At 36.3% G+C, this 1,153,433-nt stretch overlaps 2 protein-coding genes and 2 long non-coding RNA genes across 4 annotated transcripts; 2 read left to right on the top strand and 2 right to left on the bottom strand.

Moving 5' to 3' along the window:
- Positions 1 to 177,922: 177,922 nt before the first annotated feature.
- On the bottom strand, positions 177,923 to 179,122 carry LOC736904 (high mobility group protein B1). Its single transcript, XM_054681560.2, has one exon. The coding sequence runs from the start codon at positions 179,023 to 179,025 to the stop codon at positions 178,393 to 178,395; it is 633 nt and encodes a 210-aa protein (XP_054537535.1). The 5' UTR covers positions 179,026 to 179,122; the 3' UTR covers positions 177,923 to 178,392.
- A 12,065-nt stretch (positions 179,123 to 191,187) lies between these two features.
- On the top strand, positions 191,188 to 1,147,818 carry ZNF385D (zinc finger protein 385D; the record flags this gene model as incomplete). The annotated part of the gene is given in 15 exon segments (NM_001302426.1): positions 191,188 to 191,323; positions 400,702 to 400,920; positions 566,260 to 566,270; positions 573,254 to 573,273; positions 694,735 to 694,753; positions 753,508 to 753,518; positions 779,851 to 779,862; positions 835,573 to 835,581; positions 905,004 to 905,146; positions 1,004,946 to 1,005,056; positions 1,058,630 to 1,058,792; positions 1,131,771 to 1,132,004; positions 1,143,317 to 1,143,495; positions 1,144,919 to 1,145,020; positions 1,147,535 to 1,147,818. Coding segments are annotated over 6 exon segments (1,023 nt in total).
- On the top strand, positions 269,293 to 312,072 carry LOC107970585 (uncharacterized). Its single transcript, XR_001713207.3, has 4 exons — positions 269,293 to 269,423; positions 288,741 to 288,887; positions 310,911 to 311,020; positions 311,588 to 312,072. It is a non-coding gene; the product is annotated as an uncharacterized LOC107970585 (long non-coding RNA).
- Positions 603,642 to 622,060, bottom strand: LOC104005475 (uncharacterized). The gene is made up of 4 exons (XR_001713208.4): positions 621,835 to 622,060; positions 607,657 to 607,710; positions 605,927 to 606,018; positions 603,642 to 603,764 (listed from the first exon to the last, which is right to left on the bottom strand). It is a non-coding gene; the product is annotated as an uncharacterized LOC104005475 (long non-coding RNA).
- Positions 1,147,819 to 1,153,433: the final 5,615 nt, after the last annotated feature.

Here is a 1,153,433-nt window from a genome sequence, read left to right as displayed (position 1 = left end):
CATGGGTTGCCTTTTCACTCTGTTGATTGTGTCCTTTGATGAGGAAATGTTAAATTTTGATGTAGTCCAGTTTATCTAGTTATACTTTCATAACATACTTACCTAACATAATTTAGAATACAGTGCAATGATATTTATAAAATGTATCACATGAATAGGATCATGTTAATGGAAAAAGTAGGAAAAAAACTGTAAATAAGAAATCCCTAATTTAAAACATCAAAAACTAATGAATTAAGTCCCACAATGGTAAACTGAATTTTTATTTCTGAAATAGACGGTGTTCATGTTATGTATGCTGTACTTAGGTTCTAAAAGCACATTTCACACTATTTAAATAGAATAGTTTATCAGAAAACAAGTCAAACAGAAATACATGCTTTTTAAAGAATGCTTTAATCATATACCACCAAGTATTTAAATTATAAGGCACAATACATTTATTTATGTAGTAATATATTATCCAACATATTATTGGATAGTAATATTGGTAACTTTTTTGCACAAGTTATTTGAGGCTTCTTAAAATGCTAGGCAGGTTTTATTAAAGATGACTCTCTTCCTATTTATTCTACTTATTTGTATTTCTACTTATCCTTATTTGTAGCAATACAGGCATGCTTCATCATGTCAAGAAACTTTGTACTACATTCAAATTTTACCTCATACATTTATACATTCGTCTATTCAATTATTTTATTTTCAAATGTTTGCTGTGGATATGATGGTGAACAAGAGACATAATGTGTCTGTCCACATGGAGCTTACATTTTATTAGGGGAAGATAGATATTATACATGGAATAGGTAAGCAAATCTGGCAATGTCAGAGAGGGAAAGTTTCTATGAAGGCAATAAAGTAGGAATAGCAACAGAGAAGGGGAGAACTATTCTCCAGAATGCTGGCATTGCTTATTTTACTTGTATCTATATCTAGGAGAATACTGAAAAGTTTTCTGTTAGCTACAGTATGGTTTTCATGCTTAGTTCTTTTTTAAAAAAATCTTCAACAGTTCTTACTTTTCCATTTCAATAAGAATTTCAATGCTAAAATTTTTGGATCCAATAATTCAAACCATGAAAGAAACTTTTAGTTCTAGGATATGTGTAATGTGTGTAATGTTTGTCACAGTTTCAGTGATACTTATTATAGCATAAAGTTTCAAGATCTTGACCAAACTTAGGGCAGAGTTTTTTCCAAATTCCTTTATGATTGACCTATGGCTGAATATGATACTAGGCCTGCCAAGTTCTGTTGTTTGGTGAGAAAATTTTGTGGTATCACTGTCACCAAGACTGTTTCAACTGTCTAGTATACAGGTATAGGAATTTACATCATCTGATTCTAGAACAATAGAATAAAAAGTTTTCCTATTTCCTACATTAGCAAAACAGCTTTCTTATCATCATTGGTTCTATGGGCCTAGCACTATCATGGGCTTCAAGCATCTCTTTGCTTGCCTTGAAGGAGAGCACTCACTGTGCAATGGGACCATTTTATCTCACAGAGTAGATTTAGAATCTTTTATTCTTGATTCTTGTTGACTCAAACCATCAAGAATTAATTTCCCAAATAAAAGATTTCATTGACTTTTTTTGGTTTTTAATTTTATGGGCCATGCATGTGCTGTCCATTTCAAGTACAGCAAAGCAAAGGAAATTCACAAATTGAAGAAGATCTACAAAATTAAAAAGTAATTATGAAATAAATGTTTGCATTGTATATACATGGTTGTAGATTGGCTTATGTGTCCCAATATGGAAAACATACTTAAGTAGCAATCTTTTGGCAATGGTATATGTGAGTTTTGGTGAGTACTGCAGTTTTAAGTTAGAAGGGTTATAAATATAGGGGTCACATATCAAGCTGTTTTAAGGCAGATACTCTCTATTTAACATGATCTAAACTTCAGGTTAAAAGAATCTGCACCCATAACAAAATATTTATAGTCTCAGATTCCTAAGAGAATAAATGATATCTTTTGGTTCTCTGACCCCACCTTCTCAGATAGCTTCTTGAAGAAAGCAGAAACTTACTCATTAAAAGGTAAGTGCCATGAAGTAGCAAATTTGGAGGTGGAAATTAGGAAGAAATATCCTTGGGTCCTGAAAGATATGGAAATAGATTTAAAACACATTATTGAGAAAACTAGGAATAGGGAGAAGGGGTGAAATTCTATTTGTTCTTTTTCAATTTGAATTTAAGTGATTCATGTATTACTTGTATTGAAAGGAGAGAATAGAAGTATCAAGTTGTCTTTTCCCTTATGTTTTTCTGCAGGTTGTGAAAAACAAACTATTAGAATATTAGAATTAACAGGAATTACAATCCTCATCTCCACCTCCGCATTTCGTAGATGGGAAAAGAGAGGTGCAGCCATGAGGTGACCTACCAAGGTCACACAGCTAGCTTGACACAGCTAGTTCCTCCACTGTCTCCCCTTCTCTGGCTGCAGGGAAGAGTTCAGCCTGGGTAAGACAGCCTCACTCTTCCATTTTTCAGCCTGAGTAATGAGGAGGGTGGAGATGGAAATGGCTATATCTGTGACGTGAATGTTGTTTTCACTGCCTCTATACAAGTGAGTTATTCTCATTCCTTCCTGATGTCCTTGATTTTTAATTGTAAAATGAGTGACACTTTGAACTCCCTTATAGTTTGGCTTTATTTTCTGCTACCACCAGTATGTACAAATTGTACAAATTGGAATCTTTCTCAGAGTATCTGAAGCTCTACTTTCTATCAGAAAAAGAAAAGCTGACAGGCAGTTTAAATGTATCTTTTCCTTTTTCTTTTGTGAGCATCTTGTTGCACTGCAGGTCAATTGTCAGAAATATTTATTTAGCTGAAGTTCTCTTTCTGAGCTGACTGAGGCAAAAAGTGGTTGATTGAAAAGTCGGTGTACATGGGTTCACCACTCTGCAATCAACGGGACAACCAAAGGTGCTGGAGTGTTTTTTTTCCAGGTTCAGGTTGCACTGCATCATGCTTGTACATATGATGCTCAGCATTTGAAGTTTAAATATTGCTGGGACTAAGAAGCCACATAAATATGACCTGAACTCTGATTGCCACCAAATTGGAATGGCATGTCTAAAGATTTTAGAGTCAGCCTTGAGTTTTGTGGCTTTACAAATTTGTAGAAGCTTTGCGAGTGTAAATAAAACTTGGAGTTTCACTCAAAATCCTGATGAATGAATACATATATGCATAGCCATACACACTTCACTGTAGCAAGCTGCTGAGGAAAACTGACAGTGCCTTGTGCTTAGAGAAGATAAAGGTGAAACGCATGTACATTGCAAGTCACAATTAAAATTCAGGAGCAGAAAAGAATTTACTTTCTATCTTTTCTGACCGTTAGTTGGAGGTTGGTTGGTTGAGGTTTTTGGCTTGTGTACAGACTTGTTATCTGAGGGTACAGTGCAGGAAAACTCATTTAGTCATCATCATCATCACCAAAATCACCACTGCCATTCTGCCACCAAATACCCGTTGCTGATTTGAGAACCTGCCACATATGGGCATAGAACAAACAGCATGAATTGGTAGAAAGAGCTTATTTTTCTTTAAATTTTCATGGCTGGGCAATTGACTAAGTTGCAATTTTCAAGTGACCTTCTCTCACTAAACCATATGCACACATACTCGGTCATTCAACAGCAGTCCTTTTTGAACATCTACTGTTTGTCAAGCACTTACAGGCACTAGGCATCTCCGCTATTGAATGTGATAGTCATGCTCCATGCTCTTGTGGAGCTTAGAGGAGATGATAAAACAATTTTAAAGTGCTAAGTGCTCTGAGCTTGTGCAGTCCAGAAAATGTCACCAAGGAGAGAATATTTGAGCTGAGTCTGCAGGGCTTAGGCAGCATCATGTGAATATCTGGGGCAAGTCTTGCAAGGCAGAGGGAAAAGCAAGAGACAGAGCTTTAAAATAGAAATAAGCTTGAAGTATTTGAAGAACATAAAGAAGGCTAGCATAGTGGGACTATTGAAAGCAAGGAAATAGATGGAAGAAAATGAGATTAGAGAGGTATGGGAGGGCTTGGTCTGGCTGGGCTACATAGAGAATAGTGAGGGGTCATGCTGGCATACCCCTGGAGGGTTTAAGCAGCGGGTGAGATCGGACTGCATTTTAGAAATGTAAGGAATAGATTGATTGCAAAGTGGATGATAATGTGTGTTTCGTGAGGAAGGGATTTGTATCTGTTTCATTCACTGCTGTATCTCCAGCCCTGGAACAGTGCCTGGCAAATAAGAGGTGTGTGAGAAGTACCTGTTGAATGTACAGATTAGGTATGTGTGTGTGTTCTTATGATTTTTTTGTATTTTATTTTATTTTTAATTTTATTATTATTATACTTTAAGTTTTAGGGTACATGTGCACAACGTGCAGGTTTGTTACATATGTATACATGTGCCATGTTGGTGTGCTGCACCCATTAACTCGTCATTTAGCATTAGGTATATCTCCTAATGCTATCCCTCCCTCCTCCCCCAACCCCACAACAGTCCCCAGTGTGTGATGTTCCCCTTCCTGTGTCCATGTGTTCTCATTGTTCATTTCTCACCTATGAGTGAGAACATGTGGTGTTTGGTTTTTTGTCCTTGCGATAGTTTGCTGAGAATGATGGTTTCCAGTTTCATCCACGTCCCTACAAAGGACATGAACTCATCATTTTTTATGGCTGCATAGTATTCCATGGTGTATATGTGCCACATTTTCTTGATCCAGTCTATCGTTGTTGGACATTTAGGTTGGTTCCAAGTCTTTGCTATTGTGAATAGTGCCACAATAAACATACGTGTACATGTGTCTTTATAGCAGCGTGATTTATAATCCTTTTGGTATATACCCAGTAATGGGATGGCTGGGTCAAATGGTATTTCTAGTTCTAGATCCCTGAGGAATCGCCACACTGACTTCCACAATGGTTGAACTAGGTTACCGTCCCACCAACAGTGTAAAAGTGTTCCTATTTCTCCACATCCTCTCCAGCACCTGTTGTTTCCTGACTTTTTAATGATTGCCATTCTAACTGGTGTGAGATGGTACCTCATTGTGGTTTTGATGTGCATTTCTCTGATGGCCAGTGATGATGAGCATTCTTTCCTGTGTTTTTTTGGCTGCATAAATGTCTTCTTTTGAGAGGTGTCTGTTCATATCCTTCGCCCACTTTTTGATGGGGTTGTTTTTTTTTCTTTTAAATTTGTTTGAGTTCATTGTAGATTCTGGATATTAGTCTTTTGTCAGATGAGTAGGTTGCGAAAATTTTCTCCCGTTGTGTAGGTTGCCTGTTCACTCTGATGGTAGTTTATTTTGCTGTGCAGAAGCTCTTTAGTTTAATTAGATCCCATTTGTCAATTTTGGCTTTTGTTGCCATCGTTCTTATGATTTTTAACAGCTTTGTTAAGTGTCCTTTTCCCCTTCTAGAATTGCTGCATGTACTTATTTTTTCCCCTAGAAAATAGTTCTATTTATTGGAAGTTCAACTTTTTTCCCAAAGCATATTAGTAATTTGTTTTCTTTTATTTAGTCTATACATTTTATATATATGAATTATATTCCTAAAATTCCGTGCAAAGCCCTGTGCTTTTCTGACTTGTTAATCTGCTATTAATTATATTTTAGACCTTTCCTTTTTTTGTAAAAACAAAAAACAAAAAAACAGGCACCAATAAATTTTTCTCACAAAAATTTCATTTTCTTTGTGTGTTTGTGTGTGTGTGTGTTAATTTAATAACTTAGTCACTAGAAATAGCTTTATTGGTTCCTTACACATTCAGCTCTATTTTATTTGCTCATTTTCTCTTTTATTGTTTTACAGGATTTTGTATCAGGGTGTTTAAATTGTGCTTCTTTGCCTTGTCTCACTTCTGTAAATATATTTTAGGTTCCTAGAGAGGGCTATTTTTCCCTTTACTTGTCTGTCAAGGGTGCTTATTACTTGAATAGCACATTATAGTCTGTCTGGGGCTAGGACCACACATAAATGGTAAAACTTGCATGTTTATAGAGATATTACCTCTAGACTCTACTAAGTAGATGCCCATATTGCCTTTCCTTGAAGTATTTCAGTAGCCTCTCAACTGACCTCATTGTCTATAGTTTTTCTTCATTCCAAGTTATCCTCCACTTAATGTCTCTGCTTATTAAGACAGGGGTTTGCTGATGTAACTTCCTCACTTACTTACAAAACTTTTACTTACAAAACTTTTCTAGATTCTACCTTATCTATAAAATAAATAATGGTTACAATAATATACAATTTCAGACCTCTTACCATCTTACTCTCCCTACCCCATCAGCTCCATCACTCATTTCCCTACCACCCACACCACCATGTAGAATTTGGCCATACTTGATTACATCCTCCTTCAATTGAAAGCACCTGCAGCCTCCTGTCTTTGTTTACATTTGTCTTCTTTGCCTGCTTTTTTCATCTCACCAAAATCTTCTCCTCCTTCAAGTGTCTCTGCAATGCCATTCTCAAACGTCTTGGACAAAACTGATGCTCGGGGAACTTTGCTTATGCTGCTGTTCTTCCTTCTTGCCTGCCTGTTTGTCTTCCCTCTGCTCCCCTCCCCTTGCCTTCCCTTCCCACAGGGTCTTGCTGTATTGCTTAGGCTCGAGTGCAGTGGTGCAGTTATGGCTCATTGCAGCCTCAACCTCCTGGGCTCAAGTGATCCTCCTGCCCCAGCCACCTGCGTAGCTAGGACTACAGGCATGCCCCACCATGTCTAGTTAATTTTTGTATATATTTTTTTCTTTGTAGAGACAGGATTTTGCCCTGTTGCCCAGGCTGGTCTTAAATTTCTGGCTCAAGCAGTTCCACCCATTTCGGCTTCCCAAAGTGCTGAGATTACAGGTGTGAGCCACCACACCCAGCCTTGCTGTTTTATTTCTAAACTATTTCTGTCATATTTAATTGGTGACATATCTCTCCTCCTTACTGGTCTATGAATGCCTTGAAGGTGGGGGAAGAATTTGCTCATCATTTTATCACCAGAACCACATGCAGTGTTTGACCAACTGCATGGTCAGTTGAATACTCACTGAATGAGTATTCAATACTCGATGAACAAGGGAGTGACTGAGTGACCGAGTGAATAATTATATTTGTAAGCACAGGTTGAATTGCATGGCCAGCATCATTCTCTATATTGGCAAAACTTTGTCATGTAAGGGACTCTGAGATGCTGCTATTATTGAGACAAACACTAGCTGATTGGATCACCTTGAAACTTGAGCCAGAGTAGTTGGGAGAAGGGTTTGCTCTTAAATATAAGGCATTTCAGCTATTATCCTTTTTCTGGAATGACACTGCATTCATAGTTCATGCATTTACTTTGAACAATATTTAAATAAACTTCTTATTGAAGTGTAACACTTATACATAAAAGTGTACTAGTCATAAGGAGATGGCATGAGAAATTGTCACAGCCAGGCAATCAGCACACAGCCTGTAACAGGCATTACTGATGCTGTGCATCATAGCCCTGCAGCCCACCTGGATTCAACTGCATGTGGGAAAGATGGGGTCTTGCACTTTCTCTGTCACAATGAAAAACTGTTGATAGAAAGAGGACGTGGGTGATTAATTCCCATGGGGCAACCCTCAAAAAACAGGTTGGGAGTCTGGTCCTAGGTGGCACAGACTGCTCATCCTCCTCATCCTCATCCTCCAGTGAAACATGAGCAGGACAAACCTGTTCCAAATGGTTCTCAGAGAGTTAACAGCAGCAAGAATAAGCCCATACTGTCTGCAATGGCATCGGCTCATTAGTGCAACTTTCTTTGCTTGCTTTCCCTTCTTCCCTGTCTTACCTTCTCCATGTCTTCACTTGTACTTTATGTGATCAGCTCTCAAATTACATGCATCCAAATCCCTATTTCAGGGTCTACTTTCGAGAAGAGCCCAAGCTAAGACACCAGTCAAGAAGCAGAATACTAGCAGAATACTATCAGCATCCCAGAAGTCTATTTGTGCCCCTTCTCAAGGACTATACTCTTCTTCCTGCCCAAAGATAATGACTATTCTGATACCATAGATACTTTGCCATTTTTAAGTTTATATAAATAGAATTATACAGTGTTTTCTTTTGTTTTGATTTCTTTCATTCAATTAGGTTCATGAGATTCATCTGTTTCATTTTGTGTAGCAAGTTTATTCTTTTTACTGACATTGTATTTCATCGTGTAACTATATCACAATTTGTAATTTATTTATGAGGATATTTTGAATGTTTCTAGTATGAGCATTCTTGTATATGCCTTTTGATACTCATTCATATGTATATCCACACATATATGTGTGGATGTGTTCCAGCATATATATTTGTACATATGTATGTGTGTGTGTATATTTATATATATATTTATTTATATGTGTGTGTGTCTATGTGTAGAAAGAGCTTATAATATACACACACATATTTACATATATGTACACACATATATACACACACATATTTCTGTTGGGCATGTTTGTAGGATTTGAACTGCTAGGTCATTGGATACTTGTGTATTCAGCTTCAGTAGATTCTACAAAAAGATTTTCTGAAGTGATTGTGCTAATTTGTACTCCTACTAGCAATGAATTGAGGCTTTCTTTTCTTTCTTTCTTTCTTTTTCTGAGATGGAGTTTCACTCTTGTTGCCCAGGCCGGAGTGCAATGGCTCAATCCCAGCTCACTGCAACCTCCGCCTCCTGGGTTCAAGAGATTCTCCTGCCTCAGCCTCCTGAGTAGCTGGGATTACAGGCAAGTGCTGCCACACCCAGCTAATTTTGTATTTTTAGTAGAGACGGGGTTTCTCCATGTTTGTCAGGCTGTTCTAGAACTCCTGACCTCAGGTGATCCACCCGCCTCAGCTTCCCAAAGTGCTGGGATTACAGGTGTGAGCCACCACGCCCAGCCTGAATTTAGGGTTTCTAAATTTTAAATATTTAGTAATTGTTGTAGATACATATTTGTTAGGGTTTATATTTGCACTGTCCTAATGACTAGTGAAGTTGGGCATTTTTTAGTGTGGTTTTTTTCCATGCAGCTCTCTTTTTCCCAATTTTATTGTGAAAAAATGCACAAAAATCTACTATCTTAACCAATTTTAAGTGTACATTTCAGTGTTATTAAGTATATTCATATTGTTTGTGGTTGTGCAACCATCACCACCATTCATCTGCAGAATGGTTTCATCTTTCTGTGCATCTCTTTCAGAAATAGAGAAAACTCTTTGAGAATCCCCAGAATAAGACTTGCCCTCATATGGCCATTGGCTACAACTGGATCATGGATGTTTATACATACATTTGTGAAGTTTTGAAATCCTTTTCTTGTGAAGGACTTGTTCAAATATTTTCCCACTTTCTTTTTAAATGGCTTCATTGTTTTGTCCATTTGAAGGAATTCCTCACATAATCTGCATATAACTCTTTTACCAATTATATTTGTTGTAAATATCTTCTTTCACATTGTCAGTTTCTTTTCCCCTGTATCAATGGTGTCTTTTTAATAATCGATGGTTCTTAATTTTAATGTAGTTCAATTCATTGATTTCACTGTAGTTATTACTATTTTTTTCATCCGGTTTAAGCTATCTTTTTCTTCCCCAAGTTCTTGAAGATATTCAATCTTATTGTCTTCTAGCAGTCTATAATCAACATTTGAAACTACATTATTTTTACTTGATATTATGTCTAGAATCCAATTTTCATACTATTAGTTTTTTTAAACATGTGGCAGAAACATTTCAAAATCTATGCATCATATAACGGAATGTTAAATGTATCTTATATAAATTCTGCTTCATTTATTCAAATGTGTCTTGTAGAATTTCAAGCTCTTTTGTTTAAATTTCCTATATAAAAGCCCAGCTTCTCATTTTCTTTTCTAAAAGGGCTTATTTGGCTTTCATTTTATTTTTTTTAAATAATTTCACACTTTTTCAAGGTGATTTACTAACCAGGTGAGATAAAATATAATAAAATTTGTTAAAACAAATAGCAGAGGTCAGAAGTTAGAAAAGAAACATTTTGGGGTACCGTTACTTTAGTGGATTACAAAACTACAGCAGTGAGTGAGAAACGAAGCCACTTTGAGCAATTGAAATGTCAGAACTGAATACAGACATCTGTTACCTAATATCGGTAATCTGTTTTTAAAAATCAGATGTTTTGCCCACATTTTAGGCAATTTGCTAATTGGAAAGCTATTTCCTACTTTTTAAATGGGAAGAAGTTATTGTCTTTTACCTGTGAACTTATCAATTTCCTAAAATGTGCACAATATGGCAATGTGCTTTCAAATAACAAACCATGCTGTACACATTGCTTATGAACTTTAATATGGTTGCTAACAACCAGTAGTCTTCTACACAGTAACATGTACAAGTTGCCTTCTCAGTGCCATTGACATCCAGGATGTGAATCTGCTTTCTTGACACTCCAAATACTTTTCAGAATATCTATAGTAATAAGGTCATCCCATTTAATAATGTATATGAAAAATAACTCTAGATTTCTCCCCTACTTAATTTTATGAAAAACATTGTATGAGTTTTGTGGATGAAACATAATTTTATTCTATGCAAACACTGGACAAAGCCATTGTATTGAGAAGTGTATATATATTATATGAAGCTTGGATAATAAACAATAGGAGATGTGCAAATGAAAATATTAGCCCAGGAAATGGTGTATTGGTATATCTGTACAGACTGTGGAAGTAAAGGCTACAACAAGTACTTGGAGATTCGGTCAAGGTCCAATATATCAGTAATACAATAAAAGTAAAATTACTAAATTCACCTATTAAAACAGAGCATTAAATAAGATTAAAAAAGAACTAGCTATATGGAGTTAATAAAAGTGACAACTAAAATCTAAGGCTAGAGAAATTTTGAAAATAAAGAGTTGAAGTGTCTAGTACATAGGAACCAAAAATACAAAAGAAATAGGAACATCACTTTATGTTAAAAGAAACAATCTGCTAAGAATATATAACTCTCAAGACTTTTATGCATTTAACAACCTAACCAGGATTTATGACATATAAAATGAAAATAATTATACTTTTGGAAAATTTAGAAACATATAAAGAAGGCAGAAAGTGACAACAGTGTTTGTAAGGCTATACCATAATGGAACAGCAAAATTAATAAGCTTAAATTAATAAATGTATATAAAATCTTTCATCCAACACCCAAAGAATATACATTCTTTTTAGTGCTTATTCACACACTTGTATAAACTTATTTATTACAAGGCCACAAAGAGATTCTCAAAAAATTTCAGAAAAACAGTATTATATAAGTGATAGTCTCTGACTAAAGTTAATATAGCAAATATTCATAGATATAACTAGCAGAAACAGACTTTTTAAAGTCCTCAGAGTTTATAAGCATGTAAAATGGTCATAAGACCAAATGCTGGAGAACTAGTGACTTAGTTAAACTTTCTGTTCTCTCTTTTTTTTTTCACCCCACATAAAAAAATCAGACTTCAGTCAGCTTCACAGTTTCACTTTACTAGGCTTCATAGAACAGTCACAGTATTTGCTAAATATATCCTATTCTTTTTAGGATCATAAAACTAATATTAAAACCCAACTGGGATTATAAAGGATAAAAATTTTATGTTAATTCTTAGACAAAGCACTAGCAAGTAAAATCTAACATTGTCTAAAAGAAACACAGACTAGGCGCAGTGACTCATGTCTGTAATACCAGCATTTTACCGGGGCCAAGGTGGGTGGATCACTTGAGCCCATGAGTTTGAGACCAGCCTGGGAAATATGGCAAAACCCTGTCTCTGCAAAAAAAAATACAAAAATTAGCCAGCTATGTTAGTACATGCCTGTAGTCCCAGCTACTAGGGAGGCTGAGGTGGGAGGATTGCTTGAACCCAAGCGGTTGAGGCTGCAGTGAGCTGTGATTGTACCACTGCACTCCAGCCTGGACAACAGAGCTATACTCTGTCTCAAAATAAATTCAATAAATAAATAAATAAGTAGATTTTAATCCACAATCATAAGGATAATTCACATGAAAAACAAATGTAATCTTTTCATTAATATATTAAAAGTAATGTATTAAAAAGTCCAGTAATCTCCTAAATAGATATGGAAAAGGCTTTTAATATAATCCAGTAACATACTTGTTAAAATCTCATCCCAAAGAGAAATAGAAAGCATTGTCCTTAATCTGTGTATTAGTCCATTTTCTCACTGCTGTATAGAACTGCCTGAGACTGGATAATTTATAAACAAAAAAGTGTATTGACTCACAGTTCCGCATGGTTGGAGAGAACTCAGGAAACTTACAACCATGGTAGGAGGTAAAGGGAAAGCAAGGCACGTCTTACATGGCAGCAGGAGAGAGAGCGGGAGAAGTGCCACAGTTTTAAACCATCAGATCTCATAAGAACTCACTGTCACAAGAACAGCATGGGGAAAACCGCCCTCATGATCCAATCATCTCCCACCAGGTTCCTTCCTCAACACGTGGGGATTACAGTTTGAGATGAGACTTGGGTGGGGACACAGAGCCAAATCATGTCAATCTGATACGTGGTAACTACTAACATCACAGTTAGTGGTCTAAATTTAGAAGACAAATCAAATTAGAATCAGAAACAATAGGGGTATGTCTGCCATCATCACCATTGTTCTTTAATCTACTGGTAGTCACATCCTACGCAATAAGCAAAAAAAATGGAAGAAAGGAAGGAAGGAAGGAAGGAAAACAGGCAGGCTATTTAAAAGGAGGAGATACAATTATTATTTGTGGATAAAAGGTTGTACATTGTAATCTAAGAAATTTACTAGCCAAATTTATAAATTAGTGTTAATTCAGTAAAGTTTTTGGAGAAAGGATCAATATATAATATTTGATAGTGTTTACATACATCAGGAATAGCCAATTGCAAGGGTAGTCAGGAAAATCTATTTCATTAGTAATAGCAACAAATGACAGGGTACTGAGAAATCCATCTAAAATTTCAGTTACAAAAACTTTATGAAGACAATGTCATGCCTTTAAGGGTTTTAAAATATATAAAAAGAGATAAGTTTAGAGATTAGCTACATTTGTGGATGGAGTGACGAGACTAGTTGTAATTCACTTCAAGCTAATCTGTAAATTCATTGTAATTTCAGTGGAAATTTTAAGTGTTTTTTCATGAAACCTGACAAAGTAATTCTAAAATTAATGGGTTTGGTTGAAATTCCAATAAAAATTGAAGTAATTATTAAGGGGAAAACAGAAAAAAAGAGACAAATCCTACGAGAATAAAACCTTATGTTTGTTTTTTATTTATTTATTTTTTGGAAAGATACAGTGACTGAAACAGTGACAAGCAGATTACCAGAACATTATATAGAAACTCAAAACAGAGGCAAATATGAAAAATTGCAGAGAATAGAGTGCTCAAATTACCAAGGAGACAATCACCTAGGGAGATGCTAGAAAATTTGGCTAGGTATTTTTTTTTTTTTTTTTTTTTTTGAGACAGAGTCTCGCTCTGTCACCCAGGCTGGAGTGCAGTGGCACGATCTCGGCTCACTGCAAGCTCCACCTCCTGGGTTCACCCTGTTCTGCCTCAGCCTCCCGAGTAGCTGGGACTACAGGCGCCCACCACCATGCCTGGCTAAATTTTTTTGTATTTTTTAGTAGAGATGGGGTTTCACCGTGTTAGCCAGGGTGGTCTCGATCTCCTGACCTCGTGATACGCCCGCCTCGGCCTCCCAAAGTGCTGGAATTACAGGCGTGAGCCACTGTGCACGGCCTTGGCTGGGTATCTTATCAGAAATAAAATTATGTCCGTATTAGATCATATAAAAATATTATAATTTTTTAAAAACAACAAAAAGGATGCCAAATTTGCAAAAACAACGTAGGATAAATTTTGATGACCTGAGGGTAGAAAGGATTTTTTAAAGATAGCACGTTGCACATAGTGTAGAGAAAACATGGATAAATCTGACCAAGTTAATATTAGAAATTCTGCTATAACCCAATCTCAGAAGTGACATGCCATCACTACTGCTGTATCTGTCGGTCACACAGATTGCTACTGGTACCCTATTGAGACGGGACTACACAAGGGTGTAAATACTAGGAAGCAGGAATCACTGGGGCCATCATCGTAGAGGCTAACAGCCACAGTTCCCTAATGCTTGTCCTACTCACTTCAGGACCCAGCACCAGATGCAAAAAAAACAAAACAAAACAAAAACAAACAAAAAACCGTCACACATACATTGTTTAACCAGATCCTACAATTGCATAAGGCCAAATCCCAATGAAAATTCCTTATTCTGTATGGCTCCTAGAGGTCCTGCCTCTCTGACTTAATACAAGTATCAAGTATCTCTGACTTAATTCAAGTATCCCTAACTGATACAAGTATCTACTTCACAAGATTCTTGTGAAAATGAATAATAGGCTGGGCACAGTGGCTCAGGCCTGTAATCCCAGCGCTTTGAGAGGCCAAGGCAGTCAGATCACTTGAGGTCAGGAGTTCGAGAACAGCCTGGCCAACATGGTGAAACCCCACGCCTCTAATCCCAGCACTTTGAGAGGCCAAGGTGGACTTCCAGATTTGCCTCACTCCTGTAAAAGCTCTAAGCACATAAACTCCATAAGCACATATACTCCAGCTCTCCAGACTTCAGACAGGGACAGAGAAATTATCGACTAGAAAAAAACACCACAAAGGGCCAAACCAGGGGCCCTAGAGAATGAAGGAGAAATGAATTCTTCCCAGAGTGCAGAATTAGGGTGTAACTAAAGTACTTCTTCTATCCCAGGGGAGGGAGCCTTTTTACTGACTGTCTAGCTAAGGGCCAATGTTGTTGTATCTCTCTTCTATCCCTTTATAAGTGAGAGTTTCTGTTGAGAATACCCTGCCCCTAACCCATCATAGTATATTGGGTTGATATGGGGGAGGGCTAATGCAAAGCAAAGCAGGTAAATTCGTTTTTTAATCCAAAGTGACAGGTCTCTAGACTCGAAGAGGTCACATCTAGACGTGATGGAGGGGAACATGCAGTCCTTGGAGATCCTAGACTTAATCTGGGTGCAGAGACTGGGTGGGGCTTTGAGGGACTTTGGGGTTGTCTCCTTTGGATTGCCTATGAGAGGAAGGTTACACAAATATTTGATGACCAGATTGGGGGTCTGTGGCAGAGATTGAATAATTGTTTATTTGATCACTCGTTTTCCTCCTAAGCGTATAACCAGATGACAATTTTCTATCCTCCCTTGTGGTTACGGGCAACCATGTCACTGAATTCTGTCCAGTGGACTATGGCTGGATGTAATGCATGCCATTCTAGGCCTGACTCATAAAAACTTCTGCACAATCCTCCATGCTCTCTCTTTTCCAGCTTGGCTTAGAGAATCCAGCAGAGTACTCTGAGGAGAGCATGAAGCCTGATGGAAGGAGGCTGGACCTGCGTATCCATCTGAGATGGAACCCCCTTCCAGCCTGCAGTGTTTTGTGATATGACTGAGAAATAAATCTATATCGTGTTAAGCCAAAAAAAAAAAAGAAAACAAATTCTGCTATAAAATATTATAAACAAATTTAAAGGTTAATTTATAGACAGAAAAGTGGCATCTGCAACATATCTAATACTGAGTAAGTTCAATATTAAGAACATATAAAAATACATATAATTCAATGAGTGAAGAAATGAACAACCCAAAAGAAAAGCAGACAAAACCTAAGCAAAGCATCAGGAAAAGGACACCAGAATGGACATTATACATAAGATAAAATTCCATCTCAGCAATCAGAGAAAAACAAACTTTAAAAAATCAAAAACTGTGAGATAGCTTTCTTGTTGCATTAATACAGGATTATTAAAAGTGAAGCTTTCCTGCTAATTAATTCAGGGCCATTAAAATGCATAAAGTTTTCTATTCATGTTATGTATGTAAATAGTACAGAGAGTTTTGTCTACTATGCAAGTATTTTATTCTACCATTGTATTAGTCTGTTTTCACACTTCTATAAAGAAGTACCCAAGACTGGGTAATTTATAAAGGAAAGAGATTTAATTGGCACAGTTCCGCATGGCTGGGGAGGCCTCAGGAAACTTGCAATCATAGTGGAAGGTGAAGGGGAAACAGGCACCTTCTTCACAAGGCAGCAGGTAGAGAAAAGTGAGCAAAGGAGGAACTTGCCAAACACTTATAAAACCGTCAGATCTTGTGAGAATTCACTCACTATCATGAGAACAAGATGGGGGAAACTGCCCCCATGATCCAATCACTTCCCACCAGGTTCCTCCCTCAACACCTGGGTATTACAATTGAAGATGAGATTTGGGTGGGGACAAAAAGCCAAACCATATCAACCATGTAAATTGTTTTTCTCTTAAACTTAAGTGTTTAATTTTAATGAATAATAACAGTTTTATAAAATGGACTACGTTTGCTTGATGACTGGCCAGCTGAATAATATACTGCCAAAGATGTTCCCATCTTATCCCTGGAACCTGTGACTATGTTACCTTGAATAGCAAAGGAACTTTGCAGATGTGATTAAGTTGCGGAGAGTACACTGGATTATCCAGCTGGCCCCAACGTAATGACAGAGGTCCTCACAAAGGGGAGATAAGAAGATCTGGGAAAAAACAGAAGGTGATGAGAAGGTGATATCAAGGAAAAATGGTGATGTGATGCATAAGCAGGAACCACAAAATGGAGACAGCCTCTAGACGCTAGGAAAGGAAAGGAAAGATTTTCTTCTAGAGCCTCCAGAAGGAATGCAGCTCAGCTAACACCTTGATCTTAGGCTATGAAAACTGAGTTTAGATTTATTTCTTTCAGGACTGTAGTATCTATTTGTATTGTTTTAAGTTGTTCAGTTTGTGGAAATTTGTTATAGCAGCAATAGGAAACTAATACATTGTCTTTGTGGAGTATAGAATTTGTCTTCTACTATTTATTATAAAATGATATCAGAAGATCTCTTAGCCATGTGAGGGTTCCATTTAGTTCTCTTGACCCCCACAGATATCCCCCACTGTCCAGTCAATAAACTCCCAGGGAGAAGAATCAGAAGGATCAGGTTACTACCAGAGATACAAAGTTTCTCAGCTGAAAGCAACTAAACATATATCACATAGTTATTTACCCATGACTCATAACCTGAAGCATTTTACCCCCATGAGCCTGTTTTCACAATGAACCTTCTGGGGCTATCATGATAACTAATAAGTAAAGATGCAAGCCAATTATCAGGGAGGCTAGAGCTATGTTCTTCCCCCCTTGCAGGCAGGATGTGTCATGGTCAAGAGTAGCAGTGTAGCCACGTTAAACATGAAATAAGAGTCACCTAAATTTAGTGAAGCGTATGTTATTTCTAATATGCTAATTAGATGCTGACATTTGGAAATACCCTACTTTCTCAGTCCAGGTAACCTGTGTTCCTCCATCCTGGGCTCCATGAGTCTAACTGGTGGGTCTTTATAGAGGGAAGGGAGGGTTGCAGGTTTGGTTTCTAGCTCACTGACAGCTTTCAGTCTGTCCTTGTGTAACCGTTGATCTGTAAGGCGATCGAAAGTGTCAAATGGCCTGAGAATGAATGGCTGCAATTTTCAGTGTTCTTGCTAACAGACACTTCGTTCCTGTAAGTTGCAGGAGCCAGGCCAGTTCGATACAGCCAGCTTATTTTTAACGTCCCCTTGTCCCTGTGTGGGTGGCTGCCCAGATCTGTGGGAGGCGGTATGTCTGGGTTCAGGTAGGGATGTTTTTATGTAATCAGATATGTTGATCACATAGGAGAGACCAAAGAGATTGTCTAAAAAAAGATAAAACCCCACAGCGGCCCACAGATGGAAAAGGTGTTGAGCAGTATACATATATATACACACATATATGTGTGTGTATATATACATATATATGTACACATATAGGTGTGTATATATACATATATATGTACACACATAGGTGTGTATATGTGTACACACACACGTGTACACACACACGTGTACACACACGTGCACACACACACGTGTACACACACACGTGTACACACACACGTGTGTACACACACACGTGTACACACACACGTGTGTACACACACGCGTGTACACACACACGTGTGTACACACATGTGTGTACATATACATACATTTGTACACACATGTGTGTACATATATACACGTATATGTACACATATATGTATATATACACGTATATGTACACATATACGTGTATATATATATAGCCAAAGATGGAGTGAAAAAGCAAAAGAGAAGAGAATAATAAAATACTCTGTTACAAATCAACATACACTTTGTATTTTTATCCAAGCATACTAGATTGCTCCAAAATACACACATATATATACATATATGTACACACATATGTGTGTGTATATGTATGTACACATATATGTGTATATATACATACATGTACACATATGTGTGTGTGTGTGTATATATATATATAGCCAAAGATGGAGTAAAAAAGCAAAAGGGAAGAGAAGAGAAGAAAATAATAAAATACTCTGTTACAAATCAACGTACACTTTGTGTTTTTATCCAAGCGTACTAGATTGCTCCAAAATTTTGGAAGAATAAACTTTGGTGGGATTTTGGAAGCTTGCAACTCACCTGGTCAGATTCTTGTCAGTTGTAAATAATGTCCATTTAAAATACAGTACAAAAATGCAGTTAAAATTCTAAGTGGACGATTACAGTGTGAAAGACATTTCTAATTTATTCAGATATCCTGGTCTGTTTTTAAGGGTAGGCAGTCACTTGTTTTGCTCATTTGCCTAAAGTGTCTTGGAGGTCAAAGATAAAGTGGTCCTTGGAGATGAAGGCTATAATCAGAAAAAGAAAATGTTTTGTTGTCTTCTGCCTCATGTGCGAGCCTGCTCCAACCCACCCATCAGGGAGCTGGTTTTACTATTTTGTGCTCCGAAGGACATCTTCAGCTCTTGCTGAAACAAAGCATTCTTATTCTTAGCAGCTGTAGCTACAGTATTCCTTTGCATTTATCCTTTTTTTAAAAAATTTAATATTCATGGATACATAGTAGGGTATATATTTTGGGATTACATGAGATATTTTGATACAGGCATACAATGCTTAATAATCCCATTAGGGTAAATGGGGCATCCATTCCTTCAAGTATTTACCCTTTGTGTTATAAGCAATCCAAGTATAATCTTTTAGTTATTTTAGAATGTACAATTAAATTATTTTTGACTATAGCCACCCTGTTTTGCTAGCAAACACTAGGTCTTATTTATTCTATTTTTTGAACCCCTTAACCATCCCCACTTCCCCCTTTCCTCAGCCTCCCCACTACTTTTTCCAGCCTCTGGTAACCATCCTTCTACTCTCTAGCTCCATGAGTTCAATTGTTTTAACTTTCAGCTCCCACAAATAAGTGAGAACGCCTTTGCATTTGTCTGTGCATGTATTTAATTTCCTTCATCCTCACTATCACATTTGTTAGGCAGATAAAAAACTGAGTCTTTAACATATTAAAAGTTGCACAAACTCACAATTCTGGTAAATGGCAGACCTAATTTTTGAGATTTTTTTTATAGCAGCCCATACGTGTTTTTTTGAGAACATAAATCTACAGGGGTTAGTGACACAGTACTTCCAATAAATAAGCACAGTTTATATTTTATTATACGATTTTCATAAACTTCTCTGATGGGAGGATTTACTTTAGGTGATTTTCCTTCAGATATGTTTGGTTCTGCTATGATCAGAATGTTTGCATTTCCCTTTCCCCCAAATTCATATGTTGAAATTCTAACCCCCCAAAGTGATAGTATTAGGAGGTTGGTAGGACTTTTGCGGGGTGATTAGGTCATGAGGTCAGAATCTTCCCGCATGGGATTATAAAAGCCCTGAGAAAAAGGTCCTTATAAAAAAATCCTGAGAGAGACCCCTCACCCTTCTGCCACAATAACGTTAGAGTAAGAAAACAGTTATCTGTGGGGAAGCAAGCGCTCACCAGGCACTGAATCTGTTGATTCTTTTGATACCTTAATCTTGGAATACACATATTCCAGAACAGTGAGAAATATTCTTCTGTTGTTTATAAGCCACTCAGTCTATGGTATTTTGTTATAGCTCATATAAGACTAAGACAGGCTCATATTCACAATCTTAGTTCATGGGACTTGTAGTGAGCTTAGTGTAATGATTACATATTTGTTTGCATGAGGCTTTTGACACACTTCTGTGTATTTTGTGATTGTGCTTTTCTAAGCCAGAAGACGTTGTTAGTATTCACTTTGGGCTCCTTATTACCATTGGGTTTTGCTAAGCACCAGATAATAACCAAAAGATTATAAACCTTACTTAAAAATCAAGCCTTTTATTATATATTTTCTAGCACATACATTTAAGCAGCAGTGGTATGTTCAAATTACAATGGGTACTTGGTATGTTTTGCTTTCATTATTTTTCTCTGGGTTTATAATTACACCAAGCCTCAATATATTTTTAATAATTTTTTAAAAGTTGTTTTAAAGGCACGAAGAGTAGAATAACAGAGATTGGTAATATAATGACATTAATTTCAGTGTCCTTTTCATAAGGTTCATAAGAGTTGCCAGATTTGGTCACACCTATCCAACCCCAAGGAACTATTTGGCTTGAAATAATTTCAGACATAAAAATTCCTTGATCTGAATGCTTGGCAGCCTGGATTGGAGAAAAATAAGGATTATAGTTGGAAACATTGTTGTCATATTTTTTAAATGAAAAAAGTGTATATCTTATGAAGCACCTAGGAACACACTCATAAAGATGTTAAGCTTTATTTTAGAGTTTGTGTGTGTGTGTGTGTGTGAGTGTGTGTGTGGTGTGGGGGGGCGGGCAGGGGCTTTGTTGCTCATTTTTCCTCTGAACAGGTGTGAAGGCCATGTTTTGCCAGCAGGAGCCTGGGTGATTCATTAATTTCTTCTCGCTTCATGCAAGGGAGCTTTCTCTCACTCCTGAGGTGCTTACACTCTGACCCACTCTGGCCTTATCCAAAGCCCATGAAACCATCCTCAAAATAGCATAAGGGAACAAGTAAAGACATATCTCCTGGTGGGTTATGTGGCCTCCTGCACTTCTCCCACTAAAAGGGGCAGGACAAATTAAAAAGATCTCGGATTTGTCTCCAAATCAAACTCCGTTTGAGTCCCAGGTCTACAACTTAGTGGTTGTGTTAAGTTGGGAAAGTTACTTAACTGCTGTGAGCATTGGTTTTCTCATCTAGAACATGTAGTTAATATTACCTGCCTTGCATGATGGTTTTGAAAATCAAAAATCATGACACACATACAGTGTGTGTGGTGTATGGAAATCTTTTGATATATGAAAGCGGCTTATGTAGGTGGTGTTGCCTTTTACTTCTCCATTAAATTGCAGTCAGTCTGGGCTGCAGATGTTCCTTTATTGTGAGGTGGTACTAACAGGGTCCAGCTTGCCTGGGAAGATTGCTTTGAGGAGAAAAGCAGTATTTCTAGGACAGGGTCTACATGACGAAATAAAGCTGGCCTCATCTGTCCTTATTGAGGGAACAAAAAAAATTTTTTTAATTGAGGTAAAATTTACCTGGAAGACATTGCACAAATCTTAAGTTATAGCTCAGTAAATTTTTATGTATGTATGTACCTGTGTAGTCACCACCCAGATCAAGATCTAGAAGGATTTCAGTACCCTGGAAAGATCCCTGATGCCTCTTTTCAGTCAATGTCCTCCACCTCACCTAGAGGAAACTATTATTCTGGCTTTTATAATCATAGTTTCACTTTGTCTGTTCCTAATTACATAAGTAGCATTATACAGTATGCAATCTTTTGTGTTTGGTTTCATTTGCTCAATGTAACGTTTCTGAGATTCACCCATGTATCATTCCTTTCTCCTCTTAATAGACATTTGGGTTATGTTCAGCTCTTCACTGTTATTACCAGGTCTGCTCTCAACATTCACCTACAAGGCTTTTTGTGATATGTTTTCTCATTTCTTTGAATAATATACCTAGGATTGGCTGGGTCATAGGGGAAGCATATGTTTAACTCTATTGGAATCTTCTAAATTGTTTTCCAAAGTGATTGCTCCAACTTTTACTTTCACCAACAGTGTATGAGTTTTGGTACTCCACAGCCTTCCTAACACTTACATTGTCATTCTTTCAAATTTTAAACATTTCTTGTGAATTTATGGTGTCATCTTATTGTGCATTTAATTTACATCTCCCTGACTACTCATGGAGTTGAGTATCTTTTTATACATTTATTGGCCATTTAGATATCTTCTTTTGTGAGTTGCCTGTTGATTGAACCAAAGACTTGTTTACCAATTGCACTTTGGGGAGGTCCTCCTGTGCTTCCTTTCCAAGTAACTGATTCAAAAAGAAACCAAATCAATACAAATACAATTTCATTTCCTAGATCAAGGCTAATTGGCTGTAAAAAAAAAACCTATATATTCCTTTAAAAAAATACACAGGAGTCTCCTTCAGCTGGTCCCCAACAGATTCTGCAATAAGATGTTTCTACTGCTCACAGCCTGCTGAAACACAGGCGTCACTGGGGAATGCTTTATTGCTAGCCTCTGTTTTGTGCCTGGGGCTGGATGGCTGCTTGCAGATAGCAGATATGATTAGCCATTTTAGTGGAAGACAGCTCAGAAGCTTCCCTTGTGTGTGTTGCTCCACTGAGGTATTCAGAGGCCCTCAGGGTGACATCCAGTGAAAGAAGAATTTAAACAGAAAGTGTCTGGATGGCTATTATTTGGTGGCTGTTATCAGAAAAGTACTTCAGGAAACAGAAAGTCATAAGCAGAAATGAACATATGGCTCATAGAATTGTAGGATCTTAAAGTTAGAAGGGGCCCTAGAGATGATCTATTCTAAACATCTCATTTTATGAACAAGAAAACTGAGGCTTAGTGAGATACTGGGTTTCTAAAGTTTGCAAAGCTTGCTAATGAGATAGATCTTGAATATATACTTAATAAGAATTAGATTAAGTGGTGAGAAAAAGTAAATTCAATGTAGGGAGATAGGGCACACTTTCTATCATTAAAATGTATTTATTGCTCTAGCAATGTCTATTTTTTACTCAAGGTAAAACAGGATTTTCCTGATGCCCCTGAGTTTCTTAAGGTAGGAACTTGTCCCATTCTTCTCTTCTTCCCCAGAACATACACAAGGCCTGGTATGGAGTCTGAGCCCTTTCTTCTAGGAAGGAAACTGCAGAAAATAGGCAGCATGTCTTGGTCACAGCAAGTGCAATTGAAGAAGTAGTAGAATTCTGCCTGAAGAAATATTTCAATATCAGACTGAAGAAGTTTGTCCCAACTTCTGTAAAAGTCTGTGAAAGTCAAGAGCCTCAATGCAAATTTTAGTGTATCAAGAAAGATGCTTCCTCCTGCAAATCATGGAAATTTTAGCAAAACTTGAACCTTATAATTTCATATAAGAAGAAGCCTGAAGGTAGGAAATTTCCAGGGTTGGTTAATGTAGTGGATCAGTGACATTAACAAGGACTCAGACATCTTGCATCATTTCACATGAAATTCTCAGTGGACTGGCTTATACTCCATGGTAGACAGGAAGATGTGCTACCCAGATCCCCCTTCTATGAAGGTCTTGATGCCCAGCTTTGAGAAGTAAGGTCAATAGGCAGCCTCAGCTGTCAGCTTTTTTTTTAAGACAGTATGTCTCAGCTGCAGGGAATGGCCATGGGTCATGCTCTCTCTTCAGATGACTGAGTAAAGTCGGAGTATAAAGGAATGACCATTTCAGCCCAAAGCAGGACAATTTCTATGGATGACACTGGCCCGGAGCATGTGCAGAGTTGACTGAGGCTTTATTGGACCTGCATTACTATTCAGCTTCTCCCTTAGCTCAGTCCTGCTTCCTGCCCCTTCCTCCTACAGATACTGATCCCTAAGAAACTCATTGCACTCCAGCCTCTGTCTTAATATCTGTTTCTGACATAGCTGCCCTGCCACAGCTTCTAATTCTGGGACCCCTCATGCTCCTGAAATTGCTGCCCAATTCTAGCTGGCATAAGCAGCTAATCCAAAAGCAGAAAAGGGTACATGCCTCTCTTGTGTCCCATTTGAAGAGTGAGAAAATCCCTCCCAGAAACCACTCAGCAGACCTCCTCTGTTTTTTATTAGCTGTGATTGTGTCACGAGCCAATGACTAAAGCCAATCACTTTGGAAGGTGAATGACACGCCCATGTTTGGCTTAGATGAATCAAGAAGCTGTCTTCTTGGGCTTGGGTTATTGCTTCCTCTTAAGAACATGACAATGCTGAAAACAATTAATAAAATTGGGGCTTTGGAAGAAGGCAGAAGATGGCAGGAGAAAGAAGATAGACTAGAAGGCTTGACTTGGTATATAATAGAAAGTGACTACCACATCAGGAATCTCAGGGCCAAAAGTAGTGTAAAGCCCTGAAAGGCAAAGGGAGGAACAACTTTACTGGAACATGCAAATGGCAGGACCAGAAAAGAATGAACACATAATAGCTGGTTAACAAATGTTTGCTGAAATAATGAAAACAGCTTTTATGATTTATTGGTTCTTTTTGGATAATGGTGTTAACTCTGCCTTTCCAAATCTCTTTCTTTCATCCTAAAAACCATACATGTGATACTCTAATGACACACACAGATTTTAATAAAATCACCTCGAAATTTGTAGGAAAGTGTGACAGAGGCCTATAAACATTTTCCCTTTTGAAATTATATTTATAAAAACTGTTCTGTAAGCACGAGTCACAAAATTATTTATTTCAAGTTTTAAAAATAGAAGTTTACAAGAAAAAATACGGCTACATGAATTTAAAAGTGTTGGATTTTCTTTTGATAAAACTTGATTTTTCTCTCAGATAATATTAATGAAGATAAGTAGTTCCTATAAAAGAAGCAAAATAATTTTTTATGATTAAAATGAGACTATATTGAATTTGTGGATTTTTAACACAGTTATCACTATGAAGAATGCTTTTGTCAATTTTACTTGTATTGTTAATTTGCCTACTTTTGATGGGATTTACAACTGTTTTGCCTTATAGAGATTTTCTAGTGTTATTATCCCTGAAAGGGAATGTGAATGTATATGCTCTAATCACCCTGTCTCATCTGCTTCTGCCTTCTTCCTGTTAGCTATTTTTCCATGGGTGAAATAAAAATTAGTCTAGAAATAAATAAAAAAATCACAGCTAAAAGGGACAGTAATATTTTGAAAATATCCCACTGCTGCTAAGGTGTGCCTGTGGAGTTTTATCCCTAAGATGGTCAGATGAGTGAAGCAGACTGCGGGTTGTATGCAATTACAAATGGTAGCTGATAAAACTCTAGTTTTTCTCTAACAGTGGAGAATGCATATTAAAATGCAAATATGTGGATGATATTATTCTAAGAATAAGACTAATCTTGAATTAGTACCAATTTATACAAACATCAATCTTCACAAATTTTATACTTTGACTACTACTGATTACAAAATACTGGTGAAATACTTCTCAATATTTTATTTAGAAAATGAGAACTGTTGCTGTACTTAGAACACAGAATAGTTTAACTCTGCACGCATCTTTTTTTTCTGGAGGTGTGAAATTTATATAAAGTTAAATGAACAATTTTAAAGTGTACAATTTAATGGCATTTAGTGCGTTTACAATGGTTCAAAACTACTGTCCGTACCAAGTTCCAAAACGTTTTCATCACCCCAAAGTTTTAGTGTTTTTTGATCCATTATGTTGAATTTAACATAAGGAGGGGAACCACATTGGTTGTTTGGTTGCCACTGACATATAGCTCTTTTCTTTTCTTTTTTAGTATTTTATTTTTATTTATTTTTTATTATTATTATTATACTTTAAGTTCTAGGGTACATGTGCACAACGTGCAGGTTTGTTACATATGTATACATGTGCCATGTTGGTGTGCTGCACCCATTAACTCCTCATTTACATTAGGTATATCTCCTAATGTTTTCCCTCCCCACCCCCCCACCCCACGACAGGCCCCAGTGTGTGATGTTCCCCTTCCTGTGTCCAAGTGTTCTCATTGTTCAATTCCCACCTATGAGTGAGAACATGCTGTGTATGGCTTTTTTGTCCTTGCGATAGTTTGCTGAGAATGATGGTTTCCAGCTTCATCCATGTCCCTAAAGAGGACATGAACTCATCCTTTTTTATGGCTGCATAGTATTCCATGGTGTATATGTGCCACATTTTCTTCATCCAGTCTATCATTGATGGACATTTGGGTTGGTTCCAAGTCTTTGCTACTGTGAATAGTGCCGCAATAAACATACGTGTGCATGTGTCTTTATAGCAGCATGATTTATAATCCTTTCAGTCTATACCCAGTAATGGGATGGCTGGGTCAAATGGTATTTCTAGTTCTAGATCCTTGAGGAATCATCACACTGACTTCCACAATGGTTGAGCCAGTTTGCAGTCCCACCAACAGTGTAAAAGTGTTCCTATTTCTTCACATCCTCTCCAGCACCTGTTGTTTCCTGACTTTTTAATGATTGCCATTCTAACTGGTGTGAGATGGTATCTCATTGTGGTTTTGATTTGCATTTCTCTGATGGCCAGTGATGATAAGCATTTTTTCATGTGTCTGTTGGCTGCATAAATGTCTTCTTTTGAGAGGTGTCTGTTCATACCCTTCGCCCACTTTTTGATGGGGTATATAGCCCTTTTCAAGATAAACCGTGGAGACAAACATTTGACTATATCTGTTTCTACTTTAAATAGAGTTTTGAGAAGTTGACTTATTGGATATGAGAAAAGTGATGACTTTTCAACTTCTGGAGAATTGGGAACTACCATCACAGATGTAAAAATGTAAAAAAAAAAAAATAGTGATAGAACCTGAGAATTCCACAGTAGCCAAAATCTGGGGTGGTGGAAGGTGGGTCTAGATAGTCCACTACCATATAGATTCTATTCCTATTCTCTGAGAGGCCTTATGGTGCAGCAGAGAGAAATGGATTGCATTTCCCATCTTCAGTTGAACTCTGCATAGATTTGGTGTTCCAAAATATCTGAACACGTCTGACAAACTGGGGAGTTTGACTTGGAAGCTAATTTACATGAGAGTTCAAAGTGGCTTCTAGATGGAAATGCTTTCTGGAGATGGACTCAGTAGTATGGTCTTATTCCACAGAAAAGAGGAGAAATTCTGAGTAGATCATAATTTCCATATAATGCATTTTTCCTTCATCACTCCTTTATATGCATATATCTGAATGCCAGGAGTAAGAGAAGCAAGAGTGCAGAAGGAAGCAGTAGGCAAAAGCTAAAGGAAGTGTCCACTTAAAGCATCATAAGACTCTAGGACAGAAGCAGACCTGTCTTTGTTTCCCTCTAAAAGAGTAAACCATTAGAAAAGGAAAGGATGAATCCTTCCCTAAGGACAACAGAACGTCGATGCTCCAAGAGATCTTTCTGAACACCCCTGGCAGAACAGATAGCACCTGCAAATGAGGGTAGATTGTATAAGGATCCCGAGAGAGAGAAAAACATTGCTTAAAAAAATTAAAAAGTTTCCCACGACAATGCCTTACATCATTGTATCTGCACTCCGTACCTTTCAGCTGTAGTGACTTTAGGGAAAGTATAAATATTTTATGGACTATGTTTCTAGGTACTGGTTTGGTAGACATTTTATTAATCATTACACTTCTCTTTATTAACATCTATTAGATTTTTTATTTTATTAACATTTATTGGATGTTCTTTTCCAGAAACTTCTGGACATTCTTTTAAGTGAAATTTATTGTTTTTAACCATATTTACTTTTTTTTTTTCAGGTGAAGCTATATTTTTTTGGATAAAGAAATTATTCTTGGCCAGGCACGGTGGCTCACGCCTGTAATCCCAGCACTTTGGGAGGCCAAGGCGGGCGGATCACGAAGTCAGGATATCGAGACCATCCTGGCTAACACTGTGAAACCCGTCTCTACTAAAAAATACAAAGAAAATTAGCCGGGCGTGCTGGCGGGCGCCTGTAGTCCCAGCTACTTGGGAGGCTGAGGCAGGAGAATGGCGGAAACCCGGGAGGCGGAGCTTGCAGTGAGCTGAGATCGCGCCACTGCACTCCCGCCTGGGCGACAGAGTGAGACTCCACCTCAAAAAAAAAAAAAAAAAATTCTCTTAGTTGAAGTCACGAAATATTACACATTATATGATACCTATTCATGTGAAATGTCTAGAATGGGCAGATCTGTAGACACAGAAAGCTGGCTGTAGGGGAAATAGAAAGTGACTACTACGGGTACAAGGTTTTCTTTGCGGATGATGAAAATGTTCTAAAAATTCGATTATTATAATGGTTGTACAACTTTGTAAATATACTGAAAAACATTATGTGTTAAATAAGTGAATTTTGAGATATGTAAATTGTATCTCCATAAATCTATTTCAAAAAATGAACTCTCAGTAAATAAATAAAACTTCAAATTAAGACTATTTAAACACTGGCACAGCCATATTTTATCATGTTTTAGCTTAAATAAAAATTATTTTTTTAATTAAAATTCAGTGCCAGTGAGGAAAATACTTAAAATTCTAAACCATAGTATTGAATATAATTTTAGAAATGTACATATATATATATATATATATATATATATATATATATATATAAAACCAGGCATTTGCTTCCTTAGCTTCTTATAGTTTGTATATGATATTTAAAATATCATGATATATAGTATATAGTATAAAATATATAAGAATTTTCTTTAGTGTAAAATTTTGTCATAACTTAGAAGTAGTTATAATTTAAAATTTCAGAAAAGGGATTAGTAGAACTGTCATGTTAATACATTTATAGTTACATTTACATTAATTAAAATAAAATATGAAATTCAGTTCCTTGATTCCACTAGCCACATATCAAGTGCTCAATAATCACATGTGGCCAGTGGCTACAGTATTGGACAGTACAGATCATAAAACATTTCTATCATTATAGAAAATTCTACCAGGCAACACTGTTCTATAAATTTATTTGCAGTCTTGGGGTACACAGATAAACTGCTTTGGGACTTAGTCCTCCCTTCGTAATTCACACATTTTAAGGCATTTTAGTTATTGTTCTTTGTAATTATTTTTAAATTTCAACTTTTAGGTACGGGGGGTACATGTGCAGGTCTTTTACATGGGTATATCGATGCTGAAGTTGGGGTATGGATCCTGTAACCCAGGTAACGAGCACAATACCCAATAGTTAGTTTTTTGACCCATGTTCCACTCTTTCCTTCCCTTGTCTAGCAGTTACTAGTGCCTATTGTTCCCATATTTATGTTCAAGTGTGCTCAATATTTAAGTCCCACTTATAAGTGAGAATACGTGGTATTTAATTTTCTGTTCCTGTGTTAATTCACGTAGGACAATGGCCTCAGCTACATCCATGTTTGTTGCAAAGGACATGACTTCATTCTTTTTATGGCTGAAGCGTATTCCATTTTCTTTATCCAATCAACCATCAATGGACATCTAGGTTGATTCCACGTCTTTGCTATTGTGAATAGTACTTTTTTGGTGCAATGATTTATTTTCATTTGGGTATGTACACAGTAATGAGATTCTGAGTTGAATGGTAGCTCTGTTTGAAGTTCTTCGAGACATCTCCAAACTGCTTTTCACAGTGGCTGAAATAATTTAAATTCCCACCAATAATGTATAAGCATTCTCTTTTCTCCAGGGCCTCATCACCATCTGTTTTTTTTTTTTTTTTTGACTTTTTAGTAATAGCCATTCTGATTGGAGTGAGATGGTATCTCATTGAGGTTTTGATTTGCATTTCTCAGATGATCAGTGATGATGAGCATTTTTTTATATATTCTTTGACCACTTGTATGTCTTGTTTTGAGAAGTGTCTGGATTTTTACTACTACTTTAAAAAAAACTCCAGAATGCAGAAAAACAGTATTGTTGGTCATGACCATTGTAATCATTTGTCAATGAGATTTTTTTTCTAATTCTGGTAGTTTTCAGAAATGATGTTCATAAAGATAACCCTAGGTCCTACCTAGTGACCCTGCCATCATCCTAGTCTCTGAGAAGGTACTGGCTATTGCATTAAAATAATTTCAACTTTACTTCAGAATGTTTAAGAGGATTTATCCAATCTAGGAGTTGACAATTAAGGGTGATCACTAACGAGGAAAATAAAACCCACATTAGAGGACTGGAAAGGGAAAAAAAAGCTGGAAACAATTAAATAATCACTAATTCCAATTGTAACTTTAGGGTGTCTTTGGAATTGGAACCCAGAGTGTACTTACTGTAAAAGTAAAAGATGCAACAAAAGCCAAAATTGACAAATGGGATCTAATTAAACTAAAGAGCTTCTGCACAGCAAAATAAACTATCATTAGAGTGAACAGACAACCTACAGAATGGGAGAGAATTTTTGCAATCTATCCATCTGACAAAGGGCTAATATCCTGAATCTACAAAGAACTTAAACAAATTTACAAGAGAAAAACAACCCCATCAAAAAGTGGGCAAAGGATATGAACAGACACTTCTCAAAAGAAGACATTTATGCAGCCAACAAACATATGAAAAAAAGCTCATCATTGCTGGTCATTAAAGAAATACACATCAAAACCACCATGAGATACCATCTCACTCCAGTTAGGATGACGATCATTAAAAAGTCAGATGCTGGAGATGCTGGAGAGGATGTGGAGAAATAGGAACGCTTTTACACTGTTGGTGGGAGCATAAATTAGTTCAACCATTGTAGAAGACAATGTGGTGATTGCTCAGGGATTTAGAACCAGAAATACCATTTGACCCAGCAATCCCATTACTGGGTATGTATCCAAAGGATTATAAATAATTCTACTATGAAGACACGTGCACACATATGTTTAATAAAGCACTGTTCACAATAGCAAAGACTTGGAACCAACCCAAATGCTCATTAATGATAGACTGGATAAAGAAAATGTGACACATATATAACATGGAGTACTATGCAGCCATAAAAAGGGATGAGTTCATTTTCTTTGCAGGGACGTGGATGAAGCTGGAAACCATCATTCTCAGCAGACTAACACAAGGACAGAAAATCAAACACTGCATGTTCTCACTCATAAGTGAGAATTGAACAATGAGAACACATGGACAGAGGGAGGGGAACATCACACACTGGGGCCTGTTGGGGGGTGGAGGGTGAGGGGAGGGATAGCATTAGGAGAAATACCTAATGTAGATGACGGGTTGATGCGTGCAGCAAACTACCATGGCACGTGTATACCTATGTAACGAAACTGTCCGTTCTGCACATGTATCCCAAGTCTTAAAGTATAATAAATAAATAACAAAAGGTAAAATATGGACATTAGTCGTCATCTTCTGTTGAATACCAGAGAGGCTACCCTAAATAACCAATGAGTTCTGCCACCCTTGTAAGATGCAGTGATCAATAAAACAAAGTAGAAAAATTTGGGTTTTATTCATTCCCCTTACTCCTTATCAGCTGTTCCCAGAAGCTGTCTAGTACTTTGCCAGAGACAATATATTATGCTCATAGCAGAAGGTAGGTTCTGCCAATTATTTCAAGAATGGTTAGAGACTCTCTACCTAGACCCCATGTCTCCCTCATTTTTAAATTTATTGTGTTACTGTTGGCATTTTTAAGGCTAAAATGTAAAACAAAACAGTGTTTATTCCCATTGTGAATTCACTTCTCTCACCTATGAGTAAATATTTCAAAGCACTTAGAACAGTGATTGGCTCAGAATGAGATGGATAGAGAGAGAAAGAGAGAGAAGGAGAGGGAGATAGAAATTATTCATTTCTCCTTATGAATAATGACTCTGAGCTTGGAGCTCTGATCCTGCCCCAATTATACCAAGTTTTTCAGCAGTCCATTTTTTCTTTCCCCAATGAGGCAGGATCAAAGGTAATGACGTTTCTTGTTCAGATGAAGGTACATATGATACTTCCTAGTAATTCTTTCCTTCTACCTAACCACCCAGGGATAATCCAACATCTTATGGACAGATTAACTATTATGAACCAGCTCTCCCTGATATCTGTATACTAAGGAAAAACCACAATCATCATTATTAAGTAAGGTTACTAGATTTATCTATCCTTTCACAGACATGAGCAGATACAACTATTCAACTGACAATATTTATCTCTTGGCAAAGATTTTTAGGAAAAATTCTCAATTACTCAAGATATTCCTGAGCCTGGAAAAATAACCCCAAATGAACGTTTCATACAATAAGCTATTTAAACCCAGTTAGACTAAACATTGCCAGCTACATCAGGGCATTAATAATGAAACACATCATAGATAACACAAAGTTTTGAAGTTCCTAAAGCAAATTTTCAGAATTCACTTAGACATTTCATCATTGCCAAAAAAGAACAGTGCCATTTTAGATTATTTTGTATTTCTCATTTCCTAAAAAATATGTAATTTCTTACAAAAAATATTATAAACTATAATACTATTATATTCTACATATTGGGTCAGAAGTTTCTTTATATGCATTTAGTTTTTCATTATTTTCACTTATATAACCCATGTACTAAATCTGTCAAAAAGAATCAAGTAAGTTGAGAATGTAAACCCACAGATAATTTTTCTTTGTTGACAAAATGCACTAAACTTTTCAGGTTATATTCTTCTAACTAGCTTTTTGTACGTTTACCAGAGAGGATTGCCAAATTATAGTTTAATTTGAAGCAGATGATACACTTTGAAAGAGCACATGAAGACCTTTGGGTTGACTCACAAACTGTCTTAAAATTACAATTTAAATGCATTATTATAATAGTAAAATAATGTGGTATTAGTAAACCAGTTTATCTGTCCTTCTGTCAAGCTAAGCATAAAGAATGTAATCATCAGCTCTAAAGCCTTCTAAAAATAAACTGAAATTGTAAATAGAGAAGTTAAGCAGAAGTCAGCCAAAGAATAACTTTAGAACACTATGTTTTCTCCCGTGGTTTTAGTTTTGGAAAGAAGTGAGATTAGTTTTTCTAAGTTCATGTAAGTGAATCCCATAGCAATTCTCATCATGATCTTAAGGAGGTGACAGGGTAAAAACAAACAAATGAACAAACAGAAAATCTGAAGTCAGTAGACAGGAGGGGAAAGGTAAATTAGAAAACACTAGTGGGACAGTAACCGTGGCAAGTAGGACAGAAATTCACTGAAGACCCACCCATCATGCAACTTTCTCAGTGAAAGTACTACTCCCTCCTGGATTAAGTTCGGTTTCTGTCTTTAGAGGTTACAGGGCATTTCTTTAAAATGGAGAAGAGATCCAAGGTTTACTGTAGAGTTGGACCCATTTTATAAGAAAAGTAAAAATACAGAACTTAATAACGAATACTTCATATTGCCCCTAAGGCAGCCAAACACTCATGAGTGCTAGATAAATAACCACAACATAAAGATATTCCAGTTATACTCTATATGGTTGTCATACTTCTGAAGATTGTGAAACATTGGATTAAGGAATATTATCATGCATACCTTAATTACATAAAAAAGTTCATGCTTTATTGGGTGAAAAAAGAAAACTATAAAACAATTTACATATAGCCTGTGTTTTACATTTAGATACTTATATTTCTAAAAAAAATCAGCATGTACCTAAGAAAAAAAGATTGGTAGACTATATAAGAATATGAATGATTATTGCAGCAGGCTGAATGTTTGTCTCTCTCAAAATTCGTATGTTCAAACCTTAACCTCCAATTGGATGGCATAATGGCCTTTGGGAGATGATTAGATTATGAGGGCAGCACCCTCAAGATTGGGATTAATGCCCTCATAAGAAGAGTCCAGCTAGCTAGCTATTTATTGCCCTTTTTGCCATGTGAGACTACAAGCAGAATTTAGCTGTTTGCAACTTGGAAAAGGACCCTCACCAGAACCTGACCCTGATTTCGGGTTTCTAGCCTCCAGAATTGAGAGAAATAAATTTCTGTTGTTTGTAGTACCTCTTCTATGGTATTTTGTTATAGCAGCCAAAACAGACTAAGATAATTATCTTTCCATGCAGTAAAATATATATATTCTTTTCGATGTTTAAAAACGAAAGCAATGTGTTATATTTCTCTGGCCTGACATTGTCCTTTTTTTGAATTCTTAGCTCACTAGTAGTGTTCCATAAGAAGGTCAGCAGTTAAGAAGCATTAATGCTTCTTTCGCTCTGAAAACTAGTTTCCAAAAAAGTCCTGAGTGTGAATATGCTTTCTAGAGGAGGCAGGTCTCCACAAAGATTATCATTTTGTGGAGAAAAGAAGATTTACATATAGGTAGGCATAAATATACATATAGATATGTACTCACATAATGATGTGATGGATATTTTTAACAGAGTGAAACAATGGGCAGGGAAGGACAATTAAGGATTAGGTTAAATTCTATTAAATTAATTGATATAATAAATTAATTGATCACAGACACCTTCAAAGGTAACATTATCTGCACTTTAAAGCTCAATCCTTTCAAGAGAATGATTGATGATTAATAGTTTTACTTATTATTTTGAATTATTTCAGAAATTGAGAAAAGTGCAGATCCTAATAAAAGATATACCTATCTATCAGGCCACATATTTGACAAATGTTAACATCAATTAACCATTTCTTAAAATAATTTTTAATTGAAGCATAACATAGAAAAAGGAAAGCATTAATCAAAAACACATAGTTGTATGACACAGCGTAAAATGAACATACTCATGTAACCACCACCAAGCTCAAGAAATTGAACACTACCAGTAATCAAAAGCCCTCCTTGTACATATATTTCCTTACTACTACCCAGTCCTTCCCCAAAGCAACCACTATGCTTACATCTGACACCATAGAAGAGTTTCGACTCTTTTACAATTTTTTATATGAATGGAACCATATATATTCCGTATATATTTTGGGCTTGGATTATTTTGCTTAACATTGTGTAAGTGAAAGTTATTTAAGTTCTTGCCTGCAAAAACAGTTCATTCATATATATATATATATATATATATATATATATATATATATATATATGAAAATATATGTATTTCCCCCTGCATGATCGGGGGCAAAGGATGGGGTTCTACCTGCACTGATCATTCCTGGATGTGGGGTGGCAATTTTGCAGGTATGGTCCATGTTGTGAATAAAACATCTTTTTTTACTCATATTGTTGATGTATATTTAATTATGTTCAGTTTTGGCTACAATGAATAATGCTACAATGAACATTTTCATACATGTCTTTTGGTGAACGTATACATACATTTCTATTGGGTATTTACCTAGAAGAGGAATTGCTGAGTCATAGGGTAGGCCTATGGTAAGTTTTAGAGACACGAACAAACAGTTTTTCCATAATGTCAATTTTTATACCAACAAGTAATGTGTGAGGCTATATTAAAACATTGCAATTAAAATAAGAATTGTAATATTTTTAAGAGGGTAGAAAGGCAATTAACAGGTAAAAGTATACATCCTTGGTACATATAATTATTTACAAAGCATTTATATCTATAATATGTGATTTCTACACATCAATAAAAATATACAATAGAAAAATAGCAAAACACTTGAAGAAACATTTCAAAAAAGAGGATACCCAAAAGACCAATAAACATGATGTTAATTAATACCAAATGAGATACCACTAAATACTTGCCAGAATACATTTTTAAAAATTACAATATCAAATATGTTCTTGTGTTTATAAAGTGTAATTTATATAAATAGTATATTGCTGATTTGTTTTTTTTCCTCTGTGGTTTTTGTTTGTTTGTTTCTCTACTTTTTAAAATGCAACTTGTCCATCTTCACATTTTAACTGAAGGGTCTAATCAATTTATATAAATATGGCTACCATCAAAATATTTGAATCACCTGTTCCTTCTCCATTAACTCATTCTTGATAGTCTTTCCCCTCATATGTTTGTTATAATCTAAGATCTTCTTTATTTCAGCATAAAGCCCTTCTGAATATTTAAACTTCCCTGTTATTAGAAGCAAAATACTATCATCTCCCATATGCTTTACATTCAAGTTGTTCTAAAATATTAACGTTGCCCACAATGCTGGAATTTACATCCTTTTGTATGTTTCCTGGTAATATGTGTTAGAGTTATCTAAATTATAATCAGGAGAATATAAACTAAGTGTGTACACATTCAATTATATTTGATATTGCTGAATTGTTCTCTCACATGGTTAAATCCATTTACATTATCATCAATACTACCTGTGAGAATTAAAAATATCTTCCTATTTCTTTCCCAACACTTGATATTGTGAGTCTTTTACAACTTTGTTGATTTGAAATCCTGTTCATTACCTGACTTGCCTTTAGTGTGCATATATTTATGCTGATCTTCACTTCCTGTGTTTATTTGCCTTTTGTGATTCCTTTCAGGTGAGGTGCCTGTTCGTATCTTCATGTGTAATTTTTATTATATATTCTTGTTTCTCATCCATTGCAATTTTCCACACTGTCTACACTGTCTTTTGTTGTATAGGAATTTTCAAGTTTTATTTTCATTTTTCTATTTTTTTAAAATAAGTCATTTCCTTTGTTATTGGTATGTATTGAATCTTTGAAAAAAATCTTCCCTGGCCTCCTTTTTCCTATTTTCATAAATTTTGAGAGTTCTTGCATTCAGCTTAAATATGTGAAGGTATCATCTACCAATAACACTTTTATTCTTCTCAAAAATTGTCAGTCTCTTAAGAAATGTACAAGTAATTAAAAATATTTCTTTGGTTTACTACAAGTACTATAAAATTAACAAAAAAGATAACATTTTGATTTAATGAAGATTAGCGCTTCAAAAGAAATGTATACAGTATATGAATAAAAAAGCAACATAAATAGAAAAGCACTTAGAGTTTTTACCTATTGAGCAACTATGATTTATTCACAATATCACTAACTCATTTATGGGACTATCTACCACAGAATAAGAGGAGATGAATGGTTATAACATATCCATCTGTCATTTTTAAACAACAACACACAACAAAAGCTGGATTCATTAACAATGGTTGATGTGACTTACATATCTCTGTAGTCTATTTGGATTAATGATTGGCAATTTAACCTACGGATAAGAGATTTTTGTATAGCTATACCAAAATAGAACAAAATTGTCTTTTATGTTGGGACTGCCTACAAACTTCTAGCCATCTTGCAACTTCCATGGTCAGAACTAATTGTAGTTCTGACAACGTAGAACTGTAATTGTAGTTCTACTACTGCATGTCTCCATATTGTAGTAGCAGTAGACATGTTTAAAGGTGTGCACGCGTATCTGTGTATTTGTGTGTGTGTGTGTGTGACTTATTCACTTCAGTTGTCTGAATTGTTAATGTAGATGATGGTATGATTGACTAATGGTGATTATCAATTTGTCAAGTAGAGCAATGACGTTCTCTGCTTTCTCAGAAGCTGAAGGTTCTCACTTTCTACCAAAGTGTCATTCCTAAATGCTTGCTACATACGGTTGGAAAAGTAAGCATTTTGTTGAACATTGCAAGTAAAATGTTCAATCTTTTAGAAGCGGTTTGATGCTCCAGGAAGAAAGACTGGTTAACTAGTTTCTACTTATAAAAATGACTGAATACTGTCAAATGAGTCATTTGTGTGCCCAAAAATACTTTACTCTGTTACATAACACTATATAAATTGAGTGAAATATTGCTAATTCATATCACTGACACCATGAAAAAATGAGAAGCCTAAGAAGTTTGGAGTTTCTTAAAAAGGCTTTACGTCTGTATATTTGAAAAAAAAAAAAAAAGCATCTGAAAGAATCCAGTATAAACCCAGCCTTATGGAGGAAAAAAATATTCTCTGCTCGCAACACCTAAGAAATGTAGCAGAAACGGTTCCTGACCTTAAGTATTTTTTAGACCTTTGGAATATTAGATGTCAAGTTTTTTTTCTTTCTTTCTTTTTATTACACTTTAAGTTCTAGGGTACATGTGCACAAAGTGCAGGTTCGTTACATAGGTATACATGAGCCATGATGGTCTGCTGCACCCATCAACTCGTCATTTACGTTAGGTATTTCTCCTAATGCTATCTCTCCCCCAGCCCCCCGCCCCCAGCTGGCCCTGGTGTGTGATGTTCCCCACCCTGTGTCCATGTGTTGTCCTTGTTCAACTCCCACCTATGAGTGAGAACATGCAGTGTTTGGTTTTCTGTCCTTGTGATAGTTTGCTTAGAATGATGGTTTTCAGATGTCAAATTTTATCCATAATCTTTCAATATTTTGGCCTCTAACTCTGTATGGACATGTGTAACCAGCATGCAAAACATGATTCTGTTCTGGGGCAATGGCGAGGCAAAGAGTGATGTCTGTTCTGAACTGTGCCTCCTTCGGGGAATGAGCAGTCTGATATGAGGGCAGGTATGCTTATTTCTCTTGTTTCAGCAACTAATACTCCCCAGCCTAATGTGGTAAAAGTGTTATCTTATGTTTTCCCCTCTCCCTTCATTTCTTTCCCCTCTAACTATAAAGAATCTGTAAGGAGTAGAATTCACAGAGATAATCTTCTAAACAACTACATATGCTCAACATGACATGAGACTTAAGCCTTGTTGAGTTCTTTTAGTGATTCATTCATGTACTGAGTTTGGAAATGATTAGAAATAGAGTTGAAGAGCTGCTAAAACAGGCGGGAGTAATAATGTATAGTTTGACGCTGAGGCAAAATGTTTTTAGGCCTTAGGACTATACACTCTTGATCTGAAAGGGACTTAGGATGTTTGTAAGAGAAAAGGGGTACTCTGGCATGAGCAGTGGAGCAGTACTCTGCCTAAGGTTCTAGCATAGTCTGTGGATTCTGGTATTGGGTGAAGCCACATTTTTATTTCCATTTTTGCTTTAACCTGGTAAATACTCTCACCTCCCTGTGGTTCCAGGTGGAATTTTATCTGGAAGACAGAATGCAGAACCTCTTTTATAAAAATTTATTTTAATTATTGTGGATACATTATAGGTATATATCTTTATGGGGTACATGAGGTATTTTCGTACAGGCATGCAATGTATAATAACTACCTCATGTAAAATGAGGCATCCTTCCCTTCAAGCATTTATCTTGTGTTACAAACAATCCAATTATATTCTTGTAGTAATTTCAAAATGTACAATTAGATGATTATTGACTATAATCACCTTGTTGTGCTATCAAATACCAGGTCTTATTCATTCTTTCTAAGTAGTTTTTTGTACCCATTAAGCATTCCTACATCCCCCCTCAACCACCAACCCCTCACTACCCCTCCAAGCCTCTGGCAACCATCTTTTTACTCTCCATCTCCATGAGTTCAATAGTTTTAAATACAAAATCCCCCCAATAGTCGAGAACATGCGATGTTAGTTTTTCTGTGCCTGGCTTATTTCACTTATCGTAATGACCTCCAGTTCCATCCATGTTGTTGCAAATGACAGAAATTCATTCTTCTTTGTGGCTGAATAGTACTTCATTGTGTATAAGTATCACTTGTTTCTTTATAGATTAATCTGTTGATGGACACTTAGGTGATTTCTAAATCTTGGCTGTTGTGAACAGTGCAGCAATAAACATGGGAGTGCAGATATCTCTTCGATATACTGATTTCCTGTCTTTTGGGTATATACGCAGCAATGGGATTTCTGAACCATATGGTAGCTCAGTTTTTAGTTCTTTGATGAACCTCCAAACTGTTCTCCATAGTGGTTGTACTAATTTACACTTCCACCAACGGTGTACAAGGGTTCCCTTTCTCCACAGCCTTACTAGTATTTGTTATTGTCTGTCTTTCGATATAAGCTATTCTAATTGGGGTGAGACGACATCTCATTGTAGCTTTGATTTCCATTTATCTAATGATCAATGATGTTGAGCACCTTTTCATATGCCTGTTTGCCATTTGTATGTCTAGCCTGGCCAACATGGTGAAACCCTGTCTCTACCAAAAATACAAAAATTTGCCAGGAGCGGGGTGGCAGGCACCTGTAATCCCAGCTACCTGGGAGGTTGAGGCAGGAGAATTGCTTGAACCCAGAAGGTGGAGGTTGCAGTGAGCTGAAATTATGCCACTGCACTCTAGCCTGGGCAATAGAGTGAGACTCAGTCTCAAAAGAAAAAAAAATGAAGAAATGTCTATTCAAATCTTTTGCCTCCTTTAAACAATTTTCTTCATTTCACTAGTTTTGGGGGATACAGGGGGTGGTTTTTGGTTACATGGATAAGTTCTTTAGTGGTGATTTCTGGGATTTTGAATACATCCATCACCCAAGCAGTGTACACTCTACTCAATACATAGTATTTTTTTATCCCTCACTCCCCTTTCACCCTTCCTTCACAAGTCTCTAAAGTCCATCATATCATTCTTATGCCGTTGCATCCTCATAGCTCAGGGGTCCTTAACCCCTCGGCCGTGGACCAGCAACAGCCCATGGCCTGTTAGGAACTGAGCTGCACAGCAGGTGAGCAGTGGGTGAGTGAGTATTACCACCTGAGTTCTGCCTCCTGTCACATCAGCAGTGGCATTACATTCTCACAGGGCATGAACCCTATTGTGAACTGCACATATGAAGGATTTAGGTTACATGATCCTTATGAGAATCTAATGCCTGATGATCTGAGGTTGAACAGCTTCATCCCAAAACCATCCCCCCTCCACCTGGTCCATGGAAAAATTATCTTCCATGAAACTGATCCCTGGTGCTAAAAAGGTTGGGGACCACTCTCATAGCTTAGCTCTCACTTATAAGTAAGAACATATATTTGGTTTTCCATTCCTACGTTACTTCACTTTGAATAACGGCTTCCAGCTACATCCAAGTTGCTTCAAAAGACATTTTTTAATCCACTTATTGGTTGATGGGCACTTACATTGGCTCCATATTTTTGCAATTGTAAATTGTGCTGCTATAAATATGCATGTGCATGTGTCTTTTTCATATAATGACCTCTTTTCCTTTGGTTACCCGGCAGTGGGGTTGCTGGATTGAATGGTAATTCTACTTTTAGTTCTTTAAGAAACCAATTTGCCCATTTTAACAATTGGATTATTAGATTTTTTTTTTCTCATAGAGTTGTTTTGAAATCCTCATATATTTGGGTTATTAATCTCCTCTTCTCAGATGGGTAGTTTGCAAATATTTTCTTCCATTCTGTGGGTTGTCTCTTCATTTTGTTGATTGTTTCCTTTGCTGTGCAGAAGCTTTTTAACTTGATTTGATATCATTTGTCCATTTTTTCTTTGGTTGCCTATGCTTGTGGGGCATTGCTCAATAAATTTTTGCCCACACTGATGTCCTGGAGAGTTTCCTCAGTGTTTTATTGTAGTAGTTTCATAATTTAAGGTCTTAGATTTAAGTCTTTAATCCACTTTGATTTGATTTTTGTATATGGTGACATATAGGGCTTATATTAGTTAGGGTTCTCTAGAGTGACAGAACTAATAGGGTGTGTGTATATATATATATAAGGGAGTTTATTAAGGAGTAATAACTCACCCAATCACAAGATCTGACAATAGGCCATCTGCAAGCTGAGGAGCAAGGAAGCCTGTCTGAGTCCCAAAGCTGAAGAACTTGGAGTCTGATGTTCGAGGGCAGCAAGCATCCAGCATGGGAGAAAGATGTAGTCTGGGAGGGTAAGCCAGTCTGGTGTTTTTCTCATTCTTCTGCCTGCTTTTTATTCTGGCCACATGGGCAGCTGATTAGGTTGTCTCCTTTGGCAACACCCTCACAGACACAGCCAGGATCAATACTTTGCATCCTTCAATCCAATCAATTTGATACTCAGTATTAACCATCACAAGTCCACCCCTTGTCAACTTGAACCCATACACATCTCCTGAGATCATACATAATCTTCAAATAAAGACAATACTACTATGTACTATTTTCCTAGATAGAGGCAGCTCTAATGGTTTCCATTTGGCCTTTCCCATCATAATTGCCCTCACGCTACCAGTCAGGGGGCCAATGTGGGGGTTCTACCTGCTAAGTATGTCTGTGCCAATTATGCATTCTGGCACTGGGGAAATTACCACAAGATGAGTCCAGGGACCCATTGTAAGTCAGATCTGAGCTAAAACTCCAGTAATTGCCTAACTTCCATAAGCCCCTACTTTAACTTGAGGACCACAATGACATTTTGTGTACCCTGGAATCAACGTCAGCTCAGAGTCAGTGTTCAGTAGTCCCTGAAATGTCTGATCGTTTCCCTTTCCCCAATGCACAGTTAACCTGGTAAAAGGCCGGAGGTCTCCTTGGGGAAGGACGGGAAAGAGATTAATAGTATAAGTTATCAGTAGTGTAGTGGGGTCCTTCCTCAAAGCGACCCCGCCTTCCCTTCATTCAAAGGCTTCTGGGTCTGTAAGCTGGCTCAAATCCGGAAATTGATTGAGAGGTCATGATTTTCTGTTTTTATAATTCAAATTAGCCTTTCGTACACTCCACCTGGAAGTTTTCTTCTTATATAAGTTAAGTGTGTGTGTGTGTATATATGTATGTGTATATATACAGATATATATGAATAATATATGAATATATCAGTGCATATATACACATACCTACATTATATACATATATATGTATATACTTATATATATACTTATATGTATATAGTTGTATATATAAGTATATATGTATATATGTATATAAGTGTATGTGTATACATATATACATATATATGAAGTGTATATGTGTGTGTGTGTGTGTATATATATATATGAATGACAGTTCATTAAGGAGTATTAACTCACACAGCCACAAGATCCCACAATAGGCCATCTGCAAGTTCAGGAGCAAGCAAGCCAGTCTGAGTCCCAAAGTTGAAGAACTTGGAGTCTGATGTTTGAGGGTAGCAAGTAGCCAGCATGGGAAAAAAATGTAGGCTGGGAGGCTAAGCCAGTCTAGACTTTTCTCATTCTTCTGACTGCTTTTTATTCTGGCCATGCTGGCACCTGATTGGATTGTGCCCACTGAAATTAAGGGGTGAGTCTGACTTTTCCAAGCCACTGACTCAAATGTTAATCTCTTTTGGCAACACCCTCACAGACACACCCAGATCAATATTTTGCATCCTTCAAGCTGATTAAGTTGACACTCGGTATTAACCGTCACAGGGGTCTAGTTTCATTCTTCTGCATATGGATATACAATTCTTCCAGTACTATTTATCAAAGAGACTGTATTTTCCCCAGTGTGTGTTCTTAGAAACTTTGTTCAAAATAAGTTCACTGTAGGTGCATGGATTTAGTTCTTGGTTCTCTGGTCTGTTCCATTGTTCTCTGTGTCTGTTTTTATGCCAGTACCATGCTGTTTTGGTTACTATAGCTTTGTTGCATAATTTGAAGTCAGGAATTGTAATTCTTCTAGTTCTGTTCTTTATGTTTAGGGTAGCTTTGGCTATTCTGGGTCTTGTGTGGTTCCATGTAAATTTTAGGATAGTTTTTCTATTTCTGTGAAAAATGACATTGATATTTTGATAGACATTGCATTGAATCTGTGGGTTGGTTTGGGTAGTATGGACATTTTAACAATATTGATTCTTCCAATCCATGAACATGGGATATCTTTCCATTTTTTGGTGTCTTCTTCAATTTCTTTCACCAGTGTTTTATAGTTTTTATCATAGTGATATTTTACTCCTTTGGTTAATTCCTAGGTATTTAATTTTATTTGTGGTTATTGTAAATGGGATTATAGTAATACAAAATTGATTATTTTTTCAGATTGTTCACTGTTGGCATATAGAAATGTAACTGATTTTTTGTATGTTGATTTTGTATCCCATAACTTTACTGAATTTATCAGTTCTGATAGTTTTTTGGTGGGGTCTTTAGGGTTTTCTGAATATAAGAGTATATTATCTACAAAAAAGGAAAATTTAACTACTTCTTTTGCAATTTGAATGCCATTTATATCTTTCTGTTGTTTGATTACTCTAGCTAGGACTTCTAGTAATATGTTGAATAAGAGTGGTGAAAGTGGGCATCCTTGTTGTGCTCCAGATCTTAGAAGAAAGGCTTTCAATTTTTTCCCCTTCAATATGAAACTAGCTGTGGGTCTATCATATATGGCTTTTATTATGTTGAGGTATGTTGCTTCTATCCCCAGTTTTTTTAAATTTTTTTTTATGAAAGATGTTGAATTTTCTCAAATGTTTATTAGCATCAATTGGAGTGATAATATGGCTTTTGTCCCTCGTTCTGTTAATATGATATACCACATTGATCAATTTGTGTATGTTTAACCATCCATGCATCCCAGGGAGATATCCCACTTAGTCATGATAAATGACCTTTTTATTGTGATTTGCTAGTATTTTGTTGAAGAATTTTGCACCAATATTCTTCAGATATTTTGGCCTGTAGTTTTCTTTTTTTGATATGTTTTTGCTTACTTTTTATCAGGGTAATACTGGCCCCATAGAATGCATTTGGGAGTATTCCCTCCTCCTCTATTTTTTGGAATAGTTTGAGTAGGATTGGTATTAGTTCTGCTTTAAATGTTTGGTAGAATTCAGCAGTGAAGCCATTATGTCCTGGACTGCTCATTACTGGGAGACTTTTCATTATGGCTTCAACCTCATTATTTGTTATTAGTCTGTTCAAATTTTAAGTTTCTTCATGGTTCAATCTTGATAAGTTATATGTATCTAGGACTTTATTACTTTTAGATTTTTAAATTTATTGGCATGTAGTTTCTTGTAGTAGCCACTAATGATCTTTTGAATTTCTTTGGTATGTTGTAATGTCTCCTTTTCTATCTCTGATTTTATTTGAATCTTCTCTCTTTTTTTATTAGTCTTGCTAAAGGTTTGTCAATTTTGTTTAACTTTTCAAACAACCAACTTTTGTTGTATTGCTCTTTTTATTGCTTTCTTCATTTCCATTTCATTTATTTCTGCTCTGTCCTTATTATTTCTTTCCTTCTACTAATTTTGAGTTTGCTCTTGCTTTCCTAGTTCTTTAAGAGGTATCATTAGGTTATTTGAAGTTTTTATCTTTTTTGATGTAGGCATTTATAGCTATAAACTTCCCCCTTAGTACTGCTTTTGCTGTATCCCATGGTTTTTGTATGTCATTTCTGTTATTATTTGTTTTGAGAAATTTTTCAATTTCCTTCTTAATGTCTTCATTGACTCACTGGTCATTCAGGAGTATATTGCTTAATTTCCATATATTTGTATGACTTCAAAAATTCCTCTTATTGTTGATTTCTAGTTTTATTCCACGTGGTCAGAAGATGCTTGATATTATTTTATTGTTTTTAATATTTTAAGACCTGTTTTGTGACCTAACATATGATCTATCCTTGAGAATAATCCAAACGCTGAGGAAAAGAATATTTATTTTGCAGCTTTGGACAAAATATTCTATAAATATGTATTGGGTCCTTTTGGTTTATAGTGCAGATTAAGTCTGATAATTCTTTGTTGATTTCCTATCTGGAAGATCTGTCCAATGTTGAAAGTGTTTCCAGCTGTTATTGTACTGGGGCCTATCTCTCTCTTTTGCTTTAATAATATCTGCTTTACATATCTGGGTGCTCTAGTGCTGACTGCATATATATATATATATATGTATATAAAATTGTTATGTCGTCTTGCTGAATTTACTACTTTATCATTATATAGGGACCTTCCTTGTCTCTTCTTACAGTTTTTGTCTTGAGATTTATTTTGTCTGATATAAGTATAGGTACTCTTGCTCTTTTTGGGTTTCCATTGGCATGGAATATCTTTTTCCATTCCTTTCTTTCAGTCTATCTGTGCTTTTTTAGGTAAAGTGTGCTTCTTGTAGGCAAAAGATCATTGGGTCTTGTTTTCTTATCCATGAAGCCACTCTATGTCTTGTGATTGAAGAGTTTAGTCTGTGTATATTCAGTGTTATTATTGATAAGTAAATACCTTACTCCTGCCATTTTGTTACTTGTTTTCTGATGGTTTTGTGGTCTTATTTTCCTTCTTTCTTTTTTCCCATCTTTCTTTTAGTGAAGGTGATTTTCTCTGGTGATATGATTTAGTTTCTTGCTTTTTATGTTTTGTGCATTCATTGCATGTTTCTTGGTTGAGGGTACCATGAGGCTTGTAAATACTGTTTTATAACCCATCATTTTAAGCTGATGATAACTTAACACTGTTTGCATAAACAAACAAACAAACAAACAAGCAAAAAGAATACTAATAAAGATTCTATGCCTTAACTTTGTCCCCCCAACCTTTTAGCTTTCTGTTGCTTCTGTTTATATCTTATTGTGCTGTATATGTCTTAAAAGTGACATGTAGTTATTATTTTTATTGGTTTATCACTTAGCCTTTGTACTTAAGAGTAGGTTATACAACACAGTTACAGTGTTAGAATATTTTGTGTTTGTGTAAAATATTCTGTGTACTTACTATTACCAGTGAGTTTTTATCTTCAGATGATTCCTTATTGCTTATTATCATTATTTTATTTCTGATTAAAATAGTCCTTTTAGCATTTCTTGTAAGACAGGTCTGGTATTGATGAGATGCCTCAGTTTTTGTTTCTCTGGGAAAGCCTTTATTTCTCCTTCATGTTTGAAGGATATTTTTACCACATATAATCTAGAGTAAAAGGTTTTTTTTTTCCTTTGGCACTTTAAATGTGTCATGCCATTCTCTCCCGGATTATAGGGTTCCACTGAATATTCTGCTGCCAGATGTACTGAAGCTCCATCGTATGTTACTTTTTTTTATTTTCCCTTGCTGCTCTTAGAATCCTTTCTTTTTCCAATAAGCCTTTTGCACTGCTAAGCATCTGTTCATTATCCTTGACTTTTGGGAGTTTAATTGTTAACTGCCTTCAGGTAGTCTTCTTTGAGTTAAATCTGCTTGGTTTTCCATAACTTTCATTGGATATTGATATCTTTCTCTAGGTTTGGGAAGTTCTCTATTATCATCCCTCTGAATAAACTTTCTACCTTTATCTTTTTCTCAACCTCCTCTTTAAGGCCAACACTCTTAGATTCGGTCTTGTGAGGCTATTTTCTAGATCTTGTAGGCATGCTTCTTTATTTTTTATTTGTTGTGTATGTGTGTCCTCCAACTGTGTATTTTCAAATAGCCTGTCTTCAAGCTCACTAATTCTTTCTTGCACTTGATCAATTCTGCTACTTTGACTCTGATACATTCTTCAATATGCCAATTGTATTTTTCAGCTCTAGAATTTCTCTTGACTTTTAACAAATATTTAAATCTCTTAGTTAAATTTATCTGATAAAATTCTGAATCCCTTCTCTGTGTTTTCTCACATTTTGTTCAGTTTCCTCAATAAAGTTATTTTGAATTCTCTGTCTGAAAGGTCAAAAATCTCTGTTTCTCCAGGATTGGTTTCTTGTGCCTTATTGAGTTCATTTGGTGATGTCATGTTTTCCTGGATGGTCTTGATACTTGTAGATGTTGGTCTGTGTCTGGGCATTGAAGAATTAGGGATTCTTAGTAGTCTTCTCAGTCTGGGATTGTTCATACCCATCCTTCTTGAGAAGGCTTTCTAGGTATTTGAAAGGACTTACATATTGTGATCTAAGCTGTGTCTGCTTTAGGGGAAACCCCAAGCCTAGTAACACTGTGATTCTTGTAGACTCATTGAGGTACCACTCTGATGGTCTTTTACAAGATCCAGGAGAACTCTCTAGATTACCAGGCAGAGAGTCTTATTCTCTTCAGTTACTTTCTGTCAAGCAAATGGAGTCTCTTTCTCTGTTCTGAGCCACCTGGAACTGGGGTGGAGTGACACAAGCACTCCTGTGGACACCACCACTAGGACTGCGCTGGGTCAAACCTGAAGCCAGTACAGCACTTGGTCTTGTCCAAAGCGTGCTGTAACCACTCTCTGGCTATGGCCTGTGGCCTATGTTTGCTCAAGGCCCGGGGGATTTACAATCATCATGGGCCAAAGGCAGCTAGGACTGTGTTCTTGCTTTCAGTTTGATGAGTTCCCCCAGGCCCCAGGTAGGTCCAGAGGTGCCTTGCAGGAGCCAGAGATTAGAGTCCAAATTCTTAGATGTCTACCCAGTGTTATATTGAACTGTAGATGAGCTGGTACTCAAACTATAAGATGCAGTCCTTCCCACTCTTCCCTCTCCTTTCCATAGGCAGGGGAGCCTCACCCCATGGCCACTGCCACCACAAGCCCTTGTGAAGTACTGCCAGACTACCATCGATGTTCCCTTAAGGCCCAAGTGCTCTTAAGTCAGCTTGTGGTGAGTGCTGCCTGGCCTGGGACTCACCTTTCAGGGCAATGGGCTCTGCTCTGGCCCAGGGAAGGTCCAGACATGCCATTCAAGAGCCAAGTTCTGCAATCAGGGACCCCAAGTGCTGGCTTGATGATCTACAACTCTGTGGCCCAACTGTACCTAAGGTGTATGACAAGACCCCCTTACTTTTCTCTCTGATTTTCTTACATGGAAGGAGTTGCCCCATAGCCACCATAACTGGGATTGTGCTGAGTCTCACCTGAAACCAGCAAGTCTCAGAGCCTCATCCAAGGTCCATAATGTAGTACTTGGGTATCACTGGTTATTCACAGACCAAGGGCTCTTCAGTTAGCAGATTATGAATCCTGCCAGTACTGGGTCCTTCTCTTCAAGGCACCATGTTCCCTTTTAGCCCAGGGTTTGTCTAGAGATGTTGTCTGGGAGCTAGGTTCTGGAAAGGAGACTTCATGACTCTGACTGATGCCCTATCCTGCTCCAGCTGAGCTAGTATACAAGATGTAAGACAAAGTCCTCCTCACTCTCCCCTACCCTTTCCTCAATCAGAGGAAAAGGGTCTCTTTTGGAGCCATGAGCTGTGTAGCCTGAGGTTAGAGAAGGGGTGGTACCAGCACTCCCTTAGCTGATCTGGCTAGTGTCTCAGCAGGTCATGTGTCCCCCCAGTCCATTGTTACTGGTCCCAGTTTAGCACTAGGACTTACATTCCATGTGGCCTAGATTGCCTTTCAAGTTTAGTTGGGGTCTCAGAGCACTTTAGCCTGTAGTAGTGAGGCTTGTGGGAACTCAAGTTTGGACTACTTGGATCAGCGATTCTTCTCTGGCTAGGGCTGGTTTACATGTTCTCACTCATAAGTGGGAGTTGAACAATGAGAACATATGGGCATGGCGGGGGAACATCACACACCAAGGCCTGCTGGAGGGTGTGGGGCTAGGGCAGGGATAGCATTAGGAGAAATACCTAATGTAGATGACGGATTGATGGGTACAGCAAACCACCATGGCACATGTATACCTACGTAACAAACCTATACGTTCTGCACATGTATCTCAGAACTTAAAGTATAATTTAAAAAAATGTTCCCTCCATGAGCAGGTGTTAGCTGAGTTTGGTCTGATTTTATTTTCTATTATAACAGGGTAGCAGTAAGTTCAGTGTCTCACAAATGCTGTGATCTCCCTCTCCCCAGAGCACCAAAACACTCTCCACACCATGTTGCTGCTGCAGGCGGATGAGGGTGGGGTGGCATCCATGATTCAAGGCATCCTTTTCAGTGCCTCTGTAAATGATATGAAGTTAAAACTAGGTCCTATGAGTGTTCACCTGGTTTTCGTTCTTATGAAGGTGCTTTTAATTTTTTTGTACATGTAGTTGTTAAATTGGTGTCCTTGCAAAAGGGACGATGTGTGGAGACTTCTATTCTGCCATCTTGCTCCGCCCCCATGGTTGGGAATACAGAAACTCTTGATCCATGATTACAGATTCAGGGGGCCATGTTAGTGTACTCACAATCACTGGAGATAAAGACAGAGTAATCTTAATGTTCTGCAGGAAATTATGGTCTAGTGGTAGGAACTTCCAGGTGTACTACATCACAACATGTAATAGTAAAAAGTACCAAAACGGAAGGTAGCTTAGTACAAAGATGCAATTAATTCAGTTTTGGGGGAATGATAATGCATAACATCATAGGTGACATTTGCCCTGAGTATTGAAGGATGAAGGGGATTTTCTAGGTCGCAAGAAGCAGAAAAGGAACAGAGTTGCTGATATAATGCTATGGGAGAAAAGTATATAGGTAGGCTAAGAAGGTTTTCCAATTTCTTAGCCCTTGGCTCTATTGGACCTTGAAAGGAGAGTAAGAGCCCTCTTTGGGTTCTTATTTTCTTTTATGTTATTCTCTAAGTTGATGTATGTGCAGTGCCAAATGGAGTTTGTGCTCAAAATTTCCTAATCCATTAATCTTCAGGTGTTTTTCACATTTTCCATTTGAGTGACTACAGTAGACCCACTGACCTCTCAAAAGGTTGGTGAGCCAAAGAGAAAACAGCAGCAGACTCTGTGAATGGTGAGTATTTACAGACGAGCTCACTTGGAGTAATTACTCAGGGAAATGAGGGGGAAAGTATGGACTGAATGCCCATCATTTATTAGTTTAGAATAAAACCAAGTGTAAGATATAAATGACTTTTTTAAGTAAAAACTTTTGCCCTAGTGATGCGAACTTCTAACACCAGGGCCTGTGTGTGTGCTGAATCACTCAAATTGTGGCTCAATGCCTGAAACTCAATTTCTATTGTTTAGTGCCCTGTTTAGAGTTCTCTCCGAGACTCAGCTTGTTTTGGCGGAACAGCACCTTACTGAATTTTGCCTGATTTGCTCTTCCTTTTCTATCTCTAGCACCCATTTGTTTCTGCTTCAAGGGAAGAGCTTACTTAGTGCAGTTTGATTTCCCCTGTGGGTTTTCTCCAGTATGTTTCTTTATTGGAAAAGCCCTCACAGACAGAAGTGTGGCCCCTTGAGCGGATACTAACAACAGCTCTTGTTAACTATTTAATTGTAGCTAACTCTTATATAGATCTTACTATTTGGAAGACATTGTTCTAAATGCTTTCCATGAATCAATTCAGTGTCCTCTGCAAAAATTAATAAGGCAAGTATTATTATTATTATCCCCATCTTGCAGCTAAAGAAATGGAGGCACAGAGAGAATAAAGATCTTGACAAGGCTCACAGAATTAGTAAGTGGCAGAGCTCTGGTTCCATCCCACTTGTCTGTGCTTCTAACCATTATAGGCCTGTCATTAAAAAGCCAGGTACTTTATACGAATTAGCATCCTTATTGTCCATGATAGAAGGTGGATTCTTTTACTCTTAATTTGCTTAGAGAGTGCTGAGGTTCGTAAAGTTTATATAACTAGCCCAAGGAAACACAACTGGTAGTTAACTGAGATGTATTCAATTGCTAGTGTCTCTTATGTCACACTCTTTGCCCTCAACCACCACATTGAGCAGAGCACAGCTGTGATCCAGAGCTCAATTCTTCAGATTTTTCCTTCTTCCCTCGGTGATCTTATCCTGTCTCATGGCTTTAAATAGTTTCTATATTCTAATAATTTCCAGATCTGACCTCTTTTCTGAGTTCCACATTTATGTATTCTAAGTGTCAGCAGATGTTTTCTATAAAGACCCAGCTAGTAAATATTTTAAGGTTTGGAGGTCATAGAGTATGTCTCCAGTGGTGGGAGCAACTTGAGGGTAGGAATTGAGTCTGTTCATCCTGAAGTCCCTGGTGCCAAGGACATCTGGCAAATATACTCTCAGAATTTGCTTGTTGGATGAATTAATAAATGAATGTGAAACATTGTCTTTGAAAGGATGGGGCTGAAAATCTTGCTTATTGAAAACTTTTCCTGACCTACTTCCTAATGCACATTAATTGCTCAGTGCAAGGGGAGAAGTTTTTCTCAAAATTCTAATATCTGAAGGAAATGGGTTCTCTTTCCTCATTCCTAAATATAATACTTTGAAAATAAAATTATATAAAAATACCTGTGGTCATTATAAGTATTGGTATTAATTTGGATGTGCACAATTAGTATAGTATTTGGAGTCAGAGTTGAGCTTGAATAATAACACTGCCCATTATTAGTCCTATGATAATATGCAAGTCATTTGAGCTCTTTCAGCCTCAATTTCCTTATCTGTAAAAGACGCATTATATCACAAATAATTTAAAATATTATAACATTGTGAAGATTAATATATATTCAAAATAATGAGGTGCTTTATACTTCTAGTGGCTCAATTAATGGTAGTGGTTGTTCTCTTCTTTAATTAGCATCATTTGTCATCTTGGTAAGAAGTCATAAACACTGTCTAAAACAGTGGCACTAGCTATGAAGTTACTGTTCAAGTGGTTACTTTGAATAGGATGTCAAATATTGAGCTCAATATTGACTCATGCCAAAGGCAGGTTTCCAGCAGTCTCTCAAAGAGAAGCTAGTTCAGATCATCAAAGGCACTTACTAAGTCAGGTGCTTTGCTAGGCACTAGGGCAAATGAAGAGGGAGCTCTTGATTGGAGGAGCATATCATCTGGTTAACAAGATGATATACCCAAAAGAATAGAGAATACTGTGAATTCTATACAAATTGCTAAGTTAAAATGTGCCCTGATATTACAAAGGACAGAAAACAAACAAACAAACCCACTCACCTAGAAATAATCTTCAAAATCTCCCTTCACATTTTACAATCCCCATCCTGGAAAACTATTTATTATCTTCTCACATTAAATAGTTAGCAAAGGATGCCACATGGTGCTGAGGAATATATTCTTCCACTGTGTTCCCAGAGCCAAGTGCAGTGCCTGGCATAAGCTACATGATTAATAAAATAGGTCAAATGAATAAATCAATGAATTAAAAATGCTCTGCACAGAACATGGAAGGGATGTAGTATTGCAGCAATGTTGATTGACTGTCTTCTTCCTTTTATATTAAATGTTTAATTTCATTATTCACAGCTAATTCACAGAAGAAGAAAAGTAACCACATTAGCATCACCTTTATAACAGCACAAAACCCAAGGGGATACTGACAGAAGTTTAAGCAGATTAGACGACACCACTGGTGTAGTGGTATCATTCAAAATTCCCAGAAGTTTAAGCAGATTCCCTTACCAAACCTAAGGAGGAACATAATAGTAGCTGAAGTAACTATTTTGGTAGGGCCATTGATTCTTACTTAATCTGAAGTTTTATTTGGAAGCAACGTGATTTCTTTTAGGACCTAATCCTAAAAGCTAATTCTGTACAAGCAAGTGCTGCTCAAACGTTAGTGTGCAAAAGAATCACCTGAAGATCCAGTTAAAAGGCCATCTGAATCCGGAGGTCTAGGGTGATACCCAAGATTCTGCATGTCTCACAGGCTGTCAGGTGATGTTGATTCTGCTGTTTCATGGACCACATTTTGGACATCAAGGGCTCATCACCCAATGTATTTTAGGCTTCTCTTACCTTCACAGAATTCACTCCTGGCTATTCTGGTTTCCCTATTCCCGTCTCTACCAATCTCAGAACCAATCCAGGCTGAAGCCCATGTACATGTTGCAGCAGATTAATTTCTCATGAAGTATGTTAGTCTGTGGAGCTCTTTCTTTTTGTCTGGAAAGTGCCACAGAATGAATGCAACCATCAGGGTTTTCAGCTTTTGTGCTCTCTCAGACAATATTATATGTACACAAGATTTGGCCACATCAATATGATAAGTATGCATTACAGATCATAATCCTCATGGGAATAATGAACACTTGCTTGAAAACCATAGGCTTCTCAGAATTCTTATCAGACCTCACACAGCCAATTTAGCCACAAAGAGGTCAAATATAATCCTGTAGTATTGTTGTATTGCCTCAAGAACGAGTATTATATAAAAAAAGAATGAGGGTTATAAAGAGATGGTTGTTAAGTCAGCTTGCAATTTTCTCACAATTTCTTTTTATAAATAATTCTCTAGCTATAAGCTAAGCAATTCTATATATTAAATTATCAGTAAGTCTTAGAATATAATTTAAAATACACATATTTTTAAAATGTTAGCAATTTACAAAAATCCTCTTGCATTTTTAATCAAAATAAGTTCTATGTTGAATTTCTCCAGTTTTAACCCAGCATTTTACTTGGTATTATCCTTACTATTGCAGATACACTGTGTCACTATTTTGAATGTATTGTTGGTTGACAATGTGTTGATATTTTGTAGAAAGTAATTCTAATGTACAATGCCTAGCATTTTCTAGTGCTTGAAATAGCTAGTGTCATGAGGCATTGAAATGAAAAGCTATTTAACCATGTCCTAAAGAGAAACAGAAAGTTTTCAGGAAGATACATGGTCAGGATGTTTTGGAGAGGATAAATGTGGACTTTTGTGAGTTCCATAGATTGTTTTATTGTCTAACAATAATGTGCTATTTTCAACTAAAGATTTTAACAAAGAATTTGTTGCTGAATTTAACTAGAGAGACAATTAGGCCCAGGCCTCAGAAAGGTTCCACAATTTTGATTTCCTTCAAACTCAAAAGATCTTAGGTCACTAACTGCCCAAGGGAAAGACAAAATCCATTATAGAAATGGCAATGCCAAATTTTGAACTGTAGTTTAAAGAAACTAAAAAAAGAACAAAAGGATGAAAATTAGGTCTCTTTTTCTCTCTTTCTGAGGTGTTTGTAGGTCTGACCCTGGAAATATTTAAGGACTGCCTTACATCAGAAATGAGAGATGCATAAAGAAAAACAGGGAAACACATACTATATTGTGCTGAAATAGCAAATGTTTATAAAGTTTATTTTATCTAGGGCATTGCAAAAACACATGCACTCAGCTTTCTGAGAAGAAATGGGCAATGATTGAGCAAGTGAAAGACTAGCTGATGGTGGAGGGGTTGTGGTGTTTAAATTTCTGGTCATACTTTGCCAAGAAGTAAAATAATACTTGATAAAGTTTGCACCAGACAGGCTAGGCTAGATTATTTGCAGAAGCTGTCTCTTTCTCTTTCCTCTCTTCCCTTCAGCGAAGGGTGTATTTAGCATAACACCCTAGTTTAATGGGCATCTGAGTGGCTTTCCAGGACAATTCTCCCAATGAAGACTCATTATCCAGGCTGTTTTGCTCTCTGGCTCTCGTAAACAATACATACCTCCAGGTTGAAGAGGGAAGAAAGGGCATGGAGAACCTTGCTCCAGTTCTTAAATGCTTTTACCTGGAAATTACAAAATCATTTCTTTAGTTGAAGCAGATGATATGGCTATATCTACCTTCAAAGGATGGTTGAGTTTAACCCTCTTGTGTGCCAGGAAGTAATGTCTACCACAGAGTTCTACATATTCATTTATCTCCTGATTAATTCCCTTTTTCCTTTTACTTGTCACTTTGAGGTCTTTTAACTTTTCACTTAGACTATTGTTTCAGCCTTATCCATAGATGTCTGTCTGTTTACCACCTCTTCATCCTTGTTTGTCTTGCATGTGATTACAGCGTAAGTTTCCCTAAGCCAAAGAGGTTCCTATACAAACCTCTGCCCCAAATCATTCATTGTTTCCCTACTGGCCCATCTCCTAAGGTATGGTGACGCTGAAGAGTTAAATGTGCTTGGGATGCAGTGGAGAAGCAGACAACCGAAATCAACCTCAGCCACTGTAGCTGAGAAAACACTGGGGAGAAACATCCAGAAACAAGTTTTACCTACTCATGAGTGCAATGATAGACAGAATGTGACATTCATCCAGACAAGCAGGTGGCACTAAAAAACGTCCAATGAAGAAAGATATACATCTCATTTCATTTTGGCAGATCATGGGCATGAGAGTTAAAAAGTATTAACTGTGCTTAGATTCATGCAGGCAAATATCAACATGGAGTAGAGTCTCAAACATAAAACTGGGGTCCAGGAGTAGACTCCAGTCCCTGGGTAATATTGAGGGATAGGAATCTGTGTTGGGGCACTGAGGTATGACAGGTTATAAAGTTAAGAACTCATGTTAGAGAAGGCAGCTAGGACTTAGAGACACACATTCATCTACAAGGGAGTGCATTTTAAATCATTTTCTGCTATTTCAAATCGAAACATTCAGAATCCCAATGTATAAGTTACATGCCAGTAGAGGTGTTCTAGTTGTAGATATCATGATCTTCACTCCTTCCTGTAGAGTAGCAACCTCCAAAGTAATTTCTCGACATCCCTAGGGTTCCATTAGGCAAGTATTTAAAGTCCTGGTTGAAAGGAACATGCAGATTTACTGATGCCAAAGTTGGTGTCTTGTGAGCAGGGAAGAGGCAGAAGGTCAAATGAGTGTTAGCAGTTAGAGCAACTGACCAGTGTTGCCCTAAAACCCTTGTATGATGAACCATATAAGGAGTTTTAACTGCATCTAACCAGTGCAGGTTAGACCTACATTTAGAAGCAGATAGGACCTACAGAGAAGCGTTAAGGGACCAGAATATGGGGAGCACCAATCTCTTCTTCCTGTCCACATAGAGACAGTCTCCCTGCTACAATAAAAGGCATTTGTGCAATGCATCCCAGGCCTTAATATTTTCAAGAGCTTTGCTCCTAAACTTCTTCCTTTCTTGCCTCACCAATGTCTTCCTCTATATAGGACCATTTCTTGCAGCACACACACATATTCTAGAGTAGCAGATCTCAAAGTGTGGTCCCCGAGTCAATAGCATCAGTATCTTGTGGAAACTTGTTGGAAATGCAAATTCTCATATTCTACCCTAGTCCTACTCAATCAGAAACTCTGAAGAGCAGTCATTGGTTTTCCAAATAAACCCATTAGGTAATTCTGAGGTAAGATACAGTCTGAAAATCACTGCTCCAGAATAATCCAACGTAAAGTAAAACTTGACCTTGGCCTCTCATTCTTCTACAACCACTATTCATTTTTCTATTCCTTTCCATGACAAAGTTCCTAAAAAATATTGTTTGTATTATTTGTCCTCACCTCCCATATAGCTTTTAATCTGGACTTCACTCCCTACCACTCCATGGAAACTGTCCTTTTCAAAGTCATGCAAAATCTCAACTTTGCTAAAATCGATGAAAAAATTATCTCCATGCATTTAACTCAGTTGCTTCTCAGCATGTTTCAAACAATCTCTTCCTCTTTCTGGAGAAATTTTACCTCTTGACTTCCATGACACCACATTAATCTCTTTTCTTCCTCTACCTTTCAGTCTTCTTTGCTGGTTTCTCCTTCTCTACCTAATCCCCAAATAACAGCTTTGGAAATGTTCCTGTTTCTTTCCATCTCCCCACTTTCAGCCAAGGTGATTTCACAGCATCTTTCCGAGGGTTAAATATCATTTCTCTTGGATAATTTCAACATTTAAATCTTTGGTCTAGAGTTCTTTGAGCTACAGATATGCAAATTCAACACTTCCTCCTATATATCTTAAGTGGAACACATCCAAAACAGAAATACTGAATCCATACCCACCACATACACACAGCTCTATGCCTTCACTTCAGCTTTCTTTATATTATTACAGGCATACCTTGAGGATATTGCACAGAGTACTGCAAAAAAAGTGAGTCACATGAATCTTTTGGTTTCCCAGTACATATGAAAGTTATGTTTACACTATACTGTAGTCTATAAGTGTGCAATAGCATTTGTCTGAAAATCAATATACCTTAATTAAAAATTACTTAACCAGACATGGTGGCTCATGCCTGTAATCCCAACACTTTGGGAGACCAATGCTGGAGGATTGCTGTGGGCTGGGAGTTCAAGACCAACCTGGGAAATATAGTGAGACTCCATCTCTACAGAAATAAATAATAAATAAATAAATAAGTAAATAAATAAATATATAAATAACTTTACTGCTTAAAAATGCTATTAAACATCTGGTCCTTCAGCAAGTCATAATATTTTTGCTGTTGGAGTGTCTTGCTATGATGTAGATGTCTGTTGACTAATCAGGATGGTGGTTGCTGAAGTTGGAGGTGGCTGTGGCAATTTAAAAAAATAAGACAACAATGAACTTTGCCACATTGATTGACTCTTTCACAAAAGATTTCTCTATAGAATACGATGATGTTTGACAACATTTTGCCCTCAGTAGAACTTCTTTCAAAATTGGAGTCAGTTCTCTCAAACCCTGCCAATGAAGTTTATGTAATATTCTAAATTATTTGTTGTTATTTCAACAATGTTCACAGCATCTTCACCCGAAGTAGATTCTATCTTAAGAAACCACATTGTTTGCTCATTCATAAGAAGCAACTTCTCATCTGCTCAAGCTTGATTATGAGGCTGTAGCAATTCACTCATGTCTTCAGGCTCCCCTTCTAATTACATTCTCTTGCTACTTCTACACATCTGCAGTTACTTCCTTCACTGAAGTTTTAAATCCCTCCAAGTAATACATCAAGGTTGGCATCAACTTCTTCCAAACTCCTATTAATGTAGATATTTTGATCTCCTATGAATCACAAATATTCTTAATGGCACCAAGAATAGCGAATTCTTTCCAAAAACTTTCAATTTACTTTGCTCAGATTTATCAGAAGAATCACCCTCTATGGCTACTATAGCCTTATGACATGTATTTCTTAAGTAGTAAGACTTAAAATTCAAAATTATTCCTTTATCCATTGTCTGCAGAATCGATATTGTGTTAGCAGGCATGAAAGCAACAATCATCTTCTTGTACATCTCCATCAGAGCTAGTGGGCAGTAATATTTTGAAAGGGATATTTTCTTTCCTGAATAGTAGGTCTCAATAGTGGGCTTAAAATATCTAGTAAACCATACTATAAACAGTTATGCTGTTATCCATGCTTTGTTCCATTTATAGAACACAGGCAGAGTAGATTTAGCATAATTCTTAAGGGTCCTAGGGTTTTCTGAATGATCAATGGTCATTGGCCTTAATTTAAAGTCACCAGCTGCATTAGTCTCTAACAAGAGTCAGCCTGTCTTATAAGCTTTGAAACCAGGCATTGACTTCTTGCTAGCAAGGAAAATCCTAGGTGATCTCTTCTTCCAACAGAAGGCTGTTTCATCAACATTGAAAATCTATTGTGTAGTAGCCATCTTTATCAACGATCTTAGCTACAGCTTCTGTATAACTTGATGCAGCTTCTGGATCAGCACTTGCTGCTTCACTGTGTACTTCTATGTTATGGGGATAACCTCTTTTCTTAAGCTTTATGAACTAACTTGTGGTAGCTTCACAATTTCCATTTACAGTTTCCTCACCTCTTTCAGCTTTCATAGAATTCAGGATAGTTAAGAGTCTTGCTCTGGATTAGGCTTTGATTTAAGGAAATGTTGTGGCTAATTTGATCTTCTGTCCAGACCACTAGAATTTTGTGTTCACTGGAGCAGCATTTGTAATTTTCTTCAAGAACATCTCCTTTGCATTCACTGCTTAGTTAACCGTTTGGCATAAGAGGCCTAGCTTTCAACCTATCTCAGCTTTTGACATGCCTTCCTTACTAAGCTTAATTATTTCTAGCTTTTGATTTAAAGAGAGAGATGTGTGACACTTCCTTTCACTTGAACACTAAGCATCTATTGTAGGGTTATTAATTAGCCTAATTTCAATCTTGTTGTGTCTCAGGGAATAAACAGGCTCAAGGAGAGGAAGAGAGATGGGGGAAAGACTGGATAATACAGCAGTCAGAACACACGCATTTATTGATTAAGTTTGCCATCTTATATGGGCATGGTTTATGGTGCCCCCAAACAATTACAAGAGTAACATCAAAGATCACAGATCACACATCATCATAACAAATATAATAATAAGGAAAAATTTGAAATATTGTGAGAATTAACAAAATGTGACACAGAGACATGAAGTGAGCACATGCTATTGAAAAAATGGCACCAATAGACTTGCTAGATGCAGAGTTGTTACAAACCTTCAATTTGTTAAAAATGCAGCATCTATAAAGCATAATAAAAAGAAACACAATACAATGAGATATACCTGTATTTAGTACCACCATCAGCCTTTATGTCGAAACAAAAATCTGAGCATCACCTTAGAGTTTCCTCTTTTTCTTTCACTTTTCCCATCCACCTGATTTCCTGGTAAATATTGCTGACCATACCACTGAAATAGATCTCAAGTCTGTCCATTCATTTTTACCTCCACTACCATCACCCTGGTCTGGACCATGGTGATTTCCCATGAGCACAATAGTCTCTTACTTCGCTTCCCAGATTTCATTCTTGTTCTATGCAAATTAATTCCCTACATAATACTAAGAGATCTTACATTTTTAAAAAAAAATTACATTAATTCTTTGCTTAGAAATCCATTTTTCCCCCCTCAGAGGCAAAGGGTGTGGCCCTCTGCACCTCCTGCCCACTTCTGCAGGGTCATCAGGAATTTTTCTCCTCTTTACTCTTTGTACTCTGGCCATATGCAACCTCAGACAATGTCAAAAACACTCCTGGTCTCTCCCACCTCCAGACCATTGCAGCTGCTGTCTGGCATGCTTTTGCCTCAGCTCTTCCCATGGCTGACTCCTTCTTTATGTTTGAGATCGCAGCTGAAATAGCCCTCTCAGAGGGGACTGGACAATCACAATATCTAAAATAAGGTGCTGCCAGTACTGTTATTCTCGATTACTGAATCATATTAATTATGATTACTGAATCATATTAATTTCCTTGACTGCACGTAGTTATTTGGTGTGACTGTTTCCACAATGTCTGCCTCTCTGCTTGAATAGACTTTCTGTAAGAGCTGGGATATCATTTTTGTTATATCCTCAAGACTTAGACAAATCCTGAGACTCAATAAATATGTTTCAAATGAATGAATGAGTGACTGGAGTGAGGCACAAATGCAACACAGGTCTGAACACACATTGTTTTTAGGATAAAGTTATAAATCCCCTCTCGGGGAAACTCTGTTTACTTTCCAGACTCCCTTCAAGTCTATAGTCACATTCCACCTTCTCTAACAAGGTGCCCTTAATCTCTCTATTCCTGAGTTCCAGTCACCTTCACGCATCATACGCTTATAGTATAAGTATTTTTATTCATTCTGTGTATGTCTTCTTCAGCCAAACCCCCTTTATTAAGCAACAGACCTATACCCACTGGTATACTTGAGGCTTCTAATATGTACTTTAGTGATCTCAAGGGCAGCAAGACATCTTTAAAACCCCAAAACATTGATCTGGAAGCTTTACATAGGATGAATTCAATGAATGATTGATGATTAATTGAATCTGTCCTTGATGGATGGCTGTTATCCAGTGATGTAACATTTAGGGTGCTTTAAAAATCAAAACTATTACTGCAAATTTTTTTTTGAAACTCAAAGTGATCCAGTACCTCAAAAGAATTGTGAGAATCTCAGATGGATCCTTTTTTTTAAAAAAATAAATCAAATATTCATTTACTTTCTGGATCTGCATACTAGCTCTACCACTTACTAGTTGTGTGACCTTAGATAAGTTTTATAATTGTTTTTCTTCAGTTTGATAATCTATAAAGTGTATATGTACAGAGGATATATTAATATCTACCTCATAAAATTTTATGGGTTAATACATGTTTACTACCTAGGGCAGTTTCTGGCGTAGGGTATTAGCATAAATATTATTTTTATTTTGAGCATCTGCCATATGCCAGCCAGTAGTGAGGGACAAGGCAGTCTTTGGCTAATAGTTACTTATGGTGTGTTAAAGCTGTTGGTAATTGCACAGCTGATTCTGTATTATGGACCACTTCTAGGCTGTGAAGACATTTACTCCTGTCTACTGCACGGTGCTTGGAGATGGCTAACATACCAAACACTGCCATCACTCTGTTGTCTTTAGGAGTCTATGGTAGATCATAACAATGGCCCCAATTCTTAGCCTCTTTGTATCCACATCCTTTGCCATGTAACTGTGTGGTGCCCTCCCTCTGATACTGGACAAGACAATGTAACTTGATTTGACCACTGGAAACTGAAAAGTACAGGTGTGAGTAAGCTGACCCTCTCCCATGCCTCTGTCATTGTAAGACAGCATTCTTGGGTATAGTTAGAACAGCTCCCAAAGATGTCCATACTTTAATCTTGGAATCTGTGGATATGTTATGTACATAGCAAAAGGGATGTTTAAAAAAATTTCTGTAATAAAGGTTACAGACCTTAAGATAAAGAGATTATCTTGAGTTATATCGATGGAGCCAATGTGATCACTATGTAATAGCAGAGAATCTTCTTAGGCTGGAGTCAGAAGATGGGCGAAGAGAGAGATACAGCAGAAGGGAAAATGAAGAGATCCCAGGTATGAGAAGGATTCAGTGCACTGCTTCCAGCTCTGTCATGGATAACCACAAGAAAAGAGATCATGACAACTACCTGAATGAGCTTGGAAATAAATGCTTCCTAGAGCCTTACAAGAGCCTAGATGGCCAACAGCTTGATTTCAGTGTTTTAAAACCTGGAACAGAAAATCCAGCTAAGACAACCCAGACTTCTCACCTACAAAATTGTGAGATAACACATTTGAGTTGTTTTAAGTTGCTAAGTTTGTGGCAATGTGCTAAGTAGCAATAGAACCCTAATGTACTGGCCTAGGGTAGAGCAGAGCTGAGTTGCCCTAGTCTTCCTGGCCAAGTGCAGCCTAAATGAGTTGACAGCTAGGCAACTCCAAGATATGTGAATGTTCCCAGTCAAGATCAGCAGGGCCACCTAGCCAACAATTCCAGATGCATGAGCAATATACAATTGTTGTATGACTGTGATGTTTTGTTTTGGTTTGTTATGCAACACTGTGTGGCATTGGATATCTGACATAGTGACCAAGGATAGGGGGATACAAGTTATACTTTTAGCATAAAATGCTTTGTAAGAATAGCAAACTAACACAGGAACAGAAAACCAAACATCTCATGTTCTCACTCATAAGTGGGAGTTGAACAATGAGAATACGTGGACACAGCGAGGGGAACATCACACACCGGGGCCTGTTGGAGGGTGGAGGAAAAGGAGAAGGGAGAGCATTAGGACAAATAACTAATGCATGAGGGGCTTAAAACCTTGATGACGGGTTGATAGGTGCAGCAAATCACCATGGCACATGTATACCTATGTAACAAACCTGCACGTTCAGCACATGTATTCCAGAACTTAAAGTAAAATAAACAAACAAACAAATAAATAAATGAAACATCAATAACATTAAAAAAAGAATAGTGAGAAAAATCTCCTGTTTGATTAGTTATGATGTTGAATCATGGAGCAAGATTCTAAGGTGGGCTCCGACAGAAATACTCTATTAAGGAAAGGGGATGGATTGTTTACCTGTATTACTGATTATATATTTATGAGAATTCTTGTGAAGGGACTTGGTACCTGTATCATTGACTATATATTTATGGGACGTCTTTGCATCCAAAGGGAAATGAAAGGTCTTAGAATTTTGCTTCTACTACAAGCTATCTTTTGTTTTGTTCTGTTTTCTGAGTGGCCTTGCCAGTCCAAATGATCTTCATATTCTGGAATGTTTGAATCCATAAAGAGGAAAAAAATGTATCAGCCAAACTGCTCCTTTGCCAAACTAATAAGTAAACAAAAAAAATCCAAATAAAGCAGTGTAATATTTAGACTTAAATGAGAGAGAAATTCCACAGAGTTAAATAAAGCATAAAATGGATATTTCCACTAAGGCTATCTTAGCTGATGCAGCTATTTTTTTTAAATTAATGTAATTCTGGCTTAATTTAGTTTTGTTTTATCAAGTCAGCAGAGTTAATTCTACGTCAATAAAAAAAGAAACTCAAGCTGTGCAAATCATTTTACACTCTATGTGTATTTCTGGAGGAAATACTGAAAACATATTTAAACTGTACCACAGAACTGTGAGTACATTTAATTTTACATTAAAAAAGTATAATTTGTGTTTCTTTGAGAATATACAGATCCAAACAAAACAATCCTTTTTATAATTCAATGTTTGGGACACAGTGGGTTACCAATTGAAGAAATCTCCTCCCAGGCCTAAACAAATACTACCTAACATTGTTTTTCAAATCAATACTAGACTCAGCAAGACTAGTGTTCCTGGATGCCTATTGTCTCTCTAGCAGTTTAAGGTAAGTGTCCACACTGTTTTATGAATGAAGGAGATTTGGTTCCTGGTGGTGCACTAGCTTAGAAGTTACTGTGCATGACACAAGATATTAGTTTTGACCTCCTGAGTGATATTATCTGGCCTTAGGGTTGAAGGCAATATTCACTGTCAGCTTGTCGCTGTAGGTAAATAGTAACTGTTTAAAGAAACTGAAAGAGATCCAAATAATCAAGTTACATGGTCTGTATACAGCACTTTTCCTCTGCAGTAGTCGCTAAAAAGAAGAAAAATCAATTAAATTTCATATACCATATGCTTCAAAAAGATGAAATGAAAGCCAGTCATTTACTTTACAGGTTGTTTTAATTGATTGAAATTTATCCTGGAGTGTGTGTATGAGGAGGTGGTATGGCATTAAATTTGTAATCTGTTGAATCTTCCCATGGTGACCCAATTTTCTTCTTTATTCTGAGAAAAGGAAGAATTGACCCATCTTTCCAGGAAAGGAATAGCTTCTTGTTATTTCCAAGATGGAAAATATAATTGATATTAAAACATTAATTATATCAGCAGAATGAGACTGGAATCTTTTTTTTTTTTTTTGAAGGTGATGGATATATCTATTACATTGATCATGGTGACAGTTTCACAAGTGTATAGACATGTCCAAACTCATCGTTGTATACATTAAATATGTATGATTTGTTGTATATCAGTCATACCTCAATAAAGCTGTTAAAACAACACAGTGAGGCCCACTTTAAAATCAAAATTTTGTTGCACATAATTTAACTTTTCGATGTTTCAGAGTGCCTCAGAGTCATCGTTATAAATTTCATCTATAATGGCACAACTCAAGAGTGCTAGTTAATTAATACTTCTGGTTGACTGAAGGAATTTGTAGTATCTTCTTTCTTCTTTCAAACTTTTGAGGGAACTATCAAGAAAACTGTGTGTAGTCGTTCCAAACTAGGAAATTCTTGATAGAAAAAAATGTGCAAATGTTTGTGTATGTGTGCGTTTTCCTTAGTAACAAGACATACCAGAGAACTCAGAAGCATGGCTGATACTTCAAACATATATTACCTGACTAAAGAAAAACAATCATTCAAATGATACTTCCCTTTGGTGTTTCTGTGGCGCTAGAGATGTTGCCATCCGGTAGAATCTCTGAATATTTTAATTTCCTCCAGGACCTGACGTAGTGGCTCACACCCCTAATCCCAGCACTTTGGGAGGCCAAGACAAGTGGATCTCTTGATCCCAGGAGTTCAGGACCAGCCTGGCCAACATGGCAAAAACCCGTCTCTACTAAAAATACAAAAATTAGCTGGGTGAGGTGGTGCATGCCTGTAATCCCAGCTACTTGGGAGGCTGAAGCACAAGAATCACTCAAACCTGGGAAGCCCAGGTTGCAGTGAGCTGAGATCGCGTCACTGCACTCCAGCCTGGGTGACAGAGCAAGACTCTGCCTCAAAATAATAATAGTAATAATAACAATTTCCTCCAAAAGTACATGATTTATTTATTTCAAATGAGGATTAGATTTTTTTTGGCATTATTATTTGCATTTTGAGTTTATTCATACTCACTGTAGTCATTAGGCATTTATTAAGGTATTGCTGTATTTAACATATTTGATACCTGCCGCAGACCATTTTTCAACACCCTTCTTTCTGCCATATATTTTAACTTCATTTTCAGTAATAATGTTAAAGAGAAAGAAATATACACATATAATTAGGATTTGCACTAACAAATAAAAATATTACACTTTGCAGCTTATATTCTGTTTCACTGTTTTAAACTTAAAACATAAACAAAAATTCCAAGTGGTCAACGCAGGTGGTGGCTTATGCCTGTAATCCCAGCATTTTTGGAGGCCGAGGTTGGCAGATCACTTGAGGTCAGGAGTTCGAAACCACCCTGGCCAACATGGTGAAACCCATCTCTACTTAAAAAATACAAAAATTAGCTAGGAGTGGTGCTGCATGCCTGTAGTACCAGCTACTCAGGAGGCTGAGGCAGGAGAATCACTTGAACCCAGGAGGTGGAGATTGCAGTGAGCCAAGATTGTGCTACTGCACTCCAGCCTGGAAAACAGAGTAAGACTCCGTCTCAAAAAGAGAAAAAATAAATTAACCTGAGTTCCATTTATTTGTCCTTACAATCACTATGTTATTACTAGTAGTCTTAAATCTAGTTTACATTCAGTAATCTTAGTATTGCAGGGGTCAGAGACATAAACTATGCCTGAAGTGTGTTTAAATGATTCTTTTTTTTTTTTTTTTTTTTGAGACAGAGTCTCTCTGGGTTGCCCAGGCTGGAGGGCAGTGGCACAATCTTGACTCACTGCAACCTCCGTCTCCTGGGTTCAAGCAATTCTCTTGTCTCAGCCTCCTGAGTAGCTGGGATTATAGGCGTGCACCAGCATGCACAGCTAATTTTTGTTTTTTTATTACAGACAGAGTTTTATCATGTTGGCCAGGCTGATCTCGAACTCCTGACCTCAGGTGATCCGCCTGCCTTGGCCTCCCAACTAGGATTACAGGCGTGAGCCACCATGCCTGACTTCGATGATTCTTAGCTACTCTGAACTTACTTTCAAAAATGAGCACAGGTAGCTGAGTCTGCATATGTTGGAGACTGGGATTCCTCCAAATTAACTTTCATGTAGTATGCAAGGTTTGTTAAAACACAACAAAAATGCTAATAATTTGAAGCATAAAATGTGCATATTTATATATTTTATAAAAAATATAACTGCATCATTTTATACACAATTATATACACATCTATATCTATATTATGTATTTATCTAGTTAAATTATAACAGTAAGTGTAACAATTTTGTAGAACTTAAAGGAAACAAAAGATTTTGGGGGGATGGAGAATTTTGCTGACATTGTTTAAAATTGCTGGTTTGCTAATAAAAACAAACCAGTTTTTCCTTTTTTATTGTAGTAAAATGTATATAGCATAATTTAATCATATTAAGTATAGAGTTTTGTGGCAGTCAGTAGATTCACATTGTTGTGCAACCATCACTATCCATCTCCAGAACTTTTACATCATCTAATTCTGATACTCTGTATCCATTAAACAGTAACTCCCTATTTTCTCCTCTCCCCAGCCCCTGACAGTCATCATTCTACTTCCTGTTCCTGTGATTTGGCTATTTTAGGTATCCCATATAAGTGGAGTCATACAATATTTGTCCTTTTGTGTCTGGCTTATTTCACTTAGCATAATATCCTTCAGGTTCATCCATCTTGTACATGCATGTATCAGAATTTCATTTATTTTTAAGTCTAAATAATACTCCATTGATTTACATACCACATTTTGTTTATCCATTCATCTGTCAATGGATATTTGGGTTGTTTTCACCTTTTGGCTATTGTGAATAATGCTATTATGAACATTGGTATACAAATATCTGTTTGAATCCTGAAAGCAGGCCAATTTTTACTTGGTTGTGATATTACTTCTATATTTTTACAATGCTCACTCTTTTGCCCTCACCTGCCCATCACTGCACACTTGGTACCCCACTGAATGAGGTGCTATGATGGGGGAGAAAGAGGACTCCTGTGGTACGTAGGAGACTCAGATTGTAGCACTAACTCTATGGCTGTGTGATCCTGTATGCCACTCACAGCTAAGTCTCAGTTTCCTTATCTCTAGAATGAGATTGATTAAATCTTACATGCTAGAACACTCTAGCTTATGATTCTACCAAGGCAAGCAACAATAACTAACATCAGTGTAACACATCTCTATTTATAAAGCACTTTCACTTTAATCATGTCTCTTAATCTTCACAATTATACTGTGAGGTAGGTTTTATAGTCACTCCCCTCCCATGAGGGCAGTGATCCTTGCCTGTTTTGCTTATTAATGTTTCCCAAGACGCTCAAATGTTGCCTGGCTCATAGCAGTCTCAAAACAAATATTTGTTTAATGAATACATTTTTCAGATGATACAAATGGAATTCAGAGAAAATGAGTTACTTACCCTGAGTCATTTACCCAGTTAACAGTGCTTGTTCTGGAACTTCTAATTCCAGTTTTCATGAAATGTCACCATTCTATTTTGATGTACACCATTGTATTCTAGCTGTAGGAGCAAAAATTTACTAGTGATGTGTCTTGCTAAGGTCATTCATATTTATTGTCTCAATTCTTACACCTCTCCCTTAAGTATATGGAGTTGTTCCTGTTTCATAATTGAGGAAACTGAAATTCACAGAGGTAAACTAGCTTGTCCAAACATGTGAGTAGTGGACTGGGGTTTAGATCTCAGGCTTCCACAGAGGGAGGTCTCATAAAGAAATGATCAGAATAAGTAGGTACTGCTATTTGCATAAATGGAATTTGAACTTAGCCTCAAAATGATTACAGGATAACTTCAACAAAGTTATGAAAACATAGAGGAATAAGCCAGATTTAGTCAGGAAATAAATGGTTCTAGCTATTGGGAAATAGTGAGAAAGGAGAGTAGAGCAGCTCCAAAAATTCATGACTGAGGCAGTAGGAGTTGAAAGATGAAGGTCAGGGTGGGAATTCTTGACTCTCTCAGGCCAGGTTGGCAGTTGCTCTTTGGTTCAGGTGTCTTTACTCAGGTTCACAGAAAAAGGCATTTAATTCTATGAATTCACCATGATGTAATCAGTCTCTGGTAAGCTGAGCCATAATAAACAAGTCATAGAGACGGACTCATAAATCAGAGTTATTTCATAGTAGGAAATCCACTTTGCCTGAGACTTATTAGAACCTGGCAGGTGATCAGGGTATGGAGGGTCTTGAGGTAGGGAGATTGGAAAGCATTGGCATTGAAAGTTATTTCAGCTTAGGAGATAAAATAAAGCTTATGATTTCTTCCCACATATTCCATCTCATCAAAGAAAATTGATATCCTTTCTGGCAAAAGTAAGCTGATAAATTGTTATTTCAGACTCTGGAACTATCTATCTAAAGATCTGAAGCCAGTCATTTAAAAATATCATCTCCTATAGCTGCTACAGAGAAAACTCATTCTTACCCTCTACTCCTTACTATCACCAGGATGACATTCTGATTTGAACACATTTTCTCATCCTATAATCTTAAGGCTTATAGCTGCAAAGCCACTTTAGAGTACTGGATCAGGAGTCAAGAGGCCTATGTGTAAATACCAGTATTGTCCTCGACTAGACAGTGAACTTGAGCAAGGCACTTTCGTGGATAGGCCAACATCTCTTCATCCTTATACCCGGTGTTGGAGTAGAAGCTAATGAAGATGCTGTTCTGCTCTAATAGACTAATATATTTAAAATTGCCAATTGTACATATTTATTTTTACAGTGCAGATCCTATAGTGGATCTCTATGGTTTTTGACTACCTAACCTCTATTCATTTTGTTACTTGAATTAGTTGGAAGAAAGGAGGAGACCTAAAGGAGTCTCACTGTTCCTTATAAAGATTTTTAATAAGAGTTCTTATTTTCAACCCAATCACCCATTCTTGTTTTTTACTCTTTTTAGTGGTTCAACTAACAGAGACTTTCTGAAGAACTGACTTGTGTCTATCTCCCATAGTTCTTTGGTGTGTACATTGTGTACATCACCTGTTAAGTCAGATGACACTCCTACCTCTGCTTCTCAGTTTCTCCAAACTGGAGGACATTCATCCCCCGCTCCTTTTCCCTTTCTTTTTTCATTGTCCTTGCTAGCTATATTTTCTGAAATGTCTTTACTGTCATTTTAATGGGGTTTCAGGAAGTAATGGAGATAAGTGCATGTATTCAATTTGCCACGTTTAACCAGAAGTCACCTCTGTAATATTTGATTAAAGGAGTGAAATGGAAAAGGTTTGTGGAAATTATTTTGGCAGCCATGTATGAATAATGGAGTGGAATAGGTCAGAAACCAGAGACAAGGAATCAAAGAAGGCTGTTTCTGTAAGTATAAGGTAAGGGAATGAGAAAAGGGCTTTCCTGAGGAGAACAGCTTGAATCAGAAAGCTATATTTGGAAGAAGAATAAAGTAGAGTTTAATAACTTTTAAGATGCTGAATAACCATGGTCAAAAGGGAGAGAAATTGAAGTAAACTCCCTGATTTAGGGCTGGTTGAGTGCTGTCAATTGATGTCAGGGTGCAGACTGTGTTGATGTCAAAACGAAGCCAGGCTTGTATGAATGCTTGAAAAGCTTAACTCCGAAAGGAAACACACACACACACACACACACACAGACACACACATACAATACACACACAAAATACTAGGGCAAGAATTAAAGGCATGAGAATTCAGGGAAGGCATTTACTTTTATTTTCAGGTGGGTGACACCTGATCTGAGCATAAAACCAGTGAAGGGATAGAAAATTTTGGATATGGGAGAAAGTGGGTGTGTGTGGGGAGACTACCTGGTTAGCTAACCCAGAGCTCTTCTCAAAGGGTGTACTTTGATGCAGCAAGAAATAATTCGCCTACAGATACTTTTGGAATTTGTTGGTTGCATGCTTATAACGGCCTTGACACAGAAAAAGCTGATGCAAACACTTGGCATGGTCTTACTTTTTCCTGGCTAGTCATCTTTTAGGTTTGCCCTGATGGTTTATCCAACTCACCTACTTCCTGCCCCTAACAATCAGTACTTACTGTTGAAATGATCAGAGCTACCTAATTGGGTGCTTACAACTAGTTATACATTATGTAACCTACCTTTGCATATGAACACATAAGCTCTGCTCCTCTATATAGATTTTTTCATGGGACATTTGCTGATTTTTCTTAATCTTTAATTAATTCAGATTCAGGATTTGTGCAGTATGTGACAATCACTAACTCCTTCCGGAGCACATTGGTTCCAAGGTTAGAAGTTTAAACTCTTTGCTAAATCTTCTTCTCCCCACCTTTTGAGTGTTTATTTGACTGATGGCTTTCACAGCTCCCACTAGGCTTTTAGAGTGTAGAAGCTGCATATATTTGACACTTCGTTTTGTGTCTAGACAATTCACTCATATATCAGGCTCTTGCTTTATCATTTAAAAAGCCACTTGAAAACTTTTTTCATAAAATTATAGCAGGTTTTGTGTGATTATGGTTACATTCTGGCTGCTTCCAGCTTTGGGGATTACTCTTTCGCCCTTTTTCTGATTCCTGTGAAAGAATATCTTTCTCTTGACATCAGTGTTTTCTAACTATAGAGGTGGATGCTTTTTATGGCTATGTCTCAAACGTTTCAGTGGGAGAAAGGTGTTTTTGGTGGTGTCATTATTTTAGGATAGTTCACACTTTGCAGAATTCTGTTTTGTCAGCTGTTGTGTGGATTTTCACAGAGCACTGTATAGGCAGGGCCAGAAAATCGGCAGAAAAAAAATTAAGAAATAATGTCTAAGAAGAAACTTGGGACATACAAATAGAAAGTTACTCATGATGGAACTTTTTTTTAGGAATGAAAAGATATTATCAATCCTAGAGAGACCTGGGTACCAAATATAGAGTAGCAAAAGGTGTTTATAATGCTGATGGGCAAAACATCTACAGTTTGTGATGATGAGGTTGGGGAGAAGAACAGAAATGAAAACACATTTCAGTTAAGGAACTGATAGGAATAATAAATAAATAAAATGTAAGACAGCATGTGTTGTGGTTTGGACTGAATGGATGATGAATATAGATAGGAGACAGAGCAGTAGCTAAGTCAGAGTACAATAGAAATGGGGTGAAATAGGTAACACATGGATTTGTATAGTATTAGTTTTTTCCCTTGGAATTTTTAAGAAGTGAATTTGTTCTTATTGGTCAGTAGTTGCATTTGATGAATACTGAATTCTAGTCTGCTTATATAAGGGATAGAAAAGAAAGATATACTAATATCTGTGTTTGAAGGAGCCTATATCTCATGTGGTTTGAGAGGAAACCAAGAGACTTCTAAAGAAGGTTTCAAATATGTATAATTAAAGGAATTTCAAAGTCAGGTTAAATGACCAGAGTCTCAAAGATTTATCATTTTCCAAGTTTTATAGCAATGAAGAAGTCTTATATTATTTATTTCTGAATGAACAAATTTTGTAAAATGATGCCCATGAAGCAAAAAATATTATGCAGTGAAAATTCTTGTCTTTTCATGTTAAATTTACAGACGTATAAAACAGAAGTCAGAATTTCTAATGACCATGAAGGAAACTGAATAACGTCCTCAGGTTAATGTATTATAGCCCATGCAAGTTTTAGTCAGTCTACATGTGCCAATCTTGGAAATCAGAAATTTTCATTAAATTCTCTGAAATATTGAAAATACATTCTCAGTTCCCTAAGCTTCCTTTATAGCCATATAGGTAACTGAGTAGCCAGTCATGGATTCACATCCTTTCCATGTTGCACTGGATGGAAAGGATGCTTTGAAAGAGTAATTTCAAATTGGAAGATGAAAATAAAGAATCTCTTCTTCTCCTACATTTCTGATCATAAGTAGGTAGAGTTTTTTTTTTTGTAAAGAAAATCTTTCAAATAGAAGCTTGGCAGAAATCTGAGTTGTTGGCTATATTGTTACAAAGGCTCAACAGGTTTTATTTTTTTCCTCTTAACCTAATTGCAAGAGTGTACATGCTCTGACAAGGTTTTTGATGCCCCTGATTCTTCTTGCAAAGTTCATTTCTATAAAGTACCCTGTCAGTTCAGCTAGAGGTACTAAAGAAAAAAGGTGGAGAAATATTGTTTTTGCCTGGTAATAAAATGCCTCTGCTGGATATGTTGAGTTGAAAAAAATTATAGGAAAGCTAGTGGATCAGAAATCAGAGACACATAGAAGAATCGAGGGAAAGAAGCCATCAAATGTAATTTGAAAGGAAATTGAATTGGCAGGTGACAGTAAGTTCCCAGAAAGAATGTGATTTAAAAAGACTACCTGCTATATACATAGATCCCTGCAACATCTTCTTATATTCCTGCTATGACACGAGTATGTAGGTGTGTGGATCTGTATATGTGTGTGTGCCTAATATTATGAAGTCAATGGACAAAACAGGCTTGATTGTATTCCTAGAAATCAAAATAATAACAATATACAGTTCATTTTAAGTGAAAAATTATTTAAACCAGCAAAAGAATGAAATAAATCTGTAAAAATTAGACTTACTACTAATGTAAGTACAGTCCTCTAGAAGAAATAAACGTAAACATTATTACATATTGACGTTGAAGAATGTCATAGTTCTCCTTAGCTAAATTTTAGTAGTTAGTGTTAGCAGGTTAGCACAATTGGTTATAACTTCCTGTTTTTGACACTAAGGCTAGACGTTTCATTTCTTACCTGGGCCAGTTAGCTTTAAGACATAGACTTCTTAGTAAATGGCCTCAGGACATGGCTCTGTACTATAGCTAGATATGAACTCTGGGTAACTAAGATGTAACCACCCTGTACAAGTAGCACAGAATGTCTATCCTGCTGATGTATCTTGGCACAATTGAAATTGTAGAATATAGGTAAAGACCCTGATATAAATGTAAGAGTATTAGGTCCTGTCTTTGAATAGTGATGCAGATAAAATCTCATTGCAATCTATATATTATTTTGTTAAGAAATTACTTTCCACAGAGTATATATAACTTGTAGCAGAGGCAGACAGCGCTAAGCTTTGGTAAGTCACCATTCTTGTAAGAGGTGCTGCTTGCTTATCTAATTAGTCTGTCATTTGCAACTGTCAATTTAAGTCCAAATTATCCATCTATCTAGCTAGCTCTCATTAACACAAGACTTTATAATGAATTACTAAACCTCCACAAATAATGGAGGACTATAGAAGCTTCCCATACAATAAATATAAGCACACACAGAGATGCATTTTATCAGTACCCGAAGAGCACCCATCTCTGAAAAGTCCAATATTAAATATGTAATCCTCATCAACTACATTTATCATGAAGATGTGTATTTGTAGAATTTAAGGTGATTCAGCATCAATATGCTTAAAGAGCCTGCTGCAGTTGCTAAAGTCTTTATAAAGAGCATCATTCTTTGTGTGGCTTCTCAGATCTCTCACTTCCTCTAATCTTGACAATAGCTGCACTGTACCTCTCTGATTTGAGATGAAGAATAGTTTTAGAAGGCTTGAATTTAACCTACGAAGAGACCCCAGGTTGAACAAACATAAACAAACTATATCTCCTGTCTATTCCTTGCCTGTTTTCATGTTGGCTTAATGTGCTTTTTCCTAGATGAAGTCATCTGTTCCTGTCTCTCTAGAAGGAGCACATGCTCTCAACTAGGAGTTCTCAGTGCCTTATTTAATAATCCCAACTCGGGTGATATCCGGGTGGGTAAGGATCATCCTTTCAGCTATCTTTGTCTTTTCTATAGCAAGAGTGTCTCAGAGCCTTGTAATGAAGGTGCTATATTTCTGAAAAAAGAATGGGAGAGAGGTATAAAAATAACCATCTATTTGTAGTATACTTTTTGGCTCACGTTTCCTTTCTTCTGGTTCTCTCCACAGCCCTATGAAATCAACAGGCAATTATTACTGAAAGTATTTTACTCAGTAAAGGAATAACCACTGAAATCTTACTAAATTAGTGAGAAATGAAGGCAAGAACTTAAATAAATTCCTTTCTTCTTTTATGCTCTCTCTGTAATCCATCTTACCAAAGATTGCTTTCCTAGGAATCTTTTTATATGACTTTAAATAGGACATCTGCTAAAATCGCTGATAAGAAAGTGTGCTCACTTTAAGAGGGGAGAGGAGAATGGTCCAGAAACCACTGCCCATAATCTCCAATTAGGGATCATGCAAGGGTGAAAATGTGAGGGCTGCAATTACACCTCTGCAGGAATTGTCACACTGTCAAGTGTTAATTACCTCAGTGTCCCTGAGGCCCTGAGTTATTGCTCAGCACAGAGTATAGACAATGATGTTGACATATATCTATTTTTTATTATACTTTAAGTTTTAGGGTATGTGTGCACAATGTACAGGTTTGTTACATATGTACACATGTGCCATGTTGGTGTGCTGCACCCAGTAACTCATCATTTAACATTAGGTATATCTCCTAATGCTATCCTTTCCCCCTCCCCCCACCCGACAACAGGCCCCAGTGTGTGATGTTCCCCTTCCTGTGTCCATGTGTTCTCATTGCTCAATTCTCACCTATGAGTGAGAACATGTGGTGTTTGGTTTTTTGTCCTTGCGATAGTTTGCTGAGAATGATGGTTTCCAGCTTCATCCATGTCCCTACAAAGGACATGAACTCATCATTTTTTATGGCTGCATAGTATTCAATGGTGTATACGTGCCACATTTTCTTGATCCAGTCTATCATTGTTGCACATTTGGGTTGGTTCCAAGTCTTTGCTATTGTTAATAGTGCCTCAATAAACATACGTGTGCATGTGTCTTTATAGCAGCATGATTTATAATCCTTTGGGTGTATACCCAGTAATGGGATCACTGGGTCAAATGGTATTTCTAGTTCTAGATCCCTGAGGAATCACCACACTGACTTCCACAATGGTAGAACTAGTTTACTGTCCCACCAACAGTGTAAAAGTGTTCCTGTTTCTCCACATCCTCTCCAGCACCTGTTGTTTCCTGACTTTTTAATGATTGCCATTCTAACTGGTGTGAGATGGTATCTCATTGTGGTTTTGATTTGCATTTCTCTGATGGCCTGTGATGATAAGCATTTTTTCATGTGTCTTTTGGCTGTGTAAATGTCTACTTTTGAGAAGTGTCTGTTCATACCCTTTGCCCACTTTTTGATGGGGTTATTTGTTTTTTTCTTTTAAATTTGTTTGAATTCATTGTAGATTCTGGATATTAGCCCTTTGTCAGATGAGTAGGTTGCAACAATTTTCTCCCATTCTGTAGGTTGCCTGTTCACTCTGATGGTAGTTTCTTTTGCTGTGCAGAAGCTCTTTAGTTTAATTAGATCCCGTTTTTCAGTTTTGGCTTTTGTTGCCATTGCTTTTGGTGTTTTAGACATGAAGTCCTTGCCCATGCCTATGTCCTGAATGGTATTGCCTAGGTTTTCTTCTAGGGTTTTTATGGTTTCAGATCTAACATTTAAGTCTTTAATCCATCTTGAATTAATTTTTCTATAAGGAGTAAGGAAGAGATCCAGTTTCAGCTTTCTACACCTGGCTAGCCAGTTTTCCCAGCACCATTTATTAAATAGGGAATCATTTCCCCATTTCTTGTTTTTGTCAGGTTTGTCAAAGATCAGATGGTTGTAGATATGCAGCATTATTTCTGAGGGCTGTGTTCTGTTCCATTGGTCTATATCTCTGTTTTGGTACCAGTACCATGCTGTTTTGGTTACTGTTGCCTTGTAGTATAGTTTGAAGTCAGGTAGCGTGATGCCTCCAGCTTTGTTCTTTTGGCTTAGGATTGACTTGGCAATGCGGGCTCTTTTTTGGTTCCATATGAACTTTAAAGTAGTTTTTTCCAAGTCTGTGAAGAAAGTCATCGGTAGCTTGATAGGGATGGCATTGAATCGATAAATTACCTTGGGCAGCATGGCCATTTTCACGATATTGATTCTGCCTACCCACGAGCATGGAATGTTCTTCCATTTGTTTGTATTCTCTTTTATTTCATTGAGCAGTGGTTTGCAGTTCTTCTTGAAGAGGTCCTTCACATCCCTTGTAAGTTGGATTCCTAGGTATTTTATTCTCTTTGAAGCAACTGTGAATGGGAGTTCACTCATGATTTGGCTCTCTGTTTGTCTGTTATTGCTGTATAAGAATGCTTGTGATTTTTTCCCATTGATTTTGTATCCTGAGACTTTGCTGATGTTGCTTATCAGCTTAAGGAGATTTTGGGGTGAGACGATGGGGTTTTCTAGATATACAATCATGTCATCTGCAAGCAGGGACAATTTGACTTTCTCTTTTCCTAATTGAGGCTGATATATTTTTAAGAGGATAACATCCTATCTTTGGAAAGTGATACAAATAAAATTACATTGCAATTTTTACATGGTTTAGGTTGTTAAGAAATTACTTTCCATATAGTTTCATTTTCTGTTTGTCTGCTAGCAGCAACTCAATAATATTTTGATTATTTTTTAGACTCCCAATAGGGTTGTGAGCTGAGGGAAGGCAGGAGGGGTGTGGGAAGCATATATGTATATTACTATTGATGTGTACATGTGTGTGTGTGTATATATATATATGTATATATGTGTATACACACACACACACACACACACGCCTAACAAATAAGTCCTAGAATAAAAGCAATGACAAGAAAGTCTTAGGCTTTTTGCATCTATTTCAATGTTTCAAAGTATGTCCCAGCACTTTAAATTCAATATGTTGCTGACTTTGTCTTCCATGATGTGTTATATGCCAGTCAGGACATACAAGTGGGGGCTTTCAGTGAGACTTAACCCAATACAATAAAGCTTCCCCTGGCACAGAAACAGATCATATAGATTGTATTCTAGGGTGTGGCCTGTTCAAGGACATGGTGCTCAGGAATCTGAGATTCATCTTAGGAATCTTAAAGCCCAGAGAAGTTTATACTGTTTGATTTTTTAAACTGTAGGGTGAACTTATAACAACCATATGAGCCTAATATACAAATAAGGGTGGAAACTGAGACCATGAGATCTCAGTCCCTAAGATTATAATATATTGAGATTATGATATATGACCACTCATATTTAGGCATAATGCTGAAGTCATATATTGCCCACATGTTGACATAAGTCATAATGAATAATTATCTTTCATCCTTTGTGCTATGTCACAGTGCTCACTCATCATCTCATCTTTCATCTGTTGTGTTGAGCTATAGTCATCTAAGTGAGCAGAATGTTCAAAGGGTGCAAAATGAACTACAGACAACTATCCCCGGCACACAACTCATATGTTGTCAGCACTGTTATCAGCATTAGCAAAGTGAGTGCAGCATTTAAATCAAATTGACTTTTGAAAATCATGAGTTATTCATTGGAAAATAGGGAATGAAGATAACCAACATTTTTCTCATGCATTAAGGTAGATGGCATAATTCTTTTCTAGAAATGGCTTGTTTGAAGATAACAACCTAGTAGCGGCTTGGAAACTATCGATTAGACAAACAAGTGGTACAATCTTTATTACCGTTTCTTAGTAAATGTCATTATTTGCTAAAAAGGCACAAGCACCTGCTTTCCTTTGTCACTGCTCCCTTTCCTTACACTTACATAACACTTAATGCTTTTCAAAAATACTTTCACTGTGCTATTTTATTTTTATCCAGAGGGATGTTTTCCAGCTCTCAAAAAATAGCAGCAACAACAAAACCTTTCATAAATAAATAAATAACTTCTGAAAATAGACTACTAAAAATAGTGGAAACTATCAAGGAATAAAAACTGTAAATTCTCTGTCCCATGTGATAAAATGGCTCTCCAGGTCACCGCTGTTATTATTTACCAATATTTCTGTTTTAGGCACTGTTTAAGTAATTTACATGCATTCTGAGTTATTTCATCATCAAAACCACCCTATGAGGTAGATGGCATCATAGCCTTTGTTTTATAGAGGAAGAAACTGAGGCTCAGCCAACTTAAGTAATTTGCCTAAGATATGCAGCTAGTAAGCCAGAATTTTAACCCAAGGGATCTATCATTGAGTCTGTATTTCCGTGAATAGCTTATCAATGAAATTTGATTTGGAATACAGGAAAAATTCATGCTCAAAAACCCAAATCAAATACTGAAAATATACTTGTTCTCATCTAACTTTAATCTTTCTTTCCAGTCATCTCTTCTCTAAGCAGCACTGTTGAATGTTAAAGAGCCTATATTTTATTCAACCTCCCCCAGTCGTTCGGGGGTAATTAACCTGAGTTTTATACATCCAGCCTTTCTTTTAATGGTAAACTTTGAGCAAAGCATGTTTCCACCACTGGGTATTTGCTTCTACTTGTAGAGGAAAATGAGCAGCATATATTTGATTCCTGTTTTTCTGTCCTTGTTATTGGATTCCGTAGTAAAGAGGAATGAAGAAATTGTGAATCAGAGCATAACGATTCATTTTAGCAATGGATTGTGGGAACCCAGAAACACATAGATGCTTAAACCCATCAACAAAAGATAAACAGAGCCTGTCATTTACACAACTGACGTGTGTGCTCTAGTCATTCTTTAGCACAGCAGTATTCATATAGAAAGCTGTTACCAAGCCACACTTGCTCTTTCAGGAATGACCAGCATAAGTAGTAAGCATAAAAAGAGGACCAACCCAGGCACTGTGGCATGTGTCTGTAGTCCCAGCTACTCAGGAGGCTGGGGTAGGAGGACCACTTGGGCCCAAGAATTTGAGACCACCCTAAGTAACACAGCAAAACCCTGTGTCTAAACACACACTCACCACCACCACACACACACACACACACACACACACAGAGATAATCAGGTTGCTTTGTCTATGTCCATTAGTTTTGCTTCCCTTCTTACTTTTTTTTACCATATTTGAGGATTTGAAGAACTCTTAAATTTTGTCTCATAATAAATCTGGTTCGGTTCCCCAAACTTCTACACATTCCTGGGAAACTCTTAAAATCCTTGAATATTTTAAAGGAGATGAATGTACAATTCTAGGTTATAATACCTAACAGTAGCTTGGGCAAGGAGTGTATTCTGGTTCTCTAGAGAAATAGAACCAATAGGAGATTGTGTGTGTGTGTGTGTGTGTGTGTGTGTGTGTGTATTTACTATATAAGGGATTGGTTTATTTGATTATGGAGTCTGAGAAATCCAACAATCTGCAATTGGCAAGACCCTGGAGACCCAGGAGAACCTGTGGTGTAGTTCCATCTTGAGTCTGAAGGCCTGAGAACCATGGGAACCAATGGTGTAAGTTCTAGATGAGTCTGAAGGCCGATGAACAGGAAAGCCAGTGATGTAAGTCCCAGTGCTGTTTGAGGGGAGGAGACTGATGACTGAGCTCAGGCAGTCAGTCAGAGAGAAAATTCTCCTTCGTCTAGCTTTTTGTTTTATTAGGTCCTCACTGGATCGAGTGATGTCCACCTACATTGGGAAAGAGAATCTGCTTTACTCAGTCTACTGAATCAAATGTTAATCTCATCAAGAAATATCTTCACAGAGACACCTGGAAATAGTCTTTAACCAAATAGCTGGGTACCTCATGGTCCAGTTAAATTGACACATAAAATTAATCATCGTAAGGAATTATGGCTTGAGTTTAGGGAAGAAATGTACTAAGCTTTCGTCTAAGCCTTTAGGAAACTTTACTCTAGAGGGTGTCACACCTCCAGCCCCATTTGTGTTGTGCTGTGTTTTGAATCAGGGTGGACATGTCACAATCCCCTAGAGACCAACATTGTGTGTTTGTGTGTGTGTGTGTCTGTACTCAGCTTTGCCTCCAGATTTCTATCTTCAGCCTGCCATTGTGGAGGGTTGGTAGAGGGCTGTGAGGGAAGAGCTGGGTAAAGAGAGAGGCAGGTCTGGAATGACATGATGTTTACATGCCTGTTGTAATCCTTGCACACTACATATAAAGAAATGTAACATGACAATGAAAATTGCAAAAGTTTTGCAGCCATATGGATGAGGGCCAGCCACAGCTCAGCCATTTACTCCTTGTCTGATATTGGACAGCTTCTTTAGCTTCTTTTCCTTTATAAGTCTTATTTTACTCATTTGTGAAATGAGAATGATACAATCTAACTTGCAATAGTGTTGTGGAGATTAAATGAGATTCTGTATTTAAAGGGATAAACTAGAGCCTGGTACAAAATTATTGGAAGCAAATCTTAGCATTTTAAAATTATCTCTCTTAAGCAGCATCTTAGCAATTGACTACTTTGACAGAACTAATTGAATACTTACATAAAAAACCAAATCTGATTGATTTTAACCAAAATCAACTTATCACCCCTCCCCACAACAGACGTAAATTGTTTATTTGACCTAGTGGTGATTATTTTGGTTTCTGATTGACTCAGCCCTAATAGAGTACAAATATTCTTATAGTTACCTTGCCACAGGAGTATATCAGCATGCAAAAACCCGGTTTCAAGTGTATTAGCTAAAAGAAAGGGTTTATTTTACATATGTATTTATAAAAGTACACAATAAGGAACCTTCTACATAGGAAAGGAAGAACACATTCTGGGCAGTATTATAAGTTCATGGCAAGAACTAAACACAAAACAGATACTTTACATCCCTGCCTTTTATCTCTGTGAAAGCAAAATAAGGTAGGAGGATTGGCAAAAATTATAGAATGAAATAATTGGAAAAATATAATGAGTGTGTTTTTCACCTTGGGATTATTTAAAAATGTGAAATGTTGATCTTATCTGCAGCATGCATGTGTTTTCTAATTATAAAATAAAGGTGGAAACATATGAAATACTCAAAACCTCTAGTTTATGAGTAATTCAAAGGGATCAGACAGTTATCCGTGTTATACGGAATTCACTGCATATGTAATGATTGCACTTAGTGTCAGCCCATTGAAAAACATCTGCTTTCGAAACTGCCATTGGGCTAAATTACGTTTGTGCCTTACAGGACATCCTCAGTGTAGATAAACAATATATGTTGAGAGATTATATGGGTTACCTTAAAATGTGTCATATTCTTCAATTCTTTTGAAAACATTTATTATTCAAGAGCATTTGATCCAATTTCAGTTTGTTACAATTATCCCATATCTGAACTTAAATTCTCATCCACAAAGCCAGTTAAGTAAATTTTTAATTAGAATGTCCAAAAAATAATTATTTCAAAAATTAATATTCAGCTTTTTCTAAATTCATTTTCTCCATGCCTTTTAATAGTCTGCCAAGTGGCTTTGAGAACTATTTTAATCTAAAGTTTAGAGTGTTACTTATCAAACTTTGTAAAATACTTGAAAGAAACAACTACAATATGTTATATTGTTTGTGACTAGTTGCTGCCCACATTTACATAAAAACAGTGCTTTGTGAACCAGGCAAAGTATTTTTCTTTATTCTTTTGTTCCAAAGACTATACTAACAAATCTGTAAATGAAGATATTGTTTTAACTCTACTACACTTGTCTATAGCTTTGTTACTATTGGTAAAAATCATTTAGAAAGCAAATGAGTTTATTAAAAGTACATGAATATGTATGTTTATTATGGCATCCATTATTTAACAATAGCTAAAGTTATTTTGGATATGATGGGAAAAATGTGTATGTTGGAGAAATTCCCAGATGGAAATTTTATAAGGAGATGTTAGAGAAAAAAAGACTTGCCTGGGCTCAGGCAGAGAACATAGAATAATTGGCAGGAGTAACAAAGAGGAGGGTCAAGGAATTTTCTTTGCGTTGGTCCAAGATCTGAGAAAAGGAGCATGTGGGCAGAGTCAACGTGGAGTGGCCAGAAAAGTGAGAAGATCTGGTTTGGGGTAAGGGCTCTTCTCCTTACTAGTTGAAAGGCCATTGGCATGTCCTGTAGTTTTACTGGCCCTCAGTTTGCTTATCAATGACAAAAGAAGATTTGATATGGTGATCTCCAGTGGCCTTTCCAGCATTATAATTTTGCATGACATTATTCCTTCATTACTGGAAGCTCACCAACGTCTTAAACTAGGCCATACTCTGCATCGTTGCCCCACAGTTCTGTTAGGACAAAAGCTAGGATTATTTTTCCTGACACTCTTATGTTTCCTCAATTGCAGTTTGCCTGTTGCCGCTAGAATTATTTGTTTCACTTATTTGCAAAATTTATGAGGTGTTGTTTTTAAGGACAATTTTGGTATTTAAATGACCTTATTTTCCAGAGAATGTATTATTCAGTTGTTGCCATCATCAAAATTACGGAATCATGGAATATTAGAGTGTAAAGGGCCCTTAAAGGAAGTTGTTGTCAAGGAGGATTTTATTTTTTAAAAATTTTGACCAACACTTACTCAATGTGATAGAAGCTCCAAAATAGAAATATGTAAACAAACAATCACTAGCTGAAAATGGAAGTGTCAATTTAGATACAATGTACTAATTAAGCTGATTGTTAGTGGAGAGTAGCCAGTCATAACTGTCATCAGCTCTACTTATAACATGAGACTTGTCCTACACTATTAGAGAACATAATTTAAGAAAACAGTTTCTATATATATTTAAGATTGAATTATCAGAATGAAACAATGAAGTTCATGTTTCTACACTCCCTTCAGCTTCATAATCATGATAATCATCTCTGCTAATAATCAAGTTCTGACTATGCAACAGTGTCTTGGGGTCAACTTGCCCCAAAAGTAGACTCTAAGATGAAGATTTGTGTGCAGAAAGTTAACTGGAAATGGTCTTGTGATCAGCACTTCAGAGAGTGAGGAAAACAGGATTGGACAGAGGAAGTTGGGCTTCAAGGAGTCATAGGAGAGGTTTCTGTCTCCTGTGGGCAGCTCTGGACCTGGTCTTTCAGAATTGTCCTGAAATGAACCAAGGGAACTGTGACTTCATGCTCTAATTGACCAAGACCTGGATATAAGACACCTCCAGGAAGACCTGTCTCTTGTTGGCTGAGGGCAATTCCCAGAGGGTGACTCAGCTGAGAGCCACTAGCTGCCAATACCAGTGGAAGAAAGCATGAGGGGGATCCCCCCTAATCAGGTACTGGGCTACCGCTTACATGGCATCTCCTGTACAATCATAGCAATAATACTGCAGTTAGCTATGCTGATTTTCCCATCATTACCACGAGGAAATGGAGGCTTAGAGAATTAACTTACTCAAGGTCACACGGTGGTACCTGAGTGTGGCCAGATCCTTAGCGTTCTCTGACCAAAGTGTAAGCTCTTCCCTCTCTCTGTCTTCTAAGGCTGTGACCACCCAGAAAATGTGCACTTGAAATTATCATGCAATCTTGAACTAGGTAGTTTAGTTTCAAATGCCTGTCTATACAATAGCAGTGTTATATCAATATCAGATACAGATCCATCATATTAAACTCTATCTTTCTATCCATATTAGGGATCTGAGATAATGTAGCACATTATTTATGCTAAGTGGTGGCCTTACCCTGTAAGGTAAACTATGCCACATCTAGCATTCAGCTTGTGTACATATTCTGCTTAAATATGGTTCTTCTATTGTGCTCCATTACCCCTGAATATCAGTGTCTGCAGTTATAGAATTTGGGAAGTAGTACTGGGGTGGATGGGCAGGGCAGTTTGGCAGGAAGTGTGTATAATATCCCTCTTGTATTTTTTTAAAGAAATAGTCTGAAACTATGATATATGTAAAACATTTTAATATTACCTAGATATCAGGTATAATATATTATTAAAAAGTAAAAAAGAATAATTTTGAGAGAATCAGTGTTTAAAAAGTTGAAAGTAGCCCAACTTTTCTTTTGATGGTGAGTAAAATATTTCAATAAAATGACATTTTTGGCCAGGCCACAGTGACTCATGCCTGTAATCCCAGCACTTTGGGAGCAGAAGGTGGGTGAATCACTTGAGGTCAGGAGTTTCAGACCAGCCTGGCCAACATGGTGAAACCCCCTGTCTGCTAAAAATACAAAAATTAGCCGGATGTGGTGGCACATGCTTGTAATCCCAGCTACTCAGGAGGCTGAGGTGCAAGAATAGCTTGAACCCTGAGAGGCAGAGGTTGCAGCCAGCTGAGTTCGCGCCACTGCACTCCAGCCTGGGAGACAGAGTGAGGATGTCTTAAAAAAAAAAAAAAGGACATTAAGTTTTAATTTTCCTACAGAAAATGTCTTTATATATTTGGTGTTGATGTAATTGCCGCACAGTTTATTTTCATAACTAACATGTGTCTGTCTAAATGACACAAAAAAGAGCTTGACTTTTAAATATGTTAAAGGAAAAGATATTTGACCCATAAAGATAAAACTGTAAACAGGAGTAATTTTCAAAGGTAATTATATTATTTTTTCCATGTTCTCTACACACTGGTAATTGAGAATTTTCCTAGATTCTGTACATTATGGTAAACATTATATCTCTTTGGTATTCTCAATCTCTCCATTCTTAACATCCTGCATTAGTTAGCATTCCTCTTGATTGCAGGCAGAAAACCCAACTCAAGCTTCCTTAAGCAAAAATTGAATTTATTGATGTAGGTAATTAAAAAGTCAGCAACAGGGCTTGCCTCAGGCCAGGAGCTCACACAAATCTCAAGTTCCCTCTCCACTTCTCACTTTCCCTTTCTCTGTCCTTGTTGAATTCTCAGATTTGCTCTTTCTCCCTGATGGCAAGAGGGCTGAAGCAATTCTAGCCTATATTTTCTCATGTTCAAGAGCAAGAAATAACACCTGCCATTCTCTCAGTGGTCCAGCAAAACTCTCATTTTGAAAATGGTTTCGAACCAATCACAGTGGCCTAGTCAAGCCTGAACAAATGCCAATCCCTGGAGCTGGGAGTAGAGTCAACGACAGCCAGGCTCCTTCAGTGTCTCCATGAATAGGGTCAGGGGAAGCTCTTTCTTTCTTTCTTTCTTTCTTCTTCTTCTTGTTTTTTTTTTTTTTTTTTTTTTTTTTTGAGATGGAGTTTCGCTCTTGTTGCCCAGGCTGGAGTGCAATGGAGCCATCTCAGCTCACCGCAACCTCTGCCTCCCCGGTTCAAGCGATTCTCCTATTCTGCTTCAGCCTCCTGAGTAGCTGGGATTACAGGCATGCACCACCATGCCTGGCTCATTTTGTATTGTTGGTAGAGACGGAGTTTCTCCGTGTTGGTCAGGCTGGTCTCGAAGGCCCCACCTCAGGTCATCCTCCTGCCCTGCCCGCCCAAAATGTTGGGATTATAGGCATGAGCCACCGCGCCCGGCCAATCTTAGGGCATAAATGGAATATTTTTCTTCAAATGAATAAGAGGAAATAAATGCTCAATAGCCAAAGCACAGCAAATATCCATCATTACTACTTACATCTGTAAAATTTACTTATTAGAAAGCAGTTGCCAGTAAACTTATAGCCTAGATCTTATCACATTTCCTCTGCCCTAAGAGGCCTGGAATGAAAATAAAGCAAGAACAACAATAACCAAAAACCCGAAATAAACTTTCTTCTAACAGCAACATAAAGCTTCATTAGGGAGAAAAAGTCATGCACAAAATAAATTCTAAGAGCAAGTGTGAGTTTTTTTTTTTTAATTGCAATACATCATGCTTTATTTTTATTTTTATTTTTTTCTTTCTTTCTTTTTTTTAAATTATACTTTAAGTTTTAGGGTACATGTGCACATTGTGCAGGTTAGTTACATATGTATACATGTGCCATGCTGGTGCGCTGCACCCACTAACTCGTCATCTAGCATTAGGTATATCTCCCATTGCTATCCCTCCCCCCTCCCCCCTCCCCACCACAGTCCCCAGAGTGTGATATTCCCCTTCCTGTGTCCATGTGATCTCATTGTTCAATTCCCACCTATGAGTGAGAATATGCGGTGTTTGGTTTTTTGTTCTTGCGATAGTTTACTGAGAATGATGGTTTCCAATTTCATCCATGTCCCTACAAAGGATATGAACTCATCATTTTTTATGGCTGCATAGTATTCCATGGTGTATATGTGCCACATTTTCTTAATCCAGTCTATCATTGTTGGACATTTGGGTTGGTTCCAAGTCTTTGCTATTGTGAATAATGCCGCAATAAACATACGTGTGCATGTGTCTTTATAGCAGCATGATTTATAGTCATTTGGGTATATACCCAGTAATGGGATGGCTGGGTCAAATGGTATTTCTAGTTCTAGATCCCTGAGGAATCGCCACACTGACTTCCACAATGGTTGAACTAGTTTACAGTCCCACCAACAGTGTAAAAGTGTTCCTATTTCTCCACATCCTCTCCAGCACCTGTTGTTTCCTGACTTTTTAATGATTGCCATTCTAACTGGTGTGAGATGATATCTCATAGTGGTTTTGATTTGCATTTCTCTGATGCCAAGAACAAAGCTGGAGGCATCACACTACCTGACTTCAAACTATACTACAAGGCTACAGTAACCAAAACAGCATGGTACTGGTACCAAAACAGAAATATAGATCAATGGAACAGAACAGAGCCCTCAGAAATAACGCCGCTTACCTACAACTATCTGATCTTTGACAAACCTGAGAAAAACAAACAATGGGGAAAGGATTCCCTATTTAATAAATGGTGCTGGGAAAACTGGCTAGCCATATGTAGAAAGCTGAAACTGGATCCCTTCCTTACACCTTATACAAAAATCAATTCAAGATGGCTTAAAGATTTAAACGTTAGACCTAAAACCATAAAAACCCTAGAGGAAAACCTAGGCATTACCATTCAAGTGTGAGTTTTAAGAAAGCACATTTGACCAGGTGCAGTGGCTCATGCCTGTAATCCCAGCACTTTGGGAGGCTGAGGCGGGTGGATCACGAGGTCAGGACTTTGACACCAGCCTGGCCAACATGGCGAAACCCCATCTCTACTAAAAATACAAAAATTAGCCAGGCATGGTGGTGGGATCCTGTAATCCCAGCTACTCAGGAGGCTGAGGCAGGAGGATCGCTTGAACCCGGGAGGCGGAGGTTGCAGTGAGCCGAGATCATGCCATTGCACTCCAGCCCGGGTGACAAGAGCAAGACTCCATCTTAAAAAAAAAAAGAAAGAAAAAAAAAGAAAAGAAAGCACGTTTAACTGTTTGTGAACACTAAGCTTCCATGAACTTCAAGAGATACTATTTTTATTAGAATGAGAAAATTCCCTTCAAGTTCACTGTGAGATGATAATTTTGCAAATTATCTTTTAATGTTGCTGGAAAGATATGGAATACCCCATCAGTTTAGAAAGTGTTGATGAGTGGCAGTTTGCCAAGGCTACTCCTGTCAAATGGAAGAGTCATGTTTAAACATGAGTGCATTATTCTTAATGTTTGATTCTGTCATTATTCTCAGAGGGAAAAAACATATATAGAGCAGATAAGTTTTCATTAGCCTTGCCAGAATATAATCTGATAATCCAACTACAAGTAATAAAGCTGATGGATTTCTTTTCTTTGCAAGTTTTCAGAATGCATACATATCCAGCTCATCTAAAAGTACAAGGCTGATTATAATTAGTGGATTAGAAAAATCTAAGCCTTGTTCTAGAGTTCTGTTTATGTAAGTTTCATGTTCATACATTAAGGACTGCTTTCAAATAAGGCATCTGCTTACTAAAGTACATTACTGAATGTATTTCTTTGATGGGGTTAAACATCTTCCTTCATTTCCAGTGTTGAAATGTTCTCCACTGCTACAGACAGTGCTAAGGTTTAAATATGTCCCCTAAATTTCATATGTTGGAAACTTAATCCCCAAAGCAACAGCGTTCAGAGGTGGGATCTTTAAGAGGTGATTAGGTCACGAATAGATTAATGCCATTATCTCAGGAGTGGGTTCCTTGTAAAAGGATGAGTTCAGTGGTTTCTTTTTTTTTTCTCTCTCTCCCCCTCCCTAGTTTCCCCACCACTCCCATGTTATGCCTTCTGCCATGTTATAGCATAGCAAGAAGGTACTCACAAAATGCCAGCCCCTTGATCTTGGATTTTCCAGCTTCCCTAATCACAAGTCAATACATTTCTGTTCATTATAAATTACCCAGTCTGTGGTATTCTTTCATAGTAGTGCAAAACAACTAAGACAACTGGGTATGAAACATAGGCTGCCAAGAATTATTGGTGAAGAATGGGTTACAGGGAAGGATCTTAACCTAAAAGTACTCACTAGGGATTGAGAAACGCTGAAGGGACAAATCTAGATGCAGGAAATTGGAAGCTATTCCACTGGGCAGGTCCTCACAATACCAAGACAAATAACCAGTCCTGCCCTATGTAAGTGGTTGGTGTTGGTTTAGTTGAAGAGAGGTACAGGAGAACATAATAAGGAAATCAGAGGTAGCACAACAGTGGATTAAGAAGCACAAATTTCTCAGGGATCCAAGCAGGAAATCAGATCTGAGGCACTGTTGACAGATATAACTTCCATGCTGGAGCTCAAGAGCAAGATTTCCGACTCTAAGGGTAACTAATAGTATGTCCAGGACCTCAGTCCTGGAGGGATTGAATTTCTGGGGCAAATTATCCAGCCAGGGACTCAGCCAGAACAGGAGAAACCCATCAATCAAAACAATCAAAAGAGGGCATAATTGGAAGTTTAGTTTCAGAAATAAGGCAGAAGTCAGGGCTTACTTTCCAAATCCTGGTCCCTGTACTGGTAGCTTCGGCATCACTGGAATCTTTTAGAAATGCTGATCTTTGGCCTCCCGAAGATCAACGGAATCAGAATCTATATTTTATCAAAGCCTCTGGGTATTTCATTTGCTCATGGAAGTTAGAAAAGATCTAGGACCAAGGACCAGGGCTACAGAGCCAAGAGACTTGCCTTGATGCTGGGTCCTTAAATATTAAACTTAAATGCTGACCTTTAAATATTGAACTCTAAAGTCTATAAACCTCCTTCATCATGCTATGCCTAGTGCTTAGTCCTTTTTCTATATATTTTTTATTTCACTTTTACATTAACTCTGTAAGGTGGGTATTTTTCTTATTTATAAATCAAGGAATTGAAATTCAGAATAGTTAAATAACTTACCCAAGATTAAACTACTTATATGTGACAGAGACTGGGTTTCTAAAATTTTTAAAATTATGGTAATTTTCAAAGATGCATAAAAGTAGAGTGAATAGTATGCAGTATAGAACCCTGTATCCCCATCACTAAGCTTCAGTCATTATCAACATATTGCTGCTTTTGTTTTATCTTCCCCTGTCACAACACATATACTGTCTTTCTCATTTTCCTCTTTTAAAGTGTAGATACAATGTGGGCCTGATTGACTCCATAGATTCTGTTAAATCTACCGTACTATCTGCCTATTTCAATCACTCTAATTATTACAAGGATTGTCATAGATACTGGTGCAGAACACAGCCCAAAACTGGTATACATAGAGAAAATGGCCAATGGGGGAAAGGAAGCTCATAGGGTCTGGGGAATCAGACAGACCCCAAGACAGTTTCTGATGAAGGGGTTCCTTAGCCCATGCAACCCGATATGTGTCATAGATTTCTTGCTTCCAGAAGTTGTTCATTCCTGTGTATTATGGCCTCTGTGGCCCTTACCACCTTGCCTGGCACCACCATCCTTCTCTCTTACCATGTCACATTCTCACTGGGGATCAGTTTTATAAAAGGTCATTTGAATTTTAAGGTCATTTCACGTGGTGTTTCCTCTGTCTAGAATATTTTTCACCTCGCCATCCAGTTCCAACTTCTCTCTTGAATCTCAACATAAATCTTACCCAGAACAGCTTTCCTTGACAGCCCCTTCCCTTCCACCACCATACACGAACAGATACTAGGTAATGTTTCATGCTATTAACTCACCATATTTAGTAATTATTACAGCCTGGAAGCTGAGCTCTGAGAAATAGTGAATGACTTGTCTTATTTATCACAATCACCACGGCCTCCCTAAGACCAGCTGTCACAAAGATAGGACAGACAAAATGTATGAGTGCATGGGTGGTCTCGTTCTTCCGTTCATTAATTCACAGCAAAGAATTCTGGTATTGCTGGTTCATGTTCTTCTTCTCCCTCAGTCTCCAAGGAGGGCTTTGCCATTGCCAGACCAGTTCTTTGAGACTTTTGTGATACAGAATTCTGAACAAATGGTAGGCTCCCTATGGAAATAAAAATCACTTTCACAAGATTTTTTGAAAACATACTTTAAGTTCTGGGGTACATGTGCAGAACATGCAGGTTTGTTACATAGGTATACAAGTGCCATGGTGGTTTGCTGCACCCATCAACCCATCATCTACATTAGGTATTTCTCCTAATGCTATCCCTCCCCTAACCCCCACCCCCTGAGAGGCCCCAGTGTGTGATGTTCCCTTCCCTGTGTCCATGTGTTCTCATTGTTCAGCTCTCACTTATGAATGAGAACATGCAGTGTCTGGTTTCCTGTTCTTCACAGGAAATTTTAAAGGAACTGTGGTGTGTGAGACAAACAAATAACTGCTACAACTTGTTGGTTGCTTATTAAATACCTGACTCAATGCTAAATGATCATGTGCTATTTTGTTGCATTTAATCTTCACATCAATCGTACAAGGTAAGTAAAATCATCCTACAGTCAGTTGATTGTCAATTACTCATATAATAGTAATGTATCCTTCATTTCTGTTCTCCTCTCGATAAGCCCTTTCTTTCTAAAAGTTGGCCTACAAGAGAAGAACACATATGAAAAAATAGCAGAAGAGGCTTTAGAAACAGAAACAGCAGGAAGAGTGGATTCTGTTCAGATATTGCAATAGTTTTGCATGGGATCCACCCATCCCTGTGCAGTGATCACAATATTGAATATAGAATTGTATATCAGCCATGCACTGTGCTCCTGTATTGGGACAGAGGTGTGTACATAATTTAGGAAGTGATGGAGTACAACAGAATAAATGATTTATTTTCAACTCAGTTCTAAGTAGGAAGGACTATGGTTCTCAAGTCTGGAGGCAGTTTGGATACTTTTCAGCAGTTCTGATATTAGGATGCATCTTATGCTGTGTGAATGTGATGTGGCAGTGTCTCTCCATCCCCCATAAAACCACTATTGACTAAATTAGTGGAGGTGAATCTTATTGGTAGCATCTAACAGTAGACACAAGTAGGAATTTCTTCTAACTAAATTTAATATACCCCTGCTATAAATATAGAATATGAAGAATGCTAAGATGAGATGGGACTAGAGAGCCACATCATCTCAGTCATTACCGGCTGTAGCTAACCAACCACTCAACCATATTTCAATCCTTCCCTGGAACTCAATAAACCATCAACACTTAAGATCTCAGTTATGCCAAATTTATTATGTTAGGCACATAGTCAAGGATATGTACATGCTCTTTAGTGAAGAACTGGAAACTTATTTAAAACCTGTTTTTGAAAGTTCATTTATATAATCCCATTTATAGTAAACTTCCTCATCATTCTTATTCCAAAAGGTAGATTGGCTGTTTCCAACATATCCTATTGCCATCTTCAGAATGTTTCTCGCATAATAGATCATTATATATTACAAGTGGATTGTACATGGTAATGTGCGAATTGACCGGCTCTTGTTGGTGATTAGTTAGGATGATGGTGCCTACAGTTAGAAAAATCATATGAGCCTTCTTTGCTTTCATATTGCACTTGGTTTTTAGAATAAAGTGTCAGTATCTTTAAAAAGTTCCCTTCATATAAAGTACTTCTGTTTCAATAGTTAACAAACATGTGAAACATATAAATGCTGTATATTCCATTTAGACTAAAATCTTTGTTGGAGTTGATGAGGGTGAGTTTAGATATTGAAAGCATGTTTTTGACTTTGGAGTCTATCATACCCAAATTGGCAGTACTCTGTACCCATCCTTTAAAATCTCCTAAGAATGATTGGAATAAACCATCTGATAATAAAAGCATCTGAAATTCTTATCCTAGGATGTTCTTAGAAATGCAACATGACCCTAACTTCTGATGTAATTTACCTTGCTGTCCTAAGTTTTAAACAGAAAAAGCTACATGTTGTTTCTTCATAGGTAATGTTGGTCTTTTGTCCACAGAGCTAAAGTTTCCCAATAAATCAGTTTTAGGGCATTACGCTCCTAAGATGTATTTCTCAAACATGCATCGTTTTTTATGATTTGTGTCTAAACCATCTCAAAGTTTCCTTTTTCTTACTTCAAGTGGTGACTCCCTCAAGGTAATACAATCTTGTTTATGAGAATGATTTTCCCTGAGCAAGAGATATTATTATCCACTGGAATTGGTTGTCTGATTGGGTTTGGAGTTACAAATGTGGTTTTTCAGTGCTAGTTCCCCTACTGATTTGCTTGGCCTTGAACAAGTTCTTTAATAACCTCTTATGGCAGCAGTTTCCCCAATGGCAAATGGGAATTGTTATTCCCTCTATGGCTACTTTACAGAGATGGTGTAAGAATACAATTAGGTGGATGTTACAAAAGTGCTTTGGAAAAGTTAAAATCCCTACACAAATGTAAGCTATTATTAATGAAAAGTTTTAGAGACTCAGATAATTTGCCTAACCTTCATTTCTCCAGGACTAAAAATGCTTTTATTTGTTTACTATTATTATTTTAGAGAAGTTTCACTCTTGTCGCCCAGGCTAGGGTGCAATAGTGCGATCTCTGCTCATTGCAACCTCCACCTCCCAGGCTCAAGCGATTTTCCTACCTCAGCCTCCCGCGTAGCTGGGACTACAGGCATGCACCACCATGCCTGGCTAATTTTTGTAGTTTCACTAGAGATGGAGTTTCACCATGTTGGCCAGGCTGGTCTTGAACTCCTGACCTCAGGTAATCCACCTGCCTTGGCCTCCCAAAGTGCTGGGATTACAGGCATGAGCAACCATGCCCGACCTAAAAATACGTTTGAAAATTATGCTTGCAGTTGATTTCATAGGATCTTTTTAATCATCAGATTAAAGGATTTCATTAAGGCTGTCATTAATTTTATAACAGTATGCTGTAGCAAATCAGCCTTTAAAATTTTGATTGTCCCCTTTTGACTAAAGATGGCCGGAGAAGTTTACAATTTGTTCTTCTATATTTGCAGGGCACAGACCAAAGCATGTCAGGAAATGACAAACTTTATTAAAAGACTTCTTCTGGGCTGAATACATACTTATTATTTAGTTACTGGAAGAAATTATGTATACCTATGACATTTGAGGACTTATCCTTTTCTGGACATCCTAAGTCTGAATCGTCAAATCAAATATATGGAGGTTTGGGCTAGGTGATTTCTAAGATCCCTCATAGCTATAAAAGTTTTAGTAAATAACTTTGCCCACCAAAGTCTGATATTGTTATTTAAGTATCTTTCCTAAAATATTTTCTCCTTATCCAAGGGCTTTTCTTTGTCTCTTTGCCTTTTAAGAATTATTTAATTGATGTAAAATTAACATACAGAAAGATTCAAGGAGTTGCCACTCTTTATTTTATGCATTTCACCACCAGCCATGGCTTTACCTCAAGGATCCTGGAACCAAATACAAGCCTACTGTTTTTGTCTCTTCCCCAAGTGCAGCCACAATGGGGACAATTGATTATCTGTTCACTTAAGCGGCTCTTGTTAGGCTTTGTCCTTGGCCAAAGATTTTCTAAAGAATTGAATAGAATTGGTATAGTTGAGACCATCTGTTTATAACTGAATGAAACACTGTCAGAGAGCGGGGTGGAGGGATGATCTTTATGCCCTGCCATATATGGAAGTGGATTTTTCATCTAATTGCATGTTCTGCTTCAAAACTATTCCGAGATGAGAGCTATGGAGATGTGTTTTGATCTGTGCTATTCCAATCTTTTAAGGAAACTTTCTACTTTAAAATGTTTGATTCTGAAACTATCACAACTCATTGTGTTTTAAAATGTGTCTTTTAAAATTAATGATTAAGCCTCGGTGTCTCATTTCCAATGTGCAGAGATTGAGGATGACCAAGTTTCCATCTCAGCATGCCTTCCAGATTGTCTTGCTCAGATGAAGGGAACATGACAATCTTGTACTGGTTTTAAACTTCTCAGAAGTGATGTACATTACTTTCACATATATTTCATTAACCAGACATGTCCCTAGCCATGCCTAACTTCAAAGGGGTCAAAGAAGTATAATCCCCCATGACTCTGGAAGAGCCTTCTTAAAAGGCATGATAAAAACAAAGAATTAAACAAAGATGTCCAGGTGGGTCATCAGCTTAAAATATTTGTCACACATACTGATGTACCTTTATTGAGAACTCTGATATTCTAAAAATATAATCAAAAATGCAGTTTCACTCCTGGGAAAGAAGTCTAATTTTAAAATGATGATATCCTGTAGTGATTGTTTTCCAATACTTTTTTCTTGTCACATGCTTTGCTTAGACAAGATTTTTTTCTCATCCTTTCCATGTTGGTTCCTTTCAATTACATGATGATGAAGCTACTTATCCTCTAAGTTTTAGTCCATTATTGAGTACATTACACAGCTGTGACTCTACTGTGAAAGTGACAGACTGTTATTAACTTCCATAACATATCTTTATTTTCTGATAAACTCGCCAGCAGCAGTGAGCCAGTGATAGCAATTGCAAATGTAAGGACCTTGGACGTCCCTCTGGAGATGTTTATAGACTCACCAATTCTCAAGGCAGCGTCTGGGCTGAAGAGAGAAAAAAAATACTGGACCAGTTGACTAGGAGAAGTGAAAGAGACAACAATTACACGAGAAGTAATATTTCATTATCTACAAAATTCTACCTTATTTAAAAATATTCTAAAAAGCAAAATCTGGTATGTATATAAATCCTTTATTCTGAAACACTAGGAAGGTAATCCCCATGGTATTCTGGCACCTAAACTTGGTTTAGGGAAAAGGAGTTTTGGCTAGGGCCATTCATCCTCATATTCTTTTTCCTTTTGTTGAAAGTTACAGGGCAACTTTTTTATCCACATGCTGCAGCAAAGGAAACCCTTTTATAAAGTCTTATCTTAGAGCCTACTTTAAAGAATCACTGTCATCCCAGAGAGGATGAGGAGACTATTAATGTCTAATCCTCTTTTCTCTACAGAGAACAAACCAGCTATTTATCAAGAAAATACCCTCTAGTCAAATCCAGTATAGTTACAATCTTTACTGACTCAATTCAGGAGACACTTATTGATCATATACCTTGCACTACAGAGTTTTAATACCTTAATTCACTTTATCAGTTTGTTAAATATTTATTAGAAAGTTCTCATTTTACCAATTAAGAAATCTGAAGCCCATATATGGGGCTAGAATGCAAAAGTCTTCCACCTTTTATTAATTCAGGATTTCTACTGCTAGATATTGCTGCAGTAGATATAGCCCTATTCTCAGGAACTCTGCAGATCCGCTAGGGAACAACAACATCAACAAAACAGATAAATGCTTATAATAAAATAATTTTCTTGTATGCAGAAGGCAATACTATCTACGATTTATTTAGCTCTTAGTATACCTAGGCATTGTTTTAGGTGCCATTTTCTAAAAAATTTCTTTTACTCCTCATAAAACTATGAAAAATTGATAGAAAATAAGGTTTAGAGATGTTAAATAACTTGCCCAAAGTTCATAGCTAATGAATAGTGGGCCAAGGATTAGATCTTAGGTCAGACTCCAAATTCAGATGCTTAGCTACTATCCTAAATTATTTCAATAAAAATTTTGATAGAAAAAAATACAAACGTGGCTACAAATAAGAAGTGCAGGGTGCTATGCGTTAAAAGGAAAGAACGATGAGTTCCTACTATCTATAACAGATCATCTTCCAGCCTCATTTCCCATTATTTGCACTCCCCTTCCCCCTGAATCTGGTCTTTCTTTTTCTAACATGCATTATTTATTATTTTATAATTATAGTTTATTTCTATTACTATTTACTCTCCCTCCCCCTGACTAGAATGTATGCTCTATGCAGGCAAGGTTCTTTATTTGTTTTATTCATTTGTGAATACCAAATGTCTAGAATAATGTCTGGGACATAGTAAATGCTTCATAAATATTTGTCAAATTTAATACATTAACAACCTTAACTGGGAGAATGCTTCCTAGTAGTTATATTAGAATTTCCAGATGATCCTGGGAATTTTAGGTTCACAAATGGTGACAAAAGTAGAAAATGTGTGAGGACCCTGCCCAAGGTGAATAATCTTAAAAACCTGGGAGTAACCCAGAAAATATTATAAATGTATATGTTATGTGTTACTAATGGTTCAGATAGCTGGTGATGATATCCTTACTATCATATAATGGAAAATATAATGGAAGAGATATAATTTTTAAAAAAGCTGTTCAGCTTCTGTTTTATGTGATGTATATTTTGAGTAATATTTCCTTTGTTTTAGGGAAAGCAAAATGGTAATTTTAAGAATTTTGCTTCCCTCTTGCTTTCCCAACCTATCCTTTGAGCCACGGTCATCAGTGATCAATTGACATGTCACTTCCTCTGTCTGCTTCCTGCTAGCAGCAGAATCCCGGGCTTTCTCTGTTGGTGACTGGCTGCCTTCAATGAACTTCTTTCACTGAATGAGTTTAGACAAGGTATTGTGACTTTCTACCTGGGTGTTTGTGCAGATCAGAAAAGAAACCAGAAACTGGCCATAACTCCTGCTTAGGTTTTGGCACCAAAAGAAACCAAACATGGCAATGGAATTGTGGAATAAACCACCCATTTGGGCATAAAAACTATGTAGACCTAACAGTAGCAAAGAAAACCTAAAATGCTCTTCATTTTTGTTAGAAATGACAGTGTTAGAAACCTTCTGGGTCCCTTGGAGATTGTGTTGAAGTTCATGGACTCTGTCAAAAGTCTCTAGTGGGTTTCCATTTTTCGTCTCTTATCATCTATTTAGTTAAAGAAATGAGGTTCGGGTGGTTATTTTTTAGCTTAGGTTTTGGGACATTGGTACTTTGAGGTATAGAGAGAACATTAGGAAAAATTTCCTGAAGGATAATAGTTGAAGCCAGAATATACAGTCTAAAACCAGATTACAATACCCAGGAGGCTAGACAAGAAGCAGCAACTGAAGCACAGAACCAGAACTGGGTGAACATACAGGAAGCAAGTATCCATGAATACTGACTAGGGCATACAAATTGTTCTAGGGGAGAAATAAGTTCTGAAGCAAAGGCAAAATTGGCTTTTATGTGTTTCCTATACAAATTTTGGTCATGTGCATATAAATTGACCCACATAGAATAAATGATACCTTGACTAGTAGAAGAATTAATGTTCTGCTCACTGAAATGACAGCTAGCACAAACATCTTTGTTGTCACCTCCCCTTGGAAAGCCCTGGGATATTATATTTTAACAAAACTCAAACTTTTTCCTTCACTTTCTTCCTGTTTCCTTTCACTATTGAGGGTAAGGCTTATGGGTTCAGCCATGTAGAAAAAGAGAGCCAAGCTCTCTTACATCAAATCTACATATCTTGGGATCAGTAATTTTTTGAATAAATTAGAAGAAATATGCTAGTGGGCTTCCCCCAGGATGATTTTGGACAGTAAACACCTTAACAGTACCTAAAGAGTCTTGCAAAAAATAGGCTTCTGTATATAGTGCTATACTTTTACAATAGACCCTATTTATTGCTGCGTGGTGGGCAGTAGGCAGTGCATCCTAGAAGTAGTATATCCTGATAGCTGGATATCACTTGATCCTCACAGGGCAAGGCAGGACTTCCTGAGAAAGCTGGGTCACTCTTCACTGGATTATCGAGATACACAGTGTTATGTTAGGGTCCTTTAGTATCTTAAGTCACTGACACAGAGGACAGGAGCATTGATACCACAGTCAAATCCACATTCCCACATGCCCAGTGACATTGTCTTTGCTTTTTAGACTAAGCCCTTGGCTTTGGCAAAAAGTGTGTACAGCCCAAGGAAGGCCATAGGTTTCCTCTTGAATGCCAATCAATTGATTTGAAGTCTGTTCAGGCTTAGTGGGACTATGCTGTGTTACACATTGTTAGCAATGTTTGCCAAGGATGTGGAAGGAAAAGAGAGTTTTCAGTAGCCCCTAAAACTAACTTCTGAAGTCAAAGGACAACTGTAAAACATTTCCTCTGACCTTGAGCATAACCTGTTTAAAGCTTGCCATTAATTAAGTTGCAGAGTATTTCTTGGAAAAAAATACAAAATAAATTTCTCAGCTATGATATTACACAAAATTTTAATAATTGATCTTTAACGATTTTTTTCTATACAGTATTTGAAGTGGTTTGTAAAATAACCATCTTTGTCACTTCATGGTGCAAAGAGTCTACTAAGTTTGTTCTTTATTTTAGAGAGATTATTTTCTTTGATTTGGTGAAAACTTTGAGTTTCAAGGAGATGATCCACTTATTTCTAATACAATGAAATATGATAACTAAACACATGTTATCCTTAACCTTTGTCTTCAGAATCATATGTCATGTTGCCTCTTGGCCACACCAGACCAAAACGTTGGATGGTTTGGGGGCTGCAGTGACAACTAGACTGCTGTCTCCTTAGATTAACTATGGTGGTAGCTCCTGGAGCCTCCTCTACAATGGCATCTCTTAGCTCTCAGATCCTCATTCTTTATGTACAGTTTAGATTGTTGACTTAAATCAGGGATCAGCGAACTGCAGCCTATGGGCCAAATCCTGTCCACTGCCTGTTTTGTACTGCCAAGAGTCAAGAATGATTTTTATAGTCTGAGGATAGAAGACATTAAATTTGTTGTTATTTTTATTTGAAAAAAATTTAGAGATGGCTTCTCACCATGTTGCCCCGGCTGGACTCGAACTCCTGGGCTCAGGCGATCCTCCTGCCTCAGCCTTCCAAGTAGCTGGGACTATAGGTGTGACATCATACCTGGCAAGAAAACATTAAGTTTAAATACAAATCAAATGATTTTGCCTCTTGGGCCATAAAACAGAGAATATTTACTATCTGGCCTTTTATAGAAAATGTTTGCAGACTCCTTGTGTAAATGCATGCATAATTAAATAATACTAAGCTTAAATAACTTTGAGGCACACCAAATTACTTGATCCACATATGCTGGCCCATGAGATTTACTGTGTGTGAAAGGTTTTATTTTTTTTTCTTTTTAATTTATAAATTATGTCAAAGAATTTTAAAATCAAAATTAGGCTGGATCTGGCCCATCTTAATGTCATCCAGGTTCATCAATATTCTTGCAAATGGCAGGAGTTTTTTTCTTTGTTAGGGCTTTTACAAAATAACCCATTGCATGTATTATATATGACACATTTTCTTTATTCATTCATCTGTGGTCACTTAGGTTGTTTCCATATCTTGGCAATTGTGAATAATACTGCAATGAATATGAGAGTGCAGATATTTCACTCCAGATACTGATTTCAATTCATTTGGCTATATACCCAGAAGTACAATTGCTGTATTATGTGGAAATTCTGTTTTTAGTCTCTTGAGGAGCCTCCATACTGTTTTCCATAATGGTTGTTCTAATTTACAATCCAACCAACAGTATAGAAGAGCTTTCTTTCATCTATGTCCTCTCCAACACTTGTTAAATCATTTGATGCCATCCTAATAAGTGTGAGGTAATGTCTCAGTGTGGTTTTTAATTTGCATTTCACTGATGATTAGTGATCATGAGCACTTTTTCATATACTTCTTGGCCACTTGTATGTCTTCTTTGGAAAAAGATCCATTCAGATTCTTTGCCTAATTTTTACTGGGTTAATTATTTTTTAATTTAATACTTGGTTGTATGAGTTTCTTAGATATTTTGAATATTAGCTGCTATCAGATGTATGGTTTGCAAATATTTTCTCCCATTCTGTAGATTTCCTTTTCATTTTGTTGATTGTTTCCTTTGCTGTGTGGAAAATTTTTAATTTGCTATAGTTCCATTAGTTTATTTTTACTTTTGTTGCTTGTGCTTTCAGAGTCATATTCATAAAAGCATTGCCAAGACCAATGTCAAGGAAATTTTTCCCTGGGTTTTTTTCCAGGATTTTTATGGTTTTATGTCTTATGTTTTAAATTTTTAATCCATTTTGAGTTTATTTTTGTTTATGGTATAAGATAAGGATACAGTTTTGTTTTTGCTTGCAGATGTCCAGTTTTACCAACACGATTTACTGAAGAGACTATACTTTCTCCACTTTGTATTCTTGGCTCCTTTGTCTTGACTGTATATACATGGGTTTATGTCTGGGTCTTCTATTGTGTTCCACTGGTCTATGTGTCTGTTTTTATGCCATTGCCAGACTGATTGGATTACTGTAGCTTAATAATATACTTCGAAATCAGGTAGTGTGATGCCTTCAGCTTTGTTTTCTTTCTCAAGATTGCTTTGGCTATTTGGGGTCTTTTGTGGTTTCATACAGATTGTAGGATTGTTTTCCTTCTATCACATGATCTCACTTATATGTAGAATCTAAAGAAATCTAACACATAGAGGATAAAATGGTGGTTGCCAGGGGAATGGGATTTGAGTCAAAGGTGACAAAACTTCAGTTATGAGTAAGTTTTGGAAGTCTATTGTACAGCATGGTAACTACAGTTAATAATTATTATATACTTGAAATGTACTAAGAGAGTAGATCTTAAATGTGCTCACCATATACACACAAAATGGTAACTATTTCATGTGTTGGATATGTTCATTAGTTTGATTGGGATAATCATATCAGGATGTAAACATATATGAAAATATCACATTGTACACCTTAAGTATATATTACACCTTAAATATGAATAATTTTTACTTGTCATCTATACTTCAATAAAGATAAAGAAAATTTCAAATGAATTTCAAAGTCTAAAATACATTAATTAATTAAACAAACTGTTTTAGTCACATAGCAACCAGCCCTGAAAGATGACCAAATGAATCATGCATCAATATTGGAAACACAAAGTCAATTGGCTTAGGACCTCAAAAGCAAAAGACAAACCAATGAAAATCAGACTGGGGGATTAACGGGTAGAGTAGTTCTAAGAATTGCAAAAATATAAATGTTATTTTTGCTATCAGAATATGTCTGAAAGAATAATCCATCAATACAAGTAGCATAGTAAAACAACCTAGGATTCAGGTTGGTAGGGGTTGTTCTTAGAGTCCACCTGAAGGGGTTTTAGCTGCTGGAATATACTGCACACTTGGGGGCAAGCACTATAGCAAGTCTCTCAAGCTTTAAGCACACTTAGATTCCCTGGCAACTGCCACAAAGCTGATTTTGATATAGCAGCTCTGGGCTCAGCCAGAGATTCTGTATTTCTAGCGGGGGATGGAAGGCTGCTGCTCCGTGGCTCGTGCACTGAGAAGAAAGGTGCTGCTATCTTCCCATAGAAACTTCAACAGTTTTTGCTGGAGCTGTGATGAAGGCTGACTGCAAAGGTATTGCTTTGCCCTTGAAAACCAAGATCATAAAAATCACAAAACACCTAGACCAAGTTTTTGTTTTACTGACAGCATTTTATAACTTTGGCCTTCCATCAATCATAGGTTGGTATGGAAATTACAGAGAACAATCACTTCAAACTTTGTATGTCTACCTAGAGGCAAAATTGACAGTCTGACGGTTGTACTTGTGAAATACAAATGCCATATGTTAAGCGGGTCATACAAACAGCAGACAGATGCTGATGAGGGGAAAAAAGCAATTCACAATTACTACAGACAAGCCACATATCATAAGATAAGCTAATTGTTATTAAAATTATAGTAAAGTTAATCCCATCTGTGCCTTGAAAGTGCTGCAGTGCACCAACTTTCCATGATAGCAGTTTATGCAAAATCATAAAGCATTGAGCTTTAATATTATTCTGGCTTCTGAATCATGCATTATGAGTAATAAAAGTGGTTTGTAAATAAACTAACAGATTGAATTAACAACATTAATGTTTTGAGAATTAAGTCAGTTATTTGACATCTTTGCTTCTAGTATTTTTGTAGGTTCAGATTCCCCTCCTTCCCCACCTCCTTCCTTCCATTTTTCCTTCTTCCCTCCCTTCTTCCTTTCCTTTTTTCTTTTTTATTTCAAGAGGTTTCTTGGTATTTAAGGCAGAAAGACTTATATATATGTTATATATCTAATATTTATGTAATTCACAGTGACAGAGGAAAACATGCAGTCTTCCTGTTTTTCTCTTGTTTTTTAACATCCACAGTCACATAAAGAAATGATTTGTGGAACAGAGAAGGATATGTCTATAAAACAAACCAAGAAAAAAGAATTTGATGTTATTATTAATGAAGCAGGTGGCACACCTTTTCAAAATCCCATTTTAGCTGGGCAGTGATTTGCAAGGAAAACTGACGTGTTCGTTTTTGCCAGTCTTTACAAACCCAAGGCTTATTGAAAGTCCGGGGGAAAAATAAAATAAGACAGGGAAAAACCACTTTAATAAGTCTTAGGTGGATTTTTTGCTGAATTTTTATTGTTTTCCTTTTAGAAAGTTAATTCTTAACTTTGTATTTTGGCAACCGGCTTGCTTGTATGCCAGAGATCAATCAGACAGAGGCTCTGCAGCTATTTGTAAGTATCTCCCCATAAAGTAATGGAAAAAATTGTTAATTCAGGAGAGGAAAGATTTGAAGCACTCTTCTCTCTATGGTTTTTCTGTAAGACTTTATTTTAGACAAAAATATAATTGCTTGGAATACTTTGTGCTCATGATTTCTGGGTTAAGTTGTAAAATATTTAGTTGTCACAAAATGATGAACATGTTTAGTCTATTAATTATAAGTGTCTCATCCCATGGTCCTTCTACTTTGATTAAGTACATGTCACTGATCAGGGCAAAACAGGAGATAACTGACCTTTAAAAGTAGTTTTGTACTAGATCTGTCTAGGCTATAATTCTTTTCTCATTTCAACAGAATGGATTTTAATACTTATGAATATTTTAGAATTCTACTTAGATTTTTTTTCCCTTTCAGTGAAAGACCTATCATTAAAATGATTTTTTTTTTTTTTGTAACAAGCATGGTACATGCACCTGCTGAAAACTCTACTTGCTGGAGGCAGTTCACATATTACTTTATTAATTCTAATTTACCTGAATGTAGTAACTGTTTAGGGCACCGGATTCATCAAGAATGACTGAGTTATAAGGATTTGTATCTGATTTGGGGCAAAAATGCGAAGACACTTGTCTAGTAGGAAAATTACTTCAAATGGCACCTGAAGTTGAGGCTGACATTGAAGTAACTAGTATTTTGATTTCCAGAAAACATACATAATGATGAGGAAATTGCTTTATATCTATGTTCTAGAAAAAAACCACTCCAGACTCTTATCTTTTAAACTGTGTTTTAAAAAATTAAGTGCTAGAAAATAGGAAACATGGTTGTTAGTCATTAGTTTATAATGTGACTGATTCAAATAAACCTGTGCTACCAAAATGAATCAATAAAATAGTTTTAAGAGACTCTTCCTTGGGGACCGAGCAACATAGGCTTATTCATACAGGTCAGCAGGTTTGCTCCCACTTATCTTTTATTTATTTATCTTTCAGACTCCTGAGAATGAAAAGCAGAAAACTCAGATAGGCAAACGGATCTTTTCCCATAATATGTTCTAATTTGTCTCTAATGTAGGAAAGATTAGAGTGACTGGAAGTCTGCAGTAGAAGAGAGGTGGAGGGTTTTCTACTCTTAGGGTCAAAGGGCTTTGAAACCACACTCAAGTCCCAAATGTCAAAATGAACAGAGGTTAAGGCACTCAAGCTTTTGAGAAGTGTTCAGTACACTGAGTTGTATTCCTCCACCAATATCTATTAAACAGGCATCAAAATACAGTAATTGGTAGAATCCCATTTTAAAAGAGAAATGTGTAGTTAAGAATTCATGTGGCATCACCGTGCACGGTGGTTCACGCTTGTAATCCCAGCACTTTGGGAGGCCGAGGTGGGCAGATCACGAGGTCAGGAGATCGAGACCATCCTGGCTAACACGGTGAAATCCCGTCTCTACTGAAAATACAAAAATTAGCCGGGCGTGGTGGCGGGCGCCTGTAGTCCCAGCTACTCGGGAGGCTGAGGCAGGAGAATGGCGTGAACCCGGGAGGCGGAGCTTGCAGTGAGCCGAGATGGCTCCACTGCACTCCAGCCTGGGCGACAGAGCGAGACTCCGTCTCAAAAAGCAAACAAACAAGCAAACAAAAACAAAATTATGGGGCATAATATTAGTGACTGAGTCATTAATAGTTGGGGGGCACCTGTCTTCTTGGATCGAAGTTCAGCCTAAGGGAACAATCTTGAACCCCCAGCTCTTTTGGTTATTTCAAGTGAGAAGATTTGAGAGAGGAAGGAAAGAAAGCTTCATCTTTACTAAAGAGCAATGACCTACTGAAGCTACTGAAGAGCTCAGTATTTTATCCATCATATTATCATAGCATATTCCACTTTCTAATACTGTTTTAAGTATACTTTATCTAATTATGTTTTTGAACCTAGAGATGCCGTTATTTACTGTTTAATGGCTACACAAATACCAAAAAGAATATGCTTCTCAACATCTAATTCTCTCTGTCTCTTTTTTTGCATTTGATATGAAATGAGATGGCTATCAGATATTCTTACCCTGGTGAAATGCCACACTATTTTTTTTCCCAAAGACGGTCTTTTCTTTTTCTTCCTACTCTTTTGCACACTGTTGCCAGCTGATCAAACTGCTGCGTGAAGGAGTCAATTTGTAAGTCCATTTCTGTAGCTTTGTATTTACAGAGCCTGTAAGTTAAGCTTTCTACTAATTTGCATTCTTCTTGAGGCTGACCTCCACACACCTGAAGGAAAATCATTTAATCTTGTGGCTCTTGTGAACAACTTTCTACCACACTTGCCCGATGCTCAGAATAATAGCAACAACCCCATTAGACTAGCATCGCCAGTATTTAAGACGTTATTAAATTGCACACACTTTGTCAATTCTGACTGACGGCAACTTCTAACTACAGAACAGTGAAGTGTATAAACATCATTAAGCAACAAAACCCTGCCGTGTCAGAAAGGAAATAGTTGTTTGAAAAACAAAGTAGCTCATATAAAATGTCCAATGAACCATTTTTTAAAAAAGACTCTAAACTGGTTTAAAATATAGGCTAAGATACAAATGCATATGAAATATTTCTCTGGATAGTTCTCAAAGAAGAAAAATGAAAGAGTAGTTATAAACAGACAGTGAAGTGGAAAGATAGCTTGTGAACAATGGATTTGCTTATCTTGATTAGAAAATGCAATTTCTATTTTCATATTTTGTAGGAAAACTCTTTTACCTTCAAGGAGGGGTCTAATATCTTACATTTGCATTAGGATTCTTGGCACATTTCTTTGTCCACCAGCTATTCTGAGAATATTAGACATTTTCAATGGGCTGGTTTTGAATATCTTCAGTACTATGTCACATCAGAAATCATAATATTGCTCACTTGCCATTTGTCTTTTCTTTTTCCTTTTGTTTCCTTTTAGGTAAGTGATTGTTCTGCATGCAACCTTGCAATGCTACATGTGGATGATTGTCAGAATGAATTTTGGTGAAAATTCAACATTGTAATAATATATATTTTTTGGCTGACCAGTATCTGAATCTTTATCTTATGCTTGAAGAAACTGTAATTATATGAATTATAGTGGGAAGCAGATCTATACCTCCTACTACCAGAAAACAAAACAGGCCGGATGCCTGCTCTTTCTGATATATTGTATCTAAATCTCAGCCAAACAGGTGATCCTGTCTGGAATTTAATTCAAGAATGAGTAACATAAAAAGTAGGGTGCTCTAAACAGCAGTTTTCAGAATGTTGTTCAGGAAACACTGTGGGTCCCTATAACTCTATTTGGGGGCTTACAATGTCATGATGAATTTCATAATAGCACTAGTACATTATTTGGCTCTTTAACACTTATTTTATCATGACTGTACACTGGAGTTTTCTAGAAGCTGCATGACATTTGTTATGGCAACAGATTGAATGCTGCAACAACTAAAAGAATCCAGCTGTCCTCAAAGCCAGCCATTGAAAAGATTTTGCAAAAATATAAAACAATATCATTCTTCTCACTAAATTTGTTTTAGAAAATATAGTTTTTTTCAAAAAAATATTATGTTGGCATGTAGTTTATTGCTATTTTAAATTAAAATACACATTTTTAGAAACTTTGTTTTTAATTTATAATGTATTAAATATTGATAAATATAACCCATAGAAAAATTATTTAGATCTTCAGCAAATTTTAAGAATGTACAAAGTCTCAAGACAAAATTTTGAGTGTCACTGTTCTAGAGTGGAGTCCCCAGGTTTGTTAATGTCAGCGTCATTGGGAACTTCTCAGAAATGCAAAGGCTAGGGCTCCAGGCCAGGTGTACTGAATAATAAACTCTGAAGTGGGGCCCAGCAATGTGTGGATGAGCAAGATTTGCAGGTGATCTAAATGCAGGTTCAAATTTGGGAACTAGTGGTCTTGAGCAGAGTTCTCAAACCTTACTGAAACTTTAACCTTGCATCAGAGTCAGCTGGAGGACTTGTTAAACTACAAATTCCTGCCCAATACTAGAGATTTTGATTCAAGAGTCTGGGGTGAGGGTCAAGAATTACTTGTCTAACAATGTCTGAGGTGGTGCTAATGCTAGCAGTCTGGAAGACGATGCTTTGAATAGCACTGTCCTAAAATCCTTCTGTTGGTGGATACTGCCCAGTTCTCATGAGTCCATTGTCTAGCAGAGATATCCTCATCTCTTCCTGTGGCATGACTTTGCCTATAGTTTTGCCAGCATAAATCTCTTGGTTCTTATTCATTTTATTTTTTAATGCAATTTCCTATTCTCAGCAGTCATACACACAAATTATTTAAAAAGTCAGAGTCTACAAAAATTAAGGAAAGCTGTGGCCCACTCCTCCTCCACTACATTTTCTACTTTTCAGAGACAATCACTCCAAGTGTCTTGGCTTTTCTATTTCGTATTTGTCTCTCCATCTCTCCAATAAAATATTTATTTTGTTAATTCATCATATAATATAGTTTTGGGCACATTGGCTTGCCATTGTGGGAAATGAAGATTTAACTCTCCTTCACTTTGTACCTTCACACCACAAATGGGTCCAATTCCTATTTCCAAATCTTCTAAATATAATTATATCATAATTTTGCTTAGATCAATAGTGTGTCTTTGTATTTGATGACTGTAAATGTTATTCAGCTGAGCCATGTTGTATGCACTGACTACTTTCTTTTCTGTTTTTGCCCAATATTTTCCCTCTTATGTAATAGTAACCTAATTTTCTGCTTTGTTTAGTTTTCTAAGTACTTGGTTTCAGACTTGCATTTGTTTAAAATTCATCTCAATACTCTCAAGTACTTCAGATGTTCTTATAATTTTATCATCTTAGAGTTGTCTTTTTTGGAGTGTTCTATCTCCAGTCTGGAATGGTTTCTCTCTATAGTGCAACATAGTACCATCTTGGGGTTTTCCTTCATCATCTCCCTGGAGATTTATTTCTCTTGTATTAGATTTCCTATTTCTTTGATACGTATTTCTCTTTTTAATTATCTTAGATTTTGCTGGAACACCTCCAATTATTTCCTAAGATGGAATAGAAATTTCCTTAGAATGTTTCATTATCTGAAAATGTGTTTAGACTAACTGCACATTTATCATAGATTTGTTCAATTGGAAATAATTTTCATGAATTTATAAGTTATTTATCAGTTATTTTTCAGGTTTCATTGTTTTTGTTTATTCATTTCTAATTCCCATTTTTCACATGTGATCAACTTTTTTCTTCTCTAGAAGCTACTATTTTATTGGGCAAGCTGGATGCCATTATCCTAAATGGATACTTTTAATAAGGAATCCCATGTTCTTCAAATCAGGAAGCTTTCCTGAAGTATTTATTTGATGCTTTTCATCTCTTATATTTTCTTTTATCTCTCTTCTTTGAACTGCTATTAATTTTAATGCTGGGCCTCCTGATACACTTTTCTAGTTTCCTTTTTCTTCTATTAGTTTTTATCTCTGACTTTTTGTCTAATGTTCTAGAAGATTTCCTCAAATATATCTTCAAACTCTTGAATTTTTAATTTTTGCTGAATTTTAAATTTTCAAGATCTCATTTCATATTTTTGTTTAAAGCCCTTTTTCTTTCTGCATAGTCATTATTTTACCCAAGTTAGCTTATTTTTATTTCCTTTTTTTTTTTTGGTGTCCACTTTTCATATTAGATATTTTTCTCAAATTTGTAGTGAGCTTGCCTGTCTCCTCATATTTAAGAGTGGCTAACTGAGGCTGGTATAAACTGTGAGTGCACGGAGCTTACCAACTCTGGGCTTCACAGACTGGCAGGGGTTTCACTGGGAAACATTTGATGTCAGTAATTTAGACCTCTTCTTTTAAGCCAGTCAAATTCCCGAAGGAAACATCTTCCATTTCCCTACCTAGAAGTTCTCAGTCTGGCTGCTATTATTCTTGGATCCTGGTGGAGGTCTAAACATTCAGTCTGTAAGATTTTAGTTAATCTTTTTGTTTTTCATTCGTGTGTGTATCTGAAGTTTTATAATGCAGAAGCCTCCTATTATCCTCTATGGAAAATTAACCTTTGAGCTTCTGCTCCTATGGGAGAAATTGCCTAGACATAAAGAGAAGGAATCTTAGGCACGTACTCTTTTGTAACCCCAACGTCATCTTTATCTCACTTCTGAAGGTAAAGGTTTTGTTAGTTCCTTAACCATTTGGAGATTCTGTACTTTGAATTGTGTTGCTTCCTGGCTTCCCCTTCTGCTGGCTTGTATTCAGCTTTATCAAGTCGGCCACATCTGTTACCACTTATCCATCTGCATTCTGGCTCCCCAAATGTGGTTGCTATCACTTCTTCTCATCGTTTTCTTTGACCTTGTGGGTTTTGCTGTGTGTGTGTGTTTACTTTTCTGTTATTTTAGAAATGTTTCAGGTGGAATTAGGGTTAAATGAATGTATACATGCAGATATGTTCGATCTATAACCTTCAACTGCAAGACTTGCTGTCTGTTTTCTAAGCCTGATTATCAGGTCTTCCCTGACTCTGTGAGCCAACCATTTCCCAACTCGTCAAATTCTTTCCTGCTTAAGTCAATCAGAGCTTGTTTTTGTTTTTGGCAATCAAGGACCACTTTTTTTTTGTTTGTTTTGTTTTGTTTTTGAGACAGGGTCTCACTCTGTTGCCCAGGTTCGGAGTGCAGTGGCGTGATCATAGCTCACTGAAGCCTTGAACTCCTGCGCTCAAGCGATCCTCCTGAGTAGCTAGGACAGCAGGGGTGGACCACCACACCTGGCTAATATTTAAAATTTTTTTGTAGAGGTAGGGGTCTCACTGTGTTGCCCAGGCTGGTCTCAAACTCCTGGTCTCAAGCAATACTCCCACCTCAGCCTCCTAAAATGCTGGAATTACAGGCGTGAGGCACTGTGCTAGGCCAAATTCTTGACTTTTTACACTCACCAAAAAGTTCATTGTCACTTATTATAAGCAAAATTTTGTTTACTATTGTCAGGGTTTAAATTCTTAGTACTTAGAGTTTAGATGCCACTTAATAAAATGTGTGTGTGTGTGAATGTACATAATTGCCTTTTCCTGTTCTTTGTGACTGAACTGTTAGATTTCTTCCAAATATAACTTAGGGGAATATTTCTGTATTTTCCTCTTTACCTATCAATCACTACATGCTCAATACATATGAATGAACAAATGAACTCCAGTTCTTCACAGTGTCCATCATTCCATATTGCCTCTTTCATATTGGGGGAAATTGTCAGTTTCCATTTATCATCATATTTATACTGTTGACTTTTGTCTTAGGAATCCTCTACCAAAAGTGGGTTATGTAAGATAGAGTGAGATTTTTGTGTATCTGTGTATCTTTACTTATTCACTTTACCTGATTAACCCTGGTAGGAATTTGGGTTGTGTACTCCTATGAGTTCTTTCCAAACTGGCAACTTTCTGCTCGTGGACTCTCCCTAGCTCTAATTTCCACTCTACATTCCTAACAGTCTTCTGTGGTCTGGGCCGTATTTATATCTGTTGAATCTTATCTAGATGATTTTGCATCTCTGTTTCTTCTCTTTAGGCTGACACCTCAAAAACAAGGTCAGCTTGGGTTTCACTTTTTTTTATTATTATTATACTTTAAGTTTTAGAGTACATGTGCACAACGTGCAGGTTTGTTATGTATGTATACATGTGCCATGTTGGTGTGCTGCACCCATTAACTCGTCATTTAGTATTAGGTATATCTCCTAATGCTATCCCTCCCCTCTCCCCCGACCCCACAACAGGCCCCGGTGTGTGATGTTCCCCTTCCTGTGTCCATGTGTTCTCATTGTTCATTTCCCACCTATGAGTGAGAACTTGAGGTGTTTGGTTTTCTGTCCTTGTGACAGTTTGCTGAGAATGATGGTTTCCAGCTTCATCCATGTCCCTACAAAGGACATGAACTCATCCTTTTGTATGGCTGCATAGTATTCCATGGTGTATATGTGCCACATTTTCTTAATCCAGTCTATCATTGTTACACATTTGGGTTGGTTCCAAGTCTTTGCTATTGAGAATAGTGCCACAATAAACATAGGTGTGCATGTGTCTTTATAGCAGCATGATTTATAATCCTTTGGGTATATACCCAGTAATGGGATGGCTGGGTCAAATGGTATTTCTAGTTCTAGATCCCTGAGGAATCGCCACACTGACTTCCACAATGGTTGAACTAGTTTACAGTCCCACCAACAGTGTAAAAGTGTTCCTATTTCTCCACATCCTCTCCAGCACCTGTTGTTTCCTGACTTTTTAATGATCGCCATTCTAACTGGTGTGAGATGGTATCTCATTGTGGTTTTGATTTGCATTTCTCTGATGGCCAGTGATGATGAGCATTTTTTCGTGTGTTTTTTTGGCTGCATAAATGTCTTCTTTTGAGAAGTGTCTGTTCATATCCTTCACCCACTTTTTGATGGGGTTGTTTGTTTTTTTCTTGTAAATTTGTTTGAGTTCATTGTAGATTCTGGATATTAGCCCTTTGTCAGATGAGTAAGTTGCAAAAATATTCTCCCATTCTGTAGGTTGCCTGTTCACTCTGATGGTGGTTTCTTTTGCTGTGCAGAAGCTCTTTAGTTTAATTAGATCCCATTTGTCAATTTTGGCTTTTGTTGCCATTGTTTTGGTGTTTTAGACATGAAGTCCTTGCCCATGCCTATGTCCTGAATGGTATTGCCTAGGTTTTCTTCTAGGGTTTTTATGGTTTTAGGTCTAACATGTAAATCTTTAATCCATCTTGAATTAATTTTTGTATAAGGTGTAAGGAAGGGATCCAGTTTCAGCTTTCTACATATGGCTAGCCAGTTTTCCCAGCACCATTTATTAAATAGGGAATCCTTTCCCCATTGCTTGTTTTTCTCAGGTTTGTCAAAGATCAGATAGTTGTAGATAAGCGGCATTATTTCTGAGGGCTCTGTTCTGTTCCATTGATCTATATCTCTGTTTTGGTACCAGTACCATGCTGTTTTGGTTACTGTAGCCTTGTAGTATAGTTTGAAGTCAGGTAGCGTGATGCCTCCAGCTTTGTTCTTTTGGCTTAGGATTGACTTGGCGATGCGGGCTCTTTTTTGGTTCCGTATGAACTTTAGTTTTTTCCAATTCTGTGAAGAAAGGCATTGGTAGCTTGATGGGGATGGCACTGAATCTATAAATTACCTTGGGCAGTATGGCCATTTTCACGATATTGATTCTTCCTACCCATAAGCATGGAATGTTCTTCCATTTGTTTGTATCCTTTTTTATTTCATTGAGGAGTGGCTTGTAGTTCTCCTTGAAGAGGTCCTTCACATCCCTTGTAAGTTGGATTCCTAGGTATTTTATTCTCTTTGAAGCAATTGTGAACGGGAGTTCACTCATGATTTGGCTCTCTGTTTGTCTGTTATTGGTGTATAAGAATGCCTGTGGGCCGGGCGCGGTGGTTCATGCCTGTAATCCCAGCACTTTGGGAGGCCCAGGTGGGTGGATCAAAAGGTCAGGAGATTGAGACCATGGTGATACCCCGCCTCTACTAAAAAATACAAAAAAAAATTAGCCAGTGGCAGGCGCCTGTAGTCCCAGCTACTTGGGAGGCTGAGGCAGGAGAATGGTGTGAACCTGGGAGGCGGAGTTTGCAGTGAGCCGAGATCCAGCCACTGCACTCCAGCCTGGGCAACAGAGAGAGACTCCATCTTGGAAAAAAAAAAAAAAAAAAAAAAGAATGCTTGTGATTTTTGCACATTTATTTTGTATCCTGAGACTTTGCTGAATTTGCTTATCAGCTTAAGGAGATTTTGGGCTGAGACGATGGGGTTTTTTAGATATACAATCATGTCATCTGCAAACAGGAAAAATTTGACTTCCTCTTTTCCTAATTGAATACCCTTTATTTCCTTCTCCTGCCTGATTGCCCTGGCCAGAACTTCCAATACTATGTTGAATAGGAGCGGTGAAAGAGGGCATCTCTGTCTTGTGCCAGTTTTCAAAGGGAATACTTCCAGTTTTTGTCCATTCAGTATGATATTGGCTGTGGGTTTGTCATAGCCAATAATAGATAACTCTTATTATTTTGAGATACATCCCATCAATACCTAATTTATTGAGAGTTTTTAGCATGAAGAGTTGTTGAGTTTTGTCAAAGGCCTTTTCTGCATCTATTGAGATAATCATGTGGTTTTTGTCTTTGGTTCTGTTTATATGCTGGATTACGTTTATTTATTTGCGTATGTTGAACCAGCCTTGCATCCCAGGGATGAAGCCCACTTGATCATGGTGGATAAGCTCTTTGATGTGCTGCTGGGTTCAGTTTGCCAGTATTTTATTGAGGATTTTTGCATCAATGTTCATCAAGGATATTGGTCTAAAATTCTCTTTTTTTGTTGTGTCTCTGCCAGGCTTTGGTATCAGGATGATGCTGTCCTCATAAAATGAGTTAGGGAGGATTCCCTCTTTTTCTATTGATTGGAATAGTTTCAGAGGGAATGGTCCCAGCTTCTCCTCATACCTCTGGTAGAATTCGGCTGTGAATCCATCTGGTCCTGGACTTTTTTTGGTTGGTAAGCTATTAATTATTGCCTCAATTTCAGAGCCTGTTATTGGTCTATTCAGAGATTCAACTTCTTCCTGGCTTACTCTTGGGAGGGTGTATGTGTTGAGGAATTTATCCATTTCTTCTAGATTTTCTAGTTTATTTGCATAGAGGTGTTTATAGTATTCTCTCATGGTAGTTTGTACTTCTGTGGGATTTGTGGTGATATCCCCTTTGTCGTTTTTTATTGCATCTATTTGATTCTTCTCTCTTTTCTTCTTTATTAGTCTTGCTAGTGGTCTATCAATTTTGTTGATCTTTTCAAAAAACCAGCTCCTGGATTCATTGATTTTTTGAAGGGTTTTTTTGTGTCTCTATTTCCTTCAGTTCTGCTCTGATCTTAGTTATTTCTTGGCTTCTGCTAACTTTTGAATGTGTTTGCTCTTGCTTCTCTAGTTCAATTAAAATCACAGACTGGCAAATTGGATAAAGAGTCAAGACCCATCAGTGTGCTGTATTCAGGAAGCCCATCTCACGTGCAGAGACACACATAGGCTCAAAATAAAGGGATGGAGGAAGATCTACCAAGCAAATGGAAAACAAAAAAAGGCAGGGGTTGCAATCCTAGTCTTGGATAAAACAGACTTTAAACCAACAAAAATCAAAAGAGACAAAGAAGGCCATTACATAATGGTAAAGGGATCAATTCAACAAGAAGAACTAACTATCCTAAATATATATGCACCCAATATAGGAGCACCCAGATTCATAAAGCAAGTCCTGAGTGACCTACAAAGAGACTTAGACTCCCACAAAATAATAATGGGAGACTTTAACACCCCACTGTCAACATTAGACAGATCAACGAGACAGAAAGTTAACAAGGATATCCAGGAATTGAACTCATCTCTGCACCAAGCAGACCTAATGGACATCTACAGAACTCACCACCCCAAATCAACAGAATATACATTGTTTTCAGTACCACACCACACCTATTCCAAAATTGACCACATAGTTGGAAGTAAGGCACTCCTCAGCAAATGTAAAAGAACAGAAATTGTAACAAACTGTCTCTCAGACCACAGTGCAATCAAACTAGAACTCAGGATTAAGAAACTCACTCAAAACCGCTCAGCTACATGGAAACTGAACAACCTGCTCCTGAATGACTACTGGGTGCATAACAAAATGAAGGCAGAAATAAAGATGTTCTTTGAAACCAACGAGAACAAAGACACAACATACCAGAATCTCTGGGACACATTCAAAGCAGTGTATAGAGGGAAATTTATAGCACTAAATGCCCACAAGAGAAAGCAGGAAAGATCTAAAATTGACACCCTAACATCACAATTAAAAGAACTAGGGTTTCACTTTTGATTTGGATTTCTCAGTCATCTTTTACTGTACTCTCAATAGCCTGTGGCCAGGCCTCCCCAGATCAAATCCTCTAAAACATTTACTTAAACCTGCAGCGTAGCTGGAGAACTAAATCCTCCTATTATGACTATTTGTGCATTGACAAATTTTAAGTCAGCAAATGATGATAAAACTTTATCAAATATTAAATTTCACAAAAGTATTAGACTTACAACTTCATTTACTTTCTTACTATAATATTTCTGATTTTAAAAATATCTGAATATGCTTTCTTCATCTACTACAAACTGAAGGCTTTTTTTTTTTTTTTTTTTTGAGACGGAGTCTCGCTCTGTCGCCCAGGCTGGAGTGCAGTGGCGCGATCTCGGCTCACTGCAAGCTCCGCCTCCCGGGTTCACGCCATTCTCCTGCCTCAGCCTCCCGAGTAGCTGGGACTACAGGCGCCCGCTACCACGCCCGGCTAATTTTTTGTATTTGTAGTAGAGACGGGGTTTCACCGTGTTAGCCAGGATGGTCTCGATCTCCTGACCTCGTGATCCGCCCGCCTCGGCCTCCCAAAGTGCTGGGATTACAGGCGTGAGCCACCGCGCCCGGCCTGAAGGCTTTAAACATGAAAGAATAATTTTGAATCTAAGTTATGTATTCTATTTTCCTTTATTTTATTGAATCATTGTCTGGTTCCAAATTTGACATTGTGGGGAGGCCCATTCAGACTACCAGGTTCAAATTTAGTTTAATCCTGCATTACTACATTGGGCTGAAAATAAGCAGATGTAACTGCTGATTTTTCTTCTTGAATTGGTGTCAGTTTTGGTTTTGTTGTTTTGCTTTCTTTCTCCTTTTCTCCTTCACTCCTTCATTCCTTGCCACCTTCCTCTCTCCCTTCCTTCCTTGCCTCCTCCCTTTTCCTTCCCTCCATCCCTCCCTCCTTCCTTCTCTCCTTCATTCTCTCCTTCCTTCCTTCCTCATTAAAAGAAGCTTCTTTTGAAAGTTTGATGTAGTGTGTTTATTATAGATTAATTCTGAGTATACACCCAATATATTATTTTCATTATGTTTGTATATATTATCTAGAACCTGTCAAAACAAATAGCTTACTCAAAAGATGGTAAAAATAACTTATTATCCAATAATTGTAAAAATTATTTACATGGATTCCTCCACTTCATGTGCATGTACATGTACATAATGTGTATGAGAATAGAATAGTTAATGTCTCCCTATAGGAAACACCACAAGGATATGTTTAATGGTTCTCTTGGTAGGAGAATATGTTATTACTTATACTCCATATTCTTCAGGCTGGAAATATATTCAAAGTTCTGAATCTCCTAATTAAAATATCAGTAGGATAAAGAAAAAGAAGCTGGTAAGTGAAAAAGGCTTCCATTTTTTGCTTTCCCTTTATATGATGTGAGGAATGTTTGAGTTTAGAATTTTAAGTCACAGAAATCTGGCCCAAATTGGTTTGAGCAAAAATAATAATAACAATAATAATAATAATAATAAGCAATTCAATGAGACACATAGGTAGAAAGTCAAAGAGTAGTGCTGGCTGCAGGCACTGCATAATGCTAGTGTTCAAATCATGTCACCAGAAACCTGTTGTCTTTTTTTTTGTTAAGTCTCTAGGCTCCATGTCTTTTGAGTTGGCTGTACTCCCTACAGTATCAACTCCAGACCATATACTCTCTCAAGTTCATTGTTCAGTGAAAAAGAAAAAAAGAAAGATGAATTATATTATAATCCAAAATCTTAGCAAGGCTGCTAGGCAGTTAATAGGCTCTGGAAGAGTAACATGCCAATCACCAAGTCACTTATTGTAGCTGAGATTATGTAATGTTGTGACTGGTTGAGGACAAGGTCTCAGGTCTGTTTCCCAGTGAGGAAGAATGAGAAGTTTCACTCACAACCACATATATAAGGGTAGGGAAAGGCTGATTTCTAGAAGTTGGGCTTTAGTACTCAGAAGGAAGATAAATGGAAGATGAGTGGCAACAACAAATAGTGAATTTTGGAAGGAAATCTCTTTGCGATTCAGTTTTATCTCTGCTTGATGTCTAAATCCTTGCGTTACTTCCTCTACCCTATACACACTATCAGGCAAACTTGGCCGCCCTTTGAAGATTCAGCTTCATTCCCAGATCAGAACCACTCCTACCGGGACTCTCATCACTGCTCCTGTTATCTCTACTAGTAAGTACCATTTATTCTCTGCTAAAGCCAGACAATAAATTCATCTTTTAACATAAATTATCTCTAATACTCACAATAATACTGTAAGATAGATGTTATTACATGCTATTTGCAAGTGAGGAAGCTAAGACTGAGAAAAGTATATAACAAGTATGAAAGTTCATAACCTATTAGTGGTAGTGCTCAGAGTCCAACCAAAACTGGTCTCACTTTAAAGCTCATACCCTGAATAATGTTCTGAAATGTGGTCATAAAGTCAAATGTATAGACAGTCTACTCTTCTCTTTGGAACTGAAATTCTGCCTTGAATCCTGGGATTGAGTCCTTTTTTTGGCAATTTGCTATGAATCTCAGGCTCTCTAGGCCTAGATTTTAAAATCGCCCCTGCTATAAGCTTACCTCTACCTACATCTTATTCAGGGGCTAAAATCCTTTGCCCCAAACCACAGAGAGTGGAGTCCAGCTTCCCACTGGATGAATTCCTTGAAATTTCCAAGTTAGATATTCCATTACCAGTTTCTTCCCTACATGGGATTCCCATGCCACTGCTCTGATTATTCACTGGCAACAGGTCCAAGTGGTAATATAGTGTAGTAGTTAAGAGCAAAGAATATGAAATATTACTGCCAGGATTCAAAATTCAACTATGCCTACTTCATAATAGGCTAATAATACCCACTTCAATGACCCTTTATGAGCCCATAAAAAGTTAATTAATACAAAGAGGTAAGCAAAGCACCTAGCTCAGTGTAATGCACCCAGTAAATGGGAAATGGTGGTGGTGTTATTAGATCATTTCTCTAGGAATCTATTTATGGCCTTTCAGAAATAATGTCAGCACGACAAGCTAAGGCTGGCTTCTGGAGACTTGGCAGCTAACTAAACTCTGGAAACTCATGTGTCTCAACCTGGTGTTGGTTCTAAGGCATGCTCAGTTGTGTTCTAGAGTAAAACCAATTACCTTAATGTATTTTAAAAAATAAGTTAATTATGATTTCTTCATGGGAAAAATGTTTTCTCCATTTTCTATATTTTCTTTGAAAAGCATTTGCTTTCTCTCTCTAAATTGCTTATGCTCTTAGAAAGCTAAAGCTTAGGAGATATATGGGATAATAAAATAACATCTAATATTCATGTGCCAGGCATTTTACTTCTTTTGCCTCATTTTATTATACTCTCAGAAATGTTGGGAGGTCAGTGGTGCTGTTTATCCCACTGTAAAGGTGGAAAAAGCAAGGCCCAGAGAGAAGTATCTTTCCAATCAGTCATTTTTTCCTGACGTTGGAATGCACATGTTCAAGCGTTACGCTATTTTTTTTACTTTAGCGTTCTGGAAAATCCTTGTAAATATACTTAGACATTTCTAGAATCAATCATGAGGTGAAAAGCGTACTATTTTCCATGAAGCGTTATGTCAGCAGTGAGATTTCTGGGCCCCTAACACTCTGTCATTAGAAGTCTTCTAATTACATTTTTGTTGTTGTTTAGTTTAATGTGTTAGTCTGTGCTCACACTGCTAATTAGGACATACCTGAGGGTGGGTAATTTATAAAGAAAAAGAGGTTTAATGGACTCACAGTTCTACATGGCTGAGGAGGCCTCATAATCATGGCAGAAGGTGAAGGAGGAGCAAAGGCAAGTATTACATGGCAGCAGGCAAGAGGGCGTATGCAGGGGAACTACCATTTATAAAACTACCAGATCTCATGAGACTTATTCACTATCATGAGAACAGCATGGGAAACTCCCACCCTCATGATTCAATTACCTCCCACTGGGTCCCTCCCACAACATGGAGGGATTATTGAAATTTGAGGTGCTATTTGGGTGGGGTGGGGACACAGAGTCAAACCATATCATTTGGTAACTTTTTATTTTGAAGTGATTTCAAATTTACAGATTAGTTTCAAGAATAACTCAAAGAACTTCCATTTCTCTTAACCTGGATTTCCCAATTACTAATATATTTATTTAACCATACTTACTATATTTAGGTTATATATCCAAATTAATTTTTGAACTACTTGAGAATAAACTGTAGACATAATGCCCCTTTACCCCTAAATACTAAAAGTCTAAAACTAAAGACAATCTCTTACATAACCCATTATAATTATCAAAATCAGGAAGTTAATATTGGTATAATTAAGTTATCTAATCCACAGACCTTATTCAAATTTTACCAATTTACCAATAATGTAATCTGATCCATGTAGTGACCCCAAATCACATAGTACATTTGGCTTTCTATAATCTGGGACAGGTTTTTCTTCTCAATCTTTGTCTTTTATAACCTTGATATTTTTGAAGAGTACAGACAGGCCAGTTATTTTGTAGAAAGTCCTTATATTTTGTTTTGTTTGCTGTTTTCTTATGAACCATTTGATGTATGCATTTTTTGCAGAAATACCACAGAATAAATGGTATATCCTTATTAATGATTGTTATTACATGTAATGTTGAGTTATTACTGGGCAAGGGGTGAAAATGGGAGGCAGGGGGTTGATTTTAATCACCTAGTTAAGATGGTATCTGTCAAGTTTCTCTACTATAAAGTGGTTACTATTTTCCTTTGTAATTATTCACTACTTTGGGGGCATAAGTTGAGACTAAATATCTCATTTTTTAAAGCTTTTACCTACTAGTTTAAGAATTCATTGATAACTCTTAGCTGAATAATTTTAACCATGGTATTTGCAAAATATTTTCTAATTGCATCTTTTCTTCTACATTTGCTAGTTGACCTTCTAACAATGTGAATAAACATTTTCTTCCCCTTAAATTTGTTTACATCCACATGGACTCCTCCTGGATTATTATTTTGTTCAATGAGTTGTGTTGTTTTACTGTCATTACTTATCTGATTCTCAAATGTTTCCTTATTTGGTCACTAGAAGCTCCTTTAAACTGGCTCCTGGGTCTTTCTGATCACTCTCCGAGCCTTTTCTTTCTCTCTGGCAAATAAACTGCTTGAGGATCATCTTTTACTTTTCATTCTTGGAATGAGGACCTCCTCTGGATCTCTTTAGTACAGAATGGCATTTGAAACCAAAGTTTAAGTACTAGAGCTAACACATTTTAAAAAGTTACCTTGAATAATGATGAAACTGGATCATGAAGGTCCCAGAAGCCTGTTTGTTTGTAATGGCCTGATAATGAGACCTAATGAAATAATGAGAAGTTGAATGGAAAGGTCTTGAATCAGCCTTCAGGTTTGAAGGAAATCTTACATGGAAACTTCTCCATGTATCAATGTCCTATGTTTGTATAGCTTGTATAATGAAAACACCTTCAAAGCTTCAGTAGCATGTACCTATAATGTGGCCACAAAAACTGAAAGCTCAAATGTCCTGCTTTTGCTCCTTTCTGCTTACACAAGTCATCTACCCATCCAGCAAAATCCCCACCTTCAAGTATATTTTGTAGTCATGGCGTTTGGGATTTGTAGCTAAATCACAAGTCTACCAGTGGTAGGCGCTGCATGTTGCCCACTCACCCCATTCTCTTTCTGTCCCAGCTGCCTCTTGAAGCTGTCGTCTCTTCACAAATTCATTTGCGAGAGCTTTACATGTTCATGATTACCATGATTATGCTTTGACCAAGGACATCCTCAAAGTGCTATATTTCTATGGGACCCAAGTGGGAGTGGAGAAAACAGCCCCTTCCTCAATCTTTGGTTGTACTTTGTTCCCTGAATTCCAAGCAGCAGTGTCATTGCTCGCAGGCTCATAATGTTTCTCCTAAAAACAGCTTTTTTAGCTTCCAGCCCTAAATCCTTTCTCCACAGGAGCTGGTAACTTATCCAAGAGACTGAGGAGAGAACAGACGCCATTTTATTTCTTCCATCTGTTCCCAACTTTCCTCTGAGGGTCCTGTGTCTACACAAACACAGAAACAAATAACAGATTCTCTAACACAAGGTATCTCAACAGTGACACCATTGACATTTTGGGCTGTATAATGTTTTGCTTTTTAGGGCTGTCCTGTGCATTGTAGAATATTGAACAGCATCCCTGGCCTCTACCCACTACATGCAAGTAGCAGCACTCCCCAGGTCCTGACAACTAAAAGTATCTTTGGATATTGTCGTGTCTACCAGGAAGGGGATGAGCAAAATTATCTCAGTTAAGGACCAATGCCTTAAAGTCATCCTTCACCATGTATATCAATTTGCAAAGAGATGCTCAAGAATCTTGAGCCACTTACACCATGGACAGGCACCTTCTCCTTCCACTGAGTGGCCAGTAAAAGCCTCTTTTAATCTTACTTTTCTTTGTTGGTTTTCAGTTTTATTTTCTCAATAATTTCAGACACTGAAGCGAACTTCTCAACCCCTCTCTCAACTTCTAGCCTATTTCAGAATCCATTCAAAGTGTCGAACAAAAAGAAATGGAAAATCCTAACATCTGCTATTTCTTTTTTTCTTTCTTTTTTTTTTTTTTTTGAGACGGAGTCTCGCTCTGTCGCCCAGGCTGGAGTGCAGTGGCGCGATCTCGGCTCACTGCAAGCTCCGCCTCCCGGGTTCACGCCATTCTCCTGCCTCAGCCTCCCGAGTAGCTGGGACTACAGGCGCCCGCTACCACGCCCGGCTAATTTTTTGTATTTGTAGTAGAGACGGGGTTTCACCGTGTTAGCCAGGATGGTCTCGATCTCCTGACCTCGTGATCCGCCCGCCTCGGCCTCCCAAAGTGCTGGGATTACAGGCGTGAGCCACCGCGCCCGGCCAACATCTGCTATTTCGTTACTGACCCTCGGTTTCCTTACCCCTAGCCCAGTGCTAGTTTCCTTTTCTCAGCTTAATTTCACTCATAGGTAAATCCTCAAGCTGCCTCTCACCTCACTTATTTTCCCAGTGGTCGTACCTCATTGTATACCTGAAGATTTGCCATTAGCATCTAAGAACACCCATTATGCACTTTTACTATTTCATAGCACTTTGGAGGGAGAGATGCAAAGGGCTAAGTCTTTTGCTGTGTCTGTTGCCTGTTACTCTTTCCTATTTACTTGCCAGAAAGAAAAAATCTCAAAGAAGGTAAGCCTAGAAAGCACATGGACTTTTGAGCCCTGGGTTGGAATCTTGACAATAATTACTGTCTATATAACCTTGAACAAGTTACTTCACTTTTCTGTGCTTTCTCATCTGTAAAGTGGAGATAATAAACCTTGCCTCATAGGGTTGTTTGAACTTCCAACTGTTTATTAAATCTATCACCTATCAATCATGTATGCATCTATATCTAGCTACCTGTAACTACATTTATGTATCTATCTCTATATATTCTTATTTATTCCTATATTTCTCTATATGATAAATGTTCAATTAATGGATATTTACAATAACACTAATAGTGACAAGACCAGCATTTGATGTAATTATGTAAAAAATATTCTTTTTCTCATGCTCCCCTTTTTAGAAAGCTTCTAAATTGGCTTCTTAAAAAAAGGAAAATCTATGAAGATGAGAGAAAATATTTGCAAAGCGTACATCTGATAAGGGGTTAATATCTAAAGTACATAAGGAGCTCAAACAACTCAATAGCAAAGCAAATAACCTGATTATAAAATGGGGAAAAGGCCTAAATAGATATTTCTCAAAAGAAGACACACAAATGGCTAACATGTATATGAAAAATGGTCAGTATTGCTAATAATCAGGAAAACACAAATTAAAACCACAGTGAGCTATTACCTCACACCTGTTATCACAGTCATTATAAAAAAGATGAAAGATAACAAGTGTTTGTGAGAATGTGAAGAAAAAGGAACCCTTGCACACTGTTGGTGGGAATGTAAGTTCATACAGTCATTGTGCAAAAGACTATGGAGGTTTCTCAAGAAACTAAAATAAAATTATCCTATGATCCAACAATCTCAATACTGGGTTTATATCCAAATGAAATGAAATCAGTATATCCAAGAGATATTTTCACTTGCATGTGCATTGCAGCATTATTCACAGTAGCCAAGATATGGAATTTACCTAAGTATCCATCAAGGAATGAATAAAGAAAATGTGATATATATATACTCAGTGGAATACTACTCAGCCTTAAAGAAAGATATCCCATAATCTTTGACAATTTGGATGAACCTGGAAAACATTATTATAAGTGAAATAAGCTACGTCTAAAAAGACAAATTTTCTCATGTATTTGTGGAATCTAAGAAAGTTGAACTCATAGAAGCAAAGAGTAAAATGATGGTTACCAGGACTGTATGTAAGGAGGAATTGGAGATACTTTGGTCAAAGGATATAAAATGTCAGTTAGACAGGCGGCATAAATTCAAGAGATCCATTGCACAACATAATGAATTGCTTTTTAAAAAATATGAATAAAAATCTGAGCTTTATTTTGAAAGGCCTTAGAGATATTCTCCTTGAGATTTCTGAAGGTTTTGGGTATTTCTCTGTTACATCAGTAGAAGTGTACCATATATAGGAATGCTAACACTTGGGGGGGTTAAAAGCATATCTTCTACACTAGTGAAAGTGCTTGAATCAGTGATTCTGGAAACTTCTAAACTTAAAATTGGGTAGATACAAAATCCTGTTTCATTTGATGGGGATATAGGAGTTTTTCTATTGCTGTGGACATTTTTATTTGAATCTCTTCAGAGTCTTCTTTCAGTGGTGAGTTTTCTGAATGCCTTCAAGCTGTTTGTTCCAAGTACTGCTTAAATATAATGTATGGATTGTAAGTCTCATTCTGGGGTCCAGTTGCTTGGGTTTGAATCCTGGCTCTTCAGTTACTTAACATAACCTTAACTGTTTCACTTATTCTTACATTACTAAGTTTCCTCATCTATAAAATAAAGTAAGTAATCATATCTATCTCATAAAGCTTTTATGAGGATTAAACAGATTAATATATATGAAGTTCTTAAACTATAGAAAATACACAGTAATTATATTTACTATGAGCTTTCATTTCATTTCTTTCCTTTTTTTTTTTTTTTTTTTTTTTTTAATTGAGACAGAGTCTCACTCTGTTGCCCTGGAGTGCTAGAGGGACACAGTCTTGGTTCACTGCAACTTCTGCCTCCTGGGTTCAGGCGATTCTCCTGCTTCACCCTCCCGAGTAGCTGGGATTACAGGCCACCAAGCCTAACTAATTTTTGTAGTCGTTTTTTGTTTTTTTGTTTTTTTTTTTTTGCGTTGAACACAAATTCAGGTTTATTTTCTCATTATCAAATGCTGTGGCCTGCATGCAGTGACCCAAAGCACTCAAAGGCTGACAGGGTTTCACTATGTTGGCCAGGTTGGTCTCGAGCTCCTAACCTCAAGTGATCTGCCCATCTTGGCCTCCCAAAGTACTGGGATTACAGGCATGAGCCACCATGCCTGGACAGCTTTAATTTATTTTCTTAGAGAATTACTATGACAAAAAGAAATCACATTTCAGTATATACAGATAGTACATGTACTATGTATACATTTTTAGAGATATTATTTGTAATAAATGATTTATATTAATTCTAAGAAATACATTTGGAAACTTTCCCCTTTTTGAGTTGGATGTAGGAATACTTTGAATAAGAAAGAAAAACACATTTCTTTCATATGTTTTTGTGTAAACATTGAACCAATTTTGAAATTGCTGAGATTTCTTTGGATAAGGAGCGTCTGAGAAAAACTTGTGTGATGTTTTTGACTATGCTGCTTTTAATTTTGCCAACAGTAACAGTACTTTGTTCTATGATTCAACATCTATTTTATCAATGAATAAAAGCCCTTCATGTAAAATGTCTGTAAACATCTGCAAGTACTGGGTAAACACCCAATGTGACGGACATTTCATATTATTGCTAAATATGGCAAATATTCTTGGGACTTAATGTCAAATGAGAAGCCAAACTGTGATTAAATTAGTCTTTATTATCATCACTGTTATGTAAAATTTATTTACATAACACACAAAATAAAGAAATAGCTGTCTGTTGTTTGTTTTCTTCCTCTCAGCTTAAACAAAAGTGTCTGCTACTCATTTTATATTCAGGGTGTGAATTTTTGTACCTAAAAAGCATCCATTAGAGTGCCATATTTAATTTTTTGAGAACAGCGCTATACATCTGAGATTAGAATTTTGATCAGGAATGCTTTTATGGTGTCAGACAAATTATTTTCTTCCATATGATACTCTTCTATATTATACCTTCCATTCTTGGCATGTGAATAAGTGTATATCCATATTCTATATCTTATAGGAAGGGTTTGTCCCAGTGCCTGGAACAATTTATATACAGGCTTTGCATGTACAGAACTTATTCATTTCTCTAGCAGGTGATTATTTAAATAATATTTTTAACAAATGTAAACTACCTATAGTCACGAAGTGAGCAAAATGGAAATCATTATTTCAAACTTGCTTTACTGAAAGAAAATAATGGAATTATATAGGAAGGATAGTCTTTCCTCTTGAATTTTTAAAATTAATAGACCGTACCTTCTCGGGCAGTTTTAACTGCAGAAGAATAAGCAGAAAGTACCGAGTCCCTGTATATCCCAGTTTACTCCTCACATTTTCCCCTACCAACATATTGCTTTATTTAGTGTGGTGTATCTGTTAGAGTTGATGAAAAAATATATTATTATTAGCTAACATTCATAGTTTACATTTGAGTTTACACTGTGTGTTTTACATTCTTTGGGCTTTACTAAATGTATCATCACGACAGGTATCCACCATTATGGTATTATAAAAAATAGTCTCACTGCCCTAAAAATTATCTGTACTACACCTGTCATTCATCTCTACCTACCTCCTGCCCAGCTACTAGAAACCATGGGCTTACTGTCTCCATAATTTTGTCTTTTTCAGAATGTCATATAGTGGGAATCATACATTATGTAGCCTTTCGAAGTTGGTTTCCTTCACTTAGCAATATGCCTTTAAGATTTCTCTATGTCTTTCTGTGGCTTGAGATTTCATTCTTTTTATCACTGCATAATATTCTATTGTATGGGTATGCCACAATTTGTTTATTCATTCACCTATTGAAGAACACCTTTGTTAATTCCCAAGTTTTGGCAATTATGAGTAAAGCTGCAATAAACATTTATGTGGAGGCTTTTGCATGTAAGTTTTCAAATAATAAGGATAAATCCTACGGAGTACAGTTGATGGATCATAAGGTAAAAGATTGTTTATTTTTGTAAGAAACTGTCAAACTGTCTTCCAAAGTAGCTGCACCATTTTGCATCCCCTCCAGCAATGAATCAGAGTTCCTGTTGTTCCACATCCTTGCCAGCAATTGGTGTTAACAGTGTTTTGTATTTTAGTCCTTCTAATAGATGTAATGTCATTATCTCATCATTGTGTTAATTCTCTCTCTCCCTCTCTCTCTCTCTATATATATGTCTATAAATTGTTTTTATTAAAGGCAGTGGTTTTCATTCAGATAATAATGAAGGGGATTCAGGTAAAAGCCATGCATAGAGATGTACCAGCCACACACAAAAATGTTACTTACCTATAAGGCAATGATAATGGAATAAAATCATTAAAAATAAATACTCCCTCAAATCTCAATTTAATAGGTATAAAAAGCTAAAAAAGAAGACTATTTGATTTCAAAGAAGCTCAGACTGAGATAAGAAGGATTTTTAAAGATTTTTTTGAGACTCGTTCACATTTAGTATCAAAGTTGAAATAGCTTACGTGTTGTTAACACCTGATTCATTTTAAATTTGTCATAGTCCTAATGTCATTAACTTTTAATCAGAATGTGTAACTGGAACTTAGATTAGATTTGAACAGACAAGTAGGAGAAAATAGTCAAATCATTAAACTCAGTGAACAGCAAATTGAAGCATCCAATAAAACTTTAGAATTTTAACACTCAACAAATAGAATACTGAGTGACAGGAAAATTTGAACCCTGCCTTCAAATGAGAATTACCTGGATCTGAAGAGTTAAACAAGGCATTCCAATTGTGGATTAAAATGTTGATGGGATCTGAGTGGATCCTCTCAGGAAGGGCCAGGGATTCAGACTTATCTTGACCTGTGGATCAGTGATGGGTAAACATCTGAAGCAAAGCGCCACCTGCAGAATTTCTTCAGAGTTTAGAAATGGTAATATAAATAGCTTGAATCTGTCCATTCTAGTAATACTTGTAAGTCTTTTCACATTAGCCTTTTTAAAAGTTCCATTCTTAGCTTTCTCTGAATATCACTGTGAGGTAATATCGCTCACTAGGGCTTCAAGAATCAGACTCCACACTCATGGCGATGGTCCTCTCTACTCAGCTCCAGACACATGTCTTTCGTTGGTTCATTGATCTATTGATTGACCCATTGATAAACTTATTCATGAATCCATCCATTAATGGGTTAGAAGGATCAACTTATCAATTGCAAAGTCTTCCACAAGTTGTTGTTTCTCTGAACCTATTATCTGCCTTGTAGGTATGATACTCCGTACCACTCAGACTTATAGAGAGAAATAAAATAATATTTGCGTATTTTGTATCTGGATTCCTACTGCTACTTCCTTGGTACAGAGTATCTTCATTTCTTTCCTGGACTATGACAATATACTTCTGACTAGTTTCTTTGCCTAGATATATTCTCTGCAGGTCAGTATACAGTCCTCCACATTAAAGGTGGTTGGAGCTGGGGAAGGGAAAGAGAAGTCAAGAGAGGCCAAGAGTGAAAGGCGAACTTCACCTGTGGAGACACTACAGAGGAAATCTCTGCAGCTCTGATTCCACCCCTGCTCCAGAAATGTGTAATAAGCTCTTCCTACCCCAACCCCACCCCCATACTTATAGGGACCATTAAGGATTGGAAACTGGAGTGGGGGGAACCTCTGAAAAAAATCCTGACAGTACTTTCTCAAAAGAAATATATTAAGCTACAATGAAACTATTTAAATGGAATGAGGTAGAAATATTATTAACTGGTAACCTTTTGTTTCCCCACTACTTGATAAAGAGTTTACAATAAAATTAGTCAAGGAAATGGAAAGATATATATTTTATCTTCACTGTGAATATAATGTGTATGAATTTGCAACCCTGAAACATAGGCATAAAGAGATGTCTCCTGGAATTATGGTCCTGTTATAGGGAGCACTTTGTTAAAAATTTCTTCTGAGTGATGATTGTTGCTTGGAAAGGGTAACCTTTTACTCACTGTCCTGTTAAAAATATTATTTACAACATTTGAGCATGATAGCATGACAAGAATTTCCTCTGATGTTTGTTACAAAATTTCATAAAGTTACTATATCAGGCAGAACAAACCTGTCTGGCCTTTGGATTCTCCACACAAGAAGACAATGGTAAGATGCCTTCAAATCGTTAGAGAAATAAAACATACCCTTGAGTTTATAATTAACCAGTAGACATTTAAGTAGAAAGGCAACAGATAGTTTTGGTCATACAAAATATTCTCAAATAAACTACCAGATGATAAACTTTACCCAACCAAAAAATGAGTGAAGAAACTTTAGCTAAAGGAAGTATGATGGGCACTGAAGCCAAATGAATTCAACCATAGGTTGAAAATTAGTATCAACTTGGGAATTCTGGTAGAGGAAAAAATTGTAAGTGTTGAAACTGGTCCCAGGTTTAGCTCTATTTCCTTCCTCTTTCTCATCATGCTAAGATTTCTTTGCATACTAAAATTCCTGAAATTGATTGTAATGATTCCTACCACAGAACCTTTACAAAAGCTCGTCAATCACCTGGGACAAGTTCACCCCAAGCCCATTACTTATCCAGCCCTACTCAGAAACTCACTCTTATCCAGCCCAACACCTATTCATCCTAAAGACTCAGCATCATTATTCCTTTCTTCAAGAAAATGTGCCTGTCACCGTCCATTATGTGCTCATATATTCTGTCACTCACCACGCTTATCAAACTGCATTACAAATTTCCTGTTTCTAGCCCTTCTCCCAATTACTGCACTCTCCAAAGAGATGTCATGCTCACATCCAGTATCTATCACAGTGCTGAATATATGATAGACATAAAGTAAGTTAATTGATATACATCAAGATGTGAGTATGGGTTTAAGTTCTTTTTTCTTCTGTCTTCTAATTATGCACATACCTACATACACATATTATTGACGTTCAAAAAATATGTCAACTTTAAAAACCTAGGTTTGTTATTTTTAAATGTAAGTAACATAATTCATAATCTGTTTTGACTAGTGCACATCAAGGTTTTAGGTAAAACCAATGAATACTTTTTTGATCATTAAACTATGTCATTTCAAGTGATGATTCTATACCATTGAAAAGATTAATTTTAACACTTACATTTGCAAAGCAAACCATTAACTTGGTTTATTATGAAACAGCAAACTTACTTAATTTGACCAGACACCATGCTGTCAGTAATTTGACAGTAATGATATTGTTTTTCCCCTCGTGACTGAGATTAACAATACCAATTTGCTAAATTAATGCTTGTGTGGATATTGTCAATAAATAATTGAATGGCTAACTTGGATAAATAAAAAGCAGATTCTGACATCAGGACTACTGAACTGAAGAGTTCAGTTTGGCCAGATTAGCTATATTTCCAATATATATTGCACCTGGAATAAACATCACCTATCAAAAATAAAATATCAAAATAAAAGATGAAATCAAATTATAAAATATCATTATCCAAATGACTCTTTTAAAAAGCAGTAATCTTCTTTTCATAATAGCTGTTACAAAATTTTTTACCTGAAGAAATTTCTAGCTTTACTATACCTTGATTTGCTAAAATTTCCTTTAATGAATTATTTTAGAAACAAGCAATGATGCAATTTACCTTTTTGAAGCCTAGAAACATGACATGAATATGAGGAGAACAAATGTCTTTCAGAGGCACTTAATTTTCATTTCATTTACTTTAAAAATTAGAGATAAATTTTGAGGTATTCTTTTTCTACAACTCCTCTTCAATTTTCTATTCTGTGTATATAGAAAAAAACCTAACTTACATGACATATGTTAAAAACAAATAGGGAACAATTTGCCTCAGATTGAAAGATGATTTTTCAGCCCAGTGCTATTGTGTGCACCAAATGCATTCAAATTTTCACCAAGAGTTTTTTCTTTTGCTTGAGGGTATCTCTGTCATATTTGGAAAAGGACATTAAATAATCATGTATATTAGTCACTTAACTGATATTTTAATAAAGTCAATATGCCCACCATTTGGTTTCAGTTTTAGAAAAGCATACTGAAGAGTGAGGAAATGTTTTTAAAAATAGAAATGTATGCGTTTTTAAAACTAGATATCCTAAAACTTTTCTCTCTTCTTTTGTGATTTGAACTGCAAAGAAGGGTTCCATTCATATTGCAAGTTACTCTAATCAAGGTCCAAAAGGACACAGAGCCTGGAGCTTAGCTCTTTCATGGGTAGTGTGCATGGTGTGGCCAAATGCGTGGGTAATCTTCTAATGGGTAATCTGCCCAGGATTTGATGGAAGGGGCTAAAAGTGAAATTAGCATATTTCTATGAACTAGATGGTCGATATTTTACCATTCACAAAGTAATCTAAACCTTGCACAGGTATATTTTTATTTTTAGCCTTTTTGAGTGAGCCTCATAGAATCACCCCCCACCCCCCAAAATGTATAGGAGGTCAACTGGTTAGCTGTGACTATCTGTGAACTTTGAAGCTTGCATGTCAGTGTCAATGGACAGTCACATAAATAACACACAGTTATTCATTTATTTATTTACATTGCATATAATGAAATAAGAAAGATGTTATCTCGCAGACCTCTCTCAAGGAAAAACCTGCTTGTGGTTGGAAGGAATACCTTGGTTAGTGATTTGGGGCAGGAGGTGAAACTCCCACAGATCATGCTCACTGAACAATAAGCTATCTTCAAGGAGGAAGAGGTGCCCCATTAATAAGAGGGTATTTGTTTTGCTAGACACTGAGATGAATGTGGTATGGAAGTTTAGGAGCAAGTTGAGGCCGAGAACACTAGAATGGCAGAGAGCAAGTAGTTCATGTTGCGGGGCACATGAGAAAATCACGTGGGATACTTGACTTTTCTGATGATGGCTATTGGACTAGGTTTGGTATGGAATTTGCTCGGTTTTGGTAAGCACTCTCTTATGGCTCCTTATGAAAATTTTGGTACGTTATTCATTACCCAGTAATTTATTTTCTGAGTGGATTTTATGGAGAATTTATGAAGAACTGCATCAAGGCTGGTGATAAACAAAACCAGAATAAAACTGAAGATGGCTGAGTACCTGAGTTACTTGTGTAAAGATTGCCTCACTCAAAAACAAGATTATTATCCATACAGCTTATCTTAGAGGTGATTTGTTCTTCAGAAACATTTTTTTCACCAGTAAGTCTATTTTGGGAGCATATTCTATCTACACTTGCTGCGTGTGTGCATGAATAGAATTTTCTGCAACACCCATATGTATTACACCTTGAGTTTCTTACCCCTGAATAAGAACACCCATACACTACGCAAGAAAATCCCATCTTTTACATCCTTAAATTTTGGTCTTTTTGGTGAGCAAAAGGAAGCAGAGACATGGCCCTTTCCCCTTTCTACTCAGCATCTGAAAAATATGTACTATATGGAACTGATGTTTATACCTTGAAGATTCCTGACTCCACTTACATACCCTTGTGTTTCAGATTGTAAAAGATGCTACAATTTTGATTATACTTGCATTGAATCTGTAGATGAAGATGAACTGATGTCTTAACAATATTGACTCTTCTACCCCGTAAACAAACCAAAACTCTTATTTAGTATTTATTTATATTCTCTCAGTGATGTTTTACAGTTTCAGTACTTAAGTTTTCCATATGTTTTATCAGATTTATCATTAAGTACTTCATATTTTTGATATCATAAATAATATTGTTTTTATTTATGTTTCATATATAAAGCATATGGTGTATATGGTATATAACAATACTTTGTCTTTTGTATATTGATCTTGTTATTTTATTGAATCTATCAGATTTTCTTTATAGATCATCATGTTGTATGTGAAGAAAGACTTCTTGTCAAATCCGGATGGCTTTTGTTTTGTTTTTCTTCTTCTTTCTTTGTTTTTTTTAGTCTTTTATCAGAATGTACTGGCTAGAATCTCCAGCACAATGTTGAATATAAACAGAGTGAGAGCAGAAATACTTTTCTCCTCCCTGATCTTACCTAGAAAACCATAAAATTTTGTAGAACTCCCCCGCCCCCCAGCTCCTTTTTGTTTTTAATTGAGAAAGTATACTTCTATTTCTAATAGAACTTTGCTTAGAGTTTGTTTGGTCTTTCATTTTTAATCAGGAATAGATTTTGATTTTCATCAAATGTTTTCTCTATGCCTGTAGAGATGATCATATGCTTATATGAATAAATTACATTTATTGATTTCCAAATGTTAAATTTAATGTGCATTCTTGAGATAAATATCACTTGGTCATGATAAATTATACTTTTTATACATCATTACATTCAAATTGCTAAAATTTTGTTTAGAATTTTTACATCTATGTTCAGGTGAGATATTGATCTATAGTTTTGTTTGTCTAGTCTTTGAGTTTAATGTCAGGGCAATCCTGGCCTTATAGGATGTATTAGGAATTATTTTATCCTCTTTAGTTTTCTGGAAGAATTTGTATAGACTTGGTAATATTTTCTCATTAAATATTTGGCAGAATACACAACAAGAGATTTTGGCCTGGACTTCTCTTTTTGGGAAAGTTTTTAAACTACAAATTGAATTTCTGTACTAGATATACAGCTATTCAGGTAATTTATTTCTCTTTGAAAGAACATTGATAACTTGCGTCTTTCAAAAAATGTGACCATTTCATCTAAGTCATCAAATTAATAGGCATGAAATAGTTAATACTACTACTCGCATACTATCCTTTTGATGTCTTCTGAATCTGAGTGATACCACCTTTCTCATTCCTTTTATTGGTAATTTTACTTTATCAATGTTATTGACAGCCTTAAAGCACCAGCTTTTAATTCAATCGATTTTGTACTGTTTTTATTTTCTATTTCATTGATTTTCATTTTTATCTTTATTATTGTCTTTTTTCTGCTCACTTTGAGTATCACTAGTTTTTCTTATTTTTATTTTTTTAAGTTTCTTAAGATATAAAATGAGATCATTAATCTGAGATCTTTCATCTTTATTAATGTAGAGGTTTATTGCTATAAAGTTTCCTCAAAGTACAGCTTTAATACCATCTCACAAATTCTGATATATGGTGTTTTATTTTTATTCAGTTCAAAACCTTTTCTAATTTATCATTTGAGTGTCTTTTTCAACATTATTTAGAAGTACATTGTTTAGTTCCCAAATATTTGGGGATTTTCAGATATCTTTCTGTTATTAGTAACTAATTTGTTTTACTTTGGTCAAAGGACATGCCTTGTATGACTTGAATCATTAAAATTTATTGTGATTTGCTTTATATTCCAGAATATGTTGGTAAGTGTTCCATGTGCACTTGAAAAGAATATGTATTCTGCTGTCATTGGGTAGATAATTTATTTGCAGTCAATTAAGTCAAGTTAGTTTACAATATTGTTCCAGTCTACTATATCTTTGCTTATTTTTTTTCTATTTGTTCTATCACTTATGGAGCAAGGGCATTGAAATCTATGACTATATAGATTGTGGATTTATCTATTTATCCTTGTAGTTCAACCAATTTTGCTTCATGAATTTTGAAGCTTGATTATTAGGTACATAAAAATTCATGATTGCTATGACCTTTTGAAGAACTGACCTTCAGGTATCCCTAGTAATTACCTTTTGCTCCAAAATCTACTTCAATATTAACATAGCCACTCCAACTTTCTTTTGACTAGTGTTAGCATAATGTTACAGTTTTGTTTTGATTCTAGTACTATGGAGTCATTTTACCACTGTCTTCTTGCTTACATTGTTTCTGGTGAGAAATATTTCCGTCTTTGTCTCTCTTTCTCTGTATATACATTGTTTTACTTTGGCTGCATTTAAGTTTTTCTCTTTCTCACTGATCTTGTGTACTTTGATTAAGATATGCTTTGTTCATGTTTCTTGTGATTGAGATTTGTCAGGGTCCTCAGATGATCAGGTTGATAATTTTTATCAATTTTGGAAAATTTCAGCCATCATTTTCTGAAAATTTGTGTCCTTCCTCTTTTCTCCTTTGAGGAATCCCAAATATTTGCATATTAACCTGCTTGAAATATCCCACAGCTCACTAAAGTTGTTTCCATTTTCTATAAATTCTCTTTTCCCTATCTGTTTCAATTTCACTGTTGTTTTTTTTTTTTTTTTTTGCAATATTTAATTTGTTGTTAATTACGTCTGGTGTATTTTCATATTATATAATGTGGTTTGTGTCTCTAGAGGTTTAGTTTGTTTTTTTAAAAAATGTCTTCCATGTTTCTACTTAATACTCTGAATGTACATAATACAATCATGATGTTTAAATATCTTTGTTAATTCTAGTATTTGTGACAATACTGAGTTATTTTTATTTTCTTATTTTCCCTATAATGGGCCACATTTTTCTGCTTCTTTGCATGCCAGGTAATCTCTGATTGCATGCCAAACATTGCAATTTTTACCTTGTTAATGTTGAATATTTTTGTAGCAATGCTCAGTTTATAGCAGGTTATTTCCCCCTGCTGTGGTAAGACTTTCCTGAGTGCACTACAATGAATGATGAGTTTTTCTAACATAGTTTGTGGGAACAGGCTCTGTTCCTAGCCCTGTGTGTCAGGCGCTGTCCTATTTAATCCTTTCAATTCTTTTTCTAGGGTTTAAGTTATTCACACATATGTGTTGATTAGTACTTTGCAAAATAAGTCAAGGCCCTCTGTACTTTTCTGGAATTCTCCTTCAGTGCAGCCTTGGTTTCCCCAGATTCTATCTTCTGTCTTCTTCACTCATTGAGTTTACCAAGTTCTTCCTGGGTGACCCCTTAATGTGCTATAGCTTTGGAAGTCTCTCAAACCAGGACAATTACAGGGCCCATCTTGTTTTCAATTTCTCAGGGATCACTGTCCTTTGTTACCTGAGTTCCAATGTCTTGAAAATCATTGCTTTATATATTTTATCTTGGTTGTTTTACATGAGAGCATAAGTCTAGTTCTTGTTGATCCATATATTTGTTGGAAGCAGAGGCGATGTTTGGGTTTTATATCTCAGGTATTTCTTAGGGATGGGGAAAACCTACAAAATAGACCTGACAGGATTGATTAGGTAACATGAGAGTGTCTTATATTAATGTGAGCTAAGATTATGGTGGGTTCACCTATTAACCTTGAAATGTATTCTCTCCCTCTGAAATCATTATTGGATGAGGTAAAACCCAAAGGCACATGAGATTGCTCTTGAGGTGGTTTGCTGAGATTACAGAAGCCATTAGAAGGGGATGGGTTTTTTCTTAGTCTGTGGCCTTGAGAATGTACTTCAGCCTCCTTTGTTCCTTTTGGCTAAATCATCAGATACATTACCTTCTAACAGTAATTTAGAATACACAATGAGGAATTTTGCATGAAACAAATACAGGTAAGGGTGGCTGGCTTCTTCTCTCAGTTCTGTTTATTTCACCTTTTGCATAGCTTTGCTTTTTCTGTAAACCCTTGGCCTCTAGGGATACAAGTAGTATTAATACTTCCTCTTTGGATACCTGAGTTGGTGTACAAAGTTCTAATTCTAAGCATCTAGCCTTCAGTCATTAATGAAATGGTAAATAGGAATTTATTCAATCTTCGCTATAAGGACAATGCCCTGATCTATTCTCTTCCAGGTTTGCACTTCTCAAGTAAAAACAACAGTAAAAAATATCAAGCAGAACTGTGAACTTTTTGTTCCTTTCTATTAATTTTCTTTGTAGCAAATTTCCAGCCATGGAATTTTATTGATTATTCTCATTTCAACAACATAATATATTTGCCTGTCCGCTCACACTAAATACATGTGCATGTAACATTCTTAGTAAGTAGGACCATTGCCTATATCCTCTATCACCTGGTTTTCTATTATTTAATTAAACCCATTGTAGGGAACTTTCTGCTTGCAAAATATAAAAGCCTTCCAATTATATGTTATAAGCTAATTGTTTCAGCCTAATTTTTATGAATATTTTAAGTTTCATTATTTCCTATTAGTAATTTTTAATGCAGAAGATTGTATTCCTTAGCGTGTAAGCTATTTGGGTTTATTATCTGTGCAAAAAAATTATTTGCACAGGTTTAAATTCCATTTTCTCTTCTATATGTCTAATATAACCAACTCCAAAAGTTTATACTACATTTAACATACTGTATGTTAGCATATATGCTCGTAAAATATGCCATACTATACGTACTGTTAAAAATGTATTTCATATTTCTATTGCTTTTTAATGGGTGTCCTACTTACCTATCAATTTTATTCTGAAAGAATTGTAATTAAGGAAAGTTTCTGGACTTTTTTTTCTATTAATTTTATTAAATTTAAAAGTTGGTTTATCTTTGAGGTTATACACACACACACACATACATATATATATATATACACATACATGTATCATATCTTATATCTATAATAGATATCTACAAACATCTGTTCTTAAGTTCATCAAAACTGTCTCTCCTTTAGAGATTTTTATTATTTTCTACAAGACCAAGACCCCGGGAAGACTATTAAAGACTTTTTAATGAGAGGCAAGATTCAGATATTCTCAAGAGGGAGATGTTAAACAGTTTTAGTTACTGAAAGATAATATCAAAGAGAACACAAGTGCATAACCTAAAAAAATGGATCAGTTAGGAATCTATTGTACCCTCGGGACAAGGAGCATTTCAATTAAAAAATTGAGACCACAGCAATTAATATTATCAAATGAAGACAACAAAAGCTGTGATACATTTTCATTTACTATTGTAATACCCAAGGGCCAATTGCAGCTAGCACATAAGGTTAAAATGTTCATTTCCTTATGACCATATGAATTTTCTAAATGTGGCTTTGGTTATAAATGAACTTCATCTTTTTAAAGAATTTTCCTGATTTATTTAAGGCACTGGCCTCCCTCCTACATGACTGCTGGAGAAAAATAAAACAGTCTTTGTAAATATTATAATCAGGATGTGATACTGGTATATGTGTAATGAATATATACCTATGTATATATATATTTGCAAATAATTTATTAGACATTGTTAATACTTGATAACAGAAAATTCTGCTAACTCTATTTTCAAAATAGATTGATAATCTGACCACTTTTTATCACTTCTATTACCATACCAGTCCCAGATGCCATCATCTCTCCCTTGGACTACCCTAATAGCATTCTAGCTGGGCTTTCTGCCTCATCCCCTGTCTCCTTATAGACTGCTGTCATTGAAGGAGTCAGAGTGATCTTTTTAAAGGTATATCCAATAATGTCTCTCTCTAGTCAAACCTGCACTAACTCCCCATTTCATCCCTAGTCAAAGCAAAATTTACTTAGGATGACATACTAGTCTTTACATGATCTAGCCCCCTATTACCTCTCTGGCTCCTTCTAAAACCTCTTTCTCACATTCATTTGGCACTAACCACTCTGGTCTCCTTGATCTTTAATGAAACAGGCATGCTCTCATTTCAAGGCCTTTGTACTAGCTTTTCCTTCTTCCTGGGATACTCTATCCCTAAGTATTCATATGGCTATCACCCTCATCTTACACATTTGAATCTTTGTTCATGTGCTGGTAAAAGGAGGTCTACCTTTGGCATGTTATTTAAAATTGCCTACCCCTCCTGCACAGCACTTTAAATTCTTTCTCCTGCATTATTATTATTTTTAAATTGCTGTAGCTACTAATAGGTACTTAACTCATATTTGGTATGAAGTAAATGTATTATTATTTTTTATCTCAGTGCCCCTTGAAACCAATGTTTAGTAGTTAGCCAGGAAAAAAGGTTTACTTTACAGTTATGGGACAGACACTTCTTTTGGTAAATATAATTTCTATATAAAGAGAGAATCCCCTTTATTTTGCTTCATTAGTACCATTTTAACCAGTAGATTTGTAAACAATGAATGCTTTTTTGTGCCTGTTAGCTTAGATCATGCGTATGTAGTATTTAAACTGTGTTAGTAAATTTATTGAATTCACTGGCGTGGATGTGGAATAATTCATAAAACGTATATTTCCACACCTTGCCACTGTTTTAAATTATTTGTCTGCCCTTAAGCCAGGGTGTGAACTCCGTTTTAGCACATCTGAGTGAGATGTCCCTCCAGTCTAGATGAGCCCTGGAAATTTCTTAACATCACAAGGCCTTGTTTGCTGCTTTTGTGTAGAAAAGTTGGATGCAGTAGTTCCAAAGGAAACAGAAATGGATCATATAATTTGTAGTACTGACATGTCTCTTTTAGCTTACACATCTGTGTTTTAATTGGACTGGATATCAGTATTAGGATCATGTATTTAGTATCACACCTAAAACTGCATATTATTTAATTGTGTCAATTTCTGTTGCTTAAAAGGAATTATTCCTAAAAATGCTATTTGATGTGTAATGAAGCATATGACTGTATTTCCACAAAATAATTTTAGGGTTTAATATTTCTCTGTATAAAATATTTTTTAAAACAAAACATAAGCTTCCTAACTTAGAATACTGAAAATATTTATATATTGTTAGAAACAACTCTTATTTGTAAAGATAGCACCAACATCATTTGTCTTACAAGGATTATTAATGTACATGTTTCTTTTTCAATGCCCGTATTTTAGAAGGAGGGCTGGAGGACCAATAAGCTACTGTCAAGATGCTCCTGAACCCTAACGTTGGAATTGCTTTGTTTTTCTTCCATACTAAAATTCCTCTCATACTGCTGATTGCAGTATGACGTCATACACAGTAGGGAAGTTACACATCAAAGTGATTTTTAAAGACACCCAAAGTGTAGTGGCATTGTAGTCTAGGTATGGAAATAAGACTGTGTGTGAGCAAATGTAATTTCACTCTCTCGTATTAATTATTATTACCAGAGCACCTGGATGTCATTACAAATGCATTTGGAGAACCCTGGGCTTGTACTTTAAGGGTCACCTTATCAGTAGCACTTCAATGCCTCACACTTCTTGCTCCCATCTGTGTGAATAATAGGAATTCTAGTATTTTTGATGTTTTCTCTTCTTTTATCGATTCAACAATTATTTATGTACCACACACTCAATTTAGGTATCACTTAGAATTCTTACGTGTTTAACTCAAGTGTCCCCTAGGCAGTAGTTTATTGGTCCTATGTAAGGTCACTTCTAGATGAATGCTGTCCAAAAGAACTTTCTATGATAATGGATATGTTCTCTTTCTGTACTGCCCAAGGTGGTAGCCATTGGGCATATGTGGCTATTGAGCACTTGATATGTGGCTAGTGTGACTGAGCAATTGAACTTTTAATTTATTTAATTTTAAATAATCTAAATATAAATAGCCATGTTATCACTCATGGTTATGATATCATGGTTCTGGATATTATTTTTTCTACAGGGTTAATAGATACTACAAGAAATTTGGAGAAGAATGAGTGTGTTCTCTCTCAATCAGTTATTGACTTCTGCTGGGTTTGGGCCATTGTCTGCCTCCTTTTAAACTCTTAGTCATTGCACTGACTGCAGACCACTACTTGCCCACTGCTGGCCACTGCATTGTCAGTTCCCGAATCTCCAGGACTGCACACATACACTGTTGCTTATGCCCCTGGACCCCTAGTGCCCTTGGAAAATCTGGAATCCAAGCTCCTACCCATCATGACTTAGTATTTGCTGCTGCCTCTTGTCTCTCCAAAGCTGTGTCACCTCTGGACCATCTGGATAACTCAGTCCCCTACTGCTGAGGCAGATTTTATGGAAAATTTTAAAGGTAGCTACCACATAATGCTACTCCGCTACTTTTGGAAAAACTCTCAAACTTTTTCTTTCTCTGTTCTCACACCACACAATCATTCATACAGAAGGCTTCCGTGACCAAATGTGGGAGGTGGGAGTTTTCCCCATCAGTAATTGAGCAATCAGTTCTGCCATGGATACCATCTGGGTGTCTTTCAACACTATCTACCTAAAGGTAGTGTCAGATCTCACAGGTTGAGGGCTCGGTCCGCAAAGCTGGCTCCCCTTCAGACACCAGTCACAAGTCCAGGACTCTGGAAGTTCTCATTGACCAGCTCCAATTTGAGATTCCCACAACCCTTTCTTTTGGGTTCAATTAAGTTGCTAGAGCAGCTCACAGAACTCAGGGAAACACATTTACAGGTTTATTATAAAGGATATTGCAAAGGATACAGATAACAAGACATGGAAGGCAAAGTATGGGGAACGGGGCATGGAGCTCCCATGCCCTCCTGGACATGCCACCCTCCAGGAACCTCCACAGTTTCAGCTATCCAGAAGCTCTCCTAACCCTATCCTTTGGGTCTTTTATGGAGATTTCATTGCATTGGGATAATTGACAACCATGTTGAAATATGATTGCACAAAATGGATATGATCTAAACCCAGCAATTCTTCTCTGTTTTGATGTTTTTTGGCCTGTGTGTACAGCATTCCTTCCTCCAGAGTATGGGGAAGACCACTCTGGAATGAGGGTCTTTTGACAAGTAATTTAATTAGAGTTCTGTTTTGGGCAGGTGAAAGGAGGACAGGAGAAAGTGAAGCAGAGAGATTCTGTTTTCTGAGGCCTGCTGTTGAGGCCTAAAGTGCCTCAACATTATAACAAAATACTGCAAAAAGTGCTATGGGAGTTATGAGATAGGAAACGTGGACACGTTGGTAGTGATATATATATATATATATATGTACATATACACACACACACACACACACCACTACATATATACATATAGGTTTGTGTCCATATTTCCTAGCTCATAACTTCCATAGGCATATATATCTCAACTACCATGTCCATAAAACCAATCAGGAGACAAGTTGGATAAGTTGGATGAGTTGCATGCCTGGTTTTATTACAAGTGTATTGAAAAAATTTACAGGTGTTGCCTTAAGCCTGCTGCCCTCCACACTGGTTCCTGAGTGCTGGACCATGTCCTCTTATTTACATTTATTTGCTACATAAGGATCTAGGTACCTTCATTCAAGCTGGAATTGAGTCCAGGCAGGAGGCCTGTCTTGACATAAAATTCTTATCAAAAGACTCCTTTACTTCCTTTTTTGACATCTTGCCAGGAGGGTCATAGGTGTTTGTAAGAATAAGGCTTTAGTATGTGAGTTTTGTGACAGAGAACTCACTAGATTTTTATGGTCTTGTGGGCCAAACTGAGCTGCCTGTCAGAGTTTTTCAGGAGAAAATCTGTCTATGATGCTTACATGCTTACCCTTTTTTTCCTAGCCAAAACTAAACAAAAACAAAATACAGCAATTAAATAATCTTGTCTTGTGCCCCATTCCATGAGCAGGGGGTCTCACAGCACCACTGCTTGTGCTCCTGAGGACACAGCTCCTTCTGCTCCCGCAGGGCTCTCCTTTCCAAGAGTACACAGGCATTGTGGTAGGGAACACACATATGAGGACTGGTCACATACACCCTCACACTGAGCTTGGTATCACTTCCCTCAGAAACTCAGTGGACTCTAGTGTACTCTGTCAGATTTCTTCCTTGCTTGCAGAGATTTTCCCCTTCAGGTCTTCTTTGTTCCTCTCAGTGGCTGCCTTGTTAATTACATCTCCCAAAGCCCCAATCAATTTATTTGTATTTGTCTGAATCTAAATTGTGGGCAAAGTTCAAAATCTTACCCACAAGTTTTGTGGGCCCCATGTAAGTCATTGTGTACTGATAGAGGTTTAAAAATCCCTGAATTGGTTACAGAGCCCTGTCTGTCTAATGGATCAATAGACCTTTGATTGCGATTTTGCTTAATTCTACATGGCAGGATGATGGGCTCCTCTGAGTCTTGGATTTGACCGAGGGAAAATACTCTAGCCTGCAAAATCTTAAAATAAAAAAATACAATTTACACCTTTTTCATTGCCCCAAAACATTAAAGTAAATCAGAATAATCATATATGTCACTGTTGGAACACAAATCATAAATATTTTATTAAAAAAGAATATGGTTGATTTAGTTTGTATGACTGTGCACCCAACATACTTACACTCTTCTCTTGGGGAGGCAATGGAGTAAAAGGTAAAGCAAACTCATTTACAAGGTGCTTTTGTGTCCGGAATTGGTGGGTTCTTGGTCTCACTGACTTCCAGCATGAAGCCACGGACTCGCGCAGGGAGTGTTACAGTTCTTAAAGATGGTATGTCCAGAGTTTGTTCCTTCTGATGTTTGGACTTGTTCAGAGTTTTCTTTCTTCTGGCGGATTTGTGGTCTCGCTGGCTTCAGGAGTGAAGCTGCATACCTTTGCCATGAGTGTTACCGCTCTTAAGGTGGTGTGTCTGGAGTTGTTCGTTCCTCCCCTCTGGAGTTGTTCATTCCTCCTGTCCAGAGTTGTTCATTCCTCCCGGTGGGTTTGTGGTCTTGCTGGCCTCATGAGTGAAACTGCAGACATTTGCAGTGAGTGTTACAGTTCATGAAGGCAGTGTGGACCCAAAGAGTGAAGAGCAGCAAGATTTGTTGCAAAGAGCGAAAGAACAAAGCTTCCACAGTGTGGAAAGGGGCCCAAGCGGGTTGCCACTGCTGGCTTGGGCAGCCTGCTTTTATTCCCTTATCTGACCCCACCCACATCCTGCTGATTGGTCCATTTTACAGAGAGCTGATTGGTCTGTTTTACAGATAGCTGATTGGTCCGTTTTGACAGGGTGCTGATTGGTGCATTTACAATCCCTGAGCTAGATACAAAAGTTCTCCAAGTCCCCACTAGATTAGTTAGACACAGAGCACCGATTGGTGCATTTACAAACCTTGAGCTAGACACAGGGTCCTGATTGGTGTGTTTACACACCTTGAGCTAGACACAGACTGCTGATTGGTGTATTTACAATCCTTAGCTAGACATAAAGGTTCTACAAGTCCCCACCAGATTAGCTAGATACAGAGTGCTGATTGGTGTATTTACAAACCTTGAGCTAGACACAGACTGCTGATTGGTGTATTTACAATCCCTTAGCTAGACATAAAGGTTCTCCAAGTCCCCACCAGATTAGCTAGATACAGAGTGCTGATTGGTGCATTTACAAACCTTGAGCTAGACACAGAGTGCTGATTGTTGTATTTACAATCCTGTAGTTAGACACAAAAGATCTCCAACTCCCCACCCAACTCAGGAGCCCAGCTAGCTTCACCTAGTGGATCCTGTGCCAGGGCCGTGGGTGGAGCTGCTCGCCAGTCCCACGTCATGCACTGGCACTCCTCAGCCCTTGGGCGGTTGATGGGACCGGGTGCCATGGAGCAGGGGGTGGTGCTCATCAGGGAGGCTTGGGCTGAGCAGGAGCCCATGGCAGGGGGGAGGCTCAGGCATGGTGGGCTGCAGGTCCCAAGCCCTGCCCCGGGGGGAGGCAGCTGAGGCCCGGCGAGAATTTGAGCACAGCGCAGGTGGGCTGGCACTGCTGGGGAACCCAGTGCACCCTCCACAGCTGCTGGCCCAGGTGCTAAGCCCCTCACTGCCCAGGGCTGGTGGTGCCGGCCAGCCGCTCCGAGGGCGGGGCCCTCCGAGCCCATGCCCACCCAGAACTCGTGCTGGCCTGCAAGCACCATGCACAGCCCTGGTTCCCGCCCGCACCTCTCCCTCCACATCTCTCTGCAAGCAGAGGGAGCCGGCTCCAGCCTCGGCCAGCCCAGAGAGGGGCTCCCACAGTGCAGCAGCGGGCTGAAGGGCTCCTCAAGCATGGCCAGTGTGGGCACTGAGGCCCAGGAGGCGCTGAGAATGAGCAAGGGCTGCCGGCACACTGTCACCTCTCACTTTCACATACCTTGGCTTAGTTGTGATGAAAACCCACTGAGGTACATAGGAATGAGGAGACTGAGATTCAGTGAGCTTAAGCAACTTATTCCATTCAACTATATTAAAAATGTTTTTGTAATGAAAAAATTCTCCAAAACACTCAAAATAAATAAAACAAAACAAAATAAAGAGTATAACATTATATTTTGATTATATTTTGGGCGCCTATTAGCTTCTTTTTTTTTTTAACATAAATCTTCATATTGGGTTTCTTTGCCATATTTCTTATTTAATTAGTGAGTTCCTTCATTCAATATGAAGGCTCCTTCAGACAAGTTCTGATAATTTAAATGGAAATCTATTTACAATGAAGTCTTTTTTCCTTTTTTTTTAATTAAGAGTTTAAAGTAAAGGTAACACATAAAGAGAACCCAGATGCCGTAACTCCAAATTTTAGTCAAAAACAGCTGCCTTAACAGTCCTTACCACTATGGCTTTAGAATGGAATTTTCACGCTTGTTCTGCTACCTATTTTTTATTTTATTGAGAAATATTGGTTTGTCAGAACGGCAAGAGGCAAACTCAAATTAAGTTCTGTTGGATTTTCTTTGATCTTTTCCTTTTATAGTCGTTAATAGAATGTGAGCCTTTGACACAGGCAGAGCTCTGCTTTTCCATTCTTGTCTGTGCTTTTCACCCTTACAAATTCTGGAGGACAATGAGTCCTTCCCCATTTGCTCATTTATAAACATGCTGGCTGATTGTGAGCTATGCTGATTTGTTTTCTCAAGCCCTGAGGTATACGTAATGGAGTGAAGAAAAGAGGTAATGAAGAGTGTCCTTAAAACTGGCAGAAGAGTTCCTCTTTCCCCTCCCATTGCCTCTACCACCCTGATCAATGGGGCATCGTTTAGTGCATATTTATCTCAGGGTCATTGCTGCTGTAGTAGAAGAAATATGTGTAGTAAATGCAGATGGTGTCTCTTGACATTAAAAAAAGAGAGTTTTAACATAATGGCATTCCACTAGCCTAGGACTAAACTATGTGTGGGTGTGTAGGCTCATGTGGAGTATATAAAATCACAAAAATATTGATGGGAGGAAGGCAGGATGGTATAATGGAAACTGAATTGGAACACGTGCCAGCCAAGAGATGTAAAAGCGTCTTGTAAATGTATGACCTTAGAAAAATCACTTTGTTTCTCTGTCACCATTTTTTACACTGTCAGATAAAGTCAATAATACTAGGTCTGACAGCTCACAGGAATTATATGTAGACCAAGTGTGGAACTACTTTAAAAACTATAAAATACTGTGGAAAAGTATTGCTAAGGTAATTACAGTCACATCTGGGGTATCTCATATGGAGAACAAAGAGATATTGCGTGTGCAATGTCCCTTATTTTAAAATAATCTTTTAGTTTGAAGGAACATAAATTTAATAAGATACATTCTTCCAGGGAATAAATTATATCTTGAGAATTAACTGGGCATTTTGGAAGCTACATAAATTTGAACAGTAATTTTGTAGATGAGGTTCTGGTGTTCTACTCAACTTCATGCAGCTTATGAATTGGTCAACTTACAATGAAGTCATAATTTATGAATAAGAAAATCTGGTACTATAATTCAAACTCTTATAGTCAATTAGTCAGCAAATTGAATGCTGGACTTTTAAGTGCTGAGAATTGTATTGGGCAGTAACATGATACAAAAAATAGAATTTGCACCTGTTGAAAAATACATTTCCTCAAGGAAATGGCTTCAGTCATTTAAGAAGAAATAGTTGTAGAAAAATCTCTGGCAAGATGGCCAAATAGGAAGAGCTCTGGTCTGCAGCTCCCAGTGAGACCAATGCAGAAGGCTGGTGATTCCTATATTTCCAGCTGAGGTATCTGATTCATCTCACTGGGACTGGTTAGAGAGTGGGTGCAGCCCAAGGAGGGCAAACAGAAGCAGGGTGATGTGTTGCCTCACCCGGGAAGTGCAACGGGCCAGGGACCTCCCTCACCCCAGCCAAGGGAAGCCGTGAGGGACTGTGCTATCTGGCCCAGACATTATACTTTTCCCACAGTTTTTGCAACCCACAGACAAGGAGATTCCCTTGTGTGCCTACACCACCAGGGCCAAGGGTTTCAGGCACAAAACTGGGAGGCTGTTCAGGCAGACACCGAGCTAGCTGCAGGAGTTTTTTTGTTTTGTTTTGTTTTTTCGTACCCCAGTGGTGCCTGGAACCCCAGCAAGACAGAAGCATTCACTCCCCTTGAAAGGGTGCTGGCCACAAAGCCAAGTGGTCTTGCTCAGTGGGTCCCACCCACATGGAGCCCAGGAAGCTAAGAACCATTGACTTGAAATTCTCACTGCCAGCACAGCAGTCTGAAGTCAACCTGGGCTGCTAGAGCTTGGTGGGGGAAGGGCGTCCACCATTACTGAGGCGTGAGTAGGCAGTTTTCCCCTCACAGTGTAAAGGAAGCCACTGAGAAGTTCAGACTGTGCAACAAAATGGCTGTGGCCAGACTGCCTCTCTAGATTCCTCCTCACTGGGTAGGGCATCTCTGAAAGAAAGGCAACAGCTCCAGTCAGGGACTTACAGATAAAACTCCCATCTCCCTGGGAACAGAGCACCTGGGGGAAGGGGCAGCTATGGGCACAGCTCCAGTATACTTAAACGTTCCTCCCTGCTGTTTCTGAAAAGAGCAGTGGATCTCCCAGCATAGCGCTCAAGCTCTGTTAAGGGACAGACTGCCTCCTCAAGTGGGCCCTGACCCCCATACCTCCTGACTGGGAGACACCTCCCAGCAGGGGCCGACAGACACCTCACATAGGAGAGCTCCAGTTGGCATCTGTTGGGTGCCCCTCTGGGACGAAGCTTCCAGAGGAAGGAAGAGGCAACAATCTTTGCTGTTCTGCAGCCTCTGCTGGTGATACCCAGGCAAACACGGTCTGCAGTGGATCTCCAGCAAACTCCAGCAGAATTGCAGAAGAGGGGCCTGACTGTTAGAAGGAAAACTAACAAACAGAAAGCAATAATACCAACATCAACAAAAAGGATGCCCACTCCAAAACCTTATCCAAAGGTCATCAGCATCAAAGACCAAATGTAGATAAATCTATGAAGATGGGGAAAAACCAGCTCAAAAATGCTGAAAATTTCAAAAACCAGAATGCCTCTTCTCATCCAAGTGATCACAACTCCTCGCCAGCAAGGGCACAAAACTGGACAGAGAAGGAGTTTGATGAATTGACTGAAGTGGCTTCAGAAGATGGGTAATAACAAACTCCTCTGAGCTAAAGGAGCCTGTTCTAAACCAATGGAAGGAAGCTAAGAACCTTGATAAAATGTTCAGGAACTGCTAACTAGAATAACCAGTTTAGGGAAGAACAGAAATGACCTGATGGAGCTGAAAAACACAGCATGAGAACTTCTTGAAGCATACACAAGTATCAATAGCCAAATCGATCAAGTGTAAGAATGGATATCAGGGATTGAAGATCAACTTAATAAAATAAAGCATGAAGACAAGATTAGAGAAAAAAAATAAAAAGAAATGAACAAAGCCTCCAGAAATATGGGACTATGTGAAAAGACCAAACCTATGATTGATTGGTGTACCTGAAAGTGATGGAGAGAATGGAACCAAGTTGGAAAACACACTTCAGGATATTATCCAGGAGAACTTCCCCAACCTAGCAAGACAGGCCAACATTCAAATTCAGGAAATACACAGAACAGCATTAAGATACTCCTTGACAAGAGCAACCCCAACACATATAATGGTCAGATTCACCAAGGCTGAAATGAAGGAAAAAAGTTAAGCGCAGCCAGAGAGAAAGGTCAGGTTACCCACAAAGGGAAGCCCATCAGACTAACAGCGGACCTCTCTGCAGAAACCCCACAAGCCAGAAGAGAGTGGGGGCCAATATTCGACATTCTTAAAGAAAAGAATTTTCAACCCAGCATTTCTTATCCAGGCAAACTAAGCTTCATAAGTGAAGGAGAAATAAAATTCTTTACAGACAAGCAAATGCTGAGGGATTTTGTCACCACCAGGCCAGCTTTAGAAGAGCTCCTGAAGGAAGCACTAAATATGGAAAGGAAAAACCAGTACCAGCCACTGAAAAAACATACCAAAATATAAAGATCAACGACACTATGAAGAAACTGAATCAACGAATGTGCGAAATAACCAGCTAGAATCATGATGATGGGATCAAATTCACAGATAACAATATTAACCTTAAATGTAAATGGGCTAAATGCCCACAATTAAAAGACACAGACTGACAAATTGGATAAAGAGTCAAGACCCATTGGTGTGCTGTATTCAGGAGATCCATCTCATGTGCAAAGACATATATAGGCCCAAAATAAAGGGACGGAGTAATAGTTACCAAGCAAATGGAAAGAAAAAAAGAGGGGTTGCAATCCTAGTCTCTGATAAAACAGACTTTGAACAGACAAAGATCAAAAAAGACAAAGAAGGGCATTACATAATGGTAAAGAGATCAATGGAACAAGAAGAGCTCACTATCCTAAATATATATACACCCAAGACAGGAGCACCCAGATTCATAAAGCAAGTTCTTAGAGACCTACAAAGAGACTTAGACTCCCACACAACAATGGTGGGAGACTTTAGCACCCCATTGTCAATATTAGACATTTCAGTGAGACAGAAAATTGACAAGGATATTTAGACTTGAACTCAGCTCTGGACCAAGAAGACCTAATAGACATCTACAGAACTCTTCACTTCAAATCAACAGGAATATACATTCTTCTCAGCACCACATAGCACTTATTCTAAAATAGACCACGTAATTGGAAGTAAAACACTCCTCAGCAAATGCAAAAGAATGGAAATCATGAAAAAGAATCTCTCAAATGACAGTGCAATCAAATTAGAACTCAGTATTAAGAAACTCACTCAAAACCACACAACTACATGGAAACTGAACAACCTGCTCCTGAAAGACTACTGAGTAATGAAATTCAGGCAGAAATAAATAAGTTTTTTGAAACCAATGAGAACAAAGACACAATGTACCAGAGTCTCTGGGACATAGGTAAAGCAGTATTTAGAAGGAAATTTATAGCACTAAATGCCCACATCAGAAAGTAGGAAAGATCTAAAATCAACACCCTAATATCACAATGAAAAGAACTAGAGAAGCAAGAGCAAATTCAGAAGCTAGCAGAAGACAAGAAATAACTAATATCAGAGCAGAACTGAAGGAGATAGAGACAAAAAAATCCCTTCAAAAAATCAATGAATCCAGGAGCTGGTTTTTAGAAAAAATTAACAAAATAGACCACTAGCCAGACTAATAAGAAAAGAGAGAGGAATCAAATAGACACAATAAAAAATGATAAATGGGATATCACCACTGATCCCACAGAAATACAAACTACCATCAGAGAATACTGTGAACACCTCTATGCAAATAAACTAGAAAATCTAGAAGGAATGGATAAATTCCTGGTCACATACACCATCCCAAGACTAAACCAGAAAGAAGTCAAATCCCTGAGTAGACAAATAACAAGTTTTTAAATTGAGGCAGTAATTGATAGCCTACCAACAAACAAAAGCCCAGGACCGGATGGATTCACAGCCAAATTCTACCAGAGGTACAAAGAGGAGCTAGTATCATTCCTTCTGAAACTATTCCAAACAATAGAAAAAGAGGAACTCCTCCCTAACTCATTTTATGAGGGCAGCATCATCCTGAGACCAAAACCTGGCAGAGACACAACAACAAAAAGAAAATATCAGGCCAATATTCCCGATGAATATTGGAATATGCAAAATTCCAGTTCAGTGCAAAAATCCTCAATAAAATACTGGCAAACCAAATCCAGCAGCACATTATGAACCTTATTCACTATGATCAAGTCAGCTTCCCCCTTGGGATGCAAGGCTGGTTCAACATATGCAAATCAATAAACGTAATCCATCACATAAACAGAACCAATGACAAAAACCGCATGATTATCTCCATAGATGCAGAAAAGGCCTTCAATGAAAAATTCAACACCCTTCATGCTAAAAACACTTGATAAACTAGGTATTGTTGGAACATATCCCAAAATAATAAGAGCTATTTATGATAAACCCATAGCCAATATCATATTGAATGGGCAAAAGCTGGAAGCATTCCCTTTGAAGACCAGCACAAGACAAGGATGCACTCTCTCACCACTCCTATTCAACACAGTATTGGAAGTTCTGGCCAGGACAATAAGGCAAGAGAAAGAAATAAAGGGTATTCAAATAGGAAGAGAGGAAATTAAATCATCTCTGCAGATGACATGATTGTATATTTAGAAAACCCCATCGTCTAAATCCAAAATCTCCTTAAGCTGATAAGCAACTTCAGCAAAGTCTCAGGATACAAAATCAATGTGGAAAAATCACAAACATTCCTATACACCAATAATAGACAAACAGAGAGCCAAATTATGAGTGAACTCCCATTCACAATTGCTACAAAGAGAATAAAATACCTAGGAATACAACTTACAAGGGACATGAAGGGCCTCTTTAAGGAGAACTACAAACCACTGCTCAAAGAAATAAGAGAGGACACAAACAAATGGAAGAACATTCCATGCTCATGGATAGGAAGTATCAGTATCATGAAAACAGCCAAACTGCCCTAAGTATTTTACAGATTCAATGCTATTCACATCAAGCTACCATTGACTTTCTTCACAGTATTAGAAAAAACTACTTTAAATTTCATATGGAACCAAAAAAGAGCCCGTATAGCCAATACATTTCTAAGCAAAAAGAACAAAGCTGGAGGCATCAGGCTACCTGACTTCAAAGTATACTACAAGGCTACAGTAACCAAAAGATTATGGTACTGGTACCAAAACAGATGTATAGACCAATGGAACAGAACAGAGGCCTCAGAAATAACATCTGACCTTTGACAAACCTGACAAAAACATGAAAAGGGGAAAGGATTCCCTATTTAATATATGGTGATGGGAAAACTGGCTAGCCATATGCAGAAAACTGAAACTGGATCCCTTCTTTACAACTTACACAAAAATTAAATTGAGATGGATTAAAGACTTAAACCTAAGACCTAAAACCATAAAAGCCCTAGCAGAAAATCTACGCAAAACCATTCAGGACTTAGGCATGGGCAAAGTCTTCATGACTAAAACACCAAAAGCAATTGTAACAAAAGCCAAAATTGACAAATGGGATCGAATTAAACTAAAGAGCTTCTGCTCAGCAAAATAAATTATCATCAGAGTCAACAGGCAACCTAGAGAATGGGAGAAAATTTTTGCAATCTATCCATCTGTCAAAGGGTTAGTATGCAGAATCTACAAGGAGCTTAAACAAATTTACAAGAAAAAAAACAACCCCATCAAAAAGCGGGCGAAGGATATGAACAGACAGTCCTCAAAAGAAGACAAACATAAGAAAAAAGCTCATCATCACTGGTCATCAGAGGAATGCAAATCAAAACCACAATAAGATACCATCTCACGCCAGTTAGAATGGCAATCATTAAAAAGCCAGGAAACAACAAATACTGGAGAGGATGTGGAGAAATAGGAACACTTTTACACTGTTGGTGGGAGTGTAAATTAGTTCAACCATTGTGGAAGACTGGTGATTTCTCAAGGATCTAGAACCAGAAATACTATTTGACCCAGCAATCCCATTACTGGGTATATACCCAAAGGATTATAAATCATTCTGCTATAAAGACACATGTACATGTATGTTTATTGCAGCACTATTTACAATAGCAAAGACTTAGAACCAACCCCAATGCCCATCAATGATAGACTGGATAAAGAAAATGTGGCACATATACACCATGGAATACTATGCAGCCATAAAAAAGAATGAGTTCATGTCCTTTGCAGGGATATGGATGAAGTTGGAACCATCATTCTCAGCAAACTAACACAGGAACAGAAAATGAAACACCACATTTTCTCACTCACAAATGGGAGTTGAACAATTAGATTCTGCATGTGTATCCCATAACTTAAAATTAAAAAATATATATATATATGAACAAGGCTTAGGGATCTAATGTACAGCATGGGTGGTGATGGAAGTGTTCATTGATTTGACTCTGATAATCATTACAATGTATACTTATATCAAATCATCATGTTGTGCACCTTTAATGTATTCAACCTTTATCTGTCAATTAAATTCTTAAAAAGGAACAAATAAAAAAAGAAAAATCAACTGATTTAATCTTAGATATAGGAAAATAAAAATCAAGGTGAGTTGAAGCTTGTCAAAGAAAGCTTCTGAGGGTTACCTTTTAAAATGGAATGGATTCTTTTATTTTTATTATTACTACAAAGAAAGCTTACTTGTATATGAGACCTTCCTATAATTTATTTCATTTTTGACATCTATTATCTCATTTTATAAATACAAAATTATCAGAAACTCTAAGTCCAAACTATAGTAACTATTAATTCATTGGTAAAATTTGTTGACTTTAATTTTTCCCTTCTTCCTTTAAAAGAGAATGTATATAATTTTTAAATATATATCATGAGGAATGAGGAAGAAAAAAAAATATTTCCTGGATAAAGTGACTTCCTAAAAATATCCACTTTTCACTTTAGCATGCTTTTGTAAGCCTGAATATGCATACTGCCCAGGCACCTTTAGCCTAAACGGAAAAGTTTTGTAGGAACTACCAGAGGCAGTAGGAACAGTCTATCATTTCCATCCCATTCACAAATATTGATCCCAAGCATACTCCTTAATAAACCTCTTGCATGGCAAATCCCACCTCAAAGTCTTCTCCCTGGAGTCTCAACCTGCCCTGGTTAATGGTCACTACTTTTTGGGGATGTATAGTTTATCACTTTTTTTCTGAGCTTAAGATTTACTTTTGTGTATGAGGTTGGTATATACCCCAAGAAGAAAAGCTATGTAACACATCAAAGAAGAAATGCAAGGTGGGAAGTGGGGAATGCCAGAGAGAAAAAGGCTAGGAATGATCCAAATGGAAGTGGAATAAAAATGTTGGGCTTGAAATTATGTATTGAAATAAGCAGTGTTGAAGCTATAATAAGAAACATGAATTACTAAGAATTAACAGCTTACCTGGACAAAGCGAGGGGCAAAGTCTGTGTGAATCCTATACCACGATACCATGACTGAGTCTATTAATGAACAAGTGGCCGTTTTTGGCTCCGCCAGGGAAAGTATCTAGTGTACAATGTTGGTTGAGACCAAGTACAAAGCCTTAATCTCCCTTATGTTTCTCCACTTTGTAGAAGGACATATAATGACATTAATATTGAGATTAACAAAACGTATTGAGTTTTGCCATATTCTAAATGTGTGTTCTGAATTGTGTTTTAGAGATCTAAAATAACCATGCCTAGATTTCTAACCCACAGAAACTGAGATAATAAATGTTGTTTTAAGCTGCTAAGTTTTGGGATCAGTTGTTATGCAGCAATAAATAACTAATACAGATATTAAGGAGCATATTGGAATACTTCCTTCTTTGTTTTTAATACTGATAAAATTTAGGATGAATGCCTGACTATTATTTTAGGTGACTGTTATAAATCATGCCAAATATATACATGTATGCTATACTTTTGATACTCTTTTCAATACCCAAATCAAATATAATTTGAAGAGAATAATTTTATTTAATTTCTGGATATGTTATATGGAGTGTGGCTAAGGCAGCATGATAAATACTCACTTGAAGAAAATCTCAATTTTTCTATCATTTTTGACAGAAAATTTATATTGGTTTTATAAATAGCCTTAATTCTTCAAGTGCTGTGTCATTTGCATCTGCATATTACATTTTTTCTTTCCTCCAGTCATGCTACCAATCACTATTATCATGCTTACTTAGACAGAAAAAGGTGTCCATAGACTTTTAAGTCTTATATCAGACTCACACAGTTAATAACTATCAGTAGAGTCATGATCTGAACTCCAAAAATGACTAGTTCTGAAGTTCATTAAACTGTTTTTTAATAGTTTTGTAGGCATTATGTTTTTGTAGCCTTCATAAAGCTCACCTTAGCAAAGCATCTGAAGTATAGCATTCAGGATGCAGAGAATTTGTGGAACACATGCTAGTGAATTTCTGTGTGTAACTGATTCAAGGGTGCCTTTCTTCATTAAAGGCTCAAAGTAGTCCTCAGTTTTCTTCCTTTGAGCATCACATATGCTGTTAGATTTCAAGTAAATTAGTGCAAGGGCTGGATCCAGATGGAATCACGTAAGATTCTTTGTCTAATTTAAGTCCTCAGTTCTTCTGAGAGTAATTTAGGAAATCTATTGGCAGTTTCCTTCAGTAAGGCTCTTTTAATGGTAAAATGCTTTGTACTCTGATTTTTTTTTTTTTTTTTGCTAGCCTGAACTAACTTTTTTCCTTCCAAGAGATATTTGTTCTCCTTATTGTTGTGTTGAGCTAAATCATCAGTGTGAAGAAGTTCTACCTTATATTCATATGACAACACCCAGCTATAGTACCATCTTGGTCGGATATGCTGGAGAACACACAGTGTGTCCAATCAGTTTAATGAAGTCATTTTTTTGAGCTTATAGAAGTTGCGTTAAACACAACATGGACCAGTCTCCATGTTACACATTCAGTCTTATGTATATGAGAATCTTTTACTTTCAGAATTTATAAGATTATTGTGTTTGCAATGTAAACAGTAGTATCATACAATGTAACATAAAACTGGTACTTTGTAAGAATTTTTAATGAAATTTAAAGTGTATTATCTGAGGTTACTCCTTCTTTGTAAAGAATATATATTTTGCTTTTTAGAAACTCTAAGACAGACATGGGGCTGGTGCATCTAGTAAATAATACTACCACATTGAGATACATTTCCAATATTCTGATATTCACTTTCCTTCTTCCAAGTATGAGGCACGTTTTAGATTAACTGTTTGCAGGCCTGTTTATTGCATGAGTGTAGTATAAGCTACTTTTAAAATTTATCTGGCATATAAAGATACAGCCTTTCTGCCTGGTGGTTTTTATGGGACATTATAAATGTATTTATTTCAGTCAAGATGCATCACTGGAGAGCTGCATTGTAAATTCCACATGCAAGATGGGCCTGCTGTTCATCATTTATAGATCTCCAAAATTTCAGGGTTTAAACAGATGGTATAGATAAGGACTAGTAAATTAAGGTGAGAATTTAGGGTACAGAGCCCCAATATTAATAAGGAGATCTTTATATTCAAACATAACTGGAAAACTGGAATTACTGTCTCCCTTGCTTGATATTTTCTAAAGCTAAAAGGGCCTGTCTTACAGAAGAGTTTTCCTGTCTTACTTTGCCTGTAGTCATGTTAGAATATCTGTTATTAAAGTGACTACACTACATACTGGTGTTTCATGAGATGATAAGGACTCTGAAAGCAAAAAAGGATTCTATCTACAATTTGAGGAGTTTAAAAAACCTAAGTAGAGTGGTTAATAACATTTTTACTTTGGAATAAAGGTTTTAAAACATTTAGTCTTGTAAAAGTTAAATCAGAAATATCAATGTGAATGTATTAACTTCAAAAATATTTTCTAGCTATGTTACTAAGTGGGTCTGCAAGTGTCACTTAAAAAAAACACCATCAATAATTATGTGGAACAGTTATATTTCTGGTCAGATTTCTGTGTCTAATACTGTTCTTTATCCAAAAGAAATCAGGTTTTGTTGTGGGATTTAGGATGAGCCATGATCTTATTGTTTCCAGAGAGAAAAAATATTTTTTAAAAAGTGGGGAGGATACATGGTTGAAATCACAAACGAGCCAGTTTAAAGAATTTCTCACAGGTAAAGCTGTTATATTTTGAGTATTATACAGAAAACAATAATTCATCAAAGGTATGTGTCCCTAATCATACTCAAAATATAAAAATAATAGGTATTTTAAAGTGTGGCAGGGAGTGGTGGCTCACGCCTGTAATTCCAGCACTTTGGGAGGCTAAGGCGGGCAGATAACTTGAGCTCAGGATTTCGAGACCAGACTGGCCAACATGGTGCAACCCCTCTCTACTAAAAATACAAAAATTAGCCGAGTGTGATGGCTGCATGCCTGTAATCCCAACTGCCTGGGAGGCTCAGGCAGGAGAATATCTTGAACCAGGGAGGTGGCAGACTTTCCAATAAATTATCATAAAAAGTGTTTGTATTGAACAATTTGAATGGGATGCATACTTTATTTAAATTTTGCTAAAAATCTGAAGTTAGAATCTCCTTGCAAAATTTTGTAGCTGTCTATGGCACCTCATCATTTAAAAAAGTGTTCTATCTCACATAAAATATCATCCAAGAGGTAAGGTAAGCTCTAATATCCAATTTACCAAACACCTGTGTCCTTTCCATGTCATTTGGTCATGCAGTCAGTACTGACTTTCCTACCAGGCTGGCTGTTTCATGATCATAAGTTACTCTGAGCAGTAACTGGAAAGAGAAGCACCTCCCAGCCATTGCTTTCCTTCAACCTGCGTGTGACAACTTTAGCCCTGTGCTTAACTCTGAAGAAAGAGCTTCTAGGTGTCTGCCTTTGCTTTCATTGACAGATTCATTAGGAAACACCCTGGATTCTAAGGATGGGGCAGATTCCTCTGATTACCTGAACCGTCTGAGGGCTGAATTCCTGAAAAAAATCAGATTCTATCAGGAAGAAGGAAGGGTGATATTAGGAAGAAGGATGGCTTATAGGTAAGGAACTGTGGTCACTCCGAGCTGAGACAGGTTGTGACCCAGGTTTGGAGTACAAAAATCTTGGCAAGTCAGATTAAGTAACAGCATATTGTGGTAGAGATTAAAACCTACAGTTGTGAAGATTATCATAAAAGTCACAGTAATAAGTAAGATAAAAACTATGAACATCCACAGTATATATCAGATATGATTTGGAGAAAAAACATGGGCTTAGGAAAAAAAACAATTATTATGATAACACTAGCCATAATATGCCAGTTTTACTCAAATTATTATTATATCTAGGTGTCTGTGTCCCAGTTACAGCCCTCTGATTGGTTGCCCAAATTTGTAATTGTATCCTAGTCCTAAATTTTCTACTGATCAGACTTAGTTGAGTTTAAGATTGTTAATTCTGTTCTCTGTAGGCATTATGTGACTCTACAATGCCAGTGGAAGTATGAAAGTAAGGATAGAGATGATAAATAAATCAGCCAAACTCATCTGGTTCAATTAAATTCATAAATTAAAAAATATTTTTATAATCTGTGGAGATTTTTTCTACTTCTTGAGGTGTTTGGAATCCCCAGAAAAAACATAACTTAAATTGTAAGTTTTAATTTCTTAAGAAAACTATGATTAACATTTAAATTGTTTGCTGGAACTTAACTAAACTTGATAATACTTATTTAGGGAACATTCAATTGTCATATTTATAAACTAATCAAGGAAAAATAAAAATATTTAAAATTTTAACCCTGAAATCACTAAATTTGTAAATAAAATACCAAGATTTGTAGGTTGAACTTAAGGGACATAAGAAGAAAATCATATTTACAACTTTAATAGATGTTAAACATAGTGATTATAGCAATTACTTTTCCTTCAGATGTACCTAGAACCAGCTTTGGCTATGAGCAAGGATGTGGTGTAGGGAAAGTGAAATATGTATGCCTACTCCAGCTGATATGTATCATACTGTCTATGTAATTTAATACTTTGGATTTAGCCCCTAAGGTGATAAGGAATCTACGTATGACTTCCTTGGTGATAGAAATTATGGAAATCAAGGACAGGATAATGCCCCTGAATCAGGTAAACATCAGAAACATCACTTCTTCCCCTCTTTATTATGTATGTGGTAATAAGGTCAGACAGAAGAAATTAGGAGAAGATGGCTGAAGGATATTTTGGGAAAGTGGAGGTTGTATAATCTTTAGTGCCTTCTTTCTTGGACTGGGGCTATGTTTAACTTCAGGTCTTGATAGATAATGTATAGTTGAGAAATGTTAAGTTTCTATGAGTCACCTGAACTCTGCTTGCTCTAAATTTCTTCTGAATCCTGAAAGGCCCCAAATTTGATTGGTGAATACAGAGGGCTTCAATAGTGAGTCCTGATACCAGTTCTTGATGGATTATCTCTTTAGTATAATCACCTATGCTCACAGCGGGCTATGGGTTTTCCTTGTGAAATTTATTAGGTTGGCGCAAAAGCAATTGTGATTTTTGCCATTTTTTCCACCAACCTAATAAAACTCCCATTTAGCAGAAGCTGTTGATGAAGAAATTATCTAGAACTCCAGGAGTCTATCAACTATTTTGTTTCCAAATGAGGGAAGTGTTCTAAAGGCATTAGGATGTTGGTATGATGTACAGATATTTAAAGGGTCTGATAAAATAAAGGATGTTTTTCTAAGCATATGTAGCAAATCATGTAATGTTAGAATGGGCCAAGGGCTTTGAAGTAGTAATTTAAAGTCATTCTGTTTCAGAGCTTGAGAAGGCTTTACACTGCTCCTATTTCGTTTTAATAGGATCTCTCTTAATTTCCAGTAGATAAGAATCATTGCTAACCAGGTTAACAAGAACAATTCAAGCTTTTATCTTTTTTTTTTTCTGTAACAAGACCCTAAAACGAACTCCTTCCCTTACCCCACCAACCATGATGACTGAATTTGTTTTTAATTGAAATGAAAAGAGAGAGAAATTATCCATGGGGATGTGAAGACTCAGAAAGGTTCAGTATGAGTCACTCTAGTACTTGCATAAATCTGCCAATCAGAAGAATCAGGATGCTGGAAATAGGTAGAAGTGGAAACTGAAGAGTAGACTCATTAGAGCAGAGCTCCTCAAACTTTAATGTGCATATACATCATCTGAGAGAATGTCCTCTAAAATGTAGACACTGATTCAGTAGGTCTAGGAATCTGTACTTTTTAACAAGTTCCAAAGTGATACAAATATAGTTTGCAAAGCATGTGGTAAGTTAGAACTTGGGAGTGACCATAGAAGAGACATAATCAGAGGTTATCTGGGAAACGTGTCCCTGTAGAAGGGGACTCCAGATATGGATGTCAAATGGGCAAAAGAGGGGTAGCAAGTGGTTCAGAACCAGGAATCTGACTCCCCTGTTGTGTGGGCAGGTGTGGGCTAGACAAGGCAGTGGGGATCACTATTGGACTCCAGGTCAGAGAAGAACAGAAGAAATTTGGTTAAAATATCTTATTTTAGACTGAAGTGTTGGGGTTGGGTAGGAGCCTCAAATAATCCTTTAAAAGTCTAATTTGGGCTTCTCCAAACTTAATACCAGTCATTTCTGAGTCATTCTTTAAAAAGGCAGATAATATCTCTTTATTATTTATCTCTGTCTGTACCCATCCGTTTGTCCATCCATTGTCTATCAGGAATTTTGCACATGTTATTTTCATTCCTTAGAGTGCTCTTTCATTTTTTAAATGACAGTTTCCATTGTCATTTGGTTCTCAGAGTAAATGCCATGTTCATTAATAGGCTTCCTGTTGTTGTCCCTCATAATAACCTGTTGGTTTACACCTCAGCTCATTGTTCCTTTTTGTGTTCCCTATTACTTAACTAATAAATATTTATTGTGGCTGGGCACGGTGGCTCATGCCTGTAATCCCAGCACTTTGGGAGGCTGAGGAGGGCAGGTTCCCTGAGGTCGGGAGTTTGAGACCAGCCTGACCAACATGGAGAAGCCCTGTCTCTACTAAAAATACAAAATTAGCTGAGTGTGGTGGCACATGCCTGTAATTCCAGCTACTCAGGAGGCTGAGGCAGGAGAATTGCTTGAACCCTGGAGGTGGAGGTTGCAGTGAGCCGAGATCATGCCATTGTACTTCAGCCTGGGCAACAAGAGCAAAACTCTGTCTCAAAAGAAAAAAAATATATATATATATACACACACACACATGCATATATATACGCACATATATATGTACACATATATATGTATTCATGTATATATAGTACTCCTACTATATGACAGGACTTTCCACCGTGCTAGAAATGTAGGCCTAGACAAAGATAAAAATGTTTGTTTTCAATTCTAGTGAGCTGTTTTCTATGTAGGTTTAACTAAAGTTTGCAATTGTTTTGATTGTTTAATTGTTAACCTATTACAGTGTAGAATGCGTGACTCCAGAAACCATAAATATCTTATTCAGTCATATATTTGTAATATGTGTTGAATAATTTAATGATGAAAGTAGAATAATAGCAATGGAGCTAAAAATCTTTCATGGAACATGTGCAATTACACAAAGAAAAATGAGAAAGATCAGGGACATTAGTAAGATACTTGTGATGGAATATAAATAAGATTTCTTATTCAAGGCTACTGGGTAGATATTGGAAAACTTATTTAAGTGGATATTTAAAAATAAAATTTTATAGGGTAAGAGGGAAAAAAATAATTGTGCTCTGGACATAGGGAACAGCATGTTGCTGGGAGCAAAATGTAAGCATAGTGTGTTTTCAGTCCTGGAAAAAAATATTTAAAAAAAGCATAGTGTGTTTTCAGGTCAAGGAAGGGAGTAACGAGATAAATGTGGGAGGTGGAGAGAAGCCGGTGTATGAAAGCTATGTTAAGATACATGTTAAGAAGTGAAGTCTTGTAAATCATATTGAGAAATGTAGACTTTATGCTAAGATCAATGGGGAGTGACTGTGTACTTCTAAATGGGAACACTGTAAGTTTAGTTTTAAAAGATTATTTGATGTACTCTGAACAAGGTATTGGACAGAAGCAAAACTATAGGCAAGTTGGAAGGTTATTGTGCTAATCTAGGCCAAATGTATTTAAAAACTATTAGAACTAATAAGTTCAGCAAAGTTACAGGATGTAAGACAATTATATATAAATCAAATGTAGTTCTATGCATGAGCAATTAACAATTAGAAAATAAAGTTAAGAAAATACTTTTATTTATGACAGTATCAAAATAAAATACTAAGAATAAATTCAATAAAATAAACATAAAAATTATGTTATGAAAACTATGAACTGTCATTGAAATAAGGGAAAGAAGTTATGACTAAATGAAAAGTTATCTCATGTTCATGGATTAGAAGATTTAATATTGTTAAGATGGCTGTACCACTCAAATTAATTTACAGATTCCATACAGTCCCTATTAAAATATTAGCTGGCTTCTTTCAGAAATCGACAGGCTATACTAAAATTCGTATGGAAATTCAAGGGACCTGGAATGGCCTAACTACCTTAAAAAAAGTACAAATTTGGATGACTCACACTCACTGATTTCAAAACGTAATGCAATGCTGCAGTAATCAAAACCATATGGTACTGGCATAAGGGCAGATGTATAAATTAATAGAATAGCAGTGAGAGTCCAGAAACAAACCATCACATTTATGATCTATTAATTTTTAACAAGGATCCTAAGACAATTCAATGGGAGAAAGACTAGACATTTCAATAAATGGTGCTAGGATTGCTGGGTATCCACACATGAAAGAATAAAGATGGGTGCCTTCCTCACATTAGATACAAAAATTAACTCAAAATAAATTAAAACAAAATGTAAGAGCTAAAGGGTAAAACCCTTAAAAGAAAATATAGGTATAAATCTTTGTGACATTTCATTAGCAATGGTTTCTTAGTATTACACCAAAAGCACAGGCAACAAAAACAAATAGACAAACTGGACTTTATCAAAATTTAAAATTTTTGTTTTTAAAAGGATACTACCAAGAAAGTGAGGAGACAATGCACAGAATGAGAAAAAATATTGCAAATCATATACTTGATAAGTGAGTTGTATCTAGAATGTATAAAGAGTACTGAGAACTCAATAACATAAACACAAAAACCCAGTTAAAAAATGGGAAAAGGTTCTGAATAGACATTTCTCTAAAGAAGATTTACACATGGCCAACAAGCACATGAAAAAATGTTCAACATAATTAACCATCAGAAAAATGCAAATCAAAGTCACAATGAGATACCACTAGATATCCATTAGGAAATATATAATTTAAAAAGACCAGTAATAACAACTGCTGGTGAGAATATGGGGAAATTTGAATGTTCATACACTGCTGATGTGAAAGTAAAATTGTGTAGCCATTATAGAAAACATTTCTTAAAAGGTTAAACATAGGCCAGATGCGGTGGCTCACACCCATAATCCCAGCACTTTGGGAAACCCAGGCGGGCAGATCATGAGGTCAAGAGATCTAGACCATCCCAGCCAACACGGTGAAACCCCATCTCTACTAAAAATACAAAAAAATTAGCTGGGCATGGTGGCACACACATGTAGTCCCCCAGGTACTCGGGAGGCTGAGGCAAGAGGACTTCTTGAACCTGGGAGGCAGAGGCTGCAGTGAGCCGAGATCGTGCCACTGCACTCCAGCCTGTTGACAGAGCAAGACTCCGTCTCAAAAAACAAAAACAAACAAAACAAAAAAAGGTTAAACATAGAGTTACCATGTGACATAGCAATTCCACTCCTAGTTACATATCCAAGAGAAATGAAAATATATATCTACGTCAAACTTGTACATGAATATGCTTAGCAAAATTACTCATAATACCCAAAAAAGGAAAAACAACCCAAACGTCCATCAATTTATGAATGGATGAATAAAATGTGGCATATCCATACAATGGAAAAGTATTCAGCAGTAAAAAACAATGAAATACTAAAACATGCTATAAGGTGTGTGAATCTTGAAAACATGCTAAATGAAAGAAACCAGTCATGAAAGATCACATGTTGTATGATTCCATTTATATGAAATGTCCAGAATAGTCAAATCTATAGAGATAGAGGATTAGTGGTTGCCAGGAGTGAGAATAGTGAGAAAATAGGGAATGACTGCTGAGTATGAGGTTTCTTTCTAGGGAGAAGCAAATTGTTCTAAGGTTGACTGTGGTGATAGCTGCTCAATTCTGCGATAACACTATAAATCACTGATTTGTACATTTTACACAGGTGAATAATATTGTATTCTAATTATATCTCAAAGCTGTTATATTTAAACAGACCTAAATAAAAGTTGTTAGTGGCCTGCTCTGCAATATTAATGATAATAGGAATAAAATCACGGCATATTTAGGAAAAATAATCAACTGGACATAGATAACAGGTGTTAGACAGAATGTTAGTACAGACGCTCTGAGAGGCAGAAGCAAGCATGGGGTTAAACATGCAAGAATTTTATTAAGCAGAGTACCTACGTGAAAAAAAAGTAGGGGAAAAGCTGGAAAGGTTGGGAGAGCTGGCAGATCATTATGCAAGTCTGATCTCAAGTGAAGAAGAGAAAGAGAAGGTTAGGTGGAAGTTTTCCAGATGGTGTAGAGTCCAATAAATTTTCTGCAAAGTTGTTTATTACGGAGTTTTCAAACTAAAGCTGTCCATCTAAGGAGGCCTTTATCTCTAGGAATGAATGAATCTACCACAGGATTTCTGATGAACTTCATCAATGGCCCTATAGAGTTGTAACCCCAGTACAAATGTGGGATGGATTGCCTGGTGCATTACCTATAGCCTTGTATTTGATAATCTGTGAGTGCATGCTCATGCACCATGGACAGTATCAAGTATGATTCTTAAGTTTCTCACCAGAGCATTGGGACATTCATTCATTAAAATAGGGAATAGCATGGGAGGAGTTTGTGGATACTTGGGGACATATATTGAGGTTTGGATATGGGTAACACACATCTATATAGACCATTTAAAAGTATGCCCTCTCTCACCACTCCTATTCAACATAGTGTTGGAAGTTCTGGCCAGGGCAATCGGGCAGGAGAAGGAAATAAAGGGTATTCAATTAGGAAAAGAGGAAGTCAAATTGTCCCTGTTTGCAGATGACATGATTGTATATCTAGAAAACCCCATCATCTCAGCCCAAAATCTCCTTAAGCTGATAGGCAACTTCAGTAAAGTCTCAGGATACAAAATCAATGTGCAAAAATCACAAATATTCTTATACACCAATGAAAGACAAACAGAAAGCCAAATCATGAGTGAACTCCCATTCACAATTGCATCAAAGAGAATAAAATACCTAGGAATCCAACTTACAAGGGATGTGAAGGACCTCTTCAAGGAGAACTAGAAACCACTGCTCAAGGAAATAAAAGAGGATACAAATGGAAGAACATTCCCGGCTCATGGATAGGAAGAATCAATATCACGAAAAGGCCATACTGCCCAAGGTAATTTATAGATTCAATGCCATCCCCATTAAGCTACCAATGACTTTCTTCACAGAACTGGAAAAAACTACTTTAAAGTTCATGTGGAACCAAAAAAGAGCCCACATCACCAAGTCAATCCTAAGCCAAAAGAACAAAGCTGGAGGCATCACTCTACCTGACTTCAAACTATACTACAAGGCTATAGTAACCAAAACAGCATGGTACTGGTACCAAAACAGAGATATAGACCAATGGAACAGAACAGAGCCCTCAGAAATAATGCCGCATATCTACAACCATCTGATCTTTGACAAACCTGACAAAAACAAGAAATGGGGAAAGGATTCCCTATTTAATAAATGGTGCTGGGAAAACTGGCTAGCCATATGTAGAAAGCTGAAACTGCATCCCTTCCTTACACCTTATACAAAAATTAATTCAAGATGGATTAAAGACTTACATGTTAGACCTAAATCCATAAAAACCCTAGAAGAAAACCTAGGCAATACCATTCAGGACATAGGCATGGGCAAGGACTTCATGTCTAAAACACCAAAAGCAATGGCAACAAAAGCCAAAATTGACAAATGGGATGTAATTAAACCAAAAAGCTTCTGCACAGCAAAAGAAACTACCATCAGAGTGAACAGGCAACCTACAGAATGGGAGAAAATTTTCACAATCTACTCATCTGACAAAGGGCTAATATCCAGCATCTACAAAGTACTCAAAGAAATTTACAAGAAAAAAACAACCCCATCAACAAGTGGGTGAAGGATATGAACAGACACTTCTCAAAGGAAGACATTTATTCAGCCAAAAGACACATGAAAAAATGCTCATCATCACTGGCCATCAGAGAATCAAAACCACAATGAGATACCATCTCCCACCAGTTAGAATGGCAATCATTAATAAGTCAGGAAACAACAGGTGCTGGAGAGGATGTGGAGAAATAGAAACACTTTTACACTGTTGGTGGGACTGTAAACTAGTTCAACCATTGTGGAAGTCAGTGTGGTGATTCCTCTGGGATCTAGAACTAGAAATACCATTTGACCCAGTCATCCCATTCCTGGGTATGTACCCAAAGGATTATAAATCATGCTGCTATAAAGACACATGCACACAACAGTATGTTTATAGCAGCACTATTCACAATAGCAAAGACTTGGAACCAACCCAAATGTCCAACAATGATAGACTGGATTAAGAAAATGTGACACATATACACGATGGAATACTATGCAGCCATAAAAAATGATGAGTTCATGTCCTTTGTAGGGACATGGATGAAGCTGGAAACCATCTTTCTCACTAAACTATCGCAAGGACAAAAAACCAAACACCGCATGTTCTCACTCATAGGTGGGAATTGAACAATGAGAACACATGGACACAGGAAGGGGAACATCACACACCAGGGCCTGTTGTGGGGTTGGGGGAGGGGGAAGAGAAAGCATTAGGAGATATACCTGATGTTAAATGACGAGTTAATGGGTACAGCACACCAACATGGCACATGTATACATATGTAACAAACCTGCATGTTGTGCCCATGTACCCTAAAACTTAACGTATAATAAAAAATAAATAAAAATAAAAAAATAAAAGTATGAACATGAAAATCAGAAATATGGATACAGGACTTAAATGGTACATGAATGAGCAATGTAGGATAGAGATAAAGACTTGAACATCATGATCAAACAGGTGATAATTGTAGATGAGATGAGTGCTACGACACAGACCAGCTAGGGTTATAGAAAGATTCTGGGGGAGATGTTTCTTGAGCCTGAAGGATGTGAAGGAGTAAGCTAGGCAAAAATGGTGGCACATACGTGCTCAAGACGGTAGGATTATCCTGTGCAACGTGTGCACCCAGGAAGAGCACTATGCTTTCAAGGATCTGTAAGTAATTTCTTTGGGTGGAGATGCATATGGAAAAGTAGAGAGAAGTTATACTGAAGAAGTAGGGAATGCCAAGGTGCAGAAGAGTTCCAATATTTTGTTAGAGTTTGATTTTAGAGAAGGGTGACAAGGAACATACATTTTAGAGGATCACACTGGCATTGATATAGATATAGAAATAGTGTGTACTCTAGTAAGCTAGAGAGGCCTACCCTGTCTAAAGAGGCCCATAATAATGATTTTTAAGTAAAAATTGTTTATATGAATGTTGTACTTCAGGAGAGCAAACATGATATTAAATAGATATTTACATCATTTTTAAGACGGATCCCTTTTTGTAAGAGTTTTTAAAATCCAATTAAACAGAGTTTACCCATTAAAATGTTAATTATCTTGACCATACCATTGTACTTTTTAGTGATGAACCTAGTATTTATTTTTCAGTAATACTTTAGGGAAGTAGTGTGATTATTTCTTATAATTGCAGCTTGAATTGCTGAGTTTTGCTTTAAGCTATTAATAAGCCAGAATAGGTGAACAATTATAATTTCCTTTTTCAAAGAGTATTTGAATGCTTGTAGTAAATTCTCAGGAGATCTCATTCGGGTAGAATTCTGGACTCTGACCTCATCAGTCTACATTATTTTAGTTACTTTGGGATCAAAAGTGAAGTTCTGACAGTCTCTAAATAGACAGTAACATTTTACTTTATGTTATTTATAAATTTTCATACTGAATTTAATCTGTAGGCTCATTGGTAAGAGGTTATACTTCCAAGCAAAGCGCACCCTGAAAATTTGCTGTCTTCTTAAGTAGAAAATATCGGACTACTGATGCTAGCATTAAAAGAAAACTGTGCATAGATAACACCAGGACTTTTGGTTTCAGGAAGACTTGTTTGCCTGACTTATTTGTTTTATTTTAAAAAATGTTCCAGCATAGAAAGAACAAAATCTGAAGTCCGTTCCCAGGAGCCATCCATATAACATTGGTCACTGTTAGTTTAGGAAAGATTATTTTCTGATCACAAAACATTGTGGAACAATTTTGTTAAAAGATTATATTTTGTATTCTCTAGGAATATGTCATATGATACTGGGATCTTCATACCAAAGTACAATTTTAGATAATTTTGGATATTTCAGTTCTAAGAAAATGTCTTCTGAACTGAATAGACTATTGCTGCAAATGTTTAAATATTTATTTGTTATCTATATTATCACCTACCAGAATATAACATCTACCACATAATATGTAAAAGTAACACAAGAAACTATATGTGAAAAAATGCGTAACTTGTTAAGTAGGCATATAGTTATCACTCCCTTAACTCTGCCCAAGATCTGTGTACTCCTAGCATGGAAATAAACACCTACACACCCTAGAAATATTTCCTATAGAGCACATCAATTTTATCTATATAAAATATATGCTTAATTTGCTAAAGGAATAATATGCATCACAAAGGGTGTTCATGTATAAAATGCTTTCTTTTCTAGTTAGTAAAACATGATTTAAAATAATATATTTGCTTCTCAATGGTAAATTTTTAAATTAATCTGAATCATTGTAAATGGTTTTTTTATGTTGATATTTGAATGATTTGCTCATTTATCTGATAAATGTACCAGAGCATTTTAGGATGGACACACTGGTTTGCAAATGTACTTATTTTCTTATATCTCCACCTGGGATTTTGCTTGTTAAAAATGCTAAAAAGTTCACTTCCCAAACAGAAGTTTATGGGGGAATATGTATGTGTGTCAAGGTTTTAATAATTATGTTGATTATTGATTGGCTGTTGAATCAACTGTTCCAATTTGAAAAATTTTGAAGATAAGAAGATTAATTTTTACAAATAAGATAATATGCAGGCAGGCAGAACCTGATTGGAGATAAAGGTCAGTAGCCATCTGTTCCTCAGTCTTATTTAGAAGAGCAGAAGGTGTGGTATGTCATGCCCAAGCTGTTTTCAAATGCATGATAACAAAAAATGTAACATCATTTGGAAGGTGAATTTTTTAAAATTTCACCTTCAAGCAAATTTCTTCCTCAGATAAACAAAATAAATATTTAGTTTCTGCTTAAATTTTTTTCTGCAGAATGAAAAGATATGCAGCTCCCTAACCTAAATGAATGTACTCTAGAATTAGTCTTGTGAAACAAAGTATGGCAAAGGCAATTATTGGAAGATAGAGGTATAAACTCTGTTCAGGAAGCATTATGCGTATTTGCCACTGATTGGCCAGTTTTTTCACACTGAAACTTTGTGTACCTGTTCATTAAATGACTTAAGCATGCCTTGCTTAATATTATTATTGCTTACTAACTCTGGGTATATGTGTATCTTTCTGGAATTTTTTGTGAGAACAGAACTTTTGAGCTCTGATGTCAGCAGGCAAGGCAAACTTACTGAAGGTTCTAGGTGGATGAGAGCCCTACAGCAATAAAACATGTAAACATGAGAATTCTTTTTAGCTGCATCAACTCTTTTTGGTATTCCCACAACCCATCTCAATTTTCTCTTTTTATAACAACTCAGTAAGGGGTTTTACCAGAGCAGACAAGCATGAAATTAATTTTCCATAGAAGTTTACTGATGCTAGGAAACTTGCTGGTCAGTAATATTGGTATAAGTCCTGATGCTGGCATGGAGGTTTCATTTTTTTCCTTTTTAATTGCAGTGAATTTTATCAGCATAAATTTTATAATGTAGATACTATGCAAAAGCTTTAAAGGAAGAAATACAGGGTTTTTCATATTTAATCTCTTAATATTTGGTAAGATTTGTAGTAGCATAATACTCTGGTTTTTCTCATTAATAGCAAGACAACTTACTGATTGGTCTTGGCACTTGCTGTACCTGACATGCAGAATGTTAGAAGAAAGAAGATACCCCAAGGTTCCACTTGGTAACTAAAGGGCTGAGATGCCTCTTATGAATTAGCATTGATGAGACTCTTCTTTAGAACTAGCAAAGCCTGTGTATGTTAACTCTAACTTGGATAATTTTTTCTCCATGTTGTTAAGCCGGAAACACCTCCTGTATCTTGGCAACCTCTCTTAGATGTAATTGTTGCTTCAAAGCCTTTAGGAATTATATACTACCTGTTTTAAGGATATAGGTTCTTGATTAATAGGAGCAATCATTTCTAATTTTATATATCTAAGAATTTCCAGGTCTTAGCTCTCCTTATTCCAACAGAAACTTGTAAAATATTATACAACCTAGGGTCATGTGCTGAGAGAAGTTTACTCTTCATCAGACCTGGCCTGAATAGAAGCTTCTAGAGTCTGGTCATTTGGACTGCTCTTGCACTGCCCTGCTCTTTAGGTGACCTTCTTTATACAGTCACTGCCAAATGCTAACTTGCTTGTCTTGAAAGGCTCAGCTTGGCTCTCCCCTTTGTACTGGGGAGGTGAGCTCCTGCTGAGTTTCTCACATTTTCTTGATAACATTTAAGAGAGAAAAAAAATTCTTCCCTTAGTTTCTGAGAGTAGTGCATGTTTTGTACATGGTGTTCCTGAGCATCTTCTGGAGAGTGAAGATTTTGCAAATGTAGCAAATCTCTTGCTTGTCTACTCCCCCAGAGTGGTAAATGAGGTGTATTATTTGATTTTTCGCTATTTAAATTTATTTGGGAGCTAAGAGGCTGAATGTGTAAGAATAGAAAGGTAAACCCTCTGAAAGGGTATAACAAGTGGAGAGTGAGGTGAGAGGAGGATACTTCCTGACATCCAACCTACTGGTCCTGCCGTACCAGTTGGGACAGATTTGTACCTTTTTAGAAACATTTATAGAACACTTACTAGATGCAAGGTGAAGTACTAAGTTGCTGCTAAGCAAGACAAGAACAACAAAAGGCTGTGGTCTCTATCCCCAAGGCTGTGTCTATATGTATGCTCATAGATATACACATAAAAAAGCTCAGAAGCATTTAAACTAAAAATACGAGACAAGGTGAAGTTATAATACCAGCTAGCCATATATTGAATGCTGTAAATGCTCATTAAATGCTGACAAGTATCCCATAGGCAGCTGCTTTTATTTTCAGGATTTTATGGAGTATGAAACTGAAGTCCCGGAAGGTTCAGAAACTTGCCTAAGGCTGTAGAACTCTTTAGCAGTAAAGCTGGACCAAGGCAAACCTGGCTCAGCATCAGTGTGCCAAACTGTTAGCCAAAACTTCCCCTCCTCATCGTGTGGTGCAGAACAGCAGCCCTTATGTGTTCTTAAGTCAGCCTTCAAGGAGCAGCACTGTGCGTTTTACTTTTGTATGTCCCCTTGTGCTAGCAAAGTGAAAGTGTATATGTGTGGATGAGAATGACAGTGGTGCTGAAGGGAAATTAGCTTCTTTCCCCCGCTTTTCTCATTTTGTGATGGGGGAAAAGTAGTAGATAGGAAGAACACAGACGAATCAGACTGGCTGTCATCCTAGCTTTGTCATTAATCAGGTGTATGACTAAATAATTCACTTGGCTTCTATGGATAACCAGTTTCCTTAATTGCTAAAGAGGTTGAACCAGAAGTTCCCTTCCAGCTTTAGAATTCTAAGGTCGATGATGTCACTGTGGAGACAGATTTATCATCTGCAGACCTTTCCACTTTTGTGCACATAAATAGTTGTTTATTTGAAGTCCCTAGTTACAGCCTGTCTATTTTGCATAACTGATAGCAGAGAGTTTTTATTCTACAAGAAACACTTTATTTCTGATTGCTATACATCAAACTGATGGGTCTGCCATAATTTCTCAGCTGTCAAACTGAATGTCGAATTAGGACTTTGTGTGTCCTTGAAGTGCTTTGTCTACTTTTCCCTTATTGTACACAGAAAATAGAGAACACGTGGTTCTTGCTCAAGTGTCAAGGGCACTTGATCGTGGTTGGCATTTAAGCATTGACTATTAAACTGCATTATAAACTGGCAAATTTATTTTTAAAATACATTTTATTGAAATTTCACAGAAATAACTTACAAATTCAGTTCACCTTCTGTCCGTTTGATGCCAAAAAGCACAGTGATCCAACCACTATATTTTTATGAATTCACATTGATATTCATTTCTAAATAACACTATCTATAATATTTACAGTGCTTATTTTAGGGACATGAATCTAAACATCTATAATTCTTGTTGGACATCATTAGGATAAACTTCCTCTTGCAGAAATATGTTTTTTCTTTCAACATATTTATTTTCAGAAACATTCTAATTTGATAGTGAAATACATGGTCCTAATGAGGATGTCGGTGGCATCATTGTTATAAGAGAGACATCATTAGCATCAAACACTGTTGAATTTATTTAAAAGATTTGGGTACACATAGTGGTGATGGCCACATAGCAGTGTAAATGGATATAATGTCACTGAACTGTACACTTACAAATAATTACAATGATAACTACTCTGTTGTGTGTAGTTTACCACAATAAGCAACAACAACAAGGAGACTGTAGTTGGAATGTTGTTGAGCCAGCATCCATGATCTCTAAGTTCAACCTGTTGTTCTTGCTTCATGAATTTCCATATGCCATTGCATCTTGTGAGGGATTTAGTTTACCTCTTACATTTTGGTGCTGCCAATCGTCTATTCTTCCCCATTCTTTTTATTAAATGTAACAATTTCATTATCATTGTCTTAATTTTACCCAGATTCTAAGATTTAGTCCAGGAGTTGGAAATAAAGATGCGTTCTTTTCTGAAAGTGTTCACCGCAGTCAGCAGTCAGTTTGGAGCATTTTTACTCCAAAGTAAGTACACAGAAATGGTAAGAGACTATCACCTTCATGGGCAATTTTCCCAGAAGAAAATTATTGAGAGGTCAGGTTAGCTCACCAGAACATAATACTCTAATTGTTTGAATTGAATTTGGAAAGAGTAATGATCTAAGTGAAAGCTGTGAAAACAACGACATAGGAATATTAGCATTGTCCCAAAATAACTAGTGGAGAATGAGGTATACAACTGCATTCCACTCATGTATAAATGAAGAATTGGCATTTAATTTAAGTGTTTAGAATTGTGGGATTGTATTAAATCCAGGAGATGGTTGCAAGTATAAAGAGTATGACTCCTCAAGAATATTACCTGGGCTCACAAGTCAGCCCCATAACCTTGAGCAAAGTATTACTTCTCTATGTCTCCATTTCTTCAAAAGGGAGTAATGGTAATCCTTAGTTCACAGTTGGGTTGTAATAGAAAATGAGATAATACATGTATAATACTTGATACAATGTCAGGGTAGAGTAAACATGTGCCAAGTATTAGTAATTATCATCCATAACACGCAGTACTTCATTGTATTAAATTACACAATCTTAGACTTGGAAGGGATCCATTGCAGGAATTCTCTCCACTACATTTTTTAGAAATGGTTATACAGCAATAAGGTGCTCTCTACTCCATAAGTATCCTATGTCCTTCTGAATAGGCTTAATCATTGTTGAGCCAACATCTGTGATCTCTGTTACACCTATTGTCTCTGCTTCATAGAACTTCATATAACATCTGAGCTTTCTTCCACATGGCAGCCTTTCAAATGCATTGTATAAAGACAGATATCTCATTTTCCACTTGTTTTCTCATGTCCAGGATAAATATTCTAAATTGTTGGGTTTATGTTGTAATCCTCTTTATTTGAAGACACTGTTAACTGGCTAACCAAATACGCATTCTCAACTCCCTTCTCCTTTACCTTCCTCCAAAATACAGTTTGAAAAGTTTATTCATTCACATGGCAGCTAATGGTGGCCACAAGACTCAATTCTAGCCAGTGATGTGTATAGAGAATTCAGACTGGAGACTTTTCTTTCTTTCTTTTTAAATAGAGATGGTGTCTCACTATGTTGCCCAGGCCGATCTCAAACACCTGGGCTTAAGTGATCCTCCGGGCTTGTCCTCCCAAAGACTGGAGACTTTCTGCGATAGCATCTAGTTTCCCAGTAAAAGTGACAGTTCCAAATGGCTTTGTCCCTTCTCCTTTCTTCCTCTCTCTCTCTCTCTTTTTTTTTTTTTTTTGGCTTTCTTTTTTTTATTATTATACTTTAAGTTTTAGGGTACATGTGCACAACGTGCAGGTTAGTTACATATGTATACATGTGCCATGCTGGTGTGCTGCACCCATTAACTCATCATTTAACATTAGGTATATCTCCTAATGCTATCCCTCCCCGCTCCCCCCACCCCACAACAGTCCCCGGTGTGTGATGTTCCCCTTCCTGTGTCCGTGTGTTCTCATTGTTCAATTCCCACCTATGAGTGAGAACATGTGGTGTTTGGTTTTTTGTCCTTGCGATAGTTTGCTGAGAATGATGGTTTCCAGCTTCAAGTGAGAACATGATCATCGGGGCTGTAGCAACAGCACTTAAGATGATGAATTTGAGGGCAAAACTAGCAAGCCAAGGCCCCAGGGTTGGAATCATAGAGAGCCTAGCACTTATTAACCATTTTCAGCAGCTCGACTAGTATTTATAACCAATGTTCTTCATCTTTTTTGTAGATTAGATAGTAACTGTTTATATCATTGAAACCAGTGATTCTCCAACTTTAGCATGCATCAGAATTATGTGCGGGGATTTTTAAAACTCAGATTGCTGGGTCGCTACTCTAGTTCCTGATTCTGTAGACGTGGAAAGGGAATTGGGAATTTGTATTTCTAACAAATTCCCAGGTGATGCTGATACTTATGTAGTGGTGGTGGTGGTGGTGGTAGTTATTGGAGGGTACTCTGAGAACTACTGTTTTAAACCATTGCTAATCTGATTGTTGTTTCTTTACAGTTTATGACCTTCCTTAATTAATATAAACAAAATTCACTTTATATGATTTTGAATAGCTCTCTTAAAGTGTTTTATCAATATTCAAAAGGGATTTTTAAAACTCTTCTTCACACTAGAGAGCTCCTTTATCAGACCTTTATACTTTTCTACCAGCTAGCATAGTTATCTGAGTTGCACTTTAGCAAATCAGTTATCAGTCCATAGCATATTTAATGAAATTTTATTATGTTCAGGACATTGCGAGGATTCAAGGAAAGGTGAGATATTGACACTGCTTCCAGGGAGTTTACATAGAGTTGATACACAAAGACACAATTTCCATCTGTATCAAAAATTATGATTTCCAAAGAGCTTTCAAGTATATTAGCATATTTAATACTCAAGATAATGTGAAGTAGAGGAGGAATATTGTCATACTCATTTAATAGAAAAATTGATGTCCAGGCCAGATGTAGTGGTTCCCACCACTTTGGGAGGCCAAGGCCGGCAGATCATTTGAGGTCAGGAGTTCGAGACCAGCCTGACCAACATGGTGAAACTCCATCTCTACTAAAAATAAAAAAAAAATTAGCCAGGTGTGGTGCCATATGTCTGTAGTCCTGGCTACTCGGGAGTCTGAGGCAGGAGAATCGCTTAAACCGGGAAGGTGGAGGCTGCAGTGAGCCAAGATTGCGCCACTGCACTCCAGCCTGAGTGACAGGGACAGACTTCATCTGAAAAAGAGAGATAGAGAGAGAAAGGGAAAGGGAGGGGAAGGGAGGGGAGAGGAGAGGAGAAGAGAGGGAAGAAAAATTGAGGTCTAATTAATTAAATAATGAATGTAAAGTATGCCAAAAGTAACAAATAACAAAATCAACTCTAGGAATTTTAACACTTAATTCAAGCACAAGTACATTAGACAAATACTTTTATTATCTTTTGCCACTTCTGTCTCTTCTATTTTCAGGACAATATAGAAATATAATTAGCTTTGTTTTTTTTTAATGCTTTGTGGTCATAAATCGCCTCTCATCCAGAGTGAAAGACAACTGGCTGTTTGAAAATTATCTAAAAGAAGCTCTTTTTAAATGCAACATTCAACTGGTGAGAGATGTTCAGAGCTGCTGTGTACCACTGCACCAAGTTGGCCAGCTTAGGTGACAAGTGGAAACTGCAATTCTAGCCATGTGCCCTGTATGGAACTACATTTCTCCAGAGGAAGGGGAAGACTATTTATCAGCTCCAGGGCAGAGGGTGTCAGCACCTACTAACTACTCTTCTTCCACAGTGCCATGAAAATATCAAAACTTTCCCCTTGAGTTGGGTACCATTTTGGAAGAAATATGGATTAGGGAGATATTTTGAGAGGGAAAACAACATTAAAGGAAATTTGAAATTTGAGTTAACTGCTTATGTACTCAAAAGAGATTACTTGCAACTAGAGGTAACTAAGTTGCTTTGATTTTAAATTTGAGTCTTCCATCCTCTTCTCTTCACTCTCCCTTCCTCTACCTTCCATTAGCAAATATAGGGGCTCGGGAGGAAACTACTGGATTTTAGAGAAGTACATGAGCTCCTTTTTGTTTGTTTCTTTGTTTTATATGTTTTAATTGCTAGATATACATTTCTGTCACAGCACATATATAACATTTGTCATCTATTTCAAAGGGTAAGAATTAATTCCAATAATAGGAATAGATAGATGATACTATGCACCGCATACAGAATAAAGTACAAGTTACATTTCTTGCCCTGGAATTACTTGCAGTCTAAAATAGAGAAAACAAATGTTGATTCAAATGTTTCTGAATGTAAGTAAAGCAATGCTGAGTTCATTACACAGTTAGTGAATATTGTTCATTTGCACAATTATCTGCACTTTTCCTTAATTATCTTTCTCAATTTTAGACATTTTAAAATTCATGAACTATAACAATAAATACAATAAAACCTTTCTAGTTTTAAAGAATTTTAGTTAGTATACCATAAATAAGTGTAAATTGAAAGCCATGCAGAGAAAGAGATTTAGATAGAAAAATTGCCTTTTTTTGTATGTTATTTTACATGAAAAATCAAAATGTAAACTTAATTTCTGTTCAGGACTGGGATTCTAAGTGAAATAGGCTATTACCTATATAGTGTAATTTGCATAGTAATTTTTTTGTTTTTCTGATGATTGAAATTCAACCATTAGTGATAGATTCTTTAGGTGTAAGCATTGTAGTCTTTCTGTAGGACTTTTAAAATGCAAATGAACATGGAAGACTACAACCAAATGAAGTTCTGTACAGTTTAGCATGGTTGCAAATGTCAGAAGGATTCATTTCTCAGCAGAGTTACATAAATGTTTTTAGGTGTTTGGAGTAAAGTATAAAAAGAAAGACATTAAAAGTTGGAAGAAGGGCAAATTTTCAGGAAAGTCAAGTGGCGAGACGTGCCAAAAACCAGTATCCCTTACTTTACAATTATGGCTACAGCTGTGCCTGTTTTATTATTCTATGCATGTGTAAGTTGCTAACTGCTGTAATAACCACACAGTCTCAAGAGCTTAACAATAAGAGAGCACATTTCAACAAAATGTTTGGCATGTGGTGGCTCTGTTAGACCCTGGGTCCTTGAAGTCCTCAGTTGTTCCTTCCTTTATGCTTATTTTTGTGGGTACATATATTTATGGGGTATATGAGATGTTTGATATAGACATGCAATGTAAAATAAGCATATCATGGAGAATGGGGTATTGATCCCCTCAAGCATTTATCCTTTGAGTTATAAACAATCCAATTACACTATTTAAAAATGTACGATTATTGTTGACTACAGTCATCTATTGTGCTATCAAATTATAGGTCTTACTCATTCTAACTACTTTTTGTACCCATCAACCATCCCCACCTCCCTCCCATCCCCCCACTGCCCTTCCCAGCCTCCAATAACCATCCTTCTACTCTCTATGTTCACGAGTTCAATTGTTTTGATTTCTAGATCCCACAAATCAGTGAGAACATGCGTTGTTTGTCTTAATGTGCCTGGCTTATTACACTTAACATAGTGATCTCCAGTTCCATCATGTTTTTGCAAATAACTGGAATCTCCTTTTCTGGCTGAATAGTATTCTATTGTACCACATTTTCTTTATTCATTCAACTGTTGATGGACACTTAGGTTGTTTCCAAATCTTAACTATTGTAAACAGTACTGCAACAAATGTAGGAGTGCGGATATCTATTTAATATACTGATTTTCTTTCTTCTGGGCATATATCCAGCAGTGGGAGTGCTGGATCATATGGTAGCTCAATTTTTAGTTTTGTTGAAGACCTTGAAACTGATCTCCACAGTGGTTGTACTAATTTATATTCCTACCAACAGTGTACAAGAGTTCCCTTTCTCCACATCCTCTTGTGCATTTGTTATTGCCTATCTTTTGGCTATAAGCCATTTTAACAGAGGTGTGTTCCTCTGCTTTAAATCTACAAATGACAAGATGACAGAGAGGGAATGAGCAGGTGTTTGCATAAATATCCCAGGGGATTTCGGGGGTCAATGTTTTCAGTCAACATTTTTGTGGCCACAAGTAACTATAAAGCCTTTTCTAGATGCTAGGCAGCTGGTCAAAATAGTTCTTCCATGTTCCTAAGAGAGAAAGTAGATGGTTTGGTAAATAGCCAGCACTTTTTTTCTGCCATCATTAGCTTTCAGAATTATTAATAGAAATGATCCTCTAAAGGTGAAAGTACTTAATATTTGAAATAGGCCAGACATTTGCTTGACAGTAGATATGATTTCCCAGATAGGGGCAAGACACTTAATAGTCATATACAACACTCTCAGTTTGTCATCTTCTCTTAACCCCTATGTATAGTAAATCAATAAACATTGATTGGGTCCCTGTTGTACCAAATATCTATAATCATCACTGCTATTAACACCTATTAACTACATACTGTGTGTGGAACCTTGTGCTGTCTACTTTTAAAAATACAATGAAGCAGTAAGTATAGTTGGAAATTCCTTATCTGATGTGATCAGGATCAGAAGGTGAGTAAAATTTAAAGCAAAGAATATATAACTGAAGCATTTTTATGTTTAACTTGATACATATGAGTGTACATTCATTCACCAATTTATAAATGTAGGGCAAAGATCTTCCTTGCAGTATGGGTGTTTATCATCACTTATTTTGAAAACCCATGATGCCTAATCTACCTGGAGCACACAGTATTGATTGCCTGTCTAGAAGCTACTCCCCCTCTTCTACGTTCCCAAGAGCTTCTTTTTTTTTTAATAAAAAAAATTGTATTTACTTAGAAGCATTCAGAATGTCAACAAAACAGCTGCAACTTTTTTTTTTTTTGCAATTACAGAGTGGTATTCAGTTAACAGAACAACAATTATTTCGTATAAGCTGCATCAGAGACAACTGAAGATGAAAAAACTACCATCCCCATATATAACTAATTTGTGCTGTGCACCAACAAGAACCTGCTTTAAATTTCCATGCCAATTTACAACCCCCATACTGTACCAGGCAAGGTTAGTGGCTATTGAAAATACCACCAGGACAGGGCTATCTAAAGACACATTCGGTAGTGTGTTAACTATACAAAAAAAGACACTGTACAGTTTAAAAACAAATCTTACACCGCCTTACATTTCAATTTTTTTCTTTAAAAAGAGTGAGTTGTGTACAGGGGGGTTAAATGCTTTATAGGCAAGAAAAAATACTGCGCTAGAACCAACTTATTCATCATCATCATCTTCTTCTTCATCTTCCTCCTCCTCCTCATCCTCTTCATCTTCCTCATCTTCCTCCTCTTCCTTCTTTTTCTTGCTTTTTTCAGCCTTGACAACTCCCTTTTTTGCTGCATCAGGCTTTCCTTTAGCTCGATACGCAGCAATATCCTTTTCGTATTTTTCCTTCAGCTTCGCAGCCTTCTTTTCATAAGGCTGCTTGTCATCTGCAGCAGCGTTATTCCACATCTCTCCCAGTTTCTTCGCAACATCACCAACGGACAGGCCAGGATGTTCTCCTTTGATTTTTGGGCGATACTCAGAGCAGAAGAGGAAGAAGGCCGAAGGAGGCCTCTTGGGTGCATTGGGATCCTTGAACTTCTTTTTTGTCTCCTCTTTGGGAGGGATATAGGTTTTCATTTCTCTTTCATAACGGGCCTTGTCCGCCTTTGCCATATCTTCAAATTTTCCTTTCTCTTTAGCAGACATGGTCTTCCACCTCTCTGAGCACTTCTTAGAAAACTCTGAGAAGTTGACTGAAGCATCTGGGTGCTTCTTCTTATGCTCCTCCCGACAAGTTTGCACAAAAAATGCATATGATGACATTTTGCCTCTCGGCTTCTTAGGATCTCCTTTGCCCATGTTTAGTTATTTTTCCTCAGCGAGGTACAGAGTCGCCCAGTGCCCGTCCGGCTCTCACTTGCCCCGGCGCTGTCTCTATGGAGCTCAATGTACTGCCAAGAGCTTCTTTTACACTGGTTCATTTCCCTTTCCCAAGTGAATTGGGTGATTCTCTGGCTTACCAATGAATGGCGTTAGGTAATGATCTGTTTCTGGCCAATGAGACACAAAAGAAATCTGAGGAAATTCTTTGAAAGATGTCTTTGCTGCTAAAAAGCAATGTAGAGGTGTGGGAGACAGTATGCCAGAGTTCCCTTTCTGTTGTTGACTATTGATTTCTCAGGGTGGGGTTCCTTATCCTGCTGCAGTGATTTTGGCTTCATGAAGTGTTGTTGCCAATAAACTAGAAGTGGTCAGGCAGAGAGGTGGAAATGCTATGGGATGACTTGATTAACCTGTTGTGTTTAACAGCTCCGGAGCATTTCTACCTCAGGACTTCTGGCTCACAAGAATGGGAATTCCATTATTCCTTTAAAGCCATTTCAAGCAGAATTTCTGTTACTTCCAGCCTAAAACATCTTAATTAAAATACCGCAATTCCTAGTTTGGGTTTTGTTAACCTGCTATGAGACATTAGAGATGTTTATTAAGACATTCCACATGAACAGTCCTCCTAGATTGTAATGATTTTTTTTCCAGTCTTTTACAGCTGTCTTATTGGCATCTAATTCAAAAGGAGATTTTTTTGGTTTGCTTTTCAGTAGCTCTTATTTTGGAAATTTAAAAAGCATTAAATGTAATTTTCATAGATGCAACATTGTCTTTTTCACACTCATATTTCATTAGTTTATGTGATTTTTAACTAAAATGCATAACTATAATAATAAGCACAACAAAATTGGCTGAATCTTAGTAAATATATGACTCAACTGGTAAGAACAGTAATTGCATGCACATGAAAAACAGTCTTTAGCCAGCTGAGAGCTTTCGGGGAAGGGGGCATCTGACAGGATAGGGGGACTGAAGGCTATGGATTAATCTATCCCATTGTTGAATGGTGGTTAGTTAAGATCTATGTGTCAAGTTGAGAAATCTGCAATAGCCAGTTTTGTTTTTCTTTTTTTTCTTTTTTTTTAAATTATACTTTAAGTTTTAGGGTACATGTGCACATTGTGCAGGTCAGTTACATATGTATACATGTGCCATGCTGGTGCGCTGCACCCACTAACTTGTCATCTAGCATTAGGTATATCTCCCAATGCTATCCCTCCCCCCTCCCCCCTCCCCACCACAGTCCCCAGAGTGTGATATTCCCCTTCCTGTGTCCATGTGATCTCATTGTTCAATTCCCACCTATGAGTGAGAATATGCAGTGTTTGGTTTTTTGTTCTTGCGATAGTTTACTGAGAATGATGGTTTCCAGTTTCATCCATGTCCCTACAGAGCTTCTGCACAGCAAAAGAAACTACCATCAGAGTGAACAGGCAACCTACAACATGGGAGAAAATTTTCGCAACCTACTCATCTGACAAAGGGCTAATATCCAGAATCTACAATGAACTCAAACAAATTTACAAGAAAAAAACAAACAACCCCATCAAAAAGTGGGCGAAGGACATGAACAGACACTTCTCAAAAGAAGACATTTATGGCCGGGCGTGGTGGCTCACGCCTGTAATCCCAGCACTTTGGGAGGCTGAGGCGGGCGGATCACGAGGTCAGGAGATCGAGACCATCCTGGCTAACACGGTGAAACCCCGTCTCTACTAAAAATACAAAAAATTAGCCGGGCGTGGTAGCGGGCGCCTGTAGTCCCAGCTACTCGGGAGGCTGAGGCAGGAGAATGGCGTGAACCCGGGAGGCGGAGCTTGCAGTGAGCCGAGATCGCGCCACTGCACTCCAGCCTGGGCGACAGAGCGAGACTCCGTCTCAAAAAAAAAAAAAAAGAGAAAAAAAAAAAGAAAAAGAAGACATTTATGCAGCCAAAAAACACATGAAAAAATGCTCATCATCACTGGCCATCAGAGAAATGCAAATCAAAACCACTATGAGATATCATCTCACACCAGTTAGAATGGCAATCATTAAAAAGTCAGGAAACAACAGGTGCTGGAGAGGATGTGGAGAAATAGGAACACTTTTACACTGTTGGTGGGACTGTAAACTAGTTCAACCATTGTGGAAGTCAGTGTGGCGATTCCTCAGGGATCTAGAGCTAGAAATACCATTTGACCCAGCCATCCCATTACTGGGTATATACCCAAATGACTTAAATCATGCTGCTATAAAGACACATGCACACGTATGTTTATTGCGGCATTATTCACAATAGCAAAGACTTGGAACCAACCCAAATGTCCAACAATGATAGACTGGATTAAGAAAATGTGGTACATATACACCATGGAATACTATGCAGCCAGTTTTGTTTTTCAAAAATGGTTGAATATTGGCAATTTCAGATGTTTCAACTTAAACACACACACACACACACACACACACACACACACACACACACACCACGTCCTTCAGTCTCCAGGATTTTAAAATCCAATTAGGGACTAAGGTATAAGAAAAAATCTCCAGTGCAACCTAGTGTGTATGTCGGTGTCTACCGACATTCTCTCAGATTCATTTTTATTGTTTTATTGTTTTCACTTTTAACAGCCAGCATCTGTGGCTCATTTTTAAATAGCTGCCCTTAGGCTACTGGAGCCACTTTGCCCTCCTATGCAGAGAGCTAGAAGTGCCTGAGAATGCACATCCTCCTGGGAAGCCTCAAGCAATGATGAATGATGGATGTGGAAATACGAAAATCCAGCCCTCTGGTCCAGGGGCTGGAGCTGAATGGGACTAAGCTGAAGCCACCCTCTGTGGGACTTCACCCGCATACTTGCTCCGCTTCCTCCTTTTTCTTTTCTTACTTCTACCACTCTCCTACTGATTTCTCCTGGAGACTTCCCTTAATCACTTGCACCTTCAACTGAAGGGTGCCCTTGGGGAATCTGTCATAGCACAACAGAAATAGTAAATGTAGACTGAGTTGTGTAGACAATATATATTAGAGAAATCAGGAGTTGAGGACTGTCACTGCCAACTGCGGTGATGAAGAAAGGCTTCCAAATATAGTAGAAACTAGATTTTATACACTTGTATCTATTCAACAAATGATTGTAGAGTGACTACAATGTGCCAATTAGTGGTGATGGCAATGGAGGCGCTTGCTAGGCCAGTAGTTCTCAAATTATGATCCCTGGACCACCAGCAAAAGCACCTGAGAATTTGCTAAACATGGAAATTCTCAGACCCCAACCCAACACTAACTTATCAAAAACTCTGGGGCCAGGGTCCAGCAGTTAGTATTTTTACCATCCTGCCAGGTGGTTCTGGTGCATATTCAAGTTTGAAACTGCTGCACAAAGATCTGATGACATATCTTATCTGCCAATTAATAATTGTGAGCTTGGAAGATTTATTTCATTTTCTGATGTTTAGTTTCCTCATATGAAAAAGGTAGGGGTGATGACATTTGCTGCTTGGGGGCCAAATAAGTATTAATTTTCTTGCCTTCATTTCTCTCCATATTGCCTTCCTTTCCTTCTATTTCTCTCCCTCCTTCTCCTCTTCCTTCTCTCCTTCTTTCCCTCTCTACCTTCCTTCTTCCCTCTCCCCTCCTTTTGTCCTTCTCTCCCTCTCTTCCTTTATCTCTCCCTCCTCCTTCCTTCCTTCTTTCCTTCCTTCCTACTTCTTTCATTCCCTCCTTCCTTCCTCCTCTCTTTCTTCCTCCCTCCCTCCCTCCCTTCCTTCCTCCCTCCCTCCCTCTCTCCCTTCCTTCCTTCCTCCCTCCCTCCCTCCCTTCCTCCCTCCCTTCCTTCCTTCCTCCCTCCCTCCCTCCCTTCTTTCCTTCCTTCCTCCCTCCCTCCCTTCTTTCCTTTCTTCCTTTGTCTTTCCTCTTCCTTTCTACTTATTTGCCTGATGTTTTCAACCTGGTTATTAAAGATGGGCTGAATTTCACTAGGTGGAAAAAGAGGACTAAACTTTCTAGGCAACAGACGTCCCAGTCACAGCAGGGGGATCATTTAGCTAAAAAGAAGTCACAGTGAAAGGATAGGAGTGGCAGGTTATAATGAGGAAATGGGATTTCAGATGCTGTGTTGTAGTTTAAACTATATTGTAAAGGCAATGGTAAGGCATGGGATGTGAAGGACTGGGAGTAACTTGGCAAAATGCATGATTTGGGCAGATTTCTCTGGCATTGATCTACCCCATTTAGAAGAAGATCAAGATTTCAGCCTTAGATTTCAGTCAGTAAAGCTTATACATTAATATTGGCAATTAATCCAAATGGGATCCCAAATCAAAATCCTGGCATTCTAAATATGAAGTAGAAATGAGTCTAAGTCCTGCTGAGCACAGGAAATCAACTTGGCTGAAATTTAAGACAGAAAATGAGTAAAGATGGCTTAGTGATACTCAACCTGATAGAATAGGAAAATCGCTAAAAGAGGAGTCAATGGGGGATATTGCTGAAGGAGACACACAGAGTTTGAGGTGAGGTAACATTCGTGGGTTACTGAATTCATGCTTCTAGACATCCAGGAAAAGAGCAAAGTTTCATAAATATCCCTGTAAAGATAGCTACATGGGCAAACTGAAATATATATAATTTACACACACACACACACACACACACACACACACATATTACAAACCTCACTCTCTGCTAACTTGTATAACTACACAGCAATTGATAGATTATTTTGGGAAAGATTCCTGTTTGGGTAATAAAATGAAACTATTTTGAAGCATAAATGAATTGTATTAGGTTGGTACACAAGTAATTGTGGTTTTCGCCATTGAAGGTAATTTCAAAAAAACACAATTACTTGTGGACCAATCCGATATATGTAACACATTGTATCTGTGTGTGATTTTTTTTCTTTTGGTGTCTGCAAAATGTGCTGAGTTTATTGCAGCCACAGTACTCCATAGGATTGCTTTGTGTATTTCAAGTCTTTACCCCCATCTGGGCTGGATACACTGAGTGCTAAATTCACTTCCTTGTCATTTTATTCTTCTCCTGTCAGCTTCCCATCCATTGATCAAAAAATATCCAGAATCCCCAGAGTCACAAATAAGTTCTACATTTGGCCATTACATTGATCTTTCTTATTTAGCATATACTTAAAAACCATTTTCTATTGATCATAGTCCCCTCCTCAGTATGCAAACTCTAATTATTTTGAAATATTTTTATGTGTACTTCCATTAGTTACTCCAGAGTTTGACTAATAATGGGAAGGGACATTTTAGCGTTTTTTTGTTTGTTTGTTTGTTTTGTTTTTTTGTGTCATGGAAAAGTATACTAATCAATGGCCCTTTCTGATGCCCTGTGAAGTTCTGTGAGGATTTTTCCTGGTATCTTAATTGCAGTAGAATAGACACAGTGGTGTTCTGGCATCTCTCATCCAAAACAAACAGAAGGAATGTTGTATTAAAGATTTATATGGAGTAATGCTTCAAAACCAACCTGACCCATAGAAGAGCATAGCATGGTTCACTGCTGAGTCATTTGGTCAGAGACAGTCTGGAAAGATATTGTAAAGGAATCATATCCTCAAGAGAGTTACAGAGAAAAGTGGGTTGCCTCAGGATATTCCAGAAGGATACTTGCTCCAGGAAAAAAAAAATATGTTAGAGAAACACTACAGAAATGATTTTCAAACTTGAGCATATATATAAATACCTGAAGGTCTCGTTAAAACATGACTGCTGAAATCCACACCCAGAATGTCTGCTTCAGTAGATCAGGATTGAGCCAGAGAATCTGTATTTCTAATAAGTCCCCAGGTGATGCTGCTGCTGTTGATTGGTAATCATTGGCTTAGAACATCACCAGAAAGAAAGGTTAGAGTCAGGCAGGAACAAGAAACATATTTTTTTTTGCTCCCAATTTTTTTCCAATTGTGCAGAGATTAATTTTCATAAAACACTATTTTGTTCATACTTTAAATTTGCTCAAATTGTTATTCTTCATTTTCTTCTCAATAAAACCATAAAAACAAACCCAAAAATGAAAATTTTCAGCAGTATTCCAAATCTTCCACCTATATCCCTGAAACACTGGTACCTTTGCTTTTTCTCAAAACATTTTTAAGCCTTCAATCCCTACATGTTTTGTTCATTCTGTTTGTTTTCCCTGGAATGCCATATTGTCTTCACCATCATTTTTGCCTTTCAAAGTCCAAAGCATTCTTTAAGACTCAACCTAATCCCTTCTCTTCATTAGGCTTTCTCTGATAAAGTGAAAACTTCTTACGCTGAACTTCTTGCAAACTTGTTTTTCCTCTTTTATTTTTTTTTTCACAAAATCTTTCAGTGCCACCTATTATAGCTAGGGCAAAAAAGCAAATACTTTTATATTTAGCTTAGTGAAGACCTTTTAATCTTCATATTCACCTTATGAGGTAGATACTATTATTATCCTCATTTTACAGATAATTTACTTCTGTATACATCATTTACTTCTTAAGTTTCATGATATCAAACATATGATTTTAAGTACATTTGTGTTCCCCCAAAGTACCCATTACAGTGCCTTGCAAATAATAATGCTTATTAAAACAATTGCTGCATTCAATGTAGTCATCGTCTGTTTGCTATAAAATAGTAATAATAAAATATTCAAATTCTCATTCAGGTTAGTTCTTCAGGCTTCTATGTGAACGTAATTCTGATTATTAGGAAAGACTGGTTGTTGCAATGGTACAAAGACCTGGTTCCCTGTCATCAGCTCAGGATAACTCTAAAGGGCCAATGCAGCCCAGAACTCCTGTGAGATTGACAGAAGGCCAGTGTTGAAACTGTATTGTAGCTTTACCCATTCCCACATGCTCTATTCTCACATGCCTTGACCTCAATGGCTCTCCCCAGCAAATAATCCTGCACACTAATTTCCATGTCTACAGAGTCTGTTTCCTGAATAACCCAATCTAAGAAAAAAGGAGTATGGGCTAACTACATTTATTAACTTTTTAAAAAACATTTTCAGAGACAGTGTTTTAGAGTGGAAATTGTACATGCTTTATAATCAGAGAGATTGGAGCTTATCAGATAATGACCTCAGGGAAGTCAATCTCTCTGAGTTTCCATTTCTCATTTCAGAAGGGATATCTAATTAGGATTAAAGGTGGCCCAAATAAAACACCTACCGTGGCATTTGACGAAATATGGGTACCAAGTACATTGAGGGCTATAAGTGGGTAGAGTCGAATCGCTAAAAGTCTAAATATTTAGGGCACATCTTCTTAACCCTTCCCAGATGTGCTTTTCATTTATCATGTTGTGATATCATGCCTTGGTTTGTACTGAAAATTTCTACTTAAAGAAGCCACATGAATACCAAGTTAACCAACGTTCTATAGGAGATATTTTCTTCCAAGTTTGAAAGTAGGGATTTTTTTTTTTTCCACACAAAAGTCTGGGATTTATAAAGCTTCACCTCAGACAATGATAGTTACATAACATCACTTGACACTTGCTTCTCCTGGCTTCCAAGGCCGACAGACTGGCTCTATGTTACAGCAATGGTGTTGACTCCCTCTGCTGACATGTCAAATGCTCCTCTCTTGACCAACACTTTCCTTCCTATGATTTTATTTTGTTGTTATGGGCTTAGGATTTTGTTATATGTCTCTCTTTTGGAATATGTTAGACTAGACATAAAATTGATCTCCATGATTCTGAACTCTTGAATTCTCTCCCCCATCAAAATCTCCTGATATGGAATTTTTTTTCTGTAAATTTCCTCACATGAAATACGATCTTCATTTTAATGACCTTCAAATTCTCAACCTCTTCTAATGTTCCTTGTCCATTACTCATCTTCAAACTTCTTCTGTATATTTTTGAACTTGAACCTTATCTTCAGCTCTCATAACATGAGCTAACTACCAGCCCTAATACTAGCCACCATGCATTTAGTACTTGCTATGTACCAGGCAATATGCTAAATGCTTTACAACACTGGTTCTCAAAGTGTGGTTTCCTGTCCAGCTGCAGCAGCATCACCACTATGAATTGTGAGAAACACAATTTCTAGAGTTCCAACCCATATCTGGTATATTGGTAATTCTAGAGGTAGGGCCCAGAAATCTGTATTTTCACAAGTCCCTTGGGTGATTCTGATGCCTTCTGATAAGCTCCGATCTCTCTGATTACAAAGCATGTACAATTTCCACTCAGCTCCAGGTTTAAACATTTCAAGACTTCACACTTTCAATTTCTACTCTATGTAATCTTTCACTTTCTTCATGGCCCCATAATTTCTACCTTGTTGCTTACTAATCCTAGGTAGACCATGCTATATGTTTTATTTCTGTATTTATGTCTTCAATATTACTGGGGGAATAATACAATGCTGATAGTCTTTATTATAATAAATGTATATTTTTGCCCCTGAAGCAGTTTCCCATGTGACTTAGTGATTGTTCTTTGCCTTTTGTTGATTCACTGTAATATCTCTTAGAACTTGTTCCAAATACTCCCCACATTTTTTTTTTTTTAGCTTACAATGCTATTTCTTGTTGACCAACAGATATCAATAGAAGCCCTCATCTCTGTTTTCCTGGAGATACTCCTGGAAAATAATATCATTTTCCACTTACTTTCAACCCACTTTAGAATCTCAGTATCTCTCATTTCTATTCCTTTGTTCTTGTTTCTAAAAAAAACAGGTGATCTTTTTCTTTGCTAAGATTGATTATTTATACTCTTGGCTCACTAGTTCTGTTTTTCTTTTCAGATATTACTCAATCAATTCTCCCCTTCTCTCACCTGGAACTTCTCTCCCACACTTTTGGCCCCTTAACCCAATCAGCAAAATGTGTTTGGACTTTCCTTTTACTAAAGAGGAACAGCCTTTTTTTTAAGTCTGCTATCAGCCATCTGCCCTCATTCTCTCTCTTTCACCTTCAGGTCATAGTCAAATTTCTTTAAAGAATAATCTCACATTTTTCCTTGAAATCCTTTGCCACTCATAACTGTGATGCCTCTTTTGTGCAGCTGTTTTCTCAAATGTAATCAATTAACTCTTAAACCAGGTCCCCTTTCATAACAAAAACATTTTCTCAATGTGTATTCATGTTTTCTCTTTAATCTCTCTGTGCTCACCTGACCATCTCTAGAGCAAAATTTTTCCTTAGTTTCCATGACATTGAAATAATAGAACCCATGACTGTATCTTCGCCCGTCTTTTTGGTAGTTCTTTGGTGTCCCTTCTTCTTTTAATCTAATAATTAACTTATTAATTATTAAAATATTCACGAACATTTTTAGAGCCTATTATCTGCCAAGCACTCAGTCAGGTGCTGGGGCTGTAACAGTTAAGAGGATACGCACGGTCCCTGCCCTCTCAGACTGAGCAGGTTAGTGTAGAAAATATAAATTGCAATGAAAAATCAGTACATTATTTTTCATCCTTATAATGACTTTATGTGGAGGGTACTATTTTTCACATTTTATAGATGAGAATATTGAGAAACAAGGAGGTGATATAGCTCTAAGCTTTTGTCCTGAGTACTTTTGTTGCTTCCTATATTCTACCTCATAAACCTCACATTCTCCCAACAGTCGAACTCCATATACATGTCCAGAGCTCTAAAACACAAGAGCTAATACAGGCTCTAATGCAGAACCATTTCCATAGAGCAAAGCTTGAATTTCTAGATGTATAAGGATCTCCACCTGAACATCTCCCGCAGACCTTTGACTACAGCTGCCTAAAGAGAACTCATTATCTCACAACCTTTCCTAAACAAACATTAAAATAAAACTGAACAACTGTAAATTCCCTTCTTGGGTTCTCAACTCCTAAAAGTGTCACTATTTTTCTAGTTCTCCAGGGACAGAAAGTTAGAGATATCTTTAATAAATGCCTCTTCACATAATTGCTGCACGTTGTTAGTTACATCTCAGCAATGTCCCTTTTTAAACATCCTTATAGTTCATTCTCCACAGCTGCTATCCCTGTTCTTACCTTCATGATCTTTTACCTAGTGCTTCCACGGCCTCCTAAATGCTTTCTACAGCTCTACTATTTTCTGGTTCTAGATCATCTTATGAACCTGTTATATCAGATTAATCTTTTTGGTACATTCCTGGTCATGGAGGTCCCCTGCTCAGCATTTCTGGAGTGAAGTACAAATTGCCCAGGCTAGCAATTAGAGCCCCACTTGACATCTTCCAAATCATTTATTCTACCTTCCTCCATGCACTGTATGCTCTGGGTAGAAGGGTAGACTATAGACTACTCCCTTCCTTTTTATCTCTGTCAGACAAAATCATATCTTAAGACTTCTGTCAAATGACCTCCCTTCAATGAAGTATCTCCAGACTTCACTGCCTTTTGAACTTTGCTAATGTGTTTGGTGTTCTCTTCTGGCACCATAGTCTGCCTAATACGGCACTTATTGGTATGTTGTCAAATTTCTCCTTCAAAGCAGGGGCAGGACGAGTTTTTTTCACTCCCAAGAAAGGCCTTTACCATGGTAAATTAGGCTTAGTAAGTACTTCCTGAATTGAAATAGAAGGATGGGTGTTTAAATTCAGATGAAAGCATGGAAAAAGAGAAAGGGTCAAACTAACTTATCAGTCATGCTAATTCAAATCACAACAGATCTTTTGGTGCATTGACTATATTTCTGTCTTTATTTTTTTGTTCTTGGCATTTGCTCTTCTTATCTGTGGGTTAATAAGTGATTTGGCTACTTGTTAATACACACTTGAATAGCGCTGCATGTCTGGAAAATTCAACGATGGCCTCCTGGGAGGAACAGACTGCCCCTTAGAGGATATTACTTACATTTTCTTTCTAAATCAGGGTGTGTTTGTGGGGTGGTCACTGTGGATTGTTTTTCAGAGCTTCTCTTGAGAAAATGTAGAATGGTAAATTACCAAATCTCTCTACCCTGTCATCAGCATTAGTATTCGAAATGATTTTATCAGGAGTAATTATTAATAACAATAATGAGAAGCTTGCCTGTAGGGTATTTTATCCTTTGGCACTGTGTTCATAAGTTATTTGGCCTCCACAGCATCCTGAAACCCCATGAAAACAGGGCTTGTTTTGTTATTTCAGATTATCTTACCAATAATGGCTCAGCCGATATTAGAAAGCAGGTTTGTTCATTTGTGTGTTGTAACTCAGAATATGGTTCTTGAATCAGCAGCCTCTGCCACACCATTAAAAATATAGAATATCAGGCCCCACTCCAGACCTACTGGATCAGAATCAGAACTGTAATAAAATCCCACGGTTATTCCTGTGCAAAGTAAAGTTTGAGAAACACCCACTTTAAGTCCTAGAACAGAGCAACAAAAGGTATTTCATCCCTAGGGTACTGTAGTGTGTGCGTGCGTGTGATTTCATCCCTAGGGTACTGTAGTGTGTGAGTGCGTGTGCTTGTGAGAGAGAGAGGAGACAGACAGGTAAGAGGGGAGAAATCTCAGTAGGATATGGGTCCTTCCAGAGGGATGGGCATGTGGGATTTGTGGATGTGGGACTCCCCTGTATACTTGCAGTAGCTTCACCAGATTTCGTTGCGTCTGCTGTCTAAGATTGTTGAGGTTAGCGTTATTTATAGTTAAATATGAGAGTTGAGAGTGTGGGGGAAGTTGTTGTCTGGTGCTGCACCCAAACCAGGAGGATAAAGGAGGTAAGCACAAAATGAAAGCCCCCTTTTCGAGCCTCACTCAAAAAGCAGCTCACTCAAGCTCATTTCTGGTATCTGTAGTTTCTAGATGCATTTCGCCTCCTCGTGTTTCCACTTAACACCCACGACCCACTCACTCCATTAAAGCTAGTTCCTCGCCTCTAGTCTCCAGGTTTCTTTTTTCCTGGTCATCAGTCTCGCTCTCTCCCGGCACCCTCAGGCCGCGGGCCCCTCCCTTCGCGCGGGCTCGCACCTCTCCCCAGCCTGGTGCACCTGGGCTGACGCCGGCTCGGAACTCGTGCGGAGCGCCGCGAGCGCGGCGGAGGCAGAGGCGCGCTGACTGCCACCTCCAGCCCGTGCCGGAGGGACAGCACGCGCTGCGCAACGGAGACCGTTCTCCTTGGCCGCCGCTCACGGCTCGCGGCGACCACCGCCGTTGAAGCTGCAGGCGGGCAGCCGTGCGTCTCCCGGGACAGCCAGCCCCGGCGGCTGCTCCTCCCGGATGCCAGGGCCAGGGCGCCGGGCGGCCGCCAGCAGGAGAATGAAGAGCTCGGTGGGAGGAAGGAGAGAAAAGCTCCTGGGGGCGCCGAAAGCTCAGCCCAGCCGCGGTAAGTTGAGTGCAAAAAGAGGTGTCTCGGTTCAGGTGGCGGAGTTCGTTGGGGCGCCGGGCAAGGAGCTAGGGTTGCGCCCCTGCGGGATACCAGGCGCGAGGGGCTGGGGCTCGCATGGGGGGCGCGGAATGGGCGTTCGCACCGCCCAGACCTTGGACCACCTTTTCGGTATCCCGCACTATCGGTCCACACACCCCAGCCTTTCCTCGGTGCCACGGAGAAGAGACGTGAGGTTGCGGGGCCAGAGTGAAGAGCGCGGAGCTTGAGGGTCTCAGGTCACAGCTCGTTGCCGAGAACCAAGGGGCAGGGGAGGCCGAGGCGGGGGGGGCGAGGTCAGCCTGGTTCTGTCCAGAGTCGAGGGCTGGGCCACCCAGTAAGGACGTCCTGCTGTCTGTCTTTCATTGGGTGTGTGCGAGGCGTGCTCCCTCCTCGGGGGAAACCTGGCGAAGTTGTTGGGATAAAGAAACACAGCGGGACAGCTTCCTGCTTCCTTTTCATTTCCTTCTTCTTCTTTTTTAAAACAAATACTTAAAAAAACCTGAGATACACGCGTTTTGAGGGCAGGATGAGAAGCTCTTGAGTTATATCAAGCCTCCCTCCAAGGAAATCACTTTGACATTTAGGGTGGGGTTGGGAGGCTGAGTGTAAGCCAGGGCTCCTGAATCTGATTGTCTTCTTGGCCAGCTAGTGCATCTTCTTACGCTTCCATTGAGTACCTGGAGGAGCAAATTAGAAGAGAGCACAGAGTTGTGTACCTTTTGACCTCTTGCATTTTGGGAGACGTTTTATTGTGTGTATGAATTTGGGTCAGAGGACACCTGCAGCCTCCAAAATGGTGTCACCCTGTGTGAAATGCCCAATTCCAGGTCTGTTCCCCTTACAATCAGGCTTGTCCACCTCATGTGTTTCTGGAGATTGTGCTGATGGGTGCTTTAGCCCGAGCTGGTCTGTGATTTCAAACGAGTGATGCGTGGTTTCTGGGCATTGGAGTGTCTTCAATTCTGGAACCTTGAACTGACTGAGAAGAACATCTGACATTCTGTAGATGTAACTAAGGACCCTAGAGCTGGCGCTGTTCTATGCTAATTCTGCGGTGTTCCCGGAATATGGTGGGGAAATCATCTCTGTTCTGCTGAGTCTGTTTGCTAGCTGGTCTGTGAAATGTGCCTTTCAGGTGACCACTGAATTCTGGTTCACGATGTTTTCTAAAACCGACTGGAAAGGTCTTCCTCCCTCTGGGTTGTCGTGCCACTCGTTGGCCTGTGCTGGTAATTCAGTCACACTACTCTGGTCTCTAAGCATGAAAGGCAAATATGGGTCATTTCAAATTATGTAGATTGATGCAACACAGCATGTCCGAGGTTTGCTGCAATTTCTTCACATTTCTTTCCAGATGTTTTTTAGAAATTAACTTGAGCACTCTCTTCATGGAGCTAAAATGTAGACTAGGGGAATGGGCAAACATCTTGAGTTAATGTATTATCTCAGATTTAAGGAAATGAAGTGCTGGAAGTTGTCTGTGTTAGGAGAAAGAGACCTGAGGCAAAAATCAGGGCTTCTGAATTATTTTTGCTCTATGACAATGTGGCTGAGAGATCTTTGGGGTTACTTAATAATAACACCTAAAATGTGTTTCCCATTCACTGAACACCAAACTCTACAGCTAATGTAAATGCATAACAATCCCAAGAAGGTGGCGTTGTTACCATCTCCATTCCGTAGACAAGGAAAAGGAGATTTAGAGATGTTAAATTGGGAAAAGTCCCACAGTTAGTGTTTTGTAATCCAAGATTGCAGAACTCCAAAGTCGGTTGTTAACCCCTACACAACCTCTTTGAGCCTCACTTGAAAAATGAGAGCAATAAACCTCTCTAAGTTTTAATTCCATGAAAAATTCATACAGTGATTGTAATACCATAGATTGATTCATACCCAACCATTTCAGGTATTTAATATAACAGAATGCAGAATTTGTAGATGTGAAATAAAATAAAAATTGTGTGGCACTTATATAATTCGGCCTGCCAGCTTTAGAGAGGGCAAAACACTGAGATCTTAGTGTTCATCTTGAATGACGTTCTTTGAGTCCTGTTATTGTAAATCAATAGTGCTACATTATAGCCCTTGTCTTAACAATGTGTGATTTATAACATCAAACATGTCTGGTGCTAACATCATATTTGTGTGACTATAGAGTTATCCTGAGGTCTACATGAACACTTTCATATTTCAGCCAGCTTATAATTAAAGCTCAGATCCTGACAGGATTTTAAATTTCCATTAAGAGGTACAAGCAGCTTGTTTTAAAATTTCCTTTTTATTTTAAACAGTATTTTCAAAACAATTACTACCCCTGCTGTGACTTGCTATTTACCAGGTGCATCAAAAGTTCAATAATGAAAATGTTTGCAATTCAAGAAAACATAGTGTTTCATCTATAGTAACGAAGATTAGATGAGTCACATCTAACTTAGTTTTTTTGTAATTTAATGAAAATCTTGCATTTCTCATTGCTAAGTGTATGCAGGTAGCTGAGTATACAGTATCCATTATTTTCTTATAATCTCCAACTTCATAAATTCAGTACTTATGGGTTCTTCAGCTAAGTAATGTTAGTACTGTCTATAAAGATTTTGAGGTTTTAAAAGTAGGAGTAAGAACAAGTAAGATAACTTTGTCATGTTTCTTCACTAGCTGTAATTATACTTTGAGAGTGATGATATACTTTAAGTCACAGATCTCATTTATCCATACATGAATGGAATTATAAAATAAAAGTTGTATAAACCCATTGGTATGCTAATGCTATTAATATTCCAAATTTGGGAGCAGCTTTGGAAAATAGAAAATCTTGGGGAAATTAATGATAATTTACTATGTTTAATTGTATTTGCATGGTATCTTACTGTTTTCAAATAAATCTACATGTCTCATAATAACTTGCCTAGAGATTTGTTTTATTTTTTGGCAGTAGTTAAGGAGGTTTTTGTAGTAGCTAACATATTTAACCTTAGAAGAGTATTAAAATAATGAAACTAATTATGAACTTGAATCGTTAAACTGCAAAATGTTTCACGACAATGGGAGTCTTGTAAATGGTTAGGCTTATAATCACATGTGTGTATTTTCTACTGTTTTAAAAATGTTTGTTTCATATTCAAACAATAGGACTAATATTTTATTTGATATTATTTGGTGATTTGAACAACCAGATCTCTGAAAGGTAATTTAAGCTCCATAAACATGAGTCACACTGACATCCCAGATTGAAGAAACTAATATTGGAAAAGGATCTGTAATTTTGAATGTTTCAAGAGCTTGGAACTCAAGGTAGATGGTACTTCTTAGTTTTCTGACAAGGACTCTAAAGTGAGAAATTGAATAAAATAAAGCTGGTGAGTTGAAAATCAAGCAAGTGCTTAAATTGCCACTTAGGAAGCTGAGATCAGCTTCTGTAGATTACACACCCAAAAACTGCCAGTGTAATTTATATTTTGAACAAGTAGATGACACACGGGAGATCATTTAAAACATTCTAGTCCATTAAAAATGTATTTACTTCTACTTTTTTAGAGCCTGGTAAAGCTAGTGATGTCTTCCTGCTATGGATTGAATGTTTATATCTCCCCCAAATTCATATTGTGGAGCCCTAGCCCTTAATGGGATAGTATTTGAGGTGAAGCCTTTGAGAAATGATTCGGGTTAGATAAGGTTATAAGGGTAGAGCCCCTGTAATGGGATTAGTGTTCTTATAAGATGAGGAAGAGATGAGGACCCTTTCTTTGTCATGTGAAGATGCAACAAGAAGATAGCCATCTGCAGACCAGGAAGAGGGCCCACCGCAGTCATTGAATCTGCTGGCACCAAGATCCTGGTCTTCACAGCCTCCAGAACTGTGAGAAACAAATGTTTGTTGTTTAGCTACCTAGTTCATAGTATTTTGTTGTAGCAGTGCATACTGATTAAGACACTCCCCATTTTGGAATAACTCATGATTAACATAAAAAATTTGCAATTAGAGGAAATTGAAGGACACCCAGGGGCAGAGATGAATCAAATTATTTTACAAGGCCTTTATCCTATTATAAATGTGGTTTCAATCATATTCAGATAATTCTGTACTACTTCTAGTAGTGTGCCTAGATTGGGATATGTCTCAAAGAGTATCTTATTCCTAACCTCCTGATAAACCAGTAGAGTATACTAGAATACAGTTTTAGAATAGGATAGAGACCTTTAGATCGCTTAGTTACTTTATTTATTTACCTATAATGTCATCCTAACATGTGTTTAATTTTTTGCCTTATTTGCAACACAAAGGGACAGTTCTCTTTATGGAATTATATCTACCAAAACAAGCCAGCATGTAGCATTTCAAAACAGGTCTTTTCAGTGAGAAGTTTTCAGTAAGAGAGTTTTCATTTTCCTTCCTTGCAGTTATGTAGCCCATCTTTCAGGAAACAGTACTGATCTTGATGCGCCTTGATTAGTCATTAGACCTATTTGTCCCCATGAGAATAAAATGCGTTATTATGCCACAGTGTTAGGAAGTTCCATTTGAGGATTTTCCTGAGAGTCTCTCATAACATGAGGCCAGATGCTCCGTGTTAACTTTTTTTGTTATCTTATGTGTTCTGATTTTATTACTGAAGAGTTATTCTCTGCAATTTGTATAATAGAAGAGATTATTAGAGACTTCTTTTTCCTTTGCTTCTCCAACAGTCTCCATCTATCCTCAACTGAAATGAAAGAAAAAAAGAATGAAATGTATCTTTTCTTTCAGGTGCTCCTTAAACAAAATAATAACACAGGAAACTTCAGAAGGCATTCTGAAAAAAAAAATCTAGATTTTAAAATTGTATTTAGTTAAGTACAACTTCCAGAAGTTAGGTGTCTCCGTTTCCTAAAGCCATCCAGATCACCTGGAATGTAAAGAACAAAGGTTCCATGTACTGGACCGAGTTATCAGGTGGCTATAAATTCTACATTCACAGTAACTTCATAGTATATTCTATTCATAGTAAAACTTGACATCAAAATCATAGAGAAAAACAGTTATTTAGCATAGTGTAGCATTTTAAGAGTATGAGTTTAAGAACTAGACTGGCTGGATTTGAATCCTTGTTTTTTTTCTTTAAAAGTGGTGAGAATTTAATCAAGTTATTGCACCTCTCTTTACCTCAGTGTCCTCATCTATAAACTAGTGAAAATAAATCTTGGAGCACTGATTGAAGACTTAAGGTGATACACGTAAAGTGTTTTGAATAGTCTAGTACTTAGTAAGGCATAAATGTTAGCCATTTTTATTGTCATCATATATTAGTTTTCTATGGCTACTGTACCAAGATTGCTATAAATTGGAGGCTTAAAACAATAGGAATATATTCTTTCAAAATTCTAGAGCCAGATGTTTGAAATTAGTATCACTGGCCAAAAGCCAGATGTTGGCAAAGATTTGCTCTCTTAGAAGGCTTTAGGGGAGAATCTTTTCCTGGCCTCTTCCAGCTTCTGTTGCCATTCCTTGGCTTGTGGCCACATCACTCCAATCTCGGCCTTTGTCTTCACTGCCTTCTTCTCTGAGTGTCTTTGTTTCTCTTTTGTAAGGACAATTATATTTGCATTTAAAGCCTACCCTTATAATCCAGGAAAATCTCACTTAAAAATCCTTAATGTAATAACATATGAAAAACCCTTTTTCCAAATAAGGTTATCATTTACAGGTTCTAAGGATTACGAACTAATGTATTTTCAGTAAGGACTGAAGAGTACAGGAGTAGGAGGAGGATGTGCATTATTTTGTCTACCACAATCATCTTTTAAAAAATATTACGCAAGATGTGTGAAAAGACAGCAGACCCAACATAAGTAAAATATAAAAAATGCAGGAAGGACCAGAAATTTATTTTTAAAGTACATTATTTTAATATGTTTTAATTTTGATCAGATTGTGAATCAAAGATGTACAGGGCAATCAATTATTTTCTGCTCTCTTCACTCTAACATAATGCACTCAATAAATATTGTATGAGTGATTACTGTGTACCTGGAGAGTGCTAGTACTGGGAATATCAAAGTTGACAGAAAAAGTGAGACCCTGTCCTCATGGAGTGTAAAGACCAGTGTATAAATAATAGCATTACCCTAGACAATGACTACCTTATTAGTATTGAGTACTTGTATTGGGTGTAGTTGGCTCTTTATGTTTAACCTCAGCATTTTAGGGGCAAGGAAGTATTATTAAACTGCTTTTAGAGATAAGAAACTATGCCAAAGAATATATACACAGCCAGGAAGGGCCTAATTTTGAACTCTGCTTCCTCTGATTGATTGTACTGTATGTAACCTGAAACAAGGTAAAGAATAAGGACAAGCTTAAAAAATATATAAAAAAAATTTAGCTTATCTTTAAGAATCTATTGTTTCTGAAATTTTCACAAATAAAAATCCTGAATCCCCAACTAATGATGCTTATTTTGGGAAACAATAAATACTGTGAGGTACAATAAATCCTACAGGAATAATAATAACAACAGAAACATATTAACAGTTTCCTTTGGCAAATTTAATGGAAGTGAATGCTATGTCTAGGGGCTTTATCTTTTCACCTTCTTCAGAGGATGCTATGGGGTTCATTTTAAGTCTTCATTTGTTCTACAGGGAGGAAAGACCAAAAGTATTTGCAGTACAAAAGAAACTATATCAAACACTATGTTAAATGACAAGTGTTTATGGTAAAAAGCTGAGGAATTAGTAATAACCATTTTTGTTTTCTTGTGCCTTTGAATTCCCCAAAGTCTTAATTGCTTTATTTTGGTGGTGTGTTAAATTGAACAGACAGAGATGTTTTCCTTTGTTTCATACCATAGAAGACTCTGTACAGTATGTTTGTGAAAGATTGAACTAAAATAATGAAAGTTTGTTTGCAAACAAAAAAAAAATTTTTTTTAGAAAGATAAACATCTTGTCGACTGACCACATAATGTAATTACATAGAAATATCAGCTAATGAGATGTTCTGGTTAGTTGGGCTTGGGTTTAACCAGAAAGGTAAGAACCATTTTAGAATTCTTTTTTGTTTTTCAATTTTTTTCTTAGATATTAGTTGATATTTCACCCTCAGTGAATAGACAATGTTTACTTATTTATACTTTATCTTGTTTATTTTTGTCATAAATATATATAATATGAAATGTATCATCTTAATCATTTTAAGTGCACCGCTCAGTGTACATTCATATTGTTGTGCAAACATCACCATCATCCATCTCTAGAACTCTTTTCATCTTGCAAAACTGAAACTCTATATCCATTAAACAGTTGTTCCCCATTCTTCCCTGCCCACAGCCCCTGGCAACCACCATGCTATTTTCTGTCTCTATGATTGATTTTGATTACTTTAAGTACCTCATATAAGTGGAATCATACAGTATTTGTCTTTTTGTAATTGGTTTATTTCACATAACTTGATTTCATCCATGTTGTAACATGTCAGAATTTCCTTCCTTTTTAAGGCTAAATGATATTCTACTGTGTGTATATATGACATTTTACATTTCTTGTCAACTGTCCATAGACACTTAGATTGCTTTTGTTTAGCTGTTGTATAAAGCTGCTTCGATTTAATGTTGCTATAAACATGACTGCACAGATATCCCTTAAGACTCTACTTTCAATCCTTTTGGAATATATTAAGAAGCAGAATTGCTAGATGACATAATACTTCTAATACTTAGAGGAACTGCCATACTGTTTCCACAGTGACTGTACATTTTATATTTCCACCAAAAGCATACAAGTTTTCTAATTTTTCCACATCTTCACCAATGCGTATTTTCTATTTTTTTTTTGATAGTAGCTATCCTAATGGGGGTGAAGTGGTATCTAATTGTAGTTTTGATTTATATTTTCCTAATGATTAGGGATGTTGCGTCTCTTTTCATGTGCTCGTTAGCCATTTGTATGTCTCCTTTAAAGCAATATTTAGTCAAGTCCTTTGCCCATTTTTAATCAGGTTGTTTTGTTGTTGCATTTTAGGAGTTCCGTGTATATTCTAGATATTAATCCTTAATCTGATATATGATTTGTAAATATTTTCTCCCCTTCTGTGGTTATCTTTTACTTTATTGATACGGCCTTTTTGCACAAAATTTTAAAATTTTCATAAAGTCCTATTTGTCTATTTTTTGTCATTGTTGCAAGTGCCTTTGATGTCATATCCCAAAACTCATTGCTTATTCTAAACCTTTGTTTAAAATAATGGGTTTAAGATAACTTTAAAAAGTATGTAAAGGATCACTAAATCAAATTCCAAAAAAATAAGAGCCTAGAATGATTATGAAATAACTATAATTACAGACTAGAATATGAATACTATCACAAACATAATGTTGAGCATCAAGAGGTAGAAACCCCATAAAGGATGATTCATTTAAGTAAAGTTGAATATTAAGCAAAGCTAACTCATAAGCACATTGTGGCTAATGTTGAGGGAGAAGGTAAGATGCCAAAATGTTCTGCTTCGTGCTTTGGGGTGTTGATTACCTAGGAGTGTTCACTTGTAAAAATTAATTGAGTTGTATAAATATGATCTATGCAGTACTCTGTATTTGAATTATACTTTTAAAAAGTTTAAAAAGTGAAGCATTGAGACACTCATGGTAAAGAGAAATTTCCTTAAGAGTAGAAAAGATAAGTAAAGAAGTATTCAAACCTATGTTCTGTAAGAATACACACTCACCAAACTTGGTCCATCAATTTAACCATAAGTTTTTAAACAGCCATTAGACCCAAAGAAGCAGATATAATCAGAATACTATTTTTCCAGTTAAAAAACCATTCTTGGTACTGAATCTGAAAAAAAATGTTTCTCATGAGTCTTCATAAAGAAGAAATTGAATGGCCCAGTGAGCAACATCCTTGTTAATGTAGCAAAGATTTGAACAGGAATCATACTTACAGAATATAAAGAAGTTTAGTTATTGGATGCCTCCTTGTCCAACTTCAAACATTTTAATTTCTAGAATGATGAGGGGGCTACATACCTCTTAGACAATGCCCTATCCATTTTGCCCCTTTTAATGATGCTTTTGACAGTGGGTGCGGGTCAGTGAGCTTGAGCTCACGTATTCTGACAAATTCTGAGTGCTCATAGACTTTGTGATGGTTTAGAAGCTGGGGTCTGCTTGACCCTTTGGGGAATCTGAGAAAATTGATTCCTTCCAGGAAAGAAAGAGTACCTCTAAGGTGGCAGTAGTGGGCAAGGTCCAGTGGGCAAGGTCCAGGCAGTGGTAGACCTTGCCCTCTACTGCCATCTCAGAGATATACTCTCTTGCCTGGAAAATATCAATTTCTTGGGTTCTCCGAAGAGGAACTTATTAAGAAGTAATAAGCAGGGCACAGCGAACTAAGTTGGAACTTCCCTGGATAATTCAGTTCTTTGCTGATCTCGTAGAACATCAGTAATCTCGACAGTGAGTTTTGTGACAGTAGAGATTTTGTTTTATTACTCTTTCTGCCTCTTGCAATGCCTGTCAGTGCCTTGAACAAAGTAGGGGCCCTCAAACATTTGTGAAACAAATAATTAAATTCTGCTGCCTGGTAGACATAGGGGTTGTAGAAAATTGAGTTGAATAGCTGTCAGAGTCTAAACATATTCTGCAATTTGCCTTAAAAACAGCATAATATTCTGTCATCTTGGAGTGTTCCCTTGTAAAAATTCATTGAGTTGTATAAATATGATCTATGCAGTACTCTATTTGAATTATACTTTTAAAAAGTTTAAAAAGCTAGGCATTGAGATGCTCATGATAAAGATAAACTTCCTTAAGAGTAGGAATGATAAGTAAAGAAGTACTCAAACCTATGTTCTGTAAGATATGATTTTGATATGCCTTTCCATTTGTTCTCTCCCAAATAAAGTAGACACATCTCAATTACTGGTTAATTGACAGCTTCTAGTAGATTGAGTTAAAAAAGTATTTGAGGACCTCATAAAGAAGAGTTTGACCTTAGAAAATTGCTTTCAATATACAGTTTTTCAGTTCCTACGGAATTTGGTGAACAGTTGGATCTGTAACAATTTTTTATTAGTGGCATAATTTTTAATTATTCAGAAATTTGTCTAAACCAGTATATTCCATGTTGATTCTTCATAAATAAAAAAAATCAATGCAAGTTAATCTGAAGAGATGATACTTAAAAATAAAGAGTTTTCTCTTTTCAGATCATAAATTAGAACATGTGTTCTTAATTTAAATTTTTAAGAATTGAAGAACCACTACAAAAAAAAGCCAGGAAAAAGAATTCCTTTCTTAAAAAGTTGCCCTTAACAAAAGTAAAAGTTTCCATAATTCAGAAGTTTTAGCAGGCGTAAAGGATTTGAAAAAACCAAATAGCATACATCCATATTAATATATTAATAATATAATTATAACTAGTAATAACAAAAGTCTGCCATTAGAAATGATGGGATTTACATTTCTATGTCTATTTAGAGCAAAATGTTTTTATTTTTCCTGCTAGTTCATATACTAAAAACTTATGTTGAAATAGTATTTCACAGAACACAAAAGTTACTGTTGGAATTATTGTTTCTTCCCACAAATTAGGTGGGTAGGCCTTACTTTCTTTTTTTAGATAAGGAAGCAAAACTAAGAAAGGTCAAGTGATTTCCGAGATCAAGTAATTTGTGGGTGGCAACATTAAATAGTGAACTATTTTTGACTCAAAGCCTGATCTCTCTGCTGCCCTGAATAGTTTCCTCCTCTTTCCACATATACAGAGAAATAGTTTCTGCTAAGTCTATCATACATTGGAATGATTCACTGGAGGAAAATGATAGTACATGAATGGAATGGAGATGAGAACAATCAATAAATGACAGTATTAAGGGAGCACTAATGAAACTTTAATTTGAAAACTGCTTCAAAATGTACTCCAAGATAGGCTTCATAACCATAGTCAGATTTGATGTGAAGATAACCTACTTTTATGCGAATGCTGAAGTGACTTTAACAGTTTTGTACCTTGATGTGGTCCTTAAGGAAAATTGTCAGGGCCATTAATAAGTTTATAAATTGATTAGGCTAATTTGGTTCTCTAAAAGACATCTTCCTATAAATTAATGCTACTTATTACATTCTGATTACAGCAAATTGCTTGCTTTCCATGCCCAAGTTTGAAAGTTTCCAGTCTCTGCATTTTTGTCCTTTCCCAGTTGTTGGCTTTCTATTTAGTCTTGCCACATTGGAACAATGAATCATCTTGTCCATTAGCTGAGTTTGGAAATTCTGTGTTATTCATTGAATTTGTTTTTACATCATCCCTTTGATAATTCATAACCTGGCAACTTAACTGCTTTCCCAGATGTGTTTGTGATGCAACATCAACTAGTTTTGTTTTGAGCGGCAAAGGCTGTGACTTTTTTTCCTCATAAATGAAATGGGATATTTTAATAATCGACCTTGTGTATCAGAATAACAAAAGGTTTGGGTAATAATAGTGATTGATCTCTAGAGAGGTCGCATAATCAAATAATATTAGAAGGTTCTCAATTTGTATAACCTGAAGGAAACAAAAATGTGCCAACTGAGTGATCGCCCCGATTAATAGCATCTCATAGGAATACAGTTATTCATTTCTGTTTCATAAATTCCCACTAAAGGAGAGTCTAAACATTAAAGTTGAAGCGTTGTTTCTTGGTTTCTAACAGTTAAAGCATGAACAGAGGAGTGGGACAATGTATGTCAACACAAAATGCCTTTCATGCTCTCTACTGTGAATAGGGCATATGAGGACTTGGTATTCGTTCCACCTTGAAAGAGTTCTTAAGACTTCATGTCATTACTTTGTTACTGAAATAAACAGCCATGAATCTTGGAAGCTGGCTCTTACTAAGGTTTTAATAAATCGAGTCTAAGAAATGATAAAATTAATATATTGTTAAAATTTGGATGATTATCGTCGAGTATATAGAAAACAGAGTGGAACATGTCCTTTAAGATACTGCCAAGTACTGTGCAATCTTTATTGTGTTTGGAACTAAACCTGTGGCACTGACTTCATGAGTGTGTCTGTGTATGGATGGGAGTATAATGTGTGCATACAAACTGAAGCAGTTTGGAAGTCATTGAGAGGCTAGTTTGAGGATGGCTTGGCATACCTTCGTGGAAAATAATAAAAGTAGTTTGGCCTAAAAGAACGTAAGTACTAGGCACATGTTTTAAAGAAAGAAATAATGCTTTTCATTACTAGCTATGGTTTATTTAGCATTTGGCTTCTTAGTTCCTAAAATTTTTCAGAAAATGAGACAAGTTGTAAGAATTAAACTGTGAATACTTTCCAAGAAAACATCACAACCATTACCAAAGAGGATATTTTTTAAGCTAGTCAAGTGCCTACAGCTTTAATAATCACGGTAATCCCAGCCAAAGCTGTTTCTTATTTGCAGCTTTGCTCTAGCCTCCCATTCATGTTTAAAAAGTGGCTCCATACATACGTTTAAGAACTCAATTATACATGTAAAATACCTTTTTATTGAACATTATGTTGCCTCTAGTATGTATATCTAATTCTCTCTTATAACACAGGTTTAAAAAATAGTCATATGGCCAAGAAATATAAACGATATTATAAATTCATTTGTTTATATATGTTTCATAACTAGTTTCCTTACCAATGAGAGATATACTATCTGTATAGGACACTATTTCCTATCATTTTAACTGTCATTCCCGTTATCTCAAACTGAATTCATCATTTTACCCTTCCATTCAGCTCCACTTCTTCTTGACATGACTGTCTCTCAATACCAAGGCTGTTTTCTCAGAGTTTAACTATTTCTGTACATTTAAATAGTAGATACCAATCTTGACACACAATGAGTTACAATGATTGCTCCGTTATCATTATATATTACTAAATATGGGGAACCTAAAAGGGTCCTGTCATTAGTATTGTTACATTTATTTTCTGGAAATCGCCATTGCTGAAACCAGTCCTAAGTTCTATCAATATGCCCAAGGTAGTAGAGCCTCTGAAAATATTCAAGGAAGACTTTGCTTCATTTTTGAACAAAATGCAAACCTTTTAAAAATCTTATTTGTTCTTCTTTTATGAGACACCTGATCATTTTTTAGGTGATATTGGATTCTACAAGACAGAAAAACCTCTTGAATGTAGCATAATAATACTTCTGTGTATATTTTAAGTTAATTGAATCAATTCCAGCGTCCTCCCAGCATTAACTAATGATGGTAGACCTAAAATGACCACTGAGATGTTATTCAACATTGGATTTTCATTTTGTGCCCAGTAATTAAGTTAAAATAACCGTAGTTATCAAGTGTTTTTTTTGTTTTTGTTTTTTTTTTTTGTTTGTTTGTTTGTTTTAATACGGGTAGTCAAGGCAGTATACTTTTTGCCTAATGTCAGAAAGGGATCATCTGCTTGAATTTCCTTGGTACTGGGCCTGGCTATGTAACCAGATGTCTTGTAGGGTTATGATATCTAGACACTAAGTCATACAGATGGTTCCAATAACTGTGTAGGTGAGTGTCTTTTTCATTTAACATTTAAGCCCCACTAGGCATCCATTATCAATGCTGTTCAGTCATTGTAATCCCTGGTAGCTCTGTTACTGTAAAGGCCATTCTAAATTTTTCCTTGCTTTTTAAGTCCTCTGTCCAATGCCTGCTCCACATTCAAAATAGTATCTTACTTTTGCTTCTCAGATGAAATAAAGACCATTAGGCAAGCACATCTCCAAAATTTCTCTTTTATTACAAGTCACAGCTCTATTTACCACCATTTTGATTCAAATCTCCTCATCTCAAAAGGATTACTGTCCCAATGCCCACTTATTTTATGATCGCACTTCCTCCTGGTGCTGCCTAAACATTTCATCAATTACTCATCCTCTCTCTTAAAACTTCACTCTCTCCCACCAGACCTGCTGTATTGTCCTCTATATAGAATAACTTTCTTCAAGCTGCTACTTGAATGCAGAATGCAACTTTTGAACAAAGTTGCATTTTGTTCAAGAATGAAGCTGTCTTCCTTGAATATTTGCAGAGGCTCTGCCACCTTGGGCATATTGATGGAATTTAGGACTGGTCTCAACAATGGTGAGATCCGGAAAACCTTTCCTTGGAATTGATGCCAGACTTTTGGAAAGGGCAGTATCTATGCTTTGTCTTCATTTCCTCACCTCAATTTGTCATATTTCTGAGACAATTTTTCATTTATTACAAGTGAACTTTGTGTCACATCCAAAAGTCTCTTTTCAGTATTACTTCTTGAACATGCTGAAATATGACACTGCTGACTGTCCCTGTTATTCATTCAACAAATATTTATTGAGTGCCCAGTACTGCATAAGGTACAAACTTTGGAAATATGGATATAATTCAACATTTTCTTTCCAGGAGCTCAAAGGTAACTGGGAAAGAGAAAAATAGACCATTTAAAATATAGCATATCGAATGCTTGTAATGTTTAAATCTGTTTCCTTATATTTCTTGTTCTCCTTCTTCTGATCACCTGGAAGAATTGCAATTCTCCACCCCCTTGAAGTTAGATTACTCCAGAAGTTATGTTATTGGCTGTGGCCAATGAAACGTGAATGGAAGTAATATGTCACTTTTGGCAGAAGATGTTAAAAGTTGGTGTGTGATTTGCTAAAGTTCCCTTTTCTTGTCAGAGACAAACAGTACTCCAGATGGTGAAGCCTTTGTTAACCTGTGACCCTGAGAGAATAACTTGGAACAGAGGACCTGTTGACCTAATATGAATATACTGAAGGAACAAGAAATAAGTTTTTTTTTCTTTAAGTTACTAGAATTTTAGGATTTTGATAGTTTAGCATAACCTAGCATATCCTGACTGATATAATGCTATAGTAGAAATGTAAATAAAATACTGTAAAGACGTAACTGTATGCTTCCAAGAATTTATATCTGCACTTCCAAGTTTTCTACTAAACTTTTCAGTCACCTTAAAATCACCACATTAAAAAGAATTTCCTAAGACTGTAAAAGCATTTGCTTGATTATAAGTGACATTAATTTATCTGTCTTGCATCTAATTGAAAGGTAGTAGAGGGTCTGTGAGAAAACCTGTCCACCACCAACCACAGCTATTTCTTACTGCATTTATTACTAGAATTCAGAACTACTCTTCAGTTTGTATTTTCTCCCTTAAAAACTTCCTGAAACTTAAAAACAATTCAAGTTCACTTGGAAACTTGGAGATAATGATATATTCTGGTCTATTTTTCTTCCCATCTGAAAGCTTCATTGTGTTAAGACAGGAAAAGTACTATGTAATTATGTATGTGAACTTCTTGATAATCAATGATGGAATTTTCTTTTTATGTGCTAATGCTTAATCTTGCACTTTTTCATATAATTAATATGCTCAGTAAAATGTAGGTTTTATTATAACTTGCTATCTTGTTTCCTATACATTCTGAAGATAGGGTATTTTTTGGATAGTAAATGTTTTACTCACTTAATAGTAGACTCTGATTTTATTACCACTCAAACCTCCCATTCTTCATATATGATATTATCTTATTCTTTCTTTTAAATATTTCACCTTGAATCTACTTTGTAAAATGTTCAGAGCTATCTATCTATCTTTCTATCACTCTATCATCTGTCTATCTAATCACTTTGCATTGACTAAACTCAGAAATATCCCATTTGAATGGCATTGTCTTTGATTTGTCGTCGATTCCTCTATTGCCATCTCTTAAGGAATTAAGTCATAACACTTTGCATTCTATGTATTATCTACCTATCTAATATTCATACAGTACTTGCAACCACATCTTTATATTTCCTTGAAATCTTAGCTGTAAAGATGATCAGTTGGGAAACAGAGTTCTAGCACAGAAGACCTGCTGGAATCTCATTCAGACGGAAGTTTCTATAGCCGAGGACAACATTGTGTCTGGCCTCTTCTATCTCCTTCTCACCTTTCTTAGATTTGCCCTCACTATTTGCTGCCCCACTTCAAATACCCACTGTAAAATGCTTTCCTTAAAAAATCAAGGGATAGTAAAAGAAATCATACAAAGATAATACTTGAAACAACAGCATATACAAAACTTTTCATACCATACCCATTGAAATATACCTCCCGTGTGGTTTGCTGTTTCATGTGTAGACCATTTTAAAATGCCCAATAATAAGGCAAAACAGAGTACCTATGAGGTATAAACATAGATGCATTGTTATGTGGTATTTGTATGATTTGGTGTCTTGATTTCCACCTCCACACAGTCCTTGGAATTCAAAGTAGTTAAATCTCAAGCTGCTTAAAACATGCATATTTGCTTACATAGACTCATATACCTACACAAATTAACAAGTTTTATTTTTCTGCATAGGTTTTTTACATGCTGGATCTTTGGAAAGTAATTGGAAATATTTTTAGCCTACATGCATAAAAATGCTACTTACAAGATAACACACAGAAGTTACTGAGTTATGTGTCTGTTTGCTGTAACACAGCTTTTCATGTGTTGTAGCTTCTATATTTTTATGACCTGAAAATAAATTGTTCTTTGTTAACATGTTCTACTGATAAATTTGTGATATGGTTGTATACTGTGTATCCCAAAAATCTGTTTTTAATTATTCCTTGGGTTAAGGACAAATGAATGTTCCTTTCTTATACTCTATAGATGGTTTAATTCCATAATATATTTTTTAGCTTGCTTCGTGTCTGATACGTTGATTTTTAGAAGTTTTCCTGGAATTTTTTTTAACAGAGGATCTTTTCTTTCATCATCTTGCTAACATTGGCCAGCTTCTTCCTTTATTTCTTGGAATTCATTCCAGGTACCTTCTTTAAGTCATCATGGAGCTGATTGGCTTCTTTGTCTTAGTTGCTTTTTAGTTCTCTTAAACAGCTGGTGCTCTGAGACTTCATTTCATTTTTGTATACTCCTATTTTATTTATTATATCATATGTTGTTATTTTCCTAGGTCTGACTGTTGTTTTACTGAAATACATAACAAGTAACTATGTTAGAAAGAATATGTGTGATGTAAAATATAGATGTATAGATTCAGATGAGTCTTTGCAAAAAAGTTGAAAACATATCCAGAGATTAAAAACTATGCATGTTATTTGATCTAACGAATCAACTTATGGGAATTTCTTCTACAATGTATTTTTTACTGAAAATATCTCATACCCATAAAGATTTGATGATAAGTTTATAGTTGCAACTTTCTTTGCAAGTTGATGGAGACTATATAAAGGAACAAAAATGCATTCCAACAACATGATACATGATATGGCAGAAAATACATCTGTTGACATTGAAATACACTTACTATATCATAAGTAAATATAGAGGCTCACAAACAAATGTATAATTTCAATTTATCCAATTTTATAATTAAATTTGTATAATAAAGGGTACAAACAGTGTTGTTCAGTAGAACTTTCTGCAGTGAGGGTGATATTCTTCCTATATCTGTGTTTTCCTGTATGGTAGCCATGAGTGACACGTGGCTATTGAGCATTTGAAATGTGGTTAGTGTGGCTAAGGAACTGAATTTCAAATTTTGCTTAAATTAAATAACCGCAACACCATATTAAACAGCACAGGCATAGAAGACTATTATACTCCAAGGACCTCATCATGATTGTTTCTGGTAAGGAATCATTGATTATATGTTTTCCTGATGTTCTCTGTTATTGTCTGCATTTTTAAAATTAAGGTTATGATAAAAACAATATGGGAGTCACTAGTTTGAAGACAACGTGCCTGATGGATATTGTTATACCATTAAAACCATGGTAACTAAATAATTCCTTAAGGTTTTAATGTATAATTTATTATACATTATTTATTCAATTTAATTGAATGAATACAATTTAATTTAAATGAATACAATCTATTCATTTCCTTCTTATCAAGATTTCTGTCATATTTTGGAGATAATTAAATTTTTATAAGGTATTTGACTGTGTCTCTTGGATTGAGTTTGTGTTTTTCAAAGATAGAAAAATATTTCTCATAATAGCAGCAACAGCAGCCAACATTTATCAAGACTAAGTGCGGAGCACTACTTTACATATATTAACTCTAATCCTTACTGTATCTACTTGAAATATGTACTGATGTTTTCTTCATCTTGTAAATGAAAAAACTGAAGAAACTGAGATACAGAAAATGTTCATAGCTTGCCTAAGATTACTCAGTTGGAAAATGGGGATGAGGAGTTGGAGAACTGTGGCTTTCAAACCAAGGCGATATAAAAAATCCAGTAATCAGTATAACTATGTTTCTCTTTCCACATTCAGCAGAGGGGATGCTAGTGAGAAGCAGATGGAGCATTGGAGTTAACAGAGCTATGGTCTGGCCAACCAAAAAAAAGACAATGCAAGAAAAAGGCAAGGGAATGGAGGGTGCATATGTGTTTGTGATTAGAATGATTGCCCATGGAATTTATATTGGATAAGAAGGAAAATGAGGAACACTGAAATGTGGGGAGGAGGGAGATCAACAATGATTTCAGTCCTGGTAGTAGAACATGTGAGCCAGAAAGATAGGAGGTTGGCAAGTGAGATGTTTGAGATTTGGGAAAAGATACACTCATTTGCTCAGTTAATAGGAAAGTGTAAAGATGAGAGTGTGGCTGAGGTAGGATGGAGAGTAAGATTGCTCTAGATAAAGGAGTGAAGGAACAGGACTGTAGAAGGACTGTCTAATTGCATATTGACATCACCATGAGTTATGACAAAAGTAGTTTTGAAAAGAGTGATCATGAGACAAGATCTAAAATTTTGAAGTGGGTAGTGAATAACTGCAACAAGGAAGGGGGGATAGTGCTACAGTCCGAGGACATAGGATTGATCTCCACATTCTATTGCTGTGATGGCAGGGTCTGGCACATAGCAAGCAATTATATCAGGACATCGTGAATTCAAATTGGGCACATCTCCTGTACTTGGAGGGCTACCAAATATACAGAGACTGCAACAATAAATCAGGGAGAAGTGATTGTATTTTGCATGAAATTTTCTGAACCACTGACCTGGATGACAACCTGATGCTACTTGGGCATGGTCATGGTCCAGGAGACATGGTGGAATTCAAAGAGGCAGTGCCAAGGGCACAGCCTGTGCTTCTGTTACTTGGCATGGCACAGATGAGTGAATGGCCCCATTTTTCTAATAGGGGGACATACACTGAATGAAGAGATTGCAGTAGCAAGAAGCTCTGGCAGGCCTGTGGATTTAAGCTAAACCAGGCTTCCCACACCAGAAATTTGCTTGAGGTGGAAGGAATAGGGTGTAACAAACGCAGCTTCCTTAGCTACTGCCTGTGCAGAGAATTCAACATCTTTTTTCCTCCTCTTCCTTCTTACCTTATCTTTGGTGGAATAAGGAACCATCTAGAAACAAAGACATCATGACATAAGATGAGGCCTCATGTCCCTCCATGTAGAACTCTAGGGCTTGGAGGGAAGGAAGAGAGCTTCTAATCACATACGAAAATGAGGTTTTAAAATGGATATTGAGTGACTCTTAACAACTTGAAAGTGACTGAAAGATTATAGAATTAGACTAAAATGTGATAGGAACCTGCTATCTAATGGAAAGAGGGACTTGAACAGAAAACACGTAATAGTTGTTTGTGGAAAACTATGTATGCCTCCAAATTTTTATCTACTGAATATGTTTAGAGTGAATGAATTACTCAGATTTGCTTATAATTTGGAATTGCTTGGTGAAAACCTCAGGATGTTTGTACATAAACCTTTAGTGATAGGAAGTTATAGAGACCTGGATGGTTGCTGTGTTCAGTAAGGTCAGGATAAAGCCACTCACTAAAAATGTGTTAGGGAATGATTATATTATAAGAATCAAAGATCCAAAGAAATCTCTTAATTTGAAATCCAAGAATCTTAAGACAAATCGCCCATCTGGGCTGTGAATCACATTTTTCACCTTGGAAAATGCAAACCTCAGTCACAGCGTGTCATGCACAGGAACAGAGATAACGTGTGATTGTGAAAGGAGGCTCTGCTAACCTAAATGGATCTAAACTGCCTAAAATGCTTTGCAATGCCTTGGTGAACTCACCTCATGTTGTAGGTAATTGAACATGTTCATAAGTTTATTAGATGAGGAATGGGAGGAAATCCTGTCAAAGATTTTTAGGCAGGAAACTGGTAACTTTTGCCTTACTTTTTTCTTCAATTTTGCTTTCACATGTGCCGGGAAAAGTAAGGATTGTAAATTACCTCCTACTTAAACTTATTACAGACTTCTTAGTCTTGCAGTGTGGAAGAAAGTCTGTGATACCCATCATATTGCTGGAGAATCATTTCTTCCTTGCCACTGTGTAAAGGTTTGTGGCTGGCTCAGATAAGGAAACATTAACATATCCCTTTTATGTTGGCTACATGAACAATATGAGGTAATGATACAAAAGATGTATAAAAGAAAGCCCACGTAAGGATGAGTAAGTACACAAGCAGTTCTTTTCTCTCTCTTCAGGTTAGCACCATTTTCATTCTGTATTTGGAAGGAAAACTAGCTTAAATCTCTCACTCAACCTGATTTTTGAATTGCCTTCTCTTTTTATGGTGGAGGGCAAGCAATTCAGATCTCTGGATTATGAATTTTGTGAAACCCATGATAGTACTATTACTTGAAGCCTGTGTTGAAGATATGAGTTAATCTTTAATGTGCTTTGTGATATGTATTTATTTAGTCTCAAACTACCACCAAGTATCATTGTAGGCTTGTTTGCACTGGATTTTTAGCTTACTCTCATTATACAGAGTTATTGGATGTATTTGTATTTGAAGCTATATTTGAAGTTATAGCAAGTGTACTGCTTATATTGTAGCATTGTGTATAAAAATCTGATTTAGATTTTTGGAATGCTAGTATCTGGAAAATACCCTTAAAGTATTTTCCAGACAGCTGGGCCAAGTATTTCAGTAATTATGCTTGTTAACTTTTATTATTTATATCTCTTGTGTCTTAGTATCCCTTGTCTTTGTATAAACTGCTCATTTCTGAGAGATTCTTTCAGAAAGTTCTAAATTAAATAAGAATGGTCTAAGGAGAAAAAACAGGTAGATATATATTGCTATGCTTTCTAGGGAGGGGCTTTGATAGAATCTCAGTGACATTAGAATGCAGCATATTCATTTAGCTGGGCTAAAATTACTGTCTTTATGGAAAACAAAACCAATTCTGGCTACTTTGCATTCCTATAAAATAACCTGAGTGGTTATTTTATCAGGCTAATTGCTTTTTTAAATTAACATTTTTATTTTGAGATAATTGTAGATATACATGCAGCTGTAAGAACCAATGTGAATTGTCCTTTACTGACATCAGTGTAGCATTGTGGATAAGAGTATGTGCCAGGGGAAGCTGGTCTATTGAATCTCTTCTAACATGTCCTAATTATGATATCTTAAGGTAGGTTGTGCAGCCTTACTTAGAGTGAGTTTCTTCATCAGTGAAGTGAAAAATAATGTATATCCCCCAGAATGGTTTTAGGTATACCTAGGGTTTAAGGTATGCCTGCCATGCAATAAGTGGTGCTTATTAACAGTATCTTTAAAATGTGATGAATTCTAGCTATGGTTTTAGTGCCACAGAAGAATGTCTTTTACACATTCAAAAGGAGCACTCTGTCAAGAAGTGTATTCATTCTAGAAAGGAAGTTATAATTGCATGTGAAAAAAACAAAAGAAATACGTTGTCTTTTGGAGTATTGTTACTTGAGTATATGCTTATCTTCACTGAATTATAAGTTCTACAAAGATAATGGCTAGGTGATATTTTGTACATAAGGTGTCTTCATCAAATATTAATTGAATTAAGAATTTGCTAAGGTTTGTCAAGCCCGGAATCAATAGCTTATACACACAGATTTATCATGGACTGGTGCTACAAATGCTCATAGTTAGAACTTTGATCATTAATAGGGCAATATATTTTATCATCAATATTTTATTATGATATCATCCACATTTGGGTTCAAAGGTGAGTAATTAAACACATGGGTAATCCCATCCTAAAGGGTTAACTGCACAAAGAAATTTTTACTGAGATATTTTTCAACCATACGTCTTTTCCTTTTAAAAAATATTATTGAATCTGAAGTGAAAAGACATAAAAACAATGCAAAGTGGAGACACAGTTATAAGCAACTAATATTAACATGTTGAAACAGTTATGAATTTTTCCTGGGGTAAACTTCTTTGCATGTAAACGCTTAGTCTAAAGTCATGGGAAGCAGTATTGTATTGGACATCCAGGCCTTGAGCATTGTGAATTCATAAGACAGGAGGAGAAAACTTTAGAAAGTTCTACCAAACATTTTTTGGTTATATTCTGAACAGTTAAACCAAACTCTATATTCATGTTTACTTACAACATAGCCAAGGTTTATTTCACATTTTATGCATTGCATTATTATTATTATTTCACACTTGTAATCTTTTGCTTATATTTTACAACTTCATGAGTGGTTACATCTTACATTATTAATTGGTTATTGTCCTACACAAGAATTCAGAAAATTAATAATGGCAATGTCTAGAAATTTATCGAAGTTAGTAGTTCTCAGTGTACTTTTGAATTTTCTTTCATTTTCATGCTAAGTGTGGTTGGACCCAGACCATAAATATTGCACTGGAAACTGCATAAAAATTCATGTGTCCTGTTGATTTATGGTCCAGTGCATTTATTATCTGTCACACATCCTTGATCATATATGCCTTCCATTTTTTAAAATGAAGGATTTCCAGAAATAGTAAAACCTTGGGGTTGGTCCCAGAAATGTCAAATCTTATAAAAGATGTTTTACAAAGTATGTTCAATTGCATTATCTTGTTTATTTCTCTTTCTTGAAGAGTAAATGTTCAGTACGTGTGAGGTAGGAAACACAGATATCACCAGTGTACATTTAAGAAGATTGGGAAGTTATTATCTCAGAGAATGGCATTGCCACTAGAACGCAAAACAACTAGCTCCACACTGAGCAGTCTTTCCATTGAATCACATTTTTCCTATGCAAGGCCCCTAGGAACACTATTCATATTGTGACAGTGAATATGGTGAACAAGTAATTCATACTGTAATTATCTAGGTTCAACTTGAGATTCTTCTGCTGCTGCTACTATTCAGCCAAACATGTACTTGCTTGTTTATTTCATGGGCTCATTTAATTCTGAAAGTTTAGTGAGTGCCAGGTACTGTTCTAGGCACTCAGCATACAAAGATTAATAAGTATTGGGATTTTTACCCTTGAGAGAGGTATAGTATAGAGAAGGAGACATGGAGTTCTGAATTTTAAGCAAATATTAACCTAAATGAAGAGTAATTATATAGTAAAATTAATTGCTTAGATCATGAATAGAACAATTAGCATATGCTCTGGTTGGAGTCATTTGCTCTCAGATAACTCCTGGAATGAACAACTTTATGTAATGATGCCATTTAATGGCTAGCTTTGTCTACATGCTTGTATTAGTTTGCCAGGGCTGTCATAACAAAGTACCACAGACTGAGTGGGTTAAAAAACAGAAATTTAATTTCTCATAGTTCTAGAAGCCAGAAGTCTTCTATCACCATGCCTCTCTCCTTAACTGGTAGATAGCAGTCTTCTGCCAGACTCTTCACATGATATTCCCCTATAAGTGCCTGTACCCTACTTTCTCTCTCCTTCCTCCCTCCCTCCCTCCCTCCCTCCCTTTCTTTCTTTCTTTCTTTCTACAGCGTTTTGCTCTTGTCTCCCAGGCTGGAGAGTGCAATGGCGTGATCTCGGCTCATCGCAACTTCCACCTCCCGGGTTCAGGCAATTCTCCTGCCTCAGACTCTGGAGTAGCTGGGATTACAGGCATGCACCACCACACTTGGCTAATTTTGTATTTTTTTATTTTTATTTTTATTTTTTTAGTAGAGATGGGGTTTCTCCATGTTGGTCAGGCTGGTCTTGAACTCCTGACCTCAGATAATCTGCCTGCCTCGGCCACCCAAAGTACTGGGATTACAGGCGTGAGCCACGGCACCCAGCCTACTTTCCCCTTCTTATAAGGTTATTATTCAAATAGGATTAGGGACCACGCTAACAACTTCATTTTTAGTAATCACTTTAAAGGTTATCCTAAAATAGTCACATTCTGAGGTAATGGGTTTAGGACTTCAACACAGAATTTTTTTTGGAGGGGTGCATAAGTCAGCTCATAACAATGCCTTTGTAACAATGGGCTTATATTACTTAAGAAAAAGCTGGTTAATCACTATTTGCCTGTTTTCTTCTATTAATATAGGCTCCTTGAAAGACAGGTACCAGTTAAAAAATGTATATTATTATTTATATTCTAAGCGTAGACCTTAGTTAGATTTTATACATGCTGCAATTATCACAAAATTCCAGAAGTAGAGGTACTATAATTTCTTCAGGAATTTATTCATATTTCAGGTGAAACAAGAAAAAGCGATCATATTGAAGGCAACTCTAGATATTGCACATTCCATTTTATCCAATTTAGTTGTTTGAGTGATGTGTGAGTTTATTGAAATAAGAAACTTAGAATGTTCTTAATTTATATGCAAAATTGAAGGTTTTTTTTTGAGAGACTATATAGTTCTGTATAAATGTGGTTTTAGAAATTTTGTTCCCAAATTTAATAGCTGAGATTTTCTTCCATTCCCATCTTTTTGTGTAATCCTCTATTGTTAGGGCATGCATAAAGTGAAACAGTCATATCATTTTTAAATCTTAGCAACAGTTTATCTTAACCTTTCTAACAACGCTACCAAGCTGGAGAATCTATTTTTATTTAGCTTCTAACTCAGATTTTGATTTTGTTGAGCATCAAATGATCTAAGTTTCTATTGATATGTCTGATTGTTTTGAAACTGTGCAGTTTTTCTGATGTTAGCTAGCCTTTTCTAAAATTGAGTCAGCTTCCACTTACTTTCTCTTCCTTGGAGGCTATAGATCAAGTACAGTTTACTATTATGATACTGGGAGAGACCTTTTGACTTCAGTTCAGAACTGTATAGATCAAAACTCAAGGAGAGAAATCTTTCTTCCCTGCAGTGGTTTGACCTGAAATAACTGGGTTCTAATGCTACCAACAAAATATTTTCTTATAAATTGAATTTTGTCAAAGCTATTTTTAAAATCTCCATGATAAACTTAATTAAATGCATTGTTTAAAGATGAATAAACATGTTATGAGCAAACCATATGATTTTGCTCTATAGCTCAAAATGAAACACATTTTTTTGTAAAGGGTACTGAAAACATACAATATGGTGCAAAATATGTGTCTCTCTCTTTATGTCACTTTCATTTTTGCAGTGTCTTACATTAATCCTTGAAGTTTTACTCTTTGTTTGTACATTATGTGGGTTGGCAGTTATAGGAGATTGAAAGTCCCAAATGGTCAACTACTTAGGTGGATACTTGTCTTTGTATTCTCCACTAGCATATTAACAACATCTGACTGATCATAAACCGGAACAGAATGAAAAATGCCATTATGATAGTGTAGTGTCGCACTCTGGATAAAAAGGAAATTTTCTTTTTAAAGTGGGCAAAAGTGGTAGTTTGCATTTAACATCGACACATTAGGAAACTCCCTTGTTGTCTGTATTTTCATGATTAGTATAAAATGCACTGGGGTTTTTTTGAGGTGAGAGAAGGGAACTGAATTTTTTTAAAAAGAATATATAAAATAGCACTTAACTCTTGAACAATGGTTTCTAAATTGTATAAAAGGCAAATGGTAGTTAAGAGTCAGCTGTCCACTGCCTGGGTTTAGATTAAAATTTTTATCACCTATTGGATTTGGTTCATTGGATACATTTTACACCCATTAAACTTTAGTTTTCTTCTTGGTATAATGGGATAATAATTTGTAAACTTGTAAGTTGTTCTTGGGATAAAATGAAATAGTGAATATAAAAGCACTTCACATAATATTGAATGCATGGCAAATGCTTTATAAATTTAACTTGTTATGATTGTTATTAAAACATTTCAAAATAGAATGAAGGAAGATATCCCAGTACAGTGCTTCAAAAAATCCAGATTGCCTTTTTTTTCCCAACAGATATGTCGTTATTTGTATTTAGACAAATATTTTTGGAAAAAGAAATGAATATTTCTTTGAGGAAAAACGTCTATTCCTTTGAGCTGAAGAAAGTGGTAGACAGGAATTTATGGAGCCTGGCTTATAAATTAAGTCATTCTATAGGCATAAAGGCTAACAGGAGTGGGAAATATGAAAATAAATTCATGTATGTCAGGGAGTGCCAAGGGAGTAAAGCAGACATTCAATTTCCATTTTCAGCTCATTGCAGTTGGGTTCCAGGAAAAGCACACCCCATGAGGAGATGAGTATGCAAGGAGTTCTTTTTGGGATCAACACATATAGAAGGGAAGAAAGCAGGATCGGGACAAGGGAGAAGCCAAACTGTGATGCAGTCAGCTTTCAGTGAAGCCATGGGGAGCTCTAGAACTGGAATAGCCCCTCAGAGATGCCCTGACTTGGGCAAGAGTGCAGACTTTATACCTTCATGTTGACCAGTCATTGCATGCAGACTGCGAGATCTGAGAGACCCTGGGAAAGGGACATGATCTTGGACTAGGGGACTGTCTTCCCCTAAGTGAAATAATTGGATGTATCAGCCAGTAGCACTTCTAGAAGCTGGAAGATGAAGTCATGTAGTTCTGAAGGGGGGCATCTGGGTTTCACAGCTCAGCACTCATTACACAGCCGCTATTCTGTACCTAGCTGCTTTATTTTCTCTGTACATAAGTTATATTAAGCATCTATTTACTTTGTTATTGTTTGACGTTCCCCAAAGTGAAAACTCCATGATAGCAGGGATGTGCCTGTCTTGTGTATCTCCATTGCCTAAAATGGTGCTTGGGATATTGTTGTCATTTACTGTCAAAAGAAATAATCTAAGGTATTTGCTTAATAAAGGAATGTGAAGTTTTTGTGTTTTAGAAATCAGGATTTTACTTTATGTTTAAAGAGATGAGTAATTACACAGCTTTCAGTCATTGAAAATGTAGGTTCATTTATTTTTGAAGTGTCAAACAAAGATATTGAGTATGGTAAGATAGACTGAAGAGTTGGAAACCTTTTGCTCTGTATCTGGTATGGTATACTAGTAGAGTTACCTGGACAGTGAAATAATTGAGTTAGTAGAGAACTACCATAAAGGCAGTCCATAACTAAAACAATAATATTAAAATTATTAATATGGTTTGCATTGATTATTATTGTTATTATAGTTAATACTGTATCACATAGCACCTGTTGAATAGCTATGTGTGAGAAATGTATACTAGGACCCATGATAATCATAAACAATTATTACACCTGTGCTTTGTAGAGTTTCTCAAAATAAGGTTCCCTGAATCACCCATGACTGAATCGTATAGGAAGCATGAAAAAGTAGAAATTTTGGGCCCAAGCTTCTCACTTGGATAGGGCTGAGCAACTACATTCTTCAAAATCTTCCCAGGTCACTGTCATGCACACTGAAGTTTAAATAGTTTAGTTGGTGAATCAAATCATAGACCTACAAAAGGGAACAAAGGGAAATAGAACCAGCATTTACTCATCACCTGTTTTGTACCACAGGTGTATTAAGGATTTATCCTCATTAAATATACTTAATCTTTACAAACAAGAAGTCTAAAATGTTACTGTTAAGGAAAATACTAGCCTGGTGCAGTGGCTCATGCCTGTAGTCCTAGCACTTTGGGAGACAGAGGCAGGCAGATCACTAGAGCCCAGGAGTTTGAGACAAGCCTGAGCAACATGGCAAAACCCCTTCTCTACAAAAAATACAAAAAAACAAAAGCCCAAAATGAGGCAGGCATGGTGGTATGCAACTGTAGTCCTAGATACTCAGGAGGCTGAGGCAGGAGAATCACTTGAACCCGGGAGGTCAAGGCTGCTGTGAGCTGTGATCACATCACTGCACTCTAGCTTGGGTGACAGAGCGAGGAGACCCTGTCTCAAAACTAAAACAACAGCAACAATAAAATACCTGTTTAAAGCAAAGGTAATATTATCCTTGCTTTTAAGATGAGGGGACTGAAGCTCTGACGAATTAGTAATCCTGCAGTCAGTAGTGAGTAGAGATGAAATTTTATCCAGTCTGACTCCAAAACCTTTCCTTTCTACTGGATTATACTTCCTGGTCATATAATTTCACACACACACACACACACACACACACACACACACACACACACACACCCCACCCCACCCATGTGCCTATAAAAATTCTACAAAACACAAGAGGCCAAATGGAACGGTTTGTCATTAATTTTCACAGGACTGATATACAATATATGCGATTAGTTCACTGCAAAGAGGGATCCCTATCTTCTGGGAAGGCATCATGAAGGAAGAGGGTTGAGTTGGATCTTAAATAATGGGTGGAAAGTAGACAATAAAAGAGAAGTCAAAATAGTCTTTTCACTTGTTCATTTTTTTTTAATGGATGTGGTAAAATGTAAATATGCTGGGGGTACAGCCCATTAGTTGGGGAATTAATAAGCATTCCAGGTAATTAAGATTTACATTCAAGTGTGAGAATGACTGTACAAGGGGCACTGAATGTGATATTGTTTTCTGATAAAAAGAAAAAATAGTAAAATATTCTAGGTCTATTATTTAATGTTCTCAGATGCAAGCATTAAAAACTGACTTTAGTAGGCTTAATCAGGATGGAAATTTATTAGAAGAATATTGGGTAGCTTATAGGGTCAATGAGATTAGTAGGGAGTGAGGTGAAGAAATGGGCAGGAACTGAAGAGGTCAGAAGATCAAGGAACATGGCCAAGGCCAAACCACAGGTACAGTCAGTAGGATTCTCTCTTGCTGTTGCCACGGACACTGCTGCCACTGGACAAGTGCTGCTACTCCCACCAGGGTAGTCCCACCAGGGGAATTAGTTGTTGCCTAGTTGTTCCTGTGTATCCCTCCAGTTCCAAAGTCCTCAGTAGGGGTCTCTGACTGGCTGAACTGAAGTCACTTGTTCAACTCTTGGTCCTGGAAATAAAGAGGAAGTATGTGTGGACACCTTTGGCTTCCACAGTAGAAAATTCCCTGAAATGGAAACGTAGATCTGTCAAAATCATTGCTGGGTTGTTTTGTTTTGTTTAGTGAGTGATTTCAAAGACACTGATGGTTTTAATGATGGGTCTTGAATTAGCTCTTTCATGTCAATGCTGTCAAATGCAAATACAATACAATCTATATACATTTTAACATGTCTAGTAACTACACTTTAAAAAGTAAAAAGAGGCAGGAAAATGTAAATAATTTAACCAAATATCTCCAAATATGTATCATTAAAACATATAATCAATATAAAACAATATTAATGAGATATTTGATAATTTTTCTAAGTCTTTGAAATCAGGTGTGTATTTGTTCATAACAGCACATCTCAATTTGGACTGGTCATGTTTCAAATGCTCAATAGCTACCTGAAGCTAGAGGCTACCACTGGACACAGAAGCTTTAGATTATTAGGTATCTTCAACTGTGGTTTGGAATAGTCAGGAGGCTTTTGAGATTGAGGTCTCTTGGAGAAGTTCTTTCCAAAACGACTTTGGGCACATGACTTAATTATAGTCCATTGGAGACATTTCTTCAAGGGCTGAGGTATTATTTTCTATATTCTTTGCTTGTTGGTGTTCTAGCAATTCATGGAAAATCACCCTGGAGAGTACGTAACAATCAGTAGTTAAGCACTGCTTCTGTTTTCCTTTTCTTGCATAAAAAGCTCCAGTAACTGTCTGTTGCATGTAGGTTAAAACTCTAACCTTCTGCAGAGATCTGTTCTTTGGGTAATGGTCATACACTTCTGTCATAAAGTATTGCGGAGATTATGGGATATATATGAGTTTCTAAATAAGTTGTTCAGGTAGATTTTTGAAAAAGGAGACAATTCTAGATCCAGGGAGAAAAGCCTGGATGGTCAGATTCATAGAGTTTACAAGTAAATAATTAGCAGAACTTGATTGTAAGTCTACAGGAGATATTAAAACTAAAGGTAGGACTGAGGTTTTAGCCTGAGTAACTGGTAAAATGAAATTATCATTGATAGTAATTCATTCAGTCTTTTTTTTTTTTTTTTTGAGGCGGAGTCTTGCTCTGTCGCCCAGGCTGGAGTGCAATGGGGCTATCTCGGCTCACTGCAAGCTCCGCCTCCTGGGTTCACGCCATTGTCCTGCCTCAGCCTCCCGAGTAGCTGGGACTACAGGCTCCCGCCACCATGCCCGGCTGATTTTTTCTGTGTTTTTAGTAGAGACGGGGTTTCACCGTGTTAGCCAGGATGGTCTCGATTTCCTGACCTCATGATCTGCCTGCCTTGGCCTCCCAAAGTGCTGGGATTACAGGCGTGAGCCACCGTGCCTGGCCTCATTCAGTCTTTTAATTCATTAAACAGTTTTCAGTGTTAACTATGTACTTGGCACTTTTCTGAAAGCCAGGGATATTACCATAATTAACAGTAATAGCTCAAATTTACTGAGCACCTACTATGTGCCTGGCATTAATATAAGTTATTTACAAGAAATAGTATTAAGAATTATAATGCATTAATAGCTTAGGAGATGTTGAATGATAAGTAGAAGAGCTCAGAGTTATAATTTCATTCTATTTGATTCCATAGGCAGTTATGAGTTTGATGCTCCTAATCCCTACATTTTATAGCCTCCAAAAGATATGACTATCAATTCTGTTTGATGTTAACTTTTGTGGCATTTACGTTTTATAGTGAATAGTAATGGAGGAGGAATAAAGGAATACCCCTTTGCCATTCAGATAGTGGATAATATTTTTTGGTTCATTCCAAATGGTGCTTAAAAAAATTAGTTGAAGATAGGAGACTGACCTCTAGAGATGTCAGAAGAGAATATATGGAGAAGGAGGTTCGTAGGTTGTTGGACAGTGAACTTTTTAAAATAAAGGTCCAGAAAGCAAGTATTTTAGGCATTCTGGGCCCTATGATCTCTGTCACAACTCCTCAACTTAGTCCTTGTAGCAAAATCAGCCATAAGCTACATGTCATAGATGGGTGTGATTGTGTCCCAAAACAAGTTTATTTACAAAAGCAGGTGGCAGGCACATTTAGCCTGTGGACTCTAATTTGTGTCCTTCTGATGCAGATAAAAGTATTATTATAATATGTTAAGAGTTTGAAGAGAGATTGGCAATAATATAATCTACTCGTTTTTTGTAGGTATTGAGATAGCGGAAGTACAAGGAAAATAAACTTTCTTGAAATCTTTGATGTTTCCAGAACCAGAATAAGAAACCAGGTTTTCTTGATTCTTTTTCTAAGTCCCTAGCCATCATAACTCTGTTTTGAAAGACCTTGCTTTGTCACCTTAATGGTGATGAAGTTATCCTATGTGGTAAGTAGACCATGACCTGGACCGCCATTGACCTGATAATATGGGAAGAGATAGAATATACAAAGGAAAGATGTCCTGGTAGCACAGCAAAGAATTCCTTTGTGATAGTCAATAGAAATTGAAGCTGACATGGCTCCTGCCCTGGCTTACTGGCATAAAAGGCAGTGAGCCTGTGATTGTGGATTCCTTATCCTTTATATGTGGGTGCAGTTAATTACTTATGCTGGTCATACATTCATGTGAATGTAAGGAGACACTAGGAAGGTGGGTCCTATCATGTACTTGTATTTGTATCTCTTGTATGTCTTATGTCCTATTCACATCTTATTATTATTTTGGAGACAGAGTCTCACTCTGTCACCGACGCTGTAGTGCAGTGGCACAGTCTGAACTCACTGCAACCTCCACGTCCCAGGTTCAAGCGATTCTCCTGCCTCGGCTTCCCAAGTAGCTAGGATTACAGGCGTGCACCACATCACCCAGATAATTTTTGTATTTTTAGTAGAGACAAGGTTTCACCATGTTGGCCAGGCTGGTCTGAAACTCCTGACCTCAGGTGATCCACCTGCCTTGGCCTCGGAAAGTGCTGAGATTACAGGTGTGAGCCACCACGCCCACCTCACTTCTTATTTTTTGTTTGATTAGTGAATAAAGTGGCCATAAGTTTTAACTGGGCTCAAATCTTTATTTATGTCCATTTTAGAACCCAGACCTGTTCTTTGTGGTCTAACATAGCTCAAACATTTATTTCAAAGTGGCAATTTAACAGGCATGGTTATAATTTATATTTAATTTGAAATTCATCTTTCTTAGCAATAACCTTGAGATAACCAAAGTTCTTAATTTGTCCCCAAGCAGGTCATGTTCTATTTTCATTCATGGATAATACTTAATGTATTTTAATTTGTTTAATGAAATTTTTAATTGAATCTATGAAAATGTCTGAGTTTTATGAAGCAAAGAGGGGAATAAGTATGAATACATGACTGATGGGCAGATTTAGACAAATGGTCACAGAAAGTGGGAAATGGAAGAGAAGACAACAAATGGTACAGAGAAGGGCTTAGAGGGTTAGGTGGAGAAACTGAGTAGGATCAGAGGACCAGAGATTCAGAGGAAAGAGTTTTTTAAGGCGGATGTCGATCAGTATCAAAAGCTGGCTGCAGAAACTACCAGTAGACTTGGCATTTAAGAGGTGATTAGTGACATTTTTGGTGATGTTTCAAGATAGTGAAGGCAGAAACCAGTGTACTGATTTCTAAGGAGTGAGCACATAAAGCAGATGAGCATTAATTTCAGAAATTTGGGAAACCGACTGCAGAACAGTAGCAAGGATAATCGCCTTTCTTTTCAAGGAAGAGGTACTACTTTATTTCTGAGCATCAAATGGAAAAGGTTAATAGAAAAGTGATATGTTAATACATAACATTTATTGGAGCTGTTGAGGGTTTTCAGCTCAAATTTCTATACTGCGTATGTACTTTATTGGAAGTCTTTCATCTGTAAGAACCCTTTGATGGTAGAGATGTGGCTAATTAATCTTTAAATATTCAGCACCTAGCATAGTATATGGCACATAGTATTTGATAACTATTAGTTGAACTGAAAATACCAGGCCTTCCTTGTTCACAAAGAAGGTGAGAAAATGATATTAGCTATGTTAATATAAACATGAATAGTTTTCAAATATTTACTTACGCACTTGGGCACCTTCAATTTCTTTCATTGTTTCATGGTGGCAAGCTTTTATATTATTTAGTTATTGAACTTCAGCTAAAACTAAGTGTTTTAAGTTGTGACAAAACTAGCAGGGAGGAGTAGTTTATTAGCAAGGCAGCGTACAGGAGCACATGCTTTAAAACATATGCATATAAAATGTGCATGTATGTGTGTATGCACACACATTTGTAATGTGCCTATCATCTCTCTATATATATATGTACTTAAACATCAATGTTTTCTTTTTTAAAAAGTGAGATGAGGCCAGGCGTGGTGGCTCACACCTGTAATCCTAACACTTTGGGAGGCCAAGGCAGGTGGATCACCTGAGGTCAGGAGTTCGAGACGAGCCTGGCCAACATGGTGAAACTCCATCTCTACTAAAAATACAAAAATTAGCTAGGTGTGGTGGCACATGCCTGTAATGCCAGCTACCCAGGAGGCTGAGGCAGGAGAATTGCTAGAACCCAGGAGGTGGAGGCTACAGTGAGCCGAGATCGTGCCATTGTACTCCAGCCTGGGTGACAGAGCAAGACTCCACTTCAAAAAAAAAAAAAAAAAAATGAGATGAATATGTTTTGCTGCACATTATCTTTACTTTTTTATTTATAATATCAAAACTAAAAATCTTGTTACATTCTGTACTGTGAAAGCAACTCTCAAAGTATGAATAGAAAAGACATATCTAGAGCTATTTATGTTAAACTTATTTCTGAGCCAACATCAATTTCTATCCACTGTATATTGATATTTCTGTAATGTCATGTTTATTATAAAAATCTGACTTTACTCACCTCTTTTTCCAAAAAAATGGCAATCTACACCTACATAGGTCTTCAATTACTGTTGGGAAACAAAACAGTGATAGCTCCTGTTCTGTCCTCTCACCTTACAGGTGTAACTAACATGGTTCCATTCTTTTCCTGCCCTTTTGAAATTCTATGAAAACATACAAATATGAAAATAAAAGCAAAAAAGGAGGTAGAGAATATTGAAGCTTTTAATTATATCTGCTGTTTGGTTTCTATTAGTATCAGGCAAACATTTCTAAACTCTATGTCAAGTCTATCTACTTTTCTGTGACTATTAAGCAAATTGGGCATTTTCGGTGAGTTCTAATACCAAGTGTACCAAATGAGTATTTTAACTGTATTTTATTTTTATTTTTTTTGAAAAGGAGTCTCACTCTGTTGCCCAGGCTGGAGTGCAGTGGCGCAATCTGGGGTCACTGCAACCTCCGCTTCCCAGGTTCAGGTGATTCTCCTTCCTCTGCCTCTTGAGTAGCTGGGATTATAGGCATGCGCCACCACGCCAAGCTAAACTTTGTATTTTTAGTAGAGACAGGGTTTCACCCTGTTGGCCAGGCTGGTCTTGAACTCCTGGCCTCAAGTGAGCTGCCCCCACCTCGGCCTTTCAAAATCCGGGGATTACAGATGTGAGATGCCACATCCAGCCAAGTATCGTAACTGCATTTATTTTGATGAAATGTGGAGCTATCCATTCTTATAATGAGCATAGCACATTAAAAAAAAGTCTCATGGAAAAAATTAAGCTTTACTTCTAAATGTTGAAGTAATTCATAAAACATCATTGAAATGACTTATGAAGTGTTACTAAATATATAATTTTTATTGACTTTCTACTCTTTGACAGCAGGTAAATAAATGGGTTTTTATGACTTTATTTGAATAATTTTATATAAAAAAACTAGTAGAGGTGTTCACTAAGGGAGCATAAAATATTCTCTCCTCACTAACAGTAAGGATTTTTTTTTTTTGGAAAAATCACTGTTTTCATAGTGGTTTCAAGGATGTCATTCATTACCATTATGTCTGTAATGAAACATTTAAAGCACAGGTGGCATTTTCCTTAAACACTCTGGCCCTACGTATTAAAACTTATTGTTTTAAGATTACTAACCCACGTTATGCAAAAATTTGGTATAAAACATGCCACTAACTTTAGAAGTGCTGTAATAAAATATTTTTTATAATAGAAATGATACAGAAGCAAGTTTGGTTTAGTTTGGTATTTAATTTTACCAGTTATAAACATGGAAATTTGATGTGTAGTGAAATACTTGATAATATATTGTGGAAAATAGCTGTCAGATGTGACAAGATAAAAATACTTAATTTCCTCTGTAGGTCACCAGCTTAACTTTTGAAAATAATAACTTGGACTTCTTTAGCAAAAGTCACATAGAATATAAAAATAGGCTGCTGTAATTAAGATAAAAAATCAGAAAGCAAAAGCTAATTTAGAGTTACTGTTGAATAAATCAGTTCCGTAAAACTATTTCTGATACAGTTGAATAGCTTTTTAGTTTGAACAAATAAAAAAAGAATTAAGTTTTGGTATTGTACAAGTTTCAATAGTATTTCAGGCATCACCCTAAAAGAACAGCTCTACTTTAAATATTTTACTTAGAGCTTAACATTATATTATAATGGAATACGTCTTTGTTTAAAATTTCTGGAATTTATTTTATTCTTTATTATATCTTTCCACTTCAAGTTAACAGTTTTACCATGTGAGCCTTATCCAATAATAAAACAAACTGGGTTTCTCTGGAGGTAAGGATTAGTCACAATCTTTCAGATTACTTAATCTAGATCAGTAATTTAGTATATTTAATCTGTATCATCAGCGCTAGTTTTTGAATAGAATTGAATTGTTTTAGTGGACTCTGAATACTGAGTACATGTACATTTTTGAAAATTCAGACAACGCAAAGTCCCAAAATAAAAATATAAATTCTCCTAAAGCTATACTTTATACTAAACACCCAGATGTACTTAGTGTTCTTATTTTGGAAGACAATACAAAGGCTATCACATATAGACTACCTAATAAAGGTTTACAAATTAATATTTTAAAATTAATTTTTGTTGGTAAAGAAGTATGTGTATAATAGAAATATGGAAAATAAAGATAGAAGAAAGTTGTTCCTTAAAACCTTTTTGGTTAATTTTCTGGTGGTTTTACTTCGACACACATAAACATATATGTCAATGCTCTTCAGGCAAAGACCAGCAGGAACACACCTGTAGTTGAACAAGTTGAATTTATTACCTGTTGCAGTGAGGGAGAACATACAACATGGAAAACTGTTGTGCATTTCTGTAAGAGGGTATTCAATAGGATTGATTATAGGATTTAGGCTTTTGTTAAAAGATTTGAAGGAGCGTTTAAAGAAGTGAGGCTTTAGATTGAATGATGTCAGGAATCAGACATAATTCTATGATTATCTGAACTATCTGGAAGGAAAAAATATTAGACCACGTCTAATGCTTTAATAAAAAAGCAGCAGTCACTCACATGAGCAAGGATAGTGAAATGTTTATTTTTGTACACTCACAATGTTCATGACTTGTCTATGTTAAGACATTATAGAATGATCTTATTTTTGTTTGAAGCCATCATGATCATGGAGTGACCTAATGTGATGTTTAAATTGTTTATGTTCAGCAGAAGGCCAAGACCTATCTGTGAGTGCCAGCTGAACTTATAACAGCATCAAGGCCTAACGCATAGATAAGGGCTGCTTTTCTCCTTCTCATATATTATGATCATACTTTATATTCAATATAAAATATAATAATGGAAGCAGGAAATTTGTTCCATTTATTTCTGATCTTTCCAATGCCTGGCACTATACTTGGCTCATAGAATGCTACTTAATGTTTGTTGAATTAACACAATGATTTTTTAAACAAGGAATACTCTCATTATGAAAAAATTGATTGATATTGAAAACTACCATGAAGAAAATAAAATGTATGAGAAATCCAAGAAGTAATATTTGAAGAAATAAGCAGGAAATTAGTTCCATTTATTTCTGATACATTGATCTACAGATTCAAGTAGTCCTATAAACACTAACCAGAAATTAGGAAGAAAAGCTCATTCATGGATGCACATTATGGTAAAGCTGCTAAAAACTGAATATGAAGAAAAGAATCATAAAAGTAGGGTAAAATGTCCACTTCTCAACAAAAACAATGAAATCTGAAACAATGGACTGATGTCTTCAAAATCTTGATGTAAAATAGAATTTTAGACCTAAGAAAATATAATTCAACTATTATGGTCAGATGATAACTTTTTCAGACAAACAAGTTGAGAGAATTTATCACCAGAACACGCACATTTCAGTCAGAAGTATAATGATACTAGAAAGAAGCTCAGAGATGTATGAGCAGCAATGGTAAAAGTGTGGGTACATTTAATTAAATCTATAAAATTTTAGGATTTAAAATATCACAGAATTTAAAAATATAATTTGGAAAGGGTAAATGGAACTAACATATTAGAAAGCCCTTTGATTCTTAGGCTTTAGGTCAATACTATCTAATTTGTGTAATAGTCACTAAATACATAATAAAAGAACATAGAACTGTAAAGCTAATAAAAGTGAAAAATGGATTATTAAAAAGAAGCAATTCAAAAAAGGTGAGAAAAAGTAACACAGATAACAAATAGAACTCAAGTAATTAAGATAATTGCTTAAAGCCTAAATATATCAGTGGATAACAGTAAATCTAAGAGAACTACAGTAAATAAAGATTGTCATATGGACTTATAAGAGACATGCATTAAATATGTGAACGCATAAAATTTAAAAGCGAAAGGATGTGTATAGTTTCTAGTCTAGGTAAGATGAAATAAGCAGAGTTTACACTTTCTCCCACTGAATGTAACTATAAAATACATAAAACATTCTGAAGAGAATGTATGGAACAAGTATCTGAGGACTTTGAAAAGTAAATAGCAATAAATACATTGGGGAATAAGACCAGAATATATAGTACCACCTGATTGGCAGTGAATTTGCCTATTTCTCTCTCTGGTATCCACCAGCTTCCACCCAAGGTCACCTGAAAGTTGGGTGTCTGCACCAACTCAGAGGGGAGAAATCATCTAGTCTAGGGTGGAGGAGTGCAAAAATAGTCTCCTTTCAGTGCAGCAGTGGCAGCTATTATAAAAATTCTCCAATGAGGAAGGTGGAAGTTCGGAAATGAATGAAAATATAGAAAGTCTTAGGAAAGAAATAGAATATATGTAAAAAAGAACAAAATGGGAGATTTTAGGGCTGAAAAAATAAATGAAAACTCTCTGGATGGGCTAAATGTCAAAGTAAAGATGACAACAGAAGTTCAGTGAAATTGAAGACCAATTAATAGGAATTATACGATCCAAATAACACAGAGAAAAAGAGATAGAAAAAAAAATGAACAAAGCATTACAGCCTTATGGGACCATACCAAAAAGTCAATTTAACATTTATGTCATAAAATCACAGAAGAAAAAGAGTACAGTGAAATATATGTGTGAAGAAATAATGATGGAAAACTCCCTAAATTTGGTGAATAAACCTATGTATTTAAACATCTGGATAAAGACTAAACAAAATAAAACCAAAGAAATACAAACACACTCCTGAAAGCCAGCGGCTGAGAAAGATATTGAAAGCAGCCTGAGAAAAACTTATAAAGGGTCAATGATTTGAATTACAGAAGATGTCTGATCAGAAATCAAGGATGCCAGAATGAAATGGCAAAATATTTTTTAAATGTTGTAAAGAAAATGACTGCCAAGCTAGAATTCCATGTCCAACAAAAATAATATTCAGGACTTAAGGTAAAATAAAGACGTTCTCTGATGAAGAAAATGTATGAGAACCTGTTTCCAGCAAGCCTTCTCTGAAAGAACTGATCAAAGTTCTCCAGAATGATGGGAAATGTTACCAGAAGGAAAGTTAAAACACCAGGGAAAAAAAAAAAAAAGGAAAAGTAATATAAATGCTATACATGTTTATAAATATAATAACTACTACGTTCAACAGTATATCTTTGACTATCCCTCTCATAGGCTGGTTTATTTCCAGAAACATAGCAATTATTACTCTGAATTCCATGCTTATTCTTTCACAGGATAATGGTTTTTCTCATTGTTTTCCTTGTATAGCCACTTGCTTCCACATGCTGATTCAAATTCTCATCTTGGCTTTCCATATAATTTAAATTCATAATCTGCAAAATCAATTAAGCTTTTATTTATTTCCAATTAATTCACTTTTTAATTATCTTACTGAATTTTTTGTTTCCTTGCTATCCATTCTTCTCAACTCTTGTTTTATTAAGCTTCATCCTATTGTCTTTTAATACAAACCTGTTTATATTAAAGCCTGATTACTTTCTACTCCTAATTCATAACCGCCATGCCTTCTTCCTTTCACAATACCAAATAGTCCTTAAAATATTTTATTTGTATACAAATAATTTTCCTAAATAATTTCTTCATTGAATCTTCAGGCTAATATTCTTTGTGTGCAGAAAAAGAGCCCTCTTTGAGGCCATCTGGGTGAAAACCTGTTAGTTACTGAAAACTGACTCACTAGATTTACAAATAAACCTGCTACCGTAGTTCTAGTTCTGCAATGGAATTTGCCTAGCCGTTGAGTGAACTTATGTCATAGAGGCAGGTGTGGAGGAGCTGGGCAAAAACAATAAACACATCCTGCATAAAACAACCAGGTCTTGTTAGGCCTCCTCTTAATAATGGATAGAAGTAGTGAATAGGAATATTAGCTTGATGACTAGTAAAATGTTAACAACTGGTTCAACTTGATGAAGTTATCATGGGTATTTATTGTACTATTCTTCTATATTTTCTATACTATTCTTCTATATTACTTGAAACTATTAAGTTTCAAGTAAAAATCTAATAAGTGATATTTAGAAAAGCAAGACCACAAATTTTAAATCAAGTGCCTGTGCCAGGAATCCACATATATATTTTTTGAAAGTTACTATAGAAATTACCTAAACTCAAATGATGTCAGTTTTGAATCTGATGATTACGAATTCAATTATTATGTCACTATATTAAAGATGTTTCCTTTTTAGTAAAAGTTTGAAAACAAACGGGTGAATCAATAGAGCTTCTCAAGAAATCCCTAGCAAATATATTTGGCAATATATTTTGGTAGTCTATAGCTGATACAAATTTAGTCCTTAGTTCTAACTGAAAGCACCCTGCGCAAAGTTTACTCCTTGTACCAAAGTTTTGAATTGCTTAGGGCGTCTTGTATTCTGTTTTGGAGATACATGTCTAAATTTTTGTACTATAACAGCATGGGTGTTAATGAAAAATGCATTGTTTTACGAGTATGCATTAGGTAATTTTATGAAATAATATTAAGTTTTCATTAATGTTATGGTCATATAGCTATTAAAGTAAATAAATTCAAAGTTTTCTTTTTGTTTTATTCATATTACTGTTTATAACCATTGTTAGAGTTTCTATAATTTATTTACATTAATTGCTTAGAAACTATAAAGATGTTTTTAAGTTAAGTTTTAAGTGATAGATACTTCTTGTAATGTATTCTAAATTTTCATGTACAGTTCTAGCACTGACACTTGTGCTGTGTAATCTATGCAAAGCCCTTTCATCATAAAGCATGATGTAAACTAAAAAAAATAATAAATGGCCAGCATTACTGATGTTTAGAATAAACGAATTGAAGTATTTGTCATAGGAATACCTAATGAACAGTCAGTTCTTAAATCAATTTATGGTAAATTTAGAACAGAGAACTTACACTTCAATAAACCTTCCCTGCTGCAAACACAAAGCAATGATAAATACATAAATGCGCATGTATATGTACACACATATACTTGATTTTTTAAGAGTTAAAATTCATGTGTAGCAGCACAATAAGGTGAACATAGCCATGCCCCAGAAAGACATGCCAAGTCAAAAGTTGGGCTGATGCTGCAGGGTTTCTGACCTTCTAATCTAAATTTGGAGAGAGGTTGCCTAGATTTTGGACCCTGCAGGGTTACAGGAACAAAGAGTGCAAAGTAAAGGCAGGCACACTGCCTAAAGGAAGACTTTGATAGAGTTCTCCATTTATTCAATAATTCATTCAACAAATATTCAAAGCCTCTAAAATGTCCCTGGCCTTATTCCACAGAAATCCCTGCTTGTGTGGAACATGCATCACAGTGTAGAGGAGCTCATGGGCTAGGAGAACCAGAGTGAGATGGACAGTGGGAAGAGAACCTCCTAAAGAAAAACTGAAGCATTTTGTTAGGTGATCTGTCATATCACAGCAGAGGGGGAGCCCTGAAATATCATTATGAGACTTGAATTTCAAATAAGGATACCAGGGATACAAAAAAGCTCAAAACATTATAAAAGAAGAAATAAAGGGTGAAGACATCAACAAAAATAACTCAACAAGAATAAACAACTCCTACCTAAATGATCCTGCAAACCTACATTCCAAAATACTTGAATAATTTTTACCTTTAAGACAGACAATAAAAACAAAAAAGACAAACCTCAGCAGTTAGTACGTGAATTTACCCTGGATAAAGTTGATTTTATAAAAGCCTGACAAAGATTTAAAATAAACATTTAAAAATTCTTAAATGGACAAATACAGGCATAATTTCTCTTGAAAATTAAAAATGAAAGTGTAAAAGCAGGCAGAAAATAAGAATACTTCTTGTAAAAATGAATCAGTGAGAAATTTTGAGAATAAAATATGTACTCATCGAAATGAAAAGCTCAATAGATGAAATAAATACTAGAGTTAGCTCAGTTTAAAGGAGAATCGATCAATTTGCCACACAGACAATTAGATTAATACACAAAAAAGCCATTAAGCAATACAGAGCATAGTTTTAGGGTTTATAACCTGTGTTGTTTATTATGATAGCTACTAATCGTGAGTGAATAGTGAACATTTGAAATGTAGCTAGTCTGAATTGAGATGTGCGATAAGTGTAAAACACATACCATATTTCAAGGACTTGATTCAAAAAAAGCTATCTCAATAATTTTTATGTCAATTATATGTTTAAAGTAATATTGTGTATATATTGGGTTAAAATATTACTAAAATTAATATCACCTGTTTCTTTGTACTTCTTCCTGTGGCTGCAGACAAAAACATAAAATTACATGTGGCTTGCATTACATTTCTAGTGGACAGTGTTGATCTATATAATATTTACTCTTTTGCAAAAGTTCTGGCAAATAGTATCAGAGGGATTGGTGGAGAAGAGGTCGTTAAAGAGCCATTAGTAAATTTTTTTCTACAATTGAAAAATTTTTGTACAATTGATGGGATTAGGTATATGTAGCATCAAAATGTTACATAATTTTTAAGATAAATAAAGTAAGTAAAGCTATACTTAGGAACTTTATAGTAAAATTGAAGAACCTCAGGTATAAAGAGAATAATTTTAAAACTTCTAGTCTGCACCAATAGGTGACCTACGAAATATCAACACTTGAACTGATAATAGATTCCTCTGGAGATCACAGAAAATGGAGTAATGTATTTAAATTGGTGAGGAAAAATATATACCTAAAAATATTGTACCAAACCAAATTGTTATTCAAGAAAGAGGAGAAATAAGAAAAAAGATATTTCAAATAAACAACACCTCACCATCTGTAGATCATCACTAAGAGGCTTATTGAAGGATGTACATCAGCACGGACGGTGGACTAGAGGAAGGCATGGCATATGAGAAATAGCAGTGAGCCTAGAAAGTGATACGAGCAACTTAAATAAACTCTCTTTTATTAACTTTTTTTTCTGGCGATGGAGTCTTGCTGTGTCACCAGGCTTGAGTGCAGTGGTGCAATCTTGGCTCACTGCAACCTCCGCCTCCCAGGTTCAAGCGATTCTCCTGCCTCAGTCTCCTGAGTAGCTGGGACTACAGGTGCACACCACCATGCCTAGCTAATTTTTGTATTTTTAGTAGAGGTGAGGTTTCACCATGTTGGCCAGGATGGTCTCGATATCTTGATCTTATGATCTGCCAGCCTCGGCCTCCCAAAGTGCTGGGATTAGAGGCGTGAGCCACCACACCCAGCCAGTTTTTTTATTTTAAAATATGTAAAGTTAGGTAGAAGTAATAAAATATGGTAATGCAGGTGTTCAATGTATACTTATATACTAACATCAGAAGTATAGAAATACTGAATCATTAAATTATGTTAAATTTTTTATAATCAGAATTGTAAAATTAAGAGAAATCCCTAAATCAAAAGAAAATGTAACATACAGCTTTCACTGTAGAAGGGGAGAAAAAAGGACTCTAGAAAAATATATTAATGCAGCAGGACCATGAAGTGAGGGGAGGGTGGAAAGGAGAGAGGAAATGGATAAGCATGAAACATGAAATAAAGAAAAAAAGTGCAAATGGAGCAGTAATCTCACTGTATGTAAATGGAATAAGTAATCTGATTAAAAGTCAGAAATCATCAGACAAAAAGAAACCTAAATAAAAGACATATGTAAAAGACTTAGGTAATGAAAAACAAATAGAAAATAAAGGAATAGAAAATAATGTGTATATTTAGAAGAGCACTTATCATATATTAGGCACTTAATGTTACTTCAGTTTCTTCCAGATGATAGATGTTTTCATATTAAAATTATTAGGTTTTGTTATGTTACACCTCAAGTGTTGAAACAGACAAAATGAAGAGAAATGCCTTAAGAAATAGCAATGTTCTCTTCCGTACAAGGTCAACATTTACAAAGCACAGGGACAAAGTCGATAAATCACATCTATGCAGCATCACTGAAATATAGCTCCCTTCTCCTTGCCTAGAGCTCCGTTTAAATACACATCACCCTCTTCATATCTGCCAAGCAGCATGCAATCTTCCACTGGGAGTGCAAAATAAGAAAACATAGCACCACCTACTCTGTAGAGATTACAGTTTAGGGAAGAGGTTCATGATCTGGTAGATGGACCTACATGGAGATTTGTGTTAGTCTTCAGGAAATCCTTGGACTTCCCGAAACGATGCGTGGAAATGTGGCTAGAAGCATTTATCAGTGTGATGGGTATAACTTTCATTAATTTCTGGAAGTGGTTGATGTTTCCTGAAATTTAGGACTACCACTTCAGAATGGGTTAGTTAATGTAGGCCCATGGAACTTAGAGTGTAGGACACCGATAGGCAGGCTTTCACACATGGTGATTTTTTTCTACTTGTAATTTAATTTAGAAAATTTACATTTCTTATTTTACAGAAAGTATCCCAAAATATTCTTTTTACTCTTTTTGGAGGTAAAGCTTTCTTTACAGAATCCAACTTGTACGGTTTAATGTTCCTGACTACCAGTTTTCGAATGGATTTTTATGGCCCATCCTCAATTATTATTGCAAATTAGTAAGGGTGGTAGGGTGATATTAAAAAAAGAACAAAACCTTCAGACAATCTTCAGAATTCATTTTAGTCAATATTTCTTGCACTTTTTCATTTTTTTAAGGTACTTAATAGATTTCAAAGTCATTTGGGTTTCACTTTCATCTCCTGTCCTTTTCTCCCTTATAGGGAGGAGTTAATGACCCAAAGCAATAGACCTTGGAACTTGCAAATGTCCCAAGGAATTTAAAGATGAGGTGAATTCCTATTTTCTGGCACCCTGACTGCTTTTATCAACTTGCTTTCCTGCCTTATGATAAATGCAGACATAAATGTGAATAAGTAATAGAAAATACTTTGGGGTGCTTTGGTAATGTTCGGTATCTTGATGTGGGTGTTCCTTACACAGATGTATTTAGTCTGGGAAAATTATCAAGCTGTACACTTACGGTCAATACACTCCCTTAGGTACATTTTGTCACTAAAATTTTTTTTTTTTTTTTTTGCACCCACTAACTCGTCATCTAGCATTAGGTATATCTCCCAATGCTATCCCTCCCCCCTCCCCACCACAGTCCCCAGAGTGTGATATTCCCCTTCCTGTGTCCATGTGATCTCATTGTTCAATTCCCACCTATATGAAACTGGAAACCATCATTCTCAGTAAACTATCGCAAGAACAAAAAACTAAAATGTTTTAAAACAGAAATGTTCACTTTTATTTTTAAAACCCAAATCCATCTAAGTGTTACCTGTCATATTTTTTGACCACCCACCTGAGACGGATGCTCCATTCTTGGCAGGTTTCTTCCTGCCTTTTAAACTTGCTCCTTCTTTTCCCGTTCTACCTTGCCCTGAATGTTTAGACTGCTTCCTGTGGTATCCTGTGCATGGAAAATAACTGAAAGTGATAACACTTTCCTCAAGGCATGCGAAATAACAGGAGATAATTAAGCCACATGCAGAAAATGCCTGGAAGATAGGCTAGACCCCTGGCTCACACTCCCACCCCACGAGCTTCTTTGACAGTGTTTCCTCTTCTCTACCTGGGATTTTGGGCCCCCAGTCTTTCAGGCTTGGGGAAGGAATTTTCTCCCTTACCTCTCAGATTCAAATCTTCCCCAAATTTGGCATAATCTACATAGACAACAACTTTGATTACAATGGAGACATTCTTTTATCTGAGACAGGGATATAGTAATTGAAGTGTTTCTATTCATTGCCTTTCCTCTGGTTTAATAAATGGAAATACAGACTCCAGTGCAAATTCAGAGGCAAAATTGAACTGCATGCTTTAGGAACTTCCTGGAAGGGAAAAGTGGAAGAGAGAGAGGGAAGGAAAACATTTGGGAATTGGAGACAGGGAGGAGGGAAGAGAGCCAGTGTGTCAGGACTGCTTATGAGAAAGGGAAGATGGTGCACCTGCTATGAGGTATGGTGCTTTGGGGAAAGAGATGGATAATGATGATCATTAGAAAATTTCCCCTGTATTTTATATACTAAATTCTTCTTTGCCACCACTTAAGACATTTGTAGTTAAAACTACCAGACCTTTAGAGAAAAAAAAATGTGATTCTTTTTGTTCCCTCATGATACCTAAAGAGAAGGAAAGATGGCTCTGTTTTTTTGTTTTTTGTTTTTTTGAGACAGAGTCTCGCTCTGTTGGCCACTCTGGAGTGCAATGGCGTGATCTTGGCTCACTGTGGCATCCGCCCCCGGGTTCAACCAATTCTCCCGCCTCAGCCTCCTGAGTAGCTGGGATTACAGATTTGTATCACCATGCCCAGCCGATTTTTATAATTTCAGTAGAAGTTTGACTATGTTGCCCAGGCTGGTCTCGAACTCCTGGCCTCAAATGATCAGCCCACCTCAGCCTCCCAAGGTGCTGGGACTATAGGCGTGCATCACCGTGCCTGTCTGATGGCCCAATTTTAACAGATTAGATACATTGATAGATAAGAATGTATTATACAGTTTTCTAGAATTTGTCTATTTAGAAAATAATTTTACCGTATTGCTGTACAACTAATGATCAATTACAGGGTTTGTACCACCTGCCCCTTCTCACCACTAAAATAAATACAAAGAAGCATTCAGTGTTCCCCAATATTACTAGCCACATGTAAAAGTTCTACAGCTCGAGTTTTCAAACTAGTTTATTCTTAATTCCAAACTCTAAAAATTTGTAGAACAGTTATCTAATAAAACTCAAGGACAAAACACCTGGACTTCCTTTACTTCAGAATTTATTGTAATATTGTAGTAGTATTTATTGTGGTAATATACATAATTACACTTTATATAGCACTCTGTGGCATGCACTATACTAAGTACTTTGCATTTTCATTATTTAATTATCAGAGCAAACTTAGAAAGTACGTACTGTTATTATAACTTTTATCCTCATTTCACCAAAGAAACAGATACACAGAGAGGTTAAGTGTCTTGCTCAAGGTCATACAGATGGTAAGTGTTAGAACCCAGATTGAAATCCAGACAGTTTGGCTGCTCTAGTAGGATCTCTCTTTTAATCACTATTTTTACTGTCTCCAAAAAAGACCACTTTGTCAATCTCATTCCCTGTGTAATTACTGGTGGTAGAGGGTCAAAGGGGACACAGTATTGAGTAGCACTTGTGGTGAGGGAAGGCAGTAATGGATTTCTTTTTTCAAAGTGCTGTATCTTTCCTTTTCCAAGTGCATTTTAGAATTAGCTTGTCAAATTTTATTTTAAAATACTGTTGAGATTTTGACTGGGTTTTCCTCCAATATATAGATAATTTGGGGGAGCATACTGAAATCTTTAGCGTGCTGAAAATGCTCATAGGATAATGAAATATCTTTTCATTTTATTGTCTTCCTTAGATTAGTAAATTTTCATATATCTTCATCTAAGTTGTGCATATTTCTGTTATTTATACTTTTGTGTTGCTACTATAAATGGACTTCTATTCTAAATACTATTTATGTATATAGAAGAGTGATTGAGTTGTCTGCATTTATTTGACAAATGGACCCCTTGCTGAAATATCTTACTAGCTCTAGTAGATTTTGTTTCCTAAATATTGTGTGTTGTTGTTCTACTGCTTAATACTAGTTACAAATAATGATTATTTCATTTTTTAAATTCAAACATTTATACATTAATTATCAATATTATAATGTGCTGAACATTACTGGTGATAATTAGTGTCCCATTAGGAGCACCAAAATTATTTCACTTACAAGTTAATTCTTGAATTTCTCTAGAAGTTCCTTACCATGTTAAGAAGGTATCTATCTATTCCTTTCCCTGCCAAGTTATAATTATTTTTTAGCACAATTATGGAATTTTATCAAATGTCATTTTAGGAGCTTTCATGATATCTTTTAATCCTTCTGTTAAAACACTTAATTAGGGTATCCTAATACTGGACCATGAGCTCATTTCTAGAATAAATTGAGCTCATGTTGTGGATAGTATATATTAGTTAAAGGCAAAGCCTGACAAATTTGGGTATTTCAGCTTTACCAAGTATTAGTTATGTGACTTTTAGCAATTTTCCTCACTTTTCTGAGCCTCATGAATGTTACATGTAAATATGAATAGTATTAATTTCCTTTCATAGGTTAGTAGGGGGATAATTTATATTCATCACTTAGCACTTTGCGTGGCTTATTTTAAGTACATAATGAAGCTTGTCTGCTATTATCCTCATTATTAAGAAACAGATGTTCTGTAGAATTTTTGTGTTACCTTAGCTTTAATAATTTTTATTTTAAAATTATCTTTAAGAATAAAACAATGTGTAGTACTACTTCCATTGAAAATAAGAAAGTTAGCTGTCTTTAGCTAAATTCCCCTTTAGCCTTTCCTTTTCTTCTCCCGGTTTTGTATTCTTAAGCATTTACCTCAATGTGTCAGCATTATTCAGCTAGTAGTGTTAGCAGAAATTGTGTTTACATGTGTGTGTATAGGGAATCTTAGGACCCAGCACTTCCTTCTTTCCCCCTTTCTGCTCCATTCCCAGTCTCATCTACTTACTTACTATCATGAACTTTGTGGGGCCTTATTAGCATCAGAGATAATGGAAAATGTTTTATCAACGATGGGCATATCCCTATATACCAGCAACAGGGAGTCTGTGGGCAGGGTCAGAAAGGGAGAGATACTGGAAAGAACTTGATCCACTGAAACTTGTGGCCCTGAGTGTGGAAATGATTGATACTAACTCAAAAATCTTTGTGCAAAATCTCCTTGGCAGCCACCAAGAGGCCATACAGGTAGACCAAGTCCTTCCTTCCCCTAATAAGTCTAGCAACCAAGGGGATTCTTCTGCAGAGGAATTTTACGCATTTCCTGTCCGTGGGGGTTGAGATTGCCTGCTTTCTATCATTTTCAGGAGTACGGTTACCTACAGTCCTACAGATCCCAAAGAGACAAAACAGAACAATAAAAATCCATTTAAGGTGCCATAGCAATGAGAAAGAGAACAGAATAAATATAACACTTAGCCAGGGCTATTAGCAGATGACAACCTGATTAAAAATGATAAAAAGTACTTAAGTAAAAAATATCCAGAACTTTAAAACATGATTTCTGAGCTTAGTAATTCAGAAGAAGAGTTTAAAACAAAAACATTACTGGATGGTTGAAGAAATGAAAGGTAGAAACATACAGAGGAATAGCATGTGGGAAAATATTTATATGAAACTTGGAGGATATATCTGTGCATATGTTATGTAAATAATGATATTCAGTGAGAGATAATAGAACAGATGGGAGAGATACAAATATTAAATAATAAAGTAAAAGATCCCTTAACTGAAAATATCACTGATTGGGCAGGTTAAAAGGGCTGGGTTGGTGAGAAAAAATTGGGATAGACTGGTAAAATTCTTGATGTCTAAGGGGGAAACCTTATAAAATTCTGCCCAATCCAAGTTACCTTAAAAAAGTCAGACTCACTGTGTTTCTCCTTTATAGCACTGGGAGATAGAGGACAGTGAAATAGTATCTGGAGTTCAGAAGGAAAAATATTACAATAGAATATTACTATATCCAGCCAAGATATTTCCCTATGCAGACAAAAAAATATATTTGAGGATATAAAGGAGTTAAAATATATCATCCATGTCCCTCTGTGAAGAAAATTTTTGTGGAAAGACTATAAATGCCAAACAACAGGTACTACATGTTAGGAAAAGATGAAGAAGAGAGTAAAATAATGGTGAGTAATTGTATGTATGGTATGAGTAAAGATATATTGCCTAGAAATATGATATAAAAGTGTGAATGAAACTAAAAATACAAAGTATATATCACTAATCAGAGTTTGGTAACAGCTGAGACCTAAATGGGTTAAATAACCCCAGAAAAAAGCTATAATTGGGTAAAGGCAGGGAGTTTTCTAAAGAACTCATTTTATTGAAATTTTGAGAGGAATGGAAGTAGGAAAAAGAAGAGATTAACAATAGCGGTATAAATAGGTAGGAGAAATAATTATCTTAAAAATTAATATTGAGACACTCAATAAAGGGAGTGTAGCTATTAAAAGAATGAAGATTCAAAGAATAGAAAAGCACAATAAATCTGCCTATTTAGTAAGGAAAAGAATGAAATGCACAGTAACTTGTTAACACCAGCAATCATAAGAAAAAGGAAAAAAGTAGGAAATAGCATTTGAAATAAGTAATAAAGCAAGTTGAAAGGAATAAAATATATCAGTCATTACATTAAATACATATAGACTGAGCCGGGTGCGGTGGCTCATGCTTGTAATCCCAGCACTTTGGGAGGACGAGGTGAGTGGATCACGAGGTCAGGAGATCAAGACCATCCTGGCTAACACAGTGAAACCCTGCCTCTACTAAAAATACAAAAAATTAGCCGGGCGTGGTGGCGGGCCCCTGTAGTCCCAGCTACTCGGGAGGCTGAGACAGGAGAATCGCTTGAACCCAGGATGCAGAGGTTGCAGTGAGCCGAGATCACGCCATTGCACTCCAGCCTGGGCAACAAGAGTGAAACTCCATCTCAAAAATAAATAAATATTTTTTTAAAAAAAAAGTACACACACATATATAGACTGAATCCCCCCATTAATTGTAGGGACTTGTAGAAAGAGTTTTTAAAAAGGTTATACAAAATATGTTTTACACAGAATACACTTAAAATGATAACTAAATGTTGATAGTCGTAAAGTGTAATAAAAGAGATAAAAGAGATACCAGAAAATGACAAAAAAAAAAAAAAAAGCAAGGTCATAAGTGTTACTATCAGCAGTAAGGTGAAATTTAGAATTAAAAAATTTGAAAAGGATGAAGTGTGATATCAGATAATGACAGTACAATTTCTGAAACAGTTGTAAAAATTAGGAGCTTGCATGCATCAAATCATATAACAGGATTTATTGTGTTTTTCCGCAAATTTGTTTTTCCTGCTTTCATTTCAAAAAAATGTTTACTTTTGTTAACGATCCATTTTTCTTCCAATAACAATCATCTAAGCAATTAAAAAGTATATTTAAAATGTACAAAATTTAAATATGCTGTCATAAAAATATAAGTTAATGAAATATTAAATGTTGAAAACTTATTTATAAAATCAAAAAATTACTTTGATTTAAAACTGTCTAAATTATACTTTAAAAGTATAAAATGTATTTAAATTATACATTAAAATTGAGAACAAAATAATATTCCTCAAAGAAAGTAGACATGTTAAAAATCAAGTTTTTAAGTTGTAGTTTTATTCTATTAAATATTGTGATAGAATTCTGGTATTTAATGTATATCTAGTTGCCAAGGTAAGTAATCAGTAAAACTTTAGTTCCTGTTACTTGTATTCAAACATACTTATCTATGTATACATTAAAAATAGTATGAATTTTTAAATCTAATAAATATTTCCTCACTATCATATGCCAAAAAATTGTGACCACCTTCAGAACTATCCGGGCATTAATTTGTGAGTACTGCCAGACCACAAATTAGAACATGATCAAAAACAAGGAAATAAGCAATGGAAAATATTAGGGAAATGATCCTTTATGTAAGAATTAATTGCATTCATAATGACTGAAAGGAAGAATTTGGGACCAGTTATTTGTCTTTCCCCTTACTAGAATACTAATGCTATTTAAACCTTCCTTGGTTCATCTCTGTTAATCAGCTGCAGAGCAACTCAGATAAACCTCAGTGACCTTTAGAAACAGTTATCTTTTGTCTGGAGGACATAGGGTAGGAGATGAACACACGGGTTTTCTCTAAGACCTTATTGGTGTAAATGATAAGAGAGAAGGTTGAGGATGTATAGAGCACCAGATTCCACATGAAGCACCTATGTACTCCTTAAAAAAAAAAAAAAGTTTGTATGTGTTTTGTGAAATTCAGGATCTTCCAAATCACAGTGTCCAAGGCAGGGGTCACTCTTGTCTCAGTCAAATAGAGTTCTGATGATAAAATATCTCAAAATAATAAATAGTAAGATGTTTTATGATAAAAACCTATGGGACATAGCAACAGATACACTTAAAGGAAAATGCATAACTAAAATACCATTATTTAAAAAAATTTTCAGAAGTTGAAATAGATTCAAAGTCAACCCCTTTCAGCCCAAATTAAGGAAAGTTGTGTGCAATATCAGCTTGTGCTTATTGTGGTCTCTTGACCTCCCAGCGTTTTTCTGAAGTAGAGAATTTTACCAATATTTTTGTAGTATATCATCAGATTACTTCCTGGGAGGACATCTTTTCACAGGAGGAGATTGTGAGTCAGTGTTCAGGGATTCACAAACTAGAGCCCATGAACTATAGGGAAATCTGTGGACCCTGCTATTGCTAGCTCTGTATGCATTTTAATGAGACATCTTTTGATTCTAACATTTGAACAACAGCATTTCTAGTGTCCAATACGGGCATTTGCCGACTTTTCCCCAAAGTTTCCCAGTACTGAATTTTCTTTCTTTTTAAAAAAAGTATATTAATTGTGTCCCACATTTTATAATTATATAAAAACTATTTCAATATTGCATATAATTTAATATATTAAATAGTTAATATTTAGCTAATTTATTAACTAATATTACATATTATTCATGTTATTTCTTGTGACTTTTTAAAACATCACTATCCATTCAGAGGAGTTCTTGAATTAACTAATACTTCAAATGTTCCAGTTAATGTTTGACAAATATTTGTGAAGTTCTGTACACATAAGAAAGACTTGGTTGAAAAGTAGTATTGGCATTTTTCCCCCATGTGCTTCTAAAATCTATCATCTATTGTCTTTTAAGATACTTATATTGGGCGACTTTATGATAATTACAAATTTGGCTTTTGTTTTATGCTAATTTTTGATATATTTTATGAAATGGAACAAATTTATAAAAGCCTGCCCTGCAAACATTTTAGGTAACCTCTTTGGTCATTAATAAGAAAAATAGTCACAGCTTTAAAAAGCAAAGTATACTACTTTCTCAAAAAATGCATTCTAGGGAACTTAACCTACGAATATTTCTTATATGACTAAAGCTACCAAATTTCGATTTTCCGATTTCCAATGAAATTTACCTTTATATTCATCATGATTTCCAGTCTGCTAATCATTGCCTTTTTTCACAGTACATTTTTGTTTTATACACAGTACTTAATTACTTCTACATTGTTCATTCCAGTATACTCTGGGTTGTTTCTTTAAAAATTTGTGATTTCCGGGGATCTTTTTCTTCTTGTCTTGTATTCCTCGTGCTCAATCTTGGGTAATTCCTTTCTGCTTAATATCTGTTTCTCTGCTTGCTGCTTCCAAAATATTGCTGAAAAATGCAGGCAGTGGGCCAATTTCTTTGACCACCAATTCACTAAGCGCTAATTCATCTTGGCTCCTCTCTCAATCAGAAACATTTGTACTTAAATTTAATTTATCTCCTAGTTTATTCTCCACATCTCCAGCTCCATAATTTTCCATTTACTTCAAGCTTCTGACGTCACTTTCTTCACACTGGAGACAAACTTGTCTGGTTCTTTATTGATCGATCAAGGTTATCTGATGTTTGCTCTCTTCATGGTTTTCCTTTCCACATCAAATTTTCCCTGCATCTTCATCCATTTTCTCAATCTTGTCTTCTATATTGATAAATAATTTTATTTCATTCTACTTAAAGCTTTCTTTCCACTTGGACACTCAAAATTCAATCTTTATTTGCTTCCATTTGCCCCTAGCTACATCAGTTATTCTCCACCCCTAGCATTTCAGTATTGTAATTTCCTCAGAATCTTGCCTTACATTAAAAAATATTAACAGCCAAAACACATTGAGCACTCTCCATGTACTGGCACTCTAATTCACATTTTTTTTTTTTTTCTTTTTGAAACCGAGTCTCACTCTGTCGCCCAGGCTGGAATGCAGTAGCGTGATAACGCTCACTGCAACCTCTGCCTCCTGGGCTCACGTGATCCTCCCAGTGCAGCCTCCCAGTAACTGGATTACAAGTGCATGCCACCATGCCTGGCTAATTTTTGTATTTTCATTAGAGATGGGGTTTCACCATGTTGGCCAGGCTGGTCTCAAACTCCTGGCCTCAAGCAATCTGCCTGCCTTAGCCTCCTAAAGTGCTGGGATTACATGAGTGAGTCACCATGCCCAGCCTGATTCACATTATTTAATAGCTGAAAAGTGATGCAAATTTATTAATGTGCATGGGGGAAAATTACAGACTGATGACTTGTAGTGTAATTACCGTTATTACCCAATAGGAACAGAACTTTACCTACCCTTATTCCTAGGGGAGGAGGGGATGGGGAATGTAGAAAATTATTTTGAGGGTCAGTAAATTATTAGGGAGAATAAATGTAGCATAGAGGTGGAGGCAGACATTATAGGAAGGTGAGGGGTGGAGATGCACAGCATCAAAGGTTGTTTTATTACGTAGATAAAGTCCCACAGGTAATATCTTGGAGCTGCCCTCAGAAGAATAGGTAGAAATTCTGTCTAGAGGTGGTGATGACTCCCAGTCTCTTTTATTTTCCAGTGGTGGTTGCTCTTTCTTGGTTACTTGATGAAATCCTTAGGGAATGAGTTTAAGACAATTGCATTTCCTTTGTTTTTCTTTTATTTTTTCCTTTTTTTTTTTTTTTTTTGAGATGGAGTTTCACTCTTGTTTCCCAGGCTGGAGTGTGCAATAGCGCGACCTTGGCTCACTGCAACCTCTGCCTCCCAGGTTCAAGTGATTCTTCTGCCCCAGCCTCCTGAGTAGCTGGAATTATAGGTGCATGCCACCATGCCCGGCTAATTTTGTATTTTTAGTAGAGAAGGGGTTTCTCCATGTTGGTCAGGCTGGTCTGGAGCTCCTGACCTCAGGTAATCCGCCCACCTCGGCCTCCCAAAGTGTTCGGATTTCAGGGGTGAGCCACTGCTCCCCACCGACAATTGCATTTCTTTTGGAAAGAAGCTTTCTTGGTCAGCTAAGGAAGTTCCAAACTGAGCCCCTTCCTGCACTTGGTGAAGGGTAGGAGGCAAGACAAGGTTAGAGAGACCTTGATTTTGAGGCAGCTTCTAAGACTTCTCAGCATGTCAAAATGCCAGTCTTTGGGGTATCACTTTCTGAACCCCAATATTCCCTTGTCTAAAACTTCCTTAGAAGTTTCAAACACTAAAAGCTGACTTGGTGGCTGTGTAGACAAAACATTATTTAATTGTATTTAATTGTAACTCTGTATGGTAAATACTATTATTAATCCCATTAATAGATGATCAAGCTGAGTTTTAGGGAATCTGAATAAGTTGCTCAAAATCATTAAGTGTCAAAAATGGGACTCAAACACAGGCCAAACTTCAAAGTTGACTTCAAAGGAAATGCATTTAAGCTTATAGCTCCTGTATTGTCACACTTTTTCCTTCTACCATCAGAGTTTTTGGGGGAAAATTTACCTTTTTTGTCTCAACTGTTTTATTTGTTAATTGCCTAATCAAATTAGTGCAACCAATAAATTAAAATATTCCTATCTGTGGTCGTTAAAGAAAGACCTACTTTATTATTAATTGCCTGCCACACAGATAAACCCAAATCACTGAGACAGCGTTATTGTGGTAAAGTGTTTAACACAAGGCCAGCCAAGATTTAGGACAGGAGTTTAATAATACTCAAATCTGCCTCCCTGAGAACTAAAGGCTGGGGTTTTTTATGGAAACTTTGGTTGGCAGGCAGTAGGGAATGTGTGCTGCTGATTGCTTTGGGATGAAATCACAGGAGTGTGGAAAACCATCCTCCTGCACTGAGTCCACTTCCGGGTGAGGGGGCCACAGGACCAACTGAGTTATGAGTCACAGATGCAGGGTGGGGTCAGTGAGTTGTCAGAATGTGAAGCCTGAAAAACATCTCAGGAGACCAATCTTAGGTTTGACAATAGTAATGTTATCAGAGCAATTGGGAAGTCACACATCTTGTGACCTCTGGCTACATGACTCTAGCAGTAAGGGATTATAGGAACTATGCCTACTTTTTAGCAGAATTCAGACCCTTCCTATAATCCTAATCTTGTGGCCTTTCATTAGTCTTACAAAGGCAGATTGAGTCTCTGAACAAGGAGGGGATCAGTTTTAGGGAGGGGCTATTATCATCCTTGCTTTAAAGTTAAACTATAAACTAAATTCCTCCCATGGTGAGCTTGGCTTTTGCCTGGGAATGACTGAGAACAGCCAGCCTGTGTGGCAAGATGGAGTCAGCCATGGTAGACTTCTGTCGCAGTCATAATCTTTGCAGACAGAGGTGGTTTCACATTTAATATCTTGTTTTAGCTCATATGTCTTTTGTGTTTAACACTATTGTCAGTGAGATAACTCCTTCCATTTTGAATTTCTGTTTTCCCCAGCCATGCCACTCCTCTCACTCATCTTTCTTTAACAGTTTTCTTTATCTCTTCCCAAATAGTGTTCTCAAGGTTCTGTCTTTGCGTAACATAAACTGTGTAATCTATTCTCTGCGTAGCTCATCCTCTTCCAAGGTTGAAAATACCATCTGTAGGTCAGCGTCTACCTATTTTAGACATTAACCTTGATGTATCTCTTAATAACCAACTTCTCCATGTTCATCTCTGCCTGAAGGTCCAAAGGGCAATTAAAATATCTATAAAACAAGTCATTGTTTCCCAAACTTGGATTCACCTAGTCTGACTTGTCTTCGTTAATGACATTCCCATCCACTCTACTAAGATGCTGTGGCTTCTGCCTTCCCAAATCCTATTTCTTCTTTTGCAGAAGTCCTGCTTCATTTTTTCTCCTTTCCTTTGTCTCTGGCTGTACCCCTGATTTTACGTTCTCTATTTGTGAATATTACCTATCACGATAACCTGGGTTTTGTGCCTTTAGTCATTCTTTACTCAATTCAGCCTTCATCATGAGTGCTTTGCATAAACATGGGTGCTTTCTTCAAGACCTACATGTGATGGGCCCATATTTTCTTAACCCTTACTCCACATCCATTCATTTTCCCCTTGATCATAGTGCTACACATTTCCATTTGTTGCACAATCCCTCTACCGTCTGTTTGGTTTTTTGGGGGCTGACCCTGTCCTGACCTCCAGGAAACCACATAGTCCAGGCCTAGTCAATTAATATGACCAGGATGTTTGGTATAAAGATAAAATGCAATTAAAGCCACTCTGCTCTAGGTCTACTCAAACTTAAACTAGAGCATGCATTCTCAATGGGGATGATATCACTCCCAAGAAAGTAGAAATTTGTTCTTGAAGGGTAAAGAAAATCTTAAATATGACAATGATTTGCGGGCTGCCAGAGTGCAACCCTGCTGCTCAACCCTACGTGAAACAATCTTATTCCTTAATATCCTGGGTAGAAGAAAATTAGGGAAAAAATGTGTTAACCCAAATGCCCATCCGTCAATGAATAGACAAACTGTAGCATAAATATATATATGATGGAATACTAAGCCATAAAAAGGAATGAATTAATGGCATTCACTGCAATCTGGATGGGATTGGAGACTATTATTCTAAATGAAGTAACTCAGGAATAGAAAACCAAACATCAAATGTTCTCACTCATAAGTGGGAGCTAAGCTATGAGGGTGCAAAGGCATAAGAATGATACGATAGACTTTGGGGACTCAGTGGGGAAAGGGTAGGAAGGGGATGAGGGATAAAATACTACAAATTGGGTTCAGTATATCCTGCTTGGGTGATGGGTGCACCAAAATCTCACAAATCACCATCAAAGAACTTACTCATATAACCAACTGCCACCTGTTCTCCAAAAACCTATGGAAATAAAAAATTAAAAATTTTAAAAAGTTTAAAAAAGTAAAGTCTCTTTAGGGGAATTATAATGAAAAAAATCTTGAGAAACACTGAGCTAGAGTAACTCAGAGTGAGAAGCACTGCCATTTCCAGAAGGACTGGAATCTGCAACAAATGCAGATCAGAATTTATGCAGAGCTTCATACCCAAAGCAATAGGATAACTGAGAAGAGAGCCAAAATGAAGAAGCAAACCAAGAAGTGAATAGAAGAGGTTGGGTCCTGAGGATATCTTTTCCACCTTTGAATCCAACTATTCTAAGGAGAGAATTAATGCTGGAGTTTTTAGTTATGAAGGATAACAAATTCCCATTTTTGCTTATGCCATTTTGTTTTTGGTTTATAAGAAATTTTTAAAATCACTTTCCGTAGTAACAGCCGTTGAGGATATTCTGACTCTGCCCTATCTTTATAGATGATTTCCTGCTACTCATCATCTATTTTACCTTTGGGTTATTATGAATTATACACTTGTATCACTTTGCCTTAGCTTAAGTTATTTTTTTCCCTTAACCACAAAATTTTTGAGTTGTCTGTTTTGTAATATCTTTTTAAAAACATGTTAAATGTGACATCTACACCATATTCTTCATTGAATTTCTCCCACACCAGAATAGAAATTTATTCATAATTTAATTTTTCTACAGTCCATGTTGTATTTTTTAAAAATGTTATATCTACATTTTTTTTAAATTTTATTATTATACTTTAAGTTTTAGGGTACATGTGCACAACGTGCAGATTTGTTACATACGTATACATGTGCCATGTTGGTGTGCTGCACCCATTAACTCGTCATTTAGCATTAGATATATCTCCTAATGCTATCCCTCCCCCCTCCCCCGACCGCACAACAGTCCCTGGTGTGTGATGTTCCCCTTCCCGTGTCCATGTGTTCTCATTGTTCATTTCCCACCTTTGAGTGAGAACATGTGGTGTTTGGTTTTTGTCCTTGGCGATAGTTTGCTGAGAATGATGGTTTCCAGTTTTATCCATGTCCCTACAAAGGACATGAACTCATCATTTTTTATGGCTGCATAGTATTCCATGGTATATATGTGCCACATTTTCTTAATCCAGTCTATCGTTGGACATTTGGGTTGGTTCCAAGTCTTTGCTATTGTGAATAGTGCTGCAATAAACATATGTGTACATTTGTCTTTATAGCAGCATGATTTACAATCCTTTCAGTATATACCCAGTAATGGGATTGCTGGGTCAAATGGTATTTCTAGTTCTAGATCCCTGAGGAATCGCCACACTGTCTTCCACAATGGTTGAACTAGTTTACAGTCCCACCAACAGTGTAAAAGTGTTCCTTTTTCTCCACATCCTCTCCAGCACCTGTTGTTTCCTGACTTTTTAATGATTGCCATTCTAACTGGTGTGAGATGGTATCTCATTGTGGTTTTGATGTGCATTTCTCTGATGGCCAGTGATAATGAGCACTTTTTCGTGTGTTTTTGGCTCCGTAAATGTCTTCCTTTGAGAAGTGTCTGTTCATATCCTTTGCCCACTTTTTGATGGGCTTGTTTGTTTTTTTCTTGTAAATTTGTTGGAGTTCATTGTAGATTCTGGATATTAGCCCTTTGTCAGATGAGTATGTTGCAAAAATTTTCTCCCATTCTGTAGGTTGCCTGTTCACTCTGATGGTAGTTTCTTTTGCTGTGCAGAAGCTCGTTAGTACTAAAAATGTTATATCTACATCTTAGTGAGACTATGGGGTTTTGGAGTATTTTGAACACAGTTTTGTTTAATTTTGTATCTTCATGCTCTAATGGTGTGATTTCAAAATAGGAAGTGCTTATGAAAGTTGACTTAATTGAATTTTTACTCACAGATTACTGTGCATATCTATTTTTTTCCTCAGTGTTTCTGAAGAGGGAAGATGATTATCAGAACAGTATCGGCACAAGCCAAACGAGTATCATAATTCAAAGGGAAGAGGCTCAAATTCCATACATGATGAATTAATAGAGTCCCTATGAACTTAGGCAATTTTGCCCGATTGAGTTATTAGAAAGTGAGTAGGTAGTGTGAAGACTTCCAGCACAGCAGTCCAAAGTGGTGGTCGATTCGGAGGAAATAATAATTGTAGGATTCTAATGCCTCCAAGTGTTGTCTTGTTGCATAATGCATAAATTGAGGCTACTTTGTGTCAGACTGAACATTCTTCATCAGAATAAAGGCAAGTATGCCACTTGACAAAATTGTAGGTGTATAGCAGTACTCCTAGAAACTCTGATTTCATGGCTTGACAGAGTTCATAATAGTAAAAATTGGCTCAATTTATTGTAGCTTCATCTGCGTTTTTGAAGTTTTTAAAAGTACTAGATTTGTGTCGTAATAGGAGAGCAAAGCATGAGATGAGAGCAAAGCGTGAATATTATCTTCTTTTTCTCCACTCCTCTACATCATAGCTTTAATCAGAATTAATATTACAAGCTTATACATACAAGCTAAATGTAAAATTCTTTCGAGTTTACATCTTTACGTTTAGAAATATTTTTTCCTTGACTTTTTCCACCAGTCTTTGTCTTTGCCTGGATTTAGCTTAAAACAAAATTTAGCTGAATGAACAAATAGGTAAGTATATGTGATAATATTTAAAAAAGATAAAAACAAAGTGAGACTTGCTGTACTAGGAACGAAAACACACTATGAAACCACATTTATTAAAGTGGTAGAATACTGGAAATATTAACCCAAAAAGCAACCTAATCAGAAGTTTTTGTAAGCATTCCATGTCAAGGAGAGAAAAAGAATCACATTCACATAAAATCAAATTACCGTTTTGTGTTTCCACTCTGTATCATTTAAGTAAACTTGAATTAAAGTGTTTAATATAAAGATAAAAGTATTAGCATTCATGTAATAATTTATGTCTGGATATAGTAAAGACTTTAAGAATAAATACTATTTATTCTTTTGCAGAAATTCTGCTTCCTTTTTCTCCTTTCTTCTGTCTCTGGTCATACCCCTGATTTCATCTTCTCTATTGCCTATTACAATAACCTGGGTTGCTTGCTTCTAGTCATTCCTTATTCAATTCAACCTTTGTAGTATCATATGATTCAATTCATCGTATGATACTACAAAGGAAAAGATTGATAAATTTTTCATAAAATTTAATGACTTATAACATCAAAAACTTCATAAACAAAATTAAACACTGAAACAAATATATTTAAATAGTAGAAATAAAATCTTTAATATAAAATTGTACTTACAAATCAAAAAAGTTAATTAAAAATGAATGGATAAAATTATATTTTAATAGAAAAATGGGAAGTAAAATTATAAAGCTGTCGAAGCTTATCAATCATAAAAGTTCTACAAATGAAAACAGCGTATATAATTTTCACTTCCAGATTTTGAGGGCGTTAAAGGAAATATTCCTAGTGATAACACAAGAAAGAGAACTGATAAAAGTTTAAATTTACTTCTCTTTCTAAGAAAGCAACATAAGGGTAAATATAAAAATATTTAAAGATGTCATTTTATTTGAGTTAATAATTCTAAATCTAGGAATTTACCTTGAGCAACTAACCAGCAATGAAACCATGGGATTAACTGCAGTAATATTTACAACAGTGAAAACCTGGATATAGCATAAATGTTCTAAAACTGACAGTGAGTTGGATATATTATAGTAGATCTATAAATAAGCATTAAATTATGTTATCAGAGATTTTAGTTATGTAGTAATAATGAGAGTTATCATGTGAAAGTTACAGGTTATGTGCTAGGCCCTTTTATGTAACAGCTCCTATCATTCTTATAGCCATCAAGAAAGGTAATTTGTTTTATCTTACCTGTAGTAAAATGAAGTTCCAAGAAGTTAAATTCCTTGCTCTTGTTCGTAATAGTAATCGTGACGCCTGAATGCAAATCCAGGAAATGGTCTCTGGAATCTCCTTTTAACCTTTATGCTATAATGTCACCAAATTGGTCAATGATCACAATCCAATATTGTAAAACACTTAATACAATATAAGATCCAGACTAGCAGATGTATTTATTGGAGGTCTTATTTCTGCTTGGATCAATCCTCATCCCAATGTAAATAACTCTAATCTCTCAAGTGAGGTACTGTTTGGTCCATTGAGCAGTTCATCAAGCCTCCATGGCTTTATTGGGAATTAGCAAGTTTTCTCCTATTTATTATATTTTGGCTCTTATAATGTCTCTTTATACTGGGCACACAAAATTCCATCCTACTGGCCATTGTTAACTTTTTATCTTGGATATCAAGGGAAGGTAATCTGAATGTGAAAATACTTAATTTTGAAAGGCTATACTATAGTAGATTGGCCATTTACAAGGAAGAGAGAGAGATACTACTCTTTTCAAAAGAGTGGTGACCCTTGAGATTTACCAAAAACAGGACATAATTCAAAAGTGAGTTTGGTCAGCTTAATTGTTGACTGTCACCATTGACCTTTTTATGATTTTAAAATTAAAAAAGCTAGCTAAATGTATTTTAGTTTTGTTCTAGACCTGGCCATGATTTATCTTTGACCCTGTCTTTTACATTGAAACTTTTCTTATATATTTAAATAGTTGAATAGAATATATTTTGACCTTATATTAATACTCTCTATATAGTCGAGACAAAAATAGTTTGATATCATTATTTTCACCCTTAGAAGTGAGAAACTGGGACAAGGTCATGCCTTCTTAAATCCAAGAAACGTTTTATTTATACTTGCTTCTCTTCTTTCTTAGAATCCTTTATTATAGGACGGATTTCCACATGAATAATTAAAGTTTTAACTGTACAGGGCAGAGATAAGCAAATAATTACAAGTAAAAACTCATTTAAAGCAAAAGCAGCTACAGAGAATTGAAGATGGTGCTGCCTTTCTTAGAAGGGGTCAAATATCTTCCTCCTTTTCACATTTTAGTTCACTTTTTCAAAATGGTGAATAACCTGGAGATTAACACAGGGGCTGCTTTTCCTTTTTTGTTTTAAATTCGTTAGTGGAATATCTTGGCACCCTTCAAGTTACACAGTGTAGTTTTCTGACTTATGATTTCCTTTCTGGCAGTATTTTCATACAAGTACAGAGAATGGAAAAATTAGCTTTATAGCCTCTTATTTTATTGCAGAAGCGAGGTAGGGATTCATCAATTTGCAGTTAGAAAAAAATTCCTAACTTATAAAGCAAATTTTTCAAATTTATTAACTTGCAATCTGCAGAAGGATTTTGGCTGTATTTGTTTGTTCTGTTGCTGAGAAAAAAAATTGGAAACTTACATGAAAAACGGAGCAGGTCCAAATTCATATTCTGAATGATAATGTTGGTGTAAGTCATTGTTTAAAATCTCCACTTTAATTCTGCAATATGGCCTCTTTTGGCCACTACTTTATTTTCTCAGAATACTCTGAGTCTGGCATGAGTTACCCTTTTAGTAAATTCTGATATCAATAAACTCTAATCTCAGTAACTCTTTTTTCATGCCGCCTCTGTTGTGGCTCCTCACCAGTGTCTCTACCCTTTCTGAGCAGTGCCCATGTGTTACACCTTTAGGAAACTGCCTGCCTTTTCCATCACTAAGTTTTCTTTTTCATTCCCTGGGAATCACTTAATGGAATTCAAGGGAATGTCCTTCTCTCTGTCTTTCTCTCTTTCACTTTCTCAAAAAAGAAAAAAAAGGCAGGTTTTATTGTTCTTATAATGTTTTTGTTATAAAAATTGTTTTCTTTAAATAATAATTAAGCTGGGAAGGTAAATTGGGCTGTTAGTGATTTGAAATTTATATTAAGAAATTATGGATTTCATATGAAGAAAAGGAAATTATTTTTTAATAATATAAAATTCCGCTCAGATGAGTAATAACCTAAAATGAAGAATAAAATGCAACTTAGAGTAAACTATTTTCTAACATAATAATTGTTTCAGCATTTTTGGCACTTAAAAGTAGATTGTCTTTGTGCTTTAAATAACGTACATTCTTTTGGAAGTTGCACTCACTCTTCAGTTCACCAGAGTCTTTTAATTACTATGTCAGTGCTTTAAACTATTCTACCTCCTGCTCTAATCTTTTGACCTGAAAGTAAATGGAGCTGTCTAGAGACCTAAATTATAGTATGGAATTTGATTATGTATGTATTAAACATCTGATTCAACTAATTCAAAAATTAAGGGTAATTTTAACTTTGATTTTAAAGTGCCTCATTTATCTTTTATAAATTTCCCCTTAGAAACATATTCTGAATTTGATGATCTTCTAGTCTTCTCTGAAGATATGCAGTGTTTCTTCTTTGTTGCTTCATATATGTCTTATGTGATTTGCCTTACATTTTCTGTATTTAAGATTACCCTAAGAAAGAAAGTTTTTTTTTTTTTTTTAAAAACAGAGGCAATAAATTCTAGGTATGCTAGGAGTGTGACTATTTTAAACAAACAAACAAGTAAATAAATATCTTACCTCTTGCCACTAGGTCAACACACGGGCATATTCCTAATCTATTAGTAGCTGAGTAGTCCACCATAGTCCATTTGTGTTATGATTTTCCCAAAATACCATATGTGTTACATGGATGTGGTTGGAGAAATGGCATGTGTACGTGTGCACACACACAAGTACTTATTTATTCTCCAAATAACCATGTTTTTTCTTATGCCTTCAATTCTTATTTCCATATGGATATAACTTTAAACCACTGCTATCATGAAGCTTTCTAAAATGCACATCTCTAGTCCAATGGCTCTCTTAAACTTCAATTCTGTGATTAAAACTCTTATTACTTACACTATTTAGTTTAGAGTCTTCATTGTGGCATTCAAAGATTTCTCCATTATGACTCTAATCTATCATTGCAGACTTATCTTCATTCCTAGCTTTCTTGTTCTGCCTGTTCCAATTAAACTGACTCTCAAACACTTCCCACCTCCCCACCCCACCAGGGCTTTTCTGAGTCAATTTCATTGGTATTGCACTTATTGTCTGCTCCCCTTTTTAGGATTCAACTCCTTTCAGGGCACAGAAACTTTGGGACTATTCCTATAGTTTTACCCTAGTTTTCAGAGGAATAAAAAAGTTGTTTCTCTCTGTGAATTTCAAAGTAAATCCCCTCTACAGAGCCATCAATGGGGTATTATGCTACCTTCTTGAAACTCTAATGCATGTGTAGGCAGAACTTCTGAGAACATTTAAACAGCCTTATATTTATTTCTGGGACTGTGTTTTATGTTTTTCGCTCTTCAAAGTGCAGATGTCTTGAGTACAGGGGTAGTTCTTCTGGGATATAATATCTAACATTTATCTCATTATCTTTATATCTAAACCTCTCCTTTGTACAAATCCAGTAAGCCTAGCCTGGAAAGCTGAGTTCATTCCTCCCTTACTCCATACCCAGCTAATTAGCAAATCTCATCTCTCCAACTCTCTGACAATTCTCATGCTAATTCACCTTACATTGCAGCCATATCAGAAGAAGAAACAAAGCAAGTATTTCCCTCTCATTCAAATCCTCCCTCACCTGGCTACAGCGACTTCTTCCTGGTCAGCCTTAGCATGATTGCCCTCCTTCTCCCACTGCATAGATGGCAGTGTCTTGTTCTCTTGATTATGAAGGTTGTTATTTAATGGAACCATAGTTCTTTCTGTATTATTGTAGAACTATTATTGGACAGCTAAAACAGAAGAGATGAAAACAGACCAGCTTCAGTAAATAAGAATATCAACTTAATAATATGACATTCTCCTGGAGGAAAACAAATGAAGTATGCTCCAGGGTCTGGGAAAGAAAAAAAAAAGACTTTTTTTAACCACAAGACAGAGAAAGGTTTACCCTATTTTATATCCATTAGACAAGAGTCTGAGAAGCTTCACTTGCCAGAAAAACCAGAAGATTAGGCTTCTCCCTGACACCGCTGTCAAATTCATCCTCATGAAAATTGCATTCTAAGGTAGTCAAGGGCAATTTATCCTCATCACCACCCCCATCACTATGCAAGCAGAATAACTCAAATTAAGAAGAAGAAAATATGAAAGAGAATTCTGACTTTTGTAGTTTTCTTGCCCTTCCACAAGGAAACAAGCTATAGACATTTTTCAAATTTTGGTAGGCAGCATTTTCCCTCCAAGGAGAAACAGCTAAAAGGATTAATAGGAAAACCTTCCTTCAGTTCAACAGAATCATACTAGAAAAATTAGTGCTAACCTAGGAAGGTAGTGCTACACAGAATATTTAGAAACTGTTTGACAATTTCCCTCTAGTTTAAGACCAAACAAAACAATTGTAACAACACGCAGGTGAACAGCAACAACATTTAAGAGAATATAACTGCCCTGTTAATTAGTGTAGTAATCATTGGTTGTTCATGAGTATTTTTAGTTCTCTACTTTTACTGAGCACATGGTAGAAATGTACTTCCTAGGCTCCTTGAAGTTAGTTGTGGCCGTGTGACTTGCTTAGGCCAATGAAAGATCAGCAGTGACATGCATCATCTCTATCATCTCTGGGCACAAGTTCTTAAGAGTTGGTGTGGTCATTCACCATACTCTCTTTCCTGTGCTATGGCAAATGATGATGCTCCAGGAGGTAGAGGCTGCATCAGCCTGAGACACAGGGAAGATGACATGAAGCAGAGCCCCACGCTGACTGTAATGTGAACATGAGTAGGAGCAAGAAGTCAACTCCTACTGCTTTAAGCCACTGAGATTTTGAGGTTGTTTGTCACTGCATAGTAACCAGATTGATGTAGTTAGTAATCCCAATAACTATTAAGTCTAGTATTCATGCAAGGATGAGTGAATTTAAATAAAGAATTTTTTTAAAAACCTAGAAGCTACGAAAAATAATCTGAAACAACAAAAAAGTAGCATACTACTCTAGTAGCAGATAAATGTTAAGGAGATAAATAGGAGAAAGAAATAGGATTACATACACATTTAGAAACCATCTGCTTTTGTTCTCAACAAAATCTAATAAGCGAGTAATTTGTGAATAAAGAGATTACAAAAAATAAAGTAATAAGAAAGATTAAAGGAAGGTACCTAAGACGAAAGCTGAGATTAAAAGAGAACTGGATGAGATAAGGAAAAATATTTGGAGATTAAAAATGCAAAAGTGAAATGGAAATTTTTATTGGATATAATAAGCAAAATTGACACTGTAGAAAAATAGAAATAATACTGTACTAAGCACTTAATGCTTTAATCATAAAAAGAAATAAGGAAAATAAATGAATTGATGATTTTACTATAATGAAACAAAGTACCCTATTTGGCAACTGCTAAAGGAGACATTAATTGAAATAGGGGAAAGCAAGTAATGGCACTGATAAAGAATTACAAAATGAAAAATAGTTCTTATATGCCTGATTGTGTGAAGAGAGAATTTAAGAAATATTCAACATAAGCAACAAAAATATTTTAGCCATTAAATTAATATGACATTTTTAAGAAAAGAAAATACCAGATGTAGTTGGAAACCTCATTATATGGTAATCATTGTCCAAGAAAAGATAAATTATCAAAATTGGTGCTGGAAAAAGTGGGAAGCATGATTATATCACTAACCATAGAAGATATTAAAAATATTTCAAATAATTATTTCCAACAAGGGCCCTGGCCTTAGATAGATTTGATGGTTATTTGTTTTAAAATGTGTAACACGTAAAGGGAAAAGTCTCTAATATACCTTACAATTTTCACACAGCATTGAAATTAATAGCAAAAAATAAAATTTGCATGTCAATATCTGCTAAAATACATAGATTCAAGAATCTTAAATATAAGCAATTTGAATTCAATAGAATATAAATCAGGAACAGCAAGATTTTGACTTCAACATATCTATTAAATCATAAAGTGTAATATTCTCAATATTCAAAACACATTTCTGATTAAAATATCATACCTAATTAGAAAATGCATACAGGGATATTCTTTAGAGAAAACAAGAAGAAACTTGCTCTTTATTAAAAATTACACTTGAAGATCTATGCAATAGACCTAAGCCAGATTTTTATTAAGAATTATAGTTGAAGCTTTATGCAGTTAAAAGGAAACAGAGACCAGGCATGGTGACTCACGCCTGTAATCCCAACACTGGGAGGCCGAGGCGGGCGGCTTACCTGAGGTCAGGAGTTCGAGACCAGCCTGGCCAACATGGTGAAACCCTGTCTCTACTAAAAATACAAAAATTAGCCGGGCTTGGTGGCACATGTCTATAATCCCAACTGCTTGGGAGGCTGAAGCAGAAGAATCGCTTGAACCTCGGAGATGGAGTTTGCAGTGAGCCAAGATTGTGCCATTGCACTCTATCCTGGGCAACAAGAGCAAAACTCCATCTCAGAAAAGAAAAAAAAAAAAAAAAGGAAACAGAAGTAAATGCCAAAAACACTTAGAATGAGGAAATAAAATTATTGAGAGCATATGATTTTTTACATTAAACATATACCGTAAACGTATATACAACATAAAAAGACAAGTCACCGGTTTGATTTTAATTATAGCAATATGGTTTAGTGGGTAAACTGATGGAACTCTCCTGGCACAGAAAAGCAAAGGAAAACAAAAAGCTGCAGTATAGAATATGTTTTAAACATCATTTAGAATACATAGACAAGCTGATAAAAAAGTAAAATCCTCATAAACTAAAAAGAAAGGAGGCAAGATAAGTGAACAAGTTGTAAAGCAAATACCTCTCCTTGGCACACAAGCAGGTTCCTGATGGCTAGGACTTTTCCTTTCAAAGGCCATATGTTTATGAGAACAGAGTAGTGGCAAGAGACAGGCCATATGTTTATGAGAAGAGTAGTGGTGGGAGACAAGACCCAGCCTATGTGCAAGATGGGAAATCTCATTGACAATGGGGTAAACCAGTTTACTGTGAAGTAAGACAGTACCATATAAGCCACTCTACTAAAACACACAATACATGTAGCTGCAAGAGAGGCTGGATATTTTGTCTTCATTCTAGGCAACATGTGCAGCCAACAATATTATTATCATTGAACAGTGGAATGGAGATTGGATGGAAAATGGCAGTTTCTTGATAATCATCAAATAATTAGTATGCACCAATTATGTTATCCTAGCAGAATGCAATTAACAACATTAACAAAAAAGATGAACTATCATCTTTCAAATTTTGAAATTAGAAAATTAGTTAAAATTTTACACGTTTCTATGATTAAAACTCTTATGAAACTAAGAACAGATGAAAACTCCCTGTCATCAGTACTAAAAGACATTTTATATTTCTTTAGCTAGAGAAATAAAACAAAAATGTAAATATTTGATTTAAAATAAAAATACAAATCTTACGTAACTAAGAATAAATTTAATGAAAGACATGTGAGGCCTTTCAAAGTAACATTAAAACTAATTGGAACAATATTAGAAAATGTATAAAGCCATGTGCAAGAATACAATATCTAAAATGGTAGTTATCTTAATTATCTCTAAATTATCTAAAAATTCCATAGAATACCATTAAAAGCCCAACAAAGCTATCCCATCTGAATTGAAAATTTTATTCTTAATTTTAATAGGAGAGCAAAAACAAAAGAATAGCCAAAAGAGTTTGCAAATCTAGAGTAAGTGTTATAATACTGTACTGTTTACACTAAGGACAGATCCAAGCATAAATATAAACTGTACATATCATAATGGGAAATTACAGATCAGTGAGTAGGAACAGGACATTCACAGAAGAGGAAAATAAATTGCATATACAAATACAATTATATAATGTATATATATATATAATTTTACTATTCATTGATAGAAAAGCATATTAAAATCACAATGAGAAACTAACTCATACACAGAAATTGGAAATAAGAAATTTAATACTGTGGAAATACTAAGTGTTGATGAAGATGTGGAGTCCCAGGACCCATCCTAGGTAGCTGGTGGTTAGCGAAAATTTATTTTAAAAGTTTAGAGATAAATTTGTCAAGAGAGGATACTAAGATTGAAAATCTGCATCCCTGCATTCTAGAAGTGTGAATCCAGCTGTACAGTTTACAAATATTCTCATGCTGTGTGCATAAGAAGACAAGAACAAGAAATTTCATAAGAGCATAGTTTGCAAAGTATAAACATGGAAACAATATAAATGTCAGTAAATAGGAAAATGAAAAAATGAAGTGTGCACTCTGGATTAAAAAGGATATACACACAGTGAAACAATACGAAGAAGAAATACATGCATCGGTATAGAAAATTTCAAACCACAATATACTACAAAGAAAAACAAAAAGCAGAGAATACATGCAGTATGATACTGTCTACATAATTTTAAAAATCAACAGGACAATAGTATATATATTGCTGCATAACATGTATTTCTATATAATGCCAAGTTCACATGCAGTAGCTTGAAATGATAAACCACAAATTCATAATGGCTTCCTGCAGACACAAGGGTAAGAGATGTGCTAGGGTAGAGGATTCAACTATATTTGTAATATTTTACGACTTAAGCCTGTTGGTAAGTACCTAGACTTTTTTCTTTACCGTTTTTGTATGTCTGAACGTTTTTACCTCCTAACATAATTTCACTTTATGGGCATTTAAAAAATATATTTTAATTGACAAAATTATATATATTGTGTACAATATGTTTTGAAATATGTATACATTAGGGAATGACTAAATCTGATCAAATATGCGTTACTGTACATACTTATTCCTTTGTGGTGAGAAGACTTAAAATTCACTCACCTCGCAATTTTTAAGAATACAATACATTGTTATTAACTATAGTCACCATCTTGTGAAATGGACTTATTGTTCTTATGTAACTGAAATCTTGTATTATTTGACCAACATCTCCCAAACCTTTGGCTCCACCCCAAACTCCAATCCTTGTAACCACCATTTTCCTCTTTGTTTCTATGAGTCCAACTTCTTAAGATTCCATATATAAGTGAGGTCATGCAGTAGTTGTCTTTCAGTGCCCAGCTTATTTCGCTTAACAAACGACCTCCAGGTTCATCTCTGTTGTCTCAAATGACAGGATTTCCTTCTTCTTAAGGGCTGCATAGTATTACACTGTGTCTATGTAGACCACGTTTTCTTTATTATGTTGAATGACACCTAGGTTGTTTCTGTATCTTGGCTGTTGTGAGTACATCTGCAAAGAACATGGGAATACAGACGTCTCTTTGACATACTGATTTCAATTCCTTTGGATATATACCCAGTAGTAGTATTGGAGGAGCATATGGTAGTTCTATGTTTAATTTTTTGAGGAAACTCCATACTGTTTTTCATAATGGCTATACTAATTTACATTCCCATCAAAATTGCACATGGATTCCCTTTTTTCCATGTTATTACCAACATTTTATCTTTTGTCTTTTTGATAATAGCTATTCTAACATGTGTGAAGTGACAGTTCATTGTGGTTTTATTTTCATTTCACAAGTGATTAGTGATATTGAACATTTTTAATGTACCTGTTGGTCATTTGTATGCCTTCTTTTGAAAAATGTCTATTTCTATCCTTTACCCATTTATAAATTGGGTTATTTGTTTTCTTGCTATTGAATTGTTGAGTTTGTTATATATGTTGGGTGCTAACTTCTTTTCAGATGAATAGTTTGCAGATTATTCTGTGGTCATCTATAGGTTGTCTCTTCTCTCTGTTGATTGTTCTCTTTGCTGTACAGAAGATTTTATTTTGATATCATCTCATTTACCTGTTGTTGTCTGTGCTTTTGGGGTTATATCCAAAAAAAAAAAAAATCATTGCCCAGACCAATCAATGTCAGGAAATTTTACCCCTGTTTTCTTCTAGCAGTTTTATAGTCTCTGGCTTTACACTTAAGTCTTTAATCTATTTTGAGTTGATTTTTAATATATGGCCCAATTTCATTCTGCATGCAAAAATCCAGTTTTCTCAACAACATTTATTGATGAGACTGTTCTTTCCCCATTGTACATTCTTGGTGCATTTTGTCAAAAATCAATTGGCCTTAAATGCATGAATTTCTGGGCTTTCTATTCTATTCCATTGGTCTATGTGTTGGTTTTTATGCCAGTACCATGCTGTTTTGATTACTATAGCTTTATAGTATATTTTAAAGTCAAGTCATGTGATACCTCCAGCTTTGTTCTTTGTGCTCAAGATTGCTTTGGCTCTTTGGGGTCTTTTGTGGTTCCATATGAATTTTAGATATTTTATTTCTGTGAGAAATGTCATTGAAATTTTGATAAGTATTGCATTAAATTTGTAGATTGCTTTGGGTATATGAACATTTTAGCAACAATATTTTTTTCTAATCTATGGATACAGGTTATCTTTCCATTTATTTGTGTTCTTTAATGTCTTTTATCAATATTTTACAGTTTTCACTGTACAGGTCTTTTACTGCTTTGGTTAAATTTATTCCTAAGAATTTTACTATTTTTTATAACTATTTTAAATGGGATCGTTTTCTTTTTCAGAGAGTTTGTTATTAGTGTATAGATAAGCTACTGATTTTGTATGTTGATTTTCTATCCTGAAACTTTACTGAATTCATTTATTCTAACAGTTTTCTAGTGAAGTCTTCAGGGTTTTCTATTTGTAAGATCACGTTGTTCACAAACAGGAACTTAACTTCTTACTATCCAATTTGGATGTTCATTGGTATTTTTATAGAATGTTTTACTTTTGTTTTCTTTTTTTCAAATTATGATTTGTTTTATAGTTACTTATATATATTCCTCCACTCCCCCCGTGTAGTATAATCTTTCTTTTGGTAGGAAAAATATTCAGCATGCAAGTTCCTCAGGGCCTAGAGTAAAGTTACAAAAATAACCTAAAGTGTTTAAGAGTGCATTTCTTTAATTTTACTTGTTCTTTTTTGTTCAATTGGTATACCTATATTACAATAGCTATAATCATTATATAAATTATAATCTTAAAAGAACTGATAGTCATTTCCATAGCAAACCAGTATAGCAATGTTTGTCATCTTATTGGTTACTAAAGTCACCAGCAGCCTCTTTAGTTTCTACAGATACAGTGAAACCTGAAAGCAACTCGAGAAGAAATGGCAGTTTATTATTGGCATTCTCCTGACACAAGCTCACAAAATTTGAATTGTGTTAAAAACTACTCTGTAATATATTGTAATCATAAAAGGACCTCAATCCAGCCTGTATCCTCTCTGCCAAATCATTTCTTAGAATTAATTGGAATCAAATAATGTTGCAATTCTTTTTTAAGAACTGTGTAATATAATACAGTCATCATTATATGAATTTGGTGAGAAAATAAAAGAGCACAAGTCCATGGCTAAGTATATTCAAGAAACTTTGCATTAAATAAAGATAAACAATTTATTTATTGATTCTAAGAGTGTTTTTTATCATTTTAATGCTAAGAAAATGAAATCTCCAAAATGGAAATTAGATCATTTTATTTTTATTTTTTTGGTTTTTGTTGTTTTCTATTTATTTTTAATTTTAGACACACCCATTTATATTCAAAATATTTTCCACAGAATTTAGCTTGAGAACCACAGATGTAACATGTTGAGAGGGAGCTGTGGATAGTCACATACATATATGTGTGTGTGCGTGTGTGTGTGTATGTGTGTATATATATAAATGTTTTATGTATATTTATATATTACATATAAATGTTTTATGTATATTTATATATAAATGGTTTATGTATATTTATATATTATATATAAATGTTTTTATTTTACATATATACACACACACACACACACATACATACTGCTTTCTCCTCGTTCTCCTCCTTTGCTGTTAAAGTCTCAGTCAACCTCCCATCCTCACTTTGTTTTAAAAGGAACATTGTACAGTAACCTTTAAGTCACCTTATGACTTATGACTAATCATATGACCTTTCCTGAATCTTTATTCTCTTTGACTATTGTGTGTCTTTTGAAATTCTTAGCAACCTTTTAAAAATTTATCTTTAATAGCTTACATTTTCTTTGATTTTAACTTCATTTGACTTTTTTCTTAAAGCATGAAGATTATATGCCTGTTTTAATAAATCAAGCAATAGAGACACAGGAGAAGTTCTGAAACATACTCTTCCCTCTACCCTTCATCATTATATTCCCCCAAATTGATCAGTTTCGTGAGTCAATAACTACCACTACTTAATTTTCTCTGTGCCCAAACAAAACTATAGAAACATATTTATAGATGCAGAGATTATTTTTAAAATTTGTTTCAATATCTGTAAATATTGGATGAAAATACGCGTTGTACGTTTAAACATACTTTTAAAATGTAACCCAATATCATTTGCTCCTAGGTCAATAGAGATAGTCATGGCCATTCATTTTAAAGGTTTTTATGTTATTTTTATGTATATATTATATACTCTTCTATATTATATAAGAAAATTCCCAGTTGTTATGAATCCTCGCCACGTGTATTTGCTTTGTTTATTATGCTGTTTCAAAGAGGAAAGTAGGAAGAAAAGAACAGCCTGAGGTCAGATTACTCATTGCTCCACTCCTCTAGACAACTCTTTCATTCCCCCATATTGCCTAGATAAGTGGGGCTTCTGCTCTGGACTTTACTCTCTGCAGAGTCCTCCTCTGGCCCCACTTCAGCCATGCCCCCTTCTCTGTATAAGGTAAAAAGTTTGCCGACCAAGGGGCTTGTCCCTTTATAGACTATATAGCCCAGACTTTGCTCCAGGTATGAGGAATCCTGGAATTCCTCCAGGTTCTGTGTGAGTCCTTTCCCTAGGCTATCCTCCCAAAGGCAGAGGTCTGGCCAAAAGATAGCTTTTTTCAGATGAAGGGAAAGGCGGAGGAGATGGGTTGATTTGGGATATGTCATTTGGGGTGTTCAGACATATGTATGATAGGTCCTATTGGGGGGATCTGGGGTTGCGAATAAAGGGGAAGATTGTCACAGTCTGGGAGCTTGAGACTAGGAACAAGTCAGTCTTTCTGTACCACCATATTCTAGTGCGACCTTTAGGTCCTTAGGAGATTATATTTTTCAAGATAGGAGAATACAATATGTTTTAATAGTTTACTAATTCAATATATAACAGAAATACAATCTATCACATAAATAATTGCAGGGGGAGTATGAGGGCCTCCACTTATACTTGTACCTCAGGCCCTGAAAATGTTAGGGCAGAACTGTTACTGTTTCCAAGGGTAGATGAATTATGCATCCTGATATTTGCATTATTGTATAATCTCTTCTCCTTAAGTCTGGCCTGGCCCATTAGCCATGGCACCATGCCAGTTGCTGGCCTAAGGCTAAAGAACATCTAGCAGCCTGCGCTTTTGCTCTCCAGAGAAGCCAACCACCATGCTCAAGACAGACACTATGCTGTGGGGAAACTCAACCTAACCTTAGGGAGAGGCCACATGGAGGTTTCTATGTCAGCTGCAGAGGTATGCTCTCTTCAAGAAGGAATTCAGCATTCAGCAAGGAGTGCAGTCAAGTGAAAACCACTAGCTGAAGGTCCTTCAGTATCTAACTCAGTGTTCAAACTGAGGCAGGCCATCAAAAGTTCTCTTTGTACAATTCAATTTCCTACCTCCTTTCCTTTCATAGGTGCCAAATCTTCGTCATGGTCTGAAGGCGTTCCCTGTCCAATTCTGCTTCCCTTCTCTTTTATCTTTCATAGGCATTAGACATACCCTTCCTTGAAAAACTGCTTGCAGTCCCATTTTAGCATTTTCTTCCTGGAGAACCCAGCTGAAACAGTAACTGAGGAACTAGCCAACAACAAGAACCTATGATTCAAACAAGTGACACTAGTTCATTTATGCCAGCCTCCAGCTGTTCAAACCATCCCCGCTAATGCCACACAGAGCAATGGCAAGCTGTCTCTGCCAAGCCCTGCCTGAACTGTAGAATCCCAAGAAGTAACAAACACAATTGTTTAAGGCCCATAAGTTTTGAGGGTAGTATTGTAGCAATAGATAACTTGAAACAGAAAGTGTTATCTGGAGTGAGTGACATCACAATGAAATAATCTAAAACCTATGGCATTGGATTGATTTATAACCTTACATTTTGGATATTTAGATAGATGGTATGCGGCCTCCACTTGTACTTTTTCCCTGGGCCATGCAAAGGTTATAGGTGATCCAGTCATTTGTTCTCATGAAACTTTCCTATTTATTTTCTTCTCCTTTGCCATAAACTATTCTTGTCGACTTTCTCCTGTTTCTTTTTTCAGAAATCTCGGTTTCTTTCGAATATTAGCCTTTGTACTTCTTGATCAACAATGCCATTGGGAGGGGCCGTGAGGCAGGGGTGGTAGCTTTCTCTGATCACATCTTTCAAAGGTTATAGTTTATCAGTTGTTACTGAGAAGGTGAAGGAAAATATTAGATTAAAAAATATTAAATTTGTGCCTAAAACATCCGAAGTCAGACTGTGAGGTGTGCATATAAAGTAATCAAAAAGGGGCGGATTTTCTTTTATGTTTATATTTTTCTACCAACCAAAGGTTCAGATCCACCTCATTTACCTAGTTCAGCCCTAGACTAGTTCCCACTCATTATTAAAAACTTTTTTCATTAAGTTTATATGCTCTCATATATGAATGTCCCATTGTGACTTTCTGATTATTTGAGCCATACACCTACATGTATGCCCAGTTTTGCTTTGCAAACATTTTTTATTCTATTTTACTGCATTAAAAAATTTGTTATAATTCTCTTATAGGAGGCTGGAGTCAGATCACAGCCTTTGGAGGCATGTGAGGTAGGCACTGTCATCAGTTTCTCTCCCTCATGTGTGAGAGCTGTATAGCCTATTCTACATCTCATGTGTTTGCATAAAAATTGAAACTTTTTCTAGAATGTTAACTTTCTTTTGTGCAAAAATTATGTCCTAATGTATTGGGAATGTTTTAGTAGTATTTTACTATAATTTTCACAGCCTCTGAAAGACTGTTAAATCTTTACAGTTTATTATTCAAATGTAGAGAAAGAATTTATTGTTATCTATGGTATATAATTCCAAACAAGTTATTAACAGTATGATGACTTTTTCATTCAGAGGAAAACTGGAATTTTCCCACCAGTAATAATAGAAATTAATGGGCCATAAACAAACATTTTAAAGCCAATTATAATCCTATAGTGAAACATGTGTGTGAGTGTGTGTATAAATAGATATACAGAGATAGATAGTTATACCCCTGGTCCTGTAATGGAAAATAGGTATCTAATTTTCCCACTCCTTTGAATTAATATGTTGATTTTTCCTTTTAAGCACAAAGGATATCTAATAGTGGTAACAGATTAAGGCTTTACAATTTAGTAACTTTGTTATAAAATGCAAAATATATTGAATTTCCACTAAGCATTGACATTGCTTATTAATTTTGAATTCTTACAACTTGCTAGTATTTTGCATTAACTTGTTTTCTTTCTTTGCAATTCAGAACATAGAAGCTTAGAGACATTCAGTAGCACACTCATCAACACTCAGTTAGTAATCATCAGCACCAGGATTCAAATCTGGTCTCTTTCACTCTGAATTTCATGTTTCCTTTTATTTGATTTATTTTAGCCTTGAAATTTTAAATGAAATCAATATATCCATTTAGCCAGTCATTATCATCTTAAGGAAATAAAAAACATTCCCTAATACATACAGATATATAATACCCATTATATATTATATACGATAAATATGCGGGGGTGGACCCACATCTATATATAACATATTAATGAAATAAGAAATATATTCATAGGAACAGTTTTCTTATTAGAGGAGATATTGAAAAATATGAGGAAAAATAGCACTAAATAATGGAGGCTCATTAAGGAGGGAAGTTGTACAAAGAGGCACCAATAGGAGAGGCAAATTGTGGGGAAGCTAAAACTGCATCCACCTCCTATTAACTAGAGCCATTTTATAGGGTTTACTGCCACAGTTTTGTTTCCTATACCTACCCAGTATAGTAGCACTTTTCTGTAGTAGAACTATGTTGTAACAAAGGTACATAATGCAATATTAAGGTTATATTTATAATGGTCTTAGAGTATCATTATGTATTCAACATTCCTCCTCCTCCAAATACTCTATAGGATACAATCAATTAGAAAAAAAAAGCACCAGTAAATGCTGCAATCTAGGCCAAGATAGAATTACCATGCCTGGAGAAGAAAATTCATTGATCCCCAACTTAACGTAGGTAAAATGAACAAGTATGTAGGAAGTAGAAGAAACCCCAGATGAACCCTAAGACCAGTGCTTGTAAACTTTAGCATTCATGAAAATTACCTGGAGGGATTGCTAGAACAGATCACTAGGCCTAACCTCCAGGGATACTGATTCAGTAGTTTTGAAGTAGAATCTATTTTCATTTTATTGAAAGCTACCAGGTGATGCTGATGCTGAAGTTGATTCTGCTGGTCTTGGGGCCAGTCTTTGAGAACCACATTCAACACGGGGAAGTAAGAGCTGGGAGTCATGCCAAGCTGTGGAACAACTGAGGAAAATATTCAGGTAGCATTCTTTTGCCAAAAAATATAATGTGTGATGTCAAATATGTTACCTATCCGCTGTGGAACTTATTCCTAGCTTATACTGGGCGTAGATGTCACACTAGGTAACACTGCTATAATTAGCTTGTAAGGAGAGTATTGCTAGAGGGCATCATTGAACAAAGAGGACTCTTGTGTTGGCTTAGGGAAGAGTACCAGGTTTAGTAGCTAGAAAGAGAATGCCAGAAATTTCTAAATTAAAAAGAAGATGTATAATTTATTAAAGTCTTATGGAGAGAAGGAGAGATACTAAATTAGGAATTCATGGGATCATTAATTGAGATGAGTAAAGGACATCGAGTTTAATAAAAGGTAGCAAAGGTTTCCAATATATTTCTGACTCCTGGTTGCCCTAATAATGGGGCTTGCTCTCCAAAGTAATGAAATTATTATGACACATGCAAATGAATAATATAATAACTAGGATTAGGTTTGGGGGATTTCTGTGAAGGCTTTTTTGAGTGATTTATGATATATAAGTGATAAGATAGCATTTGAGTTATATATAAGACAGTAATGTTCAGCATACACATGAGACAGCCTCTGGATACTACTAACTTACAGCTTCTTGAGGTAACTGTTGAAATCAATGGAGATAATAAATCATGTAGTTGCATATATACGTTGTTAAACTTATTGGCATCATGTCTAAAGGGAAAAACAGGAATCTGGGATGGGACAATAGAAATATGCATTCTCTTGGAGATCTGGAACTGGGACAATTACAGCAGCTGCTACTTAAAATTCTCTCTCTCTTTTTCTGTCACTATAGAATTTTGCCCCCAGAAAGTAATATAAGTAGATAAGAAGTCAATGGCAAATAAACCAGAAAAAGAATAGAGCTCTAGCACATTTTAAAAATATTTCTAACTATCAAATACAGAAAACAAATACTTGTTACAGAAATAAAACTCCATGCCACTATCACATTTGTATCTGATTCCTTCCCTTATCTATTGAAGTCTATAGATCTTTAAATTAGCCATGTGAAAGAACCAACATGAAATTCCAATTATTTCATTTTGAAACTTATCTGGGCATGTTGCTTTAAATAGAGGTCTACAAAATCTCTCACATAGTTCTAGAAATAGTGCCAGTACTGGGCGATCAAGTACTATCCCCTGTAAAAAGAACTTACCAAAAAACAGAAAACAAAAACTAATTAAAGCCTACAATGGCTTTATTTATAAATATACTTAAAAGCTTAGAGTTTTGTATAACACTTAATTGCAGATTACATTGGTGAAATATCTAAAGAAACGAGATAAAAATATAATGAGTAAATATACAGCATGTTTTCGCATATATTGAAGCAACAACAAAAACATTTTACATGTATGTTAGGGCTCAGAAGATAGACCTTCTATATTTCTTTTATAAAAAATAAAGGAAGTCTTCAAAAGTCTATGATAACCCATGAAGTAATGAAGTTTGAAAATAATAAAGGTGGTAGAAAGTACATTACATAATAAAGAATTATTCAATTAAAAGCCAATGTTAAGATTCATCCAGCTCTCAAGTTAAAAAGCAGAAATGAAAAGTCAAAGAAGAGGGGCTCCAATATCCAATATGTTCAGGAGATAACAGAGCCTGTAGTATGTGATTATCTTTTGTGAAGATTAACCAGTTCTAGATTATATGAATAAAACATGATTATGATACCAAAATAAGAGAAAGATAATAGAGGAAAAGAAAACTTCTCACCAGTTTCACATATGAAAACTGAAGTACACATGTTTGTAAATAAAAAAGCATTAAATTTTTGCATTTTAAGGAGTAGTAATGCATAAATAAGTAGGATTAATCCTAAGAATGTAAAACTTGTTTAATATTAGTAAATCTGCAATAAAACCTCACATTATGGTATCTCTAATAAAGTGAAGAAAAGAACAAATATATACAAGATCATAAACCCCACAATATTTAAAACAAGTCTAGAAGTTCTTGGTAATACAGTAAAGCAATAAAGAAGTGTAATAATTTTAACTGTTGGAAAGAATAGTATAAAACTATCATTGTTTGCAAATAATACACTAAATCAACTAAAATATATTAGAAATAAAGTTCAGTAAGATGCTTAATTATAAAAGATATATAGGAAAGCTATTATATTTGTATATGGTAGGATATAAAATTAAACAGAAAATTTTTCCATTTAAGAATTTACTATTAATATACCTTGAAATAATTTTATAAATAAATAAGTAGGACTCAAATGATTTTTTAAAGCACAAGAACTCATAGGGGCAGAAAATGGGTCTTGATGGTTAAATGTTGAACAACACTATAATCTTTCCTTCCAATAAATATATATGTTTAGCATAATCACAAGGAAAGTTTCCATTATTTTTTGGAGGGGCAGTTCTGCAAAGCTAATTTAAAGTTCATTTGGAAGGAGAAATCAGAAAGTAACAACCAACAGTAATGGTAAATAGAGGAAGAGGGAGTATTATGGACTGAATTTTTGTGCCCTCCTCCCCAATTCATATGATGAAGCCTTAATCCCCAGGGGGATGGTATTTTAGATGGAGCCTTTGGGAAGTAATGGAGGTTTGCTGAAGTCTTGAAGGTAAGGCCTTCATTGATGGGAGTAGTGCCCATATAAGAAGAAGTATCAGAGCAGTCTCTTGTTCCTCATGCCCGCACAACAAGGAAAAGCACACAAAAATATACACATTGATTAGTGGAAATAATTTAGGAAATCTTGGCAAATGGATACTACAGAGCCATTAAAAGCCCCCACATGTAGGATGACATCAGCAACATGGAATAGGAGGCTACTGACTCTCCCTGTTCCATCAACACACCAAATAAAATCTACACACAGATCAATTACTTCTGAGATAAACAAGTTGAGAAAATCCTACACGTTGGATTTTTGTTTGCTGTTATCTCTGATGGACTGGAAAATGTTCTTTGTTGAAGACATTGAGCCAGACCAAGAAACATCTAGGCCCCTCAGAAACATGGCAGACAGAACAAGAAGGAGGAGCGGGCAGAGGCCAGAGCCTAGGCAGGATACTGCACAATGCCACTGCCACGGGCATCCGAGAATGAGTGCCAAACAGTTTACCTTGCCAGAAAGGCCACTGTTTGAGTGACAGAGATCCTTGCTATGTCCCCTTCCCAGCTTCTTCAGCCCTGTGTTGTGGTGTGGCTACATTTCTCAATGAGAGGAAAAGGTGAGAGGAGTGAGAACTATCTTCTCTGACATCGGTCTGCACCCCTCCTGAAGGTGGACAATTAGCTCCTTGGGAGGCTTTTGTCTTTGGGTGTGGTGTGGTCTGAGGAGAACATCCATATTGACTAGGTTAGTAAAGCTGAGGCACATTCAGGCACAAATCTTAGCACCATTCCAGTAAGGAAGGAATTCCCAACACCCAGCTTCCCCCTCAAGAGACAAAGGTTCAGGCCACACATGTAGCACTCTAAGTTTCCTCAGAATTTGGCTCTTAATCCACCTGCCTTGGAAGCATAATGGACTAAGCATACACAAATCTCCCTAGAACACAAAACAATGTAGCAGTTCTACATAGGCGTGATCACACTTCCAGGGACTTCTCTCAGGATTGAGGCAGAAAAGGGGCTAAAACTCAAAGCTTCCAGTTTTTCCATAGAGGGGTTTTTTCCACAAACTCTTTCAACTGCTGCTGCTTATAGTCAAGCTTCTAACAAGGCTGCATTAGAGAGTTAACTGAGCTGACATACTATAGACCTCCAGGATTCTGAACAGTAGCTGTGCATATTCTAAACCTTTCCCCCTAGCTTATCCCAGGGGTAAATCCAGGTCTATCGATTACTCCTGGAAGGCATTGGTGCATGCATCAGTGCCCCAACTTTTATAGCTCCTACACCATATCCTAAACCTTCTAGCCCAGGAAATGAGACGTACTAGGCATGTGTGATTCTCCCTTGATTACAGAATAAAGAGATGGTTTTAAATAAGCACACAAGCATTCCCAAGGCCTAAACCTCCTATAATCAGTGCATAGATGGGGCTAAAATGCACATTTCCCAGTTTTTTCCTGCAAGAGGCTTGCATGCCCAGTTTTTCAGCTGCTGGTTGAGGATTGAGCTCCTATCTAGCCTGAATTTGGGAATCGATGGTGTAGAGAAACAATAAACCTTTGGAAGACTGAATGAGATTTTGGTTACTTCTTGAACCTTTTTTCCTGGCTTGTGCCAGTGATAAAGCCAAGTCTGTAGATTCTCTCTGGAAGGAATTTTTCTATGTACCAAGCACACAAATAGATTGTGTATGGAACAGCTTGCACGTAATGAATTGACTCCCTACCCACCTAGATTCAGGAGTTGTTGGGGCTCTGCATGCTTGAGTCTACCTATATCACAGAAAACAAAGAGGTGGACACATTCAGAGGACCCATTTACAGAAAATATTCTGCCAGAATCAAAGGGTATAGTAGGAAGGAGAATGCAGGCATTTTCCACAGATCTTCTTCCAGGCTTAGTGTAGAGAAGGTGAAAGATTGTCTTCTGCTGTCAGCTTTATCCTGAGGATAGAAGAAACTAGAACAAACATCGAACACCCCAACCTTCCAGCTGCATCTAGAGACACTGGCTTCTAGCTTACCCATTCTGAGGTACTGACAAGACTTGGCATACTCTTGTCTCCAGATGGCCACTAAAAACAGAGTCAGCAGTTTGGACAAACACAGAGATTTGAGAGGCACTTTAGGATCTCTGACTGGATGGATTGGTGAGGTTCTTCTTTTACAAGAGGCCAGTCTAAAAGGACTGAGGGATGCTACTGTCTCATCTAATAAACAGAAACCAACACTGAGAGTCAATAAAAATAAAAAGGGAAATATGTTCCAAATAAAAGAACAAGATAAATCTTTAGATGCTAAAAATAAGGATATGGAGATATGTGATTTACCCAACAAAGAATTCAAAAGAACTGTCATAAAAATACTCACTGAGGTTAAGGGAGCAAAATATGAACAAACTGAGAATTTCAACAAAGAGACAAACTATAAAAAGTGCCAAACAGAAATTATAGTACTGAAGAATATAATAACTGAAGTTAAAAAATGAATAGAAAAATCTAATGCAGAATGGATTAAACAAAAAAGGCATCAGTGATCTCAAAGACAGGTCATTGGAAATCATCCACTTAAAGAAACAACAAAAAAATAAATGAAAGATGGAAGATGGCTTAAGAAAATTATGGGAAACCGTCAAGTGAAACCATCTATGCATTATTAGAATTCCAGGAGAAGAAATCAAGAAAAGACCAAAAATATACTCAAATAAATAATGGCATAATACTTGCCAAGACTGAGAAGGAAAATAGAAGTCCACATATAAGAAGCCCAAAAGATATTAAATAGGATGCATATAAAGATACTCTGAGACACATTATTTTAAATTATCAAAATTAGAAAATTTTGAAAACAGCAAGAGAACTACTTGTTACATACAAGGAAACTTCCGTAAAACTATTAGTGGATTTTTTTTTAAGCAAAAACATTGCAATCATAAAGAAGTGGTTTGATATTTCAGAATACTGAGAGAAAAAAACAAACCTTGCCTGTCAAGATTAATATGCCAGGCAATTCTGTCTTTCAAAGATGAAGAGATGGTACAGACTTTCTCAGACGAACAAAAGCTAAGGGAGTTTATTCCCACTGAACTTCCTGAGAAAAAGTGCTAACAAAATTTTTACAAGCTGAAGGAAAAGGATGCAAATTAGTAAAAGAAAACGTGTGAATGTATAAAACTCACAAAATAAAAGTAAATACATTTTTAGATTTAAAACATTCTAATACTATAATGGCAATGTGTAAGTTAACCTTATTTCTAGTATGAAGGCTAAAAGGAAAAACTATTACAAACAATTATAGCTATAATATCTTGTTGAGGGATGCAAATTATAAAGGAATGTAAATTGTGACATCAAAAACCTAAAATGCTGGGGGTTATGGGTAGAAAAAGTGTAGAGTTTGTGTATGCCAAGTTAGATTTTTATTAGTTTAAAATAGCCTGTTACAAATATGAGGTGCTTTTTGTAAGCCTCAGCATAACCAAAAAGCAAAAACCCATAGTAGGTACACAAAAGATAAAAAATGATTCAGAGTATATCATTAGAGAGAACCATTAAGCCGCAAAGACAGCAAGAGAGGAAGAAAGGAACCAAAGATATGTCAAACAAGTAGAAAAATTAAGAAAATGACATTAGTAAATCCTTACCTGTATCAATAATTACTTTAAATGGATTAAGATTTGCAATAAGAAAGTATAGAGTGAGTTAATGAATAAAAAATCAAGACTCAACAATGTGCTCACTTTAAGAGACTCATTTCTCCTTTGAGGACAAATAAACTAAAAGTTAATGGATGAAAAAATATATCCTATGCAATGGAAAAGAGAGCAGAGGTAGCTATACTTATATTAGACAACGTAAGCTTTAAGTAAAAAAACTGTCACAAAAGAAAAAGAAGGCCATTATATAATAATAAAGTGGTTACTTCACCAACAAAATATAGCAATCGTAAATACATATGTACCCAACATCAGAGCACATAAATATCTAAAGAAGTTATTAAAATATATGAAGGGATAGATAGAGTCTAATACATTAATTGTAGGGGATCAACATCCTACTTTCAGCAATGGTTAGATTATCCTAACAGAAAATCAATACAGAAACACTGAACTTGGACTACACTTTACAACAGATGGATCTGACCAACACATGTAGGACATTCCACCCAACAACAAAATAATACACATTCTTCTCATTTGCACGTGGATGATTCTTCAGAAAAGATCATATGTTAAGCCACAAAACAAGTCTCAACATATTTCTTTGTGAAGTATCTTTTTTGACCAAAATGCAACAAAACTAGAAATCAGTAAGAGGAGGAATCATGAAAAGCTTACAAGTATATGGAAATGAAACATACTTTTGAACAACTATTGAGTCAAATAAGAAAGTAATAGGGAAATTGAAAAATATCTTGAAACAATGAAAACACCACATATCGCCTTATGCAATGCGTCAAAAACAGTGCTAAGCGGGAATTTTATAGTAGCAATCATGAGCATCAAAAGAGAAGAATGATCTCAAATGAGCAATCTAACATTATACCCCAAAAAACTAGGAAAAGGGGAACAAACTAAGCCAAAAGTTAGCAGAAGGAAGAAACTAGAAAGATCAGAGCAGAAATAAATGAAATAGAGATTAGGAAAACAATATAAAATATTAATTGAACTAAGAGTTGGTTTATTGGAAAGATAAGCAAAATTAATAGACTGTTACATAGACTAAGAAAAAACTTGTTTAGCTTACGCTTTGCATGAGGGCGCAGATATTAGTGCATCACACAACTGTAGAAGAAGAATTAAACAAATATTAATTATCTTATTTAAATATTAAACCCAAAATATTTGCCAGATTTTATATGTGATTGATAAAAAATAATGCTGTAAGTACCGTACATATTATTAAAAATCAGTACATTGTATTAAGAGATACTAGAGTAAGTGCTACCTGTACACCACTGTAGTTTATTATAAACCTTTCCTGTGTGTCTTTATTTCATAGCTTTACAAGAAAATAAATTTAATAAGAAATGCTGTGGAGACGTATCATGATCTGGTTGACTCCTAGGTGACCAGGTCACCTGAATTTATATGTAACGACTGCTGTTTTCTCAGAATACGGTTTGGCATAAGATTTATAGTAAATACTTTTTAAGGATTAAATGGTAATGTTAATACTAGCTATATTTTAGGGACACTGTCAGTTGAGTGGGAACAAATTCCCATAGACGGTGATGCCGTCTTTGTATGAAGACAAAGCGAATGTTAATTTCTAATTAGAAAATTTCTTCCTGCTAGGGAAGGGGAACATCACACACCAGCGACTGTTGCGGGGTGGGGAGAGGGGGGAGGGAGAGCATTAGGAGATATACCTAATGTTAAATGATGAGTTGATGGGTGCAGCACACCAACATGGCACATGTATACATATGTAACTAACTTGCACGTTGTGCACATGTACCCTAAAACTTAAAGTATAATAAAAAATAAAGTTATTGAATAAGTGCACAGTTAAAACAAAATAGAAAATTTCTTCCTACTTCATTTTACATTTTTCAGTAGAGAAAAAAATCCTGTCAATAAAACACAAACCCAAAACTTTCAAATGGTTTCAGTCTTTCTCACTGACTAAATGAAAAATAAATGTTTGTCATTCGTAATAGATAATCTTTCTACTTAGTCAAACTAGTCAGATCTTTTCTACTTAAAAAATGGATACATGAAGTTAAAGACAGAAAGGAATGTGGTGGAGGGTGAGAGGCAGATGAGCCTCTTATCACCAAAAACATTGTAGTTTATTCAGAATCACATACAGAGTAACCTGTTTGAAGATAAGTTCTCTAAGAATACTAATTTTGCGTTGTAACAAAATTGGTGATTCAGTTGGTTTGCCAGGGAAATACTACCTCTAATCAATGCTGAAAAATTCCAATTTTTTTCTATTAAATTTGTATATGGCCAGTTTCAAGTGGATTATTCTGCAACATTTAGCTTATTATTCAGTAAACTAAACATTCATTCTGTAACTTTTTCTCCTCTTTGCTTATTTTCCTTCACATGTTGATCCTTCCACATTCATTTGTTGATGCTACTTCTTTCCTGCCTGCCCTTTTAATGCAATAAAATATCCTTTTATCTAAAATGATTTGGGTCTGTCAAAATAGACTTCCTCAGAAAGGATTTTCTTTTTTAGGTATACCAAATTTATATATTTCTCCTATCTCCTGACATTCTTAAATTATGATTGTAAATTTTATCTTATTTATTTTCACAAGAATGAATGATTCATTGAATAAGAATCTCAGGAAGAGGCTGTGTTTGGATAGTGTGGTTAGTTTATGGTTGCTTTTCCATTATTTTACATGCAGTGAATAGGCCTTTCAGTTATAGCTGTACTTTTGAAATTAAGATCAGCCACAGTGTCTAGCGGTTCTTAAAACATTACTCTTCTCTGTGGTCCACCATACAATTCAGAATTGATGCACGATGTATAAGAGATTTGGGTCATTAAAAAAAAATCCTGTGTTGGGGACAGGTGCAGTGGCTCATGCCTGTAATCCCAGCACTTTGGGAGGCCGAGGCAGGCAGATCACAAGGTCAGGAGATCGAGACCATCCTGGCTAACACGGTGAAACTCCATCTCTACTAAAAATAAAAAAAAGAATAGCCGGGTGTGGTGGCATGTGCCTGTAATCCCAGCTACTTGGGAGGCTGAGGCAGAGGAATTGCTTGAACCTGGGAGGCAAAGGTTGCAGTGAGCCAAGATCGCGCCACTGCACTCCAGCCTGAGCAACAGAGACTCCGTCTCAAAAACAAAAACAAACAAACAAACAAAAATCCTGTGTTTATTGATAATGTTTAAGCTTTTAAAGATTGATTCCTTTTTATTGGTGGATATAGAATGGCAGTTGTACTACCTTGCCTCAACTAAGTATAAAATGAGGTCCAATGTTAATTTTCTTGTTGTCTCATAATTATGTCCAAGTATCCACACTGCATAATGGGAGCCACCAGCCACATCATAAAAGGCATCAATAAGGGGCACCAGATCCCATTATGGGAACTTAACCATTATTTTCTACCTTTTTCCTAAAGAACTAAAAGAACTTGAGGGTCAGATGTCACTAGAAATGCATTATTCCTGTTAAGAGATTTCTTTCTTTCTTTCTTGTGAGGAGAATGGGTGGAAAATTGTACCTTCCCATAGATACAGGGAATCCAAATAAAATTTGATAGCTAAAATGTATTGGGTGATCACTGTGCTAGGGAACAGACTGAGCACATCACACATTTATTAACTCAGTTTCTTCTCACAACCACCTTCTGAGATAGGAGTTACTATTACCCGTGATTTCAGATGCACAAATTGAGGCACAGAACAGCATCTTGCACAAAGCTGCACACAGCTATTACATGTCAGAATCTGGTTTCAGCTTTATATATTCTGGATCCAGATGCTTTGCTCGTGAAAAGTCATATTGCCTTTAACTGAAAGAGACATGAATTATTGCAAGAAAGGAAGATTAGGACACTGATTCTTGATTGGACATCTGCTTACATATCTGACTTGAAGATTTGTGCTGTTCTCCTATTTAAGAAGAAAAATTGAATCAAAAAGCAATTGAATAGAATGTATATTCTGCAGTTGTTGGGTAGAATGTTCTGTAAATATCTGTTAAGTCCATTTGTTCTAGGGTTTAGTTTAAGTCCATTGTTTCTTTGTTGACTTTCTATCTTGATGACCTGTTTAGAGCTGTCAGTGGAGTACTGAAGTCCCCCACTACTATCGTTTGCTGTCTATCTCATTTCTTAGGTCTAGTAGTAATTGTTGTAGATTTGGGAGCTCAAGTGTTAGGTGCATATATATTTAGGATTGTGATATTTTACGATTGGACTAGTCCTTTATCATTTATATAAGGTCCCTCTTTGTCTTTTTTAACTGCTGTTACCTTAAAATTTCTTTTTCTGATATAAAAATAGTTACTTCTGCTCACTTTTGGTGTCCATTTGCATGGAATATCTTTGTCCACCCCTTTACCTTAAGTTTATGAGTTCTTATATGTCAGGTGAGTCTCTTGAAGACAGCAGATACTTGATTGGTGAATTCTTATCCATTCTGCCATTCTGTGTCTTTTAAGTGGAACACTTAGGCCATTTACATTCCACATTAGTATTGAGATATGAGGTACTATTCTATTCATCATGCTATTTGTTGAATACCTTGTGTTTTTTTTCATTGTGTTATAATTTTATAGGTCCTGTGAGATTTACCCTTTAAGGAGATTTTATTTTGGTATATTTTGAGGATTTGTTTACATTCTATTCATCAACACATGGAACATTCTCCAAGATAGATCACATGATAGGCCCCAAAACAAGTCTCAACAAATTTAAGAAAATCAAAATTATAGCAAATACTCTCTCAGACCACAGTGGAATAAAATTGGAAATCAACTCCAAAAGGAATCCTCAAAACTATGCAAACACACGGAAATTAAATAACCTGCTCCTGAATGATCTTTGGGTCAACAATGAAAACAAGATGGAAATTTAAAAATTCTTTGAACTAAATGATAATAGTGACACAACCTATCAAAACCTCTAAGAAACAGCAAAAGTGGTGCTAAGAGGAAAGTTCATAGCATTAAATGTTTACATCAAAAAGTCTGAAAGAGCTCAAATAGACAATCTAAGGACACATTTCAAGGAGCTACAGAAACAAGAACAAACCAAACCCAGCAGAAGAAAAGAAATAACAAAGATCAGAGCAGAACTAAATGAAATTAAAACAGTACAACAGATAAATGAAACAAAAAGCTGATTCTTTGAAAAGATAAAAAATTGATAGACCATTAGTGAGAATAACCAAGAAAAGAGGAGGGAAGATCCAAATAAGCTCAATAAGAAATGAAACGGGATATATTACAACTGATAACACAGAAATACAAGGGATCATCCAAGGCTACTATGAACACCTTTACACGCATAAACTAGAAAACTTAGAGGAGGTGGATAAATTCCTGGAAATATACAACCCTCCTAGATTAAACCAAGAGGAAATAGAAACTCTGAACAGACCAATAACAAGCAGCAAGATTGAAATGGTAATTAAAAAGTTACCACCACCACCAACAAAAAATGTTCAGTACCAGACAGAATCACAGCTAAATTCTATCAGACATTCAAACAATTGGTACCAATCCTATTGACACTATTCCACAAGATAGAGAAAGAGGGAATCCTTCCTAAATCATTCTATGAAGCCAGTATTATCCTAACACCAAAACCAGGAAATGACATAACAAAAAAAGAAAAGTACACACCAGTGTTCCTGATGAACATAGATGCAAAAGTCCTCAAAAAAAAAATGCTAGCTAACTTGATCCAACAGCATATCAAAAAGATAATCCACTGTGATCAAGTGGATTTCATACAAGGGATGCGCAGGGATGGTTTAACATCCGCAAGTCTGTAAATGTGATATACCACGTAACCAGAACTAAAAATAAAAATCACGTGATTATTTCAATAGACACAGAAAAAGCCTTTGACAAAATCCAGCATCCCTTTGTGATTAAAACCCTCTGCAAAATTGGCATAGAAGGGACATATCTTAGGGTAATAAAAGCCATGTATTACAAACCCATAGCCCACATTATACTGAGTGGGGAAAAGTTGAGAGCATTCCCTTTAAGAACTGGATCAAGACAAGGATGGCCACTTTCATCACTTCTATTCAACATAGTACTGGAAATCCTAGCCAGAGCAATCAGACAAGAGAAAGAAAGAAAGGGTATCCAAACTGATAAAGAGGAAGTCAAACTGTCACTGTTTGCTGATGACAGGATCATATACCTAGAAAACCCTAAAGACTCATCCTAAAAGCTCCTGTAGCTGATAAATGAATTCAGTAAAATTTCGGGGTACAAAATGAATGTACAGAAATCAGTAGCCCTACTATACAACCGTGACCAAGCTGAGAATCAGATCAAGAACTCAAGAACCCTTTTACAATAACCGGAAAAACAAAACAAAACAAAAATGTAGGAATATGCTTAGCAAAGGAGGTGAAGACCTCTACAAGGAAAACCACAAAACACTGCTGAAAGAAATCATAGAAAACACAAACAAATGGAAATACGTGAAAATGACCATAATGCCAAAAGCAATCTACAAATTAATACAATTCCAATCAAAATACCGCAATCATTCTTCAAAGAACTAGAAAAAATAATCATAAAATTAATATGAACCCAAAAAAGTGCCTGCATAGCTAAAGCAAGACTAAGCAAGAAGAACAAATCTGGAGGCATTACATTACCCGACTTCAAACTATATAAGACCATAGTCACCAAAACAGCATGGTACTGGTATAAAAATAGGCACATAGACCAATGGGATGAATGGAGAACCCAGAAATAAAGCCAAATACTTACAGCCAATTGATCTTTGACAAAGCAAACAAAAACAGGAAGTGGGGAAAGGACACCCTATTCAAGAAATGGTGCTGGGATAATCGGCAAGCCACATGTAGAAGAATGAAACTGGATCCTCTTCTCTTACCTTTTACAAAAGTCAGCTTAAGATCAGACTTTAAGATCTGAAACCATAAGAATTCTATCAGATAACAGTAAAAAAAAAAAAACCCTTCTAGACAATGGCTTAGGCAAAGACTTTGTGACCAAGAACCCAAAAGCAAATGCAACAAAACAAATACAAATAGATGGGATTTAAATAATGAAAAAGCTCCTGAACAGCAGAAGAAACAATCAACGGAGTACACAGACAAGCCATAGAGTGGGAGAAAATCTTCACAATCTATACATCTGACAAAGGACTAATATCCAGAATCTACAAGGAACTCAAATCAGCAAGAAATAAACAGCCCCATCAAAAAGTGGGCTAAGGACATGAATAGACAATTCACAAAAGAAGATATACAAATGACCACAAACATGAAAAAATGTTCAACATCACTAACGATCAGGGAAATGCAAATCAAAACCACAATGCAATACAACCTTATGCTGCAAGAATGGCCATAATGTTAAAATGAAAAAATAATGGATGTTGGCATGGATGTGGTGAAAAAGGAACACTTTTACACGTTGGTGGGAATGTAAACTAGTACAGCCACTGTGGAAAACAGTGTGGAGATTTCTTAAAGAGCGAAAAGTAGATCTGCCATTTGATCCAGCAATCCCACTACTGTGTATCTACCCAGAGGAAAAGAAGTCATTATACAAATTAGTTACTTGCACACACATATTTATAGCAGCAGAATTCATAATTGTAAAAATATGGCACCAGCCCAAATTCTCATCAATGAGTGGATAAAGAAATTGTGGTGTGTGTGCATATATATATATATAAAATATACACACATATACATTATATGTGTATATATATGTACATATGTATATTCCACATATATATGGAATACTATTCAGCCTTAAAAGGGAGTGAAATAATAGTATTTGCAGTAACCTGGAAGGAATTGGAAACCATCATTCTAAGTGAAGTAATTCAGGAGTGGAAAACCAAATATCACATGTTCTTACTCATAAGTAGAAGCTAAGCTATGAAGACGCAAAGGCATAAGAATGATGCAATTCACTTTGAGGACTCTGGGCAAAGAGTGGGAGGGGTATGAGGGATAAAAGACTACACATTGGGTATAGTGCACACTGCTTGGGTGATGAGTACACCAAGATCTCAGAATTGGCCACTAAGTAACTTATTCATGTAACCAAACATCACCTGTTCCCCCAAAACCTATTGAAATAAAACAAAAAAGGAACACAATTGAGAGTAGATGGAGATAGTCCTGTATTTCTACTCTTTGCTATGACAGGATGTGTAACATTTCTGTGTAGGAAGTGGACACCATAGAATGTAGAAGGGCTAGGTCCAAATTTCTAGTAACCTGCCTAAGAGGGCTGCCTATCAGGTAAGGGAACCCAACGAGTAAGGGCTATGGGAGATGCAGGAGAAAACTGCAGGTAGCATTTAGAAAAGGTCACGTCAAGCCCATTTCCCATACCTGCAAGGCTTCCAATAAACCCAGACCCACAAGATAGCCAGCATCTGGATCCCTGCCCAAGAGAAGGAATTCTTAACCAAGAGAATACTTCAATTGCATCTTTTTAAGTAAAACGCATTTTGCCAATTTTCTCTGATCCTTTCTTCAAAGCTCTGGAAGAAATGAAAAAGAAGTGGAGAGTGTCAAGGAGGGAAAATGAACGACACATATTTGAATTTTCCAGCCTTTGACCCTAGGCAAGGAGTTGGCTGATGCAGGAATGTGAAGAGGAGAATTATAGAACTAAATTGAATATGAGATCAAATTTTAAACTGGATTAACTGAAGTATATTGTTCAATACTTCAGTTATTGGAAAGTCATTGGATCCACCCCAGATAATTCATGGACAGAAAAGAGAGAGTGAGCAGAATACAATTAGTGGCAAACAGAAAATGACTGGAGAAAAACAAAAATGGTCAAACTCTTTCATGAGGCTCAGATTATTCAATGAATCAATTACCAAAGACTTCTATAGTGGATGAGCAAATGCTTGCTTCAGATTGGAAATGTATTCAAATGGTCACAGCGATACACTCGGTGACAATGAAGGAGTCACCATTGTGACTGTACTTTTTGAGTTAATTACTTTGTACTAATGAATACATTTATAGTTGCATTCTTTTTAAACTTAACAACGTATTAAATGCCTCTCTTCTTGATACTGTTGTAGGCCATGTTGGGTGTAAACATGAATAAAACATGTTCTGTTCTAACTAAGCAAGTGATGCAGTGTAGAAAATGTCATTAAAGCAGATTATTACAAAATCTAAGAAGTGCAGTGGTGGAGATACACAGTGTTGGGGAGCGCAAGGGAGAGCACTGAAAGTAGGAGAAATCAGAAAGACTTCCTGAAGGACGTGAGGTTTAAAATACTAAACATATTTTAGAGAGACTACTGTTCATTTTTGGTACTTTATCCACAATGTTCTTTAAACACACTAAGCCTTTATTCATATCAGGGCCTTCCCACATGCCTTAAATATCCTCGCTTTTTCATCATGTAATGCTTAGCCATCCTTTAGGACTCAGCCAAAATGCCATATCTTCAGAGAGCCGTAACCTGAGCTATGAATCTAAAATTTGCCTCCCTGTTGTTTCATCAGATCTTGCAGTTTCCTTCATATCTTCTAATAATTGTAAAAAACATTTGTGCTAACTTTGTTAATACTTTTATTTTCCGTAATATTATGAGTTTCATGAGACTGAGAATCCTGCTTTCTTTACTACTGCATTTCTAGAGTCTTATAATAGCATGATAAAAACTTTATGCTTTAATTCATTTGATACTATTTAGTGATTCATTAATCAGCATGTGATTATTTGGGCTTTTGGTACTTTTTTCTTCTGCTGCCTTCTTGAATTTGAAGATTTTATTGTTTGTGAGCTACTCAGAGCCCATCTGAATGAATTGTTGCCTTTATGATTTTCTAGGCTACCCCTTGGGTCCTTGTATCCCATAAAAGCATTCCTTCACCAGTACAGGCTGTGTCTAGGGATTCTTTTAGGTTCAGCCTCTCAAAGCTACTTGAATCCCCTGTTGCCAACCATTTTTTGAATATTCATTTCTGACTCTCCTCTGGCTTTGTTGAACCCACAGCTCTGCTTCTCTCACCACTGCTAACTTGCTTCCCTTACTTGCCTGCTTCCCTGAAATCTCTATTTCATTTTTTACTTCCTTTTGGGAGTTATTAAGTTAGTTTTAGTGTGGAAAAAGTTAAAACTGTTACTTAGAATTAGAATTTTGAGCTGTCTCCTTCTTTGTGAAAATAGGAATAAGCACAGATATGGAAATACAATGAAATATGACATTATATAACTGCTGCTTGTGTTTTCTGTTCTTCATTACCAACCATGTAAAATAAAGTCTTAAGTGAATGCATGTGTTGAAATAACAAATCTCTTGTTATTTCTGACAATTTTATTCATATTATCTATTTTCAGATATAAAAATTTTAGAACAGGAAAGGAAACTAAAATTGTACCCTTTATTATTTTGTTCCATTCTATATTTCTTACCCTAGACATCCTCACACTGATATGTTTAGTTTTGCATTGGAGTCCCATCCATAAGCAGCAAAGGCCAGTACTTTGGTTTGATGTGCATAAAATGGAGATGCAAATACTCTGTGGACACTTGTATCACCGATGGTGAAATGCATGATGATGGTTGGTAAAATCATATATCTTTACAGTGATTTGTTTCAACATTTTGCAAATGCATTTCCCATTTAATCCACAAAGTATAACTGTGATACAAGCAAGAAATGTGCCATCGTCATCAATTTTCAAGTATAAAACTTGTCTTAGCACCTTTAGATGCATTGCTTGAGCTTCTATGGCTAAAGAGTTGATAGATCTGGGTCTCAGATGCAGGACTTATAACTTTTAGTCCAGTAATGTATCTGTTAAACTCTTATACCGCTTCATGAGATCACTATGCTAAGATAAGCATTGTTAGAGTGTTACTGAATATATAAATAACGAGTGGCTATTATAAATTATAATGTACAGTGGAAATTAAAGGACAGACTTACAGGAGAGTAAATCTTTATCATACAAATTCTGAACTTTTTTGCTGAAGACTGGATCCTAGTGTTTTCTCCATTGATATTCCAAAAGTATAGAAATGTACACTTTAAAAGAAATTTAAATTAATTCATAATAAATAATAAATTTTCATTTTTGTGACAGTGCCCCAATGACTCACCATTTCAAGTATCACGATTCTTTATTTTTATTTATTTTGTGAGACAAAGTCTCACTCTGTCACCCAGGCTGGAGTGCAGTGGCAGGATCTTGGCTCACTGCAACCTCCACCTCCTGGGTTCAAGCGATTTTTGTGCCTCAGCCTCCTGAGTAGCTGGGATTACAGGCACACGCCACCATGCCCAGCTAATTTTTGTATTTTTAGTAGAGATGGGGTTTCGCCATGTTGTTCAGGCTGGTCTCGAACTCCTGATCTCAGGTTATCCACCCGCCTCAGCCTCCCAAAGTGCAGGGATTATAGACGTGAGCCACTGTGCTCCACCAGTTCTCATGACTCTTTAAAGAACATGCATATGTTCTTTATTGGAAGTTGCCCACTTTAGAGTTTTGCCATGAAACTCTTTTGACATCACCAGATATAAGGATATGGCTTTTCTGTCATTTATTAAAGTTGATAAAAATATGATTATTGGCTTTTCCAAATTCCAAATATTCATTTTACTAAAATTGAAATATGATTCTTTTAGATAAGAATATTAACCTAGATTTTAACTTTTTAAATGGTAAGCAAAGTCTATGACTCCAGGATTAGTAGAGTAAGATGCAGTTTTATTTCTTAACTTCAGCACAAGTAAAGTGTCTTAAAAGCACCTTAATCTTACCTTGATAGAGTATAAGTGTCAAAGAACCATTGTACTTTGTAATTACTTTGATTAAAGAAGAATTAAAAGTGGTTTACAGCAATCAACTGCTCTCAAACTCTCATGTGTTAGCAACCATTATCTTCCTGCTTTCAAGGTGAAGGTGTTGGCTGAAGTAAGGGACTAGTTAGACCCTTCTGAGAATCTTTGATTAATTTCTTTCATTCTGCAAAAAGACAATCAAATTTTCAGTTTTCTAATCAGGTTTCACTCTGATTAATACCACAGTGATCATTTAAGGAAAATAGAATACAATGTAATGTCTTCCTAGTTGAAAGTAGGCTCTTCCTAGCATAGTTGAAGCATTTATCTTTACTGTGTTACCACTAGTTATGTGTGAGAAATAACATTTTCAAGTAATTGAGAAATGACAGTAGAATGATAATAAGCAAAGCAGCTATCCACAGGGTTTGTCTTATTCTCTAATCAATTGATCTGTGGTATATACAACTCTTCTTGTTTTCTTACCCAATCAAATTCAGATATGCTTTGTTGAGCTTAGTTTTTATGCACTTAAATGTTTTCAACTTTGATTATATTGTTGCTATCCCTGTTATTCTTCAGTTCAGGTAAAAAATATTTTTAAAGACTTCAATATTTTAACTAAAAAATAAGAAAGAAGACTTTAAAAAAAAAAAAAAAGTACTAACTTAGTTGGAATCCAAGCCGCAATATTTATTTGACTGGAAGATTAAATAGAAAAGATTATCTTAAGTGCAGAGAGTTTCATTCAAACCTATTTTACTTCTTTTTTTTACAAATTTACTAAAATGAACAAATAGAAATATTATTTTCATCTTCAGTGAGCCAAACTGTTAAACAGCCAAAAGAATTTAACATCTTGATTGCAATGGACTCTTGGGCAACCTTGGTGAAACTGTTCACACATACATCATGAGCCATTAAAAATCATAAGTGATTTATAGGAAGTCGAATTATCCATGCTTCCTCAGAGCCTAATACTGGACATTCTAAGTAGTTTCTATTAAACTTATTGTCTCAATAATTATTTCCAGGCCTGTTGTTTTCTATGAATCATTAATTTGTCATCCATATAGATTATTATGAGATATCATACTGTCCTCATGGTTATATTATACTGAAAAATTATATCTTTTTCTATAAGGTTCATTCAGAAAGATGAAATATTTGATTTTAGTTTTAGTATCTAGGTAGACAAAAGTAGTATATTATAATACATTCTTTGTTCTTCTTTCTTCTAAGTGCTATATTCTGATTGAACTTGTTTTGTTGAACTAAAAATGGAGAGAAGAAAATCCAATTTAAAAAATCTACTTTAGATGTGCACCTTCCAGGAGACGGGGTTAGATTCAAGGATCCTTGAATTAAAATTACTCAATATGAAATAAGGTAAATAGAAATATTGTTTATATGCTTACTAAAACTCTTCTTTGATGAGTAGTATCCAAATGCTACCAGAATATACTTTGCTAATGGCAGCATTTAATGGTATCCAACATCTCTCCTCTACCTCTCCTTCTTTTTGTAGGAAAAACATACGGAAAACCATTGTCTATATATAGCACACCTTTTTGCCTTTCCTGATTCTATGGGAGATCTTCTATAATTGTGCAAATTGTATGTAACCTCTGCTGGTCCAGTAGAAGTTCAGTTGAATTCCCTCCTCATCCTGTGGAATAGTTTTGCCATTTGCGTATTCAACTTCCTGATCTGTAAATATGTCTGTTTTTCTTTTAAACCAGTTATAACATCTGTCTCGTTCTCTCACTGAAATACATTCTTTAAGACATTTATTTTATATCTGTATGAGAATCATGATTTTACCCTTTTTGTTGGAAAATTGTTTTTTATCATTCCTCTAGGACAGGAGTTCTCAACTTCAGTACTGTTGGCATTTGGAGCCACTAATTTTTTGTTACGAGGGCTAGTTTTGTGTCTTAAAGGATATTTAACATCTTCTCTGGCCTCTACCCATTCGATACCAGTAGAACCACCCAGAAATATCTTCAGACATTGTTAAGAGTTCCAGTTGCAAATATTTAAAATCACCCCTGACTGAGAACAACTGTCCTGGGATAAAATATATCTGCTTTAATTTCCAAAAAAAGGACTAATGTCTGCTGCTCATTATTCATGTTACTAGTTTACTGTGCAGCTGATGTGTGTGTATGTGTATTAGTTACAGGTTCTACAGATAAAGCTATCAATAAGACCAAACACAAATTTGCTTTTAGGAAACTTGGATCTAATTCCAGTTAGTGTCATATCCTGTTTATGCAGATTCTTGTTTACCTTTAGTCCAGGGAAATATATTGTTACTCTGTAAAATGATTCTTTTCCTTGTTTTGCCTATTTTCTCTTTTTTTTCTCTCTTTCTCTCTTTCCTTGGCATTTTAAAATTTGTGAGTTAAATAATGATCCTAGTTATAGCATAAAAGCATGCTATATATCTAGGAAATAAGTTAGTAATAAATATGAAAGTGAAAAAAGTCATCATTAATTTTGTCCTCTCTTATTTCTGATCGTTTCTGAAAGTTGGCCCCCGAGGTAACCCACAAGTAAAATATTGAGAAACTATATGAGCACTTAGACTACATTTTAGCACATGTCTGTAATATGTATTTTAAAAGATACAGATATGTAAGATAAGTCCGAGATACTACAATTTGGCTTACTGGTGACAAAGCCAAATAAGGGATACAATTATTTACATACAGTCTAAGGAAAACAAATATACCAAATCCTTAATGCAATAAATTTTCTGACAATATCCTAAGAGGAATTTTTTTTAAAGTTTTATGAGTAGAGGGCTATAGTGATAACACTGTGTTAGATAATGTCTTCACAATGCCCATACCTAAACTAAATCACAGGTTTTACAAGGCTGCTTTCATAAATAAAAAGCAGAGGTTTCTGCTCCCTGAGGAAATCAGTGAAGGCACTTCTGCAGGGACATCAGCAAAGGTAATTAAACTATTAAATCTTGGTCAGTCAACATATATATTTCTTGAGTTCATTATGGGTAATGTCCTAGATGGTGAAGGTTTAGAATTAAATTTAGAATTAATTTAGAATTCTAAATTTAGAATTTAGAAATTTAGATATTGGAGATATATCTCCAATATCTCAATGGGAAAGACAATAGATTATGATGCATCCTGCTAATCCCATTTTAAGTTGATAATATTGCAAGTTAAAAATGCATTTAAAGGATAAAGTGGTCAGGATTGTTGAATGTGAAAGTCCTAGCTCTCGTGGCATCGTTATTACTGGCTTGCTGCCTTCATTTTGGGAAATTATCTTGAGTGTCGTCTCAAGAGTAACTGCCTTCTTCTCTTCAGAAGCATGAGACACATACGGCATTTTGTGGACACGATGGGATGTAAAAACACAAAACACATTATCCAAAAATATTGGCACCACTGCATATTGTAAAGTATTGGTTGTTTAACCACATGATTGCTGAGAGAGTATCATACTGTGTATCATTAGCATGGGAGGAGGTCAAAATTCAAGATTCAAAGTATTGTTTCTACTGAATGTGTATTGTTTTTACACTATTGTAAAGTCTAAAAATTGTAAATTGAACCATTGTAAGCCAGGGACCATCTGTATAGGTAAAAAAATAAGATAGAAAAGTGCTAAGAACTTATAAAAAGGATAACTTTGAGTCTGACTGGATGGTTTGATGGGAGGGGTTACGGAGGATCGGACATCTGAAAAAAGTTTAAATGATGAGAAGGAGACAGGCAGAGGGTGGGGGGAGTTTTTTAAGCTTAAAGAACCGCAAGTGCACAATTTTGAGGTGGAAATGAAGTTGTGTTTCAGAAAACACAAAAGAACATGGAGTGTGGCTGGGATCAACTTAAGGGTATGAAGAGAATGTGGTGGTGAATTTGAAAACATAAGCTGAGGCCCGATTAAATGGGGACTTGGTAAGAAGCCTGGGTTTTGCTCCAAGGGAAATCTATTTTTTTTTTCTATGCAGTTACGTTTGTTTTCTTGTCTTTATCTCGAAACTGTTTTGTGAAATCTTTGAAAAGTTTGAAGAAAAATCTTGTATTAGACAACCCTTTTTGAATAAAAAAGTCTGTATAGAAAACTTTTGCAAAAATTTTCTCCCATGTTGTAGGTTGCCTGTTCACTCTGATGGTAGTTTCTTTTGCTGTGCAGAAGCTCTTTAGTTTAATTAGATCCCATTTGTCAATTTTGGCTTTTGTTGCCATTGCTTTTGGTGTTTTGGACATGAAGTCCTTGCCCACGCCTATGTCCTGAATGGTAATGCCTAGGTTTTCTTCTAGGGTTTTTATGGTTTTAGGTCTAACGTTTAAATCTTTAATCCATCTTGAATTGATTTTTGTATAAGGTGTAAGGAAGGGATCCAGTTTCAGCTTTCTACATATGGCTAGCCAGTTTTCCCAGCACCATTTATTAAATAGGGAATCCTTTCCCCATTGCTTGTTTTTCTCAGGTTTGTCAAAGATCAGATAGTACTCATCTGACAAAGGGCTAATATCCAGAATCTACAATGAACTCAAACAAATTTACAAGAAAAAAACAAACAACCCCATCAAAAAGTGGGCGAAGTACATGAACAGACACTTCTCAAAAGAAGACATTTGGCCGGGCGCGGTGGCTCACGCCTGTAATCCCAGCACTTTGGGAGGCCGAGGCGGGCGGATCACGAGGTCAGGAGATCGAGACCATCCTGGCTAACACGGTGAAACCCCGTCTCTACTAAAAATACAAAAAATTAGCCGGGCGTGGTAGCGGGCGCCTGTAGTCCCAGCTACTCGGGAGGCTGAGGCAGGAGAATGGCGTGAACCCGGGAGGCGGAGCTTGCAGTGAGCCGAGATCGCGCCACTGCACTCCAGCCTGGGCGACAGAGCGAGACTCCGTCTCAAAAAAAAAAAAAAAAAAAAAAAAAAAAAAAAGAAGACATTTATGCAGCCAAAAAACACATGAAAAAATGCTCACCATCACTGGCCATCAGAGAAATGCAAATCAAAACCACTATGAGATATCATCTCACACCAGTTAGAATGGCAATCATTAAAAAGTCAGGAAACAACAGGTGCTGGAGAGGATGTGGAGAAATAGGAACACTTTTACACTGTTGGTGGGACTGTAAACTAGTTCAACCATTGTGGAAGTCAGTGTGGCGATTCCTCAGGGATCTAGAACTAGAAATACCATTTGACCCAGCCATCCCATTACTGGGTATATACCCAAATGACTATAAATCATGCTGCTATAAAGACACATGCACACGTATGTTTATTGCGGCATTATTCACAATAACAAAGACTTGGAACCAACCCAAATGTCCAACAATGATAGACTGGATTAAGAAAATGTGGCACATATACACCATGGAATACTATGCAGCCATAAAAAATGATGAGTTCACGTCCTTTGTAGGGACATGGATGAAATTGGAAACCATCATTCTCAGTAAACTATCGCAAGAACAAAAAACCAAACACCGCATATTCTCACTCATAGGTGGGAATTGAACAATGAGATCACATGGACATAGGAAGGGGAATATCACACTCTGGGGACTGTGGTAGGGAGGGGGAGGGTGGAGGGATAGCATTGGGAGATATACCTAATGCTAGATGACGAGTTAGTGGGTGCAGCGCACCAGCATGGCACATGTATACATATGTAACCTGCACAATGTGCACATGTACCCTAAAACTTAAAATATAATAAAAAAAAAATTGCAGAAAATGAATCCAAATTAGTCTTCTCCAACATCTTTTTCTTCTATATCTCTGCCTTTTCTTTACTCCTGTCCTCTTCATCCTTTTTTCTGCTATGAAGAAAAGCTGTTATTGCTGTCTCCTGACTATAATAGCTCAAAGACAATGCTCAATGTATTATGACATAATTTTCTAATATTAAAATCAATGAATGTGGGTAAATGAATGAACAGATGACTGAATTTATGGATAGATGGCTGGATCTCTGGCTCAAGATAGTGAGTGTTCCAGGAAAAGATTTCATGGAAGGAGGGGCTAAAAGGAGGTAATTGGGTAAAGACATCAAAAAAATGTTGCTCAGAAAATACCCAGAATGAAAACTCTCAAGAGGCAGAAGCACTTGGAGATTAACTGAAATGGGTCCACATGAACACAGTAAGATGTTTGTGTGATATTAGTCTTTTATTTCAGAATTGCAAAGGGCATTTCAGATTAGAGAGAGAAAACAGAGGAAAATTACATAAGTAAGTTCAATACATTTATTAAAGCTACATATGTTTAAAATAAAGTCGGGGTAAGATTCACTATGACTTATTCAAGAGGTATATAACATATTGTACAACTCTATCAGTGAAAAAAAGCACAAATCATCTAGGTTATTACTGTAAGCAAAGCAAATAAGTAAAGATCTCACATCATGTAGCTTTATAGTCTCTATATGCTTTCTTACAACATAGCAACAGAATGTTTAAATTTTATTGTATCTAGGAAAGTATATGACACTGTCATTCACTCTAACACCACAATTTAAAATGAGGAATGGTTACTATTAATTTAATTATAAGTTTATCCAACAGGGAGTAAGCTCACCTGGAAATTTTCAAGCATATTAAAAGAAAAAGAATAATTGAGAAAATGTTGGTTGGCAGATTTTAAGCAGAGGAGGAGTAAAACAGACAGGCTTCTCTATTATCAAAATGAGGGTCAAAAGCTGTATATGAAAACCCTGTTGGATAGCTTCAATTTTCCAAAGTGTTGAGATACTGTCCTAAAGCCCCTGGTTATAGAAATCCATTTAGGCAATTGAGGGCAATTTTGGGTGCTTTCACAAAGTGAAGGGAGGAGTAAGTGATCACAGTGTACCATTTGAGCTGTGAGCCAGAGAAAGGGCTTTTTCTAGGGGGAAATAAATCAGAATAATATTAGGCAGGAAATAAGAATTAAATGTTCTCTACACCCTTGGTCCCTAAAGTAGGGCTCGTGGATCAGCAGCTTGCTAGAGAGTCAGACTCAGATTCCACCCCAGAGAGTCTGAGCCAGAGTCTGCACTTTGGCAAGGTGCCTGGATGATCACACGTACATTAAAGTCTGAGAAGTGCTGCTATACACTACTAAAGAGCACTGGAGAAAGTTTAGGAAAGCTATCAGCACAGGAGCTGATTACCAGATCTTAAGGAGACAGTACAAGGTAAAGCAAGCCAATATTTGCCATTTAAGGTTCATTAGGGCTTGGAGTTAGCATTGAGATTCAGACAAGCAGAGGATTAAAGAATGTAGAAAAATGATTCTATAGGGTGGTATTTGGAGGTTATATTAACTGTTCTTTACCTACCCCCCCCCCAAAAAAAAGAGAATGATCAATTATATTTTATATTTAAAGACCTGGAAGAAGCTGGAAAAGTCCTTTTTCCTACTTTGTCATTTAATTCTAATTTCACTCTTCAATCTGTGCATTTTCTTGGAGTATCATTTACATCCCAAACTGCCAGTGCTCTCTCCTCCATTACTCAAATTGTTTCTAATTCTGTGACCTCTAGAAAGTCATGCCAGAGTCATCAGACAGGACCTAAACTTCCTTGGCTGTTTCCTAGCCCTGGAAAGATATGCATTTATCCTTACCCTCAACACACTGACTACTCTAATTTCTAGAAAGTGCCTATTTTAGCAGCTCACAGTCTACTGGTGCCTCCTGCCTTTAGTCTGTCAGATGTGTCCTTTTTATTTAACTCTTAGGGGACCTTTTATTTCTGTGGTCTTATAGCCACCAAGGATGCCTCTGATAGTTGTTATAGATTTATTCAGCCATTACTTCTCTCATTCATTTTACATTTCCCAACTCTATGTTAGACAATTATTAGTGCTGGGGATATAAGAATAAATAAGTCTCAGGCTTGGCCCTTGGGAATTTAGAATGATGTTATGCATACAGATCTCTTATACATTGGCAGGGTATAAGCTGTCTGTTTGTTTGTTCATTTGTTTATTTACTGATGACAAGAAGAAGCTGGAAAATATGTGGGGCCTTTACTTTTCTCCTCCTGATAGACCATTGTGTATGAAAATGAACTTTTATGATAATAGCTATATTTATTTAGTTTTTTTTGTTTACCAGGCATGAATTTAAGTGAATTACCTGCATTAGCTGATTATATCTTCACCACAACCCCATTCTCCCCCACCCCCACCATTTTCCAGATAAGGAAATTGAGAAAATTGGGTAAAGTAACTACATGAGGCTATACAGCTAGCAAGTAAAAATGCTTGGGTTCTGAGGGGGTCTGTCTCCAAAGATGTCACATCCTAAGTTTCACTTACATGCATACTTTCATTTATAACATAACGTGCCTCTCAATAGCTTTTTGATAGATTAAGTTATATCTGCTTAAATATTCTAATACCACTTCCTGCTCTCTTCTGTACTGGAAGTCTATGGACTATGGCCCATGCCAAATTTATCTTGCAACTAAAATTTTACTAGAACAGAGCCATGCCTCTTTGCATGCATATTGCCCCTTACTGCTTTTGGGTTACAGTAGCATGGGGTGAGTAGTTGTGGCAGTGACCCTCTGACCTGCAAAGCCAGATTTATTATTTGGCTCTTCACAGATAAAATTTACTATCCTCTTTTTTAAATAAAAGTAAAAAATTAATAACATGTATAACATCAACAAAATGAGCATTATGCTTTCATGTACTATAACATTTATAATTAAACATTATGGAAGAAAAGAAAGTACATTTATTGCAATTATATAATTTTCAAATAGTTTTAGTAAATATTAGTGGATAAATATTTCATTCTTTCAAAGAACATGGCTGATTTGTGCCATTGCTGTGTGCCCTTAATGACAGCGTCAGAGTGACACTTATGTTGGACAGCTGGGGTTGTCATCCATGCAGTAGCAACAGTTACCATTTTTTAAATTGCCATTTCATGTCTCAAAACTAAATAATCAATTTTTGTTACAATTACTTAGCACAACCTGAAACTGCAAAATAAATTTACACACTAATTGGTCTCTTGTAGTGCATACTTACTTTGCAAAAGGAAAGAAAGAATATTTGTTTTCTTTCAGTTATTAGAATGCTATGACTTGAACTAAAAACAAAATATTAACCTCAGGGTTTGGGGTTTGCTTTTTGTTTTTCGTTTTTTACTTTAAGTAGAAACACATTGAATATTTATCATGTTCCATCAATGATTTTTATTGCCTTTCACATAAAATATGAAAAGTGTACATTGAGTATATTGGTAATAGTTTAATTACTGAGAGCTTGATTTGCTTTTAATAATTTAATAGATGAAATGCAATCCAAATAGAGCATTTAATTGTATACGCATCATTCTAACATGGGAGTGCATTTAGGAAGTTGATTCGTTATTTGCACAAAATATTTTTACATGACAAAGAAAAGTGTAGGTAAAATTAAAATAATGGTGTTTTAATAAAGCTGAAGGGAATTTTATTTTGATATTGCTCATCTGGGGTTGTGAGTTATTATTTCTTACTGAGAAATATTGATTTGACTATTGATCTTATTTTCACTGACACTATAATTTATGAAAGCAGAATACCCAAACTGTTTCAAAATAATAAAAATATAATTACTGATATATGCAAGTTATTCTTTACCTTATTTTTTTTTTTTTCAAAGAAAAGCGTCTAAATATGTAGTTTTTGTGTTCTTTGGTAAAACAATGGAAAAAACATTTGGTTAGAAAGTAGAAACTAAGAGGTTTATTGTCTTAGGTTATGACAAGGAAGGAATTTGTGAATTTAAATACACCTAAATTTTAGATTGGTTTATACTCTGTATGTTATTTATCTTTTGAAACCTAATTATTTAATCTGGATACATAGTAGCTACTTCTCAAATACTCTTTCTCATAGATGTTTGATGCAAGTTAAACTCTTTCAGATTATTCCCTGATGAAAGCAATGAGTTAGCTTAGTTCATGACGTAAGCAATTGATTAAGTAAATTTACCTCTTTATGCTTTAGAAATTAAACTTCAGAAGAGAATTGCCTAATCTACTTTTGTTTCACTTTAAATAATTCATGTACACTCTGGATATTGGGAATATTGTATCAAAGCACTAGGTACTATATTTATTGTCATTACATATCCTCGGAAGGAAAGATTGTTTTGTTTTGTTTTCCTTGGCTTTATGAATGGAATGAAAATGATGGATGACACTACCTTTCCCAGAAAAGAGAACATGACTTTGCATCGGTATCTGTGCATCATCATACAGTCAGGACTTTACTTACCGATAATATCTGAGCAGACTTATCAAATAATGATAAAGTTTAAAGCAGTAGCCAAACAAGAGTACTGCTTTGGGACATGAAATATAAATATATAGCAAGCTGTGAAAAGAATACCTTTGTACCAGAATAGAAAATTTCCATTGCACAGTGTCTATCGTAACTATTCAATTTAGCCTTTGACTGGCAAAGTTCCCTAAGACTAGGGCTCTTACATTGGCCTGTCTCCTTTCTAATTGTGCTTTCTCATGCTTCTCTGTAATTTTCCCAGGTATTGTTATTATTAATTAGGAAGATCTTGGTAGCTTCTTCAAGCTAAAGTAAGATAGCAGTCAGCCAGCTGACTATGTGAACAGGAGTCCTGATCCCTACACCTCTTCTTACCCTCTGGTTTTACTTGAGCTCTAGTTTTTAAAATCAAAATAAGTTAATTTTGCTTCTACATTCTGATCAAGAGATGTGCATTAAGAAATACTGTGAGCCTGAGTGAACATAGGTATCTTGCTATATTGTTTTCTACCAGTCGGCATGACTTTGAGGAAGAGAGAAAAAGAAGCAGCTTGATTGCTGTGTATTTCCAGACCTGCCTCCTCTTCCAAACAAGAGAGACAATGAAATGTATGAAGGTCCAAATGGAAAGAGTAATTCTTTAAGTTGTAGAACTATGATAATAAGAATCCAGTTGAGAGTAACCTCAGTCATTGACAGAAATTCCAGAGCTGTAGGAGTCATTTGAGTAAATCTAAACTAGCTCAGGCATTTTGAAAATGGGAAAGTGGAGGCCAAGATGGCCTGTAGAGTTAGCTGGTCCCAATATAGAAGAGACAGCATATTTTAATCAAAAGAAACAAGTTTTGGAGTCGTATGGAACTGGGTTCAGATCATAACTTAATTACGTATTAGTTATATGGTGTCAAGGTATGTGGCTTAACCTCTATGTGACCTTATTTTCCCACGTGCAAAAATGGTACCTACCACACCAGGCCTAAAATGAGACAGCAAATGTTAAAACACTTTGTGGAGTGCTTAATGCATAGTAGGTGTTGGATCAGTGATAATTTTCTTTGTCCGGGAGGCCCAGGAAGGTTGATATTCAAGCCAGTCTTTTCTGATCACTCCTTCCTCTCATATCCAAAATTCTGTCACTCAGTGACTTCAGACTGCTGACTCATAGACCTTGTGTCATAGTCCTTCCCTTCTGTGACAAAAATTGATTTGATAGCGTGTGTTAGGTTGATGGCGACAAGGTCAATTGAGTTCGATTTGCTTTCCTCTCTAAGTAATCAACTTCGTTTCTCTGGTATGTGGAGACCTTAAAAGGCCTGGTGAGTTTTAAATGTTTCTGCTCTGTAAATGTTTATTATTTAGATACAAAGAGTTCATTTAACCTCATTTGCCAGTAATGTTTCACAAAAAATTTTTGTAATTTCATGATGATCGCTTAAGTGTCTTAATTCATTTTAAAATGATTACAGCAGTAGAAACTGGCTTTAAAAAAATCTTAAATGTTCTTAGCTTAAACATCACCTCCTCAGAGAGGTCTTTCCAAATTATATTATCTGAGTAGGTCGCCCTGTAATTCTCTATCAGGTTGCAGTTTTTGTATATCTTTCTGATGCATTTACCACAATTTGCAATTACATTTTTTAATGCTTGTTTTCTTCACTAGTTTGTAAACTCCTTGAGTACTGGGGCAGATCTCCTTTGCTCATCATTCTATCCCAGTGATGTAATTCTGAGCATAGCACATAGAAGGTGTTCAATAATATGTTGCATGAAAAAAAGTCCATTATCTGAGGAGTCTGGAGTAGAAGGAAGAGAGAAGAGGAGTCTGGAGCAAGAGGAACTTCTGAGGCTACACAGAACCCAGATTAGAGGGCTGCTTCTTTTGAAGGGGCTCAACATGATTATTTAAATCCTTTGTCTTATACTAAGAGGGAGAATGGAATTTTAGATATCTAAATGTTCATTTTTGATAATCAGTGTTTCATTTGATAATGAAATATTTTTTATTTCAATGCAGTTCATTGCTGGGTGTGATTTTATTCATTAGATCATGCAACAAGTATTCATTAATCACCTAATTGGTGTACCAGGTTCTGCACCAATAGGTGTCTTTCTTTCCCAGACTATAGAATGCAGTAGGGAGACCCATATTAAGTAAACATATATTAATATTTCACCGCATATGGTTATACATGTAAATGAAGCAAAGAAGTGAAAAACTCAATTTAAAATGTGGAAAGAAGAGTCTCACAGAAGGTTCTTCAAATAAAGAAACATGTTAGGATCTTTGGTCACACTGTATTGTCTGCTATTAGCCTCTAGGCTCTGACCCATGCATTGTAGATTCAGATCCCTAGTCTTTGCCATGCAACACAGCCCTGCCACTGATCAATTGTCTTGGCTTTTAGTAAGCATTCACCACTTTCAGTGGGATTGGCGTTCTGCCCTAAGACCCATTTTTCTTGACCAGGACCCTGTGAACTTCCTTTCTCTTGCTGACCTTTAATTCAAGGAAAAGTAGCTGCTGGTTTTCTCTTATGCATTAATTACTGAAAACTTTCACTCTATTACCAGCCTCAGTTTGTCACATACTTCCTGAATTTCTGCCAAGACCTAGTCCAAATTGATCTTATATATGCCTCAAAGTTTGGATAATGGTCAAATTCTTCCAGCCTTATGCCCCTTGGAGTCTGTCTTAGCTTCTTCCTACTTTCCTCACTCCATTCCATATCCCTTTGGGTTTTATATATTTATATTCACATTGCTCATGACTACAGTTATGACAGCTAGACAATAAGCAGGGAAAGAAAGTGATTTCTGTTTAGGAATATTCCTTCTCTTATAATTTTTAACCTTTTAAGGCAGAATTTATCATCCTTGACACTATTGACTTTTTTGTCAGAAAATTATTTTTTGCATGAGGGGCTGTCCTGTGCATGGGAGGGCATTTGACAGCAACCTAGTAATACCCACTAGATGCCAGGAGCACCCCTCCCTCAGTTGTCACAATAAAAAATGTATCCAAACATTACCAAATGTCTTGTGGCATAAAAACTGCCCCTGGTTGAGAATCACTGCTTTCGAGTAACCAGGGCAATTCTTATTCATTTATTCATTCATTCATTTAACAAATATTTATTAAGTGCCTATTTGGTGCCAGAAACTGCTTGAGACATTGAGAATGCAACTGTAATGAATACGGACAAAACTTTTGCCCTTGTAGGACTCACATGTTTGTAGGGAAGTATAATAAATTTAAAAATGTATAATATTGCATCCATTCATAAAACATACAACTTAAGAATGCAATCAGGGAAGCAGAGCACTATTTCAGATGGAATAGTCAAAGAAAGTCTCTGTAAGGAAATAACTTTTGAGCAAAGACATAAAGGAAAAAAAGTTGAAAGATGAAAGTTTTGTGAAGATCTTGGACAAAATCATTGCAGAAAGAAGGAAGCAGAAAGTTAGAAAGTCCCCAAGTGGAACAAGCTTATGATTGAGAAACAGCAAGATGGGCAGCTTTGCTAGAGGTGACTGAAGAATGACTGGGTTAGATGGATTCCAGGCACAGTACCTCATTGCAGGGCTTTGAGCTGGGCAGTAGCAGAATCTTATTTTTAATCTGGTTGGTACATTCTGACTGATCTGGACAGAATTAACAATAGGAGGGGAGCCAAGAAAGGAACTAAAGAGGTTACCACGGAAGGTCAGTGAGCAATGAAGGTAACTGGAACTGGGGATGATGATACTGGAGGTGGAAAATGTTGTTAGATTAAGAGATGTCATTTGAAGATAGGTCTGACTGTGTCTGCTGAAAGATTGGATGTTGGATATCAGTAGAAGAAAGGACTCAGCGTGACTCATAGGCACCTGTGCCTGGGTAAGGGTTGATGCCCTTTTCTAATATGAGAAAGATCTGGGGAGAAGCAGGCTAGGTGGGGGAAGAGGGGACGAAGACCACATGGAATGGCAAATCGTGAGGATGTTGAGGATAAGCAGTTAATTTTACCTCAGTTATCTTTTTTTTTAATCCTCAAAACAACCCAAAAAGTTTGTAGAGGTAGTTGGTACAACCAACTTTTATTTTGAAATGAGAAAACTGGAGCTCAGAAATCTTGAGTGAACCAATATTTTTGCTAAAAAATTTAGACTCTAAATCGAGACTCTGAAAAAGTATTCTTAGTTACAGTTGCCAAATGTTTTTATGTTAAGACTGGACGACATGAAACATATGCTATTATACTTTGTAACACATAGAAAATAAATATAGAAATTGAAAATACATGTCTCTAAGGCACTTGTGTCTATTTTTTCTCTTTATTCTTAATATTTTTAAAATAAAAGATGAAATTATGCAAAAAATATCTCAATGATTGGGTTTACCATGACATTATCTCATCAACTTCCTCCAAAGCCATTTTTGGGTCTTGGTCTTTATTTCTTACCCATTCTTCCATGTGTGTTAACTCCATGTGTCACTTGGAACATTTTCCTAAATGTTCTCATGCCTTTAGACCCCAAGGCCTCTAGTAATGCAAAGATTCTCAGAGAATAGCTCATGTCTCCTTCCTCAAAATACCTCATTATATTGTTACTAACATGCCAATGTTTTCTACTCTGTCTTTAGTAAATCTCTAGGCAAAAGAAAAGAAAAATGATGATAACATTAAAAAATAACATTTGAAAACACCAAAAAAGCCACTATTTATGAAATGTTTTAGAATATTATTTTAAAATTATTTACATGATAATATGCTGCAAGTTTAAAAATATTAATGGATCAATCTATTTCTACCAGTCAGGCTTCCTTTAAAGAAGCAGGTGGCACACTCAAATAGGTAATTAAGGAGAGTTTAACAACAACAACAACAACAAAAGGTTAAGATACATCAATAGGAGATGGAAAGTAGCACAGGCTAGAATCACAGGGAGTCATTATCACCCATAGGCTTGAGGAGGAAGTAGAGGTATGGGTTTCAGAAACTCAGAGAGAGACCTTATTGCTGTTGAAGAAGCCAACAGATGGGCTCTGTGGCCTTTGGTTAGAGGAACACGACAACCTGGAGGCAAAACGGCAGGGCAGATGAAAATTTCCACCTCGCATCCCCCCACCTTCAGGTCTCTGCTAATGCCACCCCCATACCCCAGCTCCATTAGCTTAGTCCAGGTAGAAAACAGAGGAAGAGGCTTTGGAAGAAGACCATAAGGCCAGGTTTCCAGACACAGAGCAGGATAGGGACGGATGGAGAGTGGTTTTGAAGGGGCAAATACAGCACACCCATTGACACTACATTTTTACAATATACTAGCTCCTAGAACGTCTTTGCTCAGACAGCCTAGACTTTTATTCCTGTGAAATTAGCTTTAATGATTATTTACTAGCCTTACCAAGCTAATTCAACCTCTTCTCAATCCTAATGCCACACAATGCATTAGGTTGTAAAACCATAACTTAAATTATTTTTCTTATATTATACTGCACCATTTTTACCTAGTCTTTAACTATAATGTTATAGTCTGTCTAGCTGGTTCTCTGTCTCCTCCAACTACTTGAATATATCCTGAGGTCTGGTCTCACCCCTTAACTTTGCTGTTGGTGGGGTATGGATGAACAACAAATTTGAGAGGCTATAAGTCGATGAGTAGAAAGGTAGGTAGGTGTAGATGGATGGATGGATGGATGGATGGATGGATGGATGGATAGATAGTTGTAGGCAAAACACAGTGATTAAATTAATTTCAGTTCATTTCTAGTACATATCAGCCAAATAATTATCCCCATTTAAGTAATATTAAAATGCCACTTTAAATTTTTTAAGTTTCTGAAGAATTCCATGATAAACATGTTTTAATGTAATTTTGAAATAGTAGCATAATGGTTAGGTTTATTAAACTTATTGTTCTACTAAAATTGTTTCCATAGAATAAGTGATAAAAACACGTTTCTTCAGAATTGAAAATCTGGCTATGATTTTTGAGTTTGATAAATAGTTACAGGAATATCACATTCAATGTTTAAAATTAAGACTATAACTAAAACTTTGTAGTTGAATTAGCATTTTTATATTAGGTAAATTAGAAGGTATTTTTTATGTTAGGTAAAAAGGATCCCTCTTTGAGAATGGGCAGATTTATGTCCATTTTACTTGTAAAACTTTGTACAGTATTAAGTAGAAATTCTAAAATACCTATCAAATTTATACTGATTTTATTCTTCCTATAAGAGATTACAAAATGATTTACAACCTATCAAAATCAATTCTAATGTAGTTTTCTTTTTTTTAAATTTTAAGTTCTGGGATACATGTGCAGAATGTGCAGATTTGTTACATAGGTATACATGTGCCATGGTGGTTTGCTGCACCTGTCAACCCAACATCTAGGTTTTAAGCCCTGCATGCATTAGGTATTTGTCCTAATGCTCTCCCTCCCCTTGCCCCCCACCTGCCAACAGGCCCTGGTGTGTGATGTTTCCCTCCCTGTGTTCTCATTGTTCATGTGTTCTCATTGTTCAACTCCCACTTATGAGTGAGAACATGTGGTGTTTGGTTTTCTGTTCCTGTGTTAGTTTGCTGAGAATGATGGCTTCCATTTCTTGGATACAATATTAACAATTTTTAATTAGAATATTATTTCAGTTTCCTTTAAAAATTCTTTCCTTAAGGAAAGCCTGAATACAATGTATTTAAGTAATTTACTACTTAGAGTAGAGCACATTGTAAATAATCTAATTGATTGTGTTTTCAATTATTAGTATACTATATGCATATTTTGCTCACACATTCAGTTTCCCTGTTTTGCTTATGACCTTTTCGTGTCCTAACAATCCTTTTCTCTTTTATGTACATTTTGAGGTCATTGAAAGTAGGGATGCAGGAGGTTGATGGTCTCTTTCAGAGAGTCTGAGAGGGGGAACTATTTTTGGAATAAAACCAACATTTGTATTAGTTTTTTTTTTTTTTCCTCACTATGTTGGCATTTGGAGTGATGGTGGACAAAGCACTGGCTGGTAAAATTTCTGGTGCCTTAGTACAAAGCAAGGCAGTGGTACCAACTATAAAAGGACCAGTGTGTTCTTCACTACTACGTGCTCATAGTTTTTTTTCTAAAGCTGACTTTACTTGGGATGTTTCCTATAAAGCAGTAAAAATTAAAAATTATTTATTTTGTTAAATCTCAAAACTTGAATTAAACATTTTTTTGATATGCTAGTGACAACATGGGAGGTACACAGCACTTCTGTTACGTGCGGAAGTATATGACAGCTGTCTCAAGGAAAGGTGCTGTATGAGTGTTTGACTTGTAGGCTAAACTACTTGCATTTTATCATAGAATGTCAATTCTACTTGAAAGAACAACTGACAGACTCTGGTTATTCTTATACTGGTATTTGGCAGAGTCAAGCAAGCCTAAAATTTAAAGAAAATGACTTAATATTTGCTATGAATGATAAAATTCATGTTTTCATGCAAAAATTAGAATTTTGGAAAACTTGAATCTGGCACCATGAGGTAAACAACTCCCCAATTCTTAATAACTTTTCTGATAAGCTCAGAGATGATATTATTACATGAGATTTTATATATATAATGAAATATATCAATATTTGGGAATTCAGTATAACTCTGTAAACCAGTACTTTCCAAATGAGAGATACATGATGTTACAAAGTAGTGCAAGAGAAATATTTACTCAAAGAGCAAGGTAGGCCAATTTAAAATAGTTCATTTTATGACTTCAGAATCGACATAGCAATTACACTTTACAAAATTAACACATGTCAAATTTTGCTGTAGTATGAAATAAGTACATCTGTAATTATCCAAAAGATTTCAAAAGCTCCTTCCTGGTCCAATACATGCCCTCAGGAGACTAGTTTTTTCTCCATAAACTTCAAGCACAGCAATATATTATAGCAGATTGAATACCAAAGCAAAGAGATTTTCACAACTATAAAACAATGCTATTTTTCTATTTTTTTTATTTTGGAAAATATAAGTATTTTTTATAAAACATGTTATTTTAACATGCAAATAATCTATAATTATATTTTTAAATAAATATTTAACAATTTGAGTTTTCATTTCTGATGTGGCAAATAGCAATAGATATAACCCACATAAATAGAATCTCTTGGGTTATTTTTACTTAATTATTTTTGTGTATAAGGAGTTCTGAGACCAAAAAGTTTGAAAACTTCTGCAGTAGGTCAAATCCATATTTAGATTCTTTTTGGGAGAATATTACAAGTTCTGACATCCAGAGAGGCCTTTTTTTAGTCTTTCTTTAAAAAGAATGATGAATTTGGTTCTAAAACCCAAGCAATTTTCATGATATTATACAGAGTACATTTGTATCTCTTCCAAAATAGCAACAAATGTATTTGTTTCACAATTTACTTTTTAACCTTTATTTAAATATTTGCAAATCCTGCCTTGAGAAAACTGTGCACTATTTTTTCTTCACTTATTCTGCTTATTTGGCTATTGCATAAATGTGGCTGTGTGTATAATTTTCTTTTTATGTCTTCCTCTCTTTGAGTAAATGTTAGCTCTAACATTTAAAGCTTCTTCACAGTATTAGACTCCAGTCCTTGCAAAACAAATTATTCTAATTAACTTTTTGGGGGCAAAATTTCCCCTAAACAGACTAAAAGTGGAATCTGTTCTATTTATAAAGAGTAAGGCTCTCCCCTCACTCTCAAATTAAAAACTCATCAGTTTACTCTATTATATCTCATTGTACCTCTGTAGGAAACATTTAACTCTGATCTTTGTGTAAAACACCTCTCCTGCATGAGGCATGATGATTTTACTATCAAATATTGTTGTACAATCTCAACTTGTTAAAAGATTAGTTGAGATTGTAAGATTAAATATAATGTAAGATATTTTGTAGCATTGGTAACCTAATTTTTTAAAAATATCACTAGAAAATAACTTGATACGAAATTGTGTGATCTATGAAGAAGTCACCAGGAATTTTTATTTATTCAGCAATTTAATCATGCCTGATAAGAATCAAAGCCACTATAACAACAGTTTTACCCTACTTATTTGCATTTGAATTTGAGAAAGTGATAGTATGAGTTAAAAGGATGAATATTTAAAAGGCATTGTGGAGGGAAGATTAACAACACACCATTCTCACATCCTTCACTCAGATGCTGGGCAGAGTAGTGACGTTCTCAATTATTTTCCTTCATCCACAATAGATGTAAACTTCTTAAAATATATAGATTGAAATAGAAGAAAACCATGTATGAAATTCTGGAGAAAACCTATATTTATTATGAGAGTATAATAGAATAATGCAGAGTAGAGGAGGAATAAGAGAAATTACTAGAAAGGAGAGGAAATGATGATGCAATTGCACATCAAGAAGATGCAATCATATGAAAAATTGAGAGGTTCAGTATGATGATGAAAAATGTTGGTGCCTTTATAGCATGAGTGGAAGTGATAATGCTTGATGGTGGTTTCCTTAATTGAAGAAATAAAAAGGAATGAAACAAGTTCGTACTTTCAGTGTAGAATCTAACAGTCCTGTTAAAGGCCAGGAGACTTGGGTGTGATACAGTCTAATGGTACATAGCTTGTCAAAAGGAATTTGAAAATATGGGGGCAGATTTTTCTCTGGTGAGACTGAGAAGCCTGTATATTGTTATTGAAAAATTACTTTACAAAACTGTGAGTCTCCCAAGGTCCTGTTGTTTCAGCCTTCTGTATGATCTTGAAGCATACCAGAAATTTTCTTCTTTTTATCTTCTCCAGGAATATTCTTCCTTCTTCTGACTGACATGTGCCTTATTCATCTGAGGTCTTGGGTTTTGGATAACTTTTGATCTAAGTCTTCCTTAACCTGAAAAAAAATTTTCTATCTTTATGAACTAATTATTTAACTTTACAGGGTTACAAGATGTGGCATCATACATTTACCTGTGTTAAATCCTTCTCCACTGAGAAAATGAATCTGTGAAGACGAGAGAGTTTTAGTTCATTACAACACATTGAAGAATGGTGATAGCAACAAGCACATGGAAGGCAGTCGTTAATATATTAGTAGAATGAGTACATATATAATAAAGATGGCACCTGAAAATTTTGGTTATAGACATTGTCTTAAAAGGCAATAAGTTTACCATTTGTTATGATAACTGCTGCTATACAAACAACAACAGCAGCGAATGTTTTGTGACAGATACGATGATTTATCACTATCTCACTTGTAGACAGAAATTATATTGCCACCTCATGCCTTATACCCACATAGATTCCAAATCAAAGAAAATAAAAGAGTTAATACTCAAATTGGAAAAGAACTATCTGAAACATGACTCTGTAGGCAGGAACTAAAAAAAATGATCAATTCAATTTTATGAAGATTAATCTTTAAATATGATAATCAGAAGCCTCTCCTATTAGCAGTGTTGAAATATAAATGACAGAGCATAAAAAGTAGTCATAATATTTTGGGGAGACCTTACTTAATTACGTAAGTACCCTTATAGATTAGTGTATTAGGGTTCTCTAGAGGGACAAAACTAAGGGAAAATATATATATATATATATATTATATATATATATATATATATATGTGTGTGTGTGTATGTGTATATGTGTGTATATATATGTATATATGTATGTGTGTATGTATATGTATATGTATATGTATATATATGCTGACGAACAAGGAGAGCCAGTCTAAGTTTCAAAACTGAAGAACTTGGAGTCTGACATTGGAGGGCAGGAAGCATCCACCATGGGAGAAAGATGTAGACTGGGAAGCTAAGCCAGTCTTTCTTGTCTAATTTTTGTGCCTGCTTTTATTCTAGCAGCACTGGCAGCTGAATACATTGTGCACAACCAGATTAAGGGTGAGTCAGCCTTTCCCAGTCCCACTGACTCAAATATTAATCTCCTTTGGAAACACCCTCACAGACACACCCAAGATCATCAATACTTTTTATCCTTCAATCCAATCAACTTGACACTTAGTATTAACCATCACAATTAGTAAGGAAAACACGAGTCCCAACTAAAAAAAAAAAAACTGAGTTAAGGATATGAAATTTAAACTCTCAAGAGAATAAATACAAACTATTAGTGAACATGGAAATAAAACTTTACCACTTCTCACAAAAGTACATATGAAATGGATAATGCTAGCTTTTTTTTTTTTTTGAAATGCGATGTTATGATGTTTTTTAAAGGCTGAGAAATAGGCAGGTAGAAATGTAATAGAGGCCACCCTTTTGGTAACTCATTGGTAATATACATTAAAAACTTTACAAGTCTTTGATAAAACAATCCTACAGTTAATGATTTTGAATGGGAATAATTGAAATGTTTACAAAGAGATATATTCAGTAAGATTTATCTAGAATTGTTAAGAACAGGAAAAGAATCCCCAAAATGTTAAGTGTGTGTAAGTAAGTTATTTCATATCTGTAGGATAAAATATGCTTAGAAGTAAAACAATAATATATTTGTCTATTCGTTATTTCCACATTAAATAAAGGGAGGAAAAATATGTTAAAAAAGCATATTTTAGGACCCAATTTTGGGGGGGGGTGAAATACATGATAACAAAATCAATGTCAGCATTAATTTTCCTCAAGATATTGGTGATTACAAAGCTTTTTTCTTTTCTTTTTTGTTTTTTCTTATGAGCATTTTTCAAGGTCTATACAATATAGTAGTTCCCCGCATTTGTGGTTTTGTTTTCCCAAGTCTCAGTACCCATGGTCAACAGCAGTCCAAAAATACTAAATGGAAAGTTCCAGAAATGAATAATGCATAGATTTTAAATTGCATGTTTGCACATTGTTCTGAATAATGTGATGAAATCGTGTGCCATCCTGCTTCATCCTCCTGGGACATGAATGATCCCTTAGTTCAGCTTTTCTATATTATATACGCTATCCCCATGTTAGTCAATTATTTGGCCATCTTTGTTATCAGAGAGGACTGATAACACAGGGACTAAGCACAAGGACTTTGAGACTATTAAGTAAAAGCAGGGTTACTTGAATACAAGCACTGCGATTTTGCTTAGTAACCCTTACTAAGTAAAATAAGGGTTACTATTAACATGCCGACATAAGTAATGCTGGCATATTCTAATTTTTCTATTAGTTGTTGTTAATCCCTTCCTGTGCCCAATTTATAAATTAAACTTTATCATAGTTATGTATGTATAGGAAAAAACATAAAATATACAGGGTTCAGTACTTTCTGAGGTTTCAGGTATCCACTGAGGGCCTTGGAATATAGATAAGGGGGTACTACTGTCAGTGAAATCTATTTGTGTATTTAGGAAATATACGTATTTTATAATGAAATATGTAAAGAAGTAGAAAAATAACACTGATATAAACACATGGAAGATACTTGCTAGGTCAAAAAATATGCAGATTAAATATTTCTGATAGTAAATGTCAGTTTTTTCTTCAGGATTCTGTCACTGGAGAGGACAACCATCATGCATGTACCCTGCTTGCACGGAAAAATAAAATTAAATATATACATACATATTTGTCAGTAAAATAAACAAATTATCTCTTGCTTTAATTTGCATAATTATGTTTGCTAGTAAGACTCAATACTTTTGAAATATTTATTGCTCATTTTAATTTCTTTTTTTAATCATATATGTCTCTTACTCCATTTCTTTCTAAAGGAGAATTTCCCTTTGTCTCTTTAACTGATCATGAGGAAACTGTATACATTAAGGTCATTAATGCCTTGTAGGTTTTACACTGTGCAAATATTTTCCCCATTGTGTGCTTTATAATTTGTGTTTTCTTTAACATACAAGAATAAATAGGTTTTATGTAGTCATAGCCACCAAAATTTCTATCATTTCTTTCTTGGAAAAGGATTAAAAAGAATTGGTATGTTGGATGAGGATGAATTTAATGTTATTTTTTTCTAGTGTTCGACACAACACAGATTGAATACTTTATTTTCCCATGGATTTGAAATGCCTCTCTTGTCATGTTTTGTTTGTTTCTGGATTTTTCTCTCTTGTTATAGCAATGTTTGGCTACTCTTGTACTAATGCTATACTGCTTCAGTAATTTTGTTTTCTAATATGCTCACTTTTGCAATATTTTCTAAGTTATTCTTATCTAATCATTCTTGCAGATAAAACTAAGTCACTGACAAAATCCCAGAATAACATCATTTGTGGTTTCAAATTAAATTGCATTAAACCTGAAAAAAATCAATGCCAGGGATTTGGAATCTTGTCATTGGTGAGTCCTCTCATGTCATGAGAACGTGACATGTCTTACCATTAGGCAAATTTTTATTTATCACCATCAGCATCATAAACAGAACTATTACAAGTGTATTGATTGAAAACTCTGTAATCTTCATAACTGAATAGATGGCTAATAAGAAACTGCTTTTATAATTTACAATTACTGCTGAAGTTGAGATTCAAAACCTGCAAACTGAACTTGTTTTCACCTATGTTCCTATTTTTTTCTAATTGCTTTCTTGATGCAACTAACCTTATGGTTTCAATTACAATCTATTCCATAGTTTTTACAATACCTTAGTCCTAACTTTTTCCCATCCTACCACTAAAATCTATCCGTTTAGAACCTTCTGAACAGCCCTTTCTAAGTCTCCCTCAAACTTAATATTTTTCTACCCTCCAGTGTGATTTCGTTTGGTGTGTGCTCTTTATCTCAGTTATTGTCATCACAGTCTATCCATTCCCTCAGGGTAGGAGACCAAGATTTGTCCAAAACACCTTCTCCTTTGTCATCTTCCAACATCTATCAATTACTAAATCTCTTTGCTTTTCAATTCAGGTTAACACTGTGCCTGCACAATCATCTTCATGGAAATAGATACTACTGTGTCATGCTGGGGTTTAAAAGAATGCTTTGTTACTTCTTGATGCCTATAGGATAAAGAATCAACTCTTCAGCCTGGAGTAAGGAACATTTTTACAGTCTTCGCCAGTGTGCCTCTTGATTGTCATTTGTATCTTCTCAACTCAGCAATATACCTATGCTTCACCACAGTGGACTTGTTAAACTTATTCAAACATGCCTCATGTTTTATGGCCTATGTGAAAACGTTAATTCTTTTTTATGTCATGCTCTTTTCCATGCCATCTCTGTCTGACACACATGAATCAGCCTTCAGTAGCCAAAGCCAGCTTCTCTGCTTCTCTATCAATGCAGCCTTCCTCAGGTACCTAGAAAGCATTAGTCAAATGAGATGATACATGGTAAATACTTAGCACAATGCACAGCACCCAATAATCATTAAATAAATGGTAATTTTCTTTAACAGTAGTAGTTTTCTTTTCTTTGCTCCCATGAACTCTGCTCATATCTTTGTCATACCGCATTAAATAATATAACAATCTACTTAAACATACTCACCTCATCTTAAGACTGTAACTTATCAGAAGGCAAGATCTGCATCTTAAGTATCTTTCTGTTGGGTTTATTTCCCCCACACAACAATCGATACTTACTCTTTTCTGATTAAAAGACATCAAAACAATGTTTAAATCAGGGAAAAATTAGTTTATTGGTATAAAATCTAATGACCAGTACCCCTCCCCTCAATTTCCTTTCATAAGAGTTGGCTAAAACATGTGCTAAGCATGCAATTGTATAAACCTTGCTAAATCAATTCTTTGAAATTCTGAGGCAAATAATATTATCACAGTCTAATGTTTACATCCAAGTAGAGGAAAACAAAAGTCTTTAGTTTTGGAAATGTGTCATCCTCCCTCTCTCCCTTCCCTGAGTTCCTTATTCTTATGTATCGATTTGAATTAGGTTGCATTTCAATTTCAGCTTTTAAATAACATTTATTGAATGTTTAATATGTGCCAAAAACTAAGCTAAGCACTTTGCAAGCATTATCCATTTAGTCTTGGTCAGAGTCCTGTGAGGTAGGTCGCCCAAACCTTATTTTACAAAGGAGGGAATTGAACTTTCAAAGGCTGTGTGAGTTTCCCAGGTCTATGTAACACTCAGTGACTCAAGTGAACCTAAAATTAGTGTCTCTAAGATCCCAAGCTCAAACTCTGAACCACTGTGCTATATTATTTCCCTGTGTGTAGAGGTAGGTCTAAGGCAATGGTACTCCACAAAGATGAGGGGGTGATTTTACCTGCCCCCATTTAAAGGGTCATTTGGCAATGTTGGAGACATTTTGGTTCTCACAAATGGGGGAGGGATTCACTACTGACATCTAATGGATAGAAGCCAGGGATGCTGGCTCAGGAGAAAGCCCAAGACAGCCCTCCACCAAAATGTCAATAGTGCTGAAGCTGAGAAATCCTGGTCTAAGGTAAAGGTGGAGAAACCTGTAAAATTATGAATAGCCACTTAAGAGATTTCCAAGTAGATAAATGAGTTGGAGAAAGAGGTGTTGAGGAAGGGGTTACATACAACCAACCATTGTAATACATGGTATTATATTTGTTTGTTTGTTTTTTGTGGAAGACAACCATTACCATAGAAATACTGATGGTGGAGTGCTTACGCCTCTTATAGAACTTAAAACAAGAAAACATCATCTTAAATTGTTGAGGGAAGAAGTTACAGTAGACACCTATGTAAAGATGATACTTAAGCACTCATGTAAACGGATTCTTCTTTTCACGTCTACTTTAAAACATCAGGTTTTCAAGTCTTGATTATTTTAGCAAATGTTTGTCAGCTAAATCTTTCAAATTTGGTGGAAAATTTTTTCCTTACCTGAATAAATACTGAAATTGCAAGTGGCTCAGTAGTTAGTCTAGTGCATTTTTCAGGCATGATGTTTTTATTCTTCTGAGGTAAGGGCGATTGATTGGTGTTGTCCTGATTCCAAGCTTCATGCCTGGAAGGTCTTTAGATGGGCAGAGAAATGTGAAAACCCACTCTACTGAAACATTTGGTCGATTCTCAAGTCCTCATTAATAAAGTTCTTGAAGGGTCTTTGGATCCCATGGATTAAGGTATTTTTGGCAAGAGGAATTTAGTTTTAAAGCCACTGAGGTACCCACAGATTCACTCTAAACTCTCCACTGACAGTACATTTTGCCCTTTGCTCACTTGATGACTGCTCTGTCATGCAGTGTTATTTAACTGTTTTGTAGCCAGGGCAGGCTTTGTGCATGCATAACCTGTGCAATGGCATGGGGCTCTGTGCCTAGAAGGACCCTGTGCTTTGTTTAATATTCTTTTCTCATCAGAAATTCTTAACTTTTGAATCAGGGTCCCAGATTTTCATTTTCCCCTGAGTCCCCAAATTACATAGCTGGCTCATCTTTATAAAGTACATTTTGCTTATGTATTGTCAGGTTGTGGGTGAGGAGTGTTGGGGTAATATTCCAGTGCACTCCTAATGGATCAGTTAAGGACAAAGTCATTGCAACCTAAATAAATGGCATTTTTTTCTTCTGCTTATCAACCTGCTTAGGGAGGTTGATAAGCAGAAATACACCTTTTAAAAAATTATGTCATTCAGTGTTTCTTAAAATCTAAATTGATAAATCTGTCTTAGTATTCCCATCAAAATTAGAAAAATAAATAAAAAGACTTTCGCATATTTAAAAAGATAGGATACAACCCACTCAAGGAATACTGGAAATATATCTATAAAGAAATTTTCAGATTTTTAAATTGTATCTTATATGATTGAATAGCACTGTGTTTTGCTACATATAAATAAAATTGGGGGAAGATACCTTGAAGTTTACCACATCTTTGGCTTTTCTCTTCCAAATTACAAATTTCTGAGTAAACAGTTGTAAAAACCTAGAAATAGGCTCCATTACAATGTGCTATATGAAGATTGAGATTTATTTTTTGGAAAGTAAATTTCCACATTGTGTAGTTGCTTTGGGTAATTTGATAATATCTCCCTGAGAAAATATGTGGTGCCCAGTTAGCTTGGAAGCAGTGATCAATATCCTTGTAGCTCATGTGATGGAGAGGCTTCTTTGAGAAAGGAAAAGCTGACATGGCATACACATCCATCTCTTGTTTCAGGTGGACTCTAGTGGTCCTAAATATAAACAGAAAAAAACCCCACAATTTTAGCTTTCAACAGTTAGAAGTTGAAGCTCAGCATAATTTCAAATGATGTGCATTTGCACATTTCTCAGAGCTTTGAAAGGGTTTGTCAAAAATGATTGCTGCTGTTGCTCTTCAGTTATCTGTGGACTTATCTATAATATATAAATCTCTATCCTTAGTAATTTCCAGCTTAACGAGTCAGCCTGTCTCACCTCTTCCTTACCTAAGGAGTGATGCATGGTAAGATATGCATTGCACTGTTCTGTTTACATAAGTTTTTTTAAATAGTGTCTTATATAATTACTTCTTTAAATACAGATTGGAATAATGACAGGGGGAATATGCTGGAGGTTGTAAAATGTTAGTTGAATGCTTAAGAGACCCTCGTGATATTGAGTATTATGACATTTCTTCCGAGTTTCTGATGAACCGTGTAATGAAAATATTTTCTGTTACTAAGTGCCTACTATGATCAAGACACATTATTGTTTGCATTACATTTATTAAGACAGTTGCTAATATGGGTGGGGGGATTCTGGTTGTGTATTGCAATGTAAAAATCCTTCCCAAAACTTAGTGGTATAAGACAGCAGCCATGTCATTATGCTCATGGATGCTAAGAATTAGCTATTCAGGTATGGGATATAGAATGGACGTGGCTTGGCTTGTCTAGTCCAAGAGTCTGGACTCTCAGCTGTGGAGACTTGAATGGCTGGAAGTGGGTAGAATGCCTGGCATTAAACAGCCAGTGCTGGAATATCCACTTCTGAATGATTCTCCACTCACATAAGAGGTGGCTCTGCTAGAACCATCAGTCAGAATACTTACAGGTGACCTCTCCTGCATATGGGCTTTCTCAGCATGATGATGCCTTCTGAAAGAGAAGGTCATGAGAAGGGAGTATTCAAGAAAAATATGCACAGGCTTCATGAATTTATATTACCTCATCTGAAGAGTAGAGCATCACTTCTGATGTGCTATAAAGGTCAAAGCAGTCATTTTCCAGCATTAAATGGAGGCGACACAACTACACAAAGGCGACACAGATGGAGGCGACTCCCATTCATGGGAGGTTTGGTAAAAAAATTTGCAGCCCTATTTTAAAATCACGAAAGATAGGAATTAATTTCCCCTGTAGAGTTATGGAAGAGGAGATTAAGAGAGGTTGAATAATTTGCCAAAATCACAGAGCAAGTAAATAACAAAACCAGAATCAAAATCCAAAAGCCTTGCCTCCTGAAAAGTAATGTCAATTTAGAGAGGCCCAATTTTTACTTCTCCATAATGGACTTTGTCTAAATTGTATATAAACAATGAGTTGTATGATTTCCTTTAATATTCTGCCTCACTCTATAGCTCTTTATGAAGGGCAGTGAATATATAATATCTACTTTCTTCTCTATATCCTCAGTGCTTCACATTGTGAGTCACACAAACTAAGAGCTCAATAAATGTTTGTTGAATAAAGGAAGGAAAGTTCAATTTCATCAAGCTTGAATAAAATTTAAGGTTTCCTCCCATACAACTGTGTGGTCTTGTACAGACATGTGGTCACTACCTCCCTTGCAGGTGATTGGTGATTGTTGGTTTTCTTTCCCCTTAGCAAAGTGAATGGTTGACAGAATAACTTTGATTACACTAGAATACAAAATGTTGAGATTTGCCTGATGCCAGAAAACAGAATCTTCAGGGAGCAAGGTTGTGTAGTTCATGAATCATGACATCAGCTTGATTGAGGGCTACCAGATAGTGTTGTCATTGTTTTGTTGACTTAAATCTCTATTATATGTATTTTGTGAACTTATTTATATAAAGTTCACAGCAAAATTCTTGTTTTTGATTTAAATGCTCTTGAATCCATGGAAATCTGCCTTGCAAACTGTCATATTAAAAATTGTAGGCCGGGCGTGGTGGCTCACCCCTATGATCCCACGACTTTGGGAGGCCGAGGCAGGTGGATCATAAGCTCAGGAGATCAACACCATCCTGGCCAACATGGTGAAACCCCGTCTCTACTAAAAGTACAAAAATTAGCTGGGTGTGGTGGCATGTGCCTGTAGTCCCAGCTACTCAGGAGGCTGAGGCAGGAGGTTGCAGTGAGCCAAGATCGCACCACTGCATTCCAGACTGGGTGACAGAGAGAGAGACTCCATCTCAATAAATAAATAAATAAATAAATAAATAAATAAATAAATAAATAAAATTATAAAATGGTTGGTATATAAATAGCAGTCTGTTAAATATTGAAAAACAAATCAAAGACTCTTTAATTTGTGTGATTTTCAAGAAATTATACCATATGGTTCTCAAAACATTTCTAACATATCTTCATCAAAATATAAATTTCTAAGATCTCATAATTTTCATGGCATAATTGTTGGCATAGGTTATCTGGAGCTTAAATTAGTAATCAGCATCAATTTTTCACATAGTATAAAAAATCTGGTTGAAAATTTGTTATATTTACATGCTAAATATACACACTTTCTACTGTACCATTTTTACTTTAGTTTTTTTATTTAAGAAAAATATTTTTAGTTTTTCTTTTAATTAGAAATGATTATTTTTTCTTTTAATCAGATGGTTTAATATATTAAATAATCAACATTCTAAAGGACATTATTATCAAAGACAATAGGAAATAAAGCTGGATTTCTATGGCCCAAGATAATTGCATGAAATTACCAGTATAGTTTTACTTCCTGATGCCCAGGAATTTAAAATCTAACAGAATAGAATGAACAAGTGAAACTGCATGTGTGTATAAGTAAAACTGTGTGAGTTAGTGTATAAATGAAGTTGTTTGTGTATATGGTGAATGTTTAAATTTAAATGAATGTATCTATAAATTGAAATTGTGTGTGTGCACGTATGTATGATTGACAAAAGGTACAATAATATATGCTACCTATATATCTACACAGAGAATGTTCTGAAAAATCATTGAGAATTAAACTTGGTAATTAGAATCAGAATTTCTAGGGAAGGAGAGCCGTTATTAGGGAAAAGTAAAAAAGGCTTAAGAGTGGGAACATGTAAGACAGAATTAAATAACTTCTCTGAAAGTCATTCGGGTTTCCATCTTTTCTACCTTCATAATAAGAATAAAAAATGCAATAATCTTTCCCTCCTTTGATCATAGATTAGAAAAACAGACACTTAAGGCTTTCTTTTTGTTTGATTTAGAGTACATGTCAAGCCATTGAGATACTAACATCAAATTTTATAAAGTTAACATTTCAGTGAGTTTTATAGCAAAGTCAGGTCTAGGCTTTGAAGCAAGAGAAAATATATCTTTGAAGTGCATCAGAAGGGTTATGAGTATGGTTCTCACTTATAGATTTGTTGTTCTTTGCAAAAGTGCTCCTGTTTCTTTTTTGAGGGCCGTCTACAAATAGTCACTCAATTCATATTTGCTGCTGTTGAGTAAGGTATTCATAACACATTAGGGAAATTATTTGGGCTGTGGTAGGGAACATGCTTCAGAGTAGACAGAGGTCAACAAAAAAATTCACGTGCCATCCTTCTAACATAAATTTAAGAACTGAAAAATAATTTTGCTATTAGTTATAGAAAGGTATAGATCTACTTAAGAGATATTCTGGAGAAAGACAGTTATGTTTGAAAAGAAAAGTATGTTTCTTGTGTGAAGTATTAAAATAGTTGTATTCAAATGCTTGAATAAAAGTTTGCATTTAAAGCATTTTCTCATGATCTGTGGTTTCATAAACCTGATCCAAGCATCTGTTATGATGTTCAAGTTTCCTGGCCAAATGTTGTGTGTCTAGAAAGCAAAAGTGGTAGTAGGCTGGCTTCGTGGCACTGTCGCTGAGATTGGTTGGGACTGAGCTCTTTTCATAAGGAGCTCAGATTAAGCCATGACACTTAATCTAAACCACTTTGCAGATTTTCCTGGAAATGATTCAGAGTGATTATTACTTGATTAGAGAGGTTCTTCATGTCAAATTCAATCACAGTTCTTCCCAGTCTGTCCCAGGAAGTGTATCATCTTGCCTGATAAGACAGGTGGGACTAAATATTTTCCACATAGCCCCCCTCCCCACCACCCCCCAAAAAAGGGAAAGAGAAACAGAGCAATTTGCTGAACCACTTTCCTCTTCACAGTTTTCACTTGAATCCTTCATAGTTGTGCAGCAGCACACACCCATCTATTGTCTGTTGTGGCAAGCTGTCAAATCTGAAACACATTTTCTATTTTAAAATTAAAATGCTTTGATCAAGCAACTTTAAAATACCAATTAAGGAGAATCAAATAGGAATAGGAAATGCGCTCCGTACTTTAATTTTTCTGGGTTTGTCTTTTTTTTTTTTTTTTTTTGGCTTATCCTGTCTTTGAGAAGTCATAATAGCTGAGTCCATGGCACTACCTCTAAATATTTTGAAATACACTGGTTTATGTGGAATTTGCTGCAGTGTAAGTAGCAGCATGCTTTCCTTGGAAAGCAGGAACCACAGCTGGACTAGCCCCAGGACACTTCTGTCATATGGTAGGAATGCTGAGGTCAGAATGGTGGTGAAATAAATCAATATGGTAGTCTCATCTCTCTTTTTACTGTGACATCTTTGTAGCTGAAAAATTTATATTGGGCAATCTGAAAGCAAAGAAAATAATAATGTTGCTGGAATTAATAATCTATTTATTGTTCAGACTTCATCCCCAAACTTTGGAACCTCAGTTTCCTTGAAGGCAATATATGGTATTTCTAGTCTGCCATTGAATTAAGACTTATACAGCATAGATCGTCTATTCACTTGGAGGTCATTTTTCTAATTTCTCTGGCAATTCTAATACAAGAGTAGACAAAAGGAATAAGGTAGGCCATTTGGAACCAGGCTATGCCAAGGCCACAGGTCCTCTAGCACGAACTGTAGAAATCACAGCTGGTATTGAGACCTGAGGAGACGCAGTGATGTTCTGTTTATTTGCCTGGGTACATGCCAGTCCAAGTTGTACAGCAGATGAGAAAAAAAAATCAAGGAAAAAAATTCCCCCAAAATAATAAATGTGCCTACAATGATTTTAGAACTTGCTATTACTTTTTAATATACCTGAGGCATTAAATACCTGCATTTGGAAGTTTTCTGAAATAGTAAATTCAGCATAGAGTTGCAGACCATGAAGTCATTTGTATTTAAGGGATATTAAACACACTTTTGAAACCCATACTACTTCAAACTTAACAATTTTACTTTGAGAGCTGATGTACTTGAAAGGGACATTAAATATTAATCATTCTAAGCATCTCATTTTGGATTTGATCATACCAATTCAAAGTAGTAAGGGTTTCATTCTGATTGGAATATTAGTTAAGTAACAAAAGATAAAACAGAAATTGTATTTCTTGTATTGATGATAAGAATATACTTGATATTTATTTTACTTTTCTGCGTTTGATGTTTTCATTTTTTTTTTTTTTACATTCGGTTGTCTGGTATCACTTTGCTTCAAAGCTAAGTAAGAGCGAGAGAGTTTATCTTAAAACTCTCCAAAGAGTAACACAATTTCAAGATAAATCACAAGTCCAAGGCTGTTATAACAAAACAACATATTGTGGCAAACTGCAGGTATTGCAAACCCTGGAGAAAAAGTTTAATAATGGCTTTTTTTAAATCCCCTTAAGAAGGTTCTTGCACAGAGTACTAACACTTTTTGAAACTGTAGATTTTGTAGAGGTTCATTGGCTTCAAGGGGAAATATAAAAAGTCTTGAGAGGTTTTTCAGTAACTTTGTTCTGGTGAGAGAAGTGCTAAGCCAATGAAGAGATTACTAAATTGAAAGGTTGACTGTTGTCATAGACCATAAATTTCTAGTCACTTATGAAATATATATAATAGAAATATATAATGGGTAAATTTCAAAGGTGCTTTTGCCTGTATCCTGAGCTTAAGGGCCATATTTCCAGCTGTCAATTGAATACCACTTTGGATGGAGTGCTGAGCTCCACCCTTGACATATCTGGAGTACTGACCATCTCCTCTCACCTCCAAACCAACTCTCCACCCTATTTGCCCAATCTTGATAACGGTACCATTTTTCCAGGCTCAACACCTGAGAGCTGCCTACCCTCCTTTCTTTCAGACAATACAGGCAGCCACAGAGCTTGGCTGTTCTTGCCTTTGAAGTGTTCTAACATCTTTTGATTTTCATTTTCATTGCCTCCACCTGGTCCTGATTCATGGCATTTCCATTGTCATAATAGCAGGCTAATTTCTCTCCCTGTTTTCTGAATGTACCCCGCTTTCAAAACACAGTATTTAGCATCTTATTCCCTTGCTCAGAAATCTTGAGTAGCTTCTCGTTGCTATAGGGTATAATTACATTTTGTTCAGCCTGATATCAAAATGTTCATATCCAATTCTTGACAACTCACTGTTCCCCCTTCAAAGTATTCAGCTATAAATCTAACTATTTCAAAAATTCTTTTTGATTGTAGCCATTCTCTGTGGTATAAAGTAATATTTTGTTATAGTACTGACTTCCATTTACCTAACGGCCAAGGAGTTGAGCATCTTTTCATGTGCTTATTGGCTGTTTGTATATGTCTTGGAGAAGTATTCCTTTAAATCACTTGCCCATTTTTTTTAAATTGGGCTGTTTGTTTTTTTATTATTGGGTTGCAAGTGTTATTTTTATATTCTAAATACTAGACTCTTACCACATATATGATTTGCAAATATTTTCTCCCATTCTGTAGTTTTCCTTTGATAGTGCTGTTTAATGCACAGAAGTTTTAATTTTTATGTAGTCCCATTTATCTACTGTGTTATTTTGTTGCTTTTGCTTTTGGGGTTATATCTAGGAAACTAATGCGTAATTCGAGGTCATTAACATTTACATGTAGGTTTTCTCCTAAGATTTGTATACTTCTTGCTCTTCTATAAATCTAACAGAACATTAGTTTCTGTATACCCCTCTTCTATAAATCTAACAGAAACATTAGTTTCTGTAAACCCCTCACCCAGCTTGCCTTATGTGAACATCTTACATAATTATGATAGATTTTTCAAAACTAAAATATTAAAATTGGTATAATCCATTAACTATGGTCTTTATTCATATTTTAGTGATTGTTTTCTCCTGATATTTTTCTTAATGTTCCAGGATGCAGTTTAGAATACCATGTTGTGTTTAGTTGCGATGTCACATTAGTCTCTCCCAGTCTACAACAATCTTTCCTCAATATTTCCTTCGTTATAACCTTGGCTGATTTTAAGAGTACTGGTTAGGTGTTTTGTAAACTATCCCTTGTTTTGAGTTTTTTTTTCTCATAATTAGATTGGAATTATTGATTTGGGGGAAAAATACCAAGTGGCCTTTTTATGGCTTCATTTCAGGGTTTACGTGATACCCATAAAACTTATTACTGGTGATGTTAACCTTGATCGTTTGGTTAAGGTGATGTTTGCCAGCTTCTCTAGCTGTGTTTTGATAAGTGAGAAGCACTCTCTTCAATGCAGAATAAATTGTTATGGTTTCCATCTTAAATTTAAACTTCCTGCTAGTACAAGCCACAAACAGTAATCACCTTCTTAGGGAGTGGATTTTTTTTTTCTTTTATTATTATACTTTAAGTTTTAGGGTACATGTGCACATTGTGCAGGTTAGTTACATATGTATACATGTGCCACGCTGGTGCGCTGCACCCACTAACTCGTCATCTAGCATTAGATATATCTCCCAATGCTATCCCTCCCCCCTCCCCCCACCCCACAACAGTCCCCAGAGTGTGATGTTCCCCTTCCTGTGTCCATGTGTTCTCATTGTTCAATTCCCACCTATGAGTGAGAATATGCGGTGTTTGGTTTTTTGTTCTTGCGAATGGGAGTGGATATTTAAAGTAGTTGTCCCTTCTGTTTAAAGAAGCTCCTTTACAATAAATAGTACTATGTTGAAATATGAAAATAAGTACTATATTCAGAATATTCAAGAGTTATCTGTACTCTTGAAATTCCTGGAATTTCAAATGATGGACATTGCCTTGTAGAATATGTATTCATCACTATTATTTTCTAAAGAAAAAAAGGTTTTTTTAGGTATTTCTCACCTCAGTCTAAACTAAGTTAAAACAATATGGAAGCATTCAAGCATTCTTGCCTCCTCTCCAGGAAAAGAAAAAAAGAAAGAAAATGGATGTCCAAGAAAATTCTACCCAGAGTAAAAAAGCCTAATTAATTCGTTAAGGGCCAGAGGGCTATTGGCTTAGAAATAATAAATCCAAAGCCTAAAGTAGGCAAAACTCAAATGTCTACAAGTGTCTATACAGAATACACAAAATCAATCTTGTCCACGATTTGGAAACTGAGTCAGTGGATGAAGCAAGGCCAGCACCTAGTGATTCAGATGAGAAACAAATACAGGTAAAGGTGAACAGAGAGACTGAGAACATAGAATAGGCAAAGATCAAAACCAATATAGAATTGACAAGGAAGTAGGCAATAAGGAGTCAAGGAGGATGAGTGCAAGGGAACACTGCCCTCTATAGGTTGGTTTTATTTGTGAAGCCCAGTCTTGCCACCTTCCTCACCATACTCAGCTTGCTTTCAGTGTTGTGCTTGGTTTTTCAGAAGACATCATTTGGCACTTATTTTGGGGAAAGGAGAAAAATGTTTCAGTACAGTTAGGCTAGTTAAGGTATCTTAGAATACAATAAGGATAATTTATTCATTTAGTTATCGATCAAACATACTGAATATCTGCTACTTTGGAGCTCTTCATTGGGTATTAAAAAGGCAAAAATGTACTCAATTGAATGAACATTCACATAGCACCTAAACTGTGCATGGGATTGTGGAAGGCATTCATAGTCTGATAGAAGCCAGAGATGTAGAAGCAAACAAATTATTAATACTTCCACTTTGATATGCATCAAAAGAAGCATGTACTTAATATGAAGGTAGTACAGACAAGAGAGTGATTAGATCTATGGAGGTAAGGAGGGCCAAGGAAGGCTTAGGGGGAGATATTACACATGTGCTAGCTGTTTACTGAAGCCTTATTCTACAGGTGCATAGTCTGGAGACATATACAATTACAATTACATAATGTTTGACGTGTTATTTGTCTAACATCCTTTGCCTGACAAGGATGTGAGGAAGCAAGAGGATCAAGAGGGTAGCAATTGTGGGTCAGTTGCTGCAACCTCAAAGACTAGAGGTGGCCCTGGCATCTTTCTCACCCTGGAAGGTCACATGTGCAGTCCATGAAGCAGGGCTCAAGGTAATGCTGTGGGGAAGCACAGATCTGAAAGGAGTTCAATAGTCCAAATCCAATTAGAAAGGAGCTAAGTAAAGGTGGGTGATCCAGGTTTACAACTAAACATGATGTAGGCTGGAACTGGTCAGAGCAGCTGATGAGAAAATAATTAACAAAAGGGCAGGAAGAAGGTAGTGAGAGGGAGATACCTGGTCAGGTTTCTGACTTGTAGTTAGTTTGTGGTTTGTGGGTTATATGTGTTCTTTCCCTGTCTCTAATAAGGTGTTGGATTTTTAAAGTAAAAGCAGAGCAGGTAGAAACTGCTTTGCAAGCCACAAAATTTCTAATGATGATGACTTTTTGGTGGAGCCAGGTGTCTGAAATTTTTTTTTTTTTTTTTTGGAAACAGGGTCTCGCTTTGTCGCCTAGGCTGGAGTGCAGTGATATGATGATGGCTCACTGCAGCCTTGACCTCCTGGGCTCAGGTGATCCTCCCACCTCAGCCTTCTGAGTAGCTGAGACTACAGGCATGTGCCACCATACCTGGGTAATGTTTTGTATTTTTTTTTTTTTTTTGTAGAGACTGGGTTTTGCCATGTTGCCCAGACTGATTTTGAACTCCTAGGCTCAAGTGATCCACCTGTCTTTGTCTCCCAAAGTGCTGTGATTATAGGCGTGAGCCACCGTGCCCAGGCTGAAATCATTTAAAGCCAGAATTCTGACGTTCTATGTGCTTGAGAATTTCTATGAAGACATGTCACTTATTCTGCATTATATGAAAAACTCATTTTTTTTCATCATCTGATTGTAACTCTCTGGAGAACAGTCTCTAAATTTCTTTTCAATAAATTAATTCATACTTGAATTTGCACTTAATCTAGATATTGGCTAGCACACTGTTTATTGGAGGATATTTTTAAAATGTAATTTGGAAAATAAATATAACGTAAGATTAGATATTTTCCTGAAGATGAAATAAAAGGGTAAAACCTAAATAAAATACAGGAATTGTCTGCCAGCAACTATTTTAATCATTTAAAGACTTAAAATATGATAATATGTATTTTGTATACGTGGTAGTATGTGTTATCAGCAAAAGATATCTCTATTATAAAAGAGGAATTCTGGTACGGTTTTAAACTTGAATTTTCTCCTCACTATTTCAGATTTTGGCTTAGGACACTTTAAAACAAGGGTTAGCAAATTTTCTACAAAGGAATAGATAGTAAATATTTTAAATGTTGTGGGCCATAGAGTCTCTGTTGTAATTACACAATGTTACCATTTTAGCTTGAAAGCACCATGCACAATACCTGAATGAGTGAGTGTGGCTATGTTCCAATTTTATTTTACTTACAGATACTGGTAGCAGACAAGATTTGGCAATGAATCATAGTTTTCCAACTCTTGTTCTAGAAAAAAGCAGAACTTAGTTTAAAACCATTTCCTGTTATCATATATTTTTGTCTTAGGTTTTTGTGAGTTAAGGCTTTGGAATTGAATTCTAGTTCACTTTAAAAAATTAAAATTAGTCTGGGCGTGTTGTCTCAAGCCTATGATCCCAGTATTTGGGGAGGCTGAGGCAGTAGGATCACTTAAGGCTGCCGAGGCAGGAGAGTGACTTGAGCCTACGAGTTTGTGATCAGCCTGTACAACATGGCAAGACCCTGTCTCTACAAAAGAAAAAATAACTCTGCATAGTGGTGCATGCCTGTAATCCCAGCTACTCCAGAGGCTGAGGCAGAAGAGTCATTTGCACCTAGGAGTTCAAGGCTGCAGTGAGCCCTGTTCACAACACTATACCTCAGTCTGGGTGACAGAGCAAGATCTTGTCTAAAAAAAAATCTCTATATAAACAATATTAAGAAACATTACACACCCACATATATACACATTACACACCCACATTACACACAAATACATACACATAAACCATTAGAGCTAATAAATGAGTTCTGTAAGATTGAAGGATAAAAGATAAATAGATAAAAATCAATTGTATTTCTATGCACCAGCAATGAAAAATTTGAAAATAAAGTTCCATTTATGTTAACATCAAAGAATAATATTAAACAAAATAAGTGTAAAACTTGTATACTAAATACTATAAATTATTATTAAAAGAAGTTGAAAAAAATCCTAAGTAAGTGGAACGGCATTTCATATTTGTAGACTGAAAATTTGACATTTTAAAGATAGAAATACATGTCAAACTGATCTACAGGTTTAAAACAATCTCTATCAAAGTCCCAACTATGTTCTTTGGAGAAATGGACAAGCTAATCTTAAAATTCATATGGAAATGCAAGGGACTGCAAATAGCCAAAATAATCTGGAAAAGAAAAACCAAAAAAAACAAAGTTGGAAGACTTGCACTTTCCAATTGCAAAACTTACTACAAGCCACAGAAATCAATGGAATGTGGTACAGGCATAAGGATAGATATGTAGATTAGTAGAATAGAATTGAGAGTGCAGAAATAAATCTTCACATCTGTGATCTATCTTTTTTGTTTTTTTAACAAGACTACGAAGACAACAGAGAAAGAATCATCTTTTCATTCAATGGTACTGGGACAATTGGATTTCCACATCAAAAAAATAAAGTTGGATCCCTACCTCAGACTATATGCAAAAATTAACTTCAAGTGTATTAAAGGTCTAAATTTGCCCAGGGGTGGTGACTCAGGCCTGTAATGCCAGCACTTTGGGAGGTTGAGGCAGGCAGATCACAAGGTCAGGAGATCGAGACCATCATGGCAAATGTGGTGAAACCCCACCTCTACTAAAAATACAAAAATTAGCCAGGCATGGTGGTGTGCACCTGTAGTCCCAGCTTCTCAGGAGGCTGAGGCAGGAGAATCGCTTGAACCTGTGACACGGAGATTCTAGTGAGCTGAGATCGTGCCACTGCACTCCAGCCTGGGTGACAGAGCGAGACCCCATCTCAAAATAAAATAAGGTCTAAATTTAAGAGCAAAAAGTATACAAATCTTAGGAGAAAACCTACATGTAAATGTTAATGACCTTGAATTAGGCATTAGTTTCTTAGATATAACACCAAAAGCAAAGGCAAAAAAATAACACAGTAGATAAATTGGACTATATAAAAATAAAAACGTCTGTGCATTAACTAGCACTATCAAAGGAAAACCTATAAAATGGGTGAAAATATTTGCGAATCATATATGTAGTAAGAGTCTAGTACCTAGAATATAAAAATAACACAACCCAATAATAAACAGCCCAATTAAAATGGGCAAGCGATTTAAAGGGATACTTCTCCAAGAGATATGCAAATAGCCAGTAGGCACACGAAAAGATGCTCAACTCATTTGAAATTAGATAAATGGAAGTCAGTACTATTATAAAATATTACTTTATACTACAGAGAATGGCTGTAATAAAAAAAAAGGATATTAACTATTGCTGGCAAAGACGTGGAGTGGTTGGAACCCCCACATGTTGCTGGTGGAAGCGAAAAACAGGGCAGCCACTTTGGAAATCAGTTTGGCAGTTCTTCAAAAAGGGAAATGCAGGGTTACTATATGACTCAGCAGTTCTAGGTGTGTACCTAAGACAACTGAAAACATATTCACGTAAATTCTTATACATAAATATTCATAGCAGCATTATGATATGACCAAAAGGTGGAAACAACCCAGATTTTTATCACATAATATGTAGATAAATAAAATGTACTATATTCATGCAATAGAATATTATTCAACCATAAATCAAATTGAAATACTGATCCATGCTACAACGTAGATCGATCTTGAAAACATTCGCTAAGTCCAAGAAGCCAGACACAAAAGGACACTTATTGTATGATTCTATTTATATAAAATGCCCAGCATAAACCAATCTATAGAGACAGAAAGTAGATTACTAGTTGCCGGGGACTATACATAGGAATAGAGAGTGACTGCTAATCATTATGGGGTTTCATTTTGTAGTGATGAAAATGTTCTGAAAGTAGATAGTGGTGATGATTGTACAACCTTGTGAATATACTAAGAATCTCTGAATTGGGCACTTTAAAAGGGTGAATATTATGGTAAGTGATTATATCTTAATATTTAAAAATCAGACCATTTAGACAAGCATAATACTGTAATTAAAAAATTTCAATTCATGTATGTGGTAGCTTATGCTTGTAATCTCGATAACTTGGGAGGCTTAGATGGGAGGATCACTTGAAGCCAGGAGTTTGAGGCTGCAGTGAGCTATGATTACTCCTCTCTTCTCTAGCCTGGGTGACAGAGCAAGACTCCATCTAATAAATAAATAAAATGTTCTTGTTCTCCTAGTCAACTTTCTAGTGATAATTATCATCAATAACTTGAAATGCTTCTATATATAAGCAAGATATATATGTGTATACACATGTAAATACACATATACATAAAATATACATGTTTCTGTACATACATATATATCATAAAATTTTTTCCTGGATTATACCATTACTTATATGATTTTTGCAAAAAATGCTTTGTTTGCATTTAAAAATTTGTATTATTATTTGTGCTGATTGTATATTATTCCAGATGTGTCAGGTTCCTTTTTTTCCCCAAATTCCTTGCTGTTACCATCAATGTTGCAATGATTCTTTATGCTGTATCTTGTGCATTTTGTGAGCCCCTCTCCATAGGAAATTTGTAGAAATGGAACTGATGAGTCAAAGTGCATGTGCAGTTTTGAATTTTAATTCAAAAATAAATATTTACTTTTTACTTTTTATTTGTCGAACATGAATCTGGGCACTTTTTTAAATTAAATTTCTATATTACCCTTCAAAAAGATAGTACCAATTTGCACTCCTCCCAGACTATGTGAGAATTTGTTTTTTCCTGCCTTTATTAGCACACACTGTTATTATGCATATTAATCTTTGATAAGTGGATAACTGCAAAGTATTTTGATTTTCAGTTTTTCAGTTTTTGACTCCAAATATACTTGAGCATATTTTTATGTTTGTTTGTTTTTCCTTTTTAAAGAACTTGTCTGCACAGATCATTTGACCTTTTCTTTTTACTTGACTGTCATATTTTACAAGGCCTCTTTAAACATTTAGAAAACACTGTTTAGCATAAGAGTTGAATATTTTGTCTCTAGTTGTCATTTTGGCATTGTTTTGGGTATTTTGGACACACTGAAGATTCTAATATTTTAGTTCTATTGATCTTTTATTTTGTGCCCTCTGAGTGTTTCGTCATGTTAAAATAAATGTCCTCTTTCCCTTTTTCTCCCTGCAATCAGCCTTACTTTACCTTCCTTCAATATTACAAACACATGCACAGGTAGTTTCTTTTTAAAGATGTTTTTCACATTTAAATATTCATTACTGTTTTAAATGAATGAAACTCTTTAAAGGCAAATTATTCTTTTTGAGAAGGCACATCATGGATATTGAAAGTATGTGAAATGCACAGATTTTGGGTCTGGCTGAGGGTAAAATTCTGGATTCATATAGAAAAAATATTTAAATTCTTTGCTGCACACACACACATACACATACATATTTTCCTTAATAAACTTATCAGAAATTGTTGACCAACAATTGATTGCTTCGATTTTTAACTCGTGCCTTAGTGGCTCCATTTGAAATCTTCTCTTTATGTGGTTGAGATTTGGTATATATAATGAAATAAAAACTTAAATTTTCTTATTTGGTACTATAAAAATGTTTACTTGAAGATATTTTGCCTGGCTAAATATCAAGCTCTAAGTATATTATTTAAGAACTTATAGAATTATAATGCAGGATAGTTGATGAAATACTATTCAGATGCAATATTTTATTGAGCATTCACAATGTACAGGCCCATTTTAGTACTCCATTATAGAAATATATGTCATAGTATTTCCATTCACAGAGAATAAAGTCTGAAAAAAGGAAACACATTCCAATCACTACAATACAAAGGGATATACAATTAGCAAATATTTTGTATAAATGAAATAACTTGAAAACACAAAGGGAATATATCCCTTAAGTAAACATAAATAATGTAATTCAGAAGGAGTTGACACACACCTGCTGTGTCAAGACATTGATAGTCAACGCAAGACATCTATAGGCTAAGATTATGGTGGGATGCTTTTCAGTCAAAGAGAAGAATAAAACAAGTTCAGGAACGAAAAAAAAATCTAGGGCATTAATAGGGAATGGTGACTCTTCTAGACTGGATGAAATGAATGATTTAGATTTGAGGACAAAATTTAATAAAACAACAGAGGAAGAGATTGCCAAAGACTCTAGATTTAGAAGTGTCTTCAAAAAGCACTAGGGTGATCTTTGTGGTTTATTGAATTGCTGGATGAAACAATCACCACATTGCATTTAAGACAATCTGATGGCAGCTAATAAAATACATTGAGGAGATGAAAGGGGATGTCTGGAGAAAAGGAGCTTTTCTGATAAGGCAACAAATAAAACTCTGAGTCCAGTTGAATATGATGAGTATGGAAAGTAAAATATAAATCCCAAATAATGCATTTACATACCTAGTGGTGGTTTGTTGTGAATAGTGAAGATAAAATTGTTTTGAAATTTTTCATTAGAATGACTGTAAAATTGCCAGAGAACTTAGATTTTAGCTGGCTTTAGATAGTAGAATAGATTTGTTTTCAAGTATTTGAACTTTGAGGTAGAACTCTGGGTTGCAGACTACGAGATAGAAGAGCGGAGAGTTTGATCTTATCACAAAGGAAAGAATGATTAAAACTTTAATAAATCATGATAATTGATGATCAAGGAAATGGGTTTTTAATGCAACCATTAAATTGTTTCTCAATACCAGAATATGAGTAGAGGAGTAAGACTTAGGAGAGGAGATACAGAAGGAATGTTCAAATAAGTAGGTGGGTAATTAAACCACCCTGGAACTCAAAAGATGAGAATGTCAAGAAAGTAGAGCCTACCAGGACTATATTTGTGACTTTCACGGGGATAATTTCAGTGAAGTGGTGTGGGTAGAAGCCAGGTATTCTGAGGGTTATGATGTAGTTGGAGGGTTATATGGATAAGAAGAGTGGGGACTTTTCTTAAGTTTATGGAGGTATAAATGGCATGCAATAATGTGCACATATTTTAAGTGTACACTTCTATAAGCTTTGATTCCTATATACACCATGGGACTACCACCACAATCAAGACATTTACATTATTTCAGAAAGTCATCTGTGACCGTTCTCAATTTAATCTCCTCACTTGTTGCCCCAGGCAACCACTGATCTGCTTTCTTTCATTACAGATTGGATTTTCTTTTCTATAATTTCTTTTAAGTGAAATAATATAGTACTTACCTTTTGTGTCTGGCTTTTTGCACTTAGCAGGATTTTGAGATTATGTTGTTGTTATGTGTCTTAATCTGTTCCCTTTTAGTGCTGAGTATGTAGAATATGGTTTTGAACAATTTTATTAGTGAAATAAGGCTGAAGCTATAATAAATACATAGATTTCTTATTGTTTTGAGATAGAAAAAATCTGAAGGTGTTTTTAAGCAGGTAAGAGGACTCAATAGAGAAACTGAGTATACTAAAACCAAAAAAAATTATAGTAAAAATTTCCCAGGGCATCATGGTTTGTAAGAGAAAACCACCATTAAATAGAAGTACAAATAGGGAATTTAAACTTAGAATTTAAAACAAACAAAAATGATAAAAACAAAGTTTTAAAAATCTGTTTAAGCAGAGTGAAGAAGTTAAGATGAACTAAAAAGAGAATCCAGTGAAATTGAAATCTTCAGGATGTAAACAATGTCAAGAATTGTGCAGAGAGAAGATAGCAGAGAAAATGTAAATCAGGTGGCCTAGATTTTCCTTGTAGGAAAGTGAAGCCACAATAATGATAAACTGGATAAAGAAAATGTGGCACATGCCATGGAATACTATGCAGCCATTAAAAAGGATGAGTTCATCTCCTTTGCAGGGACATGGATGAAGCTGGAAACCATCATTCTCAGCAAACTATCACAATAAGAGAAAACCAAACACCACATATTCTCACTCGTAAGTGGGAGCTGAATAATGAGAACACATGGACACAGGGAGGGGAACATCACACACCAGGGCCTGTCAGGGATGGGGAGCTAGAGGAGGGATAGCATTAGGAGAAATACCTAATATAGGTGATTGGTTGATGGGTGCAACAAACCACCATGGCACGTGTATACCTATGTAACAAAACTGCACGTTCTGCACATGTATCCCAGAACTTAAAGTATAATTTTAAAAGAAGAAAGAACGTGAAGCCATTCTCAGAGAAAAATACAAAGTTCAGGTAGGAAATTTGAAAAAAAAAAAAAGGTGTAATCATACAATTTTATTAATATGGCACATAGAATCAGCTGATGACTTCCTAGTTTACTCAGAACAATTTTTAGTTATACTAGCAACATTTGAAAGGTAGGGGGATAATTATTCCAGCTGATCTCCTATTGGAGATTTCACAATGGTTATAATATGAGGGCAAGAAAGTGAGGGATTTGGCATGCCAGAGTGTCCATTCTTGCATTGCTATAAAGAAATACCTAAGACTGTAATTTATAAAGAAAAGAGTTTTAATTGGCTCACAGTTGTGCAGGCTGTACAGGAAACATAGTGGCTTCTCCTTCTGGGGGGCCTCAGGAAACTTACAATCATGGTGGAAGGCAAAGGGGAAGGAGGCACGTCTTCCATGGCCAGAGCAGGAGGAGAAACAGGGAAGAGGTGCCATATACTCTTAAACAACCAGATCTTGTGAGAATTCTATCCTAAGAATACCATCAAAGGAATGATGCTAAACCATTCAAAAAGGATCTACCCCTATGATCCAATCATTTTCCACCAGGGCCCACCTTCAACATTGGGAATTACAACTGAACATGAGATCCGTGTGGGGACACAGAGCCAAACCATATTATTCTGCTCCTTGCCCCAGGATTGGGACCCATCTACCTGGCAAAATTTTTTTGCCCCAGTAGGTATGGAAGACAGAAGGAGGCACGGAAAAGGATCTCATAGCATTGAATAAGGAAGGGAAGAGGTAAACTGTGTTGTTCAAGCGGAGACCTTGGTGTCCCCAGGCCACCAGAGAGCTCACTCAGCAGCAGAGACACTGAAGAAAGCTGTTCAGACGGCCTCTTGTCAGCCACTGTGGGAAGCTGTTTGTCAGGTCAAGGATTCAAGACACCCAGTAAACTAACTTGAGTGAGGCAGCTCCTTGGGGCTGGTGGAAGAAGGTTAGCTCTAGTATTAATGGGGAACTTTTTTTTTTCTCTCTCTCACTGGGGACAGTAAGGACATTCTCATTGCCAATGGCCTTTTTGCTTATAATAGGCACACTGATTCTGGCTCAGGGCCAGTGAATCAGTGGCCCTTGTCTGGGCATCCAGACACTGATCTTGGGACACTTTCTCAGGATGAGTAATGCTCCAGTGGCAGGGGGCTTAAACCAACTGTTAACAATTGCACTTTTTGGCTATTTCTTTCTTTCTTTTTTGAACTTCTTTTGCCCTGTTCCTATTGTTGAAAACATTAAAGGCCATATTTAAGAGTTGGCACACACACAGTTTTGAGGTCCTGTTGCTGTTTTTTGTCATTTTCTCCCAATATTGGGGTAGATTGAGTAATAAAATGTATATCCAAGAGAGATTGCCCTTCTGGGAAGTCTGGGTCTGAATTAGTACATTTCCTGAGTGCCTCAGCTAAATGACCCTGAAACTGTAGAATTTTCATCTTTTTCCTGAGTTATTTCTCTAATGACTGGCTTAACCACACACTTTTTCCTCTGCTTCTTTTCCATGGCACTGCAAGCAGACAACAATACTTGTAACTCATGACAATTTAAATTAAAGAACATGGTCAACTTAACAAACTCCTCTATAAACTTTTCTGGATTTTATGAAAACTGGCCAAATTTTTCCTTGTATAAAGCCAAATTACACATAGAAAATGGCATATGTACTCTAAGTGATTCCCTCATTTTCACTAGCTAACTTGAACAATTAATGTAGGGTTGAATTTAGGGGTTGATATGAGGCCCCTCTCGTGGTAGTAACTGGTTGTGCTTATTTTTTCCAGTAGTAGGGGGGTATAATCTGGGGCTAGTTGGAATAGAGGGAGGGGTGTCTGATGACCTTGGAGTGGAATCCTTCATTAAAGAACAGATGGAATCCCCCTCAGAATCGGGGAACTAAGAAAACTCCAGGGAAGGCATAGGCCTTTTATGGGGAGCAGGTAGGATGGGATCCCTTAGGCACAACTTTCTGGTGCCTGGAAGTAACGTGAGCCAGAAAAGGGCCATAAAAACCTGTTCATAAGGGACCTCTTCCCATTTTCCTACTTTTTTTATAGGATAAATCCAATTGTAAAATATTGTTGTAACATACAGAATCATGTTTAGGTCAGTTCTGTTGGTTTTCTAATTTTTATTGAACCCAAATGGTGGTGCAATAGAAAATGTGTTTCTTCTTCTTTAAGCCAAATTTGAATTTTCTCCAGTATCCTAAAAAACATCCTAGTGGTGAATCCTCTGGGAGGCTCATCATTGTCCCTCAGGACTAACAAGGATTTTTACTGGACACAGAAGATTATCTACGTCTATCAAGATATAAAGTAACTGGACCCTGGTTATTTTTCCCCTTTAGATTTCTACTTTATGCAGAGAAGGTATAAGTATAGGTAGCAAGGTGTTAGAAAAGTGGATTATGGGCTACAAATGGGCAGTAGAATGTTGAGCCTCAATTCCACAGAGAGTGAGAGTTGGGCAGAGAGAGGGGCTAAACAAATGGTGACTGTAAAAGGGAGGAAGGGTAGGGGATAAGCAGCATTGCCCAAGGGGAGACCTCAGAGACCCTGCCTTGATAAAGAACATATCCAGCAGTGGAGACGTCTAAAAAAAATGTTTGAGTGACCACTTGTCTATTACTGTAGGTGGTCGTCCGTCAGGCCAGGGTCCTGAGAACTCTCAATCCCTTTGACCAAGACTAGCTTGAGCAAGGGAGTTGTACGACAGCATACAGGAAGAGGCTTACAAATGGCTGTTAGGAAAACAATAACTTCTAACTTCAGGGCAGGTAAAGGAGAGAGCAACACTCCTCTAGAGGGAGGGGCTATAACCCACAATCATAAAGGGAATGGCAATGCCAAAATCTCCAAAGCATCTGGAAGGCAGCCAACAATATCAGTGCTGAAAACCTGGAGTGCCTGAGTTTCAGCCAACAAGGGTCCCCCTCACTGAGTGCTGAAAACCCTGTGGCACCTGGGAGGCGGCCAACAGTGAACCACAACCTAAGTTGGGGTCACAGAACAATGTGACTGTGGCATCCCAGAGTTAATCCAGTGGAGGACCTCTCACAAATAAGTGGCCAGTTTTCCAAAGAGAGTTAACAGAAAGTCAAAAGCAAACATAATACTGCAAGTAAAATGTTTTAGGACTGAAAACAAAATGACTGGTGAAACAATAAAATGGAGTCAGAGGAGAAAGAACCGGGGAAGGAGTGATGTATTATTCAGGGTTCTTTAGAGGGACAGGACTAATAGGATAAAGGTATATATGAAAGAGTTTATTAAGGAGTATTGATTCACAGTATCACAAGGAAAAGTCCCACAATAGGCCGCCTGCAAGCTGAGGAGCGAGGAAGCCAGTCCGAGTCCTAAAACTTCAAAAGTACAAAGGAGAACAGCGCAGCATTCAGTCTGTGGCCAAAGGCCTAAGAGCTCCTGGGCAAACAATTGGCATAGGTCCAAGAGTCCAAAAGCTGAATAATTGGAGTCTGATGTTCAAGGGCAGGAAATATCCAACATGGGAAAAAGATGAAGGTCAGAAGACTCAGCCAGTCTAGTCCTTCCACATTCTTCTGTCTGCTTTTATTCTAGCTGTGCTGGCAGCTGATTAGATTGTGCTTACCCAGATTGAGAGTGGGTCTGCCTCTCTCAGTCCACTGGCTCAAATGTTAATCTCCTTTGGCAACACCCTCACAGACACACCCAGAAACAATACTTTGCAACCTTCAAACCAATCGAGTTGACACTCAGTATTAACCATCACAGATGACAAGGATGTGCTTCAGGGCACTCAAATGACAGCTAAATTTTAACTGACTACTTAACCAAAAGCTTTTATTCCCTGGCTTACCTGATATTATGGGGCATGGCAGAGTGGACACTTATCCATCCACAGGAGCCAAAATTGTGCTGACTGATCTTCCACATGGAACCCAGGTGAAGGTCTCTCCAGGTTTCCTCAGTTTGGGTGGGCTTGGCTGCTGCATGGGGGGTTGGTAGGGGGACCAGTGACCTGCCAACCTGCTGATAGGGGTGGCAGTCCCACATGAGGTGGCAGTGCTATGGCCACTGCCATATATATTTGGCTCTGCCACCTCCCAGGGAACATGATGGCTCTGAAAAGAGCCTTTAGTTAGCATTACATCTCTGTAGGGTTAGCAGCTCTTTATTGTTACACTCTCAGTGTTGTGGCTCTTGCAGCCTTGATCACAGACTTTTTTGCTGTCTCTCACCATCTCTGCTCATCATCTCACCAATTGCCATCTCCTCTGATTGCTGAGTGCTACCATCTCTGCTATCTTACCATCTTGTCTGTCAATCACCACCATCTCCACTGTCTTCATCCCTTCATAGTTGGGATGATGCAGACAGGCAAACCCCAAAATTTGGGCTTAGTTTAGGAGGGTTCTTGGCTTTTCCCAGGAAAGAATTCAAGGGTGAGCTGGGGTGTTAGCAACTTTTATTGAAGTGGCAGTGTACAGCCCCAGCAGAGGTACTCCTTGCAGAGCAGAGCTACCTCATAGGCAGTATGCCCAGAGAAGCAGCTCAGAGGTAGTTCTGCAGTCATATTTATACCTACTTTTAATTATATATAAATTAATGGGCTGATTATGAAGAAATTTCTAGAAAATGGGTTGTAACTTATAGGTCATTAGAGTCATTGCCATGAAAAGGGTTGGTAACTTCTGGGTGTTGCCATGGCATTGGTATCATGACATGGCACCCTGGTGGGCATGTCTTACGGAGAGGTGCTTTCATCTCTTCCCTGCCATCACTAGTCCTCAATCTGGTCTAGTGGCTGAGCTCCAGCTCTGAGTTAAGTTCTGCGTCCTACCTCACTTTAGGCCTTTTATGGAGACTTCATTTGTTGTTCATGATTGAAGCCAAGACAACTGTGTCAAAATGTGATCAAACGAAAAGCACATGATCTAAACACAGCAAGGCATGTCTGTTCAGATTCTTCTTGGTCTTTCTGGGAAGCATTCCTTCCTCCATAGTATGGAGTAGGACCCTCTCTGAAATGAGGGTCTTATGACACACAATCAGATTCGCGTCCTTCCTTGGGCAGATGGCAGGAGGACAGAAGAAATAAAAATTGTGTTTTCTGAGGCCTGCTTATGAGTCTAAAGCACCCCAACATTATAAAAAAAGACTGTAACAACGGTTATGGGAGTTAGGAACTAGGAACCTTGGATGAAAAACACCTACACACCCCCCCCCCCACATACACATATATATACACACATATATATGTTCAAAATATTATGTTATATAATCATAATACGTTATAGTAATGTATATACAAATAGCTGGACACCGTATCTGATTTAGTGGGTCTGGGCTTGGGCCTGAGAATGTGCATTTCTAGAAGGCTACCAAAATATGCTGAATGCATGTGCTTGAATCACACCATGAGTAACAAGAATCTAGCCTGTATTTTTCCATTTTGGCATTTGCAGGCAGAAATATGTCAAGGAAGAATGAACTCAATGATATGATTCAAGATTGAATGGAGAGAATATTAAGGTCATAGGAGTTGTCAGGATTACAACATTAGATAGGAAAATCAACCTACCTGCTAACTAATGTCATATAATCAAATGACAGATAATGGGGTACAGAGAAAAGCAAGACAAGTGAAGAGGGTGAAAGAATGTAACAAAAATAAAAACATGACTGATGAGTACCTGGAGAGGATGCTATAAATGGATGACCTAGACTTCAAAAGAGGCAAGTGTTGAAAGCTTGCTTAGGGAAAGAATATCATAGCAAAACATATCATAAACAAACGAAATTTATGTTCTGCCTGGTAAGTTTAATCACAGGTTCTTAAACAAAAATAATTATTACATATATGCTTCCTAGGTTACTGTTTTCACAATTTAAAAGTATTTTCTCACCTATAGATAGGAGAACAAAACAGCTGAACTTTGGAAGACAACTTGTCAAAGCTGTATGAAACAATAATCTTGGGATCAGGGAATCTTTGTCTATTTTCTGCTGAGCTCTCTTTGCTCGTGGTGGGTAGCTTTCTGAAATGGCAGTCCTTCCCATTGTCTGTTTATGACTCTAAGATTCCACTGGTCTGTCGTGCTGAGGCCCCATGCTTCCAAGTGCCTTTATCTTTGTTGAGAACTTGCTTATAATTCTTGTGTCCAGCTGTGGTAAAAGTGAATACTCTTAAAAAAGGAATTGAGGATATTTTTTATATAGGATCAAACTTGGAAATGGAAACATTGATATAAAATGAACAGTACTTAGCTAACTTTTTTTTTTTGTTTAGTTCCATTTACTTTGGGAGAGAGAAGATTCTTTTCCACATATAGTTCCTTTTCATGTTGAGTCCTACAGTGAAGGTACAGTACTGTGCATATGGAAGTAGCTGGTGGGGTTTTCAATTCAATGGGAATGGGAGATGGGTTAAGATTGAGGGAGTGGCTTACAGAACCTTCCTGTGCTCTTTGTAAAGAGACATATGTGCACACGTGCACAACAATTTGACCTAAACTAAACACAATGAATGTAGTATTACTGGCCAAGAAAATTTGATAAATTGTGAATACAAGATCACATTTGTATAAATCTAGCAAATAAATGCTTACTATATCTGATCTGAGTGTAAAAATTTGACATTACGCTTAGTTTGGGTTTGCTTAGAATAAGACCTTGTGACAGGAATTTAAGGTTAAGTAGTTTATTTGGTTGTTGAATCCAGAAACTATTAGTAAAGAAATGGGAAAGTGAGACAGGGAAGGAAAGACAGCCTTTAGGATGTGTTATAATGCAGCTACCACAGTGGGCAATTGTTGCTTGATGCCACTGAAGAAACTGTGGGAGCCAGTGTAGAATACATACTTCAGTGTTACCTCCCCACATACCTAACTCCACATGCATCCATACTAACGGATATTTATACATCTACCCCCAGCCAGCCATTGGTTGAAAGCTGCTTCCAGTGGGGAAGGAAATTTAATCCTCTGGCACTTCTGACCTGCCACATGGGTTCAGGGTGGGCTCGGGTTACAAGTGGATGCAGGGTGGGCTTGGGTTACAAGTGGGTACAGGGTGGGCTCAGGTTACAAGAGAGCCTCAGGCAAAGAAACACATGCCCTGACAGATGGACCTCAGGCTAGTGCTCAGTGAAGTAGCAAGGGTGACGGGATATGCATGGGGCACCAACAGTGCTGCTACATACTCTAGTAATGAATTCCAGTTTACACGTTATCTTTTCCTAAGGGCATATTCTACTCAATCAAAATTATTTTTGAATATAAGAAGGGAAGTAAAGGGAGCAAATTTACGTAAAGTCAGGAATTTTGTGTAAAAGTGTGACAAAAAGCTTTTTGAACATAATTTTATCTGTAATTGCAAATATTGCATTGTTAATATAATTAGAGATTTATCAGAATTTCTTTCTTGAGAATAAGCACTACTAGGAACATGCTGTGTTTTCAGAAATCAGATGTTTTGATTATATGTTTTATTCATGAGAGCACAAGGAAGACATAGTAAAAAAGCATCCCTGTTTGCTGATGAACAAAGCTTATAGCAAAACTCTCATGAATAGAGGTGCCAACTCTGGCTCCAGAGTGGGTCTATGGTGCCCCACGCAGGGAGCAGTGGGTGCCCAGAAAGTTGGACCAACTTAGGGGCAGGTCTTCAACCTTCTGGAATTGGTGTCCCAAGGTTCATTATCAGTGAGTAGTGATGGGATCACTTTAATAGGAATAGTTCACTTTGGTTGGATCTTGCAATAACCTGCTGACAAAAGATTGTCTCACCTTACTGCCTTTGCTATAGTGTTTCCTTGGGTTCCCAGCTTGTACATCACTGTATCTCCACTGTGTTCTCCATGGGCTTCCTATCATTTCATTATCCTTTGCCAGTCGCTGCAGTTTTGTTTAATAGACACTGTGGGTTGTCTACCATGCCTTCAGGGGCTGAGCAGTAGTAAAACCATTTGAAGTGTCTTGAAGGTATAACTGTAATACAGAGAGATAGAATCTGAGGTAAAATAAGAATATATACTTCAACTAAAGATATCTGAACTCAGATATTTACAACACTCATCCAAATAAAATACATCTATGAGGCACACTAAGCTGGTAAGTGGCATGTTGATTACACTACTACTCCAAAGAAGATTAAAAATACAAATAAGTAGCAACTTCAGTTTAATTATATCTTTTTTCATGGATGAAATAACACTTTCTTCATCTGAAATCTACCTGTATTGAATTCATTTATATTTATATTTTATTATCTCATTACAAATGTTCTTTCTCCTCATTCTTTCTTTTGAGGGTCAAATTCATGACCAGTTTATCTTTGACTGCCTCAAAATATTTAGGCAAGTGTCTTGCATATACTTGGGATAAGAAGGATTTTTTCATATTTTAATGTATTATTTCAGGGTACAGGCATTTGTGGAGTTATTCTATGAACCAGGCACCAAATGCTGGAAATAGGCCATGTATGATGGTGAATAAAATAGGCAAAGTCCCTGACTTTACATGCTTCATTCTAGTGAGGGTGGCATGTAGTTAAAAAATAAATAAACCAATCATAATTACTTGGATACCTTAGGAACTACATGAAAATGTAGAGCTTCTCTTATAATTTCATGAATAATGTCAGAAATCATTATGGTACACACACTCAATTTAACATGAAAATGTTCCACTCACCTTATTTTCTCTTGACACACTGTTGGACATTTTTGTTTCTTTGTCTTATGCATCTGTCTTGTTCAAAATTATGAAAATATATTTAGTGTTAAGCATAGTGGCTGGTGCATAGTATGCTTTTAATTAACACTATTTATTAATTAACACTATTTATTATTGTTAAATACATTATGTTCTGCTAATAGGAACCCTGCCACATACTTTCAAGCACCTCTATTTAATTCTCACAGCAATCCTATGATGTACTCACTATTACACCCCCAATTTACAGATAAGAAATTTGAAGCCCAGAAAAAATAGTGTTCAATCCCATATTGTTCAGCAAGTACATGATACAGTACAGAAATAAAGATTTATTTCATTTCAGAGCCTACATTATTAAACACTGTACATAGTAGGTCAGTTTGTCAGAAGCCATTACTATACTTAAGAAAATTGCCAACAGCTTATACAACAAACAATCGAGATAGAGAAAACACGAAGGACAAACAAGTACAATATGTATATTAAATTTCTTGTTTCTTTTTCATTGGCCTTCTTTGATTTAAGATGAGCTGAATACATTTATAATTAAAGCCTAAATATTTGCTTCTGAAAACTGAAGGAAGGCTATGAGAAACTAGAGAACTAAAATATAATTATCATAGTTCTTACATTCAAAACTTTAAATGATAATATACAAGAAAGTATAGATTAAACCCTTAATATCTTTAAAAAATGGAAATAATGACATAGCTGAACCCGGTTTGGAAAAAGGATGGTTGGATGAAGAGAGACTTCAGGGATACTTATCAATGACTAAACAAAGCCACACAAAAACTGAATATCAATACTGAATATTTTTAAATGAGCACTAACAGCAAAAAAGGCTTTTAGAGTTTCAAGATTTTTATTATTTAAAAAAGACTCGTGGTTCTTATTTTGGTAGCAATACAGAGCAATTATGTCATTCTTTATCTAAACTGCTGAATATTCTAAGTGATCTAATAAAAATTCACATTTTACTTAGAGCTTTATAATTTTCAAAAGCACTTTTATATCCATTCTTTCATTTGGCTTTTACACTATGGAAGGTGGATTATTGTTATTCCCATATTACAGATGAAAACACTGAGCTTCAGAGCAGTAAGTAGCTTCCCCACAGTCGTATAGCTAGTCCATTGTCCTGCTAGTTCCTGTTACGCAAGCCTAGTTCAAGTACAGAGATAAAGCAAGTTCAAAATGAAGTTGATTGCTGCATTTCTTATTGTCATCATCCTTATGGAGATATATGAAGAAATGACCATTTCCTTTGAGGGCCTTTAATGTGAATATCTTTGACCCCAGAACTTAATTTTCTTTAATAAATTAAATATTTCTAAAATAAGTAGATACAAGTTTTTTTCATTCACTAGGTTATTATCTTAGATTTTTTTTTTCTTTTTTTGAAATTTGGGGCTGGGTGGTGAAGACTATGTGGTTTTTATGGTCAGCAGAATTGAGAGTGGTTAGCCGGACGTGGCTCATGCCTGTTATCCCAGCACTTTGAGAGGCCAAGGCAAGCGGATCATTTGAGGACAGGACCAGCCTAGCCAACAGGGTGAATCCCCATCTCTACTAAAAATATAAAAATTAGCTGGGAGTGGTGGTATGTGCCTGTAATCCCAGCTACTTGGGAGACTGAGGCAGGAGAATCGCTTGAACTTGGGAGGTGGAGGTTGCAGTGAGCTGAGATCACACTACTGCACTCTAGCCTGGACGATGGAATGAGACTGTCTTAAAAAAAAAAAAATTGGAATTGTTAATGAAATCTTCTGTATTAAGTAGTTTTGAAAACTATCCTAGAAAACCTGTGGTTTCTCTGTATGCATTCATTGAAGGCATTCACATCTGCTACTCTGTCATAGAAATATTTCTTTTATGGATATGTTAGAGGTTTTGATGAATAAAGGAGACAAAACTTAACCACACAAAGATAAATTTAAATTTAGTTTTAATTCTAGTTTTTTTCAATCCTTGCACTAGCTTTTTGTACAAATACTCTGTAATTTAGTTTTTGTCAGCTTTGCAAACCATTAGGATGTCTATATTAACAAGTTAGAAAGAACAAATGAGTTGTCTTTTTTATTAAAAGGATCAAAAACGCACAGCTACAAAGAAATGTATTTTTCATAAAACCCTGAAGTGATGAGAAACCCCGATGATATAAAGCGAAATGAAATTAAGGCATCTTTTATCAAAATTGCCTCTGTGCATTTAAAAATTAGTGAAGATTTTCAGTCTTAAGAACACTCTAAAGCAATGCTTGTCAAACTTTAATGTGCGTACAGATTATCATATAAATTAATTAAATGTTATGTCTGGGATTTGCTTCAAAATAAATGAGGTGGGGGGGTATATATGCAATGTGATTGGCCATGAATTGATAACTTTTGAAGCTGAGAAATAAATACACAGGTTTTATAACAAGTTTTCTTACATAAGAAAAGTGAAAAACAAGAAAAAGTTGATTCTAATATTCTCTGTAGACATTAGGTGTATATACACATATTTTATATTTACAAATGTAAGTATACATGTATCTGTGTGTAGGTATGCATATATGTTTCTGTGTGTATCTATATAGATAGGTACATAGATACACAAACACACACACACACGCACACATACATCACTGCCAACTAGATAGCATGGTAAATAACTGCATTAGATCTGATTATATGCTATTGCTGTCGTGTTCTGGAATAAATCAAGCTACCATATGTAGAGATGAAAGGAAATTTTATTTTTGTTTATAGAGATTGCTTTCTCCATATGAGAATCAGTTCTTTCCAAGGGAAAGTTTAAAAAAGAAAAGCATTTTTCAGGTAATGTCTTTAGGGAATATAAGTATATCATACTTTTGGGAGTAGAACAAAAACTATTAAAAATAATATCTGTAAAATACGCTGCAAATAGCTATAGTAGCACAGTAGAAAATAATACTTAGGGAAAGTGATGACGGTAGTGGTAGATTGTGTTGAAAATGGAAGGATGAGGGCTTCAGGAATGTAACATTGAATGAGTCTATAAGAGTCTATGTAATCACAGTTAAAATGAAATTTCATACAGAAGTGTTTGGCACATGTGAAGACTCAGAAGTATGAAATACAATTATTATGCAAAATTCTAAAAGTAAATTTACATGACTTGTGAATAGTGTTTGTACTAAAGACAATGACAATAACAGAATCTAGAAAATCAGAGAGATTCAGATGATCAAGGACTTTTGCCCTGTGGGAAATAGGTTCCACTGATGTTTTTAAACCGAGCTGTGATATTGCCAGTTGAGATTTAGATGGTTACTTTGTAATTGTTGCTATGGAGTTCTGATTGAAATTGGAGAAATTAGAGTCAGAGATAACTTTTTGCTGGAGGCAATGGCTCCTAAAGTGTCCTGTAACTCCAGCACTTTCGGAAGCAGAAGTTGTAAAATCTCTTGAACTCAGGAGTTTAAGACCAGTCTGGGCAACATAGTGAGATCTTGTCTCTATGAAAACTCGAAATCATTAGCCTGGCATGGTGGCACATGCCTGTGGTCCCAGTGACTCAGGTGGCTGAGGTGGGAGGATCACTTGATTCCAGGAGGTTGAGGCTACAGTGAGCCATGATCCTACCGCTGCACTCCAGCCTGAGTGACAAAACCAAGACCCTGTCTCAAAAAAAGAAAAAAAAAAAAAAGGAAGAAAGAAAATACAAGTAACTATAACTTTCCAAATGAGAAAGACAAAGGTTTTACTAAGAAAGTTATGGTAGAGAAGAAACTGAAAGTTAATTAGAAAATAAAATGAACCCATCTTGTTGAATATATTGAGAAAAGAGGATCTGAGAAAAGAGGCATAGAATACAGGTCCATAATTGTTTATCTACAATTCCAAGACCTAAAAGTCTCTGAAACCAGAAAATTCTTCACCAGTTACCCAAACTCACTTAGTGACAAAGCATTACTTAAACTGATCCAAGACTATTCAAAATCTTTATTCATTCCATTTAGTATAAATCACATATTTGAATTAGAAATATTAATTTGTTTAATTATGAGTCATTCCTCTAGAAATAGTTGAGAATGTTATAAATGCTGTGTGTATCTGTTACCTTTATGAAACCTGAAATATTCTGAACACCAAAATGCATCTAGTCCTATGGGTTTCAGATGAGGATTAGGGACCTACAGTACTATTTAATGATACATTATTTGTTAATAAGATGTCAGACAGTCTCTTAAAAGATAAAACAGCTTTATTAAATTCTAGCATGACCTTTCTGATAATTCCCTGGAGAATAGGTTGTAAAATATATGGTGACAGGGCAAAATGATCAGTGATTAACTCAAGTGTGGATTGGGAAGAATATATTTGAATTTTTCTATTTTCCTACTTAGCTATGATATCCTCCTGATTAGGATACTCTTAATACCTAGAACAGGGTTGGGGAGAGAGGCAGGGAGTTCTGAGGTAGAAATATGAAAAAAAGACTAGAAATATCAGAGACACATCTAGGAAAGCACTGGAAAGGAATTTTTACAGAAATTGTGACAAATAATCAAAGAATAATATGTCTTCATAGTCAGTTCCAAGATATTTGAAACAGAAATATAAATCTGTCTCAGCCCAAAAAGAGCTAAGAAAGTAACAGATCGTCACCATAGAGTTTAACTGAGCTATGTTAATTGATTTGCCTTCTTTGTAGTTTAAGCTTTGAGAATGGTCAGTTGAAATGCCCATAAAAAGAGGAATTGCTAGATTATGATATCTTTGTACCATGTCATTCTCTGTAGTGTGAATAAGTAGAATAGATCCTTATAGTCTAACGTGCAATGATCTACAAAATGTATTTTTTAATGAAAAAAGTGAGCCCTCTAGTAATGGCTACCTAGATATCTCAGATCAACCCTACATTAAGGACAAATAGAAAAACTGGACAAAATATATACATTAAAAAATCTTCTTGAAGGCAATGAACAACTATAAAGTTAGTAAAAACCCATGTTGCTGAGAGCCAGGAGAAAGACAATTAATAATATTCACCCAGTTACTGAAGTCCAGAGTCTATCAAGAGTGAAGAGTGGAAGCCTTAAGAACCTTCTGGGCCAGCAGGAGAGGAACAAGAAAAAGATTCTAATATTCTGTTCAATGTTGTGCTGAAGGAGTTGGTCTGTGCAATAAGCAAATAATAAGCAGCCAATTAAAAGCAAAAAAGAGAGAAAATGCCATTATCGCAGATACAGTTGTGTGTGTATGTATATATATGTATATAGATACACATATACACACATATATTTACATATATTTATATATAAATTCAAGGGGTCTTCAAATAAATTATTATAATTTATGATGTTACAGAATACCAAGTTAGTTTTCAAAAGTCAATTGTATTTCTGTTTACCAGCAATAATTTTTTAAAAGATACAGTTTATAAAAATACATAAAAGTAAATACTAGGGATAAAATTAGTCAAAGGTGAATAAGATGGCTATGCTGAAAAGCATACAATGTTTTTAAGAGATGCTAAATAAAATTAAAGAAGATACAAATTTCATAGATGAGAAGACTCAATAATATAAAGGTGTAAATTTTTCCAAATTGATCTACAGATTTGATGAAATTGTAAATAAAAGTTCCTACGAGATAGCTGTGGAATTTACAGTCTTGTTGAATGATTTATATGAAGTTTAAAATAACCAAGATAAGTCAAGACACTCTTAACTATAAGGTGAAAGGACTTGCTGTGTATCTGTTGGAGCAGTTAGCATTACCTTAACCTTTCAGCGTTAACCTATAGGTAAAAGAGAACCATAAAAGGACGGTGAATTTGAAAGAGAGGGAGTGACCAATTGGAGTGCTGTTCTAATATTCTCCAAGAGAATACATTCCCTTTCCTGCAAGTTGGAGATTGTGCAGTTAGAGGTGGAGAAAAATTCAGGAAATATTGTACAAGTAAAATCATTAGAAATCCTTCTGCCTCCACACATAAGTGAGCCTGAAATCATCTCTCCAGCTCTCTGCTGTGCTTTCATTGTTCTCTACTCCTTCTTTTCAGCCTATCATTCTCCCCAAAATATGCTCTCTATATTTGCCATAACATGTAATGTACCTTAGAATGTTATGAATTATGTTTTTACAAATCTTTTAGCACAAAAAATCTACAAATAAGTGTAATTTACCTCTGTTACAGATTCAATTATATCCCATAAAAGCTCATGTGTTAAAGTCCCAACATCCAGTACTTCAAAATATAACCTTATTTGGAAATAGGGTTATTGTAGAGGTAATTCGTTAAGAGGTCATACCGGAGTGTAGTGCACCTCTGTATTAAAATGTACCTGGAATTTTGTTTTAATCAGGTATGATGAGGCCAACAGATAAGGAGATGGCTTCTTTGAAGGAAGAAGTTTTTGTTCACAGTTCCTTAGAAACAGAAGGCAGGGCACACCACAGAAGGTCGCATGATGGGGCACCCATGTCAGGGAGCAGAAAAAGGGAAGGGAAAACATGGGCAAAAGTGTTTATTGTGGTTTCTGTGAGAAGCAGTGAGCAAGGCAGAAAGAATAGGCTGATCAAGTTGTATTCCAATTTGTGGGAAGAGTATATTCTCTTGCAGAATATTAGAATAGTACTCTAATTGGTCTCTTCCTCTCTTGCAAATTCACTGTCCTTTAATGGTTCTCTTTTACCTATAGGTTAAGGCCAAAATGTTAAGGTAATGCTAGCTGCTCCAACAGATACATAGCAAAATCTAAAATGTTTAATGCAATAGATGTTATTTTTTGTTTATGAAAATTCAAGACAGATGCTTCTACTTGGCAGGCACTTCTCTCTCCAGTGTTGATTTGTGGCTCACTCATCTTCATCATATGACTTTCAAATTGGCCACAAAAGGCAAAATAAAATGAAGAATTAGGCATGGGAGGCTTTTTGGGGCAAGACTGGGAGTGGCCACACATCACTGCCAATAATTTTTCATTGACGAGACCTCTGTCACATGGCCACTTCTAACTGCAAAGGAAATTCGCAAGTGTGGTCCCTCCGAGTGCCTTAGAACAAGATGAGGTATGTTGGTAAGCTGCAAGCAGACTTTACTACATGACATTCCATCTTCTCTATGACACAGCTCAATCTACTCTCCTGACTCATTCCTCACACTTATCCCTTTTATGAACTTTTTAAATCAAAATGAAATATTGCTTCTTCTCCACGTTTTCCTTGTGTTTTCACATCTGGGTCAATGCTTAAGATTTTCTTTTACTCGAAACCTCTACCTCCTCACTCTTAGCTTTCATGAAGAATGATAGTTATTTTAATAGACCTAGTTCCAGCACCACTGCCATCACGGAATGTTTCCTGTACATTCCACAACTTAAAATGAAAGGGGCTTTCAGTCTTCTGCGTTCCCATAGCAATTTATCCATAATGGTAGTATTGTTGACAAGATCGCAATGAAAGTCTGAGATCCAAGCTGTAAACTGAATATTTATATTCATGAAATTATAAAATTTTAAATCAAAACATTTATCAAGTTACAAAATTTGAGTATAAAAATGTTTTATTAACATAAGGAAAAATATTCTGGCAAGGAGAGACAAAGTGATCAAAGTCAGATTTTCCTGAAATATCTGTTTCAGAGGAAATAATCTAAATTTTAAGGACTAACAGAGACAAGTGAGTCAGAGGAGACAAAGGGAGAAGAAGTCAGTAGGGATATATTTTGCCTGGGAACACAGACTATGGCAAAGTCATAGGAGCAGAACTGGCAGCAATTCCATAGCTATTGGGGGAAATTCAGCCAGATGTTGGACGAAATTCACCCCCGATATTTCACATAGGTTCTTTTCTATATTCCTTAAGTGTCGGCCGGTCTGAGAAATAAAGGAACAGAGTACAAAAGAGAGAAATTGTAAAGCTGGGTGTCTGGGGAAGACATCACATGTCGGCAGGTTCCATGATGCCCCTTGAGCCGTAAAACCAGCAAGTTTTTATTAGTCATTTTCAAAAGGGGAGGGAGTGTACAAATAGGGTGTGGGTCACAGAGATCACATGCTTCACAAGGTAATAGAATATCACAAGGCAAATGGAGGCAGGGCGAGATTACAGGACTACAGGACCAGGGCAAAATTAAAATTGCTAATGAAGTTTAGGGCAAGCATTTTCATTGATAACATCTTATCAGGAGACAGGGTTTGAGAGCAGACAACCAGTCTGACTAAAAATTTATTAGGCGGGAATTTCCTCATCCTAATAAGCCTGGGAGCGCTGTGGGAGACTGGGGCTTATTTCATCCTTACAGCTCGACCATAGAAGACGGCCGCCCCCTGAAGCAGCCATTTTAGAGGCCTACCTTCAGGGATGCATTCTCTTTCTGAGGGATGTTCCTTGCTGAGAAAAAGAATTCAGCGATATTTCTCCTATTTGCTTTTGAAAGAAGAGAAATATGGCTCTGTTCTGCCTGGCTCACCGGCGGTCAGAGTTTAAGGTTATCTCTCTTGTTCCTTGAACATTGCTGTTATCCTGTTCCTTTTTCAAGGTGCCTAGATTTCATATTGTTCAAACACGCATGCTATACGAACAATTTGTGCAGTTAAGAAAGACCACATGGGCACCAGATATTGGGGAATATTCAGCCAGCTATTGGGCGAAATTCACCCCCGATATTTCAAGTAGGTTCTTTTCTGTATTCCTTAAGTGTCAGCCGGTCTGAGAAATAAAGGGACAGAGTACAAAAGAGAGAAATTTTAAAGCTGGGTGTCTGGGGGAGACATCACATGTCAGCAGGTTCCGTGATGCCCCCTGAGCCATAAAACCAGCAAGTTTTATTAGTCATTTACAAAAGGGGAGGGTGTGTACCAATAGGGTGTGGGTCACAGAGATCACGTGCTTCACAAGGTAATAGAATATCACAAGGCAAATGGAGGCAGGGCGAGATTACAGGACCACAGGACCAGGGCAAAATTAAAATTGCTAATGAAGTTTTGGGCATGCATTGTCATTGATAACATCTTATCAGGAGACAGGGTTTGAGAGCAGACAACTGGTCTGATCATAAATTTATTAGGCGGGAATTTCCTCGTCCTAATAAGCCTGGGAGCGCTATGGGAGACTGGGGCTTATTTCATCCATACAGCTTGACCATAAAAGATGGCCACCCCCTGAAGCGGCCATTTTAGAGGCCTACCTTCAGGGACGCATTCTCTTTCTCAGGGATGTTCCTTGCTGAGAAAAAGAATTTAGCAGTATTTCTCCTATTTGCTTTTGAAAGAAGAGAAATGTGGCTCTGTTCCGCCCGGCTCAGTGGCGGTCAGAGTTTAAGGTTATCTCTCTTGCTCCCTGAACATTGCTGTCATCCTGTTCTTTTTTCAAGGTGCCCAGATTTCATATTGTTCAAACACACATGCCCTACAAACAGTTTGTGCAGTTAACGCAATTATCACAGGGTCCTGAGGCGACATACATCCTCCTCAGCTTACAGATAATAAGACTAAAAGATTAAAGTAAAGACAGGCATAGGAAATCACAAGGGTATTGATTAAGGACGTGACAAGTGTCCATGAAATCTTCACAATTTATGTTCAGAGATTGCAGTAAAGACAGGCGTAAGAAATTATAAAGGTATTAATTTAAGGAACTAATAAATGTCCATGAAATCTTCACAATCCACGTTCTTCTGCCATGGCTTCAGCCAGTCCCTCCGTTCGAAGTCCCTGACGTCCAGCAACACATAGCATTGTCTAAGACAGGGTTACTGTGACCCACAGAACTGTCCAACCTATGGCAAATGTACCCCATGTGTGATGAATAGGTCTTTACTAATTGGAAATTCTGACTCAATAAACTAAAGTTTATTACTCGCTTTATAAATTTTCTTCTGGTGTAAATTCTCTCCTTAAGAAGGAGAGAATACACACGTCACAAAGATGTAAACATTTGGGACTTAGGACTTGAATTAGTCTTTTATGATTTTAGTTAATGGTTAGTCTTCCTGAGACTTCTTGCTTCTGGTGTGCTGATGAGATAGTATGTCTTACTGAGGAACAGAATTTGGTCCATGGAAAATTTGTCCTCAAACTTTTGGAGTTATAGTGACTTCATGAACAATATGCCAACATCAGTGACATGAGGTTTTTTAACTTGTGTTATAGTTAAGCGGTACATTAAAATAAGCTTTCAACTTTGCATACTGGATCTAAGACTGATTCATACTGATACCTAGAGTGTTTATCCTGTGCTTTGGTAGTGATAGGACATAAACTAATATTTCTTTAATTAGAAGTTGACACGAATCTGAGAATACCACTGGAAGTATTCTGTTTCTAGAAGTAAATCACATCTGTTTATGTGACAATCCAATCATTCTGCTTTAGATCCACAAACTATAACCCAATGGTCAAATCTGGTCCATGGCTTGTTTTTGTGCTACCAGTAAGATACAAATTGTTTTTAGCATTTTAAATGGTTGTAAATATAAAAAATACAAAACAAAAACAGAAGAATATGCATCAGAGACTGTATGTGGCCCACAAAGCCTATCTGTCCTTTGAGAGAAAGCATTTGTCAAATCCCCCTTATATTTCTAAGCCAAACTATGACATTATTATAATTTTCCAATTCTGTTGTCACATGACAAACTTCTAATAATTATGTCTGTTCTTTGAAAAAATGTCCTTTTAATATAAAAGGAAATTTATAAAGTGAATGTGACTTATAAACTTCCACATATTAACTAGCATTTATTTTAGCAGAAGCCAGAAAAAATAATATCTTATTCACCACCTCTAAATAAATGCACTCTAACCATTATGTTTTAACAGTCTATTTGTTCTAAATTAATACAATTGATTTTTTTTTTCCTTAGTTAAGGTAATCAATTTGGCTGTGCATCTTAAATTAGTGTCTTGCAATTAAGTATTACTTAATAATTTCTTCTCAGAAAGGCCATAAATGAGATAACAAGCGAATGTTTTAGTTTAAATAGTTCTTTGCTAACTATAGCTATACTATTATCTCTGTCCTAATATTTCTTTTTATAATTATTTTTTAAAAACAGGCTTTATGCATTACCTAACCCTAAGATGAGCTTTTATTTGCCTTTATATTTTCCCACCTAAATCATCTTTATACTGGCATTAGGAATGGCCTTTTTGACTTATTTAAAATAGCCACTTGAAAGGAGAAACACATTAAGCTTGATTTGTTTAATGATGAGGGAATAAAACCTGACATTTTAGAGACATATTAATTCCAAGAGAAGAGAATCTCTTAAGGGAAACGTTGCTAATGTGCTTCCAAAAGGTCAACAATGTATTACTTTGTAACAGGTGGATCAGAGCCACTTGATCTGGGCACATCAATTTCTTTTGCCCTCCAATCTTCTCAATTTGAAACCATTGCAGAAAGACATATGCATATGGAAATATAGCAAGATGGCATGAAGAAGTGCAGGCACAGAGACTCTGTTGTTTTTGTCTTTTTGTGGAGCAGGGATTGATGGGTACAGCAGAAACTGTGCTGTGATAAGGAGGTGGGATGAGGCAGCATTTGATAGTCAGCTCCTTCTTCCACCTGTCTTTTCTCCCTCTTCCTCAGTCCTTTGCACTCTTCTGGGAATAACTGGGCAAGAACCTGCCCAACTTTTTGACATTTGAAGGAGAAAACAGGTTTGTGAAGAAAAAAGCTAAACATACTGGTGCTGCAAAAGTACTACACTTTCCCTATTGCAATACATCTTAGAGGATTACCATTTGTGAATTATAGTCACATATCCCCAAATTATTTGTAGGGCAGAGAAAATTCTGAAAAGAAAAACAAATCTGGATGGAACACATTGCTTAGGCATCTTCTGTCAAAGCCAGGAATCATATTGTTGAATTAAAAACATAGTCAAACTAGATTTAGATAGGAAAAGGAAGATGAAGGAATTTACTGGAAGTATATCGGGCAATTTATACACTGCAGTACAAGAAATTCAGTAAAGTCTCAGAGTGTAGTCAAGAAATATGACAGTCAGGTACCACCAGGACTGTTCTTGCCCTCTCTCACTCTCTGCCCCACCATCATCCATTATCCTCCTGTTTTCCTACCCTCTCCCTTGGTCTTTCCCTCTGTTTCTTTCTGCCCCAAGGCAGCACTCTACTTTCTTTCTATATAGACTTGATTTATTGCAACACATACAGGAAGAACACATACAGTTGCCCTTTCTTGGTATCATCTCCTGGTTCACCTATCCAAATGAAATCCGAGCCTAGTCTCTGAAACTAAATTCCAAATGCTCACGTAAGATAATTTGATTGTCTCTATTCGGACCAGCTAACCACACATAACACAAATGAGATGTGTGACCTCTGCAGTGAGGTTGTGTGATCTACTGACCACTCAAGAGGGCTCAGGGAACTAGATTTTTTGAAAAGATGGGAGACTAGGATGAGAAAAGTGGCTACTGACATATTCAGGACATTTTTTGCTTTTCCAGTCTGTAATTGTTAATACTGAGGAATATTCATTCATTCATCAACTGCTTTATTAAGTATCTGGTATGTACTACAGATATAATAATAAGTATAAATACTATTTATGCTTATTATGTTCCCACTTTTGAGAAATGTATAATCTACTGAGCTTGAGGAATAACTTTGCAAACACACTCCTTCTACTTAAATCAGTTCTTCAGCTGGGTAAGCACAAGTGCCCATAAAAAGAGTTTTGGAGAATTTAGAAAAGATTTCTTGGAAAAGCAAGTGAGAACGACTTACCAAAGGATCAATATGCCAAACTGCCTATTTTCAAAACTTGTTTTAAGGAATATCATTTTTTAGTACTGCTCATGTGAGTATATTATGTTTATGGATGTATACTTAGTATTATTTTGCTGAATCAGTCATTTGATGAAATTGATGTTTAGATAATTTGTAATTCAGTGCATTGACTTAGAGTATATTTTGGCCTGCTTTCAAGTACATGGATCCAGAGTGGTGAGGGAACAAGCTCTTGTTCCATATGGCCAGATCATAAAGTGTAAATGGTGTAGAGGGAAATGGTTTGCTAGTAGGTGAGAGATTAATTAATCTCCAAGGAAACTTTCATGTATTGAAAATAATTTCTGAAAGATGAGTAATAAAAATGTAATGCCAGAAACATCCTGTTTGTATTGTTTTTATATTTATCTATATCCATTTTTAGTCCAATGGATTGGAGACTCTTTCAGATCAAGAACTATATATTTTCTTGACCCAAATCATTTCTTTCTTGGCGTGGTATTTTCAGATACACATGTTTTGTTTTCTTTCAGCTGTATGGATTCTTTAGATGGTCAGTAAATATATTTTAACTAAGTCCTTAAGCTGATTCGTGTTAAGTAAAATTATACTTGCCTAATTCTCAACTCACCTGTGGATGCCTCTTTTCCTTCCAAGACGTAAGTATAGAACCACCATTCAAATTTTATTATTTTTTCATGCTATCTAAAATAGAAGAAAAAATCCCTGTTGAGACATTAGTTATGTAAGGTATTAATTAATGTAAAAATGATATGTGTTTAACATTTGAAGCTATATCTTAATGATTATTAATGCAGCTCTCGAAATGGGCGTTAAGCACAGCAGTGCAGTTATCATACAATGACTCTTTCACTTGCCTTCCACACAATCTTTTCCTGGGACTTGGCTGGTATAAATGGTTTGAAATTATATCTTAAGTTTCCTATAGGTTTCTTTTATTTCAAACCTCTCGGTACGTGGCAAAATATGATATTGAATATAATGCTATTAATTAAATATAACTGAATATAATTTTGAATAAAGAAGTTTTCAATATCTAGAAATTAAGAAATTGTCTATGTCCCATTACTAAGGTAAAGAATCGGTCTTCCAGAATTAATATTTATGCTTGTTTATGCTCTCAAAGATAAGGCTGAATATACAATTAGCTTATAATCACCACATATATTCTGAGTTGACTTTAGTGTATATGTGGTTATATTATTGCTTAGCTAAGTGGAAAAAAAATGATTGTTCTTTTAAAATCATAAACGAAAGCCAAGTAAATGAGTGTACCTAAAGGATGTTGGTGGAATCAGCAGTAATGATTTGTTGTTAAAGCTTTCAAAAATAAATGTAAAAGAATAAAGGTATTTCATATGAAATGAATATATATGATAAATAGTCTTGGAAAAATGCAATAAAATTTACCAGTGCATGGAACAAAAATAAGTGGTTTGCTTATAGTTCATGTTTATATTTTTTTCCTAAGCCAACTTTAGTATATAAATATACTAATATAAATAACACAACACCATAGGGTAGAGGACTTAAAAATCATTAATAATAAAATGTACACAATGTTTTTACTAAATGTGAATGCTTTCAAAGTGTTAATAGATTCTACAGTTGAATCAACTCCTATTGTATTCGCCACTCACTTTAATTACTTTCCACTATTAAGTTTATTTTAACAGCTTATTTAATTTGTATTTATAAGACTAAACATGAATAGGAACATTTGTGACATGTCTGTAACAAGCTTTCTTTTTATAAGTTTAAGCTATTCAAGGGAATGTGTCATATCTGCTCTCTTTTTGTAACTCTCCAGAGATATGTATATATCACAATGTTTTGTTCACAGTGTGCCTTGAGTAAATATTATGGGCTTACTGAATGAATCGGAGGAGCAGAATGCCTTTATGGCCTGCAGTTCTGTGCTGTAATACAATTTTCAATGACTCCAGGTGGCCATATCAAAGACTGAGACACTTAACATTTATAGGCTCATAAAGTGGGGGATCACCTTGGAATCTGCAAGTGGAAATAAAAACTGGCAACAAACATTACAAAACTGACAACAAAGATTCCCTGATACCTTATTACCAAGCCTTCCATGATTTTCTAGGAGCCTTTTCAGCATCAAGGACTATGACTCAATTCTATTCTCTCTTTAGTTTTGCCAGCTTGTAAATTTTGGAAACTGCTGACAATGCCTCATCACATGGCTGATAACACATTTTAGAAAAGTATTGTGCATACTGAATAATTATTTTTTTAATTTTTTTTTAATTTTTACTTTTTGTGGGTACATAATAGGTGTGTATATTTATGGGGTACATAAGATATTTTGATATGGGCAAATAATGTGTAATAATCACATGAGGGGAAATGAGGTATTCATTACATCAAGCATTTATCCTTTTTGTTACAATATAATTATATACTTTTATTTATTTAAAATGTACAATTATTATTGACTATAGACATTCATTTTTTTCCAACTATTTTTTGTACCCATTAACCAACTCAATTAACCCCCCACCCATCTACCCACCCCACACTTGCCAGCCTCTGGTAACCATCTTTCTACTCTCTATGTTCATGAGTTCAATTGTTTTAACTTTTAGCTCCCACAAATAAATGAGAACATGAAGAGTTTTTCTTCCTGTGTCTGGCTTATTCCACTGAACATAAAGACCTCCAGTTCCATCCATGTTGTTGCAAATGACAGGATCTCATATATTTTATGACCAAATAGCTCTCCATTTTGTATATGTAGCACATTTTCTTTCTCCATTTGAGTCTTGATGGACGCTTAGATTGTTTTCAAATATTGGCTATTATAAATAGTGCTGCAATAAACGTGAGCAGCATGTTATTTTATATATCTCTTTGCTATACTGATTCCTTTTCTTTTGTGTACATGCCCAGCAGTGGAATTGCTGCATCGTATAGCATTTCTACTTTCAGTTTTTAGAGGAACCTTTAAACTTTTCTTCATATTGGCTATACTAATTTACATTCCCATCCACAGTGTACATGGGTTCCCTTTTCTCCAATCCTCCCTAGTATTTGTTATTGTCTATCTTTTGGACCAAAGCTATTTTGACTAGGGTGAGGTGACATCTCATTGTAGTTGGGATCTGCATTTCTCTGATGATCAATGATGTGGAGCACATTTGCATATACCTGTTTGCCATTTGTATGTCTTCTTTCAAGAAATGTCTATTTCACATCTTTTGCCCATTTTTAATTGGATTACTAGATTTTATTCCTATAGAGTTGTTTGAGCTCTTTATATATTCTGGTTATTTGTCCTTTATCAGGTTCTGGTTATTAGTCCTTTGTCTCCTGTTCTGTTGATTGTCTCTTCACTTTGTTGATTGTTTCATTTGCTGTGCAGAAGCTTGTTAACGTGATGTCATCCCATTTGTCTATTTTTGCTTTGCATGCCTATGCTTGCGGTGTACTATTCAAGAAATCCCTCATGTGATTATTACACATTATTTGCCCATATCAAAATATCTTATGTACCCCATAAATATACACACCTATTATGTACCCACAAAAAGTAAAAATTAAAAAAAAATTAAAAAAATAATTATTCAGTATGCACAATAATTTTCTAAAATGTGTTATCAGCCATGTGATGAGGCATTGTCAGCAGTTTCCAAAATTTACAAGCTGGCAAAACTAAAGAGAGAATAGAATTGAGTCATAGTCCTTGATGCTGAAAAGGCTCCTAGAAAATTAGGTATATCTCCCAATGCTGTCCCTCCCCCCTCCCCCCTCCCCACCACAGTCCCCAGAGTGTGATATTCCCCTTCCTGTGTCCATGTGATCTCATTGTTCAATTCCCACCTATGAGTGAGAAAGTGACGGGGAGAATGGAACCAAGTTGGAAAACACTCTGCAGGATATTATCCAGGAGAACTTCCCCAATCTAGCAAGGCAGGCCAACATTCAGATTCAGGAAATACAGAGAATGCCACAAAGATACTCCTCGAGAAGAGCAACTCCAAGACACATAATTGGCAGATTCACCAAAGTTGAAATGAAGGAAAAAATGTTAAGGGCAGCCAGAGAGAAAGGTCGGGCTACCCTCAAAGGGAAGCCCATCAGACTAACAGCGGATCTCTCGGCAGAAACCCTACAAGCCAGAAGAGAGTGGGGGCCAATATTCAACATTCTTAAAGAAAAGAATTTTCAACCCAGAATTTCATATCCAGCCAAACTAAGATTCATAAGTGAAGGAGAAATAAAATACTTTACAGACAAGCAAATGCTGAGAGATTTTGTCACCACCAGGCCTGCCCTAAAAGAGCTACTGAAGGAAGCGCTAAACATGGAAAGGAACAACCGGTACCAGCCGCTGCAAAATCGTAACAAAATATAAAGACCATCGAGACTAGGAAGAAACTGCATCAACTAACGAGCAAAATCACCAGCTAACATCATAATGACAGGATCAAATTCACACATAACAATATTAACTTTAAATGTAAATGGACTAAATTCTCCAATTAAAAGACACAGACTGGCAAGTTGGATAAAGAGTCAAGACCCATCAGTGTGCTGTATTCAGGAAACCCATCTCACGTGCAGAGACACACATAGGCTCAAAATAAAAGGATGGAGGAAGATCTACCAAGCAAATGGAAAACAAAAAAAGGCAGGGGTTGCAATCCTAGTCTCTGATAAAACAGACTTTAAACCAACAAAGATCAAAAGAGACAAAGAAGGCCATTACATAATGGTAAAGGGATCAATTCAACAAGAGGAGCTAACTATCCTAAATATATATGCACCCAATACAGGAGCAGCCAGATTCATAAAGCAAGTCCTGAGTGACCTACAAAGAGACTTAGACTCCCACACATTAATAATGGGAGACTTTAACACCCCACTGTCAACATTAGACAGATCAACGAGACAGAAAGTCAACAAGGATACCCAGGAATTGAACTCAGCTCTGCACCAAGCGGACCTAATAGACATCTACAGAACTCTCCACCCCAAATCAACAGAATATACATTTTTTTCAGCACCACACCACACCTATTCCAAAATTGACCACATAGTTGGAAGTAAAGCTCTCCTCAGCAAATGTAAAAGAACAGAAATTATAACAAACTATCTCTCAGACCACAGTGCAATCAAACTAGAACTCAGGATTAAGAATCTCACTCAAAGCCGCTCAACTACATGGAAACTGAACAACCTGCTCCTGAATGACTAATGGGTACATAACGAAATGAAGGCAGAAATAAAGATGTTCTTTGAAACCAATGAGAACAAAGACACAACATACGAGAATCTCTGGGACGCATTCAAAGCAGTGTGTAGAGGGAAATTTATAGCACTAAATGCCCACAAGAGAAAGCAGGAAAGATCCAAAATTGACACCCTAACATCACAATTAAAAGAACTAGAAAAGCAAGAGCAAACACATTCAAAAGCTAGCAGAAGGCAAGAAATAACTAAAATCAGAGCAGAACTGAAGGAAATAGAGACACAAAAAACCCTTCAAAAAATCAATGAATCCAGGAGCTGGTTTTTTGAAAGGATCAACAAAATTGATAGACCGCTAGCAAGACTAATAAAGAAAAAAAGAGAGAAGAATCAAATAGACACGAAAAATGATAAAGGGGATATCACCACCGATCCCACAGAAATACAAACTACCATCAGAGAATACTACAAACACCTCTACACAAATAAACCAGAAAATCTAGAAGAAATGGATACATTCCTCGACACATACAGCCTCCAAAGACTAAACCAGGAAGAAGTTGAATCTCTGAATAGACCAATAACAGGATCTGAAATTGTGGCAATAATCAATAGTTTACCAACCAAAAAGAGTCCAGGACCAGATGGATTCACAGCCGAATTCTACCAGAGGTACAAGGAGGAACTGGTACCATTCCTTCTGAAACTATTCCAATCAATAGAAAAAGAGGGAATCCTCCCTAACTCATTTTATGAGGCCAGCATCATTCTGATACCAAAGCTGGGCAGAGACACAACCAAAAAAGAGAATTTTAGACCAATATCCTTGATGAACATTGATGCAAAAATCCTCAATAAAATACTGGCAAACTGAATCCAGCAGCACATCAAAAAGCTTATCCACCATGATCAAGTGGGCTTCATCCCTGGGATGCAAGGCTGGTTCAATATACGCAAATCAATAAATGTAATCCAGCATATAAACAGAGCCAAAGACAAAAACCGCATGATTATCTCAATAGATGCAGAAAAAGCCTTTGACAAAATTCAACAACCCTTCATGCTAAAAACTCTCAATAAATTAGGTATTGATGGGACGTATCTCAAAATAATAAGAGCTATCTATGACAAACCCACAGCCAATATCATACTGAATGGGCAAAAACTGGAAGCATTCCCTTTGAAAACTGGCACAAGACAGGGATGCCCTCTCTCACCGCTCCTATTCAACATAGTGTTGGAAGTTCTGGCCACGGCAATTAGGCAGGAGAAGGAAATAAAGGGTATTCAATTAGGAAAAGAGGAAGTCAAATTGTCCCTGTTTGCAGATGACATGATTGTTTATCTAGAAAACTCCATCGTCTCAGCCCAAAATCTCCTTAAGCTGATAAGCAATTTCAGCAAAGTCTCAGGATGCAAAATCAATGTACAAAAATCACAAGCATTCCTATACACCAACAACAGACAAACAGAAAGCCAAATCATGAGTGAACTCCCATTCACAATTGCTTCAAAGACAATAAAATACCTAGGAATCCAACTTACAAGGGATGTGAAGGACCTCTTCAAGGAGCACTACAAACCACTGCTCAAGGAAATAAAAGAGGATACAAACAAATGGAAGAACATTCCATGCTCATGGGTAGGAAGAATCAATATCGTGAAAATGGCCATACTGCCCAAGGTAATTTACAGATTCAATGCCATCCCCATCAAGCTACCAATGACTTTCTTCACAGAATTGGAAAAAAACTACTTTAAAGTTTATATGGAACCAAAAAAGAGCCCGCATCGCCAAGTCAATCCTAAGCCAAAAGAACAAAGCTGGAGGCATCACACTACCTGACTTCAAACTATACTACAAGGCTACAGTAACCAAAACAGCATGGTACTGGTACCAAAACAGAGATATAGATCAATGGAACAGAACAGAGCCCTCAGAAATAACGCTGCTTACCTACAACTATCTGATCTTTGACAAACCTGAGAAAAACAAGCAATGGGGAAAGGATTCCCTATTTAATCAATGGTGCTGGGAAAACTGGCTAGCCATATGTAGAAAGCTGAAACTGGTTCCCTTCCTTACACGTTATACAAAAATCAATTCAAGATGGATTAAAGATTTAAACGTTAGACCTAAAACCATAAAAACCCTAGAAGAAAACCTAGGCATTACCATTCAGGACATAGGCATGGGCAAGGACTTCATGTCCAAAACACCAAAAGCAATGGCAACAAAAGCCAAAATTGACAAATGGCATCTAATTAAACTAAAGAGCTTCTGCACAGCAAAAGAAACTACGATCAGAGTGAACAGGCAACCTACAACATGGGAGAAAATTTTCGCAACCTACTCATCTGACAAAGGGCTAATATCCAGGATCTACAATGAACTCAAACAAATTTACAAGAAAAAAACAAACAACCCCATCAAAAAGTGGGCAAAGGACATGAACAAACACTTCTCAAAAGAAGACATTTATGCAGCCAAGAAACATACGAAAAAATGCTCATCATCACTGGCCATCAGAGAAATGCAAATCAAAACCACTATGAGATATCATCTCACACCAGTTAGAATGGCAATCATTAAAAAGTCAGGAAACAACAGGTGCTGGAGAGGATGTGGAGAAATAGGAACACTTTTACACTGTTGGTGGGACTGTAAACTAGTTCAACCATTGTGGAAGTCAGTGTGGCGATTCCTCAGGGATCTAGAACTAGAAATACCATTTGACCCAGCCATCCCATTACTGGGTATATACCCAAATGACTATAAATCATGCTGCTATAAAGACACATGCACACGTATGTTTATTGCGGCATTATTCACAATAGCAAAGACTTGGAACCAAGCCAAATGTCCAACAATGATAGACTGGATTAAGAAAATGTGGCACATATACACCATGGAATACTATGCAGCCATAAAAAATGATGAGTTCATGTCCTTTGTAGGGACATGGATGAAATTGGAAACCATCATTCTCAGTAAACTATCACAAGAACAAAAAACCAAACACCGCATATTCTCACTTATAGGTGGGAATTGAACAATGAGATCACATGGACACAGGAAGGGGAATATCACACTCTGGGGACTGTGGTGGGGAGGGGGGAGGGGGGAGGGACAGCATCGGGAGATATACCTAATGCTAGATGACGAGTTAGTGGGTGCAGCACACCAGCATGGCACATGTATACATATGTAACTAACCTGCACAATGTGCACATGTACCCTAAAACTTAAAGTATAATAAAAATAAATAAAAAAATAAAAAAAGAAATCTTTGCCCAGTCCAATGTGTGGAAGAGTTTTCCCAATATTTTATTATAGTAGTTTCATGGTTTGAGGTCTTAGATTTAAGTCTATAATCCATTTTGATTTGATTTTTGTGTAGGGCAGGAGATAGGGGCTTTGTTTTCTTCTGCATATGCGTGTCCAGTTTTTCATAGCACCATTTACTGATGATATTGTGCTTTTCCCAGTGTAATATGCTCTTGACACCTTTGTTGAAAATGAGTTCACTATAGATGTATGGAATTGTTTTGGCAAATCGGTTCTAGAACATATCTGTTCCATTGGTCTGTGTGTCTATTTTTATGCCAGTACCAACCTACTGCATACAATCTTGGTAGGTTGTATGTGTCTAGAAATTAATCCATTTCTTGTATGTTTTCAAATTCATTGGCTTACTGTTGCTTATAGTAGCCTCTAATAATCCTTTGAATTTCAGAAGTATTGGTTGTAGTGTCTCTTTTTCATCTCTGATTTTATTTATTTGGCTCTTTTTTATTTATTTTTAGTTAATATGGCTAAGATTTGTCAATTTTGTTTATATATCCAAAAAAACTTTTCATTTTGTAGTCTTCGGTATTTTTTGTTTCAATTTCATTTATTTCTATGCTGATCTTTATTTCTTTGTTCTACTAACTTTGGCTTTGGTTTGCTCTTACTTTTCTTGTAGTTTAAGGTGCATTATCAGGTTATATATTTGAAGTTTTTCTGCTTTTCTGATGTTGGCATTTATAAACTTCCTCTTTAGTGTTGCTTTTACTGTATCCCATAGGTTTTGGTATATTGTGTTCTTATTATCATTTGTTTCAAGAAATTTTTCAATTTACTTATTAATCTCTTCATTCACTCCGTTGTCACTCAGAGCATATTGTTTAATTTTCACTCATTTGTATAGTTCTCAAACTTCCGCTTGCTATTGATTTCTAGTTTTATTCATGGTGGTCAGAGAAGATACTTGAAATTCTTTCTTTTTTTTCTGGTTGTTTTAAGACTTGTTTTATGGCCTAGCATATGGTCTATCCTTAAGAATGATTCATATGCTGGTAAGGATGTGTATTCTGCAGCAACTGGATGAAATTCTCTGTAAATATCTATTAGGTCCATTTGGTCTGTAGTGCAGACTATGTCTGATGTTTCTTTGTTGATCCTTTGTTTTGATGACCTGTCCAATGCAGACAGTGGGATGTTGAAGTCTCTAGCGGCTGTTGTATTAGGGTCTATCTCTCTCTTTAGCTCTAGAATATTTGCTTTATATATCTAGGTGTTCCAGTGTTGGATGCATATATATTTACAATTGTTGTATCCTCTTCATAAATTTATTCCTTTATCATTGTGTAATGACCTCTTTGTCTCTTTTTATAGTTTTTGTCTTGATATCTATTTTGTCTGATATAAGTATAGCTGTTCCTGCCTTTTTATGGTTACCATTTGCAGATAATATCTTTTTCCATCCTTTTATTTTCAGCATGTGTGTCTTTACAGGTAAAGTGTGTTTCTCTCAACCATTTTGATTTGATTTTTGTATATGGCAAGATTTGAGTTGGGTCTTTTTGAATACAATCAGCCACTCTGTGTCTTTTGATGGGGAAGTTTAGTTCATTTACATTCAATGCTATTACTTATAAGCAAGAACTTGCTCCCGCCATTTTGCTATTTATTTTCTGGTTGCTTTGTGGTCTTCTCTTCCTTCTTTCTTTCCTTCCTTCTTCCTTTTAGTGAAGGTGGTTTTCTCTGGTACTATGTTTTAATTTTTTGGTTTTTGTCTTTTGTGTATCTGTTATAATATTTTAGATTTGGAGTTACCATGGGGCTTGCAAATAATATCCTGTAACCCATATTTTAATCTGATGACAACTTAACACTGTTGCATAAACAAACATACAAGCAAAGAGAAAACTAATGAAGACTCTACATTTTAGCTTCATTCCCCTGCTTTTTAACTTTTTGTTATTTCTGTTTATATCTTATTGTACTATTTCTGATCAGTTTGTCTTTTCATCTTTCTGCTTAAGATATGCATAGTTTACATGCCACAGTTGCAGTGTTATATTCTGTCTTTTTCTGTGTGCTTACTAATACCAGCAAGTTTTGTACCTTCAGATGATTTATTGTTGCTCATAAATGTTTTCTTTTTTTTTTCTTTAAGATTGTAGAACTTCTTATAGCATTTCTTGTACGACAGGTCTGGTGTTGATGAAATCCCTCAGCTTTTGCTTATCTGGGAAAATCTTTATTTCTTCTTAGTGTTTGAAGGATATTTTCACTAAATATACTATTCTAGGATAAAATATTTTTTCCTTCGGCATTTTAAACCTGTCATGTCACTGTCTTCTGGCGTTTAAAGTTTCCACTGAAAAGTGTGCTGCCAGATATTTTGGAGCTTCATTGGATGCCATTTATTTCATTTTTCTTGCTACTTTTAGAATCTTTTCCTTATTCTTGACCTTGGGAGTTTGATTTGCCTTGAAGTCATTGTTTTTGGGTTAAATCTGCTTGGTGTTCTATAACCTTCTTGTACATGGATATTGATTTTTTTTTTTGATTTGGTCAGTCCTCTTTTATTATCACTTTACATAAACTTTCTACCCCAGGCTCTCTCTCTCTATCCTCTCTTTATGGCCAGTGTCTCTTAGATTTGCCCTTTTGAGGCTACTTTCTAGATCTTGTAGGCGTGCTTCATTGTTCTTTATTCTTTTTCTCCTGTGACTGTGAGTTTTCAAATAGCTCGTCCTCAAGCTCACTAATTCTCTTTTTTGTATGATCAATTCTGGTAAGAATGATATATGGCATTTTTCAGTATATCAGTTGCATTTTTCAATTCCAGAATTTCTGCTTGATTCTTTTTACTTATTTCAGTATCTTTGTTAAATATATCTGGTAGAATTCTAAATTCTTTCTCTGTATTTTCTTGAATTTCTTTGAGTTTCCTTAACACAGCTGTTTCGAATTCTCTGTCTGAAAGGTCACATATTTCTGTCTCTCTGGGATTGGTCCCTTGTGTCTTACTTAGTTTGTATGGGGAGGTCATGTTTTTCTCGATGCTCTTGATGCTTGTGGATGTTCATTGCTTTCTGGGCATTGAAAAGTAGTGCTAATTTTAGTTTTCACAATCTGGGATTGTTTGTTTCCATTCTTCTGGGAAAGATTTTCCAGGTATTCAGAGGAACTTGTCTTTTATCATACAAGTTCTTGGTCACTACAGCTGTTATCTGCATTAGGTGGCACCCCAGGCCCTGTAAAGCTGTGATTCTTACAGACTGGTTGAGGTACTGTCTTGGTGATCTTGGATAAGATCCAGAAGAATTCTCTGGATTACCAGACAGAAACTGTTGTTATCTTCCCTTACGTTCTTCCAAACAGAGAGGAAACAGAGTCTCCTCTCTCTGCTGAGCTGTCTGGAGCTGGGGAAGTCGTGTAAGAAGCAACTCTGTGGCCACCACCATTGGGATTGTGCTGGATCAGACCTAAAGCCAGCACAGCACTGAGTCTCACCCAAGGTGCACTGTAACCACCACTTGACTACCACCTATGTTCGCTCAAAGCCCTAAGGCTCCATAATCAGCAGGTTATGAAGCCAACAAGACTTCTATTCTTCCCTTCGGGCAACAAGTTTCCTTGGGCCCCAGGCAGGTCCAGAGATGCCATCCAGAAGCCATGGTTTGAAGTTGGAATCTCAGAAATCTACCTGATGCTCTATTCTACTGCGACTGAGCTGATACTGAAACCATAAGACAAAGTCATTCCCACTTTTCTTTTCTCTTTCCTTTCCCTGGCAGAGGAGTCTGCTTCCATGTCCACCACAACCACCGGTCCATTTGGACTACTGCCAGGCCACTGCTGATGTTAACTTAAGATCCAAGAGATCTTCAGTCAGCTAGTGGTGACTGTGGGAAGCAGTGGGCTTCCCTCTGGCCCATGATGCGTCCACAAATGCCATCCAAGAGCCAAGGCCTAGAACTGCAGATCCCAAGAGCCTCCTCGATACTCTATCCTTGTGGCTGAGCTGGTACCTAAGCTATAAGACAAAGTTCCTTTTATTCTTTCCTCTGCTTTTCTCAAGAAGAAGGGATCTCTCCTTGTAGCCACCACAACTTTGAAGCCGGTATAGCCCACTGTGTGTCCTAGCTGGTTACCACTGCTTATAATTCAGGACTCAGGAACTCTTTAGTCAGCAGGCGATAAATCCTGCTAGGACTGGGTTCTTCCCTTCAGGCAGCGTATTTCCTTCTGTCCCAGTGTGTTTCTAGAAATGTCATCTGGGAGGTAGGCCCTAGAATGAGGGCCTCGCATCTCTGCCCATTGCCCTATCCTGTTGTGGCTAAGCTGGTGTCCAAGTTGCAAGAGAAAGTCCTCTTTGTCTTCCCTCTCTTCTCCTCAAGTGGAGGGGACGTTATCTTTTGGAGCTGTGAGCTGCACTGCCTGGGATTGAGGGAGGGGTAGTAGAAGCACTCCCATAGACACCCAGATGATGTCTCCCTAGGTTGCATGTCTCCCACATTCACTGGTTCCAAGCGCAGCACACCACTAGGATTTGCCTAGGAGTTACAATTTTTGTGGCTTGGATTGCATTTCAAGATTATTTAGAACCCCAAAACACTTTAGCCCACAGTGGCAAGTCTTGCCAAAACTCAAGTTTCAACCAATGGAATGGGTGATTCCTCTCTGTCTAGAGCTTATCTAAATGCTCCCTTTATAGGCACCAGATGAGTTCTGCTCAGTGCTGGGAGCACAGCCTGCCCATGCAAAGTCCCACATTCAATGTGCTGTCTTTTCCCCAAGCTCACAGATTCTCTGTCCATATGCTGCATCTGCTGCTAGGGGACAGGAGAGAGAGGAAGTACTGGCAATTCCACACTGCCTTTCCTATCCTCTTCAGTTCCTCTTTCAAAGATACGAAGTTAAAACCAGGTACTGTGATCACTTACCTGATTTTTGGTTCTCATGAAGGTGCTTTTTGGTACAGAAAGTTGTTCCATTTGGTATTTTTGCAAGGAGGACAATCAGTAGAAGCTTCCGTTTGGCCATCTTGCTCTGTCTCCATCCAATGAACATTTTCAAGGCACCCAAACCTGTTGTTACTCACCTCCCCCAGGCACACTTTCCTGTATGGCACCAGGAGATTATGCTAGTATTTTCTGTGATCTCTCTGAAAAGTCCTTCCATTTGCTTCTGAGGAGAAGGAGACATGGCTGAATCTGAACACTTCCTAGAAAATGCTCTCACTTCTTCCAAAGACCTTTTACAATGTCAGTAACAGATGCCAGAAACAAATAAAGCTTATCGATAGGTTCTGCTATGAGCTTTCTTATGTGCTTTATGTGAAATCAGTTAGTTTTTATATCACTGCAGTAAGATAGTAATAGTTAACTATTACTACATAGATTTTAAAAAATAAAATTAAAAAATTGAACTAAAGAAAGGCAAATAATCAGACCGAGGTCCTCCAAGTTCCCAGTTTCCTGACTCAAATAGAAATAAAAAACTTTAGGTGCAAAAGCCACCAATAGAAATGTTAACTAAATGTTTCTGGACTCTTTTAATATGTCATTTTATCTAACACACTCACTTTTTTCTTGTTGATCTTTATTTTGCTTGGGATATTTTTGTATGTGTTCTTTTCTCCAGTAGGCAACTGATTATATTTAAATTCAACGAAGAACTGAGAAAATAATTCAGCTTTGTCAAAAGTATTCAATTTATATATATATATATGTATATATATACACACACATTCAGTTGTTTAATTTTATAGTGAATGTGTGCTTACTTACCATGCCTTCCTGCATGTACACATTTTAATAACAGTATTACAAATATGTGGTCATTTGTTTAAATTATGTATCAGCATAAAATGTGAGAGAAAAACAATATTAAACGTCTGATAGAACTTAAACATCTCAAGGCAATTTTTTGGTTGAGATAAACTTTTTAAAATGTTCTTGCTTTACAAATACCTACAATTCAATAATATTAGAAAACCTAACTTCTCTCTTTTTTTCTGTATCTATTCTATGAAAATGTATTTCTCTAAAGAAGTGCTCATCAATTATTTCCAACGTATAAAAGACTTAGAGCTTTCTTCTACGTGTATATGTAAACATATTTAAATCAGGATAGCTACCTCTACTGTTTTTTCACAAATAAGTAAAAACTTTTTATGGTTACAGAAGTGGAAAACAGTGTTTAGATATTATTTATTTAATTTTCTCTCAGTTGACTTTGTCATCTTGTGTTGCAGGAAGTCAGGGACCCCAAATGAAGGGACAGGCTGAAGCCATGGCAGAAGAACGTGGATTGTGAAGATTTCATGGACATTTATTAGTTCCCCAAATTAATACTTTTATAATTTCTTATGCCTGTCTTTACTGCAGTCTCTAAACATGAATTGTAAAGATTTCATGGACACTTATCACTTCCCCAATCAATACCCTTGTGATTTCCTATGCCTGTCTTTACTTTAATCTCTTAATCCTGTCAGCTGAGGAGGATGTATGTCGCCTCAGGACCCTGTAATAATTGCATTAACTGCACAAATTGTACAGCATGTGTGTTTGAACAATATGAAATCTGGGCACCTTGAAAAAAGACCAGGGTAACAGCAATGTTTAGGGAACAAGAGAGATAACCTTAAACTCTGACCGCTGGTGAGCCAGGTGGAACAGAGCCATATTTCTCTTCTTTCAAAAGCAAATGGGAGAAATATCACTGAATTCTTTTTCTCAGCAAGGAACATCCCTGGGAAAGAGAATATGCACTTGGGGGTAGGTCTATAGATGGCCCCCCGGGCATGGCCATCTTTTATGGCCTGTAGACTGTAGGGATGAAATGGACCCCAGTCTCCCATAGTGCTCCAAGGCTTATTAGGAAGAAGAAATTCCCACCTAATAAATTTTGGTCAGACCAGTTGCTCTCAAAACCCTGTCTCCTGATAAGATGTTATCAATGACAGTGGTGCCCAAAACTTCATTAGCAATTTTAATTTCGCTGTGGTCCTGTGGTACTGTGATCTCACCCTGCCTCCGTTTGACTTGTGATATTCTATTACCTTGTGAAGTACTTGATGTCTGTGACCCACACCCTATTTGTATACTCCCTCCCCTTTTGAAACTCCCTAATAAAAACTTGCTGGTTTTACGGCTTGTGGGGCATCATGGAACCTACTGACATGTGATGTCTCCCCGGACACCCAGTTTTAAAATTTCTCTCTTTTGTACTCTGTCCCTTTATTTCTCAAACCAGCCAATGCTTAGGGAAAATAGAAAAGAACCAACATGACTATCGGGGCACATTCCCCGATAATCTTACCAGGATGAAAGTTTAATGAGAAGTGAATTGACCTCCCTCTATTAATTTCCTAATCAAATTTATGATATGTAAATTATCCTATGGCCCTGTGTTGTAATGGTTAGGGCAAGGATTCTGGATGTTCCTATTCCATCTTTGACAGTTTTTACTTGTATGATCTTAACCTTTCTGTGCTGACACAGTCTCCACCTATAAAATAGGAAAAATATTAGTGCCTATTTTATAGTTTTTTTGATGATTAAATAAATCCAGCAGGTAAAGTTTTTAAGAGTTTCTAGAATATAATAAGCATTCATAATGTTAAATAGTCATTGCTATTGTTATTTTTTGGGTCCCTTTTTATAAAATTTCACATTTTATCCTGTTTAAAAATGTAATTCATAAATTTTACCTATACACCACATATATGCATATATTTTGTTGACTGGGTATTAATTCTCTTCAGTTTTTGGCCTTACAGTTAGCCATACCTCATTTAAATTTAGCCCTTTAAAAGGGTATGCTGCTTTAGGAAATTGACTTAAAATTTTTTACTACAGTGTTTCCATCTGAACAATGAGGCTAACAATAAGAAATCTTCTGGGATTAGCACAGTTCTCCTCCAGTAGTAACAATCCATATGTGCCACTTCCCTTCCTTTTTCCCTTCTGTAGTGTACATTACAGACTTTTTCAGTAATATTAAACTTGAAGTCAGAAAGCCAAATTTCCTGACTCTATGGAAGCTGCCAAGTGAAACATTGAACCTAATATTACCATGGCCTAACATCTTGTTGTTTTGCAGGGGCAAACACTCCCTTTTTGGATAGCTTTTGCATTCAGCCATATTGTCAATCAGTGTTGTTAATGATGCTGCCTATTTAAGTATGCCTTGAAAAAAACATTCAAATCATGTTATTTTTAACTTCTGCATTTCCTTCCACATGTTTCTCTGATCTGAGATGTAAAATGTAATCTACATTGGGCAGACAATTATAGCTTAGTGAAACAAAGGGATGGAAAAGCAGGATGGAGGAGACAGAAACAAAAACTTCAGACCTTAAAATGGCAAAAACATTGTGGAGATGAGATTATGTTTTTTGTGTGTTTGGTTTTTTTGCCTGCTTTTCAAATCTCAGAGCTAAGAGATTCTGAGAGTTACAAAAGAGCAGAAGTAAAATATGAGACCAATCAATAAGCATAGATACTTGTAAAGATCAATAATCATGAGACTTATTAAACAGTAGTAGATGTGGAATTTATATTTTGCAGATGTTAAGACAGACTTATTGAAATGTACAGCAATTCCATTCAGCAAAGAAGTTGCTGCTCACTCCTTCAGTTAATGTGTATCACGAGGGGAATATGATGAATCTAATAACAGCTGATTTCTCTGTAAAAGAAGTGGTGAAATCTAACTTAAGAAAGTCAATGATGGGACGAGATCTCATATATGAAGATTGGGGAAAGGTTGTTTAATTTTATAGTGAATGTGTGTTTACTTACCATGCCTTCCTGCCATGTACACATTTTTATAATAGTATTACAAATATGTAGTCATTTGTTTAAATTATGTATCGGCATAAAATGTAAGAAAAAAATTAAAGGTCTGAAAGATTTTAAATATGTCGAGGCCAGGTTTTGCTTGAGATAAATTTTTCAAAATGTTCTTTCTTCACAAATACCTACAATTCAATAATATTAGAAAACATAACTTCTCTCTTGTTTTCTTTATTCTATGAAAGTGTATTTCTATAAACAAGGTCCCATCAATTATTACCCATGTGTAAGACTTAGAGCTTTCTTCCACAATGCTTAGTACCAGATCATTAATTATCTTGAAGCTTTCTCTCATTGAGAATCCTTTCACAAGTCAGTCCTAATATGTTTTTGCTGCAAATATCAGTGGTTGCCTCAACATCATAAACTAAGAATATTATTGTCCTCTTATTTCTAAATATACAATCTTTATCTTTAAACTTAATCTTAACTTTTAAACTTACTAGGTAAACCTGCCAAATCCAGCTACTAGAAATTCTTTGTTTATTTTGACTCTCTTGTCTTAAATATTCTCATAACTGCATTACTGTATACACAGTTTCTGTGTCTGTTCTCCATTTTTAATCCTGATTATTAAACCTTTTATTTTCCTTTAAAAATTGTATATGAGAATTAATAAATACATATGTGTTGAAAAGCAATACACAAATATATAGGGTAGAAAGTAAAAGGGGACATCGCCTTCTAACTATGGCAAAGTGGTTGTATGAAGCCAGTCTTCCCTCCACACAGCTACGAAAGCTACATAAAATGACAACAAAAAGCTGTTTGAAGTCTGAGCACAATAAAGGAAAGCAAGTCTTTTGAAGGCAAGATGCTAGAGGAAAGGAAACCAAAAGGAAGTAAGGTAGATATTTTAAGCAGCTTTTGTTCATCAAGTCATTTGTCTTATCCTAAACCATGCAGGGTCATGAGTCCCAGAATCTGAACAGAATGCAGGGGAAGGGAAGCTGCTATTATAAGCAGAGCATCTGGCTGACTCATACAACAGGAGTGAAAAACACTGGAGTTTATGGTATGGAGCAAAAGCTTGGGTAGAGCTCCAGACTTTCACCTGACTCTCCTGAAGACCTGCACTCTAGGAGTAAGGGCCCAAAGCCCATTCCCCGGAAGAGGCAAACGTCTTCTGGAGTAGTTTATAAATTGTATAAACATTTTTCACCATTTTGAACAAATACGTGAAAATCAAATATAGATGAGTCGAACTGCCAATTGGTCAAAGCTGGAGAGATTTCATGAGCTGTAAACAACTCACTAAAATATCTGGAACAAATCATGGGTAGGAAACAGATATGGAAAAATACAGGAAAAATATTAGAGATACATGGTTCATCATGAAAAGATCTAATGCAGGTGTAACTATAGTCCTAGAAGAGGAGAAGGAGCCTAGAATAAAAGTAATAGTCAAAGAAATGCTGCCCAAGAATTTTCTCCTACTGCCAAAATATGTCAAATTACAAATTCAAAAACACAAAGCAGAATAAATTCAACAAAAATTGCACCAAACATCTTTTAAAAAATTCCACCTTTAAAAGGGAAAGACAAAAGGAAAATAAAACATCAGACTAAAACTTATGTGAAAAATTATGTGAAAGCTGACTTTTCAACAGAAAAATTGGAAGCCAAATTTTATGGAATAATACTTACAAATTGAGAAATAGAAATACCTGCCAAAATAGATTCTGTATCTATTGAAAACATCCTTCAAAAATAAAAGTAACATTAAGATATTTTTGGGCAAAGAAAAGTGAAAGAATTTGCCACCTGCAGACCCATGCTCAATAAATATTAAGGACAATCTCTAGAGTGAGGGAAAATGATCTCAGATAAAAGCAGGTTAGTACAGTAAGGAACTAATCATCAAAATGGCGAATGTGTAGTAAAACTAAAAAATAATAACTTTAAAATGACAACAATGTATTTTGGGGTTTAAACAAATGTAGAATTATAATAAATGATGTAAAACAAGTGAGACATGAGCAAAATCAAAGTGTTGAAGGGTTCTGGAATTTTTCAATATATGGTAAAATTAGCAATCTGCAATGGACTCTAATAAGTAGAGGATAGATATTGTAATCTCTGGGATAAGAAATAATAATAAACCACAATATTATCAACAAGATAACAGAGAATAAATGCAATAAAAACAAAATAGTTCAGTCAAAATGCAAGAGAAAGAAAAAAGAATGAAAGGAGAAAATAGAAAACAAATAGAACATAGATTTAAATTCAAATATATGTGTTTTCAAATGTAAATAATATAATCAAGGGACAATCCTACTTCTATTGTTACAAAATACACACTCTAAATATAAACATAAGATATGAAGTAAAAGAATGACAAAGAATATTCTGTGAAATGCTGAACAAAACAAAGTCGGTATAGCAATAAGAATGCAGATAAGAATACTCAAAACCTACATGCATAGCTGTAACTGTTTTCCTCCTATTCAATTAGCAAACATTTATTTATTTATTTTTTAACTTTTAAGTTCAGGGGTACAATTGCAGTTTTGTTACATGGGTAAACTTGTGTCATCGGGGTTCATTGTACACAGTATTTCATCACACAGGTATTAAGCCTACTATCCATTAGTTATTTTTCCTGATCCTCTTCCTCCTCCTACCCTCCACCCTCGAAAAGACCCCAACGTGTATTGTTCTCCTCTATGTGCCCATGTGTTATGATCATTTAGGTCACACTTACAAATGAGAACATGCAGTATTTGGTTTTCTGTTCCTGTGTTAGTTTGCTAAGGATAATAGTCTCCAGCTCCATCCATGTCCCTGCAAAGAACATGATCTTGTTCTTTTTTATGGCTATATAATATTTCATGGTGTATATGTATAACATTTTCTTTATCCAGTCTATCATTGATAGGCATTTAGGTTGATTCCATGTCTTTGCTATTGTGAATAGTGCTGCAATGAACAAACAAACATTAAAAAACAAATAATATCTAATGCTGGCTAGAGATCAATACAACTGGCATCGTCATGCTTTGTTAGTAGTGTAAAAAGTATAGTCATTTTTGTAAATTTCAGAATATAAATAAAAACCTGTAAGTCGCTCGTAATGTTTGGACCACAGATTTCAAAATGTAAAACTATAAAACTTTTAGTAGAACATATACGAGAAAATCTTTATGAACTGGATCAGGAAAAAGTGTTCTTATATATGACATAAAAAGCATAGTATATTAAAGAAAAGAATTAATGAGTGACCTTCAGGGTGGCCCTGCCAATAAAAGACTTATATCTAGAAAGAAAATATATATATATGTTTGTGTGTATGTGTGGGTACGTAATCTCAAAACTCCAGTCAAAAGACTTGAACAAATACTTCAGCAAAGACAATATATGTATGACATGTAAACACATTAAAATATGTTTCTTCCTTTGAACTAGGAGTTAAGAAAAAAGTGTTCAATATCATTAGTCATTAAGGAAATGCAAATTAAAACCACAGTGTGATTCCACTGGAAACCATTAGTATGTCTAAAACTTTAAAAAGTACTTATGATACCAACTGCTAATGACAATAGGGAGCAATTGGAACTCTCATAAATTGCTGGTAGAAATTCAAAATAATACTTTCTTGGGGGGAAAATAATTTGCAGTTTCTTATAAAGTTAAGCATATAATGACCAAAATATTGCCGTTGGTATTTATTCTAGATAAATAAAAACTTAAATTCACAAAACAGCCTGTATGAAGGATTTATAATTACCAAAAATTTGGAAAAACCCTAGTGTCCTTCAAGGGGTGAATGAATATGCAAATTGTGGTATCTTCATACTATGGAGAACTTCTCAGTAACAAAAAGAACAAGCTATTAATATATATAATTTGGAAGTATCTCAAAACCATCAGCCTGAGTTACAAAGCCAGTCTCCAAGGGGCACACACTTTTTTATTCTACTTACATTCTTGAAAAGAAAAAACGAATGACATAGAACAGATTAGTAATTGCCAGGTGTAAAAAGGGTATGCCTACAAATGAATAACACAAGGAAGATTTGGGGGGTGATGTGGTGTTTTATGTGCTGATTTTATTGGTGGTTACACAAATTTAAATATATGTTAAAATTTATGGAATTTTACAAAAATGACAGTGAATTTTACTGCAAACTGAAAACTAAAAGCAGTGGATTAAAGAAGAAAGATATAAATGGAAAAATAAGATTTAAAAAAACAAATCTTCTCTGTATAATTGGTTAGCCATTTGAGGGAAAATGAAAATTTAAGGACTAACTCTATATAATGCACCAAAAATACCTGTCAGATTGAATTAAATTTTAATTCAAAAAACCCAAAACAACAACAACAAAGCCCTAGGGTAAATATAGTTTGCGTTTATCTGTAATATGGAAGGAATAATAAAATAGCACCGATGTATATGACAAAATTAATACTTTAATTTTGGCAAAAATAGCTTATGCAAAATTAAAAATTAATAAAAAATTTATCAGTAATCAAAATCTAATAGTTGTTATGTACTAAGCATAAGAGATTATAAAACTCTTAAAAATAATAATTCTTCTGTGTTACCATTCATGCATATGTAAAGTTTGGAAGTATAAGTTGCATAAAGAGGAAATTCTAATAAAACATACAGAGAAGTGTTCTACCTCCTAATCAAAAATAAAAATTGTCATAGCTATGAGTTATCATTTTCCACTTGTTTCACTAGCAAAATTAAGGAAAAAATGCACTACCTAATGCTGATAATAGTTCAATAAAACTGACATTCCCATGACTTGATTGTATTCTAAAAGCGGTTATAATCATTTTGAAAGCCATTTAAAAATATAGATGAAAAACTTAAGTTGCTAATAATCTTTGAAACAATATCTTTGAGGCTTTGGGTATTTACCCTAGAATTTCCCAAAACGTATGAAACACAATGTAAATCCTAAGGATATTTATCCTGGACTTATTTACAAAAGTGAGAAGAGCCCCAATATATAATAGAATATTGAACTCATTCCCAAAGTTTCATGGAACACTAATCCAGAAGCTTTATGATAAAAGAGTTCAGTGGTCAAATAAATTAGAAAAACTGCACATAATCTTCAATTTTGAAGTTACAATACAAACCAAAACAGTAAAGATTCTACAGGAAATAATTCTGCTAAAATTCATTTAACCCATATTTTTCCAAGTTAATTTGTCCTTAGATCTCATGCATCCTATGTAATATTCCTTAATATCATATATAATAAGTTTTGGGAAAATAAGTGAGTAAATAGGTTAGGATTTTAATTTTTTTCATCTATTTCAAAATTGGTATGATTGTATCACTTTGTAATAGAAAAATGTGTACAAACAATGACTAAGCTCAAATTACTGCCTCAATATTTTATAATCCATTAGGAAGAGAAAGCCATTTTTAATTACTAAGGGCTACACTGTGAAAGAGTTTATTCTGCCTGGAAGGGAAATATTGAAGGAAGGTGTCAAATAAAGTACTTCCTCAATGTGGTTGAGATATAAACTATTCATAAGAAGGAATTATTAATTTTCAAACAATTAAAATTTAATTTGTGATAACTAAGGATTTTCTTTGAATGAAGAGTGTTATAAACGGTTACTCTTGTCTTATCTGAGATTAATGTAAGTATATGAAACTAGGAACTGTGGAGTCATGGTGGAAAGAACTTGGCCATTGGTATTAAATAGACCTTTGTCAAAAACCCAGTTTTATTTCTTAGTCAAGGTACTCAAACATTCAGTATGGTTTGATCATAATAATGGCAACCTACCTAGCAGAGTTATTTAAGAATTAGAGAAAACTTTAACCCAGTGCTCGGTTCATTAAAGGTGTCACTAAGTCATGGCAAGAATTTGTGTAGAGGAGGCAAAATTCCACCCCCATCTTCTTAGGGTCTTGACTGGGCTGAAGAACAATTATCTCACACATCTTCTATAGGTCTGGAGTTCAGAAGAAGCTTGGTTAGGAAGCATTTGCTGAGGTTTTTTCATGAGGTTGCAGTCAGGATGTTGGCCATGACATCAATAATCTCTTGAAGGCTTGATTGGATTTGGAGGGTCCATTTTCAACTTGGTAGTTCACACACATGGCTTGCTTGAGTGTCTTCACAACATGGCAGCTGGTTTCCCTCAGAGATGATCTAAGACAAACAGTGTAAGGCAGAAGTCTTGTGAACTAGCCTGAGGAGTCACACACCATCATTTTTGCAATGTGTGCTATTGGTTACATATGTTAGCCCTGTTTATTATGGAAGGGGACTATATGACAGCATGAATACCAAGAGGTGAGGTTCAGTAGGAACAATCTTAGAAGTGGCTAGAACAGCTTCATTTTCTCAGGCTACAATATGATTTCTTTGTTCTGGGGAAACAAAGGCTATTGGCAACTCAATGCAGACATCTCAGCTTGCAAATGAGGGGAAAAGAAAGCAACTCTCAGCATCTGAACACCAAATCTCTCAGAACTTCTCTGACCCGGTGTGGCTCATATGTCCTCCTTTGGACTAAGTTACTGCAATCTGTTAGTCTTGGGGCCATGTTTCTAAACCCTGAGGTTAGGGACAGGGCACTATCGTTGAAAGAATCACTTGAGTAAGTGGGATGGAGAAAGAGATGAATGATGGAGCCATTTCAGGGTAGATGGGCCGAAAAAAATCATATCCTCTTCATCATTATGTCAATTCCTAAACAAGACAGAGTTAAGAGGAATCATGCTTTGTTAGATGAATCTGGAAATTACCATTGATTTTTTTATAGATTGGTACCTCAGAGTTATTTAATAAGCATCAGTAGTAAGTAAAATATTGATACATTCTCCTTGTTTTTCTCATGAAGTGGTAATTTTTAATAAGGCCTAGGTTATTTTATTCCTTCACTGAAATATTTTAATGATAGTCTTTATTTTATGATTCTTTAGAATATGAGTCACACCATTTATTCATTAATTACTGTTTTACAGGTACAAGTACTACACATTGTGTTAGTGTCTCTTAATTTTTGAAGAACAACTTCATCAGCTTAAACATTTAAAGACAATAGATCTTTAGTAAGAACAGAATGTTCATATTTTATCATACATATTCTACACCTAGAATTAACTCTAAAAGAAGAATATGCTCTAGTAACACCTCTAAGTGATCACATTAGGCAAAATTGTCCTTTTTTTTTTTCTTAGATGGAGTTTCACTCTTGTTGCCCAGGCTGGAGTGCAGTGGTACTATCTCGGCTCACTGCATCCTCCGCCTCCCAGGTTCAAACAATTCTACTGCCTCAGCCTCCTGAGTAGCTGGCATTACAGGCATGCACCACCACGGGCGGCTAATTTTGTATTTTCAGTAGAGACGGGGTTTCTCCATGTTGAGGCTGGTCTCGAACCCCTGATGTCAGGTGATCCACCTGCCTTGGCCTCCCAAAGTGCTGGGATTATAGGCGTGAGCCACGGCGCCCGGCTGCAGAGTTGTCTTATAAGGTCAATATGGCACACTATTTAAAAATAATTAGACCAATAATAATTATTTAACCCAATTAACAATAGAAAAAGCAATTTCTCCTGTGGACTTCCTATGTTTATTTTTTTAAAAATAATTCTGTATTTAACTTAATTCACCATGTTAAACAATAATTACTGCCAATTTCTTTAAAAACACACATATTTCTTATAGATGAATAACAGTCATGTAATTTAAGGGAGAAAAACTTGTTTGAATATGACTTTTAGGTACTTTTCATAGATGATTTTACATTTTAGAAATTCACAGAGTATCCTTTATAGTTACTGTAAAGTGGTAGGTCATGTGATTTATCACGTTAAACTAGATTAAATTACACCCCAAATTATAAGAATGGAAATCTATCTAGTGTAAAGAGAAAAAAAAATAGCCTGTACCTTTGTTATAGAACTTAGTATTTCCTGTGTATGGATATGTTTCAAGGATTGCACCTTCACTAAAAAATACTAAAGAAATAAGGTTATTCATAGAGGACAGTTTTGTATGTTGATATTTAATTTTCCTTCAATACCAGGTTACTCCAGATGGTCCTAGTTGGCTTGTCCCATGTCACTAGGTTAGTATTTATATAACCTTGTCCTTCAGAACTTAACAATATTAGCAATTACTTTATGAACTTGTGGCTGCTAGCCATTATATTCAGTGACCACGACAAATTCCTTGACACATATATTTGGAAAAATTTCCTCTAGACACTTCAAAAGGAATTTTCCACTCATTTGAAATGCAATTAAGGTTACTAATACATGAATTTAAAACTAGATGAATAACAGAAAAGAATTATCTGCAACAAAACCTATTTACTATCTCTTGTAAATGCACTGTCATCAAGAGGGCACCGTTGGAATAAAATTAATACACGCTGCAGAATGTGAGCCCAGAGGATGTACCACATCATGGACAGAATGTCAGCCTGAACTTAAAATTTCCCATCTCAGAGATTTGATTTTCAACTTTGACTGTATTTGAATATTATTAATATATTTGCCCACAAGTAATTGTTTTAGAAATTACTCCTCAGCAGCAATATAAAATCTCAAACTGTGATGGCAACACTTACCAAGAATACTGTTTTTTTTATTGCTTCATTACACCCACTGGGCCATTTTTATTGTTGAATTTAATTGGTAAGTGTTCATTTTTCCAAATAATACACATCAGGGCAAAAGTGTGTCAGAATTAGCAAAGAATAACAGATGGTAATATGAGGGTTAGCATATATATAGCTCTGTAAGTAGAGCTCACTTCTGGAATATCCTAATATCATTTGGAAGGAAATGCTTGCGCTTAATGAACAACAGGACACTTTCAACAGGACACAAGGCAATGTAGAATTGGCTGGGCCCATGTCTGTGTCTATTAATGGCTGTTTTGAGGTATGCCAAGCAAAACAAGTTTGAGCTATTTAAATTTGGCTTATTGTCATCACCTAACATACAAGGCATACAAATCTAAAAATATCAGATTTTTGGTGGTGAGCAGGAAGATAAAGACAAGTATTTCTGTAATGCCTCTTTCTAGGTAGTAATAAACAATTTATTAACACTTTAGATCTGCAAATCTACAAACCAGTCCAAATTTGCTCAATAATATTGAACCTTCCTTTTTTCTTCTCTTTCGGGTTCCCTTATTCCTGATTCAAATCTCCCCTCAGTTCTCACTTGTGTCTCTAAACAGAGGTTTGAATACTATGAATTGTCATAAGTCTGTGAAATTAATATTTTATATAAGATCTCAAGGTATAGACTGAGGATAGCAATGTATATATTTGTGTTAGGCTCTGGTTAGTTTGGTTTCCTTGTCTGAACCACAGAAGAGATGATTCCAGTGACATTTTCTCAGTTGCCCTATGTATGGTTCCTGTCTATGCCATTCTGGATATGTAAGAGGGAAGTTAATCTATCACTTGCAGTTTATGCCATAGGGCATACCTAATGTATCCTCTCTCAGAATCCCAGTTGAGAAACACAGTTCATAAGAAGTCAGGGATGACCTTGGGGCCAACTTTAGTATATGAGCAAAACTTAACCCTAAAAGATAAGAATTCCACCTGAAAAAAACTGTAGAAATGTTGGAGTTACCAGTTAAGGAATGGATTGTACACCTAATGAAGAGGAAAAAAAAATGCTGGTTTTTCTGCTAAGCCTAGGAGGCCGTTGGGCTTTCTAAGAGAACTTGCTCTAAATCAGCATATATTCTCTGCTCAGCAGCAATCCAGCTGGATTGTTTCTAACTCCATTTGGATATTTATTTTTATTTACTTGTCTTTGTAACCAGTGTTAGAGCTGAACTGCCAGTCCTAACGAGAAAAGAAAAAAAGAAATGAAATAGAAATGCTTAAAAGCAAAAAGTTCCTAATACCATGAGAAGATATTTCTCTAGATATTTGAAAATATTTTAAAAAGTATGCACACGGCTGGGCGCGGTGGCTCATGCCTGTAATCTCAGCACTTTGGGAGTCTGAGACAGGCGGATCACGAGGTCAGGAGATCGAGACCATCCTGGCTAACACGGTGAAACCCCATCTCTTCTAAAAAATACAAAAAATTAGCAGGGTGTGGTGGCAGGCGCCTGTAGTCCCAGCTACTCGGGAGGCTGAGGCAGGAGAATGGCTTGAACCTGGGAGGCGGAGCTTGCAGTGAGCAGAGATCGCGCCACTGGACTCCAGCCTGGGCAACAGAGCAAGACTCCGTCTCAAAAAAAAAAAACATAGTATACACACGTATTTGTATGTAAACACATTCACACAATAACTTGCTAAAACACACAGCAGAATCAGTGTGTTTCTTTCAATGCACTTTCCCATGTGAAGCAAGACTATTATAGGTAGGATTTAGCAGGAAATACTGTTTTAATTGCCATTGGTCTTTCATCTCTCCACTCCGAGTCTCTCTCCATAGTGCTGCCAGCAATATCTTGTGAAACTACAAATCTTTCATTTTACTTACTAAAATAAATCTAATGCTTTGTCTTTGTCCACAGAATAAACTTTGAAAATTCGGTTTCGTCTTTGTCCACAGAATAAACTTTGAAAATTAGGTTTCTGCCTCTTAAGGCTCTTCCTTTCCCATCTTTCCTCCGTGATTCCTGTGTACACTCCATTTCTGGTATTGAAAGGTGAAGTTTGGGTTATTGACTGCAGCTTCATGAATTCTAACAAGGTGCACGATTTCTAGACCCACTTACTTAATGACATGCAACATCCCCTTTGCCACATTCACAGGTTCTGGAGAGTAGAGTGTGGACATTGTTGTGTGTGGCGCTTGCATCATTCTGCCTACCACAGCTACCCTGGGAGAAAGGAAGGCTGGGAAAGATAGTCTCTCAGTGGCCAACTGCATCCCAGTGACAACTCTACATTGTTGTGGACAGCTATCATCGCTGTCCGAGTAAACGTACGACTCTACACAGTTGAGCCTCCTTTGCTATTTTACTCCACAAGTTATAAACCAATGTTAAAATAATATTTCCTAATTTTAATTAAATATATATCTATTATAATGTTTCAAGTTTAATGTTAAATTTTATTTTGAGTAAAATGTGTAAGTATTCCTTATGAGAACTTTGTTCCCTTCTGGTTTCTTCACTAACTTCATTCTCCTTACAAAAAGAATGAAATGGAATATCTATGTAATATTTTAAAAGTACCTATATGTCTTTGTGTGTGTGTGTGTGTCTGTGTGTGTGTGTAGGGTGAGAGGGGGAGAAAAAAAGTCACCATAGGAAAGTTTTCATATTTTATAAGTTGATTTTTCTAAATTAATTATGGTCTTAAATAGTTTAAGCCACCCAAAGTGCTCCATTAGTTATGAGCTTGAGAAATAGATATGTATCACCAGTTAATTGAAAAACATATGGTGTTGATTAGTGTTTAGCACTCTTATTTTAATAGACTTCGATTAAATAAATGACTGCAGTGTACTTCCACAGTACAAGATGCCAGTTAAAAGCTGATGCTAGAAAAAGGTACTGAACAAAGAAACAAAGAAATATTAGTGAAGAATGGCCACGAAATTCTTGAAGAATTTGTTCATGTCTTTTTATATGTGGGAAGATTTTAGATTGTGTGATCTCCTCATTTGTTATAATCTGGGATGTCATTAGGCCCTGACTCTAAAGCCAGAGCCTGAGTTCAAAACCCAGCTCTGCAACTTGCTGGCTGTGAATCAGTTTTCTCATCTGTAAATTGGGGATAATTACAGTACCTACCTCATTGGCAGTGCTTTGAGTATTAAGTGAATTAGATTTGTAGTTAGTAACATTATGTAAGTGTTTATAATCATTTATAAACAAACACTAAAAATACTGACATTTTCATTAATGTCCTTCATAAAATACCAGTTGATTATGAGCAATCTCAAATATGGTATTGGTGCCAGTTACTCTAAATACTTCTTTTGAACAAGACATATTTTATGAATACTGGGGTCTAACCTATCTAGTAAGAGCATGAAATTAAGTAAGATGCTGAGATCTCAGTAGGAAATTATTCTCATGAGACCAAAAATATATCAAATTCTTATGACCCAGCTTATTTGCTCCTTGTATACAGACTTATAAGGAAAGTCAGATCAAAATCAGAAGGTTGCATGATGGTCATGAAATCAGGACAGGTAAAGTGAAATGATACAATAATTTTATAACTTCAGGACATGGCAGCCTGCAATGTCTCTGACGACAGAGATGGTCATGCCACTAGCCAAGTTTTAACTACAAGACTTACCTCCACTGAAGAGTGCTTTAACAAACCCAGGTGACACTCCCTTCTCTGACTTGTTCATGTGTTTCCATGGTTGACCATTTCCTTGAAGTCAGTATTTCTTCATGTCTCTGGATGTGTTTATTCAAGTTACATCAAATTACTTTTGAACTCCTGCTCGTCTGGGAGCATTCTTTCTCTCCAAGATGACTTTGAAGATTTTTTTTCTGATACATTATGTATTGATTTCAAAGATTAATTCTTCAGAGACCTTTCTTATTTTGAAGTTCCTAAAGAAAAACCTCACTTTCTAACTCCAATTACGTGAAGTAAACTTGCTTAATTAAGCAATCAGAATGCAAAACTAGTAGAATTTGGAAACATTATTTAAGAGAGTATGAGTGTTTGTCCAGGAAAGTCCCAAGTTGTGCCTATTTACAGTTTTAGTAAAATATTATTAAAAGTTGAACTAAAACAAGCCAACATGAGTTGAGTAGAGATCTACTCTTTCATGCCACCTTCTGCCACTGTCCTGTCATGCAGTAAATAAAGTTATCAGGTTAACACGTGGTTAAATGTACAATACAGTCAGCAATAACATCCCTTTATCTGCACAGATTTCAGACAAAATAACATCTTTCTCCCCAGGGTGCTTTTCCAGGTGGGACAGAAATCTTTTATTTTTAAAAAAGAAAGTGGACAGGGCATGGTGGCTCACACCTGTAATCCCAGCACTTTGGAAGGCCAAGGCGGGTGGATCACGACGTTAGGAGTTCAAGACCAGCCTGGCCAAGATGGTGAATCGCTATCTCTACTAAAAATACAAAAATTAGCTGGGTGTGGTGGCAGGTGCCTGTAGTCCCAGCTACTCAGGGGGCTGAGGTAGGAGAATTGCTTGAACCCGGGAGGCGGAGGTTGCAGTGAGCCAAGATTGCACTGCACTCCAGCCTGGACGACAGAGTAAGACTCCATCTCAAAAAGAAAGAAAAAGTGAACATTGAATGGGTAGATCATATTTAAATACATGTATTATTTGTTTTAGGAAAAAGAGATTGCCACTGTCCATGGTTTTTGCGCATAAAATTGTAGTTTAGCTTGCATTAAGCCTGCAATAATAGTTGTTTTACTAACGAGCACCATTGAATTACAAATGAGTATGACACAATATTATATCTAAACATTTGCCTATTATGCCATTTAATTTGGCTCAAATGTTCTCTTAGTATTTCGTTTCTGTCCCGTTATTATTGATCTATACATTTGTTACTTGAAACTTGCAATTTTAAAGTTTCTACAACCTTTTCAGTTTCTATCACTGGAATTTTGGATTGAGTAAAGTAGATTGCTCTCTCATTGGTAGATTATAGATACAATGAACTGAAGTTGATAGTAAATAACAATATCCAGTGTACAGCAAGGTATCTCCTGATTTCAGCATTTCTGGGAGAAAATTCATGTTTACTTAAAACATATTTTAACCTACCTAAAAACTCAGGACAAGGCAGGATTTAAAAAAAAATAAGATTAAAAAAATGGCCAAGTGACACCACTACAAATTTTAAAAACAGGTATCTATGGAGCCACAAATCTATAACATCTTAGCATGTGAAGGAAGTTCATGGCAATGTAGTCCATTTGTCCTTTTTTGTTTTGTTTTGTTTGAGACGTAGTTTCACTCTTGTCACCCGGGCTGGAGTGCAACCTCCTCCTCCCAGTTTAAGCGATTCTCCTACCTCAGCCTCCTGAGTAGCTGGGATTATAGGCGCCTGCCACCACGCCTGGCTAATTTTTGTGTTTGTAAGTAGAGACAGGGTTTCACCATGTTGGACAGTCTGGTCTCGAATTCCTGACCTCAGGTGATCCACCCTCTTCGGCCTCCCAAAGTGCTGGGATTACAGGCATGAGCCACTGTACCTGGCCCCGCTTGTCTATCCTTGAATCTAGTACCATCAAGTCTTTTGCTTGTGTAGTTGAATTCTGAGAGCATCATCAAATGCAAAAGTTTTATACATTAGCACACACAGTATTGAAGATTTGAGATCTGCCACAATGAGAGGAAAATTAAATGATAAAACATATGTTGAAATGATTTATCTCCCTTGAAGTCAAAGCAAACAAAAGTTTTTAAGATATATTTTAAAGACAAAACACCATGTTGCCCTGAGGTCAATAATGGTTCCATGAACATGAGTGTGAAATATCACTTTTCCAAGTGGGCCAGGATTTATTGCATTGGAAGGGAATAGAGATCATTTGTTCGCCTCCTTCTTACAAATGGGAGAACAGAGTCAGAGGGGTGAAGGGTTTGCTGGAGGCCACACAACTTGAACATGTTACAATCAGCACACTTTGATAATCCTTGCTTTTTGTACCACTACTGTAAGTAAATTAATGATCAGAACTCTTAAAAGTGATCTTTGAATTCACCAGAGAATTGGAGTTGATATTTAGTTTAAAATTCACATACTGACAAAGTGAAACTCATAGTTTTGTACCCTACATTTCTTAAATCTTAACCTAAATAAAAAACGGAACTTCCTTTTTTTAATTAACAGTTCTTTCACAGTATAAAAGTAAAATATAAAAAATGCAAAAAAAGTTTGTTGAAAACTAAATTAAAAAAAAAACTAAAGCTACAGAAAAGGTGAAAAAATAACTAATAGTTCTAAGACCTCCATTTTGCCAAGTTCCATTTTAATTAGAAAGAAACATTCAAAAGGGCAATTATAGTTTAATAATCTACTAAACCCATTTTTAAATGAAAATATATGTATTAATGACACAATAGAAATACACTTTTATAAGTAACTTTCATAAAGAATCCTTGGTTTTAAAACTTCCCATTCTCGGGAGGCCGAGGCGGGTGAATCACGAGGTCAGGAGTTTGAGACTAGCCTGGCCAATATGGTGAAACACTGTCTCTACTAAAAATACAAAAATTAGCTGGGCATGGTGGTGTGTGCCTGTAGTCCCAGCTACTCGGGAGGCTGAGGCAGGAGAATCGCTTGAACCCGGGAGGCAGAGGTTGTAGTGAGCCAAGATTGCGCCACTGCACACTGCACTCCAGCCTGGGCGACAGAGTGAGACTCCATCTCAAATTAAAAAAATAAGTAAATAAATAACTTCTCATTCTCTGAAGATCAAAGCACTTGAGAAGATCAGAATGCATACTGTTACCTTTAAGATAATTTTTAAGATAATTTAATTTTAACTACCCGAGTTAGATGACTGTGAAAAATAAAAACGAAAAATGTCCAAGGAACTTCCTCTCTTAATAATACTATATGTAACCTTAACTATTCATGCTATAGTTTTAACTCATTATTTTTCTTTCATTAATAGAAGTGGACAGAAGCTGAAAACCACCTTCAATTAATAATATTCCTTTATTTGCTTTAAGACTTTTATTAAGGCTCTTCCTTGCCTCCTTTTCAGGTCTAAGAAACCCAGTTTTTTACAATTTAAATTTAATACTTAATCTTTCACATTTTTTCTTAGATCTATATTTATATCCATATCCATCATTTCTCTATTTGGAGCTTAAATCTAAATATAATGCATTTGCAAAATATAAATATAACAAAACATTTACTAAAGTCTCCTACATATGAAAAAAATCTCTATTGTATATGTATGATTATTTTTTATCTTAAATTTACTACCCTGCAATACATTTTTATTTATAATAACTGCTATAAGTAATTTTCAATTTGGATTCTTTTAACAGTCTAGACTTAGTTCTACAAACTTCTTAAACAATCTTTCAAACTTATTTGGATAATAGAAAAATATGTTAAATGGTACCATAGTGAAAAATGACTACTACCTAGTTTATCTTTTTAATGGGTTTCTACTCTCTCTAAGTCAAATTTGATAGTGATACATTAGTCAATGTATCTAGTATAGCAAATAAATTTCTTCTTATATGGTAAATCTGAGTAATTTGTGGATCCCTGCAATGTGTCATGTGAAACCAAATCCAGCCTCTGAAGGAAAGATTGTCATAATTGATTAGTTATGTCTGTCATGGATGAGCATCAGGTGATCAAGTTCTTCATATGGGAAAGAGTTAACTTATTTCTTTTAACTTTTACTCAAGTATGTTTGGGATTAGGGATACAGCTGGGATATTTAATTCATTTAACTAAAAAACATGGTTTTGGTTAGGTGGTAATTTGTTTTCAGACATTTTCTTGACAAATATTTTTCCTTGGAAATTTGGGTTACTTTCTAATTTTAATATTAATTATTGCAAGAGAGATAGTTGGTATAGTAGTTATGTATTTATGCATAATAATATTACAGAAGCTTTATGTCTTAAGACAACACACATTTATTAGCTCACAATTTCTGAGGAGCAATAGTCCACACATTGCCTAACCAGGACTTCTTCCAGGCTACAATAAAGATATAGGCAGGGATGTGTTTTCATCTATCGTTCAACTGGGGAAGGAACCACTTCCTCAGTCATATGTTTGTTTGCGGCATTCAGCTGCTTATTATGGTCTCATTTGTTGACTGGTTTTTGGCCAGAGACTACCCTAAGATCCTTGCCACATGATCCTCTTCACAGGGAAACTCACAATAAGATCCCGTTTTTTTCAGATTGTAGAAGTGAAATGTAAGACAACATGAAAAAGCTTTGGCAGCTTGCTTCTTTAAAGCTAGTGAAGGAGAGTCTATGGGCATTACTATCTTTTTGTAACATAATCCCACTCATGATGTATATCCCATCACCTTTACCATATTCTTTTTTTTTTTTTTTTTTTTTTTTTTTGAGACGGAGTCTCGCTCTTTCGCCCAGGCCGGAGTGCAGTGGCCCCATCTCCGCTCACTGCAAGCTCCGCCTCCTGAGTTCACACCATTCTCCTGCCTCAGCCTCCAGAGTAGCTGGGACTACAGGCACCCGCCACTGCGACCGGCTAATTTTTTGTGTGTTTTTAGTAGAGACGGGGTTTCACCGTGTTCGCCAGGATGGTCTCGATCTCCTGACCTCGTGATCCGCCTGCCTCGGCCTCCCAAAGTGCTGGGATTACAGGCTTGAGACACCGCGCCCGGCCACCTTTACCATATTCTATTGGTAGAAGCTAGTTACAGGTTCTACCCTCCAGGAGAGTGGACTGTGGAAAGGTCTGATTACCTCAAGGTGGAAATTAGAGGGGCCATCCTAGAGTATATCTGCCACAGTTAGGATGCGTAAATTTTCAGGGAAATTTATCTGGGTATAAGAAAATATTATCATATAGCCTGAAGATATCCTGAATCATTAGTACCTGCTCTTCTCCTTTAATAGTGAAAGGGAGAAAACTGTAAAAGGAAACATTGATCTAAGAGTAATTATGACATTTATAAGAATTGTTATGGAAAAACTGGTTGCAGATAATATAAGAAAGTCTATATTACAAAAAGACTAGGCATGGACAGCAGTTGAAATCACCAAAGTATTAAAATATATTTTAAGAAGACAGAATCAATGAGAAAAGAAAGAAAACCTGAGACTTTAAGCATTATAAATGAGAGAAGGAGAAAGCAAAGCTGTCTCTTAAAAAAAAAAAAAAAAAAAGAACAAAAGCATATAGCTACTGGATTTACAAGCCGAAATCTTCATCACAATTCTCCTCTTAGCCTTACTGTTAAAAGTCATAGTCAGTATGATATTGGCTGTGGGTTTGTCGTAGATAGCTCTGATTATTTTGAGATATGACCCATCAATACCTAATTTATTGAGAGTTTTTAGCATGAAGGGTTGTTGAATTTTGTCAAAGGCCTTTTCTGCATCTATTGAGATAATCATGTGGTTTTTGACATTGATTATGTTTATTGATTTGCATATGTTGAACCAACCTTGCCTCCCAGGGATGAAGCCCACTTGATCATGGTGGATAAGCTTTTTGATGTTCTGCTGGATTCGGTTTGACAGTATTTTATTGAAGATTTTTGCATCGATGTTCATCAGGGATATTGGTCTAAAATTCCCTTTTTGTGTTGTGTCTCTGCCAGGCTTTGGTATCAGGATGATGCTGGCCTCATAAAATGAGTTAGGGAGGATTCCCTCTTTTTCTATTGATTGGAATAGTTTCAGAAGGAATGGTACCAGCTCCTCCTTGTACCTCTGTTAGAATTCGGCTGTGAATCCATCTTGTCCTGTACATGTTTGGTTGGCAAGCTGTTAATTATTGCCTCAATTTCAGAGCCTGTTATTGGTCTATTCAGAGATTCAGCTTCTTCCTGGTTTAGTCTTGGGAGGGTGTATGTGTCGAGGAATTTATCCATTTCTTCCAGATTTCTAGTTTATTTGCATAGAGGTGTTTATAGTATTCTCTGATGGTAGTTTGTATTTCTGTGGGATAGGTGGTTATATCCCCTTTATCATTTTTTATTGCATTTATTTGATTCTTCTCTCTTTTCTTCTTTATTAGTCTTGCTAGTGGTCTATCAACTTTGTTGATCTTTTCAAAAAACCAGCTCCTGGATTCATTGATTTTTTGAAGGGTTTTTTGTGTCTCTATTTCCTTCAGTTCTGCTCTGATCTTTGTTATTTCTTGCCTTCTGCTAGCTTTTGAATGTGTTTGCTCTTGCTTCTCTAGTTCTTTTAATTGTGATGTTAGGGTGTCAATTTTAGATCTTTCCTGCTTTCTCTTGTGGGCATTTAGTGCTATGAATTTCCGTCTACACACTGCTTTAAATGTGTCCCAGAGATTCTGGTACGTTGTGTCTTTGTTCTCATTGGTTTCAAAGAACATCTTTATTTCTGCCTTCATTGAATGGGCAAAAACTGGAACCATTCCCTTTCAAAACTGGCACAAGGCAGTGATGCCTTCTCTCACCACTTCTGTTCAACATAGTATTGGAAGTTCTGGCCAGGGCAATCAGGCAGGAGAAGGAAATAAAGGGTATTCAATTAGGAAAAGAGGAAGTCAGATTGTCCCTGTTTGCAGATGACATGATTGTATATCTAGAAAACCCCGTCGTCTCAGCCCAAAATCTCCTTAAGCCGATAAGCAACTTCAGCAAAGTCTCAGGATACAAAATCAGTGTGCAAAAATCATAAGCATTCTTATACACCAATAACAGACACACAGGAGAGCCAAATCATGAGTGAACTCCCATTCACAATTGCTTCAAAGAGAATAAAATACCTAGGAATCCAACTTACAAGGGATGTGAAGGACCTCTTCAAGGAGAACTAAAAACCACTGCTCAATGAAATAAATGAGGATACAAACAAATGGAAGAACATTCCATGCTCATGGGTAGGAAGAATCAATATCGTGAAAATGGCCATACTGCCCAAAGTAATTTATAGATTCCATGCCATCCCCATCAAGCTACCAATGACCTTCTTCACAGAACTGGAAAAAACTACTTTAAAGTTCATATGGAATCAAAAAAGAGCCCGCATCGCCAAGTCAATCCTAAGCCAAAAGAACAAAGCTGGAGACATCACGCTGCCTGACTTCAAACTATACTACAAGGCTACAGTAACCAAAACAGCATGGTACTGGTACCAAAACAGAGATATAGACCAATGGAACAGAACAGAGCCCTCAGAAATAATGCCGCATATCTACAACTATCTGATCTTTGACAAACCTGGCAAAAACGAGAAATGGGGAAAGGATTCCCTATTTAATAAATGGTGCTGGGAAAACTGGCTAGCCATATGTAGAAAGCTGAAACTAGATCCCTTCCTTACACATTATACAAAAATTAATTCAAGATGGATTAAAGACTTACATGTTAGACCTAAATCTATAAAACCCTAGAAGAAAACCTAGGCAATACGATTCAGGACATAGGCATGGGGGGCAAGGACTTCATGTCCAAAACACCAAAAGCAATGGCAACAAAAGCCAAAATTGACAAATGGGATCTAATTAAACTAAAGAGCTTCTGCACAGCAAAAGAAACTACCATCAGAGTGAACAGGCAACCTACAGAATGGGAGAAAAATTTTTGCAATCTACTCATCTGACAAAGGGCTAATATCCAGAATCTACAAAGAACTCAAACAAATTTACAAGAAAAAAACAACCCCATCAACAGGTGGGTGAAGGATATGCACAGACACTTCTCATAAGAAGACATTAATGCAGCCAAAAGACACATGAAAAAATGCTCATCATCACTGGCCATCAGAGAAATGCAAATCAAAACCACAATGAGATGCCATCTCACACCAGTTAGAATGGCAATCATTAAAAAGTCAGGAAACAACAGGTGCTGGAGAGGATGTGGAGAAATAGGAACACTTTTACACTGTTGGTGGGACTGTAAACTAGTTCAACCATTGTGGAAGTCAGTGTGGCGATTCCTCAGGGATCTAGAACTAGAAATACCATTTGACCCAGCCATCCCATTACTGGGTATATACCCAAAGGATTATAAAACATGCTGCTATAAAGACACATGCACACGTATGTTTACTGCAGCACTATTCACAATAGCAAAGACTTGGAACCAACCCAAATGTCCCACAATGATAGACTGGATTAAGAAAATGTGGCATGTATACACCATGGAATACTATGCAGCCATAAAAAAGGATAAGTTCATGTCCTTTGTAGGGACATGGATGAAGCTGGAAACCATCATTCTCAGCAAACTATCACAAGGACAAAAAACCAACCACTGTATGTTCTCACTCATAGGTGGGAATTGAACAATGAGAACACATGGGCACAGGAAGGGGAACATCACACACCAGGGACTGTTGTGGGGTGGGGGAGAGGGGAGGGATAGCATTAGGAGATATACCTAATGTTAAATGACGAGTTAATGGCTACAGCACACCAACATGGCACATGTATACATATGTAACAAACCTGCACATTGTGCACTTATACCCTGAAACTTAAAAGTATAATAATAAAAAAAGTCATAGTCAGTCTAGCCTACATTATCTCTCTCTTCTCAAACTCCACAGAGAACTAGGGTTTTGTGTGATGTGATGTACAAATATCCTAAGTGGCTAAACGAGTGCTAGCACAGGGCAGGTACTTAAAATATATTTGTCATATGACTTTTTAATAACTTGTAGGGTGCCTACTTTTTTTCTTGGCATAACTTTTCACCAGATATACGTAAGAACAATCATTCTCTAATTCAGGTCTTCAGAAATTTTTCTGGGGCAAACCTTTCTTAAGTTTTATGTAAGCTCTTTTAGATCCAAAGTAGAGTAGAACTAGCTGAAAGCACAAAGATATTTGGTGCATTTTCAAGAAAATAGGGTTGATGTTTAAAGTAGCTTTAAAAAAATCTGGTCTGAGAACTCAAGAGCAGGACTCACAGTGCAGCCTCAGCATCCCTGGTGTGATGGCAGACATGCTGTGTGGCATAACTCCAGGGGGATCATGTTTTGCCAAGGAGGCCCTGATGGCATGACTGATTCAAGAAGAGATTCCTAAAATAGGAACACTAGGTCAGAATACAGGAAAAGATTTGCGTACTGTTGGTTAAAAAAATGTAATAATATTAATATAATTTTTCATTGGTCTTTGAAACTGAGGAATACATTCGTGACATTGAAATTTAAGACATATCTGATCTATTATTTATATAGTAGTAGATTCTACTTGAATAATTTACCTTTTTTAACAAAATGTTGTTGTTTTTATTTTCGAGGTTAAACTATGGGCTCCCATTTGGCCTCAAAAATATTTTAGTGCTTTCATGGCGAGTCATTTGAAGATTAAGGTAAAATTTCTTTTTGAAACTGAGGACTCAAAATAGAAATTCTGATTTGAAGCTTATAATTCTAAAAAGTCTACTGCTTAAAAGGGAGAAAGGAATGCATTTAAACGTTTCATTCTGTATCTCATTCTGCCATGCTGGGCTTAATTTTTGTAGGTGAATCTGCAAATATTCCGTTAAGACTTCCATCACCTTGTAAAAGCCATAGTTGTATTGAGACCAACAAATTTAATGTGATGCTATGATGTGATAAAAACTGTACTTGAAATGGAATCCTTTAACCGTGATTTGCCTTATGTAGTCTTCTATAATGTAATTTCCTGTCATAAAAGTAAGATGTTCCTAATTAAAATGTTCTCATTTTTGAAGTTCCTAAGTGATATTTAAGTTAGGAGATGATGTAAAACAATTAATGTTTTTTAATAAAGAACTTATGATAACATGTGACAAACAGTTTAGATTATCTTCTATTCTGTGACATTCCCCCCCGGTTTGTCTTTAGTATCTGAGTTGTGTGGCTAAATATTGGTGAGTTCGTTAGCTGTGCTATACACACACACACACCACTGAAGCTGAATGTTGTGTTAGAATATGTGTATGTTAGATATTTACAGAATTATAGTAATGCTATTTTTATGTCTTGGGAATTTCCAGATGCTGTAGTTTTAATTTTAAATTCACACTGCACTCTAGTGGGGAATTAGATCAAAGCAGAATTATTTTTATAATGGTACTTTAGAGCACTGTGAACTATTCACAGTTTTAATAGTGAAATATAGAAGATATTGTGACCCACTATAATTTTCTCAAATGCTAAATGCTATAAATATGATTTTATATATTATATATAATATATATTTAATGTTTTACCATAACAGTAAAATAAATTTTTCTACATTAGTCTTGAAAATAGAGGAAGATTCACTACTGAAGTAGTTTATTTGATTTATATGTATATATGTATTCCAAATATGATGCATAAAATCTATATACATTGTATATACATATGTATAATTTATACACGTATATACAGTATGTATATGCATATACAGATGTAAGCAATACTCTCTGAATCCTAATACAAGGAAATGCTGAATAAAAGTTACTATTTTTTTCATCGAAAAAAGGCCAAATTTCTTTCACAAGTTCTATGAATAAAAATGAGATTTAAAAATATTTGCCTATAATGGTTCATTACTAGTCTTAATTTTATGAAGCAATTTAACTTAAATCCTGCATGGGCAACTTTGAACAGCAATGTGTGGCTAGAGCCACCTTTCAAATCACCTAATAGCTTTTTTTTCTCATTTTTTCTAAGTTATTTCAAATTAATTTTAGTGCTTTTAAAATCCACTTATGATAATTGTCTCTGGAAATTTTATTCCAAGTAAGCAGTATCTAATCCCATGACGTTAGTACAGTATTTTTCTCTTTTTACTCTATATTTGCTTATTCATGATTTCCACAACCTTTTACCATTTTTAAAGGTGATTTTAAATGCTTTCTGCAAAATGACATATTACAGTAGCAGTTGTATCATCATATTCTTACAAATAATAAATGTTTGTTATATTTTTACCTTCATTTTATGAGGTGGTCAAGAAAATTGTATAAGAATTATAAACTCCATTAGGATTTGTATATATCATACAAATTACAACTCCCCTTCTGTGAAATGGACTAGATTGATACCTTCCCATACAGTACTTTTTTTCCATAATAAAGCAATTTTAAGAACTCTTTATAAGAGACTCTATAAGGAAGTCAATATTGGTGGATTCTTCTTTTCAGAAGAATAAGTTTTTTTGAGCAAAACTTTTGTAAAATTTGGGGAATATTTAGACATTAAATTTTATTTTTTCAATGAAATTATTTTTAAAGAAATGGCCAAAATCTGTCACCTGTTGTGTTCTGTATAAATATTACTAAAACTTAAGAATATAAAGCTGCTTACCAAATAAACTTGTAATTTTGACTTTTTAATGAAATAGCCAGCTGTCATCTACCCTGACTAGTTGGATTTCAGTGTTATCGCCATGAAGTATCTCTAGATTAGATTTTTATTTTATCTTCCGTTGAACCAAAAATAATTTCTGGAGATATTATCATATCAAGATTTCTAAAGGAATTTTCAGTGTTTAGCCTTGGTCTCTACCACTATTTATATGAGAGTGTCTGTGCTAAATGTCTTCTAGATATGTAAATTCCTATCTGCCAACTTTTAAAAAAATTACACAGTGGGAGAAGTCATTGTAAAACAAGAATATTTTGGTTTATTTATACCATTTAGAGTCGTATGACTTTGTAAGTCATTTGTAAAACTACTTACAATGTGATTTATTGTGCACTAAACTGTCTGTTAGTGGCTGTCATCTACAGACGTTTCATTGTCAATTCAGATTATCTTAGAAACTTGAGATTCTTGGAGATTTTAGAGGTTTGCCACTTTGACAAGGCATCAGATGCAAGAACAATGACTAAAGCCAATCATGGACAAAACGATGTAACCTGGCTTGTTAAAGTTGAGATAAAACACACTATTTGCAGGGAAAGTTTTCTACTCATTAAAATTGGGTTTGGTTGTCAACTAAAATACACTATTTTACATACTTTCATTTTATATTAATGATTGTGGGAGTTGCAATGGGGTTAAAACACTAAAGCGAATATGAAGTTTATAAATTGTTAATTATGTGGTTGGCTTGGATACCTCTGTGTGTGTGTGTGTGTGTGTGTGTGTGTGTGTGTGTGTAAATGGCTTATAATCTTAATTGAAACTGATAATAAATAGAAGGAATCAGTTGAGGTGTATTAGATTTTTTGATAGTGGGTTGGTAGCCTAGTTATTCAGAAGGAAAATTTGAATTAGATAAAATGACTTACAACTGTGTTCCATATTGGATTTTTTTCAACCCTCAACCCTTTCTTTTCTGAATTGAATTTACCTACCTAGTCACAGGCAGTAGAATTCTGAGCTTTTCACAGAGGGCTGGGGAGCCTTTCCATTGTAAGTTTGTATACGGCAATCAAGAAGATAGGAGAAGGTCATTTCAGGCAAATTTGAGATAAAGAGCCATCCGATGGTGGACCGCACATGAAGCCGTGAATGTTTCCCTCATTCTTCAAATCACATAATTTACTTCTACCGTGAGATGAATGAGCAAGGGATAAAGAGAACAGAAGTTTCTTTCTCAGTTCTTTCCCAGAGCACACAAGTTCTCAAGAGTTTCCTGTTTTATTGTCAAGGAGAGAAAATGGTCTCTGCTCTATTTTCCAAATTTAAAAAAATATTAAATAAAACTTTTACTGATAATTGTCTTAGAGTTGCAGGAAAGTTGCCAAATTGATAGAGTTCCCATAGACCTCCCATCCAATTTTCTCTATTGTTGATATCTTTTGTAAATACGGTACATTTATTACACCTAATGAACTAATAATACATTATTATTAATGATACTCTACATTTTATTTGGATTTCATTAATTTTTTCCTCCGACGTCCATGTTTTATTTCAAGGCCCCATCCAGGATACCACATTTCATTTAGTTTTAGTATTTCTTTAGGCTCCACTGGGCTGTAACAATTTCTCAGACTTCCCCTAGTTTTGATGACCTTGACAGTTTTGCATATTGGTCAGGTGTTTTGTATACTGTTCCTTAGTTTGTGTTTGTCTATTATTTCTGTAAGGAAGATCACAGAGGTGAAATACCATTATTAGCATGTCATATTAAGGATTCTTGCTATCAATGTGACCTATCACTGTTGATGTGAAACTTGATGTGGCTGAAGTATTGTTTGTCAGGTTTCTTCACTATAAAGCTACTTTTCTCCTCTTTCTGTACCGCACTGTTTAGATGCAAGTCACTAAGCATAACCTATATTTAAAGAGGAAGAGTGTTGTGCCCTATCCCGCTTTGAATGGAGGATGTCTATTTAAGTTATTTGGAATACTTCTGAATGAGAGTTTGGTATCTATCTCCTTCATTTATATTTATATCAGTATGTACTCATTGAAATTTATACTTTAGGTATTAATCCAATAATATGTTGCTTAGATTATCGCTCAAGTTGCTCCAGCTTTGTTTCTTGGGAGTTTTTTTCAGTTGGCTTCTGTGTCTACAACTTTTGATTCTTAATTAGGTTACACGAATTGTAGGGTCCAGCAGAGACCCATGCCGGGGTGGCGTGGGTTAGAGAAGATGAGCACTTCTCAGGGCAGTCTTGATACCAACAGCTGGTCCTTTGGCAAAGGTGGTGACATTTCAGCTTATGTCAGAACAGTGCACTAAATAAATCAACTGCAAGAACCACATTGCATCCCAGAAAAATATTGTTTCTACTTTTATTTTTTCTCAAATTAACTCACATACATTGTTTAATATAGCTTACTAAAAATGAGTCATCTTATGTGTGCCACATTTTAATTATTCCTGTGAGTCTGCAAGAGTAAATCAGTATCCACATCTAGAAAATTAAAACACACTCACACAAACAAACACCTCATTCCTTTGATAATTACTCTCAGGATAATTCCAGTTCTTGAACATGTTAAATAGTGCTGTCTATACCTACATTACTGTATTAAGCCAGACATCTTTCCAGTGTCTTAATGGTTCTGAGGGATGAAGGTTAGGAGGGAAAAAAGTGGACAAATTGATAAATTATTTTGGGTTCCAAGACAGTCACCTAACGTTTATGTATGACTGCTGAACTTTTTCTCAGTGGAACTCAAATATGTCAAATTTCCATTTAAAAATTTAAGCATGTCCTTTTTACCATATTGGGAAGGAAAATTGCTTACGAATATTGCCTCCTACTTCAGAGAGTGCCATTTGAGCCACTGCAGTTTTCCTGCAAAATCTATAATTTTTTTTTTTTTTGAGACGGAGTCTCGCTCTGTTGCCCAGGCTGGGATGTAGTGGCGTGATCTCGGCTCACTGCAAGCTCTACCTCCCGGGTTCACTCCATTCTCCTGCCTCAGCCTCCCGAGTAGCTGGAACTATAGGCGCCTGCCACCACGCCCGGCTAATTTCTTGTATTTTTTAGTAGAGATGGGATTTCACTGTGTTAGCCACGATGGTCTCGACCTCCTGACCTTGTGATCCACCCGCCTCGGCCTCACAAAGTGCTGGGATTACAGGCGTGAGCCACCGTGCCCGGCCATCTGTAAATGTTTTATGATGTCCTACCCCAGCCACAGTAATTTGAGGTTCTCTTTTTTCCTTAGTGTCAATACCACATAGTTTCTATTTCCTTTTAAAGTTGTCATTTTTACACCTTAGTACAAAATTAATTGTTGACTTTGTCTGATAATATAGTCTTTATTTTCTCAGGTGAGCAGGGAATTCCTCATGTGTAAGCAAATAAATCTCAGAGGCTTGAAAGAAAATGCTCCAATATTTTTCCCTGCTAAATTGTTAGCACATGTTCTTATTTTGTGGGTCGAGATGGAAATGTGAATCAAATAAGAAAATATTTTCTTCCAAATATATGCATACATTTAGCAAAAATGATGTGTTACAAGGGCACACCTACTGTGACTATCTCTGTAGCATTGCCTAGTTCTGGCAAACCTAAGCTGTTCACGCTGGAGGAAATAAGGTCTTTGGCTTATTTCTTTGAAATATATTGATTTATTTTTTCATAATAAATGGTCATCATGTGAAATTTTTTAAATACAGAAATGCTAAAGGAAAACAAGCCAACTCTAATCTTGCCACTCAGAATGAAATAATTCTAATACTTTTTCTAAGTCAAGTTTGTGCTTCATATGGTTGTAAACATACTCTACGTAAATTTACATCTTACTTTCGGTTTTTACTTATACACAAAATATTTTCCCATATTATATAACTTTCCTGATCTGCTTTTAATGGCTATGCATATTGCAGTGATTTTAGCACACCATCATTTACTTAATCATTTTACTACTTAACAATATTTGAGATAAAAGATGTAAAAGCATAAATCAACTCTAGACAAAAGAAGTTTTGAAATGTTCAGATTATAACCTGGATAGATACTTACATTTTTTTATTTATATAAAATAAGGAAAGCTGATATGCTTACATATTTTCCTTTCATTAAAATTAATCATTTTACAAAGTCTATAAATTTTCTTTTAAAATGACCATTTAAATTGCATATTTAAATTATTTTAACAAGGTTATCTGAGTAAGAGAGAGAGAGTTTCCTTTTTAAAAGGAAGTTAATATATTTTAAATGAATTAGTTCACAAAGAAAGCATGCATTATGTACTGACCAATCTTTTACTCATTTTGGAATTTGGAGAGTGACTTCAATACCCATAAGTAGATTCAAGTATTAGCCATTTTTGCATGAGTTCACTAGTTTGATTTTCTTTAAAATTTTATTGGCAAACTGATAATACTTACATATTGTTAAAAACATTTCAGCATTTGTTATCTCATTTGCCTGATACCAAAGTCCATGGCTTTTGTATCAAGTTTGTATAATTGCAAGGACCACTTTTGTGATGCTTGTCAGTTTAACTCCAGAACCTAGGAGGATGCTGTCACATAGCAGTCAGTTCATAAATGCACATTAAAATCATGACTGTTTTTCTCTGCTAATATTTTTCAAATACTTTAAAATAACTCCTTAAAGAACTGGGAGAACTGGAATGGAGAACTCCTATCTGGACCACAGTGTGCTAGAGAGGCTTGGGTAGTGGAAGTAGAGAAAACTTAGAAATGAGGTATTATTATTTTAAATTACTTGTGAATGGATGTTAAATATAGATTACAATAGTTACTCTAATTATTGCCATCTTACTGGACAATAATTGGTGGCACACGCCTGTAGTTCCAGCTACTTAGTAGGCTAAAGTGGGGGGACTGCTTGAACCCAGGAGGTCAAGGCTGTGCTGAGCCAAGATCATGCCACTGCACTCCAGCTTAAGTGACAGAGTGAAACCCAGAGATACTGAAATTATGGGATGACATTTTCTCTTTGGTTTTAGTATACAAAGCGTACATTTATCCAGAAGTAATGCTTTCCAATGTAAGCCATAAGTCAGTCACACTTTTTTTGTACCCTGATTATAAGGCTATCTTGGGTATTCAAAGCCTCTCTTGTGTGTCAGGTATAAAATATAAAATTTGGGGTATTGAAAGAGTGTTAGCATCTTTGTATGTGTAGAATGTGTCCATCCAGATGTAAGTCACTTTACTTAACTAGTAAGGAATATAAGAATTTTATTTAGTTGAATTAAAACAAAATAATCTAATTCATTATTACATACTAGAGAACATGATGATTAAAAACTTTGGATTTAGAGATAAACTGAATGCTTATCACAGCTATACCACTTGTTAGCTGTGTGACCTTAGACAAGTTGTTTAATCATTCTAAAACTTAGTTTCCTCAGCTATAAAAAAGGGAAAACGATAGTGCTTATTACATTGTTATGATAATTAAATGAAGTAATAAAAACATATAGCACAGTATTGGGAATAGATAAAAAGTTAAACATTTGCCATTTATATTCCATTAAAGAGATTGTCTACTTTAGCATAGTGTGAAAGCAATCTATTAAAATGAGAGTACATAGAAATTTTTAATTCTTGTATGTAGAACAATCCTTATTTGCCCCCCAATTTAATAAATATGAAGTAATCTAAAAATCTTGATCTGCTTGTTCATAACCTTCCTTGCACCCCTAGATTTCACCTGTGTACACGATGGTGAGAGTGAGGCTGAATTAATACCTGATGACTTTGAAGAAAAACCAGAAAGAGAAAAGAAACATACCAACTTTACTTTGTGCAATGTATGTAACATTCAGCTGAATTCAGCCGCTCAAGCACAAATCCACTACAATGGCAAATCACATCAAAAGAGATTAAAACAACTCAGCAATGGGACGCTGAAAAATGACAATGGTAAGCTTTTCTAAAAACATTTTCTCAATTTTACATCATCAATTTAAGTTATCTGTGTACCTGTAGATGTGAGGATAAAAGAATGAACTATTTTTTCAAACCAGGAAAAATATTACTTAAAATCTTTATCAGCAGAGTACATAAAAATACATCATTTCTCTTTGAGAGTGAAGGAGAAATTTTATTTTTTGTACATACTTAATTGTATTAGGGTTGTGACCTGCAGAAAATTTACTATTTTCAAGTTGTTTGAGTTTTAGAGTTTCTTGGTGTGTGCCTTCAGTATAGTTATGTGTGGAAATAGACATCCTTTTACAGTGTATAGGGCAGTGGGTTTTTGTTTTTTATTTTTTTATTCCTGCAGATATTCAGGGTTCAATTGGTTGGTAACACTGCAATTGGTTTGAAATAATGCATATCTTTTCAAATAGGTGTTTTAATCAATAAACTATGATCTGTTAGTACAGACTTTTGAGTTTCTTGGTGAAAATTTATGGTTTATTTAATAACTTTAGACTACTTTTTAAAGGTATGTGTTGAATTTATGAGTGAATAGATTTTGCAAATAGCACAAAAATATCTTTGGGAAGAAATGGAAAGTTATTAGAAAATATAGAGACATGAAGAGAGGAGGGTGGGCCCGTACAGAGGAGACTTTAGAGAGCTAACTCACTGCAACTTGAGTTACAATATTATATTGTGATCAGATGTTTCATGTTTGATAAATATAGTTCATCTAAATTATACTGACCTTTAAAAATGTGAATGAATTTGAATCTCTTCATATATTTGACATCATAAAGATTTTTAATATAATTTTATAGTTTGCTTCAAGGTGGCCAAATGATGAGAAGAAAAATGAAAGTACATTGTTAAAGTAGAAATTGCTTCTGCATTGCTTTATGTGTTTTTCATTTATTTGATTTTAGTATGAATGAACTGTAGTATTCTATTGGAAAGGATTTTTTATTTCTTTCAAATATATGACGTTTAGTTAATTATAGATGTTATTTGTCAAAGAAATATAAGAAACAAAAATTGTGGTCAGAAAGTAATTGAGAACTATTAAATTCTATAGGCATAAGATAAAGCTAGTGACACAGGACATTTCTTGATCACTATTGCCAGCCAGAAACACCTGGCCAGCAATGTCCTTGCTCTGCCTCGGCCCACAGCTTTGGGGCTGGCTCTGCCCCACTGCTGTTTCTGTCATGTGGGCTGGCTGCCCTCTGCTCATTAGAGGGCAGAGGACCACAATGTTACAGCCTTCTCTGTACCCATGTTTGGTGGGTCCTGAGCCCTTGTCACATGTCTAAGAAGAATGAGCATATGCTGACAAACGAAGAGTGAGAAGGGTAGAGAATAATTTATTGAGCAATGGAACACCTCTCAGTGGAGAGGGGATGCGTGAGTGGTCCTCCACCCCCCCCAGTTGGGTAGTTTCTCCCCCATTATGGCTGAGTCTAGGGCTTTTATGGGCTCAGAATAGGAGAGCACATGCTGATATATTTGTGAGTGTGCAAGGAAAGGCTAAAGCAAAGGCATCACTCAAAGGTGGGCATAGAAGTGTAGAAAACCAATTAGCAAAGGGTTGGTATTTGTAAAATAGGTAAAGGGTGGGGATCAATCAGAGGAAACCACACCAGATGGGAAGACAGATTCTCAGTCCAGTCCATGGATTTGACTTGTAGCTTGGCTTTCAGGCTTTAAACTGTCTTTGGCTTGGAGGTGGGGTTTCACCAGGGGCCTGACCCTATCTGCCTAGGCATTTGTCTGCTTCCTGTTGCTATCACTAGCAAAGTAATTCATGATTTTAAAATGTATATTTCAGTCTCTACTTAGACTTCTTAAGAAAAATCTATTCCATTCCTTACTGTTAACTTCTAGGTGAAACCACCTCAAGTACAGCACGATTCAATTCCAAGTTGTTTTCTTTAAGTTTGTATTGGTTACGATAGCGTAAGCTTTGGTGTTTTACTTCACCTATCTTGATAGTCACAAACCTCTTTTGGAGAAGTAATAAACAATATTATAGAACAAAACTAGAACAAAAGATACATCTTGTTTAGAAACCCAAATCAGAGTTAGCCCCAAGCATAATTTAGAATAGCCAAAGATTTTCAAACCACGATAGTAGGTATGAGTTTACTCAAGTTCAGTATTTTTAAACAATCATATCAATACACTTAGAGGTTAGCACTTTATTAAAGGCTTTATATACATTTTATTATTCAATTTTTCCTCATAACCAACCAAAGTGATCTTGTTATATTCCTTTTATAGATGTGAACATTGAGGATAGCATCAGTTAATACTATGCTGAAGGTTACACAGCTTTTAAATAGTTGAACTTGCGATCAAACCCTGGTCTTACTCACTTAAGTATCTGTACTTTTAAAGGCTGTTTCCCAAAATGAATATTCTGCAGAAACTATGCCTTTCTTCATTCAAACAGAGAAATCATTTAGAAGAACATTTAAAAATTAAAATTTTAATATATTCCTCAAATTCTTTGATTAATATACCATTCAACAAAGTATTTATTGCTGGATTTCCTATTCATATTTTTTCCCCAAGACGTTTTAAGTATCATTGTGTTAGTAAGAGCATTTTCAGTGACCTATCATTACTAATATTACTAACATGATGTAGGCCATGAAAAACAACCATGATTACTGGGAATACTTGGTCATCTTAGGTCATATTGGTTTGGCCTGAAATTATACTTCAGAGGATGGTGGACATGTGGATGAGAAAAGTCAAGAATGGTAGGATTAGGGCCAAGTCTTGGTGACTGGGAATTAGGGGAGATCCTGGAGCCAAAAGTGTCAATCACATTACCTGAGAAGGTATGATGAATTTGGCCTTAATCTGGGCTGCATCTGTTTTCAAAGATATTTGATCTGGTGTATGAATGTAAGAGCAGGAATCAATAGAAAGTGATGATACTTGAAGTAGGTCAGAAAATTCTGTAGTAATCCTTAATAGTTAATTTAAGCTTCTAAGGACCCTGGCCTGTGGGATTGGGTTGTGTTGAGGCAAGAGTTGCCAAGAATTCAGTGTGGTTCAAATTTCAATAAAGCTGAGTTCTGGGGTCTCCTCCTAAGAAAAGACCAGTAATATTTGCTGGAAACTAGATGGAAATAATGGTGTAAAGATTTAATCAACTTCTTAAGCATTAGGAGAAATGCTATATTCCTGTACTAAATCTCAGAGTTATGAAAGCAAACCTAATTCATTTCAAACCCTAACATTTAGTAGGATAAGAGTTTCTTAAATACTGCCAACTGCCATCAGTAGGTATTTGTAAGTGGGAATACAAATAAAAATATTTTCCCACATGATTTTGCTGAGTATTTTTTGCCTTATCCAGCCCCCTGCCAGGCCACACATTATTTTGCAACTGATCAGCTCCCATAAGATTCCTAGCATAGTAAACTGTCATCTTTCCACAGCCATCAGACCGGTGCTTGACAAAGACCAAACTACTCTGCTTTTTTTCTTAATAGACTATTTTTAAAGAATAGTTTCGTGTTCAAGCATAACGGAGTGGAAAGTAAAGTTCCCATATATCCCCTCCTTCACACACAGCCTTCCGCACTATCAACACCATGCACAACAGTGCTACATTTGTTATAACCGATTAACCTACATCAACACATCACTATCACCCAAAGTCTATAGTTTACATTAGTGTTTACCATTGGTGTTGTACATTCTATGGGTTTACAAAATGTGTAATGACATGTATCCAACATCACAATAACATACAGAATAGTTTCGCTGCCCTAAAAGTCCTCTGTGCTCTGCCTATTCATCTTTCCCTCCCTCATAACCACTGATCTTTTTATGGTCCCCATGGTTTTGACTTTTTCAGAATATCATAAAGTTTGAATTACATACTATGTAGCCTTTTTATATTGGCTTCTTTCACTTAGCAATATGCATGTAACTTTTCTCTGTGTCTTTTTGTGGCTTGATAGCTCATTCCTTTTTTAGCATCGAACTATCCTGCTTTTAAATAAAAATTATCCGGACACTTTGTTTCCCATAACACAGCCACATGAGGTCCTATGGCTATATCATACTTTTCTGATGATTATCAGGTGAAAGGGTGTTGTAATTAAAGCGTTATACAACAGAGGGGAAACAGTTTATCCACTTGAGATGACTTTTTCCAGGAAGAAAAACTATAAGTGGTTTCACTCAAAAAAAAAAAAAAAAAAAAAAAAAAGTCCCTTTGGGCAAATTGTAGATGATAACCTAGCCCTCTGCCCTTTTTTCTTTCTCAATTCCCTTTAAAAAGTGTTCCTTTTGGCCGGGTATGGTGGCTCATGCCTGTAATCCTAGCACTTTGGGAGATCACAGGGGCCAGATCACGAGGTCAAGAGATCGAGACCATCCTGGCAAACATGGTGAAACCCTGTCTCTACTAAAAATACAAAAATTAGCTAGACGTGGTGGCGCATGCCTGTAGTCCCAGCTACTCTGGAGGCTGAGGCAGGAGAATTACTTGAACCCGGGAGGCAGAGGTTGCAGTGAGCCGAGATAGCACCATTGTACTATAACCTGGCAACAGAGTGAGACCCCGTCTCAAAAAAAAAAAAAAAAAAAAAAAAGCGCTTCTTTTGTATTACCTATAGTGTGTAAAAAGGAGTGCTCACCTATAACTATAGGTGGGCCTAGTTATATGCCATAAATTTCACAAGCGAATTAGTGCTTTACCTTAATATAGAAACATATTATTTCTTTTACCTATCCCCCATATCCCCACTATTAAAATGTGCCTTTGCAGGCTTATTGGGCATAAGAAATGAACCCAATTACAAGCCTTACACAGTTATTAGTGGTCATTTGTTTACCTACACAGAAACCAAGCTAAAAATGTTGATTTGTACAAATAATAGATCCTGTAAATTCTTAGTAAGCACATCATCCTTTTTAGGTTATTTAGAAAAAGATATGGGAATCCTTTCATTCTTCTCCTTAAACATGCACAATTGCAAAATGATTGCTTTGAACTTTCATCTTCACAAAATTTTCACCACAATTTAGATTTCAAATGGAAAATAATTAAATATGGTATGTCAAGAAAGAAATAACAATAGAGATTTTTACCTAAATTTATCCAACCTGGTACTTTTGTATTTTAAGGATGCAAATAAAATCATGCATATGGGATTAATTTTTAGCAGTCATTTAAGGATTGCCTAACAGGTAAAATATCATTATTTGATATTTGAATATTGTGTGATTGTATGCCTTGAGGCATAGTCTATTATATACTACAAAAAAACTTGAATAAGCAAGAGCATTATCATATCTAAAATGTTTTTCACATTTCTGAGAAAAATATGTTTTACATATTTACATGTCATCTCACTTATTAAGGAAAATGATCTTCTGAAGATCACAGTGAAAAGCTATCTGATATATATAAATTAATTAGGGGGCTATTGTTCCTGCAGTTAAGACTAACTTCGGTTTCTGACGGCGATGTACGTTTTGCAGAAATAAAGGTATATAGAATGCATGTATACCACCTGAATTCATGCTCTGCTAGAATTCATTGATTCCAGAATCTGTGTGATTCAAGAATCTCTAAAGTCCCTCCAGCTCAGTCAGGAATTTTGCCTGCTGAATTCCTCCACAAGCATTGCCTTCAGCTCATGGGAACTACCCCTTCTGAGCTCGTTCCTTCTCTTATAGCAGCCTGTGTCCAATGGCTAGTCAATGCTGAGGTACAAAGTCCCAGCTCCTTGCCTCAAAAGTGGGTAGACATCTCTGAAAGTCCATTCCAGCTTCACATTTGCTGATGTCTCTGTTTCAATTCTATCACAGGCTAACCTCACTCTCGACTATGTCCTGCTTTTCTTACGCTTCACAGGTATAGATCTCCAGCCCACTACTTGCACACAAAATCATCTTAGACTCTGCTTCTTGGGAATCCAAATAAGACACTACCAATGATTTTTAAAGTTGTTAAAGAGAATTGTCCTCTCTCTCTGAAGGTTCATCTCTGATTCTGTTGACATCAGTTGACCATAGAGAGGTTAATTAACAGATTAAAAGGTATACAAATTTATTAACATGCATAAGCCTGGGAGGCACACAAAATATGAGGCTCAAAGGAGAGGCCAAATGGTTGAAGTTTATACCTTATCCTGAGGTTATAGAAAGAATGGCTGCCTACTGCATAGTGCAAGGTGGGTGGAGTCCCAGGTAATAGGACAGTGAGGGAAGGAAAGCATGGCAGGTAGGGCTGTCTTGTTATGCCTATAAAAATTCTCTCAAGTAAACTCAGAGCTGCCCTCAGAAAGTATAGATGGTGGCCTGTGTAAAAATGTCTCTGTTAGAACTTCAAAATGGTTAGATTTTAGTCTCTTTTTTTCTTTGAGTTAATCTTAGTTTTGGGTAAGGCAGATAAGGGGGGGCCTCAGAGAAAGCCTGTTTGCATCTGTTGTTTACTTTACTAATGTAGATTTTCTATACAGATGTAATCCCTCCCACAAAAAGACAGCTTTTCAAAGCTGTTCCTGTAGTCTGTAGCCCCTCTGAATAGCATCTTAAAATATGCCAAAGAAATATATTTTGGGGTAAAATATTCTGGTTTCATTCAAAGTCTCAGTAAGAAATATGCACAAAGTGTTTTATTGTGCAAATGCAACACAATTTAATACTTTCCTTAACTTTTATTTTCCGTTTGGTACCTGTGAGTTAAGATTTGCCATCAAAAATGCAAAAGAAATGAGAAGGGAACTAGCATCAACTGTTCCAAGTACTTCATATACATCATTTGTTGAATCCCAATCAACAATCTTACAAAGTCTTATTACCTCTATTTTGAAAATAACATAGCCAAGGATCAAAGAACCTAACAGACTTGCCAGTAAAGCTGTTTGTCTTCAGAACTGCCGAGGTCTACATTATTGACAACTCATCAATCTCCCTGGCAAACTTATATTCTACTGTCAACAAAATTATACCATACATTTGGGTATTTTCTTATGTTATTGAGTTTATGTCATTCTTAAATCACTTAACTTATATTATTACAGCAAAGCTGATGTTTTCCTTAAATTTTCATCAACAACTCTAACTGCTGAAAATATTTTGTGCCGAATAAAATAGTCGTGTAAATAATTTGATAATTTATCACTATATATTCTCTATCATGCCAGAAATGTATCTTTTTCTGTTAGCATACTTTTTTGAAGATGTGAATAAAGAAGTGGCAGAAAGGAATTCTATATTAGAAGTTGACTAAATGTGTTGACTTTTCCATATTCCAGAGATTTCATGATTCACCCTCTCATAAATATTATAGGTCTAGGAAACAATACAGACTGCATGACTAAGTTCCTCTTTTAAAAAGGCCTTTGATTTTATATTTATGATGCAATTGAGCTTTACAAATAAAGATTATTTTTCTGCTGTTATAAAATGGTTTAATATATACTGCATACAAATGTATTAATGTAAATTAAAAATCACCAACATTCTATAAAAATATTTACTTCTAATTTTTGTCACAATTCATCAAGAATGCAAGTATAAATAAGAAATATTGTTTGTACAGTTTTACAAGCATTATAACAATGTTTGTATATCACTACATTTTATGATATATATTTTTTAATTACCATAGGAAATTAGTAGTGGAGTTGAGATTTCTAGGTAAGCATTAAGATTTTACTCACATTTGCCATTTTGTTTTCTAATTATGTGATATATTCTATAATGGAAAAGCTTTAACATTATGAGGTATAGAATGAAGTATTAAAGTATCATAAGGGATTTTGTCTAAGAACAGAAATTTGAAGATTAGATTAAGAATGGTTCTTTGATTTATGAATCATTTTCAAAATAGCAGCATTTTGAAAGACATATTACAAGGGGCATAACTTTTAGGATGTTTAAACCTTCTATGGCAAATTAGTTCAGTTTCATGTGCTCAACATAGTTTAAGCTGTTGTTAATGCTTGTTGAAGGATTGAGTAACAAGTTGACCTACCATGTCAGCTTTATTTTATTCACGCTATCTTTGTCATATTTGGGTTAATTTATTAAGCCTGGTTTCCTATTTTTATTGGGCTGAAACTGCTATCAAATAATTCAGTTTTATCTGCAAGTATTCTAGAGTCTTTTGGTGTTCATTGTTTTGTAGCACATAAATCCAGAGTATTGCTGCCCTTATCTTTGCTGCTAGCATTAAATTTTCTTTCATTTAACAGAAAAGCTAAATAGAATTTTAATTTCTAGTTCTCACTGATCTATTCTTTTTTCTTTCCATTGATTGCCCCAGAAGATATTTAAAGTGTCAGAAGATTTTCAATTTACAAGATTTTCTTCTCCTGCAACATTGATAGTTAATGAAAATAAAATAGCTTCATAGATTTTTATTGTACTTCAGGCCTTGATTTTATGTATATATTTATCATTTATATATAAATTTGTCTCACCTTTTGATCTCCAAGGACGATTTGTGCTTTTGTTGACTGTCAGTAGACAAATTAGAACTTGCTAGAACATTTGTGGCTTCACAGTGATCTCTTTTGGCATGATTTTATTTCATAATGGTAACGTCTTTCTTAATGATACCTTATCTATATCAGTATATGTATTAGTCCATTTTCATACTGCTATACAGAACTGGCCAAGGCTGGGTGATTTATAAAAGAAAAAGATTTCACTCACATTTCCACATGGCTGGGGAGGCCTCAGGAAGCTTACAATCATGGTGGAAAACAAAGGAGAAGCAAGGCACCTTCTTCACCAGGTGGCAGGTAGGAGAATGAACATCACAAGAACAGCATGGGGAAAACTGGCCCCATGATTCAATTACCCCCACATGGTCTCTCCCTTGACACGTGGGGATTGTAAAGATTATGGGGATTACAATTCAAGATGAGATTTTGGCTGGGGACACAACCAAACCATATCAGCATATGATATATTGAAATGTGGCACTTTCCTCATACTTTTCTCTTACCGACCATATCCTTTAGAAGTTCAGCCGAGGGGAGGCCATGAAAAAATGCAGATATTAAATTGTTCAAAAATATATAATAAGACATTGTATTCTTGTTTGACTGAAGTAAATTCCTTTTTTATCATTGAAGGATAAAAATGTAGAAGTGAAAAATGCTAATTTCACTGTGTTCAAATTTGGATCATGTTTCTGGCTTTTGTTACCAATTTTTTTTCACCCTAAAAAGAAAATATGTCAGTTATTTAAAGTTCCAGCCACTGGCTATTTGTTTTACCTGAACTTAATATGAATTCCATTGAAGGGCACCATCTTTTGCAACACAGAGATTTCTTTGTGCAATCTCTGTCCCTGAGAAACCCTGTGTACTAGGACAATGATGAAGTTTTACAACCTGAGCCTGATAATCCAGACCGACTCCTGTCTGGAATCCATCCAATAGGTTACTCTGTCCAAGATGAAGTATACTCTAGTTTTTCATGACCATTGTTTTGAAGAGCTAGATGAAGTGAAAATTAAGCGAAGCCAAAAAATAAAAGAGAATGAATTAAATTTATAACATTTAGCTTGGAAATATAATCTATTTGAGATAGAGGAGATTTTCATTTGTGCTTATCTGCATGTATGTGCGTGGGAGTGAGTGTGTTTAGGGAAGTTTGAAGAACTTGAAGGTATTGGCAGCTTACAGCACTGGTAGTATGAAATGAGAGTGCAGAATTTTTTTTATGTGTGAACTTCAAATCTGTTTAGTACACATAGAGCTACCTTGTTTCTTCATCTTTTACCTCTTTCAGTTACTAATCACGTCCACCGACAACGTCTTCCAGTCCCTGTGTTTCCTACCTATAATCTTAGGAAAGTAATCACTCCTCTGCTTTTCTAGGTTTGAAAGTATAAGCTTTTTAACTTTTGTTTTCCTTCCTTTACATTTCCCCTAGAAGTAATTTTCCCAAGGTAATGGAGCTAGTAGTAATAAAGGTGAGATTCTTGTATGCATGAATTTTTCTTTCCTGATTTACGCCTTTAACAAGTTATTTTGCATTCTGAGGCCCACCCTTTTGAAACTGGCTTCTAGTTTCTATAGATCTACACTAGGCCTGGCACTCCTTCTCTTAACCACCGTGTTTTTTGTTTGTTTCTCAGAAACACTAAGCAATGGCATGAATGTGTGTGTGTGTGTATGTGTGTGTGTGTAAGATGATATTACAGATTCAATTCACTAAATAGTTTCCTTAAATATTAATTTTGAGTTTTTCAAGGAGAGATCAGAAAGTAATTTTCAAAAATAGCAGCCCAGATACATGTCTTCTCTTTCCTTGCTTCCAAAATTGTGATAGTATTTTGTAAGAAACTTGAAAATAAAAGCAAATAGATGTATAGCAGCACTGTGAACTTGTTAAGAATAAAATAATGAGGGATTTCTGGAAGAGTAAAAGAAATGGGATAAAAATGAGATAAAACACTGGACCTAAACACAAGTAAGGAAACCTATAAAGTTAGGGAAAAAGCGCCCAATAACTCAGGTTTCCAATAGAACTTCAGAATATCTCCAAGATTACTCTGAAGTAGACTTAAAGGTGGTATGCATTGTTTAATGGAAGTTGTGATGAATTTACTTATGCTAGTGTGCAGTTAGAAGCTGAGATATAACTCACCTGCCCAGCCTAATAGTGAAAATAAAGAACCCATGAATCTGGGGGTTATAAGCCAGAGACGTCAGAAAGTGAATGTCCTGATGAGGTCAAGGATAGGAGAGGATAGAGGGAGCAGACACATCTGCTATGAATTTGTTGGCTTTGTAATGTGTGCTGTAATTCCCTCTTTCATCTTACATCTGGAATCGCTTGTAAAGCTGACTTTGCTTACTCACTAATTAAAAAATACGTGAGATTAGACTTATTCCCAGGGAACTTTTGTAAAGGACATCTAGACTCTATTCCAGTTAAGGTTGGCACTATGTGTGCAGGTACAAAAATAAAAGCTGGACCATATATGTATTATCTGTTTACAACTACTTGTATCACGTACAGTGTTGAAATCAAAGATATGAACAAGTCATATTTTCTACTCGTTTCCAGTTTTCCAACCCTGAGAGGAATGAATATGTGTACATAAATTTCAATTCAATAGTTTACTTGAGAAAAAGTATGATTTTTACTTCAAGATTTTATTTCAGTGACTCAGTAGAATATAAAAAGTTAGAGAATATGTGAACTAATCAATGCATAAGAGGTTAAAAAACTGTAGTTTTAAATGGAGAGTAATAAAAGCAGAATTAATACAAGAATATTTAATTTCCTTAACAAATACTTTAATAAACACTTCCTGTAAGGAATAAGAATTCTGACCTAGATCTTATTCTCACTGATAGATAGCTACATCTGGGGGTGTTATTAAAAAAAACAACGAAAAGAAAGAAGAAAAAGGGAAACAACCTTAAAATTTAATTCCTGTCTTATAGGAGGAAGACAAAGGGTCTGCTAAGCAGATAATAAAGGTATCAAAAATATAAATGATGAGTAACATTTTTCATGCATTTGCATTGTTCTAGATTTTATTCTAAAAATTCTTTGTATAATTAATGTGATTCTCTTATTTTATGATTTAGATACAGTCATTAGTATACATTATGTAGACCATAAACTAATACAAAGGAAAGTAAAGAAATTTGCCAAAGGTCATGTAACTGGAAAGAGGTAGGGCCAGTCCCTGAGCCTGGCAAGCTGGTTCCAGAGTCCACACTCATATTCATGATGTTACAATAGCTGTCAGGCCTGGAGACTACCTTGGATTGCTCTTTGATTCAGAAGCCAAAGGAGGAGAGAGCTTCAGAAAAAGAGGAAGTGGTTGTCTACCGTGTGCTGAAGAGTTTTTTCAGAGAGGTTAAAATAGGCGACCTCTGTGGGAGATCTGGAACTTGTAAAATGACAGATTATCTTTGAGAAGCTGTTTAAATGAAGTGGGTAAAGCAAAATCAGATGTTGAGAAGTAGAGTGTTTCTCTGACTTTTGGTCTTTAAAATCCCTGATTCAGAATCACCCTGGGGACTTCATGAAAATTCAGATTCCCTGGGATGCGTTCAGTCCTTTAAATGGGAGTCTACAGTAACATTTAGTTAGAAATAGAGAAAGTCAATAAGGGAAAAAGGGTGAGGAAGAGGAATGAGATGGCTGTGGCTCAGTTTACATACCTCAGTCGGCAAGGAAAAGTCTGCTATGGAGGCATTTCATGGCCATCTGTTTGTATTCTAACATGTACTGGGGGAAGACTAATTGCCAGCCCAAGAGACTCATCAAAGTGATTCCTTCTTGTTATATTTTCAGCGATGTTTTAGGGACTGTCATCGATCTACCAGTCATGAAAGCAAGTAGCTTTCTCTCTCTCTCTAAACCTAGCTCTGGTGGTTGTGAATCAATCCTGAGCATTGCAGTTAATTTGAAGAGCATGTAATCCATCTGTGCAGGGGCAGGGGGGCTGTGAACACCACAGTTTGTATCTGGTCTTGCTCTTTTGCTTGGCATTCTGACCATCAAGTTTTAGGACTTCATTATTATTATTATTATTATTTTTTCCAGAAAAAATTGTATTTGTTTTTTTTTGTTTTTGTTTTTGTTTTTATTGTTTTGATGCAAAGTTTTTAATTGGTCTTTTAAAATCTCCTTGGTTTTTTTTCTAAGACATGCTCTGAGGTATAGATGGTGTTGTTAATATTCTTTTGGGAGATATACCTAATGCTAGATGACGAGTTAGTGGGTGCAGCGCACCAGCATGGCACATGTATACATATGTAACTAACCTGCACAATGTGCACATGTACCCTAAAACTTAAAGTATAATTAAAAAAAAAGAAAAAGAAAGAAAAAAAGAAGAAAAAAAGAAAAAGAAAAAAGAAAAAATTGAGTAATATACTTTCATTGTCCTATTTGAATTACAAATAATTTTTCTTTCATGTTAGCGTCACCTAGCCCACTTGCTTTAGTTTACTACAATTTATGGCTAACCCAAAGAAAAAGGACTTCATTATAAAAGAGTGTCCGAGTATGTATACTTTATTCCAAATTACTTCCTTTCAGCAATATTTTATGTGTTTTTCTTGTTTCTTGTTACATCTTCACTTGAGGATTGTGTCTTCATATGGTGGTAATTTTTTTCCTAGAAGTACATTTACATTTTTAACCTGATAAGTACTCATTGCACAATTATTAAGGAATGTGTTAATGCCAAGTATTCTATTATGTCTCCTTTATTCTTTTCCCATACAAGTCACATATGTGTTAGGGTCCCTACTCTAGGATGTCATACATGGGAGTTACTGGGACAAACTGTCTTTCATATTTTTCTTTTCATTTCATCCTCCATCTAAAATTCAAAGTCCTTGATAAACTGATTTTTACCCTGGGGTATCTGAATACTATTTTGAATACTCTTAACTTTCCTTATGTGTAATTTACCTGTTATTAACTGTAAATGAGACCCAAATTAAAAACTTTTAACAACAAACTCTTCTATCCTTATTTTAACAAAAATTGAGAAGTGACTGCTCTTCATTGTTTTTTAATGAAGACAATATAAGGTTTTGGAGAATCATACATAATTCTTCTACCAAAATCCAATTTTTATGGCAGAAAAATTAAAATATTATAATAGTAGGGACATGTTCTTTTTATTAACTATTTTAACAGGAGTTCTTACATTTGAGACAATCAGGAAAGTGTCAGAATAAGCTAATATGTGTTATGTGTGCTCAGTAGACAGTAATTTATGATCATAATCCTGGCAGGCTCATTTTATTTACTAGTCAAGGACCCCTTTTGCCTAATCACTAACAAAAGTGTCCCAGTGTTTGTAATTCTTGCTATTCTGTTTTTATTCCTACTGCCATAAAATATTTTCCTTCCCTTCATATAGAATTTCCTTAAGAAATCTCTTTAGTTCCAGAAAAAAATTTAAGAGTATATAATATTCTCACTAATACAAGCATCAGGGACTATTTTAATTCATTTCATTTCTGATGGAAAAAAAATCAAAGCAGAGACCCCACATCCCATGTGCCTGATGCTGAAATAATTTCTTTACCACAGCAATCAATAATTTTTTCTGTGCTTCTCTCACATAGATCTTTTTATTTATTTTTATTGATACACAATAATTATAGATATTTACGGGGTACACGTGATATTTTTATACATTCATACAATGTGTAATGATCAAATCAGGGCAATTAAGAAGTTGCAGTTCTATCAATAATAATATTGTCATTGTCCTTCACATGAGATCAATTATACAATGATGTTTAAAAATCTGCCTGTTCTCCCTTACACTGTTCAGTGACTGCCTTAATTCACTTAATATAGTAGTCAACCACCAAATCTTGTATATCAATTTCTTTCAGGTTCAACTACAATCAATTTGTATAATATCATGCTCCTTTAGATATCATGGAAGATGAATGTTTCCTGTTTTCTGTGGAGAGGTGGTCTTATTAGGAATCCAATAGTTAAAATATTTTAAAATTTAAAACAGAATAAAGTTATCTGAAGTATTCCTGCATTACTTACTCTTATGAGCAATGCCAGAGACTTGTTTATCACATGTGATTTGGGAAGATGTTAAAAATTAAAAGGAGGTGGGCAGATTAGGAGAAAACCGGAAGTAAAGCATGAAGCCCCAGAGAGGCAAGGTATGTACATTAAAGAGATTCATAGAGATGCCAAGGCTTGAAGGAGCTTTATGGCTCATACCTCATTTAGGACTCCAGGACTATTCCACTTTGTATTGTGAATTTGTGCAAAGCAAAGAGATCAGACAGAGCTTAATTTGCACTCTAGAGTATTCCTCATTTGCCTTCTGGCAGAGAGGAGGGACTCAGATTTTCTTCTGTTTTCTTACGTGGTGAAGCCCTCTGTAGCTGAGTTGAGAAATGTTGGTCCTACTCTGGATCCTGGGATGGTAAGAGGCAAGAAAACCCCACCTTCTAGACATGGGTTTGACTTAATGATGTAGCAGAGACTCAGGGTAGTTTGCAGCATCAACATGAATCAATACAGGATGAGGTTAGCCAGGAAAATATCCTATTATCTGATAGAGCTGGAAGTGAAATGAGCTTCAATTGTAGTGGCAGGCCTTCAACAATAAACAGGGCAGAATGCCCTTAGCTGGGCACCCAAACAACCACACCGCAGTGGATATCAGCCAGTATATTCCCAAGGACCAGAATTATGAGGCCAGAGATGATCCTTACTCCCAATTCACATAAGGCTTATTCCATATACCAAAAACCCTTTGGGATACAAGAAAATGAAATGGAAAGTAAGCTAAAGGACTGGATGCTAAAACTAAAGGTGATGAGTTATCTAAATGGGAACATGTGAACTAACAGAGGGAGAGAGTGCTACCATGATTAGCATGTTTAAATATTAATCTGCAGCTCTGCTGTCTCCCACATGGTGTGGGAGTAAAAGGTATCCAGAAGTTTCTGTTAAAATGTGGCTGAGGAAGCTGACTGTGAGACCAGCCACAAAATTTGTAGGGCCCACTACAAAATGAAAAATGCAGAGTCCGTTGCTAAAAATCTGTTAAGAATTTCAGGATTAATGCCAGCACTTTGGGAGGCCGAGGTGGGTGGATCACTTGAGGTCAGGAGTTCAAGACCAGCCTGACCAACATGGTGAAATGCCATCTCTACTAAAAATACAAAAATCATCAGGGTATAGTGGTGGGTGCCTTTAATCCCAGCTACTCAGGAGGCTGAGACACAATAATTGCTTGGGCCCAGGAGGGGGAGTTTGCAGTGATCTGAGACCGTGCCACTGCACTCCAGCCTGGGTGACAGAGAGACTCTGTCTCAAAAAAAAAAAAAAAAAAAAAAAAAAAAAAAAAAAAAAGAAGAATTTCATGGTGACAAACAGAATTAAAACAGGCACGGGGTCATTGTGAGTGCAGGAACTTGTGCCCATGATTGCACAAACTACAGAGTTTGCCTGATGAGGTTACAGCATCAGGGAGGATCTGGCTCTGTGGACAGTGGCCACTGGTGAGACCACTCAGCCCAGCAGGTGATAGGAGTCCTAATTGGACCTCAGGGGAACTATAGTACCTAAGAGGGCAGAAGTGGGGCACCATCAGCAGACAGGAGGTTGCTCATTCTCTGTGGGACCATTCCCAAAGCAAGAAAACTGAATATGAGTTCACCAGTCACAGATTTGTACAGCAGAGGTCAGGAAGGGAGCCCAATAACCATGTAGAAAATGGTTGTATGCAGTAGTACATTGGTCAATTTTAACTGTCAGCTCTCCTGAGAATAAAAGCCATGGTTTGTAACATCTCCCTATTTTTCACCATGGCACATTTTAAGCTACCAATGTGTCATCAGGGAAGAGTGAGTAGATAAGAGGTACACACAATTGGTTGTTGAAAACCAGTGCAAGATTTCACCACGTCCCTGGTTGTAAGTGTGGCCAATGGGTTTAGAGTATAGTACAGGGACCCTTATAAGTAGAAGGATATTGTGGTAGACCAAATAATACTCCCCAAAAGATGTATACATCCTAATCCCTGAGACCTGTGAATATGTTGCCTAACTTGGCCAAAGGAACTCCACATACGTGATCAAATTCAGGGTCTTGAGATGAAGAGATTGTCCTGCATTATCTGGGTAGGAAAAATGGAATCACAAGAGTCATTTTATGAGGAAGATAGGAAGATCAGAGAGAGAAAGGAGATGTTACTGTGGAAGCAGAGGTTAGAGTGACGACGCACTTAGGAGATGGAGGAAGGGATCAAGGAATGCAGGTGGCTTCTAGAAGCTGAAAGAGGCAAGGAAACAGATTCTTCCCTTACAGCCCTCAGAAGGAACACAGACCTTCCAACACCTTGATTTCACCCCATAGAATCCATTTCAGACTTCTGACCTCAGAACTGTATGATAAATTTGTTTTGTCTTAAGCCACCAAATTTGTAGTAATTTGCTATAGCAATGATAGGAGACTAATACAGATACTGTCATTTTCCTAAGTGGTATGAGGTCAAGCAAGTACTCACCCTCCCATGCAGTTGTTGTTGCTCTTTTAAAAGAGAGCAGAGGATAGGAAATACTAAGCATTTGTCTGAAAGTATTACCCAATGCAATTGTTTAAATTACTATGCAGCCATAAAAAAGAACGAGGTCATATCATTTGCAAGAACATGGGTGGAGCTGGAGGTCATCATCCATAGCATACTAATGCAGGAACAGAAAACCAAAAACCTGTGTTCTCACTTAGAAGTGGGAGGTAAATGATGAGAACACACAGACGCAAAGAGGGGAACAACAAACCCTGAACCCTACTTGAAGGTGGAGGGTGGAAGGAGAGAGAGGAACAGAAAAAAATTACTACTGAGTACTAGGCTTAGTACCTGAGTGATTAAATAACCTGTACAAGAAACCCCTATGTTGCCCAGTTTACCTATATAACCTGCACATGTACCCCTAAACCTAAAATAAAAGTTTAAAAAGTTACTGAGTGAGGTAAATTGAATTTTCTTCTAGCCCTTGTGGTTAAAGGGCTCACGGTGGTTAATTTTATGCCATGACACCCAGATATTTGGTCAAATATTATGCTGGATGTTTCTGTAAAGGTGTTTATTGGAAGAGATTAACATTTCCATCGCTGGACTTTGAGTAAAACACGTTTTACTCATAACTTGGGTGGGCCCCAGCCAATCAGTTGAAGTCCTTAATAGAGCAAAGACTGACTTTCCTCAAGCAGGAAGGCATTCTGCCAGCTGACTTGCCTTTAGACACACGCAGACCTTGTTGGTTTGTTTGGAGAACCCTAACTAATGCATGCATTGAAATTTAATTTGAGTGAATTTGGAACTTCAGTGTACACATAATCCGTCAACTGCAGGAATTGCAATCTCCATTCAAACTCTAATTGTTCACCTCCTCAACCCACAATGTCTGAAAGAGGCCAAAAGCTGTCTTTCTTGTGGGTATTTAATAACATAATACTCTTGGTTTCCACCTGACATTAGACATTTTCTTTCTCTCTTTCTCTGATTCTTGATTCATTACAGGTAAGTCTTGTTTAGCTGCCAGCATAGTGCTACCACTGTCAGCCAGCATATCCAAATGTGCCTGTGATGTTCCTTCCCCAGCCCCAATGCACTCCAGGGGTGCCCCTGCCCCATGAAACTATCAGAAGTGGAAATGATGTGTGATGTCCTTTCCAGTATTCTCCATGGCATAAGGGAAGACAGATCCAGAGTTGAGACAAATCATGTTCATGTTGAACACATTGCACTAGTGAATCTAAAAAAGAAGATTTTATTTTATTTTGTAATTCACAGCTTCTGTCTCTAGATAGAAGTCCGTGTGGGCTGGGTCTTGGGCCAATCTGAGAATCATCCTTTCTTTTCAACACTCCCAGAATGATTTACTCTCTAGTCCGTTATGACATAAATTTTCCCAGGAAGCTCGATGTTCCCTTAAATAGTCTCCTGAGGAACCCACCCCTATATGCACTCTACACAGGATTATATGGGTCTGCATTTTCACATGAATATACATCAGATTAAGCTAAAGTTTCTACTAATTATATATATGTTTAAATTTTATTCTGGATGCTTCTCTTAGAATATTAAATATATTTTAAGATATATATGAGTTTATGACAAGCTAGATAAGATATCTTAACTACTATCCTTATTCTTCTGTAATTTAACGTTAGTGGACTAATTGAGTTAGTAGCCTGAAGGAAGAGATTAAAAATATTTATCTTCTTTTTAGTGCTCATTGCAGTGGGTATGCCTTCTACGTAAATAACTTCTATTCAAAACCTAGGGGAGAAAAAAGTGGGTATGCATTCCCACTATTAATTGTTGATCTAAAGGGTTTTTTGGCCTATTTTTATATCCACGTGGGTGTTAACGCAAGCATCTAACACTTTGTTTCTTTCGGTAAAATCTAGTATGAATACAGCTCTTTCTCACTGAAGAGTGTTTATCTAAATAAAGCAAAACTATTCATGTTTTATAAATACACACATATATAACCTAGGAGCCATCTGGCAGTTAATGCCTAGCTTTGAGATGTATATGAGGCCCTATTTGAACATAGAGGGAAAGTTGGAAATATGGACATTAAGAAAGGAGGATCTTCCTAAACTAAGACTTATTTTCCTGTTGCTACTTTGTGTCTAGCTTTTCTAATTATTTCTGGCATTATCTTATTTGCCTTGTTTATTTAATGAGATTCTTGGGAGAAGCAAATGCAGTAATGCAGATGAAAGTACTTCAGCAATCTCTTTTTCTTACGAATATGTGAATTTTAATTCATTATTTTATCTGAAGTAACTGAGTTATTTGGACATAAAGGGCTTTAGTAATTCAATATTAAAACATGGAATTAAAGTCAAGAGAGTAAGCTCTGAGAGCTTATGAGATTTCTGGAATGTTTCTTACATACAAAAAATACTCATCACCCATTGATACTTAGCACTGACAACACCAAAGACAAAAAAAGTCTGAGACTTAAGGATAGCAAAGAGAGAGAAAGGTTAGAAAAGCGCATTGTCTTTTGCAGGTGGTCTGGGAAAGAAGGGAGAAAATCAGCAACAACTCTGGGAAGGAGAGAAATACAAACAGAACTTCTAGGATTAACTAACCAGTAAATTGTTTTAAAAGAGTGTAAATAACAAATAGCCTATATCTCAGATATGGACCCAAGTAGTTGAATTCACAGACACTTGTGTTTCAGACCTCTATGGTCATGGCTTTAATCAGCATCACCTGAGTACCTGGTGAAATTCAATTATTGGGGCCTACCCCAAATATATTGTATCAGAAACTCTAAGAGTAGGCCAAGCAATCTGTGTCTTAAAGAACGCTTTGGGCGATTCTGTTGCATGCTCAAGCTTAAGAATCACTGCCCTGTGTAGTGAATAACATCTCAGAAGCAATAATTTTAACATTAAATAGGGTAATTTAGGTAATGTATTTAGTGCAAACATAGTTAATCTTCAATAAAATAAGTGTTATCTGTAATTACTATTAGTTCTTGTTAAATGCTACAATGAGCAGGAAGAAAAATCAAGGTTGGGATACTAACATGTATATAAATATAGACTTTTAGGAAATGTAACATTCTTAGAGAAATATTTCAGGGTTCCTCTTACACTTTAACATTCATACAAATCAGCTGGGGGTCTAAAATGCAGATTCTGATACAGGTCCGGGATTGCGTATGAGATGCTGCATTTCTAACCAGCTCTTAGTTGATGCTGCGGCTGCTGGTCCTGGGATCACAGTTTGATTAGCATCCACCCAGCCCATGGCACTCTTTACTCCCACTTAACTGGTTTTTGCAGCTCTAAAAGCAATATTAGACAGAAGTTTGAGTATTTATAGCAAAATCACAGGATAGAAGGTGGGTGGCAAGTTGAGACCCTGTGGTTCATGTCATCTCATCCTTGAGTTGTATGTAGGTTTTGTCCATCTTTCTTTAGGAAGCAATTTAATACTTCTCAGACAGAATAGTTTGAAAAGCAGTCATAAATTCTTAAAGTTTTAAGGTCATTTTCCATTAATTACCTAACTTTGGAGATAGTCAGATAGTACTGCTGGACCCTATAAAAGGTAGGACAGATCCAATTGATAAGCCATACTAATTACGACCATGTAGATCTTACTTTGCTAAACCATCTGAAGGAGCTCATATTCCTGCTTGGATCAGTAAACTTGTCACGCTGTTTTTCAAGAGCAGCTCCTGTTTTGAAGATAAACTGAGTTTCACTTGTTTACTCATATACACAGATTCTTGGTTTGTAGCCACATGGATGCCATTAAGTGGAATTGCTCGATAATTATTTTTAAACTGTGGCTGGCCCATCCTTCAGTAGTTTCACAGGTTTTCCATGAATGGATTAAAAATATGGTCTACAGTTTAATAGAAGAATCTGGGTGGTGGTGAATAAGCAGTTCTGTCCTATAACCAACACAGGTAAGTGTTTACAGATGGTGGTATGACAGAGAAGAAATAACACAACTTATTTAAGTCAAATCTACTTAAGTATAAGACTTTTACTGCTTCTGGACTATGGCTCTTTTAGGTCTGGCAAATTGGTACTTAATTGGATTTGACCACTCCATCATGCATGGCTAAAGACAAATTTACAAAGCACAAATTCTAATTCTACTTGAGTTTCCTTGAATTATATGGTTCTATATGAGGGTTGTTATATAAATTTTACACAACTGGAATTCCATTCATGAAGTTATTAAAGCGGGATAAAATACTAAAAATAAGCCACAATCAAACTACATTTTTATAATAACCGGTTATAAAGCAATTATCCCAGAAATGAAGTATTTACTCCATGTCAGCCTCAGAAACATCTTTTCTAAATCCTCATACTTTAGATCGACTTTTTTTCTGTGTTGGAGCCATGATTGCTCATGATTCCAGGTTTCCATTTTCCCAAATTCAAGCTCAGCAAAAGAGAGTAATTCTTTCCTAGTTTCTGCGGGAAAAACTTTGTTTATCACTGGAATCTGTGGCCAATGCAAAATTAGGGACAATGAGTAGTAGGATCTAGATTCAATCCTAACTCTTTCATTGTGGAGGAAATATTTGCTGAGCTCTATAATGCACACATTACTTAATGCCCTTGGGCCTCAGTATCCTTGACTGCCTAATGTGCCTAATATTATCTTTTTCCGAGTGGTGTTGTATTAATACATATAAGGTGCTTAGAGTGAGATCCCATACATAGTAAGCATCTGATATTACCATTAGTATTTCATTTCCAAATCCCCTTTTCTCAGGTGGGTTTTCCTCTGTATTGACACCAGCTTTACCAGGAACTCCAGGCTTCCATTTTACCAACACCACAGTCAGCAAAAGAGAATATCTCTTTCCCAGTTAATACAGCAAAAGCCTCAGGATAGCATTTGTGAAACTGATTTGGGCCATGGCCAATTCCCATGGCCGGAAAGCATATCTACTGCTCTGAAAAGCCAGGTGTGGTTCCCATGCCTACCATTGGAACTGGCATCAATCCCACACAAATCTTCTATAAAAGTAGGAGAGAGGTGGTTATTCAAGGAAAATTGATATCTTACCAGGAGAGAATGAAATAGTTTAGGAAAGCAAGAATAACAGCTATTTATTTTTATTTTTTTTATTTTTTTTAATTATATTTTAAGTTTTAGGGTACATGTGCACATTGTGCAGGTTAGTTACATATGTATACATGTGCCATGCTGGTGCACTGCACCCACTAACTCGTCATCTAGCATTAGGTATATCTCCCAATGCTATCCCTCCCCCCTCCCCCCTCCCCACCACAGTCCCCAGAGTGTGATATTCCCCTTCCTGTGTCCATGTGATCTCATTGTTCAATTCCCACCTATGAGTGAGAATATGCGGTGTTTGGTTTTTTGTTCTTGCGATAGTTTACTGAGAATGATGGTTTCCAATTTCATCCATGTCCCTACAAAGGACATGAACTCATCATTTTTTATGGCTGCATAGTATTCCATGGTGTATATGTGCCACATTTTCTTAATCCAGTCTATCACTGTTGGACATTTGGGTTGGTTCCAAGTCTTTGCTATTGTGAATAATGCCGCAATAAACATACGTGTGCATGTGTCTTTATAGCAGCATGATTTATAGTCATTTGGGTATATACCCAGTAATGGGATGGCTGGGTCAAATGGTATTTCTAGTTCTAGATCCCTGAGGAATCACCACACTGACTTCCACAATGGTTGAACTAGTTTACAGTTCCACCAACAGTGTAAAAGTGTTCCTATTTCTCCACATCCTCTCCAGCACCTGTTGTTTCCTGACTTTTTAATGATTGCCATTCTAACTGGTGTGAGATGATATCTCATAGTGGTTTTGATTTGCATTTCTCTGATGGCCAGTGATGATGAGCATTTTTTCATGTGTTTTTTGGCTGCATAAATGTCTTCTTTTGAGAAGTGTCTGTTCATGTCCTTCGCCCACTTTTTGATGGGGTTGTTTGTTTTTTTCTTGTAAATTTGTTTGAGTTCATTGTAGATTCTGGATATTAGCCCTTTGTCAGATGAGTAGGTTGTGAAAATTTTCTCCCATATTGTAGGTTGCCTGTTCACTCTGATGGTAGTTTCTTTTGCTGAGCAGAAGCTCTTTAGTTTAATTAGATGCCATTTGTCAATTTTGGCTTTTGTTGCCATTGCTTTTGGTGTTTTGGACATGAAGTCCTTGCCCACGCCTATGTCCTGAATGGTAATGCCTAGGTTTTCTTCTAGGGTTCTTATGGTTTTAGGTCTAACGTTTAAATCTTTAATCCATCTTGAATTGATTTTTGTATAAGGTGTAAGGAAGGGATCCAGTTTCAGCTTTCTACATATGGCTATCCAGTTTTCCCAGCACCATTTATTAAATAGGGAATTCTTTCCCCATTGCTTGTTTTTCTCAGGTTTGTCAAAGATCAGATAGTTGTAGGTAAGCGGCGTTATTTCTGAGGGCTCTGTTCTGTTCCATTGATCTATATCTCTGTTTTGGTACCAGTACCATGCTGTTTTGGTTACTGTAGCCTTGTAGTATAGTTTGAAGTCAGAAAAGCAAGAGCAAACACATTCAAAAGCTAGCAGAAGGCAAGAAATAACTAAAATCAGAGCAGAACTGAAGGAAATAGAGACACAAAAATCCCTTCAAAAAATCAATGAATCCAGGAGCTGGTTTTTTGAAAGGATCAACAAAATTGATAGACCGCTAGCAAGACTAATAAAGAAAAAAAGAGAGAAGAATCAAATAGACACAATAAAAAATGATAAAGGGGATATCACCACCGATCCCACAGAAATACAAACTACCATCAGAGAATACTACAAACACCTCTACGCAAATAAACTAGAAAATCTAGAAGAAATGGATACATTCCGCGACACATACACTCTCCCAAGACTAAACCAGGAAGAAGTTGAATCTCTGAATAGACCAATAACAGGAGCTGAAATTGTGGCAATAATCAATAATTTACCAACCAAAAAGAGTCCAGGACCAGATGGATTCACAGCCGAATTCTACCAGAGGTACAAGGAGGAGCTGGTACCATTCCTTCTGAAACCATTCCAATCAATAGAAAAAGAGGGAATCTTCCCTAACTCATTTTATGAGGCCAGCATCATTCTGATACCAAAGCTGGGCAGAGACACAACCAAAAAAGAGAATTTTAGACCAATATCCTTGATGAACATTGATGCAAAAATCCTCAATAAAATACTGGCAAACCGAATCCAGCAGCACATCAAAAAGCTTATCCACCATGATCAAGTGGGCTTCATCCCTGGGATGCAAGGCTGGTTCAATATACGTAAATCAATAAATGTAATCCAGCATATAAACAGAGCCAAAGACAAAAACCGCATGATTATCTCAATAGATGCAGAAAAAGCCTTTGACAAAATTCAACAACCCTTCATGCTAAAAACTCTCAATAAATTAGGTATTGATGGGACGTATTTCAAAATAATAAGAGCTATCTATGACAAACCCACAGCCAATATCATACTGAATGGGCAAAAACTGGAAGCATTCCCTTTGAAAACTGGCACAAGACAGGGATGCCCTCTCTCACCACTCCTATTCAACATAGTGTTGGAAGTTCTGGCCAGGGCAATCAGGCAGGAGAAGGAAATAAAGGGTATTCAATTAGGAAAAGAGGAAGTCAAATTGTCCCTGTTTGCAGATGACATGATTGTTTATCTAGAAAACCCCATCGTCTCAGCCCAAAATCTCCTTAAGCTGATAAGCAACTTCAGCAAAGTCTCAGGATACAAAATCAATGTACAAAAATCACAAGCATTCTTATACACCAACAACAGACAAACAGAGAGCCAAATCATGAGTGAACTCCCATTCACAATTGCTTCAAAGAGAATAAAATACCTAGGAATCCAACTTACAAGGGATGTGAAGGACCTCTTCAAGGAGAACTACAAACCACTGCTCAAGGAAATAAAAGAGGATACAAAGAAATGGAAGAACATTCCATGCTCATGGGTAGGAAGAATCAATATCGTGAAAATGGCCATACTGCCCAAGGTAATTTACAGATTCAATGCCATCCCCATCAAGCTACCAATGACTTTCTTCACAGAATTGGAAAAAACTACTTTAAAGTTCATATGGAACCAAAAAAGAGCCCGCATCGCCAAGTCAATCCTAAGCCAAAAGAACGAAGCTATTTATTTTAAAAGTTCTTTCAACTTTGATTCTAACACCTTGGCTATATCCCTAACACTTGTTCTAAATTATTTATTTGGTCTCTTTCTAATTACAAGCATTTGTAGAATGTCAAGAGTAATATTTACTACTATAACTTTAGTTCAGTAACTCTAAATACAATATTAGATTTGCTAACAACCAGCATGTAGCTTTTTGTTACCAAATTTTGTTGCGTTTGATTAGCTTACTGTTATTTTCTGTTTTATCTCCCTTAATAGTGAACAACAAAATAGTCTCAAGTAAAAACGGGACGAAACAATACACTTCACAAATATGTTTCAGAACTTAGAAGAAATTTTAGACACATTGGCTTACAAATTCCCTTATTTTCATAAAAGTATCATCAAAATGTATGATTTTGGTCTACTCAGCAATCTAGTGTGTTATTAATGTAATTCTATAGATTAATGAATTTTAGGTTTATAGTCTCAGGAAAACTAAAATGTCAGAATCAATATTTCTAGGTAAAATCATAAGTGTTATGTAATGTGTTTATTCATTCATTGATTTTACAAATATTGGAGAATAGTTACTGTGTTTGCAGGCAAAGATCTTTGCCTTCATGGAGTTTATAATTTAGCAAGTACAGGCAGTTGATAAAAATGGACAACCATAAAAAGTAAATTATAATAATACATGGTATAATATTTAATAGGACCTAAGTAGATTTTACTTCAAATGTTCAGTTGGATTTATTCTAGTCACAAGCTTTAAGACAAAGGGGAAAGCAAACAAAAACATACAAAAAAATTCATTCTGTACAGCCCACTGTTGTAGTCTGTCAGTTTATTGCGGTTAATGATGGTAATGGGAAATACCTGTGGAATGCTTTTAATTTTAGCATGCTTAATTAACAGGAAATAAAATTATTTTAACTATACCTATTAAACGAATGTTACTTAATATTTCTGTTTAGTGAAACAATGTAGAACTGTGAGGTGAAATCCTATAAGTAAAAATGAAACTTTGCTACTTTTTTAGTAGACCAGATGGTTCCCTCTTAGACTAATTAATCCTTTCTTCGAATGTTTGCAAGACTCCTGAAGTACTTGTACCTTTATTGTGTTTGATGCAGTTCACAGCTTGCTTCATTTCAGGGTCCTGCGGGTGTGTTGTGGTCATCAGTCCAGCAGATACTGTTTCACTCATCTTTCACTGACTACCTAGACTCTATGCATTGGCTTGAATCCTTTTGCTGTTAAGAATCACAGCAAATGTTTCCATTGCTGTTTTATTGGGAAAATGATTCATTTCTCTCTTATTTCCAACTACCTGGAGTTTTGGGAACTCTCATAGTGATTTGGATTAGTGGCCAGAGTGATCAGTGGCTGAGACACAGAGCTCTTTGATGGGGAAACCACTGGCCTCCACTCTTAGACTCTCTACTCTCTGAAGCATCATTTCCTGGTATAAATACAGAATAGTTACATCTTTATTTATTCTTATCAATGTACTGATTAGGTCTGATTTCTTCCCTGCTAACTCCTCATCTCCATCCCAGTTAAGCTAGTTTTTGAAACTCAAAACCCCAAAATCGCATATATTTATTATTTTTGTCCTATAGAGTCATTCCTTCCTTTAGACATAAATTTGGAAATGCCACATGGTCAAGGATGGGAAAAAATAGTATTCTTCCATGTGTCATTAGTCTTACTGGAGACTAAATTGCCTTCATAGGCAAAGAGTCTGTCTAGTGTGTAAAGAGCATTGGTAGTTCAAAGAGCAGGGTGTATGAAGAGAGGAGACTTCTTCAAAGAGAAGAAACTTGCATTCAAATAAAGGCCTGCTTGCAGGCCGTATAAGCTTAGGCATTTTAATTTCTTATCCTCTGTATCTTCAACATCAGATTCACAAATTGTATTAAGTTGATGCAAAAGTAATTGTGGTTTTTGCCATTAATGCACCAACCTGATAACTATATTTCATGGTGGTTGCAAGGCATAGAGAAAACATATCCATAAAGAAGGTAAAATTAAAAAGTATGTTATAGTTGCTAAAGCTCAAAGAAATTCTCTAGTAATAGCTCACCTTTTATATATACAAATGTATATGTGTATGTACATAGGACATTTTGAGTACTGCTGCTAAGTATGTAGTATCACTGATAACTAATTGGGACTATGTACACACACACACACACACACACATACACATATGTATCTTCAACACTGTATTTCTAGTTAGCTCTGTCTTGATTATGATTACCTATTAAATAAGGAAGTGTTACATGTCTAAATATTTTATATGTTTTTCATCAAGCAAACTTATTTAACCATAATTTCATGAACCAAAGTTGTGGTAAAGCTATAAATGATCTTTAAGTCTTTGATTTTGAATCTTTAGGAGTTCGATTTTGAAAATACAGCTAAGAGAATAACTGTATTTTATTTTATAATTGTTTTCTTGTGAATATGAACTTGCTTATTTACTTGAATAATTGTACACATAATAATAAACAAAAAATTTTGAATACTGCTGATCACTATGTACTATTGGTGATATCTACTAATGATGACTAACTTAAATTTGCTATTATATTCACTAAAAATAAAAGTAAGTGTTTGAAAGGCATTCTTTTTTTTTTTTTTTTTTTTTTTTTTGAAATGGAGTCTCACCCTGTTGCCTAGGCTGGAGTGCAGTGGCATGATCTTGGCTCATTGCTGCCTCTGCCTCCTGTCTTCAAGCAGTTTCCTGCCTTAGCCTCCAGAGTAGCTCGAAGGCATGCACCACCACACCTGGGTTAATTTATTTTTTGTATTTTTAATAGAGAGGGGGTTTCACCCTATTGGCCAGGCTAGTCTTAAACTCCTGACCTCAAGTGATCTGCCACCCTTGGCCTCCAGAAGTGCTGAGATTACAGGTGTGAGCCACCATGCCTGACCACATTCTTTAAATGTATAAAATCTCTTCAAGTTTAAAATAATTTAAACCTATATTTGTCTTGTAAATGTTGTCTCTTATTTTTGAACTCCTGGTTCTGTAGTTATTTTTTGTAAAATTATAACTACTTAAATTTAGCTAAAAGTTGAATTCTTGTGTAGTTGTCAAAGCTCATGCGAATTTTTTATCAAATATTTTTCCCACATTCTTTTATAAAACATTGTACAAATATCCCCAGCAACATTTCACTCTTTAGTCAGTCTTTCTATAAAATGATCATGTTCAAAATCAAAGATAACAGGAAATATAGCTGACAATTCTTACTTTGAACCACTATTATACATTTTTAAGCCTTTAAAAATTCTTCTGGAAAGCTGTTAATATTAAAAATGAATAAGATATTAGTGTGTATGATGTTAATGACAAAGAAATAATACATTGTGTAGTTACAATAGTACATGAATTTAAGATCAGAAAGTTTTACTGGGCTGGAAGATGAATTCAAACTCCAAATGAAATTTAATCACTAGATCAGACATTTAATAAAATTGTTTAAGTTAAGAGCATAATCTTAGGTAAAAATTTTGGAGGAATTTGTTAATATGTTGATGTTCATTACATTACTGTTGGTAACAGTATGAAAGTTTAATAAATCTAAAAGGCCATCAATATAGGAATATTTAAAGGCAAATCAGAAAAATATATATCATGTTATCTCAGTATGCCAAAGAGAACAATTATCTGCAAGTGTGTGTATGAATCAGTAGAAATAGGTCTAGTGCATACATGGGAAATGGTAAATAGTGGGTACTTCTGGAGAGCACAGAGGTGTGGGAGTGTGAAAAAGGTCTTCCCCTGTTTACTTTGCATTTAGTTGTCTTTATTTTAACTTAAATGCGTAAAACACATGCCCGATTTTGGTGGCTCACGCCTGTAATCCTAGCACTTTGGGAGGCCGAGGCGGGCAGATCAGGAGGTCAGGCGATCAAGACCATCCTGGCTAACACGGTGAAACCCCGTCTCTACTAAAACAAACAAAAAAATTAGCCAGGCGTGGTGGTGGGCGCCTGTAGTCGCAGCTACTCCGGAGGCTGAGGCAGGAGAATGGCGTGAACTTGGGAGACGGAGCTTAGAGTGAGCCGAGATCGCGCCACTGCACTCCAGGCTGGGCGACAGAGTGAGACTCCGTCACAAAAAAAAAAAAAAAAAAGCCCGATTTAATAGAATATATCAAATGAATCTCTATCTTTTTTTTTATTATTATTATTGTCATTCATGACCCCAGAGGAAACAAATGACACATTCAAACTTACGGGCAGTGAAAAAGGAAACTACAAGTAATAGTGCAGTATCCTGGGGCTGTTAATAGTGAGGGTTACCATTGCTATTCTTTATGGGGTAAGAGGAGAGAACTTTTTGGAACCCGGGGAGGAAAATATCCTGTGGAGATGGCTGTTTTGAGAGAAGCTGCGTCCTTAGGCTTGGGAAAACAGGCAGACCCATGTGACCTACAAGGAGGAAGCTGGGAAATAAACTCCACAAGGTTAGTAACCTCATTGATCTCATTCGTCTTTCCTGCACTCATCACCTGCTGAGGCTATTTGGCTTATGGCTTCCAGAGAGCAATGACTTGGATTGATCTGGTCTATACCATTAACACAATCTGTGCAGATACGTTTCTCAGGTTGGAGATCACCATAGAGGAGGAAGGAGAGAGCAGCTACAGGTTAAACAAATTAAAATGTTAATAAAGCAATAAATATGTATACAAACAAATTGATTTTATAGGTGCTTTTGTTCATAACTTCAGCAGAATTAAACCATCTGGTTTGATTGGTTCTCTACACTGGACTTTTATTATACGTCACCAATTTAAATTTGGCTTTGTTTTCAAACCATAAGGAAAAGAGCTATGGACATAGTATCGAATAAACCAAAGAAATAACAATTGTTGAATTTGAAATGAATCTCCCAAAATCTAATTTATTATACATATAAACTCCTAGTAAAAAGCTGGTAAAGAAATTTTTTTTAGTTAAAAACACATAGTAAAAACACTAGTAAAGAACATACTGAAGAAAATATAACATGGTACAGTGAAACAACAACACCCAATAATACTGTGGACTAAACATTTCATCCTGGGTTAGGTGTGGGTGTTTTCCAAGGTTCTTTCAAGCTCTTTGTGCCTGAGAATTACAGTCTTCTTCTCATGTTTCAGTTACTCACAATAAACTGTCAACCTGATGATGCTTTCTAACTGTCTGTAAAATTGACTATCATTTAACCATAAGTCATGTGGTTAAATGTTGAAATGCAATGTCAGTCATTGTCTTCCAATACGTACATGCTTAAGAGGCAATAAAATGCCACAAGGCAAACACTACCATCTTTGGGATAAAGATCACTGAACTTTGCTAATTGTCCTTGGTCAAGGTATTTACTATTTCTAGGCCTTAGCTTCCTCAATTATAAAATTGAAAACTGAATAACGACTTCATTAGATCACTGTAAATTCAGAGATAACAGGTAGTAAGTATTGACACAAGGTATTTGTTCACCAGAGCTAATGTCTGATTCTTGATGTGCTACCCTCCTCCTCCTCCCCCAGGGGCCGTGCTTTTGGTTCTTAACCTAATTCTTGCCACCACAAGGTGAACAGCAGGCCAGTGAACTACCGCGGGTCCCAACACAGAGACCCTTAAGGCTGAAGTCCATGATGGTCTTTTCCTCCATTGGTGCAAATAATTGAGGATTGGCCTTCTTAATCTTGGAAATTTCAGCAAAGTTTAGCTAGGATTCCTTCTTTGTCTTTCTCAAGATGTAAACAAAATCAAGATTTATAGCAGTGTAAGTGTGAAAACAATTCATATTCTTTCAAAGTGTACATTTTAAATGAAGTTATGTATTTTTGTGTCATTTTGCTCTATTAATTAGATGATTTCAGGAGAAAGAGAATATGTTCTTTGAAAACTAGTCTTGCCAGCTAATTTTTTTTAATGAAATATTGCATTGGGAACAAAGCTGTGCCACCCTATGAAGAACTGGTAAATCTTTATTGTTGTACATTCGGCATCCAAGAAAATTTGTTATTATTTTGTGTTCTCATTATTTTAGGAACAGTATAAACCTCTCTTATGTTTTTAAGTAATGAAATATGTTGCCTTTTAAATAGTTGGCTTTCGAATGGGCTACAGTAAATCTCTTAATCTCTGAGAATTTGTTGTACTATAAATTGCTCAGGACATGAATCCTGGTGATATTGATATACAATTTGTGTTTAAGTTCAGCAATTATTTGAGCTTCAGTGTACCTTATTCTTTGTAAACCTAAGGGTCAGCAACCCCAAAACCTGGATGACTAAAAAAGTAGGGTATTGTATTGTCTTATTTGTCTTCTGATTGTAATGGAACTAATTAACTCTAGGACAACCTTGCCCTGCCCCTTGGCCTTCAAGGAAATAATTTTAGAAATGGCCATACCTTGAGAATTTATATTGATTCAAATTTTCCCACAAAATGTATGTTATTTTTCCAATGCATTTTAGCTTTTTATTGAAATAATTTCAGATGTTTCAAAAAATAATACAGGGAGTTTTCATGTACCCTTCACTCAGCTTTCCCCAAAGGTAATATTAACCTTATAAAACCATAGTACTTTATCACATGAGGAAATTGGCTTTGGTATACTATTAAACTACAAATTTATTTGGATTGTACTATCTTTTACATGTGTTTTGGGGGGGTATAGTTCTATGAAATTTTATCACACAGATACATTTTCATAACCATGCCCACAACCAGGATACAGAATTGCTCTACTCCTAACATCTTCATAACACTAATCTCTTAACTCCCTTTCCCCAACCTCGGCCTGTTCCCCATTGCTATAATTTTGTCATTTTGAAAATGCTGTATAAATAGAACCACACAGTATATAATGTTATTCTTCCAGAATGGTTTCTTTTAGGCAGCATTATGAATTTAAGATCTAAGTTTTGTTATCAATAATCTGTTCCTTTTTATTGCTGAGTATTATTTCATTGTATAGATGATGTACTACAGTTTGTTTATTCATTCACTAGTTGAAAGACTTTTGAATATTACAAAGCTCCTACAAACGTTTATGTACAGAGTTCTGTGAGGAAATAAATTTTCGTTTCTCTAGGATATTTAGGAATGAAATTGATGGGTTGGGTGGTAATATATGTTTAGCTTGATAGGAAACTGCCACAATCAATCCAAAGTGGCTGTACCATTGTATATTTCCAGTAACAATATGTGAGAGATTCTCTACATCCTCATCAGTTCTTGATGTAACCTGTCAGTATATTCTTTTCATTTTAGCCGTTCTAATGGGAGTGTAGATATATTTCACTATCTTTTATTTCACGCTTTTATTTACATTTTCCAAATAACAAATGATGTCCCTTATCTTCTCATGTGTTTTGTTGTTTGCTTGACAACTTATATCTCTACTTAATGAACTATTCTTTTTTTTGTTTTATTATACTTTAAGTTTTAGGGTACATGTGCACAACGTGCAGGTTTGTTACATATGTATACATGTGCCATGTCGGTATACTGCACCAAGTAACTCGTCATTTAACATTAGGTATATCACCTAATGCTATCCCTCCCCCCTCCCCCCACCCCACAACAGTCCCCAGTGTGTGATGTTCCCCTTCCTGTGTCCATGTGTTCTCATTGTTCAATTCCCACCTATGAGTGAGAACATGCGGTGTTTGGTTTGGTGTCCTTGCAATAGTTTGCTGAGAGTGATGGTTTCCAGCTTCATCCATGTCCCTACAAAGGACATGAACTCATCCTTTTTTATGGCTGCATAGTATTTCGTGGTGTATATGTGCCACATTTTCTTAATCCAGTCTATCATTGTTGGACATTTGGGTTGGTTCCAAGTCTTTGCTATTGTGAATAGTGCTGCAATAAGCATATGTGTACATTTGTCTTTATAGCAGCATGATATATAATTCTTTGGGTGTATACCCAGTAATGGGATGGCTGGGTCAAATGGTATTTCTAGTTCTAGATCCCTGAGGAATCGCCACACTGACTTCCACAATGGTTGAACTAGTTTACAGTCCCACCAACAGTGTAAAAGTGTTCCTATTTCTCCACATCCTCTCCAGCACCTGTTGTTTCCTGACTTTTTAATGATTGCCATTCTAACTGGTGTGAGATGGTATCTCATTGTGGTTTTGATTTGCATTTCTCTGATGGCCAGTGATGAGCATTTTTTCATGTGTTTTTTGGCTACATAAATGTCTTCTTTTGAGAAGTGTCTGTTCATATCCTTTGCCCACTTTTTGATGGGGTTTGTTTTTTTCTTGCAAATTTGTTGGAGTTCATTGTAGATTCTGGATATTAGCCCTTTGTCAGATGAGTAGAATGCAAAAATTTTCTCCCATTCTGTAGGTTGCCTGTTCACTCTGATGGTGGTTTCTTTTGCTGTGCAGAAGCTCTTTAGTTTAATTAGATCCCATTTGTCAATTTTGGCTTTTGTTGCCATTGCTTTTGGTGTTTTAGACATGAAGTCCTTGCCCATGCCTATGTCCTGAATGGTATTGCCTAGGTTTTCTTCTAGGGTTTTTATGGTTTTAGGTCTAACATTTAAGTCTTTAATCCATCTTGAATTAATTTTTGTATAAGGTGTAAGGAAGAGATCCAGTTTCAGCTTCCTACATATGGCTAGCCAGTTTTCCCAGCACCATTTATTAAATAGGGAGTCCTTTCCCCATTGCTTGTTTTTGTCAGGTTTGTCAAAGATCAGATAGTTGTAGATATGTGGCATTATTTCTGAGGGCTCTGTTCTGTTCCATTGATCTGTATCTCTGTTTTGGTACCAGTACCATGCTGTTTTGGTTACTGTAGCCTTGTAGTATAGTTTGAAGTCAGGTAGCGTGATGCCTCCAGCTTTGTTCTTTTGGCTTAGGATTGACTTGGTGATGTGGGCTCTTTTTTGATTCCATGTGAACTTTAAAGTAGTTTTTTCCAATTCTGTGAAGAAAGTCATTGGTAGCTTGATGGGGATGGCATAGAATCTATAAATTACCTTGGGCAGTATGGCCATTGTCACGATACTGATTCTTCCTACCCATGAGCATGGAATGTTCTTCCATTTGTTTGTATCCTCTTTTATTTCCTTGAGCAGTGGTTTGTAGTTCTCCTTGAAGAGGTCCTTCACATCCCTTGTAAGCTGGATTCCTAGGTATTTTATTCTCTTTGAAGTAATTGTGAATGGGAGTTCACTCATGATTTGGCTCTCTGTTTGTCTGCTATTGGTGTATAAGAATGCTTATGATTTTTGCACATTGATTTTGTATCCTGAGACTTTGCTGAAGTTGCTTATCAGCTTAAAGAGATTTGGGGCTGAGACAATGGGGTTTTCTACTTATACAGTCATGTCATCTGCAAACAGGGACAATTTGACTTCCTCTTTTCCTAATTGAATACCCTTTATTTCCTTCTCCTGCCTGATTGCCCTGGCCAGAACTTCCAACACTATGTTGAACAGAAGTGGTGAGAGAAGGCATCCCTGTCTTGTGCCAGTTTTCAAAGGGAGTGCTTCCAGTTTTTGTCCATTCAGTATGATATTGGCTGTGGGTTTGTCATAGATAGCTCTTATTATTTTGAGATACGTCCCATCAATACCTAATTTATTGAGAGTTTTTAGCATGAAGGGCTGTTGAATTTTGTCAAAGGCCTTTTCTGCATCTATTGAGATAATCATGTGTTTTTTGTCTTTGGTTCTGTTTATATGCTGGATTACGTTTATTGATTTTTCATATGTTGAACCAGCCTTGCATCCCAGGGATGAAGCCCACTTGATCATGGTGGATAAGCTTTTTGATGTGCTGTTGGATTTGGTTTGCCAGTATTTTATTGACGATTTTTGCATCAATGTTCATCAAGGATATTGGTGTAAAATTCTCTCTTTTTTTTATTGTGTCTCTGCCATGTTTTGGTATCAGGACGATGCTGGCCTCATAAAATGAGTTAGGGAGGATTCCCTCTTTTTCTATTGATTGGAATAGTTTCAGAAGGAAAGGTACCAGCTCCTCCTTGTACCTCTGGTAGAATTCGGCTGTGAATCCATCTGGTCCTGGACTTTTAATGAACTATTCCTAAGTAGGTGAGGTTTACCGAAAAATTAGTAAAAAACACAGAAAGATCTTATATACCCCAGCTCCCCAAATATTAGTTTAGGTAATAGTAAATTATTAACTAATGTCCATAGTTGGCACTGGGGCTCAATCCTTGTGTTATACATTCTATGGGCTTTGACAAATGCTAAATGATATATATCCACCACTACATGATCATATAGAATAGTTTTACTGCCCTAAAAATCCACTGTGCTCTATCTAATCATCCCTCTATTCTTTCTCTAGAATCCTTCATCTTTTTACTGATTTCATAGTTTTGCTTTTTCCATAATGTCACATAGTTGGAATTCTACAGTGTGTGCCTTTTCAGATTGATTTTTCCAGTTAGAAAATGCATTTAAAGTTCCTCCATGTCTTTTAGTGGCTTGACAGTTCTCTTCTTTTTATCACTGAATAATATTTCATTTTTTGAATGTACCACAATTTGCTTATCCATACTCTTATTGAAGGACATAATGGTTGCTCCGAAGTTTTGGCAATGATTAATAAAGCGATGTGCTTATTTGTTATCTACATATCTTTTTTGATCAAATGTCTGTTTAACTCTTTTTCTGGTTTGTAAATTTGATTTTTCCTACCCTTATTATTGATTTTATAGCATTCTTTTTATATTCTGAAAATGGATCATTTGTTTCTAATGTGGTTTTGAAATATTTTCTCCCAATCTATAACTCGTCATTTTTTAGCAATGTGTTTAACTGAGAAAGGGTTTTAATTCTGATAATACGTAGATTGTTGATACTTTTTTTTTTTTTTAGACAAAGTTGCACTTTGTCGCCCAGGCTGAAATAAAGTGGTGTGATCTCGGCTCACTGCAACCTCTGCCTGCCAGGTTCAAGCGATTCTCATACCTCAGCCTCCCGAGTAGCTGGGACTACAGGCCTATGGCATGATGCCCAGCTAATTTTGTTTTTAATTTTTACTAGAGATGAGGTTTCACCATGTTTTCCAGGCTGGTCTCAAACTCCTGAGCTCAGGCAATCCATCCGCCTTGGCCTCCCAAAGTGCTAGGATTATAGGCACGAGCCACCACGCCTGGCCTCTTACACAGATTATCCTTTTGTTGTCATGTCTTAGATCTCTTCACTAACTCTAGGTCACAAGACTTTCTCTTCTTTTTTCTGTTACTAATTTTGTAGCATATTTATGTCAAGAGTGTGACCCATTTTCAGTTGATTTTTATATAAGATGTGAGGGTAAGGTTATTTTTGCCTGTGGATGTGCAATTGTCTCAGTATCATTTATTAAAAGATTAACCTTTATTTAATTGTTTTTGCAACTTTGACAAGTATCATTTGGCTGTACTTGTGTGGGTCAGTTTCTGGACTCTCTCTTCCGTTATATTGGTCTGTGTCTATACTTTTTTACCAAAACTACAATGGCCAATTACTGTAGTTCTATGGTAAGTCTTAACAGTGGGTAATTTGGTGACTTAAATTTTATTCTTTTTTCAAAATAATTTTAGCTGTTGTAGCTCCTAATTTCTTTTTCTTCCCTTAAGTTGTAGAGTCAGGTTATTAAATCTACAAAAATTTTACTGGGATTTGGATAAGAATGCATTAAACCCATTGATCAATTTAAGAAGAGTTGACATTTTTACTATGTTGAGTCTTTCATTCTATGAATGTTGTATGTTTCTCCATTTATTTAAGGCTTTGTAGATATACAGTGCCTGGAGTGTTAGATTTATACTGAGGTGTTGCAGTGTTTGAAACTATTATAAATTGTATTTTAAACTTCTGTTTTCAATTATTATTGCTTGTATACAAAAATAAGTTATGTGTGTATTTTCGGGGGGGGGGGGGTGTTGACCTTATATCTGCTGACCTTGCTGAACTCTCTTACTAGTTATAGGAGCTTTCTTGTACATTCTTTGCAAATTTTTATGTTGCCAATATGTCTATAAATAGGGATGATTTTGTTTCTTTTCAATTTGTAAGTCTTTTCTTTTCTTGCTTCTTTATACTGACTAGGATTTGCACTATGCTGTTGAATAGGACTGGGAAAAGTGGCTAACCAGGTGTTTGGAGATTTTCCTGTTTTCTTTCTGGTTAAGAGTTCTACTATGATTCTCTTATGATCAAAGGATAAACTTTGTATGATTTTTAATTATTTTTAATTTGTAGAATGCAATCATTTTCATAATTCATGCACTGGAAACATAATCTTCTACGTACTACTGTTGGAAGGTTGGACCTAATGAGAGGTGACTAGGCTATGAGGGTTCTGTCGTAATACCATTATGGCCAAGAGTGGGTACCTTATAAAAGTATGAGTTAGACCCCTCTTTTATCACTATCTCTCTCTCTTGTCCTTCTACCTTCTGCCATGGTATGATGCAACAGGGAGGCCCTTGCCAGCTATGGACCCTCAATCTTGGACTTCTCAGCCTCTGGTGCTGTGAGCCAAATAATCTTCTGTTCATTGTAAATTTTACAGTCTTAGGGATTATATTGTAGTAGCACAAAATGAACTAAAACAGGGAGAGTTGTTTTATATGTTAGGTATGGCCTCTTTTAGTAAACGTCCCATGTATGCTTGAAAAAATATGTATTCTGCCACTGTTTGGTGGAGTGTTCTGTAATTGTCAGTTAGATTTTGTTGGTTGACGGTGTTGTTTAGATCTTCCATATTCTTGCAGATTTTCTGTCTAGTAGTTTTAATGATTGCTAAGAGAGAGGTTTGGAAGTCCCTAATAATATTTTTTCTTTCAGTTTTGCCATTTTTGCTTCAAGCATTTGGAAGTTCCATGGTAGGGACATATCCATTTAGCATTATATCTTCTTGGTAAGTTGAGCCTTTGTAATTTTTTTGTTCTGAATTACATTTTGTTTAATATTAATATAACACTCCAGTATTCTTTGACTAGTGTTTATTTTCCTGTCCTTTTCCTTTTAACTAACCTATATTATATTTATGGTTCATTTCTCATTGATAATATATAGTTGTTAGGTTTTAGTCATTCTGATGATCTGTTTTTGTTGGTGTATTTAGACAATTTGTATTGTATGAAATTATTGATACTTTAGTATTTAAGTCTATAAATTGATCATTTGTTTTCTGTTTGTTCTCCCTGATTTTCTGTCTGTTTCCCCTTTTCTGCCTTTCTATAGTTTACAGAACATTCTTTGCAGTTTCTTATATGGACCACTCATGGAGCTGTTCAGATTTTCCTACAAAAAGAGGTTGTTTTTTTTCTGGCAATATTATCTGTCACAATTATCCTTTCACTTAGTAGTTAGAAGTCAGGGGGGTGCTAAGAGCACAATTTCCACAGATGCTTTGTTTGTGGAGAAAAGTAGGATGGCCCCTCTGCTTGTCTTAGTGCAGAGCAAGGAATGGCTTAGAAGCCATTCCTTGAGTACTGAGGTCTCTATGTAGTCTTACTTCTTTTCTGAATTTTTCAGAGTCTTCTGACAATTGCTTGATGTATTTTGTCTATGGTTTTTAGTTCTATGTAGTAGAAAGAATAGAGTATCTCCCCCCAGTCCTCTAAGTAGAAATAAAAATTAATATAAAAAATTAAGTAATGTGCTTGTTACTTGATCTTGCCTCAAACCAGATATGCACTCTGTATGAAATTTAATCTTTCTTATTTTAATGTGATTATAATGCTGTATTCTAGCATACAATTATAGCAGTTTTTTGATATGTCTGTTTTATAACCGTTCTCTCTCCCTCCTCTTCTCTTTTCCTGCCTCTCCTTCCCTCCCTGTCTTTCACACACAGGCACACCCCATATAGAGATATAGAGAGTTTATGTTCAATATTCTACTGCATAATCTGAGGAGACTGCTTTTTTAAACTTCAGATTTTCATGTTATTAAGAAGGATATTAAGGAAATTTTCTTGTGAAATTAAAAAAGAAGGATGTTGAAGATATGAAGTATTTCCCAAAGCTGGAGATATTTAAGAATCCAAATCCTTTGTTTATATCTCCAGGCAGGGTATTTGAGGGTATTTTTTAAAGATTATTCTTGTAAAACTAGCTTTATTTTTATTAAAAGAGATAAATTAACTGCACTTTCATTTAATAAGTCAATTAGGTTTCATAAACACCTATAATTTTAGTCCTTGGGGAAAGTATAGAAATTTTCTAGTCTAACCCTTTCATTTTAAAGCAGAACAATTTACAGTAACTTTATAGTGTTTACACAATCTGAATCTTTTGAGTTACATTTTCATAAGTTAACCGAATACTCAGTGAATAACTTGGTTGGGTTAATCTCTTCCTTAAATTTTAAAATATCTTTAGCGCTTTACATAAGGTATATTTTTTAGAATTTCAGAATAGAAAGAAATCACAATTAAGTATAAATATACTTTTAGTGCCTTTTAGATAAAGACATGGGTAAATTATTAAGTATTTATAATATTACTATCTCTTATGCACTAGATCTTTAAACAATCTGAAATATTAATAAAGACCATTAATTGTTATTACTATTAAGTAATGTTTCTACAATTCATCTAGAGGAATTTTTTTCAGGAAATGAATTCAGTGAAACACTGGTCTTATAGTATATTGAGGCATATGTTGAAATAAATTTGGGCTAATTTTTTGCATTGATTCTACCAACTGTCCTCTGAAACTTACCTGTATCTTATTCTTAGTTCCCTCCTTATTCAGCTTAAATTGTGTATTTTATAATTTGTCTTAGTGTGTTTGAACTGCTATTACAAAATATCATAAACTGGGTAGATTTTAAATAGCAGAAATGTATTTATCTCAGTTCTGAAGGCTGGGAAGTCCAAAATTAGAACACCAACAGATTTGGTATCTGATGAAGGTCCGTTTCTTAGTTCATAGATGGCACTGTTTTCATGTGTTCTCATATGTCAGAAGGTGCAAAAGGTCTGTTTCCTTTTTTTATAGGGGCTCTATTGCCATTCATGAGGGTTCTACCCTTGTGACCCAAGATCCTGCCTCCAAATACCATCACCACGGGGGTTAGGATTTCAACAAATGAATTTGACACAGACACTAACATTCAGACCATAGCACCACTATAATCACTTCTTTGCGTATACCCTAAACGTTTTTTCCTCTTTATCAATCGATGAACAAAATGTCAACTCTTGTTATATAATGCAATTCTTCTCCTTCAGGCCTGCACCCCTACAGGTGAACATACTTAATATGTTTGTTCAGACTCCCATACTGGCTTGTTTCGTTTTAAATTCATTAGCATCAGCCTCCAGTGAGTTCTTAATGCCACAAAATAATCATATTATGTTTCCCTGACTTATACCTTCTCTCAACCCACTGGATGATTCTTTCATACTTTCCCTTAAGGTTTAATAGCTTTCTCTCATCTGTATTCTCAGCAGATAACTCTGACTATAAAAGTAGAAGCCATCAACATGAACTTTCAAAAACTCCCTCTATGATATCTCCCTAGCTGCCTGGATCTGTAGTCATATGCTCTGCCATCACTCCTTTTCCTCTGGATAAACATCTGTTCTCTTTGCAGTGGCCTTCCCTTCCACTTATACCTTTGCTCTGTCCTCTTTTTAGTCCCATTCCATCCTGTAACAGTTCCTTCCATTCTCTCCTGATACATCATTTTTCATTCTCTACTGGGTATTTCTCATCAATATTAAAATATACTATTCTTTTATCTTAAAAATATTCTCTTCACTTCGTTTTTCTCTCTACTTCAACCCCACCTATTCCTTTTCCCCTTATAGAAAAACACGTTGAAAGAGCTTTCTTTCTTTCTTCTAAACTTTTTTTTTAATCTACTCCAAATAGGCATTGCTTCCTTTACCTGTTCACTGAAACTCTTCTTTTTAAGGTCACCAATGACTTCATGCTGCTAAATCCAAAGGTCAGCTCAGTCCTCATCTTACCGGACTGTTTTGCCAGTCTTCCTGACCACATCGTCTCTGTCTTATTTGCTAGTTCCTCATTGCCCACCCTAACTTCTAAATGTTGGAGTGCTACAGGGCTTAGTTCTTGGAATTCTTCTTTGTTTTTTCCATTATCTTATAGATTTTATCCAAACATCATGAATTTAACTGTTATTTTGTTTTATAGTGTTATCTTATAGATTTTCTCCAAATGTCATAAATTTAACTGTTCTCTAAGCATGCATGATTCTCAATATTTTTTTCTAGCCTGGATCTGTCTTCCAAGCTCCAGAAACAAATAGTCTATAGCTAATTAATGCCTACACTAGTATGTGATAAATAAAAATAAATAAATAGAGGTGATGCAAGATGGCCAAACAGAACCCACTAATGATTGTTCCCCCAAAGAACATCAAATTGAACAACTATCCACACAAGAAGCTACCTTCATAAGAACCAAAAATCTGGTGAGCAATCATGGTACCCAGTTTTAACATCATATCAAGGAAAGAGGCAGGAAAGATGGTAGAAAAGGCAGTCTTGAATTGTCTACACTGCCCCTCTCCTATCTCCCAGCAGTGTCAAATGGTGTGGGAAGAGAGAATCTGTGCTCTTGGGGGAAGGAAAATGTAGTGAATTTTTCACTGGGAAATTGGAAGTTTGCATTGGAACTCAGTGCTGCCCTGTCACAGCAGAAAGCAACACGGAGCAGATTTGGCCAGTTTGGAGGAAGCATTTAGACCAGTGCTACCCAAGGGGAAATCATCCGTCCCAGTTATCAGAACTGGAGTTCTAGCTGTACCCATCACAGTGGGCTAAAGCACAATGGGTTTCTAAATAAACTTGAAAGGCAGTCTAGGCCACAAGGATTGTAATTAATTCCTGGGGAAGTTCTGGTGCTGTGCTGGGTTTGAAGCCAGTGGACGTTGGGTACATATGACCTAGTGAGATACCAGCTGGGTTGGCTAAGGGGATACTTGCATCACCCTTCTCCCAACTTCAGGCAGTGCAGCTTGCAACTGTGGGAGAAGACGGAAGAGTAAAGAGGACTTTGTCTTGCAACTTGGATTCCAGCTTAGCCACAGTAAAAATGAAGCAGCAAGCAGAGTCCTGAAGTCCCCATTCCAGGCCATAGCTCCCAGATGATGTTTTTAGACCCACACAGGGCCACAAAGGATTCCAATGGCCTGAAGAGAAGGACCCAGTTCTGGCAGAATTTACAACCTGCTGGCTAAAGAATCCTTGAGCCTTGAATAAACATCAGCAGTAGCCAGGTAGCAGTCGCCATGGGCCTTAGGCAAGACCCAATATTATGCTGGCTTCAGGTGTGACCCAGGACACTCCCAGCTGTGGTGGCCATAAGAAGAGACTCCTTCTGTTTGAGGAAAAGAGAGGGAAGGGTCTTACAACTTTGGCACATGGTCAGCCACAGTAAAATAAAGCACCACACAGACTCCTAAATGCCCCACTTCCAGGCTTTAGCTCCTGGAGAGTGTTTTTAGGCCCACCTTGGGCCAGAAGGAAGCCTGTTACCCTGAAAAAACAGACTGAGTCCTGGAAGAAGTCACCACTTTCTGACTAAAGAGCCCTTGGGTCTTGAATAAACACCAGTGATATCCAGGCTACAGTCACCACAAATCTGGGTCAGTTATGGCCATGGGCAGAGATTCTGCTTCAGGAAAGGACAGGGATAAGTAAAGAGGATTCTGTCTTGCAACCTGAGTATTAGCTCAACCCCAGTAAAAGAAAGCACCAAGCCAATTCCTAAAGTTCCTGATACCAGTCCCTAGCTCATGGAGGGCATTTTTAGACCCACCTTGGGCCAGAAGGGAACCTGCTGCACTGAAGGAAAAGACTTAGTCCTGGCAGGATTCAGCACCCGCTGACAGAGGCCTTGGGCCTTGAACAAACTCAGCAGTATCCAAGGAATAGTCACAACAGGCCTTAGGCAAGAACCAGCTTGTTTCAGGTATGACGAAGCACAGTCCCAGGTGTGGTGGCCATGGGAATGCTTGTGTCACCACTCCTCCAGCTCTAGGTAGCCCAGCAGAGAGAGAGAGAGACTCTGCTTGTTTGGGGAAAAGTAAGGAAAGAAAACAAGAGACTCTCCCATGTAATCCATGGAATTCTCCTGGATCTTACCAAAGAACACCAAGGTGGTACATCTACAAGTCTGCAAGAGTCTTAGGGTTGCTGGGCATGGGGTGCTGCCTAATGCCCATATGGCTGCAGTGACCAAAGACTTAGAACACAACACTCAATTCCCTTTCAATACATGGAAAACCTTCTCAAGTAGGACAGGTACAGACAAGCCTAGACTGCAAATATTAGAATAAATACCTAATTCTTCTAAAAGAGGCAACAGTGACCAATTTCAGAGTGACAAGAAATGTGACCTTTCAGCATTCAAAATAGCTGTTCTGAGGAAGCTCAGTGAAATCCAAGAAAACACAGGAGAAGGAATTCAAAATCTTATAAAAATTTAACAAAGCCATTGAAATAAATAAAAAGAATCAAGCAGAAATTCTGGAGCTGCTCTTCAAAATTCTGCTGCTCTGTAAAAATTCAATTGACAAATTGAAGAATGCAACAGAGTCTCTCAACAGCATAATTTATCAAACAGAAGAAAGAATGAGTGAGCTTGAAGACAGACTATTTGAAAATTCACAGAGGAGACAAAAAAAAATAAAAAATAATAAGACACACATACAAGATCTAGAAAATAGCTTAAAAAATGCAAACATAAGAGTTATTGATCTTAAAGAGGAGCTATTGGTGAGAAAGTTAATTCAGAGAGACAACAGAGAACTTTCTAAACCTAGAGAAAGATATTAAATATTCAACTACAAGAAGGTTATAAAACACCAAGAAGATTTAACCCAAATAAGAGTACCTCATGAAATTTAATAATCAGACTCCCAAAAGTCAAGAATAAGGAAAAGATTCTAAGAATAGCAAGAGAAAAGAAAGAAATAAATAACACATAAAAGAGCTCCAATGCATCTGGCAGCAGATTTCTCAATGCAAACCTTACAGGTGAGGAGGGAGTGGCATGATATACTTAAAGTGCTGATGGAAAAAAACTTTTAACTTAGAATAGTATATCCATCAAAAATATCTTTCAAAGATTAAGGAGATACAAAGAGCTTCCCAGACAAACAAAAGCTGAGAGATTTTATCAACACTGTACATAACCTACAAGAATGGCTAAAGAGAGTTTTTCAATCTGAAAGAAAAGGATGTAATGAGCAATGAGAAATCACCTGAAGGTACAAAACTCACTGGTAATATTAAGTACACAGACAGATACACTGCAGTTCTGGTATGTAAACTACTCATATCTTTAGTAGGAAGACTAAAAGATGAAACTACCAAAATAATAACTACAACTTTTAAAGACATAGATAGTATAGTATGATATAAACAGAAACAACAAAAAGTTAAAAAGTGGGAGGGGTGACGTTAAAGTGTAGAATGTCTTTAGTTTTTCCTTTGCTTGTTTAGTTTCTTTGGTTGCTTTTGCAATCAGAGTTAACTTGTCGTCAATTTAAAATAATAGATTATAAGATAATATTTGTGAGCCACATGGTAATTGCAAATCAAGAAAACCTTTAGGGCCGGGCACGGTGGCTCATCCCTGTAATCCTAGCACTTTGGGAGGCCAAGGTGGGCAGATCACTTGAGGTCAGAAGTTTAAAACCAGCCTGGACAACATGGTGAAACCCCATCTCTACTAAAAGTACAAAAATTAACTGGGTGTGGTGGCGGGTGCCTGTAATCCCAACTACTAGGGAGGCTGAGGCAGGAGAATCACTTGAAGCCGGGAAGCAGAGGTTTCAGTGAACCAAGATTGCACCACTGCATTCCAGCCTGGGTGACAGAGTGAGACTCTGTCTCAAAAAAAAAAAAAAAAAAAAAAAAAAGCAGGAAATGAAAACATACTACCAGAGAAGATCACTTTTACAAAAAGAATATAGGACAGAAGGAAGGAAGAAAGTGAAAACCACAAAACAACCAGAAAAGAAATAAAAAATGTCAGGAGTAAGTCCTTAGTTATCAATAATAACATTGAATGTCAATGTCCTAAACTCTTTGATCAAAAACAGTGACTGAATGGATAAAAAGTAAGATCTAATGATGTATTGCTTATAAGAAACACATTTCACCTGTAAAGACACACATAGACTGAAAATAATGAAATGGAAAAAGATATTCCATACTAATGAAAGCCAAAAAAGAACAGGAGTAACTATACTTACATCAGATAGAAGAAATTTTTAAGACAAAAATCACTAAAAAGGGACAAAGAACTTTATTATGTAATTTTACAGGAATGAATTCATCAAGATGATATACCAATTATAACTGTATATGCATCCAATGCTGGAAAACCCAGATATAGAAAACAAATACTATTAGAGCTAAAGAGAGAGATACAATAATAGTTGGAAACTTCAACATTCCACTTTCAGCATTGGGAAGATAATGCACACAGAAAATCAACAAAGAGATATTATAACTAATCTCCTCCATAGACCAAATGGACCTAATATATATCTACAGAACATTTCATCCAATGGCTGCAGAATACACATTTTTTCTCCTCAGAATACGGATCATTCTCAAGGATGGAGCATACATTAGGTCACAAAACAAGTCTTAAAATGTTCAGAAAAATTGAAATAATATCAAATACCTTCTCTGACCACAATGGAATAAAACTAGAAACCAATAACAAGAGGAAGTTTGAAAAGTGTACAAACACATGGAAAGTAAACAATATGCTCCTGAATGACCAGAAATTAAAAAGGAAATTTTAAAATTCCTTGAGGTAAATGAAAATGGAAACACAACATACCCAAACCTTAGTAAGAGGAAGGTTAATAGCAACAAGTGCCTACATCAAAAAAGTGAAAAAAAAAAATTTTCAAATACATAACCTAATGATGCATCTTAAATCCCACAATGTGGGATTTATTCCATGGATTCAAGGATGGCTCAATATATGCAAATCAATCAGTATGATACATTATATTAGCAGAATGAGGGACAAAAATCACATAATCATTTCGACTGATGCTGGAAAAGCATTTGATAAAATTCACCATTTCTTCATGATACAATCCCTCAAAAACCTGGGTATACAAGGAACATACCTCAACAAAATAAAGGCATATATTACATACTCATAGAGACTATCATGCTGAATGGAAAAAAATTAAAAGCTTTTTCTCTAATGTCTGGAACACAGCAAGGATGCCCACTGTCACCACTGTTATTCAACATAGTACTGAAAATATCTGCTAGATGAATCAGGCAAGAGAAAGAAATGAGACATCCAAGTTGTAAAGGAAGAAGTCAAATTATCCTTCTTTGCAGATGATATGATCTTATATTTGGAAATACCTAAAGACTTCACCAAAAAATGATGAGAATTGATAAATTCAGTTAAGTTGCAGGATACAAAATCAACATACAAAAATCATTAGCATTTCTATATGCCAACGGTGAACAATTTGATACATCAAGAATATAATTTCATTTATAATGGCTACCAATAAAATACCTGATAATAAACTTAACCAAAAATGTGAAAGACCTTTACAAGAAAACTATAAAACGTTGATGCCAGAAATTGAGGATGACACAGAAAAATGGAAAGATAATCTATGTTCATGGATTAGAATGTTCATGAATTGGAAAAACAATATTGTTAAAATGTTCATACTATTCAAAGCAATCCACAAGTTCAATGCAATCCTTATCAGAATAGCATTGACAATCTTCACAAAGATAGAAAAAAAAATCCTAAAAATTATATGGAACCACAAAAGTCCCAGGACAGCCAAAGTTATTCTTAGCAAAAAGAGCAAAACTGAAGGAATCACATACCTGACTTCAAGTTATGCTACAGAGCTATAGTAACCCAAACAGCATGCCACTGACTTAAAAACAGATGCATACACTAGTGAAACAGATTAGAGAACCAAGAAATAAATTTATACACCTACAGTGAAGTCATTTTTAACAAAGGTGCCAAGAACATACATTGGGAAAAGGATAGTCTCTTCAATAACGATGCTGGGTAAACTGAACATATGTATGCAAAAGAATGGGACTAGCTGCTATCTTTTTTCCCATACAAAATAAAATTAAAGTGGATTATAGGCTTAAATCTAAGATCTCAAACTATGAAACTGCTAAAATAAAACCTTGGGGAAACTTTCCAGGATGTTGGTCTGGGAAAATATTTCTTGAATAATACCCCACAAGCAAAGGCAACCAAAGCAAAAATGGACAAATGGGGTCACATCAAGTTGAAAAGCTTCTATGCAGCCAAGGAAACAATCAACAAAGTGAAGAAACAACGCACAGTATGGGAAACAATTATTTGCAAACTATCCATCTGACAAGAAACTAATAAACAGGTATATAAGGAGCTCAAACAACTCTATAGGATAAAATATATTTATCCAATTAAAAGTGGACAGAAGATCTGAATAGACAGTTCTAAAAAAAGACATACAAATAGCAAACAAATATATGAAAATATGATCAGCATCACTGATCAGAGAAATGCAAATCCAAACTACAGTGATATATTACCTCACCCTATTTAAAATGCTTTTATCCAAAAGATGAGCAATAATGAATTCTGGCAAGAATGTGGAGACAGGAATCCTCATACACTGTGGGAATATAAATTAGCACAGCCACTATGGAGAAAAGTATAGAGGTTCCACAGAAAACTAAAAATAGAACTACTGTGTGATCCAGCAATACCACTGCTAAGTATGTATACCCTAAAAAGGAAATCAGTATATCAAAGAGATATCTGCACTCCCATGATTATTGCAGCAGTATTTATAATAGCTGTGAATTGGAATCAACCTAAGTGTCCATCAACAGATGAATGGATAATGAAAATGCGGTACTTATACACAATGAAGTACTATTCAGCCATTACAAAGAATGAGATCACGTCATTTGCAACAGCATGGATGAAGCTGGAGGACATTATAAATGAAATAAGCCAGACACAGAAAAACATGACATATTCTCACTTGTGGGAGCTAAAAATTAATACAGTTGAACTCGGGGTGATAGAGAGTAAAATAACGGTTACCAGAGGCTGAGAATTGTAGGGGTGAGGGAGAATGGGAATGGTTAATGCATACAAAAATAGTTAGATAGAATGAATAAGACCTAGCAGTTGTTTGCACAACAGGATGAGTACAGTCAGCAATATATATATATATATAGAGAGAGAGAGAGAGAGAGAGAGAGATGGAGTCTAGCTCTAGTTTTTGTTTGGTTTGGTTTGGTTTGGTTTGGTTTTTCTGAGACAGAATTTTGCTCTTGTTGCCCAGGCTGAAGTGCAGTGGTGCAATCTCAGCTCACTGCAACCTCCACCTCTTGGGTTCAAGCAATTCTCCCTGCCTCGGCCTCCCGAGTAGCTGAGATTACAGGTGCCCACCACCACACCCAGCTAATTTTTGTACTTTTTAGTAGAGATGTGGTTTCGCTATGTTGGCCAGGCTGGTCTTGAATGCCTGACCTCAGGTAATCCACCTACTTTGGCCTCCCAAAGTGTTGGTATTAAAGGCGTGAGCCACCGCACCCAGCCCAGTCAGCAATAATTTTTTGTTGTACATTTTATATACATTTTAGAATAGCTGAGGGAGTACAATTGGAAAGTTTGTAACACAAAGAAATGATAAATGCTTGAGGTGATGCATACCCCATTTACCGTGATGTGATTACACATTTTATGCTTGTATCAAAATATTTCATAAATGTATACACTTACCTCATCAATATATACACCAAAATATCCCATAAATATATACATCTACCATGTACCCATAAAGATTTTAAAAACTAAATAATTATATAAATAAATATCTCAAATGTAACTTGTGTAAAACTGTACTCTTGAACTTCTCACTTTAAGATCTACTCCTCCTACCTTCTTGGTAATTCAGTCTCCCCCGCTTCTCCCCTCCACTTTTTCTCTTTTCTCTTTTCTCTTCTCTTCTCTTCCATCCTGTCTCATCCCATTGCATCTCATCTTATGCTATTGTAATCACTCCCAATAATCTATCAACTCATCATCCAGAATGTTTCTATCAGAACAGATGTCAGATGCTATTCTTCCTTTGCTCAAAGTCCTCCATGACAACCCATTGTATTTGGAATAAAAGTAGTCTTTAAAGTTGTCTCCAAAGCCCTATATGATCTTATCTCCTAATACTTTTCTTAAATCATTTCTTGCTCCTTTCCCAGTCACTTATGGCATTCACCCATACTGCTTTACTTCGTCTTTTGCCAATGCAAAGGAAGGTTGATTTTTACATCAGGGCCTTTGCATTTGATGTTGCCTCTGTTTAAAGTATTTTCAGAAAACTGCATGCATGACTCATTTCTTCACCCCCTTTAGCATGTGACTCGAATGTCACCGTCTCAGTAGGCCTTTCTTGGTACTTTCCATATCCAAATTGTTACCTCCCCCATACATATACTCTCTGTTCTTCTTTCTTCCATAGAACTTATTATTCAAGAAACCCTATATGATACTTATTATCTTATTTTTTTTCTCTTTCTGTTTTTGAAATTAAGCTCTACAAATGCAGAGAGCTTTGTCACTTTTCTTTATGGCTGTGTCATCAGCACCTAGAAAAGATTCTGACATACATTTAGTGCTCGATATTTTTAGTATGATTAGAGTCAATACATACATTTTTCATAGTAGACAATATTTCATTTGATATACTTACTACAATTTTATATTTGAGAAAATACTATTATTGGGAAATGAGATCCACAACTAGTTACTTCTATAAAATCCAGAATCAATTACAGTGGAAAAAAAACAATTTTCTAGAGTAAAAATGGAAACCCTTTGATGACTTCAACCGAATGCAGGTCCTGATGCTTGTCACTTGCAAGCTTCAATTAGTAAGAGCAAGTTCTGGTAGAAGAAGGTAAACTTATTAACTAAAACTAGTAAAGGGGAAGCAGTCAGATTTTTACCCAAGATAACAGCTTTGATTTTGAGGGGGAAGGAAGGGGTTTCAATAAAGAAAACTTGATAAAGAAGTCAGGCAAAAATTGGGCTGAGACGATATTTGTGTGTGTTGCTCTAGTGGCTATCAGTCCACCTGACCTTGGGCTGATGTCATCTCAGTAATGATCAGGTTGTTAGCTAGCCACTTTGAATTAATCTCTGGAATTCTGTAGCTGGGTCTCCAGACTTGGTCTGTCTGTTTTAAGATTAGCCCCTTGAACTTCTAATACACATAGATACTAACATACAGTTAGATAAATGTAAAGGGAATATATGCAGTGAGAAAGTGAGGGATGTAGAGTCTATTTTAAGGCTAAAGGAAAAAGCTACTGCAGTTTGCTTCAAGGTTATATAATGAAACCCAAGAGAAAGGGAAAGAAAACTTTTAAAATGCCCAGGTACAGGGGATTATGTTTTCCCAGCAATTCTCACTTTTCATTATTTTTAAAAAAAATCACATCATTCAACAACTTCCCCTAAGTTTTGCAAGCCCAGGAACATGAGGACCAGTAGGTATAATTACTGTTTGTTTTGCATTTGTGCTTTGGAGATCCTTTGTGCATTGTGCACACTAGTCATCTTTCTGTAGAGGCTCACCAACTCAAAGCATTTGTCCTTTCTCATTTTAACAGGTTACCATTTTAAGGTTCTTTAATCAATACCTTTTTCCATTTACATCATATTAAGAGGCAATTTAAAAGTTTAATCAAAGACTTCAGCAGTTGTTGCTGATTATGCATGCTGAGTTAAATCTGGGTGCTGCAGACTGCAGATTGATTCATGCATGAGGTCCTGTGTGATAGGAAATGAAGGGAAACGGTTTCTCTCCCTGCTGTAAGCGCTTGCAGGAGGACTATTGATCTATTTGTCTTTGTGCTTCAGTGCTTGGCTGGTCAATTATTTACAGATCGCTAAGACAGTGAGTGTTTAGAAGTAAGTGAAAGAGGAAGGTTGAAATTATGCTTCTTCAGATTTTGGCTTTACTGATGAAGTTGATAAAATGAAAACACATTGTTTTAGAGAAACATAATTCACAGTAGGCAACAACCAGGCAGCTTTATCAGGCTGTCTTTAAATAAAAATAATTTAGATATAAAGCAACTTTGCATTTCTATGTGTTATTTTCACTAGTCTTTCAGATATTGAATATGGTCTAGTCAGAAGAAAAATACAACTTGGTGATTCATTTTGGTTTATGGGTGTAAAAAAGATGGTCTCAAAGTTCCCTTCTGCCATTAAAAGTCATTGTTTTTAATATTGTTCTCATTTAAAAATACTTTTCAAGGGCTTGTTTTGGTTCCTATGAAATGTCTTATGGTTATAAACGGTAATTAAGAAAACATATTTAAAGTTTGTTCTCAAGAACTGCCTCATAGAGGTTTTTGTTTTAGTATTAATTGAAATAAGTGATAGCACTATAAGCTAGATTATATTATTACTCACTAAATTTAGGTGACTACGTTCAGACAGCTTAGTTTTCTTTTAAATGATTTGTGTGGTATCGTGCAGCTAGTAAAGAGTAGAGATGGAATTCAGACTGTAGTGGTCTGAACTCAAAGCTGAAATATTTAAATGTTGTGCTGTGTATTAAGAGTTGAACTGCGTCTCTTCCAAGTAGACATGTTGAAGCCCTAATCCCCAGTGTGACACTATTTGAGGATAGAACTCTTAAAAAAGTAATTAAGCTTATATGAGGTCATAAGGGTATAGCCCTTAATCCAACATGACTGGTGTCCTCATAAGAAGAGGAAGGGATGCAGCACACAAAGAAAATGTCCTGTGAGGACCCAGTGGGAAGGTGTCATCTGCAAGCTGAGGAAAGGGACCAAAGGAGAAACCAAACTTCCAACACCTGAAGTTTAGACTTCTATCCTCCACAACTGTGAGGGATAAATGTCTGTTGTTTAAGCCACCAATCTATGGTATTTTGTTGTGGCAGCCCTAGTAAACTAAGGCACTCTACCTTCATTAAGTCCCCCACATTAAAAAAAAATGCAGCAGGACGTGGTGAATCACACCTGTAATCCTAGCACTTTGGGAGGTTGAATGAAGTGAGTGGTTTGAGACTAGGACTTCAAGACTAATCTGGTCAAGATAGTGAGATCCTGTTCCTACCAAAAAAAAAAAAAAAAAGAAAAAAAAAGAAAAAAAATTGAGTATGTTGGAGCATGCCTGTGGTCCCAGCTACTTGGGATGCTGAGGCAGGAGGATCACCAAAGTCATACCACTGCACTCCAGCCTGGGTTACAATGTGAGATCCTGTCTCAAAAAATAAAAAAATTAAAAAGCCACAATACCTAATGTGCAGTAGATGCTGAATAAATACTCACTAATAAAAGCTCATCAGATATCTCCTAAAACAGTTCAGCAGAGAAATCCCAGGGAATCCTGTGACACAAAATCTACTGGAGAGATAGTAAAACAGCCTATCTTCCAATCTACTACTGCCTAAGAGGCCCCAGCAACCTGTCCTGCACAGTGGCTGAAGTAACCATAAGCTAGCTATAAAAGCAGAGCAAATGATCAAAACCTATTTTGGGAGAGACAGTGACTCAAAACAGAGCAACTCTAAGAAGCTAGAGGAGAAGGCCATTATGGAATCAAAACCAGTTGAAAAAGTAGAGGATAGAGCAATAAAAGGTGATAAGAATTATTAATAAATCATTTAAGCATTCACAAACAAAAGCATATTCCCCCCAACAAATTATGTCTAAATATAACATTTTAAGATTAAAATAGTAGTAAATTAGTCTAGACTGCATTTCAGTTTATATGACAAGAAGATATGATTTTACAGATTTGGCCTCGGACATAAGTCAATGCCTTGTATTTTTATTTAACATTTCTTTTGACTAATTTTATAGTAATGAAGATGTTGATTTATATTCTTAATCCATGTTAAGTAGCTGACAAGGTATTTTTTCTATATTAAGTTCCAAGCAGATTCCTTCTGAAGCCAGTGCCAATGGCAAAGTTCATCAGGCGGGTGGTATTCTTGGCAGCACCACAGGACGTCCTATCCCTGGGCTTTGTAGCCCCTGTAGAACAGTTAATCTGGACTTGATTCCTTTATATTTAAGATAATTAATATTCAGTTTTTTAGAATTAGGTAATCCCTGAAAAAACAGTACAATAGCAGGTGATAGTTTCTTATGTCTCTGATCATATTCCATGTTAAAAACTAAAAATTTTTCAGTCTGGTCGATAATGTTATAAGACTTGCAAATGTTTCTAAAAACTTTTATCTACAAAGCAGTAATGGAAAGTACATGTGAAATGCTCAAATTTGTATGTATGAAATGAATTAAGAAACAGTGTTAAAATAGTGCTTACATCATGTTCCTAAGGCCTGTGAAATTCTAAACCCAGAACTATGACTGTTAACAGAAGAGGTGCTAGGTCAGATCAAGGATATCAGGCTTCAGAGACAAAACAGCTATCTGCTCTTTGTTTGTCTTAACCATCGAGAGGCTGTTCTTCCACACCAACATGAATGAATTTCCCTAACCTCTTACCGATATCACTGGGAAAAAAAGTTGAATTGCTTAATTCACAATACTAGAAGTATACCTAATGGTGTAATTTACATGTGGGCAATCATTTTAAAATGTCTTATCTAGGCAACACCCTTTGGAGATGTACAGTCTACAACCTGTACAACTATATGCAGCAACCATGTTTTCACTCCCTCCCTCACCTTACAAACGCAATCTCAGATGTTAAGCACCATGCTTGGATTTCAACTTATATTTATATTTACAGTTTTCTAAGATTTCTTACTTTTCGTTCCATGAAGAAATTTATCAATTATGGCAAAACAATTTATGGTTTGGAGGGATTACCAAACTAAAGTTATTTTCTCTATGCCAGTCACCTGAGACTACTAAACTCAGGGAAATAATGGCATACTTTAGAACAATGGGATTTTGGAATAAGAGGGACATTAGCAATTCCATAGTTCACAATTCTATAAGTAAAGTACGCTTCATTTATTTTACTTCATTTATTTTACTTCATGATTATTTAAAGTACCTGTGTCTAAACATTTTATGACATTTCATAAAAGCGATATTTTGCATAAAAATACTTATTTAATTGTGCGTCTGTTACAAATCACAGGTTTTATTTAAACAAAGTTCATTTTGTTGACCTTTTAAGTTGACTTTATTCTTCTTGCTACTTCTATAATATCCATGAGAGGGCAGTAGAGTACCGGGTTCAGATGTTAAGAAATTGTGCCACATGAAATTACGTTTTTAAAATCCACAAATCCTTTAAATGATTGTTACGATTATATTAGATAAAAAGATTTCTGCCTTTGTCATCTAAATGCAGTAATATAGAAACGTGAATATTTTCCTTAATTTCTTCTTTTATTGGGAATAATGGACATCCTTTCATGTAAATACTTTTTAATCATTATTAATAATCAATGGTAATATTACCAGTAATGTTGATCAAGTTAGAAATTTGTAACCATTAAGTTTATTTAAAAGTAAATATCTAAAATATTCAATTTAAGTCTAATTTAAAGTTAAAAGAATATCATTTTTTTTGTAAAAAAAATTAGTGGAATAAATCAGTGTGAATTCAGATACCTTTCCTATTTAACCTGTTATTTAATCATTTCATGCCAATCGTGGTTGAGCGAGATGCCTATTCCCTGTCTTTTCCTCCTCAAGCCATAGAGATAAGCCTGTTCTTAATTTCAAAATCATAAGTCATGTAACCATTCCCCATAATTTAGTTAGCTCACAACTAACACTCATACGAAACAGGTTTACTCATTCAGTTTCAAAGAACCCATTTTGCAACCTGCTTATCTTGGAAGGAACATTAAGAAGTTATATTGCTCAAAGTATATTGCTCTGAGTTCCTATTTAATCCCCTAGGGAGCCCAAATCCTATGAGAGCCAAAGCACACTTCTACTTGTAATAATTTACAATATTTACATAAGCTCCATATTGCTGGATTTTTCTGTTTGTTAACATAAGTATGTTTTAGATACCATGACATAAAGCCTCACCAGTGGGAACTCCTAAAGCCTGGCATCCTAAAGCCTGAATTTGGGGTCAGTTTGAATTCTTTCCATGCCTCTAACAGATATATGATCCTGGACAATTTATTTAACTTTCCTAAGCTATTTTCCTAATTTGTTGAAAGAGGGTAATAAATTTTAACCATTGTATAGGGTGGTTATGATGGCCAAATGACCTAAACACTTAGTAAAGTGACTAGCACATGGTAACAACTCAGTGTTTTCATTATAAGTTTTAGTGTTACAGACAATTTCTATAAAGAGCTTATCAGAAAAAGCCTTATAAACCTTTCATCATATTTATAAAAACTGTAATTTTGAGGATATTGTCACTATATATGCTAGGCTTTGTGGAATAAATGTGTCTCTAAATTTTGCATTACATTTAAGATTAGACTGACAGATTTTGGTTTTATCTGATAATCTCTTCAAATCAACTATGTGATGGTTCTGTCTTTGCATTAGTTGTTAGAAAGCTTACATTCAAATGTTGCCTCAGTTCTAAGAAATTTTGTGTAATTTCGTCTCTCACATTTCTTTATATCTTCTCCTTTCTATACATTTTCTCTTTTTTCTGTTTTCTTCACCCACTTTTACTACATTTTATTGTGTATATTTTTGCAGGATGCCTTAAATTCCTACTTTCCTTTAGAGAATGTTACAGAATGCATTCATTCATGCAGGTAATGAACAAAATAATCTGAGTGGTTCTTGAATTGGTGCAAACTTCTTAATTTAATGGAAAAAAGGAGTATGTTGACTGCTGAATGTGTTACTCCATGGGTTTTAGTAAATGTGACTTCAATAAAAAGTGTTATTTGGTGCTAAGTGTCAAATGTAGACATATGGGAAATCTATATAAAATAGATTTAGGAGAGAATACAAAGAAAAATTTATAACTTGAGAGCTTTTTTCTAAAAGCTCTCTAATTTTAAATATATATTAGTATAAAAATTCACTGATTTATAAAGATTATTATCCTACCGTAGCACGGTTAAAATCATACTTATGTGTAAATATTGATAGTTTCCAAAGCTTGAACTTTTTATATGAACACAGGAAAATACAGGAGTTAATTCTGCTTCTGAGATGTAAAAGTTTATCCCCAGTAGGTCATTATTTAGCTGCCAGCTTTAGTTTGGAAGTGGTCGTGGCTGCAACCTCGGACAGCTTTTGGTATAGGCATCAGCTCGCTTTAAAGTATTGACAAGATCAAAAATTGCAAAGATAGTTTTATTTTAAGAAAACAAAAACCTGTTTTCTTAGTAGGTTAAACCTTGCTGCTAGCGGTTTTTCCTGATGGTGATTAAATCACCAAAGTGCTTCAGAGGTCATATGACTCAAGCTGTACATATTTTTCTTTGCATTAGGAAATCTACTACTACATTACATTTTAGACTTTGCAGAAAAGCTAACCAAGCTACTAAACTTCTCAATATGGTTTACTGGAATCTTATGAGATTCAACTCCAGCAAAATGTCTTTAACTTTCTCTGATGTAACTGACAACATATAATCAATTATCTTTGCCATTATTAATTATAGCTGCCATACAGCATTTTGTCTCATCACTTGAAAATCTTGAAAATGACCATTTTCTTTCATTCTCTATAAAATTAAAGGTGAGAGGCAGCAACTGTATGACATAAAATAATTTGGGCTCAAATATTGAAGTAATTTTTAAATAAAATCCAAAGGACACCTATGTTCTCTTGCTACTTGTGCACAAACTTCATTTTGGTCATTCTCTATTGTATTATAATCATTGATTTCCGAAGTTTACCCATTTTACTGGAAACTTCACAAAGGCAAAGTCTCTGTTTCAATTTTCTCTGTGTAATGTCTAACATTCTCCCTGGTTCTTGTAAATTTTGCTCATGGCCTGACCAAATCTGCTCGGTGATCAGTTTCTACCAATGACTTCTTGTCTGTCAGGCCCTGTAATGGTCTGCTTGAAAGACTTCTCTGGCCATGGGAGAATACACAGTGGGCAAGTTTAGAAGTGCCAGTGAGTTGACACCCTGTCTTAGTTTGTTCGTGTCACTGTATTGAAATACTTGAAACTGGCTAATTTATACAGAAAAGAGAAGAGATTGATTTCTTGCAGTTCTGGAGGCTGCCAAGTCAAAGATCAAGAAGCTAGCATTTAGTGTTTGGTGAGGCCCTTCTTGCTATGCTTTCACATGATGGAAGGCTGAAGGGCAAAGGGCTGCCAGATGCCCTGTAAAGGCTCTTTTATGAATGTCTTAATCCCATTCACAAAAGTCCTCATGATCCAGTCACCTCCTAAAGGCCCAACCTCTTAATATTACTGAATTGGAGATTAAGTTTCAACATGAATTTTGGAGGAACACAAACATTCACACTTTAGCAATTTACTAATAACTATTCAAAGTTAGTAGAAAAATACCCCAGCATCTTCACCCCTGTCCTGGGAGAACTCTGAGATATAATCCACCCAAATTGTCTTCTAATGGCCACCAGTGGGATTGAGCCCCATTTGCTCACAACAGTGATCTGCTCATGTACCTTCCATTGGCTTCTTTTCATTTCCTGTCTCTCTTCCCTAATACCTAATGCTTCCTGAGATCACTTCCCAAATAAACTACTTGCACTACTCAAGTCATTATCTTTTTATTATTCCTGGGAAAACACAATGTACAACATGATATGTACCAAGATACATATTGGTTAAATGATGAACAAATGGATGGGTAGATGGGAGTAAATCATGCCTTTATTTAGGTTACCAAATACAGACTGTTAATCAGTTTTCTACGTATCACATTTTATATATGCAAATGTTATGTGAATTAAGAATCATTTATATTTCACCAATATAAATATTTAATGTTATGTAAATCCTTATCCATAATGTTTAACAGCGAGAAGTAAGCATACAAACAATAATAATTTTCACTTAGTCTTTAACAGATATTTGACATTTAGATGAAGTTTTGTGTTTTCATCCAGTTACTGTAAATTTTCATTTTAAATGGTCGTAGTGCATATGATTTATGTTTTCTCACTTATGTTGTTAAATGTTAATGATTTTTAATACTGTTAATATTTATAACATTTATAAAATCAAATATATTACTTTTCTCAATTTAATTATGTTAAAGGTAAATATAAACCCTTAACTGATGTGGTTGGTGATTCTAGTTCCAATGAATGCACTCTATTATTTTTATTTAGACTTTTCTATGTAGATTTAGCAAGGTAGAAAAATGAGCTGTAATTCTGGGTAATAGGAATGATCTCTATTGATGTATTCAATCTTGAAAAAGCACCAAATTGTCTTAACTTCCTTTAGCAGAAGAGACTTTATCTCCTGACTCGTGATTCACCCGCCTTGGCCTCCCAAAGTGAGCTTTCTTTTATCTGTATCTGTGTACCTTTTTTGTGTTTGGTCAATACCTCATCCCTGGCTTCTGAGACGCTCCTAGTATTTGGCAACAAGACCAGTCCTGTGGTTTCCCGGTTGCTGTGCTGCTCATTGTCTCAGTCAGCACTACCTTTATTGACAGTAATGTCCCAAAAGTTCTTTATGAAACTTTTCTTCTTTTTACTTACACGAATATGTTTATTATAGATCTAATTTCTCCCCAGGCCTTCTATCATCTTAGGTTAGCTAAGTTCATCAGTTCATTTGAACCAAGGTATAGTTCTGATAATTCAGTGCCTTAACTAAGAAAAAATGAACGATTAGAGAAATTTAAACACTATATAAGGTAATATAGTTGAAAGTGATATTTTTAGGTACTGGAACCTCTCCTAAAGCCTGCTTTCCTTAGTGTTTCAGCATTACCTATTATCTTCATGTTAAATCATAGAGTCAGAAAGATTTAGAATGAGAAATTACTCAGAAATAAACCAATTCAGGAGTAGCAAATAGCAGCACTTGAACTGCAAAAGCCCATAGCCCACCCCCATTCTTACTTGTTGAGCCGTGACACAAGTACACATTCTATTTCAACACAGAGCACCAAGCAGCTTCTTACAGCTCATTGTTGGCACTTGATGTGTAAATGATTTGTCACTTTGGGTCCAATCTACTTCATTTCCACAAATGCGACCGAGAGATTGTTGGGGTTGACCAAGGCCACACAGCTAGTTAGTTGAAGAAGAGGCTAAAGTTCTATACTTGTGAGGCATGTTCACATTCTTTACCCATGTATAACATATAACTGTCATTTGTTCATCTCTGGATTTACTGAAGTGGACCTGAACTGGGTAGAAAATTGCTTCTGTTTTTTTTTTTCCCCCCATAGGAAGGGTGACAGTTCATTCCCTGAGTAAAACAGGCTTAACAAACAATGAAGTTTGTATTTCTTGACATTCCATTCAAAGATTTTAGCCTTTCCTGAGAATGGAACTCATGACTCTTCATCTTCTATGTGTAGCTTTCTCCCTATATCACCCTTGTTCATTGTTCCAGATTGCATCTGCATATATCAAACCCTTATTTATCTATAAAGAATAAGAATAAAGCTAAGTATCAAAATATTTATACTAAGTCATAACACTTACATAGCTGATGTGGATAATTACAAAACTGCAATATTAATAGATTTACATACATTGATAAATTGATAAATATAATTTTGCTTATCAACAAGAAATTAAGAATTACTGGTATGATTTGGTAATGCTATCACCCACCGCTGTCATTCTTTTTACGTCCTCTAAAAAGTATATGCCGTACAATATTTTTGTGCATTATTTCCTCTGATTTCTGATGGTTGGAGGACTATGACTGGTCTAACATTGTTAGGCAATGCAGAGATTTCTTGTGGTTATTCATTAATTATTTTAATTTTTCAGACTATGAGATTCAGAAATTATTCTCATTATAATCCATGCAAAAAGGAGAGGTTTAAATACGCAGCTAAAGCTAATCAGGTATAGGAATAATAAATAATACTCTGCCAAACAATAGTCTTAACAGTTCCTAAGTTTAAAAAAACTGACACTTTGCTTGCATTTACATGTTAATTTATTTGCTTTTGCTGCAGCAGCTTGACTGCTCTTTATCAGTGCTCAAGTAAAGTAAATTTTGTTGCAGTCCTTTAAGATTAGAGTAGAGCAGGGTAAAATGTCTGATTAATTTATGCATATTAGCACAGCCGACTTTTCTATTTTTTAACGACTTGGCTGCATTTGATGGAAGTAGACAAGCCAGCACTGGAACTGAATGTATTTTCTTCTGTGCTTTTCAATTCTCAGTAGTGTGTTCTCTGTCCTGTAAACCCAGCTCTCTGTGCTTTATAAAACCAATAGAACAGTGAGTTAGCTCTATGTTTCACTGTTCAGGGTTTCACAAGAGTCCTAAGCAAAAGCATTTGGAAAATAGTCAGAAGGGATAAAAGAGAAAATAAATAAAAGTTTGATCCGATGTCTTCTACTTTTTTATGATTTAAGCCTACCATCTACGAAGACAGCGTAAGTCTAACAACAAAACCATGTGTTCAATGCACTAAGTCAGTGAAAGGAAATATATAGGGAATCAGCAATGGTTGAACAAAATGCCAAGATGGTAAATTAGGAAAAGCACTGAACAGTGCCTCATCCAACAGTTTTCTATCACTTCCATGTGGCTTTTTCTGAGTGTGAACAGAATGACATTTGATGATCGCGTCACCATGTGCGTACCCCAGTAGTTTGCCAATCCCTGTGGTAGGGCTCACTTTCTGCTTTGTCCAATCCATGTGTCCTCATCCTGATTGCTGCTCTGCTAGCATCTGCTTGAACTTACTAAATTGAAGCTCTCATACATATTTAGTAAACTTACATTTACCAAGTTCACAGGGCAGATTTCTGCCTTCTAGAAGTTTCTAATCTTTTCTTGAATACTCGTAAGTAAATATAGCAGTTTATAGATGCTTTCCAAATTTGGAAAGCACAAAACAGTCTCCTGAGAGTACAAAAAAAAAAAAAAAAAAATCCAACATGGAGCCTCAATATGTTACTGCTTTACTGTAGATTTTCATCCATTTTAGGCTGAATCTGTGTGATAGTCTCAGTTACAACGTCTGAATTAATAGCATTTTAATTTGCCTTTAACAATGACACTAGAGTGGCCTTTCTCAGTTTGATAAAACTAAATACCACAGCCCAAAAGTCTTCAGACATCACTTTTCAAAATCATCTGTAAAATCCATTTTACATTTCTTGTCTTTATATTCAAGACTCTCAGCTAAATTATACCTCTCTTGACAGCCTTATATCCTACCATATTCCCCTCAGTAGCACCTCACACATCACACTGTACTTATAGTTTCCTTGACATTTTTTCTTTTTTTTTTTATTATACTTTAAGTTTTAGGGTACGTGTGCACAACGGGCAGGTTAGTTACATATGTATACGTGTGCCATGTTGGTGTGCTGCACCCTTTAACTCGTCATTTAACATTAGGTGTATCTCCAAATGCTGTCCCTCCCCACTCCCCCCACCCCACAACAGGCCCTGGAGTGTGATGTTCCCCTTCCTGTGTCCATGTGTTCTCATTGTTCAATTCCCATCTATGAGTGAGAACATGCGGTGTTTGGTTTTTTGTCCTTGTGATAGTTTGCTGAGAATGATGGTTTCCAGCTTCGTCCGTGTCCCTACAAAGGACGTGAACTCATCCTTTTTTATGGCTGCGTAGTATTCCATGGTGTATACGTGCCACATTTTCTTAATCCAGTCTATCATTGTTGGACATTTGGCTTGGTTCCAAGTCTTTGCTCTTGTGAATAGTGCCGCAATAAACATACGTGTACATGTGTCTTTATAGCAGCATGATTTATAATCCTTTGGGTATATACCAGTAATGGGATTGCTGGGTCAAATGGTATTTCTAGTTCTAGATCCCTGAGGAATCGCCACACTGACTTCCACAATGGTTGAACTAGTTTACAGTCCCACCAACAGTGTAAAAGTGTTCCTATTTCTCCACATCCTCTCCAACATCTGTTGTTTCCTGACTTTTTAATGATTGCCATTCTAACTGGTGTGAGATGGTATCTCATTGTGGTTTTGATTTGCATTTCTCTGATGGTCAGTGATGATGAGCATTTTTTCATGTGTCTTTTGGCTGCATTAATGTCTTCTTTTGAGAAGTGTCTGTGCATATCCTTCACCCACTTGTTGATGGGGTTGTTTTTTTCTTGTAAATTTGTTGGAGTTCATTGTAGATTCTGGATATTAGCCCTTTGTCAGATGAGTAGATTGCAAAAATTTTTCTCCCATTCTGTAGGCTGCCTGTTCACTCTGATGGCAGTTTCTTTTGCTGTGCAGAAGCTGTTTAGTTTAATTAGATCCCATTTGTCAATTTTGGCTTTTGTTGCCATTGCTTTTGGTGTTTTAGGCATGAAGTCCTTGCCCAGAGTTGAACTATCCTAAATATATATGCCCCCAATACAGGAGCACCCAGATTCATAAAGCAAGTCCTTAGAGACCTAGAAAGAGACTTAGACTCCCACACAATAATAATAGGAGACATTTTTTTCAAATCCTCTTCACCTTCACTTCTTCATCTGAGAAAAACCCTATTTGCCTCAGCCCCATCTATCTGGCAAATACTTATTCATTTCCAAACATCAGTAGCTCTAAGATGCTTTCTGTCCACTACCCAGCAAGAAGATGTAATGTTGTCCTCAAATAGCTCAAGGTTTACTGTATACATGCTTCTGTAGTGGTAGCTATAAGCTATGATACATTAGGGACTTACATTAAATGTCCATGTACAAGGTGACATCTTGTATGTATCCTTATATGTTCATATTTTTGTAATGCCTAGCAAACATACTGAAGATTAATAAATTATTATTGAGTTGATAAGTGAATGAGTGAAATGTGTAGGACTGGACCTCTGACTGAGTCATTCACCTTCCAAAAATGGCCTGCCTTCAGCAAGAGTTGATTTTAGTTATCTGCAGCTTGAAGGAGCAGAAGTCAAATATGGTTTCCTTCCCTAATAGGCACACCTCAGTGAAGAGGGGGTATTATAGATGGAGACAAATAATAACTACTATGTATTGCGTCGTTCGTCTGTACAAGCATTATTGCTACATGGTTTTGTTTTGTTTTTTGAGACAGAATCTTGCTCTGTCACCCAGGCTGGAGTGCAGTGCTGTAATCTTGGCTCATTGCAACCTCCACTTCTCAGGTTCAAGCGATTCTCCTGCCTCAGCCTTCCAAGTAGCAGGGACTACAAGCACCTACCACCGCACACAGCTAATTTTGTATTTTTAGTAGAGACAGGGTTTCACCATGTTGGCCAGGCTGGTCTGGAACTCCTGACCTCAAGTGATCCACCCGTCTCAGCCTCCCAGAGTGCTGGGATTGCAGGCATGAGCCACTGCACCTAGCCTGCTACATGTTTTTTATATTCATCTTATTTAGACTTTATAACTTGGTGAAGTAATTATAAACTATGTTCACTTCACAGATGAGAGAATTGGCCTTAGAGAGGTTAAATAACTTTTCTAAGGCCCCTCTCTTAGTCAGTGGCAAAGTTTGAATTTGAACTGATTTATCCAAATGTAAAATCCTTAGTTCCACATGCATTGCACTCATTTGCCAGTCATTTCATGAAATGGCCAAGATTAATAATGTGTACACTCATTCAAATCTTTTAATCCCTGTCATCAGGAAGCTATAGTTTCATTTCATACCCTTACTTCTTTCCTCTTAAGGAAGTTTTGTGTTTTGACAGATCATGCAAAAAAAAAAAAAAAACCTTTCATTATATGTATAGTTTCTGTGTTAATAAACACATCTTCCAAGAAAATCGAACACTCGACAGATGTTCTGACCAAAATTGTGGATTAAAATGAGTAAGAAGTTGCTACTGTAAATAAAGCAAAGTAAAACATTGTGTCCTCTATATATGTGTGTATGTATGCAGACATACAAATATTTCAGTTTATTCTGTGTCTTAGTTCGCTTTATGCTGCTGTAACAGAATGCCTGACACTGTGTAATTTGTAAAGAATAGACATTTATTTCTCACAGTTCTGGAGGTTTGGGGGTCTAAGATCAATATACTGACATCTAGTAAGGGCGTTCTTTCTGCATCGTCACATGGTATAAGGCAGAAGGGCAGGAGATAGCCAAAAGCTGCTTGAAGCCTCTTTATTAGGGCCTTAATCACTTTCATGAGGGAGGAGTCCTCACGGCCTAATCACCTATTATGGGCACCCCATTGTAATACCATCACATTGACAACACCTGAATTTTGAAGCAGAACACATTCAATTTTGAACACATTCAAACCATGACATTCCATATATAAATATAGACATAAACAAGCACTATTAATACCACACTACATATGGATGTAAAATTTACCTGTAGAGAAATATATACATACAGTTGACATCATACAGCGCATGCACAGAAAAAAGACTAGAAGGAAATATATCAACAATTGGCAAACAGCTTTTGATAGGATTATTTAATATTTTAATGCATATTTTTGTATATTTTCCTGCAGTAAGCATATATTGTTTCTATACTTTAAATAACGTAATTTGTAGTCACTAAAGAAGTCATCTCAGGTTAGGTTCCTACTTGCATATAAAGTCTTCAGTTATTACCCTATTTTATATCAGAAAATCTAGAGTTTTTTAAGATTAGTAGTTTTTAAAATATATTTCCATGTATAAACTTTGCTTTTCTCCCCATGTATCAATGATTTTACAGTCCTGACTCTCAGAAAAAAATCTAGAAAATTTAACATAATTTTCTGACAAGAGGAAAATTGCCTTTTAAAAACTATTATTCCAGGCTTGGTGCGGTGGCTCGTGCCTGTAATCCCAGCACTTTGGGAGGCCAAGGCAGGCAAATCACCTGAGGTCGGGAGTTCGAGACCAGCCTGAACAACATGGAGAAACCCTGTCTCTATTAAGAATAAAAAATTAGCTAGGTGTGGTGGCACATGCCTGCAATCCCAGCTACTCCGGGGCTGAGGCAGGAGAATCGCTTGAACCCAAGAGGTGGAGGTTGTGGTGAACCAAGATCACTCCATTGCACTCCAGCCTGAGCAACAAGAGCAAAACTCTGTCTTAAAAAAAAAAAAACAAAAAAACTCTCATTCCAAAGTTTTTGCATAAAGAGATAATTTGGCTAAATCAGTTATGCCTGCCAGGAGCTCATGTCAGAGAGATGTTTCAGAGAGAGCAGCAACTAACCATAACTAGCAAGAGTAGAGGAAGAGTTAGGTGACCACTCTTATGAAGAATGAGTGCCCAAATCACAAGTTAAGGGATCGTGGTGGTTGATAGTCTGACCTATGCTGATACTGATCCAAGGTTGTCAGGCTTCTCTGCATTAGGTAAAAGATCAAGTTACAGATCCAGTTGCGTCACATGAGGCAATTTGTAGGGATTCTGGAAGACAGGTTCAACTCCAAGGGTTACAACCAAGAAGTAGTAGGTAAGAGGTCAGGCCTTCAGCCAACTGGCCTCAGGTTGACGGCTTGGCTTTCTGGAGCTGGTATTAAACCAAGGGGGCAGGGACTGGGGAGAGAGAGACTCAAGCTGACTAAGAAGGGCATCAAATCAGATGCCCAGGAGCTAAAGTCATATCTGGCAAGAAGACAGCAAACCTTTTCCAGTAACTCACTGAAATTTAAGGAAAAAGGTCCTAAAAGGCTGCCCAGTCAGGTACTCTGTATTGTATGAGACAGAGATTGGAAAATGTAAGATTTTTTTGTCCTTTCAGCTGGACCTAGGAGAACAGTGACCAAAGGGCAGATGGTATCTCAGTTTCATCATCTTTCAAATGTAAGCAATAATTGTCCTTACTTCATCCAAGTGTTGTGTAGAATAGATATTATGTGTTAAGGGCATAGCTTTGTTACTGGGAAAAACCTGATTATGTCGATGACCAGTTTCCTTACAACCTAATATTTATGGCAGTGATTTTCAACTCAGGTAGCAAGTGAGAACAGCCCATGGAGATTTTTGGAGCCACAAATACCTGGGCTCTGCTTTAGTCCTATCAAATCAGAATTTCTCTTGCTGAAGTCAGAGTTTCAGAGTCCTAGGGGTGATTTATCCCATCAATAATGGCTAAGCATATGCTAGGGATACTACTGTATTTACTAAAACTTATTTATGATTAAAGTAATATGAAAGTTATTTATGATTACTCAAAATACAATAGTAACAGATGTGTACTATTAAATTAGATAAATTCACAGATTTAAAAATAACTACTATATTAATTGGTGATTAATTTTATATGTCAAAATGCCTAGGTCCCAGAATGCCCAGCCAGTTAAACATTATTTTGTCTGTGAGAGTGTTTCTCAAAAACAGCACCTTTGGAATTGGACTGAGTAAAGCAGATGGCCCTCCCCAATGTGGGTAGGCATCACCCAATCATTGAGGACCTTAATAGAACAAAAAGGTGGAGGAAGGTTGAATTCATTCTCTGCCGTACTGGTTGGGCCAGGACATCTGTCATCTCTTGCCCTTGGTGGTCCTGGTTCTCAGGCCCTCAGACCTGAACTGTGATCTACACCATCAGCTCTCTGGCTTTCAGGTCTTCAAACTACACCACCTGCTTTCCTGGGTCTCCAGCTTGCAGACAGCAGACTGTGGGACTTCTCAGTCTCCGTAATTGTGTGAGCCAATATCTTATATTAAGTCTCTTTTTCTCTCTCTGTATATAAGTATGTATGTATATGTACATGTATATATGTATTTATATATGTATACACACACATATAGAGAGAGATATAGATATATATGTGTTTATCTAGTGAGTCCTGACTAATACAACTGATCTCTGAAGAAAAAAGGCAATATGCAGTAATTACTGAGTTTAATTAAGTGTGTTAAATGTACACTATTTGGCACTTAATATTTTCAATAGAGAAAAGTATCATTTTAATGATGCTATTTTATGGTTCTGATATACAGAAGATTATATCCCTTCTGCCTACTTCCCATAGCCTTGCCACATGTATGTAAATAGATAAGTACATTAGACTGTAAAAGTGAATACTTATCTTGGCCCCCAAATCTCCTTATAAAAAATACTACATTTTAAAATTATTCAAACAGTGTTTAATTTTAAACATGTTCGCAGTTTTAATCTTCTAAACTCCTTTCATTCTCTAATAATACTGGGTCTATGTAAAGACGTTGCGGCAAGTTGCAACAAGCTTCAGTAAAACATTGACCGTTCTTCAGCATTCTCTTCAGTTACAGCAGCAGTCACTGGATTCCCTGGAGAAAATCTGCTTTTAGTTAATTCACTCAAGTTCAGAGACTCTTGATTTCAGACAATAGACTTTCAGGTAGTATACTTCGTGGCACAGAATATGATTCATATTTACTAGGTGGTACAATTTATCTCCCATAACAATTCTTTATTTGCTAGTGCTTTTGATTGGAACTATTTTTCTTTCTAGTTATGGGTAGGGAAAGAGTCACAACTTCTGACTCATTTTCGTGCCACTGTTGCCTGTTGTCGTTTTTATGTTGAATGTAATAGAAATTCATAATTCTAAAAAATGAAGAATTGAAAAATCACTAAGAAGTACACAACGCAGCAAAAAAAAATGTCTGCCAAAATCATGTGGTTGTAAAATACTGAATGAAACATTTACAGTTAGTGAAATAGAAGAAATAGCTGAATTTAAAAAATGGAGCTTAAACATCAAAATACTACCTGCAGAAGAATGTCATTAGTCTTCCTCTAAAGCAGAGCAATGTGACAAGAATCAACAAAGTAGATTATAGTGAACGAGTAATAAAACATCCTCCTTTTTTTCAAGTAGCCTTTGGTAGCAGGAGACACACTCGGTGAATTTTAGTGAATGTGAAAGGAGAGAGTGATGGCACTCTACAGAGGATGCCATATGTAGGAGGAGAGAAGGTTTTCACAGATGCATCTGCTGGAATCCATCATGGAGGTAATGGCAACTGCAGGGGCATAAATGCATTTTCCCTCAGAGCTGGACCAATTTGTCTCCAACTTGAATAACACATGGACACCTTTCAAAGGAAAAGATAACAAGTTCTCACATACGTCCCTCACTCCCCAAGGCTGGCAAATTATTTTTATAATGTGATTTTTATATATTTTGTATATTGTATATTGTACATGTAATATATAAGTGAATAAATTTCTCATGCTGCTGGCTTTTATACAACTCAAGACTGATTTTCCTATTAAATTTTAATAAAACTTTAAAGCCATATAATTCAATGAGTCATGTTAATAGGATGGATATTAGTATTTTCTCAAGATGAGATTTTCCCTTTCCGTGTGAAGTCACCCCCCTCAACTATGGTAAGGCATAGTTTGCCATTCTGATACTGGGCCATTAGAGGACTGGGTTTTCCTGCCACAACCAGGAGGTTGTGCTATCATAAGATTTTTATTTCACCATTGTTTTTGCATGACTTTGACACAGTACTAACGTGTCCACAAGCACTAACCCAAATGTGGGTCATTGAGTTGCAAAATAGGACTCAGTTGTAATTTTCTTGGTCACTCAGATGATTCATAACATTATGTTGGTTCTCCAGACCATCAAAATTCAGACAAGCCACTTAAAAGTTAATGATTGAAGATAATTTCCCACATCCATTTGGAGAAAAACAGAGGTAGCTTGAGAACACAAGTTTATGAAAATTGTCAAATAGTATCATCTCTAGGGCATCCTGGGGTAGCATGGAGGACTTGAGTAGCCTGTGGAGCAGATGTTTACTTTGTAGGTCTATAATTTTATTCTTGGGGTGTTTTTGTTTTCAAAAATTTACTGAAAAATTACTGTGTTTCAGGCAAAATCGTAAGCACTTGTGAGCCCACAGTGATTAGATATGGCCCTTGCCCTCAAGAAACTCACAGTTTATCAGGGAAGACAGACATGTATTTAAAAAAAAAAAAAAATGGCCCCAGTGCTAGTAATGAGTCCTTTCTCAGTGATCAGAGAGGTTTGTACAACTGCAGTATCTTGAGAAAATACTAATATCCATCCTATTAAATTAACATGATTAATTGTATTATATGGTTTTAAAGTTTTATTTAAATTTAACAGGAAAATCAGTCTTGACTTCAGTTGCATAAAAGCCAGCAGCATGAGAAATTTATTCACTTACATATATACAGTATATAATATATAAAATATATAAAAAGCACATTGTAAAAATAATTTGCCAGCTTTGGGGAGTGAGGGACATACGTGAGAACTTGTTTTTTTTTTTTCCGTGATAAATTCACAGTTTATTAGGGAAGACAAACATGTATTAAAATAAAAAAAGGCCCCAATGCTAGTAATGAGTCCTTTCGCAGTGATCAGAGAAATTTGTACAACTGCTTGGGAAAACACAGAAAGGAATATGAGTTTTCTTTAATCTTGTAGCTAGTGGGGATATTGAAGATCAGTTAAAACCCCTTCTAAGTTTAAATATAGGTTAAGGCCTTTATTCTTTTTCTTTATTCTCTACCCCAGTCATCAATATGTCCTATTGTCGATGTATATTTTTCTCATCTCTGCCTATGCCTCATTTGGCCAGTGACAGCAAAGAAGTTGCTAATCTTCCTGGGGGGTTCTCAGAACTCAAGGGATAGCCTTCCCTGGTTTTAGATTAAATCTTGAGTTAAAATATTGTACAATGAAACTCAGTACTGCGGGAAGGAGGGAATTGGTTTAGCATAGCCATGGGGTGCAAGGACTCTTGTCTCAAACTGCAGGGATTCATATTTTAACTCTTACTATCTAAGCAATCTTGGACTAATTGCTTCTCTCTGTTTTTGGTTCTTCACATTTCAAATGGGAATAAAAATAATTGTAGATATGATAACTAGAAGAATGAAGTGAAATCATGAGTGTAAAATACTTAGCAGTGTCTGGCAAATAGCAAGTGCTCAAAAAAACATTGACTAATGTTAGAAGTACTCCAAGCCCTCCATCACACAGGGATGAAAGAAATCATCCTGGGAAAAGAACACATTCATCTCTGTGTTCATTGTCAATCCAAGGGCATTTTGAGTTCCAAAGGGAAACTTGTCATGTTTGGTGCTTTTCTTTTATATTAGGGCTACACTTTACCACAGAAACCACATTTTAACTTTCATCCTGTCATGAAAAAAACCTGATGTGGCGCAATGGAAAGGGAGTATGATACTAGATCCCATGAAACTTGGACTCTGTAGAAGCCCAATTTGTCCGCTAACTTACTCCGTTACTTGAGTAAATCACTTTGCCTCCCTGGGCTGTAGCTTACTCATTGGTACCAGAAAATATATAGTCACCAGATGATTTAAAATATTACCTTGTATTCATTCTAAGATTTCCAAGAAGTATACCATTCTTGATAGTTGATTTCATCTTCGTGATAGTTGATTTCATCTTCTTTTGGGTCTTCAATTTATGGGCACAAGAACTCTGCTGACTTGGTTTTATTTTTGCCAGAGAATCCTTTCCGAGGTTTGTAGCTGAACTGTTGCAAAACGTACACGCCCCTATTGTTCTATTAGTAGCTATAGTTGGCGAAATTAAATGTGTCAGTTCCTATTTTGCTGTCCCAAGTCTTAGCACAGTATAAATAGAACTTATAGAGAAATGGTTCAGTGTGGGTGTAATAATATGCTGTTTTGCAATCATTTAGATTAACGTTTAAACCTTACATCTGCTGATTACTAGCAATATGACAAATACGTGTTATTTCATCTCTCTGAGAACATCCAGCACACAGATTGGCACGTGGAACCTGGTCAGTGAACTTGCATCCTTTGCTTTGGTTTTTTGCCAGCATCTTATATGCTCATGGAAGGTTATGTATGTGTATCTATACCTACTTCTATCTCTCTATCTACATAAATATATTTACTTATAGCCCTTTATATATCATTATTTTGTACTTTCCCACAAGATAAGCATTTTCATTCATGACTTTGTGAGAAATTTTAGTGCTTTTTATCTCTTAAATGTGTCTTGAATACTACTAGAAAAGACAGTAACTTATTTATTTTTGTAAAAATTTTAATCCAAGTAGAACCTTATTATGAACATTAGAATTCAACAAAATCTCATTTTCTCTAAGTTTTCGTTAACTTCTTGCTCATGTACCTCAGAAGCCATATTATTGAAACTGTTTGGGTAGCCCATTTATAACAGGCGCACGTATTGCACTGTGGGTCCAAGTATTTATATTCAATAAAATGTTGCCTGACTTCACATTTACTATTTTATGTATTTCTAAAATCTCTAGCACAACCCTGGAAGTCTTATTTTTTATTTATTTTATTTTATTTTTTATGTGATTTTCTTTTTTTATTTTATTATTATTATACTTTAAGTTTTAGGGTACATGTGCACAATGTGCAGGTTAGTTACATGTGTATACATGTGCCATGCTGGTGCGCTGCACCCACTAACTCGTCATCTAGCATTAGGTATATCTCCCATTGCTATCCTTCCCCCCTCCCCCCACCCCACAACAGTCCCCAGAGTGTGATGTTCCCCTTCCTGTGTCCATGTGTTCTCATTGTTCAATTCCCACCTGTGAGTGAGAATATGTGGTGTTTGGTTTTTTGTCCTTGTGATAGTTTACTGAGAAGGATGATTTCCAATTTCATCCATGTCCCTACAAAGGACATGAACTCATCCTTTTTTATGGCTGCATAGTATATCCATGGTGTATATGTGCCACATTTTCTTAATCCAGTCTATCATTGTTGGACATTTGGCTTGGTTCCAAGTCTTTGCTATTGTGAATAGTGCCGCAATAAACATACGTGTGCATGTGTCTTTATAGCAGCATGATTTATAGTCCTTTGGGTATATACCCAGTAATGGGATGGCTGGGTCAAATGGTATTTCTAGTTCTAGATCCCTGAGGAATCGCCACACTGACTTCCACAATGGTTGAACTAGTTTATGGTTCCACCAACAGTGTAAAAGTGTTCCTATTTCTCCACATCCTCTCCAGCACCTGTTGTTTCCTGACTTTTTAATGATTGCCATTCTAACTGGTGTGAGATGGCATCTCATTGTGGTTTTGATTTGCATTTCTCTGATGGCCAGTGATGGTGAGCATTTTTTCATGTGTTTTTTGGCTGCGTAAATGCCTTCTTTTGAGAAGTGTCTGTTCATGTCCTTCGCCCACTTTTTGATGGGGTTGTTTGTTTTTTTCTTGTAAATTTGTTTGAGTTCATTTTATTTTTTAAAATATCTCAAGAACTGACATTTAATCCTGGACATTTTTGATAAGGGTTTTACCAGGATCTCAGTTCTTTGGCCTAATATTCTATACATTCTACAACCAGGCTCCAATCTGTTCATTCTTACAGTAGTAGCCCCCACTCCCTGCTAGTGTGAATGCTTGGCTTCTGACCTTTACAAAGACCCCAATCAGGATGTACCCACTCTTGCCGGCTTCAGGTCTCCTCATGCTCCATCCTTCTATTGGTATCCCCGCCATGCTTCAGGGTCTGCTGCAAGTCCAGGATGACTACCTATCTCTAAGTTAGCATTTATTCTCTGTGGGCACACAAGGGATTATTTCCATTTCCACTAAATCAGGTTTACCCTCAAATTAACTCGTTAGCCTATGTGAGCACTGGTGTCTCAGCCACACATTTCCTACAAATCCCATTCTCTCTGGATAAATCTAGTTATCCTTGTTTCTCAGTCTTGATAGCAAGACTTTGAGACAAGCTGGAGAACATTGCTTAATGCAATTGACTGCTGTCACTACAATGTTCTAATAATTACAACTCATACTTTAAGAAATTATTTACAATATCCATACCTGGTCTGCTCCCTTTCTCATGGACTACATGACTATTCCAAACCTTCAGCCCTTTCCTCAAGTTATCTACTCAACTTTCACAGTGTATGTACATATAGATGTATTTATTTATATGGGTATATGCCATAACAGTAGCTTAACACTGTGCATACTATCTTGTGGTTTGCTGCTTCACTTAAAAATTTATTATGAGCATTTTCCCATGTCAGCTGACATAGTCACATTGATGTTTTCATTGGCTGCTTAGTGTTCTGTTAAGAATACCATATTTTATTTAAGTAGTACCCTAACTTTGAACAAGTAGATTGGATTTTTTTGCTTCCTATTTTTCCTCGTTACAGAAATCACTACGATAAATATCCATGAAGAAGTTGTGCATAACTCTAATTATGTCCTTAATATAGAGTATTAGAATAAAAATTATTTCTGGCTTAAATAGTATGCAAGTGTTAAAACTTTTGATAAATAATGCCATTTTTTTTCCAGGGAGCTTTTGCCTAATTGTATTTTCTGTATTCGCCTGTTTTTCTACTCTATCAGTATCACTGTATGTGATACTTTTATTTTCGTCTTTATTTATTTGCTACTTTAAAAATATAGTTTTCTTTATTTGGGGTGTATTTCTTTGATCATTAAGGAGGTTGAGAATTTTTCATGTGTTTACTTATCATGTGACATTTCTTCTCTTGTGAATAAATTGTTCATGTTGTTTGCACCCATGCCTACATGGCAAGCCTCTCCTTCCCAGATGGGAACTTCAAATGTGGACTATTCAAATAAAAATAGAAACTTTAAAATCCTCTACTTGCTGTTGTTAAAATGACCATTCTTAGAATGACAGCTAGAGAGTAGTTAAGCACCCAATAATTAAATCAATTTCTAATTATCCACATAAATTTAATGTGTTTTCTTCCAATGAATTGGAGGAAAATCTTCCCCTATCCCAAATGCTCCCTTTTCCTGAACACTAAATTGATAAAATGTTTGAAAAAAATTGTGTTCATTAAATGATGACTCAGACACTTAAAGTTCTTGAATTTTCTTAAAGTATTTGACTTGGTCTAATTCTTCCCAGAGCAATGAAGTCAACTTGAATGGTCACTTCCTCTGTTTTCTGGGAGTTGCTATGGATACATATTTTTGTCCATGATGCAAGGTTGCAAATCACGTGATATTTTATTGGTCATAATAGATTAAATCTATCTTGAACTCAACTTCCTGAAAAGCTAGGAGAAAATTCTATTTCAGTCATGTTTTGTGGACAGTCTTTTCCCAACATATACCACCACTACCACCACCTCTTCTGCCAACACACTCTAGGTTTTTCCCTAGCCTGTGAGTTCCTAGTAGCTTAAAACTTTGTGGGGAAAATGTTACAGTTTTTAATGGTCATTGGTTAACATTAGTATGATCCTTGTTCAAGCTCACATGAGTTGTAAATGACAACGCCACTGTCTCTAGGTTCTTACGGGCTAGGGGTATTATTACTCTTCCTGTCAAGGCCGTAAAGACTCCAAGCCACTTTATCAAAGTCCTGACATTTAAGGGGTATCTAGACAGAAATGTGGTTCCTAGTGCCCATAGTTTTTATTTCCCTGTCACAGGGGACACTTTCTGTCAAGTCTGCCTGCTGCTGCTGCTTCTCCAAGCACACAGCTTCATCCTCTCAGGAATGATACAGCATGATTTCCCATGTATGGACCTATGAAAATCACATACTGGCCTTTCTTCCCTGGGGTATAGGTGTAGAGATACAAGCAGATCCTTGTTCTCTCATTTCTCATTTTATCATAGACAGTGAGAAGAAGTTATTTTGCTCTTTCAGTGTTCTTGGAAAACTCTTTAGCAAGATCTTGCATCCATTAGGAATATTTCCTACTTATACCTTACTGTCAGTGATAACTTTTCTCTCAATTTCTTCCAGTTTCCAATAACATCTTCCTTATCATTATTTATGACCTAGCCAATAACCTCTTTCTCCATCTAAGAATCTTAGACTCCCACTAATACTCCCCTCAAAGCCCTTTGAACTTCAGCCTGCCATCTAGTTCCAAACCCAACACCATATATTTTAGGTTTTTATTATGGAAGCATCAAACCTCCAGGTATCAAGTTCCAGTTCAGTTACCTATTGCTATGTAACAAACCACCTCAAAATGTATTGGTATAAAATAAAAATAATCATATTTGCCAATAAATCTACAATTCAGAAAGGATTCTGCAAGCGCAGCTCATGCAGAATGGCTCTGTTCATTCAGAGTCACTGGTGTTGCTTAGCTGAAGATGGACAATTCATTTCTCATGACTCACATAGCTGACAAGATAATGCAGTCACTTTCTCCTAGAGAGCCTCTCCTTGTGGATGCTTGAGCTTTCTTACAGCATGGTAACTGAGTTCCAAGGGTGAATATCCTAAGAGATAGGAAGTGGAAGTTCCTAATGTATTAAGATTTGGGCCTGGAGAGTGACATTAGGTCATTTCAGCTGTGTCTTTTTGGTCAGTCAGTCACAAATCACAGATTCAAAGGAGGAAAGGCACAGTTTCTCTCAATGAGAGGAGCATCAGAGAATTGTGAGGCTATATTTTTAAAACTCCGCAGATATCAATACTAGTCATTTTCTAGTTAACTCATCCTGTTTCATGTGCCATGACACACAGAACAGCGTGGGGAATGATAGAAATGACACTTTATTTTGACTGCATCGCAAAGAGATTGTGCAGTACAGGGGTGTCTTTTTGATTTTATTGCAGGCAAACTATAGGTGCCTTTAACTCTAAGGGGTCAGAAAATAGAGGAGGAATAAAATTTCTCCTCAATACTTTTTGAGCAAGAAAGTCTCAAGTATTCGTAAAGCATTTGTCAGCATTATTCTCTGATGAGGAGAGTTCTTATTAGAGTTATATGTCTCTATATTTTTAAATCAAATTTTGACTATAGCCAATTAGTATCTTTTCTATTTTTGTAAGAAATTTTATAATTGAAGAAGCCCTATTTTTAACAATAAGCCATAAACAATTTTTTTCTTTTAAACAAATTTGTATTTATTTATTTAAAAAAATAGTTGCAACTTTTATTTTAGATTCAGGGTTTACATGTGCAGGTTTGATACCTGGGTATATTGTGCAATGCTGAGGTTTGGGGTACAAATGATCTTGCCACCCAGGTAGTGAGCATGCTACTCAACAGTTGGTTTTTCAACCCTTGTCTCCTTCTCTCCCTTCCCTCCCTTCCCCCTCTAAACAATTATTAAACATGTATATATTTTTTTACCTTATATGAACATTCCGTTCTCAATTTAGTCTTCATCTCATGGCTAAGTTTCTGCTTCACATTTCTACGTTCTCTACTTCAAATTCTTTATTTTCAAAAGTAACCTCCAATCTCCAGCTTTTACTACTAAAGACTTTAGTCATTTACAGAAGCATTTTAAAAAGTGTATCCCTCAGAAAAGTTCATTGTGTCATTAGTAGATACAATATGGTGAATATCACCTCCATGATACAAGAATTTTTAAGCATAGTATATATATATGTTGAATTTAAAAATACTTAATATTTTTATAATTAATTTTAAAAAATAGATTTATAGTGAATTAAATTTTATTGAACAGTACAAATGCTAACTGATGCCACATAATGAAATTATCTCAGAAGGAAAGAAAATAAAGAATACTTTTATTTTAAAAGGAATTATTCACAAATAGCATCAAAATTAAAATAAATCAATTTCCTGCAATAGATTTTTATACACTGCACTCAGGAAAAGTCATAGAAAAACTAGTTACAGTAGGAGATTATATCCATATATGCAGCATTTTTAGACAGGAATTTCATCCACAGATCACATCATCTAGAGTATCATATTGAATCAGAAGATAGATAAATAGCTTGAGAGCATTGTCCCATAGAAATGGGATATGCTTCCCGGAATAAAACTAGGTAGATAATATTTGAGAAGATTCTCAGAGGAAAGTTAGTGCCTAAGTTACCATATGAAAAAAGAGAAAAAATCATGATGGAATACCAAAAAGATACCCTGTGATAAAGAAATAGATGTGCAGAATTAAAAAAAGATAGAGTGGTCCATAAAGAAATAAAATAATAATATAAAACGATTTATACTGAGATTGTTTAATTTCAAGGATAAAGAATTTGGGGACCAGGTGCTATCGTTCACACCTGTAATCACAGTGCTTTGGGAGACCAAGACTACTTGAGGCCAGGAGTTTTAGCGTTTGAGACCAGCATGGACAACATACTGAGACCCCCATCTCTACAAAAAAAAAAAAAAAAAAAAAAAAAAAGAAAGAAAGAAAAAATAACTGGGCATGGTGATGCATGTCTGTAGTCCTAACTGTTGGGGAGTCTGAGGTGGGAGGATTGCTTGAACCCAGGAGTTTAAGGTAACAGTGAGCTATGATCATAAGCCACTATACTCCACCTTGGGTAACAGAGTGAGACCATGAAAAAATAGAGAAAGAATTTCCAGGAACATAGAAAGGAAAAAGGAAAATATCTGGCAACCATGAGGCTGTGCCTTCAAGGAAACATTTTCCACTCAGCTATGAGGAATGAAGTTAACTGACAACCTACAGCTGTACTGTTTTAAAGATCTGTGACAGCATTTGACACAAAATCACACATTTCCCAGTGTGGCCACCTCAGTAACCTACTGAGCATGTCTGGTATTCTCATGACTAGCCATCTTCTCCCACCCCAGGGCTCCTCTCTGGGCAACCTTTGAACCAGAGCTCCTCACTGGGATGGCTGAGATGTCCTCAAAACCACACCTTAGTTCCAGGCCCTTCATATTCACTTCTTCCTTCCACCTCTGCTTTCATGTGTGTCTGGCCTATGTCTTACTCTGATTGCCACCTTTCTTTTCTATTTCATGAGAGTTACCCTCAATCAATGTCTGGCATTTCTAAGTCTGTCTGTGTGTCTTTTTCTTGGAGGACTCATATGACACAAATGCCTTTATATATATATCAACAATAAATGACAGAAGACAATGGTAAAATGCCTGCACATTTGTGAAAGAAAAAAAAGGGTACAACTTAAGAATAAAATACCTAGCCAAGTGTGCATTCAAGGATAAATACATGTATTCAGGAACTCACATAGCCATGAGAATTTTTGAAAAAAAAATGCTACTTGACAATGCAATATGAACAACCAAAAGATGAATAATATAATTGGTAGAAAGGAAAATTAGAATATTTGATGCCAGAAGACATTAAAGCAATGACACATATTTTTAAACATGAAATAACTTAGAGAATTCAACAGCAATGGCCTTTTATTAAAAATATTGACAATAAAATCCAGTCAACCCACTTATTAAAATTTGTAAAGCGTTAAATTGGTATTATTTTAGAAATCAAGGTGCTAGTTTCCCTGGAATACGGATGGAACCAAATGGGTGGGGAGCTGTTTGGAGTGCTAGTAATGTTCTGTGTGGATATATTGATGTCTTCATTTATAAAATGTTAGCGAGCTTAACGTTTATTATATGTGTACTTCTCTGCATATATATTATATCTTACTACAAAACTTGCTTGGAATCCCTATTAATATGGAACTAATGCTGAACAACTGTGGGAATTATAGACCATAATAATTATATGATTGTAAATGTTATCCCTGAAAAAATAAAAATAATAAAAGTAGTAACATGAGTAGCAGAAATAAAAATTAGGAAAAAGGGTGAGTGGGAAGACAGAGGTGAATGATCACAATCTTTCTTATTTTTTATAGTAGGTTGTCAACTCGTATAATGAATGAGGATAAAATGTGTAATTTAAACCACACAATCCTTGAACCTCTAGTAGTTTTCAAACTGTTTTTTGCTTATAAATAAGTAGACCTTTAATATTATCCTTTGTGAAAGATAAATTTTGTTCAGCCATTCTATTTACTTTGATTTCCTTTAACTTTTTTAAATTAAGTAAAATAAATTTAATGTTTTACTTAAATTGCACTTTTATTAAATTATAACTGTATTTTATATGTATTTAATAATATTTGTATCCATATGTAGTTTAATGTCTAGGTCAATGCGCATGTATTAAAAGCCTATACCTTCTAAAAGTTTTAGATGTTGGGTTTACTTTTTTCTAAAAAATGTTTTATTTCTATAAAAATAGTAAAGTCAGTAGTCTTAAAACTAAGTGATTTAGACACAATTAACAACTTTTTTTTTCCTCAGGGTGTTTTTCTAACTCTTTATTAAGTGCAATAAATTGTTTCATTTGGCACCAACACTTCACTTCTCCCACTATCCACACTCTTTGTCTTATGACTCTACGTTGTCCCACTTTAGGGTGTGGGAGCTATGACCTTCCTGCTCCTGGATGCTGGGCTCAGCTAAGTGATGTGCTTTGGGTAACAGAATGTTTACAAGTATGACCCAAGCAGATACATTATATGAGACTGTATGTTATTGTTGCCAAGACTGGAGCTGCCAAGCCCTCGGTTGACTCAAAACAGTTGAAGGATACATGCTTATGTTTTGTTTTATTTTATTTTATTTACCCCAGGACCTTTGCACATGTTTATGATTTCTACCACTTAACTTTTGGGGTTTCTTTTGTCATGCATCTTTGTCATGGCAATAAAAAGCAGATCATGCTAATATGTGTTATGTCTTTATTAACCATGTATAAACATTTAAATGTTTTTTAGGGAGGAGATCATAAAAGTGTTCTTTAATATGCCAAATTTTAAAATGCTGGCCTGTTGACAGAAGTTCAAAATCCTTGGCACATTATAGCAGTCTTTTGATACCCATGCCCAATTTCCCCAGCTTTGTTTCCCACATAGCTCCACTTTTGCTTTCATTTGTATATTCCAAATATAGCAAATCCAGTACCTCAAACATTTTTTCCATTCTTATTTCTTAATTATCTACTGGAAGTCTACTTGTTCTTTTAGAAGTTCAAACGTAAACTCATTCAGTTCAGTGATATTTATCCTTTCTCCTTCCCACCCTAACAGATTCATTTTTTTTTCTCTGAAAATCCAAGCATGTTTGGCATTTTGTTTGGAAAAGTTATAATTACACTTTACTACATTTTTTGGTTTGTTTTAACCTGAAGAACTTTATCATTTAAATGTTTGTACTTTATATGCCAGAATTCTAAAATCATTTTATTTTTCCCAGGCCCTAGAATAGTATGAACACATAAAAATTTATAGATAAATGGATGTGAGAGTGAATGAATGGATTAATGAATGAACTCATATTGAGCACATTTTTTTGCATTAACAAAAAATTTTAATTACAGAAACAAGTGAAAACACTCATTATGATTAAATATACAGGAATAACTTATCTCTAAAATTAAATTTAAAAGTGCTATTTCTTTCTTGGTTTATCCTTCTGTTTAAATCTTCAATGTATGTAGCAACTTGTACTCAAAATCATAAATAATGATACTTGGAGACATAGGAAAATGATGAAGAGTTTTTATTTTATGCTTCTGTAGCCAGGTTACGATCAAATAAGTTTTATTATATGCTTTAATTAGTATTTTTGTGTGCTTTTGAATTTTCTCTGTAAGTTTCTAATATCTGGCTTCTATAAGACAATGCCTATAACAAATTTCCTTAAACATCTTTCATCAGAATTTTCATTTGTTAGGCTAAGAATAAGGGTGCTCATAAATAACATAATATTGTACTGTTTCTTATTTTCTTATGATTCAATGTAGTAACTGTTAATAAATAAGAAGAGAACTTTACAGAATAGTTTTTGCACTTTTAATCTGTTCTGTCTCCATGAAGAATAAAATTTATTTCATTAATAGAGAAATTCACTTTAATAGGAAATACAAAAAAATGAAAACATGGTGTGCTTGAATCTTCTTTAAAAACAAAGTATACATTTTTTATTTCTCATGAGCATGCATGCACTTGGTAGAAATATTTTCAAGTGACAATAATAAGCATTACAATTGCTTACATGAAATGAAAATTCATTGTTCAAATATTTTAAATGGTAATTTCTGTAGGGGGATAGACATAAGTAGAAAAGTCAAAATGATTTTGAATTTAGAAGTAGAAAATAAATAATTCATTTTATTAACCAAGTTCCTACTTTTACATATATTCTTAGCATGATTACCTGTGGAGGCTTTGAGACCATGCCAAATTAGGCATTTGATAAAATGACAAATAAATGAGTGATTGAAAGTAATTTTTCAGAAGAAAAAAAAATAAGATGTAATTAACATGTTCTTTCTCTCTCATTAAGTAAACATTGCTTGAAATAATCAATAATTAAAAATTTCTTCAAATACATTCATATTATCTATCAAAATATTTTTATTATATAAAACAGAAAATATATGTAATAAATATATATAGGTGTATATATATATATGTGTGCGTGTGTGTATATATACATATTAAATTTGACATTCCAACCAAGGCACCAAGATGCAACAGAAGATGCAAATACAAAAATGAGATGTCAGAATAAAATATTAAGTTAGCAAACTATATATAGTTTTACTAATCTTGGACTCCTTATCTAATAATTCTAAACCAGATATATGCACACAAAAAAATTAAAAACAGAAAACCAAAATTTCACAAGAATGGCCAAAACTAAAAAAAGGAGAAGATTTGTGAGAAAGACTTTTGGAAGAGTCATTGGAGTAAAGAGAATCTTTTCTTATTACTAAAATTAAAGGGAGGGTTGGTTCTGTGTTTCCTCCCTTTAGATGTGGTGAGTAATGCTTCAATTTTTGGAGAATTCTCAATTGGCACGGTCTTTATGATTTAAAGTAATGAGAAAACATTTTTATTTTCAAAAAATCAACCAGTAAGCCAAGGGACTTGCTGGAAATCAAGATTTCATCCTGGATTTTGGCTTTATTAACCTATTAATATATTCAATATTTTTAATAAATAAATGGCAGAACATTGAACCTTGCACATTCATTATATACAGACATTTTTGTATTTATAAGTTTTGATAAGTTTATTTGCATTAATTTTATTTAAATAACATTCAAAAAATTATTATATCTAATTTGCTTTATTAATTTCAAGAATAGATGAGTTATAAATAATAGAGAACTAAAAAATTAATAATTCCTGGAAGACTAACAATCAGACTTTAATTTTAGTACTTTCATTTTTTCTCCAACTAAAAATATCAAAACTGTAAGAGGTATATCAGTCAGGATCCAGAAGATAAACATCAGGTTAAATTTACCAGACAGTAATCTTAATATCAAAAACTATTAACTGTAAGAGGGGATTTGCTAGCAAAGAATAAACAGAACTGTTAATAATAGAGTAATAGCAAATTATAGGGGCCACTCCCCATAAGGCTGAATTGATACATAATAGAAGCAAGAGGGTCTGGAACCAGCTTCCACACACCACACAGATCCAGATTCATTGGAGAGGGCATAGCCATGAACATCTGCATGGCAGGGTTTGCTGAGGCTGCAAAGTACTCAGGAAGATATCAGTAGAAGCCATCCACAGATAGGTGTCATACAAGCAGCACTCTGCCATGAAGGCACCTGATGGGGTTTCAGAGTCAGCACTGTCTGGATACCTGGAGCTGGCCCTGCAAAAGCTGTGGATGTGGCTGGACAGGCTTTGTAGAAACAAGCTGTGTTGTAGGAGCCAACGTCAAGAAGCATAACAGAACCTGGGAGAGAAACCCATTCATCCTTCAATTTCCCCCTTAGTAGCTTCTACTAACAAAGCTTAACATTATCCTGACTGGCAAAGAAGGAATGTTTACAGGGTCCAGCCTCACTGTTAGAAATAAAGCAATAAATTGTGAATTTTCAACCGAGAGACAATAAAGTGATGACAAGGACAGTACATGCCTTTGGTTACTCAGTTTCCATATTCACTCTTCTATTCAATCTTGAACTTTTATTCAAAAATGAAACAACTCTGTATTTCCAACTAATAAGTTATAAATGTTTTTCCTGAAAGTGAAGGTATTTTTCATCCTTTTCCAAAATGAGGTGACACAGTCCCAACAGTCATTGTATCCATTACTAGCTATATTAATTACTTCTCAAATCCACCACAGTTCCGCTACATACTCTATGAACTAAAGACTAAGTTGTAAAGTTAACCACCTACCACTTGTATATAAAATAAAAACAGGAAGAAGAAGACATACAAATGTTTAGGTATACAAATAAAAACATGCATATGACAGGCAAAGAGAAAATAGACTTCTTAGTCTTGAAAGATTTACCATATGGTGCAGCCTTCCACAAATGGACCCAGTTTCTCCTTCAGTCAGGGGACTCTATGTCTGTGGACTGACTTAGGAAATAGGTGAGTAGCTGTTTCCATTTATGTCAGGGTTTCAGCTACATACCTAGAGGGTTTTTTTTTTTTTCCTACTGGGTAGATAATAACTCTGGTAGGCTGCTCATGTATTTCATTCCTAGGAACACAGTGTTCAGTAGCCACTGCCAAAGATCTCTACAGGCCAGGGTGTTCTGATTACTAGTCATCCCTGCCAGTTAGATATGCTCACTTTGTTCTTGGTGATTATGTGCTATCTTTTGATTTCTGTTACCCCAGAGCCTATTACCCCTGTTGAAATCAGGGAATCCATCCCAATGGCAGAATCCCCTACAGTACCTGGTCTACAAAGTTGCTCAACTTTCTTCACTAATGAATTTCTCAGTGCTATGGTTTATCATGCTGGACTGGTTTATCTTCACCAGTAGGCTCTGGTATCTCCATCTAGTTAAATGTCTGGAATCTTGGTGTCCAAGTTTCAGTCAATCAACCAAGTTAAGTTAGTTGTTAGAGCCACCTGCAGCTTTACAAGCTAATAAATCTGAAATCTCTAGTTAGTTTCCTATATCAAGGAATTCAGCCTTATCTAATGTTGTATTCTCTGCTTCTTGGCCTAACACGTGTTGAATCCACTCCCACACATGTCCCACCCCACCATGTTTCTATTGGTATATATTAGCATGGTCTTGCAATTCTTTTGCCATGTAGTCTTTTTGTATAGTGTATACCTGTTCCTCCTGAGCATGCTGTAACTTCACACTAGTTAGTTTGGGGCATAAGACCCTAGCAAGGCATCTCCAACAGGTGAGGTTATTACAAGATTTGCAGGCCAAGGAAGGCTAGTCTCCTCAGGCATGGGAGAGCAAACTACTTCTACTGGTACAGGGGCCTCAGAGTGGTTCGTACATTCAGTGTTGTCAATTTCATTTGGTTCAAACGTTATGTCCCCCTTCCAAGTATCAAGATCTCATTCTTTTTCAATTGGTACCCTAAATTTCACATGAGAAATGGTGAATTTCGCTGTTGTTGTAATTTACTCAACCCACAAAGTAAATATTGTGCAAATTTAGCAATATCAGTCCTGTGGCTACACTAAATATTCTTTTATGGTTGTCATGGTGGCTCTCTGGCCTTTAGGCTGTGAATTGAACTGAGAGCTTATTTTTTTTTCTCTGTAAGTGCTCAGGGTCACTCAGAAAAATCTATCCCACACCATGCTCCTTATAATAATCATTATTACCATAGGGTCAAGGGCAGCAGTCACTTGGGCTCTTAAGGCACTGGCTTCAGTTGGCACTTTATCACAATATACCACAGACAATAGTTTGATTAATTAATTGTGATGTCACTCATGCCCTGGATTCCTAGTATCCCATTTCCCAGTAGTAAGAAGCTCAGCACTGCAATGAAGCATAGGAATAAAACAAAATATTCCCCAAATGTCATCATTGGAGGTCTATCTCCTGGGACCATTCCCAGGGCAGAAATTTCGTAGCAATTTGAACTGGAAAAGTTTACCATAAATAATTATTAATTACAAGCTGGGTTCTGTGGCTCACACCTGCAATCCCAGCACTTCGGGAGGCCGAGGAAAGTAGATCACGAGGTCAGGAGATCAAGACCATCCTGGCCAACATGGTGAAACCCTGTCTCTACTAAAATACAAAAAAATTAGCCTGGCATGGTGGCACGTGCCTGTAGTCCCAGCTACTCGGGAGGCTGAGGCGGGGGAATCGCTTGAACCCAGGAGGCAGAGGTTTCAGTGAGCCAAGATCATGCCACTGCAGCACTCCAGCCTGAACAGAGAGCAAGACTCCATCTCAAATAAAATAAAATAAAAAATTGTTAATTACAAAATATGGAATTGAAGTCATGGAGGATTTGCTAGTAATAATAAAGACTCTAAAAATATAAGAACAGCATATACAGGAAACAACTATTACCCTTTGGGCTGAGATAGCATGCTCAAAGAATAATGTTCAAGGAGCAATCGTGAACTGGAAATCCCCCCTTACTCAGAGCAGAGATCCAAACCTCACTGAGGAAGGTGCATCCATTGCTCACTGAATAGCAAAAAGGCCATGGAGGTCATGAGCTCTCCTGGGAGTTACTATGTGCTGCTGGTCACCAGCCACTGTTAAAAGCACACTTACAGAAGCCATGACTTACAGAAGCCATGCACACTGCTGGAGCCATGTGTTGCAGAAATTGCGTGTACCGCAGGAGCCTGTCTTTGGGAACTCACAGGTACCAGGAAATAAAACCCTTTCTTCCTCCAGCGTCCTTTTAGTGCCCTCTACTGACAAAGCTTAATATCTACCAACATTATTACTGAACAATGAAGTGTATATTTGGACTAGAGAGACAAATAATTTGTGGCTCTCACGAAATGCTATATTTGGATTATATTTACAGATAATTTTTCCAAGCAAGTATAGGCATGTACTGTAATATAATGTGAAGAAAATAGAGTATTTTTGCTAATGGTAAACAGTTTACAGACAGTTTTTTAAAAGCAGTATCTGCTATGCCTTCTCTTTGAACATTGTAAATATAGGGATCTAGCTGATTTACTCATGCCACACTTAGATGTGTGAAGAAAATGTATCTTTTTCTTGGTTATTTTTGCTTATTTGATTTTTCTTATGTTCCCTACCCCCGGGTAAGGGAAAAATAATACGATGTAAATATTACAATTTACAATCTTCAATTAAATCTTTTAAGAGTGTTCTTTAAAAAAAACTTAGTCATTTTAAATAGATTGCTCAGTTTTTTTTCACCTCTGCTTCCTTATGGTCTTCTCTTGATGCTATTTAGGTATATGAGCAACACAACTTAGCTGCACTGGAGAAGGATTAATCTCAATTCTCATTGGTCACTGTTTTCTGGATTCTTATTGAATCTTACTGCAGTGTTGTCTGGTTTTCTTCTTTTACTACTAAGGTCTTATCTTGGGAATTTTTTTGCTTTGTTAGTTTGTTGTTGCTTGTATTTTAATGGCACAGTAGCTTCTACCACTGCAGCCTGTGTATGGCCCCACACAGCTCCATCCGAGGTTCTGGCACATCTACAAGTGGTTGCTCTGCTCTCCCGGTGCCACTCCACTAGATCTCTTCTGGTTGGTGTCCGTACTCAGGAGTACAAGAGCATTTTTAAGTCTCATGCAACAATTTCAGATGATTGCAAACTGGGAGTCTGGCCTCAGATTCATCCATACACATCTTTGCTCTCACACCACGTTGAATGGTGCCAGACTGAAGCCAGATCTCAAAGTGTCCTAGGATACAACAAAGCAAGTGGCTCACCAGACTCAGTGTTACCAGGCCCCTGCAGGTACACTGGAATGTTTCTGAAGCTATCTATGAAGAGCAAGATGGGAAGGAGATTATTTAGAGCTCTCTCATGTTTTATCACATATTTTGTTTTTATTCTTCCAGATTTTGGATTTTCACTTTCTCCTTCAGCATTTGCTCATCGTGCCCATGTTAACATGCCTTGCAGCCTAACATCATGGGCAGAAGGGTATTCTCTGCTGCTTCAGAGAAAATCTGTGTTTTCTGTCCTGACTTCCATGCTTTGCGTTGATTTATTAAATTACTTAAATTTGTAAAATCCTCTTGTTTTAGACAAAGCTCTCCTTCAATACTAGCTGCTGAATCCCATTTTGAGTGTCAACAGCTGATCACTAACATTCTTTCTCTGTACATTTCTGTAAGAACCCTAAACCTTTCCCAGTCAAATAAATGACACTGGCAGAAAATTAGAATGTTGATAAAAGGAAACGTGAGAAAGAAAATTCATTAATATAGTTCAAAACTATTATCCCTTTAATACAGGCTTTTGGATAATCATTCCTATACTCTGCTTTTTTTAAACTTTGATTATTCTCACTGTTGCATCTTCTTTTTCCCATTATTAATAAATCACTAATTTCTAACTCACCTATCTGTTCTATAAGACAAAGCTTGACTTCAAGTAACAAAACCCAAAATAAAAATAATTAACAAAGTTGAAGTTTATTCTTGTTTCAAGTAAAAGTAGGTAGTCTTGAGATGGTGTGATAGCTCAAAAATCCCCAGGGATTCAGGTTCCTATCTTGTTGAAGAATCATTACTAATAACTAATTTCCACCTCACAGTCCAAGAAAAATCTCCCTAGTTCCAGTCATCATGTTACATTTCGGCAAACAGGACCTAGGCAAAGGAAGGAGAAAGCATCATCCTTTCATTAAGTGACACTTCTTAGAATTTGAATACCTCATTTTCATATACTCCCTTTGGGGAGAACTTAGTTCCATAACATATATGTTTTTAAGGGAGACTGAGTAATATCATCTTTTTATTTCTCTGAGTGTTCATGTGTTCAGAAAAAAATATAAATAAAAGGCTCAGAGGAAATAGATATGGGTAGACAATTAACATTCTGTCAAATGCCTATTTTATAGATGTGGCCACAGTGAAAAAAAAAAGAGTTTATTGCTTAATTTTACTGTTTTGCTTGGAATATGACATACTTTTCAGTAATTTGTGACATCAAATAATGCTGTTTCAAAAAAGATCTCATAATTACACACTTTTCTAATTAACATGCTCCGATCAGAAAATTATTTTTTTCTTTTTATTGTACTTTAAGTTCTAGGGTACATGTGTGTGCAGGCTTGTTACATATGTATGCATGTGCCATGTTGGTGTCCTGCACCCATTAACTCGTCATTTACATTAGGTAATTCTCCTAATGCTATCCCTCCCCTCTCCCCCCACCCAACGACAGGCCCTGGTGTGTGATGTACCCCACCCTGTGTCCAAGTGTTCTCATTGTTCAATTCCCACCGTTGAGTGACAACATGCAGTGTTTGGTTTTCTGTCCTTGCAATAGTTTGCTCAGAATGATGGTTTCCAGCTTCATCCACGTCCCTGCAAAGGACATGAACTCATCCATTTTTATGGCTGCATAGTATTCCATGGTGTATATGTGCCACATTTTCTTAATCCAGTCTATCATTGTTGGACATTTGGGTTGGTTCCAAGTCTTTGCTATTGTGAATAGTGCCACAACAAACACAAATTACCTTGGGTAGTATGACCATTTTCATGATATTGATTCTTCCTATCTATGAGCATGGAATGTTCTTCCATTTCTTTGTGTCCTCTTCTCCTTGAAGAGGTCCTTCACATCCCTTGTAAGTTGGATTCCTAGGTATTTTATTCTCTTTGAAGCAATTGTGAATGGGAGTTCACTCATGATTTGGCTCTCTGTTTGTCTGTTATTGGTGTATAGGAATGCTTGTGATTTTTGCACATTGATTTTGTATCCTGAGACTTTGCTGAAGTTGCTTATCAGCTTAAGGAGATTTTGGGCTGAGACTATGAGGTTTTCTAAATATACAATCATGTCATCTGCAAACAGGGACAATTTGACTTCCTCTTTTCCTAATTGAATACCCTTTATTTCTTTCTCTTGCCTGATTGCCCTGGCCAGAACTTCCAACACTATGTTGAATAGGAGTGGTGAGAGACGGCATCCCTGTCTTGTGCCAGTTTTCAAAGGGAATGCTTCCAGGTTTCACCCATGCAGTATGATATGGGCTATGGATTTGTCATAAATAGCTCTTATTATTTTGAGATATGTGCCATCAATACCTAATTTATTGAGAGTTTTTAGCATGAAGGGGTGTTGAATTTTGTCGAAGGCCTTTTCTGCATCTATTGAGATAATCGTGGTTTCTATCATTGGTTCTGTTTATGTGATGGATTTCGTTTATTGATTTGCCTATGTTAAACCATCCTTGCAACTCAGGGATGAAGCTGACTTGATCATGGTGGATAATCTTTTTGATATGCTGCTGGATTCGGTTTGCCAGTATTTTATTGAGGATTTCTGCATTGATGTTCATCAGGAATATTGGCCTGAAAGTTTCTTTTTTTATTGTGTCTCTGCCATGTTTTGGTATCAGGATGATGCTGGCCTCATAAAATGAGTTAGGGTTTGGAATACTTTCAGAAGAAATGGCACCAGCTCCTCTTTGTACCTCTGGTAGAATTCGGCTGTGAATCCGTCTGGTAGTGGACTTTTTTTGGTTGGTAGGCCGTTAATTATTGCCTCAATTTCAGAGCCTGTTATTGGTCTATTCAGGGATTCAACTTCTTCCTGGTTTAGTCTTGGGAGGGTGTATGTGTTGAGGAATTTATCCATTTCTTCTAGATTTTCTAGTTTATTTGCATAGAGGTGTTTATAGTATTCTCTGATGATAGTTTGTATTTCCGTGGGATCGGTGGTGATATCGCCTTTATCAGTTTTTATTGCATCTATTTGATTCTTCTCTCTTTTCTTCTTTATTAGTCTTGTTAGAGGTCTATTTCATTAATCTTTTCAAAAAACCAGCTCCTGGATTCATTGATTTTTTGAAGGGTTTTTATGATTCTATCTCCTTCAGTTCTGCTCTGATCTTAATTCTATTTATTGTCTTCTGCTAGCTTTTGAATTTGTTCGCTCTTGCTTCTCTAGTTTATTGTTAATTGTGATGTTAGGGTGTCGATTTTAGATCTTTCCTGCTTTCTCTTGTGGGCATTTAGTGCTATAAATTTCCCTCTACACACTGCTTTAAATGTGTCGCAGAGATTCTGATATGTTGTGTCTTTGTTCTCATTGGTTTCAAAGAACATCTTTATTTCTGCCTTCATTTCATTATTTACCCAGTAGTCATTCAGGAGCAGGTTGTTCAGTTTCCATGCAGTTGTGAGGTTTTGAGTGAGTTTCTTAATCCTGAGTTCTAATTTGATTGCACTGTGGTCTGAGAGACAGTTTGTTGTGATTTCTGTTCTTTTACATTGCTGAGGAGTGCTTTACTTCCAACTATGTGGTCAATTTTGGAATAAGTGTGATGTGGTGCTGAGAAGAATGTATATTCTGTTGATTTGGGGTGGAGAGTTCTGTAGATGTGTATTAGGTCTGTTTGGTGCAGAGCCAAGTTCAAGTCCTGGATATCCTTAACCTTCTGTCTCATTGATCTGTCTAATTTTGACAGTGGGGTGTTAAAGTCTCCCATTATTATTTTGTGGGAGTCTAAGTCTCTTTGTAGGTCGCTAGGAACTTGCTTTTATGAATCTGGGTGCTCCTGTATTGGGTGCATATATATTTAGGATAGTTAGCTCTTCTTGTTGAATTGATCCCTTTACCATTATGTAATGGCCTTCTTTGTCTCTTTTGATCTTTGCTGATTTAAAGTCTGTTTAATCAGAGACTAGGATTGCAACCCCTGCTTTTTTTGTTTTCCATTTGGCTTGGTAGATCTTCCTCCATCCCTTTATTTTGAGTGTGTATGTGTCTCTGCACATGAGTGGGTCTCCTGAGTACAGTACACTGATGAGTCTTGACTCTATCCAATTTGCCAGTCTGTGTCTTTTAATTGAGCATATAGTCCATTTACATTTAAGGTTAATATTGTTATGTGTGAATTTGATCCTGTCATTATGATGTTAGCTGGTTATTTTGCCCATTAGTTGATGCAGTTTCTTCCTAGCATCGATGGTCGTTACAATTTGGCATGTTTTTGCAGTGGCTGGTACTGGTTGTTCCTTTCCATGTTTAGTGCTTCCTTCAGGAGCTCTTGTAAGACAGGCCTGGTGGTGACAAAATCTCTCAGCATTTGCTTGTCTGTAAAGTATTTTATTTCTCCTTCACTTATGAAGCTTAGTTTGGCTGGATATGAAATTCTGGGTTGAAAATTCTTTTCTTTAAGAATGTTGAATATTGGCCCCCACTCTCTTCTGGCTTGTAGAGTTTCTGCTGAGAGATCAGCTGTTAGTCTGATGGGCTTCCCTTTGTGGATAACCTGACCTTTGTCTCTGGCTGCCCTTAACATTTTTTCCTTCATTTCAACCCTGGTGAATCTGACAATTATGTGTCTTGGGGATGCTCTTCTTGAGGAGTATCTTTGTGGTGTTCTCTGTATTTCCTGAATTTGAATGTTGGCCTGCCTTGGTAGGTTAGGGAATTTCTCTTGGATAATATCCTACAGAGTGTTTTCCAACTTGGTTCCATTCTCCCCGTCACTTTCAGGTCCACCAATCAGACGTAGATTTGGTCTTTTCACATAGTCCCATATTTCTTGGAGGCTTTGTTCATTTATTTTTACTCTTTTTTCTCTAAACTTCTCTTCTCACTTCATTTATTAATTTGATCTTCCATCACTGATACCCTTTCTTCCAGTTGATCGAATCAGCTACAGAAGCTTGTGCATGCGTCACGTAGTTCTTGTGCCATGGTTTTCAACTCCATCAGGTCATTTAAGGTCTTCTCTATGCTGTTTATTCTAGCTAGCCATTGGTCTAATATTTTTTCAGGTTTTTGGCTTCCTTGCGATGGGTTCGAACATCCTCCTTTAGCTCGGAGAAGTTTGTTATTACTGACCTTCTGAAGCCTACTTCTGTCAACTCATCAAAGTCATTCTCCATCCAGGTTTGTTCCATTGCTGGCAAGGAGCTGCGATCCTTTGGAGGAGAAGAAGAGGCGCTTTGGTTTTTAGAATTTTCAGCTTTTCTGCTCTGGTTTGTCCCCATCTTTGTGGTTTTATCTACCTTTGGTCTTTGATGATGGTGACCTTCAGATGGGGATTTGGTGTGAATGTCCTTTTTGTTGATGTTGATGCTATTCCTTTCTGTTTGTTAAGTTTTCCTTCTAACAGTCAGCATCCTCAGCTGCAGGTCTGTTGGAGGTCCACTCCAGACCCTGTTTGCCTGAGTATCACCAGCAGAGGCTGCAGAACAGCAAATATTGTAGAACAGCAAATATTGCTGCCTGATCCTTCCTCTGGAAGCTTCGTCTCAGAGGGGCATCTGGCTGTATGAGGTATCATTCGGCCCCTACTGGGAGGAGTTTTTAGAATTTTCAGCTTTTCTGCTCTGGTTTGTCCCCATCTTCGTGGTTTTATCTACCTTTGGTCTTTGTTGATGGTGACCTACAGATGGGGATTTGGTGTGAATGTCCTTTTTGTTGATGTTGATGCTATTCCTTTCTGTTTGTTAAGTTTTCCTTCTAACAGTCAGCATCCTCAGCTGCAGGTCTGTTGGAGGTCCACTCCAGACCCTGTTTGCCTGAGTATCACCAGCAGAGGCTGCAGAACAGCAAATATTGTAGAACAGCAAATATTGCTGCCTGATCCTTCCTCTGGAAGCTTCGTCTCAGAGGGGCATCTGGCTGTATGAGGTATCATTCGGCCCCTACTGGGAGGAGTTTTTAGAATTTTCAGCTTTTCTGCTCTGGTTTGTCCCCATCTTCATGGTTTTATCTACCTTTGGTCTTTGATGATGGTGACCTACAGATGGGGATTTGGTGTGAATGTCCTTTTTGTTGATGTTGATGCTATTCCTTTCTGTTTGTTAAGTTTTCCTTCTAACAGTCAGCATCCTCAGCTGCAGGTTTGCTGGAGGTCCACTCCAGACCCTGTTTGCCTGAGTATCACCAGCAGAGGCTGCAGAACAGCAAATATTGTAGAACAGCAAATATTGCTGCCTGATCCTTCCTCTGGAAGCTTCGTCTCAGAGGGGCATCTGGCTGTATGAGGTATCATTCGGCCCCTACTGGGAGGAGTCTCCCAGTTAGGCTACACGGGGGTTAGGGACCCACTTGTGGAGGCAGTCTGTTTGTTATCCGAGCTCTAATACCATGATGGGAGAACCACTGCTCTCTTCAGAGCTCTCAGACAGGGATGTTTAAGTCTGCAGACGTTTCTGCTGCCTTTTGTTCTGCTATGCCCTGCCCCTAGAGGTGGAGTCTGCAGAGGCAGGCAGGCCTCCTTGAGCTGCGGTGGGCTCTATCCAGTTGGAGCTTCCCAACCACTTTGTTTACCTACTCAAGCCTCAGCAATGGTGGGCATCCCTCCCCTAGATAGGCTGCCGCCTTGCAGTTTGATCTCGGACTGCTGCGCTAGCAGTGAGCAAGTCTCCCTGGGCATGGGACCCACAGAGCCAGGCACGGAATATAATCCCCTGGTGTGCCATTTGCTAAGACCATTGGAAAAGTGCAGTATTAGGGTGGAAGTGTCCCGATTTTCCAGGTACTGTCTGTCATGGCTTCCCTTGGCTAGGAAAGGGAATTCCCCAACCCCTTGCACTTACTGGGTGAGGCAATGCCCTGCCCTGCTTCAGCTCATCCTCCGTGGGCTGCATCCACTGTCCAACCTGTCCCAGTGAGATGAACCAGGTGCCTCAATTGGAAATGCAGAAATCACCCATCTGCTGCGTCAATCACTCTGGGAGCTGCAGACCAGAGCTGTTCCTATTCAGACAGTTTGGAACAGAAGAAAATTCTTAACACTGCAGTTCCAAGTCATTTCTATTGGTTATTTAATTAAAAATATTAAACAAGCAAAAAAAAAAAAAAAAATAGAAAACCCCAACCACAAAATAAGTAACTGCCTTTAGAACTACTGGGGGAGAGGGAAGCAATAGCTTTAAGAGGTGATAAGATCACTGTGTTAGCTAAGATCATTTATATACTATAACAAGCAAATTGAAGAATTTCAGTGAGTTCATACATAATTGTATTTTTGTTTTTGCTGAAGTAGAGGTAAGCAACCTTTTTTTTAAAAAAAAATGACCAGAGAATCAATATTTTAGCGTTTTGAGGCAATAGAGTCTTTGTCACAACTATTCTGCCATTTTAACTCAAAGGCTGCTGTGGAAAGGTTTGTATGTTCCATCAAATTTTGACTTGCAAAAAACAGGGTAGATGACAGGCTTTGGTCCCGGCTTACTGTGACAACAGTTGGCTGCCAACACTTCATCATCTAAAACACAAATCTATCTACTAGAAGTGTGTAGGCTGCCTGTGTGCTCATGAGGAAGAGGAAACTGTTTTGGTGAATGGCTAGCTCAACTTGCTTCAGCCATTATCATAACAACATCTTAATTTTTACATTATTTCATAGTTCTAAAAACTTGTTTACAGTATATGTGTGTTTCACTATAAACTTATAAATTAAATAATTTGGATCTTTTTTAGGACATGGAGGCTGAGCAGCTTGCTTAAAAGAATGGAGCTACTAAATGGAGAATAAGAATTTAAGCTCGCATCCCCAGTTCTATACTATATAGCTCCCAGTATTTGAAATTAAGACCCACAGATGGATGAAATACAAAATAAGATAGGAAGAATTTGGGGCAAAATTTTAATAAGCTGCTTTAATTTAACAAATATCTAATAAAAATCATAGATTGAACATTTATTACATTTTGTAGAGAAATGTAGTGGATATAGGAGACATTAAGAGGTATAAGATATGGTTGTTGACCTTTAAAAATTTATAATTTAGTTGGAGATATCTGGAAAAAAAATGTATGTGTGTGCATGTGTGTATAGACATATATACACATACATATGTATCATAAGCCACTGGGTGGCTTATGAACAACAAACATGTGTTCCTCACAGTTCTGGATGTTGGGAAGTCTATGATTGAGGAAGTCTGGTGAGTGTCTGTTTCCTGGTTCATAGATGGTGCCTTCTTACTGTGTCCTCACATGGAGCAAGGGCCTAGCTAGTTCTCTGGGGTCCCATTTATAAAACCCACTAATCCCAAACAAAAGGACACCACCCTCATAATCTAATTGCCCCACAAAGGCCCTACCTTTTAATACTATCATCTTGGGGATTAGGAACTCAACATATGAATTTTAGGGGGATAAAAAACATTCAGAATATAGCAATATTTATCGAAGTATTTTATATATAAAATGGATACACAAATGTATATTTTGTATATAAAATATAAAAATTTTTATATATAAAATCTGTAGCTATTACAACCATATATGTATAAGAGTTTATAAAGTTAATAACTGTTATATACTGAGTGGCCACTTATTGGTAAAGCTTTTATTTATATGATTTTAGTTTCCTTCAAAGCTTATGAGTTTCCATCAAAATATGGGGTGAAAGCAGATTATTTATTTATTGATCATGAACATTGCTTTCTCTAAAAACAAAAGTAGAATGAGTGTTCTCAGCATGTGAGTTTAAAGCAAGTGTCTCAGCTGCATAGATGACTGTCATTTATGCATTAAAGTCTCCTGGGTGACTGACACAAGATCATTAGAACTTTGGTGCTTTTAGACTCTACTGTGTCAATAACACTCTAAATTTGTGAGATAAAACACAGTGATTTTTCCAGGACCCATTATCTTTCAGGACTCATATTATTAAAGACGTAGACAGGCACACTTCAGAACTTCCTAAGTAATTATATGACAAACTATAATGGCAAAAACATCTTATAAAACGATCCCTGAACATTTTGTGTCTTCATTAACATAGGTGTAGGTTGGCAGTCTACCAGGAAAGTGTAACAACTTTGATATTCTTTCTCTGAGCATATATTTAAAATAACTGCTCTGGTGCTTTTAGAATATCTATCTATCTATATACATATGTATATATATACACACATATACATACACACACACACACACACATATTTGAATATCTAAGGACCTAAATTAAAACATACACAAAGATCAGAGTCATCACTATGCATTTCATACATATGTCTTTTAATACCCTTATGTCTAAGGTCTTTATTTTCTCATTAGATATACTATTTGCTATAATTTTAAAAATCAAAGGAAAAAACCATCCTTCAAAGAGAAAATGATATAAATAAAGACATACTTAATCTGATTTTGGATACCTTATGCTATCAGTGAAACCAAAATAATCTTCTTTAGTGCAATATCTCCCTATTATATAGAGTAGGATGCTGTCATTTCCCAGTAATGAAAAAGCTCTGACCTGCTTTGCGAAATGGTGAGGGAACTTTTTTGTTCTGTGCTAATCATCTACTAATTGGTAATTACCATCAATTCACTTCAGAAATCTCTCCCCATTCCAGTTTCCAAGCTAAACTTTTGTTGAACCCCTACATTTAGAATTATAGAAAAGACCTTCAACAGAATGTCAATTTTTACTTCATATTTTTATATTAATTATATAATTAATGTTGTTGTAATCATGTAATTTATTTATTGGATTCTTAAATTATATTTTTCAGTAACACCTTTTACTTTGAAGGCTTATTTACAAAACCAGATATATCATTTGATCAATTTTTTTGGTTTGTTGCAATTATATTTCTTTTATTAGCTAATTGCATTTTAATGATGGCGAAAATGTTACAATTATTTATGTACTGTGGCACTCAAGTTTAGCATTGGCTAACGTAGGTTACCAGTAATCCATGACACTTATACTCATTCTGTTTACTCCTATTTAATCCAAACTTCTGTTCACATTTTTTGACTAACTTTGATTCCACTTCCGTCTTCTACATCTTTCATGTAAGCTCTGGTTATTCTAAAACTAAGAGTTTTTGACTTTCCAAAATTAAGGTAAGCATACATAATCTTAACACACTTGAAATAAAGAAAAATAGGTCAATTTCCACACATTTTTTGACAAAGCATACTTTGTTAGAAATACCATTATTGTATTTAAAATTTTCTGTGTAAGAGTCTGTATGCACAGTTTTATAGAACTTATCTTTGCTTATATATCCATATTATTTTGAAACCATATCCTATATTTAAAAAAGTTATTTTCAAAGTCCATTTTCAAATTTATGACATTTACTTCTGCAATTTGCCAATACTTAAGATACAGATTCCTGACAGCCATGCCTGAGAAGTGTCTTGAAAACACACTGATTGCCATCACCTGTCACTATTAGAGATTTCTGTTTTGAAGGTAATGTCAACAAGGTGACCAGGCATTACTGTTTTTGTTGTTGAACTTCCTTGCCTTGATAAGCACTGTGCCTTGCTTGATTTTCTTCATACAGTGTTGCAAAATCCTCTCATCTGTGAACTTTGAGACATAATGTCTCAATACCATATCCTTATCCACTCATCTTTTGACAGGAGCAAAAGTAATAAATAAATGAGAAGGACACATACACACTTGACTGTAGCACTGCATGGTTGGATCACTTTCTCTGTGAGCCTGGTCAACATTATCTGTTATGATCACCAAATGATGAGCATACTTGGTTATATTGCAATGCTATGCAGTCATTCAGGCGTTTAATTTGTCAACATATTTTTTTCTCAAAATATAGACAACAAACAACCAAATCATTTATATCTTTTGAAAAGGGTCTATGCTGTGATTATTTTTTAAAAAGGTGTTTGTTAAACATTTTGAACATTGCATATCCAGTTTGACGTTTCCGATAATGAGCCTAGGAAATTCTCCCATGCTTTTAGCATTCATGAGAAGGAATCCGGGGAAACTAAAATGGTACTCACAAATTTCAGGCATATTTAAGATAGATTGTCTTCAGTTTTGAAATCCAATAAAAATACGTGATCTTTATTTGGCCAACCCAATTTTTGTCTTTTGTCTAGGACTTTTCAGGTTGTCAGCCATCAATGCAGATACTCCACAGTCAGGTTTCAGGTATCAGACACGGAGTGATTGAGCATTTTCTACAAGTGGAGTGGGGGGTGTCTCCCATGGAAAATGAATAAATAGTAACCTATCACTCACACACCTATTACTTAAAATGATGCTTTAGACTGACATTCTATTTCTCCCATTTCTTTTGTTGTTGTTAGAAACAGCTTCTAAAGTAGAAATTATGTAGGCGGCTACAACTGCACTCTAAAACATCTGCTGAGAAGCATCTCTGTATAAGGTAAATCATTACATGTGAACCAAAACAATAGCAAATATGTGCCAAAAACATCAAATATTTATTTGATTCTTTCATCAAGGAAAGTGTTAAATAGGAAGTCTGCTTTGCATTTAGATACAGAACCTCACCCTTAGTGGGCCTTTGCTAAGACAAAAGAAGACCAATTTCTGGAATAATCTATTGATAAGAAATCTTGCCTATTTTAGTTGTGCCTGAACTGGACCAAATTACATCAGCATAGATGATGTATTTAGGTAATGACCAATGTTGGACAATTTTAATTTCATTTTCTCTTTTGTGTCTAGGCTTATTTTTCAATTATTCTACCTCTACCACCAAAAGATGCTCTTTTGACAGTGGTAAAAATAGGCATGGAAGAAGTAGAATTTAACCAAAATTCTGTATGGGAACATAATCTAGTCCACGAAAATTTATGCTTAGTGCAATTATACAGTAAAAAAGTAAAGAAATGAAACATTCATACAGTCTGAACAAAAAGTAGACATCAATACTGAACTATAGCAATACCTCTGCTACATAATCATTTACCAACACTGTTAATGCTTTTTATTATATATATTTTTAATTTTCCTTAAATATGGTTATTATGGATATTAAGGTCTTGTGCTATTTCTGAAAATAACTCACACTTATTTTTAAAGCATGGCCTCTAACCAAAGAATCCTTGTAAATTGGAAGGTGGCTTTTACATATTAACATGATTTAAAACGTGTTACTTAGAGGTAGATGAGTGTTTTTTTCATATGTTCGTTGTTCTATTCATCTGTTTTTCTGTAATTACTTGCAGTCATAAAGAATTTTAAAATGGATAATTTCCTAAGCAGATCTATGGAGAATATGATCTTGAACTTCAAATATTTTGTCCAAGAATAAGTCACTATATTTTTCAATTTGTTATTAGAGACACAAGAGTAATTGGTGCACAATCCTAACCTGAATATAAAATGCAGACATTAAAAAACAAGTATTGATCACTTACTCTGGACTATGTTCTTTGACAGATACTAGGGATAAAAGTATGAACCACAGACGTGTCCTTGTGCTTGTAGTGCAATTGGGCTAGCAAACGTAAACAATTACAGATAGATACATAATTGTAGTTTGTGATTATATAGTAATAGAGACTGTGTTATAGCATAACACTGGAGGACCAACTTTAAGTGGATTGGTTATGGGAAGCCTCACTTTTGGGAGATGAATCTTAAGCTGAGATCCAAATAATTAAAAAATAGGATGTGGGGGAATATTCATTAAAAAATAAGCCAGCTAATGGGACGTGGGAAATATTCATATGGATAACTGAAAGAAAACCAGAGAGACTGGACCAAAGTGACCAAGGTTGGGGAATAGTGGGTAGGACATGAGAAGTCGGACAGATAGAGACCAGGCCACAATAATGGAGGATAAAGAATGTATCTTTATTGTGAATGAAGTGAGAAACTAATGAAGACTTTGAATTGGTGAGTTACAAGATCCGATTTAGATTTGCAAATGATTCTTCTGGAAGTTCAGTGGAAAATGGAATGAAAAGGAGGCAAATTAGAAGTGAGAAGTGAAACTAAAAGGCGATAGTCTACGTAAAAAAAATTACAGTAGTTTAGACTCGGTAATGGGGGAGACAAAGCTGGATGAATTTCAGATATATTTTGCAGTTTGCATTTGTAGGACTTGCTGTCTTTTGGGCATGGGGAATTAAAGAAGCGAAGAATATCCTCACCACATTCGGAGATTGACATCCAACTCAAGGAACTGGATGGATTATGATGGAATTTACGAAGTTTGGGAAGACAAGAAGAGTTATAGATGAACTCATTTGTGCATTTGAAGATAGAAATGTTCCTGAGATTTGCAAAAGAAAACAGGAAATGCAGTTAAATATTTGAAGCTAAAGCTCAGAGAAAAATCTGGGATAGATGTGAGAGGGTTTTTGTAGATAATATTTAAAGCCAAGAGAATGGATCAAAACTTCTTTGGAAAGAAAGTACAAGAAAGAAAAGAGAACTCAAGCATAAGCCTTGAAGATCTTTAAACTTTACTAGTTTAACAGAGAAGGACAATCTTACAAAAGATGCTAGAAAAGAGTGGTCATTCTGGAAGAGAAAACCAGGGGCATGAGTTATCATGAAATCCAAGAAAGAAGATTTGTTAAGGAGAGAGTGGTAAAGTGAAGAGGGATGATGAGGGCAGAGAATCATCATTTGGCTCTGGCAATATGAAGTTCATTGACAACTTTTGCAGGAGCATTTTCAATGGAGTGTTGAGAATAGAAATCAGATTAGAGTGAAATTGAAGAATGAATTGGGATGAGGGAGCAGAGGTGATTGCACATTACTTTAGGCCTCTGGAGAGGAATCTTTAGGGAACCTGGAAAGGAAAATTGTTTAAGTTAAGTGATTAGAGTGTGCATATAAACTGAAGGGAATAATCTACTGGTAGGAATGAGATCAACAATGTAGGAGAAAGGCTATTACCCATAAGTGGTTTCAACTCTGGTATCACGTTGAATTCTTTTGGAAAGATTTAGAAAGTTTCAATGCTTGGGCCAGTCCCATACCAGCTAATCAAAATCTCTGGAGTGGGGCCTTGTAATTCGTATTTTTAAAAAATTACTCTGCAAGTTTCAAATATATAGTTAATATTGAGGGCTACTGAACTAACTTAAATATGATTCTCAAACTTTAGAATACCTCAGAAGCACCCCCCTTTTCTCACCACAGAAGCACCCCCCTTTTCTCACCATCATTTCTGATTCAGGTTTCTTGGTGATGGTGATGTTGCTCATGTTGAGAACCACTGAATTAATAGAATGAAGAAAGTCCACATGAAGTGTGAAAGGGAAGGGTTCCAGAGTTCAGTGAAAGGATGTACTTTTGACAGAGACCCACTTCATCTATTATCATGAGAAGGGAAAGTGATGATGGAACAAGTAAGATTGAACAGTGTCGGGAAGACCAGGGCATGAGTATTTCAATGATGTATATGTGAGGTTATCAAATGACCCCTCATTGGAGAATGGGAGCATAAAAATTTGAAGAATGGAGGTTTTTTCTTATATTGTGGAATTAAGCAAACTATGGAAATATAATAGAAATACCAGGCAGTATCAATTTGAGGTTTGAATCAGGAATTTTAAAAAGGGAAGCATTCAGGCTGCTTATATAATTTTCTCTTATGATAATCAGAAGTAACCAATATGCAAGATTCATGTTCAACTATCATTTATTAGTAATTTTCTAGTATTAGGCATTGGGCTCAGTGTTTTTTGCTTAGCTCCACCCATAGAAAAATTAAGAGTTGGCTTCTCTGCCAAGGGCTGGATGATAGCAAAGGATAGAATTACAGCTATTGAAACACATCAAAGGCTGTTTATGGTGACCATGTATCTAATTATTTCTGCATTGACATAATCAATGTCTTCACTCCAGCTGATCATTGTGGATCAGCTTGTCTTTGCCTTTTCTCTTCAGAGCAAATGAGCTGGCACAGACAAATTGCACAGCTGTTGACACTTGTTTCTGTAAAACCCTTTGGGAAGTTCCCTCTAGATGTCTTCATCTTACAGGTACACAGAAAAAGAAAAAAAGTATCCTGGGAAAATATTAATGCTTCCAAAGTGTTACTTAGGGTACAGAATAATCAGAAGCCAAATTTTAAGATCCCTGGACATATGAAGAGAACATTAAAACAATGTACTTTAGTACAAGCAGAAACAAGGAATAGATTTTTAATAATGATGTTCCTTTTGATACATGAAGATAAACTGCCCTTTTAAAGGATGCGAAACCATTCATGAATGGCATAAAACAATCGTAAAGGCTGTTTTATAAAAGAGAAAATGCTTCTCAGTATAAATAAATACCTTTTTCTGTATTTTTTAAAATTCTAAAAATAGTGTGCTTTTACCTATTCAGAAAGCATCCAAATGTATTCTTCAATTCAGCAAACAGTTCTTAATACAAACTGTCCAACCTCCCATTTCTTTAATTCCCCCTACAAACTTGTAAGATAGGATAGCTGGTACTATGCTCCTGTTACAGACAAATATAAATAAAAATAAAAAGCCTAAATTATTTGCATAATCTCATAATTCATGGCATAAATGAGGCTAGAACCCTTGCTTTTTTATTCCTTGCCAATAATTTTTACCCTAGAAAGGTTGTTGTGTATGGCTTTTTACACTTTTTAAAAATAAAGCAATTATTAAATTTCAGGAAAGATTAAGTTTCTGGAAGTTTTAACTTCTTTTCCCCTAAGGAATAAAGTAATAAATATGGAGAAATGATGACATTTTACCCTCTCACCCACCCCACCCTGCTTCAGAGGAAATTACATGAATTTCCTTTTTTTTTTTTCACTGTCTGTCTCTTTTTCATATAAAACTAATTTTAACCTAAAGTAATTTAGAAAATAAAAAGCAGGAATCCAAAAGGGAAATATTACTAGATTTGTCTGCAAATGATGATTTTAATTAATTATTTGGGACTTAAACACAGCAAAGGTCTAGATTTTGACCAGAACTTAGCTTTGTTTCAAGCAGGTAAATTCTGAGGGCACCTTCAGCCTTTCCAGGACTGCTTGTCTCTGCCCTTATGGATTGCTACATTTTTCCTGCTGAAGAGCTTTCTAGTTCAATGGTGATTTGAGGTGTTTGGAGCTAGAAGTCTGAACTTCTGAAAAGACTGAAAGTGCCCGGAAACCATTTGAGAGGCAATCCAGTCAAGGTGGCCTCCCTTCTCTATGTGCTCAGGACAAATGCTTTTCTCTTGGCCCTGAATCTTCCTGGGAATCTCAATTTCAAATCAAACAGCACAAGCTCAGGGAAGAATATGTACTCTAGGACACTAAGAACCCAGTCCTTACCTTTCCTTTTGTTCTGTTTCCTTATTTCTTCTGCGTTCCCTTTTTCCTTCCTTCTCCCAACCTTCAATATTTCTTCTTTTTTCTTCCTTGTCTGACTTTACTCGTGTCCTTCCCTCTTTCTCCCTCTTTCTCCCCTTCTCCCTCTTTCTCCTTTTCTCCATTTCTCCATTCCTTCTTGCCTTCCTATCTAACATTCTTTCCTTTGATTCTTTTTAGTTTTGATTAGGTAATATAACAATATACCTTAAATTTGAAAATCATTTTCCTTCCTAAAAATTGCAACTCTATAACCAATCTCCATAGAAGAAAAGTTAGTAAGTATAATACTTCTTTCAGTACCAGCTCTTCAGCAAGCAGCTGACGAGTTCTAGTTCTAGTGATTCTTGATGAGATTGTTTAGAGAGTGCTTCATTCTGCTTGAAGGACAGATGAAGCCTCTTATATAACCAAAACATTGAGTAGTTTAATAATATGGTTACATTCTTTTTTATTTTTCCGTTCACAGATAACTTCCAAGAAGTATATAATGCCAAAGTAAGGTCACAGCATCTGTTGTACATGGCTTTTGCCCATGTCTAGTTCAGGAATTTTCCATGCCCGATTAAGAAATTCTATCCTTTTTCAGATTCTGCTTGCCACAGGATGGCTTTAGTCACTTTCTATAAAACTAACTTAGAATAGAGGTGTCTAATTTATAATCTCATGATTCCGTTTCTTCAATGCCTAATTTCATCATAGTTACTAATATGGATAAATGAAAATAATGCTACAATAAACATACATGGTGGGTATTACAGGTATAAATTATTGCTCATCTCAAGAAAAGAATTATGTATCTTTTTTTCTGAATTTGACAGTTTCCTTCAGGTTTCTTGGTAAATAGAATGAGTTACCAGACCTTGCAAGACCATTGTATTAATAATCTTTGGCTTACATCAAGACAGTTTATGATGGGGCCATCATCAAATGCCCCAGCCACAGATGGCAGAGCAAAAACAGTATGAGTGCTTGTCTTAGGCACTTAACTGCATGGCCAGGAGGAGAAAACTAGATTTAGGCCTTTTACTAATCTTGTTGGTGTCCACAGAGAAAAGATAGTTTTGGTAATTCATTCTTCTTCGTCTTCTTCACATTCATCTGCCACCCTAAGAGAATGTGAGCTTACTCAAATAATCAGGGATATTTTCTAAGTATGTTGAAATGTTGAGATTACCCATCATATAATTTTTATTCTCTGCAATATTACAGGGAAAGTGAGGAGCATGTATGGAGGAATGCATAAAATTAACTTCAAAGGTGGCTCCTTAGAGCAAAGGCCAATGAAGGCAGGTTTGTAGTTGATTTAATCATCAGAAGTGCAGTTGAGAGATAAATGTCAGCAATTTCTTTTCAATCACCTAGTGACCTCTAGTATGAAGCTGGATAATATTTTCTTCCTCAGGTTTCTGGAAAAATCTCTTTCTTGCTTTGGGAAAAATATTAGGCTCTTCACTGTTTAGATAGGTTGCTGTATACCTTGAATGTTGCCAAGATTTCAACTTTGGGACAGAAGCTTGATAAAGATGACATAGAGATACTGAAGAATGAGTTGGAACCTTTGGGATATTATTTATCTGTCAAATATTATGAATTTAGCTTTTAAAGGGAATAAGAGAAAGCTAAGTTGTAATGCAGACATATGCATTCTTTATTGCTGTGCAAAGCCAGGCACAGGAGCATTCTGTATCCAGGACTGAGCTATGTCATAAATATCAGGTTACCTTTCTATTTCAAAGTGTTCAGTGCATCAATATTTTTATTCTTTTCATAGATTTGGCAAGTGAACAGGTAAAAATCTTTCAATTTTGGCAGACTGGAGAATGCCGTATTCTTCCTAATATTGGTTAACACCTATACTGTTAATAAAACTATTTCTTAAATATTTCAATGTAGTAAGTGCTTTCTGAAGACAGAAGAAAACTTAACAAAAGTGATTAAATTGAAGCCAGTTGAAATTGTAAGCTGTTTATAAATTATATCATTGGAAATAAACTTGTTCATTAATTTTAATGCTTTCTGAGATTTCATGACTTACTTTCACAACTCAAGATATAGATTCCGCTTACCCTTAATAAAGCTTCAACATTATAAAATTTGAAACTTTGTTTTTTCCTTCAACATTTTTATTTACTATTTTCTCATGTCCTCTACCCTGGACTTACTATAGTACTTTCTATGACTAGAACAGATGTTTGTCCATTTGAAAATAGTTTCATCCTTTTATATTTTTTCATCACAGTGTGTCCTAGGATGGGAAGAACTTTCATAGAAACCTATTTCACTTTCCTAAGTGAAATTTGAGATAATGAACAAAGCACTCAACTTTCTCTTATAAAATACAACAGAAACAATTAGCAATGTCTACCATATAATGACATATTAAATATAAAGCTTTACAACTTAGGAATGTTTTTCTTGAAAGCAGGTTACTTCATAGGCATCCATTTCTCTGTAGTATATATTGCTTTCCTTTCATGTATATGTAAAAGGAAATATATGCATATAATTATAGGTGATGCCACTTAAAAATAAGTGGACCTATTTCTTTATCCAGGACTTAAATTGTGCTTTAAGGGGATGGGGCCACTGATTTAAATTACAACATGTGAGTAGATAATGCTTGTTGTTAAAAAATAAGATTGCTTATCTTTAAAGTTCTAAGTGAACATTTGTGGGAAATTATTAAAATAGGAAATTAATGTGTTTTTAATTCTAGGAAAGGGCCATTTTCAATGTGAGCATACAATTCAGAATTTAGACAGTTAGTGACACTAAAAATAAAGTACCAAGAATAGTAGAGTAACAAAGAGCTTTATCTTATTTGCCTTAGCTTGCTTTCTTTCTGAAGGTGCTGCTGAGAGCTTGGCACTCTGAAACCCATTCTGTACCAGACTGAACCAGCAGTAAAGCAAAAGGAGACATAGAGCAAAGGAAGGTACCTGCCTACAGTGGGGTTTTCCGATGTGGCTGGCTTGGGTCTGACTATTTCATGGGACAGAAGAAGAAAAGCAATAGGGCCATGTGGAGGAGTCCCAGTTAACTTACCACTGGTGTGCACTTATTACCTTCACATCTAAAAAAGGGGCCCAGCATCCTTGAGTTTCATCTTCACTGCTCCTTTTCAGGGAAAATGATAGAATGAAGGGGTCATTGTGGAGAGAATGTATTTATTCTTAGAGGCCAAAAAATTCCACTAGATACCATTCTAAAACACAAATATACTTGTGCCATCCTTTTGCTTCTAATAGCTTCAGTTTTCCAAAGAGTCAAGTCCAAAATGTTAGCATGCCATTATTGTTGTTTATGTTACCTTTATATTGCCTATGCACTATACATTCACACCCCTCGGGGTTCTTGTTTAATATATCATTTCCTCTCTCCCCACCCCGAGGCCAACACTAGTTGTAGTGCCTACCCAAAAAGCATTCTGCATCCTTCTCATATTCGTTTTATTCTACCAGGAGCTTGATTTGTTTTGTCATTGGTGAGAGATCTCTTGTGGTGAGGGTATGTAGAACCATTTGCCAGTTCCAAGAGATTATCCATGATCACCCTGAGCCAGTCACTGTGATCTCATTTTCTCAGACCCTGTTGGAGCTGGGAGTAGCCAGTACTAACCAATGAGATATAAGGAGAAGTTAGTTGGGAGAGAATCTATTAAAATGTTAATTTTTATAACACAACAAACACCTGTAGCTAGCCCAGATCTTTATATCCTTTAACTAGTTGAACACATATAATTCTAGAGATGTGGCAGCCATCTTGTGACAGTAAAACACTGAGCATGAAAACAAGGTTAAAGCTGAGGGTGAGGGAGAGGAAAGATAGCACCTGGTTATGTAATGGCATCTTGAAATGTCTGTACCAATCCTGAGACACCTTCCTCCATATTTATTGTTAAATTGACTTTAAGTGTCAGTGTGATCTATGCTACTGTTATTTGGCCCCATGTTACTTGTTGCTAGAAGCATTTTCTTCACAGTTGTGCATATGCCAATATTTCTGTAGTGTTTTTCTTCACGTGTCAGCTGTAGAAAGTTATCAGTCAGAGTTCAATCAGGGTTTAACTAGGAGTATGTAGAAAAAGAAATTTATTATGAGAATTAGGCCTTTCACATATGTGAGAGGAAATGTGGAAAAGAAGAGCCAAAGAAAGATCAAAGAAATGTCACTAAATAGACAGAGTGTGGATGGATCATGTTGAACCTGTAGGAAGCCGGGCAGATCCAACTGCTAGGAGAAATCCTCAAAAGAATATAATAAAAAGTTTTAAATTAGTAAAGTGAATTAGTCGAGCTTAAGAGGGAAAGAGAAATGGGGTGTGGGGGAGTAGACAGAGAAAGAAAAGGAAAAAGAGACATTCAGATGTCTGTTTACTACACTTGGATATAGGACTTAAGGACAGTATCTCGGGTTTTAATGCTCATGAAGGGACAGGCAGTAAAGTGTAGCTCAGAGTGTTAAGCTGGAACTAAAACTGATGCAAAGTATCAATTCGTTTGAAGAGACACAGTATTACTAGGTGAAAAAAGAATAGAATTAGCATCACAGTGTCTAGAGATAGTACAACTATCTGAAAGAGCATCTAAGAGAACAATGTTCCAACTAATAAAGAAGATAAAGTAAGGCAGATGAACCATAATCAATGACTAAGACCTTCTCAAAGTTACTGAATTTTAAATTTTACTTAAATTCAGTTAATTTCGATTTCGATTTCAAAAGCCACAGGTAACCAGTGGCTACTGTATTGATCAGAGAAGTCTTAGATTTTTTTTTTTCCAGTGGAGTCTTGCTCTTTCACGAGGCTGGAGTGCAGTGGCGTGATCTCGGCTCACTGCAACCTCTGCCTCCCGGGTTCAAGCAATTCTCCCGCCTCAGCCTCCCAAGTGCTACAGGTGTGCCACCAAGCCCAGCTAATTTTTGTATTTTTAGTAGAGACAGGGTTTCACCATGTTGGGCAGGATGGTCTCAATCTCTTGACCTCATGATCCGCCCACCTCCGTTTCCCAAAATACTGGAATTACAAGCGTGAGCCACCATGCCCAGCCAGATATTTTTATATTTCTAAATAGTTGTAGAATAATTGCTTCTTTCCCTTATATAATTTGAAGTTCTGGGAGAAAGATATCCTTTCCCATTAAAAAGTTGATTTGTTTGTATAATAACATACATCAGCTGTGAACATTGAAGTGTACCACCTCTGAGTTAACTTTAGTGTTATGAATCATTGGAAAGAGAGGAAATGGGAAATACACTTCTGTTTTGTCATAGCTTAAAAGATGATTTCTAAGCCTTTTCTGAAGCTGTTGCCAACTCAGAAACTATATTATACAAATCTATAGTGACTTCATTATCTGTTACCTGTTATTGCCCTGCTGAGCTAAAATAAACTGTTGCATTATGTGACCTATAAAATGATATTAGGCATTTTATTATGTGCTTGCTGTCAACTTGAACATAAGACAGTTATTAAAGATTACACTGAGAAGATTGAGAGTACTACAAATGTTATTTTACAGAGATGACAGGTTGCCCTTAATGTCTCCAGTCATAAAAGAAAAGAAACTGGATAAATTTGAAGCCAGTGATATAAACTCAACAGGCAGTGTGATGAATAAAACAGAGACACAAGCAGTCTTCCTTTCTATATTCTCTTTACTTTTTAATGCCTGTACCATTACTTTAACAGCTTCTAACTAATATAAATTGGAAAGGAAGAACATTAAAAGAGTAGTTCCACTGAGGAGAAGATTGCTTCTTTATAGTCACATTAGGTGCCTGAGTGTGATCTAGACTTTCATAATCCATTGCTGACTTGATGGATGTTAGAGAGTAGGGAAACTAAACAAGAATGGGGTACTTCTGATTATAGGCATCATTGATTTTCATGAAGCATTCTGCGTAGGTAAAAGTTATTTAGCAACCTGGATTATGTTTTCAAGGAAATATATTTTCAATTTCTTTTTCATGTGGCTTACTCTCTTCCAGAAATAGACACATCTCAGGTCATGAGCAACCAACTAGGAAACATCCAGTAAATGTGAATATCTAAGTGCACGTCACTTATCTTCTTAGCAGTCACTTCCTAACTAGATTTTCCTCTTCTAACCTTGTTACTGCCTCCTGCAACACCAAAGCTGCCCTGATCTTATAATTCTCCCTGGTGCACAGATAGGGAACCATCTCACCCAGTATCTTTTTACTTACACACACACACACAGGGAACCATCTCACCCAGTATCTTTTTACTTACAGACACACACACACACACACACACACACACACACACACACACACACTCCTTAGCTACAAAGAAGCATCGTTTTCCCCTTTCCTTCATTTTTTGGTCTTTCCAAACTACACTTGTTTCATAAGCAGTCTCTCTCTTTTCTTTTCTGAGCATAACTTCTGACTCTAATTTATTGAATGAACTGAATACAAAATATGCATCAGAAAAAAAATGGTATTTTTTTCCTCCTATCACATCTTTCAACTCTTCTCGGTTGGCTCCCCTTTCCCTGCTCATTGACAACATCTCTGGAAGATACAACAGCTCTTTTGTCACTTTCAGTTGTAAGAACGGTCTTATTTTTTGATAATTTTCACTTTCAGGAATAAATAAACCTTAGGTGGTCCAGTGTCAAAACTGAGCCTCAGATACTGTTCTCCTCACTCCACCTGGCCAATTTCAGTTGGGCTGTGATCCGTGATGTCTTTATCTTTATCTCTTTTCCCTTGTGGATCTTCCAGAATCAAAATGAGGAGATAAGAGATTAAAAGAAAAAGACAAAACATATTTTATGACTTATACAATTTGTGGCCACTGGTGCCCTTAAGTCATGATAGACATTTATGTGCTGGTTTTTTTATGCAGTGTGTGTTATGTTCTTTGAGAATACCATTCCCCCACAGCACACACATACGCTTTTAGATTATGGTCCTGTGTATTTGCCTAACTGAACTCACCACTTGTGAGCTCCACACACTCAGTCCTTTCCTCAACAAATTGATCTTTTCACCATGCCCAATTTCCTCTTGTGTGAGGACCCCATCAAGTGAGCTCACATCTGGATGCTATTGTACACTCACCTGGCATCTCTGCCCCACTCTAACATGAAAGTGTAGGGTGCAACCTCTTGTTGCCCCTACCCTGCCATTGTAGAGAGTTCCAGCTGCCTTCCATCTTCTGTGTTTTTTAGAAAAGCAGGCATCATTCTTTGCAGTCAAGTCCCCAGCACTGTGTTGGCATAGATTGGACTATTTTTGCAGCTTTGCAGACATCTGTCTAGCTAGGACAGCGAGCTAGATGAGAGAGAGATGTCCATCTTGCTTTCTCAAAAGTCCTCATTCTCTATCAGAGCTTCTTTTGGCAAATCTGCCCCAGTCCTATGAGGAGAGCAAGAGAATAGCCACACAACACTCTCTTTGAGTCTAAGACTTACTAACTCCACACTCTCTCAATAAGTTCACCTTCTGTATTGATTTAAGTTATTGTTTATGTTTCTATTTAAAATCAAAGCCAGGAAAGGCTAACTAATTTGTTTAAGGACTTATAGCTAGTGGGTGGCATAACTAGGATTTGAACTTGTATTTCTAAAGTTCTAAAGTCTATCTTAATTACAACATTATACTGTCATAATATAATTTGTGCATGCCTAAGTCAACCATGCTACTGATACATTAGCTTTAAGAAAACATTTTTTAAAATATACAATGCATTGTTACTTACTGTAATCACCATGCTGTGCAATAGATCACTAAAGATTCTTCCTCCTCTCTAACTGAACTTTATACCCTTTGATCATCATCTCCCTTTTCCCACCCAGGACTCTGCCCAAGACTCTGGCAGCCACCATTATACTCACTACTAATGACTTCCACTTTTTTAGGTTCCATATATACGTGAGATCATGTCATATGTGTCTTTCTGTGTCTGGCTTATTTCACTTAGCGTAAGGTCCTCCAGGTTCATCCATGCTGTTGTGGATGCCAGGATTACCTCCTTTTATAAGGTTGAATAGCAATCCATTGTGGATATGTACCCCATTTTCTTTATCTGTTCACCTGATGACAGACACCTGGATTGCTTTCCTATCTTAGTTATTGTGAATAGTGCTGCAAGGAACATAGGAATACAGATATCACTTTGGCCTACTAATTTTAATCTTTTGGGGTATATATCCAGAAGTGGGATAAAATTTTTTAAAGAAATACATATAAGCAACAAATGCTCTGCTAACAGTTTTTGAAGTTGTCCCAAAGTCACCATGCAAATTATCACAAAAATCTCTGCTCCTCTGTGCTCTTCTAATTAAATTTCCTACTCCTTAAACAACACCATTTGTGTTAGAGAATCTCTTTTGACCCCTTCGGAGAGGATTACCCCTGTATTGCCTGAGCAAACTGTCATGGCTTCTCCTCAGCTAATCACCATGAAAGACAAGACTGAGTCTTCTCAGGACCAACAATGCCACTTTTCTTGGTTTCTAGCCCTATAACGAGAATGAAGTCCTAGTAGTCCCCTAAAGGTGAGGTACAAAGTGTGAAGCATGAGGTGCACTACAATAAAAAATGTCACAATTTGGATTCCTTGGGAAGCAAATTCTGAGATGGATATTTGCTTACAGCAACTGTATTGGGGCATGCTCTCAGGATTAATAACTGTGGGTTATAGGGAAGGAGGAAAGACTGGGCAGATGGAAAATCAAGCTGTCCTGCTGTCACAACAAAGGCCTCAGCCAGCCTGTAAGGAGCTCTGGAGCTTGGATAACTCTTTAGAGTTGTACTTAGTTGGAGCAAGGAATCTGGACACATAGCTCCACATGAACCAGTGAAGGTATACAGGCTGCCCAGGGGAAGAGGGTGTGACTTTGGGTGAGACGCCTATTTTCAGCTAAGTATAATTCTTGGAGAGGACAGAGAGCTGAGGGCTATTAGCACGCAGCATGCCTAGCAGCTGGGGCGTGAATCCTTCAAAGAGGACCTGAGCACAGCATCCTCTACAAATATATTACCATATCATTAGGGTTATTTTAGATTTATTTGTAATGTAACTATTGTGAGGGACTTTAGAGAATTTAATAGGCATTAGTGGGCTTCTCAAGTGTTATACTCATTTTACATGGAAGTTTTATGTAAAAATCTATTGAATATTCTAAATAAATTGCTTGCAGATGAAATTTTGTATCATGATACTTTTAGAAACTAGGCTCTCTGTAACTCTGAGGCTTTATTCAATTTTTATTAATATTTTAAGAGAAGATTAATCAAAATGATATATGTTTGTTGGTTTCTCATTGATGAAAAAGGAAGTAAACCAAAATTAATCAGACAATGTTCTAGGAATTTTTCACTACAATAAATTGTTTAATTTTTTCAGTAAACCAGTGAAATAGATAATATTCCCATTATTCAGATAGAGAAACTGAAGTTCAGAAAGGTTAAAAAAATTAACCAAAATGGCATATTGGCTGATTCAGGAATGTCTTCTTTTAGTGAGATAAGTACCTTATATCTCTGTATTAATTACACATTGCTGCATAACAAATTACCCCCAGATTAATGGATTAAATAAAAAAAAATTATCCCATGTAATTTCTGTGAGTCATGAGGCTGAGAGTGTCTTGTTTGGGTGGTTCTGGCTTAGAATTTCTCCCTCTGTTGTAGTGGAGACGTCACCCAGGCTGCAGTCATTTGAAGGCCTAACTAGGGCTGAAGGATCCATTTTCATGAAGACTCACTCATATGGCTGTTTGTAGGAGACCTCTGTTACTTAGCACATGGTATTTCCATATGGCTGTGTGTATGTCCTCACTGCATGGCAGCTGGCATCTTCCAGAGATACAGCAAGGAGAAAGCTGCAATGTCTTTTATGACCAACTCCCACAAACCATACATTGTTAATTCTACTACACTCTACTTCTGAAAAGCAGGTCACTAAGCCTGGGCCACACTTATGTGGAAGGAAGATAGAGTGCATCTTTGGGGGCGAGGGGGGCAGAATTTGTGGGTATGTTTTAAAACCACCACAATGTTAAATATTTTAAAGTAGCATGTATGGTTACTTTTCAAATTTCGATCACAAGTTAGGCTCACTACTAATTGAAACAACTTTCATGATTGCTGCAAGAAGCAAGTCCTTTATATGGCAGTATTTCCTTAGTTATGAACTTCGAATTGCTCATTTAAAGTGTTATAAAGTGAAATGAATGTTAATTCTTCCACTTAGAAGAAAGATTATTTTAAAATGTACCAACAGGCTGGGCGCAGTGACTCACGGCTGTAATTCCAGCCCTTTGGGAGGCTGAGGCGGGTGGATTGCTTGAGCCCGAGAGTTCAAGACCGCCTGGGTAACATGGCAAAATCCTGTCTCTACAAAATAAAAATAAAAATAAATTAGGCATGGTGGCACTTGCCTGTAGTCCCGGGTAGTCCCAGCTATTTGGGAGGTTGAGGTGGGAGAATTGCTTGAGCTTAGGAGGTCGAGGCTGCAGGGAGGCATGATTATGCCACTGCACTCCAGCCTGGGCAACAGAACAAGACCTTGCCTCAAAAATAAATTAAAATTAAATGCAACAATAAACATTTCCATGTTTAAAATTATTTTATTTACTAATGTATTCAGTGAATACTTATTGAGTGCATGGTATTCACCAATACTGTTTTAGGTGCTGGGGATGAAGCAACCAACAAGACAGCTCAAAATATGCCTTCATACATCTTACACTTTAGTGGCAGAGACAATAAACAAATAACTAGATGTGTAAAGAAAGGTAATCCAGATTGTGATAAGAGCTATGAATCAGGATAAGGTACTAGCAGGTGGAGTGTGTGTGTACAGAGGCAGTGGTAGAAGGCAAAGGGAGAGGAAGAAAAGACATATTTTTGATGTGATGGTCATAGAAGGCCTCTTTGACAAGATAACACTGAATATATTCTAGAATCGACACTCGTTGTATGGATGAACTGTTGAAAGAGAGTGACAAGAAATGGGGCTGGACATGTAATTGAGGATCAGATCCTGAGTCTTGGAGACCATAGGAATTGAAGACTTTGGAGTTATGTGGGAGGCTTGAGAAGAAAAGAGTGACATAATCTGGTATACTTTTAAGAGCGAGATTCTAGCTGCTCTTGGGAGAATAAACTCTGTGGGGTAAACGTTTAAGCAGGACTTCCAGCAGGGATGTGGGTGCAGTAATCTAGGGTAACAATGTCTTAGAATAGGTGGAAGCAGGAAAAGAAGAAAGAAATGGGGGGACTAAAATACATTTGGACAGAAGAAAAGTAAATGAATAAGGAATAAACCCAAAGGATTTTGGCCTTATGATATCATTCAGTTAATGTTTAAATGACTACTTTTCTTCATACTTTATGCTCACTGCTGAAATGTTTTCAGACTGTTTTGCCACAGAAGGAATTTCAGAAAACCAACTTACTTTGAGAGAATAATTCTTTGCAACTATCAGGTGATTAAATTAACATTCTCCCTGTTACCCGAGCTCTAGTAATATTAATACTGCCCTCAGAGAATGAGAAATCAACAAACCTTTTAAATATCCATGATTATCAAGTTATTATACATTTATTTAACAGTTATTTAGTAAAAATGTCATTACTTAATTTTAATTTGATATGAAATTAACTTTATTATCAATTTACAATTTTTTATAGATTTTTCTACTTAAGAGCCAAAATTGTCTGGTAATTGAATAATGAAGTAATTAGAACTAAACTGCAAAACTTTCTTTTTTAAATTAATATTCACTGTTTATATTCAGAAACCCTTGCGTGGATGGCTTTTCTTATTAGACTTTCTTATTTTCTAGTTGAACAGTGCTAACCCAATAATAATCTATATTATATATCTTTAATTTTAATCATCTAAAACTTCATTTCCTCATGCTCTAAGATCACTAGTTTCCATGGCTATTAACATATTTTAAGTGAGATCTAAAATGAATTCATTGTTGAAATAAGTTTTGGAAATGTGAACAGAATTTCCCAGAGCATTTAGTGCATTTTCAATTTCTAAAAAGGAAACATGCTTTACAAAATGAAAACTTATTGACAAAGTAATGGTTTAATTTCATCTTTGGAAAAAGTCCTCACTATGCTATTCCTGTCCCTATATTATTACTTTATTCATTTAATTATGGAAAATAGAATATGTGTGGATGGTTGATTGAAATTCAGTTTGAATTTAGTGTTAATCATTAATTTTTCAACAAATACTTATTGAGCACTGTGTTAGTCAGAGTTCTTTAGAGAAACAGAACCAATAGGGTATATAGAGATACACAGTATAAGAGGAGGATTTATTATGGGAATTGGCTCACCTAATTATGAAGGCAGACAAGATCCAAAATCTGTCATCTGCAAGCTAGAGACTCAAGAAAGCCAGTCTTGTAATTTAGTCCAAATTTAAAAGGCTGGGAATTAGGGGAGTTAAGGGTGTAACTCCTAGTCTGAGGTCAAAGTTCTGAGAACTGGGCAAGGAAGGCTGTATAAATCCTGGAATTTGAAGGTCTGAGAACCAGTAGCTCCCAATGTTCAAAGGCAAGAAAGAGTAGATGTCTCAGCTCCAGTGGAGAAAGAGAAAAGTCACCCTTCCTTCACTTTTATCCAGGTCTATCTGGATCTTCAATGATTAGATGATGCCTGCCCACATTGGTGAAGGTGGATCTTCTTTATTCAGTCTACTGAGTCAAATGCTAATCTTCCAGAAACACCCACACAGTCACACCCAGAAATAATGTTTTACCAACTACGAGAGCATCCCTTAGCCCAGTCAACACATAAAATTAACCCTCACAAGCATCTATTATGGGTGGTTAGGCCCTGGGGATACAGCAGCAAACAAAATCGAAAAATCTCTGCTCTTTGAAACTTATATGGGGTCTTCAAAGTAATGTGCTCCACATACCCATTGGAGAACTCAAAGGCATTCCAAGAAGCTGATGAAGGGTCTTAAGGGAATGTTTCCAGATTCACAACTTTGTATACATTCCATTCACCACCACCACCACCAACCCTATCACAAAGGACATTCTCTGGCTTTGCAAAAGAAAGATACGTCTGTCACTCATCACTTATCTTATTTTGGGACAGTGTTTCCTAGAAGAAAATATTCTTAAAACCAACCACAAGGTTGGTGTTGATGTTAAGAAAGTGAATGACCCCAGTTCTCTGGTTCTTGCTGCTGGCTGCAACATAGACTCACCTGGGAAGCTTTAGAAATGCCAACACCCAGACTACACACTTCTCCCTTTCATGCACACCAGTCCCTGTGGCCCTGTCTTCTTCTTCTTTTCCCTTTCTCTCTTTCCTCCCTTACCCACACACCTGTCACTGAATGAGAAGTCTTTAAATTAATGCTCAGTCCTGACCAAAGGGCAGTCACCTCCAATGATTACACAGGGTCGTTTTTAAAGAAATAACTCCTGATAGGTTAATTCTTGAGCCAAGTTAGCTCCACCTCCAGGAGTCCAGTGATTGCCCAGCTGCTTGGCCGCCCCAAACAATGTGTCCTACCAATGTCCTTTTCCTTTTCGTCAAATCAGACCTAGTAGGAGGTTTAGGGGTGATTAAAATTAATCTCCCTGAATTCGATTATATTCTTAGCTAGTAAATATTCCTGAAGATCATGTAAAGAGGAAAAGACTTGGATTAAGAGAAGACACCAAACTTCTTGCTATGGAGGTGGATAGTGGTCCCCACTAACCACCAGCCATTTCTAATCTGGGCAGCCCACAGGGCTTTAACCAAATATACAAAGCAAATTACAAATTATGGTTAAAATTTCAGACTGGCTTCCAAAAGTTAACTTATAAATTTGAAATGGTATAGATTTGCAATAAAAAATGTTTTAGAGTACTTAAAATATTTTAAAATATTAACAAAACAAATGGTAATGTCCCAGTTTTTCATTTAGGCATCAATAAATTATTTAAATATTAAAACTCTCAAGTTAGTTTATAATCCTGAAATTATTTGACAGCTATCATTTTCCTGACTCTACCAAGATCTCATCTGCCTCTCATGTCCTTTGACCAGTTAGGAGTTGGAACCATTGCCTCACTTTGTGTGATAGCCATTATCCAGTTCTCTAAAGAGGCTATGAGTAAGTATAAAATGGGGAGAGCTGGAATGAGCAAACCCATATTCTCCAGTCCTTTTAAACAATAGGGTTCTATCCTGGCTTGAATCCTGGAGGCTTGGGTCTGAGGCAACTGTCGACAATAGGGGCAGCTTGTTGAATTAGCTAATATCAAATTCCCTTCTGTATATTTTTATTCTTCAATTAAGCAACATTGAGTTGACTCTATCATTTGAAGCAAAAAGTATTCTAATACAGTTTGCTTTTTTCAACAAGAAATCAAATTAGATGGTGCCATAAAGTTGAATTATCAACTTATGACTTACCAGTACTTTACGGAACCACATTTCTTTGGACCAGCATGAAATTCCTTTCTGCTGTCTGTCAGCTTGTGTAGCACAGCCTAGAAGGGTGTGTATAACCAACAAGAATTGTTTTAGTTTGGTTGTCATGTATTCATTCATTCATTTATTCATTCACTTATTTTCCATTACTTTATTTGATTGGGATAAACAAGAATATGGCCTAAATGGCGTGTTTGTCATAGTGAAACCATGAACTGTAATGATTTTCTCCATCAGTCTTTATTTCAATTTACCTATTTGTCCATTTACTGCTTCCAGGGTATGGAGGTCAGGAAAAGTAAATTGGGTTTTAAAAACGTAAGGCCGGGCACAGTGGCTCAAGCCTGTAATCCCAGCACTTTGGGAGGCCGAGGCAGGTGGATCACCTGAGGTCAGGAGTTCGAGTCCAGCCTGACCAACATGGTGAAACCCCGTCTCTAGGAAAAATAAGAAAATTAGCCGGATGTGGTGGTGTGCGCCTGCCTGTCGTTCCAGCTACTCGGGAGGTTGAGACAAGAGAATTGCTTCAACACAGGAGATGGAGGCTGCAGTGAGTTGAGATCACACCACAGCACTCCAGCCTGGGCAACAAAGTGAGACTCTGTCTCAAAAAAAAAAAAATTAATTTAAAAGAAAATAAATAAATAATGTTTTGGAGTAATTTGCATCTGCTTTTATCCAATTTAATTGCAGTATCAGTTGATATAGTAAAAGCATAATACCAATTTTCCTACTTCAAGTCCTAACACAGTTAATGTTAGCTAATGTCAATTTTTAATGTTAACTGCGTTCCAGGAACAGTGCTAGCCACTTTAAAATGATTATGTGATTTAATGCTTATAACCTATGAGGTATGGGTATTATTATTCTTGTAATTTCTATTTCATAAACAGATAAACTGAGGCTGAGAAAATGTAATTAACTTGCCCAAGGTTGTACAACTAGTGAGTAGATTAGCTAGACTTTAAATCAGGTGTATGGGCTTCTAAAGCCTGAGTTTTAAAAACAAATATCTTACACAGGGTCATGTAGCAACTGATCAGATGTGGTAGGTTAAATTATTAGTTTCAATATTTTGTTTATCTGTTTTACTTCTCACTTCCAACACAAATTCATGGAAAACGGAGTATATATTCCAACCACTTCCCTTCAGATTTAGCCATGAGGCTGGCTGTGGCCAATGCAATTTTGGTGAAAATGATGTGATTAGAGACTTTATGATTGCATAATTACTTTCTTGTTCTGAGTGGTTACTAATCATTCAGCCTGGGCTCCACAATGAGACACACGGAGCTAATTTGAATTGAACCTGCAGCCTGTAGCCAAGGCCAGCCAAACAATCTGAGATCAACTGATTCCAATCTACCCTCAGACCTGTAAGCATGAGAATAAATGGCAATTGTTTTAATCCACTGAGTTTTTCTGTGGATTGTTACACAGCATTATTATGGCAATAGCTGATGTACACTGAACAATAGTTTTGAATTAAAACTGTCAAACTGCACCAGCTGAATTTGATTTGTAGAGTTCTTTTTGTTTTATTTTGTTTTTTGGTCAGAACCATTTTTAAACTTTCTGTTTAATTGGAATGGCTTTAGGAAGATGTACACCCTATAATGGGTCATGGATCCTAATACTCACTACAGTTTTATCTTGGGTATCTTTCACCTGGTGACATTCCCACCTAAATGATCCTTGATGGAATTTTAGCTTATCATCTTTGCCATGGTCTGTAATAGACAGCCCCTAAACTAACACACAATTTATATTTTATCCCATTCTTACTGTACTCTCTAGGTATCTGTATCACACTGAATTTTTAAGGGTCAGAAAAGTGAATAGAGTGTGAAAGTCAGGAACAGATATTCATTATTTTTGATTGTTTAGTTTATTTAATATAAATATACAATTTTTAAACAAATACATAATATACAATGAATTAATATAATTTCAGAATCAGATAAAATTGGAGAAATTAACTCATTAAAAACTGCTGAGTTCATGTGGTAAAACATATGTGGCCTTTGGTCAATTCAGTGATTTCATCAAAAGTTAGATTTAGTCAGAAATTAAAACCTAGAAAACAATGTTCAATACATACAATCTACCAAAACTGAATCATGAAGAAATAGAAAATCTTAACAGATCAATAAAGAACAACCAAATTAAATCAATAATGAAACATTTCCTGTCAAAGGAAAGCCCAGGATCTGATGATTTTACAGCTTAATTCTACCAAACATTTTTTAAAATTTGTGTGTGTGTGTGTTCTTGTTGTGGTGGTGGTTTTTGTTTTGTTTTTTTTTTTTGACAGAGTCTTGCTCTGTCACTCAGGCTGGAGTGCAATGGCACAATCATGCTTCACTGGAGCCTCAACCTCTGGGGCTCAAGCAGTCTTCCCACCCCAGCCTCCTGAGTAGCTGGGGCTATAAGCATGTACCACCACAGAGAGCTTTTTTTTTTTTTTTTTTTAAACCCAATCTTCCTTTTTTGCCCAGGCTGGTCTCAAACTCCTGGGCTCAAACAGTCCTCATGCGTTGGTCTCCCAAATTGTTGGGATCACAGGCATGAGCCACTGCACCCAGCCCGAAAACACTTTAACTAAACTAATACCAATCCTTCTCAAACTGCTCCAAAAAATTAAAGAGGAAACATTACGATGATGCTAGCATTATCCTGATACCAAAGCCAGAGAAGCATTTTACAAGGAAAGAAAACTATGGCCATTATTCCTGATAAACATAGATGCAAAATTCCTCAACAAAATATTAACAACCAAAATTCAATAGCCTATTAAGAGAATAACTCACCATGATCAAGTGAGATTTATTACTAGGATGCAAAGATGGCTCAACATACACAAATCAGCAAATGCAATATACCACATTAACAGAATGAGGAACAAAAAATACATCATTTCAATGGATGCTGAAAATTGAGCATCTTGTCATGATAACAAATCTCAATAAATAAGGTATAGAAAGCATCTATTTCGACACAATAAAGGCCATATATGATAAGTCCACGGGTATTAATAACATCAAACTAAATTTGGAAAGCTTTTCCTCTAAGATTAGGAAGCAGGCAAAGATGTCCACTATTGGCACTTTTAATAAATATAGTACTAGAAGTTGTAGCTAGAGCCATTAGGCAAGATAAAGAAATAAAAGGCATCCGATGGGAAGGAAGGTGGAGGACATGGGCACACTTGTTTCTATTCATTTTTATTTGCACACAAAGAATCCACCAAAAAAAAGAACACCCTATTAGAACTAATAAACAACTACAGTAAAGTTGCAGGATAAATATCAACAAAAATTAACCGCATTTTTTATTTTATTTATTTTATTTTATTTTATTTTTGGGATTGAGTTTTGCTCTTGTTGCCCAGGCTGGAGTGCAGTGGCACAATCTCGGCTCACTGCAACCTCTGCCTCCCAGGTTCAAGCGAATCTCCCATCTCAGCCTTCTGAGTAGCTGGATTACAGGTGCCCACCACCATGCCCAGCTAATTTTTGTATTTTTAGTAGAGATGGGGTTTCACCATGTTGGTCAGGGTGGTCTCAAACTCCTGACCTGAAATTATCCACCCACATAGGCCTCCCACAGTGCTGGGATTACAGGCCTGAGCCACCACGGCCGGCCAATTAACAGCATTTCTATACACTAACAATGAACTATCCAACAAAGAAAAAGTCAAGAAAATAGTCTGTAGACTAAAAATTATAAAACATCAATGAAAGAAATACAACAAGATACAGACAAATGAAAAGATATTCCATGTTCATGAATTGAAAGAATTAATAAATATTATTGTCCGTACTATCCAAAGTGATCTACTAATTCCATGCAATCACTATCAAAATTCCAATGACATTTTCCACTTAAATGGAAAAAACAATCCTAAAATTCACTTGGAATCACAAAAGACCCAGAATAGCTAAGGCAATCTTGAGCAAAAAGAACAAAGCCAAAGGCATCACATTACCTGATTTCAAAATTGACTGCAAAACTATAATAATCAAAACAACATGGTACTGTTACAAAAACAGACACATAGACCAATAGAACACAATAAAGAGTCCAGAAATAAATTCAAGTATTTTTTGTCAATTGATTTTCAACAAAGATGTCCAGAACACACAACAGGGAAGTGACAGTCCCTTCAACAAATCGGGCTGGGAAAACTTGACATTCACATGCAAAATAATAAAATTTAATCCTTATCTTGCACCCCATTGAAAAATCAACTCAAATGGATCAAAGACTTAAATATAAGACCTGGATCTATAAAACTACTAGAGGAAAGCCCCATGATATTGGTTTGGTCATTGATTTTTTTGAATATGGCCCCAAAAGGCACAGGGAACAAAAGGAAAAATAGACTTTTTTTCCAAAAGCAAATGGGATTACAGCAAACTAAAAAAATTCTGCATAGGAAAGGAAACAACCAATAGAGTAAAGAGACAGTCTACAGAAAAGGAAAAAAATGTTTGCAAACCACCCATCTGGTAAGGCACTATTATCCAAAAAATATATATGGAACGCAATTCAATAGTAAGTAAACAAATAACCTGATTAAGAAATGAAAAAAATGAATGGATGTTTCTCAAAAGAAGACATAGAAATGACCACAAGTAAATGAAAACTGTTCAGCATCACTAATCATCAGGGAAATGCAAATTAAATCCACAATGAGCTATTACCTCATATCTGTTAGAATAATATTAGCAAAAAAACCAAATGTAGGTGTTGGTGAAGATGTGAAGTGTTAAAAGGGAAGCCTTGTATACGAATGGTGGGAAAGTTAATTAGTACAGCCATTATGGAAAACAGTATGAAAATTCCTCAAAAAATTAAAAATAGAATTATCATATGATTTGGCAATCCCACTTCTGGGTATACATCTAAAGAGTATACAATCAGTATGTCAAATAGATAACTGCACTCCCATGTTCATTGAAGAAACATTCACAATAGCTAAGATACGAAATCAACCTACATATCCACCAGTGATGAATGAATAAAGAAAATGTGTATATTTATGCACACAATGAACTATTCAGCATTAAACAGGAAGGAAATCCTGTCATTTATAACAACATGGATGAGCTTGGAGGACATTATGTTAAGTGAAATAAGACAGGCACAGAAAGACGAATACCACATGATCTTACGTACATGTTGAATCTCAAAAAATTTAACTCATGGAAGCAGAAAGTACAATAGTGGTTACTAGAGGCTGAGGAGTGGGGTAATAAAGGATATTGGTCAAAGAATGCATAATTTCAATTAAAAGGAGTAAGTACAAGAGATCTATTGTACATCATGGTCACTTTAGTTAGTATATTATATACTTGAAAATTGCTGAGAGTAGATTGTTGCAGTAGATTTTAAGTGTTCTTACCACCACAAAAAAAAAGTATGTGAGCTGATGCATGATCAAACTAATGCATAAATTAGCTTGATTTAGCCATTCTACAATGTATACATTTCAGAACATCATGTTGTGCACCATACATGTGTATAATTTTTATTTGTCAATCAACAAGAATGTCAGAAGCCTTCATCGTTGACAGAGAAATCAGGTGAACTGTTATTTGTAGTCCAGTTACTGGTATAATTTATCTTAATTCATTATTGGCCACCTGAAAATTAATCAAAAATATATGTTCTTTGTTTATTCAAATTAGATATAATCTAATCTGGACATATATTTCCCACTTATCTAATGAATCTTATATAGTATAGTATAAAGTGTTTCTGATTTCATATTTTCCTTTGTTTCACAGTTGATGAAATGAATTCCACATTTACTTTATAAATATAAAATAAATTGTTTCTCCAAATACAATTCGACTTAGAAAAGTGCCTTTTGTTGACCAGTATATAATATCTGCTCCAAATGAAATAATGATCAAGATGACACTCAACTCTACCTAGTTTAGTGAGAATCTAACTTTTCTTGAGTGAATTAATGAACAGGTGTTAAATTTCATAGGGGTTAAATGTAATTCAATAAATCTCAATATATTTGCAATTGCTTATATGAATGAAGATGAAAGGAAAAAAATGATGCTTCATTAATATTAGTGGAAGAAGACAAGAAAATTACTTTTCTTCAATGGTAGCTCTTAAAACATTCCACTTAGCACACATGGGAAAAAAATGTCTAGTAGATTTTTTGGTCGGATTAAATATCAACAAAACAATTTAAAGGGAATTTTAGCCAATCTACAATGTCTTTTTTATATAAACATAAAATATAGTGGGCTGTCAGGGCATTCTTTTTCAGAGAATGTCTCTATTGAGTATTACGGAACAGTGATAGCGATAGGAATAAGAGAACTGGTAACATATGGTTAATGAAGGTGCTGCAAAAATGAGCAGTTTTAGAAAATAGAAGTTTATCTAATCTACAAAAATGTGTGTTGGTGCTTTGAATTGAAACCCCATATGCATATTTTCCTTTGATTTTTTCCTCTTAGTGGCCATTTGTTTATTCCACTTAGCAGATCTCCTGCTGCCCACACCACTGTCATTTTGGTTGAAACACTTGTGCTAAGCCACTATCATCAATTTTCCTCCCAGCTGAATCTGCCAAGGTTGACAATTATTATACTAACAAGTGCTTGTTCAGTAATGTTCAGTCATTCAGATTCCCTCCCTCATTATTTTTCTTCCCTGGAGGCAATTGATACGAATAGTCCCTAGCTCTACACCTGGGGCTTGGAGATAGAGAAATTTGTTTAGATCTCCATTATAATTCTACCTCTGATTAGTGGCAAAGAGCTCGAGTTTTGAGTTTTACTTCTCAAGGGCAGCTGGGGCCCCAGGTAGCCTTATAGAAATCGCCAGGTCATGATCTTAGTGTCTCCAGGCTCTATTGGTTTGAGAGAATGGTCAGAAATCTGAAATACAAAAAAAAAATAGAAGTGAGATATTTTGAATAATACTCAAAAGTGATTACAGCATATCAGACATAAAATTATTTTTAAAATACCACCTTTACTCAGCACTAGAAATGAGAGTAAAACCCACAGAAAACTCTCTACACTATGGGGGTGGTGTTAAGGGTGAAAAGTAGCACATGAAGAACTCACATCTGAATTTCTGAATACCTTGCTAGGAACTGGAAATGGGGTAGAAATTAAAAGAGAAGTGGGAGCTTATAGGACTCTCTTCCTGGCTTCACAGTCGAGGGGGTTCCCAATTCTGTGCAAGACCAGGCTCTCTTCTTGAGTTCTGGATATCATCTCCCATTCCCATTTCTCAAGAGCCCCTCTCCTTTAGCTCTTTACTGGAATATTTCCATGCTTTTATTATGTTATATTTATTATATGATCACACCAAGCAATAATAACATTTAATCCCTATATTGCACCCCATTGAAAAATCAACTCAAATGGATCAAAGACTTAAATACAAGACCTGGATCTGTAAAACTACTAGAGGAAAGCCCCATGATATTGGTTTGGGCAATTATTTTTTTTTAATATGACCCAAAAGGCACAGGGAACAAAAGGAAAAATAGGCTTTTTTTCCAAAAGCAATAGGGATCCGATGGGAGCTAATAAACAAGTACAGTAAAGTTGCAGGATAAATATCAACAAACAAAAATTAACAGCATTTTTGTTTTTTCGAGATTGAGTTTTGCTCTTGTTGCCCAGGCTGGAGTGTAGTGGCACAATCTCAGCTCAGTCTTTTTTTATGTACCTCTCCGTATTCTGCACCATACTTCCAATTACAGCAAATCACTGTAAGGAAAGTTTCACATTCATCATCTCTTTTTCTCACAAAGTGGATGAGTTCATTTTCTCTCCTCCTCCCATTTCTCACATTTAGCTTAAGTTCTTGTCTTTTGTTTGATGAGAAACTTGAAGATCTTGGAAGAAAAGACTCCCACCACTAGCCTGCCTGCAAGTGTATCCATTCTCTCCACCTTCCTTCCCAATAGAGCAGGTTAACCAAATGGCTCTTAGCAAAGGATAAATCTGTGCCCTGTATCCCATTTCATAACTTTCTAAAAACCTTTACTCCAGAATTCGTTACCACCTTCCCTACATAATAAAATTCTCCCTTCTCCAAAACATAAGGATACATTATAATATCTCCTGCTTTTATTTAAAAATTGTTCTTCCCAGTATTAAAATACTTAAAGTGCTTCAGCCTGTGTCTTTTTTAAAATTTTTATGTTTGTTTTTGTTTTTGTTTGCCTTGCTCTGGGAACTCTATCCCCCAAACACAATGGGCCAAAGGGTGCTCAAATCTAGGCCAGTTTGGGATGTGATTTGATCAAGCAGCCATTTTAGGACATGTACTAAACATTAGAGAAATAGTTTTAAAATACTGCCAGTTAATTCAGATTTCCAAAGACGACTGGTCCCATTCCTAACAAAGTTATCACCTTTGAGTAAACAAACAAATAAGTGAACCATCACCCCTGACTGGTGCCAATTCATCTTTAAGGAGTACTTTTGTGACTATCCATGCAGGCTGTTCTGTACAATCACAGCATACCCACCAAATCCTGAGGACAGTACATTAAAAAAAAAAAAAGTTTTTCCCAGGTTTCATGTTTCATCTCATCACCATGTTTCTTTGTTCCTCTTTAAAGCAAAACTTCCTTTAAAGATCTGAGAATATTTGCTGTCACTTCTACCTAACGTTCTTTTTTTTATTCTCAACCCACTCCAGCCTGGACTGAGGACTTCAGGTCCTTGCTAGCTGTTGGTTGGAGGCCTCCCTCAGTTCTTAGCTACATGGTCATCTTCTTAGGGAAGCCAGCCTTATCAAAGCAAGCATGCAAGTACAGTCAGCGGGAGAGCAAGCAAGATTTTCATCAGATTTTTATAGCCTAATGTTGGAAATGACAGCCTGTCATTTTTACCATATTGTATTAGTTAGAAGCAAATCTCTAGGTCCAGCCACAGACAATGAGGTGAGGCTGCAACAAGGTCTTGAAGACCCTTAGGCAAGGGTCACTGGTGGGGCAACTCGGAAGTTACCTACCCTCTCTCCTCTGCTAGAGTTACCTACCTCTCTCCTCTGCTAGAAGAGAAGGCAGGGACTATAATGTCTTATTCACTATACTGTACATCCTCAGCCTTTAGAACAATGTATAGGACATAATAGTTACTCAATATTTATTTGCTCTTGCTGTTTTTGACCAATATACAAGTAAATATGTTTACATAAATAAATTTGATAATTATACTTTCCTTTGTTTTAAAATAGAATCATGTTTAAAATGCAACTCAGTTTGTATCTATGCCTGTGTTTGTAGCATGCATGTTTTCAGTACGTTAAAAAATAATTAACAGTTTAGAATCTGGGCCACAGATCTAAACTATAAGAAACATAATAATTCACTATCTAATCTTTGACGGTGTTTGAACCTTACTTTATTTTCAATGCTTCCAATTAGCAAGATTTCTTTTATAAGGCTTGAAAACTCTAGCCATGATTACATCATTGATAAATTTAGTGCTATTGTTTTGTTTTCTTAACATTAGGGATAAATAACCCAAAGGACTTTCTGCCTTGTTGTTTGTAAACCAAATGACTGCAGCTTTATTCTCTGAGTGGAAAAAATGTCAAGGAATGATCGTGTGGCACAGTCAGCCACAATGGACTTCTCAGTTTGGAGCCTTGTTAAGCTCTGAAACATTTCAGTCTGTGACTGGGTTAATAAGATTCAAAAATTAGAGGATTACAACTGATCCTAGTTGAGAAAATTAGAATTTTAGGTTAGTTCCTTGATTTGGTGATGGCGAAGTTCACACTTCCTGTGTAATATAGAATTTACTTTGACATATGTCTGTGATCTTCCAAAGATAACCAAACACGTCGAGATCAGGCATGAGAGTTTGTTTTGATTCTGAGCTATAAGCAAAATCTGGATGTTCTTGTTTAAATTAGACCTTTACAATAACTTCTGAGGGTGTTTACTGAGTTCTGGCCAATACCTTTTCTTAGTGAGAAGACTCAGACTTTTGATCCTTTAGAGGAGTGAAACTTGGAAGAGAAGCAATGGGTGTTTTATGGGCTTTCCCAGCAGAGAAGTACATCACCAGAGCTTGATAGCTTTGCCAAAAATTGGACCTGGATGATTATTGAGCTCTTGGAAATAGCTTGTTGTAAAAGAATTATGTGAATACCTTATAGTCTGTTTTACTGCAGAACGATACCTTAAGATGCTCAACCCACCATATGTTTTGTAACACAAAGGAAAAACTTTTTTTTTTAGCCCTATCACAGCTAAGTATAGAAATCTACATGCATGGCAAAGAAAGTTAAGTATTCATCATCAACTGTATAGTAATAATAATGGCTAAAATTGGGCACTTAATATGGGCCATACACTAAGTTCCTTGTGGGTATTAATAATGTAATACCACAACTCTAGAAGGAAGAGACTGTTATCTTCATTTTGCAGATTAAGAAATGAGGTTTGTAGAGGATTCCCAGTTTCATAACTAGTGAGCAGTGACAAGCTGGAAATACATAAGGCCAATTCTAGTCCCATGTTTGACCCAATCTGATAAACCTTCAGTAACATATTTATGAAGTAGTTACCTACCCGCTAATTAACACCACTATGTTTCTCCTATTAAAACACATTTCCAACTTTTGTAAGGCAATAAAATACTGCTAAAAGTTTAACTGGTCTTAATTCAGCCACCAATAATTGCTTTGTATAAATCTACTTTTCTTTCCCTATGAAATTCTTTCTTCAATATTAGAACAGATATTATAACCTGATTGAACTGTCCATTTCCCTACCTGAACATTCCTTCCTGTTTTTTTCAACCATTCCTCAAGTTTTATGTCCTCCAAGCACATTTATAAATCTCAATCGAATAGACACCAGCTCTTCAATATCTCCCTTATAATGTAGTTTCTAGCACCTAAAACAATATTTCAGGTGTAATCAGTTAAGTGCAGATCAATATAAATATTGCCACTATTGCTGTAAACAATATACATTGATCAATTCAGTCTGAGCCTATTTTAGTGTTCAGATCACCCAGTTGGTTTATACTGAGTTTAATGGCGTCTAAAAACCCCAAGAGATTTTTAATATTAATAATATTGTAGTGAAGCTATGCCTTCCACATTCTGTATTTTAAAAATTGTTTTGAATTTTGTAGTCGATAAGCATTTTAATTGTGGTTTTGCTTGATATAACTTTAACACTTTGCTTAATGATTTCTGACTGATTTTCTTTGTATTACCCCAGTTCTCCAACTTGCAATTCTTGTGGTTGTGTGGAGCTAGGTTTCTCTCTGGGGTGGGCATGGGATCCATGCCTTGCCAATCAGAGTACTATAGATGCCTGGCTATAGTTCAGTGTGAAAACATGGCCTATTTCAGAGCCAATGATATGCAACCATGTGTCATTTCTAGAGATTTTTCAGAGAGTTTTTCTCTTCAACTAGACCTGAACCAGAGAGGGGTAAAATATCAACCCTTTTGGTGATAGGAACTTGCTCAGGAGCCAACATAGAGGAAAACAGAGAAGAGAGTGACAGGGAGGGAGAACTTACCTAATGACATGTTTTGAAACCCCTTCATGTGTTTACCTTTAATGTTGTCCTTTAGATTATATAGTTACTTGAGCCAGTAAATGCGATTCTCTGCTTCTATACTAAGAACCACTGAATTGTACACTGAAAAAAAAAGAGAAAATTGTATGGTGTATAAATTATATCTTAATTAAAATAAAACTTCCCCCACAAAAAAAGACTCTAGCAAGCAAGACACTTGACCATTGCAAACATAGCATGATATTTATTGCCTTTGTATTTCATTTCATTTGCTCTGTCTATTTTTTCTAGTCTGTCAATGTATTTGAAATTCTGATTCTATCAGCCTTCTATCCTAGCTTTGCAGCATCAGCAAATTGAATAAGATAGTCTTTTCTGTGTTTCCCTAAACTGTAGACCAAAAATTGCCAAGTCTCCTGAAGTCTAAGACCTTGTTCCCATAATTCTTTACCATGTCCAAAAAGCATACCATCATACCATCTGAGACTACACATTTAATAACCTGTTCAGAAAATGTGTGATTATCATTATTTCTTTTTATCAATGTGTAGTTTCTGAAATTTATTTTTCCCCATTTTAGAAAATCAAAATTACAATTTCCCATCACCCATCAGGACTGTAGCCTTTGGAGTCACATTGCTGGGCTTGCAACCCTTGATCTGTAACACATTTTTTGTTTGATGTTGGACATATTAATTAGTCTCTGTGCACTTAAGTTCCCTTATCTATAAAATGACATAATAACCAAATCTTCCTTAAAGTGTAGTAAGAATTAAATGTGAATAATATGAAGAATTTAGTGTTGTGTCAATTAGAATTACAGCAGACAACAGATGATGTACTCAAATTAGGATAATTTGTAAAAGGTTTAATAAAGGAAACATTTACGAAGATGTGGGCTATGTGTAAGGAAAATCATGAGGTTAATGGTGAAGTTGATCTCACCCTAGACCTACACAATGAGAGGAGGGAGCAGTTGCAGAAACTCAAGAAGAGGAGAGTTAGGTACACACTGAAATCTTGAGACTTGGCCGTTAGTACGAGTGCATGGCCAGGTTGAGGCAACGGTGCATGGCGGGAGCAGGAAGCCAAATATTCAGCCTCATGATCCTCCTTGTTTCTGATCTCCTGCTAGGTATCCTAATGGCTACATCCAATTCAAAGTCAGAGGACAAGGGAGCCAGTGGCAGCAGTCTAGCAGTCAATGTAGATTAGCCTTTCAGTCATAGAAAAGGGTGGAAAAGGATGAAGAGTGGTACTGAAGAAGAAAAGAGAAGAAAGACATCCAGGAAAAACTCAATTCCTAAAACGATGTACCCTAGTAAGAACTCTTTTTTAAGCAATAGTTATTTAGTTATAATATTCGGGCTCTCCAAGAATCCTGGGGTGTAATTTGCCTGGATTTGCAATGAATTTAACATGAAGCTACGGTTTCTCCTTTTTTATATTATGTATTAGGTTGAATGAAATTGTCATTTTGTAGGTCAAAAATAGCTTAATGTCTAGATTTTTATATAGTTCAAAGTAATATACTAGACTTGACTCCTCTCTAGTCTGATGCAACTAGGATTTAGGTTACATTTTGAGTAAAGAGAGAATGATGAAAAATTTGGCTGGAATGGTAGACTGGAGACAGGAAGATAAGGGCACTGGATGCCATGCTAAGTTCTAAATTTACCATGTACTAGTTGAGAAGCCACTGAAAATGTTAAAACTGGGGTGTGATGCTATCAGGCCTGATTTTAGGAAGTCGACATTTTCTGGGAATAGCATGCCATCTGCCCCTAACAATGAGCCTGCTTATACATAGACTCTTTTTTTTTTTTTTGGCTTGGATTATAGCCAAATCAACAGTGTTTATTGTTACTAGTATTTTTAGAAGCTTCCATTCATCATTCACTTCAGTCAAATGGACATCCTTAGAGGTTTTTTGCTACTTTTTACATAGTTTTGCTATATGCTTCCACTTATGGCTCATTTACATGGTCTGCATAGGGATCATTTGTAATTATTTTGCTAACATTACATAGTGAGAGCCCATAACTTCTTCAGATCACTACATAAATTACAAGGTATTGTTAAAATGAAAGATAAAATTATGTGATTATAATTTAGATATTCTTCATTGAGTCATGCCTGATCATATTTATTATAACTTTGTTATAATAAAAAATATATAATATATGTTTATATATAATAAAAATAAAATATAACCTTATTATATCTTTGTTATGATAGACACAATAATGACCATGTTCATCACTTCAGTGCACATTTTAAAAATGTGCTTGACTACAGGAGCTAGGGTATATATTTTTTCCTTAGTGTGTATGAAATCTGTAATCTTAACATCCATTATCAAGATCTAAAGTTGTTGATGCTAATATATTTAACTTTTTGTTTATTAGATCCAAAAGAATTAGAATTAAATTTCCAAATTACGCTAGCTTTTTCAAACTTTAAACTGTTAAAAAAGCAAATGAGGACTGTGTTTCAAACTGTGCTTTTAGTAGAATAAATTTTATTTCAGCCTGTAGATTATAATGATAATGATGACAACAACAGTACAAATAACATTTTCCAATGCTACCTCTGCTCCAGTCTCCATTTTAACTATTGCATATATCATTTAATTGCTTCCCCCAACTCTGTGAAACAGGTGCTACTGAAGTAACTGAGGCCAAGAAAAATTAGGTAACAAGTCCAAGGACATGCTGATAATAAGTGAGAAAGCCAGTATTCTAAGCTAGGCAATTCGACTCCAGGGATTATGAAAGTAGTCCCAATTTATAGTTTCCTCAGTTAATTTAAGAGGCCATCTCTACTACATTTTTATCTTTCTTGAATGTTTTGTAATTTCAATCAAGAAAACTCCTTCATGTGTCATTATTCACCTTGTTATCTCTTACACTTCTTAGTTCATCAATTTGCTCTAGGTTGGTGCCAAATAAACCCAGATGGAGTTCAATTTCATATGCCTAACATTTAAGTCTTTAATCCATCTTGAATTAATTTTTGTATAAGGTGTAAGGAAGGGATCCAGTTTCAGCTTTCTACATATGGCTAGCCAGTTTTCCCAGCACCATTTATTAAATAGGGAATCCTTTCCCCATTTCTTGTTTTTGTCAGGTTTGTCAAAGATCAGATAGTTGTAGATATGTGGCATTATTTGTGAGGGCTCTGTTCTGTTCCATTGGTCTATATCTCTGTTGTGGTATCAGTAACATGCTGTTTTGTTAGACCTAAAACCATAAAAACCCTAGAAGAAAACCTAGGCAGTACCATTCAGGACATAGGCATGGGCAAGGACTTCATGTCTAAAACACCAAAAGCAATGGCAACAGAAGCCAAAATTGACAAATGGGATCTAAAGAGCTTCTGCACAGCAAAAGAAACTACCATCAGAGTGAACAGTCAACCTACAGAATGGGAGAAAATTTTTGCAATCTATTCATCTGACAAAGGGCTAATATCCAGAATCTACAATGAACTCCAACAAATTTACAAGAAAAAAACAAACAACCCCATCAAAAAGTGGGCGAAGGATATGAACAGACACTTCTCAAAAGAAGGCATTTATGCAGCCAACAGACACATGAAAAAATGCTCATCATCACTGGCCATCAGAGAAATGCAAATCAAAACCACAATGAGATACCATCTCACACCAGTTAGAATGGCAATCATTAAAAAGTCAGGAAACAACAGGTGCTGGAGAGGATGTGGAGAAATAGGAACACTTTTACACTGTTGGTGGAACTGTAAACTAGTTCAACCATTGTGGAAGTCAGTGTGGCGATTCCTCAGGGATCTAGAACTAGAAATACCATTTGACCCAGCCATCTTATTACAGGGTATATACCCAAAGGATTATAAAACATGCTGCTATAAAGACACATGCATATGTATGTTTATTGCGGCACTATTCACAATAGCAAAGACTTGGAACCAACCCAAATGTCCAACAACGATAGACTGGATTAAGAAAATGTGGCACATATACACTATGAAATACTATGCAGACATAAAAAATTATGAGTTCATGTTCTTTTTAGGGATATGGATGAAACTGGAAACCATCATTCTCAGCAAACTATCACAGGGACAAAAAACCAAACACCGCATGTTCTCACTCATAGGTGGGAATTGAACAATGAGAACACATGGACACGGGAAGGGGAACATCACACACTGGGGCCTGTTGTGGGGTGGGGGGAGGGGGGAGAGATAGCATTAGGAGACATACCTAATGTTAAATGACGAGTTAATGGGTACAGCACACCAACATGGCACATGTATACATATGTAACAAACTTGCACGTTGTGCCCATGTACCCTAAAACTTAGAGTATAAAAAAAAAAAACCTAGTAGGGCCACTCTTCTTTCTCGTATTGTATTCTAAAAGAAGGGTTTTATGGTAGAAGGTGCTCTTTGCTTGTTTTTGCAATTTGTAAGCAACCAAACTGTTTTATGATTATAAAAATGAAATAATTTGTTTTTTTCCTAAAAAAAAATTCATATGCCATATACTCATATCACTACTATTTCTTTCCATTTTTCCTTTCTCAGTTAAGTATTTTCCACTATTTCCTTTCCCCCTGGTTTGTGAATTTCTCGATAGGTCAGTTTTCTTGTCAATTGATATTACTCACATGCTTTTCCTACTGAATTCATTTTATGTTTAGAAGACATATTCCAATCATTTGTCTCATTGGGCCAAAACTTGGTTATATCTTTCTCATCACAGTTACCAGTCTGCATTAAAATATATATTTGGTTGATTAACTGTGATCTGCTTTGGGGAAAAGTAATTATGTTCTGTATTCTTCCCTGTTGTTTACCTCGGAGAAGAATTGAGTACCTTCTCCCCCATGGATCCTTTCCCTTTCACCTGAGATTCTCAATTGATATAACTTCTACTGTTATAACCACATTTTTTCTCTAACTACTGTACATCGTTGAATTTCATGCATGTCATTTTAAATACTCATGGTGGAGTTAGGATTCCTCCCAGGATACCCTTGTCTTCTTTTTATCCAAGGTGTCAAGGCTCAGAAAAACACATAAGTCTTATTTTGACTCTTCATTTTCCATTTCTGGTTTTCTCTTTTTAACTATGTCTTTTATCTTGGAAAAAAACTGTGAAAGTACCACCTGTGTCCCTAATCATTTATCAGCAAGCCACTGGCAAACTATGTGTTTCCACTGCCTAGAACTCATAACAAGATCCACAATATTTTTAGATCCTAGAATCCTCTTCATTTTTCTGCAGAGTGGTCATAATTTTGGAGTCTACATTCTGCATCTTAGAATGAACCACAGCCTCTTATTTCTTTCAGAAACTCCCCTTAGAAACACTCATGGCCCATTGCTTGTTTTCTAGGGGTCTTGCTGATTAGGTGGGGGTTTCAGAGATTACTGCTGTTAGGCTGATCTAGCTACTTAACTTTCTCTGCCTCTGCTACATTTCTACCATTATGACAATTCATCAAAGACAATTACTTAAGCAAGCACTCAGAACTTAGGTCACAGTATTGAAAAACAAACAAAATTTAAAACTAATTTTAAAAGTTTTTCAGAAGCTATCTTTTATGGTTTGTATTCTGTTATGCTCTGGGCTTAACTGATAAGTATTGGATTTCTGTTTTTAATGAAAAGGGAATTATACTTGGATTTAGTGCAACATTTTGCTTAACGTTCAAAATATCTTTTAAAAGACAGGAGAAGATATTGCTAGATGGGCACTGGGAACAAGACTGTCCAGCCCTGTTTCTCATAATTTAAATGCCATTATTTTGACCTATGAGGACAAGGTTGCAAAGTTTTACCTTTCCTTCTTAGCATACCAGTTGTATTGAACCCAGTTATTTTTAATTGCGATCAAACTAAATGATACAAGTGATTTAACACAGTTCATCCAAAACATTTTGTGTTCACTTTCTAGTTCATTGATACCCAAATGTAGGATAACGTTACTTTATTCAATGTTCAGTGATTTTCTTGCATGAACAACAGTATATAAATCGACAATGTTGACTTTATGTACAAATTTTATGTACAAAACAATATAAAAATTGTACCATTTTATAAATTTTTCCTATTGATATGTTTTAAAGTATTTGACATGTAAATCATGAAATACTATTATTCTGTAAGATAAATTCAACATATCTCTGGGCTGACTTTTAGATATTTTTTATTAAATTATCATATACATTTCTTTCACCTAGAATATCAAGGACAGTTTTAAAATGTAAAATATTTTCTCTCATTATTATTGCTGTTTTACCATGTCTAATGATACTTACTTTTTAAATATTTATTGAGTTATTCTTGAATTAAAACATTTGTGAAATTATAATATTCTTTAAAATAGGTCTGTAAGAAAACTGGATGGTATTAATATTTTATTATACCACTTATGAGGTTATCTGATAGCTCCAACATCTATTTCTTTTGTTGTACAATGTCTTAAATATATGATATTAATACGTATTTTTACAATTCAAATTGATTTCTTTCTTCCTCATTTTAAATTGCTTTCTGTAAAGAATTTTACCATGTAAATTCTGCTTTTTGAGATCAAATTTACAATAATTATGGTGGAGTGTATCTTAGTTTGGGCTGCTAAGACTAAGACTTGGTGGCATATAAATAACAGAAATGAATTTCTCACAGTTTTGGAGGCTGGAAGTTGAAATCAGGTTGCTGGCATGGTCAGGTTCTCATGAGGGCCATTTTCCAGGTTACAAACTGGCAGCTTCTTGTTTTGTCTTCATATGACTGGGAGCAGAGAGAGGAAGACAACTCTCTTTTGACTCCTATAAGATCACTAATTTCATTCACGAGAACTTCGCCCTGAAGACTTCATCTAATTCTAATCTCCCAAAGTCCTCATCTTATAATACAATCACATTGGGGAATAAAGTTTCAAGATATGAATTTGGGGGGAACACAAACATTCAGTCCACAGCAGGGTGTTAATATAATGTACTATCCTGATAAGATGGTTAACCATCTCGGTTTGCTCAGGACTTACAGGGTTCTCTGAAAGCAGGACTTTACGTTTTAAAAAAGGGACTGTCCTAAGCAAACCGTCTCAGGTTTCCTGGAGAAAGTAGTTGCTCAGCACACAGGATTTTCAGTATTAAAACGAGGAAAGTTCTGGGTGAAGTAGGATGAAATGGTAACCTTACATCCTGATTATAGATTTTAATTTAGAGAATTTTTAGCTATAGTGCTTGGTAACTGAAGTGAACAGTAAAGATAATCCAGTGTAACCTACTACAGTCAGACTGCTCAAATAAGGGGTTCTATGGAAAATTGCTTTTTATGTCTTTAATTTATTCTCAATCACAGATTGTTCAAGGAATATAGTAGACATTGTTCTTGTTATAATCACCTTAATTTCTTTGGTGATAGTTCATCGAGTGATTTTAGTTTGCATTTTGCTCTCAGAATGCATTTCTCTGGGTGGTTACACTGAACACTGATAGATACTACCTCCTTCTGTGACATACTCATAATTTCGGTGAAATTTAAGGTCTTTTAAAATATATTCTATTCCTTTTCCTTCAAAAAGATTTCCCTGGTTCCATTAGCTTATGTCTTTAACTCATATCACTGTGCATTATTATTATTATTATTATTATTATTATTTTGGAGCCAGCCTTGCTCTGTCACCCAGATTGGAGTGCAGTGGCATGATCTTGGCTCACTGCAACCTCTGTCTCCTGGGTTCAAGTGATTCTCATGCCTCAGCCTCCAGAGTAGCTGGGATGACAGGCACGCACCACCATGCCAGGCTGATTTTTGTATTTTTAGTAGAGACAGGGTTCCACCATGTTGTCCAGTTTGGTCTCGAACTCCTGAGCTCAAGCTATCGACCTGCCTCAGCCTCCTAAAGTGCTAGGGTTACAAGAGTGCGCCACTGTGCCCGGCCTCACCGTTCATTCTATACTCTTTGACCTCACAGCATGGAATCAAAATGTCTTGGGCAGAAATTCAATCTCTGAATCTTGATTCTGTCTTCTTCTTCTCAGTCTGCAGTATAGCACAGGGTCTAAGAGCAAGAGTTTTATAACGGAATGATGCAGATCAAACTTTCATGCTACTATTTGCTAGCTGTGGGACTTTGGGCAAGTTACTTTACCTCTCTGTGCCTCAGTACTCTCAAATGCTTAATTAGGATGATAATGGGAACGCTAACTCAGGGGTAATTGTGGAGGTTAAAATTAATACATCTAAAGCATGCAAATCAGTCCAGAGCATATAGTAAGTACTCAGTAAGCATTAGTATTATTAATCGTGATTGTTTTTCAGCCGACCCCATAAGTTACCATTTACCTAAATGCCCTTTCCCTAACTGCCTGCTTTTATTTAATTGTTTAGTACTTGTCAGTGTGTAGTTTAATTTGCCAGATCTATGTTAACCTTAGCGCTGAGAAAGTCACCTCTGTTACTAGTTCTATACACTGCTTAGGACCATATATATAGGGAGTGATATGGTTTGGCCCTGTGTCCCTACCCAAATCTCATCTCAAATTGTAATCCCCATGTGTCAAGGGAAGAACCTGGTGGGTGGTGATTAGATCATGGGCGTGGTTTCCTCCATGCTGTTCTAGTGATAGTGAGGGGGTTCTCATGAGATCCGATAGCTTGTAAAATGACAGTTTCCTCTACATGTGCTCTCTTGCTCTTCTCTCTCCTGCTGCCTTGTCAAGAAGTACTTGCTTTTCCTTTGCCTTCCACCACAATTGCAAGTTTCCTGAGTCCTCCCCAGCCTGGTATAAAGATAATGTGAAAATGTGGGAGCCACTTTGGATCTGGGTAACTGGCAGAGGTTGAAACAGTTTGGAAGGCTCAGAAGAAGACAGGAAGATGTGGGAAACTTCGGAAGTTCCTAGAGACTTGTTGAATGGTTTTGACAAAATGCTTATAGTAATAGGGACAATGAAGTCCCAGCTGGGGTGGTCTCAGATGGAGATGAGGAACTTATTGGGAACTGGAGCAAAGGTCACTCTTGCTATGCTTTAGCAGAAAGACTGGTGGCATTTTGCCCCTGCCCTAGAGATCTGTGGAACTTTGAACTTGAGAGAAATGACTTAGGGTATCTGGTAAAAGAAATTTCTAAGCAGCAAAGCATTCAAGATATGGCCTAGCTGATTCTGAAAGTGTTTATTTATATGTGTTCACAAAGAGATAGTTTGAAATTGGAACTTATGTTTAAAGGGGAAGCAGAACATAAAAGTTTGGAAATTGGCAGCGTGACCATGCGGTAGAAAAGAGAAACCCATTTTCTGGGTTGAAATTGAAGCCTGCTGCAGAAATTTGCATAAGTAACAAGAAGGCAAATGTTAATAACCAACACAATGGGGAAAATGTCTCCAGGGCATGTCAGAGATATTCTCAGCAGCCCCTCCAATCATAGGCCCATCATAGGAGGGAAAAAATGGTTTTGTAGGCCCAGTCCAGGGACACGCTGCTCTGTGCAGACTCAGGACTTGGTGCCCTGCATCCCAGCCGCTCCAACTCCAGCCGTGGCTAAAAGGGGCAAGGTGCAGCTCAGGCCATGGCTTCAAAGGGTGCAAGACCCAAGCCTTGGAGGCTTCCACATGGTGTTGGGTCTACGGGTGTGCAGAATACAAGAGCTGAGGTTTTGGGAACCTCTGCCTAGATTTTAAAGAATGTAGACAAATACCTGGATGTCCAGACAGAAGCCTGCTGCAGGGGCAGAGCCCCTCATGAAGAACCTCTACTAGGGCAATATGCAAGGGAAATGTGGGCTTGGAGCCCCCAGAGAATCCCTACTGGGGCACAGCCTAGAAGAGCCGTGAGAAAAGGGCTACCATTCTTCAGACCCTACAAATTTAGATCCACTGACAGCTTTCACCTTGCACTTGGAAAAGCTGCAGGCACTCAACTAAGAAAGCAGCCACCAGGCTGAATCCTGCAAAGCCACAGGGGCAGAGCTGCTAAAGCATTGAGAGCCCACCCCTTGTATCAGGATGTCCTGGATATGAGACATAGAATCAAAGGAGACTTTGGAATCTTAAGGTTTAATGACTGCCCAGCCGCGTTTCAGAATTGCATGGGGCCTGTGGCACCTTTGTTTTGACCAATCTCTTTCATTTGGAATGGGAACTTTTACTTAATGCATGTACCTCCACTGTGTCTTGGAAATAACTAACTTGTTTTTGATTTTACAGGTTCATAGGTAGAAGGGACTTGTCTCAGATGACACTTTGGACTTGGACTTTTCAGTTAATGCTGGAATGAGTTAAGACTTTAGAGGAATGTTGGGAAGGCATAACTGGTTTTGAAATGTGAAAAAGACATGAGATTTAGGAGGGGCCAGGGCAGAATGATATGGTTTGGCTTTGTGTCACCACCTGAATCTCATCTCAAATTGTAATCTTCATGTGTCAAGGGAGAAACCTGGTGGGAGGTGATTTGATCACAGAAATGGTTTCCTCCATGCTGTTCTCATGATACTGAGGGAGGTTTCCCAAGATCTGATGTTTTTTAAAATGACAGTTTCCTCTGTGCACTCTCTCACTCTCTTTCTCTCTCTCTGTCTCTCTCCCTCCCTCTCTCCCTCCTGCCACTTTGTATAAAAGTTACTTGCTTATCCCTTGACTTTCACCATGATTGTAAGTTTCCTGAGGCCTCTTAAACTATGTGAAATTATGAGTCAATTAAACCATATTAGTCAGAGTTCTCTTCGAGGGATGGACCAAATAGGATAGATATAGATACAGATATAGATATAGATATAGATATAGATATAGATATATATATCCTATTTGTTATTTGTATAGGAGATATATATATATATATATATATATGAATGAGTTTATTAAGTATTAACTTACATGATCGCAAGATCCCACAATGGGCTGTTTTCAAGCTGAGGAGCAAGTAGAGCCAGTCCAAGTCCCAAAACTGAAGAACTTGGAGTCTGATGTTCAACAGCAGGAAGCATCGAGCATGGGAGAAAGATATAGACTGGGAGGCTAGGCTCCTCTCACTCTTGCATGTTTTTTTCTGCATGCTTTATATTTGCTGGCAGCTGACTAGGCTGTGCCCACCAGATTAAGGGTGGGTCTGCCTTCCCCAGCCCACTGACTCAAATGTTAATCTCCTTCAGCAACACCCTCACAGACACATCCAGGGGATCAATACTTTGTATATCCTTCAATCCAATCAAGTTGATACTCAGTATTAACCATCACAAGTCCACCCCTTGTCAACTTGAACCCATACACATCTCCCGAGATCATACGTAATCTTCAAATAAAGACAATGTCATAATTATGCCTAACATAATACAACTATCCTTCATACAACCAGAAATGCACCAATCCCCAACCCAAATACTATTACAGAAAGTTAACAACACTTAAATGTGATATGAAGTCAAAAAATCTCATGTCACGTGATAAAGAAAAAGGAAATAAAAGGAAGACATTTTCTTAGTACAAGTGTATATATGCACAAACATGTTTTTAACAAAAGAAGAAGGAAATACTCATGATAACAGTCCTCGTTTCCATAGCTGGTCATGTGGTTATAGCTGGTATTGATGATTACCTTTTATCTACTATTTATTCTGTGTTTTCCTTGCCTTCATCAAGCACCTCAGCAGGTCGTGGTTTTTTTCCTGCTGGAAACCAAACCGTCATTCCTGAGGGGTCTGGACCATTTGTAGTCCTGCCTGAATTGGGCTGTTGTAGTTTCCCATTGACCTTAATCACAGGGCATGGTAATACTATGAGAAGCCCTAATGGATCTCCTGTATTCCATGCATACTCTTCCTTACTTCCATGCTGGAGTAATAGATTAATTTCATCTTGATAGTGCAAGTAAGTCACCCCAACCAACACTGTAACTCCCTTCTTAGCCTGTTGTCTTAAAGGTAGGAGGAGCACAAAGTGTCCAGGTGGCGATCATAACTTCCAGTTTAATGGAATGGTTGTGTCTCCTGGTGGCAGCATTCCTCCCTCTGGAACTAAGACCTCTAGGCCAGCAGAATGTAATGTCACGGGAACAGGAAGCAAAAATTGTGCTAGTGGATCACTAGGGATGATGGTGAGTGGTGCCACTTCCACTTCCACTCCTTGATTCCTGGACCCATGAATCATGGCTATGGGAGAAACAGTACCATATATTGTATGCTGATTCAGAGCACACATGGTCTTCTGGAGAGCTTTGCCCCAGCCCTGCAAAGTATTGTCCCCTAGTTGACATTGTATTTGTGACTTCCAAAGACCATTCCAATGTTTTATAAATCCAGCTGCTTCAAGATGATGGGGAACATGGGAAGACCAGTGAATTCCATGAATCTGAGCCCACTGCCACACTTCTTTAGCCATAAAGTGAATGCCTTGGTCTGAGGCAATGCTGTGTGGAATATCATGATCATGGATAAGGCATCCCATAAGTCCACAGATGGTAGTCTTGGCAGAAGCATTGTGTGCAGGATAGGCAAACCCATATCCAGAGTAAATGTCCACTCCAGTGAGGACAAACCTCTACCCTTTCCGTGATGGAAGAGGTCCGAAATAATCAACCTGCCACCAGGTAGCTGGCTGATCAACCCGAGGAATGGTGCCATATTGAGGGCTCAGTGTTGGTCTCTGCTGCTGGCAAATCGGGCATCCAGCAGTGGCCATAACCAGGTCAGCCTTGGTGAGTGGAAGTACATGTTGCTGAGCCCATGCGTAACCTCCATCCCTGCCACCATGGCCACTTTTTTCATGGGCCCATTGGGCGATGACAGAGGTGGCTGGTGAAAGAGGCTGAGTTGTGTTGACAGAACAGGTCATTCTATCTACTTGATTATTAAAATTCTCTTCTGCTGAGGTCACATGTTGGTTAATATCACATGGAATACAAGCATCTTCACAGTTTTTGACCACTTAGAGGGGACCATCCACACACCTCTTCCCCAAATTTGTTACCAGTTTTCCAAGCATGCTTCTTCCAAGTCCCTGACCATCCAGCCAAGCCATTGACTACAGCCCATGAATCGGTGTATAATCGTACATCTGACCATTTCTCCTTACATGCAGAGTGTGCAACCAGGTGCACTGCTCGAAGTTCTGCCCACTGGGAAGATTTCACTTCACCACTATCCTTCAGGGATGTCCTAGAAAGGGGCTGTAGTGCTGCAGCTCTCCACTTTTGGTAGTGCCTGCATATAGTGCAGAACCATCTGTGAACCAGGCCCTAGTCTTCTCTTCCTCTGTCAACTGATCATAGAGAACCCCCCATGAGGCCATTGTTGCAGGCTGGGGTAGAGAAGGCAGGAGTGGAGACCATGGGCATTTGAGCCACTTTCTCATGTAACTTGTGCCTTCAGGACCTGCTTGAGCCCAATTATGTATATACCACTTCTATTTGATGATGGAATGCAGCTGTGTGTGACCCACTTTATGGCTAGACAGGTCAGAAAGCACCCAGTTCATGATAGGCAGTTCAGGTGGCATGGTGATTTGATGAGCCATAGTCAAATGTTCAGTTTCCACCAAAGCCCAGTAACAGGCCAAGAGCTGTCTCTCAAAAGGAGTGTAGTTATCTGCAGAAGATGGCAGGACCTTGCTCCAAAATCCTAGAGGCCTCCACTGTGATTCATCAATGGGGACCTGCCAAAGGCTTGAAACAGCATCCCTATCTGTCACTGACCCCTCAAGCACTATTGGATCTGCTGGATCATATGGCCCAAGTGGCAGAGCAGCTTGCACAGCAGCCTGGAGCTGTTGCAGAACCTTCCCCTGTTCTGCACCCCATTCAAAACTAACAGTCTTTCAGGTCACTCAGTAAATGGGCCAGAGTAGCACACCAATGAGGAATGTGTTGCCTCCAAAATCCAAATAAGTGGACTAGGCATTGTGCCTCTTTCTTGGTTGTAGGAGGGGCCAAATGCAGCAACTTATCCTTCACCTTAGAAGGAGTATCTGAGCTAATACACCCCTGAGGTAGGACAGTAAAGGTATATTGCTGCACTTGCCAGCTGAAGGCAAATTGCTTTGGGTGGGCCTTATGGACAGGAATGGAGAAAAAGAAATTTGCCAAGTCAATGGCTGCATACCAGGTACCAGGATATGTGTTAATTTGCTCAAGCAATGAAACCACATGTGGTGCAGCAGCTGAAATTGGAGTCACTGTTTGGTTAATCTTACAATAATCCACCACCATTCTCCAAGATCCCTCTGTCTTCTGCACAGGCCAAATGAAATAGTTGAATGGGGACATGGTGGGAATCACCACCCTTGCATCTTTCAAGTCCTTGATGGTGGCACTAATGTTCTCAATCCCTCCAGGGATGCAATATTGTTTTTGATTTACTATTTTTCTAGGTAGAGGCAGCTCTAATGGCTTCCATTTGGCCTTTCCCACCATAATAACCCTCACTCTACCGCTCAGGAAGTCAATGTGAGGACTCTGCCAGCTGCTAAGTATGTTTATGCCAATTACGCATTCTGGCATTGGGGAAATGACCACAGGATGAGTCCGAGGACCCACTGGATCTGCTGTAAGTAGGACCTGAGCTAAAACTCCATTAATTGTCTGACGTCCATAAGCCCCTACTTTAACTGGAGGACCACAGTGACATTTTGGATCCCCTAAAATCAACAGCTCAGAGCCAGCGTCCAGTAGTCCCTGAAATGTCTCATCATTTCCCTTTCCCCAATGCAGTTACCTGGTAAAAGGCTAGAGGTTTCCTTGGGGAAGGATGGGAGAAAGATTCACCACATAAATTGTCGGTAATGTAGGGGGGTTCTTTCTCAAGGGGGTCTGGCCTCCCCTTCATTCAAGGGGTTTAGGATCTGTAAACTGGGTCAAGTCTTGAAATTGAGGGGCCATGATTCTCTGTTTTTATAATTAAAATTAGTCTTCTGTCCATTTGACCTAGAAGTTTTTTCTGTTTGTATAATGTAGGTAGGAATGCAGTAGGCTTCCTATCAATTTCACTTCTAACAATTTCACTTCCTATCAATGTCAACCTCTAGCAACACTATGATTAATTAGACAATGCCAGAGCTCTACTCTAGTCAGCCTATTCTGATTGCCGCTTTGTCTCTGCTGTCCATTATGGTAGCTATGCCCACCTTGCCTTTGATGGTTGGGTGCTGCCACTTGGCCCCTGCCACCTTGAGATCCAATTATTCATATAGTAATTAAATTTTGTAGTTGAATGACTGCCGTTGCCATGGTTATATCTGACATACAGAGAAGAGCAATTACAGGGCTCTTCGAAGATGCAGGTGCTGCCCTCACAAGGCATTGGTCCAGGGTATATCTTGTGGACCCTCCCAGCTGGGATGAATAGGTCTAAAGCGATTAACCCACTCCACCATCCCAATCTCCCTAAGCCTTTGGATCCCTTCCTCTACATTAAACCAAGGGAGATCAGGCATTTCCAGCTCGCTCACAGTGGGCCATCTTTTAATCCATATTTCAGCTAACCAAGCAAATAAACTGTTAGAACCTTTTTAAACTCCCTGAGCTGCAACATTAAATGCAGAGTTCCTACTTACAGGGCCCAAATCAATAAATTCACCCTGATCCAACCCTATGTTTCTTCCACCATTATTCCATACCCTTAAAATCCATTCCCATGCCTGTTCTCCAGATTGCTGTTTATATAGATTAGAGAACTCAAAGTTCTTTTTGAGTGTAGCACACCTCCTCATGGGTCACACTCTCAACGTCACCTCTAGGGACCCTCTAGGAGTTTAGTTATAGGTCCACAAGCAAACAGAGGTTTTGGGGGTGGCTTCTAAGGAGAATCAACATTATCTTTCCTGGCAACTGCCTCAGGGGAGGCCATCACTGTTGCCTCAGGCAGTGCATAGTTTATGTCCTTAGACAGCAGTGGAAAGGCTGATGGCAGCATGGGTGAGGAGGGTATGTTGCCACTACTGGGGATGGGGAAGCTGTTCCTTCTGGCAAAAAGTGTTCATCAGAATTTACAAACTCAGTGTCCCCAGCTTCATCAGGGTCCTCCCACATGTCCCCATTCCAAGTTGCAGGGTCCCATTCTTTTTAATCAATGCCCTCACTTTAACAGTAGACCCCTGGTGAGGCTGTGCACGCATCTTTTGTTTCAGGTCAGCCACTTGCATGATAAGAGCTTGTGTCTATTTTTCCACAATTTCAGCTCTTTCTCTACAGGAGATAAAACTCTCACTCAGGGAATCTTACCAGATTTGAGGCTCAGTATCTGCTTCTGAAGCTGGGAGACAGAATCCCTGAGGTCATCATTTTCTTTCATCACTTTGTTCACTGAACTTAGGAGCAACCATCCAGCTTTGTTACGTTCCTTGGTTCTCCACATATGGTCAAAAATATTATGTATAGAGTCACTAAACTCCTTGCCTCTCACAAGCGGTGAATCAGGAGTGTCAAATGCATTTATTTTGCATAACTCTCTAAACAGTTCATGCCAAGTACTATCAGTGTTCTCCATACAATTAGAAGTTAATGATACTATTATGAAGAATATAATAGTATGTTCTCCATACTATTAATAGTTCTCCATACTATTAATATTATAACTATTATACTATTAGTTTTCCATACTATTAGAAGTAGAGTCTTTAGCATTTTTGAGTCTAATCATATCAAGCAGCCAACTCCAGAAACCCCAAAACCAAGGAAATAACTCCATCCTTAATATTCTAGAACCACTCCTGGGACCAAAATCTGTATTAGGGTTCTCTCAGAGGGACAGAACGAATAGGATATATAGAAATCCTATCATACACACGCACGCACACATATATAGGGGAGTTTATTAAGTATTAACTTACACGATCTCAAGATCCCACAATGGGCTATCTGCAAGTTGAGGAGCAAGGAGAGCCAGTCCAAGTGCCCAAACTGAAGAACTTAGAGTCTGATGTTCTAGGGCAGGAAGCATCCAGCATGGGTGAAAGATGTAGAGTGGGAGACTAGGCCCGTCTGGCTCCTTCATGTTTTTTTCTGCCTGCTTTATATTCACTGGCAGCTGATTAGGCTGTGCCCACCAGATTAAGGGTGGGTCTCCCTTTCCCAGTCCACTTACTCAAATGTTAATCTCCTTTGGCAACATCCTCACAGACATACCCAGGGGATCAATACTTTGTATCCTTCAATCCAATCAAGTTGACACTCAGTGTTAACCATCACATAAACCTGTTTCCTTGATAAATTACCCAGTCTCAGGTATTCTTTAGAGCAGTATGAAAACGAACTAATACAGGGAGTCCTTTAATGAACCTAACATCATTGCCTCATCCTACAAGTTCTTGCTTTTGGCCTTTGACTATAATAAAGTGCACCTTTTAGCAATATAGGATCTACATGACTTGACCTGCTGTATATTAGAATCCATAATAGAATAAAATAATTTCTATTGAGATTTAGTGAATCATCAGTTTGATAAAAAAAAAGCATTGCTTTGCTGCTAACTCATATTTAGAATGTCTTTTTGTTTGTTTTGATTAAATTCTCTCCATTTGCTCTCAGCCAGAAGCAGCTTTGTAATGTATCTAAATGTGCAGAGGGAAGAAGCATTGTAACAATGACTCCATTTTATTCTCAGCAAAGATGGGTTTTGATGTAAAACTTTAATTTGAAAGAAGAAATCAGATTTAGTTTCTCAGTGTGATCCTTTTTAGTGTTCTATGCCTCTGGGTTTTCAAATGTTAATATAAACATGATATGTGCATGATAATAATATTATGAGCATGTTTACTCAGTCCTGATCTTTGAGTTTAAAGCATACGGACTCTAAATAGACTGAGCTAATTGGTGGCACCAAGCATAAATGTGAGTTGAGGTGATTCCTGCCCAGACTCTGTTGCCACTCTGCTTCCTCTCATTCTCACTTTTGTTTTAATCCCTTGCAATCTCATTTGACTGCTCCTTCTACCATCATTACTTCAATTCAGCCATATTATTTGGAAGGCTTGTGATTCTGTGCCCTCCATAAGACATGGGTAAGGGGGATAAAAATAAGAAAAGACCTCAGTGAGGGAGGAAACACTTGTAAAGAGCAGCCTGGAATACACATTATTTTTAAGGAACAGAGAACTGTGTACTTTTATTTTGTGTTCTGTTTACTTGCCTTCTTTAGACTCCCAATTTTTATTTTCCGGCCTTTGCCTCTTCCCTGATCCCCACAGGGCCAGCCATCTTTGCCTTCCGTGCTAAATAAGTATACAAAGAAACAAGCCAAAGTGGACTTAATTCTTTTAAAAATATTCATTTTGCCTTCCTGGTAACTATTTTGCATATGTTATTTGAAAGAATAGTACTATTTCTCAATTATTTTTAAATTTTATATGTTCTTGAATTTTTTTCCTTCTCAATTTCTGGTTTCTATTCCTTGTTCGTTCTTTGAAGAAAAAAGTAATACATAATATACAATGTTGAGTTTGCTTAAGACATATATGACTCTTTTCTGGGACAATAGATTTCTGGTAGGATCCGGAATATGCTATCACAGTGGACATGCTGTTCATTTGCCAAACAGGAATTTATGATAAATCATTTCTTTTTTCTTGATTTCCTTTGGGGTATATTTGCTATAAGTACAAACAGTTGAACTAGGATCATAGAGTGGTATGTTATTTCTTGATGCTGTTCATTTTCTCTGAAATTTTGAGGAGCTGAGAGTAGAAATTTCATAGAATAACTACAAGTTGAAAGATTAGAGCTGATCTTTTCAGCATTCAAAATCATGTTGAAATTAAGAAATTGATGTGGAAATTTAAGTACAATACATTAATTCAGTAATTAATGTATGATAAACTTCTGAATTAAAACTGTTAATATGATAATAGCTAACATTCCTTTGAAGCTTAACCGTGTGCCAGTTAACTTAATTTTATATACTTTGTATAAGTTGTCTCATTTAGTTTTTACAGTAACCTTCTGAGGTTTATAATTCTAGGTGATGTATTTATGGTTAAGAAAACTGAAATACAGAGAAATTAAGTTTCCTAACAATCTGAACTCATCAGTTACTACAATTTTACTCACACTCAATTAGTTCTGGCTTCAAATTCAGTGCTGTTAACCACATAGCCTTTATTCTATAATCCTCTGTGCCCTGGCATGGATGGGGAAATGGAAGTTCAGTGAGTTAGTTTTCCAGAACAAGTGAGGACAGAGGCCGTCAAACTTGTCTGCACATTAGAATCACCTGGGAATTATTCTAAACATTCCAAGTGCAGGCCGCATCCTAGACTAATTAAATCATAATCCCAGGGGGTGGGACAAAGCATCAGTAATTCCTGAAGCTCCCCACAACATTCCAAGATATAGACAAGTTTGCAAAACACTAAGTTAGTGGAAATGCTTGGAAAGAACCAAGCTTTCCTCATTCCTAAGCCAGTTTTCATCATTTTAAGTACCCCTAGTTGATTTGAGATTCTCAAAAAAATTTTTTCTGCTTCAACTTGTATTGAGTATTTGTTATAGACTTGGCATGGAGCTAAACACTACCTGTGTTATCTCACTCAGTCCTCACAAAAGTATATAAGAAAACTGAGGCTGAGCGAATTAAAGCAACTTACTCAAAGGCATAAATATAGTTAGCGGTGGAGTCAGGATTCAAAACTTAGGTCAGTTTGACTCTGAACCTAAGATATTGTGACTCTAGTAATAATATTGTTTCTATTTTAGGGTCACTATTCTTTGTTTCTATCCTTCTAATGCCTGAAAGCCTATTTGTGTTGTGGATTTCTAACATTTCTGTTTGCTGACACTGACTCCCCCACAAGCTTTGAGGTTTGAAGTATCAACATTTAGTATGACACTGGATGCTTCACAGGTTGAGTCTTTTTTTTTCTTTGCATAAAGTTTTCAGGTACAAGTACTATTTTGTTTGATGTATAGATTGTGTAGTGGCAAGTCAGGGCTTTTAGAGTATCTATCACCTAAATAATATACTTGTACCCGTTAAGTAGTTTGTCATCTAACCCCATCCCCCTCACTCTTGAGTCTCTGCCTATCATTTCACTCTCTATGTCCGCGGGTATACATTTTTAGCTCCTCCCACTTATGAATGAGAACTTGAAATATTTGTCTGACTTATTTCACCTAAGATAGTGGCCTCCTGTTCCATCCATATTGCTGCAAAAGACATAATTTCATCTTTTTTATGGATTAATAGTATTCCCTTGTGTATATATGCCACATTTTCCCTATCTAATGACCTGTTCATGGACACTTAGATTGATTCCATATCTTTGCTGTTGTGACTAGTGCTGTGATAAACATATGAGTGCATGTATCTTTTTGATATAATGATTATTTTCCTCTCAGTAGATACCCAGTAGTGGGATTGCTGGATTAAATGGTAGTTCTATATTAAGTTCTTGGAGAAATCTCCATACTGTTTTTCATAGAGGCTATACTAATTTGCATTCTAACCAACAGTCTATAAGAGTTCTCTTTTCTTGGCATCCTCACCAATATCTGTTATTTCTTGACTTTTTAATAATAGCCTTACTGATGGCCATAATATGGTATCTCATTGTGGTTTAATTTGCATTTATCTGGTAATTGGTGATGTACATTTTTTTCGTATACCTGTTGGCCGTTTTTATGTCTTCTTTTGAACATGCTAACTGCTGTGTTTAGAGTCTTATCTATGTTTAGGTCCCAGCTCTTCTTACTGATGAAACTGCTGGAGCACAGAACCTATCTTGTCTTATGTTCCCCATGTGGTTCAACTAAAGAAAAAATTTGAAAATAATAGGAAAAGAAAAAAAGCTTTCACCAACATACTTGAAATCTATACATGCAGCATTTCCACTGCTGCCTGGGTGTCCTTTCTGTAGAGACCTTGCCGGCTCCTATTCTTGTTATGTTTATAACTCCCAGTCATCATTCTGTAACCCACACCACTTTAAGAATTCCTTGTCATGTATTGCATGACAAGTCATAGAATTGTTACAATAGTATCCAGAATTTTCTGAGCGTCCATATACTAATGAAGGATTCTTCTTAACCAAAATATTTGTTTTACATTTTTTAATTGTATGAATTTTGTTTAAAAATAAACAGTTAATAATATTAATTTAATTAGTAAAACAAAGCATTTATGCAGTCATTTTATTACACGAAGTTATCTTGTTTTTTTTTATTATCTACCACAGCATTTGGGACATAGAAAATTGATAAAAAGACGTTAAATTAATAAGTGAACTAGGTATACTGAATCTTAGAGACTTTATACATAGAGGACCCTGTGCTTGGTTTAATGCCCTATCACTCTCTCAAGGTTCTCAATAATTTTCAAATGGCCCCACATTTTTATTTTTCCCCAGTTCCCACAGCATAGATTAATGTAGCTGTTCCTGCATAGAGGGCATACATCTAAGCATTAACGTAGAGTCTCCAAAATGGTTAACCAGAACTTTGGGGGATATTTGGAATCCTGGTATTCAACATGTTGGTATTAGACACCTAAGAAATCTTTGATTATTGCAATGAAAATAGGAATTCAGACACAAATAAAAGGATTTTTTAAATTAGATCATCATTTGTGTATATATATGCGCTTATATTTTTCATGCATATAGAGGTTATGATTAATAAAACACAAACTCAGTTAGTATCTTTACTGAATTCATAAATTTTAGAAATTTAACAATTACTATATGAGATGGGTTAGACATATCTTGACACTAAAAGTAACCTTGACATAACTGATGGTCTGTCCTGAAATCTATGTGAATGAATTACAGTGAAATTTCCCACATCTGCTTATAGGGATAAAAATACATGAAAGTATAACAATAATTTTAAAAGAATACATATTTGAGCTTAAAGAAATTCTCACATTCTAGAAATAAGGTGAGAATGCCTTTCTCTGCAGGATCTCAGGTCATATATTGGCCCTATGCTAATATTACAGATGGGCACACATTACAGATCTGGGTTTATTATAGATCTCTGTATAGGAGACAAGATATAGGAATAAAGGCTCTTGAAGCAAGCCAGAACCCTACAGGGATAGCCTCCTTCATAAAAAAAAAAAAAAAGGTAAATAACTCTATCCATGAAACTGGGAAGTGGTAAAGAAGTAATATAGCAATGCTTTAGGTGTTTGTGGGTAGAGACGGAAAGGAGTAGAAATGGCACGTTCAATCCTGTACTCCGTAGGCCTAGAGGCCAAACTTACACAGCCTGTGCATTGGGAATCTAAACTCAAAAATTAGCAATTAAACTCCACCAATTTCTGTGAAATAGCTGGATCAATCTGCTAAAGCAAAGGTGAAATGACTTTGTAGGGTTACTTTCACAACCCAGTGCACATAGGAATCTTTGGTAAAATATAACTCAAGCTAAAAACAATCCACAAGTGTAAATAGGCCATTATGAGAAAGAGAAGGTCAACATAACAAAGAGGAGGATTTATACTTGAACCTGGGTGTAATAAAATACTCTCAAACCCTAAGTAATAATTTTTAAAATAATTAAAGTCATAGAGAAGAAGCAGAGCATATAATGGAAGATGTAATGAAACAAAATCAGAGAATTAGGAACTAACAAAAAGTTATTTGTATAAAAAATTGGTTAAAAGTCAGGTAAGCTGAACTGTTTATTTGAAAGCTTTGAAGACAAAATTAATATCTTTGAAGATACATGTGAAAAAATTACCAGAAAAAGTTACAAAGATGTAAAGCAAGATAAATATAAAAGGCAAGTTAATAGAAATGGAGTTGAGAATGACAATGTACAATCTATATGTTAACCGAGTGTCCACAGTGAAATAGAATAAAGAAGATAATTTTTTAAATGACAAATTATTTTCGAAAAATTCTTAAAAAAAGACACATATCCCTCTTAGACAAAGAGTCATATTTATTTCTAACTAGAGAAATTGATACTGCGCCCCTTTAAAAATTAAAATACAGAGAATATTTTTTAAATAATAAAAATGATTTACTTATGAATAGCAATTAACTTGACTGACAGTCCAATTCTTATCAAGCCAGAAAATAATTAATTATTATTTTCAAAGTGCTATTGGGAAAAAAATAGTAGAGTTCTATATCCAGTTAAATATCATTCAATATTAAGTGAATATAAAGATATTTTAAGATTAACTTTTCTCTACATAGAACTTCACTGTAAGAAATATCAAAGTTATATTTCAGTGAAAAATAAATTGAATAGGCAAAAACAAGTTGAATACAAGGAGTAATTCAGATGAAATACGTATGTAAACATATTAATAGATCCAAATATGTATAGACAGCTTAAAATATAAAATAATTTGGGCAGATTGTTAGAAACAAGGTGTGCTAGAATTTCTAGAAAACCATAAAAATGAAAATGGTAGGAGAAATATGTTATAAATTTAGGACATTGCTGCCAAGTGAACCACTTTACAATTCAATTTAATTGTTAAAGCATTATAAAATGATGAATACATTTATTTACTGAAACCCAGTAAGGAAAAAGATGGATAATAAAAATTGATAAAAGAGAATAAGGAAGGAAGCAATGAAGACACAAAACAATATGGTAGACATAAATCTAACTCAGAATAAATATAAAAGCTAATTTTCTAGTTATAATACAGAGATTATTGACAGAATAAGAAACAAAAAATAATAGAGCTTTGATTTCTTTACAAGAGATACAGCTGAAAGACAACACAGAAAAATTTGACAGAGCTGAAAAGAGATATGCCAGAGATCTACAAACCGAAAGAACAGTGGTATAGCATTGCTAATATAAAATAAAATCTTATTTGAGAAATATTACTCAGAATGGAGTTATTTTATATGAAAAATTCACCATGTCTGTATGTGATGTTAACCAGATGTACACTTCACAACATAGCCTAAAAATATCTAAAGCAAAAATTGAGAGAAGAGAAATGGGTTTTAATTTTAATATATTATTTAAGGCTATCATAACCATAAAAATATATAACAAAATGTTAACCTATATAAAATCTGACTGGCAGATACACTGGTGTCTAATACTCTTTTTATGTTTATAACATAACATTTGAACAATTTAAAGAGTGACTACTGCACATTAAAAAATTAGAAACTGTTATTCCAATTAAGCCATTTTAAATTAAATGAGAAAGTGTGTGTGTGTGTTTGTGTGTGTGTGTGTGTGTGTGTGTGTGTGTGTACGATGGATGGATGGACAGGATAGATAGATAGATTGATAGATAGATTCAATAAACTTTTATTAGATCTTAGCGTTTTACAATTTGCCACTTATAGAGGCAGGCTAGGAGCTTGAACTGTAAGGATGGATGTCAGGATAGACTAGGTTATGCTGCAGAAACAACCCCCAAAACTTCAGTGCTTTAACACAGCAGAGGACTATTGCTCACTTCTGCAAAGTAAATGGAAGTCCAGATGACTCTCCGGGGCTACTCTCCTCAGGCCACTGTGAGCTAAGAAAGCCTCTAAAATTTTTGAAACACAAACTTTTGTTCTAGGCAGGAAGGAAAATGAGAAGATGTGATTCAGAGAATCACATGCCCGTTCTGAAATACTCTCCCCTTTGAATTTTCTCACTCTTTTGTATTCAGTGACAAAAGAAAATCAGATAGTCATACCTAATCTCAAAGAGACAGTGAAGTGACAGCAAGGAAAGGATAAATAGAAATAGTTGTTTACCTTGGTCTGCACAATTTGCCTGTCATCGTGGGATACTAAGTACATAGAATGCTAAGCATAGCATCTGGGTCAGGGTTTCACAGCCTTAGCACTAATGCCATTGTGAGCTAGGTAAATCTTTGTTGAGGGGAGAGGAGCTGTCCTATGTGTTATAGAAAGTTTGGACGCATACCTACCCTCTACCCACCAAATGCTAGTGGCATCTCCTTGCTGTGACAGCAAAAACATCTCTAGACATTTTGAAATGTCCCCTAGAAGAAAAATCACTGCTGGTTGGGAAACTCTGATCTAGAAAAATTAGAAGAACTGTTTTATAGACTAAATTGAAAATCTATGAGCACTCTAACAAGTAGCAAGTGCTGCAAATATGAATAAGTAAACTCTCAAATTTATGTTGATTCACTGATGACCTGCACAAAAATGCTTCTTAACAATAGGAGAAACTCTCCCTTACTCTTTTGATTTGTACCTAAAAGGATAACAATCATATGCTCCCACAGAATGCTCCACAGAAAAAAGATGTCTTTTTGTCAGGAACGTGGGCACAACAGTCCAAGGTGCCAACTTGCAGATGCAGCTCTGGGCTGCTCCTCTAGAACTTTGGCATAGTGGTTCAAACATCAAAAGCATAAGCATGAATCCAAGCCAGTCTTCCTAGGAAAGCCAGGAGATGGAGAGCAAGTAGAAGAGGTAATGCTGAAAGAACCTACTATGGTAGTAAAAACAAGAGAAAGACCAAAGACCAGGAGCCAGATGGCTTCCGTAATAAAGCCATTGTTGTTAGAAACAAACAAGAAATGATGATGTTTGTGTTCACTCACACATGAGAATTCACAGCTGAAATTTCCAAACTGAGAGATGTGGGTACAAGGGTGCCAGACTAGATGAATGGACAGAAATGGGATTGAGAGTCACCAGGTGCTAAACTGATGAAGCAGAATGTTGGAAATGAATGTCAGTGAGCTGTGGGGCTGCCCAAGGATGGTGGCGAGGAAGGAGATAATCTGCTGAAAGGTGTGAAAAGCGTAGATATTTTCTTTCAAGTTGACTTAGGTGTTCATGATATGAGAGGGCTTATATCTCTGTATGATGCATTATGGTGCATAGACAACTGAAAATCATAGTGCAATGTGCATGTTTGCAATCTATTTAGCTGTTATCAGTATTTATATGCTAATTAAGGCATTATAAATTGATAAAGTGCTGCTATAAAACGCATCAGCTGACATCATGTTTAATGCTTGACAGTAAGCTGGTTTGCTTTAAACTGAATTCTGTAATTGGCAGGGAAATAATTCTTTAGTATCTTATTCTATTAATTATTTGCTTAGGTAAATAATAAATGTGGGAGTCCCATCCTATGGCCACAGCTGTGTATAATTAAAAAAAAAAAGAAATTACACAGTGATATATGCTTGTTGTGAACATTCAAACAACAAACACATGTATGAAGAATGAAATTTCTTTCTTCTGCCTCTAATTCACTCCTCAAATATCTGTAAGAGCTGCCTTAAACTGTAATCAGTTTCCAGATTAATTTGTAAATGATCTTTACTTTCAGAATTTTTAAATATTTTGTACAAAATTAGTTTACAAAGAATTACTTTTGGTCAGCCATTTTTAGTATTTATTGTATTGTGCATTTTTATTTTGTCAATATTTACATAGAGATTTCATTATTACTATATTTAATCACAATTCTTAGCAGTTTGCACTTTCTTATTTCTTGTATATCAAGTCTTTATTTTTCTTTTAATTCATTATTCAATTTGCTTGCACATATTATCATATTTTGTTTTAAAATTTTCATGGTGGTAATTTTTCTGAGTATATATTTCTGAGACTTTTATGTATAAAAATGTCTGCATTTTGGGGGTAGGTGGATGTGGGTTTGGGGTTCAAACTTTCTTAACATAGCCCATTTTACATACTGTTGCATTGGTAGTTTGTGTTTTGTTTGATTAGCATTCCATGTTACAAATGAGATTGGTTTCTGCTCTTCAGAGTTATCTTCTTTCTTTTCTCTGGCATCTTGTAGGATTGTTATCTTTCGAGATTTCACTGTCTAGGCAGGTGAGGGAGCACGGATGTATTAATACTCTGCATCCTGTGATCTGGAGGAATCCCTTCCTTTGCCTTAAACTTCCCACACACTGATTCAGTCTTTTGCCATTGGGCAATTTCTTACTTCTACTGCATTTCCTTTTCTTCCTTCCCCCTTTAAAAAAAAGGTAGCAGCCATGCTTTTAATTTCCAAGAACTATGGGACTTTTTGGTTTTTTGTTTTAAATATTAAAACCTTCTATATTTAGTCATATGATAGCATCTTGAAACTATTTGAATATATAAATTATACATTTATTTTCCTTAAAGATTTCTTCCCATTCCTGATGTATCTGTATTTCTTGGGGTTGCTTCTTGTTTTTGCAATCTGTCCTGCCAATGATTTTCCTCAAACATTTGGTCAGTTTGTTAATATATGCTTTGACCAAAGCAGTTGATGAAGGGTCTTAACTCAGCATTCTTGAAGAGCTTTGTACTTACTTAGATAAGGTTGCAGTGAACCTTCAGCCCAGTTGGCTTATTTTGGGAGGGGGAGGGGGTTGCTGTGGAACACTTGTGCTCTGAGAATGAGTCTCCTCTGTAAACATGGATCCAGATGCTCCCTGATGAGCTTCACCAAGCTTCATCCTTCAGCCCTCTCACCTGCTTTGTCAGTCTCTTAGGGGACTCACACTTTGATTAACAGGCTGTACTTAAATTTTTAGTCTGGCTGGACATTCTCAGCTAATCACCTTCTTAATTAAGTTTCTACCTAATCCTAGCGGTCGACTTGATTTCTAATCCTGCTGCCTGCACCAGTGGTGTTATCTTGAAGTTCCATTGAGAAAATTTACTATTTTCAAATCTTTATTTGGAGACACCAACCGAAATATCAAACATCAAAAGGTCCCTAAATCAGCAATAAATATAAATATTTTACAGTACAAAACATAAAAGCATTAATAAAAAATTATTTGGCCTATTCTAACTGCCATAATATGGTTGGCTTTGGTTTCTCAGTGATCATCATCATGTTTAGGGATTCTTGCCAAGTGAAAATATCTAACTTCATTAGCAAATGTAATAGAATTTATATATATACTATGTATAATAACCTGGACTATTATTACATTTTTTAAATCTAGAGGATATTTAATCAAGTATTATTTTCATTAGAGGTTTGCACTTTATGTATCTTGAAGCCAACAGATATATATTTTCAGTTTTAAAACATTTTTATAGATCTTAAGCACTGACTTTCTCCTTAACCTCTGCAGATTGCCAATTTCTTAGCTCTTTGGGGTTTTACATTCTGTTTGAGCTTATCTACTTTAAATCTTCCATACATTTCTTAAATTTTTGTTCTGCTAATGGTCTTCCAGTTTCTAAAGCTAATATTTATTTTTAATTTTACATTTTTTTCTATCATATTAATGGGATTTGGGAAGATGGAAACACTAAATGCGGTCGTTGAGTCAGTTATCTTTGACCTGGAGCCTATGATCACTTAATTGAGAAACTCAAGGTTTTACCTTAACATTTTAAATAAATGTAATCTATTGCCAATACTTAAAATTAGACAGGAGCTGATTACCAGTTCCTAAGAATTATGTGCTAAGCAGCTTATGGAGAATGTTCTTAATCCTATGCTGTAACACAGTGGGGTAGGCACCATTGGGAACCCATGAAGTATCCCAAGACTAGAATTAGTCATTATACTTCCCTGTTGAGTGAGAGTTCAAGTGAAGCCAGCTCTGGAAAGTATCATATCCACATTCCTATCTCATGTTAATCATTTTGAATGCTTGTTTTATTATCAGTCTGGTCTCTTCATTAGACTACAATCTAGGGGTAATATTTATTCATCTTTAAAATTCCTCAATATAGGAAATATTCTGAAGCACACACATTTTCTCAGAGGGGAGTTACAGAGGGAGGGAGAGAGAAATGTTTTGAGCAATATTTTACAATGACAAATGTAAATAATGTAATTTATTTTTTAGCACTAAAACACATTTGTGGTATATAGTTAGCATGTTATGTCCTTAGGATCGACCAAACATTTTATCTTAGTTGTTAGTAGACTCCATACTTGAATAAAGTTCAAAAAGAGCTATGTATTTCAATTTTAGCTTGTAAATATAAGACATTATGCAATAATTCTTAAAATGTCAATGAAGAGGTGTGTCATATATCCTCTCAAGAATCTGGTGTTGAAGTAATGGACTTCTTTGCCCCAGGAAAAAAGTGAAAACTCTAATTACTAATTGTTCCAGAAAGGTGGTGGGCTCCCTGGAGCCTACCTATGGTTCCCAAATTAGGAACCCTTGCACAAAGTTGATATAATTCCCTATCTGATAATATCATGCACATGTACTGATTATGTTATGTGGATCTAGAAACACAATACTTGAAAGAAGTCAAAGAAGAAAAGAAGGGAGGGAAGAAGAAAACCTGTTGCCTGCTTAGGCCCTTTTATTGAAATGTTTTATTTGTTGGTGCTACTATATGCAGTATGTAGAATAGTAGCATGATTACAGTCTTTACAGTTAGGTAGATATCCATTGGAATTTCAGCCCTGCAGCTTACCAAAAATGTGATCTTAGGTAAGATACAATTTCACTATGTATCTCAGTAACTTAAATGGGATAATAATAATTTCCTACCTTCCTCAAAGTATTGTAAATATTAAATGATTGTTACATAAATTATAGCTTTTATTATATCATTAGATATTTATAACCATACTTATTAATACAACTTTCCTAATTTACTATTATTTAGATTACAAAATTTTCTTCAGATAATCCACAACCTTATTTTATGCATTAAAATGAAAAATTTCTAAGGAATATCAAACTGTATTACTATGTTTCTCTTTTCCATGTGTCCATTAAATATCATGAGAGTAAGAGTTGTTCTCTTCTTGCCTTGAGCTTAATCTGCCAAACTCATCAGTGTGAAGAAATGAATAATAACCCAGTATTGGGTTCACTCTTGGGACAGTTTACCACTATTTTAATGATAGATATATTTTGAAGCAAAGATAAAGCTCTGATGGAAAATAAGCATGATCTTTTTTTTCTAAAATAAGAATACTGCTCTTCAATATTTTAGATATTTAAAAATAATCATCTATCCATAGTTTGTATTTATTTCCATAAATTTCTTTCATTGGTGGCTTTTTTGCTTATGTATACATATTTTCGAGACAATAAACAGTGGAATTTTCTCATAAATTACTGTAGTTATATAAAAAATAAATCAAGCTCTAAGAAATTATTATGCTTCTGGAAACAATTTGGGGATGATTCATTAACGAATTTTGTAGAAATCCATGTATCATGTCTTTAATGAGTTATATTGGCAATAAAACCTTTTCAATTATGATCCATTGAAATAGTCTATCCAGGATTTTATTTCATGTATTCATGTATCTTTGGTTCTGAATAGATGATATTTTCAATGAGGGTGAGTGGTGGGAGGATGGGAGGAAAAAGGGAAAGAAAAAATTGCAGACATAATTTATTGAAATAGCTCTCCTTACGTTAATTTCCCTGTTCAAAATATAAACAACCCAAAGCACCATCTGTCAAAATAATTATTCATACAGAAGCTCAGAAATTGTTAGATTCTTATGAGGAGATAGTGATACATCTGGAAAAAGTTCACCTGGTTCTCTTCTGGCTCTGAGCGAGGTGAGTCTGGGATCCATTTTGGCCCTAGACTGTTTTTGTAGTATTAGGTCCATTGAAACCTCATGTCCATTCAGAGACAATCAAAAGAGTCTTAGACTGGATTTCTAGGCTTTAAATGTAGTTATCTCAACTGTGTCATATTGGACTTGCAGTCTCTAGACTGAAAAGGATGCAAGTCTGAGCCTAGATAGAGGAAACTCAATAGGTGTCTCTTGATTTATCTTTTTGTCCTCAATAAACTCCAACATTTAGAGGCGAACTGGTATTGGGAGTAAATAATTCATCCTGGAGATAATATTTGTTTCTTGATAAGGCAGAAATGATTCTGTTAATGAATTATGTGTATAGAACACTTGTGAATTTTGATTTGCCCCATTTTAGTAAATTTCCTAAGTATTCCAAGTCTTGTGACATCGGTGTTTATAGCAACAAGTACTAAAATGGCTCCTGATCATTCCACGTTTTATGCTTCTGCCTTTCATGCTCATCCTGTTTCGTCATCCAAGCTGCTTTTTAAAACATATACTTTTTTCATATTTTTGTTAAATGAAATCTTCTCATCTTGGAATCTTGTAGATTTTTTTTTCTTCCTTTAATAGGCTACTTAGGTCAAATACTGTCAGGCAGATGATTAGCTTAATTGTGGGATTTTGATAACAGTTCAGAAGTGACTGTGTTTACCTGTTTTCTTCAATTTCCTTTATGCCCTTTTTATGTCCTTCCTACTGTTTCTATTCTTATCTTTTTTTCATATTTTTCATTTATTTTGTTTTGTAATTTTAAAAATTTTGTATTTTTATGAACTATAGGCTTATAACACAAATCTATATATTTATAACTACTCTTAAGAAATAAAACATTACAAATGCTGCTGATGACCCTTGACTATCAATTTAAAATTCTCTGACTCTTTATCAACCAGAAGTGACTACTATCCAGATTTTGGTATTTATAAATTTCATAATTTAATATTCAACTTGCATATTTTAAATTTTCTAAATGTCATATTTGACACATCCTTCTGCACCTTGATTTCTCATTGAATCTTTTTTTTAATTTTTTTTTTAATTTTTTTTTTGAGGCAGAGTCTCACTCTGTTGCCCAGGCTAGAGTGCAGTTGTGCAGTTTCGCCTCACTGCAAGCTCCGCCTCCCGGGTTCGTGCCATTCTCCTGACTCAGCCTCCTGAGTAGCTGGGACTATAGGCGCCCGCCACCACGCCCGGCTAATTTTTTGTATTTTTAGTAGAGACGGAGTTTCACCGTGTTAGCCAGGATGGTCTCGATCTCCTGACCTCGTGATCTGCCCGACTTGGCCTCCCAAAATGCTGGGATTGCAGGCGTGAGCCACCTCGCCTGGCCAAATCTATTTTTTAAAAAATATTTATAATATATAATATTCCATAATATAGCTATACCACAATTTATTTATTCTCCTGTTGATGGATATGGATATTCATTACAATTTTTCTCTGTTTCAAACATTACTGGAATCACATTTTTTACACAAAATTTTAATAGGCTGTATACCTAAAAATAGGATTACTCGATATTGCTAGGTTTGAGGATATGTGTGTTTTTAAATAAATTACATATTACAATGTGCTCTCTAAAGTGGTTTGACCAAGCTGGCCCTTATCCTGTGTATAATTCCTCCCTTGTTACCCAACACTAGGACTTGTATGACTTTGTAATGTTTCTGTTTCTTTGATTCCTGTTGTTTTGTTTTTTAATTTTCTTCCTTCCATATTCTTTTGATTTATTCTGTGCTTTTAATCTGCCTTCCTATGTTAGACATGCCTCTCATTAATTTTCAGATTTTCTTCTTTCCTAAAAGCAACATTTACAATTCTTCATATGCTTTGATTTAGCTAATTACCATTTGTCTTGACTTGCAGTATTTTTATAATTGTTTGGTTCTATACATTTCTCTATTTTAATCCTTGTTACTCAAAGTGTGTGTAAAAATATTCACACGGTTTTTCAGTTTTCAGTTGTGTTTTGTTATGGCTTCCCAACTTGATTGCATTGTGGTTAGAAAAGCATGGCCTGGGCTGGGCGCGGTGGCTCACTACTGTAATCCCAGCACTTTGGGAGGCCGCGGCGGGCGGATCAGAAGGTCAGGAGATCGAGACCATGCTGGCTAACACGGTGAAACCCCGTCTCTACTAAAAATACAAAAAATTAGCCGGGCGAGGTGACGGGCGCCTGTAGTCCCAGCTACTACTTGGGAGGCTGAGGCAGGAGAATGTTGTGAACCCGGGGGGCGGAGCCTGCAGCGAGCCGAGATCACGCCACTGCACTCCAACCTGGGCGACAGCGAGACTCCGCCTCAAAAAAAAAAAAAAAGAAAAAAAGAAAATAAAGAAAAACATGGCCTGTATGAAAGTGATTCTTTAAATCTGTTGAACTTTGCCTTTTGTTCTATTAAGTATTTTTCACAAAACCCTAGCCAGTAAAAGCATATTTCCTTGTCATCTCCCTTTGATGACAAGTGTATATTTTCCTAGTCTACCTTATTTTGAAAGTGTAGCACTTAGAAGTTCTGAATTTTATGAGGAGCTTCGGTTCCAACACCCATCTAAAGAAAGATGGTTTAAAAAATAATAATAAAGGGTCAACTAAATCATCATGTAAAAAGTAAAATTGGATTCTACTTCTCATCAAACTCTGGAATAATGAAGTTCACATGCATTAGAGATCCAAATATAAAGAAAGAAACTATACAAGTTCTAGAATAAAAGATGGCTGAGCTCATTTGTACATAGGTATGAGAAAACATGAACAAAATTCAAAATTCAGAGGTGATAAAGAAAAGATTGATAAATTTTACTACATACAAATTATAAAAAGAAAGCTTTTGTATTAACAAAAACTATATAAATTATATAAAAAATTAAAAACTAGGAGAAAATAATATATATATCATATCAATAGGCAGTTCAGATAAAACACAAAAATGGCTCTTATACAAGTGATGATTATTAACATAATTTTTAAAAATGTAAACTAAAAATATACTGAATTATCATTTCTCACTCATCAGATTAGCAAGTATTGAAAAGATAGGTAGCACGCTCTACCGACAAAACTGTGACGAAATCCCTACTTTCATACATGGCTCATAGGCATGCAGAACCCCTCTCAGGAGGAATTTCGCAATATTTTTCAGAATTACATAACCATTTCCCATGAAGCCAGCAATGAATGCCATTTATAGCCACATGCCCTGAGGATATACCTCCACACATACTAAACAACTTATACACAAGGTTATTCATCCAAAGTTATTAGAAATTGCAAATTTGGAAAACAAACTAAATAAATATCCATAAAATTCTGATTTGAATGGTATGGTAGACTTACGCAAGACTGTTATTCCAATGTTAAAAAGAATGTATGAGATCTTTATAAACACTTATGAATTGATTTCCAGGATATAATGTTGATTTTAAAAAATTAAGATTTAGTAGAGCATTGCTTATTTTTACAAAAGAAAATACAGAGGAGATGAACCAAACACTAAGGACAATGGTTATTAATAGGTATGGATGAAAATGGAGTAGAAGGTGTATGGATGAGATTGAAACTTCTCTAAGAATACTTTTTGGTGTTGTTTTTTTGAAACATATGAACAGTTTGCCTTTTCAAAAATATTAATAAGTGAGAGTTTTGAAAAACTGATATTGAATCTAATGCTATATCAAATTGACAACATCACCAGTTTCACACCTTCCCTAGGCCTAAGGCCTTGATGTCTATATTAAATGACTTTTTTTTTTCCTCACAAACTCAGAACTTCTTACCAAACCTTAAATGACTTATAAAACACAATTCTCTTGGTTTCTGATGTCTCTCTGTTGGTTTTGTATCAGTTTCTACTTATCACTCTTTTTTGGTCCCTGTGTTCCCTTTTAGTTTTTGGTTTTATTCTTTATAAGCTCATCTATATATTTCAAGAGATGTTTATTATATTTTATCCAATTTTTATTGTTTTCACAAAAAAAAGCTTTTCAGCAAATGTAATATGCTGTATTGCCAAAAATAAAGGCATTATTTCTTAATGTCTCTTCTATTTTCTTTTCCAATTTATTCCTACTTAACTCTTTTCTTTCTGTAATGAACTTTTTGATATTTTATTGTCCATTTTCCATCTGTGATCCGACTTTTTATCTTTCCTATCTTTTCCTATCCTTCATTTATTACTATAATCAAAAGGAGATAATTATTCCAAATCATTTGTATATAATCATAAAAGATCACTTCAAAATCATTTCTGGAAACACCTGTATTTTCCCAGAGTTATAAATTTGAAATAGTGTGTCATGAACATTTCTAATTTTACAAGCTTTTTATTACTTGAAAAACATGTAGAAACACAGACCCAGATTTTTGTACAACTAGGAAATACAAAACAATTTGCAATTGACTTTTTTGTAATGGAGATCAACAAGGATGACAACTTGTCTTACCACAGATACACTAAGTAGTTAAGTTCCTTTCCCTCCTCTTCTCAAAAATTAAAACTGTGCATAGGTTTATCTAAAATGTGTTCATTTTGCCTCTGTTTTTAAAAACTTATCTAAAGGTTGAAGAGTGATCTAAGCCCAGATCATCATATGAAATTAGAACCAGGAGGTGACTGACTACCTTGGACTGTATTTAAATACATAAAAGCTGCTGTTCTTTCTTTTTACATTTATAGTCAAAGCTCAAAAAGACACATTCAAGAGTGAGAGAGAGAGAGAGAAAGAGGGAAAAAGAAAGCTTTCAGAACTTTAAATATCTGTGAATAGTGCTTAGAGATGAAGACAGACTCAAAAATAATGACCTTTAGTACCTATATTTTCCTGTTCCTTTTAAGTACTCTAAAGCTCATTCACATTTCTACGAATGCCTATTAGAACAAAGACATGAGGATTTTCAGTAAAATAATATCGCTTAGTATTTCACACTTAGGGTTCTAAAGGTTGTGTAATGGATCCTTCCTTTACTGTGTTTTATTTTCAAAGGGAAGCTTAAAGAGGACAGTTCCTTAAGTGGCTATAATGAGGTGTGAGAATATAATGAGGTGTGAATATTTCATTTTAATTCTTATTGATATATAATAATTATACATACTTATGGGATACATGTGCTATTTTGATACGTGTGTAATTGTGCAATGGTCAAATCAGGGTATTTAGGATATCTATCACCTCTAACATTTATTAGTGTTGAAAATATTTCGAATCTTTTCTTATAGCTATTTAAAAATATATAATATATTGTTGTTAACAATAGTTACCCTGCTACACTATTGAACAATAGATTTCCCTTATTCTATTTTTAGTTTTTTGAGAAAACTCCACACTGTTTTCCATAATGGCTGTGTTAATTTATATTTCCACTGACAGTGTATAGGAGTCCCCTTTAATCTACATCCTTTTCAGAATTTCTTATTTTTTTCATCTTTTTAATAATAGCCATTCTAACTAGGATAAGATGCTATCTCATTGTGGTTTTAATTTGTATTTCTGTGGTGTATAGTGATGTTGAACATTTTTTCATGTACCTGTGGGCCATTTGTATGTCTTTTGAGAAATGTCTATTCATATTCTTTGCCCACTTTTTAATGGGATTATGTGCTTTTCTGCTTTTTTTTTTTTTTTTTTTTTTTTTTTTGCTGCTGAGTGGTTTGAGTTCCTTGTATTAACCCCAAATATCTAAGGCAGGTCTCAGTCAATTTAGGAAGTTTATTTTGCCAAAGCTAAGGACACCCATCTGTGAAAAGTCTCAGGAAGTCCTGATGACGTGTGCCCAAAGTGGTCAGGGCACAGCTTGGTTTTACACATTTTAGGGAGACATGAGACATCAATCAACATATGTGAGATGTACATTTGTTCAGTCCTGAAAGGCGGGACAATTTAAAACAGGGAAGGGACTTCCAGGTAATAGGTAGATAAGGACAAAAGGTTGCATTCTTTTGAGTTTCTGATAAGCCTTTCCAAAGGAGGAGATATGCATTTATCTCAGTGAGCAGAAGGATGACTTTGAGTTCTGTCTGTCCTTTGTCCACAAGGAAATTCCTTGTGAGGGAGATATGTAACATTTTTATCTTCACAGCTATCATTTTTAGGAATAGAATGGGAGACAGGTTTGCCCTAAGGAGCTCCCAGCTTGTATTCTGAATATTAGCCTTTTGTCAGATGAATAATTTGCAAACACTTTCTCCTATTCCACAGGTTGTCTCTTTACCCTGTTGATTGTTTCTCTTGCTGGGCAAAAGCTTTTTAGTTTAATATAATCTCATTTGTCCATTTTTGTTTTTGTTGCTTGTGCTTTTGAAGTCTAGGCCATAATACTTTTGCCTAGACCAATGTCCTGCAGCATTTCCCCTATGTTTTTTTCTAATTTTATAGTATTGAGTCTTATATTTAAGTATTTAAATTTGAGTTGTTTTTTGAATATGCTGAGAGATAGGGGTCTTCTGCCTATGGATATCCAGCTTTCCCAGTACCATTTATTGAAGATGGTATCCTATCCCCAATATGTATTCTTAGTGCCTTTGTCGAAAGTCAGTTGGCTATAAATATGTGGATTTATTTCTGGGTTCTCTTCTGTTCCATTGGTTTACGTGTCATTGGTTCTGTTCCATTGGTTATATATTCTGTTCCATTGGTTATATGGTTTTTATATCAACACCATACTGTACTGTTTTAGTTACTATAACTTTATAGTATATTTTAAAGTCAGATAGTGTAATGCCTCCAGCTTTGTTTTTTTTACTCAGGATTGCTTTGACTATTTGGGGTCTTTTGTGGTTCTATTTGAATTTTAGGATTTTTTTTTCTTTCTTTTTTTTTGGTGGGGGGATGGAGTCTTGCTTTGTTGCCCAGGCTGGAGTGCAGTGGTGCAATCTCGGCTCACTGCAGCCTCTGCCTCCTAGGTTCAAGCAATTCTCCCACCTCAGCCTCCTGAGTAGCTGAGATTACAGGTGCCTGCCACCATACCTGGCTAATTTTTGTATTTTTAGTAGAGACATGGTTTCATCATGTTGGCCCAGCTGGTCTCGAACACCCGGCCTCAAGTGATCCACTCACCTTGGCCTCCAAAAGTGCTGACATTACAGGGGTAAGCTACTGCAGCTGGCCGAATTTTAGGTATTTTTTTCATTTCTTTAAAAAACATCATTGATATTTTGAAAAAGATTGCATTGAGTATAGAGAATACCTTTGGTACTATGGTCTTTCTTAAAAATAGTAATTCTACCAATCCATGAGCATAAGATGTCTTTCCATTTGTTAGTGTCCTCTTTAATTTCTTTCATGAGTGTTTTGCTGCTTTCCTTGTAGAGGTCTTTTACCTCCTGATTAAATTTATTCACAGGAATTATGCTTTTTTTGCAGCTATTGCAAATGAAATTGTGGTCTTGATATCTGTTTTGGCTAGTTCATTATTAATACATAGAAAAGCTTTTGATTTCTGTATGTTGATTTTGTATCCTGCAAGTTAGCTGAATTCTTTTGTCAGTTCTAAGAGATTTGGATGGAATATTTAGGTTTTGTTTTTATGTAATATTATGTCATCTGCGAAGAAGGACAATTTGACTTCTTTTCCAAGCTGAATGCCTTTTATTTCTTTATCTTGACTGATTGCTCTGGCTAGGACTTCCAGTACCATGCTGAGTAAGAGTGGTAAGAGTGGGCATCCTTTTCTTATTCTAGTTCTTAGAGAAAAGGCTTCCAGCTTTTCCCCATTCAGCATGATATTAGCTGTGAGTTAGTCATATATGACCTTTATTATTTTGAGATATGTTTCTTATTTGCCTAATTTGTTGAGATGTTTTATCATGAAGGGATGTTGAATTTTTCTGCATCTATTGAGATAATCATTGGCTTTGTTCTTCATTTTGTTAATGTAATGTATCATGTTTCTTTATTTGTGTATGTTGAACAAATCTTGCAACCCTAGGATAAATACCACTTGATCCTGGTGTATTATCTTTTGAAGTGTTGTTGAATTCATTTTGCTAGTATTTTCCTGAAGACTTTTGTGTCTGTGTTCATTAAGGATATTGATGTGCAGAATTTGAGGGTTGTAGTAGTTGTTGTTGTGCCCTTGTCTGGTTTTGGTGTCAGAGTACTGCTGGCCTCATAAAATGAGTTAGAAAGAATTCCCTTCCTTCAATTTTTGGAATAGATAGAGAAGAGTTTTTGTTAGTTCTTATTTAACAGTTTGGTAGAGTTCAGCAGCAAAGCTGTTAAGTCCTAGGATTTTCTTTTCTGGAAGACTTTTTATTACCAGTTCAATCTTGCTTCTTGTTATTGGTTTGTTCATTCCTGCTTCAATTGTGGTAGGTTGTGTGAGTCCGGGAATTTATCTGTTTGCTCTAGGTTTTCCAATTTTTTAGCATATACTTGTTCATCATATCCTCTAATGATTCTTCATATTTCTGTGATATCAGTTGTAATGACTCTTTTTTTTAATTTTGATTTTATTGATTTGGGTCTTTTTTGGTATTGGTTAGTTGAGCTAATAGTGCATTAATTTTATTTATCTTTTCTGAAAATCAACTTTTCATTAATCTTTGTGTGTGTTTCTTTAAGTCTTTATTTTGTTTACTTCTGCTCTAATTTGTATTATTTATTTCCTTTTCCTAATTTTGAGCTTGGTTTGCTCTTGTTTTTCTAGTACCTTGAGCTATATTGTTACAAGATTGTTTATTTGAAATCTACTTCTTTGATATAGCCATTTATTGTGATAAACTTCCCTCTTACTGCTTTTGTTGTATTGCATAGGTTTTAGTATGTTATATTTCCATTTTCATTTGTTTCAATAATTTTTTTGATTTTTAAAAATTTCTTTTTTGATACAGTAGTCATTCAGGAATATGTTTAATTTTCATTTATATAGTTTTCAAGTGGGCTTTGTTTTCTAATGTGGTCTGAAAAAATACTTTATAGGATTTAGATTTTTTTAAATTGAGACTTATTTTGTGGCCTAACATATGGTTTATCCTAAAGAATGTTTCCTATGCTAATGAGAAGAATGTGTATTCTGCAGCTGCTGGATGAAATGTTCTGTAAATGTCTGTTAGATCCATTTGGTGTAATGTGCAGTTTAAATCCAATGTTTCTTTGTTGATTTTCTGTCTAGTGCTGAGAGTGGAGTATTGAAGTACCCAACTAAAATTGAAATTGGACTCTATTTCTCTCTTTATATCCAGTAATATTTGTTTTATATATCTGGCTGCTTTGGTATTGGGTACACACATATTTACAATTGTTATATCTTCTTGATGAATTGATCTCTTTATTATTATATAATGACCTTCTTTGTCTCTTTATACTGTTTTTGACTTAAAGTTTGTTTTATCTGATACTAGTATACTCCTGCTTGTTTTTGGTTTCCATTTGCATGGAATATCTTTTTCCATCTCTTCACTTTCAGTCCATATGTGTCTACCAGTGAAGTGAGTTCCTTGTAGGCAGCATACTATTGCTTAAAAAAAATCCTTTCAGCTAATCTATATCTTTTAAGTAGGGAATTTAGTCTGTTTATATTCAAGACGATTATTGGTAGGTGAGGACTTATTCCTATCCTTTTGTTAATTGCTTTCTGGTTATTTTGTATGTCTTTTGTTCCTTTTTTCCTCTCTTACTGTTTCTCATTGCAGTTCATTGATTTTATATAACATTCAGTAACCTTTGATTCCTTAATCTTACTAGTTTATTTGCTCTACAAATAAATTTTATTTTATTTTATATTTTTATGATGGCAGATAATTTTCCTTACACTTCCTGATGTAGAAAAAAAAAAAACTCCCTTAAATATTTCTTGTATGACTGGTCTAATTGTAATGAATTCCCTCAGTTTTTGCTTGTCTGGGAAAGACTCATTTTTAATTTTTCAAGGTTAGATTTCCTAGGTATATTATTCTTCATTAATGGGTTTTTTTTTCCTCTTTCAGAACTTTGAATTTATTATCCCATTCTCTCCTGGCCTGTAAGGTTTCTGCTATTAATCTGCTATTAGTCTGTTGGAGGTTCTTTCATATGTGACTTGATGCTTTTCCCTTGCTGTTTCTAGAATTCTCTCTTTGTCTTTGATTTTTTTTTCAAAGTGAAAGCAAGTTTATTAAGAAAGTAAAGGAATAAAATAATGGGTATTCCATAGACAGAGCAACCCCCAAGGGCTGTTGGTTGCCCATTTTTATGGGCATATTATTTCTTGATGATAACTAAACAAGGGGCGGATTATTCATGCCTCCCCTTTTTAGACCATATAGGGTAACTTCCTGACATTGCCTTGGCATTTGTAAACTGTCCTGGCACTGGTAGGAGTGTAGCAGTGAGGATGACCGGAGGTCACTTTGACGGTTTAACTACAATGTGCCTCAGATAAGGCCTTTTTTTTTTTGAGATGGAGTCTCACTCTGTCGCCCAGGCTGGAGTGCCGTGGCATGATCTCCACTCACTGCAAGCTCCACCTCCTGGGTTCACGCCATTCTCCTGCCTCAGCCTCCTTAGTACCTGGGACTACAGGCAGCCACCACCACGCCAGGCTAATTTTTTGTATTTTGAGTAGAGACGGGGTTTCACTCTGTTAGCCAGGATGGTCTTGATCTCCTGACCTCGTGATCTGCCCGCCTCGGCCTCCCAAAGTGCTAGAATTACAGGCGTGAGCCACCATGCCCGGCCTAGATAAAACCTTTTTGGATTGAATCTATTTGGGGATTTTTGAGCTTCTTGTGTCTGGATGTGTGTATCTCTTCCAAACTTGAGAACTTGTTAGCTATTATTTTTTAAAATAGTTTCTCTTTGCCTTCACCCATCTCTTCTCCTTCTGTGATGCCCAGAATTAGAATATGTGGTCATTTTATGGTGTCCCATATATCACATAGTTTTTCTTCATCACTTTTTGTTTTTCATTATTATTATTATTTTTTTTTTTTTGCCTGACTGGGGTATTTTACAAGACCTACTTTCAAGTTTAGAAATTCTTCTGCTTAATCTAGTCTATTTTTGAAGCTATCTATTGCACTGCTATAAGTCTTACTAGTATAAATCTCATTTAATGTGTAAGAACATTGAGTGTCAGAGATGGTAGCTAAAGTCCCAAGTTCAAAAATGAGAAGTAGAACCATATTTGAAAACTAGTTTGACCATAGATTCTTCTCAAGAGAATAATACAGTGAAGTTAAAGAATTTGGTGAGAATATTGATAAAGACAAAGCCCCAAAATGTTGGTTTTGGCTAATTTTTTTCTCTTAATTTTGAAGAATTTTACTCGCAAATCATTTAAATCAAACAAGCAATATTAAATTTGTCATCCCATACACTTAGATTGCATTCAAAGTTGTCTATAACATCAGATGTGACAGGCAAAAAAAAAAAAATTTATTTTGTCTCAAGTATCCTTTCAGATAGATGCAACAGTTAAGACATCAAACTAACTTTATAGAATATGTTTGTCAGTGAAAACCTGAGGAAATATCTTTGCTATTTGACATTTTAATGCAGTGTAATGCCCTTAGCTTTTTATTGATAAAAACAACAGAACCTCAGAGGAAATGCTGCAGTTCTGTGAACCTGACTGATGTGCATAGCTGTATGTCTACATGGCTAAAATCAAATATGAAATGAGTACGTCTGGTAAAAGCAGACAGGACTTAGGAGGTGTAGTAAAGCCTTTTAAAAAGGCTAAACCGAGAAAACCAAGTAAACTATCTCAATTGGATGCCAGTAATTGATAACCTCTTTATCACTTTTTAAGGGGTGTGCATCACAAAAGAAAATTTCTGCTTTAATATAATTTTCCTAGTTAATCCAAGAACTCTTCAGTATGTGCATGTGAGCATGTGTGTGTCTGTGTCTATGTGTGTGCGTATGTTACAACAAACTCCCTTGACAGTCTATTTAAGCCTATGCACTTCTAAGAGTGATAATTTTAAATAACTGAAGTATTGAAATACAAATAATTAAAAAGAAAACTGATTACATTAAAATACCATTCTCAAAATATTTTTAAAAGGTGATGTTCTTGTTTATTAACATAGGTTCAAAATATGTTCTTGTTATTAACACACTGATAACAAATCTCTTGGCTGGGCTAGTAACAACTGATACTTCAAGGTGCTGGTAAGTATAAACAATAGTTAAAGATATCTGCAACAAGAAATTCCTATGATGTTTATTGATGAGAAAGTCATAGGAATTGCCAACAGCCCTGTGGCTGGTGTCTACATTTATAATTGAAAGATATGCTGAATTTCTCATAGCGACACTAAAAGTAAAGATGGAATTTTGATGGAGGTGTACCCCAAAATTAGGGCTCAGCTTGGGAGGGTTCTTGGCTTTGGTCAGGAAAGAATTCAAGAGCAAGCCAACAGTAAAAGAAACCAAATGTATTAGAGCAGCAGTGCACAGCAAAATGGCTAGTCCATAGACAGGGCAGAGTTATCACATAGGCACAGTAGCACTCATGGATTGCTGCCTGGCTACATTTATACCTACCCATAATTATATGCTAAATAAGGGGTAGGTTATTCACTAACTTTCTGGGAAAGGAGTAGGAAGTTCCTGGAACCATATAAGGTAACTTCCAGGCACCGTCATGGCATTTGTATATTGGCATGGCACTGGTGGGAGTGGCATATAGCATGCAAATATATTATTAATATAATTCATAGTCCTGGCTGGTTTTGGCTGGCTGGTTTCTTTGCTACATCCTGTTTTGATCAGCAGCGTTATCAAAACAAGTCTTACTGATCTTCTATCTCAATTTCTCCCCTAATTTCTCTCTCTCTCTTTCTGTCACACACACACACACACACACACACACACACACACACACACACGCCAAATAGCAACATCAACAAAAAACCCCACCAGATTCTATCCAGAGACTTTGAGTTAAGAATTCCTGTATTAACACATTCCTACTTTATAATATTATCTGCCATTTCCTTGAAAAAGTAGAACAAGTTAAGTGGTCCTTTTGGTATCTAAAGTTAACAAAATCTGATAACTTGAAAGAGAGAAATGTGAAAGAGAAATAAACTATGATATGCAAACACATGAAACACTTACACTCTCTCTCTCTCTTTTCCTCCATTTCTCTCTACTTCCTCTCCATATTATACTGGTTTTTTTTTTCTGCAGAGATAGTTACATTTAAAGAAAGTAGATTAAAAAAATCACGTTTTTTTAATTATTATACTTTAAGTTCTAGGGTACATGTGCACAACATGCAGATTTGTTACGTATGTATACATGTGCCATGTTGGTGTGCTGCACCCGTTAACTCGTCATTTACATTAGGTATGTCTTCTAATGCTATCCCTCCCCACTCCCCCCACCACATGACAGACCCCAGTGTGTGATGTTCCCCACCCTGTGTCCAAAGTGTTCTCATTGTTTAATTCCCACATATGAGTGAGAACATGTGGTATTTGGTTTTCTGTCCTTGAAATAGTTTGCTCAGAATGATGGTTTCCAGCTTCATCCATGTCCCTACAAAGGGCATGAACTCACCCTTTTTTACAGCTGCATAGTATTCCATGGTTTATATGTGCCATATTTTCTTAATCCAGTCTATCATTGATGGACATTTGGGTTGATTCCAAGTCTTTGCTATTGAAAAAAAAAAATCACAGTTTTTTTTTAAAGCTGTTCCTTTGATGGTTTCATTAAGAAATAAAGTTTAAATAACATTGGTTTAATCTCTCAAAAAACTAAAATAGATTTGGTTTATATTTATATTTGTGGTTTGGAAACAAACTCAAGCTATCAGTTGACAAGGATGCCAGAATAAGTTATTGCTTAATCACTCGGGCAGAGAAGCAATAAATTAATCGCTTCTCTTTTTCCAATAGAAATATGAATGAGTGTGCTAATCTCCTTACCCTTTGATGGAATAGACATCTTCATAACTAAGGTTAAGATAGTATTTAAAAGTTTTAGGGGGGTTTCTATTCTTGGCAAAGAGAATTACACTTTCCAATATAAAATACTTTTGAATGAGAAGTGATTTTTAAAAAATTTATGTAAGTTGAAGTCTGAACAACTACAACTATGCTAACATAAGCTGAAACATCTGTAAGAAATAAATGTGTGACAGTGAGTGCTCACTCATTAAACTAATAGAATAATAGATTATTCTATGAAAATATGAGTTTCAGGAGAGGTGACTAGATGGCACCCGGCATTTATTTCTTCCACAAAGAAGGACCAAAACAGTAAGTAGATAACCACACTTTGAATAGAGCATCTGAGAGAGAACACTGAAATTTAGCCAAGAAGTGACAGGGGGCCTCTGAGGCATGGAAAATGAAGGAAATAAAGCAGCCATCCTGGTCAGGGTCACTTGGAGCCAGGAGAAACTCCACTGCAGGGAAAAGGTAAATGAAGTATACCCAGCAGTCCACATTCCCACCATTGACTCCTGCCATCCCAGCCGTGGAAGAGTCCCTTGATGCTTGTGGACCCTGAGACTAGTATAGGAAGCTGCTGGGAGTCCACATGATGGCATTATTCTGGAGAGGTACTTTGTGCTGGGTTCCATACACACGCTGAGTCCCAAGCAGCTATAGCACAGCTCCATTTTGAGAGCCCAGCCCACCAGATTATATCCTACCCTGGGGCACAATAACCCCTGCACCTGCACATCCCTGAGCTTTGCTGACATTCCCCCTGTGTCCACCCAAAGGGCTGCAGGATCACGATGTCAGCTAGACTCAGTGGTGCAGCCAGGTCCCCAGCACTCTAGCCCACACAGTATCCTACACCCCAAGGTATAGACAATGTAGCACACTGGGAAAGCTGCCCCTAGGACAAAGAGAACCAAAGTGTATCCCCACTAGAGCTTCTGCTTGCCTGGCGATGCTGACACTGACAGCAAACTCTCCCTACCAACTAGCAGTAGGGGCTCCTTGCCCCTGAATGTGCCTTCTGGCAATCTGGAGAATGGTCCTCTTGGGCACCATTCTGGGGGCTGAGGACAAGCCACTCCTGCCTACCACTGTAACCGCCACTGCTTGAGAATGTCATTTGGGGGTATGGGGATGGACTTGTCTCACCCACCACAGCTGGCACTCATATGTACCATTAGAGGACCTGAAGAAAGACCTGCCCACTCATCACTGCCACCAGCACTCATGCACATCATCCAGGGACCTGGGGATTGATCCATCTCACTCACTGCCACCTACACCTGTGCATACCTTCAGGGGGCCTGGAGATGGGTCTCAGCCTGCCAGTGCCGAAGCTTGTCATCTGAGATCCTGGGGATAAACTAGCCTCACTCACTGTAGCCTGTGCCCTTGTTCACACTCGGGGGTCCTGAGGACAGCCCTGCCCCACCAGATGCTCCCTTACCAGTGCCTGTGTGCATTGATGGAGGCCTGGGAATTGACCCACATGGCCTTTTGCCACTGGCACCTATGCATGCCTTCTTGGCCACCCTGACACACCTATACCATTGGCCCCTACCACATATGCTACCTGGAGGCCTGAGGTCTGGCCTGCCCAAGCCACTGCTGGCACCTCTGTGTTGTTGCCTAGGGGCCTGAAGGTTGGCTTATTGATGCTACTGATATAAATGATGTCATGCACACTGCCCAGGGGCCTGAGGACCTATCCACTTATTTGGCCCATTGCTGTCACTGCTGGCACCAAGAAAGTTGCCTGGAGGCCAGAGGATTGGCCTACCTGGACCCACTAACATCACTGCACATGTATGCCATCTGAGGGCTCAAGTGTTTACACACCCAGCCCACTGCTGTTGCCACTAGTGCCCAATGACCAGCTGATCTAAAGTACCCATACATAGCCAAGCCTTACCACCACTTCCACTAACAACTACAGCCTAAGGAACTGAGGAAATCATAGACACTATTGATGCATATTACAGCTGCAGAAATCATACTGAGACTACACTACCATGCCCATCCAAAAATCAAAGCCAAAGCACCCTACACAATCAGCACTATGGATACATCTATAGTAAGAAGTCTTTCCCTGTAAAAGCCAGTCCAGAAAATTGGGAGAAGTGACTTATATCAGATATGCAGATATCAATGTAAGGACACAAGAAACATGAAAAAGCAAGCTAACGTAACATTTCTGAAGGAACACAATAATTCTCAAGCAATAGATTCCAATGAAAGAGAAACCTATGAAATGCCTAAAAAAAATGTAAAATGGTGATCATAATAAAGCTCAGTGAGATACAATAGAATACAGATAAACAACACAAATAATTCTGGAAAACAATTCATTATCTGAATAAGAAATTCAACAAAGATAGATATGATTTTTAAAACCCATAAATTCTGGAACTAAAGAATTCGGTGAATAAAATTAACAAGTACAATAGATAAACTTTCCAGGATTAACACTTTGGCATAATCTCAACTTATCACTTTCCCTGTATCATATCTCCAATTTGCTGATGAATGCTGTTTAAGTAAAAACAGTATGTAGATCTTATGTGTTCAATGACCCAACTAACACCAAAGCCTACCAGATGTCCAGGAAGACACCTGTAGTCAAAGTTTGGTTTGTTTAGCTTGCTGCAGCAAGGAAAACCATATCCCAGTGAGAGAATTTAGAAGGATCTCAGTAAGAAAGTTTGTGAAGGGACTTTGTGTAGGTTTGGGCTTATGCTAAATGATTCTTAGAAGGGTCTTGGAAAGGAGAAACCAACTCCAGATTAGGTACTGGTGAGGCAGAGCAGCTTAGCATTTGGGCACCTTAAAATCCAGTAACTTAATTGAGGGGACATGATGAATGCTTGGTTTGGCATTGGCAAAAAGCAGAAATTATACAAAAAGGAGATGTTACTCATTTTTCAGCTGTGGTATAACCATGGCAGAAACACTGAAACGTTATGTATGAGTAAGGACGCTATATGTGGTCTTGACAGTGTCCCATTGGAAGCAATTTTTTTTCTCTGCTTCAAATGATCTGCAGGAATGTTTTTGTATTAGTAGGAAGGAACATTGCATTGTGATTCCCAGCAAAACTTAATTTTCATTTTCTCATGATATAGCTGTTTTAGAAAAAAGTAATTCCACTAGATGTTTTTATTCATTTTTTAAAAATGTTCCAAAGTACCTAATCAACTACATTATTAATGATGAATTAATGCATAGTTTAATCAAACAGTGAAAAATTGATTAAAATCCAGAATCAGTATGTTTTTGTGGGAAGTGATAGTTAAATGTGCTTATGAGACTTTTCACTACTTTTGAATAATCATAAGGTTATTCGTTTTCCAGTAGCTTATTATTTAGGAGAGACCAGAGAGAGAGAATCAATAATTTTACCACGGTGAAGTAAATTATCACAAAATGGCATGTGCAGAGATCAGAGAAGATAAGAAACTTTTTTAAAACAACTCAAGGAAACATCCCAAATAGTGTTAGAATTAAACTTGGGCTTGGAGTTTTGTAACATTCTGTTAAGGGAAAACCAAAATTTGCATGCAAGAAGGAGGCTGACAGAGACAGATATGAATGTCAAAGTATTATTCACATGCTTTGTTTTCCATAGCTGATATCTTTTCCCTAAGTACCACAGTGGAAATAGAAATACAAATTAAATCTACAGGAGAGTTGTGTATCTGGCATGTTGATAAGAAAACTTTTAGATCAGATTCAGGATTGGCAAGGATGCAGTTAAATGAGCAAGCTCAAAAATTTCTGAAAGGAGAGAAAATTCCTATACTATTCCTGTGGGTGATTTGACGATTTGTACAATTTGGTAATTAGAAATGTTAAAATCCATTAGCCTGGTGACTTCACTGCTTGGAGTTTATACTAAGAAACTTAACATCTATGCATACTAAGATTTACACATGAAGATTTTTATTGCAAATAATTCAAAATATCTGAGGGACTAGAAACAACATAAATATTTAACAAGACAGAAGAGAGTAAAGCAATTATGAAACAGCCATAGACTAGAACACTTTAAAGCTATTTAAAAACATGTTTGTGAAGAAAATGTAATGACTTGGGAACATGTTCATCATATTGCATGGATAGCAATATAGTATAATAATGCGAACTTTAGCTTCAGAGAGATTTTTCTTGTTATATCTTCATCACAAACTATTAACATAGCCTGGGAAAGTGATTTAAACTATTTCATCCTCTTCCTATGGAAAATGGGTTAATTAGGATAACATTTAAAGAGCTTAGTAACTTGCACCACGGGAAGAGTTGAATACATGATAGCTGTGATGGATGATGATAATATAATTTGAAACTGCTATTTTGCTTCTAACTCACAGAAACGGTTATTCTACCTCCTCTAGCTGCTGTCATCTATTATTTGTATGTCTTCTATCTTGTTTAACATAGATAATAGCTAGAGTGTGTTTGTATGTTTTGCCTGCAGAACAAATAGTGAAGGCTTTCAGATACCTGCAGCTACTAGATACCTTCTAGGGGCTTTTCTGATCTTTGACTTCTACTGGATATCTATATTCTGTGAAATCAGATATTATGTTGTCTGTTTGGCAATATTTATGGTATTGCTTGGTTAGAGTGGAGGTAAAAATGGTAGCTAATAACAATATAGTGTACTGATTGCTGGGCATTATACATTTACACATAGCTTAACTCGTTTAATTCTCACAGCAACTACATAAGGCAGGACTGTTATTCTCATTCCACAGATGAGCATGCTAAAGAGAATAGTTAGCTAGCCTAAATTCACACAGATAGTAGATAAGCCAAGATTTAAGCCCAGGTGGTCTGGCCCTGGAGTGCATAATTCATCAAAATACTGTCTTTTAAAAAGATTGGAGTGTAAAATCCATGCAGGCATGCACTATAACTCACTTATATATCACTGAAATTCTACTTCTTACCACTGTGACTAGTAAAAGTGACAACCTCAATAAATCTTGCCCAAAGCATCACTGACTGACCCAACAGTGAAGAGGATGGACATTTCAAGTTCCAAATGCAGTCTGGACCATGAAGCAATCCTGATAATCATTCTGCAGCTGCCCTTTACCTCCTAGGCTCTTAGGACAAGTATTTACTGTTGAAGACGTGCCATAATACAGTTCTTTGTCTTATTAGCTGTCGTGCTAGAGCATTCTTATTTGTGGTGGAACATTTTGCCCACCATTTGACCAATGATTTCCAAATAATGGGAATAACACAAAATATTAAGATGACTTCCAAATTGTTTTTTATTTTAGCTGCATAATTACCACAGTTTTATCAAACACACACATACATACCCCAAATGTTTGCTAACAAAACAAATGTGATTTATTTCCAGTTTATACTTAGAAAATTCACGGCTTTGTGGTGGCATGTGGCTATAGATCTGAAAGCTGAGAGCATGATTTTGGCTCTTGTTTTAGGTTTGCTTGACTGAATAGTTTCTTATAACTACAATTTTAAAATTCCTTAGAAACATGAAACGATCTTTGCCAGAAGTACAACTGCTTTCCATCTAAAATGCCAGCATTTCAGTGTGTCTTGCAACATTTTAATTAGTTTGCTTATGGAACCAAACACATGCATAAAACACTGACAGTGAAGGAAAGTCTCCCTCACCGTAATTAGTTTTTGCAAAGGATTACTTACATTTTCATAATTATTCAAATATTTTTGTACAAGGAATTTTACATTTTAAATAGATAATTATACCTCCATAACAAACCACTGCAAATTAGAAGCTTTGATATACCGTTCTAATTCTTGGTACAGTGCACTGTTGGTATTGCCATTAGATCACGCATTTGTTGTTTAGAAAGATAGATCCGCTGTATCAACCTGTTAAATGTGAGTTATTGCCATAAGATTTGTTGTCCTTTCATGTAAGCATTCTGTTTTCAAAGGAAATCCAAGCTACACAGTTTTCAATAGTTAAAGAAGTTCAGAATTTTCCCATCTGAGTTAGCAATAAGTGTTTCAGCTCATACAGTTTTTCTGTAGATGTTGTAGAAATAGGCTGAGCTCTCTAAAAAGAAAATGAGGGAAAGACTCAAGATTTCTGTAACTAAATTAGAGTTAATCGATAACTTTATATATTCTAGTATCCCTGTGCCAGATAGAGTTATTATTTAGAGAAAGTTATAATTTATAGCACATACATTATATATTAAGTACAAATATAATTACTGATAATTGCATATTTATATAATAGAAATACATATTAACTCATAAAAGTAATTTTAAGCAATAGAAATGAGCAGAAATGGAAACAATGATCTTTTCTAACCTTATCAGCCTGATAAAGGCACAGGCAATATTATGAGCTCTTGCTAGGAAGTTAGGTAAGTTCATAGCCTGGTAAGATAGAAAATGGAGAGTGATTTCTAACTTTGGATTTGTGAAGAGCTCCTTTTTGCTCCCAAATAACTACTGATGTTGACCAAGGCTTTGCTAGATGTCATCATAAGAAGAAGAAAGTATTACATTTATGCCAGTGCCAATAAACCCCTAAGATGACAGTGCAATTGCACTGGCAAATCTGGAATTTTAGCTTAGAGATTCTTCTTTTCAAAGAAAATAAGCATCCTATAATCATTGCTCAGATCTGACATAGCCTCACAAAAATTTTTTTAAAAGATAATTTGACAAAGGCCCTGTGAAACAATAGCAGAATCTTGCATTTGGAGTCAGGGTAAAATGTACCTTTTAAAAATTATTTCCCATTTAATATTTGTCTTTAAAGCTAAAATAAAACAGATAGATGGAAATTGTTGTGTTTGGGTGCTGGAAATGTTACACATAAAGCTTTGTGTGAAATCAGGCACACATGTGAAAGCTCCAGGGAGATTAGAAACAGAAAGAAATTCTCACTCAGCGGCTTGACATATACCATCAACAGACATGTGAAAGTGGCACAGCTTGTGCCAAAAAAGATAGTAAGTTATCAAGAATATAATTTTGTGTAACCGGGGTCAGTTGAAGCATTTTAATGCGCTTAGATGAGGAGAACATTCAAAGGTAATTACACACTTACAAGACTGGATGGTTTGGCTGTCCTTTTCTTTTATTATTATTGTGGAAAGAAAACATGATGTCATAAGAACATGCATCCAGTGTTTCCAAGGATAAGAATAAAATAGCTTTTGGTATTTAGTATTGTGTAAGACATTTAAAGCCTATTTCATCATTTATTCAAATATTTGTTCCAAGTCCAAAACTGACATACCTTTTGAGAGAATGATAATTATTTGCTAATAATTGTCTTTTACGTGTCTAAACCAATCCATAATCCACAAATAATTAGTTTCCGACTGTTGCATCAGTGCATTGTGTCAGAAAATCATAACTGTATTCCTACGTAATTTGGAGAATGGCAAATTTGGAAAATAATGAACATATTCCAGAAATGCATCCTAGGAGACCAAAGTCCAGTCCAAACCAGTTTATTATAACTACAATTTTAAAAAATTGTAGTTGTAAGAAACAAGTTGGTTGAGCTTTGATATGTAAGGTTAAACCACGACCATTCCTACAGAAACTATTCTAAAAAATTGAGGAGGAGGGACTCTTCCCCATTTCATTCTATGAGGCCAACAACATCTTGATACCCAAACCTGGCAAAGACACAACAAAAAAAGAAAACTTCAGCCCAATATCCTTGATAAACATCAATGTAAAAATCCTCAGCAAAATACTCGCAAACCAAATTCAGCAGCACATCAGAAAGCTAATCCGCTATGATCAAGTAGGCTTCATCCCCAGAAGGCAAGTTGGTTCAACATACACAAATCAATAAATGTGATTCATCACAAAAACAGAACTAAAGACAAAAAAACCACGATTATCTCAATAGATGCAAAAAAAAAGGCTTTCAATAAAATTCAACACCCCTTCATGTTAACAACTCTAAATAAACTAGGTGTAGTAGAAACATACCTCAAAATAATAAGAGCCATCTATGACAAACCCACAGTCAACGTTATACTGAATAGGCAAAAGCTAGCAGTATTCCCCTTGAATACCAGCTTAAGACAAGTATGCTCTCTGTCACCACTTTTGTTTAACACAGTATTGGATGTCCTAACCAGAGCAAACAGGCAAGAGAAAGGAATAAAGGGCCTCCAAATAGGAAGAGGAAGTCAAACTATTTCTGTTTGCAGACAACATGATTATATATCTAGAAAACCTCATAGTCTCAGCCCAAGAGCTCCTCCCACTGATAAACAACTTCAGCAAAGTTACAGGATATAAAGTCAATGCACAAAACTCACTTAGCATTCCTAGACACCAACAACAGCCAAACCAAGAGCCAAATCAGAAAGGCGATTCTACTTACAATTGCCATAAAAGAATAAAATACCTAGAAAACCTAGAAATACAGCTAACCAGGGAGGTGAAAGATCTCTACCATGGGAATTACAAAACATTGCTCAAAGAAATAAGACAAGACACAAACAAATGGAAGAAAAATCCCACGCTCATGAATAGGAAGAATCAATATAATTAAAATGGCTATACTGCCCACAGCAATTTACAAATACAATGCTACTCCTATCAAACTACCAGTGATGTTCTTCACAGAATTTAAAAAAAAAACTATTTTAAAATTCAAATGGAACCAAAAAAGAGCCCAAATAGCCAAGGCAGTCCTAAGCACAAAGAACAAAGCTGGAGCCATCATGTTACCTGACTTCAAACTATACTACAAGGCTACAGTAACAAAAACAGCATGGTACTAGTACAAAAACAGGCACGTAAACCAATGGAAAAGGATAGAAAGCCCAGAAATAAGGCCACATATCTATGAACATCTGATCGTCAACAAAGCTGACAAAAACAAGTAATGGTGAAAAGACTTCTTATTCAATAAATGGTGCTGAGAAAACTGACTAGCCATAAGCAGAAGATTGAAGCTGGACTCCTTCCATACACCATACACAAAAATCAGCTCAAGATGAATTGAATACTTAAATGTAAAACCCAAAACTGTAAAAACCCTAGAAGACAATCTAGGCAATACCACCCTGGACATAGGAACAGGCAAAGATTTTATGACAAAGACACCAAAAGCAATTGCAACAAAAGCAAAAGTTGAAAAGTGGGATCTGATTAATTGTTAAGAGCATCTGCACAGCAAAAGAAACTATCAACAGGATAAACAACCTACAGAATGAGAGGAAATTTTTGCCAACTATGCATCTGACAAAGGTGTAATATCCAGCATCTATAAGGAACTTAAAAATTTGCAAGAGAAAAACAAATAGCCTCATTTAAAAGTGTTCAGACATGAACAGACACTTCTCAAAAGAAGACATGCAGGCAGCCATCCAAGCATATTGAAAAAAATCTCAGTATCACTGATCATTAGAGAAATGCAAATCAAAACCACAATGAGTTACCATCTTATACCAGTCAGAATAGCTTTTATTAAAAAGTCAAAAAGTAACAGATGCTTGTGAGGTTGCAGAAAAATGGGAACATTTATACACAGTTGGTAGGAGTGTAAATTACCTCAACCATTGTGGAAAGCAGCATAGTGATTCCTCGGTGAGCTAAAAGTACAACTATCATTCAACCCAGCAGTCCTATTATTACGTATATACCCAGAGGACTAGAAATTATTCTACCATAAAGAAACATGCACGTGAATGTTCAGTACAGCACTATTCACAATAGCAAAGACATGGAATCAAACTAAATGCCTACTAAAGACAGATTGGATAAAGAAAATGTGGTACATATATACCATGGAATGCTATGCAACCATAAAAACAGAATTAGATCATCTCTTTTGCAGGAACATAGATGGAACTGGAGGCTATTATCCTTAGCAAACTAATTCAAGAACAGAAAACCAAATATTACATGTTCTCACTTATAAGTGGGAGCCGAATGATAAGAACTTATGAACACAAAGAAGGAAACAACAGACACTGTGGTCTAGTTGAGGTTGGAAGAAAGAGGAGGGAGAGGAACAGCAAAGATAACTGTTGGATACTGGGCTTAATAGCTGGATGACGAAATAGTGTGTACAACAAACCCCTGGGACATGTGTTTATGTAACAAAATTTTCATATGGACCCCCAAACCCAAAATAAAAGTTCAAAAGGAAGGTTGAACCATATGGCTGATATGTGATCTACAAAATCAGCAATTTCATGTGGTTCATTCCAAGAGTAGTTGTGTTTTATAAGTTCATATGACACTGTTTTTCACTTCAACGCTACTATTATTATCTACATTATTACATTGCATTATTATCTACTTTTATGTAATAAATCTCCCCAAAATTTAGTGGCTTAAAACAACCAAAATTTATGTCACAGTTTCCATGAGTCAGGAATTCAAAAGTGACTTAGCTGAGTTGTTCTAGTTCATGGTTTCTTGTGAAGTTACCATTAAGTTATTGGACAGTGCTGAATTAACTGAAAGCTTGACTGGGGCTGGAGGATCTACTTACAAGGTAGCTCATTCACATGCCAAGAAAGTTACTGTTGGTTGTTGGCAAGAGGTCTTAGTAGTTCCTTGCCCCAAGAGCCTCTCTATAAGGCTGCTTTAATAACCCCACAATATAGCTAGCTTAACCTAGAAAAGGATCAAAGAAGTAAAAAGGAAGTCCACCATCTTGCTCAGATATCACAATGCCTTTTATGACCTAGTCTTGAAAGTCAGGCAGCATCACTCCTACCATATTTTGAAATGAGTCACTGAGTCCAGCCCATAAGTAAGAAGAGGCAGAATTAGGTTACACCTTTTGAAGAGAGGAGTATCAAGGAATTTTAAGGACACCACAACAGCAATAGTTACTCTCTATGCAAACATACGTGACTAATGCTCATACAGTGTTTTGAAACAAGTTCATTTGGCGAAGGCAAGACACATATTTTTCCATCCTGGTACTTTCTTTCTCTACTTATCTCCTCTTCATCTTCCAATCTTTCTGCAAAGACCTCATTCTTCTCTCTTTCTTTTTTCAGCATCTCTGCTGAGATACAATATCTGAAAAGTAGTCGTCTTTATTATTTGCCATTTCAAGGACCTATGAGACAAACATACTTGAACCTTGTAAGAAAGTAAATGTTTAATGAAGTGAGGCAGGAGTTTTATTCCAGCTCTATTTATATGAAACTTTAAATCCACATATTTTGTAAAAAACTAGCCCCACAATTTGTTAGAGGAAAACTTACTTATTGTGAGCCAGCGTAACTGAGTTGTGGTTTCAGCTCAGTGGCTAACTAGCTGTCAAATATTGGATAAAAAGCTCAATCTCACACCGCAGTTTTTCTTATGTCTACAATGAGGTTACCTGTAAGGTTTTGTTTAATGAAAAAATAGTATATGGTTATGATTAATAGTGACATGTGGAGTTAAATGTACATAATATAATAGCACAGAATTTTGTGGGTTTTTCCCCCCTTCTGTTTGGTGCAGTTATACAGGGCAATAACAAAATACCCCATGGTCCCCCATATCCTCCTTTTTAAAAATGTTTGGACCCAGCCCAGACTATTCTACAGGCAAATGATTTATTAACTGTGTATCATTTGGTCAGGGTCACCATTGAAAAAAAAATTGGCATGTACTGGAGATAGTCACAACTATTTTCTATTGTGCTAAGTGTCACCATGTCCATTGAGCAGGCTTTTGGAGCTGGTGAGCCTGAATTTTGGAAGCTGCATACTGAGCAAATAAGCTTTCAAATTTAAAGTTCCAATTTTAGATATTAATATGAAGAAAATATGTTTGTTTTTTCACATATTTTACTTTTCTTGGGAAAAGTAAATTTTTTTAAAGTTGAATATTTGTGAATATTTTTATACAGTCAGGGTCACTAATGCAGGAAACATTTGTCATAATGCTGAGCACCTAAACATGCCTTTCACATGCCATCTAGCCTTGCTCCCCAAGAAGACTTTTCAAGGTGTTAATTTGCCAATTTGCTTAAATATGTAAATTTGATTAAATTTACAATGAGCTATCTAGAGACATAGACATAATGGAAATGTCTTGTACTCATAAAAGAGTAATTGAATAAGAACACATATGGAAATTTTTACTAATATCAGGCCTAGTCTGGAGACAAAAGCAAAATCTGATTACAAACATATGTCTCAGATCACAGACAAACTTCTAAGCTCTGAGAAAATTTAGCAATAACTTAAGTCACACCAGAACACACACATCCTAATCTACTTTTGCCAATGATGGCATAGTTCCTGGCTTATGTTTCTCCCCCTTTAAAGCAAACATAAATAAATTAAAAAGCAAAGGCAAAACACATAGCATATCTAATATTCCACAATATTGGCCTTAATTTAAATCCTAGGTTTAGATCATACCAGTAACAGATAGACAGCAAACATTGATTTAGTACTTACTTTTTAACAAGTGCCTGATTGGTGAATGTACATTTGCAACAAAGTAAGAAACAGACACTGCTCTCAAGAAGCTGAATCTAGAATTAAGAGATTGCAGTAAAGAGCAATAAAGCAGCATAAAAGGCTTCAAAGACATCCTACCTCTGGCGATGATTAATAAAAACACAAAACAGAACAGGGTAAAAGTAGTTTAAGTATTTCTCTATCTGGAAGAGAAGACTGGTCTGATATATTGTTTATTTATGAATTCTTTAGTAGTGTCACTATTAATATCTGGTGTATCTAGTTCTTGCCTTTGGCTATACCAACTATCTCCAGGTCTGCTGAACAAAAAGCAGAGGAGAGAATTGGTGGGGCAGTGTGCTTGCCCTTAAACAGCCTGCATTCTGCTCGTTTCTCCAAAGATGTACAGAGCTATTGAATCATCTTTTTTGTTTGTTTGTTTTCCTTTTTTTAGAGACAGGGTTTTGCTCTGTTGCCCAGGCTAGAGTACAGTGGTGTGATCATGGCCCACCGTAACCTCCAATTGCTGGGCTCAAGCGATCCTCTTGCTTCAGCCTCCCGAGTAGCTGGGACCATAGACAGCCCCACCGTGCCTGGCTAATTTGTTATTATGATTATTTTTATATATATATTTTTAGAGATGACATTTTCATGTGTTACCCAGGATCATCTCTAGCCCCAGTCCTCAAGCAGTCTTCCCAATATGGCCTCCAAAATAGCTGGGATTTCAGTCATCAGCCACCACACCAGGCCCTGAGTAGTCTTTTAGGTAGACCTGCAAACACAGTTGCCACCCCATCTTTATTACTGTTTTTCATCTTTGAACTTCTCTCCCTTGATTAATTCTTTGCGTTCCTTGAAAGCCAAATACAACCAATATTCAGAGGGACTTTATTAGCTGTGGAACCCCCCAGACAACCACCACCATACTCAAGCTTTAATTAAAAAAAATTTTTTTTTGTTAATTGAAATGTAGTATGTATATACAAAAGCACACAAACACAAATCATAAGTGTACAGTTCAATGGATTTCCACAAAGTAAACATATCCGTGTGACTACCATTAAGTCAAATAATAGAATATTACCAACACCCCTAGCAGCCCCACAGTGCTATCCCTTGGAAATCAATCTTCCTCTAATTAGAGTCATAGATTAGTTCCACCTAATACTGAGTTTTATTTAAATGGCATCATGCAACATGTACTCTTTTGTACCTGGTTTGTTTTGTACAATACCATGTTTGATTCATCAATGTTGTTATATGTAGCAGTGGTTTATTATTATTATTATTATTTTCCTGAGACGGAGTCTTGCTCTGTGGCCCAGGCTGACGTGCAGTGGCACGATCTGGGCTCACTGCAACCTCTGCTTCCAAGGTTCAAACCATTCTCCTGCCTCAGCCTCCCAAGTAGCTGGGATTACAGGCATGCAACACAACTGGCTAATTTTTGTATTTTTAGCAGAGATGGGGTTTCATCATGTTGGCCAGGCTGTTCTCGAACTCCTGACCTCATGATCTGCCTGCCTTGGCCTCCCAAAGTTCTGAGATTACAAGCGTGAGACACCTGCCCAGCTGGTTTATTATTTCTCAGTGCAAAATAATTTTCCATTTTATGAATGTACCAAAATATATTTACCAATTCTGGAGTTAATGGACAGTTTGGGGCTGTTATAAATAACACAACCATAGGCAATGTAGTACATGTTTTTGGTGATTATCTGTTACATATGTCTCCTGTACTCTTCTGTGTATTTCCTGTTACAGTCTAGATATTTTCTTTTGATCTATCTTCCAGATCATTTATCTTCAGCTGCGTCCCTCTATCATGCTATCAATTTTAGTTATTGTATTGTTTCAATTCAAAATTCTCCATGTGATCATCCTCTTATCATTCTCCACTTGGTCATTTATTTATTTGAAGATACTAATCAAAACTATTTTATATTTGTTTTCTTATTACTGTAGTATTTGTGTCACATGTAGATATGTTTCTGTTGTCTATTGTTTCTTCTGGTCCTATCACTTAATATCTCTAAAAAAATGTGTTGTCATTACCAGTCTTCTGAATGAGAAATTTTAGTGATAATTTAACCTATCCTCTGGCAGGCCAAGAAGAGGTATATTACTCAAATCTGATCAGGTCTTGAAATAACTTGGGCTAGTTTGCAGCTTCAGTAAGGTTCAGGATCCCTCTAGTTTTCCCCATATACATGGTGCATCCCTCAAGGTGTCCCAGTTAGAGCCTGAGTGTTTGCTAGGGCCATTCTTCTTTGAAGGCTCTGAAGTAGAAGTCTGGTCTCCCTAGAACTGTGGAAATGCTGAAAACTTCATATTACCCTTCAAGTATGTTTGGCTTTTTTCAACACACTTGATGCTTGGCTCGTTTGCATCTTGTCCTGTGTCGTTAATCAGGTGACTCAATGGAAGAACAGGTATTGATTGCCAATCTCACTTTAATTTTTTTTTAATTTTCATGGGTACATAGTAGTTACATAGTAGATATATATTTTTGTGGATACCATAGTGTGTGTGTGTGTGTGTGTGTATATATATATATATATATATATATATATATATATATATTTCATGGGTACATAATAGGTATATATTTTTGTGGGTTCATAGAGGGCACATGAGGTATTTTGATAAAAGTATACAATGTGTAAAAATCACATCAAAGTAAATGGGGTATCCATTCCCTCAAACATTTATCCTTTCTTTGTGTTACAACCAAATTATATGCTTTTAGTTATTTTAAAGTGTACAATAAATCGTTATTGAGTGTAGTCACCTTGTTGTGCTATCAAATACTAGGTCTTATTCATTCTATCTAACCATATTTTTGAACCCATTAATTATTCCCATCCTCACTACCCTTCTAACCTCTGGTAACCATGATTTTACTCTCTCTCTTCATGAGTTGCATTGTTTTAATTTTTAGCTCCCACCAATAAGTGAGAACATAGGAAGTTTGTCTTGCTGTGCCTGGCTTATTTCATTTAACATATCTTCCAGTTCCATCCATGTTGTTGTAAATGACAGGATATTATATTTATGGCTGAATAGTATTCCATTGTGTATATGTACATTTTCCTTATCAATTTGTCTGTTGACAGACACTTAGGTTGCTTCCAAATCTTGGCAGAGCAGTGCTGCCACAAACTATGGAAGTGCAGGTATCTCTTCAATATACTGATTTTCTCTCTTTTGGGTACATACCTACCAGTGGTATTGCTGAATAGTATGGCAGTTCTATTTTTAGTGTTTTTGAGGAACTGCCAAACGGTTCTTTATAGTGGTTGTACTAATTTCATTTCCACCAACGGTGTCCGAGAGTTCCCGTTTCTCCTCTTCCTTGCCAGCATTTGTTATTGTCTGTCTTTCGGACAAAAGCCTTTTAACTGGGATAAGATGATATCTCACTGTAGGTGGGATTTGCATTTCTCTGATGATCAGTGATGTTGTGCTCACTTTTATATCCTTGTTTGCCATTTGCGTGCCTTCTTTTGAGAAACGTCTACTTAGATCTTTTGCCATTTTAAATTGGATTAGTTTTTTTTCTTATTGAGTTGTCTGAGCTCCTTATATATTCTGGTTAGTAATCCCTTATCAGATAGATAGCTTGAAAATATTTACTTCCATTCTGTGGGTTGTTTCTTCAATTTGTTGATTGTATCCTTTACTGTGCAGGAGCTGTTTACTTGATGTGAACCCATTTGTCCATTTTTGCTTTGGTTGCCTGTGCTTGTAGAGTATTACTCAAGAACTCTTTGCCCAGACCAATGCCCTAGAGAGTTTTTCCAATTTTTTCCTAGTAGTTTCTTAGTTTAAGATCTTAGATTTAAGTGTTTAATCCATTTTGGTATGATTTTTGTATTTGGTGAGAGGTGGGGGTCTAGTTTCATTCTTTTGTATATGCATATCTAGTTTTCCCAGCACCACTTTTTGAAGATATTGTCCTTTCCCCATTGTGTGTTCTTGGTACCTATGTTGAAAATAAGTTCACTGTAGATGTATGGATTTATTTCTGGGTTCTCTATTCTGTTCCACTGGTCTATATGTCTGTTTATATGCCAGTACCATACTGTTTACCTTACATTATCTCTGTTGCATAATTTGGAGTCAGGTAATGTGATTCCTCAAGTTTTGTTCAAATTTTTGCTCAGGATAGCTTTGTCTATTCTGGGACTTTTGTGGTTCCATATACATTTTAGGATTATGTTTTCTATTTCTGTGAAGAATGTTATTGGTATTTTGATAGGCATTTATTGAATTTATAGATTGCTTTGAGTAATATATACATTTTTAAAAATATTTGTTCTACCAATCTGTGAACATAGAATACCTTTTCATTTTTTTGACCTCTTCAATTTCTTACATCAATATTTTATAGTTTTCATTGTAGAGATCTTTCACTTTTTTGTTTTATTCCCAGATATTTAATTTTAATTGTAGCTATCATAAATGAGATTAGTTTTTTGATATGTTTTTCAGATAGTTTGGTGTTGTCATATAGAAATGGTACTGATTTTTGCATGTTGATATTGTATCCTGCAACTTTACTGAATTTGTTTATCAGTTCTAGTGGTTTTCTGTCAGTCTTTAGGTTTTTCCAAATATAAAATCATATCATCTGCAAACAAGGATAATTTTACTTCTTTCCTTTTCCTTTCCAATTTAGATGGCCTTTATTTCTTTCTCTTCTCCTATTGGTCTAGCTAGTACTTCCAGTACTATGTTGAATAACAGTGGTGAAAGTGGGCATCCTTGTCTCATCCCAGAGCTTAGAGGAAAAGCTGTCAGTTTTTCCCTGTTCAATATGATACTAGCTGTGAGTCTGTCATATATGACTTTTATTATGTTGAGGTATGTTCCTTTCATATCCAGGTTTTTCAGAGTTTTTTATTTTGAAGGAATGTTAAAATGTAGCAAATGCTTTTTTACCATCAAGTGAAATTATCATATGGTTGTTGTCCTTCATTCTACTGATATAAGATATCACATTGATTGACTTCTGTATGTTGAACCATTCTTGCATCCCTGGAAAAAAGTCCAACTTGGTCATGATGAATGATTTTTTTAATGTATTGTTGAATTTGGTTGTTTGGTATTTTGTTGAGGAAATTCGCGTCAATGTTCATCAGGGATATTGACCTGTTACTTTCTTTTTTCTTTGAGGTGTTTTCTGGTTTTATTATCAGTGTAATACTGATCTCATAGAATGAGTTTGGAAGTATTCCCTCTCCCCTTTTCAGAATAGTTTGATTAAAATTGATATTAGTTCTTTTTCAAAACTTTGGTAAAATTCAGCAATGAAGCCACTGGGTCCTAGTCTTTTCTTTGCTGGGAGACTTTCTTATTATGGCTTCGATCACATTACTTGTTATTCCTCTATTCAGGTTTTGGATTTCTTCACGGTTCAATCTTAGTAGATTGTGTGTCTAGGAATTTATCTATTTCTTTTACGTTTTCCAATTTACTGGCATATAGTTTCTCAGATTAGCCTCTAGTCATCCTTTGAATTTCTGTGGTATTAGTTGTAATGTCCCTTTTTCATCTCTAACTTTGTTTATTTAGGTCTTTTTTGTTTTTTTCTTAGGCTAGTTAAAGCTTATCAACTTTCTTTATAATTTCAAAAAAACAACTTTTCATTTTGTTCGTCTTTTATATTGTTTTAACCTTTCAATTTCATTTATTTCTGCTCCGAAGTTCATTATTCCTATTCTTGTAACTTGTGGTTTGATTTGTTCTTGATCTTCTACTTCTCTAAAATACACCAATAGGTTGTTTATTTGAAGTTTTAACACTTTTGTTATATAGGCACTTATGGCTATAAACTTTCCTCTTAGTACTGCTTTTGCTGTGTCCCGTAAGTTTTTGTATGTTGTATTTCCATTTTTATTTGCTTCAAGAACTTGTTACATTTTCTTCTTAATTTCTTCATTGACCCACTGGTCATTCAGGACCATATTGTTTAATTTCCATGTATTTGTGTACTTTCCAAATGATTTCTAGTTTTATTCCATTGTGGTCAAAGAAAATACTTGATACAATTTCTTCTTTTGAAATTTTTAAGACTTTTTGTCCTATTATATGGTCTGTCCTTGAGAATGATTCATATGCTGAGAAAAAGAATGTATATTCTGCAGCCATTGGCTGAAAATAATAAATATATATTAGGTCCATGTGTTCTTAGTGCATATCAAGTTCAATTTTTCTTTGTTGATTTTCTGTCTAAATGATTTTTCCACTGCTGAAAGTGGATGTTGAAGTCTCCAACTATTATTGTGTTGGGATCTATCTCTCTTGATAACTCTGATAATATGTGCTTTATATATCTGGGTGTCCCAGTGTTGGGTGCATATATATTTACAGTTGTTATATCTCCTTGTTGAATTCATCCCTTTATCATTACATATAGTGACCTTCTTTGTCTCATAGTTTTTGTTTTTAAATCTATTTTGTCTAATATAAGGATAGCCACTCCTGCTCTTTTTTGGCTTCCAGTGGCACGAAATATCTTTTTTCATCCCTTTATTTTCAGTTTATATGTATCTTTATAGGTGAAATGTGTTTCTTGTAGGCTTCAGATCACTGGGTCTTTTTTTTTTTTTTATTCATTCTGCTAGTCTATGTCTTTTGATTTGAGAATTTAGTCTGTTTACATTAAATGCTATTATTGATAAGTAAGGACTTACTCTTGCCATTTTTTTCATTTTTTTTGGCCATCTCTTCCTTCTTTCCTTCTTGTCTTCCTTTTAGTGAAGGTGATTTTCTCTAGTGGTATATTTTCATCTTTTACTTTTTATTTTTGTGTATCCATTTTTTTTTTGATTTGAGATTACCATGAAACTTGCAGGTAATATCTTATAACCCATGATTTTAAACTGATGACAAGTTAACCTTTATTGCATAAACAAACAAAAAACAAGCAAGTAAATTGAAAACTAATAAAAATTCTGCACTTTAACGTCATCATCCTGTTTTGTAACTTTTTGTTTTTTCCATTTATTTATTATGCTATGTCTTAAGTTGTTGTAGTTATTATTTTTGCTAGGTTCATCTTTTAGTCTTTCTATTCTGGGTATGAGTAGTTTATATACCATAATTACAGTGTTTGTTATAATATTGTGTTTTTTCTATGTACTTACCATTACCAGTGAGTTTTGTACCTTCAGATGATTTCCTATTACTCATTAATGTCTTTTTCTTTCAAATTGAAGAGCTCCCTTTAGTATTTCTTGTAGGACAGGTCTCGTGTTGATGAAATCCCTCAGCTTTTGATTGTCTGGAAAACTATTTCTTTCTCCTTTGTTTGAAGAACATTTTTACTGGATATACTACTCTAAGATGAAAGTTTTTTTTTTCTTCTGCACTTTAAATATGCCCTGCCACTCTCTCCTGGCCTGTAAAGTTTTCACTGGAAATTCTGCTGCCAGACTTATTGAAGCTCCATTGCATGTTATTTGTTTCTTTTCTCTTGTTCCTTGTAGGATCCTTTCTTTATGTTTGTCTTTAGGAGTTTGATTATCAAATGCCTTCAGGCAGTCTTCCTTGGGTTAAATCTTCTTGGTGTTCTATAAACTTCTTGTACTTAGATATTGATGTTTTTCTCTAGGGTTGGAAAGTTCTCTGTTATTATGTTTTTGAATAATCTTTCTACCTCAATTTCTCTCTCTCTCTCTCTCTCTCTATCTACTCTTTAAGGCCAATAACTCCTAGATTTGGCCCTTTGAGGCTGTTTTCTAGGTTTTCCAAGCATGCTTTGTTCTTTTTCATTCTTTTTTCTTTTGTGTCTTTTTACTATTTATTTTCAAAAAGCCTGTATTCAAGCTCACTATTTATTTCTTTTGCTTGATCAATTCTGCTGTTAAGAGACCCTAATGCATTTTACAGTATGTCAACTGCATTTTCTGTTTGATTATTTTAAATTATTTTAATCTATTTTTTAAGTTTATCTAATAGGATTCTGAATTCCTTCTCTGAATTATCTTAAATTTCTTTGAGTTTCCTCAAAATAGCTATTTTGAATTATTAGTCACATATCTCTGTGTCTCTGGGTTTGGTCACTCATGCCTATTTAGTTCATTTGGTGAAGTCACGTTTTCCTGGATGGTTTTAATGCTTGTCAATGTTATTGGTGTCAGAGTATTGAAGAATTATGTATTTATTCTTACCTTCATAGTTCAGCTTGTTTGTACCTGTCCTTCTTGGGAAGCATTTCCAAGTATTCAGATGGTCTTGGGTGCTGTAATGTAAATCTTTCATCACTGCAGCTATATCTGCCTTAAGGGACACCCAAGCTCAATAACACAGTAACTCTTGCAGACTTATAGAGGTACTGGATTGGAGGTCTTGGGTAAAATCTGGAAGAGTTCTCTGGAATGCCAGGCAGAGACTCTTGTTCTGCTCCCTTACTATCACCCAAACAAATGGAGTTTCTATCCCTTTCTGAGCTGTCTAGAGCTGAGATAGGGTGACACAGGCACCCCTGAAGCCACCACCACCACTGGAACTATGCTGAGTCAGACCCAAAGACAGCATAGCAGTGAGTCCTGCCCAAGGCCTGTGGTGACTACTGCCTGGCTACTGCCCGTGTTCACTTAAAGCCCAAGGACCCTACAATAAGCAGATGGTGAATCCAGCCAGCTTCGTTTCCTTCTTGTCAGGATGATGAGTTACCCTGGCACCAGGCCATTCCAAAGATGTCATCCAGGACCAGGGCCTGGAGTCAAGCCCCGCGGGTATTAATTAGTCCGTTTACCTAAAGCTATAAAGAACTGCTCAAGACTGGGTAATTTATAAAAGAAAGAGATTTAATTGACTCACAGCTCAGCATGGGTGAAGACAAAGAGAAAGCTAGGACCTCCTTCTCAAGGTGTCAGGAAGGAAAAGTGCCGAGCAAAGAGGGATGAGCCCCTTATAAAACCATCAGATCTTGTGAGAACTCCCTACCATGAGCACAGAATGGGGGAAACTGCCCCCATGACTCAATTACCTCCACCTGGTCTTTCCCTTAACACGTGGGGATTATGCAAGTCAAGACGAGATTTGAGTGGGGGCACAAAGCCTAAACATATCAGGTATCTACCTGGTGCTTCATTCTACTGTGGCTGAGCTGCCACCCAACTCACAAAAAAAAGTTCTTACCATTCTTTCCTCCCCTTTTTACAAGCAGAGGAGTCTCTCCCTATGACCACCACTACCACAGGTCCGTGGAGATTACTGCTGGCTGTTATTAATGTTCACTCAAGACCCAAGGGCTCTTCAGTCAGCTGTTGGTAAAAGCTGCCAGATCTGTGTCTCTCAGGAGAATGGGTTCTCCTCTGGCCCAAGCCAAGTCCAGCAATATCATCCAGCAGCTTGGCCAGGAATCAGAGACCCCAGTAAACACTTGGTACTCCACCCCACTGTGGCCCAGCTGGTATCCAAGCTGTGAGGCAAAGTCCTCTTTACTTTTTTTCTCCTTTCCTTAAGCAAAAGGAGTCTCTCCCTTTAGCTAACATAGCTTGGAATGTGCTGGGTCACACCTAAAGCAAGCATAGCTCTGAGTTTCACCCAAGGTCCACAGCAAGTACTGCCTGGCTACCATTGCTGATTATTTAGGGCCCAAGAGCTCTCTAGTCAGTAGGTGATGAATGCTGCTAGGACTTGGCCCTTTGCTTCAAGACAGTGGGTTCCTTTCTGGCCCAGGTTGTGTCTAGAAATATAGTATGACAGCTAGGGCCTGAAATGGGTATTCAAGATGCAAGGCAAAGTCCTCTTTACTCTCTCCTCTCCTCTCCTCAGACAGAAGGAATGAGGCTCTAGGACTTGAGAGCTCTTCTGCCTGGGACTGGGGGAGGGATGACTCAAGCACTCCTTTGGCTTCCTAGGCTGATGTCTCACTAGGTCATGTGTACCTCAAGTCCACTGGCTCTGAACACAGCACAGCACCTGGACTTGCCTGGGAATTGGAGTCCTTGTGGCCTAGACTGCCTTTTAAGTTTATTTAGAACCCCAGAGCCCTTTAGCCCATGGTGGAGGGGCTTGCTAAAACTCATATTCAGACTGCTGAGATGGTTAATTTTCCTCTGGCTACGGCTGGTCTAAATGCTCCCTCCGTGGTGGCATTGGCTGTGTTCCACCCGATGTTGCTTTCCGCTATGACTGGGCAGCACTGAGTTCCAATGTGAAGTCCCACAATCCCTTTCCTCTCTCTCCCTCAAGCACATAGATACTCTCTCTGCACCGTACCCCCACAGCTAGGGTGTAAGGGAGGGGTGGTGTAAGCTATTCAAGACTTTCTTTCCTACCTACTTCAGTGTCTCTTTCCTTAAATGGTGTTAAAACTACCCACTTTAGTGTCTCTTTCCTTACATGATGTTAAGACCAGATACTGTGATTGCTCACCTGATTTTTAGTTCTTATGGTGGTGTTTTTTGTATGGATAGTCAATCAATTTGGTGCTCCTGTAGAGGGAATAATCACGGGAGGTTTCTGTTCAGCCATCTTACTCTAACTTCCTCCCAGTCTCTTTTAGGAACCTCATTTGCCATTGGAATTTTGGTCACTCAAGTCCTAAATGCCTTGGCAGTTCAGAACTCTAATTGTTGTTTCCCCAGCCCTGTGCAAACACTGAAAGGTCTTCTGTGTGTTAGAAGTCTTAGGAGCCCCTCTAACTAGCTTAGTCGTATCTTGGCATATGTCAAAAATCAGTAAATGACCTGAGGAAGAAGCCAATGGGCAGAAAATTTAGCTCCCCTCTATAAGCTTTCCTTCTCTCCAGGAACTGGCCCTTTAGGACCAGCTGTTTTAGCAGCTCTGTAGTGATTTGAGATCCATTGTTTAAAATTTCATCAAGATATTTAATTCTTAACAGGATTATTGTTCTGCCATAAAATAATCCAAAATAGCTGGAAGTAGAAGTTCCACGCTTGAATTTTGATTTATTCAATTTTTAAAATAAATGCTTAAGTGCTGCCAACATATAAGACAGTAAATATTGGGGGGAAAAATTTTCTCAATTATCAAATTTTAAGAAATTTGATGAGAAAAGACCAGAAATTATTTACTTCCCCAGGACCGAAATAGATAAAAAGAGACTAAACAGTGCCAAAGCTAAAGAAATGCTTAAAGTAATGACCATTACATCACATCTAGATTATATATTTTACAATACCCACTTTTCACAAGTTAAAGGTAAACATTTTCTTTGTAGATCATACAATGTATGGAATTTTTCACTATTATTTGAATTAATAGTTTTTACTATACAGATTTTAATTTATGTGTGTTCTTTTAGAATTTTTTTCATATTTGTGTGCTGTAACACACACAAAACTCATAAATCCACGTGCATGTGCATGCACACTCATTCTAAAAAATTAGAAGTAAATCTGCTAGGCCAGGGGCTGTGGCTCAAGCCCATAATCGCAGCGCTATAATCCCTATAATCCTTCGGCCTCGGAGGCCAAGGTTGGCAGATCACTTGAGGCCAGGAGTTTGAGACCAGCCTGGCCAACATGGCAAAACTCCATCTCTACTAAAAATACAAAAATTAGCTGGGCATGGTGGTGCGTGCCTGTAATCCCAGCTATTCCAGAGGCTGAGGCAGGAAAATCGATTGAACCCGGGAGGCAGAGATTGTAGTGAACCGAGATTGCACCACTGCACTCCAACCTGGGCTACAGAGTGTGACTCCGTCTCAAACAAACAAAAAAGAAGTAAACCTGCTAGTTGACACCAATAGGTTTACAATAGGTTTATAGGGACACAATTAATCAGGAAATGAATACAGTGAACAATTTCTGATTATAAAGCCTCTGCTGGATGTGATGAATCCAAACCAGTCCAAGAAATGTTAGGGTAATTAAAATGAAAGCCACAGATGCATCTTTACCAGCCTAAAGTTTCTCTTTCAGGTATGATAGGAAATGAAGGTGAAGTTAGTTCCTTAGCTTTAAAATGTCTACATGCTTTTTAAAATTTACTACCAGTTCAGTTTGTTTTCCAAACAAAATACAAGCTTTAAAAGCTGTGCTAGATGTTAGGGGATGCTTTTCAGCTCATTCAAGCCTGTAACATCATTCTACCTAAAGTCCTATACTATAAATTATTGGTTTCATCAAATCCATTGAGATAGAACTGCACTACTCAGTATGGAGAACCTACAAAAACGTCTCTGTATCTATTGCTGAAATTCAAAATAAGATTTGCAAAATTTACTCTAGAGAGACAAGGAGTAAAGATCTAGGAAAGAAGAAAATGAATACTTGTAAACTTTTCTACATTCCCTCAAAGTATATTTTCATTTTCTATAATTTCAAACTTACAGAAAATTTACAAGAATAGTACAAAGAACTCTTATCTAGACTTTACCTGGATTCACTAATTATTTGCAGGTTTCCCATTTGCTTTATTGTTATCTCTTCTTCTTCCATTCCTTCCTCCCTTCTTTCTTCCATATTTTTGAGCTACTTAAGTGTTGTTGGAAATATTTTGCCCTTTTATCCCTAAATACTTCAGTGTGTCTTTTCTAAAAATAAGGATATCCTCTTACCACAGAAGTTATCAACATCAGGAAATTTAATGTTGATATAACATTGCCAAATCTGCAGTTTATATTCGAATTTGTCAGTTGTTCTGGTAATGTCCTTTTTAGTTATTTCTTCCATGTCCGGAATCCAGTCTAGACTCATATACTGCATTTAGTTTTCATGTTGAGTCTTTTATTGTGAAACAATTCTTCAACCTTTCTTTATCTTTCTTGTTTGGACATCTGTGAAGAGTACAAGCCAGTTACTCTGAGGGATGTTCTTCAATTTTTTTTCTGATATTAGATTTTTTAAAAGCATATTTTTACTTAGCTACTTACTGTACGCTCTGGCATGTTATGTCTAGGAAATGTATCTGTCTTGCTCATTTGTGTTTCCCCATCATTAGTACTGTGCCTGGGTACACAGTAAGTACTCAATAATTGATTTTTGAGTAGACACATACCAATATGTGGCATTCATTTGATGCATATTATTTAATTTTTAATCCTTGCTACAACTTCAAATCTAATTATCCTTAAACCCATTTTGCAGATAAAGAAACTTAGGGTCAGAGTCTATTAATCACCAAAGTTACATAAGATATTAATTTGCAGTTCTAAGCTCCAAAGCTGTCTCTTCATCATAGATCTCTTCTCTTCATACTGTGTTCACTCTCTGAAATTTTTCAATCTTCCAGGCATTGTGCTTTCTGATTCTAGTGTCAACTTTAATATTAATTATGCTGCCAATTATTAAGATACAAATGTAACTGAATGGAATGATGTAAACCTAAGTGCTAACGTATTTTTATCTGCTAAATACATGAATATATGCATCTTCCTATGTTCAGTAGCTTCTGAGGATATTTCACAGTCTCATATCATTTGTCTCCAAATATATAATAAGAATAGAAATTATTACCTTTGAACATATAACAAAGAATTATGTTACTTCAAGATCTGTGAAATTAGGCTGGGCGCAGTGGCTCATGCCTATAATCCCAGCACTTTGGGAGGTCGAGGCAGGTGGATCACCTGAGGTCAGGAGTTCGAGACCAGCCTGGCCAACATGGTGAAACCCCGTCTCTACTAAAACTACAAAAAAATTAGCCGGGCATGGTGGCAGGCACCTGTAAACCCAGTTACTCAGGAAGCGGAGGCAGGAGAATCGCTTGAACCTGGGAGGCAGAGGTTGCAGTGAGCCAAGATTGTGCCACTGCACACCAGCCTGGGCGACAGAGTGAGACTCCGTCTCAGAAAAAAAAAAAAAAAAAAATCTGAGAAATTGGACATCTTTTTCACTTTTTTTTTTTTTTTTTTACAAAAAGGACCAACTGTAGAGCCAGTAGTTACAAAGATTCTCTGAAGCAAGTGCTATGGAAGAGCTCAGGGATTTTTCTTTCTTTTTTTTTTCCATTTATATTTAAAAATATCTATAGATTTTTACACATACAATGATGCCAATTTCAGTTTTTAGCGAATGAAGGAGACACAGAAGGAGAAATTTGTATCTCATGTCTGAAATAGTTTAAACTTACCTTGATTTTTTTTTATCATGGCTAATGAAATTTTGTTCATTCTTTACTGAAGATTATAAAATGATTTGTGGGCCAATTGTATTAGATTGAATTAGAAGGGTTAAGTAGGAAATGATGATAACTACCTTTTATTATATTCCAAAGCATTGTGCAGAATACTTTGCCCGCAATTAAATGAATATTTAATGTAATACTTAGTCGCTTTTGTACTAATGTCTTCATGACATTTTGTACCTATAATAATATCTAACGTAAAATAACATTAATATTAATAGCCATTCTAAAATTGCTCTGAGTTAGTTCTTGTATTTCTGCTCTGAATTTTTCTTTTTATTTTGATGAGTGTCATCACCATGGCCATTATTTTAATTTACAAGTTGTTGCTTTTAATTTATATCTCTAGAATTCTGGGCATACATACATTTTTAATCACTGAGGAGAAGAAAAACATAAAGTTATTATTAGGTTATCACAATTACTTTTGCACCAACCTAATATAAAGAGGTCTGTAATATAAAGAGATCTCTTGTATATTCATTGTATTATACCTTAAAGGCGTATGAATGGAGAAACTGTAAACCACCCACGGCAGGAAAGTATAAAATAAATTGTTTTTACAAGTGGAATTCGGTGTTTTGATTGGTCTCATTTTTCAGAATATAGATTGAGATCAGAAGTTTTATATATGGATTACTATGTTCAGAATCTTAGGCAATAAGGGTGTTAATTTGGATAAAGATAGAAGCAGTAAATAAAGTAAGATGCGAACTCTTTCCCCTCCCTATCCTTAACTACATTTCTGCACGCTACTGTGGTTCTACGTAGAGTTGATCACAATCTGAAAAACTAGACTAAGTACTGTTCATCCTTCTCCTGGCCACTGCTTTAATCCTACCTCCGAACACACCCTCACAAAGACCCAATGCTACCACAAGAATGAAAGATGACAGTGACCTACACAGATGATAAACTTCTCCCACATGACTGCTGCCACAGAGTTATAAGTGGAACATCCGGTTTGCTTCAGCTTTAATATCCAGAAAAGAAAATGAGCATTTTATGTACAGGAAAATTGTATTAAATTTCTTGGGAAAGGGTCATTAAGGCCAGGTTGGGTTTTTGAACCAGGATAAAACTATTGAATAAAAGATACTGCTCCAAGCAAGGCTACTGTTTAACAAATATTTGCCCAAAGAATAATTTATAAAACACTAGTTGTCAGAGATAATCTTGGAGAAAGTGTTTGGTGTTTAAATATTTGGAAAATGTGTTATTACATGGTCGCCCTCACATATTAGAGTAATGGTGACTCCAAGATGTCTTGCAACATGAAAATCAATTTTAACTTTGTTTAATGAAACATTTCCCTAGTACATGTTAATGTTCCCTCATCAGGAAACAACTTTAAAACCACAGAAAATATGAGAATGCATGCTAGGCAACGAAATTATAAGACAGAAAAAGAAAATCATCTGGTTTCAAAAAATACCTTTCCACAGAGAATTGGACACCTCACCAGTTAATAGCACTGGCAAGAAGCCAGCATAAATATTGACCACATTTCCCTTCTGGGAGCTGAACTGCTGCATTCCATCTGAAAAAAATCAGTACTTCCATATTTTATGTTCTTAAAAAAGAAGTAAGGAACCTAATTCTCTCTACAAAGCTTTCAAAATGCAGACCAAACCTTTTTTGTGAACATCATGTGCTATTTCTAAGCTGCCTGCTTGACATCTCTGCTATGATGCCTTGCAGGCACCTCAAGGTTAACATTTCCAAAATTAAACTTCAGTGAACTTTTCTTCATAAGTATGCTCTCTGCAGAGATGTCTTTGCAGGGAGTGGCTCTGCCATCCCCTGTTGTTTCCATTGATAACCTAGAATTTACCTTCTACCCCTCTTTTTCCACACGTACCATTTTCCCCTCACCTATTGATCTTACCTCCGAAATCTCCATTTCTCTACTTCTCTTTACATCCAGCACCAGGATTCTAGCCAAATACATAATCATCTCTTCCCAGCAATATCCTCTTAAACATTTTCTGTCTGGCTTTATGTTGCCTTCCTCTTATTGCCCATAATATGTTTTCTGCACTTTAATGAGATGGACCTTTGAAAGACACCCATATAACCAGGTAATACCCTTGCTTTACACTTTTTAGTGTCTTCTGCTGCTCTTAGGATTAAGGCTCACTTCCTTAACCTGGCCCACAAGACCCTGTGTGCTGTCCTGAAAATCCATGTCACTTCTTTTTGTGGTGACTTTTCTCCTTAATTCTTTTCCTTTTAGACATAACAGTTTTCTTTCAATTTCTCATAAGCTCTATGGTCATTTTTATCTCAATTTCTGCAAATATTTCTTCTTTCAGAGTTGCCCCCCTTCCCATCCAGTGCACTCTCCCACTATATGATGGATTTGTATGTATTCTTCAGAACTAATGTCTCAAGAAAAGCCTTTCCTGAATCCCTGGATCATGTTAGAATCCTATATGGATGCAATCCATTCACTTACAAAATATTAGGTAATCAGTTTTTCAACAATTGAAATGTAACAATCAATGAAATAATGTATGTAGCCCTACTTTAGACATTTTAACGTTCTATAAAAATAAAAGGCATTAAAATTAAAATGTGAAATAAATTTATTTATCACTATAGTTTGTTCTAAGGAAATTTTTCCTGCATGATTACAATTTATTTCATTGCAAATAGAACAATTTAATAGTTACTTCATATTTCTAATTAAACTGGCTTCTTTTTAAACAATTTTTTTTTGGCAAAATACCTGTTGACAATCAAAAAGAGAAAAGAATTAATTTAAAATTTTATTAAGTCGAATATTTTCCAAATGCCACATAAAATTGGCCAAATTGATGACAGGAAAGAAAATTCCTGTAAGTTTCTGTTCTTTCATTCATTTATTTAATATCCAAATACCAAGACCTTTTTTATATTCCAGGCATTCATTTAAAAATTATTTTCTTTTATTTTTTTAGTTGACATATTATAATTGCACATACTTACAGCATACAGAGTGATATTTTTATACATGTATACAGTGTATAATACTCAAATCAGGATAATTAACACGTGTCTCCTCATTTATTTTTTCTTTGTGTTATGAACATCAAAAATCTTCTCTTGTAGCTGTTTCAAAACATACAATAAATTATGGTTAACCATATCAACCTATAGCACCACAGGTCAACAGAAATCATTCCTCCCATCTAGCTGTAATTTTATATCTTTTAAACAACATCTTCCTATTCTCCTCTTCTCCATATCCTCTAATACCCACGATTCTACTCTGCTTCCAAGAGCTCAGTATTTTTTAGCTCCCACATGTGAGCGAGAACATACAGTATTTATTTCTGTGCCTGACTTATTTCACTTAATATGATATCCTTCAGGATGCTGTGAATGATAGGGTTTCATTCTTTTTATGGCTGGATAGTATTCCATTGTGTATATATATATCATATTTTCTTTATCCATTTATCTGTTGATTAATATTTAGGTTAACTCCATATCTTAGCGATTGTGAATAGTGCTGCAATAAACAAAGGAGTGTAGGTGTCCTTTTTATATACTGATTTCCTTTCCTTTGAATAAATAACCAGTAGTGGGATTGCTGGATCTTATGGTAGTTTTATTTTTAGTTTTTTGAGAAACCTCCACACTGTTTTCCCTAATGGCTGTCCTAATTACATTTCCACCAACAGTGTACAAGGGATCCGTTTTTACTGCATCCTCACCAGCATTTGCTGTTTTTGTCTTTTTGGTAATAGCCATTCTAACTGGGGTGAGATGATATTTCATTATAGTTTTGATTTGTATTTCCCTGATGATTAGTGGTATTGAGCATTTTTTTTCGTATATTTGTTGGCCATTTATTTGTATGTCTTCTTTTGAGAAATGTTTATTTAGATCCTCTGCCACCTTTTAACCAGATTATTTCTTCTGTGAGTGTCTGTGTTGGGGAGGGTGTGCGCGCGTGTGTGTGTGTGTGTGTGTGTGTGTGTGTGTATTGCTGTTTAGTTGTTGAGTTTCTTGTATATTCTGGATATTAGTCTCTTGTTGGATGTATAGAATGCAAATATTTTCTTCCCTTCTACAGATTTTTTTCATCACTTTTTGATTGTATTCTTGGCTGTACAGAAGATTTTTGGCTTAAAATAGTCCATTTGTCTTTTTTTTTTTTTTTTTTTTTTGGAGGCTGTGCTTTTGAAGTCTTAGCCATCAAATATTTGCCTACTCCAATGTTCTGAAAAATTTCCCCTATGTTTTCTTTTAGCAGTTTTATAGTTTTGAGTCTTATGTTTCAGTATTTAATCCATTTTGAGTTGAGTTTTGTTGCCAGACACTCTTCTAGAGGCTAGTGAGCCAGAACTGAGTTAGACAAAGAAGCTTCTGCCTTTTGCAGATTTTCTCTTTCTAGCTCAGATTCTCTATTTTGCCTTGGAGTGAGGGGAACAGTTAAATAAGTTACCTTTCTAGATCCTTCTTGTTTCAAGTATTTCAGACAGCCTCACAGGCCCAAGGTTCCTTTTCTGTGTACCCACCCATGGGGCTAGCCCCATCTTCCATGGTGACAGGAGACCATGGTGACCAGGCTCCTTGCATTGTGTCTGAACAACTTCTGAGTACATCTGAGTACAACTCCTGTGACTGGAGTTAGGGCAAGTACCTTACATGGTTCTTTGCAGCACTCTGAAAATATCAATTTGAAATGAATGTGTTGATTGCCTTCAATCTCAGCTGAAGGGGAAAGATAGAGATTAGATTTTTGACTGGTTCCTCACAAACACTATAGTATTTTACAACTTTATAAATTATTTTCTCTTATCGTTTTGGCTGGACGAATGAAAAAAAAATATCCTGAAGGAGCAATTGCATTTCCTTAGCTGCATTCAGCATCTTCATTTGTTTTTGTTTGCCAGTGCATTTTGCCTTATTATTTGAAGTGTGTTTTTCTTATCTGTTGTAGGCACTACACTTTATTCCTATTTGCTGATTTAAATAGATCTCTAACCAAGGAAAAGCACAAGATTCTCACATTGCTGTATACTAAATTTCTGGCCTGGAATCATATGTTATTTGTGCTACTTTAAGTGCAATGACATTTATGTAACTGTATTATTGGTTGCAAAATAACTTTAAAAGTAACTTTATTAACTACATGAAATAGAAACAACAGATACCAGAAACCTGTATTTTATGCTACAATCCCAGTAGATGTTATCTTGTAATATTGCATTATGAAATCTCAGGGCTTTAAAGAAAGAACATTAGGGTTTATATTTTCTCACCTGGCATAAAATGTAATACAATGTTTCATTTATCTTCAATGGTTTCTTTTTCTTGAATTATTTGTAATGAAAAAATATACTTGTACATGGCTCTGTTAAGAGAGAAAAAATAATATCGTGAACATCCATGGTTTATATTTAGAAAATTCTCTGATTGCTATCCCCAAGCCATCACTCTACAGCTTAATATTTATTTGAATTTTTATTTCAATTGTGAAGCTTTCTGCAGTAATTTAGAAAAATAGGTTATGCAGTTATAATAGAATTTGGCAATAGAATCTAGTTCTACCCTGGGATTATATTACAGGTAAAATTGTTCATTTTCATTGACTTGGAACAATGGTTTTATTTTTTATTAGATATATAGCTTCTTGTCAGTTACAAATAAGAGTGATATCAACAAAATAAGAGCCCCTATTCATTAATCCCATAACATGTGCCCAGCAAGGTGGCATTACATAAATATGTCTCACTTAGTTCTAATAGTGATCTTTTGGAGAAATGTTATTATTTCCATTTTAAGGATGAATAACTGGATTTTGAGGTATGAAACTTATACAAATTCCTGTAACTAGAAAGCAATAAAGTATAAGCTCTGGCCTGACAGCAAAGCCCATGTTCTTGACCTCTATTGTCAATCTCCAGTGTCCCTAACTCCAAAATATAGGTCTTCTTAATGTGATCACCTCACAAAATGATTTTGCCCATTATTGGTGCAAGCTGATATTCTTAGGTAGAAACGATAGAATATGATCTACAAGGCTTAGTTACATTAAATTTGAAAACAAATAAGGAGATAAAAAATTTCAGGGAGGATAAAGATTAGTCTGCATGTGCCCATTGCAGTGAATTGTAACAGTTTTATTAAAATGGGAATGTGTGGGTGCATGTGTGGGGAACAACACTCGGGCACACTGGCGGTGACCTTGAGAAGCAGGGTGCTGATGTGAATACATTTGTTTCAAGTACTGTCTGTTTTTCTGAATGCCAACATTAGTGGTACATTAGTACATTGATGAAACTAGTACATCTACTCCTGAGACATTTTATTTACTAGTAGATGAATGGTGGTGAAGGTTGGAGAGAGAACCTATGGGCTAAATAATAGAGAATTGAAGGAGAAAAAGTCAAAGCAAAATGTTGGGTAGGCAGACTAAATGCATTATCACCTTCTAAGCCATGAGGGAAAATCCACGTAGGAGAAAATGGGATGGAAATAAGGAGGAGATGGGGCAGATGGTTATGCTGGGAGGCAGAGAACTGGAGACAAAGCCTGCAGTGATTCCCCAACATAAGCAGAACACCAGTTCAAGCAATACCTTATGCATGTCCTCTGGGGTTTGGGTAGGCTTGTGCCATGTGAGTTTTGCTAAAACAAAACAAGAGTCACCTTTGCTCCAGTTCTCAACAAGTTCCTCATCGCCATCTGAGACCACCTCAGCCTGGACCTTATTGTTCATATTGCTATCAGGCTTTTAGTCAAAGCCATTCAACAAGTCTATAGAAAGTTGCAAACTTTCCCACATTTTCCTGTCTTTTTCGAGCCCTCCAATCTGTTCCAACCTCTGCCTGTTACCCAGTTCCAAAGTAACTTCCACATTTATGGGTATCTTTTCAGCAATGCTCCACTCCCGGTACCAATTTACTATATTAGTTTGTTTTCACACTGCTGGTAAAGACATACTCAAGACTGGGAAATTTACAAAAGAAAGAAGTTTAATTGGACTTACAGTTCCACATGGCTGGGAAGTTCTCAGAATCATGGCTAGAGGCGAAAGGCTCTTCTTACATGGTAGCAGCAAGAGAAAATGAGGAAGAAGCAAAAGCAAAACTCTTGATAAACCCATCAGATCTCGTGAGACTTATTCACTATCATGAGAATAGCATGAGAAAGACTGGTCCCCATGATTCAATTATGCCCCCACACCCCCCAGGTCCCTCCCACAACACATGGGAATTCTGGGAGATACAACCGAAGTTGACATTTTGGTGGGGACAGAGCCAAACTATATCACCACAGATGATAAACTTGAAGTTAAGGTTAAATTGGATCACCTGATGGAGAGAGACTGTGGATCACAGGATAAATAATACAGATTGCCTTCTGCTTGAGGAATGTTTTTGTTGAAGGTCTGAGATTGGCCCCTGCAGTCATGCATCCCTCTTTTTGAAACCAGGCTTATTACATGATTATTTTGAGAGATTATGTTTAGCCATAACACTTACTCCAATGACGAAAATCATTTATCACTTTTTACCATTGCATACGTATTCCTAAAAGCAGAGGATGCATTAACCACTGTGAACAAATTCCTCTGACATATAGATTGTTTTAAATATGTCACTCTGTTGGCCAGGAACTTACTTCCAGTTATTAAAAAGCTAAGTATAATGCCAAGTATTTAGTTTTTCCAAGGTTACCTCTTAGTTGTCTCCCTTTTACATATTTACAATTAGATCACTGTAGAGTGTCAATCCTTTTTCTTCTTCTCCCACTCAAACTTTATCATTTTAAACATACCTTTATCTTCTCGTTATTACTATTATATTTTAAAATATAATAAGTGTGAAAATGAGGAGGAATATCACATTTGTAAAGGAAGCCCCTATACAGCAGGTGGGGACAATGATCTGGTTCACCTCTAGGACTCTGGATAAATAAACTCAGGTTCTTTTTCTTTTTCATTTCGTTTTCGTCTTTTCTTTCTTTCTTTCACTTTTTTTTGTTTGTTTGTTTCCTGAGACATAGTCTCACTCTCTCACCCAGTCTTCAATGCAGTGGTGTGATCACGGCTCACTGCAGCCTCTATCTCCTGGGCTCAAGCAGATCCTCTCACCTCAGCCTCTTGAGTACTGGGACTATGGGCATGTGCCACTAGACGTGGATAATTTTTTTCTTTTTTAGAGAGACAGGGTCTCGCCATGTTTTCCAAGCTCGTTTCATATACCTGAGCTCAAGTGAATCACATGCCTGGGCCTCCCAAATTGCTGGGATTCCAGACATGATCCATTATGCCTGGCCAATAAACTCAGGTTCTTACCTACTTGTGAAAACCCACAAAAATATTCCCTCCTTTGAATTATGGAAGAATTAATTATCTGTGTCACACCAGTAGTACTTAGCATGTGCCAGTATGGAATTGGCATACAGTAGACATTTAATAAATGATGAAGCTAACCCTCTTACCACCATAACTCAATGAGTTAATCGAAGATTCTCAATTTTATAACATGTGGGTTAATTAAATGGTCAGGCTGAATCTATGCAGCAGGGTAAACAGAATTTGAGAACAGATTGCAAAATTTAGGTAAATTCAAGTTTTTGTTTGGTTTGGCACCACAAGTAGTGTTTCCTCACCCAGGCTTCAGTTTTAACAGAGATGATTCTGAATCCAGAAAGATCTTTCTTAAGCTTCTGATTTCTTAAGATGCATCAGAAGCTTAAGAAATCACCTCCCTGTTTAGATGATATTTATTGGCCAGAACTGGGGAGATGGATATGGGAGAACATTGGAGACAAGAGAACCCATCTTCTTCCTCCCTATTTTTAGGGGTGGAATTACCTGCATTTTCCATGTAGCTTTGTTTTTTCTTTCATGCCCTGTCCCCACTCCCTACAAGAAAGTAAGAACTTCAGTTTCCATCTCCTATATCACCTGCTTCCTCCAGCCATTTTAAGAACAGAGCCAGCAAGAAGGATAAGCAGTCAGTTGCCTATAGTGCCGCATCCACATTTATGTTACTGTACTGTGTTTCATAGGAAGGAGAAATTTTATAAAGTTTTTTTCCTTTGTTTGATGAAATAACTTGTCATACCTTTTCACAATGATGCTCCATTTGTAGTAAACACAAAAACATCTGTTGGTAACAATAAAAAACCTTGACTTTTTACAATAAAAGTTAAAAGTCAGTCTCAAGCATTCCAGTGAACTCACAGGGGCATCACCAGATTTCTAAGTGTTTCGAAGGCTAGACAGCCTTGCAGGCTGCTTGCTTGGGGCCAGTCACAGTTTCAACATTAGATTGTGCTACATTCCTTTTCATTATGTCATATTTTTGTAAAGCTTCATTTTCAGTGGTTGCTGTGATATGATGCAAGTACAACACAAAAGTCAGTGAGGAAAGGGAAGTGAGGGTGGGGATGTCTAACATTATTCCAAAGTTTAGGAAATTGTTTTGGGTCCAACAGGAACATGGATTCCCTTAGTCAGTCACTGTGATAATTTAAAAATGAAATAGAAATAATGTTTTACCTTCAGTTAATATATATTAATGAATCATGTTGCCACTGAGTTGTTAGGATATAACTATTAAGGATATAAAAATTAAGTTGTTTACACCTAACTAACAAACAGAACTCACATATTTCTTTTGGCCTAGGGGTACCGTGTAAATATTACTAAGACACTAAAATTGCTGCAAAATGAGAAAGTTTAGAAACCTCCAGGTTGAGGAGTTATTCTAAGTGTTACTAAGGCTCCTTAGATCCTTGTGAGCCTATAAAATAATTAAAAACTCCCATCATGAGAATGTGTCAAAAACTGTAATTTTGAGAATATTGATCCTTATGTGTTTACTTGAAACAAAAAACATATTGGGGCAAGTTCCTTAGAGACAAATTTCGTCTGCTGTGGGTCAAACATCACCTAATATGTAAGTGTTAAAATGGAATATTCAGGCGTTGAAGTTGTCATTGTTATAAGACCCTTGTTCCAGCAAAGAAACTGAGGTACAGAGAGAATTATTAACACAGCAAAGCAATCAGAAGACGCGACTCCATATTGTGCTTTAGAGGACATATGTTGTATCTTATCTTCCAAATGGGGTTGGAGGGTAGCACTTATGCTGTGATTAAATAAAATCTGACTTTTTACCTTAAAATAATTCAATTAGAAGTAATTTGAGTATCTTTTCCTTGTTTTTCTCTTTTGTCCAGCTTATATTTATCCATGATTTTATAAATCTGGCTCAGCAAAACATATTGGAAGGGATCCCATTTTAAACAATTCTGTTAGTGCTTTGCTGCAGGCTACATGTGCCTTCATTGTGTGTGTGTATACGTGAGTGAGTTTACTACCGTAATTAGAAATTACTTACTCTAATTTTCTCTAATTTCCAAACACTACAGTGGTATCTTTGTGCAAGCCTAAGTAAATTACTCTCTCAGGCATCATATTTATTTTAGTTACATGAATATTAAAAAAATGGATGGCTGGTTATAGTATTTACTGAAGTTAAATGGAAGGGCAAAAATGCTCTCTATTCCTTGAATGTTTAGAAAACACAGGGGTTTAGTTGAGGTAAAAAATATGAGTTAATGTCATTTTCCTGGAAGCTACCCTATTTAAAAATAGCCACTAAGAACCAAAGCTATTGAATAAACTGTATTTTAGCCATTTGATAAAACTTTTCTTGGAAGTATTACTTGGATGTAAATATTTAATCTTGCTGAAATTATATTTGTTCAGGAAGTTTCAAATATAGCATAATGAATATAGTCATAAAAGTTGAATCAAAGGAGAATGATATAATGAAAAATCAGAATGGAACTCAAAGATCCAGTCAATTTTACGTTTTTTTCCAGATATTTTACTGTCATCCAAAAACTAAATAATTACCTATTGAGCTTGATGTAACTTTTTAGACGAAAAAAAAAGTTTTATTCTGAGCCTCTAGTTTGTAAGTTCTGCTGCTTGCTTGAAATGTGCATTCCCCACATGACCTTTACAAATGTTTTATTAGATTTAATTAAACCGAGACAGGAAAGAAAGGAAACACTTGAGGAAAATCTGGCCAGCAGAGAAGATATAATACTGTAGAGTACTCAGGTTTGACAATTGTGGTAGTTTGTAACCCAACGAAGCACATAAAGTTAGAAAATAAAGAAACTAGATACCTGTAATCTTGATTTTGTGATTGCTGAATGTGTTTAGTAAGGGGAGAAGAATAGAAAGTATTTAAGGCATCAGGGGAAACCTCTTTGAAAGTGTGAGAAATGAGTTTATAGACCATGAACATTTTTCGTGTAACTAGCAATTCTACCTTTGGCATCAGAAATTTCATTTGAGTTTAGTTCATGTATGATATAACAGGCAATGGAAATGTTTAGTTTTGGGACTTTTTTGAAAGAATCATAAAATATATTAAGTAGCAGGTACAGGTACATTTTTATACTGTTGTATAAAAAGATTTTGATACCAGTCATCAAAAATTAATCCATAATTACATGAAATAAATACATTTAAGTGACTGTTTTAGGCCACACTCAGAGTTGGTAGTTAAATTTGAAGTATTTAATTATCACAACCACTTTCTGGGTTAGGTTTTATTATTATCTATATTTTAAAGATCAGAAAACTGAGGTTTAGGGGGATTCCAAAATCATCAAGTAAGTAATGACATCAGGACTTAAACCCAGGCCATTTGACCTTAAAAGTATAGTCCATTTTTTTTTTTTACATTTTAATAATTCTGATATCAGGTTGTGGCTTAAAATTAAGGCAAACAATTTTGTATCATGTTTATGTTGATCGATGCCTCTCCTAATGAGGCCTTTTATTAGTTTCAAAATGTGTTTTAAAATTTTATGGTGTCTTAGGATCAAGAAAATGTCACGTTAGAGAGTAAAACAAAGACCACTAGATCTTGGGAATGGAAATAAAAGTAGTGGAGATGCCAGGCAAGGAAATACAGATCAGTGAGAAAAATCAGAGTATCCTACTGAGGGGTCAATTCAGGATTTTTAAGCCATGAGAGGAGAGAGGAAACCATCATAGTTACTACATCATATTTACATCACATATAACAACTGAAAGCAACATTCTGGATAGGAAGGTATGAGATCATTGGTTCTTAGTTGCTTAAAAAGAGTCCCATTGTTCTTTGCTCAAGAGAGTCTTGTGTTGAGTTCAGAGGGTCAGTTAGGTCCTGAAGATCTAAAATAACGGAGTCTCTCACAGGTCATGGTTTTTCAACAACCTCATCTAGTTAATGCTCTTTGTGGAAAAACATAACATTCAGTTTTACTATCTCCATGCAAGTGCTGCAGAAATGGAAAGTTTTTCTTTCTATTCTTTTTCCAGGGGCTAAATAAAAGAATATAAACTCAAGAGTGGGGGAGAATCCTACCTTTAAGCCAATAATTTAGAAAATGCATTGTATATATAGAGCAAATTTAAAAGTTGAAGGGTTTATTTCAGTATGTATAGTAAAAGTAGGGCCTGAATAAAGACCATGTAGGTGCACCAACAGCTTCACTTTTTAAAGAAGCAAAGCATTGTCATGGAAAACAAGTAGTGGAGACAGTGGAAGAACCCTAATTCAGAAAATAGGGTCTTATTCAACGTAGTATTGGAAGTTCTGGCCGGGGCAATCAGGCAAGAGGAAGAAATAAAGGGTATTCAAATAGGAAGAATGGAAGTCGAATTGTCTGTGTTTGCAGATGACATGATTGTATATTTATTTAGAATACCCCATCGTCTCAGCCCCAAATCTCCTTAAGCTGATAAGCAGCTTCAGCAAAGTCTCAGGATACAAAATCAATGTGCAAAAATCACAGGCATTCCTATACACCAATAATAGACAATCAGATAGCCAAATCATGAGAGAACTCCCATTCACAATTGCTACAAAGAGAATAAAACACCTAGGTATACAACTTATAAGGGATGTGAAGGACCTCTTCAAGGAGAACTACAAACCACTGCTCAGGGAAGTAAGAGAGGACAGAAACAATTGGAAAAACATTCCATGTTCATGGACAGGAAGAATCAGTATCATGAAAATGGCCATACTGCCCAAAGTAATTTATAGATTCAATGCTATCCCCATCAAGCTACCATTGACTTTCTTCACAGAATTAGAAAAAAACTACTTTAAGTTTAATGAGAACCAAAAAAGAGCCCATATAGCCAAGACAATCCTAAGCAAAAAGAACAAAGCTGGAGGCATCATGCTACCTGACTCCCAACTATACTACAAGGCTACACTAACCAAAACAGCATGGTACAGGTACCAAAACAGATATACAGACCAATTGAACAAAATAGAGGCCTCAGAAATAATGCCACACATCTACAACCATTGGATTTTTGACATACTGACAAAAACAAGCAATGGGGAAAGGATTCTTTATTTAATAAGTGGTGTTGGGAAAACTGGCTAGCCATATGCAGAAAATTGAAACTGGACCCCTTCCTTACACCTTATGCAAAAATTAACTCAAGATGGATTAAAGACTTAAATGTAAGACCTAAAACCATAAAAAGCCTAGAAGAAAACCTAGGCAATACCATTTACGACATAGGCATGGGCAAAGACTTCATGACTAAAACACCAAGAGAAATGGCAACAAAAGCCAAAATAGACAAATGGGATCTAATTAAAGAACTTCTGCACAGCAAAAGAAACTATCATCAGAGTGAACAGGCAACCTACAGAATGGGAGAAGATTTTTGCAATCTATCCCTCTGACAAAGGGCTAATATCCAGAATCTACAAAGAACTTAAGCAAGTTTACAAGAAAAAAACAACTCCATCAAAAAGCGGGCAACGGATATGAAGAGACACTTCTCAAAAGAAGACATTTATGTGGCCAACAAACATGAAAAGAAGCTCATCATAGCTGGTTATTAGAGAAATGCAAATCAAAACCACAATGAGATACCATCTCATGCCAGTTAGAATGGTGATCATTAAAAAGTCAGGAAACAACAGATGCTGGAGAAGATGTGGAGAAATAGGAACACTTTTACACTGTTGGTGGGAGTGTAAATTAGTTCAACCATTGTGGAAGACAGTGTGGCTATTCCTCAAGGATCTAGAACCAGAAATACCATTTAACTCAACAATCCCATTACTGGGTATATACCCAAAGGATTATAAATCATTCTGCTATAAAGACATGTGCACACATATGTTTATTGTGGCACTGTTCACAATAGTAAAGACTTGGAACCAACCCAAATGCCCATCAATGATAAACTGGATAAAGAAAATGTGGCACATATACACCATGGAATACTATGCAGCCATAAAAAAGGATGAGTTCATGTCTTTTGCAGGGACATTAATGAAGCTGGAAACGGTCATTCTCAGCAAACTAACACTGGAACAGAAAACCAAATACTGCCTGTTCTCACTCACAAGTGGGAGTCGAACAATGAGAACACATGGACGCATGGAGGGGAACATCATACACCAGGGCCTGTTGGCTTGTGGGGGGCTGGGGGAGGGATAGCATTAAGAGAAATACCTAATGTAGATGATGGGTTGATGGGTGCAGCAAACCACAGTGGCACTTGTATACCTATGTAACAAACCTGCACGTTCTGTGCATGTATCCCAGAACTTAAAAGTATTAAAAAAAAAAAAAAAGAAAAGAAAAGAAAGAAAGAAAATAGGGGCATGGAGATGAAGGCTGAACTCAGAAAGCACTCATCTAGTTTAGACTACCCTAAAACACTTGAGCTCAATAGCATTCAAATACAGCTACACTCCACTGAGAGGCCCAACAATAAAGTTAGCCACCCCAACTGATGGGATGGAAAAGACACAGCACATCAGGATGGAGGATGAAACACAGGTTCTCAAGTGGAAAGTATTTCTAATGTGTGCACACACAGACACAAACACTCACAAATATCTAAAAGGACACCATGTCATATAGAATTTTTAAACACTATTGAAAAATCAGGGAAGATATTTGTAGTATTTTGCTAAAAATTCTGTTACCCTAAGAATTCTTGTAATTCAATTGGAAAATAAAGTTTCCAAGAGAAACTTAAGCAGATGATAAAAGGAATTGTCACAAAACAAATGAACAATGAGTGTATTAAATATCACAATATCACTAGTAACTAAATACATGTAAGTTAAAGAGCACAAATGGTAAAAAGGTAAAATTTTTGGATATTAAGTAAGGATATAATATAATCAAAATATTATATGCCAATTCAGTATATAGAAATCTGGTATTTTTCACAATGAAAATGGCATATACAAATATATAATATTAGATGTGAGAAGCATGGTAGTTATGTGACTATATGTCCGAAACCCTCCAGCAATATTGAATATTTTACTATAAAATGTAAATTTTCTAAGGGACTTAAGGAATTTAAGGAGGAGCAGAAAATCAGCATCTGTGGAAAAACTTGTCAATGCAAAGAAAGAAAAGAAAAACCTGCCTCCTAAAAGAGTTTCTGGGTTCAGAATGTCTTATTAATAACAGGAAAGTTTTTTTTATTTGCTTTTTACATTTTATGTCATAGAGCCAATATTGGAATGCTTTGTTTCTCTTAAATTAATCTATTTCAGTAAGTGTAAAAAAAATTAGGGCCATTTATGAAATTTATTGATATAATTAAGAAAAGAGAAGAATCAATCCAGTTTTGATGGTGGATTGAACTGTCAGATGTTACACAGCTTTAGTAATTATATTAGTGTGATATTGACAGAAAAAAAGATGTACATTAATTAGTGAATTATAACAGAAAGTCCAGAATAAGACATAAATTTATATGAAAATTAATTATAATGGCAGCATTTAAAATGAATAAAGAGTGGGTTTTTCAAGTGGCATCAGAACAAAGAACTAATTTTATCAAAAATTAAAAACTGTATCTTGCTCTCTACTTCATATAATGCGGTGAAACAAAATCCAGGAGAAATATTGCTTCAAAAGTAACAAATTCTATTAAATATAGACAAATACATAACCCTGACTTGGAAAGAGTCTTTCTAAGCATAACACCAACGATTGAAACCATAAATTAAAAAATTGATATATTTTGGTGTATCAACAAAAATACAGATGATAGAAAAAATATAGATGGATTAATACATATAGAGATATTACACGCAAAAAACAGTCATGCAAATGTCCAATTTAAAAATAACTTATAGCCGGGCGCGGTGGCTCATGCCTGGAATCCCAGCACTCTGGAAGTCCAATGTGGGCGGATCGTGAGGTCAGGAGTTCGAGACCAGACTGGCCAACACAGTGAAACCCCATCTCTACTAAAAGTACAAAAAATTAGCTAGGCATGGTGGTGCGCTCCTGTAATCCCAGCTACTCAGGAGGCTGAGGCAGGAGAATGGCTTGAACCCAGGAGGCGGAGGTTGCAGTGAGACGAGATGGTGCCATTGCGCACAATCTGGGCGACAGAGCGAGACTCTGTCTCAAAATAAATAAATAAATAAATAACTAGTAAAATACATGAAAGAGCCTTGAAAGACATAACTTTATAAGAGAGTGGCTTTACTGTACCATAAATTTGCCAATGTTTATATATAAGCAACTCAAAATATATTTAGATCATAAATTTGCTATTGTATTTATAAGTTTGATGCTGTGTGTGGAGTTGTAAGTAAAATATTCATTGTTTCTTATACCCAAGTGGTATATTAATTATTACAAACTTTCATGAGTGCAAACTGAAATATTTATATCACCTTTGACCCCAAAATTCCATTTGGAAAAATTTAGGTTAAGAAAGAAATCATAGATTCACAAGACATTTCTCAGGCATGCTCAAACTGGTGTTTTTTTTAGAAGGGTCAAATTGGCATTAATCCACAAGACCAATCAGGTATTTGAATTTAAATAATTATGGTAGATCTGCACATTGCAATGTGATATGGCTTCTTAAAAATGTTTTTGTGGAAGATGCTTCAAAATGAGAAAGTAATTTTTTTAATGTTTTTATTTCTACTTTTTAGACACGGAGTGTCGCTCTATCACCCAGGCTGGAGTGCAGTAGTGCAATTTCGGCCCACTGCAACCTCCGCCTCTTGGGTTCAAGTGTTTCTCCTGCTTCAGCCTCCCTAGTAGCTGGGATTACAGGTGCAAGCTACCACACCTGGCTAATTTTTGTAGTTTTAATAGAGATGGAGTTTCACCTTGTTAGCCAGGCTGGTCTCCAACTCCTGAGCTCAAGTGATCCACTTGCTTTAGCCTCCCAAAGTTCTGGGATTACAGGTGTGAGCCACTGTGCTTGGCCTGAGAAAGTAAGTTTTAACATAGTGTTACATGAAAACAAATCAGTTCATAAGAACATTCTACTTAAAAATATGTATTAGAGAAAACAAAGAAAAACTTCAAAAACTTTTCCTTTTTATCTTTAAAATCTAATGAATTAATTTTCAACTTTGCAATGCCTACAAACTAATGGGTGACTCCGTGTAGACTGCTTTATGTGTTGAATTTCTTGTGCATGATATACAGCATTGAATATATATACGTAAAAATGTTTTGTGTATATAAAGAATGTAAAATAACTAATAGACTATTAAATATTTTACTTTCTGTAATTGTCTCATTTTAAATAGAGGATGGAAATGGTTAAGTTAAAAGAGAAAAGTTCTCTTTCTCTTTAAAAGAAAAATCAAGGAACCAATGCTTCTCCAAAAGAGAAGTCCTAATTTTGTGGTTCACCGGTGTATGACTTCGGAGAAATAGATAAATACATTTGGTGAATTGATCCATGACCTGAGCAGCGGTCAGCTAAATCAGCTAATTTCCCATGTGAATATGCACACTGCATTAAGTAAAATTAAGAGATGATTACTGAGTTCAGCTTAAGTTCATATTACTGTGAACTGATTTCTTAATTTTTAGAGAGCTCTGAAATTGAGAAGCATAACTCAAAATGTAAGACTTATTAATCTGAGTTCCTCAAAGAGGAAATGAAGCATAATTACTTATGTTTCCAGTATAAACACATAATATGAGTTCATCAGCTGAATATGTCAAGGCACACATTTAAACAATTTTTCTTTAAGACATTTCACAAAGTTAGGTAATTCCACAATGTAGGTTAACATGGCAATTCTAGTTAAGGGTAGGATTAAGAAACTTACATCAATTGGGCAGAGGATCACTGAGCCAGACACATAATAAAAGCAACAAAATAAGTTTTTGAAGATAAACATTTACCATGATGTAAAATTCTTAGTCCAGAAAAAAACATTTGTTCAACCTACTTTATGTCATCTTCTTTCACATGATCAAAATAATTTAATCTTGATAGCTCCCTAGGCATTATTATTTTTGTTTTACAGATATTGAAATTAAGTTTTTCAGTGAGTTGTTGAAGTTTTCACAGCTAGTGAGTAGAAAAACCAGGCTTAAAATGTTTGCTCTTCTATGAACAAAACATACAACTAACGTGCATCTCACCATAAACATGCATTTTGCATGCATGAACATTCACATCGGTTAAAAAATTTTTCTGAAGACCAGACAATATTCACAAACTCTATTAAGTCAGTTATCATTTTACTATCCCAGCCTGTGTGGCATAGAAAAATTTCTCTCTCTCCTCTCTCTGTCTCTTTCTCTCTTTCATTCTCTTTCTCTCAATCTGTCTCTCTCTCTCTCACTATACATATATGTGTGTGTATATATATACACTTATACATATATATACACACACATATATACATGCACACACACACACATTCAACTATAGTCAGTGAATATACGCATTTAGTATTTGACAAATATTATGATGTATATTTTCTAAGAGACTACCTATGTGTAAATCGAAAATAAGAATTTCAAATGATTCATATTGATAGCGAATTTGTAATGTTTTCTATGTAAATGAGAGTTACAAAACTCATTAAGAAGTACTCATCTGTACTGCTCTATAAAATGAAGATGAAGGTCTTGACCTAGTAAGTACTTTACATATATATCTACATTTCTATAATTTTATTCGTCAATGAATTTGCTCATTTATTCTGGAAAAAATTAAATGTGTCATAAAATAATATAAAATAATAATCTTAATTTGATTTTCAAATTTTTTTTCTCCTCTCTCATCCCATAACACTAATGAGCATTTTCTTGTCAAATTTGGGAGTTAAGAAATTTGACGTTTCTAAATGATTCTGTAAACCTAGTTATTCTCCCACCCTTCAGCTGAACTGCTTTGAAAATACAACGTGCGAAGCTGCAGATTAACAGTGCTTAAATGTACAGGGTTGACGTAATTTCAGGCTGCTTGAATTAACTCTCTTCGACAAGCCTTTCCTTGCGAACCACCAGCAGAAAAGTTCCTCTTTGTCTACAGTTACAAGCCAGGCTCCAGTCACTGGGAGTTTTCGCATTGTTTCTACTATATTGGTGCTCGGACAAAGTTGAATCATCCCCTATGAAAGCTTGACTGCCCAAAGGGTATAAACCCAATTGTCAGTGGTTTATTCAGCTTTGACAGTTCTCAGTGTGATCCTAACAGCCTCTGGTAAAACAAGAAGGCAAGAGAAAATCTCCAGAGACCTCCTTCTATTCATTTCTGTAATAGTTTTCTTGCCACAGGAGACTTAAGAAGATTTGCACAGCCTGCTCTCTTTTCATTAGCAGAAAGTGCAATGCTGCTGGGTAAGTTAATGTGTAAGACTGTAGAAAAGAAGAGTGCTGTATATATGAATTTTTATTCCATTTAAAAAACTATCCTTTTACTTAAGTACAATACAGCTGAAAACATAAATAAATGGTAAATATATTTAATATTTTCTTAATCATAGACTTAGCATCTGGCTTCATTCTGTTTGTTGAATGCAATTCCATGGTTCACTAGGTTTTGGTATGAACATGTTAAAATTATCGTTACTGAACTGACAAGGAAACTTGTTTGAATTTTTAACACAGTCATAATTCTTGTCATCAAGTGTAACAGTATTTAATGATTTCTTTGTATTTCCATATGCAACAAAATGCATCAGTGTTTTCAGGCTTAGTTTGGCCATTCCATTAAGCTGCCAGGACTAAATTACTATTCATGTAGTATCTTTATTTCCTTCTTTGCTAGCAAAATTATATCTGGTTAGTAAAATTTCTCACTTTGGTTGAGAAAAATCTACATGTTTACATTAGTTATAGCATACAGTAACTAACATATAAATGCATTTATTCATTATGTACATAAAAAGACATTTCCCTTACAAAGTAGTGTATATAATTTGTTGAGTATATGTTGCTATTTTTCTTTTATAATTTAATCTATATTGTATCATATGAACTAATTTCCCAATTAAAATATTGATGAAATATTCTGAATATATTATAATTAGTAGATATATCATTTTTTTCCATGATGTTGTCACCGCACAAGTCATTAATACTATCAAAGATCAGTATTTGATAAATTGGAACATAGAAAAAGAGATAAGACAGGATGAGTCAAATAAATACTTATTCTTTCTCTCTCGCTCGCTATAGATATGTGTATATATATACATATATATATATACACACACACACATCTATACACACACACATACACACACATTCAAATATAGAGTCAGTGAATATATCCATTTAGTATTTACTAGTCACTTTTATAAATTAGTCAGTTATTTCTTCAAGATGCCTTTTTTCACTATAAGCTAGACAGTACCAAAATGTGAACTGGGTGGAATAAATTAATACTTCCCTCATTTTTAGGCCTTCCAGTATGAAACAGCTGAATTTAGCCTAAAGTTAAGACCTTTTTGGCTTTTCTGATACAGTTTTTATTATTAGAAGTATGAGTTCTTATGTGAAGTAATATTACATTTATAAGTTCTTAACCATTGTCACGAAGATTCCAGTGTGGACCTAGAAGGGTTAAGTTATAACATCTTACAAGGCAAAATAAGTGATAACTTTAAAGTAAGACTGATGAAGTTGGCCTTCAGCTTTTGGTGAAATCCTATGTTTTTTAGATATGTTACAGAACAGCATATATTATATCTGTGATTAGGGATGTCTTAAACAATGACCTGATTAAAGAACTGCCAATAGAAGTGTTCTTTTCTTCCCCTACATCTTTAAATTGTTTCCCCTGACAGTTTGTGATGGTGTGTTGACATTTTGAAATATCAAAGCAGAGAATAACCATTGATACAGCTGTCTGACTTACCATGGTTGCTTATTATAGCAATCATGTTACCACGGGCCATACTTCTGTCAACAGCACTTCATCACAGATGCCCCAATTGCCCATATATGCATGAAAGCTCAGAGCATTGCCTGCCAAAGATGCAATAAATCAAGGAGCAAATTATGTGGCAGTTTCTGCAGCGCTTAGATATTCTTGTGTCCTCGTGGCCACGTGCTTTTATTCACTTACTAAGTTTCTAAACAATGCATTAGCTGAACGATGAGTCCTTACATTCTGTTTGTATTATGTGTCATAGTAAGGAAGGATGACTCACTAGAAATTAGAATGTGGATTATAATCCAAAAGAGCCCCTCATTTGTGAACAGGTTTAGGGAAAGAATTCAAATCAATTTTTATTTGCTTATTCTCCTCTGACCATTTAAAAAAGAAGTCATTTTATTTTAAAAACAAACTACGCGAATAACAAGTGGGTATGATTTCTCTAAAAATTAAAATGTAATAATATTTCAGAAATTTTAAAAATTACGCTATAAAATGTTTGACAACTGATCAGTTACTTGACATAATACACATAAAGTTAAAGTGTTACTGTTTTGTCATGTCCTTAGCTATAACATATACATTTGACAATACACATGTGTATGTTGTATATATTTTCTTTATAAAAAAGAAAAGTTCCAGGAAAGCGGAATTTCCAAAATTCAAGAAGAATAATTGTATATAACCTAATGGCTTCTAGCTATGGGACTTTGTAAAAGGACCTAAGGCTATGAATGAGGAAGAACAATTTTTCTAAAAAATAATTTTTATTTTTCATCATAGAGCTTAAAGATTTAGTTGCCTCAAATTAATTGTAGAATGAGGTGGGCCATAACACATAAAAGAAATTAAAGAGGCTGGGCACGGTGGCTTACCCCTGTAATCCCAGCACTTTGGGAGGCCGAGGTGGGCGGATCACGAGGTCAGGAGATTGAGACCATCCTAGCTAACACGGTGAAACCCCGTCTCTATTAAAAATACAAAAAATTATCCGGACGTGGTGGCGGGTGCCTGTGGTCCCAGTTACTCGGGAGGCTGAGGCAGGAGAATGGCCTGAACCCGGGAGGCGGAGGTTGCAGTGAGCCGAGATCATGCCACTGCACTCCAGCCTGCGTGACAGAGTGAGACTCCATCTCAAAAAAAAAAAAAAAAAAAAAAAAAAGAGTCATGGAATTAAAGTGGAAAAAGACCATAGAAAACATCCTGCTTAATCACCATACTTGGTAGATCATTGTTTGCTTCACTTATTTCAGCTAAGTAGGAAATTGTATTATACCTGACATTTGAGTCAGCTTAGTGCATACATATACTACTACCCTATTTCCAAATAGATAATATTTTTGTCAGAGAATGTATTGGTATTCTCATAATAACAAAATTTCCCCAAAAATGGCATTATCAACATAGTAACATATAAATTCCATAAGCTAGGTCACACAGCTAAGAAAAATCAAAGCTTTGAACCCAAATATTTTGTTTCCTGGGACTTCCCTTTTAACCACCATACAATAGAAATAGTGCTCAACTCATTTAATAGTTTTCTACAGAATACAAAGTAGGTGTTAAATTGTGTCATCTTTTTTCATTGGCTGGAATCACACTTTCCAAGATAATTTGCTTTTGTCCCTCATTGATCTTTATTAGTTATCAGTTTCAAACACTTTAGATTTAATATTCTTTGTTTTTCAGCCTTTGATGAAACATGAATTATCTAAAAGTACTTGGATGGATCCTCTGTGGTATATTTCTATTTGAAGTAACTTCTTACAAAGTTGGTACTATTTTTGCAGTATTCAAAACTATTTCTGTATTATGACATTGATAAATATTTTATGCAGCAGATTTTTACATATATTTTCTTCCTTAAAAATAAATATATTTTGGAACCTCCCTGACCACTGTATATGAACTCTTTATACTCCAAGCCTACTGTTATCCTCGTAGCCTATCTTATACTTTTTATTTTTTCACAGCATTGAAATATAGTGAACTATATTACATATTTATAATCTGATTGTTGTCTATCTCCCTAACTAGAATCTAAGTTCCTTGATAGCATATAGACTAGGTTTGTTCTGTTTTGTTTTCATTGCTGCACTTCAGCAAGAAGGAGAGTTTCTGGCATAAAATATAAACTTTGTTGACGTGAATGTTGAACGAATTGATAATACCCAGTTGTAACATTGCATTTGCTATGTTGTAAAAAATAGTGCTTTACATATGTATTTCCTAATCTTCACATCCAATTTACTTGCCAAGTAGTTATTCTTTTTCCCATTTGACAGACGAAGAATGTGAGATACATGGAGAGTAAGCAACTTGCCACTAAATGGGTGAACTGGGTGAAATGGTGTCAAATCCACCTCTGCTTGCCTTTAAAATCCATAAACACTTTTTTTGCTACATCACATTACCTGATGATACGTTACACTTAAAATGTTTTTCATATGTTGAAAAAAGGAACAGAGAAATATCAGTAGACAACGTCATAGTTCGTGGTTTGTCAGAAACTTATAAAATAACGCAAACAAGACAAAAGTTTCCAAAGACCTCTAAAACAAAAAGACCCAGGGAAGAAATAAAAAAGGAAATAAAAGAACTGGAGAGAAGTGAGGCATGTTCAGAGAAAATACATTTAGCTCTGACTTTTCCTTCCTCACTGGTTAGTCTAAAAATGCTTTCATTCTTCTTTCCCTGGGACAACTTAATACTCTTCCATTCATCACTCCCTATGTGAATTTTCTCCTTTTGCCAAATGAGTTTACTCAATGCCATCTGAACCAGGAACTGTGCTTTACTTATATAGATCTCTCACATCTGAGGCCTTCCCTTCCAATGATAGAAAAGCTTTCCATTCCTTTTCCAAAGTCTTTCTCCTATCGAATCTAGTACTTAAAACCTTCAGCCTACAATCACAGTAAGCCTTGATATAATCTCATGGCATCAGTTATTGAACTCATCACAAATTGTTTTAAGACATTTCTAATATAATTTTCATTTAACACTTGATTTCTCTCCATTCATCTATATTTTCTTTTTTTATTATAAGGACTGGATATTTAATACCTTCTGTACTATATTTAGGAGCTCAACAGGGCTTGATTGAATGATTATTGTTTTAAAATACAATGCAACTTATAATTTACAATATATAATTGGTGGATGGTTTTTTTTTGTGAACAAGTGTATAGTTTTTAGAGGCCTAAATTCTTTCTGAGTTCTATGGTAAAAAGTTGTACAGTCAGGTCAGACTATGTTTTGATTCCATTTTCACCACTCTTACCTTCTGAATGGTCTTTGAGAAATTCCTTATGTTCCCTAAAATGGAGAAAATAATACGTACTTAACAGTGTTGTTATCCTGACTAAATGCAATTATGTTCACATTAAACCCCTGATTTAGAGCCAAAGTAGGCACGGAGTAGAAGCCCAATAAATGCTAATTATTGTGGTAATGATCATAGTTGGTATTTCAGTGGGCAAATATAGGGACTTTACCACCATTCTTGCCCTAGTAATGACAGCACATTAGTCTCCACTTGTCTTTGTCTTTACCGACATTTTCAACTCCCATTTAGTTGCCAGCATGGAAAATTAGTTTAGTGAGAAACCTGCCCCATCAATGTGACATCCAGAACTTCTAGCAACCAAATTCCAGATACCAGGAAGCACAAAAGACGGGCCTTGAACTGGAAGACTTCACAGTTCAGTTCAGTGACTACCTCATGAGCTTCAAACAATGAAGAATACACTTATACACTAAATTGCAAAGTAACGAATAAAATTAAAGTAAAAGTTGGGAAGGCCTGAAACTGGATAAGAAATAGTAGAAGGAGTGAACTTGATCTTGACTTTGTGGGATAATAGCCTTTGTACTGAATTACACATAGAAAGATGGACATAGCAGGTAGGGGTGTTGAGGTGGACATTAGTTTTAGGGGAAAGTGCACATGAAGCACGGTAAGAAAGGAATGCGTGTGAGTGCAGAACAGCAATGAGCAGTGTGACTGACATGGCAGGTGTCTGACGCAGTTGGAGAGGAAGAATGTAGCCAAATTGTAGACATGCTTAAAATGAAAATAATAGTTTCATTGTGAGACAGTAGGGAGTGGAGAAAAATCCCATGCTTATCATCTGGGCAGTATATGTGGAGTCATTGTCTGAACAAGGTCTAATTCGTGTATGTGCTGTGGGTAGGCCAATAATTGCCTAGAAACATCTGGCCTACTTTCATTCTCTCCAATCGCTGCCCCCCTCAGCACTTGCAGCCCAAGTAAGTTACAGGAGGTGCATTCAGGCTTGGACCTGATACACTTCAGTGACATGTGTCACACTGCCCTGAGTCACTCTCATCTGCCAGGCTCACCGGTGTCAGTCACAAAAACGTTCTTCTGGGTTCTTGTGCATAACTGAGAGAAAGCTTCTGTTAACTATAGGGTCAAAACCTACTTAGGTATTAGAGCAAATTATCCGACTAAAATGGATACATTTACAAATCCTAGTTTGGTGAAGAAATAAAATTACATTAAAAATGAAATTCTAATTGTCTACAATATTCTATGCATTGGGATTCTGTTCGGTTGAGTATTAGTTGAGGCAAATAAAAATTTGGACCTCCTTTGTTACGTAGAGATTTCGCACTGTGTTATTACTTCTGGAAATTACACATCTGCCATATAGAAGAGTTTGGACACTGTTGCAAGAAAGACATTTTTTGAAGAATGTTATTTTCTACTTTTGGTCTTTTTGCTTAAGACATTAATGATTGGAAAATACATTTATGTTATAGAGGCTACTTAAAGCTACATACATATTGTCTTATATTAACTACATTTAAAGCAAGCATTGGGTTGATAAGACCTTAGAGAGTGTATAAAACATTTAAAATTACTGAAACATTTTTGCTTATCATTAAAAGGAAAACACATTTTTTTCTTGTTCACATCAAGCTGTAGGGACACAGAGATAATTTTTCTTTAATTTCATGAAAATAACGTTATTTAAATTTTTATAACATACAGGTTTTTAAATTTTTTTATTTCTATGCATAAATATAAATATAAATACATTTTTAGAATTCAAACAATAGTGAGAAGTTCAATATAGTCAAGGACACCTCATCATCATTAACACAAAACATCTTTTTTAAAGTTTCTTGATGAGATTTTACAAAGACTTATGAGTGTAGCTAGAATACTTCTAGCATAAATAATTATTAATACAATATCAAATAGGTCTGTAGGTGAACTCAATTACAGTGGCACAATGGGGCAAATAACTGTAAAAGTCATTGGCATTATTGTTCTCCGAAGGTCAAAGGCACTGGAGTGGAGAATGGTGAAATTAGATGACAGAGCAGAATAAGAGGCTGTGATTGAAGATGTTCTGGATCACAGACCTTTATTGTATTTTGATTTTTTTAAGGCTTACTTTATTTGGGCCTTTCATCTGTGAAAAAAAAAATAGTGTATATCATACTATACTTTGATTGAAGTATTTGAACTTTTTATGAACACATTTTTTTCATCTCAAAAAATATTTTTTTCTTTCTTGCAGCACTCCAGCTGTGAGGCTAACTTCTATTAGTAGTAATGCAAATCTCTCTGACAAAGAATAGTGCTTCTTTCTCTGCTTATTACAATGTTACGTTACAACCTTTTATATCCATAAATATTTTACTTACAAGAACCTGAACAGTTGAGATGTTAACAGAGTTGAACCACTTGGAAAGGAAGTGTTTAAATTTAGGAATTCACTGCTAACCTAGTTACAACTATTCCTAACCTTTAATTTCTAATAAAAGCCCAGGAAGTTTACAGACTTTTATTTTATTTTTCAACACAATGAGGTAAATAAAATCCTCCAGGTATTGCTTCAGTTTTTGAGTCTGTAAGATTTTTTAAAATCTTAGCTTTTAATGAGGACAAGAAACTTGAATCATTTATTTATTCATCTTGAGCTCTAAACTATGCTAATAACTGGGTATACATGGCTGTAAAATAAGATGAAGTTTATGTCTTCATTTAAAGTTTCATTCTAGTAGAGGAAACATTTAACAAGCAAACCTATAATAAATGAGTATATCATTATAAATTATGATAAATGCTATAAAAAAAACTATGTGTTCCATGAGAAAGTTACAAAAGACACCAATTTAAATTGTTTATCTCACAGAATAGGGCTAGTAACAGTAAGGGAAAATAGTATTGGTGTAAAAGCTGCTTTGCACAGAACAATGCTGACATAGCCAAAAAAAAAAAATTGTTACACATCTCAGCTAATATGCTCACACTACTTTAAAAATCTTGAGAATTTTTAGCCTCAATATGCTAAGATGATTGAAATAAGTCTTTATGTATATTGTTGAAAGTCGCATTTATCTTCTCTCTTTAAACTCTATGTCATCTCCCTGTGTCTCCTTTCTCCCAGACAAGATTTCTCTCATCTGGTGATGTGAATAAAACTACATTCTTGTAGTTACGCAGGGCTGAGGCTCTTGAATCACCTTAGATCTATCTTCTTATCTTCTCCTCCCTCTCTCACCTCCTCATCCCAGTTAGCTGTGTAACTGGGCTCTGGCCATATCTGTGCTCTACTCCAATTCATTCAGCACCTTTCAAGAGACCAGATGAAATGGCTTTCATCTTCCATTTCTCTTCTTAAGAATTCTCAGTGTTCCCCTATTCTGTTGCACTTAGGACACCTCAAACTCAACATTCAAGACCCTTTAAAATGTGACTCTAATCTGATAAGCGAAACTCTGTTTACATGATGTGAACAATTCTAAAACCTCACATGATGTGGACTCCTGCTTAGAAGCCAAAGGAAGTCAAGAAAAGGTACTCCACTGGGTTATGCACAACGAAAAACAAGGGGCAAAGTAAAGTTTAGTTTCAAGTCCAGTGTGTGTTGTATCTACTCTGCCTTTGCTCTCCTTGGGATGATATTTTAGGGAAACTGAGTCTGCCTATATAGTCTTCATTGTATGTGCTAAGAAAAAAAGGTCACTTCTAAACAGACAAGCAACTTTTTACTCTTTCCAGAAAAGTGGACAGATAGGAAATTGATTTTGGTCAACAGAACTCTCAAGTGTACAGGTCTGAAAGGAACTCTAGGAAGGCAGGATGGAAAGAACCAGCAGGTTTTGAGGCTGTAGCATGTGACTTAACTATCTAGGTTCAAACCCACTTGCCAGTTTGTGTTCCCAGTGAATTACTTTATATCTATGTCCCAATATCTTCATTGTTAAAATGGGAATAATATTCAAATCATATAGTTATTTGGAGGATAACTGAGTTAATAAGGCACTTACCACAGTGTTTTTTGCTTAGTAAGTGCTGCAGAAGTGTTTGTTATATAAAACAAATGAATCTGTTTTATTGAAATGATGTTCCTATACAAATTATTTTAAGGCATGCATAGCACAAAAAATTGACTTAATCGCTAATATCAATGGCGTATACTTTTGATAATCAGAGAACAAATACTACTCCACAGCCTCTCTTTCTATACAACTTATTAATATATCATTATGCACTTAACTAGATAAATAATGCATAAAGGAGACTAATTAGGCAAATCAGTTAATTAATGTGGCATAGTTTTAAGGAGGATCCTTTATAGCAACATGCAACTAAGAGCTACCAATGCACTAAGTACCACTGGACACAGAAGTAAAATGTTTTTGCTCATCTTCTTACTCACATCAACTAAGACATAGCTAATATATGTGCAGTCAGACTTCTATGTTTAAGTGGAGATGAGAATTATTTGGTAAATAAAAATGTGGTGAATCAATGTGCAAAAACCAAATTAATTGTAGTTAACAGATTTGTTTACTCATTTGCTGGCAAAACAAGCTCATCTGTTACTACAGTCAAGCTGCCAGCCAAAGCAGCCTTCCTCAAGGCTGAAATTGCTTAATTAATCCTTAACTGAAGAAATGTGTCCCCCAAACCTGAACTCTCTCATTGTATCACTACGAGTCCCTCTTGTTGCATTATCAATTTGTAGTCAATTTTTTAATTATAATCTATTTCTAATGTCTTTGTGATGTAGTCAATAAATAGTTTGTCTTAGAAGTTAAAGCTACATCTGTGTTTTGCATATGTGATTGCTAGAAGGGGTCATCTGGTAAAAAGCCAAGATCTTTACACAGTGAATATTTAACGGTATAATTATTATTACTAACCTCAGAATAAATAATTGATGGCGGTTGCTACTAATTATAAAAGCAGCAAAATAGCTTAATTGGAGCTTAAAGAATCTATTGAAAGTTATTTCTTGCAAATTGTTTTTATTTGGAGTGTTTACATAAAAGCATAGAGCATTATTTCACCCAAATGCAGCTTTTGGTATTCTAGATATTTTGTAGGCTCTTCTTCACTCTAAATATCTTCCCATCCAAAAAGAAAAAATATACTTCAACAATAGTTGTTTCAAACAATAGTTGAATTCCAAAGTAAGATTCAACAGAAATAGTAATATTTGCTTCTCAGAACTAAAGAAAATGTATTCTATGACCTATTAAATATCACTATTTTCCCTTGGCTGAAAAGCATGCACGATTCTCTTTTACACTGAAAGAATGATTTCTTTCTAAATTTTCATTTTTCAGCACTTTTTGTTTTAGCCAAAATTAGGATTTTTTTTTTTAATTACCAGTGAGTTACTATGTAAATAATAGTGACTAACTGAGAGGCAACAATGCACCAGGCAACTTTGCTAAGTACCTTTTATGCATTATCTGATCCAGTGTTCCTGGCAGTCTTATGATTTAAGTGTAATTAACTCCCTTTTGGACTTGAGAAAACAAAACCTAAGAGAATTTAAATGCTATAATTAAGAAACCAGGAGATATAAAAGTTGTTTAGATTTTGTTGTTTTCAGGCATCTTTGAATTGAGTTGAAACAATTTGACTTTCTCAATAAGATTTAATTTATATGAAGACTCAACAGTAGAGTCATATTTAGGTGGGATCCATTTATTAGTATTTGTCATGGTATACAGAAATTAATATAGATTCTCATTCTTTTCTCAAATATAAAGTAATGCTATATTTTTGCTTTCCATGTTAATGCTAAATGCCATCATGTTAGGCCCATATAGTACAAAGCAGATCTAGAGGGACCTGGTCCTGAGATACTCAGGTAATTATAGCCTATGAAGCATTGGCCTTTTTCGCAAATGGGGACAAATTCTGTGTATTAGTATCTTCTTAAATCACCATCAATAGTCTCATGTATTAATATTTTAAACTAGCTCACAGTTACATGATTTCAAATGTACCACAGACTAAGGTATATAGATCAAATAGCAAAATCTATTCAAAGTCAGAGAAATTTCTTCTGGGGACAGAGAAACAAAAGAAGCTGTGATGAACCTTTGCAACTCCTAATTTCACAGATCTAGAGAAGATTCAGGTGCGCAGGGAAAAGAGAAAAAGCAACATAAAATATTATTTGGAAAAAAATGGAATCAAGTGTATTTTATTGGTCTTTAAATATATAGCTCTCCAAATTGAGACGAGTTTTTCTATTGTAAGTCCTGGAGAACATCACCACAGAGGGAAATGGCACAGGAAGCTGCCCAGAGCTCCAAGATTCAGGAAGTTTTCCGCTCTCTCTCTTGGGTTCAGAACTTCAACATCCCCTGGGGGAAAGTTTGGCCAGCCAGGTTTGGAGAAAGCCATACACCTGCTCTAGCTTTGCGATCTCCTATCCCAGTAGCCAATTTCAGTAAATGCTTCAAGATAGGCCCAGGTAACAATCACAAATTAATTATTATTGTGATGGTTAATATCAATTCTAACCATGAAAATAGCTATGAAAACGAACAAGCATATTTGTAAAAATGTTTCTGTGCTGTTTTTATTCTGTAGCACTTTCTGGGACAAATATGATCAGAAGTGGTTGGCTTTTTAGAATCTGTTCACCTATTCTGCTTGAGAAACCATAAAGTCAAGAAATAAAGTGAGATGGCTTACTATTCCAGCATGTGGGGTTTTTTTAACCTCCTTAACTTTCTTAAGAAGAAAATAATCCTGACTCCAATTCAACTGACTGTTAAAGCTTTTGGCTCCCCACGTAATCAGCCACATAAAGTAACTGCATTACAGATACTTGTCAGGGATTATAACATCAAACTCACTACTATTCAATATTTAATCAAAAGCTCTGTAGAGGGATAACAATACCTATGGTAGATAGCCTGAAGGCAATGTTGAGCATCATTTAAAATAAAAAAAAAAATCTATCCCCATATTAAGTCACAATCAGAGTGCTGCGTTATATACTGAAAACTTGCTTTGACTAATTGCGTTTTGAATCTTTTTTCCTTAGTTCTAGATTTAGGAACATTTACAAAGGCAGCTAAATATTGTATTTGTTGTAAAGATATCATTTAGATTACTGTTTCCTATATCACAAAGGGCTTCTTACACTTAATATTTGCCTTGATCAAGTCACACTTCTTTTCTTTTTTCTTTTTTTTTTTTTTTGAGAATGAGTCTTGCTCTTTCGCCCAGGCCGGAGTGCAGTGGCGCTATCTCGGCTCACTGCAAGCTCCGCCTCCCGGATTCACACCATTCTCCTGCCTCAGCCTCCCGAGTAGCTGGGACCACAGGTGCCCGCCACCGCTCCCGGCTAATTTTTTGTATTTTTAGTAGAGACGGGGTTTCGCCGTGTTAGCCAGGATGGTCTCGATCTCGATCTCATGACCTCGTGATCTGCCCACCTCGGCCTCTCAAAGTGCTGGGATTACAGGTGTGAGCCACCGCGCCCGGCCGCAAGTCACACTTTTTAACACCATTATTGAGTTGAAATTTACATATTATAAAATTGACTCATTTAAGTGTACAATCCAATGACTTTTAATACTTTTACAGAGTTGTATAAACATTATAACAATCTAGTTTTGAACATCTATCATCCCCCAAATACCCCTCTTGTCTCTTGTAGTCAATTCCTGGTCTCACCCCAGCCGAAGGCATCCATTTATCTGTTTTCCATCTGCATTTAGCATCTCTCAATAGCATAGTATGTTGGGGACACTTCCATATCATAGTATATTCTTGTTTATTGCTGAGACATGTTCCACTCTACGAATATGCCATCTTGTACTTACCCATTCACCAGTTGATGGAAATTCTGGATTGCTTAAAGTTTTGGTTATTATAAATAATACATTTTTGTGTGGACATACGTTTTTCATTTCTCTTAAGTAAATATCTAGGAATGTAACTCCTGGGTCATCTGTAATTTTGTTTTTAACATTTTCAGAAATTGCCAAATTATTTTCTGAGGTGATCATACCGTTTTATGTTGTCACCACCTATGTGTGCAGTTCTAGCGTCTCCTCATCCTCTCTAATACTTGTTACCGTCTTTCCTTTTTATTATCGGCATTCCTAGTGGGTAAAAAAATTATATATCATTGTGATTTTAATTTGCATTTTCTTAACTACTAATGATACTGAGCATTCTTCAGGTGCTTATTAATTAGACATTTGTATATTTTTCAATCAGATCCTTTCTCCATGTTTAATTTTATTTGTCTTTTTATTATTGGATTGAAAAATTTCTTTATATATTCTGGGTACAAGTCCTTCATCAAATATAATTGTGTATATTTTTCCCTTATATGACTTGGCATTTCATTGTCTTCATAGGGTCTTTTTTAAAGCACAGAAGTTTCTTATTTTGATGAAGTTGAATTTATAAGTTTTTAAATGGATTGTGCTTTTAATGTTATATATAAGAAATCTTTGTGTAACCCAAGGTCTTGAAGATTTTCTTTTTTCTCCTGTATATCTCATAGTTCATCTGTTACATGTTGGTCTTCAATAAGTTTTTAGTTATTTTATATGTATGGTGTGAGATAAGGATCTAAATTTATGTTTTTGCATATGGGCATCTTATTAGCACAATTTGTTGGGAAGACTATCATTCCTCTCACTGACTTGCCTTGGCTTCATTGTCAAAAATCAGTTGACCACATGTATAAGGATTAATTTCTCATCTTAGTTCTGTCCACTGCCTTTCCTTATGCCATTGTCATACTACCTTGATTATCATAGCTTTATAGTAAAATTTTGACAATTGATAAATATAAGTTCTATTTTATTTCAAAATTATTTTAGATTTTCTGAGTCATTTGCATTTCTATATACTTATCACTTTCTTGATGGCTTCCTTTGAAGCCCAAATTTTTGAAATTAGAGTGAAGTCCAGAGTATCTATTTCTTTATTTTGTTGCTTGTGTTTTTGGTGTCTTAGCTGAGTAGCAATTGCCTAATTAAGATGATAAGTTCTTTTATATATTCTTCCAAAGGTTTTTTAGATTTGGTTGTTATGTTTAAATCTATGATCCGTTTCTAGTTTTTTTTTTTTGTACAGTATAAAAAAAGTGTTCAACTTTACTTTTGCATGTAGATACCCTATAGTTCAAGCATCATTTGCTGAAAAGACTGTTCTTTCACCCCTTTAACTTTCTTGGCATTCCTGTTGAAAACTAATTGTCATAAAGTATGGGTTTATTTTTGGACTCTCAAATTCCATTCCACTGATCTGCACATATGCCCTTATATTAGTACCACTTGTCTTGATTATTGTAGCTTTGTAGCAAGTTTTGAAATTGAGAAGTGTGAGTACTTTATTCTTCGTTACCAATATTGTTTTGTCTATTCTGGGTCCCTTGTATTCCCATATGAATTTTAGGATAAGCTTGGCAATTTCTACAGAAATCCAGCTGAGATTTTGATAAAGGATGTATTAAATCTATAGATCAATTTGGGATAGTATTGCCATCTTAATAAATTAAGCCTTCAAAATGGTGAACGCAGGATGTCTCCCTATTTATTTAGATCTTTAATTTCTTACAGTATTATTTGTAGTTTTCAGTACACAAATATTGCCCCTCTTTTGTTAAAGTTATTCCTCAGTGTTCTACTCCTTTGATGCTGCTGTGACTGGAATTGTTTTCTTAATTTTATTTTTAGATTGTTTCTTTCTAATATATAAAAATACAATTGATTTTTTATATATTGATCATTTATCTTGCTTCCTTGCTGAACTTGTTTATTATTTCTAGTAGCATTTTTGTGGGTTCTTTAGAATGTTCTACATAAATAATTATTTCTTCAACAAATACAAACAATTTTACTTTTTGCTTTATAATCCAAACACTTTTTTGGGCCTAATTGCACCAGCTTGAATCTCCAGTAAATATTAAATAAAAATTGGCAAGATCAGCTGTCTATGCCTTGCTCCCAGTCTTTGGGTGAGAGTATTCAATTTTTATTATTATGTGCAATATTGGCAATAGGTTTTTTATAGATGCCCTTTATTAGTTTGAGAAAGTTCTTTTTTTAATCCCTAGTTTGTTGAGAGTTTTATGATAAATGAGTATAATATTTTGTCAAATGCTGCATCTAAAGAATCATGTGGTTTTCGTTCTTTATTTTATTGATATGGTATATTATATTAGTTTATTTCTGGGTATAATCCAACCTTGCATTCCAATACTGTATCCAATTTGGCTATGATATATAATCCTATTTATATGTTGTTGGATTGGTTTGATAGCATTTTGTTGGGGATCTTGCATCTATATTTATGAGAGATATTGAATTATAGCTTTCTTTTCTACTGATACATTTGTTTGGCCTTAGCATTGTGGTAATTGTAGCCTCTTAAAATGAGTTGTTAAATGTTCTCACCTTCTCTGTTTCCTTGAAGAGTTTGCATAGGATTGGTATTATTTCCTTTTAAATTGTTTGACAGAATTCACAGTAAAACTCTCTGGGGCTGTGTTTCTCTGTGAATAATTTTAATTAGTAAATCAACTTAGTTGTTATAGATTTATTCAGATTGCTTATTACTTCTTGGATTACTTTCAGAAATTTATGTCTTACTATGAATATGTCCATTTTATCTAAATGTCTAGGTGTTGGCATAATACTGTTATAACGTTTCTTTATTTTAAAATTTCTGTGAAGTTTGTGCTGCTGTCCCCCTCTGATTCCTCAGTTTGGTAATCTATCTCCCCACTATTTTCTTTTTTAATAGAACTAAAGGCTTATTATTTTTCAACCTTTTCAAATAACAAATTATGAAATATGTTCCACATGCAACTGCAAAATATGTACATTCTGCGGTTGCTCAGTGGAGAGTTCTATAGATGTCATTTAAGTCCAGTTGGTGATAATGTGATTCCTTCGCTCTCTCCCTCTTTCCCTCTCTCCCTCCCTGCATCCCTTTCTTCTTTCCTTCTTTTCATCTTGCTTCCTTTGCTTTCCTTTCATTTCCTTCCTTCCTTCATCCCTCCCTCCTTCCTTCCTTCCTCCCTCCTTCCTTCCTTCCTCCCTCCTTCCTTCCTTCCTCCCTCCTTCCTTCCTTCCTTCCTTTCTTTCTTCCTTCCTTCTTCCTTCCTTTCTTCCTTCTGTCTGTCCGTCCGTCCATCCTTCTTTCCTTCCTATGCTCTTACTTCTCACCTAGGCTGTAGTGCAGTCATGTGAAGATAGCACACTACAACTGTGAACACCTGGCCTCATCTTAGCTTCCCCACTAGCTGGGAGTACAGGCACACACCACCACACCCGGCTAACTTTTTTATTTTTAATATTTATCGAGTCTTGCTCTGTTGCCTGGGGTGGTCTTGATCTCCTGTGCTCAAGTGAACTTCCTGCCTCAGCCTCCCAAAATATTGGGATTTCAGGCACAAGCCACCATGTCTAGCCAATGTGATTTCAGTATTCTATCTCCTTACTGATTTTCTGTCTAGTTGTGCTGTTATTGAGAGTGGTATATTGATGTCTGCAACTATTGTCATTTAATCGCTCATTTGTACCTTGAATTCTTTGGAACTCTATTGTTAGATGAATATGTGTTTGTAAATGTGTAGCTCCATAATAAAATGTCCCCTAGTTTATTATAAACATCAGTGTCTCTAGTAACATTTTTGTCTTGAAGTCTATTTTGTCTGATATCAGAATATTCACTCTAGTTCTATTATGTTTACACTGTGCATAGCAAACCTTTGCTTAAACTTATTTTAAACATATTTGTGTTTTTAAATCTAAAGTTTGTCTTCTATAGAGAGGATATAGTTCAACTTTAAAAATTCAGCCCAGCAATCTCTTTTTGTTTCATTTTAATACTGAGTATTGTTCCATGATGTGAATATGCTATCATTTATTTAATCATTTACCAGTTGAAGAACATACGAGTTGTTTTCAGTTATTATAAATAAAGCTGCCAAGAACTGTTGCACACAGATTTTTATGTGAACCTAACTTTCCATTTCTCCAAAATAAATAATCAGAATTGCAATGCACGATTTTCTTAGTCCATTTTGCCTTGTTATAAAGGAATACCTGAGGCTGGGTAATTTATATATTAAAAAAAAGAGATTTATTTGGCTCATGGTTCTGCAAGCTATACAAGAAGCATGGCACCAACACTTGCTTCTGGTGAGGACTTCAGGGAGCTTCTATCCATGGCTAAAGGAGAAAGGAAACAGGCATTACAGGGCAAGACAGTGAAAGGAGACAGAGGGGAGGGAGGTGTCAGATTCTTAAACAATAAGCTATCATGGGACCTAACAGAGGGAGAACTCCCTCGTTACTGCAAAGATGACACTAAGCCACTCAGGAGTGATCTGTCCTCATTACCCAAACACCTCCCACTAGACCCTACCTTCAATATTGGAGATCAAATTTCAACATAAAATTTGGAGAGGACAGTTCTTTGTAGATTCTGCATATTAGTCCTTTGTCAGAGGGATAGACTGCAAAAATTTTCTCCCATTCTGTAGATTGCCTGTTCACTCTGATGAAATTTTCTTTTGCTGTGCAGAAGTTCTTTAGTTTAATTAGATCCCATTTGTCTATTTTGGTTTTTGTTGCCATTACTTTCGGTGTTTTAGTCATGAAGTCTTTGCCCATGCCTATGCCCTGAATGGTATTGCCTAGGTTTTCTTCTGAGGTTTTTATGGTTTTAGGTCTTACATTTAAGTCTTTAATCCATCTTGAGTTAATTTTTGTATAAGGTGTAAGGAAGCAATCTATAAAGACACATACACACGTGTGTTTATTGCAGCACTGTTCACAATAGCAAAGACTTGGAACCAACCCAAATGCCCATCAATGATAGACTGGATAAAGAAAATGTGGCACATATACACCATGGAATACTATGCAGCCATAAAAAATGATGAGTTCGTGTCCTTTGCAGGGACATGGATTAAGCTGGAAACCATCATTCTCAGGAAACTAAACACAAGAACAGAAAACCAAACACTGCATGTTCTCACTCATAAGTGGGAGTTGAACAATGAGGACACATGGACACAGGGAGGGGAGCATCACACACTGGGTCCTGTCAGGGATGAGGGACTAGGGGAGGGATAGCATTAGGAGAAATACCTAATGTAAGTGACAGGTTTATGGGAGCAGCAAACCACTGTGGCACATATATACCTATGTAACAAACCTGCAAAATCTGCACATGTACTCCAGAACTTAAAGTATAAAAAAAAAAAATTGGAGAGGACAAATATCCAAACTGCATCAAGGGTTTTACATTAATTGCATGTTTAGTTCAATTAAAAATTTCCAAAAATTTTCAGAATGGCTATATTATTTTACATTCCGACTATCCACGTATAAGTGATCCAGATTTTCTGCATCTTTACTAATATTTGTTGTTATCACTATTTTTTTACTTAGCCATTCTGATAGTTACATAGTAATAGCTCAGTGTGGTATTAATTTGTGTTTCTCAGATGACTAATGATGCTAAATGCCTTTTCATTTGTGTATTTGTCATCTGTATATCATTTTGGCAAGGTGTTTTTTGGTCTTTTGCCTATTTCTAATGGGATTGCTTGGTTTTTTTTTACTGTCAAGTTTTGAAAGTTCATTGGACTATATATTCTAGATACTAATCATTTTTGGACATCTGGTTTGTAAATATTTTCTCAGAGTCTGTAGGTTATCCACTCAACATCTTTACAGGCCTTTCGGAAAGTAACTACTTGTAGGTTTGATGAAGTCCAATTTATCTTTTTTTTCCTTTTATGGATTATCCTTTTTGGGTCAAGTCCCAAGAACTCTGACTAGTTCTAGATGTATAAACTTTTCTCCATTGTTTTCTATTTTTATAAAAGTTGTGTAATTTTGAATTATGCGTTTAAATCCATGTTTCATTTTGAGCTAATTTTTGTATAAAGTGTTAGATTTATATTGAAGCTAAACATGTTTTTGTGTATACCTGCCTATTTGTTTCCGCAATTGTTCTTTTCTCCAATGAATTTTGCATCTTTGTTAAAAATTGGTTAGGCATGTTTGTGTGGGTCTATCTCTGGATTCAGCTTCATTGATCTATGTGGCCATCCTTCTGCCAATACCAAACAACCTTGGTTGTCATAGCTATATAGAAAGTCTTTAAATTGAGTAAACCTGTTCCTCCCACTTTTTCTTTTTCAAAATTATTTTAGCTATTCTACCTACTTTGCCTTCCATATATATTTCAAAATAATTGTATGTATACCTATAAAAGTCTTGCTAAGATTTTCTTAGCAATTGGATTAAATCTATATATCAATTTTGGCAGAATTGGCATCCTTACTGTGTTCTTCCAAACCATGAACATGGTATGTACCTCCATTTATTTTTCTCTTTTTTTTATCATTGTTTTGCAGTCTTTAGTTTTAGTAGTCAAGTCCTGTATATGTCTTGTTAGAATTAGCTGGCTTCCTCTGACACTACTGTAGCAGGAGAAGGAGGGCACCACTTTCTTACTGCCAGGTAGGGTACAAGTCCAGGTTTCCCAATGGGCCTCAGTTGACCACCTAAGTAAGGAGAGACTCCTTTTTAATTTTGTGTGGGAGGGGGAGTTCTGGCTCCTTACTATGCCTCTCTACAGAACACCTTGGCTGAGAGCAATGAGTTTCTTATTACTGCCCCCACTTGTCTCCACTAACACTATGGAGGTGGGGCCTTATTACTCCCTGGATAGAGATGAATGTCCCAGCTCCCCATTTGGCTTTCTCTGACACTATCTTGAAGGGTACAGGGTACAGGAGACAAGGATTGCTTGTTATAGATTAGAGAGGTTGAAACCTAGGATCCATATACAGCCTTTTGTGGCATGGATGGTGTTGGGGCCACAATTTTTGGGGGGTGTTTCACTGGGGTTGAGCAGTTACTGTCTAGAAGTTTTCTGTGATACTAGGTTGCCCCTCTTCTGTCCCTTGACTAAAGAGGGCAGGATTTTGTTAGGGCTTTTTTCATCTGCACTCTTTGACGTGTTTGGGAGCTGGCTTTTTCAGCCTGAAGTCTGGGAGAAATGACAAAAAAAAACTCAGGAAGCTAACTACTGTATTATTCCTTGGATTTTACAATACCTTGTGAATTTGCCTTCTTCTCTTCACCTTTAAGAGTGTTTTTATGTTTGTATTATATATAATGTCCAGGGTTTTCAGAATTTAGTGGTAGAAATAGGGAAATATACATCTGTTCCATTTTCCAGGAAGCGGAAGTTACTACTTACTTTTTTAATGCATAAATTGTTTATTTCTGTAGTTGATTGAGCTATTTTATTATCTCATTGATTATGTGCTCTGGTTTTTACCACAAGTAAGGGGATAATTTTGGTAATTTTGAGGCAGAAATATATTGTTTTAACTTTTCAGCATTCACATTTTACTTTATTTTATTCCAGGATTTTTGTTTCAACTTTTATTTTAAATTCAGGAGGTACACGTGCAGCTTTGTTACATGGGCACATTATGTGATACTGAGGTTAACTCAAGAGTTAGTTTATTAACCATTTCCTCCCCTCCCTCCCCCTTCTAGTAGTCCCCAGTTTATGTCCATGAATACCCAATGCTTCCACTTATAGGTGAGAACTTATGGTATTTGGTTTTCTGTTCCTGCATTAACTTCCTTATGATAATGGACTCCAACTGCATCCATGTTGCTGCAAAGAACATAATTTTGTTCTTTTTTATGGCTGCATAGTATTCCATGTTGTGTATGTATCACATATTTTTATCCATTCCACCACTGATAAACACCTAGGTTGATTCCATATCTTTGGTATTGTAAATAGTGCCATGAGGAACATGCAAGTGCATGTGTGTTTTTGATAGAATGATTTGTTTTCTTTTGGTTCTATACGCAGTAATGGGATTGCTGGTCAAATAGTAGTTCTGTTTTAAGTTTGGTGGGAAACCTCCAAACTGCTTTCCCCAGTGGCTGAACTAATTGACATTTCTATCAACAGTGTGTAAACATTCACTTTTCTTTCCAGCCTCTCCAGCATGCGTTATTTTTTGACTTTTTCATAATGGCCATTCTTAGTAGTGTGAGATGGTATCTCATTGTGGTTTTGATTTGCATTTCTCTGATGATTAATAATGTGGAGCAGAATTGAACAATGAGAACACTTGGACACAGGAAGGGGAACATCACACACCAGGGCCTGTTGTGGGGTGGGGGGATGGGGGAGGGATAGCATTAGGAGATATACCTAATGTAAATCACGAGTTAATGGGTGTAGCACACCAACATGGCACATGTGTACATATGTAACAAACCTGCACGTTGTGCACATGTACCCTAAAACTTAAAGTATAATAAAAAAAATGTGAAGCCTTTTTTCATGTTTGTTGGCCACTTGTATGTCCTCTTTTGAGAAGTGTATGTTCATGTCTTTTGCCCATTTTTCAAACAGGGAAATTTGTTTTTTGTTTGTTCAGCTATTGAAGTTCCCTATAGATTTCATATTAGACCTTGGTCAGATGTGTAGCTTGTGAATATTTTCTCCCATTCTGTAGGTTGTCTATTTATTGATTATTTCTTTTGCTGTGTGGAAGCCCTTTTGTTTAATTGGGTCTCACTTGTCAATTTTTGTTCTTCCTGTAATTGTTTTTGAAGACTTAGCCATAAATTCCTTCCCACAGCAGATGTCCTGGATGGTGTTTCCTAGGTTTTCTTCTCGGATTCTTATGGTTTGAGGTCTTACATTTAAATCTTTAGTTCTTCTTGAGATAACTTTCATGTGTGGTAAAAGGAAGGGGTCCAGTTTTATTCTTCTGCCTATGACTAGCTAGCCTTCTCAACACAATTTATTGAATAGGAGTCCTTTCCTCATTGCTTATTTTTGTTGACTTTGTCAAAGATCAGATGGCTATACGTGTGTGACTCTATTTCTGGGTTGTCTATTCTCTTCCATTGGTATATGTATCTGCTTTTGTACCAGTACCATGAAATTTTGGTTGTTGTAGCTTTATAGTATAGTTTGAATTTGGGCAGTGTGATGCCTCTAGCTTTATTCTTTTTTGCTTATGATTGCTTTTTCTGTTACGGCTCTTTTTTAGTTCTACATGATTTTTATAAAAGTTTTTTTTCTAATTCTGTGAAAAAATGGTGTTGGTAGCTTGATAGGAATAGCATTGAATCTGTAGATTGCTTTGGGCAGTATGGCTATTTTAAATATATTGATTCTTCCAATTCATGAGCATGGACTATTTTTCCATTTGTCATGTTATCTATGATTTCTTTTAGCAGTGTTTTGTATTCCTCCTTGTAGAGATCTTTCACCCGCTTGGTTCATCAGGAATATTGACCTGTCATTTTCTTTTCTCGTTGTGTCTTTGGCAGGTTTTGTTATCAGGGTGATGGTGCCTTCATAACATGAGTTAGGAAGAAGTGCTTCCTCCCCAATTTTTTGAAATAGTTTCAGTAGGATTGGCACCAGCTCTTCTTCGTATGTCTTTTAGAATTTGGCTGTGAATCTATCTGTTCTAGGGCGTCTTTTGGTTGGTAGGGTCTTTTTTTTTTTTTCATTACTGATTCAGTTTCAAAACTTGCTGGTCTGTTCAGGGTTTCAAATTCTTCCTGATTCAATCTTGGGAGATTGTGTTTCCAGGAATTTATCTATTTTCTATAGATATTCTAGTTTGTGAGTGTAGAGGTATTCACAATCATCTCTGAGGATCTTTTGAAGACATATATTCTTGGCTTCTTATTTTGTACATATTTATGTCTCTTTTTTTAGGTGTTTTCTCCATCTACTGCGTTTTCATAATCCTGGTAAATAAAAAATCCTGCCTTTTTAAAAAGAAGAATAAACATAGCTTCTATTGATTGCTTTGATATCATAAGATTTACTTCTGGGCACGTGAAAAATAAAGAAATACAAGATTTAAGGAACTCTGTCTTTTGTCTTTAAGTAATGTGACATATCTTGTCATAGGTGCACGAACAAATGGATTATATACCTCTTAATACATTCGGCATCCTCTAAGAATAGCATCAATTTCTATAGTTAATGATTGCATATTACTGATAATGCAAATACATACTCCAAGTGTTATGTGATTTGGGGGAGTGAGGAGTGTGGTTAAATATGCCATTTATTTGATGCTTCGTTCTTCAGCATTTGTTTTTCTTTTCTTTTTTTTTTCTTTTTTTTGAGGTGGAGTCTCGCTCTGTCGCCCAGGCTGGAGTGCAGTGGCGCGATCTTGGCTCACTGCAAGCTCCGCCTCCCGGGTTCACGCCATTCTCCTGCCTCAGCCTCCCGAGTAGCTGGGACTACAGGCGCCCGCCATCACGCCGGCTATTTTTTTTTTCTTTTTGTATTTTTAGTAGAGACGGGGTTTCACTGTGTTAGCCAGGATGGTCTCCATCTCCTGACCTCGTGATCCGCCCGCCTCAGCCTCCCAGAGTGCTGGGATTACAGGCATGAGCCACTGCGCCTTACCCAGTGTTTGTTTTTCTTAAATGGGTTCAAATTTTTAAATGTTCACATTTTAATATATTTTGTAAAGTTTGCATGTATTGAAGTTAATCATCAAGCAGTGTTATAGATCAGTCTGCAAGATTGTTGTCATAACAGGGAGATAACTCCAACTTCCTCAAATTTCTCATTTTCTTGACTTAAGTTGTAAGAACGCCAGTGTGGGGAGAGTTGCCTAACTTCATCAATTATATTTACTTTACCTCACCCCACAAAATTATAGTATCCTAGAGCATGAAGGAAAAGAAGTTCCATTTCATCTTTTTTTTTTTTTTTTTTGGCATAGTATCATCATAACCCTCTTCTTATCACTAAATGCATTCTTCCAGAATGATCTCAGTCACTTTCAGGGCTTGCTTAAGCCTATGTTAATGACTCACAGCTTTCTATCTGTAAGCTCTGAAGTCTCTTGAAACCCAGACCTAAAAAAAAACCTATTAATATCTCTGTCTATAATATCTATACATTAAATGCCACAAATAAATAAAATGTAACATATTCAAAATGTCACAGCTGTAACAATGACCCCAAATCCCTGGAGTTACAGCAAGCAATTTTTAATTTTTTTTTCCTTCACAAATATTTATCATACACAACTGTGTTTGAAGCACTGCGTCTGTCAGGCCCTGGTGATAGTGTTAAGTCACAGTATCTCTCTCAAAAAGCTAAAATCTGTAGAGACAGAGTCCCATAAATCAGGGGTCAGTATACTTTCTCTAAATGGCCAGATGGTGCATAGTTTAGGCTTTGGGGGACACCTATAGTCTCTGTTGCATACTCTTCCTTGTTTGTTTCCTTTTAACCATTTAAAAATTTAAAAACCACTATACCAAAATATACTTTGGCTAGATTTGACTCTCAGAACATATTTTCTCAACCCCTGGAAATGATTTCAATGCAATGTGATGATGATTCCAATAGGAGATTGTTATTCTTATGGTATTTAGAAAATGCTTATAGAGGGAGCTTAGAGGAAGGCACACGAAATCTTTGTCTAGAAATGTGGTAGAGACACTTTGGAAAAGTTATTCAGAGTTATTCAAAGTTATTCAGAAAAGTTATTCAATTCTACATTTTATACTTAATAATATCAAAATGGAAGATGCTAGAAAAGTTTCTTAAAAATCTTTGAATTTGGCATTGTCCTAAGTGTGTTCTGAAGAATGCTGGTTCTGCAGGATGGTAGTATGAGCAACTGTGAAAAGACAAAGGGGAATTATATGGTTAAATTTAGTAAATACTGAGTTAAACAAAGCTAATTCTAGTCTGCCTGCAGCAATTATGAGAGCTTTTAATATGCATGTGAATCATGCTCTCTTGAAGTGGAAATGCGGCTGTGACAAGAAACTGTTCCCAAACTTCTCTGCTCACAGTCTGTCTCCCACTACTTGTTTTGCTTACCTTTTTTGAATTGAGATATGATTTACATATAGTGAAATACACGGGTCTTAAGTGCACAGTTCAGTGACTGTTGGTAAATGCCTACATCGTTATAGCTCACAATAATATCAAAATATAGAACATTCCATCCTAGAAAGGCAGGCAGCTTTCAAAGTGCATTATAATTGTCATTGTGTTTGCAGCCAAAATGAAATGTCAAACTCCCTGATGCCAGGCAACATGTATTTTACATCTTTGAACTCCTAGTGCCAAGCTCAGTTCCTGATATATGGTTGACCATAGTACTTGTGTGGTGAATGAATGGATGAATGAATGAATGAATGAATGAAGACTGAATATTAACATTATCCTTCAACATTCTGTAAATCCTTTGGCAATATTTATAATAACACTATCAGAGAAAGATACAAGAGACAACTCTTCAAACAAATGTTATTAGAGAAGACCATGTCCACGATACTATTTAATGCATTATGAAACAATCTGATAGCAAGTAAAGAGATTTTAAATTAAGGCTGTCTGTGTTTGATAAAAGTAGAAAGGATTTGAATATTTTCTCTTAGAAGTTGGGATCTAGGGCAAGCATTTGAAATATAACCTTGAAGCTAATGAATAACAAAGGATGAGTCAGAAGATAAAGACATTGATTAATATCACGAGATCTCGCTGTCAAGAAGTCATTTCATTCTGAAAATTTAACTTAAATGATTAAAAATAGGAAGATAAAGTGACTTAAACACTGCACACTTCTGCCAATAAAAAGACAAACACCATGTTATAGAATTATAAAGTGATATTGGAATAAAGACAAAGAAGAATAATGTCAAAAGTAATGAATAATTTATTGTTGTTTCTTAAACCACAGACCATGTAATACCCTCTGCTATTATTTCACTTTTCCTCTCATGTATGCTATTCACTAAAACTATTGACATGATTATTAATGTGAAAATTATGAGCATTTCACCTATAATCCAATTTGAGTAATGAAAATATATCATTCAGGTGAACCACCCAAAAATTATCTGAAGTATCAAGAAAGACAATTTTAGAATTACCAAGTCTTCACTTAAAAGTCACTACTTTTACTTGCTCTATTTTCAGATAGAAAATCCAAATAACAACAATGATAGTAACTTCTTCCACTTTAAAGTGGAGTATTTATAAATCTTGGATTGTTCATTTCTTTTGTTTCCTGTCATTGTTTTGGCCTCTCACTTTTCTGTTTACACACTTAATTAGGAAAGGCCTGCCCTAAGACTCATCCACTGTCTGAGCATAGACCATATAGCAAGCAGAAGATTTTCATTTTTGCTTTTCAATCATATTCCCCATTGCTAAATTTTTCCACTGTTTAAAATTTGGCTAAACATTGATTTAGTGCCTAGTGTATTCTCAGCTTATTAAAACACATTGAGAAGCATTCTCGAATATTCCAGCTTGCAAAACTCTGCTCCATCTCTAAGTCAAAGCACAAAAGTCCTCCCTGAGCAATCAATTCAGATTAGCTCTCATGTAACTTGATAAATTTATATGTTACATAGCAAGTATTTTATATCTGTGGGTCCTCTACACTTATGAAGTATACTTTAAGTTCCTAGTTTGCATGCACTATATATTCTGCTTAATGACTGACTAGAGTGTTAAATTGATGATATACTGAACATACACCAATGGATATAGTGGAAAAAAGAAAAAGCATAGCTGTGAGTCAAGAGACTCCACTTAGCCACTGAGGGTACAGATATGACTTGTAAAGATACTGAATGAATGGTTGAATGGTTTTTAATGATTTTTTTTCCCAATAAACTATAAAAAGAATCCATGACAAATTTTTTTCTGTTCCTGTGTATATGACTTTAAAACTCTATAACGTGAAGCAGAAAGCTGAGAGTTTATAGTCAACCAAAGCACAGCTTCAGTACATGAAACTCTTAAAGAACAATCTTTTCATGTCATAGCATATGAGACCAGTAGGTCTCTATTCTAATGCTTTCCACTTGATACAACTCCTTCATCTTTATCAGAAGCACCACCATTCTCTCTAGAAATGGTAGACCCTTAAGGTGTTTTTTTTGGAGACGGAGTGTCACTCTGTTGCCCAGGCTGGAGTGCAATGGCCCGATCTCAGCTCACTGCAACCTCTCCCTCCTGAGTTCAAGTGATTCTCTTGCCTCGGCTTTCTGAGTAGCTGGGATTACAGGAGTGCAGCACCACATCCAGCTAATTTATGTATTTTTAGCAGAGACCCGGTTTCACCGTGTTGGCCAGGCTGGCCTCAAACTCCTGACCTCAAGTGATCCGTCCACCTCGGCCTCCCAAAGTGCTGGGATTACAGGCATGAGCCACCGTACCAGGCCAGACTTTTAAGATTTTGTTTCTCCAAAATATCTTGTGTCTTCTCCATTTTAGGGATAATAATTCTTTAATGGACTCTGTTTAATGGATTCTCTTTCTTCCCTTCAAACTAACTAGCAAAATAGACAAATTTTAAAATATGTGATTTTTCATCTACTAAATCAGCAGAGAACATGATAACAACCAGCAGCAGTGGGAGTGTGGGGGAGCTAACGCTAATCGACATACAGAATGGGATTGGAAATTGGTATATCTTTCCACAGGGTAATTCGTCAATGTTAATTGAGATCTAAAACTAAGTTTCCTTTTACACACACAAGTTTCTTCTAGGAATATTTGGCAAATAAAGATACCTATTACAGTGCTTTTGTTTATTATACTGAATGTTTAAAAATAGCCCAAATATCAAACAATAAGGAATGGGTAAATTGTAGCAGACCTTTTCCAAAATTTAGTATGAATTAATTCAAGTGTCTTTTGTAGAGAATGTTTACTTGAACAGACTGACAGTACAGTGTTAAAAATACAGTTACAAAGCACTTCGCTTATAGGCTATACTAGAAAAATTTATGCCAAAGCATATGTAATCGACTATATACAAGTATGTTATTTGTGGTTAAAATAGTGACTTTGGGGTATAGAAATATGTGCCATTTTTGTTGTTCTTTTTGCTTATACTCTCTCTAAAGTATTAATTGGGTGCAGATTATATTTTAGACATAAGTGTAAAAGTTAAAATATGCATTAGAATCAGTAAAGCAGATGATCAACCCAACAGAAAATCAAATCAGTAATGTGAGGGTTAGTTTGAAGAACAAATTTAAATAGTCAAATAAGATTCAAATACCAGAAAAAAGTATACATGATATTTGTTATTTAAGTTGACAAAATCTATCTAGAAAAGCTTTATTACTTTTGAATATTCCAATTTTCTCTTTAATTATATATTTCCAGTTTTGTTGCATTGTGATTAACAAAATATGACCTATAGAATTTTTACCTTGTGATATGCATTATGCTTTTAATGTACCCTAATATACCTTCAATATTCATGAACATTTAAGAAGGAGTCCTTTTTCATGTTGGAGTACAAGATTTGAAATACCTCATTTAAAACAAAACCTAGTGCATACCTGGCTGTTATTAGTCACCTTTTCTGCTTTTACACTGGAATTTGATGAAACCATTTTAGCTTGTTGGTTGCCACTGGCCAGTGTCATAAGAGCCATAGTCATGGTAGTCTCAGCTAGAAAACCTCATTCTGAGTTATTTTTGCTGTGTTTGGTAAAGTTCTTTCACTAGGGACAAAAATTTTCCAACTAGCCCTCAGTTTGCCTGGAATCCCATCAAAGGTATGAGGTGTCTTTGCTTTTTGACTAATTTCTAAATAAGTCCCTGATTTCCAACCTACCCTTGATATTCTACCTTCCTAATGCTATGTGCAATTGACCTACTTATTGGTTTTGTACTGGGATATAAAGCACTTTGTTGTTTTTGTTTTTTTTCTTTGTGTATGGGTTGTGGGTGGTAAGGGGTAGTTCAAGGTCTGTTGAATGAACCAGTTGCTTTACCGTAAACACTAATACAAAGCATCAATACAGGCAATATTTGCAAAGAAACACATTTACTTATTTTACCTTGTAACAGAAAAAATAAGTTAAAACTAGAACATTAAAAGAATTGAAATGAGATACATCTACATTAAAAAGAGGCATGATAGTACTTCCAAAGTAACACAATGCTATTAAATGGTTCATGCTTACAATTCTATTTACATTGTCTTGAACAGGCAAATACCTGCAATAATAATAATGCTAATCTTAAAGAAAAATAATCTCAACCCAAGGTGCTTTTGGGGAAATGAGAATCACAGTGTCAGCAGTTCTGTAGTATACAGAATTTTAATGAAATATAAGCTCTGTTTCTGAGATTCTAAAAATATGTATCTAATCCCAGATAACCTCAGTACCGTCAAGTCATGCACCTAGAGTTGCTGAGCAGTAAGGAAAACATGCCATGTGAATTGAATCACAGAGAAGTATGTAAGGTGTTAAAAAACATCCAACTCTTTTTTTTTTTTTCTATTTCTACTCATTCTTAAAGTAATTTTTACACTCTGGATTTCTATTGAATATATTTTTGGTGACTTATATTAACCAAGTCACAAACTTTTCCTCGTGCTTGTGGTATTTGCACACATACTAATTTTGGATTTTTTTTTTTTTTACTGAATTTTTTTGTCATTTTTTTAGTGTCCAAATCTGTCTTGGCTAAACATCAAAGTAATTTACCACAACATTGTTGGATTTGAAATGAACTCTTGGTAAAATAAAGACTTTATCTTTCAGATAATGAAGTGGCTTTTTAATAAAAATAAACCAAGGGGTATTTAGAATATTTCAAGTAAAACTCTTTCTTAAGATGCTGCACATTCATAATTTTATATTTCACTTCCTTTTCAGCAGCAATGTACAGTGTTTGTTTTTATTGTAACTTCCAGTACAATGAAGTGATGCAGTGTAAATAGATGCCTTTCATCATAATCTCCTGTTTCTAGAAATGTTCATAATTTAAATAATTATGTATCTCGACTTCATGCCAATTAAATTTGCTCATCTAGGGACTGAATTTTAATGAGGTATGTGAATGAGTTTTCATTGATATGATCTTTTGGTAGGAACACAATCAAATGAGAAAGGTTTAATCTCACATATTTTCATTTCTTCAATATTTGAAAAAGAGAGATAAGAGCAAAAAAAAAAAAAGTCAAACAGAAGCACTGAACAGAAGATGGGTTAGAGACTGAATAGTTTAAGTACATTTGAAGATAATTTACTTACTAACACTTGAAGTCAATGTGATTTAGCTAAAAAATATAAGTGTTAACTCACCCCCTTCAAGAAAATTAAAATAAACACAGTGACCGCATTATGTCATGCTTGAATTAGTCTGCTAGTTTTAGGTTCCCTGTCTACTAAAATTCTGGAGCGATCTTCATTTTTTTTAAGAGTGATTTAAGATGCTTCCAATGTTAAACTGTAGGCTACATGTGTCTCCCTGTGAATGGACAAAGCACAATTTCCCAGAGGAAGAGGATTTTATTAACTAAATGCCTAACAGCTGCCTCCCAAGCATGAGCCTAGATAAACCAAACAAGCTGCAAATCTGTGCACCCTGCATGAAAGGCCACATAATACAAACTGATTACTTCAGGGCTTGCATTAATGTGGCTGTGAACAAAAATAACCAACCAACAAATCCTTGCCTAATTTTAACAACTACTGATGAGGAAATCTAGACAGATGGATCATTATGAGGCATGGATCTACGATGAATTAGTATTGTGATCAAAGGGTGGGAGGATGGCTGCCGAATGGTACAGGAGGTAGAATTACTAATCCTCACCAAATAAGAGTTCTGATCTCTCTTTGGAAAGCCAAGCATCTGATACTTTCATCTGAATTTGATAGAAACACAATAACCTTTGTATAAACAGAAAGAATAGCGTCTTTTGATTTATATTTTAATAAAGATGAGGCTTTTGATGTAGCAGCTTCCCAGAGATAAACAAAATAAAATGATGAGTTGCTATAATATTTGTTGAAATCTACTTTTCTATTGGAATATTAAATGCCAACACTGTAAGGATGAGCATAATACCTGGAATCTAATAGTCATTCAGTAAATGCTTTCGAGTGAATTTGTAATACAAAACTCATACATTCATGTAGGTAGTCCCATCTAACATCAGGTTGGGGAAATGGAATGTGCCAATTTTTTCTGTTAATGAGTTATTTCAGATATACGACCTGAGAAAATAGTTTTATGTGAGGAGGGTATAGTTAGAAGTACCTTACTCTGCAGGTGAAATGATACTGGTTCTAGTTAACACGCATTGCAGCACTGCATGGTGACACTGTTCCTTCTCTGACCTTCCCTTCCTCACTGAACCCACACCTAGTGACCTCAAGGATTCATTCTCCTGTTGAAGAACTAGCAAATTATTTACATTTAGAGGAACGTTCCATCTCCAGCCAAAAGATTCAATTTGGTAAATCACTCTTCAGAATAATTTTCCAGAACCCTTGCCCAGAGTGATCATACCCTGATCCCAAAAGTGAGAATCCCATCCAGAAAGTAAAAATCTGCTTTTAAAAAAAATTATTATCGCAATTCTATTTCCAGTTTTCTTAAACCACAGTAAGATTGTCAGTACCGTTTCAGTTTCTTAGATGTGGAAGCCAAGATAGTTTAAGATTGTTCTGTATGCTCTTGGGAGACAGCCAAATGCTGTTCAGAGAAGAACTGTTCAAGAAATAAAGGGACCAATAATGACCCAGGAATGCCAATCTATCTTATCAACAGCTTTTCTAAGAAGGTCCAAATGTAGCTTGAATTATTGTCAGTGTATTTAAGCATATAATATCATTAATTGAATTTTGCTCTTTTTCCAATTTCAGAAGGATGGGGAAAGTTCTAATGATCGCCACTGGATATATACAATCCCCTAACGTGGCATTGTATTTCCTACTGATGCACAATCTGTATCTGTCTCCTGACTTGCATGCACTATAGCAATCCACTGGAGTGCTTCGAATGGCACACAATGCCTGGTTCAAAGCATGTCAGTTTATTTAGCTTCCTCTGTACACATTCAGATTTATCTGTGTATCCATGGAAAGAACACTTTACCTTTACCATCAAGCAGGTATCTGGTACTCCTTCCTATTTTGTCTCTCTAAATATTGTAAGAGATTACCCTCTTAAAACTTGATGTTAACTGTCATCTCCCCAGAAGTCCACTAGAAAAATTTATTGATGAAGTAAAGCTAAATTTATTAGAACTACTGCAACAAATGGGTAAACTACTTGGGGTTATTATTGTATTAAATATTGTGCCTTAGTTTCCCATTTTAACGAGTTTAGGGTCTGGGCTGAATAATTTTAAGACAAGTCTTGTAAGAAGAGAAATGGTTGAGATTGAGCAGAGTTCACGACACGATAGCTTTGTATTGGTGTGGATGGCAAAATAAGAATTTTGAAGTGAGCCTAAGTAAGCAAGCTGTTTAGATTCCAGGAGCAAAGATTTCCTGGTACAAGAAATTAGGTTAATTTTGTTTAGTTCAAATATAATTTAACAGATTTAGGGCCTTACTTTCAATTCTCATTAATTTCATTTTTAAGGTACTAGATCACTCTTAAGCTTATTTTTAGTTTGATATATTAATATATGCTTACATTATTATCTTCTGTGACTTCTAGGAAATTTAACAAACGTGATTATACTATATTTTTAAAATATTTGTCTTATAAAGCACCACTTGTCTAAAAATCTTGGGACGATTTTTCAAGTGTGATAAATTCCTGTTTATAGGTACATAGTAAAATCCCTAATATCTCTCTCACTTTAATAAAATAAGTTTTTGGCAAATAGTTGAAATGAGGAAATTATTTAATGGCTTTTAATGTTAATAAAAAAATGTATGCCTTCTGCAATATAGCTATTATTTCTCAATAAAAATGGTAAAATAAACTGAGGATTTCCAATTTATTCTGTCAAGTGATATATGAATATCATCTCAGATAGTTTGATTCTCAAAACAACATTATGAGGTGAAATACTAGGAATATGGCCATAATACAAATAAAAAACCTTTAGAATTTGTATAACTTACCTAGAGTCACATATCTAATAGATGGCAGAGCAAGAATATGAGCTCATTTCTCCAGCCTCTCCCCAGCATGACCTTGTCACAGTGGGCATATTGTCACCATAAAACCTGTGATCTACAAAACACTTTACATTCTCTTTGACTTCATTTAGAATCTTATTAATAAACTTTACTAATGTTTCTTACAACATGTGCTAAATATTAAAATGAGAACTAATGGACTCTCATAAAAACCTTAATTTTTTTAAGTTTATTTCAAAGTAGCAATTACTTCTGCTAGGTTTTGTAATTACCCAAGTATTTCCAGCTTTAGAAGTCACTATTTACAAATCTATGTTGCATTTTGGAAGAGCCAATATTATATGTAAGAGATTGTTAAACTATATCATTTTAAAAACACATAGATATTCTCTTTCCCGCTAATAAGCACCCTTCTCTCAACATATCAGCACCAATGCAAACACATATATACATTTCATCCTAGGGATTTTAGAAAATACTATGTAGTTGTTCATCTAATTGAAAAGCATCAGGTTTATTTTGTACTTCAACTAATTCTATATAAAATAATTATCAAACATAATAAAATTCTAAAACTAAATTTAATCTTAAAGCTTAGTACTCTACATTTTGAAATTATGAGTCACATTTATTTTATTACTCAAATGCCACCATTTTATTTTCATGGAATTTATCTAGTATTCTTTGTATTCCGTCCTGCCTTCTCCAATAAAGCTTTCTCTGCCCCCCGTCCCCTGGCCCATGCATGTTACTTTTTACTTTTCTACATTCATATTTTGACCTATCAATCATGTCTGTTCATTCACACAATTATATTATTATACATGAGATACAATGATTATAGGTCTCTGAATAGGTTTTGGTTTGCCAGTTAAACTTTCAAAGGCTTTTGGCTCATTAGAGCAGTTATATCAGTGTTTAAATGAGAATTTTAATAATTTCCTGAAAGTAGTAAATTCTACTGTTTAGTATTTGTAGTTTTAGCAGAAAGCAAACAAGACTTAATATTTCAAATGGTTTAAGGTAAGTGCAAAGGCTCTCTTCATTTTGAAATTTTAAAAGATTGTTCAGCTGAGAAATTTCAAAATTATCATTTTTATTAGCTTTTAAGGAGCAACTGCCTCCCCTCTATTTCAGAGAGCTGGAAACTACGTAAAACATATGCAACCTATATAATGAACACACAGAACAGATATAATGCCTGGCAAATGGTATCATTTCCAACAACAATGTACTAAACAGTGAATGAAGCCCAAGAGTCACATAGCTATTGGATGACAGTGCAATCCTATCATGGAGGTGAAGTAGGCCAAAGATGGTTTAGAAAGAAGGAAGATAATTGGCTCTGTGTGTGTGTGTGTGTGTGTGTGTGTGTGTGTGTGTGTGTAAAATATATGTTTAACCCACAGCTAATTGGGACTATACATACTTTGAAATGTAGCAGTAAGCTAAATAGTGCATGTGCCTGAGAAGCAGTTTATACTGTTTTTCCGGCCACCTTTAGTTGTTTGTTAATTGTCAATGTTACAAAAGCAATTTGTTGTAAAATGTTTATTCCATATATCAATAATGATACATTATTCGTAAAGCTAGGCTTATAAACTTTCTGATGTTTGAAAGAGTTGTCCCACATATTCTCATTTTTCCATTTTGCACTATATAGTCTCATTTTCCGTTCAAGAAAACGGAAACCCGTTTAATTTAAGTGGTGTCTTTTGAAGATTTCCCAGAGTTAAAGGTCTGGAATTTGTCTTCTTACTCCATATCCATTCTTCTTTCTCCTCTCTGATGACTACCAAGCCTGTGCTATTCCTGCTGCATTATCCAAGAGGAATGGGTTTGTGACTTTGCAACAATCCATTCAGGACCTTGAGTTGGAGATGATAAGAATGAAGCAGAATTTTTAGGCCTATCTCCTAACTCTCTCTTGCCACATGGAGCTCAATATTTAGCTATATTTAAAGACAAAATGATTGTTACGAAGATTTTGTTACCATTAATGATTCCCACCTGCACATAAGCTGAGAGAACGGGCTTCTCTGATGTTATTATCAGTCATATTTGGTCTCTCTTGGTTCCCACCCTGATATGGTGGAAAATGAAACATTGCCAAATTCTCAGCCATGAGAGTTATTTTGTGTTGTTACATGAACTTTTGCTGCATAAAAAAGAGAAAAGGGGCAGGAGGAAGCTTGTATTTTGTGCAGTGACAGAGTTCTGTCAACTGGTTCCAAAAATGGAATGTGATTGCTTCCATATGTGGACCCTATTATATTTGGATGAACTTGTGTCTCACAGGACACAGCCATTCTGTAGGAAGATAAGTTATTTAAAGAAATTGAACATCTGTGTTTTCAACCCTAGTGCTATCAATGAACGTTTAACTTGTTGTTTAGACCTTCAGAGGAAAAGTAATTTAAATGCTGAAAACTGTACTTCTACTTTGTTTTACCACATTAAAAAAAAATTCTGAGTTTTCTTGTAACTTTTTAATAGGCTATAAGACTTGTGATTATTAACTAGGTAAAATAGAGCTAACACATTGAAAAAAATAATTTTCATATTCTGTAGTCATATAAGATTTTTAACAGCTGAAATTGTCATAACATTGACATGTAAATGTACATGCTTATAATTTGCATGTTTCCCAGGCAAAGGTTGTTGTTTTTTTTTTTTTTAAAGAACTAGTTATTCCTCAAAATGTTAAGAACCAGTATACAAAGGATTCTTGAAAAATAGATGGAGTGGAGAACTTTGCCCATGCTGTTTTCTTTCCCTGGAATTTGTTCTGTCATTCTTGAATCTGGCCAAATTTCTTCATTTTAAAAGTCCTGACTTACAGGTTCCATCCTTAGTGAAAACCTTCCTAACTGTTGTAGGTAATCTTTCCTTCATTTGTGCTTCTGCTACTCTGACCCTCAGCCTCAGTTTGAGAGCTCAGCCTGTTACAGTGTTTCCAATCTGCCTCCCCCTCTACACGGTGATCTCTTTACACACTTGGATTTTTATTATTTATCCTCAAATGTTGACATGCACAGTAGGTGCCCAGAATTGTTTTTTGGTATGAATGAATAGTATACAGCATAATACCAATCTCAATAGGAAAGGTATCTATCTGTTCCTCATGTAATATCATTCAGGCCCTTTTCTATTTCCCATGCAGCTTTGCATCCTGGAATTATATTTTTCTTTTCCTTACATCTTTTTCTTAATTCACTAATCTAATTTTCTACTCATTCCTTGGATCTTGGTCTCATCTTTCTTTTCCTGTTCCCTAGAATCCTTTATATAGATAGATAGATAGATAGATAGATAGATAGATAGATAGATAGAGATACATAGATATAGATATAGAGAGAAAATAAATAACTTTTTTGCCTAGTTACTATCAGTAATGTTTTAAACATATTTTCCTCTTCATGTTGAATATGGTATCTTCAGTTCTTTAAATGTTTCAGCCTTTCACAAACCCCTGTTGTTTTTATTTCTATAGTTTGCTTATCCTTCCATGATAAAAGGTCTTTCTGGGCCTATTTCCAATAGGCAAGTTCTCCAATTACCCTTGGCTTCCCTCAGTCTCCACATATTTGTATCTTGTAAGAACTCTGATCTCAGAGCTTAATCTGGAGGGTGCAGTGATGTGAACAATCTGTAGTAAAATTGTCTATTACTGGAAAAATAGTCCTTTCTTCTATTTTAGTGTCAAACATTTAAAAATATTAATAATACTGAATATTGATGACAATTTTGAGGATGTACTGGTGGATGAGTAACCTTTAGGAACAACCATTGTGAAGGGTAATAAGTATCAAAGATTCTTATAATGTATCTCCTTTTAACTGATTCCACATTTAGGACTAATCTGACTCGTGCACATTTATGATCAAAATGTCCATTGCAGTGCTATTTTTAATAAAAAAAAAATGGGAAAGACCTGAATTCCAACCATAAGGACTTATTCGCACAAGCATTGGTCATGTGCACAGTGGAATGCAGTTTACCTATTAAAATAGTGTGAGAAAACTATATTGATATGAAAATGGATTTTATTATACAAAAAAAAGATATTGTGAAGGGTAACAAATGCCATTTTACAGTAACAATTTATATTTGTGTATTGTAGAAGTAAAGATATAAAGAAATGTACCACAATGTTGGCAATGTTTTTCTCTGGATGATAGTTAAAATTATTCTATTTTTTAAATGTTGTTACAGATACATATTTTTTAAATTTTTAATAAAGTGAACTTTATTAAACATCTATTAAAGAATGCAAGAAAAACTAAGATTAAGATACCATTGGATTGTCTGACTGCGTATTGAAGAGGTATAAGTTCTAATAAACATTCTCGATGAGCAGGTGGGAAATGTGTTTTCAAATGGCCTAGTACAAAGGCTGAATTACCAGCACTAGAAAGTGATATTGACATGGATCCTGGGTAGATGCAGCATAATGTGGAGGCATTCCAAAGAGTCTGACTGCACTGCTAGCTCTTGAGTAGTGGGAAACAGGGCAGAGCAGAACTCCAGGATTAATATGAAGCTAGTTTACCTGGCAATGGACTTTGAAGAGTACAGAAGCTAAAGACAGAAGACTGTGAATGCAAGACCTTGAAGTGTGTCTTCTTTGATCAGAAAATAAGTTATCACACCTGGTCGTACCAGAGGCAGGTGAGGGACAGTATAGCAGACAGGCAAGGGCCCCAGGACTTTAGAACAATAACATCCAAAAGCCAAACACCTGGAAAGAATTGTTAAACAGCCTGTATCTGGACAAATCTGTGGTTTTGGAGCCAAGGATGGGCACAGAAAGAGAGTGGCACTGACCCATTACTGAAGGAACAGAACCCAGGGAAACCAAAAACAGGATGTTGGGTGAAGGCAGGGTCACATATGAAATCATTAAGTGATGAAAGGAAGCAGAGGCAAAAACTGGATCCATCCTGAAAGTTCTCCGTTCTTTCAGGACATAGAACTGTGTAGCTGGTAAAGCTCAGAGTAGTTCTGAAGGTAATGTTTTATTTAGGGCTTTGACCTTTCAAATGAGCAGAGCTTAAACTATCCAAAATACAGGTCCATTTGGATGCCACCAACTAAGAATTTGTAAGTCATTGAGCAATTATTGTGCATCTTTCTATGTTCATCTTGTATCAGTGCTGGACATGGCTACTCATAAAGGAACTCACAGCAGAAACAAACCTGGGAAGAATGGGTTGATAATGACATTTCAGCAGATTAATTACAGTACAAAGTAGTAGGTACTTTGAAGAAGGATGAACAAATGATTTGAAGGAAGTAACGGTCCATGGGGAAACACTGATAGCCTTGCAAAATGTTGTGTGACTGGGTTTTAGAAGATGAGTAAGAGATGGATATGTGGGAGTTTAATTCTTTCTAAGCAGAAGAAATCGAGTGTACAGCACTGCTTCCTTTTTATGGGACTTGAACCCACTTGTTAGGTATTTATTTGTAGGTTTTCTCCTAAGCATCCATAATTCATATAAATTCCAGCTACATGGTTCAGTCTCTATAATCTTTTTTAAAACAACAATTAACAGTTTTCATTTGTAGTTTTGATCTTGTTAAAATATGATTTTCCAGAACTAAAACAATTGTCAGGTACATATAAAGCAAATATATGAACTTTTTATTTCTGCCTCTATCAGACAAAGGTCAGGTTAGCAAGTAACTTTATTTTGTTTGAGACATTTAATCAATAGTAAAAAGTGTGTTGAACTGAATATATATGTATTAACACAGATAATCCTTGAATAACCTTTGACCATGTATGAGATTAAAAGAAATGCCACCTACCTTTAAGCCTTATGTCCAAATTTTATATAATATTTCTGATGCTCTGGACTTCCATCATTTGCTTTCCTTCCTTTCATTTTTTATCTTGCAGATTCTGAAGAGTTTAGCTTCTTGGGTCAAACCCATTATTCTATCAGCCCTTCTTAAGTTGAGCAGTGTGCCTTGGTTAGAAATTGAGAATGATTGCCTGATGCTGACAAGCTAAAGTAAATGAATAAATACAACCTTGGATAAAATTTAGCCTTTATGTGATAAAAGGAAAGTCTGCTGCTATCTCTGAGTATTTATCTCTAAAATATTAATCACAGCTTGAGTTATGCATACAAAGTGACAGCTATGAAAAGTTGTTTTTGTGCATTTCCCTTTATAACATTAAAAATAATAAAGGCAGGTTTAGGGGTTTTTTTTTTTTTTTTGGATTTTATGTTACTGGACCACCATGATACTCTGGGAAACTGATACTGATGAACATTAATTTATCTTGTAAATATCCAAGATTCTGTAATGTCATAATCTCTAATGCATATCATTATTTCCCTGAAAGTCAAAGATGTGTTCAACTTCTTACAGTGAAAGGTATTTTAATCTATTATAGATTTTTTGTTATATTATTAATGAGATGAATCGTAGTTTATTTTTCACTCGTCAAATATATTCTTTTTCTTTCTTGTACTTTCAGATAAACCCATATTCTAGAATATTCCATCTATCAATATCATTCTGCCTAGAAGAAACCAGTATTTGAGAGTCTGTTGTGTGTCTCAACAACATAATGCAAACATTTTCTTATTTTCTCATAAGTACTGTTCTTTCTGCAATCCAATGACATAATGCAAACATTTTCTCATTTTCTCATAAGTGCTATTCTTTCTCCAAATCTAGCATCACAAAAGAAAACAAAGCAGTAGACGATAACAGAAGAGAGAATTTCCAGTTAGTAATAATATGCTTCTGCTCCGTGATTTGCTGTGTGATTTGTGTTATTCTGCGTTAGGGCTGGAAATATCATAAAGCTTTATCTAGGTTAGGCCCTTCATTTTACAGAAACAGAAAGAAGAATCCAGAAAGATGACGTGACTTTGCCAACTCAACGTAATCAAAGATGTGAACATTCTTTTGTATCTCAGTATGTATGATATTACATATTTCGGAAATTAGCCTGCATAGTAGGTTTTTAAAATACATATTCAGTAATCCCAAAAGAACTATTCCACACTTTATTTTGTTGAAACAAGCAGAAAAATATATACTCTTCATAGTTAAAATGCATATTGAATCTTGAGCTTTACCAATTCTTTTTTTTTTTTTTTTTTTTTTTTTTTTTTTTTTTTTTGAGATGGAGTCTCACTCTGTCACCAGGCTGGAGTGCAGTGGCATGATCTCGGCTCACTGCAACTTCCGCCTCCTGGGTTCAAGCCATTCTCCTGCCTCAGCCTCCAGAGTAGCTGGGATTACAGGTACTTGTCACCACACCCAGCTAATTTTTGTGTTTTTAGTAGAGATGGGATTTCACCATGTTGTCCAGGATGGTCTCGAGCTCCTGACCTCATGATCTGCCTGCCTCTGCCTCCCAAAGTACTGGGATTACAGGCGTGAGCCACCAAGCCTGACCACCAATTATAATAATAAATTGTATACACATATGGGGATGCAAACCTTTGAAAAGTCATCAAACATGCTGATACACTCTATGGTTGGTTTGATAAAGAAAAAAACAAATTCCAGAGGCTCATATTGAGTGACTTTTTATCTTTGAGTGTAAGATAAATTTCCCACTAGATCTTTAATTATCACCCCCAGTTTCTCACAGGAAAGTCTTTCTGCTCATGACTGCACAAAGTCTTGAATGCCATATTTAATCTTTATTAGGGTTTACTCAAAGCTGACTTCATTATTTCTATTGCTTTTGCCAGAGAGACGTGTTCATGGATGACATAGACAGCTGTCATTTTAAAAAATGCTTATTGAGATACGATTTCTGTAAAATAAAATGCACCCTTTTTAAATGTACAGTTCAATGAATTTTGAGAAATTTTTATACCACTGCAGTCACCACCATGATCAAAATACATTTCCATCAACTTGTAAAAGTTCTGTAGCAGCCATCAATTTTGATTTTCATACAATACTTGCTTAGATACTTGGCCTTTTGATTGCCTGAGATGATACTGTCTATTAGGCCAGCCTCAGAGACTCCGAAGATCTTTTAAAAATAGAGCACAGGTGTGAATGTGACACAATAGAGTTAGGGTCACAATTTTAAATGACTGAATCATTGCACCAAATCTTGCCTTTTGCCCCCTGCTGTGATCCCTGAAGTAAATCTCCGCATACTCATCCAATTCTATAATAGTCTGTTTGAAAGAGAAGGAAATGCCTCCTGAAATTCTTTTCATGATCAGTTTCTGCCCTAAGGCTAGAAAGCATGTTCATATTACTAGTTATTAAAATGGGTCACCCTTTTTAGAAAGATGACTGGGAGATTTAGTTGATCTTCTGGTCTCAAGATCGCAAGTCATGGTGCGACAGGTGCAATCATTTTATAGGTATGGGGTTGCAAAGCTAGCACTGCGAAGGTTGTTTCCTTACAAATCACCATGCCAGAAACTCAGTTTTATTAGGCCAGTGGTGAAGTTTGAGTTGTGGTCTCAAAGATGACAGAAACAGGTCTGTATTGATGAGGTTAGATAAAGAACAAAGACCATTGAAAGTCTATCAAAATAAAACTCTTTAGTAAAGCAGCCAGTTACTCCTACTAAAGGGTTGTATTATCAGCTTTTGTATTATTATTATACTTTAAGTTTTAGGGTACATGTACACAATGTGCAGGTTAGTTACATATGTATACATGTGACATGCTGGTGCGCTGCACCCACTAACTCGTCATCTAGCAACAGTTTTTTAAAATGCCATTTTCTTTTAAATGACTCTGCCTTGCTTCCTTGAAGATAAAATTAAAGTTTTAGAAATAAATAAAAATAGTGACTTAAGAAAAATAATTTTCAATGACACCATTCTGCTGTTTCTTTAAAAAGACCAATTGATTTCTACTCCTGGAGAACCCCTTTCTTTTCGTTTATCGTCTCAATGAAAGCTACTTGATTCTATAAAAGGAGGAAAAGGAATAGGAGAAAACAGAGTCATGTAACTTGATCTATTCCCATCAGATACTCCGCTATTTCCTACTGACTGATCACCTTGGCAAAGTCACATCATCCCTCTGGATCAATCTCTTTTTTTGTTTCTGTAAAATGAAGGAACTAGAACAAATGAAGCCCTATGACATTTCCCACCCTAACATAGAACAACACAAGTCATACTTGCCTCAGTGAAATCATGGACTAGAAGACCTATTTTTACTGTTTGAGGCCTTTATGAGCCCTTGAGACCATGATGACCATCGAGAGCATTACAAAAGAATTGTGTATCCTTGAAGGTTTTAAGCTTAAATTTAATTTGAAATAAAGTTTTAAATGTGTATAGGTAATATAGATTTCTACAAATATTTTGTCATGAACGAAGGAAACTTTTAATCTAATTCTGTAGGCACAAGCTTGAATTTCATTACTGAATGGAACTTGAAGTTTAATGTCATGTTTCAGGAGACCAAAGGGAATAAAGAATGGCTTATCACCCAATGGACAGAGAGACTGTGACCATCCTGCCATTCTTGAAAGCTGATACTAGGAAACAAGGGAACTAAACATGGTAGTTTTAATACTAGACTGAACACTCTTCTGTGTCTTCCTTCCCTTTGCTGAGATTCTTCTTTCGTTATCAAAGTATTTCTACTTTCCTTTTTAACCTCAAATAACCTGTTAGTGTGGGTCTTCCTGTACCAACTTATCCCCTAATACTTGTCACATTTATAGCTTTCTTCAAAGTTGCTTGTTTTGCAGGTTAATACATTGGTCGAACACGTAAGCTTTGGTGCTAAATAAAGTATCAGATTGCGACACTACCAGTGAACTGTTTATTTAACCATCCTAAACTTTAATCTCATCTGTGGAATGGGGATAATGATGTACCTTAGATTGCTGTAAGGATTGAATGGCAGTGTTTCTAAAGCTTATATCACAGTGCCTGGCATCCACAATGCATGCAATGCACACCAGCCATTTTTATTACTCCTGTAACTATCCTACTCCCACACTATTATTACATTATTGCCTAATGTGTTTGTTGCTAGGTATTTAATGTACTTTTTGAGAGACAGGAAGCTTCTTAGTTGATTTTAATTCTCAGCTTTCTATATGCTTCCAAACTTTGGAGATAAAGCATTGGTAAATATGATGATGAAGATTCAACTGTAAACCAAAGTTTAAGCTTGGGAGGCGTGGGTGGAAATTAAGAGGTAAATAAGTGGCTCACGCCTATAATCCCAGCACTGTGGGATGCCGAGGCAGGGGGATCACAAGGATTTAACCGTTCTATGACGTTAAACATAGCCTTTTAATTTTATCATCTATAAATGGAAATAGATAACAGGATTATATTGAGAATTAAATAAAATAATGCAGCCAATTTGCTTAGCACAGCACTTGCTACTCAATAAATGTTGGTCATTAGTGTTATGATGTTTATTATCATCATCCAAGGGCAATACCAAGATTACAGTAGGAAGAGCACAGGCATGGATGCCAGGCAAGACCTGGCTGGTGGCTTCACCTCTCTGAACCTTAGTGTCGTCATCTATAAAGTGGAGATTATAGTGCTTTCCTGGGAGGGCTATTGTATGAACTAAATTAGATGATGTCCAGGCATGGGGACTTAATTAATTACCAGCTTTTATCCCAGTCCAAGGCCAAAGTCAGTCACTAGAGACCTTTTACTAGGTGCCAAGTACCACCTACTGAACAAATCTTTTTACGGGTGTAGGTATGTACATATGTATTGTATGTCTTTTATATTGACAACAAGCTAATACCACTATTTTTATTTTTTCAATTTAACTTCTTGGTTTAAGTCCATACTATAGTCTGTCTTCTCTGAATTGTCAGTTCTTATTCTGGCCCCATGTATCTATTGCTTTGTTTTGCTATTTTTCTAAGAACCTAAATGAACACTAATAAAGTATGCATCTTAACCACTTTTCTCATATATTTAAATTGACATTTTTCTAAGATCTTTCTTTTTCTTTTTGTTGTAGTAATCAGCAAAGATATATTATTATAATCAATAACAACATTATTATTAAGAGGTCACAATGTTGTTCTCATGTGTTGAAGCTGGGTAGGTTGCTTTCTTCCATTGATCTGAAAATATTCCATTTTATTTTCCATTTGATTTTTTCCATAATTTGATTTGCCTTTCACATTTGACTCTGTTATCCAACTAAAGTTAAATTTGCTAAATAAGGTGAGATGTGGCTCCAACTGTTTTCCTCTAAATTGCCAACATTCAATGTTTCCCTTTTCTGCTTTTATCTTTGTTGAAACATAGAAAGTATCTCATGGTTGTTTTAATTGGCATATCTTTGATTTTTGTTAGGTTGAACATTTTCTCACTAGCAATTTGTGTTTCTTGTTTTGTAAATAACCTACTTAGACTCTTAGTGCAGTTTCTCAAGTGCTTTTTTTGAACATAGGGTTGAAAAGCATGTCTTGCCACCTGCCCAACCACTTAACTTAAACTGTGTCACCTGACATTGAAGCTAGCTGTTTTTGGTCTTCTACTTAGAAGGAATTCAACTGGTCTGTTTATTAGTTAAAGTGGTTCAATTTTTACTATATCTTAGGCAAGACTTCAACTTTTCTGATACTATTGGGAGTAGGGCAGGGAGGAATCATCATTTTAGTGGGAAATTTGGCTACAGAGAATTTAAATATAAAGCAATAAAACTTTAGTATAGCAAATATATTATGTTTAGTAGGAGCAAATATAAAGCAAACATAAAGGCACCAAATATAAAGCAGTAAACCTTTAATATATTGTTCATTTTACCAGGGAGAAAGCAGAAGCCGCAAAAGGTTAACTTAGGTGTCTAATGTCACAACTGATACATGTTTATTCACAGTCTCCTGGGGCATGATCTAACAGTGGTTCTGGAGATGTGGTGCCTAGAGCAACTGCATAATTGTCACCTGGGAACTTGTTGTAAATGCAAAGTTTTGAGCCTCCATCCCAGACATATTGAATTAGAATGTCTGGGAATGGGGACCAGTAATGTGTGCTTAACAAGCCCTTTAGATAACTCTGATGTTTTCTGAAATTTGAGAACCACTGATCTAATAGATTCTTTTCCCCGGTGGGAGAAACTATTGCTTCCTCGCGAAAGGAATCTTGATTTTATTTATATATCAAAAGGCAGTTTGACCAGGGAAGGTGAGCTAAATCCTAAGACAGGGTTTCTCAACTATGGCACTATTGATGTTTTGGGCCAGATAATTTTTTGTCATAGGGCACTGTCCTGGGCATTGTAGCACGTACAGTATCATTCTTGGCATCTATATGCTATATGCTAGTAGGACACCCTCCTGCCTAAGTTGTGACAGCCAGGAATATCTCCAGGCATTGAAAAATGTCCCACTGGGGAATAACAAACATCCCGTTCTCCTGATGGGAACTATTGTCTGAGGGAATAACTCAACTTTGCCCTAATGTGAATATTATAATCTCATTCCTAATTGCTTGTAATGGGGAAAATGGCATGTGACCCAGTTCTGGCCAATGAGACGTGAGGAGAAGTCATCTGAGGGGTCCTCAGAAAGATTTTCCTGTCCAGTAAAACTGGAGATGTGTAGGGAAAAATGTCTCCTTTATTTCTTTGGTTTAGAGATTATCTTTATGAATGTGATGCTGAGAGTCGTGGTAGCCTTTGCTTTATCAGGGGAAAGATTATAAGATCAGGGAAAACTTGTCATAATTGAGTTGCTTCATCAATCAGTCCAGAAAACAGTGACTTTCAGGCTTCTGTTACTTGATAAAGGGCCTATTGTTTTTGTAATCTTTAGTTGGCTTGTGTTACTTTGGCTAATGCTTCCTAACTGTCACATTCACAATGACTAGAGATGTTGCATTTACAACTTCTGGTAAATTGGAAGTTATAATATATCTATCTACTTTAGTTCTTTTCCAGTAACTGAAATGAAGCAGACTAGAAGTATAAATAATATGAAACAATACAGAACTATACATAGAAAAAAATCTGGAAGTAGTTTCTGCATGAACAACGTTTTCTTATGTGTTTATGTATGAAGTTTGTCTTCCAATAGCAATGAAAATGAAACTCTCCAGAAATCAAATTCAGGTATCTATATTAGGAAAATTCCATTACAATGAGCTGTGTTAGTATAGAGTAGAGCCATTAGGCTAGATCTCAGGGGGGTTTTATTAGCGAATATGTGCCCAGGTGTCTTCATTGTTCGGTGATAATAAAATGTTTTGTGATATCGAACATCACTGAAATGTAATTTTATCTCCTTATTGTGCATTGTTTCTTTTTTGTTTTAAAATAAATTGGCCTCAGAAGTAATACTTAAATGCTAGAGGGATGGAAAGTTGTACATTTTCATTCACATACCTCTAGTCTAACATTTGATGATACAAAAATACAATCCCAGTGCACATGATTTAGTCATCTTTCTATGTTTATAAAATAAACCTCTAGGTGGATAAAGAGGAACAATCAGTTTTGATTGATATAAAGGTGGAAGCTAGATGGTTCAGTTTTCTTAAAACTAACAAATAACAACAAAAATAATAAATCCATGCTGGGTATTGATTAGGCTTTAGCTGTCGTCTTTTCGATACACACTAAGATAAGACTCCAGTCTCAGTCTTGGTTAAATTAATACGGTGATCACATGAATGCATCTATATGAAGTTCTGCACATATAATCCTAAATCAAAAATTTCTGTTTGTCCACCCATACACCCACTGTGCAACTAGGGTGGGCTAGAGGAGAAGCAAGATGCCTTCTCTGAACATGTCATCCAATCCACCAGATGGTTCATAGCTTACCTGGAAAAAAAAATCTGTTTGATGTTCGTTTCTCCTCTTGCTCAGTCACTGTCTCATCTTAATCGTCTGCAACCTAGAAAATAAATGAGAGTTAGCCACAATCAGCACACCCTATATAAAATAGTAAGGAGAAATGGAAGTAGAAAAAGGGAGAATTTAGTTAGCTAAATAAATACATGATGCCGTAAGGGACATAAAATAAAATAAGGATAGCCGCCACAGTCTTGATTTTGCAGCTAGGCATGAGACTACGGATACTCAGAAGAAGCACATTGGATCTCCTGTGTTTGAGGTATATGTTCTTATTATATTGTTCTTACTATATAGTTCTTACTCAGTAATCAATATCAGTCACCCAGGCAATGTATTAATCCCCCTCTTGCCTGTTTATCAATAATGTGAGAATTCTGAAATAGCCATGTGGCAGGCTCAAGAGAACCATTATTGTATTCTCTGGTCTAAGCATTCTTTTTTTTTTTTTTTTTTTTTTTTTTTTTTTTTTTGCTACTTGTTTGTTTATTCATCAATGTGTTGTAGCCACAAATAATACAGATACGCATCTTAACTTTTTTTTTTTTCTCTAGGTTTTTTTTTCTTTCTTTTTTTTTTCTTTCTTTTTTTTTTTTTAATTATACTTTAAGTTTTAGGGTACATGTGCACATTGTGCAGGTTAGTTACATATGTATACAAACCATCATTCTCAGTAAACTATCGCAAGAACAAAAAACCAAACACCGCGTATTCTCACTCATAGGTGGGAATTGAACAATGAGATCACATGGACACAGGAAGGGGAATATCATACTCTGGGGACTGTGGTGGGGAGGGGGGAGGTGGGAGGGATAGCATTGGGAGATATACCTAATGCTAGATGACGAGTTAGTGGGTGCAGCGCACCAGCATTCTTATCTCAGGTAGTAAAAAACCCCTCCAAACTAGCAGAGTCGAAAGGGGCAAGACTATTGCAGCCTACACCTGATCAGCCAAAGTCTTGCCTTTAATAGGTCTGTATTCATGTGTACTTGGGTGATAACGTCAGCAGTAGCTATTTCATGACTGCCTTTCAAGGACTACCAATATTCCATACTCTAATTGTAACTCATTCCTCACTGCCTACAAACACAGCCATCAGAAAAATGATCCCAGTTTTTTTCTTAAAGTTTTGCTGCCTACAATGACTTCTAGAAGTCTGTGTCTTGGCCAGAATTCTCCATTGCAGACAACAAACTCACCTCTGTCTAGTTTAAGCATTTAAAAAAAAAAAGTGTTAGGAACACATTGGAGAAATACAAACACAGAACCTAGTGCGAATGTCAAGAACATTTTCTGATATCATATCATGAGCCCTTCCCACCCGCTGACACTCCCAAAAAGGAACTACTGCGTCTCTCATATCCATGCATCATTGCATCAGAAAAATAATACTGTAATTTCTGGGTCTAAAATCACACAATTTGTACCACAATCAAGTACCTCCTAAATAGGAAGCTGTTTTATAGCTGTTGGTTTGAGGGACATGCTGCCCTGTTCATAAAAATATACCAGGGGAAAAAAAGGCCCAGGCCCCACCTCTTTGCCCCCACATAATTCAGTTCAAAATTAAAGTACCCCATAGGTATATCTGATTGTAGAACCCAAATCACATATATGTGCCTTAGTGTTAAGGGAGGCAGAGAAATTTTTTGTTTTATTTTGTTTTTTTCATTTACCTTTAGGAAGTTGGTATCTACGCCATGGGTAAGTATCCATTAAAATATAGATATTTGAGGCAGGCACGGGTGACATATATCCAAAGCATCAAAGATCCCAAAGGTCAGCTCTTTCCTACTCAAACTTAACATGTTTATCATGTAAACTGTTCAGGTGCTGTAATTACAGGCATCCCAAGCTTCTTTTTTTCTGGTTTCCATTAACATTCTTGCCAGTGGAAACATAGAGTCACAACATCTCTCTTATTGTCATATTGTCATGGGAGCAGGGATGTATCAGGAGCCTCATTAATTCAAAATGTCGAAGAGAGGAATTCCTTACACAAGTCAAAAATTTTACTTTAATGTGGCCCAAGTAACTATTTCTCTAATTAAAATAATTGTCATTGTCGAAACCGCAAAAATTTTGGTGACATCATTTGACATTTTAAAAAGTTCTACAAATTAGACACAAAATTTTGATTTTAATGTAAATCAAACTTCTAGGAGACTTCATAGACTCTTTTTCCTTTCCCTGCCATACGTCCAAGATCTTAACATCCCTTGACTGCCTGCGTATTTCCATCTTGCAAACTACTATTCACTTTCTTTTATCATTTAGCTCTTTCCTAAATATTAGCTAGTTGAATCCCTTAAACTTGGTTTCACTTCCCACTCCAACCTGTCCTGCATACTGCCACTATACTTTATTTTCCCCAAAGGGAAATCTTTCATGTTTAAAAACACTTCAGTGGGCCAGGCACGGTGGCTCATGCCTGTAATCCCAGCACTTTGGGAGGCCGAGTTGGGCAGATCACTTGAGGTCAGGGGTTTGAGACCAGCCTGGCCAACATGGTGAAACCCCATCTCAACTTAAAAATACAAAAAAAAAAATTAGCCAGGCATGGTGCTACGAGCCTGTAGTCCCCAGCTTCTCAGGAGGCTGAGGCAGGAGAAACACTTGAACTCAGAGGCAGACGTTGCAGTGAGCCAAGACTGCGCCATTACACTGCAGTCAGGGTGACAGAGTGAGACTCTGTCTTAAAAAAAAAAAAAAAAAAAAAAAAAAAAAAAAAAAAAAGCCACACATTTCAGTGATTCAACCATAGCAAAAAGGCATCTTCCAGCTACTTGTAGGAATCTCATGTCCGCCATGTTCTGACTCCTATCTTTTTGAATATACTTAGCTCTTACCAGTTACCCTGGTGAACTCTAATCAGTCAAATAGAAATACCTCATTTTCCATATATACCAACCTATTTTTAATCTGGGTTTTGGAACATGCATGTCTTTGCTTGGAATGTCTTCTTTTCCACACCACGGATTCTTATTTTACCATGTGTTGCGTAGCTCTCCCTGCTCTATCTGCTATTTACTCTGTGGTATTCCTACTTCACTTTATGCATGCCATCATTATTGTGCTCACCTCTCTGTGTTTTGCTGGGTGGTGATTTTTGCTGTTTATAAACATCTGTGTCCTCTCTTTGCCATGAGCTCCTGGTAGAGGTCACTTTATATCTTGACTCTTCAGAGGTTGGCATGGTGTCTGGCATTGTGTCAAGCTCTACGTTTCTTCTGAAAGGGCTGTAACACTACAGTTATATGGTCACCTAAAACTTATTGCTGCTTGTAAGATTTAAACTCAGCAATATTGAAACCATTGCTGATCATTACTTACATACATCAGTCATTTAAAATAGACATTTCAGATCTGTGGATGCTAACTTAGCCACTGGAGGGAGCCCATATACCATGAATTTAGAGGATAATTACAACTCACAAACTATATTAATTATAAATAATTACAAAGAAGCTCTTTAAACAAAATAAGGTGAGCTTTGCTGTTGTAAAGTCATAGCTATAACTAGTCTTTCAGCTGCAAATAAATAAAAGTGTGTTTTCATCACAAAGATAAATCATATTGCAAAAGAAAGGAAAGAGCAAATCAGAAAGAATTAGAAAGTTTAAAACTAAGGGATGTTTTTGGCTTCAAACATTGGCTCAAAAGTTTTTCTTTGCATTTATGCCAATATAATATTTTAATCTTAATTTTTTAACAAATCGTGCTCTCCAAGAGGTAATATTACATGAATTGACTAAGTGTAACATACTAGTTCTTAAGATAGTATTTGTGACAGTGGATTATTAACCTAATGGTCTCAATTTGTTTAACTTTAATTAATTGTTATAGAGGTAATACTGTTGTTTTTCTTGTTATGTTGTTCAAAGGAAAATAAATCAGAAAATATCTAGCTTAGTGCAATTTAAAAATACGTTTTGATATATATGACTATGCAAGTTAAAAAATTTAAGAGGTTTTAAGGAATGGAAAACATGTATCTAACTGCCTCGAGACACAGAAACGAGTATTCTATCATTGGATATTTTTGAACTTCCTAAGTCCAGGTGAAAGTTTTGAACATGTTAAAAGTTGTTTTTGTAAGTTATCTAAGGCAATGATTATGTTTAAATTGAGCTATACAACCTGTACAATGAAAATAATTTTCCGTTTGCATGATAAAATTTAAAAACTAAATACAATTTCAAGTGATACTACTAAAAGTCTGCAGAGATGGTTGCCTTATTAGGGAACTAGAATTTACAACCATGGCTTTGATAAAATGTGGAATATCTCTTTTTTAATTCTCTGAGTTCTAAGATAGCTAGACTTGACGAGAGGGAAATTCTCATTGTTGCCAATTCTCAATTTCCATGCAACTTTCAACTTCACAATACTGTTGGTACTCTGTCTTGGCATGGCTAGAATTTCAAATGAACTTCTAAAGATAACTGATTTGAATGAGTTCAGGGGGAAAACATTCAATGAGCTAAATTATTTAAGGACACAATAAAGTGCTTAGAGGTTTATATTTCACATAAAGGCTAGTTAAGTAGCCTTTTAAAATATTATTTATGGAGATCATGACTCATCTTTGCATATCTCATGTGCTAACTCCCAGACCACAGACCAGTACAGTAAAACAGCTCGATGACATGAGTGCCATTTAAGAATAAGCTGTCTGTGCAAGGCACTTTTTTGTTTGTTATTATTTTTTACCGTGTTTTACATTTTGTGTCATACCTCCTTCCCTTCCATAAATGTGCAATTCATATTTGGAATGATGTGTATCTGTGCTAAAAGCAGATGTGGATGAGGTACGATGACAATCCAGTTTGTTCTGCCTTGTGTCTACAATGCTTCTAATCTACCAATACTCTTCCACATCCACAATACCTGGAATTCTCACCATTTTAGATGAGAAACTTAAAGCTCTGAGAGGTTATGTGACTTACTTGATATCATGCAGGGAGTGTTACAGCCACCATTCAGGCTAGTCCTATTTACCTCTAAATTCTATTTTCTTCTCTTCTCCTATGTTTTTCAAGCTTTTCTGATTGGAGTTTATTGTAAAAATCACACTTTACATAGGACCAAATACATACACGCAATAGAAATTGTCCAAAAAATGCTTATTTTTACAATATGTCACTTACTCTGACATTCTGCATTCTATTCTATTCTATTTCATTTTGTAAAATATAAAACAAGTGGACTTTACAATCCACAATGCATGGTTTAAAAAATCACTAATCTGCATCTTATTTCTTGGCGTTATCTTGCATGTGAATAAATAGTTTTTGGAAATTAACTTCAGAGGGCTATAGACGAATTGAGGTAAAAGAAGTAGAAAAACTGGTGGAGAGAGTGAATGTCTCTTAAATGTAATTAAATTTAATTTAAATTTAAAATCTATTAAAGACCTATGTTTAGCTCCTTTGCAAATAAATAGGACTTGTTTTGGTAGGAAACCAGTAAGTCTTAATCCTGATATTTCTTCAAGTGTATTTTGAGAAAAGTCATGCTTACATTAATGAGTTTTACCAAATCAGTAATGATAATAATAGTTTTAAATCTAATCAGAGCAAAGCACAAACAAGTCTATTTGGAGGAGCAAAATTGAGTTAAGGGTAAGAGCACACTTTGAAAATGATTTCTCTGGATTGTTGTATTCTTAGAGATATCTGGAGGAATTTATTTGGGCAAACCTGAGGCAGTCAATTTGCTATTATTTCTCCTTCTAGGTTTCTGTGCTGAGCCAGCATATTCCTGGCACTGTAGCGCTTTCAAAGCTGTGCGCTATAGAGGCTGAGAAATTCAGGCAAACATCCCTTTCACCTAAATTCTAAATATGCAAATTTTTCCATCTCAATTATAAAAATAAGATTTCATTTGAGGTGTTTTAATTTCCATTGCTTGTAGTGATATTTTCATTCAGAATGCTTCCTATCCCACGAAGCAAGTATTGGAAGTTAATTTTTGAAGAAAAGTTTCAGTTGCCCTCGAAACAAACCAATATCATATAAACTACAGTTAAATTAAAATGGGTATTTTGCATGAACACATGGAGACCAGTATCTTTGCTGCTGTTGATAATATTTCCTTGATTTAGTATTTGTGATCAGCTTAGTTCTCACTTTCAAAAAGCTATTAAGCAGACAGAGTGAAACTTTTCTAAATCACATCAATGACAGATAATCCTATGGATTACTGAATTGGGGGAATTAGTATAAATTTAAAAGTAAGTGAAACTTACTGTGTCTTCAGAACTTTAAAAATATACCATTTAGTGATAATGACAATAGACTACCACCTCATTAATTAGTATCTCAGATTGTTAGAAAACGTCAAGGCCTCTCAGCCTAATTTCAAACTAATGTAACCACTTGTGTTAGAATATTAACTGGACATTTTCCACTGCTGTGACATCAAAGCATTCATTCCATCAATGAATATTTATTATTTCCTGTGTGCTGGATTCTAGTTTAATTGCTAGATACACACAAGTAAAACAGAAATAAACCCATGTCTTATATCATTTACCTCTGAGGAAAAAAGATAGTAAACAAATAACCATATAATGAGGTGTGTGACAATGATAAGGCCATTCAGAAAACCAACAGGATAAGGGGTTGAAAAATGAATGGTGTGGTCAGGATGGCTGGGCAGACATTTGAACTAGTCACGCGTTACTTGAAAGCTGTGCTTTAAGGTATCAAAATGTATTTTTTTATATTTTTTTTACCTGTGATCTCAGTGTACTTCCTGGATAGCTCCTTGTTCATTCTATCCATTAGATAGATAATACTGACGATGAGAGTCTTAACAATGAAAACAGAACAATAATAACAATAACGAAATATCTGTTTATTGATTACCTTCTGCGTGTCAAGCAATAATTAGATAAACACTTTCCCTCTATCCTTTTATTTTCATAAAAATCTTATAGAGTATTACTTTAACCATTTTGCAAATGATGAAATTATAACTTCCTAGAAAACCTATAAATTTGCTGTACAACTATTGTCAAAGGTAAAATCCAAACCTGTATTAGTCCAGTTCCAAGTGGGTTTGCTTTTCTGCCATGCTGCTTTAAAAATTCACTTTCTCTTCTCCCACCTTGAAATTCTTAAATACTGTTGGAGACCAAAAACAAAATTATAAAAACAAAAATCGTACAACCAATGTGGTTTGAAACCACTGAAAGTTCATGGTGTCTGTTTTCCTTTGGCTTCTCCATAATGCAAGTCAATCCTTATTTATCTTTTTGACTCTTTATTACCCCTTCCCATCAGCAATTCTTCTGCTGCTTCTCTTGAATACTTGAGCTGCCCATTTTGCCATTTCTCCACTTCCTTAAGAAAATAGCATCTTTTCTCATACCTGTCTGTGTCACCGTAACTTACCTTTTTCCTCTTCTCTTCTCTTTTCTTTTATTTTCTTTTCTGAAACGGAGTCTCACTCTGTCACCCAGGCTGGAGTGCAGTGGCGCGATCTTGGCTCACTGCAAACTCCGCCTCCCAGGTTCAAGCAATTCTCCTGCCTCAGCCTCCTGAGTAGCTGGGATTACAGAGGCCTGCCACCATGCACAGCTAATTTTTGTATTTTTAGTAGAGATGGGGTTTCACCATGTTGGCCAGGCTGGTCTCAAACTCCTGACCTCAGGTGATCTGCCCGCCTCGGCCTCCCAAAGTGCTGGGATTACAGGCATGAGCCACCGCTCCTGGCCCCATAACTTTTATTATGCTGCCTGAGTCTACCATCATTCTTTCTTTCCCACTTCTTTTAGTATTAAGGAAAACTTTTTTTCTCAGTTTGAGACTAATCTGTTACCTTCAAATTCTCTCCCTCTATACATCAATTATTCCCTCTCTTGCTTATATAACCTGCACATAATATTAGGGTTTGTAGGATGTTATGGGTTGAATTGCATCTCCCCAAAAAGATATATATATGTTTGAAGCCAAATCCACAGTACAGCTGAATTTGATGTTATTTGCAGATACGGTATTTGAAGTGGTAATCAAGTTAAAATGAAGTCCCTAGGGTGGGCTCATCTAATATGACTAGTGTCTTTATAAAAAGGGGAAAATTCACACACAGGCACACATACACACACACACACACACACACACGCACACACGGAGATGCTATGTGAAGATTGGACTTACTGACACAAGCCAAAGTACTATCAGAAGCTAAGAAAAAGGCCTGGAACAGACCCTTCTGTGGCACCTTCAGAGGGGGCGTGATCCTGCTAACACTTGATCACAAACTTCTAGTCTCCAGAACTGTGAGATAATGTATTTCTGTTTCTAAGCCATTCAGTTTATGGTACTTTGTCATGGCAGCCCTTGTAAACTCATACACAAGGTAGCATCAGAGAAACATACTTCATCCTTCTCCCCTAAACCAAAGTACTCTTCTCTATGCTTCCCCTGGAGCCTCTTCCTTTCTCCCTGAGGAATTTGTCTCCCCAGTTTTTTTTCTGAAGAAAGTTAAGGGGCAATAAAGTCCTATTTGATTCTAATTAATATAAAATGGCAATCTCAAATGGCCAGACGGACATTACAAGCCATCTCTTGCTTCTGTAAAGAGCACTGCGGGTTCCTGGAACCCCTCCCCACTGGGTGCTATCACTGGGGATCATCTCCTACTTTTCTTTCCACAGAGGCCAATACATTTCCACCATCTGGTTGGTTACAGAGCTAATTCAGGCTAGGTCGTCTGGCGGCTCACCTCCCCCATCTTGCGTCTGAGGTCTCCTTGCCCTTCTAGCTGGCCCCTTAGGGAGGATCTATGGCAATACTAGGCCTGCTGTGTTTCTCATGTGTGTTCCATCTGATCCATGAGAAACAAAGACCTTTAATATGATATCAGTGGGACTAAAGCTGCTTCAGGTATTCTCTAGTACTACAAGCAGCCTCAGCTAGTTGCTTCTCTGTTGTCTATTTCAGTGTCGGTTGTTTGCCCTCTGCATCCCCTAAACTGTTCTTATTAAGGTCTCTGACAAATGTCCTTACTGTACATCTCATAAATGTCAAGGGTACTCCCCACACACAGTCTACTCTCTGAAGAAGTCATCTATAGTTTCCTGAGTATCTCTAGACCTGCAGCCTCTTTTATTGGTGTAAGGAGAGGAGTAAAGTAATTTTTCTGATACCATCTTCTAAGTCCTGCTTTTTTGACCAAGTCACTGGCTGTAGCAGGTGGTCAGACAGGAGCCACAGACCTGGCCCTCTGCCGTCACCTTGGCAACCTCAACTTAGATGAACAGGCACCTTATTTTGGGAAAACTCGCCACCTATCTTTCTTGTTATCAATTTGAGATTTTGGATAAATGAGAAAAATGGGTCCAGTTTTAACATCCTGTTACTCATTTATATTCCTCCTCTACCCTCTACTTGCCCTTCTCCCTTTTTTCTGTTTCCTTTTTAGCCAAGCTTCCGGAAAAAGTAACTAGACCTGCTGTTTCCATTTTATTTCAATTCTTAATCTTCTGTTTCCGCAGCAACACTGAAAACTATTCCAGAAGTTACTAATAAACTCTCGGTTGTTCCTTCTGGTGTTTGATTCTCTGTTCTACTCTCTGGTACTTGTGAAACTCTAGGAACCACGAGAAATCCCTGACCCCTTTTTACTATTCTCTTTCTCTTTTCCATCTGCTTCCCAGTGGTTCTTCTTCCTCCAACTTCAATTCAGTGCTAGTGGTCTTCAAGTCTCTTCCTTGGCCCCTATTTTGTTTTATTTTATTACTTTTTTTACTTTCTCTCTTTGCAATATACCACAATATAAAAGATTTTTTCTAATCATTCGCAAATCTGAAAGTCCATGCTAGCTTACTTTTATAAGTTCCACATAGTTATTTAACCACCTAATGAACATTTTTGAAGCAATACAATTTTGAACTATTATACTTGATACAAAATTTTGCAACCAAGCAATTGAGGAATAATTAACTAGAATTAAAAAAAATTATGAGATTTTTTTTTCCAAAAAAGGGGGGGGAGCAATTATTGAGTTTTAATAAAAGGGGGAAAAGAAAGTAAACAGATTCTTAATCATTTAATCACTTTATTTTAACAGTAATTTTATTCATTGTGAAGTATTTTTAGTAAGTAGTTAGGTTATTTTACAAAGTATTAATATTATTTCAATGGAAATGTGTAACCCATTTAAAAACCTTCTGTTGCAATTCAGAAACAACAGTATTTTAACTCATTCTATCAATTCATTAACCATGCATTTTTTTCTTTTCAATTCCTGACATATTCTTAGTGATATAGGAAAAGATGGTATCTCAAGAGTATTTTTTCTGTGTATTATTTAAGACTCCCTAGAGCCTAGGGTAAGTCTTAGACACTTTGTTGTCTGATTTTAAATTTATAATTTTTCTGTTAGATGTGGCCTAAGGAATATTATGTAGCATCTTTGTTACTCTTATTACCTATTTTGTTTTTGTTCTATCACACGATTTTTCTCCTAAACAATTTCCATGAGAGCAAATTCCATAGTGTTGTTACCATTTGCCTCCCTAATACTCAGAAGTTGACATATAATAATTTTTAAAATGTTTAAAAACTAAAACAAAGTGTTATTTTTGTTTCTATAGAATTTACCATCTGCTAGACTTAGAAAACATTCAGATTTTAGTTGTTGCTGTTTTTTGCTCTTTTAAATTCTCCATCTACAAATGCTCTCCCTTCATTTCATAAATTTATTTTTACAAACTATTTTATTAATGTGCATAGTTAAGTTTCCTTGTATAATTTCTAAAATGTCAGAATTAATTATTGGTAGTAGATAATTAAGGGGCATACTTAGAAACAAACTATTTAAGACTAAATCCACAAGCCCAAATATCTTTGATGACATTTCCCTTCATGAAATAGTCACTTCACAAACTACAGAAATCCATTAAAGTCCTGTCCTCATACAAATTTCTCAAAGGTAAAATTTGTAGGTGATTCTCCATCAAGAAGGGACCTTTTATCTCCTAGTGGGAAGCATAATGGGGCAACTTGACACATCCATAGGAAAGGATCAATAAATGCTGCTCCCAAGGGGACATCCTTGGAGGGGCAAAAAAGGAAAGGAACATGTTAAATCCTTTGAAAACGTGTGGCATTGAATGGAGTGGCAGACGTTCTAGTCATTTGGCCCACCCATATGAATGAAAGTATGTAATGGGAGGGGACCCACAGGGGCACTGCTGATCCAATCACACCACAGGGAAAAATTAAGTTAATGTCATTAGGTAGGGAGAACTATTTAAAAATATACAATTCTTTATTAGATTTTCTTATGAGAGGTCAATGCTAATCATGTATTTGAACTCAAATCCCATCAGCTTATAATTGTCTTTGGCAAATGTTAACTAGACGCTATCACATAATTATATATCAGCTGTCTATACCTCCACTTCTTTCTACAGATGCACTCCAGTTCAGTACAGACAATGTAGCATTTTAAGATTCCATGAGACTAGGCCTGAACAAGACTCATAAAAATTGTGGTTTTTCTGAGCCATCCATCCAATATCTGCTTGAGTTTTATTTCTTCAAAAAGGATAAGGAACAGAGTCAGTCACAATGAGCAGCATCATTGAAGGGTGGTGCTCAGAGAGGACGGGAGGTGAAGGGATGTCAAATGCAGAAAGGGCTCAGTTCAAATGTTGCACAGTTCTGAACCAAGAAAAGGGGTAGAAAGTTGTTTTTTCTTCCTCATCTTTACTCCATTAATCACAGCCAGATTCGGTTACTAAATCTACAATCATTGTGCAGCGAATTAAGTACAAGACACATCTATACTATGACTTAGAGGAAGGAAAACCTTCTTCCATCATCCAGGCTTAACTTTATGGTGGGAAGATAAACAGTCTGGATGAAATAGGCAGACCACTAGAAGACAGGCAGAATTGAGATAAGGCCAGGATCAGTGTGTGCTGCCAATTTTTACTGATACTGTAAGAAAAATTATCCATGTATCTATGTGATGGTTAATTTTATGTGCCAACTTGACTGGGCCATCATGCCCAGATATGTGGTCAAACATTATTCTGGATGTTTCTGAGAAGGTGTTTTTTTCTTGGATAAGATTAACACTTAAATCAGTGGACTTTGAGTAAAGCAGATCATTCTTCATATATGGGTGGACCTTATCCAATTAACTGAAGACCTTAATAGACAAAGACTGACCTCCACTGAGCTAGGAGGAATTACTTTGGACTATAACTGTAACTCCTGCAGATTTCAGACTCACAGAGCCTTTACAGTTGTGTGAGCCAATTTCTTTAAATAAATCGGTCTCTTTCTTTCTACACACACACACACTCACACACACACACAGACACACCCTGTTCTATTTCCATGGAAAACCCTAATATAATATATATATATATATATATATATACACATAAGTTTATTATCATTTTCACTGATATAAAATTTGTGTAACAACTTAAAGTAACAATAAAATATATAAAACTTTTCATTGCAAATGTCTTATAACCAATTGATTCTCACATAATTCTTTCTTGGTTTATGTATGCATAGCTGATCTCTGATGGCAATTTAAGCATGATTTGACACGTGGAGTTATATCTCCATTTGCTCTTTTCCCAGTAAAAATATTGTCATAAAATCTACGTAAACTTGTGAAATTCACTATTTTTTTCATCAAATTTTGTTGCTAACAATTGTGTCACAATATTAGGGTATAAGTAAGTATTTGATTATTATTTGACTCAGCAAAGAATTTATTGTGAATAAGTATAGTTCAATACAAATGTTAGTTGATATTTTAGTTTATGTTAGCAAGTAAGGGAAGAATGAAAGAAAAAAATGAATTTTGGAACTTCATTTAACTTTACTGAATTGGATAATAATTTTAGAATATTGAAAGAAATTTTCATTTGTTTTTTCTGCTATTCTCAATGTAACAGCTGCATATATGATATGCTTTTATGTAAATTATTAACATTTTTTCCACCACTTTCTTTAATCTAGAGAAGAAGTTGGTAAGTTTTTCTTTAAACAGCCAGATAGTAACTAATTTAGGATTCATGGACCATATAGTCTGCAAGTTGTATCTACTGCATTCTGCCATTGTTGCTCAAAAGTAGCCACAGATAAAATGAAAATAAGTGAGCATGGCTGTATTCTCCCTGAAAAACTTTATTTACAAAAAAAAAGTGCAGATAAATTTTGGATTGAGGGTCATACTTTCATGATCCTCGTGTATAAATCAACAAGCAAATAAATCAACCTTTATTTAAAATGTTTGCCAATTTCCACTGTGTAAATATTCCCATATGGTCAATTTCAATCTCCCTGTGTAATGTCACTGGATCTGGAGCTGGAAAAAGCTATGCGTTAGCACACAATTGTATGGTATTTCCACTGTACAGATGAAATACACACAAATAACCTTTAGAGAACAGATGATAGTAAAATGTAGTAAAATAAGAACCGTTGACTTCTGGCCATTTATTGCCTGTGTTTTTAGTATAATTGCAAGGATATGTAATTAATTTTTTAATGTTGGCTGGTTGAAAACTTGGCTTATAAAATTTCTGAACATTTAAAAATTAGCTCTTTTGAGCCGTTACAAGCTGGCTCTAACACACCACTTGCCAAGGTCAAGAACCAACTTAATAGCAGAGTTGAGGCCACACAACTATTCTAGGGGATAAATATTGGATAGAAACTTAGATGTCAGATAGACATTAGGAGAAGCACTCAGATAACAATTCCAGTGAAGGGATGGTGATCTACTTAGGCAAGGCTACTTTCAGAGTTGTCTACTGTTTGCAAGGCACACTCTGTGCCAAATGCCTGATAATTTCAGTTTAACAACATTCTGGGTTGAAAAGGAATTTCTCAATTGACTGGAGAATATAATTATCATTTATAATATCATTTCTATGGAAAAATAGATTTCAGGTTCCAAACTTAGTGATCCTAATTATTTCTTGCAAAATGGTAACAACCAAACAGATGTGTCTTATCCTATGTCTCCCTTTTCTTTGCAAACCATCCGCATTTATATTGTGTGTTTTATGTTACATGTCAGCTCTAAAAGCCTTAGCAACCCTCTAATAACATACACTAAGGATATCACAAAATGGTGCACAAACCGATTCCCTTTGAAAGACAAGAAATTTGACTTAGTAGATATGGTTTCCTGCTGAAGAGAGTGAAACGGATGAGATGTCGTGGCATGTCTCAATCTCAGACCAATTGTTCTGATACGTAGTTCAGCCTACATTAGCTGCTGAAAGAACTTCCATGATAATAACGTGCATTGCCTAAATAATCCCATTTTCCACATACATAAATTCTAGCCAAATATGTGCAGCAATCTGATGGAATGTAACAAAAATGAAATGACTTTCCTTTCTGTAGTGAATATGCCTTATTTGCTTTGCAGGCAGCATTGTGCATCAACAAAACGCATTTCTCATCATTTCCGGCAAATTTCTTTAAATCTATGTCATTCCAAGCTTCAGGAATCTTGGGAAACGCTGTCAAATTGTATGTGTTTATTCACTTCATGAAATAGCATGACCAAGGATGAATGGTAGATTCACATGATAATAAATGTTTATATCAGAATATATATCATAAACCCTCATGATCAGGCAAAATCTTATTTTATAGATGTGAAAAATGAAGGCCCAGAATATGTAACTGATTTAGTCCATTTGGTGAGACATTTGTCTGGTTAGAAAAATCATTTAGTTTTATTTTTATTTTTTGAGGGGAAAGAAATTTGTTGGTTTATATTAAAAGATAAATTATTTTAAAAGATATTAATATAAATCTTTAAGTTTATAAATCAATTTGAATTTTTCCTTGGCCCAAATTCTTACAGATCAAATAATCACATAATAAAAAAATTGAGCTCTTGATGAGAAGACAAGCTACCAAGACATTGTCATAACTTTGAACAAAATAGATAATAGCCTTATCTGCATACAAACTACCCCATAAGATGATATGTGTTGTTTTCTTAGTACACTTCTTAAAGTGGTAGGAGACAAAGCATAAATCTGTCACCTCCAAATAAGCATCAATATTTTCTCAGAATGATATTTTAATGAGGGTTTGTTCAATAGTGAGGAGTCAAATTATATACTATTCTCCAGAGTAAATATTCTAAATGCAATTACTATTAGCATAATCATCTTAATTGCTTTTTACCTTCATCTAAAGAATGTAAGTACAATTTCTGAGGAAAAGTGGAGAAACTGGGAAAGTGCTCAAGTAGCTATGCTCTTCATAAAAAAACTCTACATAATTAGCTAATCAAAACTGTTGCAACTGCTCATGTACATGGTCTAATGAAAATTGAAAGCTAAATTATTACTAGCTGTTTCTCAGACTATCATGTTTGAGAATCGGGAGCATTGCTTCTCAAACTATAATGTCTGAGAATCAGGGGATCTTGTTAAAATGCAAATTTTGATTTACAAGTTCTGGGATGTTTCCCAAGCTTCTGTACAGGCACGACTCAGAGTTAGTGCAAGTTCAAGTTCCAAACAACCACAATAAAACGAATATCACAATAAAGAGAGCCACACACATTTTTTGTTTTCTAGTGCATATAAAAGTTATATTTATACTGTACTGTAGTCTATTAAGTTTGCAATAGCATCATGTATAAAACAACAATGTATATATCTCAATTTAAACATATTTTATTACTAAGAAATGCTTACAATCATCTGAATCACCACGTAGTCATAATCTTTTCGTTGGTGGAAGGTCTTGCCTGGATGTTGATGCCTGCTGGCTGAACAGGATGGTGGTTGCTGAAGTTTGAGATGGCTGCGACAACTTTTGAAAATAAAGACAAAGATGTTTACTGCATTTTCTTTTCACAAAAGATTTCTCTGTAGCATGCAATGCTGTTTGATAGCATTTTACTCACAGTAGCATTTCTTTCAAAATTGCAGTCAGTCCTCTGAAACTCTGCCACTGATTTATTAACTAAGTTTATGTAATATTCTAAATCCTTTGGTGACATTTCAAACAATGTTCAAAGCATCTTCACTAGGAGTTGATTCCATCTCAAGAAACCACCTTCTTTGCTCACCCAGAACAATTCCAGATCCATTCAAGTTTTATTTTGAGATTGCAACAACTCAGTAACATCTTTAGGCTCCACTTCTAATTCTAGTTCTCTTACTATTTCCATCACATATGCAGTTACTTCCTCTGCTGAAATCTTGAAGTGCTCAGTCATCCATGAGGGTTGGAATCAACTTTTTCCAAATTCCTGTTCATGTTGATATTTTTACCTGCTCCCATGATTTGTGAATATGCTTAATGGCATCTAGAATGATGAGTCCTTTCCAGAAGGTTTTCAATTTACATTGCCCAGATCCATCAGAGGAGTCACTAGAATGGCAACTATAGCCTTGTGAAATGTTTTTCTTAAATATAATACTGGAAAGTCAAAATTACTCCTTGATTCATGGGTTGCAGAATGCATCTTATGTTAGCAGGCATTAAAACAACGTTAATCTCCTTGTACATCTCCATTAAAAGCTCTTGGGTGGCCAGTATGTTGTCAATGGACAGTGATATTTTAAAAGGAATCTTTTTCTCTGAGAAGTAGTTTTCAACAGTGGACTTAAAATAATCGGTAAATTAAGATGTAAACAGATGTGCTGTCATCCAGGCTTTGTTGTTTCATTTATAGAGCACAGGCGGAGTAGATTTAGCATCATTCTTAAGGGCATAGGATGTTTGGAATGGTCAATGAGCCCTGGCTTCAACTTAAAGTCGCCAATGGGATTAGCCTCTCCCAACAGAGTCAGCCTGCCCTTTGAAAATTTGATGCCAGGCACTAACTTCCTTAGAGCTATGAAAGTCCTAAATGACATCCTCTTTCAACGTAAGGCTGTTTGTCTGCACCGAGAATCTGTTGTGTACTGTAGCTTCCTTCATCAATGATCTTAGCTAAGTCTTCTGGATCACTTGCTGAAGCTTCTACATCACTGCTTGCAGCTTCGCCTTGTACTTTTATGTTATGAATATGGCTTATTTCCTTAAACTTCATTAACCAACCCCTGTTAGCTTCAGACTTTTCTTCCACAGCTTCCTCACCTCTCTCAGCCTTCACAGAATTGAACAAAGTTAGGGCTTTGCTCTGGATTAGGCTTTGGCTTTAAGGAAATGGTGTGGATTGCTTAATCTTCTATCCAGACCACCAAAACTTTCTTCATATCAGCAATAAGGCTGTTTGGCTTTCTTATAATTCATGTGTTTGCTGAAGTAGCATTTTCCATTTTTTTCAAGAAATTTTCCTTTGCGTTCACAACATTGCTAACTGTTTGGCAGGAGAGACCTACTTTCAGTCTGTATCAGCTTTTGACATGCCTTCTTCATTAAGCTTAATCATTTCTAGCTTTTGACTTAACGTGAGAAATGTGCAAATCTTCTTTTCATTTGAACACTTAGAGGCCATTGTAGGGTTATTAATTAAATTAATTTCAACATTATTTTGTCTCAGGGGATAGGGAGGCCGAAGGACAGGGAGAGAGACATGGGTCGACTGGTGGATAGAAAGGTCAGACACAACATTTATCAATGAAGTTTGCCATCTCTTATAGGCACAGTTTATGGTGCCCCAAAACCATTACAATAGTAACATTAAGGATCATTGATCACAGATCAACATGACAGATATAGTGAAAGGATTTGAATATTGCAAGAATTACCAAAATGTGAGAGAAACACGAAGTGAGCACGTGCTGTTGGAAAAATGGTGCCAATAGAAGCTTAACACAGCATTGCCACAAACCTTCAAACACAGTATCTGTGAAACACAATAAAGCAAAGTGCAATAAAATGAGGTATAACTGTTTCTAACGCAGTGCTCATAAGTGAGTCTGATCCTACTGATCTAGATCACTTTTTTTTGTAACAAAATCATTCTTTTATAGTCATTTTATGCTTCTGGAACCTTTAAAAAAGGCCAAGGTAGGAAACCATAATGTCATTTGAAATACTTCATTTGGCTTAATTTGCATGCTATTTGCATACCCATAGTATTTTTACATATTTAAAAAGTAATTGCATTTATTAGCTTTAATGATGCCAGGGAGAGCCAAACTGTGGCCAGACCCTAATTTGGTGGACTGATTTAACATTTCAAGATTACATGAAAGAAGAGTTTGTTCCCCCACTTGCACATTCTTTTCCTTGAAAGATGAAACCATTAAAAAAGTATGACTGTCCACGCTTTTCTCCTATTCATTGTAAGATTAAAGGGATGACATTATAAAACCAACTGTAGTGTTATATAGTCATGCATCCTCCAAAGCTGAAGTTTTTATGTAACTCTCCAAATGAGGACTCTCTGGTGCCCTTTTCAATGAAGCGCCTAGTGGCTCAGAGACAGCTGCTTATTTTATGTTTAGTGATTCCTGACCTCTGTGACTATTTTTTAATTGAAGTGCTGTGGCATATTACAACAGCGGTGAGAAAAGCGTTGTATTTAGGATGTGTGAGGACTTGATACCTATGGTAATAAATTCATCTTAATAGCTTCCTGCCTTTGAAGAAGAAAGTTTACAGCAGATCAGCTAATACACAAAAGCCTACACCACTTCAAGAGTACAGTCTTGCTATTCGTATTAGGTGTTTTGATGACATAACTGTTCTTAATGCTAAACAACTATATTAAGAACAAAGACAAGAAGCATCTGCAAAAGTAGCTGAGAGCCAGCACTCTAATCCCAGAGATGGCAATAAACGGATCCCGTGTGTCCTCTCCAGAGCAGACAGTCTGTCACTTAGACAACACTAGTTTGGCAGAAATCATTTCTGAGAACAAACACTTTGGAGTCAAGAGGACTAAACTCATTGTACTTAAAGAACATGACAAACACAGGATTTTTTTTCCATTCATGATTTTTAAAAATTCAACAAGAGGTAAATTTTCATATCATTTGATTCCTTGTTAATGTCATTCAAGACAAGCAAAGTGTTTCTATCTTGATGTGTTTTACAAACTTGAGAAGTATTCAAATGATGAAAAATAACAAAGGCACATATTTTTTCTGGTAGTGTATCACAAGAGAACTACTGTTGGCAGCAAGTTCTGTCCTACCCTCCTGCTCTCCAAATGTACATGGCTCTTTTTATAAAATAGCTTTAGGGTTTGTATGAACCTAAATAAAAATTGTTTTATAAGGGCTTTCCCACATAAATGCAAAAAAGAACTTCAAATGTGCTTGATAAATAACTGCTGTGATATATAGTTGAAAATAACTTGCTAATCTTAGTAACAAAATGCTATATGACAGGCATGTCGTGTTACAGCTAAAATATTTAAATCTTCTCAATAGAAAATAGAAGCACATCCATGACTCAGAAATTCCACTTCATGGAATCTACCTAGAGGAAGAATCACTTGTTTCAATGAGAGCATTTAAATATGCTTCATTACGGTGCTGTTTATAACAATGGAAACATGGAAGCATGAAAATTGCTTACATGTGCAGTCATGTAGTGGAATACTATGCAGCTGTTAAAATACAAGTTGAAAAATAAAAAGGACTTCATGCAGATATTAGTGAGTGAAAACACAAAATAGATTTTCAAAGTATGATACACTTTTCTGTAAACATACACAAAACAATACTAATTTTTCTTTTTACACATATTAATGCCTTCATACTGCTGGAGCACTCATGAAACTGATAGTAGGGAGTTCCTTATGAAACAGGCTTGCTCACATGGCGCTTGAGTTGTATTTAAATGAGTTCATGAGACAATATCTCATAGTAATTAAGAATTTGAATCCACAGTCAGACTGCTTGCTTTCAAATCCAAACTCTCGTTTTTATGAGCTACATCACCTGGATAAGTTACTTAAGATCTCTCTATACCTTAGTTTCCTCATGTGTAAGATGTAGTAATAATATCTCCTCAGGAAGTTGCCTAGAGGATTGTATCAGTTACTATATTTTACTGAACCTAAGATGTCATCAATTCGAAGATGCAATGTTATGATACACCATCAGTTTCAAAGATGTCAAAATGGGAAAAGATCAGCATCTTAAAATGGAAGAATATATTTAAGGTACTTATAAATAGCACTTAATATAAGTTGTTTATCATTTTATCATGAAATCTTCATTGCTGTTGTAATTAAAATTAATAGTATATCAACACATAAAATAGAGATAACAGATGTATTAAAGAAGTTCATCTGTAACTTCCCAAATAAATTTATTGTGGAAAACCATAAAATAGGTTCTGATTACTTTTATTAGGTATCTCTACAAGCAGGTACGCTGATGCCTCAGCTCTAAAAGTGAGTCCGCATTGGTGGAGTTAATTTTCTTAGGTTCATCCATTACAAATCCCAATTCTATCAGCATCTGACATAGCAGCTCACGCATTTCACTGCAGGCCCCTTAAGAAAATTAGCTTTATTAACTAAGTACTAAAAATAGTTTATAATCCAGAGCAAACAAGAACTGCTATACAGCACAGCTGTGTTTTCCTTGAACCATTTCTGAGGCTCTCCAGAATCAATTATCACTAGTCATCTATTGTGCCTTATATTTATATGGAAAGATCAGGTTAAATTAATTAACTTTAAATAACTACCAAAGTGTGTGTGACACTGCTGTCATCCTTCTAATCTAACACGTTTCTGGGAATGTGCGTGCTCCCTAGAGTCACAGTCTCAGAGAATGGGTCATATATTGAGGGCATCTGCTCTTGAATTGATTCCCTTAGTGGATCAAAATTCCAGGCCACTGTGCTTTTGAGGCCCTACTTCAGGCTGTAATCGATGTTTGGCTACAGCGTTTGCTGGGTTGGTGCTCAGTTTCATACAGAGCCAAAGCAGGGTAGTTATGAAAATGCCCATTCCTATGCAAACAGAAAGAGTATCTGAAATGACCTTGTTTAACGAGTCTCAGTGTTTTGGTGTTCCACATGGTAAGTTTTGCCTTTTTCCTGTACAGGTCACTTAGGGCAGGCGAATAAACCTGATCCCATGGTAGTTACAGCCCTCTAGGAGTTCACAGTCATGGTGTTTTACTGCAAAAGCAAATGGATCATAGAAATTAAACTGAGCTTTAATTGTGTTAACAGTTGCTCTTAATCCTTCCTTGGAATGGGAAAAGTGTGGAAAGAAGTGCTTCTCTGCTTAATGGGCAAACGCATAATGTAAACAATGATTCTTTGGAAGATTAGTGATCCTAAAGAAAGCAATTAGAGAAAGAAAGAACCTTTAGACAGAAGCTAATGCTTAGTAGCTTGCAGCAGGGTAAAGCTGTACAGAATTTTATTTTCACATTAGATGGAATTCTTTCAAAGATTTTGTACTACAAAACAGGAAAATTGAGTTTTGGATAACTTTAAATGGTAAAAAAAAAAATCAAAAATATAAGAAAACTTGTTCTAACCCCTGTACTATTTTCTATCCATGAAATCATTATGGAAAAGCTGTTCTGTTCTTCATATTTACCCAGCACTGAGCACGAGGCATGAGACATAGTAGGTGCTCAATAAATGTAATAAATGTCAGTTGATTGAAGGGTTAAATGAAAACATGAGAAAGTAAGTCAGCCTTTAGAGTCATTCTTAGTCAACAGAATATATATATTATATATAATTTTTCATTTTCTTGAAGACAAATACTAGATTAAGTTGTGTTAACAGATAAAACTCACAGGCAGTCAGTGGCTCTCTAGTGATCCCCAAATCATCCCAAAATGATTATATCCATCCCGTTTTGACCAGGCTGAATGAAGACAGTTACTCTGAGGCACCCCTAATAGATAAGCAATAGGACAAAGAAAAAAAAAAAAAACACCAGATTTGGAATAAAAAGTTCTACCAATTACAAGATATGTGTTTTGAAAAATTCCAAACATTTTCTATCCCTCAGGTTTTTTGTTTGTTTGTTTGCTTGCTTGCTTTACACTTACAAGATGCAAACAATATCATTCCTGATATCACAGCTTAAACTGAATATTATATTATGTGTGAAAATACTTTGGGAGACTGTAAAGCAGTACTTCTCAAACCAACTATGATGAAGTAACTCGTTTTTCTTTCTGGATTTTAAATTTCTAATCCATTGAGAACTGATGCTTTTAAATCTCCACATGTGAATGTCACAGCAATCCTAAATTGATATTAAGGTTTCTAAATGCCTAGTTTCAATTTCTTATTCTATGGATGTAGGAAACTGTTTGCTGAGCAGCCTGGGTCTGCCAGATCTACTCTTTGAGTAGTGCTTCCATAAGAGCTGTACAAATAGAGCTGGAATGATGATGATCACAATGAAGATGACAACAGTAGTGGCAATGACACGGCTGCCACTACTTGGAGTGGCCTTGGAGTTTGATATCAAAGGCTGGCCTGGGTTTGAGCTGGTTGAGGGAGAAGTGAGTGTATTGCATACATGAGAAAACCTGAGCAAAGGAAAGATGAGACACAAATGGCAGCACTAAGACCATTTTGCACTGGAGTATCAGATATATTTTGAAAAGAAGACTGTAGAGTGATGTTTTGAAAGACATGGGGGATTAGCAGGTAAATGAGAAGCTTAAAGTGGTATTTAGAGATGCTACATTTAGTGACTTCAGAAGGTATAAACTGAAGCAGCAATGTAGATTAATATTCAAGATATGAGGATAAAAGGGTGACTAAAGTGGGATCCAAAGCAAATGGGTGCCAGAAATACAATGAAAGAAGAACTGATGGAGGCTATGATCTAATTTACATTTAGGGGAATGAGGAAAACAGTGGAAGATTTTGCAACCGTGAAAATAAATACTGAAAGTTCTGACCAAAGAAATTAGGTTAAAAAAAAGAAATAAAAAGACATTCAAATTGGAAAGGAGAAAGTAAAATTATCTCTGTTTCTAGATGACATGGTCTAATATGTAGAAAACCATACATACTTCACACCAAAGAAAACTGTTAGAACTAATAAGTAAATTTAGTAAAGTTGCAGGGCATAATATTAACATACAAAAATCAGTTGTGTTTCTGTACACTAAACAATGAACAACCCTAAAAGGAAATTAAGAAAATAATCCCATTTTAAATAACATCAAAATAAAAAAAGGCATCAAAATAATAAAATACTTATGAATAAACTTAATTAAGAACACAAAGCCTTATATGCTGAAAACTATAAAGCTTTGCTAAAAGAAATTAAAGAACAAACAAACAAGTGGAAATGCATCTCATGTTCATGAATTGAAATACTTAATATTGTTAAAATGTCCACACTTCCCAAAGCAGATCCAGTGCAATCTCAATTAAAATCTCAATAACATTTTTTACAGAAAGAGAAAATCAAAATTATAAAATTTCAAAAGAATCACAAAGGACCACAAATAGCCATAAAAAATCTTGAAAAAGAACAAAGCTAGAGACATCACATTTCCTGATTTTGAAACATATTACAAAGCTACAGTAATCAAAAGAGTATGGTGCCATTTTAAAGACAGACACATGAATCAGTGGAAAGGAATAGAAAGCCCACATATATATGATCAAGTGGGAATACATCTAACTAAAAACCTTTGCACACCAAGTAAAGCAATCAACAGATGAAGAGGCAATACAGAGTGGGAGAAAATATTTGCAAACCATATATTTGATAAGGAGTTAATATCTAAAAAATTTAAGAAATTCCTACAACTCAATAACAAAAATTCAAAACAAATAACCTGGTTAAGAAATAGGCAAAGGATTTGATTAAACATTTTTCCAAAGAAGACATACAAATTGCCAGTAAGTATATTAAAAGATGCTCAACATCATTAAACATCAGAAAAATGCAAATCATAACCACAATGAAATATTGTTTACACTTGTTAGGATGGCCATTATTTAAAAAAAGAAAAGCAAAAAGGAAGAAGTGATAGCAAGAATATGGAAAAAATGGAACCCTCGTGTGCTGTTGGTGAGAATGTATAATGGTGCATCTTCTGTCAAAAATAGTATAGAGGTTTCACCAAAATAGTTAAAAATAGAACTACCATATGATTTAACAATTCTAATTCTGGGTATTTATACAAAAAAAAAAATGAAATCAGGATCTTGAAGAGATACTTGCTTACTCATGTTGATTTTATAATAGCATTATTCGCAATAGCCAAGAAGTGCAAACAACCTAAACATTCATGGAGAGAAAAATAGGTAAAGAAAATCTGGTATACACATACAATGAAGTATTATTTGGCCATTCAAAAGAAGGAAATATTGTAATATGTGACATCATAGATGGACCTTGAAAACGTTATGCTAAGTGAAATAAACCAGTCACAAAAGGACAAATACGGCATGATTCTACGTACACAAGTTATCTAAAGTGGTCAAACTCATCAAAATAGAAAGTAAAATGGCAGTTTCCAGGTTCTAAGCGGAGGCAGAAATGGGAAGTTTCTGTTCAATAGGTATACAATTTCAGTCACACAGGATGCAAAAGTTCTGCAGATCAGCTGTGTAACATAGTGCTTATAGTTAAGAATACCATACTGTACACCTAAAAAGGAAAGAAGGTGGATATCAAGTTATGTGTTTTTACCACAATAAGAAAGAGAAAATATGGCAATAAGTAGATACATAGAAAAAATGTAGAGTATTATATGTGAGAACAGGAAAAGAGCTGAGACTATATCATGGCTATGCCACTTCCTGTGTGCCTTTGGATAATCCATTTAAATTGATGAGATTTATTTATCTGTAAACTAACTTTAAAAATATACAGCCCATGTGGTCACTGTAATGTCGAATGTTATAACATATGATACTATATGTTAACCACTGAATAGCACATTGTATGCTGCATGAACACACTTATACACTTATATATCTATGTTCATATATCAAATCCATAGCTTTATCTTTCCATCATCTAGCTATCTACCTTTAATATATATTCTTTATCATTCAAAAAATATTTAAAGTTTATAAAATCCACTTGTACCAATAAAGATAAACCTTAAAAGAGAGAATTAAATTTTATTATATGATGCCGAACCTTGACTTGATCTGGGTATGTGCTTTCTTTGTACATAAATCGACTGGCACGAAATAGTGGTAACAGTTGTGTCATCCTGTCTTGGATGCACACCAAAGCCATTGAACTATAAATACTAGTTAAAACTGTTTTTGTGGCACCTCTTTTATTAATGGTAACATTATCAACTGTATACCCTTAATACTCTAAATTGTATGTATACAATTACATCTTTAGAGGAAGTGTGTTATCAAAACAGCATTGTAGCGGCTGGGAAATTTGCTGAAGACAGATTGTTATGTTTTTTGATGCTTTTATCCCTTCAGAAGTTTAGGTTTGCAAGCTCAGCAAACTCTATTTCTTTCAGGCCATTTTGCCACATTGTAAATGGCAACCATTTCATTATGGTCTCAGCATCTAAATAGTAAGACTTCACTGACCTAATGGTAACCAATGAAGTGTACAAGAGTGATATAAAACTTATCTAATTCAAAGACTTCTAGATTAAGGGCTGTAATTTTAAAACTCCTGTCACCAGGAATGTGTTGTTATTACATAAGACCAACAATATGTTTTTATTTGCTTATCCAGAATGCCTTCAGTATCTTCAATTCAATAGATTTTCATTTTTCAAAAAGTGTGTATGTGGAGTTCCAGTTATGCATAGTGCTAGGAATATAAGAATAATAGAAAAGATGGTTCTTGACCTCAAAGTCTTTACAACATAATGTAGCATGCACTATGAGAAAATGCAACTTCAAACATGCTCAGATGGAAACAAACCTTACTAAGTCTGTACTGCTAAAGGCAGTTGTCACCACATATATTACTCGAGCATCACTAAATTTCTGTTCTGTTTTTGTGTGTAATTTGTGTGTTTTTAACTTATAAATGATCTGTTCTAATATGAAGTACAAAAACTTCTACAAATGAAGACCTTAAATAGGATGATATAAAATATAAACCATATTTTAAAATATGTATATTTATTACACAAGAAAATCTTTTATTAAAAATTATTAAATAAAATGATGGAGTATTTTTTTTTTTTCTGAAACAGAGTTTTGCTCTTTGTTGCCCAGGCTGGAGTGCAGTGGTGGAATCTCGGCTCACTGCAACCTCCACCTGCTGGGTTCAAGTGATTCTCCTGTCTCAGCCTCCTGAGTAGCTGGGATTACAGGCGCCTGTCGGCTAACTTTTGTATTTTTAGTAGAGACGGGGTTTCATCATGTTGGCCATGCTGGTCTCAAACTCCTGACCTCAGGTGATCCACCTGCCTCAGCCTCCGAAAGTGCTGGGATTAAAGGTGTGAGCCACTGCTCCCGGCCTGGAGTAATTTTTAAAACTGTTCCTAAGTTCAGTTTTCTTAAAGAAAACACTTGGTTCAGGATGCTATCTTAATCAAATTAAATCTCTCACAAAGAGGCATAGATAGAATAGAAGGTGTAACCATTGACAAAATTACTAAATCATGATAATCATTCCTTTATACATTGATTTGTTCAACAGTTATTTATTGAGTACCTACTACATGCCAGTCACTTTTCAAAACCATGGAAATGGAGCAATTAATATAACAAAGTTACTGCCTTCAAGGAGTTTACGCTTTAGTGGACTGACCAGACAATAATTTTAAATTTTCAATAGTATTAATATTTCGGGTAGTTGCAAGTGCTATAGTAAAGAATTAAGCAAGGTCTAAATGATAGGAGTGTCTGCATGGATGGCTGTGTGATGAGAGTGCACGATTAAAGATCATCATTTTGACAGTGTGACATTGGAGCAGATCTCTGGAGAAAGTGAGGGAAATACAGTGGGGAAGAATGTTCTAGGTAGAGGGAGCACTGTGTGCACAGGACCTGGTACAACAGCATGTCTGGTGATTCAAAGACTAGAGATGACCCGATACTGCCAGAATAAAGCAAGCAAGAGAGTTGTACTGAGAGATGAGGTCACAGAGTTGGGGAGAGTCTTCAGGCAGATAACTTGAGGTCCTGAAAGCAGCAGTTATTCTGCTTGTAAGAACAAGCTATTAGTTTTTAGCAGATAAGTGGCATGATTCATTTTACATCTGAAAAATATACTTCTGACTACTCTTCAAATAAGGAGAGCAAGAGTGCAACTAGGAAGACATGTCTGGAGTTGAGAGCTGTGGCTTGGATAAGAATGGTAGTGATGGATAAATGAGATCTGATCAGATTCTGAATGTAAAAATTGCAAAAGAAAGAGCAGACATCAGAATCACTCAGAGCAGTGGTATGCTGGAACATGCTCACAGCCGGTTCACAGAGCAGAAATGGGGTGTACATACATATACACGCACACGCGTACGCCTATCTATCTACCTATCTATCTATAATAGTGTTTATAAAATTATCATGCATACCGAAGATTGATAACAGTTGGCCATTTGAATACATGGTTTGTGTGGCTGATTGGGCCATAGAAATTAAGATACCATACAGTAAGACATTTATTGATCATAAATATGAATCTCAGCTTGTATTTTAAAATCAGAGATCAGATACATTGTAATACTACTGCTTCTTACATGAATCACATTTATGTACAAGTTGAAGATAAGTAGCCGCAAGGATTGATTTGTTCACTGATAATTCAAATGAGGCACACTGGGTAGAAGAGCATCCATGTCTGGAATCACGTCATACTGTTAGTATGGTGAAACCACAGCTAGGGCCTGCCCTTTACCTTAGGGCTAACATCTAAATAAAAAGACATGTTGGGGAACAACTGCTCAATCTCTGTATTCCCTGCCTTGAATGCCTGGATGTTTTAAATTATAGCTGATCAAAACAGGTTAAAACAGTCAAGCCATGCTTGTTGACAATTATGATATTGGTCAGGAAGAACATAGACATTCTGTGTGGGAAAAATAATTCCTGAAGTATTTATATACAATTTTTTCCTTAAATCTGCAGTTATACATTTTTAGTGTATATATTAGTGTATATTTTTGGAATGACCGTTCAAATTTAACAATGAGAATGAGGATTTTGTAGATTTGAGAAAGTTGTTTTTTAAAAAAAAATCCACAGTGGGATATAAAAATATATCTTTTTATGAGTTTTATCTACCTAAAAAACCTTCTTTAATCGATTTTAATCTTATCAGTTTTAAGTTAAAAGAATGCCCTATTGTTAATTTGCAATTCTGTGTTTAAGAGACTACACCTACTTTATTGAACTACTTCTAATACCACTTTTGCAAGAAGCTTATTTAAATGCTATCTTAGATTGGCTCCAGGCTTAATTTTCTGTCTTATAGTATAAGATTCTAATCTGTACTCCAAATAGGTGGCATTAACTAATTACTACAGTTCATAAAATATTTTATTTTTCATCTTATGTTGCAGTAAAAGCTAACTATGTTACGCTATTTTTTTCTCTTAGAGTTCATCTAACTGCATCACTTAGAACATGTAATACATTTTAAGCCTGTATTTAGCTTGTCAATTTTTCATTATGGATCCCTCAGAAATAGTTTAATGGTGCCTGTTCAACTTAGTGGGCTTTACTGACCTTCTGCTCTCAGCAGCATTTATTGAAGCCTGACAGTATCAAGGTTACTCTCTAAATGCAATATATATTCCCACTTTAGGAAAGATGTGCTGATGAGCGGTGGGGATCACATGTTGTAAGAGATTACATTTGAAGTTTGGTGTGGGACATTAGTTAATACATATACTGCTACAAAAACTTATTTTGATAACTCTATTGGAATACCTATGTCTGCCTCTGAAGAGGATTTTCGGTCCCATCCCAATGTTATGCTATTTGACATTGTATCTCTGCCCTGTCAAAATATACCAACACATTAGCCATGGAAGATAGTTTTTAAATGAAATGATAAAATGATCTCTTTCTGTTGGCTTAATCTATGTGCTAATGAGTTTGTATAATGTTGTTTCTGGGTCCCTCAAAACATTGTTATGCAGCATACAACTTTTGTAGAAGGGAAAACCGACACTGTAAGTTTAAAAAATAAACTCCCAGTGAAATAGAAACAAAATGAATGTTGTTTTTTCCATAATTCCTGCCAGCTGATGTTGCAGCATTATAATGTTCTATGTTTCAGGCAATCTGTAGAATATGAGAGAGCATAAAATTTCACCTCAGAAAATAGGGTCTAATTCAGGAAGGCACAATTTGCCTCGAGTGTCCATGTAACAGATGGATAACATGTCCACAATGCAATAAGAATTCAGTCAAAGAAAGTATTATTGTAATTGAAAATACTGTGCTCTGTTCAGGTACAAACATATTATCTTCTAACCTATTTAGATGCTGGAAAATAGTTTTTACTTTCTATCTAATTTACATATGTGAACTAATATGCTTTATGTTGTCCTGATACTTGCAAGTAAGTATTTTGTATTAATGGCAGTATTTGTAGAACTTACTTAAATGGTAAAAAATGTTCAATAAGGTTGCCAAGCAATTCCTGAAAATGGAAACAGGGTGCATTTGAAAGAAATAAAGAGAACAAAAATGAAGAAGAGGAGAAGAAATAAGGAACAAGTATACTGTGAATATGCTGAAGTGACAAACATATACTGAACACTTTTGAAAATGAAGATAAAAAATTAGCACGTGTACCACAGGATCCTAATATCCAATAGAAGTACTATTGTTATTATTCCATTCCTATTAGTATTTGTTTCTGCTGTGTTGAATCCTATATGATTTGGTGCAATATGTACCAAAGTGGCTCTTGTCCCAATAATTACTTACTGAAGACATAACTATTCCTCATTCATTCACAGTTACCACAGATACTTTCATTTCATGCATGATACAGTTGTAGCCTAAGAATTGTAAGATACCTGTTTTAACTGTACACATTTTGACATAGTATGTTTTTAAATAACACAATGTAAAGACATAAAGGACTTTGACTCCATTGATTTTTTGGTGATGGGTATCTCACTTTGACTTTTTTATTGTACATCAAATAATACACATCATAATAAACTATGCCTCTGTTTTCTGTGTAATCACAAACTTTTTAGCCCTATCTATGGGTCCCTCCATGAGATGTAAGTCTTCACAGACTAATTACATTTCACTGTATTCTTCCTTGCTTTTAGTTACGTTGACTCCTATGTTGACTAGCTTATAGAATACTTTTCAGATTAGCCCCTTGGAATTTCCTTTCAGTTGTTTGAAGAGTGTATTCATGGTTTGCTTACTTAATAATATCTTAAGCTACACAAGTGGGAAGACTAATATGTTTCTGCTTTGCATTCTACCAGTAACCTAATAAAATTTTGGGCAAAATGTAGATATTCAGCAGGTGACTATTAATAAATTGAATTGAGTTCTAGTGAAAAGTGATCTTTAGCTTGTATGGACTCCTAAATACTTAGTCTCTACTGCTCCTAAGTCAATTTGTATTACTGTAGTTTATATACATGTCGTCTCCCTCCAAAGACTCTTAGTTCCCTGGAAAGAATCAGGCTATATTCTTTTGTATTCCGCAGTAGTACCCAGCATTGTACCTTGAATATAATAAGCACTTAATTACTGTTAGATGAATTAATATACAAATATTTCAGGTAGCATTTTATAGCTATGTTTGACAATGATAAATGTATAGTCATATGCGTGTTTAATTGCTGTGTAATAACTCTCCACTGTGTCCAATGGTTGGAACCAAGAATTGTCCCACAATGTCTCAGCTGACCAGCACATTAAACTGGTAGATCTGGTAATAGTACAAAAACATTTGTCTCTGAATAGATGACGAGGAAGAAAATGGAAGGAAGGAATTTCTTATTAAGGATGATTCATGTGAAGAAGATGCCTGCTTTGGTTCAAATAAAATGATAACCAGAAGTGGAAAGGGGAATGTTGAAGCAAGTGCTTGTAGTAGCAGCGAGACCCTTGCTTAGAATAGCTATATACTCACATTCCCCTATTATTTTCTCATTCATAAAATTATAGAATTATCATGAGCAGGGGTCTTTAAATATGGCCCATAGGTGATATTTTTCCTGTTGCCTCTTTTGTAAATATATGTTTATTAGTACACAGCCACAGCCATTTGTATATGGATTGTCTATGGATGCTTTCAGTGCAATAAGTGAGTTGAAAAATTGCAACAGAGACTGCATCGTGCACGAGCTTAAAATACTCTCTGACTCTACAGAAAATGTTTGCCGACTGCTGCTCATGAAAATGAAATGAAAAAATGCTTGTACATTTCTTAACACAGAACCTAGCAAATAGTAAATCTTCACATACATACATATATGCATATATTTTAGTTACTGTTACTATTGCAGGACAGTTTTGTGCTAGGTTCAGTTTCTTGTTTAAGGCTGTACTGGCCAATATAGTGGTCACTACCCACATGTGGTTGTGTAAATTTAAATTAGAAGTTAACAAAATATAAAGTTCAGTTTCTGAGGTGCACCAGCCACATTTTAAGTGTTCAAGAGTTACATGTGACTAGATAGAGCACATTGCTATCATCTTAGAACGCTTTGTTGGACAGCTCTGGCTTAAGGTCTCAAAACTGACTAAAAAGACTGGTTGAGGTTTTTTTTTTTTTTTTTTTACTTTTCCTACTAAAACATATTGCCTCTTGGCATTGAGACATTGAAAGGCATTAATATAAGCTAATAAAACAGCAAATCATTTAAAAGTAGTCATCAAAATGTATGTATTCCCAGGGCAACATTTATAAACAGTTAAAAACTAGAAATGTAAACATAAATAGAGTAAATACAAGATGCAAATAGAGTAAATCAAGACGCAATCTTGACAGAGACAGATGATTTTCATGATTACTGCACTCCTCACAGGTAGAGAGCAGGAGAACCTGCTTTGAAATACAGACTCCTAAAGTAGCAGTTCCCAAATCTACTGATTAGTTCTCAACCTTGGCTGCACAATGGAATCACCTGGAGAGGTGAGGCCTGAGTCCCACCTCTGGAGATTTTGATTTAATGGGTGCTAAGGTCTGAATGTATCCCTCCAAATTCATGTGTTAAAAGATCAATTTCCAATGAAACAGTGTCAGGAGATGAGGCCTAATGGGAGATGATTAGGTCATGAGGCTTCTTGACCTCAGTAATGGATTAATGCCACTATAAAAGGGATTGTGGGAGTGGGTCCACTCTCTTCTGCTCTCTGTGATGTGAGGACACAGTGTTTATCTCCATTTTGCCCCCCTCCCTTCTAACGTGTAATGATGCAGCAAGGCCCTCACTAGACACCGTATCTCAGTGTCTTGGACTTTTCCGCCTCCAGACTTCTCTCCAACCTCAAGGTAATTTTCTTTATAAGTGACCAAGTCTCAGGTGTTCTGTTATGTAGTACAAATTGAGTAAGATAATTGGTATTGGGTGCAGCCTGGCCTTGGTATTTTTAAAGTCTCCTCATTTGATTCTAATAGGCACTGATAGGAAATTTTTGGACCTATATTAAGCCCAAAGATGTGGGGCCTAGGCAGGCCTTTGTATTTTAACCACTACCCTGATGATTCTAATTATTGATTTAAAGAATATATTGATAAAAGCATGGCATTAAATTCTGTAAATATTTGCCAAAATGGAGGGAAAACAGGCAAAATAACATCTAGCTACTATTTATGCCAAAACAAGGTACTCTATAGCAGTGGATCTCAAGTGTGGTGGTAGGACCAGCAGCATCAGCATTACCTGGGACTTGTTGAAAATGCAAATGTCTTGGGTTCCACCCCATACCTACTGAATCAGAAACTGAGGTCCCGAAACCTTTAATGAGCCCTTGCTCCAGTTGAGTATGATGCAAACCAGTTTGAGAACAATATCCATAGATCAACAGCGGTGCCCTCATAAAACCTGGCCAGTATTTCTTTTTTAAGATGGAGCTTCACTCCTGTTGCCCAAGACAGAGAGTGCATTGGTGCGATCTTGGCTCACTGCAACCTCCACCTCCTGGGTTCAAGTGATTCTCCTTCCTCAGCCTCCCAAGTAGCTGCGATTACAGGTGCGCGCCACCATGCCCAGCTAATTTTTTGTATTTTTAGTAGAGACGGGGTTTCACCATGTTAGCCAGAATGGTCTCAAACTCCTGACCTCAGATGATCTGCCTGCCTCGGCCTCTCAAAGTGCTGGGATTATAGGCGTGAGCCACTGCACCCAGCCCAGTGTTTTTTTTTAATACCAGATTTATAAAATCAAAATAAAACTATTTTTCTACATATGTTTACAACCTGTTAAATTATCAGTGTATATATATATATATATTTGTACATACACATACTACTGTTATAAATAGATACACATGAATGTAATATTAATATTCATAATATTAAATGATAATATAATCTAGTATTTCCTAAGATAATGTTCAGTCACTACAAACACAATAATGTAAATTTCATGAGTGTCCTTCGCATTATCACAGCATCTGTCAACCCAAACAGGATAAGTGATAGCTTTAAGCTGCAAATACAATATTTATATTGCATTTAATCTTTTGGTTGTATTGAAGTAGTAAAGAGTACATTTGAATATAGTAACTAGATCAATTACTGGTGCTTGAATTTCAGGTATGTTGGTATTTCACAAAATAATTTTAATGGGAACAAAATTCTGTTTGTGTAAATGAAAGCTCAAGTTCTTCCATAAACTAAGTTCCTCAAACTATAAGATCACCTAATTTAACAGATTACCCAGCAGTGTTCAGCTCTCTGCTCTCCCAAAGCAAGTTCTTGATAAAGATACAATGTATGACGCTTTGGAATTTATTTTGTAATATTCAAGAATGCACATTGACAATATAGTTAAGGAAGATCTGTAAGTTCTGCTGGAGCAAACTGATAGCAGTGTTGGTGATAAACATACTCTATCCCCCTGGACCCATTCAAAATGCCTTAATAATAATATGGTTTTTAAGGAAGGTAAGTGACTTTGTTAAATTGCTTAACAAGGATTTTTTCTTTCACAAATGATGCAAAAGCAAACTTCAGTCAGACCTGTATCCAATAAGTCACAAATTCTAAACAAAACTAGCATGAAATGAGTTTTGAGGTTCCACTGTGTATTGATTCCATCTATTTATAAGTTTGTATAGCAGATTCATTATATTTCTTAAGGGCTCCGGAAGCCCATAATGCATAGCAAATACTCTAATTACTTGTAGTTCTATTATAGCCTTATCTTACAATAATGACCAGAAGAAAAACAACCAAATTATACCACATGAAAGTAGATACGGCAAGTGGTAGGCTCCTCCTCTCAAAAAAAAAAAAAAAAAAAAAAAAAAAGTCTTCCCTGTACCCCACAGAGTAATTGCTGCAAAGTGGAAGAAAAAAAAAAAAAAAAGCATTGTTCCAAACGTAGGTTGGCTGCTCCAGGCCATTATGATCACACTAACAATGTTTGACTATTTGGTAAGTAGCACTATAAACTCTCAAGGCTTCATTTCACACACCACTTGTATTTACTTGACCTACATTTCTGAGTTATTGGCATAATAAAGAATGATATTTTATAAGGACATTTTTAGGCTTGAATACTAAACCTCTTAGTAAGAAGAGACAATGAATAGAATTAAACAAGGTGACAGATAAGAATAAATATTGAAATGGAGAGCTTTGTAGTTATCTTCAGGCAAACCCATAGCAAAAAGACTCACTTTAGAGTTATAACAATAGCAGAAACTTGTCTAGTCCCTGAGAAAATGATCATATTTGATTATTTTATTAGTATTTAAAACACTGTCATTTAGTCAAAACCCATACTGTGCCAAAGACTGTGAGGTATGTTTGATGTATGTTAGCCAGTTTAATTCTCAAAAGTGTGCATTCTGTCCATAATTTAAAAGAGAAACTGAGGTTCATAGTGATTAAGGAACTTTTCCAGTTTCGCTGCTAGAATTAGAGGAACAAGGATTCAACAGAGGCAAGGCAAATAGTCACAATTCATAGAGTATGTAGTTGGTACTCAGAGAATTTGTAATTTTCCTAAGACTTTGCATCTGCTGCATTCCCTTTTTACCATAAATGGGGTTGATATGAAAAGGTTGCTCACCTGGTTAAGCTATCAGACTTCATGAACTTCATGATAAGGACCAAATGTCACATGCCTTTTCTTTAAAATATCTCAGGTAGTGAACTCAGGGTTTTAAAATGGCAACAAAAGGACTGGTTGAGAATTCAACTGTAAAATGAACCGTTTGTGTATGCGTGTACACACAAAAACAAACTGAATACACAACTATATTCATCGGTAGAGGCACACTCCTTACCTGGATCTTCCTTTATTGTGAGGAAACTACTTTTTTGGTTACACAACGCATAATCCATGAACCAGCATCATGAGTATCATCTGAAAGCTTGTTGGAAATGTAGCATCTTCCCCAGATTTGCTGAATGAGAATCTGCATTTTGAACAAGATTCCTGGTGATTCATGTGCGCATTAATGTTTGAAAAACTCATTATGTTCATATTTTATAGAGGCCTGGGTTGGCATTGGCCACTTCCCTCTGCATGCACAGATACACTAATAGAGTTAGTTTTCTTTCTTTACTGGCAACATGAGTCCTGCCTTAAAATTCCAGCTTTTCTGTATCAATCATACTGACATAATTCAACTGTCTTTCTTTGCAAGTTCTTGTTCTTTTCCAAATTATATCATTGCAGAATAACTTTCTTCCTCCACTATTCAGTAGACCTTCCATAGTTTCTTATCTTCTCTCTCATTATTAAATTTCCCCAACCCTTAAGTGCAATTAGGTTAACTACTAGCTTGCCCTGGGAAACATAGGTTTAAAACCTTTCCTTTGATGACCATTCTGTGTGTATTAAATTTACATTCTATTTCTATTTCTCATAGTCAATAAGGTTGCTCAAAGAATGAAGACAAACTTTCGATATGAGCATTTTGACATTTGTTAATTATTCATCTTTCCATGCAGTCAACAAATAATGACTGCCTACAGTGGCTCAGAAAAAGAGAAAATATATTACAAGTTATAATGAAATGCTTACACTTATTTTTAAAAGAATGTCAACAATTTTGGATATCTAATTTGATAAAATTTAAATGAATGAGACAAATGATGAAATCAAGAAATAAAAGAAATTAAGCTATCAGTATATTGTTTTAGCTCTTTTTAATGAAACTTCTAGTTCAATATCAGTAAATTATTTTGCTTGGATATGAACCCTAATATGTTTTACCAACATGATTTTATGCTACTGGCCTCTAGGATTTTGAGGATAGTGGACTTTATAAATATTTATGTGTGTATTTTCAAATATCTATCCCTCTTTACAAGCATAGTATTTGCATATATTTTCACATGTTTGTACACAAAGTGAGATAAAGTCAGAAAAGGAAGGGTAAGTGGACTTTTCAGACTAAATCAAGTGGAGTGGGATGTAGGATGACATTAGTCTGCCTTTATTAAGCTCCAGAAATTCTGAAACAGCTGAGACCACTTGTAACTGAGCTAACAGTTCAGTTTGACTTGAAGTTAGGTCTATCTTAAGTCAAAGAGCTGTTGGCAAAACAATCTCAGATCTGTGGCAGCAGATGTAACAGGGACCATGCTAACAGGAAAAGAACTTCTATAAGGAGCCCTTGGGGAGGCACAGCTAGCTGCTGGCCTGGACATCTTCATCTGGGCTGCAGGATGATGGCCTCCCAGGCCCATTGGTTCTCTCTAATTCAATTAGCTCTCTTTAGCATAAGTCTTTATGCTGGAATGCTATACACATAATATAATGGCAATATGAAAAGAAGCCTTCATTCAAATGTGCCACAAGTTGGCAATGGTGGGAGTTACCATGGCTTCCTTATTTAAGTTTTGGCAAATCCATGGCCAGGAATGACTATGGAAGACATTTTGTCCTATTTCTGTTACTTTTCCTATTTCTTACAATCATACTGTGATATAAGAATCTCAGGCTGGTCGACATTCCATGCTGATTTATATCACTTTGAGTATGTTCTCAGTTTCAAAGGTGTTATACTTACTGCATATTTCTTAACCTGAGCTTGATTAAAAAAAAAAAAAAAAGAAGAGATATCCTGCCTCAAGTACTTAGAATTCATCAATGATGCTTCTGTAGTAGGGCCATTTCTATCCCTAATCACTTAAATGCGGAACTATGAGTTAAGGTATTCTACAATATCTTATCAAAAGAATTTGATATCAATATGGAAAAGTGATCATATAAGCAAGGTACTCGGCTATTTGTCCTACTACCTACTCTACTTTTTTTGTACATTTGAAATATTCCATAATTTTAAAATATATACTTATAAAACAATAAAGGGATTATTTAGCTCATATGACCAGATGATAGAGCGTTAGTGTTAGGGCTCACTTGATTTATGTGATTACGTCTTCAAGGCATGGCATGGTTTTCCTGAAGTGTGAGTAGCTTCATTTTTGTATAGCTGCTAGAACTAGACCTTCATGTCTCACTGGTTGTGACTGTGTGTGCCAAAGTCTCAAGGGAATGGTAGGTACTCATTGGCATAGAGCAGGTTACTTCAACCAAAGACACTGAGTGAGAGAGATGAAACTGCCCTGATTGGGTAAGACAAAGCAGATTCCATCTCCAAATTTTCATACTTCTCATAAAAGGGAAAGAATTGCTCCTGGGGAGACAACCACAGTATTTACTACATGCTCTTATACTATTAAGACCACATCCACCTATGGCTATTAAAAGGATTCTCCCTATATGCCATCTGGCTTTCTCAACAAGGGTTTGAAAATCAATGCTGCCTGTGACTCAGTGATTTTAGTGTTCAACAGTTTCAGATCAGTTATATATTGGTAAAATTCTCCCCGTAGACATTTTCCATTAATTGTATTTATCTAAATTTGCACTCCTCACACAAGAGAGAGCTTACCTGTTTCAAGGTCACATTAGAAATGTCTTCAGAGTACAGCACATTAAGTGAGATGAGTGAAGGCAATTAGATAAATGCATGTTTATGAGCAACAACGGATGCCCCTAAATAAAAAATTCCACTAACTTCTGAACACAGCAAAATTGTAATTATTCTGAATTTTCCAGTTTATAGTGGCAGACTGTATTGATACAGCCAAAACACCTGGACTATGGCATGAAAAAAAATAGAACTTGTTTTGAAAGCAGTCTGTTCATTTGGCTTCCCAGATACACAAAAGCTGAAGCAGGGACTGTCCTGTGAGTAGACCAGTGAGTTGGCCAACCTCATTGGCTTGGCTGGATGGACTAAAATATTTTTGTTTGACCTTGAGTGGATAACGCTTAAACTGTTCTTTGTCTGCTCTATGCTGTATATTTTAAGCATTGCAAGGTATAGAGGTAACTTAATCAAACCTTTACCATATATCAGCCATAAAAAAATAAGCACTGGCAGATGTGCCTAGAGACTAAAAGAAATCAGGGCAACTAAATAAGAATCAGACATCGAATCTAAATGGATGTTATTACAGTCTGCCCCTTTTCATTTGGTTTGACAGGAATCTCCAAGTAGAGACTCTGGTGGAGTTGCTATAGGCATATGTTCAGATTCCTTATCCTGGCGTTCCCTCGAGCAGCAGAAAGCCTTTGCCATGAAACTGCCTCAGGTATCAGTGGCTGAAATTAATACATGATTTTGAGGCAGAAGTTAGAGAAAATGTTTGGAGGCCTGACTTTGAAAACTATTGAAAGGATTTTATTAAACCTGGCAATGGACCTGCTAAGTCTAATGCAGTCAGGATGCTTGATCTGTTTCCTGTCCCAGGAGCACTTTCATGTTGGCAGTGGCAGTGTCTCCCTTTTTATCTGATGTTGATGTGGGGACATCTGTACTTATCTCACTGATGAAAGAGGCCAAGTATTAATAAGGGTAATAATCAGCTTATAAAAGCAGTCAATATTGTGAGTTTTTAAGTATTTAACTTGCTTGGCAAACATATTGATTAATCTGTAAACATGTAGATATATGGGGGTTGTCAAACTACAACCTGAGACCAAATCTCTTTGACTGCTTGTCTTTGCAAATAAGGCTTAATGGTAATGCAGTCCCACCCATTTGTTTACAGATGACTGTTTTGAACTGCAGTGAGACAGTTGAGTAGTTATGACAGTGATCATGTCAGCACAAAACTGAAAACATTAATATCTGTCTCTTTACAGCAAACATGTGCTCAACCTTGGTCAAAAACAACCTCTTTTAGAAATACTTTTTTTGCATAAAAGAATATACTTCTGTAGTTGTTAACTTGCTATTTCAACATTCATCCTAATTTTGTACTTTTTTAACCCTAAAAGAGCCTGTGATTTAGTGAAAAATTCTAGTCCCAAAAAAGTGGGTTCCAAGTTTTCCTTTTCTTTTCTTTTTTAATTTTTGATACTTTTCAAGTCAAATTGTGTCTGAAATTATTTCCCCATTTCAGCAGGATGCAGAGCGTGACATTCTCCCTGTCCCGGGGAAGTTATGGCATACATAATGCATGAATCTTCGGGAAGATCTGAGCCTTTGAATACACAATTACCCTTTGGGCTTCAAATGGAAAGTGCCACGTTTGGAAGCAACTTGAAGTTTCCCAAAATATTTGTTTGCAGTTCTAATTTCAATAATTAACATAAGGATTAAAACATTTTTCTTATCTTTCAATTCCAGCAGTGAGGTCAGCACCTCACAACTACAGGAAAAAAAAAAATGCCTTTGGAGTCACAGCCAGCAATAATGTTGTTTCAGCAGCAGGCTCTTCAGAGGGAGGAGAGGTCTGCAGGCAGCTGAATTGATGGGCCTGCACCTTGACATGGCATGAGACATGCTGTTTTCTCTCTTTTTCCTGAACTCTCTATTCCACGGGCCTCTGATCAGAGCAAAGAGAGTGGAGGCAGAATGTTGTTTTCATCTACATGACCATGAAAACAGGGCAAGTGTGGTTTTCCCTTTATTGTTTTCAGTTTTTTTTTTTTTTTTCTGTTACTTTCCAAAGACAACTAACTACTTAAGAGGAAAGATAAAGCCACACATGCATAACCCCAGACTCTCCAACTTCTGGGCCGCCACAGGCTCCTTTTGTTCCAAGCTTTCTTCCTGAAGCAGAAGTGAATCTGCGGGCAGGGTATAAAGCGCAGTTTTGCTGAGGGACGTTCTTTGAGCTTTCACCATCCCCTGGAGCAGAAAGGCTCAGGAGCTGTTTTTTGGTTTTCCTCTCTTACCTGTGTTTCCTTACTATTTACAGAAATGACAAATTTTATTTCCAGATGGCATTTCTACTTAAAAGAATCCCTTCCTCAAACCTCAGATATGAAAGCTGAGTTTTACCTTTTCTCTCCCCGCCTACTTCCCCCCGTTATATGTATGAGGATGATTGTGATGTCTGCTATTCTGGCTTCATGATATCAAATCAGTTTCTATATATCTTGAGATAAAGCAGTGAGGGGAAACAGGAACCATGTGGCATTTACAGATTGGACCTGTTATCGGATTCACTGGCACTGTGAGGTGAGTGAGCAGCATAGAACTGCACCATGGCAGGATATTGAATTAATGATGCAATCCATGAATACCACCTCAATGGAGGAGTTACGTGGAGAACTTATGTAGAACTATAAAATTCGGGAACATGGATATCCAATCATTCGTGCTGTCTTAGTCTGTTCAGACAGCTTTAACAAAACTATCATAAAACTGAGTAGTTTATATATGACAAACATTTATTTCCCACAGTTTTAAATGCTGGGAAGTCCAAGATTAAGGGCCCAGCAGATGCAGTGTCTCCTGAGAGACTATTCCTCATATTCGGTGCCTTCTCACTGTGTCTTTACAGGGTGGAAAGGGGCAAACAAATTCTTTGGGTCCTCTTTTATAAGGACACTAATCCATTCATGAGGACTCTACTCTCATGAGCTAATTAACCTTTGAAGGCCCCACCTTTTAATACTATCACACTGGGGATTAGGTTTAAACATGTGAATCTGGGGGTAGGGGGGACATAAACATTCAGACCAGAGCACATGTGAACCTTTGAAATTTGACCAGAGTCCACTGTGCATATAACTGTTCCTTGGTGGCCGATGTTAGAACATTTGAAGCTACTTCCCTACCTTAACACCCCTCAGAATTGCCTCTTCTGAGTTTTATTTTGATTTTGTGACCTTGACTTTTTCTGACGTTTCTGAGATAAGCAGTACATTGGATTGTATTTCCCTTTTTTTTTTTTTTTTTTTTTTAATAGACTCTTGCTGTGTCCCAGGCATGAGTGCAGTAGCACCATCTTGGCCCACTGCAACCTCTACCTCCTGGGTTCAAGTGATTCTCCTACCTCAGCCTCCCGAGTAGCTGGAGCTACAGGCTTGTGCCACCATGACCAACTAAATTTTGTATTTTTAGTAGAGATGGGATTACAGGTGTGAACCACCATGCCTGGCCCTGGATTGCATTTCTAGGATTCCTTTGAAACTGTATTTAAAGGACATTGCCTTGCATTTGTTCCATGGCTATTTATTAAGTCCCTATGTGCTGATTGTTCTCCAGTTGTCCCTCAGATCCAGTTTCATCCTCCTCTGCTTGGCTCTATGCCTTGAAAAGGTGACCCCTCTCTGAATTGCTGTGTTCCATTGACCTCTGCTTCCCGTTGTGTTTGGTCAATTAACAGCATCACTAAGAGAGTCAAGGGCAGGAGGCAACAGACTTCAGGGTATAAACCCCATTCCCTGGCTCCTCCGGTTGTGTGACTGGGGCCATTTTCTTTCCCTCTGAGGCTGCAACTCCTCCTCCATTACTTCAGCTCTCACTGAGCTCCAGGACTTCTTTAGTCCCACGACTTCCTCTTTGGGCCTCAGAATTATGAGGCCCCGTGGTTGCTAATTTCTGGGTACCACAAATCCCGCGTTAATTTCCTTAATTCCAACCACACACCCTGTGTACTCCCTGTAGGAACAGCAACAACAACAAAAAATCTCTTACTACTTAAATAGAGTTATGTTTCCCCTGGCACCTAAAGAATACAACTTACTATGTGCTAGGCACTGTTCTAGGCCTGAGGATACACTATGAGCAAAACATCAAGAAACCTTGCCCTCTTGCATCCTTCAATCCAATCATGTTGACACACAATATTAACTATCACAGAAACCATCAATAAAAATATAGAAAAATTAACTAACTTTGTTGTTGGTGCCATGAAATGACCTAACTAAATATACTATTTGATAGGGCTGTAGAGTGACATTAAAAAGACCAAGAGGATTGGGAGAGTTGGTGAGGGCTGAGATCAGGTTACTACAGTTTTAAATACTGCGGTGAGGAAAGGCCTAAATGAGAAAGTGACATGTGAGAAAGGACCTAGAAATTGCATTTCTGCTTTGAATAGAACCCTTCTTAGGTGGAACATGGTTAAACATGAGAAGGCTACCTATTTACCTTACCTCCACTTAGATTGGCCTCTTCTGCATTTTGTTTTGATTTCATTCCTTGGACGTTTTTAAAAAGATTTCTAAGACAGTGATTTGGAATCAACTTCTAAAATCTCCTTTGATCCGTAATTTAAGGACATTGCCTTGCATTTATCTGTTGAATAGGTCATTATTGAGCACCTATGAGCTGGTTGTTCCTCATGTGTCTTCTCAGAGGTTGAGGGATAAGAGAAAAATCAGGTCAACTAGTTAGAAATACCCTGCAATAATTCGGGCAAGAGATGATGGTGACTTGGACTGGGTATCAATGGTGGAAAGAGTGTGTGGTCAGATTCTGGATTTATTCTGAATGTGGACCCAACAGAATTCCTACTAGTTTATATGAAAAAGAAGAAAGAAAGAAAATAAGGGGGAAAATTCCAAGATTTCTGGCCTGAGTAGCTGAAAGGATTACAGCCGATTTTGAAAAGATCAAGAGTTGCATATTTTACATGTTAATTTTGAAGTGTTTATTGATATTAAAATGGAGATGCCCTAGAGGCGGTTGAGTCTGAAGTTGAGAGAAGGGGTTCAGAAAGACGAGAAAATATTAGGAATGTTATTTAAAGCCAAGGGATTGACTGGATGACATTACAGAGAGAGTGAATGCAAGCAGAAAAGTAGAGGGGTCCATGGATGTAATCCTGGACATTCCAGTGTCTACACTTTAGTTGTTGAAATAGATCCATCAAAGAAGTCTGTGAAGAAATGACCGGTGATCAAGGAAGTAGGAGAGATCAATATCAACCAATGCTATAAAATACCTCATGTGAAAAATTTATCTTGGAGATTATAGCAAGAAAAAATTTCTCCTCTCAGATAATAAGCATTCTGTAACTTATATTTGTTGACTTATGCTTCAGCTAGTGAAACTCTTAAAACCAAGTTACACACACAGACACACACATGAATACTATATATGTATATCTTTACACATAAACTTAGAGGATAGATAAGTGATTGATAGACAGATTTCATCCAGTTCTGTGTTTGGTGGCAGCATGTTGTTATTAGCTACCACCTCTAAAAACCTCAGCAAGATGTAAATAAACTAAAAAAAAAAAAAAATCATAGGATATTATAGTTGTCACCACAATTCATTATTATGAAGATTCAAGCATGATCTAGATCAGCTCATAACCCTTAAAGTGTATCTACAGTGAAGAGGAGTTTACTTAAGTTATTACTTTAAATTTACTTTAATATCACCTTCTCATTCTGTATCTTTTAGCACAAACGGTTAAGTAAACATTTTGGGGGTAGACTAAATGGAGATTCTGCAAATAGAAGAGTTCCAGGTCTATATTGGTATATATCTTATTTGGATGATCTTTTCTGATTAGTATGGTGAGGAAAACTAAAAACTGTACTTTTAGTGGATTCTGATTAATGCAGTGATTCTAACTTTCTTTGCAAATAGGAAAGCAATGGAATCTAGACTCACTGGATTAAAACAGTAGAGATGCCGAGGAAGATCTTATAGCCACAGAAGAGGGCAAATGTGGAGGCTGTAATACCTTATCTCCATGAAGAGATGCAACTTCTCAGCAGTCTGTACGATATGCATCTTTTCACGCACCACACAATGATTAATTCCCTGTGTGGTCCAGTTGCAATATCAGCTTGAGTAAGCAATTTGGGATGCCGAAGAGTAAAATTTTTTTTATCAGCTAAAAAATTCTTAAGGGAAAGCAAACAAATTATTTTGAGACAGTATGCAAGGACTAGATTGCTAGCGATTTCTCAGAGAAAATAACAGTATGCTGTTACTTTCAGAGATAGGTATGGGAATGGGTGTGGGGAGTAGCAATGTAGCTTTTGATAACAACATTGCCCATTTATTAAAAGAAGTCTGAGAAGCCACTGAGAAAAGCCAAGTAAGAATTCTGGTGGAGTTTGGATATGGGTAAAAATCATGTTGTATAGATGTGAGTGCCAGCCAGTCACATCTTTCTGGTACAAAGTAGGTACTTAGTGTTTGCTGAGTGAATTTACAGATCAGATTAATGAAGAAATTAATTATAATTTTCAATTTACTACTCAAACCTGTTATCATTCCTTAGCTAGCCATATCACTGTTACCCAATGACATTAATTAATTTACTCAGTTATTATTTAGTTCATTCAATTAATAGGTCAGTTAATCTATCTGTCAACAAATATTTATTAAGTGCCTATTAAATGCCAAAAGTTATGACAGACCCTGGGAACTGAAATGGAAAAGCCATAGTCAGCATTAAAGGTATTTTTGGTAAGTCAAAGAGACAGATAAGAAATAATAAATCCCAACAACAACAACAAAAAGAGGCTGGTACAGGTACAGCAAAAACTCATAAGAATAGGACTGGGTACGTAATTTGAGGGCACAGTGTAAAATAAAATGCCTGGTCCCTTGTTGAAAAGTTGTTACGAATTTTAAGATGTCTACAGAAGATCATTAAACCAAGTGCAAGGCCTATATTATTGCCAGGGTTGCGTGCCCATGAAGCTAATCCTGCAAAGAATTATCTGATTCTCTCCATCTGCGTAGAATATTTTTGGAAGGGCTTTTTGAATACGTGGCATATGAGCTCCGTTTTAAGAGATACTTTAAGTTTCCTAGGCAAGGTTGGAATAGGATGTAAATAAGTGGAGGTGGGCATTGAAACTTTTCTTTTCTGTGGTTAAAAAGCAAATATTGTAGCCAGGAAATGATAACCGGTTCAAAAGCTCTCCTTTAAGGATGAATGGAGCGGCCCAAGATGAGAATAGAAAAATAGATAAGGAAAGTTATGACTGCCCTTTTGCGCATGCTAAGTAATGTGGGTAAATATCACAGCAGTACTATCTTTCTTGTTTATTTTATTGCAGTTTAATTTCCAAAATGTACAAACCTTAAATATGCATCTGAATTACTTTTTATATTTGTATATGCCCTTTTAATCACCACCTAAAGGTATAGAATATTTTATCATCCCAGAATATTAAATTATTTTCCTTTTCAGTCAATAGTCCAATCTGCCATAATCACTCTTCTCATTTCTATTATTATATATTTATATTGCCTTTCTTGAACTTCATATACATGGAATTATACAGTATATAATCTTCCTTTTGTTTTCAGCTTTATATTTTAATGAATAACATCACAGTCATATTTTCAGTTAATCCTTATTGTAATCCATGAAGAAATTATTCTTGGCCCTCTTTTTTACAGATGAGGAAATTCACTCACAGTGATGAAATGACATGTCAAGAGTCACATTAACACGTAATAAAATCGAGGCTCAAAATTCATTCTTCCAAGTCTAAGTTAAATTTATCCTCCATATTTTTTTCTAGCTCCCTTTTTGTTCGGGTCCACTTCATTTTTTTCCCCACAATTACGTACTGAGGCATTTATGATATGATAAAGTGACATTCTTGAACTAAAAAAAAAAAAAGGACTGCAATTTTAAACAATTAAACTCTAAAACACTTGAAACCTTTAGCATTATTGTTACTAATTGTAATGACCTTGATCACCATCATGCTATAAATATTAAAGTGGATTGACTTACTGAACATATTATTTCTGATCTAATAGATATTACCACTTTTCTTCTTAAAAAATGTTTTAAAACCATGAAACAGGAAAATATTTATAAAAGAAGACAGACTTTTCCAGACCTTTTACTGTCCTTCTATGGAAAGTAATTATAGGCACTCTTGCCAACAATAAGAAAATCTTTATTCTCTTAAGTAGGTAAGAATATATAACACCAATCACACTTGATTTTAATGTATATTTGCTGTTTTTTTAAACCCTACTCTAAATGTATCTTTTTGCTATATGTTTAGTTTGATCACACACTCTTTTCAATTTCTTTGAAGTCGGTTTTTTGAAATGTATGGAGAACTTTAATTGGCTTTTACTACATGCAAAGGAAATCTCAAAAATAGGTCCAGAGGGATGTTTTATTAGTGTGTGGAGGGAACAAGTGGAAGAAATTGAAACTGATTTCTAGACTTGGATATTTAACATATTTTCCTCATGGGATTATTCTGTATTTCATGATGACTTAACCAGGAGCTTTAGAGAGAACATTATTTCTTTGAATACAATTTTCTTCAAGTCTCACTCTTTTTCAATATCCTAATCCGTCTTCCCTTCTCCCTTCCATTAAGTTTCATGTATTTTGTACTGACCTTTATCCCTTGAGGTAACTCATCAATTCATTACTTTTCATCTTACCCCCAATTTTATTGTTTGTCAATTTCTTAGTAATGACATAATCATCTTGTCCTAAGTAGTACTGTAGAAATATGATTTACTGCTATGCTCAGGATAGTAATTACTGCCTAATCTCATGCTATGTGGTATAGCAACATTTTTTCAGAATTCTTTTGATAAAATAATTCCCTGCCAATCACCCATTTAGCATGATATTCATTGTGTTTCTGATTTTGATGCCTCAAAAGTAAAAGTAATGTAAAATCAATAAAGCCACAGGTCTAGAGGTGACAGTTTTTAAATGAATGCTGTCTATTACAGTCACTTAGGGAACCTCTTTTATGACTAAGACCTAGGATTAGTGTTGGAAATGTCCTGAGGGAAAGTACTATGCAATTAATTGAGCTTGTTGGAATTTCTACCTTCTCTAAATTGCCTCTCATTCCTTAAGGAATAAGGAATCTTATTCCTTAGAGATGTGCAACCCAATGAGAGACATGTAAAGTGTATCCTGTAGCTTTAGGAAACAATAAATTCACATTGAAAAACAGAGCAGTTTTTAATTGTTTAACAACGAAAACTAAAAACCCGATGCTCATAAAAACTATTTGGCATTCATTCATTCACTCATCTATTCAGAAAATACATTTTGAGAATCTACCAAACAGAGTCTAGACATTGGAGAGAAAATAAAAAAGATAAGAAGTTTTGATTTTGCTGTCATGAAGCATTTTAGAAGAGAAAGATAAGTAACAATATCAGACAGTAATAAATGATTGGAAATTGTAACAGGGCAACAAGACAAGGAGTGTCAACAGGGACTGTTTTAGGTTGAGCAACCAGGAGACAAAGGCCAAGGTAGGTGTGAATTTCTTATGCTTGAAAAATAGAAGGTTGTCTATATCTGGACCCCAATATTAGAGAAGAAGTAGAAGGATAAAATGAGAGACTACAGACTGACTGGCCTCATAGTTGAGTTGGCACCTTTTTAAAAGCAGTGGGGACATGTAGGAGGGTTTTGAATTGTATGTCATTGAAAATATTTCATAAAATTTATCATTTTATGTTCTTTTAATCAGCTATTATTAATCACCTGAAAATATTAACATATGGAGTCATGACCACAAGATATTTTCTTTTTTGCTTTTTATTGCTGTTGAGTGTTTTTTAAGTGAATATACTATAATTTGTTTATTCATTCGCTATTTAAGGACATGAGAGATTTTTAGTTTTTAGTATTTTAAATAAAGGTTCTATGAACATTCATGTACAAGTTTTTGTTTTGTGGAGAATATATTTTCATTTCTGTTGTAAAAACACTTAGGAGTGGAATTGCTGGGACATATATTGAGTGTATATTTAACTTTCCAAGAAGTTGCCAAACTAAAGCAACTGTAACTTTCACACTCTCACTAGCAATGTGAGAGTTGCTCCATGTCTCCAAGGTATGCCTGTAGTTGCTTTCACCCAATTCACAATCTTTTCTTCTGTAATGCCTGATCAGCTATCAAGGCCATCTAGTGAATTTTTTATTTCACTTACTTTTTGTTTTTACTTCTATAATTTTTATTTGGTTCTTTTTTAATGTACTTTCCATTTATCTTTTCATTGTTTTTATGTTTTTCTTAAAATTTTAAACATAGTAATAATATTAGCTGTTTTAAAATCCTTGTCCTTTGATTTTATCTTTCTCATTTCTAGATTTGTTTTTATTGCCTAGTTATGAGTTATATTTTCTGGCTTCTTTACATGTTAATTATTTTTATTGGATGCCAAATATTTGAATGATACATAATGGTTTTTCTGGAATTTTTTATTTTTCTTTAAAGAATGTTCAGTTTTGTTTTGGCAGGCAATTAATTTAGTTGTGGATCAGTTCTGTAATTTTTAGGCACATTTTTAAGGCCCACTAGAAAAGGTATAGTATAGCCTTTACCTAAGGCCAGTTTATTCTTTCTTTTAAGGCATTGCCCTTCTGGAATCTTAACAAAGTATCCCAAGTGTTCAACAATGTTTCTCCCTTTGGCTGGTCAGAGTTTTAACATCTCTCAACCACGTGTCAGTTCTGTTCAATTTCTAACTTTTAGCTCCCGGATACTTGTCCTGTCTCCATTAATTGATCTTTTCTGGCTTGGGGAAGTCTTACCTTAATCATTTAATTCAGCATTCAGCCAAATGCTCAAGGAAACTACTATACAGATTTTAAATCATTTTATCTAAGTAAATCCCTTCTTTTGTATCTTTTGCCTCACAAATTCCAGGCTACTTCATGTCAATCTCTGATTTTTGTGTCTACAGCTCAAAGAGACTACTGCACTTCACTTGGCCTTCCTTCACTATCCCATCTTCTGTAAATACTGACAAGCACAAAGCTGTCATGATTGTAGGGCTTTCTTTGTTTTCTTTGTCTTAGGGATCATAATCCCATATTTCTTTCTGTGCAGTGTTGGAAAATAATTGTTTAAAGAATTATCCACTTTCCTAGTTCTTTGTGGCAGAAGGGCTAATGTGGAACAAGTTTTTCCATCATGTGCAAATGTTTGATAAAGTGAGTATACATTTTTTATATCTATTATCCATTAAGCCTTTGAAAGAGAGATATAACAGCTTAATTTTACATGTCCATATTGATAATAAATTATAAGTTGCCATGATTTGCAACTATTTAAACTCAGTAAACAATTTTAGGCTGAGTGTGGTGGCTCACGCCTGTGATTCCAACGCTTTGGCAGGCTGAGGTGGGAGGACCTCTGGAGTCCAGGAGTTCGAGACTAGCATGGGCAACATAGTGAGACCCTATCCCTACAAAAAAATTTAAAAATTTGCTGGATGTGGTGCAAACCTGTAGTCCCAGCTACTTTGAAGGCAGAGGCAGGAGAATTGCTTGAGGCCAGGAGTTTGATGTTACAGTGAGTTATGATCTTGTCCCCCCCAAAAAACAAAAAAAAAGTTTAGACCTCTACTCAATAATATTCAATTAGAAAAAAACATAAGTTTCTCAAATCTTTTAGGTCATAGAAGAAAAAATTGTGAGGACATCTGCATTAGAAGATATGAGAGTGATTCAGACCAGAGTTAATGATGTGTAGAGCGATGGTGGTAGAAAAAAAAAAAAAAAAAAAAAAGAAATGAGTTTCACATACAGTTTGGAAATATAACCAAATTCTATTTGTGGTATGAATGGAAGAATAGAATAGAATATTCTTTAATTATTGCGATGTCCCATGTTAGAAGCTTCCTTTTATATTTTATTCTTTTAATTAAAAATAGGCAATGGATGTTAGAGAAAGGACATGTGGAATATTCAGATGTCACACTCTCCTGTGTTAAAGAACCAGAAAAGCATGCTATGTAATAACTTGTATAAATATTTAAATTAGCAATTCACAAACTGTTTAAGTATTAGCTCATTCTTTTGAATCAATTTAGAATTCTCTTTCTTACCATATAAGAAGTGGCACTATTACACTGAATATGTAAGATGCATGAAGTAGAGTTACATATGAAGAAAAAAATTTACTTTGATGTTAGTGTTTTCAAGACTTATAATATGTAGCAATAGTAAAATGCGTTGAATTAGAAAGGGGATGTGACAGTTACATGCATGTGTATAACCCAAGTACCAATATTATAGGCAACAACAGATATGATGTTTGAGTGTGTTATGTAATTCAGACATAGTGAGAGTGACCACGTAGAAGTAGTGCTTACACTGTTGATAAAACTTTAAGAAAGAAGTCTCAAATAGGTTTAAGTAATGAAAATTTAATAGAAGATAATGTTCATGTTTATGGAATGATGGCTATGTTCTAAGATAGAAGACTATGATCTCTAATTATCTATTCACAACAAATACATGTGATGTCTGCCAGCACGTTTAGAGTCTATGTAAGACGAGATAAAAGTAGCATTCCCCTTCTTTATATGTTTGGTAGAATTCACCAGTGAAGCCATATGGTCCTGGACTTTTCTTTGTTGGGAGGGTTTTGATTACTGCCTCAGTTTCCTTACTAGTTATACGACTATTCAGGCATTCTATTTCTTTACGATTCTGTCTTGGTAGGTTGTAAGTTCCTAGGAATTTGTTTATTTCTTTTAGATTGTCCGATTTGTTGATGTATAATCATTCACATTAGTCTCTTTTGATTCTTTGTATTTCCGTAGCATTGACTTTAATGTCTCCTTTTTACTTCTGATATTACTTATTTGAATCTTCTCTTTTTTTCTTATTTTAGGTAGATTATCAATTTTATCTTTTAAAAAACCAACTCAATTTTATTTATATATTTGTTGTTTTTCTATTTTCTATTTCATTTATTCTTCTAATCTTTATTATTTCCTACCACATACTCCAGAAATCCTATTTCTAAATATTTATCCGAAGTAATTGAAATCACGATCTCAAAGAGATATGACCACTCCCATGTTCACTGTAGCACTACTGATTAGCCAAAATGTGGAAACAACCTAAGTTTTCATGGACAAACAAATGAATAAAGAAAATGTGGTATATACATAGATCGAAATATTATTTGTCCTTTTTTTAAAAAAAGGAAATCCTGCAATATTCTACATCATGGATGAGCTTTGAGGATATTATGCTAAGAGAAATAAGTCAATTGGGCTAAGTGAAATAAGTCAGTCACAGTGGGACTGCATAATTCACTTATATAAGGTATTTAATAATCACACTTATAGAAGCAGGGAGTAGAATGTTAGTCACCAGAGGCTGAGAAGGAGAAATGAGGAGTTGCTAATCAACAGATATAAAAATTGAGATATGCAAGATGAAAATGTCCTAGGTATCTGCTGCACGACATGGTGCCTATAGTCAGCAATGTTTTACAGTACACTGAAACATTGTGAAAGTGTGGTCTCATGTTAAATGTTCCTACCATAAAAAAATAAACAAATTAGTGGCTGCCAAATGTCAGGATATGGGAGAATACTGATTGCAAAGGAATGAGAGGGAACTTTCTAGGATGATGGAAATGTTCTGTATCATGACTATGGTGGTATTTCATGATTCTACTTACCAAAACTCATAAAAGTATGCACTTAATTTTGGAGGATATAAAAAATTTCTCAATAACATTGGTACACAGACACACCCAAAGGAGAGGAAACTCCAAAAATATTGTTATATTCAATCAACTACACTCATGATGTAATTATTTAATTCCCCTCTTTTTTAGTAATCTAAAATTTGTCAAGAGGTTAAGAAGATCCTAATCAGCATAAAACAATTGGATCATTAGAATATTTTGCTATTGTTCCTATCAAAAGCATAGAAATGCAATCGTTCAGTTATTGGTGCAGCCTTATCAATGGATATATTTCTTATTTTAATTTTTTGATATTGTGATAATAGATCAGTGCCTCTTTTTTGTCACATTTTCAAACTTTTTTAAACAATGGAACTCCAGCAACGACTGTTTTGAAAATACGTAATGTGATGCATTCAAATAACTAAAAAAGTCCTTTGCATGTAGCACCTCTTTTATTCATTCAGGGTTTTTGGTACCATGAGTCATAAAATATATGGCTCATCAAAATATAAATTCTTCCATGTTTCTACTGCTGAAAAATTGCTTTAGCATCTGGATTTCCAGAGGTGAAATCTTTGACAGCTGGTATGGGATTAGAATTTAGAAATAACTTCAAATGAAATAGTTCAGGTTGAAGCCCTGTAACACAAAAGTACCTGGTTGGGGCTTGAGAAGGCCTGGGTTTTGCTTTTACTTTACCTCTGACTAGTTACATGACCTTTTTATGCCATAGCTTCATAGGATTAAGGAAATCAGGCAAACCACTAATAGGTTGTCAGTTCTCTTTATTAAGCTTTGTAAAGGACAGATACTATATTTTGGTCAGCAAGGTTCCAAGTGTCTGCAGCTTTGGGCTGTGATTTTCACCAGATTCTAGCTTCTTAGAGGTGCTTCTCCTGGGTGCACCATTAAGCCACTAGAAAGCCACTTCTTTGAGCCTTTCCCATCCTCTCTCTCTAAAGCTAGGGCTTGTGCTGGGGATAGTTAATTCCTAGGAATCAGACTCCGGAAAACCTCAGTCATTTTCCATTCTCTTAGATCGCCCCTCCACCGCAGTAGTACTCTGCTGCTTCCTTCTTTTCAGCAACATGTCATAGACTTCTCAATCAATTTCTGATTTCTCATACGCCTGGAGGAAAAGACTGCTTCACCTCTCAGCTATGGCAAAAAGCCCTAAAGCAATAATTGCAAACTCTGGGTACCTGCTTGAACTCCAAGACCATAGAAAAGATCAGGAGCACACAATTTAATAATTCAGTAATTTCCCTACTATATTAGTTTATGAGAAAGTGCTTTTTAAAAGCACTATTTCTACCACAAACTTAAGGAACTTTTGAGTAATTAAGGTATGGCCTGTACCACTGAAAGACTGGGCAGATGTGCAAGGATAAAAATGTGAAAATCTATAGTATATATTTATTAGAACTGAGCAACTAGAGAAATTCCAAACAGAATCACCTTTCAAATGCTTTTTCAAATTCCTCACTCTACCATGTTGGCCTGTTTCCCTAGCTGTACAGTTATATCTAAGACACCTTTCCACAGCAAAGACTAATATGTAATTGCAGTTATTTTTCCAACTCCTGTGACCCCGATGGACACAGCCTAAGTGTTCATTCAGACTTTGGGGAAGAAATGTTCTCTGTATGTTACTAGCAGGCTCCTCAGCCTTCAGAAGTGTAGTGTAGGTCTCAGGGTGAGCATGCTTTAAGTACTTTACATATTGTGTAAAGCTACTTCACAGTTATTATCAACAAGATTAATTTATTTTTGCTCTAGGAGCCTCTTTTTTGTGTGAATCTCTAAATATTTTTCCATATTCAGGCGTATTTTCTTAATCTGACATTGATGTAGAAATTGCAGTCAAGCCTCTCCTTTACAAGTTAAAGACGTTGATTCTTAGAAGCTCTCATTAACCACGAAAATCGCATTTCTAGTAATCAAGACTTTTAAGCCTTCTCACTGAAGATCCTGATGTTATAATATGGCAAATGTGGCTGAGGTTATTTGGGTGTTTCTTCAGGGGATATATTTATATATCAGAAAGAACTTACAGGACTGTAAAAAAGAAAGTCCTTCTAGGAGGGATTGTAATGTTGAGAGGTTTTCTAGATTAAGTGGAAACTGGCATGGTTTGTTCAGTTTATCTTTCTAAAATATAACACAGAGAACATTTATTTTTACTTAGAAATATCTTTGTATCAGCTTAGGGAGTAGATTTCATATCTGAAAAGGGATTTAAAGAGAAGAAAGAGAAGGAGAAGAAGAGAGAGAAAATATAATAGCGTTAGTTGTAGGAGCTACTGTGTACTTCGTGCTTTTATGCCTGAGTTTATGCTACAACCAAAATTATCATTGCTATTATATTCCATTAGACCAAAAGTCACATTTATGCAGTTTCCTCCAGGCCAATTTAAATCTCAATACTGTTTTTCTCCTTTATGTTTAATCTCAGGAAGCTCTATTCTATAAGAGGCAGCAAATTTGCAGCACAGACATGCAACCTATAATCTGGCATTCGTAGAAGCAGACTAGAGAATAAATGACTAACCATAGTTCTGAAATTTTAACTCTTAAGTTATTCTCTTGAATAAAAATGTCGCAAAGCAACTTTAAGACCTGCGTTAACATTTCTTTTCTCTTTTTTCTTTTTCTTCTCTTATTTATTTACATGTTTGCCTTCGTTCATGATTTGGCAGTACATCAACACATGTTTTAAAGTGTTAGAAAAACAATAGCTCTGTAAATGAAACCTACATCTATAAAACCAATTCTAAAGTCCATCAAGATCTCTTAAATTATCTCAGTGCATGCTATATACTGATACTTGTATTTGTGAGGTTGAACAAGGCAACTCTGAAAAATTTCAGTAAAATTGATCATTTTTTTGCCTTCCAAAACTAAATGAAAATACTAGCATCAGGTAGAATGTGAACAATTTAGTGACAGTGCAGTTTTGCTGATTGTAACAAATTCTCATAGGCCTCAATATTTCAGATTTTAAGCATCTTGCACCAGGTGAACTTTAAAAATGATGTCATGCACTGAATTTGGATTGAATGTTTACCACGCAAAACTTAACATCTTTCCGTTTGGTTTGGTGATTTATCATTTTTAAAAGGCTTTCCTATTTGATTTTTGTAATCAGAGAATGTTTTCTAATCAGAGAATGTTATCCTCCACTTGACACATAGGGAAAGTGAGCTTCAGACAACTTTAGCATCCAGGTTGCCTATCAAAATCCCCAAGAAAGCACCATCTATAATGTCTAATCAGCTGGTAAGCTAGAATAAAGCCAGTGATCCTCTGTTCTCAATTGAGGATAAATTTCCTTTAATAAAAAGACTCTTATGATATTGTATTTTGAAGAATGAAACAAAACCACAATAAAAAATAATAACAAAAACCCTCCTGTCTTGGCATGAATTTCCTAATTTGTAAAACAAATATACTAAATCTTACTTGTCCTGTACTGTCTACCTCTCAGGGTTGTTTTAAGGCTAAATTACATAAGATAGTGAAAATCCCGTAAAATATATGTTAAATATCTCCAGATCTCCCATCTCTGCCAGATATCATCCTTGTAAATTCCAACACAATTCCTAGAACAAGACTTTCTACTTTTTGTGTGACGCATTACTTTCTATGTTATTTTATATTTATTTATGAATGTATCTTATCTCCCTACTAGAGTTCCTTTTGTGCACATTCTATGTCTGTTTCAACTTTGTTCCCCAGCAGGAAATGAGATGCTTTGAATGGAGTGGTTGATGATTAGAATAAAAGAATGAAATGTTCTCCCCTCATCTGGAAGATACCATGCTACCACCTGGGACCCTTTGAATTGTTTCTGTCAAAGTTCATATTGAAATAACTCTTTCATTAAGAATTCACCATCTGCTGGGTTTCATTTCTTTTCAAAATTGGTAATGACTTGATTATTCCCCTTTATCATCTTCTGACTTTAATACATGCCTGCTATTGATAACTACTTGGTTCTATTCATTTTTGTATTCTTGAAGTGCCTAGTACAGTATCCTCTATATTTTAATAGCTCAATATATTAATACATCTTGGTTGGATTAACATATAAATAGATGTTAGTAATTGTTCCAACCTTGAATCAGAGTCTACCTCTCACGTGCTTGGGCTACAGAGCATGATAAATATGACTTTGTATCTCCTGAGCTCACTTTTCTAAAGTGGACAACAGGCTCGCATTTCTCTTAGGCTGAAACATATCCTCAGGGATAATTCAAATGGTCAGGATAATTCCCCTGGTCCACTAATGTCACATTGGTGACCTTCTTGACTAGGCCGATGATAAGTCCCCCAACAAAGAGCAAAGTGATAAAGGAGCTACGGTTAATCCCCTGAGTGCTTCTACCTGCTGGTTCTTAAACCTTTTTCCCCAACCCAAAAGTTCAGTGTCTTTATACTATCTTCTAACTGCTCAGAGAGCCCCACACAATGATTGTCCTGTTCAGCTTGTCTTGAAATGAGACAAGATCATTCTCTTGCAATTATCTAAGAACTACTCTCCAGGATAAATAGTTTCCAATATAAGCCAACTCCAGCTTCTAAAGGATCTCTTCTTAAAAGCTTTCCTGCTAAACTATTTCAAATAAGGACCAAGCTTTTGCTCTAAACTATTTCAAATAAGGACCAAGCATTCTGCATGTAATGCAGTGCAATTTGAAAGAGAATAGATTTTCAGAAGTGCGCCAACCATGTCTGGCAGAATACCATTTATTTGACATAAATGGAAGAGACCAAAATGATCTTATTTTGAATTCTGTTTTTAGAAATGTCCTTATCAAAATAATTTTTCTGCATTAGCTTAACTGCTGTTTGATAGCAAATCAAAGGTAGAATTAACCAAAGCTGAAAGTATTGTACTTCTCTACCATTGTGGCATTCAAAAGGTGATGGATTGACTGCATCACTGAATGAAATAAGAAAAGGCTTTCATTCCACTTACAAAGTTTTACAACTGGAAAACAGAAATTTGGATATAAATTCACATCCTCAGACCAGTATGTAAACAACCATCCCAAAGATCTAATTACAGGGTTAATATTTAAAAGGATTGCCATGAGTATCTGTGATGGCCCTAGAGAGCCTATGTCGACCAAATTGGGCTTGAAGTCATCTTTCATGATTACCAGTCACTGGCCTTTCACATGTGAGTCAAATTCAATTCATAACGGCTGGATTCAAGGTAGGGGAAATTCACATAGGCAATAGGAATCAGATCTGATAGAAATCAAATCTCAGGCCAAAATTCATTCTCCTTCCCTTCCCATCTTGCTCCTTTTTCTCCCAAAACCCTAATAGCACATATATTCAAAATGAGAGGTATTTTAAATTGCATTTCTATTGTTCCAGAGAGTAGCTGCTCTATCAGCCTGGGATTCAGAGCAGAGCAGAATCCAAGGTGACTTGCAACATTGAGAAAAGATTACATATTGAATTATTATTGATAACCAGTTATCTGTCATTGGTTTTTCATCTGAAAGAGAAAGCAGCTTTAAAATAACATATAGTTTTAAATTTAACAAAAATCTAAATTTTAGAAATGATAAAAATTATACAAATACATTTTCAATTATATATTCCATTTTATATATTATACAAATACATTTTCAATTATATAGATTCAATTATATATGTGTGTTTGTGTATGTGTGTATATATATGTATATATGTGTATATATACATATATATATGTATTTCTGAGGCGTGACTTGTTAGAGAAAGAATAGAAACAAAAAAAGTATAAAGGCAAAGAAAAATATGTATGAATTGCGAATTTACAAACTTAAAAAATGTTATAACAAAATACATCAAAAATTAAACCAATAAAGTCAAGGTCTTCCTAAATTAAGTAAAAATTTAAGCAAAATGAAAAGTGTGTAATTTGAAAGAATTATGCATACTTATACTTGTGTTTAATAACTTAAGTATTCCAAAGAACCCCTAAAAATGACAAGAAAAATAAAATGGAAGCGATTGAATGGACATAAACAGGCTATTCACAAAAATGGAAAATCTTCAGCCTTATCAGTGGTCAGGATAATACAATTAAAACGAAGAGCTATTATCATTGTGCTCATAAAATTAGCAAAACTTACGACTTGTAACCTAGAATGCTCAGTGGGAAGATAAATTAATGCAGTAGTCTGACTTTTTTTAAAATGAAATGTTCTTTGATTCAACAATGTCAATTTTGGGAATTGATCTCAGGAGAATTCAAAGGATCTCAGCTTACAATTATACATAAATGGATATTTATAGCAACACTGTAGTAGAAAAACCTTGGAAGTAATCTGAACACCCATCAGTGCAGGAATAATTGAATAAATAATGTGCATCTATTTTTGGTATTACTATGAAGCTATTAAAGAGAATGAGTTAGGTCTGTTATCACTGGTCTGTAGGGATGCCCACGATATGCAGTTTAGTAAAAAACACAAGCTGCAGAGTAATATACATAGTAGGTGCCATCATTGCTCTGAATGTCCTTGCTTCATTGCCTTTGACGATTCTTTTCTCATGAAACTTGCTAACAGTCTCTTACCATCTATATGTCTAATTCTTCTTTCACATTCATATTCACCAGGAGCCTCAGTTTATCAGGAAAGCTAAATTGAGCAACCCAGATTGGATACATGTCCACTACCTGTGCCTTCAGTTTATCCTGAGCAGGTCTCAGTCATAGACATTTATTCAACTCTTGGTTTCTTTTAGACAGCAAACTCTTTGAAGCCAGGGATGATTTATCTCCTCTCAGCATTTCCAATATAATATGTATATGTAGTGATTGACATAAGGGGGTAATTTATCAAACTTTTTTGAATGAATGAAAAAAAGTGCGGTCCAACCACATTCCAAAAGCAAATGTATAAATAAATAATGGTAGAGTATTAGAACTGGATGGAAACATCACCAAATACTGAAGAGTGTCATTTGCTAAGAGTTTTAATACCGAAGCAATGGTTTCCAGCTTATGGGTCGCCAAATCCCAAATGCATTCATATGCCAACGTTGGATAAAAACAAAACTTTTCTTGAAAATTCCCAGTTGCCCATAAAGCACAAAATCTTTAGTATTGGGCATACCGTTATTCTTGTGTTTGCTAAAGGTTGAGCACTATTCAACTAGACAAAAGGAAGGAGTGCAATGTCGATATGAAGATATCAGGGAATAGGAAGCATGCTATCTTTAAAAGAATGGTTATATCCCTTACAAAGCCCTCTGAGGGGTAGAAAAGTAAAAGTGATACCACTTGCCTGCAGCTCTTCTCTATTCTGTTTTAATTTTAGGTCTTTGAAGTCTGAATTTGTCTTAATTGTTTGTTTCTCTGAGGGTTAAGTGAGCCACATCTTACCCCATGGCTTGCATGTGTAATACTTACGTACTACTTTTGAATGCATGTATACCCTCTGTTGTCACTGAAATACAAATTCAGTTTAAAACATCATTGAATTTATTTAGGCTTTTGATTATCTGTACTTTCTCAAAAATATGCGTATAAAAAGCAAATTATTATCAAAAGAGGTTATCACATTCTTCTTTTTTCCACTTATAACAGGGTCCTCACACCCAAAAACGTTGAAAAATAATTACCTAAATATAAAGCAGTGTAGGCACAAGCATCAAACAACATGTTTATCTGAACATAATTGAGAGAGATTTGCAGTCCGGTGTAAGGCTGTGCGCTCTCGGTCTTTAGGTGCACAGTGGGAGGCAATTTCTGACCCCTCCAGTAGAGGGAGACCTGGAGATCAGTTCTGGCCAGTAATACATGTGGGAGTAATGAGGGTCAAGTGCAGGTCAGGCATTTGATTGCTGGTATGTGACTCTCCAGGGATCACTTTTTCCACTGCTACAGCATCTGGGAAATGTTCCAAATAATGGCTGTTCTGTCAGCTGAGTCTTAAAGTGAAGGCAAAGTGATGCGGTCTGGAGTCAGAGCTGACCCATGAAGATCATTGTGTGGGGCAAGAAATACATCTTTACTCTTGTAAGCAACTGAAATTGTTGGCCTCTTAGTTATCATAGAAAAAGCTAGCCTCTCTTGCCTAATAGAGTTTCTGCTGTTTGAGTTTTTCTTGGGAGCTATTTAATTACATCAATTGGCTTTTAATTGTACCTTGGAACTGGACATAGTTTAGGAAAGTGAGAGATTTTAGAGAAGAAGCTAGGCGCCAAAGACTGGCTATACTGGTTTAGTCATCTTTTATGATGAGTTTGTAACAGATGATGAGCTTTTGGACTGTGAAGTCAAAACCATTTTTGTTGCTGGTGTTTCACTTAGCTAGCTACTCCTGAGAATTTCATAATACGAGATTTTAAAATGTGGTTGGTTGATTAACTGGTTGTTAAGAATTATGTGATGATACTAAAAAAATGATACCAAAAAAATGGAAGTGACTAGTTTTCAGAAAAGGCCATAGGGCTTAATGATTAAGGCTTGGAGTTAGAAAGACCAAGGACAGAATTTTGACTTTGCATTTATAGCCATTTGATAATCGTTAATTACGTTAATTAAAGATTATCTTCTAATAATCTTTAATTATTATTAAAAATATTTTTATCTATTTAGCCACAGTTGCCTCATTCATCCAATGTGAATTGTAATAATAGAAAGTACTTCATAGACTGCTGTAAGCATTGACAGACAAAATATGAACAATGTTTTATATGTTCCCACGGTTATTGTTTAGTTTGTGGTGTTATTATTATGAGCAAGTTATATCACCTCTAAGAAGCATCTTTTCTCACACTTTAACATCTCTGAAATCAAGACACCTATTAAAATTGGTGATATTTTATAATTATAGTTACTGGATGATATATAAGTTAGCATTTAACTTACAATAGATGGCATCTTAGATTTGAAGAGACAGGGTTGTGATCATATTATTAACAGGGTTTCTAGCTAGGGCTCATTTGAGCATCATAGATGGATAAGGCCAGTTTGCTATCCTTTAAACATAAAAAACCGTGACCTTCCAGAACTTCTCTTTTCCATCACTTTGACAATTGACACTCAAAGTCCCTATTGTTTTTTAGTGGCTGTTGGGAATTTTCTTCCTAGTGCCTTAGAGTGTCGGTGTGATATTCTAGGCAAAAAGGTCTTATAGCTGAATTAAAAACACTCAAACAGGAAGACTGGCCTCTTCATTGTTGATTCGCATCTAAATTCATTATGAGAAGTTCTGGAAGCTGTTCACAAACAAGATTCTGACTGACCATCACCTTTGTTTTTAGCATATATACCATACATAACTATACTTATCTCCCAGATCCTCCAAGTACCTGTCTTGAAAACTTTCCCTTACATATTTGAGCTTCTCAATAGCATTTTACTCATGCTTATCACCTGCATTGTCTCCCCAGGCAATCTTCTTGAATTTTCCATATTACCAAAATGATGAGAGCCAACACAAACCAATTTTGTAACAATACCTGTTCTTCTAAACACTGTTCTTCTGTGTTACTCTGGGAATTCATTGTTAATCTTTATAATCATGCCATTAAGATTGCTACTCTTAATGTGCAGTTATGAAGATCTAAATGCTTTGAAATAAAAGGGATAATGTAGGCCCATAGGCTCCACAAACCCTGAGATAAGTATGAAATGGTAGACTGCATGGTGGCCACAAATTCTTCCCTTTCTCTACTCACCGTCATTTGCAATATTATTTTACTACTCCAGAGGTGGAGTCTATTTCTCCATTTTTTTTTTTTTTTTTTTGAGATGGAGTCTCACACTGTTACCAGGCTGGAATGCAGTGGTGCTATCTTGGCTCACTGCAACCTCCACCTCTAGGGTTCAAGCAATTCTCTTGTCTCAGCCTCCTGAGTAGCTGGGACTACAGGCGCACGCCACCACACCCAGCTAATTTTTATATTTTTAGTAGAGACGAAGTTTCACCATGTTGGCCAGGATGACCTTGATCTCTTAACCTCGTGATCTGCCTGCCTCAGCCTCCCAAAGTGTCGAGATCACAGGTGTGAGCCACCACACCTGGCCTCTCCAACCTTTTAAATCCAAGCTGGTATTCTGACTTGCTCTGAACAATAAGTTGCAGAAAACATGTCATCTAAATTCCAAAGCCATGCACCTGTACTCACTTGGAGCACTACCCTGAACCCACCATACCATGAAGAAGCCTGGGATGTAGAAAGAGAGGCCTAGCCATCCCAACTGAACCATCTGATTCCAGACCCCTATCTACCTCCCAGCTGAAAACAGCTACATGAGAAAACACAGGCCAGATTAGCACAAGGACCTTGCAGACAACCCACCATACTTCTGGACATAGTAAATTGCTGTTGTTTGAAGACACTAAATTTTGAATGGTTTTTATACATGGACTGATGACTGAAAGAAGTCAAAGGCTTTCAACTGCTAGAATAGATTTCTCTGAATTAGAGTCTGAAAGAAGGAGGGAGGCCTGTAGAGAGAAATTTGGCAATGACATATAAAAATTTTCACTTAGCTTTGTTTCTGTCACTCCAATGCTAGCATCATATGAAAAAATTTATACTTTAAAGAGCTTTAAGGATACATACCTTGAATTTTTTACAGCCCTTTTATGAAGCCATCAGAAAGTGCATTTCAAACAAGTTTCATGTTTCTCCTAAAAAAATTTCTCATATTGTGACATATGGAGGTGACAGGATCAGCTCAAGGAGGGAAGAGAAGAAGAGTGGAATAAGCCAAATGATTATTCCCAGTTCTCACCATTCTAAGATATTTAAGTTGAGGTGGGTCTACGGCAGTGTCTGCAAACTACCTTATATTTTTGTACATTGTGAGCCGAGAATGTTTTTTACATTTGTTTAATGGCCAAAATAGAAAATAAAAATAATATTTTATATATGTAAAATGTATATAAAATTCAAATCTTAGTGTCTGTAAGTAAAGTTTTATGAGAACACAGCTGTGCTCCTTCGTTTACATACTATGGTTTCTTTTTGGCTACAATAGTAGAGTTGAGTAGCTGTGATAGAGGCTGTGTGCAAGTCTAATGTGCTTACTATCTATCTGGCTCCTTACAGAAAAAGTTTGGCAACTTTTGTTCTAGGATGGAGATTTGAGAATTTTCTTTTAGGTCTCTGTAATGTGTTATATCCCATGGCAGTGTTTGTGAATCCATAAATAAACACACCCAGCTGACTGTCTCAACCTCACTCTCACAGTCTTCATATCTTGTTTGTTGAATATGCAGAAGTGTAAAGGTATCTATGTCCTAAGTTTGCTTAGGGTAAGAGATGAGGGGAAGAGAGAGCTAGAGAACAGTAGATCAGAGTAAGTGTTTGATGATACTTTAATCGAAAAAGTGACACGAAAATGATTTAATGCGCCTCCATATTTATGTTTTTCTCTTGATATCTCTTTCTAATAACTTTTGTTTATAGACCAAAGCAGTTTTTGAAGAGCCAGAAGACTAAACAATGAACAGCATTAGCCCTAAAAATAACTTTTTTCCCCAAAATTTGCTTCCATAATCTGCAATTAAAAGTTCTGCAAAAGAAGTTATTGTAACAGTGTACCTAACAGTAGATAAACTGTGAAAGTGCTGGGCATAATTTTCTTTACCTGTCTGATCTTCATAGGCACCCAGACATCTATAGACTATTCACTCCTCACCTCAACTCGAAATGGTGTTCTTATTAAGGCACTTCATGATTTTTAAAAATCGTATTTGGAATATATTAATATACTTTGCCTCTACAACAAATGAGGGATTATGGAATATAATCTCAGGATCCCAAATTGACAGAGACATTTAGTTGGAGGGACAATTATTGGTAGGCCTAGAATAATATTTTTTGTTTTTCTGGAAATGACACACCATTAGTTATGAAATGGAGGAACGCAAAAGGTATCATCTTTCCCCATAACAATACAGTTCCAAGTATAATTTCTGGTTTACCAAGAACCTTTTCAAGTAAATATAAAATCTTCCCTCTTTTAGGCTACATGCCTCTTTCTCCATTTTTAAAGCTATTTTCTATTAGAACATATGCTAAGATTTATTATTTGTGCCTTTATCCTTAGTGAACATATGTATTTGGTTTAGTTTTTTTTTTTTAAGTAGTATCACTTTGATCCACCCTGTGAATCACATGTGTTTACCACATTCCTGAGAAGACTATGAGTATTTCAGCAGGGAACATTGTCCAGCTGGAGAATTTTGGAGGCAACATATGTTCTCATAACAATTTTCTGGAGGGAAAACTCATCCTAAGCAAATTTTACAATGGAAGGATCGTGAGCCATTTGCTACATACTTGCATAGTACCTATTTGGTACTAAGAACTATGTTTATTTTTGCTGCTTTTCTCCAACTTAAAAAAAAAAGTAAGCAAACTATACATAGCCTCACTAGTTTTTTTCTTTCCTTCTTAGCTGTTGAGCATCTCTTGGTTTTTGATTGATTCTCACATATGATACTACCTTTAGTAGATTTGAATTTAAATAATAACTAAATGTCGATGAATGTGTGTTTATTTAGGATCATGACTGTATACCAATAAACAAGTGAGTTTATTTAGGGCTAGAGCTGTTCCTAGCACTTGCTAGGTCAGTGTATGTATTAGTCAATTTCCACACTGTTATAAAGAACTACCTGAGACTGGGTAATTTATAAAGAAAAGAGATTCAATTGACTCACCATTCTACATGGCTGGGAAAGCTTCAGGAAACTTACTATCATGGTGGAAGGTGAAGGAGAAGCAAGCACCTTCTTCACAAGGGGGAAGTACCACACTTTTAAACCACCAGATGTCGTGAGAACTCACTCACTATCACAAAAACAGCATGGGGGAACTGTCCCAAGATCCATTCATCTCCCACGAGATCCCACTGTCGACACGTGGGGATTACAATCCAAGATGAGATTTGGGTGGAGACACAGAGCCAAACATCATCAGTCTGTCACTTAGGATATGCGTAAGTAACAGAAAAGATGAATAAAAATTGTCCTTTTAAAAAATGAAGCTTTTCATTGGCTCACTTAGCTGGGAGTACAAAGGTAGGGTAAGGCTCAGTGTTACTTAATTCAACAGGTCAATGATAACCATGTCTCTAATCTGCAGTCCTAACTGCCACCTTTATCCTGAAATATCAGAGAATCAGAGCTGTAGGATTCTTCCTTATTCAAATTTTGTGAAAGAAAGAGGATACACCTAAAGTCTTTTCCAGATAAGCAAAACAGAACTTTCTAAGAAGGCTTGAACAAATGGTTTCCTTGGTCAAATTGTGGCACATATCTATTCCTGAGCCACATCTTTCTTAGGGGGATGGAGTTTTGCTGTTTAGACTTGGAGCTGCATGTGAGGACATGAGGTCAGCTCTGAGTCTCGTGGACTGGGTGGGTATTTGAATATAACTAGGATACTTCAGAAAAGGAGGAGAAGGGAATGAATGGAGGTAAGCAAACATCAGTGTCTACTTCAGCCAGCTATATGTGTGTGAAATATAATGAAAATTTGATCTTGTAGAACCACCTATTCCCTTTTTTTCTTATTGTCCACTTTTTTTGTTTAACTATCAAAGGTCGCATATATAAAATATTTTACGTGTATTAATTTAGTTATCACCATAAAATAATGCTAAAAGGACTTTTTAACATTTTCAATTAAAGAACTCTTCTAAAATAACTTTATCTTTTAAATCATTTCAAAAATGACTATACTAGCTAGCATATTCTAATGCATATCATTATTGTATGCTTCCCTTAGTCTGGGCTTAGCAAATACAAACCATTGTTTAAGCCAATAATTACATGGAAGATAGATTGTGTTTTCCCATTTTACAGATGAATAAAATGAGCCAGGGAGATTAATTGATTGGGTTATTGTCCTTCATTTCTAAGTTATAGAGTGTAGCATTTGATTCCAAGTCTCCTGCTCTTAAGCCTGATTTTCTAAATTATTTTGTTTCCTGGAGCTGTCATATGAGTTATTCCAAAGTGAATGTCTTAAAACAACAGAAATTTACTTTCTCATAGTTCTGAGGGTCAGAAGTCCAAAATCAAGCGGTGGCAGGGCCACACTTTCTCTGGAGTGGGAAACCAGGAAGGTTTTTGTGGGAAAACCACTCCTGGCCTCTTCTAGATTCTGATGACTGTTGACAATTTTTGGCTTATGGCCACAATCCTCTCCACGTGCGTGGCATTCAGCCTTCCCACCTCTCTTACAAGATACATGTGATTGCATTTAGGGTCCGTCTGGATAATGCAGGGTAACCTTTTTCTCTTAAGATCCTTAATTTATTTGTATCTTTTGCCATACAAGGTAATATTAACACTTTTGCCATATGAAGTTATAATAGCAGATTTCAGAGACTCTGATGTATACATAACTTTGGGGCCAACTTTCAGCCCACTAAATATACCATTCTAAAAATCTGATTAAAAGAAAACTCAGTAATACGGGATCCTTGCCTTTCTTGATCTCTGCAGTGTTCCTAGTACCCAACACAACACAGTATCTGGTACAGTAGGTACTCAATAAATATTCGTTGATCAATGAATGAATAAATGCATCATGATGTGAGAGTGGAAAGTGTCACGATACAAGTAGGATGTGCGCTACCATTGGAAAGAAGCTGTGGGTGAAGAGCATAGTTGAGAAAATAAGATTGATTTTTAGAAAATATTTAGATATTCTCATAAGATGTTTTTGACCTCAAGTATATCATTAAGGGGAATCAGTGAATGAACTGAATATCTGGTGCATGGATCTTTTTCCTTTTGTGGGTGTTAAGCAGAAGAAAATATGAAAAAGAGTAGAGCTCATAGAATCAGGTAAACTTCAAATCTGGAAGGACCTGAAATGTCTAGTACAACTTCACACCCAACAACAGATGATCACACTTGTGAAACAGTGACAGTTTCCATTTAAATGCCCAACAGTGCTGAGGATGGCATGACCTTACCATTCAGCCCGTTTTGTCATTGAACTGATCCAAGAATGTGAAGTTGAATAATGCAAATTTCAAATGTATTTACCAGTTACACAGGGCATTGTCTGGAGCAGCCGTGACCTTAAAGTTTGGGAGAGGTTCCTAGAAAAGGGAGAGCAACTCCCCATAGTACAACTTTCTGTCATCATGAGGAAGCACCTGCTTTGCTGATCCATGAGAATGTATGACACCCTATTAGCTAAAAAGGAATTTCTACTCATAAACACACAGCAAGCCCTAGCAATTTTTAAATTATTTGTTTAAAAATGTTCATTATTTATTACAAACCTTTAACACAATGTGAATGAGTCTATCAAATAAAATACTTAACGGGCAGATGACAAAATAGAGATGTGTTTATTTTCTGTAAGACTTGTTGCAGTTGAGGAAATGCTATAATTTTTTTTATTTTTATTGGATCTTGTAAAAATGAAAGTAGATGTGAAGAAAAAGAAACAAATAAGGCACACAGTTTATTAACATAGTCAGTATTGTAAAATTTGTTACAAATAAAAAGATTTTAAAAATATGAACTTTAAGGAGAGACAAGAGAGAAATACGTGGAGAACAAATTATTTTAACAACATTGTCTAGAAAATTTATTGAGTCGATTTCTAATGTTTCTATAAGTAAATCTGGAGTGGTATGCAAGCTAATTAAAGGGATAGTGCATTATAATGTCAAATGTTTATATTTTAAAAGCACATTTATTAGCCCATTTCTCATAAGATGTTTAAGTATAAATATGTCTCTAAGCTTCTTTTAATATTTTCAAACTGCAGCTTATTTTGATATCAGTACAAAATCATGTAATTTTAAAGATAAAATAGCCAAAATACAGGGTAACAAAATACATCCTAACAATCCAGAATTGATCAGACTCAGTTGTCTGGCCCCAGTCAACTGTGGCTTTTGAAGGAGTGCTATGAATGTTTATATCCAATAGAAGGCAAAGCGATCTAACTCCCCAGTGCTCAGAAGAACAGTGGGAGGGTTCCAATTATCTATGCTTCTACAAGTTCAGTTCATGGATATAGTAGGGGTGATTTAAACCAGATTTAAACTCAGTAAATATTGATTGAATGAATGAGAAGCTAAGTGGGATGGATGACCTTTGAATGAAGTGTAGAAAGGTCTGAGTTTAAGTTCGAGCACCGCCACTAGCTTGGAACAAAGCTAAGGATTTCTTATTCCCAGTCTAGGGATCATTTGTCAAGAGTAATTTGTCACTGAATCAATTAACTATGAAAGGGTTGAACAAATAGAAAAGAAATAATACTTTTGATTACCTACTGTGTTCTTGCCACAATACTTTGTATATATTTTCTTTTCCACCATAGCATTCCTGTGAGGTAAGTGTGATTTCTGCTCCTCTTGCCTTCAAATGAGGTTCATAAAGGCAGAGTACTGGAACAGTTAAATTTTGAAGGGAATGATAGAATATAAGAAAAAGGACGTTCCAGGTAACAAAAAAGAAAAAATTTTTAAGTAAAATATTTTTACAAAATTATTGAATTGTGCCTCTAAAAACAACCTTGAGTGTTGATTTGTTTCAATGAGAAATGCTAAGAAAACATTTCCTCTCATGCTTATATTCAGTCTCCAGTCTCACTGGGTACATAAACTCTGAAGCCCTGGAATCTGACTCATTTGGTTTTCTTCACTTTACTTTAGAAACCCAAATACTAGTTTTTAACAGAATATCTTATTCACCAACTTTTAAAGCCACCTTATGGTATGACACCCTTCAGTGAACTTGGGTGAATAAATTGGATCAATGGCATAAATGTTTTCCTCTGGATACACTCCAGAGTTTCTGTCTACCCCAAGGCAATGGCAAACATGGACATGCTTATTTTCTGTTTTTCTCAAGACTACAAGGTTTCTTTGTACACTGCAAGCAAAATTTCCAGACACAAACATTTGCCAAGGAAATCACAACAAGGAACACTTATTTAACATTTGACAGGCACATTCCGCAACTCTACTAATAAAGATACTGTGAGGAAGATGTGGTCTAGAGGTCAATCTCATCTTCGATAGACAAGGGAAGGGAAGGAAAGGAGGAAAGAAAACAAATACCAAGTAAGAATTGCTAAGCATACCAGTCCTGGCTACAGAATCAATTTAATAGCAAACAACCAACAGTACAAATAATACGTAGAGGCTTTCCCAGCGCACCTGATATGGCATCAAATAAGGTGGTTGCAGGAGTTTTATACCAGAGGAATATAAATCTATGCATGTCTACTCTAGGATGGTGACAGCTATGTCAACACTGGTAACATAACAGATCAATGTAATCAATTCATCCAAACAGCTCATCAACTCAGTTAATCAAATATCTGTCAAAGAAACTGCTTAAACAAGTAAACTAGGATACAATCCCAAAATACTCATGCCAGTAATACATGTACATAACAGACAGAGTGTCAGTTTGGTGAATATAGAGATGAATTTTTACTAGAGTAGTTAGAAGCTTAAATGCAAGTCTTTTTCTTAGATAACTCTAAAATGCCTCTTTTATTTTTTTTGACAGAGTGTCACTCTGTCACCCAGGCTGGAGTGCAGTAGTGATATCTCGGGTCATCACTGCATCCTCTGCCTCCTGAGTTCAAGCAATTCTCCTGCCTCAGCCTCCCAAGCAGCTGGGATTAAAGGCGCCTGCCATCATGCCCAGCTAATTTTTGCATTTTTAGTAGAGATGGGGTTTCACCATGTTGGCCAGGCTGCTCTTGAACTCCTGACTTCAAGTGATCCTCCTGCTTCGACCTCCCAAAGTGTTGAGATGACAGGCTTAAGCCCCATGTCAGGCCAAACTCTAAAATATTAGGTTGGTGCAAAAGTAATTGCAGCTTTTGCCATTGAAAGTAATGGCAAAGACCACAATTACTTTTGCACCAACCTTATATATTTCAATAACTTAGCATCTCTGCCATGGAAAGCCTAATTCATGACACCATCTAACCTACCTGGGCTACTGCAACTGCTCCTCCCAACTTGTCTCACTACCACCAGCTTGACCCCTTACAGTTCACCATTTTAACAAGAAAAGTCATCTTCTCAAAGGATAAATCATACCATATCTTCCCCTTGCTTAAAATTCTCCTTTGCTTTCTCTTCTAATTTGGATAAAATTCAAGCTTTTTATCATGACCTACACAAAAGTACATGGTCAGGGCCCATCCCTTCTCTCTGACCCTGTCTCTGCCACTCTAAGCCACTACAATGGCCTTTTTCTGTCCTAAAATAGCCAAGCTTGTTAATAATGCTGGGCCTTTGCACTTGCTGATCCCTTCACTGAGAAAGCTCTTTGCCTCCTTCTCATTATTTGGATCTCAAGTCTCATATCTCAGAGACTTTTTCTGGCCACCTCTAATGAAATAGCCACTCCTTCCCATACCCAATTACTCACTCTCCTTTGCCCTTTAAAAATGTTCTATAATATTTATTCCTGAAATTATACAATTAATTTGTTTACATATTCATTGTCATCCCTGGAAAAGGTAAACTTCCTTCCCCCTGGAAGGATCATGCCTCCTCCAGAAAAATGTCAACATTCTAATCCTTGCAAACAGCTAGTATATTATTGGCAACAGGGGCTTTGAAGATGTGATTAAATTAAGGACCATGAGATGGAAAGATTATTCTGGATTATCCAGATGGGCCCTTCTTTAAGGGTCCTTGTAAGAGGGAGACAAGAGGGACAAAGTCAGTGAAAGGAGACATGAGGATGGAACCAGAGTTTGTACTGATGTGCTTTGAAAATGGAGAGAGGGGAAGTAAGCCAAGGACCAGAGGTGGTCTATAGATGCTGTAAAAGGCAAAGAAATTAATTGTCCGCTAAAGCCTACAGAAAGAACCAGCCTTGCCAGTACGTTGAATTCAGTGCAGCAAAACTAATTTCAGACTTCTGACTCTCAGAACTGTAAGATAAAAAATTTGCATTGTTTTAAGCCACTAAGGTTGTAGTAATTTGTTGGGGTAGCAATAAGAAACTAACAAAGATGGTTTATTTCTGTTCTCTGCTGAATCCATACTATCCATACCTGCCTGACACACAGTAGGTAGCCAATAAATATTTGTAGAACAAATGATAAAGCACATGCCAAAGTGTCCTTATGGAAAGACATAAATGTCAAAATGATGTAGGTTATAGGTGAGTAAAACTGCAATTATAACTTCCACTTATTTTAAAACCTACAAAATCCCCTCCCCCCATTTCTTTTGTTTATTTCTCTAATGGGCACCAAAATGTAGTAAAACATATATTTATTATATCATTCAGAAGATGTTTAAAATATGACTTATTTTAACTTCTACCTTTACTGAAAGCTATGAACACCTATTTCCCTGAAACTGACATTCAAAGATTTCCTGTTCAAAATGAATATATGTGACTACATGACCACGAACTTCTCAACACGGATAAACATATTAGTTTAAAAGGAATATTTTATCTGGGAAATATAGCTCTGGTTTTTAGAAATTATAACCAACCCTAGTCTGCATGGATTTGTTCTTCCATAAAATACATTTTGTTCATTCATGGTTTATATTTATGCTTACAGACATAATATTCCCATAGATTTAGTTGTAAGTACAGGGCAGGGAGGAAAACCATAATCAGAAGAAAATGCATAAACTCTGAGTCAAGTTTTCCTTAATATCCAACACAACTGACTCATAGTAACATTTATCCAGGTAGATTCCTAGTTGAAGATTAATTGCCCACAATATGTTAAGCCCTCTACCAATACTCTTTGAATATAGAAACATATGCTACAAATTCAGCATGTTTCTTTCTGAACTATGTATTTAATGAAAGGCAAACTTCAAAGGGATCAAAAACTGCATTTGAATGAAGAACCAAATGTCACGCACATTTTGCAGAATTCTTTTCTAGAGCTGTAATTCCTGAGAGAATTATTCTTTTTGTAATATGCCTTTTCCTTCCACGTTCCAAGACTCCTTGTAATGCTTCAAAATAGAGGCAGTCCAATATATTAATGTAAGATGCTGTGGCTACTAATCTCCTTCCTATATGAAATCAGGATGAAACATAAACTAGCTGGTATGTGAATTTAGTTCAACAAGTGATTTTTACCATTCTAGTATAGCATGTGGCATCTTGACATATAAGTAAACTTAAACCAGGAACCTACTATAAGAGATACTGCTTGTCCAGAAGTGTCAATTGATGTCTCGATAAGTATTTGAAGGAATCTTTATGAGTCAGGATGCTAAGAAACATGTAAAAGGCTTAAAATAATCTATTTAACTGTATATATACAGTTAATATATATGCGTGTGTATATGTGTGTATGTGTTTATGAATACCTGTCCATAACTGTATTAAAGATGCATTAATATAAAATAAACAATATCCAGGGAAGCTGTAGTATTTATTTCAAATGTCTTCATGAAGGACTGTCAATTCCTGAGGGAGGTGTGACATAAATATTGATGGTGGTAAAAGAAGCTAAGAAATATTGAATACTTTCAGTGTGTTAGTTAATATTCAAAGTATATTGCATGTATGACCTAATTTCATCGTCACTGAAACTATGTAAAATAGGTATTTATTAGACTTTTAATGGCAAAATTACTTTTGCACAACCTATAGAGAAGCAGAGGCACAGAGAGGAAGTGAGCTGATGAAAGCTGTATGGCTGAGTAGATGGCACAACCAAGCTCTGTCCTCAGGCAGTTTGACCTTGAAGTCCATACTCTTCACTGTTCCTTCAGGTACCTCCAGGAGAGGACCCTGGGACCACTCACAACCTTGTTCTACAGGAGAGTTTTTTTTTTTTTTTTTTTATTTTCTGATTCTTTATCAACCCTCCAATGTTTTCTCTGTTGATGTGAACAGTAGAGAATTCTCTAGCTTTCCTTCTGCTGTCATTTAATGTTCATTACTGCAGGAAGACTCCAATTATTTGTAAAATGCTGGAACTTAAGGAATGTATCCCCCACCACCTTTAGAGTGCCTGCTCTGTGAAATAGCTGCTGTCTCTGACCACATCCTTGCTTCTTTTCCTGTCTGTGTGAACGGTGGCAAAAGTTACTATCATTCACACTTTCTAAAAAAAGGAATGACTTTCAAATGGACTCCTTCCTGAACCTCTGCTTCTCCACCCCTTGCCATTGTTTAGACATCAACAACTATATCACCCTCTGTGTTGCCTTATCAAATATTTCTTCCGACTAGTGTCACCTAGGGGAATTGGACCAGTGAAATATGGGCTGTTAAGCTACTAGCACTGAATAGGGCCACTGTGCTGGAAACATAAGTAATATTCTACGCAGCCCAAGTTATCGGATAATTCACAATCAGGTTGGGGATTGCGGTAAACGTTGTTCTCTCCTACGTACCAGCCATTCCCCTCTCCCATATTCTAATTTGTAGTCAGCCTTCCACAGTTTAGTCTATAGTGGCCAGCTATTTATTTTCCCAGCTTCGTTTGCTCCTGGAAATGCGCAGGTGACTACTTCTGGTCAAAGAAACTTAAGAGAAAGTTGGCTAGAGCAGCCGTCCCCAGCGTTTTTGGCACTAGGGACCAGTTTTGTGGAAGACATTTTACCCACGGACTGGTGGGGGTTGAGGGGAAGAAGGGGATGAAACTGTTCCACCTCAAATCATCAGGCATTAGATTCTCTAGCAGCAACCTAGATCCCTCGCATGCACAGTTCACAACAGGGTTTTGCGCTCCTAAAACAATCTTATGCCCCCGCTGATGGGAAAGGAGCGGAGCTCAGGCCGTAACCTTTGGCTTTCCCGGCGCTCACCTCCTGCTGTACAGTCCAGCCTGGTTCCTAACAAGCGACGGACTGGTTCTGGTCCGCAGCCTGGAGGCTGGGGACCCCTGGGCTAGCGTTTGTGGGAAAAATTAACCTTCATAATTTGAGAGAGAGACAAACACAGAGAAAGAGACAAGAAAATTTCATTCTCGTTTTCCCCAGCGTCCCTCTCTTCTGTCTTGCTTTTAAACATTGCCGTGGGAAAACTTGTTTATTGAAGTCACTTTGTGACCATGAGGAAAGACAATGCCAATGAAATGAAGAATGCAGAGTGAAAATTTAGGACCTATGTCATTCACAAGGCTTGTAAGCCACTGAAAGAACCCCGGAACCACCTAACTCTACACTTTTTTTTTTTTTAATTTGCAAACAACATAAAATATTTAAGCCAATTTTAGTTTTATAATCTGTTTTTTGAAGCTAAAAGCAATTTGACTGATGTAGGGAGACAAAACACAAACACTAAAAGTAATTTGAGAGGAATACAAAATACCGTGTATTCAAGTGACAAATAGTTCTGGTAATAAACACTGTGGGTAAGAAAACAAGTGATACATGAATTAGATGCAAGCTTCATCGAGCCAACGGGGTTTCACCTTGATCTCAAGTCCCTTTGGTGCTTGTCATTTTAGAACACTGTTTGGTGAAAAAATAATCAGAATTTTTTTCTGGTTTGCGTTTGTATGTGCATTCACTAAAATATTGGCATGAGAAAAATATTTAAACATTAGAAATAATTGTTCTTTGTGAGTGACTTATATGGTACTGATAATTACAAACTGAAAAATCTTACACAACTGGATCAATATTTAAATGATATGGGAGTTTCTGTAACCATCATAAAGTCTGAACATACTAATTTCCTAAAAAGCATTTACACATCACATTTTTAACAAAAGTAATTTTGTTTGAAATGCCACATTATCATATTATAGTTACAATCAGCATTAGAGTGCAAAAGGAGCAATTCAATATTTCTCCACCATTTCCCTATGGTGTAAAAACAGTCCTCAAGGAAGTTCAGAATAATTTGTAGTTTTACCTTAAATGCTCTAAAATATTTATCAAAATATTAAACTGTTCCATTTTCATTGTAACTAATTTTTTTTCATACTGGAACTCCAGTATGATGGGGATGCCATCACATGGAATAATTTCCTTTCCTACTTAGTTTCTATTCAACTTCATCACCCTTCTTTATCAGGTTCTTAAAAGAAAATCTAGGCTATGGATACAACCACGTAACTGTACAAATAAAACTAGATATATGAAGTTTTTGATATATGATGATGATACATTAGCTATACAAGAAAAGATGAGGCATATATGGACAGACATATGTACATAAATGTATGTACATATGCATATAGACATATTGTGTGTGTGAGAGAGAGAAAGGGAGAGATCTTTTGTCTTAAAGAAGAACATTTTGTTTTTTATTATTTTGAGATAGAAATGATTTTATAGGTATGCATAGTCTTACACAGTTGTATTCATGTATATGGACAAATGTGTCTCAACAGTTGTTTTTTATAAAAAGCACCATTACTACATAGCCTTTTAAAAAAGAATTATCAAACACGTAGATATGTCGTTTTGAATATAACGTTAATTTAAACAATGTGAGGGGCAGGCCTTCACTGTTTTGCTCAGAAGTCTCAGGGCCTCCAGTGGTGCACTCTACTATGATATAATGAATTTTGAAAGAAGTCATGTTTTAATTAATCACCTTTTGTCATCTCTTTTCAGTTGTACGTTTGCACAGATGGCCATAATGTGTTTGGGGAACTGACAGAATTTACTTTTATGTTAAGAAAATGCTCAGTCTATAGCCAAAATACTTTTCTTCACAATTGCATTTTATTTTCATGCATCATTAAATAGTGTAATAATTTAATGATTTCTCAATAAAGTGACAACTTCACTTGAGATTTGATGTACAGCTCTGTGCAATTCATTAGCATACATTGACGTTCAATAAACCTAAGCAATGGGAACTCCTTGGGAGTTATACAGGCAGATTTTTTCTTTTTTCTGTTGTAACCTTATCTGACAATGCGGCACAATCTGCTTTGATCATATGTAGGTAGTACGTGCTCCATTTGCATTTACTGTGTATTCTTTGGAAACATACCTTCTGTCGTTAAGGAGTTTTCTGCTCTGATATTGCTATTGAATTTTGTTTCACTGGTTGAGTTTTCTAGTTCACTTCTGAGATATTGCTATTGACTGTGTGCAAAATTATCACCTTGGGCCAGAAAATTCGTCGGAACATAGCAACGCTTGACTTCATCCCCAGAGAGAGGCTGTAATGTCTGATGAAAAGAGAAGTGAATTAAAACAAAATGTGTTTATATACTATATACACAGTGAGTGTGCTGCGTCCGTGTGTGTATGTGCATGTGTGTGTGTGTGTGTGTGTGTTTTGGGGGGCTTACAGGCATACACATGCACTGGACATGTAATGAATGCAAAGTCCAGTAAATGAGTGTTTAGGATACAAATAACAATTGCCAAAACCCAAATAATTATCATAGTGAAGATTTGGCTACAGTGATTTAAACCTAAAGTTGTCCAAGATGATATGTGACTAATTTTAACTTATCAAATTTAGTATGAATAACCAACTACATAAAGTAAGATGCTGGACTACCTACTCTCTAATTACACAGCCTTTTAAAGTTTTTATGGAGCATATCATTAATATCAATAAACATATGTACACATATTGTAATATATGTATACTGTATAATATGTATACAGTATGACAATAAAAACTCCTGAGTATCCACTCTGCAGCTTAACAAATAGAAAATTACGATATTTTTGAATTCTCTTGTATTACTGTTTTGATTGCATCTTTGTTCTTGTCCCCTCATCAGGTAACTTACTCTCCTGAATTTTGAGTAATTCATTTGCTTTTTATAATTTACAGTTTTATACTATATGCCCATATCTCTGAACAAAATTTTATGCAGTATTGCTTGCTTTTGATCTTTATATAACAGTAAGATTCCACATGCATTAATTTGTCACTTTTTTTTTTCACTCAACATTGTTTTCGAGATTTATTTATGTTGATGAATATCATTATACTTTATTTCTTTTCCTGCTATGTTCCAATCTATAAGTATTCCACAGTTATTTAAACTGGTATACTGTAACTATGCATTTTGCTTCTTTCCAAGGTATGATCTTTAATAATGCCAGTATCAACTTTCTTGTGCATGTCATTCTTTTTAGGTTTCCATTCCAGAAGTTTCTATGTAGTATATACCTACTACTAGAATCAGTGAGTTGTAGGATACATGTCTAAATTTTCTAGGTAATGACAAATCATTTTGCAAAATTGTTGTACAATTTTACATGTCCACCAGCAAAGTATCATGCGTGCCTGTCAATTAATTAATCGATGCTGAGGTTTAGCCAACTTTTTAATTTTTGAAAAGTTTTCTTTTCATTTCAAAGTTGGTTTAGCCAGGCTGGGCGCGGTGATTCACACCTGTAATCCCAGCACTTTGGGAGGCTCAGGCGGGTGAATCACAAGGTCAGGAGATCGAGACCATCCTGGCTAACAAGGTGAAACCCCGCCTCTACTATAAATACAAAAAAATTAGCCAGGCGTGGTGGCGGCTGCCTGTAGTCCCAGCTACTAGGGAGGCTGAGGCATGAGAATGGCGTGAATCCAGGAGGCAGAGCTTACAGTGAGCCAAGATCACACGACTGCACTCCAACCTGGGCAACAGAGTGAGATTCCGTGTCAAAAAAGAAAAAAAAATATTTTAAGTTGACTAAACCAATAGTGGAGAAATACTGGATTGCTCCTTTTGGAGCAATAAAAAAGTTGGCTAAACCAACTTTTTAATTTTTTTTTTTTTTTTTTTTTTTTTTTTTGAGACAAGGTCTTGCTCTGTCATTCAGGCTGGAGTACAGTGGCGTGATGATGGCTCACTGCAGCCTCAACCTCCCAGGCTCTAGTGATCCTCCTGTCTCAGCGTCCCGAGTACCTGGGCCTGCAGGCAGGAACGTGCTACCGTGCCTGGTTAATTTAAAAAGATTTTTGTAGAGATGGGTTCTCATTGTATTGCTCAGTCTGGTCTCGAACTCCTGAGCTCACATGGTCCTCCTGCCTTGACCTTCCAAAGTGCTGATTACAGGCGCAGGCCACCACACCTAGCGAACTTTTTAATTTTTGCAATCAAGTCCCCTTGTGATTTTAATTTACATTTTTCTGGTTATCAATGAAGTCAAATATCTTTGCATAAGTATGATAAATTTTTTCTTTCTGACGTGAGATGTGCATGCAAGCCATTGCCCAATTTTTTCTTGAGTTAATCATTCTTATTTCTGAATTTAAATAGATTTTACATTACATGATTAAATATGTTTGCTGTATTTTTTAATTCTAAGTATCATTTATTTGTCAAGAAGAATTCTCTTAAACTTTTATTAGGTGGGAGTATTTATCATAAAAGCCTTTAAAATTTTGTCAAATGCTTAATTTCCAATATTAGGATAATCATGCATATTTTCTACTATTGAGATAAAGACTATTTATTTATGACTATTTACATTTCTTAATTTTCTGCTGCATTTAGTGTGCTCAACGCTTGGTGGAGATTTTTTTTTTTTTCATCTAAATTTATGAGTGAGACTTTTCTGTAATTTTACCACCTTCTACTATTCTTGTCTCATAAAATAACTTAGAAACATTTACCTGTAAGATTTTATGTAAGAATGGAGTTTATATAAAATTGCAATTATCAATTTCTTGAAGTTTGGTAAAACACCCCTGAAAAAATATTTTTACCTGTTGGATATTTTTAATTATTGACTCCAGTTAGTGTATTCTTGCAGGGTTATTGAGAATTTTAATTTTTTTTAATCAGTTTGGTAATTAATATTTTTCTAGAATTTTTAAATGAAGTTTCAAATCTGTTTGTTTTCTTTTTTTTAATCACAAAACTAACTTTATTGTATTTTTCCCACTTAGATTTCTTTGTTAAATGTCTTTACTGTCTCGGTGACTTCTGGTTCTTATTTTCTTGACACACACAATGTCCTCAGACTTCTTGGGGTTTTCTGTATTTTTCTTTTAATACAAGTTGAAGCTATAATTATATCCCTTTTTTATTCATTCCTGAAATTACTTATTTATACAGTCCCTGTATTTTTCTTTCGAGAAATTTTTAAAATTTATTAGTCTCCTCAAGAAACCAAGTTTTGTTTTCTATGTTATTTTTCATGTATCTTTATTATGCCTAGTTTGGAACATTTTGATTTTTTCTATTTTTCTATTCATAAATTATTAATTTATTGATCTAATATAATTATCTAAATCATAGCTTATTTAGTTTTTTAAAATGCAAGCATTTCTGCGACAAATTTTCCTCTCGGATCTGATTTTGTTGTACCCCTTAACTATTGCTATGAAGTATTTGCATAATTTGATTTTAAGCCTTTTATAATTTACATTGATTTATTCATAATTCATGAATTATTTAGATGTGTTGTTTTTCTTTTCATTTTCTTATGTTGGTTCTTCTTTTTATTTATCTCCATTTATTTTTAATTGTCTTGCCTTGTGGTCACAGAATGTGAGCGGTATGATACTTATTCTCTGAAATGTATTGAGACAATTTTATTGACTAGAATAAATATCAATCTGTATAAATGTTCCAACTGGGCTTTAAAAGAAGTATATTATCCTGTTTAAAAATAAAGTGTAATGGAAATGTCCATTAGATAAAGCTTATTAAATGCTCATTAGATAAAATATATTCAATATTTTATTCACATATTTTATATTGTTTTTTATATGCTTAATCTATTACTAAAATGCTTTATGTGTATTATGATGATTCATTGATTTCTCCCTGTAGTTAAATTTAAATTTGCTTTATAATTTTGAAGTAATGTTATAATATTTGTATATGTATGTATATATCTATATATAAATATATGAAGTATAACCTAATTATGTGTGTATATATGTGTATATTTATGTATATATGTGGATTATATTCGTATCATATTTATGTATATATGTGTATCATATTTATGTATATATGTATATTATATATTTATGTGTATTAATTATATATACACGTACACATAGATAATTATATATAATTAATACACATAAATATATAATATATAACATATAATTATATAATACATACATATATAACATATATACACACATATGTAGCACATATGTGTACATATAATTAATTTGTATTTTCCTAGCAAATTAAGACTATTATTATTTAGAACATTTTTATCCATACTAATTTTTTTCTTAAAACATAATTTTTATTGTGTTAATTAACAACCCTAGATTTTTTTTGTAATAGTCAGGTTTTGGGTGGTATGTACTTTCTCACTGTTTTACTTTCAGATTTTTTTCTCTTATCTTGTTTTATGTTCGAGCTTCTGGCAAAGAGCATATAACTATTCTATTTTCCAATCTCATCTGACAATCTTTTTCATTAATTCTAGAGCTTAGTCTGTTTACATTGATTGTGATTAATGATATATTAAATTCATTTCTAACATCTTATTGTGTGCCTTTTATTTATTCTGCTTTCTTTATGTTTCTTTTTTCTTCTCTATTTTTGCCTTCTTTCTTGTTACTTTTTCACCATTTTATGACTGTTTTTAGTGATTAAAGCACTTAACATTATATTTATAACCAAGTATCAATTTAAATAATGTATTTTCTATTCCAGAAAATTACAAGGCCCTGTTAATAACAAGAACACTTTTCTGTCAATTGCTTCCTAATAATTTATATGCAGTTTTCTACCATAATTTTACTTTTGTTTAATTTTGAATATGAAAATTAAATAGCTATGTTATTATTTGATGTTATCAAAGTTGGTTTAGATTCATTCATGTGTTTCTCATTTTCTTTGCTCATTTCTTCATCTTTAATCTCTCACCTTCCTTTTGGCATTTTCTTCAACCTGAAGTGATGTTTTCATTAATATAGGAAAATTTAAAATATATTAAAAAATACAAAAATATATTTGGATGATGAATGTTCATTACCTACCTCCACAATTATCAACATATGACCTAATAGAGGCCATATATCTTATTTCTTTACCTTTCTCATTTCTTCCATACGCCCATGGAGCGTAAGGCCATATATCTTTTTACCCTTTCTCATTTCCTCCATACGCCCATGCTCTAATGTATAGTTGCAAGCAAATCCTAGTAATTATATTTTTTATCTAGAAATATTTCAGGATATATCTCTGAGAAACAGGCTTTTTATTTAAAAATTAACACACTATTATGATCACACCCAAATTAATAATTTCTTAATATCATCTAATAACCAGTTAGTGTTCAGATTTCCCCACACTGTCTCATTAATATATTTTTCCATTGATTATTGCAAACAGGGGAAAAGATGGCATTTAGTCAATAGGTCTCTTAAGTATCTTTTCTTATTATTATACCTTATGTTCTAGAGTACAAATGCACAACGTGCATGTTTGTTACATATGTATACATGTGCCATGTTGGTGTGATGCACCCATTAATTCGTCATTTACATTAGGTATTTCTCCTAATGCTATCCCTCCCCCATCCCCACCCCCACCACAACAGGCCCCCGTGTGTGATGTTCCCCACCATGTGTCCAAGTATTCTCATTGTTGAATTCCCACCTATGAGTGAGAACATGTGGTGTTTCGTTTTGTGTCCTTGTGATAGTTTGCTGAGAATGATGGTTTCCAGCTTCATCCATGTCCCTACAAAGGACATGAACTCATCCTTTTTTATGGCTGCATAGAATTCCATGGTGTATATGTGCCACATTTTCTTAATCCAGTCTGTCATTGATGGACATTTGGGTTGGTTCCAAGTCTTTGCTATTGTGAGTAGTGCCACAATAAACATGCGTGTGCATGTGTCTTTATAGCAGCATGATTTACGTATAATCCTTTGGGTATATACCCAGTAACGGGATGGCTGGGTCAAATGGTATTTCTAGTTCTAGATCCCTGAGGAATCACCACACTGTCTTCCACAATGGTTGAACTAGTTTACAGTCCCACCAGCAGCGTAAAAGTGTTCCTATTTCTCCACATCCTCTCCAGCACCTGTTGTTTCCTGACTTTTTAATGATCGCCATTCTAACTGGTGTGAGATGGTATCTCATTGTGGTTTTGATTTGCATTTCTCTGATGGCCAGTGATGATGAGCATTTTTTCATGTGTCTGTTGGCTGCATAAATGTCTTCTTTTGAGAAGTGTCTGTTCATGTCCTTCGCCCACTTGTTGATGGGGTTGTTTGATTTTTTCTTGTAAATTTGTTTAACTTCTTTGTAGATTCTGGATATTAGCCCTTTGTCAGATGGGTAGATTGCGAAAATTTTCTCCCATTGTGTAGGTTGCCTGTTCACTCTGATGGTAGTTTCTTTTGCTGTGCAGAAACTCTTTATTTAATTAGATCCCATTTGTCTATTTTGGCTTTTGTTGCCATTGCTTTTGGTGGTATAGTCATGAAGTCCTTGCCCATCCCTGTGTCCTGAATGGTATTGCCTAGGTTTTCTTCTAGAGTTTTTATGGTTTTACATCTAACATTTAAGTCTTTAATCCATCTTGAATTAATTTTTGTATAAGGTGTCAAGAAGGGATCCAAGTTCACATTTCTATATATGGCTAGCCAGTTTTCCCAGCACCATTTATTAAGTAGGGAATCGTTTCCCCATTTCTTGTTTTTGTCAGGTTTGTCGAAGATCAGTTGGTTATACATGTGTGGTATTATTTCTGAGGGCTCTGTTCTGTTCCATTGGTCTATATCTCTGTTTTGGTACCAGTACCATGCTGTTTTGATTACTGTAGCCTTGTAGTATAGTTTGAAGTCAGGTAGCGTGATGCCTCCAGCTTTTTTCTTTTGGCTTAGGATTGTCTTGGCAATGGAGGCTCTTTTTTGCTCCATATGAACTTTCAAGCAGTTTTTTCCAATTCTGTGAAGAAAGTAATTGGTAGCTTGATGGGGATGGCATTGAATCTATAAATTACCTTGGGCAGTATGGCCACTTTCGTGATATTGACTCTTCCTATCTATGAGCATGGAATGTTCTTCCATTTTTTTGTGTTCTCTTTTATTTCATTGAGCAGTGGTTTGTAGTTCTCCTTGAAGAGGTCCTTCACATCCCTTGTAAGTTGGATTCCTAGGTATCTTATTCTCCTTGAAGCAATTGTGAATGGGAGTTCACTCATGATTTCACGATTTGGCTCTCTGTTTGTCTGTTATTGGTGTATAGGAATGCTTGTGATATTCGCACATTGATTTTGTATCTTGAGACTTTGCTGAAGTTGCTTATCAGCTTGAGGAGATTTTGGGCTGAGACAATGGGGTTTTCTAGGTATACAATCATGTCATCTGCAAACAGGGACAATTTGACTTCCTCTTTTCTTACTTAATTGAATACCGTTTATTTTTTTCTCCTGCCTGATTGCCCTGGCCAAAACTTTCAACACTATTTTGGATAGGAGTAGTGAGAGAGGGCATCTCTGTCTTGTTCCAGTTTTCAAAGGGAATGCTTCCAGTTTTTGCTCATTCGGTATGATATTGGCTGTGGATTTGTCATAAATAGCTCTTATTATTTTGAGATATGTCCCATCAATACCTAGTTTATTGAGAGTTTTTAGCATGAAGGGCTGTTGAATTTTGTCAAAGGCCTTTTCTGCATCTATGGAGATAATCATGTGGTTTTTGTCTTTGGTTCTGTTCATATGATGGATTACATTTATTGATTTGCATATGTTGAACCTGCCTTGCATCCCTGGGATGAAGCCCACTTGATCATGGCAGATAACCTTTTTGATGTGCTGCTGGATTCGGTTTGCCAGTATTTTATTGAGGATTTTTGCATCGATGTTCATCAGGGATATTGGTCTAAAATTCTCTTTTTTTTGTTGTGTCTCTGCCAGGCTTTGGTATCAGAATGATGCTGGCCTTGTAAAATGAGTTAGGGAGGATTCCCTCTTTTTCTATTGATTGGAATAGTTTCGGAAGGAATGGTACCAGCTCCTCTTTGTACCTCTGGTAGAATTCGACTGTGAATCCTTCTGGTCCAGTACTGTTTTTGGTTGGTAGGCTATTAATTATTATCTCAATTTCAGAGCCTGCTATTGGTCTATTCAGGGATTCAACTTCTTCCTGGTTTAGTCTTGGGAGGGTGTATGTGTCCAGAAATTTTTCCATTTCTTCTAGATTTTCTAGTTTATTTGTGTAGAGGTGTTTATAGTATTGTCTGATGGTAGTTTGTATTTCTGTGGGATCAGTGGTGATATCCCTTTTATCATTTTTTATTGCGTCTGATTCTTCTTTCTTTTCTTCTTTATTAATCTTGCTAGCGGTCTATCACTTTTGTTGATCTTTTCAAAAAACAGCTCCTTGATTCATTGATTTTTTGAAGGGTATTTTGTGTCTCTGTCTCCTTCAGTTCTGCTCTGATCTTAGTTATTTCTTGCCTTCTGCTAGCTTTTGAATCTGTTTGCTCTTGCTTCTCTAGTTCTTTTAATTGTGATGTTAGGGTGTCAATTTTAGATCTTTCCTGCTTTCTCTTGTGGGCATTTAGTGCTATAAATTTCCCTCTACACACTGCTTTAAATGTGTCCCAGAGATTCTGGTATGTTGTGTCTTTGTTCTCATTGGTTTCAAAGAGCATCTTTATTTCTGCCTTCATTTCATTACGTACCCAGCAGTCATTCAGGGGCAGGTTGTTCAGTTTCCATGTAGTTGTGCAGTTTTGCGTGAGCTTCTTAATTCTGAGTTCTAATTTGACTACAGTGTGGTCTGAGAGACAGTTTGTTATAATTTCTGTTTTTTTAGATTTGCTGAGGAGTGCTTTACTTCCAACTATGTGGTCAATTTTGGAATAAGTGTGATGTAGTGCTGAGAAGAATGTATATTCTGTTGATTTGGGGTGGAGAGTTTTGTAGATGTCTATTAGGTCCACTTGGTGCAGAGCTGAGTTCAATTCCTGGATATCCTTGTTAACTTTCTGTCTCATTGATCTGTCTAATGTTGACAGTGGGGTGTTAAAGTCTCCATTATTATTTTGTGGGAGTCTGAGTCTCTTTGTAGGCTGCAAGGGACTTGCTTTATGAATCTGGGTGCTCCTGTATTGGGTGCATATATATTTAGGATAGTTAGCTCTTCTTATTGAATTGATCCCTTTACCATTATGTAATGGCCTTCTTTGTCTCTTTTGATCTTTGTTGGTTTAAAGTCTGTTTTATCAGAGACTAGGATTGCAACCCCTGCTTTTTTTGTTTTCCATTTGCTTGGTAGATCTTCCTCCATCACTTTATTTTGAGCCTATCTGTGTCTGCACATGAGATGGGTCTCCTGAATACAGCACACTGATGGGTCTTGACCAGTCTGTGTCTTTTAATTGGAGCATTTAGCCCATTTACATTTAAGGTTAATATTGTTATGTGTGAATTTGATCCTGTCATTATGATGTTAGCTGGTTATTTTGCTCGTTAGTTGATGCAGTTTCTTCCTAGCATCGATGGTCTTTACAATTTGGCATATTTTTGCAGTGACTGGTACCAGTTGTTCATTTCCATGTTTAGTGCTTCCTTCAGGAGCTCTTGCAAGGCAGGCCTGGTGGTGACAAAATCTCTCAGCATTTGCTTGTCTGTAAAGGATTTTATTTCTCCTTCACTTATGAAGCTTAGTTTGGCTGGATATGAAATTCTGGGTTGAAAATTCTTTTTAAGAATGTTGAATATTGGCCCCCACTCTCTTCTGGCTTGTATAGTTTCTGCCGAGAGATCTGCTGTTAGTCTGATGGGCTTCCCTTTGTGGGTAACCCGACCTTTCTCTCTGGCTGCCCTTAACATTTTTTCCTTCATTTCAACTTTGGTGAACCTGACAGTTATGTGTCTTGGAGTTGCTCTTCTCGAGGAGTATCTTTGTGGCATTCTCTGTATTTCCTGAATTTGAATGTTGGCCTGCCTTGCTAGATTGGGGAAGTTCTCCTGGATAATATCCTGCAGACTGTTTTCCAACTTGGTTCCATTCTCCCCGTCACTTTCAGGTACACCAATCAGACATAGATTTGGTCTTTTCACAGAGTCCCATATTTCTTGGAGGCTTTGTTCATTTCTTTTTACTCTTTTTTCTCTAAACTTCTCTTCTCACTTCATTTCATTCATTTGATCTTCAATCATCAATACCCTTTCTTCCACTTGATCAAATCAGCTACTGAAGCTTGTGCATGAGTCGCATAATTCTTGTGCCGTGGTTTTCAGCTCTATCAGGTCATTTAAGTTCTTCTGTACACTGTTGATTCTAGTTAGCCATTCACCTAATCTTTTTTGAAGGTTTTTAGCTTCTTTGCGATGGGTTCGAACATCCTCCTTTAGCTCGGAGAAGTTTGTTATTACCAGTCTTCTGAGGCCTACTTCTGTCAACTCGTCAAAGTCATTCTTTGTCCAGCTTTGTTCCATTGCTGGCGAGGAGCTGTGTTCCTTTGGAGGAGAAGAGGTGCTCTGATTCTTAGAATTTGCAGCTTTTCTGTGCTGGTTTCTCCCCATCTTTGTGGTTTTATCTACCTTTGGTCTTTGATGATGGTGACCTACAGATGGGGTTTTGGTATGGATGTCCTTTCTGTTTGTTAGTTTTCCTTCTAACAGTCAGGACCCTCAGCTGCAGGTCTGTTGGAGTATGCTGGAGGTCCACTCCAGACCCTGTTTGCCTGGGTATCACCAGCGGAGGCTGCAGAACAGCAAATATTGCAGAACAGCAAATGTTGCTGCCTGATGCTTCCTCTGGAAGCTTCATCTCAGAGGGGCACCCGGCTGTATGAGGTGTCAGTTGGCTCCTACTGGGAGGTGTCTCCCAGTTGGGCTACTCGGGGGTCAGGGACCCACTTGAGGAGGCACTCTGTCCATTCTCGGATCTCAAACTCCATGCTGGGAGAACTACTACTCTCTTCAAAGCTGTCAGACAGGGACGTTTAAGTCTGCAGGTTTCTGACGCCTTTTGTTCAGCTATTCCCTGCCCCCAGAGGTGGAGTCTACAGAGGCAGGCAGGCCTCCTTGAGCTGTGGTGGGCTCCACGCAGTTCGAGCTTCCCAGCTGCTTTGTTTACCTACTCAAGCCTCAGCAATGGCGGACTCCCCTCCCCCAGCCTTGCTGCCACCTTGCAGTTCAATCTCGGACTGCTGTGCTACCAGTGAGCAAGGCTCTGTGGGCGTGGGACCCTAAGCCAGGCATGGGATATAACCTCCTGGTGTGCCATTTGCTAAGACTGTTGGAAAAGCGCAGTACTAGGGTGGGAGTGTCCTAATTTTCCAGGTAGCGTCTATCACGGCTTCCCTTGGCTGGGAAAGGGAATTCCCCAACCTCTTGCACTTCTGGGGTGAGGCGGTGCCCCACCCTGCTTCAGCTCACACTCCATGGGCTGCACCCACTGTCCAACAAGCCCCAGTGAGTTGAACCAGGTACCTCAGTTGGAAATCCAGAAATCACCCATCTTCTGCGTCACTCATGCTGGGAGCTGTAGACTGGAGCTGTTCCTATTCGACCATCTTGGAACTGAATCCTTAAGTATCTTTTAAAGGAATATTTAATCTATAAGATCTTCCCCTTCCTGTTTTTTTAATTGAGGAAATCAAATTATTTTTTTCCTGTAGAATATTCCATGTTCTGAATTTGACCAATTATATCTTTTTGGTGGCACTTGACTTCCTCTTAAATTCCTTGTGTTTTCTATAAACTGATATTTATATTTAGAGACTTGAAAAGATTCAAATTTGATTTTTTGGCAAGAATGTTTTGTAGGTGGTTCTATATACTTTCTTTAGAATTTTGAAGGCACAAAATGTCTATTGTCTCTATTTGTGTGTTGTTAAGATTGATCAATGGATCAGGTTTTGTTACCCTAATCTATTCATTATGCAATTCACCATCCATGAGCCATTTAACGTGATTTTGGAAAAATTCATGATGATTGCCTAGGCACCTTATTTTATTAGGGCTTGCAAAATGGTGCTGTTCTCTTCTTCTCCATTAATTACTTTCTGAATTAATTCTTTTTTAAATAGGTAATTTTCCTCATCAAGTGTTTGATTTGATAATGATTTTATAGTTTTTGTAAACTATACAGTTTATACAGTATAGGATAAATAAATGCTAGCTGCTTTTATTTCTTCACAAGTTTCAGAGAAGTTAGTTATTGCCATACATTGGAAACCTCCAAATACATCTGAGCTCCATTTTGTTTTGTATTTTTTTTACTATCATTATGATTTCTCACATTTTAACATATTTTTTATTCCATCAGTTACATCATTCTTTTTGTTGTTAACGTTGTCCCCTCTTAGGAAGTAGAAAAACTTTCTACTTTCTTTTGACCTGACCATAATAGTCTTTGATAAACTTCTTGCTTCCTATATTCTGGTCTCTTGAATATTTTGTCTCCCAGTCCTGAAATTCAGCAATTTTCCCAAAAAGTTCTGGTTTCTCTATGTGGGAAATGTTATTTAAATACCACTATTTTGAGTGATCAGGGTGTTCATTGCTGCTTTGTTTGTCTTGCTTATAGAATTTCTAATAGAATAAGCTAAGAAATAGGATTCATGCTAAACAGAATACAGTGAGTTTATACTGATATTTTCAATTCTGATTTAAGATTTGAGATTATTTTTATTAAATTCTTTGATTCTTTGCATTTGTATCTCTTTTCTTTATATTTCCTATGTGGAAATCCTGGTTGCTAAAGACATTAATTACATTAATTACTTACTTAAAATGTATATATATGTATATACACACACACACACACATACGCACACACATACATATATGTGTGTGTGTGTGTGTGTGGTGTGCTGTGTATCTATGTTTTCATTATATATGTACATATATAAACAATTTACCATTTAATTTATCTTTACAACTTATTTTATCCTAAGAATATCTACCAGGAATGTATACTCAAAGTCCTGTGTTTAAATTAACTCATTCAATACAAATCTTGTGTAGGGATGTCTCCAGCTTCATATGCATCTAATTCCATTTGATTCATTTTGTTTAATAATTACATAAAACATTTATACAGATCCAAAATCAAACTTTAAAACAAGGTACATTTCAAACAATCCAGCTTTAATCTCAATACTCTCCATCTGATTCATTCCTTCTCTAAAAGTAATTAATTTTATTAGTTTTGGTTTATATTTTATTAATAAAAATAAATGTATACATATATACATACACACATATACAGTTTTTTTATTATACTTTAAGTTCTAGGGTACTTGTGCACAACATGCAGATTTGATACATATGTATACATGTGCCATGTTGGTGTGCTGCACCCAGGAACTAGTCATTTACATTAGGTTTATCTCCTAATGCTGTCCCTCCCCCAGCCCCCACCCCCGACAGGCCCCAGACACACATATATAGTTTTTTTTTAAGTAATGGTAATATCTTTCTTTTTATCATGAATGGTAAGTGCTTTTCTATATCAATTGATATGATCATGTAGTTTCTGTCTTTAGATTCACTGATTTTTAAATATTAAATTGGCCTTGAATTCCTAGAAGAAACCCTAATTGATCATGATGTATTTTTCTTTTTATACATTGTAGATTTGATTTGTTAATATTTTATTGATTATTTGTGTGTCAGTTTTCATGAGGTATATTGGCTTGTAATGTATTTGTCTATTTACTTTTGCCATCTTTGGTTCTGGTATCAAGGACATGCTGGTGTCATAACGAATTGGAAAGTTTCCCTTCTCTCCTATTTTCTGGAAGATATTGTACAGAATCCGTGTAAATTTTTCTTGAAATGTTTGTGAGAACTCTCCAGTGAAACAATTTATGCCTAGAGATTTTGTTTTCAGGTTATTTTTATCACAAATTTAATTTCTTTTTTAGTTATACCTCAATTCAGGTTATCTATTAGCTTTTGGTTTATATTCTGGTTTTTTGTACCTCTCTTTCCTTGCCTTCTTGCACATTTTTTAGTATTCAATTTTAATGTACCTAGTATTTTTCAGTATGTGTGTGTATATATATATGTGTGTGTATATATATGTATATATTTGTATATATGTATATAGGTATATATGTGTGTATATATGTATATATGTGTATGTATATGTGTATATACGTGTGTATATATGTATATATATGTGTGTATATATGTGTATATATATATCATTGTATATTGATTATAGGGTTTGTTGTAGGGGTTATATACATTCTTAAATTATCACAATCTACTTGTTTCAATACCTTATTTCAAAAAGAATCTAAAAGCCTTACCACATTATAGATCCCTTTTCTTCTCCCCTTTATGATACAGTTATCTTTGATGCTACCTACATATGTTGAAAACCACACTAGACAATATTATATATTTTTTGTTTTCAATTATCAAACATAATTTTAAAAACCCAAGAGTGCAAGAATTGTCTTTTATATTTACCTAGGTATTTACCACTTTTGTTGCTTTTTCCATTCTTGAAAGCTCCTTAGTTTCTATTTCTTTTTCTTTGCTTAGATCCCATTTTTCCATTTTTTCAAGAGTAGTTGTTATTGCATGCTGGAGCATTTTAATAATAGCTACTTTAAAATCCTTCTTAGCTAATTTCAACATCTATGTCATCTTGGTACTTTGCGTGTTTTTGAGAATCTTTTCTCAAATCCTGTTGACATTTTTCTAGTTCTATATATGATGAGCAATTTATCATTATATTCCATACATTTTATGTTATAAGACTCTGGTTTCCTTATCTTTTCTTATAGCATGCGGGCAACCCATTGACGTTTAGAATGCATGCCCTTCCTGGCTGCCCTTCGAGAACTGTAGTTCAAATGTCAATTTAGTTTTCAAAGTCTTTGTGGTACTATTTTAATCTGTCCTACTTTGGTGCTACCCAGAGGTCAATCTGAGACTTAGGCAGTGTTCCACATCGTTGTTCAATTCTCAGAGCTTTGCTGTGTGGATTCTGGTTGGATTCATGTATTGGCTGCTCTAGGGTTTCCCCTGGGACTTTGAACACTGATTTAAAACATTTCTTTATTCAGATCACTCCAGTCCATAACCTTTCCCCCACTCTCTAGTTGGGAAAAGAGGTGATTTGCCCCTTTGCTGTCATTACCTTCCGGCAGGAGAGGAATAACTGACAACAGTCCACCCAATGGCTCTATGGCCACAGCACTGGCACAAAGGAGAGGAGGCACAAGCACTTGCAAGGCAAAGAGGGTCAACAGCGTTCTTTTTCTTCCCAGTCTCTGCAACGGCCATGCCCAGTGGTAAGTGGACGGGTGTCATCTCTGCTTGGATTCACTTAATGCAGAGCAGAGATGGTCAACAGTTCTCCTTTTCGTAGTCTCTGGGGCCACAGCACAGAGCAAAGAATCTGGAGTCATAGCTTCTAGTGTTTTCCTGGAGGAGGGAAGGTAAATTCAAGAAGGTGTTATACTACAGGTCTCTTTGTAAAGAGAGTGTGTGTTAGAAGGGGACTTTTTCTGAAATATGTTTGAGTTGTTATTTATGTAATTTAATTATTCAAACATCTTTAAATTTGATTTTTAAAATATATTTGTAACAATTTTGATACTAATTTTCTTATCCTGTGTCACTACTATTTTATATAGTTCAGGCTGCTATACTAAAGTACCATAGACTGGGTGGCTTATAAACAACAGAAACTCATTTTGCATAGTTCTGGAGGCTGGAAGTTCAAAACCAGGATGCCAGTATGGTTGAGTTCTGGTGGGAGCCCTCTTCTAGGCTGCAGCCTGCCAACTTCTTATATCCTCACATGGCAAAAAGACAGTCAGCTAGCTCTCTGGCCTTTTCTTATGAGGGCACTAATCCCATTCATGGGTGATCCACTCTTAAGACCTAATTGGCTTCCAAAGGCCCACCTCCAGATATCATCACATTGGGGGTTAGGAATTCAACATAGAAATTTGGGGGGGACACAAATATTCGGTAAATTGCAACATAAGAACATAGCAAGTAGAGAAGAATTTTGTCTTTTTAAAGTAAAGAATGAAGCTCTTTAATAAACCCTTTAACTCTGAGCTTTTACCTTTATCCTTATTATTTAAACTATGTGAGAAATGATTATGTTCATGGTTTTCACCGCATGTAACATTTTGTTGTGCTATACAGATATTTCACGAGGTCGATGCTAATTGTTACTTATAATATACATATGACATTTTATGTAATTCACATGCATAAAAATCTAGCCACATTAAGATAGATGTATAAAAGTATACATTCACTATATTATCTTTGAACATACCAGGTAATATACTTTTTCATATACAATGTAATATTTTATCTAACATATATAAATATAATAATAGTTTAATATTATATTTTAATAAGTTATAAAACATTCGACAATTTTCACGTGTTAAGTCTATTTTCTTTAATTACTGGGTTGCTTTTTATTTCTACAACTCTTAGTTTACCGCAAATATTTTCCCTCATTCAAAAAATTTCTGTATAGCATGAGTTGTTTATTTTGTAAAGAGATCTCATAGGTTGCAGCAAAGCCATCCTCAGAAAATGCATATTAAAATTATTGACTGACAACATCTCTCATCTTCCTTCTGGAATCCAACATCTGATAAAGCTTTTGCATGTGAAACAGATGGACAATCTTATGTTTTCTTATAAGTCAAGGGAAGACAGCACTATTTGCTTGGCATGAAACAGCCATCACAATTGGCTTTCTAGGCAATGAAAATATTAGGATGAGCTATGGAATAGACAATTTAGAAAGAGCAGATTTAAAAATCAATTTAAAGAGTTTATATATTATATTTAAGAAATTACTTTCTGTTTCTTATCAGCACAATACAGCTCCCGTTTGTGGACACTGCAAGAAGTTTCTGACAGCATTTGGAGACATTTTGAGTCAAAGTGAACTGCTTTCTGGTTTTCTCTACTCAGTACCTTAGCAAAGTCAAGATGACCCTATTAATATCTTTAATCCCCATAGACAAATCTTTCAAAACTTTCTTTCTAATAATTGATTTCTCACCATAATTTCATCATGCCGTGTGTTAAGATACAAGCCAATGTCCATCAGTAAAATTATGCCAGTGGCAGAATATTTTTCTAACACAAATGGGAAGTTAGAAGGTCTTTTCAGTATTTTTACTATTTGAGGCAGCTATCATGAAAAGGAGAGAATATTGTAATCATTGGTCAACCTCTTCTTTCTTCTGAAAAATGGTAATATTGCAAGCATTCAGAAAATGTTTTTTTTATTTTTTCACCAACTTTCTTCATATTTTCAAGAAATGTTAATTCCAGCTTTAGGTAAAATAAGTCAGAGAATATTATTCACTGTAATCTACTTTGCATTTGTATTTACAATCATCTAGTTTATATGTCTCAAACTTTAGCAGTTTTCCTTTATATGATTTGTCCATATTTGTAATGTCCACACTCATATGATTATCAAACACAAACCTGAACAACTTATTGGAGGAAGCTTAATTTGCTCATCCCACAAGAAGTCTAGAGATGGGCAGTTCAAAGCTGGTGCAGAAACAGTAATCCACGATGTCATTAGACAGCCAAGATGATTCTGATTTTGTGCCTCCCTCTCCTCATGCTCATTGATCTGGCGATCAAAGGGTTAATTTGTCTTCAGATACTGACTCTCCAGTCTAGGCAGGAAGTGTGAAGGCTAGTGGAAAACGGGACAAACTGACTAGATCTTTTCTATTGTAAGGGGTTTAACTAATTGCCTCCACCGGAAATTTCTACTTATATTTAATTAGTTGTTACTGTGTCACATAGGCAGCCCTAACTGCAAGGGAGCCTAGGAAATATTGAAACCCCAGTTTAATTGGGGTTCTATTTATAAAGAAAACTTAGAAATTAGAGAGTAGAAAGCCAAAACTATGTGCCATGGTGTTCCATATGATATATTTTAATTTCTCTCGTATTAGGACCTCAGAAGATTGGTAGCTTTTTTAAAATGACAAAAGGTGTGTGTGTGTTTGTGTGTACATATGCCAGAAAGTAGGAAACACATATGTGCAATAACAAAGGAAAATATTACACTGTTCATTATGCATAGAATTTTTGATAAATTATATTTTGTCCTTTTCCTCCAACCATGCTTTGGCTTCCGGTCTCTTGATCACTTTTCATTATAGTATCACAGAGCAGTGATAACAGTAAAATCTATACTACTTAGCAATTCTATTTTCAGACATATTTGGTCATACATGAGGTTAGAGCTAACACAAAATTAAAATCTGAATTATTGAGACAGTGCAAATATCAGAGAAACAATTTCCTTCTATAAATTTAGCTTACATACTAAAAATAATGCAGACTTTGAATTTAGGGTAAGCAACTAGGTAACTATGACACTCCATCTCACAGACTTTTTCAAATCTCAAAAGTGGGGCCTTTTCAAATCCTGCCATATTTGAAGATGCCATTGAAAAATAGAAGTTGATGTTCTGAAAAGCTCAAGAAATTATACAAATGATGCTCCTATTTTGTTAAGTTTTAAACAAAGTTTCTAAGAAGCATTTTCACCATAATTCCATTTTATTATTACGAAACTAAGTTATTTAAATATATTTTAAGTAAAATTTGTTATTGGCCTACTAAGGATAATGAGAATATATTCTCTATTGTATTTCTTAGTCCAACAATATTTTTAATAAGCTAAAAATAAAATATTATCTTCAAAAAACTCCAAAGCCAGGTCTTAATTTTGTAGTTTCTGTTGTTGGTTTTCTCTTTACTTTTAAACTTGGAGAGTCAAATCACAACTAGAATACCCATAAATGATTGCAGTTGTTTACACCATAAACAGGTGAGACAAATTAGAGTAACTTTATCTTCATAGTGTCATAAACCAAAATATTCTAAATCTGCACTGGCTGTGGTAGTATTAAAACACTTGAAAAATAGCAAGTTGAAATAGAGATATGCTCTAGATGTAAATCAGATTTCTCAGACTTTGCTTATAAAAAATGAAAAATATCTCAATAATGATTTGGATATATTAGTTTATATAAACTATACTATTAAACTTAATTTTAGCTATTCTTACTTTTCTAATTTCAACTTTTAGAAGATTGAAAATTACACATCTGATTCACATTATGTTTTTATTGGACGGCACTGTTCTAAATTCATTTCCTCCTTCTTTCTCTCTTCTGGTTTCCCATAATAGTGTGAAATATGAAATGAACTGGATTCAAATCAGAAAAATAAGAGGGAAGTTGGCATTCACTTCAGAAAAAGCCCCCATGGGCAATGAAATTTCTGTTTGGAGATAAATATATGTTTTCCAAACTTGGCTCTGGTTATAAGAATTACTGCTAATGTTTTGCTTTGCTTTGTTTTTTTGATTCACAAAGTCTGAAGTTTCACTCTTTGAGAGCCTTCTCCCAGGTCAAGAAGGTTCAGGAGTTTGTATTCTTAGCGGGAGCCACAAGTGAGTTTTCTGACTAGGGTAGTTTGTAAACCAGTAACAGAAGGAGATACAACTTTTTATGAATTTATTTGAAAACTAAATTTTATTACTATATAACATATGTTTTCTTGTACCGGCAACAAAATCTCCCAAAAAATTAGGTCTGTGTAGTTTTAAGGAAGAAGTTCTAGAATGACATTCTGCTCTATTTCTTTATATAAAAATTGCACTGGTTTCACGTATACATTTTCTTTGACCCCAATTAACTATAAAACGAGCTCTATTGGCCAGGCGCGGTGGCTCACACCTGTAATCCCAGCACTCTGGGAGGCCGAGGTGGGTGCATCACGAGGTCAGGAGATCAGGACCATCCTGGCTCACACGGTGAAACCCCGTCTCTACTAAAAATAACAACAAATTAGTCGGGCGTGGTGACAGGCGCCTGTAGTCCCAGCTGCTCGGGAGACTGAGGCAGTAGAATGGCGTGAACCCATGAGCATTCATTCTTTTTTCAGGTACCAAATACAAAAAGAGTTTAGATTGGTATAACCTCCCCCTGCCCCCTCACACACACAAAAAAAGAAATTTAAAAAAAAAGAAAGAAGGAATGCAGAAGTGAAAGAGAGGGGGAGAAAGGAAGAAGGCAGGTAGTCCGGCAGGCAAGCACCACTTGAGTACCAGACAAATAAGCCTGCTTTGCTGTTTAGCTAACATGCATATGAATTTCCCAGAGCAAATGAGAACAAGGCTGTATGCCTGGCTGTTTATTCAAATATCCTTTTATAGACATTGTATTTTTACAGTATCCAAAGCACTCTGAAAGTGACCTCTCCCAGATTGCCATCTTGTAGTCTATTGCAGGTAAGTAGAAGGGACATGAAGCAGTCATTTTGGCCAAATGCTAATTATCCAGGGAAAAACGGTTCATTTTCTATGAGATCCCATGCTCGAAGCTCCAAGCAGCTTCCCATTCTTTCACTAGGATTGCATTATGACCGTTTCACTGCTCACTAGCATCTCTACTTGATGGACAGGAGAGGAAATAGTGAAATCCAGTCTTGTCAGTGTTGCTATACTCTTGGCAACTCTGAGGAAAATTAGGACAGGATAAGGAGAAACCTGAATGTCAGAGGTGGATGATCAAAGACTGCTCTGCTTTTTTATTTCACAAATGACAAAATTGGTCCTCAGAAGAGCTACAGGTAAAGGTCATATGGTCAGAGCCAAATCTCTGAATCTTAAGTAGAGTGGTCTTTTGTTCTTTCTCCTAAATCACAAGGGAAGTGTTAGACTTGAATTGGATTGAATGGACATGATTCACTTATGCATTTGTTTTATATGACTATGAATCGTTGAGGATAAACAGCATTCATTTTTAGAGCCTAATTTATGAGTCCACATGGTGAAAACTGCAATTGACTTGTTTCTATACCTAAGCACCCAGATTTACAACCTGTTTCCACACTAAACACCCACATTTACAAGAAATCTACACACTATTTACACATATATCTTCTCTCTCTCACTACCCTAATTTGAATTAATCTAATTTAAATAGATCACCCAGTTTTTCAATGCCATACAACAGACAACCTTCTCTTAAATTAACTGCATCTAGTACTGTTTTCTCACATCATTCATACAAATGGGAGGAGATGGTCCCAGCAGCAAAAAGCTGGTAGAGTCACTTTCCTTAATAGTTTTGAAAGCGGAAACCCACTTAGTTGTATAAGCCCCTCTCACCATTATCAGGTTGGTTCTTTTCCACCCCACCTCCAGGGTTCAATAGGAATCAATCTTGCTTCTGCCCAGGGCAAGGATATTTGAATGCTTTTCTAGTCATAAGAAATAATGATCATGGTTAAATTTTCATTTTTAAAATTGATTTTCCAAGCAACGTTCTTTCTTATAATAGTGATAAAGTATATAAGGGAAAACAGTAGAAACAACATATTAAATAGCCTTTGAACTAACCTTCATTATTTGTGATCTTGAACAAATTACTTAACCTCTCTGACATTTAGTGTCTTCATCTGTAAAATTAAGTAAATAATGTAAGTAAAAATTAAAAACTGTTTAAATTAGGTAAATAATACAGAATCTGGGGACAAGAGAGACTAAAATGAATTGCCCAGAGATAAATAGCTCTTATGTAGAAGGAAGGATTCAAACCCTTGTTTTCTTGCATAAATGTACTTTCTGCACATTTTGGGGGAGGGAGGGACTTTCTCCTTAGGCAAGGCTTGACAAATGAAAAAGAAATATCACTCCCTCTGCTTTTGAATCATCTCTTGTTCATAGGAATTCTGCATCCCCTGGAGAAGTCAAGGCACTTCCTTGTGACATTTACTCAATTTTTCACGTGATTAATTTCTTGAAAACGTTAATGTCCACTGGTAACTGCTACCACCACACCTGTTCATTTTTATAACAACTTGTAAATAGAGACATATTTAGCCTTTTCAATTCTAGATGGCACTTTTTATCATATAAGAAAACAAAATTTATAAAGGGCAATAATTGTGAACAAAAAGAATGTGATATAAAAATACTGTTCTTTTTACTAAAACAACCACATAAAATATGTTTTCATTTCATCATACTTGTACCCAAATAGTTTTCTTGTGGATAAAACATATGCACAAGAAATTTACACACTACTTTTATTTTTCCTTGTGGCAGTGCTGATTTCTCAACTGAAATAATTTTCACCTCTATAAAATCCTTTAACTTTGGTTTTGGATGAGTTGAGATAATTTCCCAGCAAAGGTTTCTTCATTGTCTAAACATGATATGAAACTACAGAATTTTACAATGTTCCTATTAAAGTTTGAAGAATACACAATTTCTTATTTGCAAGTGACAGCGCCACAGACATTGAATGCAGTTCCAAAATGAGCAATGATTAATTATCCCATGGGAACCTGTGAAAGCATTTTCCTCATCCACCAGTTTGCTTTCCAAGATACTTGGAACAAACCGTTCCTTGAAAATTATATCTCATATGGAGATATTCAATAAGTACTTAGATTTGCCACATTTAAGGAAGCCTAAACAATGATGAAGACTGAGAAAAATGCTTTTGTTCCTTGATGTGCTGTCTTGAGAAGTTACATTTCATTTGAATTACGACAGGGATGATACATATAGCTTTTATGTACTATTACAAATATGGATATTTCATCCAGTTGTTTTCATGTCTATTCTATGTAATTTTAAAGAAAATATATTTTTTTTCAGTGTAAAATTAAGCTGAAATGTGAAACATTTTGAAATAATATTTTATTACAGAATATTTAGGCTTAGTTATACAATCATATTAGTTTGCAGTTATCAAGAACTTTGATTTTAAATATCAATGACTCCTATACAGAAGAAAACATGGTATCCAGATGATTTTCTAGAAAACTATGTAAAAAATACAAATCTGGAAAGAAAATGAAATTTTAAGGAAGATGGTAATAGTGAACACTCTTGTCATTCCAACTAAATGCTGTATTCTCATTTTGGGCACACCAGTTTTCCTTCCTTTATCTTTTGTGCTTTGATTCTAAGGTGCCACCCGTACCTGCCACTCTCTGTGATAACTACCCTTAGGTTCCTGGAGCTGCTTTACTGACAGATATAGAGAGCTGGAAATGCCTGGGAGGTTTATATAACTCCCTCCCAAACCCCTGGGCGTCAGGTGGCGGGGAGGGGTAACAATGACTTGCAGCCATCTTGCCTTGAAGTTAGACAAACTCTTAACATAATTAAAATCCCAAAATTCCCTGAAGGATCAGCCTGAGACTTGGAATTTATCCAAATTTCCACTCGTTCTTCTCCTCTCCCCGTTCCTTGTCCTACTTCCCAACATCTTTCCTTGTTCCTCCTGGGAGCATTTGCCCAATCACTTGCACACAAAACCTTGAGCACTTACATCTGTTTCGGCCTGGTAGCTTTCTAAGCATTTCACAAACACTTTGTTATTAACCTGCCCAGTTAGGCAGACAGGTGGACAGGTAAGCATTTTTATGCTTATATTTAAGAGTCAAAGACAAAGGCTCAGAGAAGATAACTGCCAAGTTCACACAGATAGTGAGATTGTACTCCCAGGACAAGTGTTCTATTGAGTGTATTTCTACTTCCAGGGTAAGAAAATCATCCTCTTATACAGTTGGCCTGTGTGAAGTGCCCTGCCTGCCACATATGCACATATAGTTTACGTTGCAGATGCTATTTTTTAAAAATCAATGTAGATCCACTCTGAAAATGAAATTTGTTTTCTGCAAGATAAGGTACTGGTTCAAGTGTATTATTTACTTGGAGGTGTCTATTACTTACACACTGCTTTATTCTATGCTTTTGAAGGCACTCATAGCCTTCTGTTTCAGGGGTCTTAAAGAAAAAACAAGTTGTTTTGGAAACAATGAAAAATCCTCTCCAAAAGGGTAATATTAAATCCATTTGATATTTGGATTTATCAAAGAAATTACCCCATCGTCATGATTAAAGCTGTAAGCTTTACTTATTCCCCACTTTTTTTGGAAACAGCATTTAAATATACACTAAATTATTCACAAGTGTGAGATCTTAGATAATATTGGAATTGCAATCTACATTAGCTAATGTACATTAATTTGATGAGCCATTAATAAGATTTTATGCAAAATGTCTCCATCTTTATGGAAATGTATAGATTTTAGGCATTTCTGTAGTCTGTTATTGTCCACTGTGAGACGTAGTTTAAAAAATCTGCCCCGTCTCCTATAAAAGTTGAAAACTGTATTGTGTCCATTTTGTGAAATGGTGCCATTTATGAATTGTTTATGTTTTAATACAGCAGGAAAAAACACCCATGGCTTCATTAGAAACAGGGGAAAAAAGAATCAATGGGCCAGAAAGCTTCAGTAATTTCTGGAATATACAAAACAGATGGTATTACACAGACAGAGAGTAAATAATCACTGAGCATCCTGAAACCCAAATTGGTCAGGACGGGCACTCTAAATATAGAGATTCTCACTGAAAATCCCAGCCTCAGAGCATTATGAGTTTTCAGCTGGAAGCCAAGATGTTTCTGTGGGCACCCGGGGGCTGCAGTAGTTCCCTAAGCCATATCAGCTGCGTGAGTTTAGCTCCCATTTTATTCCTTTGTAGTTTTCCTATTAAATAAAGTAATGGCTCTGCTACAGTAGATTAAGAATGTGAACGTTTTGGCCAGAGAGAAAAAGGTAACAGTGCCTCATCTAAGTTCTGGTTACATAAACTGGAAGTTTACAATTAAAAATAGATAGATAAAAAGATAAAGAGATAGACTTGTTAATCAAACATCTCCAACAAGCCAAGCTCAAGACCAGATGTTTTCACTGATGAATTTTACCAAACACTTAAAGAATAATTAACACCTATCTTCCCAAAACTCTTCAAACATGGCAGAGGAGCTAACACTTCCTAACTCATTCTATGGGTCCAGTATTACCCTGATATCAAAACCAGATAAAGACATCAAAAGAAAACTATAGACTAATATGTCTAATGAATACTGACACACAAAAAAAAAATCCTCTAGAAAGTACTAGTAAACCAAATCCAACAGCTTGTTCAGAGGATTATAATCAGGACCAAGTAGGATTTATTCCAGAAATGTAAGAGTGATTCAACATATGAAATCAATGAATCAATGTAATAAAGAATATTAATAGAATGAAGGGAAAAATACATGGCCATCTAAATTGATGCAGAAAAATTACTTGACAAAACAAAACAAAATTCAAATTAAGAATAAAAGGAGACTTTTTCAATATGGTAAAGGGCATTTAAGAAAAACTTACAGCTAATAAATAGTACACTTAATGGTGAAAGAGTAAGAGCTTTCTTCCTAAAATCAGGAACAAAAAGGTTGCTGCTACTGGAAGTTCTAGACATAGCAATTAGGCAAGAAAAAGAAACAAAAGTATACAAATTGAAAAAGAAGTGAAACTATGTGCCGATAACATAATATTTTATGTAGAAAATCCTAAGGAATCCACAAAAAAACTCTTAGAGCCAATAAACAAGATCAACAAACAAAAGACAATTGTATTTTTATACACCAGCAATAATTGAACAATCCAAAGAGGAACTTAGAAAAACAGTTCCACTTACAATAGAATAAAAACACTTGGAAATAAATTATTTTTTAATAGAATAATTAAATAAAAAATAGCAAGGTCTCACTCTGTTGCCCGAGCTGGCCTTAAATTCCTTGATTCAAGCAATGCTCCTGCCTTAGCCTCCATAGTGGCTGAGACTACAGGCTTGTGCCAGTATGCCCAGCTTTTAGGAAAAAAATTAACCTACTAGATGTTCAACTTTTATTCTGAAAACTCTGAAAACTACAACATTGCTAAAATTTAAAGAAGACTTAAGTAAATGAAAGGAAATTCCATGTTAATGGATTGGATAGATTTAATATTGCTAAGGTTGGTACTACTACCCAAGGCAATCTAAAGATTCAATGCCATCCCTATCAAAAGCCCAATAAACATTTTTTGTGTAAATGAACACATAGATCTTATAATTTATGTGAAATTGTAAGGCATTCAAAATAGTCAAAACAATCTTGAAAAGGGAAAATAAAGTTGAATATTTCATACATTCGAGTTTCAAAACTTACTACAAAGCTATAAAAATCAAAGCAGTATGGTACTGCCATAGGCTAGGCATAGAGATAATTAGATTAGAAGTGATAGTCCAGAAATAAATCCATAAATCTTTGGCTGATTTTTCACAAGATTAAAGAATAATCTTTGGAAATAATGGTCTTTTCAACCAATATTTCTGAGACAACTGGGTATCTACATGCGAAAAAATGAATTGGATTCCTATCTCACACATTATTCAAAATTTAACTCAAAATGGATCAAAGGCCTCTATGTGCATTCTAAAGCTATAAAACTCTGAGAAGAAAACATAGAGGAAAATCTTCATTGTCTTAGATATGGCAATGAATTTTTACATATCATTTCAAAAGTAAAAGTAACAAGAAAAAATATATAAAATGGACTTCAAAATTAAAATTTGCATGTATTATAAATAAGTGAAATACAACCTACAGAAAGGGAGAAAGTATCTGGAATCAAATGCCTGTTAAGGTCTAATACTCAGAATATGAAAAGGACTCTTAGAACTCGATGACAAAAGGAAAAACAATCCAATTGAAAAATAAACAACAGACTTGAATAGCCTTTCCTCCAAAGAAGATCTATAAATGGCCACAATATAAAAAGTCAAAAATCACGTGAAAATATACTTAATACCAATGGTTTTTAGGTAAATACAAATGAAAACGGAAACCACAAATACTCCATACCCACTAGGATGCCTATAATTTACAAAACAAGTGTTAATGAGGATGTAGAGAAACTGGAACACTTACGCATTGCTGGTGGGAATATAAAATGGTGCAGTCACTGTGGAAAATAGCTGGGCAGTTACCATATGACTTGGCAATTCCACTCTTAGGTAGATCCCCAAAAGAAAACAAGCATTCCAAAAAACATGTATGGGAATATTTATAGCAGCACTATTCCCAACTGCCAAAAGGTGGAAACAACATCCATCAACTGCTTAATAGGTAAATAAATGGTGGTGCATCCATGCAGCAGAGTATGTTTCTGCCATAAAAATGAATGAAAATCAAGTACATGCTACAGTGTGGATGAACCTTGAAAACATGCTAAGTGAAATACGTCAGACACAAAAGGTCATGTATTGTATAGTTCCGCTTATATGGAATATTCAGGATAGGTGAATCCATAGACCTGTAAAGCAGATTAATGTTTGTCAGAGGCCAAAGGGAGAGGTAATGGAGAGTGACTGCTTACTGGGCATGGGATTTTCTTTTGAGGATGAAAATATTTTTGAACTATATAGACGTTATTATTGCACAACATTGTGAATTTAGTAAATGCTACTGAATTGTACATTTTAAAATTGTTAATCTTATGCAAATTTTACTTTATAAAATAAAGTATCACTGAGAATTCTAAAATAGCCCCCAAGATTCTCACTCTCTGATGTGCATGGTTTATATGATCAGCTCCCCCTTCTTTGAGTGGCTGGGATACCTGTGACTGTGATGAGCTGTCACATCCCTGCTTAGATTACATTATGTGGCATAGATGAAAAAATTTTACAGATATAAATAAGGTTTCTAATTAGTTGACGCTGAGTTAATCAAAAAGGAGATTATCCTGGTGGGACTGACCTCATTAGATGAGCCAATTGAAGAGACAAGAAACTGCAGCAGATGCTTCCCCTGCTATCCTTGAAGAAGCAAGCTCCCATGCTGTGAGAAAAGGGGACCAATGGTAAGGACCCAAGGATGTCTCTAGGAGTTGAGTGTGGTCCCGCGTCTAGAGATACAAAAAGCACAAAGACTTCAGTTGTACAGACCTCTGGATTTGAATGATGCTAAAACCAGTGAACTTCGAAAAGGGTCCTGAGCCTCCAGGAGAAAGCAGTTCTAGCTGACATCTTGATTTCAGCCGAGTGAGGCCATGCGCCAAAGAACCAGACAACCTGTGTCATGAGAGAGTTGTGTGTATTTTTATTTTTTGTGTGATGATTTTTTAGAGCAGTTATTGGTTCACAGCAAAATTAAAAGGCAGGTATAGAAATTTCCCATATTCCTATACCCCAACTAACGCATAGTCTTCCCCATTATCAAAATCCCCCACCAGAGAGGTACATTTGTTACAATCCATGAACTTACATTGACACATCATTGTTGCCAGTGTCCATAGTTTACACTACAGCACTAGGGTTCACTGTTGGTGTTGTACATTTTATGGGTTTGAGAACGCTTCTAATATTTAGACAAATGTATAATGGTATATTTCCATGGTTATGGCATTATATGGGGTATTTTCACTGCCCTAAACAACCTCTGTGTTCTGCCTATGCATCCCCCACTCCTGCCCCCAAATTCCTGAAAACCACTGATCTTTCACTATCTCCATAGTTTTTCCTTTTCCATTTTGTCATATAGTTGGAATCATATAGCATGGGGCCTCTTCAAATTTGCTCGTTTCACTTGATAATATGGATTTAGGGTTTCTTCATATCTCTCCATGACTTAATAGATGGTTCAATTATTTTTAGCTTTGACTGATATTCCATTGCCTGGATGTACCACAGTTTATTTATCTATTCACCTATGTAAAAACAGCTTGGTTGCTTCAAAGTTTGGGCAATTATGAATAAAGAATAAAGCTGCTTTAAACAGTTGTTTGTAGAATTTTCTGTGGACATAACTTTTCAACTCCTTTGGGTAGATATCAAGGAGTGTGATTACTGCCTCATAAAATAAGAATATGTTTAGTTTTGTAAGAAACCACCAAACTGTCTTCCAAAGTGGCTCTAGGATTTTGTTTCCACCAGCAATGAATCAGAGTTCCAGTTGCTTCACATCCTAGCCGATGTTTCATGTTGTTAGTGTTCTGGATTTTGGTCATTTTAATGTGTGTGTAGTGACATCCATCTCACAGTTGTTTTAACTTGCATTTTCCTGATGACATATAATGTGAAGAATCTTTTCATTGGCTTATTTGTCATTTGTATGTATTCTTTGCTGAGGTGTCTGCCAAGGTATTTGGCCCATTTTTAAATTGTGTTCTCTAATTGTTGAGCTTGAATAGTTCTTTGTATATTTTGGATGAGAGTCCGTTATCAGATATGTGTTTTGCAAATATGTCTTGACTTATTTTTCTCTTGACGATGTCTTTCAAGGAGAGGAATTCTTAATTTTAAGGAAGTACAGTTTGTCAAGCCTTTCTTGCATGGATCATGCCTTGTGTTCCATCTAAAAAGTCATCATCAAACCCAAATGTCATGTAGATGTGTTCCCGTGTTACCTTCCATGATTTTTATAGTTTTGTATTTTACATGTATGTCTGTGATCCACTTTTAGTTTATTTTTGTGAAAGTGTAAGGTCTGAAGGTCTGTGTGTAGATTCCTTTTTAAAAAAATTTTTTTCTGCATGTGGATATCCAGTTGTTCCAGCTTTTGTTGATGTGATGAATTACATTAAATAATTCTCAAATTTTGAACTAGCCTTGCCTACCTAGGATAAATCCCACTTGGTAGTGATGTCTAATTTTTTATGTATTTTTGGATTAGATTTGCCAATATTTTGTTGAGGATTTTTGCATTTATATTTATGAGAGATATTGATTTGCAGTTTTCTTATGGTGTTCTTGTTGGGTTTTAGTATAAGGATAATGCTGGTCTTAATAGAACAATTTAGGAAATGTGTGTGGTTTAAGCTGCTAGATGTGTGGTAACTTGTGACACAGCAGTGCAAAGTTAAGACTGATAATTAGTTACTGCAGCAGTGAGTTTCTCTAATATGCTCCGACTCTGGCTTAGCTCCAAGGAAATAGGAAAATCTACCAGAACTTGATTAAAAAAAAAAAAATAAACAGGAAAAGCAACTGTTCACAGTGTCGAGATCCAAATGCCAAGTGGGAGAAGAAAGTGAGAGTTTTCTGGACTCTGCTATGATAGTATTGCCACATAGTCATTTCTATTTGAGAAAATTACCCTAGACTATTAGATCTTTCAAATGTATACCTTAAGTTCTTTTACTTATCTTTGTAGCAAATTATTAGCTTTTACATGCTAGGTCTTGAATTAATATTGTTTTGTTTGTTAAAAATCATATTTTCTGTTTGCCATTGAGAATAGAGCCTGTCACTCTTCTTCTGTGCTATTTGATAATCATACTGAGTGCCTATAATCTGAAGTGGCATTAGTGGGAGAAAAGCTTTTTATTTTATTTTTTAATTTGTTTGCCAAGTAGCCAGAGTCAGAATTTCTTCCCACAAATTCACTGAGTGTTAGGCACCTATGACATTCTGTCCCCTTCTTTATTTTTCTCCCACTAGGAGACATCCTAACCTTCTCTTCCATGGAAATATCACAATTACTTGAGCTTATCTTTCCTGTTTCAGGAGCCAAGGGAAAGGATTTTTAAAAATTTTTATTTTAGCTTGTTTTCTCCCCGGGTGACATAAAAAGTACATTGTCTCCCTCACTGTCAATTATTTTTAGACCCAGCTTTTCTTTTGCACACGGCTACCATTCCACCAAAGTGGAGCAGACGCTAATGGCTATGTGCCCCGCCCTCAGCCAAGTGTCTGGCAGTGGCCACTAATAAAACCATCTGTTACTGGGGTGAGTCCATAGCCTGTCACTGCTGTAATTTGGGGAGGCACAGACTTTCCAGGCTTCTTCGTTATTAGAGGTCCAATGGGGCCCCTGAGGCCTACAGCAACTGTGTACATAATTACATGAAAAAGACTTAGATGGCTTTTCCATTCACACTGGGTGATCTTAGAGCAGGCAAATACTGTTGTTAGATAACTAAGCCTGAAGGGTGAGCTGAGGACAACCAGGGCTGGAACACTCTAACTTAAGCATTAAATTCTTTTATATTTTAAAACTTCTTCAATTTGATTTAATTAAGGATCTGGTACAAATAATTTGATACAACACTGAACCTACAGCGGACGCTGACTATGAGAGTATTAGTAAAAATATTAAGCTTTATTATAAAAGGTAGATAGGCACCTATGATTTGTCAATATTTGCTGATCATTATTTTACTTAATTGTCGTAATAGCATTGTATGATATGTGACAATATTTGCAATGTTCGGATGAAGCTCAGAGAGGTAGGCTGTAGAACATGAGGTCACACAGCAGTGGTAAGTGACAGAACTAGGGTTTCAGATTGAGCCTTTTTCTTACAAACTCTTTTCCCCTTACACTCCTGGTGTGTAAGCAGCAGCAGCTTTAAAATTTACCATTATTAAAATGTAATCGCCTCCTGGATCTCTTCCTTCCATCCCAATCTACCATGCTCAGGGTTCATGCTTATAAAAGAGACCCCCAAAGTTAGCTAGCCCCTTCCATCCTGTGAGAACACCACAAGAAGGCATTATCTATGAACCAGGAATCAAGCCCCCACCGCATATCAAATCTCCTTGCACCTGGATCTTGGGCATCCATTCTTTAGAACTGTGAGAAATAAGTTCCTGTTGTGTATAAGCTACCCAGTCTATGGTGTTTTGTTGTAGCAACCTAAACAGTTTCAGAAACTTTCTAATCCACTGTGTTTTCTGTCGTTTCAATGACACTCTGGCAACTCTGGCTTTCAAGAGGAGAGGTGGCTCAGAGGCCAGAAGTCCTCAGGAATGTCCAGTCACCTTACTAGATCAGAATCTCCCAATGGTCTAAGCTCTCTATGTAAGCTCTTAGGTTTAAAACTTCTCTTTTCTTCTCTTTTAATTCTCATGACTACACTCCTACTCCCCAAGCAGCAAGTTGCATATGGTGGCGGAGAACGCAAAGGTAGAGATCAGGTGCCTTCCTTGGTCACCAAAAGAAATTTTGCTACGCACATAAGGCTCTCATTTGTTTTTCTTGATGACACTGTCAGCAGTAGTTTTTTACATCCCTGGTCATTCTTTGTGCTCTCTCCATATCTTCTTGTATCTTATGTCCCTGATCCTTGATGAGTGGTATGGAGAGTAGTCAGCAAAGCCTAGTTTTCATAACTGATTTTACTCCATCTTAATGAGGTATTACAGAAAAATAGATACTGTTCATCATTTGACAATTTTGCAGAAGAAGAGAAGGTCTAGAAATCTGACTTGTCCTGCGAATGGTTCCCTAAACTCATGACAAATAGATCTAACTTTTTGTGGATTTCAGCATCCTGGTCAAGCTGTTTTTAAGGTTCCTTACAGAATGTTTTGCTTCTTTAATGTGCTTTTCTTTCACTGGGCAGTGAGTGACCCGAGCACAGAACTATTTAAAAATCATTTCTAAAATCTAATGTTTGTTTTGCTCCCATCGCTTTACAGCTTGACTTGTACAAAATCTCAGCATGTCCTATAGGCTCTGCAGGCCTCAGTTTTTTTACCTGAAGATCAGCCTTAGGAAGTGGTTTGCACTTTGCAGAGAGAACTTTCTATGGAAATGCTCCTCAAATTTTAACATGCACACAAATCACAGAGGGATCTTGTTAAAATGCAAATTCTAATTCACTAGGTCTAGTTCAGTACCTGAGAATCTGCATTTCAAATACATTCTGAATACAAAGGATCTGTTGTCCTTTGTTCCCTCTATCTGCAAAATGGGTAGTCAAAATTACTACTCAAATGAGCTGACTTTTATGGTTTATAAAATATTTCCTTAACAATACCTCATTTGATTCTTATCACAGCCTGTGGAGTATACAGGACATTTATTATTTTCCCTATTAATAAATGAGGAACCCAAAGCATAGAGTGCTTCAGTGGCTCTCATGGCTAGCCAGCAGCAGAGATGATGCATAACTTTATTCTTTCAACTCCTCATTTGACATTCTTTCTGCTGTGTTACATTGGCATTGAATTCTATATAATAATGCTAACTTTTGTAGTAAGATTATTTCACAAATTATCTCATTTAGAAACTATGGTGGCTATGTGTTCTGAAATCTTAATGTTGTCTACTCCCTACAGCCCTCAAAAGTTGGGTATACAATGTTATTTGCATTATGTAGGCACGTTTTCCTGAGGAGGGTCCATTGCTTTAATCATATTTACACAAAAGTCAGTGATGACCAACCCAAAATTTTGAATACTGGTCAGGGATTAATAAAAATGCACAAACCCAGAAGAATTAAGCTCTTTTTAAAAAAATCAAAACAATCATTTGGCACAGAATAGCTGGATGCTCTAGATGAAAGCTATTCTTTTAATCTTAAGAATCTGGACATTGAACTTTACTCAATTGGGAGTAAGGGTCCTCTTTTGAGGAGTGAGCAGGACGGGAAATGACTAAAAGGGGGTCTAGGGCCTGCTTTTTGCTGTGTGTGCAAGTCTCCTGCATGGCCCCCTGGACATCTGCTTCAGGTTCCCACAACTCCTAGGGGCTAAGAAAGTCTTTAGCAGTTCAAAGATCCTATAGACCAAGGATGTAAAGATTCTTTCTCTAAAGAGCCAGCTACTAACTATTTTAGGTATTCCATGGCAGATGGTCTCCAGCTGAATACTCAACTGTGCCATTGTAGCCTGAAAGCCACCACAGACAATAAGCAAACAAATAGGTGTGGCTATCTTCCAATAAAAAGTTATTTAGAAAAACAGGTGGCTGGCCAGATTTAGTCTGAGGGCTGTAGTGGGGTAGGGGAAATGTTTACTTCCCTAGAGACAAAGAGTGGTTGTCACAACTCAATAAATCTCCAGGTTCTTCTTTTAATGGAGGGAACAAAGTGCTCTATGAAAGAACAGCATGTCTTTGTCATTGAATATTAAAATCAAGAGGGGCATCAGAATGTATCTGCCCCATCACTTCATTTATAGATATGAAAATTATGCCCCAGAAAAACTAATTGCTCAAAACAATATAATTTATTGATGAAAGAAGTCCCAAAGTTTGGGCCCTCCATCTTTTGATTCTCAAATGTCTTTTGCAGAAAAGACCGAATAGAATATAAAAATGATTAGGGCCGGGCACAGTGGCTCACGCCTGGAATCCCAGCACTTTGGGAGGCTGAGGTAGGTGGATCACGAGGTCAGGAGATCGAGACCATCTTAGCCAACATGGTGAAACCACGTCTCTACTAAATAAACAAAAATTAGCTGGGCGTGGTGGCACGTGCCTGTAATCCCAGCTACTCGGGAGGCTGAGGCAGGAGAAATGCTTGAACCAGGGAGTCGGAGGTTGCAGTGAGCCGAGATCGCGCCACTACACTCCAGCCTGATGACAGAGTGAGATGCCATCTCAACAACAACCAAAAAAGACGGTTAGATCCAGGCCTAATCTGTAGACTGTGAGTAACTATTACTTAAACTTTCTAAACTTTGTATTAATTTTCATTTTGATGCATGATGTTAGAGGCCATTAAATAGTGAAAACCGTTAGAGCTGCTAATGTTTTGTAAAATGTTCACTGGGGAACTCAAGTCTCTAAGCACTGGAAGAATTTCAGACTTTTGTCTCCAAAGCAGGACAGGAAATTGAAGGAGCCAGATTTCTTCCTGGGGAAAGGAGTTCCTCCTTAAATCCTCTGATTTTAAGGGGCAAATTATCTGAAGTGAAGACATTTTTGGGATACCTCCTGCTTCTTGTCACTATTGCTCCTAGTTAGATGTTTTTCATTTGTCCCCTAATATCACATGCCACTGCATATTTTATGTTTGTTTCTTACTTTGAGCCACTAAAGGAATTTGTTTTTTGGGTTATTGTTGTGGTTAAAAATGGCCCCACATCAAAACAGCTTACTTAGTTGGAGGCAAACTAGTCACGTTGCAGCAGACTGATTAAAAAAAATGTCCATTGTGTTCTTTTTACATACCTCAGAAAAGGACAGAAAACATGCAATAAAGCTTATAAATGCTGCATTGACCTTTATAAAGGCATTTACTTCTCATGAAAAGTACTTGTGATTTTTAGAGCTATAACCTCTGGTAAATTGAGAATAAAGTTGCTTGTTATTCTGAAATGGCGCTATGCCTGCTTGGTTCAAGTGCCACTAGTTCTGTGTATTTCTTCGCATTGGTTTATGCTGTTTTTTTGTTTCCTTACCCCTTGTTGTAACATATGTGACAACTTAAGAAGCAGGAAGAGAAAATAAATAGTCCTAAAGGACAAGCAAAAAAAATCTAGCTATCAAATTTCACATTCTATAAATTTACAATCTTTACGAAGAAACAAATTAACTTCAATAATAAGGAAACTCCTTAAGAAAATCTGAGCATATGCTTAATTCTCATATGGAGAGAGAAAAGTCAAACATAAAAAGACCTAGTCTGCCAAGGTTTAAATAGCAACTTGTGCCTCTACAGAAATGATTTTCCTTGAGAAAATTTCCCATATGCTGGGTATGAAGTCCATCTGCAAATGTAATACCCAGATGCTCACCCTCCCCTTCCAAAAAAGCTGCATTCTGACTGCACATCTTCTGTGCCCTAGAGAACTGATAAAGGAATGACATTTTCTTCTCTTTATTTTTTTCAGTAATCTTTTTTTCATTTTAAAAGAAATACAAGTATAACTATAGAAAATATTTAAACTTCAAAAAAATTACAAAGAAACAGCAATCACCCCAAATCTTATCACCAACAGATAACTCTGTGTGTTAGTTCTACGTAAGTAAAATCATATTCCTTTTCCCTTTTGTATAATTTGATCAATCTTTCCATTCTTCCTCAACACCATCTATTTTAGCAGGAGTATGATGAGAATTGGCATCTAATGTATCTTTATGAGCCACTTTTTTATTGAAAAAAAAGCCACATATGCATCGATTTTTAAAGCTCAGAATATTGAAAGAGTTTTGAATGAAATCTGAATCCGTCCCCCGAGACTTCTTCCGCAGAGGCCGACATTGTTAGCAGTTTAATACATGTCCTCCCAAAGTCTTTTTATCCATGAGCGTAGATAGTTATGTGTGTGTTTGTGTCTTGTAGAGTATATGTGCTATATTCTACATCTTGGCCCTTTCATTTAATAGTTACTGAAGATTTCATATACATCTATCTAAGGCTAGTAACAGCTTCAAAGTGTTTCATTTTGAAGTCTGACTGTATTAGCCAATTTCCTGTTAAGAGCTTTTCATCCCCTTACCCAATATTCTTGTCATAATCTGACAACATTGACAAGTTGAAAGAACCCAAGAAGCCACATACACAAAGGTTGTAGAATATTCATTTATTATGGCCCCAAATTGGTTACAGTATAAGTGATAATGCAGCTATCTTGCTGAATATTTGAAGCATTTTACATCTTTGTTTAGTATTTAATTTCTTTCCTTGCTTTATTTTTTTTTTACATAAACATGCAAATCAAGAATTTTCTGAATACAGGCAAATGAGGCTCTTTTCTGACCATGTAAATCAGTGATGTCTACCTTTGTTCTTCAGAAAGAGGTATTTGCAGTAAGGCAGTTAAAAGGAATCTATTAAGTTTTTTGCTTTTTATTAATCTGTATATATGTGTGTGTGCTTACACGTGTGTATATGTGTGTGTGTCTGTGTGTGTGCATTTAACAAATGAACACATGCCCATAGTTGAGTGAAAGTCAGATAGTGCTTTAAGGTTTAGAGCAACAACAACAAAACCAACATTCTGCCCTAGCTCTCCCCACTCCCAAGTACTGATCAGTGGAAGCTGCCACTTTGAATTCTCCTATATATTTCTTCTGGGGTTTATATTTTTCTTACTAATAACAGGAGTGTATTGCTCTTGGTTGATTTATCATTGTAGGCAGTATATCTAAAATTTCTAAATTAGAATTCCACACATACCCTCCCCCATTCTCCAAAGATAATTATATTATAGATTTAATTAAATCAGTATTTTATGTTTTCTTTATTATGCCTTTGAATCCGCTGTTCATGGTGGAACCAAGTAATGGCCTATAATTACTTTTGCTTTATTGAATAATTTCTTTTTATTTTTCTAGGAGTTAAATATTGTCTTAATTTTTTTTCTTGCTTATGGTTGGGAAGATACTTTTTTCCACAACTTTCAATAGCACATGGTCTCATCTGTCAGAAAATCTATCTGCTCCATTCTTTTTTTGTTCTTCTGTCCTCATGCTCTCTGACCTCCTGCCCTAATCTAGACCAGCAGGTCTCAAGGCTTTCTGTGCAGCTGTTATAGCACAGCGTCTCATTGGCCACATTGGCCAGTGCCTTGGACATTTCTGAACTTCTACAGTTGTTGGATCCCAAGATTCCTGTGTCCTGTATTTCATGTTGTCCCTAGCAAGACTGTTGCCTCCTTTGAATGAAGCATGTCTTACAGTGGAGAGGAAGAGCATGGAGGAGTTTATTCTTTTAAAAATGCACATATGCCCCCAAATCAAAAATTTAAAAAAGCAACAGAAAAATAAAAATGTAGTGTCTCAAAAATTTGAAAGTTGTTTTTCTTACTGATGGCCTAACATGGATTGATTCAAAGACAATGTACTAAGAAAAGCTACGTGGTTTCAGGACACTGAAAATGAGAACGAAATTTCTGATTAAAGACAGAGACACATGTCACATTTGTCTCTAGGTAATTCAGAGTCTCGCTCTATCCCCCAGGCTGGAGTGCAGTGGGTGCAGTCTCAGCTCACTGCAACCTCTGCCTCCCAGGTTTAAACGATTCTCATGCCTCAGCCCCCCAAGTAGCTGGGATTACAGGCGCCTGCCACCAAGCCCGGCTAATTTTGTATTTTTAGTAGAAACGGGGTTTCCCCGCATTGGCCAGGCTGGTCTCCAACTCCTGACCTCGGGTGATTCACTCACCTCGGCCTCCCAAAGTGCTGAGATAACAGGCGTGAGCCACTGCGCCCGCCCCATCTTACTGTCTTTCTATTTCTACTCGATGGAAGATACCTTTAACTTAACCTTCTAATAGTTCTATTGATAATTTAATTATTCCTATCATAATTTTAATTTCGTAGAGCTCTTCTTAGCTCATTTGCATCACATCATTCTTTTGGGTTTTTTTAATGGGCGCAATATTAATTTCTGCTTCTCTGAGGTTATTAACTATTGCTCTCTCTCTCTCTCTCTCTCTTTTTTTTTTTTTTTTTTTTTTGTTGTTGTTGTTGTTGTTGTTGTTGAGACGAAGTCTCACTCTGTCGCCCAGGCTGGAGTGCAGTGGCTCGATCTCGCCTCTCTGCAAGCTCCTCCTCCCGGGTTCACACCATTCTCCTGCCTCAGCCTCCCGAGTTATTGCTCTCTTTTTTTAAAAAAGTACTCTCTTCTTCCCCTAACATTGCCTCTCTGAATTTTATCCTCAATTGTTTTGGCCTCTGCTTTTCATGATGGAGGCTTTCCTCAAATATGTTGTGATCTTCCTGTCCGTTCATATTTAAGAATGGCATGTTAATGAATTGATGGCAGCGCTTGTGGCCTGGTGAATTTCATTGCAGGGTGATTGGGTAGGAAGCAGGCTTTTCCTTGACAGCCTCCAAAATGTCAGTGTCTGAACGGCCTTTCTCTGCGATCTTTCTGTTTCTCCTGAGAAAGAGCTTCTACTCTCCCATAGGACAGTGTGTGTGGTTAGTGGTGTGCTGGATATTAGCATCTGGATAAGGAGTAGGGGCACGGGGCTTAGGGGTGGGTATTCCCATTTAGTTTTTAGACTTTAACTAAATACATCTATTTTTGTTTTAGCTCCTCATTTCTCACCACTTCTTTTCTTTGTGCCCATGTTCCCACTTAGTGAGTCTTCGAAGTCCATTTTCTCAGTTGGAGAAAGAGGAGAGGAAGGGAAGGAGGTATGCTCTCTGTTTGCACCCACACCTGAGGTACCTCACACCTTCTGTCATTGAGCGGTTAGAGGATCTGAGAGTTCACTGAGCTGATCTTTCATCAGTAACCCCCCAGATAGTTACTTGAAGCCTCCACTACTTTGCTTTATCAGGTGTTTTTTCCTCCATTCTCTTTATCTTCCAAAAATGATTTGATATCACTTATCTATTATTGTTTGCTCTCTTATTACTATGCTCTCATTGATTAATACTTTTTAAAATTCCTTGTCATTTAAGTGTGGTTTCAGGCAAGAATGAAGATAAACACGTGTTCAATTCACACTATTTTCTTATTAGGTTTAAATAAATATAAAATTTTCATCTTTTTCTTTGTAGCATAATTCCCCAAATAATATAATGCATTACTTCACATGGGCTTAGGAAAGTATATTTGGAGACTTAGCTTGGGAATTCGTTTCTGGTTTAAAAGATAAGGTTTGTTTATACAAGAAAAAAAAAATCTGTTGATTTCATTCATTAGCATATGTTCACGGACATGGCAAAAGCATAATGCTAAAAAAATTACTTAGATGCAACTTGGTTTTATGAATTACCAAGCAGAAAAGTATAAATGGCCTTATTATTCTGTCACCACTAATGCTGTACTGTTCCAGATCACAGTTTTTGCACAATGGGGGAGATATTTGAAAGTTGTTTTTCTTACTGATGGCCTAGCATAGATTGATTCAAAGATAATGTACTAAGAAAAGCTACGTGGTTTCAGGGCACTGAAAATGAGAACAAAATTTCTGATTAAAGACTTTTGAATAATTCTTTCTGGAGGCACTATATCCCATTTGCTGTGAATTGTATATGTTTAAAATCTGAAATATGCCAAAGCAAACAATGAAGAAAAAAAAAATGCCGACTTCCCTAAAGGAGTACTGTATTCGCAAACCTTTCTTGGCTTTTTCTTGGACTGGGACGGTCAAAAACATTTCTAGTAAGGACATTCACTGGCATGCCGTGCGTACGACACAGTGACCTGTCTTTTCCCAATACAGGCAGTAGGGAAGTATTAGCACTTAGAGAAGCTTATAAAGTCCTTCGTGAGGAATCCTAGAAAAGGAGTGTCGAAGAAAGCTGAGTTTGAGTCCCAGTTCTGTTTACGTTTGTGATGTTGAACAGTTTATGAACCTCTGAGAACCTCTCCATTAGAATAATAAAAGCATCAATATCACACATGATTTTTATGAAGGTTAAATGAAGTCACATGGAAAAAAAAAAGGGTAAAGTAACAGCACTTGGGATAAGTCACATGCTCCACACTTCCTGCTTTTGTTTCTCGCTTTCTCACACCAAGGTCAAGCTTGGTTGCCAATGCAGCCTCTATGGAAATGAAGTATTGAGTTTATGTGATTGCAGGCTAATCAGTGGGGAAAAGGCAATTGCCACATTCAGTACAGTTAGTCAAATAGGTTTATATATTTCTCCATGGGTCATGAAACAAAAGTGTCCTATTTACCTTCAAATTTTCCAGCAAAGTGCCCCAAGGGATGAAATAGATACTTAACAGGTGTTTGTTGAATTGAATTTGTTATTGTGTTATGATAACTATGAACAGAAAGGGAGAAACAATGTAGCAAAATGGTTAAAATACTTCAAAATGTCACTTATATGTGAAATCTAAAGTAGTGAAATTTATAGAATCAGTGAGTAGGATGGTGGTTGCCAGAAGCTGAGGAGATACCAGGAAGTTGAGTGATGGTTAAAGGGTACAAAGCTTTAGCTATTCAAGTTTCTGGACATCGAATGCACAACACTGTACCTATAGTTATTAATATTGCATAGTGTACTGACAATTTGCTAAGAGGGCAAATATTTGGTGAGAACATTCTTAAGTGTTCTCACACAGACATATATAAACACACACACAAAATGATGGTAACTGTAGGAAATGATTAATATGTGAATAAGCTTAACTGTGATTATTTCTCAATGTGCATGTATATGAAATCATCAAGTTATGAACCATATATATATATAATTTTTAATGGTCAATTATTCCTCAGTAAAGCTAGAAAATATATGGGGCTCAGATATACCACCGACCAGGGTTCCCATTCTAGCTGCCCTCTTAATAGTTATGTGATTTGGGGGCAAATTATTAAAAAGCTTTTATCCTCCGTTTTTACAAGTCCAACCTCCCCGGTCAGTGCAGGGAACCAGGGGTGACGCCACTGTGAAGTGCATGCATGGATTGTGTGTGTGCATCTATGTTAGAGCTAAACTAGGATGAGGTGAGTGAGTACCTGCCTCAGATAGCATTTAAGGGGTCACCAAAAACAACAGCAGTCACGATAAATAATATTCAAATGCAACATTTAAAAAAATTAAAATGCAAAAAAGTCCATGATAAATTAAAAATGAAATTTTGAAATAAAAATCACAATCAGTAGCAGTGCCATGTGGAGCCATGTTGGAGCCTAAGGCAGGGAGAGACATCACTAAAATTGGCCCTGTCCTTATTTAAAATTTTGATATTTTCTTTGTTATAGGTTCTTTTTTGCATTAATTATGACTTTTTAAAATATCTTAAAATAGGAAATGTCTAAAACATCATGTTATATACTTAAATATATATACAATTTAAAAATACATTAATTAATTAATTAAAGTACTATTTATCTTGACCACTGAGATGTTTAGTGCCCTCTAAATTTTGTGTCCAAGTGCAGTTCCTTACTGCCCTCACCTAGTCTATGCCCTAATCAGGCATAATTTTTCTCTATCTAAATATATATTAGTGTAACTTTACACGTTACTTAAAAGTAGACTATTTGAATTTCTTTATCGCTTCCATTTATCTGAAATCTATATATTAACACACTTAAAGCACACAAAAGAGAAGTGCATCAACCTTAGAAATTCTTGGTGCCAAAAAAAAGATGGTTAAAGTGATTGTGCTCATATTTTTCAGAGTAACACCAAAAGGTAAGTAAATAAGTGGCCCACATTGAGAGCTGGCTAGGAAGAGACCTTCTGTTTTTAAGAATGTCTACCCAATGGCCAATTATAGTTTGCTTTAAACATGGATTTTGAAGCCTTAATAACATTCTCCTGCTTTATAGGCTGGTTTTAAAGTTTTATTCTTGGCAGACTTCTCTTCCAGTAACTTGTTCCTAATACCCATAGTTCACTAAATGACAAACTTCTTACAGGAAACTGATAAGCATGTGTGTGAGAGAAGCTGACTGCCTGCTGAATTAGTCTGGCAATGCTGATAACACTGTACTGCAGTCTATGAGTCCTGATTGAAAAAAAGGAAAAGAAAAAAGAAATCTCTGCCACAACTTTCTTTCTGGAAGACTTGCTTACATACTGTATTTTTAGTCTTGTCGTAGGAAGTGGGTGTCGATCAAGATATTTTAGGAAATGCTTGACTTTCCCTCGCTATATTGTGAGCTGTTTAATGTTTCCTTATTCAAATAATGTCCCCACATTTGTAAAGGGAAAAAAATCAGTTGACTTTGCCTGAAGCTGCTATTTTATTTTATTATTATTTGTAAAGAGCATCTTTTACCTGGTGCCTTTGTGCTTCTGTTACAGTGTTCTTCGTGCATGCAGAGAAGCCAGGTAAGGAGCCAGACATGGTGGGAACAAGGACGGAGAAATTGCTGGTTCTGAATGCAATGAGACTGAATGGGCTCTCTTAAGGGCTCAGTGCTATTACATTAAACAATGCTGTTAGAGTGTCCCAGGTGTTTGAGGGTGATTTTCTGAATTTATGCTGTCGGTAGGCAGTCGATAAAAAATAAGGTCTCTCCAAAAATGTTTTATCAAATGGTAACATACAGTAGCATTTAAATGTCTTTGTAGGAGAAGGTGCTGTTTCCCTTCTCCTACTCCAAAGATTTCATTGAAGGTCTCTACTCTGGCTCTCCTTTTTCCCTCTGTTCCACTGGAAATATTTGAGACTCCCTGGGAGAGCCCAGTTTTGAATATAATTTAATGGAAGCCCTGACCAAACTAAACCCATTGCACATAAACCCTTGTATTTATTAATGGCTTATTCATTACCTATCCAGGCTCTTCATTTTTCAAGTTGTTTCAGATGCCATGTATTTACAATCTGAAAATTCCAAGACATGAAATTTCATAAATATAATTTATCAAAGAAATATTGTATTAGCCTCCTAATGTTGATCTTGAAATATTGATCCAAAAATCAGGAGAGTAGTGATCAGTTACCAATCATGAAGATCTAGCAAGAATAGCAGGGAAAGGGTCAGGGCTATAAGTAGAAGTTGCAATTGAGGTGTGAATATTTTAGTTAATAGTTAACTTCTTCGAGTTGGAATGCAATTATAATTGCATAACGAATTTTCATATAAGTAAGCCTAATTGTCCAGGATGTGATATAACCAGGTTAAGTTACATTTCTGTTCTTCCTCCCCCCTCATCCTCTGATAAAACATACCATGACCTACATTTTTATTATTTCAATGCATTTTATCACTCTCACCCTAAGAGTAATGGTAGAGAACTAACACATATCAGACACATTCTAAAAGTAGTAGAACATATTTTCCAAAAATCTTGTCCAATTTAATTCTCCAAATAATCCTAAGAAAAATAGAGTTACATTTGTTATGTATATTAGGCGTGTTTTTTACTTGAAACAATTTCAGAGACGTTAAGTAACCTGTTCAAAGCACGGAGATAGCAAATCTGGAGAGGTTTAAAGGTAAATACAGTTTGGAAAAGGAGACACAAATGACATTAATTATCTATGCACAGTGTGACAATTAAAATGATCAAATTCTAGATAAAACAACCCTGAATTAGAAGCTCATTTGTCTTGAGTTAACTGGTGACCTTAAACGAACCTCCTAATTCTCTCCATGCCTCAGTTTCCTAATTTATAAAAGAAATATTTAAACTCTCTGACTCCTGAATTTCCTCCAGGTAGCAGGTCATTTCCCTCAGTTCTAAACTTGGAGATTTTATGCTGATGCCTCATGAAGACAAGTGCTCACATTGTGACCTCCACTTGGCCGGCAGTACTAAGTATCAACTGTCTTCTTCCTTGCTGGGGCAACTGAATACTGACAGGCACATAGGCACAACTCTCACAGGAGCAGAGATTGACCACCATGAAAAGCCATGCAGCATTGTCTCTGAATGAATTACGCTAAAAGTGCATCAGATGATGAGAAGGCTTCCAAGTCATAAAATGAGTCCCTTTCCACAGAGGAGGAGCAAAGAATATAGGGTGCAGAGGAGTCCTCGCCCTAGTGGAGGCGGGAAAGCCATGAAAGTGAAGTGCTATTTGATTCATAGAGGCAATTTTTATCAGCTTGAGGAGTGATGAAAGTTGCTAGTTGTTCCATCCCCATTTAGCCCTTTGAGCTTTCACTTAAATACTAAACCTCCTTTTTGGGTTGAATGCCATTGCTAGAGTGGTCAATTATTTGATTCACCTTGACCTATGGGCCAGAAATCTACTTGTAAGAATTTTTCTTTGTCTGGTAAAGGGATGAGCCTCCAAATATCTGCTTATATTTATACTCTTTAATATTATGAGCTTGAGTGTCATAATAATAATAACAAGACTTACGTGTTTGTTTAAGGTGTCTGGCTCATGTCGTCAAGAACAGCAAGGAATCTTAGTCATTCTTTGGCCTGATTTTATATGAGGTATTATTAGAGTCAAGATTCATGAAACACTTATCTGAAATAGCTGGCAAAGGAACCATTATTCAAAAAAGCTTTCCATAAAGAATTATTTGTTTTCTCAAAATATGACACATGGTATGAGAACTCAAGACTTTGACACATCTTGGCACCATCTTTGATACCTTTAATGTTTGCTGTGCCAGATTTACTTTCAGATGAAGTGTAAGGAGGAGTTGAAATATTTTAGGAATTTGGGGCATATTTTATATATTTTATACATTGTAGATATGGAAGGGTATCGATCCTACATAGGCAAGAGGTTTAGATTGCTACCACTTACTCTTCCTGACTATGTATTCTCTGAAAATGTTATTTTGTCTTTCCTAAAGTTCCTTCTTTTTCCTTTCCCTTTTCTCGCTTTGAAATAAAGAGATACTTTTTCCAGATTTACATTTGTCTTACACTTTTCATTTTCTAAAGGAACACTATAGCTGACCTTACATATCTCTTCCGGGTTACCTCTCTTGCTTATTATCTCCTAGCTTCTCCATCTCAGCCTGGGGGAATCCACTAAAATTATTGCCTTGAAATTTCTCAATTATGGGGGATCCAAAACTGACTTACTTCAAATGTTGATGATTTAAGTAGTTGCTATGTCAGCTCTAAACTTGGAGATTTTATGTTGATGCCTTATGAAGACAAGTGCCCACATCGTGTCCTCCACTTGGCTGGCGCTACTAAGTATCAACCATTTTGGACAACCAAAGCTGTTTTACTAAGTGGATCTTACAGAAAATCCTTGCTTTTGTTGTTGCTGATACCTGAATATTCTTATTGATCAACTGATGGAGAAGTATTCCTCAGGTGAAAGTTGAACAAAAATGATTTGAGGACATTTCAGTAGCCCCATGCAGGTTCTGTGGGTTACCCTATTAGAATTTCATTAGTCTAATGTAAAATACAATTAGTCCATTGAAAGATACTTCATGCTTTAGTAGCACTTCCATATGTGAACTACTGTTGGTTCCTAACATATCTTAAGTGTTCTAAGAGAAAGGAAAAAGCAAATGCTCAACAAACTCACTCTGAAAATTAAGAAAGAAAATGTATTCATATTTTTCAGTAAATTAGTAAAACCAACTAATTAGTAAATTAGTTGTAAATTAGTAAATTAGTAGTAAATTAGTAATTAGTAATTAGTAATTAGTTGTAAATTAGTAAATTAGTAGTAAATTAGTAAAACAGATGCATGTCGTATCCACATAAGGAAGATATTGAGAAAGAACCTGAGGGCTGCGCAGTAGAAACAAAAGTAGGTGAGGAAGAAGAAAATGTCAGGGGAAAACTCAGTAAACTGTGACATGAATCCCCTGGTGGTAGTTCCAATGATAGTATGCCCTACATCTAGTATTCACTTTGGCCATGAGCACTGTATTAATCTATTACTTTCTTTTGAAATGTGTGAAACTCGTCTCATAGGATTGTTAAAGAGGTTGAAGTAGGTAATATTAGTAAAGTAGTTAGATCAGTGCCTGGCACACAGTAAATGTTATGTAAGGGTTTGTTGATATTCCTACTATTATTGTTGGCTCTCCAGAGTGTTTATTTCCTGTGCAGATGGTTGTGTGTGTTTCTATGTGGGTGTGGACTATTCACTAATTTGCTAGTCAAATCCTGAAAGTCACTTTCATGTAACACAATAGATGTTCCCATCTTGCTTTATTCTTTTCAGTGAGCAAGGCAGCCTTGTAAGACAATGCCTGGATATTACATTTGGAGACAGAATTTCTTCTGAATTGATTTTTTTAATGAAAATTTAATTTTCGGACTAAGTATGAGGAAATATAGTGAGGACCACAAAAAGAATAAATTATTTGGAATAAATGAGTTGGTAGATCCTCCCTAAATCTAAAGCCATACTCAGCAACTAATATAAACATGTCTAGATATCTGGGAACTTGGAGTTCTAAATAGAAATGTGTTTCATCCTCCTTATTCTTTTGTCATAGATCTTTACTGTACCATAGTAAATGAACTTACATTTGTAAAGTGAGTGGCATTGAGAAGGCGCTCAGTAATTGTTAATTTCTTACCCCCTTCTTTTTCTCTAAGATAGAACTCAAGTCAAAAAAGTATTTTTATTTCTAATGTTCAGAAACACGTATTGTATAAATTCCATGTGCTGAAGTCACTAATTATGATAGATATTTGAATTGCCTTTTTATTACATCCAAAATATAGTAAATTAAACATTATGCTTTTGGCCATACAATTTATATAAAGGCAACAATCCGCTCTCTTTAATGTTTTTTTCCTCACATTTTTATAAAGCAGACAAAAGTATATATATATTATCTTTCCACATGGGCTATTTAGACATGTTTCAGAATACAAATGCTTGAACTATTTGGGGCTTATGATCACTGAGTAAGAAGTCAATTTTACCTGAATAATCTGCTCAATTTTGTTTTGCAGAGTATATTGCATTTGGCAGGTTTATATCCTGAAATGCCCAGTGGTCTTAATGACACTGATGTCTGTGGCTTTGTCTTTGGAGCTGAGAAAGTAATGTTTTCAGGTGGTTTATCCCTAGGCATTTTCCATGTCCCAGCTCTGACTGTGGTTGATTTTTGCCACCTCCAGCCTAAGAACAGTGTACCTTTATGTCAGCCACCAGATAACCACTTCCTGAGAGTTTCTTGGAAGAATATCTCCTTTTCCAACCTGGTTCTCCATGGGGCAAAATTTAGTTCTCACTGCTGTAACAGGCTAGGTTTGTTGTCTTTAGAAAAGCAGGGATATTAATAGGACCTGGTCCTCATATAGTAATGTTCCAGACTATGTGCCAGACAGTGATTTTGTTTCATTAAAATAGTCTTTTCATCACAATATTTTTCGTTGAGTTTGTGGCTGTTTATCAAACACTTAACCACAGTGGCTTATTGATTTGGGTAAAACTGACTCATAACGAGATCATTTGGGGAATTTCTATTTGGATTTTTTAAATTATTTTAATTAAATTATAAAATTAAATATAGTCCTCTTTTTGTATTGTGAGAAATCAGATGTGATATAAAGATATGTGATGTGATTTTTCTGCCTCAATTGAGACAGATATATATATATATGTATATTTCTGATTGTAGATTTTGTTTTTCGCGAACCATGCTCTGAATCAGAATTGTTTCTCTGAATCTTTCAAGAGCTGTCAGTGATAGCTTGCCTGATAGACTAACAGGGTGCTTCGATGTTTAGATTACCCCTGTGAGATGAATGGGAAATGGGACTTGCCTTATTTCTGAACTCAGCCGTGCCACCTTTCGCTCAGGCTCTTTGTATCTCTGCGGGTAAGGATAAAATGAAGTAGTTGGGAGGAGCTTTGAAGACAGATGGCTAGGTGTGTTGGGGGAAGAAATAAGTGTGTTTGTGGTGAGAAATGTTTCTTTAAAAGCCAGTAAATGAAAATGCTTCCAGTGAGAGGCACGTCTCAGAAGTGGTAAACAAGAGCCTGAGAAAATTGGGTATCACTGTTTCTAAATGAGGGGCACTGATTGGCTTTCTTTCTAACTGTGGAGTGTTTAAATTTTTGCATTGAGTGTGTATGTTGTAAGTTGCTAAAACTTCTAAGGGAATTATATTAGTTTGCCATTGCTGGTTAACAAACCACCCTAGAACTCATTGACTTAAAACAGCAATTACTTATTATGTCTATTACTGGAGACACACTGCATATCATCTGGGGTCCGTTTGATCAAGGCTTGGCTCAGCTGGATGGGTTTGCTTCAGCTGGACAATTCCGCTTCTTATGTCAGGTTTTAAGCTAGCTAGGGTGTCTCTGTTCCACATGTCTCTCTTTTTCCTTGGACCAAGAGACTCAGCAGGGTAGGTTTTTCTCATCGTGATGCCAGAGACATAAGAAAGCTAGGCTAAAATATGGCAGAGCTCATTCTATTAGTCAAACTGGTCACAAAACCAAGTACAAAATAAGGCAGTAGTTGAAATATAATATGCCTTATTAGGGAAAAGAATTGCAAAGTTGCATGGCAAAGGGCATGGATATGAAGAAGGGTGAAAAATCAGGCCCTAAGACGCAGTCTCCAATGGGAAGATCTATGTAAGCAACTTCACAAATGTTATAATGAATTTAAGTGTGAAGTTCATACAGTGTTTTAAATGATTCTTCTCTCTCTGTTTGATCATTTTGAAAGCCTTTCTTCCCAATGCACCGTCAGAGAATAGGCTGCATTCAGAACTTGGTGACTATCTGTCAACTAAGTTGGTGCTGAGATAACCCATGAACATGATGCTTTGCCCACCTCCTCTCACCATCCTGCCCCAACCTCGGTAGAGAGAGAGGGCATTTAGGGAGGATGTGGAGTAGAGGAAAGGCTTTTATGCAGAATTTTATAAATATTTATTTTTTTAAAAGGTAAATTCAGGCTGATGTGATGAAAATGAGTTCTTGACAAAGATCAAAAAATGGTTTGAGTCAGAGTGGATTTATCAAAATGCAAATATTTTAAACAAAACAGAACTTTGCAATTGCATACAGAAGCTAGTCCCTCAAAACCTACTGGGGACATTTTCTAGTTTACATAACGTAATTAAATTCAAGCCTGATGATTTCAAATTTATCCCACAGACATTACTGGCAACACGGTCCCATGTGGGGAAAAGGCTGAGGAATAGCATGTTTGGGGGCCGAGAGAGTTAGAAAATCATATCTAAAGCTCACAGCAATTGTTTGCAGGGATTCCTCTTTAGCACTGTTCAGCAGCTATGGGGAGAGAACTGGGAACTTTTCTGGAACTAGTATTCACTCTGAAACCTATCTGTGTCTTTGGACAGGAGAAAAAGTTTCATTTTCTGCCCACAGGAATAGCAAATGTGCCTTTCTCATGGAGTTCTGGTAGCCGTAAAGAATAATGTTTCTTTTTGCTTTGTGTAATTATGATTCGTAAACATCACTTGTATATATTCTTGGTTCAACTTTACTTTCCTTTTTATGATAATTGCTGATGCTACACTTAGACATTATATTTCCAGAATCTCATATAAAGTTTATTTTTTAGTTATCTCTAAATTACATTAAGTACCTTAGGTAAGGTAAACATGATCATCAATAGAAAAACAATCAAGGGATAGGAAGACAAATTCACAAAATTACTTTAGTCATTAACTTATCTTAATAAAAGAATGATAAATACAAATAATGACAGAATGCTAGTTGTTGTGTATCAGATTTAACACACACATACGTCGTTCTTTTTTAAAGGATATTCAGTGCTGGTTATGGTGGAGTAAAACTGAGCCGTCACACACGGCGCTCATGTGATGTGATTGTAAATTGGCACGATCTTTTGAGAGAGCAATTGAACAGTATGTACCAAAATTATTTGCAGCAGTTTTACCCTTTAACCTAGTATTACATTTCAAGGCTTTATCCAAGGAGACAATAAGTAATAAGCACAAAAACTAATGGAGGAGGGTGTCCTTTGCCATTCTATATTTAACAATGAAAATTTGGAAAATATCTAAGTGTCCAAAATAAAAGAATGTGTATGTAAATATGACACACTCATAATATAGGATATAATTAAATAATTAACATATTTTGCATAATTTTAATGGCAGAAGATTTTGATTGTATAATATACAAAAAATTTGAAATACAAAGAAATACTATAAAATTTTAATATGTAAAAAATGGACATCACAATATATTAAACTATATAATTGACTATCTGAAAGAAAATACTATTAGCAGTATTTGTGTAAGGAATTATGAGTACTTATTTTCTTCTTTACATTATTTTTTAAATTTTTTCTAATATTTACAAAAGAGCATGTCTTAATTTTATAATTACTGGAAAACGCTATTTATACAAATGAGCTCTAGAAAGAAATGTGTACTAACTATAGCTCGGACAATCTAAAAATTTACTCTAGAAGGATATTCTTAAATCAATAAGAAAATGATTATTTCCTGTCATCGAATACTTTGTATATTTCAGTATAAAATTTAATTTGGGGGAATACAAAAATAACAAACATCTATGAAGGAGGAAATAATGTACAAATAACCAAAATCATCATGATAAATTATGGAAGACTTCGATTTGGAAATTAGATACAATATAGGGTCTTAATTGCTAAAGAAATAGCTAGGAGGAGTTCAACTTCTCAGAGCTGTAAATAGGTTTACTGAGAGTTTAGACTATTTTTGGAGTAATAGAGCAATAAAAGCAATACTTTCCAAGCCCTCCTTTATCCCCCACTTTCTTCCTTTTTTTATTTTTATTTTTAATTTTTTTTAGCTAGCAGAGGCAATTCCTCCCTGGTCATAACTTTCAAATGACCTTGGTAAGTAGCAGGTGATGGTGCCAAGAATGAAAGCTCTAGGCTGATTTAGGAAACAGGTGCCAATTCTTGCTGCAAATACTTTGCAACCCTGCATTAAAGAGTTAATAAAAAAGGAAACACAAGTGACACAGAAGCAAAAGATACTCAAAGCCCACCCTTCATCCAGATGAATTTACTTGATTTTCCCTGAGTACTTTACAGTTTTGACGATTTCCTGCTTCTTGAGTCACTCCTTATGTGATGGAGCTGGCTTACACTCTCTTGCAAGAGTAAATTATGCTCATCTCTTCTCAGGTTATGTCATTTGTACTTATACCATGAAATTGATGTGTTGGTGGGAGTATTTTAACTGCAGTGATTGACAAATGATACAAGTCAGGGCTTTGCCTCTCTAGAAAGCCAGTTGTTTTTTACCAGCATACTATTACCTGGACCTATCCTCTCAGTTTTAGACCCTTAGTTTGACTGCCTGATGTCATTCTATTTCCCTGTTTCAAAAATATTATAAACATCGTATCCAAATTTGTTAACTTTTCCCCTAAGCTGGACATCTTTAAAGTTCTCTAAGTACCCATTTCAGTGACAGGTACTGAACTGGGAAAGCCAAAATCATGTTATTCTTAATTACATCTACTCCTTCATCAACCCCATCACAGCCCATCATCATTTATCTAGTCAACAAAATCTCTTAAATATGTCTCTAATCACTTCTCTCTCTCTCTGCACCTACCATAATATTTTTCCTGAACATTTTTACTTCTCTGTGACTAATCTTTGGGCTTTGTGATTCCATGGAATAGAGACTCTACTCCCTATTTCCCATCTCCTGTTTCCATCAGAGCATCCCGTTGGCCTCCATTTTTAAAGATGTCTTCATTTGACTCCTGTTTTGTTTTGTTTTTGATTCCAACTTTTATTTTAAATTTGGGGGTACATGTGTAGGTTGTGCATGTTTGTTACATAGGTCAATGTGTGCCATGGTGGTTTGCTGCACAGATCATCCCATCACCTAGGTATTAATCCCAGCATCCATTAGCTATTCTCCCTGATGCTCTCCCTCCTCTCACCACCCCCACCCTCTGACAGGCCCCCGTGTGTGTTGTTTCCCCACTATGTGTCCATGTCTTCTCATCATTCAGCTCCCACTTATAAGTGAGGACATGCAGTATTTGATTTCTGTTCCTGCATTAGTTTGCTGAGGAGAGTAGCATCCAGCTCCATCCATGTCCCTGAAAAGGACATTATCTTGTTCCTTTTGAAGGCTGCATAGTATTCCACGGTGTATATGTACCACATTTTCTTTATGCAGTCTATCATTGATGGGCATTTGGGTTGACTCCATGTCTTGGCTATTGTGAATAGTGCTGCAATGAACATATGTGTGCATGTATCTTTACAATAGAATGATTTATAATCCTTTGGGTGTACACCCAGTAATGTGATTGCTGGGTCAAATGGTATTTCTGCCTCTAGGTCTTTGAGGAATTGCCACAGTATCTTCCACAATGGTTGAACTAATTTACACTCCCACCAAGTGTAAAAGCATTCCTTTTTCCCCACAACCTCACCAGCAGTTGTTGTTTTTTGACTTTTTAATAATATCCATTCTGACTGGCATGAGATGGCATCTATTGTAGTTTTGATTTTCATTTCTCTAATGATCAGGGATGGTGGGCTTGTTAACATATGTTTGTGGGCTGCATGTATGTAGTCTTTTGAGAAGTGTCTGTTCGTGTTCTTTGCCCACTTTTTAATGGGATTGTTTGTTTTTTTTTCTTGTAAATTCATTTAAGTTCCTTGTAGATTCTGGATATTAGACTTTTGTCAGATGGATAGATTGCAAAAAAATTTCTCTGATTCTGTAGGTTGTCTTTTTACTCTGATGTAGGTTCCTTTGCCGTGCAGAAGCTCTTTAGTTTAATGAGATTCCATTTGTCAATTTTTGCTTTTGCTGCAATTGCTTTTGGAGTCTTCATCATAAAATCTTTCATGGGCAAAGACTCCTGTTTTTAACAGAGAAACCTATTCCAAAGAGAAGACTAAGAGGCTTGAACTTTCCAGGTATAAAAGCACAAAATGGTAAATATCTTTTATTTTCTCTTTCCAATTTTATTTTTGTTGTGTTAAAATACATTATAACAAAATTTACCATCTTAACCACTTTTCACTGTACAGTTCAATGGTATTAAACGTATTCATAATGTTGTGCAACCATTACCACCTTTATCACCTTGACTCTTTTCATCTTGTAAAACTGAAATAAAATCCCCATTAAATAACTCCCCATTTTTCTCTCCCCCATCTCTAGCAACCACCATTCTACTTACTGTCTCTATGATTTTGACTACTCTAAGTACCTCATAAAAGTGGAATCATACAGTACTTGTCTTTTAGTGATTGCCTATTTCACTTAGCATGTTCTCCAGATTCTTCTAGGTTGCAGCACATCAGAATTTTCTTCATTTTTAAGGCTGAATGATATTCCATTGTGCATATGTATGCTACATTTTGGTTATCCGGTCATCTGTCAATGGACACTTGGGTTGCTTCCAGATTTTAGCAATTGTGAATAACACTGTTATGAACATAGGTGTTCAAATATCTCTTTGCAACTCTATTTCATTTCTTTTAGAAACTGAATTGAAAGTGAAATTGCTCAATCATATGGTAATCCCATTTTTAATTTTTGAAGTATCACCATACTGTTTTCCACAATGACTATACTGTTTTACATTCCCACCAACAATGCACAAGTGTTTCAGTTTCTCCTCATCTTCATCAATACGTTATTTTCTTTTTTTCCCACTGTAATGCATATGAAATATCTCATTTTGTTTTGATGTGCATTTCTCTAATGTTTGTGAGCATCTTTTCATATGCTTATTCACCATTTGCATATTATCTTTGGAAAAATATTTATTCAAGTTCTTTGTCCGTTTTCTAATCAGCTTGTTTGGTTTTTTTTGTTGTTGTTGTTGTTAAGTTTTAGGAGTTCTCTCTATATTCTGGATATTAATCTATTATCAGATACATGATTTGCAAATATTGTCTTCCATTCTGTGAATTGCCTTTCTACTCTGCTGGTAGTATCTTTTGGAGAACATTTTTAAAAATTTTTATAAAGTTGTGTTTGGCTAGTTTTTCTTTAATTTCCTTTGCCTTTTCTGTGATATCCAAGAAATCATTGCTAAATCCAATGTGATCAAATTTTGTTCTATGTTTTCTTCTAGAAGCGTTATATTTCTAGTTCTTATATTTAAGCCTTCAATCCATTGTGACTTAATTTTTTAAATGGTTTTAGATAACAGTCCATTTACATTCTTTTGCTTGTAGATATCCAGTTTTCCCAGAACCATTTGTTGAAGAGATTACTTGTTCCTCATTGAATTGTCTTACCACCCTTGTCAAAAGTAATTTGACCATCTATATAAGGGTTTATTTCTGGGCTTTCTATTCTATTCCATTGGTTTATACGCCTTAACGCCAATATCACCCTATTTTGAATACTGTAGCTTTGCAGTATGTTTTAAAATCAGTAAATGTGAGTCCTCCATCTTTATTATTTATTTTCAAGATTGTATTTGCTATTATTTATGGTCTTACTTAGTTTTTTAACCATTGCTTCCCCTCCCTCCCCCATCTTGATGGTCTTGTCTCTTGGTCTCAGGAAGATGCTCTTCCTGGCTGTATGTAGTCACCCATCTTGGCTCTTCTTGCTATCTCTATTTTATTCACATTCTACTTTCTTGATTTTTTTTCACATCTTACTTCAACTGTTCGAGCATCTTTAAGGTAATTGTGTTGAAGTTTTTGTCTGGTAGAGTTGTCATCAAGTCTTTTTTAGGAACAATTTCTGTTCACTTATTTTTTCCTTCTGAATGTTCCATACATTTCTATTTCTTTTTATGTCTTGCGATTTTATTTTCTTGCTAAAAACTGGACATTTAAATCTAATAATGTGGTAACTCTGAAAATTCTATTACCCCCTTCCCCAGGGCTTGCTGTATTATGTATTTATTTCTTATTATTTTTGTTTTGTTGATTGTTTTAGGCTGTGCCTGTGCCAAGGATCAACCAGAGGTGTAAATTTAAGGCTTCCTCAGGTTTTTTTTTTTATTATTATACTTTAAGTTCTAGGGTACATGTCCACAATGTGCAGGTTTGTTACATATGTATACATGTGCCGTGTTGGTGTGCTGCACCCATTAACTCGTCATTTACATTAGGTATATCTCCTAATGCTATCCCTCTCCCCTCCCCCGACCCCACAACAGGCCCCAGTGTGTGATGTTCCCCTTCCTGTGTCCAAGTGTTTTCATTGTTCAATTCCCACCTATGAGTGAGAACATGTGGTGTTTGGTTTTTTTGTCCTTGCAACAGTTTGCTGAGAATGATGGTTTCCAGCTTCATCCATGTCCCTACAAAGGACATGAACTCATCCTTTTTTATGGCTGCATTGTATTCTATCGTGTATATGTGCCACATTTTCTTAATCCAGTCTATCATTGTTGGACATTTGGGTTGGTTCCAAGTCTTTGCTATTGTGAGTAGTACCGCAATAAACATACGTGTGCATGTGTCTTTATAGCAGCATGATTTATAATCATTTGGGAATATACCCAGTAATGGGATGGCTGGGTCAAATGGTATTTCTAGTTCTAGATCCCTGAGGAATCACCACACTGTCTTCCGCAATGGTCGAACTAGTTTACAGTCCCACCAACAGTGTAAAAGTGTTCCTATTTCTCCACATCCTCTCCAGCACCTGTTGTTTCCTGACTTTTTAATGATCGCCATTCTAACTGGTGTGAGATGGTATCTCATTGTGGTTTTGATTTGCATTTTTCTGATGGCCAGTGATGATGAGCATTTTTTCATGTGACTTTTGGCTGCATAAATGTCTTCTTTTGAGAAGTGTCTGTTCATACACTTTGCCCACTTTTTGATGGGGTTCTTTGTTTTTTTCTTGTAAATTTGTTTGAGTTCTTTGTAGATTCTGGATATTAGCCCTTTGTCAGATGAGTAGATTGCAACAATTTTCTCCCATTCTGTAGGTTGCCTGTTCACTCTGATGGTAGTTTCTTTTGCTGTGCAGAAGCTCTTTAGTTTAATTAGATCCAATTTGTCAATTTTTGGCTTTTGTTGCCATTGCTTTTGGTGTTTTAGACATGAAGTCCTTGCACATGCCTGTGTCCTGAATGGTATTGCCTAGGTTTTCTTCTAGGGTTTTTATGGTTTTAGGTCTAACAGGTAAGTCTTTAATCCATCTTGAATTAATTTTTGTGTAAGGTGTAAGGAAGGGATCCAGTTTCAGCTTTCTACATATGGCAAGCCAGTTTTCCCAGCACCATTTGTAAAATAGGGAATCCGTTCCCCATTGCTTGTTTTTGTCAGTTTTGTCAAAGATCAGATAGTTGTAGATGTGTGGTATTATTTCTGAGGGCTCTGTTCTGTTCCATTGGTCTATATCTCTGTTTTGGTACCAGTACCATGCTGTTTTGGTTACTATAGCCTTGTAGTATAGTTTGAAGTCAGGTAGCGTGATGCCTCCAGCTTTGTTCTTTTGGCTTAGGATTGACTTGGCAATGCGGGCTCTTTTTTTGTTCCATATGAACTTTAAAGTAGTTTTTTCCAATTCTGTGAAGAAAGTCATTGGTAGCTTGATGGTGATGGCATTGAATCTATAAATTACCTTGGGCAGTATGGCCATTTTCATGATATTGATTCTTCCTATCCATGAGCATGGAATGTTCTTCCATTTGTTTGTGTCCTCTTTTATTTCGTTGAGCAGTGGTTTGTAGTTCTCCTTGAAGCGGTCCTTCACATCCCTTGTAAGTTGGATCCCTAGGTATTTTATTCTCTTTGAAGCAATTGTGAATGGGAGTTCACTCATGATTTGGCTCTCTGTCTGTTTTTTGTGTATAAGAATGCTTGTGATTTTTGCACATTGATTTTGTATCCTGAGAATTTGCTGAAATTGCATATCAGCTTAAGGAGATTTTGGGCTGAGACGATGGGGTTTTCTAGATATACAATCATGTCATCTGCAAACAGGGACAATTTGACTTCCTCTTTTCCTAATTGAATACCCTTTATTTCTTTCTCCTGCCTAATTGCCCTGGTCAGAACTTCCAACACTATGTTGAATAGGAGTGGAGAGAGAGGGCATCCCTGTCTTGTGCAAGTTTTCAAAGGGAATGCTTCCAGTTTTTGCCCATTCAGTATGATATTATCTCAATAGATGCAGAAAGGGCCTTTGACAAAATTCAACAGCCCTTCATGCTAAAAACTCTCAATAAATTAGGTATTGATGGGACGTAACTAAAAATAATAAGAGCTATTTATAACAATCCCGGTTTTTGTTTTTGTTTTTGTTTTCCTGAGCCTGTGACTTTCCCTGGGAATGCACAGTCACCTTTCTAAATTTCCCATTTATTTAGTAGTTTTCCTAGTCTTTAATGTCTGACTCCAAAAAGAAGAAATACAGAATAATCAAAGGAGGGAAAAAATGGTTGCTGATTTGTTACTTCAACTGGGGATGGTGGGTTCGTCCCCAATTGAAACTCATTTCAGTTGGGGACGGTGGGTTCGTAACAATGGAGGGAAGTACAACAGCAGTGACTACCCGCCTCTTGGTCTGTAACTCTGTGATGAGAAACAGTCAGTGATCAAAGCACATATTCCCAATATTTGGAAGGCAAAGTCTTTTCTTCTACCCTGGTTCCTATGAGCTATGCGCAGTTTATTTCAGGAGCAGGTGCACAGCTGCCTGTCATAGGGCTGTGTTGGGGAGGGGTTGCTGCTACTCTAAGAGCTAAAATTGATAAAAATTCACTCCACTTTACTGTCCAAGCATTCTCCTGGAAGTTTGAAGCCTTCAATAGACTCCAGAGTTCCAAAAGAGTTATATCAAACAGATTCTGCTAGTGCAATTGTTGTCTAGGTGGGGAAACAGACTCCTGGTGCTTTCTACTCTGCTACTTCCCAGGATCCTCAGTAGCAGATTTATTTCTTATGTTAATGTAATTACTTTAAATATATAGAAGTTAACATTATGCTGTTAAGGTATGATTAATAATAATGTAATGCTCTTTTTCTTAACATTTTATTCTGATTATAAAATAGGTAATAACTCTATCTTCAAGAAAGTCCTTTGTCCTTTTTCATAATCAAAATGCAGGCATTAAGTCCCATGACAGGAATGGCCTGGGGATTCTCTCATTTAGTGCATTCATTTGTGTCTCTATCCCACTAAGTTATCTCCTAATATCTGTTATTACATACAACAAGGCCAGAAATGTACAAAATGAGTGCATGTTGTTACAGTTCCCTCATGCTTAGAATGTACTTATGTGAATAATTACAACAAATTAGGACAATGTAAAAATAAGAGAATTCTTTTCATTTTTGGCTAGAATTTATGATAAAGCGTACATCATTTGGATATGCTATGCATGTTCAAGATAATATAAAATACTACATGCATTCTTGTGCTTTATTATTATAAAGAAATTTAACTTCTTTAATTACTAAAGCGTTCCAAAAGAACGGTCATATTTGTCTTTTATCTAAATATTTTCAACTACCATTTCATAAATTCATATCACAATATATAATCCTTTCTCTTCTTTCTCTCTCAATCCTCTCTACCCTCTCTTCCTCTCCCACCCCCCACCTTAACTCTCTTCCCATTCACCACTCATCAATTCATTCATCCATCCACCCACTCATCTGTATACCAGGTGTATATTGGGCATCTACTGTGAATCAAGCTCACGAGACCCTGGAGATGTAGTGGTGACTCTGGCTCTGTCTTCAGGAGTCTTAGTCTAGAAAGGAACTGGCAAGTATGGAGTCAATGATAACAAATGGTATTGTTGGTAAGAAGGGTGTGCTAAGGAAGCATGTAAAAGAGTTATCAGCAACAAAATGAAATGCTATAGAAGAAATAGTGTTCAATCTTGGAAAAAAAGAACGAGTAAAATTTGTCAGAGACAAGTGGCAGTTGAGCTAAAAAGAGAAAGAATGAGTAAAATTTGTCAAAGACAAGTGGCAGTTGAGCTAAAAAGATAAATGTATTCTGTAGGATGATTACACAAACCTAAGACATATGTATAGCTTCAGTCTTGTTTAAAGGTGGCTATCTCACACTGTCCTTGCATTTCTCTAAGATCTGTGATTTCCATAAGACTCTCAATTGACAATATTTGCTACCAAATTCTGTTTCAATTTAGGCTGAGACAGAAATAGCTAGAGTGTGCATATGTGTGTGTGAGGGTGGGTGGGGGGGTTGTACGCACATTATTTAACCACTTTTCATGAATGAAAGGAACGAATTAGATTTGAAAAGACCTTATATTTTATAGCTACACTAAATATGGCCATTGAGTTCACAACTTGAGTCAAGTATTGGATTAGGTAAGATTTTGTATTAATTGAACCTCATCTGGCTGTCTTCTTTACCCATAGCCACAAATCCTTTCCAGTACATTGGTTCAACTACAAACAGTGTTTCCAGTAAATACAATTTTAACTAGGTGCTCTTGACTTCAAGGATCTCCACTACTTTATTTCTCCTTCTAACTAATTATATCCTCTTATTCTCCCTTTGCTCCATCTGAAATACCTTCTTTTCAGTTTCAACTATTCTATCTTACTCTTCTTGACCTTCCTTATTTATCTCTATTCTCCATGCCATGACTGCTTCCATAGTGGGCCTTGAATACTGGTTTAATAAATGTTCTCTATTCTACTGCAATATCTCCCTCAAGATTTGCATCTTAAAGCAGATATATAGTGAGTTACCAGAAATTGAAATAAAGGACAAAATCAGTGAGTCCACATTGCTATGGCATGATCGTACTCTTTCCTCAAACACAAACTCATCTTTAAAATGTGTTCTGACTGTGCTTTAATACATGAACCAAAGTCATAATTTCAGGTTCTATCACATCAATAAGCCCATGTCCTGTACCCATAACAGATAGGCAGTAATTGTGGTATGTGTCAAAAGTAAATGTTCTTCATTACTCTAATAATAAAACGTTTGACCATCAAAACATACACTAAAAACATAAGGAATACATTACTCTCATCTTTCTATGTAAATCTTCACAAATTATCAGTGGAGGATAGACATTAAAAGAAAACAGGTCTCTCATCTGGAGATCTGAAAGTCATTATTTGTTTCCTGCAGAAACCATTGTTATCAATCCCATAACTACTATTAGTTCATTTCCCAAATGCCCTGGATTCTCCCAGTATGACTGACTTTCCTTTTTTCCTTTAGGCCACTATCTTTCCTTTCTTCACAATGCTGCTACCTTCTTTTCTCTTGTTTACATGTAGTCAAAAAGCTGGTATACAATACTTGACCATGGCTCTTACTAGTTTCAGTCTACTGAATCCCTTCCAATTAATTAAAGGTGTAAAAGAAGATACTACTATGGGAGGAACAGACACATATTAAAGTTGCCACATGGAAAACACGAGATAATTAAAAAGGTACATATGAAAAGAAACTTTTGAATAACCAAAGCCTACCTAGCCTACATATAAGATGTTCCTTTCTGTCTTTCTATCCAGTGCACATTCTCTCTCTCTGTCTCTCTCTCTTTCTCTCTCTCTGTCTCTCTCTGTGTGTGTATGTGTGTGCATGTGCATGCACGCACGCACTTATGTGTATCTCTATTTCTTCCTCTTTCTATTTTTTTTTTTTGGTGCTTATCCATCTTGCACATGAATCTATATTACCTGAGTCTCTACTACCTACTAGCTCCGGGGCCCATCACCAATTGACACGTTCCTTCTCCATCTCTTAGTTTATATTTTTGAGAACAAACATGATTGCCTCAGTTCATCTTTTCAAGCTAGGCCACACAAGTCATGGGTCTCAGAAAATCCCATTTAGAAGCCATCCTAATCAAATCAGTTATGTCCAGGAGTGAGAAAACCCTGTGTATTTCGTATGAAATAGGCATTTCCCCAGAGAGGAGAATGGCTTGGCAGCTGCTCTGAAATACATCAAAGTTACCTATATTTTTCCATCAGTATTTATCCCTTACTTTTATTTCTAGCAAAGTAAGTCAGTAAAATCTATAACACACACACTCGAATGCTCTCTCTCTCTCTCTCTCACACACACACACACACAGATTTTATGTGTATGAGGAGATTATACATGCGTATCCTTTTGGAAATTGCTGCTTTTATATTCTAAAACATTAGAACCAACTTATTTAATGAAAATATTACTGTACTTATAAAGACTCTCATTTTGGAAACTTCAGAGAAAAAATAAAACATTTCTGGCCACTGCAGATATCCAAGACTTTATTTACTTGAGACAGCTATAGGTAATCTCAGTCTAAGGATACATCTCAATGCTAGAAGATCTTTAAAAGCAAGGGCATCCATAATGTGACCGAAATTATTCAGGAAAGTTGTAGGCAGGAGAGAAGTGGACAATTGGAAAAAATAAGTTTGGGAGCCAGAAATGTAAACTTATACCACAACTTGCATATAAATCTAAAAACTTATGGTATTTTCCTCAAAGTGTCATTTCTTCCATGCTTCATTGCCACTCTGTGTGTGACATAGAATTCAGTGCACACAGCACGCTGACTCCATCATTTGAGGGCTAAACTGGGTCAATTGTCAAACACTCAACTGTTTAGTTTTCATTCTTGTATTGAATGCTCAGCTTCCATGACAGCTAAAAACATTAATTTACTCTAAAAGTGGTTGGATTGGTGATTTCCAACTAGACAAGCCCAGCCATGCAAAATATCTTTTTCATTCTTCCTTGCTATGTTTCGTTGGCTGGCGAGTAGACAGCAAACCTGAGCAAGGAAAACTGTGGCTTGTACCAGAGATTACAGCATTATTGCATATGTTTATCTGAAAGTCACCTGGTTATACGAGAGCTTTATTTCCACTGAATACTTATTAGTTAACCATTCTACATTTTGAATCCATAACTATGCGGCCCATTACTTCCCTGAAAATCCTTTGTGGTTTTTCAAATATTTGTTGCAGTTCACAATTTCCTTCAAACTACTTCTCCTACCTAATACTGTACCACTCTCCCCTGCCTTTCCTTATTGAGCATCTTCTAGCTCTTGTCTCCACACTGCTTTATCCTCTGGGTCTTTGCATAAGCTGTTAACCATGCCCAGAATACTCTTCCCTTATCTTTGTCTGACTAATTTCTGATGAATCTCAAATCAACTGCATTCTTTATATTAGGTGTCAAATTCTCAGAAGCCCTTCTCTAATCTCCCTGATTATCCATCTTTCCCTACTTTTCTGCCCATTTTCAACAGATTGTTGTAGCCATTGATCCACCTTCCATTGCAGTATCTCATTCTTTGGGAAACTGTAAGCTCCAGGAGGCCAAAAATCTGTCTCAGTTACTCCAGTATCCCTGGCCCCTCTCACAGTGCTTGACAAATGGATGTTCAATGACTGTATGTTAGAATAGTGAATTAATGAAAAAATTTTAATGTCTTCCAAATTAAGTGTTGGACTTGAAAGCAGGTGGTAAACCACTTGGTAATACCAAAGCAGAGATTAAAATGGACTTACTGTTCACAGTTTCTGAAGGGTAGATGCTACATATTTCTCAGCATCACAGATTTTTCCAAGGCAAAAATGTTGTTTTTTCCTCCAGAGAGTATATTTTATTTAACTAAAACAATGCACTTTATTGTTTTATTTATAGGAAATGCCTACTTCATATGAAATACACAGGGCTTACTCATCCCTGGACACTTATTGCCTGTAATATATAATGTTATATATTATAGGCCTAAAGCACACGATATTCATTTGAAAGGATTTCTCAAGAAGTTTTAAACAGCAATACTATGGAAGTTTCTCAAAGCTGATGTATTTGTTCATTCTCAAATTAATTAGGGTCTTTTTCTCCTTTAGAAAACTTTTCACTTTATAGAAACCCTTGTGAGGCTTTTATTTTCTTTTCGAAGTAATGACACCCCTAGAAAAGATAAAATGCTGAGTTATTACCTTTGTTATAGAGAAAGAGAAGAACATCATGATTGAATATCTCCGGGGAGACCTGACAGCTCGGAGCCATCACTGTTACTCAGACAGAGTACACAGACCAGGGTGTCCATTTAAATCTTGGGTTTTTCTTTCCTCATACTGATTCCAAAATCAGCATGTCTCTGGAGAGAAGGTGAATTTTTTTCTCTAAACTGTCCATCAATTTCAAGAGCTTTTGGGGGAGTTACCATATTCTTGTCTTTGGGAAATTTGTCTTATTTGTTTACTGGTACTTGGGACTTAATTTTACACTACCAAGCATTTGTTGAGTACCTACTCAATGACAGTGTCACAGACACTGATGGAGATTAGCATGCAGGATGTTTAGGAGGGAGGGCTCTAGGTCAGCACTGTGGAAGGGAGAAGAGGAAGCTGAGCTGTGATGTAGAACCAAAAGCATCTTTCTGTGTTCTAGAGGTTGAATGATCCAGCTTGTAAAAAGGTGCCCCAGGTTGGTCCAAGATGAATAGGCCTTTTCAATCCCATATTGATCACTGGATATGGTCCACGACCAAGGGCCAAAACCTTGACAAGGCAGCTCTCCACAGCTGAGATGATACCTCTAGGGGTTGACAGTGAAAGGCTGTCTGTCTATAACTTTTAGCACCTTAGCAACATGTCTCTCATTTTAGAGAGATCTGGACAGTGTATTATAGGCCGACATTATGAGGTGAGATGATAAGTGGCAATAAAATAGATGAGACATATTAATTTTGCCAAATGAGATTTTACATTAAAAACAAGAAAAGAGAACTAGTAAGATCCAAGTGAGAAAGAGCATTAGTCTTGAGGCCTAAGGAAAGTAGTCACTAATGATGAGTATGGCACTCAAGGAAAGCTTCTGAGAGAAGGTGCCATGAGTGGATCACTTGAGGATGAGCAGCATTTCAGACGGTTGAGACAGTGGAAAAGAGCTTTACAGGGTAAAGAGAAAGCATGATTACCAGGCATAGAGAAATGGTATTGGTAGATGAATTGTAGAAGTTTGATTATGAAGCAAAGAGAAGGATAGAGATAGTAGTGGAAAGGAAGAATGGATGGAGCAGCTGAATCCAACAGGAGAGAAGTTTGAATATCATCCTCAAGATATTAGAAAATAAAAAAGGGAAGACAGACTGAGCACAGTGACTCACGCCTGTAATCCCAGCACTTTAGGAGGCTGAGGCAGGCAGATGACGAGTTCAGGAGATCGAGACCATCCTGGCCAATATGGTGAAACCCTGTCTCTACTAAAAATGTAAAAATTAGCTGGGCATGGTGGTGCATGCCTGTAATCTCGGCTACTCGGGAGGCTGAGGCAGGAGAATTGCTTGAACCAGGAAGTCAGAGGTTGCAGTGAGCCGAGATCGCGCCACTGCACTCCAACCTGGTGACAGAGCGAGACTCTGTCTCAAAAAAAAAAAAAAAAAAAAAAAGGAAGAAGAAAATGCTCTTGCAATCATAATTTTAAGCCATTATGACTTTAAATTTAAGTGAGATACAATTTTTATCACTTGGGTAATACCTGAAAAAAGCTAGAAAAAAAGGAAGAATCTGAGAAAATTGGATCTGCATTCTCTCATGACTATTATTGGTTGAAGCTAAGTGACAGACACCCCCTTGAGAGTTGACATGCACTCTTCACTCCTCCAAAGTGTCTTATCCTCTCTATAGATATATAATGAGCCCATCCTATGAGGCTGTATTACTTCTCTCACCTCTCTATGTTGGTTCTTGCATTGATTGATGACCTTCACTCATTCTCACATTATCACTTCATGGGTAAGGAAACAAGCCCCAAATGGGATACAGGCCTCCAGGATCCTATATCTGTCTTAGCTGAATTCTAGACCACCTTGTCATCAATTTAAGTAACACTCTTCAGAAATTTCATTGTTAAAGCTAGACTATAAAGTTCCATCATGTATTAGCCATCTATTGATGTGTAAAAAATATTACCCCAAATTTAGAGGTCTAAAACAACAATAAAGGTTTAACATCTCACACAGTTGTTGTAGGTTGGGAATTTGGGAGTTGCTCAGCTGGTGGTGCTGACTAGGATTCTCTCATGAATTTGCACTAAAATATCGATCATGGCTGCAGGTGTGTGAAGGCTTGGCACAGTTTGAAGAATCCCCTTCCAAGGTAGCTCATTCACATACATGGCAAGTTGGTACTGGCTTTGGCTGGAGTTTTCACTTCCTTGCCATGTGTACCTCTTCACAGGGCTTCTTGAGTGTCCTCATAGCATGGCGGGTGGCTATTCCTAAAGTGTATGATACAAAAGAGAGAAGCAAAAGCCACTTTGTCTTTTATGACCTAACCATTAAAGTCATACTCAGTCATTTCATAGTGTTCTACTGTTTACACGGATCAGCCCTAAACTATGGATAACATTTAAAAATGATGCTAAATATAAATAAATTATATTTAAAATATACACACATTAAACCAATCTTTCAAAAATATGACTCACAGAGAGGACCAATACTGCCATTGAATTATCATTTGCTTTGTTCTCTCAGTTAAATGTAATTTTTGCTAAACTGCTTTCTAGTAGTCAGTGAAAAAGCCCAGATTTCTTATGAATTGTATTCTATATTTAGTCAGTACTGTTCTTGATAGTGCACTAAGCATCAGTGTTCATGAAAATAATATAAAGAAAAGTATGACCTTTTATTTCAAATACCTAATCTGTGCATAGAGTTTAAAACAGTTTCTCAGTTGGAGATCGATTAGATATTTATGTTTCCCATGATTTTATAATCTTAAATATGAAATGTGAAGGTTACCTTCATATGAGTAGCAGTAATAACGTCCCACTGCATAAAAGTTCACTACCACAAAGGTGAATCTTTGTTTACCTTTTGAAGATACTTTATAAGAGGCTATGGGTAGCATTACCAGTACAGAGAAATCCAATTGATCAGATAGCAGCAAAACTAATGAAAAGCATCATGGAAGTGACAGCAAGATTAATTAAGTTCCTCCAGTTGTATTCACGTGTGGCTGTGCAGAGTTCCTTTGGGTAACGCTGCAGTTAAATGGTATTCATGGTGACAAATACTGCAGATTTCCAGAACTGACACTTTTGAGTCAAGGGTAAAAATTGCATCCGGTCATTTTATCCACCAAAAGGATCAGAGATGAGCCTTTAGGATTATTAGTATGTTTGAGCATAGCAAAGACGAGATTGAGAGATAATTAAAAGAATGTTGAAACTGTAATATTTTGTTTTCCCATTACACACTTCCTGTATGTATTTCAGACATTTTGACAGAGGAAGCCAAACAAATTTCCACCTACTGTATTTGACTGGAGGCACAGAATTATGCACACTTGGAAACACTTTCAATTACTTTGTGAATTCTTGCAACACTGGGGCTCAGTTGCACTGTCTCTCTGCTCACTCTATATAGTTGTTACCACAGTATATATAAAAATGGAATGTTTATGACCTAAAGCATCCAAATTTACTGGAGCTGCACTCAATTTATCGTGAAGAATCTCTTTTTTTAAAGGCAAAATAAGAAATTCAATATAACGCTGTTTACTTCTTTCATTTTGTTTGCAAACATATTTGTGGTGGGTCTGGGTCTGGGAGGGCTGATTCTGAAATAGCTGCCCAGGAACCATAAATGAATTTTATTTTAAGAAAAATTGGAAACCTCTGGAGTGTATAAGATCTTTCAGCCTGCTACACAAGATGTATTAACTCATGTTATTGTGTCACCAAATGTCTTTGGAGGCATATTATTATATTTCTGTCCTTGGAAATACTTGGAAGTACATTTATGTATTCATTCAGCAAACACTTCCTACACTGTCTGTCAAATAAAATTTAAGCCTTTTTCCTTGAATGGGAGATCTCATCCAATATGGCATCTGTGTTTTCTTCTCCAACCTTACATTGCTTGAAGATCTTTTGAGAAACTTACTGTTTAATAATAATCTGTCCTTGGTCTCCCAGACACATCATTCACAATCCCATTCTTGTTCCTCTGTCAGCTCTTTCTGCATTACATCAGTCCGGGTCAATATTAAAGACAGGGCTTAAGTTCCACCACCTGTAGCTTCTCAGGATTGCCTGAACCCCTTCATAATATCATCTTTTACCAGACCCTTATACACATGTCCTAGAGTATTCATTTGTTAATTTATGTTACCTTTGTTTTTAGTTATATTTTTGGATATATGCTTCATTTCCTCAACTGAGATACTAAGTGCTTTGGAAAACAGGGAGGTAAGTAACTTGAACATTCGAGTTCAGGACTTGTTACGATAGCATCACCACTGTTTCTTTTTTTTTTTTTTTTTGCCAGTGATGATGATGGTTATAATGATTTGGCTTTCTATGAGTGAGGCACCATACTAGGTGGTCTGGGACTACCAAAGTTATGACATGGTGTCCATCTATTTTTGGTTATAATATCTATTATACATACATTTAAAGTGAGAGGCCAGTGTCTGCCTCTGCCTCATACAAAACTAGGTAAAAATATACACAACTTTCTGAAGGGCTTTGTGAAGGAAAAAATAGAAGAAAAAGAAAGAGAGGCATGAGAGAGAGAATCTGAGAACCAATCAGAAAGGAAGCGTGTAACGCTTCTTATTGCAAGGGGATCAGGACTATCAATTAATCAGGGCAAATGTACAAACAAAAGCCTCTAAGAGTGTAGCTAGGGGTCTCATTAATTTCCCCTGAATCACTTTCTGCCTGAACGTTCTGTTTTTTGGCTCCCATGTTAGGTTCCTCACCTGCTCCGTCCACAAAATTTCTGATGTGTCTCTTGCCTGATGGTTGACTGGCCCTCTGGTTCCTAGCTGGGTTTTCTTCAGAGACTTGTAATTTCTCTCTTTAGCCTAAATACATGTAATTCTGACCATTGTCTCCTTCCACAACAAGAGTTGCTGCTTCCTTAATCATAGGCAATGTCTGATGTTAATGGCATGTTCCAATCACTAACCTCATAGGCCATGCCTATGGGATGCATTTCTGCTATGTTCTAGGATATGTTGAAACCGCCAAGGAATTAACATCTAATATTTTCCTTGACTCATAAGAGCCTTCATTCTACTGGAGGGATAGCAACAACTTAACAGATCACTGAAACGCCATCTAATAAATACTGTAATAAGGTTATACAAACAGTGTTTGGGAGCTCATTAAGGGAACACGTGAATTTGACATAAGCCTGGGGAAAATATCTTAGAAAACAAAGTATCTGAGATTCAGGTAGTGAATAAAACTTGCAAGACAAATAAAGGGGAACAGAAAAGGGCATTCTTGGTAGAATATAACTTTATATTCTCAGTAGGAACAGTAGGAAGCACTATCCAGAGGTAGAAGACTTTCAATAGATTTATTCACTCAACATATATTTATGGCATGTCTCCTATGTTTCAGACACCATCTGAGGCGTTGGTTATAGCATGAACATGATATACATGTCTCTGCCTTTATGTCTAGTCTGTTGTTGGAGAAAGAAGCAATAAACTGTAACCAGTGAATGAATGAGTTGAAAGATGCTTTAGGTAATTTCCTCTGTATGAGATAAAGGTGAAAGAGGTTCCAAATCCTAATGTATATGTTGAAATATAAAGAATTCTAGGATGTAAGCTCCATGTATACAGAGGTTTCTGTAATTTCATTAATATACCTTTAGCGCCTAGGACAGTACTTGGCACGGGAGTACTCAACAACTATTTTTTTTGAGTCAATAAACATTGCTATTCCACAACCACCAACAAGGTTAAGATTTCTGGCTCTCAATGCTGGTTATTAAATATAATAAAAAGCTCCTATTAGCTGTCTATCAAATTAGAAAGACTCACATATATAATAAATTTAGGCCGGCTGTGGTGGCTCACGCCTGTAATCCCAGCACTTTGGGAGGCCAAGGCGGTCAGGTCACCTGAGGTCAGGAATTCAAGACCAGCCTGGCCAACATGGCGAAACCCTATCTCTACCAAAAATACAAAAATTAGCCTGGCATGGTGGCATGCTCCTGTAGTCCCAGCTGAAGCTGTGACTGACTATAGTGAGGCTGAGGCACGAGAATCGCTTGAACCCAGGAGGCAGAGGTTGTGGTGAGCTGAGATTGCGCCACTCCAGCCTGGGGCCTGGGTGAGAGAGTGAGACTCCATCTCAAGAAAACAAAAAAAAAAAAAAAAAAAGAGAGAAATTTATCATATGTCTCCAAAGTCAGTGAAATCTAGAATTTTGGAATATTATGGTATTTTTAGAATTTTTATTCTTAGCACAATGTTAGTACTTTTTTCTTGTAGGCAATTAATTTTCAATAGTGACCCTAGGCATTTAATTTGTATGGAAACATCAAGTAAGAATTTGGTCATAAAATTGATTTAGGAGTTTATAGCAGTGTCTACACAACTTTAAAAATTCTGATTAAAACACTACACGGATAAATTGAATTAGGTATTTGTTTCCATATGGACAGCTTATTTATTTAATTTTCAAACTGTTTTGACATTGAGTAGTGGTATACTATAGGCCAACTCAGGCTTAAAGTAGCCTTCCAGCACATGTCATTCATATGTCAACACATATGCATTCAAAAGTTATACTGTCAACAAATATTCATCACTAACTCCCCATATACTTGTGCTTTTGCTCTTATAATGTCCCACGGCTCAGTGTTTAGTGTTAACCCTCTTCTCCTTTTTCAATCTATACTTCCTGAAAGGTACTATCTGATCTCATGGATTTTATTATCATTTATAAAATCATGACTTCCAAATTTAAATATGAATCCCAAACATCTCCTTTGAGCTCCAGACCCATATAGCCAAACTACTATGAAACATTTCTACTTGGATATAAGAATGACAAACCAGACATGCCCCTACACTGACCACCTTCTAACCTCCCCTAAAGCAAGTTCTCTCAAAGTTTTTTCCTGAATTAGTGGAAATTCTGTCCTTCCATTTGCTCAGTCCTCAAATTGTGAATACTCCACTACTTTAAAAAAAACTTACATTGCTTATCTAACCTACCAGAAAATTCTGTGGACCCATTTTGGTACATGTAGAGAATCTGACCACTTTTTCCACCACCACTGTTTCTTCCCTGGTCCAAGCCATGATCTCTTCCCTGGATTACTACAAAGGCTTCCTAACTGGTCACCTTACATCTGTCCTTGCTCCCTTTAGTCAATTCTTCATACATCAGTCATAGTGAACTTGTTAAAGCATGTCAAATCGTGTTGCTCCAAAGTTATATCATGTAAGTCATAATAAAAGTCAAAGTATTTCTAATGGCCTAAAAAGTTCTACTGAATTTGGCTCCATCTTACCTATTTGAAGTCAACTCTTTGTTTGCTTTTTAAGATCTACTCTACTCTAGCATATTGGCCTTGTTGTTCTTCCTGGCACTCATAAGGTGTATTCCCCATTTATCCTTTGCAGTTTCTGCAGCGTTCTTCATCCAGCACCTGGAATAATGCCTGGCACATGATAGGCATTCATAAGATGTTAAATTTATTCAAAAATGTTGAATGAATTCATAGATAAATAATGAATTTGTTCATTAAACGATGGATTTGTATGAGGTCATGGAGTTAAAAAGAAAATCCTCTTTCATTTGGGTTACATACAAGTAAAGGCAAATTCCCACACTAACTTTAAGTGCTATAGTAGGAATTAGTACAGTGTGCTATGTGAAAAAGAATACAAACAACACCCCATTTAGTCTTTTGGTGAGAAAAATGTTCTCAGAAGACATAATATTTAAACAGACACCCAAAGATTGATTACAGATTGCTTCAGTAGAGAGAGCAGGTGAAAGGGAATGTAGTCTTCAGGTGAATTATAGCCATACTTTAGGTTTCTCACAGTGAAGAGTGTGAAGGACAAAGTATTTACAAATGGAGAAGCGAATAGGGACTTGGTTGTCAAAGACCTTAACGACCTTGGTGGATAAAATACGGAAACAGTGAAGAATACTGAGCAAAGGAGTGGCATGATCATACCATTTTTAAAGATGATAATGGATCTAATATGGAGAATGAATTGGACATGGGCAAGTCTGAAATCAGGAACACTGGATAAAATTTTATTGCTATAATATAGATAAAAGATAAAGGTGGACTAAACTAAAGCCAAGGGCAAGGCAATGGAAGACACAACTGAGCTATGCTAATTCATGCTGAATCTAAGTCTCTGCTCCATGCAGCTATGAGAATTTGAAAGGACAAACACGCTCACAAACTGTGGCCTGCAGTACCACCTGGCATCTGTACTGAATGGAATTAAGAACAGCTGCTGCTAAGCATGGACAAATTCAATTTGTGTGAACACTTTGCACAAAACACAACCAACCTCAAAGAACACATAGAAAAGTATGATGTCTTACACACAATACAGCTGTACTTAGGATGCTCGTTCATTCATTCCCTCATTCACAAATATTTATTGTATAATGACAAGTAGCAGGTACCTTTCTAAGAACTGTAGATATAGCATTGAACAGATAAAATCCCTGCCCTCACTGAGATTATATTCCAGTGAAGAGAAATCAAAAATAAACAGACGTCTAAAATAGTGTGTCAGATGATGATAGTTGCCATGGAGAAAAATAAGGGAGGAAAGGAGGTTAAGAAATGTCAGGGGAGGGACAAAGGCAGTTTAAAACTGGAAAAAAAAGACAGTGAATTAGTACACTGATAAACCTTTGAGCAATATTTGAATGAGATGAGGAATCAAGGCAGGCAGCTACCCGGATCTTAGAACACAGAAAAAATTTTCACCCAACCATGATATTTTAATACAAAATATGTAAGTGGTTTGAGGGCATCCTTTGTTTTAATAGTGCTAGGTATAATTTTATCTGGCAAGCAGGTTGGTGCTACAGCTGACCCCAGATGAACTGACTTCATTCACCTTCACAAGCTCCTAGGTTCTCACAGATTCTCAGAGACAGATAAAGGTCAGGGTGTGAACCAGATTCTTCCCTAGAAGCTGCTAAGTCACTCCCTTGAGATGACATATGAAAGCATCTCTCAGGCACAGCTGGCATGTTCACAATCCTCTATCTAGCCAAGATCAGCTGTGGTTTCATTTGGATATTATTATGCTTCAAAATTAAAAAAAAATAATATGTTGAAGAAATGTGTGTATTACCATGTTCATTGCAGTATTACTCACAGGAATCAAGCAAGGTTTCCACTAGTGGATGAATGGATAACAAAGATGTCGCATATATACATAATGGAATACTATTCAACCTTTTAAAAGAAGAAGATCCTCTCATTTGTGACAATATGGATAAACCTGGAGGACATTGTTGTCTTAAGTGAAATAAGCCAGGTACATAAAAACAAATACCCAATGATTTCACTTATATGTAGAGTGCGAAAAGGTCAAACTCTATAGAAACAGGAATAAAATGGTTACCAGAGCTGCAGGGTGAGAGTATTAGGGAGATGTTGGTCAAAGTACAAAACGCAAATACACACACACACACACACACACACACAACAACAACAACAACCACCACCACCAAAGTTGCATTTTTAAATAAATGTATACAAATAAAATAGTTTTATGTAAAACAGGAAAAAGTATACAATTAAAACAAACATCACTTGTTTTCCATCCAGAGATAAACAACTTTGCATCTTAGGCTTCTACATTCCAGATAAGCCTTAATTGCAGGGAAGAGGGGCACATATCTTTAATTTAAAAGGGCATCTTCCTTTTCTGTTTGAACAGAATTACATTGTATGGATATTACACTCAATTGTTTCTGGAATGCCATATTCTTTCAAAGGCTACGTGCTGTTTTTTGGGGTATACTACCAGGCAAAGATTGGCATGTTCTATTACCAAATGCTCCCTGCTGATGTATTTGTGACCATATAGATATATTTGTTTCTAGAACATGCAGTGACATTGTTTTATTGGGGGTGACTTTTACCTGAGCCATTATAAATAGCACATTTATTTGAAGAAGGAAACCTGTTGGAGAACTGTAATATAAATTCAACAAACAAATAGTAAGACAACTGTTTCTTACTCATCACATCATTAAGAAAGTTGCTTAACATCTCTGAGCCTCAGGTTCTTCATTTGTGACATCTGTAATATCCACCTTTCTATATCTCAATTTGTTAGTAATAAAGATGACATGTGAAAGTGCCTTTTAACTGTAAAATGTCATGCAAATGCAAGCGTGTTATTAATGATTAAGGTAGTCCTTTAGTGTTTCAAATCTCCTATTTGAAACTCAACTCTCAATGCTTGCATCTTCCAACTACAGGAACTCAAATGGACCCAAAGCACTAACATTAAACTACAGTGCCCCCTAGCACATGTAGGAGGTCAAGGCAGCTTACAGGCTTCATGAATAAGCCTACCACAGATGGTTCTTTTGCCTGAGGGAAGAACTACTAATTGTACTTTTGGACAATTTCCATTTGTCCAAAAGGAAAAAACATTTAGGCATTTTCTTCAATACTTTCCCGTAACATTGTTTTTATTTTAATTTTTAAAAGGGAGTAAAAAAGTTAATATCCTTTACTATGTAAATTTTCCTCTGGTGGCTTTAAATTAAGAGTATTTCTAAAAGAACAGCCCTAGATTTATCTTAAGATTCACTGTGATGTTTCTGATTTATATTTGCTGACCTATTTTCACTCACCAAATTCTTTATAATCTAGCGTGAGAGAGGATATTGTTCATTGCACTCTTCACAGAGGTAGAATACAGTTAAGCTTTTATGCGAGATTGCACAGAAAGCTGTTATTATGAGCTTCAGCCCCCTAGTTTCTATACACATTAAATCCACCAAGAGATATAGAATCGTGTAAGGAAATGCTATAGAATATTTTAATATCAAAATGTAGAAATATTTGCTATCACACTTTTATAAAAGCCCAGATTAAAAATATATCAATTGCATTCTTCCATAGACTACAGTTCTTTGTTTATATTTGGTTCTTAATTTCACAAATTTCTATAGAAATTTATAAGTTCAAATGTTCCAGTACGTAAATTGGTTCCCAAAGTGATGAGTCCTTAGGAAACGGAACTTGCTGTATGAGTTTATTTTTTCCATGCTGTGCATTTAAGTATTAATCAGCACAGCTTTCAGGGATTTCTTTCTAATATCCTTTTCTATGTAAGATAAGGACTGCAATTCATTATACCATTGGAGGAGCCAGAGGCTTTGCTAAGCTTTGCCTTTCTTGACCGTTCATCTCAAATTTAATGAGAGCGTTGTGTGTGGGGGGGTGGGGGGGGGGGTGTGTGTGTGTGGCTATATTATATTGGTGACTGGACTTTAACTATGGCACAATGTTGGTTGCCTTTCAGGCTAATCGTCTCTCCGTTTCAGGAGGTCAAAGATCATTTCAGCCTCAGTGTGCTTTCTACCTGCCTACTAAGGGAGGCAGCAAATTTGGTCCTGGGCAACTGAGAGGTGACTTTTATCACCAGTTATTTTTCTTCACATCTTTCTATCAACATAATAGCTCAGGGAACACTCAAGAAATACAAAATTACACTTCACCAAGTACTAGCTTTCTGGGATGTGATCACTTCTAAGTGTAAACCTCTATTACCCTAGCAGTGGTCCCTGGCGTTCCTTTTATTCCTCTTATATATAAACATCACAAAAAATAACAACAAACCCTCAAGCCCACAGCAAAGAGAATGCAAGCACGGCACCTTCCCTCTTCGTACTGCCGTTTTAACTTGGTAGAGGAGGTTAAATTTTGGAGAGAATGGTGGCATTCGTAGGAGGGGCGGGGTAAAAGTGTTGTCTAATTACACGTTAATGGCAGAACTCGCCTTAACCACGTCCCTCCTGCACAGTGGTGAATTTCTCCTGTGTGTTCCTGTGTGGATCCCGAGACCCTTCTCGCTTTAAGAGAGCCTCCCGCGCCCCTCACTCCGCCCCTTCCCAAGTCTCTGGGCTCGTCAAAGCTTCCCGAGAGCCATGGTTGGTCCAGGCAGGCAATCGGAGCACCTCATGGAGCGGCTGCTAACCCAGGGTGGGGTGGGGTGGGGTGGAGGGGTCTGTTTGTAGTACTCTCAGTCCTGATGTCACAGGCGCGGCAAGGACATCGCAAGGAGGAGTCGGATTACAGTAAGGATGGGCAGTGCAGCAGGCAGCCCGAGCGCACTCTCCAGCCGCCGGGGATCTTAGCCCTGGAAAGGCAGCCTGCAAGGCGCTCATCCCGCGGAGGAGGCACGCTCTCGGCGCTCACTGCTCTCCACGCCGGGGACATTTCCACCGAATGTAGCATGAAACGGCTCTGCTCTACGTGCCAGCCTTGGGTGAGAGCTGATGCTGAAGACACCGCGGTGGGATTCCAGCTGTCTGATTAATGAGAAACATAATGTATTTTGGTGAGTGTTCACTCTGATGATGTAATTCTGGGGGTGTCCGGCTCTTCATCCGTGCAGACAAGCCCTTAAAAAATTCTTTAAGCAGCAAGAATATATTACATTAAACCTACCTCCAGTTGGCAACTGGAGGACCAAGCCGGTGCAGCCTTCAAAGCTTCCTTTGTGCCACAATTGGGGCTGTTAATTTAGCCGTGGATGAGTTTAAGTTGGAAAAGAAAAGAGACAGGGACATGTGGAGGGGGCGGGGGGGTAAACTTTGCCTTGATTTGCCTGAATGAAGTTGGCTCTTTTAGCTAGGTGAAGGAGAAATAGTGCAGCGTGGGAAGTCATGAGCTAACTTAATGGAATGTGAAACAAAGTTCCTATACAATTGATGCTGTGAAAGCTTAGTCAATATGAGCATTTCATTCAGTATTTGCTGGTTTTTCTTGTTCTGAGGCGGAAAAGGAAAACATTCTCTAGTGAGCAGTGTGGTTGAGCAGCTGAGAACACTTCTCTATATCATCTCAGTGCTCTGTCTAGCTAGGAGCAGCCTAGCACAAAATGCATATTATTTGAAACCTTTAGAGGTCTCGGAGATGTCAAATATTTGTGCAGTTTAGTTTTGTGCCACGGTAGAAACCTCAGTTAGGTTTTCAGTTGAGCTGCCTGCATTTCCAGAGAGCATGTTGAGGCTTGGATCCGAGCTATCAGTTGAGCACTGGAAGTGGGCTTGGAGCTGTGCATTTGCACTCTAACGCCGCAACTTACTGCTAGTACAGGAGGCAAGCCCCTTCACTAAATAAGAAGAAGTCAAAGATAAGGACTGAATATTTGTTCCTCCTCTCTGAAGTTATGCTTTCCTTCTGTAAGTCCTATCTGGCATCATCATTTAAGGGCATCTATGCGATATTAAAAGGTTTGATAGAGCAACTGGAGAGGGGCTAGGAAATGTATCCAAGATGCAAATGCTCTGATTTCTTGGTTTGCTTTAAATATTAAATCTAGCGTCTTCTTTCAGATTAAAGAGGTATTTAGGTAAACTTAGGTTGGAGCACTATTAGTTTGTTGGAAATTTATTTCTGTATGTACTATTTGCTCTGTTTTGTTTCCTTTAGGCTTTGAGACATTTGAGAGTGTGTGGAAGGAATCTAAGTTCCAAAAGCTAAATGCCTTTAGTTGTCTTGACAGTTTTGATTTGCCTATAATTTGTATCATATTAGAAGTCTTAAAATAACTGAAAATGATTTGGAAGAAACAATTTCATTGCATCGCCAAATTTAAGCAGAATCTATAGTTAAAAACCATCTCTTTCCAGTGGGTAGTAATGGAGGTGGTAAGCTTGTTTATTGGCCACTAACAGAGTTTATCATGCATATATTTTCATAAATGGAAAAGCTTGTAAAGATAATAGGTCTTTTGGACAAAATACAATTTCAGCATCAGTAATGATACTGAAGGATGATGAAACAGATTATAATTTTAGTTTATATTTTCACCCTCTTGAAACAATTCCTTATGTGATCGTCGTGAGGAAGTAGGGCCAATTAGAATAGCAGTAGAGTCTAAAAGTACTGGTCAAAGGCCATCCATGCTGTACTGGATTATCGTGTGACTATTGGAGAAATGTTCACTGGGCTAGCTTGTGTTATTAACTGTATGCTAGTTCAGCCTCTTGTAAAGCAGAGTGATTCATAGGGTAATCAATTTCATTGTGTAATGCAAGTTTTTAATAGTACGAATTGAAATGTGATGTCCTACTTACTTTAGATGAAACTCTACTCTTTGAAAGGCAAGGCTAAAGTTGCCCTCAGTGTCTTGAACATTGTCTTACCATAATTTTGGTATAAGAAATGTTTTTCTGCTCCCAGAGGAAATCCTATGTATTCAGGAATGCTGTTTCTTTCGGGTTATGCTATGCAGCTTCTCGTACAAGCTGTTAGATATCCACAACTTTGGGAGCCCACCTGTCTCTAAAAAAAAAATGTGTGGTACAAGAGCGAGGGCAAAAAGAATTGAGCAGTACACTTCAGGCATGTTAAAATTCAATAGCATCCTAATGTTTGAAAATGCTGAAGACTATGTATTTATATATGTATGTATGTACGCACACACATATATGTGTACATGTGTATGTATCTTAATGTGTGTGTGTGTTCAAAATTGTAACGATTTCAGGTAATTTTTCAAAACAATGCTTTCACTTTGCAAATTGGTTGGCCATGACTTTCTTCTTCATTTTTCAACTGCAAATGGTTTATCAAGTCAGGGAGAACAGGGACAAAGGGAAAGCAATGCTGCATTCTTGGGCTTTTCTGGTGACTTGTGAGAATGGGGTAGAGATGTCACAAATCCTTTATTTGTGTCCCCAGCAGAGCGTGATGAAGAGCATGGTGATGCTATGGTACGGGTGAATTGATATGAAAGCGGGATATTTACTTCCTTTATAAATCATCTGATTTGTCAGTGTTGCCCCCCACCCCCACCCCTTCAAATATAGCTGAAGAATCACTACCTGAATAGCCTGGCTCAGCCTATCTGCTTCAATTCATTCCTCCTTTCCCTTGGGACTGGACAACTGGACCCTGCCCTTGCTTAGTTGGAGTCAGTTGTGTGTGTGTGCAAGTTGGTGGAAGATGTAATATTTTCAGATCTCAAGAACAGCTCATGTTTGGAGTGTGCTGTCTCAGACTTGCCAGAATAATAGAGCTTTCTAATGACTTAAGCCTCACTCTTATCTCCTATTGAGATTTTAGTGCAGTGTTTTCAATAATCGTTCATTTGTACTTCCTGTGCTGTGATTTAAGAGTTTGCTGTTCAGTCACCGTGGACACTTTTGTTACTTATTCTATCGATCTTGGATCTTGCATTCACCATTTGGAGTTAAATATAAGGTTCACATGGGAGAAGGAAGCAGGGAAAATCTCAGTCAGCAACCTGAGTGGGATTTACTGTAAAAGCAAGGGAAAATAATAAATACTTATAAATTTACCCTCCCACCCCCATCACTATTTTAGATAGTTAAAAATTACATGTTCCAAAGATGAATAGCCATTAATAATTTATCCAGAAATAAAAGCAAGGCAGCTGGGAGACTTCTTCCTAGATGAAGGAAGAGAGGCTGTGGGTGGTTGTCAGTACAAGGGACTGAGCTGCCCAGTTACAGTTTGGTTAAGAGGACTGTGCTGGTATGAAGGGCAGGTTATTTGCCTGAGTGCACCCCAGCAGTTGCTCAGCGCCTGGCAGAAGGTTGTAACTGTGCACTGTCTCCAGCTCTCAGCACCGTATGTTTGAATTGTCTCCCCATTCCCATCTGGCCTGACACATTTCTCCACTGCTGGGTAGGTGAGTTGTTGCCAGTGGTCATGCCAACCACACAGATTCCCCATGGTTGGCCAGAGAGATGCCATGTCTCACCCGTTGCCATCAGGAGAGAAAATGGGAGGCTGATTGTGCTGAAGAAATTCTGTGTGGCTGCATATCAGTAAGCTTTCAGTTCTGAGTCAAGCAGGTAGAGACTGTGGTAAGCTTATAGCCAAGAAGGATCTGGGGCTTGCCCCCATGAGAATACTCCTAAAAAAAATGAAATGATACACTTTAAACAGAACTAAGAGGCAAATATTAGAGCTCTCCCTAAATGTTCCTATTAATGGCATATTAATTAAACCTAGAGAAAAGGGCAGGCAAAATTTAGAAAGTGTGAATGAATCATTCAAGTTTGCCTTGGTGTTAGTTGTGGATCAACTCTCTTCATTAAAATGCCTAAGGAAAATAGGAAAAACATTTGGTGGCATGCCTATAATAAAAACAAAACAAAACAAAACAAAAACCTCACTGAGGAAGCTTTTAATACAACAGCTAAAAAAAAAAAAAAAAATCTAGTAGGAAAATTCTAGGACAGAACCCTATTCCCCTGCCTATAATAGACGCATTTGTACCTTGTCTTAGGAAGGACTTTTTTCCCCTGGGATGTTTAGAACATTCTCATGTCAGCACTTACACTTTTGGTTGTAGCTGGACCATCAAGTTCACCTCCAAACTAGTGTGTTAGAAAAATATTTAAATGGCAAGGTTATGAGGAAGGAAATGATCAGAAAGCAGCAGGCAGCAGAGAAAAACATTCCTCTTTTTTAGTGGTTTCAGTAGAAACATTTAACTCCTTCTAATTAGTTTGTACTGAGTGATCTGTTATGAGGAATTAGGTCCACTCGACTATTTCTAAACACTCAGCCACTGTTTCTATCTCCCCAAAGCTGACAGGGGTGAGAATAATTCAGGAAGAAACTTCTATGTCTAAAGTCCCCCTTTTAAAGTGTGAAGTCCTGACCATTGTGTCTTATTACAAATACCTCTAAATTACATGCAATAAATTACTACAAAACAGGGCTGGAGAATGTTAACAGGTGAATACTATCAGAAAGGGTCATGAATAAGAACCTGAAATCTAAGATAACTTTAAAAGCCATAAAGATTTCTTCCTCAAGACTATTCTCTTTTTAATTTCATATGAAGTTCCTATTTTAAAAGCCAAATTCCAAATTTGATCAACATGCCAGTAACATGGATTCCTTATCACATCCTTAAATTTTAAGCTAGTTTTTTTAAAGGATCTCCACAGTTGTTGTAATTATATGGAAATGAGGTATGCTTATTTAAGGGATAAGTTCCAAAATTCATGAGCTAATGATGACTTGCAAAGTTACGCTTTCGTGGATGACATAATTGTTCCAAAAAACAAATGACAAATTTAAATTAGTGGTTTCTGACTTCCATACCAGAAGATTTGGTCACAGTTGCTTTTGACTGAACACTCCGTTGATAAGACAAGATGTGTTGGTTGGTGTGTGTGTGTTTAATACTGGAATGTCAAATAGTTCCTTGTTATATATATACTTAATATTGTACTTCAGTCATAGCATTTATGTATTCCTGGATCTTTTCACATCATTTGAAATGTAATACATTAAGTATTGACTTAATAAGATAGATATTAAAGTATTTTTTTAAGCACAGCTGGCTTTCAAGTTTAGCAACCATTATATACATTAGAGGTTTTAAAAATCAAGTCATAAGGATCATTTTCAAAGCTTTTCCTGCCTAAGAAAGCATGATGCTTGTTTAAGCAGAAGCCTGTTTCTACTTTGACCTTGAGAAAGGGATGTTTCCATTTGTATTGCACTAGGAAAAACATGTCAAAAAACAACAAAGGTCATAGTCCCTGCCCTCTCTCTTTCTGTCTGTCTCTCTTTAGAGAAGCCATTACATATCATTTCCCACAAAGATTAGTTTTGCAACAGAATTTCACACATGATTGGTGGCATTAAGAGAAAATACAGCATAAGAGGTGGCTAGAAATATCAAAGCTTAAAGTGGTTGAGATCATGCTTGAACCAAATTGCTAGGATTGAAAATAGGAAGATGCTTTGCTCTGTCGCAGCGTTAAAATCGTTATGAAGCAGCTGGAAGTCAGCCCTGATTGCATATGAACTCCAGGCTTACACAGCCCTTGAAATGGAAGGTATTTTCATGAAACCCTCTTGATTCCAAAACCTCAAATGCATATGAACCTGTATTAAGGCATGGGCTGGGATGTAGTGAATCTCTTTTCTTTCTTATCAATCTTTCAGTTTTTTCTTTTTTTGCCCACATGTAATATCACATTTCTGTAAGTGGAGAGGAAAAAGAAAAGTAACCTGGCCAAGGTCAGAAAGGAAATTCGCAGCAGTATCAGGATTGATGCTCACAGAAAATGCTGTGTGCCCCACAGGAAGATGGGTGCTATGGGGGCAGGAATGGGGTCGGTAGGCTGAGAGTTTTTAATGGATAAATGTTGTTTAATCTATATCCTCAGCACTCTTGTTAGTGCCAGGCACTTAGAAATATGTGTTGGATGTGCGAGACTGAATGGGTGTGGGAGAGCAGAGAGGAAGGGAATCCACTTCCTCCACGCATTCCCTAAGGCTGATATTCCCTATGAAAGCTAGTACTCGGGCATTGACAAGAGAAACAATCCCTTTTGCTGCTGAAACACTAGCTTTTTTTTTTTTTTTTTTAACCCAAGTCCTAGTAAGGACAAGGCCATAGAAATTAAATTTTAAATTAAATGTGATAAATTCCATAATCTTTTTTTCTGTTTCTAGTTGCTTCTTTCATAGGACTCTGCAGTGTAAAGCCGGTGTTAACTCTATAGAATATTAAGGCCAATGTACAAAAATGTCTGAAAAATACTTAAAATTATATAAGATAGCAAAATTATAGTTAATAGCAACTCACCTGATCACAATTTCAGTTTTCAGCTTTCACTTTGCTTAAGTGAATTTTCTCCAGATGTTGGCATTCCCTTGCCAGCAGGCTGGGATGGGCATAAAAGACCCTCTATGCACAAGTAGCTAAAAATGTTTAGGAAGGTCTCCAGTTTTGAAGGTTGTCATTTATGATGGCAGAAGAAAATGAATATAATTTTGCCTACAGTTTGCAGGGCTTTAGTAAAGTTGCTCTTCACACTTACCTTTTTTCATATTCATGGATTTTGCTGATGAGGGAAAGTGGTTGTAGCAGATTGCTCTGAGGATAAAAACGCAATAAGGACTGTAAATGTACTTTAATAAACATGATCCCTTACACTTGTATAGCAATTTGTATTTTTTAAAATGTGTCAACATTTTGCTTTTTTTATCTTCAAAATGACCCATTGTGGGAAGTAGACAAAATATAATTATTCCTATTTTTAGATGAGGAATTTGAGCCTCAGATGACTGAAACAACTTTCTCAAGGTCACAAAGCTAGTGACTGTTAAGGTGTAGACTCTATGTCAATACTTCTGAGACTTACTTCAGTGCTCTTTACAGTGGAGAATGGGGGTAGGGAGATATTTTTATGAATGGAAGATTATTTGTAACAGTAATACTTGAAAACATTCTCCAGCCAATAGCTAGAGAAATGAGTCAAATAATTGGGATCCAATATGTGTTTGTGTTTTGACTTGACTTTGTGAAATCACAATTCATAACAGAAATCTGAACATAATTTATAATTTTATTCTGCCTTGTCTTTTTACATCAAATCATTAATAGTCAGAAAATATGAATTCTGCTTAGAAGGCATGCATCAGTGTTATGGACTGAATGTTTGTGTCCCTGTTTCCCAAATGTATAAATTGAAGCCCTAATTCCTAATATGATAGTATGGAGGTGGGGCCTGTGGGAGGTAATTAAGTTTAGATGAAGCCATTCGGGTGGAACCCTCAGGATGGGATTAGTGTCCTTATAAGAAAAGGAAGATGTGAGAGCTTCCTCTTTCCACCGTTTGAGGCTGTAGCAAGAACGTAACTGCTGCAAGCCAGGAAGAAAGCCTAACCAAAACCAAACCAGGCCTACGCCTTGAACTTGGACTGCCCAGCCTCCAGAACCATGAGAAATAAATGTCAGTTGTTGAAGCCCTCCAGTCTGTGGTTTTTTGTCATGGCAGCCAGAACAGATTAAGACAGTTGGCCTCAGGCAGGAAGGATCCAGGCTTTCTCTACTGCCTCAGTTCCTCTAGTGTCTATATTTAGTGTAGATATTAAAGCTTATATTAATTGTATACTGTATGTTTTTGCTGTCTCACTATTTAACTCAATGCTTATTTAAAAAAGTCCAAATTATCTGTGCTACGATCTCTTTGATATTTACAGTGACCCCATCTCTACCATTTGTTCAAGATGGAATCCCAGTCTAGTCTTTGTTCCATGACTGATAAGTAGGAAAAATGGCCTACTTTACAGTTGTACCTCTTCCATTCAGTAGTGCTGTGTCCTTGGGAAAGTCATCTCACATTTTTGAAGTTTTGTTTCTTTGTAAAAGGAGAATAATAATAATATAATAATGTTTCTCATGGTTCTATTTGGAGGACTAAAATATGCTATACACATAAAAGTGCCTAGCACTGGAAAGTACATGGTAAACAGTTAAGCTTAATTCTTTATTTCTTTTTTTCCAACTCATATACAAATGTATGAAAATTGAGAAAAGTGATTTTGCCTGTTGGGGTCAAACTAGGAACCATGCTTAGTAAATTACATAGAAATAATTTAATGTAGATAATTTGGTATATAGGTGATAGAAGAGCTGAAAAGCCACATGGGGAATGGTGAGACAATTCATAGAGTAGCAATAGCAAGAAACTGGTAGTTATAGATGGAAACACAAGAGAGACTCCTGAAGGCCAGGGCCCAGGGCCTCCTGGCAGGAGCTGGAATCATAGAGGGGATCCCACATTACACTCAGAGAGAGTTAGAAAAATACCCTGGTTTCTCCCTTTCTCTTGCCCTCCAATCCATTGCCTTCTGCCTCTCATTGATAGAACTGAGCCGAGGCCAACTGAGGTGGCCTGGGAAATGTATCCTGCAGGTTTTAGCCTCTAACTCTGTAGCTTAGAGGAAGAGCAAGAATAGATCTCAGGACAAATTGGCCAAAGACCTGCAGAGAGATCTTGCCCCTGATCTATAAGTAGCAATTTAAATGGGAGAGTATTTCTGCAAAGCCACCTCAAGTATCAGTAAGAGTTTGGTTGGGGAAGATACACTTAAGAGGGAAAGGAAGTATGGTTCAAGAGCTTTTGGCAGCTCTTCACCAATCCTCCTGGTTCAAGTATGTACTTTGTCACTTTCTGGTAGCACGGCTTTGGACAAATTAGTGAATCTTTCTTTGCATCAGTACTTAATATAATCAGTTGAAAAGTCTGACAGTGAAGTGTAATGAAATTTGAATACAAACTTTACAATCTCCAAAGCACTGTATAAATGGACCTTGTTATGAAGGTGTGAAAAGCCAAGTGAATTAGTAAAAGAAGTGGGGAGTTTGAAAAATAACAACTTGGAAATAAATGTTCAGCTATGCAGTTCAACATTCCAGCAGAGATTTCTGAGGACATTGAGGGAAGAAGCATTTGGTTACTTCATCAAATAGCCTCTTGTATTGTGGTTTAAATATACCTTAGAGGCCACATCTAGTCTATTCTTTGTCATTTTTCTATACCAATGGGAAAGTTCAGACTTAGAGGCAGGAAGAGAAAGTGAGCAGGGCAGGAACCCTGAGATTCCATGCCCCATACTCTTTCCCCTGCAAGACTCTAATGGGGATGGACGTATTGAAAACTGAGAGAGTTTATTAATAATTGCTTAGGAATTGAAGAGGAATTCGGTATTGATTTTTATCTATTCCTCCATGTGTTGCTGGACTTTTAAAGACAGATTTCTTTGGCTGAATGGACCTACTATTAAAAAAAAGCAAGGCAAAATATTCTGCCCTTCCTGTATAGAATTATTAGGATTTCTCCCAAGGTCTGCTTGTAAAGTCCTGTGACAATTTACAACTTATGACGCTCTTGTTTTGAGGTACCACCATGGTAACTGCTGGGAAGTGTTTCCCTTGCAGCACACAATAAGGAAGTCACCGTTACCATCACGTGTTTTAATTAGCTGCCCGGAGGAATGGTGGGCTATAGCTTAGAGGTCTGTGGGCATTCTTAGGATTTGTATACTAAGGAAAATGTATCAGTTAAAAGGTAAATTGGAAGGCAGATTGATTAATTTTTTTCCTTTAAAAGAAAAGTTGTGTAGGATCCTAAATACTAACCTGGTGAATCACTTCGTTTATGGCACCCATCTGGTTTTTTTCTCACTTTTAAATCAATAAGTACAAATACTGTAGTGAGAAGCTTAAGGCATGAGTTTTATGGACCTCTCGGTTTCCTTTGAGAATTCTCAGCTTCCCTTTGTGAACAGCCCTGATGCTGATAGGTGATAACAGGTGATTTGGCCACTGCTCACAGAAGAAGAATTGAATATGGGCTGAATGCCTGCCTGTGCCAGGCACTGCCATGAGTTATTCCATTGGCACCTCACCACCAGCCTTAAGGGGAACATCAGTGGATCTAAACCCTGGCTGTACCAAAGAATCACCTGGGGAACTTTGAAATGATACTAATGTCAAAGCGCTGTCACGGTCCAGTATAACCAAATTCTCTGAAGGTGGAGTCAGGCATCTGCATTTTCATTTAATACCCCTCAGTTAATTATGAAGGACAGCCAGAATTAAGAACCACTGAGATGGGAAATTTTAACCATTTTACAGTAAGCATCCTGAGGCCCTGGGAAGTTCCAGATTGCCCCAGGTCACCTAGGCAGCAGTTGGCTGGGTCAGGATTCCAGCCCAAGTCCGTGTGAGTTTAAAGCCTGGGTTCTTTCCCCACGACACATTGTCTCCTCTCACGGAAATCAGTGTATGGCATGACGTGTGGGCCTGATTACACATTGCCTGTGCTGCCAATCCCTGGTTTCCACAGTGAACATCCCTAATGGCTGGGAACCCTTCCTTTCTACTTGGGATCCTTTATAGAGCTGGTACCCAAAAGAAGTCCATATTACAGTAGTTGATTCAGGATCACAGTAATATAGTTCTGGAAAGGATTTTGAAATCTTGCTTCCCAAAACTTAGTGTTTGTACAAATTACCTGAAGATTATATTATAATATAGATCCTGACTCAGTGGGTCTGAGATGTGGCCTGAGATTCTGCCTTTCTAACAAGCTCCCAGACGTTAAATGTTCCTGGTCCACCCACTGATCACACTTTGAGTAGTTATGCTGTAGAGGCCAGTTAGATGAGCTACCACTTTATGCACATGCGGGAAATCAGGTCTAAGTTTCCAACCTAAGTATACTTTATTCTACAAGACACCGCATGGTCCATGGTTTGAGCTCCAATTACGGTGACAAATGATTCCATGTTGCCTGGGACTTAGAGGGTTTTCAGGATGTTGGACTTTCCGTGTCAAAACAGAAAGTTTCATGTGTACTGGGATGAATTGGTCACTCTAGTTTCTGTAGACTGAATTTGAACCTTAGATTCAACTCTCAAGAGTGGGGAGAAGTTGGGCAAGCAACTTGATCTCTTTGAGCCTCAGTTTCTTAATCTGTGAAGCAGGAATAATAAATGATACTCTGTAGAGTGTTTGTAAGGATTAACTTAGATGGCATATGGAAAGCACTGGAAACACTGTCACCAGGTTCACTTTCAGTAAATGTTCACAGTGGTTATTGCTGTTTATAGACCTGACTTGGTACTCCCTTCCATTACTTAAAAGAAGAAGAAATACCCCAAAGATCAATTGCAGGTGACCATGGATCATCTTTATTGCATCATCTCTGTACAAGGAGGGCAGCTTTTAAATCATCTCCTGCCCTTGTTATGATGGGCAAGCTGGAATGAAGTCATTCTTCATTGTACACTTTGCCTACCCCGAACATCAATACTAATGTTTTTTTGTTCGCTGCTTAGGGAAAGAAAGGCCTGGCTAAGACTTTGCCACCTTGGGACTTTCTGATCTGGCCCCTCATGTTCCTGTCGACCTTGTTTATCCATTAGTGTTTCTCTGAGCTCTGTAACAACTTATGAGGGCGGCTGCAGCTAATGACTGTGCCTTCCATCTCCTGACCCGTCATTGTGTTAACAATCGATATCCTTAAAACAACACACACAGTCAAGGCAGCTCCTCCACCGCAGCTTCCATTAAAAATGTCCGTGGAGAGAAAGAGAGAAAAATGTTTAACTCATGCACTTCCTAGCACAGAGCCTGGCACAAGAACATCGGATTCGTAAATGTTTATGGAGTGTGATAGCAAGCTGTGGGAATCTGTCTCTGATGCAAGTGACTTTTCGGTAGTGACTAGAGTCTACTACTTAGACCTCTACTTCCCCTTGCTCAGTTGGATGGTGTTGAGAGAATGAAGCTGGCTTTGCCAGTCACTACCCAGGAAAGCCGATTCCCTCACCTCCTGTCAAATGCCATACGCTTCTGAGAGCATTTAGTCGGCTAGATATGTGATGATTAGTTGGGAAGCAAAGTGCACTTTTGTTTTTCTATTATCACTGGTAAGTGGGGAAGCTGCAAGCAGTCGATTATTCCACAATAGAGGTTACTCAGCCCAAACTGCTGCTGACTAGTATTTTAAACAAGAAAACAAATGAACAACAAAGCAGAAGCTACTCTTGCTTTCTTTAAGTATAAAATGCAATTGCAGAAAGGACCCAACATAATCACACTTTTGTTTATTTCCATTTTAGAGGTAAAATTGGGAGATTTTTGTCTCTATTTTCAACACTGCTTACTGTAGTTAAAGCCTTCTGAAAGGGGATTAAACATAAGGGGCCAAAAGTCTCCATTTCATGGACAGAAAAATAGAGGCCAAGTGGTTAGTAAATGTTCATATTTGGCTCTTATTAATACTCAAACATTAAAACCCAGGTCCTGAGATAGGGATGTGAATTTGGGTGAATTGTCCTGAGCCTCAGCTTCCGAATCAGTTGAGATAATAATGGCAACTCACCCTACTTCACAAGGCAGAGGTGTAACTTACTAATAATAGCTAAGATTCAGTAAGTGCTCAGTCCCTGACAGCCACTTTTGTAAGTATGGCAACCCAAGCAGTCTTCACAACAGCCCTGTCATGGAAGAATTATCAGTATTCCTGTTTTTAAATGGGAAGACCAAGGTACAGTGAGATTAAAATGAGACTAAAATCAGTGGCCAAGTCAGGTCATACCCAAGATGTCTGGCTGCATAACACAGACCTCCTCACCACACCTTTCTATGTGACCTTGAATAAATTCCAGTCTCTGACAACTCAAACCTAGGAGCATATTCTCACCATTCAAATAGAGCAGCAGTTGTTTGAAGAAGGCAACAAACTAACAAGAGAACCAATGCACAAACAAAACTCCTCTCAGTGTACAAGCCAAGCAGCCACCTGGCAGGTGGGGCCTGAGGCTGACATCAGGGAAAGACTCCAGGTCCCTTTCAGAAAGTCTGCACAGGGCAGGAGATATAAAATCCTGTTCATGGAACATACAGCACCAACCCCTGTAATTCTCCAAAATTGTGACTGACACATAACGCTAATCACAGTGATGGCCGTCTATCTTTACATGAGTGCTATGAGCTAGGAGATGTGCTATGGCCTTTACCTGTGTGAGTTTGTGCCTGATAGAAGAACCATACTCTTCCAAATGGAGCAATAGTCTTCTTTCTCACTCTCTTCTTCCTGGGCACATCAGGCAATGTGCCACATGTGCAGTGATCCTTCTTATCAGATAGTAATGCAAACACCTTTTAGACCCTTGGAGCACCTTTTAGACCCTTTTAGACTCAGGAACTGAGAGAGAACATGTACTCTTCGAATATGTTCAACAGAATATTTTTGTACTTTTTGAAAAAGTAATACAGTACAGTTTTTAAATTGAGTATTATAAAAGTATAAATAGTGAAAACTAAATCCCCCCCACCAACCACCATAGGTGCATTTTGTTGTATTTGAGAGACTAAATTCTATGGAAGGGAGTGTGTGTATATATTTTGTATACATACGAATCTATCTATCTTATGTGTATGTGTGTGTGTGTATATATATATATATCCCCCTCTTGTTTATACATATAATGGAAGTAACCTGTGTACCTTGTTTTGCATATTGTTTTATGTATCATATACTGATTCTCATTCTTTTTATTTTATGGCTACATGGTATCTAATGATTTATTTTGCTGGCCTTCAAAAAATAAATTATTTCTATTATTTTACTAGTAAAAACACTGACTGTCATAGTGCATAATAATTCTTTGTTACATGGACACATGTATCTATCTATAGAAGTAGGATTGCTGTCCCAGCACTTTAGGAGGCCAAGGCAGGCGGATCACTTGAGGTCAGGAGTTCAAGACCAGCCTGGCCAACATGGTGAAACTCCGTTCCTACTAAAAATACAAAAATTATCCAGGCGTGGTGGCAAGCGCCTGTCATCCCAGTTACTCGGGAGGCTGAGGCAGAAGAATCACTTGAACCCAGGAGGCAGAGGTTGCAGTGAGCCGAGATTGTGCCACTGTACTCCAGCCTGGGCGACGGAGCGAGACTCCGCCTCAAAAAAAGAAAAAAAGAAATGGGATTGCTGGGGCAAGGCATATTTAATCCTTACGCTTATTGCCAAAATGCCCTCTGGAAATTTTTTATTGATGAATTTCTACATATATTTCTATCATTAAAAAGTAGAATAATTGCTTTTAAACTGACAAACTGCCTTGAAGACCTCTTAGAGCATGGATTTGTAGGATAGAACAGCATGAAACAGCTTCTGCTTTTTTGTCCTTGCTCTCCCCTCCCCAGTCTACTTCTCTATTTCACTTCTATTCTGCTAATTCCATATGGATGTTAGTCTGGTTATTCAAAAAGGCAGTGGTGCCGTAAAATTGAAAGATGACCTGTGCTTTACAAATGGGGATAAATGCAACAAGCAGAACGCACTTTGTAAGTGAAATTTTACCCTTCTGCTTCAAAACCAGAAGGTTGATCCTTGAAAGATCTCTGAAGGTAGTTATAAAACCAAAGGTAGTTTTAAATACGGTTAGAAATTTTCTTTAAACAGTCGGTGGGCATTAAGAGGCAAAACCACATTTATATTATTCCACAATTCAGTGATTCTTTCTTATATTTCTAATTCCATATTTTTAAAAAAAATAATTTTTATTTAGCACACAATAGGCTTAGAAATAAACTGGAGTATCTATAGCATGTCTTTATGGTAAAAAAGGAAGATGTCACCTTTATCAAGGAAACAAAATTTCCAAGCAGCGATGATGTCACCATCTATTGAGCTCTTGTGCTGTTTACAAACATGCACTCATTTACTCCTTAAAACGAGGCTGCTGTTTTAATGACTAGATGTCATTATCTCTATTTTACAAAAAAGGCAATTTCAGGAAGCTTAGAAGGTTAAGTTTCCCACCAAGGAAGAGGGAAATAGATTGAAAATGTCATGCAAAGGATTCAGTCCAAGACTTTCTGAGTAGACAACTTGAGTGCCAAAATACTGACACTACCCTTTGTTATTTTCTGTCCAGCACACAATTCTTGGGCCACTTCTGTGAAATCTTGGTAGTAGGGACATTTATGTAAAGTAGAGGTGCTCATTTTCCCAGCCCTTGCTGTTAGAGTCTTCAGGACAATCATAGCAATCCCTGCTAAAGTATGAACAATACTCAAAGCCCAATCCTACAAGAAAGACTGTGAGGAGGACAAGGCAACCAATCAGCTTTTCTCTTGTATTGGAGAGATATTCTCCAATTACCTGCTGTCTCTTTGTACTATGCCTTGCAGTTCCCAGAGATGTCGAAGCAACAAAAATTAAGTGAAGGAAAGCAGTCAATCACTGCACTTAATGATATGCTAATTAGGAATGCTGTGTAGAAATCAGTCTAGTGTCCTAATTTACATCCCCTCTGTTCATTGAGCCATTTAACATTCTCCCCCATCCTGGTGACTGTGTAGGCATTTTGTAATATCCAATAGAAGAATTTTATATATACATGGCACCTTGGAATCACATCTGACATCTTTATATGTAAGGATGTCACCTTATATACTTCACCTTATGTTTAAGATAAGAAAAATGAAGATTAACAAATTTAATTGCCTAGCCCGAATAAGCAACCAGTAGTGAGTGGTACAAATAGGGCCGCCTAGAATTCAGATCTGTTGACTACTTCCTAGTATTGTTTGTTCTCCTAGGTATATAAGGGATGGTCATTGATTCATTGTCTTGTTATTTCTTCACCACACTTCTAGGAGATGAGTATTATCCTTTTCATTTTACAGATTTAAAAAACTGACATTAAGTTACTTTTCCAATGTCATATAGAGTGTGGAGGAACAAGAAGGTGACTCTTTGCTTACTGAATTCAAACCTCCAGCCTGCCATTATTTGCATTAGGTTTGAATGTGGGTGGATCTCTGCACTCGGCAGAGTCCAAATGAATTCAAAGATCCCTCCCGGCCCTAAAATTTTCTGATCCTACATAGCTGTGGGGATAAAAGGGTGGAACTTGTTGGAGCAATAAATCACTGCAGCCCACACGAGTCCCAAAGGCATGATCAAGTCTCCCTCATTCCATTCCTCACTGTCAGCAGTGTGCATCATTTATCTCTAGTAAATGCAATAATCATCCCTAATGAGTTTCCTGACTTGATTCTCTTATGCTTCCACCTCAAACAAAACTTGGCTGTCCCATGGTATAGCTACAGACAAGCTAATCCCACAACACAGAGACACATATGAAAATGCCTCCAAAGGTTCTTATTTCCTGACACGTGGGGTCCAAATTTCTTATCTAGGTGATCAGTGCAGCCCAGGTTTTGGCTCAAATGTACCTTGAAGTTTTATTTTTACAAAACTCTCCTTACCTCATCCTCAGGTCCAGCCCTGCAGAATCACTCCTCATTTCTTAACCTTCTGTGTCTTTACCTCATGTTGTCCATCTTACTTGATGCATAGTTTTTTTTTCCCCACTGTATTTCCAAAAATGTAAACGCTCATTTTTATTCACTGTTAGTCTCTTCTGTCTTTGAAATATCTTATATAAGAGCATATAAATCTCACAAATTCATCAATAAGGTTCATTGCAAATGGCACCTTCTTTAGGATGACCATCTAAAATAAAAGTTTTTTAAAAAAGAAAAACAAAAAAATCTTTACAAAAAGTAATTATTCTTTTCTCTGAATTCCCGTGTTTCTCAAACATATCTGAAAAAAAAAAAACCCTGAGTGTTCTGGTTTCCTACTGCCTAGTCTGGATCTACTCAATCAGAATCTTCATGGATAGGGCCCAGGAATCAGTATTTTCACAAACTCTTCCCTAATATCACAAGATTGTTGGCTCTCTATAAGTTAATGTATAAGCATAATGCAATTGCATTCAAAATACTAATAGTATTTGATCTTGAACTAGGCAGAATGATACTATAATTTATCTGAAAGAAGAAACATAAGTGAATATTCTCTGAAATTATGAAAAAAGAGTGTTCTGACAGGGGAAGCATATTCTAAAATATACCAAAAAAACATAATAATTAAATAATTTGGTCTTGAATAATAGACAAATATGAAAACCATATTAGGACATTAAAAAGTAAATCTCAATACTTTTATATATGGGGATTTAGGCTATGATAAAACTGATATTTCAATTCACTGGTAAAACAGAAACTCTTAAATAAATAGGGGACAACTGGATACACATTTAGACAAATAAGTGGATTCCTGTTTCACTTCTTACACTGAAATAAATTGCAGATTGAACAAAGATTCAAACATAAAAATTTAAGCTATAAATACGTAGAAGAAAGCAAGGGTGAATAAATTTATACACTTGCAGTGGAAAGTCTTTGTAATCAGGACACAAACCCAGAATCACAAAAGAGAAAAATGACAAATTTAACTACATAAAATTAATAACTTGTGCTTGGAAAAATAATTCATAAATTAAGTTTAAAAAAGAGACAAAGTTAGAAAACAGTATTTACAACACCGATGTCAGACAAATGGCTAATTTCATTCATTAACAAAAAGCTTATAAGAATCAATAAAGAATGATAAACAACTAAGAAAAATTGATGAAGAATATGAACAAACATTGACAAGCTTATTCTAAAGTTTCTATGGAGAGGCAAAAGACCTAGAGAGCCAACATAATATTGAAGGAGGACAAAGTTGAAGGACTGACACTACCCTACTTCAGAGCTTACTATAAAGCTACAATAATCAAGATATTGTGGTATTGGTGAAAGAATAAACAATAGGTCAATGGAACAGAAGAGAAAGTTCAGAAATAGACTGATGTAAAGATAAGCAACTGGTCTTTGACAAAAGATCAAAGAAAATATAATGGAGCGCCTCTGCCCGGCCGCCCCTACTGGGAAGTGAGGAGCCCCCCAACCCGGCCAGCCGCCCCGTCCGGGAGGGAGGTGGGGGGGTCAGCCCCCCGCTCGGCCAGCCGCCCCGTCCGGGAGGGAGGTGGGGGGGTCAGCCCCCCACCCGGCCAGCCGCCCCATCCGGGAGGTGAGGGGCACCTCTGCCCGGCCACCCCTACTGGGAAGTGAGGAGCCCCTCTGCCCGGCCACCACCCCGTCTGGGAGGTGTGCCCAACAGCTCATAGAGAACAGGCCAGGATGACAATGGTGGCTTTGTCGAATAGAAAGGGGGGAAAGGTGGGGAAAAGATTGAGAAATCGGATGGTTGCCGTGTCTGTGTAGAAAGAAGTAGACATGGGAGACTTTTCATTTTGTTCTGTACTAAGAAAAATTCTTCTGCCTTGGGATCCTGTTGATCTGTGACCTTACCCCCAACCCTGTGCTCTCTGAAACATGTGCTGTGTCCACTCAGGGTTAAATGGATTAAGGGCGGTGCAAGATGTGCTTTGTTAAACAGATGCTTGAAGGCAGCATGCTCATTAAGAGTCATCACCACTCCCTAATCTCAAGTACCCAGGGACACAAAAGCTGCGGAAGGCCGCAGGGTCCTCTGCCTAGGAAAACCAGAGACCTTTGTTCACTTGTTTATCTGCTGACCTTCCCTCCACTATTGTCCTATGACCCTGCCAAATCCCCCGCTGTGAGAAACACCCAAGAATGATCAATAAAAAAAAAATTAAAAAAAAAAAAAAGAAAATATAATGGAAAAAGTCTTTTCAAAAAATGGTGCTGAAACCAACGGACATCCACTTGAAAAAAAATGAATTTAGACAAAGACCTTATACTCTTCACAAAAAGTAATTCAAAATGGATCACACACATAAATGTAAAATGCAAAACTATAAAACTCCTGGAAAATAACATAGAAGAAAATCTAGAGGACCTTGGATTTGGTGATGACCTTTTAGATGCAATGCCAAGCCATGATCCACGAAAGACGGAATTGATAAGCGGGACTTCATCAAAATTTTAAACATTCTGCTGTGAAAGACACTATAAAGAGCATAAGAGTCAAGCCACAGACAGGGAGAAAATGTTTGCAAAAAATATTTCTGATAAAGGACTGTCATCCAAAATATACAGAGAACACTTCAAGGTCAAGAATAAGAAAACAAACAACCTGATTAAAAAGTAGGCCAAAGACTTTAGCAGATACTTCACCAAAGAAGATATACAGATAGAAAATAGGCATATGAAAAGGTGTTCCACATCATGTATCATTAGAGAAATGCAAATTAAAACAACAATGAGCTATTACTACACAGCTACCATAATAGTCAAAATCCAGAACACTGACAACACAAAATGCTGGCTAGAGTTTGGAGCAACAGGAACTCTCATTCATTGCTGCTGAGAATACAAAATGCTACAGGCACTTTAGAAGACAGTTTGGCAGTTTCTTACAAAACTGAACTTATTTTTACCATATGATCCAGGAATCATCTTTCTTGGTATTTACCCCGAAGAAACTGAGAACTTGAGTCTACACCAAAACCTGAACATGGCCAGGCATGGTGGCTCATGCCTGTAATCCCAGCACTTTGAGAGGCCGAGGCTGGCAGATCACCTGAGGTCAGGAGTTCCAGACCAGCCTGGCCAACATGGTGAAACCCTGTCTCTACTAAAAATACAAAAAAATTAGCCGGGTGTGGTGGCAGGCACCTGTAATCCCAGCTACTTGGGAGGCTGAGGCAGGAGAATCACTTGAACCTGGGAGGCGGAGGTTGCAGTGAGCTCGCGCCACTGCACTCCAGCCTGGGCAACAAAGAGCAAAACTCCCTTCTCAAAAAAAAAAAAAAAAAAAAACGAAAAAAGAAAAAAACCCTGAATAGAAGCTTTATTCATAAGTGCCAGAACTTGGAAGCAACTAAGATGCTCTTCAGTAGATAAATGGATTTACTGTGGTATATCTACATGATGCTATATTATTAAGCACTAAAAATAAATGAACTACCAAGTGATGAAAAGGCATGGTGGGACATTAAATGCATATTAGCAAGTGAAAGAATCCAATCTGAAAAGGCTACATACTGTACTATTCCAACTACATTTGGCCCTTGAATGACATGAGTTTGAACTGTGTGGGTTCATTTATGTGTGGCTTTTTTTCTATCAAATTCATATTCAAAATACAGTATTAGTGGGATTGCCAGGGGTTATAGGACAAGGGATTACTAGGTAGAACACAGAGGATTTTTAGCACAATGAAACTATTCTGTATGTTACTGTAATGAGGGATATGACATTACACATTTGTCCAAACCTACATAATGTACAACACCAAGAGTGAACCTTAATGTTAACGTACTCCATAAACTCTGGGTAGTTATGACATGTTAATGTAGGTTCATCAATTGAAACAAATGTACCACTGTGGTGGAGGATGTTGGTAACAGGACAGGCTATGAGTGCGTGAAGGCAGTGGGTATATGGGAACTCTGTACTTTCCCATTCAATATGGCTGTGAGCCTAAAACTGCTCTAAAAAATAGTCTATTAAAAAAAGAAAATGAACAAACACCTTACATATAAAGAAATATGTATTGCCAATGAAAATGCATTTAACTTCATAATAACAAAATGTAAATAAAAATAATAGAATATATCTAGTCCTTCACTTAATGGATTGGTAAATGTTTAAGAATTGAACAAATGTTTAAGTATTGGGTGTGGGAAGGGCCATTCTTAAATACAAATATGTGAAGGGAATACATTTTTGCAAACTCTGCACAAAATGATCATATTTAAATATGCATATATATTTTACAGCATGTACTCTTTGCCCTAATAAGCTTTTTAATAGGAATATATTGTATATTCCCAAAAGGTTACTTAGACATATCATTAAAGATATTAATGCAATGTTAGTTTTTAAAGCACAAACTGGAAACAACAAAAGTGAGCCTCAGTAGGAAAAGCATTAAGTAAAATTATGATGCATCAAAAATGCTGGAATAGGGTGCAGCCATGAACAAAATAAGCATATCTGTATTTTGTGATGTGGGAAAAAATCTACACTATAAAAGCAAATAATGAAAGTAAGGTCCAAAAGGATAAAAAGAATCCTTTGGGGAGAAAAAATTTAAGAAGGCTTTTTGATAGCTACACTACTTTGAGCAAGTACATTTCTAAAAAGAAACATAAGAACTCATGAGCAGTTGTTAGACTTGGAAGCAGGAATTACACGTTTTTTCTTTTACATCATTTTGTGCAGACAGAATGTGCCACTGGGTCAGGGGTTTTGATCTCCTTTGTTCACTGCTCTATCGTTAGCATTAGACAGTGCCTGCCACTTCGCAGATGCTCTAAACTGTATGTGGAATTATTGGGTTTTTTTTCTCATCAAGGGTTAGTTATCTGGCAATGGATTATGAACCATTTTTTTTTCAGTTGTTTGGATATCTCTGCATTTACAAGGATAATAAATGTATTCATTTAAAATGGCTTAAAAATGTGCAAAAGCTTCCCACATAGTTCTTTTGCCCAGACAATGTTGGAGAGCATAGTTGGGCATCATCTTTTCCCCTTTGGGGAACTGTTTCAGATTCCAGGTCAGATGTTTGTGGTTAAGGCTCATCTGTGTTTTTAGGTGGCAGGCTTTTCAGAGTCATCGCTGGTGTAGTGCTGAGAAATGATTTTGATCCTATGTTCTGTGGTCAGGTTGTCCAGTTTCTCTCCAACTTCTTGTGCCTATTAGGTGAAAGACCATGGTCAAATCCCTGGATGTGTGTGTCTGTTTCTTCATGAGGTTGTTCTTAAATGAGATAATGTGTGTAGTTTGTATAATCCAACGATAGTTGCACTAGGAAAACAGAGTTAGATGGTAGCATTCTATTATTTAGCAGGGAGCGTTGTAGTAATTAAAAGATAAGTGAGTGAAGGAAGAATGAATAAATGGATGAATGAAGTCCATGCATTGTGAAAGCAGGTCTGGAGTAGGTTGCTCCTGCATTCCAGCAGGAGGGAATTTAATAAAAAGTTATTTGGTGATTTATTTCAAACAGGGTATACAATTAATCCCTTTCTAGATACAAGGAGCTGAGTTACAAGGAGCTGAGTTAGAACTGTAGGCCTAGTTTCTGGCAGATTTCCTGAGTGGATGTCATCCCCCTGGGTTATTAAGGTATTCTCTCTTTTTTGCCCTAGTTTTCTGGGCTTTTGCTGTCTTTCTAAACCTCTCATTTTCTTTTTGAGCCAGATTTTCCACCTAGTCAATTGACAGCCCAATTCAAGATTAGATTCTGAGAGATTACAGAAACCCAGTCTAGTAAGTCACCGGGTGAGCCCAAACCTTATCTTTAAAGTACCTTGTGGGGAGAGAGAAACCTCAATTCTAGTGGAGTTCCTCAGAGTTGATAAGATTGCCAAAGTCCTTAAGTCACACTGCCTTCCACTGCTTGTAGAAATGACAGTTTTATCTTTAAAGACAGTGGAGTGGGAAGATAATCCATTTTCACTGTGGATTATAAAATAAATGTTGCTTCTTAATCTTAAAATAGCTTGAATGAGGGCCTTTTAGCCAAAGACTAGCAAATCAATATTTAAAGAAAGATGCCTTAATAAGCAAATTGATTTTAGGGTTTTATTGTTTTTAAAATTTTCATTGCTTATATGTCTTTATGCCTCAAGGTGTAAGGAATACTTGAATCCTTGTAACTTTGATTTTTGCCATCAGTAAAACCAGAGTGGTAGAAGACCTCTTGCTCACCCTTCCTTAATCTTTGCCAAAGAGAGTGGCTCAGCATGAAATGAAATAAGATTTTTATTTCTGTACTCAGAATACAGGCATTACAGAACAATAGTTAAGAGCATAGACAGTGAAGACATTTAAATATTTTACTAGTAGGTTCCTTGCATATGTGCTGAATTCTGCCATGCTCCAAACACAGTTCTAGACACTAGAGGTGAATCAGTGAACAAAACAAAGAAAGATACCTGTGCTCAAATAATTTACATTTTCTTAGGAAGAGCCAGTTATTATACAAAAAATATAATCAATACATGAAGTATACAAAATGTTAGAATATAATAAGTGCCATGACTGCAAAGCTGTGTAGGGGTGAGCCGGCTTGCAGGAGTGGGCCTCATTAGGAAGGTAATATTTGAACCAAGATTTGAATGACTTGAATCTCCTCTGCCCCTCACTAGCTGAGTACATTGGGGAAGCTCCTGACCACACTTTCTCACCTGTAAAGTGGCAAAAATACATAACTTGTTTTGATGCTGTAAGAATTAACTGCAGTAACCTTGGAAAAGCAATTGATGTATAGTAGGTTCTCAGAAAGTTGTAGGGTTTCTGTTGCTTATTTGATCATCACAAATTCAGGTGTCCTCAACTTTTGTTTCAAAAAGGTAAGTAAAGAAGTTTTTTAATTGAATGCCTTTTGTTTCTTTAAAAGTGGATATGTGTCCTGCAATGGTGTCACACAGGTCTTGAATCTCTGTGTTCTGGTAAAACATCGAATTCTGTTTTTCCATAACCTGAGTCTGGTAGATAAAATGCCACCATATTTGTTGTACATTTTAGGTGGACATCTGCTTTTATTGTTATTATTATTATTATTATTATACTTTAAGTTCTGGGATACATGGGCAGAACGTGCAGTTTTGTTACATAGGTATACACGTGACATGGTGGTTTGCTGCACCCATCAACCCGTCACTTACATTAGGTATTTCTCCTAATGCTATCCCTCTCCTAGCCCCACCACCACCCGACAGGCCACGATGTGTGATGTTCACTCCCTGTGTCCATGTGTTCTCATTGTTCAACTCCCACTTATGAGTGAGAACATGCGGTGTTTGGTTTTCTGTTCCTGTGTTAGTTTGCTGAGAATGATGGTTTCCAGCTTCATCCATGTCCCTGCAAAGGACATGAACTCATCCTTTTTTATGGCCACATTTTCTTTATCTAGTCTATCATTGATGGACATTTGGGTCGGTTCCAAGTCTTTGCTATTGTGAATAGTGCCACAATAAACATATGTGTGCTTGTGTCTTTATAGTTGAATGATTTATAATCCTTGGGGTATATACCCAATAATGGGATTGCTGGATCAAATGGTATTTCTGGTTCTAGATCCTTGAGGAATTGTCACACTGTTTTCCACAGTGGTTGAACTAATTTATACTCCCACCAACAGTGTAAGTGTTCCTATTTCTCCACATCCTCTCCAGCATCTGTTGTTTCCTGACTTTTTAATGATTGCCATTCTGACTGGCGTGAGATGGTATCTCATTGCGGTTTTGATTTGCCTTTCTCCAATGACCAGTGACGAGCATTTTTTCTTATGTTTGTTGGCTGCATAAATGTCTCCTTTTGAGAAGTGTCTGTTCATATCCTTTGCCCATTTTTGATGGGGTTGTTTTTTTCTTGTAAATTTGTTTAAGTTCTTTGTAGATTCTGGATATTAGCCTTTTGTCAGATGGATAGATTACAAAAATTTTCTCCCATTCTGTAGGTTGCCTGTTCCCTCTGATGATAGTTTCTTTTGCTGTGCAGAAGGTCTTTAGTTTAATTAGATACCATTTGTCAATTGTGGCTTTTGTTGCCATGGCTTTTGGTGTTTTGGACATAAATTCTTTGCCCATGCCTATGTCCTGAATGGTATTGCCTAGGTTTTCTTCTAGAATTTTTATGGTTTTAGGTCTTACGTTTAAGCATTTAGTCCATTTTTGAGTTAATTTTTGTATAAGGTGTAAGAAAGGGGTCCAGTTTCAGTTTTCTGCATATAGCTAGCCAGTTTTCCCACCACCACTTATTAAATAGGGAATCCTTTTCCCATTGCTTCTTTGTGTCAAGTTTGTCAAAGATCAGATGGCTGTAGATGTGTTGTTTTATTTCTGAGGGCTCTGTCCTGTTCCATTGGTCTATATATCTCTTTTGGTACCGTACCATGCTGTTTTGGTTACTACAGCCTTGTAGTGTAGTTTGAAGTCAGGTAGGGTAATGTCTCCAGCTTTATTCTTTTTGCTTAGAATTCTCTTGGCTATGCGGGCTCTTTTTTGGTTCCATATGAAGTTTAAAGCAGTTTTCTCCTATTCTATGAAGAAAGTCAATGGTAGCTTGATGGGGATAGCATTAACTCTATAAATCACTTCGGGCAGTATAGGCATTTTCACGATATTGGTTCTTCCTATCCATGAGCATGCAAACTTTTTCCATTTGTTTTCATCCTCTCTTATTTCCTTGATCAGTGGTTTGTAGTTCTTGAAGAGGTCCTTCGTATCCCTTGTAAGTCGTATTCCTAGGTATTTTATTATCTTAGTAGCAATTGTGAATGAGAGTTCAATCATGATTTGGCTCTCTGTTTGTTATTGGTGTACAGGAACGCTTGTGATTTTTGCACATTGATTTTGTATCCCGAGATTTTGCTGAAGTTGTTTATCAGCTTAAGGAGAATTTGGGCTGAGATGATGGAGTTTTCTAAATATACGATCATGTCATCTGCAAACAGAGATAATTTGACTTCTTCTTTACCTATTTGAGGACCCTTTATTTCTTTCTCCTGCCTGATTGCCCTGGCCAGAACTTCCAGTATTATGTTGAATAGGAGTGGTGAGAGAGGGCATCCTTGTCTTATGCCGGTTTTCAAAGGGAATGCTTCCAGTTTTTGTCCATTTGGTATGATATTGGCTGTGGGTTTATCATAAATAGCTCTTATTATTTTGAGATATGTTCCATCGATATCTAGTTTATTGACAGTTTTTAGCATGAAGGGGTGTTGAATTTTGTCGAAGGCCTTCTCTACATCTATTGAGATAATCATGTGGTTTTTGTCATTGGTTCTGTTTATGTGATGGATTGTGTATATTGATTTGTGTATGTTGAACCAGCCTTGCCTCCCAGGTATGAAGCCGACTTGATCGTGGTGGATAAACTTTTTGATGTGCTGCTGGATTTGGTTTGCCAGTATTTTATTGAGGATTTGCACATTAATATTTATCAGGGATATTGGCCTGAAATTTTTTTTGTTATGTCTCTGCCAGGTTTTGGTGTCAGGATGATGCTGGCCTCATAAAATGAGTTAGGGAGGATTCTGTCTTTTTCTATTGCTTGGAATAGTTTCAGAAGGAATGGTACCAGCTACTGTTTGTACCTCTGGTAGAATTCAGCTGTCAATTTTTCTGGTCCTGGACTTTCTTTGGTTGGTAGGCTATTAATTATTCATCAATTTCAGAACTTGTTATTGGTCTATTCAGAGATTCGACTTTTCCTGGTTTAGATTTGGACGGGTGTATGTGCCCAGGAATTTATCCATTTATTCTAGATTTTCTAGTTTATTTGTGTAGGAGTGTTTATACTGTTCTCTGATGGTAGTTTGTATTTCTTTGGGATCAGTTGTGATATCCCCTGTATCATTTTTTATTGCATCTGTTTGATTCTTCTCTGTTTTCTTCTTTATTAATCTGGCTAGCAGTCTATTTTGTTGATCTTTTCAAAAAAACAGCTCCTGGATTCATTGATTTTTTTGAAGGATTTTTCGTGTCTCTATCTCCTTCAGTTCTGCTCTGATCTTAGTTATTTCTTGCCTTCTGCTGGCTTTTGAATTTGTTTGTTCTTGTTTCTCTAGTTCTTTTAATTGTGATGTTAGGGTGTTGATTTTAGATCTTTCCTGCTTTTTCTTGTGGGCTTCTAGTGCTATAAATTTCCCTCTACATGCTGCTTTAAATGTGTCCCAGAAATTCTGGTACATCGTGTCTTTGTTCTCTTTGGTTTCAAAGAACATCTTTATTTCTGCCCTCATTTTGTTATTTATCCAGTAGTCATTCAGGAGCACATTGTTCAGTTTTCATGTAATTGTTCAGTTTTGAGTGAGTTTCTTAATCCTGAGTACTAATTTGATTGCACTGTGGTCTGAGAGACTGTTTGTTATTATTTCTATTCTTTTGCATTTGCTAAGGGTGTTTTACTTCCAATTATGTGGTCAATTTTAGAATAAGTGTGATGTAGTGCTGAGAAGAATGTATATTCTGTTGATTTGGGGTGGAGAGTTGTGTAGATGTCTATTAGGTCTGCTTGGTCCAGAGCTGAGTTCAAGTCCTGAATATCCTTGTTAATTTTCTGTCTCGTTGATCTGTCTAATATTGACAGTGGGGTGTTAAATTCTCCCACTAATATTGTGTGGGAGTTTAAGTCTCTTTGTAAGTCTCTAAGAACTTTCTTTATGAATCTGGGTGCTCCTGTCTTGGGTGCATATATATTTAGTATAGTTAGCTCTTCTTTTTGCATTGATCCCTTTACCCTTATGTAATGCCCTTTTTGTCTCTTTTGATCTTTGTTTGTTTAAAGTCTGTTTGATCAGACATTAGGATTGCAACTCCTGCTTTTTTTTTTTTTTTTTTTTTTTTTTTTGCTTTCCATTTGCTTGGTAAATATTCCTGCATCCCTTTATTTTGAGCCTATGTGTGTCTTTGCATATGAGATGGGTCTCCTGAATACAGCACATTGATGGGTCTTGACTCTATCCAATGTGCCATTGTGTGTCTTTTAATTGGGGCATTTAGCCCTGTTACATTTAAGGTTAATATTGTTATGTGCAAATTTGAGCCTGTCATTATGATGCTAGCTGGTTATTTTGCCCATTAGTTGATGCCGTTCCTTCATAGTGTCGATGGTCTTTACAATTTGGTTTGTTTTTGCAGTGGCTGGTACTGGATGCTCCTTTCTATGTGTAGTGCTTCCTTCAGGAGCTCTTTTAAGGCAGGCCTGGTGGTGACAAAATCTCTCAGCTTTTGCTTGTCTGTAAAGGATTTTATTTCTCCTTTGCTTATGAAGCTTAGTTTGGCTGGATATGAAATTCTGGGTTGAACATTCTTTTCTTTAAGAATGTTGAATATTGGCCCCCACTCTCTTCTGGCTTGTAGGGTTCCTGCAGAGAGATCCACTGTTAATCTGATGGGCTTCCCTTTGTGGGTAACCTGACCTTTCTCTCTGGCTGCCCTTAACATTTTTTCCTTCATTTCCACCATGGTAAATCTGACGATTATGTGTCTTGGGGTTGCTCTTCTCGAGGAGTATCTTCGTGGTGTTCTCTGTATTCCCTGAATTTGAATGTTGGCCTGCCTTGCTAGGTTGAGGAAGTTCTCCTGGATAATATCTGAAGAGTGTTTTCCAACTTGGTTCTATTCTCCCTGTCACTTTCAAGCACATCAATCAAATGTAGATTTGGTCTTTTCACATAGTCCCATATTTCTTGGAGGCTTTGTTCATTCCTTCTTATTCTTTTTTCTCTAATCTTGTCTTCTTTATTTCATTAAATCGATCTTCAATCTCTGATATCCTTTCTTTCGCTTGATAAATTCGGCTATTTGATACTTGTGTATGCTTCACGAAGTTCTCATGCTGTGTTTTTCAGCTCCTTCAGGTCATTTACGTTCTTCTCTAAACTGGTTATTCTAGTTAGCAATTCGTCTAACCTTTTTTCAAGGTTCTTTGCTTCCTTGCATTGGGTTAGAACACGCTCCTTTAGCTCTGAGGAGTTTGTTATTACCCACCTTCTGAAGCATACTTCGGTCAAGTTGTCAAACTTATTCTCCATGCAGTTTTGTTTCCTTGCTGGCGAGGAGTTTTGATCCTTTGGAGGAGAAGAGACGTTCTGGTTTTTGGAATTTTCACCCTTTTTGTGCTGGTTTCTCCCTATCTTTGTGGATTTATCTACCTTTGGTCTTTGATGTTGGTGACCTTTGGTTGGGGTCTCTGAGTGGACATGCTCTTCCTTTCTCTTTGTTAGCTTTCCTTTGTTTTTTACCCTTTATAATATTGGGGAAACTGCCTGGGGCCTAACATGAGCAGGCTCAGCTCTGAGGCATCAAGACTGGAAGGAAGCACATGGCTGGGTGACAAATATGTCAGCTAGGACTCAAAGGGCTGTATCCGAGCCAGGGAACTAATTGAGGACAACCAGGTCATAGACCCAACATCCAAAAGTAGTACAAGCTCACACAGGTATGAGAAATGGAGGAGAAGACAGAAAAAACCTGGTGGATGAAACCAAATATACTGTAGATACACTGTAGAAGGCAGTCAGGGTCACTTGCAAGTTCTAGGACCTTTGTTTGGTGCCAGCAGGCTTCAAAATTGGTTTGAAACATGGAGAAGAGGATCTGATCTCCTTTGTGTGGAAGTTGGCAAAAGAATCTAGATCATATTGGGGGAAGAATTCAGAGAGAATGTGAGGTGTGAGACATGGAATGTTCATGGGTCTCACGATGCTGCTTTTTGAGGAAAAGCAACACTGAATATCAGAGGCACTGTGGCGCCCACGCCTTATTACTAGCCCATCTGGGAGCACAACCAACTTACAAGTTCCTCTAGCAGGAGGAGCCTAGACTCCTGAGAAGCAGGCCTGGGCCTGAATTGTGGGTGTCATTGCATTTCTTGGCCATGAGAAGAGCAAGGCAAACAAGACCTAAGCACTAGATAGTTACAAGTTTTGGTGGTTTTCAAGAGCAAAGGGGAGAGGACGAGAGAGGAAGAAGGATAGATACAAACATCCTACAAAATGTCTATTGTTCACACAGTAGTGCTGAAGGAAAAGGTTTTATTCAGAGCTGCTTGCTATTTTACTCAACCACAGGGAAGGGAAATGCTATTGTAAAGCAGGTCTGTTAGAAACAGCAACTTTGCTGGGGGCTGCCATTGACTTACTTTACTTGTCCCCTTTGGGACTTAGCACCACCCCTGCTGCTCTCCTATGTGTTTGCAAATATCTCTTTTTTTTGTTTTTTTTGTTTTTTTTTTGAGACAGAGTCTCACTCTGTCTCCAAAGTTGGAGTGCAGTGGCACGATCTTGACTCACTGCAGCCTCCGCCTCCCGGGTTCAAGTGATTCTCCTGCCTCAGCCTCCTGAGTAGCTGGGACTATAGGCACACGCCACCACGCCCAGTTAATTTTGTGTATTTTTAGTAGGGATGGGTCTCGCCATTTTGGCCAGGCTGGTCTTGATCTCCTGACCTCAGGTGATCCACCCGCCTGGGCCTCCCAAAGTGCTGGGAATACAGGCGTGAGCCACCGCGCCTGGCCGCAAATATCTCTTTAAGATAGGATACTGTTACAGTTCTGACTTAAAATGTGAGGCTTGGCTCCAGACTCCATGATGATCCTTATAAAATAATAAGTGGAGAGGCTTTGTGGATTTATAAATGCATCTTTTCCATAAAGTATAGCATTTCACGTGCATAACTTAAAATAGTCTGAAATGATATTACTGTCATTGCTAAGGGATTTAAGAATCGAAAATATTTTAAAGTAAATTTGGTAGCCTACCAAATAGGATTTTCTTGTCCTCATTCTGATTATTAAATCTCAAAGAAACACAAAGCAAAAAAAAAAAGTTACTTTTTTATATTTAAAGATGGGGATTTTCCTCTGTTTGTGTGGAGTCTTTTTTAGGATCTGCCAAATGTTGATGCTCTCTTCTCTGGACTATTTCTTTTTATAACCATGGGAAGGCTATTTTAGACCACCGAGAGACAGAGCCTGTCTAAAGATTTTAGTTGCCCTTTCTTCATATCAAATGAAATGTCCATCAATATTCTTTTCTCACCCACTCTGCTTCAGCGTTCTACCTGAAGGTAAGAATCTTAAATGGGCTGACTGGTTCCTGAGTCTTGGAACGTACAGAGTAAGCACTGACGCTGGCTGAGACCTTTTAGGGGACTCATAGACAACCAATATAGCAGTGGAGGGGGCAAAGTCATTATGCCCCTTTCTAAGGATATAAACCACAAGAGTATGTTTTCAAATAAACTTTCTCCACTAGAAAAAAGAAAAAAAAAACCTGTTACAACTTTCTTTTGATAACAAAGGATATGTTTTTAAAAAATTAAATAGAAGAAATTCTAAGCAAAGCATGTCATTTAGCACATGGGCACATACTATTTATCTCCCTGCTCCATTATCAAATTAATCTTACAGGAAAAAGGTACAAATAATTGCGTGGTTGCAATCACGGACTTTTTGTCACCTTATGGAAATCATTCTGAGAACCTCCTTTTTCTTCCCAAACCCCACTACTACCCTACAATAGAAGGTCTTTAAATTAAATGCCAGAGGACTCATGGGGCAAACATATTGTTAACATAGCCAATCAGAAATATGTGCTAAATTTATAGCTACACAGAAAGAAAAAGACCTTGATGACTTCTCCAAGTCACTCTTCTCAAACCGGAATTTGCAGCAGAATCACTCAGAGAGCTTGTGAAACACAGATTGCTGGGCCTCACTCCCAGAGCTTTTGGCTTCGGATTCAGTATATCTGAGGTAGGGCCTGAGAATTGGCATTTTTTTTGAGACAGGGTCTTGTTCTGTTGCCCAGGCTCCAGTGCAGTGGCACAGTCATAGCTCACTGAAGCCCTGAACTCCTGAGCTCAAGTGATCTTCCCATCTCAGCCTCCTGAGTAACTGGAAGTACAGATGTGTACCACCACACCAAGATAACATTTAAATTTTTGTAGAGACTAGGGTCTCACAATGTTGCCCAGGCTGGTTTAGAACTTCTGGGCTCGAGGGATCCTCCTGCCTCAGCCTCCCAAAGTACTGGGATTTGAGTCACTGCACCTGGCCAGAATTTGTATTTCTAACAAGTTTCCCAATGATGATGATGATGCTGGTCTAGGGACTATACTCAAGAATAGCTATTCTAGGCCAGTGGCTCTCAGCCTTGGCTGCACATTTCAGTCACCTGAGGAAAGTTTTTGAAATTCCAATACCCAGGCCATACCCCCAACCAATTTAAATTAGATTCTCTAGAGGTGAGAACTGGGCATTAGTATTTTTTCAAGATCCCACACTAGATGATTCTAGTGCGCAGCTAAGTTTCACAACCACTATTCTAGGTCCACTTTTCTTTCTCCTTATTTTTCAAATGAAAAAATATAGGCCAAGAGAAGTGAAATCATCTGAGGTCATACAGCTAGTTATGAGAGAGAGAGTTCTCCTGATTGTCTGTGTTGATGGCTGATGTACTATCTAGGTTCTTGTCTTCTTAGTTTAAAAGAATTTAAACAAGAAGCACACAGCAAAAGAGATGCAGCATAGAGTAATTTACTGCAGAGGAAAAAGAATATTTTGTAAGTTAGGTGCAGAATAGACGTTATACCCTGAGAGAGAGAGTTCAGGGCGGGCTGCTTCTAAGGATGGGACTGGTGCTAGAGAGTCTTACATGATTATTCATGAGGGGGTGGAAAGAATAAGCATGTTTTGGGTGGTCCTCTGGGTGCACAAGTGCAGTAGCTATACATGCTTGTTCATACATCATATGTCTCATTAGCATCTTAAATCTCTACCCAGGGGTGTGTTTTTTTACTATTAAAATGAGCAAAGGATCAGTTTGAGGATCGGTAAAATTAAAGTGCGCATGCTCTCTCCAGAGGAAATTCCCTACTGGAGATACCTTTGCTTGAGTGAGCTCAATTACAGTGCGAATGCTGAGGCTTATTGTGTTGGCTCTACAGTCACAAGGGTTGCTGCATCCAGAGAACATGGTCAGTTCCTTGACTATCTATTCTGCCTCATGTGGACCAGGGCACTTTAACTATATGACACTTCTTACCAGTATGCCTGGATTTAAAATTTAGTAACAAGTACATAACGTGACCACCTGGGATCTGATGCTGATTTAGGAGGTGTGGGGTGGTATCTGAGATTCTGCAGTTCTGATAAGCCCCCAGGTTTTGCCCATGCAGTTGGTTCACAGACTACTGAGTATCAAGGTTGAAATATACCTTTGCCTGGGCTTTATCAGTACTGTATTTTAAATGCCAATGATGGAAGCCATGGGCCCAAATGCAAGATAATAGCTACTACAAGGAAAATTAGCATATCTTGGGCACTGTATCAGACTAATTTGTAGCCGCTTAAAATTTTAGAAGTTTTTGAATAATTTTTCTTCATTAATTTTTTTGGGTTAGAATTTTAACAATTTTTAAATTTTTAACTATTTGATGAAAATACAGTTTTAAGTGAAGAAAAAGTAAAAATTGATTTGGAGACAAATAAACCCTACAATACTAATCATTTTAAAAATTGATTCAGTTGTGATTGTCAGTTTGGCCTGAACATTCTCCAGTCAGGTTAAGAACCAAATACTTTAATCATTTTAGTTTTTATCTTTGCAGATTTATATTTAGGAAAAGGTAGTACAGAAATGTGGTTGTGATTTTGGCCTCTGGAATTTGAATGTCTGGGCTCAAGTCCAAGCTTTGCCACTAACAAGCTATTTAGTTATTATTTAATTAATACTTAATCTTGATGAAGTTCCATTTTCTCATCTATAGAGATAATGGCACCTGCCTTGTAGGATTTTTGAGAGGATTAAATAAGATAATATGTGTAAAGTTCTTAGCAAATATCCGGGCACGTAGTAAGTGCTTAGATAAATACTGGCTTTCGTTGTTATCATACCTTGTTGGCTGGTGGCTACAGATGGCTGACTAATGTAGACACCAGTGGTTCCCAGAACTTAGTCTTCTGACTGGGCTTTCAGGAATGTCCCTGGAAGGGTTTCTCTGGAGACTGAGTAAGAACCATTCTTCGTATCAACCCCAAGGGATCAAATCGCAGAGTGGAGTCTGAGTAGGAACCATGGAAGGATTGATCAGGAGTAAATCTGGAAAAGCATTCCAAGAAATCTCCCAGTGGGCTTGCCTAGAAGGCCCATATGGCTTACTTCTGAAATACATCATGTAGATTCATTTGTGGGAGACATATGCCAAGCAACCCTCTTCACTTTTTATTTAGCCTAGTGATTTAAAAAGTGCAGTCCCAACACCAGCAACAACAGAATCACCTGGGGGCTTGATAGAAATAGAAATTCTGTGGTGCCTCCCCAGACTTATTGAATTTGAAACTTTGAGATGCAACTCACCAGTCTGTGTTTTAAGAAGCCCTCCTGATGAATCTGATGCAGACGAGAATTTGAGAAGCTTTGCTATAGGAATGTAGTAGTCCATTTTTATGCTGTTAATAAAGACATACCTGAGACTGGGTAATTTATAAAGAAAAAGAAGTTTAATGGACTCACAGTTCCACATGGCTAGAAAGGCCTCACAATCATGGCAGAAGGTGAAAGGCACGTTTTACAGGGTGGCAGATAAGAGAGAATGAGAACCAACTGAAAGGGGTTTCCCTTTATAAAACTATCAGATCTCATGAGACTTATTCACTACCACAAGAACAGCATGGGGGAAACCGCCCCCTGATTCAATTATCTCCCACTGGATCCCTCCACGTGGGAATTATGAGAGCTACAATTTAATGTGAGATTTGGGTGGGGACACAGTGAAACTATATCAAGTCATAAGCAATTCTAAAGGATTTTAACCAGAGGAGTGACATGCTGAGGCTTTGTATTTTGGCAAGATTACATTGGCAGAACTATTAAGCACTGATCGCAATCTCTGTTTCAAGGACCTCAGAGACAAACAGAAAGTCATCACAAGGGATTTGAAAACCCCATGTGGGTTCCAAATACTGTCTGTAAGTTTGAAAATTTAAGAGAGTTTCAGAATATCCTCCTGTGCATACCTTTTCTGCTCCTCTTTGAATGTATTATGTGATTTTATGATTTAAAAAGGAGAACTTAGTTAAAGGCATAACTGTATTCACAAAAACTTTTGCCTTGTATTTTTTCAGTCAGTGCCTACTCAGAAGTAACCATTTATACATTTATTAACCCAGTATTCAGTGAGAATTTGCTATGTGTCAGGAATCTTGTTGTTATTGTTATTGCCAGGTTGGAGTGCAGTGGCACAATCTTGGCTCACTGCAACCTCCACCTCTCAGGTTCAAGCGATTCTCCTGCCTCAGACTCCTGAGTAGCTGGGACTACAGGTGCACATCACCACACTACACCACATCACAGCTAATTTTTGTATTTTTAGTAGAGACGGGGTTTCACCATGTTGGCCAGGGTGGTCTTGATCTCTTGACCTTGTGATCCACCCGCCTCAGCCTCCCAAAGTCCTGGGATTACAGGTATGAGCCACCGCACCAGCCTGGAAATTTTGTTAGGCACTGAGGGCAGAGCAATGAACAAAACAAAACAAACAACAACAACAACAAAAATTCTACCCTGATAGAACTTACATTTTAGTGGAGATATAACAAGATAAATAAGTAAAGTGTTCTCTATGCTGTATGGAAATACATTTTTAAGTAGAAAAATAAACAAGGGGAGGGTGAAGAGAAATAAGGGGTCAGGGAAGATTTCAATGAAAAGGTGAACTCTGAGTAACATAATTAAGAAGCCGAGAAATCAAGCCAGGCACATATCTAGGCAAAACATCATCCCAGGCACAGGTTATTCATAGTCATTGTGGAAGTCCTGAGGGAAAACTGTCTCTGGTATGTCAGAGAAATAATACAGAGGCCAGCATGGGTGGAGGGACATGAGAGGATCAGAGAGTTATAGGAGATGTGCTTCAAGAGATGAGAATGGTAATGGTGGGGATCATCTAGGGAGATAATAGAGTGATCATATGGGGACTTTAGGATATTATAAGGCCTTTGTTGTCACTCAGAGTGAGATGGAAGGTATTGGCAGTTTCTGAGGAATAAATGAAAAGGATCTGACATATGTGTGGCTGCTGTGTTGGGAATAGCTTGAATATGGACAAGGGAAGAAACAAAGAAACTAGCTACAAAGCTATCAAAATATTTCAGATGAGGCTTGATGGTGCCACGTACAAGAGTGGTGACACTGGAGGTGGTAAGAAATGTGTACTTTGGGAAGTAGAGTGGACAGGATCTGCTGAGGGGTTGGGTGTGGGGTATTGAGATTGATTCAAAGTTTCAGGGTTATTCAGGGTTATTCAAAGTTATTCCAAGTTGATAGATGAAGCTGCCATTTCCTGAGATGAAGATGATTTTGAGAGAAACAGATTTGAAGGGTGAATAGCTGGAGTTTGGTTTTGGACATGCAAGGCTTTTAAAATACCTATTAGATCTCCAAATGTAAATGCTGAGTAGGCAATTAGATATATGGAGTCTGAAGTCTAGGGGAGAAGTCTAGACTAGAGATGCAAATGTAAGTTATTAGCAGATAGATAATATTTAAAACATGAGATTGGAAGAGATTGCCAAAGAAATTAGTACAGATAACATATAGATAGAAATTTGGTGAGTTATAAGGATGAAACACTATGGAAAACAGTATGTGGATTTCTTAATAACTAAAACTAGAACTACCATTCAATCCAGCAATCCCACTACTGGGTGTCTACTCAAAGGAAAAAAAAAATCAATATATTTAGAAAAAGCATGTGAAGTCATATGTTTCTTGCAGCACTATTCAAAATAGCAAAGATATGGAATCACCCTAAGTATCCATCAATGGATGATTAGATATAGAAAATGTGGTATACCTATACAATGGAATACTATTCAGCCATTAAAAAGAAATGGAATTATGGCTTTTGTAGCAACTTGGATGGAACTGGAGGTCATTATCTCAAGTGAAACTAGGCAGACACAGAAAGACAAATATCACATGGTCTCACCCATATGTGGGTGCTAAAAAAAAAAGGTGAACACCATTGGTATAGAGAGTGGAATGATAGACAATGGAAACTTGAAAGAGTAATGGGGTGAGAGGAGAGGGAATGAGGAAAAAATACTTAATGAGTACAATGTACATTATTCAGGTGATGGATACCCTGAAAGTCTTGAATTGACCACGATGCATGTAACAAAATTGCGCTTGTACCCCATAAATGTATATAAATTTTAGAAGTACATTATCCATTGCAAAAAAATTGCAAATATGTAAGATGAACAAGTGGAAAGATTTAAAATACAACCTGAAAACTATAATTAATAATCCTGTATTATATTCAGGAATTTTGCTAAATGAGTAGATTATAGCTGTTCTTGCCAAGGGCATCGGGGGGAGGGTAACTATGTGAGATGATGTATACATTCATCTGTTACATTTTAGTAACCATTTTAATATGCATGTGTGTCTTATAATATCATGCTATATATCATAAACATACACAATGAAATTTATTTTTTTAAAAAGAGAGAGTAGGAACAGGGATTTTGGAGACAGAAATTATAGATAACCCTCTCATGGAGCTTTGCTGTAAAGGGAAGGTGACAATGAAGTGTTAGCTGGAGATGGATATAGGATCAGGAAAATTGCTTTGCTTGTTTTTGTTTTTGAAGATTGGAGAAATAATACATGTTGGAAAATTAATAGGACACAGTAAGGAGGAAAAACTTATGATGCAAACGAGAAAGAGAGGAGTAGAAGAGTGGTGTCTGTGTTCAGGCTTCAGGGCAGGAATCAAGAGGAGAGATTGGCCTTAGCTTGGAATATTGTTCATCCATAAAAAGTGGGAGTGGTAGAGTAGGTAGGCACAGATAAGAATATGGGAATTTATGATACTTATCTTCTGTTGTTTCCATTCTTCAGTGAGGCTCAGAAGTGAGCCTTTAGTGAGGTTTTAGTGAGGCTCAGAAGTGGATGGGGAAAGAGGTGTTGGAGGTTTCATGAGAAAACTGAAACATAAAAGACTTATGAAATACTTAGTCTAGGGAAGCAGGAAAGTGAATGAATGTGCTCAGTAAGTGTCAGGAAAGGTAGTTTGTTTACTGGACAGCAGGAAGGTCTGCCGGAAGGCCCACTTACTGTTAATGATCATGGGTTTTAATTGAGAGCAGTTATTATGGGCACAATTAATATCTTCTCTCACCAAATCAGCTGTATGGGTGAAGGCAGGAGTAGGCACAGATTTAAATTTAAGCAGAATTTCATTTAGCCAAGGGAGCAAAGAACCAATAAAGTGTTAGAGGGTTGAGGATGTGTGCGTGGGTGTTATTATATTGATTGACCAAAGGCTTAAGCTGGGTAGAGAAAAGATCAGGAACAGGGTAAAGGGCTGAAAAGGTGGTAGGATCCATAGACTTTGGGTCCCAGGGTTGAAAGACTCAGTTGATGTAAAAGGAGAGTGACATATAAACTTTAAAAAAGGTGGTGTTTGAAGAATAGGATGTTTGAAACTGAGATTCTAGTAAAGTTGCAGTTATTGGTAATGACAAAATGCAGTCTCTGACTGTGGGACTGGGTGGTATGAGTAGGGTAGAAGACAAGATTTTTGGAGAAGAGGAGGCTAAGGATCAGATACTCCAGTGAACTGGACATATGGACTATAGGTATATCAAAATCACTAAAAATTATGTCAGTTGTAGTGTAGGAGACAGTGATAGGGAACGAAGTGCTATAACCATCAAGAAGAGAGTAGCCCCAGGTCAGCAATGACAGTGGCAATGGAAGGTAGTGATTGTTCGGAGGATATGAAATTTGAAGCTAGGAGAGAGAAGGAGGGAAGGAGACTAGCCTGGAGATGGTGATGAAGAGCACTTAGAATGTATACCCCACCTCTATGCCCAGTGGTATCAGGAGGGTGGAAGAGAAAACAGACACCACATGACAGATTACAGGGGGTGCAGTGCCCTCAGCACCAAGACGGTGAAAAGAAACATCATTGAAGAAGATTGCAGAGCACTCAAGTTTGGGCTCTCAATTTACTTCTGCTATGGACAAGTGCAGGTCTGCAGATGGGCAGTCTTCTTTTTATAGTTTGGAACTTCCCTTGTACACTGCTGACTCTTCTTGTTCTCTGCACTTCCTTTGAGGTTGGTGAGCAGGTATTCTTAACTCCACATGTGTGGGTGCGCCCTTGGCTTCTGAAAATGGAAACAGAGGAGCCATCTTAATTTAAGTGCATAGGGTATTCTCTTGGCCTTCTTCATCAGTGGCTCCAAGGATGGCCAAGTTGGCACAGTGGGCAAGTGAAAGAAAATTATTTTTACACTAAAGAGTGATTCTTATGTCCAAAAAAGTGGCACCACTGGCAAGTTGGAAATAGTGTTTGTGCATGTGTATTTGTGTGTGTGATGGGTTGAGACTGAAAGCATTAAAGCCAGTTAGGAGTCTGTTGCAATATTTCAGGGGATAAATGGAGAAGGAATTAATTCACTGACAGTAAAGGCAGAAAGCTTATGGTAGATTTAAGACATAAATTACTCTTGATAGAGTAGAGAGAACTATATTTGCTCAGAGTAGATAAAGGCAACCAACAGGTTTTATGTATTCAGAAAATAGTAAAAACCCGTTTTCAAGTGCTTATATATTTGCAAACTGGGATATTCTTCATAGGAACCATTCTCATTTTTTTCTGCATGAAACTTTCACATTAGAAATCAATATACATAGTCATTTGGGTATATACCCAGTAATGGGATGGCTGGGTCAAATGGTATTTCTAGTTCTAGATCCCTGAGGAATCGCCACACTGACTTCCACAATGGTTGAACTAGTTTACAGTCCCACCAACAGTGTAAAAGTGTTCCTATTTCTCCACATCCTCTCCAGCACCTGTTGTTTCCTGACTTTTGAATGATTGCCATTCTAACTGGTGTGAGATGATATCTCATAGTGGTTTTGATTTGCATTTCTCTGATGGCCAGTGATGATGAGCATTTTTTCATGTGTTTTTTGGCTGCATAAATGTCTTCTTTTGAGAAGTGCCTGTTCATGTCCTTCGCCCACTTTTTGATGGGGTTGTTTGTTTTTTTCTTGTAAATTTGTTTGAGTTCACTGTAGATTCTATAAATCATGCTGCTATAAAGACACATGCACACGTATGTTTATTGCGGCATTATTCACAATAGCAAAGACTTGGAACCAACCCAAATGTCCAACAATGATAGACTGGATTAAGAAAATGTGGCACATATACACCATGGAGTACTATGCAGCCATAAAAAATGATGAGTTCATATCCTTTGTAGGGACATGGATGAAATTGGAAACCATCATTCTCAGTAAACTATCGCAAGAACAAAAAACCAAACACCGCATATTCTCACTCATAGGTGGGAATTGAACAATGAGATCACATGGACACAGGAAGGGGAATATCATACTCTGGGGACTGTGGTGGGGAGGGGGGAGGGGGGAGGGATAGCACTGGGAGATATACCTAATGCTAGATGACGAGTTAGTGGGTGCAGCGCACCAGCATGGCACATGTATACATATGTAACTAACCTGCACAATGTGCACATGTACCCTAAAACTTAAAGTATAATAAAAAATAAAAAAAAATAAAAAATAAAAAATAAAAAAAAAAGAAATCAATATACATAGACAGTGAAATTTCTCAAGTCATTTTACAGCGGTGTTACAAGTGACAGGCTTTTTTTCAAAAAAGTTTACTTTTCTATTATTTAAAATAAATTTGATAATGGCTTAAACCTCTTGAAGGTATACAAAGATGTTACAGATTGTAGAAACATTGTTTGTTCAAATGTGGGGATGGGGGTGACATTCCACATAATGAAGTAAGAGAAGAGACCGTGAGTTCAATCAGCCAATGGGCTATGCTAGGATGGGTGGGGCAGGTGTTCACTGGAGAATAAGGAATGCAAGGCACCTGGCTTAAATGGGCAGAGATCCTGCTCTGTAACATGGGTCTCAGATTCCTACTGTGATGGCTTAGAAGTAGACGTGTACAATGGAGAGAGAGAAGGATTGCAGAGATACATAATGGTTTTCAAGAAGGAAGGATGTTTTAGGGCAGAAAGACCATAGTAAATGGAGGTGCAAAGGTGGGAAAGAGCAAGTTTGGAGAATCATTACCAGACTGTTGCCATCGAGGGAAAGGGCTGTGGTGGTAGCTGGTAGCAGAAGAGGCCAGAAATGGTGGGGTACACCTGTTAAAAAGGTTTCAAATCCTTCACCAAGTAAATAATTAGATAGTATTGTTATAATCAGCTATAGGATATTACGGAAGATTATAATTAGCAAAGTGACATTTATATAATTGTGTGTTTTTTAAGAAAGCAGTTGTTTGGCCTATAATTCCATACTTGTATTCTGTAGGATTGTCACACCTAATGATATGAAAAAGGTAGAAAAATGGGTTACCAGATGGAATTCCTACCTCAGTCCGTCTCACTGTATCTCAGAATTCTTTCTCACAGCTCTTGGAGGAAATAGGGCTTAGCATTAGATGTTGCTGTTTATTTCCTGTTAATATCTTTGGAGATGCATATGTCAGTAAAAATAAAAATAAACATCCAGATTACTTGGATGCATTTTAAAATTTGAAGAGGCAGAATAAGTGAGTGTTTTTGGGGATGGGAGATGTGGAATTTCTGTCTGTTTTCTCTATAAGATAGCAACAGACTGCATGTCAATGATGTATGGGTTCTGGGGCTATCTGAACTGGATTACTTTTAACAGAATTGTCGTTTAATTACTCTCGTTTTTAAAAAATGTGTTGAAGTGAGTGAGGTGAATCATTTCTAAATTTCTGAATGATTTCTCCAATCTTTACAAACTTATTAATAGAATATTAGAAATTTTGAGATCAATTTAGGGGGAAAAGATTACGCATTTAATTTATATGAAACTTTTGGCGGCCCAGCGCGGTGGCTCATGCCTGTAATCCCAGCACTTTGGGAGGCCGAGGCGGGTGGATCACGAGGTCGGGAGATCGAGACCATCCTGGCTAACACGGTGAAACCCTGACTCTACTAAAAACACCAAAAATTAGCTGGGCGTGATGGTGGGCTACTGTAGTCCCAGCTACTCGGGAGGCTGAGGCAGGAGAATGGCGTGAACCCGGGAGGCGGAAGTTGCAGTGAGCCGAGATCGCGCCACTGCACTCCATCCTAGGCGACAGAGCAAGACTCCATGTCAAAAAAAAAAAACTTATAGAGGGATAAGGAAATTAAGACCTAGAGAGGTTTAAGTTGCTCAAAGACAAAAGTCACATCGCTATGATAGAGGAAGGAATGGGGAAAATCAGAGAGCATTTAGATTAGAAAAGTGACTTTATTATTATGGTCATGAGTGAGTGATGGCTGAATTCTAAGAAGAACTTCTTAACATCAAGGCTGTGGATCAATTAATCAGCCTAGCTCATGTAGTAATGCATTCCCCCACCCTAGAAGTATTCAATGAGAGTTTACATAACTCTTTGGAGAAAACATTACATGGAGATGTTCAAGCATTCATGCTTCAAAGACCTTAAATATTGCTTCCAACACTAAAAGTCTGCAGAATTATCATAGATCCTTTTTTGTCTATGGTTTAAGATATCTTGTCCCAAACATGCATGAGTATAAGTAAAAACAACTGAGCATCAAAGCTGAGAAAATGCGAGGACTGTAACATACTAATTTAAAATGTAGTACAGATTGGGCACTGCTCACCAATATGCATTGTGGCATTGAATGATTCTCAGGTTATGGAGGATTATGAAAAACACAAAAAGAAGCCAGTGCACCTTAAGGAATTCAGAAAAAGCCATACAGTTGAACTTTATAAAAAATAAATTGGGTTTTAGGAATTACACAGGTAATCTTAACCATATCACCCTACCCCAGTCTCACCAGATCATTGGGTCTTGCAGAGCCAATTTACTAAAAAAGCAAGTATCTATCTATTTATTTTCGTAAAAGTGTAAATTACTCCTTTTGATCTTTAGTCCTATAAATTTTGACAAATGCATGCAGTCTATGTAACCACTACCACATCAATCAAAATATAAAACTGTTCCATTTTCTCCCCCAAACTCCTTCATGTCTTTTATTCTAAACCCTACCCCCATACCCAACTCCTGAAAGCGCTTGTCTGATTTCTGTTTCTGTAGTTTTACCTTTTCTAAAAGGTCATATAATTGAAGCCATGATAGAGTATGTAGTCTTTTGAAACTGGCTCATCTCAATCATCCTAAAGCCCTTGAGATTCATCCATGTTTTGTGTATCAATAACTTGTTCCTTTTTATTGCTAAGAAGAATTCCATGTATGGGTGTGCTGTAGCTTGTCAATCTGTTAACTTCATTGAAGGACAGTTTGTTTCCAGTTTTTGGTGATTATAAAAAGTGCACCATATACATATTCAAATAGGTTTTTCGTAAAGTTTTTACTTTTCTTGGGAAGACACCTAGGAGTGGGACAGCTGAGTCATATATTAAGTGTATATTTAACTTTATACAAAACTGGAAAACTATTAAATTTACTTTTACAATAAATATTGAAAAAACATACAGAGGCGTCCCTCTTATCTATGACTTTTCTTCTGCTAAAACTAGCATGTGATGTTTTTCTCTTATAGTTTATTTAACCTTGAGGTGTTTAGTTCTAATATCATTCAAGAGTCACTTCTATTGAAAAGACTTAGGAAGTTGATGCTTTAAGAGTAGACAAGGAGGCTAAAGAAAAAGGTGAGTTTTGTTTTGTTTTGTTTTGTTTTGTTTTCATAGAAGCCTCAGGAGGTATGAAGTTGCCTGAGAGAACCCCTGCTTCTGTTAAGAGTATGGTCAGTCAGCTTAGGGTTAGAGAGGGTTTCTGGAAACTCATGGGGACTAAATTATTAGTAAAAAGCAGGTACAGACAACTGTGGCTCGAAAAATTAGAAAGTCTTTGAATGTTTGGAAGGAAGATTAGCATAGAAAACAAACAATATATCTGCCTTTGAGTACACTGCTTCATCAAAGCACAGTGAATTTATGTGTATCATTGTTTCTGAAAGGAACATTAGATCCTGAAGGAGATGGAAAATGGAAATAAATATTATGGTATCCATTAATACTCATGTAAAATGTCTAATGTGTTACTGACAGCACCATATTTGTGGTTTGTGCATTTTATTTTAAGAAATATGAGAGGAAGTATTGAGCCTGTGAGAGTTTTAATTACAACCTAAGTTCCAACCCACCCACGTGTTCCTAAATCTCTCACTGTGGCTTCTTCTACCATGGAAGCTTTCGAAACAAACCTTTGCCTTTAAGGAGAAATTGCTTTATGATAGTTAAGTTTTAGTAAGGACATTAAGATCAGTATATTATTGTTGTTGTTAGTGTGTGTGTGTGTGTGTGTGTGCATGCTCACACACACTTCGGATGCTTTAATTATTGGCTTAATTAAATAGATTTTAAAAGGAAAAATAACCAACAAAGTCTACTGATGCAAATCTGTTGAAATTCTCAGAAAACTTAATGTATTGCTTTATGAAAGTTGATGACAAAATAAACATATTAGAATGAGGGGAGAATCAAACCAAGCTGTAATAAAATAATTTTTAACATTGAATACAAAAAATCAGTAAAAACATAGAAAATGATAAGGAGTGAAAGCATCTTTTAAAATTTAGTAATGTAATAGAGTAATTTCAAATTTATTTCCACATTTTGGGACTTAGGTGAGGAATGTCCATGGGTCAGGAGAAGCCAATAAGTAGACTGGAACATTCAGGAATCATAAATTATAGGAGGAGGGAATAACGGTTCAGAGCAGTGGCATTAGGCAAGAGTAACTGAGTTTACCTGAGTTTAAATCCTATTTCTTCCGCTTAAGAGCTGTGCCATCTTGGGTAAGTTACTTTACTCTATCTAGCTGAGAGCAAATAACACCACCCTCATTGTGTTGCTGTAAGCGTTACATGAAATACTGCTTGCAAAGTTCCCAGCCCAAGGCCTAGAACATAGTAAGTTCTTAGCAGTTACCGCTGCTGCCCATTTGAGTAACAGTAGCTAAAATTAACCCAGAAAGACTGATTTCCTTTTACTTTGTTCCTTATAAGCACCAACAAATTTAAACTGATGCTTAGGATCTTTGACCTAATATTAGAACTTGGCTTGTCATGGAGATTTGGAGCAAAAAGGAAATGAAGATATCATTTCTAGCTGCTTCTTTGACAGATGAGGAAACTGAGTCACATAGAGATTGTTACTTTCCAAAGTCCTACATGCCCGTAGTGCCGGACCCAGGACTAAAACATCCAGCTGTCTGTTCCCAGCTCAGAGCTCCTTCCGCATCACCACTAAGTGACTTCAGGTCACTAAGCACAGATGCACGCATATAATCCTGCTTACTCACTTCTCATCTTCTAAAATTTTAAAAGAACAGATCTTTCATCTTCTACAGTTTGTATTTTTACCATCTTTGAAGACCGATCAAGGGAATAGATATTACTAATTGGAAATATTAACCAAGACCATTAAAGAAACTGGTACATTCTCAAGTGATCTCACTTTCAGTATAAATTTATATCTATATTCGAATTGACCATGCCCTTTCCAAATGCTGCCATCTCAGGAGAGCCCATTTCAGGTTTTGCTCGTATTAGCATACACTGCTGTAATCTGCAACATTTTTTCTCCTTAGAGCATTTATGGGTTTAAACATTTTCTATATGTAGAGGTCTTTCGTTCCCTTTCAAGATTCTAACAAAGAAGCACTTGCAATGTCATTAAAGGAGATATCAGGATGGGGGTTCTGTCTAAAATTTGATCTGCATTGACAATTGCTTCGAATTTTAAGCTTCCTGGTAATGATCCTAACATTTCAAAGTTAAACGGTGCTTACTGCACCATGAAATATAAATGAAAGCTTGACTTCCTACTGTACCAAAGGACTGTAAACAATCCCACACCTGTGCACAATTTATAGTAAATCAAGCATTCTGAATATCATTTCATGTTGAATATTTTAAGTGCCTTTAATAAAGATGATGTGATTTGTAAGTCACAAAATGAAGCCAATCTAAATAGGAGTTATTAAAAAAGAATAATAACTATTTAACTAAGCATCCCTTTCTCCTGGCAGTGTGATTCATTTCATCAGCTTGCTCAATTAAAAAAAAAAATAACAAATATTCTTGGCAAGTAAAGCCCACTCAAATTTGAATCACATCTGGGTTTTATTAAAGGTAAGCTACTGAAAGCCTTTGAATTTAAACTTCATCAAGCATTTCAAATTGTTCCCGTAGATATATCTACGCATACAGAGGGATGAAGGCTGAGGCAGCTACTTGAAGAAGGAGGAGAAAATAATCTGTCCTTTTCCTAAACCTGATTTGTCTCTGTGATTAGAATTTATCTGTCTAATCTATTATCTATCTATCTATCTATCTATCTATCTATCTATCTATCTATCGTCTATTATCTTTGTGTCTATCTATCTAAATGCTGCTCTCTCAGAAGTGGAATGTTAGGTGATGTGGTGCTCTGTTACCTTAACAGATGCCTTCATGTACATGGTGCATGCAAAGTAATGCATTTCTGGGTATTGGTCTTAACTATAACTGACTCTTTTCTACCTAAGAAGATTAATAATGGCAATAAACCATCCTGGTCCTTGATCACTTCTGATGGTAGCATTATAAAGTAGACATGAGTTTGAGAACATGTTTCTTAAGCCCCAGTTTCTGCCTCTAGTTAAGGGGCCAGCTACAACTTAGGAAAAGCTCTTAGAATTTTCACTTTTGTCTCCTCAAATCGTAAGTATGCTACAACTTGTGCAAAATTAATTCCTGGCATCACTGTAGTTTTTACCAAAAGATGTACTTTCTTTTGGAGAAATACATGGTTCTTCATTGATCCCAGTGTAAAAATGTCAAGTGAGCTGTCAAAAGTTGATTGTCTTTAAAGGGATGATTTGTATGATATGTGAACTGTATCTCAATCAAGCTATTAGAAAAAAAAAAGCTGATTGCATGATAAGGACAAATTTCTCAACAAGAGTTTTGTTTTGCCAGTGTGAAATCACATAAGGTTGTATGTCCTCATTGAAATCTGTTCTGTTTTTGTCCTTTGAGAAAGGTAAGCCAATTTTACAGTCATTATTAGTCCTGTAACCAATGAGTAACTATTCTAAGGACAACACATATGAGAGTGAGTTAGACCCTTGGAGGAGTCAAAGTAGTGCATCAGATGTTCCGTCATGTACAGGGATGGTAAATTTCCACTCCTTACCCCCACCTTTGCGATCATTCATCGAGTCATGCTTTCTTCCTGGTGACTGAGCTCATCTGGGCACATGTCCCAGGCTGAGGCTTTGGCAAGCAGAGCTTGTTGTGGGAGTGGCAGGAATTGAGCCACTGGGTACTGCAGGGTCAGGAAGCAAGGGACAGTCCAGACAGCCAAATCCAAACATGTGAGTGGAACAGCAAAATCCACCTCAAATGCAAACAGTCTGAACCAAAGGAGAGGCATGTGGGAGCAAGTGGATTTTGGGGGTGGTGGAAAGAAGCAATGGAACACAGAGGTTTTGTTTTCAGCTCTGCCATCATAGGACCATGGACAAGTCTTTTATTCTCTTAGTTTTAATTTCCTCAGGTGTAAAATGAAGAGGTTAAGAAATGACCTTTGAGGAAGTCTTCTTACTCTCATATTCTTTGCCTCCCCATGCCCACATAGGTAGAAGACTACGTTACACAAATTGAAAGCTGTAGGATCATTGAGATCAATAAGTTTTCAACACGGTAGAATTCACTTTTGCTCATTTCAAATTAATTAGTTGTTTCTAATTTGCAGTTTTGTCTCATGCTCTTTGGGACTTCTATAAGAAAACATTCTTTAAAAATATAAATATAGGAGAACTTGCTGCCCTTTCTTAATCTGTATCAAGAAAATATTTCTGATGTTTTTAAAAGAGCTTATTAGTCCAGGATATTGATATTTACTAAGTGTGCCTTCTTTTATGGGTACATTTTATTAAGCAGGGATTTGGGTCAGAGTTCTTAAACCGATAGCATGCCAGCTGCGTTGTACTTGCAGATATTTCATTTGGTTCATACAATATTTTATAATAATTTAAATTTATTGCTACATTTTAAAATGGATAAATTTTAACATGGAAAAAACAAGCTTTTTGGCTTTTCTTCAAACATAGGAAGATCTGGCAACACGAACCCTACATTCTTGAATGATAATACATGTCTGGAGTTGAGTCCCAACTGCCCCTTACAGATGGCTTGGGCCTCTGCAGTTTACCATGGTTACCACCAAGCCATATGAGACATATTCTTGGAAATATATGACATAGCACCCCACTGCAGAGGGATGCTAGGGTTAAGCTTATAACAAGTACTTATTAAGTATCTACTTTTTCTAGCACTATGTGAGAAATGTGAGATTATATAGTTTATTCCTTCATGTAATAGATATTTATTTAGGACCTACTATGTGTCAGGTACTGTTCTAGGTACTGGGGATACTGTGATGAACAAAACATGATTTAATGCAGCTTTTACTTTAGTATGAGAAAAAGGTAATGAATCAGGAAATAATATCCTAGCTGGGCATGGTGGTGCATGCCTGTAGTCCCAGCTACTCATGTGACTAAGGGAAAAGAATCGCTTGAACCCAGAAGGCAGATGCTGCAGTGAGCCGAGATCACACCACTGCACTCCATTCTGGGTGACAGAGCGAGACATTGTCTCAATAAATAAATAAATAAATAAAATAAAATAAATAATATCAGATGTTGGTAAAGGCTATGAAATAACATGGGGTAGGGAAAGGGATAGTAAATGAAGAATGGTATTCAAGGGGAAGACAGGTAACCCAGTGACTACAGGAAGGTGTGCTCGGGACTCTGAGGGGGTTTACACAGTATGTTGCAAGTACACATAAAGCAGGGCTTTTCATCTGGAATTCAGCACTTAGCAATAGCTATTGGCAGGACCTGAGTAGAATCCTGAAGAACAAAGAGGAACATTGGTGGCTGACTGAGTAGGCAAACCAACCACAAGCTAAGTTACAGCAGCAAGGCAATGTCACCTCAAAAATAAGTTCAGTTTCAGGGAGCTTACATGGGAGCAGAAACCCTAGAGTAATCTGTTCTAACTTCCAAATATGTGTTTTGTCTTTTATGATTGAGCATTGTTTTTACCTTGAAAAGCATATGAAAAAGGGGCACAACAATTTCTTTTCAGTGGTTGTGGTTGGTAAAGGACATAAACAGGCAGGGCCCTACAAAGCAACATCAACCTATAGCACAGTGCTCAAGACACAGATTCTGAAGGGAGTTTGGCATGTTCGAAGATCTTAAAGGAATACTTGCATAGTGCTAGAGTGTATGGTGTAGGGAAGAAAGTGGTGAGAGTTGACCATGCAGAAGTAGCAGCTATTGCTAGGTAAGTGCCTGGGCTCAGTTTAATCCCAAAGGTCAAGAAGAGAAGATGCTACAAATAACAACATATTTGGCCAACTCACCAGCATAATGGCCAGCTTCATGAGCCAACATGCAAAAAGAACTACAGTGGTGTCTTTACACAGGAGAATGCCATTTTCTTTGTAAGAGGATAAAGAGCATGAGCTATATTTACAAGGTTGCAGTAACTACTTTTTTATTTAAAAAGTTTATTTTACACACCCAGCAAGAAATAAATGGCGTGCTGAAACTGTGTAATTGAAAACATTTTAATAGAGGGGTTATTTACAATGATTGGGAAGGGTTTGAGGCAACCAAGGGATTGCACAATATCCTGGGCAAGGAGAAGAATGGTTATCTTTGAGCTACACTAATATGGTTTGGCTGTGTCCCCACCCAAATCTCAAGTTGAATTCTATCTCCCAGAATTCCCACATGTTATAGGAGGGACCCAGGGGGAGGTAATTGAATCATGGGGGCTGTTCTTTCTCATGATATTCTCGTGATAGTGATTAAGTCTCATGGGATCTGATGGTTTTATCAGGGGTTTCCACTTTTGCTTCTTCCTTATTTTTCTCTTGCCACCACCATATAAGAAGTGCCTTTCACCTCCCGCCATGATTCTGAGGCCGCCCCAGCCATGTGGAACTATAAGTCCAATTAAAGCTCTTTTTCTTCCTGGTCTCTGGTATGCCTTTAACAGCAGCGTGAAAATTGGCTAATACAGTAAATTGGTACCAGTAGAGTGAGACGTTGCTGAAAATATACTCAAAAATGTGGAAGCGAATTTGGAACTGGGTAACAGGCAGAGGTTGGAACAGTTTGGAGGGCTCAGAAGAATATAGAAAAGTAGGAAAGTTTGGAACTTCCTAGAGACTTGTTGAATGGCTTTGAAAAAAAATGCTTATAGTGATATGAACAATAAGGTCCAGGTTGAGGTGGTCTCAGATGGAGATGAGGAACTCATTGGGAACTGAAGCAAAGGTGACTCTTGTTATGTTTTAGCAAAGAAACTGGTGGCATTTTGCACCTGCCATAGAGATTTGTGGAACTTTGAACGTGAGAGAGATGATTTAGGGTATCTGGTGGAAGAAATTTCTAAGCAGCGAAGCATTCAAGAGTGACTTGGGTGCTGTTAAAGGCATTCCATTTTCAAAGGGAAACAGTGCATAAAAGTTCAGAAAATTTGCAGCCTGATGATGCAGTCGAAAAGAAAAACCCATTTTTTGATGAGAAATTCAAGCTGGCTGCAGAAATTTGCATAAGTAGCAAAGAGCCTAATGTTAATCCCCAAGATCATGAGGAAAATGTTTCCAGGCCATGTCAGAGACCTTCACAGCAGCCCCTCCCATCACAGGCCTGGAGGCCCAGGAGGAAAAAGTGGTTTCATGGGCCGGGCCCAGGGTTCCCGTGCTGTGGCACCCTAGGGACTTGGTGCCCTCTGTCTCAGCTGCTCCATCCATGGCTGATAGGGACCAATGTAGAGCTCAGGCTGTGGCTTCAGAGGGTGGAAGCCCCAAGCCTTAGGGGCTTCTATGTGGTGTTAAGCCTGCACGTGTAAAGAGGTCAAGAATTGAGGTTTGGGAATCTGGCTAGATTTCAGAAGATATATTGAAACGCCTGGATGCCCAGGCAAAAGTTTGCTGCAGGGGTGGTACCCTCATGGAGAACCTCTGCTAGGGCAGTACAGAAGGGAAATATGGGGTCAGAGCCCCACACAGAGTCCTTACTGGTGCACTGCCTAGTGGAGCTGCGAGAAGAGGGTTACTGTCCTCCAGATCCGAGAATGGCATATCCACCAACCGCTTGCACCATGCACCTGGAAAAGCTGCAGACACTCAATGCCAGCCCATGAAAGTAGCCAAGATGGGGGCTATACCCTGGAAAGCCATAGAGACGGGGCTGCTGAAGACCATGAGAACCAACCACTTGCATCAGTGTGACCTGGATGTGAGACCTGGAGTCAAAGGAGATTATCTTGGAGCTATAAAATTTGACTGCCCTGCTGGATTTCAGACTTGCATGGGCCCTGTAATCCCTTGTTTTGGCCAGTTTCTCCCATTTGGAATGGCTGTATTTATCTAATACCTGTACCCCTGTTGCATCTAGGAAGTAACTAGCTTGCTTCTGATTTTACAGGTTCATAGGCAGAAGGCACTTGCTTCGTCTCAGATGAGACTTTGGCTGTGGACTTTTAGGTTAATGCTGAAATGAGTTAAGACTTTGGGGGACTGTTGGGAAGGCATGATTGGTTTCGAAATGTGAGGACATGAGATTTGGAGGGGCCAGGTTTGGAATGATATGATTTTGCTGTGTCCCCACCCAAATCTCAAGTTGAATTCTATCTCCCAGAATTCCCATATGTTGTGGGAGGGACCCAGGGGGAGGTAACTGAATCATGGGTCCCAGTCTTTCCCGTGCTATTCTCATGATAGTGAATAAGTCTCACGAGATCTGACGGATTTATCAGGGGTTTCCTCTTTTGCTTCTTCCTCATTTTTCTCTTGCCACCACCATGTAAGAAGTGCCTTTTGCCTCCTGCCATGATTCTGAGGCCTACCGAGCCATGTGGAACTGTAAGTCCAGTTAAACCTCTCTTTCTGGTATGTCTTTATTAGCAACATGAAAATGGACAATACATACATGCAGAGTGCTGTCTCACAGAAGGTTTGGTAGAGGGTCATAGCCAATCCATGGTAACTCATCAGGAAATAATACCTCCCAACTTATACTCATTCTGCCTTCAGATTGTTTATTGGCTCCCAATGACCAAAGCCAGCAGAAGAGTGCAAAAGAGTGCACTGATGCAGTCCATGCAGGACAGCCTCAAAGGGTGGAGAAAGTTAGAGTACACCTGGAGGCAGAGAAAAAATATTCACAACAGTTATTTAAGATATATTTTTAATCTGAATGAACTCATTTTCAACATAAAGCATTACAGGAAATTGTAATAGAGATGAACTGGAACTGCTTTGGATGTCTTACCTGTACATTTCAATCATGACATTAACATTAACATTAATACATATCACTTAAATATTCCAACATGATTTTCTTGCATTATACAATTTAAATAACTTTCCAAAAGCCTTACAACACCTCTCTATGGAAAGCAAGACAGGTATTCTTATTTATCTTTCCTCACCGTTTTACACACCAGTAAATGAGGATCAGAAAGGCCAAGTGAGTTACTGAATATCACAAGGTCACAAAACTTGTCAAAGCCAGAGTGTACTTAGGTCTTCTGTCATCTCCAGCTGACTTTCTATAATCCCTAAAGATGGGTTAATCCTGGCTGTTCATTCTCAGGAAAAGAAAAAAACTAATTTTAAAAATTAATCATATGATATAAATGCTTATCTATATAAGTCCAGGCTTTGGGGCTGAATAATCAGTAGAGCTAAAGTTTACTCCTTTACTAGGTGTCAGATGCCTTTTAAGTTGCTTAGCATAAATTATTTCATTTATTTCTGACTATTCCCTCAGTCTGGAGTGCTTCTTCCCCTAGAAACCTACATGGCTTACTCCCCCACTTCCTTAAGGTCCCTATATCACCTTAATTGAGAGGTCTTCCTTGACCATGCTAAACCCCTTTACCCCCACAACCTGGCCCCGACATTCTCTAGCCCTGCACTACCTGATAGAAACATAACATGGGGGGCTGAGAGCAGTGGCTCATGCCTGTAATCCCAACATTTTGAGAGGCTGAGGTCAGGAGTTTGATCACCTGAAGTCAGGAGTTTGAGACCAGCCTGGCCAACACGGTGAAACCCTGTCTCTACTAAAAATACAAAAATTAGCTGGGCATGGTGGCATGCACCTGTAATCCCAGCTACTTGGGAGGCCGAGACAAGAGAATCACTCGAACCTAGGAGGTGGGTTTTGTAGTGAGCCAAGATCGCACCACTGCACTTCAACCTGGGCGGCAGAGCAAGACTCTTGTCTCAAAAAAAAAAAAAAAAAGGAAAAGAAACATAACATTAACCACAAATGCAAGTCACATATGTAATTTTAAATTTTCTTGTAGTCATATTTGAAATAAGCAAAACAAGGAAAATTAATTTAAATAATGTATTTTACTTAATAATATATCAAAAGTATTATTTCAACATTATCAATGTAAGTTATTCATGAAATGTTTTATATTCCCTTTTTCATACTAAGTCTTCAAACTCTTGTATTTACATTTAGAGTGCATCTGGTAAATACACTCTGTTTACATGTAGAATACATCTCAATTTGGACCAGCCACATTTTTTTGTATTTAATTTAAATTACTTTATTTCATTTTTTTTATTATTATACTTTAAGTTCTGGGATACATGTGCAGAATGTGCAGGTGTGTTACATAGGTATACACTTGCCATGGTGGTTTGCTGCACCCATCAACCTGTCATCTACATTAGGTATTTCTCCTAATGCTATCCCTCCCCTAGCCCCTCACCCCCTGACAGGCCCCGGTGCGTGATGTTCCCCTCCCTGTGTCCATGTGTTCTCATTGTTCAACTCCCACTTATGAGTGAGAACATGCAGTGTTTGGTTTTCTGTTCTTGTGTTAGTTTGCTGAGAATGATGGTTTCCAGCTTCATCCATGTCCCTGCAAAGGACATGAACTCATCCTTTTTTATGGCTACATAGTATTCCATGGGGTATATGTGCCACATTTTCTTTATCCAGTCTATCATTGATGGACATTTGGGTTGGTTCCAAGTCTTTGCTATTGTGAACAGTGCCACAATAAACATACATGTGCATGTGTCTTTATAGTAGAATGATTTATAATCCTTTGAGTATAAACCCAGTAATGAGATTGCTGGGTCAAATGGTTTTTCTGGTTCTAGATTCTTGAATTGCCACAGTGTCTTCCACAATGGTTGAACTAATTTTCATTCCCACCAACAGTGTAAAAGCATTCCTATTTCTCCACAGCCTCGCCAGCATCTGTTGTTTCCTGACTTTTTAATGACTGCCATTCTAACTGGCGTGAGATGGTATCTCGTTGTGGTTTTGATTTACATTTCTCTAATGACAAGTGACAATAAACTTTTTTTTTATGTTTGTTGGCTGCATAAATGTCTTCTTTTGAGAAGTGTCAGTTCATATCCTTTGCCCATTTTTTAATGGGATTGTTTGTTTTTTTCTTGGAAATTCGCTTAAGTTCTTTGTAGATTCTGGATATTTGCTTGAGGGAGCACATATGCAGGCTTGCTACATGGATATATTGCATAATGGTGAGGTTTGAGATTCTAGTGTATCCATCAACCAAGTAGTGAACACTGTACCCAAGAGGTACTTTTTCAACCCTCAGTCCCTTCTCAGCCTCCTTGTTTTTGGAGTCCCCAGGGTCTATTATCTTTATCTTTATGGTGACTTTGTATTCACTGTTTAGCTCCAAATTATAAGTAAGAACATGTTGTATTTAATTTTCTGTTTCTGAGTCATTGCACTTAGGATAATAGCCTCCAGCCCCATCATGGTGCTGTAAAAGATATGATTTTGTTATTTTTATGGCTGAATAGTTATTCCATGATATATATAGAGCACATTTTCTTTATTCAATAATCTGTTGATGGACACCTAGGTTAATTCCATGACTTTGTTATTGTGAATAGTGCTGCAATAAACATATGTGTGCAGGTGTCTTTTTTACATAATGATTTCTTTTCCTTTGAGTAGATAGTCAAGTAGTGGGATTAATGGGTTGAATAGTAGTTTTACCTTTACTTTTTTGAGAAGTCTCCATACTGTTTTCCATAGAGGTTGCACTAATTTACATTCCCACCAACAGTGTATGTTTTCCATTTTTTCCATATCCATGCCGATATCTGTTGGTTTTTTGCTTTTTAATAATAGCCATTCTGACTGGTGTAAGATGGTATCTCACTGTGGTTTTAATTGGCATTTCCGTGATGATTAATGATATTGAGCATTTTTTCATGTTTTCAGGTCGCTTATATGTCCTTTTTTGAGAAATGTCTGTTTATGTCAGTTGTTCACTTTCTATTCATTTTTTTCTTGTTGAGTTATTTGAGTTTGTTGTAGATTCTGGATGTTAGTCCTTTGTCAGAGGCATAATTTGCAAATATTTTCTCCCGTTCTGTAGGTTGTCTGTTTACTCTGTTGATTATTTCTTTTGCTGTGCAAAAGCTTTTTAGTTTAATTAAGTCCTATTTGTCCATTTTTGGTTTTGTTGCAATTGCTTTTGAGTACTTAGTTACAAATGGACCAGCCACATTTTAAGTATTCAATAGCCATATAGGACGAGTGGCTATCATATTAGACAGTACAATTCTGTACCCTTTACTCCACTTCACTTTTATTTGTTTTACTAATATAAAGCTCAGCATGGGCAAATAGGATACTCAAAACAAATCACGAAACTTTTTATTGTCAGAGATAAGGACAGAATTCAACTTACCACTATTTACATTATGTATTGATTTCTTGTCTTTTTTTCATGTGATTATATGATTTTTGAGAGCAGGAAAATTAATCTATGTTATTCACTGTTGTATCTGCAATATGGGGAATAGCATCTCACCCAATGGAAGCACTCAAATCTTTTTTCGATGAATAGGAATCTCATGAAGTAGCTTCAGCTTTTACTACCTCCCTTTAACGATGAGGAAGGAGAGGTACAAGGAGGCTAAGTACCTCTCCCTAAGTCACACAGCCAGTTAATGGATTTCTACCTAGGCAGGCTGCTCTTAGAGAACAAGTACTTAACCTAAGCTCTTCTGCTGAATTAAACAATATGCAAACACACTGATGAGAATGATATATAAACTGTTACTTTTAAAAGTATTCTTATAGTTTTCCTTTCTTTTAAATAATATTAAAACAAAGAAATATTAACAGGATACAAACAGGTAAATAAAATACTAATTTCAGGTTCTTTATTACCAGCCAGAGAAAACCAATTCAGAGGTAATGTGCTTGCTCCCTTCAGGTCCCAGTAATTGTATGCTCTACTGATTTATGGGGAGGTTGACTCAGGAGTAGATTTTCCCCCACAATAAAGCACTGTTTTGTAGAAGCTAAGTTTCATTATTTTGTGGGATGGTTCCTTCTGAATGCATTATAGAAGCTTGATGGACAATGATCAATTTTTTAAAGAGCTACTGTCTGATGGATATGGGTATGTTGTGTGGATACACAGTTATGCTGATTGGATCAGAAAGCCTATTATTCATTGATTAAATGGTGTAAGAGGGAAATGTTTGTTTAAGTGCTCTGGATGGTAGCTGAATTTACTGCCTGGGTTTCACTCATATGGGCCAGCTTCTACATGACTGTATATAATGATTATGTGCTGTCAAAACACAATGAATATAATAATAACAACCAATATTTGTAGTGTGTTTTCTCTGTGACAGGTATGTAAGGGACCAGGGATTATCTCCAGCATGCTTAGGCATAAGAGTTTACTATCTCCATTTCATAGATAAAGTAACTAAGACATGGAGAGATTCAGTAAATTCCCCAAGGTTGGCCACCTGCTAAGTGTCAGAGCTCTCACTTAAATAATCTAATTCCAAAGTCCATGTTCAAACTCTCCACCACTTCCTTTACATTTTAAACATCCTGATTGATCAGTCCTCAGTCTTCTCTCTACTCTCTGAAAACACTTCAGAGGAAGTACACTCTGATGGCCTTGGAGCCAAAGAGAACTGAGTTCCCATCCAACTCTGACACTTAATAGTTGTAGGAAATTGGGCAAAATGATTTACCCATCTGGACCTCACTTCTCTTATTTGTAAAACAGGGCTGTAATACCACTAGCACTGTTATGATGAGAATTCATATATGGGAGTTGCTTAGCACAGGGTCTACCATTTAGAAGACATGGAAATGGCAATTATCTTTATAATTACAAAGTACTTTGGGAGAATTAAATACCATTCTTATTAACACTACATCTTTTCACTGTAACAACAGGTAGCAGCAATTAAAATGACAAGGGAACGCTTTTTAAAGGAATAAAATGAAATATGTTTATTAACTTTATATATATATATAATATATATTTAACAGCACCTGCAGTTTGACTAGCAAGGATAAAATTGTTATGAGGATTATAAGATCTCATACTCCTGGACATAGCTTGATGACTGGCTGAGGTCAAGGATAAATTTTCTCTATGGTGTTGTAGAGCATGGTAAGGATCATTTGACGAGTTTTATACTTTCCATTGAAGCATCTGGCATTATCTGAGAAAGAGACCTGGCATTAGCTGGATGGGCTATTGGTCAGTTCCACTTAGGCTATAATATATACTGTATCCTGCAGCGATGCTTGCTTAAAATCACACATCTGCAACCTTTGAACTAAAAAGTGCTGCACCAGGTAGCATCTTGCTGATGACACACATTTTGCAAACCAGGCTATATCCCTTGAGTATTACCATCCACTATGGATCAGCTTCACTTTCTCTCAGCTCTCGAAAATCACCTGTCTCCAGAGGCATCCAAAGATTAATTTAAAAGGGAAAAGAAAAGTAATTTCCGAAAGCTACTTTAAAAGAGAAAAATAACTCCATTACACTGCCCTTCTTGTGATGTCCTTTGGATGTCTGACTCTGCTTTTCACATTGCGCTTTTGTATTCCGGGAGGTGATAAGATGATAACGCTTACAATGATGATGGCAAATATATGTTCATTTATACACAACTCCTATGTTTCAGGCACTTTACATACCTTATATCTCATCTTCAATATAATGTTCCCATTTTACAGAGAAGTTAAATGACTTATTAAATCACAGAAGCAATTTTGTGGTGGAGCTAAAATTCAACTCCGGGACTGACTCACTTTAAAAGCCAAGCTGATGCATGCTTCCTTCTTCCCTTCCTCTCTGCTTTCATTTTCTTCCCTTACATCTCCTTTCATCTATTTTTTAAAATTCTCCTTCTTTTTGCTTGTTTGTTTTAATTAGACTCAGTGAAGTTAAATAACTGGCCCGACACTACACAGTTAGTAAGAAGTGGATCTCAATTGGAGTCATGAGGTTGCTTAATTAAAATACATAACAAGAAGCATTCTAAGTTATGCTTAATCACTGTCACATGTTCGAACACCCAAGATTTCATCTTTTGTCTAGATGCACACAAATGAGCACTCAAGTTGCCAAGCAGGGGAGTACTTCACCATAGTTCACCATAATTCTGATTTCTCTTTGTTTTCCGAATTGTCTTTCTCTATCGAGCAAGGGATGCTGCAAGATCCAAGAATCTTCCCTGAGTACCCAGATCTGGCTGTGACCAGTTACTGTTCCAGAGGGCTGAGAGAAAGCAGATTCAGGCCATATTGAGCAGGAGAATCCCCTAACCTGAGCTCCTTCCACTTTTTTCTGGTGCTTTTTGAGTGTGTACCGGAATTGTGAGGTTTGTCCTATGAGCCCTTCTTGCATCAGGAGGTAGTCCTTAAAAGATTTTCTAGGCTGGGCGCGGCGGCTCACGCCTGTAATCCCAGCACTTTGGGAGGCCAAGGTGGGTGGATCATGAGGTCAAGACCATCCTGGCTAACACGGTGAAACCCCGTCTCCACTGAAAATACAAAAAATTAGCCGGGCGTAGTGGCGGGCGCCTGTAGTCCCAGCTACTCGGGAGGCTGAGGCAGGAGAATGGCGTGAACCCGCGAGGCGGAGCTTGCAGTGAGCCGAGATCGCGCCACTGCACTCCGGCCCGGGCGACAGAGCGAGACTCTGTCTCAAAAAAAAAAAAAAAAAAAAAAAAAAAAAAAAAAAGCCAGGCGTAGTGGCACGCGCCTGTAGTCCCAGCTACACAGGAGGCTGAGGCAGGAGAATCGCTTGAACCTGGGAGGTGGAGGTTGCAGTGAGCCGAGGTCGCGCAACTGCACACTCCAGCCTGGGTGACAGTGAGACTCCGTCTCAAAAAAAAAAAAGAAAGAAAGAAAAAGATTTTCTAAAAAGATTTCCTAAAGTTTTACAGTATTAATATTTTTGTCTGGAGTTGACTCTCTTCTCTGGCTAAATGATACATCATTTTTTATTTTTTAAATTCATAAAACATTTATTGGCTTTTGATTTCCATACGTCTATGAAACACGTTTAAAAACCTTTAAAAATAGTCAATAGGGAGATGATTCCAGTATTTCTAACACCTGTTATACTTTACAAAGGACATATACTTTTTTGGTTTTTGAATTTTAGCCTGATTCCTCTTGGTATCCCATCTTTATGGATGAGAAAAATGGAAACCCAAGGAGGTCAAGTGGCACAAGTTTACACAGCTTAAAAATGGCAAAGCTTTGCCAAGCTTTGGTGTTCTGATTGTAAGTTTCCTTTGCTTGAGTTTCCTTATAAAGCAGAGCCTGAGACAAGGGTCTATACTGTAAGTGTTTCATTTACAACAAAGGAAGAATAAAAGAGTGTGGGACTAACAAGAGGGAAGCAAAGGTATGCCCCCAAGATGATCACTGATACGGGCAACTAGGCTCAGTAACACTGGGTTCCTCTGTGTTGCTGTGGACAATAGTCTCAGAAGCTTCCACTCAGACACAGAAGAAGGAAGCATTTGTCCACCAGCTCCCATTTCCCTTTGGGTATGAGTGTCACCGTAGGATGTTAATATATCCAAATTTGCACATGTATGTGAACTCAGCTTCCATAGTTATCCCTCATTGAGGTATCAGAAAAGCTCTGGGGAAGAAAGTCAGAGATACCCTTTGTACCCATTGTAGGCAAGGAGTTCTCTGGGTACAAAGTTGTCTGTGTGATGCTAGTTGCCACAAATATAACTGGAAAAGATGGCAAAGAGGTTATTAGGAACTCACAATAAGTGGCCAATAAATAAATTTTCTGCTTTATTTAAAATAGTGATTACCTTCAAGGAGTGAGCAGTATATTGGAGGAAGCTGACAGATGTCTGGATAATGATAATAAAATGCTGGACAGTAGCATCCATATCGGTAGCTCAGACAAAGACATGGTTATTCTGCCTGAGACACATGGGAATTGTGATGGCCTGAAAAACTTCACAAAGGCAACTTCTGACCTAAGCCTGAAAAAAATGTATCAGAAGAAGGGGTGGCAAAAGAATACCTTCTAAGGAGAATATAGGAAGACGAATGAAGACATGCACTCTTTGGGAGGGATAGGTGTTCTGTGTGCTTGTGGCATTGTGCGTAGAGTGCAGCAAGGGTGTCATCAGCAGCTCAAGCTGGAAAAATACACTAGCGCTGGATTGTGAAGGCACAAAGTGACTAGTGTCAAGTAGGAAGAGGAGGGTTGAGAAGCACTTAGGACATCATTGGTGAGTTTTAATGGCCAAATATGGGAGAGTTTGGGAAGCAATCCAAACTGAGAAATCAAATTATTTTGAGGTTGGACAGAACTGAGCATGATTTTAGAAAACTGTGATTGGTGAGAGAGAAAAGCTTAACTGGGGGTAGGAAATGGATGTATTAGAAAATCCAGCAAAGTGGGAGTGTGTGAGATGGAGTCAGGAATGTAGTGGGAAAAGCCAGAAATATAAAGCCAGAAGTTTCAAATCCAGCTCCTCCACTTGTATAACAGCTGTGTGAATATGAACAAGTTCCTTAACCTCCCTAAACCTCAGGGTCTTCATCCAAAAATGTGGTTAAAAATATATGCCACCCAGAAAAGTGTTGTGAGAGGAAACAACCCAAATCTTCATTGACAGATGAACAGATAAGCAAATTATAATATATATGTGCAGTGGAACATTATTCAGCCCTAAAAAAGAAAGAAATTCTGATATGTGCTACAACATGGATGGATCTTGAAAACATTATGCTAAGTGGAGTAAGGTAAAGACAAAAGTACAAACGTTATATGACTCCACGCCTAGGAGATATTTATAGTAGTCAGATTCATAGAGACAAAGTAGAATAGTGGTTACCAGGGACTGGGGGAGGGAATAATGGAGAGTTATTGTATAATGGGTACAGAATTTCACTTTTGGATGATGAAAACATTCTGGATTTGCATAGTGGTGATGGCTGCATGGCAGTATGAGTGTAGTTAATACCACTACCATTTTTTAAATGGTACACTTAACATTTTTAAATGGTAAATTTTATGTTTACATGTTATCACTTAAAAAACAGTATTGTGAGAATGAATGTGATCAGTGAATACAAATAATGCAGTTTTATAGCAATGATGATCAGAATTATGAAATAGCTAGACACAATATTGGTGGATGTGTGATCAAAGAAAAAAGAAGGGGGTGGCTTGCCAAAGAAAGGAAATCAAGACACCTCTTCTTAGAAGAAAGAAAGGAGAAAAGGTTGGGCACAAATATTTGGGTCCATTTTTGGGTAGAGGGGAAGGAGATTTAAGGAGTGTCTGACAGGTGATTTGTATCTTTTGGTGAATGAATGTGGAGGTTGAGGGTGAGGTTAGGGGCATGGGGAAAGTTACAAAACTGTGGAACATCTGCTGTGGGTGGGAAAGGAAGTAGACTGGGGAAGAATAAAAAAATTGCCAAGTAGCAGAGAGGAAGCAGCTAAGGTTGGATATGATAAATCTGCAATGGAGCCAGCGAGCGTGGCTATGTCATTTTCTCTAGCAGTACTTGGCAACACAGAAACAACCTGGAGAAACAGGCAGCTGGATTGATTTACGGTATGGCATTGGCAAGACAGCTGCGGTCAAAAGTTAAAGAGTTGAGGGAATTGAGGGTACTCCTGACAATACAATTTAATTGTTTGACCATGTGGTCCAGGCTAGAGCGGAAAGAAAGGAAAAAAGGAGGGGTTGAAAGACCGAGAAGAGACTGGACAACATTCAGGGACCACAGATTTTAATGAGGGAAAAAGGTAGTAAACAGGGATTTCTATCAGAGGGTAGAACGCCAGATTTCCAAGATTTTGAAGGAGGAACAGTTTTAGATATTGATCAAGTAGGTGCACAGGGTGATGGCAAGTGGATATGAATGATGACATGCAGCAGTGGTCTCAAACTTTAATGTGCATCAGAATCATCTGAGACTCTTTAAAACACACATTACTAGGCCTAATATTCAGAGTTTCTGATTCCATAGGTCTAGGGTGGGACCAGTGAATTTGAATATCTAACACATTCCCATTTGATGTTGACGCTGCTGGCCTGGGGATCATACTTTGAGAACCACTGGAGTAGAGCCTAGAGAAAAGTGTATGGTGAGAGTGGGTCTTCAAGGTAGGTGTTATACACAGTGGAAGATAAAGAAAGAGGACTCTGTTTAGGTGCCAACATTGTCAAAGAACATGAGGAAATGAGCAGAAGGTCAGAGGATGATGACTAGGAGAATGCAAAATTAAGAAGTTAAGTTGGGTGGGGCTCAGCTTATGCTTTCTGCAAGGTTGACCTGTTGACCATCTAATCAGGACTTTACCTAGTGTTCAGACTTTGATGTGGCACTGTAGGTCTGCAGGGTCAGATAGTAGGACTCCTAGGCAAGGTTGTATCAATTACATATGCATTCCAGATAGCTTGCAGATTTATTGCCCCTTCAAATCAATATTCTTTGAATTTTTGTTATATGGATGTATATGTGTCTATATGGATGTATATGAATATGTGTGTGTGTGTGGATGTATATATGTATATATGCACACACACAAACACAACACAAACATATACAGATTTATTTCATATTAAAATTATATTTATTTAGTGAGAACAAGAAAAATGGATTTTTTACTAAAATATGTTACATGTATACAAATTATATACACATTTTACAGCTAGAATAAAGGATTTTTTAATAAAATCCATGCCATACATTTTAACATATTTGTTATCTTTAATTTCAGTCTGTCAATCAAAAATATTAGTGTTTCACTTGCACTCAAGAGTTGTAAAGTCTCATTCAAAATATATTTCTATATTTCTCATTGGCAACTATTTGCTACTTTTTTTTTTTTTGCAATTTTTCACCCTTCTTGGAAAACGTTCTCAATTTAATCTGAGAATATTTTAGGGTAGTGATCCTCAAGGTCTCCAAATCAGTAGCATCAGTATCGCCTGGGCAATTCTTAGAAATGAAATTCTAAGGTGGTAAGGCCCAGAAATGTGTGGTAATTAGCCCTACAGGTGTTTCTGATGATGTTTGAGAATCACTGCTTTAGAGCTTCTTATATATGGATTAACCACAGACAGTTACCTGACTGACCTCCTCCATAATCTGTGCTATTACTAAGAAGCAAGCAGGTTTTCAAAGATTGATACCTGTGAACTAAATGCATATGAAATCTAAACCTAAGTGTCTAATTACTAATGTGTAGTTGAGTCTACACAGAATTTCCAGTGACTATTGTATTTATAGTTTTTCCTCAAGTCCACCCTTTTCAAGTTGCTAAAGACCCCCAATCAATCTGCAGGTTCTTTAGTGAGCATGGAAGAAAAGGGAAGTGGGTCATTTTGAGCCACAGTTCATCTAGGTATTGTAAGTTGAATCGAGCTTATGCTGCCCCGCAACAGAGCACACACCTCTTCAGTGACTGAGTTTTAGTGGTCCATTAAAGCTGGTGACGCACAAGGTAAACAGCAAAATTCTTTCTCTCTGGTCTCTATTGTTATAGTACTGTATTTTATTAGAGCATAGGCAGCTTGGCTTAACTGCTCTGAGATACGACTATTCAGTCTTTAAATGGAATAGTTTTTTTTTTTTTTTTTGCTTCAATAAGGTGGGGCAGGACAGATGATTCTAAATATTTTTACATCAGAAAAATCTTTAGATGTTCAGATTGCAAGTCTCAGCCATAAGAATTATGTAAGATTTGTATATTCAGGTAATCTTACTTTGTCACTGAGAATGTTTTCTTGGCTTATGTATTTAACTAGACGGCAATCTTCTTGGTTAAGGACTGTCTCTCTCCATATATATTGTAGTATGTTGTTGGAAACACAAGCACATTATAATAATTTCATAGCATGCACATACTATTTTCAGATATCCTGTTGTGCTCTTAATTGATTTTCTAAACATATGGTATAATACAAAGCTGTTGAGTGGGAACTGAGAAATTTCTCTTTGTGTCATTTTAAAAATTATAGAGCTTGGTATTTAGTTTTCATGTTGCATTCCTAGAGTTGTTAATTAAATGCATATTAGAATTTCATCAGACAGCAATAGTTGATGGAAGAATTCATGGATTTAAAAGACAGTTTATTGGATATCCATGCACTATGGGAACAGATACATTGATAAAACCACCTAAAGGAGCTGAGATTCAGAAAGAATGTAGTTAATGTCTAGCTGTGATAAAGACTTGTTTTCTAAGTTTTGTTATATAAAGATAATTAATGAATAATGTCATTATGTGTCTCATAGTATTCATGATCTTTTCCTTCCCTAAATTATTAATTACCTTTAAATTTTGTTTCATTTGAAATAACTTATTTATAATTATAAAATTGCTATATGTCAGCTTTATTTATAATAAATACTGGACATACCAATAATGACCAATGATGGGTCATTGTTTAAACTAGTTATGGTATATCCCTAAAATAGAGTACTTGTCAGAATTTAAAATTATGTTTTAGAGGTATATTTAAGATATACAATTATTCCAACAGAACAAAGGCGGTTTCAAGCACTTATGCTTTTGCAAACTAATGTGTTTGTTCCCCTCAAATACATAGTTTTTTTTAAAAAAGATAGCAGTAGAGACACCAAAAATAATAGTAGAGACACCAAAAATAATAGAGGTGAGTTATGGTACTGAAGTTACCATGATGTTTAAAAAAAATTTTCTGGTCATGCCTGTAATCCCAACACTATGGGAGGCTAAGGTAGCAGGATCCCTTGAGCTTAGGAGCTCGAGCTTGCAGTAAGCTGTGACCGTGCTACTGCATTCCAAGCCTGGGTGACAGATCAAGACTCTGTCTAAAAAAAAAACAGATTTTGTTTACATTGTCAGACTTTTCTACAATAACCATATAGCTTTATTAAGCCATTCACCTATTCTCAAAGGAAACAAATCAAAATTGTACATGATCATCACTGGTGAATCATCGGTTTTTTCTTTTTATATTTATTTCCTATGAATTTAGATCCACCTTTTGCCTTAGTCAAAAACATATTAAGAGAATTTTTAGGGCAATAAAACTCTTCTTTATGATACTATATATATCATTATACATTTGTCCAAACCCAGGGAATGTACAACACCAAGAGTGAGCCTTAATGTAAACCTTAATGGAAACTATGAACCCTGGGCAATAATGATGTGTTGATGTAGGTTCATCAGTGGTAACAAATGAACACTCTGGTGGGGGATGTTGATAATGGAAAAAGCTATACATGTGTAGGGGCCGAGGGTATATGGGAAATTGCTGTACTTTCCTGTGCAATATTGCTATGAACGTAAAACTGCTCCAAAAAATGGCCTATTAATAAAAAAATTATGAGTTATACATATTCGTTTTATTGTCTATTGCTACGTAACAAACGAACTCCAAAAGCAACTGACTTACACGATAACAATGTTATTTTTCATAATATATTTTGGGTTTGAGCACTTCCTCTGCCTATTTTATCTGGCTTATTCATTTAGCGGCATTTATCTTGTGGGTCACCTGGGTTATAAGGTCTAAGATGACCTCACGCATGTTTCTGGAGGTTGCTGCTGGCTGTTGACTGTGGATCTGGGTTCTCCGTTTGTATAACCTCTTACTCTCCCAGAAGCTGGTCTGGCTTCCTTACCTATTGTTCTCCAGACAATATTACCAGAGAGCCAGGGCAGGAGCTGCAGGGTCTCTTGAGGCCTGGGCTCTGGAAAGCACATGGTGTCTCTTATGCCACATTCCATTGGTCAAGACAAGTTATGAGGCCAGTGATAACTCATAGGATGGGAAAATAGGCTCCCTTTCAGGATGGGAGAATCAGCAAGTACTAGTGGCTGTATTTAACTTGTCCCAGGGGATGACCAAAAATATAAAGGTAAGATCCCACAGTTGTGGATAAAATGTGTTTTGTGACAATTAAACCTTGAATCTATAACTAATTTCAATTTCGTATGAAAATAATATTCCTTAAAAACTATTGCACATTAAGTTCTAGGTCTGCACTGACAAACACAATAGCCACTAGCCACATGTGGCGACTGCACACTTAAAATTAGCTAGTCCAAATTGAGGTGTGCTGTATGTAAGTGCAAAATACACACTGGTTTTCAAAGGCTTTGTACATGAAAAAGAGTGTAAAATATTTCTTTATTATTATTTGCCTTTATTTGGGTTGAATAAAATATATATTATTAAATTAATTTCACCTATTTTTACTTTTTGATGTGGCTACTAGGAAATTCAAAAATGCATATGTGACTCATTTCTGTGGCTCACATTATATTGCCATAGTTCAGTATTGCTCTATACACTGATGCTTTTCATACAGTTTCTCATAGCAACTACAAATGGTTATTTTTTTACAATTCTGTGGCTAGGGAACAAAGTACAATATTTATATCTTTTTATACCTACGCATAATCTGCACTTGCCAAAAATAATTATAGCAACCTAAAAATCCAAACACAATAACAATTTGGTGTTATAACAGTGAAGAGATTTAGAAATGAAACATTACGATTTGAGTACACATTTGTACACTTTCCTAAAATATCTACAACTAACAAATCATCTGACATTAAAAAAAGGTTACTTTTAAATTTCCACTGTGCTATTTCTTTTTTCTCTATTATTAATCTTTAATCATTCTTATATAGGTCACATGAAAGCCTAGACTGTTTCAATTTGCCTTTGTCTCTCATTTTTTGGGAAAGCCAGGCTGGACATCTGTGACCACCAAAGCTGCCTGCCCCTCAGTTTTCACCATTGTTCTCTTTCTTCTTTCCCGGTTCACCCATTCTCCCTGCTCTGATTGTCTCAGTTAAGGAATTATTGCCTGGGAGAATTCACCTGTCTTGCTTTCATGCTTGGCTTATTACTTTACTGTGTTTCTTGGCCAAAACCTCAAGGTAGCTAATCATTTGTACCTCCAGCACTTCATTTTCTAAATTAGGATAGGCAGATGTATTGCTCCATACAAAGATTTTTCAGAATTCTGGGATAATTAGGTAATGCCAATTACTAATTTCATTATTTTCTAATGGGTTTGTACTTTGTCTTTTTATGAGCCATGCTATTCAGAGCCCTTGAGATTTGGCTAGACCATTTGGTTTCAACATCCATCAGGTGAAGCGGCTCTTTGGTGCCAATACTTCCTCTTGTTGGAGCAAGACTGCGTGTGCTGCTTGTCTGTTTGATAAGTAAAATTAATCACAGACAAAGCTTGAGAAACTCACAGGGAAAAACCTGTGATGTAGATGTAAAAAAGAGAGATGTAGAGATTTGAATATCAAATGCTTACGAGTCTGCCACTTCTGCTGTCTTTTATGAACTCTTAGGCTGTACCATATTCTGTTTGTTTCTCTTTGTTAAGCTTAATATTTTGAAAGTGTGCTTATGTTTCAAGCATAGGTTGAATTCTTGTCACCAAGGCAAGTAATGTTTCCAAATAGCCAGTAGCCATAAAATCTTCAGAGACACTCCTCTTGCATTTCTTGAATATTAAAGCAAATCTACTTTTCTACATTCAATGAGAAGGAATCTATTTCTCTCTTGCTGAGACAAAATAGAAAGGAAATTGTTTGAAATAATAAGCCATAACACCTGTATGGGCCAGGATTTTGCAGTATTTTTTTCTTAGCGTTAAAAATGTATATTCCTTTCATCACATACAAGTTAGAAATGCTTTTGCCAATACCCACTGGATTCTTAATAAAGCTTATGGAGCCCATTGGTTTCCTTGCTAACTGCTCTAAAGCATTAGCTTAAAAATTAGAATTTTCCAAATTGCCATACGAGTTTGCTGAACTAGCAAAATGCATCCCTGTCATCTATTTTCCTAAGAAGCACTCCAGTTTCACTTAAGATGAAGACATCCCTTTGAACAAAATTAATCGTTAATTTTTTTTCCAAGTAGGCTCTTAAAAATGTGACATTCTTAACTAGCTAATATGTTCAGAATAAAAATGGAAAATTATTTGGAAATCTGTTTGCCACCCAGCTTTGCTCTGATTAATAACCCTTGCAAATGTGTGCTTATTATACCATAAACATGACCTTTATAAGAACATCAGAAAAATCAAACTATGGATATGCCATGTCAGAGACTTTTTAAATGTCAGAAAATGTAATGCTTTAAAATTAATGTGACTTTATAATACTTAACTATTGAGGGTATTTTTTGAACTTTTTATGAATTTGGGCTTATTAAAGATTTTTTAAAGGGTTCCGTTATTGAAATGGTCTGGGTTGGGTCACAATTGATGGTAAAGAATGTAAAGCTACTTGGAAAGAAAGAAAGAAAGAAAGAAAGAAAGAAAGAAAGGAGAACAGTTAACCATTTATGGCTTTAGTGTGGTGAAGTTTGTCAAACATACGAGATATTTATTACCTTCATTTCCCAGAGCTTCTAACCAGAAGAGAGTCAGCAGTGGGAAAGTATTTTCAGTTAAAGAGAGACAACTCCTAAACATGGCGCTTTATAAACTAAAGGGGCCAGGAGTAAAAAGAGCATGCTTGAAAGTTGTTACAGGACACAGTGATGTTTGGCAGTGGATATGTAACCAATTCAACTAGAGAGCTTTAGGTCTAAAGTGGGACATATACCACACTCACAGTGTCAGAGTTCTATTTCTGCGTAATTAATTACCAGAAACTTGGTGCCTTAAAACATCACACATTTATTAGCTTATAGTTTTGTAGGTCAGAAGTCCAGCACAGATGTGGCTATGTTCTCTGTTCAGGGTATCATAGGGCTGAAATGAAGATGTTGGCTGGACTGAGTCCTCATCAGGACACTCTGTGTTAAAAATCTGTTTCTCAAATTCATTCTTGTTAGCAGAATTTAGTTCCTGTGGTTGTAGAATGAAGGTCTTGCTTTCCTTGCTGTCACCCTGGGGCTACTCTTAGCTCCCAGAGACCATCTGCATTCCTTTACATGTGGCCTCGATCTTCAGGCCAGTAAGGGCACATTGAATCCTTCTGTTGCTTCTGCAACCAGCCAGAGAATGCTCTTCGCTTTTGAACAGCTCATGTGCTTAGTTCACACCCACATGAACAATCTCTTTTTTTTTTTGAGATGGAGTCTCACTCTCTCACCCAGGCTGGAGTGCAGTGGTGCGATCTCGGCTCACTGCAACCTTCGCCTCCCAGGTTCAAGCAATTCTCTTCCCTCAGCCTTCGAGTAGCTGGGACTACAGATGCACGACACCGTGACCAGCTAATTTTTTGTATTTTTAGTAGAGACGGAGTTTCACAGTGTTAGCCAGGATGGTCTTGATCTCCTGACCTCGTGATCCACCCAACTCGGCCTCCCAAAGTGCTGGGATTACAAATGAATCTCTTCTTTTTGAAGTCAACTGTATCATGTCGCATAACCTAATCACAAAAGTAATATCCACAAAATTAATAGTCCTAGAGATGATGTAGGGTGTGTACAGCAGGAAGCAGGAAATCTTGGGGGTTGTCATAGAATTCTGCTAAATATGCATAGAGACACACATCCTTAACTGGACTTTAGGTTTATCATTTGTATTCTCTGGCCTCAGTGTTTTCAATTTGTGGATCATGTACCAATAGCATCAGCATTACCTAGGAATTAGTAAGTAATGCAAATTAGCAGCTCCCACTCAGAAATCAAAACTTGAAGTAGGGGTAGGAAGACACCAGAAGTTTGTGTCTTAATAAGCCCTCTAGGCATTTCTGATGCTCACTAAAGTTTGAGGGCCAGTGCTCTCTGGACCAGGGTCAGCTAACAACAGCTGGTGCCAGAGAACCAAATCTGGCTGATGACTATCTTAGAAAGTAAAATCTTACTGGTACATAGGTATGCCCATTTGTTTACATACTGTCTATGGCTGCTTTCACACTACAATGGCAGACTTAGCAGTTGCACTATAGAACTGATAGCTCACAAAGCTTAAATATTAATTATCTGGCCCTTTCCCAAAGGAAAAAAAAAAAGTTTGTCTTCTCCTGCTCAGGAAGTAGATTACTTGATTGCTAAGGTTTCATCCAGTTCTAACTTGCTCTAATTTTGTACAGCTTCCATGTGAATCCCACAAAATTGCAATATGAGATTTAGAGGCTCATTTCCCTAAAAAAGATTAACTCTTGACTTTCATTTCTATTAAAGGACCTGAAAATGTGTCCTTTCTTCCAGACATGACTGCAACTATCCTTTCAGTCCTCTGATGGCTTTTTCTGTCTTAAGTGGAAATGAAGAACATCTGTTCACCATTCTTTCTATGTTAGTTTTTAAATATTTGAAGGGAATTAAGTCACCCTGAGTCTCTTTTCTTCACAAAAACGTTGCCAGTACCTTTAGCTTTCCCCTTACTCTTACTTGCCTGTCCTTTAATCATGTCTGTCTCTCTGCTTTGGCTATTTTCCAGGTTGTGTACATCTTTCATAAGTTATTAGATTTTCAACATACTTAGCCAATCTTTCTGGCTTCTAACTTAAAAGGACAAAGCTAAACTAAAAACAAACCAACCTGCCAATTGTCCAAGATTCAGCTCTTCTTTATTTTGTTAGATTTCTATGTAATTATGCATCTTCCAACCATATCTTTGCTTGTAATCCATCAAATGTGGCTTACATCCTTTACATTACTCTTTTTTCCTCCAAAATTGGTCCAACAGTTAGACTTACTGTGGTTGATTCTCACTTTCTGAGTCTGGCCTCAATGATGTCAAACATTTGTCATGATGGTTTTCACTATCATCTGATATTTTTCACTGGCTGACCAGTTCATAAAACATACTCCAGGTATCCAACTTTCATTTTACATTTGTTTTCCCATTTCTTTCCATGTTTTCAATACCTGAGCCAATGGATCAGTAAATCAATGAAATCTTTGCCTTCTCTTTCCCTCATTTCATCACATTAAGTTTGATTTACAGTCTTGATATTTTCTAATCTGTAGCACCAAAAATACACATGATTTTTTTGGTTGATTGTTTTATTTCCTTTTTTGTTTGTTTTTTTTTGTTTGTTTGTTTGTTTTTTTATCATTCTTAGTCTGGATTCTTTTAGAAAATGCATGTGTGTACATTTGTGTTCCAAATATATGCAGCTCTATTGTTCTGTTTCCTTTGGTTTCCCTTCTACCCACTTTAACTGTGATGTATATTTGTGCTTTTGGTAAAACAGATTTATTTGAGAGTCAGCCAGCTTTCCTAAGCTCTCCCCTTGAGGTATGCCCTGCCATTTCCTTTGGCAGATTAAAGCTTGCTTATCTGAAATATCTCATTACTGAAATAATCACTTTTAATTTACCAATTGTACAGCCTTTACCTTTCCAGAAACATAATGAATAACATAATTTGTTTCATGCCAATCAAATTTACTTCCCATGTGCCAAAAATGTAGGGTTTTTTTTTTTTTTTTTACTGATGGAATATATTCACATAGGCTTTCTGAATCTATGACTTATTTAAAATAAAAATATTTTTTTTTGTCAGAAGGTTTACCTTACCATATTCCTACGTTATCAGGGAAGGACTTAAGATGTCTTTCAACAGTATAATACTCTGAAATGTGATAGGAGACTCTGAGTTCCTTGAAACAATTCTGTTACACTCAGATCTGTAATTGGAATTTACCAGTCAGTTGAGACCTAGCCCAGACTAGCTAAATGTAAATGTAGCTAAGGGCAATTCAATGGAAGACAACATTTTAAAAATACAGAAATAAAATCCAAAGCATCTCCCTGCCTTGTGGCAGCAGCCATTGAAAGGCTGTGTGTGTAACATGGCGATGTAAGGGACTGTCTGACTATGGGCTTGCCTACAAGGGTAGAGAAGAAAGGATATTTCTATGCTGAACTGTGTAGCACTTAAGATTTAGCTAGGATATGTGAAAAAAAATAACCAACTAAAATTTTGGCTAGACTAATGGAATTCTTAAGCTATAGGCAAGACTGCCATAAACAGTTGTTATCAATATTTCCCCAGTGCCAATATGCCATCTAAAATTTTGGCTGGAGTAGTTGGTGAAAGCATAGCAAATAAACAAGAAAGCCACTTATAAAATTGAATGGCCATGATTCTAGTCCATGTGATTAGTAGAACATATTACCTTTTGATAAAAAAGCATCAGTCATCATATCCGATATTATTAGTTAAACATCACATGTGGCTCCTGGCTAAAAGAAGTGGGTTGCAAACTCTGAAAATACACAGGAAAGAACAAATTGTGGTCTACCAATGTCTTTTTATTACTATGTGATAATATTAGAAAATTGCACTTGTTTTTAGTTGATGGTTAGGAAAGATAATTTTATTTTATTAAATAAGAGAAAATGATGATTCCAAAAGAGAAGCCGGCAAGAACAAGAACTTAAAAAAAGTGTTTTGCTTATTCTCTCACTATTGCTTTACCTTGCTTTAAAGGGCTTAATATCACATTTACTTTTATTGAAATTTACCCAGTGTATTCAAGAGAGTGAGTAACCAATAAATATTGAATGAATGTTTGTGAGAAAGAACGAGTGAGCCAAGAAGTAAATCTGAGAGGAATGAAAGATGAGGGCAGCCAAGAGAGAAGAGGTGACAGAACAGGTAACGAACTGAGGACAAGCTGAAAAGGGAGGAAGTGAATTAGTGTGACTCTATTTTTCCACTGACCATAAATAATATTAAATATTTACGTCCCAGATTCCAAGTCAGCTATCATATTTTGAGTACTTACCATGTATTAGGCACTGAGCGAGTCTCTCTCATACAATATTTTGTCAGATAATGCCACACTCCTGGTTGATCACTTTCCAGTTTAAAAGACATATACTTCTATGGGTTACCATGAGATCATTTAAGAGTGGGTATTTCCATATAGGATGACTTGGGGGTATTTTTAGTGCTACTCACAGGCTGCCTCACTAACAGTTCTATCGAGGTCAATCAAGTAAGTCGCTTGGATATAATTATTTCTCCAAATTGCTATTTTCCCTCCCTGCTAGTCTCCCTCCCTCCAAACCTCCTTCCTTCCATCCCTTCCTTTTTGTTCTTTCTCTCTCTTTTCAATATTGTTTCCTATGCCTACCATCTCACAATGAGCACATTGAAAACAGGTACCTAATAGTATTAATGACATTAAGTATAGTTTGCCATTTTCATTTCTTCTCTCTGGATTAGCTTTCAAAGCAACAATGTCTTACTTATTCATTCACTGAAAAGTACTTGGGTGCCTATAATTTTCAAAACTCTTTCTTAGACACCATAGAAAAAAATTAAGATGACCCAGCCATGTATACTCCCCTTCAAAAGCTTAACTCAGAATCAAATTACTAGCAAACAAAATGTAAGTATCATAAGAGATATACCAATTAATGATTTAAGCAATAATGCTAATAAAATAAAAATTTAATAAAATATATTCCATTATTTCATATCATTTTGATAAAAAATGAGTAAAAAAGACATTAAGAATAGTTACTATAGTTTAGTATTTACTCTATTATTTCTCCCTGTAAGCCTTACAGAAATCCTGGAATTTAGCTGTTATTCTTATTTTATAGAAGGAGAACCGAAATAGCTGTTAATTTCCTTTGGACATGAAAACACTGGAATTTGGATGCAGGTTTCTGATGACAAAGCCTGTCCTCTTAAGCACTTAGAATATTCTGTAGAAGTTTGCAAAAGGGAAAATTGACTATCATGCTAAGTGGATGGGGTTGGGGGGTGGGTGGCAGGGCCTTTCAGCTGAACCTTGAAGGGCAGAGAGCAGTTGAAGAACAACATAAATTTACAAAATTTTTAAAAAGTAGTTTGCTTATCTTCGCTTAAAGGAGGACATTAAATTGTATAAATAGGCAAGAAAAGGTCATAATGACACTGATAACTTGGGAAGCAAATATTTAGCACTTGGAAAGCATAATGACTTTTGAAAACTATATGCAATACAGATCAGAATCATTCAGGAAAATGCAGGGCCAATTTCAGAAGCCGTGCTTCTTACAGAATTTCTCTCCCCTGTCAGCAGGCATTCCTGCTCAAAGCAATTTGACTCATTCTGTTTGTTCTTCCTTTGGGATTAATGTCCTTTCAAAAGCACAAAATAATCTTTACAATTTAAGTCAAACAGGCCCATGAATTTGAAGGGACTAACTCCAATTCCTGAGGCTGTGATCAGAGCCCCTTCTCCAGTTTCCTTTTAGGGTTATTTGTTGTTGTGTTTTCTACAAACTGTTTGGGTTTACAGTGATTAGGTCACTTCACGAACTTCTACTGTCTAAGACATATCAATAAAGAAGAATAGCTGTGAGGGAGTTGTATATTCTCAAGGCATTCAGTCACATTGGAATCATGAGGGAATCTCAAGTAGATTTACCAGGTCAACACTGGCTGTTGCAGAATGTCCAGGAATGAAAGTCTCCCATTTACTGAGTTACAAATGTAGGTCTCCAGTTATCTTCGTAACCTGGGCAAGCTTTGACAGACAAATCAGATGCCTTTCTTAGTCCTCTCACTGGATTCTAACCAAAAGATGATTGGACACTTTGCCAGAGGTATAAGGAAACTGTCAGCATTATTCTATTGTCTGTCTTCCAAAACTTACAGAGAGGTTTGGATGCCCTAATGTTGAGGGTTTGTGTCGGGGATAGCAAACTGTGATTAACTGGATTAGATACTGGTATGTTGTGTTAAGGAGGATTCTGAGGCCAACTGGAAATATAATTGATGAATAATATATGCCCTGAGTACTAGAAGGGGAGTGGTATAATGGATTCTTATACTTGGCTTATGGGGACAATACAGATAATATGATTTTTAAAAAGAACGAGCATTAAAATCAATCAATCTATGTACGCATAGGTTGAATTAGCTGCTACAGAGTACTTAATTTCATAGATTCCCCAGTTTCCACAACTAAAAAACTAAATTATTAAGGACTAACAGAATTGCTATGAAAATTAACAGCCTATGTATATATAAACTACTCAAAATTTAGAGTGGTTATTATTATTATTTTACTGGTTATTATTATTTGAAATTGGGACTGCTTTAAATAATTCAGTCTATATGATCCCCCACACACTAGCAGAATACAATTTCATTACCAGAATATTTTACTCTAATTGTTAAATTAAATTTCTCTCTTAGAAATTTATTTAGGCCTGTGCTTTTCTAGACTCCCAAATTCTAAGGAATAGTAAGAACATGAGCTTCTAGTGAATCTGCAGCCAAAGAAAAATCAGATGCAATTTCTGTGGCATTCTGCATTAGTCAGTTAATTCTGGCTCAGCCTGAGTTGAGCAAAATGGATGGGAATTAGTTGTACAAGTCAAGATGTATATGTGCCTCATGCCAAGCTCCAGATTTGTATATTTAGGCTGCAATTCACAAGAGGGTGAGAACATGATGATGTCAACCAGAAAAACCTGTGTTTTCTCATTAACCTTGGCCTCTGATCTTGGACTTCTGGTCAGTGCTGGGATTCTCAGGGCCCAGGGACCCTCCCAAAAGCTGCCTCAGATTTAGCCTTTAATGCTCATTATCTCCACTGACATGGCCCCCAGCAATGACAAGTCCCACTGATTATTTGCGTCCCTTTCATGTTAGTTTAGCTTTAATCCTTGTGTTTAACTGCACTATTTTACGATGTCTTTCCTTTTATCATAATATAGATGTCCCTTTCCTTATGTGTTGCATTGGTGATAGCTCCTTAACCCTGATATGAGGACTTTCTTCTACCTGGGGCTATAAGCAGTTTCTCTTTTTTTCTGGATTTGTAAATCCTTTATCTGCTGCCTTCTGGCCATTTGAATGTGAAAATGCAGGTCCTTTCCTTGGAGGACATTTCTGCTCCTATCAGTTGTTCTTTCAATTTGGTGGAAATCAGGACTTGGTAGATATTTGAAAAGGAGAGAGGTATAATACAATAAAAAAAAATACATATGGGCTTTGAAATCATCCCTATCTGGTTTCTAATTCTACCTAGCTCTACCATTTAGCGAGTGGTTTATCTTGAGTAAGATGATCTTGCTAAACCTCCTTTTCTTCACCTGTAAAATGAAAATAAGGATATCTTCATTGTTTATACAAATAATGTATGTAAAGTTATCTAGCAAAGAACCTAGACCATAATATAGGCTCAAAGGGACAGGACTCCTTATAAAAATAAAATATGGTTGTGTGGATCTTCTTGCTTACAATAATTTAATAGGCATTTTATTTCTCTTCCATTTAAAGTAAATCCTTTTTGGGATTCCACAATTACTACAATTCCATTAGGAACTGATTTTACATCTTCTCCAAAGACTAAATGTTTCAGAATTAAAAGAAAATATAAAGTAAGGTTTGTTTTAAGCACAACCTGCCAGAAGAAACAATCACATTGAGGCCGAGACTAAACAGAGCTCAAGTCAGCTCCGCAGGGAATGTTCTTAAGGAAATTGAAATCAGAGTATCTTTTTGGTATTATAGAGTTTGTAAGAATGTTCACCAAAGCAGTGGAATCCAAGAACTCACAGTTCCTAAACCTTGGAAGCTAATGGGTACTGCAAATGCTAGAGATGTGCTAAATATAGGCCCTTAAAACAGTGACAGTGTGGTATTCACTGTTCTTAATAAATTTTATTTAATTTGATGTTGGTGACAGTGACATGCCAACAACAGTTAGATTTCCTAGGAATTTTGTGCCGTGGTCTTTATGAAATAACATTAGATTAAAATGTGGAAAAAAATCACAACGGAACATTGAGTGAAAACATTCACAATCAAGTGAATGTTCTTAGAGCTATCATCATTAATTAGAATTAGTTACGTTGAATGCAAACTTAGTTTCTATTTTGTTCTTCTAAACTATGCAGGCAAAATAAAAGGGACAATTGAATAAATAATGAGTTGATACAAAAAGAATACAAATCTAATACCTATGGAAAAACACATGGTTATCTGGTAGACTCAACATATGGATAATCTACAATATACTGGATTATAAACATTATAAACTTGTGGAGGCAAGATGCTTATGAAATTGCTTCTTGAATAATCCTTTGCCTTACAAATGATCGCCTCTTAGTATATACTGATTTGACTTGCTCTGGCAAAGTTTAATTGAAACTAGCTTTTTGTTTATACATTTTTTCTCTACCACCTTTCATCAAAAAAGGGCAATCTCTGAATAAAATGTAGATATAAGAACTTACACTCTGGAAGCAGAATGTTTGTTGACAAATCCTGGCTCTACCACTTACTAACTGCATGAACTTGAGCAATTGTTTTAACCTTACTACTGCTCCATTTCTTTATTCACTAGACTATTAAAAGATCAAAGGAGCTATCCTACAGAGGACCCAGTACAGTACCCAGTGTATGGAAGTAGAAATAATATTGCTTTTATGCCACGGGAATCAAGGGGAGTTGTTTATGAGATAGCATAAATTTACACCTAAAAATGAAATCCATGTTTAAGAAAGATAGAGGAAAAGATGTTAATAAAATAAAAAGCCTAGGACTTAGTGTGTTTGGGCCATTTATTTTTCTGAAGAAAACAATAATGGGAGCTTAATTGCACTAAAAATCTTTGATAAAATGTTTCTCACCTTTTAGCAGTACACTCCAATAAACTCTGATAGTTTAATCCGCTTTTCTTTTCTAGTTCTTCAAAGAAGCTGCTGGTTTGTAAATGTACACCATTGTTAATTTGGACACAATAAAAAAATGGGTACAATATCTTAGCAGGCTGTGATGATTCAGCTTCATGTATTCATTTGTTTGCTCACTCATTTTTCCATCCATCCATCCATGCATCCATCCATCCATCCATCCATCCATCCATCCATCTATCCATTTCTAAAACAATACACAAGTCACTTAATAGATACCACGAACCTCCTAATATATAGAAGTCAAGAATGAATGGAACAGATATTCTTCTTAACAAACAGCTTCCTCATATAGGGAGACAGATACAAAGTCAAGTAAGTCTAGTAATGTTGGCTAGAAGGAAGCCTGTGCAGGCCAGAGCAGGGCACCAGGGAGTGATCTTTCTACAGAGATGTCCAGGAAATACTGAATAGAGTAACTCGTGTTTGAGCTGCATCCTGCACCAGGAATAGATGATTGGTTTTCTTAGTCATACTTTGATGGAGGTTTCAAGAGCAAGTTGGGTGCAATGTAACTTAGATAACACAAATTACATTGCTTACTATGCTTTCAGGGGTTATAATTTACATTTTATGATTCACATTTTGGGGTCTAAATTGCTAGTTGAAATGTGACATTCCAAAAGTGAGTTTTATTAGATATTCTGGATTGAATCAGTTCCTTTCTATGCCTATCAGGCTTATTTACCCATATGTATAGTGTCCCACTCTACTTTTCCTTCCCAGTCAAAGTGGAGAAAATAATTGTCTCCATTGGTCTCCATTATGATACCCTCACTCATTCCTCACCCTCCTCAAAAGTGGCTTCTCTGTAATGCGACCCACATAAATGACTGCACTTAAATGGCTCGTAAAGGTCACCAAAAATCTCCATGACATTAAATCTATCAGACATTACCATCTTACTTGATCCTTCTGCAGCCTGAGACAATGTTGACCATTCTTTCCTTTTCTAAACAGTCTCTCCCTTTTGCCCAGCCCCACTGGCACAGAGAAGTTCGTGCAGGCAAGTCTCAATTAAGAGGTACAGATCATGAGTAAACAAGACCATGTAACAAGATTTTAGCATTATTTTTTCTTTTTAAAGAGTGAGATGACCAAAGCCTAGATATCATGGGTGAAATTTCCCTGAGAGACAGATGTAGTAAGGCAGGTTTAACTGCATACATTAGCTTAGTTTAAACACTTGACCATTAATGAGACTACATTTTGACACAACTTGTTGGCAGAAATGAAAACTTTGTGATTGTACTTCCAAGGGTTATCAGATACTAATAAACACTCATTTGCCCTATGACTGGCTCCTTTATGCATGCTTGGTTCAAAAACGTGATATCATTTTTATCTAAAGTACACATTATTCATTAGTGTTTACTTAATCATTAACTTTTTAAAAATTTAGTTCTTTGAGTATTATCATCATTGCTCACACATGAAGATTCGTAGACTGCCATGGTCATCTCTAGAAATGGACGATGATTTCTTTCTGGCATGGTCCCAACGGTGTCTGGCTTCTGACAGTGACACATTCAGCTCTGAGAAAACTCTTCTCCTCAATCTGAAAAGTCAAAGGACCCAGGAGAAAGCAAGAGTTTCTCTCCCATTAGCAATTCGTTTTGAAACAGACTGTATCAAGCATCTTATCTGTAAATTATTTGCTGCTTGAGAACATTGCTTTGCACTGGGGCTGTAATGTCCAATAGCACCTTCTGTGAGAATGGAAGTGTTTTATATGTGCAGTGTACAATACAGAAGCCTCTAGCCCCATGTGGCTATCAAACGTTTGAAATGCGGCTAGTGTGACTGAGAACTGAATTTTGTTTTATTTTACTAATTTTAATTCATTCAAATTTAAAATAGTCACATGTGACTGTCAATGGCCACCATATTAGACATCCCAGCATGATACCTCTTTTATTAGTTATGATTGATGGTGTGAAATTAAATTTTAAGAAATTCCTCTGGAGGGAAATTTTGTGATTTTATATTCTATATCACTAGCGGTAAACTTGAGAGGAATATTCCAGGCAAAATCTTTTGATTTCCTATAAAGCAGGCACCTGTCCTGAATTATTCACTGTCTACCTGACAAAGGGGCTGCAGTACAGAGGGATATTTGGGGTTAAATATTTAAAACTCCTTGCCTGATACTCCTAACATAATTTTTCTCTAGTATGTTTCAGGCACCAGAAATTGTCATCAAAGTTAGTTAAATAAGTGAGAGATCCCGTTTTTCTTCTAGTGGAGACCTTGATTCAGGATATTGGCAACTGGATAATTATCAGTGTTTTGATTTTGGTCGCGGCATTTAATGACAGTGACAGATAAAATACTATTAGTGCTTCTTTCCTAGCTTCCTTCCAAGTGTGTTGAGGTGACTTACTGGAATATTTAAATATCACAACTGAAAATGAATAAATAATTTGGACAAGGGGAAACCCAGATCACTTCCATGTGATTTCCTTCACGGGAAAAGATCGAATCACTGACCATTGACATGGGCAAATGTTTTTGAATCAGTATTTCCAGAATGGAGCTCCAATTGCCCTGACTCATACTCCCATTCTCACCTCATTCCTCTCTGTGGTCATAAGCAGGATGTATGAGACAGCAGTCACCATCCTGTGTGGATTAGGGCTGACAACTTGCCCTTATGGGATCAGACCTTGAGTTTCAACATTTGAGTTGAGCTGCTAAGGCCAGTTCACTTTAGGTCAATGAGGAGCTTTATAGTAAGTGCTGGATCAACTTTCTGAAACCTAGTCAGTGAATCAACAATCCAAAACAGAGGAGAGGGGCGGGGAGAAAAAAAGAAAAAAAAAAAAAAAAGAAACAACGAAAGAAAAATGGTTACCAAATCATACTAAATTCAAATATTATGTCAAAATATGTTTTTAGTTATATCATTCTGTTGACAGAGATGGGAACTGGATGGAGTTTGGATGACTGAGGTTTAAGGAAATATGGGTAAACATACAATTTTCCTAGACAAAGAGTAAAAAATCCCAACAGGAAAATTGCTCATTGTTATCCCCAACCAACAACCTTGAATATTTGAGAGGCAGACATGCAAGGGAATGTGACAAACACATATTTATTTATCCGATTTGGTCAGCAGATGTTAAAGAATGTAAATTTGAGGGATTTTGAAACATATTTGATATGATATTCATATCTTTCTGGATTCTTCTTCAAATATAAGGCAGTGCCAGCATGTTCCCATGCTGGGGATAAAAATCAGCGATAAATACTGAATATTCCTTCACAAGGAAGGTGACCCTTCCTTCCTTCCTTCCACCTTCCTTTCATAAAAACCTCTCATAAGATAGCTGGCTTTAACAAATTATGTCTGGGAACTAATTTGACAAAATGATTCTGTAAGGTGTATTTTTTAAATTGTTGTTTTTTTTTGTTTTTATCATATTGTTGTTTTAGTTCAAAAGCTATTTGTATCAGTGCATTAAAAATCATTAGAGTTGTTCAGTTTCTTTCTGGTAAGATATTTTGCTTCCTAGAAGCTTGGCTTTTGATTTTATACATTGGATATTATAAGAGATACCTGGCAGAATTGTGTGTTTTAAAGGAATTAAGAGGATAGAAGGCTAATCCATGCCAATTAATGAATAGATATATTAAATTATCTATATTCTCTAGCTTTACTCCCACCCTGGCTGGCCAATTCCATTAACTACAGCACTCCATGGCCAATGTTTTGGCCGAATCAAGTTTTGCTTTTTTAACTGAAGAATGATGATATTCTTAAATTTGGAAAGGAGAGCTTTATTTTTCATAAACGTTTGCAGCCTGCAGGCTGGCCATTCTGACAGGCGGGGAAGCATAGCCTCCAACCAGAAGCCAGAAACAGACACTTTGAGGAAGGGACGAAGGGAACAGGAATTTATGCTGAAAGAGGTGGCCAAATACATGTGTAATAAGCTATAAAAGGAGCCATGAATATTTATGAAAGTAGAAGATGTACATGCACAACTGAGCTTTATGCCTCTCCATGGGACCTGTGTTCAAAAAATGGCGATGTTAGCACGATCCAAGGCTGAAGTCTGGAGCCCTCTGATGTCAAATAGGGTAGCAGAGGACACAAAAACCTTCACTGCGTATTCTCCCTAGACTGGCAAGAAGCACTCTGCCATCGGTGGTCTCTTACCCAGAAGGAATGCTGGTCCATTTTTTTTGTGGAAACTTAAAACGGAGCAGCATCAGTTGTTTGGTTGAAAGGGCTAGTTTCTGGTTAGCCCATAAGGAAGAAAGGCTAATGGCTGTTAGTGAGGGAGGGGGTATAAGTAGGCGTGTCTGATCTCCCATCCCTTCATGGCTGGGAACTCAGTTTTCAAGGTTTCTTTGGGTTCTCCTTGGCCAAAGGGGATTCGTTCAGTCAGTGGGGGGGGGGGGGGTGCTCAGGATTTCATTTTTATTTCTCAGCATTTATGCCGTTATTTATTTTTGACTTCTTATTAGTAGGATCAGATCTAAAGTTTTTATGCCTACTATCACACAGACCTCTGAATTCCTATAGTGAGTCCCTCTCTTGCCCCGTGGACATAGCAAATTCTAACTGAAATATTTGAAAATGGATTTGAATAATTCTCCATGTATGTAAAATTAGTTGCTTATTAAATAACTACTTAGGATCTAATATTATACAAAATACTCTATATGATTTCCTGCTATATGTGAATGTTTGGAGGAGTTTAGTAATGTAATCATAGCTTATTATTGAAAAACACATAATTTCAACATAAGTATTTATGTCAATATAAATAAGTGCATATATATTTTAATATAAATAAGTATACATATTTCAATACAGATAAGTTGATGATGTAGGGAAAAGATACTAAAGATACTATAGAAATGATCCTAGCAGGAAATTAGATGTTTCTGCTGTTTTCTATCAATATATATATATTTTAATGATGCACGAAATTCTCCATTGGCATGAATATTTAACAGTGGCAATCCCTGATCATTTTGAACTTCAGTTTTGTCATCTGGGGAAATGAAAGATTAAGTAGTAGATTAAGGTTAAGATTAAGATGAAGTTGTCAGGCAGGATGTCTGTGACTGACGAATGCTGAATGGATTGAGTGCAGAAGTTCAAGGTTAAAAGCGTTGTATTATGGAAAGAAAACCACCGCACTCTCATGGAGTATTTCAATATATTAATTTACAAAGTAACCTCTTATTGTGATCATTCTTCTGAGGCAGTCAAGATAAGCGAAGAGAAAAAAATGAAGGTAGCTTTAAAATTATCTTGATTGACTGCTTTCAGAAGGCCTAAGTAGCTGCTTTGGAAGTTCTTCGGTTCATTAAAAAATATATTTCTCATGTGGTGAGCGCCAGTTGGCCAGGCACTGTGTTGGGGCACTTTATATATATTATCTAATACAGTAAATTTCCAATGACAACCACTGGTTTAGAGTTCCTATTTATCTGTGTGAATTATCAAAACAAACATGTCTAAATTTACATATTAATTTGCTTTTCAAAAATGCAAACTTCTGAAATGAATGTGTCTTACTTTCTCAGTCTCTATTAACAAATACTTAGGAATTAGTAACTCTGTTTTTGTTTTTTCATATTCACAAGTTAGTACTTTTGTGAATATACGGCCCTTTTAAATTGACCACAACAATATTTATTATGTTTATTCTATAGTTCGCATTTGAAACTTAAATTCTAAACATATGCTAACAAAAACATCAAAAAAGGAGGGAGAAGAATTTTGTGAACATTAATGATCACTTAGTTTACATTAATTATTCAATACCTTATTCAGTATTGATTGCTATTCTGTACTAATAAATGCTTTTGTCATTTGTTGACTTTAATGTCACATAACAAATTTTGGTGTAGAGAGATAGTAACTTCTCTGAAATCAGACTAATTTGTTAAAACTGTGTGATAAAATAGCATAGGCTATGAAATATGTGGTACTAGACATAGAGTTTATATATTTTTCTGACCCTACTCCATGGAGGCTTTAAAAGACCTGCTTCAAATTAAGAATATGAATATTTCCAGAAATGTGACATTCCAATGAATAAAGTGACATTGTTGGTAAACATTAAGAACAAAACTTTCTCACCTATAGAAATGTCTACAAATCTATTATACATTTTCATGTTTATAGTTATCAAGATAATTTTATGATAAGTAAAATAATAAACATGTATTCATACCTTAGATGCAATAGTTTCTATTTAAATATGGGAAAATGAAATAGCTATTTTCTCAAAGAGAATATTTTAATTTGCTTTACAGATGAAACATATTATATTTGCCAGTTTTGATTTTGCAGTATTTGCAAATAGTATTCTTGTTGCTGAGCAAGTACAGATTGGTACAAGTAAAATATTTTAGGACTAATCCAGATTTCAAAAGCAGAAATGTTAGTCACAGATAATTTTTAAGAAGTAGCTTCGATTTCGTGCCTCAATATCAGTGCTATAGGTTTGGAGGCAAGCATCTATTTTAGAATAAAGCAATTTTACATTTTACTTAAACACCTGAATTGCTGTATCCTGGTGTCACAGATCAAGTTATTCTGAAAGTGAGCTCTGAGACTTTATTAGGGAGTGCTCATGGAAACATCATTTGTGAGACGTGAGGGATATAGGATTGGGAAGAGGAAGGAGCTGGACTGTGATGTAGTCACAGCAGAGGCCTCAGCCTACCCTAGATGCCATGAGGAACTTTGGAGGTAAAATAGAGCTTCAGAGTTTTCCTGCTTTGAGGCAAGGGGGCAAAGCCAGTAAACTCCTGCATGAAATCAGTCATTGCTTGGAGCTATCAACTCCTCCACTTAAGGGTCACCTTAGGTGAGGCAGCTCCCTTTGGCCCAGGGCAATTTGTAGAGGCTCTCAGGCCAGGGACATCAGCCACCAGCACTCCAAGCAGCTGAAAGGAGTGCCTTGGTGCCGAAGGGGGCTCTGGGAATCAGAACCACAGCATCCCTACACCTGTATTTGCATAGCAGATAGTCTAAAAATATGTAGACACATGTCCTCTGCTTTCCTACAATCTTATACATTGCTCTCTTCCAACAGGTGAGAAGAGATGAGCTTAAATATTTTTTCGAACTTTCTAAGGTTTTTATGACTCTTCTTTGAAGGTTTTTTTTAACCCCTAGGAAGGAAACTCCAGTTGCAACATTGAGAGAGGACCTTGAACTGTTTATACAAGTATAAATGAAATAGATATCGTAAAAGAGAGAATGGGAAATTAAATTTACATGATAATTGAATGGACATATTTTTATTATTTATATCTCTCATTGTGCTAGATAAACAATCAGCTTGAGCTATTCCTTAACTTCTTTGGATACCCTAAACCAGAGGAGGACTTAAAATAAACAATTGTAGAATATTTTCTTGCTAAATTGCATTCTTGTAATTATAAGCATGGTATTTTCTGCGGAAGCAAGATAAACAACTGCAGAGTTTATCAACATATTTCTTTTTCTCTACATGTTATGTTGTTAACCCTTACCTAATTTCTGAAATCTTAGAATCAAACCAGGTGAATGTATATGAATATCGTTTGCAAAGAATGATGTGTGACACAAATGAAAGTAATTTAGGGCCGGGCATGGTGGCTCACACCTGTAATCCCAGCACTTTGGGAGGCCGAGGTGGGTGGATTGCTTGAGCTCAGAAGTTTGAGACCAGCCTAGGCAACATAGCAAAAACCCGTCTCTACTGAAAGTACAAAAACTAGGTGGGCATGGTGGCATGCGCCTGTAGTCCCAGCTACTTGGGAGGCTGAGGTGATAGGATCAGCTAAGCCCAGGAGGTTGAGGCTACAGTGAGCCATAATGGCACCACAGCACTCCAGCCTGGGAAATAGAGTGAGATCCTGTCTCAAAAGCAACAACAAAAATAAAAGTAATTTAAAATTACTTCTTAAATTTCACCACATCACTGATTTCAACCAAATCTTACTTTACTTCTGAGTTTTTGTTTTTGAAATAGAGTCTTGCTCTGTCGCCCAGGCTGAAGTACAGTGGTGCGATCTTGGCTTACTGCAACCTCTGCCTCCTGGGTTCAAGTGATTCTTCTGCCTCAGCCTCCCAAGTAGCTGGGATTACAGGTGTGCACCCCACATTTGGCTAATTTTTGTATTTTTAGTAGAGGCGGAGTTTCGCCATGTTAGCCAGGCTGGTCTTGAACTCCTGACTTCAAGTGATCCATCCGCCTTGACCTTCCAAAGTGCTGGGATTACAGGCGCGAGCCACCACACCTGGCCTTACTTCTGAGTTTTTTTAAAGATGTACCATCCAAAAACTTATTTTGGTTTTTAAAATTTTTATTAAAAGAGAAACTTTTAACAACACTAAACTCATGACAGGTCTATCACTAAAGTTTTATGGATGCCCTCTCTAAAAATGGTTACACACTCAAACTCAATACACTACCAAGTGGACAATAAACTAAGTTTATAGTGTGCTCTGGTGAATGTAGACATTATATTTCGTTGTTATCTCTATTTGTTTTGACATCTGCCCTTTATTTGCTGCCTTGTACTACTTTGAAAATTAGTTTACTGATTACAGACTTCAGTTATTGACTTTGCTATTGTTGGCCGTGCTATTATTATTTCAAGAAGGAAGGTAAGACAGTGGGGGAAAATACTGTTTTTCTTAATTTGGCTCCAGCTGATTTTATACCTGGGAGCAGGAGAGCTGATGGTTCTTGTGTATGGTTAATTAAATCCTGTGCTGATGGCTTCTGTTATAGGTACTAAGTCATCTACCTTGTTAGCAGATCCTCCGTGGCTCCATAGGGTTGGATTTATCATTGAGGAATCATTTTCAGAATGTTAATTTTGCGCTCAGGTAACTGATTGAGGGCAAGATGATGTTCTGTGTGCAGTTGGCCAGAGAGTTTGTTGTGAAATTTGCAAAGGCAATTTATACGAGGAGACTCACTCTACTTTGTTTTTAAAAACGAGATGGCAGGCAAGTAAGTGGCACAAGCATGTCTCCTAGAATTCTTTACTGTTAGAGAGAAAAAAATCCCACTGCATTTTGCTTTCCTGATGCTTGTTGGATTCTCACGAGCAGGTTTTTACAGTCTGTTGCTTGCCTCTCAGATTAGAAGAATGCTGGCATATTTTAACAGTTTCCTAGGATTCAAACAGCCTTTAATTAACAGCAAATTGATGTTTTGGAATGTTACCAAAATATGGGAGACTGAACACTAAAGATGGGCTTCCATCCTTCCAGCTCCTGAGTGTGGCGGAGTCCTATAACGGGGCAAATGTATGTGCTCTCTTGCAAAAGGCTGGCTACTTACTGGCATGCAAAGGGGATGTCTTTGTTGGCATAATATTCCCACTGCCTGCTCAACAGTGGCCATCTAAATTCCACCTACTCATGACTGGGAGGGAGGCAGGGAGTTGTTGAATACTCAGAGCTGTAGGGGTGCTGAATAGTTCAGACATCGTCGTAGCACTGGTTTTGCTGGTTTTTAATCCTCCAGTTGCTAGAGCAGTAAGGTACAGCTGCCTGAGTTCGAGGTTAAATTTCTTTTATGTGCCAAGTTCATGTCATCTTGCTGCCAGAGTTTTGGATGTGGTAGCAAAGAGCAGTTCTGTAAAATAAGCACTCAGACTTAATGCATATTGTGAGTGGTTTAGTTTTCAAAGAGGGATGGGTACATGATGGAGGGGTTTTCCCTTTGAATTCAGAGATCTTGGTTGCAGATTTGTGACTGACCCAATCTGGAGCTCTAGGCAGGAAAATAAAGACAGGTTGGGGCATTTGAAATGTTGATGTTACTTACATAACCAGATAGTTATAATCAAAGGAAAATGGAGCAGTTCAACTAGCTCCCTCTGCCTAATGGCAAATTTGCTCATTGGCCGGTTCCCAGTTGAGGTCAATAGAGTCCATGTCTTGTTTTTTCCAGTGACCCACAAAGCTGGCCTTTTTTGTCTCAAAAGCAACTTTGGTGTTTTTTTCCATGCGTGGTGTCCCTGATTGCTCCCTTTGCTCTGGTCTTCACAGGTGGTACATGCCAGAGTCCTGCTCTCCCGGCCCTTGTCCGTCCACCAGCCCCTCCTTTGCAACCATCGCTGGATATTAAACCATTTCTTCCCTTTCCTCTTGACACTGCAGCTGCAGTCAACCTCTTCCCCAATTTCAATGCGGTAAGTACCTGCCAAATTTGTCTTTGCCTGAGTGGAAGGTATTGGAAAACTAACTTAAAGGCCAGGGTTGGTTCGGCCACTGCCTCCATTTTGCTATATTGTTCAGTGCATGGTTTGTCTAGAAGCCATAATGAAGTTAGTTGTTTGTTTGGTTAGGCAAAAACCCCAGAACCAGGCTCCTTCAAGGAAAATAAAAAGAGATTCGATCCGATTCGGTTGATCATGAGTTGATGTATCCCCTCTAGTGTCTTTTGGGCAACAGCAACAATTCTATAGCTTTGTAGGTATACATCCATATTGAAACAATGTATTTATTACAGAGAACATTAGAATTTCAGCAGGCATTTAAAAATTAAAAATGTGTTTCTTCTATCTAATTTCCAAATCTGTTACATTTTTCTAACTTAATAAATAGGACCTTGACAATGACAGCAGTGATTATGTTTTAAGTATACAGCACTTTCTTCCCACCATTAACTTGAAACAACTCAGGGTTCTGGTAGCAAGAGTTTTAGTGTGTGTTATTGTTGCCCAAGTTAACTCTCATATTTCTTTGTTTCTTTGGGCTTTGTCATTAGCCTCTCAGCACAGGTTCAATTACTTTTTGCCTCTGTTTTCACTTTTAAGGTGTCTTTTTATAAGTCTGCAGATGCATCATTTTCACCATCGTGTGTTTCTTTTTCTGCAATCAGTAAGAGTATTCTTGGGATGAAAATTGAAATAAGGGTTGAAAAGGTTAGAAACGAGTAAGTGACTTTTTTTTTTTTTTAAATATTATCTATTCAGCCTTCAGATAACAACAGTGGTTGTTAAAAGGCAAGTCTGAGCTTGTCAATGACAGGACATGTCAATGCAACCAAAGCAGAAAGGATTAACATGAGAGGTCACTAAATGTCCAGTGATCTAAATAACACAGCTTTCTTGTTGCAATATCTTGTCCCCATGATGGATTTATATATATATATATATATATATATATATATATACACACACACACACACACACACATGTATATATATATTCGGCCCACAATTAAATAATTCTTCAGGAGATGGCAGTGGGTCTTATTTTCCTTAACAGTACTTTGTCACATGGACTTTGGACATGTCAATGAGTCAGTACAGCTATATGCTAGTCCTTGTTAAAAGACAAGGGAGAATCAAAATGATCCCTTTGCTTTTTGTAGGGAGAGGAATTTTCCATACGAATCTTGTTTTGAAATTGATATTTCATAAATAAAGCAACATAAAGATCACCTTTACAAAACACAGGTTTCTAATCCTAGGTGTTTCATTAAGAGTAGAGGAAACCTTGCTCAGCATCAAATTCCCTTATTCCTAAATGACTACACTGAAATCCCCTGGGTTCCCTTTCCTTGATTTCTTGCCTGCTCTTCTGTTAAGTGGTTTCCTGGCACAGCCTTGTGTCCCAGACACCCAGGGGAATTACCCATCAAGGTGCTTTTTCTGGCCTCTGAGACCACTTGGCATCCCATCACTGCGGTCCCATGTCAGCTCAAGAGCATTTTAGGTAAAATTCCTGGAAGGCCATAAAAGGCTGGATTTAAAACTTTTGATTTGCCTCTTGGGAAATATTAATAACAAAGTGGTTAATTTGACTGACAATCAATATCATTTAACATAAAACAAAGATGAATGATGTGTTGAGCTACATGATCCTGAGCAAATCTCTTTACCTTCTTTGCTGCTATTTCCTCATCTTTAAAATAAAAGGTATGATAGTCTCTTTATTGGGAGGTTATACCATTCAGAGATTTGTGGGTTTTTTTCGTGGGCAAAGGCAGCGTTGTGTGTTGGTCAAGCTGAACTCTGTAGCTACACTAAGTTCAAAACTCAGAACTGCCTGTTACCATCGATAAGACCTTGGAAGGGTCACAAAACTCCCACGTGTCATCAAGTCTTCATCCGCATAATGGGACTAATAATATAATACGCCTCGTAAGTCTGTGGTAAGGGTTGTGTGGGTTAATCGTTTAGAATGGGGCTTGGTATATAACAAGCACTATTTAAGTGATAAGCAGCATGCTCATAAGCAGCTTGTAAACCCTTCTGATTCTGAAAATGTGACAGTTCCTTGTCTGATTGCAAAAGTTTGACTTGATTCTTTTTCCTCCATCATGGATTTTAACTTGGGTTGATATTTATTCTACTTAAACTAAGAGGCCCTCTGTTGCTCCAACTGTTGCTTTTTCCTTGGTTATTCCCTTCCAGTGATGGTCAAGGTATAGCCAGCCAAGGATGAAGTCATTCCTTGCTTCCAACTGAAGTGAATTGTTGGAAAGCCCATCATCAGGTAGCTTTTGACTCAGAATTAGGGCACAGAGCATTTCCTTCAGTAACAGTCTGAGTTCTTGATTTTATAGCAGATACGAATCAAAACCCAAAAATTCGCTATGTATAAAACGTAATTTTTACTGCCATAAATTGACTTTATTTCTCATTCAAGAGAGCCCATTTCATCAGGCTGGAGGGAAATCCACTCTAATTTTGTTTCAGGGTATGCTAAGGTTTTGGACTCCAACAATTATCTAACAGGTTATAAGGCTTTGGTGGGAGACTTCCTCTGATCATCAAGTTATTTATCCACATAGGCATTCATGAGATGGTCAGCACCTGGCTAGCATGACCCTTTAGGCACCTGGCTCTCAGCTTTTTCTGTGCCACGCTTAGACACACAAACTTTGCAAGGCAGTCAGCAGTCCCTCCTACCTAGATCCACAATACAGCTATCCCTTCTTTGATGATAAGTGATGAACTCTGCCACCCAACAACTTTTACCCATATGACCTTTATAAAGCAAAGTCCATGATGATCAGAGACTCTCTGCCTGGTGATCAGAGACTATATTCTTCCCCTGAGGATATGAATATGCAGTCATCTCTCTATTTGGGATAGAGTTGGCAGAAACATAAAGGAAAAATTTTAAAATGTATACTTATAAAATGTATAAAAATGTAAGTGGATATCTCTTATTATTGTCTTCCACAAGAGCATAAACCATGAAGTTTGGGTGTGAATCAGCAAGAATAATGAAACGTCTATAAAAGTAAGCATAGTTAGGAGGGAAAGGAAAGATGTAGAATCAGAGCTGAGTTATAGGTATAAAATAAGACATTCAATGAGACTATCAGGATCCCTTAGTCTCCTCAAAGCCAACTTTTAAGGAGCCACAACAGAAGCTATTCCCTAGAAATGTATCCCTTGATGTTCTAGTAGCTTTCACACAAAAGATAGCTTTCCTTGAATTCCTCACGTATTTCCCAGCCTGCCCTTTAATCTCTTAAGACATTAGAGTTTCAGTGCTTAAAAATATTCTGATCCCAGTGATCCTCTTCTGAATTTATATTTCTTGAAAGAGAACAGTCATGGGAGTAGATAGATGATGTTTAGGAAGAAATATTAGAAAGGGGTTTGAGCTTAGTTCATTCAGTCAACTGCTAGTTATTCAGCAGCTGCTAGTTGTTCTGGCATCATTATGTGCCAGAAACAGTGAAAACAGATTATGTTATGACCTCTGCCACGAAAACAATTCAGTTTGTAAAGGTGAAGTTGACAAATAAGGAGATTTTTGTTAATAAAGTGTGTTTATACAGAAAGATGTACAGCATAGAATGTTAGCTTGAGTACAGGAGCAAATGGCTGTATGGTTGTCTTAGTGAGGGTTGGGTGAAAAAAATACAAACTATTCCAGGCATTCGAATGGGAAATAATTTAAGGATTTAGGTGCATACAAAACCATTGGGAGTATTCGACAAACAGGTCAGAGAAGACTGTTGCTAGCTCTCGTTTTTTTCCGTTCACTTTCATGGAGTCATGGAGTTGCAGACACAGGACACTCAAGTAATCCCAGTTATTTCCATCCACATTCTGTGAAATACTTCTTTTCAGTGGCGTCTAATATACCTGGGCACTGTTGGCAAGGATCCATGGGCATATAAGCCTCAGGCTTCCAGTCTCTGGGATGTAAAGCAGGGGTGGCCCTGGTGCTGAGAGGCCAGTGATAGAATGAAAAGCACTGTGCAGAATCAGAAAAGCTGAATGTCTCTGTAACTGTGGACAAAGGCTAAATCTATCAGAGCCCCAGTGTCCTGTACAATAAAATAACCAAACAATTTAAAAGCCCAGACTCTTAGGTTTGTTATCAGAGGTATAGTTGGCTTTTAAAATGCTAGAGATCGAAGGAGAATGGCTTGGGCCAGACTTTGGGATGTTGTTCAGAACAGAAGGTAATCATGAAAAAATGGCCACATTTTATGACAGTTTTCTCCTAGGGTCTCACCATTTCCCTTTTATTCTTTATTTCTCTAACATATGTATTTTCTTCATATTCTAACTCATAGTTGTGACAATAATAAACTTTTAGCATGTCACTGAAAAAGTACTACTTTTGGAGAATGTGTTCATGAGGACTGACTGAGCATGATACCATGCCCCCATCCCCATGGCTCTATTTCCAGTTGGTATAACGATTAAATGAGGAAAACTGACTTCCTGTGCCTGCAGATGCCAGATACTCAGTAAATATTTAGTTATTCTGCCTTCTAGGATATGCACAAGGAAGAGTGAGGAGGTCACATAGAAAGTAAAGAGGCAGAAAAAAGAGCAATAAAAGAGGATAACTTTTGCTTTAGCTAGCTTTGGCTGATGGTTCTTTAACATTAAAAATGTAAATTAGCATACGAAATTTTACTCTGTGCTGCTGCTCTGTATAATATGATTTTATCATGAAAGCAAAGAGAAAGAGCAAAGAGAGGAGGCGGGGAAGAGAGGGGGATAAAGAGAGAGAGACAGAGAGAGAGAGAGATCAAGTCCTAGCAGCTGACTCCTAGTTTTATAAAGGACCAACTGCTGGAAACTTGAGTGTACTGTGAGGTTGGGTTTTGATCAACAAGTCGAGGAGTTTTATCCATTGGAGGAAAGAAAAGTGAAATTTATGTGATTTATAGCAGTGCTTCTCCTATGAAATCACAGGTAATGATGTTAAAAGTACAGATTCTGAATCAAAAGTTCTGGGGAGGGGCCTGAGATTTTGAACATATGTAGGCAGAGGGAGGGGAAGGCAGGAGAAAGATGAAATACATTGAACAATTTTTACACTCCCAAACAGTGGGGTTTTTAAAAATTTATTCAACAGATATTTATTGAATACCTACTATGTGTTAGGCCCTGAGGATTCAGTAGTGAAACTAGCAAACTAAATTCTTACAATTATGGAACTTACCTTCCGGTGTTTGTGTGGTGGGGTGTTGGGAAGAGGACAGATGGGGGAAATTTGAATTTTCTATAGGTGCAACTGTATCTCAAGAATGATCCTCCTGTGGTTATATTTTAGCTTCCAGAAATGCTACGAGCCTTCCTTGTATGACATTGCTCAGGACTCTGGTTACAGCAGCCATTTATTGAATGCTTACTACATACCAGATACCACTTGTGTTTCAACTGATTAAAGGCCAACATTTTTCTATGAAATTTTAAAAGTTTTTATGTGTGTCATGATCTCAAAAATGTTGCTGAGGAAAACACATAGATGCATATTTCATTTATTCATTCAATGATTTCTTCCTTTTACAAACTTTTGAGTCCTACTCAATTATTCTGTATATTGAAAAATGTGACTACTTAAAATAACTGCATTTGAAAGCACCCGTTAAAAACATAACATTAACAAATATAATGAAGAGTATGAGGAGGGAGAAGAGGTAATTTTTTACTGATTCACTCACTGGGCATTTATTAAGCACTGATAATGTGTCTGACAATAGTAGACACTAGAAATACGATGACAATGATAACACTGAGAAAGAAGAAGAGAAGAAGCAGGATAGTGAGGAGGAAGAGAAAAAGGAGAAGAGGGAGGAGGCAAGGCAGAAGGAGGAGGAGGAAGAATGGTTATCTATGAAGCTGACATAGTTGATTAGTACTCCTTTAAACATTCTCTTCTATCAGTTACTAGAAAAACATCTAGATGTTAATAGATTAAACTAAACAGTGTACTCTACACTGGCAGGTACTCTCTAGAGTTTGCTTCATTTGTTGAAAATGGGGTGGAGTAGTTAAATCATTCTATAAAGAACTATAATTAAATGCTCAAAGTTCTTTAAAAGTAAATGCCACCTGAGTTCAAAGGAACGAGAGGTCACTTGGAGGTGGCCAAGGAAAGCTATATGGTAAAGGTTAAGGTTTGCTTTGGAATCAGAGATAAATACCATATGCATATTTTTTATTAAGGTAACCATAGTATAGAACATGAAACATAGCAAAGACTCAACGCACATTTTTTTGAATTAATGGAGTGGAATAGATAGATATATAGGTAGATAGGTAATAGATATAGATAAATAAAAAGACAGGAAAAACATATAACAGATAATTGATAGAAGAGAAATAGCCATAACATTTGTACCATAAGAAGTGTAATTGATGGAATTGTGTCAATAAGAAAGAAAAATTCTAAGCACTCACTGTTTTATGCATTAGATAACTGACATCTAACAGAAATTATTAATTTAATCACTTATTAGGAAAGAAAAGCAAGCATAGACTCGAGTCATCTCCTTAATTTGCATCTGTAATTTTCAGTTGGCTCATGTGTGTGTTTACTCTGGTTAATAAAAGGACAGTGATGTAAAAATCCCAGTGGTTGCCCAAAGAATGTACTTACAGATCAATTCTTTATAGCATTCATCAACTATTTTGTGTAAGTCCATAAAGGCTGTCATAGTGATAAAATATTGGTGAGGTATTTTAGGACTCTAAGACAGCATTAAGTATGCTTAACATATAGAGATTATTCTAGAACTTTAGCTTAGATGTACACTTATAATATTACAGATAGAAATACAGAATCCAAGACAGAAAATTTCATGTTTTTATTATCTTTGGATATATACCCTTCAGAAGAATCTTTGTCTCCTGCATCTTTAAAATGGAATTGGCACACTTTGTCTTCTTTCCTTTAAAAAATGATTCTTGTATAGTGCTCTCTTCTCTGGCTCTGTATTTTATTACCTGCTCCAGCTACGGAAATGCCTTCTTTCCCTCAGCCAGTTGATAGAAACAGTGGTTAGGCACACTTCCATTTGTTTTGTTCGAAGAGATATTAATTAATTCGGTTTATACATTAATAACTGTTCTTACTAAGTTTATACAACTGCTGCTACCACTAAAATAGGTAAGCAGCAAGGGAGAAATTTTAAGTTAAAAAAAGCCTGTCTTTCTTAGACACAAGCGGTAGATAAGTGGAAACTTTTCAGGTGAAAAATGCTGTCGTAAATACAGTATTGATTGCTATCTTCCTTGTCCTTTGAAGACAGATGTAGCAGATTGTTCTCTAGTTCTGTTCATTAACTGTGTCATATTTGTATAACAGAAGCTTCTTAAGAGACAGCTGCTTATGAAGTCTTCTTTCATTATACGTTTCACACTGAAGCAGATATCTAAGCATGTTTGCTGAGTCCTGTAGCTTTCTGCAAAATGGAAAGTTTGTCAAAGTCAAATGTACTTATTATAGTGACCTCGAAGCACAAAATGACTTCAATATACACTATTCAGACTTAGAAACCAAAGGCTAAACAAATGCACAACGCATGAATATTTTTCTTATTTAATCCTTGTTTACTCTTTGAATAGGTAGCGCATTCTCCTCTGATTCAAAATCTAAAGAGAAGGCAACAATTTCCTGACTGCTCTTCCCCTGCAACTTAGTTCTCTCTTAAGTGGCAAGCAATGTGGTAAACGGCTTTTGTATCTATCCTTCCAAAGAAAGATATTTGATTTATGCGTATGTTAATTGTTCTTCTCATTAAAGATCGAGGCATAATACACATTACACACACACACATCTATATATTTATATATAGATATCCTTTATGTAGTCAACCTAATCATAATGAGACGAGGCTTTGCAAGTAATATATTTGACCTGCTTCTTACTGTGAGTTTCTTACTAACTGGGATTTTGAGTAAATAAGAGGACCCAAATAAGAAAATATTGAAGCTTACACCTCATTTTGTGATCCAGTAGCTCTTTTGGAGACCTCTACTCCACACTTAGACATAGACATGTTAAAATGAAAGAATATTTTAGAGTTTTTTTCTTCAACATGCTTATTTTACAGGTAAGCAAGCCTAGAGTTATTGAGTGATGTCCAGTTTCATGGCTAGCAAATGGCAAAACTAAGAGAAAACTGGGACTCCTGACATCTACTTCTCATGGAGATCCTAAATATTGAATAATAGTATTATGGGTTGAATTGTGTCCCTCAAATTTTCATATGTTGAAGCCATTACTCCTAGTGAATTAGAATGTGATCTTAATTGGAAATAGGGTCATTGAAGATGTAATTAGTTCAGATGAGATCATTAGAGTGGGCCCTAATTCATTATGACTGGTGTCCTTATAAAAAGGGAAAATTTGCACACAGAGACTTGCATTGAAGGAAAATAAAGTGAAGTGATTCAGGGAGAATGTCATCTACAACCAAGGAGACAGACATGGAACAGATCCTTCCCTAACAATCTTCAGAAGAAACCAACCCTGCTGACACCTTGATCTTGGATTTCTAGCCTCCAGAACCGTGAGACAATAAATGTGTGTTGTTGAAACCACCCAGTCTATGGTATTATTATGACAACCCTTAATAGGAAAAGGATATTTAGAGCCATCTGATCTGCTACCCACACTTGCTGGAATTTCTTCTGCAATGTTCCTGACAACTGGTAATCCAGCTTCCTACCTGACTACATCCAGTGAAAGTATTATAGGCCTACATGTGGGGTGAGAGACTCTATATTGTGGGTCATCTACATACAGTTGTAAGGGTAAGAAAGTTCTCTATTTGGAGCTAGTTTAGCACCCCCTACCCTGTAACTCTTATGAACCAAGGAAGTAAATACACGATATATTGCCTTTTTTAATAGGAAAAAAAATGTATTGATCATCAACTAACTGACAAAGACTGTAGGGAAAACATTTTTATACCCATTATTTTTAAAATCTAATTTCATAAGAGCCTTGCATATTGCAGGTTATCTAAATGATGATAAGGAAGCTGAACTGAGAGAGAAAATTATTTTCCCCAAATCATACAAATGGTAAATCACTGAATCATGGCTAGATTTCAGATTCCTTGATCCAAGTTCAGTACAGTTTGTTTTCAACATAGCTAGATGACCTCTTGTCTGCAAATGGTTGTAATTTTTTAAATCAGCTATATGAGCCTTGGTATACTTTAATAGCTAATTAACTTAATAATTTGGTATACCTCAAGGGACTTAACTGAGAAAGCAAAATATTTCCTGAATGAGAGTCTGGCTGTGATTGAATGACTATAAAAAAGAGCGTCTAGGACATCAGTGTACAGTAAAGATGCTGTCTAATGTCACCAGCACACGTATTTTTGCTGTATATGGCAATCATTGTCAGGGGAATAAATAACTTTAAATGGTAATAAATTAAAAAATACGTTGCTATTTCAGTAACAATTTAGGCTTTGTAAAACTCAATATTCTTTTATACTATAGGGCATACATAAGAAAACGCAACAACACTAAACTTTGAATCTAAAAGATTTGAGTTCTATGTTTAATACTTTACAGCCTAAGGCAAAAACGTGGAGCCTGCATTTTCTCATCTGTGAAACTAGAATAATCATTATTGACCTTCTAGGAGTGAGTAAAGGTGTTGAAGGTTAGGAGAAACACAGAAATTGCAGGCATTGAGGAAGCCTATTCAACCAGAATCTCTTGTGTTGAAGCCTTAATAAGCATTTTTTTTTTTTTTTTTTTGCACTTCCCCAAGGTGATTTCTTTGCCCTTTAAGTGTTGAGAGTCACTGTGTTCTACCTCATGGCCAAAATTAGTGGGAAAATCCATTTTCACAACTAAGTACAGATGAAAGAATAACTAACTAACTTTCTCAGACTATCACTTGAGTGAAGTTGCCTCTTCCACATCTCCCTCCCACCAACATAAATGTAAAGAACAATTACTCTTAGTAAAAGGAATGAGAACTTTTTGCCAGCAAGTATATTTGTTTCATGACTCAGTACTTCTCAAAGTGTGGTACACAGACCCATACTGATCTGAGAACTGTTTAATGGAAATTGAGAGTGAGCATTTAGAGGTATTTATAGCAACTTAACAGAGTAATTTCACATCTTTGAAAACCAATCAAGAATTATGGCTATATTTTGTAAGTCTATTTCATTTTATTTTTTCTGATGATAACTCATTTTTATTGTATTTTATAAAAGTATTGGTCTATGACTGATGGGGGAGTAGTGCTGGTCCTTCAGCAAAGATTGTTGAGAAGCACTGCTCTGTTATATGTTTAGGATTTCATGGTTCCGTTTACATGTAGAAAAGGAAGGGGAGTTTGAAGCCGTTATTTAGGTAATTCATATAACGTATGGTTGAGAGTCACAAGTACATTGTTACTGAAATTCCTTTAGCGCTACATAATTTCTCTTATCCTGAAGAGGTGTGCCAATGTCAGATGGTTCTCTCTGAAGCTCATAAATCAAGACAGTAGTAGAGTAAAAGTAAGACAACTTGGATTTTGCCTTTCTTTGAAGTATAACCTCTTATTCCACATTTTATCTTGAGTTTGGGCAAATATTAAAATGATAAAATTAGTGGTTAATTCTTGAACGTCTTTCCCTGAATACTCTAAAATGAAATTTGTTTCAAGGACCTGTCAAAGAATTTTAAGGGACTCAAATAAAAAATAGGTATTTTAAGTGACTATATACAGAGATAAGAAACTTTATTTTTTAATTTCTATATTCAAGTTTTTTTTTTTTAATGGAAGGTAAAAGAAATGACAGTCCAGTTGTACAATAGATTGGGGCATTTTAAAGCAGTTTCTTTAAAGAAATCACATAGAAAAATAATCAGTTTTATCAAAACATCTTTATGTTCTTTAGAACATCTGTACATATGTACCATGTTAATGCTTCTGTGACTTTTACCACATAGTATGTTGCAAAGCAACAGTTTTTGCCTTCCAAAAAACCTGTGATATAAGACAGATAACCAGTGTTTTCTGCCACTTTCTAACATATATAGAATTTATGTACTCAGATAGATGGAGCTTTTGGAGCTCTATAAAGAAAATGCCTTTTTTTTCCGGATAATTCTACTTACTTTTTTTAGGTAAAAAAATTCATTAAGTACATATTTGATTTTTAGAATCACCTTAATTAGTTATGCTACCTATGAGGTGCTATTGACAGAATCTGGTTTTAAGAGCCTTGTTTGGAATGAGGCAGATATATAATTATTTTGAGCTTCAAGTTTGTTTTTAATTTTACTTACCTAAAATCATAGTGAAAATTTTATAATTTTAGAGAGAAAAAACACGTATATATTGTGTATATATACCTGTGTATATGTATACATATGTTTATGCACATATGCAAGCTTCTTACTGTGGCTCATGGTTTAAAATACTGAGTGCAGGTATGTAGAAAAACTCTTTCTTACATATGTGTATCAGGAGACTTGGTTCAAAAATGTTCATTTTTGTTTTTAGTAGCAAAAAAAATAAAAAACAATATAAACAATGGGAAACTGATATACTTCATTTATACATATATAGACATATATATACACACATATATACACATGTCAAGATCTAATTATAAAATATACCTTAAGAGACAATTGGAATGAAAGAATTATTTTTACATGGAAATATCACAAAAGCTCAATGCTGCTGGGGGAAGAAACACCAGTTGCAAAATGTAATAGAATTATAGAATATATGTGTATGTGTGTGTATTTTTAAATCACATGCCAGTGAGAAAGAGAAAGCAGGAGAGAGAGAGGGAGATTGAAACTAATTTACAATATATGAAACAAACATAGACTGGGAGACCACACAAGTCTTTATTTGCAGGTGGTTCTGAGGAGTGAGTGACACTGGAATAGGTAAGGAAAAAACAAGGAAACTTCCAGATTTCTGTAATGTTCAAGTTTTGTTATTTAAAAAAAAATCTGAACAAAAATGAAGACACGTTAATACTCAGGTGATCAACATTGTTATTTAGTATATCATCTATATAGCTTTTGTATTTTAGAAAGCTTTTCAAATTTTACAAGCAGCAAATATCTTCAGCAAAATATTACTACTACTGGAAACCATCATTCTCAGCAGACTATCGCAAGGACTAAAAACCAAACACAGCATGTTCTCACTCATAGGTGGGAATTGAACAATGAGAACACATGGACACAGGAAGGGGAACATCACACTTCGGGGACTGTTGTGGGGTGGGGGGAGGGGGGAGGGATAGCATTGGGAGATATACCTAATGCTAAATGACGAGTTGATGGGTGTAGCACACCAACATGGCACATGTATACATATGTAACAAACCTGCACATTGTGCACATGTATCCTAAAACTTAAAGTATAATAATAATAAAATTAAAAAAATATATTAATACTTTATTGCAATATTTGCTACCTATATCATTAGTTTGGGATCCAGCCAGTATAAATACTTAAATGTGACAGCTTCAGACACTTGTTTGTATTATCTGACATGACATGAGAGGCATATCTAACATGCCCCCCAGGTCTGTGGTCTTTATGTTACAGTTATAATTTGGCTTGTTCAAAAGCCTTATAGTAGAACTATATAATATCCAGGTAGAAACGCTGATGCATTGATTCTTGTAACTTTCTACTATGTAGAAGTGACTGAAAAGTCAATCAGAAAATGTGTTTATGAAGATAGACTGGCAACCTACTCCTGAAATTCAATTTAAATTCACCTATTAAAGACATTATAATTTACTTTAAACGTTTATACATTCAGTGAAGGTAAAAGAGATTAGTAAAATTTCTGGTTTTTATTAATTGCTGCTTATATGAGTATCAATTCTAATGGAATCTGATTGAGATGATGTTCTAACTTGCATCAAGTTTCAGAGTAGGGATGGTATTTTAGTCTTGGACAAATTAACATTACCCTTCTAGCACTGCCCTTTAATTATTTCTCAGAAGTGGTCGATTTTATTTACACTTTCTTAAAAGAAGTTGATCTAGCTTGCAAAATTTAAAATGTCAATTTGATGCTTAATTTTTTATAGAAAGGTCTTTATTTTTCAAGAAATTGCTCTAGTTTTTAGATAACACTGGGCTCTGAGTATTAGGAAGATTTTACTTTTAGAAGCAAGGGTCATTAATCCCACTATATGTGTCACAGAACTCTTGAATGAGGTTAAGAAGTTCAATTTAAATTTAAAATCGGCAGAACAGACTTGTCTGTACATTTAACTTGCTATATAAATGGCATTATTCTAATAGTTTTCACAGTGACTTTGAGAAATCATTCTTCACCACCATCACTACCAAAAGAAAAACAAAAGAGAAAGAAAAAAAAAATTCCAGATTGCTGTGCCTACTAGCCAAAATAGAACCATTCTTTCCACACAATATAATTTAGTGATCACAGACATACTATATGGTAGATCTGATGAATATGTTCCATTTTAGCTGAATGAAAATAATTAACCTGAGTCAGAACATAAATGAGATAATATTTTATATGCTCTTAGCCTTAGACTTTTTCTTCACTTTTTTTTTTTTTTTTTTTTTTGAGATGGAGTCTCGCTCTGTCGCCCAGGCTGGAGTGCGGTGGCACGATCTTGGCTCACTGCAAGCTCCACCTCCCAGGTTCACGCCATTCTCCTGCTTCAGCCTCCCGAGTAGCTGGGACTACAGGCGCCCGCCACCACACCCAGCTAATTTTTTTTTGTATTTTTAGTAGAGATGGGGTTTCACCGTGTTAGCCATGATGGTCTCGATCTCCTGACCTCATGATCTGCCCGCCTCAGCCTCCCAAAGTGCTGGGATTACAGGCGTGAGCCACCGCGCCTGGCCCTTTTTTCTTAAGACTTCAAATTGTTAGGATAATTGCAAGGTCCTGAAAATCATATTTCTGGCAAAAATAAAAGCTAACATACTCCTTAAAAAGGAAAGCAATCCATATCAACAACAGCAAAAAACTTCCAATCAGTTAACTCTCAGTTTAGGTGTTACTTAATAACTTCCACTCTATTTAAGGCCAAACACACTGGTCTCAGAAACTGTTAGTCCAAAATGATGAGGAAAATCTCAATGCTTGTGTTAAACTCATTGATTTCTAACTTCATTACAAAGTGTGGAGAATCTGTGAGAGGTGAGCATGTAGAATTGGAGCGCTCACGTTACTCTTAGAATTCCTTTGAAAACATGATACAATACATGTTATTTTAAATTGCATATCGTTTGCTGATGCCTCTGAGCTCTTCAGAGGATTTTTTAAAAATTTGTTTTAAAAAATAAATGTTTAAAATTTCTTTCTTTAAAATAAATTTAAAGAAATTCTTGGCTAATAAAAAATAAATGCACGTAGATATTGCTTTCTCATCTATGTATCATGTTGCCTGTATTTAACTGGTTTAGATGGTCTTTCTTTACAGTAATTGGCAGGGAGAGGGGAAATTAGCTTTACTTTTATTACAGCCAAGTAAGCTAAAAGAACAACTTGAAGAAAAAAATACTCACTACAGGAGCAAAGAGAAATATTCCAAATTGAATTTTGGTTCCTGAAATTATTTTGGAGATTTAAAGTTGACAAATAGATGAACTTTGTTTATATTTAATATGCAATTCTGTAGTTTCATGGAAATGTTTTATTACATATGTAATTCTTCATACTGTGCTTTTACTCTGGTCACCTTTTCCATATCTTCAGTTTTTGAAATACTAGGATTCCAGGATACCTGCCTTCCTTTCACATCTTTGGATCTTCCTGCCATCTTTAATGTTTGTCATTTTTTTTTCTATATTCACTGTTTGTTTCCATTTCTAGTTATTGATCTGGTTCAATAGAAGCTATTTTCTTTCTTCCTTGCATGTGTTAGGTGGTCTGCAGCCATGTTATTGAACTGACACTGGCAATCATAAATGTGTGTGGAATGTTGTGGAATAAATGAAGAATAAAGCTTATAATTTATAAAGAGACAAGCAAAAGAAACCAATACACTTTAAATAATTTAAGTAGTAAATTCAGTACTACTAATTTGGCAGATTGATTCTCTTTAGTGAACTGGCTCTTATTTGGACAAAGTCAAAGAATTGGGAAAAAATAAATTCTAGCCTATCCTTTTGTTTTTTAGCTGACTTGCATTTATGATAAAATAATTATATCCGGTTTTGCATTCAATATAAATTAATTAAATTTGGTGCTTTGAGCTATTTAAAACTTTCAATGAAAGAGACTGAAGCTTTAAATATCTTCTGGGTCTGAAGAGTTGCTTTGCCAGGATTTCTTCTTGTATAAATGAAAACAAACTCTTATAAAATGGCTTTCTTTCATTATATTCTGACTGTTAGTGTCACTCTTGGTAAGATTCTTGATGTGGCTGGACAACCTTTCCTGGGCAAAATTTAGCAAATTTCCATGATGTCATCCTGCTAAATAGTTCCTGGGGACATGAATCTATGATGACTCCCCTCTTAATCCTCCAAGAGTACACTGTGTCCATGTTATCTCAGAAACTTCAGTGTGGACTCTTTTTCTTCTAAAACATCATCCTTATTTGCCTTCCAGCCTTGTATCGCCCACAGCTAAGTAGCATATGTGCACATACTTTTAAGTTATAAATAAATATATAATGTCATATATGCTATTATCATTCATATTATTGTTATAGTATAGAGCAGTGCTTCTGAATGTCAGTATGCAATTAAATCAGATTATGTACTCCTAAAAAAGCCACAGGTAAAGCTGACAATGACTGTCCACAGACCACATGTTGAGTATCAAGATGGTAGTGCTTAAGACCATGGGTTTTGGAATCACAGAGTCCTAGGTTTGTATTGTAGATTTACCACTTACTAGATATATAATGTAGGGAAAGTTACTTGGTCTCCTTGTGCCTCAGTTTTCTCACATGTAAAATGGAGATAATACTACTATGGCTAGAAAGATTTCAAAGTGGGGAAAATACTACTAAGTGCGTCTCAGGTTATATGTTGACTAAATGAAATATCACTCTGTATCTTTTTTGTTGGAACACACCTAGCCTTAGTAATACTGTACTTGTCTTGGGTAGCTGTGAGGGTGGCAATGATGATTGCTCTTTTCTTTTTTCTTAGTAGAGGCTTTCCAATTCTACTCCAATTCACACTCTTCAAATTTGATGAATTCCTATTGTGGGATATTTCAAGCAAGTAATCATAAGGGATTCTTATAGAATCATACAGAGATTTTAATTGGCAATTGTTCTTTTTCCAGTTGTTATCAATGTTTATAAAAACAAAACTACAGAGAAGATTGTGATTCTCCCATCTTTCTTCCCCTCTTGATTTGTGCAAGAAGCAATTTGCACAGCAGTTCTCTAAGAACTGCCTACATGTCCTAGCACTCTATACAGCCTGTATTAGCCAGTTTTTACATGCTATAAAGAAATACCTGAGACTGGGTAACATAAAGAAAAGAGGTTTAATTGATTCTCAGTTCCACATGGCTGGAGGAGGCCTCAGGAAACCCACAATCATGGCAGAAGGCGAAGAGGAAGCAAAGATCTTCTTCATATGGCAGCAGGGGAAATGCAAGGTGCTTATATGATCATCAGATCTCATGAGAACTCACTATCACAAGAACAGTATGGGGGAAACCCACCCCTCATGATCCAATCAACTCCCACTGGGTCTCTCCCTTGACAGGTGCGGATTATTGGGGTTACAATTCGAGATGAGATTTGGGTGGGGACACAGCCAAACCGTATTAGCCCAAGCCCAAGCCTTTCTGGAATGTCACACTCCCTCAGGTTGTTCTTTGCATGCAAAACATCCTCATAAATGAGATTAAATGAGGTGTTCTCTAGATTTGTCAAGTCTTTATAAGAAAAACTGCTTTAAAATAAATTTTAATAAAGCATCTTAAGTAATATTTTAATCGGTTGAAGTTTATACCATTTTTCTTAATAACATTCATATGAAGAAAGATCAATGATTATTTTATTCTGCTAAGCCTATAAAACAGGTAATAGATGACATATAATATTATAGCACATAAAATCTACAGTTAAATGTAGGCAGTTGTTAACCTGGTTTTTAAAGCTACATTTAAAATGAAAAGTGATGTGCTTTAAGAAATTATTTGATTATACCAGTCAGGAATATAAAGGGAGAAACATATTTTACCACTACAATTAATTCTGTGGGTAAAATAAACAGACTTACAGTGAAAGTAGAATGAAATCATTATTTTAGGGATTCAACTGTGCAATCAACATTACATAATTAGCTATATTACTGGAGATTCTTCAGATATAAGTGCTCTGAAAAATAAGCACGGGTTAGTCGTGTTAATTGCAGTATGTAAATGGAAGGAAGGAGACAGGGAGAGTGAGAAAGAAGCAAGCAAAGAAAAAGGGAGTGAGGAAGTGAGAGAAGGAAAAGAGGGAGAGAAGAAGGAAGAACGGTAGAAAGGAAGGAAGGCAGAGGGGGAGGGAGGGAGGAAGGAAGGATGGATTAATTCACTGCTGCCATATTTGAATATTTTGCCAAAGAAATGTAGATCTGGAATAATTTACAATAAGACAACAAGGAAACTCTCATATGAGATTTTGTTTTGTTTGTTTTTGTTACATATTATTTAGGCAATTCCTTTACAATACTAGTACTTAGAAAATAACTATACTTTATTTAAAAGCCAAATCAGAATTTGCATAATGAGTTACTCTGAACATTTGGATTGTCTGTAAATATAATATTAAAAATCCTAAATCTGTCCATATTTGCTGTTTTCCTTGCCACTGTTTTATCAGCAAGAAACTGGATATGCCATTAAGAAATTAGCTACCAATTATTATAAAGATCACTGGCAGCTTAGAATAAATGATGGAATAGAGAATAACTTTGGACTGGTCCTCAATTCTGTCTGGCCTTGGTTTCATTGAGCCTTAGCATCAGACAGAGAGGGGCTGGGTAGTACTGCCATTACAGGTAGCAACCCAGGACTTTCCATTGCTTTCTATTTGTGACCGAATGTATGAAAGCCGTAGGCCCAGAATGCAGATTTAATACATTCCCAGATGATATAAGGAAGGAAAGTAACTGGAAGGGTCTATACAGGCCTCTGATGGTTGAGAAGTGAAGGCAGGCCTGTTTCTTTCTTTCTAATTGCCTCTGAAGTAAATGGAGACTGAAGAGTTGTCAAGATTATCAGAGTTTATCTAGGTCTGACATATTTCCAAAATTCACTATTTGTTAGGTGGTCAATACATAATAGACACTCAGTTAGTATTTGCTGAATTAGTTTCAGTTACTACTGAAAATAGTCTGTGGTTATTAGTTTTTGAATTTGTAGCTTACCTTTGAAGGTAAAGATCTGAGTTCCTATCCAAGCACTGCCCTTGGGAGCTGTGGCTCTCAGTCCACTTACTTCACCTTTCTCAGCGTCTCACTGTGAAGTCAGATTAATAGTGTGCAGCACTGTTGTAAGCTGTCTGTAGATTACTGTGAGATGTACATACATACAGTAATAAGCGCAATCACAAATAAGCAGGTCCATAAGTATGACAGTTTCCTCTCCCCTTCATTTACTTAACCATAATCAAAACCATGATTGCATATACTTACAGGGCCGGTTTTGACACCCTAAAAATTATATATCTCCCTTCCTTAACTTTAAAAAAAAAATAGTTTTTAAAAATTTCCCTGAGGTTTTCTCTCTTTAAAAAAAACTTATTTGACACTTTGGCCTCAGCATCCACATTCTTTTTAGGTATTTTCTCATTCCCTGTAAATGAGGACCGAGCTTCTTTGAATGAGCTTTTTACACAATGCTCATTTAAACTCCATTCTTGGAATTTGCTGCATTTTGAGGTAGAAGACAAATTTGAAACTCATCTATATTGAATTATAAAATAACCAAGGACAAACCATTCCTGGTGAAAATGTACAGTTTTTCTCTATACATAATGCTGAACATGGACCTAGAAAAGGTCAACTGAAAAAAGACCCAGAACTGTGACTTAGTAATGAGGGAGAAAAAATACCTAGTTGGATGAAGTCATACTACCTTTGTCCAGTTGTCCTTCTTTGATTCTTTCCTTCCCCCACACAGGGACTGTTGGCAGGAAACTTGGCTGAGAGTGAGCCATGGTGACTGCTTTGGAAGTAGGTGGAGACTGCAGGGAACTTTAGCTTTTCCAGAAACTCAGAGCTCACAAAAAAACATCTGTAGAAGTTGTACCAACTAGCTAATTTACCAACTCTATTTTTCTCAAATTCCCAGCCCAGCTTTAAATCTCGCAATTTGGATTGCCAGTGGATTCAGCGGTTTACCATTTATTTACCTTTTCTGGTAATTGCAAATGCAGTTAAGATCCCCCACCTTTAGGAGAGTTCAAGACTAAAGGAGTCAGTAGCTTAAACTAGTGTCTGCAAATGTGTAGGTTGTGGAGGTCTTAACTGCCTGCTGACTTCCCAGGCATCTTCCCACCCTGAGTCCCAGCTGCTAGTGTGATCTCACTGCCTTGTGCCACCCCCTCTCAACAACTGTTTATTTTATCAGTGACTCTAACAACCTTGGCTGCAATTTGATTTCGACAACTGTTAACTGATTAGTGTGAATTTGAAAGTACAGCTTTGCCAATTCCAGTACTGCCAGTGGGGGCAAAAGAACCTGATATAGTATATGATTTTGAAATCATAAAACTTTCTCAGGGACCGTTGCATCAAACATATACTGAGTTTTCTGATTTAGAAGCCTTCAAGGTCATTTGGCTCTCAGTGCCCACTTATTATCCAAGTTAGCTTTCCTGTTTGTAGACATAGGAATTTTGCTTCTTCTCAGATAGTACTTTTATTTTGTGTAATCAGAAAAGCAATCAGTTTTGAGTGCCATCTATTAACTAGGCAGATAAACTAGGCACTGTGCTGGGCATTTCATCTAGGTGCTGATTGGAACACAATTTTTATTTTAAAAAAGTTGTTGCAGTCACTTTTACACAATAATGTGGCTTGTTTCATCTCAGACAAGTGTGATTCCTGTGTGATGTAGTATAAATTTTAATCCAGGAGGTACATATGCAGGAAATTTACTTTTTTTTTCTTCAAACAGAACTTAATGTCTATTTTGAGCCTCCGTTGTAGGTATTGTAAAGATACAATTTTAATTGTGTTCAGTCTTTCCTGGAATATACAGCAGGTACTCAAATGACATCATTTACTTCAACATTATCTTGTTATAAAATTGAAGAGAAAAAATGTCATTTCTTGGCCAGGGTCACTGTGTGGAGTCTGCATTCCTCCCATGTCTGTGTGTGTTTTCTCTGGGTACTCTGGTTTCCTCCCACATCCCAAAGATGTTCACGTGAGGTTAACTGGCATGCCTACCTTGTCTCAGTGTGAGTGAGTGTGACTGTGTGTGAGCCTGCATTCTGTGATGGAATGGTGTCCTATGCAAGGTGGGCTTCTGCCTTGCACCCTGAGCTATGGGGAGAGTCTCTGGCCACCTGTGACCCTGAGCTGGAATAACTGGGTAAATAATTATCTTGCTTTCATTAATCTTTCTTAAATGTGTATATAGCTCACGTTTATTTTAATGTTGAATATCAGAAATGTTTTGGTCTTTATGTAGAAGTTTGGTGATGTTTTTGTAATCAGAAATATGCCATAGAAACATAACTTGTTTACATAAATTAGCCTGTAGTAAAATTAGTTTGCTGCCTGTTGTTCTGCTTAAAGTTGCAATTTCCAACAACTCATTGACAACATTCAGTGAAGAGTTACTATACCTAAATCTTGGGTGCTTTAAAAATGTCAAGGGGCAGGAGACATCCTGTTCTTTGTTCTTTTCTGTTTGTATTGGCAAGAGCTGGGATGCACTCAGAGTCTATCCCACATTATTTTTGGTTGTCCAGCCACATAAGTTGCTATTGTTGCCCTTTGTTCTAAACCAGCACTGTACAATAGAACTTTCTGCAGTTTTGGAAATGTCCTGTATCAGTACTGTTCAAATGGGATGCCACTAGCATCATGTGGCTAGCATTGGACACCACAGTTCTAAACCACAGGGTCTCGGCAGATCACCTCACTTTCAGCCATTTCTACACATCATTAAGTGTTTTGAAATATATTCAGTCATTCCTCCCATGACACTCTAAATATCTGGAACACTGAAAGGGATCTCTAAGGCAATAATAGTGTCAATGCTACTCTGAGGTGCATGAGAATTCATTTTACTGAACTCCCTGTCACAGGAGCATTCTGGGATTCTGTGAGATTGACTCAGACTCATTTGCTTAGATCTCCCCGACCTCTCATGCAGACATATATTTTTCTTTTGAACTATGGTGAACACAAGGAAACTCTGGGTATTTGCTGTTTCACCAGTCCTTCCTGGTGTTAGGGTAGAGTGAAGATGGAGGATACAGCTGGAACAAGTTTCCTTTTGTCTATTTTCTCCAAAAATCACATGGTTATCCTATCATTCTGCTACTCACCTTCTTATTTAACAACCAATGCTAGCGTTTTTTTTTACCTTCTCCTCTCTTTCCTCTCTTCTTCACCCCAAGGATTGGTGTTTTCCTTTGAACTGAGAAAATTAGCTCTTACATGAGCATGCATTTCTCTCAATCTGTCTTTTTATGATGGAGGTTTTATACACTGTGGCTCAATTGCCCAGGTCTTACAATTCAAAACATTGGCTTTTTAAAATACATTTTTTTCTGCTTTCTTTTTTTTGTGATAAAATAGATATACTATAAACTTTACCATTTTAACCATTTTTAAATGTACCATTTTAAATGTAAGTATATTTACATTGTGCATTCGTCACCGCCATCTGTCTTCAGAAATTTTTCATCTTCCAAAATTGAAATTCTGCATTCATCATTTCTCCCTCCCCCGAGACCCTGGCAACCATCATTCTTCTTTTCATCTCAATGAATTTGACTACTGTAGGTATGAGGTATAAATGGAGTTATACAGTGTTTGTCCTTTTGTGTCTGGTTTACTTAGTATAATGTCCTCAAGGTTCACCCATTTTGTGGCATGTGTCAAAATTTCTTTCATTTTAAAGACTTAATAATATTCCATTGTATGCACAGTATAAACCACATTTTGTTCGTCCATTCATCCATTTGGGCCATTTACGCTTTTTTGACTGTTGTGAATAATCCTTTTATAAACATTTGTGTGCAAATATATGTCTGAGTCACCACTTTCGATACTGTTAAGTATATACTCAGAAGTCTCTGCTTTCTCTTAATTAGTGAATGTTGCTGACTGAATCTAGGTAGGGTGAAAATACTTCAAGGAGCATCTTGACCTATAAAAGATATGTTATGTCATGCTATGGAAGGAGATTGCCTAAAAGGAGAGCTGAGGCTGGGTGTGGTGGCTCACACCTGTAATCCCAGTGAAGTGGCAGTGTTTAACTGGGGTGATACTCGAGGTTTTTTGTCTCATGCCAAGGAAATCAAGGACATGGACACACAAAGAGTGAGGTTAAGAGGGAAGGTTTAATAGGCTAAATAAAGAGAAGGGCTTTCTCTGCTGCAGAGAAAGGGGTCTTGGAGAAATGGGTTGCCAGTTCTGCGATGGAATGCAAAGCGTTTTTTGGATGAGTTTGAGGAAGCAGTGTCTGATTTACATATAGCACAGAAGACTGGTTGGACTAGGTGTGTCATTTGCATAAAGCGCAAAACACTGGTTAAGGCTAGGTGTGCCATTTGCATAGGGTGTGAAAATCTGGCCACCACAACCTAATCTTTTATTATGCAGATGAGTTTTCTGCCTGGCCAGTGCCATGTTGCCTGTTTCTTTACTGTACACGTGGTGACAAAGAAAAGGGAAGAAGGAGCCTCAATGTTGGACATGCCTTGCCTTCAGGTAGTCCTTTTCTATTGGCGCAGCTGCTGGCATTCCCCCATGCAAGCTTCCAGCTTGCCTATTTATGTGTGCGGCTTGATATTTTAGAATGCCCTTAGTTAGAAAAGAAATGATTTGGGGCTGCTTTTTGTTAAAAGGGAAAGTCCACCAAGGACTCTTTTACACTCACTATCTGTCTAAATAATTTCTTTGTCTCTCCTGTATCAACAGCACTTTGGGAGGCCAAGGCAGGCAGATCACCTGAGTTCAGGAGTTCAAGATCAATCTGGGCAACATGGCAAAACCCCATCTCTATATTTAAAAAAAAAAAAAAAAGCTGACTTGTTCTGCATAGTAAAATGATAAAAATTTTACATTGTCCAGTCATAGAGAGTTGGTGATATGTGTTAATAGAGAGAACGGAGAGATGTAATAATGATATAACAAGAAAAAGCAGCCTGAGTTACACAGCAAGGGGACCAGACAATAGAGGAATATAACCTTTGAAATTCCCAGTGATAAGACAATAATAATAATAAATAATAATTTTTCTTCCTCATTGGTTTACTCCCCCACATACCTCTCACCTCCCCCTCCTCTGCTCACTCCCTCTCTTTTCCTTCTCCTCCTCCTATTCCTCTTCACCAACTTGTCTGGTACTGTACTTCATTCCTCATATTAAAATTTGCTCTAGGTACTCCTTAACACTCAACTAAACCCAAGAGCACTAGGAAAATGGAAGGTAGGGAGTGATTTCCAGTGTTGATGAAAGTGGACTAATGAGAAGGATGCTCACCACAGGAACTTGTGAGGAAATAGTTACATCAAGAACACGTCAGGAAAACCATAACTCTACTTCCAGCCTTTACGATATTGCTGAGAATTTGGGACATTCTACTACATAAAGGTGGGCATCCAGACAGTCTTGGTTATGAATATGTGTTCTGATTTGATGACTTAGGGCATCTAGACTCTAACAGTGACCATTTTCATACCATCCCACTCCTTCATATACCTCTGAGTAGGCAAAGCTGTGGGTTCTCACATGTGCAGTCACAAACACGAAAGAATACATTCACAAAACATTCTAGGTCATTGTTATAGTTAGTGAATTGGTAGCTCCCTGTCGCTAGAGGTACTTTCACCTTCAGTAGACATCGTGCTTCTCAGTGCCTAGAAAAATTATAATAAATTTGGAAAATACTCTTAGTCAGCTCTGGCTTCTGTAACAAAATACCATAGAATGGGTGGTTTAAACACCAGACATTTATCACAGTTCTGGAGGCTTAAAAGCCTAAGGTTAAGGTGCCAGCAGATTCTGTGTTTGGCAAGGGACTTCCTCCTGGCTTGTAGATGATCATCTTCTCATTGTATTCTCACATGAGAGAGGATTCTCTAGTATCTTTGTCCTTATAAGGGCACTAATCCTGTCATGGGGGCTCCACCCTCCTGATTGCCTCTAAACCTAATTACCTCCCAAAGGTCTCACCTCTTAGTACCATAACACTGGAAGTTAGGGCTTCATCATATGAATCTGGGGCAGACAAACTTCATAACAGTAAGCATCTGAGTTTCTAGCGTGGTGACTCAGATTTTTCCATTATTTGGAGATAGACCTTAAGAACATGGTTTGTGTGGAACGGGATGCATTTTCACACTTTTCTTTAGTCACTATCATGGCTCAATCAAAAAGTGGAAAAAAGCCAGGGAACCAAAGAACAAGGCCCAATTTCCACCATGTTAATGGCAGTATAACATGTGAATTAGAAAGCTTGCGAGGACCAGTTCTAGATCTGTGAAGCTCTCACAGCACAGAGTGGAGTCCAGGCTTCTTTATTTCTCAAAGACTTGGAAAAAAAAAGAATAAGTGAAAACTTTAAAGAAAGAAAGAAAGCATTCTGATTTTAAAATTGAAAATAATTTAAGGCTAACAATTTAAATTTTTAAAAGCTTAAAGTGCTGGAAAAGAACAATAATCCAGAAAGATCATTTAAAATCCTAAAAGTGTCTTTGGATTGTTTCTTATATAATAAAACTATGTCTGAAATGTTTGGTCTCAATTTTCTTTTTTCTGGACTACAATAGTATGGTAAAGGAATTTCTCTTCAGCAGACTCACATGGTGAACATTTTTAAAATAAAAAATCTATAACTATTATATATAATTAGACTTTAATCAAAATTGCTTAAAGCAGGGCATGTTTATAACACAATTGGTTTTTATGTGAACAGTATAGAGAATTTCATTAAAATGAGACTATCATGCATAGGCAGTGTTAGGATGGTCAAATATTAATATTCATGGTGGTATAAGGCAGGCTAATTTACAATATGAAAATGCTGGACAAAAGCCAAGTGTCTACCAATGAGGGAATCTTTAAATTATGATAGATCAGTAAAATTGTATTTTATATTGTCATAAAAAATAATGGTTTGAAAGAATATTTAATGACATAAAGAAGAGCTCATGATAAATTCAAGCATTATATAAAATTGCATTTTAATAATTTTCCAATTTTGTTAAAAATTATATTAGCTTTATTTATTTATGTATTTGTCAATTCATTCAACAAACATTTATTGGATACTTACTATGTATCATACGCTGTCAAAGCTCTGGGGATCTAGAAAACACAAACATTCTTGCTTTCATGCCGCCTGCATTTTAGTGGAGGGAGACAGATAATAAATAAATAAGCAAGTGATATATAAAGTATTCCAGAAGATGCTTACTGCTCTGGAAAAAAAATAAAGCAGGGAAGAGATACAGGGCATGTGGAAGTGATCAGTGTATATTTCTATATGCTTTTTATCTTAGTTGTTCTTGAACAATTTGAAAAATTATAATTAGTTGCTCCCTAGGTTCTGAAATTCTAGATAAGTCAGATTGGTAGTCGGATTACATAACAAATTAGAGTTGCTCTTTTTGATGTTAAAATATGTATGCATATGTGTAGATCTATCTGGTGAATTTTAAAAACTGCTTTTTATACTCTGTATCAGAGTTTCCATTTCTTTGTGGTTTCTTACCAATGCATATGTGTGTTTATGCTTCAGCTACTGAGGAAATTTCTCTAGATAAAGGGTTCACATGTTATTGCCATTTCGACATTCCTTGTCAAGTTCCAGTACAAGCTTATATTTCACTATAGGTCTTCCAGAAACCTGAGTATTACAAGATGTAGATAAAGGCTTAAATAAAGCATAACTAAAGTAGCTTTCTATGTACAAAACCAATGTACTTCTTGATTGAGATACGCCAGAAACAGTACATGGTCTGAGACTTTACAGTAATGGCAAGCTAATGAGTTAGTCTCCCAAGTTTTATAGATGCTGGCAGAAGATATGAGATTCTAGGTCAGAGATAAATAACTTTATGACAGATGTCATATCAGGCACCATGAGTTTTATGTTCTCATTGGTTCCTTTTGCTTCCCAAGTCCCACAGGGCGATGCAGGGATGGGCTCAGGTGGATGCTGCACATGTACTGGGTTTGTATCACAGCTGAGGACCCCTGCACTTAGAAATACCAAAATCTTTTAAAGGAGGCTTGTTGCACACCTTCCCAACCTTTGCCTCAGAGAAAGACATTATCTGTATTACACCAGTCAGGAAACAAATCTGCCCTCTGCTCCGAGGGAAACACTAATTTCCAAACCTGTTTGTTGTATGACAAACAGAACAATGCTGTCAAGGCCCTTTTCTCAGAAGTGCAGAAACATAAGATTCATGGAGAATTCTGTCTCAACTGTATATTGCATACTAATTTTTGTGAGTTATTTGTATTTTCCTAAATGTTGTCTGTTTTCTTGAATTTGTTCGTATTTGTTGGTATGTTTAGGAAAAATGCTGGCTGAAGTTTCTCTGCTAATATGTCCAGCACAATGTAATGACCAGTATTATTTTATTTTTACTGCCAAGCTTCTTTAAATTTCCTCTGATTATCATTTGGAATTTTTGTGGATGATATGTTCAATAACAGATTAAGATAGGAAAGTATAGGGCAAATGCATTAAGACTAAATTTTAGATTCAGCTTAAACCCAGAGTCAGTATTAGAGGTTTTCGATTTGTTGAGTTTGTGGAAATAATCAGGAGTTTCTTAAAATTTAATTTCTCCTTTAACAAAGAAGCAATTTTTCTGAGAGTTACTCATTTAAATTCATTTAAAATTTAGAATCTAGGTTTTGTGGGGAGGAAAAGCCAGAAGAATAGAAAGAAACAAGTGAACTCCTTGTAGACCATACATTCTTTAAACCCCACTTTGAAATTTACTTGGCAAATGTGGACTGGTGTTAGTGCTCTCACAGGATCAGTTGCTGAAGAAGTTCTACAGTATTTAAGAACAGTGGCTCTCTGGCTCTACCCGCATAGCCAAAGCAAGACTAAGCAAAAAGAACAAATCTAGAGGCATCACATTACCTGACTTCAAACTATACTATAAGGCCATGGTCACCAAAACAGCATGGTACTGGTATAAAAATAGGTATACAGACCAATGGAACAGAATAGAGAACCCAGAAATAAACCGAAATTAACAAACTTAACAGCCAACTGATCTTTGACAAAGCAAACAAAAACATAAAGTGGGGAAAGGACACCCTTTTCAACAAATGGTGCTGGGATAATTGGCAAACCACCTGTAGGAGAATGAAACCTGATCCTCATCTCTCACGTTATACAAAAATCAACTCAAGGTGGATCAAGGACTTAAATCTAAGATCTGAAACTATAAAAATTCTGTAAGTTAACATCAGGAAAAAACCTTCTAGACATTGGCTTAGGCAAAGACTTCATGACCAAGAACCCAAAAGCAAATGCAACAAAAGCAAAGATAAATAGGTGGGACTTAATTAAAATGAAGAGCTTCTGCACAGCAAAAGGAACAGTCAGCAGAATAAACAGACAACTCACAGAGTAGGAGAAAATCTTCACAATCTATACATCTGACAAAGGACTGATATCCAGAATCTATAAGAAACTCAAATTAACAACAACAAAAAAAACAATTCTACCAAAAAGTGGGCTAAGGACATGAATAGACAATTCTCAAAAGAAGATATACAAATGGCCAAAAAACACATAAAAAAAGCTCAACATCACTAATGATCGGGAAGATGCAAATCAAAACCACAATGCAATACCACCTGTGATGGTTAATACTGAGTGTCAACTTGATTGGATTGAAAGATGTAAAGTACTGATCCTGGGTGTGTCTCCGAGGGTGTTGCCAAAGGAGATTAACATTTGAGTCGGTGGGCTGGGAAAGGCAGATCCACCCTTAATCTGGGTGGGCACAATCTAATCAGCTGCCAGTGTGGCCAGAATGAAAAGCAGGCAGAAGAAAATGAAAAGACTAGACTGGCTTAACCTCCCAGCCTACATCTTTCTCCTGTGCTGGATGCTTCCTGCCCTTGAACATCAGACTCCAAGTTCTTCAGCTTTGGGATTCGGACTGGCTTCTTCTTCGCTTCTCAGCTTGCAGACGGCCTATTGTGGTACCTTGTGATCGTGTGAGTTAATACTCCTTAAGAAACTCCTATATATATATATATATATAATCATATATATCTAAAATCATATATATCTATATCTATATCTCCTATTAGCTCTGTCCCTCTAGAGAACCCTGACTAATACAACTTACTCCTGCAGGAATGTCCATAATAAAAAAAAAAATCAAAAAGTAATTGATGTTGGTGTGGTTGTGGTGAAAATGGAACACTTCTACGCTGCTGGTGGGAATGTAAACTAATACAACCACTATGGAAAACAGTGTGGAGATTTCTTAAAGAACTAAAAGTAGAACTACTATTTGATTCAGCAATCCCATGACTGGGTATCTACCCAGAGGAAAGGAAGTCATTATATGAAAAAGATACTTGCACATGCATGTTTACAGCAGCACAATTCGCAATTGCAAAAATATGGAACCAGCCCAAATGCCCATCAATCAACAAGTGGATAAAGAAATTGTGGTATATATGTAGAATGGAATACTACTCAGGCATAAAAAGGAAATAATTAATGACATTTGCAGCAATGTGGATGGAACTGGAGACTATTATCCTAAGTGAAGTAATTCAGGAATGGAAAACCAAACATCGTATGTTCTCACTCATAAGTGGGAGCTAAGCTATGAGAATGTAAAGGCATAAGAATGATACAATGGACTTTGGGGACTCGGGACAAAGGATGACAGGGAGGGTGAGGAATAAAAGACTACAAATTGGGTTCAGTGTATACTGCTCAGGTGATGCATGCAACAAAATCTCAAATCACTACTAAAGAACTTATGTAACCAAACACCTCCTGTTCCCCCAAACCTATGGAAACAACAACAACAACAAAACAAACAAACAACAACAACAACAAAAAACAGTGACTCTGGAACTACATTGCCTGAGCTGAAATCCTGTCCCAGGCACCTTATTAACTATGAAGTTTGGTCCAGGTCACTTAAGTTCATTGTAACTCAGTTTCTTCATCTACATAAAGGGGACAATATTGAAACACAATTTGTAGGACTGTCATGATGATTAAATTAGTTAATATATATTAATCATGTCGAACAGACCAGGCATGTAGTGAGCACTCATACATTTTACCTACTAGAGATCATTTAATTATTTATACATTTTGTTTTGTTTTTGTTTTATAAACCAATGACATTTGTGGAACACATTTCATTCTACGATGATAGGAGCTGGGTCTAGCTTACACATCATTATATTTTTAGGCAACCACAATGCCTCATTCAAAGTAAACGCTTAATATTGACTAAATAGGTAAATAAAAGAAATCTCTCTTTCTGTGATATTGTTCTCTGCATATATGTACGTGGTCTATGGGTTTCTATTTGCCTAAAGACCCACTTTGATTTTTAGGGAAGTGCCTTTTGATAGCACAGTTAAACTTGAAACAGGAAATCATGGTTTGTTCCTATTAAAATTATGACACAAGTTATCCTGATATGTATGAATAAATTCATTTGCTTGACTCACATTTTAAATTACATTTCTTCTAAGTGACAATTGTTGTCTCTTCATAAAATAAAATTTAAAAGAAAAATATTGCCGTCCAAAAAAAAAAGAGTAAGCCAAATCATAGAACACACTGAAGGAAAATATCACATTTAAGGACACTGATTTATTTCCATTTAATTTGAATAGCTGGATGTTTGTATACTTAAGAAAACATAACAATAACAAAACAGACATGCAATTTACCAGGAATGTTATATTATGTAGTTAGAAAAGCTAGAAGGTTGTTACTTAAACTTTATGTCCTTAGAAAATAAGTGTATCTAATATTCACATTTTATTGCCTAAAAAAAATTTGAATATTGATAAGTACTTCTTAAATACTAAAAAAGGTATATATATTTTAAAATAACATATGTGTAGCATACAATGCTATTTAGAGTTTGAGCATGATCGATTTCTTTTATAATACATTTTATGGCTTATTTTTATTATGAAAAAGAAAAGCCATTGTTTCCTTTCCCTTTCTTCTCTTTCGTTCCTTTCTTTCCTTCCTTCTTTTCTTTTCTTTCTTTCCTCTCTCCCTTCCTTCCTTTCTCTTTCTTGTTTCTTTCTCCCTTCCCTTCCTCTCCTTTCTTCCTTTCCTCCTCCCTCCCTCCCTTCTGCTCTCCCTTCCTCTCTTTCTCTTTCTCTCTTTCTTTCTATTTTTTTGAGACAGGTTCTCACTCTGTCACCCAGGTTGGAGTGCAGTGGCATGCTCATGGTTCATTGCAGGCTTGACCTCCTGGACTCAAGTGATTCTTCCACTTCAGCCTCCCTAGTAGCTGGGACTAGAGGTGTGTGCCATCATGCTTAGCTATTTTTTGTATTTTTTGCAGAGATGGGGGTCTTGTTATGCTGCCTAGGCTGTTCTTGAACTCCTGGGCTCAAGCAATCCACCTGCCTGATCTTTCCAAAGTGCTAGGATTACAGATGTGAGCCACTGTACCCAGCCACTTCCTCTATTTAACCACTAATGCCACTGGTTTAAAACATTAACAAAGACATTATTATAGTATAAGATCATAGATTTATTAGGTTTATAAATATGTTATAAATAAAGCAATGTATACATTATGGAAAGTTTGGAGTTAGAGGAAATAGGCAGTTTTATTCTTTATTATACTTTTTCCTGTTCACTAGATTCATTACAAGAATACAATGCTAAAACATCCACCTTTGAGAATCATAATGAATTTATTGATTGCCTAAGTAACTTAAAATACTATCTGATATTTCCTCAGTGAAGTCAGGAGAGCCCAGAACTAATATTCAGAGCAGCATAAAGATAGTTATTTGTCCAGAAGTCTTTGTAATGCTGTAGTAATAATCTCTTGATAATTTATCCAGGTGCAATAGTTGAATACAGATATGTGTGTTAAAGGTTTTTTCTCCTGTCCTACTTCTTTGCTCTTTCTTTCTTGTTTTGCTTTATTGTTAGTTTTGTTGTTTTGTTAGTATAGTTGTTTATATAGGTGCTACTATAATTAGTATAGTTGTTTTGTTTTTCCATATTTTTTACATACTCCAATTTAAAGTTTCATCATTTTGACATGCACAATAATTTGGCTTGTATAATCCAAGTGCTATAGCCAGCTGTTATTTGAGGTAATTGAATAATCATAACTTCAGAATAAAATAAAAACTGCTCCACTTCTAACAATTTAGTTGTACTGTTGTATTATACAAGGACCCAAGCAAGTGAGTTTACACATATTCCTCTTCTTTCTCTGCCTTTAACTATCAGATGATAGCTAAAGAAATGATAATTTTTTCTGTTAAATCTCTAGAATATACCAAATTTTAGACTTTTGTGCATTTTCATTTCAAGTCAGTTAAAAATATTCCATTCTAATAACATCACAGATTTGTTCGAAGTAAATGTATTAGAGTAAATGGATAACAAAAACTTCCCTATAAATGAATTCATCAAGTAAATAAATAAAATAGATAGAATGCAAATGTCCCAGTTATTCACATTATGTTATTTGACTAAGATACATGAAAAATAATTTCTCAGGAGTTCCCATTGCTTGATGACAATGTAACTTGATTCCAATTGTCATGTAAAACAATGGTTTCTATTTTGCTTCTCCAAATTTTGTCACAGCCAATCCAGCAGAGATGATGTATGACCCACTACAAATTAGGGAAAGCAACAGTTCGTGTCAGCTGAATCTGAAAATACATTTGTCGTTTCTTTGGTTTCCTTCATTAAAGAATACACTCCGTGGGTCCAATTTGTATTGTGCATTATTGTTCAATCTCCCAGAGCAAAACACTATTATGTTGCCTTTTCCCCCCTTAACTGCATTCCTTTGGAAATTAACTTAATGCATTTTATGCAGAATTGTTTTGAATTGACAAAAATCAGCATGAGAAGTAAGTAAAAATTTAATATATTTCCCAACGGTTTAAACTAATGATATAGACTCAGTAAATGAACAAATTAAGATAAACTAATGATATAGACTCAGTAAATAAACAAATTAAGAAAGCCAGTCTCAAATTGGTCACTTTTAGTTAAAACTTACCAATTTTGTTATCTCACCCTTATGGTCTAGCTCCTTTCTAGTATTATTTTTCTATATGATGCTTACCAAAAATCCAACATTATTTTACAAATTTATTTAGTATCCATCTCTCTACCACTAAAAATAGGCTCTCTGAGGGTAGAAATGTTATTGTAAGTTTCCCCCCATTTTTAATTAACTTTCTTTCCCACTACAAGAATATTATCTCTGTGACAGTATGTTTTATTCACCACAGTGTCACAGTGCCTAGAATAGTGCCTGACGCACATTTGGAATTTAATAAATATTGGTGAAATGAGGGAAATCTTTCCTGGATGTTCATAACTAGATATACACATCATACCAATACACTTATGTAAGTTTGGATTTTAGATGAAGTCCAAATTAATAAGGATCCGCTTCTAGGAAGCTGAAGGCTTCAATGAAATGCTTTTGTTTCCAGGAACATGATGAGATTGCATCCCTAAAAACATGACGAGATTGCATCCCTAAAACGTTCTGGTGAGCTTTATCCCAGTGCTCATCAGAACACCTTCTTATGTTAGACCCAAGTTCTGGCATCAGGAAGTTTCCTCTATCTCAAATCCTGACTTAGTTTAAAAAAGAAAGCCAAAAAGTGAAAGGTTTGGGGAGCTGGAAATCCCTTTTGATGTCCATCTTTAAAGAAGCTGAGGTTTGAAAAGGTGGTTAGATTGCCCAAGTCAACGTGGGCATTTGAAAAATGTGTGTGCCATTATACATTTTTGTTTTTAATGGGGAAAAGGAGAAACTACTCTTAGTAAAAAGAGAAGAAAATGTTATCTATGGTGATCTTCTTGATATTAAAGATGGTATTTTCTCCAAAGAGGGATTTTTAAAAAATATTTTTGATTGGTTCCAAATACATCAACTCTGAATTTATAATGGTAGTAGGGTGGGGAGATAGGCTGATAAGAAGAGGTGGGCCTGCTCTCGTGATCATATCGGATATAGGAAGTTCAGACATGTGTTCTGGAAATATTGATTGCTATAAGGTAGTTTAGGGTTGACATGCCTTGGAAGGGTAGGAGAGGAGAACTCTTAATCTGTGTGACCAAGTCTGCAAGGAAACAGGTGAAGAGCCAGATGCTACTGTTCCCAACCGTCCACTGAAGTGCAGCATGGAAAAGGAAATTGTCATCAGAAAGTTTCTATTCAGTGTTTTCATGTCAGTATGTATACCTCACCTTCCCCACAACCGCAAACCCAGGCCCACAGAGGGTAATGTTCCAAATCCTTAGTACAAACCATTCAATATAAATATCCTTTTAGAACATTCCCTCATATGAGTTGAAAAGTTGTTCCCTGGTATCTATTTACGAAACTACGAAACTCGATAGATGACTTGGATTTTTATCGTATCTTCACCTCCTACTAATTATGTGGACTTGGGTAATTACTTCATCTCACTAACTCCCCCTACCTCTTCTTTCAAAGAGAGACACCAATAGTACTACCTTCCTGGGTATGTTAGAGACATAAAACCCCTGACATGGTGATTAACACATAATGTGTGCTCAATAGATATTAGTGATGGATATTGTGATGATGGTGAGGATCACAGTAAAGAGGACTTTTCATTCCACATTTCTGATGAGAAAAATGACTAGTAAGTCATCATAACATCCAAACTCTGATAGGTTTTCCAGTTTGTTTAGCCCCATGTTTCTATCTTACAGATGTGCAGAGTGAGGCCCAAAAAGATGAAGAGCTGCCTAAGTGTACATAATATGTTAATGGTGCTGGGAAATGGGGGGTGTTTCAGAAGTGCAGTTACGATTTTGAAAATAAAGGTGGTAGGTTTGGCCAGGCGCGGTGGCTCACGCTTGTTATCCCAGCACTTTGGGAGGTTGAAGCAGGCAGATCACCTGAGGTCGGGAGTTCAAGACCAGCCTGACCAACATGGAGAAACCCCGTCTCTACTAAAAATACAAAATTAGCTGGGTGTGGTGGCACATGCCTGTAATCCCAGCTACTTGGGAGGCTGAGACAGGAGAATCACTTGAACTCAGGAGGAAGAGGTTGTGGTGAGCTGTCAAGATTACAACATTGTACTCCAGCCTGGGCAACAAGAGGAAAACTCCGTCTCAAAAAAAAAAAAGAAAGAAAGAAAAGAAAGGTGGTAGGTTTGAACAATCCTGATTTTGAATGCTGGTTCTACCATTTCTTAGCTAAATATATAAATAAATTTTGAGGAAAAAATTTAAATTTTATCATCTTAATTTTCCTCTGTATCAAATGGTTATGATAATAATAAAATAAACTTCATAGGATGATTGGGAGGACATAGTGAGGAAAAATATACAGAGGGACACTTTCTCCATAGGTGCTCCCAGAGAAATTATTATAAATACAATGAATATTTAACCACATCATTGCAGTAAATATTGTGATGGATTTCCTCACCTTCATTTGGCAGAGATTAATGAAATGATGTCAGAATACAATTCCATTAAAGCAGTTCTAGAGTCAGCCAGTCCAGTGTGTTCCAGTTTTGCCTCTTTCTTTCTGCTTAATCCATGACTAGATATTAAAAAACCAGATGAGTTTGTGATGTGTATTGCATCTTAGATTCCCTTCTCTGGTAAACCATGGGAACCAGTGGCAAACAGAGCTTAAAAGAGTAGCCCAAAGGGCAGGCTCCCCATCTTTTGGTGGAATTTGAGGCCACCTTTCCTAGAAGGAAGCCTGAGGAAATGCTGATTGGGTTAAAAAAAGAAGAAGAAAAACAAACTCTACATGGGCAGACAAGAGTATGTGCCTGATTAAGCTGTCATGGACAGCAGTTCCCATTACTTGGGCAAGTAGTCATTTTTCATGTCTTTATTCTTTTCATTCTCAAAGTGAACAAGGAAACATAGAATATATGTGTTCATTTTTTCTTATGCTTTAAGGATGAACTTTCTTACCTGGTAATAGACAAATAAACCTGGAGAAAAACATGGACATGAGAAGTCAATTTTTATAGAATGCTATGCAGGGAGGATCAGCTTCTGTAGGCCCCAACCTCCACCTGAAATTATAGGCAGGTGTGGCCAGAAGAGGCCTCATACAGAATACCGCACATTTTTGTCTCTCCTGCACAAAGCAAATGATTTTGACCCACCGCAACTTTTAGAAAGTCTTCAAGAAAAGAGAAGGGTGCACCTCCCCAAAATGTCAGACCCACTTATCCCAGAGTTGACTGGGAACAGATCACAATTTTTTTTAAAAAAGGCCTGATCCTCTGCATTTTAGCCAACCAAACCTTACTGATTATCTGTTCATTGTAATGGTCAGTATTGGTTGCCAGAGGGATTTTCTTTTGTAAAAAAGTTGTTGGTCTTGCCCTCAATAGTCATTTCCCAGGCAAAATGTAAGTGAAAAGGTACATGGAGTCATAAAACATGGAGTTGGAAAGGATATTTTAGGTCACATTTAAGGAAGCATGTATATATATTATTTATTTTAGTAGAGTCACTGGCACATAGTGCTATAGAAATTTAGCTATTATTATCATTATTAATAGTGCTTCTATTCCCACTTTTGTTTATGTGTCAGAATCACCTGGAGTGCTTATCACAATTCAGATTCCCTGGCTCCTTCCTAGACTTACCAAGCCAGAATTTTGCAGTTCTAGGGAATCTGTATTTTAAAGAAGGTTTCAGTTTATTCCACTGCTGGCAGCCAGGCAGTAAGCCACAAAATGGAATTTAGCAACAACTGACAAACTCACCTGTCTTTTTTAGGCAGGGAGTAAATCAAGACCTGGAGACATTAAGCGACTACCTTTTTTTCCTTACCTTATAGATTTTTTTTAAAATCTAGATTTTTCATATAAACTACTACAAATCCTTTTTCTCCAAGAGTACCCTTTAGGAAATGAATAAAAATGACTCGCCTAAGGTAACACAATCAGTTAGTGGCAGACTAAGGACTAAATCCTCCTTGTTTTCCACTGCCAGTTAGTTAATGTTTTCTCCCTAGAACCACACAACCTTCCTCAGTTAATGCTACTTGCCTTTTTGAAAAGCAAGATTGTTGCTTGTGAGCAATTAAACTGAATCCCATCTGACAATGAAATGCCACCTTAAAGCCCATGGTGTCAGAGTGAAGACTTTTTGCAACAGCCTTTTACTCAATTTTAGCTCCAGGTTTCCTATATGTATCACCACCCTCCATGCTTTTGAAACTTTTAACAATCAGTAGCAGCCATTAAACAGGCCTTTGTCCGTAGAGTTAGGGCAGAATGGAAAAAGCAGTTGTTGATGTCAGTAGTAAACTCATTCAAGCATTGCTCAATTTTGTCTTGCAAATCTCAGACAAAAGATTATTAATATATTCACAAAGAAGGCACTTGACATTTTTTATTAGTCTGCTCTGCTTTTGTCAGCACAACAAAATTTAAGATAAACTCTAGATAAGATTATATTTGTAGTATAAATCAAAATCTACCCTTATTGTTGCTTCATTCAAAGGCACTTAGATGACCAGCAGACCTCTTTCCTTATAAGTGACTGGGACGATGAACTTTAATTAATAGAAAATTTCCTTCCACTCCAGAACAGTAGATAATTCCTGGGTAAAGCTTACTCCAGCTGCACACATTTTGCTATGTTTCATGGGAAAATCATGTAGACATACTATTGCACATTGCCTAAGGCAACTGTTTTGAACTTTTTTTCTGCATTTTACTTTTCCTTTATTCTGATTCTGCTGTTTGTGATAACTCAGATTTATATAGCATAGCAGCCCCAATAAAGAAAGGAGGAGTATAGAATTTCAGTGATGGGAATGAGATAGATGGTGAGAAATAGACACTTGATCTGATTAATAGACCTGATTTTCACAGCATCCTTTTTTGCCTTGTGAACGTTCAGCTTCTCTTATTTAAAAAATGACGTAATAAAGGATCACTCTTAACAAGGTTCTGGACCCAGTGTAAATTGAAGCATGTGGAGGTCTTAGAGTACAGAGGCTGGGCTAAGCTTTCTCATTAGTTGTCCCATAGCATAGTGGTTGACCTTCACAAACCAGTAGTAATTCACACACACACACACACACCCTACACCTCTTTGAACCAGCATAAGGTTGCCAGTATTTAATTTTGCCAAGTAAAGACATTGAAACAAATAGCCTAGCAAATACCATTAATGTCATCTCATTTAAAAATATATTTAACACCAAAAGACAAAATCTTAGTGGGGAAAACAATCTTGTAATTATAGTTATTTAGTTGTATAGGAAAAAAAAAAAAAAAACACCTCCCTAAATTGTCCAAAAAAAAGTTTTATATTTTTCACTGTAAAACACTGAAAATCTCATCATTGATAGGCACCAAATCCCTAACTGACAATCTTTTCCCTAAGCCCCTCAATACCCAGTTCTTTTCTACAGGCTTATCAGGACCACACATTGATGTGCATTGCCTTGGCCTCTGGCTCTGACACTCAGTGAGATCCCTGCCTACTTATAAATTCTAACACACTTGCCTGCTGCTCTTTCTCCTTGGTTCTCTTTCCCTATTCTGCCTTCAAATATTAATCTTAGGTTTTCTAGCATTTTCATCCATTTTGAACTCACTTCTCAGGTTCCATCTTTGCACTTCCCATCACATTCAGGCATCTCAACCCTTTGGTTGAGATGATAGGCACTTGCATTACCTACTCAGCCATGCCTTCAGAGGAGAAATGAACTGCAGTAGCCAAGGTTGGCCACCCATATAGTAATGGCAACAAAGCCATAAAGCTCCTCAATGCTTTATCCTGACATAGCCTCTGGGGATCTCTACCTGAAATCAGACAGGAACATCCCACAAGGAGCAAAAGGAAATGTCACAGATCAGAACCAAATATTATCTTAAGAGATGACATTCCATCCTCTACATAAGTAAGCCATTTTATTACTTAAATTTAATGACTATCATTTTTCCTATCTGTGTTCTGGGTTTACATTATATGGACTTTTTGCGAAGATTGTGATAACACATGTAGCCTAGTTTCTGGCACAGTAGCAGCTCTCAATCCACGTTAATTCCTTTTCTTCCTCGTTCTGTCATGTTTTCACCCAAAGGACACATATGAGGGGCTTCTATGTGGGTTTGCTCTACAACCTCTGCCTCTGACTGGTCCAAGGACCAGTAGATATAAATTTCAGAATCCTCATAGTTTACTTAGACAAGAGCTTTGGACTTGGCAGACCTGGTGTTGAATCCTAGGTATGTGACCTTGGGTGATTTGTGTAACCTCCCTCAGTTTTATTAATAGTTTCCTCATCTGTAAAATGGGAATTATATCATTTATCTCACAGGCAGGGCAGTTCTGAAAATTAAGTGGAGATACAAAGTGAAGAGTACCTAACCAAAAGTAAGATTTAAATAAAATGTTAGCTTTAAGAAACCTGAAAGGAGGGGTAATTTGAATGATAATTTCAAATCGCTTTGACTACTTTGGCAGCACTGACTAATAGAACTTTCTGTGATGATAAAAGTATTCTATTTTTGTCTGATGTGGTAGATACTCACTGTGTGCTACTGTTGAACATGTAAAATATAAAACTAAAGTTTTAGTTTTAATTCAATTTGAATAGTCACATTTAACTAGTGTCCATGATCTTGAACAGCACAGGAATAGGAGCTATATGACTTTTTTTGTGTCTCAACCAGTCATCAAAATGGCAAAAAAGTAAGTTCTGAACACTTTGCTATTTGCCAAGGACTAAAGTTATGGCCAAATTAAGACTCTTTCTTCTAATGTAAGCAAGGAACATTATTCTCTTGAGTCATTCATTTTTAATGAATATGTGTGTGTTTCTATAGCCATCAGTGAAGGAAAAGAAAAATGTTGCTAAGTATTCTTGTTTAAGAGGACTGGATTCAGACAAAGACTGAGTGAATGATTTTGTCACAGAAGGCCAAAAATCTTTAGCACCGCTGGTTTAGGAACTTTCCACTTCAGTATGCCCTGTAAAAGTCTCATGTCATCCTTCCTGATTGTCCTCCTTTGGATCATTTCATATATTAACTGTCAACGAGAACGGCAAAAGCATGTAAAATGCCTGCATCTGAAAAATGTGAACCTTGGGAAGACTTAGGAAGTCTCTGACCTTAAAATTGGAATCATTTCGTTTGCTTCTTATTTATAAAGTTAATTAGGTGATATCCTTAGTACTTTACCGACTATTGGGGTCTGCTATCAAATCATTTTTAAGTATTTATTTTCCGAAAGTCAATTTTGATCTATCTTGTTACATTGTAACAAATTTATTAGAACTGAATCAAAGAAAATATTTGGGAGATGGTTAGGAGGTATATTATGAGAATACTTACGCATGAATGAATGCTTACGAAGTTCAATTTTTATGGAATCTTTATCCCTCCTTTTAAAGCCTATGTGATTGGGAATGAAGGTAAGGCGGGTTTGGCAGATCACTCTAAGGAGAAGGAAACTTTTACCTCTGTTCTTTAATGGATTCAAACTTGGCTTCAACTTGGAAACAGGAAAACATTTGGCAGCTGCGGAGTGACTTCAGTTGAAATAAGATGTTTCCTCACCTTCCAGGATTCAGATTGCAACTGACTCATCGTTTTCCTGGAATGCCCGGCACAAAGTCTGCATGCTGCTTGAGTTGGGTCTTCTGAGCTTGGTGGGTAAAAGGGTGGAGTAATGGTTTCCTTCCTAAGTTCTAGGTAGGCACTCAAGGTTTCTCTGGAAAGTTGGGAAGCCAGCAGTTTCCCAGCTGCCTGGATTTCCACCAATCCAATTCTTGCCAGCAGTCATTATAAAGTCTCAGAGTATGATTATTTTTCAGATTTCTGTCATTTTAAAAGAAACTAAGTCTCTCCCAATGCAGGTAACATATCTTTTTCATCTTTTATATGTATCTGTCTGGCTGGAAATAGCATTGTTATGTTTATTGCAGTGCTTTATGGGGAAAAAAATTACTTCCTTCAATGTCCATATTTAATATAGGACTAATTTTGGAGGTCACCCCCTGAAAAGTAGACATATGACATGGTGATCACCCATGCAGGACAAAGCTGGACTCTGTGCTAAGGTTTGTGGCCAAGCTGGGAAGCTCCAAGGGCAGAACAAACTGTAATTTCCAAAACTGTGTTGTGATGGCAATCAAGAGCACTTTTATGAATAGAGGCATCTCTTAAAATAGTGCGGTTGGTTTCCATAAATTAAATGATGTTGATTGGTTGCATGTGAAATGGGAATAAGAAGCTGAATTGGATAATTTTAACATTTTCTTCACTTTTTCTGGTTCCATCTTGACTAGATTTATGGTTCAATCCATTTATGTCTCTGAAAAAGCAAACTACCATAAGTCGTCGTAAAGCCATTCCCTTTCTCAATACAACCTGATTATTTTAACATATTTGTGCTTTTTACTTCAAACCCCTCAACATGCATAATCCTGTACTAATTTTGTCAGAGTTACATTGCTTTACTTTTTCAAGAAAGAGAATCTTCAGCTCAAATAGTCATGGTAAATTGGGGGAAAATGATTTAAAATCAGTATCATTGGGCCATGTATTATAAAAAGCAGCAAAGCAAAACTGCTGTGGTATCTGCAACCATACCATATACTGTAGTGATATTTTAAGGACCATGTGTACAGAAAGACATTGTGGTTTTTTGTTTTTGTTTTTGTTTTAAGACACAGGGTCTTTCTCTGTTGCCCAGACTGGAATGCAGTGGTGAGATCATAGCTCCTTGTGGGCTCAATTTCCATCATAGCTCGAACTCCTGGGGTCAAGCGATTTTCCCACTTCTGCCTCCTGACTAGCTAAGACTACAAGCATGCACCATCATGCCTGGATAATTTCTTGATTTTCTTGTAAAGACTGGTCTTGCTATGTCGTCCAGGATGGTTTCAAACTCCAGGGCTCAAGAGATGCTTCCACCTCGGCCTCCCAAAGCACTAGGATTAAAGGTGTGAGCCATCATTTCAGAAAAAAACAAAAACAAATGTTTTTTCCCTGAGATCGGTTATTAATGTGTAATAAAAGTGTCATAAATGCCAAACATCATTTTATGACTTACGATAAAATAGAAGCTTGTATCAATTAAACATACACTAGGTTCTAGATACCATGCATAAGTGCTTGAACTACATTATCTCTTTGGATTTGTACAACAACCCAGTGGGGCAGGTGCTTTGTATTCTTTACATACAGATGAGGAAACTGAGAGCCAAAATCACACAGGCAGTAACAGCAGAGCTCTAAGATAAATGAGGGCAGTATAAAATCTGAACCCCTGTGCTCGAACATGTTATACTGCCTCTAACTATTTAAATACTTGTTCTTCTAGTTGAGAAAATTGTTTTAGCATCATCTTTTTTCAGTGACAAGTTGGGAAAGAAAGGCTAATAAGCATTTTCTTTTTCATCTGGGGCAAGCTGTATAAAAATGTGATTCTCCTTTACCATTATATTTTGCTTTCATCCTCCACATAAATCATGTTGAAAGAACAGATAAATTAATTTAGAGACATGAATTTTGGTTAAAATAAGCCTAGGTTATAGAAGTATTAGAGCCATGATCAAATAAATTGATGATTAAGCAAACCACATTATTTTAGATGAAAAAGCTAAATAATAATCATTACCAATATAATTAAAAATAAGACTTCTTGAACTATATGGATGGACTGAATTCAATACAGAGAATTAGTTGACATGTATGAACACTTTCTTATCTGTAATATTACGTGAAGCCTTTAACATCTCAGAACCTCCTTAGGAGGAAGAAAGGTCATGTATGATTATCTTGTTTTGATGGGTGAAAATCTAACTTTCAGGATTTCTCTCCTAATAAGTGGCAAAACTACAATTTCAACCTTGATCTTCTCACTCAAAATGTACGCCTTAATTTATTCCATCACTTGACTTCTCAAAGCATTAGCTTTCCTTTCTGCTTTGACAGGTTCAGTACCAAACTAAGTGAAAAAGGAAGCCTTGGAATCTGGAAAGTTTATAAGCAAATGACCTCTGTGGACACTGTTAACTGTTTGTGTCAAGGCAAATTTAAGATATTGAAAGTCTGAAGACAACTGCTTTTGACTTTATTTTCTTTTTGAAGTTTTATTTTTCAATGACTTCCTCCTTAATCACTTTTTTCCTATTAAAATAGATTCATCTTTTATCTAGGATAAGAGCTAAGGGAGATTTTATGGCATCAGAGTCTTAATTTGAGTGCATTAAAAAATGAGTGGAAGCTCATGGTCCCTCCTGTAAAAGAAACTGCACCTTTTATTAGCAGGTTGAGTCTCTTCTCTGGACTGTAAAATGACAAAGCACATGTTCCTCGCTAAGGAAATAAAAGCAAAACAAAAATACAAAAAGTTAAAATCCAGAAGAGTAATACATTTCCTCTTGTAGACTAAGTTCCAAAGAAAGCACACACGTGCGTGTGCACGCACACACACACACAGTGGTAACAGGTTGGAAGGAACACTTCAAATTAATACAAGAACAGAAGACATAAAATTAGTAATCAAACTGGGAGCTTTTTGTGATGAGAGCAGCCAATGTGCTTGAGTATCTCAGAAGATAACAGGTTACATTCATTTTTCCTTAGTAGCTAATTTAACTTTCCTGTTTTACAGCTCACATGCCTCTGTCCTTGCATTATTAGCCAAGTGGACATTTCTCATGGAAAGGTCGTCCTTAGTGGTGATCATTTGCTGCTGCATAAAGCAAACTACACTGCGCGCGCGCGCGCGCGCACACACACACACACACACACACACACACACACACACACACACACGGGAATTTTTTTTTTAACTGATGACACAGGAAATTGGCAGTTTCTTGCTCATTGCCTTGTCAACAACCTGAATTTTCATTCCTAGTAGCCACTGCTGTGGCCTGCCTTTAATGACTCTGCTTTATGTTTTACCATAGCTGCTACTAAGGTATGCTTTATTTTTTCCCCACCATGAACTATTCTTTACAGAAGAATGTTAATTAGTAACTGATAGATCTAAAGATTGCCAGCGACAGCCCATTAATTCCATTTACTTTAATAGGACTTAGAACTTAGCTTGCAGTACAGCTGTATTCAGACTGGATTATAAATGTAATTTTTTGCATCATTAACTTCCCTGATTAATCTTAGACAGCAAATGCATAATTATCAGGGGAAAAAGCCACCCAGTATTTGCAGCAAGGAGTCCAGCTTTAAAAGTTGTGCTTTTGCAGCCTCCCTATTAACATCATTGTAAGTAGCACAGATTTTTACAATGTAAAGATTGCTTTCCATTGCTTAATGGTTAACCAGGTATTTCCTGCTTCAGAAAATTGTGTGTGTGTGTGTGCGCACGCACACATGTGTATGCCTGTGGGCACAGTATAAGCACACAGGCACATAGCGTTGCTTACCTACAGTGTTTAATTTGTGATGAATTCACTTATGATGATTTTGCATAGTAATAACACAGCATTAGTGGTTTGCATGTGTAGCTTTCCCTTTTGGGGGCTCCGTGCGCCTTGTCAATTCTGCCTCTTGAGACTGTTGTGGAAAATGCCTCTTACTGAAGACATTTCAGGGGTTAAGTTTACTGGCAAGCACCGTACCACAACTACCCTTGTTCCTGTTCGGTGTATGACTCAGGATTCAGCCTGTCAGGCAAAAATGAAACTCAGAATCAAATAGATTAAGGGCATTCAAATGAGAATGCCCTTAGGGGGCTGAGATTGAAATATCTTGCCTGACATTCAGTGCTACATGATGCTAAAAGGACAGGCTGACGTGCTAAAGGAAAAATGCCCTGGGGCATATGGGTAGTATGAATCCCAGGCTGTATGCAATGTCTGCATTGAAGGATACTAATCATTGGCTTGTTAGTATAAAATGGTGCTTTATTCACATAAAGCTTCCTGCTAAGGAAGATGGAAAAATCTCACCCCAATCTTGTGCCTATTCACTGAAAAGAACAACTAAGAGGGGATTTAGGAGATGGGGGCAGAGGAAGAGGTTTTAAAAATTCCTCTTTTTAGGACTCTTCCATAATGAGCTATGATGATTCATTTGAGTAGTGGTCAGCCCCATCTTAAGCATCCTTCCTCTGTTTTGGAAAAGATATTAGAGGACCAGTGCCTAGATCCTTTCTGGCCTTGATTTAAAATACAAAGCAGCCAGAGATCGCTGACTACTTCTGGTGTACACTTCGTTACTTTGTAAAATAACTTTCCCTTATGCTAAAATACGTGCAAATGTTTTGTAGACGGGCCCTTGAATACCTACAGTGTTAATTCTTACAGGCTTTTAGTCCAGTTAATCATACCGGTGCATTAGATTTGTTAGTATTCATTGAAGAGAGATGCATGGTTGGGACCCAGAACAGAGGGCTGTGTCAGTACCCTCTTCATGCCCAAGTTTCCCTGGCAAGAACTCAGGGTGTAATGTGGCTGCTGCATGCAAAGAACCAAACTAGGTTTGCAAGAGCTTCCTAGCTTCCACTTTCCCTCATTCTTTCTCAGGCACAGTGTGGACAAATTACTAGGGATTATAATTACCAGAGTTCTGGATATCTCCTTATCTGATGCAGTTCCTCGAATCACTTTAGCAATTAGGTCTAGAATATAGTGGGGTCTTCCCCACCATTAGTCCCTCAGCAGGCCAGGGCTGGGAAAACAAAAGCTGCTGCAGATTTTACAACTCTTACCACCATTCCCCAGATGGACAAAGACTTGTTATCCTCAAGGAGTTTCTAATGGAAGAGTCTCTATAATAGTGCTAGTGTTAAACAGGAGAATAATGTGAACATCGGATTTGTGTTTTATCAGTGTTGTTTTGGTTGGATAATGGGTTATGAATTTAGAAAGTAAACACTACAGACATACCTAGTTGAACCTAAATATGTACATGCTCATACTTACATGCATAGACACACACACGCACACACACGATGACAACTAAGAAAGACAGGTTTACATTTCAAGTCTTCTGTACTGTTTGTTAGTGATCAGGTGCATTGTACCCACACACAACAAGCCAGTCACTGTGAGGATGGGTTTTGCAAAAAATAAAAGATTGTATTCACAAGGCTGCCATGCAAGGAGATGAGAGAACAAATCTCAAATCTGCTTCCCCCAAAATAGGACTTGGGTATACTTATGGGATAAGAAACAGGACAGTCTAAAGTGTGGGGAGAGGTGACTGGTGGGTAGAAAAGGTGAGGTAATTGGGGTTTCTCTGCAAGTGTAATCTAGCTACATGGTTTGCCGTAGGACATGTGCAGAAAATGGCAACATTAGCATGATCTAAGACTGGAGTTTTGGCTCCCTGATGTGAGAAGTTCACTCCTTGGGCACCTGTGCAGGCCCAGCTGAAGAACTGTTAGTCTCAACTGGCTTGACCTGGACAAGAGCTATCCCCTAGTTCCGTAAAAACAGCTTCAAACACCCATTACTGTAGTGACACACGGTCAGAGATGTTATCTATAAGGAAGCTAGTGGGAGTTTTAAGGTAGACTAGAAGTGATTAAAAGCAAGTTTGCAGTTAAGTTTGGTGGGCAGGTAAGTTTAGCCCTTGGTTTCACTACTGTATTGCTTTATGTTGGGTAGACTTTTGTTCTTCAACTGATAGACTTTTTTCCTTATTTAAGATACTCATCCTTGCCAGTGTTTCCCAATTTATATTTACAGAACCTAAGGTGTACTGATTTATGTCACTTCATATTTTAAAAATATATATTTGTTACTCATTTACTATGTAATGACTGGGATATACAGATAATTCAGACATGCCTCTTTTTACCCAATTCATTCTGAATAGGGCACTATAAGAATTTTCTAGGAGTGCTATAACAAATTACCACACAATGAGTAGAAACAGCAGAAATGTATTCTGTCACAGTTCTGGAAGCCAGAAGTCCAACATTGGGTATGGCAAGACTGGCTCCTTCTGAAGGCTTTAGACAAGAATCCTTCTTTGCCTCTTCTTAGCTTCTGCTGGCTTCAGAAAATCCTTGGCATTCTTGGGCTTACAGCCACATCACTCCAGTATCTCCGTCTTCACATGGCCATCTTTTCTGTGTGTCTGTCTGTTAAATCTCCCTCTGCCTCTATCTTCTAAGTATATTTACGATGGGATTTAGGGCCCACCAGGATAATCCAAGGTAATCTCTTTCTCTCAGCATCACTAATTATATCACAAAGACCCTTTTTACAAATAAAGTAAAATTTACACTCTTGCTATAAGATAATATAGGTTTCTGGGATTAGGACATGGACAAATGTTTTTTTTGCAGGGAGGTGGGGGACACCATTCAACCCACTGCGTAAGAGAAAAGAAATAACTGTACCAGGAATCTAGCCTTTCAATCACAATGAGAGACATGCCATTTGTTAATTCAGAATTAAATTCCCACAAATGGAGAACTGGAAGGGGCTTTAAGGGTTTGTCAGCTACAGAAAGCTTAAAAGTAACTTCCCTGGCTGCACACAACTTCTTAGGGGTGAAGGAGGGAAAGAAGGCCAGTTTCCTCACTCCTCACCCAGTGTTCTTTCCCTTCCACCATGCAGTCTCAAACATCGTACCAAGGGCACTAGAACTAAGTACTTTATAAAACAGTTTGATAGACATCAAAGGACATCAGTGCAACAAAGGACCTTGGCCATATAATGGAGTGGCCAAGAGCATTTATTCCTGAACTGAATCCGCTTTTCAATCACTTGCTGTTTTGACCTTGGGCAAGATACTTAACTTCATGTGTTGGGTTTCTGCATCTGTGCAGGAAAAATTATAAAAGTATCTTTCTCGTGGGGCTGTTCCGAGGATGAAGTGAACTAACATACATAAAGCATTGGGGATTATCTGGACCACGGGAGCACTCTGTAATGTTAGCTATCACTAACAAGCATCTAATCCAAATACCATTTTTTACAGACAAACACAGGAGGTCCTAAGAGTTGTGATTCCCTCAAGATCACATAGCTAGTGAATAACAGAGCTACGACTCAAACCCAGTTCTCGCAAACCTAGTTTGGTTCTTTGCATGGCCACATTACACTCTGAGTTCTTGCCAGGGAAACCTGGACATGAAGAACTTAGGTTATTGTTTTGAGCACATGAGAGCTGAGAGACCTTGCCATCAATTTTATTAAGTGTAAGCTTAGAAATGAAAATTTTGTACCTTTAGTGGCTACAGAAGCCAGAATTCTCTAATACTTAACACATTAAGGCTTGTAAATGTAGAAATTGTTATTGATGTCACAGGTTTCAAGGACAGAGAGGAGATTGCTCAAATTTGGGCTCTTGCAAAGAGAAAAAATATGAGGTTTGTATTTTAACATATGTGATAGTGGCAAAATCAAAGTGTTCTTGTGATTTAGGCAGATAGGGTACCTTCTGACTTTTTTGAGACCTTTCAAAAAATAATCAGGGAAAAGGAAGTAATAATTTGGGTATTTGCAGCTATAAAGAACTCTATTGCATTTTCATAAGTGATGACAATACACACATTTCCTTTTATAACACTGAAGTCCCAGCTTCAAAGTGACCTGTGTTAGTAATTCTCATCTTATTTATCAAAAACACACAAAAATCATGAAAAGTATTTTGTCCTATGCATTTAGACATTAAATGTTATAGTTAATGAGTGCTATTTCCAGAGATGTTCACTGTTGTTTAGAGATGTTTTAACAACCCACATACTAAGTATAACAAGCAATATGAAATAAGCATGGGAACATGAATCTTTTTTTAATTATAAAACTAGTTAAATGTAAAGGCTAGAGAAACATTTGTGGTTTGCAAGACTCAATATGCCTTGTTTTGTAGAGGTCACTTCAGGAATAAAAGTGTATTTTGCTCTGACTAGTTACTTAGCATAATAGTAGAAGGTCCCCCAACCTCCTTCAAAAATTCTCCCACAAGGAAATTGATTTTCTCATGGAAGGTACTGAAGGGTATCTTTAGCATCAGTGGAGAAACAACTAATTTAGCACTATCAGTGAGTCAGATATCTGTATATTCCCAGCAGTAAACAAAAATTAAGCCATTCCTTGCCCTGTTTCTATTACCCAAATTCCTTTGCAAGGAAATAGCATGCATTGTAGTCACCCCGGATTCTCAAATTGCCTGATATTGTGTGTTCTCATCCCTTTGGTTGACCTTTATTTTAATCACATTGTGTACATTATCATTATATGATTACTATTAGACTGGTTTTCATTTTTAATTCTTTTATTTTGTTTATTCTTTTAATCTTAAGGGGAAGGTTAGCCTTAAGGTAGTTTTTTCTTAATTCTCATAGATTTCAGCTTATTTAAATTGAACAAACTTGATGCCTGATTACAATTTTTCCTTTCCTGTTTTCCAAGAATTAATTCTATTTCTTAATTTTTCTATTCATTAATTCTGATTAGCCTTTCAGAAAGTTGTCTGTTCCCATCCTAGGTAAATAAAACCACTCAGATTCTGGAAGCTGTGTTTAGATTAGCTTGGTATGCCTTTTCCCCTCGTTCACTGAATAATGAGGTCTTTGCAAATTGATTTTTTTAACCAGTACACACACACACACACACACACACACACACACACACACTCTTTCTCCATTTTCTTTGCAGTCATTCTCTCCAGAAATTAGATAGGGGAGGCCTTATAAGATAGTTTAGCCACCTGCAACCCTAACTATCCTAAGGCTTTCAATAGAAAATGAAAAATAAAGCAAAGGACAACTGAAAAAAACAATAAAACTCTAGTGTTTTGATGTTGAAAAAAATGGGTAGAGGGTAAAATCAAGAACATTGGGGTGAGAATAAAATACAGAAGTTAAATGGAATAAATTCATATTTGTTGAGTTCTTCTATATGAGACTCTTTGTTACATTTTGATATGGAGCATACTCATTTGAATACGACGCCATTTCAGAGACACCACTGTTATTAGTATATTTTGTGTTACTATTTATTAACAAATACCTGAGCCTGGGTAATTTATAAAGAAAAGAGGTTTATTTGCCTTACAGTTCTGCAGGCTGTACACAAAGCATGGCACCAGCATCTGCTTCTGATGAGGGCCTCGGGAAGCTTCCAGTCATGGCAGATGGTGGAGGGGAAACAGGCTTATCACATGCTGAGAGAGGGAGCAAGAGAGCGAGAGGATGGAGGTCCCTGACTCTTTTTAACAACCAGGTCTCATATGAGCTCATTACCATGGGGAGGGCACCAAGTCATTCATGAAGGATTCACCGCCACAACCAAAAGACCTCCCACTAGGCCCCACCTTCAACAATGGGGATCATATTTAAACACAAGATTTGGAGGGGAGCAAATATCCAAAACATATCACTTATCTTTCACCAAAAATGTTTTCTACTTTCCACTGGGGGAGGTTTTGTTGGCAGATGGTTATTCAGAGTACTATGTTTCCTAGCTTTCCTGTGAGTACAGCCATGTGTCTGAGTTCTAGCTAAAATAACCTATCTGCACCTGATAAAACTGTACTTCAGGGGCCGGGCACGATGGCTTATGCCTGTAATCCCAGCACTTTGGGAGGCCGAGGCAGGCAGGTCAAGAGCTTGAGACCATCCTGGCCAACATGGTAAAACCCCGACTCTACTAAAAATACAAAAATTAGCCGGGCGAGGTGGCATTCACCTGCAGTCCCAGCTACCTGGGAGGCTGAGGCAGGAGAATTGCTTGAACCTGGGAGGCAGAGGTTGTAGTGAGCCAAGATCGTGCCACCGCACTCCAGCTTGTGACATAGTGAGACTCCATCTCAAAAAAACAAACAAACAAAAAATCTGTACTTCAGGGCTGGCTGGAAAACAAAAAATCACCCCCTGCCATTCATCCATGTTCCTCCATGCTCATATCCACTCCTGTGTGACTGCAATCAAGGGAACCCCTAGGGGACTGTTAGGGTCTGAACTATATTCTTCCAAAATCTCTATGTTGAATGTGAATGTATTTTAAAATAAGGCCTCTAAAAAGGTATTTAAATTGAAATGAGCTCCTTAGGGAAGACGTTAATCCAATCTGACTGGTGTCCTTTAAGAGGAAGAGATTAGGACATACAAGAAGAGACTCTAGAGAGTCTCTTGACTCCTGAACACACAGAGGTTAAGGCCATGTGAGGACAGAGAAACAAGGTGGCCATCTATAAGCCCAGGAGAGAAGCCTCAGGAGTCAGACCTGCTTATACCTTGATCTTTGACTTGCAGCCTCCAGAACTGTGAGAAATAAATTTCTGTTAGTAAAGCCACCCAGTCTGTGGTATTTTGTTATGGCAGCCCAAGAAAACTAATACAACAACATTGAAAACCAGATGTTAAATGAAGTAGAACCTTTGTCATCTAGGGTCCTTGGGGGACCACACATATATGAGTCTCACTTCAGGCCTGCCCACCCACCTATTATAATCTTATGCACAACAGTTGAACCATCTGTGTTTGAGTCATTCTTATATTTGGGGTCCAACTCATATAGCAATTTGTTCATCCAAGCCAGCAAATGTTTCTGCACAAAACAACCTTATAATATGTGGCAGTGATTGCTCAAGTAAACGTGGATATGATGTGCATGGAATTGAGCTGTGGATTAAGAGTGTCTGTTCCCTTACAAATTTATGTTTCTATGATTCATTCACATGCTTAGCTCCAATTTTCAACCCCAATATTCTCACTCTGTCCTAGACTAATAACACAAGTCTACCTATTTACTGCTGTAAGGGGTCAAAGGGCCATTCAATTAATAAATAAACAGAGGTTTATGTAATTACAATACTGGGAAATTCACTAAGGGTCATCTTGACCAAATGTCACGTGATGTTGGGTCCTTTTGTATGCTGTCAGTAACCCACAGAGGAGGATTTTCTGTGAAACTGATGAAGCTTGTTTCAGGACCCCTTGCTTGTAAAAGCTGCTTCTAAAAACCCAGGAAGGACCCTATCAATGTGTTCACATGGTCACTTTTTTTTTTTTTTTCTAAAACCGCCAAAAAAATAAGTAAGACTATAAAAACATAATCAGTTAAGACATATTTTTTTTTTAATCTTCTGACTTCTTTCTTTGTCTATCTTCCCATTTTGAGTGGACTTGGGGTAGCCCCAGGCATTTTTAGAATAGGGCTCATGGGGGAAGTTGAGTTGGGTATACATTCAGCTCGACTTTAATGAAATATATTTGTTGTGGTTTACCGTTACTTTCCTGTATAAGTTTGATATTACCCATGCTGTTACAGAAATAACTTCTAAGAACATTCTTTCCACTCACTTTCTAACTCACCTTGAAGTATAACAGATACGTTCAGGGTGAGAGTTTAAATCTGAAAAAGTAACGAGCCTGGCACTGAATTTAGAGGGTATTCTTTAGTACCCGGGAAAAAAAGAAAAAAGATGTTGTATGAAGATGTTTGTTTTTTGACCATTATTCAAAGCTAAATGGGTTCAAGATTGGGTGTGTTTACCTAGGACTGTGAAAATTTCTTCATTTAAGGTGATTTATTTTTATAGACATGTGAATTAATTTGATCTCAGCAACTGCTTTGTGAAAAAAAAGAGCAAAGGTAAGTGTCACCTTTTATGAAAGAAGAAAAATTGAGGTTTAGATTATAGATTCTAATAAATCATTTGATTTGGACACATGGCTTTTTAGCAATAGCACAAGATGCAGGATAGATGTCTTTTGAGTTCTGAGTCAATGGTTTCTCTTTCAAAATGCTGTGGCAATTAATCTTACTTCTCATTGCTTTTATATGTCTGTGACTGATATGTTATAAGAGCTAAATTTTCCTTTGTGCTTTGATAATTGAACAAATGAATAGGTTCTCCCACAAGGTAGTATACATACTTAAATATATATTTCCCCAATTGACTAGCTTGAAGAAGTCTTCGGTTTGAATTCTACATTGAACAAATTATATGACCTCCCTGATTTTTAGTTTCTTTATCTGAAAATAGTTAATAATGACTACTGCAGCCAGGCATGGTGGCTCATGCCTGTAATCCCAGCACTTTGGGAGGCCGAGGTGGGCAGATCACGAGGTCAGGAGTTCAAGACCACCCTGCCCAACACGGTGATACCCCGTCTCTACTAAAAATAAAAAATAAAAAATAAAAAAAATTAGTGGGGCATGGTGGTGTGTGCCTGTCATCCCAGCTACTTGGGAGGCTGAGGCAGGAGAATTGCTTGAACCAGGACCTGGGAGGCGGAGGTTGCATTGAGCCGAGATCATGCTACTGCACTCCAGGCTGGGCTACAGAGCGACACTCCATCTCAAATAATAATAGTAATAATGACTGCTCCACAGAATTTCCTGAAGATTAAATGGTATAACATTTGTGAACTGCCTAGAATGATGGTAACTTTTAGTAGATGCTCACAAGATGTGAATTTCTTTCAGTTTTGCATCCATTTTTATCAAAGACATGGCTGTAAGTCTAGTCTTTATAAAAGTATACTGAGGTACAACAAGCAAAATAATTTCGTTGAATTTGTGCAAGCCTGTCTATCCTTCCAGTCAAGATGCTCAGGTCTCAGGTCTTGGTGATGGTAAAGCCTCATGTCATCTTCAGGTACTTTTATCTTCCCTTCCTTCTCTCTAACAAGACTGAATGTGGTATCCTTGTTGCAGAAAGCAATGAATGATTCATTGGCCCTTGACCATGAGGGTTCATGGGCTTGCAGCAAATTAGAGCAGTTTAGTTTATAACATCTTCATTCTCTATCATAATGATATAGGATAATATTTTTAACATAATGTACTTTCAAAGTACATTCATATACGTTATGTCATTTGGCCATCACAAAAAACAGAAATGATTTTGTCATGTCTGCTTTATAGAGAGAAAATAAAGTGAAGATCAGCAAGATTAAGACTTCTGTTCCAGCTCATGTGGTTACTAAAGTCTCAGACTGGTATTGAACTTGCCACATGTGGTTTAGGCTTTTTGGTTTTTTTGTTTGTTTGTTTTTGCTTTTCCCCCAGAAGGAGTAGCATAGTAGGAACAGCCCGCCTGGATTGCAAGCACAGCTCTGCACCTGAACTTCTCTGTGCCTCAGCCTCCTCATCTGCAAAATGGGAAATGATAATACATATCTCTGTGGCAGACAGATGGTAGGGTGGCTCCCATGAACCTCATCTTCTGGTATTCTGATTTGTGTAGCCTTTCTTGTTCAACATGGGCAGGACCTGTGATGTGCTTCTAGTGAATAGTACTGCAAAGGCAACAGGATAAATGTGATTACATGTATGTGATTATGCCACATAAGATTGTAACAGACATGCATGGAGATTCTATTCCTTGCTGACTTTGAAGAAGTAAGTTATCATGCTGTAAGTTGCTTATAGAAAGGGGTCTATGACAAGAAATTTGGGGCTACCTCAAGCCAGCATTACACAAGAGTCCTAGTTCAACAGTCCACGGGAAACTGAATGTGAAGAAACACATTCTTTCCCAGCCTTGTCTCAGATGAGACCACATTCCAGGCTGATATCCTGATTGCAGTCTTCCAGAGGACCTAGCTAAGCTGTGTCTGGACTTCAGATCCACAGCAACTGTGAAATAACACATGACTATTGTTTTTTTTTTTTTTTTTTTTTTTTGGGGGGGGGGGACGGAGTCTCGCTCTGTCGCCCAGACTGGAGTGCAGTGGTGTGATCTCGGCTCACTGCAAGCCCCGCCTCCTGGGTTCACACCATTCTCCTGTCTCAGCCTCCTGAGTAGCTGGGACCACAGGCGCCCGCCACCATACCCGGCTAATTTTTTTTTTGGTATGTTTAATAGAGATGGGATTTCACCGTGTCAGCCAGGATGGTGTGGATCTCCTGACCTCATGATCCACCTGCCTTGGCCTCCCAAAGTGCTGGGATTACAGGCGTGAGCCACCGTGCCCGGCCAACACATGTCTATTGTTTTAAGCCAGTAAGTTTGTAGTAATTTATTATATATCAATAGATACCTAATACATCACAGTAGACCTATTATGGGATCAAATCTGTTAATAAGTAAAGTGCTCATATCTATGCCAGGTACACTGTAATAACTCAAAGTTAGCATCATTATCTTGCTCTATTGCTTAATCCAGGAAGGGAAGGAGAGTTTTAGAGTCACATCCTTGTATTTGTGTTCTTATACGGTTAGCACCACAATGTTTGTCCTTTCTTGTAATAGAAGCTCATTATGAGGCCTTTATAAAAATATATTTCTATGTTTATGCATACATATGCATAAACACATTTTTTTTTTTGGTAGATGCGACTATTGCCTAAATTGTCCTTATAATTTTAGGGTCTTTGAAATAAAGCAAGGCTACACAGTATTTAAAGAAAATAATAACAGCATAGTGGCTTATTAAACAAGCTGTTTTGCTTAGAAGTGACAGAAATACAAGTTGGCTTAGTTTAAGAAAAGCGGGAGATTTATTTGCCTGCGCAACTGCAAACAGTTTAAGAGTAAAGCTAAGGACATATAGAAGGAGGAATTTAAATACCCATCAGGACTCTCTTTTCCTTTTAGTTTTCATCTCCTCTCTATTTCTCTCTGCATGTGAGTTCCATTTATCTTTGCGTGGCTTTAGAAATGACTTTAAGCCACTGTAGCTTATATATTAACAGTTCCAAGACCACAGTGTCAAGGAACACACGCTCTTTTAGCTTTCTGCAAAGAATCCCAGAGATGAGTATTATTGGCCCCATTAGGTTCTGTGCTGACACCTTGGACCAATGACTATTACCACCGTGGGTCAAGCTTGATACTCCATAAGGCTCAGCATAAGTCACGAGCCTACCCCTATTTCTAGTGGGGAGGGGTGGACCTATTCTTAGAAAGATGATGAGAAGACATGTTTGTTAAGTAGTCAAAATAGTGGTGTCTAGAATTTATTTGGCAACATTTTCCTCAAGTGCCTGGAATTTAAATATTTACTACTGGAAAATCCGATTTGGATAGCATTCTCCATAAATGAGCCATTTGGCTTGCTAATAGATTATTACGAAGCATAAATTGACTCTAGACTTCTGAACACTTTTTCTTATTATAATTAGTGATTCTGGAATGAAAGGCCCAGAGATTGAAATCTGAAAACAATTAATGGCAATTCTATCTATAGCTGACCCTAATTATCTAGCTCAGTTGGCGAGAGCTGTGTGTTAATGAGACTGATGTGGTGGGTAAATCCCTCTGCGGGCCAGTAGGTTTTACTCTGTTCTGGAATATGGATTTTACTCTTACTCTAGGGTTCTTCTGAAAATGCCTACTTCGGGATATGGGGCAGAAAAAGAAGTTATTTAGCACAATTCTATTTGGCCCAGGTGGGAAAACAACTCCCAGGTAACTCCTCATGAAAGTGCTTGATAGTTACATTTATGAAGGACAGCACAATTATTTTCATATCAAATACTTGATTACATCTCAAGATTCTCTGACTTATTATTGACAACATGTTTAAAATTTTTTTCCTCCTTGTGTCAGTGAAGTCTCATCATCTGAATACATTGATATAAGAATGGAGGATACTTAATGGAAATTTAAACAAAGATAAAGGAAGAACAACACGATTTAATACTAATGACTGTGACAGGCCCTGCTTTTATTTCACAACTGGATTGGGAACTACTTTCATTTGTAGACAGACTTTTGACTTCTACATGAAACCAAAAATCAAGCTTTATCTAGAGGGTAAAACATGGGAAAAGTCACTCTGCAGATGATCAGAGTTAAAATAACAACAAAACTAATAGACATTTTTTGAACTCTTTGTATAAGTCAGAAATTTTGGCGACTGCTTTCCACGTATTAATTTATTTTCATAGCAACTGTTTTAGGTAAATTCTTTATTTTTCATATTATACAGCAGAGGAAGTAGAAGCAGAATAGGCAAAAATAACTTGTTTGATATTATACTGATGCAAAGGTTTAAACACAGGTAATCTAAATACAGAGTTCATATTTTTAACTGCCATCTGCAAATTCTACATTTTTAGTTATCTGATACTACCTTAATGCTTATGGTGTAGTAGCTAACAAGAAATTTTACTAACGACAATCCTGAAAGACATACATAATTAACAGAAAAAAATTTAGGGCTGGGCGCAGTGGCTCACGCCTGTAATCCCAGCACTTTAGGAGGCCAAGGTGGGCGGATCATGAGGTCAGGAGATTGAGACCATCCCGGGTAACATGGTGAAACTCCATCTCTACTAAAACCACAAAAAATTAGCCAAGTGTGGTGGCACCTACCTGTAATCCCAGCTACTCAGGAGGCTGAGGCAGGAGAATCACTTAACCCCAGGAGGTGGAGGTTACAGTGAGCTGAGATCATGCCACTGCACTCCTGTCTGGGCGACAGCAAGACTCAAAAAAAAAAAAAAAGAATTACATCTCTTCATTATGGTTATTTGGCTAAAGGTAACACAATAAAATTCAGACTTGCTTATATAAATTACGGGAAGAATAAGGGGACATCTCATGAAAACTCAAAAGTAGGAAAGATAATTAAGCATCTTAAAAGGATGGGACCAGAAAGCTATCAGGGACGTGGCTTACTCTCTTCTCTCCATAATTCAGTGGTCTCTCATCTCTGCTTCTCTCTGGAGATGTGCAGTTGTCCTCCTCTGTCTCTCTTTCTAGCTTTTCCTGTCCCAACATGCATGCTGGGCTGCAGCCTAAGCTTCCCCAGGATGCTTTCATCCAAGAACTAACAGAACCTAAACCAGTATCTGCAAAACCCAGATATACATTTCCAGGAGAGACACTGGTGAGGTCTGTTCAAGAACCAAAGGATGGGGTAGTTTTCCAAGAAGATATGAGGACTGGAAAGAAATGATTGGCAGAGGACATTGTTTGGCCTCATCAATATAATTATTCTCTGTGGATAAACTTGATAATGATAATGATAGAGCAGTAGAAAAATACAAAGAGTATACACTTGTTATATATAGAATGGTCTGGATTCACACTGGAACTTCTGCATTTACTAGCTGTGCTAGCTTGGGCTGGTTTTATTAATTTCAATATGATTGTTTTATCATACATTAAATGACAATAAAAATAAATGCCACTTACAGTTATTGGAGGATGACGTTAAGTCATTAATGCAAACTTTCCCCAACTAAACAATAAAGATCCATTATTTTTTATTATAGATGAAATTAATATCGCATTAGTTTTTCTATATGTATATATTTGTATGTGTATCTACATATATTTGTGTGTATTTGAGATGCCATTGATTACTGTACACACCATCAATTTTAAGAATAACTTTGAGAACAGAACACACTTAGAAAGTTAATTATGATTAGTGTTAAATAAATTGTCTACTCTGTAAGTGCCTCAGAAGTGAGGAATTGTTATTAGGAGACTGCATTCCTTAACCTGCCTGATAATATATGATTTGCTATGAGTACACAAGAGAGGGAGAGAGAATAGGATATCCCACTGCCCCCAAACAAGAAGCAGATGTAAGAACTTCATCCATTTGCAGCAGAATTGATCAGAAGAAAATAGTTTTGACCCTTAAGTAACATCTCTTTTTGAAAGCTAGCAGCTTTCCGCCTCCAGCATGGAGGTTAAATCCTAATTACCTCCACAGAGAGAGATGGCAGGGCTGTTCTGACAATGGGGTGGAAAGGTCTGATGGTGGAATTTATTTAATAGAAGCCACAGTCACTGTCTTGCAGATGGCTTCCTATAATCCAAACCTTTTGTTTTTCAGTTCAGGTCCCCTTGTGGGAGACTGCATGACAGAGCACAGGTCATCTGTTCTGGGAGTTAGGAGACCTGGCCTCTCTCTGTTCTCTTCTTATTAGTCTTGCAGCCTTACAGACAATTTACTTTTTTAGGACTCAGTTTCTTCATCTATATCAAATGCAGTCTAAAGTCACCTATGGATCTAAAATATATTAATGGTGTTCCATTTTGTACATCAAATGTATAGTATTTCATATACATTCTGTGGATCAGTCAGGGCACTAATAAGAAAAAGAAAATCTACCCAAAGCATTTAGTGGAGGAGAGTTAATAAATGGGTTATGCTCAGAGGTGAGAGGACGGCTACAGGAATGAATATGTCATGTCAAGGCACCCAGAGGTGGCATCATTACCACCCATTGTCCTGAAGGCAGAAGGGTGAGAGGTACTGTTGCTGGAGCCCAGAAAAGCAAGGGCGGTGTGGGACAGGCTGCATGACTTGAGTATCATCTTAGAAGCAGCTACTCTCAGAAAGGTGTGAGTGTTTGGAGAATATGTTCTCTGACTTCTCTCATCTCATTCCCTCAGTTCTCCTGTTTGTGCCGCAGAAGTCAGGTGGAAAGAATGCAGATGGTAGAGCCATAGACTGAGTCCCCTGGGTAAAAGAGGACACAAGAGAAAGTCAGAGTGGAAGGAGGTGGCCAACAGAGAATACCAGCACAGTCTGCACGTTTTAAGATGTGCATTACATGGTTTTCCTGTGTTCATGGATTATTTTGCATTTGATTAATCAAATGGATAGTGTGGATTAGAGGTGCGCTGTTTTATGAAGTATTTTATGTTCAAATGTTTTAAGAAATCATTAAAGATCAGGGTAAGAATCTTTCAATGTCCTCATCCATATCCTTACAACTAATGATCACTCACCAGATGGTAGTGATGAATAAATGAGATATTTAACAACTAATCTTCACGTTAACCCTGCAGTTGGTTGCTATTATCATCTCCATTTTACAGATAAGGAAACTGAGGCATGAAGAAGTCATAAATGCCATGGGAATCAGTCAGACAAAAATGCTGAAAGATTCCTGAAGAGGCAGAGATCCCTTTTAGTTAGTGTGATTAGGAAAAGCTTCATTAACTAGCTTACGCCACGTCTGTCTTTCTACCATTCTTTCTGTTGCTTGGCCTGTCTCCTATAATAGGCACACACTTAGTTCCCTACACGAGGTCCTGCGTGTGGTCAGGATTTTAGAAAATTTAACGATAGGCACGGTATGATTCACATTCTGTCTTACTCTTCTTACCCTTATTTTCTGATTTCTTCACTCTGTCCCCAAGCTGCTGCTGTGCCTAACTCAAGAGGGTTGCTCAACATTTATACTGAGTCCAATACAAATCGTTTCTTTTGGTATCTTTACCTTCAGTGGGGCTCACATATCTTGTGTGTCTTCCTTCCCAACTCCCTCCAACTCCCTGTCTGTTCCTAGAAATTAAATATCCCCAAGTCCCACACAGCCCCCCTCCAACGATCTCATTTCTAGATCCTCTTGCAGCCTTTATACTCTGATGAATACTCATCCTCCATACATGCCTTTCATTTCTTCTACTAAGAAGTGTTAGGACAGAGTGTAATTTCCATTTAAGTTCTCCCTTCTACACTTCAGAATCTTTCATTCTCATGCCTCTCTCTAGTGTCAGAGGTATGCCCAAGGCAACCTTCTTCACCATCCTCTAGCGTTCTGTTCTCCTGACCTGGCTCCTCTTTGTCCACAAATATTTCATTATCTTTCATACATAAACAAACAGCCAAATAAATAAACATAAAACTAGCCTTTCCTTAACTTTTAAAAATTGTCCTCAAGCTGTTCCCATTTCTCTCCTTCTCTTCTCTTCCCTTGCATATTTCTTTGGAGAGTTTCCTATAGCAGCTGACCCCATTTCCTTACCACCTACTCACTGTTCACTCAAACTCTTACAACCTAGTTTCCTTCCACCTTATTCTACTAATTACCTTCTCTAAGTTCATCTGCTCATCACCAGAACCGCTATTCTCAGGCCTCACGTCATTTCACCTCCTTGAATTTCACATTGGGAATCATCCTTTCCTTCTTCAGCCTTTGTCTGTGGCCTCTGGAACACAAAATACTCTTACTTTTCTCTTACACTTTTCTGTGTTCTTTGCTGATTACTCCTCTTTCATTTCCAAAACTAAGTATTCCTCTTAGCAAAGCACTGCCAAACTAATCTTCCTACATAATAGAAGTTCCTAAACTTCAATCATGTCACTTCCCAGCTTAAAAACCAAAAACCAAAAATTTTCAGCGCCTTGTTAATCCAAACAAAGCGAATGTCTTTCTTCACATTGGCAGTCAATTTCATTTGTTTCTGAGCTCTAGGACACTTTTGAGGCATCTCCTCCATCTCTGCTTCTACACACAGAGCAGACTCTCTGTTAAAAACATAGGTCTCCATATCTAAAACCTTTCCCTACAATCTTATTCCCTCTATTGATATTATCTTTATTAGGCTACGTTTGCCTACAGTAATAAACACCCTTAAATCTGAGTGTTTTTTATGTAGTGAAAGTGTATTTTTCACTCTTCAGCATTCAGGAGGCTTACCAAAGCAGCAGTTCTGCTTGCAGTTACTCGGCAATCTGGCTTGCTTTATTCTTGTTTCACCAACTCAACACAAGTCCTTCTCTATAATTGAACTGAATTATATGGGGGCTTTTCACTGCCTCAGCCTGGAGTTGAGATAAGCTACTTCTACTCCTATTTCATTAGCTAGAACTAATTGCATGGCTATGCCTCCCTACCATGTGCTGGGAAGCATAGTCCACCTTATGCCCACAATCCTTCTACCATCCCTGCCTACTGAAACGCTATTTACAAGGACAGAATAAAATACCACTCTCATTTAATCTCCCATCACTCCCACCACCTTTCCATCAACTAGCTAAATATCCATAGATTTAAAATTGATTACTACTTGTACTTTTTTTGTTATACTTTCATAATTTTAATGTATATAAGGGCATACAAATGTATATTTTTAAAACAAATGTAATCATATTAGACATTGTTCTGCACTTTGCAGTTGTCACTTGTTTCAAGTTTTTATATATTACCTTACAGAGAACTAGCTCATTATTTTTTTACAAATAAAATATTAACTGTACAGATGTAACATAACTTGTGTAACCAATATCTATAGATGGATACTTCTTTTACCAGTTTTGGACTCTTACAAAAACTATTAAGGCATCATTAATGTACCTAAGGATAGGAGAATATGATGTTACCAGAAGCAGAATTGCTGGGTCTGAAGGGACACACTTTTAACTTCCAAAGACATTGCCAAATTCCCTTCCTCCAGTACAAAACAGAACTGTCGCACTAATTTGCATATCTTCCAGCATTATATAAGGAGAGCTGTTGCCTCACCTTCTTAGCAACACTAGATATTAATCAACCTTTTAATAGCCTAGTTAAATCACATACCTCTTTAAGAGAGGCCATTTATTATGCGTCTTCTTGTCTCCTATATGGCTTGGTACATATACAGTGTTCATTATTTTAATTTCATTTTTTTATTTTGGTAAATAAACTTGATGAAATTTAAGCTGGACTCTGAATGATAGTAAGTTTGGGGTAGTTATAAAGGTGAAGTTTCCTGATATGGACAGAGGCATAAAAGAAGCAAGAGGGGGTATGACTGGGTTTTGTCTAAACAGTAAACAGATCTTTTTATCTGGAGGTTTAGGATTAGTGGATGAGAAGGTTTTTAAAGTAGCTTATAATTTCATTTTAGTGGTTCCTGCATGTGGGCCGAGTTCTGTTTGTACTTTAGAAAATGCAGGGAAACAGGAGACCTAAATTCTACTCTTGGTTTTGCTGCTAACCCTGCGCTAGTACTTGGGTCTCCATCACTGCATTTCCCGTAAAATAAGAGTTCTGTGTGCCCATTCATTTATTATTTTCATCAATATTTGCACGCTGGCCAATATGTGCTAGATTGTCCAAAACTAGCTTTGGGTAGAACAATGGAAAAGATAGTCACGTTCTGATATGGTTTGGCTGTGTCCCCACCCAAATCTCACCTTGAATTATAATAATCCCCAGGTGTCAAGGGTGGGGCCACATGGAGATAACTGAATCATGGGGGCAGTTTCCCCCATACTGTTCTTCTGGTAGTGAATAAGTCCCAGGAGAGCTGATAGTTTTATAAATGGGAATTCCCCTGCATAAGCTCTCTCGCCTGCAGCCATTAAGACCTGCCTTTGCTCCCCCTTCACCTTCAGCCATGATTGTGAGGCCTCCCTAGCCATGTGGAACTGTAAGTCAATTACACCTTTTTCTTTATAAATTACCCAGTCTCGGGTATTTCTTCATAGCAGTATCAGAGTGGACTAATACATGTGCTTTATTCTCTCTGAACATAAAATATGGAGAGTAAAGACCAAATGACTGGATGATGACAATGTTGGGGTAAGTGCTCCAATTGGAGACATGTAGGGAAGTCTGAGTACTATTAATTGGAGCACCTCACCACCAAGGTATCAACTGATCAGCTCAAGCTTCCAGGGGGCGGGACTGCTAAAATCATCTCAAAGGGTGACGATGTCTTTATCACTAACGAAAAAGTTACCTGCATGGCACAGAGCAGGGCATCTTTGGGTGTTTGTGAGCAAGAGAAGTGTGGTGATCATTTATCAAATAACGGTAACATTTTACAAATAATTAGCACTAAAATTTGCTTTCCTTAGATGATTTCACTTCTAGCAACCTTATAAAAGTGAAGAAGTTGCTCTGGTAGCTGTTTCTTTTTAGACTTTTATTAGCAAAGGAGGCCATATGCTTAACGCTCCAGTGCCTCATCCCCAGGGATTTTCTCCATCTTGGGACAGCAGCCTACAATCTTGTGTTACTTTTTACTCCTGAGGTTTCCCTGTAACACTTTGTGCTAATCAATTGGAAGGGTTCATGCTAATGAATTTGCACAAATGGCCTCATTAGCCGGAGTTTTTATCTTTCTTGCGGTTTTGACTGTTTTACTTCATTCATGCAAATGAGTCAGCAGGAAGAATTCAGATCTGTCCTGGCCTATGGTTTAACATCTGCTTTATAAAGTTAGAAATCTTTTGAGGACCTGGTCACAGGTATGACTTTCTAAATAATCTGGTGACCCACCAAGTGGAGTATATGGATTCAACCTTGCTTTCTAAAATTGTGAAGTTTCAAATAATTTTTAATTGTTATTAAAGTAAGTGATTCACATGCATAGTGAAAAATAAAAACCTCCTTGAAAAAAGAACATTATTTTTATTATGAATTATTCATTAGGAGTATTATTAAAATAGTAAGTGTTCCATAGGCTTCTACCACAACTTTCCATGCAAATTTTGTCAGGATTTTTGTTTTTTCTTGAATTTTCATTAATCAGAAGACAGCTCTCTAGAATTAATCTTTAATTTCATTATCTTTTAATCTATTCATCCCTTTGACTTATTTTTTATTTTTAAATTTGAGAATCTCAAGTTTATCTTTAAAACCTATTTTTATGTATATACTCTCATATTTATAATTTCTCAGAGCTTTTTTTCTTTTGGATATTCATCAGCATCCTTTTCTATTTTTATGAATACACTGTTATCTTATTTTTTTGTTACCTGCACTGCTCGTTTCCTCTGTATTTCCTCTCTGTTTTTTGTTTTGTTAGGTCTGTCTTGTATTTTGAAAGCTTCCTTCAAATATCTTATGATATCAGCTTTAAATTTGCATTCAAGACTAAATCGTGAATAGGCCAACTTGATGTTCTGCATGAGTAGTGGCAGAATCAGCAATATGGAGTGCTAAGGCTAAAAGCTGTTTTTTTCTTGTTTTAATTAAGACTAGTATTAATGAGTGCGGTCTTGTTCTGGGGTTTTCAGATGTTATTGAGAGGCATCGTTTAACCTTTCTGGTGGCTATAACACAAATTGCTCATCTCTTCAATGCTGTTCAATAAAACTATCACTGATAATGGGAGTATTGCAACAAAGGGCTCCTGATTCAGACCCCAAGAGAGGGTTCTTGGATCTCGTGCAACAAAAAAATTCAGGGCAAGTTCATAAAGTGAAGGCAAGTTTATTAAGAAAGTAGAGGAATGAAAGAATGGCTACTCCATAGACAGAGCTGCCCTGAGGGCTGCTGGTTGCCCATTTGTATGGTTATTTCTTTATTATGCTAAACAGGGGCTGGATTATTCATGCCTCCCCTATTTAGACCATATAGGGTAAATTCCTGACATTGTCAATGGCATTTGTAAACCGTTATGGCACTGGTGGGAGTGTGGCAGTGAGGACAACCAGAGGTCATTCTCCTGGCCATCTTGGTTTTCGTTTTAGCCGGCTTCTTTACTGCAGTCTGTTTTATCAGCAAGGTCTTTATGACCTGTATCCCGAGCAGACCACCTATCTCATCCTGTGATTTAGAATGCCTTAACCATCTGGGAATGCAGCCCAGTAGGTCTCAACATCATTTTACCCAGCTCATATTCAAGATGATGGACTTGCTCTGGTTCACATGCCTACAACAGGAGTGTCCTCTGCCAGTGCAGTCCAGTCTCCATAGGTAGGGAGGGAGGAAGGAAGGGTCACATATATTTATCAAAATACAAGTGGCTTCTTGGAGATTTTTAAATCTTCAGACTATTCTACTATTTTCTTTCAACTAAAGTACCTTCTTATCAGCTTATTTATCCTACATATCCTAGTGCTTTTAAGGAAATAACCTCTCCAGGCATGATTTTCCTCATCTGTTAAACAGGAAGAATAACACCAAACTCCACGTTTATACTATGGATCACGATTATAGTCAGCAAAAGGATTAGCTCATGGCAGATTTTCAATAATAGTAGCTATTACCATTCACCTGGAGAAATTGTCTCCTATGCAAACTTTGGAAAAACTGTTTTGGCAACTTAGGAAAAATTTTTATTTTAAAAGTATAAAATAGAAATTATTTACGTTTAATGTTTTTATTTCTTTATACCACACCTCATTCATTCATGCAGTAGTATGTGTTCAGTATTTGGTATTTGCCAAACACTATGATGTTGATTTTTCCCTCAAAAGATCTTTCTGGAATCCTTTTTCAACTTTGTTATCCTCACATATACAAAAAATAGTTCAGCCAAATTGATCAAATGGCTTCCCCTCTGTTTGCCGAGAGTGGACTGGATGTCAGTCTGTAACAAAGTTAGTCTGCAATGAGAAACAGCATTTTGGTAACCTCCTGTAGAAAAGTTTATAGGTGATACCAGATTCACATTTAAAAATAGGTGATTTGAAGTTTATTTGGAAGTCACTACTGTTTTAGTGGAAATCTCTTCAGCCATTTTTATAAATGCAACATCGGAAGCAGTTTCAAACATGGCAGGGAGACCTAAAGACACCTAGTTGTTCCATTCAGCTCAGGCATGGAGATGATCCCCATGTAACATTTTTCTGATCATAAGGGAATGGTGAACTTCTCTGGAATCATTTAAAAATTGAGTAAATAAGATTAATTTTGGTAATTACCTGAGAGGTCATGAGAACATATGTCGTGAAACTCATTGGGTGTTTTGTGTTAGAAATTAGCATTCACATATCAAGTCCTCAGATATTTATTTCCTTTATTTAAGTCACAGTACCTAATTTGTGGTTTAAAGTAAAAATAACTTCAGACATAAATTTATGCTTGAAATCTTGAGTCATTTTTTCTCTCAGTATCCAAGTCAACAGATATTTTTTGAGATGCTAGCCTTTTGTCTGTTGGGCAGAAATCTCACTTTCTTCAGTTTTGAACAAAGATATTGCTTCACTGTCATTAAATTCAATTACAGTCCAATAATATGGTTTACTCACATATGATGTTCCAGTTGGGAATATGTTTTGTATTGCTTGACAGCAATTTTTCCTAAATTTTTTTAATGAACAAGTTTTAAAATGCTTCTATGTTTTCTAAAATTATTATTGTGGATTTTTCACTCATTAGGCTAAAAGCTACATGCATGTAACCTATGATCTACTGCTTATCCTTACCTTTTTGAAACACTATTTTAAATCTAGAACTCTGAAAATAAATCAGAAATGGGATATATGTGTATAATTTTACCCATGTATGTATTAAGCTAAGTATATCTTTATAGATACCGTCTTTGAAAATGATGAAAACATCAGCATTTATTTGCAGGACTGGTTTCTCTAAGACTCTAATGGTTATCTCCTATGATAAATGATTCAGCCCCTTATGAATTATTAGAAATGTGTTGGCTATAGGTATTCTATAAAGTAGTAGTTTCCTTTAAGGTAGCATTGTAAATCAGTAAATATTAATTCCATTTAATACTTCTTCTTTGTAATCTCAATCATCCTGTCAGATCATCTTTTGCTTTTCTACACCCATTAAGTGCGGCCTGGATCACTGCCATACAGAAGAGATCCCTGTGTTTTTTCATTCTTCCCTATTTAACTACCTTTCCAGATGAAGGTTGGATTACACCTTCTAAAGACTGTCCATGATGCCATTTTCCACCCATTCAAAATTACACTCAAGATGTTTGGTGAGGTTATCTTAAAACTACCTTTTTATGTTTATCACCCACTCCTACTTAATGTTCCAGATAAATCACAAAACCCCCATTTGGCTGAAAATGCTTTCTTTCCTCTATATCTTTTACATTCCATCTCTTTATTTTCACGTGTAATTGCCCTGTTGTATGTGCCTCACACCACTCCTTCCATTTTTTTTATGGTCTTACCTAATTCTCAAGTCTGACTTTAAAACTGTTTTCCATTTAAGTCTTCCTTCTTTCCACCAGTCAAAAATCACTCTCATTCTCCTTTATAAATTCCTATGCCATTTCATTTGTATGTTACCAATACTGGGTGTCCATTCATTATATTTACAAGTTTTGTGGAAGTAGAGATCATGGCTCATTTTCTTGTGCATTCTTTTATTTTTCTTTTTTTTTTGAATTAACAGTTTTTAACATACATTGAAAATAGTTGCAGGAACATTGCTTATTCTATTTAATAAATACCAATGTGGTATAAATTATAGATCTTCGAGTCACATGATAATACTACTTGAAAATAATCCTATGAGTGTCCCCACCAAGGAAGAAAATGAAGCAATTAATTAATTAGGTTGTAAATTATAATTAGTTGATTAAACCTTATATTAAAACATAGCTTCATTTTTAAAACAAACCCTATTTAGATAAAATGCCTTGGTTTTCGGTCAGTGGTCAGTATTTTTTTCAAATCTAAAAATATACTATTTAATTATAAATACCTTTTTAAATAATTTCATTATAATACCTTTTCTGTCTTGCAACTTCTTCAAAGTGAATTAGCAGACAGATGCATTCTTAGGCTGAATTAGTTGTTTTCAGGCCTGAAAGTGAAGGGAGAAGCCAAGGAATGTCATAAAGACCTCCTTTCCTCTCCACCATTAACTTTGACAGTATTTCTTACCTACGCAGAGAAGAGAAAACATAGGTATGGCAGTTACCCAAATCCTCAGGAGCATGAAGGGAAATTAAAACTACTTGTGGCCAGCCGCATTGGTTCATGCCTGTAATCCCAATACTTTGGAAGGCTGGGGCAGGAGGATCACTTGTGGCCAGGAGTTTGAGACCAACCCGGGCAACACAGTAAGACCCCCAACTGTACCAAAAAAAAAAAAAAAAAGTCAAGCATGATGTTGCCTGTAGTCTCAGCTGTCCAGTAGGCTGAGGCAGGAGGACTGCTTGAGTCCACTGCAGTCCAGCCTGGGTGAGAGCAAGAGATGGTCTCTAAAAAAATAAATAAATAAAACTACTTGCACCCCTAGGCTTTCATTTCCTCATAACATCACCTCAAAAAATGAGAATATATTTGACTGACAGATAAAGAATATGTCTCTTGCCGGTGTCATTCAGCTTGTAGACTATTTATTTGGAAATGAGACTCGGAATCTCTGAAGAAATGAGACTCGGAATCCCTGAAGAACAGTAAGTTCTCACTCTTATAAGTATCTTCAGCTCTGTGAACTGAATAGTGTGGTTTGTAACTTTCTAATCTTGGCTTTGTTATTTTATTTATCCTTTTGTGTTATAATAAAATTACTGAAGTGCTTGACACTAATTGCTTCTGACTCAAATTAATCCTCTTCCCTCCTTGCCGCTGTGAAAACTGAAATTCAGAGTTGGCTGACAAACTTTGGATAACTTTCTTTCCTGTATCATCTTTTTCTTTTAGTTAAAAGGTGATGGACAAAGAGTTTCTATGAATTTCAGCAACTAAATGCTCATTATGCTTCAGACAAAGCTGTTAAATTGCTGGTTCTTACCACCTGAAAAATAAAAATGCCTTTGCATTGTGAAATTGCATTGATACTTGTGCTTCTAGATTAAAGAGACTTAAGCTTCTAGATTAAAGAGACTTAAGTAAGCATTAGGTATTGTGCTTTTTTTTGTTTTAGAAAACCACATAGAAATGAAGGATTGGAGGCTGACATATGATATAGTTGGTATTCATGAAAGATCACTCTAGACCTTCGTGACTATCTTCTTTACTTTGCCTTTCTTGGACTAGAAGTTGTATGTCTCAAAACAGTTTTAGTTTGCTTCACTAAGAGAGCTTTATCATTATTTCTGCTGTTCAAAAATCACTTGGACAAAATGTGATTCTGTTGAAAACAATGTATTCCATGATAGTAAGTGCTACCCTTGGCTAGATCACATTGAACATGGAGTCCTGGGATAGAAGAGAAAAATTAAAAAATAGTAAACTAAGTATCAGTCCATTCCAATTTCTAGAGATGGTCTGGTATTCAACATTGCTCACGTAGTAGGTATACTGTTTTCCTACTATGTATATATTACATACATATATATTACATAAACATATATAATTATATATTACATATACATATTACATATATAGTACATATACTACATATATAAAGCATATGTTATATATAATGGGATATAATACGTACATATATAATGGGATATAATAATATATATAATGAGAATGGCAGTTATATATGTTTCTGTCTCCCAGGTGTGCCAGAGTGAAGACCTATATGTGAATAGGGCTCGCTTGGAGGTTGAAGTAAAGAACTGAATAAAGGTGAAAAGTCTCCACTATAGGCATTTATAGGATCTTGAACAACAAAGAACCAAACTTATTCTTGTCCCTGGGAGAAACACTGGGTGGGGTCTGATGGATATCTGATAAAACTCAGTAGTTCCCTGATGTATGTGAGCACTGGTAAGCATGTTTTACAGGTTCCTTTTCCCAGTTTAAGTTCTATTAAGACAAATAATCTTTTTAAGCCTGGGCTGGAAAATGTCACAACTCGTTAATGCTGGTTATAAAAAGAAAAAAGAGCATTTAATTAACTATTGGTTTTACCTGTGATAGCAAATGCGCAGTTTAATTTTGTACTTTACTTGATTGACTATATAATACATAGGTGTGTGTATATGTCCATGTGTTTTTAAAAATGTGTTTATGATTATCATGGGTTCAGTAGCTCATTATAAAGGGAAGTTATATCCCAGGTCATGGGTTTATGGGTCATGGCCAGCAGATATGAATAACATTATGAATAAACATAGGATTAAACTTATTGAAAAGTTTAAAAATTGTTTGGCACAAGGCAAGGCACAGGGCAATTTAAAATTTAGGATTGGCTTATATTTCACATCAGACTGATCACCAAGCTTTAAATTCCCGGTGGCTGTGTCATGTCTGCTTAAAGGGCCTTTAGTTGACACCATCAGTTATCTACTCAGGCCCCCATAATCCCGTTTACAATATCTGTGCCCCTTTCCGGGCTTTGATGTACTTTTGTTTCCAGCCCTTGTGGGATCAGGCTGAAGCCATTCTCCACAGCCTGGGCCTGAAATCATTCTGTCGATTGGCATTTTCCCTATCCCTGTTCTGCTCCTCCTCAAGTGTACTAGTCTTTCCTAGGAGCATTTCATTAAAAACTACTTGCACGGTGCAATCTTTGTCTCAGAGTCAGCTTCTGGGGAGTCAGACCTAAGACAGGGCTGTTTTAAATTAAAATACACAGACCCCACCTATTAGCTAGCTCTACAACCATGGGAAGTCCAGAGAACAAATGGATGCTGCAGAGTAAGTGTGAATGATCTTGGCAGGTCTGGTGTAAAGCATTATACAGAAACCCCTATGGTTTTAATTGATAAAAGAACAACTTTTAGAATTGCCTGAATGGACCAACTCCATCATGCAAAAGAGCCCTATCTGCTAGAGTTGCTTCTTGCCTTTCATTCCCTGTGTTCTTGTGGGTCAGCAACTCCATTGAAAAGCTGTGCGTCTACTGTCTGCTGGTAGTTAAACTGCCTTAACTGTTTCAGTATAACCACTCATTACTAGGTCAAGCTTTGCTCTGGGAAGCCAGGATTTAGACAGGAAGCAGCAGTGGAGTTGGGTCTTTGTGGTGGGATAAACCCATCAGAAAGCCTCTTGGCTCTGAGAAGTGCCCTGACACTTCTTTTGCCTCCCCAAGAATCTCTTTTTTCTTATTTTTCAACAGTTTCTTAGGGCTAGCTTATTTTTTTTTTTAACCTCTTTTTATTGCTATGGTTTCAGATTACATTTTCTTTCCTGTTGTTCACTGTAATTTTTTTTAAAAGTCTATAATATATATCTAGAAAATTCAGAAGGAAAATAAACCCTTTTCCTGTTTTCTATAATATATATCTAGAAAATTCAGAAGGAAAATAAACCCTTTTCATGTTTTTAAAATGCATTGTGTGTACATATTGGCATGTGTGTGTGCTCACACATATGTTTGAGTAAGGTGGGATTGTGTTCAGAAAGAAAGATTTACTACTAATACTAAAGGCAAGAGATGGCAAAAGGCTTTATTTACTTCTCTGCCCCTTCCTCAGCCTTCTCTTTTTAAAACTCGTATAGAAAATATGTTAATCATGGAACTTTGCCCACAAAGGACAGAGTAAGAGCCATTTCCATTTCAGAAATTGTTTTTAATGTTTTGGCCCTGAGTTGGATCTGGTTCAAGGGTAAAGACGGAAAGAAAAAAAGATTTGTCTAGGAAGTGAGGCAATGGATTGGGAGGTAGAATAACTGCTAACGGCAGCCTTGAAGCTAGGAGAGGTAGGGAAGGATGGAGAAAACCCAGACCCTTGGCCATCACATCCAAGGTCCTTCCTTTAAAGATAGATAGCCAGAGTCCTCATTGTAAAACAATAAGTGAGTTGAGTTGAGAGATCTCAAGCAGGACTAGTTGGGAGTGACCAGAAAAGAAAGATGAGCACAAGCATGACACACAGCAGCCGGGGAAAAGGCATTTGGTGACCTGAAGCTACTATTCCCGGGTGGCTGTAGATGTGTGGAGGATACTCTGAGGTCACGCAAGGATCTGCCACACATGATGTCATTTCCAAGTCGGTCAGAAGCTTGCTGTGCAGGGCATATTTCAGCCCTTGCTGCCCTGTAGCAGGTGTAGGGAATAGAACATGTTAAAACAAGGGGCCTGCTTAAGAGATCCACCACCTTTTCATTTGATTTGGATCAATGAATGGCTTTATGTTCTAGAATGCTTTTCCCTTGTGGAAGTTTTGTACTTTGTTTGACAGATTCTAACTGTTTTCTACTTAGAAGAAAATGGAATAGGTTTTATTCTTGAAATGTACCTGTTGCTGGGATTCAAATTCCTAAAATAGAAGTTGCCATTCCTTTCTCCTCTAAACGATCTGATTTGAGAATGGGAGTTTGAGCAAACCTAAGCTTTACTGCAGATAGATTTTTTTTGTTCTTTTTCAAAGAGGAGAAAATTACACATAATGCAATAATTGTTTTTTGTTGTTTTTGGGTTTTTTTTTTGCCATGAAGACAAAATTACTAAGGAGGAAAAGCTCTATGAGAAAATATAAATCCTATTGTAGAGAACACAATTAGAAGAGGGTAATGCAAGACACATCAATATATTGCAATCATTAACTTGTTTCTCTTGCTGTTTGTTTATGATTCAAAAAGTAGTATCCTTTCACAAGAATACTAAATCACAATAGATAAATAAATCATCAGATTGGAATACAGATGGAATACTGAAGAACAGTATCATTCAAGTGATGGGAAGAAGAGCCATATCTTATAAAAGATCTTACAGAAAAGCAGCAAGAATGTGGAAACCAGCAGGAAATCTACATAGGTGTTTGGTTTAGATAAGTCAAGAAAACAACTAATAACCATAAATCATAATTATGACAAAATTATGCCAGAAACTATAGTAATTAAGTCCTTTGCAAGTATCATCTCACTTAATCGCCACAGCATGCCTATATGTCACGTTATTATCTCATTTATAAATAATCAGGCTTAAAGAGACTAACTAACATATCTCACTGCTAGTAACGGGAGTATTGGGTTTGAACAGCCAGTAAAGATGAACTGTAATAATATGAATAGCTAAGAAGTCAGATGTTTGTTTGGTTGATCTATGATGGAAAAGTTTAAACAAAAATATGCTGGAAGTATAGTGTAGCAACTGAAACATGAAAGCCATTGGTATGAAAGACAAAGGTTCCTAGGCTAGATATTGGAGAAGGAATTACAACTGGAAAAAAACTGTTCTGAATGAGGCTAAAAACATGATATAGTGAGATAAAAAAGCAGACTGTAACTCAAAGAAGCTTGTGGACAGAGTGAATGAGTTTAGGACTTCAGAAGCGGAGTGCTTCCTGCTAAATGGAGGTTCAGGGTGTGACCCTAAGCAGGTTAATACATACTAAATGTATTGCATGTGGGTTTTCTCTTTGTGAGGACAATGTAGCAAATATTTATGATACCTAGTAAATTAATTTATATTCATATTGGACTAAAATATTGACTTTTAAAACTGAACATTAATTATTATAGTAATTAATCATTATAATCAACTCATTAAAGGTAAATCTTGGTGAATAATGATTCTGGAAGTCTATTAAATTTCATTTTCACTTTGTTCTATTTTGCTAACCATTCACTGATGTTCCCCCCTCCTGAGAGGTATTTAAGTGATAGAGGGACAAACAGACTCCTCATTTCCTTTTGGTTACATAAAATATAATATTGTGAAATTATTTTGTTTATTGAGGGGGCACTTGTAAAAAAAATTATAATATGGAATTTTTGTTGATTATAATTTAATTCCAAGAAAGTATGAGGAACCTCATGAAACTCTGTTTTGTTTTTTTGTTTTGAGATGTGGTCTGTCTCCCAGGTTGAGGTGCAGTGGCATGATATTGGCTCACTGCAGGTTGAACACTCCAGCTAAGTGATCCTCATACCTCAGGTTCCCAAGTAGCTGGGATTACAGGCACATGTCACCATGCCCAGCTAATTTTTAATTTTTCTTTTGGGGAGACAAGGTCTTGCTATTTTACCCAGACTGGTCTCAAACTTCTGGGCTCAAGTGATCCTCCTGCCTTGGCCTTCAAAGTGCTGAGTGTATAGGAGTGAGAAGTTGCATCTGGCCTGAAACGTTTTTCATACTTATTTTCAGTTACCAGGTCCAGCAGGTAATATAAAGATGCTGTATACATATTTAATATTTTAATTTACTTTCTAAAAAATATAATGGAAATGAGATTAATTTGAATATTTATGTTTTAGGTTTTCTCGTTGATTAGGTAGCGTTAGACAGCTATTATAGGAATTTTGGGGTTTAATACTACATCCTCTGCTCATCTCCCACCAACAAATGAAAGGAAGAAAAAAAGAAAGAACACTCACTGCCTCCACTTTGTTAATTTTGACTATACTAAATGATTGGTTGTCTGGGCCATTTTTCAGGATGAAAATTCAACAGATAAAAACAATGTAATTCATTTTTTATGGTGTAATTTTCAAACGTTCATTATAAAGTTATATTATTCTATAAATTCTCATTTTGCTTTCTTCAATAAAATATTTGATGTATACAAATATACAAGGTATATATGTAAATTATAAAAGCATAATGTAATATAAACAACATGTACCTCGTAACCAACTTAAAAAATTAAACATTATCTTTCACTTTTAAAATAATTTGTGCTTCTCCCTGCTGGTCATATCCCCTTGCCTCTCTGTGAGAAGTAATCACAATAAAAAAATGTTTTATTATGAAATATCGTAGCATATACCTATACATAGTAACCTCCCATTACTTATTTTTCCACTCCCTATTATGTGTCTGAGATCCATCCATGTTGACACATTTAGCTGCACTCTTTTCTTATTGTGCTGTGTAGCTAATCTGCTATGTGAATAGACCATAGGGTACAGGTCTATTCTACTGTAGATGGATATCTGGATCCATGCTTTTGCTGTTACAAAGACTTCTGTTAATAATGCTCTCGCACATGCCTACTTACTTGTCCACAGCTGCATGAGTCTTTACAGTCTATTAATTACCTAGAAAAGAAATTGCTGGGTCTTATAGTACTAGGATCATAACTTCAGTAGAAGTTACCAAAAAGTGCTACTAATTTTTACTCCCACCTAGATGTATAAGAGTTCTTTTTGTTCTACATCTTCATCAGTGGTTGCTACTGTTATACATTTTTTTAAATGTCTGTAAATCTTTCAGATGAAAAGTAGAATCCAAAAGTAATTTTGATTTTTTTTTTCACTAAATATCCTAGCTACTAAGAAGAATTTTATGTTTATTGGTATGTTTCCTTTTCTGTGAAATATCCATTTTCTCTTAGAATATGATTTTCTTACTGAATTGTTGGAGTTCTTTATATTTGAAGGATATTAATCCTTTGTCATATTTGTAACTTGTCTTTTTGTTCTTTTTACGGTGACTTTGGATGAACAAATGTCCTTAGTTTCAAAGCTGTTGCAAGCTTTTTTTGTCTTATGTAAAAAATATTTTCCTACAGTAAGGCCATTAAAATATTTTTCTTTACTCTTATAAGGTAAAAATTTTGCTTTTTGCATTTAAGTCTATGATCTACTAGAAATTTTTGTATAGGGTACAAAATTCATTTCTTTATTTTTAAGAGTAAACAATTGTCCCAGCTCATTCATTGATTTGTCTTTTCTGTCTCCACTGAATGACAATGACATATCTTCCTCAGGTAAACTCCAACTGCAGGGTCTTTGCACTTGCTTTGGCCTTTGCCTGAAGTGCTCTTCCCTCAGGCAGCGACATGCTCCCTTCTGTACTTCCTTCAGCCTTTTTCTCTAAAGTCTTTCTTTTTTTTCAGTGAGGCCACATATGGCCATTTATATCTAAAATTCAATACTTTTCCAAACTTTTGCAATACCACATCCCTTATTTTTTCCAATACTCTTGTGACTATTTGAATTTGTGTATACTTGTCTTATTTATCTTATTGTGTCTCTCTCCCACTAAAACACAAACACAATAAGGAAAATGATTTTAGTTGGTTTTATTTACTGCTGAAACCCCAAAACCTAGAAAAATGCCTAGCACATAATAAATGCTCAGTAATATTAATTGAGTGAGTGGATGTATGAGCATATTACATTTGAAAATGGATCTGCTTGTAGGCTTCAGATCTGTTGGAGTGGCCTATTTCTTTTTCTCTGGGTGAGTGCCAGTAACTTAATCCATAGCTATAAAATAAGGCTTGATGTCTAGTAGGTCATGGCCTCTACATGTTCTCATTGTTTAAGGGTGGTTTATCTATTCTTGATAACTTCCTCTCCTATGTAAATTTTAGAATTATGCTATCAAGTCTGATGAAAAATCATATTATACTTTATTCACATGGCATTTACTCTATAAATTTTAAGAAAACAGACATTTAAAAATTATTTTTAATGTTTCTATCCATAAACATATGTCTTAGTTTTTTCTTTAATGTCTTTATATATATAGTATATGTTATCTCTATAAGGTTATATACTGTTTGATAAATGCTTATTATTCTTACAGACATAGTTAAGTTTTTCATACATTCTTCTATTAAATCAGGAGGTCTTTACACATTAACATTATGCATTCTAAAAATTAAATCATAAAATATGAATTTGTAAATAAAGGTAAACTTTTGAAAGCAGCTAGTATAATTAATCAGAAATTTTCCATTTAGCTACGAGATGAAAGTCTTAAAAGTTGAACCTAATAAAACTACTGAGAAAGCTTGAGGAAAACAACTTTGCTCTTAACTTGTAACTTTTCTTCCACTATAAAGCCTTATTATGACCCATCCCCAACAACATTACTTCCTCCATTGTGTTTCTAAATATGATTCTGCTTTACAGCAATTATCATAATATCGTGTTCTGTGGTATTTATCTCTACATACATTTGTCATCCCCACGAGACTGCACACTCATTGAGACCAGGAACTTTATCTTGTCTTTTTATCCTCAGGCTTAGTCACAGTGCTTGCCATGGACTACATGCTTATAATGTAGTCATTATAAACTGATGGGCACTAAAATTGGGCATCCAAAGGAGATAATAGAACCTACCTTTTAAAAAAAACCTTCAAAAATTGCACAGAAATTGGCCTGTCTGATAATCCCTTTTTTCTCAGTCCTCTTTCCCTTTAGATATGTGTCCCATTCTCTCCTATTTCTCCTCCCACTCTCACCTCTTCAGGCTCCTTTGTTGGATCTTTTTTCTCTGCCATCCCTGAAAACATCAGTGCTTTCCCAGGAATGGTAGCCCTGTTTCTTCTAACGTTACTCAAAGTCTGTTACGTATCATTCACTCTTAACGTCTTCAGTTATACCAATAATTCTTATATTTAACCTCAACACTGAACACATTTTAAAACTCTTCAACCTTAAATTTCTTACATATCTACTACACATCTCATAAACCTGCTAAAAGCATATAAAATTTAATGTTCCTAATATGAACTAATTCCCTTGTCTACACATCCTTCTAAAATTTGCCATTCTTCCTTTATTCATATGATGGTCTGTGTTGTCACTATTCATTCAGTTACCCAAATGAGAAGAACGAGCCTGGGGCCTTATTTCAAATAGGTAATGCTGACTTAAAAGCCTGTATCCTAAAAATGTCCCCAGTCTCTCCTTCAGTCTTCCAGTTGCTACAGGCTGAATTATGTCCTGTATTTTTCAGCTGGACTATTTATTACAAAACGAAACTTCTTGTCTTTTTGACTCCGGATTGACTTTCTTCCTTCAAGTTCTTGTCCAAATTATTTTTTTCTAAAATACAAACTTTCTTATGTATACATTTGAGTTGAATGTTCCTTTTAACCAAACATTGCTAAAAGGGGAAAAGTCCAAGTTCATTAACACAGCACACAGGACAATTCATCTGCATGTCCCAATCTATCTTGCCACTTTCATCTCTTCCACATATACTGTTCTCCATTCATACCAAAATTTTAAATGTTTACTGATATAACATTCTTTCATACGTTTACATGGGTGTTTCTGTTCTATCATTTTCTCCTTTCTAAGTAAATAATTCCTACTCATCCAGCTCAAATATTATCACTCATTTGAAGTCTTCCAGGATGCCCACCAACTGAGTAAACAACCCCTCTCCTCTGTTCCCAAGTACTTAACTTACATCTTTATTTCATTACTTGCTAATTCTAATTAAAATATATTTATGTTTTTGTCTACCCTTCATTACTCTGGGTTATTTTCTGAAGGTCAGAACCACTTGTTTTGCATTATTTTTTCTGCCCAGTTAGGTTACGTATCCATCCTTGAACAAAACTCCGCAGAGATGCAGGAAACATCTTCTGTCCATGTAGACAGCATCCTTCCCGCTTGTCAGCACTGACTGAATTCCATCCTTCTTGCAAGCCTACATGTTCAGCTTCTTCCTTACAACTTTATCAAACTGCCCAACCTCCTCAATTTGTCTTTAATTCATTGTTTTCAGTTCTTTACTATATTAACTAATCTCTCTACAATCAATATAGAATATTCTAATGATTATATATTTCATCATGACCATAAGCATTGGATATACAGCATAGGAGTCTAATAACCTCCTGTTTATTTGGCCCTCAGTATCTGAAGGATAATGGTGTCTGAGAACCGCAATACCATTATGGATTCTGAACATGCCTGGCTTTAAGTACTTTGCTTATATTATTTCATTTAATCTTCCCAGTAGTCTTTTTCAAAATAAAAACAGTAATGGATGCACTATTCTGGAAGGCCAATACAGGCCTACCCACCTCAATATTTGTATTCCAACATACTTTCTTTTTTTTTCCCCTTAGGGACAGAGTCTCCCTCTGTCACCCAGGCTGGAGTGCAATGGCACAAATATAATTCACTACAGCCTCAATCCACTGGTCTTAAGTGATCCTCTCATCTTAGCCTTTCAAGTAGGTGGGCCTACAGGTGCATGCCACCATGCCCAAATGTGTGTGTGTGTGTATTTATATTTATAATATATTTATTTAATTTTGTAGAGATGGGGTCTTGCTATGTTGCCGAGACTGGTCTTGGACTCTTGGCTTCAAGTAGTTCCCCTACCTCACCCTCTCAAAGTACTAGGACTACAGACATGAGCTACTGCGCCAGGCCAGGATACCTTACTGCTTTAGGATCAATTTTATCTCTCCATTTTCCATGCTCAGCTATCCCCTTTATCACCTATTTGAACCATGTGTTGTCTTTAATGTATTCCTTTGTGGATTTATATGATAAAGTGAAAACAGCTATGGGAACTCTTGCCAAGGCGTGTTATGCAGTATATGGCCCTTTCCTGTGGAATGTTTTGGAGTAGTTTGAAATTTGGCTTAGTAGACTGACACTTGATCCACGATTTGTTTTTCTTAAGAGTTAACATCACTATCCTGGAGGTGCGTAGGCAGCCAGATTATTTTGCCAGGTAATTAACAGAAATCTATAGTACTAGTACATTTCCTTTATTGTGATTGCCTTTCTTTATGTTTGCTTATTTTCAGCCAAGATTCCTTTACAAAATGCAAATGGTTATCCAGAAAGATCTGGAGAACTGGTTTAGAAAGTTTACTTAAAAGACAAAGGAAATTTAGCAACAGAGAAAAGCTAAAAATGTAGTTTTAGCTGTCATATATTATTTTCATAATGGAAGGAATTATGTATTCCAAGAAAAGGAAAGTAACTCTCACTAAGAGTTCCCAGAAGATTTCAGAGGAAGTGACATGATCCTAAATCATGTTCTTGATGGCAAAATGTTACTTAGAAAGCCTATTATTTAAATGGAATAGTTTTTTATGGTCAAATATGAGCAACAATAATCCTTTACCTGCAAACTTTATTGATGTCAGGTATTTTGGATGAATATACATTTTTAGGAACCAAGATTACTTTTCTTTAGATTTGTTATTTAAAACACATTTAGAAATAACTCTCGTTATATTTCAAACTGGCACAAAGATTCTATACATACTATCTCTTTTCTCTGGAGATTTTCTTAAATTTAAAGAGATACAAAAAGGAAATATAGCTGCAAAAGAACAGAGGTGTTTGGGATTGCCAATAGATGAAAGCTTTAAATATTTCTAGAAACCATAGGGTACATGAAGTGCATGGAATAGAAAACTAGAGGAGTGTGAGGTCAGATCCTGGAGACAGTCTAGAATTAGGGTCTGCAGGTAGAAGGATGGATGAATAAGGCAGAAAGCATGGGACCAGTAGGGCTGAAAACATGGTGACTGATGACTAAGAAGAGGAAAATTTGTTTTACGTCAAGATAAAAACACATTATTTGTAGAAAATAAAGGGAAAAAGAAACTAGAAAAACATGGTTTATATATGTAGAAGACGAAAATAAGACAGAATTTTAAGTATTGATGGATAATAAGAAAAGACAAGCTACTTTGCTTGAAGCTAAAAAATTCCCTTTTGAACAAGCCAAGATCTGTAGTATTGAAAGCATAAAAAAGAAGTCTAATAGCTTCTCGGCCTTTTGGCTAAGATCAAGTGTAAAAAAGAAGTCTAATTCTGTCACATTATCCAGCCAGCAGACAAAAATATTAATAAAATTAAAACTATGATACTGTTGTTTATTAGCTTTCAAATTTTAAAGTCACTCACAGACAAAGTCTGGAACAATGAGTTGCAGTTAAAAGACAGAATATTTCAGTTAGAAAGTTTTTGAACATTTAAAAGTGTAAATGGGCCGGGTGCAATGGCTCACGGCTGTAATCCCAGCACTTTGGGAGGCCAAGGTGGGCGGATCACTTGAAGTCAGGACTTTGAGACCAGCCTGGCCAAACTGAGATGGTGAAACTCCGTCTATAGTAAAAATACAAAAATTAGCCTAGCGTGGTGGTGTGTGCTTGAAATCCCAGCTACTAGGGAGGCTGAGGCAGGAGAATAGCTTGAGCCCGGGAGGTGGAGGTTGCAGTGAGCCGAGATCACGCCATCGCACTCCAGCCTGGGCGACAGGCAAAACTCTGTCTCAAAAAATAAATAAGTAAATAAGTAAAATAAATAAATGTGTAAGTGTAGCTGAAATAATTTGAGAATTGGAAACTGAAGAAGAAAAGAAAAAAATTGAATAACTTCAGGGAATTTGAGATCCTGATTCAAATAAAGAAAAAAATTGAATAACTTCAGGGAATTTGAGATCCTGATTCAAATGAAGGGAACCAAACATAAAAGTGGAAACATACTATGTATAGTTATAACATAATAGAATATTTAAATGAAAATATTAATTTAATATTTATATTGAATGAATAAAAAAATAACTATGTAGAGTAACATAATACAATATTTAAATGAATAAAAACTTTTAAAGACTATGTAGAAAAGTATGGAAAAAAGACAAAAAATGTGACAGAATATACACATTAAATTCTCATCTTTCTTAGTGCCTAGAGATTTAAATATATTAGCATGTTATTTAGAGCTGTGATGTTAATCAGCAGAAAAAAAGTCCTAATAGTAAATCAGTGTTTTAAATATTTACCTCTGGGCTGGGAAGGTTAGAGCAGAGAGTTTTGTTCTTCATCTGAAGCTGTTTTGTACCCTTGTATTTGTTGCTATGTGTGCATTCTTTGATAAGAAAATTTTAAAACTAGAAAAGGTATTTTAAGATGATAGTATATTCTAAGAGCCCCTATGGAAGTCTTGAAGTGCATGGGAAATACAAAATGTATTAGGTAGTGTTCTAACAAAATAACCTCTTAAATCAGTGTTTCTCAATGTGCTTGCTCATGGGAAACTATTTGGGGTTTGCAAACCCCTTTGGGCCATGAAAAGAGTGGTTTAAATGGTTACAGTTTATATTTTAGTTTTTATAGTTTATATTGTAGTTTATATAGGAAGCCACCAATCGCCCAACAGCACTGTATTTTGTGTTTTTCGAAAAACTGTATATATGCTTCTATATGGTAGACATTAAAAGTGTTAAAAGGCCGGGTGCAGTGGCTCATGCCTGTAATCCCAGCACTTTGGGAGGCCGAGGCGGGCAGATCACGAGGTAAGGAGTTTGAGACCAGCCTGACCGACACGGTCTCTACTAAAAATACAAAAATTAGCTGGGCGTGGTGGTGTGTGCCTATAACCCCAGCTAATCAGGAGACTGAGGCAGGAGAATTGCTTGAACCTAGGAGGTGGAGGTTGCAGTGAGCGGAGATGGCGCCACTGCACTCCAGCCTGGGCCATAGAGCGAGACTCCATCTCAAAGGAGAAATGAATGAATGAATACATAAATAAGTGTTAAAAATGCAACCAAAAGGTGACTGTACCTACATGGTTAAGAGAAATTCTACGGTGCTGCCTTAGCTTCACCTGTGGTTCAGGTGGACTTCACCCTTCCCCACAACTGAGAACGTCTTGCTGAACACTTGACCTTTATTAAATGTTTCAAGCTTCTGACTTAGTCCACTTTTACATTAGTTTCTTTAACTTATTAAGAAAGGCCCATGAGTGAAAAATAGGCAGAGTAGAGAAAAAAAATATGCAGAAAAGAGAACTAATGCTTTAGCAATTTGGTGGGAATTAAAAATAGCCTACTCTGTATTAAAAGCAAGTCAACTGTTGGAGATACTTTTTAATAGCCCTTGTTTTATTTCAAGTTGCTCTGGTTTAGTTTTCTCCATCAGTTTTTGTTTTATTTAATGTGTATGCATTTCTGCCTTGTGATATGCCAACCACCAAAAAGCCCAGATTCAGATCCAGTTTATAGATTGAGTTCAGAAGTTTGTTTACCAACCCCACACAATTTCAGAGTCAGTATGATGTGAAGGAAGAACACTAGATTTCAATAAACCTGGATGTCAATCTTACAGCTATAACATATAGGATACCATGGCAAATCATTTATCCTGGTTTTTCCTCAGTTTCCTTTTCTGTAAAATGAGGATAATACTGTACCCTGTATAAAATTATTTGGCCACAAAATTATTTATTGGTGGAAGAGAGAACATTGGTATTTTGGAAACATCTGGTAAAAAAAATTTTAATCTAAGAAAGGTGATTCTATTACTAATGTTTTGAGCAATGCATCTCAGTCACCCCTAAGGAGGATTTTAAACATTGAGTTGAATCAGCATTGTTTTGGGGCCCTGGCTCTGTACCTTTAACAAGCTTCCCAAGGTGATTCTTAGTATACAGCCAGGGTTCAGAATAGCTAAAATACTTGGTAAGCATTTTAAAAGCTAGATTATTAATTTTACTTTATAAACATGTAGTTTTTATTTTGGATATTTACATCAAGGCTCCAAAACACAGTCACCTTCAGATAACAATGCAATTCTTCTACAAAGTTGAACAATGTGGCTTCAACCAAGAATTATATCTTGGACCAGCTTTTTCTCCTTAAAATGACTGACAATCAACTAGGGTGGCTGTTTTCACATGTCTAATAATTTTTCTAACAATAAATCTTTATTGAGCCCTCTCTGTCATCAGGCACTTGTTTTAAGATAAATACAACACCCTACCTCTTTTGCAATTTAGGTTGGGGAGAATATAAGCATATTATTTCAGTAGAAGATGGTAAATCACATGGCACTAGAATTTATAGGGCGCTATGAGGCCTTGAAGGACTGTATTAGCTTTGCCGACTCTAGAGACTAGAGGAAGTCTTGCTGGAAACAATTGCATTTGGAGGGAGAGATAGGAATTATACATCTGATATACAAGTGATAAAGACTGAAGAAAGGAAAGAGCCTTTGAAAAGAAAAGGAGACAATAAAGTACACTGGATTATGTAAGGCATTGCCAGCAGGTCTATATTATTGCAGCAAAATGTCTGGGGCAAGCAGTAATGGAAAATGAATGGAGAAACGTAGACCTGGCTAGTTCCTGGAAGGCAGTGTTTTCCAAAGTAAAATGTCCCTTGTGGCTTGAATTCCACATCACTGGCTAAGAGAAAGAGGCATACAGGGCACTTACGGCGGGAGGAAGGATGTAAATTAGTGAATGAATACTTCAGTGCCAGGAGAAGTAGAATATTTCAAGAAAATATCCACCTTAGCCAAAACACAGAACAAAAGAAATTGAGGAATGCCAAATAACAAGCATTGAAGGGACCTTTCGTAGGGAATTGGTGGGTAAATATGGTTACATAAATCAGCACAGAAATAATATGTATATACATATATATATATACACACACACACACATAGACACAAACATACATATATATTCAGATATATATATGTACATTTGCATTTTTGAGCAAAACATAAAAACAAGGATATTCTTATGTGCTAAATTTCATATATATATATTATCTTGGAATTGTCATGCAGAAAAGATTAAAAAGATAACCTACAGAGAAGGAATGTGTATAAAAGCCATTCCATACATCATTATACTTTTCCAAAGGCATTAAATGGTGACTGAAACAAAGAAAAAAATAGGCAGTAAAGCGAGAAAAAAATGTACAGCTTAGGTATTGCCCACAATTTATGTCTTTCATAATCAACCAAACAATGAAAACTGGGATAATCATTTATATGGTTCTTACCAATGTGCCATTGTTTAATTTTTTTTCTATAGACTTCGTAACTTTAATTTTGTGACATTTCAAAAATATCTATTGTTTGCAGTCTGGTTAGTAAAGATCTGCCATTAATTGGTACACTACTTATTTCAAGTCTATTCTCCTCATCTCTAAACATTTTAATTCCTTGAGCTCTTTTCTTCTTCCTAGACCCTTGGGGATCACAAAATTCTTTGAGGCTAAAATTGGTCACGTCCAGAACAGGGGCAGGCAAGAAACAGTCTCAGTAATTCATTTATTGTTTGAACTTTTCCTTTTAGTCATTTAGACAGGAAAAACTAATTGTAATTATTAATTTTTCATTAACCAGGATATCCTAGCACTTATGCCTGAGTAAAATTTCCCAGTCATTAGTAGATTCTTATATCATCCGTTCCATTTGTTTTAAGTTGAATTGTGCCCTTCCAAGAAAGAAATGTTGAAGTTCTAACCTACAGTACATCAGAATATGACCTTTTTGGTAACAGAGCCTTTACAGAGGTACTCAAGTTAAAATGAGGTCATTAGGGTAATTCGATATGATTGGTAGCCTTATAAAAGGAGAAATTTGGGCACAGAGACAGAGAGACACAGGGAGAATACAGTGCAAAAGGGGAGGATTGGAATGATGTACCCATGAGACAAAGGGCACCAGAGATGGCCGGCAAAACACTAGCAGCTAGGAATGGCAAGGAAGGATGTTCCCCTACAGGTTTCAGAGGAAGCATGGATTTGACAGCACCTGGATTTCAAATTTCTAGCTTCCAGACATGTGAGATGATAAATTTCTGATGTTTTCAGCCACTGAGTTTGCAGTATTTTGTTATAACTGTCCTAGAAAACACATTAAAATATTAAAAAATAAATATGAAAAGGCCAATACAGGACTTTCTCATTTTTACTTTTTTTCAAACCCGGACGTAAAAAATAAGTAAATGAATAAATCCCTCCCTTTAATAGCACCAGGATTTCATAAAAGAAAATTTTAACAGTAAAGTCAGAAGAACATATTTTAGAATAAGAGAAAATTCTTAAAATTTAGCCATCTATAATTTATGTATTAAAGTATATTGTCCTTACCTTTATTTTCACATCGCAGTACAGTAGCTATCAACATTTGACCCACGTTTCAGTGACTTGCCCAAGAACCAGATGCACTGTGGAATTCTGATACAGCTGGTAACAGAATAGATTTCTGGAATATATTTCCTTTTCAATTAATAATGCCATGTTGTCTAGGACATTCCTTGAAAATAGAATCCCAATTCTGGAGTTGTGGGGTTAATAACCAGAATTATACTTTATTCAGAGACCAGTCATAAACATCGAGAAACCTGACTTCTCTTTGTGGCAATAGGTATCATAGACATTCATTGTCTTTGAAAGAGATTTTGTTATGTGAGGCCACTAGAAACAGGATTCTAATCAAAATAGAAAGGAATTAAGAGTGGAACTAAGACTCTTTAAGTGCTGATGACAAGGTCTCTACAGTGTTCAAATTAAATGCTGAAGTTTTCTCCATAGATATTAAGATAATCAGGCATCATTTATTCTTTTCTAAAAAAATGCAATCCTTATCAAAATACCAATGATATTTTTCATAGAAATAGAAAAAAATCCTGAAATTCATATGGAACCACAAAAGACCCCAAATAGCCAAAGCAATGCAGAACAAAAAGAACAAAGCTGGAGGCGTTACACTACCTGACTTCAAAATTCACTACAAAGCTATAGAAACCCAAACAGCATGGTTCTGGCATAAAAGCAGGCGTATCAACCAATGGAACAGAATAGAGAACTTAGAAATAAACACACATATTTATAGCCAACTAATTTTTGACAGAGGCACCAAGAACATACAATAGGGGCAGGACAGTCTCTTAGATAAATGATACAGGGAAAACTGGATATCCATATATAGAAAAATAAAACTAGACCCCCTATCTCTCCCCATATATTACATAAAAATCAATGTGAAATTGATTAAAAATCTAAATGTAATACCCAAAACTATAACTCTATTAGAAGTAAACATAGGGAAACACTTTAGTACATTGGTCTGGGCAAAGATTTTATGTATAAGACTTCAAAAGTACAGTCAACAAAGGCAAAAATAAAGAAATGGGATTATACTAAACTAAAAAGCTTCTGCACAGCAAAAGAAACCATCAACAGAGGGAAGAGACAGCCTGTAGAGTGAAGGAAAATATTTGCAAACTATTCATTCAACAAGGGATTAATATCCATAATATACAAAGAATTCAAAGAACCTGACAGCAAAAAATTAATCCAATTAAAAAAATGTGCAAATGACTTGAATAGACATTTCTCTAAAGAAAACATATAAATGTGGGGTGCAGTGGCTTGCACCTGTAGTCCCAGCACTTTGGGAAGCCGGGACCAGGAGCATCACTTGAGCCCAGGAGTTTGAGGTCATCCTGGGCAACGTGGCACAACCCTGTCTCTACAAAGAAAAAATTTAAAAAATTAGCCAGGCTTGATGGTGAGCACCTGTAGTCCCAGCTTCTTGGAAGGCTGAGGTAGGAGGATCGCTTAAGCCCAGGAAGTTGAGGCTGCAGTGAGTTGAGATTGCAACACATCATTCTAACCTGGGCAATGGAGTGAGACCCTGTCTCGAAAAAAAAAAAAAAGAAAAAAATATACAAATGGCCAACAAGTATATGAAAAATGCTCAACATCACTAATTATCAACGAAATGCAAATCAAAGCCACAATGAAATATAATCCCACCCCAGTTAGAATGGCTATGATAATAAGACAAAAAATAACCTGCTAGTGAGGTTGCAGAGAAAGAGGAACTCTTTCTATACACTGTTGGTGGGAATGTAAATTAGTACAGCCATTATGGAAAAACAGCATGTAGGTTCCTCCAAAAACTAAACATAGAACTACTATCTGATCCAGCAATTCCACTACTCGGTATATATCCAGAAGAAAGGAAATCAGTATGTCAAAATGATCTCTGTACTCCTGTGTTTATCGCAGTATTATGCACAATAGCTAAGATACGGAATTAACTTGGGTGTCCATCAATGGATGAATGGATAAAGAAAATGTGGTATATATACATAATGGAATCCTATTCAGCCATAAAGAAGAATGACATGTTGTCATTTTTGGAAACCTGGATGATCCTGGAGGACATTATGTTAAGTGAAATAAGCCAGACACAGAAAGACAAATACCACATGTCATCACTCATATGTGGAAGCTAAATAAGTAGATTTCATAGAAGTAAACAGTAGAATAGTGATAACTAGAGGCAGCGAAGTATAGGGAGAAAAGGAGGATAAGGAGAAATTGGTTAACAGATACAAAATTACAGCTGGATAGGAAGAATAAGTTCTATTGTTCTTTAGCACTTTATTAAAGATATAGATTAAGTTCTTATTCTGTATCTTCAAATAGCTAAATGAGAAGACATTGAATGTTCCCAACAAACACAAAGAACTGATAAATGTTAGAGGTGATGGATATGCTAATTACCGTGATTTGATCATTAGACATCGTATAAAGGTATCAAAATACATTGTTACCCCATAAATATGCATATTATGTATCAATTAAAAATAATAATGTTCTATTGTCTAGAAAAAACCTGTTACAGAAAAAGAAAGCTCATTAATAGAATAAAATCACTTTTTTCCCTTTCTTTTTTCTCAGTCTTGTTTTTTCTCTAACTGTAGCTTTTCTCATTTATAAAGTGAGAAGTTTCAATAAAGTTTAAATATGTATTGAGTGCTCTGGGTTCCAGGGAAAGGAATAAGAATCACCAGGTATATGAGCATGGGTCAAACATAGTCTCCACCCACTGGAGATATCACACATGGATGAGTTCTAAAATTGTGCCCAGGGCTTAACTGACAAATTGCGTTGGTAACAATTACGTACTTCCATTTAAAAAGCAGAGTGCAAATGTCTGTGGGCATTCCACAATAGGATCCCAATATATTGGTTAAATGTAATTTGCATGAGCACGTAAATGATTCTAAGAAAAATAATGTCTGAAGATGCCCTTAAGCTCATCCATCCTTTGAGCTGTATTAAGCTACCATAGAACATTAGGGAAACAGCCATAGCAGAAATCTACTGACAATGAAATGTTTCTTAAATTACATGTCCTGAGTACTTGCAAGTCATCTAAATGCCTTTGCTTATTTAAGTTCAAGCATTGATTTTCTGAACAAAATCAGCTCCTCCTTAGTTCCTCAAGGGACCACTGTGGGTGTTGGCCTTTGTCAAACAAGATGCCCTGGTGCAAAAATAGTCTGGTGTTGGCACATTAAATATAGATGAGAGAACCTGATAAACCAATTGCTCCACTGTTTAGTTGACAATATATGTAAATTATGCTTGGTGCTTTGCAGTTGTAGAGTTTACTCACAGAGTTGGTATTCTGTATTCCATATTGTGTCATGAAATCATTCTCCCATATGCCATTGCTTCTATTAAGCTCTTTCCACCTTTTTAAGCCTAAGCTTTTCTTGCTGAATCCAGGTTTTCCCACTGCTATTGTTAATACTATACCAAGGCTGATACTGTTTAGATATTGGGTTTCAATGTTGCTCAATTTATTTAGCAATTCAACAGACAGGTACTGAGCCCTTGATAAGTGTGAGCCACTCTGCTAATTGCTGGGTACAAAGAATAATGACACCCAACCCTGCCTTGACTTTACTGTTTTGGGAGAGACAAAAAAGTCAAGAGACATTTTCAGATGGTGTGGAGTGTTGTACTTCCATGCCTGGGAAGACTTAGCCTGGCTGAAGAAGGTCAGATGAGAGTTCAGCAAAAAGAGATGTCACAATTGAGTCCTGAAAGCTGGGAAAATACTAGCCAGGGGATGATGGACTAAAAAGCACGGGGAAAAGAGTTTTCAAGTTAGAGGAAGTGCAAATGACTTAAAGGTAACAGAGAGCTTGGTGTATTAAAAAATGCCATTCCCTTAATGTATTTATGCGACTTACACATGTTATATTTCCTACTTTTGACCAAATCATCAAATTTGGGTTTGACCTGATTTAGGAGATTAATAGAAATAAGTCTGTCCCTAGTTGAATGAATTTATTTGTTAAATGAACTTGTGTATATCTTTTGCTATTTGGCAAAAGCAAAGTAACAGTAAGACTTTTTGTGTACCTCCATTAAACACCACCCTCCCACCTCCACCCTGCACAGACCTGGGTCTTGGTCTTGGGTGACTGATACTCCTGTTAAATTTTGTAGCAACTCAAATCCCATAGAAAGTAGAATAAAGGCTACATCACTCCAAATTATTTTGACTCATTCATGACACTGAATGATTGGCATTTTTACGTATCTGTAAATAACTCAGAAGAAAATAATGATAAATTTTATAACAGAAATCCATATTTGTTTCACTCTGAATTTTACAACTGTTAATATTTTGTCATATTTGCTTCCAGTTGTTTTATGTTTGTTAAGAAAATGAAACATTGTGTATTTAGCTATAGTCCTCTTTAGCCACTTACCTAGTCCTATCCCTAGATCTCCAAAAGAAAACAACAAGGAGTTTGGTGTGTGCCCTTCCTTGCATTCTAGTTCTCATAATTTTATATATAAATATTTGCATCCACAATCAATTTATGGAATTGATGCATGTATATTATTAACTTATTATGGAATATTCTGAACATGTATAAGGATAGAATAGTATAATGAAAATCTAAAAATCCATCACTTAGCTTCAGCAATTATCAACTCAGGACCAATCTTATTTCATCTTATCCCCACCCAGTTACCCCCTAAATCCTCTCAAAGATTTTGAAGCACATCTCAGTAATATAATTTTGTTGGTATATATTTCACTATATTTATAATGATAATGATTTTTCGAAGCACACAATCATGCCACAATGATTACAACTAAAGATTTAAAAGTATTTCATTATTATCAAAAATCCAGTATTACTTTCCTTCAATTGTCTCCTAATGTTTATTGTGCAGTTTGTTAGAATCAAGAACCAGGTAAGGCCTATTGTTTGAAGTGGCTGCTATGTCTCTGAGGTATCTTTAGTTATAGGTCTTACCCCAATTATTTTCTAGCCATTTATATGTTCAGGAAACCTTGTCATTTATTCTGTAGTTTTTTCAGTTAGGAATTTGCAGACTTTATTCACGTAGAGACTTTTCTTGTGTGTATGTCCCTCTATTTCTCGACCAAAGACAATTACATCTAGAGTCTTGATCACATTCAAGTTCTATATTTTTGGCAAGACTTCCTCATAGGTGACATTATGCTTCCTGAGGAGATACTTGATGCCTAGTTGTCTCTTTATGTTGATTAGTAGTAATTGTTGGTCACTGCCTAGATATATTCTTTCCTTCTTTCCCTTCCTCCCTTCCTTTTTTTTTTTTTTTTTTTTTGAGACGGAGTTTCACTCTTGTTGTCCAGGCTAGAGTGCAGTGGCGTGATCTCAGCTCACTGCAACCTCCACCTCCCGGGTTCAAGAGATTCTCCTGACTCAGCCTCCCAAGTAGCTGGGATTACAAGCGCCCGCCACCACACTCAGCTAATTTTTGTATTTTTAGTAGAGATGGGGTTTCACCATGTTGGCCAGGCTTGTCTTGTATTCCTGACCTCAGGTGATCCACCCTCCTTGGCCTTCCAGAGTGCTGGGATTACAGGGGTGAGCCACCATGCCCGGCCCATTATTTCTTTAAGAGTTATAAAGTGGTATGATTCTAACTTCCTACTTTCTTTGTTGACTAGGCATGTGTAATTCTTAAGTGTTTGATGCCATATTTTAGATATTCTTCTCTATTTTGTTTTTGTTTCTTTCCCTGCTTATAAATATTTAATGAGTTTCTTATAACTTTTGTATGGTTTTCCATCCTGTAGCTTTTTGACTATTTGTTGATTGATAGAAACAAAACTGCAAAACACTTCCTCGTAATTATCTCTTGGTGCCCATGAGTCAGAGCTTCTCCAGTTGAATGTTTAAGTCATACGTTAGGTTTACTTTCAACAATACTTGGTGTTGCCAAATTTTTCTCCATTTTTCCCAAGTCCTTGTCAGTACCTAATGTCAGATTTCTTTTTGCCAACCATTTGTGTAAAAACCATAATCTTGTTATTTTAAATTTTATTTTCACTTTAACCAGTACATTTTGTATTTTTACTGGCCATTCAGATATTGTCTTCTACAAATTGCTTTTTAATGCACCTTAACCATTTTGCCATTGGTATTTTATCTTTTACATAGCGATTTCTAGAGTTCCTCTGTATATCTAGAGAACCTAATTGATTTAGAGGGTGTAGACATTTCCTTTTCACCTTTTTGTTTGTTTAAACATATTTATTTTTTCTTTTGCTGATGAAAGAAAATATTGTGTGGTGGTTAAGAGTACAGACTGCGGAGTTAGATTTCTTGAATTTAAATCACAGCTCTAGAAGTACCCAGCTGTAAAACCCTAATCTAATGAAGTTCATGTGTTTGTGCTTAAAAATTCTCATATAAAAAATGGGGGAGTAAAAAAACAAAAGTGTCTACTTCCTAGGGATATTGTGAAGTCCTAATGAGATATAAGTCCTTATGGGCAGTGCCTCATGTATCTAAGTACCCACTTTAAGTTAGCCATTATTGTTTTCTTCTAATATAAAGCTTTAAGTAGTTGAATTTATCTTTCCCTGGAAAGACCCTTTGAGCCATGTTTCTCCTCTTTCCAGGTTTTCTGCTGTGCAGGGGTGGAAAGCTGTGGTACCTTTTCTCACTCATCATAAGGGTCAGAGCTGACATTCCTATAACAAAATACAGGTTAACAAGATTTATTTAATCAAAGTTTTACCTGAAACACTCTTAATCAGAAATGAAAACCCAAGGGCCCGGGGAAACTCTGTTTTTATATGTAGGTTTGATGAAGAAGAGACCACCGTGTAGAAATGTGATTGGACAAAAGGACATGATCTAAGGTCTTCCTATGTCCTTCACTTTAAAGTACGCAGCATGGCAAGGTACATACTTGGAGGTATTCTATTCTGAGCCCCATCAATACAATCGTTTAGGGAAATTGTATGCCACCATTTAATTGGTAAATATGAAAACTGAAGTGAAAGTTTCTTGGGATATATTGTTAAATGAAAAGCAAAATAAATATCATTTCCATATTATGCTTACAACTGTATAAAATTATGTATCAAAAGTACAAGGATGTACAAGTATTGTATTATAAAAAGTTTGGCCTTATCTTTGTCCTCAGTACCAGCTAGGTAACCTCTAAAACTTGAAAATTTCCCAAGTGATAGTAGTATCTAGACCTCTTGTATTACATCTGGGTTTATATTAATGAGCTGAGTCAGGATGGGGTCCAGTCACCAGAAAGACTAACCATATAATTCAAGGACTGGGGCTTTGAGCCCAGTAATGTCATCCCAACCTCTGAGGAGTGGAAGGATGCTGGAGATTGAGTTCATGTGCCCTGCGATTCAGTCAATCATGCCTAGATAATGAAATCCACAAAAAAACTATGGACGGCGAAATTTGGGTGAGGTTCTTTGGTTTCAAAGGTGTAGGGAGGGTAATGCATCACGATTCCATGGGGAGAAGACATGGAAGCTCTGATTCAGTATCCTCCTAGTTCTAGCCCTATGTGTCTCTTCATTGAGCTGCTTCTGAATCGTGTCCTTTACAATAAAATTATAATCATAAGTTTAGTGCTATTTTTGAGCCATATAAGTCATTCTAGCAAGTTGTCAAACCTGTTGGGGGCATGGGAGCCCCAAAATTTGTAGCCAATTTGTCACAAACGCAGGTGGCTTGTGGACCCTCAAACTTGTGACTGGTGTTTCAAGTAGAGTCTTGCTGGGGACTATGCCCTTAAATCGTGGAGTCTACACCAACTCTGGATAGTTAGTGGCAGTATTACATTGCAGTACTGTAACAACCATTTTGAAAAACTTTTTGGCCATGCCTACTAAAGTTTATCCTATAAATATTCTATAACCTAGAAATTTAATTCCTAGTTATGTATCTCAGATAAATGACTACTATATCCAACAAATCACACGCCTAGAATTGTTTTTAATAGCTTATTCCTAATAGATTAACATGGAAAGCAACCCAACTATTCAACAGTAAAATTGGCAAAAATTAGGATATGGTTTTAGAATGGAATACTATATAGCAACAAAAATGATCGAAATACAAACACAATGTTGAATGAAAGAAGCCAGACACAAAAGAATGCATACTGTATACTTACATTTTTATGAAGTGCAAAAGCAGGTAAAAATAATATCTGGTGATATCTCATAATTGACTTGCCAAGTACAGGACTGAGAGACTTGATTGCTGAAAATGTTCCATCTCTTTATTGGGATGGTGTAAATATGAGGGTATGCATATGTTTAAAAAAATCTGCAAAGGATACACTTAAAATGTATGTACTTTTTGTGTGTAAGTTATTTGTCCATTTAAAAAGTTAAAGAAAAAGGAATTTCTCAAATGGAAAAATTTTGTGGGAGTGAGATTTTAAGGAATTTTTAGTGTTTTTTAACGTATGAATATGAGTAATATAAAAACATTTTACTAAGTCAAAGTCAAATGTAATAAATACACCAGGATCTCCACTCGGTGTCATTTCATACTGGAGAGTCACAAATGTTCATATTTGAATATGATGAATATTACAAAGCTTGATTATGGTGCCTGAGAGACTCACAGGGGTATGGTGGGAGGCTTGTGTTAGCAAGTCTCCCACTTACTAGTTATGTGATATTGGACAAAGGGCCATAAAAGCTCCTCAGTAACTTAGGATAAAAATTCTACGACCATCAAACACACAGAAAGTGCCTGTAAGTGTAACCTTTAAAGTTATTGTCAGGGGACATTATTACATACAAATACCAGCTGAAAAAGACAACCTTTTTATTTCTGGACTTCTAAACTTCCTAGCATTTATTATTCTTTGATTTAAGAACTGTGAAATTGTGAAAGCCACAGTAATAATAGGTACACAGACAGAAGAGGTCTCTTAGAGCAGGAACTGTAAACTCAGGGTTAAGCTTCATCCTCTCTGAAAATACAACAGTCCTAGAGAAGGGAACCTTGAGCTGCGGCTGCTGTACTTGAAGCATGTCCCCTGTATGCTCATTTACAAATCAATTTAACAGAATCCCCAGAGGGGAGGTGAGGAAAAACCTAGGCCTTAGATAGAAATGCAAAGGTTCTTCAGCCTGAAATGAAGAAAAACATATTCATTTGGCTTTAAATAAGGCCATGGGCTGAGTTTGAAATTGAATTTTAGCCTAGAGTTTGGGTAAGTGTGTCAATAGCTAGTGTATCATTCTTCATTTTTGTTTGGGTAGTTGATTAATAGATTTATTAAATTCTTTTTTTTTTAAGGTGTAATTTTTATTATTATTATTATTATTATTATACTTTAAGTTTTAGGGTACATGTGCACAATGTGCAGGTTAGTTACATATGTATACACGTGCCATGCTGGTGTGCTGCACCCATTAACTCGTCATTTAGCATTAGGTATATCTCCTAATGCTATCCCTCCCCGCCCCCCCACCCCACAACAGTCCCCAGAGTGTGATGTTCCCCTTCCTGTGTCCATGTGTTCTCACTGTTCAATTCCCATCTATGAGTGAGAACATGCAGTGTTTGGTTTTTTGCCCTTGCCATAGTTTACTGAGAATGATGATTTCCAATTTCATCCATGTCCCTACAAAGGACATGAACTCATCATTTTTTATGGCTGCATAGTATTCCATGGTGTATATGTGCCAGCCGCTGCAAAATCATGCCAAAATGTAAAGACCATCGAGACTAGGAAGAAACTGCATCAACTAACGAGCAGAATAACCAGCTAACATCATAATGACAGGATCAAATTCACACATAACAATATTAACTTTCAATGTAAACGGACTAAACGCTCCAATTAAAAGACACAGACTGGCAAATTGGATAAAGAGTCAAGACCCATCAGTGTGCTGTATTCAGGAAACCCATCTCACGTGCAGAGACACACATAGACTCAAAATAAAAGCATGGAGGAAGATCTACCAAGCAAATGGAAAACAAAAAAAGGCAGGGGTTGCAATCCTAGTCTCTGATAAAACAGACTTTAAACCAACAAAGATCAAAAGAGACAAAGAAGGCCATTACATAATAGTAAAGGGATCAATTCAACAAGAAGAGCTAACTATCCTAAATATATATGTACCCAATACAGGAGCACCCAGATTCATAAAGCAAGTCCTGAGTGACCTACAAAGAGACTTAGACTCCCACACAATAATCATGGGAGACTTTAACACCCCACTGTCAACATTAGACAGATCAATGAGACAGAAAGTTAACAAGGATACCCAGGAATTGAACTCAGCTCTGCACCAAGCAGACCTAATAGACATCTACAGAACTCACCACCCCAAATCAACAGAATATACATTTTTTTCAGCACCATACCACACCTATTCTGAAAATTCTATCTTTCAAAATATCACAATTTAGAAATTGAATAAATATATCCTAAAATACCATGCAGATTTTACCATTTCTTTTGTTTTTAATTCAGTGCTGCACAGGTTAGGTGAAATATATCTGAAGTTTCTATGTATTACATTCTTCGTTTGGTGTCTACTATTGTATTGAAACCTTTACATTTTACTTATGTTTTAAAAATAATTTTCTCAGATCAGTATTTTCTAAAACATATGCATTGAACAATGATGGTAAATTAAAAAACAAAAATAAAAACCTTGGTTATATTAAGTTAGAAATCATGCATTTAAAACATATTTTTCTTGTACAACATCTCAGAGATTGCCATATTCTGTTGTGTGCTGTTAACGTCTAGGCTGTAGTACCTCGACTTTCTACACCTTATCTGACCCAAGAACCCCTTTTTTTCCTGCCTACCACAAATATTGGCATTGCGTGAGGCAGATTTTGTAGAAAAATTATTGACGATAATGTGCATACACAAAATAAGATGTTACTGTTTTGACAGATCAGACCCATTGGTTCCTGGAGAGAAAAACAACATACATGACTTTCTTTTTATATAAAATATTTGATTATAATAGTAAATAAAGATAAGTTTAGACAAAATGATCAAACTATCTGTGTGTGTGTCCCCTGATTTGACAGTAGAGGCTACTTTTAGTTATACGGCATGTGGTATCATTTAATTAACTATTTATAACAGACCTGGTTATTATTTAGATTTTGCCCTTTCATAATTCCTCATTGTAAATGGTTGTAGATACATACGTGTGAATATGATTTATTGTTATTAATAAAGATATTAAAACATTTTGTTGTACTAGATTTCTAAAAGGATAAAAGATAATTACTTTTGATGGTGTATCTATAGTTTGTGAAATCCATTTTAAAAGGTAATCCAGTTAAGTTTTTTTAACTATTCTGGGAAATAAAATTGTCTCTGCAGAATATACCACTTTGCATTTTGAAATCTGATTTTATAGCCACAGTGATCAGAACATCATTCAATTCAAACAAAATAACTTAATCTAAAGACTATATTACATTTGCACGAAGTGACTAGTCCCAAAATACCTCCTCTACAAATGTGGATTGAATGTGGTCACTGCCTCCCCAGTGTTACTAAAAAAAACCCAAAATAATACCCTGATCACCAAAATACGATAAAAACTCAGCAGTATGTATTTTCGGAGAGCATCTTTCTTTGATATACATACACAGTTCATTTTTATTTCAAAGTATCATTATAAGGAGACTTCAATATTCCTTAATGGGTTATAGGCATAATTCACCTTATCCCCTGATAGAAACACATCCCGTTTGTGCACAGAATGTACACAAGAGAACATGATAAGGCATCTACCTGTAAGTCAATGACCTCTTTCTGCTTTTAATTTTTCCATCAGCTGGTGGCTGAAGGGAAAATTACCCTTCAGTGTTCTCTGTGGTTGTTTTTATAGATGTGATAGAATGATCCTAGAGAACAGAATGAGGGCTATTGAAGCAGCGCAGATTCACACATTTGTGTGGCCCTTGGCTTTCTCAAGCTCTGTGCATTGTTAATTTTGGTTCTGGGGAAATAAGATTGAGGAAGGTTTAGAAGCTTAGCTGGGGTGAGGGACTTGGCAGTATATGTAGAGAAGAATCCTGTACTATGTCCTGTGGCCCTTCATACCGCTATTCTACAGCAGGCCCAACCTGAGGAAGAGATACTGTAATTTTAAATTAAGTTTTAATGTTTGGATTAAGACACTTAACTGATTTTAGGAATGATCTTAGGTTGCATATTCAGACTTGAAAAGATCAAAGAATGTACTGAAAATAATGAAATGTTCATCAATGGCAAATGGATAAATACATGTAGTGCATCCTTACAAAGGAATACTACTGAGCAATAAAAAGGAACAAGCTGCTGATACATGTAACAACATGGATGAATCTGAGCACCATTGTATTGAATGATAGATTCCAGACACAAATCACCACATACTCTATGATAACATTTATGTGAAATGGCAAAATACTGAGACAGAAATGGAAAAATACATAGAAAGCAGGCCAGTGGTTTCAGGGTCTGGGAGGAGGAGGCAGAGAATGACCACAGAGGGGTAAGAGGGAACTTGTCCAGATAGTGGAAAAGGTCTGTGTGACAATTATCCTCACTCTATGCATTTGTCACATTTCACTTGTACACTTAATACTGGTGATTTTTATTGTATGTAAATTATACAATACCTAAATAAAATCAGATAAAAAGAAAATATTATAGAATTCACTAGTAAAGGAGAGAGGTGATCCTATAATTTGTTTTTTGAGACAGAGTCTCACTCTGTCACCCACGCTGGAATGAAGTGGCATGATCTCAGCTCACTGCAATCCGGGTTCAAGCGATTCTCCTGCCTCAGCCTCCCGAATACCTGGGATTACAGGCACCTGCCACCATGCCTGGCTAATTTTTTTGTACTTTGTTAGTAAAGACAAGGTTTCACCATGCTGGCCAGGCTGGTCTCCAACAACTCCTGACCTCAAGTGATCCACCCACCTCGGCCTTCCCAAAGTGCTGGGATTATAGGCATGAGCTATCGTGCCTGGCCTATAATTTGTTAATACCTAAAAGTGACCAGAAAAACAATGAGGAGAGGCTGAGCTTCATCCAGGATTTGGGCAAGGGTTAATGTTAGATAATAAATTTAAAGGGAAGGTGGAAAAGAAAAATGATTACGCCCATGAGTTCTACTCCTTTATCACTGTAACCATGTAAATCACCTAGTCCAGTGATTAGCCTATGGAAAGCATTATAATAAATGCTAACTGCTACTATTTTTATTGTTACTATTGTTATTATTCAGAACCGTATGTTAACAGTACCTAGACAACCTAATAGGAGTTGTGAATACAAAGAAGTCAGAAACTTTCTCCTTCCTTCCAGTGAAGATAGCCTGTGAATTAACTGATTCCAGTGACCTGAGAAACACAAAAGGAGATGAAATTGATCAATGGCTTGTTTAGGGGAATTAATGAACTATAATATGTCACAGAAGGTGAATATTAGAGAGTCATTTCTGACACATTCTGAGCACTTTTGAGTGTATCAAATAATTTCTGATCTATCTCAATCTATTATGAAGACTTACTTATAAGTCCTTTTATCTCATCATTTGAAAAATGGGAAATGTGCCAACAATGAGTATAGTGTTTGAGGCTGATATTAACCTTGATCTTCACATGTGCTACAACACAGAACATATAATAATAAATAGCCAGCATCTATTTAATGTGCCCAGACTGACTATCCTAAGTAAATTTCATGAATTATCACATTTAAGCTTCATCACAACTTTAATAGACAAGGATAGTGAAAGAAGTTACATGAAAGAATTAAGATCAAGGGCTGGGTGTGGTGGCTCAAGCCTGTACTCCCAGCTACTTGGGAGGCTCAAGTGGGAGGGCTGCTTGAACCCAAGAGTTTGAGCCTACAGTGAGCTATGATCTCACCACTGCACTCCAGCCAGAGCAACCATAGGATAAAGCCTGGTGAAGGGACATTAAACTTTATCAGAGCTGGATTGCTGACATTATGTTTTTCTTGTTGTTTGTCCTGTCCTGGAAATAAAATGGAGGGAGATAACTGGTATCTGGCCCCAAATCCCTTGGCACCCCCCAATAAGTCCACAGGTTAACATTCTATACTAGATGGTCAACAAGTGATTGCTGAATGACTTAATTAACATGTCCATATGTTTCAATTATTGGAAAGCAGGATTTGTATATTATAGAGTCTAAAAGATACCAAACATAGCATAAGGTTCATGTTGGATAATGGTGTATAATTTATTTTCATGGCTTTCCAGCTGACCAGTCTATTTTGAAATCCATTTTTGGGCAATGGTATAGACATACTTCTGTGTTAGATTGCTGGCATTAGCAATAACTTGAATTTTGATAAATCTTTAATTATATTTAAGGGTTATTAAACTGAGACAATTGTTGCTTTTAAATGAGAAAAACAGTTAGTATGCAGACTCTAATGGGTAAATCTATCATTTCCTTATCATACTGAGCTTTGGGCTTAATGTTATCTATTTTCCAAGAAAGTAAAAATGTTGTTTCTTAGAATAAAAAGGTTCTTTATAATGTGAGCAGTAGATTGAAGCTGTACAGATTGGTTCTTTAATGAAATAGGCAAAATTCCAATGGAACTGACAAGCTTTATTTCTATTTGTTGTATTTCTTTTTTCTCATTACAGATGGACCCGATTCAGAAAGCTGTAATAAACCATACATTCGGGGTTCCTCTTCCCCACCGAAGAAAGCAAATCATATCATGCAACATTTGCCAGTTGAGATTTAATTCTGATGTAAGTTTATCATTTAGTGTTCACTCAAAAAAAAAATACATTTTGCTGTTCTAATCTTGCAGGAGAAAAGATTTCTTAAGACATTTTCTCCAGTAACTGAGCATGTCAAAATTCAACGATAACATTTTAACTCACTATGTGCTTTAATTTTGGAGTTTATTATGTTATGTTTGGTTGTTTACTACAGAAAATTCACATGTAAACAAGCTTAAATACTTGCAGTTTAATATTTTTATTTATTTATTTATTTGTTAGTCTTTTGGGAATGGTACAAGTAGATAATACACTTTGCCTTTGGGAACAATAAAACTTTCGACCAATGGAACTTTTAATAGGTTACACTCTGAAATAAGATAGGTACCAAATCATATTTTAAGATCAAGATTTTGAGTTTATAAACTTTTTTTGCCTGGAATGGAGGCCTCAAATTCCATATTACCGCTATGTCCTTAATTATATTTGTGCTAAAGCACTCAAGTTGTCCTAGGAGTATTGGTATTTTAACAGGGGTCCTACAGTCCTAGAACCACTCAAGCCCCAAAAGACTTCAGTGGAGAACATGTAGGAGGGAAACATTTGTGGACCTGACTGGTGGTTCACAAGTTATTCAGGGAGTTATTCACACCTTTTCTACCATTTCTAAGGACTAGGGTGGACTCTGGATCCAACACAGTGATATTAATTTTGATCTGTGGCCAATGGGAAAAAAAAATGTATGTCTTCTCTTCCCCGCTAAACCTGCTTTGATATGAAGTTAAATCCTGAGAGTTCCAGAAGAGACAGGCAACATTGGTTTAGAAGGAGTAGGAATTGGAGAGCATTCACACTCTAGGCAAATAGAAGGCTCCATCCTATCGAGGTACCATTTTCTCGTCCTAAGTTGATACACTGTGTGGAGATGACCAAACAGATCTGAATTCTGGAGAATGTTAAGCCTTCCAGTATTTAACCTCTCCAGTCAAGTAGGACTCTTAGATGCTCTGCTGATGAAGATAGGATGCAAGATAATTGAGTATAGGAAATAGATGAGGCATAAACAAAATAGTTTATTCCTCTTTGAAGAGAACATTACATTTTATTTTGCTTTCGTCTTAAGAACTCATACTTACTAATGCAATCATCAGGTAATTTTATAATATCCATTGACTTAAAAAAGAGAAGAGTGGATTGCCTGCACAACACTTTAGTCCATTTGGCCAGCTAAAACAAAGTACCATAAACTGAGTAGATTATAAACAACAGAAATTTATTTCTCACAGTTCCGGAGGCTGAGAAGTCCAAGATCAAGGTGCTGACAAATTCACTGTCTGGTAAGGGCCTGCTTTCTGGTTCCCACATGGCATATTTTCACTGTATTTTCACATGGTGGAAGGGATAAAGGAGCTCCCTTGAAGCTATTTTATAAGGGCACCAATCTCATTCACAAGGGCTCCGCCCTCATGACTTAATCATCTCCCAAAAGGTTCCACCTGCTACTACCATCAACTTGGGGGTCAGAATCTCAACATATGAATTTTCCAGCTATACAAATAATCAGACCATACCAGCACTTAAGTGGTATTTGCTGCTAAAAACCAAAAAGAATATACCAAACATATAATATTTTATGTGAAGGAATTTTTTGTTTTTTAATGCTGAGCACTTTGAGTGATAGAACTTTACCACAGAATTGCTTAATTTATTAACAATAAAGTATTCTTAAGTGATGACTGTAATAATATCTTCAAGCTGTTGTAAAAAAGTCCTCTTAATACATAAATAGGAGTTCTAAACTCAATAGCTTCAACTTTGATCATTTTTAAACACTCAGCAAACAATTATATAGTTTTATAATTATTATTTTCAGTGGCTTTTTAGTTCCTCTTTTCCTAAACTGTATTTATATTTCACTTAGAAACTGATCAGATGATTTAAAAGTCTCCCAGGAGCCATGTTGTCAGCTTCTTATATTAAATGAGACTACTTAAAATATCTCCTCCTGCCTATGATTTCACTGTCAATATTCTCTTTATTAAGGACACTTCTTTTAAACTAGGAATTAGAAAGAAATTTCAAGGTCACTGAACCCAATCTCCTACTAAGCGCAAGAATTTCACCTCTTACATCCAGGCAAGGTCTTTTGCTTGATTATTCCCAGTGATGAGTCGCTTACCATTTCCAGACAGTGGTTCTATTTTTGGAGTGTTTCTAATTCTGTAGATTGATGTCAAATTCATGATTGGACACTTTAGAAATATTGTCAGACATGCTTTAGAAAACACATACACATTTTTATATATAATTTTTAACAATAATATAAATTGATATGACATAACACATGGAATATGGACATGCTTTTCAAAAATGTATTCTTATTTCATTTCCATGGTGAGGGAGTAGCAATTTATTTTGTTACTGAAGTTTCAAAGTAGAATGGGCATCAATATGTATTTATTAGGGACAACTGGCTTCTCATTCTCACAACTTTGCTTTCAGGTCTGTGTGGCATGTCGTGAAAGGAACATGGCCAAGGTATTTGGAGATATGGACTAATCACTTTGGGTCATAATTAAACAATTGCAGGCTTGACCATTTACCAGATGATTACTGTATTAGTCTTCTATTGCTGCTAAAATAAATCACCACAAACTCAGTGGCCTGAAACAACACAAATATGCAGGCATATCTCAGCTCACTTTGTGTCTCTGCATCACATTTTGGTTCTTCTTTCAATATTTCGAACTTTTCTATTTTTACTATATCTGTTATGGTGATCTGTGACCTTTGATGTTACTATTGTGATTGTTTTGGGGCACTGTGAATTCCACCCATATAAGATGGTAAATTTAATTAATAAACGTTGTGTGTGTTCTGATTGTTCCACCATCTGGACATTCCCCAATCTCCCACCCTCTCTTTGGGCCTTCCTATTTCCTGAGACACAACACTGAAATTAGGCCAATTTAAAACCCTACAATGGCCAGTTGCTGGCAAGCTGGCCGAATAGAAACAGCTCCAGTCTGCAGCTCCCAGTGAGATCAACACAGAAGGCAGGCGATTTCTGCATTTCCAACTGAGGTACCCAGTTCATCTCATTGGGACTGGTTGGACAGTGGGTGCTGCCCACAGAGGGCGAGCAGAAGCAGGGTGGGATGTCACCTTACCTGGGAAGCACAAGGGGTTGGGGAGCTCCCTCTCCTAGCCAAGGGAAGCTGTGAGGGACTGTGCCATGAGGAATTGTGCACTCCGGCCCAGATACTGTGCTTTTCCCATGGTCTTTGCAACCTGCAGACCAGGATATTCCCTAGGGTACCTACACCACCAGGGCCCTAAGTTTCCAGGACAAAACTGGGTGGCTGTTTGGACAGACACCAAGCTACGTGAAGGAGTTTTCTTTTTCATACCCCAGTGGCTTCTGGAACACCAGCAAGACAGAACCATTCACTCCCCCGGAAAGGGGCTGAAGTCAGAGAACCAAGTGGTCTGGCTCGGGGGTCCCACCCCCCCAGAGCCCAGCAGGCTAAGATCCACGAGCTTGAAATTCGCGCTGTCACCATGGCAGTCTGAGGTCAACCTGGGATGCTCCAGCTTGGTTGGGGGAGGGGTGTCCACCATTGCTGAAGCTTGAGTAGGAGGTATACCCTCACAGTGTAAACAAAGCCACCAGGAAGATCGAACTGAGCGGAGCCCACTGAAGCTCAGCAAGGCCCCTGTGGCCAGACTGTCTCTCTAGATTCCTCCTCCCTGGGCAGGGCATCTCTGAAAAAAAAGGCAGCAGCCCCAGTCAGGGGCTTATAGATAATACCCCCAACAACTCCCTGGGACAGAGCACCTGGGGAAAGAGGCAGCTATAGGCGCAGCTTCAGCAGATGTCAATGTTCCCTGCCTGATGACTCTGAAGAGAGCAGCGGATCTCCCAGCACAGCGTTCGAGCTCTGCTAAGGGTCAGACTGCCTCCTCAAGTGGGTCCCTGACCCCCATGTCTCCTGATTGGGAGACACCTCCCAGTAGGGGCCGACCGGCACCTCATACAGGAGAGCTCTCGCTGGCATCTGGCAGGTAGCCCTCTGGGACAAAGCTTCCAGAGGAAAGAACAGGCAGCAATCTTTGCTGTTCTGCAGCCTCTGCTGGTGATACCCAGGCAAACAGGGTCTGGAGTGGACCTCCAGCAAACCTGCAGCAGAGGGGCCTATTAGAAGAAAAACTAACAGAAATGACTAACATCAACATCAACAAAAAGGATGTCCACTGACAGACCCCATCCGAAGGTCACCTACATCAAAGACCAAAGATAGATGAATCCACGAAGATGGGGAGAAACCAGCCCAAAAAGGCTGAAAATTCCAAAAACCAGAACGCCTCTTCTCCTCCAAAGGATCACAACTCCTCGCCAGTAAGAGAACAAAACAGGATGCACAATGAGTTTGACGAATTGACAGAAGTAGGCTTCAGAAGGTGGGTAATAACAAACTCCTCTGAGCCAAAGAAACATGTTCTAAACCAATGCAAGGAAGCTAAGAACCTTGAAAAAACATTAGACAAATTGCTAACTAGAATAACCAGTTTAGAGAAGAACATAAATGACGTGATGGAGCTGAAAAACACAGCACGAGAACTTCGTGAGGCATACACAAGTATCAATAGCCGAATTGATCAAGCGGAAGAAAGGATATCAGAGCTTGAAGATCAACTTAAATACAGCGTGAAGACAAGATTAGAGAAAAATGAATGAAAAGAAACAAACAAAGCCTCCAAGAAATATGGGAATATGTGAAAAGACCAAACCTACGTTTGATTGGTGTACCTCAAAGTGACAGGGAGAATGGAACCAAGTTCAAAAACACTCTTCAGGATATTATCCAGGAGAACTTCCCCAACCTAGCAAGACAGGCCAACATTGTAATTCAGGAAATACAGAGACCACCACAAAGATACTCCTCGAGAAGAGCAACCCCAAGACACATAATCATCAGATTCACCAAGGTTGAAATGAAGGAAAAAATGTGAAGGGCAGACAGGGAGGAAGGTTGGGTTACCCACAAAGGGAGGCCCATCAGACTAACCATGGTTCTCTCTGCAGAAACCCTACAAGCCAGAAGAGAGTGGGGGTCAATATTCAACATTCTTAAAGAAAAGAATGTTCAACTCAGAATTTCCTATCCAGGCAAACTAAGCTTTGTAAGTGAAGGAGAAATAAAATCCTTTACAGACAAGCAAAAGAGATTTTGTCACCACCTGGCCTGCCTTACAAGAGCTCCTGAAGAAAGCACTAAATATGGAAAGGTAAAACCGGTACCAGCCACTGCAAAAACATACCAAATTGTAAAGACCATCGACACTATGAGGAAACTGCATCAACTAAGACAAAATAACCAACTGGCATCATAATGAGAGGATCAAATTCACACATAACAATATTAACCTTAAATGTAAAAGGACTAGATGCCCCAATTAAAAGACACAGACTGGCAAATTGGATAGAGAGTCAAGAACCATCAGTGTGCTGTATTCAGGAGACTCTCATGTTTAAAAACACGCATAGGCTCAAAATAAAGGGTAGGAGGAATATTTACTAAGCAAATGGACAGCAAAAAAAAAAAAAGCAGGGGTTGCAATCCTAGTATCTGATAAAACAGACTTTAAACCAACAAAGATCAAACAACAAAGAAGGACATTACATAATGGCAAAGGGATCAATACAACAAGAAGAGCTAACTATCCTAAATATATATGCTAACTATCCGAAATATATATACACCCAATAAAGGAGCATCCAGATTCATAAATCAAGTTCTCAGAGACCTACAAAGAGACTTAGATTCCCACACAATAATAGTGGGAGACTTTAACACTGCACTATCAATATTAGATCAATGAGACAGAAAATTAACAAAGGTATTCAGAACTCAGCTCTGGGCCAAGCGGACCCAATAGACATCTACAGAACTCTCCACCCCAAACCAACAGAATATACATTCTTCTCAGCAACTCATTGCTCTTATTCTAAAATTGATCACATAATTGGAAGTAAAACACTACTCAGCAAATGCAAAAGAATGGAAATCATAACATTCTCTCAGAACACAGTGCAATTAAATTGGAAGTCAGGATTAAGAAACTGACTCAAAACTGCACAACGACATGGAAACTGAACAACCTGCTCCTGAATGACTACTGGGTGAATAACGAAATGAAGGCAGAAATAAATAAGTTCTTTGAAACCAATGAGAAAAAAGACACAATGTACCAGAATCTCTGGGACACACTTAAAGCAGCATGTAGAGGGAAATTTATAGCACTAGATGCCCACAAGAGAAAGCAAGAAAGATCTAAAATCGACACCCTAACATCACAATTAAAAGAACTAGAGAAGCAAGAGCAAACAAATTAAAAGCTAGCAGAAGATGAGAAATAACTAAGATCAGAGCAGAACTGAAGGAGATAGAGACATGAAAAACCCTTCAAAAAAAAAAAAAAATCAATGAATCCAGGAGCTGATTTTTTGAAAAGATCAGCAAAATAGACTGCTAGCCAGACTAATAAAGAAAAGGGAGAAGAATAAAATAGACACACTAAAAAATGATAAAGGGGTATCACCACTGATCCCACAGAAATACAAACTACCATCAGAGAATACTATAAACACCTCTATGCAAATAAACTAGAAAATCTAGAAGAAATGGATAAATTCCTGGACCCATACACCCTCCCAAGTCTAAACCAGGAAGAAGTCAAATCCCAATAACAAGTTCTGAAATTGAGGCAGTAATTAATAGCCTACCAACCAAAAAAATTCCAGGACCAGATGGACTCACAGACGAATTCTACCAGAGGTACAAAGAGGAAGTGGTTTCCTTCTGAAACTATTCCAAGGAACAGAAAAAGGGAATCCTCCCTAACTTATTTTATGAGGCCAGCATCATCGTGATACTAAAACCTGGCAGAGACACGACAAAAAAATAAAATTTCAGGCCAATATCCCTGATGAACATCAATGCAAAAATCCTCAATAAAATACTGGCAAAACTAATCCAGCAGCATATCAAAAAGCTTATCCACCAAGATCAAGTCAGCTTCATCCCTGGGATGCATGGCTGGTTCAACATATGCAAATAAATATAAGTAACCTATCACATAAACAGAACCAATGACAAAAACCAGATGATTATCTCAATAGATGCAGAAAAAGCCTTCAACAAAATTCAAAACCCCTTCATGCTGAAAACTCTCAATAAATTATGTATTGACGGAACCTACCTTGAAATAATAAGAGCTATTATGACAAACCCACAGCCAGTATCACACTGAATGGGCAAAAACTGGAAGCATTCCCTTTGAAAACTAGCACAAGACAAGGATGCCCTCTCTCACCACTCCTATTCAACATAGCATCGGAAGTTCTGGCCAGGGGATCAGGCAAGAGAAAGAAATAAAGGGTATTCAATTAGGAAAAGGGGAAGTCAACTTGTCTGTTTGCAGATGACATGATTGTATATTTAGATAACCCAATTGTCTCAGCCCAAAATCTCCTTACACTGATAAAAACTTCAGCAAAGTCTCAGAAGACAAAATCAATGTGCCAAAATCACAAGCATTCCTATACACCAATAACAGACAGAGGGCCAAATCATGAGTAAACTCCTGCTCATAATTGCTACAAAGAGAATAAAATACCTAGGAATACAACTTACATGGGATGTGAAGGACCTTTTCAATGATAACTACAAACCACTGCTCAAGGAAATAAGAGAGGACACAAATGGAAAAACATTCCATGCTCACGGATAGGAAGAATCGGTATCGTGAAAATGGCCATACTGCCCAAAGTAACTGATAGATTCAATGCTATTCCCATCAAGCTACCATTGACTCTCTTCACAGAATTAGCCAAGACAATCCTAAGCAAACAGAACAAAGCTGGAGGTTATCATGCTACCTGGCTTCTAACTATACTACAAGGATACAGTAACCAAAACAGCATGGTATTGGTACCAAAACAGATATATAGATCAATGGAAGAGAACAGAAGCCTCAGAAATAATATCACACATCTACAACCATTTGATCTTTGACAAACCCGACAAAAATAAGCAATGGGGAAAGGCTTCCCTATTTAATAAATGGTGTTGAGAAAACTGGCTAACCATATGCAGAAAACTGAAATTGGCCCTCTTCCTTACACCTTATACAAAAATTAACTCACAATGGATTAAAGACTTAAATGTAAGACCTAAAACCATAAAAACCCTAGAAGAAAACCTAGGCAATACCATTCAAGACATAAGCATGGGCAAAGACTTCATGACTAAAACACCAAAAGCAATGGCAACAAAAGCCAAAATAGACAAATGAGATCTAATTAAGCTAAAGAGCTTCTGCACAGCAAAAGAAACTATCATCAGAGTGAACAGGCAGCCTACAGAATGGGAAAATATTTTTGCAATCTATCCATCTGATAAAGGGCTAATACCCAGAATCTACAAAGAACTTAAATTTACAAAAAACAAAAAAAAAACATCAAAAAGTGGGCAAAGGATATGAACAGACACTTCTTAAGAGAAGACATTTATGCAGTCAACAAACATGGAAAAAAAGCTCATCATCACTGGTCACTAGAGAAATGCAAATCAAAACCACAATGAGATACCATCTCACACCAGTTAGAATGGCAAGCATTAAAAAGTCAGGAAATGACACATGCTGAAGAGGATGTAGAGAAATAGGAATGCTTTTACACTGTTGGTGCAAGTGTAAATTAGTTCAACCATTGTGAAGACAGTGTGGTGATTCCTCAAAGATCTAGAACCAGAAATACCATATGACCCAGCAATCTTATTACTGGGTATACACCCCAAGGATTATAAATCATTCTACTATAAAGACACAAGCACACGCATGTTTACTGCGGCACTATTCACAATAGCAAAGACTTGGAACCAACCCAAATGCCCATCAATGATAGACTGGTTAAAGAAAATGTGGCACGTATACACCATGGAATACTATGCAGCCATAAAAAGGGATGAATTCATGTCCTTTGCAGGGACATGGATGAAGCTGGAAACCACCATTCTCAGCAAACTAACAGAAGAACAGAAAACCAAACACCACATGTTCTCATAAGTGGGAGCTGAACAATGAGAACACATGGACACAGGGAAGGGAATATCACACACCAGGGCCTGTTGAAGGGTCAGAAGGCTAGGGGAGGGATAGCATTAGGAGAAATACCTAATGTAGATGACAGGTTGATGGGTGCAGCAAACCACCATAGCACATGTATACCTATGTAACAAACATGCACGTTCTGCACATGTACCCCAGAATTAAAAAAAAAAAAAAAAAAACTACAATTGCCTGTATGTGTTCAAGTGAAAGAAAGAGTCACACATCTTTTCATTTACATCAAAAACCAGAAATGATTAACCTTAGTGAGGAAAACATGTCAAAAGAAGAGTTAGGCTGAAAGCTAGGCTTCTTGTGCCAAGCGGTTAGCTAAGTTGTGACTGTAAAATAAAAGTTCTTGAAGGTAATTAGATGTACTACTCTAGTAAACACATGAATGATATGAAAGCAAAAGAGCCTTATGTTTGATATGGAGAAAGTGCTAGTGGTTTGAATAGAAAAATCAAACCAGCCATACCATTTCCTTAAATCAGAGCCTAATCCAGAGGAAGGCCCTAACTCTCTTTAATTCTATGAAGGCTAACAGAGGTGAGAAAAAAATGTCTGAAGCTGGAAGTGGTTGGTTCATGAGGTTTAAAGAAAGAAGTCCTCTCCATAACATAAACGTGCATGGTGAAGCTGCAAGTGCTGGTGTAGGAGCTGCAGCAAGTGATCCAGAAGATCCAGTTAAGGCCGCTGATAAAGATGGCTACACTACCCAACAGATTTTAAGCATAAACCAAAGAGCATTCTATTGGAAGATTATGCTATCTAGGACTTACCTAGCTAGAGAGAGAAGTCAATGTCTGGCTTTAATGCTTCAAAGGGACAGGCTTACTCTCTTGGTAGGAGCTAATGAAGTTAGTGTCTAAATTCAAGCTAGTGCTGACTATTCCAAAAATCCTAGGGCCCTTAAGAATTTCACTAAATCATCTCTGCCTGTGGTCTACAAATGCAACAAGAAGGCTGGATGATAGTACATCTGTTTACATCACGGTTTACTGAATATTTTAAGCCCACTCTTGAGATTTATTGCTCAGAAAAAAAGATTTCTTTCAAAATATTACTGTTCATTGACAATGTACCTCATCACCCGAGAGCTCTGATAGAGATGTTCAAGAAGATTCATGTTGTTTTTATGCCTGCTAACACTACATTCACTGTGCAGCCCATGGACAAAGACATAATTTTGACTTCCCACTCTTATTATTTAAGAAATATATTTTTAAGGCTATAGCTACCATAGATAGTGATTCCTCTGATGGATGTTGCCCAAGTAAATTGAAAACCTTCTGGAAAAAATTCACCATTCTAGATGCCATTAAGAACATTTGTAACTCATGGGAGGAAGTCAAAATATCCACGTTAACAGGAATTTAAAAGAAGTTTCTTCCAGTCTTCATGGATGACTTTGAGGGTTTCAAAACTCCAGTGAAAGAAATAAATGTAGATATTGTGGAAATAGCAAGAGAAGTATAATTAAAAGTAGAGTTTGAAGCTGTGATTGAATTGATGAAATCTCAGATAACCTCCTCCTTTCACGGAGGAGATGCTTCTTTTGAATGAGCTAAGGAAGTCGTTTCTTGAGATGGAATCTACTGCTGATGAAGATGCTGTGAACGCTGTTGAAATGACAACAAAGAATTTAGAGTATTATATAAACCTAATTGACAGAGCAGTGGCAGGCTTTGGGAGGATTGACTCCAATTTTGAAAGCAGTACTAGAGTGTATAAAATGCTATCAAACAGCATTTTATGCTACAGAGAAATATTTTGTGAAAAGAGTTCTAGATGTAACAAACTTCACTGTTGTCTTATTTTCAGAAATTGCCACATCTATCTCAACCTGAAACCACCAACACTATGATCAGCCAATAGCTATCTACACTGAGGCAAGACCCTCCACCAGCAAAAACATTATGTCTTGCTGAAGGTTCACGTTGTTAGCATTTTTCAGCAATAGCATATTTTAAAATTAAAGTATATACATTGTATTTTTAGACATAATATTATTGCACAGTTAATAAAGTATGGTATAAACAACTTTTATATGCATTGCAAAATGAGAAAATTCACATGACTAACATTACTGTGATACTTGCTTTACTGTGGTCATCTGGAACCAAATTGCAATATTTCTGAGATATGTCTATTACTTTACCATTCTGAAGGTGAGAAGTCTGAAATGGGTCTCACTAGGATAAAGTCAGGTTGTCTGCAAGGTTATGTTCTTTCTACAGGCTCATGTTATTTCTGCAGGTTCCAGGGGAGAATCCAGTTGCTTGCCTTTTTCAGCTTCTAGAAGTTGCCTGCATTCCTTGACTTGTGACCCCATTTCATCTTCAAAAACAGCAAGGGCCAGACCCCATTTCATCTTCAAAAAAAGCAAGGGCCATCTCAATTTGTCTCACGTGTAATCATTGCCTCACTCTTCTGCCTCCCTCTTCCACATTCACAGACCCTTGTGACCACAAAGGGCCAACCTGGGTAATTCAGGATAATTTCCTTATTTTAAAGTCAGCTGATTAACAACTTTATTTTTATCTGCTAACCTAATTCCCCTTTGTCATGTAATGTAACATATTCATATTTTCCTGGGACTATGATTTAAACAGCATTAGGAAGCCATTATTCTGTCTACCACAGATACCGCCATTTTATTTGAATGTTTGACTTAGGTTTGAACTGAATTTCATGACCATATCAGATAATAACTCATTGCAGTTTCTTTGGTCTATATAAGCTGACACACATAATTAATTGCCCTTATACTTTCTATTGTTTTCAGCCTTGAATATCATTCACTATTCAGTGCAAATTTTAAACACTGTAGTTTTATTTTTCAATAGAAGATCTAATGTTTTTATAAATGACATACCAACCTTTAAGTTATGTTTTACAAACCAAACAATCATTGCAGAATTGAAATACAAGAGTAGAAACTCTCTTAGAAATTTAAGAAATGTCTTTGTATCGTTATATGTGAATAAAAGAAACTCATGTACTGGAAATGTTAAATGTGTTTACTTATTGACCAGCCATGTCCATAAGTACCAATTTTACAAAATATTTAGACACTGAATGCCAAGATTGATTGGATTTATCAACTGATCCATATGTAAGAAAATTATCTCTATTTAAAGAATAACCAAAATCAAAATATACATACATATTAGATCATTTTAAACTCAAGAAAAGGCTTTCTAAGCCCAATGCGACAGCCCTTTTGTTGTTTCCAGGTAAATCTGGAATTTATCTTTCTGTTTCCATTTTTAAACCTAGAATCTTTCTAGAAAAATAACATTGTAATTCAGTTGTATGCTTGGTTGAATCCTCTATCACATAGGAAAGTAGTTTTGCCTTATGAACCTTTTTACATTTCAAAGCTTCTTCCCCATCCAATGAAAATAATAGCTTGTAGTTCTTTGCATCTTTGTATCATGAAAATTCAATTTCCTTTCCCTCTAAACTTTTATATATTTTTTTAACCCTTCCTATCATAAACTGTGTCATTTGATATTTTGCCATAACTGTTTCCTTTATAGTACAGTTTATTTTTGGCCCTGCAGATAACTTTTAAAATGTCATAAATTAATATTGCTTGCATTTTTAATCAGATTACCTTTTCCTGGTGTAGGTTTTTTCCTGACAAATCTCCTGACATTCATATGAAACATACATGGGGTTATGCGGAAACCTTCCAATTAAAGACTGAAGGGTTGTAATTTGTCCAATTATTTTATCAGCATCTTAAAATAAGCATAAATTACCATGTGACCTAGGCAAATTAGTAATGTGCCTTTGAAAGAATACATCAGGGCCAACAAGATGTAAGCTTATTAAGTGAAGTAGAGAATGGATACTCAATGATTCACTATAGAATAGGAAATAAGATCTCAAATTCCAAACTAAGGATATATAAGATTGTAGCATCTAAGTGTTACTACAGTTAACTTCCTAACAACAGAATTTCATAAAACTTCAGAGGTAGAAGAGACATACTCCTAATTTCACATGCAAAAGCTGAGATGTAGAGAGTATAGATTTGTACAAGGCCATGTGGTCATTAGCTGGCTAAGGACAATGTTCATGTCTCTGCTGTTTGTGCTTCATCTGGTCACGGGAGGGCAGCAAGTCCATTCTGAAGTTTCAATGGTTGTTACTACAATGGCATGGAGGAAGATCTATGTGTTTCCTGCTTAGTCAGCCTGTCCTAGAGAGAAGACCTGAAGGTTTCTTTCCTTATGGAACTAACTGGAAGGAGTTACAGCTGCTATGGAAAGCCATTCAGCAGCTAGAACTCACTCATAAGAACTCATGAGTTCTCTTACATGGTGTTACTCATATTCAGACACACGCAACAATTCAAGCATAAACATGTCAAAAGTGTAAACAGAAATTCATATTATTGAACTATAATAAAGTAACAACATGTCCTTAATGATTCAGGACTGTCAAGCATTCATTATGTTGGGGAACTGTTTAATAAATCAGAAGGGAAGAAACCTCATGAGAGCATAACATTGCTTGGAGGCCTGATAGCCCTCCAAAAGGGGATCATTGGTATCATTACAATATATTGATATATTTTCTAATGGTATTATAAAATAGAGATCAGCTGGGAGTGGTGGCGCACGACTGTAATCCCAGCGCTTTGGGAGGCAGGGGCAGGTGGATCACGAGGTCAGGAGTTCGAGACCAGCCTGACCAACATGGTGAAACTCTGTCTCTGTTAAAAATGCAAAAATTAGTTGGGCATGGTGGCACACGCCTGTAATCCCAGCTACTAAGGAGGCTGAGGCGGGAGAATCACTTGAACCTGGCAGGCGGAGGTTGCAGTAAGCCAAGATCACACCACTGCACTCCAGCCAGGGCAACAGAGTGAGACTCTGTCTAAAAAATATATATATAATTTTTCCACATTTTAGAACATAAAAATGTAGTAAAACTAAGCTGTGTGTCTGAATTTAATTCATATCTCTTAGTCTTAACATCCATTACCAGTGTGTCAATATAATGATGATGTTGATAGGAGTATTTTTTCCTCCCTAGTAACCAAATTAGGCTTCCAGTGACCAAATTAGATAATTAAAATTTCTTAAAATCATGTCTTAATATATCTTAATACTTATCAGTATTATTCACAGGATTGATGTTTAAAGGAAATGCTGTTTAGCCGTGGGAAAAACAAAAACCAATAATGGTTGTATTGGGGTCAACTATGCTTTTACTTCTTTACTTTCCAAATTTTCTTTATAAGCATGCTTGAATTTTATAAAGGAAAAGAGAATTATTGCATCTATTACGTTTTTAAGCTGCATATTTTGTCTCAAATTATACATTTTGATGGTCCCTCGTGGTCTAGTGGTTAGGATTCAGCTCTTTCAAATTATAAATTCCATTTTGAGGGCCTCAGTTGTAATTTTCTAAAGATTTCCTTTTAAAAAATGCAGGGACAAATTGTCCCTGTCAAAACTGCATCTATTAAAAGCTATCAACCTCTTTAAGTATGTTGTTGCCGCTGCATCCCAAAGGATCTTCTGAGGGACACACTTATAAATTACATTTTCAGGCAGCTTTGAAACATCTCTTTCATAAGAGAGTGTCCTGTGTTAGTCTCCAAGAGTCGCAGAGTTATTTGAGCTTTGGCCTGAGCACCATGGCCTTCCCACTGGGTCCTTTTTCTTCTTCAAAAGCTGTCCTTTGACAGGGCCATTCGGCTTGTGTGAAAGAAGAGACACATCTGAGAACCTGATGAGTTTCACTTGGGCTGTCAGGTCAACCCTGTGTGAAAAGCTGGCTCTGGAGAGTGTGGTGATGGCCTATAGGTTGTCACTATGTTTGAAACAAGTGACTGGGAGCTCTTTTTTGAAGGGCTTATACTCTGAGTTAGCATTTGGGACACATTTTATCTCACAACCTTGCTAGTTCCTAACTCTTAAGTGGAACCCCCAACTCTGTCAGGAATTCTCAGATAACAAAACCTGAACAGAAGGACAGAGCAAAAAATACTGGGTTTAGCTGCTAGGGATTTCAAGAGAAAATGGGCCAGCCAAGAGCACGGGAATCTACCTAAGCAGTGTGCTTCTTTGGCAGGCTTTTAAAAATAAAATCCCAATATTAGGTCATTTCAGGACTCTTTGAATCAGGCTTTGATCCTCCAGAGTTTCATCTGGGGATGAAATGAGGAAGAGACTAAGAAAGGAGAAATCTTTATTAAAAGTTTGTCTTTATCTGGGTTTCTTTACAAAGTAATAATATTCATTTTTTCTATCAACTTCTCTTAGACATGGAAAATCTGACCTTGAATATCTAAAAAGGCAAAGTTGACTTTACATGTGACCAGTAGATACATTCATAACCTCTAATAAACAGGGGGATATTTATGTTTCTATAGAGTATTATGAACAACTCATAAATTGTTTTGTATTTGATATAAAATCATACAAACCGTAGTGATGCTATTTGTACATTGTATAGGTTGAGAAACCAAAGACCAAAATATTTAGTTGACTTTTTCAAGGGCAATAGGCTACTCAAACAGCTAGGTGGACAAGAAATAGGGCTCTTAAGTTCCCTAACATAATGTTTTTATGTATGATATCAGGGGACATGCCCTAGGAGAAATTTATTTTGAGACTTGCCTTGACATCAGCTGATAGTTTTCTACTAAGACCATCAGTCACTTAAGTTCTGCACACAATACAGAAGTTATTCAAGGTGGATATCAGTAGCATGTTCAGGAATTGCTGGGATATAGAAACATATTTAAAAATTGAGAGCCACTTAAAGGACATTACTAATACCGTAAGTATTGAAGGGAACAGGAGAATCTGTGTTGAGAGTCTATTTCATTAAATGCAAAGAGTTTGAGAAGAGGATTAAGCATGGGTAAAACTGGAAGCACAGAATATGAGGAGGAAGATAAAATGCAGTAGTGAATCAAGAGCTATATTTCCAATTAAACAAACTAAAAGTTTTCCATGGGTTCCCAGAAAATGAGGCAAGAAGCCATTAATGCTAGGAAGGCTCTAAAAATCTTAGATATCAATGTTGCATGAATAAATGAAAGAAGCACTCAAAACCAGAAACATTTTTCCTTATTGCTGTGACAAGGAAATGAAGGTAGAAACAGTATTAGCCAGGTGTGCTGGTGTTGCAGCATATTCCCCTAGTTCAGTTAAAGACTGGGTTCTTGTCCATATCACCGCCACGAAAATTTAGGCTCCCAAATGGCGTAAAGGGTGAGTAAAGCAGGGTTTTATTGGGTGAAAAGAGAAATGGGGATCCTCTGCAAGGCCAGAGTCCCCTGTTAGAGCGCTTCCCACCACCCTTCTAATCCCAGGTTTCACACGGGAAGAGGAGGGGCCAGGCTCCTCCCCACTACAAACTTCCCGAGGTTACAGCTCAGTGGACAGGCTGGTTGGAGTTTCTCCAGGGACCCCCTCCCACCTGGCTGTCTCATTCCTCCCTCTAAAGAAGTACGTGTGGCGGGGTGCATTGGCTCACACCTGTAATCCCAGCACTTTGCGAGGCCAAGGGGGGTGGATCACCTGAGGTCAGAAGACCAGCCTGACCAATATGGTGAAGCCCCGTTTCTACTAAAAATACAAAAATTAGCCGGGCATGGTGGCGGGTGCCTGTAGTCCCAGCTACTCGGGAGGCTGAGGCAGGAGAATCGCTTGAACCTGGAAGGCAGAGGTTGCAGTGAGCTGAGATCACACCATTGCACTCCAGCCTGGGAGACAGAGCGAGACTCTTGTCTCAAAAACAAAACAAAACAAAACAAAAAGTACATCTAACTGCCCTTAGAATAAGAACGAAGACTGATCTTAACTGCTTTCTGCTAACAGGAGGCGCTATTTTGGGGAAGCGGCAGTCAGAGCTTCCCTAGAGGCCTAAGGGGTCCCAGCAGAAGGGGCTATCGTCAGTCAGAGGCTCTGGTTGAATGACTGTTTGGAGTTTGATGCCCTGAAGGCAAGAACAGACAAACTGGGTTATTAGAAAACATGTATTTAAATGAAACAAGGGGAGGGGTAAGGACAGCTAAAAAATTCCAAGGCCTTTTACCAGTTTGCACAGGGAGAGGGAGGCCAAAAGCCCGACTGGTTAAAAAACTATGCTTTTGCTGGCAGGTTGGGCTTCTGGGTTCCCTTCTCCTGAGCCCAATCCTAAACCAACCAGTTTAAGGTTTGGGAAATTAACTCTTTCCAGTTTGGAGGCTGCATCTGAGGGGAGTGTCCCATAGTACAGAGACACAATTACATATCAGTGAAGAGAGGATCCGAAGAGAAAGGAATAAAAAGGCATTTTTCAAAGGAGTCCCAGGGTTTCAGCATGCATTCTAAAGGGACACAGGCAGAAGATGAATGGCTACCCATTTAGAAAGAGGGGAGCAAGTGTCCCTGGTTCCCTTCTCTTCCTATCAGATACCCAGGGTATGTGGGGCAGAGAGGGAAGAGTGCCCACTTTCCCTCTTCTGTCCTTGCATCCACGAGCTCCAGCGACTTTGGCAGGCACCACCGTGAGTGCAAAAGTGGCTTGAACCCATGAAGCGGGGGGGCTAGAGAATAGGAATTATCCACTCTCACCTATGTCTCTTTCCCACCTAGTGTCAGTAGCTTTGGAGTTCCCTAGACCTCATTTATGCCATGGATATTAACGTGGCCTTTATCCATGAAACAGGAAGCTTGCGGTTGGCTTAAATGGCAGGAATCAGCCACACTCACCTAAGCTGTGCCTTTTAACCTCTGTTTGCCTCTGGATCCCTTAGATCCAGTTCTCTTTCCTAGAGCTTTGACCTAAAGCTTGGAATTGAGTCTGGGACAAAAATATGTCTCAGGGGGGTTGCATGGACTCCTTATCATAAGCCAAATCTAAGGTGAAACTGTGGAACTGAGTCCTCCTCCAACAAGGGAGAGGAAAGGATGTCTTGTGACATACCCATCTAACTGCTGGCTATAGTTAGGCTTGCTGGGATTTGGGTGAATGGTGCTTGGCTTTGGTTAGTTCCCTTGGTCTTACTTTCCCAAAAGGAAACCGCTGGGTGATGGGCACACTATTTATTCCATCACCGGACAGGATTTGCAGGATAATTGCTCAGAACTAGAGTATCAATCCAGATTCCTACATTACTCATCCTGTTACTTCTTTCTGAGCTGCAGCCAGAGACTGCTGGTAGGGTCACAGGAACAAGCAGGGTTAGTGTAAAATGTAGGCAAAAACTTAAAAACAACTAATGAGTTTCAAATTTAATGACAGATGTATGGTAAGTTTGATGAGTTTGGGGACATAATTTCTCTTTCCAGTCCTCAATTTTGTTACAAAAAAAAAATATGATAGGACTGAGTAGTTTGCAAAATAGACTTGGCTTGATTATTGGCATAAAGTACAGCAAGAATAATTATTTCTACAAAGACCTTTTGGATTGGCTTTGATGGAAGTTTGTTCCACAAGGAATCTCAGATAAGACCTTTTAAAGCCCAGCCCAACCGTGGGTTTGCATCCTCAAAAACCTGTGAGCTGGGTGATCCTCTCCTCTTGAGGTCCCAAGATAAACTTGGAGTTCCTAGACCTGTTAGAAAGTGACATTCTTTACTGAACACAAGTCAGGAACCCTGATTAGGGACTGTGTAGAGGAGGGTCTCAGGCCAGTCTCCCATGGAGCTTTTATCGGCTCTGTAAGTCGAACTTGACTCCTTATAGGGAAGCATACCCTTCCAGTCAAAGTCTTGATAAAATAACAATTTTTTTCCAATTGTGTTCTAATGCAAAAGAAAAATGGATTTTTATTGCTGTCATCCAAACAACTATATTGCCATAAGAATACTCATAGTTTCCAAATTCTAGAGGAGCCAGGCAGAGGGAAACAAACATGCTCCAAATTTTGATCACAGGAGTGTATACCTTATTTATTAAAAAACTTTAAATAGTTCAAAATAAGTTTCCTTGACTCTGAAAAACAGAACATAGATCAGCAATATTCCAGGCAAAAGTCAAAAAAGTTGCTTCTGCTTTGAGTTCAGTCCATTTAGTAAACTCTTGTTTTGCTTGATATTCACGAGCATTTCAGCTCTTCATGAGTCTTGTACATTTTCCTTTATTCCAATGTTACAATCTCTAAAGTTATCAGAAGTCTGTATTTGAGAGCACCTGTTAAAGTTCTATAGCTCATTTTAAACCATCTTTGAAAAGGATTAAAACAAGACAACAATTGTCTGTGAATAGCAAAATATCCAGGGTAGTTACAGTTAGAAACACAACAGGGAAAGAAGTTTAGTTATCTCTGTGGTTTACAATAACTTAACAATCTTAATTATGATTGATGGCATATACTTAGCCATTAGAGTTTTAGAAATCCCATACAATTTTCGAACATATGTTAGCATTATTCACCAAGATATAACCTAAGGAAGATTGAACATCATTTTGGCAATCCTGTATACGTGAACACGTCAAATAATCCTGTTTACCTCTCTTTTCTGGACACTTCAGGGGCCCTCTGAAGTATTCGCAAAGCCAGGTGCCAGGGAAGACAATTTTGAAACTGAAGTTTGATTTTGGTTAGGCTGCTAAATGTTCGAGGTCTAAAACACTTAATATTATGAAATAGAATTCCAGATTGCCAAAAAGTTATTTATTTTGCCAAAATGATGACTCAGAAATTTTAAAGAAGCAAAAACCTTTCATGAATCTTTATAAATTTTGCCGAAGACCAGATTAGCATTTTAAGAATACCTTGTGATTGTATTTCAATGCTCAATTTGCAGAAAAACCACATAATACCTTTTTTTGAATTTAGTCAATATGTTCACACAGAGAACCTCTTTTTCAAGATTAATTTCCAGAATTTTTCCAACACTTCTTTGAACCTTCAGCTTTTTCCTAACTCAAAACAATCCTGTAACCCTAGGCGAAAGTTTACATTTCCACACCTTCTTATAACCTTTCACTAAAAAAAACACAAAACACATTTTACTGTTCCTACACACCTTGCATGCAAATCCATTTCTAGTAATGTCGATAAACTCCTAGCAATTTTTAACTTTAAGGGAAAACTTGATAAGTTGCCTTAATTGTGTGCTAACTGCAGCCACGTTTTGCCTTCTTAGTCAAGTCTGTGGTTAGGTCCATATGTCCCCAGGCCTTACCAATTGCGAAGCTGGCAAAGCAAATAGTTCTCAAAACCCAACAAGCAGTTTAACCTCAAAACACTTGCATCTGACCTGCATTTTACTAATAGTCTTTAGGGCTGTTTTTATTTCTTAAAGATTAAAGCCACGTGAACTGAAAGGTACCACAGATTTTATCTGCCCTTTAAAAAATATTAGATCCAAGTGCTTGTCTTTCTTTAGGACAAATTAATTAGAACTCTTTTTACGGACATCACACACTACACACACAGAGAAAAATCCAGTCGCTAGGTGGGGTCCTTTAAGAAACAGGGCTAGGAAAACATGCAGATATCAAACCAGAAAGAAACTTACTTCCTAAGGCAGGACTGCTAAACAAAGCCTTGCCACCAGTTACAAGCCATGCCCTCAGGATGTAAAACAACATGGAGGCTTCATTTCACAACCAAAACTTTGCAGAAAATATAAACAGCGATAGTTGCGGGGCTGGGGGGCCTGGCCTAATACAACATCTTCTAGAAAGAAAAAAAGAAAAAAAAAAAAAACATTAAAAGTTTAACTTGCTGACAGGACACAGAAGGGGAAAGAAAAGCAACAGTTTAAGAATGCCTGGGGAAGAACCTCTTATTCTTATGCAACTGTTTCCTCCACCTGTTGCATAAGAAAAGTTAAAGCTTAATTACTGTCGGATGGAGTAGAACCCCTTGGCTGGGGAAGGGGAAGGCTGCAGATGCTTGTGGCTGGAAACCAGCCAACCGGCTGTGCGGGACCCTTAGGCCATGCAACCCAGCCCCGCAAGGAGTGGGGAGCGGCTGCGAACTGCTGCTCGCTAGTCCGTCTGGAAAAAGGAAAAGACCGTGAAAAAGCCCCCGACCCCCAGGAGCGACAAGGGGTGGGGAGCGGTCTCCGTCTGGAAAAAGGAAAAGACCATGAAAAGGCCCCCGACCCCCAGGAGCGACAAGGGGTGGGGAGCGGTCTCCCATATGCTCAGAAGTTGCAGGATGAAAAGGCTTAGAAACAAGGGTGAGCGGTTTTCCGAGATAGTCCCGCTCTTGTCGCGCAGGCTGGAGTAGAGTGGCGTGATCTTGGCTCACTAAAACCTCCGCCTCCCAGCTTCAAGTGATTCTCCTGCCTCGCCCCCTGTGTAGCTGAGATTACAGGCGCGCGCCACCACACCGGCTAATTTTTGTATTTTTACTAGAGAGGGGTTTCACCATGTTGGCCAGGCTGGTCTCAAACTCCTGACCTCACGTGATCCGCCCGCCTTGGCCTCCCAAAGTGCTGGAATTACAGGCATCAGCCACCGCGCCCGGCCAACAGTGAGAGGTTTTGAGTCCCCCTTTCACTCACCTCTTCAAGAGCCCCAACGATACACGCCAAGAATGTTGCAGGACTTTTCCTTCCTTCAGCTGAAGACTGGGTTCTTGTCCGTCCCACGGCCAGGAAAATTTAGGTTTGGAGAAGGTTTAAAGGGTGAATAAAGCAGGGTTTTGTCGAGTGAAAGTCGGGGGGAAGAAAAAAAGGGAAACAAGGTTCCTCCGCAAGGCCAGAGTTCCCTGCTGGAGGCTTCCTGTCGGCCCTTGAAATCCCAGGTTCCACACAGGAAGAGGAGGGGCCAGGCTCCTCCCTATTGAACTTCCTGAGGCTACACGTCAGTGGGCAGGCTGATTAGAGTCTGTCCAGGGTACCCCCTCTCACCTGGCTGTTTCAGTGGTACACACCTGTAATCCCAGTGCTTGAGGAGGTGGAAGTAAGAGGATCACTGGCAGGCCAAGGGATTGAGACCAGCCTGGGCAACACAGCAAGACTGTCTCTCCAAAAAATCTTAAAAAATTAGCCAGGCATGGTGGTGCGCACCTGTAGTCCTAGCTACTTGAGAAGCAGAGGTTTGAGGATTGCTTGAGCCCAGCGGTTCGAGGTTGCAGTGGGTACTGATCACACCCCCGCTCTCCAGCCTGGGCAGCAGGCTGACACCTCATCATCTCTGGGAAAAAAAAAAAAAAGAGAAGAAAAATCCAGGAATCTCTAAGATGGTTTAAGTCTCATAATTTCTACATTTTGATAAAAATGAAGTTTAGGCTTCCGTTTCCACAGGGACTACTCTCTCCACAATGCAGGATTCATATCCCAAGTAACTGATTCTCTGAAACCTAAACATGAAAATTCACATATTTTTAAAGGGAAGTAAATAAGTGCAATTAGACTTGAGCATGACCTAGAAATTTGTTCTTATGATTCTGAAAGCTTGTTTTGTAGAAGCCTCTGAGTTTTAGTTTATTTGAAAAAAAATTACTATTGTCAAACACCCCCAAATTTTAGCTTTATGGTTGTGAATATTTCAGAGTGCACCAGCGCTGATGAAATCTTTATTAGCTATGGAATAAAATCCTTGATGAAAACCAGTTGCCCACAAATTGCTGGATATACATATCTATTAAAATTTTAATCAGTTTTTTTGTATCTCTTTTTACAACTGTATACACTTCTTAAAGTATTATTAGGCACTAACAAAACTTGTAGAAACCAAAAGTAGAAACTAGATTAGTGGTCACCAATAATTGAAAGTCTCAAAGATAAAATTTGCTCATTCCATTTCATTCATCCTAGTTCCTGTTTATCAAGACTCTTGCTTTTTTTATATTTTGTTATAATTTATTTCAGCATATCATAAATAATCAGTTTCATCATAGTCCTGAAAACTAGGACAGTAGAAGGGTTTGTTCCTAGTCAGATGAGCAAAGAAATTTAAGAAAAGATAACTCATATTAATGTCTATTCCTGTGTAATTTGGGGTTTTGTGGCCATTCCTATCCTTCCCTTCCTAACAGTTGGTATTTGTTGTTGTCTAATTTTTACTGAGCCCTATCCTCTGTATTAACTAGAGTAATTGTGATGAAATAATTTACCTTTCTCAAGTGTCTCCATGGCCAAAAATGTCTATGTAGAAAAAATGAACTTAATTTTTGGAGCAGTTTGAGGCTCACAGTAGTATTAAGCAGAAGGTACAGAGATTTCCCATTTACCTTCTGCCCCCAAATCTGTGTAGCACCCATTCATTTTTAACCTTCTTCACACTAAAGTTTCTTATGGTGATTGGTTTTTGGTTTTATTCTCTGATTAAGGGGAATGAAATTGTACCAGGTATGCCATAAATTACACACTGCATTTGGATTACGTTGCTAGAATTTCTTAGATGACTTAACAGAATTTGAAAAGATGAATGTATTCTTTCATATTCTACAGATCTTTGCACAATCCAGGTACTACTATATTAGAACACTGTACTTACACCCAACACTGGCCCAGATTCACCTTTTATGAAGCCTACCAAACCTCATTTTAAATGCAAAATACTGCCTCTGGGATCTGTTGTCTCAGTCCAAATCTGTGTTTTGATATAAATTGAATCTGATAGTGGTAAAGATTGCAGTCGTTTGGGGAAGTCTTACCTCGTGGGGAGGGAGTTGAAGAGAAATGGAGGCAAGATATGCCATGAAAGTTTAATTCTCTATGTACATGTGATTTTCAGTGGTACTTCGAGAAGTAGACCTTTTCATAATTACATAAGTAACATTCAGGGTATGTGGTTACTCTTTATTGGGCATAAATGAGCTTTTAAATTTCTTGTTTACGAAATCTGTGGAGATTGATGTATGGCAAATTATTCTTATCAGGTTTATCAGGACATCAGGTTCATCGTCACAACTTTTAACCTTCTCTTAGATTCCTTTATAAATAAGTTTTCAGAAGGTAGTCTCTGAACAGGTTTTATCCATTTCCCAAGCAGAGCTTATTTTCTCTGCATCAGCGAACTTGTCATGATAATCAACTTTTTTTGTCCCAACCATCAATCACTCTTGATTACAGCTGGGTAGAAGTTCTGTTCTGTTGATCAGCTCATCAGTGCACATAATATTACACCTGGAGGCCAGTACAAATCATCCCCCGAGGGGAAAAGCATTTTCCTTCAAGGCTTTTGTCGATGGTTTTATCATTTACATTTAGGTCTCATTGAGTTGTCATGTCTATCTTTGACTCTATCTTCTCTCTCATATAAAATATTCTACCAAAACAGCTCTCAAAGTTTGCTTGATTGTTTGTGCTATATTGTTGTTATTCTGCTTTTGCCTATTTAATTCAAAAAAAGGAGCTTATCTATTGTATTTTTATCATAGTAAGCTTTCTCCAGCTTCTAACTAAATGCATATGAATTATACTTCGATGAATATTCAGTAATTCTGTAAAAAGCAGTGTAGCCTATGTATTACTAGAACGTTTGCAAGTCTAATTTTGTTTATTTTTAATGGTCTCTTAAGTTAGGTTTTTGTTTTATGTTTTGGCTTGGGCAAGGAATATGTATCTTTAATTTTCATCTTATTTTAAGTAAAACTAGCTATCTTCACGGTTTAAAAAGACATAGAGAAGTAAATATTTTAAAATCAATTGCTCAAAATCAGCATTACTCTTATGCTGTGTTTGTAGTAAAAATATTTCTTATTTCTCCAAGCCAACCCATATTTCTTAAGACCGTAGCATTATCAGAAAAGTTACTATAAGAATGATAAAACATTATCATGGTAGAACATTTATTGGTTTCATAAAATATTTAAAATAAATATATGATTTTTAAAAACATTTAATATATTCTTTGTGTATTCCATAAAGAAACTATTTTTCTCTTTCTTGTATTTTGTTGTATTTTTATCACTTTATAAAATCTGAAACAATAATTTAGAGAATCATTTTAACATTTAGAGTACAAAGCATAAAGAAAACAAACTAACATATGAAATTACTGAATAATGTGGATTTAATTAGAAATCATGTCCTTCTATTAAAAGGCCTAATTACAAAAATTAACATTTCTTTTATGGTTGAACTGCCTATGACAGTGATATATATCTATTTTTGATTGAAATAGGCCAACAGAGAGTTCTGTGTTTTTATTTGATACCAGCATTTAGATATTATTGGTTCTTAATTTAATCCGTGAAACAAAACCAGGGCAAAATGGCATCAATTAATGAGAAAGTGATCTATGTAGAAATGTATAAGCCACACAGCACTGAATAGGCATTCAGTGTTTTGAAAAGCTGAACTAAACATTCAGACTGGCTCACTGATGTCTCTGTGGTCTTGAATCTTCCTGGGATAGGAGTTGATCACGTTTGTCAAGGGTTGCATTATTATTATGCAGGTTTAAAAATTAACTTGAATATTTTGCTGCACCCACTCCCTTTGTTCCGTATTAGCTGAAAACTAGTTCATCTCTTCTCAGACCAGAGAGACTAGTCAAATGGTTTAACCACAAGGAACTTGTCATTTTAGCCCACAGTATGGTTTTTATACATGAAACAGAACTTTTAAACTTTAGCCACAGTGTATGAGCTAATGCTTGACTTTGAATCACCCCAACGTAAGTGGCAATATTTGTATATTTATAAAACACTCAGATTGGCTGAAAAATGTATTTATGTACTTATTGTAGACAGTGTAATATGAAATGATAAATCTTTAGTTTACATAAATAACTTAAAGAAGAGTTTCCCTTTCCCCACTCCATGCCCCAACCACAGTTTTTTCCCTGTGGAGATACTGAGATATGCAGTTCACATTGTATAATTCTATTAGCACATTACATGTTGGCAGAACATTTGATGCAGGTTTAGGAAGTAACACAGTGGTGGTGGGATCCAGTTTCTAAAATTTTGACCCTGCCATCTCCTCTAACTTGAAACAAGTTGCTAATCTTTAAAATAAAAAATGCCAAGAATTAAAACCTCAGTGGAAGCAGAGATTCCACTGAAGTTATTTTATGTACAGAACCAAGTTTCTTTGGTTTTTAAACAAACTCCTAGGTCACTGAAGAGTGTAAAAGAGTGAGAGTTAACATAGCGCACAACCTGTCCTATCTCATGAAGAGAGATATATTCTCTCAAAAGGGTTTCCAATTCTGCTTCACGGAAGAAATGTTTCTGTATCTGGAAATGGAGGGAAGGGAGTAAGTTATCAATACAGACTTCCAGATGACCCCCATATTTGTATCTCCAGCTGATTCTCTCCCTCAACTCCATACTCAGATATTTGCCTGCTCACTCAATATCTGCACTTGTTTACCTAATAGATTCCTCATACCTAAAACTTCCAAAACCAAAGGCCGCATCTCAGTCCTCCAAAACCAGAGAACATTCCTCTTATGATGGCAACTCCATCCCTCTGGTTCCACTGGCTAAACATATTGGAGTCATTCTTACTCCTATTTCACACACTAGATTCAATCTTACAGAATGTTAGATATACCTCCAAAATATATCCAGAATCTGACTGCTTCTCACCATCTTCATGCCACCCCTTTGGTCCAAGCCACCATTGTCTCTCATCTGTATTATTGTAAAATTCTTAATCATTCTCCCTGCTTCTACTCCCTGTGTTCATCATTTTAAAAATATAAGCCAAGAGCAGGTGGCTTTTCTGTTGAAAATCTTCTAATGGTGCTGCATTTCGCTTAGATTAAAAGGCAAAATCCTTAGATTTCATAGGCCACGCAGCTCTATGAAACATGGCCTCTGGGAGCCTTTTGTGCTTCATCCTCTCCCACTGCCCACCTCACTCACTCCTTTTCAGCCTCACTGGCCTCCTGGCCAGGTCCAAGACTATGTGAGGCACCGATCCTGGGTGTGAAATTTAAGAGGGTTCTAGAAAAACTCAGTAATCTAGACAAATAATATTTTAATAAATATTTAAATGATAAAATTAGCAAGCTGTGGCCCATGAGATAGCTGCCTGCTTTTGTAAAGAAAATTTTATTATAATCAGGTGAGTAAGACAGCGTTGTACTAGCACAGGGTCACATTGTGTCTTTTTAAAAAATGTTGGGCCGGGCGTGGTGGCTCACACCTGTAATCCCAGCAGGTGATTACAGATGCCTGTAACCCGAGGCAGGTGAATCACCTGAGGTCAAGAGTTCAAGCCCAGCCTGGCCAACATGATAAAACCCCGTCTCTACTAAAAATACAAAAAATAGCCAGGTGTGGTGGCAGGCACCTGTAATCCCAGCTACTTGGGAGGCTGAGGCAGGAGAATCGCTTGGACCCAGGAGGCGGAGGTTGCAGTGAGCTGAGATCACGCCACTGCACTCCAGCCTGGGTGACACAGCGAGACTCCATCTCATAAAAAAAAAAAAAAAAGTTGATATTTTGTTCACCATGAATTTTTGTTTTGCATTGATTTTAATTTTTTAAGCTATAACATTAAAATGTTATTCATCTTGATTACTTAGTTTTTTAGTGTCCCTGAAATTTTGCTTCCTTGACAAGTGCTACATTAACCTTACTGTAGTCATGACTCTGTCGTTACTATACCTTGAGTGCACCAGGCTCACTCTTTCCTCTCAGCCTTTGCAGTGACTCTTCTCTCTGTCTGGAATACTCTTCCCTCCGATTTCTGCATGCTTTGCTTCTTCAAGCTGTACTCAAGTGTCATCATCTCTTGATGCTTACTCTGGCCACTGTATTTAAGATTCAGACCCCATCATCCCCACTTTCCTTACCTGATGGTTTTTCTCCTAAGCACTAATTGCGTTTTAATATTCTACATAATTATTTATTATGTATATTGCCCAACTCCAATTAGAAGGTAAGCTCTATAAGGGCAAAAATTTTTGCCTGTTTGGTTCACTGTTTTATCTAAGTATTAGAGTATTGCTTCATATATAGTGCTTAATAAGTACTAATTAAATGCATAAATTAATAACCAAATAAATATCATGATGCTTGCCAGTTATATACATCCAAGCCTTCTTTTATTTAAGCTCTAAAATATTTCAGCCCTCCCCAAACTGGGCTTCCTCCTCTTTCCAACTCAAACCATAGTAGCCTACACACCATGACAATAAATGGAGACAACATTAGGAGAAATGGGAGAAGCTATCTTTGCCCCAATTCATTCTTGGTAAAGGAATGTGGTCTTCTTCCTGTGAACTTACTCCATTTTCTGACATCATAATATTTTTTCTGGTCATGGACATTAGTTTTATAGTGGATCCAGGCTTTTCTTAATATCTTAGCACTAAGCATATTGCTAGAGTCCTCCATTACCTACTTCATCAACAAATAAGATGAATACCTGGTGATAAATTCCCAATTGTCAGCTAGGGAAATAGTAAAATGAAAGAGACATATACTTTTTTTCCAAATAAGTTGTTACTGTTTAATCATTAAGAAAGTTTTGGATAATCAAAGGCTTTGGCAGTGCCTAACCTTGTAAAATATAGGGGAATATTTATTAAACATAATAGATCCAGCTCCATCTTCTTGTTATGATTGTGGGGAATCCAGGATATTTTCTTCATCCCAGTTAAAGCCCCACTCTGTCTACCACAGACTCATGCAAATTAGTCGTATAGGCAGTTGTGTATTTAAGAAAACTCGGGGTGACTAGTGATGGGATGGTATCAGAGGAAAGCAAGACCTAGAAATAAGTGTGGCTAGACATACCTTTTTGTTTTTCCCTTTGTGGAGGTTAGCTCATGTGAAACAGTGGGCACATGTAAAAGTGGCTAGTTAGATCTGTGACATGGTTTAAGAGAGCTTCTAGACTGATATCCAAAGCTAAATTATCTAGACAAATTCATGGGCTTTAGCCAAAGAGCCAAGCTGAAAGAATGAAAAAAAAAATTGCTAAGTGGATATATTTTCCTTTTTCTAATCTTTTACTCATGAGAGCAATTTCCTCTTATTCTTATTCTGATAATTCTTCAGATTGGTTTGAAGTTTCATGATAATCATTCTCTATGCCTAACAAAACAGGAGCAGATAGAGATGTACATTTTTCTGTTGCTTTAACTCTGGCAGTTGCCATGCGATGTGATCTTTGTAGATGTTGCTGAAAACCCAGGTTTCTTCAGTAAGCAACTTCCTAATAACCAGGACTGAGTATTTTCTAAGACTTCATTCAGCTAAAGAGAGGAGGATCAAAGGTACTGAAAGAATCAGTGAATTTTTTATGTATTAGGTATGCTAGAAGGTCACCATTAGCTGGCAGTTAGATGAATAAAAAGGAAAAAGAAAAAGGCTTTATCAACTTTAATTGATCATTCATACCTAGAGTAACATGATTCTTTAGAAGCAGGATCAGTGATAGGTACTGACATTGCTACTTCCTTGGCATCACAAAGAATTCTAGGTAAGTTGTTATATTGTTGTTATGTTCTTTAGATGACTTAGCCTACAGTTAGTACAGTCCTAAATGCTAAGAAGATATTATATTCCTGTTGCTGTGTTCTTTAGATGATTTAGCCTATAGTTAGTGAAGTCCTACATACTAAGAGAACATCATCTGAAACTTACTATAGTATTTCTTGTGATCTCAGTTTTACTTATGTAGAAAAGAGAGTTGAGACAGATTTTAAACACCTGGACTTTCTTTCCATAGACTTCCAATAACCCCTATAAGGACAATTGCTCAAAAGAAAACAAACACAAATGGCAGCTAAATATTTCTTACTCCACAATACCAGAGGACATCAGGGTGTCTTTCATGAACCGTTGCTTCAAAACCCATCCATCACTGGCAACAGTTTTCCCATAGATTAAGGACTAGATTTGCATTCTAAATGATTTCTTTCCAACAGCTGCTGTAAGATAACTTGGCTGTAAGTTAAGAGTTTGCATTTGATCAGCTGCCAGTGAAGATCATAAAATTCAGCTTGGCAACAGAATTTAGGAAAAGAGGTCTCCTCAGCCCAGCTGTGCTTATCCGAGTTAGCAGCATGCGTAAAAGCACTACTCCAGCTCTCTTCTTTTCCGGTCAGCTTGGGAGTGATTTGCCACTGATGAAAGTTCAGTTTAGTTCCAATTTTTTTTGTGTTTGAAGAACTGAACCACCTTTTGTTGAGTATTTGGGGTGTGTGTGTGTGGTGGCGATTATATTAAGTCAGCTACAGTAGACGTCTTAGAGTGTTGATGGAACAATCTGTTCAAATCTATGGGTTTTCACTTGGTAAATCATAGTGATGAATGTTTCAGTTTTGCACCTAGTCTACAATGCAAGTTCAGATGAGAAAGGAGTTCTTTTCCAGGTTACTATTTGCTCCAGCTTTGTGAAATGGAAAGATAAAGGACTTGGATTAGGCTAATTCTAGTCTTAACACTTATTAGATGTGTGATTTTTGAGTAAGTTTTTTTTTTTAACTTCTGTGAGTCTCAAATTCTTGTATAATGAAGATGATTATACGGCCATATAAGCTGGCTCTAAAGATTAAAGAAGGGTATTGTAAGCAAAGCAGCAGATTCACAGTAAGTATTCAGTGTTAATTTTCTTTCCTCTTCATATTTGATACTGGCATCAAAATAGAAAAATTGTTCATACTTACCATCTTTCTAAAACACAAATTAGGTGACTATGGCAAAGATTGCTAGAGGTCTGATATTTCTCTTTTGTCTTCAGTAATATAATTGAATGTTAATTGGGCTCTGCCAATATAGTCTCTCCTTTTGGTTAATTTAACTCTGCCTTACAGTAGGGATTTGAACATGGATGTCCATTAAATAGTCTTTTAAAAATATAGATAGATGGTATAAATTAATTCTAGGAGCAATTTATGATTTTACTTTGTAACTGACAGGTTGATTTCGGGTTTTCTGTCTCTTCCTTTCTAATCCTAAGCCACAAGATCTTGTGTAATAAATGCAGGCTTGACCTAATATTTTTCATAAATGGTATCTATCGAATTGCTGTTCAGGTATCTAACAGCTGGCATTTTGAGTCATATAGATGGATGATAAATGCACAGCTATAGTTATATATTAAATTTATATGCCATCGACATTCACCAAAGGTTTTCGTTCTATAGGATTAATGGAATATTGCTAGAGTTCAAATACTGAGTGCACCAAAAATTTCTCAAAGAGAATTGGCCTTTATTTTCAAATGAGAAAGTTAGTATGGGCAAAAATAAAAATAAAAGGCATTTTCCAAATGTGAAGCAATCACTTAGTACTTGTGGTTTTCTAAGTGGGGAAACGTTTCTTGTGTCAGCAGTTCATTCGACGGGCCAATGATGAAGTGACTTCCTCTGCTCATGTTAAATGGTGAAGTGCTTATTTCCCAGTCCATTGGGAAGATTTAGAGCTGCAGCCTGCAAGGCGAGGGCCACCTGCTCTTTCACGCACTCGTTGTTTGGTAGTACATCAGTAATTTCAGGGACCTGTGATGGCTTGTGGCCTTGTTTGTCACTGTAGCTTTATGCATAACTTGTCAATTTATGGCAGTGATTATATATCCATCTTCATAGAATACACACCCAGGGTTTGAATTACAAGATCTTTAACCCTCAGATTTCTGGACCTGTGTGAAGCAGTTGCATGAACTCTCTAAAATCAGAGGCAAGTGATATTTTGGAGTGCCAGATGATGAGTTTTAGAAGCTATTTGTCTTTGTAAAATGCTTTGATTTACTACCTTAAGTGTGTTTCTTAAATACAACAGTACCTAGAATAGCATTTGGCCATCATAGGCATTTAGTAAGTGCTGAATGAACTCTATATATGCTAAAATGAATTGGTGAGAGATAAACAAAAACATGAAACAGAATATAACCCTAAAAGTTACTAGATCTGTTATTTTTTTTTTTGGAAATATTATTCAGCATATTATATTATGGACAAGTGAAATATGTACACTTTTGTACAAATGCTGCCTGCATTTATTTCAGTTATGGGGTACAGATGGTTTTCTTTTTAATTATTTTTCATAAGGCTTTGAAATTTACATTGGAGACAACCAGAAGGAAACTAAAATGTTCCATTCTCAAAGAATATCTTGAAATCTAATTATCAGAAATCCATATTCAGCTAATTGTGATATTGAATAAACCAAATGTTTGCGATTTATATAATTCATCACTCTGTATTCTCCTGGCCACATTCATCTTTTCAGGTACCTTCCCTCCCCCACACTGATATATTACAATGCTATTTTGTTGCATAAATAATAAGGGTTTATTATGTAACAATGAAGAAGTCCAAAGGTAAGATGGTTTCAGGGTTAATTCACCAGCTCATGATCTCACCAAGGACCAAAATGCTCCCCATCTTTTTGCTCTTCCTCCCCTAATTCTAAACCTTCCCTCGTGGGTGAAAGATGATTGCAGCAGCCCTTGACATCACAGGCAGACCTAACCACATCCAAAGAAGGAGGTGCATTATCTTCCATGACTGGTGCTCGCTCTCTCTCTCTCTCTTTCTCTCTCCCGACTTTATTTTTAGAGCAGTTTGAAGCTCACAGTAGTATTAAGCAGAAGGTACAGAGATTTCCCATTTACCTTCTGCCCAGATCTGTGTAGCTTTACCCATTACCAATATTCCCCTCTAGAATGGTACATTTGTTTCAATTGATTTACCTACACTGACACATCATTATTACCAACGTCTGCAATTAACTTTAGGGTTCATGATTGGTGTCGTATATTCTATGGGTTTGAGCAGATTTAGAATAATATTTGTTACCATATTATACAGAATAGCTTCATTGCCTTAGACGTTCTCTGTGTTCCACCTTTTTATCTTTTCTTCCACTCTCACCCTTGGCAACGTGTAATCTTTTTACTATCTTCATAGTTTTGTCTTTTCCAGAATGTCATGAATTGGACTCATACAGTATGTAGCTTTCTCAGATTGGCTTCTTCGACTTAGTAATATGCATCTATGACTTTTAGTGGCTTGATGGCTCATTACTTTTTAGCATTGAATAATGTTACATTAGCTAGATGTAACAGTTTGTTTCTCTATTCAAATACTGAAGGACAACTTGGTTGTTTCTCATTTTTGGCACATGTGAATAAAGCTGCTATAAATTTATATATGCAGGGTTTTTTTCTCTTGGACATAAGTTTGTACCTCGTTGAGTAAATATCAGAGAGCACGATTGCTGCCTTATACGGTAAGAGTATGTTTAGTTTTGTAAGAAATTGACAAAGTGTCTTCCAATGTGGCTGTTGCATTCTACATTTCTACCAACAATGAATGAGAGTTCCTGTTTCTCCACATACTTGCCAGCATTTCATGTTGCCAGTGTTCTGAATTTTGACCATTCTGATAGGTGCACAATAATATCTCATTGTTTTAATTTGCCTTTTTTTAAAAAAGCATTAAGCAACAGTGTAGAAATTCCCTAAAAGTATCATAATCTGTACCAAGATTGCTCTATGTATCATCACATTAACAGATTCCTGGGCAGTAATATCTATAGCTATCATGTATTATGAACTTAATGTTTTAAAATTCACTGTTTTCTTTAACTCTTGTGGTTGGCAAGTGTGGGTCTCAGTTCAATTTTTTTTTTCTTTTGGTTTCTTTTTTTAGCCACTACAGCACTGGGATTTAACACAGTGTTTAAACATGGTATGGATTGTAACAACATTTGATGTAAGAACAAGTGCATAAATAAACACGGATTGCTTTTTCTGCTATTCTCTTGGTCTCCTAACACCCCATGACATTGTTCCCTTTGCGCTTCTCTCAGAGGTGGTGCTCTCTTCCTTCTTCTTTTCCTTTAGATGGACATAGAGCAGTGATGGGCACTGTTAGATTTTGCATCCTGTAGTCTCTGGAGTGAGGACTTCGAACCTCAGTTTCCTTAGAATGACACATCAACGAAAAAAAACTTGTTTGATCATGCTGAGGGTCTCTTTTAACATAACTCTTGTAAGTTATCATGAAAACACCCTTAGTATGTTTCTTCCTACCTTCCTAAGATTACTAGTATTTTCTCCTCCCATTAGCTTAATCCAAAGCTGATTGGAGGCAAGTAGTTAAGGTCTCCCAAAGAGCATGAATCTGGGAGTTTGGTAAAGAAAAGTTATTCCTTCTACAAAAATGTTCTAATGTGATATAGTAAGTAAATCAAAGACCCAGGATGGAGACTCCAGTACTTCTCCCTAAAATGTAGACTTTGCTCAAGGCACTGAAATTGTGCTTCTCTAATTTGATCCTCACAAAGCAAAGAAGAGCTTGTTGTGTTACTCCATTTTGCATTGCTGTGAAGAAATACCTGAGGCTGGATAATTTATAAAGAAAAGACATTTATTTTAGCTTACAGTTCTGAGGACTGTACATAAAGCATAGTGCCAGCATTTGTTTCTGGCGAGGGGCTCAGGAAGTTTGCAGTCATGGTGGAAGGTGAAGGGGGAGTGGGCATGTCACATGGCAAGAGAGGAAGTGAGAGAGAGGAGGAGGTGCCAGCCTCCTTTAAACAACCAGCTCTTGCATGAACTAATAGAGTAATAAGTCACTCTCACCAAGGGGATGGCACTAAGTCAATCATGAGGGATCACCCCCCCATGACCCAAACACCTCCCACTAAGTGCCACCTCTAACACTGGGGATCACATTTCAACATGAGATTTGTTGGGAACACACATTAAAACCATATCACTTTTTCTGCAATAATTTTTCAAATGAAGAAACCGAGATATGGAGAAAAGTAACTTGGTCAAGGTCACGTAATCCATAGAAAGGAAAGCCAAAATTTAAACTCAGGACCAGTAAATACAAACTTAGTTTCATTCCGTTTTACCTAGAATAAGACTTAATGACTAATGCTCAGCTCCTAGACCTGTGGTTTGTGATATTCTAGGTTGTGTTAAGATTTTAATGAAGAGTTATGCTATCTTTACCTTTACATACCTACTGCAAGGCAATGTTTCTCATCTTGAATGTTTGCCAAAGGGACTTAAGATCCATAGATAAAATTTATGTAAGATGGAAAAAAAATAATCACAAGATCATCTTTGGGTCTCCTGAAAGTAAAGGCAGAAGTGAATTTTTAAAAAAAATCTTTCTAAATTATGATGAGAAAGGACAGCCAGGAAAAATGAAGAAGGATGAAAAAGCTGTACACTTGAAGGGTTCCTGAAATAAAAGTAGTTTTTATTTTTGACATACATTATATTAAGATCTCGGAGAGTTTTCATCAATCATTTGCAAGTCTCCTTAGGAAGTCACAGGGTCTTTTTATTTATTCGGTCAAAGTCAAAGAGGAATATCAGAAACCAAAATTCGATTGCACTGTGGCACAAAGACGTTACCTGGCTTTCCTGCAATGGTAAGAAAACCCCACAGTCATATTCTATCTCTAGTTTCAGGTGGAACATTTGAGAAACTAGTTATGCCAACCATGCAAAGTAAATATTGACTTAGTAAGAACTGACAAAAAAATATGGAAAAAGTGATTTGGGTTTATCCACACACACACACAAAAAAATGGAAAAAGTGATTTTGTTTAGTCCAGATCTGAGGTTCAGCACATCTTCTAGGTATTACTTTACTCTAGTCTTTCTAAAGAAATACTCAAAAGAGGCCTCCAAAAATATATGTTATATTCTTCTTTTTCTTAAGGCCATAGAACTTGTAGACTTTCAGAGCACTTTGATGCTTCATTTAGACAAAGATTAGCTAAAATGAAATCTTACAGACTTCATTGTTTCCATATGCTCATGAACTCTCTCTTCTTTACTTTGGCTGAGAACTCTGTTTCTCCAGGATTAGAGCATAATAGTAAGTAGATGTATTTGTTAGTTTCATGTAACTCTGGCTGCTGTATACATCAATCAAAAGATGCATAGTGGCTCTAACAAATTAGATACTTAAGTTTTGCTCATGTAATATCCAAAATAAGAGTTTTTGATCCATTGAATCAAATGTTATGATCCATTAGATCCATTTGATCCACCACAACTCTTTCATGTGGCAATTCAGGAATCCAGGACCTTCCATTGTATTGTTTTAATATATTTAATGGGTAGCTTCCAAGATTGCTGCATTTGTCTGCATCAAGCAGGCAGAAAGGAAAGAGCCAGGAAAACTACACTTAGGAATTTTTAGTGCATCAGGGCTGGACATGTTGCAGATCCTGTTCACTGGCACTTATTTCTATCACTCAGTCAAGTAGCCAGTGAACTCTGAGAGAAGTGTAGTCTGGCTGTGTGTCACGGAAGAAGAAATGCATTTCTTTTATATGCCCCTGAGATTGCGCCCCAAGAACTAGCTAGCATATTTTACATTTTTTTTTTCTATTTAGTTTCTGGTGTAAAAGAAGAAAGTGGGAATTATACTCTATCAGAAAAATACTTCTATTTTTTTCTCTCTCCCCTTTCTGGATCTATTTTTCATTCTGAAGAATATCTGCATTTAAGACAGAAATATTTGAGAAATTCTTCATGGTGCAATGAACTTTGGAGACAGGGAGACCTGGTTTCAAATCTCGCCTCTGTCGTTTACTACTTGTGGACCTTGGGAAGTTATTGAAACATTGTGTTCCTTAGTTTCCTCATCTTTGAAATGGGCAAAATAAAATCCAACTTGGAGGAAAAGTATGAAGTTTACATAAAGTCATTTAAATAATACATAAAATATATTCTTTGGAATTTTTGGAAGCCATTATTAGGATATCTTTATGCTCTTAGTGCTCACGTAAAAATCCATGAAAATGATTTGTATTAGTTATGTTAACACAAAGCTGCGATGACAAATATGCCCTAAGCTAGAGAGGCTTAGAAGAAATAGTTTCTTTTTTTTAACATAGTTTTTCTGCAGTGAGCATTCTGGTTTTCAGGCCATTCTGCTCCATGAGGTTTTGGTGATTTAGCAAGTCATGCCCATTACAGACACTAGGGATACTGAAGACCAGAGGAAAGTCAGTCTTAAAATACTAATCTGTGGAGGAAAGCCTAAAGTTAATGATATTTCTATGGATAATTAAGATTTGACTCCTCTGTAGTCTTTAACAATTTATTTTAAAGATAACCAAGAAATCATTCTATTCAGTAATTTGATGATAACCTTTTCTATAACCTTTCTATTAATATTTTAGGAGTAGAAAAAAATTCATACTGGAGGTGAAATGAATTATGTTGGGTATATAAATAAAGTTCGGGGCCTAGTTGAGAACTGCACCTTCATGTTTATAGCTTGTTTCTAACTGTACGAAGGTATAGCACTTCTCCCTAAGAATGCCAACCATCATGAGGATGTAAACCAAGAAATCTTCGTCAAATGAAGAAATGTTGAAGACAGTGGTTACTGTAACAGTATGCACAGTGTGATTCATTTTTTTGTATAATAATATGTAATTATCATTCAACAAATAGATACTGAGCACCTACTATGTACCTACCGATAGAAAAATATATCCCTGAAAGTCTGAAAGAATTAACACTGGATAACTAGTTTATAAGTTACTTTGTATTACACCTTTTCCTTATTTGTACTTTTAAGATTTTCTACATCATGGATTTTTTTTTGAAAAGAGTGAAAGTATTTAAGATAACTTATTAATGCTATTAAAGATATTACCTCATCTTTGTGCTTTTCTAAATGATAGAATCAAATGCAGATCTGTTTCCAGATACTCACTTATAATATGGAAATACCTATTAGTAGTACTAAATAAGATAATAGTGCTCAGTTAAGAACGATCGTGTCAGATGGGTGAAGTTTGCTTCTGGAAGCCATTCCAATTAGCTAATTCATGACCAAGCATTCAGATCCTTTATTTCCTTTCCAAAATCTATTGTTTTCAAAATCTATTGTTCCAGTGAATGAATTAGCATTAAATTGTCCTGTCTTGTATGACAGTTACCAATAATATACATGTTGCGAAATCTAACGGACATTTCTACACCCTCCTATCTGTTGTAGCAGCAGCAGTCAATAGTGATAGGCATTCCCTTTCAGAAGCTCTTATCACTCTTGCTTCCATGACACTAGATTTTTTTGAGTTTTTATCCTATCTCCATGGCTGCATGTTCTACATCTCCTCTTCTTGCACCACTTTTGCAATAATGTATATATAGATATATTGCTATGTCACAGGCAGAAACATTGCCGCATGTATCAATATTGAAATGAACAAATATATAAACAAAACTAGTCTTCAATGCAGAGGAGTGATACTTGAACTAATAGCTCAAGTTTTAGGAAATGGAAGAGCAATGAGCAGAGGCACCTGTGTAGCCCTTCTGCTTGGAAGTTTGTTTGCAGGACCAGCCCTGCAAAGGTGAAAACACAACTACAGATAAACAACTTTAAGGAACAGGCACTCTACAATTCCTCATCAAAAACTAAATTTTGGAATAATTTTACAAACTTCATGCTTGATTTCTCTTAGTTTCCATGCAGCTTGAATCATTGAATCATTCTTGAAGTTCTTTTGTTGTTTTAACACATTAAATTAGCTAATTACAGCTGAATATGTAGTGGAAAATAGCATCTGTTTACAGTGTAATAATATAAAAATTACTTACCAGTAACAGAATAAAGAGCAATTTGCAAAAGCTAATCATATTTGTGCACTTGTCTACAAAAAGTAAATTGTTAATATATGCCCAAGGGGAAAAAAAAATCACTTGCTGGTTTAGGAAATGAAAGCAATGATATTAACAACATCACTTAGACAACCGCTGTATTTCAGATTGGAATGTCTCAATTTGTCATAAAATGTAGATGTTTACTAATTTTTTTAACTAGCTTTGACCATGGTAAATTCAAACAATTTGGAGATTAAGATCTCATAGAAAATCAGATGGTCTAAAAATTTTTTTAATGTCTGCAAAGTCAAAATTTTAATAGTTTTGTTTTTTTTTTTGAGATGGAATTTTGCTCTTGTTGCTCAGGCTGGAGTGCAGTGGTGCGATCTCTGCTCTCTGCAACCTCCGCCTCCCAGGTTCAAGCAATTCTTCTCCCTCAGCCTCCTGAGTAGCTGGGATTACAGGCATGCACCACCACGCCTGGCTAATTTTGTATTTTTAGTAGAGATGGGGTTTCTCCATGTTGAGGCTGGTCTCGAACTCCTGACCTCAGGTGATCTGCCCGCCTCGGCTTCCCAAAGTGCTGAGATTACAGGCATAAGCCACCATGCCCGGCCCAAAATTTTAATAATTCTTACTTAGAGAAAACTTTTTTCTTCCTCAGTGCTAACGGCAAATGCCATTGGAAAAAAAAAAATACACGCCAAATGCAGTCTCTGTTTGGCATTTCTTCCTCAAATCATTGAATATACCTTTAAGAGGTCAATCTAAAAACTGAAAATTAATATCTGAAAATATTGAAAAAACATAGAGTAGAATTTTAGAAATCTCACTGAGTTGCAGCTTTTTGTTTGTTTCTCTACATTTAGAAGCTGGAGGTGCTTACATTTTTGTAATTATTGAGACTTTTAAATGATATATTTGTAAAATATTAAAAAATACATGATTTACTGAATGGACCCTTTTTTCTCTGGTTGTCATAGACAGCAACGAATGGCACATTCAAAAGTAAGATCATGTAGTGGTGTGGTTTTCTCCCCTATATTTATCAGAGAGAAAAAGAATTCTATGTGAAGTTAATCTTTAAATTCCCTTTCTCTAGATGCCAGGGTGAAATCTATTCAACTAATAGTCTAGTTCAGATATGTTAATAACATTCATTAAGACACAGCTCTCTTTTATATATAGTCAGCCCTTGATTAATACCCCCATCCTGCCTTCCTGCTTTTGACCTCCTCTTTATAAGATTTCCGTAAATGTTAATTCCATCCACTACAATTTTAACTCAGGGAGAACAACCTTACTGCCAGGTTTGGAGGACAACTCACTGTAGCCTTCTATAGTTGGACTTTACGAATCCCCTCTTGCTGTTCTAGTGATAGGACTTTTATCCTTATGAATTTGGCCTCTAGAGACCAAATTCTGAGAGATTATTTTCTATATACAGAGAGAAATATGTTAACTTTCTAGTTAACTTAGTGTGAGGATGGAAAGAGAATGATTCATTCTTTGTTTGGAACTTTAAGATCTTAAGCACTTTCAGAAAAGACTTAAAGACTTTTTTAAAGCTAAGTGATGGTGTCCAGTGAAGAATTTGGAAATATGTTGTCCCATAAATGGTCAGTTGGAGTCTTAGTTCACTCATTCAAATGTTGCAGCTGATGAAGGATTGTGTTTCAGTGCTTAAACAGGAAAATTCTTTTTGTTTGTCTTTCAAATGACATTTCCCAGTGGCTTCAGTTACCATCTGTTGCTGATTAATTTCCCAATTTAGCTACAGCCTAGAATTCATCTCTAATCTACCGACCACATAGCTGCAGAGCCCACATTTTACTTAGGTGTTTTTAAGGATCATTAAACTCAACGTATCCTAACCCAACTCATGCTCTTCCCCCAAACCTTGGGACTTCTTTGAATATCAACCATTCTAGGAAATGAAATCTCCAATCGTGCATTTGCAAGAGGCAGAAACCTGCAAGGCATCTTTGAGACCACCCCTCAAAATTCATCATCAATTCTGAAAATTTTTAATTTACATATTAGCCAAATGATTACTCATTTCTCTGTTTTCACCGTCATAATCAAATTCTTAGATGTGGCCATCTCTTACTTGTGCAGCTATAATGATCCTTTTACCTTTCACTCCTTCCCCAGTCTTGCCCTCCTCTTCTCATCTAGACTCCCTGCCCATGCCAGAGTGATGTCATACAAATGCAAACATGTTTTATTTCTTTTAAAAAAAAAATTTGCACAGCCTTCCATGTTAACAGAATAGAGAACATAATCTTTAAATGAACCTACAAACTTTGTGCAAGAGCTGACTTCTTTCCCCATCACCTGCTTTGTATTCCCAAGCATACTTCCTAATGTCTGAAAGCTTGACATTTGGGGATATAAACAAAACATTGCATAGTCTTTTTTATTTTGCTTAGCATATCAACATTAGTTTATTGGAATAGGTACTGAAAAATTGAAGAATACCCTCAGATAGAGTGATGCTCATAATATTATTTAATCCATTTATGGGCCTGTGATAGACTGAGTGAAATTATATGAGTTGTCACAGAAATCAATAATAATTCCTATGCACTATTTTGTCTTATGTCCTCTGAAGGATAAGCCACTGTGAAATCACATAATAAGGTTATTTATCATTGTACACTCTCTTTTGGGTTGAGAAGTGGGGCTACAAGTTTGGTTTCTGGAGTTAGACTTCAGTACAAGTTCTCTTCCGTTCATACTTTGTGGTTAAGCTGCTCTAGCTCTTAGAGTCTCAATCCACCGATCTATAAAATTCCCATGATAGTTGCAATTCACTCATAGGCTTTTAAAAGGAATAAGTGAGGATATTCATATCATGTATTCATTCACTTATTCCACATGAAATATTCATATCAAGCCTTCAGCTCACTACCTGACACATTGGAGTGTTCCATAAATGCCTCACACAAACAACCACTGTGTGACAGAATAGCAGCATCTCCTTAATACATTTATGACACACTAAACTCTTCCTCCAAGAATCACCCCAGGAAAAATTCCTCTGGCCAAAATCCTACCAAGGACAACTAAATACTATTGGTGGATAGTGTGCTGTTAGCACCTAACTAAACACTAAACTCTTTGGATTAGAACTTTCTTGCTGACACAACTCACCTATACCTGCCTACATAGCCAGGCAGAAAACAAAAAATTTTTTTTCTTAATGCAATAGGAAAACTTTAAGCACAAAAAGAAATCAGTTATGTGTACATGTTCAGATAATTCAGGCTTCTAGAGTCATTGCCACTGTCCCTTCCCAGCTTACCCTCCCTCCCTCCAAGAGTTAATCTAGTCCCCAAACCACTTCGTTCTGCAATTTTGGTTATATAAAAGTAGCTGGGCATGGTGGCTCACATCTGTAATCCTAGCACTTTGGGAGGCTGAGGCAGGCAGATCACAAGTTCAGGAGTTTGAGACCAGCCTGGCCAACACAGTGAAACCCCGTCTCTACTAAAAATACAATAATTAGCTGGGTGTGGTGGCAGGTGCCTGTAGTCCCAGCTACTCGGGAGGCTGAGGCAGGAGAAATGCTTGAACCCAGGAGGCAGAGGTTGCAGTGATGAGCCAAGATCGTGCCATTGCACTCTAGCCTGGGTGACATAGTGAGACTCCCGCTCAAAAAAAAAAAAGTTAAAACAAAAGCAATGCTTTCTGTGGGTCCACCAAATATTTTTCTAAGTCTGGGAGGAAAGCATTATTTAAGAAGTTGGATGATTTCCCCAGATTTTGCATATAAAATGTCCCACTTCAGAGTTCTTTTTGGTCACAGGGGTGCCCTGGGATGGGGTCAGTTTGCTCAACTTTTCCTATTAAAAACATTTTTTTCTTTTTTCTCCAAAACCATAATTTTCATAAAAGCACAGTTTATTCACAATTTTCATCCATATCTAGAATTTCAGCCAGGGAACCTAATTGATTTATACAGAACATTCATTTTCCTTTATTTTGGCCAAAATTGGTATTTATTCTCATTATAGGGCCCTATTCTATCCCAAGAAGCCATAGATACTTCGACATAATTTATCTTACTGAATTTGGTGAAGCTCTTGCCAATTATTCTAAGGGCTGGTGTCTTTTTCTCCTAATTTTCTATGTATTCTTTATGTAGCTGGAAGATTAACCCCTCTGCAAAAGGAGTTACACATTTTTTTCTAGTATTTTTACAAATTTATATTACTTTGCCTGTGGTATTTTTTTATAGAGACGTTTTTGGGGCTTTTTGTTTTATTAAGAGGAAGTATCTCACTCTCTTGACTAGGCTGGAGTACACTGGCTCACTGCAGCCTCAAATTCCTGGACCTAAGTGATCTTCCTACCTCAGCCTCCTGAGTAGCTGGGACTGCAGGCACATGCCACCACACCTGGCTTTAACAAATTTTTTTAGCAGAGTTGGGGGTTTTGCTTTGTTGCCCAAGCTGGTCTCAAAATCCTGGCTTCAAGTGATCTTACCACTGTGGCCTCCCGAAGTGCTGGGATTACAAGTGTAAGCCACTGTGCCAGGCTAGAAGATTTATACATGCAACTTAATTTTTTAGTCTGACTTGTTCACCACTCTATCTCTAATTCATCAGTACCTACAAGAGCATCTGGTGTGCAGTAACTGTTCAATAAGTTCTTTGTGAATGAATGAACAGCTAAAGGAATTGAATATGGGTAGACTCCACCAAAAGAGTTCAGGTTTTAGAAGTTACTTGTGGTCTTGTTCTCCAGCCTTTCTCAATGTAACCAAAGTGCCTCGGAGAACTGTGATGATGTTTATTCTAACACTGGCAAAACATTTGGCTCAACTGTCAGCCATTATTTTGTGGACCCTGTGGATCTCATTAATAATTGAACATTTTAGAAATGATCTTTGGGACAAGTTCATAAAAGGAACAATCAGAACTATTCTCAGATTTATGAATTAGAGATTGCAAATTCTACAAAACTATAGAGGGAAGACCTTCTTTGACTTATGGAGGAGTAGGAAATTTAGTCTTTTCCCCTAAGGTGTTCTTCAGCAAACACAGAGTATGTGTTATGTGACTATGTAGGGAGGAAATGTGTTAATGATGCCATACTCAATTTCTCTGTATTGGTTTTAGAGCATAAATATTTCATTTTAGAAGTTTAAAAATGGTGTTAACAAAGGACTAGCATTTCCCGAGTGCTGAAAATTTTTATGTGCATATTTAAAAGAATTTTGTCTTTTAGATAACCCTTAAAATGCAGAGTCATCACTGGAATTATTCATTGTATTTCTCAGATTTAAAAAGAACCTGTTAGTTATTCATTTAAATGTTTAAAAAGCAAAACAATCTCCATATTATTCCTTGGCTACATCCCTTGAAAAGAGAGTTCCCATAAATAGCACAATTTGTGTTTGATGGTAAGCTTCTTCCCAGGGAAAAAATAATAGTTTGTGTTTGTGCCAGATGGTTTTCCAGCATTAAGTGCCATAAAAATCCCCTGAAGTGTGTTCAACAGATAAGGCGAAGTGCCAAAGAATGACAGAGAATTAAGTTAAACCCTGTCCACATACAAAATCCATTGAGACTCCATATGCATATTTCCATTTTAAAATCAAAATGTGAAATTAATTCAACATGAATTTAATAGGCAACTATTTAGAGATGTATGATAGATCCTAGGGACAAGATGATGAGTAATATCAGGTCTTCCTCTCTCTGCTATGAGATCCACTCTCTGTTAGGAGAAACAGGCATTTAACCCTTCTTATGGCAGTGACATAAGTGCTACGATGCAGACATACCTAAGACTACATGGAGAAGGTGGCATCCCAACATCTACCAGGCAAGTACAGGTGCTCCAGGCAGAGGGAACTCTTTATACAAGGGCTTAAAAATGATTCTTCTTGTAACATTTTCCTTATGAAAACAAAGTGAGGAGAGCTATTGCTCATTTATCTACACTACACGTGCTAGAGAGCAGACATTGGGAGTAGCAGAGAGGGGAGCATTTGCTGGAGGAGGAAATTAAGGATTAGAGGAGACGCACATTTTATTTATGCCAGGATATAAAACAAGTTTTTCTCTGCTGTGATACAAACATCTATGACAAGTTGACCTTTGAACATAATTAGAGTGAACATTTCTAATTCTTCCCCATCCTATTCAAATGGTGTGTGTCACACATGGAGCCAGGTATTAAGCTATGGGCATTCTGAAGGGATTTTGTACACTGGTTGAGCAGCTAGACGAAGTGGTTTCTCTGATTTTTCTCAGTTTTGTACAAACTTGAAATTTTTGTGTTTCTGTCACTAGAGTTAAAAGTCATTTAGATCTCTGATTTACAAAAGGCTCCAAAAAGGACTGAGCAAATTTTGCAGAGCCTGTCTTCCTTTTAGCTAGATTAGACTTGTGTGCTGGCTTCCAAAGCCCACTGCTATCCTCTGTTCCTCAATCAGGACTCCTCCCTTAGAGTTCAAGGAGATAGCTGTTTGAATTCAAGATATATACAAAAGCAAGGGTTTCTTTCATAATAGGAACCAGGCAGTAACTCTCAAATTAGCTTCCCTCACTCAGGTAAGCACTCTCTACTATATCATTCACGTTAGATACTTGAAAACATTAAATACCTAATGTTAAGGAATCGTGAAGTTTATAGATGAGTTGAGAAGCTTTGAAAAGTGACCCCATCTAGACTATTTTTTTCACAGCCATGTAAGTACTTAGTGACAAAGTACTTTCTTTGCTTTTAAAAATTAGTTACCAAATGTATCTGAGAATTTGTGACATGCTTCTCTTCCTCTTCTTCATGTGTATTTAGAATGTTTCTTTTCCCCACTGAGTAGTGGTGGTGTATGAGAATCACAGTAATCCTGTGGTATTATCTTTCCCCCCCTTTTTTTCTATTCCTGTAGCTGTTACTGTTCATTTCTGTATTGAAGAGTACAGAAGACAGGAATACATTTAAAGTAAAGCATCAATCACTTGAGCTCAAAAGAATACCCTTAATTGAATCATGTTTTTCACTTCGGGAAAAAATGCGAGTGAATATTCATTTTTATTCATAATGTAATCTTCTATTTACATGATAACTACACAATAACAAGTTGAAATGAATTATTAAATATTCTATATGGGGCATGTAATTAAGAAATAAATATATCTATATCCTGTCTTTTCTTGCATTGCATAATTTGTCTTCACAGCAGTAAGGAAAATTTATAACAATGAACTATTCTATCTTTAAATTTCTTCTTCAAATGTTTTGTTAAATAGAGCAGTAGAGAAGACAATCTCTTGGCTTACCAACATGATTTCTGTTTCCCTGTTGGCTAGGTAATTTTCTCAATAAAAAAACCATAAGTATATAAGGAAAAAAACTAGACATGGCTAACACTAACTCAGTTTAATGCAAATAAAACAGTGGACTAGTTATTCTTTGTTATAGTGAAGTTTTAAGAGTTTGATACAGGGGTTGATTTTTGCTTATTATTACTGTCATTATTTTTATTGACAAGGGGGTTCCTCTAGCCCTTGCAAACTGGATCATAACAATGCATTCAATATAGAGATAAAAGTAATGAGATCAGGAATTGTCCTGCGACAATAATTACCTTGGAGAGAAAAGATAAAATCTGGAAAGAGAAAATCGCAAGGACTTGGAAAGCACTCATATGTAATGTTAGAATTATGAGGATGTTTTCAAGGTTAATTTGCTATTTGAGTTCATCCTTCTTGGATAGAAATTCCCCAAATACACATGTATCTGAGTTATTTTTGACATGTTTTTAAGGAAAAAAAAATTCGATAATTTTTAGGGTGAGTAATATACATTGTTCACGTAAAAATGTTCAATCTTCAAATGATTATACCTTCATCTTAAAAAGCCTGGACTTCAGCAAGAAGTGCCAAAAGAAATGGCCACTTTGGGAGTAAAATGCATTTATACTTAAGATGAATAGTTTTTAAACTTTAGAGTTAACCAAATCACCTGCAGGGCTTGTAAAGTACCCATTACTGAGCCTCCCTCTCAGTTTCTGGTTCAATATGTCCGGGATGGAGATTGAGAATTTCTATTTCTAACAGTGTCCCAAGCCCATGCTATGATATTAAGATTGCTGGTCTGGGGACAGGAATTTGAGAACAAATGCTTTATGTGAATGTTAAATGAAGCTGAGAGTTGATAATCAAAAAGTTAAGATGAGTAAGAATTTGGAAATCTGCTGAACTGGTATATACAAAACTGATATTCCAATTATTCAAAAAGCCACTGAGTAATTAGAATGCATACTGATCTTCACCCATATGGCTGCACCTGTGCATGTGACTTAACTAGTCAGATTACCGTATGCAACTACTCTCTCAGGTTCCAATCAGCCTAGTTGTATTAACTCTGATTGGAGGTGGGGAGGTTTCACAGTGACTCAAGAGCCAATTAAATCCTTTCAAATTCAAGGTTTATTGCAAGGCTTTCACACACCAACAATTATGCAAATATATTTAACACACACAGACAGTAATAAGAAAAAAAGGGAATAAACTACTGATGAGTAGCTCAGGAAACCAACACATTGCTGGCCATGGCTTTGGGGTATTGGCAGCACTTAAGCAGAAAGGAGGCCTCAGCATTCTCACCAGCAGGGACTCTGCAGGCATCTTAGCCCTGGTCAGTTTCTTTTCTGTTTCTACGACCCTTCACAGGTGTGTTCATGGCCATTATCTCGGCAGTCATTTGGCTTCACTTACTTGCCAAGTCTCAGGGTGTCCGGACACAGCAGGTGCTACTTTATCCCCTCAGTCTACCATATATGTCTTTATAACTTTGAGGGGTCAGCAATTTAACTGTGGGCTGAGTCACTTGTCATAAATGACTCCATTTTGAGAAATTTAGGATCATAAAACAGTAATATATATTATCAACATTAAAAAAAGATAAAATTTTAAGCTTTTTTTCCTGTAATCATTTAAGATTTTAGGATATTATATTTTATCTGATAATTTTTATCTCTGAAATAATCTAAGCTAAAATTTAATAAATTAGATTTTTTTAAAAAAACAAAAAAAGGAAAAAACATTTCAGTTGGCTGAAATGTTCTCTTCTTTCCCCAAGGAGGATGGTGACATCTCTAATAACCATTCATTTTTTCTTTTCTGGTGTTACATTTTAATATTGCAAGGGAAGAAAAAAATCATTCCTCTATCCTTCATAATTCCTAGCTGGGACAGACCCTTACAAAAAAGACAGATTAACAGGAGAAAAAACAAACAAAAGTTTACCAAGATGTATAACTCAGGTATGCATGCACGATGACCCAGAGAAATTAGTAAACCCCAAGAGTAGACTCAAAGAGATGACTTTGACTTCAGGCTTGAATACCATCCTTTGCTGAAACAAGGAAAAAAGTATATAGAGAAAGGCCCAGTTATGGGGAGGTGGCCAGGAGGAGTACTATAAACAAGAGTAACGTGTGTTATGCAGATTTAAATTCATGCCTTCTCCATTGATCAGAGTCTCTGTGATTTAGAGTCATCTTTATCTTCCTGGTACTGGGAGGGAGACATATAGATGTAAATTTCTCTTTAAAAAAAAGGGTAACTTCTCTGCTCTGAGAAATTCTCCTTTGTCTGCTATTTCTGAAAATAATCAGCTCAAAATGGTCTTTATACTATATTTGCAGTGGAATATTCTGGTCTCCTATTGTAATTATCTTTTTGGGTTCTTCCTGCCCACTGCACACAGAAAACCAGTTCACTGACACCGTCGTATTGCAGTAAAGAAAGAGTTTAATTAACATAAGGCTGGACATGTGGGAGAACTCAAGTTATCACTCAAATTAGTCTCTCCAAAGACTCTGAGGTTGGTGTTTTTCAAGGACAATTTGGTGGGCAGGGGACTAGAGAATGGTTGCTACTGATTAGTTGGGGATGCAATCATAGGGGTGTGGAAAATGTAATGAGTCCTCCTCTGGGTGGGGGACCACAGGACCTGTGGAATCATGAGTCATGAGTTTTGGTGGGGTTCCTCAGTTGTCAGAATGAAAAAGTCTGAAAAACATCTCAAAAGACCAACTTTAGGTTCTACAATAGTGATGTTATCTATAGGAGCAATTGGGGAAGTCACAAATCTTGTGACCTCTGGCCACATGACTCCTGTGCAGTAAAGGATTACAGTAACTAAGCCTACATTTTAGCAGGATTCGGGTCCCTTCCATAATCCTAATCTTGTGACCTTTTATAGGTCTTACAAAGGTGGTTTCAGCCCTGAACAAGGTGGGGATCAATTTTAGGAAGGGACTATTATCCTTGCTTCAATGTTAAAGTATATATTAAATTTCTCCCATGGTTAGCTTGGCCCACGCCCAGGAATGAGCTAAGATGGGCCACCTATGAGGTTATAAGCAAGATGGAGTCAGTTGTGCTAAATTTCTCTTGCTTTCGTAATCTTTGCAAAGGCAGTTTCATTCCAGTCATGTTTTGGGGTGGCATGTCCTGAATTCCATCAGTGTGATAAAGTTTATTTTATTTTAATTCAAATTTAATATATGATAAAATTACATGACATCACAAACTAAAAAGGCTACCTTGTTCTTTTTGAAATTATTTGTGTTCATGAAAATTAATTGGTTATGGTTATTGGATATATATGCTTATAATAAATGTCTGAGTTTTTAAAAAGCATAAGACATGTTTTGTAAAAGAGATGTGAAAAGTATACAAGGTATTGGTGCTAATGGAATAAAAGAAATACTAAAAAGTAACTTCTCAGTGAATTTTACAGGGCAATAACAATTTATAGAGAAGTTTCTTATTTAGCCAAATAAGATAAATGTGCATGAGCATGTTTCAAAATGACAAAACCCCTCTCTCAAATGTTAGCTAATTAAGACTTATTTTTATCTACTGAAACTTCAGTTGCATTTCAACTAAAAACCATTCTGAAATATTGAAGATAAAATTTGAAGATTGAAAAGTGGCTGACTACTGGTGACTAAAGTGTGGTCATTATTACATCTAAAATGGCGTTCTGTTCTACAGGAACGCGTGTGTGCATATCTTTAATGTCAGCACTTGCCTCTGGGATGACACTTATTAGATTTAATGGTGTCATGTGCTATTTCAAGATTGGCATAGTGGTTTTTATAACACAATGTGCTAATATTCCACTTATTATTTAAAGTGTTAAAAGAAAAACTATAGACAAATTAAATTTAGCGGAGTTTAATTGAGCAAAGAACAATACAAGAATTTGACAGCCTCTAGAACCAGGAAAGGTTTAATAAGACTCCAGGGCTCTCATGTGCCTGAATAACATTTATAGACACAAAAAGGAAAGTGACATACAGCAAGCAGAAATGAGGTACAGAGATAGCCTGATTGGTTAAAGCTCCCTGTTTGTCCTATTTGAATTTGGTTTGAGCAGTCGGCTGCCTGTGGTTGACTTAAGTCCAGTTGCTGTGACTGATTTAGACTCTGCTACTTGTTATACAAAAAGTAACAGTCTGTTTACACATCAAGCTAGGTTACAGTTTACTATGTATGCAGAAACTTTAAGGCCAAATTTAAGATAGGTAGGAGGTTTAGGCTAAACTTAATTCAATTTAATAAAAATAGCTGTTAAAGCTCAAATCTTATTGTTTTGCTCACGTCCATATGTACTATGATCACTCGATTCTGCTTTAGTTTTAAAATACAAAATTCTGAAATATGGTAGAATGAATTAGTACAGTTACTTATTTAACTTAGAAGTCATATCTGTGAAAAATAATTATTTGCATGTGTATTGAGAATTCCCAGGTGTCTGGCAATGACGACCCTCAGAAAATTGCTGATAAATAATAAGACACAATCTCTTAGGGAATTTGTTGTGCTAGTATATGGTATAACTGTCCCACACTTCTCTGCTCAAAAGAAAAACAGAGGAGGCCCAAAGAGACATCCCAGGCCAACTGGTGCTTTAAAAAAATCTCTCAGTAAAATTCTTTCTTAGGCTGCAGCTTTTTTTTACAGTCACAGAGAGAGAAAATATGGATGAATAATCTATCTACTTCAATCTATGTGTCTATCTGCATCTATCAAGTGGCCTAAAGGGATAAGGAGACTGGCTGGGTTTTCTGCCTTCACATAGGGAATACACTGTTATACAGCATACCTGAATCAAGGTAGATCTAGAGTTATGGCGTCACTATAGATAAATTAGAAAAAATTATGCTAGGATAATTTAGGAACTGTCCAATAAATTCTATAAACATTACCTAAAAGTCAATGATAAAGAAAATTTAAAATATCTAGAAGGGTTATCTGTCTATATTAGCCTTCCAACTTGTATGCCCACTTCCACCCCAACACACATACCCTGCACAATTACAATCATATTGATATTGATGTCGTCTGCAACCATCACCCCACTATACTCAATTTCTCCTAAATTCTACATGTCTTGGTTTATCTATAACGCCTTGGACCTTCATATAATTTATTTACTTATTTTTAATTTGGGAAAGGCTTATTTGCCTTTAAATCAGATAATTTATAATTAAAATAATTATTATCAAGGCGTTTTGGTACTGTCATTCAATAAACGAGTGAATATGCATTTCATTTTGTCTTATTTCGCATTTTGCATTTTAAGATATTAAGTGTCTCTGTTGGGAGCCTATCAACTTCTGGTCATTTTGTCACCCTGTTCTTTCCACAACTCCCTGAGCTGTTTCCCTTGTTAGAGGGAATTGGTTTAGTTGTGCCTGTGCAGAGAGGTTTTTGTTTGTTTGGTATTTGGGTTTGTTTTGGTTTGTTTTTGTTTTTGTTTTTTGGCGTAAGACTTTCTTAACTTGTGGGCTTCTTTTGTAGTAAGTTTCTTAATTTCAAAAATAGTGATAATCACCTGGTCCTGTGATATGTTAAAACAAAGTGTTGTTTAATTTTAAATGCCACTGAGAATGTTAGATTTGTTAGGAACCTATGAAATGTCTATTTTGGAGGTATAAGTGGAGATAGCACGATTAATCTCACCCCCCATCTTTTAATATATATTATCTATTAAACATTCACTTGTATCACCAAGGAAAGGGTTACTTGCAAAGAGAAGAGAAACTCTGCTTTAAGGGAAATGATATAGCCAGATGCCTAAAGAAGATGACCTGTGATCCTGTGATTTTAATTGAATATAGCATATCGTTCTCAAATGTTATGGCCAAAGGACTTGATATACTAAAAATGAGAATTAGGCAGGGAAAAAAAAGACAAAATTTTGTCCTCAAAGTGGCATTCTCCACGTAGAATCAACTTAATCCAATCTATCGCTGGTTCCTCAATTAACTATAGCATGTCTTAACTTCATATTTTGGCTCATACTATGTCTTTTGATGTTATGTGTTGTTGGAAAACTTGTAACTGATGCATGAGTGTGCTCTCTGTTCAAACTGTTTCTAATATATAATTTTCTTGTCCAGTGTTCTTTCAATAAGGGTACCTAGTCCTTTGAGGATATCTTGCTAGAATGATGCAAATGAAGAGGTGGACTATTTAATTATTTGTTAAAACATATTATATTGCAACACCCTAGTTATCACAGGTTCTGTAATGAAGAGGACAATGTGATTATTATTTTTTGGCAAAGTGAAGTACTTAGTTTAAATAAGCAATGGGAAGTAATGGATAATGTAACAGGAGTAATCCTCTACTGAGATATCCTTTTGTGGGGGACATTTGGAAAGGTTATGACCTGGAAAACCTAAGTTAAGAATCTTCCTGGTCACCCTTACCCTACCCACCAACTACAGTCTTTTCTCCCCCGAGAAATAAACATTAATAAACATACATTTATTTAAATATGACTTTCTATCTCTAGGTATTTCTTTCTTTCTTTTTTTTTTTTTTTTTTGAGATGGAGTCTCGCTCTGTCACCAGGCTGGAGTGCAGTGGCGTGATCTCGGCTCACTGCAACCTCTGCCTCCTGGGTTCAAGCGATTCTCCTGCCTCAGCCTCCCGAGTAGCTGGGACTACAGGTGTGTGCCACCACACCCAGCTAGTTTTTGTATTTTTAGTAGAGATGGGGTTTCACCATGTTGGCCAGGATAGTCTTGATCTCTTGACCTCGTGATCCACCCACCTCAGCCTCCCAAAGTGCTTGGATTACAGTCATGAGCCACCATGCCCGGTAATTAATGTATTTCACTATACCGCTCCCCCACAAAAAAAAAAAAAAAATGCTCTTAGGAAAATAAAACATGAGAAAATGCACATCACTCTAAACTCTCTCTCTATATATCTCAGAAGGCACAAGCAAAAGAACTGGATTGGCCCCATTAGGTAGTACAAACACACTGGAGCCTCCCAACAATGGACTGGGGCATGAAAGATCCATGCGCTGAAAAAATGACACTAAGTTGAACTTCTCAGACTACCCTTGGTAAGAAGTGAGGAGAAAGAATCTGAAATTGCCCGGCTTCTGTGTGCTCCATTTGAACTTAAGAAGTGCATTTGCTTTTGAACTCTAAAGCTTCAATCTCAGTCTCCAGGGTGCTTACTTCCCCTGTTTTGTGTGAACCTTTCCTTGTAGACACCTGTTGAGGACTGTATTAATAAGACACATTGTAGAAAGAGAAAATGCATTTTCTAAGCCAAGAAGGTGAAAGCTACTCTTTTCTAGGGCTCTTGTTAATCTTTGGGAGCCCAGCATCTTCTGTGGCAGAACAAAGATGATACAGGTGTAAATTCTTATTTTTTTCCCCGCTCCCACAAAGAAAATGTTGTTGATGTGTCAGTGTTCAGCTACATTTCTCTTAAGATAAACAACAGAGTATTTCTTCCTTCTATCCTGAGGTTTTACAACTGGATTCCCATTGCTTTCTAGCATCATTCTAAATAGAACCCCACTGTCTGGCCACAGCCAGAATTAGCTCGAATGGTACCTGTTATTGAAAGGGAGTCTGTATTTGCAGTAATACAGAGAATGCCAGTTTAGAAATGAGCCTGATTGCATGGTTCATTTTGTTCTCCTTTGTAGAGCCAGGCTGCGGCCCACTACAAAGGCACGAAACATGCCAAGAAGCTCAAAGCACTGGAAGCCATGAAAAATAAGCAGAAATCTGTAACTGCCAAGGACAGCGCAAAGACTACCTTCACCTCCATCACTACCAATACCATCAATACCAGCTCTGACAAAACAGGTTAAGCAATGATCTTTGTTGTTGTCCTCGTCGTCGTCGTTGGGGATTCCCTCCCTTGTCTAGCCCCATGTCTGTTTACTTATGTGCCTGCCATATTGATTCATGCTTGAGCCATCTTTCTGTATAATGGTAATTGTTTCCTCTCATTTTTCCAAACCCCTGCAAGATTAAGATAATCACTAATTATATTCCAGATTTTGCATTTTGCAAGAGTCCTGTGGCTGTTTCAGAGGAATAGTCATAAAAGGCATTTGAAGCCATGTACCCCATAACTCTTTTTGAGAAATGAACCTTTTCAGTGTGCAGCATTTGCATCTTGTATGCAGCACCTTAGCTTATAACTGCATGGCAGATTTAATTTAATTGTGAGTACACAGCAAAGTATGCTAAATGAATTGAGAAGGCCCCAATAAGGGCATTATTACAGAAAGCCTTTATTGTCATAAATTCCAAATACTGCATTGTTTTGAGTAGTGGCTGTGTGATACTGGGCTTGTTATGGCTGGGTAACCTTCCCTCTGCAAACACAGGTAAGTGTTATTGATACCAATTACTCTTTTTAACAGAGTCTTCATGGTGAAATAATGGCCTCTGAATGGCCCCTTGGGATAGCTCCTGCCAACGACCAGCTTATTCATAATAGGGGAAGCTAGTGAGGTTTCCCCAAGCTGACATTTTAAATATAAGACCACTGGTTTTCGAAATCTACAGAGAAAATATTCCTCTGTGATTCATGGATATGCCTCTAATAAATCACTTTCTAGAACACAGAGACTGTTACACCTCAATTGTTTTCCAGTCCATGTGAATGGCAATGGTAAGGAAACGTTCATATCATCACCAATGGTAGTGTCTTAACTAAAAGAGGATCTTCTGGATATGACTGATGAAAACAGAAAATAAACAGTGAATGAATAGAATAGATTACAACAACCTTATTACACAATGTAACATCCTTATTACACAATGGACACATATCAGCTCTTCCAAGGACTGGGGATGCTGCAAGTGAATCTGTAAGAGATAATGATATTCTTAGTTCCTGTGGCATTTTGTATTTTCTTCAGGTATTATTGTAGATGCATCATGCTGCCCTCCCTAAGAGCCCTGTGTCTTCCCTCAGCCTGAATACATGTCTCATCTTTGTATGCTGGCAACTGGTCTGGCATGGGATAAATGCTGAGTAAAATGTCTGCTGAATGACTGAGCCTTATTTCACTCCTTTGGTTTGGTTCTCTGATATAGCCAAGTTTGTGCCACCACATACTAAAGAGGGAAAAAAAAAGACAGGCTTGTCATATTCACTTCTTTGTTATCCAGAGCAAGAGCTGGATTGTGCCATTTTATTAATTTAGATTTAAACCTTTTAGGGAAAGCTTTGGTCTTTTCTCTAATAATCGAAGACGACCTGCTTTATTTTGAGGGCTGAAAGAGAATGAGTGGTAATGAAGCAGGTAAGTGTAATTTCTGCTCCCGGATATTGGGTCACAGGTGGGGATCCCCAAAGCAGCATCTGGCATGGAGAAGTGCAGAAAAATCCTGAAGCCTTTTGATGCAAAGAAGGCAGTAGATAGGGAGAACAAAGAGATGAGTTTGATGTAAAGGGTTAAAGTGACGTTTTTCCTTGCTCCAAATTTTTTCTACTTTTAGACTTTTTAAATCAACAATTCATCTTTTGGTTATCTTGACTTTTTTAAAATATGAAAATGTGTGTTTCATTAAGGATGCACATCATTTAAAAATATATATATGTGTGGTAGGTAGAGCTGCTAACTTGAGTTAAGAAAAGCCCCCCGGAGCTTGCTGTGAGCCGAGATTGTGCCACTGCACTCCAGCCTGGGCGATAGAGCGAGACTCCATCTCAAAAAAGAAAAAGAAAAAAAAAAAAAAGCCCCCAGGTGTGTTGTCTCTGTTAAGTAAATGGGTTGTGACCACATACTTTCATCTCTTAACTTAGAGACTAGAATATGTCAACCTAGAATAATCCAAAGGGTCAGAATCTAGTTTAAAGAGAGTTTATCCAAGTGTAAAGTTGGAGAATGGCTGCCCAGAAAACACAGATTCCAAAGAATGGAAGTCAGTATTCCAAAGTGTAGAAGTTTAGTATCATTTTTATAGACAAAGTTTAGGGAAGTTTAACAGAATTTCAACCCCTCTTTCTATATAAGGCTTAATGCTTAGTTACAGTAAACTGACATTGGTTGGGGTGGTCTTATTCTTTTGGGAAAGGTTTATTTAACATTTTATACTGAGGATTTAATACTCATGGGGTCTTTTGCACCATCTAGTCTTAGGTACAGGACAATAAAGGATGTAGTTAATATATAACAAATATCAGTAATTGGAAGGGGGAGGCAGTCTGGTGTCTGGTCTTTCCTAGTCATTTACAGAACAAGAAAATGAGGAAGAGAATTAACCCCAAAGAAGCAGAAATTGCAAACATGTTATGTGACTCAGTCACCAGTGCTTAACACCCCCACCCCACCCCTTGGCATAATAAATTTAGAGGGTCCTTAAATTTTATTTTCTTTTACAACTTTGAAGGATGGCAGTCTTCCAGGCTCTGTCCTTTCAGAAGTTGAGTGGTAACAAACTTTGGATTTGTCTTTTGAAGATAACATAAACATGCCAGAACTTACCTAACAGTGGAAATGGGGTTGAGATGATGAAGCACCCTTCCAAGCTGGAGCTAGAGAAAATTTCAAAAGGGCAGAAGAGACAGTAAAGTCTGTAAAGTTGGTGCAGATATTCTAAAGCCAAAAGAAGGAAGTGATGGACATTAGGAAAGACATTGCTTTCCTAATCCATGAGGACCTATATCAGGAAAAAACAAAACAAAACAAAAAAGCAAACAAAAAAGCAAGTTATATAGGTTGAGAGACTAAGAGTTCCAGCACACTCATCAGATATTTTGAGCCAAATTCTCTTTAAACTGAATTTACACAAAACTCTCTATGAGAAAAGACACCCATTTCGTAGACCCTTATTCTATTTGTATTGCAATATAAACCTGAGGCATCTAGGCTAACAAATTTGAGTTTTCTTAAAGCAATTACATGTTCTTTTTATTACTATGTGCTTCCTCATACTGATTAGCACAACTCTGAAAACAAAATGAGTCTGAGCCTGGCACAGTGACATGTGGCTATAGACCCACCTACTTGGAAGGCTGAGGCACAAACAATTCCTTGCATCCGGGACTTTGAGACTGGACTGGGCAAAATAAGTGAGACCTCATCTCAAAACAAAAGGACTCTGAGCTAATTTTGTAGAATAGTTAAATACTTGGCAGAAGGAGAAGAAGAGGTAGATAAGACTCTAGAATCAAAGAGCATGCATTTTTTAATAATAAAAAGAAAATTTCTGGTAATGCACAAGAATCTTTTGTGATTTGTAGGCTTGTCCATATATAAAAGATAGAGACACATGAAATCACATTTTAGTAATTTATCAAATCATTTTAATAAAAAAATCTATATGAAAAGAGTAATCCAATTATATATATATTTTAAAAACCCAAACTAATTCCTTTGAAAAATGTTAAACATGTCGTACTTTGGTAAATGAGAACCCCTGGAGAGGGTTGGGGCAACAATAGTGAAAAGGGGAAGAAATGGTATGGACTTTAATTAGAAAATTGATTTGGCGGTTTTCTCTAAAATGTAAGAAATAGAAAGAATACTCATAGAAACTAAATTTTCATTGTAAACCTAGTTGACTGATATAAAGACAATTTTGACTGATAATTCCTCTTAAATTTTCAAGTCATATATTATTTATTAGTATAAATAATAAGGTTTTATCTGCTGCCTTGGGGTAACACATACATCTAAACCATGGGGTTAGCTCCTATTCACTAACTTTATGATCTTGGGTTTTTGTGTTGCCTTTTTCTCTCTCTAATTATGCCAGTCTGCTAGAGTGCTGAGCAGAAAATTGTATTCAGTGATCAGCCACTGACTATTCATAGAAAGAATGCCTAGTTCATCTATCTCAAGGCAAAAACACACTTCCTAACGTTAAAGAACAATTTTAGTTCTTGTGATCTAATGAAGAGTGTTAGGTTGGTGAATTTACTTGTATAAAAGTTTACAGGTAAAAGTAATATTTTTAAAAAATATATTGAGCACTCTAAATTGCTGATAAGAGTGGTTACTATTTGTCACAGAATATTTCATAGAGCATTTCCAAAGATAGCCAGAATAATTGTCTAATCTAGCAAGTGTTTTTAAATACCAAGTTTTTTATTTAGAAAAATTAATGGCAAAATGTTAAAAATTATACTCAAAGCAACTAGGCAAGTGTAACTAACTTGTATTGTTTGTTCTTCTATGAAATGACAAATTCAGATTTGTCTGAATAAGTTCTGTACAAGGTCATTCTCTGATCTTTCTTTACTTTTGATTCTTAGGGAATCTCATTCACATTGTTTATCAGTTAGGTTAGGCTAGGTTATATTGCAGTAATAAACAACCTCTAAAATCCTAGTGGCTTTTGCAATATCTAATTATTTCTTACTCATACTACCTATCAGCTGTGGTTTTTCTTTCATCTTAATTTAACTCCAGGACTAGGCTGACGAAGCAACCACTAGCTGGAGAATTCTATGGAAGAGGGGAAAAGGCTCTTAGAGCTTTTTAGTGGACTGACACATAATATTTCTCTCACTTTTCACTAGTAAGTTACATGGCCAAGCCTGATTACAATGGGGCAGGGAAGAATAATTCTCCTCTAGAGAAGCAAAACAGATACTAGTCAGCAATTATATAACATTCTATTGTTAACTTCAATCACTAGATCTACAAATTTGGAGACAAGAGCTTTATTTCTTATAGAGTTACAGCCTGCAGGGTGGCCATCCTGACAGTCTGGGAAGCACAGCCTCCATCAGAGTCTGAGAATAGGTACTTCGATGGAGGAGAGATAAAACAGGAATTTATGCTGAAACGGTTGGCCAAGTATACATATTCAATGAGATATAGGAGGAGCTATGAATATTGACAAAGGGGGGATGTATGCATGCATAGTAAGGAAACATTCATGTTACATATGACCCATGTTCATTTTGGGGTGGAGACTTTAAATAAATTACAGTTAGGTCCTTTGAGTCAAAAGCTGAAACAGGGACATGAAGGCACTTACATATGCAGCCTCTGTAAACTGGCCAGAACCAGTCCATGGCCAGTGGTCTCTTACTAAGAGAAAGTTACTGAAGTCGGTTTCTTGTCCAGTCAAGGCTGTAGTTATGGCTTGTGAAAAGTTGGGGAGTGTTAGGCAATGTCTGGTGGTCAGTGAGCTGCAATTGTTTCAATATTGCTTATCTTGAGTCCAGTGCTTGTTTAGCTGCTAGAGAAAAGAAAAATGTTGTGATAGTTAGAACAGTTAGAACATAGTTTACTCTCTACGTGTAGGGGTGTGTGCCTTAAACTTTGTCAGGCATGGCCTTAGTTGTTATTTAGAATTTTGTATCTTATTGCCACAAAGAGTCTGTTCCTTCAGTCTTATGGTCTCTATTTGAACACTATCATGGCTTCCTTCAAGTATCACTTGTGCTTAGATGTCTTAAGATTCTCTTGCCCTGTCCTTCTCCTAAGTCCAGATCTGCTTTTCCATGGCCCATTGCTCACTTACTTGGATGGCTTTCTAGCATCGATACTTAACAGATTCAAAAAACAAACAAACAAATGAAAAAAACCAGTCCTCATCCTGACCATCATCATTTATTTTGAGTTCTGCACTTCCCAGATTTGAAAGCTTTCTAGTTGTCTTTTCCTCTCCTAAGTTCTCACTTCTATTCAATTGCTAGAGTCCACTTCCCTCCCATTCCTGGAATGGTTCATGCTTTTACATGTTGTTACTACCCACATCCTGGCCTTGTAGATCTATGTCTTTCACATACATTTGCCCTAGCCTCTATGCAGGTCTAACTGCCTCCACACCTGTGTCTTGACAACCATGTTCTTCATTTTACTCTCCAGTTATACTCTACAGTACATAAACCACATCTCTTACCCATTCAGAAATCTTTAATGTACCTCTGTGCTGGACCCCATGATCACAACCTACCTTTCCAAACTTCTCTTCCACTGCTTTCCTGCAATATTTTCCACTAGAGGCACACCTTGTTTTTCCATTGTTGTTTCTGGTACTGTAGTTCTAAAACACTGAAAAGTCTTTCACTTTTCTTCCTCCTGCCTATAAAGCTCCATAAAACCAATTCCTTTCTAGTTGCCCTATCATATTCTTGCTAAAGGGAATTTTTCTGCCTTTACCTTCTCTCATTGCTAGATGGCATGCCTCTTGAGAGTACTCCCTGGATTAATTATTTTGCTTATGTTTTTATTTACAGAGTACTTTTTATATAAAAGATAATAAGTCAAGAGTTTCAAAACTTGGAACAATCAGTTTTGTGTTTCTGTTCTTGGATTGAAGCATGGTAAAGCTTTAGACTTTTGTATTTGTGTATAGATGGTTTCATGAAAGAACAGTGGTTCTCATTAAAACAGGGGATTCTGTGATATTGCTCATCAAATTTCAGAGTTGCAAGTTTTATTAAAGGTCATCAAGTCTAACCCCTAAAGGAGATTGTTGTTGTTGTTGTTGTTTTTGGGTTTTGAGATTCTCTAGTCCTACAAGTAAAGAACACTTGACATTTCTAATGGCCCTTCAGTGACTATCAATCAGGAGTTAATTAGCCTATTGAGTATATGGATTTACTTTAGTCATCTAATTGGTAAAGTCTGAGAACATTTCTCCCTGGTTCTATTACATAATTCTCTTTATCAAGTCTCACTGAATTGCAAATGTATTCATCAGATAAAGCTACTAATTACAATTTAAATTTGCACTTTTCACTCATGACTCAGTCTTCTTTGTATCCAGTTTCCCTTTTTCTCTTTTAATTTTAAAATTGTAAACCAGGGATGTTGTACTCATCAGACTTAAAGGTACCAAAAGTAAAATACTTTTGAATGTATTGTTAAGAAGGTCTATGAATGCAAAGGAACTTTTATTTGCTCTTGATTCATAATTGACTGTAAGTGTTTATTGGAATGCACATTATTTGTTCAGGGACTTAGAGTAATAAAGATAATTTTCTAATGATAAAGAAGATATCTGATGGAAAATGATGGCCAGTGATTGAAAACAAATGCACCTGGAAACAAAGCCTCATAGGAAAGTCAGTCAATTTTAAGGTCACAAATCTGGATTATTTTATTTCCTGCACATTATCCTCCTGAACCAGCTGTTTACCTCAGGCCCAGTGCCAGACAAATCTAGGTGCACATTTTTAAAAAAATTGATTTAGATAGAAGCCAAATTATGACAATAGTGAACAAATGAGAAATGTAGTAGAACAATAGTTTGTAAGGAAAAACCAACCTCAATATCCTTTAGGAAACAAGCAAATAGTTTTCTGTGGAGGACAACTGTAAATTAGCTTTTGTGTCTGTTTTCCTAAGGAAGGTTGGAAGAGTTTGCTTTTCTTGACTTAGAGTTCAAACAAATGCAGCAAATATTAAAAATAACAAAATACAAGCTGGGCTTGATTTCAGAAAGACATATATCTCATATGTTTGTATATAGGATATATTGTACATGAATACAAATATACACATACATTGATTTTTATGTAAGAGTCTATCTTTAATACCTGTTCCTGATGTACTCTACTATTCCAAGTCTTCATAATCAGTGATGCATATTTTCTTTTAAGATAGACAAATGCTTTTGTGGGTTATGAATCTATACCTCTGTTGAAGTTTATGAGGCAATATAAAGTTATTGGAAAAGGGCACATTTCCATCAGCTCCTATAGATCTGCTGCAGTGGTGTACAAATGCCCCTCTTATCAATGTGGAAATTGTGCTAACTCCTGGGGTCTTTCTTTTCCTACACTTTCTCCCTAACAAAGCATCACTGGAACAATAACTGTCATGATAAAAGACCCACTGCAGACGTCTTGGCACAGGAGTTGAAGCACCATTGTGAAACCATTTGTGCCTAGAGTGCTTTTTCTTTTCTTAGCACTGGCTCATGACATGCTTCAGATTGGCCAAAGAAAGAGATTTTATCAAGTGTTCCCTTCTCAAGATGTGTGATAAGTGCTAGCAGAGTGTGCTGGTAGCAGATCTTTAGAGATTGAAAAAGAGAAGGGAAATTCAGAAATGGGGGAAAAAGCTAAACCTTATTTGAATATTGTGGTTCTAGGATCTTTGTATGTGAATCAGGGATGATAAATTTCACATTAGGAATGACATAAAAGTAACAAAATATTATATTCTGTTCTTTGTTGTGCATGAGGAAATTATGATGAATGATATTTGGCTGGTTCTGTTTGGCTGATAAAAGTTTTGACCTAGATATATTATGTATATAACTGCTCCCTGAATCACATAAAAATTTTAGAACAACTGGATTCCTTACCTATGTATGTGCACATGTATGTATCCTGTAGGGAGGGAAAACTTTCAGTGGAATCTAGAAACTTACAGATCCTTTTCACAGGGGAGAGTGGAACAGGGATGTAAGCAACTTAGGAGAGAGTAAATGATGTTGGAGGGAAAATAAATGGACCCTCGAAAGAATAGGTAATAACCTGTGACAAAGTCTGTCCCGGTGTGATGCTGACTTACAGTCTCCACTCCTGTGATCTCCCCTGGTTGATGAGATGTCTTGGAAGAGCCTTAATGACAACTGAGTTCCTTTTGGAAGATCTATCCCTAGCCAGATAAGAGGAGTTCAGAGAAAGCACCCCCACCCCTGCATTTGCTGTTCCCCAGTTGCCTTACTGAAGTAATCAGCATACCAAAGCAACATATTTTGGGGTGGCATTTGCTGAACTCCTTCAGTGCATATGCATGTGAGTATGTGTATACAGTGTGTTTTTGACTGTCTTTCTTTACCAGAGATTTTACATCTATAAAGTACCTGAAAAGCTGAACACCTAACAAGTATTTATGATATAATAGACATCTGGATGAAATTTAAAAATTAAATTAAAACTCCCAGTAGCTTTGTCTGCAGATGCCACACTTCTGGAAACATCTGTGTCTTTGTGTGTTTGGGTGTGAGTTCATGGAGAGTTTTTCCTCCTCATTTTTATGTGATTCTTAGGAACTGAGTAGACATAAGCTTACATAACAAAATATTTCAACTGCAAAAAAATGATTCTTAAAGGTAGAAATCTTAAATATTACAAAAGAGTTGAACAATGATACAATATGACACAATGTCGAATGAGTATCTATGAAAACATGCAGACAATTAGAGAATTTTGTCTCCAATATGGAAAAGTGAACGGGTTGATATTTAATAGTAATAGACATGAAATGTGAAACAAAACATGCAAATAGTACATTTCTTGCAGTCAGGAGACAGTGTTTCTACTGAGTTCGTAGTAAAAACAAAACCCAAACTAAGACAAATATTTGAATTAAGAATTACACTTGCATTTTTCTTTTATGAATTCCAAAATCCATTACATGGCATTGATAATGGCTCTGATGAGTAGAGGAACACCAGGGTTCTTGGTCCTCATGCTAGTTTAGATAAAAAGACATGGACACACATGTAGTGATTTTAAGGAGTGGAGAGTTTAATAGGCAAGAAAGAAGGAAGACGGCAGAAGGAAGAAGCTGTCCCGTACAGCGATAGAGGGAGTGGGTCTCCAAAGGCAAAAGAGGAGACCCCAAATTGAACGGAAACCAGCCAGGTATATATAGAGGCTGGAGGAAGCAGTGTCTGCTTGGCACAGGGCTTGCGGGATTGGTTTAACCAGGCATGTTATTCATGTAGCCTGCGAAAAAAGCTGGCCCTCCCACCCTAGCCTTCTAATGCAAATGCGGGGTGCAGTGATGTTCTCCACACGTGGGGTTATGTGGGGGCGGCTGTGTTGCCAGGCACACGTGGGGCAAGGACAAGAAGGCCACGGGAATTGCCTTGTTTGGGTGGACCCAGTTTCTAATTGCCTGCATTTGTATATCAAAGGTTGCCACCAGGCTCTAAGCTGGGGCTTTCCAGCTAAACAAGAAATGTCTTTAAAAACGAAAACTTCCCAAGGACCCATTTTCCTCTCTGCCTAAAATAATTTCTTAGTAACTCCTACCACAGCATCAGAACTCTTTAGTGATCTAACCCTTGCCTATCATTTTTGCCAGTCTTGCACATTTCTTCTCAACTCCTGCCCAATTACCTCACTTGAGGACTGAATGCAAGGTGTGTATGTTCTTTTGCCTGGAATATTCCTCCATTATACCTCACCCCATCCCACACTTCACATACTAACGCACAAAAGAATGCACATGTTGTGTGGCAATGCATATGTGTCTGGGTGCACAGAAACATGAACAAATCCATTCATATTCTTAGTTGGCTGATTCCTACTTGTAGGCTTCTGCATAAACTCATTCCTAGCACTCACTGAAATTGTATTATCCTCCTGCTTGTCAGCCCCATGAAATTTTCAGCTTCTTGATGAAGGATACACCTTAATTTCATACATCTTTATTCTAGCAACTAGTACAGTTTTACATTAAACCTAGCAAATAGTACTGTATTATTTTTGTTTCTATGAAGATCTTGCTAGGAATTATTTTAATAGTAAAAACTAACACATACCAAAATACATAGTAACAACTTGAATGTACATAATCAATAAGTTTTACTAATTGAACTTTCTTACATTTAACTACTTGGTGATACAAATCAAAGGTATTAATCAGTGTAGCTCAGAGTTTGAATGTGCAACCATTGGGCTGAGCATTTCCCAGAGACAGCATAAAATTAAGTTGCTATTTTAATTATCATAATTGCATTCAGATTCATCATTAAATTAGTGAGCTACTTCAGTTTCTAATGAGAGTTAAGAACATTTTAAAAAGCTCTATTGAGTCGGATTGACTATGTATCCAACTTTACGTTGTGACATTGGTATGGGTTTAAATCTGAGGGCAGAAAGCATATTAATCCCATGGGTAGAGTCTATGCCACTCTTCCAGAGTATAACCAGTCTCTAGTTTGCTTTACTTTTGTTATGACTGAGTTTGTGGGATAGCCTTAACACTATTTTATATTTACATGATTGCTCAAATCAATCACGCACAAACTAACAGCTGATGCCTGGCCAAACCTAAAGATGAAGGTCAGAATGCAGAATGTGTAGCAGTAATGATACTGACCCATTTGGGCCTTATTTTATTGTTTTTCGTTTTTTGTTTTTTTTTCAAATTAAAAACCCTTTTATTAGGTTTAGTGGTACATTTGAAGGTTTGTTATATAGGTAAATTGCATGTCGCAGGGTTTGGGGTCCAGTTTATTTCATCACCCAGGTAATAAGCATAGTACCCAATAGATAGTTTTTCAATCCTCACCCTTCTCCCACCTTCCAATCTCAAATAGACCCTGGTGTCTGTTGTTCCTTTCTTTGTGTTCATATGTAATCAATATTTAGCTCCCATTCATAAGTGAAAATATGCAGTATTTGGTTTTCCATCCCTGTGTTAGTTCGCTTAGGATAATGGCCCCTACCTCCATCCACATTGCTGCAAAGACATGGTCTTGTTCTTTTTTAATGTTTACCTAGTATTCCGTGGTGTATATGTACCAAATTTTCCTTATCCAGTCTACCATTGATGGGCATTAGGTTGATTCCATGTCTTTGCTATTGTGAATTGTACTGCAATTAACATAATGGATGCATGCATCTTTATGGTAGAATGATTTATGTTCCTTTGGAGATATACTCAAAAAAGGGGTTGCTGGGTCTAATTGTAATTATGTTTTAAATTATTTAAGGAATCACCAGACTGCTTTCCATCATGGCTGAACTAGTTTACACTCCCACCAACAGTATATAAGTGTTTTTCTCCACAACCTTGCCAGCATCTGTTATTTTTTGACTTTTTTTTTTGTTTTGAGATGGAGTCTTGCTCTGTTGTCAGGCTGGAGTGCAGTGGTGCGATCGATCTCAGCTCACTGCAACCTCTACCTCCCAGGTTCAAGCGATTCTCCTGCCTCAGCCTCCCAAGTAGCTGGGACCACAGGCTCACGCCACCACGCCCAGCTAATTTTTTGTATTTTTAGTAGAGATGGGGTTTCACCATGATGGCTAGGATGGTCTCGATCTCTTGACCTTGTGATCCACCTGCCTTGGCCTCCCAAAGTGTGACTTGTTATTAATAGCCATTCCGACCAGTGTGAGGTGGCATCTCATTGTGGTTTGGATTTGCATTTCTATAATGATTAGTGATGTTGAGCATTTTTTCCTATGCTTTTTGGCCATGTGTATGTCTTCTTTTGAAAATTGTTCATGTTCTTTGTCCATTTCTTAATGAGGTTGCTTGTTTTTTGCTTGTAAATTTAAGTTCCTTATAGATTCTAGATAGCAGAACTTCGTCGAATTGATAGTTTGCAAATATATTCTTCCATTCTGTAGGTTGTCTGTTTACTCTGTTGACAGTTTCTTTTGCTATACAGAAGCTCTTTAGGTCCTATTTGTCAATTTTTTTTTGTTGTTGCAATTGCTTTTGGCATCTTTGTCATGAAATCTTTGTCAGATCCTACATCCAGAATGGTATTTCCTAGGTTATCTCCTGGTGTTTTTCTGTCATTTTAGATTTTACCTTTAAGTCTTTAATCCATCTTGAGTTGATTTTTCTATATGATCTAAGGAAAATGTCCAATTTCAATCTTCTGCATATAGCTAACTACTTATCCCAGTACCATTTATTGAATAGGGAGTCCTTTCCCCATGGCTCGTTTTTGTTTATTTTGTTGAAGATCAGATGGTTGTGGGGGTGAAGCATTATTTCTGGGCTTTCTATTCTGTTTCATTGGTTTATGTGCCTGTTTTTGTACCAGTACCTTGCTCTTTTGGTTACTGTAGGCTTGCAGTTTGAATTTGGGTAATGTGATACCTCCAGCTTTGTTCTTTTTGCTTAGGATTGCTTTGGCTATTTGGGTTCTTTTCTGGTTCCGTAAGAATTTTATTATTTTTATTTTTTATTATATTTTTGAGACAGCGTCTCACTGTGTGGCCCAAGCTGGAGTGCAGTGGCATGATCTCCACTCACTGCAACCTCTATCTCTCAGGTTCAAGTGATTATCCCACCTCAGCCTCCTGAGTAGCTGGGACTACAGGCGTGAGCCACCTCACCCAACTAATTTTTGTATTTTTAGTAGAGACAGGGTTTTGCCATATTGCCCAGGCTGGTCTCAAACACCTGGCCTCAAGTGAATTATCTGCCCACCTCAGCCTCCCAAATTGCTGGGATTACAGGTGTGAGCCATCGCACCTGGCCATATGAATTAAAAAAAATTTTTTTTAAATAATTCTGTGAAGAGTGTCATTGGTAGTTTGATAGGAATAGCATTGAATCTATCAATTGTTTTGGGCAGTCTGGCCATTTTAACAGTATTAATTCTTTCTATCCATGAGCATGGAGTGTTTTTCATTTGTTTGTCTCACCTATATTTTATTTGCACAGTGTTTTGTAATTCTTGTAGATATCCTTCATCTCCTGGTTAACTGTATTTCCAGCTATTTTATTCTTTTCTTGACTGTTGTGAATGGGATTGCATTCTTCATTTGGCTCTCAGCTTGGATGTTGTTTGTGTGTAGGAATACTACTGATTTTTGTACATTGATTTAGTATCCCAAAGTTTTGCTGAAGTTGTTGTTAGATCTAGGAGCTTTTGGGCAGAGACTATGGGGTTTTCTAGATACAGGATCATATCATCTGCAAATAGGGATAGTTTGAATTCTTCTCTTCTGATTTACATGCCTTTTCTTTCTTTCTCTTGCCTGATTGCTCTGGCCAGGATTTCCAGTGCTGTGTTGGATAGGAGTCGTGAGAGAGGCCATCCTTGTCTTGTTTCGGTTCTCAAGGGTAATTCTTCCAGCTTTGCCCATTCAGTATGATGTTGGGTATGGGTTTGTCATGCACAGCTCTTAATTATTTTGAAGTATGTTCCTTTAATGCTTAGTTTGTTGAGAGTTTTTTATAAGATGCGATGTTAAATTTTATTGAAAGTCTTTTTTGTATCTATCAAAATAATCATGCAGTTTTGTCTTTGTTCTCTTTATGTGATGAGTCACATTTATTGATTTGTGTATGTTGAACCAACCCTGTACTTCAGGGAGAAAGCCTATTTGATTATGGTAGATTAGCTTTTTGATGTGCTGCTGGGTTAGGTTTGCTAGTATTTTGTTGAGGACTTTGGCATCTATGTTCATCAAGGATATTGACCTGAAGTATATCAGATATATATGTGTGTATATATATATGATATATATATCAAATATATGTGTATATATGTATATATATGATATATATATCAAATATGTGTGTGTGTATATCTATGTATATATGATATATATCAAATATATGTGTGTATATATGATATATATTTCAAATATATATGTATATATGATATATACATATATATACTTGATACCTAAAGTTGGCAGAGATAAAGAGTAAATAAATATATATAATACATAAATATATGTAAATAAATATATATATAAATTATATATATATTTATTTACTTTTTATCTCTGCCAACTTTAGGTATCAAGATGATGCTGGCCTCATAGAATGAGTTGGGGAGAAGTGCCTCCGCCTCAAGTTTTTTAGAAGAGTTTCAGTGGGAATGATACCTGCTCATCTTTATACATCTGGTAGAATTCAGCTGTGAATTTCCCTGGTCCTGGGCTTTTTGGGGTTACCAGGCTTTTTATCACTGATTCAATTTTGGAACTTGTTATTGGTTTTTTCAGGGATTCAATTTCTTCCTTGTTCAGTCTTGGAAGATTGTATGTTTCCAGGAATTTATCCATCTCTTCTAGGTTTTCTAGCTTGTGTGCATAAAGGTATTCATAGTAGTCTCTGAGGGTTTTGTGTATTTCTGTGGGGTCAGTAGTCATATCTCGTTTATCATTTCTGATCGTGTTTATTTCAAACTTCTCTCTTTTTTCTTTCTTAGTCTAGCTAGTGTTTTATCTATCTATTAATTCTTTCAAAAAGCCAACTCCTGGATTTGTTGATCTTTTGTATGTTTTTTTACATCTCACTTTCCTTCAGTTTAGCTTTGATTTTCTTTATTTCTTGTCTTCTGCCAGTTTGGGGGCTGGTTTCCTCTTGTTTCTCCAGTTTCTCTAATTGTGATGTTAGGTTGTTAATTTGATATCTTCTTCACTTTTCACTGTGGGCCTTTAGTGCTATAAATTTCCCTCTTAAACTGCCTTAGCTGTGCAGAGGTTGTGGTATGTTGTACCTATGCACTCATTAGTTTCAAAGAATTTCTTGATTTCTGCCTTAATTTCATTATTTACCCAAAGTAATTCAGGAGCAGGGTGTTTAATTTCCATGTAACTATAAGGTTTTGAGTGATATTCTTAGGATTGATTTCTATTTTCATTGTGCTGTTGGAACTTATGTTTTTTTTGCCATACTTTCTATTTCTCTGCCAGCTCTCTAGTAGAATTAGGTAAAGCTAGAAAGAAAATAATGCTTTCTTCTACACTGCTTATTAAGTAGAAGAGTTTGTGGGAAAAAAAAAAAATCATTCTTACCCTTCACTGAAATAGGGATTTGAGTCTGACTTATGGAACTCGAGGTTATTTATTTTTCCTTTTATCTATCTATTAATTCATATTCATTCTTAAATCTACAAATATTGTTGTAATATATGAGATACCGAAGCAATGAAAACTAATGCAGAATAGGAGTTCTAGCCTTAAGATATCTTCACTCTGGATGGTACACAAAATATAATCCAGGGTAGAAAATATTTGTTTGAAGAAAATAGCAGATACAGTGCCATGAAGGTCTAGAGCAACTGAAATGATCTTTTCCTATAAAGGAGGTAGACGGGGACACAGATATTGTTAACCAGTATTTGTTAAACTTAATGTCAAGGGTATGTAATTTATAAAATAAATCCTTTGATGAAATGTTTCATTTAATCAACATTGAGTACTCAGTATTTCTAGTCATGAGATGTAGCTTCTGTCCTCTGGTGATTCATTTAAATGGAGGAGACAGAGAACAAAAAGCTGTGATAAAGTGGTTGAGAAGTTTTGTGCTAGAGGCTTGTAAAGATTATGGGAATACCTAACTCTTAGAGGTAAATGTTCTTAAATTTACAGATAAAGAAACCAGGTTCTGAGTTAGGAAAATTGACCAAGATAAAAAATCTGTAAGAAGTGGAGCTAGAGTTTGAGTGGCGTTTTGATTCCTCCCGGGGCCTTTGCCTTGCTGTCTCCTGTTAGGCAGCAAAACACTTAAACTTAATCTTCCCATAATCCTCCTTAGCACTAACCCCAATTTTGGTTGCTAACTGATATCACCATGTCTGCTATATTACTCAAGGTAGTTCCTTTCATTTTACAGAACCCTCAAACACTCCTAAGGATTTTGGTGTAAATACTATTCTTTACACATAAGACCCTGTAACTGTTAAAAGGCTCTAATGTGCCTGCCTACAGTTTATGTTCTTCACATATTTATTGTGGTTTTCACCTGCATGGAAGCTGGTAAGAGAAGATAAGGTCAAGGACCAAGTCTTTTTCTTGGTTTACATTTTGTTAATAAAAATCATGCTATTATTTTGCCAGAAAGAAAAGCTCTGTGGGTAATTGGAAAGTAACATCTTTGATCTCTTTGTGTAAAATTTATAGTAGATAATTTTGGATTTGCATGAGAAATCATTTCGACTTTGGTTTTTCTATTTATGCTTGCTCTTGTAATGCTATCTAGACAATGACAGAATTCTCTGGAATAACAAAACTCAAGTCTTAAAGACAAAGGAAAAAAAAGCCTGTTTTTCTTGCAGTCAAATGTTAATTTTTCAATATGAATATACAGAATTATCAACTAAAGATACAAGATTACCTACATTGAAAGAGATTAGAGTTTTGCAGGATATGTATGATCTCCTTGGAATTATTGCTTTGGAAAAGTGCTTTAATTCTTTTAGGCAACTAAGGTGATCTTTAGTACAGTAATTTTGACAATTAAAAATCTAGGCGGGGCACAGTGGCTCATAGCTGTAATCCTAACACTTTGGGAGCAGAGATGGGAGGATTGCTTGAGACTAGGAGTTCAAGACCACTCTGGCCAACATAGCCAGACCCATCTCAAAAAAAAAAAATCCATTAAGCTAAAAGGGATTTGTTCATGGCCCATAAATGCATACTTCTCCCTATATTACTAAGACATTTTAGATCAGTATATAGTGTTACTTAAAAATAAGTTAGTGTAGTCCAGAGTTCAGAGGTCATAGTTTTTCATACAAAGGTGTCAATTTCCTAAACATGAATAAAAGTATAGTTTTAATTTATATAGCTTTTTAAACATTTCAATATGGCATCATCTAAAATATTACATTTTAGCCTCATCCAAAAAGAGAAAGCTTAAAAGTTATTTCTAAGTTATCAACATTTCCATTTTAAAGAATTTGCTTCACAGAAGACCATGAATATAAGAAATGGGAGAGAAATCCTAGTTATCTCTCTACTAGTAGAAACATAAATCTCTCATTTGCTAAATAATACAGAAAAAAATATGTTGGTGATTTAGCATCTGCCTTCTTGTTATTTTCAGTTATTGATACATACTAGTATGTATCAATTTTTGTGTCCTAGTCAGGAGGAAGTACTCACCATCCTGAGAGATGAATGGATCTTTAAAAAGTGCCTTGCTCTAGCAAGAATAGATAAAATCAGTTTCTTTCTTTAGTGTAGTCCAAGATTCTAACCAGATTATATGCCTTTGTATTAAAAAACTAATCTAATAACTATAACTGGAATAATGATATAATGCATTATTTGTCATGGTATGAAACCCATTGGTAACTTCTGTTCACTATTATTCCCTTTATTCAAAAAGGTAAAGGTAACATCTTCCATCAAACTTGCAATTAATGGGGGATGGTCAGATAGTTTTTCTCAGTTGTATCCTGCCAAAATTTATTTATTTATTTATTTATTTATTTATTTATTTATTTATTTTTGAAACAGAGTCTTGCTAGGCTGGAGTGCAGTGGCACGATGTTGGCTCACTGTAACATCTACCTCCCAGGTTCAATCAATTCTCCCGCCTCATCCTCCCGAGTAGCTGGGACTATAGGTGTTCGCCATCACACCTGGCGAATTTTTGTAGTTTTGGGTGGAGAGGAGGTTTCACCGTATTGGTCAGGCTAGTCTCGAACTCCTAACCTCAAGTGATCCTCCTTTCTTGGCCTCCCAAAGTGCTGGGATTACAGGTTTGAGCCACCATGCCCGGCCAATTTTTTTTTTTTAGTAATACGAAGAGTAGTAAAAGAAATCAAGTGGGAGTATATTGACAAAGTTTTTTTTTTTTTTTTTGGTCTTGTTTCTTGTTTGTTTGTTTTTGTTTGTTTATAAAAAACCATTTAGAATCCGTAAAGCAAACCCATTCAATTTGTGGGCACTTTGTTATCAAGTTGATTCAATTTAGCTATTGGTTTTTAATAATTGGTTATTTAGCTATTGATTTTTAAGCTATTGGTTTTTAAGAATATTTGTCATTACTTAAAAACCTTAGAAAGACTTTGCTTTATTCTCATCAAAATCCTACTCAATGTAAGCTTCTGCACAAGGAGTTTCTGATTGTATCAGCCATCTTTTTATTTATTGCAAAAAGAAAAATAAAACATTTATTATAATGTGTCACTTCCTGGTTGGGTCAGTGAGTGTATTTGCTTTTGGGCACCTCAGTTCAACATTAGCATTATGAAAAATTACATATATGGTATTTAGAATCTCTATGGTATGTTGTAATTTAATGAAAGCTTTATCTAAATGTGCGTGTATGTGTGTCTGCGTGTGTGTAGCTTTACCTTTAGTGTGCAAATAAAAGTAAAATTTTACATAGCTGGATAGGATACAAGTACTTTAGGTTCCAGCATGGTAAATATCCACTGTCAAAAGTAGAAAAAGAGAAGTCATCCAGTTGGCTATTACGTAGTGTTTAGCAATTATTTTTTCTGCAAGGGATCATGTAGTAAGTATTTTAGCCTCTGTCATAACTATTCAATTCTGACACTTGCATGAAAGCAACCATTGGCAACATGTAAATGAATGAGCATGGCTGTATTCCAATCAAAGTTTCTTTACCAAAACAGGCAGCAAGCCTACTTTGGCCATAGTTTGTAAATCTCTAATTTAGATACCTCCAAATATTAAGCTATTTATGATTGTTCCAGTTATCTGTGTATGCAGACAAACCAACTCAAACTTGGTAGTGAAAAAACTCTATCATTTATTATTAATATCTTTAATGATTCTGGTGGTTAACTGTGATTAAGTAGGCAGGGTTTTTTTCTTAGATGGGGAATAGGGGGTGTTTCTTTTATGTTATAGTTAAATGGCAGTTTGTGTAGAGTCATCTCAAAGCCTTCCTGACTTATGTCAAGCTGTTGATGCTGCCCATTGGCTAGAACCTCAGCTGGGGCTGTCTGCCAGAGTACCTACTAGTGACCTCTCCATACATATTGCCTAGGCTTTTTCACAATATCACATCTGAGTTACAAAAAGACAGCTAGGCTGAAGCTGTATTTCCTTTTATGACTTTTACTGTAAAGTCACAACACCCTCTCATCATACTCTATTGGTTGAGACAGGCATAAAGGGGTAGGGGATAGATTCCATCTGATGATGATAGAGTGACAGTCACACTGTATTGTAAGAAGAGCACGTGAGGTGGGAATTAAATCTAGCATCATGATATTTTTTATTTGAAAATTTTTTTTGGATTGGAATAACAGCAAGAGCAAAAGAAGAGCCAGACATGGTGACACACACCTGTTGCCCCAACTACTCAGGAGGCTGAGGTAGGAGGATTGCTTGAGCCTAGGAGTTTGTGGCTGCAGTGAGCTATGATTGCACCACGGCAATCCAGCCTTAGTGGCAGAGTTAGACACCTCAGCTCTAAAAGTATAAATAAATAAAAATTTAAAAAATACAAAAGAGATGAGTCAGGACAACAAGAGTTGGAGAGCAAAGGAAAAACTGGGACAATAGGAAAGACATGTTGATAATGATAGCTAAGGAAAGCAGAGGCTAAATTCAGATTTATATAAGGTTTAAGCTATGTGTTTGCTTCAAACCAGAGCCACGTGTTTGAAGCAAAAGAATTTTAGGAACTTATGTAAAGGATGAATGGTAGCCTCTCAAGTGGTCAGAAGAAGGTTGTGTTCAGGTCCAGACAAAGAAGGAAGTCAGAAAGAGGTCTCCATAACCAGAAGATTGGTATGCCCTTCATATTAGGCCACATTCTGACCCAACCAGGAGCTTCACAATGTGCTGGAGGTCTGGAACCAGGAACTTCCTAGACTTCTAGAGGTCCAGAACCCATTGCCCATCAACGACAACCTGTAGCACAGGATGGAGCAGATATGAGGCAGATAAATGAATGCCTCTAGCTGGAAAAACACTAGTGTTGATAAGTGAAGTTGAATCCAGACAGGTGTCACAAAAGCCAAAATCTCACTGAAATGACTGCATCAATTGGTTGGTTTGACATCACATGTCTAAAAATAGATAGAAATAACCCATCTGGGAAGTTAAAGAATGAGGAAAGTCTTTAAAACTCTATCCCCTAACTTCTTTCATTTTTGTGCTCAATAAGCCATTTTCTGCATTAGAGCCCTCAGAACAGCCCTTTAGAGCATGCACCTGATACGAGAGCCCTGAGACATCTGCTGTGCCATTTAAATCCTCTCTTTGCTATACCCAGCTTTCTCTGTCTATGGACCAAATGTGCCTATTTTTTGCTCCACTGATTTAATAGCCCCAGGAAAGTTGATAATGTAATCATAGAAGTTCTATCTGAATGGAACATCTTGAGTTCCATCTCCAGTCTTTCTGTGGGGCTCCCTGGACCGTGTAGACTCTAACTTTGCTACGTTGCAGCTGCTTTTGGTGCAGAGCTTATTGGAATCAGTCTCTCTACTTAGTGTGTGTGTGTTTCTGTTAGTCTATCAACTGCAAGAAAAATTTGCCTTATTATTTAGCAGCATTTTAACAGGTTTCAGTCCATTAAAAGCAAAAGAGAGCATTAAATGGCATTCTTCAGCTGTTAACCAGTGAGCTTTCATCAGTTTATTAATAGACTCTAACTGCAAATGTGCTCGTTACATGCTAGGGCTTTAGACTGACTCTAGCAGCAACAATGGTATCCTCTGGGACTAGAAATCCAATTCTAAGTTCTACCTTCAGGTAATGCTTTTGGACTGCTTTGGAGAGTTAAACAAACAAATGCTGAAACTTTCCTTCCAGAGAGCTGAAACTGACTAGATTTATTCATGCTTTAAAAACTCTGGCCTAAGAAAAAAATAGCCAAGACTAAAGTAGCAAACTGACCAGTGGGCCTAAGTCTCTTCCAGTTGCCATTTTTTTAATGCCATTTCTATCCTGTTTCTACAGAGCTATTACAATGGATGGACAGAAAGCTGAGATTCAGGATAATTGGGAGGATACACATGGTTTCTCACAGAGAGAGTCAAATTCACTAGAACAATATTAAGAATTTTGCTTTCATGAGAGAGTAGTAAAAGATTCTACTCCAGAGATGTAGACATATGTGGCCACTAGAAAAGCTAAATTAATATTAGCTTCTGGTGGAACTGGCATGCTTTTGGGCACCTCAACTGATAGTTCAACATTAGCATTATGAAAGTCACATATACAGTTATTTAGAATCTCTGTGGTGTATGGTAATTTAATGAAGGCTTTACCCAAGTGTGTGTGTGTGTGTGTGTGTGTGTGTGTGTGTGTGTGTGTGTCTGTGTGTCTGTGCGTAGCTTATTAGATTCAATATAAAACCCTGGCATGCTTCCTCCTTTTCTTGATAAGGGTTGTGTTTCCTTTTTTTCTTTACTGCAAGATTAGAAGAAATCTTATCAACAATTGTAATCCTCATTGAAGTACATGGCAGGGAAAAGGAAGAGGTAGATCAAGCACAAGAAAGGAACGAGACATATAATTTTATCCCTGTTTCAAATAGTTAAAAAAAATATATCCAAAAGGAACTATTCAACCTGGAAAGAGTGTGACGATGTAAATATGTAAGTTCAATTTTCAAATACGTCCACCCATCCTCTTCCAATATAGCATTGTGGAAGCTCTTGAGGAAAACTGGCTTGATTTTAACAACTAAAGAAATTTCATTTGCATTGCACATTCTTATAATAGTAACAATAGCTTACACATTTGTAGCACATAGTACAAGTTAGGCATTCTGATGTTTTACATGAATTGATTCATTAAATTCTAGCAAAAGTTCAACAAAGATTTTTAATTTCATGTTGTGAATAAAGATATAATACAAAGGAACACAGAAGTTAGGTACTTGCCCAAAGTTACACATCTGATAGAGATTTAGCTGGAACCAAGATGTGACGTCAGCAAATCCAGCTTCAGAGGACTGATCCTGAGTGCTAAGCATGTTGCTTCTGTTAGGGAAGGTTGTGTATTATATTTTCAGCAAGTATGTTTGATTCTCATTCCTCAATCAAATTTTCTCCATTTTATGACTATATTAATGTTATGCATGAGTATATTATATGGTGTGTGATTGCATTTGGAAGCATCAGTAAATACGTAGGATTGACAATGGGGAAGATTATAGTGTTATTAGACCTGCCATCATGATGTTAGATAAGATTTGTAATTTGAAGTAGAGACAGTGCTTACCAAATATCTATTATTCCCCTACATGTTTGAGCCCCTCTAACATTTATATTGGGGCCATATAATTAATTCTAACAAATGTGATAATAAGCAAAAGTAATTAATTGTGAACTGCATTTAGAAAAAAAACCCACTACAATGTAGGATCAGAGTAGCAAATGAAAGGCCACAATATTTTATGGAATGTTAAAGAGTTAGAAAAAACACTGGAGGCATTTTTCCTGGAAAGCTTGAGGGTAAAGTGCGAGTTGTCCTAAAATATCTGGTGTGTTACAGTGAAGAGGAATGAAAAGCCTTATTCTAATGGCGTGAAAGTATATAGCAGAGCTAATCAGTGAGAAATACAGAGGAACTTATTAGATTCAATATAAATAAGAACTTGCTTTTGATACCACATGTGGGACCCTCCATTACATTTGTAAATCATTTATTTTTTGGTTTTGCCATTGTCTGCCACTTCCAGTAGAATAGAAGTTCTTCAGGAATATGTATCTTGTTCATAGCTATTTTCCTAATGCTTTGCATGGTCCTAGCCATTTTAAAAATGTATGATATGAATAGTCATCATACAAATATATGAGTGAATCAATGAACAAATAAACATTCTATCAAATAGAGCACTCTAGATATTTTCCTGACTTTGGAGGAATTCTAATACAGGCTATGTGATTGGTTGCTAGGAATATTTTGGAGCAACTTCCAGCTCTGGATTGTGGTCGTACTAGATATGACCTAATGTCTGTCCCAATGCCCAGATTCTTTCATTTTTATATTTTACATTTGAACTTTCCTGATCATTAAAGCCTTTTGCTTTTTACTTCCCAGCAGATAGGAAATCCAGTCAAGATGTTTGTTGTGGCAAAACCACAAAGAAATATTGCAAGCATTTTTTTAGCCCTACCTGTTTGCAAGCGCATTTATCATCTTTTGATAACATGTCATCCTATTCAGAGAAATGGACAGTATGTACTTTGTAATCAGGATGGAGGCTGTGATATGACTGATGTGAGCCTTTATCAGGTATCATTGTCAAATTTGAGTCTCTGAATGAAATGTGTGTGTTTGAAAGGCCAGTACTTGGGTTTATGAGACTTGGCTCCTTTTCTTCATATGTAGTTATAAATTAATGCGTACAGTGATACCTCATTTCAAGTTGGGTGCTCATATGCATGCATGACTCAATCTTGATCATCAGTCAGATTAGCCTCATTATTCACTGAGCATCACTTCCACTCAGCTGGTCATCGGCTGAATTTGTGACTCTCTAGATAAATTGTTTCAATCTCTCTGCTAAGCCACTTTTCAGAGACGGCCAACTTCTAAATTGGCAGTTATAAAAATCATCAGCTGGTGACCCAATCCTAACACAGGATCCTGTGTTAGGTAGGTGTTTTAAGATAATTCATTGCTATCAAGGAGCTTTCAGTCTTGCTTAGTAGAGAAAACTGAAATGTAAATACTGTGAGGTGTGCCTAAAAGTACAGGCAAAAGGGGTGGTACAGATGTGGTGATGGTGGTAGTGGGATTCAGATAAAGGGGTTTTTTTTTGGGAAAAGAAGATGAGATTTGGACTCAGACATTAGGTTTCTAATCTCAGCTGTACCATTTAATTTTCTTCATCTGTCAAGTAACAAATCATAGGGAGGATGATCAATAATGCAATTAAGGCCTCAAACATAAGGCCTGCCACATAGTAGGTGTTCGGAAATGATAGAAAGTTACTGTTACTATTTATTATGATCATTATTATTAATGTGAATTACAATTTTGAGGCAGAGGTGGAATATCCCACTTCTCTGTAATCCTCACAGATGGGAAAAATGGTGAAAGGAGGAATCAAAGAGATGTTATCTATATTAAAAAAACATAGAGGAAGATGATAGCTAACCTAGCAAGAGCAGAAATGATGGTATAGCAGAAAAGAGTGCCAAGGCATTCCAGGTCCCTTGATGTGCCAGAAAGGTAAGAATCAATGATGCCTGATGGGCATTTGCCACCACCAGCTGGCAGTTTAGGACAATTCAAGTTGTCTTCTCAAGTCGGCTCCAGTATTTAGTAGAGCTTGCCCTTCATAATAACATAAGTGTCTCTCTAATGTTTGCATTAGGACCCATCTCCAGCTTTATCAAGTAAGAGAGCCTGTGGATCAGGACAAGCATTTTTTTAGAAGGCATCTTCCTGAGCCAGCTGATCATGTAACACTGTGGCTCAGAAACACGTACATGTGAAATAAACCTTGACATGTGTTTCTAGCAAATAATTCAGTTTAAACTTAGGACATGGAAAGTTTCTGGTTCAAAAGAAAATGGAGTAAACTCATTTCACCTTATTTCTCCTGCATTAATTATAAATATAAAGTCTGGACAGAACACATAAGCCAAGCATTAGGAGACTTTGAAGAAAGAGAAGTGGGGAGAGAGGTAGGACTGTCTAGCAGCCTCAAGACTTACAGGATGACTCAGTGATAAGTTCCCCATTTTTGGTTTGTTTCCTTTATTTCGTTTTGTTTGCCTCCTATATATGCCGGTCTGGGCACAGGAGCAGTCTGCAAGGTAGAAGTACCAATGGGTTCAGACAAAATAGTCCCAAGACAAGTCTGCTCTTTTCAGTCATATTCTAAACTTGGAAGAGACAGCCTTGTAGGATGGGACTCTTTTGATTATACCCACTGCATTCCAGGAGAGCATCTCAAACCTACCACACCTCTCCCTCTCCTCCCTGACACTTCAGAATCTGGATCAAAGAGTCCTGCTATTTGTGCTCAGCACTAATGCAAGCAGAGGCAGTCCCCCCTCCAAAGGGCACTGGTAAAACTGCAGGGCAGAACACTCTTGACCATTCCCATCTTGTGACAATGGATCTAGACCCTTTACATATCCTTCTTTATAAGCTGGCATGATGTTAACCTTTGTCAGCAGGGGGCACTGGAGAGACATTGCAGGAGGAAGAGGTCTGTCTTCTTGGTCTTGGATGTTCACTGACCAGACTCCTGCGGTGGAAATAGCTTCTTCGAAAGATGCCCAGCTTGTGCAGTGCATGGTGTCCAGAAATGCCCACAGACTAGTGGCCTCTCTCAACACACCCCTAAAGCAGTTTTGTAACATTGTGCCTCTAGTGAGACATTTTCCCATGAACCACTTCCACTGGCACCCTAGAGGGTTAGCAAGTTCCACCAGTGATGCCTCATGGCAACCTCTCTACCATTCAGTGAGCCATGGTCAAACCGTGTCCAACAAGGTCTAGAGCTCAGCCCTGGGAAGGGTGAGCTCTTTTCTCTAAGCACCTTATTTCAGCCCTAGGTAGGCATGACTGCTCCTTATATCTGCTATTCCTATATTATTTGGAGATCTCTTTATTTCTTACTATACAATCGTCATTAAGCAATCCCTTGTTACAGTTAACATTAAATTTCCCCTGTCCAAATTACGATGCCAGTTTCTCTTTTTTGATTGGACCCTGACTGACAAAGAATGATGCCAATAGCATGATCCGTAAGAGAAAAAAAAAAGATAAATTGGATTTCATCAAAATTAAAAACTTATGGTCTGCAAAAAAGAAATATTAGTCCAGGAGAAAATTTTTTAATTCACATATCTGGAAAAGATGTTATATCTAGAATATATAAAAAGTACTTTAAACTTGACAGCAAGAAAACAAATAATCCACTTAGAAAATAGACAAAAGCCATGAGCAGACATTTTGTCAAATAATGCACAGATGATACAATGAAAAGCACATAAAAAGATATTCAACATTATTAGCTGTCAGGGAAATGCAAATCAGCACATTATAAGATACCTCTACACACCTATTAGAATGTGTAAAATAAATAACAAATCCCATCAATGCTAAGTTCTGATAAGGATGTAGAGCATCAGGGAGTTTTATACATTGCTGGTGAGAAAGAATTTGGCATTTTCTTGTAAAAGTAAACATATACTTGCCATATGACCCAGCAATCTTACTGCTGGGTATTTACTCCAGACATTTATAACAGTTCTGTTAATCCTCACATACAGTAGAAACAACCTGTGTCTTTCATTGGGCAAGTGGATTAACAAACTGTGATACAGAGATACAGTGGGATACCACTCAGCAGTAAAGAGGAATAAACTATTGATATGTATAATTTGGATAGATCTCAAGGACATTATGGTGAGTGATCAAAACCAATCTCAAAGTGATCCATTTTTACTATTCCATTTATGTGACATTCTCCAAATTACATTGAAAACATAGCATAGTTTCCAGGATTTAGGGTTGGAGGTAAGCTATGACTTTAATGGGGTAGTACAAATAACTATTTTTTGGAGCAATATAGCAGTCTATTCCTGATCATGATGATGATTACAAGAATCTACACATGTGATAAAATTTCATAGAAATGTATATTTAAACAAGATTACATGTTAAAGCTGGTAAAATGTGAATATAATCTCTAGTTTTTAATAATACTGTCTAATGTCAATTTTCTGGTTTTGGTAATTTTGTTTTGGTTGCTGTTGTTGTTGCAGGAATCTAGATGAATACTACACAGAAATTCTCTCTATACTATTTTTGCAACTTCTATGTGGATCTAAAATTATTTCAAAGTAAAAATTAAGGAAACCACCACCACCGCAATGAAAACAGAGATCATGTTCCAATAAGCAGAAGAGTACCATGGTAGAAGGATGGGACTAAGACATCCTAGGTACTCATGCAAGAGTTTATTCAAAGCCATACATTTGAGTTGGTTGACCTAATTTGATGTCTAGAAATTGGCATTTCTAAAAAAAATTTCACAGATAATTCTACTGATTACAAAGGTTAGGACATCACTAATTTGAAAAAGGGCAAAAGTTCAGCTTTGCCTAAGAGGGAGTAGTCTCCCAGGTTTCTTGGATTTGTGTTATTAGGAAGTACTTCTTCTGTTGGCCTGAACTTCAGTGACCATGGGCAAGGATGACTTAGAGAATGGTTGCCTCTAAACCTTTTCTGTAAAAGGCCAGATGGAAGCATTTTGGTCTTTGCAGACCATACACTTTCTATCATAGTTACTGATTCTGCCATTGTAGTGCAAAAGCAGCCTTAGATCATACATAAATGAGTGGTCCTGGCCAGTGTTCCAAAAAAAACTTTGTTTAGAAAAACAGACAGTGTATTAGATTTGACCCATGGGTCACCCTTTACTGACTCCTGATTTAGAGAACTGAGTGATCCACACCCTTAGTAGGAGTCAACCATGTGAATGTCCTAGCCCATGAGTTTTTACAGTCATACTCAGAATTCATAAACAAAAGAGCCCAGACTGATAGACTCAATGGCTCTACATACTCACTCTTGCAAATCACACTTAGTTCATTGGACTCAGTTCTGTCCTCCTTACTTCAAAGAAAGTTAATACAATTATTGAAGGTCAGAAAAAAACACCCAGGACGGTGAATGAAATCTGGAAACCATACACTGGGAAAAGCATGTGATGGAACTGCAACACCGAACCTAAAGAAAATGTTGAGAGTAGTGTCCAAATATTCAATTTGCTATTTGGAACAGGGATTATGAAGTTTATGACTTCAAAAAATAGAACTAGATCTATTTATCTAGCAGTTATATATTGAGCACCTACTAAGTTCACATGCTGTTTTAGGCCCCCAAGACAAATATGCTAGCTAACTAGACAGTGAAAGGAGGTTTCAGAAAGGTGACTTCCAAGTCAATAAAAAAGACTTCCTTAAAAATTAGAAGCTATCTGAGGCCAGGAGTGGTGGCTCTCACCTGTAATCCCAGCACTTTGTGGAGGCCAAGTGGGAAGATCGCTTGAGCCCAGGAGTTACAGTTTGTACTGAGCTAATATCACACACGGCACTCCAGCCTGGATGACAGAGCGAGACCCTGTCTGTGAAGGAAAAAAACAAGCTATCTGAAGGTAGACTGGTCTATCTCTGAGGTGATGAATTCTCAGCCATTGGGGTTGTACAAAAACAGTCTAGCACATAGAATAAACTGGCCTGGGGCATTTTAGAGGAGAATGTGTATGGGGAATGGTTTACAGTCTACTCTGTTGACCCTTGGGTTCTCACCAAGCTCCACAAGGGACCATAGTGTAGAGTTCAGAACTCTAGATCGTTCAATGCAGTTTCAATATCTGCATATATGTATTAAGAATTGGACTTCTGCATAATCTTTTTCTAAAGAAAGAGTCTGTTAGCTAAAAACATGTTGAAAACCACTGAGGTGACTCTGATCAAATGCCCTGTGAGATATATTAAAATTCTGTCTAGATCCCCATTGTTATGATAGTAGAAATCTTAATCATGTTGCTTGTAGGTGATCTCAGTCACTATCAGCGATTGCTCAGCCAGTGTCTTAGACAGCTTTTTGTTTCTCACCACCTCTCACTCTGCCTAGGATGGAGTAAGCTTCAGTTAATCAACTCACATATGTAGAAAATCTTGAAAATAAAATAAATGTTTAAAGATTATCGTATGTGATAAGTAAATTTGAAATGTACTTTCTTAAAGTAAAATTCAATGATTTATGTAACAAATGAGATGACAGTTACTGATGCTGTTATTTGGTTAAAATTGTTTTGAACACCATATCCGAATACATATCTAAATGTATTTGAATTATAGGACAGATTTAAATTACTTGCTACTTTGAAATGATCTATATTCTCTGAATTAAAATAGATTATTGGAAGATGAGCATATTCATGGACTGAGCTTACAAAATAGAACAAGTAAATATCAAATGTCAATCAAATAACGTACTAATGAATCAGGCCATATGTGTTACGCATTTTAGTGATCATTACAGTAAAAAGATCACTCTTTATCTTCCTATCTTTCTTCATTGGAAGGAGCTGGGTGACCGGGCTGTATGTGATGGGGACAGGGGAACAGTAAGGAAAGGAACTTCTGGAGGGTGATTTGATATTGAGTGACAGGAGGCCTTACCTTTACTGCCAAATCAAGCAACTCATCCTCCTGGGGTTCCTTTTTCCCACACAAGTGAGAAGTTTATCTTTTTAAAAATTTTCAGGCTGGGCACGGTGGCTCACACCCGTAATCCTAGCACTTTGGGAGGCTGAAGCGAATGGATAACCTGAGGTCAGGAGTTCGAGATCAGCCTGACCAACATGGTGAAACCCTGTATCTACTAAAAATACAAAAATTAGCTGGGTGTGGTGGTGGGTGCCTGTAATCCAAGCTACTTGGGAGGCTGAGGCAGGAGAATTGGTTGAACCCCAGAGGCAGAGGTTGCAGTGAGCCGAGGTCATGCCATTGCACTCCAGCCTGGGTGACAGAACAAGACTCTGTCTCCAAAAAAAAAAAAAAAAAATTTGTTACATTCTCTGTATAAATATATGGGCCCACCGTGTTTATTATATGCCACCATCTCTGTATATGACTGTTTTAATATGGGGAAATGGTACTAATGTAAAGTGTATTTAAAAAGCAGATAGTTCTAATCTCTGATGGCTGTAGATTTTATTTCCATTTTTAAAAAGCAGACCAAAAGGAATAATCTGTATATTTAAATAGCAATAATTACCACAGGTTCTGCTTGCATTAATAATGTCTGAGTACATTATGAAGCATTTGTCATAGCTAATGCATTTCTGTCAAATCAAGTAATATTAGGAAGTGGCTTTTGTAATGAATATTAATGTAAGAGACAGCCATAAGTGAAGCAAATTATAGAGGCAGGTAAATGTAGAATTAGCGACAATTGCAAAGTAGCCTTTCATTACAAATTAAGTTCTTCTTATGATGTTAATAAAAATGTAAGGCTCTAGGTAGCCATCAGCAGCCTGCTGAACACTGATAGGAGATTGGAAGTGCTTTTCTTATACTCTAACTCTAAATCAAAATCCTTAAATACCTTTGCCATACAAAGAAATATTTGCATGTCTTAATTTTTTATTCTTGGCCTTAAATAAATCTTTTAAAGAAATCTACTCTTTAGTAGAGTTAATTTGTAAGTTCAGAGATACTTACAGATGCATATGTTTAGAGAATAAATTAAGTAAATAGAGTACTTTGTGTTCATTGAAGCTAGATGCTCTGTAAATAAGAGATCATTAACACATCATTACATGTGTTAATTACACATGCTAAATTATGGATCAGTTCTGAGAAGAAAAATTTCCACAAAAGTTACATAAGTAAAGATAAATTTCTCAAGTGTATCCTGGATGAAATTACACAGAAAGATGTGCATTTCCTGCCTGAATATTGAACCAAATTAACTTAGAGCTCTAGAATCCTCTAAAGCTTTCAGTAGAAAAAAAAAATCAATACTTCTAGACTTTTATACTTTCAAGTATAAAAATATTAACTTTATAATTTATGTTTTTATCTGAAATAATGTAGTCACAGTAATTTATATATATATACCCAATATTTACAAGAAATATATGGTTTTCACTTTATCATGTTATATATTTCTTTATGATTACTATTTTAATCGTGCATAATACAAGTTCATTATGTACATTTTGAAAGACTTATATGACCTAAACATTTTAAAACTTCCTGTGATTCCCTTCTCCTCCAAATTTTCCTGCTGCTAAATTTGAATGTAGGTAAATAGAAAAAATAAGTTATCTTTCTTTCTGTCCTTTAAGTCTATTTTCTATGTTACTGGGGATGGTGTTTTTTATTGAAGATACTCATAAACTTGAATAAAAGAGATTGCCCTTTCTTTCTTTCAAAAGAAATAGCCAGTACTAGGAAAAAATAATCCTACTTCAAGTATCTGATTCTTTCTGTATCAGAGGACAGCTTAGGCTAAGTTACGCCTAAGCGTGAGGATTTTGACTAGAAAATATTTGATACATACTTAAGTATCCAAAGTTATAGTAATAGATGACTCCCAATCTCAGTGGCTTACAGTAACAAAGGTTTGTTCTTCACTGTGGCTCTGCTCAATATGACTTCATTTCTGGATATACTCTAATGGAACAGGGGTATCTGGGCATTGCTTGTTTTAAAGTTCAAAGAAAATGAACATAATGTTAGGGCATACATTATCTATGTTACTTCAACTCTTTTATCCTTTTTACCAAAGTCAATTGCATGGTGAGGCCTAATGTCAGTTGCACACAGGCATATATGCACTCCTCTGGTAGGGAAGAGCACTGCAGAGAAAGTGCAAAATATTTAAATAGTCAAAATATTTGAATATTTTGAACAATGATGCTATCAACCACAGGACAAATATTTGTTTATATAATACACATTTTGGCATGCCTATTATGTGCTAGGTTTTGCTTTGGTATTTAGGCTGAAGTTATGAATACTATAGTCATACTCTTTTCTTTCATGGATATTGCATTGATTGAATTTTTACACTACTTTCACAGAGGCTATAAATACTCCTTCCTGAACAAAATTCTCATTAGGGATGAGGAAGTAAGAAGTAAGCCAAGGACATTTTAATGCACATTCCTGAAGATTCTGATTGTCTCTGGAAGCATGCCCCTTCCCACTTTGTTGTAATAGTAGAGAAATTCACTATCATTGAGACATTTGTTCCTTTTATTAGAAATGTAGGTGATAACAAATAGGGCAGAAAATTGGTGGCTATCCATATATGTTTATTGGTTTTAGTTTCTAGGAGTGAGCATCCATGAGGGATGTGAAATCATTTAAAGAAAATGTTTGCTTTGGCACAGATTTTTGGGACGTCAGAGAAAAGGCAACACTGCTAGAAGAAGCCATAAACAAAAACAGTGGAGCAGGAATGAACATTACATTGGTTGATAGGGGAATTAGAATGTCAGGGTTAGATAGGGAGGATGGAGGTCCACCAGCAAGTGTGGGTAGAGATAGTAGATTAAGAATGCAGAGCTTGACATCAGGGAGACAAATCTAACAGTTAGTAGGGTATTTAAGAATCAGCAGTGACTTGAACAAAACAGTATGTTAGGGAGATCTTTGCTAAATTATTCATTTAAATATGATGCAAATTCTACCAAAAGTCCAGTATGTTTTTTATGTTTATTACTATTATTTTTGAGACAGGATCTTGCTCTGTCACCCAGGCTGAAGTACAGTGGCACAATCACAGCTCAAGGCAGCTTCCATCTCCTGGCTCAAGTGATTCTTCTGCCTCTGCCTCCCAGGTAACTGGGACAACAGATGCACGCCACAATGTCTGGCTAGTTTTTGTTTGTTTTGTTTGTTTGTTTTGTTTAGTTTTGTTTTGTTTTAGTTTAGACATGGTCTTGCTATAGAAACCTCAACCAGGCTCTCACCCAGGCTGGTTTTGAACTCCTGAACTCAAGTGATCCACCCTCCTCAACCTTCCATTAACTAGGAATGTTAATAGGACAGGAAAGGAAGGGGTCCACTGGAGTGGCGTAGTCTCTTGGATTTAGTGTATTAGGCACAAGAAAGGAAGAAGTGACTTAAATATTGTAGACCGGAAGGAAGGTCTTAGAAGAACCTTGTGGTGGTTATAAAAATGGGTGGGGTAATTGGTGACATAGAATGGTTCAGAACATTCTCACGGACTCCTCCAGTGATGAAAACACAGAGAGGTGTATGGATACCGATGAGACTCTCTGCATGCAGGAGTATATTCACCTCAGAATCTCTTCCACAGATGGGAAAGAAGGAGAGCTTCCTGGAACTAGTGTTTGGTGGAGAATTAGGTTCTGGCCAAAGAGAAATAATGAAAGGAGATAAAAATTACATTTGGGTAAGGAAATATCTTCTTCAATAGAAGAGAAAGGTTCTATTTTAATTCTGATCTAAGTTTTTAAATTTTAAAAATGTAATCTCAAAAGAAGAGCCACTCTTACCTCACAACAAATATATTTTATATATTACAAATGCAAAGTAATGGAGAGTATAATTCTATCACACACATGCACACACACACACATACCCCACCCTGAGCATAAGTGTCTTCATGACATAATTCAAACCAATATATGTAGCATTTCCTACTATGAGAGGGAGATAATTGAGCTCAACATCATCAAAAAAATTCTAATTTGTATGTGAGGGTTGGATCAGGTCTAATTTTTAGAATTATTAGGTAAATAATAGAGTTGGCAATTATCCCTTTCAAGGATAATTGCTTCAAAGGATAATCTTTTAGAATTATCCCCTTTATGATTACTTTGTCAGATCTGTTTTAGGGGCTGAATGAACAATTAAATAAGGAGTGGCCTTCCCTCATGATGACAATGCTTAAATCCAGACTGAGATCACCAATAAAGTGGATTTAATTCTGTGTTTCAGTCCTATATTTCAATTGAGTGAAGCTGTCATATGCATTATCATAGCTTGCAGCTTTTCTGCCTAAACAAGTTTCAATTGTTTAAAAGTCTAATACTGCAGTTCAGAGATGAGCAATGTTTACAGAGCTGTGTTCAAATAATCAAGAATATTTAACTGTGCTCTATCTCTTAATCCATATGACCAGCAACTGCTGAGAAAGCAATATTCTTATGTGTCTGCTGATGATTTACTGGGCATGCAAAATACATAGAGATACACAAAAGCTATATCTAAAGGATGAGGTCTTTCCCTACATAATAATGCACTGGAAATAATTTTATATCAAACCATAAATACCAATAGAAAAAAAAAGATTTTCCTTCATATGCCAGTGGAATCTACTTTAAACTCAAAATGTAAGTGTCTATAAAATATAATCTTCCCTGCCTTACACTTGCTTTGCATGAGTGTAGGTATGCATCAGTTATTTTCTTGGGAGACTGAAAGAGTTAATGGGCCTGACATTTTAAACATGTGTGCCTTTAACTTTGAGCAGAATGGAGCTCTTTGGCTCATATTAAAAAATTAAGATGTCTTGAAATTTCACACAATTTTAGAAAATTGGAATCCGGAGGATCTTTCCTCTTGGCTCTTTTTAATATTAGAGAAGTCAGTCTAAATAATATAAAATAATAACTTTGGATTTTAAGAAAAGATAAACCTTTTGTTTTAGTAACTTTGAAAAATTTTAAAATGTATATCGAATCCCAAAATTTCTCAAAACAAAAATCAAATAAAAGGGCCATTAGATATTTGAGAATACAGATGTATTTTTATTTCATACATGAAATTATTTTCTTAAACATCACAGACAGAAGGTTCACTGCTCCAGATTTGAAACAGATACCTTCAGACAAATAGTTATAGAATACATATAGATTTTAATGTGAAATTCCCAGTATAATTATTAGGTTGGTGCAAAGGTAATTGTGGGTTTTACCCTTACTTTTAATGGCAAAAACCACAATTACTTTTATGACACCCTAATACACTGTATAACATAAATAATTCAAAAATTCAAAAACTAGTAATGGTAGATGGGATAAAACAAAACAATTATTTCCCTAACCTAAATTTCTTGTGAAATTTTCCTTTAGATTCCTAACCATCTCAGTAGCATTTTTTCACTCTATAAACTATATGAAAAAATATATAACATGTCAGGGGTTTAACTGCAAATTAAAACAAAAAAAATTATATTCTTAATTTTGTATTTTCTGTACAAACAGCTAGAGAAAGGATTTCTTATCAATTACACCAGATATGTCTTAGTCCTAATTAAAATATAAAGCTATTCAAAAAAACATGTCATGAGGAATGTAATCATTAATATGAGGAATTTATCACTTATGTATAATTTGATTAGCAAAGCCAAGCTGAGTTTCAAACAGTACAAAATGATTTTGGGTTTTGAGGACAGCAAGACTTGCGAGAGGATTTTGACTAGAAAATATTTGATACATATTTAAGTATCCAAAATTATTATTCAGTTTTCTTTATCAGGATTTACAACACATTAAAAATATTTCTAACCTCCAAAGTAAAATGGGAGAAATTTCAGAGATATGGCAGTTTGTACTATAAGCAGATGGTGTAGGATAAAGGCTCATTTGTGTGTATCTGATGATCTTGGACCTACAGTCACCTCCAAACAATGTGTTTGACCTTGGAGAGTGATTTGGCCTCCCAGAACCTCGTGTTACTCTCATGTTACCTGAAAGGATAGAATGAGATCAGATTATTTAGCACACATTTGTTTCTGGGGCACCTACTCATTGTCCAGAGATCTTGTTAGGTGCTAGAGAAATGCAACAGTATAGACACATAGTCTTCATGGTTTGCTATCCTCACTGTCCTCACAAGGTGTATAGTTGTATAGTTTACCTCAATCCTGTAGTCTGGGGAAACTTCTCCTGCCACTGTGGATAGAGACATTCCTTTAGGTTTCCCTACGTAAGCCATGGCCAATGGAAAGCAATAAAGAAGAAAAATGGGCTGGTTGAAAAGTTAGACAATGCCTCAAAGCAATATCAATCCATTAAAAAAAAAATTTGTTCCACGTGTTCTTGAAGGTACTAGGTATACAGTGCTCAGTAAGTGCCTCACAACTTAATGGATGAACTTATAATATATAAGATATATATATATATATATACAAACACACATATATACACATATCTAGCTTACACATATTTATATATATATAACAAGGCATATATGATATAAAATGTCTGCTATCTTATGATATATCATTAGGCTTATAAATTATAGTTTATGTTAACTACTATTAAAAGGCAGATGGTTTAATAGAAGAAAATGGGTGAGCGTCTAAATTAGATTGATTAACCAGGAAAAGTATCTCTGAATCTCTGGTCAGCTAACATTTATGACAAGAACAGAGATATAAGAAGGATTCCAAAGACGTTCAACCCATTCAAGGGAGAAAGTATATGCAGAGAGCTTGAGACAAGAAAAAACTAGCATATTAGAGAAACTGAAGATAAATATGTCACTCAGGTTTGAACAACAGGGTTTAGAATCCATCTTTGTTTTAGTAGACAGGTTAAAACTGATTACAGGTTCAGTAGAAAAACTCAAGGAGGAAACAACCTTGAGAAGCAAGCTATAGCATTGGTTCAACAAGGGGCCACTTGCAGTATCAGGGAGACACCCTACAACTAGAAAACAGCCACACATAAAACATTTCCCCAGACAAACCAGATCCTTCCTTGATACTATTTGCCAGAAAAGGAGATAAATAAAAGAGGCAGAAATTTGTTCCTTCAATCTCACGTAATCTAATTGGAAGAAAATAAACACAGCCAGGACCTATGTGACCTATGTGGGAGTTAATCTGGGAAATCGAGTTTTTAGCTCTCCAACCTTTGGCATGGGTGCTGAGCCAGACCACCACATCCTCCACAGAAAAGGAGACCATGACCTTCAAGCAGACAGGAGCCAAATCATACTAGAGTTTTGCAAACTGTGACAAGCAGTTGTACTTTTAAAACAATAGGAAGCCATCAGAGGGTATTAAGTAGGAGTTACCTTTTTCAAATGTTTAGTATGGTTTTAATGTAGGGAGCAGATTAGAAGTTAGGAGTGAAATCAAGGTGATTGAAGGTGATTACGTCAGTTTAGGCAAGAGGTGATGGTGACTTGGAACAGTGTGGGAATAGAAGTGGTGAGTAGATTTAAAATAGATTTTTGGTATTCTGAAAAAAAACTCTAGACAAATGAAGTTTAGCAAAATTTATTTGAGCAAAGAACATTTACAAATCAGGTAGCACTCAGAACCATGAGAGGCTCAGATAACTCTACCCAGCAATGTGGGCAGGCGATGCAAATAAAACAAAGAAGTTGCATACGGAAACAACTCGATTGGTTACAGCTTGTCATTTGCCTTATTTAGACAGGCTATGATGAGGCATCTCCTTATATGAACATTGTCTGATCAGTTGGCAGCCTGTGATTGGCTGAAGCTTAGCTGCTGTAATTGGCTGAGACTCAGCTATTTGTTACAAGGCTATACCCATAATTTAAGATGCAGTTTGTTCCCATATTAAGTTAGATTGCAGTTTGCTACAGGTGGAAGCAGCTTTAGGTCAAATTTATTTTAATTTAACAATATAGAAACAAGAGGACTTTTTGATGGATTGGAGGTAAGAGGTAACACATGGACAATGGGCTCAGGGATAAGTGATTGGCTGCATAGTGTAGCCATTTACCGCTGATGATCAGATTTCCTAAATTGGAGTTGACCACCTTTTTTTAGGGATACCCTACTAACTTTTTTTGCTCTTATTTTATAGTCCTCCTCTATGTCCTTTAGCATGGCCATTAGGCGCACTTCTTGTCTGGCTTTTTCTCTTAGTTTCAACCTCTTCAAGAGTAGAGATTTCTTGTTATGCTTCTAAATTTATTTTGTATAACTCTAAAGGGCCTAGCGTGGTTCCTTAAGTCAAAAGATGTTAAAATGTAACTAAATGTTTCTTCCTTTGTCATCTTCTGACTTTTGGTAAGATGATTTCATGATAAATGTAAGAAATGATCATTTTTAAAGCTTTTGGAAAAAGTTGAGTTTGAGAATTTATTGACGAGCGTAACATAAAATAAAATTTAAATATTCAGGTCACACTGTGTTGAATGTATTTCAAGACAACAATAGTTCTAATTAATCCTCACATAAACACAAATTTTCTCCCTAAATTAGGCAAAGTAATCTAGCAAACATACCATTTTGTTTTCTGAACTTATGTTTGTAATAAAATGGGAAGAAGTAATTATTATGTTTTCTTCCAATGAAGATAAACATAACCAGCAAATAATAATTGATTTTCTTTGTCTCTCTGAGATTTTAATGCTCAAAGATATTCAGAAAGACCCTGTAAATCTACTCAAAAAGAAATAATTTTTCCCAAATGTATCAAAACTAAAAAGTCTTAAGGGAAATATTTCCCATCATACTTCAAGCTATTTCAAATAAGACAAAACTGACTGTAATAAAAATATTTTGATGTTTAACCCGAGGGGTGAGAAGTGTTTCTCTGTGTTCCATCCTCTGGGAATTTTTGATCACTAAAGATTTTGTATAATGGATTAATTAACAGAACTATTTCCACCATAAATAATGTAGGCTGACATTTTGTTGAAGAGAAATGAGTTGCTTATTTGTTTTGGGCTCTTGAGTGAGAATATCAGAGGTGCTTTAGGGATTATGTATTAATGGAACCTCTGCAATATTGGCAGACTATGGCTTTGAACTTTGTCCATGAAAATAATGTCCTTGTATGGATAGATCCTACCAAGTAGTAGTAAAAAACAGCCACCACCAAGGGGTGTGTGTGAGAGAGAGAGAGAGAGAGAGAGAGAAAGGGAGGGAGGGAGGGAGGGAGGGAAATATGGTTCAGTGAAATGAATCCTGGAAGGAAGGGAATATGGTTCAGCGAAAGGAACCCTAACTCAGAACTCAAGATAATTTGGGCATAACGCTGGCTATGACATATGTGTCTGATCTTGGGCAAACCATTTGTGCTTTTTTTTCATATGTAAATTGAGAGACTTAGAACATGAGACCCATCATCTAACTCTAAAATTCAATGATTTTATCAATGGACAATAAGGGATCAATATTAGTCTATATTACCTTTAAGTATTGAAAATAGAATATGAATTTGGAGCCCCACTACTTTAGTCTACTATCAGACTCTAATGGCACCATTTTGTTGAAATGCAGTAGCAAACCTTCCCAAAGTGTGTTCCAGGTTTATAAAGGTATATTGGGCCCATTGTGGCTGAAAGCTGGGAATGATCATTCAAAACCAATTACACTACAAAAAGATAGGATTTTTGACTTTGTCAAAACTCAAAATATATGTATATTTTGCCTCCATAGTCAAACCTAGAGGGCACGTCTGCCTGAAGGAAGTTTTCCTGTGGATCTGGCTCAATTAGGATCTGTGATAAGAGAATAAAGAGTACACCCTGACTAAACGCTGGGAAAACCATTTGTTTTTGCTTTCCCAGAAAAATTAAAGTTAGAAACCATTTTAAGTACACATCTCACTTGATTTGGCCTTTTCTTCATATATTTTCATGTCATCAGTTTATTTCGAGTAATGTCTTTTGATAGTACTTCTATGAAACAATACTTTAAAGTTTTAGAAAGGTTTATTTGTAAGTTTATATAATGTTTTCTCATTTTTTACTCTGACAGTTTTATAGAAATCTGGGGACAATGTAGGCAGAATACACCCACCCCATTACATTTTAGAACAATGCTAGTGAATTTGGGCTGAGAATTCTAAAGCAGGACAGCTACCTGCTTTCCTGAAGCTACCTAGAAAACTGCTTAGGATCCACTCCATTTTAAACGAAAAGGTTGTTCATAATGTGCTCTCAATTCTTTAACTCTTTCAGTACATATTTATTGAAGAATTGGTCTGTGAGGCACTGCACTAGGCAAAGCGACAAAATATAAAAAGGTACATAATGGGTTCTCTTACCATAATTATTCAATGAAGTTGTACTTTTCCACGGGGAAAAAGTACTGTAAGTGCCTAATATGATACACAGTAAGCAAAGTGCTTAGAGAAAAGTAGCTATACTTAGTTGCTACGACTTCCGTTTTATCTGGCTTTCAAATCAACACGTTCCATTAGTAGATATATCCTTAGTCCTTTTACCCATTAATTTTTTTTTTTCTTAAAGCACCTGCTTTGTAGAATACTTTGCAAGAAATGAAGGATTGCCTTGGATCTCCACTGTTAAATGTCTAGACCACAAAACAATTATTGGCTTTTTTTTTCTTTAAGCCTTTTTTGTTTAGCTGTTTAAATACTGTTAGTTCCATTTTAATAATTATTTCTTGAACTGTAAGTGGTCATTCCCATGCCCAATTATTTGTTTCACTACAGTAAGGAAAATAAAACCTGAAACATTTTTTAAGTAATTGAGTTTCCATCAGTTGAGATAGTTATTAAAAAAAGAACTTGAGTATCAGTGGAACAACTTATAATAAAAACAAACTAAAAACTTTTCTCAGAGTATAAACCTAAATGTATTCTTTTGTCTGATATATGTTCAATGTATATTTATTAATATAGTTGAAAAAAATACACTTGTTTTAGCACTCCCTAAACTTCTTATATTCCATTTGAATAAGCTTTTTAAAAGGAAGGGCTAGTACCATGTGCTTATATTTTGCTCCCAAAGAAAAAGCAGCATGTACTAAAAACGTGTTTCGTGACGTATGAGGTCAGCTGGAGGCAAACTCACACTTACTGCAGGTTGTGAGAGGACTCAGAGTGACATTTACCTTGGTGAAATCACAATGTGACCATGATTATTTTTCAACTTCCTGGCACAAAAGTCTGTGGCCTCCTCTCATGTTCCATTTACAGCATGCGAATCATTATGAGTGAGGAAATTTTAATTGCTTTACTGTTTTGTTGAGGCATAATTTACATACATAAAATGCACAGATTTCAAATGAATAGTTCGATGAGTAGACAAATCTGCTCACCAGTGTAACCATCACCTTAGTCAAGATATAGAAACTTTCCATCACCCTAGAAATTTTACTCATGCACAGTCCAGTCAATCCATCCCCACACAGAGGCAATCACTAATCTGCTTTGTCACAGTACCTTTGTTTTTCCTTTTCTAGAATGTAATATAAATGGAATCATACTATGTATTCTTTTTTTTTTAGACAGAGTCTTACTCTGTTGCCAGACTGGAGTGCAGTGGCATGATCTCGGTTCACTGCAATCTCTGTCTCCCAAGTTCAAGCGATTACCCTGCCTCAGTCTCCCGAGTAGCTGGGACTACAGACTATGGGCGCACCACTACGCCCGGCTAATTTTTTGTATTTAAGTAGAAACGGAGTTTCACCATGTTGGCCAGGATGATCTCAATCTCCTGACCTCGTGATCCGCCTGCCTCGGACTCCCAAAGTGCTGGGATTACAGGCGTGAACCACCGCCCCCTGCCCATACTACGTATTCTTTTGTGACCAGTATCTCTTGCTCAACATAGGGTTTTGAGGTTCATACATGTTATTTATGTGTCTGTTCATTTTTCTTTTTATTGCTGAGTAGTATTCCCTTTTATGAATATACCACAATTTACCCATTTACATGGTGATGCATATTTGGGTTGCTTTCCAGAGGTGCTTTTATGTATAATTATACTCTGAATGTCTGCATATACTTTTTTTTTTTTTTTTTTTGAGACAGTGCCTTGTTCTGTTGCCCAGGCTGGACTGCAGTGGTATGATCTTGGCTCAGTGCAACCTCTGCCTCCCAGGTTCAAGTGATTCTCCTGCCTCAGCCTCCCGAGTAGCTGGGACTACAGGTGCCCACCACCACACTTGGCTAATTTTTGTATTTTTAGTAGAGATGGGTTTCACCATGTTGGCCAGGCTCATCTCAAACTTCTGACCTCGTGATCCGCCCACCTCAGCCTCCCAGAGTGTTGGGATTACAGGCATGAGCCACCACACCTGGCTCCATATACTACTTTTATGGACACATTTTTTATTTTTTGGTAAATACCTAGAAATGGAATTACTATGTTCTAGTTTAGGAGTATATTTCACTTCATAAAACACTGCCAAACTTTTTTTCAAAGATATTTTACCATTTTGCATTCCCGTAGACAAGTCTTATTTGTACCTATTTTTGCCAACAAATGGAACTATCATTCTTTTATATTTTAGCCTCCCTAGTGTGTGTTACATGGTTTCTCATTGTGGTCAATACCCTCATTCCATATAATGCAGAAACTGTAATTTAGAAGTATTACCTTGTTCACATTCATACCACATGCAAATACCAGAACCAGCATTTTGAAGGTGCTTTTAACTAGAACGCATGGTGTTAGGAATAGAATTTCTGGGTCCTGAAAGATATGGCACCCAAATGAACCGCACATGGTCACTGAGGGGAAGCATGGGTTTGATGGGACAGAATCAGGATATTGAGTTACCAGGGAAATACCACAAAAAGATGCCATTGACACCAGGCATCTAAGGCCAGGACAAAGCTCTAGTAGTGGAAGTGAATTCAAGTCAGCATGTTTGCCAGCTTGCCCCCTTTCTCCTATTCGCAGGTTAGACTAAATTAGAGATGTTTAAGATTTACAAAAATGCCTTAAACTATTTTTTGTAAATAATTTTGTTCCCCCAAAAAGCTATTAAATCTGCATGCATCAGTAATAATGTCTTAGAGAAACAGTCTTACTTTGTCTTCCAACTTACGGGCACTTAGAATCAGAATAATGTTTTGGCAAAGAAGCCCCATATCTAAAATATTTTCTAAACTCCTAATAACTACAATGTCAGCAACAACAAAAACAAAATGGTCTTGGTTTTTACATTTTGAAAAAGTTTATGGAATAGGAAAGTAAGTCAGGTTCAAGCAATAGGAAAGTAAATGTAATTAATGTGTTCAGGTTTTGACAGAAGATGTTACTGACTTAAGTTTCCTTCTTAATTTTACTTTGACATGTTATTCCATAAGCACATTGATGGGGGGCATTAATGAAATAAACTACCTACTCCATCAGTATTCAGCACAAGAACTGAGTTCAGGGAGTTGAGAAATCCTGATCATTGGTAAGAAGCTTGGTATAGTGGCAGGAGCATAGACTAAGGATTTAGAAAATTTGGGTTCAGGTCCAGAACTTTCTTCTCTCCAGCTCAAAGTCCTTGGGCTGGTTATCTCATTGTTTTGGGCCAGTATATTCTCATTTATCAAATGGTGGGGCAGTAATAGATACTCTCCTAAGTTCACAGTCCTCTGAATTTTTCTTTAGTTACCTATCAAAGCCAATAGCTCATGGATACCTCAGGCAGGGAGGAGAAGAGCATGTAGTGGGGTGAGATCATGGCATCAGAGGAAATAAAACTAGCTTTTCATTTTTTTTTAACAAATTTTTTGTGTGACTTATGAATGCCATGAGCAGGACTCACTAGACATAAATAAGAACAAGATGACAACATTACCATTTCTTTCAGGCTAGTGAGGAATGCAACCAGTAGGCAGGAAATTGAGATACAGGTGTTGAATGTCATGATGTTGTGTGGTCAGAGGGATATATGCTTTAGTAATAGTATGCAGGAGGGGTTTCTAGCCCATTGTAGGGTATCCTTGAAGGCTTCATAGGAAAAGAACTTTCTTAGGTAAGAGGTAAGTACACATTAGCCAAATGAGGAGGAAGAATGAACCATGCTAAAGGCAAAGTAACATAACATTTGAAGTTTTGAGGTAAGGAAGATTTTCAAGGAAAAGAATAAACTTCAATATGACTAGAGCAAAGTGGATGTATGAAGGAGTAGGCAAAGTGAAAGATGAGTCTAGAACATTAAGCAGGAACCAAACCCTTAAGGACCTTATAAACCATATTAAGGTCATCAGATTTTGTTCTACAAAATGTTGAGAAAATGAACATATTATAAGGTAAAGATTGATCATGCATTTGCCTATTAGGATGCATGGGGTGGTATAACGGAAGACGTGAAGACATTATTTGCAGGGCTATTGCAGTTATCCAGGTGAGAAATACTAGTACAATTCAGTATTAGAAAAAATCGGGTGCATTCCAGGTGGTAGGGCCGTAGACCACTCTGCTATTAGAAATGGAGATGGAGACCCACTTTTCTAAGATTTTTGCAAACCCTAGTGGAGATGCCTAGCACATTTATGTAGCAGAAGAGCATCTCTATTTGTGCTCACGGCAGCTCCTGTATCCTGAGGTGTGATGGAGAATGAGTGTTGTGTAGCCTGAGAGTGGGTCAGCCTGCAGGAAGGGCATCTGACTATTTGCCAAATCCTAACACCTAGCACCTGGCTTACGTCTACTGCATGATTAATTACAAACATAAAATGGATGATAAAGAAACAAATTATAGAAATGTTGTAAATTCACGCAGGTGAATTTTCACAGGAAGGGAAGAAGCAGAGCCAGGAAAGAAAATAAGATACACGGAGACTTACACAGATGTGAGACAAGAGTGCCAGGAAATATGCATAACTCGAATACATTCTGGAAGGATGTATTCGAAAATTCAGGTTTATGCCCTGTGATAATCAACATGTATCGCTCCTGATTGATTCATTCTTTTAGGGATTTTCCTAGACTTTAAAATGGTTTGTCTCATGTTACCTACTCTGGCCAGGTGATGAGAGGCCGTGGCCCTCTTGGGAAGAGCAGAAGAAACTTTCTCTTCCAACTGATCTTGAGAAGAGAAAGTATTTCAAATTAATTGGGATTATATATGGCTTTGTTAGACCAAAATATTCAGTGATGAGAACAACCTTTAAAAATTAGTGTGTTTTGCATTAGACACCTAACTGGATAAATACAAATAGTCTTTTAGCAAAAGAAATTGGGAAGACTCTGGAGATAAGTGTAGTTCCCTATGTGAAAATAAAAGTGAAAATATGTAAATTTTCACTGTGTTCAAGGGCACAGTGAAAACTTACGTGCAAAGAAATATTTAACAAAAATGCTCCATATAGAGTGACAGCTTTGGAAATCTGTTAAAAACAAGATGTAAAGTACCTGGATATGAAATCTTTCTGTAAAGATGACAAAGTATTTAATGAGAAAGAAATTTATAGCCTCTTATTTTGTAGCAGAGTCCTTGGCCGGCAGTGGGGTCACATGATGGCCTCATAAACTTGCTTGGATTCCTCTGTCTGCACCCCCACTGAGAAGGCAGAGAGTAGGCCGTGTAATGTGTGGTAAGCAAGGGTAATATCTCATTTTCACATGAGTTATATTTCTACAAATATTTAATAGGCTACGCATCTTCTGGGATTGGTTTTCTCTTAACCAGAAATTATTGCAGGGATGGTGTTCATGAGTTGCATAAGTGTGTGTGTGTGTTTTAATTTATTTTTTGGCAGCTGTAAATAATTGAGTACGTATATGTTTTTTCATACGAAGCGATTTTGGAGACTATGTCTTGAAAATATGGCATAAACATATTAATGTTGAACTGCAGCTTCTAACAGCTGTGGTTTAAAAACTGCAATTTTAGAGCGTAATCTATTTAAGGAAGAGTTGACTATTGTATCTGAAGCTAATATAATGTTCCGGAGAGAAGAAAGCAAAGATACTTGAGTGTCTGAGGTTCTCTGTGTGTATATGTATGTGTATGAATGCACTTATGAAAGGGAAAAAAGGAAGACAGACAAAAGATAGAGACAGCAGAGAAATATACTTTTAATTTTTGTTTTTTAATATAAAAATGCATATATTAGCAGTAAGATTTATTTACTTCAATTTAGAACCATTCTGAGATGACCACTTAATAGAAGGCTTTTGTTTTCTATTTGGGAATATAACATTACATATTTAACAAAATTCTATGTGTATTATGTATTACTTTACATTAAACCTCCAGTCAGCGATTATAAAATTATGATGAAATCTGCAATTACTTTCTCAAAAGCCTACTTTACATTATTGAAAAACTGCTTTATCAAAAACCTTGAGAATATTGTAATCAGTAAAATATTTGTTTTGGGGAGAGATTTAAATGAGTTTAAGGCTTATTGTAATCTTTGCTTCCTTTGGTTAAGCCAAGAATTGTATGCAGCATTTACCTCAGCTGAGTGAACTTCATTAATTGCTTTGTTGCATGTGTTTCATGTATATGTGTGATACAGCCTCCTATAAATAAGAAAATATGGGACAGAGATTCTTATTCCTGTTGCATATGAAAAAAAAAAAAAAACTGAGGCTAAGCAGCTCTCCTAAGAGTACACTATATTGTACTAACCATCTGGGAAGAAAAATGTAACTCTAGAACTGTAAACATTCAACTCTATCCATAATTTTGGATTTCGGTTAGTAAACTCTGTCATTGAAAACTGAGGGGCCGCAGATCAGGAGAGGTTTCTCCTGATTTCCAGATATTTGGGCTGGAATGTAATTACCTGGAAAGAGTGTATCTTTTCATATCTGTAGGCATCAGCGGACAAGACTAGCCCCTTGGAGCCTTGGGTGAGAGAAAGCGAGCCAGCCATTCTAGAGGGCCCTGTCTTCAAGGCCAAATGTGAAGGGGCTTCACAGCTCCTCACTCCACCCTGACACTTGGCTCTGAGGAAGCCCTCAGGCTGCTCAGGGTCCCAGGTGTGTGCCTCCACGTGGGGCTCAACCGCTGAGCTCTGTGACTGCTTCACTGTGCCACTGTGCATGCTCTCTATCTCTTCATTAGTTTAAGTAATTAGTAGTTTTTCTAATTGTGAAAGCAATATATTGTAAAAGCATTTTAATGCAGAAACAAATCACAGTGTCAATCCCATAGACTTCCTTCTAGTGTCCCTTTAAAAATATATTCAATGTATTTTTTTTATAAAAGCCACATCATATTGAATGTAGTGTCTGCTTCATGCTATTGAATATTTTTTTGCTCTACTTTTATTTTTACTCTTAGTCTATTTTGGGAATTTTGTATGTTTACAATTTTTAAATTACTACATCTAATAAAATGATTTGTAATACTCTTAATATCATTTTACCTTAACCTACTTTAAAAAATATTTCAAGTCTGTATTTCTTTTGTGAAACAGTATTTTAAAGTTTTTATTTTTTTTGGTATTGCCTCTTTAGGTTTTTTGTTTGTTTGTTTGTTTTTGAGATGGAGTTTTCACTCTTGTTGCCTGGGCTGGAGTGCAGTGGTGCGATCTCAGCTCACCGCAACCTCTGTCTCCCTGGTTCAAGTGATTCTGTTGCCTCAACTTCCTGAGTAGCTGGGATTACAGGTGTGAGCCACCATGCCCAGCTAATTTTTATATATTTAGTAGAGACGGGGTTTCACCATGTTGGCCAGGCTGGTCTCGAACTCCTGACCTCAGGTGATCTACCCTCCTCGGCCTCCCAAAGTGTTAGGATTACAGGCGTAAGCCACCATGCCTGGCCAATGTTGCCTCTTTGGCTTTTTTGCTTACTTGTGTAATGTATTTTACTGTTGCCTTGTATAACTTGAACTCTGTAGCTTTTAAATTTTATTTTAATTTAATTTGTCTTTTAACCTGCTTTATGTTTTTATCTGTAGCCTCCTTAAAGTTGCTATTACTTCTACCATTATTCTCAACATATTTTAATGTCAACTTTTACCCTTAAAATGGTATCAAGGTATTTACCTACCTGCCTACCCATTTAGCTATTTCTAAGTTATATTTCTTCTCTTGGCTTACTTAATTGCAAGTAACATCATTTATGCCAGGGTCTGCTCTGAAGTGAATCCCTTTCTCTCTTTCAGTTGGTTCTATGATGAATGTCTGCTTACTCATTGCATACTTATTAAGTTCCTAAATTCTGGAGACAAAATTCTGGCTCACAAAAATATAGCCTGAGAAATTCTAAACACTAGGGAATTCTATATGACATATCTCTAGGGAAAAAAAATAGAAAAGAGATTAAAATTAGAAAAGGTAGTGTTTAGTTTTGCATACAACATCTCTAACCAGCAAGCCATGTGGAGTTTCTAGTCTAAGGGATTATTTGTGTATGTTTTGCTACTGAACATGATGATGATGTGCCAAACTGTCAAACTTCAGCGATGAAAATATTATAAGTGACCAAAAGAATTAAGTCACATATAAAATTTTTATTAGGCAATTATTATATATTAGCTATATACTTTTAACTATCACTCTAAGAACTAGAAAGTCACAGGAAGGCTCTAAGTCAGATACTTAAGTGCTCAGAGGTTAAAAATAATATTAATAAGGCCACAGATATGTCTTTGTCCAAGTTTCAGCAGCAAACTGCTTTGCTGGACATTTGCAGCCATCCAATAAGCAAATTGTCAAAAGACCATCCATGTCCTCTCCATGAGCATTTGAAATGTACAGCTACAAGTTGATAGTGTATGATTTCAACTGGCTAGAGGCCTAATTAGTTGCTGCGCAAATTTGAAGGCAATTAAGTTACTATTTAACATTTGGCCCAACACGAATAATTTGAATTTAAAACATCTTTACTAGGATTGCTGTCTTAAATAGTCTGCTTTGAAATTAAAACAATTTCAAAGAGGAGATTTGTTTGTTTGTTTGTTTGTTTGTTTGTTTTTGAGATAGAGTCTAGCTCCATTGCCCAGGCTGGAGTGCAGTGGCACGAGCTCGGCTCACTGCAACCTCTGCCTCCTGGGTTCAAACGATTCTCCTGCCTCAGCCTCCCAAGTAGCTGGGAATACAGGCACCCACCACGACGCCCAGCTAATTTTCATATTTTTAGTAGAGACAGGGTTTCACTGTGTTGGCTAGGTGGTCTCAAACTCCTAACCTCGTGATCCTCCCACCTCAGCCTCCCAAAGTGCTGAGATTACAAGCATAGCCACTGTGCCCGGCCTCAAAGAGGAGTTTTAAATATAAAAAATTCAAATATGCTAAATGTGAAGACTAACAAGAACAAAAATCAAACTTCAAAATGATTTTGAAGATGAAAGGCAGAGAGTTTTCTTTCATTTTGCATTCCTTTCTCACCTCAATTCCCTAAAATACCATATGTGATGGGAAATATATATTGTGGTCTTGGCACTGCAATGCAGAGCATGTGACTTTATGTGAATTAATTCAAGTCTCTCAATTTTTGTTTCCACATTTTAAAAAGAGTCAAAAATAGATTCTGCTCTGATTGTAAAGAATTTGGTGAAAAATTAATGGGTAGAAAAACATTTAGCACACTGTACAGTGCTAAACAAATCCTAGAGATTATTAAGGTAAATAACTTAATATTTCTCTCATGACAGAGAGAAAGCTGAGACTTGAGTCTTCCAGGGACTAGTTCACAATTTCAGTGGCCCTAATTAATTGCTATTTTTCTGTAGAAAGTTCTACATTATGACCCCAGATCAAATTAGAAAACCATTAATTTTGGAGGTTATGAATGTTGTAATAAGTAACTTCATTGTATCTCCTTTCCTTAAAAAAAATTGTAGTGAATAGAAAATGATATAAAATATTTTTTACACAGGTACAACAAAAAGACCATACACAAACACTTGAGTGTTCATTAGAGAACCCATTCATTGTAGCTTTATCATGAGATTATATAGAAAGATTTCATTTCCAAGCTGAATGCAATATAATAATTTTTTAAAATTGGTTGCTTTATTTATTTTGTTCCTATTGATGTACACAGCTTGCATACATGTTGTGAAAGGTTCATACTGAATATAATTTAGCATAATCAAAGTTAAATGACAAATATTCATTACCCACCAACTGTTTTATGGGTCTTTATATTATTTTTGACATAATCTGGTGTCTATGAAATAGTTAAACACACAAAGAGTTAGATTAGGGAATCTGAATTTTAAGCAGACACAAAAACCAAAAGCAGTCTTCTTCAAATTTACATTAGTCATTCATGCAGGCCAGGGCATATGACACTAAACAATACTTGAATTTTATTTTTTCTGGCACTGAGAAGAAAAAAAAGATGGTGTTACTGGAAGAGCATCTAAGCATGAAACTGAGGTCAAGCCTGAGTCTTTGGAGAATTCTTATGTAAACAGCATCAAAAGAAACATGGACACAAAAGAGCAAGCTTAACATTCAGAGTAAATTGACTGAGAACTCAGAAAATTTGACAGATGATTTAGCAGCAGCCAGTAATATTAGTGACATGGGCTGATGGTTGTGGCACTCTAGGTCATAAAGGGACAACATGGGAGGTTGTAAGTGATCAGTCTGGGACGTGGAACAGAATTTCATATTCCCAGACTTGGAGAGTAGAGGCCCAGTAACATGAGGGCTGGGTTCTAAAGTCTTCACACAAGATAAAAATTGAATATTGTCTTAGTTACCCTTGAACATATCTTAGATGGCAATTTGAAGCAAATATTCCATCTCTCTTGAATGCCCAATTTGTCCATTTTTCATCAAGCAACATAATAGTTTATGATACATTTGGCAAGTACAAGATAAGATAGTTGTGTGTTTATGGGCCATGTTCTTTAAAACTAAAATGTCCTCGGCATGGTGGAATACTTTCTCGATAGGGATTGAGAACTGATTGAGGGTAGAGCATGTCCTGACTGGCCATCTTGTGCTGATTTTACAATATTGTCCACACCATTTAATTTGTGATTGCCTATACCATTTATATTATTTAAAAAATTTTTTGCATTTATATGGTAGTATAATATTTCACTCTGCTCTTCTCCTCTTTCCTTGAAACAGAGATAAATACAACACTAGATTCAATTATTCATCCAGCCAGCCACATAATAAGTACTTTATTGAGGAGCTTACCATATTCCAGATAGTGCCCTTTTGAGATTCACCATCTGGGAAAAAGGTTAGTAATTTAAAAAATAATTATAGTAACATAATTAGTACCAAAATAGCAATGTAGACAAGGTGTTATAAGCCTAAAGAGAAGGAATCACCAAACTTCTACCATGACTTTTGTGTTGCGCCTTGGGTCAAAGGCTCACACTCTCAACAGGATAGCCCAAAAGCACTTAAATAGCACAGCAGCTGTCTCCTGTCTTGAGACTTCTGAAATCTACCACTGTATCAACATATGAGTTAACATTTCATAGAACCTGTGCTCCCCTCTTACCCTCCCAGGTGATAGTTGTGCTCCCTCATAGTAAACAAGAAACAAAGGAACTAGAATGTAAGAGGAATTTTCACAATGTATTACTTTTTAAAATAACAGCTTCATTGAGATATAATTCACATACCATAGAATTCACCCATTTAAAGTGTACAATTAACTGATTTTAGTATATTCAGAACTTTGTACATCACCACTATCAACTTTAGAACCCCCTAAAGAAACCACATACTCATTATCAGTCCTGCCCCCCGCCCCTACCCCGCATTATCCATGGACTCCCTCTCCCCTCACTACCACTAATCTACTTTGTGTCTCTCCAAATTTGCCTATGCTGGATATTTCCTATAAATAGAATCACAGAATACCTGGTATTTTGTGGCCGATTTCTTTTATTTAGCATAATGTTTTCATGGTTCATTCATGATACAGTTTTTGCCATGACTTTGTCCCTTTTTAGTCAAGAATAATATTCCATTATAAGGCTATACCACATTTTATTAATCCTTTCATCATTGGTGGAGATTTGGCCCTCCGCTCCCCTTCCCTTTCTTCTAGAGACATGGTCTTTCTCTCCCTTCCCTTTCTCCTTGAGACATGGTCTTTCTCTGTCACCCAGGCTGGAGTGCAGTGGTGTGATCTTGGTTTACTGCAGTCTCAACATCCTGGGCTCAAGCGATCCTCCTACCTCAGCCTCCCAAGTAGCTAGGACTACTGGTTCATGCCATATACCTGGATAATTTGCTTTTTTTTTTTTCCTTTAAGAGTGATGAGGTCTCACTACGTTGCTTAGGCTGGTCTCGAACTCTTGGGCTCAAGGGATTCTCTTGCCTTGGCCTCCTAAAGTGCTGGGATTACAGGTATGAGCAACCGTGCCCGGCCCCTCTTCATCTGTTTCTTAACCTTGAGTTACATTTCCTAGGTTTTATATAGTTACTTGATGCCTGGGAGTTTAAATTCTTCTACAGTCTTTTTGCCCTGCATTGCTACTTTTAATCTCAATATTTTTTTCAGCTGCTTAATGTTTTGTTGTTGTTGATTCTCTTAAGCATCTCAGGAACTTTTTGGGGGGACTGTATCACCCCTGTCTTTCTGACCTAGCAGAATAATAATGATAAAACAAGGGCTTGACAATAATGCCTTGATATAATTCCTGGCACAGCTTTCCAAATGTAGAAAATAATTTTCCACAATTATCTTAGCTAATTTAGCTGTTGGCCTTTGGAAACACAAGGGCTAGTGCAGAATTACTTGTGTGTAATTCTTAAATTAACTTATTAATCACATCTTTAGAAACTCTTTAGATCTCTTTAGAAACTCTGTGGATCTTACAGCTGAGGTTTTAAATAAACATCCTGTTTCTCAGAGCATCATGTTAGTTTAGAGCCGGAAGGCTGTTGGAAATCATGTAATAAATTCGTCATTGAAAGAATTATAACCAGCCCGGCCTGGTGGCTTAAGCCTGTAATCCCAGCACTTTGGGAGACCAAGGCAGGTGGATCACGAGTTCAGGAGTTTGAGACCAGCCTGGCCAATATGGTGAAACCCTGTCTCTACTAAAAATGTAAAAATTAGCTAGGCATGGTGGCATGCCCCTGTAGTCCCAGCTACTCAGGAGGCTGAGGCAGAAGAATCACTTGAACCCGGGAGGTGGAGATTGCAGTGAGCTGAGATCATGCCATTGCACTCCAGCCTAGGTGACAGAGCGAGACTCATTAACAACAACAACAACAACAACAACAACTAACCACTCTCCTTAAATCACCTAGTTATATCACACTTGAATGAAATGATGCAATAATTTTAGAGAGATGAAAAATTCTTTCCATACAAATGCCATCACACGCTAGTACTGGGTTTATTTTTCTGCCACATCCTCCTACTGTTTATTCTTTTTCCCAAGCATCACTTTATTTTCTGGGTTGTTTCATTCTCTCATTCAAGAAATATTTATTGGGAATCTATTATGTTTTGGTAACCATTCTAGATGCTAAGGATCAATAGAGAACAAAGCAACTAAAAAACCCTGCCCTTGTAGATTTTACATTCCAGTAGAGGGTCATCAAAGTTAACTAACCCTTATATTGTTATATATTACATAATATGTTTGAATGTGATAACTGCAATGGAGAAGAAAAAGGCAAGGGAGATAAAGGGGAATTGCAGGAATGGGTAGAAAGGTAGCAATTTTATCCAGAGTGATGGCGTACAACCTCACTGAGAAGGTGTTAGTCTTGAAGATGGTAAGGGGATGAGTAATCTGGCTATCTGGGGAAAAGCATTCCAGACAGATGGCAGAGGAAACTCAAAGTTTCTCTTTTTTAAATTATTTATTTATTTCTTTTTTATTATACTTTAAGTTCTAGGGTACATGTGCACAACATGCAGGTTTGTTACATATGTATACATGTGACATGTTGGTGTACTGCACCCATTAACTTGTCATTTACATTAGGTATATCTCCTAATGCTATCCCTCCTCACTCCCCCCACCCCACAACAGGCCCCGGTGTGTGATGTTCCCCTTCCTGTGTCCAAGTGTTCTCATTGTTCAATTCCCACCTATGAGTGAGAACATGTGGTGTTTGGTTTTTTGTCCTTGCGACAGTTTGCTGAGAGTGATGGTTTCCAGCTTCATCCATGTCCCTCCAAAGGACATGAACTCATCCTTTTTTATGGCTGCATAGTATTCCATGGTGTATATGTGCCACATTTTCTTAATCCAGTCTATCATTGGTGGACATTTGGGTTAGTTCCAAGTCTTTGCTATTGTGAATAGTGCCACAATAAACATACATGTGCATGTGTCTTTATAGCAGCATGATTTATAATCCTTTGGGTATATACCCAGTAATGGGATGGCTGGGTCAAATGGTATTTCTAGTTCTAGATCCTTGAGGAATCACCACACTGTCTTCCACAATGGTTGAACTAGTTTACAGTCCCACCAGCAGTGTAAAAGTGTTCCTATTTCTCCACATCCTCTCCAGCATCTGTTGTTTCCTGACTTTTTAATGAACACCATTCTAACTGGTGTGAGATGGTATCTCATTGTGGTTTTGATTTGCATTTCTCTGATGGCCAGTGATGATGAGCATTTTTTCATGTGTCTTTTGGCTGCATAAATGTCTTCTTTTGCGAAGTGTCTGTTCATATCCTTTGCTCACTTTTTGATGGGGTTGTTTTTTTCTTGTAAATTTGTTTGAGTTCATTGTAGATTCTGGATATTAGCCCTTTGTCAGATGAGTAGATTGCAAAAATTTTTTCCCATTCTGTAGGTTGCCTGTTCACTCTGATGGTAGTTTCTTTTGCTGTGCAGAAGCTCTTTAGTTTAATTAGGTCCCATTTGTCAATTTTGGCTTTTGTTGCCATTGCTTTTGGTGTTTTAGACATGAAGTCCTTGCCCCCCATGCCTACGTCCTGAATGGTATTGCCTAGGTTTTCTTCTAGGATTTTTATGGTTTTAGGTCTAACATGTAAGTCTTTACTCCATTTTGAATTAATTTTTGTAAAAGGTGTAAGGAAGGGATCCAGTTTCAGCTTTCTACATATGGCTAGCCAGTTTTCCCAGCACCATTTATTAAATAGGGAATCCTTTCCCCATTTCTTGTTTTTGTCAGGTTTGTCAAAGATCAGATGGTTGTAGATGTGTGGTATTATTTCTGAGGGCTCTGTTCTGTTCCGTTGGTCTATATCTCTGTTTAGGTACCAGTACCATGCTGTTTTGGTTACTGTAGCCTTGTAGTATAGTTTGAAGTCAGGTAGCATGATGCCTCCAGCCTTGTTCTTTTGGCTTAGGATTGATTTGGCAATGCGGGCTCTTTTTTGGTTCCATATGAACTTTACAGTAGTTTTTTCCAATTCTATGAAGAAAGTCATTGGTAGCTTGATGGGGATGCCATTGAATCTATAAATTACCTTGGGCAGTATGGCCATTTTCATGATATTGATTCTTCCTATCCATGAGCGTGGAATGTTCTTCCATTTGTTTGTGTCCTCTTTTATTTCATTGAGCAGTAGTTTGTAGTTCTCCTTGAAGAGGTCCTTCACATCCCTTGTAAGTTGGATTCCTAGGTATTTTATTCTCTTTGAAGCAATTGTGAATGGGAGTTCACTCATGATTTAGCTGTTTGTGTGTTATTGGTGTATAAAAATGCTTGTGATTTTTGCACATTGATTTTGTATCCTGAGACTTTGCTGAAGTTGCTCATCAGCTTAAGGCGATTTTGGGCTTAGACAATGGGGTTTTCTAGATATACAATCATGTCATCTGCAAACAGGGACAATTTGACTTCCTCTTTTCATAATTGAATACCCTTTATTTCTTTCTCCTGCCTGTTTGCCCTGGCCAGAACTTCCAACACTATGTTGAATAGGAGTGGTGAGAGAGGGCATCCCTGTCTTGTGCCAGTTTTCAAAGGGAATGCTTCCAGTTTTGCCCATTCAGAATGATATTGGCTGTGGGTTTGTCATAAACAGCTCTTATTATTTTGAGATACGTCCCATCAATACCTAATTTATTGAGAGGAAACTCAAAGTTTCTAAGGTGGGAGCATGCTTGGAATGCTTGAAGGAAAGCACAAAGGCTAGTGATGCAGTGTGGCTGTTACACAAGTAATGAAACGAAGGGTAGAAAAAGATAAAGTCAGCTAGATAATGGAGGACAAGATCACATAGGAACTTTGGCCACTGCAAGGAAATTTGCTTAAAAAATTATAGATATAAAATGCATATAATGTAAAATTCACTATTTAACCATTTTAAAGTATACAAACAACAGGCCTTTACTATGTTCACAATGTTATGCAATCATTGCAACTTTCTAATTCCAGAACATTTTCAGCACTGTGAAAAGAAAGCTTTACCTCTTAATTCCCCCTTTTCTCCTTTCTCCCATTCCCTGGCAACCACTAATCTACTCTTTGTCTCTATGAATGTTCTTATTCTGGATGTTTCGTATAAATGGAATCATACAACGTGTGGTATTTTGTGACTGATGTCTTTCATTTAGCATAGTGCTTTCAAGGTTCATCCATGTTGTAACAGGTATCAGTATTGTATTTCTTTATATGATTGAATATATATTCTATTTATAGAAATACTACATTTTATTTATCCACTCTTCCATTTGGGTTGTTACTACCTTTTGACAATTATGAATACTGCTGCTATGAGTATACATGTATAAGTTTATGTTTATACATATATTTTTAGTTATTTTAGGTATATATTTAGGACAATCTCTGGGTCATATAGTAACTTTGTATTTAACTTTTTGAGAAGCTACTAAATTTTTCCACAGTGACAGCACCATTTTATATTACCACCAGTAACATATAAAGATTTCAATTTCTCTGCATTCTCACTGACACTAGTTATGTTGTTTTATTTTTAATTTAGTTTTTTATTATTATAGCCATCCTAATGGTTGTGAAATGGTATTTCCCAGTGGTTTTGATTAATGTTGAGCATCTTTTCATGTGTTTATTGGATCATTTATACACCTTATTTCAAGAAATGTCTATTGAAATATTTTGCCCATTTTTTGATTGAATTGTCTTTATATTGTGGATTTGTAAGTGTTCTTTATATATAATGGATATTAGACCTATATCAGATACATAATTTACAAATATTTTCTCCCATTTAATGGATTGTTTTCTCACTTTTTGGTAGTGTTTTTTTACACACAAAAAAACTTAATTTTGATGCAGTTCAACTTAGTCTATTACTTATTTTGTTCCTCATGCTTTTATTTCCATTTTAAGAAACCATTGCCTAATACAAGGTCACAAATATTTATTCCTATAGTTCCTTCTAAGAGTGTTACAGTTTTTCCTCCTACATTTAGGTTACTGATCCATTTTGAATGGCACATGGTGTGAGGCAGGGGTCCAACTTCATTTTTTTTTTTTTTTTTTTGCATGTGTATGCTTATTTGTCCTAGCATCATTGTTGAAGAGACTATTCTTTTTCCATTGAATGGTCTTGTCACTCATGTTAAAAATAAATTGGCCATAAATGTATGGGTTTCCTTCCGGACTCTCAATTCTATTTCATTTATCTATGTCTATTCTTATGCCACACTGTTTTTATTGCTGTAACTTTTTAGTAAGTTTTGAATTCAAGAAGTGTGATTTCTCTAACTTTATTCTCGAATCCTCTAACTTTATTCTTCTTTTTCAATATCATTTTGGCTATTTAGTACCCCTTTATTTTTATATACATTTTAGGTCAGCTTAGTTATTTGTATTAAAAACTCAGTTAAATATTTAATAGGGATTCCACTGAATATGTGGACTAATTTAGATAGTATTGCCATCTTAACAGTATTAAGTATTCCAACCATCAAACACGGGCTGCCTTTCCATTTACTTAGGTATTCTATTTTTTCCAACATTGTTTTGTAGTTTTCAGTATACAAGTCTTACACTTTATTGGTTCAATTTATTCCTGAGATTTTATTCTTTTTCATGCAACTGTAAGGGAAATTGTTTTCTTAACTTTAGATTGTTCATTGCTAGTGTATAGAAATTAGTTTTGGGGGTTGTTGTGGATATTTTAAGGTTTTCTATGTACAAGATCATGTCATCTATGAATAGAGGTAGTTTTACTTCTGCTTCTCTAATCTGGATACCTTTTATGTTTTCTCCCCCTCCTTAATAGTTCTGGCTAGAACTTTCAGTAGAATGATCAATAGCAGTAGCAAGAGTGGACATTCTTGTCTTGCTCTTGATCTCAGGGGGAAAGCTTTCAGTTGAACATTAGTTTTTACATGGGGCAAAATTGAGAGAACTGTATTTGAAGAACAGTGATGTGATCTAACCTCTACTTTGAAAGCATGTTGCTGCCTTTTTTATGTTTTAAATGATTACAGTTAGTTTGTAAACAGAAGGCTAGAAACCTTGGTATATTTAATAAGTAGGTATTAGAAATCTGACATGGTACATTAAATTTAAATTACCTAATAATATTGCTACACAAAACTGTTTAATACATATGTCTCTATTCTAAGTGCTATAAAATTAGTTCAAAATTGAATATATAGTTTTCCAGTCATACACATAGTCTTAGCAATATTTGTGCAGAAATAAAAAATATATAATTGCTGCAATGTCCTATAAACACTATGCAATTTTTAATACTTAGCTCTTTACAATCAAAGACAATATTTTCTACCAGTTGGCAAAAATAAACCTTAAACAATCTTGATGCTGATAATGGCTTTGCCAATTAATAGCTATATGATTCTAGCAAGTGACTTTATATCAATGAGCTAGTTTTCTCCTTTATAAAATAAGAACTTTAATGTTTTTCTCTTAGTACTATACTGAGGATAAAAACAGAGAAGTGGATACAAAATTTATTTGAAGATTAAGAAGGACTAAACAAATGTAGGATGCTACTGTTATCTTGACCCTTTTAATTTTTTGTCATGCATTTGTTTTATTTTGTAATTATTTATGTTTACCTTTGAGATAATGCATTGTTGTACCTGATAGCTGATTCATATAACAGTAATGATGTTTAGAATAAGGATCTATAAAACTAGCAAGCTAGATTGTTGGACTAACTTGAGAGATCCACTCTATATGAAGGAAATTTTAAAACAGCAAAAAATAATGAGACATAAAAGTAGTTAAAGAGATAGTCTTTATCTCATTTTGAGTGATGCGTAATCTATCATTTTAAGTGTGCTATGTAACATATATCTTGCAACATACACAGTAGACTACTTGGCATTTATTCATTGGCATGTTTCAGTGATATTTACATCAGAATTTATAAATCATCATTTTGGTGACACTTTTTTTATTAGCATCTCAGAAATCTTAACAGGATATATTCTTCAATAGAAACAGAGTATCTGTGATGATAGTACCTTCAAAGATAGAGAAGAATTTCATCAAAATAGTATTGATTGGTTCACCATATTGATCCATCTGGACTAACTGATAAAAATATCCTTAAAAGGAGAAGCTCACAAAATTTCTCTGCCTATAAATCTGTAATTTAAAAGGGGAAATAAGACATGTGTCTCTTATTTGTCTCTTTCCTTTCTAATTCTGTCTTATCTTGAAAAAAAGTTAATAAGCAAATACAAATAATTTCTCTCATTCAGATCCATTCAACTTAAGTTAATTAAACTTCCAGGCTGAGGAAACATTTATTAACTCAGATTGACAAGTCAGCCAGAAAGGAAACTGTTACCAGTGTTGAAATTAAGTTTTGAAAGTTAGATCATAGTGGAATTTTTCTGAAGTTTTAAAGAAAAGCAAATAACTACTGAAATTATGGCATTGCAGTGCTAGAAATGCACATATCATGTGTTGTGTGAAACAAAATACATTTTTTTCAATGTCTAAGCATTCTTCAAGAATTCCTCCAACACTTAGAATTATGTGTGCACTTGAATTATCTAAGTGAATTTATTTTGGTGAAAAGCATTGTATTTTTATAAAACTGAGTTCTATCCAGGGTTGTCTTGACGAGCTTCTGAGAAAAACTGATTTCACTGAACCAAATTATACAGTTCAACTCCATTAGCCAATCTGCCCAATCCTTCATCACTTTTCTTTTTCCCCCAGCAACTTGAAAAAAGTTTTTAATTAGCCTTCTCTGGAAATGTCCTCAATTAGGGGTGACTTATGGGAGCAGATTGAAATCTTAAAGAGAGAAATACATATATACGTTTCTTATTTATTCATTCTTTCATTCAGTTATTTATTTTGCTTTTACTGAGGTAAGGAATGGGCAATTTGAAGAAAAGAGGAGGAGGAAAAAAGAAAAAGCATGAGTCCTTGCTGTCTTTGCACAGTTTCCTAATGTGTGGTCCAAGAGCATAAAAGAAAGCACAAAGCCTCTAGATCCACAGCTACCATCCATTTCTTTGCCTCTCCTCCTCTCCTCTGGAGGTGCAGGTAGTGACCATGAGCACTCTCCTCAATAAAACCTTGACAGCCCTGTCCAAGGAGGTAAGGACTTCATGCTAAAAATAACTTGACAAGGTCAATACATTGTCTGCCTGCCATGGTCTCAGGCCGAGTCCTCAGATACCCTGGGACCTTTTTCTTCTCACCCAGCTTGCCTTCTGGCTCTGACTTCTTTCCCCAGCCCTGTGAATTGGCTGTTGTGTCCTGGCTGTGATCTTGACCGCTTGGCAACAGCCTTTCAAGTATCAGGCTTGATTTGCCTCACACACTCTCTGTCCACTCAGACATTTGACTCAACACATTCAGTCCTGGACTGCTAGCATTCTTGGCCTGGCTTCTTCCCTGGGCAAGAAGAATCTGCCCGTAAGGATGTGAACAAAATTAGTCTCACATCCATGATAAGGCTTTTTCATTGCTAGAGAAACATTTTCAAAATAACCTACTTTTGCTGTAAAACCCGTTTATAGATAACATGATATACAAGAAATAAGATCTTATGTACTAAGAAAATTAACAATTTTAAAACACGACCTATGAAGCAAAACAATTTACTCACAGTGCTAGCTTTTAAATTTCACAGTTGGGTTGTTGTTAAAAGTAACAGAAATATTGATAATAAAAAACAGCTATACAAATATGTATCCTAAATAAAACAATGACTATTCTAAAGCTTAATTATGAATTATATTTTAAACATTATCTTATCAAAATTAATGGTGAAATATTAGAATTTCTATTTATATCAAATGGGCTCCAATACGATGTTACGATTTAACTTATGTAACAAGATCCCAACGAGTGAAATGGAATAGAAATGCCAGCATCCTTTGAGAGGTCAGTCATATGGGACTAGATTTCTATTTTTTTTTTTTGTAGCTATAAAAATACTGAGCATTTTACAGGATCAGAATGGCCAGTATAGACGGTTTCAGAGATAATACAGATTTATTTTGAGATTAATTCTTAGCATACTTTATTAATATAACTCTGCCGTAAAATATATTTAAAGTATTGAATTAAAAATTGATTGACAGAACTAACCAAAGTCATTTTTTCTTAAATATATACTTAAATAATTAGATTTATAGCTGCTTAATGCTAAAATAAACAATTTTTAAATGAAGCCTAAGAAAATAAAAATTGTTATTTCATATCATTCAGAAAAAAAAGAAAGATCGACTTTTTTAAATGTTTAAATTAGCGCTTTGATGAAATGATGATACAATTACAATGAATGTATTCTCAAATGTGAAAAGAATAATACATAGTTTGGCAAATTTTGGTGCTAGGGGCAGTTTGCTGTAGTTTGGAATTTCTGGAGCTGTGTGATAGCTAATGGGAATAACAGCAGAGATGATAACTTTATATTTGGAATTTCATGAAAATCTAGTTTATATGGTTTCTGGAGATAGAAAGGGAATCTTGGCTTCTTAGAAACAGGTCTGTTGGCTTTGCTGGGGAAGAGACACATTTGTTCCAGAATTGTATCATATTATTTTCCAAACAGTTCTAACAATTTTTCAGTGGCCAGTCTTTCTGTAAATAATCAGTAGACTTTTGATTTCTCCTATTCTATATTTATTAGCATGTTTTCTCTAATTTTTATGTATCCTCCAGCTCTTAAAAAATTATCTTTGGCTGAAATATATTAACACAACATGGAAACTACTTTGAAGAGAGAAATTCTATCAAGAAATCATTGTGTTATGGGATGACCCCCATTTTTCTTCCTTCTTTGCAGAGAGAAAAAGAATAATACATTGCTGTTTTGAGTGAAATGATGGGTAGTTTGAGTCTTAACTCAGCTTATAGTTGAAATTGAATGCTCAGGAGTTGCTGAAAGATTATTGGTTAAAAAAATGTTTTCTCAATTTTTGTAATTTTTCTCATTTCCTTTTCTATACTTCCATCCTCTTTGTCAACCATTTTCAATGATTGATCCAGTGGAATTTACTCCCTGAAAACTCCTTTTCTAGTCTCCTGAAATATGAAAAATCCTTTCATCTAGATGTCTGAGCAATGTGTTGTGGCAAGTGCATATCGGTTACATCATGGTAACTTTCTGGTGATTAAAACATTTTCTGCATAGCTAATCTATGAAACACTAACACTGTAATGAAAAATGCTAAGTATTATAACTCTTGCACATACAATAAAATGCCTGAGTCCAGATGGGATAATGTTCTAAATTATTTCCATACTAAATATTTTATCATTGCACCCTTTATTGTGGGAGCTTGTTTTCTTATCTTCAAGACAGCTCTACAGTACAAAAAAACTGAAGAGCTGGCTGTTGTTTCTTCATTTTTGTTGCATGTGCTGCCTAACAAGATTCTAGAGCGAGTATTTGTGTCCTAAATAACTTGGCTTGACTATCTTCACATTTTGCAGTCCCTACTCATTCTAAATTACCAGTCAGAGGTAAGCTTTCTCTCACTTTTCATTCAACTTCAATTAGTAAAAGCTTTCAAGATTCATGTTTTATCATGTCATAATTCCAACAGTTAGATATCGTGGATAGTAAGGACACATGACAAACCCTTACTTTTAACCTAAGGCACATGGCCAGCAGAAGGAAGGCCATTACTACATATGTTAAACAGATGAACTACCAAAGGCAATCACTGAAAAACCATACCTTGATTTCTTGCCAGATTTCAAACTGAGCTTTCCAATACACAGTTCTTCTCATTAATGAAACAGAAACTGTTACTGCAGCATGCAGTATTTTTTTCCTCTGAAAGCTCTTGGAACAGGGGTGCTACCGTTCATAGATTTTGGAGGGCTTTTTTTTTTTTCATTCTGCCCTACTGGAGGAAAAATAAAATCTCTATTAGAAGCATGAAAAGGCAGCTTCCTAATCTAGTGGCTTCCAAATCATTTAAAATGCCTTCGGAGTAAATTGAGTTTCTTTTTGTCTTCCTTTTCCTTTCCCTTTTGTAATATTTATCCAAAAGCTCACAAATTTTGATAAAACTCACCCATTTGTCTTGGTGCTTGTCAGTTGTATGTACAATAGCCAGACCCACTCAATTAACTAGAACAAGGCCTAACAATCTTACCTTCTGATGAACTTAGGTTTGGATTAATTTATTTTGGCTTAAATTATATTTGGAGAGGATGAACTGTGCTTTATACTAAACATCTGTGAACAAAGTGGAAAATTAATTCCCCTAGAAATATACAAACTCTAATTTAGGGAAAGAAAAGTTTATTCTTACAAAAGAAACCCTGGTTTAACTGATCAATAGAAGGTTATTTAGGTTCCCACTAGTATTTTTCTCTGCTCCAAAGATCAGAATGTGTCTCTATCCTTCCTCATTTGTTATCAAAAAGTGCATCTCTCAATAGAAAAGTTTGTTTAGGCCAGGCACGGTGGCTCACGCTTGTAATCCCAGCACTTTGGGAGGCTGAGGAGGGCGGATCACCTGAGGTCAGAGATTCGAGACCGGCTGGCCAACATGGTGAAACCCCATCTCTACTAAAAATACAAAAATTAGCCAGGTGTGGTGGCACACCCCTGTAATCCCAGCTACTCAGGAGGCTGAGGCAGAAGAATCACTTGAACCCGGGAGGCAGAAGTTGCAGTGAGCTGAGATGGTGCCACCGCACTCCAGCCTGCATGATAGAGTGAGACTCTGTCTCAAAAAAAAAAAAAAAAAAAAAAAAAAGTTCATTGATTAGGTAGTATCTAAAAATTTTTAAAGAATTTTCTACTTTTTTCCAGGGTTCTCTTTTAGAGTAACTAGCTTCCCCTGGCTTGCCTGGGATGTGCCAATTTTAGCACTGAAAGTCCCATGTCGCAGGAACTCCCTCGGTTCCCTCAGGCAAACAAGGACACTGGTCACTCAATCTCTCATTTCCCTCTTCTTGCATTCATGACTTGCTGTTTAAATGACATTTAGCTTTACAGCTGAGACCAGTTAATCTAAACCGGAAACTAATTGGCAGATCTGTCAGTGGTGGTTCTTGAAGTGTGGTTCTCAGATCAGCAGCAACAGCAATACCTGGGAACTTGTTAGAAATGCAAATATTCAGACCTCACCCTATACATACTGAATCAGAAACTCTGATGCTGGGGCTGGGCAGTCTGTGTTTTGTCAAACTCTTTGGGTGATTCTGACGCATACTAAAGTCTCACAATCACTAGTTTATACTAATAGGATTCTTTTTGATTCGTGAAATTTCCCCAACATCTTGGCCCCATGATAGGGGGATGTTTTGAGAGCCAAAGGAGCATAAAGAAAAGAGTGAAAGAAATATTATTTGAAAAATTATAAGAGGAAAATGATTAAGGATGAAAATTTCACTTAGGAGGTCAATGATATGCTTTTTTATTGCTATGCCAATTTTCAGTCTAGCACCTACCTGACAGGGATATAACTCCAACTTTTAAAAGATAAGCAAATGCCTAACAAATTTGATGGCAGCAGCATCCATGTTTATCAATTACCAACAGTCTGGCAGACACTGTTCTAGTTATGTTATGGAGTATATTTATATACTAAATGAGTAGAGAATATAATCCTCATTGACTTAGAAATTAAGGCACTGACATGATAAGACATTGATATAGATTGCTGAGGTGATTGTTATCAACTAAGGACAATGCTTTGATATTAAATTCGGCTAAAAAGACATGCCAAGGCTTCTTTCCTAGAATGAGTCCCTAATTTACAGATGCTAAAGAAAAGAAAGAGGGCAATTTACCTTGTAGAGGAAAAAAGTAATAATACTAACTCTAATCAGCTTATCTCTCTTTAAATAGAGACCTTGTATTCTGAGGGCGAGCTTACGTCAAGCCACCTGATCAGTCTTGTAACCACTGGAGAGATGAGCAGTGTTTAGTCATGTCCCTAATACTGTTATTGTCAGTCACCCTTTTACATCTGTCTTTTTCTGTTGGCTTCTTTCTTTTTAGGTTGTAGGGGAGACCCATTGTCTAGAGAGAATATACGCTTTGACTTGATGAAATCCCAGTTTAATCTAGAAAGGTCCATTTTGAGGTTAAGAACATTTCGGAGATGTGGAGGTTGAAGATATAAAGTAGGTCTCAGCTTTGGCTGGCCAATATGGGATCCTACTTACCTCCTCAGGGGACTGGACAATTCGTGTCAAGACTCTGTGCTTCAGGAGCCTCTGCTTCTTCCTCCTTCATGGTCCAACTTTCCTGCCCCTTCTTCATCTCATTAGCTTAACCCTCAGTTGCCTGACCCAAGTCAAGGTGTGTGACCTGGTCCTGATCACCACCTCTTTTTTGGGGCTTCTGCAACTGTGCTCTGTCCTGGCAACCTGCTTCTGTAATCTGTTTATCCCCAAATTTGAATGAGTAATAGGAATTGCCTAAATTTTGGATAAATTATCCTACAAAATAAAAGCATTCTCACATTGCCCTCTCAAATCACATGATCTTTGTAGAAAATGGCCGGTCCCTATGAAACTAATTGATCTTTGGCATCAATAGGGAAATTCAGCTGGGCGCAGTGGCTCACACCTGTAATCCCAGCACTTTGGGAGGCCGAGGTGGGAGGGTCATTTGAGGGCAAGCATTCAAGACCAGCCTGGCCAACATGGTGAAACCCCGCCTCTACTAAAAATACAAAAAAATTAGCTGGGCATGGTGGTGTGTGCCTGTAATCCCAGCTACTCAGGAGGCTGAGGCAGAATTGCTTGAACCAGGGAGATGGAGCTTGCAGTGAGCCGGGATTGCGCCACTGCACTACAGCCAGGATGACAGAGTGAGGCTCCATCTCAAAAAAAAACAAAAAAAGGCCGGGTGCTGTGGCTCACGCCCGTAATCCCAGCACTTTTGGAGACCAAGGTGGGCAGATCGTCAGGTCAGGAGTTCAAGACCAGCCTGACCAACATGGTGAAACCCCATGTCTATTGAAAATACAAAAAAATTAGCCGGGCGTGGTGGTGCACGCCTGTAATCCCAGCTACTCAGGAGGCTGAGGCAGGAAAATCACTTGAACCTGGGAGGCAGAGGTTGCAGTGGGCCGAGATTGTGCAACTGTACTCCAGCCTGCGTGACAGAGCGAGACTCTGTCTCAAAAAAAAAAAAAAAAAAAAGAGGGAAATCCAGAAGTTAAATTCTTTAAATGGGCTCTGCTTCTGCCTTAATATTTTTCATTAGAATAATGTATGGTCTAATTTGCATGTAATACATGTAGCACATAGCGAGTTCAACAAGTAACCATTATCTATGTATATGAATCTATTCTTGATGTAATTGCCTCAAACGGATAATAAATTAGACAGCTTTGAAAATCATCTCAAAAGTTTCAGTTCAATATTTTTGTTTTGTAAATTTTAAAATCTCCTTTCTAAAATTTTTAATGCATACAAGGCTTGGGAAATTTAGTTCAAATAATGTAAAGGTAGAAAGAAATAGTATAGTCACCCAATCCCTTAGAACATTAGAGTTTCATGCAGGCTACTATGGGGAAGAACTTGTCACTTGATGAAAAGTATATGTGATTACTTTTTGCATGGAACTACCAAGTCACAGACCATTAGAGACACAGTGAAATCAGTTTGAAGTGCAATTCATTTTTCTAATATTTTCTAGTAATACTTCTTCCAGCTTATTCTTCTCAAGGAGAGTGAATTCATTGTTCCCTCCACTCTTATATTAGAGTCCTATTACTCTTGCATGTACAACTTATATTGCATTTATTTTTTACCTCCTGTGATTAACACAGCATCCTGTATATGGATGGGTCCTGTAAGACAGACCCCCAAAATTTTCAGGACCAAGCGTACAAATGGAGACTATATGCCATATATCTAAATATGTATCAAGTTTCGCCTAGCAACTCCACACTTTGTTCCCCAGGAATTGTCCTTGGGACCTGGAGAATAAAGAATCCCCTCACCTGAATCAGCCTTGAGTCTGGTAGTGAAGCAGATTTGTAAGAACAGAGCGGAAGCAGTGCCCAAAGCCAGAACTTCTGGCTGGTGACTGGACCTACCCAAATCAGGTACCCTGCAAAGTGGAGTGGAGCACTTGATTTCTCCACAGCCTCATTTGGTGGCTTTGGGATTTCTAGGCAGTTTAAAGCACTTTCTACAGCTATACCACTCTAGCAGATGGGAGTGAGGAATTCAGAGCAGGGGGACTTTTTCTGCTTAGACATACATTTTTGTGATTTGGGGTGGCCAAATGTGTACTGTGTACAAAAACAGCCACTCTTTCTCTGGTTTCCAGATAGAAGTTGTGATATCTTCCAACCTCTCAACACACACACACACACACACACACACACACACTTATACACAGATATACACATATAGCCATACATGCACATGCATACACATAGACACATACACTCATAAGTGTGCACACACACTTATGAACTCCCAGCCTCTGTACTCTGGCCTTTGGGGCACCCAGTTCAATTCTCACTTCCCTTTCCCATAATTCCCATCTGCTCAATTGGTTACAGAACCCTGTAGAAACTTTTTTTATTTTACAAGAAAAAAAAAAAAAAAAAACCACAAATAAAGGGACTTTTAAGCACAGCCCAGTGCCAAGGCCATTCCTGCCTGGGTCTAAGAGTGTGGTATGGGCTCAATAAATTTTAGTTAAATGAGATAAAAGTGGTAGAAAAGAAACCAACAGGAATAATTTCTAAAGACTGGTGGTTTGTTTTTGTTTTTGTTTTTGGTCAGAAGCACCTTATTCTACTTCAGAATGTCAGCATATTTATGAGGAAGCAGCTGTTTTCTTCATTTCCTAGCAAGTCTGAGTGAGACTTAAATTCACATAGGAAAGAAGAAAATAAATCAGATGTAATTCTGAGCCTTCAATCTACAGGAAAACATGATGAGCATCTTTGGGTTATAACACTAATCCCTGTTACCTGAGAGGAAACTCTAGTAACTCACCTATGGTTTTTCCACTTGAGTTATGAAGTCTGTAACCAGAGGAACAAATTTCTTGCCTAGACCATGTAACTTGGCTGCTGCATGTTACTATCCAAAATTCAAGTGTTGATATTTTTTGGAATCCTTTCTTATGCTTTATGGATTTTTTTAAAGAAGTATTTACAGTGTTTTTATACAAGACGAAGGTCACAAATGGGCCACTTTGAATACTGATGTTTCCTTTTATTCTCAACTGAAGCCCCATTCCACAACGTATTAGCAACCTGTTTTGATGCCAAAGCCAAATAGTGACAGTTGCAGTAATGAATATTTGCTACAGGGCGCTGGCAGAAAAATGGCACAGAAATGCAAGCCCAAACCATCTCAAATCTTTCTCTTCTCACTGAATTTCACCCATTATTTTTAACTCCTTGTCACATATATTCTTCCAGAGTCTTTGGTAGAGTAGTGCAAAGAAATCTGAATCAGCCTTTGGGAAACAGTAAGAAAAGCGAATCGTTTTCCTACTTTCTCATCTTTTGCAGGGGGAAAAAAAGGTGCAATGAAGCCCTGTGGTTTATTCTTACCATTCTGCACAAGAGGTTAGTTGAGAGCTATAGGTTTTCCTTTTCTTTCCTTCTTCTAAATGATTTTAAGCAACTTAATACCTTAGCATTATGGTATTTGGATATACATAATTGACTCTAGCTTGGGTCACGCTTAGTTTCTTTTATAGTCAAATGTTTAAGATGTTGTCTTTCAGCATGCATAATAAATCAGGACGAATTCAATTATTTTATAAAAAATTAAATTTTAAACAATAAAAAACAAATGAAGAGCACATGCAACTGAGCCAGACTGTGTTCAAATCATTGTGTTACCTGTTGGCAGCTCTGGCATTGGGCAAGTTCCCAAATTTCTCCATACCTCAGTTTTGTTGCTACGATGATAATACAAATGTTGTGCACCTCTTGTTTTTTATGAGTTAATACTTGTAAATACTTTAAAAGTGCTTCCACGATGATTAGCTATTATTAATTTATTCATTGTTTTCTCTCAATATTTACTGAGTGCCCATTTCATGCCAAGTATAAGTGCAAGAATATAGCAAAGAATAAAGCAGATTAAGAAGTTTATAATAATAGTTATTATTTCAAGTCTTTATGGGATGTCTCATAAACTATTCTGCCACTAAGTACATGATCTATGTTTATTGGCCTTCTTATCCCCAGTGGCTTGGGACAGAACTTAGCACAAAATAGTTCCTTAATAAATGTTGATGTAATAAAGTTTGAGTGCATGAGTAACTGCAGGTAAGATAATACGCACTAGATTTGGCATTGGGAGATACAATGTCAAGTCTTAGTTATTATCTCAGAGCACTATGTGACCTTGAGAAATTTCCCGAAACTTCTCTATCTAAAAATTAAGAAAACTATGCTATAAAGCCATTAAGCTTCTTTCTGACTATGATTCTACAAAGTAACTTGAATGATGCACCATTTGTTGACTGGTTATAATTCTGTTTTTCTTAAAGTAATAAACTTTAACTCTAGAATAGTTTTAGATTTGCAGAGAAGATACAAGAATATATCAGAAAGTTCCCATATACCCTGCATCAAGCTTCTCTTATTGTTAACATCTCACATTAATGTTGTACATTTATCACAACTAATGAATCAGTATTCATACATTAGTTTAACTAAAGCCCATTCTTTATTTGATTTTCCAAGTTTTTACCTAATGTTCTTTTGCCCTAGAATCTCATTCAGGATGCCATGTTACACTGATTTCTCATATTTCCTTAGGCTCCTCTAGACTGTGATAGTTCTGCACACTTTCCTTGTTTTGATAGCCTTGCTAGTTTTGAGGAGTACTGGTCAGGAATTTGATAAATGTCCTTAAGTTTAGGTTTGTTTTCTGTTTTTCTCATGGCTAGACAGAGGTTACGAGAAGGAAGCCCACAGAGGTAATTTTCATCACATCATGTCAAGGGTATATGCTGCTGTTAACATTATCATTCATTTAAGATTCTATTTTAATGTGTGGACAATAATTATTTATAACTGGTAATTTAATGTACCATATTAAAGTAAACTTCTTTGCTATATGTATGCATTGTATAGAACAGATGACTTTCTTTGAATAAGTCATAATGCTAAAATATATTTACCTTACTTTCTTGGTTTAAAAAACACCCCTTTATCACTGTTAAAAGGTAAGTGAAAAATCCATTACTACTTATAAATTAATAGTATTCCTATCTTTATGGAGTCAAGTTCTACATATTAAATTTAAGATAAAAAATATAACTTTTTATTTCTTTCACACTAACTACATGCTTAGAAAATAACAAATTTATGGTTAGCTATGTGGTCAAAAGTATTCCAGAAAGTAGACACACCAGAAGTTGAGTGTTGATATCAATTCCCCTAAGCCTGTCTCATGCAAGGAACTTGCCTTAAGAAATGTTAATACTTCACTAAGCCCTAGGCACAGAGAATCTGATGTCTCTAATCTTCTGTTGTCTTTGGTTTAAATGTACATTATCCTCTGGGGTCAGAGAAACACTAATGTAGATGTCACAGGAATTGAAAGATTCATGGTTTTGTTTATTCTATGCTTTTGTTAACAAATTGCACTATAAATAGGAAAGTTAGTTTAAGATTACTATGATCTATACTATGTGGCATTTTCAGATTAAGACCAAGTCAATCCAGAGGAAAAGTCTTTAGAGCAGGGTATTACTAGGGAAATCTTTACCATAGTAGATTTCAATGAAGTAAATACCCACAGTGTCACGCTGGCTTCAGTGTGTGGCCAAACTAAGTTTAAATATAATATCTGTATTTATGGTTATCACTCCTGATAGAGCTGATCCTGAGAACAATTTAGTGGTTTTAGCCCACTGCTCCCTGTGACCTTACTATGGAGAATCAGTGTCATGGCCAAGAGTATCATTCCCAACTTTTTTTTTTTTTTTTTTTTTTTTGCCTCAAAATCTGATTTTCTTGTTCCATGAAATGCTTGGCTCGGGCTCACAATATACTACTTTTGTGTCCTTGGGAAATTTTCTTAACTTCTAGAGTTTTCTCATTTTTGCAGCTCTGTACTGTGGAATTACTTTATAAATACATACAATTTATACAATAAAAAATGGAATTATTTTATAAGTATGTACAATTATTTTAAGTATGTAAAACACTTCGCAAGTTAGCTACTTGTTGTTTATTCACAGATACGTACACACATGCTTTCAAACAATCATTTCTGGTATATAGGGGGCAATGATCAGCTATGGCACCATCTTAAAGTTGTCATGTTTTATTCCATCTCTAGGTTCTCAGAGATATTTTTTGGCAGTTACTTCATATTTTAATAATGGAACATTAACAGGCAAATAAAAACTAATCAGGGAGTGGACCTTTCAGTGTGCAAGGGAATAAATGTATTCTAGTGACAAAACTTAGTGTTAGGGTAATTTTACTTATTTTTCTCTAGCCACGAGACACAGATTTGCAGCATGATTTTGAAAACTTGGTAGGTGAATGTTCTTTATGACACTGAAAGAGACTTACTTGATGATCTTAGCAGGTAAATAAGTGATTGAAAGTGTGTGAAGTGTCAGGCAAAGGAAACAAGATCCAGATGAGTTTTTTTAATACAACAGCCCTTCAACAAGGATTCATTTCTCTTTTTATTGACTAGTGTTTCTGATGCCCTATTTAGAAAAGCAATAAAAAACCTCACCCATATTTTCACCCCTATGCCTGGATGAAAGGGGATATCCCAGTTAAGAGTCATTCTGTGGCTGCAGTCAACTCTTGGTAGTAATGAACTAACAAGAAGTAAGCATTTATGCAGACAACACTTAATTGCAGACAGACCACTGGTCCTTACATCCTTGCCAAGTCTCTTTATCATGGACTTTTCAGTGTAGCATTAGATAGTGACCATAGCAGTATATGGAATGAGAGACAGCTTCAATAGCAGATGTAGCTGGAGAGGCAGCCTAGGAATATTTTGGAGAGGAAGTTAAGAACTAGCTGAGAGGCAAAAAAAGTAGTATATGGGTAGATAGGATATGAGTGTAGAGCTTATTTGCAATTTGTTATTGGGTATGCCAAACATTGCTAACGTAACAGTGATTGGCATATTTGGAAGGGGAGCTGTGCATACCCAAGTAAAGTTAAGACAGGGTAGTTTTACTTTGGAGATTGATCTCTCCAGATTTAGCATCAGACTTTAGAGCCAGAAGGGTTGTAGAGTTACAGTGCATCAACATTTTCATGATCATTTAACTCTTAAAACAATGTGACAACAGCATGGTGTGGCCATCCTGCGAATTCCTTGTGAATAGTGGCTATTGATGTCTGAATATTTTTGCCACAAACTCCCTGCGCACAGCTTGGTACAGGGCATGTATTTAATAGATATGCTAGACTAGTATTCTTCTTCTTTTAATATTGATGATTTTTGTACCTTGTGTTGAATTGTAACTCTTTGCAAATAGAGCAAAGATTTTCTGAACTGTTGATCTGGTCAAAGCAATTATGGCATCAGGGTTCCAGTTGTTTTTTTTTTTTTTTTTTTTGTATAAGCATTTGCAAAAGGATCTGTACCTGTTTTTTAATTAAAAAAAGAAACAATGAAAGACAGAAGTAAAATAGATAAGTAGTAAAGAAAAATCAAAGTATCTTAAAAGCATTTATCTTCTATTTTAATTGTTTAAAAATCTAGAAAAAGCCATTTAGAAATATGTATTGAGAGACTACAATATATTATAAATATTGTTGTACTAAGGCTATGTGTTAACAAGAGAAATTTGTGGATATTTACCCCATAGAATATTTTTAACTTGTATTTATGTTGATGTTCAAGAATCATCTGAAAGTGTTATTTTAATACATGAAATTAAATATGGTCATCTATGTGAATTTTTTTATGAGGCTACTGATGCATCCTTGACAAACAGCAATTGCTAGCTGCTCTTATCATTATAAGCAGAATGCAATATTCATGATACATTCCTGAATAGGGAAAGATAATACCATTGTTTTTCCCCCTTTTTTCTGTGTTATTTTGAATACAGACGGTACTGCAGGGACACCAGCAATATCAACGACGACAACTGTGGAAATCCGCAAAAGCAGTGTTATGACAACTGAGATCACCTCTAAAGTGGAAAAAAGCCCAACGACAGCCACTGGCAATAGCTCATGTCCTTCTACTGAGACCGAGGAAGAAAAGGCAAAACGGCTTCTTTACTGTTCGCTATGCAAGGTTGCTGTCAACTCTGCCTCGCAGCTGGAGGCGCACAACAGTGGTGAGATGCAGTGATTTCTTTTTTGTTTCAACAGCTCTGCAATTATCTTCCTCTGAATAGATTAGATCTTTTGCAGCAGGGGACAAAGGGGTGGAGGAAAACTGGCAATTATTACATGGAAATCATTAACCATTAAAAAATAAAAATGACGAGCAAAGTGTCATTTATATAGGGGCAAGGGGTGGTTTCCAGGGCTTGAAGTCCATGGTGTGTGTGTGTGTGTGTGTTATTAAACATTAGGAGATAAAATGAAATATAATCCTAAAATGTGTTTTGCATTTATATGATTTCGTTTATTTATTTCCATGTATTTGCATCTAAATGACATTTTCTAAAACTGTACCCATAATATTGTCGCAAAATGTGTAGTTGCATGACTCTAAGCACCTTTGGTTAAAACCCCTGTATTTTGATTTTTATGAAAAAAATAATGTTATTTGGGCTAAATCTATGGAACCTGGACAATTAAACTTAAAAAAGTGTTTATTATGTGCCCATTCAGATGTGATTTCTAAATGTACTCTTTTTAGTTACTCTTTCCAACAACTTTGCAGTAGCTTAAAAATATTATTCTTTTCAATTGTTTGAAGCTCAGAGAAGGCACAGAACATAACCAATTAAGTGACAGAACCATGATTTGAACCCAGATCTGTCTGACTTCAACACTAATTCTCATAGCAGGGAGAGAAATACTGGAATACTGACAAGCCAGGATAAAATGCTCTCCCAATATACCCATATATTTTGGTTCCATCTTGCTGCTCTGTATGTGTGTATATATATATACCCCCTCATCTGTGTGTACACACACACACACACACACACACACACTCTCACAAACAATGATCAGCTTTTCTCTAAAGACTGGATTCATTGCCAAGATCAACTTTTCTCAAAAAGACTGGGTTCATTGCCAGGACTCTGTCAGCAACTATAATAGAAAAAGAATCATTTGTGAATCATACCCTGAGTTAATATTGCAGCTGTATGTTGAGTCATTGACCAGTCATTGTGCTGCACTGGTAATATTCAAGTATTGACTTCAAGACTCTAAGGATTAATAGCAGATGGAGAACAATTTCTTCAACACATACCTTCCTCCAGCATATAACGTTAGTTGTAATGAGAGAGTTCAGGAGTTCAGGTACTAAGAAACACAGAAAAGTACCTGGCCTTAAGGTAGAATCTATACCTTGCAGATTTTCCGTGTGTTTATTCATGCAAATACATTTCTTCTTGAACGCAAGATATTTGGGAGAGTATAAACATCATTGGTAGTCCATTTATTTCTCAAGAATCCTTGGTCATTCCGCATAGTGACTGAGAAACACATTCATTTTGAGAAAGCATCAATTTTGACAGATAAACACACCATGTCCTTTGAGACTAGAGTTTATCAAGAATTTTGGTGGGGTGTGGTGTTTTACACCTGTAATCTCAACACTTTGGCAGCTGGGGTAGGAGAATCATTTGAGACCAGGAATTTGAGACCAGCCTGGGCAACAAAGGGAGACCCCCATCTCCACAAAAAATTATGAAAAAAAATGTTAGCTGGGCATGCTGGCATGTGCCTGTAGTTGCAGCTACTCAGCAGGCTGAGGTGAGAGGATCTCTTGAACCTAGGAGGTTGAGGCTACAATGAGCCATGATCGCGCCACTGCACTCCAGCCTGGCTGACAGTGAGACCCTGTCTCAAAAAAAAAAAAAAAAAAAAAAATTGAGAGTTGTTCTTCTTGAATTCTTATTAGAAACATCTGATTAAGAAACAAAGAAGGAATTACTTGTCAAATTAGGGCAACATTTTTCCTATTCTACTTCCAGGTCCTTATCTCTACTTTGTGTGTCAAAATTACCCCAGAGCTTTAAAAATGTATGTACCCAAGCGCTATGCCCAGGGATTCTGATTATTATATCCAAGTCATGGGAAGCTGTAGTTTTTGGAGATAAATAAATAAATAAAACTTCAGTGTTTCGCAGGCAGAGCTGAGAACTATTATAACAATCTTATCCAAGAGTTTAAGGAGGTGAAATGTGGCTGTCACCCTTTACTTGAATTCCCTTATAAGAGTGTTCTCTCTGAACCTTAGGCCTAATCGGTGGACTACAGCCACTCGCCTTCTTTCTAAGCTTCTCCTTGGGTTGCCTTTTCCCTGTATTTTCCCTCCTGCATCTGAGATCTTTTTCTGTTTGAAAAGAACCCACTCCAAAATCCTGGCCTAATGCTCATTTTAGAGCTCTCCTTAGACTTGCACTAGCAAGCTGTGTCAGGACTAAAGGTAGCAAGGGAAGAAGAAAAGACATATAAATAGACGCTGTTTGACCCCCTCTGTCCACCATTTTTGATCTTCAGATTCAGCCCTATTATTTGTAACTTGAACAGTGTTGGAAGGCTCACCATGTCTAGGATTTCTTCCAGATGAGGATAAATGTGAATGCAATCTTACCTGCACTAAACAACTGCCACATGCATACTGGCTCCCTCTGTATCTTCTCCCTAGGGTGTGGTATGGGGAAATCCAGGGAACAAAATAAAGAAGAGAAAATCTAGAGATACCTGCTCTTCTGCCAGGAATACTAGCCAGAGATGTAGGATTCATCATATGATCATTGTGGTGTGTTTCAGTTTGGACTCCCTCAAAAGCAGATTTGGAGACAAGGATTTGAGGGCAAATAGTTTCTTAGGGAGGTGAAGGAGGTTAAGGGAGTGGGTAAAAGAAAGAGGGAAAGGAAGGCAGCCCAAACGGAATGCATGATTCAGCCAATTACCAAGTTGAACAATTGGGGCTGACCAAATGAAACTGTTAGACTTCTGGCCTGCACTCCGTTTCACTGTGTTAAACATCAAAACTTCTACTGGTCATGAAAAATGACAGAATTAAATTAATTCTGATTCTATTTCTTCATATTTATAATCACTGTGCTATCATTGTTAATTTATAACCTAATGTTTACATTTTTTTAAAAAAAGATGTAATACCACAGGGCTTAAATGCATGAACCGTGCCCTTGGTGAGCTCAAAGTATTTGGAACTGTTATGAACTTACTAATGACACAAAAACTTGTTACTGAATTTGTGTGTGTCTGGAGCTCATGTGGTGTCCATTATAAGATAAGTAATAAAAATCTGTGAATTTAATATACACTAAATCTTAACGGTAACCACATTAATTGTTTAAAATATAGACTAACAAAATATTTTTTAGGGAGTAGTCCTTTATCACTGATGTTATTTAGAGTTGCCAGATCATAGTGCTGGCAGAAAGTAGTTTGCCTAGGCCGTTTAGTTCATTTAATTGTTGTTTTCTAAATTCTCTTTAAATATACCCCACTATTGTCTGCATTCGGAGAAGACAGCAATCAATGCCCCACCTTTAGAACTCCACTGTTTCCTACACTTAGCCCTGCCCCTCTAATAGTGCTTCAGAAACACTTCTCTGCTTTCTTTCAGAGCCAGATATTAGAAAGCCAGTGTTAAGATTGGATTGTGTTTTCAGGGAACCAGGTTTGAAGGCCAATTCTGATCTGAAGCAGCCAGGCTGCAGGGTGGGGAAATGTTTCCCTTGCATCCGAATAATAGTTCTAATTGTTTTTCTTGTTTTTCCCCTTTAGAAACACATTATATACATAAAATAGGGTCTGTAGCATTAAGTATAGAAATGTGCATCTATGAGGGGAGCGCCAATGATCTTTCAAAACATGTTTTTCAATCTTAGAAAATGCATTCTGAATTCTAAACAAATGACCACAGCCAAATTTTGGGAATGCAACTTCCATTAAACACTGTCAGTGATATAGGACAGCAGAATGGACTAGAAGTGATAAGAGTTAAATTTTGCCCCCAGATATGCAGAGAACATTTCTATATGGACCTGGGCAAGTCAGTTGTCCTCTCTGGGCCTTTGTATATATCTGTCTTTCTATCTCTCTTTCTCTTTCTCTGTTGCTAATGGAGTTAAGAAGCCATAATGGCATTTTTAAGGATCAAATATTATGTCATGATTATTAGTATGACCACAGCTGCTCCTGGCATTATTTGGGGATCAACTGTGTTCTTTCATTCGCTTTCCCTTTGATTTTTCACTAGTGTGTAACCATTTGAAGTTGCAATTAATTGATATATATTCCATAAGATTGGAATACAGGATTTGAACAGAGGCATTCCTACTTTGATTTTTTTTTTAATTTGGAAAGGGAAGTACCTCTTTTGAGGTAACTAGTGGTGTTTACAACAGTCTAAGAATTTTTTAAACACCTTAAGAGTACATAGTCTTTTAAAGAGATTTGGAAGCCCTTCCCTTGACTTATATGCTATAGATACAAATATTACAAAAGATGTGTTTTTCTTTTTCTTTAAAAAAATTTCCCCCCACAAAAAAAAAATTCCCCCAAATATCCTAGTAGGTAGTGCTCTGCTTAGCTAATTTTGATGGTTTTCTCTGTATAATTTGAAAGAAAAAAAGAAAAAAACCTTTGAGATCGTTTACAGTTAAAGCTCATTACTAATTTAGCAACATTGGATAATTTTTGCTAAACACATCCTAGTTTTTGTCTTATATCTCTAGACAGAGTTTATTCTATCCCCTCACCAAGTTTCAATATGCAGAAAAGAGAGTTATCAAATGACAGACTTTACTAAATTTTAAAATGCTCAGAGGGTTCTAAACTTTTGCCTTAACAAAAGCAACAATGTAAAAAAGAAGGATGAGAAGATTGATTAAAATTTGTTGAGCAGATCAAAGTGTCAAGAATAATCCTTAAAACAATAAATGCATTTAATACATTTCAATAGAGCAGATAATTTCTTTTCAAAATAAATGAGGACATTGAAGCACAAAGAAACCTAAGCTCACACAGCTAATGGAGGCAAAATCTGTCCCGCACAATTCTAGAGCCTGAGCTCATAACTTTCTTTTTACAAATGAAAAAAAAAAGTTGTATTTGTTCATCAATCTGTATTGATATCTAATACCCCAGTTAATTTTCCTTGATTATCTACTATGTGTTAGACACAGAGAATACAACTATGAGCAAGACCTAGTCATTGTCTTCAAGAAGTCCATGTCTAATTGTGACTCTGTGTTCAGAAGTGAAATACATACTTGCTTCATGTGAAAAGCTCATTTAAGCCATTCAGCTGTGGTTAGTGTTCATGACCTTATTGCTATTAAGGCCCAAAGATTGTTTGCCACTTCCATTCAACATCTTCTAGGGTAATGATAAGGCTTCCCTTTAATTGAAAATAAAGATAGAGACTCGTCTATCACAATTCTTCTGTTGTAACTTCTTTAAACTTTCTACAAATGATGATGAAAACAGCCTCATAACTCCCTGTGCTCCACATGGCCATACAGGGCATATTTGAATATTGGAGCTGTACTATCTAAAATGGCAGCCACTAGCCTCAGGTGGCTATTTAAATTGAAATTAATTGCCAGTCCCATTTCTCTGTTGCGGTGCCCTCATCTCAAGTGGTTAAGAGCTACACATGGCTAATGGCTACCATATTAGCCATACATTTGTATAGATATAGAATATTTTTATCATCACAGAAGTTTCTAGGTACTAGAGCTATAATTCATAAATAATATGTTTGGGGGATTTTGATAGTAAATGATTTCAGGTATATTACCTAATAATAAGAATTATTACATCACTGTGAGCATTTAGGGTTTACTAATTTCACATTTGGTGACTTCTCACTGATTAACAACCAGAATGAGTGACTTCAGAAATGTGTCAAGATGCATTTTCTGGCTATGTTGTTTTATATGACTATTCTTGTTAAATGAGGTTTCAAGTGCAAAACAGTGGAAAGTTCAACCTGGGTCATTTTTCCCGTCTATGCCTCATATAAAATCACTGATATTTAAAACATTTCTGAAAGTATACATGTGAAAATGTGTTACTACTGAGGACTTGGAGCTTAAAGTTGATAGGTGGGTAGGCTTTTGCTTTTTACTTTATATTCTTTTGTGCTCTTTGAATTTTCTAGCAAGAACATCTGTTGCTTTCATTAACAAAATAAAAAATAAAACTAGTTTACACAAAATGCGAACAAAAGCACTGTTTTTATAAATAAGAGCATTATGTTGCAATTATACTATGGAAGTGTGATTAATTTGTCCATTTATTAATTGTTGCATGTTAATAAGTTTAAGACCTTTTCACTAGGCTTTCTTGGGGAATGGATATAAAAGCAATGTGGTATTTTCCATGGCCTTAAGGAAGGGCCTTGTTTTTAAGAAGAAATGGGTGCATATAAAGATTTTTCAGTGTGTGTCTAGAGAAGTGGGGGAGAGCCTTAGTGTTTTCTATAGTCACACTTTCAGGGCATTATGGATAAAGAAAGCTTTCTGGATGTCTGATATTTCTCTTCACAGGCTGGAATTTCAAGGCTTGCTGCTATATTAGTTCTCACATTTGTCTCCACTATCAGATAAGCCATGTGTTCTGCCCATTGGGTCCCTCAGCCTGCAGAGCTCTTCCCTGGGTTTCCTTTGGTCACAGGGTCCATTGTGCAGCTTGTCTCCTACCCCATAATGACTTCAGAGCTTTCCCTCCAGGACCATTTCTGAAAAAAGCATGCTTATTTTTTCCTCTGTTTTAGACTTCTTGTTTTCTTTGTCTCCATTTTCACCTTTCCAAATTGGACTTTGGATATATTACTGGTAAATCAGTGAATTACTTTCAACCAAGGAACTAACAGAAATGATAGAATTTTTTTTTTCTTATTTGGGGCAATATTTGGTCACCTGATACCTAGATGCCATTCCAGGTGCTTAATGTTTGTTGATATTCTGATAATGTAAACCAAAGTTTTCTTCTTTAGGAAAAAATTAACATGGAAAATGCTACTATATAGGAGGTCAACATAATAAAAGGTTAACTTGATATTTAGAGATTTTTAAAAGAACACATGGAAGTGTTTGATGCTAATTACACATTCCAGGTATGTAGATTTGAGAGAGCTTTCCTTCCTTAGTATACACAAGAGTTATAATGCTATTATACCAAATATCATAAACACCTTAGCAAAAAAAAAAAAAAAAAAAACAGCTTTGCATTTTGCTGTTTGTATGGAGACTGACCACTTTACTGCCCATTTATAAGCTGAATCATTGAACTTGTCAATATGATGGTAACTAAATTATTGCTGGCAATTGTATGAGTTTGTTAAAAATCTAGTCAAATGCTATTAAATAGTATTTAATGGGCCTTCTGAAAAACTAAACTTAAAGGTATTCAAATTTATTTTAGAGAGGGGCAAATTTTTCAGACTATACCAACTAGATTTCCCTATAAAGTAAACCCCTCTGAAACTTTCTTTGTAATTTTTAGAAAATAATTTGGCACTGTGAATCGAGAGACTTAAAAATAGTTATATTCTTTGTCCCTGTAATACCACTTATGAAAAGCTATCCCAAGGAAACAATCAAAAATGTGATGAAAGATTTAATGAGTAGGATGCTCATTACAACATAATTATATAGGGAAATAAAGGGAAATAATACAAATGTCTAATATTAGATAATGGTTAAATATATCATCTCGATGTATTACAAGTCTATGCTGTCATTAAAAATCATGTGCATTTCTAAAAGTATATATATAATTTCACAGGAATTTTATGCAAAGCCACTTTAGCTAACTTATTCCAACTTTTTAAAATGCACATGTACAAATAGAATATAAAAGACTGGTACATGATACCTATTATTAATATTTTTATATACCTCTAGTTGGTGAAATTAGGGGTTTTTTTCTTAAAATTTTTTAAAATTTATCTTATGACCTAATAAATTATTTCTAATGTATGATTTATTTAACTTTTTAGTCATTTGCCAGTTTTCTTGTTTACCTATCTTTCCTTTATGCCAGTACCAAACTTGAAAGCCAGCTAAAAAGAGGAATTGTAAGAAGGATGGGAAACGAAAGGGAAGTCTAACCCCTTGCCCCCATATTAACTTGATTTTAAGTGTAATATGTATCTTTCCCCCAAATACTCCAAAACGAACAATTAAGCAGAAAGCAAAAAAAAAAAAAAGAAGTAGGATTTCTTGGAGCCTTATGCCGTGCTGAATTTAGACTGTGGTTGGAGTATGATTTCACCTTTCAGAAATCATGAAGCTTCAGGTGAAGGTATTTGTCAGTACCAGCCTTTTAAAGGTGATAAAAGAAAAATAGTCCACTTAGCTCCTTGCAGAGTCTCTCCTCAGAGGAAGGAATGTAGTGCAGAAGTAGACTTATGAGTGCCTAGCTGAGCCATCACGAAAGAAGGGACAGCCTTGCAAGATGTTTACGTGATGTTGAAACCAGAGGAGACCACCGGCCGCACAGAGCCATATCTTCGCAAAGTGTCACCATTCGTGGCACTCTGCTCAGCAAAAAAAGCATTATGAGAAAAAGCAGGGGGTGGGGGTGCGGGGATGGAAGGAGAATTGTAGACTCAAATTCCAAGTTTAGAAAAGACAGTATTAACAAAATAGAAAATTAAAGATTTGTGTGTAACTGAATTCAGGTGGCTTAGAAATTCTTAGTGAATTTCTAAGGAACTTAGCTAGAAATCTACTTTCTTTCTGCCAGGGACTTCAAGTAATGCTGGCTTTGTGACCACGAGCTAGTAACTTAGTCTTTCTGAGTCTCAGTTTATTATCTCCTAAATGGGGATAATAATAGCACCCAGCTCATAGGGTAGCTGTGAGCAGGTAAAAAACTTAGCACAGTATCTGAAACATATTACAGATTTAATACAAAGGGGTTCTTCTAATACTAATTATGTTTATATTATTAATGCACATTTTATCTCATACATTTAAATGCTTTATAATTAAGAATACATTTTCCTAAATTTTAGCTGTATTTGGAGGAAATACAGCTACACTTACTGCCTACTCAAGCTTTAAGATCTTATAAAACTATCTAATAGTTATTGAATTATGATTGACAATATGTTACTAAATGTATGAGGTTACACTGTTTAAAAGTTCTACTCCATTTAATGGTGAATAGTAACCCTAGACTCAATAGTTATTAATTGAAGTTCCCTTCCCCAATGTTGCCACATTTTTAATCATATGTATACCTGTGTGTGTGTGCATGTGCATGTGTGTGTAAGTGTATGTTTATAAGGTATGGGTATATTTAATTGTCCTATCTTTTCTAGCTTCTATGGAGAGACTATACTTAAATAATAATTCGAACAACCCAATGACTTTCTGAAAAGATGGGTATTTCTAAAATGTTCACATATGTCCCATTTCTATTCTTCCTCTAAAAAACATGACATAGATGGGTCTTAGCTTGCCAAAGATATTCTGAGAAGCACCATATTTTCTGAATCTTTGCCTGCTATTGCTAAGCCCTACTACTGGGGCCAAATCTCTTAAATTTTCCATTATCTCCTGAATACTTAATACTCAATGCTAAGACAAGCCACCTATGTCTGGCTTTTTTCTCTTCCCAATCAACATAAACTACTTAAGTATTATTGAATAGGTTAAAATAGTATTTGGACCCATTCAGCTTCCACCTATGAAACACCAGCTACCAATCACAGATGATATTAACCAAAAGTGAATTTGGAATGCCTCAAGAAAATCAGGATGAGGGTCAATCTCCAACTGGCTTCTTAAGCATTCATAAACTAAACTAGCCCTACTAATAATGCTTCTCAGTGTCACTGAAGGAGCTGCATAGAAACATTTTGAGTAAAATCATCTGTTAGGATAAAGAAGTTTTCATAATCATTTACATATTTTGTTTCTTGCTCCCTAGGACTATTTTTTCTTTGCCCTCCTCCCACTTATGTCATCTTCAGCTCCCACTTATGTCATTTGCAGCTGCAGCGGAAAGCATTTGTGCTCACTATATTGCAAAGGAGGTGACTGAAATAAGCTCCCGTGAAGCATCACAGTCATTACACTGGAGCAGTTCTCTGGTTCCACGTTTCAATTCGTCCTATCTTCCTGCGAGATACTGACTTTTTCCTTTCTCTAATGTGTTGAAATATGAACATTTTAATAAGAATGGAAAAGAATATGGATATTTAAAATAGGCCATCTAGGTTGTAAGAATGAATACTTTTTACATTGGACTCAGTAAAAAGTAATCATTTTGAAGAAGGGAAACATGTGGCTAGAAACCTGTTTAATTTATTTATTGTCCCTTACTTAATATAATGTGATCTGCAGTGACCTCGAGTGCCCTTCACAATATATTTTCCTCATTAACATTTAGTGGTTCTGGGAAGCTGGCCTGTAACTCAGAAGTTAGGAATCATTTCTTTAATGGTTGCAGAATGTACAATCTAATCCATTCAAGTAGGCAGGGGAAACTACTACCAAATATTTCTAAAATCAGAATGGCAGAAAGAACACAAATGATTATAAAAGAAAATGTCACAGAAAAAACACATGACCAAGTGAAAAAAATGAAGAATACTTATCAACTCTAAAAAGAAAAGAAATTTTGTGCAAAATTTTCAGAGAAAACTGCCATTATGAACAGTATGTAACTACAGTGATCTCAAGAAAACAAAACACAAATGGGTTGTTAACGGTTGACAATTAGAGTTACATGAATGATGTGTGAAGGTCTGAAGATGTTGTTTATTAAAAGGAAGCAGTTATCCATCGTGTATATGCTTGGGTTACGAGTCCACCCCTCATCTTCTCGGTCATTTGTTTACATAGCCCACCTGTGTGGGCTTCACTATTCTAATATGGATTTGTTTTTTAGAGTCATTAACCTGTTTATACTATTACTCTCTCTTTGAACCTAAAATACATAGCCACGAAAGCTTGTTTGTATTCTGTTTAGAAAGTGGGTATTTAATTAGTGCCACTTCTATAAACACACCATGTTTAAACTGATTACACTTGTTATACATCACCTCCAGCTATATCTTTAGCAAATAAGTGACTCTTCCTCGTCAGGTATCATTTATGTCTTGTTAGTATCAAGAGGAAATGAAATGAAGTCACACCCATTTCATTTCCCCTCAGGACTCTAAAGTTTAGTTACTATACTAACGGTGCTTGTTTGTAATGCGGAGCATTAGAAAAAAAATGAATAATTTAATAACATTATATAAAGTGATGAAAGCACATTGTTACAGTCTGCTGTATCATGTATATACTTCTGCCCATAATGCCAGGAAAAACTGCACTAAAATGAGGCATCAGATTTTGTTATTGTACTGTTTCTTAAAGGTATATACTAGCTAAGATTTTTTTTCCTCCCATCCTACCTCCTTCTCTCCCTCCCTTCTTTCCTCCCTCCTTTCCTTCCTTCATTTCAATATTCCTGACAGGTACTAAGCACAAAACCATGTTAGAAGCCCGGAATGGAAGTGGCACTATCAAAGCCTTTCCTAGGGCAGGAGTGAAAGGCAAAGGACCTGTTAATAAAGGAAACACAGGCCTCCAAAATAAAACATTTCACTGTGAAATCTGTGATGTGCACGTCAACTCGGAAACGCAACTTAAACAGGTAAACAGCACGTATTCTAGGAATGAAAACCAACAAGGGACAGCCTTATAAGCAGGATGTGTGTGCTTCCTTCCTTTTTATTTCTGTCTTTCTGTCCCATTCACCCATCTATTCATCCATCCCTCCATCTGCCCATCTGTTAACCCACTTATCTTCCCTTCACTGTTCTGATTTATTTATACTTATTTTAGTTACTTGAGGAAATACTAAAATGTAATAGATTCTAGAATCTTTCAGAAATTGTTGGCTGTGAGTTTTTACTATTCTTGTATATGAAGAGTGGGTGGAGAAGGGATATCAGGTCTTTTCTCTACTAGATTTTCCACTCAAAAGTGTTGATTTTCTTTAAAGATCAACTTGCAGTATTCTGTTTTAATTTGTTTAGATATTTACGTGCTACAAGTAATTTTATACTGAGCTATTCTTTCATTTTATGTGTTTTATTATATGGTGTTGTTCTGTATGTTTAGATCTTGCAGCCACCTGCAATAGGAATGACTAATCATGTCGTGTTCATTTTTACTATGAATAGTCTTCCAAAGAGATCATTTATACATTGCCAGCTAAACGTTCAGCCCTCATGTTGTATTTTGTTTTGTATATATGTACAATATTTTGCTGATTTTATGCACCTTAGTTATTTATCTTTAGAATTTAAGGGTTTGACATTTGACTGTACAAATGTGAGGATAAACATTAGTATGGAAATAAATTCATTCGTTCCTGGGCATCTTTGTTTATTTGCATGTAAAATTCCTTTAGACATTCCTTTCCTTTGTAAATGTTTTTCAAAAAAAAAAAAAGAGATGTGTGTAGTGATAAGAAGAAAAGCTAGGAAAAAAAAAAGACACTACTATTTGTTTAAAAATACACTAAAATAGGCTGGGCGCAGTGGCTCACGCCTGTAATCTCAGCACTTTGGGAGGCTGAGGTGGGTGTATCAAGAGGTCAAGAGTTCAAGATCAGCCTGGCCAAGATGGTGAAACCCCATCTCTACTAAAAATACAAAGAATTAGCTGGGCATGGTGGTGGGCACCTGTAGTCTCAGCTACTTGGGAGGCTGAGGCAGATAATTGCTTGAACCCGGGAGGCAGAGGTTGCACTTAACTGAGATCGCGCCACTGCACTTCAGCCTGGGTAGCAGAGTGAGACTCCATCTCAAAAAAAAAAAAATATATATATATATATATATATATATGTATATATATAATAGTATATATATATACGTATATATATATGGATAGCATAAAAATATATATCCTCAAGGCATCAGAATCTCAGGACAAAAGTGCAGATCTTTTATTTTTGTCTTTCTGAAACTTGCATGAAATAATGAATATCTTTCTCCAGGTTAAAGCAATATTTGTGAGAGGTTTTTGCAGATGATTTTTTTAAAGCTGTCATTTTCAATTACTTTTAATAGCACATTAGCAGTAGAAGGCACAAAGACAGAGCTGCTGGGAAGCCCCCGAAACCTAAATACAGTCCTTACAACAAACTACAGAAGACAGCACATCCACTGGGGGTGAGTGTCATTTTGCAAGAGTCCAGCCTCTCTTCCCAAATGGAATTATTGGTTTCTTGATTTGTTCTGGCATTTTGCCACCTTTAACCACAGCCCAGTACCTTTTACCTTTTTGAGTTGAGTTCAGATTTATCATAGATCATAGGGAAAAGAGAAAAACCAAACTCTTTTGAGTCAAGTAAGTAATCCCATGAAATCTGGTCTTGATGTAAGTTAGTACTTTTGGAAAGAAGGTCAGGAAAAAACAAATTCATGTGTATCTTTTTTAATGTGTTTAAGAGACAAAATATTGGTGTTGTTGGTATTCTCAACAATCTTGGATTTTGAATAACAGTCAAGGACATTCCATAAAACCCAGGAAATATTTTGTAGGAATTTCCTCTCCCCATGACTGCAAATAAGCTTTTCATATTGCTAAGTATACTATTATAATGTCCTGACCTGGATATTTTGGTAGGACTTTAGAGGAATCCTGTGAAACCTCCTGACATTGTAGATGAATATTGATGAACATGTATATTATTTTGTTTTGTTAGTTTGTTTCTGGTTGAAGTGACCATAGCTTTCATCAGAGAGACTCAGAGCTCAATGAAAAGTTAAGAACAACTGTTCTATAATATAAGCTAAATTGTGCATTTTGAAACATTTATTCAAAATAGATCTTATTACTATTGGATGCTATTATGTGCTGCTGACACATGAAAACGTAAATAAAGGAAAACTGCAATTATCTATTATGAGACCCCAGTACAAGCTGTCCTGTTAGTTTAGTAGCATTGCCCATTTTTGTTCAAATGAAGTTATTTTAATTTTGTATCCTGAAACTTTGCTGAAGTTGTTTATGAGCTTAAGGATCTTTTGGGCCAAGACTATAGATTTTTCTAGATATAGGATCATTTTGTCTGCAAACAAGGATAGTTTGACTTCTTCTCTTCCTATCTGGATTCCCTTTATGTTCTTCTCTTGCCCAACTGCCCTGGCCAGGACTTCCAATACTATGTTGAATAGGAGTGGTGAGAGAGGACACCTTGTGTTGTGCTGATTTTTAAGGGTAATGCTTCCAGCTTTTGCCCATACAGTATGATGTTGGTTGTGGGTTTGTCATACACGGCTCTTATTATTTTGAGATGTGTTCCCTCATTACATGGTTTATTGAGAGTTTTATCATGAAGGGGTGTTGAATTTTATTGAAAGCCTTTTCTGCATCCATTGAGATAATCATGTGTTTTTGTCTTTAGTTCTGTTTACGTGATGAATCACAATTATTGATTTGCATATGTTGAACCAACCTCTCATCCCAGAGATAAAGCCAAATTGATTGTGGTGGCTAAGCTTTTTGATGTGCTGCTGGATTTGGTTTACCAGTATTTTGTTGAGTTTTGCATCGATGTTCATCAAGGATATTGGCCTGAAGTTTTGTTTTTTTGTTGTGTCTCTGCCACGTTTTGGTATCAGGATGATGCTGGCCTCATAGAATGAGTTAGGGAGAAGTTCCTCCTCAATTTTGGGAGATGAAATAATCTGTACATCAAGGCATGACACAAATTTACCTATATAACAAACCTGTATATGTACCCTTGAACTTAAAATAAAAGTTTAAAAAAGTAAAGTTACTTTACCTTTCTGTAAAGACACAATTTTAGCTGCATTGGGAGGTGAAGAATTCTGCACAGTGCTTCAGCACCACTAGTCATAACCCTGAATGCTATCTCTGTCCAGCATAGATGCAGCTTTTGACAATCAAGTGAATGGTTCTTAAATAAACGGAGTAGTCAAAATTGTGTTGCTATTAGTATACAAACCCTCCTTCTTCACTATGACTGTGTTACTGACTCCACAAATGGGAACATTCTCTCAGTGAGAACAGGTATTTTATTGATGTTACTAGCCAGAGAATGAACTGGCTTTGTAGAGAAGGATTGAGAAAATGTGGTTACCATTTGCACGAAGAAAAAGTGGAACGTGTCAAAATTTAGGGGAGAAAAGGTATTTTTGGTTGTTTTTTAAATTTCTCAATTGAAAGTGGAATTTTATTGTTTTTATTTATTTTGAATAGTACCTCATACAATTGGAAACAACATTCTCTATGTAACCCAGGTTACACCCTTGGCTAGTCGAATGGCATTTGACAGCATTAAAAATCTCTTTAGAAATATATGCTCTTTAGTAGTTAATGTATGTGTAAAGGGTGATAAAAATATTCTATATTTTCTCATGATGAATACTTTCCTCTGGAAGTATAATTTTCAACAAACATATAATAAAATAAGGTTGCTGAGTACTTTTCTGGAGAACTTTTCAAGCATTCCTGGTTGGCCATTTTCAGGTATCTTCCAGCTCTTCCAAAGGGAAAATGTTCTATACTTCCCATTTTCTTTGTTGTCAGTTCACAAGTGTGAAGCTTTTTTCTTTATAGTTGTTTACTGCTATATTTTAAAAGCTCCCTGCCATTTTGGGTTTTAAGTACAAATTCCAAAACTGATGTTTTTTTACAATATTTTTTCTCCCTTGCAGGTAAAATTAGTATTTTCAAAAGAACCTTCAAAGCCATTGGCTCCACGAATTCTACCAAATCCTCTAGCAGCTGCAGCAGCCGCAGCAGCAGTGGCAGTGAGTTCCCCCTTCAGTCTTCGAACTGCTCCAGCAGCAACACTGTTCCAGACTTCTGCGCTTCCTCCGGCACTCCTGCGGCCAGCTCCTGGACCCATTCGGACCGCCCACACTCCTGTGCTGTTTGCTCCTTACTAAATTCCAAATAGGAGTAATTGTACTGCAATAATTTTTCAAAAAACAAAAAACAAAACAAACAAAAGAGAACTATGCAGTGTTTATTTATAGTTTAAAGTATATCTGAAGAGCCAGGACTTTTGATAGTGAATTGAAAAGGTTATAAAAAAGTGGGGGAGGTTTGGGGGTGGGAGGGAGGGAGTGGTATTTTCTCCAAATTAAAGCATTCCTCTTGAACGTTGATTGTTTTAGAAGTGATCTCCAGCATTGATTTGTAGTGGTATCTAGACCTTCTGAAGCCTCTGTGACTGTGCTTTTGGGCACCTATTTCCCTCTGCATTGTCTTTCCTGCTTTATGAAACAACTATACATTGTCTAAGGGCATTAACTGGTTCCGATGTATATAAAATAATTTACTCTGTAGATTAAAATCATACAAAAAAAGGAAAAAAAAAAAACAAAAACAAAAGCAACACTGTGAATAGTACTACCCGTGCTGGTCCTCTTGCTATGACGGCAATTACTGGGTATTTATCCCAACAAAAGTAGATACAGTAGATGTCTTGTAAAACAATAGTGCTGTGTCTCAATCTATGCCACTAGGTTTTAAAGAATTGCAAAGGTAGAATGAACAACTATTTCATACCGATAAGCAGTCAAAAAATAAACATACACCAGATGGTGTCATGGAGGTCTCCCTGGTCAGCATTCTCCCCTCCTATCTAGCTTGAAGATATAACAGGGCTAAGCTTAGAGATGGAGGAGGCATTAATAAAGGTGACTTCTTATAAAGTAGTAACTTCCCACCCTGAAGATATATTGCTGGAAACAGGGAAGTGTTTATAATGAACCTATATCTGAAAACAGAGAAACCCATGCATCATGAGTGTTAAGAAAGAAATCAGTACAACTCTTCTGTTTCAAGGATGAAGGATCATAACCTAGAATGATAATGCAAAGTAAAGATCTTTCATTTAGTACATATCCAGTAAAAACGGAGAATGTTGCATCTCTGCAGTATCCCCTTTATATCATACCAGTAGGGTTGTTTCTTAGGCAAAGGTTTCTGCTTTAAGTATGATGGTAGAATTAAGCATTAGCTATTTTTATGGGTTTTTCTTGTTTTTTAGATTTCCTGCTGACATGATATAAACAATTAATATATATTTAAATGTTAATAACAACAGGAAATATGAATCTGAGTTAATTGCACACCAATGACATAGTGTTAAAAAATACTGGTAAGTTCCACTCGACAATTATTTCTCCAGTGGAGTTGTGAGATACTGACAGCCTTTGATATTCACCATCAGGCTGAAAGAAGTTGATGTTTTACCTTTAAAACAAGATTTATCAGGGGTATATATAAATATATGTATATTGTATATATGTTAGAAAGATTAAGAGAATAAGTTATAAAAAGAAAAAATCTATATAAAATAATTATATAACCATCCAGTGTTACATGTTATCATTAAATTGGTAACAAATGGCATAAAAATAGCTGTGCCTTTAATTTGTGATAAAGGCTATTTGCTTTTTCCCATAGAAAGCTGACATATACCTATCAAAATGGTGGGGTTTGATGCAGCCAGTCTGTTGCATTAATAGGAGCAATGACACTGAAACTTAGAATAATGACAAAACATACATGATTTAGGTTTAGAGAAAAAAACTATTTTTGAAAAGGTTTTGTAAAGACTATTTAAAAATATAGGGAAGGATTGGGTGTGGCCTTCCTGAAACTGCTCTCAAAGTGTTGTAACCCTTGGAGAGGTATAAAGAATCGAGAGGAAACCATTTGAGACATAGGTATTTAGCATTTATCATTTTATATTTAAGAAACACCATAGCGTGCTTGGTGCTCAACATTAAACATGGTTTTTTGGAGTTCTTCCCCACCATCTAGCTCTAGAAATTTGTCATATAAATGAATCTTTAAAGCAGTTGGCTTTATATATCTTTTGTTAACCAACCAAAACAAAAACAAAAAAAAGAAGGAAAGAAGGAAGGAAGGAAGGAAGAATGGAAGGAAGGAAGCAAGAAAGGAGGGAAGGAAGGAAGGAAGGAAAGGAGAAGGGGAAGGGAAGAAAAGGGAGGAAGGAAGAAAGGAAGATAATGTGTTCCATCAGTATTCTGGTAGAAAGAATTTCAAACCATGCTTCTCTGGTTAAATATATTGATTAGCATTAAAATTTGTTTTGAAAGTATCTGGTGATTTTGCATTTACCAGCATCTCTATTCTCTAGTTTTAGCAAGTGTTTCCTTTTTCACCTACAGACCCTGGTAGTTCAGCCAGGTGGATAGTTGCCCATAAGTCTGTTGTTTGGGGCTCTGTATCCCATGTGACCAGCTTCTAACCATTTTGAACTTTAGTTTCCCTTTTCTGCTATGTCAAATATTTTGATTTTCCATAATCATCCTGAGTCCCTATCCAACAACCTTTACAACTGATACAGCCTCACTTTCTGTTAGAGAACTTAGTGTTAATTAATGCAGTCTCACTAAAACGTGCTTTTGCTGTTCTTCCCCATTTTCACCAAAGTGAATGAGCCAGTCCACTAAAAATCAGGGCCTACGGGATACACAGTGTCCTGGGTCACAAGGCATTACTGTCTTTAATGATTTGCTGGGAACAAACGAATCAGCCATATTTTCTCCATCAGCCATATGAGAAATCTCAGAAATACCTGGATCCCTTCTGCCTCACTTCGCTATGGAACCATTTTTGTTTAAATGGTCTTTTAAATTGGAGTTGTAAGCATCAGTTGTCTTTTATTCACTACCTAATAAAGGATGAAGCCTAACCACAGAACTTACAGTGGATTCTCTGTGAGTTGTTTCCCCCACACTCCATATATTTACCAATACCAGATTAACATCCGTTATAGTTCAGGCTGCCATAAAACTGTATCTTTTCCCTTAGGGAACTTTTTTCATGAATAAAGATCCACAATTTACATTGGTCAGCAGTGTGCTGTGAAAATCCCTGACGGTGGTCTGACTTTATGGTTTTTACTTTCCTTCCCATGCATCACACCACGGCAAGGAAAGTGATAGAGAAAGCAGCTCTGATTCATTTGAAACAAATATAAATGCATTGCAGAAGCCAAATGCCTCTGGAAAAAGCATTGTTGCACCTCAATCGATCGTCCAGACAAATGGGAAACAGTCATTGGGGAGGTACTGTATTTCTCTTATGAGAAAACAGGCAATTACACATGATAAATTGCTCCTCTCACTGGACCTAAACTTTGAAGAGTACTTTTTTTATTCACATAAGCAAACATACTTGGCTTTTGGCAATTTATATCACCCCTGCCTCATTTGAAAGGATTTCTATCTTTAGGTACTATTGGGCTTCTCCTGATCTATTGCAGTAATTCACTGCCATTATCATCAGAGATGAAATTTGGTTTTTCTAAAGGTGCTACATATTTTGTTGCCAAGAAACTAGTTAGCAAAGGAGTATTTATATGTATTTGAAAATTAAAAGAGCAGGAAATCATAAAAGACTAAGAATTAAAAGACAGCAGAAGTTTCAAAATAGAATCAAAGAGGCTGTGCCTATTTGAGTTTCTAAGGCACAAACCAACGCATAGTAGACATGAGCAATAAATATCACCAATTACAATTAAATTTTAAATTAATATCTTTGTCTTTGTACCAGTGTAATGTTTCAATTGTTCTGAAGAAATCAGATCAGAAAGCTAAAAGGTAACTGAAGTGGTATATAGGCCTGTTTCTTTAGATCTGAATTGAAGTAGAAAATTACCTTTCTATACATAAGCATGGATGACATTGTATTCATAACTTTGTTCACCCAAAAGCCGCATGAAGTGGTGGGGAAAGCAATGAGGAGTCTTAGAGTAGCCAGAGTCTATTGTAGACTTTGTCCCTGACCAACAGGGTAACTTAAATAGTCAACTAATGCCTTGCCCTTAATTTCTTCATCAGTAAAATGGATGACGGTGATTAATAGCTAAGCTGGTTTAATACATCAGCACTAGAAGGGCATTGCTTTTATCCTCTCAGGAATAAAAATTCTTTATTCGAGTGACCAATGCAGCTACTCACATACTTGCATATGTCCAGAAAAATATTCTGTATTCCTTTCCATCCTGAGTGTAAGCCATATTGTAGGTCATTCATATACTCAACCAGAATGTACATTTCACCAATATTGGAGTAGTTGCTAATTCACTTAGTACTCACTTATTATGATCGCACTTATGCCAACATCATGTAAGATATGCTACTTCTATTTTCCCAGTCAAGAATGTAATAAATTCTGAACAAAACCAACCCTGAAAAAGGCAACAGACAGCTGGCAGTGGGGGTGTGGAAGGGAACAACAATTTAAATGCATCATCCTTATTTCTTTTGTTGCACTTTCTCTCTTCAATAGGAAGGGGTCCCGACTAAGCCATAACTAATTCTGTCCTGCGTTTGCATGTATTTTAACTAATGGTTGCCTTATTAAGACCATTTCTTCCACAGACAAGTATATCAGTTATGCACTCTTGTCATTGTTACAGGAATTATTTAAACTGAGTCCTAACAGTGAAAGTTTTACCTGACTTTTGCTGATTTTTTTTCTTTCTACATGGGGAGATTTATCTCTGGAGCATCTCTTGTGTTTTTGTATGGTTTGCTTCAGTAGCTAGAGAGGCTACTATCAGGAAGTGAAATGGATCATTTCTAATGGTAGGTCTCCATTGCCTACATGGTATTTCTGAGAGTGGTATCAGGGTGTCCAATGAAAGATGGATAGGTTGACATGTCATGCTCATTTGGCCTAAAGGTTGTTACTGCCAGGAATGGACTTACAACTTACCAGAATGGGAATGGTGACAAAAGGCAGGTTCTACTCTGGAAAAATATCATATGTGTTATTTTATTAGAAGTTCATGCAGGTCATGAAGAGTCACAGAGTTTAAAGAATTCTCTGGTTGGGTCATCAATGTTCAGATGTCAAGGGACTGAACATTACCTTCAATTTGAGGGTCTTCTCTTTCCTCTTCTCAGTGATGGAAACTCATCCTTCCTAGGTGGCTAAGTTGACTGTAGAAACTGCTAAAATGTATTTGTCAAACGAAGTAAAATCTGACTATTAATATATATGATCAGGTACAGTATCTTAGAGTTTGGTTAACTAAGACAGCCGATAATGGGGTCATGTTATTTTCAGACTGGCAGGTCATCTCTAAAGGCAATTTTTAAAGATTAGGGCTAAAATGATTTGTGAGCAAAGAAGTATAATTAAAAATAAGTAACAGTATAGTGACGAGTTCTAAGGTTAATGCTTATATACGCACACACATACAGAATTGTAAAAATATGAGTCTTAGTACCTGTCATTCTTTTACAAAGCCATGGTAAAATCATTTTATTTTCAATGATTAGGTTGGTTTTACTTTAACAAAAGGAACTCCAATTTCACACTTGGGAATCTTAATCATTTTGGGGCACTAATCATTTTAGGGCATTGGAGGGGCTGGGAAGTAGATATAATGTTAAGATGTTATGCACTCTAGCAAGACTATTATGCTAACAGTTTGAGTTGGGTCATACAATTGTATCATTTCACATCAGCTACTGACTTTGACCACTGACTTTGAATGCTTTTAAAATCTTCCTCAAATCCAGGTAGTGTGCAGGACATGGTATAACAAGACAACGGAAA

Source organism: Pan troglodytes, chromosome 2, assembly GCF_028858775.2.
Source record: "Pan troglodytes isolate AG18354 chromosome 2, NHGRI_mPanTro3-v2.0_pri, whole genome shotgun sequence".
Classification (NCBI taxonomy): Eukaryota; Metazoa; Chordata; class Mammalia; order Primates; family Hominidae; genus Pan; species Pan troglodytes.
Note: the sequence above shows the minus strand (reverse complement) of the source record. Positions and strands in the feature narration are given on the sequence as shown.

What these genes read in the sequence shown, in the direction of transcription:
- LOC736904 (XM_054681560.2), bottom strand. Translation starts at nt 179,025, where the DNA reads ATGGGCAAAGGAGATCCTAAGAAGCCGAGAGGCAAAATGTCATCATAT.